The 1153433-nt window shown below is 44.6% G+C and overlaps 6 protein-coding genes and 1 long non-coding RNA gene across 18 annotated transcripts in view; 3 read left to right on the top strand and 4 right to left on the bottom strand.

Annotated features, from left to right (window-relative positions):
- TEAD4 (TEA domain transcription factor 4) overlaps positions 1–153884 on the bottom strand; it is a 346867-nt gene extending 192983 nt beyond the window's left edge. The window contains exons 1-4 of one of the 4 annotated variants that reach the window (XM_030214440.1): positions 153727–153884; positions 153166–153271; positions 111417–111528; positions 31552–31803 (exon numbers count right to left, since the gene is read on the bottom strand). In XM_030214440.1, the coding sequence (XP_030070300.1) occupies positions 31552–31558 (7 nt within the window). In that variant the 5' untranslated portion in view covers positions 31559–31803; positions 111417–111528; positions 153166–153271; positions 153727–153884. Of the gene's footprint in view, positions 1–31551; positions 31804–34202; positions 34224–111416; positions 111529–153165; positions 153272–153726 lie in introns of those variants that run through there. The other 3 variants (XM_030214441.1, XM_030214439.1, XM_030214442.1) reach the window with 3 other exon arrangements.
- A 104248-nt stretch (positions 153885–258132) lies between these two features.
- On the top strand, positions 258133–272699 carry LOC115477673. Its single transcript, XR_003943361.1, has 3 exons — positions 258133–258175; positions 269229–269231; positions 272584–272699. It is a non-coding gene; the product is annotated as an uncharacterized LOC115477673 (long non-coding RNA).
- A 53416-nt stretch (positions 272700–326115) lies between these two features.
- On the bottom strand, positions 326116–688574 carry TULP3 (TUB like protein 3). Its single transcript, XM_030214120.1, has 11 exons — positions 688458–688574; positions 650794–650845; positions 608072–608234; positions 548468–548641; positions 506622–506749; positions 486850–487053; positions 455283–455395; positions 407914–408028; positions 366410–366508; positions 343910–344081; positions 326116–328059 (listed from the first exon to the last, which is right to left on the bottom strand). Exons 1-11 carry the CDS (start codon positions 688502–688504, stop codon positions 327926–327928), a joined length of 1401 nt encoding a protein of 466 aa, XP_030069980.1. The 5' UTR covers positions 688505–688574; the 3' UTR covers positions 326116–327925.
- Positions 688575–689015: 441 nt separating this feature from the next.
- FOXM1 (forkhead box M1) lies at positions 689016–822399 on the top strand. Of its 4 annotated transcripts, none has more exons than XM_030213878.1 (10): positions 689016–689108; positions 746699–746744; positions 782293–782886; positions 790196–790347; positions 793370–793576; positions 794259–794387; positions 795611–795655; positions 796476–796536; positions 819766–819947; positions 820384–822399. In XM_030213878.1, exons 3-10 carry the CDS (start codon positions 782340–782342, stop codon positions 821362–821364), a joined length of 2304 nt encoding a protein of 767 aa, XP_030069738.1. In that variant the 5' UTR covers positions 689016–689108; positions 746699–746744; positions 782293–782339; the 3' UTR covers positions 821365–822399. The 4 variants fall into 4 exon arrangements, with proteins under 4 accessions (XP_030069738.1, XP_030069739.1, XP_030069736.1 ...); XM_030213876.1 differs by lacking the exon at positions 689016–689108 and adding an exon at positions 745663–745827; XM_030213877.1 differs by lacking the exon at positions 689016–689108 and adding an exon at positions 745664–745759.
- RHNO1 (RAD9-HUS1-RAD1 interacting nuclear orphan 1) lies at positions 724994–745544 on the bottom strand. 5 transcript variants are annotated; one of them, XM_030213883.1, is made up of 3 exons: positions 745510–745544; positions 726364–726570; positions 724994–725839 (listed from the first exon to the last, which is right to left on the bottom strand). In XM_030213883.1, the coding sequence occupies exons 2-3, from the start codon at positions 726529–726531 to the stop codon at positions 725135–725137; spliced, it is 873 nt and encodes a 290-aa protein (XP_030069743.1). In that variant the 5' UTR covers positions 726532–726570; positions 745510–745544; the 3' UTR covers positions 724994–725134. The 5 variants fall into 5 exon arrangements, with proteins under 5 accessions (XP_030069743.1, XP_030069740.1, XP_030069742.1 ...); XM_030213880.1 differs by lacking the exon at positions 745510–745544 and adding an exon at positions 745446–745503; XM_030213882.1 differs by lacking the exon at positions 745510–745544 and adding an exon at positions 745387–745463.
- A 147685-nt stretch (positions 822400–970084) lies between the features above and the next one.
- LOC115477597 (reticulocyte-binding protein 2 homolog a-like) lies at positions 970085–987145 on the bottom strand. The gene is made up of 2 exons (XM_030214586.1): positions 987127–987145; positions 970085–973055 (listed from the first exon to the last, which is right to left on the bottom strand). Exon 2 carries the CDS (start codon positions 972724–972726, stop codon positions 971815–971817), a length of 912 nt encoding a protein of 303 aa, XP_030070446.1. The 5' UTR covers positions 972727–973055; positions 987127–987145; the 3' UTR covers positions 970085–971814.
- Positions 987146–1015292: 28147 nt separating this feature from the next.
- On the top strand, positions 1015293–1153223 carry NRIP2 (nuclear receptor interacting protein 2). 2 transcript variants are annotated; one of them, XM_030214283.1, is made up of 6 exons: positions 1015293–1015767; positions 1060973–1061140; positions 1105766–1105848; positions 1125677–1125813; positions 1148725–1148777; positions 1151751–1153223. In XM_030214283.1, exons 1-6 carry the CDS (start codon positions 1015528–1015530, stop codon positions 1151841–1151843), a joined length of 774 nt encoding a protein of 257 aa, XP_030070143.1. In that variant the 5' UTR covers positions 1015293–1015527; the 3' UTR covers positions 1151844–1153223. The 2 variants fall into 2 exon arrangements, with proteins under 2 accessions (XP_030070143.1, XP_030070144.1); XM_030214284.1 differs by having other exon boundaries at positions 1148725–1148856; positions 1151751–1151781.
- Positions 1153224–1153433: the final 210 nt, after the last annotated feature.

Below are 1153433 nucleotides of genomic sequence, written 5' to 3'. Positions count from 1 at the left end.
GTTAAAAGCAGAAAACAAGTAAATTGGCCAAACGTAGAAGCATGTCCTGCAGGAGATTTGAGTTGCTGTGGTAACCTTGCTGAATAGGCCTTTCAGGAACAGCACCATAGCAGGGACATCTAAATGCCAAGATGGCCGCCTGCAGTCTAAGGATATCAGAAAATGAACAAAGGAAGACATGTTTTAAATAGCTATCAAAGCATTTCTGAAATCAGATCTTCTGAATGGCTATAGGAATAAATAAATGACCCCAACTAAAGTGTTATGATTTGGAAGGGACACTTTCTATAAAAGTCATTAGTTTTCTAAGCCACGCAATTACTAAAAGCAGTTATTCAAACCTGTAATGACACACTAACATATTTTTTTTTTAATCTGTGCTTTAATGAAAGACATCTCACTTTCAGTTTAATAAATATATCAATTATCAAGTATCCTAGCAACTATCTCCATGCAGCCCTGAGGTGAGTGGAAACAGGGTGCAGCCTGTGGAGCAAATCAAAGGATTATTACCCAGTCAGCGCAGCTGTGGCCACCTGACATACAGCCAGAACTGCTGCAGGACTGGATCTGATCCATCATATCGCAGGCCCACGTTGAAGGGTCACTAGAAACAAAAAGTAGTTTTAAAAAGCAGCAATAGACTTGATTTTTCAGTTTGGAACCAAAATAGCCAGAACCGTCTTCTGAGCCCAAACAAACAGCTGAGTCCATCTGGCTATCAGAGGAACACAGGGTACATGGCCTTCTATTATCAGCTCTTCCCAGAGACTATTCTTTTGTGTGTCAATACCAGGCAGATCATTTCCTTGTCAGTTTTACCTTTCTATTGGAGAAGCAGGCAATGATCTAGTTTGGTTTAGTTCTTGATAAACTGCCCCTCAAGTCGTCAAGTCCAACAAAAAGGTTTACAATCAATAATTACTACATAAAAACAAAAAGTCCAACAAAAAGGTTTACAATCAATAATTAACTGTATAAAAACAAAAAGAAATGAAACAATCTAATAGAAAATAGGAAAAGAGAGAAAGAAGAACACCTCTCTGGCAGACCAACTTCAGCTAAATCATCAAGGCAACAGTGTTCAAAATCCTATATTAAATCATCGGACCAGACTGGAAGAGAGGCGGAGGCATAGCACTACATCGAAACCATCACTGACTCCATAACACCCCAACTAGAAATTGCCTCATTTAGAATCCATAACAATTCCCTGATCGATCACCTGAACTGCGTCCTGTTCTACAGACCACCCGGCACCTGGAACAAAACCCAGCCCATTTTCACAGACTTCATATCAAACAATTGTGTAAACAACTCCAACACACTAATACTAGGTGACATTAACCTTCACCTAGAGGACCCCAACTCCACCAACGTACGGGAATGTAAAGAATTCCTACAGTCCTGGGATCTCAAATGGCCTCACATGCAACCGACCCATATCAAGGGTCACACATTGGACCTCCTATCACATAAACTGTGCACAGATCACAACCTATTAATAACAGACATCAAATGGACAGCAACACCTTGGACCGACCATTACAAATTGAACCTAACTTTAAACTGGCGGAAGAAGGGTTCAAACTGCAAACCAGAACTGGACAACACACAACCTTCATCCCTTCCGACCCTCCACATATACCTCATTTGATCACTATACAACCTTGTATTTGTTATCAACCGACTGGGCAAACACCTAACGGTACTATGTAAGCCACATTGAGCCTGCAAATAGGTGGGAAAATGTGGGATACAAATGCAACAAATAAATAAATAAGGAAAGTCTTGAACCTCCTTGATTCAAAATATTACTGATGATAGACAATACCATCTCCCCTCCACTAGCAATCTGGAAGGGACTACTGTTAGTACTGAGAAAGCCTCATGGTATCAACTCGGCCTCTATAAGACTTAGTTTGCCATTGGATACCACACTTGTAACTTGCCATATAGCACCCCAAACACAGATAATTCTACATAAACTCATACATGCCAACACTGCGTAAGCTGTCTCAGTAAACACTCTCAAAACGTAAGGATTAAAAGGTGGCTGTTCCATTTAGGATTTCCATTTCAACCCAGGTCAGCTCAAAGAGGCTGATCCTGGCCTGGTTTGCATGGAAAATGTAGTCCTATTTTTCTTAGGGAAATTATAACTACAAGTGCATTCATGGAATAGGTCTAACCATGACTGGGTCTGCCTGTTTGCTTGGGTAAGGTGGCCACCATATTTCTCTAAGCAGGTAATAACTCAGCTTCACAGCTCTACTTGCTTCTAACAAAAGTCAAATTGAAAACCTCATGCCCCAAATGAAGTTTCTCGACTAAAGATAAGTATCATCATTATATGCAAGAAAGAGAAAGCAAACTCTTCATTAGTTAATCGTTACTTGTATATAAACTGTGCTGTATGTATAATTCTTCTGGGAGACCCCAGAATAGTCTGCTTCCTAGCACCTTCTGCCTTGTCACTGTGGGCAAGTCACTTAACCCTCCATTGCCCCAGGTACTAAGTACCTGTATATATGTAAACCGCTTTGAATGTAGTTGCAAAATACCACAGAAAGGCGGTATATCAAGTCTCCTTTCCCTTTATCCTAGGGTCTCCTGGCTTTCTCAGGACTCAAACACCAGGGCTGAAGGCAACAAACACCAAGCATGTGGTTGTGGAGGACAAGAAGACTCATGCTTCCCATGCTACCTCTCCACATCCTTACAGCATGTGTTTGTCCTCCAACCTAGAACTACATGGCAGAGAAAAAATGAAGGACAGCACATGACTGTGAGTGTACAAATCCTTGCACTGCCACCAACAAGGAAGGAATGCATTGTCTCCACAACATCCCCACCTTCTATTTTAATCAGGAACACACATAAGAGAAGGTAAGGCTCCTGCAGGAACTAAGAATATGTGGTGCTCACAATCCTTATTCTGCTCTTGCCACCACCAGGGTAATGCTAAGATAACAGCAGGAACTAGGCATAAGCACCAAATCTGTGGGTGCTGTGGGTACTCGAGCACTCCCCCAATATTTTAGAACCTGAGCAGTGGTGTACTGAAGCCAGCTCACTCACTCTTTTTCCTCTCCCCGCACCAGTCCTTGCCTCTTCTTTTTCCCGCGATTATTATCTTTTTAAAGCAGTGCTGGCACATATCAGTAGGAATAGGCTGCTTTAGCCAATCCCAAGGGCCTTCCTCTTGGGGGCAGGAAAGTCTTAAGGAAGGCCCCTGGGAATGGCTGAAGCAGCTTGCTCTTGTCAAAGTGTGCCAGCACTGCTCTAAAAAAATTAAACACAGCAGATTATTTATTTATTTTTATTTGCTGCATTTGTATCCCACATTTTCCCACCTATTTGCAGGCTCAATGTGGCTTACATTGTTCTGTCATGGCGATCGCCATTCAGAGTGAGATACACAAGTGATATTACATAAAGTTCATAAGTGAAATAGTAGATTAAACAGATGTAAAGAGTACATATTCGGAGTGAAAAATAAAGTGGTAAAGCGTTAAAGTTCATATGGAGGGTCAATACAGTAAGCCTTGTTGAAGAGGTAAAAATAAAGTAGTAAAGCGTTAAAGTTCATATGAAGGTTAATTTCAGAATAACTTGTTGGAGAGGTAAAAATAAGGTAGAAAGCGTTAAAGTTCATATGGAGGGTCATTGCAGTATGCCTTGTTGAAGGGGTAAGTCTTCAGTGATTTCTGAAAGCTGGTTAGGTCGTGCATTTTTTTCATCTTAAATGGTAGTGCATTCCATAACTGCGTGCTTATGTCGGAGAAGCTGGATGTATGTATTAGTTTGTACTTTAGTCTTTTGCAGTTGGGGAAATGGAGATGTAGGAATGTACGTGCTGATCTATAAGTGTTCTTGGGTGGTAGGTCTATGAGGTCTGCCATGTAGGTCGGGGCCTCTCCGTAAATGATTTTATGAACTAGAGTGCAGACTTTGAACGCAATATGTTCTTTAAGTGGAAGCCAGTGTAGTTTTTCTCTTAGGGGTGTGGCACTTTCGTATTTTGTTTTACCAAATATGAGTCTGGCTGCAGTGTTTTTGGCTGTTTGGAGCTTTTTGATGATTTGTTCTTTACATCCAGCATATAGTGCTTATCACCAGAAAGCCGCCTCCATAATCTGCCATAGCTTCCCCTCTGACAGCATGACAGGCTGGCACCCAGCCCAACTTTTCCTGTTGGTGGTTTTATTTTGTATCGTGGATAAGACTGGTAAATGATTTAAAAACATAACAACCCTTTTGCTATTTTAGGAGGTGTGTGTATTTTACCCAGAATCGTGGTTTGGGAGCACAGCATTCCCTCCCTCCAGGCTCCAGGACTCTCCCAAACCCTGCTCAGTGCAGCCACATTGTTCAGTAACCAACAATAATCAGGACCAGATAAGATTTCCCTCTTTCAAATCTCCTCCCCGCTGAGAAACCCGGAAAGAAAAGGTAAACAAGAGGCAGTATTGGATTTTAGAGCCCTGGCTAAAGGCAGCTAGCTTCTGCAGAACAAGAGTTCTTTATTGTTGGTAGCATTTTTTATTTGATCTCACACTTAAACATGCCAGCTTCTGCAGCATAGGAATGTATTTATTTTGTTACATTTGTACCCTGCACTTTCCCACTCATGGCAGGCTCAATGCGGCTTACATGGGGCAATGGAGGGTTAAGTGACTTGCCCAGAGTCACAAGGAGCTGCCTGTGCCTGAAGTGGGAATCGAACTCAGTTCCTCAGGACCAAGGTCCACCACCCTAACCACTAGGCCACTCCTAGTATTGGTTTCATTGGTTAGCGTACTAATTTGTCCTACATTTTTAAATCTGTGTGTCATTGGGAGAAGCTGGTTATAGGGACTCCCTGTATTCATGCAGAGATGTTAAAATGATGTTATAAGAATAATTTTTTAAAAAACATTAGGTTGAAACCCGAGAGCCTTAACATATTTTTCCTGAGCCTACATCAAAAGAAAAAGATAGCCTGTGGGAACTTGCTGCTTTTGTTTTGTGGATTGCAGTGGTATACTATAAAAATGCACTTGCCTTTTTTATTACTACTGTTTCAAAGATAGGTATGAATAATGAGTGAAGGGCTCCTCTCATGCAGAAATTCTGTCCAGAGTCAGTCCAAATGTGTCAACATTGTCCAGTTCAGCACACTATTAGCCGCCAAGTTCATACAAAGTTAATTATGATCAGTGGAAAATAAATCTGTTGGCTCAGGCAACTTGCTATGTGAATATTCTATCACTATTTCATTATTGCTACCAATAATTACATATTAAGGTAATTTGCCTTAAACTTTTGTTTTAATTTGCTTTTTAAACCCAAAGGTGAATCCTAAGGGTGGTTGAATAATTAGGTGTAAACTGTGTTTTTGACTTTACTTGTTTTGGATTGCTTTGGGTCCTGCTGATCTATACAGCTACTGTCTGGAATTTTGGAAGATGGAAATGAGAAGATAATAATTAAATTTTGGATGTATTATGTCTATATCATTTTGAATGTGTGTCTGCCAGAACTGGTTTTAGATATGGCTGGAACCCACAAGAAAAACCTCACTCAATGGCCTTCAATCTCCAGAATAATGGTGGTAAATCTCCAGCTTTGAGATGGGCCACCCTTGGCATCTCTGAAATCCTTTACCTTTGCTGGCAAGGATATTGAGCCACGCCAGCCAAATAAATGGCCTGCTGCTGCTCCCTGCTGCTTGTTTCCGGCTCTGAGCAGCATGCCAGAACTTCTTGCACAAGTATGCTTTCATTCAGCACCCCCAATCATTTTGAAAAGTTGGCTCCTGTGGAACCAGGGACAACCTGTTGCATTTGGAAGAAAGAGGAGACGTAAGGTGATAGCAGATACTTGGAGAGAGCAAGGTAAGGAGGAGGGTGGGTGCAGGGGCAGCAGCTACTGTTGGTGGGGAAAAGGGGTAAGGGCGGAAGCTTGTGGAGGACTGTAGGACATCTGCTTCTCAATGCAACTTGTTTACCTTAGCCTTCTGAGGGGCCGCTACAACAATGTGTGCCCAGGCTTTGTGCAGGGTTAATGTGGCTTTAGGACACAATTGTGTGGGTGAACAATGCAGAAAGGGGTTTTTCCACACAAGGCAATCCTGCACAAAGCCTTGAGTGCACAGCACATTTTTAAAAATGGTAATACAGTTAATTTAATATTCAGTGCAGATGTAGAAAAGTGCACTGAAAATTGAAAACCTGAGCACAATGCCCAGGGTTCAAATGCCAAATCAGAGGCGGCGCAGAGAACCAGCAACTTTGTCCTGGCATTGGAGCAGAAAGTGATCTGATGTGAGGCACTTCATCTCAGATAACTCTCTGCTCCGAAAGCCCCTGACCTCCCCACCCCTGAACCCCCTCCCCAACACCCAAAACATAAACTCTGTGGTGTAGCCCCTTTCCCTCCCCTTTCCCTGACGCCCAAACTAAAAAGTCCCTGCTGGTCTAGTGGACCCCCACACCCTTCATTCCTGCCCCCTACAATCCCACAGATCCTCCCATGCACCTGGAAATTGGGAGGGTACAGCAATACTCACTCACTTCTGCCTCTAGATCACCATCTTGCAAAATGGTATCGCCTAACCCTGAGCAGTGCCGTGTGGGGTCAGTCTGCCAAATAAAGGAATTTTTGACTATCCCAGGATGCATTGAATGGGGTCAAGCACCACCATTTTGCAAGGAAACAGGAGTGGGCATCTCTACAGCCTCCCACATTCTAGGTGCATGAGGAAATCTGGGAGCGAGGGAGGTGTTGGAGTCAATTAGAAGAATATCAGGGACATTTAGTTTAGTGTCGGGGTAGGAGAAGGGGGAGGGGGGCTTACTATACCACCACAGATTTTATGTTTTGGGTACTGGGGAGTAGGGGATAATGGAGGGAGGTCATCTTAGGGTTCATGAAGGGGGAGGATCTGGGGGAAAGGATGGTTCCACTAAACCATAAGGGATTTTTAGGGGAGGGAATTAGGGGGGGGGGGGGGGAGGAGACTTGGAAATCCAGCTAGATTATTTTTCTAATGTCTCCCTTTCTCAATCCCTGCTCAAGTACTGACAGGAAGGAAGACATTTGTAGCAAGCAGCTGAATATTATCATGGCAGTGTGTGCTGTTTTTTCTCTAACAACACACACTTTTTAACACAGCAGTAATTTGTATGCTTATTTCAATAGAAATCCATGTGCAATGCTAATTCATGGCTCTAATGTAAGCTTACTGCATCAACCCCTGGGTGTCTAATAGGATGTGCCAGAATTAGCTGACAACAGCCTTTGTGTGCAGGTCCTAGTTAACCCAGGAGAGGGTGGGGTGAGGGGGTAGAGAGGGAAAAGGAGACAACGATCAGAAATTTGGTTAAGAAGGAGAGATAGGGAGTAGGAGATGGGGAATGGGGAAAAATCAAAGAAGAGAGAAGTTGAAAGAAAAGGGATTAGGATTTAGCTTGTGCCTTTTCAGTAGTAGCTAAAGGCAGTGGCATACCAAGGTGGGGCAGTGGGGGCACTCCGCACTGGGTACAGACAGCATAGGGTGTGCTAAGCAGTCATGCAGCTGTTGGCTCTGCCGGTCCCCTGCCCCAGAAGAGGAAGTTGATGTCATAGCAGGCAGGGGACCGGCAGAGCTGACAGGCCATGTAACTGCTCAGCATACTCCCTTGCTCGCAGAAGGGAGGGTGGGGGGATGTGCTTGGAGGAGAGCAGGGGTGTGATGCACCTGGAGGAAGGGGTGCTCTGCCCCGGATGGCAACCAGCATAGGTACACCACTGGCTCAAAGCAAGTTATAATTAGGAACTGTAGATATTTTCCTATCCCTGGAGGGCCTACAGTCTTTATTATTATTATTATTATTATTTATGTATAACTGTTTAAATTATAAGCAAGTAAATATATGTATAATAAAGTTGAAACAATGTGGAACTAACAAAAGTAATATAATAACAACACTAATTAGACAAATCTCATTACTTCATCAACTAAAGCCCATGACTGTTGAATAGTTGGGAGGTCCAAGGAAATGATATAAAATATCCAAAAAGTTCAAAGAAAGTGTGACAGGAATTATATTCAGGGCTCAGTTTAATTTTTGATGAGAGCTCTTCTGCTACCATAATAGGAGAGGAAAGTTGGTCCCTCAACTGAGAGCCTCTTAGATCCTATCAAAAACTACATACTTCACTGAGTGAAATTTAACTATACATTTAAAGAAATATTTGCGAAGAAAATGGTATTGCAGTTGTACCATCCCTGGCCACAGTTAAAAAAAAAAGGTTTACACTTCTTTTGAGTCTCTTAAGAAATATCTGGGAATATCATGCTTTGTGAAATATACCCTGAGAAGCAAAAACTACCTCTGAGTACCAATGCTATCAGGATGCTGATCCATAAAACATCCGTTTCCAAGGATGACTCGGCATAAGCAACAGGATCAGATTTATAAGAAGACAGCAAGTAGTAAGCTTGAATAATAGGTGAGACAGACTGATGGCATACAAAATATTACAATCATGTAACTTTTAAGCATATCTCTCGGTGTTACAGTGGGCAACAGAAAAAAATTCAAGAAACGCAAATTAGAGCTTCTAGAGGAATTCTTCAATGCTTCTGCTTTAGTCCTTAATGGAGCAATTCTATAAACTAGGCATGTGCATTACACGTATGGACATTTAGCAGCGGAGGCTGTCCTTAGCTGGTTTACATTATTTCTACAGAATTGTATATTCACGGTCTCAAACGTAGCTTCAATGTCAGCTACATAATCCCTTTCCTGTGAAGTTCCCCAGGGATCCATTCTATCACCTCTTCTGTTTAATCTCTGTTTCAGTCCCTTGGTTCTACTAATACAGACCCATGACCTCAATACCTACTATTACATAGACGACATCCTTATTATTAGGGCTGCATTTTGATTAAAATTGCGATTAATCGCTCGATTAAAGGTGGGACAGTCAGCAGTTCATTGGAGGGGCACACATTTCCTCTCCCTCCTCACACCCCCACATAAGATATCATACCTTTGCTGGTGGTGATGCTGAAGCCCTGCCAGTCGAAGAAATCCACTGCCAAAGCAACCCCTTTCCTCCTTGTGCTGCCTCAGGAGCAAGGAAGTCAGCAGGGTGCCTCCAGCCGCTGATGCTAGCACTCCCCAAGCATGCTTGGGAAGTGCAAGCGATGATGGCTGGAGGCACCCTGCTGACTTCCTCACTCCAAAGGCAGTATGAGGAGGAAGGGGGTGACTCAGGCAGTGGATTTCTTCGGCTGGCTGGGCGTCAGCTACCCCACCAGCCATTGAACAGGTACTGCAGCACTGGAGGGGGCCTAAGCCCATTCTCTCCTTCTCTCACATGTGCCCCCCTGTGCCGTCAGCCATTTCTCTCTCTCTCTCTTTCATGTGCCCCCCTGTGCCTTCACCCATTCTCTCTCTCTCACCCTCATGTAGCCCCTGTGCCTTCACCCATTCTCTCTTATGTGCCCCTCTGTGCCTTCATAGAGTGACCTTGGACTCCCAGCTTACATTTTCCTAGCAAATTTCCAATGTTCTCAAATAAGGATTCTTTGCCCACCAATGATTAAGATCAATAGAAAGTTGTCTAGATAGGGATGCACTGCATACCCTAATTCCATACGTTTATTAGCTCTCACTATGAGTACTGCAATGTTGTTTATGCCAGCATCTCTAAAACTAATCTGAAGCACCACTTTTAAGTTGAGCAAAATGTCTTACAGCTACTTTGGCTGCCTGTTGAATATGTAGGATTAAATTCAAGATCCTGACCTTAACTCACAAGGCCCTTCATGACAACATCCCTAGTTACCTAGCTTCTCTTACCATCCTCTATATTCCCATGCATTACTTCAGTTTTTTTAATTACCATAGGCTGGTTCTTCAGGGACCCTCATGAGCCAGCTGGGAGTCCACCAGAAATAGTGCTTCTCTTTTTCCTCACACCATCCCTTTGGAAGGCTTTGCCCCTCCCTTTACATGAGTTAGTCTTTAAGACACACTTCTTTAGTGTTGCATTCAGGGAGCAGTGGGGAACTAGATATCTGTTTTCATCCACTGGAAGGAGGGGAATGAGAAGAAGGACTCCATATTTTATGGTTGTGTCTGAGTATCTTGATTGATTGTCCACTTTTCTATTGTTATTATGAAGTTCCTTTCACTATTCTAGCAAACATGAAATACACGATAAATGATAAATAATATATGCCAGCATGCTGCGTATTTGCAAGCAGGCATGTACAGAGGCAGTACATAGGTGAGACAGAGGCAGGGATCTCACTCACGTAACTCACAAAATACTTTAAGGATATGGTTTAAAGTCTTAGTCATGACAAATAAAGAACTTTATCAGAGAGTTCCATCATAAATTTGGCTTCCAGAACCCCCACATTTTCCTGTGTCATTGGTACCCACATGTACCAAGACAGCTAGCTCCTCCCCAGCACTATCTAAAATTCTTTCTAGGTGACACGTGAGGTCCGCCACCTTCGCAAGTGACCAGGAGATTCTCATGTCCACCAGCCACCCAGCTATCTACATGCCTAATAATCAAATCACCAACTACAACAGCCATCCTAGCCCTTCCCTCCTGCACAGAAGCTCTTGGAGACACATCCTCAGTGCAAAAGGATATTGCATCCCTTGGTGACTTAATGGTGGCAGTTCCTATCAAATTCAGGTCCCCCCACCCATCTCACTTTTATTCTGGGCCCATGACTTCCTAAACTGCTCTGTCCTGTGTGCAAGGGTGCCAACTGTGACAGGGGCATTCCCCCAATGTAGTCCTCTTCACATCCATGGCACCTGCCACTTGCTGAGAAACAGCTCTGACCTCTGTCAACCTGTCTCCTCCCCTGATCAGAGCTCTCCTCACTTCCTCCAGCTACCTTTTAAATTATCAGGGCCAAATAAGCACTGATCCTCTCTCTCACCTTTTTGGTTTTTTTTGTCTGTTGCCAAATTTTTCTTCTCACAAGCACTCAAGGTTCTCATTCCAAGAGTAGAGAGGGAAGCCGAGGGACAGCTGCTCCACACCCCACCATCAGAGACTGGGGGGGGGGAGGGGGGGTTAGACCAAGGGGGAGGGCAGGGGAGGGACCCAGATATAGCACTACATGTCAATCCCCAAACAGGCCTGCTGTTCCTGCCTTTCCTTAGGGCTTTCTTTTCACCTTTTTTCTTTTCTCTTTTTTTTTTTTACCTGACTAATTTGCACAAGGGCCAAAAACAGCGCCCTCTCCTCCCCCAGCAAGACCACATAGGGTAGCTCACCTTTCATCTGCTGTAGACAGAGTACAACTAGATGGTTGGGGACTGCTCAGGATACTTACAGGATGATGTTCGAAGCCAATAGTTGTCAGTCTCCATTTGCCCATGCATCCGGATTAGTCTAAAGGGATGCTAAGGAATTTTATCATTATTATTGTTTCCATTTCTTAAGGTGGGAGAAGCTGAAGGGGAAAAGCAGTGGTATACTTGTTGGTCCCCTCTTCTTTCCCTCTCCTCCAGTCTCCCTGAAGCCACCCTTGCAAACTTGGGTTGTCGGTTGTATGTTAAGACACAGAGCCCCAGGGTTGCCAGGTAGAAATTTTTTTTCCAGCCCAATCCGGGCCAGAAACCAGCCCAAAACCCGCCCAAACACAAACCCCGCCCCTGACACCCCCACCCCCGCGTCACCGGCCCCGCCCCCGCCGTCACCGGCCCCGCCTCCCACGTCATCGGGCCCGCCTCCCCGTCATCAGCCCCGCCTCCCACGTCATCGGGCCCGCCTCCCCGTCATCAGCCCCGCCTCCCCGTCATCGGCCCCGCCTCCCACGTCATCGGCCCCGCCTCCCACGTCATCGCCCCGCCCAAAACGTCACTAACTCCGCCCAAAAACGTCACTAACCCCGCCCCCCGCGGCCGAAAAAAATCAAAAAGCCGCCCAAAAAGCCGCCCGGAAGCCTAAAAAACCGCCCAAAAAACCGCAACCCGCCGCGGGCAAAAATTTCCCGCGGCGGGTCGCGGAAAACCGCCCAATTGGGCGGTAAAACCGCCCACCTGGCAACACTGCAGAGCCCTGTCATCCAGGCTACATGAGCAAAACTCACAAGGCCACAGTCATCCCCTTCCATACTATGACAGCCAAAATAGAACTGTTATCTAGCACTTCATCTCAGGGCACACAAACAGGAACTGGTGCCAAAGAACTTAGAGGCAGATGCAGCAACCAAACGTAAAAAAATCTAAATCGTTAAAGACCCTAACGATTTTAAAATAACGAAAAATGCACCAAAAAAAAAGTCACACATGCTGAGATCGGTATTGAAACGTACAATGTATCAAAGAATCACAATACACATCGTTAATCGGCCCCCAAATCATGCGCAGAGCAGCCAAGCGTTATGTTAGCTGCTCTGCGCATGCCACAAACAGTCAAAACACAGTCAAATCACAAGCACATGGCTCCCAAATCAAAACAAAAATAAAAAAAAAAGGGTCGGGAGGGGGCAAGGGCGCCCCTCAGGAGCGTCCTGTACGGACGGCCTTGCCCCCCCCCCCCCCCCCCGCTGCTCCCCACTTTCCGCCGCTCCCCCCACCCCGAAAAAGCAAAATTCGAGCAGCCCCTGCCCCCCTCCCTTCCTCACTACTCTCACCTCAGCTCCGCCTCCCGACATCCTCCGTCCTGTGCCCCGCCCCCTTTTGGGGTCGTCGCCGCCATTCCCCTCCTCCATCGGGCCCCCCTCCCTCTTACCGGGCCCGTGCAGCGCCTCTCTCCTCTGTCCGAAGGCGCTGCACGGGCAAGAAGAAAGCCTGATGCCTGCCTTCGCCCAGCTTCGATGGCGCGTCTTTCTCCTGCTGGGCCCGCCCCTGTCTGACGTCAGTAACCAACGTAGGTTACCGACATCAGACAGGGGCGGGCCCAGCAGGAGAAAGACGCGCCATCGAAGCTGGGCGAAGGCAGGCATCAGGCTTTCTTCTTGCCCGTGCAGCGCCTTCGGACAGAGGAGAGAGGCGCTGCACGGGCCCGGTAAGAGGGAGGGGGGCCCGATGGAGGAGGGGAATGGCGGCGACGACCCCAAAAGGGGGCGGGGCACAGGACGGAGGATGTCGGGAGGCGGAGCTGAGGTGAGAGTAGTGAGGAAGGGAGGGGGCAGGGGCTGCTCGAATTTTGCTTTTTCGGGGTGGGGGGAGCGGCGGAAAGTGGGGAGCAGCGGGGGGGGGGGGGGGGCAAGGCCGTCCGTACAGGACGCTCCTGATGAGCGCCCTTGCCCCCTCCCGATCCTTTTTTTATTTTTATTTATTTATGTTTTTCTGACGTCCTTTGGACCAATCACAGCGCTTTTAGCTCTGCTAATGCGCTGGGATTGGCTCAAAGTTTGTTTATTTTTTCTCTTAATGATTTTTCCTGGCACAGAGCTGTCCTAACGAGTGGTCCAGACCTCTCGTTAGTTTTCCTGCCTTTTTCCTGCGTAAAGGCAATCGGAAAAGGTTAGTGCATGTCGTTTCAATGGGGTTTTCACACTAATTGCTCATCTCCATTCCGTTTTCGTTAGCTGCTGGCTTCCTCGGTAAAAGCCCTTTGATGCATGCAACGGATCAAATTTTCCTCGTTGGAGAGTCATTAAAGGCTCATTTAGCTTTAGTGCATCTGCCTCTTAAGGACTAAGGTGGCAACTCCTGTAGTCAGGCATGAAGGGAAAGGTCAAGGCAGCAGTTTATCATTTTATAACTGAAACACTAAGGGGCCGATATTCAGACTGTGGAGGTTAGCCTGGCTAACTCCCGCAGTCATCACTAAACCCAGATATTCAATGCTGAGCCATTTCCGGTGACCAGCATTGAATATTTGGTTTATTTTTGGCCGGCTAGAAGATAACCATCTATGCTGATATTCAGACTTAGCTGGTTATCTTCTAACCAGCTACAGATATCCCACATATTTACGTGGCCAAATATAGCTACTAAAGTGGGCCAATATGTTGGCTGATATAACTGATTATCTGCTAGCTGGTGATAGTCAGCGGAAGACAGTTGGATGTCTCCCGATGAATATAACCAGATAGCCAGTTATGAGGCATTTAACCAGCCAGGTGCCAAAACAAAATAACAAAACCTAAATCAAAGGAAAGCTGCCACAGCTGGCAATGTCTCTAAATGCACATCCCATTACCTTCCAGTATTGGAATTTGTTACTTGTTCACTTAAAATCTGTACTATGGCACCGAGGAGAGGAAAGGAGGCAGTGGGAACAATGAAAAATGCCCAGCTGACCTGACATAAACCTACAGACACCTGCTGAGAAATGGAGAAATACAATGATGTTGTCAAAGATCTCCCTCTATGCTACTGTTGATTTGAAGAATGAATGCTTCTGTGATGCCACAGAACAATACCCTTCTAGTCTGACTGCATCAAAGAAATTAAGCTACTATCAATCAGGAAGTTCTCTCAATAAAACAATGCTAAGCTACAAATCTAAATCAAAGGCTAACTTCAAAGGGAATATAAAATCAACAGAAAGCAAAGGATATTTTAAATTACTTCACCCCATTATACAATGACATAAAGGCAATTATTGTAATAAAAAGCTTTATTCTGAAACTTCAACTTGGATACTATACCAATAATGTAATAAATTTAGAATAATTTATGCACTCCTTTTGCTGTTCTGTTCTGTGGGGAACAACAATGTGCATGATATTCTAAAGGAAATATTCAGATAACACCTGAATTAATTTCAGCTGAAGTAGCCAGTATTTAAAAAAGAAACTCCAACCACCAAGGTTGAATATCCACCAGATCAGACATTTACCACATGATGACACCCTCCCCTCCCTACCACCATCACCACCTTCCAAAAGTCTTTTGAGACCTCTACTTTGTAACACCTAAGATGCTGTGCATAGGGAGTCTGACAGAGAGGGAAACAAGGAAGGGCTAAAAGATGCTACAGATACCAAGGGACAGAACCTGGGGGATATATATTGCAGAGCTAAAGGGATAGATCAAGAAATTATGGAGCCCTAAGTCAATTTGCTTTGGTGCCCCCTCCCCCCCCACACATTGCTTCTGTCCCCAGTGACCCCCATGGGTCCAGCATCTCTCCCTTGCTTTCTCAGTCTAGCATCTCTCCCCTTCTCTTTCCATCCCCAGATCTGGTCTCTCTCCCCCTCCCTCTTCCACTGTGGTCCTGTACACTTTATCCTGGTTGCTGGCAGCAGGGCCGCCGAGAGGGGGGGACAGGGGGGACAAAAGTCCCGGGGCCTGGGCCTCCAGGGGGGCCTGGCGCCGTCTGGCCCGTCCTCTGTCACCGCCTGGCCCGCCCTCCGTCACTCCCAAAACTAACCTTAAGCCTCCTTTCACTTCACAGCAAGCAGCAGCAGGTCAGGCCACTCCTTCCTTCCATGTCCCGCCCTCACGGACGTTACGTCATGTGAAGGCGGGGCACGGAAGGAAAGAGGAGAGGTCTGCCCTGCCACTGCTTGCAGCGAAGTGAAAGGAGGCTTAAAGTTAGTGCCGAGGGCCCGGCCCGATAGCGGGTGGAGGGGGGCCCGGCGACCTCAGGTGGGTGGGCGGCGGGGGGGGCCTTGTCCCGGGTCCGGCTCCAGCTTTCGGCAGCCCTGGCTGACAGCAGCAGCATGAACAGGCAACTTTCAGCTTTCCCCTGCGTCTTCCCTCTGCCGCATCCCGCCACCTCTGATACAATTTCCTGTGGGTAAGATGCAACAAAGAGAAGATGTAGGGGTAGGCCGAAAGCTGCCTGTTGTTCATGCTGCTGCTGCCAGCAACCAAGGTAAAGTGTAAAGGACCTTGGTGGAAAGGGGAGGCGGGGGAAGAGAAGGCTTGACATATAGATCAGGTGAGGCACAGGAGGTGATGTCAGATGCTGGGGATTTTGGGGCCTTTATCACCCAACATCCTGGTCCAATGGTTAAGGTGGACCTGCAGAGATATCGAATAAGAAACATGAGGATGAGGAAATAGGTATTAGAAAGGCGAAAGAGAATACCAAGGGCTCAATATTCAGTGGTGGAGCCACTGCTTAAAGATATACAGATAAGTTAGTCAATATCTTTAAGCAGATTCTCAGCCAACCTATTTGGTTAAGACAAACCACTGAATATGTGGTCCTAAACTTAAATGGAGAAGTTATCCATTCAAAGTTAGACTGCTATTTATGCAGCCTGCCTAAATGGACAAAATTAATGAGACAGTGGCTGAATATCACCATCCCCCCCCACCCCCCCCCCCCCCCCCCCAAAAAAAATAATAATGACCTACTAAAGTAAATTTTGGCCATATATCCACTGTATAGATTAAATACAGCTCTCAGAATTAAGGAGGGGCAACACTTCTGAACATCTGACTCCAAAGCCAGAAATCTGAGCCCTGAAGATCCTCTGGGCAAAGAGGGTGGGAAGCAATTAGTTGCTAAGAGACTGATTGAGGGAGGACCCTGACTCAGAGCTACTCTTCTCCCTCCCATCTCCTCTGCTCATTATCATATCACTGAAACCTGATCCAGTACTGATCTCAACAGCTTGAAAGGCAGACCCTCTTCTTAAGTCAGTGAAGAGAGGGAAGCAACTGCAAGCAAGTCCCAGCACAGCTTTCATACCAAGTAATCTCTACACCTCTAGCCTCCCCTCATACAAGAGCAGACTCCTCACCTAATCAAGAAAACAAACAAACAAACAAAACCGACTGGTCATAACAGCTGGCAAGAAAATCAACAGCAGGATCTAAGGGAATTTCGAACCGCAGATCAAATTCATCAACTGACGAGGCAACAACAAAAGTGGCCCAAAACAGCCCAACCAAAAGGTAACACACAGCCACACATCACCTAACCCAAGGAAAACATACTGAGAAATAGTGCAGGCAGACAAGATCTCAAACAGTCATACACAAACAAAAAACAAGTCATGCTCTAACCTCATGCACACACACATATATAACCCCACGATATTAACCAAAGACTAAGCCTTAAATAAAACACAAGACCAGAACATCAGACCCCACAAGAAAGAAAAAAAGTCTTATCACGCATCCAGTCATCAGAACTCGGTCTTATTAGTAGCCCACAGCGAAAAGAAACCAAAATGAATACCTTCAAACTACTTCTAATAATCTACTCCTTAACACTAACCACTCCTCTTGTAGAAAGTAACATTATACGCATACTATACAATCATCAAAGATTGATCAGATGCACCACACCTCATCAAACTGACAACAACTTAAACAAAGGAAGAACACCAACATGCGGACAACCACTACAGAATGCAAAGAAGGGTCCAAACAAACTCACGTCAACAAAGAAACGACAACTAATAAAAGTCCACACAACACCAGACGCAGAAGACCCATTCCAAACAATCCAAGTGGGCTACATCAACGCCAGATCCGCAGTAAACAAAACAGCAATACTAACAGACTGGATCATGGCAGAAGACCTTGACTTACTCTTCATCAATGAATCCTGGATCCACGACCAAAAGGACCACATAATCCTAGACCTGTGCCCTCCAGGATACAAGATCACACACTGGACCATAAAGGAAAAGAGAGGCGGAGGCATAGCACTAATGTATCGATCCCACTTTACCACCGAAACCACTGTCGAGTCCATGACACCTCAACTTGAAATTGCCTCAATCAGAATCCACAACAAAACCCTACGCGATCATTTGAATTGTGTCTTGTTTTACAGACCTCCAGGTAATTGGAACGAAGGCCAGACTAACTTCATGGACTTCATTTCAAACACATGTGTAACCAACTCCAATGTACTAGTATTAGGAGACATCAACCTTCACTTAGAAAACCCAAACTCAATCAACGCACGAGAATGTAAGGAATTCCTCCACCTATGGGATCTCAAATGGCCACAAATGCAAGCAACCCATGTCAAAGGGCACACACTTGATCTTATCTCACACAAACTTTCAACAGACCAGAATCTAATAATAACAGATATTAAATGGACAGAAACACCCTGGACTGATCACTACAAATTAAATTTATCCCTAGACTGGCGGAAGAAGGGATTACACCAAATACAAGAAAACACATCCTACAGCACAAGAGGTCAAGTACACACGAAAACATTCTGGTAACAGATATACAACAATGAATGGACAACACAAACAGACTCCATATATTACCTCGTGGAATGGGATAAAATATAAGAAACAAGACATAAGCATCGCCACACTTGGACAAACCAGAGGTCCATCTAGCCCAGCACCCTGTCTCCGACAGTGGCCCATTCAGGTCACAATCACCCGACAAGATCCACGGAGCAAAGCATTTTGTACTGCTTGTCCCAGGAATAGTGGATTTTTCCCTACGTCCATTTAATAACATTCTATGGCCTTTTCCTTCAGGAAGCTGTCCTAACCTTTCTTAAACTCTGCTAAGCTAACCACCTTAACCACATTATCCGGCAATGAATTCCAGAGTCGAATTACACGCTAAGTAAAGAAAAATTTTCTCTTATTTGTTTTAAACTTACTGCACTCGCATGCCCCCTTGTCCTAGTATTTTAGGAAAGCGTAAAACAGACGCTCCACATCTATCTGTTCTCCACTCATTAATTTATATACCTGTATCATATCACCCCTCAGCCGCCTTTTCTCCAAGCTGAAAAGCCCCAGTGCTTTAGCCTTTCTTCATAGGAAAGTCGTCCCATCCCCTTAAACATCTTTGTTGCCCTTCTCTGTACCTTTTCTAATTCCACTATATCTTTTTTGAGGTGCGGCGACCAGAATCAAGCACAATACTCTAGGTGCGGTCGCACCATGGACCGATACAGTGGCATTATAATATCCTCATTTTTGTTTTCCATCCCTTTCCTAATAATACCTAACATTCTATTTGCTTTCTTAGCCGCAGCAGCACACTGAGCAGAAGATTTCAACGTATCATCAATGATGACTCCCAGGTCCCTTTCTCGTTCCGTGACTCCTAACGCTGAACCTTGCATGACATAGCTATAGTTTGGGTTCCTCTTTCCCACATGTATCACTTTGCACTTGCTCACATTAAACGTCATCTGCCATTTAGACGCCCAGTCTCCTAGTCTCGCAAGATCTTTCTGCAACTTTTCACAATCTTCCCGCGATTTTGACAACCTTGAACAACTTTGTGTCATCAGCAAATCTGATAACCTTGCTAGTTACCCCCACCTCCAGGTCATTTATGAAAATGTTAAAAAGCAATGGTCCCAGCACAGATCCCTGAGGGACCCCATTAACTACCCTTCTCCACTGCGAATAGTAACCATTTAACCCTTCTCCTCTATCTAATGTAATTGTATTTGATTCACCTGTGCATTGTAAGCCACCTTGAGTCTGCTTCAAGTGGAAAAAGTGGGGTATAAATGTTCAAAAAATAAAAAACACTCTCTGTTTCCTATCTTTCAACCAGTTTTTAATCCATAACAATACACTACCTCCAATCCCATGACTCTCTAATTTCCTCTGGAGCCTTTCATGAGGGACTTTGTCAAATGCTTTCTGAAAATCCAGATACACAATATCCACCGGCTCACCTTTGTCGACATGTTTCTTTACCCCTTCAAAGAAATGCAGTAGGTTGGTGAGGCAAGACTTTCCTTCACTAAATCCATGCTGACAATGTCTTATCAGTCCATGCTTTAGAATGTGCTCTGTTATTTTGTTCTTACTGATAGTCTCTACCATTTTGCCCGGCACTGATGTCAGATTCACCGGTCTATAATTCCCCGTATCTGGAACCTTTCTTAAAAATCGGTGTTACATTAGCAACCTTCCAATCTTCCGGTACCACGCTCGATTTTAAGGATAAATTACATATAAACAACAGTAGCTCCGCAAGCTCATTTATTAGTTCCATCAGTACCCTGGGATGAATGCCATCCAGCCCAGATTTGCTACTCTTTACTTTGCAGAACTGCCCCATTACATCCTCCAGGTTTACAGAGATTTCATTAAGTTTCTCTGACTCATCAGCCTCGAATACCCTGTCCGGCACCGGTATCCCAACCAAATCTTCCTTGGTGCAGATCAAGGCAAAGAACTCATTTAATCTTTCCGCTATTTCTTTATCTTCCCTGAGTGCCCTTTTTACTCCCCGGTCATCCAGTGGCCCAACCGATTCTTTTGCCAGTTTCCTGCTTTTAATATACCTGAAAAACCTTTTACTATATGTTTTTGCCTCTACCGCTATCTTCCTTTCAAAGTCCTTCTTAGCCTTTCTTATCAGCGCTTTGCATCTGATTTGACATTCATTATGCCACTTTTTATTATCTTCAGTTGATTCTTTCTTCCATTTTCTGAAGGATTCTCTTTTTGTTCCAATAGCCTCCTTCACCTCTCTTTTTAACCACGCTGGTTGTCGTTTGGTCTTCTGCCCTCCTTTACTGATACATGGAATATATTTGGCCTGGGCCTCCAGGACGGTGTTTTTGAACAGCATCCACGCCTGTTGTAGGTTTTTTACCCTATCCTTCGCTCCTCTAAGTTCTTTTTTTACCATTCTTCTCATTTTATCATAGTTCCCTTTTTTTAAGTTAAACACCAACATATTTGACTTCCGTTGTCTACTTTTTTGAAAGCAGATTTCAAAGCTGATCATATTATGATCATTGTTATCAAGCGGCCCCCGCACCGTTACCTCCCGTACCAGATCATGTGCTCCACAAATGACTAGATCTAGAATTTTTCCTTCTCTCGTCGGCTCTAGATGAAATAGCATACTAGCATACTAGATAAAATAGCACCCTTACGAACAAGAACTTCACGTAAGAATAACTCAATACTATGGTTCAATGATGAACTGAAAAAGCTAAAAACACAATCCAGGAAACTCGAACGAGCATGGAGAAAAACAAAAGATGAACACACACTCAACATATGGAAACACTCACAAAGAAAATACAAATACACAATAAGACAGACCAAAAGATCATACTATAAAGCTAAAATAGGGACAGATTACAAAGACACGAAGAAATTATACCAACTCGTGAACAAACTCCTAGACACCAACTTGGTCATACAACGAATACAGACATCCCATCAGCAGACAAACTTGCTAAGTATTTCAATGAAAAAATTGCAAACCTACGCAACACGCTACCTCAGGACATCGAAATCTTCCTTAATGAGTTGGACCCAACCACTGGAGAATACCCGGCTGACCGAACCTGGTTAAAATTCGCTCTCCTTACCATCAATGCAGTTGCACATGCGATCAGCAGGTTCTCCAACACTCATTGTAAACTAGATACCTGTCCCAACTACCTAATGAAATCTGCCCCTGACAGCTTCATAGCAGACCTCACACCCCACCTAAACTACATGCTTCAGCAAGGTCTCTTCCCTAAGGAAAATGGCAATATCCTACTCACTCCAATACCAAAAGACACCAAGAAAAAAACAAATGAAATCACTAACTACTGTCCAGTAGCATCCACTCCGTTGTCAGTCAAACTGATGGAAAGCATGGTAGCCAAACAACTTACAGATTATATAAACAAATTCTCAATATTACACGAATCACAGTCAGGTTTTCACCCCCTCCACAGCACAGAATCAGTACTACTCACTCTCCTAGCCAAATTCAAGCAGGAAATAGCAATAGGCAAATACATCCTCCTCCTCCAATTTGACATGTCTAGTGCACTCGACATGGTAAACCATAATATATTAATAAGATTACTAGATAAGTTTGGGATTGGTGGATCAAGGGTTTCCTAGCCACAAGAACATATCAAGTAAAATCAAACTCAAACATAGCATCACTGTGGAAAGCAGACTGTGGAGTACCACAAGGATCACCACTATCACCGATCCTCTTCAACCTAATGATGACCCCACTAGCCAAGTCCTTATCTAACCAAGGCCTTAACCCTTTCATCTATGCAGAAGATGTCATAACATACATTCCTTACAAATCTAAACTGTCAGAAATCACCAATGAAATCAAGATCAGCTTGAACATCATGGACTCATGGGCAAATGCATTTCAACTAAAACTAAACAAAGAAAAAACACACTGTCTCTCATCCCTACACAGCACGGATAACCCCACAATTATCAACACCCCAGATTACACCCTCCCTATCTCAGACAGCCTGAAAACCCTCGGCATTACAATGGACTGCAACTTAACACTAGAGAGCCAAGTGACATCCACAACAAAGAAAATGTTCCACTCAATGTGAAAACTCAAACGCATGAAACAATTCTTCCCGAGGGGAACATTTCGCAACCTGATACAATCAATGGTACTAAGCCATGTAGACTACTGCAATAGAATTTATGCGGGATGCAAAGAACAAACCTTAAAGAAACTTCAGATCGCTCAAAACATGGCAGCTAGGCTTATCTTCGGAAAAATGCTATTCGAAAGTGCAAAACCCCTTCGCGAAAAACTACACTGGCTCCCAATCAAAGAACGCATTGCTTTCAAAATCTGCACTCTGGTTCACAAAATTATCTACGGTGAAGCTCCGGGATACATGACAGACTTGATCAACCTACCAACTAGAAACACATCCGAATCAACACGAACGTACCTAAATCTGCACTACCCAAGCGCAAAGGACTCAAATACAAATCAACTTACACATCCAGTTTTTCCTACACAAGCACACAACTGTGGAACGCATTACCAAAAGCCTTGAAAACTACGAACGACCACCTAAACTTCCGGAAAACACTAAAAACTAACCTGTTTAAAAAGGCATACCCTACCGATCCAACATAAATGCCTGACCTCTGCAACACAACAAAACTAAAGAACGTAATGGACATAACACAACTCTTCCGTTGTATGATTCCCTAGTATGGCTATGCCACATGAACTTTATCTTACCACAACATCACTTTGTATTTGTTTACACCGGAGTCTGTCACGCTTCTCCGGTACTATGAAAGCCACATTGAGCCTACAAATACATGGGAAAATGTGGGATATAAATGTAACAAATAAATAAATAAAATAAAATAAACAAATAACAAATAAAATGTATCTATTCACACTGGGACATAATTTTAAAGAAACACTATGCTGTTACCTCCAATGCTGATTGTGTAAGCAATTTTGAATATCAAATCAGTGATTATCTGAGAAAAAAAGGTATCAATATGCGAATGTCTCAAGTGTGAGAGAGGAGGGATGCTATACAGAAGCAGTGTTACAGGAAAATTTCCAAAAATATGGTAAGAAATCAACTTTTTGTAACAGAGTAATATGTCAGAAGGAAAGGTCTGTACTCTCCCCTCTCTTTTGACTCCACAGTTCTTTGACACTTAAATTAAAAACAAATAAACGATGGTATATTTGTATTATTCTGTGGAAGACATTTTCACTCCATTAAACAAATGGAGACATTTCATCTAAGTTATTTATTTGGATTTTGCTTACACCTTTTCAGTAGTAGCTCAAGGTGAGTTACATGCAGGTACACTAGGTATTTTCCTGTTGGGCTCACAATCTAAGTTGGTACCCTGAGGAAATGGAGATTTAGGTGACTATCCAAGATCACAGGGAGCAGCAGTAGGATTTGAACCAGCCACCTCTGAATGTCAATCCCAGAGCTCTAACCACTAGGCCAATTATATACTCCTATTGCAATATTTGCAACTGAAGGGCCTATTCAATAAGAATGCAGGAGGTTCAAATAACATGTAACATTTAACACATTTGAAAAGCTATTTAATACCCTGGTCCTTCATAAACAAGTGTCTTATATCAAAGTTATATCAAACAACATAAAACGAAAGGGATCCTATCATCAAAAGCCAGCAGGTGTGGTTAAATGATACTGGTCTAGAAATACTGAGGATGATTGGGATTAAATAATACAACAGATTTGCCTTGACGATTCTATATATGTAAAGATGAAAGAACGTGGATGTGTTTAGTTCTAGATTGACTACAAAGGATAGGATTAAGATTGGAGACAACAGGTTGATAAAACCAGTGATGCTTAGAAAAACCGAAGGAGTGAGGAAAAGAGGAAGACTACAAAGAAGATGGCTGGATGATTCCCCAGAGTGGACTGGACATCCAAAATTCAGTGCATATGGCTCAGGACTGGAAAGTACCTTGGGCAAGAAGGATGGTTCCACCACTGGCTCTGATGCTCCATAAGAACTATTTATTTTTATTTATTGCATTTGTACCCCACATTTTCCCACCTAGTTACAGGCTCAATGTGGCTTACATAGTACTGTCAGAGGTGTTTGCCTAGTCAGTTGATAACAGATACAAGGTTATATAGTGATCGTATGAGGTATAAGTGGAGGGTCGGAAGGGATGAAGATTGCGTGTTGTCCAGTACAATTATAGTCTTGTTATGTTGCTGGTTGAAGAGGTTTACGTGGGGTCGTTAGGGTAAGCCATTTTGAAGAGGTTGGTTTTTAGTGATTTCCTGAAGTTCATGTGGTCGTGGATTGTTTTCACAGCTTTTGGGAGGCCATTCCATAGTTTTGCGCTTATGTAGAAGAAGCCGGATGCGTAAGTTGTTTTGTATTTCAGTCCTTTGCAATTTGGATAGTGTAGGTTTAGGTAGGATCTTGACGATCTGACTTTGTTTCTTATTGGCAGATCTATAAGGTCTGTCATGTATCCTGGGACTACACCATCTATGATTTTGTGGACTAAGGTGCAGATTTTGAAGGTGATCCGTTCTTTGATTGGGAGCCAATGCAACTTTTCTCGAAGGGGTTTGGCACTTCGTAGCATGTTTTGCTGAATATCAGCCTGGCTGCTGTATTTTGGGCGGTCTGGAGTTTTTTATGAGTTGTTCTTTGCAACCTGCGTAGATTCCCCGTTGCAATAATCTGCATGGCTTAGAACCATTGATTGTATTAGATATCGAAAGCTTGCTCTTGGGAAGAAAGGTTTTAATCGTTTGAGCTTCCACATTGAATAGAACATTTTCTTTGTTACAGAGTTTACTTGGCTCTCAAGAGTAAGGTTGCAGTCAAGTGTGACACCGAGTATTTTCAAACTGTCTGAAGTAGGGAGGATATGTCTATGAGATGCAATGATGCTGAGGAGGTGTAAGGGGGCATCCTTTCTAACATGTGAGGTGCAATTACCCACTGTAAGATATTAATATGTTAGATACGTAATTGTATGGGGTCTCTTCATATGGCTTATTCATGGAATTTTTACTAAAGGAAAGGATGCACTCCATGATAGTACACCTGCTGGTGACCGCTAGATGAAACACAGCTTTGTACTGGAAATTGCCTCTGAATAGATGACTACAGTTATTATTACTATTATTATTTATTGGGATTTATTAACCACCTTTATGAAGAGATTCACCCAAAGTGGTGTACAGCAGATATAGTTTAACATAAAACTTACAATTTTATTAACATCATAACAACAGTAAAATGACTGAATACAATCAATGAGTAATAGGACTAACATGAAACAGTATCAGAAACATACACATTTAACAGCATTATACAACAATCATAACAGGAATATGATAAATTATCCTGGAAAATGTCCTCAATGGAACTTATCACTTGTTGTGTTAAAAAGACATAACAAGACGCAATGACAATAAGGTGATTAAATCTTAACTATGTTGGGAAAGATGTTTTAGTTCAATCTTTAATGATTTATTATCTGGATTTACTTCATGCTTTTTCAAAAAAATGGTACAATCCAACATGCATTACAAAGAAAAGGAAGCAAAGTGAGCTGAAACTGTAACTGTTTTTATTTAGGAGATGTACAATGCAACAAAGAAATAGCTACCAGCCTGATGGGGACAAAATGGGTGACCCAAGAAGTATCATAGTGAGAAGGTGTTGTACAATGCAGGGCAATGGGTGGGGGGTGGGAGCAGTATGGTAGTTACAGCTAGTGTACACCAGTCCTAGGTATGTAAGCCGCATTGAGCCTGCTTTTAGTGGGAAAGTGCGGGATACAAATATAATAAATAAATAAAACCTAACTCTGTTACTCAGCTATTGATTTTCTGCGTGACCTCAAAAAATTCAGGTGTGGCTTTGTCGCATTTGCCAAGTGGGAATCGCTATCGCAGCTTTGTAATAGGATCCCTCACTTTGCTAAATTTCATTATTGTCAGTTTTGTTGTGGCTTTTATCATAAAGCTTTCACGTGAGACATTAAAATCCAAACTGTCTGAAGTAGGGAGGGTATGTCTATGAGATGCACTGATGCTGAGGAGGTGTAAGGGGGCATCCCTTCTAACATGTGAGGTGCAATTACCCACTGTAAGATATTAATATGTTAGATACGTAATTGTATGGGGTCTCTTCATATGGCTTATTCATGGAATTTTTACTAAAGGAAAGGATGCACTCCATGATAGTACACCTGCTGGTGACCGCTAGATGAAACACGGCTTTGTACTGGAAATTGCCTCTGAATAGATGACTACAGTTATTATTACTATTATTATTATTTATTGGGATTTATTAACCATTTATCTTCTTTGCACCAGGGTCAACAGTGCTAGTGGAAGCCATGACAGATCCCTAGCCTAAGTATGGTGATAAATCCAAAGTACAATCATGGGGACTGGTATGCTATTCCTCTTCTACAACTACTACTACTACTATTTAGCATTTCTATAGCGCTACAAGGTGTACACAGCGCTGCACAAACATAGAAGAAAGACAGTCCCTGCTCAAAGAGCTTACAATCTAATAGACAAAAAATAAATAATGTAAGCAAATCAAATCAATTAATGTGAACGGGAAGGAAGAGAGGAGGGTAGGTGGAGGCGAGTGGTTACAAATGGTTACGAGTCAAAAGCAATGTTAAAGAGGTGGGCTTTCAGTCTAGATTTAAAGGTGGCCAATGATGGGGCAAGACGTAGGGGCTCAGGAAGTTTATTCCAGGCGTAGGGTGCAGTGAGACAGAAGGCGCGAAGTCTGGAGTTGGCAGTAGTGGAGAACATGAAGAACATGCCGGACCACAAAATAAACCTGCTTATGAGGAACAGACAATCAACAGAGGATTTGAACCTTAGCTTCCCTTATTCTGAACCTACTGCTCTAACCACTAGGCTACTTCACTTTGAGGCATATTTTCAAAGCACTTAGGCTTACAACGTTTCATAGTTACCTATGGAACTTTGTAAATCTAAGTGCTTTGGAAATGAACCTCTTCGTAATGCAGAGTCCATGCTACAAGAGGTCTTGACTTTGCCCACTCCCCACTGCATGCAAGAGGCCTGGAAGTCATATTTGCAAACAGTAAACCTTTGCTTGGTTCTGTCATTCTTGCAATATGTCCTTCCCCATCCACCACACTCAGAAATTTCAGATGAACATCTACAACAAAGGTATCAAAATTCAAGACAAATGAAAACAAAACTTATCAACTTTGCATAAAATTTAGTAAAATATCCACCTTATAATTGAAAGAGAAAAACGCCTAGATTTCGACCCAAATCGGGAGATAGACGTTTATCTCACAAAAACGAATAAATCGGTATAATGGAAAGCCGATTTTGGACGTTTTCAACTGCACTCCATCGCGAAAGCGTACAAAGTTGACGGGGGCGTGTCGGAGGCGTGGTGGGTTATCGGCCGAGGAGAGATGGGCGCCTTTTGCCGATAATGGAAAAAAGTATGCGTTTGTAGCTAGAATTTAGGGCACTTTTCCTGGACCCTGTTTTTTCACGAATAAGGCCCCAAAAAGTGCCCTAAATAACCAGATTACCACCAGAGGGAATTGGGGATGACCTCACCTGACTCCCCCAGTGGTCACTAACCCCCTCCCACCACAAAAAATGATGTTTCACAACTTTTTATTTTCACCCTCAAATGTCATACCCACCTGCCTGGCAGCAGTATGCAGGTCCCTGGAGCAGTTGTTAGGGGGTGCAGTGGACTTCAGGCAGGTGGACCCAGACCCATCCCCCCCCCACCTGTTACAATTGTGCTGCTTAATGCTTAGTCGTTCAACCCCCCCAAACCCACTGTACCCACATGTAGGTGCCCCCCTTCACCCCTTAGGGCTATAGTAATGGTGTAGACTTGTGGGCAGTGGGTTTTGAGGGGGATTTGGGGGGCTCAACACACAAGGGAAGGGTGCTATGCACCTGGGAGCTCTTTTACCTTTTTTTTTGTTTTTGTAAAAGTGCCCCCTAGGGTGCCCGGTTGGTGTCCTGGCATGTGAGGGGGACCAGTGCACTACGACTCCTGGCCCCTCCCATGAACAAATGCCTTGGATTTATTCGTTTTTGAGCTGGGCGCTTTCATTTTCCATTATCACTGAAAAACAAAAACGCCCAGCTCACAAATTGTCGAATAAAACATGGACGTCTATTTTTTTCAAAAATACGGTTCGGTCCGCCCCTTCACGGACCCGTTCTCGGAGATAAACGCCCATGGAGATAGACGTTTTCGTTCAATTATGCCCCTCCACGTCTTCATTCACAAGTATATATATATTTTTGTTTGTTTCCTTTTTTTAACATATATTTAATGGAAATACTTTTCACAAAGCAGGCAAAAATCACAGGCTTAAGGGAAGAGAAGGCTTAAGTATTTACAGTGCACTCCATTTAAGTGCATGTCGGATAAGTGCATGCTCTGTTTAACTGCATGCTGTACTTAGGTCCCATTTTTGGCACCATCAATTTCTATGGGGACAAACTTCGGTTTAGCGCACCACTGATAAGTGCAAGATTCACTTATATGCATGGCTTAAGACAGCTCCTCTGCAGGAAAGAATCCGCATAAGCGCGCGCACGGAATGTGGAAGCCGATTGGTGCGTGACAACCAATGAGATTTCAAATTTACTGCCCCTTTAACTGCCACAGGCAGAATAAGCGAAATAATGTTGTTAGAGGGTACACCGGAGTCGTTGTCGCAGTGGAACTGTAAGGCTTTAACACTGGGTCAACGAGTAGAAGTTCTTAAAAAATTAGAAAACAAACAAAGTCAAGCATCTATTGCTAAAGAATATGGTGTCAATCCCAGTCAAATTTCACGTGTCTTGAAGCAGAAAGATCAGCTTCTGGAAGACTGGCAAAACAATATAAATCCACACAGGAAACGTAAAAGGGCAAGAAAAGCTGAGGAGGTAGAAGATGCTCTTCTTCGGTGGTTTTCACGAGTCAGGAGCAGACAGTTTCCTGTCAGTGGTCCACTGCTTATGGAGAAAGCTAACCAGCTAGCTGAAAGTCTTGGACTTACTGAATTCAAAGCCACTGTTGGATGGTTGGAAAGATGAAAGGAGAGGAACAGATGCAGCTGTTGCAAACGCGTCAGATGAACAGGTTATTGACATCCCAGGTTACTGAAGAGGAGTTTCATCGCTACGTAGCTGTTGATTACGATCTACAAACAGCTGACGACAGCACTGATGTCGAGATAAGTGCCTACATGCAGGCAACAATGGCTGATAATGAAACAGATGATGAAATGAGCAGCGAGGCACATGCTGACGAAATTAAACAACCTCCTCCTGTCACTTTTGCAAGAGCGCTGGAGAGTCTCAACACCATGCGGGCCTATCTGGAGGCCACTGGATGTTAGTACTATGACAGTTTTTACTGTCTGGCAGATGTAGTCTATGAAACTCACAGACCCAATAGTGTACAGAGGACTATAACTGATTACTTCAAGTAAGCCTAAAGTCAGTTAACAGAGACTGTATACTGTACGTATAATAATAAACAGTACTGTACATATGTTTATCAGATGTCAAGCTTCTTTTGGTCACAACGGTTAAGTGCACGCTCCGGTTAACTGCATGCATTTCTTTGGTCTCAGGCCCTTGCAGTTAAGCGGATTGCACTGTATTTATTACTTAGGTTTATCTCCATCTATTTAATAGCAGGAGAAATAGAAACTGAAGACAGCAAACTTTGATGGACTCAAAGTCTTCCTTAGCCTATTGCACAATGTAACTATTTAGTCTGTGCCGCATGGCTGATCCAAATGCTGCCACTGATGCTCAACCATGAGCTTGTGTTGCATTTGCTTTTCTTTCTCCTGTCAGATCTACCAGAACAACAAGCTCTCTGTGCCTCTTTCTTGGCAGAAACCCGAGCTAAATCAGTACAGAAGGGGATAAATCAGCCAGCAAAGCCTGCTAGGGGACCCTCTGCAAATGGCACGGACTAACTCTTAGCACCATGAACAGGTGCAGGGCAGCCGGATAGAGGCATTCTGCAGACACAACATTGAATATCAACTCACTAAGACAGCTTGTTTTACTGACTCATTCTCTGTTTCATCCTGGAAAAGTGAGAGTGTGTGAGGGCATTCCAAAAATATCCGCCAATCCTGCCCTTTTTGAGGTCAGGCACCCATGATTCTCCTGACTTGCTCTTCTGCTATTTCTTCCTTTCTCTCACAACTCTGCCAGTATACCATGTAAAGAACATGAGGTGCTTCTTTGCTGTTTTTCAATTCCTTCTTTACTATGACTTTCCACTCCATTATCTTTCAGTCTCTCCAAACTGCTCCCCTTTTTTTCCATCCCCTCTGTTTTAAGGATAGAAATGGAAGAGTCCTCTACACCTCAGCTTGCTGTGTGGAGCCCCCTCTCTAAAGCGCACCAAAGAGCTTAAATATAAGATGGGTACTGATTACACCAGGTTTTTGTAATCACATTCAAAAGTTTTATTTTAGTTTGTCCTTTCTCACAGGCCTGTTCATGACAGTGCTGGGTTTTATTCTTAGTATATAGATTGGTGTGGTTTTTTGGCTTATTATTTTTGCTGTATTTTGTTGATTTGCTATTTATGAATTTCTGTATTTGTTAATTGAATAATATTGTATTTGCTATGACAATTACATTCTACTATGATGTTTTTTATTTGATACATACCTCATCTTGAATGTTTGGTTAGGCAGCTGACAAATATAAATAAATATTTTTTTTTCCTTTATGCACAGTTTCTAAATTATACCACTGCTATTAGAAAACATTTTATGATATTTAAGCACACAGATCAGTCATTTGGCTAGATGCTCTAAGGCCTTTCTTTCTGGCTCTTTCTGTAACTACCATCCCAGTGCAGTCATTGGTAGAAAGTGAGGGGCATAATCGAACGGGGCGCCCAAGTTTTCATAAGGGCGTCCTCGCAGGATGGCCCCGCGAAGGGGCGGAGAAACCTGTATTATGGAAACAAGATGGGCGTTCATCTTTCCTTTCAATAATTCAGTCGGGGACACCCAAATCTCAACATTTAGATCGACCTTAGAGATGGTCAACCTAAATGTTGAGATGGTCGACCTTAGAGATGGTCGTCCCCAGTTTTCGGCCATAATGGAAACTGAGGACGCCCATCTCAAAAACAACCAAATCCAAGCCCTTTGGTCGTGGAAGGAGTCAGAATTCGTAGTGCACTGGTCCCCCTGACATGCCAGGACACCAAACGGGCACCCTAGAGGGCACTGCACTGGATTTCACAAATTGCTCCCAGGTGCATAGCTCCCTTACCTTTCGAAAATAAGCCTGCTAATTTTATTACTGTTATAAAATATAACTGATTACAACACTTCATAAAAAGATATAAAATTTCCAAGCTATAAATCTCTCCATCCTTACCATACATCTTCCCTTCATCGGAGAGGATGATTTTTCGTCGCCCGCATGGGGGGTAGATGGCCAGTGCTTCCTGAAAGCTCTGCTCGATGTCAGGGCTCCACACCCCCTCTGCATCACTGTCAATTGGTTTGTCCAAGGCCTCACTGCCTGTGTCGTTGCTCCCCTCTGGGGAGGTGGGAGAGCTCCACTCGTTTGAGGTAATGATGCCGGCTCAAAACTCCAAGACTTCGCTTGGAGAAGCTGTCACAAAACCTGGGGAGGAGAAAGATTAATCAGGCACAGTTAGAATACGAAAATAAATAAAGCCACACTGACTCAGCCCAAGAGCCACACAGCCCAGCATCCTGACTCCAAAATCTATACTTGGCTAATAATTTTTTTAAGGACTTGAGTCCTACTATGTTAGGGTGCACAGCAAAAATGGAAAGGGGGAGATAATATGTGAAGTCAATGGTGGTGGTGGGGCTGCTGATTCTTCAGACAAGGCAGTAACGGAGAAAGTACGTATGTTTTTCAACATGGAGAGAACGATTCAGAACTGAAAAGCCCAAATTGTGCAGAGCATTAACAAAATTCCATCTGCACAAGCTTAAATTTATGTTAAAGTCATGCAATCCTAGTTCAATGAAAACTATTGTAACCTTCTATACAAAATCACCTTTAAACATTTAGGGGGTCTTTTACGAAGGTGTGCTAGCATTTATAGCGCGAACTAAAAATTGACTGACACTAAACACTAAGCCGCCCCTTTATTTTCCCATGGGCATCATTTTTAGTGTCTGCTGATTTTTAGTGTGAGCTAAAAACACTAGCACACCTTAGTAAAAGACCCCCTTAGGGGGCAATTCTATAACTGGCCATCTCCATTTAGACACCAAGAAAATAATCCTTATCATGCTTTCTGGAGCTGTGCTGTCCTACATCAGTTTTGGACTGAGCAGAAGAATTGGGCAGAGAATACATCCAGTGCCAGAGGCATTTCTACTGATATCTCTGCTAGATTGGGTGTGGTGGGAAAACAGGAAAAGATGCTAATCGGTAAATTAGTACTGGTGGGAAAGAAATGTATTCTCTGCTCCTAGACCACCTTTGATCCTCCCTCATATTGGAACTGGAGAGCTTGGGCTCATGCTCTACCCAGTGGGAGGCAACTGGGGCTGGTACCTGTACAATGCACAAAAACGTCTGTCTCTCTACCTGGGGTTCATATTTGCAATCCTTATCTCCAACGGCCTTATATTGAATAAGTTATTTAAAAAAAAGAATTGGTATATGGAAAGGAAGCAAAGAATGCCAGATTCCCTGGAGGGGAAGGAGAGGGGGTGTTACATAGAGGGTATGTAGAAGTTCATAAATGAGCGTACAGAGTTTGAATGCACGATTACTGCATTTGAGTCTTTATATATCACTGTTAAGTTTACTTAGCATGGTACAGGAAGGTTTAGAGATCTATGTTTAAGCTGTGATGTTTTTGGATCACTTACACTTATGACTAGATTCAGTAAATCACGCGGAAAAATATGCGTTGAGCGCTATTCTATAAAAGGGTATCTGCACTTTATAGAATAGCGCCTAATCTGAAATCAGGTGTAAATAACAGCTTCTAAATTAGGCATGGATCGCGCATACTCTATAAAAATGTGCATAACTCATAGGAATGACCTTACACATGCCCTCTTGAAATTACGCGCTATAGGAGTTATGAACACATCGTTATAGAATGTGCATGTAACTCCCAATTAAGGCCAAATAACACCAATAATTGGTTGTTAGGGAACTATTGGCACTGATTGGAACATTAATCATTTAAGCTGCTTGTGCAAATTGGCTAACCACGCTGATTAACACGTGCAACTTAAGTCGCCATATACAGAATGCAAGGGTTAGCATGCAACATTTTGCATACAAGTTATAGAATAATGTGAGTTACACGCGTAACTTAACTGACTAATTAGTACTAACAGCCAATAATCTTTGATAACTAAAGTTGTTTGGGGGGGATTGGAGGGCCACCGGACCTCCAGTCCCCATGTCACTGGCTTGGGGTGGGGGTTCCATATTTTCATGCATGCAACAGGATGCACAGAGTAGAAACAGAGAAAGAAGTTGACTACAGGAAATAAATAAAGGGAAGGGGGATGTAAACAGAAGAGCTAGCAGAAAATACAAAGAGAGAGAAAAAGAGATGGAAAATCAATGCTGAAAGCCAACGTGAATCAGTTTAAGACATATGAGCAGACAGAGAATGATCAGGCAAAGGGGGAAAAGCTACAGATAGCTGATTCCCAAAATACCCAAATTTCCTCATATTGTCAGAGAAAGTAGGCAGCCTGAATATCAAGAAAGACATTAATAGCATACAAAACAGGCAAACAAATTTATCAAGGCAATTGTAAGTGTATTTTTCACCATCTCAAAGGATAATGTTTATAATACAAGAGTTTCTCTCTTCAGAGAAGCTGACATTTTTGTTTTGCTTTAATATACAAAAATGGTTCTTTGAATAAAAGGGAAAGATTACTGCTAGCGAAAGAGCAAAAAGATGCATTATGCAACATTGGGTGGGAGAAGACCCGCCTTCCCTCTAGCACTGGAGAAACAAGTTATATATACACTTATTACCTTGGAAGGTAGGGATGCTCACGGTTCACCTCTATTTTAAAAGGAGGAAACTGTTTTTGTCTGTCTGGGAAACATACATTTAATCACTGCCTACAAGAGTAAGAAGTAAAATTCTGAATAAGTTGGCTGTGTAGACCCGATACACATAGATTTTGCTCTGTTGGTACCATGTTTGACACTGTCCTAGGGGGGGGGAGTACGAATAAGGGAGGGGTATTAGGGGGTGGGAGGAGTATATATGCTGCATATAATGCCATAATTTCAGAGCGAATAGTGCTGATGAAATATTTATTGGCATACTTACTTTATTGTACCGCTATTTACTTGTTCAATAAACAGAAATTAAATAACACAAGAAACTGCACTTGCCAGGTCTCAACAAGCCCCTAGAACTATAATGTAACTCTTGCAAATTGCAAACACAGATACGCACACATGTATACATTCATGTGTGACTCAACAGAGCCAATTACGACAAATAGGCAGAGAAAAATAAATCTTCCCCAGATAATTAATGTTCTTGGTTACTTTAAATCAATACTTTGCTTTCCTCAACCTAATATTAAGTAATAATTTACCTGGCTTGGAAGAAACCCATATTTCAGGACAAAGCTGTTTCCCTATCTTTTTTTCCAAACATGTAAAGGGCAATTCTACTGTATAACTAAGTGCCTATTATGGGCCCCTGGTGCTCATAAATACAGAGAAAATGAGTATTTACATGCGTAAGTGCCCTAAGCGCTATTCTATAAGGGCATGTGTAGGTGGCATACTGCATAACCGCAAGGGGGCATATATGTGGGAAAAGCATGGGCACCGCTCCCAATTACATGAGTAACTTTTAGAATACTGTATGTGATGTGCATTCTAACTGCATTTAGGTAACTGAACTCATGCCACCTCTATTGCTGCATAAGAGTGCATAAGAATTGGGTACACCGATACTGAGTTACGCTTGTATTCTATAACGACCAATGGACACCCAGGGGTTGTTACAGAATATGCTCCTACTCCATGGTATCGGGGTGCCTAATTGGAGGCACTATGTTACAGAACTGCCCCCATACCAGGTACTTGCTTTTAAACAGGGCCGCTGAGAGGGGGGGGGGCAAAATTTCCCAGGCCCGCCTCCATGGGGGGGCTGGCGCCGGGGTCTCTCTCTCTCTCTCTCTCCTGCTCCTGATGGGCCTTGAGTGATCAGGTCTCAACAGGTGCAAGAGAGAGAAAACTCCGGTGCCGCCCCCCCCCCCCCCCCCAGCGCTGCTCTTCACTCGCTTCTACCACTGTGCTGAGCGGCTGCTTTTCCCCCTCAGGCAAATGCTCGGTGTTGAAGCTGAGCATGCGTAACAAGAGAAAAAAGCAGCTGCAGGGGCAAGGCAGGCATGGAGTGAAGAGCAGCACTGGATTCTTCCGCTGGCGGGGCCTCGGGATCCCCACCAGCCCCAAGGTACCTCAGTTGCAGCAGCAGCAATCCTAGGGGGAGGGGGCAGGAGTGGCAATGATCCGGGCAAGCGGTGGCGATCAGTGGCGGTGGCGATTGGAGGGCGGCAGCGGCCCCGCCCCAGGCCTGGCTCAATCTCTCGGCGGCCCTACTTTAGTGGACATACCAAACATCCTCTCTCATTTGTAGTTTTACTTTCTTCCTTTGTGTGATTTGAAACATGAAGAATGATTGTTAGTTATTATTTTTAGATAAGTTTACTCTTTCTATGTAGATCGTGCCGCATCAGCCAATCAGCTCAAGAATTGGGGGGGGGGGACATAATATTCTATATACCTAAATGACTTTATAGCCAGCCCCTATACCTGCAGCAGAACTAAAACTTCCTGATAAGCCCATCAGCATGGAGCTGGACAATGAAAACAAGGATTTCATTGGTATACACTGAAACCTAGCTACATGAAACAGTTGTTATATTACCAGTTAGCTTCTAGAGCTGGTGTGGTAGTTCAGTGGCATGTGCAGTGTACTGCCATGCAAAAACCCTGGGTTTGATTCTCAGGCTAGCCTCATCCTTTACTCAATAGTGACACCTAGTGGTCAAAATTCAAACTTAGGGTCCACAGCAACTAGATTCTGGATGGAGTCATAAAACTTGTACCATCTGGACAAGGACCATGACTGTGATAGCCCAAATGAATTGGAAGGAACTTTAAGAATAGGGGGATGTGCCATATATTTGCAAATAAGGGCTCATGGTGTTGTACCCAATAAAAGTTGATTCTGACTGAAATGTAAGTCCAAGAGGAAAAGTAGCTTTTTTGAGGTCTATAACATTACATTTGACTGCTGTACATCTGATAAACAGGAGGCATATTCATTTAGCCAAGACAAAAGGTGGCAAACTTGAAGTACCTCTTTAGAGTATATTTCTGTTTGTTCTGATCAAGGTTTTATTGCTGGAACCTTATATATACTTTGATGCATTTTTCTCCACTTCAGTTTTAGATGCAGTTGATTAGGGTCAGAACAGATAAACATCATAAAAATCCTGATTCAAAAGCTTTTTACTACAACATAGGTTTCACCTAACTGCTGACAGAAAGATACTGAAATAGGCCTAATACAAGCCTCCCCCATATGTCTAAAGTATACTGTTTACCACCTAGAACTGTGGATAGAGGGGTGGAACAAGGACCTAGAGAAATCTCAACTCCAGATAGTCTGGCTACGTTAACAGTTTCATATATGCCTACACATGCCTGCCATTCATTTAATGACCACAGGATGGTTCTGCCAAATAGAGAATGACACGGGGACAAAGTTTGTCCCCATCCCTGCCCCTGTGGGGTCTGTCTCCATTCCCACCCCATCCCCGCAGGTCCTGTCTCCGTGCCCGCATCATCCCCGCAGGCCTTGTTTCCGTCCCCCTGCCACATCCCTGCAGGTTCTGTCCCCGTCCCATCTCCGCTCCATTCCTATGGGTTCTGTCCTCATCTGCAGAAGCCTCGAACAATTATGATTTTATATTTAAATCTTTTTATTAAAGTATAAAAAGGAATATGCTGTGCAACTATTGTGTATAAATTACAAATAGAAAACAATAATAACAGCGAGCAGCTATAATAACCCTCCTCATCACCACCCTCTACCCTTCCAAGCCCAACAATAGCTGATTTCTACTACCCCAAGGAATTCTAATCCACCCTGTTAAAATGTCCAGGGGTACAAAATACAACCTGTTTTATATACCCTAGAAACACTGTTACGATTTGTTTTTAATCTGTGGATGAGTAAGTCGTCATCAACAATCTCAGAATTCAGTCTAGCTCTCCTGTCTTCCACAGTCCTTCCTACAATAGAAGATGTCTTCTTAGAAGATGTGCTGGTAGCAGGATGTACAGAATCCAGTGGTGTACTGGAGCTGGCTCGCTCCGGCTCGCAAGATCCGGTTGTTAAATTTTGGCCGGACTTGCGAGCTGGTTGTTGGAAAGGGCGAGCCGGCTCTCCCTCCCTCCGCCCTCCGGATCCGGTCCCTCACAGATCTTACGTTGACTATCGAATTCTTCGGGGCAGGCAGTGTTGCCTGCCCGCTGCTATCGCTGACTTTCCTCCGCCACCTGTTTGCGCTTTAAAAATGGCCGCCGAGACTTCCAGAGGCAGCCTCACGAGACTTCTGTAAGTCTCTGCGGCCATTTTAAAGCGCGATCGGGCAGCGGAGGAAAGTCAGCGATGGCAGCGGGCAGGCAACACTGCCTGCCCCAAAGAATTTGATGGCCAAGGTAGGGTCGGTGAGGGACCGGATCGGGAGGGAGGGAGGAAGCAGGAGAATTTGTGAAACAAGTCGGGAGGGGGTGGCAGGGGAGAGAAGGGAGCTGCTGGACATGGGTGGATGGAGGGCAGGGGAGAGAAGGGTCGCTGGCCATGGGTGGATGGAGGGCATGGGAGAGAAGGGTCGCTGGGTATGGGTGCATGCTGGGCAGGGGAGAGGAGGGTCACTGCTGGCGGGTGGATGGAGGGCAGGGGGAGAGGAGGGAGAGAGAATAAATGCTGGACATGGATGGAGGGGAGGGAAGAGTGAGGAAGGAGATAAGATAAGGGAAAAGGAAGAGAGGAGAAAAACTGCACGTGGATGAAGAAAATAGGCAGAAGCTGAGGACCAGAAATGAAGAAGAAAGGAGGAAAGGAAAGAAATAAATGGAAAGGAAGCCCTGGAAACGGAGTTAAGAGGACAGATAGCAGCAGAATCGGATACTGGGCCAGCATGATAAGAAAAACAGTCACCAGACAACAAAGGTAGAAAAAAATCATTTTATTTTCATTATAGTGTTTGGAATATGTTCCCTTTGAGAATCAGGTGCTCAACATTAAAAGTTTATATTTATTTACTTATTGATGGCATTTTATCCCACATTAAACATGAATTAGATTGGAACCTGGGATCATTTAATTTTTTTTTCCTGGAGAGAGTAATGCATTGCCCCCCCCCCCCCCCCTGGCTATAGCCAGCTCTGCAATTTTGGGGGGCGCAGAGGTGGACGGGGGGGCACCGAGGTGGACTGGGGAGAGAGCCTGTTGTTAAAAATTTACCAGCACACCACTGACAGAATCCCCCATGCAAATTTTGCTAGTTGTGGCCAGCATGTTTGCTTGTTCTTCCAAAAAATCAAAATATTGTTGTCTGCATCGAGACTGGGAGACTGGGCGTCTAAATGGCAGATGACATTTAATGTGAGCAACTGCAAAGTGATGCATGTGGGAAAGAGGAACCCGAAATTATAGCTACGTCATGCAAGGTTCCACGTTAGGAGTCACAGACCAAGAAAGGGATCTACAGTGGTGGAAATAAGTATTTGATCCCTTGCTGATTTTGTAAGTTTGCCCACTGACAAAGACATGAGCAGCCCATAATTGAAGGGTAGGTTATTGGTAACAGTGAGAGATAGCACATCACAAATTAAATCCGGAAAATCACATTGTGGAAAGTATATGAATTTATTTGCATTCTGCAGAGGGAAATAAGTATTTAATCCCTCTGGCAAACAAGACCTAATACTTGGTGGCAAAACCCTTGTTGGCAAGCACAGCGGTCAGACGTCTTCTGTAGTTGATGATGAGGTTTGCACACATGTCAGGAGGAATTTTGGTCCACTCCTCTTTGCAGATCATCTCTAAATCATTAAGAGTTCTGGGCTGTCGCTTGGCAACTCGCAGCTTCAGCTCCCTCCATAAGTTTTCAATGGGATTAAGGTCTGGTGACTGGCTAGGCCACTCCATGACCCTAATGTGCTTCTTCCTGAGCCACTCCTTTGTTGCCTTGGCTGTATGTTTTGGGTCATTGTCGTGCTGGAAGACCCAGCCACGACCCATTTTTAAGGCCCTGGCGGAGGGAAGGAGGTTGTCACTCAGAATTGTACGGTACATGGCCCCATCCATTCTCCCATTGATGCGGTGAAGTAGTCCTGTGCCCTTAGCAGAGAAACACCCCCAAAACATAACATTTCCACCTCCATGCTTGACAGTGGGGACGGTGTTCTTTGGGTCATAGGCAGCATTTCTCTTCCTCCAAACACGGCGAGTTGAGTTCATGCCAAAGAGCTCAATTTTTGTCTCATCTGACCACAGCACCTTCTCCCAATCACTCTCGGCATCATCCAGGTGTTCACTGGCAAACTTCAGACGGGCCGTCACATGTGCCTTCCGGAGCAGGGGGACCTTGCGGGCACTGCAGGATTGCAATCCGTTATGTCGTAATGTGTTACCAATGGTTTTCGTGGTGACAGTGGTCCCAGCTGCCTTGAGATCATTGACAAGTTCCCCCCTTGTAGTTGTAGGCTGATTTCTAACCTTCCTCATGATCAAGGATACCCCACGAGGTGAGATTTTGCGTGGAGCCCCAGATCTTTGTCGATTGACAGTCATTTTGTACTTCTTCCATTTTCTTACTATGGCACCAACAGTTGTCTCCTTCTCGCCCAGCGTCTTACTGATGGTTTTGTAGCCCATTCCAGCCTTGTGCAGGTGTATGATCTTGTCCCTGACATCCTTAGACAGCTCCTTGCTCTTGGCCATTTTGTAGAGGTTAGAGTCTGACTGATTCACTGAGTCTGTGGACAGGTGTCTTTCATACAGGTGACCATTGCCGACAGCTGTCTGTCATGCAGGTAACGAGTTGATTTGGAGCATCTACCTGGTCTATAGGGGCCAGATCTCTTACTGGTTGGTGGGGGATCAAATACTTATTTCCCTCTGCAGAATGCAAATAAATTCATATACTTTCCACAATGTGATTTTCCGGATTTAATTTGTGATGTGCTATCTCTCACTGTTACCAATAACCTACCCTTCAATTATGGGCTGCTCATGTCTTTGTCAGTGGGCAAACTTACAAAATCAGCAAGGGATCAAATACTTATTTCCACCACTGTAGGTGTTGTCCTTGATGATACGTTGAAACCTTTTGCTCAGTGTGCTGCTGCCGCTAAGAAAGCAAATAGAATGTTAGGTATTATTAGGAAAGGGCAAGGGAATGGGGCTTGATATACCACCTTTCTGTGCATTTTTTTTGTAGCTACATTCAAAGTGGTTTACATAGTATATACAGTTACTTATTCGTACCTGGGGCAATGGAGGGTTAAGTGACTTGCCCAGAGTCACAAGGAGCTGCAGTGGGAATTGAACCCAGTTCCCCAGGATCAGAGTATGCTGCACTAATCACTAGGCTACTCCTCCAGGAATGGAAAACAAAAATGAGGATGTTATAATGCCTTTGTATCGCTCCATGGTACGACCGCAACTCGAATATTGTGTTCAATTCTGGTCGCTGCATCTCAAAAAAGATATAGTGGAATTAGAAAAGGTACAGAGAAGGGCAACAAAAATGATAAAGGGGATGGGACAACTTCCCTATGAGGAAAGGCTAAAGCGGCTAGGGCTCTTCAGCTTGGAGAAAAGGCGGCTGAGGGGAGACATGATAGAGGTCTATAAAATAATGAGTGGAGTTGAACGGGTAGATGTGAAGCGTCTGTTTACGCTTTCCAAAAATACTAGGACTAGGGGGCATGTGATGAAGCTACAATGTAGTAAATTTAAAACGAATCGGAGAAAAGTTTTCTTCACTCAACGTGTAATTAAACTCTGGAATTCGTTGCCAGAGAATGTGGTAAAGGCGGTTAGCTTAGCTGAGTTTTAAAAAGGTTTGGACGGCTTCCTAAAGGAAAAGTCCATAGACCGTTATTAAATGGACTTGGGGAAAATCCACTATTTCTGGGATAAGTAGTATAGAATGTTTTGTACTTTTTTGGGATCTCGCCAGGTATTTGTGACCTGGATTGGCCACTGTTGGAAACAGGATGCTGGGCTTGATGGACCTTTGCTCTTTCCCAGTATGGCAATACTTATGTACTTATCACTCAAAAGTACAGTTCATTAACAGGCTTCAAAGTAGAAATGATACAGGGACAAAGTTTGTCCCCATCCTCGTAGGCTCTGTCCCCGTCCCCAGCTCCGTGGGATCTGTCCCCGCCCTATCCTCATCCCCGCAGTTACTGCGGGCCCCCATGTCATTCTCTACTGCCAAATCAGTCCGATGCTTATTGGGAGTCTACTCAAAGGTGTGCCTTCAATTTCACTGCCCCCTTTTTATGGGATTTGATGCCAATTTCTCTTAGATCAGAAACCTCTTTTTGACAGTTTAAGATCAGACTTAAAACCTACTTTTTCAATCTGGCTTTTGAAGGTTTCCTAATCAATAGCTTTGTTTTTCTTCTTCATATCCGCTTCCACGGAGCTTCCTGAATAGATGTGCCTACAGCTGGCAGTCACAGAGTGTTTAATGTATGAAACTCTTAGGTGTATGCTAATCTATCCTATATGATTATACTTTGCTTTCCTATTTTTATTTTATTGTACCCTGCACTGATTTGCTTTATGATAAAGGCAGAGTTAGTAAATTTTAATAAACCTTAAACGAATCTCATGGAACAACATTTTTAGGGCCCTGTTTACTAAGGTGCAATAGCTTTTTTAACGCACACTAAAAATTAGCACTTGCTAATGCTAGAGACACCCATAGGAATTTTTAGCACGCACTAAAAACGCTAGCACACCTACAGTGTGGCTTAGTATGCAGGGCTCTTAGCCCAACACAGGCTAACCACTCGCTAAAAAGTATCGCTGGGATAACGCAGCAGCCAGGCAGTACTTCCCACCTCAATCCAGCGCCACAAAAACAGGTTAGCATGGGAGCCCTTACAGCACCTCAACAGGTGGCAGTAAGGGTTCCCCCCTCCCCAATGGCCCCCTCCCCAATGGCCGTGCGGCAAGTGCTTTACTGAGGTTTTAGGTAGCTCAAAATTTTTATTGAGAGTATTAAGTATATTACAAATCATAAATGAATAACAGAAATATAAACAAACTGTCATTTAACTTAAGGGAAGAAGATAAAAAAGAAAATAACATAATTAGGGCCCCTTTTACAAAATGGCGGTACCCGTACTGACGCTTTGCACTGCGCCAATCTGGCAGAAGCCCAGCAGTAGTACTTGCCCCCAACGTGTACCATTTCTGGCATGTCAGATTTTAGGGGGGGGGGGGGTTCTGTGGTGAGGGCTTACCTGGTGGTTACTGCTGGGGTAGAGTGGGAGCCCTTACCACCTCCTAAATAGGTGGCAGTAAGGGTTCCCTCTGGAAATGGATGCACAACAAGTGTTTCATTTACTGCATGGTCATTTCCGTCCCCTGTCCACAATTTCCTTTTTCTGGGTGGCAGTAAAAGGGGGGCCTCAGCACGCAGCAAATACACATGCTGATACCACCAAAGGGCCCCTTTTACAGCTGCTTAGTACAAGGGGCCCTTAGAGACTTTATGCATTTCTCAGAGGAAATAATACATATACTGTATTGGACAAATAAAGTTCCAAAGAGGACTATGTTTGCTTAATTTTCTGGTGAACCTCAGAGGCCAGGGTGTGACACAGCCACAGAGAAGGAAGAGGGCATAGTCAGGGGAACACAGAGGTGTGGAAAGCAGAAATTGAGAAGGGATGGTGATGGGCCTAGGCAGGGGGGGGGGGGGGAGAAGGTGCCTAAACATGATAGATACAGGGGCCCTCCACCCATCGAGCTGAGTGGCCCCAGACTTGTCCACTAACTGTTCTGTGACATAGCCCTTGATAACCAGCCTTTCAGCATGTAGTCTGGTATGCCTTCTTACCCCCTCCTCCGATCTGAGAACCTGTTCTACACATGGGAGTGCATTAAAGAGCCCCCCCCCCCCATTGTCACAATTAAGAGGAAGAGAGGGTGACACAGAGAGAACAGCCACCACAACTCGATTTACCCAAATCTACCTGACTTCCCAGCCTATGTTGAGCTGTCCTGGGTAAATGTAACATTGGGACACGCTAGGGAAGTAAAATTCCTTGATGAAATCAAGAACAGCTTTATGGAGCAGCTGGTACAGGAACCGACAAGAGAAGGAAAAATTCTAGACCTAGTCCTTAGTGGAGCGCATGATCTGGTGCGGGAGGTAATGGTGCTGGGGCTGCTTGATAACAGTGATCATAATATCATCGGATTTGATATTAGCTTTGAAGTAAGTATACATAGGAAATCAAATACGTTAGTGTTTAACTTTAAAAAAGGAGACTATGATAAAATGAGAAGAACGGTGAAAAGAGAACTTAGAGGAGCGACTGCGAGGGTCAAAAATTTACATCAGGCATGGATGCTGTTCAAAAACACCATCCTGGAAGCCCAGGCCAAATATATTCCGCATATTAAAAAAGGAGGACAGAAGACCAAACAACAGCCGGCGTGGTTAAATAGTGAGGTGAAGGAAGCTATTAGAGCTAAAAGAAAATCCTTCAGAAAATGGAAGAAGCAACCGACTGAAAATAATAAGAAACGGCATAAGGAATGTCAAGTCAAATGCAAAGCGCTGATAAGGAAAGCTAAGAAGGACTTCGAAAAAAAGATTGCGTTGGAGGCAAAAACACATAGTACAAATTTTTTTAGGTATATTAAAAGCAGGAAGCCGGCACAAGAATCGGTTGGACCGCTAGATGACCGAGGAGTAAAAGGGGCGATCAGGGAAGACAAAGCCGTAGCGGAGAGATTAAATGAATTCTTTGCTTCGGTCCTCACCGAGGAAGATTTAGGTGGGATACCGGTGCCAGAAATGGAATTCGAAGCTGACGAGTCGGAGAAACTAAATGAATTCTCTGTAAACCTGGAGGATGTAATGGGGCAGTTCTACAAACTGAAGAGTAGCAAATCTCCTGGACCGGATGGTATTCATCCCAGAGTACTGATAGAACTGAAAAATGAACTTGCGGAGCTATTGTTATAAATATGTAATTTATCCTTAAAATCAAGCGTGGTACCGGAAGATTGGAGGGTGGCCAATGTAATGCCGATTTTTCAAAAAGGTTCCAGAGGAGATCCGGGAAATTATAGACCAGCGAGTCTGACGTCGGTGCCGGGCAAAATGGTAGAGACTATTATTAAGTACAAAATTACAGAGCATATTCAAAAGCATGGATTAATGAGACAAAGAGGGGCATAATCGAACGAAAACGTCTATCTCCATGGGTGTTTATCTCCGAGAACGGGTCCGTGAAGGGGCGGAACGAACCGTATTTTTGAAAAAAATAGACGTCCATGTTTTATTCGACAATTTGTGAGCTGGGCGTTTTTGTTTGTCAGCGATAATGGAAAATGAAAGCGCCCAGCTCAAAAACGAATAAATCCAAGGCATTTGTTCATGGGAGGGGCCAGGAGTCGTAGTGCACTGGTCCCCCTCACATGCCAGGACACCAACCGGGCACCCTAGGGGGCACTTTTACAAAAACAAAAAAAAAGGTAAAAGAGCTCCCAGGTGCATAGCACCCTTCCCTTGTGTGTTGAGCCCCCCAAATCCCCCTCAAAACCCACTGCCCACAAGTCTACACCATTACTATAGCCCTAAGGGGTGAAGGGGGGCACCTACATGTGGGTACAGTGGGTTTGGGGGGGTTGGATGACTAAGCATTAAGCAGCACAATTGTAACAGGTAGGGGGGGATGGGCCTGGGTCCACCTGCCTGAAGTCCACTGCATCCCCTAACAACTGCTCCAGGGACCTGCATACTGCTGCCAGGAAGGTGGGTATGACATTTGAGGGTGAAAACTAAAAGTTGTGAAACATCATTTTTTTGTGGTGGGAGGGGGTTAGTGACCACTGGGGGAGTCAGGGGAGGTCATCCCCGATTCCCTCGGGTGGTAATCTGGTCATTTAGGGCACTTTTTGGGGCCTTATTCGTGAAAAAACAGGGTCCAGGAAAAGTGCTCTACATTCTAGCTACAAACGCATACTTTTTTTCCATTATCGGTGAAAGGCGCCCATCTCTCCTCGGCCGATAACCACGCCCCAGTTCCACCTTTGTCATGCCTCCGACACGCCCCCCGTCAACTTTGTACGCTTCCGCGATGGAGTGCAGTTGAAAACGTCCAAAATCGCCTTTCCATTATACCGATTTATTCGTTTTTGTGAGATAAACGTCTATCTCCCGATTTGGGTCGCAATATAGGCGTTTTTCTTTTTCAATTATAAGCTGGAAAGTCAACATGGATTTAGTGAAGGGAAATCTTGCCTCACCAATCTACTACATTTCTTTGAAGGGGTGAACAAACATGTGGATAAAGGGGAGCCAGTTGATATTGTGTATCTGGATTTTCAGAAGGCGTTTGACAAAGTACCTCATGAAAGACTCCAGAGGAAATTGGAGAGTCATGGGATAGGAGGAAGTGTTCTATTGTGGATTAAAAACTAGTTAAAAGATAGAAAACAGAGAGTAGGGTTAAATGGTCAGTATTCTCAATGGAGAAGGGTAGTTAGTGGGGTTCCCCAGGGGTCTGAGCTGGGACCGCTGCTTTTTAACATATTTATAAATGACCTAGAGATAGGAGTAACTAGTGAGGTAATTAAATTTGCTGATGACACAAAGTTATTCAAAGTCGTTTAATAGCAGGAGGATTGTGAAAAATTACAAGAGGACCCTACAAGACTGGGAGACTGGGCGTCTAAATGGCAGATGACGTTTAATGTGAGCAAGTGCAAAGTGATGCATGTGGGAAAGAGGAACCTGAATTATAGCTACGTCATGCAAGGTTCCACGTTAGGAGTCACAGACCAAGAAAGGGATCTAGGTGTCGTCGTTGATGATACGTTGAAACCTTCTGCTCAGTGTGCTGCTGCGGCTAAGAAAGCAAATAGAATTTTAGGTATTATTAGGAAAGGAATGAAAAACAAAAATGAGGATGTTATAATGCCTTTGTATCGCTCCATGGTGCGACCGCAACTCGAATATTGTGTTCAATTCTGGTTGCCGCATCTCAAAAAAGATATAGTGGAATTAGAAAAGGTGCAGAGAAGGGCGACGAAAATGATAAAGGGGATGGGACGACTTCCCTATGAGGAAAGGCTAAAGTGGCTAGGGCTCTTCAGCTTGGAGAAACGGCAGCTGAGGGGAGATGTGATAGAGGTCTATAAAATAATGAGTGGAGTTGAACGGCTAGATGTGAAGCATCTGTTCACGCTTTCCAAAAATACTAGGACTAGGGGACATGCGATGAAGCTACAATGTAGTAAATTTAAAACGAATCGGAGAAAAGTTTTCTTCACTCAACGTGTAATTAAACTCTGGAAATCGTTGCCAGAGAATGTGCTAAAGGCGGTTAGCTTAGCGGAGTTTTAAAAAGGTTTGGACGGCTTCCTAAAGGAAAAGTCCATAGACCGTTATTAAATGGACTTGGGGGAAATCCACTATTTCTGGGATAAGCAGTATAAAATGTTTTGTACATTTTGGGGATCTTGGCAGGTATTTGTGACCTGGATTGACCACTGTTGGAAACAGGATGCTGGGCTCGATGGATCAGTTTTGATATCGACCTTGAAGTAACTGTACACAGAAAGTCAAATACGTTAGCGTTTAACTTTAAAAAAGGAGACTATGATAAAATGAGAAGAACGGTAAAAAAAAAACTTAGGGGGGCAACTGAGAGAGTAAAAACTGTACAACAGGTGTGGACGCTGTTCAAAAATACCATCCTGGAGGCCCAGGCCATACATATTCCGCAAATTAGAAAAGAAAGACGGAAGTCCAAAAGACAGCCGGCCTGGTTGAAAAGTGAGGTGAAGGAAGCTATTAGGGCTAAAAGAAACGCCTTCAGAAAATGGATGGAACCATCTGAAAATAACAAGAAGCAGCATAAGGAGTGTCAATGCAAATGCAAGGCGCAGATAAAGAAGGCCAAGAGGGATTACGAATAAAAGATAGCATTAGAGGCAAAAAAACATAGTAAAATTTTTTTTCGGTATATTAAAAGCAGGAAGCCAACAAAAGAATCAGTTGGGCCGCTGGATGACCAAGGGGTAAAAGGGGTGATCAAGGAAGACAAAGACGTAGCGGAGAGACTGAATGAATTCTTTGCTTCGGTCTTCACCGAGGAAGATTTGGGTGGGATACCGTTGTCGGAAATGGTATTTCAAGCGGACGAGTCGGAGGAACTTACTGACTTCACGGTAAACCTGGAGGACATAATGGGGCAGTTCAGCAAACTGAAGAGTAGCAAATCTCCTGGACCGGATGGTATTCATCCTAGAGTACTGATAGAACTGAAAAATGAGCTTGCGGAGCTACTGCTAGTGATATGCAACTTATCCTTAAAATCGAGCGTGGTACCGGAAGATTGGAGGGTGGCCAATGTAACACCGATTTTTAAAAAAAGGCTCCAGGGGAGATCCGGAAAATTATAGACCGGTGATTCTGACATCAGTGCCAGGGAAAATGGTAGAGGTTATTATTAAAAACAAAATTACAGAGCACATCCGAGGACATGGATTACTGAGACAGAGTCAGCACGGCTTTTGTGTGGGGAAATCTTGCCTGACCAATTTACTTCAATTCTTTGAAGGAGTAAACAAACATGTGGACAAAGGGGAACCGGTTGATATTGTGTATCTGGATTTCCAAAAGGCGTTTGACAAGGTACCTCATGAATGGCTACAGAGGAAATTGGAGGGTCATGGGATAGGAGGAAATGTCCTATTGTGGATTAAAAACTGGTTGAAGGAAAGGAAACAGAGAGTGGGGTTAAATGGGCAGTATTCACAATGGAGAAGGGTAGTTAGTGGGGTTCCTCAGGGGTCTGTGCTAGGACCGCTGCTTTTTAATATATTTATAAATGATTTAGAGATGGGGGTAACTACTACTACTACTACTATTTAGCATTTTTATAGCGCTACAAGGCGTACGCAGCGCTGCACAAACATAGAAGAAAGACAGTCCCTGCTCAAAGAGCTTACAATCTAATAGTGAGGTAATTAAATTTGCTGATGACACAAAGTTATTCAAAGTTGTTAAATCGCGACAGGATTGTGACAGGATTGTGAAAAATTATAAGAGGACCTTACGAGACTGGGAGGCTAAATGGCAGATGACGTTTAATGTGAGCAAGTGCAAGGTGATGCATGTGGGAAAAAAGAACCCGAATTATAGCTACGTCTTCCACATTAGGAGTTACGGACCAAGAAAGGGATCTGGGTGTCGTCGTCGATAATACACTGAAACCTTCTGCTCAGTGTGCTGCTGCGGCTAGGAAAGCGAATAGAATGTTGGGTATTATTAGGAAAGGTATGGAAAACAGGTATGAGGATGTTATAATGCCATTGTATCGCTCCATGGTGCGACCGCACCTTGAGTATTGTGTTCAATTCTGGTCGCCGCATCGCAAGAAAGATATAGTAGAATTGGAAAAGGTGCAGAGAAGGGCGACTAAAATGATAGCGGGGATGGGACGACTTCCCTATGAAGAAAGATTAAGGAGGCTAGTGCTATTCAGCTTGGAGAAGAGACGGCTGAGGGGAGACATGATAGAGGTATATAAAATAATGAGTGGAGTGGAACAGGTGGATGTGAAGTGTCTGCTCACGCTTTCCAAAAATACTAGGACTAGGGGGCATGCGATGAAACTACAGTGTAGTAAATTTAAAACAAATCGGAGAAAAGTTTTCTTCACCCAACGTGTAATTAAACTCTGGAATTCGTTACCGGAGAAAGTGGTGAAGGTGGTTAGCTTACCAGAGTTTAAAAAGTGATTGGACGGTTTCCTAAAGGACAAGTCCATAAACCGCTACTAAATGGACTTGGGAAAAATCCACAATTCCAGGAATAACATGTATAGAATGTTTGTACGTTTGGGAAGCTTGCCAGGTGCCCTTGGCCTGGATTGGCTGCTGTCGTGGACAGGATGCTGGGCTCGATGGACCCTTGGTCTTTTCCCAGTATGGCATTACTTATGTACTTATGTACTTATGACCTTTGGTCTTTCCCAGTACGGCAATACTTATGTACTTCCCAGGCCATGGATGCCTTCCTGGGGAAGGAGCCTGTGCACAGTGCGTTCCATTGGGGTGAGGTTCACCCGGTGAACTGCCCTAGCCTTGCGCCTCACAAACCTCTTCAGTGCCTCCATTTTCTTTTGATGTCCTCTATAGATCTATGTACATGGTAGACCACTTTAAGCTTCTCGCATATGGTGACCCATTGTTTTTCTTAGTATATGCACACATAGTTTGCCCCTTGGGAGCAAAGAGATTGGCATGGCGTGCCCTGATTTCCTTGACAAGTAGTTTAAGTTTGCCATCACTGAAACTGGACTTCCTGCTTGGGGCCTTCTTTTTGGGTGCCATCACAATAATGGGATGTGGAAGACTGAAAATCCCGAGATGCAGGTTTTTGTAGGGCACTGGAGACGTTTCAGCTGCAGCCACTCAGATATTTGGGAGATGGACTTTTATTATTATTATTATTATTATTATTATGACCCACACATGGGAACGTTTTGGAAAATTGTCATCTAAATCCTGAGATTGAGCTGCCATTTTCAAACCTCAATATTACCTTAACATTCCTAAGGGGGAGGTGGCTTCTCATCTGCCTGGAATCTTCCAAACCTGGGAAACTAACTCATTTGCTCTCTATTCCGTCTCTGCAGCTTCAGGCAGCTGAACCCTGGTAGCCATGAGCCAGATGAAGTCCCCTTTTGCCACTGTCTCCAGGTAAGCAGAGACCTCTGATCCTGCCCTTTGCCTTTTGCTAGGGAGATGACCTGAGACCTGGTCTGCCTTATAACTCTGCTAACAAAGGACTCCTTGCTTTCTGCAGGACCTGACTGCTGGACAAGATACGGCACAGGCACTGGTCAATAGGAGAACAAAGGACAGCAATGGAGTGTGATACAAACTGCTTTCATGCTATTTACCTATTTACTGTTGAAAACTGAAGCAATGGGACTGTGGGGATATATGCAGTTGTGAATGCCAGAGACACCCATTTGATTAGGGGTCATTAATTTGATATACTACCTTTCTGTGGTTATAGCCACAGCGGTTTACACATACCATATGCAGGTACTTTGGAGCAAACAATGGTATATCCAATGAGTGTGGGTTATGGGGCATGAGAAAACATCCATTTTGGAGGCACTGATGGTGTGACGGCCCTCTGTGGTCAGTGTATTGTCTTCCTTGAACAATCCTTTGCCAGATGCATGTTTGGCATATGGGCTAGGCCTGTGTTCCCTGAATACAGGGGATATGGATTTGATTCCCACTGTGGGTGTTTGGGGTGACTATTATTTCCCTTGCCATAGCGGCTATAGTGTACTAGGTAGATGTGTGTGACACACTGGGCACTTTTGTATTAGTCACTAGAGGATGTTGACCAAATGGATTCCCCCTCTACCCTTCCTTTCCATGTCATCTCATAGGTTGGGAGTTGTCTGCAATACATTCTAGTAGATATGGGGGTTGTGGGAACACTGTAATGAGGGTAGCTACATACTCAGGCATTGATCGGGAACAGAGCTGTTATAGGGGTACTATGTCAGGCCCTGAGGTGATCCCGCATGCGCTGGATTAGGGCGGAGTCCTCAGGCTGGACACTCCTGTACTGGCACCGGAGTGACTCAAGGTCCCGGTGAATTCCAAAGTGTCTGCAAAAAACAAGTTGGTAGAGACAAGGTTCAGGTGATGGGCCTTCTTGGCATCACATACATTATTATTTTTGAAAACATGTTATGCAATGCTCCTCATATAGCCTGTAACAGATGGCAACAGGCAGATGGGGGGGGGGGGGCTGAAGAGGTGGGTATGCATTACACAGGCATAGGTGCTGTGTAAGCTGAAGTAGCCATGGGGACAGAAGGTAGCATGGTGGCCTTTCTGTGGAGCATGTGCATTATTGCTAGGAGGTGGGAATGGGCAGTGGGGTAAAGCAGGTGTGCCTTTGGGCGGCTCAATGTACTTTCGTGAGCTGCTGCCAATATTCACATCAGTATGTAGGCGTGGGCCAGGATGCAGGAAGGGGTGGGGGTCCAGATATGTGCAGCCCCTCATTTTAGCATTGCATGGTAAGTGGAGGGAGCCACTATAATTAGTTGGCATTGGATATTCTGTACATTCTGATTTCAGCAATGGCTTTTTTTTTCTTACAATGAAGCAATAACATGTATTGCAACAACAAAGGGACCTCGGTGTATGTGACCCTGCCTATGTATGGTGCTTGCACGAGTGGTGCAGTGATCCTGGGGGGTGGGGGGGGGGCAATGCTTCACACACACCTTTCTAGGCTGCTCCTTATAGATCTTCATGCCCTCATGAAGACATTGTGCGGGAGCATGCGGTGATGGTGTTTTATTATTTGTCTAGCACAGGAGGACCAGTAGCTCTGTCTCCTCCACAAAGAAATTTGGTTTCCTTCTCAGAGACATAGCTGGGCGCTCTGAGGAACGTTCCTCCACGTGCAGAAATATATATGCATATTTTGCATGTGGAAGGAACGTCCTGCCATTGCCGTGGATGTTTTTTCAACATGGGGACCAATACAGCGGTTGCACGTTTTGCTTAGTGTATTTCCGAATGGCGGAACGTCTAGGAAGTTTTCGGTACATTCTCCATCAAAACTTTTTTTGTGTGTATTTTTAAATAGAGGAAAGTGTTTAGATTTTTCTTCCATTATGGACTGAATTTTGGATAATTCCAAACAGCAATATCTAAAGAGTTCCATCTTGAGGACTGCAAATTATTGTCCAAAGTTATGAGGATATCTTGAATGTCTTTCAATCATTTATAGTTTCTCAGTTCAATAGGCATAATCAAAGTCATAAGCATAAGCAAAGGAATTGGAGTAAATAGATCTCTTTTAATCTCTAAGCATGGCAGAAAGTATTGATTCTGAGTTTTGTGAGCTATCCAATATGCTCTCTATCATAAGAGAGATGCACAGTGATAAGAATGGAAATGGAAGTTTACCCCTCCCTGATCTCTGGTGCCTTTAAGATTTTAAGAGCAATTCATGGGGATTTACCCTTCCATAAAAATTTGGAAGGTTTGGAGTCAATTTTCCTATAAAAGTCTAAGGGACATTTACCAGGGAACAATATTAGAATGTAACTGATTTGGGGGGGGGGGGGGGGTAATTATCATTTTGATTATGTCCAATCTGCCCCACCAGGCTAAGTTCAGTGGGGAGCATTTGGAAGTAGTTTCTTCAATAATAGTGAAGATTTTTTTGTGTGTTGAGAAACATGGTTTGCTCAAGCTCTTTAATTAACCATATTCCCAAGTATTTTGGCCGCAATACAGACTATTTAAAATTATTGCTATCAATGGAAGATTGAGAGGTGTAATTATTTAAAGACATGCCACCCGATATTCAGCACTATTTTAATGGCCAGGAACAGCTCCTGGCTGGTTAAATAGCTTTAAGCCAGCTAAACGCTAATATTCAATGCAGGATAGCTGGCTATCTCAGCTGAATATTAGCGTTTAGCAGCTAGCCCGATGATTGGCTATGTCACACGTTATAGCCTGTTAGCGCAATATTCATCAGCTGACCAGCTAAGTTTAGCGGCCAGATAGACCCGCATAAATAGCAGATTTATCTTTGGCCACTATAACTTAGCCAGTTACCCAATGAATATCAGCTTAACTGGCTATGTTCATAGCGGCCAAAATAAACCCGGAAATTCAATGCCAGTTGCTGGATATGGTTGCCACCAACCAAGGGAGTTAGCCGGGCTGCCTCCTGCGGTCTGAAAATCGGCTTCATGATTTTTGATTTATCCTAATTGATATTGTAGCCTGAGAAGGTGGAGAATTCATTTACAGTTATGATTAGATTTTCAACAGAGTGGGATGGATATGTCAAAAATACCAGTAAATCATCTGCATAAGCTGCCATTTTCATTACTGGGTTAGGGACGCAGATTCCTTTTATTTGCTGATTCTGTCTGATTGCTAAAAGGAGAGGTTCTAGCGCTAAATTGAACCAAAGAGGAAATAGCTGACATCCTTGTCTAGTTCCTCAGCTTAGTAAAAGAGGTTGGAATTGATTATAGCCAAGGGGTCCTTTTACTAAAGGGTTGCCATGCGGCAATCCAGAACTACTGCTGGCCAACCGCGGCCACAGGTGGTAGTTACTGGCCCAGTACATGGCACTTCCGGTGCTGTTGGAATTTTTCAAAAATTATCACCGCAGGGGGTTTTACATAGAGGTAATCATTACTACTGGGTTAGCTCAGGAGACCTTACCGCCACCTCAATGGGCGGTGGTAAATGCTCCCCCCGAAATGGCCATGTGGCAAGTGCAAACTTACCACACGGCTATTTCTTTTTTCCACCTTTTTACCCGCTGCAATAAAAGGGGACTAGTGCAGGGCCCCTTTTACAGCTGCTTTGTAAGGGGGGCCCCAAAAATCTAGAATGAATATTTTGGTAGAGAATATGAATCCAGTCAGAGAATCCCTGACCCTTCTCAAACCACTCTAGAACCTGAAATAAACAGAACCATTAGAATCTATCAAAGGCTTTTTTTGCATCTATGGATAAAGCCACATGAAGATGTTGTTTTCTGTAAGGCTTATACCCCGCAAAATCCCTCAGTTCTATGCGGTTTACAATATTTAATAGAACTGAACAGTCTCCAGGAATAAACAAACATCAATTTAGCCATTATTTAAAACAATTTAAAGAGATAAGTCTTCAAGCCCCCCAAAAGCTTTGTAATTATTTAATTTCCTTAAACTTAGTGGGAAGGCATTCAGGGGCAAAGCCCAATGCGGGTTTACCGCTCGTTAAAAGGTAAGTACCGCCAGGAAGTTCCCTCCCCAGCCCATGACATTTCCAGCGCTGCAAAAATATTTCAATTTTTGTATTGCCAGTGTGTACCTGGTGATAATTGGGCGGTGCCACGCACTGCCTGGTTACTGCCAAGTTAGCGCGGGAGCCCTTACTGCCACCTCATTGGGTGGTGGTAAGTGCTCCCCCATGAAATGGCAGCGTGGCAAGTGCTTCACTTACTGCATGGCCATTTCTTGAAAAAAACAAAGACCTGTAGTACAGAGGACCTCGGTGCATGTCAAAAAAACACGCTGATGCCAGTGCAGGCCCCCTTTGGCCGCAGCTTCATAAAAGGACCCCTCTATTATTTAGTAGCTTGGTACGAGAAAAGCCTATTAAATATTGATTTGTTTTGTGTGAAGGCTCTTTTAAGCAGCTGGGTAAGTATGTGACTTTCAAGATGGCTGTTTTCAGAGGTTGTTACTGGTCTACATATATACCATTCTGAGGTTGGCTGCCCAGAGATCATGAGGATGCAGACTTGAGAAAACTCTGGACAAACGTACAATCAGTGTATTCAGGATTCAGCACAGAACAAATAAAGTCTGCTGTAAGCCAGAAGGGTAACAATGAGGTTTCAAAATTATTCTGTTGCCAGATGAAAGTAATTATGAGCACAAATCTTTGCCAAAAGTTAGAGGGAAAAACAAAGACAAATATACTTTTTCTAGATTGTCATGTTCTCTTCTTTTTTCACCATTAGCTCAAAATGTCTAGTTTTCAATTTGTATATTATTTCTGCCTCCTTTTTCATAGATTTTGTATGTTTTGATTTCCTTGTTGCCAGTGCTGTGCACTGGTTTTGGGGGTGCCTCAGGCAGATTTCACACACAGGCAGCAGACTCCTTGATTCCAAACACAGCACTATATTATTCTTGCTCGCTAGTTGTGGAAAAATCTCTCACAGCCGGCTACCTCTGGCCTGTCCCCTAGCTTTCTGGCCTCTCCTGAAACATGTGATGAATAACTGGTTGTCCCAGTAACAAAGGTCTCACTGAAAACATGGCGAGGATTTCATCTGAACCACCATAAGAGAAAGAAAGGAGAAGGGCAGAGGGAACATAAGGAAGAAAGAAGAGGGAAAACAGAAAAGGAAGATTAAGATGAAAAAGAAATACATGAGAAATGGTCAATAAAGTTTCTTGAATCTGAAATGTGAAACAGAAGCATACACACAAAACTGGTAAAAATTAACATAAATGAAAGACACAAGCAACATAAAGAGCTGAGACAAAATATCCGATCAGAGGTACAAAAAATGAAATAAAAATTAAAGAATGGAGCCAGCCAGGTGGCTCAGAAACTCCCTGGTACAATCCTTAAGTATGATCTTTGGTTCCCCAAGTCAGCTGGGAATGATGCATAGCTCCTGATGAGGAAGGAACTGTAGTCGTTGCTCAAAGGTGACACCTTCTGGCTTGAGGCTGGGTCTAACATTTCAGGAATCTGGAGGTACATGGCCCTGGCTAAGGACCATCACTGCAATGGCTAGACTTTGTATGTTGTGAGAAATCCTGGTTACTAATGAATAACAGCACATGACACCGGGATTCCATTCCAACTAAGCTATAGGCTGAAAGGAGAAGGAAGAACCTGTTACAATCATTTATTTTCAAAAATACTATAAAAATAAACAAACATAAAGGTGTCACAAATGTGTCCCTTTACTTATTACATCAGTGTCCTTACTGACAATGAGTTGATGAGGACAATCAGAACGAGTATGTTGCATCTCAGACACTTCCCAAGAGGAAGTAACTTTCAAAAGTGTGTGCGCCTCTTTAGAAATCATGAGCCTATGTTGGTTCTTTTTCTTTCATTCTCCTCCTTACTCTTTACTCTCATCCTAAAAATGTACTGAGAAGGGAGGAGCTCTGAAACACCAAACGGACCAAATGGGAAGAATTAAAGATTACGAGAGCCAGAGGGGGCATGCCATGAAACTAACGGGCAGTATGCTTAAAAGAAACCAGAGAACGCATTTTCAATTAACATACATTTAAGCTGTGGATCAAAAACATTTAATTTCATTTGAAGCAAATACTAATTCTGAATAAAGGAATGGGGTCAAAACCTTCTACATGTCACTGGGATAATAATTTGTGCGGTTCAGATTTCATCACTACCCCAATTCCTACCCATTATTCATATTTTTGTTGAATTATTCAACTGCATTTAAAAATTGTGCATTTTTGTAACCAAACTTCTTCACAGGACAGACTAGGATATGTGGAGGGGCATTTTCAATATGACGTCTAAATCCAACTTTGGACGTTACATAGGAACATAAGAGTAGCCATACTGGGTCAGACCAATGGTCCATCTAGCCCAGTGTCCTGTTTCCAGCAAATGTCAAGCCAGAACACAAGTACCTAGCAGAAACCCAAATTATGGCAACATTCCATGCTACAGATCCTAGGACAAGCAGTTGCTTCCCCATGTCTGTCTCAATAGCAGACTGTGGGCTTTTCCTCCAGGAAATTGTCCAAAACGTTTTTAAACCCAGATATGCTAACCGCTGTTACCACATCCTCCAGCAAAGAGTTCCAGAGCTCAACTATCCGTTGAGTAAAAAAATAGTTCCTCCTATTTGTTTTAAAATTATTTCTATCTAACTTCCTTGAGTGTCCCCTAGTCTTTATACTTTTGGAGCGAGTAAAAAATCAATTTACTTCTACTCATTTACACCACTCAGGATTTTGAAGACCTCAATCATATCTCCCCTTATCTGTCATTTTTCCAAGCTGGAGAGCCCTAACCTCTTTAGCCTTTCCTCATACGAGAGGAGTTCCATTCCCATTATCATTTCGGTTGCTCTTCCTTTAACCTTTTCTAATTCTGTTATATCTTTTTTGAGATACAGCAATCAGAATTGAATGCAATACTCAAGGTGAGGTCGCACCATGGCGCGATACAGAGGCATTATAGTATTTTCAGCCTTATTACCATCCCTTTCCTAATAATTCCTAGCATCCTGTTTGCTTATTTGGCCACTACCACACACTGAGCAGAAGATTTCAGCGTATTATCCACAACGACACCTAGATCTTTTTTTTTTTTAGTGCTGACCCTAGCATCAGGTAACTATGATTCGGATTATTCTTTCCAATGTGCATCACCTTGCATTTATCCACAATAAATTTCATCTGCCATTTGGAAGCCTAGTCTTCCAATTTCCTACGGTCTTCCTGCAATATTTCACAGTCCGCAAGTGTTTGAACAACCTTGAATAGTTTTGTGTCATCTGCAAATGTAATCACCTCATTCATCGTTCCAATTTCATATAATTTATAAATATGTTAAATAGCACCAGTCCCAGTACTGATCTCTGTGGCACTCCACTATTCACCCTACTCCATTTGAGAGAAATGGCCATTTAACCCTAACCTCTGTTTTCTGTCCAATAACCAATTCCTAATCCACAACGGAACATTGCTTCCTATCCCATGACTCTTTAATTTTCTCAGAAGGAACTCTGTCAAAAGCTTTCTAAAAATCTAGATACACTACATCAACCAGCTCACTTTTATCCACAAGTTTATTCACGCCTTCAAAGAAATGAAGCAAATTGGTGAGCAAGACTTCCCTTGGCTGAATCCATGCTGACTGTCCAATTAAGCCAGAACGGTCTGACCGAGAAAGTAGCCAAGAAAGGTAAGCTACTGGAAGCCAAGGATGGAGAGCTGATACAGCAGCAACAAGCAGTCCAGAAGGACCAAGTTAACCTGTTTACAGCCCAGACTAAGGACTATCAGGCCAAAGCAGAGCCTGCAGAAGCTGAAGCAAAGCAGCTGCAGCAAGAGCTGGCAGCAACAGTGCCATGATGGCAGTATACTGGGCTGCAGGGGCAGCTAACAGAAGTCTTGCAAAGTTGTGAGGAGCTGAAAGCAAGGACACAGTCACTGGAGGACCTGAATGCCAAGCTCCAGAGTGAAATGCAATGGGTTGTTTACCCAGCACCTGATAGAAATGCAATAGAGTATATCAGTGTGCAGGAGCACCGAGAAAAGATGACAGTGCCGGAGAGTAGTATACAGTCACTGCAAGGCCAGCTGACCCAAATGAAACTCTCCAGGGGGGAGACCTTGTTGGAGTATGTGGTTACCCAGCTCAAGAACGCTGCTCAAACAATGGTTCAGCTGGATAGCCAACTGAAAAAAGCCAGGACAACAGCGGAAGAAAAGCAGCAGATACAAAGGACTTGTGTCCTGACTCACATCATGCAGGTGTCTCTCCAAATGAAAGATTTAAAGAGACAACTGGAGGAAGAACCAGGAATCATGAAGGGCATGGACAGATGCCTTATAGATGACAAAGAGCTTGAGAGGGCTTGTGTGCAAAGTGCGTCAGAGACAGTAGATGCCAGGGGCACTAGTCTGAGCAGTTTCAGGAGGGCTTTGGTGGCAAACTAGGTATGTGGTGTGGCCAAGCAATATCAGAAGAGCCACACTGGATAGAAAGTGAGCAAGCCAATATTGAGAAGGAGGGCCAGTTCAATGTCCCCGAGTTCTGGCGAACAGTTACCAAGAATGTGGGTATATTAAGTGAGTTGCTGCAGGCCTATGAGGAAGCCACTATGAAGTAGCTAAGGGACATTACAATGAAGATCTCAGAGAGTGGAAAACCTATGAATTTCATGTTAGAGGTTCACCCAGAACCGTTACAAAAGGTGGAGATTCTGAGGGGCCAAATCAAAAAGGAGTTTCAAGCAAAGGCTATGTTGCTGGAGTATAAGCAAACACTTAAGGAACTGCTGAGAAAGACCAGGAGAAAGAGAAAGGAAAGGCAACTGGAAGAAGTACAGAATGCTAGCCCAGAGTGCATGCTGCCTCAAGAGTGCTGTGAGTTAGAACCCCGAGAGCAGATGATGATGATGCTGAGACTGGAAGTAGCAGGTCAGGAAGAGTATAACCTGACTGATACTGAGGAGGACAGTCAATGCGACACCCCAGAGGTGGGGGCAACAGATAAGACTGCTGACTTGTGTAGTGAGGTACTTTATGGAGATGATGGTAGCACCATGAAGGGAGGGACAGATATCACTGTAGAAAATGACTGTCCCCTGAGCCTGGTGCTAGAAGTTTACCCTGAATCTGGGAACCATGGTAAATTTACAGTGAGCGAGGATGGAGAAGAGCCTACAGTCAGTGATGGTGAAAGTAATTCCCAGCCTGAGGAGCAGGAAGACTCTCAAAGGGGTCCAGTAACCCAGAAGAGGATGATAGTATGTTGATCCTACAAATGTGTCACAGGAATAGTGACTTGGGAATGAAGAGGACAGTATGCTGGAAGATGGTGTATTCCAGAGGTGATGACCCTTCCCAGATGGGACAGTGGCAAACCACTGGAGAAGATGATTGTGGTGCAGCCCATGGATGTTCCAGAGATGAGGACTTGGACGATCTGTGGCCAATGCTCTGACGGGGTCTTGGGTGCCCTATGGGATTGTTATCCTCAGCCCTTTGGGGGCGTGCCCCTGGTTGTGGCAGGCACTCAACCTATGAGGGTTGAGCTGAGGGGGAGGGTACATGAGGGAGTGGTTGGTATAGTGAAGAGCACTCCCTCACTGGTGCAGTTCTGCCACCTTACAAAAGGTGGCACTAGTCTGCTGAGACTTTCAGATCAGGTAGGAGTTAAATGCCCTGAGGATGAACAGATCAGGAAGGCCCCGAGTGCAGAGGACTCCCAGGGTGATCCTGTTGGCTGCAGTACCTGGGGAAAACCTGGGGAAGAGGGCCCTTAGCAGATATTGTTAGCCTGTAATTGCCAGAGGCAGTGACTTCAGTGAGGTAAGAGAAGATTCCTTGAAATCTCAGAATTAAGAGAGTGAGTGATTAACCATGTGATGCCGTGTCAGAGAGACCACATGAGCCTGAGTTAAGAAGTGACCATGTATTTATCCTGTAGGACTGTACCCAAGACTGGCTTCAGGAAAGGTAGAGGGATATTGTTAATTTATCATGAATGTTTAGATTTTGAGCTGCATGTGTTGAGAGCGTCCTGGAGTGATCGATTTATTGGTTAATAAGCGTAAAATGTTGACTGTGTGATATACTGTCATTGCCCCCTCCTCCTTGTGTTATAACAAGACTGTTCTTTATTGTGGAGTGTTTTGGTGACATTTATTTTTATTTATTTAGATTTTGCTCACACCTTTTTCAGTAGTAGCTCAAGGTGAGTTATGTTCAGGTACTCTGGATATTTCTCTGTCCCAGGAGGGCTCACAATCTGTTTGCCCAAGATCACAAGAAGCAGCAGTGGGATTTGAACTGGCCACCTCTGGATTGCAAGACTGGTACTCTAACCACTAGGCCACTCCTCCACTGCCAGTGGCTTTATCTAGATTAGTGATTATAGGGGATTTCAATCTACCTTTGGTTCTTGAGATTGTTTCATCACTTGTGTTATTTGATATTTTATCTGCTCTTGGGCTTAAGCAAATAGTGACGGCTGTGACACATTATCACCGGGCATATGTTGGATCTTGTGTTTGTGCCCCAGGTTTGTTCTTTAGTGACTGATGTGAATGTGGTACCCGTTACCATGGACCAACCATTGCTTAATACTGGTTTCATTGCCATTGGTTAGTAATGTAAAGCAGATTAAATTGGTGACTGTGAAGAAACCGAGAGGGATGATTAATATACAGGCATTGAAAGAAGCATGGCTGCCTGAGTTGCGTAATGTTTCTGAATTAGATCTATCTGAATTGGTTGATGACTGGAATATTACGTTAACTGCAGCTTTGGATCAAGTGGCACCTGAGCAAATAGTGAAGTTAAAAACTGTTTTCCTCTGACTTACAGCAGCTACAGCATGAGTTGCGTCAGACTGAGCGACAGTGGAGGAGAAATAGGGATGTGGATAATAAACATAGTTATATGATAAACTTACAGGAATTTCGAGTGATGGTGGTTAGAGAAAAGGGTGTACATTATCAGAAGCAGATTAGGGAATCATTAAATTGTCCTGAAGAGCTGTTTTCTGTTGTTTTTTCACTAACTAAAGATATAGAACCATCTCCAAGTGACTCTGGGATGTCTTCAGATTAATTTGCAGATTATTTTGAGTTGATGATGTTAAATATGATACAGGCTTTTCTGCCTGATGTGGCTCTACGTGACACTGTGAAGGAGAATGTTAATTGTTGGGATACCTTTGTCACAGTGTCAAACGGAGAGGCGTCAACATATTTGAAGACCTGACATCCAACAAGGTCAGCAATGGATTTATGTAGTCCTTATGTTCTGAGGAGTATGTCCACATAGTTACACCAGTGTTGTCAGTAATGATTAATAAATCATTGGATAGTGGGCTTGTGCCAGATCTCCTCTATTACACCTAAAATTAAGTATACTACATTAGGAGTTGCTATGCTTCACAATTTTCGCCCTGTTGGTTCATTACATATGTTGGCCAACATTGCTGAGCGGGGGTATATTGGCAATTGGAGGACCATCTGTTTAAGGGGCAATGTCTAGATCCATTTCACACTGTACTGAGGGGTTGATAGCAGCCACACTGGATGAGGTTCGTCAAGGGCTGGATAAACATGTTAGTTATCTTATGGTTTTTTTGGCTGTGTCGACTGCATTTGACATCATCAAATCTTACAGCAGAGATTGGCAGACTGTGGCATTGTGGGATCTGTGTTGACTTGGTTCGAGTCATGTCTTATAGACAGGAGAATGAAGGTTCAGGTGGATGGTGATTTATCTGCATTGAAAATAGTGATTTATGGAGTACCCCAGGGCTCAGTTCTGTCTGGGATATTGTTTGTGTATTTGGCCCCTGCTTGTAGGGTGTTAAAGTTCTATGAGTTGGCATACCACATTTAAGCAGATGACATTCAATTTTTTCTCCCGTTGACAGAGCAAGTACCGGTTATGGTTACTCAGTTGCAAACAATTTAGGAGAGGTTAAATCATTGGATGTTTCCAAATCATCTGTCTCTTAATGTGTCTAAAACAGAAATTTTGTTGGGGACAATTGACTCTAGTGTTCCTTTTCCAACTGAGATTGTAATATGTGATATTGCAATTCCAGTATCTTCTGTGGTGAAAAATCTGGGTGTATTGTTTGATGCTACACTGTCCTTCTCATCTCAGATTCTTTAAGCTGCGTTTACTTAGTAAATTACACCCACTTATTTCTCAGAATGAATTTTTGATAGGTGCTACAGAGCTTGATTTCTCTGGTTTGGACTACTGAAGTATTTGTTATGTTGGGTTGCCTGCTGTGTTTATACAGGCATTGTAGATAGTGGAGAGGTACTGAGGAGCTCCTCAGTACCTCTCCACTCTCATCTCTCCCTACATTCCTCCCTGGAAACTCCGTTCACTGGGTAAATCTTTGTGAAGTACCTTATGAAAGACTCCAGAGGAAATTGGAGAGTCATGGGATAGGAGGTAGTGTTATATTGTGGATTAAAAACTGGTTAAAAGATAGAAAACAGAGAGTAGGGTTAAATGGTCAGTATTCTCAATGGAGAAGGGTAGTTAGTGGGGTTCCACAGGGGTCTGTGCTGGGACTGCTGCTTTTTTAATATATTTATAAATGACCTAGAGATGGGAGTATCTAGTGAAGTAATTAAATTTGCTGATGACACAAAGTTATTCAAAGTGGTTAAATCGCAGGAGGATTGTGAAAAATTACAAGAGGACCTTACGAGACTGGGCATCTAAATGGCAGATGACGTTTAATGTAAGCAAGTGCAAAGTGATACATGTGGGAAAGAGGAACCCGAATTATAGCTACGTCATGCAAGGTTCCACGTTAGGAGTCACAGACCAAGAAAGGGATCTAGGTGTCGTTGTTCATGATATGTTGAAACCTTCTGCTCAGTGTGCTGCTGCGGCTAAGAAAGCAAATAGAATGTTAGGTATTATTAGGAAAGGGATGGAAAACAAAAATGAGGATGTTATAATACCTTTGTATTGCTCCATGGTGCAACTGCACATCGAATATTGTGTTCAGTTCTGGTCACTGCATCTCAAAAAAGATATAGTGGAATTAGAAAAGGTACAGAGAAGGGCAACGAAAATGATAAAGGGGATGGGACGACTTCCCTATGAGGAAAGGCTAGAGTGGCTAGGGCTCTTCAGCTTGGAGAAAAGGCGGCTGAGGGGAGATATGATAGAGGTCTATAAAATAATGAGTGGAGTGGAATGGGTAGATGTGAAGCGTTTGTTTACGCTTTCCAAAAATACTAGGACTAGGGGGCATGCGATGAAGTAACATAGTAGATGACGGTAGAAAAAGACCTGCACGGTCCATCCAGTCTGCCCAAGAAATGTGCCACTTTTTTGTGTATACCTTACCTTGATTTGTACCTGTCTTTTTCAGGGCACAGACCGTACAAGTCTGCCCAGCACTATCCCCGCCTCCCACCATCGGCTCTGGCACAGACCATATAAGTCTGCCCAGCACTATCCCCACCTCCCAACCACCAGCCCCGCCTCCCACTACCGGCTCTGTTATCCAATCTCGGCTAAGCTCCTGATGATCCATTTCTTCTGAACAGTGGTCGGTCATGGGATTTAAAGGGTAAAGTTAATGGGATTTGATATATGCAGGTACTTTTTCTGTCCCTAATGGGGTCACAATCCAATAGGTCAATTCTCAGAACTCCACGGTACAGCCCGTCTTGTGGCCACTGTCAAGGGTGCTTTCTTCTGTTTGCACCCTGCACTGTGCAATGATCTGCCTTTATCACTGTGTGCAGGGTCATCTTATACTCAGGTCAAGATGCTGTTGAAGACGTACTTTTTCTCATTTCCATTTAGTGATCAGAATGGGGGCTGTTCCTGCAATACTGCAATATTACTTAGCTTGTTTATGGAGTTCTTTTTTCACTAGATACCTATTTCATTGTATTTGGACACTGCCTAGACCTGGTTTGCATTGAGCAGTATATCAAATTCTATTAAACTTAAAGGCACTTAGCACCCTGATGGATCAGATGCTGTCAAGTCACTTTATTACTGCTCTTTCCAAGCCGGCTACAATGTAGTAAATTTAAAACGAATCGGAGAAAATATTTCTTCACTCAACCTGTAATTAAACCCTGGAATTCATTGCCAGAGAATGTGGTAAAGGCGGTTAGCTTAGCGGAGTTTTAAAAAGGTTTGAACAGCTTCCTAAAGGAAAAGTCCATAGACCATTATTAAATGGACTTGGGGAAAATTCACTATTTCTGGGATAAGAAGTATAAAATGTTTTGTACTTTTTTGGGATCTTGCCAGGTATTTGTGACCTGGATTGGCCACTGTTGGAAACAGGATGCTGGGCTTGATGGACCTTTGGTCTTTCCCAGTATGGCAATACTTATGTACTCTGATTGTCTGTATTTATTGAGGGTTCCCTGTCTCTTTGCCAGGTCACATTATCACACAGTCATAATTAAAACTAGTGCTGATGGTCTCTTTCTTTTAAGTCCTATTTTATTACTTTTTGAGGAGTTGTTGATTTAATAGAGACAAGATTATATTTCTAACAGTACATACATGCACACAGTTACTCTTGCTTCAGAGCAGGTGTAACTTTGTACAGCAACTTTGAAGAGCTAGATGCATAGATATCTTCCCTTTATAAAACAGATGCAACAAATGCGCCTTCCCAGCAGAGGCATCTTGGTACAACATTGCACTCCTTAACTGGTGAAAGAACAGTTAGTCCCATACTTCATAGTTTCACTGAAGGAGTTCCCTAGGGATTTTTAGAGTTACTTTCTGGACAGGTTCAGCAGGAGCTCATCTGTGGTTTCAGGAGGAGTATTTCAATTCTTTTGCAGCAGAGAAAGTCTACATGAAGCTGTTCAGAAACAGAGAAAAATGGAGGCAGATAAAGACTATATGGCCTAACCAATCTGCCCATCCATGCCATCTACTCTTCCTTGCGCTCCCTTAGAGATCATACGTACTTGTCTCAATAAGTGAAAGTCCAGGGATGGAATCCTCTCTAGAGTACCATTTGTGAAGGAGCAAGGGTATGCAGATTTCCAGGCAGCACTTTGTGGAAAGTCGATACTTTCGTTTTTCTATGTAGAAAGCACCATGCATAACATTTAAATATACTTAGTTTAGAGCAATGGTTAGCTATTTTTCTGATCTGTTGTCGTGCTCTGGACTTTGGCATGAAGATTTTAGCATTGGCCCCTAGGTGAAGTGCCCAGTCTTTTTTGAAAATTGATCCCTATGTGTGTAGGGTTTTTTGTTTATGTTTTAGAATTCAGGAAATTGCATACGTGGTGTTTAATATACATAAATTTCTGTAGGTTTCAGCTCCTAAACGCCATGAACTAAAATTAACTTTCTGTACTTGATGACACTGCTAAAATATCAAACAGCTTCTAACCCCTGGCTGAAAATGAACTTGTGTTATCTTCAAAATACGGTGTCACACAAACAGCATCAAGCAGATGAACTAAGCTTTATTATTTTCCAGAGACGGGAAGATGGTAGAACTAGAGCACATGAATTGAGGTTGCAGGGGGCCTGACTCAGGAATAATGTAGAGATCTGCATGGGAATGGAAGCAGTTCTGCGGGGTTCCCACGGGGATGGAAGCAGTTTGGGGACGGAAACAGTTCCTGCGGGATTCCCATGGGGATGGAAATAATTCCTGCGAGGTTCCCGTTGAACTGTAAGCTGCACTTGCGCCAGCCTCTCACTACTGAATACCAAGTTGTTTAGTGCTGTCTCCTCCTCCTCCTCCTCGCTTTAACAGCACAAATGCGGAAAGTCTTCCATTAAGGAGGTGGTAAAGACACAAATGATGACGGAATTCAAAAAGGTGTGGGATGAACACAGAAGATCTCTAATTAGAAAATGGAAGTTAAAAAAAACCTAACCTTAAATGGCTGCATGTGTGTGGATGTGTCGAGTGACGCTTAGATGGCGACTCTGGCTGTGATGAACTAGGGCCGATACCGGGCACACTTGTATGGTCTGTGTCTCATATCTGGCAATCTGGTTTAGGATGGGCTGGAAAGGGCTTAGACAGCAACTTCAGTGGCTGGAATATGAGGACTGTGCTGGACAGACTTTTACGGTCTGTGTCTCACAAATTAGAAGATGAATAGACTTCGACAGCAACTCCAGCAGCTGAAACAGATAGGGCCGGATAGACTTCTGTGTTCTATGTCCCAGAAACACCAAAGAAAGACCATAATCAAGTATATAATATCACACTCATTGATTTAATCATGAATTGATAATGAGTGTGACTATTGGGCAGACTGGATATACCGTTCAGGTCTTTATTTGCCATCACTTACTATGTTACTATTAATCCTCTTTGCTCCCGGGCTGATGCGCAGACCTTAGCTCTGACACAGGTATGAGCATCAGATGTCACCTGACCTACTGGCACATGCATGTGGCAACCTCTCAGCACATAGCGCCAGTGAATCAGAGACAAGACTTACATGTGCGCACCAGAGTGTTCCAACTTCCATTCCTTCCTTGCCTACAGTGCTGTGGCTCAAATCCAGAGAGAGACTGAGAGAGCTGAACAGATTTTTATTTTATGTATGGATGGGGATGGGTTAAATTCTTGCGGGGACGGGTTGGGACTGGTTAAATTCTTGTGGGGATGGGTAAGATTTTTGTCCCCATGGAACTCTCTAGAATAATGTCAGGAAGTACTTTTTCACGGAGAGGGTGGTAGACACCTGGAATGCCCTCCCAGGTGATGGAGATGAAAATGGTGACAGAATTCAAAAATGTATGGGATAAACACAAAGGAATCCTGTATAAAAGGCATGGATCCAAAGACGTTTAGCAGTGATTAGATGACAACACCAGAAATTGGGAAGCGAAGCTAGTGCCTTCTATGGTCTGTGCGCTGATCGTGGCTGGACAGATTCAGATGGGCTGGAGTGGGGCTTCGGTGCCAACTTCAGAAGTTGGAGAACAAGGCCAGTGCCGGGCAGACTTCTACAGTCTGTGCCCTGAAAATGGCAAGGACAAATCAAGATCAAGTATACATGTACAGTATCACATCACACTTCATGCTATGAGTTTATCTTGTTGGGCAGACTGGATGGACCTTACAGGTCTTTATCTGCTGTCATCTGCAGGGAGCCTCATTAGTAAATCTGAGCCTTTTATAATATCTAAATCCCATTAGTTTTTGAAGCAACTATTTCCACCCCATCCCTCCAAAACAGTTTAAACCATAGAACAAGGCAGCACATAATGGCCTACACATTAGAGACCATCTAAACTGAACATTTTTCAGTAGATACACCTACTGCATATTGCCACTAGTACTGCCAGCTGTCCAAGGGCATAGTGACACTGTGTCCTCCCCCAGAAATTCAAGAAGTCCAGCACTGTGTCAAGATACTCAGTAGTGTTGACATTTCAAGGATGGTTGTATAATAATCATGAGACTGAAACTTGTTCCACTGTACCTACCCTATATGCATCCCTCTCTTCCCCCCTCCCTAAGCCGACAACTGCTAAAGATGAAAGAACACCAGGGCAAGGAATAAAACCATTGCTCTGTGTTCATAGTTTTTGACTCTGTGACTAATAGGTGCCCCCATGCCAGAGATCTGTCAGCATGGTAAGCCATCAGCAGGTGTTTAATAGCAGTTATTGCAGTTTGCAATAAAGGGCACTTCAGTGCTCACTTTGTGAGCTGGGGGTATGCTGAGGAATTGGAGCCTGACAATTGGGTTTTAGTGGCATCGCAGGTACCAGCAGTCCCTGTTTTTATCTCTTGGAACTAAGCTGCATTATTTGTTAAATATTAATCAGATACAAAACTAATCATTATTTATCGTTACGTTTTATGCACCTCAAGGATACACCGTCTAGTACAAGATGAAATCACACAACTGTACAAAAAAATTAAATTAGATGGGGAAATGTGTCTTGTTCAAGGTCACACAGTCTGGACAGACAGAGGAATTAACTCAGGTCTCTGCTCCACCCAGTACTAACCTTGTTTTCAGCTCAACTTCCTGCTGTCTGCAAATCCCTGCCTACTTCCACTAAAAATAGAAAGCCAGGCTTTAAAGAGAAAGAAAGAAAGAAAGAAAGAAAGAAAGAAAGAAAGAAAGAAAGAAAGAAAACCAAGTCTGCTGACCATTGATCCCCACTTAGGTCAGACCAATCTAGCAGAAAGGATACAAATTAGTGCAGGAATCTACTATCAGTCTGCAACAGAGAAATGGGTGAGAGAACCCGGGAACCCCAAAGCACCAGACTCTTTTTATCTGGGATAAACCTGCATTAAAATATACCCAACCCTGCCTAAAGTTTGGAAATTAAATTCATTTATTGCAATCCACTCTGTATTTTTTTTTTTTTTACAGCTTAAAGATTTGAAGTGTTAAGTTTGGAAATTTCAAAAACCTGGAACAATGAAAAAACTAAGGGGCCCTTTTACTAAGTTGAGGGAAAAAGGGCCCTGCAGTTGCGGCGGAGGCCATTTTTCCTGCACACCAGGGCCATTTTTACCGCAGCAGGTAAAAAGCACCTTTAAAAAATAGCTGTGCGGTAAGATTACTCTTACTGTGTGACCATGTGGTAAGATTACTCTTACCGAGTGGCAATGCAGGGGGGAGCACTTACCGTCACCCACTGAGGTGGCAGTATGGGCCTCCGTAGTAACCTGATGGTAACTAGGCAGCACGTGCCGATGCCCAGTTACCGCTGGGTTACTGCCATGCTCTAAAATAAAAAAAATGGAGCGTGCAAGGCAGAACTACCGCCAGCGGCCACATTTGGCTGGTGGCAGTTCCGGATTAGCGTGTGGTAAGCCCGCTTTGGGATTACCAATGCTTTGTAAAAGGATCCCTAAGGAAGGGAGGAATCAGGATGAAAGAGAAAAGAATGGTCACCTAATAACAGCCACAGTTATCTACACAACCCTTTCTGCTATGCGCAGTTCTTTACATGAAACGAGATGCACTGTTACCTTTAATTACCAGTACTTTGCTGGTTTACATACAATCTGCTTTTTTTGTTTCACATTTCTGATTTCCTAATATTTGTCTAGCAAAAGTATTTTTAGGATCACTTCTTGTTTTCCACCTCCCATCATCCCTCCATCCTGTAAGCTTCCACTTTTCCCCTTTCCACTCTGGTCTCTTATTTATTTATTTATTTATTTGTTCATTTGTACCCCACATTTTCCCACCTTTTTGCCGGCTCAATGTGGCTTACATAGTACCCATGCATCAACCTCTCTAAGGATGTCACCTCAGAACAACAGTTGCCCTACTGAGTCAGACCAAGGGTCCATCTAGCCCAGTATCCTGTTTCCCGCAGTAGCCAGCCAGTCCAGGTTACAAGTACTGGTAGAGTCCGTAGCAAGATTCCATGAAACTTAACCCCAAGGATATGTAATGACTTTCACTATATTCTCTAGATCCAGTTCAACTATGATGTATATTGAACACTGTAAAGTCTTCTAGATATTTCTTCTGGAATAACTCTAACATGATTCATTAAATTGCTGTACTTTTTTGTACTGACAGAACAACCTGACTCAAGGAGCATTTACCTTATCAGCAAAAAACCTTCCTTAAAAAACAGTGTTCTAGCAGATCACAACTTAGTTGTGCAAAACCTTTTTGTATGTCAACAGTATTCTCAATAAATCAAAACTTAAGTTCTGCACAATTATATGTGTATCAGTGTTCAAACAGCAACATTCTTCTGTGCAGACTACAGAGCAGAGAGATCCAAACAATGATGGCCAGCATTTTGCTACTAAGCTGAATCAGGGTTTACAGGACCAAGAATTTGGCACTACACAAATTCAGTGCTCACCGGTTCCCATAATCACAGTGACTTTTCCCAGATCTAACTTAATAATGGTTTATGGCAGTGCCCTGCCACATTTAGTGCATCCTGGGATACACTGGGTGGGGCCTAACTACCATATGTGGGAGTTTCTTCCTTATATGGTAGTTAGGCCCTACCCAGTGCATCCCAGGATGCACCATGTGGGGTTGGATGCTGCTATTTTCAAGATAGCACCAGGAAAAGCAAGTCTGGGAAGAACAGGATGGGCTGGGCTTCCTCTACATTACCAGGACGTGACTGGGGAACGAGGTCAGGCCTGGCCTGGCCTAGCTTAGCTGGGGAGGGAGGCTATGGGACCACCAGGACATTTTTAGATTAAGGGAGGGAAGGAGCCAGGGGGGCCACTGGACCACCAGGACATTTTTTGACAGCAAAGAGGAAGGGAGAGAGGGATCACTGGACCAAATTTTATTTTTTAAGGTTTTGGAGAAAGGGGATCAGGTTGGGGTGAGTGCCGCTAGACACCAGGGATTTGCTTTCGGGAGAGAGGAACAAGAAGATATCAGGATGGGTTGGACGTAAGGGGCTTGCCACTGCAGGCTTTTTGTTTTAATCTTAAATTTCTTGTCAGTGACTGAACCAGTCACTGCTCAGGCACTGAGAGAAAAGTTGACATATTTTGCGCTGAGCAGCAGATTTACCATGATTTTAACACTGCATAAATTTTTATTCTCATTATTTTGAGCATGCCGTGGCAATTTTTCTGTGCTAGTTTCGCAGGTAGAGAACTCTACCATGAACCTTTCAGCATCAACCCCTGAGTTTCTAATATAAATCTTATATTCTCTATAATGTAGTTACTATTTGTCATTATATTTATTAGTATTTGATTTTATATTTATATATTTTTTTTTACATAGGGGCCTACTTACTAAACTTCATTCAACTTTTGCATCTAATGTGTGTCAGCTACAAACGTTAACCCACTGTAGCAGTAAAACTTCTGTGGGTAACTATTGAGGACAGTCCCAGCACTCTGGATAAGGCAGTTATGCCACTAATTTGGATTGGATTGGGATTTATTAACCTCCTTTATGAAGAGGTTCACTCAAGAAGGTGTAAAGCAGGTACAGTTAACATAAACCTTACAATTTTGTTAACAGCCTAACAATAAAATGACCAAATATAAGCATAAATATAATCAATCAGGTAAACTTGAAAATGGTGAATTGAAACCTGGTAATAGGACTAACATGAAACAGTATCAGAAATATACACATTTAATAGCACTATAGAACAATCATAACAGGAATATATGTAGGACAATGGTCGCTACTACTGATTAACAGCACCGCCACTAATGCAAAAGATATTTTAGCTACATCTCTTAAGATGTAGTTAACTGCACTGCATTGTCTGCCACATTAAGAGTTGACATACAATATGTGGAATCACCTTCCTGGACATCTAAGACTTAGTGCAAGTAGGCCACAATTCAAGAAGTATCTGAAAACTCATTGCTTTATGAAGGCATTCCTTGAGGGATAACTTTGGACTTTTTTCTAAACAGCTATCCTAAAGATTGGAAATGTTTATGCACATATCCCCAGAACATAGGTGCACACATTTTTACCAGCTCTATGACTGGCGTACATGCTCATGCCTAAGTGCTTATGCATATATCTATCCTGTTAAGCTAGTATTCTACCACAGAAAGGAAAGTAGGTGCTATTCTTACTTCTAGAATAGTCTCCTATCAGGCATCCTCTGGGCGCCTAATTATAGATGCAAAGTTATAGAATTAGTCCCCATATCAGGAAATTAGCACATACTAAGCAGCAAGCATATGCTAATTCCCAACTTAATTATCAAACACACTTCGGTAAAAAGACCCCACAGTATTTACCAACAGGGCTACCTTGATAAATTAACTCACTGATCAAAGCCTTGATGTCATCACAGCACAGTTAAATAGCATGGCAGCTTTTTGGTGTATTTTTATACTATCTTAGAACCTTATTTTGGCACAAAGGAGCCCTTGAAGACTGTACTGCTGCAAGAAGGTGGTGTAATACAGTGCCTTATCCTATACCACACAGTTGCAATTAAATAGCGCACCATAGTAAACAGGGTCCCTAATCTTGATATGGTAATAGTATCATAAATTTTTTAAATTTTAGTTTTATTATTTTTAAAAATTCCTTTCATATTTTTTCTTTTACTTTCATATAGGTGCCCTTTTGCAATATTATCAGCAAGCATTCTCATGTAGTCTTACATTACTGCTTTGACAGACATGGTCTTGCCATCCTTGAAATTACAACCTATTAAACATATATTAATGATATATACACTATCAGGTGAATTTTCGAAAGAAAAGGACGCCCATCTTCCGACACAAATCAGGAGATGGGCGTCCTTCTCCCAGGGTCGCCCAAATTGCCATAATCGAAAGTCAATTTTGGGCGTCCTCAACAGCTTTCCGTCACAGAGAAGACCAAAATTCATGGGGGCATGTCGGCACCGTACTGAAGGCAGGACTGGGGCGTGATTTAGAGATGGGCGTCCTCGGCCAATAATGGAAAAAAGAAGGGCGTCCCTGATGAGCATTTGGCCGACTTTACTTGGTCCATTTTTTTTCACGACCAAGCCTTGAAAAGGTGCCTGAACTGACCAGATGACCACCAGAGGGAATTGGGGATGACCTCCCCTTACTCCCCTAGTGGTCACCAACTCCCTCTCACCCCCCCCCCCCCAAAAAAAAAATTTTAACATTTTTTTCCAGCCTCTATGCCAGCCTCAAATGTCATACCCAGCTCCATCACAGCAGTATGCAGGTCCCTGGAGCAGTTTTTAGTGGGTGCAGTGCACTTCAGACAGGCGGACCCAGATCCCCCCCCTACCTGTTACACTTGTGGTGGTAAATGTTGAGCTCTCCAACCCCCCCCCCCCAAACCCACTGTACCCACATGTAGGTGCCCCCCTTCACCCCTCAGGGCTATGGTAGTGGTGTACAGTTGTGGGGAGTGGGTTTTGGGGGGGGGGGGTTAGAGGGCTTAGCACCGAAGGTAAAGGAGCAATGCAGCTGGGAGCAATTTGTGAAGTCCACTGCAGCGCCCCCTAGGGTGCCCGGTTGGTGTCCTGGCATATGAGGGGGACCAGTGCACTACGAACGGTGGCTCCTCCCATGACCAAATAGCTTGGATTTGGTCGTTTTTGAGATGGGCGTCCTCGGTTTCCATTATCGCCGAAAACCGGGGACGACCATCTCTAAGGTCGACCTAAATTTCATGATTTGGGTGTCCCCGACAGTATTATCGAAACGAAAGATGGATGCCCATCTTGTTTCGATAATACGGGTTGCCCAGCCCCTTTACGGGGCCGTCCTGCGAGGACGCCCTCATGACAACTTGGGCGCCCCATTCAATTATGCCCCTCCACAGGGCCCTTTTACCTAATTGCGATAAAAGGTAGCCTCTGCGTGCCCTTTCTCATGCACTGAGGCCATTTTTACTGCAGCAGTAAAATGGCTGAAAATCCTATATTAATGGTCATGCGCTAATTTTCCCATTAGCGCATGGTGCCATACTGCCACCTATTTTGTAGGAGGTAAGGGCTCATGTGATAACTAATTGGTTAGCATGCTGCAATGTAGCTGCGCTAACCAGTTAGCATAAAACACACCTACTCTCTGCCCTCATCCCACACACACACAGAGTACAAAATTACCACTTGGTGCCTGAGTGCGTTCCGCAGAAAGCACTTTTTTACTGCAGTAATCATGTGTTAGTGCTTACACAGCTTAGTAAAAAGACCAGTATAATGCCCAAAAGTTAAACTCTTTTGGGAGCAAATTAAAAGATTTTTGAATCGACTTTTGGCTCAAGATATAGGTGGGTCAGTGGAACAGCTGCTTTTAGACATTCCAAAGTCCTTTACTAATATGAATAGATTTGCTATTCTCCTGTGCCGTAAACTGGCCCTTGTAGCAAAAAAAAGTCATTTTACAATATTGGACAGTATCAGACACGTCAGCTTATTGGCATTGGAGGAACCAGATTCATTTATTGGCTTCCTGGGAGGCGAGGGATGCAAGAGGGTCCCTCAAGAGGGGTAAGTCCTTTTTGGCGATTTTGAACCCTTACCTCTGGATTTTGAGTCCCCAAGGGCGCAGTCTTCTGCTTAATAATATGAGATAGGCTTGTAGTATGGCATTCTTGCTCATGGAATGTCGTGAACTGAGTCTTGATAGCTTCTGAAGGGGCAGAGGGGGTTGGGTTGTAGTTGGGTACGGGTGGGTTTCTGAAAATGGGGGTGGGTTAGGGGAGAAGGGGGGTAGTGGGTTTATGGCTGAGCCAATGCTGAATGTATTTGTGTGGGTAAGATACTTGTTTAGTGCAAGCTGTGAGTAGGGGGACGGGGGGTAGACTGGGGGAGGGGAGGGAAACAAAATTAGGAAAAACGTTGATGAAGTTTTGGATGCTTTCTATTTATTTTTCCGTTGTGTGCAATCAGCAACTTTATATTGTTATTTATTTAACTTGATGGTTATGTTTGATATGTTGAATCTTCAATAAAAGTGTTGAAACATAAAAAGGGTCCTGGCGCATGGGAAAAACAGCCCCCGCCACTAGCACAGGGCCCTTTTTCCCACAGCTTAGTGAAAGGACCCCTTAACAATGATATGTATTGCTTTCATTTCTAAATAGCTTATGTAATGAAACTGAGAAAGAAAATCAACGTAGCATCAAGTACACTGACAACCGCGAGCAATGCAAAATATACTCTTGCAAATATGTACAAAATGTGTTAATATTAACCACAATAAATGTTCAGAGCTAGAAAAAAAAAAGACCAGTATAGCATTCTGGTAGATTTTTTTCTTTATGGTTGTGATCACTGGCTTCCATACTAGAGGTATATGCTCCTGTTTAATGATTTGAAATTTATTCCTTTATATAATTTCACCTCAAATGTAAGTTTTGTATTTGTTTGTTTCTCTAATAACCTATGTGAATTTTGATACAAGCATAATTCTGAAATTGGTTCTCTCTCTCCTTGGTGTATGTTTTTGTAGCTGTGTTATAAACTTTTGATATATCCTTGTGTTCTATTTTAATACTTTCCAGAGAAAAAGGTCTTTCATATAATACATTACAGCACGCAAGAAATGATACCTTTTTTTAGACACTGGAACTAGATGAAATGCAATAAAACTCGGTTTCTCTCATTAGGTCCTTCATGATACAGGGCTACCTGATCACCTCAGATATACAACAGATCAGAGGATGCTTTCAGGAATGAGAATTTATTCACTAGAGTAGTAACGTGGTAACATTAAGGGGTTCCTTTTACCAATCGGTGGTAAAAGAACCCCTGCGGTGTTGTTGGCGCACAGGTTTGCCATGTGCCGAGGCCCCCTTTTACCATCACCGGTAAAAGGCTTTTTTTGTTTTAAAGAAGGAAATGGCCATGCGGTAAGTTTAACACTTGCCACCTCCTATTTAGGAGGTGGTAGGGACTCCAGCGGTAGCCCAGTGGTAACCAGGAAGCACATGGCACTGCCCGATTACTGCTGGGCACGCCAGTGCTGCTAGAAAATGCAAAAGTGTTTTCTAGCACCCTAGCTGCCACGTGCCAGAAGCCAGAACTACCGCCGTGCTCCTGAGCGGTAGGCCTGATTTGGGCCGCATTGTAAAAGAGTTAAGAAAAAACCTATGTAAGTTAAGAAAGAAGGACATGACTGTGAGAAGACAGTATAGTTAAAAAAACTCATTCAGGAACCAAAACGAACTTGTGCTTTTTAATATTATCAGGACTTTCCTTTAACCTACCAAAGAAAATGCACGTTTTACTTGTGAATGCTGTAGGCAGCTATGATTCCTATTCAATGCAAAACTGAATTAAGCACGGGCAACAGGAGACCAAGGGAGGAAACAGGAAACAAAAACATTTCCTCCACTCTGGATTTAATTTTTTTTTAATGGTGCAGTAAAGATGAAAAGAGCCCTCTCTTATGCACCACTTTATACAAACAACCTGAGTTCAGCTTGTTTAAGAAAAGTGCCACGGCTAAGGACCCTACAGAAGCAGATTTCACAGACTCTGTGTCCCAGTCACATGCAATGGGATTGAAGGCACATGATTGCAGGGTAATCTGTACTCCCTGTTTCCCTTGTCTCTTTCTCCATGCTGTCCTAATGAGTCAGCAGGAAGAGGTGATGGTTCAGATCCTGTCCTCCCTTCAGCCCAGGGCCCAACTCATTCAGCTGACATGTCTGCTGTAGTTCTAAGCCAGTGTTCTTCATTGCAAGGCCCAGGAGTCAGTGGCAGCCCCTACTGATCCTAAGCCTAGCCCCCTGACTTTTTCCCCCAGAACATAATCTTCCCAACCTTTTCCTCAGATTTGCTGCTGGTATACCTTCATGACAGTTTAACATTCAGTTTAATATCTGTAAAATGCAGCACTACAAGAAATTCAGCTATCTACTGCCCAAAATCTAACTCTATTCTCACAGGACTGAGAGAGCACCATGCAGTTCAAATTTACTGTGAGTAATGTAGTGCTGGGAGAAATCAGAGTAACTATTCAAAAGATGGCACCACAAATGTGCCTCCAGAGAAAGTACAAAGTAAAAACTGAAGGGGGAAGGAGGGGAAGAGTTAGCTTGATGGTAGAGGTTGACAGGGTGTCTGCTGCTTTGTCTAGTGGTGATCTTGGCTCTCAGAAGCAGCTTTTTTTTTTTTTTTTACAAACTGGCCCCACTTGAAAAATTGTGAAGATCTAGTTCAAGTTTCAAATGGATTATTTCTTGATATACCACTCAATGGAAAACCATCTACAAGAAAAATGGGGGCCCTTTTACTAAGCTGTGAAAGGCACTAATGCGTGCCTTACACTGCTTAAAATGGCATACCATGGGACGTGCTCAGGCATCCTGTGGTAGCTGCCAAATGTGTGTGCTAACCACATACTAAAAAATATTTTTTTGAGGGGATGTGTCAACAGGTGAAGAGTAGGCATTCCTGCGCTAATCAGTTAACACAGCTACATTACTTCATGCTAACTGGTTAGTGCATAGATAAGAAGAGCATAAACCTTGCCATACTGGGGACAGACCAAAGGTCCATCAAGCCCAGTATATTGTTTCCAACAGTGGCCAATCCATGTCACAAGAACCTAACAATATATCAAAAGAGTAAAACAGATTTTATGCTGCTTATATAGTAGAAAAAGTAGTGGATTTTCCCAAGCCTATCTTAATAATGGCTTATGGACTTTTCTTTTACAAAATTATCCAAACGTTTTTTTAAACCCTGCTAGACAACTGCTTTTACCACATTATCTGGCAATTAATTCCAGAGTTTAATTACAAATTGAGTGAAGAAATATTTTCTCTGATTTGTTCCAAATTTACTACTTGGTAGCTTCATTGCATGCCCCCTAGTCCTAGTATTTTTGGAAAGCGTAAACAAGCAATTTACGTCTACCATTCCAATCAACTCAGTATTTTATAGACCTCTATCATATCTCCCTTCAGCTGTCTCTTCTCAAAGTTGAAGAGCCCTAGCCTCTTTAACCTTTCCTCATAAGAAAATCGGCCTCTCTCTATACTTTTTCTAATTCTGGGTATCTTTTTTGAGATGCAGTGACCAAAACTGCATCCAATATTCCAGGTGTAATCGCACCATGGAGCAATACAAAGGCATTATAATATTCTCAGTTTTGATCTCCATTCCTTTCTCAGTTTTGATCTCCGTTCCTTTCTCAGTTTTGATCTCTGTTCCTTTCCTAATAATTCCGAACATTCTACTTGTTTTCTTGGCCACCGCTAGACACTGAGGAGAGGGTTTCAATGTATCATCAACGATGACACCTAGATCCTTTTCCTCGGCAGTGACTTCTAATATGAAACTGCATCATGTAACCATAGTTTGGGTTCATCTTTCCTACATGCATCACTTTGCACTTGTTGACATTAAGTGGGCCTTTTACAAAGGTGTGCTAGGGTTTTCAGCACTCGCTAAAAATAAGTGTGCGCTAAACACTAGCGACGCCCATATATTCCTAAGGGCTTCTCAAACAGTAGTGTGCCTTTGTAAAAGATCCCTAAATATCACCTGCCATTTGGATGCCCAGTTTAACAGTCTTGTAAAATCTTCTTGCAATTTTTCACTATCATCTTGTGATTTAACAACTTTCAATAACTTTGTGTCATCAGCAAATTTAATTACCTCACTAGTTATCTCTAGATCATTTATAAATGTGTTAAAAAGCAGTGGTCCCAACACAGACCCCTGGGGACCCCCACTATCTACCCTTCTCCATTGAGAATACTAACCATTTAACTCTACTCTGTTTTCCATTTTTTAACTAGTTGTTAATCCTGCCTCCTATCCCATGACATTCCAATTCCCTCAGGAGTCGTTCATGTGGGACTATTGGGCTCATTTTCGAAAGAGAAGGACGTCCATCTTTCGACATAAATCGGAAGATGGACGTCCTTCTCCCAGGGACGTCCAAATCGGTATAATCGAAACCCGATTTAGGACGTCTCCAACTGCACTTTGGTTCAAGGGGGAATGTCGGAGGCATAGCGAAGGCGGGACTTGGGCGTGCCTAACACTTGGACGTCTTTGACCCATAATCAAAAAAAACCAAGGACGGCCCTGACAAACACTTGGACGTTTTCACCCGGACCTGTTTTTCTTACAACTAAGGCAAAAAAGGTGCCCAAAATGACCACATGACCACCGGAGAGAATCGGGGATGACCTCCCGTTACTCCCCCAATTGTCACTAACCCCCTCCCAGTCTCAAAAAACATCTTTCAAAGTATGTCGTGCCAGCCTCAGATGTCATACTCAGGTCCATGACAGCACATGCAGGTCCCTGGAGCAGTTTTAGTGGGTACTGCAGTGCACTTCAGACAGGCAGACCGAGGCCCATACCCCCCCCCCCCCCCCCCACCTGTTACATTTGTGGAGGGAACAGCGAGCTCTCCAAAACCCACCACAAACCCACTGTACCCATATATAGGTGCCCCCCTTCACCCATAAGGGCTATGGTAGTGGTGTACAGTTGTGGGGAGTTGGTTTTGGGAGGCTCAGCACACAAGGTAAGGGTGCTATGTTCCTGGGAGCAATTTATGAAGTCCACTGCAGTGCCTCCTAGGGTGCCCGGTTGGTGTCCTGGCATGTCAGGGGGACCAGTGCACTACAAATGCTGGCTCCTCCCACGACCAAATGGCTTGTATTTGGCCGTTTTTGACATGGACGTCTTTGGTTTCGAAAATCGCAAAAGTCAGAAACGACCATGTCTAGGGATGACCAAATTTAAGAATTTGGACGTCTCTGATGATATTTTCGAAATGAAAGATGGATGTTCATCTTGTTTCGAAAATACAGGTTTCCCCGTTCCTGGATTTTGCCGTTTTGCAAGGACATCCAAATCGCACCTTGGATGTCCCTTTCGAAAATGCCCCTTCATGTCAAACACCTTTTGAAAATCAAGTATCAACTGGCTCACCTTTATCCACCCCTTCAAAGAAATGTAACAGACCGATGAGGCAAGATTACCCTTGATGGAATCCATGTTTGCTTTGTTTCATTAATCTATGCCTATGTATAGAGAATAAGCCCTTACCACCTACAAAATGAGTGGCAGTAAGTGTTCAAGCAGTGAACTGTTTTATTGACCGTGTGCTAATAGTGAAATTAGTGCATGAATTAATGCAAAAAAATACCAAAAGTCCATTTTTATGGCTGCAGTAAAAATGGCCTTAGCATACAGGAAAAACTCATGTAAGGGTGCTCTAAGGCCACATTTTACTGCAGTTTTGTGAAGGGCCCCACAGAGTCTAAAATAGGATGAAATGAAAGGAGCTACAATAACCTATAGAAAGAAATAGATAAGGTTATCCCACAGCCAACTGTTGTGTTCATTCCACATCCAGACACTGCCCTAATACCCTTGTAACAGATAGTACTGATAGCCATAAAAGTAGCTAGCTTATATACAAAGAGGTGTATTTTCAAAGCACTTAGGAACCAATGGAACTTTGTAAGTCTAAGTGCTTTGAAAATGAACCCCACAATGATTTAAGTGGGCAGGGGAGGCTCCTGCCCACTTAAATTGCTTACCACCGCCTAAGTAGTGATATTCAGTGGCACTTAACCAGATAGGCTGCTGAATATCCCCACAGTCCAACAAAAAAGTGGGCAAGTCAGAGACAGCACCGGGGAGGAGACGAGGGTTATGCAGGTGCCAGTAGTATTCAGTGCTGGCACCCGCAGAGCTAATTGGGTGAATTTATGACATCTCAAAAGTCTAGCTATGCGGGCCCCAATCCTCTGAGGTCTAGGTAGGTGAAACAAGCCAATCTCTATCCCTGGCTGGAGGCAGACTCGTGTTGGTGTACCATGGATTTAAGGTCTGTCAGCTACAGGCCTATGTAAAGTTTGCCTTTGAAACTAAAGAGACTTTATTCTTTGCTTTGCTGTACCTGTGAGGTAACATAAGTACATAAGTATTGCCATACTGGGAAAGACCAAAGGTCCATCGAGCCCAGCATCCTGTTTCCAATAGTGGCCAAAACATTTTATACTGCTTATCCAAGAAATAGTGGATTTTCCCCAAGTCCATCTAATAACGGTCTATGGACTTTTCCTTTAGGAAGCCGTCCAAACCTTTTTTAAAACTCCGCTAAGCTAACCGCCTTTACCACATTCTCTGGCAACGAATTCCAGAGTTTAATTACATGTTGAGTGAAGAAACATTTTCTCCAATTCGTTTTAAATTTACTACATTGTAGCTTCATCGCATGCCCCTTAGTCCTAGTAATTTTGGAAAGCGTGAAGAGACGCTTCACATCTACCCGTTCAACTCCACTCATTATTTTATAGACCTCTATCATATCTCCCCTCAGGATTCAATGCTTGTTTAATAAAGGATTTTTTGTTCATTTCTGCCTTCTCCAGCTTTATTTATAGAAGGCCTCCCGCACCAACTCAACTCATACAATCACAGCAGGGTTAACGCGGGACCACTTAACATGGCTTAAATAGGAGGCAGTAAGTGCGCTTGTGTTAATCTTTTGCAAGTCTCATATGCTAATCGAAAAATAAGTATGGGACTTGCAAAGAAATAAAAGAAAGAAAATCCTTGAGATACTAGCACGCTTAGCACGATTCTAAAATGAGTATGCTTCTTTTATAGATTTGCATTTAGTACTAAGGTGTGCCTAACTGTAGGTGGCAGCAATAGCAGGCCTAACTACTGGTGTCTAAGTTAGGTGCACTTAGGTGTGATTCTGTATCAACGCACATAAAATCTGGGAATGCCCCCTAACCACACCCCCAAATTGTTATGTACGATAGGATTTAGGCACAATCCATTATAGAATCGGATATGCACCTAAACCCTAATTATTGCCAATTAGTGCTGATAATTGACTGTTATTTCCCAATATCAGCACTAATTGCTTGTTGTTCAATTAAGTTGTGAGCACACTTTATAGAATAATGCTAAGCTGGTGAGCCGGTCGATATTGTGTATCTGGATTTTCAAAAGGCGTTTCACAAAGTACCTTATGAAAGACTCCAGAGGAAATTGGAGAGTCATGGGATAGGAGGTAGTGTTATATTGTGGATTAAAAACTGGTTAAAAGATAGAAAACAGAGAGTAGGATTAAATGGTCAGTATTCTCAATGGAGAAGGGTAGATAGTGGGGTTCCCCAGGGGTCTGTGCTGGGACCGCTGCGTTTTAACATATTTATAAATGATCTTGAGATGGGAGTATCTAGTGAGGTAATTAAATTGGCTGACAAAACAAAGTTATTCAAAGTTGTTAAATCGCAAGAGGATTGCGAAAAATTACAAGAGGACCTTACAAGACTGGGGACTAGCAGGTGAATTTTCGAAAGAGAAGGGCGCCTATCTTCCCACACAAATCGGGAGATGGGCATACTTCTCGCAAGGTCGCCCAAATCGGCATAATCGAAAGCCGATGTTGGGCGTCCTCAACTGCTTCCGTCACGGGGATGACCAAAGTTCACGGGGGGGTGTCAGCAGTGTAGCGAAGGTGGGACTGGGGCGTGCTTAGGAGATGGGTGTCCTCGGCCGATAATGGAAAAAAGAAGGGCGTCCCTGACAAACACTTGGGCGACTTTACTTGGTCCATTTTCTTTCACGACCAAGCATCAAAAAGGTGCTCAGACTGACCAGATGACCACCAGAGAGAATCGGGGATCACCTCCCCTTACTCCCCCAGTGGTCACTAACCCCCTCCCACCATAAAAAAAAGTTTAAAAGTACTTTTTTTGCCAGCCTCTATGCCAGCCTCAAATGCCATACTTGTTGGAATGTAATTGTATTTTACATGCATTGCCTGTCACCTATTATTTCTCTGTGATTACTCTGTGACCTCTGATGTGAATTACTTAGAGAGGTCACACAGCTATGCAACTTCCTGTGGGGGTTAGATGCAGCAGACACAGCACATGGAGCACATGGAGCTCATGATCTCTCCTAACCTGAGAGGATCTATGGTGGTGTGAGCATCCATTACCATCTAAGCACATGGAAGGAGCTGATAATACAAATGTATAGTAATATGTATATATAAGCCTGTCTGATTATAATCTAACTACAAACTGTGAGTAAACAGATGTTTTGTTACTTCAACTTTAAAGTGACTCAGCAGTGAATTATTCAGGGGTGTATGAGAGAGAGATGAAGAAAGAAATTAACATTTCTAAAGCTGAAGCTGTGTGTACTAAAATCTGCTAATTATTTACTACAAATAATCCAACAAAAGGGTTATGGGCCCAGGTCCAGGAATTGAAAAAGAAGAGAAATATTACCAGGCAGAAAAAAAGGCCACATTTTTCTCTTAAGTTTTAAAGGAAAGATTCAGTCTGTCTCTCTCTCCCCCCACACAGCAGACAGAAGGCTAGGAAAATGGCTGAGGGAAGAAATTCACCATTGTTCTATTCTCTCAAGGTGCCTAAATTAACTGAGTTTAATTATCGGCAGTGGGAACTAAGATTCATGTGTCTCCTTCGAGCAAAAAGATTAAATATATGCTTAGACCAAGACAGAATAGCTGAAAATATGGCTGAATGGGACAATGCAAACTATTATGTGAAGTGCATGCTTTTGGAAGCTCTCTCAGAAAAACAAGCCATATTAGTGGAGGGAAAAGATACACCAAAGGACATTTTATATAAACTGAGAACTATGTATGCAACTACATATGCAAAGCAGCAACCAATTTGGTTGGCAGAGTTGAATGAAACCAAATTAAGGGATAAAAGTAAATGTAATGATCACATTATGCATCTTATGTCTTCATTTCAAAAGCTAGAACTTTCTGGAATTCCCATGTGTGATGCATTGAAAAGAGCATTTCTTTTTACCTCACTATCAAAGAAGTTTGATGTTTTTAGGTCTGTAAATGAGGCCATTGAAGGGCAATCTTTTGAACAGACAACATCAAAACTAAGGCAGGAATGCATAATAAATGATTCTGAGGAGACGTGTTCTCAAAGCAAGTCAGAGAGAAATGAAACAAATTTCTTGGCAAAGAACAGAGGAAGGCGGAGCTATGGGAAAACTCCACCCAAGGGCAAGCTGATTTGCTACTCATGTGGAAAGGAGGGACATGTATCTAAATGGTGTAAGGAAACACAAAACACTCCCTCTAGCTCACCTAAGCCAATGGAACTAAAGAATTTTCAAACCAGGAAATGTATGAAGGACAAAGATAAACACCAGGGCTTTCTAATGGCAGAAAAATCTTTGACTATGGTAAATAATAATTCAAATGAAAGTACTTGGATTTTGGATTCGGGGAGCACATGCCATTTAACCAATTGTAAAGATTTCTTTCAGGAAATGTATCCAGAGGAAGGTATTCTTAAAACTGCAAACGCAGGGACTGCTAAGATCCAAGCAAAAGGTATTGGATTCTTAAAATGCAAAGTGTCTAATGAAGTTAAAGAAATTCCTGTAAGTGATGTCTTGTATATTCCCCAAGCAGTTTGCAATATGCTTAGTGTATCTACATTAGATAAGAAGGGATTTGTGATTCATTTTGAAAACAGTAAGTGCACAATCTCTAAAAATGATGAAGTGTATGCTGAAGCTTTTATGCATAATGATGTTTATAAGCTGAACATTTCAGGTGAAGCCTCACATATGGCGCAAGTAAGGAAGAATGATGGTAAATGTAGTCTGGAAATCTGGCACCGCCACCTGGGACATCGTGATTCTAAGGTGATCCAGGATCTTCGCAGTGGGCAACTAGCCACTGGCATTCAGATAAGTGCAGATGCTGGTAAAATGGAGAAATGCATAGACTGTGTTACTCAAAAAGGTGTGAGACCCTCATTTCCTGCATACACAGGAAATAGGAGTAATAAAGTGCTGGACTTAATACACAGTGACTTATGTGGACCGTTTAATATCCCATCATTGGGAAATAACAGATTTGTGCTAATATTCTTGGATGATTTCTCTAGATATTGTGTGGCCTATTTGCTGAAAGAGAAAAGTCAAGTCACAGACATGCTGAAGAAATACGTAGCCATGGTGAGCAATAAATTTGAAAGAAAACCAAAGGTTCTTCAGACCGACAATGGTGGTGAGTTCACTTCACAAAGCATGCGCACATTTCTAGAACAAGAAGGCATTCAGCATATCACAACAGTAGCTTATACACCAGAGCAAAATTCTGTTGCAGAGAGAAAATTTAGGTCACTTGTGGAAATGACCAGATGTATGCTGTCAGATAGCAATCTCCCTAAAAGACTATGGGGGGAAGCCATTCTCACAGCAGTGTACCTACAAAACAGAATGCCAACTAAAGGCGCTGAGCGCACACCACATGAGACATGGCATGGTAGGAAGCCAAACCTGTCACACATAAGAACATTTGGAAGTACAGCATATGCTCATGTACCAAAGCAAAGAAGGCATAAGCTGGATTCCACAACAGAAAGGGGCATTTTAGTTGGCTATACTCCAGGACACAAAGGATATAGAATTTTGAATCTGAAAACTGGCATTGTTGGCATAAGACATGTTACATATTTTGATGAAAACAAAAGGGTTGATAAAGGCTGGATTATCCCAGATGAGCCTTATCATCCAGAATATGAAACTAGAACCATAATAGACATGCCAGTGTATATAAATGCCATACCAAGGCAGATGTCTGAAAGCAACTCACCTGTATCTAACGAGGAACAGGCAGAGGAAGCAGACACAGAAAGGATCATTGAAGAAGACAGTACAGTTGGAGAAGGGGAATCAATTGGAGAAGAACTCTCAGATTTAGAGGATGCGGAAAGGTCAGACCAACCTGTTGTCAGACGCTCATCCAGGGAAAACAAAGGTCTTCCACCCCCAAGACTGTCTTACCTAACAAAGTCAGCAGAAGCTCAAGAGCCCTTAACATGGGATGAGATTGAGAAAATGCCAGCAGAAGAAGCTGCTGAATGGCATAAAGCTGCACAAGAAGAAATTGATGCATTGGATAAAAATAATACTTGGATTCTTACAAAATTACCTCCTGGCAAGAAAGCTATAGGATGCAAATGGGTATTCAAGTTAAAAAGGAATGCACAAGGAAAAGTGGAAAGGTATAAAGCCAGATTAGTGGCAAAGGGATATCTTCAAAAATATGGAGAAGATTTTGATGAAGTGTTTGCACCTGTAGTGAAACACACGACAATTAGAACACTTCTGAGCATTGCAGTCTCAAAAGGCATGCAAGTCAACCACATTGATGTGAAAACAGCATTTCTTCACGGAGATATAACTGAAGACTTGTACATGGAACAACCAACAGGTTTCATAAATACAAAACAAAGACAGCTAGTGTGTAAATTAAACAAAGGTCTTTATGGATTAAAGCAAAGTGCAAAATGTTGGAATGATAAATTGCATGAAATATTGACAAATTTAGGATTTAAGCAAGGTGAAGCAGATAAATGCTTGTACACTAGGTGCACAAATGGACAATATGCATACATTTTAGCTTTTGTTGATGATCTGCTCATTGCAAGCAAAAGTGAGCAAGAGTACAAGGACATTGTAAAGTGTTTAAACCTCAATGTTGAGATAAAAGAACTTGGTAATGTGTCATACTATCTTGGTATAGAAATTGAGAAACAAAATGATGGTTCTTATCTTCTAAGCCAGAAGCAGAAAATAAATGAGCTTATTGAAAGTTTAGGTATGCAAGATGCCCAAGTTGTAAGCACTCCCATGATCACTGATTTTCTGAAGGATGAAACAGTAAGAGAACCTTTACCAGATAACATCCAATATAGATCAGCCATAGGTAAGCTTTTATATCTAGCTACCACATACAGGGCTGATATAGCAAATGCAGTAGGAATTTTGAGCAGAAGGGTCAGCTCACCTACCAAATCAGATTGGACTGCAGTTAAAAGGATGGTAAGGTATTTAAAGGGTACCATTGATTGTAAATTAAAGATTTCAGCCAATAGTAATCCAAAACTAATATGTTACTGTGATTCAGATTGGGCAGGGGATCATTCTGATTATAAATCCACAAGTGGATATGTGTTTATGTATGGAAATGTACAAATTTCATGGGCCAGTCATAAACAAAGTATTGTGAGTTTGTCTTCTACAGAAGCTGAATACGTGGCCGTATCGGAAGCGTGCAGAGAACTGATGTGGATTGAAAAACTTTTGCTGGATTTTGGTATAGCTGAAAAGAGACCAATCCAGTTAATGGAAGATAATCAGAGCTGCATCCGACTGTCGCAGAATGACAAGGTTCAGTCACGCACCAAGCACATCGCAACGAAATACCACAACGTGCGAGAGTTGGCGAAAGAAGGGGTCATCAGTCTACACTATTGTCACACCAGTGAGATGACAGCTGACATCATGACCAAACCGTTACCCAGAGAACGTTTTGTGAATCTGCGTATAAAGCTTGGACTTTGTATGAATAAATAATTGCATGACAGTTATGCATGAGAAGGGGTTTGTTGGAATGTAATTGTATTTTACATGCATTGCCTGTCACCTATTATTTCTCTGTGATTACTCTGTGACCTCTGATGTGAATTACTTAGAGAGGTCACACAGCTATGCAACTTCCTGTGGGGGTTAGATGCAGCAGACACAGCACATGGAGCACATGGAGCTCATGATCTCTCCTAACCTGAGAGGATCTATGGTGGTGTGAGCATCCATTACCATCTAAGCACATGGAAGGAGCTGATAATACAAATGTATAGTAATATGTATATATAAGCCTGTCTGATTATAATCTAACTACAAACTGTGAGTAAACAGATGTTTTGTTACTTCAACTTTAAAGTGACTCAGCAGTGAATTATTCAGGGGTGTATGAGAGAGAGATGAAGAAAGAAATTAACATTTCTAAAGCTGAAGCTGTGTGTACTAAAATCTGCTAATTATTTACTACAAATAATCCAACAATACTCAGGTCCATCGCAGCAGTATGCAGGTACCTGGAGCAGTTGTAGTGGGTGCAGTGTACTTCAAACAGGTGGACCCAGGCCCATCCCCCCCCCCCCCCGTTACACTTGTGGTGGTAAATGTGAGCCCTCCAAAACCCACCACAAACCCACTGTACCCACATGTAGGTGCCCCCCTTCATGCCTAAGGGCTATGGTAGTAGTGTACAGTTGTGGGGAGTGGGTTTGGGGGGGGCTCAGTACCCAAGTTAAGGGAGCTATGCACCTGGGACCTTTTTCTGAAGTCCACTGCAGTGCCCCCTAGGGTGCCCGGTTGGTGTCCTGGCATGTGAGGGGGACCAGTGCACTACGAATGCTGGCTCCTCCCATGACCAAATGGCCTGGATTTGGTTACTTCTGAGATGGGCATCCTCGGTTTCCATTATCGCCGAAAACCAGGGACGACCATCTCTAAGGTCAACCTAAATTTCATGATTTGAGCATCCCCAACCATATTATCGAAACGAAAGATGGACGTCCATCTTGTTTTGATAATACGGGTTGCCCCGCCCCTTTACAGGGCCGTCCTGCGAGGACGCCCTCATGAAACCTTGGGCGTCCTGTTCGATTATGCCCCTCCACGCATCCAAATGGCAGATGATGTTTTAGTAAAAGTGCCCCTTAATAAGCAAATCTATAATTTGTGCAAATATGATGCAGAATTTCAGAAACTTGTATAACTGACTCTTCTAACTCTTCCCACAGAATTTATTCTGAGCTGCTATAGGCAAAAATGGGGGTACATCTGTGTTTTTCTCTGTTAGCTTACAAGGGATGTACCAGCTACTGTGCTACTTCTTGCTCTTTTAACATCCTCTTCCCTAACAATATTCCTTAGTTGTTCACGCTACATTCCTCTCTCGTATGTACCAGTGTAAAGCTTTGTGTTAGATTCTGTTCAGTTCCCTAGCAAATCTCCGAAACAGACTGCTGAAAGATTTGTACTGTAAACGAGAGGAGTGTGGTAGCCGTGTTAGTCCACTCTTAAGGTTATCAATAGAAATCAAACAAAATAAAACATGGAAAAGAAAATAAGATGATACCTTTTTTATTGGACATAACTTAATACATTTCTTGATTAGCTTTCGAAGGTTGCCCTTCTTCGTCAGATCGGAAATAAGCAAATGTGCTAGCTGACAGTGTATATAAGTGAAAACATTCAAGCATTATTATGATAGTCTGACATCACCTACCCACACCCATCCTGTTAGAATATCAATGATATGCTTTGATGTCCCCATGTATACCTCCGACCCACCCCCATCCTCCCACCCTGTCAGACTATCATAATAATGCTTGAATGTTTTCACTTATATACACTGTCAGCTAGCACATTTGCTTATTTCCGATCTGACGAAGAAGGGCAACCTTCGAAAGCTAATCAAGAAATGTAATAAGTTATGTCCAATAAAAAAGGTATCATCTTATTTTCTTTTCCATGTTTTATTTTGTTTGATTTCTATTGATAATACTGTAAACGAGACACTGCTGTACCTCTGATTTTGCTGTTGTTTAGTGCTGGATGTTGCACCTCAATCCAATACAAATACTGTGAACATTTCAAATATTGCATCAGTCATAGTCTGGCTTTCAGAAGGGTTTTTAGCATGGAAACCAGCCTTACTTCATTACTTAATATAGCTCAGAAGATGTTAAGTTTAGGACAGACTTCCCTTATAGTGCTGTTTGATTTAAGTAGTCCTTTTGATTTGGTACATCATGCTAAGTCTATTGGACTTTTTTAGTATCTCAGGTCCTGTTTTGTATTGGATCAGAGATTTTCTAGATAGATCATATATAGTGAAAATGCATGGGAAAGAGATGGAGCCCTGGAGAGCTACCTATGGTGTCCCTCAGGGCTCCCCATTGTCCCTTATGCTGTTTTGCTGTTTATGCAAAACGTCTATAGAACTCAAAGATCCAATCCTTTATATATGCAGATGACATTACTATGATATTGCCTTTCACTATTGGCAATATAGGACATGAATCTACTCTTTGTGGTTGTTTAGATTTAGTCGATTCGTGGGTTTCCATATATAAATTGAAGCTTAATAAAGAAAAAACAAAGTTTTTATGGGTAGGTTCACTGTTACCTTTGAGTGATAAAATGTTACACGTTAATAATTTTCAGATAAAACTGGATGTCTCTTCCAGAATTCTGGGAATTGAGGTGGATAGTCAATTATCTTTAGGAACTCAGGTTCATAAGGTGATAAGAGATTCTTTCCTATTATTAAAGAAGTTAAGAATTATTTGGAAATGTTTTTGATTTGCCTGTTTTTAGATTGTTGGTTCAGGTTTTGATACTTTCAAAAATGGTCTATTGTAACTTTATTTATATTGGTTACACAAAGATGCTGAAGTCTAAATTACAATGCATACAGAAAGCAGCAGCAAGAGTTATTTTTGCACCAGACAAATAAGAACATATTACTCCTTCGTCATTCCATCAACATTGGTTACCATTGGAGGCAAGATTTGAATTGAAGGTATCAGCTTTGACCTATCAAGCACTGCATGGATCGATGCCTGCTTACTTAGGTGTTTATTTATTTATTTGTTGCATTTGTATCCCACATTTTCCCACCTATTTGCAGACTCAATGTGGCTTACAATATTACATCATGTCTAGCGTCATTCAAGAGTAGATACACAATTAATTACATACAGAACTAGTGTAGACATAGAGGATATAATCAATTCAGGAAAGAAGAAAACAGTCAGAATATCAAGTGACTAGTGGTGTGTTAGAAATCCTATTATTGATTATTATGGTAAGTCTTGTTGAAAAGGTAAGTCTTTAATGATTTTCGAAAGTTGATTAGGTCGTGAATAGCCTTCAGATCAAGTGGCAATGAATTCCACATCTGCGTGCCAATGTAGGAAAAGCTAGACGTATGTACTAGCTTGTATTTTAGACCCTTACAGCCAGAGAAGTGAAGTCCCAGGAATGTGTGTGCTGATCCTTTAGCGTTTCTGGGTGGGAGATCAATAAGGTCTGACATGTAGGCCAGAGCATTTCCATGACTAACCTTATGAACCAGAGTGCACACTTTGAATACAATACGTTCTTTAACTGGAAGCCTATGCAGCCTCTCTCTTAGGGGCTTAGCACTTTCGTATTTTGTCTTTCCAAATATTAGTCTAGCTGCGGTGTTCTGAGCTCTCTGAAGTTTCTTGATGATATTCTCTTTACAACCAGCATAAAGTGTATTGCAATAGTCTAGATGACTTAGAACCATCAATTGTACCAGGTTGCGAAAGATACCTCATGTGAAGAAAGGTTTTAATCTCTTGAGTTTCCACATTGACTGAAACATCTTCTTAGTTGTATTCTTCACATGGCTTTCAAGTGTGAGATTTCGATCAATGGTAACTCCAAGAATCTTCAGGGTGTCTGAGATAGGAAGGGAAAAGTTTGGTGTGGTAATGGAGGAGAATTTACTTGTGTTATATTGTGATGTAAGTATAAGACATTGTATTTTTTCAGCGTTGCGTTTTAATTGAAAAGCATCCGCCCATGAATGCATAATTTGGAAGCTGCAATTGATGTCGTCCGTAATTTCCCTTAGATTATATTTCAATGGGATGTAGATCGTGACATCATCTGCATATATGTACCGATTAAGGCCTTGACTGGATAGCATCTTGGCCAGGGGTGTCATCATTAGGTTGAAGAGGGTCGGGGAGAGAGGAGATCCTTGGGGAACTCCGCAATCCGGTATCCATAGAGCTGACGTGTTCGAGTTAGATTTCACTTGGTATAATCTTGTAGTTAGAAAGCCTTTAAACCAATTGAGAACGTTGCCTCCAACTCCGAAGTATTCCAGAATGTTTAATAGTATATTATGGCTTACCATGTCGAATGCACTGGGCATGTCAAATTGTGTTCATCCTGTTTTTCTAAATGATTGTCTAGATCTACAAGAAATCAATTTTTACTTAAATCTGCCTCATTTCGCCATATAAAGGCAAAGAGGATTTTTCAATCTACTTTTTCCTATCAGGCTGCACAGTTTTGGAATTCTCTTCCTTCTTTTCTTTTAAGAATTTGTGGTTATCTTCTGTTTAGGAAAGCTCTTATTGCATTTCTTTTTAAGAAATTTTACTAATTTGTGGTAATTGTGTATTTGTTTTGAAAATTATTGTATAATTTGGTTTAAAATATTGTAATTCCTGATGTCTGTTCAGATTTTGTCTGTTGCTACCCACAGTGAACCTTTGGTATTTTGCGGGTTATAAGACTGTAGTAATAATAATAATAACATTTGTGCATCGCTGGATGTGACCGGTATTGTGACTCCTGAAGCAGGCACCTGTGCCGAAACATGGCCGTGTCAAGTCTGATACACATTAGGCGATTGATGATTTTTGACTGCATTGAAGGTTTTAGAACTACGTCCTTGGAATCCTCCTTTTGTGTTGCTTCAGTCTTCCTTGGTATTCTGTTCCGTGCACCACTACAGTGAGCTTCTGAAGACGTACAATGGTGAAAAGGGTAAAATTTCAACAAGTAATTTTACCTTAGGAATGACTAAGTCAGAATGAAAAAGAAAGATCTTGATTTGTTTTAGGTTAGTTTTGTTTACTGAAAATCTCAACATATCGCCTCTCAACCATAAAGAGGGAAAGCAAAGTTAGCAAACTTATAAAGATAGAAAAGAACTATAATTAAGGCAGTTTTAAAACAGGTTCTGAGGGGCCAAAATAGGAAAATACAATATCAGGCTTATTTTCGAAAGAGAAGGGCGCCCATCTTTCGACACAAATCGGGAGATGGGCGTACTTCTCACAGGGTCGCCCAAATCGGCATAATCGAAAGCCGATTTTGGGCATCCTCAACTGCTTTCCATCGCGGGAATGACCAAAGTTCACGGGGGCATGTCGGAAGCATAGTGAAGGCAGGACTGGGGCGTGCCTAACACATGGGCGTCCTCGGCCGATAATGGAAAAAAGGGCGTCCCTGACGAGCACTTGGCCGACTTTACTTGGTCCGTTTTTTCTTGCGACCAAGCCTCAAAAAGGTGCCCAAACTGACCAGATGACCACCAGAGGTAATCGGGGATGACCTCCCCTTACTCCCCCTGTGGTCACTAACCCCCTCCCACCCTAAAAAAAAAAACTTAAAAAATATTTTTTGCCAGCCTCTATGCCAGACTCAAATGTCATACCCAGCTTCCTGACAGCAGTATGCAGGTCCCTGGAGCAGTTTTAGTGGGTGCAGTGCACCAGGCAGGTGGACCCAGGTCCATACCCTCCCTACCTGTTACAATTGTGGTGGTAAATGTGAGCTCTTCAAAATGTAGGTGCCCCCTTCACCCCTTAGGGCTATGGTAGTGTTCTACAGTTGTGGGTAGTGGGTTTTGGGGGGGCTTGGGGGGCTCAGCACCCAAGGTAAGGCAGATATGCACCTGGGAGCAATTTCTGAAGTCCACCCCCTAGGGTGCCTGGGGTGCCTGGTTGGTGTCCTGGCATGTCATGGGGACCAGTGCACTATGAATGCTGGCTCCTCCCATGACCAAATGGCTTGGATTTGGTCGTTTTTGAGATGGGCGTCCTCGCTTTCCATTATTGCTGAAAACCGGGGACGACCATCTCTAAGGATGACCATCTCTAAAGTTGACCTAAATGATAAGATTTGGGCATCCCCGACCATATTATCGAAACGAAAGATGGACGCCCATCTTGTTTCAATAATACGGGTTTCCCCGCCCCTTCCCGAGGACGTCCTACGAGGACCCCCTCAGGAAAACATGGGCACCCCATTCGATTATGCCCCTCCACGTCTAGTAGTGTCAAAATGATGCAAATAAAGAACGATGTGAAAACAGTTTTCTGGACCTGCAGGTTTAAAGGTACATAACTTTGATAAGGCTCAGCAATCCCATGATTTCAGTCAGAAATGAGCCTAAAAATTTGAAGCTTTAGCTCTATTATTACTCATACTATTAAAGATTTTAATACTAGAGTATTATCACTAACCCTACTGGACAGATTGCATCCAGTTCACATTCAAATAGCCCCACAGAGTCAGCACATGATAAAACAGCTGCCTTGGGCAGCACGGCAGCGAGCTAATGGAATGGGAGCACTTTTTACCTCGGACTCTATAATCTGACACATCTGTTTCCTAATATCAGCTCTCCAAGTTATTATTGCTTGTAACAGCTCCAACACGAGGCAAAGCAGCTGCCACCAACACTTAGCACAAAAGCATTCTTTCCTGGGGACTGAGAGAACTTGCTGCCAGCTGCCTCTGGTCACTTGGCTTTCCCAGATCTCTCTTGGGCTGATACCTTCCCTTTTAACCGAGCTGGCAGCTGTTACAATCGTGTCAGTTACACTGGCCTAAGCAGAGCAGGGGGCACACTTTTTCCCTCATTTCTTTCCATTCGTTTGCTCATTCCAGTCATATCTAGAATGTGATCTACCATTAAGGAGTAGAATGGCATTGATAAGTTATTGGATGCAATTTTACTTACAGCTAGACCAAAATCCTACCCTGGATCAAAACTTCAAAGATATAGGCAGAGCCAAGATTTTGCAGTCTGAACACTGACATTTCCTGTTCTATTTGTGTAATCAATAGAAATCAAACAAAATAAAACATGGAAAAGAAAATATGATGATACCTTTTTTATTGGACATAACTTAATACATTTCTTGATTAGCTTTCGAAGGTTGCCCTTCTTCGTCAGATCGGAAATAAGCAAACATGGTAGATGACAGTATATATAAGTAATATCTAAATACTGCCCACTAACTTATCTTTAATTATACAGCGTTCACACGATTCATCAATCACCAAACACTATCACTGTATATATAAATCTAATGACTATTATATTAGACCTCAGAGGTGTTGTTAAAGTGAATTTCCACTTTGATGTTATTCACATCAGAAATCAATCTCATATGCCTCTCGTCATTGGTCAAATATCTATTTTTCTATCTTTTTCATTTTTTTCACTTAAAACAGATATTTGACCAATGACGAGAGGCATATGAGATTGATTTCTGATGTGAATAACATCAAAGTGGAAATTCACTTTAACAACACCTCTGAGGTCTAATATAATAGTCATTAGATTTATATATACAGTGATAGTATATATAAGTAAAACATCCAAGCATTTCATTGACAGTGTAACAGGGTGGGGATGGGTAGGAGATATGCATGGGAACATCAAAGCATTGCAGAGGTAGTCTAACAGGATGGGGGTGGATAGGTGAGAGGAGGGTGATAAACAGAACAATACAACTTTATGGTTTATAATGGGCTGTTCTTTTTGCAAACTTTCCCGTCTTGAAACCACATAAAACACATCCAGGTAATCCTGTAACTCGGAGCTAAGTTAACTTGGGGAAATATTATGAACGGAGAATTATAGGTTTCAAACTTAACATATTAATACACTGCAGTAACATTTCTTTTTTCCCCATTTGAAACAGGCGCGTAGCCATATCTGCCCAGGTGGACCCCGAGTTAACCTGGGTGGGCCCTTCCCTCCCCCACCCCAGTACAGACAATAGTTTGTTTTTTAAAAAAAAACCTTTCCTTCCACCCTTGCCCCACATATCATCATCTTTCTCCCCCTCCGCTCAGCATCTGCTCGCCTCTCTCTGAAACCCCTTCCCCCTCCCCAGTCTACTTCCAAACCATCGCTGGCAGCGATTCCTAAAGGCAACCTGCGCCGGCCCTGCAGGCTTCCCTCTACCACGTCCCCGCAGTGCCAGTGAAGAAACATGAAGTGACGTCATCAACGGCGAGATGCGGTAGAGGGAAGCCTGCAGGGCTAGTGCAGGTTGCCTACAGGAATTGTTGCAGGCAACTGCTCGAAGGTAGACTGGGGAGCGGGGGGGTTCAGAGAGAGAGACAGGCAGCTGTTGTGCCGCCAGCAGTGAAGAGACCAAGAGAGAGAGAGAGAGAGGAGAGGAGAGAGGCACTGCTAATGAGGTGTTTTGGGGGTCACTAGACTGGGTGGGCCTGAGGCAAGAATGTGTGGGCCTGTGCCCGCCCAGGCCCACCCACAGCTATGCCACTGGTTTGAAATCATTGCTACAGGTGGTATCTACCTGTCCATAACCAGTTCAAAGTGGATTACAAGAAGACAATACACAATTAAAAATAGAAAACAATAAATATATATACAAAAAGCTAATTAAGGAGCTGAATTTTAAACCTTGAAATTAGCTTTTTGTTGTGGTTTTTAATGCCAGCAAATTAAACACAATTGCCCCTTCACTCACTTCTCAAAATCCCAGGTTCAAATCAGCACTTAAGCATGATTTGAAGGAGGTTTAAATGACAACTGAGAAATTATTTGAAATATATATGTAATCCCCTTGTAACATGGAAAGTACATATAAATTTTTTAAACACTCGGAACACACCCCTTGAAATCTGTGCATGTCGTGCTTATTATGTGCAATTAGCATTTTTTTACTTTGTTTTTATTATCTTTTATACATAACCAAAAATACATTGCATAAACTCCATAATAATGTAAACTACGTACTAAAGTTAACTCCCCTACAGTGTTAGTATAACATGAAGAAAGAAATCCCTAAAACATTCAAAGTAATGAATTCAAACAAGTCAACATACTATAACACACTGTACAGCAATAATCAGTCAATAGAACATCCAGTTCAACAGGGACGTATAGATCATGAAAATGTGTGCTGGAACCAAGGCAGAAACAGTGGCCACAACTTGTCAAATTTCATCAGCTTACCGCGTTTTTGAGCAGTCAGCTAACACAAATAAAAAGCTTCCCAAAGGGCATTTCTTACTTGAGAAGAGGTAGGAAGCACATTTGTACACTAACATTTAGCCACCTCACAGCAGAGGACCACAATACAAGGCAATAGCAATTTAACAATCTCTGGTAGCCATTATGGAAAACATAAACACATTAGAACACATTCTCACCCACTCCTTCCAAAACATAGTAGCATAGTAAATGACGACAGATAAAGACCTGAACAGTCCATCCAATCTGCCCAACAAGATATAAAGTATTACATACCATGTAAAATGAGTTTATGTGTATCAGAGTTTGATTTGTCCCTGCCTTTCTCGGGGCACAGACTGTAGAAGTCCACCCTGCACCGGTTTTATTCTCCAAATACCAGCGTCGCCACCCAATGTCTGCTAAGATTCCATGGATCCATTCCTTCTAAACAGGATTCCTTTGTGTTTATCCCACGCATGTTTGAATTCTATTACCATTTTCATCACCACCACCTCCCGCGGGAGGGCATTCCACATATCCACCACCTTTTCCGTGAAAAAATACTTCCTGACATTACTCCTGAGTCTGCCCCCCTGCAACCTCAATTCATGTCCTCTAGTCCTACCACCTTCCCGTCTCTGGAAAAGGTTTGTATGCGGATTAATACCTTTCAAATATTTGAACGTCTGTATCATTTCACCCCTGTTTCTCCTTTCCTCCAAGGTATACATGTTCAGGTCGGCAAGTCTCTCTTCGTACGGTTTGCAACATACCATTTTTGTAGCTTTTCTTTGCACCGCTTCCAGTCTTTTTACATCTTTAGTCAGATACAGCCTCCAAAACTGAACACAATACTCCAAGTGGGGCCTCACCAACGACTTGTGGAGGGGCATCAACACCTCCTTCAGGAGATCAGATCCCCATCTGATCTCCTGAAGTGTCGGCCACTTCGCTGTGAATATAATTCTCCTAAATATATTGCTATAAACTTGTGAAGTCACCAAACCCCTCTAAGGATCTTTTATTCCACATCACCTCATGCATAGGCGGTCAGTGGCCCAACTGTTTGGGGAGGCTAAAGGGGGTGGGGTCAGGGGTGGGGCTTACATCCATAATTGTCTGACAACACACAGAAAAAAAAGTAAAAATAAAATAATCACAATTAATACCTTTTATTAAATATAGTTATTAGATATGTATCATATGTCAAAGAATAGAGTGGTTGCTCAAAGCATATACTAACCACAATTGCTCAACTGCAAAACACTATGCACAACTTTGTGCAAAAACACACTCAGAACCTTACTGTACCATAAATATTACACTAGGCAGACCCTAATACACCAGCGCTGCGTACGTCTGGTAGCGCTTTAGAAATGATAAGTAGTAGTAGTAGTAGCAATTTATACCATACGGAAAATGCAGACCATCAACAATATGGAATTTGACTTTTTGGCCCACCATTAATAGAAATCAAAATCCAAAGCATATCATAACAAACCAGGGATGATGAGGAAAAGGAGAAAGAACAACAGTGGCACAGTTGCTAAGAATGTGATATGAGGAAAGTACTATGTGGCAGTGCATGGAGACAGTGGTGGATACGTTGAGCTGTCACCTATTGGAGGTAGTAGAGATATATGTATTCAGCAAACAAAGAACATCATTAGTGGTGGGGAAACAAGGATTAAGCTAGAGACCATGAGTCTCAGATGTGTACCCTGTGTCTAGAGAGAGAGGAAAATTCTGGAGTCCCTACTTCTAAGTTAGATCCAGCTTTAAAGGTGATATAATGGAGACTGTACTTGTCTGTCACTCACAAGGCAGGTAGAATCCTCTTTTGACGGTTGCAACGACGCCGATGTCAATGAAGAAAAAGGCACTACAGGCTCATCTCCGGCTCCAGCTTCTCCCTTCTCGCTTCACACAATGACCCGCCCTCAAGATGATGCATTTCCTGTTTCCGCGAGGGTGGGACACTGTGTGAAGAGAGAAAGGAGAAGCTGGAGCCGGAGACGAGCCTGTAGTGCCTTTTTCTTCAATGACGTCGCTGCAACGGAACGTTAAAGGTTAAAACGCGGGGGGAAGGCTGTGCCGGTCGGGGAGCCGAGAGCGGGAAGGAAGGAGGGAGAGCTGTCTGGCAAAAGTGCTGCGTTTGTGAGGGCAGCAGCAGCAGCAGCCAACGGAAGTCCACGATTGGGCTGGGGAGGCTTAGCCTCCCCAAGCCTCCTATATGGGGCGCCTATGACCTCATGCATTCTCACTCCAAAATTACCAAATTCAACACCCTCAGCTAATACTCTATTCTTTATTAATAAAATACTCTCACAATTGTTCACTAAAATGACTGGCTCATCAGCAACCAGTGGTAAACAAAAGCATATCCCCACCACATATGCACGTAGGTGCCCTCCTGCCCACAGTCTTTCCATCACTGACTCCTCCGAGATGGGAAAACTCGAGCCAATCGTGATGGGGACATATATCACCCATAAAGAGATTTTATCCCATTCTCCACCAAGCTCACAGAGATGGAGAGTCGAAAAGTATTCTGGGAGATATGTGACCAGTCCTGATAAGAGAGTAAAAGGCCCAAATCTCTACCCCATATCTCTACAAACTTGGGTATACAAGGCCCCGAGTTCTCCATTATACAGGGTATACAGATAGGATATCATTTTACCATGTCTTAGGTCAGTACTAAGCAATTCCTCAAAGGGAGTTAGGGCCCCCGCTAGCCAGGATTTAAAAGTTTCCCTTGAAGCAAATGCCACAACCGTAGATTTAAAAAGAAAAAAAGAAAAGAACTCAGTATTAGGGATATGATAGTCACCTGCAGATCCTGAAATGAGAAGAATTGCTGGGCATGGATGGGCAGAGGGAGGTAGGGAAGAGAATTGCTGAGCATGGATGGGCAGAGGGGGGCAGGGGAGAGAATTGCTGGGCATGGATGGGCAGAGGGAGGCAGGGGAAATAATTGCTGGACATGGATGGGCAGAGGGGGGCAGGGGAGAGAACTGCTGGGCATGGATGGGCAGAGGGAGGCAGGGGAGAGAACTGCTGGGCATGGATGGGCAGAGGGAGGCAGGGGAGAGAATTGCTGGACATGGATGGGCAGGGGGCAGGGGAGAGAATTGCTGGGCATGGATGGGCAGAGGGAGGCAGGGGAGAGAATTGCTGGGCATGGATGGGCAGAGGGGGGCAGGGGAGAGAATTGCTGGGCATGGATGGGCAGAGGGAGGCAGGGGAGAGAATTGCTGGGCATGGATGGGTAGAGGAGGGCAGGAGAGAGAAGAGAGTTTCAGGGCATGGATGGAGGGGAGGGCAAGAGAAATTCTGGACATGGATGGAGGGGAGGGAAGGGAGAGAGAAGAAATGCTAAAAATGGAGGGAAGATAGAGGAAGGAGATTAGATGAGGGAAAAGGAAGTGAGGAAAGAAACTGCACATGGATGGAGAAAATAGGCAGAAGCTGGATCCACTGTACAGTCAAGTCTGCGGAGGACCAGAAATGAAGAAGAAAGGAGGAAAGAAAAGAAATAAATGGAAAGGAAGCCATGGAAACGGAGTCAAGGGAACAGATAGAGAGCAGCATAATCAGATACTGGGCCAGCATGATCAGAGAAACAAAGTCACCAGACAACAAAGGTAGAAAAAAATATTTTTATTTTCATTATAGTGTTTGGAATATGTCCACTTTGAGAATCAGGTGCTGAACGTTAAAAGTTTATATTTATTTACTTATTTATGGCATTTTATCCCATATTAAACATGAATTAGATTGGAACCTGGGATCATTTAATTTTTTTTTCCTGGAGAGAGTAATGCATTGCCCCCCCCCCCCCCGGCTATAGCCAGCTCTGCAATTTTGGGGGGGCGCAGAGGTGGATGGGGGGGGGGGGCGCAGAGGTGGATGGGGGGGGGGGCGCAGTGGTGGATGGGGGGGGCCGAGGTGGACCGGGGAGAGAGCCTGTTGCTAAAAATTTACCAGCACACCACTGCCCTCATGATATGTTTGTTGGATTTAAAGCCTTTGCTTTAGACCTCAAATTTAATTATAAACTGGACCCTTTATTGAATTTGCAAATGGGGATCTTTTGAATTTATTTGAATGATTTTGTGTTCCCCATTCACTGAGTTATGTTATTGTGTGTTCGTGGAAGGAAAAAAAAAACATGCATCCAGAAGAGCCTTCTCACAGCCAACCAATCCAAACACCATTTGGATCTTTGAACTGTATATTTAAACAGCAGAATGTGAAGAAAATACCAGGGTGTGAACACTCTGAGCAAGGCACTGTACCGATCTATGCAAAAATTAGTGGCATTACTGGTCTGGAAACCAGCCCACTTCAAATTAGATTGATTCTACTAGCCCTCTATCACTGAGCCAGCCTCCCAATAATGTCCTTAATATACAGAGTAAGACTAACATCTCTCCTATAATTTTACTGTACTACAAGATTTGTCTTACTAAGGCATGTACCTCATGCTGATTCTATCAAAAGGTTCTTGGCAAGAGTGAGAGAAAACTATACAATATATGGCAAGAATTTCTTCCAAAATTCTTACTGTTTAGTATCCTGACACAATAAATTCTTTGTGGAGCACTTACATTCTTCATCCAAGTCTGATCATTTTGAATAGAAAAAAGGTACTATTATATCAATGGAATGCTCTAAAACTGTGTTTCCCAAGTCAGTCCTGGAGTACCCCCTTGCCAGTCAGGTCTTCAGGATATACACAATAAATATACATGACATCAATCTGCATACACTGCCTCCATTATATGTAAATCTCTTTCGTGCATATTCATTGTGAATATCCTGAAAACCTGACTGGCAAGGGGATACTCCAAGATCAATTTGGGACACACTGCTCTAAAATACTCACCTTGAGTATTGTGTGCATTTCTGGTCGCTTCATCTCAAAAAAGATATAGCTGAATTAGAAAACATTCAAAAAAAGAGCAGCAAAAATGATTATAGGGATGGAACTCCTCTCATATGAGGAAAGGCTTAAGAGGTTAGGGATCTTCAGCTTGGAAAAAGATGGCTGAGAGAGGTCTACAAAATTGTGATTGGAATAGAACAGACTGACATGAATTGGTTCTTGGGCCAGCCAGTGGCTCAGCAGTTCTGCTGTCCACATGTAGTCCCTGGTTGATCTTCAAGATGGGCTTTCTGGTGTTGGGAATGTTGTAAAGTCAATGTTCGCAGACTCTTTTGAGAGGGAGAGCAAACTGTGATCCTCAATTGCAATGCCTGGTGTCCAGATTTACACTCCATGAAACAGGGTTCCAGAAGAAACACTGGAGTATGTTCTCCAAAGCTGAGCCTGTTGCTTCGATGACCAGATTAGAAAAAGTGAGGGTGTCTTTTACTAAAGCTTAGCTCGAGTTATCTGCAGCAGGGCAGGCAGCTGTGAATGAAACATAGAAAATAAAGAGCTCTAGAACTCCCAGGTATTGCTGCTGGGTAAGGCAACTCCCCTCCGCTTGACTGGATTACATTCCGGGTTTCTCTCCACTCAAAACTCCAAAACCCTCCTGAAGCTATTTACCAAAACTAAATAGAAGGAAGACCACTTCTGGGGTGGCATGGTCACTTATACACCACATTACTTACCACAGAAGTCAGACTTACCGACATAAAAGGTTCATGGTGCCAGAGTCCCAGCACTGATTCCAACTAAATTGAAAGAGGTAGGAGATACTACTGAACCCAAAAAATAATCCATATATCTAGAGAGTGAGGGAGAGACATGGAGAGATGATAGAAAAAATATTTGTTCTTTGCCTTTACCCAGTTTTGAGAACACCAAGAGTTTTCATCATAGGAAAGAACATAACATGTACATCTGCTTAAACATTAGCAGCTTCAGGGAGGCTTTTCTCAGCTGTAAGATGTCCCATGTTCGACCAGTGCTGGGTATTTTGTTGTCTGTACTGATCAAATATAAAGTTGTAAAAGTACTACTACTACTACTATTTAACATTTCTAGAGCGCTACAAAGTGTTCGCAGAGCTGTACAAATACAGAAGAAAAACAGTTCCTGCTCAAAGAGCTTACAATCTAATAGACAAAAAGTAAAGCATTTAAATTTAAAATATTTAAGCAGTCAAGCACAAGAGAACAGTCACAGAAGGACTGAAGATGTTGAAGGGTGGTCAGTGTGATTAGGTGTAACTCTGGTTGGAGTAGTGGGCTTGGATCTCTTTCAGGGAGAGAAAACTAACAACTTATAACAGCAGCTTCAGAGAGCATTTTCCATCTCACAGATAGGCTGCAGAGAATACCTTCTCCTGCTTTAGACTTAATCCCACCCACCCTACCCCTCTACCCACCCACCCCTAGAGTGACATGTCTTATATAACCTCCCTATCAACCCACTCATTACTTTACCTCACCCATTTCTATTCTTCTATCACCTTCTCCCACTACTCCAACCAGAGTTACACCTAATCACACTGACCACCCTTCAACATCTTCAGTCCTTCTGTGACTGTTCTCTTGTGCTTGACTGCTTAAATATTTTAAATTTAAATGCTTTACTTTTTGTCTATTAGATTGTAAGCTCTTTGAGCAGGAACTGTTTTTCTTCTGTATTTGTACAGCTCTGCGAACACTTTGTAGCGCTCTAGAAATGTTAAATAGTAGTAGTAAAAGCTCCTCAAACAGCCTGGGTGGGGGCAGGGCAAGCCAACTTTTATTATTCAGATTATCTTTCCAAAGCTCACCACAATATAAAAGTGTATTCACAGTATAACTATTTGCTTCATTAAGCCAGGAACCCAGCCTACCATGGATCTACAGTGAACTGCTTTATCATAGTTCAGATTAATCAACAATGGAAAAGATGCCATCCTGTCCATGGTCCTTGATGTGGCCTCTTTAACAGACTTTCTGTTATTTGGGAAGGGGGAATTAATGTAAAAGCTTAATAAACAGGTGAAACAATTCCAAAGAAAAACAAATCTCCTACAGCAGTCTTTGATTCTTCCCTGTACGAGCTAGTTGCTTAAGTCCCTTAGTACGCAACTGCATAGGGGTGTTCACATGGGCATGGCATGGGCATTTCGCGTAATGACACGTGTAATTTACAGAATAATATACCCGCATTTAGGTGCATCCACTAACGCCTGCCTATATTTTGGTGCACCAATGCCACCTTATGCCTGTGCTGTTATATAGTTAGTGCTAAGCGCAGCTCTTTTGTGAAGCCTAATTTATGGCACCAATTTACAGAATTGCCATCTAAGGAGGCAATTCTATAACTGGATGCCCCAGGCTAGGCACATCAATTGTGCGCACTAAACATCAATACTGTAACGGCAGCTGTGCACACAGATGCCATTACGGAATGCACTAAACAATAAAATAACCCTCAAGGGAGAGATAAGTGAAAACAAACAAAAAAAAGAAATCAATCCTGTGAAAAAATATCACTTAATAAAGAACCTGGGACCTGCATCACTGGATATTAATGAATGCTATATTAATGTATGTAAAGAGAAGAGAACAGGAGAATTCAGTATAGGCTGTAAAAATACAGCCAAGCTTTATTTCAGTGAGAAATGCTGCAATACAGCTCACTTAAGAATCTCTAAACATCATTAGAACTCCTGCCATAATTCCCCTCCCTTTTCTCCATTAATTTTATCAAAAATGATGATTTTTAATTTTATTATATAAAAGACTAACAGGTCCACAATGGTTCCGGTGCTGGTCTCTCTCTCTCTCTCTTTATATATATATATAGTGAAGAGCAAAGAAACTACAAGCCCCAGAAGGCAGTGCAGCACCAGAGAGATTCAGAACCAAGGAACTACAAAGCCCAGAAGGCAGGGCAACATCAGAGAAGCCAGGAGCTAAGAAACTACAAGCCCCAGAAGGCAGTGCAGCACCAGCAGACAGATCAGGTGAAGGGAGAAGAATCTATGCAAGGGAGGGAGGAGCCGGGGTGTGATTGGGAGATGGAATCAGATGGGGGAAGGGAGGAGCCCCTAGACCGGGAGGAAGGGGAGGGGAGAATGGAACTGGAGGAGGAGAAAGGAGGGGAGAATGAGGAGGAAATGGAAGTGCTGGTGGAGGGCTCTTAAAGTGAGTTATGAACTGAACTGGAGTGAATGAAGCCTTGGTGAATTGACCCTGTGAGTGGATGTCAGGTGGTTTTGTGCTGACAAATGAGGGAGGTGGGTCATTAGGTCTAAGAGTGAGAAAGTGACTTAGACCATATTGCCACTGAATTGAACTGTTTAATTTCATTTCTAAGATGAACTGTGTTTGAAGGCAATGCTAAACTAAACTGTGTTTGAAAGCAGTGCTAAAACTGAATTGAGGAGGAAAACATTGCTAACTGAACTGAATTGTGAGCAGTGCTCATTAGCTGTGGGAAAGAGCAGGGCTACTAAGTACTGGATTAGAAGCAGTGCTGGAGAAAACCATATTGAAAGCAGGGCCAAAGTGAACTGTGTGGAAAGCAGGCCCAAGCTGAACTGTATTGCAAGCAGGGCTCCAATGAACTGTGTTTAAAAGTGGAGCTACACTGAGGAGAGGGAAAGGCCTGTGAAGCCTTAAAGCAGAGTAAATGTACTCAGGAGATAATAAAGCACTTCTGGTGATTTGCCTGTTGTCCGGAGACCCTGATTGCAGACTGTCGACTCGGGAGTGAAGGGCGTGCTTGGTAAAGAAAGGAAGAGACTGAAAAAGAGTGGTGCGGATCTGGCGGCTGAGCATGACAATATATATATATATATATATATATATATATATAAAATAATTTTTTGCATTTGTTTTGTCTTTCTAGTTTACAGACATTGTAACGTAATACTTATTAGACCATTATGGACCTGTTAGTCTTTTTATATAATAAAATTAAAAATCATTATTTTTGATAAATTAAAATTAATGGAGAGGAGGGAAGGGAATTATGGCAGGCATTCTAATGATGTATAGAGCTTCCTATGGGGTCCTTTTACTAAGTGCATCACGTCTGCAAAAAAGGGCTTTCTTTTAATGGGACAGGAAAAGGGCATGCGGTAAAACTGAAACCAGCGCACGTCTAAAACTGGCCTGAGTCCTTAAAGCCACCCATTGATCTAGCGATAAGGGCTCATGCGTTACACGTGCGGTGACTGGTCAGAATGCGCCAACTGCAGATTACCGCCGGAAATTCTGTATTCTAGGAGTGGCCTAGTGGTTAGGGTGGTGGACTTTGGTCCTGAGGAACTGAGTTCAATTCCCGGCACAGGCAGCTCCTTGTGACGCTGGGCAAGTCACTTAACCCTCCATTGCCTGCCGCATTGAACCTGCCATGAGTGGGAAAGCGCGGGGTACAAATGTAACAAACAAAAAAAAATGCGGCGCATGGGAGGAAATAAATAAACAAATCATCCAGGCTTTATGGGCGTGAAGCAAATCTCAAATTAACACCAGGAGTGCATGGTAGCCTTGCAGTAGTCTCACTCTGGTACAGATTGCATGCACGTACAGCCTAACGCATCTTTGTAAAAGGGCCCCTAAGTGAAATAAAGCTCGGCTGTATTTTACAGCCTATATTGAATTATCCTGTTCTCTTCCCAATTCTTACATACATTAATATAGCACTCATTAATATCCGGTGATGCAGGTCTCAGGTTGTTTATTAAGTGATATTTGTATATTTTCACAGGATTGATTTCTTTTTTGTTATTACAGAATACAGGCATAAACTCGCATCTATGCCCAGAAAGTTAGGCTGGCACACTAATGCCAAGGCAATGGCAGGCATAACTGGGTGCACCATGCATGTAACTTACAGTAAGTTACAGGTGTAAATGGATTTACACACTTATGTCCCTCTCTTGCTTCACCCAAATGTATGCTCCCCGTGCAGTCAAGTGCTAATGCACTTATGCACAACTTTATAGGTATGTCATGAAATGCCTAGCCACCTGCCTGGGGCTATCCCACGGCTACTTATAGGGTCTATCCCCAGGTCTGCCTGCACCTACCACTTGTGCTTAACACTAGCATCCTCCTCCCAGACTGGGTCACAACCGCCCCTAGGTTTCTGGAGGCCACACTCCCAGTGGCCCCACATTTCCTAGAAAGCACTCACAGACCCAACACACAAACCACCAGGATTCTTAGTCAGTCCAGACAAGCAGAGGCAATAAACTGAAAAACGTTTATTGTCAGGAAAAAATAAGAACAATGAACTGAAAAAGTGCAATCAACAAAAAGTAACAAGTAGCTGAAATATGGATCAATTATAACACTATCTAAAAATTTGTTTACTATCTAAATAGCACCTGGGGAGATCAGGACATATAGCTGATCACAAGTTAACAAATATAACTTTTCAGAGGGCCTCAGCAAAGAGATCCTTCTCTCTTTTCTCCCTGGATAAGACTGGAGGAAAAGCCAGTACATTCTAGATGAAATTGAGCTTCTGGGCCAATCAGAGCCCAGAACAACAAGTTTTAAAAATAGCTGATCACATTACTGCAGGTTACCTTTTATCTGTGTTAACTAAACAAGGAACGGTCAGTTCTTTGTAACAGCTTAAAATTAGAGACCTGCATGGGAATGGGGTTTGCAGGGTTCCCGCGGGGACAGAAGCAGTTCTACAGGGATCCCATGGAGATGGAAGTAGTTCCTGCAGGGTTCCTGTGGGGATGGAAACAATTCCTGCAGGGTTCCTGCCGCCTCTCACCTACCGATTACCAAGTTCTTTTAGTGCTATCTCCTCCTCCTCGCTTTATCAGCACAGATGTGGAAAGTCCCCATTAAGGAGGTGGTAGAGACACAAATGATGATGGAATTCAAAAAGGCATGGGATGAACACAGAGGATATCTAATTAGAAAATGTAAATTATAAAAAACCTAAACTTAAATGGCTGCATGTGTATGGATGTGTTGAGTGATGCTTAGATGGTGACTCTGGCTGTGATGAACTAGGGCTGATACCAGGAACATTATTGAGTTCTATTAACATGAATAGTTCAAATTTATTCAAAAGTACCCTCTAGATGTGCCATCCTAGTCCTTTGTTTTTAAGATTAATTATTGTTGCTTTATACAGCTGGTGGCTTGAAACTTATTACCAAACCTAAAATTAAGATACTGTTGCAACAAACCATAAAGGATGGATCACGCACCACTTTCACAGTTGAATTGGGCCACGCGACATGAAATTGTGATCATATTCATAACAGAAGGGGGGACTGAAGATATTAAGGATGTATTATGAAAATGATAAGACCCCCAGCTCAGAAGAGAATATCAAGAGTTAAGCATTAAAAATGTGAAACTGAGATGATTTTAAGACAGAGCAGGACACATGTAATTAACCTAGTTACATTTTGCTGACGCTTGCTGAATTAACAGTTTCAGCGAGCTTGAGTAATGAATGTTTTGTTCAGATGCTGGGAAGTGTCACTAAGAACATGCATGTTTGGAAGGGAATAGGGAAGTGACAGCGAAATATGCAGACGTAATATGGAATAATATCTGTTAGTTCCGTATTCCTATACATGTTAATGATTTTTACTGGAATGATAATGATCTTTACCAAAATAGAGAGCAGCTGTCTGACTTTTGCTTCATGTTTGACTGTACAGCGCTGTATAAGTCTGGTAGCGCTTTAGAAATGTTGAGTAGTAGTAGTAGAATGCTGATAGAAGTTGAATATAATCTTCAACCAATGAGCATCTATATCTTGTACCATCTGTGCCATGTATCCAATCATGTATATTGTATACCTGCTGACTCTGACCTCATGACTTAATGCATTCCCTTAGTCAATAAAATGGAGCAGAGCTGGAAGGAGTTCAGACAGTTCTGGGTGAGTTACTGTTATTATGTGTGACTCTCAGCACTCTCTCCCAAAGGCCTTTGGTCTATATTTTTTATTTATTAGTGGTGCGAGTGTGTATTTCTTCCCCTTGGCCTCCTAGAGTTGAAAATAAAGAGCCAGGTATGTTCCTGTTCTGGGCGGGGTCCCAGGCAATCAGTATGGTCTGTGTCTCATATATGGTAATCTGGTTTAGGATGGGCTGGAAAGGGCTTAGACAGCAAATTTAGTGGCTGGAACATGAGGACAGTGCTGGACAGACTTTTACGGTCTGTGTCCCACAAATGAGAATGGGCTTCGACAGCAACTCTAGCAGTTGAAACATAAGGATAGGGTCGGGCGGACTTCTATGGTCTATGTCCCAGAAACAGCAAAGAAAAACCATAATCAAGTATATAATATCACATTCATTGTTGATTTAATTATGAATTGATAATGTGTGTGACTATTGGGCAGACTTGATGGATCGTTCAGGTTTTTATCTGCTGTCACTTACTATGTTACTATTAATCCTCTCTGCTCCCGGGTTGATGTGCAGCACAAGCATCAGATGTCAGATGTCACCTCACTTACTGGCGCGTATATGTTGCAACCTCTCAGCACACAGTGCCATGAGTGGAAATGGGTAATATTCCAGTGGGAACGGGTGGGGATAGGTAAGATTCCAGCGCGAACAGGCAGGGGTTTAGGTGGCAAAGCCGGTGGTGGGAGGCGGGGATAGTGGTTGGGAGGCGGGGATAGTGCTGGGCAGACTTATACGGTCTGTGCCAGAGCCGGTGGTGGGAGGCGGGGCTGGTTGGGAGGCGGGCATAGTGCTGGGCAGACTTATATGGTCTGTGCCAGAGCCAGTGGTGGGAGGCGGGGCTGGTGGTTGGGAGGTGGAGATAGTGCTGGGCAGACTTATACGGTCTGTGCCAGAGCTGGTGGTGGGAGGTGGGACTGGTAGTTGGGAGGCGGGGATAGTGCTGGCCAGACTTATACGGTCTGTGCCCTGAAGAGGACAGGTACAAATAAAAAGTAGCACATATGAATTTATCTTGTTGGGCAGACTGGATGGACCATGCAGATCTTTTTCTGCCGTCATCTACTATGTTACTATCCTGCTTATAATCGAACGAGAATAACGCCCAAGTTCCGACCTAAATCGGGAGATGGGCGTTCTTCTCACAAAAACAAATAAAGCGGCATAATCGAAAGCCGAACTTTGGACGCTTTCAACTGCACTCCGTCGCGGATGCGGACAAAGTTGACGGGGGAGTGTCGGAGGCATGGTGAAGGCGGAACTGGGGCGTGGTTATCACCCGAACAGAGATGGGCGCCCTTCGCCGATAATGGATGCGTTTGTAGCTAGAATTTAGGGCACTTTTCCTGGACCCTGTTTTTTGACGAATAAGGCCCCAAAAAGTGCCCTAAATGACCAGATGACCCCCAGAGGGAGTCGGGGATGACCTCCCCTGACTCCCCCAGTGGTCACTAACCCCCTCCCACCACAACAAATGATGTTTCACAACTTTTTACTTTCACCCTCAAATGTCATACCCTCCTCCCAAGCAGCAGTATGCAGGTCCCTGGAACAGTTGTTAGGGGGTGCAGTGGACGTCAGGCAGGTGGACCCAGGCCCATCCCCCCCTACCTGTTACAATTGTGCTGCTTAATGCTACTAGTCGTCCAACCCCCCCCAAACCCCCTGTACCCACATGTAGGTGCCCCCCTTCACCGCTTAGGGCTATAGTACTGGTGTAGACTTGTGGGCAGTGGGTTTTGAGGGGGATTTGGGGGGCTCAACACCCAAGGGAAGGGTGCTATGCACCTGGGAGCTCTTTTACCTTTTTTTTTGTTTTTGTAAAAGTGCCCCCTAGGGTGCCCGGTTGGTGTCCTGGCATGTGAGGGGGACCAGTGCACTATGAATCCTGGCCCCTCCCACGAACAAATGCCTTGCATTTATTCGTTTTTGAGCTGGGCGATTTCATTTTCCATTATCGGTGAAAAGCAAAAACGCCCAGCTCACACCTTGGCGAATAAAGCATGGGCGTCTATTTTTTTTAAAAAATACGGTTCACTCCGCCCCTTCACGGACCCGTTCTCGGAGATTAACGCCCATGGAGATAGGCGTTTCTGGTCGATTATGCCCCTCCTTGTGTTACTATGACATGTAAGATGTCTGTCCCCATGCAACTCTCTACTTAAAACATAAACATGTACCACTTGCTGGCCAAACTAGAGAAATACACTTCAAGAAATAATTAATACAAGTCACAGGCTTAAAACCTACTGTTTTGTCACAAGTGCTAATTATCCTGGCACTTACATGTGCCATATAGAATTGCCCTATACACCTGCAGCAAAGCATGATACTTCAGATAGCCTCAGTTCCTCCTGTATGCAGCACTATAAACAGATATACAAACTGATATATTTATCAAGGCATAATCAAAGTTTTCAATGCTTTACCAAATTTGAAAATATACTCAAGACATATTGATCATTCTAAAAAATAACCTATCACTACAAACATTTTAGGTCATCCTAATTAAAGGCCGCTATACCCAATAACTAGATAATAACTTTGTTAAGCATGGCCCAGCAATTCTCAAGATATTATGCACTGAAAGTTCTTTCCTATGCATTTCTTACAGGCACATTTCCAAATTTGTCTTCTCATGTACCTCCCTCTGCCTTTAAGACCACATGTCGTGTCAGGATTTTCAAGATATGATAAGTTGCATTTGACTCCCATACTTTTCTCATGGGGAATCAATTAACTTTGTCCCTCCTTGTCTCATATCCTTTCCCAACCCCCAACCCCCAAAATCACTCCCATACTTTGAAAAGTACAAAAATCAGATGCTGACTCCTCCTCAAGTAAATCTTAAAATAAAGCTTGGGACAGCTAGCTCTAGCTTTTTAAAAACCGAAGAGTGAGAAAGGTACACACACACGTACAAACTCTGGGATCTGAAAAGTCTCTGGGGGATTTTTACTAAAGCTTAGCTCAAGTTATGTGCAGCAAGGCCCACAGGAATAAAATGGGCCCTGCAGCAGATAACTCGCGCTAAGTTTTAGTAAAAGACCCCCTCTGTTCCTTACAGAACTGAAACTAAACATACAACTGTTTTTATAATCTCACACCCACTCATGTGTTACTGCTTAGTTGAAACGTACACACCCATACGTGCATTATTGCTTACATATCAAACATAACTTGAATTTTACCTCTGAAACCTTTCAAAAGGAAAATGCTGGGAGGAACTGACTTCCAGGAATTGTTCTGTTTTCTTTTCCAAAGTGCACTTGCAATATTATGATTCGGAGAATATGTCTGGATCTGCAGAAATTAAAATGTAACTAAATTGTTGATTGAGTGCATACATTTTAATTACTAACAAACTTGTCTAAACCAATTAGGCTATCCGTGCTTTGCAGGACTTTAGCAGACTAATGGATAAATTGCTGCTTGCTCAGTCATATACTGGTGTGAGGAACAGGAACAAAGGCCAAGAGGGCAAAAGAATAAAGGCTGTGCTGAAGGAGGAAAAGAGACCAAGGGAGCTGGATGTACCACAGATTATCTCACAAATCAGGGTGGACAACCTGCAGCCTGTGGGCTGAATGCAACCTGTTAGACCACGGGAAATATACACAGAAAACATCATTAACCAGAGTTTTGGCAAAATTTTAAAACTTTCAGAATAGATACTGTAGCAGTTTGCGTCCATCATTTTTGGTTACATTTTTACTTTTTTTATTTATCACTGAAATGGAAAGGGGAATAGTTTTAATATACCACCTTTCTGTGGTACAATCAAAGCAGTTTACATATTATATACAGGTACTATGGAGCTCTGTGCATTTCCAATTCTGGCATTACATATTGTTGCAGCCCACCAGGACAGTACTGATATTCATGCAGCCCTTTGTGTATAAAGGTTGCCCACCCTGTTAGAGCTCAACTGAACCCAGGATTTTTGGTTTCTGCCAAAACCAAATCTGCGGCTGAAATTGGCCACTCGGTTTTGGCAAAACCAAAACTGTAAATGAAACTCCCCCCCCCCCACACACACACACCCTCCCCACACCCAACCAAAAAAGTCCCCCCCCCCCACCCCGAGCTGAGCCGACCCCTCCCTCCCTGGCGGCAGCTCCCTACCTTAGGAAGGCCTGGTGGTCTAGTGGAGTCTTTGGGGGTAGAAACAAATCCCACTTCTTCCTGCCCTGTGCCACTGCTCCATTTACAATAGCTGCTGAGACTTCCTATGGCAAACTTGCAAGACTGCTGCAGTAGGTCCCAGCAGCCATTTTGCAATTGGCACATTCACATATATAGGTTTCCAAAATGACATACACATGTAAGTGCACACATTTGCATGTGTAAGTTCTAAAAGGCCATTTTACATATGTGTCAGCAATTACCCTGTAAAATGTGTGCTCCCGTCAAAAACTGTTTGGATGCATAAATTAGTTAATATAGATAGCCTGTTTCTGATGTAGTTTCTTATAGGTATGATAGTGATGTAGAGTGTTTAGACCAAATTGCTGCATTGAAATCCTAGAATTGTAAACATAAAAAATCTGCTCCTTGGTTCTCTCATAAATTGAGAATACTGAAACAAACTCTTAGGTGAAAAAAAATCGTAAATGGTGTAAATATCCAGACTTGTTCTGAATGTCTGAATCCAAAACACATTTAAATACGAACAGAAGATATTGAATGCAAAGAAGCATTTTTATGATGAAATAATCTCTAAAGCTTCTTCATCTTCACATGAATTGTTTCCTCACTCACTGTGATATCACAGTGTGGCATATCATGTAAGAAGGTAGATGATATTGTGAGTTCTTTTGATAGTTCTATTTTTCCTTCTGAATAACCTAGTGATTTGGATGTTAAATGGCTATGTTTTTCTGAGAATTCCAGAGAACAGGTGAAGTCTATCATGGGCAAAGTGAAGTCTTCCCACTGCCCACTGGATAACTGTCCACCTGAGATCATTAAGTTGTTAAAAAACAATTTATTGGCTCCTTTGACCACTATTATTAATAAATCTTTGCATGAAGAAAAACATCCTGAAGCCCTGAAAAAAAGTGTCCATTCACCCTCTTTTAAAGAGTGATACTCTTGACTCAAAGCAGGTCATGAATTATTGATCTGTGTCTTTGAAATTCTTAGCAAAATATTTTTGAAAAATTGTGTTATATCAATTGCAGGATTTTCTTGAAGAGAATAAGTTGATTGATATTTTTCAGTATGGATTTAGGACTAAACATTCAACGGAGACATTGTTGATTTCTGTTTTGGATTCTATTCATGCTGGTTTTGACCATGGTGAAGAATACTTTATGGTGTTCCTAGATGTCTCTGCTGCCTTTGACACTATTCATCATGAGATTTTGGTAAACAGGCTTTATTCACTGGGTATTCAGGGAACAGTTTGGGAATGGTTTTGATCATTCCTTACTGAACGTTGTTTCCGGGTTTGCTCAGATGCAGAGAGTTCTGCTTGGACACCCATTTCAACAGGTGTGCCACAGGGCTCTGCTCTTTCGGCTGTTTTGTTCAACATATATATGATTCTGATTTGTAGAGTACTATACTGTTTAGGAGTTTAATATTCTTTATATGCCGATGACATTCAATTTTATTTTCCAGTAAAGAGTACTGTTACTGCTACATTGTCTTTTTTAGTGATGTGTCTGCAAATGTTAAGGTCATGATTAAATGCTAATACACAAACTGAATATGGGAAAAATGCAGATATTATTTTTATCAAACCAGTTGAAACCCATGCAATTGCCTTGTTCAGTAAATTGTGATGATTCTGAGGAGGTCTTTCACTAAAGCTTAGCTCGAGTTATCTGCAGCATGGCCCATTTTATTCCTATGGGCCCTGCTGCAGATAACTCGAGCTAAGCTTTAGTAAAAGATCCCCTGAGATTGCAATTTCTTCAGAATGTAAGTATTTTTGAGTCATATTGGACTAAGATGTCTTTTAAAACACAAATAATGTCATTTAGAAGGCCTTTTTAGGCTAAGACTGTTAAACACCTGAAGAAATTATCAGAGGTTAATTTTCGTACAGAGTTGCAGATGACGATCTTATCAGTTTTAGATTACTGTAACTCATTTTATTTAGGTATTTTGAAAACTATGGCACAATCTTTACAAATTGTTCAAAATTCAACTACTAAATTATTGATTGGTTTGTCAAAATTCAACCACATCTCTTTACTATTAAAGGGATTACATTGGTTGCCTGCCTACTAGCATAACTTGCAGCAGGTAAGTATGGGCCTCATAGAAGGCACAACAAAAATTGTGAACACCTCTCTTTCTAATGGGAGCTACCAACAGCAGGTGAAAACTTGGTTCAGATCCTACCTATCAGACAGGCAACAATCCATAATGCTTGGCAGCAACTCATCACCACCATGGACACTGACCTGCGGGGTACCACAAGGATCGATACTGTCACCTATTCTGTTCAATATCTACTTCAAAACACTAGCTGAGCTGATTCGGTCAATGGACACACAATTCTACATCTATGCGAATGATGTGCAGCTACTCATACCCATTGAACCTGACTTACCTACAGCCTTGAATAAACTGATTACCTGACATCAATTCGAGAATGGGCTAAACACAACAAACTTTGCCTGAACCCAAGTAAAACTGAGCTTCTCTGGGTCCCTAACACAAGTGGATACATACCGGACATCAAAATCCCTTTTGGGAAGTATGAACTCCCCCTCAAATCACAACTCAGGTACCTTGGAATACAATTAGATTCAACACTTACTCTGATTCCCCAAATCCAAGCAACCTTCAAGAGCTGCTTCTACTATCTGCGACAGCTCTCCTTACATTGAGAAGGTAAATCTTATCCCAATTGTACATGCCATGATAACATCAAGACTGGAATACTGCAATGCACTATACAATGGTCTGACTACAAAGGGCATGCACCAGCTCCAGTTGATTCAGAATGCAGCAGCAAGACTCATAGAAGATTGCAAGCGACGTGGCCATATCACACCACTTTTGCAAAAACTTCATTGGCTACCAGTACAATACAGAGCTAAATTTAAAACTCTATGTCTGATCTTCAAGGCCCTGAAAGGAAATGGCCCAACCTGAAAAATAGGATGATCCTCCACACACCGCCAAGGGCACTAAGGACCTCCCAAGGCCTTTCACTAACCACACCCTCTCCAAAAGACATTACACGATGTGATACCCACAAGTGAGCCTTCTCCGGAGTAGCCCCCACACTCTGGAATGCACTGCCTGAAAGGCTCTGCTTAACACAAGAGTATCTCTACTTCAGGAAGCAGGTGAAAGCTTGGCTTTTCAACCAGGCCTTTAATGGAAGAAGTAACTAACTTGTTAGTCTCACTCACTCACACAAGGAGTGACTCAGGCTCCATATACTGCATGTTTATCCACTCCTACCCTAGCTGAGATAATATTTAACCATTTCTCTGACCTCATGTGCAACTTTCATTAAATCAATCACCTTACTTTCTAACTCTTCCTACTTTCTTACCTATCTACTGTATATGTTACATCTTTGCTTTACCCTTCACTATCAATTATAACGTTCTATTACGTATTGTGTTGACATTGTAAACAGTATACTATGCCATACTTTGTATTGTTTTTGAATATTTTTACTGCTGCAATTGTCTATTGCTCATGTTTGATCTGTTCTTACTGTACACCGCCTTGAGTGAATTTCTTCAAAAAGGCGGTAAATAAATCCTAATAAATAAATAACTGGTTTAAGGTGCTGACACAGATTCTTAAAGCCCTGAGTGATGACGCTCCACTTCCTTTGCCTTAATCACTAAGGGGTATGTTTACTAAGGCGCGATAGCATTTTTAACACGCCTAAAAAGTTAAGGCGCATTAAACACTAACGCATCAATACATCCCCTTAGGCACGTTAGCATTTAACATGCCTATAGCATGCCTTGGTAAACACAGGTGTAAGGTTTATAGGCCTATCTGTAGTTTACGGTCAGTTGATAAAAATTATTGTTAGATAGTCCATCATTTAAATATGTTAAACTGGAAATGAATCATGCAGCAATGCTTCAGATTGAGGGTTCACTGTTATGTTTTTATGAGTTGTGTATGTTTAACTTGGACACTGCCTAATGCTATTAGATACAGTGTCTTATAACTATTTTAAATAAATATATAATTAAAATGTGCCACCACATATATGTGCACTCCCGCAGGTATTTTAGAAAAGGTTTTACATCGGCAGATCCTTTTCCATAATACTATCAGAACACCCTATCTTGGACAGACCCATTCTGATTTCCTCATTCTATCTAAAATGGGCCTTATAACATCACTGTAGCAGAAACACATTGGGATCACAACCCTAACAAATTATTGTAAACAAAGAAGTTGTGATTGCCTGGGACACTGCCATTCCTAGCAATAAAATGCTAAAAGCATGAAAACTAGACACATGGTGAAGAGGAAAAACACAAAAATGGAACTGCTAACAAAAGTCTCAGTGTCCATCTGTACAACATATGGAAAAATAGAAAATCCTCAGGTACCAGTCAATGCAATCAGGGACCAAGAAAATGTGGCAGAAAGATAAAACCTAGTCCCATTTATAATGTGTACCTCCAGCCTACTTCAATATAGTTTTCAAGCATTTCTTAAAAGGCTGCCAGTACATTTTATTTATTTATTTTGTTACATTTGTACCCCGCGCTTTCCCACTCATGGCAGGCTCAATGTGGCTTACATATACAGGTACTTATTTGTACCTGGGCCAATGGAGGGTTAAGTGACTTGCCCAGAGTCACAAGGAGCTGCCCATGCCTGAAGTGGGAATCAAACTCAATTCCCCAGGACCAGAGTCCACCACCCTAACCACTAGGCCACTCAACTCCAGCTAATGTACTAAGCCAAGCAGCAAAAGTGAGAGACTACAATTATACCTAACATACCCTAGCTTATGAGTGAGGCTTATTCCTGTGAAGGTATGTACAAAATTAACCCATTTGAATACATTGCCCCCAAGAGATGTTTACGTTTATTAAAAGTGTTTGATATCCTGCTATTTCTGCACACAGAACATAGCGGCTTACATAGCTAAAAACAAAATAAAAAGTAATAAAAAGAACACCATTAATAAAAGGAAAGAGGGAAGCCATACAGACATTAAGATAAGGGATGCAGTCATGCAGAGAAGAAAGAAAGAACCAATCACAAAGTAGGGGGGAAACAATCAAGGGTAAGCCATGGCCACACAATAATGAACAGACGTTTAAAAAAATATATTTACCAAATTATATATTTTTTAAAAAACACTGCTTTGGAATCACCATGAAGAACAACTTGAGTGATCCTGGATTTTTGAGAATATAGGGGTTCATTTTTGAAACAAAAAAATGGCCAAAAACATCACAAGGTGGTAGATGGACATTTTTCTCTCAAAAAACACCCAAGCTGCGATTTTTAACACTGACTTTAGACATTTTACTCCACAGTTTGTCCAATTTCAAGGGGGAATGGGGGCGTTTTGGGTGGGATATGGGCAGCCCCAAAAGACAGACGTTTTTCTGCAATAATGAAAGAAAATGAAAACGTCTAGGGCCAAAATTAAGATGTTTTTGGCTAGAACAATTTCAATCACAAATAAGTGACCAAAAGGTGCCATAAATGACCAAATGACCCCTGAAGGGATTAAGGCATAACCCCCCCCTGACTCCCCCCAAGGAGCACAGACCCCCCTCCCACCTCCCTAAAATGTGACAGTGACAGTATATAATCAAGCTCTATGACAGCTTAAGATATGATGGCATTCTTATTAGAGCAACAGGCAGGTCCGAGTAGTCCAGTGATCGGTGCAGCGGACTGTAGAGAAGGGGACCCAGGTCCATATCTCACTCTAACTGGTACACTTGTTGTGGAATGTGTGAGCCCTCCAAAAAATACTAAATACCTACCACACCTACATATAGGTTTCACCTGCAAGCTTCAGTGCTATTGTAGTGGTGTACAGTAGGTTTTCTCTGTTCCTGGAGGGCTCATCATACAATATAAGGGGGTTATAGTGAAATGTGTACCTAGGACCTTTTAGGTGAAGTCCACCGTAGTGACCCCTAGACTGCCCCACTGCTCTGCTGGGATGTCTGTGTGGCCAATCTACTAAGAATGATGTCCCCCAGATATCCTAATGGCTAGTTAGGGGGCATTTTTTTTTCTAAAATGGTCCCAAAACGAAAATGCACAGAGCACAAAACATCAAGAAAAAGGCAATTTTTGAACTAAAAAGATAGACCTTTTTCAGGTTTGAATATGGCTATGTTCGCCACTCAATTTTATTGGACTTAGATATTTTATTGAAAATGCCCCTCCACATGTCTGAAGGTGGGATAAATTTTAAAAAGGAGGTGGATGTGGAAAGTTTCAACTTTAAAATCACCACAGCGTTATGGTATATAATGTAATTGTTGTACACATGTTTAGAGATAGTAACAATTTAGGATGCTGTATTGACAGTATTTGTGGTAGAATAAAAATACTTTAAGAAAAACAATAAAATAAAGAAACAATTTCTTTGTCTAAGAAGACTTCACTTTGTTCTCTGGTGATGATACAGCTCACATTTTAACTGTGTATGTTCTGGGATGTTTTTTCTAATGAGAATGTGTGTAAGTTATTGTGAAATCACAATGATAGAACCTCAAGAACTGTCTAACCTTCAAAGAAAATGAGGGTGTGGAATATTAAGACAAGAAAGAAGCTCACTAGACAGCAATCTTATTACCTTGCTATAATAAGATATACTAAAAACCAATGAATGAATTCAACATGGGAGATAAACTTTTCTTGCTATAGTGACTCAAGACTGCTAAGCTTCAGTAAAAGACTCTAATCATACTCCTTGTGAAATAAATTAATCCAAAATGTTAAAGCATTTACACCTCAAATCTTGCTGCACAGGATGACCAGCTGGCTTCATTTTTTTTTTTTCAGGAGCATACCTTAATGAAGTAAGAACAAGTACATACAATGCAATGGGGTAAAACCAGGCCTGGCCGGTCTGCTCTAGAAAAATGAAGCCAGCTGGCTACCGTATGCAATCTCTGACATCAGAAAAATAGGAACTATCCACTTCTTTGACAAAAGGCTAATTTGATGAGCAATGATGATGAGGCGGTCTTGGTCCTGGTTTTACTTCACTATGTGGTTTTACCCCACTGTTAGTTCTAGTTTTGCAAAAGGAAATCTGAGCTCAGATTTGGAAAAGGTAGTAATAAATCTAAAATCCAAATCCAGGTATGCCAGGGGATCAAATTAGCACCAAATTAGCCTTTTGAAACAATGGAGAGCAGATAGCATACCCAGGTCTTTATCAGGTGCAATCTACTTATTTCAGTTATTTCTAACTGCTTATTTAGTTGTAGGTGTTTCATGGAAAATCTAATTGGCCTTCTATTTTACTCCTCTAATGACATACAGTGGGCAAGAGTAAGACTAATGCTCATAGAGCAACAGAACAGGCAACTGTCAAGCAATATTTTGATAACATTAACTAGATAAAAGATATGGGTATATAAGCTGGTAATACATGGAAAAAGGTGTATCAGAGCCATATAAACACAGCCAAACCTCAGCAATTATAACCACACAATAATAACTGATATAAATGCAGTGGGGGATGGTGAACAAAATACGAATAAATATGTTATTCTACTCAATTTTAGACCTTTACTAGGCCACATATACCTCAGGATTCTATATATCATGCCTTAATATCCACGTCGAATTCAAAGGGTATTCTATAACAATGCGCATAACTTAATTGCTTATCTAGCTAATCAGCGCTACTACTACTACTATTTAGCATTTCTATAGCGCTACAAGGCATACGCAGCGCTGCACAAACATAGAAGAAAGACAGTCCCTGCTCAAAGAGCTTACAATCTAATAGACAAAAAATAAATAAAGTAAGCAAATCAAATCAATTAATGTGAACGGGAAGGAAGAGAAGAGGGTAGGTGGAGGCGAGTGGTTACAAGTGGTTACGAGTCAAAAGCAATGTTAAAGAGGTGGGCTTTCAGTCTAGATTTAAAGGTGGCCAAGGATGGGGCAAGATGTAGGGGCTCAGGAAGTTTATTCCAGGCGTAGGGTGCAGCGAGACAGAAGGCACAAAGTCTGGAGTTGGCAGTAGTGGAGAAGGGAACAGATAAGAAGGATTTATCCATGGAGCGGAGTGCACAGGAAGGGGAGTAGGGAAGGACGAGTGTGGAGAGATACTGGGGAGCAGCAGAGTGAATACATTTATAGGTTAGTAGAAGAAGTTTGAACAGGATGCGAAAACGGATAGGGAGCCAGTGAAGGGTCTTGAGGAGAGGGGTAGTATGAGTGAAGCGACCCTGGCGGAAGATGAGACGGGCAGCAGAGTTTTGAACCGACTGGAGAGGGGAGAGGTGACTAAGTGGGAGGCCAGCAAGAAGCAGATTGCAGTAGTCTAAACGAGAGGTGACAAGGGTGTGGATGAGGGTTTTGGTAGAGTGCTCGGAAAGAAAGGGGCGGATTTTACGGATGTTGTAAAGAAAGAAACGACAGGTCTTGGCGGTCTGCTGGATATGAGCAGAGAAGGAGAGAGAAGAGTCAAAGATGACTCCAAGGTTTCGAGCTGAGGAGACAGGGAGAATGAGAGAGCCATCAACAGAAATAGAAAACGGGGGGAGCGGGGAGGTGGGTTTGGGGGGGGAAAATGAGAAGCTCGGTTTTGGTCATATTTAATTTCAGGTGGCGCTATGAATTGGATGTTAACAAGCAATTATCAGAACTAATTAGCATTAAGATTTACGCGCAGAACTAGCTAAGCATATTCTGTAACGTGGTGCACTTAAATTCTAATTCACATAGCTGAAAAGGGGGCATGGCCATGGGTGGGGTGTGGGGGTTTCTAAAACCTATATGCATTGTGATAGAATACACCCGATCTGCAGCAGATTCTATATATGGCACCTAGATTTCTGCGTGGAATACGCACATAACTTAATAGGATAACAAGTCAATCAGCGCGTTTAACAGCACTTAACAAGCAATAATGAGCACTAATTGGCAATTATCACAATTTATGTGTGGAAATCACTAAGCGTATTCTATAAAGAACTGTGACTAAATTGTAAAGCTCACAGTTCAAACTAAACGCACACAGTTTAAAAGGGGTGTGTTTATGGGTATTTCGTGGGCGTCCCAAAAATTCCATGTGTAATTGTAGAATACGGGTCAGTGGGGCTAAATCTACGAATGCAGATTTACACCAGGTTATTGGCGTAAATGAGCGTGTGTAGATTTAGGTGCTACGGTATCAACTAAGCGTATTCTATAAACCTCACCTAAATCTTATAGAATACACTTAGTTCTATGTGGATTTTTTAGGCACCATATATAGAATCTGACCACTGCACCTAATTTAGGCATTGGGATTTACGCCAAGTAAAACATGGTGTAAATGGCCACGACTAAATTTGGTTGTGTGGAGAGGCACGGAAATTTAAACCTATTCTATAAAATATAGGTGTACTTTAGAGAATACACCTAGGCGTATTTTTTTTCACACGGAATTTTCAGGCACCATATACAGAATCTAGCCCACAGGGTCTGACCCTTCCTGAGAAAGGATATTCAACTGTTAGAAAACTACAACATGGGATCTCTAAGCTAATAAAGGTTTTTAAATATACTGAATGAATGTCAACGTGGAACAGTTCCCTTAAAAATAAGATGACTACGGGCCCCTTTTACCAAGCTGCGGTAAAAGAGGCCCTGTAGTGGCATTGGAGTGTAGATGTGCCATGCACTGAGGCACCAATTTACTACAGCAGGTAAAAGGCTGTTTTGTTTTTAAAAAAGGAAATGGCAGTGTGGTAAGTTAAACAATTGCTGCACAGCCATTTCCTGGGGAAGTCCTTACTGCCACCTGTTTAGGAGGCGGTAAGGGCTCCAGCGCTAACCCATCGGTAAAAAATTAAATTAAATTATTTTTTCAGCGCCCCAGCATACACCAGCACTACCTCCGGGCTCATGTGGTAGCCCAGTAGTAGGGCCAATTTGCCAAGTGCCTTTGCCACAGTAGCCCTACCGTGGCTTTGTAAGAGGGCCCCTAAAAGATTTAACTACCTTAAAAAATATTGCAAATGACTCTCATGGGTGATTTGCATCATCCCAGGAACCTCAGAATAGATCTAAAGGGTGTGACAACCAGTGGGTTTTAAGCCTGTAAACTGAATTGATGATTTCTTGAAGTGTATTGCTCTAGTTTGGCCAGCAGGTGGTGCACATTTATATTTAACACAGTTACAGAGAAATGACTGTTCCCTCTTTAGCTAACACAGATCACAGGTGCAGTGATGTGGCCAGCTATTTTTCAAATTTGTTGTTCTGGGCTCTGATTGGCCCAGGAGCTCAAATTCATCTAGAAAATACTGGATTTTTCTCCAGTCTCAGTTTGGCAGGGAAGAGAGAAGAATCTCTTTGCTGAGTCCCTGTGAACAGTTATATTTGATAACCTGTGAGCAGCTATACTACCTGTACTCTCCAGGAACTATTCAGGTAGTGAGCAAATGGTTAGATAGTTTTACAATTGATCCATATTCAGTTACCTGTTATTATGTGCTGTTTTTGATTCATCTGTTTTTATGGTTCACTGTTCAATATTTTTCATGACAATAAACATTTTTAGATTATTGCCTCTGCTTGTGTGGACTAAGAATCCTGGTGGTTTGTGTGTTGGGTCTATGAGTGCTTTCCAGGAACTGTGGAACCACTGGGAGTGTGGCCCCAGTAACCTAGAAATCACTGCGGAATACTTTGAAAGTGGGAGACTCACCAGAGGCAGTTGGGACCCAGACAGTGGGAGGAGGGTGCAACTGTACAGCACAAGTGGCCGCGGGGGTAGCCCAGGTGAGTAGCTAGGCATTTTGTGACAAAGGGCTTCATCTCTTTACTTCACTCTGTTCTGGAATTTTCTGGCCTTTTCTTTTGGGTCTGCTTATTTCTATTTGTGTTTCTGTGAGTTTCCACTGATAGTGGCAAGACAGGAATATCTGGCTGACAACAAACTGGCAAAGTCCATTGCCATGACATCCCAACCAATTGTCTTGTTACAAACAAACTGACCAGACCCCCCCCCCCCCCCCACCTTTGTCATGACATCCCAACTGTCTGTTACTGAGAAGAGGTATGGCAAGGACACCAATTGCAAGCCTCCAGCACATATGAAAGACCCAATTACAAGTCTCCAGCATATATGCAGCACCTATGATTTGTCCAGGGTAGAGGAGAGGTGGATGCTCACTACAGCCTATAAAACCAAGCTGCAGAAAAAGAAACTCTGAAAAACAAGGCATGCTTGGAAAGAGAGTTTCAGATCCGTCCAAATGGCCTGCTCTCCCCCCTTTGTAGAAACTAATTCTCTATATCTAAGAATCTTTCTTTCTTTCTCTCTGTTCTGTGACCTTTGTATGAGAAACAAAATGTTCTTCCTTCTTTTTCTCTTCTTTATATAATTAGTCTAATTGCTTATAATTACCAGAGATACTGATGTTAGATTTTGTAAGTTTGTTACAACTTGAAACTGATGTCTGATGCTGTGCTAGTGGGTGAGTAATTAAAGACTTTTAATTCTCTCTAATTCCTGTTGAATTTTTTGCCTGTAATATTTTGTAAGATGTTTAGAGAATAGCAAACCAAATGCGCGGCCTAGTACAACTCTTTACTTATCAGATACTATCATACTTATCAGGCAACCCTCAGGGGGAGGAATGCTGGCTTTGGCCTAACCCCTGGTATGCCTTTGCTCGGCTGAGAGGTGCCCAGCTCTACCACCGGCTGCCTTTCAGATGCTGTGGAGGACTTGCAGCTCATCTGCATATCCTTTACAGCCTTCTCTGGGGTGACTCCCAGGTCCACTCCGATCCACTCAGGGCCTCTGCTCTAGGTGCCCAGCGCTCCCACCAGGTGCTGTGGAGGACTTGCAGCCTTTCTGCATTTCCTCACAGCTGTATCCAGGGTGACTCCCAGGTCCACCCCAATCTTCCCAGGGCTCTCGCTCCAGGTGCCCAGGGTTTCCAGGTGCTTTTTGGCTAGGATCAGGCAACCCTCAGGGGGAGCAATGCTGGTTTCAGCCTAACCCCTGGTAAGCCTTTCCTCAGCTGAGAGGTGCCCAGCTCTACCACCGGCTGCCTTTCAGGTGCTGTGGAGGGCTTGCAGCTCATCTGCATATCCTTTTCAGCCCTCTCTGGGGTGACTCCCAGGTCCACTCCAATCCACTCAGGGCCTCTGCTCTAGGTGCCGTGCACCTGACGGCGCACAGGGCATTTTTCTCTTTACATTTATTTTTCTCCCAGTTACTACTTATGGCTCCAGTAGACTTTTTCTTCTTGGTACTGTCCCTTCCTAATTTGATTCTCAATCTTAAACCACTGTACACTGCAGGAACACATTGTCCACCCTCTGTATTCATCATCTCACCGTCTCTTTTTTCCTCTTCCTTTTTCTCAGCTCTCAACCTTCAACATTTCCTTCCTTCCATTCATCCATCTCCTTTCTATGAGTACATCTCGCCTTTGTCGCTGTCGTCGTACCTCTTCTACTGTTCTCCGTACTTTCTTGCTCCGACTCCTGCTCTCTGCTGGGGACATTAATCCCAATCCTGGTCCTCCACATCAGCTCTCATCCTATTTGTGCAGGTCACACCGTGATATCTCCAATCTAATTTCTGTTCCTCTCCTCCCCCCTCCTTCTCTGCCTTTCTCTTGCGCTCTGTGGAATGCCCGTTCTGTCTGTAAAAAACTTTCCTACATCCATGACCTCTTTATCTCTCGTACTCTCCATCTGCTTGCCCTAACTGAAACTTGGCTTTACCCTGAAGACTCTGCTTCAGTCAAGGCCCTATGCCATGGAGATTATCTTTTCTCCCATACTCCTCGCTCGGTTGGCTGCGGAGGTGGTGTCGGGCTACTACTCTCACCCTCTTGTAGATTTCAAACTCTTCTTCCATCTCAGTCTCACTGTTTTTCTTCCTTTGAAGTCCACTCCATCCGTCTATTTGCTCCTCTGCCTCTCCGAGTAGCAGTCATTTATCGACCCCCTGATAAGTCCCTTTCTTCCTTTCTCACTGACTTTGATGCCTGGCTTTCCTTCTTTTTTGAACCTTCATCTCCTTCCCTCATTCTTGGGGATTTTAACATTCATGCTAATGATCCCTCTGACTCTTATGCTTCGCAGTTTCTTGCTTTAACATCCTCTTTCAATCTTCAACTGTGCTCCACTGTCCCCACTCACCAGAATGGCCACTGTCTTGATCTTATCCTCTTCTCAAACTGCTCACTCTCCAGTTTCTGTGCCTCAACTCTTCCCCTCTCTGACCATCATCTGATAACTTTCACACTTAAAACACCCTCCTCCCCAGTCCCGTCTAATCTTAACCAATACATTTAGGAATCTTCAGGCTATTGACCCTTCTACTCTGTCCTCCAGTGTTTCAAATCTCTTCTCTACCATTATGTTATCCAAGTCTGTCAATGAGGCTGTCTCTTCCTATAATACTATTCTTTCCTCTGCTCTGGATACTCTCGCTCCTCCCATTCCCCGTTCTGTAAAATGTACCAAACCCCAGCCTTGGCTTACCTCTACAATCCGCTATCTGCATTCCTGTGCCACTCTGCCAAATGCCTTTGGCTGAAATCCCGTGCCCATGCTGACTTCATACATTTTAAATTCTTGCTGACCTCCTTCTAGTCTGCTCTTTTACTTGCCAAACAGGACTATTACATCCAGTTGACAAATTCTCTTGGCCACACTGAACTCTCTCCTCAAAGTGCCTTCACTTTCCCCCCCGACTCTGGCTGAGTTCTTTCATGATAAGGTTCACAAAATTAAACTTGAATTCTCAACCAGGTCACCTCCACCTCTCTTCCCTTAGTCCATTCTCTCAACCCTCCAACCCCTGCATCCTTTTCTTCCTTTTCTGAAATCACTGAAGAGGAAACTACACATCTTATTTCCTCCTCAAAACTAACTACCTGTTGCTCTGATCCTATTCCCACCCATCTACTTAACCAGGGCCGTGCCTAGGGTCTCTGGCGCCCCCCTGCAGATTATCAGTTGGCGCCCCCCCCCCCGGTGAAAATGATCACGCCCCCCCCCCCCCGGTGAAAATGATCGCTCACCACTTGCTACACTGACAGGAATTGTCAGCAATATTCTTAGAAACAAATTGCTATACATTGCAAAATAAGATAGCAGATGTAAATTCTCAAAGTAGACATATTCCAAACGCTAAAATGAAAATAAAATGATTTTTTTTCTACCTTTGTTGTCTGGTGACTTTCTTTTTCCGATCATGCTGGCCAGTATCTGAGTCTGCTGCTATCTGTCCTCTTAACTCCATTTCCAGGGCTTCCTTTCCATTTATTTCTTTACTTTCCTCCTTCATTTCTTGCTCTATATCCATTTCCAGCAATTTCTTCTCTCTCCCTGGGTCCTGTCCTCCCATCCACGTCCATCCTTGTCCCTCTCTGCCCTTCCCTCCTCCATCCATAGCCAGCAATCCTCCTCTCTCTCCCCTCCCCTCCATTTCCAGCAAATTGTCCTCTCCCTGGGCCCCCATGTCCATCCTTGTCCCTCTCTGCCCTTCCCTCCTCCTCCATCCATAGCCAGCAATCCTCCTCCCCTCCCCTCCATTTCCAGCAATTTGTCCTCTCCCTGGGCCCCCATGTCCATCCTTGTCCCTCTCTGCCCTTCCCTCCTCCATCCATAGCCAGCAATCCTCCTCTCTCCCCTCCATTTCCAGCAAATTGTCCTCTCCCTGGGCCCCCATATCCATCCTTGTCCATCTCTGCCCTTCCCTCCTCCATCCATAGCCAGCAATCCTCCTCTCTCCCCTCCATTTCCAGCAAATTGTCCTCTCCCTGGGCCCCCATGTCCATCCTTGTCCCTCTCTGCCCTCCCCTCCTCCATCCATAGCCAGCAATCCTCCTCTCTCTCCCCTCCCCTCCATTTCCAGCAAATTGTCCTCTCCCTGGGCCCCCATGTCCATCCTTGTCCCTCTCTGCCCTTCCCTCCTCCATCCATAGCCAGCAATCCTCCTCTCTCTCCCCTCCCCTCCATTTCCAGCAAATTGTCTTCTCCCTTCACGCGATTCGCGAACCGCTTACCACTGCTTAAAAAAAAAAAAGTACACGTCAGCAGGAACAGGCTGCTTCAGCCAATCCCAGGGGCCTTCCTTCAGCGTGTTCCGCCCCTGAGGGCTGAAGGAAGGCTCCTGGGATTGGCTGAAGCAGCCTGTTCCTGCTGACGTATAAATCTTTTTTTTAAGCAGTGCTAAGCGGCAGCGCGGTTCGCGAATCGCGTGAAGTGGGGAGTGGGACGACGCGACGGCAACGAAGAGGTCGCAGCAGCGTCAGTGAAAGCGGAGCGCTGCCGACGTCTACCTTCCCTTCGCGCTCTTGGTTCCCTCAGTGTCCGCCTTCTTCTGACGTCAGAAGAAGGCAGGACACTGAGGGAACCAATGAGTGCAAGGGAAGGGAGAAGTCGGCAGCACTTTCACTGACGCTGCTGCGACCAGGTAAAAGATTTAAAGGCCTCGGCGGCGTGGGGCGAGAGTAAGCACCGCGGCGGCGCCCTCCAGAGGTGGGCGCCCCCCTGCGGCGTTTACCCCGCTTACCGCATCGGCACGGCCCTGTACTTAACACTATCTCTCCTACTGTCATCCCTTTTATCTGTCATATCCTTAATCTTTCACTGTCCACTGTGACTGTTCCTGATGCCTTCAAACATGCCGTAGTCACACCACTCCTTAAAAAACCTTCATTGGACCATACCTGTCCTTCCAACTATCGCCCCATCTCCCTCCTCCCTTTCCTATCTACTACTACTACTACTACTATTTAGCATTTCTATAGCGCTACAAGGCATACGCAGCGCTGTACAAACATAGAAGAAAGACAGTCCCTGCTCAAAGAGCTTACAATCTAAGATACTTGAGCGTGCTGTTCACCGCCATTGCCTTGACTTTCTTTCATCTCAAGCTATTCTTGATCCACTTCAATCTGGCTTTCACCCCCTTCATTCAACTGAAACAGTGCTTGCTAAAGTCTCCAATCATCTGTTCCTGGCCAGATCCAGAGGTCTCTATTCTATCCTCATCCTTCTCGATCTATCTGCTGCTTTTGACACTTTGATCACAGCCTACTCCTTGATACGCTGTCCTCACTTGGATTTCAGGGCTCTGTTCTTTCCTGGTTTTCTTCTTATCTCTTCCAGCGTACATTTAGTTTTTACTCTAGTGGATCCTCCTCTACTTCTATCCCACTGTCAGTTGGTGTACCTCAGGGATCTGTCCTGGGACCTCTTCTTTTCTCCATCTATACTTCTTCCCTTGGTACTCTGATCTCATCCCATGGTTTTCAGTATCATCGTTATGCTGATGACTCCCAGATCTACCTCTCCACACCAGAAATCTCAGCCGAAATCCAGGCCAAAGTATCAGCCTGCCTGTCTGACATTGCTGCCTGGATGTCTCAGTGCCATCTGAAACTAACCATGACAAAGACTGAACTTCTCACCTTTCCCCCTAAACCAACCTCTCCTCCTCCCCCATTCTCTATTTCTGTGGATAACACTCTCATCAGCTCGTAACCTTGGGGTCATCTTTGACTCCTCCCTCTCCTTCTCTGCACATATTCAGCAGACTGCTAAAACCTGTCGTTTCTTTCTCTATAAAATCACCAAAATTCGCCCTTTCCTTTCTGAGCACACTACCAGAACCCTCATCCACACTCTTATTACCTCCCGCTTAGACTATTGCATCTTGCTTCTCTCAGGTCTCCCACTTAGCCATCTCTCTCCTCTTCAATCTGTTCAAAATTCTGCTGCATGACTAATATTCTGCCAGTGTCGTTATGCTCATATTAGCCCTCTCGTCAAGTCCTGGGGAACTGAGGAACTGAGTTCGATTCCCACTTCAGGCACAGGCAGCTCCTTGTGACTCTGGGCAAGTCACTTAACCCTCCATTGCCCCACGTAAGCCGCATTGAGCCTGCCATGAGTGGGAAAGCGCGGGGTACAAATGTAACAAAAAAAAAGTCACTTCACTGGCTTCCTATCCATTTCCGCATACAGTTCAAACTCTTCTTATTGACCTATAAGTGCACTCTGCAGCTCCTCAGTACCTCTCCACTCTCATCTCTCCCTATATTCCACCTTGGGAACTCTGGGTAAATCTCTCTTATCTGCACCTTTCTCCTCCACCGCTAACTCCAGACTCCGTTCCTTTTATCTTGCTGCACCATATGCCTGGAATAGACTTCCTGAGCCAGTACGTCAAGCTCCATCTCTGGCCGTCTTCAAATCTAAGCTAAAAGCCCACCTTTTTGATGCTGCTTTTAACTCCTAACCCTTATTCACTTGTTCAGAACCCTTATTTTATCATCCTCACTTTAATATTCCCTTATCTCTTGCTTGTCCTGTTTGTCTGTCCTAATTAGATTGTAAGCTCTGTTGAGCATGGACTGTCTCTTCATGTTCAAGTGTACAGCGCTGCATACGTCTAGTAGCGCTTTAGAAATGATAAGTAGTAGTAGTAGATACTGAAATTATGCAATGGTTTACCAGTTAAGGGCTGGAGTTACTAATGTGTATTACAGATTAATGTGCATTAACTGTTAACACATGTCATTTTACCATAAGTCCTATTTTAAGCAATGGGACCTAGTTACTAACAACATGGGTCAACCATGTTAACAAATGAAGTACCAGTACAGCATACTTGTAAGTACAGCCTTATGACTGTCAAGGTTCAATCTGTACATAATGTCAAATGCAAACTGGACAAGTTATTTGAGAGATTAGCAAGTCTAAAAAAGTTGATAGACTTCAGAGAAAAGTGTTGATTCAAGGACATGAACCAGTTACATACAAGGAAGGAAAACAAACCTCTTCAGGGCACAGGAAGGTGATAGAACTAGAGGACATGAATTGAGGTTGAAGGGGGGAAAATCAGGAGTAATGGCAGGAAGTATTTTTTCACAGAAAGGGTGGTGGATACATGGAATGCCCTCCCGCGGGAGGTAGTGGAGATGAAAACGGTAATTGAATTCAAACATGCGTAGGATAAACTCAAAGGAATCCTGTTTAGAAGGAATGGATCTACGGAATCTTAGCGGAGATTGGGTGGCAACACCAGTAATTGGGAAGCAAAATCAATGCTAGGCAGACATCTACAGTGTACCCTGATCATGACCGAATAGATATGGATGGGCTGGAGTGTAAATTTGAAGGAGCTTCGACGTTAACTTCAGAAATTTTAGTGCAAGAACAGTGCTGGGCAGACTTCTAAAGTCTGTGCCCTGAAAATGGCAAGGACAAATCAAACTTGGGTATACATATAAAATATCGTAAACCATGTAAAATGAGTTTATCTTGTTGGGCAAACTTGGTAGACCACACAGGTCTTTATCTGCCGTCATTTACTATGTTACTATGTTCTGCAGAACTGGACTCTAGATACAGTATATATATATTTAGATGACCACACAGAAAAAGCTTTTAGATAATCAGAAGAAGGTTAGGGCCCCAAGGCCCCCTTATACCACAGCGAGTAGGTTTTTTTTTTTTTTTACGAAGATGGCCCTGCAGTAACCAAACCACTTGCCGTGCGGCCATTTTCCGGAGAAGCTGTTACCGCCACCCATCAAGGTGGTAAGAGCTCCTACACTCACCCTGTGGTAACTGAGCAGTGGCTGGGCTGCCCAATTACTGCCGGGTAAGCTCTCTGCACTAGAAAATAAAAATGCATTTTCTACCGCCCTTTAGTAAAAGGGCCCCTAGACTTAATCAGCCTCTGTCCTAACCAATTATTTAAATCTTCTAGGCTACCAACTGGGTAACATTTCATAGGGAGCCACTAAGTGTGAAAGCAGGGACAGTCACCTATCATTTTATCAGGTTCTCAATAACTGTGCCAAACAGCTTTTACAGGATTTTAGATCCATAAGAGTAAATACGCTCAAAAATTCAACTTAATTTGCTATGTTTGGCTTTCATATGCTGCTAAATGTCACTTTTGTAGTAGGTATCAGACTTCAATAGGGAGCATTCTCAGAAAGGCAATGGAACCAGCTCCATGAGATGGGACACTGACAAACAGATCATGTAGAAATGCCTAGGAGCTAAAGACAGACATGGGGAAGCAACTGCTTGCCCTGGGATTTGTAGCATGGAATGTTGCCACGATTTGGGTTTCTGCCAGGTACTTGTGACCTTGCTTGGACACTGTTGGAAACAGGATACTGGGCTAGATGGACCATTGGTCTGACCCAGTATGGTTGCTCTTATGTTCTTAAACAATGCGATTTTGAGTTTTTCTGCTTCTATCTCTTCTACATTCAAATTTAGTGTTAGCAAAGAACATATTTATTTATTTATTTTGCTGCTTAGCCTGTCTTCCCAATTAAGCCCAGAACAGGTACAAGAAAACATGCGAAATCAGTTAACACAAAAAAGGTCAGAAACACAAATAACAACATAAAACTCTAAGGGCCCTGTTTATTAAGCCGCGCAGTATGGGTGCTAACTTTTTAGCGCTCGCTAATGCTAGAGACAACCATTATATTCCTATGGGTGTCTCTAGCATTAGCGTGCGCTAAAACATTTGTGCGCCTATAGCGCAGCTTAGTAAATAGGGCCCTAAAACTGTAAGGAACCCACAGCACATAAAAATAATAGTTTAACAGCTTCATAAATAAACTAATCCACACTACAAAATAAAACTTAATTAAAAAGTACAGTTTGGTGATCTTCCTAAATATCAATAAATCATCAACACATCTATAAAAAGAAGAAAGCTTATTCCAGAGACACAAATGAATAGGAATAAGCACAAGAATGCACTGTTCAAAGTGAAAGGATTTAACTAATGGAAAGACAAAAAGCCATTTTCCTTGGGAATGCAATGGGTGATTAGGAACATATTTTGAGACTTTGAAGCCATTTCATGAAAACCTTTGAAAGAAAGAACCAACAATTTAAATTTACATCGTTTTTTGAACTGGTAACCAGTACAAAGCAGTAAGGATAGGTGTAACACAATTTTAATGTCCTGTGTTTGTCAAAACCTGTGTAGCTGCATTTTGCATACATAGCGGTCATTTTAATCTCTTCGATGGTAATCCCTGAAACAGAGCATTACGGTAATCAATCTGTGAAAAAGTGTAGGCATACTGTAACTTTGCCAAATCAGACTAAGAAAAATAACAATGAATTTTTCTAAATAGGCCCAAATAGAAAAAAATCAAGTACTAACAATACGAGAAAAGTGCCTGTCAAAAGTCAAACCTTAGTCCAAATCTACACTTAGGGGTCCTTTTACTAAGGTGTGCTGAAAAATGGCCTGCGGTAGTGTAGACGCATGTTTTGGGCGTGCACAGAATTATTTTTCAGCACACCTACAAAAAATGCCTTTTTTTTGTTGAAAACGCGCCAGTTGCCAAATGTCACATGGCGCATGTCCATTACACGCGCCCAAAAATAAAAAAATATTTTTCAGACGCACACCAAAAATAAAATTACCAGAAGAGTCATGCGATAGTTGGGCGGTAACTCCATTTTGGCACGTGTTGGGTGCGCGTAGACGCTTACATGACTTAGTAAGAGGGCCCCTTAGACTATAGATTTAATCTTTCGCTGTGAGAACCACCTCATCACATGATAGACTCAGATGCAGGTTAGTACTATTATCTCTGTGGATCATAAATCAGTTTTGAAGGGTTTAACTGAAGTCTATGCAAAATCATCCACTCCTTTATTTTGATCAAACTGTTTTGTAATTTCTCAAGATGTCCAAAGGGACACATAATTGAATATTGTCAGCAAAGGAATGTTTACAGATTCCAAATTTATTGCAATTTCAATAACAGGTCTCACACAGAGATTAAAAAGTAGGGGTGACAAAAGAGCACCCTGGGGGACTGCAGAAAGCAGAGGCCTTGGCTTAGACAATTCAGACCTCACCAAGACTGTACGATATCTATCTTCTAAAAATGATCTAAACCAACCCAGATCAGTACCCTGAACCCCTAACTTGAGATAACCTATGCAACAGTACTGAATGATCAATGGTGTCAAAAGCTGCACTCGAGTAAAACCAGATGAACATCACAACCTTTATCTAAATATTTCCAACATTCATCAACAATGTCCAACAACACAGTTTCAGATTGATAGGGAATAATTAATCAAAGGCAGGAAGGATTGAACTATAGTATCTCCTGCTGCTGTCAATATCATAGAAGGACAACGATCAAAAACAAATGAAGTGGGACAAATAAATTTAAACAAATCATAAAGCCCTGCCAATGAAACTTTTTGAAAAGCAGTTAAAGTAATAACTGTAGGAGTGGCCTAGTGGTTAGGGTGGTGGACTTTGGTCCTGGGGAACTGAGTTCAATTCCCACTTCAGACACAGGCAGCTCCTTGTGACTCTGGGCAAGTCACTTAACCCTCCATTGCCCCATGTAAGCCACATTGAGCCTGCCATGAGTGGGAAAGCACGGGGTACAAATGTAACAAAACAAAAAAAACCACAGAAGTGGTAACAGTTTCTAAACTCATTAGGTGATTAGGCATTAGGTGATGTATAGCCAAGTCCAGATTTCATATTTTCAACATCCAAGGTTGAGCATATTTTCTCAATCTTTTCACTGAAAAAAAAAAGAGAAAATAGCTCCCTATATAAATGAGGAGTAAAATCATGTAAATCACCCCTAGATGCCTTCACAAATTTTCTGGTCAGCACAAAAATGTTTCTGGATCTACTAAACATCTTAGGGGTATGTTTACTAAGATGCTAGCGTTTTTAATGTGCCTGTAAATTTAAGTCGTGTTAAACGCTAATGCACCTATACATTTTTATGGGTGCGTTAGCGTTTAACGCGAATACACTATTTATGCGTGTTAAAAACACTAATGCGCCCATAACGCCACTTAGTAAACCTAGCCCAAAGTCTGTAAGGGCCTCTTTTATCAGCTTGGAAAAGAGACGGCTGAGGGGAAATATGATTGAGGTCTACAAAATCCTAAGTGTAGAACGAGTAGCAGTGAATTGATTTTTTTTACTCATTCCAAAAGTACAAAGGGGGGACACTCAAGGAAGTTACATGGAAATACTTTTAAAACAAATAGGAGGAAATATTTTTTTCACTCAAGCTCTGGAACTCTTTGCTGGAGGATGTGGTAACAGCGATTAGTATATCTGGGTTTAAAAAAAGGTTTGGACAAGTTCCCGGAGGTAAAGTCCATAATCTGCTATTGAGACAGAAATGGGGAAGCAAATACATGCCCTGAGATTGGTAGCATGGAATATTGACACAATTTGGGTTTCTGCCAGGTACTTGTGACCTGGCTTGGCCACTGCTGGAAACAGGATACTGGGCTAGATGGACCATTGGTCTGACCCAGTATGGCTACTCTTACATTCTTAAGCCACGCTAGCAGCTCCTAGTGTGGAATGCTGACAAAGTCCATTCACTTTGAATGGGCTCTGTCGGTACTGCCACGCGGGAACCGTTAGCACATCTTGATAAAAGAGACTCTAAATGAAAAAAATAGGTAGGTCTTTTTAGCTTCAAAAATCACAAGCCTATAAATATAAGCTTCTTTTCACTATATGTCTTTATTAGCAGAAGACTGATCTTTCCACCACACTCTTTCAGCTTTCTTAACTGTCCTATTTAATTCCCAAAGTTGATCATTAAACCACGGGGAAAAAATATTCCAAACAGGAATTTCATCCACTTTCTTTAAAGCCAAACATTTATATAAAGTAGACACCTCAGAGTTCTAGTTTTCAACTCTCTCACCAATGTCGGGGTTATCAAATCCAATTTTAAATGGGAAAATTCAGAAACAAAGTTAGCTAGATCAACAGAAATTGGATAAAAAAAATCTCTTTAATGGATAGCCCAGCTACAGAATAAACTGATTCATCAATCATCAATTGTTCAAAATTAATCCAAAAATAATCTGACTAAGGCACTGGTGAGAGAGATGGGCCCATGGAAGTAATTGCTGTTTATAAGCCATCAAAAAACAAAACACCAAATCAAGAATAGTCCCATGGATACGAGTAGGATTCTCAGTTAATTGGATAAAACCTAAATCATAGAGAGCAGTGACAAAATCCAAACAAGAACAGGATAAGAAGGAAAATTGGTATCCATTTCCTTTTTATCTTTCATGCACTTTTCATTGGATATATACAGCCAATTTATTATTTTATTCAGTTTTATATTTATTTATTGCATTTGTATCCCACATTTTCCCACCTCTTTGCAGGCTCAATGTGGCTTACAATACATCATGAATGGTGGAAATTCATTAGAAAATAGATATTTAGTATTACAGAAGAATCTTGGGCAACATGATAATGAAAAACAGGATAGTGGTATGACAGTAGATATTGTCGGACAGTTCTGAATATATGTGGAGGAGTTGTGTATATTTACGTTGGTTGATCTTTGGGGTATGCTTTGTTAAAGAGATGGGTCTTCAGTAGTTTGCAAAAGTTTGTTAGTTCGTAGATCGATTTTAAATTGCGCGGCAATGCATTCCATAACTGTGCGCTTAAGTAGGTAAAGTTTGACGCGTGCATTAGTTTGTATTTTAGTCCTTTGCAGTTAGGGAAGTGCAGATTAAGGAATGTGCGGGATGACCTTTTAGCATTCCTGGGGGTAGGTCTATCAGGTCTGACATGTAGGCTGGTGCATCTCCATGAATGATTTTGTGGACTAGGGAGCATATTTTGAACGTGATGCATTCTTTGAGTGGGAGCCAGTGTAGTTTTTCTCGTAGGGGTTTAGCACTTTCATATTTAGTTTTACCGAATATAAGTCTAGCTGCAGTGTTCTGGGCTGTCTGAAGTTTCTTGATTATTTATTCTTTACAGCCGGCGTAGAGTGCATTGCAGTAGTCTAGATGACTGAGTACTGTTGATTGTACCAGGTTGCGGAAAACTGTCCTTGGGAAGAAAGGTCTTATTCTTTTTAATTTTCATATTGAGTGGAACATCTTCTTGCTTGTGTTTTTCGCATGATTCTCGAGAGTTAGGTGTCGATCGATGGTCACCAAGAATTTTTAGGGTGTCCGAAATTTGAAGGTTCAGATTTGGAGTATTAACTATGGGCACTGCCGCGGTGTAGACGCGCTAATTTCTTAGTGTGTGCTAATGCTAGAGTCACCTATATATTCCTCTGGGTGTCTCCAGCGTTAGCATGTGCTAATTTTTAGTGCACACTAAGAAAAGTGCCTACAGCACAGCTTAGTAAACAGGGCCCTATAACTTTTCCCTACTTGATTTTTTAAAAATGTATTTATAAGAGGTCTTCATTGTGTATTACTGCAAGAAAGTACAAGCAAAAAATTGACTGTTATTTTTGCTGTGTTGCAAGCCTCTCTGTTGCAAGCCTCTCTGGGTCCTTTTTGAAGAAGGGTGAGAAATAAATTGAAAACAAAATGTAAAAAGGCTACTACAGCTGGTTTGTTAATTAAGGTTATCAGTAATTTTTTGAAAGTGTTGAATACTTACCAACCAACTCGATCACTGTGCTTGGAAGTGATTAAGGAATTGGTTGTACCATCAGCCACAGAGTCTCATTATGCAAAGACTCATACTTCTGCCTTTTCAGTACCTGGGTCTCTGCTGTGGAGTTAAATTTCCAGGTACTCTGAAATTATGTGCAAATGTTTCCCAGTTTAACAGGAACTTGAATGCTCACTATTTTGTGACGTAATTTTTGGAATGATGACAGTGGGTGTTAGTCATTGCCATTTGGACTTTCTGAAGTTTGCTATGTTTATTGTAAGTTTTTATGGTTTTATTATGTTTTAATAAGGCTTAATAGACCTCAGCTTCCAATGTGTAGATCAACGCGGTTTACAGTAAGAACATATACAAGAAAGTTAATTTTGTAATCCGCTTTGGTTAAAGCAGGATATGAATGTAAAAAATACATAAATAAATAATGGAAAAAGAGACTAACCTATGATGAACAAGAACTGGAAGGCATCAAAGTTATAAATTACTATAGTGGATATTGGCAATATAGTCCACCAGTCTCCCCAGTTGCCCTCATCTATGCCACATTGACTCTAGTCATCCCTCCCATGCACTTGTATCTGATTTCTCCCAGCATAATTAAATTCTATCAGTATTTTGGTTTTGAGTGGAGAAGTAGCCTAATGGTTAGTGCAGTGGCCTCAGAAGCAGCCACAGTGAGTTCAATTCCCACTACAGTTCTTTGTGACTCTAGGCAAGTCACCATTGCCCCAGGTACAAAATAAATACCTATATAGAACAACATATAAACTGTTTTGATTGTAAACACAGAAAGATGGTATGTCAGATCCCATTCCCTTCCTTTCACCTCTACTGGCAGACCCATTCAGGCATTGACCACCCTCCCAATAAAGAAGTAGCTCCTTGCATTTTGAGCATATCATGAGCCCCCTGTAGCTGAATTTCTTTCCATATTAAAATGACTAGCTTCTTGATCGTTACAAAATATCTGAATGTTTCTATCATGCTCCCCTTTCCTTGAAAGTATCAGTAGTAAATACGTATAAGAGAACAAAAGACCTTAACATTGTCTCTACAGTGTAAAAAAAAAAAGAAATATAAAAAACTAAGAGGGTAATATTCAGGTCGCGGAAGTCAGCATTTTCATGGATGACTAAATTAGATCCTGGATATTCAGCGCCGGGTCATGTGTGGGCTCAAGCACTGAATATAGGAATAAAGAAATAAAGGAATCCTGTGCCGAAGGAATGGATCCTCAGGAGCTAAGTCAAGATCGGGAGGCGGGGCTGGTGGTTGGGAGGCGGGGATAGTGCTGGGCAGACTTATACGGTCTGTGCCAGAGCCGGTGGTGGGCAGCGGGACTGGTGGTTGGGAGGCAGGGATAGTGCTGGACAGACTTGTATGTTCTGTGCCAGAGCCGGTGGTTGGGAGGCAGGGCTGGTGGTTGGGAGGTGAGGATAGTGCTGGGCAGACTTATACGGTCTGTGCCAGAGCCGGTGGTTGGGAGGAGGGGCTGGTGGTTGGGAGGCGGGGATAGTGCTGGGCAGACTTTTACGGTCTGTGCCCTGAAGAGCACAGGTACAAATCAAAGTAGGGTATACAAAAAAAGCAGCAAATATGAGTTATCTTGTTGGGCAGACTGGATGGACCGTGCAGGTCTTTTTCTGCCGTCATCTACTATGTTACTATATGAGGGACCAATTGTCCCACTGCTAGCTACCAGGCTTGGTGGGCTCCAGCTGAATATTGGCAGGAACAAAATAACTATTTAAAAGACTTCTGAGTCCTCTCCCATCCCTGAAACAGCCCCCTACCTTTCCTTCCTCCTCCCCCAGCCTGTGACAATCAGAAGCCCTCTCCCCCCAGAACGTTCCCCCAACCCAGGCCACATTAGATCCCTGGTGGTCCAGTGGGAGCTATGGAGGCTGCAGTGAATCCCACTCGCTCCTGCCCCTAGTGGCAGCATCTTCACTGCATATTGCCAACTCCTCCCTGAGCAATTTAATTGGGCAGGAGCCTTTCCTGACAGCTTACATTGTTTTGAGTATTGGGCTGTAAAATATGTAGGACCAATGGCAGGTTCTGCGTCATTCAGAAGAACCACAGTTCAGTTACCAAGTTGAGTCTTCTACACCCCAAGTCATCTGGGGATGGCCATGCTGCAAAGACAGAATTCACAGTCCCCTCAGGGAGGGGTAGTGTGAGTCATTGCTTGGAGATGATACTGGTGGCTGGATTCAGAGCCCACAATCATCAAACTCTGGAAAAATGCTGGGGAGGGGGGATTTTGTACATTGGAAAGAATTCATGGATAGTTGTGAATGAGGGCCTGTAGGGCCAAATCCCATCCCTAGTTCAAACTGAAAATTATTCAGAAGCAGCAGCCCAGCGGTACTTCCCACCCCCAGCACACCGTTATATCTGCTTCACTTGCCACACAGCCATTTCTTTAAAAAAAGAAAGACCAGTTAAAGATTAAACAAAAGGTATTCCTTTTCTCTTTTACTTATTGATCTAGACCAAGAGGCTAATGCATGGAAAGTTTGTATTGTTTTATACTTTATTCCATCAATTAAAATTGCGACAAATAAAATATTCACACATATAAAGTCGTGGGGAAGGGGCGGGGGTGGGAGAAATCGAAAAAACTGATTGACGATGTTGGGTATGTTGTTGGAATGTCGATTTTGTATACTGAGCCATGTTGTATGAATAAGTCAAGCTGATTTGTATTATACATATCGTCAATAAAGCAGTTTAAACATAAAAAAAGAAAGTCCTACCTTTTACTCGCTGTGGTAAAAAGAGGCCTCAGCGTGCGCGAAAAACATGCGCCGATGCCAGCACAGGCCCCCTTTTGCTGCAGCTTGGTAAAAGCGGCCCTATCTGAACGTAACACATAACTTCAGCATATTGTAACCTGGCTTCATGAGAATAAACTAGCTCTGAATCCGCTAAAATCAAAATGATCCCTTTCCTTAGCAAAGGTCAAAATATTCTTCCTCTTTCAATATATCTAGATGGGATTTCCATTCCCATAGTGCATTCCGTTCGTCTTCTCGGAGTACTTCTGGATAACAATCTCTCATTTCACTTACAGATTTCAACAGACGTACAACACTCCTTTTATAGGCTTAGATTACTACAATCTGTTTATTCGTTAATTTATCCCTCTGCATTAAACACTCTTATACATTCCCTTGTCATAAGCCAATCAGATTACTGTAACTCACTTTACATTGTTCAAAACACGGCCATCAAGATTATAAATGGGCTTAAAAATATGATCATGTTACACCTCACTTGATAAAAGCTCACTGGTTACCAATTACCAGGGCTTTTTTTGAGGGGGTACTTGGGGATACTGAGTACCGGCACCTTTTCCATTGTCTGCTAAAATTGACCTATGGACCTCAAGTTTTAATGAAAGAGCTTAGGCTCTACGCATCAATTCTGCCTTCTCATAGGTTCTGTGACTGGTTGCAGAGGGCCTGGCTATTGTGGGGAGGGTCCCTCAGTGATTACCCCCACCCCTGAAGGGTGGCCTAGCATTTGAGTACCGGCACCTTTTTCACTAGAAAAAGTGCATTGCCAATTACACACTGCATAACATACAAAATTCTACTATTAGTTTTCAAAATCTGCTCCTCCAACAAACCATACTTAGCTCGCTATCCAGTCCCATATGTTCCCACTCATCCCCTTAAAAGTGCATAACACCATTGCCTCAATGTACCTACCTATACAGATAAACATCACGAGCACACTAGACACAGTATTTTTTTTTTTGTTCAAGCCCCAGAATTATGGAACTCATTACCAATTCATTTGAGACAATGCCATTCCTTGGATAATTTCAAAGCAGACTTAAAAACCTCTCTTTTTAAGGACGCTTTTCCTATTGATGCTTTTCCTATAATACCAGTTCTACGGCCCTTGCAGTTCCGCTGTGACTCTGAGAGTAAACTCATTTACCCTGATGTTCCAACCCTTCCCCATCTATATTGTAATTCTACCCCCCCCCCCCTTCTGTATCATGTCTTGTCCTGTCTTGAATTCTATTCTTCAATTTTAGATGGATTTTTCAGTAGGCGGGATAGAAAGTGCTAAATAAACTTGAAAGGCTAGAATCATAATCTTAAACTGTATCCTAAACTCAACTTGTAATCAATGGTATCATATTAAAACGGGGGGGGGGAGAACATGATCCTTGGAGATGGGAGAGGTTCCGAGGGATTGGAAAACGGCGGAGGTGGTCCCTCTTCACAAAAGTGGGGATAGAGAAGAAGCTGGAAACTACAGGCCGGTAAGCCTCACTTCGGTTATTGGAAAAGTAATGAAAGCCATGCTGAAGGAAAGGATAGTGAATTTCCTGGAAGCCAATAAGTTGCAAGATCCGAGACAACATGGTTTCACCAAAGGGAAATCGTGCCAAACGAATCTCATTGAATTCTTTGACTGGGTGACGGGAGAATTAAATCAAGGACGTGCTATGGACGTCATCTACTTAGATTTCAGCAAGGCTTTTGACACGGTTCCCCACAGGAGGCTCTTAAATAAACTAGACAGCCTGAAGATAGGACCCGAAGTGGTGAACTGGATTAGGAACTGGTTGACGGACAGACGCCAGAGGGTGGTGGTGAATGGAGTTCGCTCGGAGGAGGGAAAGGTGAGTAGTGGAGTGCCTCAGGGATCGGTGTTGGGGCCGATTCTGTTCAATATATTTGTGAGTGACATAGCCGAAGGGTTACAAGGTAAAGTTTGCCTTTTTGCGGATGACACCAAGATTTCCAACAGAGTGGACACCCCGGAGGGAGTGGAAAACATGAAAAAAGATCTGAAGAAGCTAGAAGAATGGTCTAACGTTTGGCAATTAAAATTCAATGCGAAGAAATGCAAAGTGATGCACTTAGGGAGTAGAAATCCAAGGGAGATGTATGTGTTAGGCGGGGAGAGTCTGATAGGCACGGACGGGGAGAGGGATCTTGGGGTGATAGTATCTGAGGACCTGAAGGCGACGAAACAGTGCGACAAGGCGGTGGCCGTAGCTAGAAGATTGCTAGGCTGTATAGAGAGAGGAGTGACCAGCAGAAGAAAGGAGGTTTTAATGCCCCTGTATAAGACGTTGGTGAGGCCCCACCTGGAGTATTGTGTTCAGTTTTGGAGGCCGTATCTTGCGAAGGATGTTAAAAAAATGGAAGCGGTGCAAAGAAAAGCTACGAGGATGGTATGGGATTTACGTTCCAAGACGTATGAAGAGAGGCTTGCTGACCTGAACATGTACACCCTGGAGGAAAGGAGGAACAGGGGTGATATGATACAGACGTTCAAATATTTGAATGGTATTAATCCGCAAACGAATCTTTTCCGGAGATGGGAAGGCGGTAGAACGAGAGGACATGAAATGAGATTGAAGGGGGGCAGACTCAGGAAAGATGTCAGGAAGTATTTTTTCACAGAGAGGGTGGTGAACGCTTGGAATGCCCTCCCGCGGGAGGTGGTGGAGATGAAAACAGTAACGGAGTTCAAACATGCGTGGGATAGGCATAGAGGAATCCTGTGCAGAAGGAATGGATCCTCAGAAGCTTAGCTGAAATTGGGTGGCGGAGCAGGTGGGGGAAAGAGGGGGTGGTGGTTGGGAAGCGAGGATAGGGGAGGGCAGACTTATACGGTCTGTACCAGAGCCGGTGCTGGGAGGCGGGACTGGTGATTGGGAGGCGGGAAATACTGCTGGGCAGACTTATATGGTCTGTGCCCTGAAAAGGACAGGTACAAATTCAATTCAAGGTAAGGTATACACATATGAGTTTGTCTTGGGCAGACTGGATGGACCATGCAGGTCTTTTTCTGCCGTCATCTACTATGTTACTATGTTACTATGATCAAATTTTCATATGTAACACAGCTGAGTTTTGCAGAATTTCGAGTCCCTGTATAGTGCATATTGCAATAATCTATCCTTGAAAATAATAGAGAATGTAGAAGAGTATGGAGAGTACTAGTAGCTAAGTAGCTATAAATCGAACAAAGCAGACTCAGAACATGAAAACAGGATTTCATTAATGCTGAAACCTGAGAGCTAAGCTGAGAGTCAATGAGTAAGTAATTGGAGTAACCAGAATGTCAAATAGCAATAAATCAGAAGTAGGTCAAAAAAGAACAGCCAGTGAGCTAACAAGTAATTGTTTTATCAGGATCTAGAGCTAAACGGAGGAGCTGAAGCCATGACGCAATAGAGCTTAAACAAGTTTATAAAGGAGATAGATCAATATCGTCCAAGGCAATAACATAGAGCAGCAAAATGTCATCTGCATAAATTTGAAAGAAAATCCCATACTCCTGAATTTTCATTGCCAAAGGGCTCAAAATTATTTTAAAAGTGCCTTATAAAATTACCCCACAACAGGTACAACATATGCCTTATTAGCCTAGCTGTCGCCTGAGGTCAATTTTCAGAGCAGCTCCTGCAGGTAAGAAGTATTTTTCCTATGTAAACTGGCCTTATGAAAATTGCTCATCCTGTATATAGGTAAAAATGTGCATGTACTTCCATAAAATGAAGTTTATTCTCTGTAATATGGTGGAGCTGCTCCTGGAATGGGGAGAGGTTGCAGAAGAAAACAATGCATGTAGTTTTGAAATTCAAAACTATCCTTTAAGGGCCCCTTTAACCAAGCTGCAGTAAAAGGAGCCCTGTAGTGGCACTGGCACAGGTGCAGGAGGTGTGCGATGAACCACAGTGGGTAAGGGCTCTCACGTGTAACTGGGCAGCCCTGGCGGTAATCAGGTAGCGCCAACTGCCGGGTAAGCCCCCAGCACTAAAAATATTTTTCAAGAACAAGAAATGGCACATAGTGGGGGAAGGAACTACTGCTAGGCTCCTGCGGTAACCGGCAGCAGTGCTGAATTGATGCGCAGCAAGCCCACAGTAGGGGGTTCTTCTACTAAGCTGCGGCAAAATGGAGCTTGCACTGGCGTCAGCGTGTGTTTTAGACATGGGTTGAGGCCCCCTTATACCCCAGCGGGTAAAAGGCTGTTTTTGTTTTGTTTTTTTAATTTTAAGGAAATGGCTGCGTGGCAAGTGAAACACTTGCCGCACAGCCATTTCAGGGGGGGAGCACTTACCGACACCCATCGAGGTAGCGGTAAAAACTCCCATGCTAAAACAGCGGTAACCGGACAGTGCATGGCACTGCCCAATTAATGCCGGGTAATATTTTTGTAGCGCTGGAAATGGCAAATGCTGGCGGTGGGAACTACCACCGGGCTGCTGCAGTAGCCTGGCAGTACTTCCTGTTTAGCGAGCGGTAAGCCCGCATTGGGCTTACTGCCACTTAGTAAAAGACCTCCTAGGTTTGCTGTGCCATTGTAAAAGGGACCCTAAATATGCTAAGAAATGGGCTTAGTGCATCCTAGCATGAGCCTTTCCCACCTGCTAAGCCCATTTCTAAAGTGTATACAAAATATCCTAATTATAATTTTTTTAAATTTAATTTTACAAGCCGTGTGCTAACGTTAGTATTAGTACATGGCAAATGAAAAAATATTAACACAGGTGCACTCACCACCTCCTATTTAGGTGGCACTGAGGGCTTCAGCATTATGGACGCCTTAACCAGTTAGCATGAGCTGTCAGTACGCTAACTGCTTAATGTATCCATGCCCTCTTCAAAAAATAAATAACATGTGCTTACCCCCAGTTCTATATAGTGTGTCTAGAGTTCCGCGCACTTCTGTGCCTGAACCTAGTATTCTATAACTACATGCGTAGATTGTTTTAACAAGCTGTTAACCGTTGTTAACAGCTCTTAACAAGCAATAACAAGCACTAAGTAAAATTTAGAATTTATGCATGTGCATTGCTAAGTGCATTCTGTAATGTACTGCGCCTAAATGGGCGTTCCAAAATCTACACGCATTGTTATAAAATATGGGCAAGTGAATGTAAATCTATGCGCAGGGATTTACACCAGCTTTTCGCTGGCATAAATGGACGTACGTAGATTTAGTCGCATGAACATCTAAGCGTATTCTGAATACCGCACGTAGATTTATGCGCGGCATTTAGAATACGCTTAGGCGTGATTGCCTAACGCATGTTAATTTTAGGCACCATATATATATAATCGGGCCCTTAGTGAATGCAAACAAAAAAAATACCACAAGATGCTTTAGTCATTTAGGGCTCCTTTTATTAAGTGGTGGTAAGCCCAACGTGGGCTTCCCGCTCACTGTATAGGAAGTACCGCCAGGCTACCGCAGAGCCTGGTGGTATTCCCACCCCTAGCGCACTGTCATTTCCGGAGCTACAAAAATGTATTTTTGTAGCGCTGGAGTGTACCCAGTGGTAACGCGGGAGCCCTTACTGCCACCTCAATGGGTGATGGTATGGGCCCCTTCCCCCCCCCCCCCCCCCCACCGAAATGGCCACACAGCAAGTGCTTTACTTGCCGCCCGGCCATTTCCTGTAGGAAAGTGAGACTTCCCTTTTACCAGCTGCGTTAAAAGTTTGTCTTGGGACGCGTGTAAATCACGCTCTGACGCCAGCACATGCCCCCTTTTGCTGAAGCTTGGTAAAAGGGGTCCTTACGCAAGCTAACCCTTAGCGCACCTTAGTAAGAGAACCCCTATGCTTGATCATTTGTTTGAAAAAAATTACCTACAGAAAAAGTATGTGCAAATCTCTGTGGGTATGTTTTCTTTATAAAGTTCTAAAAATAAAAGCATGTTCTTTCACTTTGAAAACTGATTCAAAATACAGAGGTAAGAAGTACCAACAGACTTTGAGGCAATACAGGCAGAATGAAAATTACCTACCATATTTCTGAATTTAATAGGCAAATATATATAGAGACCCTTATTTTAGAAGCATCTCCATGTGTAAATAGTGGCATAACGCATAAATGCAAGGAGGCATTCACACTGTCAGAGCACGGGAGGTGCATGGGCGATGCAGACAATTAGGTGCAGCGCTTACATAATACAGTACGTTATGCATACCCTCGCAGCACCTGCTGATGGTGGGTTGCATTAGTCTTCTACAACAGAATCTGAGTGCTCAAATGTCACTGAGCTGCATCAGGGCACCTAAAAGGAAGCGCCCATTTATACAGTGCTTTGTAAAAGTCTTCAAACACTTATACATTTTTCATATTCCACTGTCTTAAAATATAATTAAAAGGGTACTAAGGTACTATGTAAGCCACATTGAGCCTGCAAATAGGTGGGAAAATGTGGGATACAAATGTAACAAATAAATACAGTAGGAGTTTTTTATTCAATTTTTATTGAAATTTGCAACAACTGATTGCTCTACATCGGTTATTCTTATTTGTTGTGTTTGTGTAAAAGTAGGAGTTTGTTTCACTGATCTGCACAATACATTGTACAACGTGAAAGAACAAATTAGAGAAATATTCAAAAGGTAACTAAGAAGCTTAAGAAACCAAAAAATCTTAATTGCATACATCTTTCCACTCTCTGCACTGCAAACTCAAATTAGCCGTTTCCAAAACCTGTATTAACAAGGTCCATAATAGTAACATAGTAAATGACAGCAGATAAAGTCCTGTATGGTCCATCCAGTCTGTCTATGCTTATGTTTATTTAAAAACTTGCTTTATCACTAAGCTATAACAGGTCACAGCGGATTACAAAATAAAATACAAAAAATAAAAAAAGGAACTCAACCAGTATCAAATCACAATAGTTGAGCTGATTTGAATACCTCCCTGGATGAAAAATCAAACTGCTTTTGTTGTACGATGTGAATTTGAAGCAAAGGTCTAAACAAGCTGAACACAGAGCTGCTCAGAGAATTCCAGGAAAAAGTTAATTCAAAGGTACAGACCGGGGGAATGCTAAAAGAATACGTCTGTGTCAACTGCAAACTGCCTCACTCCAAAATTAGTAGGCAAGGGTTAAGGAAACTTCTGAGGAAAGTGACTCTACAAATGTCTCTGGCTGAGACGGGGAAATGTTGACCATTTGAAAAAATGAAAACATTACTCCACAAACATGATTTGTTTGGAAGTGTAGCAAGAAGAAAGCCACTGCTAAGGAAAAGCCATAGAAGGTGATGTATATAGCATTTGCAAATACTAAGGAGGAACTGCACACGGATGGGATGTTTTATGGTTCAATGAGACCAAAGTGGAACTGTGTGACCTCAATGTGATATGTGTGACAAAAAAACAAGCAGCACATCACACTGCTAACAGCATCACTACAGTAAAGCATGTAATGGTAGCATTATGTTGTGGGAGTGCTTTTCAGCACTGGAGACTGGGAGCCTTGTAAAGATCAAAGATGGATGATGGAATGTACAGGGAGATCCTGGAGTAAAATCTGTTCCAGTCTGCCACAGACCTGGACCTGGGGAGAACATTCACTTTTCAGGACAATGATCTCTAGCACAAAGCACAAATAAAAATGGAGTGACTTACCAAGAAGAAAATGAATGACCTCAATCAACCTAGTTACATCCCAGACCTGAATCCAACAGAAAATCTGTTGCAAGACTTGAAGATTGCAGTCCACAAACAGTCCCTGGCCAGCTTGAAAGAACTTGAGCTATTCCGCAAAAATGGGCAAAAATTGCAGCATCCCCTACTTATCTTGAATGACTTCTGGCTTTTATTGCTGCAAGACGAATCCATCGAGTGTTGAGTTAAGGGATGTGAATACTTGTGTAATTCAGTGAAACATATCTCTACATTAATGTATTTTGAATTCTAGCTTTTAGACAGCGGAATGTGAAAAATGCACAAGACTTTTACCAAGTACTAAAGTACACCTTCAAGGTAAAAAAAATTAAGTTTCACATAGAACTAACTGAACCTACTTTACAGTAACTACAGTACTACATGGGTCTAAAAAAGGGAAAAGGAAAAAAACATCAAAATTCTTTGGGACCTCTTGATATGTCCTATATATTTGGTGCAAACAGGACACCAAACACAAAGTTAGTATTTATTTCAAAAATTTCTATACCACCTATAAATATTATTATAATTATTATTATATTATTATTACTATAACTATTAGCAACACATACATCCACTAACAGGGTCATCTCAGAAGCATTCTCCCCTATGGAAAGTTTACTAAAAACCCAGACTTTGGAGGGTAACCTATATAGACTCTTTCACATCTATATGACAGAATACGCATTTAAAGGGGCAAATTTTATATTTGGTGCCAAAAAAAACATGCTTAGCGCTATTCTATAAACTTCACCTAAAATTAGGCGCAGTTTATAGAATACGCGTAGTGCCCATTCCTGTGACTAAAATTTAGGCGTCACCATTTATGTCAACTAAAACCTGGTGTAAATGCCCGCACCTAACTTACTCCCCCCCCCCCCCTTTTACAAAGCCGGTGCGGTGAATAGGCTGTGTCAGCGTTGCTGTGCAGCTTTGTAAAAGAGGGGGTTAGGTGCGGATTTGGCATCCTATATAATAATTTACACCTCCGTCTGGATGCCTGGGTTCGTAACACACTTCCCATTGGTCCGCCCTCGGGATGACGTCACAGGGCGGACCAATGGGAAGTGAGAGGGAAGGAAAGCCAGCACCTGCCACCGGAAGTCTCTCTCTCTGTCCCCTCGGACTGCAACGACAACCTGGGAAGGGAAGCCAGCACCAGCCGGCGGAGGTCAGTACACAATCCCCCCCCCCCCCCGAGTTCCAGCCCCATCCCCTCCGAGTTCCATGCCCCCCTACCTCCCTCCCTCCCTCTTTCCACTCCCGTCCGAGTTCCATGCCCCCCCTCCTCCGAGTTCCACCGCCCAGCGCCTCCCTCCCTCTCTCTATCTGTGCCCTCCGAGTGGAAGCAGGACGTGTGCGGCTGCCCCTCCCCTTCGTAAGTGCTGGCTGTTATTTAAAACTTCTTACCTCCTGGTCCGCCGGCAACAGTGAAGTCAAGCAGGCACAGCACGGCGCTTCAGACTGCCTTTGCTTCTGTTTCAGCTGTGCCTCTGGTCCTGCCCTTCCGCAAACAGGAAATGAGGGCGGGACCAGAGGCAGAGATGAAACAGAAGTGAAGACAGTCTGAAGCGCCGTGCCTGCTCGACTTCACTGTTGCCAGTGGACCAGGAGGTAAGAAGTTTTAAATAACAGCCGGCACTTACGAAGGGGAGGGGCAGCCGCACACGTCCTGCTTCCACTCGGAGGGCACAGAGAGAGAAGGAGGGAGGTGCGGGGGTGTGGAACTCGGACAACAGTGGGTGCATGGAACTCGGAGGGCAGGGGAAGAGAGGGAGGGAGGGGGTCCTGGAACTCGAAGGGGAGGGGGGCTTGGAACACGGAGGACAGAGAGGGAGGGAGGTAGGGGGCATGGAACTCAGAGGGGAAGAGGCCTGGAACTCCGAGGAGAGAGAGGGATGGGCACATGGGGGTGTGGAACTCCAAAGACAGGGGTGCAGGGAACTCCCGGGGGGGGGTAAGGGCGGAGGGGGGAGGAGGGAGCGGCCAACGCAGGTCGGCCTGCGACTGACACAGAGAGGGAGGAGCCGGCGTGTAAAGGAGAAGAGCGAGGGAGGCAGTGACCAGGGGGTGGGCCTTGAACTCGGAAGAGAGGGAAGCAGGGGGGCCTGGAACTCGGAGGACACAGACGGGGGCCTGCAACTCAGACGACAGAGACCGAGGGAGGGAGAGCTGGAACTCCGAGGAGAGGGGAGCATAGAACTCCGAGGACAGGGGGGTTGGCCTGGAATTCACATAACAGGGAGGGAGGCAGGAGGCCAAGCTGCAACTGCAAGGAAAACCTTGCTAGCGCCCATTTCATTTCTATCAGAAATGGGCCTTTTTTACTAGTATTCTAATAGTGCACAGAATTTTTAGGAATGTCCACGACCCACCCATGCCACACCCTCTTTTGAGACCTGAACATTAGAATTTACGCATACCGCTTTCCAGAATACACTTAGAAAGTTGCACTCGTAAATTCTAATCAGTGCCAATGTGCCAAAAATTGCTTGTTGGTGGCCAATTATCAGTGCCAATTGGCTTGTTAACCAATTAAGCTGCGTGCACAATTTGGCACCAAACATATAATCTGAGGGAAAACGCTTCATAAAAATTCCCACCTGTGTAAAAAGTACATGCAATGACAAGAACATTCACAATTTTATGCAACATAAATGTAGATGTATTCAGGGATACAGTTCGGGTAAAGTATGAGCACAGTCACCATTTACATGTGTTATGAAACACACATGACACTTACACCTCCAAAGCAGGTATAAATGTACAAGAGTTCATTTTACCCCGTTTGTACTATTTTATAAAGAAACGTTAAGTGTTTATGTATCTTCATAGAACAGGATCAAAATACATGCCTAATTGGCCTTCCTCTCTAGGCAACCTGTTATAAAATTGCCTTCCACATACGCATCTCCCTAAACACAATGCTGTAGTTACATCTCAAGAATACCTGTGGAATCTACTTTCCTATCCAAGTAAATCAAAGTTTAACTGGCTAATTTTTTCATAAAGTAAAATTTTTGTTTACTTTGAGCCACATATATTGAGGACTTTTCCCATTGATACAAAATGAGACACCCTTTAGTACATTTGGCTCTTTGGGTTTCTTTCTGTGAAAACACCAGTTTCCATGATCCTCTTTTATGAGGCAAAAAACACAAGATAGAAGCGTGCCCGTGAAATCATTCTCCAGAGATTTAATTAGCCTGGATGCAACAACAGATTTTGTAGAGAGCCTGAGAAGGGGGCAGCCCACCACCAGCCAGAACAGTATGGTAACATAATCCAGATCTAAGAACAGCCACCCCCCTACCCAATTTTATATAATTTCACAGAAGGCGATACTATAAAATGAATATCTCACACCTTTTATATAACTGCATACTCTTTTTAAAGTTTATTTCTTCCTCTCATTATAAAAGAAAACCTTTGAAAATACAAATCCTCTATTGTTTAAATTTGACTCTTCTATTTACAGGGTGGAAGGACACATACAGTCTCTTCAGTGCAGTTCTCTCAGCAAGACAAAGGTCATTCTGTAAAAGGCAAATGGCCTATCCCTCTTACTCCAACTGCGTGCTTACAATTCCTATTTGAAAATAAAAGTCAATGCAGACCTCCAGTAGCATGCCTCGTCATTTAAACTTTTCAAAAATAGCAAGCCTCCACCACCTTCCACTAAATGAACATATCAAAGGAAATAATGGAAATCTCTTACAAAAGTAAAACTGCAGAACCCTTCAATGGTACACTGGACAGAGAATATGGATCTTATCTATAACTGCCTATGTAGTAAACTGATTACAGTAATTTGCTCCATTCCAATTACAGAAAATTCAAATTTAAGGGCGAGGTGAGAGAGTTTACTGTATTTTGTGCGTTTTTTCCTCTTGTACTTGGGCCTAGAATAATCTTTCAAGTAAATATTCTGAAGTGCAACTGAATATCTGGTTAGCAAAATCAGAAATCAGGGCCAGCAATTGGTTGAAAAAATAAATTCCAAACCTTAAATAAAACACAATGTCAGAGTACAGATTATTTAACATAAAGAGAAAAGAATCATTTCACTGTTTCCAAAGACAGTCCTAGTAACTTGCTCTTGGTTGCATCTTTGCTTAAATAGTTTAAACACAGTGAAGAGTTTTGCATCCCACAGGTAAACAGCCTTACCCTTTCCAAGTTAACCATTGATCAGGATTGGGATTATGCACCATATAAAGAATTAAACTACAATACTACTAGATGGGTGATTTCTAACCAGAAATCTTCCACTAGCCCCTCACTGTTAAAGCTGCACTTTCACTTTGTCTCTGCCTCTCTTCATAAAAATTAAATCACAACAACCAAAAGTGCAACTGTTGTAATTCTGTGGTGTGAAGAGCAAAGACAACAACGAATGCACAGAAAGAGTAATGGATAATAATATTAATATCGGATTCAAGGGGCCTGCAGGGTGCAATCAGAGCAGCTAGAAGTGGTGATGGTGGCTATGATATTCTTAAAAGAAGAGGACGGCTTGTCAGAAACACTCATCTCCTGTGGCATCCTGGAAACTACAAGTGATTGTTTAAAATCTTTGCAGTGCAATGCACTCCGAAACAGATTTCTTTTTCTGACAGTGAAAGAAAGATTTTTAGCAGCCAAGAACATAATCAGATTATTATTTCTCACACAATGTTCTGGAGAATTTGTATGGTTGTGCAATCCTGTTCTGTTTTTCTTAAGGAAAGAGTTAAGTTTGTTTATTTTTTTTTTTCAATGACCAATACGGTTTTATTTCACTTTTGTATTAAGGAACCCAGGACGAAAATTTGCCTTTCACTAACTGTGGAGAGTCTGATAGTTTGTTTACTACAAATAAATGCCCAGTAAGTTGCTTTTGTAATCTACATCTTTTCCTCCATAGGCTGTTTTCTGGTTCAACTCATCTGACTCCTCTTGATCCTTGTTGGCAGTCAGGCAGGCTTCTTACCCCCCTCTTCCAGTTCCAATGTCTCCTCTTTATCCTGTTCCCCATCTTCATCCTTTACGGCTATTTATCTCTCAGTATATAGCGTCAATAAAACTGTCAGCTGATCATTTCATTACCGATCCCAGCCTTCCTTTATCTCAATTTAGACTCCCATTCAACTCCCCACCCCCATCCGACTCTTTGTCCTAATTTCTAATGCTCTCCCAGAAAGAAACACAATTATTTTCTCACAGGTCAAATATGGACCTAATTAATTCCAGGCAAATTAAAAAAGTAGGTCTAAAAGTATCCAAACCTCGGATAACTGAATAAACAAAGGATCAAAAGTAATTAAAAAGAAAACTAAAGCAACAGCAAAACAACAAAACAAGAAACCCCAGCTGCCCTTTTCCATGATCTAACGCCTTCACACTTTTAAAGTCACTGAAATTTCAGCTTGTCACTTTCACTCATCAACCTCATACGGTGCTCTGGAAGTCTTCTTGCCCCCCGAAATCACTCCTTAAGCTGCCATCCTCTAACCCATTTTCTGTGAATTTTCTCAGATGCAACAAGTTGCCGAGACCGAAACTTCGGCTCCGGGGAAAAAGAGCGAGCGGAAATCTCTCGTCTCTCCTCCTTTGTCCTCCACTGGAGCTGCTGCCCTTCCCCTCCCCACCCCACCCCACCTCTGCCGCGTTTCCCCTTCGGAGATATCTTTTGTCATGTTCCCCCTCTCCCTTTTTTTTCTTCTCTTGTTGTTTCTCTAGTCTTTTGCCCTCTCCATGCCCGTGCTCACTGCTCCTTATCCCTCTTATTTGATCTATCCTCGTCCCTTTCCTCTCTCTCTATTTCCCCCTCCTCTCTTCCCCTTCCCAGAGCCGATGGCAGGATTTGCTGACCTGCAGGGCCGCTGCTGGGGGAGTGGATCGCAGGGTGGGGGAGTCACCAGGCTGCCGGTCTCACGTCTCTCTTCAGGTCCAAGGAAACATTGCACCTCGGCGGGCTCTGCCGAAGGAACAGACAGGGATTACTACGATGTTTACAAAGCTCTCTCAATCCCGGATTCACCTCCTCCTCCGGCTGCTCTTTAGTTTCTCTTTGCAGAGATAGGGCTAAACAGATCCTCCCAAGCCACAACATTTTTAATGGACACCGAGAAAGAGAGAACATACACAGAAACATAAAAAAATAACCCCAAAGTTTAGGGAAGAAAGTTTGCAAGCAATATTTTTAAGGATGGAGCGGCGGGAAGGAATAAGCAGTATTTTCTTTGCTTGATCAGCTGAGGTTTATATGTCTTGTTTTGCAGGATCTGTCGCAAAAGCAGGAAGTTGGGAGTCTGGAAAAATGTAAAAAATGTGAAAGATTGCAATTCCTGAAAGCTGACTCAACAGGGAGAGCGAGAAAGCGAGGGAGAGGGGGAGAGAGAAGGAAATTCCTCCCAGGCTAGAGAAACTCACCTGAAACGCACAAAGAGGGAGGTGGAGAGGCAAGAGGCTGTGTGGATCGGGGGGATGGGGACCTGATTTTAAAATAAAAGTGAGGTTTTTTTTCCTGGAGTTTGCGAGGAGAAAGTCAGGAATTTGAAGAATGGGGATTGGTATGAAATGAACGCAGCTGGGAGGAGGGGTTTCTGAGTTCACGTAACAGAAATTGGGAGGAGACTCGAAGCTCAGGGGCACAGTTGTCGGGCATCGCTCGCTGGTGACTGATGAGCAAGACATGGAAAAGAGGAAAAAAAAAACCCTTACCAGCACACAGGGATCGGGCAGTAGTAGTGAATAGAGGGCAGGGGGAGGAGACAGGCCGAGGCTGGGAAACTTACAGTAAACACGGAGCGGAGCCAGGCAGGAGGAAAGAAGGGAGGAGAACGGGAGTGTTATACAAACTGCCATTGTACTACTACATCCAAACAGCGAGCATGCTAGCCGAAAATCTAACAGGAGGTTTACAGGACAGGAAGTCTGAGTAAGAACTGTCCTGACAAACAGAAACTGAATGTCTTACTCCACAGGCAAGCACAATTCCTCTGTGTACTTCAGAGAAACAGAGTTAAAAGTGGGCTTGCCGAAGGTCAGACAAAAGCCAGGACAGGAAGCCAGGGGTTAATGGCTGCCAAGCATCGCAGACTAACAGAGCGAGTAGACTTGCAGGGAGCACCCCAAGATAAAGCTATACGCTAGTAAAACAAAACAAAAAAATAAGAGTTCTTCAGCTAACTGGTAAAGAATTTCACATTTACAACATGTCATAGAACCTCAATGCTTGGATCTGAATTTCAAATGGGCCCGTTTACATAATAACATAGTAGATGACGGCAGAAAAAGACCTGCACGGTCCATCCAGTCTGCCCAACAAGATAAACTCATATGTGCTACTTTTTGTGTATACCTTACCTTGATTTGTATCTGTCATTTTCAGGGCACAGACCATAGAAGTCTGCCCAGCACTAGCCCTGCCTCCCAACCACCGCCTCCCACCACCGGATCCGCCACCCAATCTCGGCTAAGCTTCTGAGAATCCCTTCCTTCCGAACAGGATTCCTTTATGTTTATCCCACGCATGTTTGAATTCCGTTACCGTTTTCATCTCCACCACCTCCCGCGGGAGGGCATTCCAAGAATCCACCACTCTCCGTGAAAAAATACTTCCTAACATTTTTCTTGAGTCTACCCCCCTTCAATCTCATTTCATGTTCTCTAGTTCTACCGCCATCCCATCTCTGGAAAAGGTTCGTTTGCGGACTAATACCTTTCAAATATTTGAACGTCTGTATCATATCACCCCTGTTTCTCCTTTCCTCCAGGGTATACATGTTCAGGTCAGCAAGTCTCTCCTCATACGTCTTGTAACGCAAATCCCATACCATTCTTGTAGCTTTTCTTTGCACTGCTTCAATTCTTTTTACATCCTTAGCAAGATACGGCCTCCAAAACTGAACACAATACTCCAGGTGGGGCCTCACCAACGACTTATACAGGGGCATCAACATCTCCTAGCTATGGCCACCGCCTTGTCACACTGTTTTGTCGCCTTCAGATCCTCAGATACTATCACCCCAAGATCCCTCTCCCCGTCCGTACATATCAGACTCTCACCGCCTAACACATACGTCTCCCGTGGATTTCTATTCCCTAAGTGCATCACTTTGCATTTCTTCGCATTGAATTTTAATTGCCAAACCTTAGACCATTCTTCTAGCTTCCGCAGATCCTTTTTCATGTTTTCCACTCCCTCTCGGGTGTCCACTCTGTTACAAATCTTAGTATCATCCGCAAATAGGCAAACTTTACTTTCTAACCCTTCGGCAATGTCACTCACAAATATATTGAACAGAATCGGCCCCAGCACCGATCCCTGAGAGACTCCACTACTCACCTTTCCCTCATCCAAGTGAATTCCATTAACTACCACCCTCTGGTAGTTAATGGAATTAACTACCAGCTAATTAACTTTTAGCGCAAGGGCCATGCACTATGATTAGCGTGTGGGTTGTTTATCTTTCTGCCCTCTCCTTGTGCATGGAGGCCACTTTTAGCATGGCTGTAAAATGGCCACGTGCTAATTTCCAAATTAGCCCTTACCACTCTCCACCCCTCCAAGTGTGCACAGATGCCTGAACTACTGCAGCACACCCTGCGGCAGTGCTTACCACCACAGTAAAAGGACCCCTTATTTAAAGTTTACTGCTTCCTTTCAGTTTTCTGTAGTTGCGCTTAGTCTCTCAGTTTTTCATTGTTTTCGCTTCCTTCTGATTTCCCGTATTATGCTGAAATCCATGGACTTTTACGGCAATGCAGTGTCCACCATTTTCAGCTCCTGTGCTGTACATATTTAGGGACTCAGCCTGTGCAGAAAGTCTGTATAAACATAAGTGGTTTATTAAAACAGTTACCCGACATGGCCACATTTCGCCCTCAGGCTGAGCCAGGGGTAAAAACTAAAAACATACATTTATTTTATTTATTTATTTATTTATTTAATACCTTTATACCCCACATTTTTCCACTAGTTGCAGGCTCAATGTGGCTTACACAATCACAAGGGTAAACTGCAATAAAGTATAATATCATTAAACAATGTCATTGTAAACTATAGTCATATACATATCTAAAACAACAGAGATAATATAAGATAATAAAAAACATGAGGGTTCATATATATTGATGTAACAGTTTGAAAGTAAACTAAGTAACAGTAGGAAGGTATGCCTTCTTAAACAGTGTGGTCTTTAAAGATTTCATGAAGTCTAGATGATTCTGGGTCGATCTCAGGACTTTAGGCAGAGCATTCCATAACTGTTTTCCTATGAATGAGAAACTGGATGCATAGGTAGATTTATATTTGAGGCCATGGCAATCTGGATAATGTAAGATTAGATATGAGCGGGAAAAACTAGAACTATTTCTGGGTGGTAGATCAATTAGATTTAACATGTAACCAGGAACCTCACCATAAATAATCCTATGAATCAAGGTGCATGTCTTAAAGGCAATACGTTCCTTAATAGGAAGCCAGTGTAATTTTTCTTGAAAGGGCTTGGCAGATTCAGATTTTGATTTGCCAAAGATCAGTCTTGCAGCTGTGTTCTGTGCGGTCTGAAGTTTCTTGATGAGTTCTTTGCAACCTACGAAGATACTGTTACAATAGTCAAAGTGGCTTAGTACCATTGACTGTATCAAGTTGCGAAAAACATCTGGTGGAAAAAAAGGTTTTATCCGTTTAAGCCTCCACATTGAATAAAACATTTTCTTTGTGATGCAATTTACTTGGGTTTCCAGGGTCAGGTTCCGATCAATTGTGACACCAAGTAGTTTTAGGCTATCTGAAATAGGGAAATATATATTCTTAACAACCAACACCATTAAAACACAATGAATAAAAAATTAAAATTAACTTAAAATATCAAAATTAATACTTACATACAGAGGACATGTATATTCAGTGTGACAACGTGTGTGTTGAGAAACATAGAATAATATAACTTTAAAAACAGTATGTGCATCAGTGTTTCATGAATTACATCACTAATATAAGATAACCACTGACGTATATGGTCAATACAAAATTGTGTATCTAGCGCATAGTGCTTCAAGAGAGACATACTGTTCAATGATTTGCCATAGATACCTACCTAAAAGGGTAATCTTTTGTTTGTTATGGCTGCATTGGTGATTCGAAGAAACTATTTCTGGTTTGAAGAATCTTTTTATGAACAAATCCACAGTGTGGCTATGGGTGCAACGGTCTCCCCTACTGTGGCAACTTTATAAATGGCCGAATTTGAAGAGAACAAGTTATATGGATCAAATCATTTTGAGAATGTATGCCTTTGGAAGCGATATTTGGACAACATCTTCTTTATATGGAAAAGTACGGAACATCAATTATTATACTTTGTTCAATGGTTGAAACAATTAGATTCTAATCTACAATTTGAATTACACCATTCTACCAATTCTATTAATTTTTTGGATCTGCAGATCCAAAAGAGATCTGAAAGTTTTTTTGTAACTCTGTATAGGAAAGATGTAGATCGTAACAATTATCTGAGATTCCACAGCTTTCATCCATACAAACTTAAAGCAAGTCTTCCAATAAGCCAATTCTTGTGTCTCCGTAGGATATGTTCTACGATAGATGAGTTTAAAAACCAGGCAGGAAAGTTAACTCAGATATTTTTACAGTGGGGCTATCCGATGAAAATACTTAGGAAAGCATATTTACGTGCTCGTTATGCACAAAGATTGCTTCTACTACAATATAAACGACCAGCTAAGATGGATAAACTAGTTTGTGTCATTTCTTATTCCCAAGCTTCAGGTTTTGTAACAAAGGCTATTCACGAACATTGTTATGTGCTTCAATTAGACTCCTGTTTTTTGGATCACCCGATTATAGCTTTCCAATGCAAGAAAACCATAGGAGAAATGGTTAGATATAAAACTCATAATATGACAAAGATATTAGATGCTAAACATAGTTGTTGTGGAATATGCCAGTGGTGCGCTTTGACCATGGATGGGAACAGCTGGATTGATCCACAAACACAGTATAAAATTCAAGCTCATAGGAACACTGATTATGTTACTAAAAATGTTGTGTATATAATTCAATGCACTTGCGACAAAGTTTATGTAGGCAGAAATAGTAGACTGGTTAAAATCCAGCTAGCAGAGCATAAATCTAAGATCTCCACACAAGCGGAGGAAGCTGCACTGGTACAACATTGGATACACGCTGGAGAATTATAGATTCAATAGTAAACAGGAGGGAGAGAGGTAATTGAGCAGATTCTTAATTATAAGGAACAAAACTGGATTTTCAAACTCAATTCAGGCAAACCTAATGGGCTGAGATTGAATGGATGTCTCTGATTTGACGAGTTCCTGTGATTGGTCAGTGGTGCCATGTGACCTCAGCTATAAAATTGTAAGTTAGATGCTGTGGCCATCTTTGCTGAAGGGGTTGAAAGGGAAATGGGACTTAATATACTGCCTTTCTGAGGTTTTTGCAACTACATTCAAACTGGTTTACATATATTCAGGTATTTATTTTGTAGCAGGGGCAATGGAGGGTTGTGTGACTTGCCCAGAGTCACAGGGAGCTGCAGTGGGAATTGAATTCAGTTCCCCAGGATCAAAGTCCACTGCACTAACCACTAGGCTACTCTTCCACTCCACTGAAGGACTGGATACTAATTTTTGAGACATAAAGGTATCAGATCATTGAATGAATTTGTAATGAATGATGTGACAGTCTTATTTTTTATTTATTTTACCATTGATCTGTTTTTTTTCTTTTTAGGGGCATACCTTGATAAAGCTGAGATAGCGAAACATGTCAGTATGCAGCCCTGATAACTAACCTGACAAGATATAAAGGTCAGTTAGAAGATAAGTAAAGGTTTTTCCTATATGTGAATGGTATTTAAATAAATGTATTCAAAAAAATTAAAAAAAATATATTAACAAAAATTTTTAAATAAGAAATATGTAAAGATGATGAGAAATGTGGGAAATATTCACCATAAGAAAAAAAGATAATGGTGTACCACCAATAAATGGAGTACTGCCTTTGATGGTCTGAAGATACTTTTTGTGTCTGAATAATTATAGTAATCATACTAGTAATCAAAAATATATATAGTTGTGTACAAATATAAATAGATGGCAGTCATCCCATATGTCACTATGATACAACTCTAAATTTCTCATTGACCATAATACTATTTACTGGTCTCTTTGGAACTTGTTTGGAATTAACTCACTGGATCATCTTATGTTTAAACAACAATTTTATAATTTTGATGAACAGTCTCTATAATACAAGTTGCCTTCTTCACAATATTTCAACTGGTTGTGACTTACCCAGATGATCTAAAGAAGGTCAACAGAAATAATTACATGACACATCTTCTATAGATATCCTTAGTACAAAGCTGATTACTGAAAGAAAAAAAATCTCATCTATCCACAACCTGATAAATCATTCTATATTCAATTTAAACAATAGATTGATTTCCCGTTGGACTACAGAACTGAATTTAACAACATATTCAATAATATGGGAACACATTTAGACTACAATTTCCAGACCAACATAATCAGCCAGCTTACTCCAATCTATGTACTTTTTAGCTCAGAGCTTTATGGACTCCAGAACGGAAATATAAAAAGCAAAATTACATGTTAATAATCTTTGCCAGTTGATGTAGTGTATCTAGATTTTCAGAAAGCTTTTGATAAAGTTCTTCATGAGAGACTCCTGAGAAAATTAGAGTCATGGGATAGGAGGCAAGGTTCTGGTGTGGATTAGGAATTGGTTATTGGACAAAAACAGAGGGTTAAATGGTCATTTCTCTCAGTGGAGGAGGGTGAACAGTGGAGTGCCGCAGGGATCTGTATTGGGAATGGTGCATAAGTAATGCCACACTGGGAAACGACCAAAGGTCCATCGATCCCAGCATCCTATCCCCGACAGCGGCCAATCCAGGCCAAGGGCACCTGGCAAGCTTCCCAAACGTACAAACATTCTATACATGTTATTCCTGGAATTATGGATTTTTCCCAAGTCCATTTAGTAGTGGTTTATGGACTTGTCCTTTAGGAATATGATGTTACGCTTTAAGATTAATACATATTTCCCTTGGTCTACACATATAATGCTTCTCTACATGATATTGTCATTTTTGTAATTACGAAACAATTCAACAAGGAACTCATTACCGTTGTTTTCTCTGTAATTGTCAGACCTGTGAGTTCTTGTACCAAGTAGAGCGCTGCCGAGCCCGGTACTCAGACCAGGTTCTGCTTGGCAGCCGGACAACCCCGGGTTTCACCTGCACTGACCGCCGTTCCACAGAGGTTGAGCCCCTAGGTGCGGGCGGCCTGCAGGGCTTACGAGATGGAGTGGGAAGCAGGGTGATGAACGTGATGGCTAGACAGGCAGCAGGCAAGGGAGTGATCCAGGTACAGGCAGTAGGCAGGCAGCAGGTCAAGAGAGTAATCCAGGTACAGGCAGAGTCAGTAGGCAGGCAGCAGACACGAGAGTAATCCAAGTACAGGCAAGGTCAGTAGGCAGGCAGCAGACACAAGAGTAATCCAGGTACTGGCAGAGTCAGCATCAAAGAACAAAGTAGAGGAGAAGCACACTACTGAGCAAGTAACACCTACCAAAGTAGAAGCCGAAGCAAGAAGTCTAGGGAGAGCTCAGCTAATAAAGTGCTGGCGTCTGACATCAGCAGGGAGAAGTGGCACAGCCATAGGACAAGAGCAGGGGAAGGAGGAACCGGAAGACCAATAGGAGAGAAGCAAGGGAAGCTAGGCAGAGAGAGAGAGAGCAGAGTCAGGTACATGGAAGCAAAGCAATCAAGGAGCCTACAGCCAGAGAAGAACTACACACACATGGCTCAGGGTTGTGTCAGTCAAGTGTGTGTGTCAACGGGACCCTGCGCAGCCCGAGGACGCCGCTTGCATTGAGGTAGGGGACATGAGAGTAATGCCTTCATGTCTCCTTTCTTCCAGACCACCTTTATACAGTGACTCTACACCTGCACCTACACTACAAAGGTTTGGTTTAACCTCCAACAGATAGTTGTTTCTGAACGGTTTGAGGTAAGGACGCCCATTTTAGTTATAGGAGTTCTTTTTAGCAACATCCAACTTTCTCATTTACCTGTGACATGATACCCTACGTCGTAGTCTATTTGTGATAGCCTTGCGTTTAAGCCTTTGTACGTCTCTCTTGCTGCGTCTGTGGTTATTCTTGCACAATATGTTTTTATTGACCCTTAGTTTATATATATCAGTACATTATCTAATAATGAGTTTTCTGTCTCCTCTATTACAATAAAAGCTTATGGTACATTTACTACTACTACTACTATTTAGCATTTTTATAGCGCTACAAGGCGTACGCAGCGCTGCACAAACATAGAAGAAAGACAGTCCCTGCTCAAAAAAACCTATGCATCTCTAGTTATAATAACAATTGCTATATTTAGGAATGCCATAGTTCTCTTCCGGCTACTTTATATGAATTGATGTTTCACTGTATATGATTTATTTCTTCACCATTAGATATGTTTTATATATTTTAAACTTTGTCGTTTTAGTTTCCTCTTCATGATTTACAATTTTTATTATGCTGCCTTCTTACCACTATATATTATTTCATATTTCTACATTAGTCATGTTATGATATGTGTTTTATAAGTTGTCTTTATGGTTTATTCTTTGGTATATATATTTTTTGATGGTTTCTTGGTTCTGCTGTATTGTGACACCTTTACATTTGTAAAAAAAAAATTCTTTTACAATTTTTTATAAAATTGTATTTTACATATGTAACTTTTTATTGTTATTTTGTATACTTATATACTGTTTTATATGTTTCTAGACTCCTGAGGCAGGCCTGTGGCCGAAACACAGATCTGTGTCGAGTCCTTAATAAACTGTTACTTGTTCGACTCAGTAGTCCCATTCTAAGGAGTTATTGGTCCACTGCATTGTATGTGGCAGAAAACATTGGTGGTCACCTGCCATGTGAGTTCACAAGTCCAGATACATGCTGGAGGCTGTAATCTGGGTTGCATGACAGGTCTACCATGACACAGAAACAGAGATATGTAAGTGTCGATAGTGTGGCCATATAGAAGGCCACATGTTTCTTGCAACCTGCATCATTAGAACTGCCCCATTACCCCCCTGATCATATAGCCCCACACCCTTTGGACACAAAGCGAAGAGCTGCCTAAACAATAGATATATTGTCTTGCACTAGCAATCCACCAGGTACAAACCTGCAAAAATGCATAGGCAATGCCTATTGTTTTCTCTCTGTTCAGCAGGCTGACCAGCTGCAGTGCTCTATCCTGTCCTGCAATAATCAATAAGTGTTTGGTTAGCACATACATAGTGCAGAGTACTTGTCAGATCAGCTGCCTAGTTGAAGAGGAAGGGGTGGCTGAGAGGTTTGTGCTTACCTGCAAAAGATGTGAAAAAGCCAGAGGCCATCTGACTGAAAGGTTCCTAGGTGCAGGTGACTGATCCTGGAGGGGAGAGAATGGAGAGTCAGAGTCAGGTTTGGAAAATGCAAAATATATGATAAACCAACACCCAATCTAAAACATTTTCAAAGAATGGGTAGACTGCCCCCAAACGTGTACACACATGGAGCATAATCAAAAGAAAGAGTGTCCAGATTGGGCACATAATCTTGGCAGTGTCCAGATCGCTAGCGCAGTTTAAGATGTTTAGAAATGTCACCCGTAATCCAAAGAAAAACGTCCAAATTGTCAGCCCAGCTGGAGACGTTTAGAAACCACACTCATAATAGAAATGAAAATGTCCAGATTGTCAGCACAGCTGTAGACGTTTACAATTTTTGCCCATAATCGAAACTAAGACGTTCATTTGAGAAATGTCTAGTGGAACCTCCCTTGGACATCCTTGGAGCAGTATTTAAACTTCTTTCTCTGTATTTTCAAATGTTCTGACACAACTTTGAGAATGGCACCTAAAAAGACACTTACTCGCAAGGGCAATTTCACAGAGGCTGTGATTGAACTTCTGGTGCAGAAAATAGCCAGATGCCACACTAATCTGTTTGTCCCCAGGGGCCAGAGGCTGGCTGCTTCCACTAAGGGGAGAAAATGGGAACCAGTGAGGGACCACCTCAATGCAGTCTTCCACTGCAACCATGATGTTGAAGTCTGCAAGCGCAAGTGGTTGCAGCTCAAATGTAATGTGAGGCACAAGGCTCACCCCCCTAGAGTGGATTGTTCATGGGCTCCTGCCCCAGGAGGGGATCCATAGCATTGGGTCCCAGGACACCTCAGTACAACCTGAGAGGTCAGGTAGGTTTTGGTCTAGGAAGCTGTGGTGTCTGTTGTGCTGCACTCTCTTTTCCACAAGTGGGGACAGTGTGTTGTTCCTAAGTGGTAGGGAATGAATGAGAAGGCACACCACACATAACAGAAATAGACTATTCATCAGAGACCACAACCCATACTCTCAACAGGGAGTGGCCAGGTGGGGAGAGGGTTTCCAGCTATGTGGTTGTAGGTTACCGCTGTTTGACAGCTTTGGGTGCCTCCCCCCCCCAACCCTCATCTTTTACCATCACCAAACAGTGCATATCTGCTTTCCACACCTCAGTGCTGTAGCCACTATGTCCTCTGCACCCCTTCCATGTCCTATGTCTACCCATCTGCCTGTGTGGCTCTTTTGCACATTGATCTCTCAAGTACACAGTGCTAATTGTCTCCAGCAATGTTGCATGTAGAACAACATCGGTGGGTTGCCTGCCGATGTCATTCCTCACCATCTGTTTGCTGGATGTTCACATGCAGGGGTATGTATATGAATGCTGCAAAACAGTGGCAGGTTGGCTATTAAGCACACTTCCTCCTCTTTTGCTTTGCAGGTGATGACACAGCCTCAGAGGTCAAAGCTGGCTCTAGTGGTCACCAGCCCCAGCACACTGAACGGCAGGTTGAGGAGCCTGCATCAGTACATGAAACCAGTAAGCCTGGAGATCAGGCTGCACAGGATGCCAACCAGGGCTGGTCAAATGTGGAGAAAACACAGGGTGCAGCAGGAGAGAACCTCCCTCAACCCCCCCCCCCCCCCCCAGCCTTTGTTGATATTGGCACTGAGGAGGAAGAGGCAGAAGGGGAGGCACACCATCAACACAGGCCATCCAGCCAGAGGAGGGAGCTGCTGCACCTTACTACATAACTTCTTGGCCATAATGTGCAGCTGGAAGAATATTGGTGGCAGAAATTGGAGTTGTTACGGGAAGGAGTACAGGCCCAAAGAAAAGTTGTCCAGCAGCTCACACAGCTGGAGCAGAGCATCGAGGGGCTACTTGAAGACATCCAAGCTCACAATAGAGCTCTAATGCACAAAGGGGTGCCACAGCAGCCCCAACTACTACCACTGTGGCCAGCAGGAACCCTTCTCTTTCCACTAGTGGTGGTAATGCACAGCAACCAGCTGTGAAGCACAGAAGGATGGGATCCTCAGCCCCTCAGCCACTGGTCCACCAGCTCGTAGGCCTCCATCAGCCACCACACCAGCTCCCATTCTGGGTTGTGTGCCCAGGTTGCACAGCAACACCCAGCCAAGGTGGCCAGACTTCCAGAGGGAAGCCAAGGCAGCAGGCTGCCTTGTCGAGACTGATGAGGGTGGGAGCTCAGCAGGGGAGGACTCTGAACAGAGTTCACCAGCAACAACAACTGGACTGCCACCAGCTGCTCAGGAACAGGAGGGGTAAGAGCCAGCGGGGCCGGGGGAGGGGGAGGAGGAGGGGAGGCAATAGTTTCTCTGATGGGACATGCTGGGGGGGTGACGGACTGTGGGTGTGGTAGGGGTGGGGGTGTACTAGGATGTGGGGGGAGGAGAATGAGGGTTGAAGGGAGGGGAATATGCACACAGCAGGTGATGGTGGTGAGAGGGTTTGCTGGTGGTGTGCTACTGGTGTGTCATTGAAATAAATTTGTCTTAATGAGTCTGCCTGGCTCAGACCCCCAGCTGGTAGGCACTCTGCTCTGTGGCCGGGTGGTGGAGGGGGTTCTTCATCATCTTGGTCTGGGTCCTGCTGTTCTGGTTGCTGTGGCTCTTCTGGGAGGGCCTGTCCTCTGTGCAGGGCCAGATTATGTAGCGTGCAGCAGGCCATAAAGATCTTGGCAACCTTTTGGGGTTTGTACAGGAGCTTCCCTCCAGAACGATCTAGACATCGGAACCTGTTTTTGAGCTGTCCAAAGGTGCGCTCTATGATGCCATGTGTGGTCCGACGTCTGCTGTTGCAGTCCTCCTCCACCCCTATAGGGGTCATGAGCCAGGTCCACTGTGGGTAGCCTCTGTCACCTTTGGAGGGGGGGGAAGCAGAATGAGAGACATTGGTGTGTATTGTCTGGTCTGGATAGCTTGTGGAGGTGGGGTGGGAATTGGTTGTGATGTCACCTGAATGAAGACAGTTCTGAGGGTTGGCGGATGGAAGGGGTATGGGTTTGGCTGATCTATGCTGCACTTACCTAGGAGCCATCTGCCAGTGATCTCCCCTCAGACAAACCTGAGGAAGATTCCAGAGTGCTGTACTATGTAGGTATCATGGCAGTGGCGTAGCCAAGGGTGGGCCTGGATGGGCCCAGGCCCACCCAGTAGCAGCACACCTATGATGTGGCTGGCAGGGATCCCCAAGCCCCACCAGTCGAAAACTCCCAGTAACTGTCCCTCCTGCATACCAGCCTTCCTTCTGATGTATTCCCGCCTATGTGGAAACAGGAAGTTGCATCAGAGGGAAGACTGTGGGGCCAACATAAGCAGTGTGTATTAGTTGCTGCTCGCTGCCGGTGAAAATCTGCTATTTAAAAAGGTATGCGGGGTAGGGGGGATGTTTGAGAGACTATATGGCATGCAGGCAAGATAGTGAGAGACCAAATCACTTGTGGGACAGGACAGAGTTCTGCCCACCCATCTTGGGCCCAGGCCCACCCAAATGTGGGTGTCTGGCTACGCCCTGTGTCATGGGTTGAACCTGGGTATCGGACATACACATCTACAATCTCCCCCTGGGCATCACACACAACTTGATATTCATGGAGTGGAATGCTTTCCTATTCCTATAGGTGGCCTCTCATACCCGGGGGGAGGGGGGTCTGAGCGCGATATGTGTGCAGTCAATGACACCTATGACCAAGGGGAAGTGAGCTATGGCGTAGAAGTGAGCCATGTTGTTCTGCAGGGCCTGGGGAGGGGGGGGAGGTGATGTACTCCAAGGTGAACTGGGTGAGGCAGTTTGAAATGGTAGGCTGGGTGAGCCCTGCATTGACAGCACAAACTGGAAGTTACCAGTGGCCAAAAAAGAGAGGGAGGTATTGACCTTCAGGTGGACAGAGATGGGATTGTTCCTATGGGTTCTGGTTTGCAGGAGGGGTTGGAACTAGTCACAAAGGTGCTGAATGGCAGCCCTGTCAAAGCGGTATCTATTGAGACACTGCTGGTCAGTAAGGTCTAGGAAATGGGTACTGGACCTAAAAACTCTGGGATGCGAGTATCTCCTGTGGCGCCTCCCCTGCAAACTCTCCTCCTCCTCCAACTTGTGAGCCACCAGAGCATTCAGTGTATCCATTTCCCAACACCACAGGTGCAACCCAATGACCCCAGTGCTCATCTCTCCCTACCAACCTAGTGAAACCCACCAACAACAAACACAACCTGACGCTCACTCTCCCACCACTGACAAACAGTGCAGTCACACATAGAACAGCCACACAGCAATCACTCATGGGCTGATGATCAGAAGCAAATGCAGGCGCTAGAGGCTGTTAGCGCCATACTAGCACCTGCGTTTGCTACTGCCCCATGATCAGAGTCCCCGAGTATGTGAAGCAACGCACTTGCAAGCTCTGAATGCAACTAGTATGCAAATGCATACAAAGCAGGGCTCTTAGCGCAAGTAGCATGCAAATGCATGCTAAACCTATTCCTCCCTAATGATCAGCGACCAGCGTGCCAAACATTGGCTCGCTGGCCGCAGCAAACCCTACACCAGCTCGGAGCTGGAATTAGGGTATGCAGATCATTAGGGAGGAATGGTGAACCCTGTCCAGCATGCATTTGCATGCTAGTAGGTCCCCCATTCCCCCCAAAGCAGCAGCCCATGCCCCCTCCCCCAAAGGAGCTGGAACCCTAACCCAACACCCCTCCCCAGTGACATAGGGGATGGAGGTCCAGTGGACCTCCAGTCCCCCTGCCCCCCCCCCCGACAGGTTCAGGGAAGGGAAGGATAGAGATCCAGTGGGTCTCCAGCCCCCCTAACCCCCTCCCCCCCGCATCCCCTCAACATGAATGGAGCCCTGGTGGCCCAGTGGGCTGTGAGTCAATCCCCACCTCACCCCCCACTTGGTGGTCTTAGCGGCCCTTCCCCACCCCCTACCTTCTCCCTCCTCTTTCATCGGCGCTGCCTAAAAAGTGGCGGCACCCAACCCTGCCCAGTGCATCTCCAGCCCCCCCCCCCCTGAACTTGTGTCAGGGGGCTCAGGGGGACTGGAGGTCCACCGGACCTCCAGACCCTGTGTCACTTGGCTCAGGGTAGGGGTATGGGGTCTGGTGGTCTCATGGACCTCCAACCCCTGTGTTTGACAGGTCTGGGCTTTTGACAGCCTAGACCTGTCAAACAAGTGCGGGAGGATATAGACCTGTCAAATAAGTGCATGGTAAGGCACAATCCTCCCGTACTTTTACCCTATGAGAGAATAGCGTGCTTAAATTTGCATGCTATTATCTCTGATCATAGGGGCGGTAAAGCCCTGCGCTGTTCCAGCGCTATTTTTAGAGCGCTGTTTGGAACTGTGTGGGGCTTTCAATCATCTGCCCATCAGCCACTGCAAACACTCATGCCACACCCTCTACCCACTCACTCTCCAAGCAGCAACCAACAGTCCTCACAAACACACACACACAGCAGTAGCAGCACAAAGGACAGAGACAGCAGCACAGACTAACACCAAACAGGTGTAATGAAAGGAGTGTGAGCTTGGGGACAGTGAGTGGAGGGGGAGGGAGAGGGGATGGGGGAGATAGAGAAGAAGTAGCTGTGGCTGGGGGGGGGGGGGCTAGCAGGGGTGGACAAGCTGAGAAGGTGAGAAACAGGAAGCAAGTCAGGGAATATAAGGGTGAAAAGGTTCAGACTAGGGCAGACAGACAAACGTGCTCATTTTCAAAGCACATAGACTTACAAAGTTACATAGGAACCTATAGAATTTTGTAAGTCTAAGTGCTTTGAAAATGAGCCCTTATAGGGTAACACAGCACTCAGCAACTCTCAAGCTTCTCTCAAAGCAACTATTTCTCCACTCTCCTACTCCACAAAATTGGTATTGGGTCTGTAGGCAACTTTGCTCTTACCCCAGACGCTTTATATCAGGTCTAAGTCTGTACGTTTGTATTCCCGCCAATGTAAAATCATTTTGCTATTTGTTATGGACTGGAGACAGTCATTCAGTAAGACCGCCCAAGACACGCCTCAGAAATGCCCCCTCTGGACACGTTCTAAACTGTATGCACTAGCAATTTAGACCGTTTTTTTTGTTTGATTATACAGGTTGGATGTTTCATGCTAAGATAAACATCCATCTTGCTTTTATTTATTTTATTTTAGAACATTTATACCCCGCTTTTTGCCACTAAAAGCAGTCCCAAAGCGGTTTACAATGAACTGAGAAAACAATTACAATGACATTAGTGAAAGTCGAGGAACAAAGGTAGAAGGGAAGGGAAAAGAGTCTAAAATGGACGGTGGTAATCCAGACGCTGAGAGGCCATTTTTTGGACGTTTTTCTCTTTCGAAAATGAGCCCAATAGTGGAATTACAAAAAGTACAGAGAAAGGCGACAAAAATGATAAAGGGGATGGGACGACTTCCCTATGAGGAAAGGCTAAAGCGGCTAGGGCTCTTCAGCTTGGAGAAGAGACAGCTGAAGGGAGATATAACAGAGGTCTGTAAAATAATGAGTGGAATGGAACGGGAGGACATGAATCACTTGTTTACTATTTCCAAAAATACTAGGATTGGGGGGTACACAAAGAAGCTACTGAGCAGTAAATTTAAATGAATTGGAAAAAATATTTCTTCACTCAATGAGTAATTAAACTCTGGAATTCGTTGCCAGAGAATGTGGTGAAAGCAGTTAACTTAGCATGGTTTAAAAAAGGTTTGGATAATTTCCTAAAAGAAAAGTCCATAAACCATTTTTAAGGTGGACTTGGGAAAATCCACTGCATATTCTAGGACAAGCAGCATAAAATGTGTTCTGCTGTTCTGTGATCTTGCCAGGTACTTGTGATCTGGATTGGCCACTGTTGGAAACAGGATACTGGGCTTGATGGACCTTCAGTCTGTCCTAATATGGCTATGCTTATGTTCAAGCTTTCAGCTGTCTTCTGAAATGTATGACAGATTCAATTTTTGGATTTCCAGTGGCAATGTCTTCTATTCTACTGGTTCTGGTATCATAAAGGCACAGGCATATAGTTTGACCAGATGATATTGCCTGAGCAATGGAATATGCAATTTTTGAGAGGCATCAAACCTTAATAAATGTGCTATCCTCTATATTTTCAATACAGTACATAAGAGTAGCCATACTGGGTCAGATCAATGGTCCATCTAGCCCAGTATCCTGTTTCCAAAAGTGGCCAAGTCAGGTCACAAGTATTTAAAGTAGGGCCCTTTTACAAAGGCTTGTAAGGGCCTACGTGCATCCAGCGAACGCCAAATCAGTATTACTGTCCAGCTACTGCGTGCCCCAAGCAGTAATTCCGAATTTGGTGCGTGCTAAAAACACAAGGTAGAAAATATTTTCTATTTTCTAACACATGGCGCTTACCCGGCGGTAAACAGCAGTGGATGTGTGCTGCATGCCTACCGCCCAGCGCATGAGACCTTACTGCTAAATCAGTGGGTGGTGGTAGGGTCTCAGGCCAAAAGATCATCGTGCAAATTCCTGAATCTACACTTCCCCAGCTGCAAAGGACTAAAATACAAGCAGATGCATGCAACTACCTTCTCTTACATGAGTACGGAACTGTGGAATGCATTACCTACTACCTTGAAAACCATTGCAGAAATAACCAACTTTCGAAAATCTCTGAAGACACACCTCTTCAACAAAGCTTACAAAGAGAACCCATAACCTTACTAAATCACCTCGCCAACTAGCCCAGCTACGACAGTCTAATTTATTTACCTATTCACCTAATCCTTTTCTTCTTTCCCTATCTAACACTTTTACATCACTAATCATATCTAATATCCTGGAATGACAAAACCACAACAGAACTCTGTAAACCACATTGAGCCTGCAAATAGGTGGGAAAATGTGGGATACAAATGCAATAAATAAATAAAAATGAACGCGTGCTGGTTTTTATTTTGCTGCACGTCCATTTTACGGTCCCTTAAAAAGTCCCTTTTTCCAGGACGTGGCAAAAACTGGCCCAGCAAGTGCCCAAAAGACGTGCTTGCACTGCCGCAGGTAACTTTTTGCTGCAGCTTAGTAAAAGGGCCCTATAGTTCCAGTGGATCAAGGTTAAAATTTTAAATGTAATTCTCCAGGCAACTGGCAACCAATGTAATATAGCTAAATGAGGAGTAATATGTTCAAAATGAGGAATTCCCAATAACAATCAAGCTGTGCAAGAGCTTCCAGAGATATCTCTTTTAGTCCTGGATACTAGCAAGCTCATTTTCAAAGCACTTAGCCTCCCAAAGTTCCATAGAAACCTATGGAACTTAGCCTCCCAAAGTGCTTTGAAATATCGTATTGCAATAATCTAACTTAATAAGAACTAATACTTGCCAAATAATTCTGAAATCATCAGCAATCTAATAATCCCAAAGTCTACGCAACAATGTCATCTTGTAGACAGCAGATGGTATGACATTGTTTATATGCAGTTTCATTGATAACAAAGGATCAAGGGTGACTCCTGAGAAGTCATCACAATTTGAATTACAATTGGACAATCCAGAACCCTTGTTCTACCAAGCACCATCATTTCAGTCTTGTCTAAATTTATGGGTAAAAACAATTTTTATTCATCCAGTACCTAATACTGGACAAGCAGCTTGCTGTATCCAACAGAGCATCAGCCAATCTCAAAGTAATTGGTAAAAAGAATTATATCCTATAATGCACACCACATGCAGCTAACGGATTACAAATTGAAGTTAAACATAGGTTAAACAACACTGCAGAAAGAGCAGAACCCTGAGGGACTCCAGTAGATAATGGATATTTATAAGACCATTTTCCCTGAAAAAAAACTTGTTGAGATCTGTCAGAGAAAGAAGATGAAAGCCACTATCCCCACTGCTTTAAAACAAGCAAGCAAAATTTAATGATCATAAGCAGCAGATATATCAATCCACGGTCGAAACCCTGAAGCATAACCTCAATACTAGTGATTTTTTGAACTATGATTATGTTTAAAGCCAAATTGGTACGGATCCAGCAGATCATTTAGATCTATAAAATCAGATATGCGAGCTAGTACTGCTTTCTCCAATACTTTTGCCAAAAAGGGTAATGAAAAAATGAACTGATAATTTGATAGCTCTCTCGAGACTGAGTCCTTCTTCAGCAATGGTCTAACACTAGCATGTTTCAAAGACTGTGGAACACTACCTGTAGAAGGAGAAACTTACTAGTAAAAAAAGGACAGCTCTCATGCCTCATAGCCTTCATAATCACAGAGCTGCATGGATCCAGAAGGCAAGATATTGCGCCCGATATTTTTAACCAGTCGGAACGGATGCTGACCAGTTAAATAGTGCTTAACCAGCTCTCTGCCGATATTCAATTGGGAATAACTGGCTATCGTCCGCTGAATATCCTTGGTTAGCGGCTGACAGATAACCAGTTATATCATGTGATATAACCGGCTATCCACTGATTTTTAAACTGGGTTTGGCGGTCATATTTGGCCGTGTCTAACCCTGGTATATCTTTCGCCAGTTTAAAGATAACTGGCTATATCCGAATATATACATAACTGGTTATCTTCAAACCAGCCAAATCAAACCCGGATATTCAATGCTGGTCACCAAAAATGGCCCAGCATTGAATATTTGGGTTCAGTGCAGACCATGGGAGACAGCCCGGCTATCTCCCGCGGTCTGAATATCAGGGTCATTGACTTTAAGGGTCTAATAATAGACATTACTTTTCTTGCTGACACCACTACAAATTAATCCCACAATGCCTCAGGTTCTTTCATAGAGTCAGCTGGGCGCAACACCAGACTTTTGAAGCATTCAGAAATTTTTTACAATTTTATCATGAAAAAGTCACAAAGTCCTCACTCTATATTTTCCTGATTGCTAAAATTCTTCTTTCTCTTAGTAAAATATTTAACTGTCACATATAGGGCCCCTTTTATTAAGCTTCAATAGATGCTAACGCATGTATAATGCAGAAAAAATGGCCTAAAACAGGACGCATTGTGTTAGTTTTGCCATCTGCACATGCTGGGTGTGCATTATTTATTTATGTTTTTAGGGGGGTGTCGGGGTGGGAAAATGGGTGTGGATGCACTAATCAGCTAGTGCACTGACAGTATCACCATGCTAACTGGATAGCACATCCACAATGTGGGAGCCCTTAGCATCTCTTAAATAGGAGACAGTAAGTGCTCCTGTTTTAATGTTTTAATAGAACATAAGAGTAGCCATACTGGGTCAGAACAATGGTCCATCTAGCCTAGTACCCTGCTTCCAACAATGGCCAAGCCAGTTCACAAGTACCTGGCAGGAACCCAAATCGTAGCAACGTTCCATGCTGCAAATCCCAGGGCAAGCAGTTGCTTCCCCATGTCTGTCTCAGTAGCAGACTATGGACTTTTCCTCCAGGAACTTGTCCAAACCTTTTTTAAACCCAGAAACGCTAACTGCTGTTACCACATTCTCTGGCAAAGAGTTCCAGAGTTTAACTATTCGGGAGGAGAGAGCCCAGGAGGAGCAAGGTCCCAATACAAAGACATTGGAGAGAGAGAGAGAACCTGAGAGAAAGAAGTGGCTGAATTGAGATGACTGAAGTGATGAGGGAGTGTCTTTTTGTTTGTGACTCGGACTGAGAAGGAGAGGTAATTACTGTACAGCTGTGAAAAGCCCATGTACGTGTGGGAGTTAAGGAACTGAACTGTGTAAGAGTACTGCACTGGTACAATGTTCCGGTTTTGTAAAGTGCTGCCCCACAGGCGTGACATCTTTATTAGTACTGGCATTTTTCATATGGTGTCTATGTAAATCTCTCCGGTATGGCCTTTTCTTCCCCGAGTGCCCCTTTTACCCCTCGGTCATCTAGCAGTGCAACTGATTCTTTTGCCAGCTTCTTGCTTCTAATATTCCTAAAACAAATTTTACCATATGAAAAATACCAGTACTAATAAAGATGTCACGCCTGTGGGGCAGCACTTTACAAAACCAGAACACTGTACCGGTGACTTCATGGTAAGAATCTTAAAAGGAACTTTAAAACAATACAGGAACGTAAGACCTTTGAAGTCAGAATGATTAAATATTTTTACACCCACCAGACAGGACTTAACAAAGATCTGGGTTTTCTAGCCCATTATAAACCATAAAATTGTACTGCTTTGAAAATCATACTGCTTTGTCACCCTCCTGTCTCCATACATATCTCACCTGTCCCTGTCTCTCACCTATCTGTCACATCCCTCGCTAACTCCGTCTGTGCTCACCTAGAGGCCGGCCTTGACCCCGTCGCCGGGCGATGCGCCTGCTCCTCGCCCTGATGGCCGGCCATTCCGGTCTCGAGGCGATACCAGCCAAGAGCGAGGGCCGGCCGCCGCCGAGACTGCGGCCGAAGACCGGCCTACTGTGACTTCCAGTTCTCCATCGCCGGCTATGGAATCCATGCTTGCTCCGGCAGGGAAGATGGCGCTGGGAACCTGGAGCCAGCGTCTCTTCCGCCTAGTGAACACGGGAACCAAGACCCCGCCCTGGAGGACCCTGATTGGGTGGTTGGAACCAAGGCTCCGCCTGAAGACCGGCCTTGAACCACTCCAAAGGGTTCCTCGAGGGAGATCATCCGAAGTCTCCACCCCTGTCAGCTGAGGCTCGCTTGCTGATCACGGGTAGTATTTAAGGCATAGCCTCCTGCAGGCATATTGCTTCGGCTTCTGTTTCGTGAGGCTCCAGCCTAGTGGTGATTCCTGGACTACTCTACTCGCCGCCTGCCTGTCCCTGGACTACTCTACTCGCCGCCTGCCTTGACCTCCTGCCTGTCCCTGGACTACTCTACTAGCCGCCCGCCTTGACCTCCTGCCTGTCCCTGGACTACGCTGCTCACCTTGCCTGCTCCTCTCCCCTGCTGGGGTTGGGAGGCTTGTCCCCTTGTGTCCGGTCAGTCTGTCCACCCCCGCGGTTCTGGAAGTCCCGTTGGCCACCTGCAGCTGGGGGCTCAACCCCTGGTGAACGGTGGTCGCCGCGGGTGAAGTCTCGGGGTGCTCGGCTGTCCTTTGGGGGAACATTGAGGCATTCCTTACGCTCTCCTGGGGGACCCAAGGGCTCACAACTCATCAGTCAGGACACTATCTACCCCCATCCTGTTAGACTGTAACTGGAATGCTTTGATGTTTCACTTATATATACTGTCATCTACTAACATTTGCTTATTTCCAAACTGACGAAGAAGGGTAACCTTCGAAAGATAATCAAGAAATGTATTAAGTTATGTCCAATAAAAAAGGTATCATCTTATTTTCTTTTCCATGTTTTATTTTGTTTTATTTCTATTGATTACCTTTAAAAGTGAACTAACACGGCTACCACACCTCTCTATACCAAGTAACTAAGGGCCCTGTCTACTAAGGAGCATTAGCGTTTTTAATGTGCCTACAATTAGCGTGCGTGCTAACCATGTAGGCACCTATAGGGATATTGTAGGTGCATACACAGTTAACGTGCGTTAAAAATGTTAATGTGCCTATAATGCGGCTTAATAAATAGAGCCCTAAATGGTGGAATATGCTCCCTAATTATTTACAGCATCCTGGCTTTTCCAGAAGTTTATTTTAAGATGATCATCCCGTCCTTACTGATTGTGAATCTTGTTGAACTAATTATTGTTTAGAAAATTTGCTTCAAAAGTGGTCATTTTAGAATTTTGTTCTCATGATCAGTGTTAATTTCATTTTATGGTATTTTATATTCTGGGGTTATGCCTTAATTTTCATTGATTGTGAGATGCGCTGATCCAATTTTAGTATTTGCAACATACGAATATTGATTGTAATGTAAAGTAATATATATGGTCCATCTGAGATCATTTTTTCAATAAAAAAATTATCACCTCAACATCCTACAGGAGATGATGACCTAGGTGGTGCCACAGCAGGGCACCATAGGAAAATCAAGGAAGGAGGGCACACCAAACTGTGTATCCCAGCTGCAGGAAAATGCACCTGGAAGAGGGAGGGATAGAGACTCAGGGCAAGATGCACTAAAGACTCGTTAAAGCCCTTTCCTTACCGATTTCCTTAACGAATCGGTAAGGAATGGGCATGCATCAAGGAATAGGAATGCAAATGAGCTGCTCGTTGTAGCTCACTTGCATTCTCTATTCCGTTGTTAAACAGTCGGCCAGTCGACCGGTCGAGCATGCGCAGAGCGTTCTGCGCATGCCAAGGATGTCCTTTATGGACGTCCTTCGCTATACTTAAAAAAAAAGAAGAGCTGTGCCTATGGACGTCCTTCACTATATATTAAAAAAAAAAGACGAGCTGTGCTTATGGACATCCTTTATGGACGTCCTTCGCCCCCCCTCCCCCCTGCATTGAAATGGCAGCTTCCCGCAGCCCCGGCCTCCCCGCCATCCTCCGCACCCCTGGGGCCCCGCCCCTGCCGCCCCCCCTGAGGTCGCCGCCGCTCCCCTCCTCCAACTGCCTCCCTCCGTCTGCCACTGGGCTGGGCCCTCACAGCACCTCTCACCTCCGTGTGAAGGCGCTGCAGCAGGCAACAGCTGATCGCTTCCCTTCGGACTTCCCTCCTTTCCTCCCTGGCCCGCCCTCGCCTGACGTAAGTTACTTAAGTAAGTTACTTACGTCAGACGAGGGCGGGCCAGGGAGGACAGGAGGGAAGTCCGAAGAGAGGCGATCAGATGTTGCCTGCTGCAGTGCCTTCACACGGAGGTGAGAGGCACTGTGAGGGCCTGGCCCGGTGGCAGGAGGAGGGGGGCAGGTGGACGAGGGGAGCAGCGGTGGCGATGACCTCAGGGGGGGCAGGGGCATGGCCATGGGGGTGCGGAGGATGGCGGAGAGGCTGGGGCTGTGGGAAGCTGTCATTTCAATGCCAAGGGGAGCGGTGGCGATCTCGGGGGGGGGGCGAAGGACGTCCATAAAGGACACCCATAGGCACAGCTCGTCTTTTTTTATATATATATAGTGAAGCCCCAATGACAGGTACAGACCTCTCGTTAGATTTTCTAGCGTTAAGGCAATCGGAAAAAGTTAGTGCATCTCATTACAATAGGGCTTCTACACAATTTGCTCATCTGCATTCCGTTTTCGTTAGCTGCTACTGTCGTCGGAAAAAGGCTCAGAGAAGCCTTTAGTGCATGCCAGAGTTTACTACTTGCTCGTTAATAGCTCGTTAATGGCTCGTTAAGTTTAGTGCATCTGGCCCTCAGAAAAGAGAGAGAAGGCGTGAAGACATAAACCTAAAAGAGTGAAGATGAGGAAAGGATAGGAACCTGTACATGTGGCAAGAGAAGAAAGGATGCCATCAAAGAAAATTCCCCAAACTGGTATTAAATCAATCAAATATAAGTGGTTTTAAAATGTTCATAATTAGTGAAAGGAAAAACAGCATCAGCAGTGCCAGAAAAAAAAGAACTCTGTTTATTTTTCCCTCTAATTATAGTTTATTTATTACCCCCTGTGGTTTAAGGGGAAAAACAGACATTTGGGGAAGAGAGAAGAAAATTAAACAAGTGATCAAGGCAAGGGAAGAAAAATGAATTCAGATATTGGAGGAAAGTGAAATTAGGAGAGATCAGACAGATTGAAGGGCTAGAACTGAGGAAGTACACTCCCACTCATTTTACATTTTAACCCCTGGCAACATTTATCCTACTGCATAGCACTCACTGGAATGGTTTATTTTCAAGCCTGGCTGTAGAATGCTTTATGCACAAACTGCTTTTTAGTTTGACACATAAAGAGTAAAAAAGAAATAAAACCTGGTACGGATCAAACCCTGTCCATAACCCCACCATAGATTTATTCATTCTTTTCCAACATAAACTCCTAATTCTCAGTCATGCCCCATTTTTTTAAAGCAAGCTGTAGTATACTGAGAAAAGGAAATTTCTATATAAATTACAAATGTGGTGATCTAGTTTAACCACTGGATGTCTCTGTTTAACCACAGTACTGTGGGTAAAAGTTAAAGCACTGTAAAGAAGAATAGAAAGAAATGTCTGTTCCTAGTGCCCCTACCCCTCAGCAATTAAACTTTGTGATATTCCAAGCCACATGTCATTGCAGCGCCATCTTTAGGGAAGTAGGAAAGGTACAATTGCACCAGTTTCAAAGGATAGAAGGGTATCACAGTGGATGTACCACACAGTCCTATAGGTTGCTCTGTAGCATGGGACAAGAATGGGAAGAGGGAGCTGGGGGCTGGATATGTAGACCCCCACCCCTTTTCTACACCAGCTCTCTTCCAAAGCAGGGAAGCTGCTGAGGTCATTTGTAGGCTTGGTTATTTGGTTGACAGTGAATATGGAGCCTACAAAGGGGCCTTCAGTTTTTTTTTTCAGTTCAAACCATTTTTATCAAATTTTCAAATAAAGAGAACAGTGTCTGAATTAACCAATACAATCAGAATAATAACAATAATTACCATTGTGGAGATAACAATTAACCATGTCGATATAATAAAGATATATGTGGTGAACAATGAGCATGAATAATGACATGATTAGAAAAATAAAAAGTAAACCAAATGGAAAGAAAGAAAATAGTGAAGGATAAAAGGATGACAATGACAAATGCCCAATAATGGAATATTCATACTTTGATTTCTAAATATTGTTCCAGAGGTTACCAGATAGATGTTATCTTACGGACCCTGTTTTTTTTTTTCTGATGCTCAGTATGCCACCAAATAATTTGAAAAGCAATTGAGGGGCCCTTTTACAAAGGTACACTGAAAAATGGCCTGTGGTAGTGTAGACGCGTGTTTTGGGCGTGCGCAGAATAATTTTTCAGCACACCTGTAAAAAATGCCTTTTTAAATTTTTGCCGAAAATGGACGTATGGCAAAATGAAAATTGCCGTGCATCCATTTTGGGTCTGAGACCTTACCGCCAGCCATTGACCTAGTGATAAAGTCTCATGCGGTAACCGGGCGGTAATGACCTATGCGAATCAAATGCCACGTGGCACGTGCCCCAATACGCGCATCCAAAAATAAAAATTATTTTTCAGATGCGTGCAAAAAATGAAATTACTGCAAGAGCCACGCGTTAGCCGGACAGTAAATCCATTTTGGTGCATGTTGTGCGCGCATAGATGCTTACGCAGCTTAGTAAAAGGGCTTCTGAAAGAAGTAAGTTCAGTAAAGTATTGTGATCATCTTCTAAGTTAAGATCAGATGCAGTGATCAAAGAATTATTACAGAAAAAGAGATTGGTACTTCAATATTAAATCTTTTGTATAGTTTTCCAAATAGAGTACCAAAAGCCCAATGGTAAATCAATCTATTGTCTAAATTGAATATGGAATAATTTATCAGTTTGTAGATAGATGAGAGAACGTTTCCTTCACTCATCAGGTTTCTACTAAGGACATGTATAGAAGATGAGTCATGTCATGTATTTATTTCTATTGATAAAATGATTTCTATAGGTAAGTCACAACCAGTTGAAATAATATGAAGAAGGCAACTTGTATCTTAGAGACAGTTCATCAAAGAGTGGAGGAGTGGCCTAGTGGTTAGGGTGGTGGACTTTAGTCCTGAGGAACTGACTTCAATTCCCACTTCAGGCACAGGCAGTTCCTTGTGACTCTGGGCAAGCCACTTAACCCTCCATTGCCGCATTGAGCCTGCCATGAGTGGGAAAGCGTGGGGTACAAATGTAACAAAAAAAAGTTATAAAATTGTTGTTTATGAATATGATGATATAGGGGGGCTTACCGCTGCATCGTAAAAGACTTATTGCAGGCTTACCACTCGCTAATCCAGAAATACTGCCGGGTTAGCACGGGAGCCCTTACTGCCTCCTCAATGCGTGGCAGTAAGTGCTCACCCCATGAAATATCGGCGCGGCAAGTGGTTCACTTGCTGCCTGACCATTTCTTTAAAAAAAAAAAGACAGCCTTTTACCTGCTGCAGCAAAAGGGGGCCTCAGTGTGCACCAAAAACACATGCTGATGCCAGCGCAGGCCCCCTTTTACCGCAGCTTGGTAAAAGGACCCCTAGTGAGTTGATTCTGAAAGAGTTCCAAAGAGACCAGTAAATTGTATTATAGTCAATGACAAATTTAGGGTTGTACCATAGTGACTTATGGGATGACTGCCATCCAGGGCCGCCGAGAGACTAGGCTGGGCCCGGGGCCCTGCCCCTGTAACTGCCTTTCAGAATACAAAATTAATTGAGAAAAATCAGAAATAATGCTCCCCATTTCATATACAACCCAATCTAATATTGGACAACATAATTTTAAATGGTCCCCATGCTTAGGGACATGGCTTAATAAAGATCCAGAACAGAAGGCTATTATTAGATCTACAATGAGATTTCACGGCTAAGTCTATACCTAGACATAATGTCAAAGATATAGCAGCATGATCAGAAAAAAGGATTGTGAAAATTGTACAGGCAGCCACAACCAATACCAAAGTTTGGGATATTAAAAAGAAATCTATTTTGGTATATGTATAATGAAGAGCAAAGAAGCAGAGTAAAATGTATAGTCTCTACCAGTGGGATTAAGTATCCTCCATGTGTCAGCGAGATTTAGATTGGAAATGAGGTTATGTAGCTCTCTCCATGAATGAGATTTTCCATATTTTGAAGAAGACTGTCTATATTGCCTATTACAGCTATCCATCTACCATCTGTTGACATTAGAGTAAAAAGGAAACGTTTTGCTAAAAAGTATAGAAACACCTGCTTTCTTAAGAAGTGCAGAAGAGTAAGCATGAGTAGAGATCCAAGGAAATTGTATTTTAAGACATTCTGATGCAGGTAAATGAGTTTCATGTAACATTATAGCATCAGGGTTTTGTTTTTTTGATATAAGTAGATTTTCTTCCTTTTCACTGGGTGGTTTAAAACATTGACATTCAAAGATATAAGTTAGCATTAGCCATCATCAAAGGAATCTAAAAATAAAAATGGAAAATAAATTCCATCATTACGTAAAAAATAATCTTGAGTGAGTCTCCAGGAATGTAAGAGAAAGGTATATTGTAGGAACAATAAAAGAAATTGTAAACCTACACCATCGAATGTGGAATGAACAACAGATGAGAGAGACATGATATGAAGAGGCATAGAGGGAGACCTCAACCATTAAACAGATTCAAGTGCCAAAAATATCAAAAGAAAAATATGTATCAAACATGGATCATATAATAAATGTCAGATCTAGATATATCTGGCAAAGTTAAAGAAGACTTGTAATAACATACTTGAAGAAAATTAGGTAGATCCATATAACAATTAAACATAAATCATCAAAATGGGTTACAAAGTTAGAAAATGATTATGTATTTTAAATTATGAAACTAAAAAAGACACATGCCCCCTAATTGTATAAAAGTTGCTAAATATTGCACGTGTAAATTTGGGTGCATGCCCAATTTGTGCATGCAATGTAATGGAATAGTGAGTTAATTAGTACCGATAATTGGCTTTTTAACAAGCAATTATTGGCACAAATTATATTTAATTGAAATATGTACGGCTAAATTTTATGCATGAGTCAAAAAAGGGGGTGTGGAAATGGGTCAAAGGTGGATTGAGGCATTCCTTTAAGTTACACACATACCCCCAGATTCTATAAACAGTGACTAAAGTTCTATGCACAAATCAGCACACGTAGCTGATTTGTATACAGAAATTAACTGGGTAATATGCCAATCTGTGCTGATAATTAGATGTTAAGAAGCAATTATCGGTACTAATTGGCACCAATTAGGATTTATGGGCATAGCTCACTAAGTATATTCTATAAAGTGATGCACATAAACCGGACTACGCAGATCTCAAAAGGGGATGTGGCCATGACAAGGGCATGGGTGGGTCATGAGTGTTCCTAAAATTTATGCACAGTGTTACAGAATATGCTCAATCCTTGCCTAAATTAGTTCTGTGCTTTTACACCAGGTTTTTATTGGCATAAATGGCCACAACTAAATGTAGTTGCAATAACAGGTGCTACATGTATTCTATAAGCCACGCCTAACTTTAGGTGAGGTTTACAGAATAGCACTAAGCGTGATTTTTTCTGGTACCATATATAGAACCTAGTCCATAGTTACAGAATAAATTTACCTTGATGTACTCCAAAAGGAAGGGGTCGGGGGGGGGGGGGGGTAGAAGTGATACCACAATGATGGACTACAAAGGAATGGTTAGCAAGATAAGAGTGAAACCAGAAGAAATGCCAGTGATGCCAAGATCCGCTTAAAACCCTTCCAAACTTCTTTATCATCCACAAACATCTTAGGTGCTTTCTGAATCCTTAACCCACACCTGTATTCTTTTAACTCTGCAGTACTCAAGGGTATCATGACTTCTAATATGTTTATTAATATATATGTTTTTATTACAATAGACTCCTGATACGTTTGTGTGATAAGCTTTGATATCTTATTACTGGATTTTAGTTCTGGTGCTCTTTTCTGTCTTTATAACCCTGTTGCAGATACAAATCAATTTACTGCTGGCACTTCAATTTATATGGTCATTGTGCTTGCAGACAAATCCAGCCATTATTTTCACAACTGTAGGGGGTAAGAGTCTATAGGTAGCTTGTACCTGTGCCTGGCTAAGATCCACAGCAAAGTGTAGGTCTACTTTCAATTAGAAAAACTGGTGTGAAGTTTGTTACCACAGACTTTGCACTTTAGTTTTAAAACTGCTTTCTATTATGTACACCTTGCACGCTTTGTATATGGTCCTGTGAAAGGAAGGGCCAATCACTATCTAAAAAAATACTAATAAAATAAAAATCCACCCAAACTGTCCCTTTCTCTGACTTTCAAATACAGAACTTGAAATTCACAACATATTGGTGTTTGACAGTTAACCACAGGGACTGTTATGGAATTTGGGAGTCTGAAATTTTTCTTTGAGTAAAATCAGAAGTGCTTCTTCCATGAATTACACTCCTTTTTTGCACAGTTCATTGTGCCCTTGACCTTTCTTGACCTCTTGCCTGGTAGCTTGGCAATTTCTGGAGCAGGGCCAAACATCTGGCTGGGTTCTTTTTCTTTTAATTATTTTATTTATGCATTTTCAAATATTACATTCATCTCTATATATATAAAAGGCACCTCCAACGTTCTAAATTTGTAGTTGCAAGATCCCATGAGTGTCTGCCCCGCACCCGCATCACAACGTGATGATGTTGAGGGCGGAGCAATGACACTCAACAAATCGGATTGACATTGGGTAATCTCTGTTTCCACTTCCCAATGCAGCCGTCATTCCCATACACTCAAAATCAACCAACATCAGCGCTGGACCCCGTACCCCCGCCCACTTTCCCCCTCACCCACCCTTCCGCAGCCGCTCGCTCACCGTTCCACCGCCCTCCCCCTCCTCTCCGACTCCGGCCATGGTGCACGACGATTACTACACACGAGCAAGGAAGCCCATTGGTTAATCTCTGTTTCCACTCCCCAAAACAGCCGACATTCCCATACACTCAAAACCAAGCACACAGACGTTTTTTTTTCCTTCCGAGGAGCACACACACACACACATTCACTCTCTCTCTCTCACATACACTCTCTCAAACATACACACTCCAAGGAAAACCTTGCTAGTGCCCGTTTCACTTCTGTCTGAAACGGGCCTTTTTTACTAGTATTATACAAATGTCAGGATTTAGAAATTATTTTAAGTAATCAAACAAAACTCTTCCTTTCCATATCTTATATATGTAAGGAGTGCTTAGCAAAAAATATAATAATATATATTGATCACAAATATTGAGGGGTACAAAATAGGAATTTAAACAAAAACAAATAAGAATTTTTTTGTAATCAATCAGAGAGGGGAACACACGAAACCCACTAGCACGTTTAATAGCATATTATCCTGTGAGATTATTCAGGCTGAAACATTCCCTTTTTCCTTAGCAATTATATATTCTTGCATTTTCTTTGGATCAAGAAATACGTAATTTACATTACTTATAGATACCAAACATCTACATGGATATTTCAAAACATAAGTACCACCTAATGCTAGGATTTTTGGTTTTAAAGTCATAAACTCTCGCCTTCTGTTTTGTGTACAGTATCTCTATTCAGATCAGGAAATATCTGAACTTTTTCACCAAAGAATTTTGCATTCATATTTTTGAAGTATAAACGAAATATATTATTCCTATCCAACTCAAAAGCAAATGAAACTAAGAGAGTTGTTTGTTGAGTTATTACTTCCAATGAGCTTTCCAGGATATCAGTAATATTAAGTTCAGGTTGGGGTTCTAAAGCACGAAACTTGATTCCTTGAATATATTGCGCTCTAACGACCCTCCGTTGGAACAGATAGTATTTTCCCAAAATACCTTTTGAGCATATCAATTGCTGGGATCAAGGGTGCTTTTGGAAAATTAAGGAACCTTAAATTGTTCCTTCTCCCTTGATTATCAACAAGGGATCTGACTGGGTTATGGTTACCAAAGTGTCCAGAAACCCGCTCAGGGGATAACATAATAGGGGATACTCTGTTCCAACAGGAATTTATTGAATTAAAAGCTCTCTGCATGACAACCTCTCATTGGTTATTAACTACCTCTGGGCTGTAGAGATCCCTCAAGCCAGAAAGTCTTAACATTTGTTTTGTTCCTGCATACCTTTAACTGATCAATGAAAACCTTGCATCCCATTTCTAAACCACACTAGTAACTACTGACAGCTACTATGCCAGTAAGGGGGTCCTTTTACTAAAGCTTAGCATGCGCTAACAGAATTAGAGCATGTTGCTAAAATTATAGTAGTACACAGTTATACTACCAATAACTGTCCTAATAACTGTCTTCACTCTATTTAGAAAGTTTTAATAAATTGCTTCAGATCGCCTCTTCTCTACACCCCATTTGACCTCTTCCCACATCTCTTGGGGATTCAGGCACTATTGGTTAAGAACTCCTGCCTTAAGCTCTACCTTCGCTCTGAGGCTCTGATAAAGCAAATGTATTTACAGAAACCAGGTACAGCCAGGCTCTTATTTCAAAAGCTCTTATGTTATGTTTATGTTTATTAAGGCTTTTTATATACCGCCATTTCTAGAGAAGATCGCAGCGGTTTATAATAAAATTCAAAAATACAATAAAAACAGAAACAACTCCAGAAATGATAGGATAGGACACTCGCACAGAATCAAACATACCAGGAGGTAACACAAAATTAAATACACCAGGGGATATTCAATCAACTAGGTTGCCAATACCCCACAGTCTGGCATCAATGTGTTTTGAGCGAGACTTTGAAACTACTCAAAGAGAGTTCAGAACGAAGTGCTGGTGGGAGGTCATTCTACAGTTTAAGGGCCAGAAAAAAGAACGCAGAGTGACGAATAGACTCGTGGAGGGGCATAATAGAAGGAAAACGTCTATCTCCATGGGCGTTTATCTCCGAGAACAGGTCCGTGAAGGGGCGGACCGAACCGTATTTTCGAAAAACATGGACGTTTATCTTTTTTTGAGCTGGGCGTTTTTGTTTTTCAGCGATAATGGAAACCGAAAGCGCCCAGCTCAAAAACGAATAAATCCAAGGCATTTGTTCGTGGGAGGGGCCAGGATTCATAGTGCACTAGTCCCCCTCACATGCCAGGACACCAACCGGGCACCCTAGGGGGCACTTTTACAAAAAAAAAAAAACAAGGTAAAACAGCTCCCAGGTGCATAGCACCCTTCCCTTGGGTGTTGAGCCCCCCAAATCCCCCTCAAAACCCACTGCCCACAAGTCTACACCATTACTATAGCCCTAAGGGGTGAAGGGGGGCACCTACATGTGGGTACAGTGGGTTTGGGGGGGCGGTTTGGAGGGCTCCCATTTACCAGCACAAGTGTAACAGGTGGGGGGGATGGGCCTGGGTCCACCTGCCTGAAGTCCACTGCACCCCCTAATAACTGCTCCAGGGACCTGCATACTGCTGCCAGGGAGGTGGGTATGACATTTGAGGGTGAAAATAAAAAGTTGTGAAACGGCATATTTTGTGGTGGGAGGGGGTTTGTGACCACTGGGGGAGTCAGGGGAGGTCATCCCCGATTCCCTCCAGTGGTCATCTGGTCATTTAGGGCACTTTTTGGGGCCGTATTCGTGGAAAAACAGGGTCCAGGAAAAGTGCCCTAAATTCTCGCTAAAAGCGCATATTTTTTTTCCATTATCAGCGAAAGGCGCCCATCTCTGATCGCCCGATAACCACGTCCCAGTTCCGCCTTCACCACGCCTTCACCACGCCCCCATCAACTTTGTCCGCATCCGCGATGGAGTGCAGTTGAAAACGTCCAAATTCGGCTTTCGATTATACCGCTTTATTCGTTTTTGTGAGATAAACGTCTATCTCCCGATTTGGGTCACAATATAGGTGTTTTTCTATTTCGATTATAAGCTGGATAGTGGGCCTGTTAAGTCAGTAGAAAGGTACTTGTACATTTTTGTGTTATGCTATATGTGGGTAATAATAGAGTATGCTTGGTTGATAGGATTTCTAGTAATGGTAGTCAAATTGGGGCATAGGAGCAAGGGGCAAAGTCTCCAAATGTTTTTTTTTTTTGCGCTTACCATGACAGTAATGAACCTCAGTCCTAAGCCAGGATATGTGGAGTATGATCTCAGTCTCTCAAATTTACTTCTAATGCTCACCAAAGTACTTGCATTGTGCAAAAGAGAGCTTCCTTATGGAGTTCATATGATGTCATATCTATAGGCAACTTATCCAGGTGTGCTTGGAAATTCTTTTTAATGAGGCCTTTGGCACTCAAAACAATGGGAAATATTTCTGTATCTGTCACATTTTCAGACCCGCCAAGTCTCCTGCTTTTGCGGATCATCTCCTGCATTCCCAGAATCTCCTGCTGAACAGCCTCCCTTTCCAGTGACAGCAGGAAACGCCTTCATAAAATGTCACTTCCTGCTGCTGGTGGTCCTGCAGTAGCAGGAGATGGCGTTTTATGAAGGCATCTCCTGTTGCAGCTGGAAGGGGAGGCTACTTCTGGTGCCCCTGGCTGCGAATCAGCATCTGTCAGGGATGGAGCTGTGGGTGGGGCTGGGCAGAGCTAAGGGCAGAGTGGGTGAAGCTATGGGCAGGCCCTAAATCTCCCACTCGGAAGGTTGGCACCCTTGACAGCTCTGCATTTTCTTGGTCTCAAACTGCATTTCTTGATACTTATAGACCTTTTCTCTCTCTACACGATTCACCAAGTAATCACTTAGGACTGATACCTCTATAATCAAGACCATCCTGATGTTTTTCTCTTTCACCACTATGTCTGGTTTCCTGACACTAAGAGGGGCATTTTCGAAAGAAACGTCCAAGTTTCAATTTGGACGTCTTTGCAAAACGTCAAAATCCAGGGGCGGGGAAATCCGTATTTTCGAAAAAAGATGGATATCCATCTTTCGTTTCCAAAATACCGTCAGAGACGTCCAAATTCTTAAATTTGGATGTCCTTGGATCTGGACATTGCTGACTTTCGGCGATTTTCAAAACCAAAGACGTCCATGTCAAAAATGTCCAAATGCAAGCCATTTGGACGTGGAAGGAGTCAGCATTTGTAGTGCACTGGTCCCCCTGACATGCCAGGACACCAACCGGGCACCCTAGGGGGCACTGCAGTGGACTTCATAAATTGCTCCCAAGAACATAGCTCCCTTACCTTGTGTGCTGAACCCCACAAAACCCACTACCCACAACTGTACACCACTACCATAGCCCTTATGGGTGAAGGGAAGCACCTATAAATGAGTACAGTGGGTTTGTGGTGGGTTTTGGAGAGCTCACTGTTTCCTTCACAAATGTAACAGGTGGGGGGGGGGGGGTATGGGCCTGGGTCTGCTTGTCTGAAGTGCACTGCAGTACTGTCAAGCCCCTTACCTGTGCCGCCCTGCCCGCGGTGATACCTCGCTCCACGAGCAGGGGAGAGCGGGGTATCGCGGGCTACAGACGGCATGTTCAGAGAGGCTGGTCCGCCTGCTGGACGGGGCCGGTTCGCCGCTTTAGCGCGGTGGCGGCTGGAGAGCGCCGGTGCTACCAAGATGGCCGGCGCTCGCAAGCTGGAGAGTCTCTTCCGGGCGCGGGGCCCGGAAGCATGGAGAACGCCACCTCTGGGTCCGGATTGGCTGGTCGCGGCTGGACTCCGCCCTCTCTCGGTGACCAGCCTATCCGGAGCCTTGGGGTTCGGGTGGAGGCTCCACCTCCCGGACAGCTGATGGTAGTTTCCTGATGGAGGGGGCTATTTAAGGAGAACGCTGGCTGAACTCGTTGCTTCGGCTTCTGCTTATGTGGTTTCCTGAGTTCTGTATGTTTGGATTTCCTGCTTTGAACCTTGGATTGTACCTGGACTCTGCTTTTGTCTTCTGCCTGCCCTGAACCTTGGATTGTACCTGGACTTTGCATTTGCCTTTCGCCTGCCCTGAACCTTGGATTGTACCTGGACTCTGCTTTTGTCTTCTGCCTGCCCTGAACCTTGGATTGTACCTGGACTTTGCATTTGCCTTTCGCCTGCCCTGAACCTTGGATTGTACCTGGACTTTGCATTTGCCTTTCGCCTGCCCTGAACCTTGGATTGTACCTGGACTTTGCTTTTGTCTTCCGCCTGCCCTGAACCTTGGATTGTACCTGGACTTTGCTTTTGTCTTCTGCCTGCCCTGCACCTTGGATTGTACCTGGACTTTGCATTTGCCTTCCGCCTGCCCTGAACCTTGGATTGTACCTGGACTTTGCTTTTGTCTTCTGCCTGCCCTGCACCTTGGATTGTACCTGGACTTTGCATTTGCCTCCCGCCTGCCCTGAACCTTGGATTGGACCTGGACTTTGAGTTTTCCGGCTGCGTTCCTTTGGTGGGACCAGGACCTGGTCTTTGGTCATCTGTCTGCTTGCTATTTGGGGTTCGCTCTGCTCATCTTTGATATCTCCTACCCTGACTCTTCAGGTAAGATCAGAACTGTCTGGCTGCCAGACGTTGTTTGGCACAGGGGCTCACGTATCGGGGTCCAGGCCTGACAGAAAGCCGAAGCCATGAGCTCGCCAGATAAGCCTGATCTGACCGACCTGGCTCAAGCCCTTCAACAACAACAGGCCCAGCTCAACAGATTGTCTGGAGTATTGCAAGATGTATGTTCTCAGATGTCGGCGCAGCGATCACCGGCTCCCGGAGCAGGTAGGACATCCCCACCTCAGCCTGCTTTTCGTCTGCCTGAACCTCCTCGATTTGATGGCACACCCTCCGCATGCTGCGGATTCCTGAACCAATGTCAAATGCTCTTTGACATGCAACCTGCCTCTTTTCCTACGGACAAACAAAAGATTACCTACATCATTTCTTTACTCTCCGGGTCGGCCCTGGCATGGGCTTCTCCTCTCTGGGAGCAACAGGACCCGCTCCTCTCGGAACTAGGAGAGTTCCTGCGCCAGTTCCGTATGGTCTTCGATGTTCCAGGGCGGCCTTCCTCCGCTGCAGGAGAGCTCTTACGGATTCAGCAAGGGAGCAGTACGGTTGGGGCCTATGCCATCCGATTCCGTACCCTGGCGGCAGAACTTAAATGGAATCAAGAGGCTCTTACGGCCATTTTTTGGCAAGGCTTGAGTGGGCGCATCAAGGACGAGTTAGCCGGCCGTGAAATCCCTAGCACCTTGGACGCGCTGATCTCCCTAAGTACTCGGATTGATGTCCGCTTCCAGGAACGGGCACGAGAACAAGTGGCTGCTCGCCCGTCTCGCAGGTTTTCCCCACAAAGACAACGAACTGTCTCTCCTCAGGAAGCTGCGGTCTCGACTGTAGAGGGATCGGAAGTGCCTATGGTAATTGGCCGGTATCGACTGACCACTGTTGAACGAAATCACCGAAGGGAGAAGAAACTATGTATGTACTGTGGGAAACCCGGGCATTTTGTGAAAGGATGCCCCAATAAGCCGGGAAATGCTTAGACCCTAGCCTTGTGGAGGGGGTGGTTTTGGGTCAATCAGGAACCCTTCCGGATAACTTAATGACTGTGCCTATTATCTTGCTCTGGCAAGAATACAGGATAAACACCCTAGCCTTGCTGGATTCAGGAGCAGGAGGCAACTTTATTGATGCTCGTCTTCTTCAGGGCCTGGGAAGGCCGGTGATTCCCTGCAAACCAGCTCTTCAAGTAACATCCATTCACGGTTCGACTCTGCCACAACCGATTACTCACCTCACTCTTCCCCTTCGGATGCAGGTGGGGCTTCTTCATCATGAAGAGATACAGTTCCTTATTTTGCCCCAAGCTATTCATCCGGTAATTCTGGGTATACCCTGGCTGCGGTTGCACGCGCCTTGCATAGACTGGCCCTCGGGAGAGATCAGCCAATGGAGTATTCGCTGTTTTGAGACCTGTTTGACACCAGTACACCCTCTTCCTACTAAAGTGCCAGCGCTACCTGGAGTTCTCCACCCGTGTGAAGCTCACCTTCCGAGGGAATACGAGGAGTTTTCTGACGTCTTTGATGCACAAGAGGCTGAGTCCCTTCCACCCCATCGGCCGTTCGATTGTCCCATTGATTTGGTGCCCGGCACTATGCCGCCTAGAGGGAGATTATATGCTTTGTCCCGGGATGAATCTGCTGCCATGCGGGACTACATTCAGGACAATCTTCGTAAAGGGTTCATCCGACCATCTTCTTCCCCTGCCGGGGCAGGATTTTTTTTTGTCTCCAAAAAAGATGGGTCCTTGCGGCCCTGCATTGACTATCGAGGGCTTAACAAGATCACTATCAAGAACCGTTACCCCCTTCCGCTTATCCCGGAGCTTTTTGATCGACTCCAGGGGGCTGTTATTTTTACTAAGTTGGATCTTCGAGGGGCCTACAACTTGATTCGTATCCGCCAGGGGGACGAGTGGAAGACTGCGTTTAATACTCACGAAGGCCATTTCGAGTATCGGGTTATGCCCTTTGGACTGTGTAATGCTCCGGCTGTGTTTCAAGATTTCATCAACTTCATTTTCCGGGATCTCCTTTATTCTTCAGTCATTGTTTACTTGGACGATATTTTGATTTTCTCTGCTTCTCCCCAGGATCATCCCCGACATGTCCGCACTGTGCTTCTTCGACTCCGAGAACATCGACTATTTGCCAAATTGGACAAATGCGCGTTCCATCAATCCACTATTCCTTTTTTGGGACATATTATCTCTGCTGTTGGATTACAAATGGACCCGGCCAAACTGCAGGCTATCCGGGACTGGCCTCTTCCCCAAGGTCTTCGGGCTTTGCAGCGTTTTCTGGGCTTTGCTAATTACTACAGACAATTCATTCCCCATTTTTCGCTCCTCACGGCTCCTTTGACAGCCCTCACTCGGAAGGGGGCGGATGTTCGGCATTGGTCTCCGGCTGCCCTGGAGGCTTTTTCCGCATTGAAGACAGCGTTCTTGTCTGCATCTGTGCTCCGTGGTCCTGATGTCACGAAGCCTTTCATCGTAGAGGTCGATGCCTCTGCTTTGGGAGTGGGGGCGGTGCTTTCCCAAACTACCTCTTCTGGTAAGAAACATCCTTGTTTTTTCTTTTCTAAGAAGTTTTCAGCTGCTGAACGTAATTATACTATCGGGGACAGAGAACTGCTGGCTCTGAAGCTCGCCTTTCAAGAATGGCGATATCTACTGGAGGGCGCGGCTCATCCTATTACTGTCATTACAGATCACAAAAATCTGCTTTATTTGCAACAGGCCAAACGCTTGAATCCCCGGCAGGCCCGGTGGTCCCTATTTTTTGCACGTTTTACCTTTCACTTGGTATTTCGTCCTGCGGAGAAGAACATACAGGCGGATGCCCTCTCCCGAGCGTTTGATGTGCCTGAGGAACCGGAGGAGCTCTACCCTATGCTCAATCCTGCTTGTCTTTCCCCGACGGTGGGGGCCTCCGCCTCCCTCAAGACTTCTGTTCCAGCTCGGTCTCGTCGCAAGGTGCTTCAGTGGGGTCATTCTGCTGCCTTTTCGGGACATTTTGGGTTTCGTAAGACCTACCATCTTATTTCCCGTTATTTTTGGTGGCCCCACATGGCCCAGGAGATTCGGCAGTTTGTTTCTACTTGTCCTACCTGTGCTCGTACCAAGTCCTTGCCCGGCAAGCCGTGGGGTCTTCTTCAACCTTTGCCAGTACCCCAGCTACCTTGGCAGGAGATCTCGATGGACTTTATCACTGACCTTCCTTGTTCCAAGGGCAACACTATCATCTGGGTGGTGGTGGATCGGTTCTCCCGCATGGCGCACTTCGTACCCATGCGGTCCTTGCCATCTGCGGCGGCTCTTGCCTCCCATTTTATTCAGCACATTTTTCGGTTACATGGACTGCCACAACGTATCATCAGTGATAGAGGTTCGCAATTCACCTCTAGATTTTGGAGATCCCTATGCTCAGCCTTTGGTGTTACCACACATTTCTCTTCAGCTTATCATCCTCAGACCAATGGCATGGCAGAACGTACTAACCAGACCCTTAAAGCTTTTCTCCGGGCCTTCACTAATGCTCGCCAAGACAATTGGACGGATCTCCTGCCTTGGGCTGAATTTGCTTACAACAATAGCTTCCATTCTGCTTCTCGGACTTCTCCCTTCTTTACAGTGTTTGGACGTCATCCTCGGCTTCCACCTCCGATTCCTTTGATTGGAACCTCTCCTCTGATCCAGCCTACTCTTACCACCATTCATGCCACTTGGAGGACGGTTCGTCAGCAGTTGGGGAGGGCGGCCGCAAGGTATAAGCGGTTTGCTGACCGACTTCGAAGGGCCGCTCCAGTATTCCAGCCGGGACAGAGAGTATGGCTCAGCACCAAGTACCTTAAGCTTCGCCTCCCCTCTCTGCGGTTTGCTCCTCGCTTCATCGGCCCATTTGCTGTGCAGTCTAGAGTGGGGACGGTGGTCTACCGTCTTCACTTACCTGGTAACCTTCGCATTCACAATGCGTTCCATGTATCTCTGCTCAAGCCTTTTCGGACTTCTCACTGGCACCCTGCACCCAAAAAGATCCGGGTTCCAGACTCGGATCCGGATCCTGAGTTTGAAGTGAAGGAGATTCTTGATTCTAAATTCCAAAGAGGCCGATTGTTTTACTTGATCTCATGGAAGAACTTTGGTCCTGAGGATAACTCCTGGGAGCCCGTTGGTAATATCCTGGCTCCTGATTTATTGCACGAGTTCCACTCTCGTTTCCCTCATAAACCAGGACCAAGACGGAGGAGAGGGGCTTACGGGGGGGGTACTGTCAAGCCCCTTACCTGTGCCGCCCTGCCCGCGGTGATACCTCGCTCCACGAGCAGGGGAGAGCGGGGTATCGCAGGCTACAGACGGCATGTTCAGAGAGGCTGGTCCGCCTGCTGGACGGGGCCGGTTCGCCGCTTTAGTGCGGTGGCGGCTGGAGAGCGCCGGTGCTACCAAGATGGCCGGCGCTCGCAAGCTGGAGAGTCTCTTCCGGGCGCGGGGCCCGGAAGCATGGAGAACGCCACCTCTGGGTCCGGATTGGCTGGTCGCGGCTGGACTCCGCCCTCTCTCGGTGACCAGCCTATCCGGAGCCTTGGGGTTCGGGTGGAGGCTCCACCTCCCGGACAGCTGATGGTAGTTTCCTGATGGAGGGGGCTATTTAAGGAGAACGCTGGCTGAACTCGTTGCTTCGGCTTCTGCTTATGTGGTTTCCTGAGTTCTGTATGTTTGGATTTCCTGCTTTGAACCTTGGATTGTACCTGGACTCTGCTTTTGTCTTCTGCCTGCCCTGAACCTTGGATTGTACCTGGACTTTGCATTTGCCTTTCGCCTGCCCTGAACCTTGGATTGTACCTGGACTTTGCTTTTGTCTTCCGCCTGCCCTGAACCTTGGATTGTACCTGGACTTTGCTTTTGTCTTCTGCCTGCCCTGCACCTTGGATTGTACCTGGACTTTGCATTTGCCTTCCGCCTGCCCTGAACCTTGGATTGTACCTGGACTTTGCTTTTGTCTTCTGCCTGCCCTGCACCTTGGATTGTACCTGGACTTTGCATTTGCCTCCCGCCTGCCCTGAACCTTGGATTGGACCTGGACTTTGAGTTTTCCGGCTGCGTTCCTTTGGTGGGACCAGGACCTGGTCTTTGGTCATCTGTCTGCTTGCTATTTGGGGTTCGCTCTGCTCATCTTTGATATCTCCTACCCTGACTCTTCAGGTAAGATCAGAACTGTCTGGCTGCCAGACGTTGTTTGGCACAGGGGCTCACGTATCGGGGTCCAGGCCTGACAAGTACCCACTAAAACTGCTCCAGGGACCTGCATGTGCTGTCATGGACCTGAGTATGACATCTGAGGCTGGCACGAAATATTTTTAAAGATGGTTTTTGAGGGTGGGAGGCGGTTAGTGACCACTGGGGGAGTAACAGGAGGTCATCCCCGATTCTCTCCAGTGGTCATCTGGTCATTTCGGGAACCTTTTTGTACCTTATTCGTAAAAAAAAAAACATGACCGGGTGAAAACGTTCAAGTGTTTGTCAGGGACGTCCTTGCTTTTTTCGATTATGGGTCAAAGACGTCCAAGTTTTAGGCACACCTAAGTCCCGCCTTTCCTATGCCCCCGACATGCCCCCTTGAAATTTGGACGTCCTTTCGACGGACTGCAGTTGGAGAAGTCCAAAATCGGGTTTCGATTATACCGATTTGGACGTCTCTGTGAGAAGGACGCCCATCTTCTGTTTTATGTCGAAAGATGGACGTCCTTCTCTTTCGAAAATGAGCCTGATAGTAACCTATGTGACTTTGGCCCCCTTTTACAAAAACACGTGGCAATGCTGACACAGCCCAATAAAAGTGAACGGGCTGTATTGGCATTATCACACCTGCAGCCACTAGCATGGCTTTGTAAAAGGGGGCCTTTGTAAGTTTATGTGGTTTGAAAATGAGCCTCTTAATCAGCTAGTTCACCTTTGTCCACATGATTATTCACATCTTCAAAAAAATGTAGTAGATTGGCAAGGCAAGACTTCCCTTAGCTAAATCCATGTTGACTTTGTCCCATTAAACCATGCCTATGGGGCCATTTTACATTAAAAAAAATAGGCTTAGCATGCTTTTAACATGGGACTTTCCCACACACTAAACTGATTTTGAAGGTGGCTGTAAAAGAGGGCTTTCTCTCTCTCTCTTTTTTTTTTAAGGTCCAGTGCTAATTTTTCCATTAGTGTGCAAAATCTGCAAAAAAATGTACAAGGAGCACTTACTGCCTCCTGTTTAGGAGGCACTATTTGCTCCCGCTTTAAATCTGCCTTAACCAGTTACTGCACGCTAATCAAAATGTGCTGTCTGGTTAATGCAGACACGCTTGTTCCCCAACCATGGCATGCCGCCTTCCAAATAAATAATTGAAAACATTCATTAATGCATGCTTAGAGTGCAGAAAATGCAAAATTACCAGAAAATGCTTTAAAAGGGCCCTTATATGTCAGTAGTTTTATTTATTTATTATTACATTTATACCCCGCGCTTTCACACTCATAGCAGGTTCAATGCGGCTCACATAGTAATAGGGATTACAGAGTATTGATAGAGAAAATATAAGTATAGCAGAATAATAAAAGAGGAGATAGGTAGGTGGAGAGAGGCAAGGGAGAAGGGAGTAGGAGACAGAAGGTGTGAGCAAGGGCTGGTGAGCATAGAAGAAGGGTAGTGGAGGTGGGAGGGGGGATGGTACATGGGATACGTATAAGGGAATTTAGTGGGAGATGTAGTTTGGGTTATTGTCGTTGTCTCCTGGATATTTGTTGAGTATATGGGTTAATGAGATTAGTGTGGGTCATTTGGGTATGCTTGCTTGAACAGATGGGTTTTTAGTGATTTACGGAAGGATAGATAATTACTGATTGCTCAGATGGGTCTGGGTAGGGCATTCCAGAGTTGGCTGCCTAAGAAGGAGAAGTTGGATCCATAATAGGTTTTGTACTTAAGTCCTTTGCAATTGGGATAGTGCAGATTGAGGTAAGTTCGCAAAGTTTCAGACATGTTTCTGGTAGGAAGGTCAATCAGATTGATCATGTAGCCCAGAGATCCACCATGGATAATCTTGTGGATCAGTGTGTGGACCTTGAAATTGATTCGTTCTCTGATAGGGAGCCAATGAAGTCTTTCACAAAGGGGTGTTGCACTCTCAAATCGTGATTTGCCAAAAATGAGTCTTGCTGCTGTATTTTGGGCAGTCTGAAGTTTTTTCAGGATATGCGTCTTACAGCCTAAGAAAATACTATTACAGTAGTCAACATGGGTAAGTACCGTGGATTGCACTAAGTTCCGGAATGGTTTCAGGGAGTGATATGGTTTTACGCGTTTCAGTTTGGAACCTATGACACTTCTTTATCCATGTAATAAACAAGATACTGGGGATTAACGTAAAAAGGTTTCTTTGATAATTAGAAATATACAAAGTACTAGAAACCTACCATATAAACTCAAGATCACTATTTAAATGGAGTATAATAGTGTATATTGTGCTCAGAATGCCAACGCATGGAACACAGCCATAAAAACAGCTTAAAACATGCCGCTGGGAGCCACCATCATTGCACAACCCTCCCTACCTACCAATCAGAGGAGGCACAATATATGGTTTAAACAGTACTATATAGAAAATTATGGTACTTAGCTTTATACTGTCCGAGGTGTCGTGGCATTAGGCAACGCAAACTGCATGACTTCGCAATTGCATGGAGACTCCAGGAAGTAAACAGTATTCTGTCCCCCACCCAGATCTGGGTGGGGACAGAATACTGTTACTTCCTGGAGTCTTCATGCAATTGCGAAGTCATGCAGTTTGCGAACTGCGTTCTCCTGAAGACGCCTTATTGGCTACACATGCAGCATGTTGGGAACGTGTAAAGCACTGAACAGTTGATGTTGGAAAGCACGTTTAAGCACTATTTCATGAATTTTAGCACCAGCACGAGCAAAGACAAAAAGAAAAAAGAAAGAAAGATAATGAGGATGCCTATGGATTAACAGCCAACTTTTTTCGCTGGGTTGCCTAATGCCACGACACCTCGGACAGTATAAAGCTAAATACCATCATTTTCTATATAGTACTGTTTAAGCCATATATTGTGCCTCCTCTAACTGGTAGGTAGGGAGGGTTGTGCAATGATGGTGGCTCCCAGCGGCATGTTTTAAGCTGTTTTTATGGCTGTGTTCCATGCGTTGGCATTCTGAGCACAATATACACTATTATACTTCTTTATCCATACCTGCATGTGAAAAAGTTAAGTTTAATTTGTTAATATTAGTTCTTCCGAGATGGATCCTCCCCCGTTTTTTTGATTCTGTGGATTCTTTTAGTATCCTTTACTTTTTGAAACACAAGGGTTTTTCTGTCTGTGATGACAACCCCCTCCGATATTCGAAGAGCATTACTGCTCTCACAGTGAAGCCTTGTATATATACAGTATAGGCTGGAGGTTGGGCAATCCTGAGATTTTTCCCTTGTTGTACTTTCAAAATTAGAACTGATACATTCCACAGAATCTTTATTGGGTCAGATTCAAGTACTTTTTTCTGTGCCTCAGTTATCGTGAGAGTTTTTCTTTTTTTTGTTTACGCGTTTCAGTATCCACATCATGTTGAACATTTTCTTTGTAGTGGATTTTGCGTGACTTTCGAGCGAGAGATGGTTGTCTAATGTTACACCAAGGATTTTCAGGTTGTCGGATATGGGGATTGTGACGTCAGAGGTGATAAGTTTAGTTGGAAGGAGCAAGGAGTATTGAGATGAGAGGATTAGACATTGTGTTTTCTAGTTCAACCTTTTTGCTCAGCACTGACACCCAGTGGCGTAGCAAGGGCGGGGCGGTGGGGGCGGTCCGCCCCGGGTGTCATCGTTTGGGGGGGGGGGTGCTCCGCTCCCGCTGCTCCGCCTTTAACATTTTTTTTTCAAAGCGCCGGAGAGTGGCAGGCAGCGCGCCTCGCGTCTGCCCTGCTAGTAAAGAAGATCTCGCTGACGTCATCGTCCTTCCCTGAGTCCCGCCTGCCCTCGCGGTAATAGGAAGTTGCCTCAGAGGGGGGCGGGACTCAATGTGGGACGGGCGACGACGTCAGCGAGATCTTCTTTACTAGCAGGGCAGACGCGCTGCCTGCCACTCTCCGGCGCTTTGAAAAAAAAATGTTAAAGGCAGGACAGGGTAGGAGCAGCAGGAGAACGGATCTCGGAGGGGGGGACTCAGAGGGGAGAAGGGGATTGGGGAGGGGTGGGGGACCTCAGAGGGGTGCTTAAAGGGGATTAGGGAGGGTGGGGGAGCTCAGAGAGGGGAGAAGGGGATTGGGGAAGGGTGGGGAGCTCAGAGGGGCGCTTAAAGGGGGTTAGGGAGGGTGGGGGAGCTCAGAGAGGGGAGAAGGGGATTGGGGAAGGGTGGGGGACCTCAGAGGGGTGCTTAAAGGGGTTAGGGAGGGTGGGGAGCTCAGAGAGGGGAGAAGGGGATTGGGGAGGGGTGGGGGAGCTCAGAGGGGTGCTTAAAGGGGGTTAGGGAGGGTGGGGAGCTCAGAGAGGGGAGAAGGGGATTGGGGAGGGGTGGGGGAGCTCAGAGGGGTGCTTAAAGGGGATTAGGGAGGGTGGGAGAGCATCAAGGAGGGGAGAAGGGGATTGGGGAGGGGTGGGGGAGCTCAGAGGGGTGCTTAAAGGGGATTAGGGAGGGTGGGGGAGCTCAGATGGGTGCTCAGAGAGGGGAGAAGGGGATTGGGGGGCGGGGAGGGGAGTGCTCAGATGGGAGAAGGGGTCTGAAGCTGGAACTGGGGTCTGACATGGGGGCAGGAGGGAAAATGGATCCATGCCTGGGGCAGGTGGGAGAATGGGTCTGGGGCTGAAAGGGGGGGGGGATGCAAGGCATGTGGTGGATGAAGGGGACTGGAACTGGGGGCAGAGAGAGAGGGGACAGATCCTGGATGGAAGGGGGGCACCTGAGGGAGGGCAGACCCTGGACGGATGGGAGAGGGAGGGGCAGACGGATTGAAGGGGCAGAGAGAAAGGGCAGATGGTGGGTGGAAGGGGAGAGAGAAAGAGGGCAGACTGGGGCAAATGGTGGATGGAGGGGCAGAGATAGAGGGCAGATGTTGATGGAAGGGGGAGAGAGAGATGGCAGACTGGGGCAGATGGTGCATGGAAGGGGCAGAAGTGGATGGAAGGGAGAGAGAGGGCAGACAGTGGATGGAAGGGGCAGAGAGAGAGCGAAGACAGATGCTGGATAGAAGGAAGACAGTGAAAAGATGAGGAAAGCAGAAACCAGAGACAGCGAACTGTAAATATATATTTTTATTTTTTTGCTTTAGGACAAAGTAGTATTGTAGCTGTGTTAATAAATGTTTATAATAGAACATGTAAATAAGGTAATCTTTTTATTGGATTAATTTTAATACATTTTACTTTCGGAGAACAAAACCCCCTTCCTCAGGTCAGGATAGGACACTGTAACAGTACTATACTGAATTGACCTGAGGAAGGAGGTTTTGGCCTCTGAAAGCTAAATGTATTAGTCCAATAAAATGATATTATTTGTTTTATTTCTATTTGTTAATTTGTAAAGTGGTGATTGGTATTTGTTAGTTTTTTCAAATTTACATCTGCTGTCTTTATATTTGCACAGTACTAGAGGACATTTTCTGTTTCTGTGGTGTTGCATTGTATGCAGAGTCTGGCATCTTGGGGGTTCAGTTTAATTTTTGTCTAAATAGAAAGTTTATGATTACTTATTCTATAGTGGATTAGGGTGTATCTATTTGTGAAAAAGACATGGCTTTCGGTTGGCATTGACTGTGCAGGATCGACGATCTGTACTAATCTGTCTGTTTTCGTTTTACAATAGGTGAATTGATGTTCTAGTGCTCACTGTAGTGTTTAAGATGCTTTCCTTTTCCTTGTGTGACTCATACAAATTACTGCTTATGGTATGGTAGAATTGCTCTATAGGTCCTGAGTGTTTTGTATTCTTGGTATGCCTAGTACTGGATTTCGGGGGGGGGGGGTGTTAAAAAATGACCGGCCCCGGGTGTCAACTACCCTAGCTACGCCACTGCTGACACCAGGCTCACCAATCTGTATTTCCCAGGCTCACTGGTGTTACATTGGCCACCGCTGGATGGAAGAGGGAAGAGAGGGGGCAGATGCTGGATGGAAGAGGGGAGGAGAGAGAGGGCATATACTGGACGGAAGAGGAGAGAGAGGAGAGCAGATGCTGGATGGGAGAAAGAGGAGCAGATGGATGGAATTGAGGAGGAGAGAGAGGGCAAATGCTGGATGGAAGAGGAGGGCAGACGTTGGATGGAAGAGGGGAGAGGAAAGGGCAGATGCTGAATGAAAGAGGGAGAGAGAGAGAGCATATGCTGGAATGGAGACAGAGGTAGCAGAAGCTGGATGGAAGAGGGGAGGGGCAGATGCTGGATGGGAGAGGGGAGGAGGGGCAGATGCTGGATGGAAGAGGGGAGAGAGGGGCAGTCGCTGGATGGGAGAGGGGGCAGACGCTGGATGGAAGAGGGGAGAAGAGAGAGGGCATATGCTGGATGGAAGAGGGTAGAGAGAGGAGCAGATGCTGGATGGAAGAGGGGAGAGAGGGGGCAGACGCTGGATGGAAGACAGGAGGAGAGAGAGGAGGCAGACACTGGAGGGAAGAGGGGAGAGAAGGACATAGCTGGGCATTGAAAATCTGGGCTTAATTCAGAGTGTGGCTGTTCGTCGACCTCTGCAGGCTAAATTTCAGGCCCAGAATTTATTAGTTTAAGCCTGAATCTACTTTTTCCCCAAGTTTTAGACACATAGAAAAACGTAGGCAGATAAAAACCATATGGCCTAACCAGTCTGCCCATCCATTCCATCTACTCTCCCTTTCACTCCCTTAGAGATCCTATGTACTTGTCCCAAGCGCTCTTAAATTAAGATACTGTTTTCATCTCCACCATTTCCACCGGGAGGCCATTCCACAAATTCACCACCCTTTCAGTGAAGAAGTATTTCCTCAGGTTACTTCTGAGTCCATCACCTTTCACCTTTATCTTATGCCCCCTCATTCCAGCGTTTCCTTTCAATTGAAAGAGATGCGCCTCCTCTGCATTTATGCCACATGGAGGGGCATTTTTGATATGACATCTAAGTCGGACTTTGGACGTTTTGTGCTAAATGTCCCAAATCCGAATAGCAAAATATCTATCTTTTTATTTTTTTGAAAATGGCCACATGCTACATGTTTTTGTGTTCTGTGCATTTATCTTTTTGGTCCATTAAAAAAAAAAAAAGTTCAAGTGCAAAATGCACAAAATCAAGCCATTTGGATGTAGGAGAAGCCAGCATTTTTAGTAGACTGACCACACAGACATCCTAGGAGAGCAATGTGGCACCCTAAGGGATGCTGCTGTGGACTTCATATAAAAGCTCCCAGGTACATATCTCACCATTGCTCCCTTATCTTATCTGTTGAGCCCTCCAAAACTCATCCAAAACCCACCGCCCCCAACTGTACACAACTGCAATAGCCCTTATATGAGAAGAGGTCACCTATATGTGGGTGCAGTAGGTTTTTAGTCCGTTTTGGAGAGCTCAGAGTTTCCACCACAAGTGTTAACAGCTAGAGTGAGATATGGGCCTGAATCCTCCTCTCTACAGTGCACTGCACTGACCACTACACTACACCAGGGACCTGCTTGCTGCTCTAATAGACTTGGGTATAACATTTGAAGCTGTCATAGAGGCTAGTAAGTACCATTTTTAGTCACATCTTTGGGGGGTGGGAGGGTGTCAGTGACCACTGGGGGAGTAAGTGGGGGTCATCTCTGATTCCCTCCAGTGGTCATTTAGGGCACCTTTTTGTGTCTTATTCGTTCTACAAATGGGTCTAGCTCAAAACGTTGGAAGTTTTAACCTTTTATAGCCACTGAGGTATTTAAGCGTCTCTTATCATATCCCCTCTCTCCTGCTTCTCTTCCAGCGAATACATGTTGAGGTCCATAAGCCTGTCCCTATACCAATTTGCCAATTTGATAGCCGCCCTCTGGACCGACTCCATCCTGTTTATATCTTTCCATAGGTGCAGTCTCCAGAATTGCACTCAGTACTCCAAATGGGACCTCACCAGAAACTTATACAAGGGCACTGCTGGTGATCCCGCTCCTTATGTACCCAAGCATCCTTCTGGCTTTGATTATCACCTTTTCAACCTGCTTGGCCACCTTAAGCTCTTCAGACACAGTCACCCCCAAGTCCTGCTCTTCTTTTGTACACAGAAGCACTTCACCCCCTATACTATACTGTACCGTTCCATTTGATTATTGTAACCCAAGTGGATGGCCCTACATTTCTTAGCATTAAATCTTAGTTGCCAATTTTCAGACCATTCTTCAAGCTTTGCTAGATCTTTCCTCATACCATCCAAATCCTCCAGGGTGTCCACCCTATTACAGAGTTTGGTATCATCCGCAAAGAGACAAACCTTACCAGATTGTCCTTCCACAATATCACTCACAAAGATGTTAAACAGGGCCGGCCCAAGGACCGAACCCTGCAGTACCCCACTGGTAACATCCCTTTCCTCAGAGCAACCTCCATTTAGCACTACCCTCTGTCGCCTTCCATTTAACCAGTTTTTAACCCAGTTAGTCACTTTAGGTCCCATACCAAGGGTACTCAGTTTATTTATCAGTCACCTGTGTGGAACTGTGTCAAAGGCTTTGCTAAAATCCAAGTACACCACATCTAGCACCCCTCCCACGTCCAACTGTTTGGTCACCCAGTCAAAGAAACCAATCAGATTTCTCCGACACAACATGCCTCTAATGAAGCCATGTTGCCTCAGGTCCTGCATTCCATTTCATTCGAGAAAATCACTGCTCACACACTGAGAGAAAGGGTGACCTTTAACCATGAGCTGTGGATTACTGACCCAATTTTAACACATCAGTAATTTGCATGTTCATTGATTACAGCATGCTGTGGTATTTTAGGATTGCTAATTTCATGATAGAGCTGTAGCTCTACCGTGAGGCTTTCTGCATTGACCCCTGGGTAAGTGGGCATGTTGTGTGGGGTGAAGAAGAAATGAGTGAAGGGGGAGGCGGATGATGAGCTGAGAGAGAGAATATTAAAGGTAGTTGTGTTAGGGAGGATTATCTAAGGGAGGAGGGCAGTATGTGTGTGTATATATAGATAGGGAGAAAGCCTTATGGCTAGGACTTTTATATTTCAAGTATTTTCATGTAGCAGTCTGTGGAGGGTTAAGTGACTAAAGTGTGCTTACCACAGCAAAAAAGGGCTTACCGCAGGGTGAACTTAGGCATCCCACAGTAAATTTTGCATGTGTGTGTGCTACCCACATGCTAAAAAATAAAACTTATTTTTTTGTGGTGGGGCAGAAAGTGGGCATGTTCTGCACTGATCGGTTAGCACAGCTACATTGCCACACACTAACTGATTAGCGTGTGGTTAGTGCTTGAGACCTTAAAAGGGGCTCATGTGCTAATAGGAAAATTAGTCTGTCGACATTAATAGTGAAAATGGAAAAATTGGTAACCCTAGAGATAAACAGTCACAATAATTAAAACTTGTTTCATTTTATAACAGTGATCTATATTGGTGGTAATTTTGTAACTGTGTACATGAGTAAAAAATTCAAGCATAGTTTTCTCTTTATGGAGTTGGCTGGAATTTCAAAGTGCAGTAGAGTCCTGATTATCTGACATAAACAGGACTGACAAGTGGTCAGATAATCAAGCATGTTAGATAATCTAGACATGTGGGGGCACCACTGCCTAACTCAACATCCCTCCCCCTTCTCCTACTCAACAGTAGCAGCTGTATCTCTTGAACCACTTCCCCTCAAATGCCAGAGATAGCAGCAGCCATTTTAAAAGCAGAACCTATAGAGGCAAGAGTGACTCGGATTTGTTCCTGCTCCAACTTCACCACTAGACCACCAGGGACTATAAGGTAGGCCTTGAAGTGAGAGGGGCCTTCAGGTGGGAGGTGGCATGTGGGGAGTCCAAGAGGTGTGTCTGCTACCATTCGGGGGAGGGGGGTTTGGATGCGTTAGTATAGCACTAGAGGGTCCCACAGTTAGGTGGAGGAGGCACCTGGGGGGGTCCAAGAGGGGGGTCTAATGGTGTACAGTACGGAGGAGACAGAGGGCAGATTACCCAACCATTGAATAATTTAGAATGTCAGATAACCAAAGGTCCAATAATTGGGACTCTACTTTAAAAGTCTGTATGTATTTCTGCTTTCAAAATTATCCTGGGGAAACTACAGTATGTGCACAGATCTATAACTGCTCTTCGCACACACAAATTTTAATGATTGACTGAACAAACATGCATGGGAAGGAGAGAGGGGGGCAAGCTACACATGGACAGGAGGAAGAGAAGGGAACAAGCTGCCCCCAAAGAGGCCACTACACCTCCAGGGCATGCTATGGTAGGTTTGGGGGTAGGGGGAAGAAGGCCAGCCTGCCAGCCCAGAAACCTGGACACGTGTGCTGGTTGGAAAAAAAAAAAAAAACACCTGAAGGAGGACATGTCTGGGAAATCCAGATGTATGGTAACCCTATATAAGAGCAGCAAGCAGGTCCCTGGAATAGACTAGTGGTCGGTGAAGTGCACTGTGGAGAAGGGGACCCAGGCCCATAATCTACTCTGTTACACTTGTGGAAAGTGTCAGCCCCCCCTCCCAAAAAAACCCCCACCAAAAATCTACTGTACCCACATATAAGTGACACCTGCAGACATAAGGGCTATTGTAGTGGTGTGCAGTTGGGTACAGTAGGTTTCTGGTGGGTTTTGGAAGGTTCACCATACAATATAAAGGGGTAATGGTGAGAAGTGTACCTGGGAAATTTTATGTGAAGTCCACTGCAGTGCCCCCTAGGGTGCCCCACTGCTCTGCTGGGATGTCTGTGGCCAGTGTACTAAGAATGCTGCCCCCCCCCCCCCATACATTCTAATAGCTTGATTTTGTGCATTTGTCACTTTAACTTTTTTTTTCTTCAAAAATGGTCCTAAAAGATAAACGCACAGAGCACAAAAATATCTAGCAAGCAGGGCCGCCAAGAGGGGGGGCCAAAATTCCCAGGGCCCGGGCCATCAAGGAGGGCCTGGCGTCGGAGTCTCTCGCCCTCTCCTGCTCCCAGGCCACTGGTGCCGCAGTCCCGTTTCCACCTGCCTAACCTCATCTCCCTTCTGTCTGTCGTCCGACCCCCTGCATTTAAAAAAATCCCTAAAGCAGCAGCGCAGCGCCTTCTCTTTGAAAGCAGCAGATCGCCTTGGGCAGGCCTTCCCTCACTGTGTCCCGCCCTCCTCTGATGTAACTCCCTATTTCCGCGAGGGCAGGACACAGTGAGGGAAGGCCCGCCTGAGGCGATCTGTCGCTTTCACACAGAAGGTACTGTGCCTGCTGTTTTAGAGATTTTTTTTTAAATTTAAATGAAGGGGGTCAGGTGAGCAGAGGGTAAGTAGGTGGAGACTGGGAACTGCGGCGCCGGCGGCCTAGGAGCAGGAGAGGGAGGCAAAAGAAGTAGCGATTGAGGGGTGGGGGGGCAATCCTTGGGGGGGGCGGACGACAGCGATCATGTGGAGGGTGCGGTGACCCTGGGGTGGTGGGGTGGCGATCCTAGGGGGGGCACAGCCTTGCCCCGGGCCCGGCTCAGTCTCTCGGCGGCCCTGCTAGCAAGTGGCTATTAAAAAAAAAAAAAGAGAGACAGACATTTTGCTGTTTGAAAATGGCTATGTTTGGCAGTTGGATTCTGGACATTCTGAGCAAAATGTTTGGTTTTTTTTTAATTTAAGTGATAGAACAGTGTGTTTTAAGTCTGTAAACTGCCCAAATTAATTCTGAAGTGCATTTCTCTAGTTCGGTCAACAGATGGTGCATGTTTATGCTTAAAGCTGTTAGAGAGGACTGACCTCTCTTTTATGGGCCAATGATCAGAAGCAAACGCAGGCGCTAGAGGCTGTTAGCGCCATACTAGCACCTGCATTTGCTACTGCCCCATGATCAGAGCCCCCGAGCGTGTGAAACAACATGCTCGTGGGCTCTGAATGCAACTAGCATGCAAATGCATGCAAAACAGGGCTCAGCGCAAGTAACAGCGACCAGCACATTGGCTTGCTGTCTGCGGCAAACCCTACGCCAGCTTGGAGCTGGTGTTAGGGTTTGCAAACCATTGGGGAGGAATGGTGAGCTCTGTGTGGCATTACTTATGTACTTATGTACCTTCGTTGGAGGAGAGAGGTGGCCTCTACTTGCTCTAACTTCCAAAATGAAACACACCCTGGCTGTATTGTGCTGCTGTTTCATGGTGCTCCCCAAGGCCTCATAAATTTGTGAAACACAGCAATCAAATCTGCATGTCTCCCCCCCGCCCCCTCCCCCCCCCCCCCCCCCCCCCCCCCCCGCATGCCGACATGGCTTGCTACTAACAGGCAGTCTCATTGGAATCCCTCTGAAATGCACACATGTAGTTCCAAACAGCCATATATATCATCTACAAGATCCTTGGAGGGTGACAATATCCATGTCATCTGTCTGTTCAGGTACTCAACATGTAACATCTGTATGCCATCACAGATCTGTAGAAATAGAAAAGTTAAAGGGTCAGAGCAAAATGAAGGATATATGGACATGTGGTACACCTGTCCTACCTTGTACAATTATTTATGTATTTATTTATTTGTTACATTTGTATCCCACATTTTCCCACTTATTTGCAGGCTCAATGTGGCTTACATAGTACCGTAAAGGCGAAAGTGATGTAGTGGTAGAATAGGTTCATGTATACAAGACACAATAGGGAATCGTAAAGAGGGGGAGTTGTGTTATGTCCATTACGCTCTTTGGTTTCGCTTGTGTTGCAGGGTTCGGGTATTTAGGTTGGGTCGGTAGGGTATGCTTTTTTGAACAAGTTAGTTTTTAGTGATTTCCAGAAGTTTAGGTGGTCATACGTTGTTTTCACAGCTTTTGGTAATGCGTTCCATAGTTGTGCGCTTATATAGGAAAAGCTGGATGCATAAGTCATGTATCCCGGGGCTTCGCCAAGGTGCAGATTTTGAAAGCAATACGTTCTTTGATTGGGAGCCAGTGCAGTTTTTCTTGAAGGGGTTTGGCGCTTTCGAAACGTGTTTTTCCAAATATAAGCCTGGCTGCCGTGTTTTGAGCAGTCTGAAGTTTCTTTATGATTTGTTCTCTACATCCCGCATAGATTCCGTTGCAGTAGTCTACATGGCTTAGTACCATTGATTATATCAGGTTGTGAAATGTATCCCTCGGGAAGAATGGTTTCACTCGTTAAGAGTCTACCCATCATTTGGACACCCATAACCAGGACATAGTAGTGTAGATTTCAAATGTTGGCCATCTGTGATGTGTACATATGACTGCTAATGTGAAAAGTGAACATCTGTGATGTGGATGTACGACACTGGCTAATTTGAAGATATTGAACATCCATGATGTGGATGTACCTCAGAACAAGCCAATTTTGAAAAACTGAATAGCATAGGTGTGCTGGAGAGGTTAGCTTGGACATCCCTGGATGGGGTATATAGACGTCCCTGTAGACATTTTACAATGTTGGTGACCTGATTAGCAGATAGTTCACAATGGATGCACAGGGATGTCCACACCAGAAAGGGCAATTTCAGCTATGGAGAAAAGTAGCAACTGGTGCGCCAGGTTCTTCAGCATCGGCATGTACTGTTTGGTAGCCTAGATAGCATCACAGTGCCTACACAAAGCAAAGACAGTGGGTGGCCATATGCTACCAGCTAAATGCCATCTACCACAACAACCGAAATGTGAAGGATGTGAAGAGAAAGTGGAGGCAACTCAGGCGTGATTGCAAAAACAAGGCCAGTACCACACCACCACAGGAACTTTCTGAGATTGAACACATGGTGATAGAAACTGTTGGAGAGGACGCAGTCCACGGAGTGGGTGACCAGGACACCTCAGGCCATGGAGTTGCAAATGGTAAGTGTGTATCTCCATTACACTGGCAGGAGGTTTGCACCTTAGACATGATACAAGTGCTTGGCCCATTGCTCCATTAAGCCTTGACTGATCACAAAAGGCTGCAGGATATGAGGGGCTAGGCAATAACATCAGGGCAAATTATGTGTGTTCTGGACTGCTGGACCTCAGCACACTAGGAACATGTGTTACATAGGATAGTCCTGGTGCATTCCCCAAACATCAAGCAGTGTTTTGAGCATTAACAGGGGAGGGAAGGGCAGGGCTTTCTTTGTGCTGGTACGGTGTACCAGCACCTTTTTTCACCTGCTCCCCATGAGCAAGCCTCCAGCAGCAGCTGTCCTGAGCTTCTCTCCCACCCCCATACCTTTCAACCTGATTTCCCCGTTCGGAGCACTAATAGCGGCAGCAGTTCACATTCAATTGCCTGCCCTGTTTCAGCCCAGGAATTTTTCTCTCTGCCACACCCATGCAGAAACAGGAAGTTAGAGCAAAGGGGGTGGGACCCCACATGTAGTGTACATCCAAGAGGTCATAGTGAATGTTTTTATTTTCAGTTAGTGACTGAATTATGTCAGTTTTGAGATTTTGCATCTGCCAGCTTTATTTTGCACTGTACAGGAGGAAATACACTTCTTTATATTTGGTGTTGCACTGCATGCAGGGTCTGGCATCTCGGGTTTCAGTTTCATTTTTGTCTACATTAATACATTTAGTTAGTGGTTGCTTATCATGTATTTGAACAGAAACTCTCTGTGTTCTGCATGTTGACCAAGGCCAGGATGGGGTGCTGTGGAAGAGTATGAGAGAGGAAGGAGATAGGTCCAAGGGGTTGAGTGAGGGTAGAAATGGAGTTAATGTTGTCAAATAGAGGCAATAGGAGATGGGGTAGAAGGTAAGAGACAGAATAGCTTGGAGACAAGTGAAGGAAAGAGATGCAGGGATGGAGCTGGGACTGAGGAGAAGCAGTGGAGGGTAGAAGAGGGCTGAGAGGGTGAGTACAGGGGATGGAAATGGCGGATTAGAGAGTGGGTGAATGATGGAGGGCAGATTAGCAGACTGGGGAAGGAGAAAGACGGAGGGGGCAATGGAATTGCTGGAGGGAGATGTGAGGTGAAAAGAAGGCGACTAAGTACTAGAGGGTGAGAGAAAGGGAAAATGCGGGGTAAAAATCATACATGGGTGGACATAGAGGCAGAGAAGAGAAAGATGAGAAAAGAAACTTAAAAAAGAAGAAAGATCAATGCCAGAGAAGAAATGGAAAAGCAAACTTGGAAAAAATTTAGAAGACCACAAGTAGTGGAAGAGACTGGGACCAACCCAATTAGAAAAGTACCCAGTCAACAAAGAAAGTGAATGATACATACCTGTAGCAGGTGTTCTCCGAGGACAGCAGGCTGATTGTTCTCACGACTGGGTGACGTCCGCGGCAGCCCCCACCAACCGGAAGAAGCTTTGCGGGCGGTCCACATGCAGGGCACGTCCACCGCGCATGCGCGGCCGTCTTCCCGCCCGTGCGTGACCGTTCCCGCCAGTTGAATGACAAGCAAGAAACAACATGAAAACGCAACTCCAAAGGGGAGGAGGGAGGGTAGGTGAGAACAGCCTGCTGTCCTCGGAGAACACCTGCTACAGGTATGTATCATTCACTTTCTCCGAGGACAAGCAGGCTGCTTGTTCTCACGACTGGGGTATCCCTAGCTCTCAGGCTCACTCAAAACAAGAACCCAGGTCAATTGAACCTCGCAACGGCGAGGGTATAACAGAAATTGACCTACGAAGAACAACTAACTGAGAGTGCAGCCTGACCAGAATAAATTCGGGACCTGGAGGGTGGAGTTGGATTTACACCCCAAACAGATTCTGCAGCACCAACTGCCCGAACCGACTGTCGCGTCGGGTATCCTGCTGGAGGCAGTAATGTGATGTGAATGTGTGGACAGATGACCACGTCGCAGCCTTGCAAATCTCTTCAATAGTGGCTGACTTCAAGTGGGCCACTGACGCTGCCATGGCTCTGACACTATGAGCCGTGACATGACCCTCAAGAGGCAGCCCAGCCTGGGCATAAGTGAAGGAAATGCAATCTGCTAGCCAATTGGAGATGGTGCGTTTCCCGACAGCGACCCCTAGCCTGTTAGGGTCGAAAGAAACAAATAATTGGGCGGACTGTCTGTGGGGCTGTGTCCGCTCCAAGTAGAAGGCCAATGCTCTCTTGCAGTCCAATGTGTGCAACTGACGTTCAGCAGGGCGGGTATGCGGCCTGGGGAAGAATGTTGGCAAGACGATTGACTGGTTAAGATGGAACTCCGACACCACCTTCGGCAGGAACTTTGGGTGGGTGCGGAGCACTACTCTGTTGTGATGAAATTTGGTATATGGAGCATAAGCTACTAGGGCTTGAAGCTCACTGACCCTACGAGCTGAAGTAACTGCCACCAAGAAAATGACCTTCCAGGTCAAGTACTTCAGATGGCAGGTATTCAGTGGCTCAAAAGGAGGTCTCATCAGCTGGGTGAGGACGACGTTGAGATCCCATGACACTGCAGGAGGCTTGATAGAGGGCTTTGACAAAAGCAAGCCTCTCATGAATCGAACGACTAAAGGCTCTCCAGAGATGGCTTTACCTTCCACACGATAATGGTAAGCACTAATCGCACTAAGGTGATTCCTTACTGAGTTGGTCTTGAGGCCAGACTCCGATAAGTGCAGAAGGTATTCAAGCAGGTTCTGTGCAGGGCAAGAACGAGGTTCTAGGGCCCTGCTCTCACACCAAACGACAAACCTCCTCCACTTGAAAAAGTAACTCTTTTTAGTGGAATCCTTCCTAGAGGTAAGCAAGACACGGGAGACACCCTCCGACAGACCCAACGCAGCGAAGTCTACGCCCTCAACATCCAGGCCGTGAGAGCCAGAGACTGCAGGTTGGGGTGCAGCAACGCTCCGTCGTTCTGCGAAATGAGAGTCGGAAAACACTCCAATCTCCACGGTTCTTCGGAGGACAACTCCAGAAAAAGAGGGAACCAGATCTGACGGGGCCAAAAGGGCGCTATCAGAATCATGGTGCCGCGGTCTTGCTTGAGCTTCAGTAAGGTCTTCCCCACCAAAGGTATGGGAGGATAAGCATACAGGAGGCCGGTCCCCCAATGGAGGAGAAAGGCATCCGACGCTAGCCTGCCGTGTGTCTGAAGTCTGGAACAGAACAGAGGCAGCTTGTGGTTGGTCTGAGAGGCAAAAAGGTCCACCGAGGGGGTGCCCCACTCTCGGAAGATCTTGCGTACCACTCTGGAATGGAGCGACCACTCGTGCGGTTGCATGACTCTGCTCAGTCTGTCGGCCAGACTGTTGTTTACGCCTGCCAGGTATGTGGCTTGGAGGAACATGCCGAACTGGCAGGCCCAACGCCACATTCCGACGGCTTCCTGACACCGGGGGCGAGATCCGGTGCCCCCCTGCTTGTTGACGTAATACATTGCAACCTGATTGTCTGTCCGAATTTGAATAATTTGGTAGGACAGCCGATCTCTGAAAGCCTTCAGTGCGTTCCAGATCGCTCGGAGCTCCAGGAGGTTGATCTGCAGATCCTTTTCCTGGAGGGACCACAGACCCTGGGTGTGAAGCCCATCGACATGAGCTCCCCACCCCAGGCGAGATGCATCCGTCGTCAGCACTTTCGTGGGCTGCGGAATTTGGAATGGACGTCCCAGGATCAAATTGGTCCGGATGGTCCACCAGAGCAGTGAAGTGCGGCAACTGGTGGAGAGGCGGATGACATCTTCTAGATTCCCGGTGGCTTGAACCCACTGGGAAGCTAGGGTCCATTGAGCAGATCTCATGTGAAGACGAGCCATGGGAGTCACATGGACTGTGGAGGCCATATGACCCAGAAGTCTCAACATCTGCCGAGCTGTGACCTGCTGAGACGCTCTGGTCTGCGAAGCCAGGGACAAGAGGTTGTTGGCCCTCGCTTCGGGAAGGAAGGCCTGAGCCGTCTGGGTATTCAGCAGAGCTCCTATGAATTCCAGAGACTGGGTTGGCTGGAGATGGGACTTTGGGTAATTTATCACAAACCCCAGCAGCTCCAGGAGTTGAGTAGTGCACTGCATGGACCGGAGGGCTCCTGCCTCCGAGGTGTTCTTGACCAGCCAATCGTCGAGATATGGGAACACGTGCACTCCCAGCTTGCGTAGATACGCCGCCACCACCACGAGGCACTTTGTAAACACTCGTGGGGCAGAGGCGAGCCCAAAGGGCAGCACACAATACTGAAAGTGCCGTGCGCCTAGGCGGAATCTGAGATACTGTCTGTGAGCTGGCAGTATCGGGATGTGAGTGTATGCATCCTTTAAATCCAGGGAACATAGCCAATCGTTTTTCTGAATCATTGGCAGAAGGGTGCCCAAGGAAAGCATCCTGAACTTTTCTTTGACCAGGAATTTGTTCAGGCCTCTCAGGTCTAGGATGGGACACATCCCCCCTGTTTTCTTTTCCACAAGGAAGTACCTGGAATAGAATCCCTGCCCTTCCTGCCCGGGTGGTACGGGCTCGACCGCATTGGCGCTGAGAAGGGCGGAGAGTTCCTCTGCAAGTACCTGCTTGTGATGGGAGCTGAAGGATTGAGCTCCCGGAGGACAATTTGGTGGCAGGGAGGCCAAATTCAGGGCGTATCCGCGCCGCACTATTTGGAGAACCCACTGGTCGGAGGTTATGAGAGGCCACCTTTGGTGAAAGAATTTTAACCTCCCTCCGACCGGCAGATCGTCCGGTACGGACACTTTGAGGGCGGCTATGTTCCCGTGGATCCAGTCAAAAGCCTGTCCCCGGCTTTTGCTGTGGAGGCGCAGGGGGCTGCTTAGGCGCACGCTGTTGACGAGAACGAGCGCGCTGGGGCTGTCCCTGTGCCTGGCGAGGCCTTCAGGCCGGCTGGGTGTACCTACGCCTTGCAAAGGAATAGGGCGCAGCCTGCCGGGCCCGGGAAAAACGTCCACCTGCTGAGGTGGATGCTGAAGGCGCCCGGTGGGAGAGCTTGTCGAGGGCGGTTTCCCACTGATGCAGTTGGTCCACCAGCTGCTCGACCTTCTCACCAAAAATGTTATCCCCCCGGCAAGGGACGTCGGCCAGTCTCTGCTGGGTGCGGTTGTCCAGGTCAGAGGCACGCAGCCATGACAGCCTGCGCATCACTATACCTTGGGCCGCGGCACGAGATGCCACGTCACAGGTGTCATAGATACCCCTGGACAGGAACTTTCTGCACGCCTTCAGCTGCCTGACCACCTCCTGATAAGGCCTGGACTGCTCCGGCGGGAGCTTATCGACCAGGTCCGCCAGTTGCTTCACATTGTTCCGCATGTGGATGCTCGTATAGAGCTGGTATGACTGGATGCGGGTCACGAGCATGGAAGATTGGTAGGCCTTCCTCCCAAACGAGTCCAGAGTGCGAGACTCCCGCCCCGGGGGCGCCAAGGCGGTATCCCTCGAACTCCGTGCCCTCTTGAGAGCAGAATCCACGACCGCCGAGTCATGGGGCAATTGTGGCCGCATTAACTCTGGGTCCGAGTGGATCCTGTACTGGGACTCTGCTTTCTTGGGGATGGTGGGATTAGTTAATGGTCGCATCCAGTTCCGAAGCAGTGTCTCCTTGAGGACATTGTGCAGCGGTACCGTGGTGGACTCTCTAGGTGGTGATGGATAGTCGAGGACCTCGAGCATCTCAGCCCTCGGCTCATCCACAGAGACCACGGGAAAGGGAATGCAAATAGACATATCCCGCACAAAGGAGGCAAAAGAGAGACTCTCAGGGGGCGAGAGCTTTCTCTCTGGTGAAGGCGTGGGGTCTGAGGGGAGACCCGCAGACTCCTCTGAGGAGAAATATCTGGGGTCCTCCTCTTCCCCCCACGAGGCCTCTTCCTCGGTATCGGACATGAGCTCATGTAGCTGAGTCCGGAACCGGGCCCGGCTCGACGTCGAGGCACCAAGGCCTCGGTGTCGTCGAGCGGTGGGTGGACTCCCGCGCCGGCGGGGACGAAGCTCCCTCCATCGACGTCAACGGGGACTCCACCTGCGTGGCAGTCGAGACCGGCGCCGCAAGCGGCGGCGGCGTCGATGACCTCGGCACCGGGCTAGAGCTCGCCGGCGCCACAGTCATCGGCGCCGAGGGCGCAAGCACCCCCGGCGCCGGCACAGCCTGGCGCATCAGCCCTTCCAGGATCCCCGGAAGGATGGCTCGGAGGCACTCGTCCAGGCCCGCTGTCGGGAAAGACGTGGGGGCCGGTAGAGGCATCGGTGCCGGAAGCTGCTCGGGTCCAGGAGACTGCACCGAAGTGCTGGGACCCTGACGTGGCGGTACCTCCACCACCGAGGGGGACCTCTCCTCTCGAAGCGGACGCTTCGGCGTCGACTCCTCTCTGGTACCGAGAGCCGGATGCGTCGAGGGCGACCGGTGACGGTGCTTCTTTGCCTTCTTACGGTGCCCATCACCGGTGCCGGGTGGTATGGAGGAGGAGGAGGTCGATCCCCCTCGGTCCCGAGGAACCGGGTCAGACAGGGTTCGGTCCCAAGGGCCACGGGCTGAAGGAGTGACCGGGGCCGACTGCCCACGCGGTCTCTCACCTCTACCCTCACCGGAGGACCGGCGGGCCGACGGGACCTGTTCTCCTGGGGTCGATGCCATCGATGCCGATTTTTCGGGCATCGATACCGGTACCGAAGGACCGGGCGTCGATACCGATGCCGTCGAAGTCGACGTCGAGGGGCCGGCGCAAGTTCCAAAAAGACGGTCCCGCAGAACTTGCCTCGCAACCTGAGTCCATTTCCGGAGACCGAGACACAGGGAACACGACTTGATATTGTGCTCCGGCCCGAGGCACTGGAGGCACCAAGCGTGGGTGTCGGTCTGCGAGATCGGCCGGCCGCACCGACCACACTTCTTAAATCCACTCGGGACCTTCGAGGACATCGACGGAAAAATCGCGTCGGCGAAGTTAAAGTCGTCGATGGTGGCGGAAATCACACCTCGAAAAAATAAATCGATCGCGCAGCCACAAGGCCGCAACGCGACGCCCTCGCTAGAAACGAGGGAAAAAGGCGCGCGTGCTCTTTTTTTTTTTTTTTAAAAAGAAAAGAAACTGGGGCACGCGGTAACCAAAAAACTAAACAAAACTAAACAAAATCGCGTAAACGCGACGGTCTTTCCGGGGCTGCGAAGGGAGAGCGGCGACGGCACGACTCTCCTCAGGCGCGGAAAAGAAAAGACTGGCGGGAACGGTCACGCACGGGCGGGAAGACGGCCGCGCATGCGCGGTGGGCGTGCCCTGCGTGTGGACCGCCCGCGAAGCTTCTTCCGGTTGGTGGGGGCTGCCGCGGACGTCACCCAGTCGTGAGAACAAGCAGCCTGCTTGTCCTCAGAGAAAAATATATTTTTTTATTTAGTACTTTTTAAGGGTTGGTATGTGTCTGTTTTGGGAAAATGCATCTTTTTTATGTTTGTATTTAGCAGCGTACAGGAAAAAATGCACTTCTGTTTCCCAGTATTTTCACTGCTTATAGAGTCTGACTTACTTGAGGGGTGGGGGGGGTCCCCATTTCAGTTTTTCTCTGTATGTTTTTTGTGGTCCCATATTTTGTATCAGGTGAGGGTCTGTCCCTGTTCTGCATGTCTGACTGAGGTGAAGGATTCTGCTAAAATGTAGTGCCTGTGTAGTACTGTGTAACAGTCCTGCTTGTTCCAGTTTCCCAGTAGCAGGTTTACTCTTGTTCTAGGCCCCAATCTAATATTTATAACACTGTCTTTTCGTAGGTGGCTCAGGGCTGTTATGGTTTGGTAAGTTTTTCCTCTATATGTTTTGAGTATCTTTTTTTTTGCAGGGTTTCGTGTTATTTTGCAAAGTTTCTGGCCTGTCTAAAAGCAGATCTGGGGCAAGAGCTGCCAAAGGTGTCCCTTTTCATCCAACATAAAAATGTAAGGGACTAGTGGTCTCTGCATCCTATAGAGCCACCACACAAACTAAAACCCATCTGCTTTATACAGGGGCATAGCCAGATAGCCAATTTTGGGTGGGCCTGAGCCCAAGGTGGGTGGGCATGGAATCCCCCCCCCCCCCCCCCCGGCCCCTCCAGTTTGCTCTTCTCTCCTCCCTGCCCACAAACCCCAAATATTAAATACTTGAGCTGGTGGGGTCCTTAAACTCTGCCAGCTGAAGATTTCCTCTTATTACTTGAGCAGCCAGCACTCTTCCAAATGGCAGCCGACAGCACTTGTCTCAAACTGATGCTGCTTCCAGCAGGCCATGCATGCTTAGTGCTTTTGCATGTGTGAAAACTGAGCATGTGCAGAAGGGCCGGTCGTAGAGTCAGCTCAAGGCAAGTGCTGCTGGCTGACATTTGGAAGAGCACTGGCTGCCCAAGGACAGAAAATCTTCAGCTGGCAAGGTTTGGGAATACCCACCAGCCAGAGCAAGAGTGTCACAATTTTGGGTGGGCCTGAGTCCAAAGTGGGTGGGCCCTGGCCCACCTGTGGCTATGCCACTGGTCTAGCAGTGGAAGGAGCTTGTGCTGTTCATGAGGTGATAATCACAATTTGAATATTTTTTGTATGGCATGTTCTAAGAAGGATAGCTCCATTGTTGGGGAATATGAAGTTTGTGATATAGAACCAGTGGCATATTTATGTGGGGCCTTGGGGGCCTGGGCTCCCCCAAATTTGCTCTGGGCCCCTGGTTTGGCTGGCGGGGGACCCAAACCCCCGCCAGCTGAAGCCTCCTTCCTGCACTGGTCTGCGGCGCCGCCACATTGCCTGCCCTGCTCTCTTTTCCCCTCACGTCCAGCATGCTCCTTTTAGTGAAATTGCCGGATATGAGGGGAAGAGAGAGCAGGGCAGGCAATGCGGTGGCGCCGGAGACCAGCGCTGGATGAAGGCTTCAGCTGGCAGGAGTTGGGGACCCTCACCAGCCAAGATGTACAGCGGCGACAGTAGGTGGGGAGTGGCAGGGTGGAGAGGCGGCTGAGGGGGGTGGCAAGGTGGCTGAGAGGGGGCGGCAGACCAAAATGTGCCCCCCCCACCTTTGGCTCTGGCCCCCTCCCACTCAAGGTCTGGCTATGCCCCTGTATAGAACTGGACCTTCAGGATTTATATAAAGATTCTGACCAATCCTGTAGAGAATACAGAAAGCTTTATGAATGATACTATCAATTATCATGCTAATTTAATAGGAGGTGTGGGAGAAGGGTATGATGTGTGAAAATGTCACTTTGACTTGCCTCCCCCGGTGCCACCCCAATTATTTCTGTCTAGAGATGCCACTGGCCAAAGGTATGTATATTCAAAAGTACTCCGGATTTATATGTAGTCATTTTAGTTCAATGCCTCCTTTTTATACCTGCTCTATTCTTTCTGATATGTGAAGGGATGCATTGAACTATTTATCCTTAATGGCAATTGCAGCACAACGTAATTTGTTGTCACTTATTTTGTATTTGGTGAGGCTCTATCTGTGTTCTGCGTATACAGTGGTGGAAATAAGTATTTGATCCCTTGCTGATTTTGTAAGTTTGCCCACTGACAAAGACATGAGCAGCCCATAATTGAAGGGTAGGTTATTGGTAACAGTGAGAGATAGCACATCACAAATTAAATCCGGAAAATCACATTGTGGAAAGTATATGAATTTATTTGCATTCTGCAGAGGGAAATAAGTATTTAATCCCTCTGGCAAACAAGACCTAATACTTGGTGGCAAAACCCTTGTTGGCAAGCACAGCGGTCAGACGTCTTCTGTAGTTGATGATGAGGTTTGCACACATGTCAGGAGGAATTTTGGTCCACTCCTCTTTGCAGATCATCTCTAAATCATTAAGAGTTCTGGGCTGTCGCTTGGCAACTCGCAGCTTCAGCTCCCTCCATAAGTTTTCAATGGGATTAAGGTCTGGTGACTGGCTAGGCCACTCCATGACCCTAATGTGCTTCTTCCTGAGCCACTCCTTTGTTGCCTTGGCTGTATGTTTTGGGTCATTGTCGTGCTGGAAGACCCAGCCACGACCCATTTTTAAGGCCCTGGCGGAGGGAAGGAGGTTGTCACTCAGAATTGTACGGTACATGGCCCCATCCATTCTCCCATTGATGCGGTGAAGTAGTCCTGTGCCCTTAGCAGAGAAACACCCCCAAAACATAACATTTCCACCTCCATGCTTGACAGTGGGGACGGTGTTCTTTGGGTCATAGGCAGCATTTCTCTTCCTCCAAACACGGCGAGTTGAGTTCATGCCAAAGAGCTCAATTTTTGTCTCATCTGACCACAGCACCTTCTCCCAATCACTCTCGGCATCATCCAGGTGTTCACTGGCAAACTTCAGACGGGCCGTCACATGTGCCTTCCGGAGCAGGGGGACCTTGCGGGCACTGCAGGATTGCAATCCGTTATGTCGTAATGTGTTACCAATGGTTTTCGTGGTGACAGTGGTCCCAGCTGCCTTGAGATCATTGACAAGTTCCCCCCTTGTAGTTGTAGGCTGATTTCTAACCTTCCTCATGATCAAGGATACCCCACGAGGTGAGATTTTGCGTGGAGCCCCAGATCTTTGTCGATTGACAGTCATTTTGTACTTCTTCCATTTTCTTACTATGGCACCAACAGTTGTCTCCTTCTCGCCCAGCGTCTTACTGATGGTTTTGTAGCCCATTCCAGCCTTGTGCAGGTGTATGATCTTGTCCCTGACATCCTTAGACAGCTCCTTGCTCTTGGCCATTTTGTAGAGGTTAGAGTCTGACTGATTCACTGAGTCTGTGGACAGGTGTCTTTCATACAGGTGACCATTGCCGACAGCTGTCTGTCATGCAGGTAACGAGTTGATTTGGAGCATCTACCTGGTCTGTAGGGGCCAGATCTCTTACTGGTTGGTGGGGGATCAAATACTTATTTCCCTCTGCAGAATGCAAATAAATTCATATACTTTCCACAATGTGATTTTCCGGATTTAATTTGTGATGTGCTATCTCTCACTGTTACCAATAACCTACCCTTCAATTATGGGCTGCTCATGTCTTTGTCAGTGGGCAAACTTACAAAATCAGCAAGGGATCAAATACTTATTTCCACCACTGTATATGACTGATGTGCAGTATTCTGCTGATATATAGTTTCTGTGTAGAAAATCATGTTTGTTATGTTTTCCTAGTAAGAGATATGTTGGTATTCTAGGAATTGGTGTAATATTTTCAGTGATGTCTTTTTATATGTTCTATGCCTGGTAAAGGGGGCATAGCTACTGTAGGGGTGGAGCCATAGATAGTGACCCATCCCAAAGATTGCCCTGTATGAGTGCCACACCTTTTTTTCCACCAAAAAAGCACTGGGGGAGGGTAATAGTGTACAGGTTTACTAGCACGATTTGTGGGGTGGGAGTGTTTTTGTGTTGAGGGAAGGTGGGGGTGGGGGAGGGGGAGGAGGAGGGAGGGGTGTGTGTGCATGAAGGGAGGGGGAATGTGTGTGTGACAGGTGAAGGAGATCACACTGTGCACCCTTTTCCTTGTTTTTATTAAATACACTTACCTTTACTGAAAATGTATATTTATGAAGTGATTTCTTTCTGCCACGCCATTGTGAAGCCATGGGTCCTGCATCATCTTCGGTGTCCTGCCTGTAGGGAGGTGATCGTCTTTATAAAATTAATCTAAAAAGGCACCTGAAAACATTCTTATGATAGGTGCCTCTTTGTAAAATTACCTTCTTAAAGTGCAATACTCTTTTGTTCTAAGTTGTACCCACAGGGCTGTACTGAAATAAGGACCACCCTGACTGATAATGCTACCCATCTACAAAGACATGGTTGTACGAAATTATACATATTTATGTTTGTTTATTAAAACCTTATCACTGCTTGGATTGACATGTGGATCACAGCAGTTTACATTACCAGATAGATAGATAGATATAAGGTTGCATTGTAATGGGACTCTAGGCTCTATAACTGTTGTGATTGGTCTCTCTGCCTCTTTTTCACAGTTTTAGTTTCTGGGGAGAGGGTGGTGGTGAATATGTTTTTATCTGTTGTGCAACAATTCTCCTATGGCTGGTGTGTAGCAACACGTCAAGACCGCAATGCGCATACTTCAAGTAAAGACAAGTCCTTTAGCTGAAGCCTCAGACAGCAAAAGCAGATCTCTTGTTCAGTCTTAGGTTAATATCTTGCATTTTCTGCTGTCTTCATTCCCTTAACTTAACTATGTTCCTTGCTGTCAGACTGGGTGTTAATGGACTAATGGAACACTTTTTTATGTTTGTATTTAGCAGCTTACAGGAAAAAATGCACTTCTGTTTCCCAGTATTTTCACTGCTTATAGAGTCTGACTTACTTGAGGGGTGGGGGGTCCCCATTTCAGTTTTTCTCTGTATGTTTTTTGTGGTCCCATATTTTGTATCAGGTGAGGGTCTGTCCCTGTTCTGCATGTCTGACTGAGGTGAAGGATTCTGCTAAAATGTAGTGCCTGTGTAGTACTGTGTAACAGTCCTGCTTGTTCCAGTTTCCCAGTAGCAGGTTTACTCTTGTTCTAGGCCCCAATCTAATATTTATAACACTGTCTTTTCGTAGGTGGCTCAGGGCTGTTATGGTTTGGTAAGTTTTTCCTCTATATGTTTTGAGTATCTTTTTTTTTGCAGGGTTTCGTGTTATTTTGCAAAGTTTCTGGCCTGTCTAAAAGCAGATCTGGGGCAAGAGCTGCCAAAGGTGTCCCTTTTCACCCAACATAAAAATGTAAGGGACTAGTGGTCTCTGCATCCTATAGAGCTACCACACAAACTAAAACCCATCTGCTTTATACAGGGGCATAGCCAGATAGCCAATTTTGGGTGGGCCTGAGCAGTATTTACCAATTCTCAAATGGGTCCAAATATAGCTTTGCTCTTACCCCAGATGCTTTTATATCAGGTTTAATTCCTTCCTTTTTTTTCCCGCCACGGGAAAACCATTTTGCTATCTGTTATGTGCTGGAGACGTTCAATCCGTAAGACTGCCCAAATCACACCTCCAAAATGCCCCCTCTGGAGACATCTTACTATAAATGTACTAGCAATTTAGACTGTTTTTTTTTCTTTTGTTTGATTATACACTTTGGACACTTTTCTCAGAGATATTCGTCCATGTGATTTTTTTTTGGCTATTTTTGGACGTTTTTCTCTTTCGAAAATGAGCCCAATAGAGATTCAGAAAGTAAAGTTTGGGTCCCATCTGAGATACTGGCTTAGTAATGAAGCTACAAATACGGACTGTGGTGAGGGACTGCGTCTTAAAATTATGCCTGTTGAAGAAGCTAAAGCCTGTGATTCCAGCTGCTGATTTTAGAAAAGCGAGTCTAATCATATCCAAGTTAGATTATTACAGTTCTCTATATTTGAGATTGCCGAAATCAACTCTGTACTCATTGCAGATAATGCTGAATGCAGTAGCACATATGGTTAATGGGGCCTCAGGTTTTGAGCACTTTATACCTTGTTTAGTCAAGCTACACTGGTTACCAGTGGAATTCAAGCTACAGTTTAAGACCCTAGTGCTAATTCATAGAGGGTGGAATTCTGCATAGGTTGTCCAAAATTAGGCACTGGGATGATCTGCCCTGTGAATTCTATAAAGACTATTTTATGCTGAACAGACTTTATAGAGTATCAGCTTAGCACACATTTGAGGGGGAGGAGTGGCTTAGTGGTTAGAGCACCGGTCTTGACATACAGAGTTGGCTAGTTCAAATTCCACTGCTGTTCTTTGTGATGATGGACATGGAGGCATATTTTCAAAGCACTTTGGGAGGCTAAGTTCCATATGTTTCTATGGAACTTTGGGAGGCTACGTGCTTTGAAAATAAGCCTCCAAGTCACTTAACACTCCATTGCCTCAGGTACAAACTTAGATTGTGAGCCCTCCTGGGACAGTGAAATATCCAGGGTACCTGAATGTAACTCAGCTTGAGCTACTACTGAAAAAGGTGTGAGCAAAATCCAAATAAATAAAAATTTCCCCAGATTCTACAGCATACCTAGATATCCTCTATAACAACATGCATAATTTAATTGGCTTAACAAATTAATCAGCATTGATAATAGCAATAATTAGAATTTATGCATATAACTCACTAAGCACATTCTGTAATGCAGTGCACCTAACTTCTATCATGCACAGGCAAAAGGTGGCATGGTTATGGGTGGAGAAATGGGTGTTTAGTGGGCATTCTGAAATTTACACACACAGTTATAGAATATGGTCCAGTGCACCTAAGTCTATACACAGGGATTTACACCACATTTTTGTTGGTGTAAATGGAGGTGCATAGTTTTAGGTGCTGAGATATCAACTAAGCACATTCTATATACCATCACTCATAGAATACACTCAGTTGGCATTGAGTTCTGCGCTGAATTTTGTAAGGCACTATATATAGAATCTGCCCCTTTGAATCTAACTTTGGGCACAAACATTTACACCTGCCCCTGACCCACCCATGCACCCCCATGGCCACACCTCCTTTGGAGTTACAAACTGTGAAAATTAGGCATGCTTGTTATAAAATAAGGCATAGGGCAAATCCATGCATAACTCCAATGGACTGATTAAGTGCTTGTTTTCACCAATTATTTATTGTTCTCACCAATTTAGCCAATTGCTTTGCAAAATTGAACACCTAACTTTGAACAACCTATACAAAATTCCCCCTAGAGTGCTAAGACAGAGGTTCTCTTCCTATTTGACCTTTATTCTTCACATTCTAGTAAGTAATGATTACGATCAATTGGAACTAGATTATTGGTCCTTCCCTCCATGAAACAAGTTCATTTGGAGGAGACATGGAAATGTGCTTCCTCGGTAACAGGACTAAGGGAATGGAATGAATGTCACCTGCCAATTTGACAAACAGATGAGACTGCCTCATTTAAAAAGTTGTAAAAACTCTTTTATTGATAATGGCCTTTGGAATTTCTGAGTGAGAGCAGGGCTCTGTTCTGTCCTGGTTTTCTTCTTATCTCTCCCAGCGTACCTTTAGTGTATACTCTAGTGGATCCTCCTCTACTTCTATCCCACTGTCAGTTGGTGTACCTCAGGGATCTGTCCTGGGACCTCTTCTTTTCTCCATCTATACTTCTTCCCTTGGTACTCTAATCCAGGGCCGTGCCAACACGGTAAGCGAGGTAAGCATGGCAGGAGGGCGCCATCCTCTGGGGGGCGCCCCGCTGCACCATGCTTACCTTGCCCTCTTCTCCCCAGATCCTTTTCCTTTTTTTTTTGTTTACATTTATCTCTGTCCGGCGGCAGCGTAGCGTTAGTGAGGAGGCGGCGCTCCCCCGCCCCGACGTGTCAGTCTTTCCTTCGCTCAGTTCCGCCTTCTTCTGACATCAGAAATGACTTCAGAAGAAGGCGGGCCACTGAGCGAAGGGAAGACTGACACGTTGGGGCGGGGGAGCGCCGCCTCCTTCTCACTAACGCTACGCTGCCACCGGACAGAGGTAAATTTAAAAAAAAAAAAGGAAAAGGATCTGGGGAGAAGAGGGCGGGTAGTGTAGCAATCGTTTTCGGGGGGCGGGGCGGGGCCAACTGCAGGGGGCGCCGGAGACCCTAGGCACGGCCCTGCTCTAATCTCATCCCATGGTTTTCAGTATCATCTTTACGATGATGACTCCCAGATCTACCTCTCCACACCAGAAATCTCAGCCGAAATCCAGGCCAAAATATCAGCCTGCCTGTCTGACGTTGCTGTCTGGATGTCTCAGCGCCATCTGAAACTAAACATGACCAAGACTGAGCTTCTTATCTTTCCCCCTAAACCAACCTCTCCTCCTCCCCCATTCTCTATTTCTGTGGATAACACTCTCATCCTTCCTGTCTCATCAGCTCGTAACCTTGGGGTCATCTTCGACTCCTCCCTCTCCTTCTCTGCACATATTCAGCAGACTGCTAAATCCTGCCATTTCTTTCACTATAATAGCACCAAAATTCGCCCTTTCTTTTCTGAGCACACTACCAGAACCCTCATCCACACTCTTATCACCTCTCGCTTAGACTATTGCAACTTGCTTCTCACAGGTCTCCCACTTAGCCATCTCTCTCCTCTTCAATCTGTTCAAAATTCTGCTGCACGATGTGGTGAAGGCGGTTAGCTTGGCAGAGTTTAAAAAGGGGTTAGATGGTTTCCTAAAGGACAAGTCCATCTTTCAATCCACTTCCAATCCAATATGATTTACTTATGCACTCTTATTTGTAATAATTGTAAAATTATTATTCCGTTAATATGATTGCTGTGATATTCTATGTACCCATCTGTATCTAAATTCTGAAATTCTTATCCTATAATGTGTACATGTTGCTATAATATTTTGTAAGCCACATTGATCCTGCAAATAGGTGGGAAAATGTGGGATACAAGCGCAGCAAATAAAAAAATAAAATAAAATAAAATAAAATAATAAATGGACTTGGGAAAAATCCACAATTCCAGGAATAACATATATAGAATGTTTGTACGTTTAGGAAGCTTGCCAGGTGCCCTTGGCCTGGATTGGCCGCTGTCGTGGACAGGATGCTGGGCTAGATGGACCCTTGGTCTTTTCCCAGTTTGGCATTACTTATGTACTTATGTAATATTCCGCCAGTGTCGTTATGCTCATATTAGCCCTCTCCTCAAGTCACTACACTGGCTTCCTATCCGTTTCCACATACAGTTCAAACTCCTCTTATTGACCTATAAGTGCATTCACTCTGCAGCTCCTCAGTACCTCTCCACTGTCATCCCTAAATTCCTCCCCGGGAACTCCGTTCACTGGGTAAGTCTCTCTTATCTGCAACTTTCTCCTCCACTGCTAACTGCAGACTCCGTTCCTTTTATCTTGCTGCACCATATGACTGGACCAGTACGTCAAGCTCCATCTCTGGCCATCTTCAAATCTAAGCTAAAAGCCCACCTTTTTGATGCTGCTTTTAACTCCTAACACTTATTCACTTGTTCAGAACCCTTATTTTATCATCCTCACTTTAATATTCCCTTATCTCTTGTTTGTCCTGTTTGTCTGTCCTAATTAGATTGTAAGCTCTGTTGAGCAGGGACTGTCTCTTCACGTTCAAGTGTACAGAGCTGCGTACGTCTAGTAGTGCTTTAGAAATGATAAGTAGAAGTAGTAGTAGAATTAGGCTCTGTGCTGTACAGTAGAAGGGAAGGAGGTGGGGAGTATTTTACTTGACAGGTTGGTGGTTGTAATTTCTTGATGTAGTTATAAATACTGGGATTCAGCTTAGTAGTAGAGGTCTGCATGGGAACGGGGTTTGCGGGGATCCTGCAGAGTCCACGGGAATCCCCTCTGGGTCAGCGGGAGTGCCACGGGGATGGAAATAAACATGTGGGATTCCCGTGGAGACACGCGCACACACCTTTGTTTAAGTGGGCGGAAACCAAGCTCTCCTCCAGTATGAAAAGAAGGACACCCTCAACTGCCCCGTTGCAGGGACAGCCAAATTTCAAGAGGGGTGTCGGGCAGAGCAAAGGCATGGATGTGCTCTGAGAAACATCCATTTTGGGCGTCCTTAACTGCTCCATTGCAGGGACGGCCAAATACCAAGGGGGGTGTCGGGCAGAGCAAAGGTGTCGATGTGCTCTGAGAAACGTCCATTTTGGGTGTTCTTAACTGCTCCATCGCAGGGACGGCCAAATTTCAAGGGGATGTTGGAGGCATAGCAAAGGTGGGACTTGAGTGCCTAACACTTAGACGTCCTTCATCCATAATCTAAAAAAAAAAAAAGGACGTCCCTGACGAGCACTTGCACGTTTTCACCCGGGTCTCTCTCTGTCTCAACTCAAGTTCAACACGTGCAGGAGATTTGCTCAAGTTGTATGTAGTGAGTCTTCCAGGCACTGCCAGACCTCGTTATCCACAGAAGAGAACTGCACAGAGGTGAGCTCAGCTGATTACTTTTATTTTTTATATGTAGGCAGTTTATTTCTCTCATGGTGGGAACTGGCTGTTTGTGAGCTGTTTTACTGCAGCTAAAGCATTAGCATACCCACTTGTTTCTTTTGTTGAGGGCATTGTGCTGTTTGGGTGACCAATAATTCTATTTTAGTATGGAAAAAACTTCAGTTTGTTTTATGTATTTATTGCCCTTTTTCTAGGATTCAGTGTATTAATGAGTGAAGAAATATTTTCTCTGATTCGTTTTAAATGTATTACTCTGCATTGTGTGCCCCCTGTCCACTCCACTCAGTACTTATACTTACTTTTTTTATGGGGACGGGCAGGGATGGAGAGGGAGGGAGGGAGGGAGATTACTCACGGGGACGGGTTTGATTCCGGCGGGGACGGGCAGGGATGGGTCGCATTTCTGTCCACATGCAACTCTCTACTTGGTAGGCAGGTGAGGCAATTTTATCTCCTTATTTTTATTTTTTATCTTGTTTTAGTGTTATTGTTTTAAATGTGATTATGTAATAAACTTATTATGTTTATATCATTGTAATCCACTATGCTAATCATGGAATATAAATACACGAATAAATTAATAAAAGAAACATTTGTGGATACTTTTGCCCAGGGGCTTTGCATCAAGTTTCAAAGCCGTAACAGACAAATGGTTTTGTTTTGAATCTTTTGTACTTTCTCTTTTTTGCAGGTAGATTCTAAGATGCATAGACTTGAAAATACAATCCTTGTGTGTTATTTTCTGATACCACCAAAATTTGCCCCCAGGATTTCCTACACTTTTTGCACATACTTATAGCCATACTAAGGGAGGGCAAATTTCAGACTTGCAAATTTATTTGGAGGCTTTGAAAAATGACTTCTAAAAATGTATTTATCTTTATTTATTTGCAAAATTTTCTATACCGCTCTAGCTGACAGGCAGAACAGAGAAAACAGGAAAGGAACTCCATTGATGTAAAGGACAGCAAGGTAGTTAAGTTTAAAGCCAGGTAAAGCTAAAAGAAAGCTAGATAAACACACATACACACAACAGGGTAGGGATAACACTGGTAGTTTCAGACACACACCAAAAATGAAATTACCGCAAGAGCCACGCGGTAGCCGGGCGGAAACTCCATTTTGGCGCACGCTGGGCACGTGTAGACTCTTACACAGCTTAGTAAAATGGCCCCTCAGTTTGACCCTCTCCTGCTGAAGAAGAAGGGAGATTTTTAAGGAGGAATCTGGAGGTTAAATCTGTGACCTCCATCAAAAAATATATATGAATTATTCTGTCTTTATTCTTAGTTTTACTGCAATAGTGTGTTTACAAATTATTTTAGAATACTGAGAGTCAATTAATCATTTGGACAAGTCTGATTGCTTCACAGGAGGCTATGCTATCTTTTGCAAATTTCTCTCCATTTAATTTCACCTATTTACTTCTTTCCGTTCTCCCTTCTCCCAAGGCAGAAACAGAGTATGGAAACAGAAAGCAGTCATCAGATATTTAGACCAGCATGAGAACCTCAAGGGCAGTGCTTGAGAATATATCAGAATACATAAAATGCCACAGCAGCAAAAGAACAAAAAAGAAGAATTTTATCAGTTTGCATTTGTTTTGTGACTCATTTTTATAACGAGCTGCAGATATAGGAGGCTCTTGAGAAAGAGTTATTTTTGCTGTTCTCACCTTGTGATCTAGGGGATGTCCCTCAGGGCCGTGCTGACACGGTAAGCAAGGTAAGCAATGCAGGGGGGCACAGACCTCTAGAGGGCGCCACTCACTTGCAAAATCTTTTACCTGAAGTTGTGATTCTCCTCTCTCCCCTGCCCTTCCCACAGACACGCATCAGGAAGTGAAGGTAGCCCTGCAGTGCTGAGACAGACACGCTGCTCTGCTAAAGCTGCTTCAAAGAGTACAACCAGCAGCTATTTATGGCTTTGGTGTGTGAACAACTTTCATTCAGGGTGAGCTGGAACAACATTCAAATTAAAGAGAACAGGTTTGGAGGCAGGTGTGCAAGTGAGACTGGGGAGAAATAAAAAATAAATAGTGTAATTGTTATCTGTAAGTGGTTCAAAGTTTTTGTTTTTTGAGCATGTACACTGAGAGGAGGGCATGACTGCAATGATGTGTACATAATTATCATAGCTACAGCTAAAATCCATTTAATTGGCTGAGGAAGTTTAGCTGACGTATAGTGTAGAATAGCTGGTAAGTAAAAATCTGATTGCTTTTTTTGTGTGTTTGTTTTTATATAAAACATTCTGCTTGGATAGGGAGAGTTTGTGATATTTGAAAATACATTTTGCTTTAATGAAATTGCTAAACTTTAGAGTCAGAGACTTATCAATGAGGGATACATACAGTGGAAAGGAAGCCCTGGAAACAGAGTTAAGAGGACAGATACCAGCAACAGAATCAGATACTGGGCCAACATGAACAGAAAAAGAAAGTCACCAGCCAACAAAGGTAGAAAAAAATCGTTTTATTTTCAGTTTAGTGTTTGGAATATGTCCACTTTGAGAATTTACATCTGCTATCTTATTTTGCAATGTATAGCAGTCTCCAAGGGACTGGGTTCTCAGTGAGCCAGGGAGGTCAGACTGTGTAAATGAGATGAAGAGACACCCCCCCCCCCCCCCCCCCCACTGTAACAAAGACAGGAACATGCATAATCAAAGCTTAGGTCTCTGCAGTTACAAGGGCTGGCCATTCCTAATTATGCTAATAGTTTTTAATAGGCTAAGTCCCACTGAAAAGCCTCTTTATAAAGGCAGTGCTTTCTCTGGAGAGCAGTGTTACGAAACAGCAGGAATTGTGTTTATTTTTTTAAACTGCTTTCCTGTGTAAGCTAATTTACAGTTTTCTAGTATATGCTTGACATTGAAGGGTGTGGTAGACCCTTTTGTCAGGTCTGGCTGGGCCTGTAGTTTTCAGTCTAAAGGAAAGACAGGTAGCAATGGAGAAACATCTAATGAAGAAGCGAGACGGGGGGGGGGGGGGCACCAACTGATAGTCTGCAGGGGGGCACCAGAGACCCTTGGCACGGCCCTGATGTCCCTGTAGCCCACATAAGCCCTGGGAGGTGGGGTTGGCACTTACCCAGCATCTACATACACAAACCTACACCTGCCTCAGAGCAGATGTAGCTTTGGGGACAGCTGTCTAGTATGCTGACCAAGAGCATGGTTGAAAAACACAATGTGAAAAATCAAACATTTCATTTAGAAAATCTCTACGTTCTGTCCTATAACCTGTAGACAGTGCTGAACATTTCTCATGATCCCATGAGGAACATTTCCAAGAAGATGAGAACAGCCCTGTCTCCAGGCAGGGGTACATGCCATACCTGAACACATAGGTCCTGGATAAGGTGAGGCAGTTTATCATATAAGCAAACATAGGTAAACTTTTCTGGAGGTAAAATATTGTTACACTAGTAAAAGAGGCCCATTTCAGAGCAAATGAAACGGGCGCTAGCAAGGTGTTCGTCGCCAACACCCCTCCCTCCCTCCGTCCCTGGCCAACCCCTTCGTTATTCTTCCACTGCTCCGCCCCCAACGTCATGATGTTTGACGCGAGGGCAGGGCCCGGAGCGATTTCCCAACCCCCCCTGCCTCCCTCCCTGCCAACCCCTTCGTTGTTCTGCCATTGCTCCGCCCTCGAGGGCGGGGCCCAGAGCGATTTCCCACCCCCCCACGCCTCCTTGCCTCTCTCCCTGCCAACCCCTTCATTGTTCTGCCATTGCTCTGCCCTCGAGGGCAGGGCCCGGAGCGATTTTGGTGGCTTCACCACCACGAACCTTCGAACCTTTTTGAAGGAAGTCAGGGCTTGGCTTCACTGACGTCAGTGTCCTCAGAACGTTGAGGGTGAGTTTTATTATAGTAGATGATTGTATCATTTCTGGTGAGAAAGCTCCTTTTAGATAAAATGTTGGCCCTTGGGTGTTTGCCAGTTCTAAATAAATCGCAATTCATCATCTTACTATGGAAAAGGGTATCCTTGTAGTTTGATTTGTTGAGCGCCGTCAGATAGCCCAAGACAGAATAAACAATAAGATAGATTTAGCTACATAAGCTAGAAGAGACCAGCTTATAACTAAATCATGGATAAGGTCTACTGGGGCAATTCTATAACTACTACTACTACTGGGTACTCCCTTGTAGGTGACCCAGTGCTCTGTGGGGAGAACCTATTCTGGAATGATTTCTGGGCACCCAGATTCCATTACAGACTATTAATATAAATCTGCAATGGTGCACGTAAATGTGTGTCCATTTACAGCAGGTCAATGGCGAGTGTAAATGGGTGTGCCTAAATACAGCATATAACATATGTTACTTACAGAAGTCTGTAAGTTGCATGTGTAAATAGCACCCCCCATGTCTCTCTCATGCTCCACCTATACTTATGCCCCCTATAGCAGTAATAACACTTATGTCTACCCTTATAGAACAGTATATAGAGCACTTAGCCTGTGTGACATTTCCTAAGTGTCCAGGCTGCATCATTCCAACTAGAGGGGTTGCATTCTCGCTCTGCCAACAGATAGAGAAACTAATTTTTCCCTGTGACATCACTGGCATAAGGGACGGCACTCTGTGGAAAACACCAGTATTTTCTCTACTTCCAGTAGGTTGTTCAGGCTGGTGCTACTGGTCCCTGGCCTGGATCCCAGCAGTGCAGGCAAAAGCCACACTGCTTGGTCAGTTCTAAAGGCCTTGCTCCCAGGTTCCCGATTTGTGGACCAGACCTGGTTGAGCAGTGACTTGGGGCTGAGGAGCCATGGTCCGTGTTCATTGGCAATAACTTAGCAAGACTCATGGCTCAGACCCACAGGACCCTTTCTGCAGGGTCCTCATCACCTTCTGCCCTCCTGAACCCCATTAAGGGGGCTCCCTGCAGCTCCAGGCAGCCTCAAAAAAATAAGAGGGGCTGCCTGGTGTAGCCTTATTCCTCTTGTGCAGGGGAGTAAAGCTAAGTTAAAAAAAAAAATGAAAAGCTGCTGCTTTAAGCACACATAAATAAATAAATAAATAAATTCAACCCACACCTGAAAGAACCAGGCAGTGGGGAGGCAGGATCACCAGTCATGAGCTGCAGTTGGTCCAAGTGGGTCATAAGGCTTGTGAGTGCCAGTCATGTGGTCATGCATGCTGTCAGGCTGTCACTGTGTGCTACTGGGTCTCTCTGCCCCTCCTGTGATGGAAAACTTTGGAAACAATCCCAGGGGGTTTGGGAGGAGAGGGGCTTCCATGGCCCAGCTGATGTTCCCCTTGCTGCAGAATTGGGACCCACGGTCCCGATGCCTAAAGTGTCAGCTGCTGTTCTCTGCAGCAGGATTTTCTTCAGTCCCCATTGGGGCATGGGGGGATGGTTTGACCTTCAGTGTTCCTAGGCCCGGGCCCAGGCGAGGGGGGAGTCCTGAACCCAGAATAGCTCCAGCAAGCGGTCCTGCTGGTCAAGCAGGTTCTGGCAGCAAAGGTTAGCTCACAACCATGAGGGGAGGGCCCCGCTAGGAGCCCCTTTCTGGGGCCAAACAACACAGAGATGACTGAGGGGGAAGATGGGGACCACTCTGACCACCAGCTGTCCTCTGACTTGGATTCAGAACCAAACCCCCTTCCCATCAGGAGGAGGAGCACTCTGTGGTTATTTGGGGTGTGTGTGGGGGGGTGCTGGCGGGAAGAAATTTCCCACCTAATTGATTTGGTTTCAAAGGCCATAGGTCTCTCCTCAGCTTCGTTGGCTGAGCCCTCAGAGGGGAACCCTCCAAGCACTTTCCCTTTCATAAAGTGCTTTCTTGCATGATGCTGGCACAGTGGGAGGCCCCAGATAGCGTCCTCCGAGGGTCCAAAGTGTTGGATAGACTGTAACCATTTTGCTCCAGAGGAGATGGATAAGTATTGTATATAGCCCAAGGTGGATGCCCTGGTCACAGTGGACACCAAGAAGATGCCATCCTGGTGGAGGAAAGCTCAGCTGTCAAGGAGATGCACGAGAAGGTGGAGCAATAGCTGAAGCAATAGCTGAAGCTGAAGTGGCATATATGTGTATAGAGGCTGACCAAATTTCAGTTTTGGTTTTGGCACCGAAATCAATCTGAAATTCCAGTTCAGGTTTCTGCTGAAAATGTCAATGCATTTTTGGCTGAAACCCAAACTTTCCCTTCCCCCTTCATGATCACTCTTAGCACCTCCCCCCCACCACTAGCAAAAGATGGGCCCGCTGGGTGCAGTTCCCCCCTCCTGAGCCTTCTCCAGCTATCCCCTACCAAGTCCCCCCTGTAGCCCCCATTCCAAGGCTGCCCCCTCCTGTGCCTTCCTTGTCGTTGGTGGGTATTGGGCACAGGAGTGTCCCCACTTGCTCCTGCACCTGCTTATGCCCGGTACAGAAAATGGCTTCCGGGACTGTTGCAGGAGGTCCCAACTGCAATCTTGAGAATGGAACCTGACTGCTCTTGCCTGTGCCAATTCCATTCTCGAGATGGTTGCTGGGACCTCCCATGGCAGTCTCGCGAGACTGCTGCTGGAAATCCTATTTTCTGGGCTGGGCATGTGTAGGAAGTGGGTGCGCTCCTGCGCCCACTATCCACCAATGAAAAATTAGGCACAGGGGGGTGCAGGCTTGGGGGAGTGGGGCTCAGGAGGGGAGAGCTGCCACCAATGAGCCCATCATCTGCTAAGAGGGTCTGAGAGTGATCGTGCGGAGGGGGAGAGAAAGTTTTGGTTTGCGCCAAAAATGCACTGGCATTTTCAGCTGAAACCCGAATTTTGGGCTGGTTTCAGTGCCAATGCCAAAACTGAAGGCAAAATTCGGGTCAGCCTCTAACAACAAGCCTAAGGGAACTCCTGAAGAAGCCCTGAAAAGGAAGGCTTATTTTAATCCAGAGGAACACATCTGTAACCTCTGAATAAAACAGGAAGTACTGTCCATTTTGCTGAACTAGAAAGATTGTAGTGGTGCAGGCTGTGTAATAAAACTACTCTCCAAATTAACAGTGCCCTTCTGGGCTGTCGAGAGGCAAAGCCAGGCCTGGGGCAAACAATTTTCAGGGCCCTGTCCTGCTGCTGGCACCCCATGGCAGCAATCAAGAAAGACTGCTCTGCCAGTCATGGGTCCTTCTTCCTGCTGTGTCCCGCCTCTGTGAAGTAACTTCCTCTTTCCACATAGGCGGGACTTGGCAGGAAGAAGGACCCATGGCTGGCAGAGCAGTCTCTCTCAATCGCCACGGCTGGGTATGGGGAATCTTGCCCCACCCCCCTTTGGCAGCCTTGGTGCCCTTTACCAATGCACCATATGTATCTACTTTCATATATTGATTTTTGTTTTATGATGTTTGTATTTTTTTTATTTCATTGTTTGCCATGAACTGGGATAGTTTTGGGAATAGAGGAATACAAATGTCAGATTAAATTAAATGTCAGGTTTTTTTTACCCAACTCTTAACTTATTTCAACATCCTCTTAATGTCACATTATTAGGTATTAATAGTATAGGATCTCTCAGATATCTCTGTCACCACCATACTGGCTATAATGTGAGCCAGGCACTTTCAATGGTGGGCAGATATTCCTCATTTGATCCACATTTTTTGTATATATACTTTTTAATTCGTTATCTTGAGTTTTATATCACATTTTCACTTAGCTTAACTTGTAGTTTCAGTATAACTTCTGTCCTCGTTTTTTAATATCGTAAAGCGATCATTCATCTCGGAGACCACTCATTCCGACATGAATTCATGTTTCGCACTTAGTGCTGTGTCAAGGCATGTCTCCTCAATCAAGCCAGGAAACATTCCTCTGCTTTTCTCCATGATTCAAAAAAAAACACTGGCTCACATTATAGCCTGTATGGTGGTGACAGAGATATCTGAGAGATCCTATACTATTAATACCTATTAATGTGACATTAAGAGGATATTGAAATAAGTTAAGAGTTGGGTAAAAAACTGACATCTGTACATGAGAAACCCCCTCTATTAAATATAATAGCGATACCATATAAATTGGAGATTAAATTAAATGGCATTTAAATTACTGGTTGTTCTGTTGCTCTAAACATAAAAGAGAGAGGACTGTAATTAAATATACCTCAAAATTAGCCTCTCTTTTATTAAGTGGTTTTTGCTGTGTAATGTCAAGATGCCCATTCTTTTCTAAAATCAGTCACCATATATTATGTGCATTAAACTTAAAGGAACTCCATTTCTTGGCATTGCCGTGTTAGTGTAGCTTTTTAATTCAGTCAAAAATTTAAGATAGAGAACAACCAAAAGATTTTTGTTCCTCGCATCGTAATCCAATGTGGGGTACAATATTGCACTTCTATGAAATGTAAGTACTTTCTTGGCAGTGTTCCTTCATTTCTCAGGTACAAGAGGGTGCTTTTGTGAAAGAAGCCACCACCCAATCTCCGCTAAGATTCCGTAGATCCATTCCTTCTAAACAGGATTCCTTTGAGTTTATTCCACACATGCTTGAATTCTATTACTGTTTTAATCTCCACCACCTCCCGTGGGGTGATGGGAGAGCATTCCACGTATCTACTACCCTTTCTGTGAAAAAATACTTCCTGACATTACTCCTGAGTCTGCCCCCCTTCATGAAGGAGCAAAAGGGGCGCTCAGGGAGGCAAGGCCATAGCAGAGAAATTGAATGAATTCTTTGCTTTGTTCCTTACGGAAGAAGTTGTAAGAGATCTGCCTGTACCAGAAATGGTTTTCAAGGGTGATGATGTGGATGAACTGAAGGAAATCTCGGTGAAGCTGGAAGATATAGTGAGCCAAACTGACAAATTAAATAGTAGGGAGGATTGTGAAAAATTACAAGAGAACCATATGAGACAGGGAGTCTAAATGGCAGATAACATTTAATGTGAGAAAGTGCAAAGTGATGCATGTGGGAAAGAGGAACCCAAATTATAGCTACTGTAACCAGGCGCCTCTCTTGTGCAGCCAAGGATAGAACAATCTCCTCCAGCCACAGGCTCCCGGCACAATGAAGAAATAGATGTCCACCAGTAACTTCAATCTTAAGGACTTTTATTCCATGCAGGTTTCTAGTACACAGTTCCAACAGCAGCATAGCACATACCAGGACAGGCTTACAGGCTCCAGTCTGGGGTCTTTATCCAATGCACAATAAACAGTAATTCAATTCCCAAGACAAACAGTTCTTTCAGTTCATCATCACAGTTCAGTCACCAAGCAGCATTTTCTACCTTCTATCCTCTTTACCTTCAGGAGCGTTCAATATTTTAGGGACTCCTTCTACCCAAGGGTTTTCCCCTGCATCAGCTTCACAGTGAATTCAATACTTTTGGGACTTCCTCTCACCCAAGGAATCTCAGCCTGCTTCAGTACTTTATGGACCTCCCTGCCCAAGGATTTTCAGCCTGCAAATACTTTAGGGACCTCCCTGCCCAAGGGTTTTCAGCCTGCAACTGCTTCTCTCCTGCTTCTCTCTCCTGGACTGAACTCAACTGAACTCCACTGCTGGGACTCCTTCCCACCTGCCTAATCAATCCCTGGCTTCAGCTACCACCACCAATCATTCTCCTTCCATTAGCTTCCTCACATCCAAACCAGCTGAGTTGAGCATTAAACTAATGAGACCAATGATGAGCTCCTGCACACAGGGTTTCCTAACTCTCTTTCCACCTAGTGGCAGCCACTCTACACAACCTGCCAGCCTACACTCATGTCTTCCCTGATTGCAGCTAGGAGTCCAGTCCGGGTTCTTCATCTCCCCCTCTGGCTCCTTGCCTGCAATGCCTTCTGGGACTTGTATTTCAGACTGAAACTGCCTTAACCCAACTATCCTGGAGGTGACTTTATCACACTATGTCATGCAAGATTCCACATTAGGAGTCACAGACCAAGAAAGGGATCTAGGTGTCGTTGTTGATGATATGTTGAAACCTTCTGCTCAGTGTGCTGCTGCGGCTAAGAAAGCAAATAGAATATTAGGTATTATTAGGAAAGGAATGGAAAACAAAAAATGAGGATGTTATAATGCCTTTGTATCGCTCCATGGTGTGACCGCACCTCGAATACTGTGTTCAATTCTGGTCGCCGCATCTCAAAAAAGATATAGTGGAATTAGAAAAGGTGCAGAGAAGGGCGACGAAAATGATAAAGGGGATGGGACGACTTCCCTATGAGGAAAGGCTAAAGCGGCTAGGGCTCTTCAGTTTGGAGAAAAGGCGGCTGAGGGGAGATATGATAGAGGTCTGTAAAATAATGAGTGGAGTTGAACGGGTAGATGTGAAGCGTCTGTTTATGCTTTCCAAAAATACTAGGACTAGGGAGCGTGCGATGAAGCTACAAAGTAGTAAATTTAAAACAAATCAGAGAAACTTTTTCTTCACTCAACGTGTAATTAAACTCTGGAATTTGTTGCCGGAGAATGTGTTAAAGGCGGTTAGCTTAGCAGAGTTTAAAAAAGGTTTGGACGACTTCCTAAAGGAAAAGTCCATAGACCATTATTAAATTGGACTTGGGGAAAATCCATTATTTCTGGGATAAGCAGTATAAAATGTTTTGTACTTTTTTGGGATCTTGCCAGGTATTTGTGACCTGGATTGGCCACTGTTGGAGACAGGATGCTGAGCTTCATGGACCCTTGGTCTATCCCAGTGTAGCAATACTTATGTAAATCACCTGGCATACATCCAAGGGTACTCAAAGAACTCAAGCATGAAATTGCTGATCTGCTGTTAGTAATATTGGAGGGTGGCCAATGTGACGCCGATTTTTAAAAAGGGTTCTAGGGGTGATCTGGGAAATTATAGACTGGTAAGCCCAGTGGTGTGCTGGTAAATGTTTAACAACAGGCTCTCTCCCTGGTCCCCCTCTGCGCCCCCCCCCCCCAAATTGCAGAGCTGGCTATAGCCGGGGAGAGAGCCTGGGGGGGTGGCAATGCATTACTCCAGGAAACAAAATTAAATGATCCCAGGTTCCAATCTAATTCATGTTTAATGTGCGATAAAATGCCATAAATAAGTAAATAAATATAAACTTTTAATGTTGAGCACCTGATTCTCAAAGTGAACATATTCCAAACACTATAATGAAAATAAAATGATTTTTTTCTACCTTTGTTGTCTGGTGCCTGTTTTTCTGATCATGCTGGCCCAGTATCCGATTCTGCTGCTATCTGTCCTCTTAACTCCGTTTCCAGAGCTTCCTTTCCATTTATTTCTTTCCTTTCCTCCTTTCTTCTTCGTTTCTGGTCCTCAGCTTCTGCCTATTTCCTTCATCCATGTGCAGTTTTTCTCCTCTCATCTCCTTCCTCACTCTTCCCTCCTCTCCATCCATGTCCAGCATTTCTTCTCTCTCCCCTCCTCTCCCCTGCCCTCCATCACCCATGTCCAGTGACCCTTCTCTCCCCCTGCCCTCCATCCACCCATGTCCAGCGACCCTTCTCTCCCCCTGCCCTGCATGCACCCTTGTCCAGCGACCCTCCTCTGCCCTACCCTGCATGTACCCATACCCAGTGACCCTCCTTTCCCCTGCCCTCTATCCACCCATGTCCAGCAGTGACCCTCCTCTCCCCTGCCCTGCATGCACCCATACCCAGCGATCCTTCTCTCCCCTCCATCCACAAATGCCCAGCGACTCCCTTCTCTCCCAATGCCACCCCCTCCCGAGTTGTTCGGCAAATTCTCCTCCCTCCCTCGGGATCCGGTCCCTCACGTCACCGATCTGACTCTTCGAATTCTTCGGGGCAGGCAGTCCTGCCTGCCCGCTGCCAGCGCTGACTCTCCCCCGCTGGTGCTGCTGGTTCGCGCTTCAAAATGGCCACCAAGACTTACAAGGGCGGCCAAGACTTCAGCAGAAGTCTCGCGAGGCCGCCTCTGGAAGTCTCGGCGGCCATTTTTAAAGCATGAACCGGCAGCACCAGCGGGGGACAGTCAGCGCTGGCAGCAGGCACAAAGAATTCAAAGAGTCAGGTCGGTGATGTGAGGGACTGGATCTGGAGGGAGGAGAGACGGCTCGCACGTTTTAACAACCAGCTCGCAAGTCGGAAGAAAACTTGACAACTGGCTCTTGCGAGCCGGTGTGAGCCGGCTCCAGCACACCACTGGGTAAGCCTGACATCCGTGCCAGGCAAAATAGTGGAAATTATTATAAAGAATAAAATTACAGAACATGTAGACAAACATGATTTAATGGGACAGAGTCAGCATGGGTTCAGCCGAGGGAAGTCTTGCCTTACCAATTTGTTTCATTTCTTTGAAGCCATGAATAAACATGTGGATAAAGGTGAGCCGGTTGATGTATCTAGATTTTCAGAAAGCTTTTGCTAAAGTTCCTCATGAGAGACTCCTGAGATCATTAAAGAGTCATGGGATAGGAGGCAAGGTTCTAGTGTGGATTAGGAATTGGTTATTGGACAGAAAACAGAGGGTAGGGTTAAAAGGTCATTTCTCTCAATGGAGGAGGGTGAAAAGTGGAGTGCCGCAGGGATCTGTATTGGGACCGGTACTATTTCACAAAACGAGCTTGCGGAGCTACTGCTAGTGATATGCAACTTATCCTTAAAATCGAGCGTGGTACCGGAAGATTGGAGGGTGGCCAATGTAACGCCCATTTTTAAAAAAGGCTCCAGGGGAGATCCGGGAAATTATAGACCGGTGAGTCTGACGTCGGTGCCTGGGAAAATGGTAGAGGCTATTATTAAAAACAAAATTACAGAGCACATCCGAGGACATGGATTACTGAGACCAAGTCAGCATGGCTTTTGTGTGGGGAAATCTTGCCTGACCAATTTACTTCAATTCTTTGAAGGAGTGAACAAACATGTGGACAAAGGGGAGTCGGTTGATATTGTGTATCTGGATTTTCAAAAGGCGTTTGACAAGGTACCTCATGAAAGGCTACAGAGGAAATTGGAGGGTCATGGGATAGGAGGAAATGTCCTATTGTGGATTAAAAACTGGTTGAAGGATAGGAAACAGAGAGTGGGGTTAAAAGGGCAGTATTCACAATGGAGAAGGGTAGTTAGTGGGGTTCCTCAGGGGTCCTTGCTAGGACCGCTGCTTTTTAATATATTTATAAATGATTTAGAGATGGGAGTAACTAGCGAGGTAATTAAATTTGCTGATGACACAAAGTTATTCAAAGTCGTTAAATCGCGACAGGATTGTGAAAAATTACAAGAGGACCTTACGAGACTGGGAGACTGGGCGGCTAAATGGCAGATGATGTTTAATGTGAGCAAGTGCAAGGTGATGCATGTGGGAAAAAAGAACCCGAATTATAGCTACGTCATGCAAGGTTCCACGTTAGGAGTTACGGACCAAGAAAGGGATCTGGGTGTCGTCGTCGATAACACACTGAAACCTTCTGCTCAGTGTGCTGCTGCGGCTAAGAAAGCGAATAGAATGTTGGGTATTAGGAAAGGTATGGAAAACAGGTGTGAGGATGTTATAATGCCGTTGTATCGCTCCATGGTGCGACCGCACCTTGAGTATTGTGTTCAATTCTGGTCGCCGCATCTCAAGAAAGATATAGTAGAATTGGAAAAGGTGCAGCGAAGGGCGACTAAAATGATAGCGGGGATGGGACGACTTCCCTATGAAGAAAGACTAAGGAGGCTAGGGCTATACAGCTTGGAGAAGAGACGGCTGAGGGGAGACATGATAGAGGTATATAAAATAATGAGTGGAGTGGAACAGGTGGATGTGAAGCGTCTGTTCACGCTTTCCAAAAATACTAGGACTAGGGGGCATGCGATGAAACTACAGTGTAGTAAATTTAAAACAAATCGGAGAAAATTTTTCTTCACCCAACGTGTTATTAAACTCTGGAATTCGTTGCCGGAGAAAGTGGTGAAGGCGGTTAGCTTAGCAGAGTTTAAAAAGGGGTTGGACGGTTTCCTAAAGGACAAGTCCATAAACCGCTACTAAACGGACTTGGAAAAATCCAAAATTCCAGGAATAACATGTATAGAATGTTTGTACGTTTGGGAAGCTTGCCAGGTGCCCTTGGCCTGGATTGGCCGCTGTCGTGGACAGGATGCTGGGCTCGATGGACCCTTGGTCTTTTCCCAGTATGGCATTACTTATGTACTTATGTACTTATGAGTGAGGTGACCAAATTGCAGATGATACAAAAATATTCAAGGTTCTTAAAATACGTGCAGACTGAAATATTGTAGGAAGACCTTAGGAAATTGGAAGACTGGGCATCCAAATGGAAGATGAAATTTAATGTGGACAAATGCAAAGTGATGCACATTGGAAAGAATAATCCGAATCATAGTTACCTGATGCTAGGGTCCACCTTGGGGGTCAGCAACCAAGAAAAAGATCTGGGTGTCATTGTAGATAATACATTGAAATCTTCTGCTTAGTGTGCAGAGGTGGCCAAAAAAGCAAACAGGATGCTAAGAATTATTAGGAAAGGAATGGTGAATAAAACCGAAAATACTATAATGCCTTTGTATTGCTCCATGGTGTGTCTGCACTTTGAGTATTGAGTTCAGTTCATGTCGCAGTATCTCAAAAAACATATAGCAGAATTAGAAAAGGTTCAAAGATGAGCAACCAAAATGATAAAGGGGATGGAACTCCTCTCGTATGAGGAAAGGCTAAAGAGGTTAAGCTCTTCAGCTTGGAAAAGAAACGGCTGAGGGGAGATATGATTGAGGTCTACAAAATCCTGAGTGGTGTAGAACGAGTAGAAGTAAATTGATTTTTTACTCATTCCAAAAGTACAAAGACTAGGGGACACTCGAGGAAGATACATGGAAATAATTTTAAAACAAATACGAGGAAATATTTTTTCACTCAATGAATAGTTAAGCTCTGGAATTCTTTGCCAGAGGATGTGGTAACAGCGGTTAGCGTATCTGGGTTTAAAAAAGGTTTGGACAAATTCCTGGAGGAAAAGTCCATAGTTTGCTATTGAGACAGACATGGGAAGCAACTGCTTGCCCTTGGATTTGTAGTATGGAGTATTGCCACAATTTGGGTTTCTGTCAGTCAAAAAAAAAAAAAAGAGAGGGAGACAGTCCTCAGTAAGGAATGCCAAGTGATTGATGTTATGCAGTAGGCTCAGGGATGTGGCAGGGAGAGGGGGGTAATAACAGTCAACATGCAACAATGATATCTAGTGGTCAAATTTGAGGCCCATTACTGCTGCATTCTGGCAGAAGCTCTGGTGCCTGGCTCCTGGCAAAAGACTGTCAAGATTCAAGTATCTTTATTGTCATGACAATTATGGGGGTAATTTTATGATCACATATTTTATTAGTTAAAAAAATTATAAATGATTTCACAACAGTAACAGTTCAATACACCTTATTCCCCTTCATTCAAAGGTAATTTTATAAGAGTGCTGCTAGCCAGGAAATGCCTATTGGAGATATTTTATTACTACTACTACTTATCATTTCTATGCCTGTTTTTATAAAGGCAATCAATAAACCAGGACAAACAAAAACTTTTTATTTAATATACATCAAAGTGGTGCCAACTGCTTTTTGAGAAAATCACAGCCTTGATCACTGCTCTTACCCTCACCTCTCTCTTAGAAATTTTTTTAGTCCCATACATTTAAAGTGCTCAGATAGTATATTCATATGAATATTTTCCAACGTACAGTGGTGGAAATAAGTATTTGATCCCTTGCTGATTTTGTAAGTTTGCCCACTGACAAAGACATGAGCAGCCCATAATTGAAGGGTAGGTTATTGGTAACAGTGAGAGATAGCACATCACAAATTAAATCCAGAAAATCACATTGTGGAAAGTATATGAATTTATTTGCATTCTGCAGAGGGAAATAAGTATTTGATCCCCCACCAACCAGTAAGAGATCTGGCCCCTACAGACCAGGTAGATGCTCCAAATCAACTCGTTACCTGCATGACAGACAGCTGTCGGCAATGGTCACCTGTATGAAAGACACCTGTCCACAGACTCAGTGAATCAGTCAGACTCTAACCTCTACAAAATGGCCAAGAGCAAGGAGCTGTCTAAGGATGTCAGGGACAAGATCATACACCTGCACAAGGCTGGAATGGGCTACAAAACCATCAGTAAGACGCTGGGCGAGAAGGAGACAACTGTTGGTGCCATAGTAAGAAAATGGAAGAAGTACAAAATGACTGTCAATCGACAAAGATCTGGGGCTCCACGCAAAATCTCACCTCGTGGGGTATCCTTGATCATGAGGAAGGTTAGAAATCAGCCTACAACTACAAGGGGGGAACTTGTCAATGATCTCAAGGCAGCTGGGACCACTGTCACCACGAAAACCATTGGTAACACATTACGACATAACGGATTGCAATCCTGCAGTGCCCGCAAGGTCCCCCTGCTCCGGAAGGCACATGTGACGGCCCGTCTGAAGTTTGCCAGTGAACACCTGGATGATGCCGAGAGTGATTGGGAGAAGGTGCTGTGGTCAGATGAGACAAAAATTGAGCTCTTTGGCATGAACTCAACTCGCCGTGTTTGGAGGAAGAGAAATGCTGCCTATGACCCAAAGAATACCGTCCCCACTGTCAAGCATGGAGGTGGAAATGTTATGTTTTGGGGGTGTTTCTCTGCTAAGGGCACAGGACTACTTCACCGCATCAATGGGAGAATGGATGGGGCCATGTACCGTACAATTCTGAGTGACAACCTCCTTCCCTCCGCCAGGGCCTTAAAAATGGGTCGTGGCTGGGTCTTCCAGCACGACAATGACCCAAAACATACAGCCAAGGCAACAAAGGAGTGGCTCAGGAAGAAGCACATTAGGGTCATGGAGTGGCCTAGCCAGTCACCAGACCTTAATCCCATTGAAAACTTATGGAGGGAGCTGAAGCTGCGAGTTGCCAAGCGACAGCCCAGAACTCTTAATGATTTAGAGATGATCTGCAAAGAGGAGTGGACCAAAATTCCTCCTGACATGTGTGCAAACCTCATCATCAACTACAGAAGACGTCTGACCGCTGTGCTTGCCAACAAGGGTTTTGCCACCAAGTATTAGGTCTTGTTTGCCAGAGGGATTAAATACTTATTTCCCTCTGCAGAATGCAAATAAATTCATATACTTTCCACAATGTGATTTTCCGGATTTAATTTGTGATGTGCTATCTCTCACTGTTACCAATAACCTACCCTTCAATTATGGGCTGCTCATGTCTTTGTCAGTGGGCAAACTTACAAAATCAGCAAGGGATCAAATACTTATTTCCCCCACTGTATATCCAGTGCTTTTTTGTAGGAAATTCTCAAATTGGACATATTCTAAACACTAAAATGAAAATAAAATGATTTTTTTCTACCTTTGTTGTCTGGTGACTTTGTTTTTTTGATCATGTTGGTCCCAGTCTCTGATTCTGCTGTTCTCTATCTGTTCTCTTAACTCCTTTTCCAGTCTTCCTTTCCATTTATTTCTTTACTTTCCTCCTTTCTTCTTCATTTCTTGCCCTATATCCAAAAGTAAAAGCTGGGTCCTCCGTGGAATTGACTGGAGGAGGTATAGCGTGGATCCAGCTTTTGCCTATTTTTTCCATCCATGTGCAGTTTTTCTCCTCATCTCCATCCATGTGCATCTTCTTTTATTTATTTATTTATTCATTTTAAACTTTGGTTTACAAAGATAAATATCTTTGAGGAAATATTACAGAGCACATGGTACACATTAATTCAATAGGTAATATTTTAAACACATAGTTCAATTAAACTAATTGCTCTAATTAGTCCACACATTGAGATCCAAGGTGTCCTAAGAATTAAACAAGAGGAGTTGGTAGTAGATCAAAAAGTAGTAGAACAAAAATTTAGGCTTCACTTATTACTTAGACCTGTAACTATGAGGGTTGTCCAGATTGCCTCCTGGCCTTTATAAAATCAGAAAGTTGATCAACCTCATAGAAAATATATTTCTTATCCTTGTATAATACCAAACATTTGCATGGAAAACGCAATTGAAATCTAGCTTGTAATAAAGTCACATCTTGTCTTAATTCCAGAAACTTCTTTCTACGCATTTGTGTCCACTTAGATACATCAGGAAAGATAAGAATTCTCCCTCCTAAGAAATCTATTTTAGTTCTCTGAAAGTAAAGTTTCAATAAAGCTTCCTTATCTTGGAGGACGACAAACTTTTTTTTTTTTTTTTGAGGACGACAAACTTCACAATTAATGTGGATCTCTTTTTTTCCTCTTCAGTGGATTGTCCTAAAAAAGTTGTTAAATCCAAACCCTCTACTTGGTCTTTTGATTGATCTTGAATTCCTTGTTCATGTTCTTGTGACATTTCCTGTTTAACTGGCAAATAGTAAATTTTATGGACGGGAGGATACATTTGTTCAGAATACTTAAACTCTTCTCTCAAAAATTTAAGAAACATCTCTTTCGGTGATATTAAGTCATTCAGGGGAAAATTCAGAATTCTTAAATTTTGAGTTCGCAAAGAGTTTTCTAAATTTTCAATTTTTCTCATGGTCATCAATTTCTCTCCAACTATTTGGGTTTGTACTTCACTTAATTTTCTCAACTCTCCATCCATTTTCAGTTGTTTAGCAGAAATAGTCTCTAGTTCAGTTTTAATAGTTTTTATTTGTGTTGCATTATTCAGGGACACAGAAATAAAGGATAAACAGACCTTATGGAGGCTTTCCAGCGCAGTCCAAATAGTCTCCAGCGAGATCTCGGCCGGTCTTATCAGAGGCTGTGTCCCCGCCAACAGTAAAGTTGTTTCACCTTGTAGCGTGGTAAGATCTTGCATTGGGACCACCTCTGCTGCCTGAGATCGCTTCCTCCATTTTCTCCCGCGCCTCTTTGAACTTCTCCGGTGTCTGCCTCTCCTTCGGAGACTTAGGATCCACCTTCTACGGCAACAATACTCCGGTCGGCTGCGGGAATGGAGGAGTTGAAGGGCCAGCTGGGCTGAGTGAAAAATCACTCTCCAAGCCGTTGCTCTCCCCAGCACTGGCAGCGGAAAAGCCTGTCGGCGTGGAAGCCAAGAATGCCGAGATCGATGTTAGGCGAAGAGAAGGGGTTTCCACCTTGGGAGGAAGAGGTCCCCTCGATTTTTCCTTTCTCTTCGGCATCCCACAAACATAGAAGTTAAACTTTATCAAAAACTAGTTTAAACAAAAAAAGTTTTAGACTGTTTGGGAAGCTGTGATCTCAGCGTCCTGTCGGCCATCTTGGATCTCCATCCATGTGCATCTTCTTTTCTTTCCTCCCCTACATCCATGTCCAACAACTCTCCTCTCTCCCCTGCCCTCTCTTCCATACCCAGCAATTTTCTCTTCCCTGCCTACCCTCCCATCCATGTACAGTGATTCTCCTCTCTCCCTTGCCCTCCCCTCCCCTCCCATGTCCAGCAATTCTCCCTTCCCTGCCCTCCCCTGCCATCCATGTCCAGCATGTCTCCTCTCTCCCCGATTCTCCTCTGCCCCCTGTCCTCCCCTGCCATCCATGTCCAGTGATTCTCCTCTCTCCCCTGCCCTCCCCTCTCATTCATGTCCAGCGATTCTCCTTCCCTCCGCCCTCTCCTGCCACCCATGTCCAGTGATTCTTCTCCCCCGTCCTTCCCTGCTATCCATGTCCAGCAATTCTCCCTCGATCTCCCACCCATCCTCCTTCTCCCGCTGCCTGCCTTCCTGTTTGAGAGTCCAGGTCCCCAGCATCAGCCAGTACAAGGCCCGCCTGGCACAAGTGCTAATGAGCCTTCGCGCCAATGCCACACACTCGGGAAGGCCCAGTTAGTTCCGGCCTCTCTGACACATCATGTATGCGTCAGAGGGGCAGTATCAACAGGGCATCCATGAGCTGATAGGCTAGAAGGCTGAGTGCTCTGGTGCCGGCCGGATCTTTTACTGATTGATCGGGACCCAGACTCTCAAGCAGCATCAAGGAAACAGGAGCAGTGAAAGGAGACTCGGAGGTTAAAAAAGGAGCCGGTAAGCTGTACTGGCACGTTCCGACACAAAGCACTGGTTATATCCACAGTTATTATAAACATCTCTGAGACAACATTTCAAACCTGCTTCATGGCCTGCGGCAGGAGCACAGTGATTACATGGCTGTGGGAGCAGAGGAAAATGCTCCTACTGCTGTCTCAATAGCGGGGAGGTAGGAGAGTGGGCTGGGGGCTAGAGGCTGATGCAGGGGGGGCTGTGGGTTGGGAAAAGGGGGTTAATACTGATGTAGGGGTTGTGAGTTGAAAGAAGGGAGATAATATTGATGCAGGAGCAGTGGGTTTGGAGATTGGGGCTGACGCTGGGAGAAGAGAGAAGGAGCTGAGACTGAGGGCTGGGAGAAGGGAACTGATACTGATGCTAGGGGGCTATGGACTGAAAGAAGAGGCTGATACTGGAAGGTTGTGAGTTGGGAGGGGGCGAAGGCCAATAGTGGGAAGCTGGGGCTTGAGAAAGAAACTGATGATGCTAGGGAGCTGTGGGTTGGGGGAGAAGGAGGCAAATGCTGGGGGCTGTGAGTCAGGAGAATGGGTTGATGCTGACACTGGAGGCTATAGGCTGTGAAAAGGGGGCTGATACTGAGGGACTGTGGGTTGGGAGGAGGCTGATGCTGGGGGACTGTGGGTTGAGAGAAGGAGGCTGATACTGGGGATTTTGGATTAGAAAGAGACTGGGGTTGAAGCTGGGGCCTGGAAGAAGTGGGCTGATCCCTGTAAAAGGGGAAATAAGATAGATGCTGTGAGGTGGAGAAGCAAAGGCATATGCAGAGGAAAATGCTAAGGAGGAGAGAAATAGGTATAGGAGAAAACAAGAAGTAAAACCCAGACTGGCTCAATCTGTCCTCCTTTTTCTGGAGCCTTATGGTAACCCTAGACATGGGATACAGGAGAGCAGGAGCTCAGACTTAGGCATAAACTCTAGAACTGTATAGGAAACCAGAAGAAGACAGACTGTTAGATTGGCGAAGCATTGGGAGTTTAAGTGTGGACTCAGTGCTTGGGTGGGATTGTGAGTGAGAACTCAGGAATAAAAGGATTGAGATAAAAGAATGGGGACTTGGGGATTAGGTAGAGGGATGGTGAGAACTAAGAAATGAGCTGGGATAGGGAGATCAAGGAGATTAGGTAATGGGTGAGGGCTGTGAAATAGGGAGAGATGGTGTAAAGAATTTGGATGGTTTGGAGAGGGGCTGGGAAGCAGTTGGAAGGGACAGAAAGTTCTGGAGTAGAAAGCTGCATGGGAACGAGGTTAGCAGAGATCCCATGAGGAAGGACCCAGGTCCTGTGGGGTTTCTGTGGAAATGCAGGCAAACCTTCCCTTCCCCCTCCCGAGCCTTAAGGCGCCCTCCCCAAACATACCTCAATGCATCCTGGTGGTTTAATGGCCTCTTTGGGGCAGGAAAGATCCACATGCTTTCCTGTCCACTGCCACTGATCTGCTTATGCTTGCTGCCACTGCTTCATCAAAATGGCTGCTGAGACTTCAAGCGGCGGCCTCACGAAACATCCACAGAAGTCTTGCGAGGACACCACTTGAAGTCTTGGCAGTCATTTTAAAGAAGCAGCAAATAGGTCAGTGGCAGTGGGTAGGAAAGAGTGGAAATCTTTCCTGCCCCCAAGAGACCACTAGACCACCAGGGTGCACTGAGGTACGTTTGGGGAGGGCACCCTGACTCAGTACTGGAGGGGAAGGGAGGTAGGTGGATGGATGGAGTTGTGGTGGGAGGGAGGGGGCTGTAAGAGTGGATGGAAAAAAGATTGGTAAGGTGGATGTACATGGAAGGGAGGAAGGGAAGTGAGGGAAACAGAGCATATGGGATAGAAGGGGATGGAGAGGAGATGGGGACATGCTGCTCATGGATGTTCACTTTTTTGAAAATGTACATCTTTTATAATTTTGCATTTAGCACAGTATAGAAGAAAATGCATTTATGTTACTTTTACCAGTATTTTTACTTCTTATAGAATCTGGCTTTCTTGGGGGGGGGGGGGGGTGTCAAGGTAACTGTGCTGCGGAGTGCGATGCAGTGCGGTGGGGCTGAGTGGGCCAGGGGTATGGATAAAAGAGATTACTTGCAGTGGGGACGGTCAGGGATGGGTTAGATTCCGCTGGGGACAGGTTAGATTTCTGTCCCCATGCAACTCTCTACTATGGAGAAGGTGAGAGATAAGGGAGACCAGGGGCAGACTGACCATTTAGACAGTAGAGCAGTGCCCAAGGCCCAAAAGAAGTTGAGGACTCACTCTCCTCTAGCCTCCATTCAGTTTAATCACTTTTAGGTGGTTAGGGGTGCCTTTCTCTGGGGAGATCACTTCTTGAATCTGGTCCTGGTATCCAGGGCCGCCGAAAGACGGAGCTGGGCCCAGGGCAGGGCTGCCGCAGCCATCACCACTACCTCCCATTTGGGCCACCGCCACCCTCTGCTCCCTTACCTTCCTGCATCTGCTCCTCCCTCAGTTTGTCACTCTCCTGCTCCTGTGTATGGGGACCTGGGTTATTGTGTTAAAGCAATCACCTGGGTCCCAACACACAGGAGCAGGAGAAAGACAGACCCCAGTGCCGAGCCTCCCTTGGAGACTATGCCCCGAGAATCTTGCCCCTCATTCTTGGCGGCCTGCTGGTATCCAAACTCCGCTTAGTTCTAGGGCAAGTTGGTTTAAATGTAAACACAGCTTTGTTATGGAGCAGGACAATCTGTGAACCACCTGCTGGACACATTTGTGAATTACATACACTTCATTTTTATCCAAAAGCCCAACCTATGTAAGATGCATTGCATCTTTTAGGGCATGCACTCCAGTTCTCCTGTTTAACTGGTATAATACTTATCTTATCTGTATTTTCTTAAATAAATTACAACTACCTCTGCTTCTTTGCGTATTGTGAAGATGATCAAAAGTGAATATATCAGCTATTGGAAGTGCCGTTTTATCATGCAAGTGTAGGAGTGACAAGTCCTTTTCCAGGTTCCCTATATTTTCATGCTACCTTTTTCACTGCTCTTCTTTCCCAGCTTCTCTGCTTAACAGTCAGTTTCTAAAATACAGCAAGTTGTAATAAAACCCACATTTCTTCTGCTAGGCTCACTTGACTTACCTAAACTTGTATCTGTGGAAGCTGGTGTAATAGTACATATTTAAGTGCATATGTAGGTGTGAATTTTACAACTAACATGAATACTAGACTGTGTCTGTGCTGCACCTACGCTATGTTCTTAACTACCTACACCATGGGGAAGTTGGTGTAAATGTACACACACAGATGTGTATTTTATAACCTACAGCCATGCTCTTTCCAAACACACCTAACCTGGAGTACTGTCTTCTTGCCACTGCATGTATTTTAAGCATGGGGTAATTTTATAAGAAGTCTCTTACAAATGTAAAAAAGTTTGTGAAAAAAACAACAACAAAACACCTACTACAAATATAAAGGAATTTATTTGCCGAATATAAATTGTCCACTTGAAGAGTTAAATAACCCTACACAGCCATGCTTTAGCTCATGCCTTTATCAGAGATCACAAAAACTCTTCCACACTAGCGGTGCAGCAGTCCAGGAAACAGCCATATTAATATCAGGTTGCCTCTTCTCTCCACTGTTTGAAAATGTGCTGATGACCAAGTATTCCAACAACACTGTTGCATAATTCAAACACTATTTCTGATTTTGCGTCTCAAGAGATAGTGTTTGAATTGTGGAACCGTAACTTATCAGCATATTTATCATCCGCAGGAAAGGTGAATGATCTTAATATGTCTGTGTACTGTTTCTTTTCTTGACCATATTTGTGTACGACTTGGCCTCTGTCCTTTTCTGCAAACAGGGTTTATGTGCAAAAAATCCTTTTATTTGTTTTGTTTTTGAAAATGTCTTTATTAATTCAGAGCAGGGGTAACAGTAAAATAAAATCACATGGTGCAGAGAGGATAATTCCCAGATTTTACTACTGGTCTGTATTGTATCTTTGTTTGCTGCATAATGCTACTTCAGTTTCCTTCTCCCTAGCAGATAGTGATGGTGACCAAGGGAACAGGAGTAGTAACCCTGCGTGGCTGTAAGAAAGTTATTTCCATGGCAAATCAACAAAATATCACAAAATAGGATGCACAAATGTGGAAAACATTGGTACCGGGGGGGGGGGGGGGGGGGAGTTAATGAGGCATGGTAAAAGTCAGGCTTTTACCACACGTTCACATACCACAGGAATCACTAACGTGTGTTATTCATACTACCTGCTAAGTTGATGGCCCAGTGTTCCCAGGTTGCCTCTTAAGGAGGCTGGCCAATGTAAGGTACAGTGATGTGAAGAAGTCCCCCATCCCTAATCTCCCCTATTATTGCATATACGTTACACTGAATGGTTTCTGATCTTTAAGCAAAGTTAGGGTGGTCAGCGATTAAAAATTTTATTCAAACAATTAAAAAAGGCATGCATTAAGGGCCATAGGTGTAACTCCAACAAAATGTAATACTGAAACTGAAGTGCCAACTCTTATGAACAATCGATAACCACTGGCTGTGTCAACAAACACTTCACAAGCTCCACTGGTGTAATAACTTCCTAATAGACAGAGAAAGCTTGCATCTAAGATACTTATCAAAACTTTTTTTGTGTGTTTATGGACCTCAGTAGGGATTTCAGATGGGCCCACTATTTCCTGGCCACTCTGAAGAAAAAGTCCAACCTTGTCACTGGTACAAATGTAATTTTTTGTTATTTTTTAGACTGTGTACAAACGTGTTGCAGTTCCTATACAGTGGGGGAAATAAGTATTTGATCCCTTGCTGATTTTGTAAGTTTGCCCACTGACAAAGACATGAGCAGCCCATAATTGAAGGGTAGGTTATTGGTAACAGTGAGAGATAGCACATCACAAATTAAATCCGGAAAATCACATTGTGGAAAGTATATGAATTTATTTGCATTCTGCAGAGGGAAATAAGTATTTGATCCCCCACCAACCAGTAAGAGATCTGGCCCCTACAGACCAGGTAGATGCTCCAAATCAACTCGTTACCTGCATGACAGACAGCTGTCGGCAATGGTCACCTGTATGAAAGACACCTGTCCACAGACTCAGTGAATCAGTCAGACTCTAACCTCTACAAAATGGCCAAGAGCAAGGAGCTGTCTAAGGATGTCAGGGACAAGATCATACACCTGCACAAGGCTGGAATGGGCTACAAAACCATCAGTAAGACGCTGGGCGAGAAGGAGACAACTGTTGGTGCCATAGTAAGAAAATGGAAGAAGTACAAAATGACTGTCAATCGACAAAGATCTGGGGCTCCACGCAAAATCTCACCTCGTGGGGTATCCTTGATCATGAGGAAGGTTAGAAATCAGCCTACAACTACAAGGGGGGAACTTGTCAATGATCTCAAGGCAGCTGGGACCACTGTCACCACGAAAACCATTGGTAACACATTACGACATAACGGATTGCAATCCTGCAGTGCCCGCAAGGTCCCCCTGCTCCGGAAGGCACATGTGACGGCCCGTCTGAAGTTTGCCAGTGAACACCTGGATGATGCCGAGAGTGATTGGGAGAAGGTGCTGTGGTCAGATGAGACAAAAATTGAGCTCTTTGGCATGAACTCAACTCGCCGTGTTTGGAGGAAGAGAAATGCTGCCTATGACCCAAAGAATACCGTCCCCACTGTCAAGCATGGAGGTGGAAATGTTATGTTTTGGGGGTGTTTCTCTGCTAAGGGCACAGGACTACTTCACCGCATCAATGGGAGAATGGATGGGGCCATGTATCGTACAATTCTGAGTGACAACCTCCTTCCCTCCGCCAGGGCCTTAAAAATGGGTCATGGCTGGGTCTTCCAGCACGACAATGACCCAAAACATACAGCCAAGGCAACAAAGGAGTGGCTCAGGAAGAAGCACATTAGGGTCATGGAGTGGCCTAGCCAGTCACCAGACCTTAATCCCATTGAAAACTTATGGAGGGAGCTGAAGCTGCGAGTTGCCAAGCGACAGCCCAGAACTCTTAATGATTTAGAGATGATCTGCAAAGAGGAGTGGACCAAAATTCCTCCTGACATGTGTGCAAACCTCATCATCAACTACAGAAGACGTCTGACCGCTGTGCTTGCCAACAAGGGTTTTGCCACCAAGTATTAGGTCTTGTTTGCCAGAGGGATTAAATACTTATTTCCCTCTGCAGAATGCAAATAAATTCATATACTTTCCACAATGTGATTTTCCGGATTTAATTTGTGATGTGCTATCTCTCACTGTTACCAATAACCTACCCTTCAATTATGGGCTGCTCATGTCTTTGTCAGTGGGCAAACTTACAAAATCAGCAAGGGATCAAATACTTATTTCCCCCACTGTATATATCACTCTAAATTTCTTCCTTCATCTTTAAATGCTTCTATAGTGCATATGTATATCAACTTAGCATAAAACATGTTGGCAAACAGAGCGCTATTGAGTCCGTCATGAGTCATGTTTCGCTATCAGGCAGCTGTATCAAGGATCAACCCCTCCAGCAGCTCGATTCTCATTTTCCACAATTAAGTGACTGATGATATATATTTTACTAGTAAAAAAGGCTCGTTTCTTAACGTAATGAAACAGGCACTAGCAATGTAATGAGTTCCTGCCATTAATGTTTCCACGGTTGTATTCTGAATATAATTGTTGTTTACATGTGTAAGATTTCTTTATATACAATATTTTTTGTGTAAACTGTGTTACAATGTGGTAAAAGTTTTCCTTGTTCAGGCACTTCAATCAGTTTAACAATCACATCAGAAGAACTCCTTACTCGTGAGAATGCAACATACAGTTGCCCATGTGAGAGACTGAGAGTGACAGTGTGTTTTGCAGACAGTTAAGAGAGAGATACACAGAATGATTGAGCGTGTGTGTGTGTGTGTGTGTGTGTGATGTCTGTGAGTGACAAAGTGATTAAATGTTTGTCTTCCCTTCCGTTCTGTGCACTTGCCTCCACTGATGTTCGTACCTCCCTGTATATGATTGTTTGTTAGAGATTCAATCCACTCCACTTCCCTCCTCCAAGTTCCATTCTGTCTGATTGGTTCTTCGTTCCTGTGACGTTGCGTTTGTTTGCTTGGCAACTATGCAGCATTCCGTTTCCTCGACGTGAGGGCGGGGACAGTGAGAGCCAATGAAACGCTGAACTACAGACTTATGAACCCTACACTGCCACAGTGCCACGGAGTCAGCTTCAGAATGTTGGAGATGCTTTTTATTATATAGGATGTGGCAATATGTGATTTTTGGATGCTTATTTTGGGGCATGTTTTGGAATACAGCATTTGCTTTATGGATACATTTGAGGTTTTGACACTGCATTATTTTGAGATATGTTCACAAGTGGCATTAGAAGGATGTGTGAACACTGTACTTGCAGGACAACACACTGAGTGATTTCACATTATTATCCTATATAATAAAATGCACCTCCAACATTCTGAAGCTGACTGCATGGCTGAGGCATTCCTGCTCTCTGTATCCATCTCCTGAATTCACATAACGTACTTCCGGGTTCATCACAAGCAAAAGTGACCAACCACACGAGGTTACTCGGCTTCAGAATGTTGGAGGTGCATTCTGTTAAATAGGATTGGTCAGTTCCTTGAAGCACAGCCAGAGCTCAGGGTCCTGTACAGTAACGCTCAGAAACCAGAGAGAGAGGGGGGGGGGGGGGGGGAAGCCTGACACCAGAGGGGGGGGGGGGGTATCTCATAAGTACATAAGTACATAAGTAATGCCATACTGGGAAAAGACCAAGGGTCCATCGAGCCCAGCATCTTGTCCACGACAGCGGCCAATCCAGGCCAAGGGCACCTGGCAAGCTTCCCAAACGTACAAACATTCTATACATGTTATTCCTGGGATTTGGGATTTTTCCAAGTCTGTTTAGTAGCGGTTTATGGACTTGTCCTTTAGGAAACCGTCCAACCCCTTTTTAAACTCTGCTAAGCTAACCGCCTTCACCACATTTTCCGGCAATGAATTCCAGAGTTTAATTACACGTTGGGTGAAGAAAAATTTTTTCCGATTTGTTTTAAATTTACTACACTGTAGTTTAATCGCATGCCCCCTAGTCCTAGTATTTTTGGAAAGCGTGAACAGACGCTTCACATCCATCTGTTCCACTCCACTCATTATTTTATATACCTCTATCATGTCTCCCCTCAGCCGTCTCTTCTCCAAGCTGAATAGCCCTAGCCTCCTTAGTCTTTCTTCATAGGGAAGTCGTCCCATCCCCGCTATCATTTTAGTCGCCCTTCGCTGCACCTTTTCCAATTCTACTATATCTTTCTTGAGATGTGGCGACCAGAATTGAACACAATACTCAAGGTGCGGTCGCACCATGGAGCGATACAACGGCATTATAACATCCTCATACCTGTTTTACATACCTTTCCTAATAATACCCAACATTCTATTCGCTTTCCTAGCCGCAGCAGCACACTGAGCAGAAGGTTTCAGTGTGTTATCGACGACGACACCCAGATCCCTTTCTTGGTCCGTAACTCCTAACGTGGAACCTTGCATGACGTAGCTATAATTCGGGTTCTTTTTTCCCAAATGCATCACCTTGCACTTGCTCACATTAAACGTCATCTGCCATTTAGCCACCCAGTCTCCCAGTCTCGTAAGGTCCTCTTGTAATTTTTCACAATCCTGTCGCGAGTTAACGACTTTGAATAACTTTGTGTCATCAGCAAATTTAATTACCTCGCTAGTTACTCCCATCTCTAAATCATTTATAGTACATAAGTACATAAGTAGTGCCATACTGGGAAAGACCAAAGGTCCATCTAGCCCAGCATCCTGTCACCGACAGTGGCCAATCCAGGTCAAGGGCACCTGGCACGCTCCCCAAACGTAAAAACATTCCAGACAAGTTATACCTAAAAATGCGGAATTTTTCCAAGTCCATTTAGTAGCGGTCTATGGACTTGTCCTTTAGGAATCTATCTAACCCCTTTTTAAACTCCGTCAAGCTAACCGCCCGTACCACGTTCTCCGGCAACGAATTCCAGAGTCTAATTACACGTTGGGTGAAGAAAAATTTTCTCCGATTCGTTTTAAATTTACCACACTGTAGCTTCAACTCATGCCCTCTAGTCCTAGTATTTTTGGATAGCGTGAACAGTCGCTTCACATCCACCCGATCCATTCCACTCATTATTTTATACACTTCTATCATATCTCCCCTCAGCCGTCTCTTCTCCAAGCTGAAAAGCCGTAGCCTTCTCAGCCTCTCTTCGTAGGAAAGTCGTCCCATCCCCACTATCATTTTCGTCGCCCTTCGCTGTACCTTTTCTAATTCTACTATATCTTTTTTGAGATACGGAGACCAGTACTGAACACAATACTCCAGGTGCGGTCGCACCATGGAGCGATACAACGGCATTATAACATCCGCACACCTGGACTCCATACCCTTCCTAATAACACCCAACATTCTATTCGCTTTCCTAGCCGCAGCAGCACACTGAGCAGAAGGTTTCAGCGTATCATCGACGACGACACCCAGATCCCTTTCTTGATCCGTAACTCCTAACGCGGAACCTTGCAAGACGTAGCTATAATTCGGGTTCCTCTTACCCACATGCATCACTTTGCACTTGTCAACATTGAACTTCATCTGCCACTTGCACGCCCATTCTCCCAGTCTCGCAAGGTCCTCCTGTAATCGTTCACATTCCTCCTGCGACTTGACGACCCTGAATAATTTTGTGTCATCGGCGAATTTAATTACCTCACTAGTTATTCCCATCTCTAGGTCATTTATAAATACATTAAAAAGCAACGGACCCAGCACAGACCCCTGCGGGACCCCACTAACTACCCTCCTCCACTGAGAATACTGGCCACGCAATCCTACTCTCTGCTTCCTATCTTTCAACCAGTTCTTAATCCATAATAATACCCTACCTCCGATTCCATGACTCTGCAATTTCTTCAGGAGTCTTTCGTGTGGCACTTTGTCAAACGCCTTCTGAAAATCCAGATATACAATATCAACCGGCTCCCCATTGTCCACATGTTTGCTTACCCCCTCAAAAAAATGCATTAGATTGGTGAGGCAAGACTTCCCTTCACTAAATCCGTGCTGACTTTGTCTCATCAGTCCATGTTTTTGTATATGCTCTGCAATTTTATTCTTAATAATAGCCTCCACCATCTTGCCCGGCACCGACGTCAGACTCACCGGTCTATAATTTCCCGGATCTCCTCTGGAACCCTTCTTAAAAATCGGAGTAACATTGGCTACCCTCCAGTCTTCCGGTACTACACTCGATTTTAGGGACAGATTGCATATTTCTAACAGTAGCTCCGCAAGTTCATTTTTTAGTTCTATTAATACTCTGGGATGAATACCATCAGGTCCCGGTGATTTACTACTCTTCAGCTTGCTGAACTGACCCATTACATCCTCCAAGGTTACAGAGAATTTGTTTAGTTTCTCCGACTCCCCCGCTTCAAATATTCTTTCCGGCACCGGTGTCCCCCCCAAATCCTCCTCGGTGAAGACCGAAGCAAAGAATTCATTTAATTTCTCCGCTACGGCTTTGTCCTCCTTGATCGCCCCTTTAACACCATTTTCGTCCAGCGGCCCAACCGACTCTTTGGCCGGTTTCCTGCTTTTAATGTATCTAAAAAAATTTTTACTATGTATTTTTGCTTCCAACGCTAATTTCTTCTCAAAGTCCTTTTTTTGCCCTCCTTATCTCCGCTTTGCATTTGGCTTGGCATTCCTTATGATCTATCCTGTTACTTTCAGTTGGTTCTCTTCTCCACTTTCTGAAGGATTGTTTTTTGGCTCTAATGATTTCCTTTATCTTACTGTTTAGCCACGCCAGCTGACGTTTAGTCTTTTTTCCCTTTTTTCTAATACGTGGAATATATTTGTCCTGAACCTCCAGGATGGTGTTTTTAAACAGCATCCACGCCTGATGCAAGTTTTTTACTCTGCGAGCTGCTCCTTTCAGTCTTTTTTTCACCATTTTTCTCATTTTGTCTTAATCACCTTTTCTATAGTTAAACGCTAGCGTACTTGATTTCCTAGTTTCACTTCCTTCAATGCCAATATCAAAATCGATCATATTATGATCACTGTTATCAAGCGGCCCTCGTATCGTTACCCCCTGCACTAGATCATGAGCACCACTAAGGACTAAGTCTAGTATTTTTCCTTCTCTTGTCGGCTCCTGAACTAGCTGTTCCATGAAGCTGTCCTTGATTTCATCAAGAAATCTTATGTCCCTTGCGTGTACAGATGTTACATTAACCCAGTCTATATGCGGGTAATTGAAATCCCCCATTATTATTGTGTTGCCCAGTTTGTTTGCGTCCCTGATTTCCTTTAACATTTCCGCATCCGTCTGTTCGTCCTGGCCAGGCGGACGGTAGTACACTCCTATCACTATCCTTTTCCCCTTTGCACATGGAATTTCAATCCACAGTGATTCCAAGGAGTGTTTTGTTTCCTGCAGAATTTTCAATCTATTTGATTCAAGGCTCTCGTTAATATACAATGCTACCCCTCCACCAATCCAATTCACCCTATCACTACGATATAATTTGTACCCCGGTATGACAGTGTCCCACTGGTTATCCTCCTTCCACCAGGTCTCAGAGATGCCTATTATATCTAATTTTTCATTTAGTGCAATATATTCCAACTCCCCCATCTTATTTCTTAGGCTCCTGGCATTCGCATATAGACATTTCAAACTATGTTTGTTGTTCCTAAGTACATCATGCTTAGTACTTGACAGTATTAATTGGCAATCTTTTGTCTGATTTTTATTGTTATTTAAAGATACCCGATCTACTACAATCTCTTTTGCAACCTCACTATCAGGATACTCTATCTTCCCTGTTATGGTGATATCTTTGAAAGATACCTTATCCCGAACCATGCTCTTTTGAGCGACTGTCGGCCTTCCCCCCATTTCTAGTTTAAAAGCTGCTCTATCTCCTTCTTAAACGCCGATGCCAGCAGACTGGTCCCACTCTGGTTAAGATGGAGCCCATCCTTTCGGAATAGGCTCCCCCTTCCCCAGAATGTTGCCCAGTTCCTAACAAATCTAAAGCCCTCCTCCCTGCACCATCGTCTCATCCACGCATTGAGACTCTGGAGCTCTGCCTGTCTCTTGGGCCCTGCGCGTGGCACAGGTAGCATTTCAGAAAATGCTACCCTGGAGGATCTGGATTTCAGCTTTCTACCTAAGAGCCTAAATTTTGCTTCCAGAACCTCTCTCCCACATTTTCCTATGTCATTAGTACCCACATGTACCAAGAAAGCCGTCTCCTCCCCAGCACTATATAAAATCCTATCTAGGTGACGCGTGAGGTCCGCCACCTTCGCACCAGGCAGGCAAGTCACCAGGCGATCCTCACGTCCACCAGCCACCCAGCTATCTATATGCCTAATGATGGAATCACCAAGTACAACAGCTGTCCTAACCTTTCCCTCCCGGGCAACATTTGGAGATATATCCTCGGTGCGAAAGGATAATACATCCCCTGGTGGGCAGGTCCTAGCACAGACCCCTGAGGAACCCCACTAACTACCCTTCTCCATTGTGAATACTGCCCATTTAACCCCACTCTCTGTTTCCTATCCTTCAACCAGTTTTTAATCCACAATAGGACATTTCCTCCTATCCCATGACCCTCCAATTTCCTCTGTAGCCTTTCATGAGGTACCTTGTCAAACGCCTTTTGAAAATCCAGATACACAATATCAACCGGCTCCCCTTTGTCCACATGTTTGTTTACTCCTTCAAAGAATTGAAGTAAATTGGTTAGGCAAGATTTCCCCACACAAAAGCCGTGCTGACTCGGTCTCAGTAATCCATGTCCTCGGATGTGCTCTGTAATTTTGTTTTTAATAATAGCCTCTACCATTTTCCCTGGCACCGACGTCAGATTCACCGGTCTATAATTTCCCGGATCTCCCCTGGAGCCTTTTTAAAAAATGGGCGTTACATTGGCCACCCTCCAATCTTCCGGTACCACGCTCGATTTTAAGGATAAGTTGCATATCACTAGCAGTAGCTCCGCAAGCTCATTTTTCAGTTCTATCAGTACTCTAGGATGAATACCATCCGGTCCAGGAGATTTGCTACTCTTCAGTTTGCCGAACTGCCCCATTACATCCTCCAGGTTTACCATGAAGTCAGTAAGTTTCTCCGACTTGTCCGCTTGAAATACCATTTCCGACACCGGTATCCCACCCAAATCTTCCTCGGTGAAGACCGAAGCAAAGAATTAATTCAGTCTCTCCGCTGCGTCTTTGTCTTCCTTGATCGCCCCTGTTACCCCTCGGTCATCCAGCGGCCCAACCGATTCTTTTGCCGACTTCCTGCTTTTAATATACCGAAAAATTTTTTTACTATGTTTTTTTGCCTCTAATGCTATCTTTTTTTCGTAATCCCTCTTGGCCTTCTTTATCTGCGCCTTGCATTTGCTTTGACACTCCTTATGCTGCTTCTTGTTATTTTCAGACGGTTCCTTCTTCCATTTTCTGAAGGCGTTTCTTTTAGCCCTAATAGCTTCCGTCACCTCACTTTTCAATCAGGCCGGCTGTCTTTTGGAGTTCCTTCTTTCTTTTCTAATTCGCGGAATATGTATGGCCTGGGCCTCCAGGATGGTATTTTTGAACAGCGTCCACGCCTGTTGTACAGTTTTTACTCTCTCAGTTGCCCCCCTAAGTTTTTTTTTAACCGTTCTTCTCATTTTATCATAGTCTCCTTTTTTAAAGTTAAACGCTAACGTAATTGACTTTCTGTGTACAGTTACTTCAAGGTCGATATCAAAACTGATCATATTATGGTCACTGTTATCAAGCGGCCCCAGTACCATAACATCCCTCACCAGATCATGCGCTCCACTAAGGACCAAGTCTAGAATTTTTCCTTCTCTCGTCGGCTCCTGCACCAGTTGCTCCATAAAGCTGTCCTTGATTTCATCAAGGAATTGTATCTCTGTAGCGTGTCCCGATGTTACATTTACCCAGTCTATATTTGGATAATTGAAGTCACCCATTATTATCACATTGCCCATTTTGTTCGCGTCTCTGATTTCTTTTATCATTTCTGTGTCTACCTGCTCATTCTCTCTCTCACACACTCTCTCTCACAGTCAATGTCTTTCTCTCACTCTCACACACTGTCTCTCACACACTCTGTGTCTCACACTGTATCACATTCACTCTCTATGTGTCACACAGTCACTCACACACTCTCTTGGTCTCATACACTCAGTCTCACAGAGTCTGTGTCTCACACACACTCTCTCTCTCACACTGTATCTGTGTGAAACTTGCACACACTCTCTCTCTCACACTTGCACACACTCATTCTCACACACACACACTCTCTCTCTCTCACAGACACACTTGCACCCAGACTCACTCTCTCTCTCTCACATACACACTCGCACATTCACTCTCTCAAACTTACACACTCCGAGGAAAATCTTGCTAGCACCCGTTTCATTTGTGTCAGAAACGGGCCTTTTTTACTAGTACATAAATATTTTGTGTTGGATTAATGGTGCAGTGTTGCACCCTATAATGTCCTATAAAGTGTTATAGAAGATTAATAGAGAGTATGTTTGTTTGGTGTAGCAAAATTATTCCAAGGGCATAGTGACAACTCATCTGAGAGGTCACAAAACAGAGACCTACAGATCTTTCTAGTCTCAGCTAAGGTGAGTGTTTATGACTCCACAATAAGAAAGTGGGTAAAAATGGGATTCATGGGAGATTAGCCAGAAGCCACTGCTGTCCAAAAGAGACATCAGTGCTTATATCACATTTGCAAATACACACCTGGAAGATCCCCAAGACTTTATGGATACTTTTCTATGGAAAGACAAGTCAGAAGTGGAACTCTTTGGAAAGCATAGGTCCTATTCCATCTGGTACAAAAGCAAATACAGCATTCCACAATATGAATGTCATACCAACAGTCAAACATTGTGGTGGTAGTGTGATGGTGTGGGGATGCTTTGCTGCTTCAGGACCTGAAAAACTTACCATTACTGAAGGAATCATGAATTCTGTGCTATACCTGAAAATTCTTAAGGAGAATGTTGGTCATCTGTCTGAGAGCTGAAGCATAATGCAGTAAAACAATGATCCAGGTTTGGAATTCTCTTCCTACCTAGGTTAGGAGTCTCACTGGTTATACTTTATTTAGGAAGCACTCGAATGCTTACTTTTTTAGACAACATTTTGTATGTTAGTTTTAATTATGATTAGCAAATGTAAATTCTTCAGGGACTGCCTGAACTTCTTGAAGATCTTATCTGCATAGAACTTAAAAGTTGTTGTGGAATATAAGAGAGTGTTGGTATATTACCATATTGCATTAGTAACCACAAGATAAATAATGAGATGCAAAGCATTCAATTGTATGTAAAACACCTTATTACCATGTAAATTGAATAACATAGCTTGCGGTATTCACCACGAGCTAAACTATTTTTCCTGGCCAGGTGCATCAGACCACTAAGTCACAGCCCAATGCTTTCAGGCTACCTCTTAAAGGGGCCGGCAAAGTAAGGTAACGTAATTCATCCCCCCTCCTACTGTCACCTCCAAATAAAGTCCCCCACCTCCTGTGGGCCCTCCAGGCCTACCTTTAGAAATCACTGGGGTCTAGGGCAGTGTTTCCCAAGTCAGTCCTGGAGTACTCCCTTGCCAGTCAGGGTTTTAGGAAATCCACAATGAATATACATGAAAAAGATTTGCACACAATAGAGGCAGTGTTTGTAAATCAATCTCATGCATATTCATTGTGGATATCCTGAAAATCTGACTGGCAAGGGGGTACTCCAGGACTGACTTGGGAAAAACTGGTCTAGGGGATATGAAGCAGGAGCAACCCCCAGTCACAATACTGCCACTAGGGATCACTAGTACCATTTTGAACCTAGTGTTGGCCAGTCAGGAGTGATTGGGGTTCACTCCTGTCCTCTATGCACTAAAGTACTGTAGGGATTTCTAAATATAGACCTGAGGAGGTATACAGGAGGGTTGGGGGGGAGGCATTTTTGAAAAGGAGGTTCATTGGAGAGGCTATGAAGAGAGGGGCATTGGAAGGACATTTCTGATGAGGGGGAATCAAGGAGGTGATTTACCTTACATTACCCAGCCCATTTATTTATGTATTTATTTGGTTTACATTTTTACAGTTTGAATGAGACTTATGGGATGCTTACAATTACAGTTTACCTTTTGGTCAGGGCTTATATGATAGTTTATGATTAGTAATTGGAATGGACATCAATAGCTAAGTTATTTGTTGAAATGTAACCTCCAAGCATCACACCATGGCTTCTGGGCAGGAGAAATAACACCAGTTTTTAGCTGGCTTTACATATCTAGGAGCAATGCACCTTGCGGTGTTACCACAAAAGCTATCTTATTCAATTTACATAGTACTGAAGTGTTTGCATCTTATTACTATGTATTTCATGGTAGTTAATATTAAAAGTTAATTGCAATATTACAACACAAAATGGTAAGGACATAGATCAAGATGAAGTATGCATACGTTATAATGCATCATACCATATGCTATGAGTTTATCTTGTTGGACAGACTGGATGGACCATGCAGGTCTTTATCTGTTGTCATCTGCTATGTTACATTTCTATGTTATCATCATTTAGGACTAAATTCAATAAATGGTACTGAAAAGACAGCACTTAGTACTATATAAATGGCACTCAAAGTTAGCCACCGTTTATAAAACAGCGCTTAGTGCTGTAACCAAGACTACTTTAGGCAAAACCATTTATACCAACAAAACCCTGGTATAAATCACCACGCCTAAATTAGGCACGGATCCCTTTTATTCTGTAACAGCGTGCATAAATTGTGGGAATGCACCAAATCCGCCCATGACCCTCCAATGACCATGCCCCCTTTTTGGATCTGCATGTAAATTTTAATTAATGCCAGTTAGCACTGATAATTGTTAGGGTCCAATTAGTGCTAATTGTCTCATTCAATTAAATTACACATGCAATTTCTAGCGCCATTTAGAGAAGTCAGGCGTTAATGTGCATTCCCCCCAAATTCTATATATGGTGCCTCAAAATTGTACATGGAAATTTGGGCATGTGCCCAATTTGCATGTGCAATTTAATTGAATAAACAAGCAACTGGCACCAATAATTGGGCACTCCATCAATTATTGGTGCTAACTGGCGACAATGTGCATTTACTCACACATCTTCCTAACTGGTATTCTATAAAGAGATGTGTGTAAATTCTTACATGTGGATCTGGACAGGGGATGTGGGCATGGGAGGGTTGGGCATTCCTAGAATTTGCGTGTAGCGTTATAGAATATGTCAGATCCACCTAATTTAGACCCAAGCATTTCTACCAGGTTTCCGTTGTGCCCACAATAAGGTGCGGATCCTGGCACTAAGTGCTATTCTATTAATGGTGACCAACTTGGAGCGCTGTTTATAGAAAAGCGCTGGGTGCAATTTTTTTTGGCATCTAAATTTGGATGCTGTGTACTGAATATAGTAATGCACCTTGATAACTATGCCCCTTAGTTCTGTGTAAAATCTGCAGAGTGCTGGCTCCTCCACAGAAGACCCCAGTGTAGACATACATTGTTTTGGAGATTAGCCTTTGTCTCATTTTGGTAGCCCTCGTTCCTTAACATTCACTCTATGCAGTCTGCTGCTGCCTACACAGCACAGAAATGGCCAGATATAATAAGGCATGGAGCTGGTAAGGAAAGTGCCAGGGGGCAGAGTTAAAAATAAAGGTGGGTCACATGATGAAGTGAGCCAAGAGACTGTGTTTTCCTTGAGCTCCTCGGTTCCCTCTCTTTTCAGGCACCTTTTGGGCTATATTTTTTAAAACATTTTAACCCTTGTGCTGCTAGCTGGACACCCTATTATCTATGGACAAATATCTTTTGAAATCTGGGGTGGAAATGGCATCAAAAGATAATAGAAAAGACAACAATAAAACACGTTCTACACCATTGGGTGAGCACAAGATGATGGATGAGCAAGCAGACAGCCCCATGGTTACTGACGCGCTGATAGAGAAGCTCACAGAAACAGTGGTAGTGGTTTTGGGTACTAAGATAGATGTACTTACTTCCAGTGTTCAGACTCTGTCGCAGTCAGTAGCCGAATTCAACATCAGGGCTGTGGATTTGGAATCTAGGGTCAGTTCTGCGGAGGATACTCTAAGTGGAGTTATAGAGGAACACGCGAGTCTTAAAAAGGAAGTGGCAGGCTGAGTTGTCAAGATGTGGATGATCTAGAAGACAGAGCACGAAGAAATAATATCCGATTGGTGGGTATTCCAGAATCCTTGAAGGATGCAGATTTACTAAGTTTGCTGGAAAAGTGGCTTATTGAGGAGTTAATACCAGATTCCCCGCTGGGGCCTTTACACATTGAATGGGAACACCGCGTGGGCAGAATCCTAGAAGGCACATCTAGGCTTCGCATTGTGGTGGCTCAGATCCTCAATTTTGCTCATAAAGAGCAGATATCGAGCAAGTACAGAGCACTACAGGACCTGAAATTTCAAAATTCCAGAGTGCTTCTATTTCAAGACTATTCTGCTTCACTGGCGCAGTTACATAGAAAGTATTCAGAGGTGTGTTGGCACCTTGTGGAGAAGCAGGTGCGGTTGCAGTTTCCACCCAAGCTCCATGTAGTACAAGATGCTTCTTGGGTGCTGACTCTCCTCGATGCCCCGGAGCTCCCCAGGTACCATGCGTCAAAGGAGAACGATGACGATGCTTCTTAGCTTCGCTTGACGCCCGTCATCGAGAATCCTCCGTAGCGAACAGGAAGATGTGGAATCCTCACGTCTCCTCGGGGCTGGGTCCAACAAAGGTGGGTCCCAGGGGGCCTGCAAAACAAGAGGCCTTGAGGCAGGTGGAGACCCACTCGACGCCACACTGCTCCCAGTGCGAGTTGGTCTCTCAGCAGCCATTACCTTGCTCCCCAACGTCGATGCTCCTGTCGATGTCGACGCCAACCTTGGTACCGATGTTGAAGGTCCGGACTGAGCCCCAAAAAGCTTTTCCCCGTTGGGCTTCTCGAGACGCTTGGGTCCGTTTTCTTCATATGAAGACACAGATTACAAGCGGCTGGGCTATGGTCGGGCCCAAGGCACTTAATACACCAAGCATGGGTGTCGGTACCTGAGATGGTCTGATTACACTGAGTACAACATTTGAAGCCGCTGGGTGTCTTCGATGACATGGAAGAAAAAAAAAATGGCTTCGGTGAAATCAAACGACATGATTGTGCCAAAAAGGAAGGGCACAAAAAAGGGGAAAAAAACCCGACCCGCGCGGCTCAAATGCCGGCCCGCGTCGAAAGAAAAGGAAACTTACAAGAGGAGAAAAAAGATAAGGAAACTACGGCGAAAAAGTACTTTTTAAAAATATCTTTAACAAGAAAGAAAATAAAAGGAGAAAAAATCCTGAAGAAGTCTTCGTCCTGGGCCTGACTGAGCAGTGCGAAAACACTGCCGTACATAACCGTGGATAAAAAATAACAAGAGAGGCACGCTCACGCGACAAGCAGAAAGACGTTTGTGCATGCGCAGTTCGCATTGCTCGCACGATGGAACATTCCAGAAAGACTGTTTATTTTGCTTGCAAAATATTTGCCGGTTCCTGGGCCGCCGCGGATGTCGACCCAATTGTAAGAACAAGCAGCCTGCTTGTCCTCGGAGAATAGTTTTATACACTGGTTCAGGTATATTAGCTCTCTTTTGTTCCATCATTTTCTGTTTTTGTGAAAGGGGAGGGGGGTTTGTGGGGTTAAATTGAAAATTATAATGGATTATCACAATTTACTTTGTTCTACTGGTTGTGCTGTTCTGTCATGCTTGACTGGGGAGCATGGGGATCAGATCCATTCCAGTTCTGTATTATGCTATTTTCTTGTATCCTATGGTGACATCCCATAAAGATGAGCATTAAAAAAATAAAATAGAGGTGAGACGACACTAGTTTGCTATTGTATTTTTTCAGTTCTTGAATACCTGCTTTCAGTAACAAATGCAAACTAGAATAAGGCCACACTTAGGGGCCCTTTTACTAAACAGTTGCAGCGCGGCAACCCAGAACTACCGCTGGCCCAACGCGGGTGCTGGCAGTAGTTCCACCCCCAGTGCATGCCATTTCAGATGCTAGTGGAAATATTGAAAAATTATTTCTGCAGAGGATTAGCTGGTGGTAATCGGGCAACATTGCACACTGCCCAGTTTACCCGCTGGGTTTAGCACGGGAGGCCCTTATTGGCCCACCGTCAGTGGGTGGCGGTGAGGTGCTCGCCACCCCCCCCGAAATGGCCACCTGGCATTGGTGCAACACTTTACCCAACCAGCCATTTCATTTTTAGGTTTGATTTTTACCCACTGTCCCGGTAAAAGCGGCCCTGGCGTGCAGCAAAACGGCCACCACCACCACTAGCGCAAGGCCCCCTTTTACCACAGCCCTAGTAAAAGGGCCCTTTAGTTTTGAAATAAATCCAATAAATTTGATCTTGGCTGTATGCCGAGGTCATTTTCTTTTACTGTGCATTTGTTTTTAGTCCCTCCATTCCCAGAACAGGAGTCTTGGCAGCCTGCCGCAGAGGGTCTTGCTCATCCAAATCTCAAGTTTCCCTCACAGCCATCAACACTTCAGGGCCTTCTAGTGTGATATGAAACATCAGGGAAACATATGCTCACATCCCAAATGTATAATATTAATTTCAGGAGGGAAACATGTGAACAAATCACAGCAAGAGAGTTCTCCAAGATCTATTTTATAACAAAGAAAAATGTCTCAGCATTGCAAAGCATACAGTAACAGCAGTCTCATAACTTGCAATGGAGCTGGCCATCCTGCTTCCATTGCTAATTAGCTGAGAATAATAACAGCTGAAATAGCTTCTGGTTTGCGTTGGGGCAATTTGGTTAGCTATAAGGGAAAGCCTTTGGTGGTAAAAACCCAATGTTGCAGCTGTAGAAAATAATCCAGTAGATAAGGTGAAACTGCTGGGAGTTCATTTAGAGTTAAAATTACTTTGCATGCATAAGAACATAAACCTTGCCATACTGGGACAGAATGAAGGTCCATCAAGCCCTGTATCCTGTTTCCAACAGTGGCCAATCCAGGTCACAAGTACCTGGCAATATATCAGAAGATTAAAACAGATTTTATGCTGCTTACCTTAAAAATAAGCAGCGGATTTTCCCAAGGGCATCTTAATAATGACTTATGGACTTTTCTTTTAGAAAATTAGTCAAAGCTTTTTAAAACTCTGCTAAGCTAACTGCTTTTACCACATTTTCTGGCAAAGAAGTCCAGAGTTTAATTACACTTTGAGTAAAGAAATAATTTCTCCAATTTGTTTTAAATTTACTACTTGTAGTTTCATTGCATGCCCCCTAGTCCTTGAATTTTTGGAAAGAATAAACAAGCGATTCACATCTACCATTTCCACTCTACAGTATTTTATAGACCTCTATCATATCTCCCCTCAGCTGTCTCTTCCTCATGCTGAAGAGCCCTAGCCTCGTTAACCTTTCCTCATAGGGAAGTCATCCCAATTTCTTTATCAGTTTTGTCACACTTTTCTAATTCTGCTATTTTTGGGGGGGATGCAGTGACTAAATTGCACACAATATTTGAAGTGAGGTTGCAACATGGAGTGAAGTAAAGGCATTGTAACATTCTCAATTTTGTTCTCCATTCCTTTCCTAATAATTCCTAACATTCTATTTGCTTTCTTAGCTGCCACTGCACACTGAGCAGAGGGTTTCAACATATCACCAACAGATCCTTTTCCTGGTCAGCGACTCCTAATGTAAAACCTTGCATCATGTAGCTATAGTTTGGGTTCCTCTTTCCTACATGCATCACTTTGCACTTGGAGTGGAATGTCCTAGTGGTTACAGCATGGTCTTAACATCCAGAGCTGCTTAGTTCAAATCCCACTGCTACTCCTTGTGATCTTGGGCAAGTCACTTAACCCTTCATTGCCTCAGGTACAAAATTTAGATGGTGAGCTCTCCAGGGACAGGGAAATATCTAGTGAACAAAATCCAAATAAATAAACTTGTTCACATTAGCCCCCTAATTCTATAAGGGGCACTAAAAATTGTATGTGCAAATTTGGGCGCGCTTCTAAAATTAACACACATCTATAGAATAAGGGGAAAAAGTGCCTAATTTAGACACAAAGATCTGCACCGTTTCAGTTAATGCAAACAACTGCGCCTAAAGTTAGGGATAATTTCCGGGCGTAAGCGCTATTCTATAAACTGCACCTAATTTTAAGTGCGGCTTACAGAATAGCACTTTATTCAATGCCATATATAGAATTCACCCCTAAATGGCATAAGTACATAAGTATTGCCATACTGGGAAAGACCAAAGGTTTTCAACAGTGGCCAATCCAGGTCACAGATACCTGGCAAGATCCCAAAAATGTACAAAACATTTTATACTGCTTATCCCAAAAATAGTGGATTTTCCCCAAGTCCACTTAATAACGGTCTATGGTCTTTTCCTTTAGGAAGCCGTCCAAACCTTTTTAAAACTCCGCTAAGCTAACTGCTTATATTCCGCCAGAACCGATATACTCATATCACCCCTCTCCTCAGGTCACTTCACTGGCTTCCAATCAGATACCGCATTCAATTCAAGCTCCTCCTTCTTACCTACAAATGCACTCAGTCTACCGCCCCTCATTACCTTTCTACCCTCATTTCCCCTTACGTTCCCGCCCGAAACCTCCGGTCACAGGACAAATCCCTCCTCTCTGTACCCTTCTCCACCACCGCCAACTCCAGGCTCCGCTCATTCTGCCTCGCCTCACCCTATGCTTGGAACAACCTTCCTGAGCCCATACGCCAAGCCCCCTCCCTGCCCATCTTCAAATCTCTGCTTAAAACCCACCTCTTCATTGCTGCGTTCGGCACTTAACTCTTACCGTTCAGTAAATCCAGACTGCCCCAATTTGACCATTCACTTGTCTACTAGATTGTAAGCTCTTTGAGCAGGTACTGTCCTTCTATGTAAATTGTACAGCGCTGCGTAACCCTAGTAGCGCTTTAGAAATGTTAAGTAGTAGTAGTAACTGCATTTACCACATTCTCTGGCAACGAATTCCAGAGTTTAATTACACGTTGAGTGAAGAAACATTTTCTCAGATTTGTTTTAAATTTACTACATTGTAGCTTCATCGCAGCCCCCTAGTCTTAGTATTTGGAAAGCGTGAACAGACGCTTACCATCTACCCGTTCCACTCCACTCATTATTTTATAGACCTCTATCATATCTCCCCTCAGCCGCCTTTCTCCAAGCTGAAGAGCAGGCCTAGCCGCTTTAGCCTTTCCTCATAGGGAAGTCATCCCATTCCCTTTATCATTTTCGTCACCCTTCTCTGCACATTTTCTAATCCCACTATATCTTTTTTGAGATGCGGCGACCAGAATTGAACACAATATTCGAGGTGAGGTCGCACCATGGGGTGATACAAAGGCATTATAACATCCTCATTTTTGTTTTCCATTCCTTTCCTAATAATACCTAACATCTATTTGCTTTCTTAGCCGCAGCAGCACACTGGCAGAAGGTTTTCAACGTATCATCAACGACGACACCTAGATCCCTTCTTGGTCTGTGACTCTAACGTGGAACCTTGCAGACAAGCTATAATTCAGGTTCCTTTCCCACATGCATCACTTTGCACTTGCTCACATTAAACGTCATCTGCCATTTAGACGCCCAGTCTCCCAGTCTCGTAAGGTCCGCTTGTAATTTTTCACAATCCTCCCGTGATTTAACAACTTTGAATAACTTTGTGAGATCAGCAAATTTAATTACCTCACTAGTTACTCCCATCTCTAGGTCATTTATAAATATGTTAAAAAGCAGCGGTACCAGCACAGAGGCCTGGGGAACCCCACTAACTACCCTTCTCCATTGAGAATACTGACCATTTAACCCTACTCTCTGTTTTCTATCTTTTAACCAGTTTTTAATCCACAATAGAACACTACCTCCTATCCCATGACTCTCCAATTTCCTCTGCAGTCTTTCATGAGGTACTTTGTCAAACGCCTTCTGAAAATCCAGATACACAATATCAACTGGCTCCCCTTTATCCACATGTTTGTTCACCCATTCAAAGAAATGTAGTAGATTGGTGAGGCAAGATTTCCCTTCACTAAATCCATGTTGACTGTCTCATTAATCCATGCTTTTGAATATGCTCTGTAATTTTGTTCTTAATAATAGTCTCTACCATTTTGCCCGGCACCGACGGCAGACTCACCGGTCTATAATTTCCCGGATCTCCTCTGGAACCTTTTTAAAAAATCGGCATTACATTGGCCACCCTCCAATCTTCTGGTACCACGCTCAATTTTTTATTTATTTATTTATTTATAAATTTTTCAATTTGTAGATAATATTGAGCAATGTGTAAGATCTAAGCAGAACAGCTTAGATCTATAGAAAATTACAGGTTGGCAATAACACAGAGTTATGAGGCAAATGACCTATGGGTCAGTAACATGTGCAAACAATATGTAACCTACGGGGTTATAAGGGTGGTGAGAAAAGGAGACAGAATGTCTGAGAAAAGGTGGAAAGAATGTAGCTGACACCTGCAGATAAGAAAAAGCCTTAAGGGATAAGCCGTGTTGATGCACAGGAACTGGGTGCAGCAGATGTAAAAAAGTATATAAGAAGCTTGACTGAGAACAAACCTAAGCAAAGACTTAGCATTGTATCTGTTGCTGTTTTGATATGTTCTTATACAGCCTCTGTCCAAGGGAGGACAGTTGAAAGAATAAAAATTTTGAAAATTCTTCATAGTTTGTCTTGCCAATTTCTTTGTTGACATTGACCAGGTGTAAATAAACAAATTACATTCCAAAGCAGAGCTTTGTCAAGAAACATTACACAATATTACTTAATAAGGAAACATGATATGAGATAATCCTCATAAAAAAACTGTCATTATTTATAGTCCTCAACTTACCACGCTCAATTTTAAGGATAAATTACATATTTCTAATAGCTCCGCAAGCTCATTATTCAGTTCTATCAGTACTCTGGGATGAATACCATCTGGTTCAGGAGATTTGCTACTCTTCAGTTTGTAGAACTGCCCCATTACATCCTCCAGGTTTACAGAGAATTCATTAAGTTTCTCCGACTTGTCAGCTTCGAATACCATTTCCGGCACCGGTATCCCACCCAAATCTTCCTCGGTGAAGAAAGAAGCAAAGAATTCATTTAATCTCTCCGCTACAGCTTTGTCTTCCCTGATCACCCCTTTTACTCCTTGGTCATCTAGCGGTCCAACTGATTCTTTTGCCGGCTTCCTGCTTTTAATATACCTAAAAACATTTTTACTAAGTGTTTTTGCCTCCAACGCAATCTTTTTTTTTCGAAGTCCCTGTTAGCTTTCCTTATCAGCGCTTTGCATTTGACTTGACATTCCTTATGCCGTTTCTTATTATTTTCAGTCGGTTCCATCTTTCATTTTCTGAAGGATTTTCTTTTAGCTCTAATAGCTTCCTTCACCTCACTATTTAACGACGCCAGCTGTCGTTTGGTCTTCCGTCCTCCTTTTTAAATACGCGGAATATATTTGGCCTGGGCTTCCAGGATGGTGTTTTTGAACAGCATACACGCCTGATGTAAATTTTTGACCCTCGCAGTCGCTCCTCTAAGTTTTCTTTTACACCGTTCTCCTCATTTTATCATAGTCTGCTTTTTTAAAGTTAAACGCTAACGTATTTGAGCTCCTATGTATACTTACTTCAAAGCTAATATCAAATCCGATCATATTATGATCACTGTTATGAAGCGGCCCCAGCACCTTTACCTCCCGCACCAGATCATGCGCTCCACTAAGGACTAGGTCTAGAATTTTTCCTTCTCTCGTCGGTTCCTGTACCAACTGCTCCATAAAGCTGTCCTTGATTTCACCGAGGAATTTTACCTCCCTAGCGTGTCCCGATGTTACATTTACCCAGTCAATATCAGGGTAATTGAAATCACCCATTATTATTGTGTTGCCCAGTTTGTTTGCGTCCCTAATTTCCTTTAACATTTCTGCATCCGTCTGTTCATCCTGGCCAGGCGGACGTTAGTACACTCCTATCATTATCCTTTTCCCCCTTACACATGGAATTTCAATCCACAGTGATTCCAAGAAGTGTTTTGTTTCCTGCAGAATTTTCAATCTATTTGATTCAAGGCTCTCGTTAATATACAACGCTACCCCTCCACCAATTCGATCCATCCTATCACTACGATATAATTTGTACCCCGGTACAACAGTGTCCCACTGCTTAGCCTCCTTCCACCAGGTCTCAGAGATGCCTATTATATCTAATTTTTTATTTAGTGCAATATATTCTAACTCTCCCATCTTATTTCTTTTGCTCCTGGCATTCGCATATAGACATTTCAAACTGTGTTTGTTGCTCCTATTTACATCATGCTTAGTACTTGACAGTATTCATTTGCAATCTTTTGTCTGATTTTTATTTTTATTTAGGGACACTTAGAGGCATATTTTCAAAGCACTTTGGGAGGCTAAGTTCCATAGGTTTCTATGGAACTTTGGGAGGCTAAGTGCTTTGAAAATATGCCTCCTGATCTACTACGGTCTCTTTTGCAACCTATCAGGATACCCTATCTTCCCTGTTTTGGTGATATCTTTGAAAGATACCTTATCCTGAACCATGCGCTTTTGAGCGACTGTCGGCCTTCCCCCCATTTGAATGCCCAGTCTCGTAAAGTCCTCTTGCAATTTTTCAGTCCTCTTGTGCTTTAACAACTTTGAATAACTTTGTGTCACCAGAACATTTAATTACATTATTCATAAATGATCTAGAGATGGTAGTAACTATGTTAAAAAGCAGCAGTCTCAGTACAGACACCACTATCTACCCATCTCCAATGAGAATACTGACCATTTAACCCTATTCTTTGTATTCTATCTTTTAACCCGTTTTTTATCCACAATAGGACATTACTTCCTATTCCGTGACTTTCAAATTTCCTCCAGAGTCCTTCATGAGATACTCTGGCAACTGTCTTTTGAAAATCTAGATACACAGTATCGACCAGCTCATCTTTATCTACATGCTTATGCTCTCTTTCAAAGAAATGTAGCAGTTTAGTGAGGCAAGATTTCTCTTGACTAAATCCATGTTGCCTTTGTCTCATTAATCCATGCCTACGTATATGTTCAATAATTTTGTTCTTTATAATAGTATCTACCATTTGTTATGGCACTGATGTCAGGCTCACTGGAACCCTTTTAAAAACTTGCCATTACATTTGCCACCCTTCAATGTTCTAGTACCATGCTTGATTTTTAAGATAAATTGCATATTACTAATAGCTCTGCAAGATCATTTTTTAGTTCTTTCAGTACTATGGGAGGTATACCATCCAGTTCAGGCAATTTGCTACTCTTTAATTTATCAAATTGCACCATTACATCTTCCAGGTTTACAGATATTTGCTTCACTGAATACCATTTCTAGCACTGGTACCTCCCCACCTTCTTCAGTGAAGACCAAAGCATTCATTTAATCTCTCCGCTATGGCCTTGTCTTCCCTGAATGCCCCTTTTACCCCTCATCATCAGGTGGTCCAACTGATTCTTTTACTGGCTTCTTGCTTCAGATATACCTAAAAAGTGTTTTATTGTGTGTTTTTGCCTCCAGCACAATCTTCTTTTCATAGTCTCTCTTTGCCTTATCAGTGTTTTGCATTTGACTTGCCATTTCTTATGCTGTTTCCTATTATCTTCAGTCAGATCCTTCTTCCATTTTCTGAAGGATGTTCTTCTAGCTCTAATAGTTTCCTTCACCTGACTTTTTAACTATACCAGCTGTCATTTGGCCTTCCTTTAGCCTTTTTTAATACATAGAATATATCTGGTTTGGGCTTCCAGGATGGTATATTTGAATAACATCCACACCTGATGTAAAATTTTTGACCTTTGCAGCTGCCCCTCTAAGGTTTTTTTTTTTTTAACCATTCTCCTCATTTTATCATAGTCTCCTTTTTGAAAGTTAAATGCTAACGTTTAGTTATCTGCCTGGTTGAATTCTGTGTTCCTTTCACTTTAATTGGAACAAAATACAGAAAATGATAGTGAAAAAAGACCATATGGCTATCCAGTCTGCCTATCCATACCATCTAATCTTTACTATCCCTTCCTCTCTCTTAGAGATCCTAATGTGTGTCCCACACTTTGTTAAATTCAGATACAGTCTTCATTTACACACCCTTTCCATAAAGAAGTATTTCCTTAGCTTACGCCTGAGTCTATCCCCTTCCACCTTCATCCTATGCTCCCTTGTTCCATAGCTTCCTTTTAATTGAAAAAGGCTTAGCTCCTTTGCATTTATGCCATAAAGGTATTCAAATGTCTCTATCATATCTTCCCTCTCTTGCATTTCTTCCAAAGTATACATATTGAGATCTTTAAGTGTGACCCTATATTCTTTATGCTGGACCACTTCCATCCTGTTTATATCTTTTTGATGGTGCAGTCTCCAGAGTTATACTGGATCATGTTATGCTTGTGTATGTTCTCCTAAGAAGATAAAATAACAAGTCTATTATGGGTTCACAGGATCTAGTATAAAGTAGGGCTGTATATTAATTACAATTTTTAATTGCATGAGTAATGCATAATCCAAATATAAAGTTACCCCTTAAAGTGTCTGCTGGGTATTCGTCCTGCCAAGATGGATACATGGTCAAAATCAGCCCTTAGCTGCAACTGATTTTAGCAGCAAAAATGGTGAGTCTGTTCTTGGAACCACACTAGAGCTTCTACAAAGACAGACTGGTTCATCATAGCTGTGCATGTTTGAAAAAATTACTTTTGCTCTTTGGTGTGAAAAGGAAATGTTTCAAGTTAAATGGGTGCTTGTCTAGGGTAGCAGCTTTTGACAGTGTCTTACTTTGGGACTACGGCCTTTACTGGTATTTGATCTTTTGACATGTTTACTCATCCTTGATTTGGATATTACTATTGACTTCTGATGGTTGGGGTTGGTAGGCTTGGGGTGGGATGGGTTGAGGTGAATGTTTTTTTTTTCTTTTTTAATTTTATATTCATTATCAATAGAAATCAAACAAAATAAAACATGAATTGTTTGATTTCTATTGATAACCTTTAAGAGTGGACTAACACGGCTACCACACCTCTCTACTAAATATTTAACAAATTACTTTGATTCCATGTTCCTTAAAAAAAAAAATTCCTTCAGGCATGTGAAAGGTAATTCTGTAAACTTGCGCATAAAGATGTATACCGATTAGGTGCTAAAAAGTGTCATTTAAAATATATTTTTTGGATTTAGCTCACATCTAAGTGGTAGCTGTAGGTAAGCTACATTCAAGTATATTCCCCTGTCCACTAGCACACTCTCAGCTTGCTGCTCTTACTCTCATAGCATACAGCTTTCTCTGCCAACTCTATTATCCCAATGGCACACAGTCACCTTGCTTCCCTCCATCCCTCCCAATCCCTCTGGCACACAGTCACCTTGCTCAGCACCTTAACTCCCTATGGCACAGTTACCTTGCTCTGCCTCTCTCCCCAATCTCCATGACACACAATCACCTTGCTCAGCTCTCCACCCCAGCAATCCTCATGGCGTAGTCTCCTTGCTTAGCTCCCCCATCCCCACGGCACACACGCATCTTGCTCAGCCCCCCCCCCCCCCATTGTGCAGTCACCCTGCTTAGCTCCCCATCCCCACCCCCCTCTGTCACCTTGCCCTGCCCCTTGTTATCCACAGCCATAGGCAGCAACTGCAATGTTCATTCTCTCCCCCTCTGAAATCACACTGCAAAGAGGAAGAGAAAGTGAACAGCTGTATATCAGGCTACTTTCTCCCCCTGTGCCTGCCTAGAGCCTGTACAGAGTCCCCCATGGTTCACATGAGCAGTTAGTTCTAGGCAGACCCAGAGGGAGTAAGCAGTCTGATACACAGCTATTCACTTTCTCCTCTTACAATGCAATTTCAGCAGGGGAGAGGGAGAGAGTGAACAGCACAGCAGCTTGTGTCTGTGACAAATTTTCCCAGGAGCAACCATAAACTTATCAATGGATCTTAAGGGGTTATCAGCAGCACTAGCACTAGTCGATAAAATGTTGAGCTAAATTGGCTACATTCATATGTGGTATTATAACTTTATTTTGGCTGATGTGATATTTATATGTTATGTATAGAACCATGATGGGTATATGATCAACAGTTCTTAAATAAATGTGACTAATATTTTTTGCCTATGGGATATCTGTATTTCATCTGGAGATTCCACACAGCTGTTAATTTTATTTACCTAATTTTATTGTTAATCTGCGCTACTCATGTGATACTTATGTTCTTGTTCTCTAATGTTCAGGTTTATTTTCTCTTACCACATTTCTTATGTATTTTGAATATCAAAATTCAATAAACATACTTTGAAAAAAATATTAATAAAGTAGAGATTTTTTTGAAACTTTTGTTTAGATTTTTGTTCATTTTTAAAGATTTTTATTTCATTACTGTATATAAGAATTCCATCACATGAATGCAGGTTATTTCATGTAGCAAAAAGGTGGTGCCTAGATCTAGCTACCCGGGCTGTTGTAGTTCAACTTTAACTTAGTTGATCTAGGTAAAACTGGAATATGAATGCCTACTTAAATTACCCTAGGCTCTACCTTGACCTGATACGTGTGTCTGAAAGTTTTTAGCATAAATATACTAAAAGAAAAGGATGCTATGCAATACTAATGCCCTTTAGCACCGGTAAAAACATCTGTTAAAAATATTGGATAGAAGCATTCAACCAGTTCTTCAGTATGGTGGTAGTGAAGGCTGAGCTTTTCCATTGACCCCCCCCCCCCCCCCCAACCCAACTTTACAGAACCCCAATGAGATTTCTTCATGCATATCTCTGTTTCTAACCTATGATCTCTTCTTTTGCATTGGGTGAAAGTCAGTCCATATACCGCGTGTATGGCTGAAATAGGGGATTCGGTCAACAAGTAGTGTCTGTAGAGATCTGTAACAGTTCCGCTTGCTTGGTTTTCCTAATAAGAGGTGTGGGACTGGTGTAATATCTGCAATGTTGCCTTTTCACAGGTTCTATGACTGACTGCAGGGGACACAGCTACTACAGATGTTGAGTCCTGGGTGGCCATCCTCCTAAGAATGGCCCCTTTTTTTTCTAGACAAAAAAAAACCTGTTCTCATTTATCCAGCCATACATTAAAATACGCTGAGCACTACAATTCCCTGGGGAAAGTCATGCTTTATTAGTATACTAGTAAAAAAGGCCCGTTTCTGGAACGAATGAAACGGGCGCTAGCAAGGGTTTCCTGGGAGTGTGTATGTTTGAGAGAGAGAGAGGCAGAGTGAATGTGCGGGTGTGTGACAGAGTGAGACTGTCTGTGTGACAGTGTGTGTGTGAGAATGAGAGTGTGTGACAGGGCCCCCTCCCCTGTTCCTAATACCCCTCACCCCGTTCCCTCCCCTCCTTTTCCTCCTCCTTCCCACACTTTGGGTTCCTTAAGGCTTTCAAAAGTCTATGTATCCCCGTGGCCCTAACGCCCAGTATCCGGATACCCCACCGCTTTCCTCCTCACCCCTCCCCCAAGATGTAATACTTTCACGTCCTTCATTTTTTTTTAAAAAGTGTCCTATCTACCCTGTGTACAAATGCCCGGCATTCAGATTGTGTTCCTCTCCTAAATTTTCATTTCTTTCATTAATTCAGAACTTGCCCCCCACCCCCCTGAACACTTTTGGTTCCTTCAGTCTTTTAAAACTCTCTTATGTACCCTGTGTGCTAATGGCCAGCATTGAGATTGTTTTCCTGTCCCAAATTTGCATGTCTTCAGTCATTCACAACTCCCCCCCCCCCCCCCCCCCCCCCCCCCCCTTCTCCAGTTTAACACTTTCGTTTCCTTCAGTCTTTTAAAACTCTCCTATCTACCCTGTGTCCTAATGGCCAGCATTCAGATTGTTTTCCTTTCCCAAGAGTTCATGTCTTTCAGTCGTTCAGAAGTCCCCCCCTCCCCCCATTTAACACTTTCGGTTCCTTCAGTCTTTTAAAACTCTCCTATCAACCCTGTGTCCTAATGGCCAGCACTCAGATTGTTTTGCTTTGCCAAATTGTCTGTCACTGACGTCAGTGCGTGCCTGCCTAGCAGACCACTTCCAGCAGGCACGGTCCCAAGCACATCCTGTTGGAGGTGAGAATTATTATATAGGATGGCAGTGGTTAGCAAATCAGGTCTTGGAGGCACCTCAGCCAGTCAGGTTTTCAGGATATCCACAATGAATAGTCATGAGAGGGATCTGCATGCAGTGGAAGCAGTACATGCAAATCTCTCATGGATACTCATTGTGAATATCCTGAAAACCTGACTGGCATGGGTGCTTCCAGGACCAGGTTTGGGAACCACTGGTTTATGGGATTGTACATAGGTTTGCTCAACAACTCCAAAGGTAAAGCATCCCACAGCACTAGTCAATAAATGTTATCTTCCTTTATATGGAATAACTATTTTTGACAGTGAAGGCATCATCAGAAAAAATAAGTGATACATGAGATTCCAGTAATGTTGCCAAAAATCCTAACAATTCTGTTTGCAAACATTTAAAAACAATGTAGGGTTGAGATCATGCTATTGGGCCAGCTGAATCACCTTAGCAGGCATTTTCTGATGTAGCTGCAATTGCTGTATACTAGGGCTGCACAATTAATCTGCTAATAACACGATTAATGTGTTAATCGTTTAGCATTTTAAAAAAATGAATGTGATTAATGGCAGGAGATGAGACTGCACAATTGTTCTCATCTGCTCCCTTTCCTGAATCAGCAGTGGCACTTAATTGCTTTCGCTTCTGTGTGCTCCACTGAAAGTGAACATTGGACTAAAGCACATGTGGCTGTGCTTTTGGAAGGTGCATAAGAGACTGCGATGCCACTGACCCCCTCAAAGCCAACAACTGAGTGTCACCAGTGCTACCGACCCCTCTCAAAGCTGCCAGTGCTGCTGATCCCCATCAGAGCTGCCAGTGCTCCTGACCTTACTCAGAGCATAAAAGACCTATTATAAAAGTTACATTTTTATTGGGATTTAGCTCACATCTTTTCAGTAGTAGCGCAAGGTGAGTTACATTCAAGCACACTAGGTATTTGCCTGTCACTGGAGGGCTTACAAACTAAGGGGTCCTTTTACTAAAGATGCACTAATGGATTTAGTGTGCGCTAAATGCCGCATAGCTGTTTACCTATGGGCTGCATGACACTTAACACACATTAATTCATTATCACATGCTAAATCCATTAGTGCACCTTAATAAAAAGGCCCCTAAGTTTATACCAGAGCACTGGAAGGTTAAGTGACTTGCCCAAGATCACAAGCAGTGGGATTTTAACTGGGCTTCCCTGGTTGTCATCCTGGTGCTCTAGCCACTAGGCTACTCCTTTACTCCTTTTTAGATCCTATCTAAAAATGTACATTAGGTGCAAACTTGTACAATAAGAGGCTAAATGGAGGAGTTTGGGTTTAACATGGGTGCAGTCAGTTATACATGCATGCATTTTATAAAATACATACAGTATAAAATACACACAGTCTTGCTCCAAAACAGGCATAAATGTCAACACTCACAGCTTGAGAGCTGAGGAAGGCATCCCCTGAAGGAGTTTTACCCCGATTGTTTCACTTACCTCTTGCGCCACAGTTTGCAAGTTGACCGATAGGAGTTTATTGACCCCTGATGCAGGCGGTTGTACGCTGAAACATGGCCCGTGTCGGGTATTTGTGATATTAAAGGACTACATTTTTCTCAATCCTGAAGGCCCAGTGTTTGTTTTTTTTGAACACTCACAGTCTAGACATTATCTCTGTAGAATTTGTGCTAGTGTTTTCTAAAGACACAGAGAAAAACATAGGTGTTTCTGCCCTATTAACTTAGGTACCCCGTTATAGAAATTTACCCTCAAAATATTCAGCCCTGCCCTAACCCACATAAAATGGAAATACAATTTTGATACAAATTCTGGTTGTATACAGATTTATAAGGCCAGAATCTGTCCAAGTTACCTCTGGTACATTTTAAAAAGAAACCTTTATGCAGGCAGTGCCACTGGTGCCCAAAAGTGCCAAACCCCTCCAAGAAAAACTGCATTGGCTTCCAATCAAAGAACGTATTACCTTCAAAATCTGCACCCTGGTCCACAAAATTATCTACGGCCAAGTCCCAGGATACATGACAAACCTCATAGACCTACCAATCAGAAACATAACCAGATCATCTCGAACATACCTAAACCTCCACTACCCAAACTGCAAAGGCCTTAAATACAAAACAACCTATGCATCCAGCTTCTCCTATATAAGCACCCAACTATGGAACGCATTGCCAATAGATGTGAAAACAACCTACGACCACCTAAACGTCAGGAAATCACTAAAAACCAGCCTGTTCAAAAAGGCATACTCCACCGACCCAACATAAATACCTACACTCTGCAACACAGCAAAACCACAGCTCGCAATGGACACTATATAACCCTACCCCTCCTCAGTGGCGTAGCTAGGGTAGTTGACACCTGGGGCTGGTCATTTTTTAACACCCCCCCCCCCCCCCCAAATCCAGTACTAGGCATACCGAGAATACAAAACACTCAGGACCTATACAGCAATTCTAGCATACCACAAGCAGTAATTTGTACGAGTCACACACGGAAAAGGAAAGCATCTTAAACACTACAGTGAGCACTAGAACATCAATTCACCTATTGTAAAACGAAAACAGACAGATTAGTACAGATTGTCAATCCTGCACAGTCAATGCCAACCGAAAGCCATGTCTTTTTCACAAACACAGATACACCCTAATCCACCATAGAATAAGTAATCATAAACTTTCTATTTAGACAAAAATTAAACTGAACCCCCAAGATGCCAGACTCTACATACAATGCAACACCACAGAAACAGAAAATGTCCCCTAGTACTGTGCAAAATATAAAGACAGCAGATGTAAATTTGAAAAAACTAACAAATACCAATCACCACTTTACAAATTAACAAATAGAAATAAAACAAATACAGAAAATAAAATAATACCATTTTATTGGACTAATACATTTGGCTTCCAGAGGCCAAAATCTCCTTCCTCAGGTCAATACAGTATAGTACTGTTACAGTATCCTATCCTGACCTGAGGAAGGGGGTTTTGTTCTCTGAAAGTTAAGTCAAAATGTATTAAAATTAGTCCAATAAAAAGATTACCTTATTTACATGTTCTATTTATAAACATTTATTAACACAGCTACAATACTATATCCTAAAGCAAAAAAATAAAAATATATATTTTATTTACAGTTTGTTGTCTCTGGTTTCTGCTTTCCTCATCTTCTTTTTACTGTCTTCCTTCCATCCAGCATCTGTCTTCGCTCTCTCTCTGCCATCTAGTGTCTGCCCTCTCTCTCTGCCCCTTCCATCCAGTCTGCCCTCACTGTCCTTTCCATCCACTGTCTGCCCTCTATTTCTGCCCCTTCCATCCACCATCTGCCCCAGTCTGCCATCTCTCCCTCCCCTTCCATCAACATCTGCCCTGTCTCTCTCACTTCCATCCACATCTGCACTCTATCTCTGCCCCTTCCATCTACCATTTGCCCCAGTCTGCCCTCTTTCTCTCTCTACCTTCCACCCACCATCTGCCCTTTCTCTCTGCCCCTTCAATCCATCTGCCCTCACTCTCCCATCCATCCAGGGTCTGCCCTCCCTCACGATCCCCCCTTCCATCCAGGGTCTGTCCCCTCTCTCTCTGACCCCTCTTTTCAGCCCCCAGTTCCAGCCCCCTTCATCCACCATATGCCTTGCATCCCCCCTTCTCAGCCCCAGACCCATTCTCCCACCTGCCCCAGGCATGGACCCATTTTCCCTCCTGCTCCCTTGTTCCAGTTCCAGCTTCAGACCCCTTCTCCCATCTGAGCACTCCCCTCCTCAGTCCCCTTCTCCCCTCTGAGCTCCCCCACCCCTCCCCAATCCTCTCTGAGTTCCCCCACCCCTCCCCAATCCCCTTCTCCCCTCTGAGCACCCCTCTGAGCTCCCCCACCCTCCACAATCCCCTTCTCCCCTCTGAGCACCCCTCTGAGCTCCCCTACCCCTCCCCAATCCCCTTCTCCCCTCTGAGCTCCCCCCCCTCCGTCAGGAGCCAACAGAGCCCTCTTCTCCTGCCACCACCCTGCCTATTTTTTTCTAATCCATGCAGGGACGCAGGCAGCGCCTCGCGTCTGCCCTGCATGTGCTGTGAAGGAGAAAATCGCGTCGCTGGCATCGGGCCTTCCCTCGCTGTGTCCCGCCCTCGAGGAAATAGGAAGTTACCTCAGAAGAGGGCGGGACACAGCGAGGGAAGGCCCGACGCCAGCGTTGTGATTTTCTCCTTCACAGCACACGCAGGGCAGATGCGAGGCACTGCCTGCGTCGCTGCATGGATTTTAAAAAAAGGCAGGGTGGTGGCAGGAGACGACGGAGCACCCCCCACCCGCTAACACCCGGGGTGGACTGCCCCCACCGCCCCGCCTTTGCTACGCCACTGCCCCTCCTCAACCCCCATTGTACCTGAAACACATGTACCTTTTATCTGACCACAATATCACCTTGTATTTGTTTCTCTACCGGACTTGGCGAATGCCTTTTCGGTACTATGTAAGCCACATTGAGCCTGCAAATAGGTGGGAAAATGTGGGATACAAATGTAATAAATAAATACCCCCAGATTCTATATAGCACGACTTAAGTTGCGTGTGCAGAGACATTCTGTATTTCCGTGCACAGCTTAATTAGTTAACAAGCTAATCAGTGCTGATAATTGCCAATTAACAAGCAATTGAACTGTCTTAAGCGTATTCTATAACGTGATGCATGTAAATTCTAAGTCACATAGTTGAAAACGGGGTGTAGTCATGACTGTTTCTAAAATCTATGCACACTGTTATAGAATACTCCCGGTTTATGACTAATTTAGGCATCGGGATTTACACCACATTTTACTTGGCATAACTGCCTGCGACTAAATTCAGTTGTGTGGACTGGTGCGCGGCGTATTCTATAAACTGTGCAGACATTTTGGCTTATTCTATAAAGTACACCTAAATTAAGGCATACTTTATAGAATACGCTTAGAAGTGTTATATTTCAGCGCTGATTTTTTAGGCGTGATATATAGAATCTAGTCTGTAATGCTTTTCATTCCCCCAACAAATATAACAATCAAGAAACACTTGGATAAAAAGTATGAGTATACAAAAGATTATTTTTTTTTAAATAAAGAATGTAAAACGCAGAGGAAAATACTATGTTAACAATCTCAAATGCATCTAGACCTCATAAGGGTGTGTGTGTGTGTGTGTGGGAGGGGGGAGTGAGGAGGGGAGGAGCAAGAATTCTAAAGCCAAAGGAAGATGCATAAACGTTATTTATTTTATTTGTTACATTTGTACCCTACATTTTCCCACCTATTTGCAGGCTCAATGTGGCTTACATGGTGCCAGAGAGGTGTTGGTGGACTCCGGAGTAAACAATTACAGTTACAAGGTTAAGTTGTGGTAGGAAAAGGTTCATGTGGAGGAACCTCATGAGGTTCATGTGGTGGGACCACATGAAGGAAATCAAGAGTAGGTGGAGTTGTTTGGTGATCATTAAGAACTATAGTGTTATGGAGTTGTTTGGTGATCATTACGAACTGGAGTGTTATGGTGTCGCTAGGTTCATGCATTTATGTTGGGTCAGGAGGGTATGCCTTTTGAAACAGGTGAGTTTTTAGTTTTTTCCTGAATTGTAGGTGATCGTATGTGGTTTTCACGGCTTTTGGTAGAGCGTTCCACAATTGTGTGCTGATGTAGGAAAAACTAGATGCGTAAGTTGATTTGTACTTTAGACCTTTGCAGCTTGGAAAGTTGAGATTTAGGTATTTACGAGCTGATGCGGTTGTGTTTCTGGTTGGTAGGTCGATCAAGTCTGTCATATATCCCGATGCTTCGCTGTAGATGATTTTGTGAACCATAGTGCAAATTTTGAAGGCGATGCATTCCTTGATTGGGAGCCAGTGTAGTTATTTGCGTAGGGGTGTTGCACTTTCAAATCGTGTTTTTACGAAGATGAGTCTTGCCGCTGTGTTTTGTTCGGTCTGGAGTTTGAGATTTGGTCTTTGCATCCCGCATAGATTCTGTTACAGTAGTCAGCATGACTTAGCACCATCGATTGTATCAGGTTGCGAAATATTTCCCTTGGGAAGAATTGTTTCACATGTTTGAGTTTCCACATTGTGAAGAACATTCTTTTTGTTGTGGATTTAACTTGGCTCTCTAGCGTTAGATAGCGGTCCAATGTTACACCAAGGATTTTCAGGCTGTCTGAGACTGGGAGGGTGTGATCCAGGGTGCTGATAGTTGTGGGGTTGTCCGTGCTATACTGGGATGAGAGGATAAGACAGTGTGTTTTTTCGTTGTTAAGTTTAAGTTGAAATGCCTTTGCCCATGCGTCCATGATGTTGAAGCCGATCTTGATTTCATTGGTGATTTCTGTCAAGGTGGATCTATAAAGAATGTATATAGTGACATCGTCTACATAGATGAAAGGGTTAAGGCCATGGTTGGATAAGGTCTTGGCTAGTGGGGTCATCATTAGGTTGAAGAATATTGGCGATAGTGGTGACCCTTGTGGTACTCCACAGTCTGCTTTCCAAGATGATGATATGCTTGATTTTCAATTTACTTGGTATGTTCTTGTGGTTAGGAAACCTTCAAGCCATTTGAGTATGTGTCCTCCAATCCCGAGCTTGTCAAGTACTCTCATTAATATGTTATGGTTTACCATGTCGAATGCACTAGACATGTCGAACTGAAGGAGGAGGATATTGTTACCTGTTGCTATTTGCTGCTTAAATTTGGCTAGGAGAGTGAGTAGTACTGTTTCGGTGCTGTGTAGAGGGCGAAAGCCTGACTGTGATTCATGTAGTATTGAGAATTTGTCTATGTAGTCTGTAAGTTGTTTGGACACCATGCTTTCCATTATTTTGATTGACAGCGGGATGGATGCTACCGGTCGGTAGTGGATAATTTCATTTGCTTTTTTCGACGTGTATTTTTATATATGAGGAATCAGTATATGCAGCTTAGTCAATATTCTAATGTCCAGGTTTCAACAGAACTATTGTTGCACTACTTCTGTTACAACACTTCACCCTCCAAAAAATATTGCTTTTGAGGAGGGTCATTAAAAAAAAATCATATTTAGCACTGTTCAAAGAAATAAGACATTTGCAAGGATATCAGTTAAAATTTTGCTCCTCCTGGGGGGAAGAGTCAAGATGGCGGACGTGGCTTGATAGAGCTCCTCGAGACTCTCTGGATTTCCTTCTGTTTGATATATTTAAACATTTCTTCTTTACCATTTACCTTTAAAAATGCCACATACCAAACGAAAAGGGGTGGTCAAACGCTTGCCGTCCACAGCGGAGCCTGCCTGGTTGGTCCAGATGACTCTCGAGGGCTTCACTACAGGTGCGCCGGCGGGAGAAGGAGCAGAGGAGCCCTGCTAGGGGACGATCGGAGGAGCGACGATTCTCTTGGGGCATGATATCACCCTTTCCTCGCCCGATCTCAATCCTCCTCCGTGCCCTGCAGAGACCAGGGCTGAGGCGGAGTTTTCAACGACGTCCGAAGGTGGCGCCGAGACTTACTCACTGGATGGCGCCTCTCCCGGAATGGCTGCAGAGGAATTACACCGGGAGCTTTCGACTCCAGCGGAGGTGACCCTGGGAAGTATCTGGGCAATGTTACAGCACTTGAATAGAACTATTCTCAAAACTGCTTCAGAAACTACTTCTCTGGTGGCTAAAGTCGACTCTCTCAACGAATCAATAGAGAAAGTACGCCAAGAGGTAAACTCTCAAAGAAATGATTTTCAACGAGACATTGATTAAGGACAAAATTATTTTGCATAACAAATTAGATCAGTTAGAAAATTTCAACAGGCGACTTAACTTGAGAGTAATAAATTTTCCAAAGATCCAAGAATTGAGTGCTCTTGAACTCTTTAAAAAATACTTGATCGATTAAAAAGGTTACAGAAGCATTGATAATTGATAAAATAAAGATGGCTTCAAAGTTGGAACAAATAGAGAACTATAATAGACGTTTAAAGTTGAGGATATTAAACTTTCCTATTACTATTGGAATTTCACCGATGGATTTCTTTAAAAAATACCTGCTTGAAGTTTTGGCATATCCGCAATCAGCTATTCCACCGATTAATAAAATATATTACCTACCTGAAATTAAACAATCCAAGGTGAATCCAATAGAGAATGCTCAACCTCTAGAATTGAATCTTCAGGACATATCAGCTTTGTTGGAGGAATCCATGTCGGAAGTTTTAAATCGAAGGACCCTTTTGATATCTTTTGTTTTTGAGCAAGATTTAAATGCGTTGTTGAAACTTTATTTTAAAAAATCTCAAAAACTATTTTGTGGTCAAAAGATATGGATATTTCCGGATGTGGCAAGAAGTACACAGGACCGTAGAAAAATTTTCCTTGCTTATAGAGAAGAAGTTAAATCAATGGGAGCTAATTTTCTGTTGGCATATCCCTGTAAATGTTGTATAAAATATTTGGGAAATAAATATGTTTTTTATGAGCCAGAACAACTTAAAATGTTTATAGAAAGTAAAAAGCTGTCTAGATAGTTGGTGTAAAGTAATTAAGATATGGTTGTGTAATTCTGGGTTTTAGGGCCAGGCCATATGCCTTTTCTCTTTTTGAAATACCTGATTTGATCTTCTCATCTACTTTATCCACCCCCTTACAAATAATGGTGGTCTAAGGAAGCATTTAAAGAATTTCTTATAAAAAGTTTTATTTGTTTAGAATGCATAGACTATATACCAATAATTTTGACAAATTTCAATTATATAACTCAAAATTCGATCTATGTAATTCATGCTATGTTGCAATTTATAAGTTTGTCTTGTAAATGTTAAGAAATTAATAAAGAATAAATTAAAAAAATACTTGATTGAAATTCTCAATTTCTCCTCTGATATGATTCCTCTGATTAATAATTATCTTATCCTTGTAAGTGTCTGATAAAATATAAAGGTATTAAGTATACCTTTTATGACCCGGAACAGCTTAAGAGTTTTGTAGATTTAAAGAAAATCGCCCAGTGATCCCCAGGCGAAAGTTTTGAGAGAAATGTATAAGATACCGTGGTTTACGTCCAGGCCTTTTTCTTTTTTTTTGATACTATGATAATGTGTTCTTCTCAATCTTCTGGATTCTCCCCCATTATTTAGTGGTCTAAGAAGAGAATTTAATTGCCTTTATTTCTTATAGTTATGCCTTAATTGATATTGTTCTCATGTTACTTATGCAAGTTTGTACTTGTGTGTTTAATGGAAAGTTATAAATAAATAAATTAAAAAAAAAATTTTGCTCCTATAGACAATACTTGCTGACAAGGTCAAAAACTTTCTCCTCTTAGTCTGTGTCCATTTACACACATTGGGAAAAACAAATTCTCCCTCCCAGAAAATTACAATCTCCAAGTCGAAAAAACAGATGTAGTAGAGCTTTTTTCCCATAATGCTTTTAAATACTGACCACAATAAATTACTTCATCTCTTGGATGAGGAGATTTTTATGGAGAATATATTTTTGTCTTTTCCCGACTCAACTATAGATCTCATGATTTGCAAGAGGTTTCTAGCAGATTTAGGTTGTTTAGCAAAATTCTAGGTTAGGGTATAAGGGTACAATTTTTAAATGATATTACCTGAGTTAATTAAGGATTTATCTAGGTAAAGTCAATAGTTTAAATTTGCACACCCACCACCACAAACTTCTATGAGTTATAGCATGGGTATAATTTTAAAATGTTCTCTCAGAAATGACCATATGAGTTATATACAACAGACATTTGATCTCTGCAACATTTAACTCCACTCCTGGGACTGAGGATTATTCTAGAGTACTGTGGAAACAGAAGACCATGAAGATGTGAAATAAGAGACTACATCACTGTACTCAATACCTTCCTCAGCAGGTACAGAGAAAATTAATGAGGAAAACATAACATTTTGACATGCCTTCAATTCAGCAATGTACCTTGTTTTAACAAATTGTTCATCCAGTAGTTAATCATGTTACATTGACTACCTACTTCGAAGAGTCATCTTGGTCTTCAAATACAAACTGGGAAGCCCTCTCTGAATTTTTAATTGGGGGTCTGAAAGAAGCCACTGGCTTGGGCAGAAAGGAAAAATAGACTTGTTCTACAACAGAAGGTGTGGAAATGCACAAGTTCTGTATTGAAGACAGAGTCTGAATTCTATGTCTTGGTGGATTACAAAGCTGTATTTCAAGACATGGCAGTACTCTATCCAGAGAAAGTTATATATTTGCATTCCTCTTCATCAGCAATGAAAGGAAGACCAGAAATAATCAAAATAAATACAAAAAGTAGAGGTGGTGAAAGTCAGTTAAAGATTGGGGTCCCAGAAGCCATAGGTCACTTCCAAAGTCGTGCGATTGTGAAAAGGAACACCTCCTCTTTTGAGGAATCGGCAGCAGCAATGTTCTCTCAGCCTCATCCCCTTAAAGGCACAGGGACTCATGCATAGCGACACTCCAAACAAAAAGAAATGATTAGAAGCAAAGTGTAAACTGATTTCTATATCAAAGACTTTTACGAAGGAATCAAGGTTGATGAATGCTTTAGCCGCCCATCACATTGGGCATCTAGGTCATGTAAGAAGGAATTGCCACAAGTTCCAGCCTGTTGAACATGGAGACTAATAAAATATACATATATGGCCACAGGAAATACATGTATTTCATTAAATGTGCAGCAGAAGCAAACATTTTATAAAAGTACATATTAAAAAAAAAAGCAGCATCACTCACCGCGTTGTATATGCAAGTACCAACACATGTATGTGTCCAGTTTTTGCTACTTACATGTGCAAGTACTGACAGTTTTGTGTGTATATGAGCGCCATCCTAGAAAATGACATATCAGAGTGGTGTCAATTAAGGAACCTGGCTTTTTACATTTTAAAAAGGTCATTTAAAATAGCAGAGGGCTAAGCACAATTGCCCCCTTAATTGCTCTTCTAAAGCCCTGGCTAAAACAAGCATTGTGCTATCACTTCATGTGCCTCAGAGGCGGTACAAAAGCAAGATCAGGAATACATATATAATGTTTGAATTGCCCAAACCATGCCCCCTTTGAATTTCTGCAATACATGTAAACAGCAGCCCTGTACAATTGGCATTACATATGCATGCCATTTTCATGTCAAAAGTCTTATTAGATCATATGATACAACTACAAGCAGAATAAAAGATCTAAGATGAGCAAGTGATTTTTAAGTAAACAAATATTGATAATCTGGAAGTCACTGAATAGGGCCACATACCATAAGTGTCAGACAATATGACAACCAATACAGCAGAAAGTGAAGACACTCACCTGTAGCAGATGTTCTCTGAGGTCAGCATATGACGGGGCCTGGTGCCACCCAGCGCTCTACAACTTTAAGCAGCCTTTGGCAGCATCGCACTGAACATGTGCGAGTCCCTTCCTAAGCACTGAGAGTGTGCGGGATCAGCAGTAGAGTAACAAAGCTTAAAGAATACAACTTGTAGGGGAGGTAGGAGGGGATGTGAGAATACACGTCCTGCTATCTGCAGAGAACATCTGCTACAGGTAATTAGCTTTGTTTTTTTTTCCCCAAGGAGAAGCAGGACATTGTTTCTCACATATGGGAATAATAATAATAAAACTTTATAACCCGCTATAGCTTTAAAAGTCTAAGCGGGGAACAAATCACATACAAAATATATTAAAAAAACAAAGCAATACAAATTATTTCTTTACACAGCTATACAAAAAAACTCTACAATTCAAACATCCAGCAGATTAAAATTTACATGGTATTAAAATAATTTATACATCAGAGGAACCAAAAGCCTGAAGAAATAAATGAGTTTTCAATGCTTTTTTAAACTGGTCCATATTTTGTACTGAAAGAAGTTCAATGAGCAAAGCATTCCATAATTTCGGACCTTTGATGTAGAAAATAGATGATCTGCATTCTAAATAAACCTGATGAAATGAATCCCTAGCTACCATGCTCATTGCAAACAACCACCCAGTGGCGTTCCTAGGGGCACTGACACCCGGGGCGGATTGCCGATGCGCCCCGCCCCCCGGGTGCAGCGCCCCCCCCCCCCAGAACAGCGCGACCCCCCGGCATAATAACCCCCGGGTGCAATGCGACCCCCCCCCGGCGAAAGAACCCCCCCCCCGGGTGCACGCCGCTGGGGTGGGGGGGTGCCGTGCGCCTGTTGGCTCTTTGTTTCCATGCTCCCTCTGCCCCGGAACAGGAAGTAACCTGTTCCGGGGCAGAGGGAGCATGAAAACGAAGAGCTGACAGGCGCGCGGCACCCCCCCAGCGGCGTGCACCCGGGGCGGACCGCCCCCCCCTTGGTACGCCACTGCAACCACCCAAAGACAACAGGGACTTGCAATGACAAGGCCAACTAGGAACCGATCAACTTGAACTTATATACAGTCTTGTGAGGGTGCAGCCTAGAACAGAATAAAAATGGGCCTAGGAGGGTGGAGTTGGATACTAGACACCAAACAAATTCTGTAGAACTGTCTGACTGAACCTACTGTGACGTCAGGTATTCTGTTCAAGGCAGCAATATGATGTGAATATGTGGACTGAATATCACACTGCAGCTTTGCAAATCTCTTCAATGGAGGCTGATCTCAACTGGGCCAACAACATAGCCATGGTTCCAACATTGCGACATGTGAAATGTGCCTCAAGAGTCAGCCCAGCCTGGGCATAAGTGAAGGAAATACAATCTGTCAGTCAAATAGACAGAGTGTGTATACCGATAGCTACTCCATTGTTTGGATCAAAAGAAACAAAAATCTGGGTGGACTGTTTATAGGCTTTAGTCCACTCCAGATAGGCCAAGGCTTGCTTGCAGTCCAAGGTGTGCAGTGTGCTTTTGCCAGGATGGGCATGTGGTTTTGGGAAAAATGTTGGAAGAACTATTGACTGATTAAGTTGGAAATCAGACACCACCTTCAGAAGGAACCTATTATGCATACATAGAATCACTTTCTATGATGGAATCTTGTATAAGGTGAATCAGCTACCAGGGCCTGAAGCTCGCTGATTCTGCATGCTGAAGTGACCGCCACCAGGAATACAACATTCCAAATCAAAACCTTCAGATAGCAAGTGTCTAGCAGCTCAAAAGGAGATTTCATCAGCTGAGCGAGGACGACATTGAAGTATAATACTCTAGGAAGTTTGATTGGGGACTTACTCAAAAGTAAACCTCTCATGAACTGAAAAACTAGAGGCTGTAAAGAGATGGGCTTGCCTTCCACATGGTGATGGTATGCACTAATTGCACTGAAGTGAACCCTTAGAATTGGTTTTGAGACCAGGCTCAGTGAGGTGTAGAAGCTCCTCAAGCAGTTTTAAGTCCCTGCCCTCACACCAAACGGAAAATCTCTTCCATTTAAAATTACATGGCATTTTAGTGGAATCTTTCCTGGAAACAAGCAGGATCCACGAGACACCTTCATGCAGAAGGAAGGATTTCGAGGTTGGAAAGCAGAATAAAACCCCTTGTTCTGAATGATAAAGGTCAGAAAGCACTCCACTGTTTTTTGGAGGCTAGCTCCAGAAACAGAGGGAACCACTTAGGTAAAATATAATATGAATCCATCAGAAAAATATGTGCCATAGTCAATGCAATGTATGGAGCAACGAGGTCATTTTTAACACTGTCTTTTATGTTACAGTATTGTATGATGCTTTTTAAAGATGTTTTTCTGCATTGGAACCTTGTATATTTCCAAAAGAAATTCTTTTACACTGTCACATTGCATGGGAAGTTGTCTAGTTATTTATTCATTTATTTATTTATTTATTTATTATTAATCATTTGTTTTTGTATGCAACACTACAGTCACCTCTTATAAACTTCCTTCATAAGTAAATGGGCAATTTGGAATTTCTTGTAGTAGTCTCTGCACTGAATAAAGGAAAAAATGTTTGCATCGACTATGACACATATTTTACTGATGGATTCATATTATATTTTACCTAACGGAAGTTTTTTGTGCACACTATATTTACTGATATCCAGGAATAGGATACTCTCATGTTTTCATCTTCATAAAATTATTAAATAATCCTCCTTTGTTTTATACTAGGCCTAACTTCGTGGTTCATTTCCATTATTCCATATTATACACATAAGAACCATTCATAAGTACATAAGTAATGCCATACTGGGAAAAGACCAAGGGTCCATCGAGCCCAGCATCCTGTCCACGACAGCGGCCAATCCAGGCCAAGGGCACCTGGCAAGCTTCCCAAACGTACAAACATTCTAAACATGTTATTCCTGGAATTGTGGATTTTTCCCAAGTCCATTTAGTAGCGGTTTATGGACTTATCCTTTAGGAAACCGTCCAATCCCTTTTTAAACTCTGCTAAGCTAACCACCTTCACCACTTTCTCCGGCAACAAATTCCAGAGTTTAATTATACGTTGGGTGAAGAAAAATTTTCTCCGATTTGTTTTAAATTTACTACACTGTAGTTTCATCGCATGCCCCCTAGTCCTAGTATTTTTGGAAAGCGTGAACAGATGCTTCATATCCACCTGTTCACACTCCACTCATTATTTTATATACCTCTATCATGTCTCCCCTCAGCTGTCTCTTCTCCAAGCTGAATAGCCCTAGCCTCCTTAATCTTTCTTCATAGGGAAGTCGTCCCATCCCCGCTATCATTTTAGTCGCCCTTTGCTGCACCTTTTCCAATTCTACTATATCTTTCTTGAGATGCGGCGACCAGAATTGAACACAATACTCAAGGTGCGGTCGCACCATGGAGCGATACAACGGCATTATAACATCCTCACACCTGTTTTCCATACCTTTCCTAATAATACCCAACATTCTATTCGCTTTCCTAGCCGCAGCAGCACACTGAGCAGAAGGTTTCAGTGTATTATCGACGACGACACCCAGATCCCTTTCTTGGTCCGTAACTCCTAAAGTGGAACCTTGCATGACGTAGCTATAATTCAGGTTCTTTTTTCCCCACATGCATCATTTCATTATCGCTTCCTTAAATTAGGCTGTAGATTCTCCTTTCTACAATATTTCAGTTCACAATCTAATCAACTTGTTTTACATAGTAACATAGTAGATGACGGCAGAAAAAGACTTGCATGGTCCATCCAGTCTGCCCAACAAGATAAACTCATATGTGCTACTTTTTGTGTATACCTTACCTTGATTTGTACCTGTCCTTTTCAGGGCACAGACCGTGTATGTCTGCCCAGCACTATCCCCGCCTCCCAACCACCAGCACCGCCTCCCACCACCGGCTCTGGCACTGACCGTATAAGTCTGCTTAGCACTGTCCCCACCACCTGCCACCGGCACTGCCACCCAATCTCGGCTAAGCTCCTTAGGATCTATTCCTTCTGAACAGGATTCCTTTATGTTTATCCCAAGCGTGCTTGAATTCTGTTACCGTTTTCATTTCCACCACCTCCCGCAGGAGGGCATTCCAAGCATCCACTACTCTCTCCGTGAAAAAATACTTCCTGACATTTTTCTTGAGTCTGCCCCCCTTCAATCTCATTTCATGTCCTCTCATTCTACCTCCTTCGGATCTCCGGAAAAGGTTCGTTTGCAGATTAATACTTTTCAAATATTTGAACGTCTGTATCATATCACCACTGTTTCTCCTTTCTTCCAGAGTATACATGTTCAGGTCAGCAAGTCTCTCCTCATACGTCTTTTAACGCAAATCCCTTACCATTCTCGTAGCTTTTCTTTGCACCGCTTCAATTCTTTTTACATCCTTCGCAAGGTACGGCCTCCAAAACTGAACACAATATTCCAGGTGGGGCCTCACCAACGACTTATACAGGGGCATCAACACCCACTTTCTTCTGCTTGTCACACCTCTCTCTATACAGCCTAACAACCTTCTAGCTACGGCCACTGCCTTGTCACACTGTTTTGTCGCCTTCAGATCCTCAGATACTATCACCCCAAGATCCCTCTCCCCGTCCGTTCCTATCAGACTCTCTCCGCCTAACACATACGTCGCCCGAGGATTTCTATTCCCTAAGTGCATCACTTTGCATTTCTTCGCGTTGAATTTTAATTGCCAAACCTTAGACCATTCTTCTAGCTTCCTCAGATCCTTTTTCATGTTTTCCACTCCCTCCCGGGTGTCCACTCTATTACAGGTCTTAGTATCAACTTGTTTTAGTTTTCCATTGTCTAACAGTACTGTTTTTTTGCTATTGATTATGAATTTGATGAGATTATTGCTTTTGACATGCAGATGCTATGTTATCTGTTTTATTTTGTGAAATTGGCAACTTACATGATCTTGCTAAGTATGTTATCGTTTTTTTACATGATTTTAATTATCAAACCATTTAACGTGTTCTAGTCCTCTATTGTCAAATTTTAATGTTGTTTTGATTCTTTTGTTTTTTTATGAATTTGATGACATGCCTATTGGTTTTATGTAAATGTTTGTCAGCAATATATATACATTTTTACATTTTAATATATGTAATGCCTGTTTTGATTAATATTTATTCATGTTCAGTTTTTATATGTTTTTTTTATGTTAGACCCCCGAGGCAGGCATTTGTATGCCGAAACACGGCCCGTGTCGGGTCATTTTCAGATTAAAGACGACCGTTATCTCTATCCTGAAGGCCCAGTGTTGTTTTTTTTATGTTCCAATAGTGAGTGGCAACATTCCATGCTACAAATCTCAGGGCACGCAGTAGCTTCCCCATGTTTGTCTCAACAGCAGACTATGGACCTTTCCTCCAAGAACTTGTCCAAACCTTTTTTTTAACCCAGATACGCTAACCACCGTTACCACATCCTGTGGCAACAAGTTCCAGAGCTTAACTATTCGTTGAGTGAAAAATATTGCATCCTATTTGTTTTAAGAGTATTTCCATGTAACTTCCTTGAGTGTCCCCTAGTCTTCGTACTTTTGGAATGAGTAAAAAATCTATTAACTTCTACTCGTTCTACATCACACAGGATGTTGTAGACCTCAATCATATCTCCCCTCATCCGTCTCTTTTCCAAGCTGAAGAGCCCTAACTTCTTTAGCCTTTCCTTAGATGAGAGGAGTTCCATCTCCTTTATCATTTTAGTCAATACAAGGCTAAATTTAAAACTATGTTTGATCTTCAAGGCCCTCAAAAGAAATGGCCCTGAGTACTTGAAGAATAGGATGATCCTCCACACACCGCCAAGGATACTAAGGTCCTCTCAAGGACTATCACTAACCACACACTCTCCAAAAGACACTCTCCAGAGTAGCCCCCACACTCTGGAATGCACTGCCTGAAAGGCTCCACTTTACACAAGACTATCTCTACTTCATGAAGCAGCAGAAACCTTGGCTCTTCAACCAGACCTTTAATGGAAGAAGTAACTAACTTGTTAGTCTCACTCAAGCACACGAGTGACTTGGGCTGCACATACTGCAGAAGACATAGCTGATATAATATTTAACCAGCTCTCTGATCTCATGTGCAACTTTCTTTAAATCAGTCACCCTACTTTCTAACTCTTCTTACTCTCTTACCTATCTATATGTTACATCTTTCCTTTACCCTTCATTATCAATTAAAATGTTCTATTATGTATTGTGTTGACATTGTAAGTAGTATACTATTCCAGCTTATTTCTGAAAGAAAAAGACGCCCATATTTCGACCCAAATCAGGAGATGAGCGCCCATGGGCGCCCAAATCGGTACAATCGAAAGCCGATTTTGGGCGTCTCCAACTGCAATCTGTCACGGGAACGGACAAAGTTGATGGGGGCGTGAATTTATCGGCTGAGGAGAGATGGGCGCCCTCGGCCGATAATCGAAAAAAAGAAGGGCGCCAGTCACTTTTTCTGGACCCTTTTTTCTCACGAACAAGTCCCCAAAAAGTGCCCCAACTGCCCAGATGACTGACTACCAGAGGGAATCGGGGATGACCTCCCCTGACTCCCCCAGTGGTCACTAACCCTCTCCCACCAAAAAAAAGAGAACTTAAAAAAAAAATTTCCAGCCTGTATGCCAGCCTCAAATGTTACACCCAGCTCCATCAGAGCAGTATGCAGGTCCCTGGAGCAGTTGTTAGTGGGTGCAGTGGACTTCAGCCAGGTGGACCCAGGCCCATCCCCCCTACCTGTTACACTTGTGCTGGTAAATGGGAGCCCTCCAAACCGCCCCCAAAACCCACTGTACTCACATCTAGGTGCCCCCCTTCAGCCATAAGTGCTATGGTAATAATGGTGTAGAGTTGTGGGCAGTGGGTTTTGGGGGGGATTTGGGGGAGCTCAGCACCCAACGGAAGGGAGCTATGGACATGGGAGGTATTTAAAAAAATGTTTTAATTGTTACAAGTGCCCCCTAGGGTGCCCTGGCATGTGAGAGGGACTAGTGCACTACGAATCCTGGCGCCTCCCACGACCAAATGCCTTGGATTTGTTCGTTTTTGAGCTGGGCGCCTTCGGTTTTCATTATCGCTGAAAAACGATAACGCCCAGCTCAAATCTGCCCAAATCCGATGCATTTGCCCGGCACAAACCGTATTATCAAAAATAAAGATGGATGCCCATCTTTTTCGAAAATACAGTCTGGCCCGCCCCTTCATGTACCCGTCCTCGGAAATAGACACCCATGGAGATGGGCGTTCGCGTTCGATTATGCCCCTCTGAGTCATACTTTGTAATGTTATTTGAATATTTTTACTGTTGTAATTGTCTATTGCTCATGTTTGATCTATTCTTACTGTACATCGCCTTGAGTGAATTCCTTCAAAAAGGTGGTAAATAAATCTTAATAATAATAAACAGTCGCTCTTCTTTTAATCTTTTTTTTTTTTAAATTCTGCTATATCTTTTATGAGATACGGTGACCAGAACTGAACACAATTCTCAAGGTGAGGTCGCACCATGGAGTGATACAGAGGTATTACAGTATTTTTGGTCTTATTTACCATTCCTTTCCTAATAATTCCTAGCATCCTGTTTGCTTTTTTGGCCACTGTTGCACACTGAGCAGAAGATTTCAGCGTATTATCTACAACTACACCTAGATCTTTTTCTTGGGTGCTGACCCCCACGGTGGACCCTAGCATCAGGTAACTATGATTCAGATTATATATTTATGACATTTATATCCCACAGTATTCCCGCCCAAGGGCAGGCTCAATGTGGCGTACAATAGTTAATAAGCAAACAATAGTACAAAATACAAGGGCACAAGAGGGAGAAAGAAATAACTGAGGAGGAAAAGGAAGAGAAGAGAGGTGATAAATGATCACAGAGAAAGCCGCGGGTTAAAAGACCGTGGCACCAGAAGGGCTCGCAGCATATGCTCTGCCAAAAAGGAAGGTCTTGAGTTGCTTCTTAAAGGTCGAGTGATCTGGAGTGAATTTAACCTCTCGAGGCAGCCCGTTCCACAATTGAGTGCTGAGATAAGGGAAAGAGGAACCATAGATGGTCTTATATTTGAGGCCACAAGGAGCCAGGTAGTGGAGATTGAGGTATGAATCACTTTGTATTTGTCCACATTAAATTTAATCTGCCATTTGGATGCCTGGTAAACCTTCCTTCCAAAAGACTCCAGGGTTCTAGCATAGCTCTGAGTTCAAATTTATTTAATACTAGTAAAAAAGGCCTTTTTCTGTTAGAAATGAAACGGGCGCTAGCAAGGTTTTCCTTGGAGTGTATGTTTCAGAAAGAGCGTGTGTGAGAGGTGGAGCGTGTGTGTCAGAGAGAGAATGTGAGAGAGAGAGAGAGAGAGAGAGAGAGAGAGAGAGAGAGAGTATGTGTTTGTGCGAGAGAGAGAGAGAGTTTGTGAGAGACAGTGTTTGTGTTTCTGTGTGACACTGTGTGAGAGAGAGGGACAAAGACAGTGAGTGTGTGAGTGAGAGTGTATGTGGCAGACAGAGAATGAGTGACTGCATGTGTGGTGTGAGGAACCCCCTCACCCCCTCCCTCTCCCCTGCCCCCTTGCAGCCAGGCATGTGCAGCGACCTTCCTCTCCCCTGCAGCCACCCATGTCCAGCATCCCCCTGCAGCCACCCATGCCCAACAACCCTCCTCTCCCCCTGCTGCATCCTTCCTGTCTCCCCTGCTCCCCCTGCAGCCACCCATGTGGTCTCAGCCCCCCCCCCCTCAGCATCCCTCCTGTCCCCCTGCAGGCACTACTACTACTACTACTACTACTACTATTTAGCATTTCTATAGCGCTACAAAGCATACGCAGCGCTGCACAAACATAGAAGAAAGACAGTCCCTGCTCAAAGAGCTTACAATCTAATAGACAAAAAATAAATAAAGTAAGCAAATCAAATCGATTAATGTGAACGGGAAGGAAGAGAGGAGGGTAGGTGGAAGCGAGTGGTTACAAGTGGTTACGAGTCAAAAGCAATGTTAAAGAGGTGGGCTTTCAGTCTAGATTTAAAGGTGGCCAAGGATGGGGCAAGACGTAGGGGCTCAGGAAGTTTGTTCCAGGCGTAGGGTGCAGCGAGACAGAAGGCGCGAAGTCTGGAGTTGGCAGTAGTGCAGAAGGGAACAGATAAGAAGGATTTATCCATGGAGCGGAGTGCATGGGAAGGGGTGTAGGGAAGGACGAGTGTGGAGAGAAACTGGGGAGCAGCAGAGTGAGTACATTTATAGGTTAGTAGAAGAAGTTTGAACAGGATGCGAAAACGGATAGGGAGCCAGTGAAGGGTCTTGAGGAGAGGGGTAGTATGAGTAAAGCGACTCTGGCGGAAGATGAGACGGGCAGCAGAGTTTTGAACTGACTGGAGAGGGGAGAGGTGACTAAGTGGGAGGCCAGCAAAAAGCAGATTGCAGTAGTCTAAACGAGAGGTGACAAGGGTGTGGATGAGGGTTTTGGTAGAGTGCTCGGAAAGAATGGGTGGATTTTACGGATGTTGTAAAGAAAGAAACGACAGGTCTTGGCAATCTGCTGGATATGAGCAGAGAAGGAGAGAGAAGAGTCAAAGATGTGCAGCGTCCCTCCTCTCTCCCCTGTCCCCCCTGCAGCCAGCCATGTCCAGCGACCCTTCTGTCCCCCTGCCCCCCCTGCAGCTACCCATGTCCAGCGACCCTCCTCTCCTGTGCAGCCACCCATGTCTGAGGACGTCCTCTCCTTTTTCCCTGTTCCTCCCCTGTGGCCAGCCATGTCCATCGACCCACCTGTCCCCCCGATGACCACCAACCCTTCTGTCCCCCTGCCCGCCCTGCAGTGTCCGTCCTGTATCCCCTGTCCCCCTTGCAGGCACCCATGTGGTGTGTGGAGCCCCATCCCTATCTCCCTGTTCCCTGCCCCCCCTGCAGCCACCCATGTGCAGCGACCCTCCCCTCCCCCTGCTTCCTTCCAGCCACCCATGTCCAGCGAGACCCCCCTTCCCCCCCCCCAGCCGGCGCAGTACCCAAAGAAAGCCCCTTGTCCCCCCCCTTCGCGCATCACCCGACCCCCCCCCACCGTGACACATCACCAAGCCCCTCCCCCCCTCGCCACCCGCAACCGCTAATACAAACTGTGTCTGGCGGCTGCTGCTTCTGCTATTCAGCAGCAGCAGCCCATACATAAAGAAAAAAAATCCTCCTAAAATGCACCTCCGTTGAGAAGCATCTCATAGTAACATAGTAGATGACAGCAGAAAAAAAAAAAAAACGGTAACGGAATTCAAACATGCGTGGGATAAGCATAAAGGAATCCTGTGCCGAAGGAATGGATCCTCAGGAGCTTAGTTAAGATCGGGAGGCGGGGCTGCTGGTTGGGAGGCGGGGATAGTGCTGGGCAGACTTATACGGTCTGTGCCAGAGCCGGTGGTGGGAAGCGGGACTGGTGGTTGGGAGGCAGGGATAGTGCTGGACAGACTTGTACGGTCTGTGCCAGAGCCGGTGGTTGGGAGGCAGGGCTGGTGGTTGGGAGGTGAGGATAGTGCTGGGCAGACTTATACGGTCTGTGCCAGAGCCGGTGGTTGGGAGGAGGGGCTGGTGGTTGGGAGGCGGGGATAGTGCTGGGCAGACTTATACGGTCTGTGCCCTGAAGAGCACAGGTACAAATCAAAGTAGGGTATACACAAAAAGCAGCAAATATGAGTTATTTTGTTGGGCAGACTGGATGAACCGTGCAGGTCTTTTTCTGCTGTCATCTACTATGTTACTATCTCATATTGGCTAAAGTCTCAGCATGCGCTCCTCCTCTCCCCTCTGACGTCTCGGCGTTTCTCCGGGATCTTCCGGCAGGGGCACTGACGTTGAGGGGAGAGGAGGAGCGGCTGCAGAGATGTCAGCCAATGTGAGATGGTTCTCCATGGAGGTGCGTTTTAGGAGGTTGTTTTTTTGTTTGTTTGTTTTCTTTATGTACGGGCTGCTGCTGCTGAATAGAAGCAGCAGCAGCCTCCGGACAGAGTTTGTATTAGCGGTCGCGGGTGGCGAGGCGGTCGATGTGGGGGGGGGGGGGGGGGCTTGGTGAAGCGGCGGGGGAGGGGTTGGGTGATGCGGCGAGGAGGGAAGGGGGGTAGGGGCTTTCTGATGCTCCGTTGCACGGGTTGTTGTGGCGATGCGGCGGGGGGGGGGGGCACTTAGAGGTGCACCGTCGAGGCTGTTCGTGTGTTTGTGTGTGTGTTTGTATGTGTGTTTCTGTGTGTGTTTGTGTGTGTGTGTGTTTTGTGTGTGTGTGCGTTTGCGTGTTTGTGTGTGTATTTATGTGTGTGTGTTTGTGTGTGTATTTATGTGTGTGTGTTTGTGTGTGTATTTGTGTTTATGTGTGCGTTTCTGTGTGTGTGTGTTTGTGTTTATGTGTATGTGTGTGTTTGTGCGTTTGTGTGTGTGTTTGCATTTGTTTGTGTGTGTGTTTATGTGTATTAGATTGTAAGCTCTTTGAGCAGGGACTGTCTTTCTTCTATGTTTGTGCAGCGCTGCGTATGCTTTGTAGCACTATAGAAATGCTAAATAGTAGTAGTAGTAGTAGTAGTAGTGTGTGTGTTTGTGTGTGCGTTTATGTGTGTGTGCGTTTGTGTGTGTGCTTGCGTTTGTTTGTGTGTTTATGTGTGTGTGTTTGCGTTTGTGTTTATGTGTGTGTTTGTGTGTGTGTGTGTGTGGGGTTTGCGGGTGGCTTTTGTGGTCGTGTGGTTGGGGAGTTTGCCAGCAGTCTGTAGCGATCCTAGGCAGGGGGAGGAGTACGGAAACACTCCCCCTGCCTGGGTCGTTGTTTGTTGGAGGGGGTTGCCAGTTGATAGGGGTGCCTTTATGGATCCCTTTACTCTCTGTGTTCCGCCCTCGAGAGCGGGGCAGAGAGACATGGTGAGTTGGATGTCTTCACCACCATGAACTAACGAACTGTTTAGGGATTTTGCAGATGGCTTCAGCAGGTTGTCTTCAGAATGTTGAGGTAGCGTTTTATGTACAGATGGGGCGTGGCTGAGGGCGGGTCTATGAGTGAGGGTGACTGGTCCTAGCCTATGAAGACTACAGGATTTTTGTGCTTCTCTGCCTTGGAGTGAGCTTCAGAACATTCAAGGTGGGATTTATTAATATATATACCACAAATTCATAACAGGCAAGCAGTTTACAATTAAAATAAAATAGAAAAAGGAAAAAATAAGGGAATTGAGGGGAGAGGAGGACCTATGTTACAACATCAATATAACTTTAAAATCTAATACAAATATAGTTAATAAGAAAGCAACTATAAATATTTATATGTCAACTAACCATAGTAACATAGTAGATGACAGCAGATAAAGACCTGCACCACTGTCCACCCAGTCTGCCCAAAAAGAAAACACTCACATAATAAGGTAAGATGTGATACTACATATTGTGATAGTCACATCCAGGATAGTTGGGTTAAGGCAGTTTCAGTTTGAAATACAAGTACCAGAAGGCATTGCAGGCAAACAGCCAGGGGGTGAGATGAAGAACCCGGACTGGACTCCTAGCTGCAATCGGGGAAAACATGGGTGTAAGCTGGCAGGATGTGTAGGGTGGCTGCCACTAGGGGGAAAGAGAGATGGGAAACCCTGTGTGCAGGAGCTCCTCATTAGTCTAATGCTTAACTCAGCTGGTATGGGTGTGGGGGAAGCTAGTGGAAAGAGAATGATTAGTTGTGAGAGCAGAAGCCAGGGATTGATTAGGCAGATGGGAAAGTCTCTCAGGAGTTCAGTTTAGGAGGAGAGAAGCAGTTGCAGGCTGAAAATCCTTGGGCAACAGAGGTCCCTAAAGTACTGAAGTTGGCTGAAATCCCTTGGGTGTGAGGAAGTCCCTAAAGTATTGAAACCTCCTGAAGGTAAAAGCTGCTTTGGGATTTAACTGGGATGATGAACTGATTGAACTGTTTGTCTTGGGAATTGAACCACTGTTTACTGTGCACTGGATTAGCTTTCGAAGGTTGCCCTTGACGAAGAAGGGCAACCTTCGAAAGCTAATCAAGAAATGTATTAAGTTATGTCCAATAAAAAAGGTATCATCTTATTTTCTTTTCCATGTTTTATTTTGTTTGATTTCTATTGATAAACTGTGCACTGGATAAAGAGCCCAGACTGAAGCTGACTGTGAGCCTGTATTGAATCCTGGTAGGTGCTGGCAGCCTATGGCTTAAAGGGGACTATTTGCCACACACTTTCAGGTGGCTTACATGTGTTTAAGATTGAAGGTGAATGCTGCTGTTGGAACCATGTATCAGGTCTACTAGAAACCTGCATGGAATAAAAGCCTTAAGATTGAAGTTACTAGTGGACATTTGTTTCTTGATTGTACCGGGAGCGCTCTCCCTGGTGACAATATGATACTTCAACTTCCATCCCGCTTTCAGTTGGTGTCCCCCAGGGTTCTGTCCTTGGACCCCTCCTTTTCTCCATCTATACCTCTTCTCTTGGTACCCTGATTTCATCCCATGGCTTTCAATACCATCTTTATGCAGATGACTCTCAGATCTACATCTCCACCCCTGAAATCTCAACCGTAATCCAGGACAAAATTTCATCCTGCTTGTCTGACATTGCTGCTTGGATGTCTCAATGCCATCTGAAGTGGAGGAGTGGCCTAGTGGTTAGAGTGGTGGACTTTGGTCCTGGGGAACTGGGTTCAATTCCCACTGCAGGCACAGGCAGTTCCTTGTGACTCTGGGCAAGTCACTTAACCCTCCATTGCCCCAGGTACAAATAAGTACCTAAGCCGCATTGAGCCTGCCATGAGTGGGAAAGCGCGGGGTACAAATAATAATAATAAAAAAAACTAAACATGACTAAAACTGAACTTCTCATTTTTCCCCCTAAACCCACTTCCCCCATTCTCTATCTCCATTAATGGCTCTCACATCCTCCCTGTCTCCTCGGCTCGTAACCTTGGAGTCATCTTTGATTCCTCTCTCTTCTCTGCGAATATTCAACAGATCGCCAAAACCTGTCGTTTCTTTATCTATAACATTAGCAAAATTCACCCCTTCCTTTCTGAATACGCTACCAGAACCCTTATCCAAACCCTTGTCACATCTCGCTTGGATTATTGCAATTTGCTTCTCACTGGTCTTCCACTCAGCCATCTCTCTCCTCTCCAGTCTGTCCAAAATTCTGCAGCACAACACTTCACTGGCTCCCTGTCCGCTTCCACTCCACCACCCCTACTCACCAATCTGGCCATTGTCTTGACCTCGTCCTCTCCTCTACCTGCTCACCCTCCAATTTCTGCGCCTCAGCTCTTCCTCTCTCTGACCATCACCTGATCACCTTCACACTTCATCACCCTCCCCCGCAGTCCCACCCAACACTAACCACTACTTCCAGGAATCTCCAGGCTGTCGACCCTCCCACCTTATCCTCCATTATCTCTAATCTCCTCCCTTCCATCATGTCCTCCGAGTCTGTCGACAAGTCTGTCTCCGCTTACAATGCCACTCTCTCCTCTGGACACCCTTGCACCATCCATCTCCCATCCCACAAGGCGTACTAATCCCCAGCCTTGGCTGACCCCTTGCATCCGTTACCTTCGCTCCTGCGCCCGATCTGCTGAACGCCTGTGGAGGAAATCTCATACCCATTCAGATTTCCTTCATTACAAATTCATGCTATCCTCCTTCCAGTCCTCCCTATTCCTTGCCATATAGGACTATTACACCCAATTGACCAATTCTCTCAGCGCCAACCCTCGTCGTCTCTTTGCCACCCTTAACTCCCTCCTCAAAGTGCCCTCCGCTCCCACCCCCCTCACTCTAACCTCAATCACTGGCTGACTACTTCCGCAACAAGGTGCAAAAGATCAACCTTGAGTTCACTACCAAGCCACCTCTTCCTCTTCACCCTTCAAAACTCTCCCTCAACCAACCAACCAACCCAGGCCTCATTCTCCTCCTTTCCTGATATCACCGAGGAGGAAACCGCCCGCCTTCTTTCCTCCTCGAAATGCACCACTTGTTCCTCTGATCCCATCCCCACCAACTTACTTAACACCATCTCTCATACTGTCACCCCCTCCATCTGTCATATCCTCAACCTCTCTCTCTCCACTGCAACTGTCCCTGACACCTTCAAGCACACCGTAGTTACACCTCTCCTCAAAAAACCATCACTTGACCCTACCTGTCCCTCCAACTACTGCCCCATCTCCCTCCTACCCTTCCTCTCCAAAATACTTGAGCGTGCTGTTCACAGCCGCTGCCTTGATTTTCTCTCCTCTCATGCCATCCTCGATCCGCTTCAATCCGGTTTTCGCCCTCTACACTCGACAGAAACAGCACTCTCTAAAGTCTGTAATGACCTGTTCCTTGCCAAATCCAGAGGCCACTACTCCATCCTCATCCTCCTTATCTATCCGCCGCTTTTGACACTGTCAATCATGATTTACTTCTTGCCACACTGTCCTCATTTGGGTTCCAGGGTTCTGTCCTCTCCTGGTTCTCCTCCTATCTCTCCCAACGCACCTTCAGAGTACACTCACATGGATCTTCCTCCACCCCCATCCCGCTCTCTGTTGGAGTTCCCCAGGGATCTGTCCTTGGACCCCTTCTTTTTTCAAACTACACCTCTTCCCTGGGCTCCCTGATCTCATCTCATGGTTTCCAGTATCATCTTTATGCTGATGACACCCAGCTGTATCTCTCCACACCAGACATCACCGCGGAGACCCAGGCCAAGGTATCGGCCTGCTTATCCGACATTGCTGCATGGATGTCCAACCGCCACCTGAAACTGAACATGTCCAATACCGAGCTTATCGTCTTTCCACCAAAACCCACTTCTCCTCTTCCTCCACTCTCTATCTCAGTTGATGGCACCCTCATCCTCCCCGTCTCATCTGCTCGCAACCTCGGAATCATTTTCAACTCCTCCCTCTCCTTCTCTGGCATATCCAGCAGATAGCCAAGACCTGTTGCTTCTTTCTCTTTAACATCAGCAAAATTTGCCCTTTCCTCTCAGAGCACACCACCCGTACTCTCGTCCACGCTCTCATTACCTCTCGCCTTGACTACTGCAACCTACTCCTCACTGGCCTCCCCTTCAATCCGTTCAGAACTCTGCTGCACGTCTTATATTCTGCCTGAACCGATATACTCCTATCAACCCTCTCCTCAGGTCACTTCACTGGCTTCCAATCAGATACCACATACAGTTCAAGCTTCTCCTTCTTACCTACAAATGCACTCAGTCTGCAGCCCCTCATTACCTCTCTACCCTCATTTCCCCTTACGTTCCTGCCCGTAACCTCCGCTCACAGGACAAATCCCTCCTCTCAGTACCCTTCTCCACCACCGCCAACTCCAGACTCCGCTCATTCTGCCTCGCCTCACCCTATGCTTGGAATAACTTCCTGAGCCCTTACGCCAAGCCCCCTCCCTACCCATCTTCAAATCTTTGCTCAAAGCCCACCTCTTCAATGTTGCTCTCGGCACCTAACCTTTATACCTTTCAGGAAATCTAGACTGCCCCAATTTGACTGACTGTACATTTGTCCTTTAGATTGTAAGCTCCTTTGAGCAGGGACTGTCCTTCTATGTTAAATTGTACAGCGCTGCGTAACCCTAGTAGCGCTTTAGAAATGTCAAGTAGTAGTAGTAGTAGTTCAAACTTCTCTTACTGACCTTTAAATGTATCCATTCTGTAGCCCCCCCCCCCCCCCCCCCCCCATTACCTCTCCACTCTCATCTCTCCTTACATTCCTCCCCGTGAACTCTGCTCACTGGACAAATCTCTCTTGTCATCCCCCTTCTCCTCCACTGCTAACTCCAGACTTCGTTCCTTTTCCTTCACAGCACCTTATGGCTGGAATAGACTTCCTGAGCCTGTACGTCTAGCTCCATCTCTACTTCTTTTCAAATCTATGCTGAAAACCCACCTTTTCATCACTGCTTTTGGCTCCCAGCCACTACTCAATTGCCCTCCCCTTGTTCCTTTTCACCCAATACTTCCCTCGCCCTTAATTATCTTGTCTGTCTGTATTTTTAGATTGTAAGCTCTATTGAGCAGGGACTGTCTCTCTGTGTCAGGTGTTCAGCGCTGCGTGCGTCTGGTAGCGCTATACAAATGCTAATAATAATAATATGCATACTTGATCTTATTTTGCCCTTGTCATTTTCAGGGCACAGGCTGTAGAAGTCTGCTGTACACTGGCCTTGTTCCCCATTTACTGAAGCCGTTATCAAAGTCCCACTCCAGCCCATCCAGATCTGTCCAGCCACAATCAGGGCGCAGACCATAGAAGTCTACCCAGCATTGGCATTGTTTTCCAACTGCTTGAGTTGCCACCTAAGCAGCGCTAGGTTTGTTTGGTTCCATTCTCTTTCCATACGGGATTCCTTTGTTTATCTCAACCAGTTTTGAATTCTGTTGACATTTTCATCTCCACCACCTCCTTCAGAAGGGCATTCCAGAAATATCTACAACCTTCTCTGTGAAAAAGTACTTCCTGTCATTATTCCTTAGTCAGCCCCGCTGCAACCTCAATTTATGTCCTCTAGTTCTACTTCCTTCCCACCTCTAGAAAAGGTTTGTTTGTATATTAATACCTTTCAAATATTTGAATGACTGTATTACATCATCCCTATCTCTCCTTTCCTCCAGGATATACATCCAGAGGAAAGGAACACTACCTCTTATCCCATGGAAAGTCATGGGATAAGAAGTAGTGTTCTATTGTGGATTAAAAACTGGTTAAAAGAAAACAGAAAGTAGGGTTAAATGTTCAGTATTCTCAATGGAGAAGGGTAGATAGTGGGGCTCCGCAGGGGTCTGTGCTGGGACCACTGCTTTTTAACATATTTATAAATGATCTAGATATGGGATTAACTAGTGAGGTAATTAAATTTGCCGACGACACAAAGTTATTCAAAGTTGTTAAATCACAAGATGACTGTGAAAAATTGCAAGATGACCTTATGAGACTGGGAGAATGGGCATCCAAATGGCAGATGATGTTTAATGTGAGCAAGTAAAAAGTGATGCAAGTGGGAAAGAGGAACCCGAACTATAGCTACATGATGCAAGGTTCCATGTCAGGAGTCACCGACCAGGAAAAGGATCTAGGAGTCATTGTTGACAATATTTTGAAACCCTATGCTCAGTGTCCTGTGGTGGCAAAGAAAGCAAATAGAATGTTAGGTATTATTATGATGCAGGAATTACCCATTTCAACCAATCAGGATGACTTATTTTCTGTAATAATTGTGGTGCTTTAGTTTCAAGGCCAATCATCTGGAGACTTAAGGCTTGTCCTATATGTCTTCAGCTCGCTAGTTTAAAACAGAAACTCAGTAAAGTAATGCAGGAATTGGATGCACTTAAAGCAGCTTCTAGGACTGCACAAAATCATACTGCACAGAATCATACCAAATTCTCACCACTGCCTCAAAGGATAAAACCACCTAAGAATAGATGGTTCATGGTAGGCTCAGGCAGACTTCGTTATGTGACACAGAAGCATCCACCCTCACAAGTGTTGCACCTACAGAATTATTTTGCTCCATTACAGCACTGTGATGTTCCTGAAAATAGAACTGAGGCGGAAGAAAAAACAATGAAGGTGGAACAAAAAGATATGAAGGTACACAAAGAGAAAAGACACCCCCAAATCACTAATGTTGAAACACATACCAGGAAATGTAGATGGAAAGCGATGACCACAAATGCTTGCAGTCTAAGCTATAAAGTTCATGACCTTCAAGCCATGATGTTGGAGGCAGATTTAGACGTTGTTGCAATCATGGAGACGTGGCTCAATGGTTCCCATGAATAGGATGCAAACATACCAGGCTATAATCTATTTAGGAAGGATAGAGATGGTCGTAAAGGTGGAGGAGTAGCTCTATCTGTGAGAAATGATATCGCAGCGACTGAAATGACAGGGACCTGGGGAAAGGAAGAAGCGATATGTATCACCTTAAAAAGAGATGATGGAATCTCTGTCCACGTGGGTGTTGTTTACAGACCCCCGACACAATTGGAGGAACTAGATAAAGATCTGATCGCAGATATTCAAAAGTTGCGAAAGAAGAGACAGGTGCTGTTGCTGGGAGATTTCAATCTGCCGGATGCAGATTGGAAGTTTCCATCTGCAGAATCGGAAAGAAGTAGAGAGATCTTGGATGCTTTTCAAAGTGCTCTGCTCAGACAAATGGTGACGGAACCCACGAGGAAGGGAGCGACGCTGGATCTGGTGCTCACAAATGGGGATAGTGTGTCAAATGTCCGAGTGGGTGCCCACCTGGGCAGCAATGACCATCAAACAGTTTGGTTTGATATGACAGCTGAAGTAGAGGGCGGCCACTCAAAACTCAAAGTCCTGGATTTCAAGCATGCTGACTTTAGTAAAATGGGGGAATACCTGAGGAAGGAGCTGATGGGCTGGGAGGACGAACGAGAAGTGGAAGGACAGTGGTCCAGGCTGAAAGGAGCTATAAATATGGCCACAAACCTTTATGTAATGAGAGTAAATAAAAGCAAGAGAAAAAGGAAACCGATATGGTTCTCCAAGCAAGTGGCCGAGAAAATAAAGGCTAAAGAGTTGGTGTTCTTGAAATACAGAAAAACTCAAGAAAAGGAACACGGAGAGGAATACCGGATGAAACTGAAAGAAGCCAAGAGAGAGATACGTCTGGCGCAAGCGGAAGAACAAATGGCTAGAAATGTAAGGAGGGGTGACAAAAATTTCTTCAGGTATATTAGTGAAAGGAGGAAGACTAAAAAGGGAATTGTGAGACTGAAAGATGCTGCGAACCGCTATGTAGATAATGATGAAGAAAAAGCAAATTTGCTAAATACTGCCAATAATATATATTTGTTCTGTTTTCACAGAAGAAAATCCTGGAGAAGGGCCGCGATTGACTGGCAAAAGTACAAATGAGAATGGAGTGAATATAGCACCGTTCACGGAAGAGAGTGTGTATGAACAACTTGAAAATCTAAAGGTGGACAAAGCCATGGGACCGGACGGGATCAACCCCAGGATACTGAGGGAGCTCAGAGAGGTTCTGGCGGGTCCTCTTAAAGATTTGTTTAATAAATCCTTGGAGACGAGAGAGGTTCCGTGGGATTGGAGAATGGCGGAGGTGGTCCCTCTTCACAACAAAAGTGGTGATAGGGAAGAAGCTGGAAACTACAGGCCGGTAAGCCTCACTTCGGTTATTGGAAAAGTAATGGAAGCGATGCTGAAGGAAAGGATAGTGAATTTCCTGGAAGCAAATAAGTTGCAAGATCAGAGACAACATGGTTTTACCAAAGGTAAATAATGCCAAACAAATCTCATTGAATTCTTTGACTGGGTGACCGGAGAACTGAATCATGGACGTGCTATAGACGTAATCTACTTAGGTTTCAGCAAAGCTTTTGACACGGTTCCCCACAGGAGGTTCTTGAATAAACCTGACGGGCTGAAGATGGGACCCGACGTGGTGAACTGGATTAGGAACTGGTTGACGGACAGACGCAAGAGGATGGTGGTTAATGGAATTCGCTCGGATAAGGGAAAGGTGAGTAGTGGAGTGCCTCAGGGATCGGTGCTGGGGCCGATTCTGTTCAATATATTTGTGAGTGACATTGCTGAAGGGTTAGAAGGTAAAGTTTGCATTTTTGTGGATGATACTAAGATTTGTAACAGAGTGGACACCCGGGAGGGAGTGGAAAACATGAAAAAGGATCTGCAGAAGTAAGAAGAATGGTCTAAGATTTGGCAATTAAAATTCAATGTGATGAAATGCAAAGTGATGCACTTAGGGAGTTGAAATCCACGGGAGACGTATGTGTTAGGCGGTGAGAATCTGATATGTACAGACGGGGAGAGAGATCTTGGGGTGATAGTATCTGAGGATCTGAAGGTGACAAAACAGTGTGACAAGGCGGTGGCCGTAGCTAGAAGGTTGCTAGGCTGTTTAGAGAGAGGTGTGACCAGCAGAAGAAAAGAGGTTTTAATGCCCCTGTATAAGTCATTGGTGAGGCCCCACCTGGAGTATTGTGTTCAGTTTTGGAGGCTGTATCTTGCTAAGGATGTAAAAAGAATTGAAGCAGTGCAAAGAAAAGCTATGAAAATGGTATGGGATTTGCATTACAAGACATTTGAGGAGAGACTTGCTGACCTGAACATGTACACCCTGGAGGAAAGGAGAAACAGGGGTGATATGATACAGACGTTCAAATATTTGAAAGGTATTAATCCACAAATGAACCTTTTCCATAGATGGGAAGGCGGTAGAACTAGAGGACATGAAATGAGATTGAAGGGGAGCAGACTCAAGAAAAATGTCAGGAAGTATTTTTTCACGGAGAGAGTGGTGGATACTTGGAATGCCTTCCCGTGGGAGGTGGTGGAGATGAAAACGATAACGGAATTAAAAAATGCGTGGTATAAACATAAAGGAATCCTGTTCAGAAGGAATGGATCCTCAGAAGCTTAGCGGAGATTGGGTGGCAGAGCCGATGGTGGGAGGCGGGGCTACTGCTGGGCAGACTTCTACGGTCTGTGCCCTGAAAATGGCAGATACACAAGGTCAGGTATACACAAAAAGTAGCACATATGAGTTTATCTTGTTGGGCAGACTGGATGGACCGTGCAGGTCTTTCTCTGCCGTCATCTACTATGTTACTATGTATTAGGAAAAGAATGGAAAATAAAAACGTTATAATGCCTTTGTATCTCGCCATGGTGCGACCGTACCTCGAACACTGTGAGCAATTCTGGTCATCGCATTTCAAAACAGATATAGTGGAATTAGAAAAGGTACAGAGAAGGGCAACGAAAATGATAAAGGGGAAGGAACAAGTTCCCTATGAGGAAAGGCTGATACGGCTAGGGCTCTTCATCTTGGAGGAAAGACAGCTGAGGGGAGATATGATAGCGGTATATAAAATAATGAGTGAAGTGGAATGGGTAGACGTGAATCTCTTTTTTATTCTTTCCAAAAATACTAGGACTAGGGGGCACGCAATGAAGCTACAAAGTAGTAAATTTACAACGAACTGGAGAAAATATTTCTTCACTCAACATGTAATTAAACTCTGGAATTCGCTGCCAGAGAATGTGGTAAAAACAGTTAACTTAGCAGGGTTTAAAAAGGTTTGGATAGCTTCCTAAAAGAAAAGTCCATAAGCCATTATAAAATGGACTTGGGAAAATCCACTGCTTATTTCTAGGATAAGCAGCTTAAAAAGTATTGTAGTGTTTTGGGATCTTGCCAGGTACTTGTGACCTGGATTGGCCACTGTTGGAAATAGGATACTGGGTTTGATAGACCTTTGGACTGTCCCAGTATGGCAACACTTACGTATTTAGATCATCAAGTCTCTTCTCATATGTCTTGTGGCCAAACCCCATATCATTGTTGTCACTTTTCTCTGAACTGCTTCAAGTCTTTGGGGCTCATTTTCAAAGCATTTAGACATACAAAGTTTCATAGGTTACTATGAGGGGCATAATCGAAAGGGACGCCCAAGATTTGCTGAGGACGTCCTCGCAAAACGTCCCGGTGGAGGGGCAGGGAAACCCGTATTATCGAGACAAGATGGACGTCCATCTTTCGTTTCAATAATATGGTCGAGGATGACCAAATCTTTACATTTAGGTCATCCTTAGAGATGGTTGTCCCTAGACTTGGTCGTTTCTGATTTTCGGCGATAATGGAAACCAAGGACGCCCATCTCAGAAACGACCGACTGCAAGCCCTTTGGTCATGGGAGGAGCCAGCATTCGTAGTGCACTGGTCCCACCTGACATGCCAGGGCACCAGCCGGGCACCCTAAGGGGCACTACAGTGGACTTCAGAAATTGCTCCCAGGTACATAGCTCCCTTACCTTGTGTGCTGAGCCCCTGAACCCCACAAATGTACACCACTATCATAGTCCTTATGGATGAAGGGGGGCACCTAGATGTGGGTACAGTGGGTTTGTGGTGGGTTTTGGCGGGCTCACATTTACCACCACAAGTGTAACGGGGGGGGGGGGGGGGGCTGGGTCAGCCTGCCTGAAGCGCACTGCACCCACTAAAACTGCTCCAGGGACCTGCATACTGCTGTGATGGACCTGAGTATGACATTTGAGGCTGGCATAGAGGATGGCACAAAATATTTTTAAAGATGTTTTTTGAGGGTGGGAGGGGGTTAGTGACCACCGGGGGAGTAAGGGGAAGTGATCCCTGATTCTCTCCGGTGGTCATCTGGTCAGTTTGGGCACCTTTTTGTGACTTGGTCGTAAGAAAATAAGGACCAGGTAAAGTCGTCCAAGTGCTCATCAGGGACGCCCTTTTTTTTCCATTATGGGTTGAGGACGCCCATGTGTTAGGCACGCCCAAGTTCCGCCTTCGCTACGCCTCTGACAAACCCCCATGAACTTTGGTCATCTCCGCGACGGAAAGCAGTTGGGGACGCCCAAAATCGGCTTTCAATTATGCCGATTTGGGCGACCCTGTGACAACGCCCATATTCCGATTTGTGTTGAAAGATGGGCGTCCTTCTCTTTCGAAAATGAGCCTGTATGGAACTTTGCGAGTCTAAATGCTTTCACAATATGTCTCTATGTCCTTAGCGAAATACAGGCTCCAAAACTGAACACAACATTCCAAGTGGGACCTAACCAACGACTTGTACAGGGACATCAACCCTTCCTTTCTTCTGCTGGTTATACCTCTCTATGCAGCCTTGCATCCTTCTGGCTGTGGCCATCATCTTGTCACATTGTTTCATCATCTTGAGATCCTCAGACACCATCATTCCAAGATCTCTCTCCTGAGCTGTGTTTATCAATCTCTTGCCTACTCTCTCGTACATATCCTTTGGATTTCTGCACTGCAAGTGATCATTTGCACTTCTTTGCATTAAACTTTAACTGCCAGACCTTTGACCATTGTTGTAATTGTTGAAGATGTCTTCTCGTGGTCTCTACTCCGTCTGGGGTGTCCACTCTATTGGCGATCTTCTTGTCATCTGCAAAAAGGCAAACCTTTCCTTCTAACCTTTCAGCAATGTCTCTCACAAATACATTAAACAGAATCGGCCCCAGTACAGATTCCTGAAGCACTCCAATACTCACCTTCCTTTCCTCCAAATGAATTCCATTTACCACCATCCTCTGCTGTCTCTCAGACAACCAGTTTCCAATCCAATTCACCATTTTGGGTCCTAAATTCAGCCCTCTAATATATTCATGAGTCTTCTGTGAGGAACCATATCAAAGGCCTTGCTGAAATCCAAGTAGATTACATCTAGTGCATGTCCTTTATCCAGTTCTTTGGATTTGTTTGGTGGGATTTTCCATTGGTAAAACCATGTTGCCTCAGATCCTGAAACCTGTTGGAGTCTAGAAAGTTAACGGTCTTTTCCTTCAGCAGCAACTCCATTATTTTTCCTACCACTGACATGAGGCTTACTAGCCTGTAGTTTCCCACTTCTTTGAAGAGGGACTATATCCGCTCATCTCTAACTCTGCAGAACCTCTCCCATCTCCAAAGGTCTATTCAGTAAATCCTTAAGAGTTCCCGCCAAGATTTCTCTCAGTATTCTGGAAGGAAGTACTTTTTCAAGGAGAGGGTGGTAGATACCCAGAATGCCCTCCTGTAGGGGGCAATGGAGATGAAAACAGTAATGAAATTCAAACATGTGTGAGATAAACACAAAGGAACCCTGTATGGAAAGAGAATGGAACCAAACAAACTTAGCGGTGCTAAAATGGCAATTCTAGTAACTGGGAAGCAAAGCCAGTGCTGGTAGACTTCTACAGTCTGTGCCCTGATCGTGGCTGGACAGATTTGGATGGGCTGGAGTGGGGCTTCAATGACAGCTTCAGTAGGAGAACAAGGCTGGTGCCGGGCAGACTTCTATGGTCTGTGCCCTGAAAATGGCGAGAATAAATCAAGATCAAGTATGCATATGTAGTTATCGCACCATACCTTATGCTATGAGTTTATGTTGTTGGGCAGACTGGATGGACCACACAGGTCTGTATGCTGTCATCTACTATATGTTTACTATTTATAGCTATATACCATAAGGGAGGGAGGTTGTGAAAAAGAAGATATAAGTAGTGCAAAATTACTTCATAACAGGGTAGGGATATGGGCAGGGACAAAATTAAAATATTTAGGGCTATGGATTCCTTGCAATCTAGACCAATTATATACAATAAATGTTGCCCCCTTACTCTCTGCAACCAATTCCCTATGTACCAAATGGAGAGATCTTCCATTGTCTCTGTGGGGCAGAGTCCAAATCCTACCACTTATTTTAAAAGCATCAGATTTGGCCCTTTGGAATAAAATCATTAGTAAATTTTTGTGAGGTACCAAACGACCGACAGCATCACTAAAACAATTACAGTTATCTAGGAGGGATCGGGGATTGGGCCTCCCTGATTTAAGAGCATATGCTATGCCGGGACATTTACTATGTGCTCGGGATTGAATTTTGTGATGTGGACTATGAGACTGCAGTGACGGCCCCATATCATCTGGCCTATGTGTTGCAGACTAAATCTGCTGAGACGTCATGTTATTGAACGAGCGGTGAGATGGGCCTGGGCCATGTTTTGTAAACAATTTGTATTACATGCATATTGTTCCCGGTTTTTACCTATTCTGGGTAATGCAGATTTTCAACAGGGATTGCAATCGGAAGCTTTCATTAGGTGGCAACAGGAGGGACTATATTTACTCTAACATGTAACAGATGAATATGAACTGCAAATGGTATCCCATGAACAATTATGTGACACATACCAGTTGTTAGAAGCAGATTGGTACCCATATATGCAATTACAACATTATATCCATGGTTTGTTCCGTATCAATGCAGTGGATTTTACACAGTCCCACCGATAGTTGGCCGTTATCTGCAGTTCATAAGGAACTTACTAGCTGGTATTATGCTATAGTGAAAAAAGTGCGGGGTGGTTTCCCTTTGGGTACGGGATTTTGGGACACATTGGAGCGTTTGTTCTTGAGTTTAGAACAGTATAAATTTACAGGAATTGCATCATACGTTTTTGTTGCGTATGTATATACACCCAACCAGAGCAAAGAAAATGGGTTTGCCCTCTACAGAATCATGTTTGAAATGCAGACATCCTGATGCTACATATCACCATATGATATGGGATTGCCTACCTGTTTGGAAATTCTGTTCTGGGCTCTGGGCCTATTGGGTGGCCTCTATCAGCAGCGGTGGAAGGTTACACCAAAAATATGTATTTTAGATGTTGTTACTGGTGTGGTAGAGGGAACCTGTAAAACTACTTTTTCTTCGTAAATCTGCCCTGCTGGCTAAACTCTGTATTTTATTACAATGGATACATCCAACTCCCCCTACTGTCACACAATGGAAGAATCTTATGCATGAACTCCTCACTATGGAGCGCTTAACAGTAGAATAGGGTGGATAAGAGCAAAAAACAATTTGTTACCCTCTGGACTCCTTATTTACAAACGTGTACACCTAGGATTTGCTCTGCATTCCTTAATACATTAGACATTTCATTGTGGACATGTTATGTATAGTTAGACTGTATCTAATTATCATCCAGAAAGAACAGGATGGGGGGGGGGGGGGGGACACACTGGAAATGCCAATTGTTATTAGGAATTTGCTTCACTCTGGCTGATGTTATTGCTTATGTGCTTATGTTTCCTTTGATATTTTTGTTTACCAGATTATACTGCCAATAATATATATTTACCCACAACAGGGTAGGGATGCTACAAGTGGGTACACAAACAGGCACTCAAGTCAGTAGCAAGGAATTCACTCAGTGACAGGATGGTAACAAAAAAAGCTTGCTCAAATAGATGTGTTTTCAAAGGCGACTTATATTTTTGTAATGAGACTTTGAGGCATATTTTCAAAGCACTAAGCCTTCCAAAGTTCCATAGAAACCTATGGAACTTGGGAAGGCTAAGTGCTTTGAAAATGAGCCCCAATATGTTTCAAAGCAGGGATGAAACAGAATGATCATCCAGGGCGCCAAGGTGTGGGCCCTAGAACTCTTGGATCTTTTGAGAGCGGATTTGACCATCATAGAGTGGTGCTTATCGAATCCGGGAGCCTTTTGGACTCTATACAGAGTCTGCCTTCTTAGGAACTTGCTGTACACAGAGAGGGGTCTCTCAATTCTTCATCTATGCCTGCTGCAGGATGTTATGTATGGGCATTTTCACAGCTTTCTTAAGGCAATCCTCATAATCAAGGATATCCAAAATAGCAGCCCAGAACTGGACACTGGGGGGGGGGGGGGGGGGGGGGGGGTTCCTCCCCTGATGGGCAGGAGAGGAGCACTGCCTCTTCCGAGGATGACACACGAGCGAAGGCATGAGCCTTAAGAATCGGCTGGGGTGGAGCCATGATCGACAAACATGCCCTCAAAGCATTGCGCCAAGTCAAGATCCACTCCAACTCCTCCTGCAACATGGCCCAGAGCCGTTCCTTGGATGCAGGCATTGATAAACATAGGGCCGGTGTTTGTTCGATTGACAGCCTACAAAAATGCTGATGCCGAATTGGAAGGCTGGCCCCAGCACTCAGGAGACTGGTGCATCGGTACTGACTCCATAGAGAGGGAGCAGCCCTTGCAGCACCAGTGGAGCTCCTGGCAGGCAGATGGCACTGTGCTTTGAAGGGGACCGATATAGATGCCTCTTTGCCTTTGCTCGACACACAACATTGGTGTCTCTCGGTGCCAACAAAGATGATATCGAATCCTCATGTGTCATCGATGTCAGGTCCGATGCAGACTGGTTTAATGGGGCCCTACAGTTGTCCAATGTGGAGGCAGGGGGAGACCTCCTTGATGCTGGTGAACTCCAAGTGTCTGATGCAGCTTTTTCCAGTCATAGGGACCAATGCCAATACCGACGGATCACTCCTTAGAAGCACCAAAAAGCTTCTCGCATTTGGCCTCTCTGCTTTGAGAGTTTCTGCATATTCAAACAGAGAACACAATTAGAGGCCTTGTGACAGGGCCTAGGTATGACAGATACCAATTATTGGGGTCAGTCCCAGAAACGGCTCTGTTGCACCTAGAGCACCTCTTAAAACCACTGAGAGTTTTTTTTTGACGAGGGAAAATAGCAGATGCAAAATCAAACAGCTCAGTGATGAGACATGAAACTATCTCTGCTCTAAAAAGACAAAAATAACAAACATACCAGTCGGTGCTCAGGCCTAAGCAGGCCTCAGGAGCTGCAAGAAAAATAAAAAGAACACTTACAATATAAATAATCAAATAAAACAGGTACAGAGAAGGACAAACAGTAGAAAATATTGAGATAAAAAAAACCCAGCATATCATGAGGGAAGGCACTGGAAATAAAATTGAAGAACGTTTGATACACTGAGGGAGAGCTCACAGAATGCAACATCTCTAGTCCATGGAAAAATGAAGACTGCTGGTCCTGCGAACGCTTAATGGGCAGGAATGCACTCGCATTTGCACAGTGTGATAATGGCAAAGGCTTCTTAAAGTTACATAACATTGGGTAATGTCCACACTGGACTCTGTTGGATGACGTCACCCATATGTGAGAAACAATGTCCTGCTTGTCCTCGGAGAATCTGATTATCACCTATGTGACCATCTTATTCCATAACCATTGTCAGAGATTGTATTTACCTTTTTTACTCAGTCTGACAGAACCATATTCATGTAAGAAAAATTCTGAGCTCAAGCCCAGCATTTTATTTATGGTGCAAATCTATGCGATTCAGGGATGCAGAAGACGGTAGGAAGCAGTAAAGAACCAAACATCTTTTTTAAATATATAAATTATATTATATTGTTTCATCAGTATACAAAAGTTACAAACATTTGTAAGAAGGCAGAGGTAATTAAAAGCAAAACATAAATAAGAATCATGATAAATGACGTAGATAAAAGGCATTTCAATTTTCTAGAGGGGAAAGGGATCAAACAGCAGGAGTAATTTTAACAACTGGCTTCATTATTACAAGACTGGGCAATCCAAGTCTTGTTTTACTTCATTGCATGTATGGACTTGTAGGCTACCCTTTCATAGAAACAATAAGGTACAACCAGGCATGATCAGCCTGTTCTAAAAAAAAAAAAAAATAAAGGCAGCTACCAATTGTTACAGGAGCCAGAACAATCTCTAGCCTTAGTCTGATTTACTTCTCTAAAAACAATTCTCAGGATTATATGTCAATTAGAATTTTTTTTCACATATGTAAGGTTATGCTGAATTAAGAAATAAGGCTCTTAGCACCAGAGTAGCATTACAATGTACCGCATTCCAAACACATTGTTATGTGATTCATAATTTTCCATGGAATATTTATTAAAACAGCACTAGTATTTTTGGGGGATAATTTATTCAGAAGCTAAAATTAAGCTTTTTGTTTCCTTATAGTTCATTCCTTATGGGGAGATTAGATGCTTTAATTTTTGAATGCCCTCCAATTATTAATCTGATCTGCTCATCTGTTTCAGATCCTTACACAGGCACACTGATACATGAGAAAAGCAGCTCACAAGGGATGGAGACAACCCTTTAAAAAGGAAATGTTTGCATTAAATGGAGATGATCTCCAATGGTGGATCTGTGAACCTGAAAATAATGCCATGGCCACAAGGTAGCATGCAAGCCATGGTTCATATTTCACTATAGTATGAAACAGTAGAGAAAGCTGGCTAGGAGGACACATATTCATATTCACAAACAAGTCTAACAGCAACATTAAGACAGAAAATTTCACTTTTTTAAAGCACAGTGTGGCCCAGCATAATGTCCTTTCATTAAGTTTAAAAGTTAAAAGAATGCATTATTTTTAAAGAACATAGCAGGTAGTAATACCCACATTCTATCACTTCAACATGTAGCTTAAGTTATCAGTATTGTATGAAGTCTTTAAGCATTGTCATGTATTTCACTGAACCTTTTGGGAGAAGGGAATGTGCTTAATGGAATATCATTATTTGTGTTTCCAGTGGGAGATATACTGTTATGACAATCATAGTCAACACCTAATACAGTAAGCAAGCACATATAAGCTCCCATCTGAGGGTTCAAGAGAATTACAAGGAAACAACTTAGCTTTATTAAAATAATATTTTAAGAATATAGGGAAAGTATTACCACAGGCTGTACACTTTTTTGAAATACTTTACAACACACAGAGTATGGCTTTATTTTAATCCTATGGCCCTTCCATGGGAGGCTCTCCTGTACCCTGTTCTGCATTGCTACTACCTGACAAAAAAGATGGCTTACAATGGGAAAGTGCAAATATTGAAATAGAGTTCAAGGTATAATGCTTTTTACAAAAGCTGAGACAAGACTAGAAAAGAGACGGATAATACACTATGATTAAAAAATATACAAAGCAGAAATATACAAATGCACATGTTAAAAATGAGGGCTTCAAACGGGCAACAATGGTTGTGGAGCTCACAGTGTTACTGTGCATGGCAGCTCATTCCACTAGCAGAGATATCAGATTCATTTCAGCCACAGAAGCAAGGCAAAGGACAGCAAAGGTCAATCACTCAATTACTAAACCAAGGCACATCAATAAAACTACCAGACTGAAAGAGGATAAAGCAAAGGAGTGCAGTTAACCTTCCAAATCAACTCCCATCCTCAACATTTCTTGAGCTACAACCACCATTCAGAAGCCACTCAAGATACCAAAACTACTCTCTAGGTTCTTGGCTCTTAACTAGGACTTGAATCAAGCCAGAGCTCAGGATAGAGTTGATTTAGAAAGTGTGAATATATGACATAAAAGCACTTGTCACAGCTACTCTCTCAGGCTCAACAGTCATACATTAGTGCTGGTGTTCCAGAAGACATGCGTGAAAAAAGCGAAGATACATACCTGTAGCAGGTATTCTCAGAGGACAGCAGGCTGATTGTTCTCACATTTGGGGGTCGACGTCCGTGTTGGCTCGGGAAACCGACAATTTTTGCCAGCAAAATATTTTTTAAAATTTCCAGAGTCTTCTGGCGCGCGTGCACCGCGGCTGTCTTCTCACCCGTTGCGTGAGCGTTCCCGCTCAGTTAAATCAAAAAGTAAATAAACAACAACTCCAAAGGGGAAGTGGGCGGATTTGTGAGAACAATCAGCCTGCTGTCCTCGGAGAATATCTGCTACAGGTATGTATCTTTGCTTTCTCCGAGGACAAGCAGGCTGCTTGTTCTCACATGTGGGGTATCCCTAGCACCCAGGCTCACTCAAAACAATGAACATTGGTCAATTGGCCTCGCAATGGTGAGAACATAGCATAGATTGACCTGAAACCATAAACAACTAACTGAGAGTGTAGCCTGGAACAGAACAAAAATGGGTCTAGGGGGGTGCAGTTGGATTCTAAACCCTGAAAAGATTCTGCAGCACCGACTGCCCAAATCGACTGTCGCGTTGGGTATCCTGCTGGAGGCAGTAGTGAGATGTGAATGTTTGGACTGATGACCACGTTGCAGCCTTGCAAATCTCCTCAATGGAGGCTGACTTTAAGTGAGCCACTGACACAGCCATGGCTCTAACATTGTGTGCCGTGACATGGCCCTCCAGAGTCAGCTCAGCTTGGGCGTAAGTGAAGGATATACAATCTGCTATCCAATTGGAGATTCTGCGTTTTCCGATGGCGACTCCCCTCCTGTTGGGATCAAAAGAGACAAACAACTGGGCGGACTGTCTAAAGGGCTTTGTCCGCTCTACGTAAAAGGCCAATGCTCTCTTGCAGTCCAAGGTGTGCAAACCGCTTTGCCAGGGCGGGTATGAGGACGGGGAAAGAATGTTGGCAAGACAACTGACTGGTTCAGATGGAACTCCGACACCACCTTTGGTAGGAACTTAGGGTGTGTGCGGAGGACTACTCTGTTGTGATGAAACTTGATATAAGGTGCATGCACTACCAAGGCCTGAAGCTCACTGACCCTACGAGCTGAAGTAACTGCCACCAAGAAAATGACCTTCCAGGTCAAGTACTTCAGATGGCAGGAATTCAGTGGCTCAAAAGGAGCTTTCATCAGCTGGGTGAGAACGACGTTGAGATCCCATGACACTGGTGGAGGTTTGACAGGGGGCTTTGACAAAAGCAAACCTCTCATGAAGCGAACAACTAAAGGCTGTCCAGAGATAGGCTTACCCTCTACATGTTGATGATATGCACTAATTGCACTAAGGTGAACTCTTACGGAGTTGGTCTTGAGACCAGACTCTGACAAGTGTAAAAAGTATTCAAGCAGGGTCTGTGTAGGACAAGAGGATCTAGGGCCTTGCTGTCACACCAGATGGCAAACCTCCTCCATTTGAAAGAGTAACACCTCTTTGTGGAATCTTTCCTGGAAGCAAGCAAGACTCGGGAGACACCCTCTGAAAGACCCAAGGAGGTGAACTCTAAGCTCTCAACATCCAGGCCTTGAGAGCCAGAGACTGGAGGTTGGGATGTAGAAGCCACCCCTCGTTCTGAGGGTTGGAAAACATTCCAATCTCCACGGTTCTTTGGAGGACAACTCCAGAAGAAGAGGAAACCAAATCTGACGCAGCCAGGAAGGTGCTATCAGGATCATGGTTCCGCAGTCTTGCTTGAGTTTCAGCAAAGTCTTCCCTACTAGAGGTATGGGAGGATACACATACAGAAGGCCTGTTCCCCAATGCAGGAGAAAGGCATCTGACGCTAGTCTGTTGTGGGCCTGAAGCCTGGAACAGAACTGAGGGACCTTGTGATTGATCTGAGTGGCGAAAAGATCCATCGAGGGGGTGCCCCACGCTCTGAAGATTTTGTGGACTACGCCCATGTTTAGATACCACTCGTGAGGTTGCATTATCCTGCTCAGAGTCTGTCGGCCAGACTGTTGTTTACACCCGCCAGATAAGTGGCTTGGAGAAACATGCCTTGACGGCTTGCCCACAGCCACATTTGGATGGCTTCCTGACACAGATGTTGAGATCCGGTGCTCCCCTGCTTGTTGGTGTAGTACATGGCAACCTGACTGTCTGTCTGAATTCAGATGACTTGGTTGGACAGCCGATCTCTGAAAGCATTTAGAGCATTCCAGATCGCTCTTAATTCCAGGAGGTTGATCTGTAGACCTTTTTCCCAAAAGGACCAGGCTCCCTGAGTGTGGAGCCCATCTACATGAGCTCCCCACCCTAGAAGAGATGCATCTGTCATCAGCACTTTCTGTGGCTGAGGAACTTGGAATGGTCGTCCCATGGTCAAACTGGACCAAATCGTCCACCACTGAAGAGAATGCTGAAAGCTGGTGGACAGTTGGACTACACCTTCTAGATCCCCCGCAGCTTGAAACCAAGGGGAAGCTAGGGTCCATTAAGCTGATCTCTTATGTAGACATGCCATGGGAGTTACCTGAACTGTAGAGGCCATGTGCCCCAGAAGTCTCAACATCTGCCGAGCCGTGACCTGCTGGGACGCTCGAACCATGGACACCAGGGACAGAAGGTTGTCCGCCCTTGACTGGGGAAGATAAGCTTGAGCTGTCTGAGTGTTCAACAGGGCTCCAATGAATTCCAATTTTTGGACTGGGGTGAGATGGGATTTGGGATAATTTATGACGAACCCCAGTAGCTCTAGCATCTGAATAGTCATTTGTATGGACTCCAGAGCACCCTCCTCCGAGGTGCTCTTCACCAGCGAATCGTCAAGATAAGGAAACACATGCACTCCCAGTCTGCATAGTGACGCTGCGACTACAGCTTGGCATTTGGTAAAAACTCTGGGCGCAGACGCCAGGCCAAAAGGCAGTACACAGTACTGAAAGTGCTGTGTTCCTAGCCGAAATCAAAGATACTTTCTGTGAGCTGGGAGTATCAAGATGTGGGTGTAAGCATCCTTTAAGTCCAGAAAGCATAGCCAATCGTTTTCCTGAATCAAGGGAAGAAGGGTGTCCAGGGACACCATCCTGAACTTTTCTCGGACTAGAAATTTGTTCAGGGCCCTTAGGTCTAGGATGGGACGCATCCCCCGTTTTCTTTTGCACAAGGAAGTAGCTGGAATAGAATCCCAGCCCTTCTTCCCCTGGTGGAACGGGTTAAACCGCTTGGGCCTATAGAAGGGCGGAGAGTTCTGCTGCAAGTACCTGTTTGTGCTGGGAACTGTAAGAATGAGCTCCCGGTGGAGAATTTGGAGGTTTGGATTCCAGATTGAGGGTGTATCCTGACCGGACTATTTGAAGAACCCACCGATCGGAGGTTATGAGAGGCCACCTTTGGTGAAAAAATATCAACCTCCCCCCGACCAGCAAGTCATCCGGCACGGACACTTTTTCTGAGGCTATGCTGAACTGGAGCCAGTCAAAAGCCCGTCCCTTGCTTTTCTGGGGAGCCGCAGAGGCCTTAGGCACACGCTGTTGACGAGAATGAGCGCGGTGGGACTGAGCCTAGACAAGCAGCCGAGAAGCAGGAGTGTACCTACGCCTAGCATAGGAATAGGGTGCACTCCTCTTCCCTCCAAAAAACCTCCTAGATGAGGAGGTAGTAGCAGAAGACGCCCGGCGGGAGAGAGAATCCATAGCATCATTGTGCTTTTTGAGCTGATCAACCAGATCCTCTACTTTCTCACCAAAAAGGTTATCCCCCTGGCAAGGAACATCCGCCATCCGCTGCTGGACCGAATGATCCAGGTCAGAGACACGAAGCCATGAGAGTCTCCGCATCACTATACCTTGGGCAGCGATTCTGGATGTTACATCAAAAGTGTTGAATATACCCCTGGCCAGGAATTTACGACACGTCTTCTGCTGCCTTACCACCTGGCAAAAAGGCTCGGCCTGCTACGGAGGGAGCGCATCAATCAAGCTAGACAGTTGCCTCACCGAGTTCCACAAGTGGATGCTCGTGAAGAGCTGGTTTGTCTGGATTTTGGCAGCAAGCATAGCAGCCTGATACGCCTTCCTCCCAAAAGAGTCCAAGGTTCTAGATTCTCTGCCTGGTGGCGCTGAGGCATAGTCCCTAGTATTCTTGGTTCTTTTGAGAGCGGAGTCCACAATCATGGAATTGTGAGGTAGCTGAGACTTCATCAATCCAGGTTCCCCGTGGATCCGATATTGGGATTCAGTTCTTTTTGGGATCACGGGGTTAGACAGAGGGAACGACCAGTTTCGCATAAGGACTTCCTTCAGTACATTATGGAAAGGAGCCGTTGTAGCCTCTCTAGGTGGAGAACAATAATCCAGGACCTCGAGCATCTCAGCCCTGGGCTCATCCTCAACCTCTATAGGGAAGGGAATAGCAGCAGCCATTTCCCGGACAAAGGAGGTGAAGGATAGACTCTCAGGTGGAGACAGTCTCCTTTCTGGAGAAGGGGAAGGTTCAGAAGGAATCCCAAAGGACTCGTCAGAAGAAAAGTACCTGGGATCCTCCTCTTCCTCCCACGAGCGTTCATCTTCAGTATCGGACAAGACATCCCTCAGAAGCAGTCCGAAACTGAGCCTGCCTCGACGCTGAGGAACAACGTCCTCGATGGAGGTGCCAAGAAGTCGACGCCCGCCTGGACTCCAGTGAAGCTTCCTCCACCGACGTCGAAAGAGAGTCGACTTGGGTGGCAGCTGGCACCGAGGTTGGGGACCTCACCACAGGTGAAGGGCCAGGCACCGCTGTAGCTGACAGTACGGAAGGTGCAAGCACCCCCGACACCGAAGCAGCCTGGCGCAGCAACCCTTCCAGAAGTTCTGGAAGCAGGGCCCTGATGCGCTCAAGAGCCGCCTTCGGACAAGGCTGCGGGGTCGGTATAGGAGCTGGTGGCAGAATCTGTCAAGGCTCGGAAGCAGGTACCGGGCTGCTAGAACGACGCATCAGCAACTCCTGAACAGAGGGGGAGCGATCCTCTTGGCGCCGACGCTTCTCGGGTGCCGAATCCCTCGATGCCCCGGAGCTCCCGGCATTGTGTGTCAAAGGAGAATGATGATGGTGCTTCTTCGCCTTCGCTCGACGCACATCATCGAGACTCCTTGGTACCGATGAGGAAGACGTGAAATCCTCACGTCTCCTCGGGGCCGGGTCTGACAAAGGTCGGTCCCGGGGGAGCCTGCCTAACAGGAGGCCTCGAGACACGTGGAGACCCACTCGATGCCTCACTGCTCCCAGCACGAGTTGGACGTTCCGCAGCCATTACCTTCACTCCCGACGTCGATACGTACCTCAATGTCGACGCTGCCGACCTCGGTACCGATGTCGATGTTGAAGAACCGGACTGTGCCCCAAAAAGCTTCTCTCGTTGGGCCTCTCAAGACGCTTGGGTCCGTTTCTTCATGCGAAGACACAGACTACAAGCGGCTGGGCTGTGGTCGGGCCCAAGGCACTGGATACACCAAGCGTGGGTATCGGTACCCGAGATAGTCCAGTTGCACCGAGTACAACATTTGATGCCGCTGGGTGTCTTCGATGACATGGAAGAAAAAACGGCTTCGGCGAAATCAAAAGACGCCATCGTGCCTGTTAAAAGAAAAAGGGCGGCCACATCGAAAAACAAAGGAAACTTAAAAAGGGCAAAAAAGTAAAGAAAAACTACTAGAGGTTTTTTTTTTTTTTTTTAAACTATAAATTCCACACAAATAAGAAAAGAAAAAAGAAAAGACAAAAAAGTAGATAGAAAACTCTTTCTCGGGCCTGAGAGGAGTGGGGAAAACTCTACTAAACCTCACCGCGGAGAAAAAATAACTGAGTGGGAATGCTCATGCAATGGGTGGGAAGATGGCCATGCATGCGCGGTGCACGCTGCATGTGCGCCAGAAGGCTCTGGTAAATTGCCGGTTTCCCGGGACGACACGGACGTCGACCCCCACATGTGATATCAAGTAGCCTGCTTGTCCTCGGAGAATAAAAGTGTACACACCCTCAGAGTAGAGCCTAAAAATGCACAGTGATAGATCAGGAAAATGTTGAATGTCACATACTATTAATAATTTTTCTATTCTGATAGCAACTTGTCTACAGTTCTGGAATAGTTTTGATATTTGATATAGCCTTCTGCATGATGAGAATGGCTGAATTTTATAAAAAAGGATTTTCTGTATTTTAGAAATATCCTGTTCCTCCCCCCATGCAAAACATCCTGTTGGATGGGGCAGGACCTTGTAGGCCTTGTGCTCAAAGGCTCCATGCTGCATTGACAGCTTTTAAGTATCCTGCCATCCCAATGCCACACCACTGCCCTCCCCCCTCCCTCAAATATGTGTCACTCAAGGTGAATACCTAGTCTGCCTAGTGGTAGGGCTAGCCCTGTTTACATCTAAAATTTCTACATCATTTTTCTAAATCAGCTAATGCATACTATGGTCTACTGTGGAAACTGTTTTTAAAAATACAACTCTTCCTATGGATTAACAGAATCCATTCTTCTCAGACATGTCATGCAGTTTTTGCTTAAAAATTTCTAGATTTCATGATTATGTTATAAATTTTGCATAAACCTAGATCTTCTCAGACAAGGCAGTTTTGTTTGTTAACGTGTTAACAACAGAATAGATACTGCTCTCATCTAATTTTGCAGCCATAAAGAAAAGTTACAGCAACAAAATCCTTCTGGAGGAGTCATCTTCCTGGCAAGAGTAAGGCTGGGCCAAGAAGCAGTCACTTATTTAGTTATCTATTTTGTGCTCATAAGAACCCATTATTGGAATGAAACTGGACTACATACCCAGTATGAAACAATCCTATAGGACTCAGTATTTAATGAGAATAAGCACAACTATGTGCTCTCTCTTCTTTGGATTCAGACTCTTCCACAACACCAAGTGACTCCTTGTGTCAAAATGTTCTCCTGGTTTACTCTTCCTGTACTAGCACTCAGGATGACACCTTAGCAATTCTAATGGCTGATCTGGGTAATCACATAGTTTTGGTATAAAGTTGACTTCAGCCTACTGACTGTTTCAGTCATAAGACCACTACACTTATTCACAAGACTTACACCCTGCTCTCAGAAGAAGACTATGTAGAAATTAGCAATATAGTGCACTGCGGCTGGTCTTCAACGTATAGGCTATTCAGTTGTATAAATACCATGAATACAATCGGCAGGCAGCTCAAAGGCATACCCTGAACACCACAAATTAGCAACATATAAAGAAAGGTACAAAAAGTGCTGGTGGATCACAGCATCATATATAACACCTGTCACAGGTAGAACACAGGTTCCCTAAGCAACAACATCCACACATGCACCCTGTCAGTGGAGTACCATAGAAAGATGGAACGCAGACATGCCCCTATAGCTGGAATTGAAAGGAGCCCATTGGTGATTTTCAGCTGCTGCTCATCTGCTTTTTAAAAAGTTGCTTATTTTTAATTATTTTAAGAGCAGCATGACTTACAATTAAATTCACTCATAAATGGAGAGAAAAGAAATTTCAATAGGAACTGCCTCAAAGATTCTCAAAGCACTTACATTAGTATCATAAAAACATCCCAAGAGACACACAAATAGACATACTTCTCAAAGGCCATCCTGATCCTCCAGGACTTTTACAGTGACTCAGTCTGTGTGGGTAAATCCTTGAAATCAAAGGAGGTTCTGATTTGTTGGCAAAAACAATTTCCCATGATTTCATTGCAGTTCACCAAGACAGAAGTAGTATGATATTGGTATAGATGTACTCAAATCCTTGAAGGTGCTTTTCCAGACGTTTTAACTCATTCACATGCTAATTTGCTGTCAAAGCTGGAAAGTCCGATTGCAAAGGCTTGCAGTGCGCAGAGGGGATAATTAAAGTCTAGCGTGAACACATCTTCTGCCACACGCCCAAACTGCATCACAATGTAGTCAGCTAGAAAGAGGGGAAGAAACCATGTCAGAACTATTTAATCAAAAGTATTATCAGGGAATGAGGAGAGGAAAAGGAAATTGCTTGTAACAGGTATTCTCTAAAGACAGTAGGGTTTAAGTCCTCAAAATATCCACCTGCCTCCCCAAAGAGTTTGCTTTCCCTACTGTAAAAATATGGAACTTAAGTAGACTGGGCATGATGCAACCAGTGCAAGAAATTCTGCACATGTGTGAATCTACCTCCTAACAACCTTTACAAACTTGTGGAACTTTGTTAACACTTTTAATGTATTGGGCTGTCAAATGATGTCAGTACTACAGAATGCTCTCATACAGTTTAATCAGGCAGTCAAGGAAGGTGATAAGAGGTGAGGTTAAGAAGCTGAAGTCATCTGTGGGTGCATGTGGTGCCTTGTAAATGGTCTTTACATACCTGTATATTTTTCTCATTCTAAAAGTTAAAATAAATACAACTCAAAATACATATAAATAGGTGCTTGTTTCATTGACCTGTCCAACATACTCTACACTTTCTAAGTGAAAGATTATAGAAATAATCAAAGAGCAATTCTTAAGAAGAAAACAAAGTTTTAACACCCTTTGTCACAGCAAGCTCAAATTAGTTCTATTTCCAAAAATTGCTTTAACAAGGCCCATACTACATTAAATAGTCTACCTGTATCCAATCACAGTGGATCAGCTGATTCGATTAATCTTGGATGAAGGCTCAAACTATTTCGGTTGTATGAAGTGAATTTGAAGGTCTAAACATATCGAACATGGAGCTGCTGAAAAAGTTATTTAGTCCAAAGTTCAGACTGGAGAAAACTAAGAAAATTGCAATGCATCTGAATATCCCTTAGGGAACTGTTAGATCCATCATTATATGTACACTGGAAACATTTTGGCATCATCAATACACTGTCTTGAGCAAATCAGTACCTATGGATTAAGGAAAATGCTGAGGAAGGCCACTTTGAGACCTAAGTTTATTTCAAAAGAACTACACAGGTCTCTGGTTGAGAAAGGAGAAAATGTAGATTGTTCAATTTTGAGATTAATCCACGCAAACATGGCCTATATGAGAAGGTAGCAAGAAGCAAAGAAACACATTAAGGGATATTGTTTGAATGTTGGTTGAAGGTTTTGTGATCTGGTGAGACCAAAGTGGAACTTTGTTGTCTCGTGGCTATACAACAGATGCAGTGTAAACAAACACAGCATATCACCCTAGCATCATCTCTAGAGAAAAGCATGGTGGTGGCAGCATTAAGTTGTAGAGCGAAGATACTTACCTGTAGCAGGTATTCTCCGAGGACAAGCAGGCTGCTTGTTCTCACGACTGGGTTGACGTCCACGGCAGCCCCCACCAACCGGAACAAAACTTTGCGGGCGGTCCAGCACGCAGGGCACGCCCACCGCGCATGCGCGGCCGTCTTCCCGCCCGTGTGCGACCGTTCCCGCTCAGTTTTTTTTCGATTCCGCGCTGGAGAGAGACATGTTATCGTCTCTCTCTCTCTGTCAGCCCCGGAAACCGGATCACGACCTAGCCGCGAGTTCTTCTCTTTTCGTACGCGTTCGCGCTTCTTTCCTTTCTTCTGTAAAAAAAAAAAAAGAAGTTTGTCCCCTCGTCGTCTTTAGCCGCGGGGGCGCCTCGTTGCGGCCTTGTGGCCGCGCGGTTGTTTCTTTTTTCGGGTGTGCTTTTCACCGCCACCATCGACGACTTTGACTTTGCCAACGCGATTTTTCCGTCGATGTCCTCGAAGGTCCCAAGCGGATTCAAGAAGTGTGGTCGGTGCGGCCGGCAGATCTCGCAAACTGATACTCATGCTTGGTGCCTCCAGTGCCTTGGGCCAGAGCATAATTCCAAGACGTGCACCTTGTGTCTCGGCTTGCGGAAGTGGACACAGGTGGCGAGGCAAGTTCTTCGGGACTGTCTTTTTGGAACTTGCGCCGGCCCCTCGACGTCGATGGCATCGGTGTCGACGGACGGATCTTCGGTACCGGTACTGATGTCGACGAAATCGGCACCGATGGCAACGACCCCAGGAGTACAGGTACCGTTGGCCCCGCCGGCCTACCGGCGATGGCGGGGGTGAGCGGCTGCGCGGGCAATCGGCCCCGGCCACTCCCTCTACCCAGGGCCATCGGGACCGAACCCTGTCAGACCCGATCCCTCGAGGCCGGGGGGGGGGGGGGGGGGTTCTACCTCCTCTTCATCTCTGCCGCCGAGCGCCGATGATGGGCACCGAAAGAAAACCAAAAAGCACCGTCATCGGTCGCCAACGGCGCAAGGGACTACCAGCTCCGGCGCCTCCAGAGAAGATTCGACGCACAGGAAGCGGCAGTGCCGAGAGGAGCATTCCCCCTCGGTTGAAGAGGTGTCACTGCGTCAGTCCATGGGTGTTTCGGTACTGTCTCCTGGACCCGAGCAGCTTCCGGCACTGACACCCACACCGGACCCCCTGCCTTTCCCGACAGCGGGCCTCGATGAGTGCCTCCGAGCCATCCTTCCAGGGATTCTGGAAGGGCTGATGCGCCAGGCTTTGCCGGCACCGGGGGTGCTTCCGCCCCCGGCGCCGTTGATGGAGATGCCGGTGTGCTCTAGCCCGATAACGAGGCCTCCGACACCGACGCCGCTTGCGGCACCGGTGTCGATCGCCAAACAGGTGGAATCCCCGTCGACGTGGATGGAGGGAGCTTCATCCTCGCTGGCTCAGGAGTCCACCGCTCGACGCCATCATCGAGGACATGGTTCCTCGCAGTCGACACGAGCCCAGTTCAGGTCTGAGCTGCAAGAGCTCATGTCCGACACCGAGGAAGAGGCCTCGTGGGGGGACGAGGAGGACCCCAGATATTTCTCCTCAGAGGAGTCTGAGGGCCTTCCCTCCGACCCCACTCCTTCACCGGAGAGGAAGCTCTCGCCCCCTGAGAGCCTCTCCTTTGCCTCCTTCGTCAGGGACATGTCTATTTGAATTCCCTTCCCCGTGGTCTCTGTGGATGAGCCGAGGGCTGAGATGCTCGAGGTCCTCGACTATCCATCACCACCTAGAGAGTCTTCCATGGTGCTGTTGCACAATGTCCTCAAAGAGACACTGCTTCGGAACTGGCTGAAGCCCTTATCTAACCCCATCATCTCCAAGAAAGCGGAGTCCCAATACAGGATCCACTCTGACCCAGAGTTGATGCGGACCCAATTGCCTCATGACTCGGCGGTCGTGGACTCTGCTCTCAAGAGGGCACGGAGTTCGAGGGATACCGCCTCAGCGCCCCCGGGGCGGGAGTCTCACACTCTGGACTCGTTTGGGAGGAAGGCCTACCAATCTTCCATGCTCGTGACCCGCATCCAGTCATACCAGCTCTACACGAGCATTCACATGCGGAATAATGTGAAGCAACTGGCAGACCTGGTCGACAAGCTCCCTCCGGAGCAGTCCAGGCCCTTTCAGGAGGTGGTCAGGCAGCTGAAGGCGTGCAGAAAGTTCCTGTCCAGGGGTATCTATGACACCTGTGATGTGGCATCTCGAGCTGCGGCCCAAGGTATAGTGATGCGCAGACTTTCCTGGCTGCGTGCCTCTGACCTGGACAACCGCACCAAGCAACGACTGGCGGATGTCCCTTGCCAGGGGGATAACATCTTTGGCGAGAAGGTCAAGCAGTTGGTGGACCAACTACACCAGCGGGAAACCGCTCTCGACAAGCTCTCCCACCGGGCGCCTTCAGCATCCACCTCAGCAGGTGGATGTTTCTCCTGGGCCAGGCAGGCTGCGCCCTAAGCCTACAACAAGCGTAGGTACACCCAGCTGGCCCGAAGGCCTCCTCAGGCACAGGGACAGTCCCAGCGCGCTCGTTCCCGTCAGCAGCGTGCGCATAAGCAGCCCCCTGCGCCTCCACAGCAAAAGCCGGGGACGGGCTTTTGACTGGATCCATGGGAACATAGCCGCCATCAAAGTGTCCGTACCGGACGACCTGCCGGTCGGGGGGAGGTTGAAAGTTTTTCACCAAAGGTGGCCTCTGATAACCTCTGACCAGTGGGTTCTCCAAATAGTGCGGTGTGGATACACCTTGAATTTGGCCTCCACTCCACCAAATTGCCCACCGGGAGCCCAATCCTTCAGCTCCCATCACAGGCAGGTACTTGCAGAGGAACTCTCCACCCTTCTCAGCGCCAATGCGGTCGAGCCCGTGCCACCCGGGCAGGAAGGGCAGGGATTCTATTTCAGGTACTTCCTTGTGGAAAAGAAAACAGGGGGGATGCGCCCCATCCTAGACCTGAGAGGCCTGAACAAATACCTGGTCAAAGAGAAGTTCAGGATGCTTTCCTTAGGCACCCTTCTACCAATGATTCAGAAAGACGATTGGCTATGTTCCCTGGATTTAAAGGACGCTTACACTCACATCCCGATACTGCCAGCTCACAGACAGTATCTCCGATTCCGTCTGGGGACACGGCACTTTCAGTATTGTGTGCTGCCCTTTGGGCTCGCCTTGGCACCACGGGTGTTCACGAAGTGTCTCATGGTGGTTGCGGCGTATCTACGCAAGCTGGGAGTGCATGTGTTCCCGTATCTCGACGATTGGCTGGTCAAGAGCACCTCAGAGGCAGGAGTTCTTCGGTCCATGCAGAGTACTATCCACCTTCTGGAGCTGCTGGGGTTTGTGATAAATTACCCGAAGTCCTATCTCCAGCCAGTCCAATCCATGGAATTCATAGGAGCGCTGCTGAATTCTCAGACGGCTCAGGCCTTTATTCCCGAAGCAAGGGTGCAGAACCTTCTATCCCTTGCCTCTCAGACCAGAGCATCTCAGCAGGTCACAGCTCGGCAGATGTTGAGACTCCTGGGTCATATGGCCTCCACGGTTCATGTGACTCCCATGGCTCACCTTCACATGAGACCTGCTCAATGGACCCTAGCTTCCCAGTGGTGTCAAGCTACCGGTAATCTAGAGGATGTCATCCGTCTGTCCATCAGTTGCCGCAATTCGCTGCACTGGTGGACCATTCGGACCAATTTGACCCTGGGACGTCCATTCCAAATTCTGCAGCCCATGAAAGTGCTGACGACGGATGCATCTCGCCTGGGGTGGGGAGCTCATGTCGATGGGCTCCACACCCAGGGTCTGTGGTCCCTCCAGGAACAAGATCTTCAGATCAACCTCCTAGAGCTCCGAGCGGTCTGGAACGCGCTGAAGGCCTTCAGAGATCGGCTGTCCTACCAAATCATCCAAATTCGGACAGACAATCAGGTTGCAATGTATTACATCAACAAGAAGGGGGGCACCGGATCTCGCCCCCTGTGTCAGGAAGCAGTCGGGATGTGGCGTTGGGTTTGCCATTTCGGCATGCTTCTCCAAGCCACATACCTGGCAGGCGTAAACAACAGTCTGGCCGACAGACTGAGCAGAGTCATGCAACCACACGAGTGGTCGCTCCATTCCAGAGTGGTATGCAAGATCTTCCGAGAGTGGGGCACTCCCTCGGTGGACCTTTTCGCCTCTCAGACCAACCACAAGCTGCCTCTGTTCTGTTCCAGACTACAGGCACACGGCAGACTGGCGTCGGATGCCTTTCTCCTCCATTGGGGGACCGGCCTCCTGTATGCTTATCCTCCCATACCTTTGGTGGGGAAGACCTTACTGAAGCTCAAGCAAGACCACAGCACCATGATTCTGATAGCGCCTTTTTGGCCCCATCAGATCTGATTCCCTCTACTTCTGGAGTTGTCCTCTGAAGAACCGTGGAGATTGGAGTGTTTTCCGACTCTCACTTCGCAGAACAACGGAGCGCTTCTGCACCCCAACCTTCAGTCTCTGGCTCTCACGGCCTGGATGTTGAGGGCGTAGACTTTGCTTCGTTGGGTCTGTCTGAGGGTGTCTCCCGCGTCTTGCTTGCCTCTAGAAAGGATTCCACTAAAAAGAGTTACTTTTTTAAGTGGAGGAGGTTTGTCGTTTGGTGTGAGAGCAAGGCCCTAGAACATCGCTCTTGTCCTGCACAGAACCTGCTTGAATACCTTCTCCACTTATCAGAGTCTGGCCTCAAGACCAACTCAGTAAGGAATCACCTTAGTGCAATTAGCGCTTACCATCACCGTGTAGAGGGTAAAGCCATCTCTGGAGAGCCTTTAGACGTTCGATTCATGAGAGGCTTGCTTTTGTCAAGGCCCCCTTGTCAAGCCTCCTGCAGTGTCATGGGATCTCAACGTCGTCCTCACCCAGCTGATGAAACCTCCTTTTGAGCCACTGAATTCCTGCCATCTGAAGTACTTGACCTGGAAGGTCATTTTCTTGGTGGCTGTTACTTCAGCTCGCAGAGTCAGTGAGCTGCAAGCCCTGGTAGCTCATGCTCCTTATACAAAATTTCATCATAACAGAGTAGTACTCCGCACTCACCCTAAGTTCCTGCCAAAGGTGGTGTCGGAGTTCCATCTTAACCAGTCAATTGTCTTGCCAACATTCTTTCCCAGACCGCATACACGCCCTGCTGAACGTCAGTTGCACACATTGGACTGCAAGCGAGCGTTGGCCTTCTATCTGGAGCGGACACAGCCCCACAGACAGTCCGCCCAATTGTTTATTTCTTTTGACCCCAATAGGAAAGGGGTCGCTGTCGGGAAATGCACCATCTCCAATTGGCTAGCAGATTGCATTTCCTTCACTTACGCCCAGGCTGGGCTGGCTCTTGAGGGTCATGTCACGGCTCATAGTGTTAGAGCCATGGCAGCATCAGTGGCCCACTTGAAGTCAGCCACTATTGAAGAGATTTGCAAGGCTGCGACATGGTCATCTGTCCACACATTCACATCACATTACTGCCTCCAGCAGGATACCCGACACGACAGTCGGTTCGGGCAGTCGGTGCTGCAGAATCTGTTTGGGGTTTGAATTCAACTCCACCCTCCAGGACCCGATTTTATTCTGTTCAGGCTGCACTCTCAGTTAGTTGTTCTTCGTAGGTCAATTTCTGTTATGCCCTCGCCGTTGCGAGGTTAAATTGACCTGGGTTCTTGTTTTGAGTGAGCCTGAGAGCTAGGGATACCCCAGTCGTGAGAACAAGCAGCCTGCTTGTCCTCGGAGAAAGCGAATGATACATACTTGTAGCAGGTGTTCTCCGAGGACAGCAGGCTGATTGTTCTCACCTACCCTCCCTCCTCCCCTTAGAGTTGCGTTTTTACTCATTCCTTTGCTTGTCATTCAACTGAGTGGGAACGGTCGCGCACGGGTGGGAAGACGGCCGCGAAGTTTTGTTCCAGTTGGTGGGGGCTGCCGTGGACGTCAACCCAGTCGTGAGAACAATCAGCCTGCTGTCCTCGGAGAACACCTGCTACAGGTATGTATCATTCGCTTTCTCCGAGGACACCAGGCTGATTGTTCTCACATCCACGGCGGCCCCAGGAATGGAGATTTTCCAGCAAAATCTAAAAAAGCTTTGCGACAGCCACCAGGGCGTGGGACAGACGTACTGCGCATGCACGGCCATCTTCCCGCCCGCGCGGGTCCATTCCTGCCTCAGTTAAATGAAAAGCAAATAAAGAATAAAACAACAACTCCAAAGGGGAGGTGGGCGGGTTGGTGAGAACAATCAGCCTGCTGTCCTCGGAGAAAGTGAAGTTACTTACCTGTAGCAGGTATTCTCTGAGGACTGCAGGCTGATTGTTCTCACATATGGGTGACGACAGCCCCAGGATCGGAAATCTTCCTAGCAACAAAGCTTGCTAGAGCACTCACGCGCACGTGCGCGCACCGCGCATGCACGACCATCTTCCCGCCTGTAGCGCAAACGTGCCTCAGTCAAATTACAAGCAAAGACAAGGGAAGACACAAATCCAAAGGGGAGGTGGGCGGGTAGGTGAGAACAATCAGCCTGCTGTCCTCGGAGAATACCTGCTACAGGTAAATAACTTCACTTTCTCCGAGGACAAGCAGGCTGCTTGTTCTCACATATGGGTATCCCTAGCCCTCAGGCTCAGTCAAAACAACAAACAGGGTCAATTGGGCCTCGCAACGGCGAGGACATAACATAGACTGACCTGAAAAATAACAACTAACTGGGAGTTCAGCCTGGAACAGAACAAAAATGGGCCTAGGGGGTGGAGTTGGATTCTAGACCCCAAAAAGATTCTGCAGCACCAACTGCCCAAACTGACTGTCGCGTCGGGTATCCTGCTGAAGGCAGTAATGAGATGTGAATGTGTGGACAGATGACCACGTCGCAGCCTTGCAAATCTCTTCTATAGTAGCTGACTTCAAGTGGGCCACTGACGCTGCCATGGCTCTAACATTATGAGCCGTGACATGACCCTCAAGAGTCAGCCCAGCTTGGACGTAAGTGGAGGAAATGCAATCTGCTAGCCAATTTGAAATGGTGCGTTTCCCGACAGCCACTCCACTTCTGTTGGGATCAAAAGAAACAAACATTTGGGCGGACTGTCTGAATGGGCTTGTCCGCTCCAGATAGAAGGCCAATGCTCGCTTGCAGTTCAATGTGTGCAACTGACGTTCAGCAGGGCGGGTATGAGGATGGGGAAAGAATGTTGGCAAGACAATTGACTGGTTAAGATGGAACTCCGACACCACCTTCGGCAAGAACTTAGGGTGCGTACGGAGGACTACTCTGTTATGATGAAATTTAGTATAAGGAGCATGGGCTATCAAGGCTTGAAGCTCACTGACTCTACGAGCTGAAGTAACAGCCACCAAGAAAATGACCTTCCAGGTCAAGTACTTCAGATGGCAGGAATTCAGTGGCTCAAAAGGAGCTTTCATCAGCTGGGTGAGAACGACATTGAGATCCCATGACACTGGTGGAGGTTTGACAGGGGGCTTTGACAAAAGCAAACCTCTCATGAAGCAAACAACTAAAGGCTGTCCAGAGATAGGCTTACCTACTACACGGTAATGATAAGCACTAACAGCACTAAGATGAACTCTTACGGAGTTGGTCTTAAGACCAGACTCAGCCAAGTGCAGAAGGTATTCAAGCAGGGTCTGTGTAGGACAAGAGCGAGGGTCTAGGGCCTTGCTGTCACACCAGACGACAAACCTCCTCCATTTAAAAGAGTAACTCTTTTTAGTGGAATCTTTCCTGGAAGCACCCCTAGGTTGGGATCCTGGCATAGATGATGATCCTAACTGGGACCCTGTAACTACATTTGATATCTTGTGCTAACCTTTACTTGATACATGGACTACTGGACCTAATAGGTTAGTGTTTGATGACATTGAAATTTTCCAGGGATGTGGACGAATTAAAATTGAACAAGGTACACATCCAATAATCAGACCCTCTACCAAAGAACCTGTATATTTTTGGTATGTTGCTTATAACATTGTTCAAAGTGGGTGGCATCCCTGGTTTTTCATCCGGAGAATTGGAAATAGATATATTGAAATTTATAAACTTTTCTCCATATACAGATTGACCGGTGCCGTACCTCTATTGTCACTATAGATGCTATAGGGGTGTCAAAAGGGGTACTTGATCAATTTAAAGCCAGAAATCATTGTTGTACTTATATTCGCAATAATACTGACCCTGATGGTTCTGTTACGAAGGCCTTACAAGGCCTTTCGGCATTAGCCAGCGAATTAGCTACTAATTCAGGTGGTGATACTGTGGTCTGGTGCGTTATTCCCTGTGTTCGGAGGTTTGTCTTAAGCCTTCTTGTTACTACTCTCAGTACAAGACAAACTACATTTCCACCATGAATTTTGTGTAGGTCTACTGCTATTGATTTTATTAATTTATTTTTTTAGTACTTTTATTGCCTGTAATGCAAGTACACCTCTTTTATTAAAGAAGACATTTATTCTGCTTATGCTGTTTTTAATTGAAATATTATACTTTTTTTAAAGTTTTTTTTTTAATATTTTGCTAATTTGAATAGATAGGTTTAGCTTGGGTTTTTTTTTTTCATTTTCAAACTGTTGTACCTTTCATCGTTGGACCTCGAGTGATAACTAAGCGGACTGTTCTGTACAGGTGATGATTTCTCAATCATCAAGAGGGGAATGAATTGATTTGCTCCATTTTCTGTACAAAGGAAGAAGAAGATTATGTTCTTTTGTATTTTCCAAGATGCTATAAGTCAGCAGGGCCTTCATATACGATTTAGATCTATTACACTCAGAGTTTTGCCATTGTCTTGCTCATAATTATAAGACTGCTGTTTGACCTGCAGCAGTTATTCATTATATTTACTCTAGTAAGTTTGAATTTGGCCAATGTTAACCCTTTTTAAATGCTACAATGAAATATTTCTTCCCTAATAATACTAGTTTTTAGCTATATTTACACAATCACAGTGTGACTAATGATTAGCTCTGTAATAATGATATATTAGTTGATTGCAATCATATGTACTCAAATTTGTTGATTCTATTGTATTACAAATAGACTTAATTGAATTCTCGTGTTTCCAAGTTTCACTCTGCCCCAGAGGGGTAATTGTAGGATAGTTAGGCCCCTTGGGGTGGTTACAGTAAAGGGGAATCCCGACGCTGCATTTCATTCAGCATATATCTATGTATCCGCATGCTGACTCTTGCTGTGGTCTTGTCCCTCATTATGCCAGACCACCCATGTCACCTCAGATATATACATCTCCTTACCAGGCTCTAGGAGCCCTCTGGAATGGATGGCCACATACTAGAAGTCACATGTGCTGGCCCTCCCTACGGGCCTAGCAAGAGGGGAATGTAGAAAAATGCTGTCACTTGCTTTCAGTGAAATACAGGCCAAGGGCTCAGGCTTAGAGCTAAAGAGCTAGGCCTCTAAAAATCATAAGACATTTCACTGTAGTGAAAGCTGAATGAGGTAATTGAAAGCAGACAGAGGGAGGGGGATCTGCTCTATAAACAATAGCTGGACTGGCACTAGCAAGAAGTCACGGGCAAGGATATTTTGGCTAAAAGCAGATAGTGGGTCAAATGCAAGTAGGGCAAGAACATCCTGGGGGGGGGGGGGGGGGCGCTGGAGGGAACTTGGAAGCATGTAAGAATCAATGCTATCAACTGATAATATGTAGAATCATTGCAATCTAAGACGTTGACTTTTAGAAGGTTCTGGCTGATAAGATACAAAGATGGCCAGTGAGAAAGTGAGTGTCCATGGGAATGAATGGTACAAGAAATATATAAAAAGGCAGTCTGATAGGGTATGGGGGTAGAAGGCAGAAGAAAGATGACTGACCGCACTTGCTGTGTGTCGCGGAGTGCTGTTCCACCATGTTCCAGATATGAATGCCTAATTACCTGTACTGCCTTTGGTAAGTTGCTAATAAACTATGTCCTTATATCCACTGAATCCCGGGTGTCCTTCTGATTATGGAGCTTGTTAGTACTCAGACTGTGTAAAACAGTTTGAGAAGATACGAGGTCAGAGTAATTAATCATTTAGAGGGAACATGCAATTCTTTTCATTTTAGTAGAAACTCTATTGCCTCACCTGCCCTAACTATTAATATTACGGCCTTATAGCCTTCTTATAGACTCTACAATATTCATTACCTGCCTGTGCTGGAAGCTGAAGGACTGAGCTCCCGGTGGACAATTTGGAGGTCTGGAGATCAAACTGAGGAAATACCCTAACCAGACTATTTGAAGAACCCACCGGTCGGAGGTTATGAGAGGCCACCTTTGGTGAAAAAATTTTAACCTCGCCCCCGACCGGCAGATCGACTGGCACGGGTACTTTTATAGCGGCTATGCTCAACTGGAGCCAGTCAAAAGCCCGTCCCTTGCTTTTTTGGGGGAGCTGCAGGGGCCTGTCTGGGCGCACGCTGTTGACGTGAACGATCGCGCTGGGGCTGAGCCTGAGAAGGCTGTCGGGAAGGTGGATTGTACCTACGCCTATTGTAAGGACAGGGAGCACTCCTCCTTCCCCTGAAAAAACGTCTACCTGTTGAGGTAGATGCTGAAGGCGCCCGGTTGGAGAGTTTGTCGAGGGCGGTTTCCTGCTGGTGGAGCTGCTCTACCACCTGCTCGACCTTCTCGCCAAAAGTATTAACCCCCTGGCAAGCAACATCCGCAAGCCGCTGCTGGGTCCGATTATCCAGGTCAGAGGCACGCAGCCAGGAGAGTCTGCGCATCTCTACACCTTGAGCAGTGGATCTGGATGCAACATCAAAAGTGTCATAAGCACCCCTGGACAGAAATTTACGACACGCCGTCAGCTGCCTGACCACCTCCGGAAAAGGCCTGGCGTGCTACGGAGGGAGCTTGTCCACTAAGTCCGCCAGTTGCTTAACATTGTTCCGCATGTGAATGCTCGTGTAGAGCTGGTAGGAATGAATTTTGGACACGAGCATAGAGGACTGGTAGGCCTTCCTCCCAAAAGAGTCTAAAGTCCTAGCTTCTCACCCCGGGGGCGCCAAAGCGAAATCTCTAGTACTCCTGGCTCTCTTGACAGCGGAATCCACAACCGTAGAGTCGTGAGGTAACTGCGATCTCATCAACTTGGGTTCTCCATGGATTTGATACTGGGAATCCGCTTTCTTGGGGATGGTGGGATTAGATAACAGTTTCATCCAATTCCTCAGCAGTGTCTCCTTAAGGACATTGTGCAGAGGGGCAGTGAATGACTCCTTAGGTGGTGAAGGATAGTCAAGGGACCTTGAGCATCTCAGTCCTGGGCTCATCCTCAGTTACCACAGGGAAGGGAATGCCCACAGACATTTCCTGGACAAAGGGGGAGAAGGAGAGACTCTCCTGGGAGAAAGCTTCCTCTCAGGTGAAGGAGTACGATCAGAAGACCACAAGACTCCTCGGAAGAGAAATATCTGGGATCTTCCCCTTCATCCCAGGAGGCATCCTCCTCGGTATTGGACAAGAGTTCTCGAACTGCAGTCCGAAACCGGGCCCATCTCGACGCAGAGGAACCATGTCCCCTATGGCGATGTCGAGAAGTCGACTCCCATGCCGGTGGCGATGAAGCTCCCTCCAATGATGTCGACGTGGAGTCGACCTGGGTGGCAGCCGAGGCCGATGCCGCAAGCGGTACCGGCGTCAGGGACCTCACCACAGGAACGGAGCCAGCTGCCTCTTCCATTGACAGTGCCGAGGGTGCAAGCACCCCCGGTACTGAGGTAGACTGACGGAGCAGCCCTTCCAGAAGGCCTGGAAGAATGGCTCGGATGCTCTCCTCCAGAGTCGCTGTCGAGGAAGGCTGTGGGGCCGGTACAGGAGTCGAAGTCAGAATCTGTGTAGGCCTGGGAGGCGGTATCAGGCTGACCGAAGATCAACGCACCGACACCTCTTGTATGGAGGGTGAGCGCGCCTCCCGGCGTCGACGCTTTCCGGGTGCCAAATCCTTCGACGCCCCAGAGCTCCCGGTACCGTGTCTCGAAGGAGACCTGTGTCGATGCTTCTTTGCCTTCGCTCAAAGCACGTCACCTGTACTCCTCGGTACCAACGAGGAAGATGTGGAATCCACATGCCTCCTCAGGGTCGGGTCCGACATTGTTCGGTCCCGGTGGGCCTGCATAGCAGGAGCCTTCGAGACAGGTGGAGACCCACTCGACGGCTCACTACTCCCAGCTAAAGGTGCTGTTCGGACAGCCATTACCTGCGCTCCCGATGTCGATGCCATCCCTGGTTTTGATGTCGACGCCGAGGAATCAGTCGGAGCTACAAAAAGACGGCCCCGAAGAGCTCTTTTCGACGCCTGTGTCCGTTTTTTCAAACTCAGACACAACTAGCAAGCGTCTGGGCGATGGTCGGGCCCAAGGCATTGGCTGCACCAGGAGTGCGGGTCAGTGCCCGAGATCGACCGCTGGCACCGAGCACGCTTCTTGAAGCCGCTGGGAGGCTTTGATGACATCAGCGGAAAAATCGTGGCGGCGAAATCAAACAGCTCGATTGTGCCAACCAAGGCCACAAAAAGGAGTACCATGGACGCGCAGCCAAAGAAGGCCGCAACGGAAATGAAAGGAAACTTAACAGGGGACAAAAACTAAGAAAAGAGGGTTCCTTTCTTTTTTTTTTTTTTAAACTGGAAAAGAAAAAGACAAAAAAAAAGTGAAGTAGAACAAAAAGAAAGCGGTAAATACAACGTGAAGGACGCCTAAGTTTTTCCTGGGACCTGAGGGAGAGAGACCGACATGCAGCCACTCTCCACCGCGGAAAAAGAAAAACTGAGGTGGGAACGGATGAACGCGGGTGGGAAGATGGCCGCGCATGCACAGTGCGTCCCGCGCCCTGGTGGCTGTCGCAAAGCTTTTCTTAGATTTTGCTGGAAAATCTCCGTTTCTGGGGCCGCCGTGGACGCCGACCCACATGTGAGAACAAGCAGCCTGCTTGTCCTCGGAGAATTATGCTTTACAGCAGTGAGGATGGGAAACTTTGTGAAGATTGAGGGAAAGATGGATGGTGCAAAGTACAGGCAGATCTGGGAGAAAATCCCATGACATCCACCTACACACATAGGACAGGGAAGATGATTTGCTTTTCAGCAGTACAATGAGCCTAAGCACAAAACAATACAATAGAATAGTACAGAAAGGAAAAAAGTGAATACCCTTGAGTGGACCAGTCGTATCATAGACCTGAATCCCATAGAAAATCGATGGTACTAGTAGGGTGGTACTTTTATTACAGGATACCCATGTGAAATGCCCAAAAAGGCAGTCCACAGACAAACAAATAAAATTCCCAGCCAACCTGAAAGAGCTTGAGTTATTCTGCCAAGAAGAATGGGCAAAAGCTGAACCATCTAACTGTGCAAAGTTGGGAGACACTTATGCTAAATGACTCCTAGCTATTTTTGCTGCAAAAGAGGCTTCCACCAAATACTATGTCATGGAATATGAAGACTTGTGCAATTTAAAAAAAATCTTGTTTCTTATTCTTAATTATCTTTTGAATATTTATATAATTGTTCTTTCAACATTGAAAGTGTAGAGTATGTTCCTCAAGGCAAGGAAGGTGAAAACATGATGACATATAGCATAAACATACCCAAATATTCAGACTCATTTCCACTCCTCGTTGCTGTTTTATTTCTTTATTTCACAAAGTACTGTATAAATACAATGCTGTTTAAAAAGGAAAGCATGGATAGATGTATAGTAAGATACTATAACAGAGACACAAGCTTGTGGTAGAGAGAAGAGAAAAATCTCAGGGCAAATTTTCCTATTTTCCTCAAGTACCTACTATCATCACCTAAAACTTAGCAAGCTTAAGAACATTTTCAACTGCAAAAATATAAGGACCTAAACTGACAACTAAGATTTAGTCCCCCCTTCCTCAGTTTCAGACTTGTCTTTTAGAAATCAGTACAGTGTTAGGTGGCTAAATGTTTGCCCGACTCTGGGGCCACCCATATTTTCAGTGGTTAAATTTAGACTCTCAGTATGGCATAGAGAACGCATGGATTTTCAATTATTGGAGTAAGCTTAGCTAACCTGCTTTGAAAATCCACCCCAAGTGCTAATGTACTCCATCATGAGGAAATTAAAAAAAAAAACAAGAGCAGAAATGAATCACAACATTTACCCCTCCCCCTTTATAAAGCCACGCTAGCGACTGCCGCGCAGCAATGCTGATTCAGCCCATTCAAAGTGAATGGGCTGTGTCAGTGTTAATGCACTGGCAGCTACAAGCACAGCTATGTAAAAGGGTGTGTGTGGGGGGGGGGGGGGGGGCTTCCATGGACATTTCACAGACTGGAAATACTGCTCTATTTCATACTTGGGAGAGGTGATAGGAAAGTTGAAGGTGTTCTCAATCTTCAGCTTCTCTTGGGCTGACTCCTAGATCCAAAGAGAATTTGTCAGCATCCCTAGCTAGAGGCAGTGAGATGGAACATAGTAAGAAAACGGCTTAATCCATTTTGCATTTGTTTATAAACTTACGATCATTGTCATGGACAATCTGGAAATTCTTCACCGATGCCTGAGTGACTCTCCCATGGAAGTTTAAGACATAAGACTGGGTGTCATCATTCCATACGGGGGCCTTGTTGCGCAGTTCAATGATATTCTCTATATTTTTATTCTGCCATTTGGACAGCAAGGTTTCATGTTCCTGTACATGAAAAAAAACAGATATTTTACACCAAATCAGATCTATATTTGCTTTTCTTATCTATTACTTACCATAAAGGCTCAACATACACAACAGCTCCCTATTTTTGGGAACATGTTAGAAAAAATAGCTTTTCTTTCTCTCCCTCCCCTTTCCTCCTTTTCCTCCTCTCCCTCTCCCCTTTCTTTCTTTGTTCTCACCTCTCAACATTTCAATGCTACTATTTTCACTGCTGGTTCTAAGACAGATGTTCTCTGTCTCAGGGTTCTGCAGCAGAGTTCCTCTGGCTTGGGAGCCCCAGGCTAGATCAAACTGTCTCCAATTTTTTTTTTCCAATTCAGCAGTTACTGGTAAAGATTAAACAACTTCCAATTCTAATCACTAAAGTAAAAATTTTTTGCTATGCTGTATATTAATTTCCTAGCAAGCTATCTTATCCAGAAGGTTAGATTTTCTCTCTGTTCTCCAACTGTCAATTTTTATAGTATGAGGCGTATTTTCAAAGCACTTAAACTTACATGGAGGGACATTTTCGATATGACGTCTAAGTCCGACTTCGGATGTTTTACAAAAAACGTCCAAAATCTGAATAGGGAAGAAGGTCATTTTCGAAAAAAGAAAAACATCTATCTTTTTTTTTTCCGAAAATACTATGGATGTTTTGTGTTTTGGGTGTTTTGTGATTTGGACGTTATTTTTTTTTTTGTTCCATTTTCGAAAAACCGCCAAAAACGTCCAAGTGCAAAACGCATAAAATCAAGCCATTGGGATGTAGGAGTAGTCAGCATTTTTAGTACACTGGTCCCACTGACATCCCAGGACAGCAAAAGGGCACCCTAGGGGGCACTGGACTTCATAAAATACTCCCAGGTACACATCTCAACACTGCTCCCTTACCTTGTCTGCTGAGCCCCACAAAACCCACTACCCCCAACTGTACACCATTACCATAGCCATTATGGATGAAGGGGGCACCTATATGTGGGTACAGTGGGTTTCTGGTGAGTTTTGGAGGGCTCACAGTTTCCTCCACAAGTGTAACAGGTAGGGGGAGGTAGGAGCCTGGGTCCACCTGTCCACAGTGAACTGCACCCAACACTAGACTACTCCAGGGACCTGCATGCTGTTCTAATGGACCTGAGTATAACATCTGAGGCTGGCATAGAGGTTGGGAAGTAATGTTTGTCATCGCTTTTTCGGAGGTGGGAGGGGGTTAGTGACCACTGGGGGAATAAGGGGAGGTCATTTCTGATTCCCTCCAGTGGTCATCTGGTTATTTAGAGCAACGTTTTGTGCCTTATTCATAATAAAAACAGGTCTAGCTCAAAACGTCTTAAGTTTTAGTCCTGGACGTTTCTGTTTTGTTCCATTATGGCTGAAAAACCTGTAAGTCTTAGGAATGCCCAAGTTCCGTCCTGAACACGCCCCTGGCACTACCCCTTGAGATTTGGATGCACTTCTGGTGGACTTCACAGAAAAATGTCTAAAAATAGGTTTCAAAAATATTGATTTTGATGTTTTTGTGAGAAAAACGTCCAAATGCAGACTTATCCCACTTTTTGGACGTTTTTCTCTTTTGAAAATGAGCCTGAAAGTTACATGGAGGGGCATAATTGAAAGGGATGCCCAAGTTTTGCTGAGGATGTCCTCACAAAACGTCCCGGTGGAGGGGCGGGGAAACCCGTATTATTGAAACAAGATGGATGTCCATCTTTTGTTTCGATAATACGGTCGGGGATGCCCAAATCTTGACATTTAGGTTGTCCTTAGAGATGGTCGTCCCTAGACTTGGTAGTTTCTGATTTTCGGCGATAATGGAAACCAAGGACGCCCATCTCAGAAACGACCAAATGCAAGCCCTTTGGTTGTGGGAGGAGCCAGCATTGTTAGTGTAATGGTCCCCCTGACATGCCAGGACACCAACCGGGCACCCTAGGGGGCACTGCAGTGGACTTCAGAAATTGCTCCCATGTACATAGCTCCCTTACCTTGTGTGCTGAGCCCCCCAAACCCCCTCTAAAACCCACTACCCACAACTGTACACCACTACCATAGCCCTTACGGGTGAAGGGGGGCACCTAGATGTGGGTACAGTGGGTTTATGGTGGGTTTTGGAGGGCTCACATTTACCACCACAAGTGTAACAGGTAGGGGGGGGGGATGGGCCTGGGTCCGCCTGCCTGAAGTGCACTGCACCCACTAAAACTGCTCCAGGGACCTGCATACTGCTGTGATGGACCTGAGTATGACATTTGAGGCTGGCATAGTGGCTGGCACAAAATATTTTTAAAGATGTTTTTTGAGGGAGGGAGGGGGTTAGTGACCACTGGGGGAGTAAGGGGAGGTCATCCCCGATTCTCTCCGGTGGTCATATGGTCAGTTCGGGGACCGTTTGGTGGCTTGGTCATAAGAAAAACAAGACTAGGTAAAGTCATCCAAGTGCTCGTCAGGGACACCCTTTTTTTCCATTATGGGTCAAGGACGCCCTTGTGTTAGGCACGCCCAAGTCCCGCCTTTGCTAAGCTTCTGACACACACCCGTGAACTTTGGTCATCCCCGAGACAGAAAGCAGTTGAGGACGCCCAAAATCGGCTTTCGATTATACCAATTTGCGACCCTGTGAGAAGGACACCCATCTTCCGATTTGTGTCAAAAAATGGGCGTCCTTCTCTTTTGAAAATGAGCCTGACTATGGAACTTTGTAAGTGTAAGTGCTTAGAAAATGAGCCCCTATGCAATTAATTAGAAAAAAATGAATTCCAATTTGTTTCACATTTAGGGCTCCTTTTACAAAGCCACACTAGTGATTAGCAAATGCAATGAAGCCCTTTCAGTTTCTACGGACTTCATTGCATTCCGCACGCGGTAATTACTACCACAGCTTTGTAAAATGAGCCCTTAGTTGCTTAATAGGGACAATCTGATCAATAACCCTTTAAATCTTTTTTTTTTTTCTTCAGTAATTCACTAGATATTCTGTTGACAATCCATTAAACAAAGGGATTTTCGTTCAGCTAAAAAAAAAAAAAAAAGCTCAAGTTATTCTTTGGGTGGACCAAATAATTGGTACGCTCAGCTTTTTTTTTGTGTGTGGGGGGGGGGGGGGGGGGGGAAGTGACAGAAAGTATTGACATTTAAACAAGAAACAATTCATCCAAGATTAAGTGAAATAAATTAAACATTATCATTCCAAGTTGAGTTTAAGGACACATAGGACCATAAAGCAAAAAAGGTTTATGATCTACACTGTTAGTGGGTCCTACATTAACTGGGATCAATCCACAACGGAAAGACCCTCAATAATTCCAATGATTTGGATAATTCCAAGTTATCAACATGAAGGTTAAAGTCCCTTATATTCTTATATTCACCAATTTCCAGTGAGAATGAAGATTTAGCCAGTAAATCAAAAAACATGTATCGTCTGGCATTAGGGGACTGAAAAATGAGACAAATGCTAAAATAGTCTATTGATGAAGCTTCTAATACAAGGCATTGATCACTCACTGGATGAGAAACAGGACATTTAAATAAAATTTCCATTCCTCCCACCTTTCAGTCCTTCCCTTGGCTAGTAGATAAAAGTAAAACCTGGAAGACAGCATTGTATACAAGTCAAACTCACATAATGTCACATCCCGCATAATGTTTTATCCCTGGTCAGCACCCATTGTAACTAATAAGGACTTACTTCGCCTACTATTACTCTATGTAATGTGTCACATCAGTTAATGTCAACAATTTTAGATGCTTGGTGGCTAAAAATGTACTGCTTAATGTTACAAAGTCACTATCTGTGTCGCTGGAACAGCCAATCATAATGCTCTTCCTTATCACAACAGATACTAGTTCAGCGGGACCAGTAATCTTTCGTTTTCTGCGGAGCAGAGAGGTTATGTTTTTAATTCTCCATGGTGCAAAAAACTTTAGCCTGTTTGGTGCCTTCCCTTTTCAGGATACAAATGTAATAAATAAAATAAATAAATAAAAAATATTGTTGATTGTGTTTACCATATGGGTGGTATATTGGTGTATTAGGGTCTGCCCAGTGTAACATTTACAGTGCTGCCTTTTCGTGCATAATGTTACTTCACCTAATGTGACCATTTCATTTTGGGGTTTTCAATGGATGGAAATAGCAGTGTTTAATAATTGATAACATTTTTGAACAGTATGCATTGGTTAATATGTGCTTTGAGCAACCACTTTATTCTTTGACAGATGATACATATCTAATATCTAAATTTAATAAAAGGTATTGTGACTATTTTACTTTTACTTATTTTTTTCTGTGTGTTGTCAGACAATTATGGATATAAGCCCCACCCCTGGCACCACCCCTAACTCTGCCCCTTTAGCCTCCCCGAACACTTGGGCCACCGACCGCCTATGCATGAATGCATCAGGACTCTACGTCCTAGTCATCGGTGCAATGTGCACTGAGACCTGTAGAGCAAGAAGCATCGCCATCCTTGTCCCTCCTGTATCTCCTACATGTATACTCAGGCTGGGCTGACCTTCCATGGCTGGGTCATTGCTCAATGTGCAAGCCATGGCGGCCTCAGTAGCCTATTTCTGCTCTGCCTCTAATCAAGACATTTACAAGGGGGCTACGTAGTCTTCTATCCATACCTCCACTGCTCACTACTGTACAAAGCAGCATTCCAGGTGGGATAGCAGGTTTGGACAAGTGTTCCTGCAAAATCTTTTTACTGCTTAAAATCCAACTCCGCCCTCCGGCCGATTATTTCCACCAGGTTCACTATTTCTTTAGTTATAGAATTGAAGTTTATTGTGAGCCTGGTAGCTGTTGAATACCATATGTGAGAACATTCTGCCTGCTTGTCCTCAGAGAATGCTGTTACTTACCTGTAGCAGGTGTTCTCCGAGGACAGCAGGCATATATTCTCACATCCCTCCCACCACCCCTTGGAGCTGTCTTCTTAGCTTTAATACTGCAGTGCTGGTCTGATTTGTAGTCCCAGCTTGTATAACAACGATCACACATCTCATAAATGAAGTCAAATTCTCTGCATAACAGACTATCCACCCTCTCCACCACTCCCTCCCACTTCCCATTCCCCCTCCCTATTGTTCTCCACCCCCGCCTGACCCAAACTCTCTCTCCCTCTCTGCAGAACTTCCCAAGTTCATAGCAAGGTATGAAGGCCCCTTACTCCACCCTAAATGTTCAACCCCTAGATTTATTTATTTAATTTATTTATTCCAAACTTGCTATATCGCTTGAACTGTCGAGTAGGGCTAAGTGGTTTACAGACTAATAATACACAAAAGGAAAAGAACTACAATAATGATAGAAAAGAAACACTAACTGATTGTCTCATCTCATCCCCAAAGTAACTTAATAGTTATTCAGTGCAACCAATCCTTCACACCTCTCTTTAGCCATCTTTCAGTAGAAGTCACTGTGCAACAAACTTTGCCTGAACCCAAGTAAAACCGAGCTTCTCTGGGTCCCTAACACAAGTGGATACATACCTGACATCAAAATCCCTTTTGGGAAGTATGAACTCCCCCTCAAATCACAAGTCAGGAACCTTCAGAATATGTCAAGTTCTCAGGTTCAGAGCCTGCGGGGACGGGCTCTGGAGCAAACATGAGCCCTTGGGCTGCTGACGAGGAGCGACAGCAGCAGGCAAAACAAACCAACCAACCAACACTGGGCTACCACACCAGCATAGGCAAGGACTGCAGGCGCCGCCCAGCGAGCCGGAACACACGGACTGGAACCTCCTGGACTGGAGGCCACCAGACTGATCTGCACTGGACCGGAACACACTGGACTGGAGTACACTGGACTGGTCTGCACTGGACTGGAACACACCGGACTGGAGTACACCGGACTGAGCCACACTGGACTGGAACACACCGGGCTAGAACACACTGGACTGGAGTACACCGGACTGGTCCGCACTGGACCTCAACACACCGGACTGGAACACACTGGACTGGAGTACACCGAACTGCTTCACCTGCACTTAGCCACTGTCCCCCAGGAGTTGAGCCCCCGGGTTCAAGCGGCCGGCAGGACTTACCGGATACAGGATAACACAGGGGCTGGGATACTAGAACAAGCTTGACAGTACCAGGACCAGGAATGGGACTAGGGCTGAGGGATCACCTCAGACCCTGGAATACCACGCAAGCTTGCACAAACCAGGAACACAGGGCCAAGACAAGACGGAAGTGCTCTCAAGCACCAAAGGGAAGGCATGGAAGCCCACAGGGGAAAGCAGGGAAACCCAGCAACTCAGAAGTGTTCCTATAGCGTAACCAGACTGAAGTGCTCCTAAGCACCTAACCACAGAAGTGCTCCTAAGCACTAAACTAACGTGAGTGCTCCTAAGCACTACAGTAACAGAAATGCTCCTAAGCACTACACTAACAGAAATGCTCCTAAGCACTAAACTAACAAAAGTGCTCCTAAGCACTAAACTAACAGAACTGCTCCTAAGCACTAAACCAACTGGAGTAGCAGGTGAGCCACAAGGAGAAAGTAGGAAAGCTAAACACATAAACTAACAAAGGTGCTCCTAAGCACCAAGCTACAGCAGTGCTCCACAGTACTAAACTAACAAAGGAGAAGCAGGTGAGCCACAAGGAGAAAGAAGGAAACCTAAACACATAAACTAACAAAGGTGATCCTAAGCACCAAGCTACAGTAGTGCTCCACAGCACTAAACTAACAAAGGTGCTCCTAAGCACTCCACCAACAACAGTGCTCCTAAGCACTAAACTAATCAGGAGTGCTCCTAAGCACTCCACTAACAGAAGTGCTCCTAACAGGAGGAGTGGTTAGTGGTTAGAGTGGTGGACTTTGGTCCTGGGGAACTGAGGAACTGAGTTCGATTCCCACTTCAGGCACAGGCAGCTCCTTGTGACTCTGGGCAAGTCACTTAACCCTCCATTGCCCCATGTAAGCCGCATTGAGTCTGCCATGAGTGGGAAAGCGCGGGGTACAAATGTAACAAAAATAAAATTAAAAAAAAAAAACAGCACCAAAACCAGAAGTACTTCTAACAGCAAAACAGAAGTGCTTCTAACCGCACCAAAAGGGAAAGCAGGGGAGCCACAAGGAAAAAGCAGGGAAGCTAAACACATAAGTCAAGAGTGCACACGGCACCAACACTAACCTGGACCTAAAGCAAAACGTTGCAAAGGCAAAGGCAGCAAGCTCCCAGGTGGCTAATAAGCTCATCACAGCTGAGCTCAGCTGCAACAATCACAAGGCAGCTACAGGTGAGGCTAGCTGCCAAACTTCCACACAAGACTGGAAGGTTAAAATATCTGGACCGGAATGAAAATAGTCTGGAAAGTCTATGGCAGCCACCGGTTCTGGCCACCAGAGGGCGAGAGGAGCACAATCCAAGGGAAAAAATGCAGCAGCAAGACTCATAGAAGGTTGCAAGTGACGTGACCACATCACACCATTTTTGCAAAAACTTCATTGGCTACCAGTACAATACAGGGCTAAATTTAAAACTATGTCTGATCTTCAAGGCCCTGAAAGGAAATGGCCCCGAGTATCTGAAGAATAGGATGATCCTCCACACACCGCCAAGGACACTAAGGTCCTCCCAAGGACTTTCACTAACTACACCCTCTCCAAAAGACATTACACGATGTGATACCCACAAGCAAGCCTTCTCCAGAGTAGCCCCCACACTCTGGAATGCATTGCCTGAAAGGCTCCGCTTAACACACGACTACCTCTACTTCAGGAAGCAGGTGAAAGCTTGGCTCTTCAACCAAGCCTTTAATGGAAGAAGTAACTAACTTGTTAGTCTCACTCACACACACAAGGATTGACTCAAGCTGCACATAATGCAGCGGGACATGTTTATCCACTCCTACCCTAGCTGAGATAATATTTAACCATCTCTGTGACCTCAGGTGCAACTTTCTTCAAATCAATCACCTTACTTTCTAATTCTTTCTACTTTCTTATTCATCTATATGTTAAAACTTTGCCTTACCTTTCACTACCAATTATAATGTTCTAGTACATATTGTGTTGTCATTGCAAGTAGTATACCATGCCATACTTTGTTTGTATTGTTGTTCGAATATTTTTACTGCTCTAATTGCCTCCTGCTCATGTTTGATCTATTCTTACTGTACACCGGCTTGAGTGAATTTCTTCAAAAAGGCGGTAAATAAATCCTAATAAATTAATAAATAAACATTCTCAATCTCATAATTTATCAGCGTTTTGTCCCACGGGCCTAAGTAGTAGCAGAATGCATCAGCACGTGATTTCTCAGTTCAGTCATCACCTATATCTACCGCAATATTCTGGTCATCCCTCTGCTGCTGAGTGTGGGCTCAGTGTGCTGAACTCCTTCCTCAGTGTCTGCTCAACATGTGGTGTACACAGACCTTTTTTCAGCACACTCTATGCTCCTTGTATTGTGATTACTTTTTTATACCTTCCATCAATTGTCATCAGCAAGCTAAACAGGAACAGCCACTTCTATTGGATATTCTCCTGGTGCAGTGTGGTCAGACCTTCCTTAAATTCTCAAACAGAGCTGCCTTATCCATGGGAAACCCGCGGAACAGGCCCCTGTGGGAATTTTTCAAAAGTCGCGGGTAGCAACATTTTGCAGTTTTTACCGCCGGGTCCTGCGGGTTGGTGGGTTTTTCCTTTTGCCCTCCTATTGGCCAAATTTGACAAATAGGAGGGTGATGGAGGTGAGATACAGTCCACTTTTTAAAAGCTTGGTCGCCCTCCCTCGGACTCATAGACCGACTGACTTTTGAGCTGAGTTGAGTGAGTAAGCTGTACTATGCACCAGCACCACTCACTGTCGCTAGTGGAGAGGAGAGAGAAAGGAGTCCATTGGTGGTGGCAGAGGGCAGGGGAGCTGCTGTGTGCTGCGCTGCTTTGGGGGATATTCTGTGTGTGATCGCCGCCTCTGCCTCATGTGTGACTGCTGCGTACGGAGAATCTTCCTGTCTGAAAAGCTGCAACTGCTGCAGCCCAGCCGGGGGAGGCTCCAGCTGCATTCAGCTCACCCCCCATGCTGCCGCCGGAGTAAGAGGAAGAAAGCCATCGTGCCCGCAATGGTTGGGCTTGCAGTGATCACACAGAGAGAGAGCAAAGGAGGATGGTGTTGAAATGTATTCACAAGGTAATAAGCTGTTCTTTTTCTTCATCTGTATATAAAGGTATGTGGCTTGCTTTTTCATGGCTACGTTTGGCGCTGTGATTGAGTGCGGCAAGGCCTAAATATGTATGTCTGCGCGCACTCTGGGACTCACACCCACTCCAGCGCTACCTCATGTAAAACCCTAGGGGGGGAGGAGAAGAGGTATATGTGGTCTCTTTACCCCATCTCCCCATTTTATAACTTGTTGCATGCTGTATGTTCATGCCGTCTTTCTCTCTCTTTTTAAAAAATTAATATGCTAGTAGATATTTAGTCGCCAGGCTGCAGCTCTTGCTGCAATCAGCTTCAGAGAGCTGCAGGCTTTCCAGGCCCTCGGGTTTGGCCAAGGTGGTTTTATAATGGTTTGGCATAAGTAGGGATGGGTACTTAAAGTACCCTCCGCTCCCCCCCCCCCCCCTCACTCTCTCCTCAAACACTAGCTGACCACTTCCGCGATAAAGTGCAGAAGATTAACCTTGAATTCACTTCCAAGCCTTCTCCTCCCTGTGACTTCTTAACCCACTCCCTCAACCAACCTATCCCGGCCTCCTTTTCCTCCTTCCCTGAGATCACCGAAGAGGAAACTGCTCGCCTTCTTTCTTCCTCTAAGTGCATCACCTGTTCCTCGGATCCCATTCCCACCAATCTGCTTACCAACATCTCTCCTACAGTTAACCCCTCAATCTGTCACATCCTCAACCTCTCTCTCTCCACTGCTACTGTCCCTGACACCTTCAAGCACGCTGTAGTCACACCACTTCTCAAAAAAACATCACTTGACCCCACCTGTCCCTCCAACTACCGCCCCATCTCTCTTCTACCCTTCCTCTCCAAATTACTTGAACGTGCTGTCCACAGCCGTTGCCTTGACTTCCTCTCCTCTCAGGCTGTCCTCGACCCGCTTCAATCTGGCTTTCGCCCACTACACTCGACAGAAATAGCACTCTCTAAAGTCTGGAATGACCTGTTCCTCACCAAATCCAAAGGCCATTATTCCATCCTCATCCTCCTCGACCTATCCGCCGCCTTTGATACCGTCAATCATAATTTACTTCTTGACACACTGTCCTCATTTGGGTTCCAGGGCTCCGTCCTCTCCTGGTTCTCCTCGTATCTTTCCCAACCCACCTTCAGAGTATCTTCTAATGGCTCCTCTTCCACCCCCGTCCCGCTCTCTGTTGGGGTTCCTCAAGGATCTGTCCTTGGACCACTTCTCTTCTCGATATACACCTCTTCCCTAGGCTCGTTGATCTCATCACATGGTTTCCAGTACCATCTCTATGCCGATGACACCCAGCTTTACCTCTCCACTCCAGACATCACAGTCGAAACCCAGGCCAAAGTTTCAGCCTGCCTTTCCGACATCGCTGCCTGGATGTCCAACCGGCATCTGAAATTGAACATGGCAAAGACTGAGCTCCTTATCTTTCCACCCAAACCCTCTTCTCCTCTTCCCCCACTTTCCGTCTCTGTTGACAACACCCTCATCCTCCCCGTCTCTTCAGCACGCAATCTCGGAGTCATCTTCGATTCCTCCCTCTCCTTCTCTGCCCATATCCAGCAGACAGCTAAGACCTGTCGCTTCTTCCTCTATAATATTAGCAAAATTCGCCCATTCCTCTCTGAACAGACCACCCGAACCCTCGTCCACTCGCTCGTTACCTCTCATCTTGACTATTGCAACCTTCTCCTCGCTGGCCTCTCGCTTAGCCACCTATCCCCCCTTCAATCTGTCCAAAATTCCGCCGCACGTCTTATCTACCGCGTGAACCGATACTCTCATATCACCCCTCTCCTCAAGTCGCTTCACTGGCTCCCAATCCACTACTGTACACAGTTCAAGCTTCTCCTATTGACCTTCAATTGCACTCAATCTGCTGCCCCCCATTACCTCTCTACCCTCCTCTCCCCGTATGTTCCCACCCGTAACCTCCGCTCTCAGGATAAATCACTCCTATCTGTACCCTTCTCCACCACCGCTAACTCCAGACTCCGCCCCTTCTGCCTCGCAGCACCTTATGCCTGGAACAGACTTCCTGAGCCCATACGCCATGCGCCCTCCCTGCCCATCTTCAAGTCCTTACTCAAGGCCCATCTCTTCTCCCTTGCTTTTGGCGCCTAACCACCTTCCCCATTCCTGTTACCTACACTGACTACGTAGTCTGTTACCGTTAGATTGTAAGCTCTCTTGAGCAGGGACTGTCCCTCCCCGTGTTTAAACTTGTACAGCGCTGCGTAACCCTGGCAGCGCTATAGAAATGCTAAGTAGTAGTAGTAGTAGTAGGTTTATCAACTAATCCTAAAGGCACCCTGGTTCTGCTCCAACATTTTCTTCACAGTCCTGCATTTTAGCTGCAGATGTAGTGGTGGCATTATCTTAAAGTTTTAACTTTAACTTCCTGGTGCTGCTCAGGCCTCTAACATCATGGATCTTTTAAGGTTGAAGTTGTGTAGTGTAAACAGGTTTTTAACTTCATTATACTCGGCTGGAGTTCAAGCAAATATTTATTGACCAGTGTTGGGCCTAAAATGAATTCTGATTTTTTTTTTAAATAAATTAAGTGCAATACATTTTCATAAATTGTATAATTTTAATCATTTTTCACTATATTTCACAGAATTGGGGGGTGCATGGTTAGAATATAAATTATACAGGGGAAAATTTCAGATATGTAAAAATGTGACTTTTGCCATATCTTAGAATTTAATATTGTGCTTCATGTGCTAATCTGCAACTTGCAAATCCTGTATGAAATTAGTTTCTGTAGTCAATTTTGTGAGAGTAACACTAGTCATCAAGGCCTTTGAAGCAGCTGCTTTCCATTTGTCTTGTCAAATAGATTAAATTCTTGAACCCCCCCCCCCCCCCCCCCACAAATTTAGGTGCATTCTTCACTAGCATTCATGTTTCGATTGGGACAGGCTGGATAATTTGGGTGGAAGCTTTAGGCCTCTTAAAAGTAAATATCAGTAGGGAAATATATATGGAAATGGGGACCGGTTGAAGCTGGATCATCAGAATCTGCCAGATCCAATATTAACTCACATCTAGCTTTTTATGTCCTTCTCTCAAGCTTGTTCTGCATTGATTTGCATTGCAGCAGCTCATACATGCCAAATGTAAATAAACTTTCAAGCAAAAGTTTGTTACTACAAAGTGATGTCATGCTTTAGTACGTGGGGAGAGGAGGGTCGTTGTGAGCCCACCTACCCCCGGTCCTCAAATAGCTATTTTTGCTGTTGGGATAATTTTGGGTTACATTTGCAAATGAGTCATGCTCGAAATTTTTTCACCCTTTTTAAATATGTAATATATTATAATTATTGTTAATAGTAATATTATTATATAGCTATTTTTGGTGTCAAAACTGTTGGGCTATTTTTGGGCACAAATTGGGCTGGAAAAGTTCTGGCCACCTGGCAACTCTGTTCCCAAAGCCTTTGCACAGCAATCACAGAAAGGTCTTGAAATACCTCCGCTTTCTGGTTATTGCAGACTAAGGCCTCTTTTTCTTTAGCTTTCCTCAGCATTAATTTATTTTTTTATTTATTTTTGTTACATTTGTACCCCGCGCTTTCCAACTCATGGCAGGCTCAATGCGGCTTACATGGGGCAATGGAGGATTAAGTGACTTGCCCAGAGTCACAAGGAGCTGCCTGTGCCTGAAGCAGGAATCAAACTCAGTTCCTCAGTTCCCCAGGACCAAAGTCCACCACCCTAACCACTAGGCCACTCCATTATCCTTATAATTATGCAGGCAAATCATGATACCTTTAGGGAGGTCTCTATTATTTGGGCCAGTTCTTTCTCCACCAGCTCCAGTCTATCAGCTCCTTATACACCTGTTGGACTACACGTTCTGCATCACAGAATTCTTCAGTGTCTGACACCTCTCAAATAAATATTTTGTTGCTTTGATCTGTTTTCTAAATCCTCAACATGGCTCAGAAGCTCATCTTGATTCTTGTGGAGCCACTACGCTGCCGAGTGTATGTCTGCAGTCCACAATTCTTGCGCATCTACCCTCCGTTCCACATTTTCCATCTGACCAGCCAGCTCCAATATCTTTTAATTTCCTTAACTGCATCTTTAATATGGCCCATCACCAACTGAAATTCTTTTTTTTATATCAGTCATCCACTCACGTAGGTCATAAGTATCTAAGTATTGCCACACTGGGACACACCAAAGGTCCATCAAGCCCAGCATCCTGTTTCCAACAGTGGCCAATCCAGGTCACAAATACCCGCCAAGATCCCCAAAAAGTACAAAACATTTTATATTGCTTATCCCAGAAAAAGTGGATTTTCCCCAAGTCCATTTAATAATGGTCTATGGACATTTCCTTTAGGAAGCCGTCCAGACCTTTTTTAAACCCCGCTAACCACCTTTACCACATTCTCTGGCAACGAATTCCAGAGTTTAATTACACGTTGAGCGAAGAAAAAGTTTCTCTGATTCATATTAAATTTACTACTTTGTAGCTTCATTGCATGCCCCCTAGTCCTAGTATTTTTGGAAAGAGTAAACAAACGAATCACGTCTACCCATTCCACTCCACTCATTATTTTAGAGACCTCTATCATATCTCCCCTCAGCCGTCTTTTCTCCAAGCTGAAGAGCCCTAGATGCTTCAGCCTTTCCTCATATGGAAGTCGTCCCATCACCTTTATCATTTTTGTCGCCCTTCTCTGTACCTTTTCTAATTCCACTATATATTTTTTGAGATGCAGCAACCAGAATTGAACACAATATTTGAGGTGCGGTCGCACCATGAACTGATACAAAGGCATTATGACATCCTTGCTTTTGATTGCCATTCCTTTCCTAAAAATACCTAACATTCTATTTGCTTTCTTAACTGCCGCAGCACACTGGGCAGAAGGTTTCAACGTATCATCAAGTAGAGGAGTGTGGTAGCCGTGTTAGTCCACTCTTAAGGTTATCAATAGAAATCAAACAAAATAAAACATGGAAAAGAAAATAAGATGATACCTTTTTTATTGGACATAACTTAATACATTTCTTGATTAGCTTTCGAAGGTTGCCCTTCTTCGTCAGATCGGAAATAAGCAAATGTGCTAGCTGACAGTGTATATAAGTGAAAACATTCAAGCATTACTATGACAGTCTGACAGGGTGGGAGGATGGGGGTGGGTCGGAGGTATGCATGGGGACATCAAAGCACATCATTGATATTCTAACAGGGTGGGTGTGGATAGGTGAGGGGAGGGTGATCAACAGAGACATACAGCTTTATGGTTTATAATGGGCTAGGAACCCCAGATCCTTGTTAAGTCCTTTCTGTTGGGTGTTAAAATATTCAATCATTCTGACTTCAAAGGTCTTACGTTCTTGTATGGTTTTAAAGTTACTTTTGAGGATTCTCACTGTGAAGTCACTGGTGCAGTGTCCTGGTCCTGTAAAATGTTGCCCAACAGGCGTGGGAACCCTGCTGGCACCAGTATTGTTTATATGATGTCTATGTAAATTGAATCTTGTCTTAAGCATCTGGCCTGTTTCTCCAATATAGCATCCTTCATTCATTACATTACATTACATTAGTCACAGACACTGCCCACTGCAAACTGTGCAGCTCATCCTCTGACTTGCTCTCACCCGTCACTGGCAGCTCCACCATCTTAGACATATGCAAGGCTTTTGAGCACCCTTGATCCACTGCTCTTTGCAGTTCCTCTGGTTTCTTTACTGCTGGCATCTAAGGCTGCAGGGAGGTTATTACTTGTAATCTGTAAGTAGCAACAGGGATATTTTGCTTTTCTTCATGGATTTAGGCTCTCTGAGGCTCAGAGATCGTGCCTCCATGTTGCCATCTTCCCTGCTGACATCACCGGAAGTCCCAAGACCAAAATTATTTACATGCACACCATGTACAAACATTTCCAGAGGAACAGTCTGAGTAAAGCTGGGGCAGAGCTCTGAAGTACAGTATTTTACAACATGTGCATATACACCCATGGGGCAAATCTTGTAACACAGCATCAAAAAGAGTACACATGTATTTTATAAATACAGCTTCTGATTTTTTGCAATAACTGCAAACCACTGATATTTTTGAACGGGGGGGGGGGGGGGGGGGGGGCGGGCGGGCTCTGCATTTTAGAAAGAAAGTAGTTTTTGCCACCACTGCTGCTGTAGCTGAGCCCTGTGAACTCACACTAGAGTCTGCTGTTGCCTCTTAAGCTTCATTCTTGTAGCACCTTTCTCGAAGCGTACAATTCACTTTTGCCTCCCCTGCTGCAATGAAAATGTATGCAATGTTTTGCTACAACCAGTTTAACAAGACTGAGTGAATGTGAAGGCACATATTTTTGTGGATAAAAGCTGTGTAAATGTGAAGTTCCAATAAAGATGAAGAAACTGGAAAAAAAAAGTTGTGTTGTGTCACTGAATGTAATTCACTTAAATTAACCTCCACAATTTCAAATAATACTTAAAATCAGAAGCTTTATTTATAAAACACACAGGTAAATCACAACATTCCCAGAATGCCTACATACAGACTGCATAAAGTAGTACTATCTTGTGGTGTGAATACAATTTGTGTGTGTATACCTAAGCAAAATTTTAAAAGAGCCTGTTTCTATGAGAAAAACAACAAGTTTTTACACGCAGAAAAAGCTTTATAAAATTATTCCAATAAAGTACTTGCATACATTTTCACTTTCTTTAGAAAAGGTGTAAATTTATCCAAGAGAATTTCTCTGCTGTTACGGATAGTTCTGAGGGACTCATTTTATAAAGGCATATAGGTACTTATGTTGTGTTTATAAAAAGCGAATGCTACATACCTGTAGAAGGTATTCTCCGAGGACAGCAGGCTGATTGTTCTCACTGATGGGTGACGTCCACGGCAGCCCCTCCAATCGGAACACTTTCTAGCAAAGTCCTTTGCTAGTCCTGGAAGCAAGCAAGATGCGGGAGACACCCTCTGACAGACCCAAAGAGGCAAAGTCTACGCTCTCAACATCCAGGCCGTGAGAGCCAGGGACCGGAGGTTGGGATGCAGAAGTGCCCCTTCGTCCTGTGTGATGAGGGTCGGAAAACACTCCAATCTCCACGGTTCTTCGGAGGACAACTCCAGAAGAAGAGGGAACCAGATCTGACGCGGCCAAAAAGGAGCAATCAGAATCATGGTGCCTCGGTCATGCTTGAGTTTCAACAAAGTCTTCCCCACCAGAGGTATGGGAGGATAAGCATACAGCAGACCCTCCCCCCAGTCCAGGAGGAAGGCATCCGATGCCAGTCTGCCATGGGCCTGAAGCCTGGAACAGAACTGAGGGACTTTGTGGTTGGCTCGAGATGCGAAGAGATCTACCAAGGGGGTGCCCCACACCTGGAAGATCTGTCGCACTACACGGGAATTGAGCGACCACTCGTGAGGTTGCATAATCCTGCTCAACCTGTCGGCCAGACTGTTGTTTACGCCTGCCAGATATGTGGCTTGGAGCACCACGCCGTGACGGCGAGCCCAGAGCCACATGCTGACGGCTTCCTGACACAGGGGGCAAGATCCGGTGCCCCCTTGCATGTTGACGTAATACATGGCAACCTGGTTGTCTGTCTGAATTTTGATAATTTGGCGGGACAGCCGATCTCTGAAAGCCTTCAGAGCGTTCCAGATTGCTCGTAACTCCAGAAGATTGATCTGCAGATCGCGTTCCTGGAGGGACCAGCTTCCTTGGGTGTGAAGCCCATCGACATGAGCTCCCCACCCCAGGAGAGACGCATCCGTGGTCAGCACTTTTTGTGGCTGAGGAATTCGGAAAGGACGTCCCAGAGTCAAATTGGACCAAATCGTCCACCAATACAGGGATTTGAGAAAACTCGTGGACAGGTGGATCACGTCTTCTAGATCCCCAGCAGCCTGAAACCACTGGGAAGCTAGGGTCCATTGAGCAGATCTCATGTGAAGGCGGGCCATGGGAGTCACATGAACTGTAGAGGCCATGTGGCCCAGCAATCTCAACATCTGCCGAGCTGTGATCTGCTGGGACGCTTGCACCCGCGAGACAAGGGACAACAAGTTGTTGGCTCTCGCCTCTGGGAGATAGGCGCGAGCCGTCCGAGAATCCAGCAGAGCTCCTATGAATTCGAGTTTCTGCACTGGGAGAAGATGGGACTTTGGATAATTTATCACAAACCCCAGTAGCTCCAGGAGGCGAATAGTCATCTGCATGGACTGCAGGGCTCCTGCCTCGGATGTGTTCTTCACCAGCCAATCGTCGAGATATGGGAACACGTGCACCCCCAGTCTGCGAAGTGCCGCTGCTACTACAGCCAAGCACTTCGTGAACACTCTGGGCGCAGAGGCGAGCCCAAAGGGTAGCACACAGTACTGGAAGTGACGTGTGCCCAGCTGAAATCGCAGATACTGTCTGTGAGCTGGCAGTATCGGGATGTGTGTGTAGGCGTCCTTCAAATCCAGAGAGCATAGCCAATCGTTTTCCTGAATCATGGGGAGAAGGGTGCCCAGGGAAAGCATCCTGAACTTTTCTTTGACCAGATATTTGTTCAGGGCCCTTAGGTCTAGGATGGGACGCATCCCCCCTGTTTTCTTTTCCACAAGGAAGTACCTGGAATAGAATCCCAGCCCTTCTTGCCCGGATGGCACGGGCTCGACCGCATTGGCGCTGAGAAGGGTGGAGAGTTCCTCTGCAAGTACCTGCTTGTGCTGGAAGCTGTAAAACTGAGCTCCTGGTGGACAATTTGGAGGTTTTGAGGCCAAATTGAGGGTGTATCCTTGCCGGACTATTTGGAGAACCCACTGATCGGAGGTTATGAGAGGCCACCTTTGGTGAAAAGCTTTCAACCTCCCTCCGACTGGCAGGTCGCCCGGCACTGACACTTGGATGTCGGCTATGCTCTGCTGGAGCCAGTCAAAAGCTCGTCCCTTGCTTTTGCTGGGGAGCCGAGGGGCCTTGCTGAGTCGCACGCTGCTGACGAGAGCGAGCGCGCTGGGGCTTAGCCTGGGCCGCAGGCTGTCGAGAAGGAGGATTGTACCTACGCTTGCCAGAAGAGTAGGGAACAGTCTTCCTTCCCCCCAAAAATCGTCTACCTGTAGAGGTAGAGGCTGAAGGCTGCCGGCGGAAGAACTTGTCGAATGCGGTGTCCCGCTGGTGGAGCTGCTCTACCACCTGCTCGACTTTTTCTCCAAAAATATTATCCGCACGGCAAGGCGAGTCCGCAATCCGCTGCTGGATTCTATTCTCCAGGTCGGAGGCACGCAGCCATGAGAGTCTGCGCATCACCACACCTTGAGCAGCGGCCCTGGACGCAACATCAAAGGTGTCATACACCCCTCTGGCCAGGAATTTTCTGCACGCCTTCAGCTGCCTGACCACCTCCTGAAATGGCTTGGCTTGCTCAGGGGGGAGCTTGTCCACCAAGCCCGCCAACTGCCGCACATTGTTCCGCATGTGTATGCTCGTGTAGAGCTGGTAGGACTGAATCTTGGCCATGAGCATAGAAGAATGGTAGGCCTTCCTCCCAAAGGAGTCCAAGGTTCTAGAGTCCTTGCCCGGGGGCGCCGAAGCATGCTCTCTAGAACTCTTGGCCTTCTTTAGGGCCAAATCCACAACTCCAGAGTCATGAGGCAACTGAGTGCGCATCAGCTCTGGGTCCCCATGGATCCGGTACTGGGACTCGATCTTCTTGGGAATGTGGGGATTACTTAGAGGCTTGGTCCAGTTCGCCAGCAATGTCTTTTTGAGGACATGATGCATGGGTACTGTGGACGCTTCCTTAGGTGGAGAAGGATAGTCCAGGAGCTCAAACATTTCAGCCCTGGGCTCGTCCTCCACAACCACTGGGAAGGGGATGGCTGTAGACATCTCCCGGACAAAGGAAGCGAAAGACAGGCTCTCAGGAGGAGAAAGCTGTTTTTCAGGAGAGGGAATGGGATCGGAAGGAAGACCCTCAGACTCCTCGTCAGAGAAATATCTGATGTCTTCTTCCTCTTCCCACGAGGCCTCACCATCGGTGTCAGACACAAGTTCACGGACCTGTGTCTGCAACCGTGCTCGGCTCGACTCCGTGGAACCACGGCCACGGTGGGAGCGTCGAGAGGTAGACTCCCTCGCCTGCACCGGCGAAGCTCCCTCCGCCGACGTAGTCGGGGAGCCTTCCTGGGAGGCTACCGCACTCGGTACCACAAGCGGCACCGATGTCGGAGACCTCACCCCGAACAATGGGCCAGCCGGCGCCTCGCTCGACGATACCGGTGGCGCAAGCACCCCCGGTACCGGAGGGGTAGGGCGCAACAGCTCTCCCAGGATCTCTGGGAGAACGGCCCGGAGGCTCTCGTGCAGAGCAGCTGTGGAAAAAGACATGGAAGCCGATGCAGGAGTCGATGTCAGAACCTGTTCCGGGCGTGGAGGCTGTTCCGAGCTGTCCAAAGGGGAGCGCATCGACACCTCTTGAACAGAGGGCGAGCGGTCCTCTCGGTGCCGATGCTTACTGGGTGCCGACTCCCTCGGCGACCCAGAGCTCTCGGTGCCGACACGGGAAGGGGACCGGTGACGATGCTTCTTCGATTTTTTGGAACGAAGCACGTCACCGGAGCTTCCCGGCACCGACGAGGAGGACGTAGAATCCAGCCGTCTCTTCCTCGGGGCCGAGGCTGAAGAGGGTCGGTCTCGGGGGGGCTGTACCGCAGGAGCCCTCAGGGTAGGGGGAGACCCACCCGAAGGCTCACCGCCACCAGCAGGGGAATGGACAGCCCTCACCTGCACTCCAGACGAAGCACCACCGTCCGACAACATCAGCAGACGAGGAGGTCTCGATACCACCGACGCCGATGCAGCCCTCCGATGCAGAGGGCCGATGCCTCGATGCACTCGGGGGCGAGGATGAAGGTCCGGGCGCCGACGACGTCGAAGCAGTCGATATTCCCGGTGCCGATGCCGACGAAGAGCCCGAGAACAAAATGTTCCACTGGGCTAATCTCGCTACCTGAGTCCGCTTTTGCAAAAGGGAACACAGACTACAGGCCTGAGGGCGGTGCCCAGCCCCCAGACACTGAAGACACGACGCGTGCCTGTCAGTGAGCGGGATTACCCGGGCGCACTGGGTGCACTTCTTGAAGCCGCTGGAAGACTTCGATGTCATGGGCGGAAAAATCGCGCCGGCAAGATCAAAACTCGAAATGGCGAAAATGGCACCACAAAAATAGGGGAAGAAAAACTTCGACCGAGGCCTAAATAGGGCCTACCCCGACGACGAAAGAAAACTTACCGGGGCAAAAACTAGAAGTACGGGAAGGGAGAAAACCATAAAGGTCTCCTTCCGACACCTTTTTTTTTTTTTGAAGAACGAAGTCGATAAACGACGCGCGAGGTCAACTTTGGGGCGTGAACGGCGAAACACGACCGTACCGAGCGCGGACAAAAGAAGACTGGCCGGCACGAGCCGGTTCGGGCAGGAAGACAGCCGCGCATGCGCATCGGCACGCGAGGACTAGCAAAGGACTTTGCTAGAAAGTGTTCCGATTGGAGGGGCTGCCGTGGACGTCACCCATCAGTGAGAACAAGCAGCCTGCTTGTCCTCGGAGAATATATGTAAGACTCAATATTTTCACCTCTTTGTGTTGGATATGAGATTGTATTTACCTTTATAAAATGGGAAGTGTTTTGGATATTTCTCTTAAATTCCCTTTTATGAAATTACTCCCTATAAGAATATATTTTAATCCTAATAACAGCACAAGCAGCACAAGATTAAGTACACAAGTATTGCCATACTGGGAAAGACCAAAGGTCCATCAAAAGCCCTGCATCCTGTTTTCAACAGTGGTCAATCCAGATCGCTAACTGCCTTTACCACATTCTTTGGCAACGAATTCCAGAGTTTAATTACACGTTGAGTGAAGAAAAATTTTCTCCGATTCGTTTTAAATTTACTACATTGTAGCTTCGTCACATGCCCCCTAGTCCTAGTATTTTTGGAAAGCGTGAACAGACCCTTCACATCTACCTGTTCAACTCCACTCATTATTTTATAGACCGCTATCATATCTCCCCTCAGCCGCCTTTTCTCCAAGCTGAAGAGCTCTAGCCGCTTCAGCATTTCCTCATAGGGAAATTGTCCCATCCCCTTTATCATTTTCGTTGCGCTTCTCTGCACCTTTTCTAATTCCACTATATCTTTTTTCAGATACAGCGACCAGAACTGAACACAATATTCGAGGTGCGGTCGCACCATGGAGCAATAAAAGGGCATTATAACATCCTCATTTTTGTTTTCCATCCCTTTCCTAATAAGTTATCTATAAAAAAAATTTAGATTTTATTGCTGTGAGAACAGAGAAAAAAAACATTCCATACATATGCACACACATATGTACTTAAGGTATGCTTAGGTTGAAGACGCAGCAAGTTCAGCAACTTTTACAAATCTTCCAAAATTCTGTTTTAATTCAATGTTTAGTATGATTTCCTTACTCTTCACCATAATGTTACACCAGAGGGATCATTTGCACACTGCTATCAAAGTAACTAAAATTTTCCACTAGACCCACTAGTACATGCTCTGTATGCCATTCCAGAATTTGACTGTCCTTACCCCATCAGTACACTCTGCTCTTGTTGCTTCTCTCTTGAGCATTATCCCTACCGTGCTAGTACCAACAGATATTTCTATCTAACCAAATGCTAGCTCACTATCTTACATTAATAGTGGTGACTGTCAGGTCAGCCCCACCACGTTTTAAATATTCTATTTTAGTAAGGCTATGTCATGCACTTGGACCAGAAAGATATTGTAGTATCCACAGTTTTCATGCCAGTTGTGCCCATCTAATATAAAAGCCTACAATATCACCGCCATGTCCAAAGCATGAAATCTGCCATTTTTCAGTTGTGAACATGTCCAGAGCAGAGCTTCCCAGATGAATTTGGGGTTACAACCTGGATGGGCCCTCCAGAGGACATCACTGATGCACACCACCGGTAAGGGGGGGGGGGGGGGGGGGGTAGGGGGGTCGTATGTTTTCTGAGGCTGCATGAATGGGATTATGACCACAGAAAGATTTATTTATTTGGTACATTTCTAAACCGCACTATCCATTAGATTGACAACTACTGGTCTAGAGTTAGTCATCAGGCTAAGATTTGACCAACATGTTTTGAACTTACATTTTGAGGGCTGAATGTAGTTCTCTCATGATTCATATTCATCCCTGGAATGATCACGGTCATTTTTCTGGGACCCTTGAAACCAAGTACATTGGTCTCCTGGAAGACAAGGAGAGGAAAGTTCATTATGAAAGTTTGCTTTTATTCTTTCCAACACAATGGAAATTGGAAAGCATCATAAAAAAGTGGATGAGAATGTCTTATGTCTGGGAGAAAATAACTCTCTGAAAATTTAACGGAATGGGATGAAACATGGTATGGAGGAAAATCTGGTGAAAGATATATTGAGTTTGAATATTGGACCAGGAGTTTGACAGAAATAAGCCTCTGCCTCAAAAAGGAAAAATTAATCCTTACCTGGTAATTTTCTTTCCTTTAGTCCCAACAGATCAATCCACAGACTTGCGGGTTATGCCATCTACCAGCAGGCGGAGATAGCAGCAGCCCCTACTTCAGTATGTTCGATAAAGCAGTAAGAAGGGAACAGAAATATTCCACCTCCAAAATAGCCAACCAGAAAATAATGAAACATGAAGTGCGAAAAGCAACAAACACTGCCACCATTTGCTGTTTCATTCTCGTTTCCTTTTTCTTCCAAAGTTTTTGTTTCTTTTATAAACTGCGCCTGCAAACATATCCAATAGATATCAGGAATCCAGAACCTATAAACACAGACACACAGAAAGGTATATAATCCACAAGAGTGGGCCTCTGGATTAATCTGTTGGGTCTAAAGGAAGGAAAATTACCAGAAAATTACTAATTTTTCTTTCCATTATGTCTCACAGATCAATCCAGAGACTTTCGGGATATACAAAACGGGATAGAGCAATCACTGCAGACAGGACTGAAACCCGAAAGCCGCATCCCCCCTGGTGCACACATCCAACTGATAATGCCTCAGTAAGGTGTGAACAGAAGACCACGTCACCAACCTACAGATCTTGTCCAGGGAGAATGATTGCACCTCGGCAAAGGGCGCAACCTGTGCTATTGTGGAAAGCATTGAAACCTAATGGGGGACACTTCCCAAACAGCACTTAGATGAAATAGTCTCCTTGAGCCAACATGCGATGGTCGCGTTCTATGCCTGGTCACTCTTCTTGTGACCAGTAAACAACACCATAGGCTCCCCGTATAAGAGGCTTGGGGAGGCTTATCGTGGACTTAGAAGCATAGCTAGGTGGGGCGCAGCTCCCCCAAACAGATCTTTAGAAGAGATGCTGCAGTGACTGGTCTCTATCTCCTCCCCCCTCCCGCGCGAGTCTTGTACCTCCCCCCTGCTCTCACCCATCCGTGTGGTCACGCCGGCCTGAGGCGTTCTCCCTCCGATGCCGACGATTCACACAGCCAGCCTTAATCTGCCTGCGTTGGAGCCTCTCCCTCAGATGCGTCCCACCTCTGCGTAAGACAGGAAGTTGCATTAGAGGAGGCGGGATGCGTCTGAGGGAGAGGCTCCGACGAAGGCAGATTAAGGCTGGCTATGTGAATCGCCGGCATCGGAGGGAGAACGCCTGAAGCACTCGTGCAACCCAAAGAAGAGTGAGAAACCACCGCGGAAGAGGGGCTCCCAGAAGAAGAGCTCAAACTCAGCCGGCTCCCGCTGCCGCCCGCCTTTCCAATAGCTGTGTAGGCCATGGTGAACTGGAAGAGATCGGTAAGTACTAAGCAGCGTTGGGACAACCCGCTCCATGCTGCCAGTTCCAACTTCCAGCGCCTCCTTTCTTGGTGTGGAAAAACCTGCTCATAAGGTTTAGTTAAATCTTTTTTGTTAAAATAAAAAATAGGAAAAAAAATTTTGTACAACTGTCATTTGTATATTACAAATGTAGATAAACACTACACTAGCTGCAAATAATACAGAACAATATCAACGATCTCCCCCTCATCTCCCCTCCATTCTTCCCCCCCTCCCCCTATACTCTCTTACCCACCAGGCTCTTAAAGTTTACTTAAAAATAAGTTACAGTCCATTTACTCGAGATCCTGTACAGAGGCAGGAAGAAGAAAAATTAAAACTTGTTGGTTCCTGGATTGGAGGGTACAGGGAAAAGAGGGAGGATCTGGGAGCCCAAGGGAGTAGAGCCTGAGACAATTCAGTTCTGTGGTTCATTTTCTGCCCAATCATAAGTACATAAGTAGTGCCATACAGGGATAGACCAAAGATCTATCAAGCCCAGCATCCTGTTTCCAATGGTGGCCAATCCAGGTCACAAATACCTGCAAGATCCCAAAAAAGTACAAACATCTTATGCTGCTTATCTCAGAACTCCGTTCACTGGGTAAATCTCTCTTATCTGCACCCTTATCCTCCACTGCTAACTCCAGACTCCATTTCTTTTATCTTGCTGCACCATATGCCTGGAATAGACTTCCTGAGCCGGTAGGTCAAGCTCCATCTCTGGCTGTCTTCAAATCTAAGCTAAAAGACCACCTTTTTGATGCTGCTTTTAACTCCTAACCCTTATTCACTTGTTCAGAACCCTTATTTTACTATCCTCACTTTAATATTCCTTTATCTCTTGTTTGTCTGTCCTAATTGGATTGTAAGCTCTGTCGAGCAGGGACTAACTCTTCATGTTCAAGTGTTGCATATGTCTATTAGCGCTATAGAAATGATAAGTAGTAGTAGTAGAGAAGGAGCCAATGCCAGGTGTCAATCCGGTCTTTGAAGCTCCGCCCATCAACGCAGGGAGGAGGACTTGGTGTTTGTGGAAAGTGGAGCTCGGCTCGCTGGTTGCTGCAGGAAAGGTTTTAGAAGAGCGGCTAGTTTTAACCCTGTGACTGGGAGCTGTTCCTACCGATCTTAACCGGGATTTTTAATAAAGCACAATCATCTTATTTTCTTTTCCATGTTTTATTTTGTTTGATTTCTATTGATAACCTTAAGAGTGGACTAACACGGCTACCACACTCCTCTAATAAAGCACAAAAATGTATGTGCGATTAACGGGTGAGAGTAGGGGGGGGGGGGGGGGAAATGGGACTTGATATACCGCCTTTCTGTGGTATTTTGCAACTACATTCAAAGCGGTTTACATATATACAGGTACTTATTTTGTACCTGGGGCAATGGAGGGTTAAGTGACTTGCCCACAGTCACAAGGAGCTGCAATGGGAATCGAGCTTTCTGTCTGATGTAAGCTTAGGAGCTGGGCAGGATTAAGCGTCTAGTAGAGCCTAGGCAAGTTAGCTTTCGGGTCCCCTACCTAATGTAAACATAGTAGATGACGGCAGAAAGACCTGCACGGTCCATCCAGTCTGCCCAACAAGATAACTCATATTTGCTACTTTTTGTGTATACCCTACTTTGATTTGTACCTGTGCTCTTCAGGGCACAGACCGTATAAGTCTGCCCAGCACTATCCCCGCCTCCCAACCACCAGCCCCACCTCCCAACCACCGGCTCTGGCAGAGACCGTATAAGTCTGTCCAGCACTATCCCCACCTCCCAACCACCAGCCCCGCCTATCATTGTGTTGCAGTATAAGACCCAGAGCAAGGTAGGAGCCCTAGGAAACTCTCAGGCAGGCACACATGGAGGGGAATAATCGAAAGGGGTGCCCAAGTTTTCCTGAGGACGTCCCGGCGAAGGGGTGGGGAAACCCGTATTATCAAAATAAGATGGGTGTCCATCTTTCATTTCGATAATACAGTCGGGGATGCCCAAATTGCGAAATTTAGGTCGACCTTAGAGATAGTCATCCTTAGAGATGGTCGTCCCCGATTTTCGGCGATAATGGAAACCAAGGACGCCCATCTCAGAAATGAGCCCTTTGGTCATGGGAGGAGCCAGCATTCGTAGTGCACTGGTCCCCCTGAGATGCTAAGACACCAACTGGGCACCCTAGGGGGCACTGCAGTGGACTTCAGAATTTGCTCCCTGGTGCATAGCTCCCTTACCTTGTGTACTGAGCCCACCAAAACCCACTCCCCACAACTGTACACCACTACCATAGCCCTTATGGGTGAAGGGGGGCACCTACATGTGGGTATGGTGGGTTTTGAAGGGCTCACATTTACCACCACAAGTGTAACAGGTAGGGAAGGATGGGCCTGGGTCTGCCTGCCTGAAGTGCACTGCACCCACTAAAACTGCTCCAGGGACCTGTATACTGCTGTCCTGGAGCTGGGTATGATATTTGAGGCTGGCTTAGAGGCTGGAAAAAATATATTTTTTTTTATTTTTTTGGAGGGTGGGAGGGGTTTAGTGACAACTGGGGGAGTAAGGGGAGGTCATCCCCGATTCCCTCCGGTGGTCATCTGGTCATTTAGGGCACATTTTTGTGGCTTGTTTGTAAGAAAAAAAGGACCAGGTAAAGTCGTCCAAGTGTTCATCAGGGACGCCCTTCTTTTTTCCATTATCAGTTGAGGACACCCATGTGTTAGGCACGCCCCAGTCCCGCCTTCGCTACACCTCCGACACGCCCCCGGGAACTTTGGTCGTCCCTGCGACGGAAAGCAGTTGAGGACGCCCAAAATCGGCTTTCGATTATGCCAATTTGGGCGACCCTATGAGAAGGACGCCCATCTTGCAATTTGTGTCGAAAGATGGGCACCCTTCTCTTTCGAAAATAAGTCTGATAGGCTAGTCCACCCTAAAGATCACAAATGTAAAACTAATCCAGGAATTTCTCCAGTGTATAACAATAGATATCCATCCTCCCACCATTTCTTCCCTCTTCTCAAGGACATTAGCAGGTAGAAAGCTTGCACATGTCAATCTTCCTTATCCTGTCACTTATAAAAGCTCACCCCTACTACTACTACTACTATTTAACATTTCTAAAGCGCTACTAGGGTTACGCAGCGCTGTACAATTTAACATAGAAGGACAGTCCCTGCTCAAAGAGCTTACAATCTAAAGGACAAATGTACAGTCAGTCAAGTAGGGGCAGTCAAATTGGGGCAGTCTAGATTTCATGAAAGGTATAAAGGTTAGGTGCCGAAAGCAACATTGAAGAGGTGGGCTTTGAGCAAGGATCTGAAGATGGGTAGGGAGGGGGCTTGGCGTATGGGCTCAGGAAGTTTATTCCAAGCATAGGGTGAGGCGAGGCAGAATGGGCGGAGCCTGGAGTTGGCGGTGGTGGAGAAGGGTACTGAGAGGAGGGATTTGTCCTGTGAGCGGAGGTTTCGGGCGGGAACGTAAGGGGAGATGAGGGTAGAGAGGTAATGAGGGGCTGCAGACTGAGTGCATTTGTAGGTAAGAAGGAGAAGCTTGAACTGTATGCGGTATCTGATTGGAAGCCAGTGAAGTGACCTGAGGAGAGGGGTGATATGAGTATATCGGTTCAGGCGGAATATAAGACGTGCAGCAGAGTTCTGAATGGATTGAAGGGGGAATAGACGGTTAAGTGGGAGGCCAGTGAGGAGTAGGTTGCAGTAGTCAAGGCGAGAGGTAATGAGAGCGTGGATGAGAGTTCGGGTGGTGTGCTCAGAGAGGAAAGGGTGAATTTTGCTGATGTTAAAGAGGAAGAAGCGACAGATCTTGGCTGTCTGCTGGATATGCGCAGAGAAGGAGAGGGAGGAGTCGAAGATGACTCCAAGGTTGCAGGCGGATGAGAAGGGGAGGATGAGGGTGTTATCAACTGAGATCGAGAGCGGAGAAAGAGGAGAAGTGGGTTTTGGTGGAAAGACGATAAGCTCGGTCTTGGCCATGTTCAGTTTCAGGTGGCGGTTGGACATCCATGCAGCAATGTTGGATAAGCTCCCAGCCCCAGCCCCAGGGCCTTGCTTGATTCTGATTGCAGAAGAGCTTTGCCCAGGCTGTAGTAGACTTTTTACAAGGCAGTGTATGGATGGGGGGAGGGCAGGGGAGAGGAGAGTTGCTGGATATGGGTGGAAGGAGGGGAGAGGAGGGTTGCTGGATATGGGTGGATGGAGGGGAGGGCAGGGGGGAGAGGAGGGTTGCTGGACATGGGTGAAGGAGAGGGCTGGGGGAGAGGAGGGTTGCTGGACATGGGTGGAAGGAGGGGAGAGGAGGGTTGCTGGATATGGGTGGATGGAGGGGAGAGGAGAGTTGCTGGACATGGGTGGATGGAGGGGCGGGCAGGGGGGAGAGGAGGGTTGCTGGACATTGTTTTTATTCTTCCTTTCTATCCCGGGAAGAATTGCCCCTCTCCCACAATGGACATGTGTCCAAATGGACGAGGGGAGTCTCCCAGAAGGCTTAAAATATATTCCTCTAACATGACCTCTTTTATCTGACTCCTGATATCCGTGAATATCAGTAGATGAGTAAGGGTCCTACCCATAACTAATTTAGGCTCAGGAGGTTAAGCATCCTGCTAGTCATTATTTAAGAAGGAGAGAAGACAGATAGAGAGGATAATTACCTTTCTTGTAGCTTACCACAATAACACAGCAGGATCAGGAATACAAGCAGATGGATGGACGGCCGGACAGCACTTCGTGTAGCAAGTCAGAAGGTCTTCTAAAACGCTCAGTTTTTGCCCTCTCTTATATACAATTTCGAGTACATAGAAAACCAATGCATTCCATTGACTCTAATGTAAATTCCAAACTGGCTGACCACAATCTTGCTCACAGGAAAGTCTCCCTCCCCTCTTGGACAGCTAGTTCCCTATTTTCTTTGCACCTGGCATGACTCACTCATTTCTCAACTTGTTTTTCTAACTTAGATTAGAGAAAAATCCACTCTGTAACTGATAGTTTCCATTTTAATTCTCTAATCGTCCATTTTGTTTCATTTTTTTTCTTGACCTAACTTTCCCTAATTTAGCTTATTTAGGCCTCAATCCAGGCTACAAACTAGGCCATACTTCTCCAGTAAGCTCCCAGTTATGTCAGCCATCAAATTTCTGACTCGGCCAAGGTCTGTAATAGTCTGAGCTCTGTGACTGGGCCCTCCACCATTCCAGTGGGGGGGTCTCTGGCTGTACCATAATTATACAACATGGGTGGGTGGATGGAGAGGAGGGTTGCTGGACATGGATGGAGGAAAGGGAAGGGAAAGAGAAGAAATGCTGGACATGGACGGAGGGGGAGGGGGGAGGGAGGAGTGAGAAAGGAGATGAGATGAGGGAAAAGGAAGAGAGTAGAAAAACTGCACATGGATGAAGAAAATAGGCAGAAGCTGGATCCACTGGACAGTCAAGTCTGCGGAGGACCCAGCTTTTACTTATGGATGTAGGACAAGAAATGAAGAAGAAAGGCGGAAAGTAAAGAAATAAATGGAAAGGAAGCCCTGGAAATGGAGTTAAGAGGACAGATAGCAGCAGAATCGCATACTGGGCCAGCATGATCAGAAAAACAAAGGTAGAAAAGATCATTTTCATTATAGTGTTTGGAATATGTCCACTTTGAGAATCAGGTGCTCAACATTAAAAGTTTATATTTATTTACTTATTTATGGCATTTTAGCCCACATTAACCATGAATTAGGGTGTTTTGTGGCTCTACATGAGAATTGTGATATTATGATCCCTTGTTTCATATTGTTGACGGTCTGCATTTTCCGTATGGGTGGTATATTGGTGTATTAGGTTCTGACCAGTGTAATATTTATGGTACAGTAAGGTTCTGAGTGTGTTTTTGCACAAAGTTGTGCATAGTGTTTTGCAGCTGAGCGATTGTGGTTAGTATATGCTTTGAGCAACCACTTTATTCTTTGACATATGATACATAGTAGATGACGGCAGAAAAAGACCAGCATGGTCCATCCAGTCTGCCCAACAAGATAAACTCATATGTGCTACTTTTTGTATATACCTTACCTTGATTTGTACCTGTCCTTTTCAGATACATATCTAATATCTAAATTTAATAAAAAGTTTTGTGACTTTTATTTTTTTCTGTGTGCTACCAGACAATTATGGATTTAAGCTCCACCCCTGGCCCCACCCATAACCATGCCTCCTTAGCCTCCCCAAACAGTTGGGTCACCGACCGCCTATGAACAACACAAAGAGGTGATCTGAATGCCAAAACACATTGGTGACTTCCTTTGGACATCCAATCACTACAGTGAATGGAACTCATCTGGATAATCCACCCTCTGAAAGGACAGGAGAGTAAGCAGTGAGAGATGTCCTATCCAGAAGCTGAAAAGAAGGGTGCTGGAAGGCCCAGAGAAAAAAATTCAGGTTCCAGGACAGAAATTGCCTGCCTGGGAGGCTGCAAATGGTTGACACCTTTAATAAAATGGACTACATTAGGATGAGCTGCCAGAGATCAGTTCTGTAGGCAGCCACAGAAGCATGTATACTATCTGTACAGAAAAAGGCCCAGCACAAGGGAGGACTTAAAAAACACCTGAAAAACCAGTCAGAGAGATTAGCAGACAGGGTTTTGAAATTGCCAATAATGCAGTATTGTGACCATATAGGGACACGGCGATGGATGTGAAAAACAATATGTGTCGGCTGATATGCCTGAGTTGTTATGGACAAAAAAGGAAATATGATCAGTACAGATGGGGAAGTGGAACAGGAAGAACATGGCCTTCACCAGAACAATTGTAAGCTATCAATTATGGACATGTCCACCAGTCAAGGATATTGTGCAGATGCTATATGATGTGATTTTGTGACACATGAGAATCACATGAGAAGTTTGTACACCTCTATAAAAAAAAAAAAGGGGAAAATCAGATGTTGGGGGGAGTCACCAGGAGAGGTTCTCCAATAATCAGTGCTAATTATATTATAGGCTGCTTGTATATATGACTCATATCCTTGCAAGAGACAATAAGGGACAGAGTTGCTCCTAACAGCGCTGTGTGGTGTAAGTTTTGTTATTTATTTATTTATTTGTTGCATTTGTATCCCACATTATCCCACCTTTTTGCAGGCTCAATGTGGCTTACATGGTGCCGGAGAGGTGTTGGTGGGCTCCGGAGTAAACAATTACAGTTACAAGGTTAACTCTCGCCTGGACTACTGCAACTTACTCTTCACCGGCCTCCCACTTAGCCATCTATCCCCCCTTCAATCTGTTCAGCACTCTGCTGCATGTCTCATATTCCGCCAGAACCGATATACCCATATCACCCCTCTCCTCAGGTCACTTCACTGGCTTCCGATCAGATACCACATTCAATTCAAGCTTCTCCTTCTTACCTACAAATGCACTCAGTCTGCTGCCCCTCACTATCTTTCTACCCTCATCTCCCCTTACGTTCCCGCCCGTAACCTCCGTTCACAGGATAAATCCCTCCTCTCAGTACCCTTCTCCACCACCGCCAACTCCAGGCTCCGCTCATTCTGCCTCGCCTCACCCTATGCTTGGAACAACCTTCCTGAGCCCTTACGCCAAGCCCCCTCCCTGCCCGTCTTCAAGTCTTTGCTTAAAGCCCACCTCTTCAATGCTGCGTTCGGCACCTAACCCTTACCGTTCAGTGAATCCAGACTGCCCCAATTTGACTGCCTCTATCGGACCGACCGTTCACTTGTCTATTAGATTGTAAGCTCTTTGAGCAGGGACTGTCTCTCTTTGTTAAATTGTACAGCGCTGCGTAACCCTAGTAGCGCTCTAGAAATGTTAAGTAGTAGTAGTAGTAGGAAAAGGTTCATGTGGAGGAACCTCATGAGGTTCATGTGGTGGGACCACATGAAGGAAATCAAGAGCAGTGGAGTTGTTTGGTGATCATTAACAACTGTAGTGTTATGGTGTCGCTAGGTTCATGCATTTATGTTGGGTCAGGAGGGTATGCCTTTTGAAACAGGTGAGTTTTTAGTTTTTTCCTGAATTGTAGGTGATCGTATGTGGTTTTCACGGCTTTTGGTAGAGTGTTCCATAATTGTGTGCTGATGTAGGAAAAACTAGATGCGTAAGTTGATTTGTACTTTAGACCTTTGCAGCTTGGAAAGTTGAGATTTAGGTATTTACGAGCTGATGCGGTTGTGTTTCTGGTTGGTAGGTCGATCAAGTCTGTCATATATCCCGGTGCTTCGCTGTAGATGATTTTGTGAACCATAGTGCAAATTTTGAAGGCAATGCGTTCCTTGATTGGGAGCCAGTGTAGTTTTTCGCATTTCATTACCATCTAAGAAGGAAATACTAAATAAATCATACAATACACTATATAAAGTAAAAGACACTTTTATATTAGGCTAATATCCTTAATACTGTAGCAAGTTTTAAAATATTGGAAAACTCAAAAACATTAAGATGGAGTCAGCAGTCCAGCAGCGAGAGGGGTGCTATCCAGTCTTTTGCATTGAGTGTCACATGTATGATTATCTCCCAGTTGGTGAGATGTCATATGTTTGCGCCCGATGCAAAGAGCTCCTAGCTCTTAGAGAACATGTCCGTTCTCTTGAGGCTAGAGTAGCAGACTTGGTGGAGCTGAGGGAGACAGAGAGGTACATAGAGGAGACCTACAGGGATGTTGAAGAGAGGTCCCACCTCCAGTCTAGTAGCCCTTGTGCTACCTTGGAGGAGGGAGGTCTCCTAGAAGGAGAGCATCACCCTGGTGAAGTAGGAAGTACTCCTGTAGCCAGGACCTGCCCACCAGGGGATGTACTATCCTCTCGCACTGAGGATATGTCTCCAAGTGCTGCCCGGGAGGGAAAGGTTAGGACAGCTGTTGTAGTTGGTGATTCGATCATTAGGCATATAGATAGCTGGGTGGCTGGTGGACGTGAGGATCGCCTGGTGACTTGCCTGCCTGGTGCGAAGGTGGCGGACCTCACGCGTCACCTAGATAGGATTTTAGATAGTGCTGGGGAGGAGTCTGCTGTCTTGGTACATGTGGGTACCAATGACATAGGAAAATGTGGGAGAGAGGTTCTGGAAGCCAAATTTAGGCTCTTAGGTAGAAAGCTCAAATCCAGATCCTCTAGGGTAGCATTTTCTGAAATGCTACCTGTTCCACGTGCAGGGCCCAAGAGACAGGCAGAGCTCCAGAGTCTCAATGCGTGGATGAGACGATGGTGCAGGGAGGAGGGTTTTAGATTTGTTAGGAACTGGGCAACATTCTGGGGAAGGGGGAGCCTATTCCGAAAGGATGGGCTCCACCTTAACCAGGGTGGGACCAGGCTGCTGGCGTCGGCATTTAAAAAGGAGATAGAGCAGCTTTTAAACTAGAAATGGGGGGAAGGCCGACAGTCGCTCAAAAGCGCATGGTTCGGGAAAAGGTATCTTGCAAAGATACCTCACAAACAGGGAAGATAGGGTTTCTGGATAGTGAAGTTGCACAACAGACCGTGGTAGGCCAGGTGCCCTTAAATACAACTAAAGATCAGACAAAAGATGTCAAATCAATAGTGTCAGGTACTAAGCATCATGCAAATAAGAACAACAAACATACTCTGAAATGTCTATATGCAAATGCTAGGAGTCTAAGAAATAAGATGGGAGAGTTGGAATATATTGCACTAAATGAAAAATTGGATATAATAGGCATTACTGAGACCTGGTGGAAGGAGGATAACCAGTGGGACACTGTCATACCGGGGTACAAAGTATATCGTAATGATAGGGTGGACCGGACTGGTGGAGGGGTAGCATTGTATATTAACGAGAGCCTTGACTCAGATAGATTACAAATTCAGCAGGACACAAATCACACCTTTGAATCACTGTGGGTTGAAATTCCATGTATAAAAGGGAAAAAAATGGTGATAGGAGTGTACTACCGTCCGCCTCGCCAGGATGAGCAGGTAGACACAGAAATGATAAAAGAAATCAGAGATGCGAACAAAATGGGCAATGTGATAATAATGGGTGACTTCAATTATCCAAATATAGACTGGGTAAATGTAACATCGGGACACGCTACAGAGATACAATTCCTTGATGAAATCAAGGACAGCTTTATGGAGCAACTGGTGCAGGAGCCGACGAGAGAAGGAAAAATTCTAGACTTGGTCCTTAGTGGAGCGCATGATCTGGTGAGGGACGTTATGGTACTGGGGCCGCTTGATAACAGTGACCATAATATGATCAGTTTTGACATCGACCTTGAAGTAACTGTACACAGAAAGTCAAATACGTTAGCGTTTAACTTTAAAAAAGGAGACTATGATAAAATGAGAAGAACGGTAAAAAAAAAACTTAGGGGGGGCAACTGAGAGAGTAAAAACTGTACAACAGGCGTGGACGCTGTTCAAAAATACCATCCTGGAGGCCCAGGCCATACATATTCCGCAAATTAGAAAAGAAAGACGGAAGTCCAAAAGACACCCGGCCTGGTTGAAAAGTGAGGTGAAGGAAGCTATTAGGGCTAAAAGAAACGCCTTCAGAAAATGGAAGAAGGAACCATCTGAAAATAACAAGAAACAGCATAAGGAGTGTCAAAACAAATGCAAGGCGCAGATTAAGAAGGCCAAGAGGGAGTATGAAAAAAAGATAGCATTAGAGGCAAAAAACATAGTAAAAAATTTTTTCGGTATATTAAAAGCAGGAAGCCGGCAAAAGAATCGGTTGGGCCGCTGGATGACCGAGGGGTAAAAGGGGCGATCAAGGAAGACAAAGACGTAGCGGAGAGCCTGAATGAATTCTTTGCTTCGGTCTGCACCGAGGAAGATTTGGGTGGGATACCGGTGTCAGAAATGGTATTTCAAGCGGACGAGTCGGAGAAACTTACTGACTTCACGGTAAACCTGGAGGACGTAATGGGGCAGTTCGGCAAACTGAAGAGTAGCAAATCTCCTGGACCGGATGGTATTCATCCTAGAGTACTGATAGAACTGAAAAACGAGCTTGCGGAGCTACTGCTAGTGATATGCAACTTATCCTTAAAATCGAGCGTGGTACCGGAAGATTGGAGGGTGGCCAATGTAACGCCCATTTTTAAAAAAGGCTCCAGGGGAGATCCGGGAAATTATAGACCGGTGAGTCTGACGTCGGTGCCTGGGAAAATGGTAGAGGCTATTATTAAAAACAAAATTACAGAGCACATCCGAGGACATGGATTACTGAGACCAAGTCAGCATGGCTTTTGTGTGGGGAAATCTTGCCTGACCAATTTACTTCAATTCTTTGAAGGAGTGAACAAACATGTGGACAAAGGGGAGTCGGTTGATATTGTGTATCTGGATTTTCAAAAGGCGTTTGACAAGGTACCTCATGAAAGGCTACAGAGGAAATTGGAGGGTCATGGGATAGGAGGAAATGTCCTATTGTGGATTAAAAACTGGTTGAAGGATAGGAAACAGAGAGTGGGGTTAAATGGGCAGTATTCACAATGGAGAAGGGTAGTTAGTGGGGTTCCTCAGGGGTCCGTGCTAGGACCGCTGCTTTTTAATATATTTATAAATGATTTAGAGATGGGAGTAACTAGCGAGGTAATTAAATTTGCTGATGACACAAAGTTATTCAAAGTCGTTAAATCGCGACAGGATTGTGAAAAATTACAAGAGGACCTTACGAGACTGGGAGACTGGGCGGCTAAATGGCAGATGATGTTTAATGTGAGCAAGTGCAAGGTGATGCATGTGGGAAAAAAGAACCCGAATTATAGCTACGTCATGCAAGGTTCCACGTTAGGAGTTACGGACCAAGAAAGGGATCTGGGTGTCGTCGTCGATAACACACTGAAACCTTCTGCTCAGTGTGCTGCTGCGGCTAAGAAAGCGAATAGAATGTTGGGTATTATTAGGAAAGGTATGGAAAACAGGTGTGAGGATGTTATAATGCCGTTGTATCGCTCCATGGTGCGACCGCACCTTGAGTATTGTGTTCAATTCTGGTCGCCGCATCTCAAGAAAGATATAGTAGAATTGGAAAAGGTGCAACGAAGGGCGACTAAAATGATAGCGGGGATGGGACGACTTCCCTATGAAGAAAGACTAAGGAGGCTAGGGCTATACAGCTTGGAGAAGAGACGGCTGAGGGGAGACATGATAGAGGTATATAAAATAATGAGTGGAGTGGAACAGGTGGATGTGAAGCGTCTGTTCACGCTTTCCAAAAATACTAGGACTAGGGGGCATGCAATGAAACTACAGTGTAGTAAATTTAAAACAAATCGGAGAAAGTTTTTCTTCACCCAACGTGTAATTAAACTCTGGAATTCGTTGCCGGAGAAAGTGGTGAAGGCGGTTAGCTTAGCAGAGTTTAAAAAGGGGTTGGACGGTTTCCTAAAGGACAAGTCCATAAACCGCTACTAAACGGACTTGGAAAAATCCAAAATTCCAGGAATAACATGTATAGAATGTTTGTACGTTTGGGAAGCTTGCCAGGTGCCCTTGGCCTGGATTGGCCGCTGTCGTGGACAGGATGCTGGGCTCGATGGACCCTTGGTCTTTTCCCAGTATGGCATTACTTATGTACTTATATGTACTTATGGGTGTTGCACTTTCAAATCGTGTTTTTACGAAGATGAGTCTTGCCGCCGTGTTTTGTTTGGTCTGGAGTTTGAGATTTGGTCTTTCCATCCCGCATAGATTCCGTTACAATAGTCAGCATGACTTAGCACCATTGATTGTATCAGGTTGCGAAATATCTCCCTTGGGAAGAATTGTTTCACACGTTTGAGTTTCCACGTTGTGAAGAACATTCTTTTTGTTGTGGATTTAACTTGGCTCTCTAGCGTTAGATAGCGGTCCAATGTTACACCGAGGATTTTCAGGCTGTCTGAGACTGGGAGGGTGTGATCCAGGGTGCTGATAGTTGTGGGGTTGTCCGTGCTGTACTGGGATGAGAGGATGAGACAGTGTGTTTTTTCGTTGTTAAGTTTAAGTTGAAATGCCTTTGCCCATGCGTCCATGATGTTGAAGCCGATCTTGATTTCATTGGTGATTTCTGTCAAGGTGGATCTATAAGGAATGTATATAGTAACATCGTCTGCATAGATGAAAGGGTTAAGGCCATGGTTGGATAATGTCTTGGCTAGTGGGGTCATCATTAGGTTGAAGAATATTGGCGATAGTGGTGATCCTTGTAGTACTCCACAGTCTGCTTTCCAAGATGATGATATGCTTGATTTTCAATTTACTTGGTATGTTCTTGTGGTTAGGAAACCTTCAAGCCATTTGAGTACGTGTCCTCCAATCCCGAGCTTGTCGAGTACTCTCATTAATATGTTATGGTTTACCATGTCGAATGCACTAGACATGTCGAATTGAAGGAGGAGGATATTGTTACCTGTTGCTATTTGCTGCTTAAATTTGGCTAGGAGAGTGAGTAGTACTGTTTCGGTGCTGTGCAGAGGGCGAAAGCCTGACTGTGATTCGTGTAGTATTGAGAATTTGTCTATGTAGTCTGTAAGTTGTTTGGACACCATGCTTTCCATTATTTTGATTGACAGCGGGATGGATGCTACTGGTCGGTAGTTGGTAATTTCATTTGCTTTTTTCGATGTGTCTTTTGGTATCGGGGTGAGTAGAATGTTGCCATGTTCCTTCGGGAAGAGACTTTGCTGGAGCATATAGTTTAGGTGGGATGTGAGATCTTCTGTGAAGCAATCAGAGGTGGATTTCAGTAGGTAGCTGGGGCAGGTATCTAGTTTGCAGTGGGTGTTGGCGAACCTACTGAGCGCTCAGGCTGTTATGTCAGTGGTTAGGGGGGCAAAGTTCAGCCAGATACGGTCAGCTGGGTATTCTCCTATGAATGGGCCAAGTTCATCACGGAAGTTTTCAATGTCGGAGTTGTCTTTGGGTAGTGTGTTGCGTAGGTTTACTATTTTTTCGTAGAAGTACTTAGCAAGTTTGTGTCTGCGGATGGAATGTCTGTGTTAGTTGCTGTGATCGGGTTGGTATCTAATAGTTTGTTCATGAATTGGTATAATTTCTTCGTGTCTTTGTAGTCTAACCCTATTTTGGTTTTATAGTAAGATTTTTGGTCCGTCTTATTGCGTATTTGTATTTTTTTTGTACTTGTTTCCATGTGTTGAGTGCATGTTCATCTTTTGATTTTTGCCATGCTCGTTCGGATTTCCTGACTTGTGTTTTTAGTTTTTTCAGTTCATCGTTGACCCATGGCATTGAAATATGCTTGTGTGTGGATCTTGTTTGTAGTGGTGCTATTTCATCTAATATGTGTCTGCATCTTTTATCCCATTCCGAGAGATAGTTTAGGGATTCTGTAGGGGTGGGGTACTGGTCTCTTTCCACCCCCTATCTTACTACAACTTGGTGAGCCAGCCAGGAGTCAAACCTAGAATCTTCTGATTTAGTGACAGCGAGCTCATTAAATTGTGGAGACAGTGGGATCCCACGCCTTAAGGAAGAGTTATCCTGGTCATTTGGATCACAAGAGCGATCCTGGTTGTCCTGACCAGAAATGCAATCCCAGGAACTAAATCCAAAAGAGTGGTAAGTGCATTATGGCATCCCCCTTAGAAAAAGTAGTTAATTCTGCACCTGTTGTGGAAAAATCGTTAAGAAAAACATGTGACGTGGCATAGAGGCACAAAGGGACTCACTAATTCTTGGACTAATAATTGTTTAGACACTAGAATGTACGAAAAAGAAAAAGTAAAGACAAACATCATGTTTAAATTATGGTACGCTGTAGCAAAGCATGAGTAGCTTTCTCAGGGACTGAGAGTTGGGGAATCAAATATAACTCAGTCTAATCCCCCTCCCTATTCAAAGACAAATGTTATGGCCCCCTTTGAAGTGTGAGTGAGAAATCTGATCAGATTTATTAACAGAGAGACCTAGTCCCACTGCCTCAGACTTATTCCAAATGCCACAGTCCTATAGCTCCTGAATCCTTGGAGCCTTACTCATTGCAGCCCGAAGAGGAAAAGTGGATGTCTGCTGAAGGAGTCTTTAATTTAAAATCTTTTGTAGGGGAAAGCGAGGGGGCATAGGAATGGGCTACCTTACTTTGCAGTTCCACCCCTGTGGTCCTGGTGAGGGAAAAGGTTGAGGATCCCGAAGCCCCATCTTAAATAGATATATTACAGGTGAAAGGGAACTCCTCACAATCCCAACAGACAGCATGTGAATATATGACTGAACAAGAGCAGTCTGAATTTTATACCCGGCAGAATGGACAGAACGGTTACAAGCCCCACGTAAAACCATGGCCAAAGGATGGTGGGTTAAGTTCTGGGGATCTTAATACTGCCAAGGCTATGTGTTAGAGAAGAATTATACGACTTGAGCAGGAATATGAATTAAATGTGTGAAGGACTAAACCCTAGGGAGAAATCGGAGGAAAATTTAAAGTATGTCCCACTGTATATAGCAAACAGGCAGGGAGAGGCACCAGCGCTATGTTAATTAACATAGCGGCTGACTGGTTCCTGTCCCTGTTTATATCTGTGCTTTGCTGAGGTAGGAACACGCTGGGATGAAATGGGAGGATCCCTAGTGATATTTTATCATGTAGTGAAGAGAGGCTTGCCAAAGTACAGAGTAAGTTAGAGGATGTAGTTGGGCTGGAAGCAAAACCCTGGCCAGAAATAGTGGCACATATTAATCATTTTCTTAAGCACAGACAGGAAGAGAAAGATAAAAAGGTACAGCAAACAAACATAGGGATTTAGAAAACAAACTGGACCTAACCATTCCCAATAACTAGACCAGTTGGCAATGAAGGTAAATGTGGGAGAGAACAAACCCATTTTAGTTGCACACATTGATGGAAAACCTGTTGAATTTTTGAAAGATACTGGTGCGGGAGAAAAAGGAAAGAGTCACAACCCATTAACTAGTAAAACTGCAAAAACTATGAGGCTTTCAGGCAAGTCACATTCTTTGAGATTTACAGTACCTATGGATTTGAATTGGGAGGAGAGTGCATTAATACTTCATTGTTATATGCACCCGAATCCCCCATAAATTTATTGGGGACAGACTTACTAACCAAACTGAATTTGATCATTCACTGTATTCCCACCTCTAAGAATTCTGGGAATCAGGCTATTCGGTATGTAGTATGGAACAGATTTACTGGTGAGCATGCGGATACCAAGATAAGCCCAGAATAGTGGAAGTACAGTATCTTACTTCATACTTAGATGTTGATGAATTGGAATTGCTTCCTTGCCGCAAGTGTGTAATCTGGTGGATGAGGATAGTGGTATTCCATGGGAGGAGGACTCCTATGAAATTGAATTTTTGGGTTATTCATATAGACAATCAGAGAAAGCAGTATGGGAATGTGGGAAAAATAATGCAGAATTATGGATGGGAAATTTCCTCAAAGATTCAAGAACAAAAGCTGGGGATTTGTGGTATGTTCTTGTCAGGGACATGCAGGAAGACAGACTTCCTTTGTATGCATTCCTGCTAGGGGGACAGTTTTAGAGGATAAATACCAAGCTTCCTGGGATATGTACGGCCAGTTTATCCAGGTACAAAAACAGGATGACATCAAGTGGTTACAGGAGGCTGTACCAACAGTTTGGGCAACTCCAGAGAGTCCTTTTGGAAAAGCTGTCTCGGTAGAGGCAGTGGATATACAGTTGAGGGAGGGCTGTGATGGCTCCCGTAGTAAACAGTATTACTTTTCTAGAGCAGCACAGGAAGGAGTCAAGAGAGAAATAGAAGACTTGGTCAAACATGGGATACTGTACATAACATGTAGCCCCTATAACAGCCCCATCTGTTCGGTGTGAAAACCTAATGACAGATGGTGACTGGTTCAAGATTTGAGAGATTTAAATAAAATAGTTAAAGCTGAATTTCCTGTAGTGCCCGATCTTACTCAACTTGATTTCAGGGGAAGGAAAGAAAAACATGTATTTTAAGGTAATGGACTTGTCAAATTTTATTGTATTTCCCTGAGACATACCTTGCAACCATTGTTTGCATTTTCTTATGAACGTCAGCAGTACACATGGTCTCATTTACCCCAGGGATATTGTGAAAGCCTCTCTATTTTTAACAAAGTTTTAAAGTCAGATCTTGAAAAGGTACTTGCCTCTATCCATCCTGATGTTCAAGTGTCAGTATATGTAGATGATATTTTGATTGCTGCCTCTACTAGAGATCATTGTATGATGGCAACTGTTGAAATTCACATGTGTTTGGCTAAAAAGGGCTATAAAGTTAACTTGGAAAAAATGCAACACTGCCAGACCCAGGTTACATTCATAGGGCACCTGTATTCATGGGATTCTGAGCATACCACCAGAACTCTCGTCCATGCTCTCATTACCTCTCGCCTTGATTACTGCAACTTACTCCTCACCGGCCTCCCACTCGGCCATCTATCCCCCCTTCAATCCGTTCAGAACGCTGCTGCACGTCTTATATTCCGCCAAAACCGATATACTCATATCACCCCTCTCCTTAAATCACTTCATTGGCTTCCGATCAGATATCGCATACAATTCAAGCTCCTCCTCCTTACCTACAAATGCACTCAGTCTGCGGCTCCTCACTACCTCTCCACCCTCATCTCCCCCTATGTTCCTGCCTGCAACCTCCGCTCACAGGACAAAGCCCTTCTTCTCAGTACCCTTCTCCACCACTGCCAACTCCAGGCTCCGCTCATTCTGCCTTGCCTCACCCTATGCCTGGAATAATCTTCCTTTACCCATACGCCATGCCCCCTCCCTACCCATCTACAAATCTCTGCTTAAAACTCACCTCTTCAATGCTGCCTTCGGCGCCTAACCGCTCGAGAAATATAAAATGCCCCAATCTATCCACCCTATCAGATTAACTGTTCACTCGTCCTCTAGATTGTTCACTTGTCTTTAGATTGTTCTCTTGTCTTTTAGATTGTAAGCTCTTTGAGCAGGGACTGTCCTTCTATGTTTGAATTGTACAGCGCTGCGTAACCCTAGTAGCGCTTTAGAAATGTTTGTTAGTAGTAGATTCCTGGGGTCTGTACAGGAAAAATATTACTGAAGGTGTTAAATATCACTACTCCCCAGACTGTCCGACAGCTTAGAGCAGTACTGGGGCTGCTAAATATCTGCAAAGATTGGGTCCCCAATTATGCCCATTATACCTGAGCCTTGCGAAAACATTTAAAGGGAAAGGGCCCCACTGATGGGAGATACACAGAAGATACACACTGCAGGAATTAACTAACCTTGTAGCGAATTTTGGGACACTGATTATGAGGCTACATTTTACCTGTTTACGGCTTCAGACTCAGATACTGCGGCTGCAGTTCTGAGACAAACGGAATGGTAAATATAGGCCTATTCTTTAATGGTCAGCATCTTTTTCAAATAGTGAGATAGGGTTTACTGAGTGTGAGAAGGCTGTTGATGCATGTGCCATGGCCATTCGAATAAACAGCTTAAATTGCTCAAGACAAAGAACTGGTAATGTAGGCTGCTCACGCTGTGAAGACATTATTATCTCTACCTAATCCATCCTGGTCTCCTACCAGGCTTGCACATTACATGACTATAATACCTATGCCCAATGTATCTGTGCAGCCGTTTCCTAAACTGAATCCAGCAGAAGCATTCTTGCTAGCACCAAAAGGACCACAGGTCAGGCTGTAACACATGCTTGTGAACAAGTACAACATCCTTTATTGGTAGTGTCTGCTCCTTTGCCTATTGTTCATTGATGGTTCAGCACGTGGAAACCAAGCAGCTCCTAAAGCTGTAGGGTTTGCTGTGTTGCAAGCTGACCCAGAAAATTTAATCTTGCCACCTTATCCACTACATCAGCAGGCTCCAAATCCCAAAAGATACACTGATCATCTGGTGAATTGGCTGCCTGTGCTTGGCAGTTGCCCATAGCATAGGACACCCTGTGACCATTTAATTTGACTCCGCATATGTAGTCGGAGCCCTGACTACTTATATGACCCAGTGGGTAAGGAGAGGATTTCTTGCTGGTACTGGTACCCTCATGACTCATCAAGATCTTTTACTGTCCATTTTTAAGTTATTCATTAGAAAACAGCAGGCACACATCCCTATTGCTTTGGTAAAGTGAAGTGCTTATTCTATAGATAATAGTGATTGGGTATCAATTCACAACAATGCTTGTGATGTTTCTGCTAAACAAGCATGTGACCTAGAGCCTACAACATTTGAATGGTCTATAATTGCTTTGAAGGTCTGGGAAAACTACAGAGGGAGAAGAACTTATTTGTTGCACCATACCCAGCCAGGTGCCTTTAAAGCAGAACTAGAGAACTGGAAAAGAGCAGGGTGTTATATCTCCAAAGGTGTTTGGTTTCTCCCTAATGGTGCTCCATGCATTCCACTTACTGCATTTTACTTGGTTATTCCAACTGTACACCTGGCATTACATACTTCTGTTCTGGGTATGATGCACCAACTGCAAGGTAAATGGTGGCTTCCTAATATGAAACTTTTGCAGCTGCAGTATGTTAACGTATGTCATGTCTGCCTTTCAGTAACAGCACAACAAAACACAAACGGGCCTCCAGAACACTGGCTTCTTCACTTGTCCCCTGAGGCAGGCGTGGTTTTGCGCCAAAACATGGCCCATGTCGGGTCTTTTCCAATAAGGATTGTACCAGTTCTGGAGCCAGTTTGTGCTTTGTTGTGCTGTGTACTTTTGGACACTCTCTTTTTTGCTATCATGCCTTTCAGTAACCCCATCTTGCAGGCATTCACCACCCCCTTTAGAGGCAGGGCCGCCGAGAGAATGAGCAGCCCCCCCCCCCCCCCGAATCATTGCTACCATGGCTGCTGCCCCCCAAAGGATCACTGCCGTCCCCACCTGCCGCAACTGTAAATACCTTGGCTGGCGGGGATCGCAAGGCCCCGCCAGTAGAAACTCCCTCTAGCCTGCTCTTCTTCACGCTGTCAAATGGCCTGCCCCTGTGGTTGCTTTTTCTCTCACGTCACACATGCTTGGTTTCAAAACTGAGCATGCACAGTCTGAGGGGAAAAGCAGCCTCTTGGCAGGCCATGCGGCAGAGTGAAAAAGAGCAGCACTGGAGGAAGATTTCTTCTCCTGTTGGGGCATTGGGGGGGGGACCCCCACCAGCCTGCTGTGTCTGCTCCTACAGGGCCTCCCCAGCCTCTAAGGGGGGGCCCGGTGCCGGAGTTTTTTCTCTCCTGCTCCTCTCAGGTCACGATCATCCAGGTCCCATCAGGAGTTGGAGACAGAGAGAGAGAGAGAGAAAGAGAGAGAGAGATAGAGAGACCCCAGCACCAGGTCCCCCTTGGAGGCCCAGGCTCGGGGAATTCTGCCCCCCCTCTCGGCGGCCCTGTTTAGAGGAACACATTTCACGGCCACAAGGTCCATTTTTGGAGCTACAAGTTGATTTCACTGATATGCAGACGCTTTGTAAGAGAAAAAGATGCTTACTGGTGTGTGTGTGTATGTGCCCTTACTCACAATGGCTGAAGCACCAGAAAGGAGGATTGTATATACATCCATATAATGCCTGATAGCATGTTGTTTCCTGTATGTGACATAATGCCTTGGCCACTGCCTGTCACTCAGTTTAGGACCCTATTTTGAAAGGCTTGGTCTGAAAGTGTCAGTCTCGCCTTAAGCAGGAAGGATGGATTGTACTGTTTGTACAGAGAAAGGTCCAGCATAACAAGTGAAGCTTTGAAAAACACCTGAAAAAACAGACAGAGAGATTGAGAGCTAACAGGGTTTGTAACTGCCCCCCTCTTGCTACACATGCCAGACCCGCAACCTAGACCTTCAAACAACTCAGGACTAAACCCTATTTGAAGACGTCCTGCAAGAAGGCTAAAATGTGCGAAAGAGACACTTGCAGCGGCTGAACACTTCTGGAAGTACACCAGGATTCAAAGGTGTGCTAGACTCTTGCATAAGCCATTGAAGTAGAACACTTCCTGGCCTGAAGAGTGATAATGACATCCTACAGATAACCTTTCTTCCTTAATCTTGCCCTCTCAAGAGCCAGGCCATAATACCAAAGGGGGAGATATCCTCCATTAGCACTGGACCCTGGCACAAAAGACTTCTCTGAGGGTGAAACTCAATAGTGCTGTCGATTTGAAGATAAATTAAATTGGCGCACCAAGGCCTCCTGTGCTAATCTGGGTCTACCAGAACCATTGGTCCTCGATGAAGGGCTATTCTCTTGAGTAACCTGTTCATCTGTCACAGAGGAAACATGTAAAGGATAACTTCGGCTGGCTAAGGCTGCAAAAGGGCATCACTGGACTCCATGCGGACCTCCTTCCACCAACTGAAGAACCTAGAAGTCTTCACACTGGACCTTGTGGCCATCATATCCAGGACTGGAGGGCCCCACTTTGCTGTAATCAGAGAATATGCTGTCTCGGAGAGCTCCCATTCTCCTGGATCCAAGAAATTCCTGCTGAGGTAGTATCTTCAATGCTTTAGGCACATTACACCTACTACTGCCTATTCTCTAAATCATAATTTGCGAAATTGGTTAGTTCCATCTGCATTCCCTGATATTCATAATTGCATTCTCACATATACTGGGCTTGCACCTTGCGGTTCCTGCTCTGTTTGTAAACACTTGTTGACTTTAACCAGTTTTACTCATGCCTCCACAGGTAGAAAACATACATTGAATTTCTCTGGCAAATACAATTCTAGTCTAGTCATTTAGGTCAACAAATGCCCTTGTGGCCTATTATATTTAGGTAAGACTAAATGTATGCTTAGGACTAGAATTGTGGAACATCGTAGCAGTTTCAATAGAGAAATTAAACCAGTTCGTTTAGTAAGCCACTGGTTAGAAGAACATCATCCGATAGATGACATCCAATTTTTTGTTACTCGTATGTTTAGGAAACCTGGAAAGGAGGCAATATAGATATTTTACTCAGGATGGAGCAGAGATTAATTTTTGAACTTGACACCATTCATCCTTTGGGTTTAAATAAAGAGATTGAGTTTGTACATTTTTTTATAAGTTCTCTGAGTTCTTCTGTTTTTTTTCTGGGGTATTTATTCCTATATGAGTTGGGTTTTTTTTTAATATATGTAGAATAATGTTTTATATTTTCAATACAAAAAAAATTCTTTAAGTTTTATCCAAATGTTTTTATTGTATTTATTGTTTAAATGCTTAATAGTCTTAAGAATTTTAAGTTTTTAGATGATATTTTACCATATTTCTCACATATTTAGTTTGAGATCTAGACATTATGATTTTAAGATGATTCTTATTCATTTTTGCTGATGTATTTGAATTATTTATTATATTGAGATCCATTATTTCAATTTTAAACATTGTATTTATGTTCCTCATGATTACAATTTTACCCCATTTAATAAGTTGGCGTAGCCGCACGGCTTAGTAAACAGGGGGGTTAGTGTGTTCTGGTTGTTGGCATGTTTATGTATTTGAGTAATTTATTTATTATATTAAGAATCATTGTTTCAATTTTAACATTGTATTTATGCTGCTCATGATAATTTTTGTGTGCTCTCCTTTTTGTTTTGGCACGGTCGTCATAAAACAACAATTTTTTATGGATTGCTATTTCCTTTTATGATGTTCCTTTCATTTAAATATACTGCCCTTATAAGTAAAAAGTACTGAACATTATTTTCACTTATTAGTATTTATCAGTATTGTTCACCTTACTTTGTCTTTCACATATATTTCTCGCGTCATGTTTGTTTTTCAATATGTCTGTTTTTATTATGTTCAATTTGGCACATATTGCTGGCTCCAACTGTTGGCAGTCGCACATTGTTATACATGTGGAGAAGTGGCCTAATGGTTAGAGCACCGGTCTTGCAATCCAGAGGTGGCTGGTTCAAATCCCACTGCTGCTCCTTGTGATCTTGGGCAAGTCACTTAATCCTCCATTGCCTCAAGTACAAACTAAATCCTCCATTGCCTCAAGTACAAACTAAGATTGTGAGCCCTCCTGGGACAGAGAAATATCCAGAGTACCTGAATGAAACTCACCTTGAGCTACTACTGAAAAAGGTGTGAGCAAAATCTAAATAAATAAATAAATGTTTTACATCCTATCACTATTCATTGTTTAAGCATTGTGTGTATCCTTTTTAAAATGGAAGTAAGTTTTGGTGCCAGTTTCTAGTCCTCTATGGACCCACAGTGCTGCTTTAGCTATTACATGATTTACTGAGACTGCGGTACGGTTAATTTTATTTTTAGCTCATGAAACTTGAACACATTGTGCAGTCTATTTTTAACAAAGTCTCTCTTTCTAGAATATAGTCGAACAGTATTTAAAGTGTTCTTTACTGTCAGGACTGCGTTTTTAACTGGAATAGCATTTACAATTTAGTTTGTATATTACTGAACAATATTATGCTTATTCATAATCAGTTTTATATAATTTTAATTTTAGGCATTATAGTCCTACGAGCATATTCTGCATTTCTACAAACTTACTTCATTTGTATATTTAGCGATTCATGCTTTTATTATTTTTTTCTTTTTAGCTGTATTTAGTATCGCTTCTAGAGTGTTTTCCAAGCTTTATGGTTAATGCCATCTCTTTGTGCTACTTCTTCTTTTGCATATTTTGCATCTGGCATTTATTATGTTTTTGTTAATTATTACCTTTTCACTTATTAGAATGTTTTGCAGCACTGCTTCCCCTCATCTGCCTTAGCATGGTGTACTCAGTATATATCCTGATCCGTGCAATGCTTCTCAATATTTTGAATCATAGGGTTTGATATACAGCTTTGACTTAATATTTTTGTATTTGGCATTTTTATTAAGTACATTTTTTTATTAATTAGATTCATCCATATCTGTTTTCTAAGTGCCTTCTGAGAGCTATCGTTAATATTTTTTGAGCACACATTGATACCTCTTATTTATTTATTACATTTGTATCCCGCTCTTTCCCACATACAGCAGGTCCAGTGCAGCTTACATAGTAAAAGAAAGCATCTTACATGGTAAAGAATACAGTTAATGCGCATGTGTGGGCATCTTTTTGACGTTTCCACTGGCTGCTTGCTGGTATCGAGTTTCTGACTACTTGCTGTAGCTGGTAAGGAGTTTTATACTTTCTTTCTTTTTGTAATGGTGTTTTAAAATTTAAGGTAGATTAGAATATGTAGTTATCTATACACTGTGTTTTGATATAGATTGAAAGACCCTTGAAGACGCTTTATTTAGCGAAAAATGATCGTGTCGGGTTCTTCTGTGGCATGTTGAACATTTGATCAAAGTTGAACATACATGTCAGGCAAAGTCCTGAGTACGTGGATCCTGGGTTTGAGTTCGACTATCATAGAAGTTTACAGCCACCTCATTGATTGAACCGTGATAGCACAGTGTGTGAGTGCTCATCATTAAAGACTGGCGTTTCGGGGGGTCACGTGACGCTATGAGTGGGAGTGGGCGCTAGTTGGATCGCTCCTGCCTTCTCCTCAAACATCTAGGCAAAAAATCGCTGCAAACAAAGATTAACATCCTGCTAACTGAGAGCGAACAATAGCCGAACTCACAGTGAACGGATTGAGTGCAGAAGGTTACGGCAATGGCGACAAAAAACACAAGAAAAGAAAAAGAAAAAACTCGCCTAGTTGGAGACAAAATGGCGGCGCCGGTGAGCCCGGGAACGTCGGAGGTGGGGTCCGCCTGGGCCGCGGAAATTGTGGGAGAAGTTACACAAGCGCTAGAGGTAATATTAGATAAAAAACTGAGTTCCCTGGACAACAAGTTGGAATCCCTTAATAACAGTATAGCCCAAATACAAACGGATATGGCGCAATATCAACAGCGGGCCAGTGAAACGGAAGACCGAGTCACTGTACTAGAAGCAGAGATAAATCAACTGAAGAAAACAATTACCTCATACGACGACAAACTCGAAGACCTAGAAAATAGGTCGAGGAGGAACAACCTCCGAATTGTGGGACTAACTGAAGGGCAAGGAGATCGTGAACTCAGCAAATTTCTTGAAACGTGGTTCACAGCAGAACTGGAGTTACCTGAGATGTTGGGGCCGCTAAGAATCGAGCGTGCACATCGACTAGGGCCGAAGAACGTGGCGGAGGGAAGACCACGTGTAGTCATCTGCAAAATTCTCAATTTCAGTCACAAAAACGCCATACTGCAAGCCCTGCGCAACGGCAAAGAACTATACAGCGGGAACCGCAAAGTTCTTTGCTTTCAAGATTATTCATCGGCGGTGGCGGCGCAAAGAAAAAAGTTTTCATCGATATGCTCAGCGTTAGTGAATAAAAAGATTAAGTTTGCGCTATTATACCCTGCAAAGTTGAGAATCATTCATTCTTCGGGCACAAAGTTGTTTACCACTATGGAAGAAGCAAAACTATTTGTGCAACAGATGGAAGAGAGGCCGGAAACTTGAGAGCTAAGGATTGCACTGCTGAAAAAAAGACATTTTCTAACTGACTTCGCTAAATGCTTGAGAAAAAAGTATAAAGAAGAGACCTATAATTGAAATGAGAATTATAAACAGAGGATGTTGGGGCAGATGATACATAAAAGAGACTATCAATGGACACACTGAACAGCGACACAAATTGGATTTAAGGTGGACATAATGCACACTGAAACCATTAGAGGGCCAATTGAAACACAAACAGGATAACAGGAAAGGACGATCTAAGCATGAAAAGTGGCCAAGAATCTTGGATATTAGGAAAGTATGTTATAATAGATATAGTATAAGGATATTAAGATATTACTTTTGTTGTTAGATATTTGATACTGCAGATAATGTAAGCTGCAAGGCCTGAAATCAGTTAAATTAGATTTGAAAGTATTACAATCTAGGTTTGAAAGAATCTGACAACACTAAGATCTCATAAGACTAATACTACTCTTGATTAACAATTGTAGAGACTGGCAAATTTAAAAGTCAAATGAGATGGGGGACTGAATGATAAAGAGGTAATACATACTCACACAATCATAAAAATATGTTATAATAGATATAGTATAATAAGGTTAAGATACTACTGTTGTTGATAACAAGTTGACACTGCAGGTCATATAAGTCGTAGAGCCTGAAATCAGTTACATTAGATTTAAAAGTATAACAAGCTTAGTTTGAAAGAATCTGATAATCATAAGATTATTTATGACTAATAATACTGCTTTTGCTTAATAATTGTAGAGAATGGCAAATCTAAATGTCAAATGTGTTGGGGGACTGAATGTTAAAGAGGTAATACTTACTCACACATACATGTATCATTAATGGAAGAACGAGCAGAAAAGGGACGGATACAAATAATGGGAGGAGGAGCGTTGAAAGTGACCTGCTTCCTACGGGAAGGAGAGGGCTAATGGGGGGGAATGGGGAGAGGGGGGAGGTTAGGGAACAGATAACTACAAGACAATGTAAGGGGGGGAAGGGGAAGAGAGTAACTCAATGTAACCTACAGACGCAAATAAATATGAAAATGAGAACATGGGGTATGAACAGGAGTGGTTGGAGGCTGGGCTGGCTACTCTTGATAGTAAAAGGTAATCAGATGATGGAAAATCGCTATATGAATGATAACTACTTAAGGTAGCATCCTGGAATGTGGGGGGAATACATTCCCCCATCAAGAGATCAAAAATATTGCGCCATCTTAAACATATAAGAGCAGATATTGCAATGCTCCAAGAAACACATTTGTCAGCAGAGGAGCATGCCAAATTAGCCAAATGGTGGGTGGCAGATTGTGTGGCAGCTGCGGCAATGGGTCGAAAAGGGGGAGTAGCCATACTTTTTCGGAAAGGGCTAGCAATCAAGATACATAAAACTATTTCAGACCCAGAGGGTAGATTTGTGCTAAGCATAGTAACCATTAATAAAAAAACTATAATTTTGGGAAATGTCTATGCTCCTAATGTGTTAGATTTAAAATTCTATAAGAAATTGCTTTCCCAAATCACTCAATTGGAAAACTTGCCCCTAGTGATGGGAGGAGATTTCAATATGACTTGGGACCCGAATATGGATAGATCGCATCCGCCTAAGGAGATAAGAAAAATAGATACTAGGGGTCTACCGGATTTATGTGAAATATTAGATTTAATAGATGTCTGGCGCACCTTGCATCCTATGGAGAAAGAATACACACACCAATCTAGAGCACATGGGTCAGCATCAAGAATTGATTACTTGCTGGTATCACGAACTATAATAACAGACATTACTGAGGTACACATAGATCCCTGTGTCATATCGGATCATTCAGTGGTCGGAATGACATGGAAGGGAGGAGAGGATGAAGACTTGCTAAAAAGCTGGACGTTTCCAACATACTTAATTAAAGATGCAAGATTTGGGGAGCTTTTACATGCTAAATGGGCAGAATTTAAGCATTTTAATGAAGGCTCAGTGGATGAGATCAGCACTTACTGGGAAGCAGCGAAAGCGGTGTTGCGGGGGGAAATAATTAGCTATGTCACGCACTATAAACGAATGAGAGACAGAGAAATAATGAGACTAGAACAACTTTTAGGTAAATTACACCGCCAATACGGTATGAACCCTAGTAATGATATCAGACAAGAGATTCTGACCATACAAGCAACTTTAAATGCCAAACTACATGAGAGAGAAGTGAAATCTCAGGCCTACTATCGCTTTCAACTTTACAAGCACGGGAATAAAGGGGGCAAATATTTAGCTCGACTTATAGCATCTAAGGTTAATTCCCGAAATATAACAACTATTAAACAAAAAAATGGGAAACTCATACACTCTAATAAAGAAATTCGACAAGCTTTTCAAAATTTTTATCAAGAACTTTATAAGAGGGCAGATCAAGACGAGCTACAGGGGGAGTCTTACTTAGAGGGTGTTCACATTCCGAGGCTGCAAAGTAGAGACAGAAAGCGGCTAAATGCTAGGATTAGTGAAGACGAGGTAGGATGGGCAATCAAACAAAGTAAATCAGGCAAGGCATCAGGTCCAGACGGTTTTAAAGCAGAATTTTATAAGATGATGGGGGACTCGATTCTCCCTACCTTGACTGAAATGTTCAATGACTGGATAGAGAAGGGGGCCTTGTCTGATAATATGAATTTAGCTAGGATAGTAGTATTTCCTAAACCAAAACGAGATGAACAGTTGGTTACATCATATAGACCCATTTCCCTAATTAATCAAGAGGCAAAATTATTTGCAAAAATATTGGCCAAAAGATTAGGAGGGATATTGCCTCATCTAATTCATCCATCACAGGTGGGTTTTGTCCAAGGGCGAACAAGTACAAAAAACTTGCGGAATATTTTGGCGTCATTGGAAGGACTAGGTCACTCCAAAGAACAAGCTGTGATGATCAGCTTCGACGCAGAAAAAGCATTCGACAGAGTGGAATGGCCCTTTCTATACTCGGTGCTACAGAAATATGGATTTAATGGCACCTTTGTGCAGGCAATTAGAGCACTATATCATAACCCAAGGGCACAAGTGCTGGTAAATGGAAATATATCGGGGGAAATTCAGATCACTAGGGGAACTAGACAAGGTTGTCCTTTGTCGCCTCTGTTATTTGCACTTCAATTAGACCCATTAATTAGAGACATACATGATTGTGCAGCGATAACAGGGGTACATATTAAAAATCAGGAATTTAAGATAGCTGCATTTGCGGATGACTTGTTAATGATTATTACGAAGCCAAAAGATACTCTAGAGAATCTTTTACAAATTTTCAGAGAATATGGAGATTATTCGGGTTTCAAACTGAATATAGACAAGTCAGAAGCGCTTCAAATTAATGTGGACATACACGAGTTATGGGGGGGAGATTTCCCTTTGAAGCAGGCACATAAATCTTTTGTATATTTGGGTATACAGTTGCCGGCCAGACCAAAAGAGCTATATCATTTAAATGTTGAAAAATTACTGGAACAGACAGCACAGCAGTTGGCATCATGGGGCACGCTAACACTCTCGCTCATAGGGAGGATCAACCTTCTTAAAATGGTGATCTTACCGAGATGGTTATATATGTTGCAGATCTTACCAATAGCCCTGTTGCAGAAAGATATAAAGCGCTTATACCGAATGCTGCTCAGATTCTGTTGGGCTAAGAAAAAAGCTAAAATACAACAAAAATACATGTTGGGAGGATGGAGACAGGGGGGTTTGGGAATTCCCAATCTTAAATATTATAATATGGCATGTTTATTGCGACTGGTGAGAGATAGATTATTTCATGCTTCCGACTATACACCTATAGAGATGGAAGATGCATTATTTAACCCATATCACTTTACTACCCTAATGCATTTGCGGAGCGGGGAAACTCCTCCTAGAATTAGGCACAATATTTTACTTAAACCCATGAGAGAGGTATGGAAATTTATAGGCAAACTATTAGGCGGAGACTCGAGAATAACGGAGTTAATAAGTATTAGAGGGAATCCGGCCTTCCAACCAGGAATGGAGAACAAAATCTTTGATGACTGGGGAAAGATAAGTGTGGAAACCCTGGCAGACGTACTAGGAGAGAATGGGGATATTAAGCCACTGCCGCAGCTGCTTCATCAAGAGGAACCTGGATGGCAAGATACTTATGCGCACTATCAGCTTAAACATTACATACAAAATTTAAATAAAGAAGCACTTATAATTAGGTTAGGTAATAAAATTATTACCTTCTTTGAGGAAATTACAGAAAATGCCCCTTCTATATCGCAATTATATCAGAGACTATGGAGCCTAACTCCTGCGAAGGAGATGACTTTGTTGAAACAGAAATGGGAAAAAGATATGGGAAGGAACTTGCAATCCTGGGATATAATGGCACAAATCAAAAGTATTCCATGCCTGATAGGGGGAAATGATTATAGGGAATGTGCATTTAGAATGATACACAGGGCATACTTTACACAGGTTCAATTGTATAAAGCAGGGGGTATAGAAACAGCTCTTTGTGTAAAATGTCATAATGCCGAGAACTCCATTTATCATGCGATGTGGAAATGTGTATTAATACAACGATATTGGAGACAAATAACTAACTATCTTACAGGTATGTTATGTAGTAGAGTAGATATGAATCCATTACATCTCATATTGGATATGAAGGAGGTACAATCGAGTTTAAATGCAGATAAAGTATTGCTAAAGCGCAAATTATGTTTGATAGCAAGGAAATGTATTATGCAGCACTGGACTACACACAACCCGCCAAATTTCTGGCATTGGCGTAATCAGGTACATCAATTGTTGGTTTGGGAAGCAAAAGAGGCTAAAGGAAATGATAAAAGAAAAACGAGATTTCTTAAAATCTGGGGATGCTACTTGGAAAAAATGACGCAGAAAGGGCGAAGTCTGATTATTAATACCTTATGAGTGGACTTTATGCGATACTGGAAAGTATGGGGAATTTTATAGGTTACAGGGGGAACCATGAAGAATAAGAGGGCAGGGAGGGTGGGAAGGGGGAAAGGGAAATAGTAGGTATAAGGATGGAAGAATGCAACATTATACTATGGTGGGAACTAATAATGGATTTGTTGTACTAATATCGGATAATGAAGGTGGCACAATATTTGGTTATGTTAGATGTTGACAATAATGCAATGTTCTGTTGAATTCATGGATAATACAAATTAATGAAACACACAGAGAAAGAAAAAGAAACACACTATCCTTGTGTAAGATAATTATTGTTTTATTATGCTGTTACAAGATAATGGAGGAACAAAAAAATACTTGTATTAGTTCTATAATGTCTATAAGATGTGGATATGTTGATTTCTTTCATAATAAAAAACAGTTGAAACATAAAGACTGGCGTTTCATCGTGAGTCTGCATGGACTTAAAGATTATGGGAAGGTTTATTACCTGAACACATTGATGAATACATGCCATCTTATTGGACATTGAGTTGAGAGTTAGTAGCGTGTACTACACGGTATAGGAGAGGTTGATTTATTCAGTGAGGATAGTGCTGGATTGTTTTATTGTCACGTCTGTGGTCGTGACCACCCTCAGACTTACCTTGTTCCTGGGGGTCAGCTTCCTAGCTGGCTCCTGTTTCTTCTGTCTGTCCTTTCTGAGCTAGCTCTGGCTCTCTGTGCTGGCTGCATCCAGCAGCATGACACTAATTACCTCACTATACTGCACCTGTGGGTGTTGCCTGGGTTAGCTCTCTGCGTGTGTGTGTGTGTGCTCGCTGCTTCCAGCATGACTCTAATTGCTTCACTACACTACACCTGGGTGTGGGAAGCCTCTCTGTGTTTCACTGTGCTTTCTGCCTGCTCAGTGGTTTGTGCCTGAACAGCCTCCGTAGTTACTTAGAGATTGCTGCAGCTGTGTCTCTGGTGTTGAAGGGCTTTATTAATCACTTAGAGACTGCAGCCTTTGCATCGTATAAGGTCCCTGGTATGCTAGTGTGCTCGGTGCACAGCTACATTGTCCAGTTCTGTGTGATTGCCTAGTGTTTGACTAGTTAGCTTGGGCACAGCCTTGCTTGGTAGCCTGTGTACAGATGTACTAGTTCTTCTGTGTTTGCTCTGTGTGAGTTCCTAGTGTTTGCCTAGTTAGCTTGGGCACTGCTCTGCTTGTTAGCTTGTGTACAGCTTCTAGGTCTCCTGAGTTTAGCCTCTGGTTTTCCCCGGTGGGGTTTTCTTGGTTTCTGGAGCTTCAGCCCTAGTCTTGTCCTTTGCCAGTTCTCCTTGTTACTGGAGCTCCAGCCCTAGTCTTGCTATTGGTTCTGACCTTTGCCTGTACCTATCTACTGCTCTGCTAGCCACCTGCCCAGAGACTCCTGCTTTGAACCTGACCACGCCTGTCTCTGCCTATTGCCTATACTCAGTTATTCTCTGCCAGCCACCTGTCTCTGCCTATTGCCTGTACTCAGATCTTCTCTGCCAGCCACCTGTCTCGGACTTTTGCCAGAACCCGGACATTCCCTGCCTGCCTGTCTCACGTTAGCCTAGGTACCTGGGAGCACTGCTGGATCCTGACTCTGGTTGTTCCTGTTGCTGGTTCCAGTTCTGGTTTTCCTGTAAGCCTTACCGGCTGCTCGAACCTGAGGGCTCAACCCTCGGGGAAAGGCAGCTAAGCGTAGGTGAAGCCTACTCCAGTGTGTTCCGGTCTGGTGCGTTCCAGTCCCAAGTGCTCCAGTGCAGGACTCCAGTCCGGGGTTCCAGTCCAGCCTTGTCTCTTCTCTGCTCCGAAGGTGATCTTGCCTGCCACTGCCGCTCCTCGGCCGTGGTCCAAGGACTCACGTACCCAGGGTTCCCGGGGAAGAAGCCTGACAGAATGCCAAGGTCCTCGAGAACGTGACATTTATGTAGTATGTTTTATGTATATTTTCTGTATATTATATGCTGGGTGAATGTGAGTGTATGAATGTGGTAGATTTATGACATTGTGTATTGTATAATTTGATAACATTTAAGATATTTAATAAAGATTTTAATTGTTCGATAAAGATTTTAATGGTTGTTTGATACTTTACATTGTATGATAAATGCAACTATTAATGGTGTCTGAACCTTGCTTGTAATTTTGTAATATGTACTTTTTATGAGTAATTTGCATTTAATATAGCTTCTTGAGGACTTTTTCAAGAATCACAGTTAATGCCATAGCTCCACATCACTTCCTCTTTTGCACATCGTGCATTTGGCGGTCTTTTCTTTTTCTTTCTACTTACTCAAACTTGTTTCCAATACTGTTTCTTTATTTGTCTTTTGCATAGTGTATTTAGTATATAAACTCTGACCCGTGCAATATTTGGTAACAAAGATTTCATATACTGCCTTGCCGTATTACAGACTTCATTTGCATATTTTTGCATTTGATGCTTTCATTAAGGATATTTTTCCTTATTCATGAGATTTAGATTTTCTCTTTAATTGCTTTCCTAGAGTTGCAGTAAATGTTTTTAGGCTCCTTTTACTAAGTGGGAGTAAGCCCAACGCAGGCTTACTGCTTGATATACAGGAAGTACTGCCAGGCTACCACAGCAGCCCAGCAGTACTTCCCACCCCTAACGAACCGTCATTTCTAGCATTACAAAAATTTATTGCCGGGTTAAAGCGGGAGTCCTTACCACCACTTCAATGGGTGGCAGTAATGGCTCCCCTCCCCCCCCCACCCGAAATTGGAGGTCGCCTTTGAGCTGAGAGGTTCAGGAGACTCAATGTTAACGACTTCCAGAGACTTAGAGGGGCATAATCGAATAGGGATGACCATCTCTAAGGGCGCCCATCTCTAAGGACGTCCTGGCAAAGGGGCGGGGAAACCCGTATTATCGAAACAAGATGGGCGTCCATTTTTCATTTCAATAAAGCCGACCTTTTTGATGCTGCTTTTAACTCCTAACCCTTATTCACTTGTTCAGAACCCTTATTTTATCATCCTCACTTTAATATTCCCTTATCTCTTGTTTGTCCTATTTGTCTGTCCTAATTAGATTGTAAGCTCTGTCGAGCAGGGACTGTCTCTTCATGTTCAAGTGTACAGCGTTGCGTACGTCTAGTAGCGCTATAGAAATGATAAGTAGTAGCAGGGGACACCCAAATCTCAACATTTAGGTCGACCTAACTACTACTACTACTACTACTACTACTATTTAGCATTTCTATAGCGCTACAAGGCGTACGCAGCGCTGCACAAACATAGAAGAAAGACAGTCCCTGCTCAAAGAGCTTACAATCTAATAGAAAAAAAAAATAAAGTAAGCAAATCAAATCAATTAATGTGAACGGGAAGGAAGAGAGGAGGGTAGGTGGAAGCGAGTGGTTACGAGTCAAAAGCAATGTTAAAGAGGTGGGCTTTCAGTCTAGATTTAAAGGTGGCCAAGGATGGGGCAAGACGTAGGGGCTCAGGAAGTTTATTCCAGGCGTAGGGTGCAGCGAGACAGAAGGCGCGAAGTCTGGAGTTGGCAGTAGTGGAGAAGGGAACAGATAAGAAGGATTTATCCATGGAGCGGAGTGCACGGGAAGGGGTGTAGGGAAGGACGAGTGTGGAGAGATACTGGGGAGCAGCAGAGTGAGTACATTTATAGGTTAGTAGAAGAAGTTTGAACAGGATGCGAAAACGGATAGGGAGCCAGTGAAGGGTCTTGAGGAGAGGGGTAGTATGAGTAAAGCGACCCTGGCGGAAGATGAGACGGGCAGCAGAGTTTTGAACCGACTGGAGGGGGGAGAGGTGACTAAGTGGGAGGCCAGCAAGAAGCAGATTGCAGTAGTCTAAACGAGAGGTGACAAGGGTGTGGATGAGGGTTTTGGTAGAGTGCTCGGAAAGAAAGGGGCGGATTTTATGGATGTTGTAAAGAAAGAAATGACAGGTCTTGGCAATCTGCTGGATATGAGCAGAGAAGGAGAGAGAAGAGTCAAAGATGACCCCAAGGTTTCGAGCTGAGGAGACAGGGAGAATGAGAGAGCCATCAACAGAAATAGAAAACGGGGGGAGCGGGGAGGTGGGTTTGGGGGGGGGGGGGGGGGAAAATGAGAAGCTCGGTTTTGGTCATATTTAATTTCAGGTGGCGTTGAGACATCCAGACAGCAATGTCAGACAAGCACGCTGAAACTTTGGTTTGGATGCAAGGTGAGATATCAGGGGTAGAAAGGTAGATTTGGGAGTCATCAGATGTTGAGATGGTCGACCTTAGAGATGGTCGTTCCCGGTTTTCGACGATAATGGAAACCGAGGACGCCCATCTCAGAAACGACCAAATCCAAGGCATTTGGTCATGGGAGGAGCCAGCATTCATAGTGCACTGGTCCCCCTGACATGCCAGGACACCAAACGGGCACCCTAGGGGGCACTGCAGTGAATTTCAGAAATTGCTCCCAGGTGCATAGCTCCCTTACCTTCGGTGCTGAGCCCCCCAACCCCCCCCCCCAAAACCCACTCCACACAACTGTACACCACTACCATAGCCCTAAGGGGTGAAGGGGGGCACCTACATATGGATACAGTGGGTTTCGGGTGGGTTTTGAAGGGCTCACATTTACCAGCACAAGTGTAACAAGTAGGGGGGATGGGCCTGGGTCCACCTGCCTGAAGTGCACTGCACCCACTAAAACTGCTCCAGGGACCTGCATACTGTCCTAACAGACTGTCCATAGGCTGCACTGGTTCCACTGAGCTGGGATCCTCTGTCTCCACCTCGCCGGCACCGAGAGCCGGATGCATCGAAGGCGACCGATGACGGTGCTTCTTTGATTTTTTGCGGTGCCCGTCATCGGCGCCAGGTGGAATGGAGGAGGAGGAGGTCGATCCCCCTCGGTCTCGAGGGACCGGGTCAGACAGGGTTCTGTCCCGAGGGCCATGGGCAGAGGGAGTGACCGGGGCCGATTGCCCACGCGGCCTCTCACCCCTACCCTCACCGGAGGACCGGCGGGCCGACGGGACCTGTGCTCCTGGGGTCGATGCCATCGGTGCCGATTTCGCGGACATCGATACCGGTACCGAAGAACCGGCCGTCGATACCGATGCTGTCGAGGTCGACGTCGAGGGGCCAGTGCATGTTCCAAAAAGACGGTCCCGAAGAACTTGCCTCGCAACCTGAGTCCGTTTCCGGAGACCAAGACACAAAGAGCACGACTTGATATTGTGCTCCGGCCCGAGGCACTGGAGGCACCAAGTGTGAGTGTCGGTCTGCAAGATAGGCCGGCCGCACCGACCACACTTCTTAAATCCACTCGGGACCTTCGAGGACATCGACAGAAAAATCGCGTCGGCGAAATTAAAGTCGTCGATGGTGGCGGTAAATCACACCTCAAAAAATAAATCGACCGCGCGGCCACAAGGCCGCAACGCGACGCCCCCGCTAGAAAACGAGGGAAAAACAAGCGCGTTCACTTTTTTTTTTTTTTTTAAACAAGAAAAAGAAAAGGGCCCGGAACGCGCGGGAACCAGAAACAAAAAATAAGAAATTCGCGAAAACGCGACGGTTTTCCGGGGCTGACAAGAGAGAGCGACGACGCACGACTCTCTCCAGCGCGGAAAAAACAAGACTGAGCGGGAACGGTCGCGCACGGGCGGGAAGACGGCCGCGCATGCGCGGTGGGCGTGCCCTGCGTGCGGACCGCCCGCGAAGCTTCTTCCGGTTGGTGGGGGCTGCCGCGGACGTCACCCAGTCGTGAGAACAAGCAGTCTGCTTGTCCTCGGAGAAACACTTGTGGTCGTAAATGTGAGCCCTTCAAAACCCACCACAAACCCACTGTACCTACATATAGGTGCCCCCTTCACCCCTTAGGGCTATGGTAGTGTTGTACAGTTGTGGGTAGTGTGTTTTGGGGGGCTCAGCACTGAAGGTAAGGGAGCTATGCACCTGGGAGCAATTTCTGAAGTTCACTGCAGTGCCCCCTAGGGTGCCCGGTTGGTGTCCTGGCATGTCAGGGGGACCAGTGCACTACGAATGCTGGCTCCTCCCTTGGCTTGGATTTGGTCGTTTCTGAGATGGGCGTCCTCGGTTTCCATTATCACTGAAAACCGGGGACGACCATCTCTAAGGACGAAATATCGTGGTGAAGCTTGTAGAATCTCAATTGTTTAAACAACCAAACACTAGACATCTACGTGTGCAAGGGTAGGTGCTTTAAACGGAGGAAAAAGCCTCAAACGAACTGCTAAGGTGCTCCTTATGTTAACGAATCAACTTTAGGGAGATCTGCAGACTCATCACAGGCAAAAAAAACCTCCTGACTATTATACAGCTCTCCAATTTTCTAGTTGAAATGCTTAAAGTAGTTATAAAGAAACTTAGCTTTCCAGCTGTCCAGTCATTCATTGAAGCTCTTTTCAGCTACCACGGCCCCGATCTCTGCTTCAGGGTTACTGTGGACTCGAGCTGGTCATCCCTAAGGTCGACATAAATGTTAAGATTTGGGCGTCCCCGACTGTATTATCGAAACGAAAGATGGATGCCCATCTTGTTTTGATAATACGGGTTTCCCTGCCCCTTCCCAAGGACGTCCTGCAAGGACGCCCTCAGGAAAACTTGGGCGCCCCATTCGATTATGCCCCTCCATATCTTTTTTGAGATATGGTGACCAGAATTGAACACAATATTTGAGGTGTGGTCGCACCATGGACCGATACATCCTCATTTTTGTTTTCCATTTCTTTCCTAATAATACCTAACATTCTATTTGCTTTCTTAGCCACCGTAGCACAGTGAGCAGAGGCACCATCAATAAAGGGTGCCAAAATCCCCGCTTCTGATGTCACCTGGTCTAATGGTTAAGAATTCTTTCCTCCTCCTCCCTGTGAGTCCAGCAGCTCTACCTCGCTCCTTTAGTTCAACATCTACTCCCATCTTTCCCCCCTCCCTGTGAGTTCAGCATTGCTTTCTACTCTCCCCCCTCACTTTCCTATAAACTGTATGCAAATTGCTGGCAGCAGCAGCCTGGGTCTTCAGTTTGCTGCGTTCCACCCACAAGAAATTGCATCAGAGGAGGCGGAACGTGGCAAACGAAAGACCCAGGGCCTGGACGAAGGCTACCTATCTTCAGGGTGCCGCTGGCAATTCACACACTGTTTACAGGACTGCGGGTGGGAGGGGGGATTTGATATAGTGCCTTTCTGTGGTTACATTCAAAGTGGTTTACATATTGTATACAGGTACTTATTTCTGTAATTGGGGCAATGGAGGGTTAAGTGACTTGCCCAGAGACACAAAGAGCAGCAGTGGGAATCGAATACGGTTCCCCTGGTTCTCAGGCCACAGAGGAGAAAGAGCGATGCTGGACCTGCAGGGAGGGGACAGACACTGGACCCATTTGGTGGGGGGGGGGGGGGGGGGGGGTAATGCAGACTCTGGAAGTGTGTATGTATGTGTTATGCTTGTGCATACATGTTTGTGTGACTCTATATATCTGTGTTGACTATCTGTGCCTCTGTGATTGAGAGAGAAGATGAGAGAGGAGGGTATTTTGGAAAGCTCCTATTCCTTTTTATGTTAACAAATCAGTGTTTGGATGATGCAGCAGTTGGAACTTCTTCTCCCAACATTGGGACATTTGTTTTTTGAAGGAGGGTGCTTCACTCACATGCAGAAAGTTCACTTGTGCAGTTCACCTTCCTTCCTGTAACTAGAACAGTCTTCTAGTGCTCTGTACCTCCTCCTATGATTTGTCACTAGCTGGATTCTACCCTTAGTCTCTGTTGCTAGTTAAAATGGAAGCAAGTAGGTAAGGTTCACCCACAAAGGAAGCAGGGCTGGAAAACAGCAGATCTCCAGACACATTACCCATCCTTGTAGCTTCTGGGTAGTAATGCAAAAATCTACTGAATTCTGAAAACAGCCAGACAGTTGTCAATTCTAGCCTCCTGAGTCCAGCACACATCTCACAAGATCCCGCTAAGCATTTTAACCCAAAATATACGCATAGTTTGCCAATGCCTTCTAGCCCTACCCACCACAGCAGATATTACTTGGCAGTTCACACAGTAACCATAAGAAAACTGTATGATTCAGTCAGTAGCTTTCATAGTAGAATTAATAAAGAAAATGAAATACAGATCAGAGTGACTAAAAAGGCAGCCTGTAAGGAACAGAGAATTATTTTCAATCCTTGTGTGCATGTGCATGAGCACCTGTGGGTGTAGCTCAATTGTATGTTGTCTATTTTGGAGGGCACTGAGTTAGTTGAGGGTGGGGGTACAGGTTTAGAGGGTGGTGGGGTAACTGCATGAGTGTAATTTTGGGGGATGATGAAAGGGTGGTTTTGGAGGAGTGGGGGTTAGTATAGTAACATAGTAGATGACGGCAGAAAAAGACCTGCACGGTCCATCCTGTCTGCCCAACAAGATAACTCATATTTGCTGCTTTTTGTGTATACCCTACTTTGATTTGTACCTGTGCTCTTCAGGGCACAGACCGTATAAGTCTGACCAGCACTATCCCCGCCTCCCAACCACCAGCCCCTCCTCCCAATCACCGGCTCTGGCAGAGACCGTATAAGTCTGCCCAGCACTATCCTCACCTCACAACCACCAGCCCTGCCTCCCAACCACCGGCTCTGGCACAGACCGTACAAGTCTGTCCAGCACTATCCCTGCCTCCCAACCACCAGTCCCGCTTCCCACCACCGGCTCTGGCACAGACCACATAAGTCTGCCCAGCACTATCCCCGCCTCCCGATCTTGACTAAGCTTCTGAGGATCCATTCCTTCGGCACAGGATTCCTTTATGCTTATCCCACGCATGTTTGAATTCCGTTATCGTTTTCATTTCCACCACCTCCCGCGGGAGGGCATTCCAAGCATCCACTACTCTCTCCGTGAAAAAATACTTCCTGACATTTTTCTTGCATCTGCCCCCCTTCAATCTCATTTCATGTCCTCTCGTTCTACCATCTTCCCATCTCCGGAAAAGGTTCGTTTGCGGATTAATACCTTTCAAATATTTTAACGTCTGTATCATATCACCCCTGTTTCTCCTTTCCTCCAGAGTATACATGTTTAGTTCAGCAAGTCTCTCCTCATACGTCTTGTAACGCAAATCCCATACCATTCTCGTACCTTTCTTTGCACCGCTTCAATTCTTTATACATCCTTAACAAGATACGGCCTCCAAAACTGGGGGAGGATTATTTTAAGAGGTTTAGAAAGGGAAGAAATCCACCAAAGTGTGGTGGATATGTATATGTAACTATTGAATTGCTATGTGCTATAAAAAGGAAGTAGGGGTAATTTTCCGCAGAAGCAGAGTTTTAATTTTATGTCAACACCAGTGTTTAATATGTATGGTCGGCGGTGCTGACAGCGACTGCTACATCTGCTATCTGTTTAGTTTAGGGCAGCAGCTCAAAGAAAGGAAAAGAAGCTGAAAATGCCACTTACATAACAAATGGCGGCAAGTTCCTGTCGGGGGCTTGAATTTTCCAGCAGTCCCTGGCTCTTAGTTGGGCTCACCCCATTGTCATACACCGTGAACTTGGTTCCCATAAGGTTGGACCTAAAATTGGAGAAAAGAAATGCGGATACAGCTAATACTTCTGTTTCTTTGGTGCCTAGAAACACTAGTATATTATGGATGCAAATTCTTCTCTAAAAAATTGCATTGTGTATACCAAACTTTCAGAGTTATAAACATATATCTAATGTTTGAGAAATAAATATGCAACATTAAACGGCTTTCTGGCCTTTGCTCAGGCTGAACCAACTTGCTTATCACAGACCTACATCACTGCTAAGGAACAAAACAAGAAATTAACTGATACCATTTTCCATTCTAAAATCAAGTACAATCATCTTTATTTGTAAGCAACAAAATTTCATATAAATGGCACACAAATGGGTAATTTCATAAAAGCTTTTCCTGTGTGTAAATTATGGCACTTATAAAAATGCTGAGTTTAGGTGTATTGCAAGATTTCTAGTTCTTTTTTTTTTTTAAGTATGTTTATTAGTTTAACATATCAAATTACAATAAACGTTCAACCTCATATCACATTATACAGTCAGTTTCAAGTGTCACCATACTATATAACCCCACCCTAACCTCCCTCCCACCCCCAGGGTAACTCAGCACAGTCTTCTCAGGCTCCTTTATCTGGACCCGTTTGTATATTACACAGTCAGACCTCTCCATTCCATATAATTATTCCATGTTTTAAAGAATTTTACCACCTTCCTTCTTCTCAAAGCTGTTAATTTATCCATCACACAGCAAAAGTCTACTTTCACGAATACCTACTCCACCGTAGGGGCCGCTGCTTGTTTCCACAACCTTGCAATTAGGGTCCAGGCCGCTGTAACTATATAGGTAATCAAACAGTGTTGTGATTGTCGTATGCCTGCCTCGGGTATGTTAAGCAGACATAAACCTGGGGTCAACTTAACCTGGATCCCCAATTTACCTTGTATTTGGGCTATAAGATTTACCCAAAATGTCTGAATAATCGGGCAGTCCCACCATATATGCCAGAATGTACCCTGAGCCCCACATCCCCGCCAACATGTCAATGCCCCTTTTTTGAATATACTCGACAACCTATATGGCATAAGGTACCATTGATATAACATCTTGTACCCGTTTTCCACCAGGGGCATCGACACCGAGAAAGTCAGTAGGGTCTTGAATATCTTTATCCATTTCTACCGTTCATATCTAAAGAGCTTAGACGAGATTGGGTGGCAAAGCCAGTGGCGGGAGACGGAGATGGTGCTGGGCAGACATACGGTCTGTGCCAGAGCCGGTGGTGGGAGGCAGGACTGGTGGTTTGGAGGCGGGGATAGTGCTGGGCAGGATTATACGGTCTGTGCCAGAGCCGGTGGTGGGAGGCGGGACTGGTGGTTTGGAGGCGGGGATAGTGCTGGGCAGGATTATACGGTCTGTGCCAGAACTGGTGGTGGGAGGCGGGGCTGGTGGTTGGGAGGCGGGGATAGTGCTGGGCAGACTTATACGGTCTGTGCCCTGAAAAGGACAGGTACAAATCAAGGTAAGGTATACACAAAAAGTAGCACATGTGAGTTTATCTTGTTGGGCAGACTGGATGGACCGTGCAGGTCTTTTTCTGCCGTCATCTATGATGTTACTATGTAACAAAGCCTCCCATTTTTCAATATAGGGGGTCAGGGGGAAAGAATGATGTAGCAGCGCTTTGTATATTCTAGATATGCCTCCCTTCCCCGCCCCAGATCCCATTGCTAGTTCTAGTTCTGTGATGGCTAGCAACAGCTCGTCCTTAGCTTTCCGCTGTATAAAGTCTCGAACCTGCATATAGTGAAATTTATCCCTGTCCATCAGTCCATACTCCTCTCTCAAAGCATCAAATATGTGACATTGCCAGTCCTCCCAAAATTGTCCCAATACTCACAACGATGCTGCAGACCAGTGCCCATACACCCGTGCTTCCCTTCCCGCTGGGAAATCCAACGCATATATTATGGGGGTATTCATATGATACTTCTGTCCCGGGAAGGAGGCTGCCCTACATCTAACCCACTCTCTTAGGGCTACCCCCATCTGTCCTTGTAGTCCCAAAATGAGGCCCCTCAGTAACGATGAAGGGAGCCAGGGTGCTGCCCACAAGGGAACCCCCTTCAGGCCCCATTGTGCTGCGTGTGATCAAGGTTTGGTTAACCCCTTCTGCCCTATGGCCAACATCTGAAATAGTGCTGCTCTGTAATACGGCCAAACATTTGGCACCCCCATACCCCCTTCCTTTCTAGATTGGTACAGTACTTTCCTAGTTACTCGCGGAGGTCTTTTCCGCCAAATGAAGGCGAAGAGCTTCCGATTTAGCATCTGAAAAAAAGCTTTCGGAATGTGGATTGGGATTGCCATGAACAAATAAAGGAGCTTGGGGAGTAAAGACATCTTCACCGCCGCTATTCTACCCATCCATGACATGCCCAACCCTCCCCATCTCTCTAACTCTTTGAATAATTCTTGTACTTTAGGATCAAACTTTTCCCGAAAAAGGTCCTCCGTGTTCGGGGTCAGGTTAACCCCTAGGTATCTGATACCCTTTGATGCCAAACTAAATGGGAATAGAGGTTGCAATTCATCCTGCAGACCTATTGGGAACTGTAAAGGCATGAGTTCTGATTTTTGTATATTAATTTTTAATCCCGCCACCTCCCCATATGTTTTGAGAATATCCATCACAGCACGCAGGGATTCCCCAGGATTTGCTAAAGTTAGAAGGACATCATCCACGTACAGCATAATTTTAGTTTCTTGTCGTCCTATTCTTATACCCTGTACCCGCGGCTCCTGTCGTATCATTCTCGCCAGCGGTTCCATGGACAGGACAAACAACAAGGGGGACAGCGCGCACCCCTGCCGAGTGCCTCGAAACAGCTCAAAAGGTGTAGTGTTAATGCCATTAATTTTTATTTGAGCCAGCGGCTGACAATAGAGCACCGTGACCCAATACATAAACTGCCCGCCAAATCCTGCGCGTTCCAACAACTTAAAAAGAAAGGGCCACAGCACTCTAGTGAATGCTTTCTCTGCATCTAACGAGAGAAACACCGCCGGTTGTCCTAGCTGCTGCACTCTGTCCAATATATATTGTGCTCTTCTAGTATTATCAAAAGTCTGCCTGTTTGCGATAAAACCTGCCTGGTCCTCATGGACCATGCGTGGTAGCACTTTTTGCAGCCATGTAGCTAAAATAGTGGTAAAAATTTTATAATCAGTCCCTAACAGGGAAATTGGACGATAGGACCCGCAACTCTGAGGGTCCTTGTACGGTTTAAGCAGCAGTACCACATTCGCTAACCACCAGGAGTGTGGGAGCAGGGTGTCTCTTGTGATATCATTAAACACTCGGAGCAACACTGGTATCAAAATAGCTCGAAAGCATTTATAAAACCGGTTGCCATAACCATCGAGCCCCGGTGCCTTCCCACCCGGTAGTCCCCTAATAGCCGTATCTATTTCCTCTTTCTCGATGGGGGCCGACAGCATACTCCGTTCCACCTCCGTCAGAGTGGGGAAATCTACTGCCTCCAACAGGGAACGAATCGCTCCTTCCGATGGAGGGGCTTCCGGCTGATATAGCCGTTCATAGTATTTCACAAATTCTCTCTGCACATCCTCCACCTGATCCCATACCTTCCCCCCCATCATCTTTTATGCTATTGATATTATTACGGCTGGTTAATTGTTTTAATTTATATGCCAATAATTTGCTCGTCTTGTTGTTGAACTCATAGTATTCTTGCTGTACTCTTTGCATCTGTTCTTGAATACCTTTGCTTTCTAAGGCAGCTAACTGTACCCTTGCTTTATGTAGTTCTCCTTGCTGACTCGGGGTAGCTTGCTGCTGTTTCACCATATTATCTAATCGCTGTATCGTGTTTCTCAATTCTGCTTCCTTTTTCTTAGTGTCTTTGTTTAAACACACTTGTAGGGATATCATTTTCCCCCTTATCACAGCCTTCAGGGTTTTCCATAATATCCCGGGTGTAATGTCAGGCGTGTCATTAATGTGAAGAAACTCTCTTAATTCCCCTTCAATTAGTTTCACCTGCTGAGGATCATTTAACAAGCTATCCGGAAATTGCCAGGTCCTCATCCCACATACCACCCACCTCCCCCTCAAAGAGATGACTACTGGGGTATGATCGGACCATGTATGTGTCTCTATTTCTGTGGATATGACCTGTAACATCATTCCTGCACTACCCATCCACATATCAATTCTTGAGTGTGTGTTATGCGGGGCCGAGTAGCAGGTTTAATCTCTTTCTGCAACATGTAAGACCCGCCAAATATCAACCAGGAAGTAAAGTAATTGATCATGCTCTGCCTGCGCATATCCCGCAGCCTCCCCTGTGTTATCCACCCTGGGATCCATGGTAATATTAAAATCTCCCCCCAGTAAGACCTCCCCTTGTACTAACTTCGAGATTTGTGAGCTGACCCGTTCGAAAAATTCGCCGAGACTGGTTAGGGGCATAGATATTCACTATAGTATATAACTGACCCTCCAACTTGCCCACCAGAATCACAAAGCGCCCCCCTGTATCCCTTTTCACAGCTATAGTTTCCCAAGCCAACCCTTGTTTTAACAGTATCCCCACTCCTGCTGTCTTCCGCTGCTGTCTATTGGATGCCATATACTGATCAGGATACCGTGGAGTACCCAACAGATATTCATGTCTATCCAGTAGATGCGTCTCTTGTACCAAAATAATGTCCGGTCCCACCCTATTAGCCTCTTTAAAAAAATGCTTCCTTTTTTTTGGAGAGTTTAGGCCACGAACATTCAGTGTCATACATTTTATCGTTGCCAACATAGGCCCATCCTGGTATTCTCTGCATATATTCCTTACATACATTGGGTCCTCCACCCTACTACATTATAAGAAACACCCCCCTGAGTTACCCTGCCCCCCCCCCAACCCCCTCCCCTCTTCATCCAGTGGTTCAAACTTATCCCACCCTTTAGTTAAGAGAACGGCAACCGCATGCATGCCCAACTTCTATTACTTATTACCTTTTACCAGTACAATTATAGCTTCCCCAAACCAACTACTGCAGTGTTTTAACTTCACACATTTCTCACCCATGACCATATCTTGTCTACAATATAACATCCCAAGTCCAGGGTCCATCCTTAGTTGTAGATTTCTGCCGCTGTCCGGATTGTTGTCGGGTAAGGCGCCCCTTACCCCTTGACACCCGTGTCCACCCCTGACGGGCCGGTCGTGCTGCAGGCTCTGCATTATTTTCCGATCTCTCCAGCGGCGCCTCCACCTTCGGCCATGTAGCACATGCTTCTTCCACATTCTGAATTCGGTTCCAATTGCCGTCCGCATTATAGGACAATGCAAATGGATATTGCCAGCGATATGGTATTCCTTGATCGCGTAGGTATCTCGTAAAATTCCTTAATTCCGCTCGACGTTTCAGAGTCATTGGTGCCAAGTCCTGATATATCTCGATCGGGAGCAAATCCCATTTGATAGCGTCTTTCTTATGGCTCTTTCTCATAATGGCCTCCTTGATCTTGTATTCCGAGAAACAGGCTATTATATCTCTGGGCACATTTGCCCGAGTGCGTATCAACACTCTATGAGCCTGATCTATTTTAATATCATCCGGGTTCATCTCATGATTTTCCTCAGAGAGTAGCATGCTGGCAACTTGTTGCACCACCTTTTCGCAGTCCATGTACTCTGCCTGTTCTGGAATACCTCGAATCCTAATGTTCGATCGCCTGCCGCGATTTTCTAGATCCTCCACGTTGTCCATTAGCGATTTGCAAATGTCCTGTTGTTCTTTGAAAGCTGACTCCATCGTGCACAAAGCCTCTTGTTGTTCGTCTACGCGTTCATCAACCTCTGCTACACGCCGCCCCATTTCCGCTAATTCACCTCGAAGTTCCATGGCCAACTTCGTGATATCTTCTCGACCTCCTTTCACTTCTGCCCGAATCTCCACGGGAAGCGCATGAAATTCTTTCGCCGTGAGGTCTTCTTCTACCGCCATCTCACTCATGTTAGCCTCCCGCATGCCGCTTTCGGCCTGTGCAGATCTCGTCCCGGCCGCTATCTTGCTTCCATCTGACTGCGGCTGGTAAGTGAATGCTTTCAGTGATTTGCGTGGCCCGGAGGACTCTTTCCCCGCCATTATTGTCCTCACCAACGCTTCAGATATCTTTATCGAGCTGACTTGGGGAGAATGTAGCTCAAAGACCGCTGTATATTACGCTTTTTCTTGTTGGGCATGCAGAGCTGTTCACTCACGCCGCCATCTTACAGTGTGACGTCACCGTCCTCCCAGATTTCTACTTCTAAGGGGATAATTTTCATATTACCTACATAGCTACAACATTCACAGATACTATTTGCTGGATGTTGTCTCAGTTTTCAGAGTACAAGTGTACGTGTACTTTCACTTTGAAATTATCTTAAGAGAACCACCCACCCACATTTATAATTGATAAATTGTGTACGCAGTTTTCCATGAAAACGTATGTGCAAACTTCTGAAATTTCAATACAAGCACCCTCCCCCAAAAGGGTCCGGTGCAAATTACAATATATCACAAAGTGCAATACAAAATACAAATTCAATAAAACAAACTCAGTTAAAACTATTCATCTATGAGGTATAATTAAACATATAAGTAAGACTTAATCTTCTCACGAAAAGAAAGATAGTTAACGTCTGTTCTAATAACAATTTGTAGCGCATTCCAGTAAGGAATCATAAAATCAGAATGGGATCCTATTCTAAAAAAAATCGAATCACCTTCAATACTGCTGGACTCATTATAAAGAAGTTATGAAGTCTCACCAAAAACCTACCTAAAGGTGCACAAACCAAATCAGTATTTAAAGAGGAAGTAAGGCCATAGAGAGCCTGAAAAAGCAAACAATGATTTATATAAAAGATTCTCTATTGCACCGGAAGCCAATGAAGATGAGTTCTAAAAGATGAAACACTATCATATTTCTAAAAATTAACCTAACTGCTATGTTCTGAAACGGTTGCAATTTTCTTACTAATCTGACAGGCATGCAACATCTGAACTAACAAAGTATAAGCAGACTGATTGAAATAAGACCTTATGAGCCTTAATTGCATTAGTTTATAGATTGCTCTTTTCTGTAATTGACTGATTTGTAACTCAAATTATTCCTAGTACTTTTGCTTTTGTTCAACAGGAAAATTAATATCCTTCATCAGAACTATCTCTTTAGGAGTTATCGAACCAGGACTATAGAACCACAAAAGTCAAACACGCAGCCATGAGATCCTGGATGCCAAGAACTTTCGACATGCCTTCTGCTGCTTGACCAACTGGCGAAAAGGCTCGGCCTTCTCTGAAGGGAGCACATCGACAAAGTCTGACAGTTGTTTCACCGAGTTACGCAAGTAAACGCTCGTGAAGAGAAGTGTGACTGTATAAGGGAGATCAGCATTGAAGCCTGGTACATCTTCCTCCCAAAAGAATCCAGGGTTCTAGTTTCTCTGCCTGGGGGAGCCAGGAACAGTCCCTAGTACTCTTGGCTCTTTTGAGGCGGATTCCACCACCAAGGAATAGTGAGGCAGCTGAGGCTCACTGTGGATCCGATACTGGGTGTCAATCTTCTTGGGCATAACAGGGACCAACAGAGGGAACGCCCAGTTCCTCACGAGGAGTACCTCATGGAGAGGAGCTGTCACAGCCTCCTTAGTGAGGAGGTGTGTAGTCCAGGACCTTGAGCATCTTGGCCCTGGGCTCATCCTCCACCTCCAAAGGAAATGGAATGGTGTCAGCCATTTCCTTGAGAAAAGATGGGAAAGAAAGGCTCTCCGGTGGAGACCATCTCCTTTCAGGTGGTGAGGAGGGCTCAGAGGAGATCCCATAAGACTCATCTGAGGAAAAGTATCTGGGATCCTCCTCAAAGTTCCATGAGCACTCTTCCTCACTGTTGGACAGAATTTCCCTATGGGATGTCTGAGACCGAACCTGCCTCGATGCCGAGAAGCCATGTTCTTGAGAGTGGCATCGAGAAGCCGGCTCCCATCTCGACTCCAGCAAAGGTTCCTCTACTGACTTTGAGGGGGTACCGACACTAGGAAACTAAAGGGTGGGTTTTAAAAGTTTCAAATGTAAAACCTACAATGAAAACAAAAGAAAACAGCTGAAAGGGACTAAAAAAAAGCTCTTAGACCAGGTATGCGAGGAAAGACCGAAAAATGCAGCTGCTCCTCAAGTGGAAAGAAAAGAACTAACGGGACCGCGTTCACACAGTGGGTGGGAAGGCTCTTGCGTATAACGCAGTGGAGCATAGCTTGCGCTTCACAAAGCACTTATTTGCCATAAATGCCGGACCGGGTGACGCGGATCAGCGTCTACCCACTTGTGAGATTATGTAAGCCTACTTGTCCTTGGAGAAAGCAAAGATACATACCTGTAGCAGGTATTCTCTGAGGACAGCAGGCTGATTGTCCTCGCATGTGGGTCGACGTCTGCGTCGGCCCAGTAATTGGATGGCTATTTTGCAAGCAAAACAGTCTGCTGGCGCGTGTGAAGCGCGCACCGCGCAGCTGTCTTCCCGCCCGTCATGCGAGCGTTTCCTGCTCAGTTAAATCAAAAAGCAAATAAACAACAAACAACAACTCCAAAGGGGAGGTGGGCGGGTTTGTGAGAACAATCAGCCTGCTGTCCTTGGAGAATACATGCTACAGGTATGTATCCTACCATTTCTCTGAGGACAAGCAGGCTGCTTGTTCTCACATGTGGGGTATCCCTAGCACCCAGGCTCACTCAAAACAATGAACATTGGTCAATTGGGCCTCGCAACTGCGAGGACATAACATAGATTGACCTGAAAATATAAACAACTAACTGAGAGTGTAGCCTGGAACAGAACAAAAATGGGTCTAGGGGGGTGGAGTTGGATTCTAAACCCTGAACAGATTCTGCAGCACCGACTGCCCAAACCAACTGTCGCGTCGGGTATTCTGCTGGAGGCAGTAGTGAGATGTGAATGTGTGGACCGATGACCACACTGCAGCCTTGCAAATCTCCTCAATGGAGGCTGACTTTAAGTGAGCCAATGATGCAACCATGGCTCTAACATTATGAGCCGTGACTTGGCCCTCCAGAGTCAGCCCAGCTTGGGCATAAGTGAAGGATATGCAATCTGCTAGCCAATTGGAGATTGTGCATTTTCCGATGGCGACTCCCCTCCTGTTGGGATCAAAAGAGACAAATAACTGGGCGGACTGTCTAAAGGCCTTTGTCCGCTCCACGTAAAAGGTCAATGCTCTCTTGCAGTCCAAGGTGTGCAAACTGCTTTTGCCTGGGCGGGTATGAGGACGGGGAAAGAAAGTTGGCAAGACAATTGACTGGTTCAGATGGAACTCCGACACCACCTTTGGCAGGAACTTAGGGTGCGTGCGGAGGACTGCTCTGTTGTGATGAAACTCGATATAAGGCCTGAAACTCACTGACTCTACAAGCTGAAGTAAAAGCCACCAAGAAAACGACCTTCCAGGTCAAGTACTTCAGATGGCAGGAATTCAGTGGCTCAAAAGGAGCTTTCATCAGCTGGGTGAGAACAACGTTGAGATCCCATGACATTGGTGGAAGTTTGACAGGGGGCTTTGACAAAAGCAAACCTCTCATGAAGCGAACAACTAAAGGCTGTCCAGAGATAGGCTTATCCTCTACACGGCGGTGATAAGCACTAATCGCACTAAGGTGAACCCTTACGGAGTTGGTCTTGAGACCAGACTCTGAGAAGTGTAGAATGTATTCAAGCAGGGCCCGTGTAGGACAAGAAAGAGGATCTAGGGCCTTGCTGTCACACCAGACGTCAAACCTCCTCCATTTAAAACAGTAACACATCTTTGTGGAATCTTTCCTGAAAGCAAGCAAGACTAGGGAGACACCCTCTGAAAGACCCAAGGAGGCAAATTCTAAGCTCTCAACATCCAGGCTGTGAGAGCCAGAGACTGGAGGTTGGGATGAAGAAGCGACTCCTCGTTCTGAGTGATGAGGGTTGGAAAGCACTCTAATCTCCACGTTTCTTCGGAGGACATCCCCAGAAGAAGAGGAAACCAAATCTGACGCAGCCAGAAAGGTGCTATCAGGATCATGGTTCCGCAGCCTTGTTTGAGTTTCAGCAAAGTCTTCCCTACTAGAGGTATGGGAGGATACGCATACAGAAGGCCTGTTCCCCAATGCAGGAGAAAGGCATCTGATGCTAGTCTGTCATGGGCCTGAAGCCTGGAACAGAACTGAGGGACCTTGTGATTGATCTGAGTGGCAAAAAGATCCACTGAGGGGGTGCCCCACACTCGGAAGATCTTGCGGACTACTCCCATGTTTAGAGACCACTCGTGAGGTTGCATTATCCTGCTCAGTCTGTCGGCCAGACTATTGGCATGAGCCATTATCGCAGTTTTTGGACTTCCATTTACAACCATTGTTGCAGGATACTCCATCATACATCAAGGATACAGCGCATTTGTTGTCCATGCTGGGGGAGTTACAGTTAGATCAATCTGAATATATGTTGATCACGATGGATTCCTATATACTGTTATCCCGCAGCAGGCTGCCTTACAGATCGTGGATGAGAATTTACAAAAACTGGATATTTCCCATCAAAAATTGGCGTTATTGAACTCAATGGCTCAATGTGTAGTATCTCACAATTATTTTAAGTTTGAAGATACATACTATTTGCAAATCCGAGGAGTGGCGATGAGGGCTACAGTAGCCCCAACCATAGCATGTTTGTACATGGTGGACTATGAACATCGATATGTTTACCTTTCATGTTTTATATCTCACATAATGCTATGGGTTAGATATAGTGACGATGTCCTCCTCGTATGGAAAGGGGATCGGCAGTCACTGGATTTATTTTTTCAGCATCTCAATTCGTCTGATCCGAATATTGAATTTGACATCAACGTGGGTGGAACCCACGTGAAGTTTTTGGACATTTCTATTACACTTCAACAGGGTCGGTTCCATACACAGTTATTTCGTAAGGAAACTTACACAAACTCTGTTCTCCATTACTCTAGCTTCCATCCGATATTTCAGAAAGAAGCCATACCTTATGGCCAATTTTTACGAGTAAGGAAAATATGTACCTCTAAAGAAGATTTTCAAAAACATGCTAGTGATATGTCTCACGGATTTTTACAGCAAAGGTTATCCTCGCAAGATCATACGAAAGGCACAAAAAAGAGCAGCTAATGTCCGCAGATGCTGGTTGTTTGAACCTAAAAATACCAAAGAACAATCTCGATGTGATGATATTGTCACTTGTGTGCTACCATATTCTTCGAGAACTATGCAAATTAAGAACATAATTAGATCCCATTGGCCCATGATGCGGTTATTGGGTATATCCAATATGCCTCGATTTGCTTATACAAGATCCTGTAATTTAGGTGAATTACTGAAAATAAACAAATGAATAAGACCCCATCAAATGAAAGAGGTCCCTTTAGATGCCAGGGTTGTATTTATTGCAGGCATGCTTGGGTCACATCAAGTGTCATCCATCCAGTCACTAAACGGACAATTCAATTGCAAGAAAGAACAGATTGTGATACCACACTGTGTATGGTATACAGTGTCCGTGCTCACTCTGGTATATAGGTCAAACTAAGAGGAAAATTAAATTGCGAATAGGTGAACACTTGAGCAACTTGCGGACACATAAGCAGGATGCACCGCTAGTTAACCATTGGGATCAGCTGGGGCATAGCGAGGATGATTTAAAATTTGTAGTACTAGCATGCGTGAGGCAACAACGGGGAGGTAATTTGACATCTAACTTACTAAAAAGGGAAGCTAGATATATTTACAGCTGGCAAACTACAATTCCCAGAGGGCTCAATAAGGCTATTGATTGGTGGGCGGTGACACATTTGTAATTGGTTCAGGATAGATATAATTGTATTGCGCATGTGTCGGCGTTTTGCCAACCTGCATGAGGACTGAGAGTCTGTATCCTACCAGTGGTCGCTAAAAGATGTAAGTTTATAGTTAAAGTATGATTTCTGTTAGTAACACAATATTTTGAGAGGCCATGTTGGTAGAGTGAAAAATTAGTTTAAATAATTTTAGGTTTCGTTCTCCTGATGACATTGAAGGGCGAAACGTGTGATTACGCGTTGAGAGCGAGCAAGACAACAGCTAAGGCATATGTTTTATGTGGAATGAGCACTTGATCACAAAGCAAATGAAAAATTAAAAAAGAAGCACTTTAAGGAACTGGGACTACACATCGCTGTACAGAGAGCTTCACCAAAAATGCACCCAGCCGTGTTGAGCTAAGTATACCATCCATATTATATCAAATCTTATTATAGGCAAGGTAGGAAGGGAGGGCTGATGGTGCAATGATGTTTAGAGTGGTGGTGATTTAGCTGCCTGTCAGCTTTATTCACGAGCCCAGTTCTGAGCACTATTCACATTATTTTAAATATACATTTTTTACTCGGGTCCAGGGCCCTACACTATGCATTATTGATTATATAGTGGAGTGGTTTCAATGATACAGGTTTCTGTATACTTTTGGAGTAATAAGCAATAAATTTGAAGAAACCATAATACAATATATCCCCAGGCTAATTCGATTTATTGTTTACACCTGCCAGATAAGTGGTTTGGAGAAACATGCCGTGACGGCGTGCCCAGAGCCACATCTGAATGGCTTCCTGACACAGAGGGCGAGATCTGGTGCCCCCCTGCTTGTTGGTGTAGTACATGGCAACCTGATTGTTTGTCTGAATTAAGATGACTTGGTTGGACAGCCGATCTCTGAAAGCATTTAGAGCGTTCCAGATCGCTCTTAATTCCAGGAGGTTGATCTGTAGACCTTTTTCCCCGAAACGACCAGGCTCCCTGAGTGTGGAGCCCATCTACATGAGCTCCCCACCCCAGGAAAGATACATCCATCATCAGCACTTTCTGTGGCTGAGGAACTTGGAATGGTTGCCCCATGGTCAAATTGGATCGAATCGTCCACCACTGAAGAGAATTCTGAAAGCTGGTGGACAGTTGGACTACATCTTCTAGATCCCCCGCAGCTTTAAAACCACTGAGAAGCTAGGGTCCATTGAGCTGACCTCATGTGTAGATGTGCCATGGGAATTACATGAACTGTAGAGGCCATGTGCCCCAGAAATCTCAACATCTGCAGAGCCGTGACCTGCTGGGACGCTCGAACCATGGACACTAGGGACAGAAGGTTGTCCGCTCTTTCCTCGGGAAGGTAAGCTCGAGCTGTCTGAGTGTTCAACAGAGCTCCAATGAATTCCAATTTTTAGACTGGGGTGAGATGGGACTTGGGATAATTTATGACGAACCCCAGTAGCTCTAGCACCCGAATAGTCATTCGCATGGACTCCAGAGCACCCTCCTTCGAGGTGCTCTTCACCAGCCAATCGTCGAGATAAGGAAACACATGCACTACCAGTCTGTGTAGAAATGCTGCGACTACAGCTAGGCATTTGGTAAACATTCTGGGCGCAGACGCCAGGCCAAAAGGCAGTACATGGTACTGAAAGTGCTGTGTTCCTAGCCGAAATCGAAGATACTTCCTGGGAGCTGGGAGTATCAAGATATGGGTGTAAGCATCCTCCCTTTAAGTCCAGAGAGCATACCCAATCGTTTTCCTGAATCATGGGAAGAAGGGTGTGCAGGGAAACCATCCTGAACTTTTTTCAGACTAGAAATTTGTTCAGGGCCCTTAGGTCTAGGATGGGACGCATCCCCCGTTTTCTCTTGCACCAGGAAGTACCTGGAATAGAATCCCAGCCCTTCTTCCCCTGGTGGAACGGGTTCGACCGCTTGGACCTGTAGAAGGGCGGAGAGTTCCTCTGCAAGTATCTGTTTGTGCTGGGAACTGTAAGAATGAGCTCCCGGTGGAGAATTTGGAGGTTTGGATTCCAGATTGAGGGTGTATCCTGACCGGACTATTTGAAGAACCCACTGATCGGAGATTATGAGAGGCCACCTTTGGTAAAAAAAATATCAACTTCCAACCGACCGGCAAGTCGTCTGGCACAGACACTTTGTCTGAGGCTATGCTGAACTGGAGCCTGCGCATCACTATACCTTGGGCAGCGATTCTGGATGCTACATCAAAAGTGTCGAACGTACCCCTGGCCAGGAATTTTCGACATGCCTTCTGCTGCCTGACCACCTGGTGAAAAGGCTCGGCCTGCTCCGGAGGGAGCGCATCAACCAAGCTAGACAGTTGCCTCACCAAGTTCCGCAAGTGGATGCTCGTGAAGAGCTGGTATGTCTGGATTTTGGCAGCGAGCATAGCAGCCTGATACGCCTTCCTCCCAAAAGAGTCCAAAGTTCTACATTCTCTGCCTGGGGGAGCCGAGGCATAGTCCCTAGTACTCTTAGCTCTTTGAGAGCGGAGCCCATCACCACGGAATTGTGAGGTAGCTGAGACTTCATGAATCCAGGTTCCCCGTGGATCCGATATTGGGATTCAGTTCTCTTTGGGATCACGGGGTTAGACAGAGGGAACGACCAGTTTCGCATAAGGACTTCCTTCAGTACATTATGCAAAGGAGTCGTTGCAGCCTCTCTAGGTGGAGAAGGATAATCCAGGACCTCGAGCATCTCAGCCCTGGGCTCATCCTCAACCTCCATAGGGAAGGGAATAGCCGTAGCCATTTCCCGGACAAAGGAGGTAAAGGATAGACTCTCTGCTGGAGACAATCTCCTTTCTGGTGGAGGGGAAGGTTCAGAAGGAATCCCATAGGACTCGTCAGAAGAAACGTACCTGGGATCCTCCTCCTTCCTCCCACAAACGCTCATCTTCAGTATCGAACAAGACATCCCTCAGAGCAGTCCGAAACTGAGCCTGCCTCGACGCCGAGGAATGATGTCCTCGATGGCGATGCTGAGAAGTCGACCCCTGCCTGGGACTGGTGAAGCTTCCTTCACCGACATCGAAGGAGAGTCGACACCAATACCACAGGCAACACAGAGGTCGGGATCCTCACCACAGGCGAAGGGCCAGATACCGGTGCCGCAGACGGTACAGAAGGTGCAAGCACCCCGACACTGAAGCAGACTGGTGCAGTAACCCTTCCAGAAGCTCTGGAAGCAGGGCCCTGATGCGCTCATTGAGAGCCGCCATCGGACAAGGCTGCGGGGTCAGTATAGAAGCCGGTGGTAGAATCTGTGGAGGCTCGGAAGCAGATACCGGGTTGCTAGACTGACACATCGGCACCTCCTGTATAGAGGCGGAGCGATCCTCTCGGTGCAGACGCTTCTCGGGTGCCGAATCCCTCGAAGCTCCGGAGCTCCTGGCACCGTGTGTCGAAGGAGAATGATGACGGTGCTTCTTCGCCTTTGCTTGACGCCCATCATTGAGACTCCTCTGTACCGATGAGGAAGACGTGGAATCCTCACGTCTCCTTGGGGCAGGGTCCGACGAAGGTCGATTTATTTATTTATTTTATTGCATTTTTATCCCACATTTTCCCACCTTTTTGCGGGCTCAGTGTGGCTTACAATAAGTTGTGAGTGATAGAAATACAGTTTGTTACTACTCGGTTATGGATTACATTGCGAGGAGTTAAGCGAGGCAAACTCAGAGTATCATTTAGGAATATAGCAATGGAAAAGAGCAGTTAAACATTAGGGGAACAACAGAAAACTAAAAGGGGCAGTACATACAACAAGAAAGCATAAAGGCATACATTTTCTGTGAGTAGAGGTATGAGTGTGGTGAGAGTACAGGGGATGAGAATTCAGAGTGGCTGTATTGAAGCATTGTTGAGCCGTGGGTGTGGGCTTTATGTCTTTTGGTTCTTTCCGTAAGTTTTCTCAAAAAGATGGGTCTTCAATAGTTTGCGGAAGGTGGCTTGTTCGTAGGTCGTTTTCAGATTGCGCGGCAGTGAGTTCCAGAATTGCGTGCTCATGTAAGAAAAGGTTGACGCGTGCAGCGCCTTGTATTTCAAGCCTTTGCAATTAGGGAAGTGGAGGTTGAGGAAAGTTCGGGATGATCTTTTAGCATTTCTGGGTGGTAGATCTATTAGATTAGACATGTAAGCTGGGGCTTCACCGTGAATGATTTTGTGGACTAATGTGCATGCCTTAAAAGCAATGCGTTCCTTAAGTGGGAGCCAGTGTAGCTTCTCTCGTAAGGGTTTTGCACTTTCATATTTTGGTTTTCGATCCCAGGGGGCCTGCATAACAGGAGGCCTCGAGACAGGTGGAGACCCACTCGATGCCTCACTGCTCCCAACATGAGTTGGTCGTTCCGCAGCCATTACCTTAGCTCCCGACGTCGATGCGTCCCTCGATGTTAACGCCACTGACTTCGGTATCGATGTCGATGTTGAAGAACCGGACTTAGCCCCAAAAAGCTTCTCTCGTTGGGCTTCTCGAGACGCTTGGGCCCAAGGCACTGGATACAGCAAGCGTGGGTATCGGTACCTGAGATAGTCCGGTTGCACTGAGTACAACCGTTTGAAGCCGCTGGGCGTCTTCGATGACATGGAAGATAAAACAGCTTCGGCAAAAACAAAAGATGCGATCCTGCCTGTTTAGTCTTCTAATGGGGAAGACTTTGTTGAAACTCAAGCAAGACCACAAAACCATGATTCTGATCGTGCAGTACTTGCCATGGCAAATATGGTTCCCTCAACTTCTGGAGTTATCCTCCAAAGAACCGTGGAGATTGGAGTGTTTTCTGACCTTTCTCATGTAGAACGAGGGATCCCTTCTTCATCCCAATCTCCAGTCTCTGGCTTTCTCTTGGATGTTGAGAGCCTAGAATTTGCTTCCTTGGGTCTTTCGGAGGGTGTCTCCCGGGTCTTGCTGGCTTCTAGGAAAGATTCCACTAAGAGGTGTTATTCTTTCAAATGAAGGAGGTTTGCCATCTGGTATGACAGCAAGGCCCTAGATCCCATTGCTTGCCCTACACAGACCCCAAATACCTTCTACACCTATCAGAGTCTGGTCTAAAGACCAACTCCATAAGGGTTCATATTAGTGCAGTTAGTTCTTATCATCATGTAGAAGTTAAGCCCATCTCTGGAAAGCCTCTATTGTTCGCTTCAAACCTCCACCAATGTCATGAGATCCCAACTTCATTCTCTCCCAGCTGATGAAAGCTCCTTTTGAGCTACTGAATTCCTGCCGTCTGAAGTACTTGACCTGAAAGGTAATTTTCTTGGTGGCTGTTATTTCAGCTCGTAGGGTCAGTGAGCTTCAGGCCTTAGTGGTGGATGCACATTATACTAAGTTTCATCGCAACAGAGTATTCCTCCACATCCACCTTAAGTTCCTTTCGAAAGTGGTGTCAAGAGTTCCATCTGTACCAGTCAATTGTCTTGTCAACATTCTTTCCCAGACCTCATGCCCATCCTAGCGAAAGCAGCTTGCACACTTTGGATTGCAAGAGAGCACTGGCCTACTACATGAAGCGGACAAGGCCCCATAGATAGTCCACCCAGCTTTTTGTTTGTTTTAATCCCAGCAGGATGGGGGTCGCCATCGGGAAATGCACTATTTTTGATTGGCTGCCAGATTGCATTTCCTTCAATTATGTCCAGGCAGGGCTGGCCCTGGAGGGTCATGTCACGGTTCATAATGTCAGAGCCATGGCTGCATCGGTAGCCCACTTGAGGTCAGCCTGGTCAGCCTCCATGAAAGAAATTTGCAAGGCTGCGATGTGGTCTTCATTCCACACATTCACATCACACTACTGCCTTGACGCAACAGTCGGTTCAGGCAGACAGTGTTGCAGAATCTGTTCGGGGTCTAGAATCCAACTCTACCCTCCCTAGGCCCGTTTTACTCTGTTCCAGGCTGCACTCTCATTCAGATTGTATATAGTTTCAGGTTAATCTGTGTTGTTTCCTTGCGAGGTCCAGTTGACCAATGTTTGTTGTTTTTGGTGAGCCTTTATGCTATAGATTCCTTGCTTGTGAGAATTTATAAGCCTGCTTCTCCTCGGAGAAAGTGCAGGTACATACCTGTAGCAGGTGATCTCCGAGGACAGCAGGCTTTATAATCTCACAATCCCTCCCACCTTCTCTTGGAGTTGTCTCTTTCGTAGTTTTTTACTTTATTTTTTTGCTGTAGTATTAAACTGAGGAGACCGCGTTCTCGCGGTGGGTGTGAAGGGACTCACGCATGCTCACTGGAGCGTGTCTCACACTCCATAGAGCTCTCGTTAGACTTTGGTAAATTATGGACCAAGCGATACAGATCAGCATCACACACTTCTGAGAGTTTAAAGCCTTCTGTCCTTGGAGAACACCTGTTACAGGTAAGTTCCTTCGCTTTTCAGTCTTATTCAACATCCCTTTCCTAATAATTCTTTGCATCCTGTTTACTTTTTTGGCCGCCACCATGCACTGAGCAGAAGATTTCAGTGTATTATCTATGACACATAGATCTGTTTCTTAGGTGGTGACCCACAGGTGGACCCTAGAACCTGGTAACTGATTCAAATTATTCGTTCCAATGTGCATCAGTTTGCATTTGTCCACATTAAATTTCATCAACCATTTGGATGCCCAGTCTTCCTGCATTATTTCACAGTCATAGTAACATAGTAGATGACGGCAGAAAAAGACCCGTATGGTCCATCCAGTCTGCCCAACAAGATAAATTCATATGTGCCACTTTTTGTGTATACCTTACCTTGATTTGTACCTGTCCTTTTCAGGGCACAGACCGTGTAAGTCTGCCTAGCACTATCCCCACCTCCCAACCACCAGCCCCGCCTCCCACCACCGGCTCTGGCACTGATCGTGTAAGTCTGGTCAGCCCTATCCCCGCCTCCCGCTGTGCCACCCAATCTCGGCTAAGCTCCTTAGGATCTATTCCTTCTGAACAGGATTCCCTTATGTTTATCCCACGTGTGCTTGAATTCTGTTACCGTTTTCATTTCCACCACCTCCCGCGGGAGGGCATTCCAAGCATCCACTACTCTCTCCATGAAAAAATACTTCCTGACATTTTTCTTGAGTCTGCCCCCCTTCAATCTCATTTCATGTCCTCTCGTTCTACCTCTTTCGCATCTCTGGAAAAGGTTCGTTTGCGGATTAATACTTTTCAAATATTTGAACGTCTGTATCATATCACCCCTGTTTCTCCTTTCTTCCAGAGTATACATGTTCAGGTCATCAAGTCTCTCCTCATATGGCTTGTAACGCAAATCCCTTACCATTCTCGTAGCTTTTCTTTGCACCGCTTCAATTCTTTTTACATCCTTCGCAAGGTACGGCCTCCAAAACTGAACACAATACTCCAGGTGGGGCCTCACCAACGACTTATACAGGGGCATCAACACCCCCTTTCTTCTGCTTGTCACACCTCTCTCTATACAGCCTAACAACCTAGCTATGGCCACCGCCTTGTCACACTGTTTCGTCACCTTCAGATCCTCAGATACTATCACCCCAAGATCCCTCTCCCCATCCGTTCCTTTCAGACTCTCCCCGCCTAACACATACGTCTCCCGAGGATTTCTATTCCCTAAGTGCATCACTTTCCATTTCTTCGTGTTGAATTTTAATTGCCAAATCTTAGACCATTCTTCTAGCATCCTCAGATCCTTTTTCATGTTTTCCACTCCCTCCCGGGTGTCCACTCTATTACAGATCTTAGTATCATCCGCAAATAGGCAAACTTTACCTTCTAACCCTTTGGCAATGTCACTCACAAATATATTGAACAGAATCGGTCCCAGCACCGATCCTTGAGGCACACCACTGCTCACCTTTCCCTCCTCCGAGCGAATTCCATTCACCACCACCCTCTGGCGTCTGTCCGTCAACCAGTTCCTAATCCAGTTCACCACTTCGGGTCCTATCTTCAGCCCATCCAGTTTATTTAAGAGCTTCCTGTGGGGAACAGTGTCAAAAGCTTTGCTGAAATCTAAGTAGATTACGTCCATAGCTCATCCCTGATTCAATTCTCCTGTCACCCAATCAAAGAATTCAATGAGATTCGTTTGGCACGATTTCCCTTTGGTAAAACCATGTTGTCTCGGATCTTGCAACTTATTGGCTTCCAGGAAATTCACTATCCTTTCCTTCAGCATCGCTTCCATTACTTTTCCAATAACTGAAGTGAAGCTTACCGGCCTGTAGTTTCCAGCTTCTTCCCTATCACCACTTTTGTGAAGAGGGACCACCTCCACCGTTCTCCAATCCCTCGGAACCTCTCCCGTCTGCAAGGATATATTAAACAAATCTTTAAGAGGACTCGCCAGAACCTCTCTGAGCTCCCTCAATATCCTAGGGTGGATCCCGTCCGTTCCCATGGCTTTGTCCACCTTTAGCTTTTCAAGTTGTTCATACACACTCTCTTCCGTGAACGGTGCTCTATCTACTTCAATCTCATTTGTACTTTTTGCACTCCATCGCGGTCCTTCTCCAGGATTTTCTTCTGTGAAAACAGAACAAAAGTATCTATTTAGCAAATTTGCTTTTTCTTCTTCGTTATCCACATAGCGGTTCGCAGTATCTTTTAGTCTCACAATTCCCTTTTCAGTCATTCTTCTTTCACTAATATACCTGAAGAAATTTTTGTCACCCCTTCTTACATTTCTAGCCATTTGTTCTTCCGCTTTCGCCAGACGTATCTCTCTCTTGGCTTCTTTCAGTTTCATCCGGTATTCCTCCTCGTGTTCCTTTTCTTGAGTTTTTTTGTATTTCTGGAACACCAACTCTTTAGCCTTTATTTTCTCGGCCACTTGCTTGGAGAACCATATCGGTTTCCTTTTTCTCTTGCTTTTATTTACTTTCCTTACATAAAGGTTCGTGGCCCTATTTATAGCTTCCTTCAGCCTGGACCACTGTCCTTCCACTTCTCGTATTTCCTCCCAGCCCATCATCTCCTTCCTCAGGTATTCCCCCATTTTACTAAAGTCAGCACGCTTGAAATCCAGGACTTTGAGTTTTGAGTGGCCGTTCTCCACTTTAGCTGTAATATCAAACCAAACCGTTTGATGGTCACTGCCGCTCAGGTGGGCACCCACTCGAATATTTGACACGCTATCCCCATTCATGAGCACCAGATCCAGCGTCGCTCCCTCCCTCGTGGGTTCCGTCACCATTTGTCTGAGCAAACCGCTTTGGAAAGCATCCACAATCTCTCTACTTCTTTCTGATTCTGCAGACGGAACCTTCCAATCTACATCCAGCAGATTGAAATCTCCCAGCAACAGCACCTCTCTCTTGTTTCCCAACTTTTGAATATCTGCGATCAGGTCTTTATCTAATTCCTCCAATTGTTTTGGAGGTCTGTAGACAACACCCACGTGTACAGAGGTTCTATCCTCTCTTTTTAAGGTGATCCATATCGCTTCTTCCTTTCCCCGGGTCCCTGTCATTTCGGTCGCCGTGATATCATTTCTCACATATAGAGCTACTCCTCCACCTTTACGATTCTCTCTATCCTTCCTAAATAGATTATAGCCTGGCATGTTTGCATCCTATTCATGGGAACCATTTAGCCACGTCTCTGTGATTGCAACAAGGTCTAAGTCTGCCTCCAACATCAGGGCTTGAAGGTCATGAACTTTATTGCTTAGACTGCGAGCATTTGTGGCCATCGCTTTCCATGTACATTTCCTGGTATGTGCATCAACATTTGTCATTTGGGGTTGTCTTTTCTCTCTGGGTAACTTCATATCCTTTTGTTACAACTTCATTTCTTTCTCTTCTGCCTCAGTTCTATTTTCAGGATCACCACCATACTGTAATGGAGCAAAAGAATTCTTTACGGGCAACACTTGTGAGGGCGGATGCCTCTGTGTCACATATCGAAGTCTGCCTGAGCCTACCATGAACCATCTATTCCTAGGTGGTTTTATCCTTGGAGGCAGTGGTGTGAATTTGGCTTGATTCTGTGCTGTATGGTTTTGTGTAGTCTTAGAAGCTGCTTTAAGTGCATCTAATTCCTGTTTTACCTTACTGAGCTCCTGTTTTAACCCTGCAAGCTGATGACAGACAGGACAAGCCTTAAGTCTCCAGATAATTGGCCTTGAAACTGAAACACCACAATTATTACAGAGAATAAAAGTCATCCTGATTTGTAGGAATGAGAATGAACAGTCCGCATGTGTTTTAACAACCTTGAATAGTTTTGTGTCAACACCTCACCCATCGTTCCAATTTCCATAGTGGCCTAGTGGTTAGGGTGGTGGACTTTGGTCTTGGGGAACTGAGGAACTGAGTTTGATTTCCACTTCAGGCACAGGCAGCTCCTTGTGACTCTGGCCAAGTCACTTAACCCTCCATTGCCCCAGGTACAAATAAGTACCTGTATACAATATGTAAGCCGCATTGAGCCTGCCATGAGTGGGAAAGCGCGGGGTACAAATGTAACAAAAAAAGAAAAAGAAAAAGGGCACGAAAAGAAGGGAGCAACCCAGCCGTGTCGAAAAACAAAGGAAACTTAAAAAGGGCAAAAAAGTAAAGAAAAACTACGGGAGGTTTTTTTTTAAAAAACTATAAATTCCACACAAATAAGAAAGTAAAAAAGAAAAAGATAAAAAAGTAGAGAGAGAAAACTCTTTCTCGGGGCTGCAAGGAGCAGAGAAAACTTGACCACACCTCACCGCGGAGAAAAAATAACTGAGCGGGAACGCTCAGACATCGGGCAGGAAGACAGCCGCACATGCGCGGTGCGCACTGCACACGCACCAGAAGACTCTGGAAAGGTTTTTTTATATTTTGCTTGCAAAATAGCCGTTCGATTCCTGGGCCGACGCGGACGTCAACCCACATGGGAGAACAAGCAGCCTGCTTATCCTTGGAGAAATATATTACTCTTACTATTTCTAAATTTGTCTTTGACAAGCAATCTATCTCTGAAATGGCCTCTAGCTGACTGGCTTCTACCACCAGACCTTGTCTGGTCCTCTGGCAGTCTCAGAGCCTTAGATTCAGACAAAGCTGTGATCAGCTTTTCCAAATCTTCATCAAACAAACTGCCCTTAAAGGTCAGCTTATTAAGGTAGTCTGCGGATGTTACCTGAAAACGCAACTCCTGAGCCACAAGCAGCTTTTTAATAAGTGACGGTCTAGTAAATGAATAAACCATAAACGAGAAACTACCAGTGCCACATTTTTGGCCAATGCTTGAATTAAGTCATACAAAAAATCACCTAAGTAGGGTGCTCCTATTTCCCTCAAGGCCACTAACGAAAATCTCTCTGTCAGACTGTACCATCTCATCAAAAAGAGAGATGGGCCAATGAAGACAAGCATGAATTGCATATCCTCTACGTACAGCTACTTGCATAGCCAAAGCTGAAACATTTAAGGCCTTTTTTTTAAAAAGAGTTTCCATCTGACAATCCAACGGATTCTTCAAGGCTGCCCAGTCTTTCTCCATGGTATCCCAGAAACCCCCATATATACAAACTGTGAATTAATAGCACAACAAGTGGCCAGCGCCCTTCTGAAGGAATCACAAATCACATTAGAACCATCAGACATTGAGATAGAATGGGCTCACAGGTCCCTGGGAACAACTAGGAATAATCTACCAAGAGATATAATAGCATGCTTTGTGGATTTCAAAATCAAGGAAAAAATAATGCAAGCAGCGCGAGAGCACCCAGAATTTACATGGGATGCACATCGCATTCAACTCTATCAAGATCTGGCGATCTCCACGCTGTGCCGGCGGGCGGAACTCCGACCAATTACACAATATCTTCGCTCACAAAACATCAAATATAGATGGAGCTACCCATTTGCGTTGCGGTTCTATAAAGAGGGTAAACTACATCAGATAAGAGGAGCGGCGGAGGCGGCGTTGATCTTTCCAGACCAAGACCTGAATACCATGGACGCGCCAAGGCAGAAGGCAGGAACAGGACGAATGGAAAGGCCCAGATGGCAGCGAGTAACAACATGGAAAGGCAGACTACAACTCCAACAGTCCGATACAGCATTGAGGAGAGGAGAACTGGCAAAAACCTAAGAATGGGCAAAACGGCCCAGATTAACGAGATACATTATACTTGGCGGAACTAACGCATCAAGCAGGTATTGGATATTCCAGAAGACTTACACAGTCGAGGTCAAATGTTGGCAAAAGGACTGAGTTAACAGAAGTAGGGTATTGAATGATGTTCTAAGTTTAATGGTTAAAGTTGTATATGGTTTGAAGTTACACTATGTTTTGATGAAGCATAAAAATACACTAGGTGATAAAACTAGCAGTTTAGAGGTGGGATGCGGAGATGTCACGTGGACCCCTGAAACACCTGACCTTGAAATGGAGGGTGATATCTGGATTGGGGGAGGGATCGAGGGGGGGGAGGGGAAAGGGACATTACTGATGAGAATAAATCAAGAAGGGATGAGGTCTCCTAGTAGCCAGCATTATACAGAAGGTAAATTGAGGAAAAATATAGGCGTCCTCAGAGGGAAAGATAGGTACCATTGAATTACTTACTATTAATGTGAAGGGGCTTAACTCACCGGCAAAACGGCAACTTCTCTTTAAGGAGGCAGTGCGATTAGGAGCAGATATTATATTTGCTCAAGAAACACACCTGCTACCTACACATGAGTTTGTATCCATGGACAGTATAGGGAGATCTACTTTGCATCAAACTACATTGACAAAAAAAAAAAAGGGAGTCATGATAGCCCTGACGAGAAGGCTACCCTGGCAGGTACAGTGAATAGTGAGAGATAAGGGAGGACGATATATTTTGCTAATCATACGACTGGGAATGGAGACTTTCACTATGTTGAACATTTATGCTCCTAATGAGAAACAAGGATCTTTTTATGAGGAGCTGTCGGAATTATTGGCAAAACTTATTGTAGGGGAATTAGTCATAGGTGGAGATTTTAATCTCACTCCACACCCCTCTATGGATAATTCAAACAAAGAGATACGCTATGCTCGAACGGATAGGGCAAAACTACATAAGTTTATAAATTACTGGCAGATGATAGATATATGGCGACATTATAACCCGATGTCTTGCAGCTACACTTATTACTCGGCGGTACATGCATCATATTCACAAATAGACCTTTGGCTAAGAGGGCAAAGCTTGATACAGAGAGTACAAAGTGTACAAATACAGAGTAGAACATGGTCGGATCATGCACCTCTCACGTTAAAATTAAGATGTGCAGCAGCAAGGGCAACAATACCAGCATGGCGCATAGATGACAGTCTACTAGCAGACCCAAATGTAATAAAACAATTGGAAACCGACATAAAGAACTATATCTTGAATAATGATACAGGGGAAGTGAGACGAAATACTATGGGAAGGCCTTAAAGCAGTCATGAGAGGACAGATTATATCTGTACAAGCACACAGGGCTAGACAAAAAGGAACTAAAGCACAACAGCTACATATAGAGCTTGACCAATTACAAAACATAGTAGCTAAAGGGCCACACACGCCAAAATTAGCTCAGCGCTGCCAACAGGTACAACTAGAACTTCGTGAGCTTCAATTAGCAGAAGTGGCGGAAGCTCTTCAGAGAACACAACAGCAATATTTCGAATTCGGCAATAAAGCTTCACAATTATTAGCATATAAATGAAAAAAAGCATAAGATGAAAAATCATATACATGTAATTGAAGACAACACAGGGCAACGACTGACTACAACAGAAGACATTAAATGAGCCTTTTACAATTTCTATGAACAATTATACACTGATGATATAAAACCAGGGACCCAGATGATTCAGGACTATTTAGAAGGGATAGAGCTCCCCCAAATCAAAATGATGAACTCTCTGCACCTATCTCGTTAGAAGAGGTCCAGTGGGCATAGTCTGCCCAATGAAAAAGCTCCAGCACCCGATGGGTTCACAAATAGATTCTACAAATGTTTTGGGAAAATCCTGGCACCCCTATTAGTTCGGGTTATGAATGCGATAGAACACCAAGTAGAATTGCCGCACTCATTGCGCCTAGCTCACATCAGCATACTCTTGAAACCAGAGAAAAATCCGATGCAATGTGGATCCTATCGACCCATATCATTGTTGGATACGGATTATAAAATATTTACGAAAATCCTGGCCAAACGATTACAGAGACTCATGCCGGGCTTAGTACAGGACGATCAAATGGGATTTATAGAGGGAAGACAAACGTTTGACAATATCAGGAGGGCACTTCATATCATACATGAAGCCAATAGCACAGAACATCCAACGATCATGCTCTCTCTTGACGCTGAGAAAGCATTCGATAGAGTGCATTGGCCCTATATGTTTGGAGTACTACATAAGATGGGCATGACGGGGCGCTACATAGCATGGTTACAGCGCTTATATGATAAGCCATTAGCGGCGCTAAATGTAAATGGCGAGTGCTTGGCTACTTTCACATTGGAAAGGGGGACACGTCAAGGCTGTGCACTGTCTCCCCTACTGTTTGCCCTCACAATGGAACCATTAGCCCAGGTAATTAAAACAAATGAAGCTATTCAAGGGATTAGCATAGGACAAAAGGTTCACAAAATTATGCTGTTTGCTGATGACATCCTGTTGACATTAACAGACCCTCATAGATCATTCTACGCCACTGAGCACAGTTTGCGGCAATTTGGACAGGTAGCAGGATTCAAAATAAATATGACAAAATCAGAGATACTGGGGTTAAACGTAAGTACAGACGATATTAGTAATCTAAAAGAACAATACCCTTTTAGATGGACAGATCGCTTCCTCCGGTATTTAGGAGTGAATTTGACACCTCACCTGAAGGATATCTTTAGGGCAAACTTTCTCACTAAACTGCGAGAAATACTCCAAGACCTAGACAGATGGGAAGGGATGGAGCTATCATGGATAGGACGGATACAAGCAATAAAAATGATGGTATTACCTACAATCCTGTATCTCTTCTTGGCATTACCAATCCCGATCCCCAAAAAATTCTTTCGATAGCTAAAGCATAAAATGTTTGCATTCATATGGAAACATAAACCCCCGAGGGTACGAGCGGAATAGCAAAAATGTTTCCAAGAACCTCGAATCAATGTTGGAGAGGATGCCAAGCTATAGGAGATATGATACATATATGGTGGACATGTCCAAAAATACAAATTTACTGGCAGGAATTACTTAAGTTACTTCAGCAGATACTGGGAAGAGAGTATCCGAGATCAGTGGACCATTGTTTGTTGCATTTTCGACCTCCAGGAGTACCAATACCATTACACTGTCTGGCCTCTATGTTGTTAGGGGCCGGTAAGATCGCAGTAGCCTCCGCCTGGAAGAAACAATTGGCTCCTCCAATCGTCAAAGTTATACATAAAATGGACTATATGTATCAAATGGCAAAGCTAAATGTATCAAATGGACAAGTGATCCAGTTTAAAAAGATATGGGACAAATACAAGGTATGGAGATCCCAGGCGGGAATCGACTTAAAGACGCTCCACAATTGGTGGTACCAGCAATGTGAAAGATATTAGCAATCAAGGACTTTCCCCGAAAGAAGCACTAGACACAGAGACAATATAATCAGGAGACATGCATGGTAATAAAAGGAATGGGGGGGAGGGGCGGGTAAGGGGAGCAGGAGGGGGGAGGGGCATAAATATAAGGTGAAAAATGTTTCCGATGTTTTATACATGTATGTCATTTATACAGTAAAAATAAAGTTGGGAAAAAAAAAGAAAAGAAAACTAAAATGTAAGCATGAAGGCCAAAACAGAGGCATGAGTAATAGGTTCTTGGTTGCCTGACAGGTGTGGCCTCAGAGAGGGGAGAGGAAAAAAAAAAGTTACAATCTGCTGCTTAATTAGAGAAAATACTGAGGAGGCAAGGGGCTACACAAGTCTTAAGCTATGCCAACACAGTTAGTTCTCAGTATCTACTTGCTGGTAGAAAGCATAACCCAAGCATCTGGACTGGTTTGGTGGGATAAGAAAATGATCATTTCTAGGCCCACTTCCAAAAATCCAATATAAGGACACAGCAATGCCCACAAAGTAGAAGTCCGCACATTAAACTGCTAAATTTTAAGTGGATATTTTTAATATTTGAGAACCGTATAGCATGCATTAACCTAGTGAACAATTATTAGACTCATGGAGTTTCAGAGAGCACCAAACTAATTTAAATATGGGGAGACTGGATGGAACATTTGGCCCTTATCTGCCGTTATGGTTCTATGTTTACAAATTACATTCTATGACTTAGTAGAGGAGTGTGGTAGCCGTGTTAGTCCACTCTTAAGGTTATCAATAGAAATCAAACAAAATAAAACCTGGAAAAGAAAATAAGATGATACCTTTTTTGTTGAACATAACTTAATACATTTCTTGATTAGCTTTCGAAGGTTGCCCTTCTTCGTCAGATCGGAAATAAGCAAATATGCTAGCTGACAGTGTATATAAGTGAAAACATTCAAGCATTACTATGACAGTCTGACAGGGTGGGAGGATGGGGGTGGGTAGGAGGTATGCATGGGGACATAAAAGCATATCACTGATATTCTAACAGGATGGGTGTGGATAGGTGAGAGGTGGAGAGAAATACAGCTTCATGGTTTATAATGGGCTAGGAATCCCAGATCCTTGTTAAGTCCTTTCTGTTGGGTGTTAAAATATTCAATCATTCTGACTTCAAAGGTCTTACGTTCTTGTATGGTTTTAAAGTTACCTTTCAGGATTCTCACTGTGAAGTCACTGGTAAAGTGTCCTGGTCCTGTAAAATGCTGACCAACAGGGGTGGGAACCCTACTGGCACCAGTATTGTTCATGTGATGTCTATGTAAATTGAATCTTGTCTTAAGCATCTGGCCTGTTTCTCCAATATAGCATCCTTCGTTACATTTTTTACACTGAATGATATATACCACATATTACATATATATATGTAATCTAATATGTGTATATATATATATATATATATATATATATATATATATATATATATATATATATATATGTGTGTGTGTGTATATATATATATATATATATATATATGTATATATATATATATATATATATATATATACACATATTAGATGACGGCAGAAAAAGACCTGCATGGTCCATCCAGTCTGCCCAACAAGATAACTCATATGTGCTACTTTTTGTGTATACCTTACCTTGATTTGTATCTGTCTTTTTCAGGGCACAGACCGTAGAAGCCTGCCCAGCACTAGCCCCGCCTCCCAACCCCCAGCCCCGCCACCCAATCTCGGCTAAGCTTCTGAGGATCCATTCCTTCTGAACAGGATTCCTTTATGTTTATCCCACGCCTGTTTGAATTCCGTTACCGTTTTCATCTCCACCACCTCCCGCGGGAGGGCATTCCAAGCATCCACCACTGGCTCTGACTCTGCATTTCAAGCCTCATTCTGGAACACCAATAGCATCTCTTATTAATTCCAGTCTCCTGCTGGGTGGCTCCAGTGAAGCAGCATTCCCCCAGCAGGTCCAATAACATGCATGCGCCACCAACGAACAGATGTGTGCCTGTTGACGTCAGTGTGCTGCCTTGTGCACTGCACAGTTTAGCGGTGGGCAGACTGGCAGAGAAAGAGAGGGTCGTCTGTGCAAGCCAAGTGCTCTCACCGTGACAGACCTGCACTCCCAGTCCAGCTTTGAAGCGGGAGCTGCCTCTGCCCTCCCTCCCCTGTGAGGCCTGGGAGGCTTCAGCGCAGCACGCCGGAGGCTCCAACACAGCTGAGCTCTCTTACTCTGAGCCACTGCACACTCTGCTCTGCTGTGCAGGCGTTCTCTCCCCCCCCCCCTCCCCAACACAGCAGCACAAAGCAAGGGTGAGCACCAGCATTGCTCAAGGAAGCATGCAAACAAAACCCAGAGGCGAGTCCAGCCCAGAAAGGACAGGAATGATGAGGACGTAGAGGATCCTGCTGAGAGAGCGAGAGAGACAGTATGGGCCCACCCCCTCCCCCTGACATGAGCACAGCACAAGGGCTGGAAAAGAACTAAGGCCAAAGCGCCAGTAGACAGCCAGAGCCCAAACCCTTTTCTGAGAAAGACTTCTGCTGCACACCTCCCGCGACACACCCCACAGCTAGCTTGAGGTTCCTGCTGAGAGACAGAGAACCCCTGTGACACCTGCACAAGCCACTGCCAGCCCTCGTCAGAGAGTGCACTGTGACTGCAAGATAAGAGAATATCAACTGGGAGAGAATGGGCCTGGGGGGCAGGGAATGGATGAGAGGCTGAACAAGAGTGAGGGGGATGGGGGTGGGGAGGAATTATGCTGGATAAGTAGAGGGGATATAGAGGAGGAACAGGGAGATGGAGGGGGGGGGGAAGAGAGGAAAAGAAGGTTGGGTAGGAGGGGAAAAGGCTGAGGAAGGAGAGACTATAGGGAATAGGAGGGCTAAGTGGAGGAAAAAAGAGTGAGAAGTGGTTGATAGAAGTGATAACTGGATAATCTGAAGAATACATTTTTTATTCAGCCACCTGCATCCCCAGATCCTCTGTTGGATGTAATCTGAACCAGTTCCTGCTGCCTCCTCCCCTCCCCCCCCCCCCCCCCCCCCCCCACATTGGAAGATGAGCAAGTGAAAGATTCCTTTATGTTGAATATCTTTCCTTTGTGGATGACTGTGGGGTCCTGTGAAATATTTTGGCATAGTTTGCAACTGGATAAATTACAGGAAGTGTGCCCTTCTGTTCCTTTTCAGTCTGTGATGGAAGTTTACTTCTGATTAGCTTGTGTTTTAAGTTGGGTGGCTGTCGGAAGGCCAGTACTGGTGGGGATGGGAATATCTCTTTCAGTAATTCATCCTCCTGGAGTATAGGTTGTAGATCTCTTATGATTTTCCTCAGTTTTTCCAGCTCTGGATTGTAAGGGGGATTCTGTCTGTGGATTTTTTCTCCTTGTACTGTAGCAGATTCTTCCTGGGTGTTTTGAGGGAGGAGGCAATATTCTTGGAGATTATTTTGGGGTTGTAGCCTTTCTGTTTGAAGGATGCAGTCAGGCTTTTAAGGTGTCTGTCTCTGTCCCCTGGGTCAGAGCAGATATGGTAGTATCTTGTGGCTTGGCTGTAAATGATGGATCTTTTTGTATGTGAAGGATGGAAGCTGGAGTTGTGGAGGTAGCTGCATCTGTCTGTGGGTTTCTTGTATATAGATGTTTGTATACAGCCATCACTGATTGAGACCGTGGTGTCCAAAAAATTGACTTTTTCTGGGGAGTAGTCAATTTTGAATCTGATTGTAGGATGGTATGTATTGAAGGCAGAATAAAATTGTTTCAGAGTTTCTTCACCCTCCGTCCAAATCATAAAAATGTCATCGATGTACCGGTAGTATTTTAGAGGTTTGGTCTGGTGTGTATTCAGAAATGTCTCTTCCAGCTCAGCCATAAAAAGGTTGGCATGTTGGGGTGTTGTCCTGGTGCCCATCGCAGTGCCCATTATTTGTAGATAGATATCACTGTTAAAGCGGAAGTAGTTGTGAGTTAAAATGAATTTGATTAATTTTGTAATAGTTTCTGGTGAGTATTGATGGTCCAGTGTGGATTTTTTTAGGAGTCTTCCACATGCAGCTATGCCATCCGCTTGTGGAATGTTGCTGTATAGTGATTCTACATCCATCGTGACCAGAAGGGTGTTAGGTGGTAGTTGCTTGATATTTTTCAATTTATTCAGAAAGTCTGCACTAACAGGTTGGGCAAATCCTCTGAGCGAAAGATCCGCGCTGCAGAGGGGTCATCCGCTCCATCCGAGCGGGAATCCGTCTCCTCCAAGGAATCCCCAAAGGACCGTTGGGAGAACTCAGATACGCTGCCCTCATCTACATCAGAGGAGACAGAGTCCTCTAGGGCCTGGAAATCCACCCGAGGGCGTTTGCTTCCGGAGGCCTCAACCCCTTTATCAGACAGGGGAGCAGGGGCAGCGTTTTGCATAAGAAAGGCCTGATGCAGCAGCAAAATGAACTCAGGGGAGAAACCTCCCAAACTGTGCACTTCTGCAGCCCTAGACGCACCCTCAACCAGCGCTCGCAAGAGCGGGGGAGAAGCATGCTGCGCATCTAAAATGGCGTCGGGCGCGAAACTCCGAGAAGGAGCCGCGCGGGAAGAACGGCGCTTAACTTTTGCTGCTTTCTTGCCGTCGCCCGAATCTAGGGCGACCACAGCATTAACGTCTTCCACCTAGAGGGCGGCCCAAGAAGAAGCCATCAGAGCAGAGTGGCCGGCCAAAATGGAGGGGGCGAGCACCGGAGGAAGAACCGGGACACTGACCGGACTCCAAACTGACGCCCAAAAAAGGCGATTCAGGCTTTGAAACCCCGCATCCACGCTAGCCGCGACCACGCGGTCCGGGGAGCGATTCTTCACGCCCTCGCCCTCCGACGCCATTAGCCACGTGGAGACCAATTGGGGAATCCCCTGCCCGCTTCAAAAGGTAAATATTACCTGCTTCTCGCTCTGAGCTGTAACGAACTGGTGTCCCAGTGAGCAGCTGCAATAAACGTTGAAATAAACGCCCTTAAAGGACGTTCAAAAATTTTTTAATTTTTTTTTTTAACGGAGCCAGCGGGAGGGGGGAGAAAAGGAGGGACCTGGCACCACCAGGTTTGCACTTGCTCAAGAAGAGCCCTCAACCCCAGGTACTCAACAAAACCTAAGAATTAGGCTTGGAGACCTAGCCAGAGCTGCTGCTGTGTGTGACCACCACCTGCTGAGATAGAGAACATACTGGGGAGTTTCCGGCAGCACATGACCACATATAGGGAGGCAAAAGGATTGCTCTCTATCTCCACCTGCTGGTAGATGGACACAACCCACCAGTCTATGGATTGATCAGCATGATGATAGGGAAGCATTGTTCTAAGCCTTAAGAATGCACACTGTGAGTGTAGTGTAGACACCTACTACTACTACTACTACTACTATTTAGCATTTCTATAGCGCTACAAGGCATACACAGCGCTGCACAAACATAGAAGAAAGACAGTCCCTGCTCAATGAGCTTACAATCTAATAGAAAAAAAATAAATAAAGTAAGCAAATCAAATCAATTAATGTGAACGGGAAGGAAGAGAGGAGGGTAGGTGGAGGCGAGTGGTTACAAGTGGTTACGAGTCAAAAGCAATGTTAAAGAGGTGGGCTTTCAGTCTAGATTTAAAGGTGGCCAAGGATGGGGCAAGACGTAGGGGCTCAGGAAGTTTATTCCAGGTGTAGGGTGCAGCGAGACAGAAGGGCGCGAAGTCTGGAGTTGGCAGTAGTGGAGAAGGGAACAGATAAGAAGGATTTATCCATGGAGCGGAGTGCACGGGAAGGGGTGTAGGGAAGGACGAGTGTGGAGAGATACTGGGGAGCAGCAGAGTGAGTACATTTATAGGTTAGTAGAAGAAGTTTGAACAGGATGCGAAAACGGATAGGGAGCCAGTGAAGGGTCTTGAGGAGAGGGGTAGTATGAGTAAAGTGACCCTGGCAGAAGATGAGACGGGCAGCAGAGTTTTGAACTGACTGGAGAGGGGAGAGGTGACTGTGGGAGGCCAGCAAAAAGCAGATTGCAGTAGTCTAAATGAGAGGTGACAAGGGTGTGGATGAGGGTTTTGGTAGAGTGCTCGGAAAGAAGGGGCGGATTTTACGGATGTTGTAAAGAAAGAAACGACAGGTCTTGGCAATCTGCTGGATATGAGCAGAGAAGGAGAGAGAAGAGTCAAAGATGACCCCAAGGTTTCGAGCTGAGGAGACAGGGAGAATGAGAGAGCCATCACAGAAATAGAAAACGGGGGGAGCGGGGAGGTGGGTTTGGGGGGAAAATGAGAAGCTCGGTTTTGGTCATATTTAATTTCAGGTGGCGTTGAGACATCCAGACAGCAATGTCAGACAAGCACGCTGAAACTTTGGTTTTGGATGCAAGGTGAGATATCAGGGGTAGAAAGGTAGATTTGGGAGTCATCAGCATAGAGATGGTAGGAAAAGCCATGGGATGAGATTATGAACCAAGGGAAGAAGTGTAGATAGAAAAGAGGAGTGGACCAAGAACAGAACCCTGAGGTACGCCGACAGACAGAGGGATAGAGTAGAAGAGGATCCACCAGAGTGAACACTAAAGGTGCGGAGGGAGAGGTAGGAAGAGAACCAGGAAAGGACAGAGCCTGGAATCCAAGTGAGGACAGGATATCGAGAAGTATGCTGTGATCGACAGTGTCAAAAGCAGCGGAAAGATCAAGAAGAATGAGGATGGAATATTGACCTCTGGATTTAGCCAGTAATAGGTCATTGGAGACTTTAGTAAGCGCAGTTTCGGTTGAGTGGAGAGGGCGAAAAACCAGATTGTAGTGGGTCAAGAATAGCATGTGAGGAGAGAAAATCAAGGCAGCAGCGGTGAACAGCACGCTCAAGTAATTTGGAGAGAAAAGGAAGGAGGGAGATGGGTCGGTAATTAGAGGGACAAGTAGGGTCGAGTGAAGGCTTCTTAAGGAGAGGTGTGACCACAGCATGTTTAAAGGCAGCAGGGACAGTCGCAGTGGAAAGTGAGAGGTTGAGAATGTGACAGTTAAAGGAATAAGAGCAGGAGAGATGGCATTAAGAAGGTGGGTGGGAATGGGATCAGAGGAACAGGTGGTACATTTTGAGGAAGAAAGGAGAAGTGTAGTTTCCTCAATAGTAACTTCAGGAAAGGAGGAAAGGGAATGAGGGGAAGGAGAGAGAGGGGAACGGACTAGTGGAGGGAGAGGTGGTGAGGTAGAGAAAGCAAGGTTTATCTTTTCAACCTTGTTGTGAAAGAATTCAGCAAGGGTCTGAGGAGATAATGAAGGGGGAGTTGGGGGAGGGGGCACCTTGAGGAGGGAGTTCAATGTGGTGAAGAGAAGTCGAGGATTAGAGCCAAGAGAGTTGGTCAGTTGGATATAATAATCCTGTTTGGCAAGTAAAAGAGCAGATTGGAAGGAGGTCAGCATGAACTTAAAGTGTAGGAAATCAGCAAGGGCCTGAGATTTCTGCCAGAGGCGTTCGGCGGAGCGTGTACAGGAACGTAGGTAGCGGATATTAGAAGTCAGCCAAGGTTGGGGTTTTGTACGCCTTACAGGGCGGGTCATCAAAGGTGCAAGAGTGTCTAAGGCAGAGGATAGAGTATTGTTGTAAGAAGAAACAGCCTCGTTAACAGATGTGGATGGTGCCACAGTAGAGAGGAGGTTTGAAACATGGGAGGATAGAGATGAAGGGTCAATATCGTGAAGATTCCTAGATAAATGAGATAAGATAGGACGGGACTGGGAGGGAGGAGATTTAAGTGTGAAAGTTATAAGATGGTGATCAGAGAAGGGAAGATCAGAGGCAAGGAAACTAGAGGGTGAACAGTTGGAGGAGAAGATGAGATCAAGACAGTGACCATTTTGATGAGTGGGGAGGTGGAGCATAGTTGGAGATTAAAGGAGGACGTTAAAGCAAGTAACTTGGAAATAGAGTTGGAAGGATCATTAGCAGGAATATTAAAGTCACCAAGGATGAGAGAGGGGGAGGAAGGATCATGGAAGAAGGCAAGCCAGGCATCAAAGTCACTGAGAAAGGATGAAAGGGACTTATCAGGGGGACGATAAATGACCGCTATTCGAAGAGGCAGAGGAGAGAAAAGGCGGATAGAGTGGACTTTAAAGGAGGAAAAAACAGTGAGATTGAGGTGGAAAGAAGGGGTTGAAATCTGGAGGAGGGAGAGAGAAGTAGTCCAACACCGCCCCCACGGCCAGCAGGGCGAGGAGTATGTGAAAATAGATAACCGCCATGGCACAGGGCTGCGACTGAAGCAGAGTCATCAGGGCAGAGCCAGGTTTCTGTTATGGCGAGCAGATGGAGGTGACGCGAGATAAAGAGGTCATGGATATAGGCGAGTTTGTTACAGATAGAGCGGGCATTCCATAGGGCGCAAGAGAAGGGCAGAGAAGAGGAGGGGAGTAGAGAAATAGAGATGAGGTTAGAGAGGTCGCGGTGAGATCTGTAGAGTTGGGATAATAGTTGGTGAGGGGGGCCAGGATTGGGATTGATGTCACCGGCTGAGAGTAAGAGAAGGAGTAAAAGAGAGCGGAGGAGAGTAGGAGAGGTGTGGCCACGAAGGCGTCGAAGGCGAGAGGTATTTAGGTGGAATGGGGAAGGCAAAATGGACGGAAGAAAGAGGCGGAGATTAAAAGCCAAGAGGGAGGAAGAGGGTAGGAGAGAAGGTGAGGTGATGAAGTCGATGGATGGGCAGTGAGTTCCTGTAGCGGAGAGAGGTAGGGGTTGAGGGAAAAGATTAGGAAGGGACAGGGCTAGGAAGAGAATATGAATAGGGGCCATAAATGACTGAGGTACTTTAGCAAGATTAGATGTAAAGAGAAAAATGCCCCACGCGCCGTTAGGCGCGCGGCACCTAGAGCGGAGGCCCTGAGTGGATCAGAGTGGACCTGGGTGTCACCCCGGAGAAGGCTGTAAGGATATGCAGATGAGCTGCAAGTCCTCCACAGCACCTGAAAGGCAGCCGGTGGTAGAGCTGGGCACCTCTCAGCTGAGGAAAGGCTTACCAGGGGTTAGGCCGAAGCCAGCATTCCTCCCCCTGAGGGTCGCCTGATCACCATTTGAAGCTGATGACTTCTTTCTCAGACAAAGGAGAAAAGAAGTTGCGACAAAATATAATGCACAATTTTGGGAGAAAAGAACCCTCTAGAAGGTCAATCAAAGTTGTAATTCAAGCCAGCACAGAAAAACTGGGAACTGACAGCCTGTGAAAAGAAGTGGGTTGAGCAGTATCAACTATATATATTTTTTTCTGCATGTTTAAATTTTGTACACAAGTTGCTAAATTTAAACACGTAGGCAGAAGAGGGGCTGGTGTTTCAGGCCAGAACAAAAGTTATATGGAGAGCAGCAAAATTCAGCCACCATCCATATATAAAACCTATACATCCAAATGCTGCTACACAAGAAAATCTGCTTTTAGAAAACTTCAATAAGCTTAACATGACTAAGGAAACAATAGGAAAGGAAAATGGATCTGTTGAAGATAGATATTTCCTAACAAGATGATGAACTGTGTTTTCACTTGAGGACAATATGGACTAAAATATGGCCATTGAGCAGGGTTTGTGAGATAGGCATTAGAATGCCATGCTTCTGCTGTCAGTACAGTCGCAGAGGTAAGTTCCAGCTGTAGCTATTCTCATTACCTGGGACCCAAGAGAGAAGGGTCATTAAACCATCATCAAAAGTAGAGCCCAACTCCAGACCCCTGGCCATGGAACCCTTGAAGCGCCATCATGCTCCATGATGGCTCTGACTGAGGGGGCCCAAGTATGGCACTGGTCAAACAAGAAAATCAGAATAAGCCTGGAAAAGCTTCTAGGCTTTTCTATAAATTTCTAGAAGTATTCTCCATGTCAGAATCATCTTATGACATCAACTATGTTTGTGGATACATTATCATACTTATCGTCTTTGAAAAATCACAAAGACAGAAAAAATACTCTCAGCTTATATCAGACTGTGATTTTTGTTTTTAGTTGAAATTTACAATTATTATACATTAAATGTCAGTGTGTTTATAGCTTTTTAAATATGAAAGTGTCACTATTCTGTCCTTATATGGTGCTTCAGCTCCACCATTTTGTTACTTTCAGAGAGGGAGAACTAGAGAGTGGGCATACCATTACCTTTTCTCTCTCCAATACTTGTTCCTCTTTTTCATCTCCTGAACCCAACTGCTAGAATGCAGGCTGTCTATATTTCTCTAGTGTTGTTTGGAATCTTGAAGTTTCCATTTCAGTTTTTGTCTGCAAGTAATTCGTGGTCACTTACTCTGTATTTGGAGAGTATCAATCTATTTTGAATGAGGTATTCTGCTAGAGAGCACTTTCTCTGTAGGGATATATAGTAGTCTGGTGTGTTTGTTTTCTCAACACCATGGTGCTCTAATACCTGCTGTAATTGTAGTGATGCCTTTTCATAGGCATAGCCACTGTGAGTCCTAGTAGTTGGTGCTGTTAAAGTACTGTGATCTAAAATCCCCAGCTACATCCCCAGCAATCTGCATGTCAATGGTGCACAGAAATGAACACTGATGCTGTATGCAGAAAGGATGATGAGCCATGCTCTGACAGGCATGACATTTGGAAATATTGCTTTGGATGATCCCTCCCAGTCTCATGTGGTGACATTTACAACAGGGGATTCAGTAAAAGTGCCAAACAACAAGAGGGACTTGGCAGCCCCTACACAGTACTTCCCATCCTCACAAAAACAAGAAGAGGGGCTCAGCAGCCCCTGCATAATATTTCCTACTACCATACTTCCCACTTGGCTTGGTGGCACCAACATAACAGTTCCCATCCCTAGCGGAGATAGTGGGACTCAGTGACCCCAACAAAACACCACCTGTATCACTTCCCAATCCTCTTTTCTGATGTAAACTGTACTAAACAGCTTCTTCCTCTCCCTATCTCTTTTATCCCTTGCACTTCCCCCTCACTCTGGTTTCCCATCCCTTCACCCACACTTTTCTGCCCCCTATCCTGCTGTCCACTTTCCTCCTCTCTTCTACACCCTCTCACTCCCTCTACCTTCTCTTTCCCTCCTGTTGCCATACCACCCTCTTCATATCCTAACCCTACCCCACACTCTCCTCTTTGCCCTTCTCCCTTTACTCTTCCCTCCTTTTACCCACCTTTCTTTCTTTCCATCCTGCTTCAGCCCTAACCCATCTCTCTTCCTCTCTTGCCATACTAAACTCTCCCATCTATACTCCCAACCCCTCCCTCTCTACACCCTCTTTGCCCCATTCTTTCTCTCTTACCTTTCCAAGATCTAACTCCACCCCATAATCACCACTTTGTGCCCCACTGTCTCACCTTCTCTTTTTCTCCCTAAACTCCTCCTTATACCTGACCAGGTCAAAAAAGGCAATGGACCTAGAAGGTCTATTCTCCTCCTACCTCCACGACAATGATGACTCATCCTTTAATGACCTGTGGAGATGATGTAGTTGTGTGTGTGGGGGGGGGGGGGGGGGGGTAGAGGAGGAGGGAAGGGGAGACAGAAGGCTATAAGAGAAATGCTGCTTCCTATTGCCTCGGTTGCCAATTTTTTGAAAGACAAAAACTCACTACCTGCCACATAAAATTCTACCCTGCCCCCTCCCTTACTGTACCCCCTCCTCCAAAAAAAACAAAAAAACAAAACTGCAGCTAGGGCACCAGTATAGCATTCAATGCCTGAGGGCCATATTGAGGGCCGGGGGGATCTTTTCAGTGTCCACTGAGCTACAGTCTCCCAACACGTATATGCTTCCCCGATATGGTATTAAAGCCAAACAAATTCTACACTCACAGAGCCCCCTGGCCCTTCCCCAACAATGGGTACAGAGCATGGCTAGGACATTTCCCCATAAAACTCATCATATAAAAGGATTTCCAGTTCTAGTGTAATCTCACTAACTGCAGCATAAGTCCTCTCAGCAATAAGCATCGGTAATGAGAAGTAAGGTAAAATTATAACTTACCTGATAATTTTCTTTCCTTTAGTCACAACAGATGAATCCAGAAACCAGTGGGTTTTGTTCGCCTACCAGCAGGTGGAGATAGAGAACCAAACTCAAGGGAGCTATACCAGCCAGCCAGTCCCTAAGCTCTTTAGTATATGTCCCATCACAAAGCTGTAGAAAATATAACTTTATAACAATCAAAATTGCCAACTTCCTCACAAGAATGAACCACAAACGAGCAGCTCGTGGCGCAAACCGCCACTTAACAGAATAACTGCAAACAACATATGCCAGCTCAGAGAGACACAAAGTGTCCGGAACACTCATAAAATTCTTCGTAATCCTCTGCTCCTTTCAACTTAAAACGAGAGTTCTGATCTGCACAGCAGAACAAAAAATTCAGGGTGGGATCCTGGATTCATCTGCTGAGACTAAAGGAAAGAAAATCGTCAGGTAAGGCATAATTTTACCTTCCATAGCGTCATCAGCAGATGAATCCAGAAACCAGTGGGATGTACCAAAGCACTCCCTAAGTAGGGTGGGTATCCGCTGCACCCCTGCCAACACCGTCACTCCAAATTGTGAATCCTTACGAGCGGAAACGTCTATTCTATAATGATACGAAAATGAATGCAATGACATCCAACTAGCTGTGCGACAAATCTCTGCCAAAGAGAGGGTTCCAGTTTCCGCCTGAGCTCGTAGCCCCGCTGGAGGCGATCGACCCAGTAGGATGTAAGCCGAAGAAATAGCTTCCCTGAGCCACCGCGCAATAGATGGCTTAGATGCCATATCCCCGCTGCGAGGACCCGCTAGCAAAATGAAAAGATGGTCCGAGCGCCTAAAATCGTTGGTCACCTGTAAATATCGCATGAGAACCCTTCGAACATCGAGAAGCTTGAAGGAATCAAAATGGACCGGATAATCCCCCTGCTTAAAAGCAGGAAGGAAAATCTCCTGATTGACATGAAAAGCTGACACCACTTTTGGCAGAAAAGAGGGAACAGCCCTCAACATAACCCCAGCTTCTGAAAATTGAAGAAAAGGGTCCCGGCACGAAAATGCCTGACTCTCCGAAACCCTGCGCGCTGACACCGGGGCCACAAAAAACACTGTCTTAAGCATCAGATCCTTCTCTAACGCCTTACGCAGATGTTCAAAGGGAGCCTGCTGTAGTGCTTTGAGCAACAAATTTAAATTCCAGTTCGGACTCGGAAGCCGACAGGGGGGCTTAAGATGGAGAACCCCTCGGAGAAAATGTACAACATCCAGATGGGCTGCAAAGGAATTCCCGGCAAGTCGACCTCGGTAGCAAGAAAGAGCTGCACTCTTAGAGAATTTTAAGCCAAACCCTTCTGGAGGCCTTCCTGCAAAAAAATCTAGCATCTGACAAACTGAAGTCCGAGAGGGATCCCATCCCCGAAGTGTGCACCAAGCCACAAACGTGTGAAATACTCGAGTGTAAGCCGTTGTAGTGGAACATTTACGAGCCTGCAACGTAGCTATAACATTCTCAGAATAGCCCTTTTTCCTCGATCTTGACCTTTCAAAGGCCAAGCTGTAAGACCAAAGTGGGAGGGATCTTCCATCAGAACTGGCCTCTGATGAAGAAGATCTGGTGCTAAAGGCAGACGAAGAGGCGATCCTACTAACAACCGGATCAGATCTGCATATCAGGGTCGCTGAGGCCAATCCGGAGCCACCAGGATCACAAACCCCAGGTGTCTGCTGATCCTGTGCAGAACTTGGCCAATAAGTGGCCAATGAGGAAAAAGGTACAACAGTCTCGCAAGCGGCCACGGTTGAAGCATCAAGCCCTGACGAGCCGATTTCACTGCGCCTGCTGAAGAATCGGGCCACTTTGACATTCTGGCGAGACGCCATGAGATCCATCTCTGGCCAAACCCAATGATTGTGAATCCATTGAAATGCGCTGACAAATCCCACTCTGCCGCATCGAGAAGGTGCCGACTGAGAAAGTCTGCCTGAACATTGTCCTGTCCTGCTACGTAAGCTGCCGAAAGAAGATGAAGATGAGTCTCTGCCCAAGAGAAAATTTTGCTTGCTTCGGCCTGCAAAGAAGGACTCTGAGTCCCGCCCTTTCAATTGACATAAGCCACCGCTGTCGTGTTGTCCGAGAACACTCGGACTGCGGTCCCCAGAAGACCATCTCGAAATGCTAACAGCGCATGCCAAATCGTCCTCAAATCCAGTAGATTGATGGGCCAGGTTGCTTCTTCCGTCAACCAACTGCCCTGCGCATACCGCGAGAGACAGTGAGCCCCCCAACCGAGGAGGCTGGCATCTGTCACCACTACCACCCACTAAGGGGACGCCAAGTGCATCCCCCGTTTCAATGGGGCGGGTAGGAGCCACCAAATCATACTGGCTCGTGCCTTCGACAACCAAGGAAGACGTTGAGAGTAATTCTGTGAAACTGGAGACCAACGGCTCAGAAGGGCCAGCTGAAGGGGACGCATGTGCACCCTGGCCCATGGTACCACTTCAATCGCAGCAGCCATCGGAACCTAGTACCTGCACATAGTTCCACACCTGAGGGCACGGCATCCGCAAGAAACTTCTCACCTGTGACATCAACTTGATCCTCCTGCTCTCGGGCAGAAAAAAACAGTCCTTGGGAAGTATCGAACTGCACCCCCAGGTAGTCCAGTGACTGGGAAGGTAGCAGATAACTCTTGGAGAAGTTGATCACCTAACCGAGGGACTGAAGAACTTCCACCACTCGCTGAGTAGCCAGATGGCTCTCCAACTCCGAAGACGCTCGAATGAGTCAGTTGTCCAGATAGGGATGAACTCGAATTCCCTCCTTCCAAAGAGAGGCTGCCACCACTACCATGACTTTGGAAAATGTGCAAGGAGCTGTGGCCAATCCAAAAGGCAATGCTTGGAATTGAAAGTGGAGCCCTGAGACTGCAAACCGCAGGAACCTCTGATGGGGCGGCCAAATCGGAATACACAGATAGGCGTTTCTCAGGTCCAAGGCTGTCAGTGATTTACCTTCCGGAGGTCGAGAACAGGTCGGAATGACCCCCCTGTTTTCTTCAAACCACGAAAAATATGGAATACTGACCTGCGCGTTCTTCGAGCTTCGGCACAGGCACCATGGCTCCAAAGGACACTAGGTCCCGCACAGAGGTTAGAATTGCATCCCGCTTGACAGAAGTAGCACACCGGGACTCCAAGAAAGAATCTCCGACCTGAGTGGCAAATTCTATTTTGTAGCCTTCCTTGATGACTTCGAGAACCCACTGGTCTGAGGTAATCTTGGTCCACTCTTGGAAAAATAGAGTCAACCGACCCACTATTTTTAAGTTCAACAAGTGGGCCGGCGCCCCGTCATTGTGAAGGTCGAGAGGCTGCTCCCTGCCAAGCTCCGGACCCAGCCCCTCTTTTGTCTGCATGGAAGGAATTTCGTTGCTGAAACCTAGGCCACTGGAAAGCTGGAGAAGGTCTACCTGGTCGATATCGTCTGCAATTTCTAAACCGAGGCCTAGAGGAATGGATCCTCAGAAAATGGCAGATACAAATCAAGGTCAGGTATACACAAAAAGTAGCACATATGAGTTTATCTTGTTGAGCAGACTGGATGGACCGTGCAGGTTTTTCTCTGCCGTCATCTACTATGTTATATGTTAGAGGTTCCCGAGCGAGCCGAGGGCTTGGGTCTGTCTTCTGGAAGTCGTTGAGATTTGGAATTCCCCCAAATCCATAACAATCTTTTCCTGCTCCTCTCCAAAAGAAGTTTACCTCGAAAGGGTAACTTAGTCAGATGTTGCTTAGATGCCATGTCCACAGCCCAATGCCGAAGCCATAGCAACCTACGAGCGCTGACTGCCAAAGCCACACTCTTTGCTATCACCAAATCATATAATGCGTCCGCTAGGTATGCTAGAGCCACCTCCATCTTGGGAAGGACTGACATCTGTCAGGAAGTCCCGGGCTCCTGCTCTGCCAACAGCTGTAACCAATCAAGGGAAGTCCAAGCAGCGTAGGAACTGCACACAGAAGCTTTAACAGCCAAAGTCGAAACTTCAAATGTTCGCTTCAACGTCACTTCTAGCCTTCTATCCTGCATGTCTTTAAGTGCCACCCTGCCTTCCACCGGAAGGGTAGTTTTCTTTGTGACCGCCGTCACCAGGGAATCGACATGAGGCAGTTCAAATCTCTTTGCCTGACTGGGCTGCACTTGATAAAGGCAAGCCATAGCTCTAGACACCCGCAAAGGGGCATCCGGCTCCGTCCACTGCGCCATGATAATCTCTTGGATGGCCTCATGCACGGGGAAGGCCTTGGATGGTCTCCTCGTGCTAGTCATGTGCACATTCACAGCGGCAGCAACTGGCGCCTCAGGGTCCTCAATGTGCAACACTTCGCTGCCAGAGAATGTGGTAAAGGCGGTTAGCTTAGCGGAGTTTAAAAAAGGTTTGGATGGCTTTCTAAAGGAAAAGTCCATAGACCGTTATTGAATGGACTTGGGGAAAATCCACTATTTCTGGGATAAGCAGTATAAAATGTTTTGTACTTTTTTGGGATCTTGCCAGGTATATTGTGACCTGGATTGGCCATTGTTGGAAACAGGATGCTGGGCATGATGGACCTTTGGTCTTTCCCAGTATGGCAGTACTTATGTACTTCTAGGGCAGAAGAAATGAGGGAGGAAAGCTCCTACCTGTGAAAAATCCGTACAGCGGACAGATCATCTGGTTCCTCCGCAGTGATCTCCCCCTCCTCTAAACCCTCTGTGCCCGAGGCCCTCAGGGCCTGAACATCCAGGAAGACAGGGGGTGACAGAAAGCGGTCCAATAGAACCCGCGTCTGAGCCAGAATCTCTGCATTTGCGATTGCGAGCCTGATCTAGCCCAAGAGGCATCAGACCTCCATCTGCGCCCTCTAGAGACACTGCATGTCCCCCTAAACCAGCCGAGGGAGGAGAGGAGGAGGAGGGAGAGAGAGCGCTTCAGCAAAAAAGCCTGATGCAATAAGAGGATGAATTCAGGAGAAAAGCCTGCCCCTGAATCAGCCATGCTGCCCTCCACCGCAGCAATCATTCTAGAAGGACTAGATCCTCTAGAGAGATCCTCAGCCACCACACCAGCGAAATCCCTGTGTTTTGGGGTCGTAGGAGTCTGAGCAAGCACCAGAGAACCAGGGGAAGAAACAGGCAACGATTCCAAAATGGCGTCCGCATCAGCGGTCCCCGCGCGGGAAACTGGTGCTCCAGAAGAAAACGCCCCTGCATCTGCTCCGTTCGCATCTGATCAGCCTGCGGAGCAAATACCCACTGTTGACCTGCGCTTCCCACAACAGGCACAGTGCTTAACATTTTCAGCCGCCATAGCCACAGGTAGCGCGATAGTAAAGACAGAGGTAACAGATAGAGATAATCAAAAAGAGCTGCACTCACCCCAAGCTGAGCAGCCAGACAAAATCCCTCATTCTCAGAATGCTGCCTCTGCAGAACTGCCTGTCTGAGCAGAGGAAAACTCCCATACAGCAAAAGGAGCAGGAACAGAGCACTGTTTGAACCGCTCTCTGTTTCCTTTTTCTTTAACATGAGGAAGTTAGCAGAGAGAAGTCAAAGGCATAGAGAGAGAGAGGGACTTTCACAGGGTGAAGCAGGGACAGGCAGGCAAGCAAGTATGCTTCTACAGGGAGTCAGAGACCACACAGTCACCCCTGGTCTCAACTGGCTACCAGCCCAGGAGACTACACAGGCCCTGAAAATATCCAGGAGCTGGGACAGGTCCATCTACCACCTGCTGGAGAGAGATATATACTAAAGAGCTTAGGGGCTGGTTGGCTGGTACAGCTCCCTTGAGTTTGGTTCTCTATCTCCACCTGCTGGTAGGCGGACATAACCCACTGGTTTCTGGATTCATCTGCTGATGAAGCTAGACTATAACTCTACAAGAAGTCACTTAGGACCTAGATCAAATCCACCATGCCAGCGCTAACTTCTAAGAAAAAGTCCCTACCTACAAAAGCAGTATTCTAAATATTTCAGTGAGCCATAGAACTTCAAAACATCTACTGGGGAAAACTGAACAAGCCAAATTATTACAGATCGTTAACCAGAAAATTTAGTCTCAGTCATACACAGAACACAGATATCAAATACAGAAAAACTGACCACCAACTATAAATACAGCAGAAATATGTAGACAGAAACCCCAAGAAACCAGACCCTGAAGTTGCACGACAATGAAATTATTTTCTACCTTTGTTGTCTGGTCATTTTATTTTTTAAATTGTATTTGTCCCAGTCTCAGGTTTCTGCTTTCCTCTGTCTTCTCTTAACTCTTGTCAGTGTCTCCTGTCTATTTGAAATTTCTTTTTTTCTCCATGTACATCGTCCAATTTCCCTCTGTGTCCCTATCCTCCCTGCAAATTTCAGCATCTCCTTTCTCTGTGTCCGTAACTTCCTTCAAAGTTTCAGCATCTCCCTTCTCTGTGTTCCTATCTTCCCTTCATGTTCAGCATCTCTTCTCATTGTCCATATCCCTTCCTCTATTTTCGGCATTGCCCCTCTGTGTAACTCCCCCCTCCTTATTCAGGATTATCCCTGTTTCCCTACTCTCTCATATTCAGCATCACCACTTTATGTCATATTCCCCCCCGCCCCCAACGTCCAGAACTGCTGTTCCATGTCCCCACCCCCTCTCCGTTCAGCATCACCCCTGTGTCCATGGTCAAATACTCCCCCCATGCCCAGCATCTCCCTTCTTTGTCCCTATCCCTTTCAGAGTCCAACTTCTCCCCGCTTAACACCATCTCTCTCTGCGCTGTTTCCCCCACTTCCATGTGATCCAGCATCTCTCCTGTCTTTTTCCTCTCTGCCCTGCCTAGTGTTTCTCCCCTGTCATATGTCCATTCCCCACAGGTTGGCATCTCTCCCCTCTCCCCCTCTCTACCCTCCAATCCAACATCTTTCTTTTATCCTTCTTCTACAGTCTGGCATCTCCCCCCTCCCTTCCTAGTTCCCTCATGGTAGTTCAGTATCTTTCTTGTCCCCCTCCCTGCAGAAGTCCAGAAGCTCTTCCTCTCCCTATCCTCCACACCCTGCAAGTCTAACGCCTCTCCCTCAGACCCTCCCTTCCTCCCACAGCCTCCCACCCCCCGCCTCCAAGAGTCCAGTCCTTTTCTTTCTTCCTCAGATCCACAACTGGTTCTTTGAACTTTTCTTCTTTGCCATAAGCAGCTGCAGGAAGTTGCGGTAGAAGGGTGGGACACAGCAGAAGGAAGGATCCTGCGTTGGCCCTGGCTGCCTGTAGGAGCTGCAAGTTGCTGCTCACAGTTCAAAGGGCAAGCAGGGGGAGCTGAGGATGAAAGAAAGAGAGGGACTGGACTCACGGGAGCAGGGGGGGCTGCGGGACGAAGAGTGACAAGTGTTGCACCTGCAGTGGAAGAAAAGAAGAGGGCAGGGAAGAGAGGAAAATGATACAGACTTTTAGAGAAACAAAAACAAACAAAAAAACAAAACAAATCAAAACAAAAAAGCAACAGTCAGCCGCAGGGCTGGAGATTCACCGAATACTTTGAAGGCCCTGACAGCACACCACTGATTTCTCCATACCCAATTTGCTCTCCTTTAAATACTTGTATCAAGAAGCCATACCCAAGACCACCAATCCACCTTCTTGTATTTTTACAACTTTATATTTTTACACTGATGGAGACAACCAAAAAGACTTTTTCTTTTTTTTGCACTGTGATGCTGCTTGAGGAAGCAGTTTCCTCAAGAACACTCTAAGGATAATGTCTTGTATGCTCAACATTCACCAGACAACTATGGCTCTGACTAGGAATGCATCTCACCTAAGCTTGCCAATGAAACTCTCACCCTCACGTGACAAATCGGTTGGGTCAACTGAAATGAGGTAGTTTGATGTCTTGCTCTTCTTCCTTTTCCTACCTGCAAGGATGAAAGTCTGGAAAAAAAATCAGATCATTATCAAGAATTCTACTAGAATTTGGATGTTTTCTCTCCTCTATCCCCCCAGTCAACCATCCCACACACATACTCCCACTTGCCAGTCAAAGAAAGGCCTCTTCAATCCAGCTTCCTCTTCCCCTCAAACCACACAATTAGTTTATGTGAACAAATATGTCTGTGTGTATATCCCTCTAAATAAAATTGACTATAGACAGTTTACATGCTCTTGAACATCTTCCATATTCTGGTTTATCAGAATATCAGATACAAATGAATCTAAATCCGTTCCAAAATGTATTTGCTATGTAAACCACTTTGAATTATATTCCAGATAAGGCAATATAATAAAACCAAACAAAGCCTATCAGGGAACAAAGCCTATACCCCAAACAGAAACTGAATAAGTTTCCACTCTCCCCCCCCCCCCCCCAATTCTATACTTAATGGAAGCACCTCTGGCAGCAAAACAGAGTTGTTTACCTGTAACAGGGTTCTCCGTAGATAATAGGGGAATGCAGCCAATCTCCATGGTGACATTACTAAAGGAGTCTTGTGGGCTGAAGCTCTCCTCCAGCTCAGAGACGTCTCTGAACCCGCACTGGGATTCCCACACTAATCTTGTCCCCCCACTCCCCATCTCAGAGCTGAGACGGAGACAGCGTGAGTACTTATTCCTGATGAATTTTCCACTTAGTCCATTCTTTTTATTTGAGGGGCAGGGCTAGTGTGGCAGCATTTCCCCGCTGTCTGTGGAGAACTTCTGTTATGAGGTCCAAGTGTCTACTTTACAAATGTCTGGAATGGAGGCAAGGATCTGAGGTTGGCAATGGAGGCAGCCTTTGCTCAGAGTTGATGAGCTCCAGCATGCCCAAGTGGGTTGAACCTTGCAAGTGTGTAACAAAAGGCAGTGCAATTCAGTTGGACACCATTTATTTGGAAGTGGGCATTAGGATTATAAGTAAATAAAAAATTGAGGTCCTCTGCAAATCTCGTAGTGTAGGGAACTTGGGGGGGGGGGGCTCAGACCCTTAATATTTGTATGTTCAGAGTACCCCTCTGGATAATGAAACAAGGGCTACCTGTAAGATTTATTTCATCCTCCCCTAACTATTCTGTGTGCTGTTTTCAATCCTTGCTAACTAGATTAGGCCTGCAGGGTGGCCTTGTGAAATTGTGCAAGGACAGCCATATGACCCCACACACCAACTGACTAGACTGGATCAAAAGAATATGTTTACGCATTTAGTGTGATTTGTTGATGGGCGAAAGGGAAGTGGACCCTTCACTGAAACACAGATGTGTGTGGGTGGGAGATGGTTATACAAGATCTTTGAGAGGGAGGTGCGTCATGAGAATGGAAAAAAAATGTTTTTCTGTATTTTTGCTGACCAATGTTAAGGTCATGTCTAGGGTAAGATACTGTACAAAAAAGCTTAAGCGTTTACTGACAGTGAACTTTGATACAAGCTTTTAGAAGATAAGTACATGCATATAGAATGGTCCAATGTAATTAAGATAACTTTAATGGATATTTAGATTTATATTAATCTTTGGGTCTATACAGTTTGAAACCACATTATATCTAGACAGTGAAAAGGGAAAGCTGGGAACAATCTGCTAGCTTAACCACAGGTCAGCTGGTAACATAGTAACATAGTAGATGGCAGAAAAAGACCTGCACGGTCCATCCAGTCTGCCCAACAATTCAAACTCATATGTGCTACTTTATGTGTATACCTGACCTTGATTTGTTTGCCATTTTCAGGGCACAGACCGTAGAAGTCTGCCTAGAACAAGGCCCACCTCCCAACCACCAGCCCCACCTCCCCCCACCGGCTCTGCCACCCAATCTCGGCTAAGCATCTGAGGATCCATTCCTTACTTTATTACAGCAAAGATGGCTTAGTTATAGTTTGGGTATGTGATAAAAAAAGTACCTGCTGAAATTGCATGAGGAGGGGGACATGGAATTTGTAACAGAAGGTATAGTGGGAGAGAAGTTTCTAGTAGGTGGGTGAAGATAGCATGACTTTGTGACTCAGGATCAGGTGGGATGATGTAACTGCTATTCTAAGAATTGCGGCATGAACTGATAATTGATAGGATAAAAGTCAGATGTGGGTGAAATAGGAAGGAAGATGATTGGTTAGTGGGACGTGCTAAGATGGTAATTAGTTTCCAGATTATTGTATAATATGTATTGTATAAACATGAATGACAGACTAGTATTCAGGGGGGGGGGCTCTTTGTTCCCAAGGCAGTGAACTGGCTTGGAGACAAAGGGGTCTCTTTTCTGTATTTCAGACTTGCTAAAAGCCTCTGCTTGAGCCACTAGTTTCCAGAATAAACGTTTCTTTTTATTTCACTTCTGGGTGTTCCAGCAATAATCAGTTGAGGTTTATCTAACAGAGTGATTATCAAATGTGTGATAATCGTAAGAAGACACCAACAGTAGCTTCCAGATAATAAAGTAAGGTTCATCTACAATCCAAAGCATATAGGGAAACTTCTACTTGTGTAGGGTGAGCTGGAGAGAAGAAAACTAGTAAGATACAAATTGGCTGAGATAAAAATCAAACTATTTTGAGAAAGAACTTGAGATTGAATTGGGTGTAGTGTGGGTAATGACATAAGAATAGCCATAATGGGTCAAACTAATGGTTCATCTAGACCAGTATCCTGCTTCCAACAGTGGCCAATCCAGGTCACAAGTACCTGGCAGCAGTGGTATAGCTACGGGGAGCCTTGGCCCCTCCAATTTGGGTTCAGGCCTCCAAAGTCTGCTGATTTGGTTGGTGGAGGTATACAAGCCCAGCCAGCAAAAGCTTTACTGTGGCGATATTCACCGCTGTACTGCTTGCCCCGCTTCCCTCTCCCTTGCGCACATGCTCGGATTTAATGAAATTGAGCATATTAGAGCTTCGCACAAGCTCAATTTCACTAAAACCGAGGATACGCGCCAGGGAGGGATAGTAGTGCAGGCAACAAGGTGCCAAGTATCACCATAGGAAGGCTTCTACTGGCAGGGCTTGGGGACTCCCACTAGCCCAGGTATGTGGGATTGTGGTGGGGGCAGGGCAAAATGTGTCGTTGTCCCCCTACTTCGGGCTTAGGCCCCTCCCCCTGTCAAGGTCTGGCTACGCCTCTGCCTGGAATAAACACAATTAGTACATAAGTACATACAGTGGGGGAAATAAGTATTTGATCCCTTGCTGATTTTGTAAGTTTGCCCACTGACAAAGACATGAGCAGCCCATAATTGAAGGGTAGGTTATTGGTAACAGTGAGAGATAGCACATCACAAATTAAATCCGGAAAATCACATTGTGGAAAGTATATGAATTTATTTGCATTCTGCAGAGGGAAATAAGTATTTGATCCCCCACCAACCAGTAACAGATCTGGCCCCTACAGACCAGGTAGATGCTCCAAATCAACTCGTTACCTGCATGACAGACAGCTGTCGGCAATGGTCACCTGTATGAAAGACACCTGTCCACAGACTCAGTGAATCAGTCAGACTCTAACCTCTACAAAATGGCCAAGAGCAAGGAGCTGTCTAAGGATGTCAGGGACAAGATCATACACCTGCACAAGGCTGGAATGGGCTACAAAACCATCAGTAAGACGCTGGGCGAGAAGGAGACAACTGTTGGTGCCATAGTAAGAAAATGGAAGAAGTACAAAATGACTGTCAATCGACAAAGATCTGGGGCTCCACGCAAAATCTCACCTCGTGGGGTATCCTTGATCATGAGGAAGGTTAGAAATCAGCCTACAACTACAAGGGGGGAACTTGTCAATGATCTCAAGGCAGCTGGGACCACTGTCACCACGAAAACCATTGGTAACACATTACGACATAATGGATTGCAATCCTGCAGTGCCCGCAAGGTCCCCCTGCTCCGGAAGGCACATGTGACGGCCCGTCTGAAGTTTGCCAGTGAACACCTGGATGATGCCGAGAGTGATTGGGAGAAGGTGCTGTGGTCAGATGAGACAAAAATTGAGCTCTTTGGCATGAACTCAACTCGCCGTGTTTGGAGGAAGAGAAATGCTGCCTATGACCCAAAGAACACCGTCCCCACTGTCAAGCATGGAGGTGGAAATGTTATGTTTTGGGGGTGTTTCTCTGCTAAGGGCACAGGACTACTTTACCGCATCAATGGGAGAATGGATGGGGCCATGTACCGTAAATTCTGAGTGACAACCTCCTTCCCTCCGCCAGGGCCTTAAAAATGGGTCGTGGCTGGGTCTTCCAGCACGACAATGACCCAAAACATACAGCCAAGGCAACAAAGGAGTGGCTCAGGAAGAAGCACATTAGGGTCATGGAGTGGCCTAGCCAATCACCAGACCTTAATCCCATTGAAAACTTATGGAGGGAGCTGAAGTTGCGAGTTGCCAAGCGACAGCCCAGAACTCTTAATGATTTAGAGATGATCTGCAAAGAGGAGTGGACCAAAATTCCTCCTGACATGTGTGCAAACCTCATCATCAACTACAGAAGACGTCTGACCGCTGTGCTTGCCAACAAGGGTTTTGCCACCAAGTATTAGGTCTTGTTTGCCAGAGGGATTAAATACTTATTTCCCTCTGCAGAATGCAAATAAATTCATATACTTTCCACAATGTGATTTTCCGGATTTAATTTGTGATGTGCTATCTCTCACTGTTACCAATAACCTACCCTTCAATTATGGGCTGCTCATGTCTTTGTCAGTGGGCAAACTTACAAAATCAGCAAGGGATCAAATACTTATTTCCCCCACTGTAAGTATTGCCATACTGGGAAAGACCAAAGGTCCATCAAGCCCAGCACCGTTTCCAACAGTGGCCAAATCCCTAAAAAGTACAAAACATTACGCTGCTTATCCTAGAAATAAGCAGTGGATTTTCCCCAAGTCCATTTTAATAATGGTCTATGGACATTTCATTTAGGAAGCCGTTCAAACCTTTTTAAACCCTGCTACGCTAACCACCTTTACCACATTCTCTGACAACGAATTCCAGAGTTTAATTACACGTTGAGTGAAGAAAAACTTTCTCCAATTCGTTTTAAATTTACTACTCAGTAGCTTCATTGAATGCCCCCTGGTCCTGGAATTTTTGGAAAGCGTAAACAGACACTTCATGTCTACCCTTTCCACTCCACTCATTATTTTACAGACCTCTATCATATCTCCCCTCAGCCACCTTTTCTTCAAGCTGGCGTCGGATGCCTTTCTCCTCCAGTCTGCCGTGTGCCTGTAGTCTGGAACAGAACTGAGGCAGCTTGTGATTGGTCTGAGAGGCAAAAAGGTCCACAGAGGGGGTGCCCCACTCTCGGAAGATCTTGCGTACCATTCTGGAATGGAGCGACCACTCGTGCGGTTGCATGACTCTGCTCAGCCTGTCGACCAGACTGTTGTTTACGCCTGCCAGGTATGTGGCCTGGAGAAGCATGCCAAACTGGCAGGTCCAACGCCATATCCTGACAGCTTCCTGACACAGGGGGCGAGATCCAGTGCCCCCTGCTTGTTGATGTAATACATTCCAACCTGATTGTCCGAATTTGGATGATTTGGTAGGACAGCCAATCCCTGAAGGCCTTCAGTGCGTTCCAGACCGCTCGGAGCTCCAGGAGGTTGATCTGAAGATCTTGTTCCTGGAGGGACCACACCCCCTGGGTGTGGAGCCCATCGACATGAGCTCCCCACCCCAGGCGAGATGCATCCATCGTCAGCACCTTCGTGGGTTGCGGAATTTGGAATGGACGTCCCAGGGTCAAATTGGTCCGAATTCTCCACCAGTGCAGCGAATTGCGGCAACTGACGGACAGGCGGATGACATCTTCTAGATTCCTGGTGGCTTGGCACCACTGGGAAGCTAGGGTCCATTGAGCAGATCTCATGTGAAGACGAGCCATGGGAGTCACATGGACCGTAGAGGCCATATGACCCAGGAGTCTCAACATCTGCCGAGCTGTGATCTGCTGAGACGCTCTGGTCTGGGAAGCGAGGGACAGGAGATTCTGCGCCCTCGCCTCGGGAAGAAAGGCCTGAGCCGTCTGAGAATTCAGCAAAGCTCCTATGAATTCCAGAGATTGGACTGGCTGGAGATGGGACTTCGGGTAATTTATCACAAACCCCAGCAGCTCCAGAAGGTGAATAGTGCACTGCATGGACCGAAGAGCTCCTGCCTCTGAGGTGCTCTTGACCAGCCAATCGTCGAGATACGAGAACACGTGCACCCCCAGCTTGCGTAGATACGCCGCAACCACCACGAGACACTTCGTGAACACCCGTGGTGCAGAGGCGAGCCCAAAGGGCAGCACACAATACTGAAAGTGCCGTGTCCCCAGACGGAATCGGAGATACTGTCTGTGAGCTGGCAGTATCGGGATGTGAGTGTAAGCGTCCTTTAAATCCAGGGAACATAGCCAATCGTCTTTCTGAATCATGGGTAGAAGGGTGCCCAAGGAAAGCATCCTGAACTTTTCTCGGACCAGATATTTGTTCAGGCCTCTCAGGTCTAGGATGGGGCGCATCCCCCCTGTTTTCTTTTCCACAAGGAAGTACCTGGAATAGAATCCCTGCCCTTCCTGCCCGGGTGGTACGGGCTCGACCGCATTGGCGCTGAGAAGGGCGGAGAGTTCCTCTGCAAGTACCTGCTTGTGAAGGGAGCTGAAGGATTGGGCTCCCGGTGGGCAATTTGGTGGAGTGGAAACCAAATTCAGGGTGTATCCACACCGCACTATTTGGAGAACCCACTGGTCGGAGGTTATCAGAGGCCACCTTTGGTGAAAAACTTTCAACCTCCCCCCGACCGGCAGGTTGTCCGGCACGGCTACTTTGATGGCGGCTATGTTCCCATGGATCCAGTCAAAAGCCCGTCCCCGGCTTTTGCTGTGGAGGTGCAGGGGGCTGCTTAGGCACATGCTGTTGACAGGAACGAGCGCGCTGGTACTGTCCCTGTGCCTGAGGAGGCCTTCGGGCCGGCTGGGAGTACCTACGCTTGCTGTAGGCGTAGGGTGCAGCCTGCCGGGCCCGGGAAAAACGTCCACCTGCAGAGGTGGATGCTGAAGGCGCCCGGTGGGAGAGCTTGTCGAGAGCAGTTTCCCGCTGGTATAGTTGGTCCACCAACTGCTCGACCCTCTCGCCGAAAATGTTATCCCCCCGGCAAGGGACATCCGCCAGCCGCTGCTGGGTGCGGTTGTCCAGGTCAGAGGCACGCAGCCAGGAGAGTCTGCGCATCACTATACCTTGGGCCGCAGCTCGAGATGCCACATCACAGGTGTCATAGATACCCCTTGACAGGAACTTTCTGCACGCCTTCAGCTGCCTGACCACCTCCTGAAAAGGCCTGGACTGCTCCGGAGGGAGCTTGTCGAACAGGTCCGCCAGTTGCCGCACATTATTCCGCATGTGAATGCTCGTGTAGAGCTGGTATGATTGGATGCGGGTCACGAGCATGGAAGATTGGTAGGCCTTCCTCCCAAACGAGTCCAGAGTGCGAGACTCCTGCCCGGGGGGGGGGGGGGGGGGGCGCCGAGGTGGTATCCCTCGAACTCCGTGCTCTCTTGAGAGCAGAGTCCACGACCGCCGAGTCATGAGGCAATTGAGGCCGCATCAACTCTGGGTCTGAGTGGATCCCGTATTGGGACTCCGCTTTCTTGGGGATGGTGGGATTAGATAGCAGCTTCAACCAGTTCCGAAGCAGTGTCTCCTTAAGGACATTGTGCAACGGCACCGTGGAAGACTCTCTAGGTGGTGATGGATAGTCGAGGACTTCGAGCATCTCCGCCCTCGGCTCATCCACAGTAACCACGGGGAAGGGAATGCTGATAGACATATCCCTGACAAAAGAGGCAAAGGAGAGGCTCTCAGGAGGCGAGAGCTTCCTCTCCGGTGAAGGAGTGGGGTCGGAGGGAAGGCCCACAGACCCCTCTGAGGAGAAATATCTGGGGTCCTCCTCCTCCCCCCACGAGGCCTCCTCCTCGGTGTCGGACATAAGCTCTCTCAGCTCAGACCTCAACCAGGCCCATCTCGACTGCGAGGAACCACGTCCTCGATGATGGCGTCGAGCGGTGGACTCCTGCGCCGGCGGGGACGAAGCTCCCTCCATCGACATCGACGGGGACTCCACCTGAATGGTGGTCGACACCGGTGCTGCAAGCGACGTTGGAGGCCTCAACATCGGGCCAGAGCCCGCCGGCGCCTCTATCAACGGCGCCGGGGGCGCAAGCAACCCCGGTGCCAGGAGAGCCTGGCGCATTAGCATTTCCAGGATCCCGGGAAGGATGGCTCGGAGGCACTCGTCAAGGCCCGCTGTCGGGAAAGGCAGGGGGGCCGGTGTGGGTGCCGGTACCGGAAGCTGCTCGGGTCCAGGAGACAGTACCGAGATACCCACGCAGCGACACCTCTTCGACTGAGGGGGAACGCTCCTCCCGGCACTGCCGCTTCCTGGGCGTCGAGTCGTCCCTCGATGTCCCGGAGCTGGCAGTCCCGTGCTCTGTGGGCGACCGATGACGGTGCTTCTTGGCTTTCTTGTGATGCCCGTCATCGGCACTCAGCGGAAGAAACGAGGAGGAGGTGGAGCCCCCCCGGCCTCGAGGTATCGGATCCAACAGGGTTCGGTCCCGATGGCCCTGAGCAGCGGGAGTGGCCGGAGCAGACTGCCCGCGCGGCCGCTCACAACCACCGTCACCGGTAGGCCGGCGGGCCAAAGGTATCTGTGCTCCTGGGGTCGATGCCATCGTGGTCGTTGACATCGGTACCGGCACCGAAGACCCGGCTGTCGACACCGATGCCGTCGAGGTCGAAGGGCTGGCGTAAGTTCCAAAAAGACGGTCCCGCAGAACTTGCCTCGCCACCTGTGTCCGCTTTCTTAAGCCGAGACACAAGGTGCACGTCTTGGAATTATGCTCCGGGCCGAGGCACTGGAGGCACCAAGGGTGAGTATCGGTCAGTGAAATCTGCCGGCCGCACCGACCACACTTCTTGAATCCGCTCGGGACCTTCGAGGACATCGACGGAAAAATCGCGTCAGCGAAGTCAAAATCGTCGATGGTGGCGGTGAAAAGCACACCCGAAAAAGAAGAAACAACTGCGCGGCCACAAGGCCGCAACGACGTGCCCTTGCGGCTAAAAACGACGAGGAAAACTCTTTTTCGCTTTTTTATTTTTTTTGGAAAGAAAATTAAACGCGAACGCGTACCGAATAAAGAAAAAACCGCGGCTAGGCCGCAGGCCGGTTTCCGGGGCTGACTAAGAGAGAGACGGGAACACGTCTCTCTCCAGTGCAGAACAGAAAAAAACTGAGCGGGAACGGTCATGCACGGGCGGGAAGACAGCCGCGCATGCGTGGTGGGCGTGCCCTGCGTGCGGGACCGCCCGCGAAGTTTTTCTTCTGGTTGGTGGGGGCTGCCGTGGACGTCAACCCAGTCGTGAGAACAAGCAGCCTGCTTGTCCTCGGAGAATGTGGTAAAGGCGGTTAGCTTGGCGGAGTTTAAAAAAGGTTTGGACAGCTTCCTAAAGGAAAAGTCCATAGACCATTATTAAATGGACTTGGGGAAAATCCACAATTTCTGGGATAAGCAGTATAAAAATGTTTTGTACTTTCTTGGGATCTTGCCTGGTATTTGTGACCTGGATTGGCCACTGCTGGAAACAGGATGCTAGGCTTGATAGACCTTTGGTCTTTCCCAGTATGGCAATACTTATGTACTTATATTTAATCCTAATTCATTGAAAAGGGGTGTGTTCCTGTTGGTCATTTCCTTAGGCTGAGGTGTTTATGTTCCTCAGTAGCGGAATTCAAAACTCAGGCAGTGGATATGGCTGAAAGGTTTATTCAGAGGGATTACCTGACTGGTGTGGTTAAGAAAGCCAACAAACGGGCTTTATATGCTGATCACACATGGCTTTTTCTACCAAAACAGAATGAGACAACAAGTTCCCCAGTGTGTGTTCTTCCATATTCTTCTCGAGCTACGCTGTTGATGGTATAATTCATAAGCAATGGAATGTGCTTGCGGTGTATCCTACTTTCTGTGAATATCCAAAAATAGCATATAAACAATGAGCAAATACGGGTGAAATTTTGAAGGTTTCTCAAACTGATCACTCACCTGGTGGCCACTCCCCATGTAGCAAATGTGTTTATTGCAAGTTTTCTTTGACTAACAATTATTTACTTATTCCTGGAACCACTAAAAGATTTTATTTTACATATGGGATCTCCTGTGACAGCTCGCAAGTAGTTTATTGAATTATATGTCTATGCCGCTTATATTATATCGAGCAGACTAAAAGGAAGCTGAAACAGCGAATAGCGGAACATATTAGTAATATTAAAAATTTGAAAATGGAGACCACTAGTAGCTCACTGGGTATCCAGTGGCCACGTGGTTGATGATTTGCATTTTGTGGCTCTGTCACAGGTGGTCTTAAAGAGAGGTTGTGATTTCAGCGAGCCTTTGTTGACTTTAGAACAAAGATTTATCTTTTACTGGAACACAGTTATGCCAGGGGGATTAAAATTGGAGGTGGAATGATGATTGCAATTTTGTAATCAATTATTGCTGTATTATCATGTCGGGTTTCTATTTAAACCCGGAAGTAGATTGTAACGCTATTTCCGCCCAGATTCTAGGGCGCCGACTGCATGATCTGGAACTTGGCCCTCCGGTAAGCAGCCGCACATTTTCTTTATATATTTTTCTTTATTACTTGAGTTTGGTTCATAGAATGATTGAAGGTAGTTTTTGTTGGTAGGTTTATTACTTATTGTTTTGTTTACAGTGATTTTGTTTGCTTCTCCTGAGGAAGATACATGAAATGAGGTCGCACACTGGGGAGCAGAGGAGCTACTGATCTTTCTTGCTTCTTGCTTCTGGGATTTCGTTGTTGCTTACTGGTACCCTCACGACATGGCAGCCAGATCGGTTTAGAAAATAACATTCTCTTCTTTCTACAGGAGTTTTATTTTGGACAACAGCAGTGGTGTGCTGGAGCCAGCTCGCACCGGCTCGCAAGAGCCGGTTATTAAATTTTTTAACATCTTGCGAGCCGGTTGTTCTGCAGGGCGAGCCGGCTCCAGTAAATGAGGTAAGCATGGCAGGAGGACGCCACAAGCTATGCTTACCCCGTTTACCTCACCTCCCACCACTACCCTTGTTTGCCTGCGCCACCCAGCGATTCTCCTCGCTCCCCTGCCCCCCCTTCAGCCACCCATACCCAGCGATTCTCCTCGCTCCCCTGATTACCTCTGTCGAAGCGGCCGTATTATTGAAAACCCTGCCCGTCTAGCCTTCCCTTCAAGTTCGTTCCCTCAGAGTCCTGCCTTCTGACATCATTTCCTCTTTCTGTAAGGGCGGGACTCTGAGGGAACGAACTCAAAGAGAAGGCTAGAGATGGGCAGGGCTTTCAATAATGCGGCCGCTTCAAAGGAGGTAATCAGGGGAGCGAGGAGAATCGCAGGATATGGGTGGCTGGAGGGGGGGCAAGGGAGAGAAGAGAATCGCTGGGTATGGGTGGTTGGAGGGGGGCAGGGGAGAGAAGAGAATCACTGGGTATGGGTGGCTGGGGGGGCAGGGGAGTGAGGAGAATCACTGGGTATGGGTGGCTGGAGAGAGAAGAGAATCGCTGGGTATGGATGGCTGGAGGGGTGGCAGGGGAGAGAAGAGAATTGTTGGGTATGGGTGGCTGGAGGGGGGGCAAGGGAGAGAAGAGAATCGCTGGGTATGGGTGGCTGGAGGGGGGCTAGGGAGAGAAGAGAATCACTGGGTATGGGTGGCAGGAGGGGGGCAGGGAAGAGAAGAGAATCGCTGGGTATGGGTGGCTGGAGTGGGGGCAGAGGAGAGAAGAGAATCGATGGGTATGGATGGATAGAGGGGAGTAGGGGAGAGAAGAAAATTGCTGATATGGATGGATGGATGTGAGGGCAGGGGGGAGAGGAGGGTTGCTGGACATGGATGGAGGAGATGGAAGGGAGAGAGAAGAAATGCTGGGCTTGGATGGAGGGGAGGGAAGAGTGAGGAAGGAGAGATGAGATGAGGTAAAAGGAAGAGAGGAGAAAAACTGCACATGGATGAAGAAAATAGGCAGAAGCTGGATCCACTGGGCAGTCAAGTCTGTGGAGGACCCAGCTTTTACTTATGGATGTAGGGCAAGAAATGAAGAAGAAAGGTGGAAAATAAAGAAATAAATGGAAAGGAAGCCCTGGAAACGGAGTTAAGAGGACAGATAGCAGCAGAATCGGATACTGGGCCAGCATGATCAGAAAAACACAAAGTCACCAAACAACAAAGGTAAAAAAAAATCATTTTATTTTCATTATAGTGTTAGGAATATGTCCACTTTGAGAATCAGGTGCTCAACATTAAAAGTTTATATTTACTTATTTATGGCATTTTATCCCACCCACATTAAACATGAATTAGATTGGAGCCTGGGATCATTTAATTTTTTTTTGTCCTGGAGTAATGCATTACCCCCCAAGGCTCTCTACCCCGCTATAGCCAGCTCTACAATTTGGGGGAGGGGGCTCAGAGGTGGACTGGGGAGAGAGCCTGTTGTTAAACATTTACCAGCACACCACTGGACAACAGTCTATTTATTTGCAGCATTATGTTCAGTGATTAGGCTAGACAGCAGAGTGTATGTGTGTGTAGCATGAATGTTGTAGGAGTGTATTTGTATATTAATAAATACTTTTGATATTGTTTCAATGAGTGCCTGGAGTATCTATGTCTCAATACATTTGTGGTATACTTTACTCCAGTTTTTTTCATTATTCCTAGTTTTGTGGTTTAATTAAATTTTAACTGCCAGACCCTCAACCATTTTTCTAATGTTTGGAGATCCCTTCTCATTGTTTGTACTCCCTCCAGGGTATCCACTCTATTGGCTATCTTCATGTTGTCCGCAAAAAGGCAAATCTTTCCTTCCAACCCTTCAGCAATATCTCTCACAAATATATTAAACAGAACAGTGACATATTCAGCACAGATGAAGGAGTTAAATCCGTGAGCCTCCAGTAAGTAACCCAGTGGTCCATCGTGATATTGAATAATATGGGTGACAAGAGAGCTTTATGGAACCTCACATATAGAGGAGGAGACCCAGGGCGAGGAGATATGACCTGATTGTTTTACTTGTTAGGATCTTAGGAAACCGTGGAACCAATTTAAGACAGTTTCACTACTACCAAAGTGGTCTAATAAGTATAACAATATGATATGGTCAAAGGCACTGGACAAATCAAATTGTAAAATTATGATTTTTCTGCCCACGCTGAACTCGTTTGCAATAAGGGTGGTGAGTACTGTCTCATTTCATTGTATTTATTACCATTTATATACCCCTCTTATCCAGAGTGGTGAACAACTGAGTGGTGTCTCAGTGCTAAAGGATGGCCGCAATCCCGATTGTATACTATCAAGATTGGAAAAGGCCTGTAGGAACGCCATGAGCTGTCTAGCTACTAAACCTTCCATCACTTTTACCAATAAAGGAATAGAGACTACAGGTCTATAATTAGATGCTTCGCTTCTATTGGCCTTGGGATTCTTTGGGATAGGTGTTAGAATTATTTTGCCATACTTTTCAGGGAATAGCCCATTCGATAACATGAAGGATAGGTATGATTGTAAGCAACTGATGAATAGGTTGGGCGCTAACCTTAGAAGATAGCTGGGGTATGTGTCTAAATACATTGTTACATTGCGTACTTGGATAGAAAACTTTTACCTGATCCAATGTGGGAGGGGAGTAGTCAGACCATGTTCTGTATGCTGGGTGGAATATAGCAGAATTGACAGAAGAATATATTTGTTGAAGGTTGAAGGAGCCTTTCATTTCTTGTCTAATTTTATTTTTTTTTTCCTTAAAGTAATTCGTTAGTTGGTCTGCAGAGGGAGTAGATTCATTGGTTATGGTCAGGGATTGCATGTTAAGTAGATTATTAACCAAAGAATAGATTGTGGTATTTAACGTGAACCCATCTACATATTTAGTATAATAGTTCTTTTTTTTTTTATTTGTATTCTTTTAGTAATTTTTGCCAGTTGTTCCAGTTGTCTTCTGTTTTTGCTTTGAACCATATTCTTTCTAGATGCCTGCATGATCTTTTTATCTCTAATAGTTCATCATTGAACCATGGAGACAGTTTTTTTTTTGGTAGGTCTAATCTTTGTTTCTGCAGGAGCTATATCATTTAAAAGATCTAAGCATGTGGAGGGGCATAATTGAACGGGGCGCCCTAGTTTTCCTGAGGGCGTCCTCGCAGGACGTCCCCACGAAGGGGTGGGAAAACCCTTATTATAGAAACAAGATGGGCGGCCATCTTTCGTTTCAATAATACGGTCGGGGATGCCCAAATCTCCACATTTGGGTCGACCTTAGAGATGGTCATCCCTAGAGATGGTCGTCCCCAATTTTCGGCAATAATGGAAACCGAGGACACCCATCCCAGAAATGACCAAATCCAAGCCCTTTGGTCGTGGGAGGAACCAGCATTCGTAGTGCACTGGTCCCCTTGACATGGCAGGACACCAACTGGGCACCCTAGGGGGCACTGCAGTGGGCTTCAGAAAAAGCTCCTAGGTGCATAGCTCCCTTACCTTATGTGCTGAGCCCCCCAAAACCCACTCCCCACAACTGTACACCACTACCATAGCCCTTAGGGATGAAGGGGGGCACCTACATGTGGGTACAGTGGGTTTGTGATGGGTTTTGGAGGGCTCACATTTACCGCCACAAGTTTAACAGATGGGGGGGATGGGCCTGGGTCCGCCTGCCTGAAGTGCACTGCAGTACCCACTAAAACTGCTCCAGGGACCTGCATACTGCTGCCATGGAGCTGGGTATGATATTTGAGGCTGGCATAGAGGCTGGAAAAAATATTTTAACATTTTTTTTAGGGTGGGAGGGGGTTAGTGACCACTGGGGGAGTAGGGGGAGGTCATCCCAGATTCCCTCCGGTGGTCATCTGGTCATTTACGGCACATTTTTGTGGCTTGGTCGTTAAAAAAAAAGACCAAGTAAAGTCGGCCAAGTGTTCGTCAGGGACGCCCTTCTTTTTTCCATTATCGGCCGAGGACGCCCATGTGTTAAGCACGCCCTAGTCCCGCCTTCGCTACGCTTCCGACATGCCCCCGGGAACTTTAGTCGTTACCACGATGGAAAGCAGTTGAGGGCGCCCAAAATCGGCTTTCGATTATGCCGATTTGGGCGACCCTGGGAGAAGGAAGTCCATCTCCCGATTTGTGGCGAAAGATGGGTGCCCTTCTCTTTCGAAAATGAGCCCTATAGTGTTTCAGTAATGTACGAAATTTCATGACTGAGAAATGGATCCTAATAGGTCAAAAAGTATTTTGGACCAGAAGGTAGAGGGATCAATTGTACCTCTTGATGTGAAGGAGGAGACCTGAGCTTTTATTCATTTATTTGTCCTCTTTCCAGTGCAGGGTAAAGATAACTTATTATGATCAGACCATGGGACAGCAGTACATACAGGATTATAAATAAAGACATTTTTTGGATCAGTAAACCAGTATGTTAATAGATCCAACTGATGGCTTTTGTTGTGAGAAGAATTTTGAACGGGAATAGAGAATTGCCAAGTTTTAAGGAAATCTAGGAAACCTTTAGTTTGTGGGTCTTCAGGTTTGTCTAAATGGAGATTAATCTCACCTATCAGTAATAGGATACCTGATCTGACATGTGTTAGAGATGAACTCAGTGATTTCCTCTTGAACTGCATTCCAATTACATGGAGGACGGTAAAGCAATAAGATATTAAAATGATTTGCTACTGAGTCATCAGATATATTATATGCAATAATTTCTAGAGAGGGTGATAGGAGTTCAGAAGTCTTGTGAGATGGGCAATATTGTAACCTGGAGAACATACGTCATTGAGTATAGGGGGTCATCCTTGGATCATAACCAAGTCTCTGTTATTAGTGTAAAACCATGATGATACCTTTAGCCAACACGCTGGCAAAGAAAGGATTCAGCCCATTCATATACAGTGGGGGAAATAAGTATTTGATCCCTTGCTGATTTTGTAAGTTTGCCCACTGACAAAGACATGAGCAGCCCATAATTGAAGGGTAGGTTATTGGTAACAGTGAGAGATAGCACATCACAAATTAAATCCGGAAAATCACATTGTGGAAAGTATATGAATTTATTTGCATTCTGCAGAGGGAAATAAGTATTTAATCCCTCTGGCAAACAAGACCTAATACTTGGTGGCAAAACCCTTGTTGGCAAGCACAGCGGTCAGACGTCTTCTGTAGTTGATGATGAGGTTTGCACACATGTCAGGAGGAATTTTGGTCCACTCCTCTTTGCAGATCATCTCTAAATCATTAAGAGTTCTGGGCTATCGCTTGGCAACTCGCAGCTTCAGCTCCCTCCATAAGTTTTCAATGGGATTAAGGTCTGGTGACTGGCTAGGCCACTCCATGACCCTAATGTGCTTCTTCCTGAGCCACTCCTTTGTTGCCTTGGCTGTATGTTTTGGGTCATTGTCGTGCTGGAAGACCCAGCCACGACCCATTTTTAAGGCCCTGGCGGAGGGAAGGAGGTTGTCACTCAGAATTGTACGGTACATGGCCCCATCCATTCTCCCATTGATGCGGTGAAGTAGTCCTGTGCCCTTAGCAGAGAAACACCCCCAAAACATAACATTTCCACCTCCATGCTTGACAGTGGGGACGGTGTTCTTTGGGTCATAGGCAGCATTTCACTTCCTCCAAACACGGCGAGTTGAGTTCATGCCAAAGAGCTCAATTTTTGTCTCATCTGACCACAGCACCTTCTCCCAATCACTCTCGGCATCATCCAGGTGTTCACTGGCAAACTTCAGACGGGCCGTCACATGTGCCTTCCAGAGCAGGGGGACCTTGCGGGCACTGCAGGATTGCAATCCGTTATGTCGTAATGTGTTACCAATGGTTTTCGTGGTGACAGTGGTCCCAGCTGCCTTGAGATCATTGACAAGTTCCCCCCTTGTAGTTGTAGGCTGATTTCTAACCTTCCTCATGATCAAGGATACCCCACGAGGTGAGATTTTGCATGGAGCCCCAGATCTTTGTCGATTGACAGTCATTTTGTACTTCTTCCATTTTCTTACTATGGCACCAACAGTTGTCTCCTTCTCGCCCAGCGTCTTACTGATGGTTTTGTAGCCCATTCCAGCCTTGTGCAGGTGTATGATCTTGTCCCTGACATCCTTAGACAGCTCCTTGCTCTTGGCTATTTTGTAGAGGTTAGAGTCTGACTGATTCACTGAGTCTGTGGACAGGTGTCTTTCATACAGGTGACCATTGCCGACAGCTGTCTGTCATGCAGGTAACGAGTTGATTTGGAGCATCTACCTGGTCTGTAGGGGCCAGATCTCTTACTGGTTGGTGGGGGATCAAATACTTATTTCCCTCTGCAGAATGCAAATAAATTCATATACTTTCCACAATGTGATTTTCCGGATTTAATTTGTGATGTGCTATCTCTCACTGTTACCAATAACCTACCCTTCAATTATGGGCTGCTCATGTCTTTGTCAGTGGGCAAACTTACAAAATCAGCAAGGGATCAAATACTTATTTCCCCCACTGTATGCCAATGATGTTTCCATCTATATTCCATTTGAAAAAGACAAGTCAGAAATAGCATGAAAGATCAAATCAGGAATGAACACCACGGAGGCCTGGAAAACAGCATTCAAACTGAAACTCAACAAAGAAAAAAAACAAGCCTGGTACTAACATTGTCTCATTGCAAAGACATCCTTTTTACCATTAATCTAGACCAGTGATTCCCAAGTCCAATCCTAGAGTACCCCTTCTTAGTCAGGATATCCACAATGCATATGCATGAAAGAGATTTGCATATAATGGAGGCAGTGTATGTAAATCAGGTCCATGAATATTCAATGTGGATATCCTGAAAACCTGACTGGCAAGCGGTACTCCAGGACTGGAATTGGGAAACACTGATCTAGACAGAACAATGCAACCAACAGCAGACCATCTGAAAATCTTAGAAGTCCTACTAGATCGTGAACTGAGTCTTGAAAAACAGGTCACGACGGATATGAAAAAAATGTTCCATACTTTGTGGAAATTGAAACGTATACGAAATTACTTTCCCACAACTGTTTTACACATGTTAGTTCAATTTATGATACTGGCTCATATGGATTACTGCAATGGTGTATATGTGGGTTGTAAAGACTCAGGCCTCAAAAAATTACGAACAGCTCAAAACAAGGCCATGAGATTCATACGGCAAATCAAAATTCAACACTGCTTATCCATTATTGAAAAGTCTTCACTGGTTCCCAATCAAAGCATGGATAGCCTTTAAACTATGCTCTACGATTTATAGAATTATCTATGGCGCTGCTCCAGAATACATGACAAATTTAATCAACCTTCCAACATGAAACTCTACCAAAGGATCACGTAATTTTCTGATTCTGCATTTCCAACATTGCCAAGGCTTGAAATACAAATCCCAAATCCATGCATGCAGTCAGTTTTAACTATCTAGATACTAAAATCTGGACCTCACTGCCAAAAGATATTAGATGCATGACTAACTATCTAAAGTTCCGGGACAATCTAAAGGCCTTCTTTTTCAAAAAATACATTTATGAAGAAACCACATAAATCACACACTACAAGTTTCAAGTTTATTCAAAACTTTCTACCCTACCTATGGGAAAAACCACCGAGGCGGCTTTCAATTTAAATTAAAAAAGGGAACAACATACAAAGACAAACAGGATACAATAGGGAAAAATGGAGAACTACAATTTAGATAGAAAAGAGAAGAGTAAAAATGTATAAGGGTATTGCGTTTATTAGTGGAGGAGTAGCCTAGTGATTAGTGCAGTGGACTTTGTTCCTGGGGAACTGAGTTCGATTCTCACTGCAGCTCCTTGTGACTCTGGGCAAGTCACTTAACCCTCCATTGCCCCTGGTACAAAATAAGTACCTGAATATACATAAACTGCTTTGAATGTAGTTGCAAAAACCTCAGAAAGGCGGTATATCAAGTTCCATTTCCCTTTCCTATTAGTCAGAGCCTCAGCAGAAACCATTAGGCTTCAAAACTAACATGAGAATAAGTAGCATCGTTACACAGTAGGAAAAGCATCCTTAAAAATAAAAGTTTTAAAATCTGATTTGAAAGTATCTAAACTGGAGCACTGTCTTAGGTAAACTGGTAGTGAATTCCAGTTACAGAATATCCTGCCTAGATGTAAAATTTGACAATTGTCCATTAAGCCTGTATGGTATTGCAGTACAAAAATGTGCACTACAAAAATGTTATAAACATTTAAAGGCTACATACAGGCTTATTTTCGAAAGTGATCACCGGCCATTTCCCGACATAAATCAGGAGATTATTATTATTACATTTGTACCCCGCGCTTTCCCACATAATGCAGGCTCAATAAGGCTTACATAGTAATTTGAAATACAAAGTTAATAGAATTTTAATAAAACAGTAGTAAAACTATGTAAAGTTGGGCTTAGTAGTGTATGATAAGTTCAGCTAGATAATATATGACTAGGATAAAAGAGGGTAGACAGGATAGGATAGTGTAATTTGGGAGAAAGGGTAAGGAGGGATAAAATTAAGGAGAGATGGAAAGAGAAGGATGGGAGGTTGGTATTTAAGTCAGAACAGAATTGGGGGTGGAAGTTGGCGAGATTAGGTTGGGGCATTTGGGTAGGCTTGCTTAAAGAGATGAGCTTTCAGCATTTTTCTAAAGGGCAAGAAGTCGTTTATTAATCGGATTGGTCTGGGTATAGCGTTCCAAAGCTGGCTGCCCAAAAAGGAGAAACTGGATGCGTAGTTGGTCTTGTACTTAATTCCTCTACAATTAGGAAGGTGAAGGTTAAGATAAGTTCGTGAAGAAATAAATCTGTTTCTAGCAGGAAGGTCGATTCATTCATGTAGCCAGGGAATTCGCCGTGGATGATCTTGTGGGTCATTCTGTTGATCTTAAAATTTATTCTCTCTTTGATGGGGAGCCAGTGAAGCTTTGCTCGAAGAGGTGATGCACTTTCAAATTTTGATTTGCCAAAAAAGTCTGGCAGCCGTGTTTTGGGCAGTTTGGAGTTTGGGTTTTGCATCCTAAAAAGACACTGTTGCAGTAGTCGACGTGGGTAATAACAGCTGTATCAGGTTCCGGAAAGTGTTGAGTGGGAGATAAGGCTTCACTCGTTTCAATATCCACATCATATTAAACATTTTCTTTGTGGTGAGCTTAGCGTGGTTATCAAAAGATAAATGACTGTCTATCGTTACTCCCAGTATCTTTAAGTTGTCAGAGATGGGGATGGCCGGCGATCTCTCAAAAGCGGCAAAATCGGTATAATGGAAAGCAGCTTTTTTGACAGCATCGCCGCTTTACTGTCGCCTCGCCGGCGAAAGTTCAAGGGGGCGTGTCGGCGGCGTAGCAAAGGCGGGACATGGGCGTGGCTACCAGATGGCCAGCTTTCGCGGATAATGGAAAAAAAAAAAGCGGCGTTAAGCAGTATTTTGCCAGGTTTACTTGGTCCTTTAATTTTCACGACCAAGCCTCAAAAAAGTGCCCCAATTGACCAGATGACCACCGGAGGGAATGGGGGATGACCTCCCCGTAGTCCCTCAGTGGTCACCAACCCCCTCCCACACTAAAAAAATAAAACACTTTTTTGCCAGCCTCTATGCCAGCCTGAAATGTCATACCCAGCTCCCTGACAGCAGTATGCAGGTCCCTGGAGCAGTTTTTAATGGGTGCAGTGCACTCCAGGCAGGCAGACCCAGGTCCATCCCCCCCTACCTGTTACACTTGTGGTGCTAAGTGTTGAGCCCTCCAACCCCCCCCAAAACCCACTGTACCCACACGTAGGTGCCCCCCTTCAGACATAAGGGCTATGGTAATGGTGTAGAGTTGTGGGGGATTTGGGGGGCTCAGCACCAGTGGCGTAGCCAGACAGCCAATTTTGGGTGGGCCTGAGCACAATGTGGGTGGGCACAAAATTTTCTCTCCCCCCCCCCCTCCCAGCTAAGCATCTGTTCCCTCTTTCTACCCTCCTCGCCCTCATAGCCTATTTCCCTATACCTTTTACCTCCCACCACCAGCATCTTCCTGTTCCCTCTCCCCTCCCCCATTGTCCAGCATTTTCCCTTTCTCTTCCCTACCATCCATTGTCTATCTTCTCTTCCTGGATCCATCTTCCCTCTTTCTCCCCTCCCCCGCTTGTGCATCTGTCCTTTCCTCTCCTGTTCTCCACCTTCTTCATGTACAACTTTTCTCCCGCTCCCTGCCTTGAGCCCCTGGTTTAACATCTCTCTCCCCCTCCCACCATCTCTCCATCCTTCCTTTCCCTCACTTCAATGCCATGTTCAACATTTCCCCTCTCATCTCTCCCTCCCTTCCACTTTCATGTCCAACATGTTTTTTTCTCTCATGCCCTTTCTCTCCCTCTCCCCATCCCACCCATACCCAACCATTCTCCCTCTCTTTTCCCTTGCAGCATCTCTCCGTCCCTCCCCCTATCTGTCTCACTCCCTCATCCCAACAGTGCTCCTGTCTCTCCCTGACCCCCCCCCCCCCCACCAGCACACACACACAACAAACCTACCACCCGCCAGCATGCTGCAGGTTTTTTTTCCCTCCCTTTCCCCAGACACCACTCACTGACATGCATGCTGCAGGCCTTCTTTCCCTCGGGCCCTCCCTCCCCTTCGGGCAGCGCCGCAGTCTACCTGAACAGGAAAGCTGCACGGCACCGAGTCGTCCTGCCGCTACGCTGCTGCCCTCCGCTCCAGTCATCATCTTTCTGGCACAGAGTTCTTCTGCTGCTTATCTGCAGTGGATCCGCGCGCTGCCAGGGCTGTATGCTGCTGCGACTGCTTCCTCTGCGCTGGCCCCGCCTTCCGCCTCTTCAAGAAGGCGGGGCCAGCGCAGAGGAAGCAGTCGCAGCAGCATACAGCCCTGGCAGCGTGCGGATCCGCCGTAGATAAGCAGCAGAAGAACTCTGTGCCAGAAAGATGATGACTGGATGGAGGGCAGCAGCGTATCGGCAGGACGACCCGGTGCCGTGCAGCTTTCCTGTTCAGGTAGACTGCGGCGCTGCCCGAAGGGGAGGGAGGGCCCGAGGGAAAGAAGGCCTGCAGCATGCACCGTTGCTGGGTGGGCCTGAGGCCAAAGTGGGTGGGCCCCGGCCCACCCGTGGCTACGCCCCTGCTCAGCACCCAAGGGAAGGGAGCTATTTGTATTTTGTTTTTAAATTTTTAGGTGCCTGGTTGGTGTCTTGGCATGTCAGGGGGACCAATGCACTACAAATGCTGGTTCCTCCCATGACCAAATGCCTTGGATTTTGCCGGGTTTGAGATGGCCGTCATTTTTTTCCATTATCGCTGAAAAACAAAACCGGCGATCTCAAACCCGGCGAACTCTGGCATTTGGCCGGGCTAAACCGTATTATCGAAAAAAAAAGATGGCCGGCCATTTTTCAATAATATGGTTCCGGCCAGCTGTTGCGCTGCCGCCAAAATAGATCGCCGGCTATCTATTTCACCGGCGACATTCGATTATGCCTCTCATAGTTACTAACAAATTGTTAGATCATCAATTGTTTCTTTTAAATTTGTATTGTAAGCAACAATAATAATCTATTATATACTGTAGGATATAAATTACTAAATAAATAAATAAATAAATAAATAAATAAATAAAATGTCCAGCTCAATAACAGACTATGGACAATCACTCCAGGAACTTGACTAAACCTTTTTTAAACCCAGATATGCAAACCGCTGTTACCACATCCTGTAGCAACAAGTCCCAGAGTTTAACTATTCTTTGAATGAAAAAATATTTCCTACTATTTGTTTTAAAAGTATTTCCATGTAATTTCATTGAGTGTCCCCAGGTCTTCATACTTTTTGAAAGAGCTTGCAGCTCACTGATTCTTCCTTCTATGGTTATGACCACTAAGAAAAATGTTTTCCAGGTGAGAAATGAAGTTGCACCTAGAGGTTCAAACGGACTTTCTATACATTTAGCTAGTACCACGTTGAGATCTCAATCTGGAGCTGGTATGACTGGATATGGGCGATGAGCATAGAGGCCTGATACATCTCTCTCCCAAAAGAGTCCAAGATACTAGATTCTCTGCCTGGGGAAGCCAAGGCATAGTCCCTAGTACTCCTGGCCCTCTAGAGAGCGGAGTCCACCACCATGGAGTCATGAGGTAACTGAGACCTCACAAAGCCAGGTTCCCCGTGGATCCCACACTGGGTGTCAATTTTCTTGGGGACCACATGGACAGACAGAGCGGATGCCCAGTTCCATATGAGGAGTTCCTTGACTACCTCGTGGAGAGGAGCCATCACTGCCTCCTTAGGAGGGAGGTGTAGTCCAGGATCTCCAGCATCTTGGCCCTGGGCTCATCCTCCACTCCTACAGGGAATGGAATGGCCTCAGCCATTTCCCGTACAAAAGATGAGAAAGAGAGGCTCTCAGGTGGAGACAGTCTCCTCTCAGGTGGAGAGGAGGGCTTAGAAGGACTCATAGGAACAGAAGTACCTGGGATCCTCTTCTGATTCCCATGAGTGCTCCTCCTCGGTGTTGGATAGCACCTCCCTAAAGGATGTCCAAGACTGGGTCCGCCTTCATGGGGAGGAGCCATGTCCTCGAGAGTGGCGTCGAGAAACCAGCTCCCGTCTCGATTCCGGTGAAGCTTCCTTCACTGAAGTCGAAGAGGTGCCGGCCTGGGAGGGAGGCAGTCAGTCAACACTGGGGCTGCAAGCGGCGCCAGCATCGGAGGCAGCACCGTGGGCTATGGGCCATGCATAACCACAGCAGGAGGTATGGCAGGTGCAAACACCCCCAATACTGATGCACATTGCTGCTTAAGGCCATCCAAAAGCATAGAGAGCAAGGCCTGGATGCGCTCATCGAGGGCCGTCATTGGGAAAGACTGTGGGGTCGGCTGAGGTGCAGGATCTCAGATGCTTGGAGATGCACTCATCAGCACCTCCTGGATGGAGGGGGAGCGGTCCTCTATGCGTCGATGCTTCTTGGGTGCCGAATCTCACGGCATCCTGGAGCTCCCGGCACCAAATGTCAATGGAGATCGGTGACGGTGCTTCTTAGACTTTGCCCAATGCAAGTCACCCATGCTCCTCGGTGCCGACGAGGATGACGTCAAATCCTCCCGTCGCCTCGGGGTCGGGTCCGACGATGGACGGTCCTGGGGGTCCTGCATAGCAGGATGCCTCGAGACAGGTGGAGACCTACTCGATAACTCACTGCTCCCACTGTCTCGGGGTCTCGAAGCAGCCATTCCTACTGTGACTCCCAATGCCGGTGCAACAGTCCATGTCAAAGAAATGGACCAGGCTCCAAACATTTTCTCGCGTTGAGCCTCCCGGGAAACCTGGGTCCTTTTCTTCATGCGAACACAAAGGACACAGTTGGCATGGCTATGGTCGGGCCCAAGGTACTGAAGACACCAAGAATGGGTGCCCTTTCCCAAGATGGTTCGGTTGCATCGGGTACAACGCTTGAAGCCACTAGGAGTCTTCGTGGACATGGAAGGATAAATTGCTTCGGCCAAATTAAAAGTTGCGATGGTGCCTGAAAAAAGGGGAATGCACAAAAGAAGAGAGACCTGACCAGGCAGACCTGAAAATGGCCCACAATGAAAAAGAAAGGAAACTTGGACACAGGGCAAAACTAAGAAAATAAAGGCTTCTTTTTTTTTTTTTGAGGCAAACAAAACAAAAAAGAAAAACAAGCAGGTAGGAAACGCCAAAAGACACTCAAAAATCAATCTAACTGGGCATGTGAGGAGCAAGCAGAAAAGCAGCTGCTTCTCACACAGAAAAAAAAAACACAAAACTAAGCTGGCAGGTGGGAAGGCATTTGCGGCTTGCGCTCCAAAAAAGCTCTGAATTTTTCTTTGACATTTTTGCCAAGCCGGGCGACGCGAGATGGTGTCTACCCACTTATGAGTATAAGCAAGACTGCTTGTCCTTGAAGAATTACATGAGACAAAAGAATGGTTACAGATGGGTTTACCTTCAACCTAATAGTGATGAGCTGACATGGTTGCCAGGTGCAAGTGCACTGAAGAGGTTTTGGGGCATGAATACGAAAGGCTGAGAAGATAAGAACCAGACCAGCAGGCATGTCAACTGGTCCTGTTTATGGGTCTTCACTCAGTGAATGAAATGGTGTCATTTGAACTAATATGATTTCTGTGTTGCGGGTTTCCAAGATGCCAATAATGTGTTTTTCAACGGTTCTGTTAAAGTGAGAGAGTTACCTCTAGCTGTCCTAATCTTCCCTAGAAGCTCTCAGCTACCTGCATCCAAGCAAAAATTAGCCAGCCAGCCTTTTTGCTGATCCAGGGCCCTAAAGGAAGGATCTGTAATTTAAAGCTGGTAATAGCAAGGGGGGGGGGGGGGGGGGGGGAGAGAAAAATGCCAGTAACAGTGGGGAGGAGGTGTGTGGAGGAAGAAGTGGTCTTAAGATCCTGCATCCTTCACTATTTCACCAAAAAAAGGTTGTCCCCCAAACAAGGGGCATCTGTCTATCTGTCATGGAGATCCTCTGAGACCTGAAGCCCATAGCCAAGCTGTACGTCATACTGTGATAGCACTGGCTGCTGCTCAGGTTGCGGTGTCATAAGCACTGTAAGCAGCCTGTACGAGATGGTATGAAGACTCTTGAAGGCTTAAGGAGAGATGTGGCCTTCTGTTACTATCACAGAGAGGTAAAATTCTTCCAATAGTTGTAAAACAGCATGCTGATAATATAAGATTTGATGAGAACTACTATTTTGAAGGTCAGCATGATACTCTGATAACATTTTTTCCCTATAGTGTTCAAGGTTTTATGGTCTTTCCCTTGAGGACCATAGACTTGAGCTTTGTAAATTTGCTACACTTCAGTGTTGCCTCAGTAACCATAGACTGATAGGGTAGTCGGTTTTGGTCAGGTGCCAGTGCTGGAAGTACTTTATACTTAAGCTAAAGATATCTTGATGCAGTTTCAATAGAAAGAGGTGTCTTCCAGATAGACATATGTAGATCTTGAAGCATTTCATGAATTGGGAGGGCATTACACAACTGAAGAACAAAGTAAAAGTTCTTCCTATTACCTGGAGGCTGTGAGGACTCCCTTCAAAATCTGTTCTACAAATTTGGGATATCAAAATTCCTCCATTGGCTCTTCCCCACATTGATCCTCCGGTGGAGATAGTATCAGCTTTGGGCTAGACAATACAACCTACAGCTTCCACAGGAGTAAGGTCCCAGTGACAGGAATAGAAAAAGACTGGGGGGGGGGGGGGGGGGGGGGGGGGAGGGGGGAACAAGATCATCTTGCACAAAGGAAGAATGCTGTGGGGATCACATTGGTTGAGGAAACTATGGAGAGCACTGCCATGCAAAAGAACCAGTTCTCCCTGCATGGTTTTGGACAACTGTTGTGGTACTTTTAACAGTTGAAGAACGGCAGAACAATCCTGAATGAAACACTTTAAAAGTTGTATGAGGGTCCCATGAGCAGTATTCTCTGAGGTGCCGAAGGACTGGGGAATAGTTTGGATTTTGGAGTGTAGATTTATGTTGCTTGGCAGAAAAGCTCCTTGCTGAGATAGAGTGCCTCCTCAAAACTGTGCTGGAGGAAGAAGGCAGAATTTTGTGACAGTTTCAAAGTTGCTTGGTTGCCTCTCTAATCAGTCTCCTCCTTGCTCATTCATCTGGTTTTAAGAAAGGGGAAATTAGATCATACCTGCTAATTTTCTTTCCTGGAGTTCCTCTAGACCACTCCAGATGCTTGGGTATATGCTCTCCCACCAGCAGGTGGAGAATGAGAACTAATGACGAGAATTCATCACTTAAGAGCATAAATCCAAGCATTTGAACTGGTCTGGAGGTATAATGAATGACCTGATCTAGGCAGCCTCCTGGTGGTGTGCCATATATCTTCCTCTTCTTAACCACCATCCATCCATGTTCTGAGGGATATTCAATAATTTTATACCTATTTCCTTTTTCACAGCGTTGTCCTGGAGTTCACAAGTACATAAGACCAAAGGTCCATCGAGCCCAACATCCTGTCCATGAAAGCGGCCAATCCAGGTCAAGGGCACCTGGCAAGCTACCCAAATGTATAAACATTTTATACATGTTATTCCTGAAATTGTGGATTTTTCCCAAGTCCATTTAGTAGCGGTCTATGGACTTGTCCTTTAGGAAAACATCCAACCCCTTTTTAAACTCTGCCAAACTAACCGCCTTCACTACGTTCTCCAGCAACGAATTCCAGAGTTTAATTATGCGTTGGGTGAAGAAAAATTTCTCCTATTTGTTTTAAATTTACTACACTGTAGTTTCATCGCATGCCCCCTAGTCCTAGTATTTTTGGAAAGTGTGAACAGACGCTTCACATCCACCTGTTCCACTCCACTCATTATTTTATACTAGAGAAAAAGGCCCGTTTCTGTTAGAAATGAAACGGGCGCTAGCAAGGTAATCTCATTTTGCCACGAATGTTTTTAATAGAAATTTCTTTTACATATTTCCTGTGATGCTAATGAATAATTTCCCAGATCGTTTTATGAGTAATGTGATGCATGACAATGCGATGTGTTTTTGGTGTTATGTATTTCTGTTGTTTTTGAGTTCCAGGGTCCCCCTCCCTCAGGGTCCCCCCTCCCTCCCTCCAAGTTCCAGGGTCCCCCCTCCCTCCCTCCTAAAAGAGGACCGTTTCCAACAGAAATGAAATGGGCACTAGCAAGGTTGCAGGGCCTCCTCCCTCCCTCCCTCCCTCTCTCTGTCCTCCGAGTTCCAGCCCCCCTCCCCTCCAAGTTCCATGCCCCCCTACCTGCCTCCCTCCCTCCGAGTTCCATGCCCCTCCTACCTGCCTCCTTCCCTGTCCTCCGAGGTCAAGGCACCCCTCCCGTTCGAGTTTCAGGGCACCCCTCCCTCACTCCGAGTTCCATGCCCCCCTACCTGCCTCCCTCCCTGTTCGCCGAGTTCCAGGGCACCCCTCCCCTTCGAGTTCCAGGACCCTCTGTCTCCCGTCTTCAAGTTCCAGCCTACTCCTTCTTCCTCTGTCTCTCAGCATCACCAGAAATCTTACCATAGAGCAGAGCAGACGCTACAGTTATACTTCTTCACTCATAGGTTATTGGTTGCTCGCTTGCTGTGAGTGGCTGTGTGGCGTGAAGCAGGGCTGTGTAGTGAGTGACGTAATATGCGGGGGGCGGGGCTGAGGGCGGCTGTATGAGTGGTGCTGAGAGGTAGGTGCATTTTCGCCGCTTTTGTCTTTCTTCCTGGACGGGAGTCGGTTTTCAAGTGTAGGGAGGAGCCAGCAGGGGAGCTGGTAAAAGGCTGCACTGGTCTCCGGAGGGCAAGGGAGCTGCGGGGAATCAACGAAAAGCAGCCCTGGTGGAGAGGCCCAGAGAGACCGGGGTCAGATGTGTCTGTGTTTTTCCTGTGGTTGGTCCCTTCTTCTGATGTTGCGTTACCATGGGCAGAGCGATTATGAAGCCTAGGAACACTACAGGCTTCACGGCTTCACTGCCACGGAGTCAGCTTCAGAACGTTGGAGGTGCGAATTATTATATTAGATACCTCTATCATGTCTCCCCTCAGCCGTCTCTTCTCCAAGCTGAAAAGCCCTAGCCTCCTTAGTCTTTCTTCATAGGGAAGTTGTCCCCGCTATCATTTTTGTCGCCCTTCACTGCACCTTTTCCAGTTCTACTATATCTTTCTTGAGATGCGGCAACCAGAATTGAACACAATACTCAAGGTGCGGTCGCAACATGGAGCGATAAAACAGCATTATAACATCCTCACACCTGTTCTCCATACCTTTCCTAATAATACCCAACATTCTATTTGCTTTCCTAGCTGCAGCAGCACACTGAGCAGAAGGTTTCAGTGTATTATCAACAACGACACCCAGATCCCTTTCTTGGTCCGTAACTCCTAACGTGGAACCTTGCATGACGTAGCTATAATTCAGGTGCTTTTTCCCACATGCATCACCTTGCACTTGTTCACATTAAATGTCATCTGCCATTTAGCCGCCCAGTCTCCCAGTCTCGTAAGGTCCTTCTGTAATTTTTCACAGTTCTTTTGTTAGCTCCTTGGATCTTTGCTTTAAAATGAACAAGATAACAAAGGGAACTATCCAGAAGAGCTGAATTTGTCCCGTCGTCACAAGAATCAGTACAAGTTAACACAAGCTGAGCCAATACACTTGAAATATGCTTTTGAAAGGGATTTAGTCACACCAGAGCTTTAAGTATTTAGGATTGCTGCAGAAGTACAATGCAGGTGGATACTTATCTAACCATGCTGTTCCACATTTTTTCTACTTCATTTTCTAAGAATTTCTAGGAAACATTTTTCACTTGCTTGCTGTGGGGTAGGGACGTGTAGATACATATAATAAATACCATTTTAATGTAGACTGCTTCCAGGCTATAAGGCAAAAAAAGGTGAACATTTTTGAAGAGGGGCAGACTTTCTATATATACTGTAAAAATAGTGAAAGCACCATTATCTGCCACTTACCTAGAATGCTCAAGTGACCAGTATCTCTCCCAGGCAGCACCTTCAGTGGAGGGAAGTGTGTGGTGGTATCTTTTTTGCTGCTCTATGTGAATGATTACTAAGCATGTATGTTCATTTAATATGTTTCCCATGTCAGTTCATAACATTTTTTTCTCCCACAATGACAGAACACCCCCCCCCCCCATTTTTTTTTTCATATGTTGGTAGTAGTGCACATGCTTTCAGAGTGTACATCTCCTATTGGAAAAACAGACAGACAGGACTGCTACAGAACCTTATGTAGAATGAAACACTAGCATAATATCACAACTCAATCACATACAAAACAGAAAGCCCTTCACCAAATAAAGAACAATGGATCACAAGTCACAAACAAAAATCTGCAGACAAAAATGTAACTGAAAATTTCAAATTAGACTCGGGATGCAATGCAACACTGGAGAAATAAAAACAGAAATGTGTTTCCTTTTGTACTGAGCAAAAACACAAAAGACAGAGATACATCATCCCCAAAGTTGACATATTCCAATTAATAAATTCAAAATAAAATCTTTCTTTTTTTTCTCCAATTGTGTTATATCATTAATTTTTTTCTGCTTTCCTTTTTTCTCCCAACTCTTTCTATAGTCTGCTATTTGCCATTTCTCCTCTCTCCATCCACTCATCCCTTACATGTCTCTGACATTGATCTTTCCATTTCAAACTGCACCCTCCTCCTCTTCCATCCAGTGCTATCAACTTTCTATCGCTTTCACAGCCAATCTTAGCTACTCCCATGTCTCAATCTTTCCCAAATCAGGTACCCCCCTCCCCTCATCCTCTTACTTCCCACCTTCTGAATCATCTGTTTTTCTCTCCCCCCCCCCCCAGTCCATCATCTCTCCCCTTTCCTTTCTGTCTCAGTCCAGCATCTATCCCCTCCTCAGTATCTCTCCCTCTCCCTTCTCTCCCAGTCTAGCATCTCCCTTTGTCAAGAAGTATGCAAACCCCACCTTGTTTTCTATTTTATGCTTGTTCTTTTGTGTCCTGGGTGGCAGCAATAGCTGTGTTTACTAAACGTTTCACTTCTGGTTCACAGAGGCAGTCTTGACAAAAACCATGCACTGTAAGTGAAGCATTCAGTACAGACTGCTTGCTGCTATGACCTGACAGATGGGGGAAGCAACTTTAATTGTGTGTGGGTGGGGGGGAGGAGTCTGGCATTTCAGGTTTGCACAATGTCTCCTCCTGCCACTAGACTGGAACAAGTTGCTCAGCTGGGTACAGCTTCATGCTGCCTTCATTGTTCCTCCACTCACCTCCACTGGAGATACCACCTGGGGTGGAGTGACAGGAGGTGAGGGTTTGGAGTAGCTTCTCTCAACAGGAGAGGAAGAGAGAGGCTAAGATAAGATAGGGAGCAGAGTAGCCCTTTTCTGCTTTATTCATACCAGATTCACCCTCTCCACTTCTCTTCCATGCAAACTGGACCAGGAAGCAAAGGAAACTCAAATACTTGGCATATTTGATTAATTGGCACTACATATTCCCCATGCATGCCAGATAATGGGGCTCTTTCTGGGTATGAATTCACACATACATATACGAAGATCCCTCTAATTACTTTCCTCTTGAAGACATATTCTTTGATTCATATGTCCTTTATGCCACAAAAAAGTACAAAACTACTCCGCTCCCATGACCATGCCATATTTGGCAAAATTCTCCTTATTAAGTCAATAGTACTTCATAGATCTTCTCACTTCTCTCATTCCACAGATTATCTGCTATTCTCAATCTACAAAGAGCTGCAAACCTCACCCAGGTTATCAGAATACCTAGTGAATTGGTAACAATGCATGGTTTCACATACTTTTTTGCTATCATCTCTCTCCAGATGCATGAAATATGTGGGATAGAGGCCTCGATCCATCCCCTTCTTATCTCTGGTTATCCGGCACTTCACAGTGATGCCACGCTGAGCAGGGCGTAGAGCAAACTCTTCCAAATTCACCACTTCTACCAACTGAGCATCTGATTGCAGGTCTGGAGATGCCGTGGAAGAGATGCCAGTCTCCTGAGGATAAATAACAGACTATCAGAGCATGATTGATATACTTAAAGACAAATATGTACATTATTAAAGAAATAAACAAGAGAGGAGACATGACTTTTATGAGAAACACACAGAGGAAACACTCCAGTATCACAGTCTATAAGCCTCTGTCCTCACTGAACAACCTTCTGATATACACAAACCCTAGGAATCTTGACCAGGTACCTTCACAGGAGGAATATCTGGCTACAGGGATTCCATACTACATCACTAGCACTCCCAGCTACTTACATATCACCACTGACTTCTTCAGGAAACTTCTCTCTATTGGTTACTGCCCAGAAAACACTATCCAATGCTAGCCTGTTGTGTGACCTCAGCCTTGAACAGAACTGAGGGACTTTGTTGTTGAGATGAGTGGCGAATAGATTAACCGAGGGAATGCCCCACAGATGATCTGCCAGGCAATGTCCATGTTCAGAAACCACTTGTACGGTTGATTTACCCCACTCACTCTGTCTGCCAGGCTGTTTTTCCCTGCCAGTGTGTGGCTCTGAGTACCATGCCATAGATGCAATCCCAAAGCCACACCCTAACTGCCTCTTGACACAAGAAGTAGGATCCCGTGCCTCCTTGCTTGCTGATATAGTAGATAACAACCTGATTGTCTGTTTGGATGAGAATAATTTGGTGCAACAGCCGGTCTCTGAAAACCTTTAGAGCAATCTTTATGGCCCTCTGCTCCAGGAGATTGATGTGAAACAGACACTCCTGAGCAGGTCAATGACCTTGGGTATAAAGCCTGCCTACATAAGCTTCCCAGCCCATAATGGACACATCCACTGTCAGCAACTTGTGTGGAGGAGAAATTTGGAATGGAGGTGTCTTGACCAGATTTGGCCAAATTGTCTACCAGAAGAACCACTTCTGAATTTGAGAGTGACCAAAACAGCATCTGCTAGGTTTCTTGAAGCTCAACACCACTTGGAATCTAGGGTCCACTGAGCTTCTCTCAAATGGAAACCTGCCATGGGTGTGACATGTACTGTGGAGGCCATGTGGCCCAAAACCTCAACATCTGACGAGCTGTAACCTGCTAGCTTTGGTCGACCTGCAGGAAAATGGCAATCAAGGCCTCGGCACTGGCGTCCAGAAGGAAGGCCCAGCCTTGAACATGACAGCAGGGCTCAAATGTATTCCAATTGCTAAACAGGAAGGAATGAGGACTTTGAGTAGTTTATAATGAACTCTAGTAGCTCCAACACCCAAATAGTTCTCTGCACTGATTCCTGAGCCGAGTCCTTGGATGTGCCCTTGATCAGCCAATTGTCCAAGTAAGGAAACACATACACTCCCAGCCTGTGAACTTTTCTCTGACAAGATATTTGCTCAGGGCCCTTGAGTCTAGGATGGGACAAAATCCCCCCATCTTTTTGGGCATAAGGAAGTACTTGGAATAGAATCCCTTTCCTTCTTTCCCTGGTGGTATGGGCATGACCACGTGGGCCTGTAGAAGGGAAGAGAGTTCCTCTGCAAGCAGAGACTGGTGCTGAAAGTTAAACGATGCTTGTGGTAAGCAATTTGGAGGATGCCGATGTCAATTAGTGGCGTAAGCACCCCCCCATGACTATTTGAAGAACCCACCAGTCGGAGATTACATGGGGCCATCTTGCTTGAAAGTGCTGTCCTGCTTGTTCTCATAGATAAGGAAATAACCAACACCTCTGGTTGCGACCTACATCTGTCAGTTAAAAATCAAAGTTTTCTAGCTTATCCCTGCAATGATAGCATCCTCGCACAAGCCTTCAGCAGTAACCCAATTCTGGCTTATTAACAAAAGAGCTCCTGACCTCAAAAGAATACTCAACCAGTAACCGCAGGCCACAAAACAATGACAAATTCAAGGACCAGGTCCTGAGTATATGTGATCTGCTATTAAAAAAAAAACAACAAAAAAACAAACCAAAACTAGATTTGACTACCATCAACTGGTGAGATAATTACCACCTCTCTAATTTGAACACCTTCTGCACAGATAGGTGTCTCCCACATTTCTATTTGTGTATCCTTAAGGATGCCTTAATGGGTATTGGCATGGCTCCCTTGGGAGGAAGGGGGTGTGAAGAAATTGGAGCCCATGGTAGAGCTGCTGGACATCTTCCATTTCCTTTTCCAACCTAAATGTAATTGTATCAGCCATTTCCCTGAAAGAATTGATGAACAAGTTGTCCTCCGTTGTAGACTTTCTCCTTTTCTCAAGCACAAAGGGTTCTGAAGGAAGACCAGTAGACTCAAATTAAAGAGTAGTGTTCTGATCTATAGGCAGCATGCTAGGACTACTCGGGGTATCAGAAAACTACTCTGCAGAAGAGGTTTGAGTAAATGTCTGGTTAGCAGATAAGTCCTCTTTGAGGGTTCCTCTTGTCTGTTGGGGCCTAGATTCAAATGAAGACTGTAAAGATTGGTGCCTTGGTGACACTTTCCTCCTCTGATGCACTGGAGATGGATATTAAGCAGTTGGTTCCAATGCCTCAGCATCAATATCCCTCTTCCAGGCATCACCACAAATTCAAGGATTAGCTGCATCTCCCTTGGCATTGGTACTGAGGCTAAACCCCTAAATCTCTATCATCTGGATCTCTTGGACTTTCCACTCTAACTCATCATCAAGGGCTATCAAAGTCAATGATGCTTGGGGAGCAAAAGAAGAGACATCCTCCTGAGTCACTTGATGTATATATCAATGGCTGGACCCCAAGCCCGCAGACACATGCACCTAGATGTCGAGAAGATGAGCAGTTCTCTCTGCAGGAATATTTTAGAGCAGGGGTTCTCAACCAAGAAGGCTGAAGAAAACAGGAGACGGGGTGTTCCTAACTAGTCCATTATACAAGCCAGTAGGTGGAGCTTGTCAGTAGTAGGCAGAGCTTTAGTACACCCCAAACAATAGCAAACGCTATTGAAAACAATAGCAAAAGATTATTAAAAATAAATGTGTAGGATAAGCAGTGCCTTAAAAGATGGAGGAGAAAAGATTTTGTTTTTGTTTGTTTTATTTTTTACTTATCTGCAGTGCTTTTTTTGTGCCGGTACGCAACGGTACGGCGTACTGGCACCTTTTTTTTTTGCTCCCCCCGCCCCATGAGTCCATGTCCTGCACGCAGTGTCAGCCCCCATTTCTGGCCGCTGCTGCTTCTCCTGTTGAGCAGCAGCAGCCGCTACACAAAGAAAAAGATTTTTTAAAAAATTCAAACCTGGCTGAAATGCGGCACCCCGGCACTGTAGACAGCCATTAGACATTGGCTGTTGCCCCGCAGCCACTCCTCCCCTTGCCTCTACGTCACTGCGCTCCTTCGGGGTTTTCCTCCAGGGGCAGTGACGTAGAGACAAGAGGAGGAGCGGCTGCGGGGCAACAGCCAATGCCTAATGGCTGTCTACAGTGCCGGGGTGCCGCGTTTCAGCCAGGTTTGAATTTTTTTTTAAATCTTCTTTTTCTTTGTGTAGCGGCCGCTGCTGCTCAACAGGAGAAGCAGCAGCGGCCGGAAATAGGGGCTGGTGCCGCGTGCGTCGCAACTTCGCGCCGTTCGCGGGAAACTTGGCAGGGAGAGGGAAACCAACAGAGGGAAGGATTGGGGGGAGAGAGAGAAAGAGGGAAACCAACAGAGGGAAGGATTGGGGAGAGAGAGAAAAAGGGAAACCAACAGAGGGAAGGATTGGGGAGAGAGAGAAAGAGGGAAAACAACAGAGGGAAGGATTGGAGAGAGAGAGAAAGAGGGAAAACAACAGAGGGAAGGATTGGGGGGAGAGAGAGAGAGAGAGGGAAAACAACAGAGGGAAGGATTGGGGAGAGAGAGAAAGAGGGAAAACAACAGAGGGAAGGATTGGGGAGAGAGAGGGGAAAACAGATGGAAGGATGGGGAGAGAGAGGGAAAAACACAGATGGAAGGATTGGGGAGAGAAAGGGAAAAACACAGATGGAAGGATGGGGAAAGAGAGAGGGAAAACAGATGGAAGGATGGGGAGAGAGAGGGGGAAAACAGATGGAAGGATGGGGAGAGAGAGAGAGGGAAAAACAGATGGAAGGATGGGGAGAGAGAGAGGGAAAAACAGATGGAAGGATGGGGCGAGAGAGAGGGAAAACGGAAGGATAGGGAGAGAAAGAGGGAAGACGCTGGATGGAAGAATGCAGAAAGAAATAGGGGAGACACTCGAAGGATGGGGAGAGAAAGCAGAGCTGCTGGATGGAAAAGGGGAATAGAGAAAGACTGGAGAATAAGAGGAAGGGGCATGGGGAGAACAAGGCTGAGGAAAAGATGAAAAGCCACAGGTAGATGAAGGAAATTAAAGAATGGATAGTAAGAATGAATTAAATCTGGACAGAGAGAGAGCCTGAAAAATATTGAAGAAAGCAAAGAAAAAGGAGACAAAAATGACAAATGGCACAGAAGAGTTAAGCGAAAACAAAGGAAAGCAGAATCACAGACTGGGACCAATATGGAAAGAAAAACAGTCACCAGACAACAAAGGTAGAAAAAAATCATTTTATTTTCATCTTAGTGTTTGTAATATGTCTAATTTGAGAATTTACATTGGCTGTCTTATTTTGCACTGGGTATACTGGAGCTGTAAGAGCTTACAGAGATTATTTATAATGAAAAAAATTCAGCTTATTTTTTTCTCCTATAGTACTATAATATTTTCAATGATGTCTGTTTATATGCGCCATGGCTGGTATAGGGGGTGTGGTTAATGTGGGTGTGGCTATCATAGGGGTGGGGCCATATGTGGTGACCCCGCCCATAATGAGTACCGGCACCTTTTTTTCTACAAAAAAAGCACTGCTTATATGACAGTTTTTTAATTACAAAGTAACTCTCTGTTTAATCGTGTGCGAAGGGATAACACGGCGGTGCAGCACATCGTTTCCAGTAAACGTACTGAATTCTACAACACAGTTGCACATTATCTGCTTTGTGACCCCTGACGCAGGTGCTGCACGCCGAAACACGGACCGTGTCGGGTCCATTCAAGGATTGTTTTCAACAAAATATACGATTAAAGGTGTTAACCCTTTTTTTTGAAGGCCCCTGGTACTTTTTGTTTTGTTCTTTGGACTTACAATGTGCCAAAATTGAATTCTCCTATCTCTTCTATCTGGTCAATAATAAAAGGAGCTCATTGTAAACACTATCCATCCTAAAAGGTTGTTTTCTGGATTTACATGAGGAATTGTGATATTCAATAAATAAGTGTGTGTCCTTAGTCATGCATCCAAAGGTTATATAATCCTTTTAAGACAGCCAGTTAATCATTTAACATATTAGTGGAACATAACCACAGAGGCATGGTATGGTCACATTTTCAATGTGATAATACTAGGGCCCAGCTAAGGAACAGGTTATTTTGAGTTAGTCTTCACTGGAACAAACTTGCATTCATTGTACCATCACCGTCCAGCTGGACAGACAGTGTCCTAAAAGGTGGAGGATAAAGGATTTTTTTTTAAACATTTATATCCCACATTATCCAAAGCAAATTTGGGTTCAATGTGGCTTACATTTGAAAATACAGTGAGGCAGAATAATAGAATTCAGTTATATCATGGGAGCAAGTACATGAATATGTCTCAAACATTTAACAACAATGAGATTTCCATATATACCCAGCTGGGCATTTAAAAGTCTGACATTTAATTATGTCACATGTTCAGAAATCATAGCCATAAGTAAGTACATAAGCATCGCCATGCTGGGACAGACCAAGGGTCCATCGAGCCCAGCACCCTGTCACCGACAGCAGCCAAAAGAACAAGCAATTTGTCCCGCCCATCCTAGAAATACTGTATTCCCTCGTCCATTCAATAACATTCTATGGCTTTTTCCTCCAGGAAGCCGTCCAATCCTTTTTTGAAGTCTGCTAAGTTAACCGCCTTAACCACCTTTTCCGGCAGCAAATTCCAGCGTTTAACTACGCGTTGCGTGAAGAAAGATTTCCTCTGATTCATTTTAAATTTACCACACTGCAGCTTCATCACATGCCCCCTTGTCCTAATATTTTTGGAAAGCGTAAACAGATGCTCCACATCGACCCATTCCATTCCACTCATTATCTTATAGACCTCTATCATATCTCCCCTCCCCAGCCTCTTCAGCCTATCCTGATAGGGAAGCTGTCCCATCCCCTGTATCATCTTTGTTGCCCTTCTCTGCACCTCTTCCAATTCCACTATGTATTTTTTGAGGAGCGGTGAACAGAATTGAACACAATACTCGAGGTGTGGTCGCACCATGGAGCGATACCATGGCAGAATAATATCCTTATTTTTGTTTTCCATCCCTTTCCTAATGATACCCAACGTTCTATTTGCTTTCCTAGCCACAGTAGCACATTGAGCAGAAGTTTTCAACGTATCATCAACGATGACACCTAGATCCCTTTCTCGGTCCGTGACTCCCAAAGTTGAACCTTGCATGACATAGTTATACTTTGGGTTCCTCTTTCCCACATGCATCACTTTGCACTTGTTCACATTAAACATCATCTGCCATTTAGACGCCCAGTTTCTCAGTCTCGTAAGGTCCTCTTGTAGTTTTTCACAATCTTCCCGCAATTTGACTACTTTGAATAATTTTGTGTCTTCTGCCAATTTGATTACCTCACTAGTTACCCCCATCTCTAGGTCATTTATGAATATGTAAAAAAGCAGAGGTCCCAGCACCAATCCCTGAGGGACCCCGCTAACTAACCTTCTCCATTGCGAATATTGACCTTTTAGTCCTACTCTCTGTTTCCTATCTTTCAACCAGTTTTTAATCCACAGTAAGACACTACCTCCGATCCAATGTCCCTCTAATTTCCTCTGTAGTCTTTTATGAGGGACCTTATCAAACACCCTCTGAAAATCTAGATACACAATATCAACCGGCTCACCTTTGTCCACGTTTGTTTACCCCTTCAAAGAAATGCAGCAGATTGGTGAGGCAAGACTTCCCTTCACTAAATCCATGTTGACTTTGTCCCATTAGTCCATGCTTTTGAACGTGCTCTGTAATTTTGTTCTTTATAATAGTCTCTACTATTTTGCCCGGCACCGACGTCACACTCACTGGTCTATAATTTCCCTGGTCTCCTCTGGAACCTTTTTTAAATATTGGCATTACATTGGCCACCCTCCAATCTTCTGGTATCATGCTCGATTTTAAGGATAAATTACAAAGCAATAACAGTAGCTCCGACAGCTCATTTTTTAGTTCTATCAGTACCCTAGGGTGAATACCATCCAGTACAGGAGATTTGCTACTCTTCAGTTTGCAGAACTGCTCCATTACGTCTTCCAGATTTACAGATATTTCAATAGGTTTTTCCGACTACCCTGTCCGGCACCCCACCCAAATCTTCCTTGCTGAAGACCGAAGCAAAGAACTCATTTAGTTTTTCTGCTATTTCTTTGTCTTCCTTGATTGCCCCTTTTACACCCCAGTCATCCAGCGGGCCAACCAATTCTTTTGCCGGTTTCCTGCTTTTAATTTATCTAAAAAATTTTTACTATCAGCTTTCACCTCTAACTCTATCTTTCCTTCAAAATCACTCTTTGCCTTTCTTATCAGCACTTTGCATCTGACTTGACATTCCTTATGCCGCTTCTTATTATCCTCATTCGGTTCCTTCTTCCATTTTCTGAAGGATTCCTTTTTAGCTCCAACAGCCTCCTTTACCTCACTTTTAACCACGACGGCTGTCGTTTGGTTTTCCGTCCTCCTTTTCTGATACGTGGAATATGTTTGGCCTGGGCCTCCAGGACGGTGTTTTTGAACAGCATTCACGCCTGTTGTAGGTTTCTTACCCTTTCAGTCGCTCCTCTAAGTTTTTTTTTTTTACTGTTTTTCTCATTTTATCATAGCTTCCTTTTATAAAGTTAGAGCTAACGTATTTGACTTCCTATGTTTACCTTTTTGAAAGCAAATTTCAAAGGCGACCATGTTATGATCACTGTTGTCAAGTGGCCCCCCGACCGCTACCTCCCATACCAGATCATGCGCTCCACAAATGACTAAGTCTAGAATTTTTCCTTCTCTCATCGGCTCCTGTACCAGCTGCTCCATAAAGCTGTCAAATATTATCACGTGCATACACCAGAACAGGCATCCAAACACACATTGCAAAAGTAAACAACTTCTACAGAGTTCATCCAAATTTTAATTTTCTCATTTCCATCATCCAAAATTACAGACAGCAGATGTACAGATCAGCAGGACTCAAACTAATCCAAAACAAGTAAAAAAACAAAAATAAAAACAAACAACAACACAGTTTATATCTAATTGTTCAACCACCCTTAGGATTCACCTTTGGGTTTAAAAAACAAAACTATGTGCATGTAAAGACTGGATAAATGAATTAAAACGAAGTTTAAAGCAAATGCCCTTAAAGTGAAGATACATACCTGTAGCAGGTATTCTCCGAGGACAACAGGATGATTGTTCTCACGATTGGGTCGTCGTCCACAACGGCCCAGGAGATCGGCAAAATATCCAAAGCAAAGCAAAAAAACTCCCTAGAATGCTCCGGTGCGCGGGCAGAGCGCACCGCGTATGCACGAAAGGCATCCCGCCTGCAGCACGAGCGTGAGATCGTCAGTTTAATAAAAAAGCAACCAGAGAATTAGAACAACTCCAAAGGGGAGGTGGGTGGATTTGTGAGAACAATCAGCCTGCTGTCCTCGAATAATACCTGCTACAGATATGTATCTTCACTTTCTCAGGGGACAAGCAGGCTGCTTGTTCTCACGATTGGGGTATCCCTAGTAGCCAGGCTCACTCAAAACAATTGGGCCTCGCAACGGCGAGGACATAACAGAGATTGACCTGAAAAGAAACACAACTAAGAGAAAGTGCAGCCTGGAACAGAACAAAAATGGGACTAGGAGGGTGGAGTTGGATTCTAAACCCCGAACAGATTGTGCAGCACCAACTGCCCAAACCGACTGTTGCGTCGGGTATTCTGCTGAAGGCAGTAGTGAGATGTGAATGTGTGGACCGATGACCACGTTGCAGCCTTGCAAATCTCTTCAATGGAGGCTGACTTTAAGTGAGCCACTGACACAGCCATGGCTCTGACATTGTGAGCCGTGACATGGCCCTCTAGAGTCAACCCAGATTGGGCATATAAGTGAAGGAAATGCAATCTGCTACCCAACTGGAGACCGTGCTTTTTCCAATGGCAACTCCCTCCTGTTGGGATCAAAAGAAACAAACAATTGGGCGGACTGTCTGTAGGGCTTTCTCCGCTCCACGTAAAAGGCCAATGCTCTCCAAAGTGTGCAACTCCAGGGCAGGTATGAGGACGGGGGAAAAAATGTTGGCAAGACAATTGACTGGTTCAGATGGAACTCCGACCCCACCTTCGGCAAGAACTTAGGGTGAGTGCGGAGGACTACTCTGTTATGATGAAACTTGATATAAGGTGCATGCACTACTAGGGCTTGGAGCTCAGTGACTCTACAAGCTGAAGTAACAGCCACCAAGAAAATGACCTTCCAGGTCAAGTACTTCAGATGGCAGGAATTCAGTGGCTCAAAAGAAGCAAATACAGACTGGGTAAATGTAACATCGGGACACGCTAGAGAGGTACAATTCCTTGATGAAATCAAGGACAACTTTATGGAGCAGCTGGTGCAGGAGCCAACGAGAGAAGGAAAAATTCTAGACTTGGTCCTTAGTGGAGCACATGATCTGGTGAGGGACGTTATGGTAGTGGGGCCGCTTCATAACAGTGATCCTACTATGATCAGTTTTGATATCAACCTTGAAGTAACTATACACAGGAAGTCAAATACGTTAGCGTTTAACTTTAAAAAAGGAGACTATGATAAAATTAGAAGAATGGTTAAAAAAAAAAATTTAGGGAGGCAACTGAGAGGGTAAAAACTGTACAACAAGCATGGACGCTGTTCAAAAATACCATCCTGGGGGCCCAGGCCAAACATATTCCGCGAATTGGAAAAGAAAGATGGACGTCTAAAAGACATTCGGCATAGTTGAAAAGTGAGGTGAAGGAAGCTATTAGGGCTAAAAGAAACGCCTACAGAAAATGGAAGAAGGAACCGTTTGAAAATAACAAGCAGCAGCATAAGGAGTGTCAAAGTAAATGCAAAGCGGAGATAAAGAAGGCCAAGAGGGACTATGAAAAAAAGATAGCATTAGAGGCAAAAAAACATAGCAAAATTTTGGGGGGTATATTAAAAGCAGGAAGCCGACAAAAGAATCGGTTGGGCCGCTGGATGACCGAGAGGTAAAAGGGGCGATCAAGGAAGATAAAGATGTAGCGGAGCATTGAATTAATTCTTTGTTTTGGTCTTCACTGAGGAAGATTTGGGTGGGATACCGGTGTTGGAAATGGTTTTTCAAGCGGACGAGTCGGAGAAACTTACTGACTTCACGGTAAACCTGGAGGACGTAATGGGGCAATTCAGCAAACTGAAGAGTAGCAAATCTCCTGGACCGGATGGTATTCATCCTAGAGTACTGACAGAACTGAAAAATGAGCTTACGGAGCTACTGTTAGTGATAAGCAATTTATCCTTAAAATCGAGCGTGGTACCGGAAGATTGGAGGGTGGCCAATGTAACGCTGATTTTTAAAAAAGGTTTCAGGGGAGATCAGGGAAATTATAGACCGATGAGTCTGACGTCGGTGCCGGGGAAAATGGTAGAAGCTATTATTAAAAGCAAAATTACACGGCACATCCAAGGACATGGATTACCGAGACCAAGTTAGCACGGCTTTTGTGTGGGGAAATCTTGTCTGACCAATTTACTTCAGTTCTTTGAAGGAGTAAACAAACATGTGGACAAAGGGGAGCCGGCTGACATTGTGTATCTGGATTTTCGAAAGGCGTTTGACAAGGTACCTCATGAAAGGCTACAGAGGAAATTGGAGGGTCATGGGATAGGAGGAAATGTTCTATTGTGGATTAAAAACTGGTTGAAGGATAGGAAACAGAGAGTGGGGTTAAATGGGCAGTATTCACAATGGAGAAGGGTAGTTAGTGGGGTTCCTCAGGGGTCTGTGCTAGGACCGCTGCTTTTTAATATATTTTTAAATGATTTAGAGATGGGAGTAACTAGCGAGGTAATTAAATTTGCTGATCACACAAAGTTAGTCAAAGTCGTTAACTTGCGACAGGATTGTGAAAAATTACAGAAGGAGCTTATGAGACTGGGAGACTGGGTGGCTAAATGGCAGATGACGTTTAATGTGAGCAAGTGCAAGGTGATGCATGTGGGAAAAAAGAACCCGAACTATAGCTACGTCATGCAAGGTTCCACGTTAGGAGTTAAAGAACCAAGAAAAGGATCTGGGTGTCATCGTCGATAATACACTGAAACCTTCTGCTCAGTGTGCTACTGTGGCTAGGACAGCAAATAGAATGTTGGGTATTATTAGGAAAGGTATAGAAAACAGGTGTGAGGATGTTATAATACCGTTGTATCGCTCCATGGTGCGACCGCACCTTGAATATTGTGTTCAATTCTGGTCGCCGCATCTCAAGAAAGATATAGTAGAATTGGAAAAGGTGCAGCTAAGGGAGACTAAAATGATAGCGGGGATGGGACGACTTCCCTATCAAGAAAGGCTAAGGAGGCTAGGGCTTTTCAGCTTGGAGAAGAGACGGCTGAGGAGAGACATGATAGAGGTATATAAAATAATGAGAGGAGTGGAACAGGTGGATGTGAAGCGTCTGTTCACGCTTTCCAAAAATACTACTACTAGGGGGCATGCGATGAAACTACAGTGTAGTAAATTTAAAACAAATTGGAGAAAATATTTTCTCACCCAACGCATAATTAAACTCTGGAATTCGTTGCCAGAGAACGTGGTGAAGGCGGTTAGCTTGGCAGAGTTAAAAAAGGGGTTAGTCGGTTTCCTAATAAATCACTACTAAATGGATGGGAAAAACCCACAATTCCAGGAATAACATGTATAGAATGTTTGTACATTTGGGAAGCTTGCCAGATTCCCTTGGTCTGGATTGGCCTCTGTCGTGGACAGGATGATGGCTCGATGGACCCTTGGTCTTTTCCCAGTGTGGAATTACTTATGTACTTATGTTTCATCAGTTGGGTGAGAATGACGTTGAGATCCCATGACACTGGTGGAGGTTTGACAGGGGGCTTTGATAAAAGCAAACCTCTCATGAAGCGAACAACTAAAGGCTGTGCAGAGATAGGCTTACCCTCTACACGTTGATGACAAGCACTACTTGCACTAAGGTGAACTCGTACGGAATTGGTCTTGAGACCAGACTCTGATAAGTGTAGAAGGTATTCAAGCAGGGTCCGTGTAGGACAAGAAAAAGGATCTAGGGCCTTGCTGTCACACCAGATGGCAAACCTCCTCCATTTGAAAGAATAACACTTTTTCGGGGAATCTTTTCTGGAAGCAAGCAAGACTCTGGAGACACCTTCAGAAAGGCCCAAGGAAGAAACTGCTAAGCTCTCAACATCCAGGCCGTGAGAGCCAGAGACTGGAGGTTGGGATGGAGAAGCGACCCCTCATTCTGAGTGATGAGGGTCCGGAAAACAGTCCAATCTCCACGGTTATTCGAAGGACAACTCCAGAAGAAGAGGAAACCAGATCTGGCAAGGCCAGAAGGGAGCAACCAGGATCATTGTTCCGTGGTCTTGCTTGAGTTTCAGCAAAGTCTTCCCTACTAGAGGTATGGGAGGATATGCATACAGAAGGCCTATCCCCCAATGCAGGAGAAAAGCTAGTCTGTCGTGGAACAGAATTGAGGGACTTTGTGATTGATCTGAGTGGCAAAAAGATCCACCGAGTGGGTGCCCCACGCTCGGAAGATCTTGTGGACAACGCCCATGTTGAGCGACCACTCATGAGGTTGCATGATCCTGCTCAATCTGTCGGCCAGACTGTTGTTTACGCCTGCCAGATAAGTGGCTTGGAGAAACATGCCGTGACGGCAAGCCCAAAGCCATATCCGAACAGCTTCCTGACACAGAGGGCGAGATCCAGTGCCCCCCTGCTTGTTGGTGCAGTACATAACAACCCAATTGTCTGTCTGAATCAATTTGAAGTGGTTGGACAGCCAGTCTCTGAAAGCCTTTAGAGCGTTCCAGATCGCTAGTAATTCCAGGAGGTTGATCTGAAGATCCTTTTCCTAAAAGGACCAAGCTCCTTGAGAGTGAAGTCCAACTACATGAGCTCCCCACCCCAGGAGGGATGCATCCGTCATCAGCACTTTTTTGTGGCTGACGAACTTGGAATGGACGTCCCAAGGTCAAATTGGATCGAACGGTCCATTACTGAAGGGAACTGCAAAAGCCGGTGGAGAGCTGGATCACATCCTCTAGATCCCCTGTGGCCTGGCACCACTGGGAAGCCTGAGTTCATTGTAGGCATGCCATGGGAGTTACATGAACTGGGGAAGCCATGTGTCCTAAGAGTCTCAACATCTGCCGAGCTGTGATCTGTTGAGATGCTCAAGCCATGGACACTAGGGCCAGGAGATGGTCTGCCCTTGCCTGTGGAAGATAAGCTCGAGACGTCCGTGCGTCCAACAGAGCTTCAATGAACTCCAATTTTTGAACCGGGACAAGATGGGACTTGGGATAATTGATCACGAACCCCAGTAGTTCTAGCACCCGAATAGTCATCCGCATGGACTTTAGAGCGCCTACCTCTGAGGTGCTCTTCACCAGCCAATCGTCGAGATAAGGGAGCACATGCACTCCTAGTCTGCGCAGCGATGCTGCGACAACTGCCAGACACTTTGTGAAAACCCTGGGCGCAGATGTGAGACAGTACTGAAAGTGCCGAGTTCCCAACCGAAATCGAAGATACTTCTTGTGAGCTGGGAGTATCGAGATGTGGGTATAGGCATCCTTTAAATCCAGAGAGCATAGTCAATCGTTTTCCTGAATCATGGGAAGAAGAGTGCCGAGGGAAACCATCCTGAACTTTTCTCGGAATAGGAATTTGTTCAGGGCCCTTAGGTCTAGGATGGGACGCATCCCCCCTGTTTTCTCTTGCACAAGGAAGTACCTGGAATAGAATCCCAGCCCTTCTTCCCCTGGTGAAACGGGATCGACTGCACTGGCCTTTAGAAGGGTGGAGACTTCCTCTGCAAGTACTTGCTTGTGCTGGGAGCTCCTGGTGGACAAATCTGAGGTTTGGATTTCAGATTAAGGGTGTATCCTGACTAAACTATTTGAAGAACACACCGATTGGAGGTTAAGAGACGCCACCTTTGGCGAAAAACTATCAACCTCCCTCTGACTGGCAAGTTGTCCAGCACGGACACTTTTATTGAGGCTATGCTGCACTGGAGCCAGTCAAAAGCCTGTCCCTTGCTTTTGCTAGGGAAACGCAGGGGCCTTAGGCGCACGCCGTTGATGGGAACAAGCGCGCTGGAACTGAGCCTGGACAGGCTGCAAAGAAACAGGAGTGTACCTACACCTATTGTAGGAATAGGGAGCACTCCTCTTCCCTCCAAAAAACCTCCTAGATGAGGAGGTGGTAGCAGAAGACGACTGGCGGGAGAGAGAATCCATAGCATCATGGTGCTTCTTGATCTGATCGACCATATCTTCTACTTTTTCACCAAAAATGTTATCCCTCCGGCAAGGAACATCCGCCATTCACTGCTGGGTCTTATGATCCAGGTCAGAGACACGCAGCCACGAGAGTCTGCGCATCACTATACCTTGAGCAGCTACTCGGGATGCCACATCAAAAGTATCGTAAGTACCCCTGGCCAGGAATTTACGGTACGCCTTCTGCTGCCTGACCATCTGGTGAAAAGGTTAGGCAAGCTCTGGAGGAAGTGCTTCGACCAAATTGGACAGTTGCCTCACCAAGTTCCGCAAGTGGATGCTAGTGTAGAGCTGGTATGTTTGAATCTTGGTTGCGAGCATAGCGGCCTGATACGTCTTCCTCCCAAAAGAATCCAAGGTCCTAGACTCTCTGCCTGGGGGCACCGAGGCATAGTCCCTAGTACTCTTGGCTCTCCTGAGAGCAGAATCCACCACCATGGAATTGTGAGGTAGTTGAGACTTCACCATTACCGGCTCTCCATGGACTCTGTACTGGGACTCAACTTTTCTGAGGACCACTGGATTAGAGAGAGGGAACGACCAGTTTTGCATAAGAACTTCCCTGAGTGTGTTATGCAAGGGAGCCGTTGCAACCTCTGTAAGTGGAGAAGGATAATCCAAGACCTCGAGCATCTCGGCCCTGGGTTCATCCACAACCTCCATAGGGAAGGGAATATCCTTAGACATTTTCCGAACAAAGGAGGTAAAAGAAAGACTCTCAGGTGGAGACATCCTTCTTTCAATTGGAGGAATAGGATAAGAGGGGGCCCCATATGACGCTTCTTCAGAAAAGTATCTGGGATCTTCCTCTTCCCTCCACGAGCACTCATCATCAGTATTTATTTTATTTATTATTTTTTATTTATTGCACTTGTATCCCACATTTTCCCACCTATTTGCAGGCTCAATGTGGCTTACAAAGATCTGTTATGGCATCGCCATAACAGGGAAGAAATACAATTGGTGTTGCAAAGAGATAGAAGAAAACAAGAGGATCTGGTTATGCAGCTGTACAGTGAGACATTCTGAATAAAGGAGTGTAAGGGTTGTGTTCAAGTCGTTATGGGTTCTCGTGGTAGGCTTTGTTAAAGAGATAGGTTTTCAAAGCTTTGCGGAAGCTATTTAATTCGTTGATCGTTTTCAAGTGAGTTGGTAGTGCATTCCACATCTTCGTACTCATGTAGGAAAAGCTGGACGCATGTGTGAGTTTGTATTTGACCCCTTTACAGCTGGGGAAGTGTAGGTTGAGAAAGGTGCGGGAAGATCGTTTAGCATTTCTGGGTGGAAGGTCCACTAGGTCTAACATGTAGGTCAGGGCATCTCCATGAATGATTTTATGAACAATCGTGCATATCTTGAACGTGGTACGCTCTTTCAGTGGGAGCCAGTGTAGGTTCTTTCTTAGGGGTTTTGCACTTTCATATATCGGACAAAAGCTCTCTAAGAGCAGCCCGAACCCGAGTCTGTCTCGACGTCGACTCCTGCCTGGACTGCGGCAAAGCTTCCTCCGCCGAGGGAGAGTCGACCCGGGTGGCAGCCGACGCCGATGCCGCAAGCGGCACCAAGGACGAGGACCTCACCACAGGCGAAGGACCAGATGCCGCTTCCATGGTCGGTGTGTAGAAGGCGCAAGCACCCCTGGCACCGAAGTAGACTGGCGCAGCAATCCCTCCAGAAGCTCTGAAAGAAGGGCCCTGATGCGCTCGACGAGAGCTTCCATTGGAAAAGGCTGGGGGGCCGGTGTAGGAGTCGGTGGCAGAATCTGAGGGGGCTCAAGAGCCAGTACCAGGCTGCCAGAAAACCGACGCATTGGCACCTCTTGTATAGAGGGTGAGCGGTCCACTGGGCGCCGACACTTCTTGGGTGCCAAATTCCTCGGCTCCCCGGAGCTCTCGGTACTGCACATGCTACTACAATACTACTACTATTTAGCATTTCTATAACGCTACAACGCGTACGCAGCGCTGCACAAACATAGAAGAAAGACAGTCCCTGCTCAAAGAGCTTACAATCTAATAGACAAAAAATAAAGTAAGCAAATCAAATCAATTAATGTGTACAGGAAGGAGGAGAGGAGGGTAGGTGGAGGCGAGTGGTTACAAGTGGTTACGAGTCAAAAGCAATGTTAAAGAGCTGGGCTTTCAGTCTAGATTTAAAGGTGGCCAAGGATGGGGCAAGACGTAGGGGCTCAGGAAGTTTATTCCATGCGTAGGGTGCAGCGAGACAGAAGGCCCGAAGTCTGGAGTTGGCAGTAGTGGAGAAGGGAACAGATAAGAAGGATTTATCCATGGAGCAGAGTGCACGGGAAAGGGTGTAGGGAAGGACGAGTGTGGAGAGATACTGGGGAGCAGCAGAGTGAGTACATTCATAGGTTAGTAGAAGAAGTTTGAACAGGATGCGAAAACGGATAGGGAGCCAGTGAAGCGACTTGAGGAGAGGGGTAGTATGAGTAAAGCGACCCTGGTGGAAGACGAGACGGGCAGCAGAGTTTTGAACCGATTGGAGAGGGGAGGGGGGAGGGGAGAGGGAGGGCAGGGAAGAAGATTGATGACAGTGCTTCTTAGCCTTCGCTCGACGCCCATCATCGAGACTCCTTGGTACCGAAGAGGAGGACGTGGAATCCTCACACCTCCTTGGGGCCGGGTCCGACCAAGGTCGGTCCCGGGGGGCCTGCATAGCAGTAGGCCTCGAGACAGGTGGAGACCCACTTGAAGCCTCGCTGCTCCCAGCGCGATAGGGTTGTTCAGCAGCCATTACCTGCGCTCTCAAGGTCGATGCTTCCCTCGACGTCGACGTCTATGCCGCCGACCTCGAAGGACCAGACCGATCTGCAAAAGGTTTTTCATGATGAGCCTCCCGAGACACTTGGGTCTGTTTTTTCATTAAATAACACAGCTTACAAGCAGCTGGCAGATGATCGGGCCCAAGGCACTGGAGACACCACACGTGGAGGTCGGTACCCGAGATGGTCCGGTTGCACCGAGTACAACGCTTGAAGCCGCTGGGTGTCCTCGATGGCATGGATGGAAAAAAGGCAGCTGCGAAATTAAAGGACGCGATTGTGCCAATTAAAAAGGCACAAAAAAGGAAAACAAAACCCGGCCGAGCAGCCTAAAAGCTGGCCGCGACGAAAAAGGAGGAAACTTAAATTTTAGAGGAAAAACTAAAGAAAATAAAGGGAAAAAACAAACTACTACTTTAAAAAAAAAAATTTGTCAAACAAAAAAAGGAGGAGAAAAATAAGAAGGAAGCGGTAATGTCGTCAAAAAGTCTCCTGGGCCAAAGGAACACAGCAGAACAGTGTGTCACTTCAGACGCGGATAAAAAGAAACTGACGATCTCACGCTCGTGCAGCAGGCGGGAAGCCGTTTGCATATGCGCTCTACCCACGCTCCTGAGCGTTCTAAGGAGTTTTTTTGCTTTGCTTTGGATATTTTGCCGATCTCCTGGGCTGTCGCGGACAACGACCCAATCATCAGAACATGCAGCCTGCTTGTCCTCGGAGAATATGTAATACTTGGTATCAATAATGAAAGTGATGGAATATTCACATAGCAAGCAGCCTGAGCCAACAGATTTATTTTCCATTGAACATAACTAACTTTGTATGAACTTGGTGGATAATAGTGTGCTGAACTGGACAATGTTGGCGCATTTAGACTGTCTCTGGACAGAACTTCTGCATGAAGGAAGCCCCTACCTTATTATTCAATACATATCTGTGAAAGTAATTATAAAGGCAAGTGCATTTTTATAATATACCACTGATTTCCACAAAACAAAAAGGAGCATGCCATCTTTTTCTTTTGATGTAGGCACAGGAAAAAAAATGTTAAATGCTCCCAGTTTCAACCTAATTAATGTTTTTTTTTTTAAATTGTACTTATAAATATTAGTAAGTCTGAATGTTAAGTACCTGATTCTCATACCATGTCTGTTTTGTTGGCCCTTTACTAGGTGAAACCATCTCTGCATGAATACAGGGAGTGCCTATAGCCAGCTCCTCCAAATGACACAATGTTTTAAAATGTAGAACAAATGAGTACGCTAACCTATGAAACCAATACTTCTTCTGTGTACATCCATATGCTGCACAAGCCAGCTTGTTTGAAAACTAGAAGAACTTACCTCATCATGGACATGAGAATAGACATGACTTCCAGGTTCCATGAGGAAAAGGAAGAACTAAGGTGGTCCTGCATGAGGACACAGCATGTGCAGGTCTGCTGTGTTTAAGTTCACCAATTTAGAAAGCTCTGGCAGCTTTCAGAACTTTATTTAGCTTTTTTTTCACCCCCCTAGGCTCTGTTGGATGGCATCTCAATCTCAACTGTGAACCTGGCAAAAACATGACATATGGAGCTACAAGGAAAAACTGGGATTGAGGTAGCTCTACACAACACCACTGATGCAAGAACTTCCACACATGCTTATTAAAGCATTCTGTAAAATTCTTAAGCATTATAAACAATTCTCTGGCCTTGGGCTCCGACATCCTATCCCACTTGAGAGGGCTAGTAACCTGTTTATCTTTGAAGAAAAGATAACTGATATATTACCTGAGTTAGAAGAAGATATTTATATGATTTCTAGCAACATATTCAAGATTGTATATGTTTTATGCTAATGGTAAAAAATTATATATATATAGCACTGGTACAGACAAGGGCTCTAACAAGAAAAGCAGTTGATTTAACCTTCCAACTACCCCTAGAAAATAGAATGGCAGGTCATCCCCCTTAAGTTGAAGAGCTGAGGTGCTGTTCTCTGAAACAGCTAGTACCTTTGGGGTATCCTTCAAAATCATGGGTTCCAATGACACAGAAGGGTCAGCCTCTTCCAAAGTCCTGTTGGCTAGCTGGTCTATTTTGCCTATTGAGAAACCTGCCCTTGAGCAAAGGGATGAATTCTAGCTGGATTTGGTATGCAGGAGTTAGAGTAGTAAGAATATGGGTGGAAAATTCAGTGCAACACTTACAATAACTGATTTCTTACTGGATGCAGATGCAGGTCGAACACTTTCAGAATTTGGTGAACGAGATCTTGATCTAGTTTCTTCCTCTTCATCTGTGTCCTCTTCATCAAAGTTTAAACTGCCAGAGATGCCTAACAGAACACAGAAGCAACTGGATAAGGTGATAATAAATGGTTCACACTGTCAAATGTTTCAAACAAGTGCATGGGTCAACTTTGCTTGAACTCACAGTATACGTTTATCCTTTCACAGACTTGCCTTCTGAGGCAAGGCTATGAAAGGATATGTCATGAAGAAAGCAATTTTTAAACATTCCATCAGTTGTAAAGTCTACAGTTATTTTGTACCTATCTTTCTTTTTGAAAGCATTCATTTGCATCCCCTTTAAAAATCACCATGGGTACAAAGTATCAGTGGACTTTTGAACCTGCTTTTTGTGCAGGTAAAATTTCTCTACAAAGATATATAGATTTGAAAATATAAATTTATGGGCTTTATTTCCTATAGCTGCCCAAAATATGCCCCCAGCAAAGCATTCTGTAAACATTGCTAAAATTATGCCGTTTCACAGCACATGTGCCTTTAGCTGCAACTGACAGGGGGAGATGGAATTCAACATTACCATTCTACTCTAATAAAGTAAATAGGCTTTTATTCAAGAAAAATGCTTTTTCAAATTGTCCTCTCAAAATATCAGCCTTCATGATTCTGAACAAATCTTATGTAAAGACTAGTAAAAATGGCCCGTTTCTGAGACCAATGAAACGGGCGCTAGCAAGGTTTTCATCGTACTGTGTATGTTTGAGAGAGTGTGTGTGAGAGTGAGTGTGTGAGAGAGACAGAGTGAATGTGCGAGTGTGTGTGTCTGTGTGAGAAAGAATGAGTGTCTGCCGCAGGGGCCCCCCTCCTTCCCCCTCCCCGTCTTCCTTTCTCCCCTTTCCTTTCCCTCCCTGTCCCATGTTTGTTCCCAGCGCCCCTCCCAGCTTCAGTAGTGTGTATGTTTGAGAGAGTGTGTGAGTAAGACAGAGTGAATGTGCGAGTGTGTGTGTGTGTGTGTCAGAGTGAGAATGTCTGTGTGAGAGTGTGTGAGAGAATGAGAGTGTGGCGCAAGGGCCCCCCCCTCTGTCTGCCGCCCTTGTTCCCCCTCCCCCCTGTGTTCCCTTTCCCCCTGTCCTTCCCCTCCCAGCTTCAGGGCCATGGCCCCCCCCTCCCTACGCCTTTCAGGATCGTGGTTCCTCCGTCTGCCCCTTTTTCCCCTCCCCCTGTCTTCCCTCCCCTCCCCTTTTTCATGTTCTTCCCCCTTCCCCCCTCCCAGCTTCAGGTTCGAGTGCCCCCTCCCTCTGCCTTTCAGGGTCGTGGTGCTCCCTCCCACTGTGACGTTCAAGCTGGCTCCCTTCCTCCGACGTTGAGGCAGGCAGGCAAGCTGGCTCCCTCTGACGTTCAGGCTGCCTTCCTGCGTCCCTCCCTCCCTCCGACGTTGTGCGGGGCGATGTTATTCGTCCGTTTGTGCGTCCCTCCCTCCAATGTTGTGCGGGGCGATGTTATTCGTCCGTGTGTTGCAGGTCGTCGATGGCGCTCCGTCAAAATGGGTGCGGAGAGGGGGAGATGAGATCGCATTTCGTCGAGTCGCTCCGTGGAAATGGCCGCCGAGAGGGGGAGATGATATTCGGTTTGCCCAACAGTGTCTGCTCCGCCCTCGAGGTCATCACATTGTGACGCGAGGGCGGGGTAAACACTGCTGGGCAAACCGGATATCTAGACTGCCTCAAAGTTCCGGCTTGAGGCTTCATTAGAACGTTGGTGGTGCCTTTTATATATAGAGATGACTATTTTCCTATTCCTGCAAATTCAGATTAAATTATTTAATGAGAATAAAGAATGCTTCATAATGTTTCTAATTTTCTTTAAATCGTAAACTAACATGTAAGTACAATATATGGCATACCTGCTGTTAGCTCTCAAATACAGATAACTAGAAGATTAGTAACATTACTACTACTACTACTACTATTTAGCATTTCTATAGCGCTACCAGGCATACGCAGCGCTGCACAAACATAGAAGAAAGACAGTCCCTGCTCAAAGAGCTTACAATCTAATAGACAAAAAATAAAGTAAGCAAATCAAATCAATTAATGTGAACGGGAAGGAAGAGAGGAGGGTAGGTGGAGGCGAGTGGTTACAAGTGGTTACGAGTCAAAAGCAATGTTAAAGAGGTGGGCTTTCAGTCTAGATTTAAAGGTGGCCAAGGATGGGGCAAGACGTAGGGGCTCAGGAAGTTTATTCCAGGCGTAGGGTGCAGCGAGACAGAAGGCGCGAAGTCTGGAGTTGGCAGTAGTGGAGAAGGGAACAGATAAGAAGGATTTATCCATGGAGCGGAGTGCACGGGAAGGGGTGTAGGGAAGGACGAGTGTGGAGAGATACGGGGGAGCAGCAGAGTGAATACATTTATAGGTTAGTAGAAGAAGTTTGAACAGGATGCGAAAACGGATAGGGAGCCAGTGAAGGGTCTTGAGGAGAGGGGTAGTATGAGTAAAGCGACCCTGGCGGAAGATGAGACGGGCAGCAGAGTTTTGAACCGACTGGAGAGGGGAGAGGTGACTAAGTGGGAGGCCAGCAAGAAGCAGATTGCAGTAGTCTAAACGAGAGGTGACAAGGGTGTGGATGAGGGTTTTGGTAGAGTGCTCGGAAAGAAAGGGGCGGATTTTACGGATGTTGTAAAGAAAGAAACGACAGGTCTTGGCGGTCTGCTGGATATGAGCAGAGAAGGAGAGAGAAGAGTCAAAGATAACCCCAAGGTTTCGAGCTGAGGAGACAGGGAGAATGAGAGAGCCATCAACAGAAATAGAAAACGGGGTGAGCGGGGAGGTGGGTTTGGGGGGGAAAATGAGAAGCTCGGTCTTGGTCATATTTAATTTCAGGTGGCGTTGAGACATCCAGGCAGCAATGTCAGACAAGCACGCTGAAACTTTGGTTTGGATGCAAGGTGAGATATCAGGGGTAGAAAGGTAGATTTGGGAGTCATCAGCATAGAGATGGTAGGAAAAGCCATGGGATGAGATTAATGAACCAAGGGAAGAAGTGTAGATAGAAAAGAGGAGGGGACCAAGAACAGAACCCTGAGGTACGCCGACAGACAGAGGGATAGAAGTAGAAGAGGATCCACCAGAGTGAACACTAAAGGTGCGGAGGGAGAGGTAGGAAGAGAACCAGGAAAGGACAGAGCCCTGGAATCCAAGTGAGGACAGGGTATCGAGAAGTATGCTGTGATCGACAGTGTCAAAAGCAGCGGAAAGATCAAGAAGAATGAGGATGGAATATTGACCTCTGGATTTAGCCAGTAATAGGTCATTGGAGACTTTAGTAAGCGCAATTTCGGTTGAGTGGAGAGGGCGAAAACCAGATTGTAACGGGTCAAGAATAGCATGTGAGGAGAGAAAATCAAGGCAGCGGCGGTGAACAGCACGCTCAAGTAATTTGGAGAGAAAAGGAAGGAGGGAGATGGGTCGGTAATTAGAGGGACAAGTAGGGTCAAGTGAAGGCTTCTTAAGGAGAGGTGTGACCACAGCATGTTTAAAGGCAGCAGGGACAGTCGCAGTGGAAAGTGAGAGGTTGAGAATGTGACAGATAAAAGGAATAAGAGCAGGAGAGATGGCATTAAGAAGGTGGGTGGGAATGGGATCAGAGGAACAGGTGGTACATTTTGAGGAAGAAAGGAGAAGTGTAGTTTCCTCAATAGTAACTTCAGGAAAGGAGGAAAGGGAATGAGGGGAAGGAGAGAGAGGGGAACGGACTAGTGGAGGGAGAGGTGGTGAGGTAGAGAAAGCAAGGTTTATCTTTTGAACCTTGTTGTGAAAGAATTCAGCAAGGGTCTGAGGAGATAATGAAGGGGGAGTTGGGGGAGGGGGCACCTTGAGGAGAGAGTTCAATGTGGTGAAGAGAAGTCGAGGATTAGAGCCAAGAGAGTTGGTCAGTTGGATATAATAATCCTGTTTGGCACGTAAAAGAGCAGATTGGAAGGAGGTCAGCATGAACTTAAAGTGTAGGAAATCAGCAAGGGCCCGAGAATTCCGCCAGAGGCGTTCGGCGGAGCGGGTACAGGAACGTAGGTAGCGGATATTAGAAGTCAGCCAAGGTTGGGGTTTTGTACGCCTTACAGGGCGGGTCATCAAAGGTGCAAGAGTGTCTAAGGCAGAGGATAGAGTATTGTTGTAAGAAGAAACAGCCTCGTTGACAGACGTGGATGGTGCCACAGTAGAGAGGAGGTTGGAAACATGGGAGGATAGAGATGAAGGGTCAATATCGTGAAGATTCCTAGATAAATTAGATAGGATAGGACGGGACTGGGAGGGAGGAGATTTAAGTGTGAAAGTTATAAGATGGTGATCAGAGGAGGGATGATCAGAGGCAAGGAAACTAGAAGGTGAACAGTTGGAGGAGAAGATGAGATCAAGACAGTGACCATTTTGATGAGTGGGGGAGGTGGAGCATAGTTGGAGATTAAAGGAGGACGTTAAAGCGAGTAACTTGGAAATATAAGAGTTGGAAGGATCATTAGCAGGAATATTAAAGTCACCAAGGATGAGAGAGGGGGAGGAAGGATCATGGAAGAAGGCAAGCCAGGCGTCAAAGTCACTGAGAAAGAATGAAAGGGACTTATGAGGGGGACGATAAATGACCGCTATTCGAAGAGGCAGAGGAGAGAAAAGGCGGATAGAGTGGACTTCAAAGGAGGAAAAACAGTGAGATTGAGGTGGAAGAAGGGGTTGAAATCTGGAGGAGGGAGAGAGAAGTAGTAACATAGTAAATGACAGCAGGTAAAGACCCACATGGACCATCTTGTCTGCCCAATATGGCGGCCAGAGCTGTACCTGCTACTCAGTGTTGATTACATTCAGTCATGATCGAATACTGGCATAACAAAAATGGCAGTTACACAATCATGAAACAGTTGTTTACAATTTTGGATAGTGCCATTTGTTGTCAATATTTGAATAAACCAGCAATCTTAACAATATTGCAAACTGACATTTTACTTGCTATAAACCCTTAGGTGAATGTGACACAAAAAACACACACATTATTGATCTGTCCCTGTTATCCTCAGAAATCTGCCTGGCACTGGTCCTACTTCCCAATTGTTGGACTTGCCATCAAAGCCTTCTCCTGCCCATCCATAATTGGGACACAGACAGTAAAACTCTGCCCTATTGTCATCATACTGACATTTTATTATTCATAAATTCACATCTAAAGGATCTTTGTGTCTTTGAAAGATTATATACTACACCTTTTTGTAGATTCTTTAAAAGATATAACAAGCTACAAAGTTCTATATATTTTATGTGTGTACTAGCCGTTCAGCCCGTAAAAACGGGCTAGTATAGGAGGGGGGGGGGGGGTTGAAAGGCCCCCCACCCCGCCGCCGAGTTCGCCGCTGCTGCTCCCCCTCCGAGTTCGTTCCCCCCCCCCCCGGAGCTGTCGCCACCCACCTTCCACCCAGTCGGGCCCTCGCTCTGCTATTGAAACAGCGAGGGCACGCAGCACACAGCTCTACTGCTGAGCTGCCATGGCCTTCCTTCTTCTCTGCCTGTGTCCTGCCCTCATGTGACGCAACGTCGTCGAGGGCGGGACACAGGCAGAGAAGAAGGAAGGCCGACGGCAGCTCAGCAGAGCTGTGTGCTGTGTGCCCTCGCTGTTTCAATAGCAGAGCGAGGGCCCAACCGGGTGGAAGGTGGGCGGTGGCGGCGACTCCGGGTGGGGGGAGCGTTAGCGATGGCAGTGTCCCTCGCAAATGCGCAGTAGAGACCCTCTCTGTTCCGCCCTCGTCATAACGTATTGATGCGAGGGCGGGGCAGAGAGGGTCTCTACTGTGCATTTGCGAGTGAGTACGACACTCGCCATTTATATATATTGATTACTGTACCCCTACCTAGAGCTGAAAATAGATGTGGATTATAATTATAATAAATGTTACACATAAATACTATTAGTATACAATAAACACATAGCTAAAAGCTGAGAAGATCCTTATTCCAGCGTTAATGCAAGTTTTCTAGCAAATAATGCACCTAGTTGGTACTACTGCACTAAGGGAACAATCCCTTCTTTGGCAGACTGATCACCTTGCAGTGCATTCTAACGTAGTGCTAGGAGTCAAGGCACCATCATTTTGCAAAATGGGAGAACCAGTGCAGGAGCAAGTTGGAAATGATCCTGCCTCAACAGGATTTCCCAACTTTAGAGAAGTCAGAGTTCTAGAGGAAGCCCCAGGGCACTATGTCTGATTTATTGTCACAGGGTAAGACTTCATCGAGAGGAAGGAAGGCTTATGCTACCTTCTGCTGAGAGAGGTGGTGCTTGTTGGGCCACTAGCATGTGACCATGGAGAGGTCCTTTGACATTGGGGTGGAGGGCATGGATATATTATATATATATATATATATATATATATATATATAATTTTTTATTTATTTAAATGTGTTGACTCGTTTAAAAAGATGGTTTGCAATACTTTCCATTCACATCTGTACTGGTATCAAATAACACGGATTAGCAAATCTTACTATACACTAAAATAAAAAGTGTTTTACTTCCCTTTTATAACTAGCCGCCTAGTGAGGAGAAGCCAAAGGAAAACAGAGAGAGAATGACTGAATCAATAAATGCCAGTACGTAATCAGAGTGGTAAAAATGAGATCAGAACTCACAAAACAGGAGGAGTCTGGTTTCACAGTTCTGCTTTCCAAATGGTAGGATTCTGCTTGACAATAGACCCTGGGCCAGATGCACAAAGCTTACATGTCTATTAACGTTTGCTTTAGACTGGTTCTAGCTAATCTAAAGCAAACGTTAGGTAGCTAGGAATGCACAAAGGGGTTTTCTGTGCCTCTAACGTGTGCTGTTAGGAGCCATCGAGAACCCCATGCAAATGTATTCTAATGAGCTAATTCGTAATCAAATGTGTATCCCACGGGATGCACAGCTCCAGAGCAGCCCTAATTTAACAATGAAATTTTATGGCTGCTTTGGAGCTGTCGGAGAGGACAGAAGCACAAGCAGGAAGCTATAAAGGCTGCTTGCTTGTGCTTCCTACTTCTCACCTCCCGGCAACCCCCACCCCCTGAACGTTTTGTTTAATTTTCCCTGGTGGTCCAATGGACCACAGCACCCCCCCACCAGTGACCAGTGTACCATGACCCCCCTTTTCCCCCCATGACCCTGGAATCTTTTAAACAATTTTCCCTGGTGGTCTGGTGGGCCAAACCCCTTCCCTCACTCCCTCCCGCACCTGCCTCACCCAGTACCTTACAAGGTGGAGAAAGGAGAGCAGGAGCAACAGCTACCCCTTCCTGCCTGGAACAAAATGGTGGCTCCCAGGCCCTGCCCAATGCATTCTGGGATGCACTGGACAGGGCTACATACCATATAAGGGAAAAAAAACTCCTTATATGGTGTTTAGCCCTGCCCAGTGCATTCCAGAATGCACTGGGCAGGGCTTGGGCGCTGCCAATTTGTTCTAGACAGGCCCGAGGCAGGAGCCATTGCTCCTGCCCCCACCTTGTTGTAAGGTACAGGGAGGGGTGGGGTGTGGGATGGGTGCGAGAGGGAGGGGGTGTGTGCTTGCGCAGGGAAAGGGAAAATCTTTTTTTTTAAAGTTCCGGGGTCACGGGGGTGTCGTGGTCCACCAAGGAAAGTTTAAAAAATGATTGGGGGGGGGGGGGCAGGGTCCACTGGACCATCGGGGTAACAGTGGCAGTCCAGTGTATCAGAGCTGTCAAATGGATTTGACTAGCAAACAGCGAGGATGCACAAAGGGGGATCCATGCAGGTCATTTGCATGTGATCCCCTTTGTGCATCGCTGGTTGTTAGCGATTTGCTAAATTTTAGCAAGGCAGCCATATTTTAAGGCTGCCTTTGTGCATCGGGGCCCCAGTGCAAACAAACTTATATACCACAGGCCCAACCTCAACACACTATACTTCAACAGTAGTCTTTCATATTTAGGGTTACCATATGTCCAGATTTCCCTGGACATATCCTGTTTTTCAAGGGACTGTACAGGATCCAGGCTGTTTTTACCAACATGCCCGTTGGTCCGGGTTTCTGGATATACAGGCTAGATGGCGGGCAGGTGGGCCTTCTCTCTCCCCCACTTGAACCTACCATAATGCGCCCTGGTGGTCTAGTGGCTTCTTCGGGGCAAGGAAGAACCCCACTCTTTCCTGCCCACTGCTGCTTTAAAATAGCTGCCGAGACTTCGTGCGGCAACCTCACAAGACTTCTGTGATATGCTGCACATGGATGAGATGGGAGGGGGATTGATATGATGCACATGGATGCGAGGGAGAGAAGGGGACAAGCTGCACATGAATGGGGAGGGGGGTCAATATGCTGCATATGGATGGGAGGGACAGAAAGGGACAACTGCTCATGGATGGGAGGGAGAGAATGGGGCAAGCTACACGTGGATGGAAGGAAAGCGAGAGGAGAGGGAGACATGCTGTACCTGGAGGGGAGGGTGGAGAGAAGGGAGGGGGGGGGAAGGAAAAGGGGAGAAATGCAGCACATGGATCTGTCCCTAAAATCGAGTGTAATACCGGAAGACTGGAGGGTAGCCAATGTTACTCCGATTTTTAAGAAAGGTTCCAGAGGAGATCCGGGAAATTATAGACCGGTGAGTCTGACGTCGGTGCCGGGCAAGATGGTGGAGGCTATTATTAAGAATAAAATTGCAGAGCATATACAAAAACATGGACTGATGAGACAAAGTCAGCACGGATTTAGTGAAGGGAAGTCTTGCCTCACCAATCTAATGCATTTTTTTGAGGGGGTAAGCAAACATGTGGACAATGGGGAGCCGGTTGATATTGTATATCTGGATTTTCAGAAGGCGTTTGACAAAGTGCCGCACGAAAGACTCCTGAAGAAGTTGCAGAGTCATGGAATCGGAGGTAGGGTATTATTATGGATTGGGAACTGGTTGAAGGATAGGAAGCAGAGAGTAGGATTGCGTGGCCAGTATTCTCAGTGGAGGAGGGTGGTTAGTGGGGTCCCGCAGGGGTCTGTGCTGGGTCCGTTGCTTTTTAATGTATTTATAAATGACCTAGAGATGGGAATAACTAGTGAGGTAATTAAATTCGCCGATGACACAAAATTATTCAGGGTCGTCAAGTCGCAGGAGGAATGTGAACGATTACAGGAGGACCTTGCGAGACTGGGAGAATGGGCGTGCAAGTGGCAGATGAAGTTCAATGTTGACAAGTGCAAAGTGATGCATGTGGGTAAGAGGAACCCGAATTATAGCTACGTCTTGCAAGGTTCCGCGTTAGGAGTTACGGATCAAGAAAGGGATCTGGGTGTCGTCGTCGATGATACGCTGAAACCTTCTGCTCAGTGTGCTGCTGCGGCTAGGAAAGCGAATAGAATGTTGGGTGTTATTAAGAAGGGTATGGAGTCCAGGTGTGCGGATGTTATAATGCCGTTGTATCGCTCCATGGTGCGACCGCACCTGGAGTATTGTGTTCAGTACTGGTCTCCGTATCTCAAAAAAGATATAGTAGAATTGGAAAAGGTACAGCGAAGGGCGACGAAAATGATAGTGGGGATGGGACGACTTTCCTATGAAGAGAGGCTGAGAAGGCTAGGGCTTTTCAGCTTGGAGAAGAGACGGCTGAGGGGAGATATGATAGAAGTGTATAAAATAATGAGTGGAATGGATCGGGTGGATGTGAAGCGACTGTTCACGCTATCCAAAAATACTAGGACTAGAGGGCATGAGTTGAAGCTACAGTGTGGTAAATTTAAAACGAATCGGAGAAAATTTTTCTTCACCCAACGTGTAATTAGACTCTGGAATTCATTGCCGGAGAATGTGGTACGGGCGGTTAGCTTGACGGAGTTTAAAAAGGGGTTAGATAGATTCCTAAAGGACAAGTCCATAGACCGCTATTAAATGGACTGGAAAAATTCCTCATTTTTAGGTATAACTTGTCTGGAATGTTTTTACGTTTGGGGAGCGTGCCAGGTGCCCTTGACCTGGATTGGCCACTGTCGGTGACAGGATGCTGGGCTAGATGGACCTTTGGTCTTTCCCAGTATGGCACTACTTATGTACTTATGTACTTATTAGGATGGAGAAGATGGGGGTCATGTTGCTTATGGATAGGAGGGAAAAGAAATGGGGACATGCAGCTGGATGCTTGCTTTTTTGGAAATATACATATTTTCTAATTTTGCATTTAGCAGAGTGCGGAAGAAAATGCATTTCTATGCACATGCGACTAACAAAGGTATACAGATGGATAGATAAATCTGACCGGTGTGAAAGTACGCACATTGAAATGAAGGTCTGTATTTTGTTGGTAGACCTAGTTTGGAATGCAGTCTGGGTGGAGCATGGGCAGAGTTCACTTGCAGATTACTAAATATCTATATATATGCCTATTTTTGAACTTTATGCTTAAGCTGGTGTAAAATGTCCATGCCTACATTCAAGGCACTATTTTTGCCACTTATTTTAGGAGATGTCTATGTGTTTATGAAACACTGCATAAAGAGCAAACGAACAATCAAATGGTTATAGCAGTGGGCTAAGAACCAAAGAAAGAAGGATCGAATCCCCTTGCTGCACCCCGTGAACTTGGGCAAGTCACTTAGAGGCAGATGCACTAAAGCTTAATGAGCCTTTAATGACACTCCAACGAGGAAATTTTGATCCGTTGCATGCATCAAAGGGCTTTTACCGTGGAAGCTAGCAGCTAACGAAAATGGAATGGAGATGAGCAATTAGTGTAAAAACCCCATAGAAACGAGATGCACTAACCTTTTCCGATTGCCTTTACGCAGGAAAAAGGCAGGAAATCTAACGAGAGGGTCTGTACCTCTCGTTAGGGCTGTCAGCTACAAGTTTAAAAGTGAAATGTATTTAAAAAAATAACTAGGGGGGCGAAAACGCACGTCAGGGGCGTCCTTTATTGACGCCCCAGGTCGCTGCTGCTCCCCCTCTCCCTCAGCACCAAAAGAAAAAAACAATCGGGAGGGGGCAAAGGCGCTCGTGAGGGGCGTCCTGTATGGCCGTTCTTGCCCCCCCCCCGCCCCCGCCCGAGGTCACCGTTCCCCCCCCCCCCCCCGCAAGAAAAAACTCAAACTTTAGCAGCCCCAGCCCCAGGCCGGCCCTAGTTTACCTACGTCAGAAGAGGGCGGGCCCAGGAAGAAAGAAGGGATGTCTGAGAAGGCCTTCTGACTCGCCGATCAGCTGTTCTTGTCCGTGCAGCAGAGGTGAGAGGCGCTGCACGGGCCGGTAAGGCAAAGGCAGGGGGTCGTTGGAGGGAGGAACGGCAGCCACGACCAAAGGGGGGGCGGCGGGGGCGGGGCACGGGACCGGAGCATGGCGGGAGGCGGAGCTAGTGTAGGAGAAGACACAGGAAGGGAGGAGGGCCAGCCCGGGGCTGGGGCGGCTAAAATTTGAGTTTTTTTCGTGCGGGGGGGGGGGGGGGGGGGAGAAACGGCGACCTCGGGCGGAGGGGGGCAAGGGCGGCCATACAGGACGCTCCACACGAGCGCCTTTGCCTCCCCACCCTTTATTTATTTTTGTTTTGATTTGGGAGCCATGTGCTTGTGTTTTGGCTATTTGTGGCATGCGCAGAGCAGCTAACATAACGATTGGCTGCTCTGCGCATGCTTTAGGGGCCGATTACCGATGTGTATTGTGATTCTTTGATACATTGTACTTTTCAATACCGATCCGAGCATGTGTGACTTGTTGTTTTGGTGCATTCTTCGTTTTTTAAAAATCGTTAGGGACTTTAACGATTTAGATTTTTTAACGTTTGCTTGATGCATCTGCCTCTTAACCCTCCATTGCTTCAGGTACAAACAGATTTTAAGCCTTCTGGGTACAGGAAATATCTACCTATACTTGAATGCAACTTGGCTTGCACTGCAACTGAAAAAAGTACGAGCCAAATTCAAAATCCCTTTCCTTCATTTTCCCTATTTGTCCTCTTAAACCAAGCCTTTGGAAGACCATGCCGCACATTTATTTATGACATTTATATCCCACATTATCTCAAACAAGTTTGAGTTCAAAGTGGCTTACAATAAACAGTATTGGATACATAACAAGGAATAATGCATAAGAAAGTAATTTGTTGTAAGAATCCAATTTTACAATACAGTATCATAAACATACTGGGATAGCTATAGATGTTTTTAACATTTAGAAAATCTATTATGAATGAGAAATTGTACATGAAGCAAAGAAAAAGTTAATGTTAAATAGAGTAATAACCAATGTAGGTAATAATTGTTTCAGATATGGTTGTTCTTTGTGAGGGTTTGTTTGAATAAGAACGATTTGAGGATTTTGCAGAATCTAGTATATTCCTGTATATTTCCTATTTTGGGTGGCAAGGAGTTCCACCATTTGGCTCTTAGGTAAGTGAAGTCTGCAGTGAAGTAAGTGGACAGTTGTGTAGATCACTTTTTTGCAATTTGGGAGGTGTACTCTGAGATTGTTTCTTGCCTCATATTTAGTGTTTCTTTGAGGTAAGTTTATTATAGTCTGAAGCTGTGCTATTTAGTATTTGAAAGATAAAGGTACATATTTTGAAGGTGATTCTTGCTTTGATGGGAAGCCAGTGTAATTTGATTAATAAAGGGAAGGCACTTTCAAAACTAGAGATTTTGTATATGAACCTGGCTGCAGTGTTTTGAGCTGTTTGGAGTTTTTTCAACAGGTACTCCCTTACAGCCAGCATATATGGCATTACAATAATCGAACTGGGATAATGTTAATGATTGTACCACTAGTCTGAATGTTTCTGATGAGAAATAGGGTCCGATCCTTTATAGTTTCCAAAGAGACCTGAAAGATTTTGTGATTACTGAGGAAAAGCGAAGATACTTATTGTCACACATGGGTCAACGTCCGTGTCGGCCCGAGAACTGGCATTTTGCTAAAGCAAAGACAGAAAACTTTGAAAGAGTCTCCTGGCACGCGAGCAGCGCACACCGCTCATGTGTGGACTGACTTCCCGCCCGCTGCGCGAGCGCGTACCTCAGTTAAATAAAAAAGGATAACAAATAACAATAACAACTCCAAAGGGCAGGTGGGAGGGATTGTGAGAATAATCAGCCTGCTGTCCTCGGAGAATACCTGTTACAGGTAAGTATCTTCGCTTTCTCTGAGGACAAGCAGGCTGCTTATTCTCACATGTGGGGTATCCCTAGCATCCAGGCTCACTCAAAACAATAAAAATTGGTCAATTGGGCCTCGCAACAGTGAGGACATAACATAGGTTAAACTGTGACTATATATAGCTAGCTGAGAGGGCAGCCTGGAACAAAATAAAACGGGCCTAGGGGGGTGGAGTTGGATTCTAAACCCCAAACAGATTCTGCAGCACGGACTGCCCAAACCGACTGTCGCATCAGGTACCCTGCTGAAGGCAGTAGGGAGATGTGAATGTGTGGACTTAAGACCACACATCTCTTCAATGGCTGCCGCAGCCATGGCTCTAACATTATGAGCCGTGACATGACCATGGGAGTCAGTCCATCTTGGGCATAAGTGAAGGAAATGCAATCTGCTAGCCAATTAGAGATTTTGCGTTTTCCGATGGCAACTCCTCTCCTGTTGGGATCGAAAGAAACAAACAAACAACTGAGCGGACTGTTTGAAGGGCTTCGTCCGCTCCACGTAAAAGGCCAATGCTCTCTTGCAGTCCAAGGTGTGCAAGCCGCCTTCGCAAGGATGGGCATGAGGTCGGGGAAATAATGTTGGCAAGACAATTGACTGGTTAAGATGGAACTCCGACACCACCTTTGGTAGGAACTTAGGGCACGAAGAAACAGGCTGAAGAAACAGCCACCAAGAAAATGACTTTCCAGGTCAAGTACTTCAGATGGCAGGAATCAGAAGCTCAAAAAGAGCTTTCATCAGCTGGGTGAGAACGACGTTGAGATCCCATGACACTGGTGGAGGTTTGACAGGGGGCTTTGACAAAAGCAAACCTCTCATGAAGCGAACAACTAAAGGCTGTCCAGAGATAGGCTTACCCTTTACACGCTGATAAGCACTAATTGCGCTGAGGCGCTTACGGAGTTGGTTTTGAGACCCGACTCTGACAAGTGTAGAAGGTATTCAAGCAGGGTCTATGTAGGACAAGAAAGAAGATCCAGGGCCTTGCTGTCACACCAGATGGCAAACCTCCTCCATTTGAAAGATACCTCTTTGTGGAATCTTTCCTGGAAGCAAGCAAGACTCGGGAGACACCCTCTGAAAGACCCTAGGAGGCGAATTCTAAGGTCTCAACATCCAGGCCGTGAGAGCCAGAGACTGGAGGTTGGAATGTAGAAGCGACCCCTGGTTCTGAGTGATGAGAGTTGGAAAACACTCCAATCTCCATGGTTCTTTGGAGGACAACTCCAGAAGAAGAGGGAACCAAATCTGACGCAGCCAGAAGGGTGCGATCAGCATCACAGTTCCGCAGTCTTGCTTGAGTTTCAGCAAAGTCTTCCCTACTAGAGGTATGGGAGGATACGCATAAAGAAGGCCTGTTCCCCAATGAAGGAGAAAGGCATCTGACGCTATTCTGTCGTGGGCCTGAAGCCTGGAACAAAACTAAGGGACCTTGTGAATGATTTGAGTGGCAAAAAGATCCACTGAGGGGGTGCCCCATGCTCGGAAGATCTTGCGGGCTATGCCCATATTCAGTGACTACTCATGAGGTTGCATTACTCTGCTCAGTCTGTCGGCCAGACTGTTGTTTACACCCGCCAGATAAGTGGCTTGACGGCGTGCCCAAAGCCACATCTGGACAGCTCCCTGACACAGAGGGTGAGATCCGGTGCCCTCCTTCTTGTCGGTGTAGTACATTGCAAACTGATTGTCTGTTTGAATCAACATGATTTGGTTGGACAGCCCATCTCTGAAAGCATTCAGAGCGTTCCAGATCGCTCGTAATTCCAGGAGGATGATCTGAAGACCTGTTTCCTGGAAGGACCAGATCCTTGAGTGTGAAGCCCATCCACCTGAGCTCCCCACCCTAGGAGAGATGCATCCGTCGTGAGCACTTTTTCTGGCTGAGGAAGTTGGAATGGTTGTTCCACAGTCAAACTGACCGGATCATCCACCACTGAAGAGAATTCTGAAAACCGGTGGACAGATGGATTGGATCACATCCTCCAGATTCCCTGCAGCTTGATAGCACTGGGAAGCTAGAGTCCATTGAGCTGATCTCTCATGTAGACGTGCCATGGGTGTTACATGAACTGTGGAGGCCATGTGCCCCAAGAGTATCAACATCTGCCGAGCTGTGACCTGCTGAGACGCTAAAACTGTTGACATCAGGGACAGTAGGTTGTCCACCCTTGTCTCGGGAACATAAGCCTGAGCTACCTTCGTGTCCAGCAGTGCTCCAATGAATTTCAATTTCTGAACAGGAGTGAGATGGGACTTGGAATAATTTATTACAAACCCCAGTAGCTCTAGCACCCAAATAGTCATTCGCACGGACTCCAGAGCACCTTCCTCCGAGGTGCTCTTTACCAGCCAATCGTTGAGATAAGGAAACATATGCACTCCCAGTCTGCGTAGCGACACTGCGATTACTGCTAGACACTTTATAAACACTCTGAGTGCAGATGTCAGGTCAAAAGGCAGTACATGGTACTGAAAGTGTTGTGTTCCCAGCCAAAATCAAAGATACTTCCTGTGAGCTGGGAGAATTGAGATGTGGGTGTAAGCATCCTTTAAGTCCAAAGAGCATAGCCAATCGTTCTCCTGAATCATGGGTAGAAGGGTGCCCAGGGAAACCATCCTGAACTTTTCTCGGAGTAGGAATTTGTTCAGGGCCCTGAGGTCTAGGATGGGACGCACCCCCCTCCCCCGTTTTCTTTTGCACAAGGAAGTACCTGGAATAGAATCCCAGCCTTTCTTCCCCTGGGGGAACGGGTTCAACTGCATGCGCCTTTAGAAGGGCGGAGAGTTCCTCTGCAAGTACCTACCTGTGCTGGGAGCTGTAAGAATGAGCTCCCGGTGGGCAATTTGGAGGTTTGGATTTCAGATGTAGGGTGTATCCTAACCGGACTATTTGAAGAACCCACCGGTCGGAGGTTACAAGAGGCCACCTTTGGTGAATAAACAGTAACCTCCCTCCAACTGGTAAGTCGTCCGGTACGGACACTTTTAATGTGGTTATGCTTAACTGGAGACAGTCAAAAGCTCGTCCCTTGCTTTTGCTGGGGAGCAGCAGGGGCCTTTGGCGCATGCTGTTAACGAGAACAAGCGCCCTGGGGCTGAGCCTGGGTAGGCTGTCGAGAAGCCGGAGTGTACCTACCCCTAGCATAGGAATAGGGAGCACTCTGCTTCCCACCATAAAACCTCTTACTTGAGGAGGTTGTAGCAGAAGGCAACCGGCAGGAGAGAGAATCCAATGCTTCTTGATCTGGTCAACAAGATCTACTACTTTTTCTCCAAAAAGATTATCCCCACTAGCAAGGTACATCTGCCATCCGCTGCTGGACCGAATGATCCAGGTAGAGACACGCAGCCATGAGGGTCTGTGCATCACTATACCCCGAGCAGCGATTCTGGATGCCATATCAAAAGATCGTAGCACCCCTGGCCAAAAATTTACGACATGCCTTCTGCTGCCTGACCACCTGGTGAAAAGGCTCAGCCTGCTTCAGAAGGAGGGCATCGACCAAGCTGGACAGCTGCCTCACCAAGTTCCGCAAGTGTACACTCGTGAAGAGCTGGTAGGATTGGATACGGGCAGCAAGCATAGAGGCCTGATACGTCTTCCTCCCAAAAGAATCCAAGGTCCTAGCTTCTCTGTCTGGGGGCACCGAGGCATAGTCTCTAGTACTCTTGGCTCTCTTGAGGGCGGCGTCCACCACCATGGAATTGTGGGGTAACTGAGACCTCATCAACCCAGGTTCACCGTGGATCCAATACTGGGAATCAGCTTTCTTCAGGATCACGGGGCCAGACAGAGGTAATGACCAGCTCCACATAAGGACTTCCTTCAGTACTTTATGCAAAGGAGCCGTCGTAGCCTCCTAAGGTGGAGAGGGATAATCCAGGACCTCGAGCATCTCAGTCCTGGGCTCATCCTCCACTTCCATAGGGAATGGAATAGCCATAGCCATTTCCCGGATAAAAGATATAAAAGAAAGACTCTCAGAAGGGGACAATCTCCTTTCAGGTGGAGGGGAAGGTTCAGAGGAAATCCCATACAACTCATAGGAAGAAAAGTATCTGGGATCTCATTGTAGATGATGGCAGAAAAAGACCTGCATGGTCCATCCAGTCTGCCCAACAAGATAAACTCATATGTGCTACTTTTTGTGTATACCCTACCTTGATTTGTACCTGTACTCTTCAGGGCACAGACTGTATAAGTCTGCCCAGCACTATCCCCGTCTCCCAACCACCAGCCCCGCCTCCCACCACCGGCTCTGGCACAGACCGTATAAGTCTGCCCAGCACTATCCCCGCCTCCCAACCACCAGTTCCGCCTCCCACCACCGGCTCTGGCACAGACCGTATAAGTCTGCCCAGCACTATCCCCGCCTCCCAACCACCAGCCCCGCCTCCCACCACCGGCTCTGCCACGTAATCTTGGCTAAGCTCCTAAGGATCCATTCCTTCTCAACAGGATTCCTTTATCTTTATTACTACTACTACTACTACTACTACTATTTAGCATTTCTATAGCGCTACAAGGCATACGCAGCGCTGCACAAACATAGAAGAAAGACAGTCCCTGCTCAAAGAGCTTACAATCTAATAGACAAAAAATAAATAAAGTAAGCAAATCAAATCAATTAATGTGAACGGGAAGGAAGAGAGGAGGGTAGGTGGAGGCGAGTGGTTACAAGTGGTTACGAGTCAAAAGCAATGTTAAAGAGATGGGCTTTCAGTCTAGATTTAAAGGTGGCCAAGGATGGGGCAAGACGTAGGGGCTCAGGAAGTTTATTCCAGGCGTAGGGTGCAGCGAGACAGAAGGCGCGAAGTCTGGAGTTGGCAGTAGTGGAGAAGGGAACAGATAAGAAGGATTTATCCACGCATATTTGAATTCCGTTACCGTTTTCTTTTCCACCACCTCCCGTGGGAGGGCATTCCAAGCATCCACTACCCTCTCCGTGAAAAAATACTTCCTGACATTTTTCTTGAGTCTGCCCCCCTTCAATCTCATTTCATGTCCTCTAGTTCTACCGCCTTCGCATCTCTGGAAAAGGTTTGTTTGCAGATTAATACCTTTCAAATATTTGAACATCTGTATCATATCACCCGTTTCTCCTTTCCTCCAGAGTATATATGTTTAGGTCAGCAAGTCTCTCCTCATACGTCTTGTAACGCAAATCCCATACCATTCTCGTAGCTTTTCTTTGCACTGCTTCACTTCTTTTTACATCCTTAGCAAGATACGGCCTCCAAAACTGAACACAATACTCCAGGTGGGGCCTCACCAACGACTTATACAGGGGCATCAACACCCCCTTTCTTCTTCTGCTGGTCATGCCTCTCTCTATACAGCCTAACAACCTTCTAGCTACGGCCACCTCCTTGTCACACTGTTTTGTCGCCTTCAAATCCTCAGATACTATCACCCCAAGATCCCTCTCCCCGTCTGTACCTTTCAGACTCTCACCGCCAAACACATACGTCTCCCGTGGATTTCTATTCCCTAAGTGCATCACTTTGCATTTCTTCGCATTGAATTTTAATTACCAAACCTTAGACCATTCTTCTAGCTTCCTCAGATCCTTTTTCATGTTTTCCACTCCCTCCCGGGTGTCCACTCTGTTACAGATCTTAGTATCATCCGCAAATAGGCAAACTTTACCTTCTAACCCTTCGGCAATGTCACTCACAAATATACTGAACAGAATCGGCCCCTGCACCGATCCTTGAGGCACTCCACTACTCACCTTTCCCTCCTCTGAGCGAATTCCATTAACCACCACCCTCTCAATATGACTCCTACGAATGCTCATCTTCAGTATTGGAAAGTACCTCCCTAAGGTTACTCTGAGACTGAACCTGACTCAATGCCGAGGATTGACGTCCTCGATGGCGATATTGAGAGGCCGACGCCCGCATAGACTGGGGCGAAGCTTCCTCCACTGATGTCGAAGGGGAGTCGACCTGGGTGGCAGCCGAATCGGTGCCACAAGCAGCACTGAGGACGGGGACCTCACCACAGGTGAAGGGCCAGGCGCCGCTGCAGCAGACGGCATGGAAGGTGCAAGTATACTCGACACCGAAGTAGACTGGTATAGCAGTCCTTCCAGAAGTTCTGGAAGCAGGGCCCGGATGCTCTCGTTGAGCTGCCATCGGAGAAGGCTGTGGGGTCGGTGGATCAGCCGATGACAGAATCTGCGGAGGCTCAGGTGCAGGTACCGGGCTGCTAAGAGGCCGACGCATCGGCACCTCCTGTATGGAGGGGGAGTGATCTTCTTGACGCTGACGTTTCTCAGGTGCCAAATCCTTCGACACCCCGGAGCACCCGGCACTGTGTGTCGAAGGTGAAGGTGCTTCTTCGCCTTCGCTCGATGACCGTCACTGAGGCTCCTCGGTGCCGACGAGGACCACATGGAATCCTCACGTCTCCTCGGGGTCGGGTCTGATGATGCTCGGTCCCGGGGGGCCTGCATAGCAGGAGGCCTCGAGACAGGTGGAGACACACTCGACACCTCACTGCTCCCAGCGTGACTTGGTCTCTCAGCAGCCATTACCTCTGCTCCTGACGTCGATGCTTCCCTCGATGTTGACGCCGCCAACCTCGGTACCGATGTCAATGCCGACGTCAAAGGACTGTACTGAGCCCCAAAAAGTTTTTCGCAATGGGCTTCTCAAGCTACTTGGGTCCACTTTTTCATACGAAGACACAGAGCACAAGCAGCTGGGCTGTGGTTGGGCCCAAGGCACTGGATACACCAGGAATGGGTATCGGTACCTGAGATGGTCCAGTTGCACCGAGTACAACATTTGAAGCCGCTGGGTGTCCTCAATGACATGGAAGGAAAACGGCTCCAGTGAAATCAAAAGACTTGATTGTGCCAATAAAAAGGGGCACAAAAATAAGTAGAAAGCTGGCTGCGTTGAAAAAGAAAGGAAACTTAAAATTGGACATAAAAAGACTGAGGATTTTAGAAAAAAAAGTGATCCTAAGCTCTTTTTTTTTTTTTTAAAGAAAATAAGTAAAAAATACACAAAAAATTGCTGTGAGAAGAATTCTTTCCCGGGCCAGAACGACGAGCACAGGAAGAACCCGCCGCACCTCATCACGGAAAAAAAGTAACGGAGGTATGCGTTTGCGCGGCGGGAAAAAAGTCAGTCCGTGCACGCGCACCAGAAGACTCTAGCAAAGTTTTTTGTTTTTGAAATGGCAAAATGCCGGTTCCCGTGCCAACGCGGACGTCAACCCACATGTGATAATAAGCAGCCTGCTTGTCCTCGGAGAACTTGAGTATCAAATGTTAAATGTTTATCTATAATTATACCTAGAATTTTCAGATTATTGTCAATGGGGAATGAAGTGAAACTGTTATAGTTGTTTTGGTCAAATAGGTTGGTAATGACCATGAATTTAGTTTTTTTCTTTATTTAGCTTTAGTTTGGATTCTGAGGCCCAGGTTTCCATCAAATTTAAGCCAAGTTTTGCATTTCGTAAAATGTCTTGAAAGTTCTTTTTGAAGGTTATGTATATGGTAACGTTGTCAGCATATATGAATGTTTTGAATCCTGCTGTTTCTAGTCTGTTATCTAGTGGTTACATCATTACATGAAACAGAATGGGTGATAATGGAGAGCCCTGAAGGGCGCCACAGTCTGGTGACCAAGGAGAGGATAAGGTTCCTTTCAATTTCACTTTGTAAGATTTTGATTTCAGGAATCCTTGAAACCATTTGTGGACTGTGTCACATATACCAAAGTTGTCTAGTATGTTTAGTAGGATATTATGATCTACTACATCGAATGTGCTAGCCATATCGAACTGCATTATTAAGATCTTAGACACTATGCTAATTTCTTTTCTGAGATTTGATATTAGGGTAGTAAGGACAATCTCTGTGCTATAGCATGGTCTGAAACCTGATTGCGATTTGTGTAGTAGGGAGAAATGTGAAAGGTAGCCCATAGTTTCTGCTGCTACTATTCCTTCCATCAGCTTTATCATCAAAGGAATGGAGGCTACTGGTCTGTAGTTTGTTACATCAGTTATGGTGATTGAATTGTTTTTTGGTATTGGTGTTAGGATAATAGAACCTTTATTATCAGGGAAAGTGCCGTGGAATAGTAGGAAGGAGATATACTGCTGATGCAGATTAATGAATACATAGGAGCTTCCTTCATTAGGTAACTAGGACAAGGATCTAGTATGCATTGTGAGGTCGAATATTTTAGGAGGTAATGTTTCAATGTGTCATGGGTTGGTAGTTAGAAGGAAGACCAGATTCTATTGGCAGTAATTCCTGTATGTGTGTCTGAGTGTTTCTCGTAAATATCTTGATGGCTGATTTATAATTTGAGGACTCCTTCTCTGATTTTAACTATTTTTTGTTCGAAAAAAGTAGCCAGTTGCTCTGCTGTTGGTGGAGACCCTGTGGTTGTGGTTATTTCTTTTCTGGATAACAGACTTTTATCAGATTGAAAAGTTTACTGGTATTAAGGAAATTACCACCAATTATTTTGTAATAGTATTGAGTTTTTGCAATTTTGATCTCATTTTTGTATGTTTTTATGGCAATTTTCCAAGTTAATTTGTTTTCCTTTGATTTATCTTTAGCCCATTTTCTTTCCAGTTCTCTACATTTCTTTTTCAAAAGAAGGCTAGATTAATTAAACCAAGGTGAAATTTACTGGGTTGGTTTCGATGTAGATCTGAAGGACGCTATGTTATTTAAGACATTTTCATATAGGTCATCCCATTTAATCATGAAGTTGTTATTGTCTGCTGGAAGAAGAGCAGGATTATTCAAGATGTTAGACCAGAAGGTTGTGGTATTTATTTTTCCTCCAGTTTTGTGAGGAGTCGTAGTACTTTTATTTTTCATTGCGTTTTTATTTTCCCTCCAATAGAAGGAGAACTCAAGTTTACTGTAATCTGGCCAGGGAGTTTGAGTCCGTATGGTTACTTAGATGAAAGTTGTTGTTTGCAAATTTATAGGCTAATAGGTCAAGTAACATAGTAGATGACGGCAGAAAAAGACCTGCACGGTCCATCCAGTCTGCCCAACAAGATAAACTCATATGTGCTACTTTTTGTGTATACCTTACCTTGATTTGTATCTGCCATTTTCAGGGCACAGACCGTAGAAGTCAGCCCAGCACTAGCCCCGCCTCCCAACCACCAGCCCTGCCTCCCACCACCGGCTCTGTCACCCAATCTCAGTTAAGCTTCTGAGGATCCATTCCTTCTCAACAGGATTCCTTTATGTTTATCCCACGCATGTTTGAATTCTGTTACCGTTTTCATCTCCACCACCTCCCGCGGGAGGGCATTCCAAGTATCCACCATTCTCTCCATGAAAAAATACTTCCTGACATTTTTGAGTCTGCCCCCCTTCAATCTCATTTCATATCCTCTGGTTCTACCACCTTCCCATCTCCGGAAAAGGTTCGTTTGCGGATTAAAACCTTTCAAATATTTGAACATCTGTATCATATCACCCCTGTTTCTCCTTTCCTCCAGGGTATACATGTTCAGGTCAGCAAGTCTCTCCTCATACGTTTTGTAACGCAAATCCCATACCATTCTCGTAGCTTTTCTTTGCATTGCTTCAATTCTTTTTACATGCTTAGCAATATATGGCTTCCAAAACTAAACACAATATTCCAGGTGGGGCCTCACCAACAACTTATACAGGGACATTAAAACCACTTTTCTTCTGCAGGTCACACCTCTCTCTATACAGCCTAGCGACCTTCTAGCAACCGCCTTGTCACACTGTTTCGTCACCTTCAGATCCTCAGATACTGTCACCCTAAGTTCCATCTTCCCGTCCATACATATCAGACACTCACTGCCTAACACATACGTCTCTCGTGGATTTCTACTCCCTAAGTGCATCACTTTGCATTTCTTTGCATTGAATTTTAATTATTTAACCTTCGGGGTAAATATTACCTAATAGAGTACAAATATTCTTACCCAACTCACAAAGTACTCACTATTCGCTTTTATAATAATACCTTTGCTTATAACCTTTACTCAGTTATAATGAACATTTTAACAGACGCTTTGGTGGTTTCCTCAGCGGCCTGTCTCTAGCTCCACGCTACAATCTCACCAGGAAGTAGTCAATACAGCAGAGAAAGAAAAGGCTTTCAGCGTTGATTTGATGACATTTAACATTCCTATCATCATTTTATGATGTGACTGCAAGCAAACTCTGAAGGAGTTGGACATGGACAGTAAAGTGTTTGAACACCGTGGGGTGGGGTGCTGAGATTCATCTTTAATGTATAGTAAAGGTTATATGGCATGTCATGAAATGATGTTTTAGGGTACGTAGCAGTCAAGAACATACTGCTTTAGGTGAATGTATTGTATAAGATATGGAGGCTATGTGCGAATGTGAGCGACTGAGGGGCTAGTAGTTAAGGAATACTGGGGTTGCTTTGTGTTATATGTGAAGTTTGTATGTATCCACTGATTATAACTGAATAAAGGTTATAAGCAAAGGTATTATTATAACAGCGAATAGTGAGTACTTTGAGAGTTGGGATTGAATTTTAATTGCCAAACCTTAGACCATTCTTCTAGCTTCCGCAGATCCTTTTTCATGTTTTCCACTCCCTCTCGGGTGTCCACTCTGTTACAAATCTTAGTATCATCCACAAAAAGGCAAACTTTACCTTCTAATCCTTTGGCAATGTCACTCACAAATATATTGAACAGAATTGACCCGAGCACCGATCCCTGAGGCACTCCACTACTCACCTTTTCCTCCTCTGAACGAATTCCATTAACCACCACCCTCTAACGTCTGTCCATTAACCAGTTCCTAATCCAGTTCACCACGTCGGGTCCTGTCTTCAGCCTGTCAAGTTTATTCAAGAGCCTCCTGTGGGGAACCTGTCAAAAGCTTTGCTGAAATCTAAGTAGATTACGTCTATAGCACGTCCATGATTCAATTCTCCGGTCACCCAGTCAAAGAATTCAATGAGATTCGTTTGGCATGATTTACCTTTGGTAAAACCATGTTGTTTCGGATCTTGCAACTTATTGTCTTACAGGAAATTCACTATCCTTTCCTTCAGCATCGCTTCCATTACTTTTCCAATAACCGAAGTGAGGCTTACCGGCCTGTAGTTTCCAGCTTCTTCCCTATCACCACTTTTGTTATGAAGAGGGACCACCTCTGCCATTCTCCAATCCCACGGAACCTCTCCTGTCTCCAAGGATTTATTAAACAAATCTTTAAGAGGACCCGCCAGAACCTCCCTGAGCTCCCTCAATATCTTGGGGTGGATCCCGTCCGGTACCACGGCTTTGTCCACCTTTAGATTTTCAAGTTGTTCATACACACTCTCTTCAGTGAATGGTGCTCTATCCACTCCATTCTCATTCGTGCTTTTGCCAGTCAATCGCGGTCCTTCTCCAGGATTTTCTTCTGTGAAAACAGAACAAAAGTATCTATTTAGCAAATTTGCTTTTTCTTCATCATTATCTACATAGCGGTTTGCAGCATCTTTTAGTCTCACAATTCCCTTTTTAGTCTTCCTCCTTTCACTAATATACCTGAAGAAATTTTTGTCACCCCTCCTTACCATTCTAGTCATTTGTTCTTCCGCTTGCGCTTTCGCCAGACGTATCTCTCTCTTGGCTTCTTTCAGTTTCATCCGGTATTCCTCTCCGTGTTCCTCTTCTTGAGTTTTTTTTTTATTTCAGGAACGCCAACTCTTTAGCCTTTATTTCCTCAGCCACTTACTAAGTGACCTTTATTGTGAGAGATATGGCTGAATGGTTGTGAATTGCCAGTAGTTTAAAAAGTCAAGTAAATGTTTTGTATTACTGTCAATCTGATTATCTAGGTGTAAACTGATATCCCCTATTAGTAGGACATTATCAAATTTAGTGAATATGTAAGATAGAAATTCAGTGAAGATATTTTCTGTTGACTGCCACCTCCCTGGTGGGCAGTAAAAAAGGATGAAGTAGATAGGATCAGATAGACTGTCACTGCTGATTCTGCAAGCAATTGTTTCAAGACTAGGGGAGTTAATATGAGATATCAGTTCTACTTTGAAAAAGGATTTACATATTATGGCAATGACTTATAACTTGGGGGACATAGGTCATTTAACAATTGGACATTGGATCGCCTTGCACATATAACCAGGTTTCAGTAATCAACAGGAGGTCTAATTGTTCTTCTTCTAGCCACTCTCTGATTATATCTGTTTTGCTTATTGTAGATCTGGCATTAACAAATCCAATTGGGACTGGTGTAAATTAAAGTGAATCTGAAAGCCTAGCCATTCGTATTTTGGGTAGTGTCCAACTTATAACCCCAATAAATAATGGGCATCCAGACAGTCAAGGGGTGTTTTGCTATATATCTTAGTATTTGATTTTCTAAGATTTTGCTGTACTTTCTTGGTAATATTCAAGTTCTCTAAATTGTTACCTGCATAGAATCTGGAAAAGGTAGTTGCGGGATAAAAGAAGCATAATAATACAAGATGAATTCATTAGTTAACTAACCTATGCACCTGTAATAATGAATTTTTTTAATGTATTCTTTTGATCCTTTATATTTGATATGCCAAATCCCCTATATAAGGGGCTGGCCATTGTCTATAATTTAGAACACACTTTGACTGCACCCAGACTCTGTCTCCCCTCATATATTGATATATTAATAAACAATTGAGCTGACTCTAACAGGCTGTTTATTTAATTTATTTATTTGTTGCATTGGTACCCCACATTTTCCCACCTATTTGCAGGCTCAGTGTGGCTTACATAGTACCGTCAAAGGCGTTTGCCCAGTCGGTGGATAACAAATACAAAGTTGTATAGTGATCGTATGAGGTATAAGTGGAGGGTCGGAATGGATGAAGATTGCGTGTTCTCCTGTTCGATCTTAGTCATGCTGTGCTGGTAGGTGAAGAGGGTTATGCGGGGTCGTTGGGGTAGGCCCAATTTACAAAACAATACCACCCCTTTCCATTCTCAATGGGCTCTCAGTATTCCCCCGCCCCCAGGCCAACAAATGCTTTACACAGAATTCTATCCAGCACCCTGTCTAAGCCTATGCTCTCCTGACATCTTCCAGGCTGGACAGACTAATTAAATGAGCAGATTCACTGCTCTTTCCTGTTACTTAGTTCTACATACAATTCAGAGGTAGGTTAAACATGCAAGGCTCCTAGTCCCTAAACCTGTCCTCCCAGGGTCCATTTAATAACCTAGGAACCATACACACCGAGACTAGCTTCTCTTTTCATAAGTACATAAGTAATGCCACACTGGGAAAAGACCAAGGGTCCATCGAGAACAGCATCCTGTCCACGACAGCAGCCAATCCAGGCCTAGAGCACCTGGCAAACTTCCCAAACGTACAAACATTCTATACATGTTTTTCCTGGAATTGTGGATTTTTCCCAAGTCCATTTAGTAGTGGTTTATGGACTTGTCCTTTAGGAAACCGTCTAACCCCTTTTAAAACTCTGCTGCTAAGCTAACCGCCATCACCACGTTCTCCGGCAATGAATTCCAGACTTTAATTATGCGTTGGGTGAAGAAACATTTTCTCAGATTTGTTTTAAATTTACTACACTGTAGTTTCATCGCATGCTCCCTAGTCCTAGTATTTTTGGAAAGCGTGAACAGACGCTTCACATCCATCTGTTCCACTCCACTCATTATTTTATATATCTCTATCATGTCTCCCCTTAGCCATGTCTTCTCCAAGCTGAAAAGCTCTAGCCTCCTAGTCTTTCTTCATAGGGAAGTCGTCCCATCCCCGCTATCATTTTAGTCACCCTTCGCTGCACCTTTTCCAATTCTACTATATCTTTCTTGAGATGCGGCGACCAGAATTGAACACAATACTCAAGGTGTGGTCGCACCATGGAGCGATACAACGGCATTATAACATCCTCACACCTGTTTTCCATACCCTTCCTAATAATACCCAACATTCTATTCGTTTTCCTAGCCGCAGCAGCACACTGAGCAGAAGGTTTCAGTGTATTATCGATGATGACACCCAGATCCCTTTCTTGGTCCGTAACTCCTAACGTGAAACCTTGCATGACGTAGCTATAATTCGGGTTCTTTTTTCCCACATGCATCACCTTGCACTTGCTCACATTAAACATCATCTGCCATTTAGCCGCCCAGTCTCCCAGTCTCGCAAGGTCCTTCTGTAATTTTTCACAATCCCGTCACGAGTTAACGACTTTGAATAACTTTGTGTCATCAGCAAATTTAATTACCTTGCTAGTTACTCCCATCTCTAAATCATTTATAAATATATTAAAAAGCAGCGGTCCTAGCACAGACCCCTGAGGAATCCCACTAACTACCCTTCTCCATTGTGAATACTGCCCATTTAACCCCACTCTCTGTTTCCTATCCTTCAACCAGTTTTTAATCCGCAATAGGACATTTCCTCCTATCCCATGACCCTCCAATTTCCTCTGTAAAATTTCATGAAGTACCTTGTCAAACGCCTTTTGAAAATCCAGATACACAATATCAACCGGCTCCCCTTTGTCCACATGTTTGTTTACTCCTTCAAAGAATTGAAGTAAATTGGTCAGGCAAGATTTCTCCACACAAAAGCCGTGCTGACTTGGTCTCAGTAATCCATGTCCTTGGATGTGCTCTGTAATTTTGTTTTTGATAATAGCCTCTACCATTTTCCCAGGCACCGACGTCCCAGGTGTAGCCTTCTCCAATTAATCGGGCTTCTGACTCCTAGCATCACCTGTCTATCCAACATAGACAGCTAACTGCATTTGCTCCTCTGAGTAGGGCTGACACTTTCCAAGCCCTAAGCCAGTAACTAATTAGCCAGCTGCACAGCTCCCTTTTCCTACACTTTCTTACCAGAACATTCTTCCCCTTCCTTATCACTACTAGCCTTTCTATCCTACCTTGGGATCTAACCACTGCCAGGCCTCTCATAGCTCCTTGGGGAAATCCCTTTTTCTTTGTCAGCGGCTTGTTCCCTTTCACGGGCCTTTTGTTCTTCGTTCATAGCTGCACGCCTTTTCTTTGCGCTTCGGCTCTTTTCCGTTTAGCTTCACCACGATAGTAAAGGTGTGTTGCAGTAGATGGTGTGTGATGTACAGCAGGCTGGTGTGTGCCTCTGCTTCCCTGGAGCAGTGTGTGGTGGTGGTGGTAGCTTATTTGCATACAGTTACAAACCAAGCCATCCAGGGACGCAGATTGACAAATTATTATATAGATATTCTGGTTTGGATAATATTTGGGCGATTCTAAAGAATTTCCGGGCTCTGTTGGATATGATAAAGATGTAGTGTTTTAATCAGACTTGTGGCATGCAGAAACTAGATTCTATGAGAAAGGAACTTACAAAGATTGCAAATACTGCTCAGGCGTTAGTAAGGAAATATAACAATGAAATGAAGTTTATACATTAGAAAATAATCTGTGCTGGGACCTCTGCTTTTTAACATATTCATAAATGTCCTAGAGATGGGGGTAACTAGTGAGGTAATCAAATTTTCTGATGACACAAAGTTATTCAAAGTCGTCAAATTGCGGGAAGATTGTGAAAAATTACAAGAGGACCTTACAAGACTGGGAGACTGGGCGTCTAAATGGCAGATGACGTTTAATGTGAACAAGTGCAAAGTGATGCATGTGGGAAAGAGGAACCCAAACTATAACTACGTCATGCAGGGTTCAGTGTTAGGAGTCACAGACCGAGAAAGGGATCTAGGTGTCATCGTTGATGATACGTTGAAACCCTCTGCTCAATGTGCTGCTGCGGCTAGGAAAGCAAATAGAATGTTGGGTATTATTAGGAAAGGGATGGAAAACAAAAATGAGGATATTATTCTGCCGTTGTATCGCTCCATGGTGCGACCGCACCTCGAGTATTGTGTTCAATTCTGGTCGCTGCACCTCAAAAAAGATATAGTGGAATTAGAAAAGGTGCAGAGAAGGGCGACAAAGATAATACAGGGGATGGGACGACTTCCCTATCAGGATAGGCTGAAGAGGCTGGGGCTCTTCAGCTTGGAGAAAAGGCAGCTGAGGGCAGATATGATAGAGATCTATAAGATAATGAGTGGAATGGAACGGGTCGATGTGGAGCATTTGTTTACGCTTTCCAAAAATACTAGGACAAGGGGGCATGCGATGAAGCTGCAGTGTGGTAAATTTAAAACAAATCGTAGGAAATTTTTCTTCAACGCGTAGTTAGACTCTGGAATTCGTTGCCGGAAAAAGTGGTTAAGGCGGTTGACTTAGCGGACTTTAAAAAAGGGTTGGACGGCTTCCTGGAGGAAAAGGCCATAGAATGTTATTGAATGGACGTGGGAATAATCCACTATTTCTGGGATGGGCAGGACAAATTGTTTGTTCTTTTGGCCGCTGTCGGAGATAGGGTAATGGGCTCGAAGGACCCTTGGTCTGTCCCGGCATGACAATGCTTATGTGCTTATGTATTGCTCTTGATTGTAATTTTTCAGAGCACACAGTCCTCGCAGTGAGTAACATCAATGTGCTTTTTTTTTATTCTGCATTGTGCATCAGGTTGGTATAATATCCATACTGTAGACCAGTGCCTTGACTCCTTTATCCTGTTTTAGTAAGAATCTATATCATGCTTGTCCTATTTTTTTTTAACTAAATATAAAATGGGAAACATCTCAATGCTACTTTCTCTGGTTACTTGTGCACAGTTTGGATAAGCATAAAAAGCTGGTAATCATGATTTGTTTTCACGCATTCTCATTGACTTGGGAACCTAAATGTATCAGACTTGTTGAGAAGTTCTTGTTAAAATGGCTCTCTCAGTTGTCAGGAAAAGTTAAAGGAGTAGGGTAAACGGAATAGCACTTCTAAAAACACGAGGGAATCAGGAAATCTTCAAACACAGTGTTTATTTTCATAAATACACCTTACAGACTCATCCGAAATGAAATCTAATCTAGACTGAAAATGCTGTGTGTTGGGATAACCTGAAGAATGTGCAGTAAAAATCACAAGTCAGTCTGGCAGTGCTCTGTGTCAAAAAAGCTTTTTGTTTGACACAAAGAGCACTGTCGGACTGACCCGCAAATTTCACTGCACATTCGACAGGTTATCCCAACACACAGCATTTTCAGTCTTTTCATACATGCACCTGAAAGATGGGAGACAGAAGCAATGCTTATTCGCTCATGCCCCTGTGCTGCCATCTTGAAAATGGTGGCCCCTGACCCCACATGGTGCATCCTAAGAGGCATGGACTGACTCCACACAGTGCGCCCCAAAACATATGGTGTCAGGCACCGCCATCTTGCAATAAGTCATCGATCCAGCCTCCCATGTTCCAGATGCACCGGAGAGGAGAGGGTCTGGGGTCCAGTAGACTACCACCACTGACAGGACGGGAGATGTTTGCAGCAAATAGTTGCATATTACTGCTCTGGTGTGAATTGTTTTTTCTAACATAGCACAGTTTTTAATACAGCAGTAATTTGCATGCTAATTCCATATTTTACCAAACAGCTAAAATTTGCTTTTAAAAAAACCACGCATTAAGCTAAGCTAGGGTTACCATATGTCTGCTTTTACCTGAACATGTCCTCTTTTTGAGGACATTGCAGGGCATCTGGGTGGATTTTGCCAGCCTGCCTGTTTGTCCGGGTTTGCGGACAGAAAGGCAGGCTGGCCTCAGGGTGTCCTGTCCTCCCAGTGGTGTGCTGGTAAATGTTTAACAACAGGCTCTCTCCCCAGTCCCCCTCTGCGCCCCCCCCCCCCCAAATTGTAGAGCTGGCTATAGCTGGGGAGAGAGCCTGGGGGGGGGGGGGTGGCAATGCATTACTCCAGGAAAAAAAAATTAAATGATCCCAGGTTCCAATCTAATTCATGTTTAATGTGCGATAAAATGCCATAAATAAGTAAATAAATATAAACTTTTAATGTTGAGTACCTGATTCTCAAAGTGAACATATTCCAAACACTATAATGAAAATAAAATGATTTTTTTCTACCTTTGTTGTCTGGTGACTGTTTTTCTGATCATGCTGGCCCAGTATCTGATTCTGCTGCTATCTGTCCTCTTAACTTCGTTTCCAGGGCTTCCTTTCCATTTATTTCTTTCCTTTCCTCCTTTCTTCTTCATTTCTGGTCCTCAGCTTCTGCCTGTTTTCTTCATCCATGTGCAGTTTTTCTTTTCCTTTTCCCTCATCTCATCTCCTTCCTCACTCTTCCCTCCCCTCCAACCATGTCCAGCATTTCTTCTCTCTCCCCTCCTGTCCCCTGCCCTCCATCCACCCATGTCCAGCGACACTTCCCTCCCCCTGCCCTCCCATTCAGCCATGTCCAGTGACCCTTCTCTTCTCCCCCTGCTCTGCATGCACCCAGCGACTCTCCTCTCCCCTGCCCTGCATGCACCCATACCCAGCGACCCTCCTCTCCCCTGCCCTGCAAGTACCCATACCCAGTGACCCTCCTTTCCCCTGCCCTCTATCCACCCATGTCCAGCAGTGACCCTCCTCTCCCCTGCGCTGCATGCACCCATACCCAGTGACCCTCCTTTCCCCTGCCCTCCATCCACCCATGGCCAGCAGTGACCCTCCTCTCCACTGCCCTGCATGCACCCATACACAGCGACCCTTCTCTCACCTGCCCTGCATGCACCCATACCCAGTGACCTTCCTTTCCCCTGCCCTCCATCCACCCATGTCCAGGAGTGACCCTCCTCTCCCCTGCCCTGCATGCACCCATACCCAGCGACCCTTCTCTCCCCTCCATCCACAAATGCCCAGCGACTCCCTTCTCTTCCCTGCCACCCCCTCCCGAGTTGTTCGGCAAATTCTCCTCCCTCCCTCCGGATCCTGTCCCTCACGTCACCGATCTGACTCTTTGAATTCTTCGGGGCAGCGCTGACTGTCCCCCGCTGGCGCTACCGGTTCGTGCTTCAAAATGGCCACCGAGACTTACAAGGGCGGCTTCTAAGACTTCAGCAGAAGTCTCGCAAGGCCACCTCTGGAAGTCTCGGCGGCCATTTTTAAAGCACAAACCGGCAGCGCCAGCGGGGGAGAGTCAGCGCTGGCAGCGGGCAGGAAAGACTGCCTGCCCCGAAGAATTTGAAGAGTCAGGTCGGTGACGTCAGGGACCGGATCCAGAGGGAGGGAGGGAGGGAGAAGAGCTGGCTTGAACGTTTCAACAACCGGCTCGCAAGAGCCGAGCAAAGTTAACAACCGGCTCCAGCACACCACTGTGTCCTCCCCTCCCCTCCTGTAACTTATTATCATGCCCTGATGGTCTAGTGGCCTCTTTGAGGCAGAAAAGAAACCCCATTTCCTGCCTGGCACAGCCGCAGACCTCTTGCTCCCGGCGCTGCTTCCAAATGGCTGCCGAAATTTGAAGCGGCAGCCTCGTAAGCCCTAACTCATGCTGACTACACTGGCCCTTTAGGTTGCTAAAGTTTATCCAACTAAGTTACTAAAAAGAATATTTTCTGAAAAATGCTTCCTTAGTACTTCTCTGTCACACTGAGAATCTTGCCTAAGATATGTTTTCATTCTTTGTTGTTTAAAAATATTTTTCTTGCTTTAAATTGCAATTGCCATTTATCCACCCACTCTCTCAAATTCATTCACACATCCTCCTGCAGTTTTTTTTTTCTGCAGTTAACAGTACCTCTCACTCACACAACTCAACATTCATCAATTTCAGTTTACTAATTATTTCAGCTGGTGAACTCCTTTGGTGATCCACAGGAAGATAAATAAAAAGTGTTTCCATGCTGTCAACCTCCCATCCAGATAAAAACTTCCTTCCGGATTCCCAAAGGCACAAAATTCAGTCATTGCTGTCATCCTGGACGATTATTTCCCTGCTAAAATTTTATTAAAATCACATTAATCACTGGAGAAGAGCTAAAACGTTTTAAATCTAACAAAGATAGTCACTTAAAAGAATATTCTACAAATGTAAATAGTATAAAATCCTTATACTTTGCAAGAGAACAGATTAAAAAAATATATACTGAGCACTGGAAAGAGCGTATAACTTTCTTTTACTGCAATGTTCCTTTTGGAAAATTAGTGTAACATTATTTCGACTATCATGAATAAACTATAGGATCCTTTTATTAAGCTGTGGTAAGTGCTAGCGCACGCTTACCACAACTTAAAATAGCTTGCCATGGGACGTGCTCAGGTATCCTGCAGTAATTTTCAAACCTGCAAATGTAAACCATACACTAAAAAATATTTTTTATTTTATCACGGGGGAGAGGGGCTGAGGGCGGAGAGTGGGTGCTTCTCTGCTAATCAGTTACCAAATATAGGTTCAAGGTTCATTTTATTTGATATACTGCTTCTTAAGTACGCTTTCAGAGCAATTTACAATATAAAAATACAATAACTCGGAAAGGACCTACAATAGCTGACAGGACAGAGGAAAATAAGACAAAGACTGTGAGCAGGATTGGGGCATAGACAGGAAGGGGAGAGAAGCAGTTGAGTCGCAGACCCAGCAACAGACCTACATAGCAGAGCTGGCCAGAATCTCGAGATACTAAGCAGATTTGGATGCAAAGGCGTAAGAAAGTCTTCAATCCTTTTTTAAAGCTATGAAGCTGCTGGAGAAGAGGGGTGACAATCATATTTATGGGAATTTGTGAGTAAACCTACAGCAGAATTCTGAATTAATTGCAGGTGACGGATATCCTGAACGCTAACGTCTTCAAACAGAGCACTGCAATAATCTAACCAATATAAGACCAATGAATGAATAATGATACAATGTATTACTGTTGAGAAAAGATGGCGAACAGGGTAAATCAAACGAAGTTTGCAATAGCTTGACTACATTTGTAATATGTTCTCTAAATGACATAGTAGTGTCCAATGTAACATCCAAGACTTTCAGTGAGTCAACAAATTGAGATTTGAGTCCCAGACATAAAAACTGGAGATACAAGGGATGTAGGATATATGAGACCAAAAACCATGAATTTTGTCTTATCTGGACTGAATTTTAACTTATGATGGTGTAACCAGTCTGCTACCCTATTTAGTTAATAGGTACATAAGTATTGTCACACTGGGACAGACCAAAGGTCCATCAAGCCCAGAGTCCTGTTTCCAACAGTGGCCAATCCAGGTCACAAATACCTGACAAGGTTCCAAAAATGTTCAATACATTTTACGCTGCTTATCAAAGAAATAAGCAGTGGATTTTCCCCAAGTCATTTTAATAATGGTCTATAAAGTTTTCCTTTAGGAAGCTATCCAAACTTTTTTTAAACCCCGCTAACTGCCTTTACCACATTTTCTGGCAACGAATTCCAGAGTTTAATTACATGTTGAGTGAAGAAACATTTTCTCTAATTCGTTTTAAATTTACTACTTTGTAGCTTTATCGCATGCTCCCTAGTATTTTTGGAAAGAGTAAATAAACAATTCACGTCTACCCATTCCACTCCACTCATTATTTAATAGACCTCTATCAAATCTCCCCTCAGCCATCTTTTCTCCAAGCTGAAGAGCCCTAGCCACTTTAGCCTTTCCTTATAGGGAAGTCATCCCATCCCCTTTATCATTTTCGTCTTCCTTCTCTGTACCTGTTTGATATTGAGATCAACTATCTCATGGTTACTGTTGCTGTACAGGGTTACAAGAACCTGGATGTAATTACATTACTGCACGCTTACTGATTAGGGCAGGATTAGTTGCTGATAAGTGCTTACACACAATTTTTAATTGCAACACTATCACATGGCCATTAATTAAAAAAAAAGGGAAAATCAGCCATTTTCTGGCTGTGATAAAAATAACCTTAGTGCAAAGGAAAGACCTGCATAAGGGCGCGCTGAGGCCACTTTTTAACCCAGTTTTGCAGAAAGACCCCTAAGTTTAGAACAGTGAGATATAATTAAGAGAACTTTATTATGTACATTATCGAAGAAATTGACAAAGGAGGAGCAAGATTGGAACAGAATGGAATATACCTAAGGGAGCAAAAGCCTCTACATAAAGCACTATATGCAGCACTACATGTTACTATATAACAAAGCTATATAAAATGATAATACATGGCACTATCCAGCATTACCAACCTGACATTAAAATACAGATTCTGACTAACTTCATCTTTCACTGGCTTGTGGCTTGTTAGGCCTCAGACTCACATGCAGCTAGCAAGTACGCTGCAAAACATTACCAAGACTGCCAGTGGACATGGAGAATAACAACCACAATACATCACCACAAGAGGAATTCACAAACCCGTTGTTGCAGACTTTGAGGTTCGTTTTCAACTAAGAAATGCGCACTGTTCACTGGGGGGGTTACTTCAGGGTTAAAGTGCCCCTTCAATGTGTTGCCAGTGGGACAATATTGTGGACCCTCAAGTCACAACATCTGAGACAAAGTTGTTGTGCATCGACAACAAGGTCCACAGCAAACACAGGAGGACAACCTCTATGGAGATCCAAAGAAACCAAAACAGGAGTCAAGGATGACACGACAATCCACCAGGGAGTTGAAACTTTAAAATACTTTGCTGAAGCACCAGAAGGGAAGACCCAACATGGGCTATGTTTTGGAGGACGCAGCCACCTGCCTCAGGGGTTACAATAAGCACTGTACATAAAAAGAATGCATTCCAATAAATAATGTGCAGGAGCAATAAACATAATGGATAATAAGGAGTACTAAAAAGGAAAGGCCAGAGACTGATGGTTGGGATGTAGAAGAGACCCCTTGTTCTGCGTGATGAGGGTCTGAAAAAACTCCAATCTGTTATGATCCTACTGGGACAAGCAGGGTAGCGACAGGGGATTGGACCTGATTGGCTATGTCAGAGATTGGGCTGACGTCTGAGGCAGATGACGTCAGATGCCAGACCCTATTTAGGTCTACCTCTGCTTGACCAGGACACTCTAGCATTATTTCCCTTAGCTGTGAGCTTACCTTGTTTCTCCATTTTCTGTGCGTGTGGCACAGCGTGAGTTCTCTTTATGTGTGATTAGCCATTACCCTCTTTTGTCTGTATTTGTTCTTTGAGTCTGTAGGAGTCTGCTCCCTCAGTTTAAGCTCTGCTGTTGCTCAGCTGTAAGCTGTTCTCTGTGTGGTTTGGCTTTAACCCTTTCTTTCCATGTTTGTTGTTTGTGTCCCTGGGAGCTTGCTTCCTCCATTTTGATCTGTTGTTTGAATTTTGTGAGGGCTGCTCTCTGTTAAACTGTGTGGCATAGCTTGAGCCATCTTTATGTGTTGCTTCCTTTTAACCCTTTACTTGCTGAATCTGCTGTTTGAATCTTGTGAGGACTGCTCTCCATTAAGCTGTGTGGTACAGCTTGGGGCATCTTTCCATGTGTCTTCCCTTTAACTCTTTACTTGCTGTATCTGTTTGGATCTTGTGAGGACTGCTCTTTGTCTAAGCTATGTGGCTTGAGCTGTCTCTCTATCTGGTTTCCCTTTAACCTTTTACTTGCTGTATATGTTGTTTGGATCCTGTGAGGACTGCTCATCGTCTAAGCTGTGTGGCACAGCTCGATCTGCCTCTCTGTGTGGGTTCCCTTACCCTGGGTGTTGTTATTACTGTTAGTATTGGTGTGTTTGGTCTTGTGACCTTTCGTTGGAGACTGTGTGTTGTGCAGTGCAAGGCTTGGATGGTGTTCCCTTCTGGGACTTTGCTCTGTTCCTTTTTTCCTTTCCTTTTGTGTGTTTGGGTTCCAGTTGGGCCTTGCAGCCCATATGAGTGATCTATTTCCCTTTCTGGTGGTGTTCACTGATCTCTCTGTGTGCTGGGCATCGCAGCCCTTTGTCTCTGTATAGCGTGAGCTCAATCTGTCCTAGGCCACAGCCTAGGTCCAAGAGCTCACAATCAAACACAACACAATATCCACAGTTCTTCAGAGGATAACTCCAGAAGAAGAGGGAACCAGTTCTGCTGTGGCCAGTAAGGCGTAATTAAGATCATAGTCCCGCGGTCTTGCTTGGGTTTCAGCACAGTCTTCCCCACAAGAGGAATGGGAGGATACACATACAGAAGACCTGTTCCCCAATGCAGGAGAAAGGCATCTTATTATTTTTATTATTTGTATAGCGCTACCAGATGCACACCTGACACAAAGAGACAGTCTCTGTTCTATAGAGCTTACGATCTAAGTAATACAGACAGACAGGTAATACAGACAAACAGGTGAGTAGTGGAGTGCCTCAGGGATCAGTGCTGGGGCCGATTCTATTCAATATATTTGTGAGTGACGTTGCTGAAGGCTTACAAGGTAAAGTTTGCCTTTTTGCGGATGACACCAAGATTTGCAACAGAGTGGACACCCCGGAGGGAGTGGAAAGCATGAAAAAAGATATGCGGAAGCTAGAAGAATGGTCTAACGTTTGGCAATTAAAATTCAATGCGAAGAAATGCAAAAGTGATGCAGGTAGGGAGTAGAAATCCACGGGAGATGTATGTGTTAGGCGGGGAGAGTCTGATAGGTACGGATGGGGAGAGGGATCTTGGGGCGATAGTATCTGAGGACCTGAAGGCGACGAAACAGTGTGACAAGGCGGTGGCCGTAGCTAGAAGATTGCTAGGCTGTATAGAGAGAGGTGTGACCAGCAGAAGAAAAGAGGTTTTAATACCCCTGTATAAGAGGTGGGTGAGGCCCCACCTGGAGTATTGTGTTCAATTTTGGAGGCCGTATCATGCGAAGGATGTTAAAAAAATGGAAGCGGTGCAAAGAAAAGCTACGAGAATGGTATGGGATTTGTGTTGCAAGACGTATGAGGAGAGATTGTTGACCTGAACATGTATACCCTGGAGAAAAGGAGAAACAGGGGTGATATGATACAGACGTTCAAATATTTGAAAGGTATTAATCCGCAAACGAACCTTTTCCGGAGATGGGAAGGCGGTAGAACTAGAGGACATGAAATGAGATTGAAGGGGGGCAGACTCAAGAAAAATATCAGGAAGTATTTTTTCACGGAGAGAGTCGTGGATGCTTGGAATGCCCTCCTGCGGGAGGTGGTGGAGAGGAAAACGGTGACGGAATTCAAACATGCGTGGGATAAACATAAAGGAATCCTGCTCAGAAGGAAGGGATCCCCAGAAGCTTAGCCGGTGGTGGGAGGCAGGGTTGGTGGTTTGGAGGTGGGGATAGTGCTAGGCAGACTTATACGGTCTGTGCCAGAGCCGGTGGTGGGAGGCGGGGCAGACTTATATGGTCTGTGCCCTGAAAAAGACAGGTACAAATCAAGGTAAGCTATACACAAAAAATGGCACATGTGAATTTATCTTGTTGGGCAGACTGGATGGACCGTGCAGGTCTTTTTCTGCCGTCATCTACTATGTTACTATGTTACAAGACAGTTACGGGTGAGGGAAGTACTGGGTGAGAAGGAGGGAAGGAACAAGGGGAGGGCAAATGAGTAGTGGCTAGGAGCCAAAAGCAGCAGTGAAATGATGGGTTTTCAGCATAGATTTGAAAATAGGTAGAGATGGGGCTAGACGTATAGGTCCAGAAAGTCTATTCCAGGCATAAGGTGCCGCGAGAGAAAAGGAACGAAGACTGGAGTTAGCAGTGGAGGAGAAGGGGGACGACAAGAGAGATTTGTCTAGTGAGCGGAGTTCACAGGAAGGAATGTAGGGAGAGATGAAAGTGGAGAGGTAATGGGGGGCTGTAGAGTGGATGCATTTACAGGTCAGTACGAGAAGTTTAAACTGTATGTGGAATCGGACAGGGAGCCAGTGAAGTGACTTGAGGAGTGGGCTAGTGTGGGTATAACGATTCTGGTGGAAAATAAGTCGTGCCGCAGAATTTTGGACAGATTAGAGAGGAGAGAGATGGCTGAGCGGAAGACCAGTGAGAAGTAAATTGCAATAGTCCAAACGAGAGGTGACAAGGATGTGGATAAGGGTTCTGGTAGCGTATTCAGAAAGGAAGGGGCGAATTTTGCTAATGTTGTAGATAAAGAAATGACAGGTTTTGGCAATCTGTTAAAATGTGCAGAGAAGGAGAGAGAGGAATCAAAGATGACTCCAAGGTTACGAGCCGAGGAGACAGGGAGGATGTGAGAGCCATTAATAGAGACAGAGAAAGGGGGAAGTGGGGAGGTGGGTTTAGGGGGAAAAATGAGAAGTTCAGTTTTGGTCATGTTTAGCTTCTGACGCTAGTCTGCTGTGGGCCTGAAGCCTGGAAAAGAACTGAGGGACCTTATGATTCAGTTGAGTGGCAAAGAGATCCACCGAGGGGGTGCCCCACTCCGATTCATATTAAATTTACTACTTTGTAGCTTCATCGCCTGCCCCCTAGTCCTAGTATTTTTGGAGAGAGTAAACAAATGATTCACGTCTACCTGTTCCACTCCACTCATTATTTTATAGACCTCTATCATATCTCCCCTCAGCCGTCTTTTCTCCAAGCTGAAGAGCCTTAGACGCTTCAGCTTTTCCTCATAGGGAAGTCGTCCTATCCCCTTTATCATTGTTTTTCGCCCTTCTCTGTACCTTTTCTAATTCCACTATATACTTTTTGAGATGCGGCGACCAGGCCTAAACGCGGCCTAGTGGACGGAAAATAAAGGAAACTTAAAAATTGGACAAATTAAACAAAAAAACAACAACAAAAAAAAACAGGAGGAAAAGGAAAACAAATGCCCTGAAAAGGCACAGCAAAAAAAAACAAAACAAAAAAAAACAACGCTAAAAACATGCCAAAAGGTACCAAAAAAAGAAAATCTTCAGGCCGGGTGTGAAGAGAAGTCACAAACACAGTGTTCTCTCCACCGCGGTAAAAAAAGAACTGTGGTAACTGCACCCGAGCAGCGGGTGGGAGGGCACCCACACATGAGTGGTGGAGTGTCTCTCGCGCTCCACAAAAGCTCTTTTGGCTCGTCATAAAGCCCAGACCACGCAACATGGCACCGTGTTACCCACTTGTGAGAATCAATACCCTGCTTGTCCTCAGAGAATAATAATAATAATTAGCACAGGCCAGTGCTAATGCCTATCATGCATTAAAACCAGGCACATGGAAATAAATCCTGCACTGGCTATTTAATGTGGGTAGGGGTAGTGAGCATGACAGGGGCACAGCAGAGGGGCAGCCTGATGTGAAGATGCATGGAGCAGTACTGCATGGTAGCTGTCACGACTGCAATCAGTGTAGCTCAACTTACTATCACCTCAAGAGGAGGCAGTAGATGCAGTCACGTTATCATCAGTCCAGTAGCACAGCTGCATCAGTAAAGCCGCTGTAGTGGCTAAAGCCGCTGTAGTGGCTGATCCAACCTTCTCTGCTCTCTCCAGATGCATTTCCCATAGATATGGCTCCCCCACCCCAATTTGGACCCCTGCTCTAACCCATGCATCAATATGAACACCCACCTCTTGTGAAAGACCTTCACCCCTAACATGCACCCGACCCCTCCTCACCCACCCTGACCCCCTGAGAACACCCAGTATTTACCAGAGGGCTATCCTTGGTGGTCTAGTGGGATAAGGTAGGAGTGAAACTACCACTATGTGCCAATGGGTGCCATTTTGCACCCAGAGCCAGACAGGATGGGAGTAGCAGGGCACCACTCCCACAGTAGTGTATGGAGGAATTTCTTTAAATAGTAACATGGAGGCATATTTTCAAAGCACTTAGCCTTCCAAAGTTCCATAGAAAGCTATGGAACTTTGGAAGGCTAGGTGCTTTGAAAATGAGCCCCATAGTAAAATAGTAGATGACAGCAGAAAAAGACCTGCACGGTCCATCCAGTCTGCCCAACAAGATAAATTCATATGTGCTACTTTTTGTGTATACCTTACCTTGATTTGTATCTGCCATTGTCATGGCACAGACCGTATAAGTCTGCCCAGTACTAGCCATGCCTCCCAACCACCAGCCCCGCCTCCCCCCACCGGCTCTGCAACCCAATCTCGGCTAAGCTTTAAAGGGGGAAAAGTAATTTTTTGCATTACCCAAAAGAGCTTTCTTTGGAGCAGGCAGTAACAGAAAGGATGAAACAATGGCAGGGAGCAGCCAGTGGCTAAGAAATCTGGGCTCAAAATGCCCCCTCTTAAACCCCCCCCCCCCCCCCCCAATAACATACACATCCATGCCCTCCTGCCCCATCCCACTAGATCACCAGGGATAGCCTTTGGTAAGTCCCAGCAGTTCTCAGAGAGCATGTTAGGGGAGCATCTTGCAGAAGGGATGGGGCTTCTTATCAATGCATGGGCTGGACAGGAGGAGCTGCCACAAGAGATTGTATTGAGGGAATATACCATTGTAGGACTGTTTTATGGGCTGGCACTACATTACATGCTGTGTCAGACAGCACGGGAGCACCCATGCTATATGCCAGTGCATATAGTGTGGTACCTGTGCAGTAAAGGCAGGGTATATGCTGGGCACATTCCCTGCATTTACCACAGAGGTTTTGCATTTACCATGCACCTAATACATAGTAAGTGCAAAATCTTACCACAGTTTATTAAAAGGGCCCTTACATTATTTTTTTTGTTTTCATCTTGACTTCTGTTCATTCAACACCACACACAAACACAGAAGACACACACACCCATACGACACACAAAAACATCACAAACACATGTGAATGGATACGCTTGCTCATTACAGCTAGACCATTTTTGAGCTTTAAAATATATCCTGGACCATTTCTTACCTCGTTTCTCCAGAATCTCCTGAAGGTCTGGTTTGGATGCAGTGTTCAAAAGGCTCTCTGCATCATTGTCTACTTCCTCATCTTCTGTTGTGGACTGCCCCACTGACAGGATTTGGATTTTTGTCCCCATGTCCTGCACATCAGTGCTCAGAAAAGCAGCTGGACCATCAATACCTGAAGATTAAATCAGATCATCAAACACACCACAAATGAGAAAATGAAAAGGAACTCTGTCAAATCATGGCATCCCAAATATTTGATATGTTATGTAATTATTACCCGCCTTCTCAAGCTAAGGTCCAAAGTGAAGTCCCAAATCAAGAATCTAATGAATAGAACCAGGGATATTACAAAAAAAAATGGTATTATAGAATTACAATTTTTAGATTAAGTATTTATGAAAAATATGTTTTTAATTATCTTTGAAAAAAATAAAAAGGTATTAACCAGATAATAAGAGGAATCAAGCTCCAAATTTTAACAGACTGAAAACAGAAGGAACTTTCTAAAAAGTTTGTAACTGATGTGAAACAGAGTAGACCTCGATTCATTGAGCAGCTTGCATATCCTCCTGGAGGAATTTCTAAAGCAATAACAGAACTATTAGAAGACTGTCCAGATAGTTTATTAGTACTTTCTACATGGCCTGGGCTAACAAGCAGATCTAAGCGGTGAATAAACTAAATTACAAAGTATCAAAAGTCAGAAAAGAACTACAAAACTATTTTAATAGGAAAGAATAAGGGCAAACAATCCAAAACAAGCAAACATAACTAAGAAATGTCATATAAAGTATCACAGGGGAGAGGGAAAGGTAGAGGTGGAGAGGAGGGTATAAGAGCATCCGGGTGCTAACTGTTTTCTTTTGGCAGCCAGGACCTCTCATATGTCAAGTAGCCTGGAAGGCTTCTTGGAAAAGCCAGGTTTTAACAACTGTTTTAAAACTTTTAAATGAAGTTTCGGCACGGATGTGTAAGGGCAAGGAATTACAAATAAAAGGAGACATAAAATAAAAAGTCTGATATCTGGTGAATTCAAATTGTGCTGCATTAGGGTTGAGAAGAACCAAGTGGTGGTCATTCAGCGATCGAAGAAAGTACGTGGGCGTGTAAGGTATGGTGTGAGTTGCTAAATACGGAGGGAGCCCTGTCCTAGGGCTCCCTCTGTATTTTATAAACTAAACAAGATATTTTAAAAATGATTCGAGCCTCCACAGGCAACCAGTGAAGCTGGATTAATAAAGAGGATGCATGATCAATTGTTTTCATTTTAATAATAAACTGAGCTACAGTATTCTGCAGCAACTGACGTCTTTTCCAGGTTTTTGTGAGATTTTACATACAGAGATTTGTAGTAGTCCATCTGGGTCAAAATTAGCAATCGCACCATTAAAGGAAAATAATACCTGTAAAAATAGGAGCAAATTGTCTGTTTATTGTTTATTCAAGTATTTAATATACCGCTATATCAGAGTTTGATCAAAGCAGTTAACAATAAAAAAACATAAATACATAAAACAAAGGAAAAGAACATCAATTCTTTAACACATTCATAGCTTGGGAGTCACATGATGCTGAGCTGAACAGCGTGCGTGTGAGGAGTGCTCCTGCCTGGATGGGTTAATTCCACCCCCCCCCCCCCCCCCAGAGACCTTCCATCAATTACCTCCTAGCATATTTAGAAAGCGGAAAGTTCTTGGATCACTAATTTATTTGTTGCATTTGTACCCCACATTTTCCCACCTATTTGCAGGCTCAATTCCGAGCTGCCAGCTATAATCTGCCTCAGGATGTCTAGTAAAATGCCGAGGAAATTGTCCGACCACAGTCGAGCTGGAGACAAAATGGCGGATGCTGAACAAACAAGTGGGCCCTCGGTGAGCTCAGTGTGGGCTGCGGAAGTAGCAATGGAGCTGAGAGTTATTTTGGAAGAATCCATGGACAAAAAATTGCAAAAGATAGCAGATAAAAAAGACTTAGTAGGCACTCATGTGGAAACTTTACATACTGATTTGCAAAATTACCAACATCGGCTGTCCACAGTAGAGGATACACTACAACAGCAGGAAATGGGACAGCGTGAACTTCGGGCGCTGGTAGCAAAGCTTGAAGATAAACTTGAAGACCTTGAAAATCGCTCGAGAAGAAACAATCTTCAATTTGTGGGACTCCCAGAATCCATCAGGGATGTGGACTTGCGACAGTTTGTAGAAGACTGGCTTCCAAAGGCACTAAAATTGTTGTAGTGGGCGGGCCCTTTAAGAGTGGAGCGGGCCCACTGCTTGGGAATACTGAAGTCATCTGAGGCAAGACCGCGAGTGGTGATATGTAAATTGTTGAACTCTGCTCATAAGCAAGATATATTGTGAGCTACTAGAGCTGCAGGGGATTTACAATATGACAACCATAAAGTCCTATGTTTCCAGGATTTCTCAGATTCAGTATTGATAAAACGCAAGGCATTTCAAACAATGTGTGCACTGCTATATAAGAAAAAGGTGCCCTTTGCATTGCTGTATCCAGCACGGCTGAGGATTACCCATGGAGAGAAACCTCATTTCTTTCAGGATGCTGAAGAAGCTATGCTTTATACAAGGAAAACAATGAATCTGGCAGAAGGGTCTGAAATATAATCTGGTGGCAGTCATCCTTCAAGGCACTTAAGCTGAAATGGCTGCTATGTGTTGGATAACGGGAGGATGATCCAAAGAAGCAGTTGGGATGTGCAAGTGATCCAGTTGAATTGCTATGGAGGACAATCTACTTTACACCTTGGTCAACTGGTGACTGACTATTTGTGAGACCTTTCATTGGGGGTTAAGTTCCCTCTATAATTTTGCTAAGATATTTAGCCCTGCTGTTCAAGGTTATTTATTTATTTATTTATCTCGTTTGTACCCCATAGTTTCCCAACAGTATCAGGCTCAATGTGGCTTACAACGGACCACAGAGGCAGACGCCAATGCAGTAAAATGAAGCTAATACAGCAGAAAAACCTACAAGAGATATTGGGGAAGAGTAGGAATGGACGGAAGGATTAGGGAAACCTGGAGGGAACAGGGAGTCTCTGGTAATAACCATGTAGGGGGATATTGCATGATATGGTGAACAAGGGGTTACATGTTTTCATTGCTCTGGAAAGTATCTTTCTCTGTGGGGAGAATGGGGGGAGGAGCGCTCTTCACTGTGACTGGGGCCTGGATAGGCCGTTGTAAGTTAGGAATGAAAGTTCTGTTGGGGAGTTTTTGGGAGGGATTGGGAAGTTAAGGAGGAGTTTTTGGGAGGGATTGGGAAGTTAAGGAGGAATGTTTGGGTTGGGGGGGGTTGGTTGGTTAGATGGATGGTTGGGGTGTGACGTGTGTGTTTTAAAATTATTTTAATTTATTTTTTTATTTTATAATTCGTTTTTAAAAAATAAATTATATAGTATGTATTGGTTTGGCTCTTCAGACTTCACGTCGGGTAGCAGAGTGCATTAAGATGATGGGGGGAGGGGCTGGTGGCTAGGACAGCCTCCCTTTTATTTTTTGCATGTCTGGCTTTTCTTAGTTTGGCAGCTAGGGGAGCTTTGGATGACATCCTTGAAAGCCATTTCTTGGAATGTGGGAGGGGAGACTTCGCTGATTAAGAGACAAAAAATTTTGCAGGCATTGCACAGCCAACGAGCCAATGTGACGATGCTCCAGGAGACTCATTTATCCTCTGTAGAACACAAAACATTTCAGAGATGGTGGGTTGGTGAGCATAGGAAGGCAGATGTACCCATTTTGTTTCATAGGGGCCGGCCCTAGGGTTTCTAGCGCCCTCCTGCAGTCTATTAGTCGGCGCCCCTACCCATCCAGGGGCGGGATCACTCTGGCTCCGCGCCCACAGTAGACACACCCCTTTTACCAGCCATGGCATCATTGAAAATATTACACCAGTATAGAAGAAAAATAACTCAGCACACAGACCAGAAATTTGGAGAACAGTCTTGCCAACTCTGAAAAACAATGTGTTATCAAAATTTCAGAATCTAACAAACAGATCCCTATTCAGACACTTGGCCTTGCAGTCACACATGTAGAACAGAGATAGCTCCTATTCAAATTCTTCAAAAATTAACCTGAAATCCTAAAAAGTTAGACTCTGCATGCAGCACAATAGCCTTCCCATCCAGCACAGCTTAGGATCTAGCTAGGGCAGACTTAATCAGCATAAACTAACATATTCTACAATCTGAGTTGGACAGACTAACAGGAGTTACTGAAGTGGGAATGAGAGATAGGAGATTGGCAGTGGTGTGCTGGAGCCGGCTCGCACGAGCCGGTTGTTAACATTTCTTCCGGCTTGCGAGCCGGTTGTTAAAACCCGCGAGCCGGCTCTCCTCCCTCCCTCCGGATCCATTCTTCACCGACCTGTCCTTTGAATTCTTCGGGGCAGGCAGTCTTGCCTGCCCGCTGCCAGCGCTAACTCTCCCTTGATGCCGGTTCGCGCTTTAAAAATGGCCGTCGAGACTTCCAGAGGCGGCCTCGCGAGACTTCTGCTGAAGTCTTGGAGGCTGCCCTTGTAAGTCTCGGTGGCCATTTTGAAGCACGAACCGATGGGAGAGTCAGCGCTGGCAGCGGGCAGGCAAGACTGCTTGCTGCCCCGAAGAATTAGAAGGACAAGGCATTGTTTGTCTGGAACTTCCTTCTTTTTTTCCTTAGTGAGACTGCAGAGGGATTTGAGGTAAAAATATTGTAATTTTCAGATGAGACAAAAATCTGTATTAGGTTTATGTATCAGGAGAGAGGGAAAATAATGAAAGGACAAGAAAGACTAATCAAGGATTTGGAAGATATGCTTCAGTGAAAAATAGCATAAAATCATACATCTGAAGTGCAAAAATCCATTAGCTGCTTTACAATTATGAGAACACGACCTGGCAACTGTTAAACAGGAAAGAGGCTAAGAAGTAATTGCCTCAGACAGTCTGAAAGTTTCTAGTTAGAGTAATGTAGCAGCATGGAAAACTAACAATTTGTTTGAGCACATAAGGAGAGAAATTGCCAGCAGAATGTGGTAATCACTTGTTATAGGTTGCTGTGAGATTCCACCACAAATGTTCCTGGATTCTATATATCGCACCATGGTTGCTAACAACTCGGGAGGGGGTGGCAGGGGAGAGGAGGGAGTCGCTGGGCATGGGTGGATCATGGAGGGCAGGGGACAGGAGGGGAGAGAGAAGAAATGCTGGACATGGATGGAGGGAAGGGAAGAGTGAGGAAGGAGATGAAATGAGGGAAAAGGAAGAGAGGAGAAAAACTGCACAAGGATGAAGAAAATAGGCAGAAGCTGAGGACCAGAAATGAAGAAGAAAGGAGGGAAGGAAATAAATAAATGGAAAGGAAGCCCTGGAAACTGAGTTAAGAGGACAGATAGCAGCAGAATCAGATACTGGGCCAGCATGATCAGGAAAACAGTCACCAGACAACAAAGGTAGAAAAAAATCATTTTATTTTCATTATAGTGTTTGGAATATGTTCACTTTCAGAGTCAGGTGCTCAACATTTAAAGTTTATATTTATTTATTTACTTATTTATGGCATTTATCGCACATTAATCATGAATTAGATTGGAACCTGGGATCATTTAATTTTGTTTTCCTGGAGTAATGCATTGCCACCCCCCCCCCCCCCCCCGGCTATAGCCAACTCTGCAATTTGGGGGGGGGCACAGAGGGGGACGGGGGGGGCACAGAGGAGGACCGGGAAGAGAGCCTGTTGTTAAACATTTACCAGCACACCATTGGAGATTGGTGATGGTTAGGAATTGAAAGCAGGCATCTAGCCCTCCTGTCCTGTAAGTTGCTGTGTTGGGGGGGGGGGGGGGTGGAAAAGGGTGGGTCAGGTGCAGCACTAAACAGCAGTTTCTGACAAAACAAGGGTCCAGGCTCTGCTGTGCTGTCTCTGAGCCCTCTGGGCTGGATTCCAGCTCCTGGTTTCACTCTCAATCCCAATGTGTTGAAGGGGTGGCTGCAGAGAATACTATGCTGCTGCTTACAGTGCTTACCTCCTGAGCTCAGCCAGGCATAGTGAATGCCTGTGCTGGAGCCTCCTCAGGCTTTCCTTCTTGCCCTGAAGCCCCTTGTCACCGGGGAGGGGGGGGGGTTTGGGGGGGGCAGGGGTCAGAGATTAGCTGAGCTCCCACAAGTTATTTCGGAGCCAGATTCAGTTGGAGCAGTGACATCCTCCTCTGACAAACACAAGGAGGATATTTCTCTGCTTGGGAGGGGGGAGGGGATGGGACGCTTTGAAGCCAGACTGAGATGAGCTGCAGAGATTAGATACTGAAAAACAAATGCTGGCGCCCTTGAAGGCATGCACCCCCCTGCAGTGCTTACTATGCTTACTGGGTTTGACCAGCCCTGCATAGGGGCCTAGATATACAAATAAATCGTGTCATACAGGGCAAGGGAGGCCGGTATGTGTAGCAGTGCTAACTTTAGCCAGGCAACAATTACTTTTTTGCAATTTTTATGCCCCAAACATGTATGCACATGGAGTTTTTAGGCATTTGATTTGATTCCTGTCTCCTTTACATCAACATAATTTGATACTGGGGGAGGGGGGTGCTTTAATACAGTGTATGATCCACAGGTAGATAGATCTAATCCGCCTCCTTCAGTGCATATGGATGTATCTATTGGTTTACCCACGTTGTGTGATGTGCTGGATGTCCTGGATGTTTGGCGGGTTCTGCATCCAGGGGAAAGAGATTACACTCACCTCTCCCATGCGCATTCCACACAGTCTAGAATTGATTATCTGCTGACATCCAAGGCAGTGTTTTCCAGAATAACTAAGGCTGAGATAGGCCCCTATGGGATGTCCGACCATGCAATGGTGTGGCTCCGTGCAGATTTGAGGGAGGGGTGGGGGGAGTTGTAGTTGGAGGTTTCCATCAGATCTGTATACAGATCAGTATTATCACTCATTTATATGTAATAAATGGAAAGAGTATCAAACCTTTAATCAGGCCTATGTGAGTAAACCAATCCTATATTGGGAAGCGGCCAAGGCTGTCTAAGAGGAGAGACCATATCGTACGTTAAACGTAAACGAAAGATGAGAGGCCTCCAAATTCTGCGACTAGAGCAAACCATAAAAAGGGATAGAAGGATATTTGGGAAGTCACACAGTGTTCAGAATAAGGAAGCGTTGTTGGCAGCACAGATGGCGTTAAATGAACTTCTTTATCAGCGTGCGGTTAAGTCTATAAATTATTATAATACATTCATAGCTTAAAGGAACGGGAAGAGAAGACTCAGGTAGTAGACAGAAGGGGGAACAAGGATGGGCTGACTGTCCCCAGTCTTCCAGGCTCAGTAGTATAAATTAGAATCATACCTTGAGTGGTGCAAAGGCTAATTCAAAATAATATGTTTTAAGGTGAGACTTAAATTTTATAAAGGAGAATTCAGATGGATATACTTTGGCAAATCATTCCGCAATGTAATACAATCAATGGTATTAAGCCACCTAGATTACTGCAACGGAATCTATGCAGGCTGCAAAGAATATTTAGTCAAGAAACTTCAGACCGCCCAGAACACAGCGGCGAGACTGATCTTTGGAAAATCTAAATCTGATTCTGCCAAGCCCCTTCGTGAAAAATTACATTGGCTTTCCATTAAAAAACGTATCGCCTTTAAGATCTGTACCTTGATTCATAGGATCATTTACGGAGAAGTTCCCGATTATATGATAGATCTGGTGGATCTTCCATCCAGAAACAGTTTCAATTCCTCCCAATCCTTCCTAAATTTACATTACCCAGATTGCAGTGGCCTGAAGTACAAATCTACCTATGCATCCAACTTCTCCTTCATAGACACACAACTGTGGAATGCACTGCCTAGAACCCTAAAATCAACCCAGATCTAAATTTCAGAAAACTATTGAAGACCACCATGTTCAAGAAGGCATACCTTACAGACTCAACCTAATGTACTTCCACCTGTTTTTCAGCATAATCCATGGACTTTTTTTTACTATCTTTTGTTATCAGTTGTTGTTTTAAATGATATCAATATGCTAATAACCTACTACTACAATGTTTAATTATACTTTCTGAACCGTAGCCTACCCTACGGTTTTGTGTAAGCCACATTGAGCCTGCAACTGGTGGGAAAATGTGGGGTATAAATGTATTAAATAAATAAATAGTCTAGGTGCTAGGAAAAAGAACACTAATGACCTGGTATAGTATCTACCCTTCCGGAAATCATTAAAAACCCATCTGTTTAGGGGGCGGAGCAAGATGGCGGCGGTACCATCTGTCTGCATCGGTGCCTAGCTCAACGCTGCTGGAGATTGAAATTACTCTTGGGCTTTTTCTTTAAAGATTTTTTTTCTTTTTTTACCTGTATGATGCCGCACAACAAGAGAAAGGGGACCGTTAGACCGGCGGCCCAGTCGGCGCTAACATCAACGCCCGTCCAGCAGAAGCTTGATCAGTTCCTGACGCGACATTCCACTGTTCAGATTGGAGGTCCTGCTGATATTGCGGCGGTAGGAGACGCCGAAATCTTGGGTATAGACACGTCGTTGTCTCCTCCAACTCTTTGCCCACCTTTGCAACCGGCGACGCTCGACTTCGAGGGTGGAACGCCGACACCGGAAGTCAGAGTAAGCGCTCCACCGTTGGGCCAGAAAGTCGGTTTGTTTGCCGGGGCTTCCCTGCCATCGGAGCCAGAGGGCATAATTGCTCCACAAGAGAGTCCAATAACATCTAAGGCCTCGAATGCAAAGGTAACGCTGGAGACGATATGGGAGGTGCTCCAGCGTCTGGATAATACGATGAGGACTTCAACTAGCAAGATTGATTTACTGACTGAAAATGTACAGACTTTAAACACTGCATTTACTACAATGAAAAGTGAGGTCAATGAGCAAATAAATCTTTTGAATATTGATTCCACCAAAATGAAAGAAACAACTGTTAAGCTGATACAGGACAATACACTAATTCACAACAGGCTTGAATACTTTGAAAACTTCAACCGAAGATTGAATCTTCGATTGTTAAATTTTCCTAAGATATCAGTGTATTCACCTATGGATATTTTTAAAAGATTTTTGGTGGAAAACTTAAAGTTTACCTCTGATAATATTCCACCTTTGAGTAAAATTTATTATTTACCATCAAAAAGATCAAACGATGAATCACAGATTCCGCAAGGTGATTTAAATGTTTCAGAACTCTTGGAAACCTCTTTGACCTCTATAACTAATAGGCAAACCCTTTTGGTATCATTTGTGTTTCAACAGGACTTGGAGCTGGTGAGAAAACTGGCTCTAAGAAATTTACAAAACCCCTTTTATGGGGGAAAAATCTGGGTTTTCCCAGACGTCACTAAAGTTACACAAACAAAAAGAAAGGAATTTTTGCTGTTACGACCTGCAGTTTTGACATTGGGGGCCTCTTTTAATTTAAACTATCCGTGTAAATGCATTATAAAATATATGGATGTAAAATATGTTTTCTTTGTACCGGATCACTTAAAACAATTTATTGCACAAAAGAATATTATGAAAGCTGTTTGAAGCCAATGTGTATTAATTCTAGGGAAAGTAATAAAGATTTACAGTGGTAATATCCGTTAAGCCTTACTTATTATTTACTATTTTTGGTAATCTCTTCACCTGAGTTATCGGCACACTCCCCCCGTTATGGTGGTCTAAGACAAGATGCTTTTTTTTTTTTCTTTTAATTTCTTGTTAGAAATTTTCTCTGTAAACCAAATTAATCTGTTTTTCTTGCTCAAGTATTAAAGCTTGTAAAATGTTTAAAAGGATAAATAAAGGATTTAAAAAAAACAAACCCATCTGTTCAACCAAGCCTACCCAAATGAACCAAACTAATCCTATGAACCCATTTACCCAACACTTGCACATCTCTACCCACCTATATCTTCTATTATTCTGCTTTACTTAACTTATATTTTCCCTATCAAATTTCACTATCAATAACCTGTAATCCCTATTACTATGTAAGCTGCATTGAACCTGCTTTGAGTGGGAAAGCGTGGGGTACAAATGTAATAATAAATAAATAGTGAGACTGCTTGGGTGAGGGTAGAACAAAATGGTGCCCATCCAAAGAATGCAGTCTATGCGTTGGGATATATGGGATGACCATTTTTGATAAGTAAGAGGGGGTTCCAAGATGGCAAACCATGAATGCCAGCCACAGAATTTTGAATGATACGCAAGATTTGATAGGCAACCAGTGTAAAGAACAAAGCAGAAGAAGAACTCGAGGTTCCACAGTGTGATAATAACCCTTGGTCCTGATCCCTTGAGCCCTTCTTCTATCATTTGGTCAGCACTCCCAGCTTTATAATTTCCTTGAGTTCAGATCAAGGACACAAAGTGATCAACTCCGGGATTTCTTCCTTTATTCCAATCAAGAAGTTTTAACACCAGCTTAACAAACAAAAGGTAAACAGCAATCTTATGAGTGGAGGAGTGGCCTAGTGGTTAGGGTGGTGGACTTTGGTCCTGGGGAACTGAGGAACTGAGTTCGATTCCCGGCACAGGCAGCTCCGTGTGACTCTGAGAAAGTCACTTAACCCTCCATTGCCTGCCGCATTGAGCCTGCCATGAGTGGGAAAGCGCGGGGTACATATGTAACTAAAATTAAAAAAAAAAAAATCTGCTAGTGTCCACAATGCAAAATCAATTCTAAGAGTTTGCTGTACCCGGTTCTGTTCCACCAGGGGTATCTGGTCCAACTTCAAAGGTGCTCAACAAACTTCTTTCAGCAGTCTGCCCCTCCACTATTGAAGGCTGGCAGCTCCCCGCTCCAACAGGCTTCTTTTAGTGGTCTGCCCTCCACCATTGAGGCTGGCAGCATCTCGCTCCCACAGGCTTCTTTCAGCAGTCTGCCTCTCCATTACTGAGGCTGGCAGCTCTCCACTCCCATAATCCACTTATTCAACAAGGCATAGCAATAAGAGCAGCAACTAGAAATGTAACACATCGCAACCTTACTTATTATCAACAATATTCTTGCTTATATCTACTTGTCTGAATTTCGATCACGTTATTTCCTATGACATCTCCACCCAACTATTATCAGTAATGTTTTCTACCTATATTTACTGTTTAACTTTCGATGAGACTACTTGCTATGTAACACTAACTGTAATCTCCTAATCTACTATCTACCAATAACGACACATTGTAAGCCACATTGAGCCTGCAAAGAGGTGGGAAAATGTGGAATACAAATGCAATAAATAAATAAAATATATAACCTTCTTCCAGCAGTCTGCTCCCTTCACTGTCGAGGGCTGGCAGTTTCCCACTCCAATAAGCTTCTTTCTGTAGCTTCCCACAACTGCCTTTTGCAGTACCTGGAATTCCTTTAGCAGGCTTCCAATTCCAGTTCACCGCCCTTTGTTTCACAGCCAGCTAGGGTTGCCTTTCTCCCTACACTCCATAGCCTCCAGGTGGGAGACAGCGACACCTTCCTCTTTCTAGGTGCTTTCTTTCTTCTCTTTCCTCTCTGCCCTTCTGGCTCAAGCTTGCCTATTTTCAGCAGGGACTCGGCCTGGCTCCTCCTCCCAGCTTCCCCTCCCGATGAGGCACGTCTTGCTTTTTCCACCCAGGGGAACTGGACTTTCTCACTGAAGCTCTCCCTGGCTGCCAAACAAGGTAACTCCACCTTTAGCTTAGGAGGAACAACCCTAATCCTTTCTTCCTGAGGGCATTACAGTTTTTCTTTCCCTCCCTTAGGTCTAAGGCCAGAAGCTTTATCCCTAAGGGTTGTTTTGCTGGGAATCCACCCCCTAGAGGGGACAACTGGGATTCCCTCATCACAATAAAATATGGCAGAGTCTAATATCACTCCCAGTATTCTAGAGGTTTTCTCAAGCAAAAGGGAGGAGGAATCATTACTTAATGGAATGGTACTTGGAAATTATTTAAATCAGAACTAAACAAAAGGATTTTAGTCTTATCTGTATTTAGCTTTAGAAGAGAAGATAAAGATCAAGCTCTGATCTTATCATACACATTTGTTTCAAATGTTTTTTATTCATTAGTAAGCAACAGCATTCGAAACATAAATCAATGTAACTTCACAGCATCCAAACTAGCTTACTATATTTTAACAATTGTATCCCCCCTCTCCCCATTCCATATTTTCCATAAGAATTCTAGGGTAAGGCTCAAAAAGGATGAGCAGTGGCCCTCTGTGAAGAAACACTGTGTTTTAAGCCTGTAAAATGTATTGGATATTTCCATGCATTAATTATGTCTTGAAGTGTATTTCTCCTATTTGGCCAGCAAGTGGTGTTTCTTTGTAGTAAGCTGTTACAGAAAAAAAAAGAATGTTCTCTCTTTAGTTTAACACAAACAGAAAGCAAGAAGCAGTATACTTTTAAAACTTGTTCTGGACTCTTGATTGGCCCAGGAGCTCATTTTCATTTGGAGAATATTGGATTTTGCACCAATCTTAGCCAGGAAGAAAAGAGAGCAAGATCTCTTTGCTGAGGATCAGTAAACAAACAGTTATACGTCATGATCTTCCCAGATACTTTTTAGAAAGTAAACAAATGTTTAGTTAGTGCTATAATTGATTCATATTTCAGTTACCTACAGTGGTGTACCAAGGGCGGGGTGGTGGGGGCGGTCCGCCCCGGGTGTCAACAGATGGGGGGGCTGCTCCGGTGGCGCCGCAGTCCCCACCTGCCTACCAGCTCCATCGACAGACGACCCTCTTCTCCTGCCACCTAGCCTTTAAAAAAATGTGTGAACCGCCTCGCGTCTGTTCTGCTGTAAAGGAAGCAAACCGCCTCGTCGTGTCGGCCCTTCCCTCACTGTGACCCGCACTCGCGGAAATAGGAAGTTACATCAGAGGGTGGGACACAGTGAGGGAAGGGCCGACGCGATAAGGCAGTTTGCTTCCTTTACAGCAGACGCAAGGCACTTCACAGATTTTTTTTTAAAGGCTGGGTGGCAGGACAAGAGGGTCGTCTGTCCATCGACGGAGCTGGTAGGCAGGTGGGGACTGGGTGGGGGGTCTCAGATGGGAGAAGGGAACAAGGACTGGGACTGGGTGGGGGGGACTTAGATGGGGGAAGGGAACTGGGACTGGGTGGGAGGGGGCTCAGATGGGAGAAGGGAACTAGGTCTGGGGGGGGCTCAGATGGGAGAATGGGACTGGGGGCGCTCAGATAGGAGAAGGGGACTGGGTCTGGGATGGGGGGCTCAGATGGAAGGGGTGTGGAGCTGGAACTGGGGTCTGAGGGGGCAGGAGGGAGAATGGGTCTGGGGCTGAAAAGGGGGGCCCTAAAGCAAGACATGTGGATGAAGGGGACTGGAACTGGGGGCTGAAAAGAAGGGTAGGTGGGATAAGGGGGCTAGTACGAGAAAAGTGCTGGGGTTGAAACTGGGGACTGAAAAGGGGACAAGGAGAAGTGGCTGGAGGCTGAAACTCGGGACTGGTGGGAGAAAATGGCTGGGGCTGAAACTGGGGACTGAAAAGTAGGGGCAGGTGGGAGATGTGGGCTGGGGCCGGAACTAGGGGTAGGTGGGATAATGGGGCTGGAACTGGGGGCCGAAAAGAATGGGCAGCGAGAGAGAGGGCAGACTCTGGATGGATGGGAGAGGGAGGGCAAATGGTGGATTGCAGGGGCAGAGAGAAAGGGCAGACAGTGGATGGAAGGGATGGCAGAGAGGGTAGACACTGGATGGCAGAGAGAGAGAGCGAAGACAGATGCTGGATGGAAGGAAGACGGTGAAAAGAAGATGAGGAAAGCAGAAACCAGAGACAACAAACTGTAAATAAAATATATATCTCGTCTTGACTATTGCAACCTTCTCCTCGCTGGTCTCCCGCTTAGCCACCTATCCCCCCTTCAATCTGTCCAAAATTCCGCCGCACGTCTTATCTACCGCGTGAACCGATACTCTCATATCACCCCTCTCCTCAAGTCGCTTCACTGGCTCCCGATCCGCTACCATATACAGTTCAAGCTTCTCCTATTGACCTTCAAGTGCACTCAATCTGCAGCCCCCCATTACCTCTCTACCCTCCTCTCCCCCTATGTTCCCATCCGTAACCTCCGCTCTCAGGACAAATCACTCCTATCTGTACCCTTCTCCACCACCGCTAACTCCAGACTCCGCCCCCTCTGCCTCGTATCACCTTATGCCTGGAACAGACTTCCCGAGCCCATACGCCATGCGCCCTCCCTGCCCATTTTCAAGTCCTTACTCAAAGCCCATCTCTTCTCCCTTGCTTTTAGCGCCTAACCACCTTCCCCATTCATGATACCTACACTGACTACATAGTTTGTTACCTTTAGATTGTAAGCTTTCTTGAGCAGGGACTGTCCTTCCCCATGTCTAAACTTGTACAGCGCTGCGTAACCCTGGTAGCGCTATAGAAATGCTAAGTAGTAGTAGTAGTATTTTTATTTTTTTGCTTTAGGATAAAGTAGTATTGTAGATGTGTTAATAAATGTTTATAAATAGAACATGTAAATAAGGTAATCTTTTTATTGGACTAATTTTAATACATTTTGACTAACTTTCAGAGAAAAAAAACCCTTCCTCAGGTCAGGATAGGATACTGTAACAGCACTACATTGTATTGACCTGAGGAAGGAGGTTTTGGCCTCTGAAAGTTAAATGTATTAGTCCAATAAAATGGTATTAATTTATTTTCTATATTTGTTTTATTTCTATTTGTTAATTTGTAAAGTGGTGATTGGTATTTGTTAGTTTTTTTTCAAATTTACAGCTGCTGTCTTTATATTTTGCACAGTACTAGAGGACATTTTCTGTGGTGTTGCATTGTATGCAGAGTCTGGCATCGGGGGTTCAGTTTAATTTTTGTCTAAATAGAAAGTTTATGATTACTGATTCTATAGTGGATTAGGGTGTATCTGTGTTTGTGAAAAAGACATGGCTTTCAGTTGGCATTGACTGTGCAGGATCGACGATCTGTACCATTCTGTCTGGTTTCATTTTACAATAGGTGAATTGATGTTCTAGTGCTCACTGTAGTGTTTAAGATGCTTTCCTTCTCCTTGTGTGACTTGTAGAAATTACTGCATATGGTATGCTAGAATTGCTCTATAGGTCCTGAGTGTTTTGTATTCTCGGTATGCCTAGTACTGGATTTTGGAGGGGGGTGTTAAAAAAATTACCAGCCCCGGGAGTCAACTACCCTAGGTACGCCACTGGTTACCTATTATTGTTTGCTGATTGAATATTTTTTGTACAATGTTCAATTTTTAAAGACAATAAAAAATTTAGTTTATTGCCTCTTTGTCTGGACTGATAAAGAATCCTGGTGGTTTGTGTGTTGGGTCTGTGCTTTCTGGGAACTGTGGGACCACTGGGAGTGTGGCCTCCAGTATACTAGAAATGACTGGGGGATAATTTGAGAGCAGGAGACTTGCCCAGAGGCGGTTGTGACCCAGTTGGTGGGATGAGAGTGCTAGTATAGAGCATTAGAAGCAGGTGCAGGTGGACGTGAGCTGTGCTTGGGATAGACCCTCTAAGTAGCCACAGGGTAACCCCAAGCAGGTGGCTAGGTGTTTTGTGACAGACCTTTAGTCCTTCTTTTTTTTTTTTATGGCAGCATGGTGGAATAGTCAGACTCAGTGTGTGGAGTGAGGGTCACCATCCAATGAGTGGTTCAGAGTCTTTTTTATCTGTAACCTCCAGACAAAGAGCACAGTGAACAAATGCAGCAGTAATAGGGTCCCTTTCCTGTGCAGTTTTTTTTTTTTTTGGTAGTGTAAGGAGATTAGCAGTGTGCTGATGGCGACTAGCAGGAGCCAGCAGACACTGGAGATGCCTGACCTAACACAGGAGCAACTGACTAACCTCAGTGGGGAGAAGCTGCATGACAGGCCTGCTTAGAGTTCTCCTGGAGATCTATATGTTTGAGCGACAGCAGCTAGACTAGCAGTGGTGAGAGGAACAGGAAGTGTGACAGCAGCGAGAGGAATGGGAAGAGCGATGTGACAAGCGTGAGCAGAAACTCCAGCTGCAGAAAATGAAGTTGGAGATGGAACTGGCTCACATCCAAAGCTCCAGCCCAATCCCTGTGCCAATGTCAGAGGCAGGATCTACAGCCCAGATTGGGATCAACTTGTTTTCGCAGTTTGATGATACCAGAGGTGACATAGATGGATATCTAACTGCCTTTGAAAAAATTTGCTGTCTCAATAAGTCTGCCTGGCAGTAATTGTTTTTGGGCACTATTTGGTTCTTGGGTATTTCTGGTGCTTTATTTGGTTTTTTGGGTACAGCTTTGGATAGATTCTACAGATAGATTTTACAGGAAACAGTAAAAGGAATACAGAATATTATTAGAGTGTACTGAGAGACTGATCCTATTGATCCTAATAGGCTCTGGACTGCAGGCAAACAGCTTATAGTGCCCAGGGCATACAGGGAACAACTCCTACAGATTGCACATGACATTCCACTAGCAGGACATCAGGAGGCGACACACACTAGATTGACACAAAACATCTACTGACCAGGAGTATCACAAGCAGTAGCCAACTATTGTCAAACCTGTGATGCATGACAAAGAGTGAGTAAGACCCAAGATCATCCCCAAGCCCCCCTGAAACCTTTACCCATTATCAGTGAATCCTTTGAGAGAATAGCTGGGAATATAGTGGAGCCTCTAGCTGTCCCTAGTCAGACTGGGAAAAGATATATATTGACAATGGTAGACTTTGCTTACCAGATATCCTGAACTGGTAGCCTTATCCTCCATAGAATCAGAGAAAATTGCCACTGCCCTGCTAGAAGTAGCCTTATCCTCCATAGAATCAGAGAAAATTGCCACTGCCCTGCTAGAAATATTTTCCCAGGTAGGATATCCATGTACTCTCAGACCAAGGGACACATTTTATATCAGAGTTGATATAGCATGTGAGCGTGGTCACCTCCAGTGGAATGGTCTGGAAGTGGAACTATTTTAAGATTTCTTTTTTTGAGAATTTGTTTATTAACAGCATGAGATGGAAACAAAACGAAGAGGCAATGCCTACATACAATTTAACTAATGCATACAAACCACACCCTGTATAGTTCTCGTATTATAGTCAATGTCAAAAACAAAAGAAACTTTAGATCCATAGTACACGAATCAACAAATATTAAAGGAGAAGTCTCCAATAGCCCATACTTTTTAAACATTTTTCAGGTATATAATCCCCCAACACACTCATCCACTCTTTCATCCAACTGCCTCACCAAACCAAGACACATCAGCCATACTCCTCCACGTAACCATCCAAGATAGCCCCACCCTGGTTGCACAATACCACTCTCCCCCCTCCCTACTCCCAATCTTTACCACAGTATTAATGTGGAAGTGAAGGTTCGGACGTACCATATTTAGTCAAAAAGGATCTCCAAAGACCAATATAAGCTTTTCTCTCAACATGGTGGGACTGATGATATGTAACAGAGAGAGGGAACAAAGTACAAAAAAAAGTCCAATCAAAAACAGCACAAAGGGCCTTTAAAAACAAAGGGAACACAATTCTTTCATCAAAAGAGTCCTTTAATAATAAAATTTGATTGGAGGAAGTCCCGACACGAGCCGTGTTTCGGTGCTGCCGCACCTGCGGTAGGGGTCACACCAATGACAAAAGAGGCTTCAACAGACTAATTTCAACCGTCTGATGATTTCCAAAATGTTCCTCCGACTATCATGTAATGCAAGGTTCACGCACACCAATAGTGTGAGTCTCGATTACATGTAACAAATAAAATAAATAAATTACAGACCGCAATCACAGCAGAAGCGCATTCCAGTGCCCTCACTGTGTGCTATTCATTTGTCCAAAAAAGCTTTGGCCTCCTCCACTGACTTGTGTCTGATTAGCATGCCAAATCCACAGGGATGCAAGAAACATCAAAGTGAATCTAAAGCAGTAGGATCCCGTTGTCATTGCTATGAACTCTGAGCTAAACAATGGAGATAGGCACAGATTACTTGCAGATTTTAAGAGGGGACAGGAGGAGATTTGCCAGTGGCTGGAAGTCTTTTGGTGGTGTGGAGTTGGGCCCTGACAGAATCATTTATTTATTTAACACATTTATACCCCACATTTTCCCACTTAGTTGCAGGCTCAATGTGGCTTACACAATGTCGAAAAACTAAAATGCAAATAGACAATATAATAGTAATCCTGTAAGTAACTTGAATATAAAGCAACAGATGTAGTAAAAAAGTACAGTAATGGTCCATGAATTTTGCTATATCATAAGAAGTAGTAAATTAAGTTGGGTCTGACTGAGGAGAGAAGTGAATCCAACCCAGCAAGATGCTCCTCAGGGCCAACCTTGAACACTGCACATGGGTTTAACTGTTTGTATATTACTGCTGCTTACTTGAGTGAATGTGTTGAATAGGAGTTATATAGCGAAAGCTACATACCTGTAGAAGGTATTCTCCGAGGACAGCAGGCTGATTGTTCTCACGAATGGGTGACGTCCACGGCAGCCCCTTCAATCGGAGATCTTCACTAGCAACAGCGTTTGCTAGCCCTCGCGTGCGCGTGCGCGACCGTCTTCCCGCCCGAACGCGAGCGTGTTCACCAGTCCAGTAAATAGCAAAGACAAAGAAAGACACAACTCCAAAGGGGAGGCGGGCGGGTAGGTGAGAACAATCAGCCTGCTGTCCTCGGAGAATACCTTCTACAGGTATATAGCTTTCACTTTCTCCGAGGACATGCAGGCTGCTTGTTCTCACGAATGGGGTATCCCTAGCCCCCAGGCTCACTCAAAACAACAAACATTGGTCAATTGGGCCTCGCAACGGCGAGGACATAACTGAGATTGACCTAACTTATTCAATTAACTGAGAGTGCAGCCTGGAACAGAATAAAAATGGGCCTAGGTGGGGTGGCGTTGGATTCTAAACCCCAAACAGATTCTGCAGCACCAACTGCCCAAACCGACTGTCGAGTCGGGTATACTACTGTAGGCAGTAATGAGATGTGAATGTGTGGACAGATGACCACGTTGCAGCCTTGCAAATCTCTTCAATAGTGACTGACTTCAAGTGGGCCACTGATGCTGCCATGGCTCTAACACTATGAGCCGTGACATGACCCTCAACAGTCAGCCCAGCCTGGGCCTAAGTGAAGGAAATGCAATCTGCTAACCAATTTGATAATGTGCGTTTCCCGACAGCCACTCCCCTTCTGTTGGGATCAAAAGAAACAAACATTTGGGCGGACTGTCTGTGGGGCTGTGTCCGCTCCAGAGAGAAGGCCAATGCTCGCTTGCAGTCCAATGTGTGCAGCTGACGTTCAGCAGGGCGGGTATGAGGACGGGGAAAGAATGTTGGCAAGACAATTGACTGGTTCAGCTGGAACTCCGACACCACCTTTGGCAAGAACTTAGGGTGAGTGCGGAGGACTACTCTGTTATGATGAAATTTAGTATAAGGAGCATGACCTACCAAGGCTTGAAGCTCACTGACTCTGCGAGCTGAAGTGACTGCCACCAAGAAAATGACCTTCCAGGTCAAGTACTTCAGATGGCAGGAATTCAGTGGCTCAAAAGGAGGTTTCATCAGCTGGGTGAGAACGACATTGAGATCCCATGACACTGTAGGAGGTTTGACAGGGGGCTTTGACAAAAGCAAACCTCTCATGAAGCGAACAACTAAAGGCTCTCCCGAGATCGCCTTACCTTCCACACGGTAATGGTATGCACTAATCGCACTAAGATGAACTCTTACAGAGTTGGTTTTAAGACCAGACTCGGACAAGTGCAGAAGGTATTCAAGCAGGGTCTGTGTAGGACAGGAGCGAGGGTCTAGGGCCTTACTATCACACCAGACGGCAAACCTCCGCCATAGAAAAGAGTAACACTTTTTAGTGGAATCTTTTCTGGAAGCAAGCAAGACACGGGAGACACCCTCGGAGAGACCCAAGGAGGCAAAATCTACGCCCTCAACATCCAAGCCGTGAGAGCCAGGGACTGGAGGTTAGGATGCAGAAGCGCCCCCTCGTTCTGAGTAATGAGTGTTGGAAAACACTCCAATCTCCACGGTTCTTCGGAGGACAATTCTAGAAGAAGAGGGAACCAGATCTGGCGCGGCAAAAAGGAAGCGATCAGGATCATGGTGCCTCGATCTTGCTGGAGTTTCAGCAAAGTCTTCCCCACCAAAGGTATGGGAGGATAAGCATACAGGAGGCCTTCCCCCCAATCCAGGAGAAAGGCATCCGACGCTAGCCTGCTGTGGCCTGAAGTCTGGAACAAAACTGAGGGACCTTGTGATTGAGTTGAGTGGCAAAGAGATCCACCAAGGGGGTGCCCCACACTTGGAAGATCTCGCGCACCACTCTGGAATTGAGCAACCACTCGTGAGGTTGCATTATCCTGCTCAATCTGTCGGCCAGACTGTTGTTTACGCCTGCCAGATACGTGGCTTGAAGAAACATGCCATTCCGGCGAGCCCAAAGCCACATTCTGACGGCCTCCTGACTCAGGGGGCAAGATACGGTGCCCCCCCTGCTTGTTGATGTAATACATGGCAACCTGATTGTCTGTCTGAATTTGGATAATTTGATGTGACAGCTGATCCCTGAAGGCCTTTACAGCGTTCCAGACCGCTCGTAACTCCAGGAGGTTGATCTGCAAACCTTTTTCCTCAAGGGACCGACTTCCTTGGGTGTGAAGCCCATCAACATGAGCTCCCCACCGCAGGAGGGACGCATCTGTCGTCAGCACCTTTTGTGGCTGAGGAATTTGGAAAGGACGTCCCAGAATCAAATTGGACCGAATTGTCCACCAATGCAGGGACTAGAGAAAACTCGTGGACAGCAGGACTATGTCCTCTAGGTCCCCAGCAGCTTGGTACCACTGAGAAGCTAGAGTCCATTGAGCTGATCTCATGTGAAGGTGGGCCATGGGAGTCACATGCACTGTGGAGGACATGTGGCCGAGCAATCTCAACATCTGCCAAGCTGTGATCTGCTGAGACGCCCGTACCCAGGAAACGAGAGACAGAAGAGTGTCGGCCCTCGCTTCCAGAAGGTAGGCACGTCCGAGAGTCCAGCAGAGCTCCTATGAATTCTAGCTTCTGGGCTGGAAGAAGATGGGACTTTGGATAATTTATCACAAACCCCAGTAGCTCCAGGAGTCGAATAGTCATCTGCATGGACTGTAGAGCTCCTGCCTCGGAGGTGTTCTTCACCAGCCAATCGTCGAGATAAGGGAACACGTGCACTCAAAGTCTGCGTAGAGACGCCGCTACGACAGCCAGGCATTTTGTAAACACTCTGGGCGCAGAGGCGAGACCAAAGGGTAGCACATAGTACTGAAAATGCCGTGTCCCCAGACGGAATCGAAGATACTGTCTGTGAGCTGGCAGTATCGGGATGCGAGTGTAAGCATCCTTTAAGTCCAGAGTGCATAGCCAGTCGTTTTCCTGAATCATGGGAAGAGGGGTGCCCAGGGAAAACATCCTGAACTTTTCTCGGACCAGATATTTGTTCAGGGCCCTTAGGTCTAGGATGGGACGCATCCCCCCTGTTTTCTTTTCCACAAGGAAGTACCTGGAATAGAATCCCAGCCCTTCTTGCCCCGGTGGCACTGGCTCGACTGCATTGGCGCTGAGAAGGGTGGAGAGTTCCTCGGCAAGTACCGGCTTGTGCTGGAAGCTGAAGGACTGAGCTCCCGGTGGACAATTTGGAGGTTTTGAAATCAAATTGAGGGTGTATCCCAGCCAGACTATTTGAAGAACCCACTGGTCGGAGGTTATAAGAGGCCACCTTTGGTGACAAAATTTTAACCTCCCCCCAACCTGCAGATCGTCCGGCACGGATACTTGGACTTCGGCTATGCTCTGCTGGAGCCAGTCAAAAGCTCGTCCCTTGCTTTTGCTGGGGAGCTGCTGGGGCCTGTTGAGGCGCACGCTGTTGATGGGAACGAGCGCGCTGGGGTTTAGCCTGAACAGCAGGCTGGTGGGAGGATTGTACCTACGCTTATTAGAAGAATAGGGAACAGTCCTCCTTCCCCCATAAAAACGTCTACCAGTTGAGGTAGATGCTGAAGGTGCCCGATGGGAGAATTTGTCGAAGGCAATGTCCCACTGGTGGAGTTGTTTTACCACCTGTTCGACCTTTTCTCCAAAAATGTTATCCCCCCCGGCAAGGAGCATCCGCAATCCACTGCTGAAGCCTATTCTCCAGGTCGGAGGCACGCAGCCATGAGAGTCTGCGCATCAGCACACCTTGAGCAGCAGCCCTGGACGCGACATCAAAAGAATCGTAAACACCCCTGGCCAGGAATTTACGACACGCCTTCAGCTGCCTGACCACCTGCTGAAAAGGCTTGTCCACCAAGTCCGCCAACTGCCGCACATTGTTCCACATATGAATGCTCGTATAGAGCTGGTATGACTGGATTCTGGAAATGAGCATTGCAGAATGGTAGGCCTTCTGCCCAAAAGAATCCAAGGTTCTAGAGTCACGGCCCGGGGGCGCCGAAGCATACTCCCTAGAACTCTTGACCTTCTTAAGGGCCAGATCCACCAAACCAGAGTCATGGGGCAACTGGGTCCTCATTAACTCTGAATCCCCATGGATCCGATACTGGGATTCAATTTTCTTGGGAATGTGGGGATTAGATAAGGGCTTCGCCCAGTTCGCCAGCAATGTCTTTTTGAGGACATGATGCATGGGTACAGTGGACGATTCCTTAGGTGGCGAAGGATAGTCCAAAAGTTCAAACATTTCGGCTCTTGGCTCATCCTCCCTAACCACAGGGAAGGGAATGGCCGTAGACATTTCCCGGACAAAGGCCGCAAAAGACAGACTCTCAGGAGGAGAAAGCTGCCTTTCAGGAGAGGGAGTAGGATCAGAGGGAAGACTACTAGACTCCTCGTCAGAGAAATATATCGGGTCTTCCTCTGGTTCCCACGAGGCCTCACCCTCAGTGTCGGACACTAGTTCGTGGACTGCAGTCCAAAGCCGGGCCCGTCTCGACTCCGTGGAAACATGGCCACGGTGGGCACGTCGAGAGGAAGACTCCCGCATCGGCGGCGATGAAGTTCCCTCCATTGATGTCGTTGGGGAGTCAGCCTGGGAGGCTGCCGATGCAGGTTCCACAAGTGGTACCGGGACCGGAGACCTCACAACAGGCGGCCAGCCAGCGCCTCCTCAACAGCACCGGCAGCGCAAGCACCCCCGGTACCGGAGGAGAAGGGCGCAACAGCTCCTCCAGAATCCCTGGAAGGATGGCTCTGAGGCTCTCGTTCAGAGCGGCTGTCGAAGAAGGCAAGGAGTCCAGTACCAGCGACGAGCTCAGAATCTGTCCGGGATGCGGAGGCGGTACCGGGCTGTCCACAGTGGAGCGCATCAACACCTCCTATATGGAGGGTGAGCGGTCCTCCTGGCATCGACGCTTAGTGGGTGCCGGTGCCACCGGCGACCCAGAGCTCTCGGTACTGCGTCTGGAAGGCGACCGATGATGATGCTTCTTTGCCTTCGCACGAAGTACGTCACCGGTACCTCCCCGTACCGAAGAGGAGGACGTTGAATCCAAACGTCTCCTATGGGCCGGGTCCGAAAGAGGTCGATCCCGGGGGGCCTGTACCGCAGGAACCCTCGAGGCAGGCGGAGACCTACTTGAGGGCTCACCGCTACCAGTAGGGGAATGGACAGCCCTCACCTGCACTCCGGAAGAGGAAGCACCCTCCGACGACATCGATATCACCGATGACCACGGTATCGCAGACGTTGGAGCACCGGCTGATGACCTGGGTACCGCAGACGTCAACGCACCGGACGATGACCTAGGTACCGAAGATGTTGAAGCACCGGATGAGGCCCCAAACAAAAGGTTCCACTGGGCCAATCTCGTCGCCTGAGTTCTCTTCTTCAACAGAAGACAGAGCGTACAGGCCTGGGGACGATGCCTGGCCCCCAGACACTGAAGACACAAAACGTGCCTATCAGTAAGCGAGATAGTCCGGCTGCACTGGGTGCACTTTTTGAAGCCGCTGGCAGGCTTCGAGGACATGGGCGGAAAAATCACGCCGGCGAAGTCAAAATTCGCGATGATGGCAATAGCACCAAACAAGTTACAAAAAAACCCATACGGGCGGCCCAAAAGGCCGCGCCCGACAACGAAAGAAAACTTAACAGAAAAATCGAAATAAAGGAATTTTTTTTTCTTTTTTGAAAAGACGAGAACAATACGGAAAAAAAGATTCTGGACACTTCTGAACGGAAGAACACGGCGAAAAGATGCGAGGGGTCTCCTTGGGGCGCAGACCGACCGAAAAACAGCTGTCCTGAGCCACGGAAAAAAGAAGACTGGCGAACACGCTCGCGTTTGGGCGGGAAGACGGTCGCGCATGCGCACGCGAGGGCTAGCAAACGCTGTTGCTAGTGAAGATCTCCGATCGAAGGGGCTGCCGTGGACGTCACCCATTCATGAGAACAAGCAGCCTGCTTGTCCTCGGAGAAATGCTTATTATACACCATAGCATTACACTGCATCTAGAACTGTAATCTACTAAAGTTGATACTAACCACCTCATATGCTCCATTGTATCATGCACTAAGCCACACGACTGAATTCTGCATACATTAACGTTAACATGAACACTAAATTACTCCTAATCATCTACTATCTCTACCTACTAACAACCCCTCTAACAGACAACACCCTCCCCACAATACACAAACCATGCACACAACCCAAATACAACACAGCCAACCAAAAGATTAAGAAATGGAATGGACAACCTTCCACCCACAGAAACAACCAACAGAGAGGAAAGAAGGGACACAACAAACTCAAAAACCAGGAAGACAGGCAACTAATAAAAATCATTACATCCCCAACCCTAATAGAACCCAACCGACTAATACAAATGGGTTATATAAATGCCAGATCTGCAGTTAACAAAACTACAACAATAACTGATTGGATCATAACTGACAATCTCGACTTTCTCCTTATAAACGAAACCTGGATCCATGACCTCAAAGACCCCATAATCCTAGAACTTTGCCCTGCAGGGTACAAAATCACACATTGGACTAGGAATGGAAAAAGAGGAGGTGGCTTAGCTATTATCTGTAGATCCCAATTCACCGTCACAACAACAGCTGAATCCATACTTCCCCAACTTGAAATCGCCTCAGTTAGTATCAACCACCCAAACCTAAACCTAAACCTTATCCTCTTCTACAGACCACCAGGCAACTGGCAAGACTGCCAAACACTCTTCATGGATTTCATATCAAACACATGTGCTAATACCCAAAACCTTATTATAGCAGGCGACATCAACCTCCACCTTGAGGATACTAACCTAACAAGTGTAAATGAATGCAAAGACTTCCTCCAACTATGGGAGATCCATTGGCCAAACATGCAACCCACCCATATTAAAGGACATACACTTGACATAATTACATACAAATTCTCAAATGAACTAAATCTCACACTAAAAGACACAAAATGGACAGTCATACCATGGTCTGATCATTACAAAGCGAACCCATCCCTTCACTGGTGAACAAAACACTCACAACACAAACAAGAACAATCAACTTACACCAAGAGAGGCAAAATAGACCCACTAAAATATTGGCAACAATTCTATGACAACAAATGGACAACAACAACGGACTCACCCCAATTTCTCCATGTCTGGGACAACAGATGCACAATCATTTTAGACAACATAGCACCACTCCAAACCAGAATCTCACACAGGAAAAACTCTATACCATGGTTTAATGAAGAACTAAAAGAGCTAAAAACAAAAGTCAGGAGATTAGAAAGAGCATGGAATAAGAAAAAAAGATGACTATGCGTTCAACGAATGGAAACAACTACAAAGAAAATACAAATACACCATTAGACAGACCAAAAGATCTTACTTTAAAACTAAAATCGGACCAGGCTACAAGGACATACATAAACTCTTCCAACTCGTAAATAATCTACTAAATACCGCGCCGGTCACTTCTAACAACAATGATACACCATCAGCAAACAACCTTGCTAACTACTTCAAAGAGAAAATCACAAAGCTACGAAATATGATACCCAACAACACAATTGATTATGTAAACCTCCTTGAATGCCTAGACCCAACACATGAGGAACATCCAGCAGACCGATTATGGACCAACTTTGACTCACTATCGTTCGAAAACATCTGTCAATCACTCAAAAGATACGCCATATCGCTATGCAAACTAGACATCTGTCCTAGTAATCTGATAAGATCTGCCTCTCAACAATTCATAACAGACCTCACGAGACACCTAAACTACATGCTACAAAATGGCTTCTTCCCAAAAGACAAGGGAAATATACTACTTACTCCTTTACCTAAGGACGCAAAGAAAAGTACAAATGACTTAACCAACTACCGCCCAGTAGCATCTATCCCACTGATAACCAAACTTATGGAAGGCGTTGTGACGAAACAACTCACTAACCACCTAAATAAACACTCAATTCTGCACGAATCGCAATCAGGATTTCGATCAAACTACAGCACAGAAACAGTACTAGTAACTTTAATGAATAAATTTAAACAAACAATTGCAACCGGCAATAACATACTTCTCTTACAATTTGACATGTCCAGTGCCTTCGACATGGTCAACCATGGCATATTATTACATATCCTGGAATACTTTGGAGTGGCAGGCAATGTTCTTAACTGGTTTAGAGGATTCCTAACAACAAGATCCTACCAAGTAACAACTAAAGCGGAGAGATCAGCCCCATGGATACCCGAATGCAGAGTTCCACAAGGATCCCCCCTCTCACCAATACTCTTTAACCTAATGATGATTCCACTCGCCAAGCTATTAGATAATCAAAATCTCAACCCATACATATATGCAGACGATGTCGTGATTTACATCCCATTCAAACATGACCTAAAGGAAATCACCAATGAAATCAACCAAAGATTCCAAATCTTGCATTCATGGGCAGATGCATTTCAACTAAAACTCAATGCAGAACAAACTCAATGTCTTATAATCACTTCACAACACAACACAAATAAATTCTCCACCATAACCACCCCAAACTTTTCCCTCCCCGTCTCAAACAACACCTTTCCAACTTTAAGCAGAATGTATCTCTCCACAACTACTTGATCAAATCCTTTGTCTTCCTTGACTTCTTTATAACACCAAATGTATACTACTTTGTAACACCAAATGTATACATCTTTGTAACATCAAATGTATACTTCATCCTGTATGGCGATGCCACAACAGGTCTTTGTAAGCCACACTAAGCCTGCAAATAGGTGGGAAAATGTGGGATACAAGTGATGCTCCAGGATCTAACCAGGATATCTGTGACTTCCAAGGTCCCTTTTGGTGCTTTGCCTCCACAAGGGGGCCCTGGCCGGGAGAATCCGAATCTCCAGGGGCCTAACCGCTGGTCAAGAGGCCTACCTTCTCCTACAGGGCTTGTTTAACCATTTCAGTCTGGCTCTGGAGCCATAAAAAACCCCTGGGGCCCCACTGGGAACCCCCTTAAGGTGGGCTCAAGGTGGGTTGGAAGCCAAGGACCCTCCCCCTCCCCCAATGGGGGCTGTAAAAAACACAAGCTGGGACAAAATACCCACTGGTGACTGGTGGGTCATTGGAACTGTCATTGGAACTGCGGGTGCTGATGCTTTGTGTATCGTGTTTAGTCACAAAACATCAGACATATAAACAGGGGCAAAGTATGCTGGTATTTTTATACTAGTGTACCTTTAACCACACACTTTCTCTTTGCAGGCAGTTTTGTATCAGCATGCCTTTTATCAGTTATGATAATTTACTGCAACACAGCTTAGCGTAAATTGCATCCTACAAGATATTCTTTAGGGTGCTAGGAACTATGGGGTAATAGTTAGGACCACAGCCACCATATAAAAATAAACGGATGATTTATTTGCTTATCTTTAAGCCCAATATTCAGCAATACTTTCTGTTTAAGAAAGACCACAGAATATACAGTCCTAGTAAATGGTTCTCTTATCTATTTAACTTAGGAATTATATTTATAGGGTACACCTAAATGGCTACCACCACCACTATCTTGATATATTTTGGCCCTACTCCCAGAATGCCTGTGGCCCTTCCTGAATTTAAATAGATTTTACAGCCAGCAATTGAGTTGTCTAACCAAAATTCATCCAATTAGTACTGAATTCTTTTCTTAAAGCACTAATACAGTTAGGTAGCTCTGGGTGCTGAGTGCATATATTCTTTTGACTATCAATCTCAAGTTCTTCCACTTTAGAGCTAATGTTCAGTGTCAAAGGCATGCAGCATGACTGAACAAAATTCAGTCAAGCCCTACCATTTATGTTCGGGTGGATGTCCCAGGGGGGAATATAAAATATTTCATGCTAGTTTAAAACAATGGTCCATTGAGCCAGCATCCTGCTTCTGATAGCACCTATAAAATCACTTCCCCCAATTCTCTTTCCCCAGAAATTCATGCCTGCCTGTTAATTGCAAATACACTGGTAGATATGTACATGCCTGAAGATAAATATCAATATTTTACGGTTAGTTAAGACAACACTAAAAAACAAAAATTAACTACACTGCATATAAGGCGAAAGAAAGGCACTATACAAAAATAAAGACAAACTTAAGATAATGCCTTATATGTTTCTTAATTTTTGAACCTTTCTGAGAAGTTCTGAGAAAAGAGGACATTTCTCTGGGTGAGTGAACATTAATTGCTCTATGTTTTGGTAACTTCAAGATTGGGGTTTAAAAGAGGAATTGTAGGTACATAAGTACATAAGTGCTGCCATACTGAGACAAACTGAAGGTCCATCAAGACCTGTATCCTGTTTACAACAGTAGCCAATCCAGGTCACAAGTACCTGGCAAGATTCCAAAACACTACAATACATATTATGCTGCTTATCCTAGAAATAAGCAGTGGATTTTTCCAAGTCCATTTTAATAATAGTAGCTTATAGCCTTTCTTTTAGGAAGCAATCCAAACCTTTTTTTTTTTGAAACCCTGCTAAGCTAACTGCTTTTACTACATTCTCTGGCAACGAATTCCAGAGTTTAACTACACATTGAGTAAAGAAATACTTTCTCCGATTTGATTTAAATTTACTACTTTGTAGCTTCATTGAGTGCCCCCTAGTCATAGAACTTTTGGAAAGAGTAAACAAGCGATTTACGACTCCTCGTTCCACTCCAATCATTATTTTTTAGACCTCTATCATATCTCCCCTTACCCGTCTTTTCCCCAAGCTCAAGAGCCCTAGCCGCGTTAGCCTTTCCTCATAGGGAAGTCGTCCCATTCCTTTTATCATTTTCGGCACCCGTCTCTATACCTTTTCTAATCCCACTATATCTTTTTTGAGATACGGTGACCAGAATTGCACCCAGCATTCGAGGTGCAGTCACACCATGGAGCCATACAAAGGCATTATAACATCCCCATTTTTGTTTTCCATTCCTTTCCTAATAATACCTAACATTTTATTTGCTCTCTTAGCCACCACCACGCACTGAGCAGAGGGTTTCAATGTATCATCAACGATGACACCTAGATACTTTTCCTGGTCAGTGACTCCTAATGTGGAACCTTAGTTCGGGTTCCGCTTTCCCACATAGATCACTTTGTACTTGCTCACATTAAACGTCATCTGCCATTTGGATGCCCAGTTTCCCAGTCTCGTAAGGTCCTCTTGTAATTTTTCACAATCCCCTAGCGATTTAACAAACTTTGAATAACTTTGTGTCTTCAGCAAATGTAATTACCTCATTAGTAACTCTCATCTCCAGATCATTTATAAATATTTAAAAAGCAGCAGGCCCAGCAGAGATCCCTGGGAAACCTCACAATCTACCCTTCTCCATTGAGAATACTGACCATTTAACCCTACTCTGTGTGTTCTATCTTTTAACCAGTTTTTAATCCACAATAGAACACTACCTTCTATCCCATGACTCTCCAATTTCCTCTGGAGTCTTTCATGAGGTACTTTGTTAAATGCCTTTTGAAAATCCAGATACACAATATCAACCAGCTCACTTTTATCCACATGTTTGTTCACCCCTTCAAACAAATGTAGTAGATTGGTGAGGCCAGATTTCCCTTCACAAAATTCATGATGGCATTGTCTCATTAATCCATACTTTGGCGTATGCTCTGTAATTTTGTTCTTTATAATTATCTCTACAATTTTGCCCGGCACCGACGTCAGATTCACCGGTCTATAATTTCCCAGATCAACTTTGGAACCTTTTTAAAAAAAAAAAAAATCGGCAACACATTGGCCACCTGCCAGTCTTCCGGTACCATGCTTGATTTTAAAGATAAATTACATATTACTAACAATAGTTCTACAACTTCATTTTTCAATTCTATCAGTACTCTGAGATGAATACTATCCGGTCCAGGTGATTTGCTACTCAATTTGTCAAATTATGCCATCACATCTTCCAGGTTTATAGAGATTTCATTCAGTTTCTCTAACTCGTCAGCTTTGAATACCATTTTTAGAACCAGTATCTCTCCCAAATCTTCCAGGGTGAAGTCTGAAGCAAAGAATTCATTTAATCTCTCCGCTATGGCTTTGTCTTCCTTGAGTGCCCCTTTACCCCTTGGTCATCAAGCGGTCCAACTGATTCTTTTGCCGGCTTCTTGCTTTTAATATACCTAAAAATGTTTTTACTATGTGTTTTTGCCCCCAACGCAATCTTCTTTTCAAAGTTCCTCTTTGCCTTCCTTATCAGTACTTTGCATTTGATTTGCCATTCTTTATGTAGTTTCCTATTATTTTCAGTTGGATCCTTCTTCCATGTTCTGAAGGATTCTCTTTTAGATCTAATAGCTTCCTTCACCTCACTTTTTAACCATGTCGGCTGTCACTTGGCCTTCCTTCCTCCTTTAATACATGGAATGTAACTGGCCTGGGCTTCCAGGATGGTATTTCTGAACAGCATCCACACATGATGTAAATTTTGACCTTCGCAGCTGCTCCTCTACATTTTTTTCCACCATTCTTCTCATTTTATTATAGTCCCTTTTTGAAAGTTAAATGCTAACGTATTGGATTTCCTGTGTGTACGTACTCCAGAACCGATATCAAACCTGACCATATTATGATCACTGTTATCAAGTGGCCCCAGCACCATTACCTCCTGCACCAGATCATGAACTCCACTAAGGACCAGGTCTAGAATTTTTGCTCCACCTGTTGACTCCTATACCAGCTGCTCCATAAAGTAGTCCTTGATTTTGTCAAGAAAGTTTACCTCCCTAGCATGCCTTGATGTTACAATTACCCAGTCAATATCGGAGCAATTGAAATCACCCATTATTATTCTGTTGCCTTGTTTGTTAGCCTCCCTAATTTCTGATAACATTTCTACATCTGTCTGTTCATCCTGGTTAGGTAGATGGAAGTACACTCCTATCACATCCTTTTCCCCTTTACATATGGAATTTCAATCCATAGTGATTCCAAGATGTGTTCTGTGTCCTGCATAATTTTCAATCTATTTGATTCAAGGCCCTCCTTAACATAAAATGCTACCCCCTCCACCAATTCGATCCACCCTACCACTACAATATAATTGTACCCTGGTATGACAGTGTCCCACTGGTTATCCTCTTTCCACCAGGTTTCAGAGATGCCCATTATTAATTTTTCATTTAGTGCAATATATTCTAACTCTCCCATCTTATTTCTTAGGCTTCTGGAATTTGTATACAGACATTTCAAACTATGTTTGTTGTTCCTATTTACATCTTGCTCAGCAGTTAACAGTGATAATTTGCAATCTTTTGTCTGCTTTTTATTTAAAGACACTTGGAGGCAACAGGGCGGGCAGAATGTTAGGACGCTTAATTAAAAGTGCAGGAACCCCAAGGATTGTAACTACAATAAAACACTCCAAGGGGAACCTCCTTACTGATAATAGGGAAATAGGACGGGCATTTACAGAATACTTCACAACTCTGTACCAGGCGGGGTCACCCCCTACTGAACAGGCAATACGAAAATATTTACAACAGATAGGCCTCCCCAAACTATCAGGAGAACAACTGGAGAGCTTAAATAAACCATTAACAATGCAAGAACTGCAGTGGGTGATTAAAACGTTAAAATTGTGGTCAGCGCCAGGCCCGGATGGGCTATCCGGGGAGTATTACAAAGTCCTACCAGGGGAAGCTTTAGCAGCGTTGCTGGAATACCATCGGGAAGTAGTTGAAAAAAAAGGCTTCCCGAGATATGCTAACTCAGCATTGATCACATTAATTTCAAAGCCAGGGAAACCTCTTGATAAAGTGGAATCCTATAGGCCGATATCTCTGCTTAATGTCGATACGAAAATACTGGCAAAGATGATGGCGGAACGACTAGCGCAATGACTGCCGTCTCTGATTGGGGCGGAACAGGTGGGATTTGTATGGGGTCAGCAATCGGTCCATAACGTTAGAAAAACCCTGATGGCCCTAGCAGCTAGTCAACAAGTCGGAGAGCCCACCCTGATCCTGAGCTTAGACGCCGAAAAGGCCTTTGATTGGGTTGGGTGGGACTTCATGTTTCAAACCTTGACAATGATGGGCATAGAGGGCTGGTTTATGCAAGCAGTGCAGGCATTGTATAGAGGGCCCCGAGCAGGGGTGTTAATAAATGGTGTTAAAGAACCAGAGTTTCAGATATATCGAGGTACAAGGCAGGGTTGCCCCCTGTCGCCATTGTTATTTCTGCTATCTCTGGAACCCTTAATAAGGAAAGTCTCCTCAGCTCCGGATATCCAGGGGGTCACTTTGGCAGGTCAAGAAATCAAAATTTTAGCCTACGCAGATGACCTACTAATAATTCTAAGAGAGCCTACTGAAACCCTGGGAAAGCTAACAAAGATAATAGAGCAATACGGGAGTTATTCTGGCTTCTGCTTAAACTTGCATAAATCAGTAGCACTCCCGGTATTTCTGAAGGTGCGCACGGGGTGGCCTGGGACATTTCCCCTACAATGGGCACAGACTACTTTGAAATATCTGGGAGTGACTATCCCCATGAACTTGTCCACACTTTATGAACAGAATGTGCAGCGATTGATGCAGGACACGAGCAAACAGTTACAAGCTTGGGGACCCTTACCACTCTCCCTGATGGGGAGGATCGCTTTGTTCAACATGGTCATCGCCCCTAAATGGCTATACACATTCCAAACGCTACCGCTTTTTCTAAAAAAGACTGACGAGCGTAAACTGACGAAGATAGTGCAAACTTTTTTATGGAAAGGGAAAAAACCACGCCTCCCATTTTCCACTGTATGTGTCCCGACAGAATATGGAGGACTGGGTTTGTTAAACGTAAAATATATGACTGTTGCCAGTGGCATGCGGCACCTAAATGATTAGTTCAGAGGAACTCAAGACTACACAAACACCTCAATGGAGATGCAACTATATCCTGAACTGCACTTCAGTAACTACCTCCATACAAAGGGGCCCCCGCCGCCATATATCCTGCAGAAAACAGGGATAATGGGGTCAGCGAAAGCAGTGTGGAAATGGATTTGTAAACTCCACAGGTTCTCGGCTAGAGTCACCCCATACCTGTCGATATGTGGAAACCCTGCTTTCAAACCAGGGCTCCTCTACCCAGCATTTTTCCGCTGGAAGCGGAACGGGATGGTGTATCTAATGCAAGTAATCACACAAGAGGGGAGGATAAAACCTTTTCATGAGTTACAGACTGAGTTTGCAATGCTTCCCTCGGACAAGTTTCATTACCTCCAGTTGCGACATTATATACAATCTTTGCCGTGGGAAGACCTGGCTGCAGATGTCCAAGAGGAATTGGCCTCAGCTTTCTCATTGGCAGCACAACAGAGGGTGCCACTCAAATTTCACCATAGGCACATTCGAGACACCGCAGAGGAATTGGACTATACGAAACTACTAAATATGTGGCAACAAGACATACCAATGAATCTTACCCTATCTCAGTTTAAAACGCATATTATTACAATGCGTAAGCAGACAGCCATGATCTCACACTGGGAGACACAATATAAAGTGGCGCTCCGGCTGTATATCTCTCCCAGAAGGGCCTTCCATATGGGGCTCTCTCCCTGGGGGGAGTGCCCTAAATGTCGGGAGCCTGGGGCCACCTTGGGACATATGTTTTGGACTTGTAGAGGTATAATGCAATATTGGAAGGAAATAACACAGTATGTTTCAAAAATTTGGACATCAGGGTGGAAATATGATTCAGGTCTGCTATTGGGACATCCGATATTAGTCTACCCCATCCCGACAGGACTAACAGCTTTTGTAAATAAGTCTATTATAGTGCCTAAATAGGTGATCCTCTCTGAGTGGCTTTCCCAACATTACCCTACATGCTCCCGATGAAGAGCCCGCATGATTACACTTGTGCGAGTTGAAAGGATGGAAGTTGCAGATTTCAAATCTAAAATAGGATTACAATTTCAGAACGTCTGGAGCCCATTTCTTAATACGCTGACCCCGAATGCTAGGAGCAGACTGTTGAACTTCTAATGGGACCTATATGGCTGGACTCAGAAAGACTGGAAGGGGGGAGGAGATTGGAGGGAGGGGGGGGGGAGATTTCTCAGGGGGGGAAGGGAAGGGGGGATGGGAGGGAGGAGGAAGGTTGGGGGGATATTAATCGAAATAAGTTTTGGTCATTATGTTTCTGTATTTACAATGTTCTCTTTATTCAATAAAAAAGATTAAACATAAAGACACTTGGAGGCATATTTTCAAAGCACTTAGTCTTCCAAAGTTCCATAGGTTTCTATGGAACTTTGGAAGGCTAAGTGCTTTGAAAATATGCCTCTTGGTCTACTATGGTCTCTACTGCAACCTCGCTATCACAATACCCTATTTTCCCTGTTTTGGTGATATCTTTGAAAAATACCATGCACTTCTGAACGACTGTTGGCCATCCCCCAGTTTCTAGCTTAAAAGCTGCTCTATCTCCTTTTTAAATGCCGATGCCAGCAGGTTGGTCCCACCCTAGTTAAGGTAGAGCACATCATTCCGGAAAAGGCTCCCCTTCCCCAGTATGCTGCCCAGCTCCTTACAAGTCTAAAACCCTCCTCCCTGCACTGCCTCATTCAAGATTCCGGAGCTCTGCCTGTCTCTTGGAACCTGCGCATGGAACGGGAAGCACTTCTGAAAACGCTAACCTAGGGGTTCCAAATTTGAGCTTTCTATCTAAAAGCCTAAATTTGGCTTCCAGATCCTCCGTCCCACATTTTCCTATGTTATTGGTATCCATATATACCAAGACAGCCGGCTCCTCCCCAGCATGAGGTCTGCCACCTTCGCACCAAGCATGCAAGTGGCCAGGTGATCCTCACCGTCCACCAGCCACCCAGCTATCTACATGCCTAATAATCGAATCACCAACTACAACAGCCATCCTAACCCTTCCCTCTTGGGCCGAAGCTCCTGGAGACACATCCTCGGTACGAGAGAATATTGCATCCTGTAGTGGGCTGGGGTCCTGACTACAGGATTACTTCCAGCTTCACCAGGGTGATACTCTCCTTTAGGAGACTTAAAGACTTTAATATGTATACCCTGTAGGAAAGGAGAGACAGGGGTATCCCTACTAGGTGATCTGCAGAGAAACCAAGACAGGGAATTTGCCTCGGTGTTAGAACTGCTAGATTTCTCGGCAGCTTTTGACACTTTGGATCATGATATCATGCTAGCATGACTGGCAGAAACAGGTATCAATGGAACAGTACGTGCCTGGTTCAGATCCTATCTATCAGACAGGCAACACTCCATAATGCTTGGAAGCACCTCATCACCACAGAATCAATACTATCTATTCTATTCAATATCTACCTCAAGCCACTAGCCAAGCCGATTCAGTCAATGAACACTCAGTTTTACATCTAAGTGGTTGATGTGCAGCTACTCATACCCATTGAACTGACTTACCCACAGCCCTGAACAAACTGACTACCTAACATCAATTCAAGAATGGGCCTAAACACAACAAATTTTGTCTGAACCCACGTAAAACCGAGCTTCTCCAAGTCCCTACACAAGTGGACACGTTTCTGACACCAAAATCTCTTTTGGGAAGTACAGACTCCACCTCAAATCACGAAGTCAGGAACCTTGGAATACAGACAGATTCAACACTTACTCTGATTCCCCAAATCCAAGCAATCTTCAAGAGCTGCTTTTACTATTTGTGACAACTACGCTGCCTCTCTCCTTACATTGCGAAGGCAAATCTTATCCCAGTTGTGCATGCCATGTTAACATCAAGACAGGTTTACTGTAAACCGAAGATACTTACCTGTAGCAGGTATTCTCCGAGGGCAGAAGGCTGATTGTTCTCACATGTGGATCGACGTCTGCGTTGGCCAGGGAATCGGCGTTTTGCAAGAGCAAAATATTTAAAAAAGTTTTGCCAGAGTCTTCTGGCGCGCATGCATGCGCGGACTGACTTCCCGCCCGCCATGCAAGCACGTCTCCTCAGTTAAATCAATAAGCAAATGAAATAACAGATAACAACTCCAAAGGGGAGATGGGAGGGTTTGTGAGAACAATCAGCCTGCTGCCCTTGGAGAACACCTGCTACAGGTATGTATCTTCGCTTTCTCTGAGGACAAGCAGGCTGCTTGTTCTCACATGTGGGATATCCCTAGCATCCAGGCTCACTCAAAACAATGAACATTGTTCAATTGGGCCTCGCAACGGCGAGGACATAACATAGATCAACCGGACTATATACAACTAGCTGAGACTGCAGCTTGGAACAGAATAAAAATGGCCCTAGGAGGGTGGAGTTGGATTCTAAACCCTGAACAGATTCTGCAGCACTGACTGCCCGAGTGTCACGTCAAGTATTCTGCTGAAGGCAGTAGTGAGATGTGAATGTGTGAACTGATGACCACGTTGCAGCCTTGCAAATCTCTTCAATGAAGGCTGACTTTAAGTGAGCCACCGACGCAGCCACGGCTCTAACATTATGAGCCGTGACATCGCCCACCAGAGTCAATCCAACTTGGGCATAAGTGAAGGAAATGCAATCTGCTAGCCAATTGGACATTGTGCGTTTTCCGATGGTGACGCCCCTCCTGTTCGGATCGAAAGAAACGAACAACTGGGCGGACTGTCTAAAGGGCTTTGTCCGCTCCACGTAAAAGGCCAATGCTCTCTTGCAGTCCAAGGTGTGTAAACTGCTTTCACCAGGGTAGGCATGAGACTGGGGAAAAAATGTTGGCAAGACAATTGACAGGTTCAGATGGAACTCCAACACCACCTTTGGTAGCAACTTAGGGTGTGTGCGGAGGACTATTGTGTTGTGATGAAACTTAGTATAAGGTGCATCAACCACTAAGGCCTGAAGCTCACTGACCCTACGAGCAGAATTAACAGCCACCAAGAAAATGACCTTCCAGATCAAGTACTTCAGATGGCAGGAATTCAGAAGCTCAAAAGGAGCTTTCATCAACTGGGTGAGAAAGATGTTGAGATCCCATAACACCGGTGGAGGTTTGACAGGGGGCTCTGACAAAAGCAAACTTCTCATAAAGCGAACAACTAAAGGCTGTCCAGAGATATCTTCTACACGCCGATGATGAGCACTAATTGCATTGAGGTGAACACTTACGGAGTTGGTCTTGAGACCACTGACAAGTGTAGGAAGATATTCAAGCAGGGTCTGTGTAGGACAAGAAAGAGAATCTAAGGCCTTGCTGTCACACCAGACAGCAAACCTCCTCCATTTGAAATAGTAACAACTCTTCGTGGAATCTTTTCTGGAAGCAAGCAAGACCCGGGAGACACCCTCTGAAAGACCCAAGGAGACAAATTCTAAGCTCCCAGCTTCCAGGCCATGAGAGCCAGACACTGGAGGTTGGGATGTAGAAGCGACCCCTCATTCTGGGTGATGAGGGTTGGAAAACACTCCAATCTCCACGGTTCTTCGGAGGACAACTCCAGAAGAAGAGGGAACCAAATCTGGCGCAACCAGAAGGAAGCAATCAGGATCATAGTTCCGCGGTCTTGCTTGAATTTCAGCAAAGTCTTTTCTACTAGAGGTATGGGAGGATACACATACAGAAGGCCTGTTCCCAAATGAAGAAGAAAGGCATCTGACGCTAGTCTGTTGTGGGCCTGAAGTCTGGAACAGAACTGAGGAACCTTGTGATTGATCTGAGTGGCAAAAGGGTCCATTGAGCTGATCTCATATGTAGAGGTGCCATGGGAGTTACATGAACTGTGTAGGCCATGTGGTACAGAAGTCTCAACATCTGCCGAGCTGTGATCTGCTGTGACGCTCGAACCATGGACACCAGAGACAGGAGGTTGTCTGCTCTTGGGTCGGGAAGATAAGCCCAAGCTGTCTTCATGTCCAGTAGTGCTCCAATAAGAGATGAGACTTGGAATAATTTATTACGAACCTCAGTAGCTCTAGCACTTCAATAGTCATTCGCTGGGACTCCAGAGCACCTGCCTCCGAGGTGCTCTTCACCAGCCAATTGTCGAGATAAGGGAACACATGCACTCCCAGTCTGCATAGCGATGCTGCGACAATTGCCAGGCACATTATGAAGACCCTGGGCGCAGACGCGAGGCCAAAGGGCAGTACACAGTACTGAAAGTGCTGATTCCCCAGCCAAAACCGAAGATACTTCCTGTGAGCTGGGAGTATCGAGATGTGGGTATAGGCACCCTTTAAGTCCAGAAAGCATAGCCAATCGTTCTCTCAAATCATGGGAAGAAGGGTGCCCAGAGAAACCATCCTGAACTTTTCTCGGACTAGGAATTTGTTAAGGGCCCTTAGGTCTAGGATGGGACGCATCCCCCCTGTTTTCTTTTGCACTAGAAAGTACCTGGAATAGAATCCCAGCCCTTACATAAGTACATAAGTAATGACATACTGGGAAAAGACCAAAGGCCCATCAAGCCCAGCATCCTGCCCCCGACAGTGGCCAATCCAGGTCAAGGGCACCTGGCAGCTGCCCAAACGTACAAACATTCTATACGTTATTCCCAAAATTGTGAATTTTTCCCAAGTCCATTTAGTAGCAGTCTATGGATTTGTCCTTTAGGAAACCTTCCAAACACTTTTTAAACTCTGCCAAGCTAACCGCCTTCACCACGTTCTCCGGCAACGAATTCCAGAGTTTAATTACGCGTTGGGTGAAGAAAAATTTTCTCCAATTTGTTTTAAATTTACTACACTGTAGTTTCATCGCATGCCCCCTAGGCCTAGTATTTTTGGAAAGCGTGAACAGACCCTTCACATCCACCTGTTCCACTCCACTCATTATTTTATACACCTCTATCATGTCTCCCCTCAGCCGTCTCTTCTCCAAGCTGAAAAGCCCTAGCCTCCATAGTCTTTCTTCATAGGGAAGTCGTCCCATGCCCGCTATAATTTTTGTCGCCCTTCGCTGCACCTTTTCCAATTCCACTATATCTTTCTTGAGATGCGGCGACCAGAATTGGACACAATACTCAAGGTGCGGTCGCACCATGGAACGATACAACGGCATTATAACATCCTCACACCTGTTTTCTATACCTCTCCTAATAATACCCAACATTCTATTCGCTTTCCTAGCCGCAGCAGCACACTGAGCAGAAGATTTCAGTGTATTAGCAACGACGACACTCAGATCCATTTCTTGGTCCATAACTCCTAACGTGGAACCTTGCATGATGTAGCTATAATTCGAGTTCTTTTTTCCCACATGCATCACATTAAACGTCATCTGCCGTTTAGCCACCCAGTTTCCCGGTCTCGTAAGGTCCTTCTGTAATTTTTCACAATCCTCTCGAGAATTAACGACTTTGAATAACTTTGTGTCATCAGCAAATTTTATTACCTCGCTAGTTACTCCCATCTCTAAATCATTTATAAATATATTAAAGAGCAGCGGTCCTAGCACTGACCCCTGAGGAACCCCACTAACTACCCTTCTCCATTGTGAATACTGCCCATTTAACCCCACTCTGTTTCCTATCCTTCAACCAGATTTTAATCCACAATAGGACATTACCTCCTATCCCATGACCCTCCAATTTCCTCTGTAGTCTTTCATGAGGCACCTCGTCAAACACCTTTTGAAAATCCAGATACACAATATCAACTGGCTCCCCTCTGTCCACATGTTTGTTTACTCCTTCAAAGAATTGCAGTAAATTGGTCAGGCAAGATTTCCCCACACTAAAGCCGTGCTGACTTGGTCTCAGTAATCCATGTCCTCGAATGTGCTCTGTAATTTTGTTTTTAATAATAGCCTCTACCATTTTCCACGGCACCGACGTCACACTCACCGGATCTCCCCTGGAACCCTTCTTCCCCTGGTGGAACGGGTTCGACCGCTCTGGCCTTCAGAAGAGCGGACTGTTCCTCAGCAAGTACCTGCTTGTGCTGGGAGTTGTAAGAACGAGCTCTCGGTGAACAATTTGGTAGTCTGGATTCCAGACTGAGGGTGTATCCTAACCGGACTATTTGAAGAACAAACCAGTCAGAGGTTACGAGAGGCCACCTTTGGTAAAAAAAACATTAACCTCCCTCCAACTGGCAAGTCATCCGGTACAGACACTTTTAGTGAGACTATGCTGAACTGTTGCCTGTCAAAAGCACGTCCCTTGCTTTTGCTGGGGAGCAGCAGAGGCCTTAGGCGCATGCTGTTGACGAGAATGAGCGTGCTGGGTCTGAGCCTGGGCAGGCTGCCAAGAAGCCGAAGTGTACCTACGCCTAGCATAGGAATAGGGAGCACTCCTCTTCCCTCCGAAATACCTCCTAGTTGAAGAGGTTGTAGCAGAAGACACCTGGTGGGAGAGAGAATTCATAGCAACATTGTGCTTCTTGATCCGGTCAGCAAGATTCTCTACTATTTCACCAAAAAGGTTATCTCCATGGCAAGGGACCTCCGCCATTCACTGCTGGACCGAATGATCCAGGTCAGAGACACGCAGCCATGAGAGTATGCGCATCGCTATACCCTGAGCAGCGATTCTGGATGCTACATCAAAAGTGTTGGAAGTATCCCTGGCCAGGAATTTACGACATGCCTTCTGCTGCCTGACCACCTGGTGAAAAGGCTTGGCCTGCTCTGGAGGGAGGGCATCAACCAAGCTGGACAGTTGTCGCACCGAGTTCCGCAAGTGAACGCTCGTGAAGAGCTGATATGACTGAATTCGGGTGGCGAGCATAGCGGCCTGAAACATCTTCATCCCAAAAGAGTCCAAGGTTCTAGCTTCTCTGCCTGGGCACTGAGGCATAGTCTCTAGTACTCTTGGCTCCTTGAGGGCGGAGTCCACCACCATGGAATTGTGGGGTAACTGAGACCTCATCAACCCAGGTTCACCGTGGATCCGATACTGGGATTCAGCTTTCTTTGGGATCACAGGGCCAGAAAGAGGGAACGACCAGTTCCGCATAAAGACTTCCTTCAGTAACATGTAGAGGAGCTGTCACAGCCTCTCTAGGTGGAGAATGATAGTCCAGGAGCTCAAGCATTCCAGCCCTAGGCTCATCCTCAACCTCCATAGGGAAAGGAATAGCCGTAGCCATTTCCCGGGCAAAAGATGTAAAGGGCAGACTCTCCGGAGGAGATAGTCTCCTATCTGGTGGAGGGGAAGTTTCAGAGGGAATCCCGTAGGACTCGTTAGAAGAAAAGTACCTGGGATCTTCCTCTGATTCCCACGAACACTCTACTACTACTACTACTACTATTTAGCATTTCTATAGCGCTACAAGGCGTACGCAGCGCTGCACAAACATAGAAGAAAGACAGTCCCTGCTCAAAGAGCTTACAATCTAATAGACAAAAAATAAATAAAGTAAGCAAATCAAATCAATAAATGTGAACGGGAAGGATGAGAGGAGGGTAGGTGGAGGCGAGTGGTTACAAGTGGTTACGAGTCAAAAGCAATATTAAAGAGGTGGGCTTTCAGTCTACATTTAAAGGTGGCCAAGGATGGGGCAAGACGTAGGGGCTCAGGAAGTTTATTCCAGGCGTAGGGTGCAGCGAGACAGAAGGCGCGAAGTCTGGAGTTGGCAGTAGTGCAGAAGGGAACAGATAAGAAGGATTTATCCATGGAGCGGAGTGCACGGGAAGGGGTGTAGGGAAGGACGAGTGTGGAGAGATACTGGGGAGCAGCAGAGTGAGTACATTTATAGGTTAGTAGAAGAAGTTTGAACAGGATGCGAAAACGGATAGGGAGCCATTGAAGGGTCTTGAGGAGAGAGGTAGTATGAGTAAAGCGACCCTGGCGGAAGACAAGACGGGCAGCAGAGTTTTGAACCGACTGGAGAGGGGAGAGGTGACTAAGTGGGAGGCCAGCAAGAAGCAGATTGCAGTAGTCTAAACGAGAGGTGACAAGGGTGTGGATGAGGGTTTTGGTAGAGTGCTCGGAAAGAAAGGGGCGGATTTTACGGATGTTGTAAAGAAAGAAACGACAGGTCTTGGCAATCTGCTGGATATGAGCAGAGAAGGAGAGAGAAGAGTCAAAGATGACCCCAAGCTTTCGAGCTGAGGAGACAGGGAGAATGAGAGAGCCATCAACAGAAATAGAAAACTGGGGGAGCGGGGAGGTGGGTTTGGGGGGGGGGGGGAATGAGAAGCTCGGTTTTGGTCATATTTAATTTCAGGTGGCGTTGAGACATCCAGACAGCAATGTCAGACAAGTACGCTGAAACTTTGGTTTGGATGCAAGGTGAGATATCAGGGGTCCATTAGCACCGAGTACAACGCCTGAAGCTGCTGGGTGTCTTCGATGACACGGGAGGAAAAATGGCTTCGGCAAAATCAAATGACGCGATTGTGGCAAAAAACGAGTAGGGCACAAAAAGGGGAGAAACCCGCCTAAAGGCCGGCTGCGTCAAAAAAGAAATAAAACTTAAAATTTGAATGAATAATAAACTAATCAAAAAATAAAGGAATTCTCTCTCTCTCTCTCTTTTTTTTTTTAACCATGTAAACAAAAATGTGAAAAACTCGGGAAAATTAAGACTCTTTTTCCCGGGCCTAAACGAGGAGCACAGGAGGAACTTGCCACACCTCGTCGCTGAAAAAAAAAAAATGAGACGAGTTCGCACGAGAGGTGGGAAGTCAGTCCACACATGCACGCCAGAAGACCGGCAAAACTTTTTAAATATTTTGCTCTTGCAAAACGCCGATTACTGGGCCGACGTGGACATCGACCCACGTGTGAGAACAAACAGCCTGCTTGTCCTCGGAGAATGCACTCTGCACCAGTTCCAATTGATTCAGAAAGCTGCAGCACGACTAATAAAATGTTGCAAGTGACATGACATCACACCATTTTTGCAAAAACTTCACTGACTACCAGTACAATACAGGGCTAAATCTAAGTCTCTCTGTCGGATCTTCAAGGACCTTAAAGAAAATGGCCCCGAGTACTTGAAGAAAAGGATCACACTCTATACACCTCCAAGGACAATAAGGAACCTCCCAAGGAGTATGCCTAACTATACCCTCTCTAAAAAAAGACATTACACAATGTGAAACCCACAAGCGAGCCTTCTCCAAAGTAGCCCCCACATTTTGGATGCACTCCCTGAAAGGCTCCACTTAACACAAGACTATTTCTACTTCAGGAAGGAGGTGAAAGCTTGGCTCTTCAATCAGGCCTTTAATAGAAGAAATAACATAGCAACATAGTAGATGACAGCAGAGAAAGACCTGTACGGTCCATCCAGTCTGCCCAAAAAAAGTCGTCTCACAAATGGTGTTTCCCAAACAAGGTCTTTATTTAAATAAATAAATAAAATGACCCGACACGAATCGTGTTTCGGCCACAAAGACCTACCTCAGGGGTCTATGAATAAAAACACAAATAAATCAAAACCACACATATCTTAAAAATAAATGATACATAAAAAATAGTCAGAAATGAAACATAAAATGATTAAAATATTGTAATACAAGCAAAAATATATAATAATTAGCACATACTGAAAGAAACGTACCTATAGACCATTGGTGTAAAACAATGGTAAAACAAATAAGTACATAAGTAATGCCATAATGGGAAAAGACCAAGGGTCCATCGAGCCCAGCATCCTGTCCACAACAGCGGCCAATCCAGGCCAAGGGCACCTGGCAAGCTTCCCAAACGTACAAACATTCTATACATGTTATTTCTGGAATTGTGGATTTTTCCCAAGTCCATTTAGTAGCGGTCTATGGACTTGTCCTTTAGGAAACCGTCCAACCCCTTTTTAAACTCTGCTAAGCTAACCGCCTTCACCACTTTCTCCGGCAACGAATTCCAGAGTTTAATTATACGTTGGGTGAAGAAAGATTTTCTCCGATTTGTTTTAAATTTACTACACTGTAGTTTCATCGCAAGCCCCCTAGTCCTAATATTTTTGGAAAGCGTGAACAGATGCTTCACATCCACCTGTTCCACTCCACTCATTATTTTATATACCTCTATCATGTCTCCCCTCAGCCGTCTCTTCTCCAAGCTGAATAGCCCTAGCCTCCTTAATCTTTCTTCATAGGGAAGTCGTCCCATCCCCGCTATCATTTTAGTCGCCCTTCGCTTCACCTTTTCCAATTCTACTATATCTTTCTTGAGATGCGGCGACCAGAATTGAACACAATACTCAAGGTGCGGTCGCACCATGGAGCGATACAACGGCATTATAACATCCTCACACCTGTTTTCCATACCTTTCCTAATAATACCCAACATTCTATTCGCTTTCCTAGCCGCAGCAGCACACTGAGCAGAAGGTATTATCAGTGTATTATCGACGACGACACCCAGATCCCTTTCTTGGTCCGTAACTCCTAACGTGGAACCTTGCATGACGTAGCTATAATTTGGGTTCTTTTTTCCCCACACGCATCACCTTGCACTTGCTCACATTAAACGTCATCTGCCATTTAGCTGCCCAGTCTCCCAGTCTCGTAAGGTCCTCTTGTAATTTTTCACAATCCTGTCAAGATTTAACAACTTTGAATAACTTTGTGTCATCATCAAATTTAATTACCTCGCTAGTTACTCCCATTTCTAAATCATTTATAAATATATTAAAAAGCAGCGGTCCTAGCACAGACCCCTGAGGAACCCCACTAACTACCCTTCTCCATTGTGAATACTGCCCATTTAAACCCACTCTTTGTTTCCTATCCTTCAACCAGTTTTTAATCCACACTAGGACATTTCCTCCTATCCCATGACCCTCCAATTTCCTCTGTAGCCTTTCATGAGGTATCTTGTCAAACGCCTTTTGAAAATCCAGATACACAATATCAACCGGCAGTGGTGTAGCAAGGGGGGGCGGTCCGCCCCGGGTGTCAGCACAAGGGGGGGTGATCCGCCGCTCCCAGGCACCCCCCGCACCCAAAATCCCCCCCATAGGCGCCTCGTATAACAGTCCTTCCTTCCCGCCCAGGGCAGCCCTCCTCCTCCTCTCCGCACCCCCCCTCCCCGTGTCATAACCCTTTTACTTCCCGTGATGGCAGCGACATCAGTTACGTTACGAAGAAGACACCAAAAGCTCGCCTCCGGCTCCAGCTTCTCCCTTCGCTCTTCACACAGTGAGTGCCCCGCCTTCGCGGAAACAGGAAATGCATCATTGCAAAGGCGGGACACTCACTGTGTGAAGAGCGAACTAGTGAAGGGAGAAGCTGGAGCCGGAGGGGAGCTTTTGGTGTCTTCTTCGTAACATAACTGACGTCGCTGCCACCTTGGGAAGTAAAAGGGATATGACACGGGGAGGAGGGGTGCGGAAAGAAGGAGGAGGGCTGCCCTGGGCGGGAAGGAAGGACTCAGAGGGACAGGGACCGTTAAAGAGAGCAAAGGCAGGACACTCACTGTGTGAAGAGCGAACTAGCGAAGGGAGAAGCTGGAGCCGGAGGGGAGCTTTTGGTGTCTTCTTCGTAACGTAACTGACGTCGCTGCCACCATGGGAAGTAAAAGGGTTATGACACGGGGAGAGGGGTGCGGAGAGAAGGAGGAGGGCTGCCCTGGGCGGGAAGGAAGGACTCAGAGGGACAGGGACCGTTAAAGAGAGCAGAGCTGCTTTGCTGCAGCGCTAGCCCTGCATTTTGTGGGGGCAGCTGTCAGGTGATAGGAAGGAAGGAACGGAGAGGGCAGGGGAGAGAGGAGAATGTTGGACATGGATGGAGGGGGTAGGGGCAGGAAGGAACGGAGAGGAGGGCCGTCGGGGAGCTGAGGGAGGGCAGGGAGAATCGCTGGACATGGATGGGAGGGGAGGGCAGGGGGAGAGAACAGATTGCTGGACATGGAGAGAAGGAGAGGGCATGGGGAGAGAAGAGATCGCTGGAGAGGAGGGCAGGGGAGAAAGGAGAATTGCTGGACGTGGATGGATGGAGGGGCAGGGGAGGAAGGAAATTTGCTGGATATGGATGGAGGAGAGGGCAGAGGAGAGGAGAATTGCTGGACATGGATGAATGAATGGGGGCAGGGGAGAGAGGAAATTTTCAGGATATGGGTGGATGGAGGAGACGGCAGGGGAGAATGGAGAGTTCCTGGACATAGATGGAGAATTGCTGGATATGGATGGATGAATGGGGGCAGGGGAGAGAGGAAATTTGCTTGATATGGGTGGATGGAGGAGAGTGCAGGGGAGAATGGAGAGTTGTTGGACATGGATGGATGGAGGGGAGGAAAGTCAGGAAGGAAATGCACATGGGTGGAAGAGAGGAGAAATGTTGGGCAAGGATGGAGGGAAGGAAAGACAAAGGAAGGAGATGCACATGGAGAGAGGGCAGATCCTAGATGGAAGGGGCAGGGAGAGAGGGCAGACATTGGATGGAGGGGACAGGAGACAGAGGGCAGACACTGGATGGCAGGGAGAGAGAGAGAAGGCAGATGCTGGATGGAAGGAAGACAGTGAAAAGAAGATGAGGAAAGCAGAAACCAGAGACAATAAACTGTAAATACATATTTTTATTATTTTGCTTTAGGATATAGTATTGTAGCTGTGTTAATAAATGTTTATAAATAGAACATGTAAATAAAGTAATCTTTATTGGACTAATTTTAATATATTTTGACTAACTTTTGGAGCACAAAACCCTCTTCCTCAGGTCAGGATAGGATACAGTGGTGGAAATAAGTATTTGATCCCTTGCTGATTTTGTAAGTTTGCCCACTGACAAAGACATGAGCAGCCCATAATTGAAGGGTAGGTTATTGGTAACAGTGAGAGATAGCACATCACAAATTAAATCCGGAAAATCACATTGTGGAAAGTATATGAATTTATTTGCATTCTGCAGAGGGAAATAAGTATTTGATCCCCCACCAACCAGTAAGAGATCTGGCCCCTACAGACCAGGTAGATGCTCCAAATCAACTCGTTACCTGCATGACAGACAGCTGTCGGCAATGGTCACCTGTATGAAAGACACCTGTCCACAGACTCAGTGAATCAGTCAGACTCTAACCTCTACAAAATGGCCAAGAGCAAGGAGCTGTCTAAGGATGTCAGGGACAAGATCATACACCTGCACAAGGCTGGAATGGGCTACAAAACCATCAGTAAGACGCTGGGCGAGAAGGAGACAACTGTTGGTGCCATAGTAAGAAAATGGAAGAAGTACAAAATGACTGTCAATCGACAAAGATCTGGGGCTCCACGCAAAATCTCACCTCGTGGGGTATCCTTGATCATGAGGAAGGTTAGAAATCAGCCTACAACTACAAGGGGGGAACTTGTCAATGATCTCAAGGCAGCTGGGACCACTGTCACCACGAAAACCATTGGTAACACATTACGACATAACGGATTGCAATCCTGCAGTGCCCGCAAGGTCCCCCTGCTCCGGAAGGCACATGTGACGGCCCGTCTGAAGTTTGCCAGTGAACACCTGGATGATGCCGAGAGTGATTGGGAGAAGGTGCTGTGGTCAGATGAGACAAAAATTGAGCTCTTTGGCATGAACTCAACTCGCCGTGTTTGGAGGAAGAGAAATGCTGCCTATGACCCAAAGAACACCGTCCCCACTGTCAAGCATGGAGGTGGAAATGTTATGTTTTGGGGGTGTTTCTCTGCTAAGGGCACAGGACTACTTCACCGCATCAATGGGAGAATGGATGGGGCCATGTACCGTACAATTCTGAGTGACAACTCCTTCCCTCCGCCAGGGCCTTAAAAATGGGTCGTGGCTGGGTCTTCCAGCACGACAATGACCCAAAACATACAGCCAAGGCAACAAAGGAGTGGCTCAGGAAGAAGCACATTAGGGTCATGGAGTGGCCTAGCCAGTCACCAGACCTTAATCCCATTGAAAACTTATGGAGGGAGCTGAAGCTGCGAGTTGCCAAGCGACAGCCCAGAACTCTTAATGATTTAGAGATGATCTGCAAAGAGGAGTGGACCAAAATTCCTCCTGACATGTGTGCAAACCTCATCATCAACTACAGAAGACGTCTGACCGCTGTGCTTGCCAACAAGGGTTTTGCCACCAAGTATTAGGTCTTGTTTGCCAGAGGGATTAAATACTTGTTTCCCTCTGCAGAATGCAAATAAATTCATATACTTTCCACAATGTGATTTTCCGGATTTAATTTGTGATGTGCTATCTCTCACAGTTACCAATAACCTACCCTTCAATTATGGGCTGCTCATGTCTTTGTCAGTGGGCAAACTTACAAAATCAGCAAGGGATCAAATACTTATTTCCACCACTATATACTGATCTGAGGAAGGAGGTTTTGGCCTCTGAAAGCTAAATGTATTAGCCCAATAAAATGGTATTTTATTTTCTGTTTCTGTGGTGTTGCATTGTATGCTCAGTCTGGCCTCTTGGGGGTTCAGTTTAATTTTTGTCTAAATAGAAAGTTTGATTACTTATTCTATAGTGGTTTAGGGTTTATCCGTGTTTGTGAAAAAGACACGGCTTTCAGTTGGCATTGACTGTGCAGGATCGACGATCTGTACTATTCTGTCTGGTTACGTTTTACAATAGGTGAATTGATGTTCTAGTGCTCACTGTAGTGTTTAAGATGCTTTCCTTTTCCTTATGTGACTCGTAGAAATTACTGCTTATGGTATGGTAAAATTGTTCTAGAGATCCTGAGTGTTTTGTATTCTCGGTATGCCTAGTACTGGATTTTGGAGGGGGGTGTTAAAAAATGACCGGCCCCGGGTGTCAACTACCCTAGCTACGCCACTGTCAACCGGTTCCCCTTTGTCCACATGTTTGTTTACTCCTTCAAAGAATTGAAGTAAATTGGTCAGGCAAGATTTCCCCACACAAAAGCCATGCTGACTTGGTCTTAGTAATCCATGTCCTCGGATGTGCTCTGTAATTTTGTTTTTAATAATAGCCTCTACCATTTTCCCTGGCACTGACGTCAGACTCACCGGTCTATAATTTCCCGGATCTCCCCTGGAGCCTTTTTTGAAAATTGGCGTTACATTGGCCACCCTCCAATCTTCCGGTACCACGCTCGATTTTAAGGATAAGTTGCATATCACTAGCAGTAGCTCCGCAAGCTCATTTTTCAGTTCTATCAGTACTCTAGGATGAATACCATCCGGTCCAGGAGATTTGCTACTCTTCAGTTTGCTAAACTGCCCCATTACGTCCTCCAAGTTTACCATGAAGTCAGTAAGTTTCTCCGACTCGTCCGCTTGAAATACCATTTCCGACACCGGTATCCCACCCAAATCTTCCTCGGTGAAGACCGAAGCAAAGAATTCATTCATTCTCTCCGCTACGTCTTTGTCTTCCTTGATCGCCCCTTTTACCCCTCGGTCATCCAGCGGCCCAACCGATTCTTTTGCCGGCTTCCTGCTTTTAATATATCGAAAAATTTTTTTACTATGTTTTTTTGCCTCTAATGCTATCTTTTTTTCATAATCCCTCTTGGCCTTCTTTATCTGCGCTTTGCATTTGCTTTGACACTCCTTATGCTGCTTCTTGTTATTTTCAGACGGTTCCTTCTTCCATTTTCTGAAGGCGTTTCTTTTAGCCCTAATAGCTTCCTTCACCTCACTTTTCAACCATGCCAGCTGTCTTTTGGACTTCCATCTTTCTTTTCTAATTTGCGGAATATGTTTGGCCTGGGCCTCCAGGATGGTATTTTTGAACAGCGTCCATGCCTATTGTATAGTTTTTACCCTCTCAGCTGCCCCCCTAAGTTTTTTTTTAACCGTTCTTCTCATTTTATCATAGTCTCCTTTTTTTAAAGTTAAACGCTAACGTATTTGACTTTCTGTGTACAGTTACTTCAAGGTCGATATCAAAACTGATCATATTATGATCACTGTTATCAAGCGGCCCCAGTACCATAACGTCCCTCACCAGATCATGCGCTCCACTAAGGACCAAGTCTAGAATTATTCCTTCTCTCGTCGGCTCCTGCACCAGCTGCTCCATAAAGCTGTCCTTGATGTCATCAAGGAATTGTACCTCTGTAGCGTGTCCCGATGTTACATTTACCCAGTCTATATTTGGATAATTGAAGTCACCCATTATGGTAAAATTATGTATAATCATACCTGATAATTTTCTTTCCATTAATCATAGCTGATCAATCCATAGACTGGTGGGTTGTGTCCATCTACCAGCAGGTGGAGATAGAGAGCAAACTTTTGCCTCCCTATATGTGGTCATGTGCTGCCGGAAACTCCTCAGTATGTCGATATCAAAGCTCCATCCGCAGGACTCAGCACTTAGAGAATTACACCCACGAAGGGACACTCTGCCCAGCTCACCACCGCCGAAACGGGGGAGGGGAATTAACCCAGCTCATCCCCACACAAGTGGGGGAGGGGAATCCGTCCAGCTCATCCCCGCGGAGCGGGGGAGGGACACCACACCCGCCGATGCGGGGGGATCTGGCTTATCCTGCAACCGCAACCGCGGGAGGAGCTGACTGACCCTAACACCGCCGAAGCGGGAGGGGTACAAAGCTGCCCTACAGCCGCACGAAGCGGGAGGGAGTGCCGGCAGAATTTATGTCTCAATCCAGCCCCGTAAAACGGAGGGGAGAGGAATGCAGCAGCTCACTGTAACACAAACTCGTCTCAACTCTTGAAGAATCCAAGTGAAAGAACTTGAACACGAAGTCTTTCTGAAATAACCGAAGACTAAACTTGAAGCTGAAATGCAACCAGAATAAAAACAGAACAGATATCTGGGAGGGGCTATGGATTGATCAGCTATGATTAATGGAAAGAAAATTATCAGGTATGATTATACATAATTTTACCTTCCATATCATCAAGCTGATCAATCCATAGACTGGTGGGATGTACCGAAGCAGTACTCACCCAGGGCGGGACATTGAAATCCCTGACCTCAACACTGAAGCTCCAAACCGGGCCTCCGCCCGTGCAGCCACAGTCAAACGGTAATGCTTGGAGAATGTATGAGCCGAAGCCCAAGTTGCCGCCTTGCATATCTCTTCCAAGGAGACGGATCCGGCCTCTGCCATCGAGGCCGCCTGAGCTCTCGTGGAGTGAGCCTTCAGCTGGATAGGCGGCACCTTCCCCGCGGCCACATAAGCCGCTGCAATGGCTTCCTTGACCCATCTTGCCACTGTAGGCTTAGCAGCCTGCAGACCCTTACGAGGACCTGCAAACAGGACAAACAGATGATCCGATTTCCGGAAATCATTGGTCACTTCCAAGTATCTGAAGATGACCCGTCTCACATCCAGATATTTAAGAGCAGAGTACTCCTCTGGGTAGTCCTCCCTACGAAAGGAAGGGAGACAGAGCTGCTGATTCACATGGAAGCGAGAAACAATCTTGGGCAGGAAGGAAGGCACTGTGCGAATAGTCACTCCTGCCTCAGTGAACTGCAGAAAAGGCTCTCGACATGAGAGCGCCTGGAACTCGGAAACTCTTCTGGCTGTAGTGATAGCCACCAAAAAGACTGCTTTCAACGTCAGGTCTTTCAGAGATGCCCTCGACAAGGGTTCAAAAGGCGGCTTCTGCAATGCTCTTAGCACCAGGTTGAGATTCCACGCAGGCACCACTGAGTGCAGAGGAGGGCGCAGGTGATTAACTCCCTTGAGAAAGCGCACCACATCTGGCTGCGAAGCCAGGGAAGCACCCTTCAGGCGGCCCCTGAAGCAAGCCAGAGCCGCTACCTGGACTTTAAGGGAACTGAGCGACAGGCCTTTCTCCAGACCTTCTTGCAGGAACGCCAACACTGAAGAAATTGGAGCAGTGAAGGGAGAAAGTGAGCCTGCTTCACACCATGCTGCAAAGATACGCCAAACCCTGGCGTAAGCAGTAGAAGTAGAGCGTTTCCTCGCTCTCAGCATAGTGGCGATGACCTTGTCTGAGAAGCCCTTCTTCCTCAGACGCTGCCGCTCAATAGCCAGGCCGTAAGACCAAAGGGAGAGGGATCCTCCATCACCACGGGACCCTGATGTAACCGGCCCTGCTCCACTGACAGCCGCAGAGGATCGTCGACTGAGAGCCTGATCAAGTCCGCATACCAGGGACGTCTGGGCCAATCCGGACCCACCAGGATTACCCTGCCGGGATGCTTTGCCACCCGGTCTAGCACCCTGCCCAACATGGGCCAGGGCGGGAACACATAGAGGAGCTCTTGTGTCGGCCACTGTTGGAGAAGAGCATCTACTCCCAGGGATCGAGGGTCCCGTCCTCTGCTGAAAAAAGCGCGGCACTTGGCAATTGGCCGATGACGCCATCAGATCTAGGCTCGGCTGGCCCCAGCGCTTCGTGATGTCCAAGAACGCCTGAGCAGATAGTTGCCACTCTCCGGGCTCCAAGGTATGGCGACTGAGAAAGTCCGCCTTGACATTCATGACTCCGGCAATGTGGGCCGCTGAAAGCTGCTCCAGGTTCGCTTCCGCCCACTGGCAAAGACTCATAGCCTCCTTGGCTAGAGGGGCGCTCTTGGTACCTCCCTGGCGGTTGATATAGGCCACAGCCGTGGCATTGTCCGACAGGACCCGTACAGGCTACAACACCAGTACCGGGATGAACTCCAATAACACCAACCGAATGGCTCTGAGTTCCAGGAGGTTGATAGACCACTTGCCTCTGCAGGAGACTAGAGCCCCTGCGCTGTCCTTCCCAAGCAGTGGGCTCCCCAGCCCATCAAAGAGGCGTCTGTCGTGACGACAATCCACTCCGGGGTCACCAGAGGCAATCCTGCAGACAACTTGTCTGTCTGCGTCCACCAGCTCAGCGCCTTGCGCACTGCTGGGTCCACGGGAAGGCGCACAGCATAATCCTCCGACATCGGAGTCCAGCGCAGCAGCAGAGATAGCTGTAGTGGTCTCATATGAGCCCTGGCCCAGGGCACTACTTCCATCGTGGCCGTCATAGAGCCCAACAGCTGCACGTAGTCCCAAGCCCGAATAGGAGAGGCTACTAGGAACTAGTCCACCTGAGCCTGAAGCTTGACAATCCGATTGTCTGGCAGGAACACTCTGCCCACTTGGGTGTCGAATCGAACTCCCAGATACTCCAGGGACTGAGTCGGGCGCAGCTGGCTCTTCTTCCAGTTGATGATCCATCCCAGGGAGCTCACAAGAGCAACTACCCGGTCCATAGCTTTGCCGCACTCTGCATAAGAGGGGGCTCGGATCAACCAGTCGTCCAGATAAGGATGGACTTGTACTCCTTCCTTTAGCAGGAAGGCCGCTATGACCCCCATTACTTTGGAAAAGGTCCGCGGAGCAGTAGCCAACCCGAAAGGGAGGGCTCTGAACTGGAAGTGTCGTCTCAGGACTGTAAAACGCAGAAAGCGTTGGAGAGGAGGCCAGATGGGAATATGCAGGTACGCTTCCTTGATGTCCAAGGAAGCCAAGAACTCTCCTGCCTTCACTGCCGCTATAACAGAGCGGAGAGTCTCCATGCGAAAGTGCCTCACTTTCCAGGCCCGATTGACCCCTTTGAGGTCGAGGATAGGCCGGACAGAACCTCCTTTCTTTGGAACCACAAAGTAAATGGAGTAACGTCCCTTGCCAATCTGATTTTTTGGCACCGGAACGACCGCACCCAGGCGGATCAGGTTGTCCAAGGTCTGCTGCACTGCCACAGCTTGACCGGAGACTTGCAGGGAGAGAGTACAAACCCGTCTCTTAAGGGTTGGCAGAACTCTAGCTTGTAGCCGTCTCTGATGACTTCCAGCACCCACGCGTCTGAAGTTATAGTGGTCCACTCGCCCAGAAACGAGGACAGCTGTCCTCCAATCTGCACTGGGGCGTGGACCAAGGCCCCGTCATTGGGTATGAGACCCTGGGGGAGGACCGGAGGGAGCACCTCCGGGACGGCGGTCTCTGCGAAAGGAATGCTGCTTGGGGGAGAAAATCCTCTTGAAGGAAGAGGGGGCAGAGGAACCCGACTTGCCCGGGCGGTACCGACGGGCTTCCAGCCACCGTCCTCTGGAGGTACCGGGACGAGTACTAGCCCGAGCCCTGACCTCTGGTAATTTCTTGCCCTTAGACGTGCCGAGATCGGTCACGATTTTGTCCAGCTCGACCCCAAAGAGCAGCTTGCCTTTAAAAGGCAACCTAGCCAGGCGGGATTTAGAGGCGTGGTCAGCAGACCAATGTTTCAGCCAAAGCCACCGCCGCGCAGAGACTGTCTGAGCCATGCCTTTAGCTGAGGCTCTCAAGACATCATACAGCAAGTCTGCCAAATAGGCTAAGCCCGATTCCAGGGCCGGCCAATCAGCCCTCAAGGAAAGATCCGAGGGGGAAGCCCGCTGCACCATAGTCAGGCACGCCCTGGCCACATATGAGCCGCAAACTGAGGCCTGCAAACTTAAAGCAGCTGCCTCAAAGGACGACCTTAAGGCCGCCTCCAATCTTCTGTCTTGGGCGTCCTTTAGGGCCGTGCCACCTTCCACCGGCAACGCTGTTTTCTTAGTCACCGCAGTGATTAAAGAATCCACGGTAGGCCACAGATAGGCCTCACGTTCACTCACAGCCAAAGGATAGAGGTGGGACATAGCCCTAGCCACTTTAAGGCTCGTTTCCGGGACATCCCATTGAGCCGCAATTAAGGTGTGCATGGCATCATGCACGTGGAAGGATCTAGGCGGGCGCTTCGTCCCCAGCATAATGGCAGAGCCAACAGGGGCTGAGGGAGAGACGTCCTCCGGAGAGGAAATCTTCAAAGTGTCCATGGCCTGTAAAAACAGGTTGGGCAAATCCTCTGGGCTAAAAAGCCGCGCTGCAGAGGGGTAATCCGCTCCATCCGAGCGGGGATCTATCTCCTCCAAGGAATCCGCAAAGGACCGTTGGGAGACCTCAGACACGCTGCCCTCATCTACATCGGAGGAGACAAAGTCCTCCAAGGCCTGGAAATCAACCCGAGGGCGTTTACCTCTGGGAACCTCAACCTCTTTATCAGAAGAGGGAGCAGGGGCAGCGTTTTGCATGAGGAAAGCCTGATGCAGCAGCAAAACAAACTCGGGGGAGAAACCCCCCAGACTGTGCACTTCCGCAGCCTGGGCAACAGCCCTAGACGCACTCTCAACCGGCGCTCGCAATAGCAGGGGAGAGACATGCTGCGCATCCAAAATGGCGTCCGGCGCTAAACTCCGCGAAGGAGCCGCGCGGGAAGAACGGCGCTTAACTTTAGCCGCTTGTGCCGTCGCCCTAATTAAGGGCGTTCATGGCATTAATGTCTCCAACCTCAAGGGCGGCCCACGAAGAAGCCGTCCGAGCCGCGTGGCCGGCCAAGATGGCGGAGGCGAGGAGCGGGGGATGGGCGTTTATGGCGGGAAAAAACCGCCACGCCGGAGGAACGACCGGGACATTCATCGGTCACTAAACTGTCACCCATCAAGGGCGAATCAGGTTGTAAAACCCCCGCATCCCCTCTAGAAGCGCTCCAGCGATCCGGGGAGCGACCCTTTGCGCCCTCGCCCTCCGACGCCATATGCCACGAGGAGAAGAATCGGGGAACCCCCTGCCCGCTATAAAAAGGTAAAATTACCTGCTTGCCGCTCCGAGCTGCAACGAACTGGTGTCCCAGTGAGTAGCTGCAATGAACGTTTAAAGAAACGTCGAATTAAACGCCTTTAAAGACGTTTAAAATTTTTTTTTTTTTTTTTTTTTTTTATTAAACGGAGCCAGCGGGAGGGGGGAGAAAAGGAGGGACCTGGCACCACCAGGTTTGCACTTGCTCAAAAGAGCCCTCAACCCCAGGCCTCAACAAAACCTAAGGATTAGGCTTGGAGGCCTAGCCAGAGCTGCTGCTGTGTGTGACCACCACCTGCTGAGATAGAGAACATACTGAGGAGTTTCCGGCAGCACATGACCACATATAGGGAGGCAAAAGTTTGCTCTCTATCTCCACCTGCTGGTAGATGGACACAACCCACCAGTCTATGGATTGATCAGCTTGATGATATGGAATATCTCATTGCCCATTTTGTTCGCGTCTCTGATTTCTTTTATCATTTCTGCGTCTACCTGCTCATCCTGTCTAGAAAGGTATATAGAAAAAAAACACATATATATATCAAAGTAAATATGATACAATAAGATAAAAAAGATAAATCTGTACCCATGAATACCAAAACCTATCATCATTCAGAAAAATATATATCAGAAAAAACACTTTGCATAGATAAGATGTCAGAAAAAACTATACATTTAAAAGTCAATCAGGAAACATTTGTTTTACCATTGTTTTACACCAAAGGTCTATAGGTACGTTTCTTTCAGTATGTGCTAATTATTATATATTTTTGCTTGTATTACAATATTTTAATCATTTTATATGTTTCATTTCTGACTATTTTTTATGTATTAATTATTTTTAAGATATGTGTGGTTTTGATTTATTTGTGTTTTTATTCATAGACCCCTGAGGTAGGCCTTTGTGGCCGAAACACGATTCGTGTCGGGTCATTTTATTTATTTATTTAAATAAAGACCTTGTTTGGGAAACACCATTTGTGAGAGGACTTTGTTTGGATCCACTGTTTGTACATTTGACTTCCGTTTCTCCTGTGGAGAGATCACCTTCTGTGGGTGTTGGCTTCCTTTGATTTGTATCTGCCATTTTCAGGGCCCAGACCATAGAAGTCTGCCCAGCACTAGCCCCACCTCCCACCACCGGCTCTGCCACCCAATCTCCGCTAAGCTTCTGAGGATCCATTCCTTCTGAATAGGATTCCTTTATGTTTATCCCACGCATTTTTGAATTCTGTTACCATTTTCATCTCCACCACCTCCCACGGGAGGGCATTCCAAGTATTCACCACTCTCTCCGTGAAAAAATACTTCCTGACATTTTTCTTGAGTCTGCCCCCCTTCAATCTCATTTCATTTCCTCTAGTTCTACCGCCTTCCCATCTATGGAAAATGTTTGTTTGTGGATTAATACCTTTCAAATATTTGAACGTCTGCATCTTATCACCCTAACTATCTAGTCTCACACACACACAAGGAATGACACAGGCTGCACGTTTATCCATTCCAGCTGAGATAATATTTAATTAACTCTCTGACTTTATGTGTAACTTTCTTTAAATTATTCCCCTTATTTTCTAATTTCTCTTACCTATCTAAATGTTCCATCTTTGCTTATACCCTACGCTGATTTCTAAAATATTTTATTATGCATTGTGTTGACGTTGTAAGTTGCATGCTATGCCATACTTTGTCTTACTTGAATATTTTACTGCTGTAATTGTCTTATGTTTGACCTATTCCTACGGTACACCGCCTTGAGTGAATTCCTTCAAAAAGGTGGTAAATAAATCCTAATAAAGAAATATTAATCTACAAACAAACCTTTTCCAGAGACGGGAAGGTGATAGAACTAGAGGACATGAATTGAAGTTGCAGGGGGGCCGACTTGGGAATAATGTCAGAACATATTTTTTCACTGAGGGGGTTGTAGATACCTGGAATACCCTCCCATGGGAGGTGGTGGAGATGAAAATGGTAACGTAATTCAAAAATACATGGGATAAACACAAAGGAATCCTATATAGAAGGCATATAACCAAACAAGCTTAGCGGTGATTAGATGACATCCGTAATTGGAAAGCAAAGCCAGTGCCAGGCAGACTTCTGCGGTCTGTGCCCTGATAGTGGCTCGACAGATTTGAATGGATTGGAAAGGGGCTTCGATGACAACTTAAGTAGTTGGAGAACAAGGCTAATGCCAGGCAGACTGCTACAGTTTGTGCCCTGAAAATGGCAAAGACAATTGAAGATATATAGTATCACATCATACCCTATGCCAGTGATGGCGAACCTTTCAGAGACCGAGTGCCCAAACAGCAACCCAAAATCTAATTATTTATCGCAAAGTGCCAACAGGGTAATGTAACCTGAATAACAGGTGTCGGTACTCATTATGGGCGGGGTCACCACATATGACTCCACCCCTATGATAGCCACACCCCTTACACCAGCCATGGCGCATATTTTTATTTTATTTATTTTTGTTACATTTGTACCCCGCGCTTTCCCCACTCATGGCAGGCTCAATGCGGCTTACATATTGTATACAGGTACTTATTTGTACCTGGGGCATATAAACAGATATCATTGAAAATATTATACTAGTATAGGAGAAAAAAAATAACTTGATTATTTTCATTATAAATCATTTCTGTAAGCTGTTACAGCTCCAGTATACCCAGTGCAAAATAAGACAGCAGATGTAAATTCTCAAATTGGACATATTCCAAACACTAAAATGAAAATAAAATGATTTTTTCTACCTTTGGTGATTTTGTTTTTCTATCCATATTGGTCCTAGTCTCTGATTCTGCTGCTCTCTATCTGTTCTCTTAACTCCATTTCCAAGGCTTCCCTCCCTCCCAGCACCAGGCATCCCTCCCTCCCACCAGGCATCAGGCATCCCTCCCTCCCACCCGGCACCAAGCATCCCTCCCTCCCATCAGGCACCCCTCCCACCAAGCACCAGCAGCACCCCTCCCTCCATCCCACCAGGCACCAAGCATCCTTCTCTCCCACCCAGCACCAGGCACCCCTCCCTCCCTCCCATCCACCCAGCACCAGGCCTCAGGCCTCCCACCCAGCACCAGGTCGTCCGCCCACCCTCCGAGTATCAGGGCCCCCCCTCTGAAATTTAAAAGTCACACCTGGTCGGGGTTAATGCGGCGTCAGCTGCCGCAGTGAAAAGCGCTGGCTCGGCATGCTTGAGAGACAGAAGTGAAGGCTGAAGGCGCGCCGAGCCAGCGCTTTTCACTGCCGCTGCCGCCTTAACCCCAACCAGGTATGACTTTTACATTTCGGAGGGGGGGGCCCTGGTGCTCGGAGGGCAGGCGAGCTGGTGCTCAGGCGGCCTGGTGCTGGGTAGGAGGGAGGCCTGATGCATGTATGACTTTTATTCGGAGGGGGACTGGAACTGGCTGAGGAAACGGCGCGCGTGCCAACAGAGAGGGCTCTGCGTGCCCTCTCTGGCATGTGTGCCATAGGTTCGCCATCACTGCCCTATACTATGAGTTATCTTGTTGGGCAGACTGGATGGACCGAAAAGATCTTTACCTGCCGTCATCTACTATGTTATGTTATTTGTAAATCCAACTTAAGATCCACAACAACTGGATGAAGAGGAAGTTGTTCCCTTTACATACCGTCTAGTATTACATCATTTCTGACAGTGCTGAGAGATCCCACGAGTGGAGCCTGCTCCTCGTTACTCTTCAGCTTTGACCTGCGTGCTTTTACTTCTGGATTGGGCTGCACCATCAAGGGTTCCTGACGTTTCTTCTTCTGCTTCTGTTCTAGGAGGGCTCGCTATGAAAAAGAATTGATCCAAACAAGAGCATCATCACTATACAGAGACCCTTTACTACTGAAAAACTATTCAAATGAATCAGTGAACACAACACAATACTAAGAGAAAAGTTAAATCTGCTGTGTTGCTATAAACTACTGGAATATCAGTTAAGAAAACTGAGACTTTTATCATGATAGTGCCTACTTCTTTAAGTACTTTCCTTTGTATCATTATAGTGTTACAAAAAGAAAAAAAAAACACCCATTTTGAAAGCATGCATATACCTTACATATGTGCCTTTAATATTGCCTTCCCAAAGGGCTGGATTTACTGAAAGGTGGTAACCACCTTAATGTGCATTGGTTACCACAGTTCCCATTTTATATGAGTCCTATTTACTAATATCACAAGTTAAAAAGGTACTAACATTTCTATGAGAAGGGGGGAGGCATAGGAGGGGAAATAAGTTTAAACCTTGGCAGAGTTGTTGTTTGGTTTAGGAATACCAAGGTTAGTAAACGCTGTACCTAAAATCTTGTAACTCTGTGTTAATTCTGTTTCAATAAAAATGAATGGAAAAAAAAAAAGGTACTAACATGCACTACCAAAATAGCACACTTTAGTAAATCTAGCACATAGTTACACCTGCTCTAAAACAGGTGTAAGTTTTTCTCCTAAGTTTGTATGTCTTTATACATGTATTTCATAACTTCACCTAATTCCAACCAACCTTATCCCTTGGAACGCCTATGCATACCGAAGGTAAGTCTGGAACTGAACACCTTGTAGGAGCCTATTCTATAAAGGAATATAGGCACATTTAGAAGGAGACCAAGTGAAAGAAAAATCTAGAAGACAGATATAAACCAAAGCATTTCAAATGTTAAGGAAAGTGTAAGGTGTGTACTCAAACAAAAACACGCTAAATAACCAAGTTACTAAAATGTGGCAGTCATTCACTAGCAGTTCATTTTCCTTCTAGAAAACACTGTAGCTAAGAGGGTCAAAGAATACGGTGACCAAGTCTAGGATACCCTTAAAACAACAACCAGTGGAAACTGAAAAGTTTGACAGGACAAAACCACTTAACATACGATCTAGTTCTTCTAGTTTCTCTCGAAACATTTACTATCCTTCCTGTTAGAGACAGGATACAAAGCTTAATATACTTAATATACTTTTGGCTTTTCTGAGAAGTTCTGACAGAAGAGGACATTTCTCTGGTAAGTGAACGCTACTTTGCTTTGTGCTTTGGGAACTTAAAGATTGGGGTTTAAAGGAGGAATTGTAGGTTAGTGTTAGGCAAAATATAAAAAGAACATTTTAACAACTAATCTCCATAGTCTTTTCCACTTAGTTTTAAAAGCCTTGTACCACAGCATTAACAGATAGAATCTAACAGGCACTGCAGGATCTAGTTTAGTCTTCCCACCCACCCCTAGGACAACTCTTCAATTATAGTCAGTTGTTGTAATTAGGGTAACAAGCAAGGAATGCTCTTACAGAGTTTAAAATACATTTCATTACCATCTAAGAAGGAAACACTAAATAAATTGTACAATATACAATATAAACTAAAAGACACTTTTAGGCTAATATCCTTAATACTGTAGCAAGTTTTAAATTATTGAAAAACTCAAAAACACTAAGATGGAGTCAGCAGTCCAGCAGCGAGAGGGGTGCTATCCAGTCTTTTGCATTGAGTGTCACATGTATGATCACCTCCCAGTTGATGAGATGTCATATGTGTGCGCCCGATGCAAAGAGCTCCTAGCTCTTAGAGAACGTGTCCGTTCTCTTGAGGCTAGAGTAGCAGACTTGGTGGAGCTGTGGGAGACAGAGAGGTACATAGAGGAGACCTACAGGGATGTTGTAGAGAAGTCCCACCTCCAGTCTGGTAGCCCTTGTGCTACCTTGGAGGAGGGAGGTCTCCTAGAAGGAGAGCATCACCCTGGTGAAGTAGGAAGTACTCTTGTAGCCAGGACCTGCCCACCAGGGGATGTACTATCCTCTCGCACCGAGGATATGTCTCCAAGTGCTGCCCGGGAGGGAAAGGTTAGGACAGCCATTGTAGTTGGTGATTCGATCATTAAGCATATAGATAGCTGGGTGGCTGGTGGACGTGAAGATCGCCTGGTGACTTGCCTGCCTGGTGCGAAGGTGGTGGACCTCAAGCGTCACTTAGATAGGATTTTAGATAGTGCTAGGGAGGAGTCGGCTGTCTTGGTACATGTGAGTACCAATGACATAGGAAAATGTGGGAGAGAGGTTCTGGAAGACAAATTTAGGCTCTTAGATAGAAAGCTCAAATCCAGATCCTCTAGGGTAGCATTTTCTGAAATTCTACCTGTTCCGTGCGCCGGGCCAAAAAGACAGGCAGAGCTCCGGAGTCTCAATGCGTGGATAAGACAATGGTGCAGGGAGGAGGGTTTTAGATTTGTTAGGAACTGGGCAACATTCTGGGGAAGGGGGAGCCTATTCCGAAAGGATGGGCTCCACCTTAACCAGGGTGGGACCAGGCTGCTGGCATCGGCATTTAAAAAGGAGATAGAGCAGCTTTTAAACTAGAAACGGGGGGAAGGCCGACAGTCGCCCAAAAGCGCATGGTTCGGGATAAGGTATCTTGCAAGGATACCTCACAAACAGGGAAGATAGGGTTTCTGGATAGTGAGGTTGCACAACAGACCATGATAGGCCAGGTGCCCTTAAATACAACTAAAGATCAGAAAAAAAGATGGCAAACCAATAGTGTCAAGTACTAAGCATCATGCAAATAGGAACAACATACATACTCTGAAGGGAAGGGACGGAAGGGAGAAGGGAACCGACAGAAGACAATAAGATAAAACATAAGGAATGTCAAGCCAAATGCAAAAAGGAGATAAGGAGGGCTAAGGAGGACTTTGAAAAAAAGTTAGCGATAGAAGCGAAAACACATAGCAAAAATTTTTTTAGGTATATTAAAAGCAGAAAGCTGGCTAAAGAATCAGTAGGGCTGCTGGACGACGGTGGTGTTAAAGGGAAAATTAGGTTCTTACCTTGGTAATTTTCTTTCCTTTAGTCATAGCAGATGAAGCCATTACGTATGGGTTATGTCCATCAACCAGCAGGGGAGATAGAGAGCACTCAAACTTTCACAGTGCCCTCTTGGCCAGCTAGCTCCACTGCCTCTTCAGTATTTGAAGCTTCCAAAGCAGTATGGCAAACCGCAATGGGAATCACAAGAGCTTTCCTCACAGCGAACGATGGCCCATCACAAGGGCATGAACTCATAAAGGAGGGAAGGCACATCCTCCTGGAGGGAATAAAACTCATCCTCCTTATTGTATAAGTGGAGGGGAACACACGCGCCTCCTGGAGGGAATCACACATCCTCCCAACACACTGGAGGGAATGAACTCATCCTTCTATTTATAGAACTGGAGGGGAACACACGCGCCTCCTGGAGAGAATCAACACATCCTCCAAAAAAAACATGCTGGAGGGAATGAACACATCCTCCTAAATTTAAACTGAACATGAATCCTGAAGATTGTTTTCCAACTTTCTCCCAAGGAAGGAACTTCAGGAAATTAGAACAGAACCTGAAAAACAGATTCACAGCATACAGACAATCATACAGGGAGGGCTCATGGCTTCATCTCTATGACTAAAGGAAAGAAAATTACCAAGGTAAGAACCTAATTTTCCCTTCCTTGTCATCAAGCAGATGAAGCCATTACGTATGGGATGTAACAAAGCAATCCCTAAATAGGGTGGGAACAAGCCACACCACGCGCTAGCACTTGTGCACCAAAACGCGCATCCCTCCTGGCAGCCACATCCAGCCTGTAATGTCGGGCAAAGGAGAGCTTAGAAGCCCATGTTGCTGCACTGCATATCTCTTGAAGAGAGAGTGCTCCAGTTTCAGCCCAAGAGGAAGAAATCGCTCTAGTAGAATGTGCCTTAAAGGCTACAGGCGGAACCCTGCCGGCCAGCAGATAAGCTGAAAAGATAGTTTCTTTGAGCCAGCGGGCAATAGTGGCTTTAGACGCTGGAGACCCTCTGCGAGAACCGGATAGCAAAACAAACAGATGATCAGAAGTCCTGAAAGAGTTAGTAACCCGCAGATACTGCAGCAGAGTCCTGCGCACATCCAAAAAGTGCAGCTGCCCAAAAGATTCTGGAAACTCTTCCTCTGAAAAAGAGGGCAAGAAAATAAGCTGGTTTAAGTGAAAGGCTGAAACCACCTTAGGCATAAAGGAAAGCACGGTCCGAACCGTGACTCCGGACTCTGAAAATTGCAGAAATGGGTCTCTACAGGACAGCGCCTGGAGCTCTGACACCCGTCTCGCTGAGGTAATGGCCACCAGAAAAACGGCCTTCAGTGTCAAGTCTTTCTCCGATGCTCGCCGAAGCGGCTCAAAAGGAGATGCCTGCAGGGTTTTCAAAACTAGCCCCAGGTTCCAAGCTGGACAGGGTGCTCGCACTGGAGGTCGGAGCCGAAGCACCCCTCTAAGAAACCGTGCCACATCTGGGTGAGCAGCCAAAGACACGCCTTCCACCTTACCACGAAGGGAGGCCAACGCTGCCACCTGCACCCGCAGGGAATTATAGGCCAAGCCTTTTTGTACACCTTCCTGCAAAAAGTCCAGAATCGGCGAGACAGGAGCCCGCATTGGAACAATGGCTCTGGAAGCACACCAAGACTCAAACAGGCACCAAATCCTGGCATAAGCCACGGAAGTGGACTGCTTGCGGGCTTGAAGGAGAGTGGAAATAACTTTATTGGAATAACCTTTATCCCTCAATTGCGCCCTCTCAATAGCCATGCCGTAAGACCAAAGCGGCCAGCGTCCTCCATGGCTACCGGTCCCTGAGTCAACAGGTTCGGTACCACAGGTAACGGCAGAGGAGCCTCCAGGAGCATCTGTCGGAGGTCTGCATACCAAGGTCTCCTTGGCCAATCCGGGGCGATGAGGACCACTTCTCCTGGGTGCAGCTGAATCCGCAAGAGCAGGCGCCCTATCAAGGGCCATGGGGGAAACACATAAAGTAGACCCGGAGGCCAGGGTTGAGCCAAGGCATCCAACCCCGCCGAGCAAGGATCTCTCCGTCTGCTGAAGAAGCACGGGACTTTGGTATTGGCACTTGTCGCCATTAGATCCATGACGGGCTTGCCCCATTTGGCACAGATCTGCAGGAATACTTCGTCTGCCAGATCGATCTGATGCCTGCTCAGATAATCGGCCTGCACATTGCTCTGACCTGCAATATGAGCTGCCGACAGACACTGAAGATGCAGCTCGGCCCAGTGGCAAATCAGTTCGGCCTGCGCGGCTAGTGCTCTGCACCTTGTTCCGCCTTGTCGATTTATATAGGCCACCGTTGTCGTGTTGTCCGACATCACTCTGACAGCCAATCCTTCCAGGGTCACTACAGGGAGGGTAGTTCTCTTTGTCACCGCAGTGACTAGGGCATCCACTGTAGGCATTTGAAAATGAGCCATATGTCCCTCACGCAGAGGGTATAACTGCCCCATAGCCCTGGAAACTCTCAAAGGTCCCTCGGGGTCAGCCCACTGAGCCGAAACAAGCTCTAGGATGGAGTCATGCAAAGGGAAGGCCCGAGCAGCTTTCTTGGTACTAGCCATCCTGGGATTACCCGAGGAGGCCATGCCACTGTCAGGATCTTCAATCGAGAGGGCCTGCAGGGTATCTGAAATAAGTGCTGGCAGCTCATCACGGTGGAAAATCCTCACCGCGGAGGGATCATCCAGATCCTGTGGTAAATCCGCACCTGACTCTGGTTCCTCAGACCAAGAACGTCTGTCAGAGTTCTCCGAATCCTCACACCCCGACCACGGGGGGGGGGGGGGGGGGGGGGGGGGGGGGGAAGGTGCACCACAATCAGAAGGGGAATTAACCCTTCTGCGCTTATCTTTAGGCCAAGCATCCGGGGAAAAAAGCCTCACTGGGCAGTCCCAGGCCAGAATCCATCGGGGGGACAATCAGAGGAGCCTCAGGCGACCCTTGAGGAAGGGCTCTTTTCATCATGTATGCTTTATGCAGCAAAAGCACAAAATCCGGGGAGAAAATCTCACCCTGGGCACCCAAATCCTGTCCGGTGCTAGCCACTCCTGAAATAACCTCATCTCGAGGTGCCCCACCCGGCTCAGGTCTCTCCGTGTCCACAGAGGCCGTGCCATGCGGTGTAAGCAAAATGGCGCCCACTGCCAGCTCAGAGCGGGAAGAAACATCGCTCGCCATGCTCGGGCCGGCTCCTACGCCAATACAGCACGATTTACAGAGCCCTGCTGCTGATTTGCGCTTGCCACAAGTGGAACAGCGCTTTACATTGTCCACAGCCATCGCCGAAAAACGGCGGTAAAATCCAAAATGGCGGTTTCGCGCCAAAATCGCCCCGATCGCGGGCCCACCCCGGAGGAGTTGGAAAACACTCTTACCTCAAAGGATCTAGTGTACAACTACGATCCTGCTGAAAATCAGGTCAAAAACCTCTGTTCCAGCGTCTCTGCGTTTAAAAACGCGACGCGACTTTTTTTTTTTTTTAAGCTGTGAGGAAAGCAGAGGTATTGAAGACTCCGGAGGCTCAGATGAGTGTGAAAGGCAGGGAAAGGGCGAACCTATATGCCTGCATCCACTGTTGGTGGGTAAGGACAGGGAAAGCAAGGCAATATGTCCACATCCACAGAGGTATGGGTAAGGCAGGGAAAGGGCTAACCTATGTGCCTTTAAAGTGAAGCTGCTATAGCCTCCAACACCCCGGTTAACACCTGGCAAGCCAGGAACCACCTCCCGGCAGATTTTTCTGGAGCTCGAACAAGCTGCAGCCACCCTGCTAAGGGAGATAGAGAATACTGAAGAGGCAGTGGAGCTAGCTGGCCAAGAGGGCACTGTGAAAGTTTGAGTGCTCTCTATCTCCCCTGCTGGTTGATGGACATAACCCATACGTAATGGCTTCATCTGCTTGATGACAAGGAAGAGGCAATCAGGGAAGACAAAGCTGTAGCGGAGAAATTAAATGAATTCTTTGCTTCGGTCTTCACCGAGGAGGATTTGGGAGCGATACCGGTGCCGGAAAAGGTATTTGAAGCGGACAAGTCGGAAAGATTAAATGATTTTTCTGTAAACTTGGAGGATGCAATGGGGCAGTTCTGCAAAGTAAAAAGTAGTAAATCGCGGGGTCCGGATGGTATTCTTCCCAGAGAATAGAGCTGAAAAATGAACTTGTGGAGCTGTGTTAGTAATATGCAATTTATCCCTAAAATCAGGTGTGGTACCGGAAGATTGGAGGGTGGCCAATGTAATGCCGATTTTTAAAAAGGGTTCCAGAGGAGATCCGGGAAATTATAGACCGGTGAGTCTGACGTCGGTGCCGGGAAAAATGGTGGAGGCTATTATTAAGAATAAAATGACGGAGCACGTACAAAAGCATGGACTGCTGAGACAAAGTCAGCACGGATTTAGTGAAGGGAAGTCTTGCCTCACAAATCTACTGCATTTTTTCGAGGGGATGAACAAGCATGTGGACAAAGGGGAGCTGGTGGATTTTGTATATCTAGATTTTCAGAAGCATTTGACAAAGTGCCTCATGAAAGACTCCAAAGGAAACTGGAGAGTCATGGGATCGGAGGCAGTGTATTATTATGGATTAAGAGCTGGTTAAAAGACAGGAAGCAGAGAGTAGGGTTGAATGGTCAGTATTCTGGAGTACTGTGTTCAGTTCTGGTCGCCTCATCTCAAAAAAAGATATAAAGGAATTAGAGAAGATGCAGAGAAGGGCGACGAAAATGATAAGAGGGATGGGACGACTACCTTATGAGGAGAGGTTAAGACGGCTAGGACTCTTTAGCCTGGAGAAAAGGCGGCTGAGGGGTGATATGATAGAGGTCTACAAAATAATGAGTGGGGTAGAGCGGACAGATGTGAAGCGTTTGTTTACGCTTTCTAACAATAATAGAACTAGAGGACACAAGATGAAATAAGAATGTGGTAGGTTTAAAACAAATTGGAGAAAGTTTTTCTTTACTCAGCGTGTGGTTAGACTCTGGAACTCATTGCCGGAGAAGGTAGTGACGGCAGCTGGCCTTGCTGAGTTTAAAGGGGGTCTGGACAGATTCCTCAAGGAAAAGTCCATTGATCGTTATTAAATTCTGGGTTTTTGCCAGGTTCTTGGGGTCCGGATTGGCCACTGTCGGAGACAGAGTGCTGGGCTTGATGGACCTTTGGTCTTTTCACCGCGTGGCAGTGCTTATGTACTTATGTCTATATGCAAATGCTAGGAGTCTAAGAAATAAGATAGGAGAGTTGGAATATATTGCACTAAATGAAAAATTGAATATAATAGGCATTACTGAGACATGGTGGAAGGAGGATAACCAGTGGGACACTGTCATACCGGGGTAAAAAGTATATCATAGTGATAGGGTGGACTGGACTGGTGGAGGGGTAGCATTGTATATTAACGAGAGCCTTGACTCAGATAGACTACAAATTCAGCAGGACACAAATCACACCGTTGAATCATTGTGGGTTGAAATTCCATGTATAAAAAAGAAAAGGACGGTGATAGGAGTGTACTACCGTCCACCTCGCAAGGATGAGCAGGTAGACGCAGAAATGATAAAAGAAATCAGAGACGCAAACAAAATGGGCAATGTGATAATGGGTGACTTCAATTATCCAAATATAGACTGGGTAAATGTAACATCGGAACACGCTAGAGAGGTACAATTCCTTGATGAAATCAAGGACAGCTTTATGGAGCAGCAGGTGCAGGAGCCGACGAGAGAAGGAAAAATTCTAGACTTGGTCCTTAATGGAGCGCATGATCTGGTGAGGGACGTTATGGTACTGGGGCCGCTTGATAACAGTGACCATAATATGATCAGTTTTGGTATCAACCTTGAAGTAACTATACACAGGAAGTCAAATACGTTAGCATTTAACTTTAAAAAAGGAGACTATGATAAAATGAGAAAAACGGCTGAGAGGGTAAAAACTATACAATAGGCATGGACGCTGTTCAAAAATACCATCCTGGAGGCCCAGGCCAAACATATTCCGCAAATTAGAAAAGAAAGATGGAAGTCCAAAAGACAGCCGGCATGGTTGAAAAGTGAGGTGAAGGAAGCTATTAGGGCTAAAAGAAATGCCTTCAGAAAATGGAAGAAGGAACCGTCTGAAAATAACAAGAAGCAGCATAAGGAGTGTCAAAGCAAATGCAAGGCACAGATAAAGAAGGCCAAGAGGGATTATGAAAAAAAGATAGCATGAGAGGCAAAAAAACATAGCAGGAAGCCGGCAAAAGAATCGGTGGGGCCGCTGGATGACCGAGGAGTAAAAGTGGCGATCAGGGAAGATAAAGATGTAGTGGAGAGATTGAATGAATTCTTTGCTTTGGTCTTCACTGAGGAAGATTTGGGTGGGATACCAGTGTCAGAAATGGTATTTCAAGCGGACGAGTCGGAGAAACTTACTGACTTCACGGTAAACCTGGAGAACGTAATGGGGCAGTTCAGCAAACTGAAGAGTACAAATCTCCTGGCCCGGATGGTATTCATCCTAGAGTACTGATAGAACTGAAAAATGAGCTTGCGGAGCTACTGTTAGTGATATGTAATTCATTCTTAAAATCGAGCGTGGTACAGGAAGATTGGAGAGTGGCCAATGTAACGCTGATTTTTAAAAAAGGTTCCAGGGGAGCTCTGGGAAATTATAGACCGGTGAGTCTGATGTCGGTGCCGGAGAAAATGGTAGAGGCTATTATTAAAAACAAAATTACAGAGCACATCGAAGGACACGGATTACTGAGACCAAGTCAGCACAGCTTTAGTGTGAGGAAATCTTGCCTGACCAATTTACTTCAATTCTTTGAAGGAGTAAACAAACATGTGGACAAAGGGGAGCCGGTTGATATTGTGTATCTGGATTTTCAAAAGGTGTTTGACAAGGTACCTCATGAAATGCTACAGAGGAAATTGGAGGGTCATGGGATAGGAGGAAATGTCCTATTGTGGATTAAAAACTGGTTGAAGAATAGGAAACCGAGAGTGGGGTTAAATGGGCAGTATTCACAATGCAGAAGAGTAGTTAGTGGGGTTCCTCAGGGGTCAGTGCTAGGACCGCTGCTCTTTAATATATTTATAAATGATTTAGAGATGGGAGTAACTAGCGAGGTAATTAAATTTGCTCATGACACAAAGTTATTCAAAGTCGTTAACTCATGACAGGATTATGAAAAATTACATTAGGACCTTACGAGACTGGGAGACTGGGCGGCTAAATGGCAGATGACGTTTAATGTGAGCAAGAGCAAAGTGATGCATGTGGGAAAGAGTAATCCAAATTATAGCTACGTCATGCTAGGTTCCACGTTAGGAGTTACGGACCAAGAAAGGGATCTGGGTGTCGTCGTCGATAATACACTGAAACCTTCTGTTCAGTGTGCTGCTGCAGCTAGGAAAGCGAATAGAATGTTGGGTATTATTAAGAAAGGTATGGAAAACAGGTGTGAGGATGTTATAATGCCGTTGTATCGCTCCATGGTGCGACCGCACCTTGAGTATTGTGTTCAATTCTGGTCGCCACATCTCAAGAAAGATATAGTAGAATTGGAAAAGGTGCAGAGAAGGGCGACTAAAATGATAGCGGGGATGGGACGACTTCCTATGAAGACAGACTAAGGAGGCTAGGGCTTTTCAGCTTGGAGAAGAGACGGCTGAGGGGAGACATGATAGAGGTATATAAAATAATGAGTGGAGTGGAACAGGTGGATGTGAAGCGTCTGTTCACGCTTTCCAAAAATACTAGGACTAGGGGGCATGCGATGAAACTACAGTGTAGTAAATTTAAAACAAATCCAGGCATAGGCCGACAAAGTAGAGCGCTCAAAGCAGGATGGCAATGACGGAATCAGAGTAGCCCTTCTTCCTCAACCGAGCCCTTTCAAGGACCAGACCATAAGACCAAAGGGGGAGGGATTCTCCATGACCACCGGCCCCTGACGGAGAAGACCCCACTCCTAAGGGAGACGCAGTAGCTGCTTGTCTAGGAGCCTGACAAGATCCGCATACCACAGGCACCGCGGCCAGTCTGGGGCCATCAGGATCACCCAGCCCCGATGGGTCGCCACTCGACGCAGCAGACAGCCCAACATTGGCCACGGGGGAAAGGCATACAGCAAGCCCCCCCCCCCCCCCCCCCCACAAAAGCAGCAGGGTATCCAGCCCCAAGGAATCCTGCTCTCCACAATGGCTGAAGAACCAGAGAACCTTGGCACTGGCCTTGGTGGCCATGAGGTCCAGACACGGAAGACCCCAATGACTCACCACAAGCTGGAAGGCCTCTACCGACAGCTCCCATTTGCCGGAGTCCAGCGAGTGGCTACTGAGAAAGTCCGCCTCCATGTTGAGAGACCCTGCGATGTGGGCGGTCGAGAGACAAGGCAGATGCCGCTCCGCCCAGGCCATTAACACTGGCCTCCTGGGCCAGTTGACTGCTGCAGGTCCCCCCTTGTTTGTTGATATATGCCACTGCAGTTGTATTGTCCAACAGCACCCGAACCGGCGCCCCCTGCAAAAGAGAAGCAATGGACTGCAGAGTCTTTCAAACTGCTCGAAGCTCCAACCAACTGATGGGCCAGCGAGCTTACCTCGGAGACCAAGAGCCCTGAGCCAGATGGCCCTTAAAATGGGCCCCCCAGCCTGTCAAGCTGGCATCTGTGGTCACTACCTTCCCATGCAGAATCAGGAAGGGCATACCCCGAGTCAACAACCGAGGACAGAGCCACCACCTCATGCTCCATCTGGCAGCCAACATCCAGGCAAGCCAGGAGCCGTAGGCCTCTGACACCAGGGACCAACGGCTCAGCAAGGACCACTGGAGCGAGCACAGTTGTGTCATGGCCCAAGGAACTACTTCCATGGCCGCTGTCATGGAACCCAGGACTTGTACATAATCCCAGGCCCACGGCCGGGGAACCAATAGAAGAGACCGCACTTGGCCCGCCAACTTTGCATGCCGCCCCTCCGAAAGAAAGACCCGAGCCTGCCGGGTATCGAAGAGGATGTCCAAGTACTCCAGGTGTTGCAACAGGGCCAGGTAGCTTTTGCTGAAATTAATCACCCACCACAATGACTGCAGAAGACTGACTACCATGACAGTTGCCTCCAAGGTGTCCTGATCAGATGATGCCCGAATCAGTCAGTCGTCCAGGTACGGGTGAACCCGGATTCCCTGCTTCCGCAGGAAGGCCGCTAACACCACCATGACCTTGGAAAAGGTCCTCGAAGCCGTGGCCAGGCAGAAAGGAAGGGCCCAAAATTGAAAATGACGGCTCAACACCGCAAACCGAAGGAACTGCTAATGGGGGCCCCAAATTGGAATATGGAGATACGCTTCCTTGAGATCGAGAGAGGTGAGAAACTCCCCCTCCTACACCGAGGCGATAATTGACCAAAGGGGCTCCATATGAAAATGTGCCACCCGAAGGCACCTTTGAGGTCCAGGATCGGACAGACCATGCCCTCCTTCTTGGGAACCACAAAGAACATGGAGTACCAACCCAGCCCGCACTCAGCGACAGGGAAGCAACAGGGAAGGGCACAATCGCCGAAGACTACCATGGACTCAATCTCTCTCCACGGGTGGCTCCTCAACAAGGAGACTGTAAGAAGAGAGGAGCGACTAGGCGGGAGAACTCCAACTTGTAGCCCTCGCACAAAATGTCCAGCACCCACTTGTCCATGGTGATGGAGGCCCAGACGTCCTGGAATGCCTGAAAGTGTCCTTCGATCGCCCCAAACAAGTAGGTCGGTGCACCGTTATTGGGACTGATGGGGAGCAGCAACTGCCCGCCCCGACTTCCCAGAACACTTCCTGTCCTCCTGAAATTTAAGAAAGAAAGACAACAAAGCAGATCAGTAGAAGAAAACCATATATTTTTTGACTATTTGGCTTTTTGTTCAATAAATTTTACTGATCTGCTTTGTTGTCTTTCCATCTTGGAGTTTGCAGATCATCTGCCTTGTTGTTTTCTTGGACCCTCCCGAAATGATGGCTGGCGGTAATGAAACCAAGGTCACTGGCCAAAGGCCGAGCATCCCAGTCTATACTTCTTATGTCCCAAAAACGAGCTTGAGAGGAACCCGACTGATGACTGGACACCTGAGGTCTGTCCTTCGGCAGCCTCTGAGGTCTAGACTCCCCAAGATCCTTAACCAGGTTGCTAAGGTCTTCACCAAACAGCAATTTCCCCCAAAAGGGCAACCTGACAAGCCGGGCCTTAGAGATGGCATCCGCCAACGACATGCCCTTGGCCAAAGCCCGCAGCATGTTGTACACCACATCTGCCAGGTAAGCGAAGCCTGCCTGCCTCCATCCTGGCTGCCCTGGAGCTACTCAGAGCCCCTGACCCTTGATGCCATTGCAAACAAGCACAGCCAACGAAGGAATTGCAAATTGTCGCCTGCAGGCACAAGGCGGCCACCTCGAAGGCCTGCTTCAGGTCCTGCTCCAGCTTCCTGTCCTGCAGGGTCCTTCAAGGCCATTCCACTTTCAACTGGCAAAGTGGTCTTCTTGGTGATGGTCGTCACCAACGAATCCACCTCAGGGAAGGCCAACTTCCTAATTCCTTTATATCCACTCTACGGAAATCAGATCCTGGATATCCGGGTGCATCAGAAACGCCTTGGAGAAACCTCGAAGGCCTCTCATAAGGTTAGTCTGCTGAGCCCCCACAGAACTCCCTATGGGTTCGACAATGGAGAGAGCCACCAGCGACTCAGAAATCAGGGAGCCCAATTCGTCCCTCTGAAAAAGCCGAAGCACACGAGGATCATCCCCCCTCACCAGAGGGGAGCTCCCCCTCCTCCAAGGGCTCCGCAATGGAGAGGCCCTCAGAACAGACCGACCTCGCATCAGACAGTGGACAGCCCATAGACCATGTCTCCGCGGGTTCATCTACTGGGGCAGAGCAAGAATGGCCAAATCCTCCCCCACACTCCCCGGGGCCACTGGGACCAGAAGAGAAGAGCCCCCCTGCTTCAACAAATAAGTTTCATGGAGTAACAAAACGAATTCCCAGCAGGGAAGCCACACCATCAGCTGCAGGCAAAATGGCCGATGCGACAGCCTCCCGCGGAGCCAAGAGAACCAACCAGAGAGCCAGAGCAGGCGGCTGCCTGGGAAACAAGATCTGCCCCTGAAGCGCCACCGTAATCTCCACCTCCACTTGGGGCAACCAGCTTGCACACCATGCAGCGTCTCGAGGAGTGCCTGCCTCCACACGAAGAGCAGAACATCACCCCCTCTGCGAGGGCCTCCATGTCGAAGCGCCCGAAGAGAACCGGCGGCATTCCGCTCCCAAAAAACGTGGCAGAGCGCTCTTATGTAGTTGCTGCTTTTTTTTTTTTTTTTATGATCTGCAAAGGAAAGCTGCGCTGATGCAAGCGCCAAGCCCCTGACCCGAATGAACAGAAAACGCACCGTCGGGATCCTGCACCGGGACCTACCAGCACTCTCCCCCCCCCCCCCCAGCCCCAACCACCGGTCTGGCCCTCTGCCCTTGCCGCCGATCGCACGGCCAAAGAGCCAGCTGTACACTCACACATTTTTTTTTTCAGTTGCTGAACAGACAGGAGAGATAAGGGAGGAACAGAAAGCCAGAAACCCCAAGCAGGAGACAAGACAGGGACCCAGCACCACCAGGTATGTCTGCCCAACACTAATCCACATTCAACTGGTAGCCAGTTGACCAACTGGGCTAGGAGCTAAGGCCTCAGGTCCAGAGACAAAGGAAGTCTGTCCATCCACCTGCTGGAGATAGAAGATACTGAGGAACTGAGCTGCTAGCACGTGGCTAAGGTGTGGTGCTCAGTTATGTATTCTTTATCTCCACCTGCTGGTCAATGGACATGACTACCCTCTCATCCTGGAATAGTGGGAAGTAACGTAACAGAAAAAAAACATTATCCTATTGTTTTTAAACTTATCCTGAACCATATGAGTTTGGACACATGTAAGAAAAGCTGTCTCTGTGCTATGTGATTTATGAAAATCTGATTGACTAAAAAAACAACATTTTACACCCCAAAGTCAATTAATTGTTCTGTTTATTTTAGATACCAGAGGAGGTTACTGGACAACAGTTACAAATAATGGAGCTACTTATAGTAGTATCTAAGTCAGGGGACAAATAAGCAAAGATACTTCTTGTCCCTTTTATTTATTATTATTTGTTGCATTTGTATCCCACATTTTCCCACCTATTTGCAGGCTCAATGTGGCTTACATAGTACCGGAGAGTCATTTGCAGGCTCCGGTGTGCACAAATACAAAATGATATTGTGGTGGGATAGGTTCTCGTGGAACAGTCTTAATGGGGTATCATAAAGCGGAAGGGTTGTGTAATGACCATTGCATACTTATTTTTTATTTTATTTTTGTTACATTTGTACCCCACGCTTTCCCACTCATGGCAGGCTCAATGCGGCTTACATGGAGCAATGGAGGGTTAAGTGATGTGCCCAGAGTTACAAGGAGCTGCCTGTGCCTGAAGTGGAAATCGAACTCAGTTCCTCAGGACCAAAGTCCACCACCCTAACCACTTGGGCTCACCCACTGATTTTATCACACAAACGATTATTACTTTACTTAATAACAAATTCCTCAGATACATCTAAACTTAAAAAAAAAATTTTTTACTACATAGTTGTTGTGGAGGGCATTTTTGATATGACATCTAAATCCGATTTTGGACATTTTGCTGAATATGTCCAAAAATAAAGTGGTGAACATGGCCATTTTTGAACCTAAAAAAGTTTTTTGTTTTGAAAATGGCCATTTCCTAGACATTTTGTGCTTATTGCATCTATCTTTTTATCCAAAATACTATAACAGGAGGACTCAAATTTTAATTTGCTATTGTTCTATCGCCCTATCTTTTCCCCATTGTAACATTCCATTGTTTCTACGCTCCAAATGATGTTTTGACTTGACTTTGTCTTCCCATAACTCCTCATAATGTAACCCATAATCGTACTGTAACACATTGTATTTCCATCATTCACAATGTATTGTAAGCCACACTGAGCCCGCAAATAGGTGGGAAAATGTGGGATACAAATGCAATAAAATAAAATAAATAAATAAATAATTAGTCTTTAGGGGGTCCTTTTACTAAGGTGTGCTGAAAAATGGCCAGCGATGGTGTAGACGTGTGTATTGAAAGCGCACAGATCCATTTTTCAGCGCCTTTAAAAAAGGCCTTTTTAAAATTTTTGCAGAAAATGAACATGCAGCAAAATAAAAATTGGCGCATGTCCATTTTGGGTCTAAGACCTTACCGTCACCCACTGACTTAGCGGTAAGGTCTCACGCGGTAACTGTGCAGCAATCGTCTAGGTAGAATGATTACCATCCGGTTTCCGCAACGTGCAGGAAAATAAAAGTTATTTGCCAACGCACAAAAAAAATTAAATTACCGCCCGGGCCACGTGGTAGTTGGGCAGTAACTCCAAATTGACGCAGGTAGAACACGCATACATGGCTTAGTAAAAGGGCCCCTAAATGTCTATAATTATAAATCAGAAGACTTTTCTATGTATAAACCAAATATTTAAAAGCACAAAACTTTATTTTGAAAAAATAGATATAAAAATCTCTTGTCATAATTGTTTTCAATCACCAAACCCACAGATTATATGAGAGGCATTGTTATTCAACATTCAAGTTATTATAACATTTTACAAATTCTGATTTATTTAGTACAAATTATTCTCTAATTCAAAAATACATATACTTAGCTTGTTAGTGATACTTATAGCAGTCCCAAATACCTTTCACATGCCATTTACATGCTTTTGAGTCTTTGAAAATTATACTTTAAAAAGGGTAGAGTTCATCATTTAAAGCTACTAGTCCATCAGCTGATCCAATTTGTAATGTTCCATATAGAGGTTTCGATCAAATTCCATCATGCAATTATCTTCATTATATAATTATTAAGGTTTTCTCCTCCAAAATCTCTCTTAGCATTCATATAGATTTCTTTTGTCCTGAATCTCAAAGTCTCGTCTCAAAATCTCATTTTACAATCTCTACATGGGCACCATGTTTCGCTAAAAGCGTCATCAGGAGATTCTACAAAACAATATGAAATGCTTACATTTTAATCATTCTATCATTACCACCTAAACTGAACATTACAGCAAATTGCCACCACCCCCCCCCCCCCCCCCCCCCCCGCCATAGTCCATACCTTAAATAAATGGCATCATAATAAAGGAAATAGAAAGCACTGTGAGTTGGAGCTCCGAGAAACATGGCTCTGCTCACCAAAAAACACAAGAGCATGCATATTTATACCTTAAAGCTCCGACTACTATAACTAAATTCACCAATAAAACTGGCCCAAAACTCCAGTGCATGCGTGTTTAAATACCTGCAACTTCTTGGACCCGTTATTACAATTCATTCCATTCTATTTTATTTAAACCTACCGGATAGATTGTTCCCCATTGATATAAATGATGGGCTTCTACCCAGTGGTCTACTTGGGGGGCTACTTAACAATTATGGCGTAAATTGCAGAGATGTTCCCCTATTCTCAATTTTTTCTTTTAGTTTGACCAATGTATATAAAGCCACAAAGGCATTAAATGCATAAACTATTTGTGCCGATTCACAGTTTGTTTTACTTTTTAATCTAAAGTGATTTTTGTCCGTGGAATTTCTATTTCGTTAATATTCATTGCATACTGACAATATAGTGAAGATACATACCTGTAGCAGGTATTCACCGAGGACAGCAGGCTGATTGTTCTCACGATTGGGTCGTTGTCCACGACGGCCCAGGAGACCGGCAAAACTTGCATAGCAAAACGAAAGAGCCTTCCAGAACGCTGCGTCACATGGGCTGAACACACCGCGCATACGCGAATAGCTTCCTGCCCACAACGCGAGCGTGCCCTCCTCAGTTGAATAAAAAGCAAAAAGAGAAATGAAACAACTCCAAAGGGGAGGAGGTTGGGTTTCTGAGAACAATCAGCCTGCTGTCCTTGGCGAATACCTGCTACAGGTATGTATCTTCACTTTCTCCGAGGACAAGTAGGCTGCTTGTTCTCATGATTGGGGTATCCCTATCCCCCAGGCTCACTCAAAACAATGAATATTGGTCAATTGGGCCTCGCAACGGCGAGGACATAACAGAGACTGACCTGAAAAGAAACACAACTAAGTAAGAGTGCAGCCTGGAACAAAACAGAAATGGGCCTAAGGAGGGTGGAGTTGGATTCTAAACCCCAAACAGATTCTGCAGCACCAACTGCTCAAACCGACTGTCGCGTCGGGTATCCTGCTGAAGGCGTGTAGTGAAATGTGAATGTGTGGACTGATGCAGCCTTGCAAATCTCTTCAATAGAAGCTGACTTCAAGTGAGCCACTGACGCAGCCATGGCTCTGACATTATGAGCCGTGACATGGCCCTCTAGAGTCAGCCCAGCCTGGGCATAAGTGAAGGATATGCAATCCACCAGCCAATTAGATATTGTGCGTTTTCCGATGGCAACTCCCCTCCTGTTGGGATCAAAAGAAACAAACAATTGGGCGGACTGTCTGAAGGGGCTAGTCCGCTCCACATAGAAGGCCAATGCTCTCTTGCAGTCCAATGTATGCAACTGACGTTCAGCAGGGCGGGTATGAGGACGGGGAAAGAATGTTGGCAAGACAACTGACTGGTTAAGATGGAACTCAGACACCACCTTCGGCAAGAACTTAGGGTGAGTGCGGAGGACTACTCTGTTATGATGAAACTTGATATAAGGTGCATGCACTACCAGGGCTTGGAGCTCACTGACTCTACGAGCTGAAGTAACAGATCCCAAGAAAATGACCTTCCAGGTCAAGTACTTCAGATGGCAGGAATTCAGTGGCTCAAAAGGAGCTTTCATCAGCTGGGTGAGAACGACGTTGAGATCCCATGACACTGGTGGAGGTTTGACAGGGGGCTTTGACAAAAGCAAACCTCTCATGAAGCGAACAACTAAAGGCTGTGCAGAGATAGGCTTACCCTCTACACATTGATGATAAACACTAATTGCACTAAGGTGAGCTCTTATGTAGTTGGTCTTGAGGCCAGATTCTGATAAGTGTAGAAGGTATTCCAGGGCCTTGCTGTCACACCAGACGGCAAACCGTCTCCATTTGAAAGAATAACACTTTTTCATGGAATCTTTCCTGGAAGCAAGCAAAGACTCGGGAGACACCCTCCAACAGACCTAAAGAGGCAATTTCAAAGCTCTCAACATCCAGGCCGTGAGAGCCAGAGACTGGAGGTTGGGATGTAGAAGCAACCCTTCATTCTGTGTGATGAGGGTCGGAAAACACTCCAATCTCCACGGTTCTTCGGAGGACAACTCCAGAAGAAGAGGGAAACAGATTTGACGAGGCCAGAAGGGAGCAACGAGGACCACTGTTCTGCGGTCTTGCTTGAGTTTCAGCAAAGTCTTCCCTACTAGAGGTATGGGAGGATACGCATACAGAAGGCCTGTCCCCCAATGCAGGAGAAAGGCATCTGACGCTAGTCTGTCGTGGGCCTGAAGTCTGTAACAGAATTGAGGGACTTTGTGATTGATCTGAGTGGCAAAAAGATCCACCAAGGGGCTGCCCCTCGCTCGGAAGACCTTGTGGACAACGCCCATATTTAGCAAACACTCGTGAGGTTGCATGACCCTGCTCAACCTGTCGGCCAGACTGTTGTTCACGCCTGCCAGATAGGTGGCTTGGAGAAACATGGCTTCCTGACACAGAGGGCGAGATCCGGTGCCCACATGCTTGTTGGTGTAAATCATAGCAACCTGATTGTCTGATTGTCTGAATCAGAATGATTTGATTAGACAGCTGATCTCCGAAAGCCTTGAGAGCGTACCAGATCGCTCGTAATTCCAGGAGGTTGATCTGAAGATCCTTTTCCTGAAAGGACCGAGCTCCTTGAGTGTGAAGTCCATCTACATGAGCTCCCCACCCCAGAAGGGATGCATCCGTCATCAGCACTTTTTGTGGCTGAGGAACTTGGAATAGACGTCCCAAGGTCAATTTGGATCGAATGATCCACCACTGAAGGGAACTGCAAAAGTCGGTGGAGAGCTGGATCACATCCTCTAGATCCCCTGTGGCCTGGCACCACTGGGAAGCTAGGGTCCATTGAGCTGATCTCATATGTAGGCGTGTCATGGGAGTAACATGAACTGTGGAGGCCATGTGTCCTAAAAGTCTCAACATGTGCTGAGCTGTGATCTGTTGTGACGCTTGAGCCAAGGACACTAGGGCCAGGAGATTGTCTGCCCTTGCCTGGGGAAGATAAGCTTGAGACGTCTGTGCGTCCAACAGAGCTCCAATGAACTCCAATTTTTGAACCGGGATAAGATGGGATAATTGATCACGAACCCCAGTAGCTCTAGCACTCGAATAGTCATCTGGATGCACCGTAGAGCGCCTGCCTCCGAGGTGCTCTTCACCAGGCAATCATCGAGATAAGGAAGCACATGCACTCCCAGTCTGCGTAGCGATGCTGCGACAACTGCCAGGCACTTTGTGAAGATCCTGGGCGCAGACTCAAGGCCAAACGGCAGTACACAGTACTGAAAGTGCTGGTTCCCCAGCCAAAACTGAAAATACTTCCTGTGAGCTGGGAGTATCGAGATGTGGGTATAGGCATCCTTTAAGTCCAGAGAGCATAGTCAATCGTTCTCTCGAATCATGGGAAGAAGGGTGCCCAGGGAAACCATCCTGAACTTTTCTCGGACTAGGAATTTGTTCAGAGCCCTTAGGTCTAGAATGGGACACATCCCCCCTGTTTTCTTTTGCACTAGAAAGTACCTGGAATAGAATCCCAGCCCTTCTTCCCCTGGTGGAACGGGTTCGAACACTCTGGCCTTTAGAAGGGCGGTGAGTTCCTCTGCAAGTACCTGCTTGTGCTGGGAGCTGTAAGAATGAACTCCCAGTGGACAATTTGGAGGCGTGGATTCCAGATTGAGAGTGTATCCTAACCGGACTATTTGAAGAACCCACCTGTCGGAGGTTATAAGAGGCTACCTCTGGTGAAAAAATGTCAACCTCCCTCTGACCGGCAAGCCATCTGGCACATACACTTTTTCTAAGGCTATGCTGCACTGGAGCCAGTCAAAAGTCCGTCCCTTGCTTTCGCTGGGGAGATGCAGGCGCCTTTAGTCACGCCGTTGATGGGAACGAGCATGCTGGGACTGAGCCTGGACAGGCTGCCGAGAAGCAGGAGTGTACCTACGCCTGTTGTAGGAATAGGGAGCACTCCTCTTCCCTCCAAAAAACCTCCTAGATGAGGAGGTGGTAGCAGAAGACGCCCGGCAGGAGACAGAATCCATAGCATCGTGGTGCTTTTTGATCTGATCGACCATATCCTCTACTTTTTCGCCAAAAAGGTTATTCCACCGGCAAGGAACATCCGCCAATCTATGCTGGGTCTTTTGATCCAGGTCAGAGACACGCAGCCATGAGAGTCTGCGCATCACTATACCTTGAGCAGCTATTCGGGATGCCACATCAAAAGTATCGTAAGTACCCCTGGTCAGAAATTTATGACACACCTTCTGCTGTCTCACCACCTGGTGAAAAGGCTCGGCGAGCTCTGGAGGAAGCGCTTTGACCAAACTGGACAGTTGCCTCACCGAGTTCCGCAAGTGGATGCTCGTGTAGAGCTGGTAAGTTTGGATCTTGGCGTCGAGCATAGCGGCCTGATACGTTTTCCTCCCAAAAGAGTCCAAGGTCCTAGACTCTCTGCCTGGGGGCGCCGAGGCATAGTCTCTAGTACTCTTGGTTCTTCTGAGAGCAGAGTCCACCACCATGGAATCGTGAGGCAGTTGAGACTTCACCATTACAGGTTCTTCATGGACACTATACTGGGACTCAGCTTTCTTGGGGACCACTGGATTAGAAAGAGGGAACGACCAGTTTCGCATAAGAACTTCCCTGAGTGTGTTATGCAAGGGAGCCATTGCAACCTCTGCAGGTGGAGAAGGATAATCCAAGACCTCGAGCATCTCGGCCCTGGGCTCATCCACAACCTCCATAGGGAAGGGGATATCCTTAGACATTTCCCGAACAAAGGAAGAAAAAAGAAAGACTCTCAGGTGGAGACAACCTTCTTTCAATTGGCGGAGTAGGATGAGAGGGAACCCCTTATGACTCATCCTCCGAAAAGTATCTGGGATCTTCCTCCTCTTCCCACGAGCGCTCATCATCAGTATCAGACAAAAGCTCTCTAAGAGCAGCCCGAACCCGAGCCTGTCTCGACGTCTACTCCTGCCAGGACTGCGGCGAAGCTTCCTCTGCCGACGCCGAGGGAAAATCGACTCGGGTGGCAGCCGACGCCGATGCCGCAAGCGGCACCGAGGACGGGGACCTTACCACAGGCGAAGGACCAGATACCACTTCCACAGTCGATGCAGAAGGCGCAAGCATCCCTGGCACGAAGTAGATTGATGCAGCAGTTCCTCCAGAAGCTCTGGAAGAAGGGCCCTGATATGCTCGTCAAGAGCTTCCATCGGAAAAGGCTGGGGGGTCGGTGCAGGAGTTGGTGGCAGAATCTGAGGGAGCTTGAGAGCCGGTACCAGGCTGCCAGAAGATGAACGCATCGGCATCTCCTGTATAGAGGGTAAGCGTTCCTCCCAGCGCCGACGCTTCTCGGGTGCCGAATCCCTCAGCTCCCCGGAGCTCTCGGTACCGTACATGGAAGGAGATCGATGACAGTGCTTCTTAGCTTTCACTCGACGCCCGTCATCGAGACTCCTCAGTACCGAAGAGGAGGACGTAGAATCCTCACGCCTCCTCGGGGCCGGGTGCAACGAAGGTCGGTCCCGGGGTGCCTGCATAGCAGTAGGCCTCGAGACAGGTGGAGACCCACTCGATGCCTCGCTGCTCCCAGCGCAATGTGGTCGCTCGGCCACCATTACCTGCGCTCTCGAAGTCGATGCTTCCTTCGACGTCGATGCTGCCGACCTTGGTACTGATGCCGACGTCGAAGGACCAGACCGATCAGCAAAACGTTTTTCGCGCTGAGCCTCTCGAGCAACTTGGGTCCGCTTTTTCATTAAAAGACACAGCTTACAAGCAGCTGGGAGATGATCAGGCCCAAGGCACTGGAGCTACCACGCATGGTGGGTCGGTACCCAAGATGGTCCGGTTGCACTGAGTACAACGTTTGAAGCCACTGGGTGTCCTTGATGACATGGACGGGAAAACGGCAGCTGCAAAATTAAAAGACACAATTGTGCCAACAAAAAAGGCACAAAAAAGAGAAAAAAGGGAAAATCAACCCCGACCATGCGGCCAAAAGTGGGCCGCAATGAAAAGAAAGAAAACTTATAAATAGTTGAGAAAACTAAGAAAATAAGGATACTAAACTACAATTTTTTTTTTACTTTTCAGAAAAACTAAAGAAAAGAAAGTATAATAAAAAGAAAGACTCACTATGCGATCTCCTGGGCCTAAGGCAACACAGAATAAGAAAAATTCCGTGTTACCACCATCACAGAAAAAACGCAACTGAGCAGAGTATGCTCGCGTCGCGGGCGGGAAGCCGTTCGCACATGTGCGGTGTGTTCGGCCCGCGCGAAGCAGTGTTCTGGAAGGCTCTTTCTTTTTGCTATGCAAATTTTGCTGGTCTCCTGGGCCGTCGCGGACGACGACCCAATCATGAGAACAAGCAGCCTGCTTGTCCTCGGAGAATTACAATGACCGCATGATGAACGTTCCACCTCCCCTACTTCTAAATCAGTAGGGGAGATATTACTAACTAATTCTCCCAAATTTTTGCTTCTCATTTAAGCAAAATGTGAAAAATCCTCAAAATTTAGTAACAATTGCAATATGTTCCAATATTTATAGATTATTTTACTGATCTTCTGCATTTGTTGTGAATATTCTGCTGTTGCTTTGAATGGCTAAACAACCATTGTCTCTCAGCATTAAAGGCTCTTTTAAAGGCTTTTTCTAACTACTTTCTTAGGGTATTCCCTATGTTTAAATAGAACAGACATATCCATACAGTGTTTATAAAAATCTTCTTTACGATTGCATAACCTTTTTAATCTGAGGAACTGGTCCTGAGGAATACTATCCAGTAGTTTTTTAGTGATAGCTTTTATAATGTAGAATTGTGCTTCTGTCTGTGTCCTTTCTGTATAAAGATGCTATTAATTCATTATGCAAAAAAGCAATATGAATATCCAATACGTTTACCTCAGACCCATCTACAAGGGATACAAAATGATGTTATGGATCACAACTATTTAAATAATGTAAAAAAGCCATCAACCTCTGCTGAGTACCCATCCATATAAAAAATATATCATCTATAAATTTCCTTCACAATTTGACAAGAAAAATAATCAGATTTAAAAATCTTCAAATAAAGCCATGTAGAGGCGTGCAATTGTAGGGGCTACAGTTGTCCCCATAGCTACCTCTTTAGTTTGTATTTAATATTGGTTCTCAAACAAAGTAATTCTTAGTTACTACCATTTCTGTCAATTAGGCCAACAATTCCACTTGGGGTACAGATATATCTAATAATGATGAAAAATGCCGAACCACCTTCAAAGCTTCATCCTGAGGAATGTTAGTATACAAAGCTGTAGCATCCATGGTTACCAATGTGATAGACCCATTATCAAGGAATGGATCCTCAGGAGCTTAGTCAAGATCGGGAGGCAGGGCTGGTGGTTGGGAGGTGAGGATAGTGCTGGGCAGACTTATACGGTCTGTGCCAGAGCCGGTGGTTGGGAGGAGGGGCTGGTGGTTGGGAGGCGGGGATAGTGCTGGGCAGACTTATACGGTCTGTGCCCTGAAGAGCACAGGTACAAATCAAAGTAGGGTATACACAAAAAGCAGCAAATATGAGTTATCTTGTTGGGCAGACTGGATGGACCATGCAGGTCTTTTTCTGCCGTCATCTACTATCAATTAAATCTACCCGTTGTAACTGCTCTATAAGATGAGAAGAATCCTTCACATATGAAAGAATTTTACAGACTAATGGTTGTAAACAAAAGTCTTAGTACTGAAACAAAGGCTCCGATTCTGATTTTCTACTCGGCACTATGGGTCTACCCGGTAAATTATGCAGAGCTTTTTTTGTGCCGGTACGCAACGGTACGGCGTACTGGCACCTTTTTTCCCCTGGCGAGTCCTGCACCCTCTCTCTCACTCGGATCACTCCCCTATCTACTGTTTTTCTAGGACTCAGCAGCGCGAACAGTGCAGGCAGTGATTAAGAGAGGCTGGCAGCGTCGGAGCTTCCCTCTGCGAGTACCGCCTATGCGGAAACAGGAAGTTGGAACAAAGTAGGCGGGACTCGCAAAGGGAAGCTCCGACGCTGCCAGCCTCTCTCAATCGCTGCCTACACCGTTCGAGCTGCCAAGTCCGACGCTGGCAGCCTCTCTTTATTGCTTCGTAGCAGGCAAGCAGTGCAAAGCAGAATCGCTGGACATGGATGGGAGGGGAGAGAGGAGAATCGCTGGACATGGATGGGAGGGCAGGGGAGAGATGAGAATCGCTGGACATGGATGGGAGGGCAGGGCAGGGGAGAGATGAGAATCGCTGGACATGGATGGGAGGGGAGAGATGAGAATCGCTGGACATCGATGGGAGGGCAGGGAAGAGATAATCGCTGGACATGGATGGCAGGGGAGGACAGGGGACAGAGAAGAATCGCTGGACATGGATGGGAGGAGAGGGCAGGGGAGAGAGGAAACATACTGGACATGAATGGGAGAGGAGGTCAGGGAATTCGCTGGACATGGATGGAAGGGGAGGGCAGGGGAGAGGAGAATCATTGGACATGGATGAGAGAGGATGGAAGGGGTGAGAGGAGAATCGCTGGACATGGATGGCAGGGGAGGACAGGGGAGAGAGGAGACATGCTGGACATGGAAGGAGGGAAGACAGGAATGAGATGCACATGGATGGGAGGGGAGGGCAGGGAAGAGAGGAGAAATGCTGGAAATGGATGGAGAAGAAAGCAGGAGATAGAGGAGAATTGCTGGACATGGATGGATGGGAGGGGTTTGGGGGGAGAAATTATGGACTTCGATGGAGGAGAGGGGAGAGAGAATTATTGCTTTATATGAATACAGGGGAGGGAAGAGAGGAGAAATGCTGGACATGGATGGAGGAAAGGAGAGAGGAGAAATGTTGGACATGGATGGAGGGAAGGAAAGAAAAAAAAGAAGATGCACATGGATGGAGATGAGGGAAAGGGAAGAGAGGAGAAAAACTGCACATGGATGGAGATGAGGGAAAGGGAAAAGAGGAGACAAACTGCACATGGATGGAAAAAATAGGCAAAAGCTGGATCCACGTTATACCTCCTCCAGTCAATTCCACGGAGGAGGACACAGCTTTTACTTATGGATGTAGGGCAAGAAATGAAGAAGAAAGGAGGAAAGTAAAGAAATAAATGGAAATAGCCGCATTGAGCCTGCCATGAGTGGGAAAGCGCGGGGTACAAATGTAACAAAAAAAAAAAGGAAGCCCTGGAAACGGAGTTAAGAGAACAGATAAAGAGCAGCAGAATCAGAGACTGGGACCAATATGGATAGAAAAACAAAGTCACCAGACAACAAAGGTAGAAAAAATCATTTTATTTTCATTTTAGTGTTTGGAATATGTCCAATTTGAGAATTTACATCTGCTGTCTTATTTTGCACTGGGTATACTGGAGCGGTAACAACTTACAGAAATGATTTATAATGAAAAAAAATTACATTATTTTTTTCTCCTATACTAGTATAATATTTTCAATGATGTCTGTTTATATGTGCCATGGCTGGTGTAAGGGGTGTGGCCAATGTGGGTGTGGCTATCATAGGTGTGGAGCCATATGTGGTGACCCCACCCATAATGAGTACCGGCACCTTTTTTTCTACAAAAAAAGCACTGAGATTATGTAAATCTTTAGAATAAATTTTATCAGTGGGACTACTGGGTGAGATCTATATAGATATATTGGTGATCCTATAATTGATGTAAGCCCTCATTAATGTACTTGAATCTATCCTGAAATTACCACTCCTCCACTTTTGTCTGCCCTAAGAATCTTGATAGCTTTATCAGTCATCAACTGTTTTAAAGCTGTTTATTGAACTTTGGAAAGATTATGATATAGAAATTTTGGGTGCCTCTCCATCTCCTCCACATCTCGAAGGATGAGCCTTTGAAAGGTCTTTATAGCTGGATGAACCGGGCCAGGAGGCTGCCATGTAGACGGAAGACGATATTTATTAGGAAAAGAATTTTGATCTTGATGGGTCTCCTCAGAGAAAAAGTTGTGCAATCAAACTTTTCTAAAAAATGTTTGCAATTGTACTCTAGTTGAGAATGAATCAAGCCAATGGGTCGGAATAAAAGATAATCCCAAAACCAACACTGCTTCCTGATCTGCTGACAGGATTCGAGCAGATAAATGAAATACCGTTATTGTTTTGGTTTGCCCTGGCATCAAGATTTGGCAGTCCTGACAGGGGCGGTTTCCACTAGGTCCCCCGATAGAGCAACTCCCGCAGTTGGTAAACCCGAAACCCCCTACCCTGGGGTCTCCCTGAGTTGAAATACTTTTTTTTTTTTTGGATTGAGGAAGCGCTAACTCATCTCCTGATGAGTCACTTGATGAGTTAATAAATGCAACTCATTTATTGGGTTGTCGATTCCTCCATGATCTGTTGGATTTATCCATCCAGGGGTATACAAACACCCGGGTGTAGTCCATTTCATCACGTTTGTATTTATTAATCTTTTGTTGTCTAATTTCAATTTGATATTTTTCCATTTGTTGTAAATGTTCAGCATATTGTGTTTCATAACTAGTATCAGACAATGTTTCTTTCAAATGATTCAATTTTCAATTTAATTCCATCTGCTGTTCCTCTATAATTTTATTTAAATGATCAATAATCAACATTAGGTCTAATGTACATTGTGATATTACATCATTCCACTGGGTAACAAACGCTTGATCTTCTAAGAATCTAGGATCCTATTATATAAATGAAGAGTGACCGACGTGCCGCGCATGTCCAGAACAGCGCAGCTGTTCTGTGATTGCGCGGCACGTCACAAATCTCTTCCGAGTTCCAACGTTGACCGGCAAGCACCGGGCGGGCGGGGATCGTCCAACAGCAGCTCTGAGGCACACTCTGTCTCCGACAGGTACGATGAGCTGCTGCTGCTGCCACCACTGCTGGTGTGACCCGGGCGCTTTCCTCTGCTACCATCCCCCGGGGCGGCTTTCCTGGGCGGGGGGCTTGGCTGTACCCGGCGTTGCTCCGACCGCTTTCTTGCCCATTTTAATGGGTTCAACGGCTTGTCTTTATATAATGCAAGCCATGTGGAATTCTTTTAACCTGATAGTACTCCACTAACGCTGCTGAGTGCATTTCGGTTCTAATTAAACATTTATGAGATTTTTGTATATCCAACCAATCAACTAAAGGGCCTTCTACTGGTGTGGAAAACAATCTGTTACCTCCCAATAAAGAGGAAATGTGTTCTATCGGAAGGCCCGACTTAATAGTCCAAGACAACCGCTTCTATTCTAGTCCCATCTTCTATTACCAAAATACTATAATAAAAGGACTCAAACTGTAATTAGTCTCTAAATGTCTATAATCATAAATCACTATAAAGACTTCTCTATGTATATACCAAATATTTAAAAGCATAAAAAGTTTCAAAAATTAGATATAAAAATCTCTTGTGATCCCACCCTTTGATAAACACAGAATTGTTTTCAATCACCAAACCCACAGATTACATGAGAGGCATTGTTATTCAACATTCAAGTTATAACATTTTACAAATTATTATCTAATTCAAAAGTATATATACTTAGCATGTTAATGCCTTTCACATGCTAATACATGCTCTTGAGTCTTTGAGATTCTAGGATGAGATTTTGAGACGAGACTGAGATTCTGGACAAAAAAAAAATGTATATGAATGCTGAGAGATTTTGGAGGAGAAAGTCTTAGTAATTATATGGCATGTGAAAGACTTTTGGGTCTGCTACAAGTATCGCTAACAAGCTAAGTATATGTGTTTTTGAATTAGAGAATAATTTGTACTAAATAAATCAGAATTTGTAAAATGTTATAGTAACTTGAATGTTGAATAACAATGCCTCTCATGTAATCTGTGGGTTTGGGGATTGAAAGAAAATTCTGTGTCTATCTTTTTGGACCATTTTTTGGAAAAAAAAAAAAAAAGTCCCAAGTGAAAAACGCACAAAATCAAGCCACTGAGATGTAGGAGCCGCCAGCGTTCTTAGTAGAGTGGTCACAGACATCAAGCAGAGTAGTGGGGCATCCTAGGAAGCACTACAGTGGACTTCACACAAAAGGTATACACATTTCACTGTTCAACCCCCCCCCCCTTATATTGTATGTTGAGCCCTCCAAAACCCTACAAAAAGTTACTATACCCAACTTTACACCATTACAATAGCTCTTAAGGCTGCAGGTGTCACCTATATGTGGGTACAATACGTTTTTGGTGGGTTTTGAGGGGCTGTCATTTTCCACAAGTGTAACAGAATAGATTATGGGCACTGTACCGACCACTAGGCTACTCCAAGGTCCTGCTTACTGTTCTAATAGGACTGGCCATAACATCTGAAGCTATCACAGAGGCTGGTATGTACTGTTACATTCACATCTTTGGGAGGAGATGGGGGGGGGGGGGGGGTCAGTGACTACTGAGGGAGTAAAGGGATGTCATTCCTTTATTACTTCAGTAGTCATCTAGTCATTTAGGGCACTTTCTTCTGGCTTAGTCGTTATTAAAACGGGTCTAGACCGAGGGCAAGATGGCGACTGGGTAAGAAGTGAAAGAAGCTGCTCTGGTCTTACCTGCTCACTCTGCTTGAGTAGTGCTATTTCCTGATTACAAAACGCCAAAAAGGAGGCAGACAACGTGCCAATCCTGCGACACCAGTCCTGCCTGTCAGGGACGCTAGACCGCTTCCTTACACTAGGTTTTCTAGTGGGTACACCTTCCTTGCCAGAAAGTTTGGGGAGAGGTCTGCCATTCTCCTGGCTGGAAGAAGAAACATCATTTAGTACCGAAACGAGAAGCCCACCTCCTATGCTGGCGATGGCCTCGAGGATGGCCCAGGAGACCCCAGGTACACAAGAATTCACGGGGTCTACCGGCACGCGGGTGCCAACTCGAGGCAAGAAACGTCGACTTTCCCCGCGGTGGAAACGGTGGGTGAAGGAGGAGGAGGAAGAGCCCTTGGGGAAAATCTTGAAACATTTGAGATACAACCAGCAGCGACTTCCAATACAGAATCAGACTTACCAAGTAAGTCATTTTTGCCTAATAAACCTGAAATAATAACTTTGGACAACATATGGGAAGCTTTGGTGGGCTTGGAAGCCTCCTTTTCTCAAACGTTCAAATCTCTAAATCAACAATTTCACTCTGAGTCTGAAAAAATACCAGTATTGGAAAAATAAATTACTAACCATGGGTAAAAAAAATTGATACAAACAGCAAGACAATACAAAACTGCCAACAAATTCAAGTGAATCTTATTCAAGAGAATCTTTTCCTGCAAAACAAAATAGAAGTTCTAAGGGTATTGGAACGTTGATAGTTTTCCAGGTTAATAAACTTTCCAAAGCAAATTTCAATCTCACCGCTTTTAACTTTTAAAAAATATTTAATGGATGTCTTGAAAAAACCTGAACAGTCACATCCTCCCATATCCAAAATATACTATATATCGCCCTTTGTAAAGAAGGAATTAGAATACAGAAAGAGAGGAGATGAACCTGTACCAACTTTAGATATGAACGTAACACAAATACTTGAAGAAGATAGTGTGGGATTGACAACTGCAACACTTAAAGTAACATTTATATTACAACCTGACAGACAATACTTAAACAATATTTCCTCCATAGAGAACAAGATTTCCTGGATTGTAAAAGAAGAATGTATCCAGATGTCTCCAAGACTACACAAAAGAAAAAAAAAAAAAAGAGTTTCTTAAATTGTGCCCGAAAGCTTTGCAATTAGGCGCACTATATTGGTTGAACTTTCCCTGTAAATGTGTCTTAAAGTTAACTTCTATTAAATATGTATTCTTTGAACCTAAACTGTTAAAATCTTTTTTGGAAGTTAAGTTGGCTGAGTCACCCATGTTCCAACCAAGGACAATAATAACTTCAATTGTGTAATAAGTATTAATATTCCTGGGTGCTCCTCTCAATCGCTTTTTTCAGTCATAGAAGCTATTATGTTATTCTATGTTTTCAGTTTTCCTTAAGTATTGTGTAATGCCTCTAAATTGTGGACTAAAGAAGAGTAAATAGATCAATATTTTGAAATTTCTTACGTAATACCCAAGTTCCTGTACTTACTATTGACTTAAAATCATCTTTTTCTATTTCAAGAATTGTGCTTGAAGTAAAATGTAAATTTAATAAATAAAATTTTAAAAAACAGGTCTAGACCAAAACATCCAACTTTTAGCCCTGGATGTCTTTGTTTTATTCTATTATGGCCAAAAAATATCCAAGTTTTAGGAATGCCAAAATAGCACCCTTACCACGCCCCTGACATGCCCCCTTGTGATTTGGACGCACTGCAGACAAAACAACATAGAAAAATGTCCTTAAAAATGGGTTTTGAAAATAGTGATTTGGACGTTTTTGTGAAAAAAAAACATCCATCTGCTGGGTTATGCCACTTTTTGGATGTTTTGCTCTTTCGAAAATGAGTCCCATAGCATTTGCTAGGATATTAATTTCCACCTTTTATTTAAGCCACCAACTATAAATGTTGTCTTGTTTTATATTTAACTAGACCCTTGGCTCCTAGGCTGACCAAGTTAGGTCTTCTATAGCCAAGAATATTTACTCTCTGGAATTCTGAGTATCCTGATGAAAACTGCTTGTCAATCATTTAAATTTAGCTATTAAAATTTCTTAACATGAGCTTGTTTGTTAGTCTGCTTTATATTACAGGACTTTTTACCCAACAAAAGACTAAATTGATACAGCAGTAACGTTCTGTACATACCCATGAAGTCAAAATATTTCACAGTTGGGGATGAAATCTACAAGACAGTACCTACTGAAACAGTAAAACAATTGGGGGAAGGTGGTAGCGGAAACAGCACCGAACAGTCCATAGCAGAATTTTATTTGAAACTGCACTCTATCCAGCAACTTTAAACATTTATCAGAATGCCTATAAAACACAGGTATGATAATATTATCAAACAAATAGATGCTGAAAATATGACTGATACCATCAACAAACACTTATAAAACAACCTAAAATATATCATCTGGAATGAGGGTAATCGCGTAAGATTGAAAAGTCAAAATATAAAATGTTCATTTTTTTTAAACCCCAATACACTACTACTCTTTTATGAAGTTTTCCTGTCTTCAAAAATGTGAGAAAATAGACAGTGTGCTATGGACCTACAGTATTAGCCTCCTCTTCTGTTTTTGTGTGAAATAGTAAAAATGGTAATAAGGTGCCTGCCATAAGATTGCTGCAGACCTTCTTAGAAACTCTCCCACTAGTTACTGCTGTGGAAGTGAGTATAAGCTAGGAAAGATTTCACCAGCCTCTGCATACAACCATATTTTTTACAAGAGCAAAGCATTCCAAGAGAAAAAGCTCTTTTCCTTTCAAATAGCCAAACACTACGCCCTTCCCTACAGTGGTCAGCATCTCAGGAAGTTTGTTTCTATAGTAACAAGGAAGTATGATTAAATGTAGAAAATTAGGTATATCAAAGTCCTCAGAGAGCATCTCATGAATCACACAGTGGATAAAAATAGGAAACCCCAACCAGAGACATTTGTAAAATTCAGTTCTCTTCAACTCACATGAAAACACAAATTATAACTCAAGTAGGATTTTTTTGTGACTTACATACAATAAGTTTTGCTTACTCTCACCACATAAGTGGATAAGTTACAGTAGGAGCTTTTATTTTTAGTGGAAGGGGTTTTTGTGCTTCTTATTTTTATCCTACTTTCTGAAGAGAAGGCAGCTTATGAGATCAGTGTTTGTGTGTGATCTGCAATACACACGTGTGTTTCAGAAAGTGGGCTCTATTAGTTCTGCCTGGAATTCCTTGTTATTTTTAATTTTGCCTTAAAGCCATATCAGTAAAAGATGCAACATGCTTATGATTTGAATATCCAAGACTACACACCTGCTACCAAATTATGGGTATTGGGTAAATTTGCATGGGTAATAGGATTTAAGGGTCCTATATTTAGTAGAATTATTAGACAATCACCTTTATGAAGTAACACTTTTGAAAAAGGTGTTATTTATGTGCAGAACTTTCAAGGGCCAGTATTCAGGGCAGTCTTTCAAAGTATACATGGATTCCATATATTAGAATAGTAATACATGTATACAGCAGCATTTTAATCCAGAGGCATGTGTATCTGCTTCAAATCAAACATAATCCCCAGCCAATATCTCATCTGGATCTGGAGTGGCGGGGGAGAGTATAGGCTTATCTCACTGGTTTTCAATTATCACCTTCCTGAGCAGAAAAATTAGAGTTCTGTAGGATAAATCCCTAATTACCAACTCAAATTGCAGGCTGACAAAATCTAGCAATAAAATCATGCCCTGGGGTGGTGGGGTGGGGAGGAATTCTATACATGACACCTTTAAAAAAAAAAAAGAATCTGTGCCCCAAAAAAACCCAAGCAAACAAAAAGCATGTAGCTGTATTCTATAAACCGCACCTGAAGTTAGGCATGGTTTATATAACAACGCTTAAGCCCAGGGATCATGCCTACATTTAGGTGTGGCCATTTGCACAAATGAAAATGTGGTGCAAATGCCCACGCGTATATTTAGGTGCAGAGCCCCCTAATTCTAAAATTACATACATAACTAAAATTCACATCCCTGATCCGCCCACAGCCCTCCAATTTCTGTGACCCCCTTTTCCAGCTTGTGCATAAATTTATATGCATACATGTTAAGTGAATCTAATTAGTGCCAATTGCTTGTTAAAAAGCCAATTATTGGCAATAATTAGCTTGTTAGTCAGTTAAAATGCATGCAAAATTAGGCATGTGCCTAAATTTGCACGCACATTTCTTAGCCCTTTTTATAGAATTAGGAGGTATATGTAAAACATATATATACCCCCAAACTAATCTACACTGAACGTATATTAGACCCAAGATTGTGTAGCTTAAAATTAAAATTTATTATGTAGGATAGGAGACCATCAGATATATCACATTAACCAACTTGAACATAAACGACCGCTGTTGCAGAACTGCAATGTTACTAGCCACGAATAAAGAAACATCACAGGTCTCAATATCCAAGTGTTCACCACAGTCCAATAATAAATTGTGTATCAAGTGCAATCTCTAAAAAGTGCTGGCCATAATAAATGTACAATTTTTGTCAACAGAAATGAAAACATGCCACTAAAAGTCACTTATCTGAGTGTCAAGAATTTTTTGCATTGGTTCTCGGCACGGGGCCGACAAGGTGCCCTGTTTCGAATACTGCTTCAGGGACCAATGGTAGCTCAAACAACTGCAGGCTTGACTTTCTCTGCTCTGAGATAACCTGTTCTCAGGCTGGTCTTAAATTTCTTACTAGAGAATCTGAACCTCAAATCCAGCAGTAGGTCATTCTAGAATTTAGTAGCTACTATTTCAAAGCAGCATGTCTAGCTATCTCCAAACACATTACATATCAAGTAAATTTTGATGCAGATCTACAAGCTATGTGGGTAAAAGAGGATCCAGGTCTTCTTGTAAATCACAAACAGCACTGAATAAGAACTAGTGAAAACATTTTTGCTATTAGCATGTATGAAAAAGTAGCGTAATGTAGCAATGAGTAATATAAAAGCTACTTCAAATGAGCATCCTAACAAGTACAAAAAGCACAGAAATCTTTAGAAAAAGAAATGAGACGTAACCAAGAGAGAGTGAGACTGCCATGGATTGGCAAAGCTGTTGAACAGCTGTTCAAAACAAAAAAGCCAAAAGAAACCTCTCTTAGTTTTCACAAATTTGTAGTAGCCACACTGAGTATCTCTGCTGAATCCACTGTTCCATAAAACAAATGTACAAAACTGTACACATTAAAACAATCCTAAATAAGATAAATGCAGAGCAAACCACACGTGCAACAGACAAGTGCAACAGGCAGTATGTCACTTTATAGAAGTTTCACCTTCAACCGATTATTGAATGTATTTAAGAAAATGTAATGACTGCATCATAACACTCTGTAAGCCACATTGAGCCTGCAAAAAGGTGGGATAATGTGGAGTACAAATGCAATAATAATAATACTAGAAATGGTAATGCTTTTCAAAACTGGCTACACAGCTTGTTTTTCACACCAGTCAACAGCTTACTTGTACTTAGAATTGACAGGTGAAAAGAACACTCACCTTCTCGATAGACATGGTTCCTAGGAAAGTGGTAACAAGGAGAAGCAAAGATCTGAAATGAGGTGGAGAGAATCTTAGAGAGATGTTCTCCCCACTTTCAGGAGCACTAACATGACAAATAAAGGCTGTCAGTACCTGCAAAGGAAAGAGACTTTATGGCAGGAACAAGCACAGCACTCAGAAGAGGAGGACTCAGTGATCAGCAGTTCCATGAGTTTAGAGCTCTTAGAAAATGCAAGATGTGGACTGTACCATTTCAGAAATGGGGGAAAGGGGGGTGAGCACACAAGATTCTGAGAACTAATTTAAACACAAACAAATACAAAGCTGGTCCATGCATTTTGACTGACATGAACGCAAATCCTATACTGGGTGACAAATTTGCAATTCCCTCACTATGTCAGCTATAATAATGTATATCTGTTATGTTCCGTATTATTTCAATAGATTAGTTTAAAGATGCAAGGAAACCTTTTATTTCACAGGTTTTCCACTGTTTTAATTGAGTTCTTAGCTGTTTTTTGTTTTTCATTAAAATTATTGTTGTGTGCCCCCACATTTATCCTGAGCTCCCCTGTTCATGTTGCCTGAGCGCTTTATGTCACCGAACACTCCTACCTCCATTATTTAACTTTTCTAAACATCTGAATGGCACTCTGCAAACAATGTCACAAAGCATCAAAAGGGTCATTAAAAACCAACTGTTAAAAAAAAAAACAACAACAACAACAGTCAAGGTGACTGTTAAAGAAATATGTACCCAATTAATTTAAACTAATTAAGGCATTTTAAGCCAAGGTGAAGCTATCACTCAGATAAAGACAGAAGAAAGGCCTAATGTGTATAAGGTCATTTTATACAAAGTAATGTTTTACACTTTTGTTGTCTGACAAGTTCCTCAGTATGTTCAATTTCTACCTCCCCCTAGGGGTATTGGTAAATAAGTAAAGGTTGATGAGTAGATGAGAGTTAAGTAGGTGGGTGGAGAGAATTTTACAGTAACGGGAATGTTAGTGGCCGGTTCAAATCCCGCCGCTGCTGCTCCTTGTGATCTTGGCCAAGACACTTAACCCACCATTGCCTCAGGTACAAACTTAGATTGTGAGCCCTCCTGGGACAGAGAAATATCCATTGTACCTGAATGTAACTCACCTTGAGCTACTACTGAAAAAGGTGTGAGCAAAATATAAATAAATAATTAAATACTACTACTTATTTCTATAGCGCTACTAGACATACGCAGTGCTGTACACTTGAACACAAAGAGACAGTCCCTGCTCGACAGAGCGTACAATCTAATTAGGACAGACAAAAAGGACAAACAAGAGATAAGGGAATAAATAGTGTGAAGGTATATATGAGGATCTCTCTCTGGTCCCATGTCAGAGCCTCCTTACTTTGAGAGTTCCAGGTCTTTCACAAGTGAGCGAAAGAGCCTCCAACTCAATGTCTAGAGTGTAAGGTGAAGCAGTGTTTCTCAACCCAGTCCTCAGGGCACACCCATCCAAGTCAGCTTTTCAGGATACCCACAATGAATATACACGAGAGAGATTTTCATACCAAAGAAGCACTGCGTCCATCTGTCCATGCAGGTATTCTCCGAGGACAGCAGGCCAAGGAATCGGCATTTGCTATAGCAAATAGAAAAAACCTTGCCAGAGCCTTCTGGTGCGTGTGCAGCGCACACCATGCAGGCATGGACTGACTTCCCAACCGCTGCGCAAGAGTGTACCTCAGTTAGGTCTAAAGCATAAACAAATAACTCCAAGGGGAGGTGGGTGGGTGGGACTATGAAAATAATCAGCCTGATGTCTTCGGAGAATACCTGCTACAGGTAAGTATCTTTGCTTCTCCAAGGACAAGCAGGCTGTATTATCCTCACAAGTGGAGTATCCCTAGCATCCAGGCTCACCCAAATCAATAAACATTGATGAATTGGGCCTTGCAACGGCGAGGACATAACGTAGGTTAACCTGAAACTATATACAGCAAGCTAAGGGTGCAGCCTGGAACAAAATAAAACGGGCCTAGGTGGGTAGAGTTGGATTCTAAACCTCAAACAGATTTTGCAGCACTGACTGCCCAAACTGACTGTTACGTCGGGAATCCTGTTCAAGACAGTAATGTGAAGTGGATGTGTGGACTGAAGACCATGTTGCAGCTTTGCAAATTTCTTCAATGGAGGCTGACTTTAAGTGAGCCACCGACGCAGCCATGGCTCTGACATTATGAGCCGTGACATGGCCCTCCACAGCCAGCCCAGCTGGAACCGCTGCTGTTAAAAAGCAGCGGTCTCAGCACAGACCCCTGGGAACCCCACTATCTACCCTTCTCCATTGAGAATACTGACCATTTAACCCTACTCTCTGTTTTCTATCTTTTAACCAGTTTTTAATCCACAATAGAACATTACCTCCTATCCCATGACTCTCCAATATCCTCTGGAGTCTTTCATGAGGTACTTTGTCAAAAGCCTTCTGAAAACCCAGATACACAATATCAATTGGCTCACCTTTATTCACATGTTTGTTCACCCCTTCAAAGAAATGTAATATTTATTTATTTATTGCATTTGTAGCCCACATTTTCCCACCTTTTTGCAGGCCCAATGTGGCTTACAATGTATCATTCTTGGTGGTATACAGATTAGAAAATAAATACTTAGTGTTACAGAAAGGCCTTGAGTATCATAGTAGAAGTTTAAAACAAGCAGATATTATGAAAACATTTCTGAATACAAGTAGGAAGAGATGTGTACAATTACATTTGTTGATCCTTGTGGTATGCCTTATTGAAGAGATGGGTCTTCAAAAACTTACGGAAGTTAGTCAGTTCGTTGATCGTTTTTAGGTTACGCAGCAATGCGTTCCATAACTGGGCACTCAAGTAGGAAAAGTTTGATGCATGCGTTAGTTTGTATTTTAGACCTTTACAGCTGGGGAAATGAAGATTAAGGAATGTTCGGGATGATCTTTTGGCATTCCTGGTCGGTAAGTCTATAAGGTCTGACATGTAGGCTGGGGCATCTCCGTGGATGATTTTATGAACTACGGAACATATCTTGAATGTGATGCGTTCCTTAAGTGGGAACCAGTGTAACTTTTCTCGTAGGGGTTTAGCACTTTCATATTTTGATTTTCCGAATATGAGTCTGGCTGCGGTGTTCTGGGCTGTCTGAAGTTTCTTGATTATTTGCTCTTTACAGCCGGCGTAGAGTGCATTGCAGTAATCTAGGTGACTAAGAGGCATATTATCAAAGCACTTAGACTTACAAAGTTGCATAGTAACCTATGGAACTTTGTAAGTCTAAGTGCTTTGAAAATGAGCCTCCAAGCACCATTGATTGAACCAGGTTGCGGAAAATGGTCCTTGGGAAGTAAGGTCTTACTCTTTTTAATTTCCACATTGAATGGAACATCTTCTTGGTTGTGTTTTTCACGTGGGTCTCAAGTGTTAGATGTCGATCGATAGCAACTCCAAGGATTTTTAGGGTGTCCGAAATTGGGAGGGACAGGTTTGGTGTGTTTATGGTGGTGAATTTGCTCGTGTTGTGTTGTGAGGTAAGTATTAGGCACTGGGTTTTTTCTGCGTTAAGTTTCAGCTGGAATGCATGAATGCATGATACGGAGACTTTGGTTGATGTCATTGGAAATTTCTGTTAAATCTTGTTTGAATGGGATGTAAATCGTTACATCATCTGCGTATATGTATGGGTTGAGGTTTTGGTTGGATAGTAGTTTGGCCAAGGGTATCTTCATTAAGTTGAATAGAGTCGGTGAGAGGGGGGATCCTTGTGGAACTCCACATTCAGGTATCCATGTGGCTGACATAGTCAAGTTAGATGTCACTTGGTATGATCGTGTGGTTAGGAACCCCTTGAACCAGTTTAGAATGTTGCCTCCGATTCCGAAGTACTCGAGGAGGTGTAGTAATATTCTGTGATCAACCATATCGAAAGCACTGGACATGTCAAATTGTAAAAGTAATATGTTTTTGCCATTTGTGATCATTTGTTTGAATTTGGTCACGAGAGTAACTAATACTGTTTCAGTACTGTGGTTAGACCGAAATCCTGATTGGGAGTCGTGAAGTATTGAGAATTTATTTAAATAGTTGGTAAGCTGTTTGGTCACCAGACCTTCCGTTAGTTTGGTTATTAGGGGAATAGATGCCACTGGTCTGTAGTTAGTTAATTCACTAGCACTTTTCTTTGCATCTTTGGGTATGGGGGTGAGTAGAATATTTCCTTTCTCCTTTGGGAAGAGTCCATTTTGTAACATATAGTTCAGATGTTCCATGAGGTCTGTTATAAATTGTTGAGGTGCAGATGTTATAAGGTTGTTGGGGCATATGTCTAGTTTGCAATGAGATTTAGCGAATCTTTTGAGTGTTTGGGAGAGATGGTGTCATCTGATAATGTCTCGAAGTTGGTCCAGGGTCTGGGTCTAGACAGTCAATGAGTGTAGTGTAGTCGATGGTACTGACAGGTATCTGAAGTCGTAACTTTACGATTTTCTCATTGAAGTATTTCGCGAGGCTATCTGCTGCTGGTGCATCTGTGCTGTTAGAAGTGACTGGTGTAGTGTCTAGTAATTTGTTCACTAGTTGGAAGAGTTTATGTGTGTCCTTGTAGTTTGTTCCAATTTCAGTTTTGTAATATGTTCTTTTAGTTTGTCTTATGGAAGGATGGAGAGGCAAGACACGAGGCAGGAGAGAGCAAGAAGACAGACAGATAAAACGATAACATAAGCAGGAAGGGACGTCAACAGCTAATCTGTAGGTTTTTGATATACATTTGTGTGGAAGCTATTATTTTGCAAAGTTACTGAAACGTCCAAAAAGTGGACGTTTGTCCCAAAAGATTCAATAGCAAACTGAATCGCTTCTTCACATGTATTGATCCGTGTTAGAAAATCTAGTTGATGTACAGTGGTGGAAATAAGTATTTGATCCCTTGCTGATTTTGTAAGTTTGCCCACTGACAAAGACATGAGCAGCCCATAATTGAAGGGTAGGTTATTGGTAACAGTGAGAGATAGCACATCACAAATTAAATCCGGAAAATCACATTGTGGAAAGTATATGAATTTATTTGCATTCTGCAGAGGGAAATAAGTATTTGATCCCCCACCAACCAGTAAGAGATCTGGCCCCTACAGACCAGGTAGATGCTCCAAATCAACTCGTTACCTGCATGACAGACAGCTGTCGGCAATGGTCACCTGTATGAAAGACACCTGTCCACAGACTCAGTGAATCAGTCAGACTCTAACCTCTACAAAATGGCCAAGAGCAAGGAGCTGTCTAAGGATGTCAGGGACAAGATCATACACCTGCACAAGGCTGGAATGGGCTACAAAACCATCAGTAAGACGCTGGGCGAGAAGGAGACAACTGTTGGTGCCATAGTAAGAAAATGGAAGAAGTACAAAATGACTGTCAATCGACAAAGATCTGGGGCTCCACGCAAAATCTCACCTCGTGGGGTATCCTTGATCATGAGGAAGGTTAGAAATCAGCCTACAACTACAAGGGGGGAACTTGTCAATGATCTCAAGGCAGCTGGGACCACTGTCACCACGAAAACCATTGGTAACACATTACGACATAACGGATTGCAATCCTGCAGTGCCCGCAAGGTCCCCCTGCTCCGGAAGGCACATGTGACGGCCCGTCTGAAGTTTGCCAGTGAACACCTGGATGATGCCGAGAGTGATTGGGAGAAGGTGCTGTGGTCAGATGAGACAAAAATTGAGCTCTTTGGCATGAACTCAACTCGCCGTGTTTGGAGGAAGAGAAATGCTGCCTATGACCCAAAGAACACCGTCCCCACTGTCAAGCATGGAGGTGGAAATGTTATGTTTTGGGGGTGTTTCTCTGCTAAGGGCACAGGACTACTTCACCGCATCAATGGGAGAATGGATGGGGCCATGTACCGTACAATTCTGAGTGACAACCTCCTTCCCTCCGCCAGGGCCTTAAAAATGGGTCGTGGCTGGGTCTTCCAGCACGACAATGACCCAAAACATACAGCCAAGGCAACAAAGGAGTGGCTCAGGAAGAAGCACATTAGGGTCATGGAGTGGCCTAGCCAGTCACCAGACCTTAATCCCATTGAAAACTTATGGAGGGAGCTGAAGCTGCGAGTTGCCAAGCGACAGCCCAGAACTCTTAATGATTTAGAGATGATCTGCAAAGAGGAGTGGACCAAAATTCCTCCTGACATGTGTGCAAACCTCATCATCAACTACAGAAGACGTCTGACCGCTGTGCTTGCCAACAAGGGTTTTGCCACCAAGTATTAGGTCTTGTTTGCCAGAGGGATTAAATACTTATTTCCCTCTGCAGAATGCAAATAAATTCATATACTTTCCACAATGTGATTTTCCGGATTTAATTTGTGATGTGCTATCTCTCACTGTTACCAATAACCTACCCTTCAATTATGGGCTGCTCATGTCTTTGTCAGTGGGCAAACTTACAAAATCAGCAAGGGATCAAATACTTATTTCCACCACTGTACCTCTACCTAAGACTTAAAAGAATTTTGCAGAACAAAGATAATTAGACAATCATCTGAAGTCCTGTATGAGCCGTGCAATTTAATCTAAGTAACAATTTTACTTCATTTAGTTGTTGGTAGAATTTTATTATGAATTAAAAGTTTTTGAAATGTTTGTCTACTCAGCAACTGTGAATAGGTTTTTCAGACCAATGATATTTGACCAATCACACATATAGGAAGCTATAAGCTCCAAGTTTGTGGATTGAGGTCTGAATGAGGTTTTTTCCTTCTAATTTTTGAGAAATAAGCAATTTAGAGACAAAAAATGTTGCTCTGTATTTCCTACAAATATACCATACTGTATGTCTATAGAAAGAGCTTGAATGCCAGCTCATTTCACTGCATTAATGAATCACAATTACAGAAACTTGATGTAATTTACAAAAAATAAATACAAAATAAAATCACCACACATGGAATTGCAAAATACATTAAGTCATAAAACAATAACTAACCTCAGAATAACAAACCTCAGTGCTAACATGAGAGTATATTAAACTCACCTGATTATCCAGCTTTATTTGACGCAGTTTAGCAGTTTCATCTTCAAAGACACTGCAAAAGGGAAAAAAAGATTCTAAATAACAAATACAATTTTCTTTTTATATAGGCAAGGTATCTATTCCATTAACCATGATCCCTAGAGCTCTCACCAACAGGAAAACACCCACACTGAATTTTGAAGGTCACATTTTAGAAAGTAATGTTCACATGATCAGTCTGCAAATCTTACATAATCTGAAAGATTTCTTTTTATAAACCACCTCATCTTTGCTTAGTTTAGCAACAAACCATTCACATTCCCATCTCATCCATCTGTATAGTAGTCCCTCAGAAAAAAAGCAGGACTGGGATGAGAGTAAAGTAAACTGAAAACTGAAGTAGAAAAGGAAGCTTCAAAAAAGGTAGCCATCTTCAGTTTTCAGATACTTCCTATCCTTCCTTCTGCAGCTGTTCTTGAAGGCGTCACAACAGCTACTTATGATTCAGAGATCTGACAGCTTCCTCCAAGAGTTTATAGATTTTGGGAGGCTATTATTTGGGTAGTCTGCTGCTCCTTCCAGTATTTCCATCGTGTACCCAGCCTACCCAATGCACAATAGATCAAAGGTTACTTCCAAATCAATATTGTGATAACTTCAAAGTGTCAACAGTACAAGGACAGCCCTGTGTAAGTCTATACTAAAGTGAAGCAAGGCAGAAGTCACACTATGATAGAAAATTATTAAATAATATAATGTCACTATCCTGCTTATTTTCGAACGAGGCCGGCCATCTTCCGACACAAATCGGGAGATGGCCAGCCATCTCCTGAAGCCAGCGAAATTGGTATAATCGAAAGCCGATTTTCGCCGGCTTCAACTGCTTTCCGTCGTACGGCCAGCCAAAGTTCAAGAGGGCGTTTCGGCAGGTTATAGAAGGTGGGACAGGGGCGTGGTTACGAGATGGCCGGCTTAGGCCGATAATGGGAAAAAGAAGGCCGGCTCTGACGAGCACTTCGCCAGCTTCACTTGGTCCATTTATTTTTAGGACCAAGCCTCAAAAAAGTGCCCCAACTGAGCAGATGACCACCGGAGGGAATCGGGGATCACCTCCCCTTATTCCCCCAGTGGTCACCAACCCCCTCCCACCCCCCCCAAAAAATTAAAAATAATTTTTTTGCCAGCCTCTAATGTCATACCCAGCTCCCTGACAAGCAGTATGCAGGTCCCTGGAGCAGTTTTAGTGGGTGCAGTGCACTTCAGGCAGGTGGACCCAGGCCCATCCCCCCGTACCTGTTACACTTGTGGTGGTAAATGTGAGCCCTCCAACCCCCCCCCCCCCCAAACCCACTGTACCCACGTCTAGGTGCCCCCCTTCATCCCTTAGGGCTATGGTAGTGTTGTACAGTTGTGGGAAATGGGTTTTGGGGGGGATTTGGGGGGCTCAGCACACAAGGTAAGGGAGGTATGCACCTGGGAGCAATTTTTGAAGTCCACTGCAGTGCCTCCTAGGGTGCCCGGTTGGTGTCCTGGCATGTGAGGGGGACCAGTGCACTATAAATGCTGGCTCCTCCCACGACCAAATGCCTTGGATTTGGCTGGGTTTGAGATGGCTGCCATTAGTTTCCATTATCGGCAAAAACCAATGGCAGCGATCTCTAACGCCGGCCCAAATGTTGAGATTTGGCCGGCCCCAACCGTATTATCGAAACGAAAGATGGCCGGCCATCTTGTTTCGATTATATGGTTGGGTATGCCGCTTTCCGGGGCCTGCCTTATAGATGGCCGGCCCCGTTTGATTATGCCCCTCCACGTGCACTAAACACTATGAAACATCAAAATGGTTTACTCTTTCCAATAGTACTAGAATTAGGTAACACTCCAGGAAAACTGTCTAGTAGCAGATCAAAATCCTAGAAAGTATTTTTTCAATCAAGGCATAATTAAAAACTGGAATTTGCTGCTAGATAATATGGTCTAGTAATATGCCCAAGTTTAGAAAAGGTTTGGATAAGTTTCTAGATAACAGGTCCATTAACCATTATTTAGCTAGATATCCTCTTACCACAATCCTGCCAACAATCTTTCCTCCTCATTACATAAGCATGATCCTTTTCTTTTTCATTCTTTTTAAACATCTCCGTAACACAGCAGGCAGCAAGCGGTGGAGAGGGGGAAGAAAACAGAGACTGACCCCAGAAAGGATGGGAGGGAAACGGAAGCTGAGCCCCAGTAAAGGGAAGTCCTCAAAGAACCACACTTGCCACCCCTAGCTCTAGTGCAGGGCTGTACCCTAGCACAGATGCTTCCAACTCCAACACTAGGGTTCTCTGAATGAAGTCCTGGAAACAGGCTCTGATGAAGGAGGTGGAATAAAGGTCACACAGTTCGCTGACAGAGACCCGAGAGGACCGCTGCCATACCAACCGCACCAAGCCATGGGTTGTGGCTTGGATTTGAGGAGGGAAGCAGTTTTTCACACTCAATTAGGGCAAAGGTCCACAGAAAATCCTTGAAAGCTGACTCCAACCAAAGGCAGGCCACAGACTGTGCCCCAGATCTCCTGAAGAATCCTATTGCACCATTCCTATTGCTGTAGACGGATAAAAATACTGGAAAAGATCAGGGCTGCACCACTCCTTATACCGGTAATGACATCAATAAAATGTCAGTGTTCTCTGACTATCTTCTGTTTGGGGAGCATAACCCACTCTTCTATGTGTTAACTCATAAAGAATAATACATTGATCTGAAAAGCAACCTTCCATAACTTAACACAATAGTGCACAGTTTACCTGGCATAGACCGAGGCCATTCCACATAATATATCAATCATTTCACATAACATATCAAATGAACACAGCCAATTTACAGAAAAAAAAGAGTTTTTTTTGGCTAATGTATCAGGGTGCAGGGGCCACGGGTTTTTTCCCCCCAAATAATGAGATCCATTAGTGAATCTTCGGATCACTGCTATACTGTACTTATTTAGTGCCAGTGCACACAGTGTCATATAAAGGAATTCATTTTCTTGTGCTCCAAGTCTGGCCATTACACTGGGTTGCTGCTTCACCTCAAATCAGCTGAACTGACTGATCCAGATCTGCTTTTACCCCACTTTATACAGAGCCATATTGTTCCAATATTCCCACTGATTTTCCTAAGAAAACCAGAACTATAAATCCATACATGCAATTGTGAAAATCCAGGTCTGGATCAGCCTGCTCAGTTGAAATGGAAAGAGAAGGCAACTCTAGCTACTATCTTTTGCTATTTGTACCACAGCTGGAAGTTGTGAGACAGATATCATTTGAATATCAGCCCATACAAAAATAATAGAACATGAAGAGGACCAATTCCCAGCCTCACATAAGGGTCAGACTTATTTGAGGGAAAACTAGAACAAAAAGCTTACAATTGGTACTTCTGCCAAGGACTTAATTCCCTGCAACGTTTGAAAAAGGAAAATCCAATAAAATAGTACAAACAACATCTTTAGCAAATATACTGTATATTTTTTGCAATTCTTAAATTTAGCATTTTTTTGCGATTTTTCCTAAAGATATTAAGGACAATTCTATAACCTAGGCACTGCATTTACATGCTTCTTGTGCATGTAAATGTCTAGAATACTAGCATTTATGAGCACAAGTGTACACTTATCCATTAAAGAACCGGCAGGATGCTTAAGCACTATTCTGAAACAGCATGTCTAACTTATATAGAACGTACATACAAGGGGGGAGGGAAGGCCATATACATGGGTTGAGCTCCCATTTATGCAAGTAACATACAGACTACTAACTTATACCCATTCCTGACACGTTTAGGCATCCGCACTTATTCCAGATCTATGACTGATATAACTTTGGGCACATAAATGTTAGATGCACTGCTACTGTGTTAACAACACTAGTATTCTGCAACAGAATCTGGGCGCCCAGGTGCTGTTACATAATAGGTTCTTCCTGAGCATCCTCAAGGCACCCAGTTGTACAATTGTCCACATTGTGTGTACCATTTCATTAGCAGGCCTTTTTCCTTTTTCAAAGCCTCAGTAAATTAAAATCTTTGGGCACAGAAGTATCACTGGAAAAGCTTCAAGCAAACTGCTCTCCAGGTTTTCTGAACTTGATTTTGCCCTACTTTTACCTGCAACTTAGATCTGGACCTAAGTATTTTGTTTTGAAGTCTACAGAACATGAATACTGGCCAGCAAGGGGCCATTCCATTTATAGTATTACACTTACAGGGAGCCCAAAACTTCACTATTTGGTTGTTCCGCATGAGCACTTCCTTTTCATTTCTTTCTCACCATGCAGTCTAAAACAGAGGGCTTATAGAAGTTTATCACTGCATGATACAGGATAAAATAAAGCATCAATGAGCATTAAAAAAAAGTTTTACAGAGCATAATGTAACTAATGTACACCTGCTTGAAGTCTCCATCCTATGCTTCTTTGAACATGTATGCCAGTATTAGTAGCACAAGATGACATGGACTATAAACCTAACAAAAGCCTCCAATTGTCAACATAAGGGAACACATGGACTCCCAGTCTGCATAGCGACACTGCAACTACCACTAGACATTTGGTGAAAACCCTGGGAGTTGACACGAGGCCAAAAGGCAACACAAGGTACTAGCAGAGATTTGTTCCTAGCTGAAATCGTAGATAGAAATCATAGATACTTTCAGTGGGCTGAAGTATCAGGATGTGAGTATATGAATCCTTAAGTCCAGAGAGCACAGCCAATCATTTTCCTGAATCATGGGGAGATGAGTGCCCAACCATCCTGAACTTTTCTTTGACTTGGAGTTTGTTCAGGGCCTTTAGGTCGAGGATGGGATGTATCTCCTCCACCCCCCCCCCCCCCCCCCCGTTTTCTTGGGAACAAGGTAGTAGCTGGAATGGAATCCCTGCCCTTCTTCCCCTGGTGGAACGGGCTCAACCACATGGGCCTTTAGAATGCTGGACAGTTCCTCTGCAAGTTCCTCCTTATGCTGATAGCAGATGTGAGGTGCTCTCGGTGGGCAACTTGGTGTCTCTGCTGCCAATGCCAGGCACAACCAAGATGGACTATTTGAAGCACCTTTCCTGGAAAAGGTTCAACCTCCCCACAACCGGCAGGTCATACGGGAAGGTCACTTTTACTGCAGCTATGCTCTGCTGGAGCCAGTCAAAAGCTCACCCCCTGCTTTGACTGGGGTGCTGGTTGGACTTTGGGCGTGTGTTAACAAAAATGAGCGCACTAGGGCTGAGCCTATTGAGGCTGGCGAGAGGAAGGAGCGTACTTATTTCTCCGAGAGTAGTAGGGACCTCTCTGACATGCCCAAAAACCTCCTGGATGAGGAGCAAGGTGTAGAAGACATCTGGCGGGAGACAGTATCTATGGTGTCACTGCATTTCTTGATGAGATCTGTGACCTCCTCCTCATTGTCTGCAAAGGTTTATCCCCCCCCCCCCCCCCCCCGGCATGTGGCATTCACCAACCTCTTCTGGACCGCCGGGTCCAAGTTGGAGACACGCAACCATGAGAGTCTGTGCTTCACTATATTCTGGGCAGAGACCCTGGATGCCACATCAAAGGTATCATAGGCACCCCTGGCCAAGAACTTTCTACACGCCTTTTGCTGCTTGTCAACTACAGAAGAGATTCAGCCTGCTCCTGTGGAAGAGAATCTATCAAATCAAACATACTGCGCACCAAGTTCTGCAAGTAGAGGCTTGTGCAGAGCTGGTAAAGACTGAATACGGAAAATGAGCATAGAGCCCAACACATCTTCCGCACAAAACAATCCAGGGTTCTAGCTTCTCTACTAGGCAGCGCCGAAGCATAGTCCCTAGAACTCCTGGCTCTTTTGAGAGCGGTTTCCAGAACCGAGGAGTGATGAGGCAACTGGGGCCTATTAAACCCAGGGGAATTATGGATCCAATACATTGTATATCTTCTTAGGGAGGACAGAGACCGACAAAGGGGACTTCCAGTTCCTCACCTGAACATCCTGCAAAATCTTGTGAAACAGGACCGTCACACACCTGTCTAGGAGGGGAATCATAGTCCAGGACCTCAAGATCTCAGCCCTGGGCTCGTTCTCTGTCTGTACACGAAATGAAATGCAAGCCACCATTTCCCTGACAAAAGGTGGGCAGGACAGGCACTCAGGTGGAATTTTCTTCTTTTCTCAGGAAGGGAGGGGTCAGATGGGATAGCAAAGGACTCCTCCTCCAAGAAGTACAGTGGATCCTCATCAGACTCTCATGAGATCTCCTCATCAGTATCAGCAAAGAACTCCTCATAGGAGGGCCAAGACCGAGCCTGCCTCAATAGATAGGAAACATATCCTTAAGATGGGTGTCGAGGTATCAGCTCCACGTCAATTCCAGTGAAGTTTCCTCCACTTACATCGAGGGGGTGCAAGGACGGGTGGCTGTCGACATCGGAACCACGTGCGGCACTGGGGTTGGAGACCTCACCACAGGCTGAAGGCCTGGCGGGGCAGCAACAAGAGGCAAGGCAGGCAAAGGCACCCCCGACACCAATGCACTCTGTTGTACAAGCCTTGCCAAGTGCTCAAGGAGCATGATCCAGATGAGAGAGAGAGAGAGAGGCCATCGGGAAAGGCTGGGGCATCAAGTCAGAGAAGACTGCTGAACTGCCGAGGCCGAAACTGGAGTCCTGGCTGCATGAGACCTGTGCATCGGCACCTCTTGTATGGAGGGGGAGTGGTCCTCCTAGCGCAACTTCTCAGGGATCAGGTGTTCCCTCGGTGCCCCAGAGCTGCCAGCAGCATGCGTCAAGGGGGAATTGATGCCGATGCTTTTTTTTTTTAAATTAATTTATTTATTAGTATATTTCATTATTTCACTACAAATTGTGAATATGCAATCGGCATTACAATCAGGAAATCAATATAAGAATAAATCTTAAGGCCTATTCGTCCACAAATTAAGAAACATTTGGTTCCAAGAATCCAGAAATATAAGTAACATAAGGTATTTAAGAAAAATAATCTACCAGTTGCTACCTCGGGTTAACGACCCTAGCCTGCTATTTATGGAGGGCATACAACATTCATATCTACTCTAGCATCAAGAAATTCTTTTGTTTAGGGTCCACAAATTGAAACTGTTTGCCCTCCAGCAGTAAATTACATGTACAAGGAAATCGTAATACAAAATTTATTCCCAATGCCAACGCTCTAGGACGCTGTTCCAAAAAGGCCCTGCGTCTAGTTTGTGTAGGCTTTGAGAGATCTGGAAAAATACGGACCTTTGATCCCATAAACAGATTTTCTAAATGTCTTAAGGAAAGTCTTAATATAGCATTGTGGTCAGGCTCCAGAACAAAAGTGACCAGCATAGTAGACCTCTGAGTAATAATTTCCAGTGAACTCTCGAGGAATGAAGTCAGATTCATTCCATCCCCCACCACTGGGGGGTTTCCATCACCCCCCTTTGGGTTCCAGATGTAATAGGCCCGTGTTATGGGGGGTAACGAATCCTTATCCATTCCAAGAATGTCCACCATATATTTTTTGACCATTTCAACAGGTGGAATTAAAGGAGACTTAGGGAAATTAAGAAACCTAAGGTTAAGTCTCCTAGCCTGATTCTCCAAGTACTCCATTCGTTTGTGGAGAAAATTGTTATCCTTAACCAATGCAGTCTCTATAAAGTTCCCATTTCTTGCAATTTAGTGTTCATATTTTCCAATTTCGAGGACTGCTGTGTGGACACCTGTGCTTGGAGTAGCGCAGCTTCAGAAAAAGTTTTTATATTGTCAGTATTTTCTTTTAATGTGGTTTGCATAGAGATTTGAATGTTGTAGACCATGTCCCATAGTGACTCTAGTGTCACAGTTGCTGGTCTAACCACGCCACTAGCTCCAGGAGGGGATTGAGTTTGAGCACCAACTTGAGACAGTCTAGTAACAATGTCCTGAGGAAATACCTGTAGTGCTGATTGAATTAGTGCTTTTCTTGGTTGGTGTTCATTCTCTGTCGCTGCAGTCCTTCCCTCGGGCAGTTTAGGTTGAACTCCTTCGTTCTCCGTCTCTGCTTGGGCTGTCAGCAACTCCCTTCCGGGCTGGGGCGGAGCAATGCGCTCCACAGGGCTCAGGGAAGCCCCGTTAGCGCTCTCAATCGACGCCGACGCGTCGAGAGCTGCAGAAGGGGTCGAAGTTCCCCGAGGTCCCGGTTGTTGCCTCGGGAACTGCAGGGTCGTCTGCCGCCACGCCAAAGGTGCCTCAGGAACCGAGGAATGCTCCTTGACTTTCCCCCTCCGTTTCCCCATCGTAGGGGACGAGGTTACAGAGGCAGCGAGAACGCCAAACAACGGAGTCACCTCAGCAGCAAACTCAGGTGCGTCCGGTCAGAGCGCCATCTTGGAATCGGTTGTCTCAATGCTTTCAGATGATGCCGATGCTTTTTGACCTTTGTCCATCGACGTTCCTTGGTGCTGATAAGGACGTCGTTGAACCCTCACGTCACTTTTGAGATCAGCCCTGATGCTGACCGGTCCAGGGAGCTCTGCACAGCAGTCGGCATCGAGGCAGGTGGAGAACTGCTCGATGCACACCCAAATCTTAGTGTCTGTTAGGCCTAGCAACCATGTGGACCAATGCACCCGATGCCAGTGCAACTCTCAACGTCGATGCCAATGCTGACGTCAAGGATTCAGACTGGGCTCCAAAAGGTTTTATCTCGCTAAGCCTCTCTGGCCAGTTGGGTTCTTTTCTTCATACGAAGACACAGAACACAACTCGAAGGAGTATGTTCAGGCTCCAAACACTGAAGACACCAAGAATGAGTGAGTGTCTTTGCCAAAGATGGTCTTATTGCACCGAGTACAGTGCATAAAGCCACTGGGAACCTTCAATGACGTGGAAGGAAAAACAGCCGTAGCCAAATCAAACAGCTCGATACTGTCAGAAAAAAGGAGAAAAGCACCCCAAAGAATACAAGGAACAAGTCCCATCCAAAGCTCTATTCTTGCCCCGACCTTATCTATCTTTTTCATGTCACCTCTCATTCTGCTTATCCAAGCATCTGGATCTAGTCCCTACTGTTACGCTGATGATATTCAAATTCTTCATTCCTATACCCCAGACTCCACAGACTCTTCCTCTCTGAATCAATGTCTTACACAAGTGGCCACAGGACAAGGAACATGAACTTTCTCTGATTGTTTCCAAAACTGAAGTGCTCCACTTTCCTAACCCTTCTCTGTATCCTCTTCCCCAGTTGTTCAGGGCCATACCTTGGCATTCGCTGATAAAGTCCGCATCCTAGGAGTTATCCAGAGACATCCTTCTTTGCATTACAGCGTATTTGGTCCGTTAAATCCTATCTTTCTGTTTCATGCATTTGTACTCTTCTTTTGTCGCTAGTCATATCCCATTTAGATTACTGTAATTCTTTTTTTTTTTTGCTGGCCTCTCTCTTCCTTCATTAAAATGCTTACAACTTATCCAGTCTATAGCAATCAAATTGTTATATAATGATTGTACATTTGATCAGTTCTCTCCGCTTTTATGGCAGGAACACTGGTTACCAGTACCTTGCATGATTACTTACAAGATTCTTCTCCTGGTACCTAAAGGTCTATTACCATCTGCTCCTGACTATATCTCAAGACTACTTATAAAACGCCACTCCACTCGGTTACTTAGGTCCTCTCAGCAGCACCTTCTGTATCTCCCTCCCCCTTCCGTTATACGACTAGATTCAACACGTGCCACTGTCTTTATCTACACTGGCCCTCAACTTTGGAATACCCTACCATTAACCCTGAAACTTGAATCTTCCTATTCTACTTAAAAAAAAAAAAAAAAAAAAACTCAACCCCCACTTCATTTCTGCCCCTTTTATTTATTTACATATTTCTTCTTTTCTCTCCCTGGCTCTGCTGAGCTTCTATTGTAAATAGCATAGCTGCCATATGTCTGTATATCAAATAAAGTAAAAGAAATAAAGAAAACAGAGAGCCTAAACAACACAAAAAAAGAAAAGAAAACTTAAAAGTGGGGAAAAATACCTAAAACAATAAAGGAAGGTGAAAAAGGAACAAAATGAAAAAAATAAGAGAAACAAAATCTCCCAGGGAAGGCACAACACTTTAAAGCAGGTGGGAAGGCACTTGTAAATGTGCAGTGGGGACACTGCATGTGCTCATACAGCAATATTAGCTTTTTTTTAATACTCTGCACCAGGCGACGTGAATGATATCATCCACAAATCAGAATATAAGCACATAAGCACCGCCACGCTGGGAAAAGACCCAAGGTCCATCAAGCCCAGCACTCCGTCTCCGACAGCGGCCAATCCAGGCCCCAAGAACCTGGCAAAAACTCAAAATTTAATAACGATCAATGGACTTTTCCTTCAGGAATCTATCCAGACCCCCTTTAAACTCAGCAAGGCCAGCTGCCGTCATTACCTTCTCCCACAATGAGTTCCAGAGTCTAACTACCCGCTGAATAAAGAAAAACTTTCTCGGATTCGTTTTAAACCTACCACATTCTAATTTCATTTTGTGTCCCCTGGTTCTATTATTGTTGGAAAGTGAAACAAGCGCTTCACATCTGTCAGCTCTACCCCACTCATTATCTTGTAAACCTCTATCATATCACCCCTCAGCCGCCTTTTCTCCAAGCTAAAGAGTCCTAGTCATCTTAACCTCTCCTCATAGGGTAGTCGTCCCATCCCTTTTATCATTTTTGTCGCCCTTCTCTGCACCTTTTCCAATTCATTTATATCTTTTTTGAGATGAGGCGACCAGAACTGAACACAATACTCCAGGTGCGGGTGCGGTCGCACCATGGAGCGATACAACGGCATTATAACATCCTCATGTTTGTTTTCCATCCCTTTCCTAATAATACTCAACATTCTGTTCGCCTTCTTTGCCGCCGCAGCACATGGAGCTGAAGATTTCAACGTCCTATCCACAATGACTCCCAGATCCCTTTCTTGGTCCGTAACTCCTAAAGCGGAACCTTGCATAACATAGCTGTAATTCGAGTTCCTCCTTCCCACATGAATCACTTTGCACTTGTCAACGCTGAACGTCATCTGCCATTTGGACGCCCAATCCCCAGTCTCATGAGGTCTTCTTGTAATCTTTCACACTCCACCTGCGACGAGACGACCCTGGATAACTTTGTGTCATCTGCGAATTTAATTACCTCACTAGTTACTCCCATCTCAAGGTCATTTATAAATATGTTAAAAAGCAGTGGTCCCAGCACAGACCCCTGAGAGACCCCACTAACCACCCTTCTCCATTGAGAATAATTACCATTCAACCCTACTCTCTGCTTCCTATCTTTTAACCAGCTCTTAATCCATAATAATACACTGCCTCCGATCCCATGACTCTCCAGTTTCCTTTGGAGTCTTTCATGAGGCACTTTGTCAAACGCCTTCTGAAAATCTAGATACATAACATCCACCAGCTCCCCTTTGTCCACATGTTTGTCCACCCCCTCGAAAAAATGCAGTAGATTTGTGAGGCAAGACTTCCCTTCACTAAATCTGTGCTGACTTTGTCTCAGTAGCCCATGCTTTTGTATGTGCTCTGTAATTTTATTCTTAATAATAGCCTCCCCCATTTTTCCCGGCACCGACGTCAGACTCACCGGTCTATAATTTCCCAGATCTCCTCTGGAACCCTTTTTAAAAATCGGCGTTGCATTGGCCACCCTCCAATCTTCCGGTACCATACCTGTTTTTAGGGATAAATTGCATATTACTACCATTAGCTCCACAAGTTCATTTTTCAGCTCTATTAATACTCTGGGATGAATACCATCCGGTCCCGGTGATTTACTACTTTTCAGTTTGCAGAACTGCCCCATTACATCCTCCAAGTTTACAGAGAAATCATTTAATCTTTCTGACTCGTCTGCTTCAAATACCTTTTCCGGCACCGGTATCCCTCCCAAATCCTCCTCGGTGAAGACTGAAGCAAAGAATTCATTCAATTTCTCCGCTACAGCTTTATCTTCCCTGATCGCCCCTTTAACACCACAGTCATCCAGCGGCCCTACCGATTCTTTAGCCGGCTTCCTGCTCTTAATATACCTAAAAAAAATTTTTGCTATGTGTTTTTGCTTCTAACGCTAACTTTTTTTCAAAGTCCTTCTTAGCCCTCCTTATCTCCTTTTTGCATTTGGCTTGACTTGGCCCACCTCTTTAACATTGCTTTTGACTCGTAACCACTTGTAACCACTCGCCTCCACCTACCCTCCTCTCCTCCTTCCTGTACACATTAATTGATCTGATTTGCTTGCTTTATTTTTAGTCTATTAGATTGTAAGCTCTTTGAGCAGGGACTGTCTTTCTTCTATGTTTGTGCAGCGCTGCGTATGCCTTGTAGCGCTATAGAAATGCTAAATAGTAGTAGTAGTTTTATCTTATTGACTTCAGTGGGTTCCCTTCTCCATTTTATGAAGGATTGTTTTTTGACTCTAATAGCTTCCTTTACCTTACCGTTTAGCCATGTCAGCTGATGTTTGGTCTTTTTTCCTCTTTTTCTAATACACGGAATATATTTGTCCTGTACTTCTAGGATGGTGTTTTTGAACAGCATCCACACCTGATTCAAGTTTTTTACCCTTTCAGCTGCTCCCTTGTCCTCGGAGAATAAAATCTAAGCTGTTAGTCAAATAAATAGAGATCGAAACAAACAGGAAGATCACATGAGAAGGTTAGATTGCAGTCATTACTTTGTATACTAATAACAAGAGTATCATTAATTAAGACACAAAGGAAGGAGACTGATGAGCAACCAGGTCAAAACAGTGAATATAATATAGGCATGATTCACAGACTGTCACAGAGCCTAACCCACAGCCCTTAGATTATGTGGAAGTGGTGGGTAGCCAGTCAGAAATGGTTCACAGGAGAGGTCTTACGGTATTATATTTTGTGTTTGTATAAATTAATCAATCAAAAAAAAAAGTCCTAGGTGGGCAGCTCTGGGTTCTAATTATTGTACATTCTAGCAGCCAAGTACAGAAACACTGTCCCATATACAAGAGGCCAACACACAGTAAAAAATGAGTTTGATGCTGGTTATCATTACAGAAAATATTGTATAACTGTCATAGAAACATTAGTTGCTAGGCTATGGATAGCTATTACAGTCCTAGCTCTTGTACAAAAACCAGAATCATTAACAGCTATCACTGTCCAACTAATAAAGATATGATCCCACAGAGAGGACCAGATGAGTATGAAGTCAGTTTTAATGGCATAAAGTCCCTGAAGAGTTTATTTTTAGCTGGTATACAGGTATAAACAAACAGCTTCAGTATAAAGAGCCAGTCCTACTTTAAAAGCCAAAATTATCCCTACTTCACAGGCTCCGATCCTGTTGATTTCTTATTACACTAACTGCAGCAGGAGTTCTTCTATTCATCTACAAGAAAACACACCATCACATTTAAACATAGGAAAACAAATCTCATCAAAATATGTAATTCTATGTATTCTTATATCCTACCAAACTCAAACCAAAAGGCTATTTGAGGTGGATTACAATAATCTTTATTTAAAAGATTTATATCCCGCTTATCAAAAAATCTAAGTAGGTTACAGTTTCACATACATATTTTAAAAAATTTAAAAAACAAACAATAAACAAAACCCAAAACCAACAAAAAAAACAACTTAATCTTATAACATAATGAAATAAAATTCACATTACATAAGCATCATACATAATCCTCTTTTTCATACTAACCACCATAGTCTGTAGTCCAATCTAACATTTCTTTATTATGGTACTATATATTTGTTTTATACAACTTGAAAAAAATCGTATGCAAAGCTGCAAAGTGGCTAAATAGATGTATTTCTCAAAATTAAGAGTCACAAGCTTAACCAGGAAGGGTTTGTGAATGCTTTGTTATTTTTAATATAGTAACATAGTAAATGATAGCAGATAAAGACCTGAACGGTCCATCCAGTCTGCCCAACAAGATAAACTCATTTTAAATGGTATGTAATACTTTATATGTATGCACCCTAGTTTGATTTCTCCCTGTCTTTTTCAGGGCACAGACCGTAAAAGTCTGCCCAGCACTGTTCCTGTATTAAAAGTTCTGAAGTTAACATCGAAGCCCCTTAAAATTTACACTCCAGCCCATCCATATCTATTCAGTCACGATCAGGGCACAGACCATAGAAGTCCACCCTGCACCGGTTTTACTCTCCAAATACCAGCGTTGCCACCCAATCTCCGCTAAAATTCCATAGGTCCATTCCTTTTAAATAGGATTCCTGTGTGTTTATCCCACGCATGTTTGAATTCCATTACTGTTTTCATCTTCACCACCTCCTGCGGGAGGGCATTCCACGTATCTACCACGCTCTCCGTGAAAAAATACTTCCTGACATTACTCCTGAGTCTGCCCCCTCTTCAACCTCAATTCATGTCCTCTAGTTGGTAGAACTAGAGGACATCTACCACCTTCCCGTCTCTGGAAAAGGTTCGTTTGACGATTAATACTTTTCAAATATTTGACGCCTGTATCATGTCACCCCTGTTTCTCCTTTCCTCCAAGGTATACATGTTCAGGTCAGCAAGTCTCTCCTCGTAAGGTTTGCAATGCAAATCCCATACCATTTTTGTAGCTTTTCTTTGCACCGCTTCCAGTCTTTTTACATCTTTAGCAAGATACGGCCTCCAAAACTGAACACAATACTCCAAGTGTGGCCTCACCAACGACCTATAGAGGAGCATCAACACCTCCTTTCTTCTGTTGGTTATACCCCTCTCTATGCAGCCTAGCATCTGTCACGTTCCCTGTCTACGCAGAGTATGGGCACCGGAGGATCGGACGGCCGTCTTGGTTTTGGGCGGCCATCTTAGTAGGGGGCAGCTTAAGTTATGGCAGCCATCTTGGAGTAGGGCAGCTTCAGGAAGGAAGCCCATATTTGGGCGTAGGGTGTCACTGATGGGGGCAGCCATCTTGATTTCAGCTGTGCTAGTTTGGGCCTAATTTCTACACTATTTAAGACTCTGCCCTCAGTCCTTCCCTACTTCGGCTTCTACTCAGTTCGCTGATTAGTTGCAGTGCCTTTGGATCTACTACTGACCGCTGCCTGGTATCGACCTCTGTCTCTGGATCTGCTATTGACCGCTGCCTGGTATCAACCTCTGCCTATTCCTGGACCTGCTACTGACTGCTGCCTGTTCCTGGATTCGCTATTGTCTGCTGCCTGGTACTGACCACTGCCTGTCCCTGGATCTTCTGTTCTCTGCTGCCTGGTCTAACCCTGTGGACTTTGTTCTCTCTGCTGTTCGCTACCCACACTCAGGGGCTCAACCCATGGGGAACGGTGGGAGACACCTGGGGAACTCGGGGTTTTGACCGACAGCCCGGTGAGGGGTTTCCCTCATAGAGTACAAGGGCTCACCTCTCCTTGCGGAAAGCATTACAGCATCCTTCTGGCCACGGCCGTCGCCTCTTCACATTGTTTCTTCACCTTCATATCCTCTGACACCAACACTCCCAAGGTCTCTCCCCTGAGTCGAGCTTACTAATCTCTCCCCTCCTATTCGGTATCTCTCTTTTGGGTTTCCACACCCCAAATGCATCACTCTGCACTTCTAGGCATTAAATGTTAACTGCCAAACCCTCGACCATTCTTCTAACTTTTGGAGATCCCTTCTCATTGTTTCTACTCCATCCAGGGTATCCACTCTATTGGCTATCTTCGTGTCATCAGCAAAAAGGCAAACCTTTCCTTCCAACCCTTCAGCAATATCTCTCACAAATATATTAAACAAAATGGGCCCCAGCACCGACCCCTGAAGAACCCCACTGTTCATCATCCTTTTCTCCAAGCGGATTCCATTTACCACCACCCTCTGCCACCTGTCGGTCAACCAGTTTTCTATCCAGTTCACCATTTTCAATCCTAAGTTCAGCCCTTTCAGCTTATTCACGAGTCTTCTGTGGGAGACCGTATCAAAGGCTTTGCTGAAGTCCAAGTAGATTACATCTAGCGCATGGCCTTCATCCATTTCTTTTGTCGCCCAGTCAAAGAAGTCAATGAGATTCGTTTGGCAGGATTTTCCTATGGTAAAGCCATGTTGCCTCGGGTCCTGTAACCCGTTGTCTTCTTGAAAGTTAACTATCCTTTCTTTCAGCAGTGCCTCCATTATTTTTCCTACCACCAATCACCAACGTGAGACTTACCAGTCTGCAGTTTCCCACTTCTTCCCTGTCTCCACTTTTGTGAAGAGGGACCACATCCGCTCATCTCCAATCTTGCGGAAACTCTCCCGTCTCTAAAGATCTATTAAATAAATCTTTAAGTGGTCCCACCTCCATGAGCTCCCTCAGTATCCTGAGATGTATCCCATCCGGCCTCATAGCTTTGTCCACTCCATTCCCAGATATTCGTTCGGCAGCCAACCACAGTCCTTCACCAGGATTTTCCTCCGTGAACACCAAAGAAAAGTAATTGTTTAGCATATTCGCTTTATCCTCCTCACTTTCCATATAACCACTCTCATTATCTTTCAGTCTCGCAATTCCATTCCTATCTTTTCTCCTTTCTCCAATATATCTGAAAAAAGTCTTGTCACCTCTCTTTACACCTTTAGCCATTTTTTCTTCCACTCACGCTTTCGCTGGCCGTATTTCCCTCTTCACTTCTTTGAATTTAATCCGATAATCTTTTCTGTGATTCTCTCATTGCGTTCTTTTGTATTAGAACAAAGCCTCTTTTGCTCTTATTTTTTTCAGCTTCTTGGTTGAAGAACCATATAGGCTTCCTGTTTCTCTTGGTTTTGTTTACTTTCCTTGCATAAAGATCAGTCACTATATTTATAGCAGCCTTCAGCTTTGACCACTGATGTTCTACTTCTCCAACGCCTTCCCTGTCAACAGCTAAATACATTGCACAACAAAAACCTCAAAACCAAGCCTACAGTCTTCAAGAATCTTAGCAATATAGTTGCACCAACTAGCTGTAATTCCACATGGGTTCAGAGAAGGGGGCTAAACAAAGTTAGTCACCTGTAGCAAATGTTCTCCAAGGAGAGCAGGACATATGTTCACAAATGTGGGCGGCATCATCCATGTAACCCTGCATGGATGCTGCCCAGCATTCTATTTATTTTAGCAGCTTCTTGCACGTCTCACCACACATGCACCTTCCAACCTGTCCAAATCACATGGGACCTGAAGTTGGATAAAAAGCACAGAGAATTCAACTCCTAGGGAAGGTGGAGGGGTACAGCTTTTTTCTCCATCTATACTTCTTCCCTTGGTACTCTGATCTCATCCCATGGTTTTCAGTATCATCTTTATGCTGATGACTCCCAGATCTACCTCTCTATACCAGAAATCTCAGCCGAAATCCAGGCCAAAGTATCAGCCTGCCTGTCTGACATTGCTGCCTGGATGTCTCAGCGCCATCTGAAACTAAACATGACCAAGACTTAGCTTCTCATCTTTCCCCCTAAACCAACCTCTCCTCCTCCCCCATTCTCTATTTCTGTGGATAACACTCTCATCCTTCCTATCTCATCAGCTCGTAACCTTGGGGTCACTCCTCCCTCTCCTTCTCTGCACATATTCAGCAGATTGCTAAAACCTGTCGTTTCTTTCTCTATAATATCAGCAAAATTCGCCCTTTCCTTTCTGAGCACACTACCAGAACCCTCATCCACGATCTTATCACCTCTCGCTTAGACTATTGCAACTTGCTTCTCACAGGTCTCCCACTTAGCCATCTCTCTCCTCTTCAATCTGTTCAAAATTCTGCTGCACGACTAATATTCCGCCAGTGTCATTATGCTCATATTAGCCCTCTCAAGTCACTTCACTGGCTTCCTATCCGTTTCCGCATACAGTTCAAACTCCTCTTATTGACCTATAAGTGAATTCACTCTGCAGCTCCTCAGTACCTCTCCACTCTCATCTCTCCCCGGGAACTACATTCACTGGGCAAATCTCTCTTATCTGCACCCTTCTCCTCCACTGCTAACTCCAGACTCCGTTCTTTTTATCTTGCTGCACCATATGCCTGGAATAGACTTCCTGAGCCGGTACGTCAAACTCCATCTCTGGCCGTCTTCAAATCTAAGCTAAAAGCCCACCTATTTGATGCATCTTTTAACTCCTAACCCTTATTCACTTGTTCAGAACCCTTATTTTATCATCCTCACCTTAATATTCCCTTATCTCTTGTTTGTCCTGTTTGTCTGTCCTAATTAGATTGTAAGCTCTGTCGAGCAGGGACTGTCTCTTCATGTTCAAGTGTACAGCGCTGCGTACGTCTAGTAACGCTTTAGAAATGATAAGTAGTAGCAGTAGTAGTACATGAGAACATATGTTCTGTTGTACTTGGAGAACTCCTGCTACGGTTGAGTAACTTCACTTTCTCTAAAGACAAGCAGGACAGTATGTTCTCACATGTGGGAATCCCTAGCTATCAGGCTCACCAAAAACAACAAAAAACAGTCAATAAGGACTTGCAATGGAAAAGCAAATCAGAACCAATAACAAAAGTCCTGTTGTGAAGGTGCAGCCTGGAACAGAAATAAAATGGGCCTAGGAGGGTGGAGTTGAAATCTAGACTCCAAACACATTCTGCAGAACTGTCTGAACAAACCGGATGTCATGTCAGAAATTCTTCTCAAGGCAGTAGTGAGATGGGAAGGGAAAATTAGGTTCTTACCTTGGTAATTTTCTTCCCTTTAGTCATAGCAGATGAAGCCATTACGTATGGGTTGTGTCCATCAACCAGCAGGGGGAGATAGAGAGCACTCAACTTTTCACAGTGCCTCATGGCCAGCCAGCTCCACTGCCTCTTCAGTATGGCAAACCGCAATGGGAATAACATGAACTTTCCTCACAGCGAACGATGGCCCCTTAACAAGGGCATGAACTCAAAAGGAGGGAATGAACACATCCTCCTGGAGGGAATAATCTCGTCCTCCTTATTGTATAACTGGAGGAGATACACGCAACCTCCTGGAGGGAATAAACTCATCCTCCAAAACTTAAACTGGAGGGAATGGAGTCATCCTCCTATAAGTGAACATGAATCCTGAAGACTGTTTTCCAACTTTCTTCCAAGGAAGGAACTTCAGGAAACAAGAACAGAACCTGAAACAGATTCACAGCATACAGACAATCATACAGGGAGGGCTCATGGCTTCATCTGCTATGACTAAAGGAAAGAAAATTACCAAGATAAGAACCTAATTTTCCCTTCCTTGTCATCAAGCAGATGAAGTCATTACGTATGGGATGTAACAAAGCAATCCCTATATAGGGTGGGAACAGATCACACCATGCGCTAGCACTTGTGCTCCAAAACGCACATCCCTCCTAGCAGCCACATCCAGCCTGTAATGTCGGGCAAAAGAGAGCTTAGAAGCCCATGTTGCTGCACTGCATATCTCTCGACGAGAGAGTGCTCCAGTTTCAGCCCAAGAGGAAGAAATCGCTCTGGTAGAATGCGCCTTAAAGGCTACAGGCGGAGACTGGCCGGCAAGCAGATAAGCTGAAAAGATAGATTCTTTGAGCCAGCGGGCAATAGTGGCTTTAGACGCTGGAGACCCTCTGCGAGGACCTGATAGCAAAACAAACAGATGATCATAGATCCTGAAAGAGATAGTAACTCGCAGATACTGCAGCAGAGTCCTGCGCACATCCAAAAGGTGCAACTGCCCAAAAGATTCTGGAAACTCCTCCTTATCAAAGGAGGGCAAGAAAATAGGCTGGTTTAGGTGAAACTCTGAAACCACCTTAGGCATGAAGGAAAGCACGGTGCGAACCGTGACCCCGGACTCTGAGAATTGCAGAAATGGGTCTCTACAGGACAGCGCCTGGAGCTCTGACACCCGTCTCGCCAAAGTAATGGCCACAAGAAAAACGGCCTTTAGTGTAAAATCTTTCTCCGATGCTCGCCGAAGCGGCTCAAAAAGGAGAAGCCTGCAGGGCCTTCAAAACTAGCCCCAGGTTCCAAGCTGGACAGGGTGCTCGCACGGAAGGCCGGAGCCGAAGCACCCCACTAAGAAACCGTGCCACATATGGATGAGCAGCTAAAGACACGCCTTCAACCTTACCACGAAGGGAGGCCAACGCTGCCACTTGCACCCGCAGGGAATTATAGGCCAAGCCTATTTGTACATCATCCTGCAAAAAGTCCAGAATCAGCGAGACAGGAGCCCGCATGGGTGTGATCGTTTTGAAGCACACCAAGACTCAAACTGGCGCCAAATCCTGGCATAAGCCACGGAAGTGGAACACTTGCGGGCCTGCAGGAGAGTGGAAATTACTGTGTTTAAATAGCCTTTGTCCCTCAATTGCGCCCTCTCAATCACCAAGCCATAAGACCAAAGCGGCAGGCATCCTCCATGGCTACCGGGCCCTGTGACAACAGGTTCGGTACCAGAGGTAAAGGAAGGGGAGCCTCCACTAGCATCTGTCGGAGGTCCGCATACCAAGGCCTCCTGGGCCAATCCGGGGCGATGAGGCCCACTTCTCCTGGGTGCAGCCGAATCCGCAGGAGCACGCATCCTATCAAGGGCCACGGAGGGAACACATATAGTAGGCCCGGAGGCCAGGGCTGAGTCAAGGCATCCAACCCTGCCGAGCGAGGATCTCTCCATCTGCTGAAGAAGCACGGGACTTTGGCATTTGAACTTGTCACCATAAGATCCATCATGGGCTTGCCCCATTTGGCACATATCTGCCGGAATACTTCGTCTGTTAGTTCCCATTCTGCTGGATCGATCTGATGCCTGCTTAGATAATTGGATTGCACATTGCTCTGACCTGCAATGTGAGCTGCCGACAGAAACTGAAGATGCAGCTCGGCCCAGTGGCAAATCTGTTCGGCCTGCGCGGCCAGTGCTCTGCACTGAGTGCCGCCTTGTCGATTTATGTAGGCCACTGCTGTCGTGTTGTCCGACATCACTCTGACAGCCAATCCTTCCAGGGTCACTTGAAAGGCCAGAAGCGCCTAAAACACCGCTTTCAACTCCAGGCGGTTGATGGACCACTCCGACTCTTCGGGTGTCCATAGACCCTGGGCATGCTTCCCCTTGCAATGTGCGCCCCAGCCCTTCAGGCTGGCATCTGTCACTACTAGACACCAATCGGAGAGCGCCAGCGGCATTCCTCGCCGCAGCATGCTGTCTGAGAGCCACCACTCCATACTGAGTCGGGCCGCAGGGAGCCAAGAAAGTCTGCATTGATAATCCTAAGAAACTGGAGACCATCTTTGAAGTAGGGAATACTGTAGAGGTCTCAGGTGCGCTCTCGCCCAGGGCACCACCTCCAATGTGGCTGTCATCGATCCCAGCAGCTGGACAATGTCCCAAGCTCGCGGGCAGGGCATCCTCAGGAGCAGACGGACCTGATTCTGAAGCTTGCACCGCCTTAGCTCGGGTAGGTGTACATAGCCCGAGTCTGTGTCGAACCCGGCCCCCAAATATTCTAGAGATTGCGAGGGGTCAGGTGACTTTTGGCCATATTGACGACCCAGCCTAGAGATTGAAGTACTGAGACCACTCTGGCTATAGCTTGATGACTCTCTGTTACAGAGTCTGCTCTGATGAGCTAGTTGTCTAGGTACGGGTGAACCCTGATACCTTCTCGCCTGAGCAAAGCAGCTACTACCACCATTACCTTCGAAAAGGTTCGGGGAGCTGTGGCGAGGCCAAAAGGCAAGGCCCGGAACTGGAAATGTTTTCCCAACACCACAAACCTCAGAAACTTCTGGTGCGGGGGCCAAATTGGTATGTGAAAGTAAGCTTCTTTCAGGTCTAGAGACGTGAGAAACTCTCCTGGCTGTACCGCAGCAATGACGGAGCGCAGGGTTTCCATGTGGAAATGCCGCACTCTCAGGGACTTGTTTAATTCTTTTAAGTCCAGAATAGGGCGAAAAGACCCACCTTTTCGCGGCACCACAAATGGATGGCGTATCGGCCGTAGCCGTGTTCGGCGGGAGGTACCGGGGACACAGCCCCTAACTGAATCAGACCTTGCAAAGTCTCCTCTACCGCCGTCCGTTTGGCGGCAGAACCGCATTGGGACTCCACAAACACGTCTCTTACTGGGGCGTTGAATTCTATTCTGTAGCCATCTCTGATCAGGTCCAGAACCCACTGATCTGAGGAAATATTGGCCCACTCCTCGGCTAAGAGGGAAAGACGTCGTCCGATGACAGGAAGCGAGGAGGGGGCCGGCGCACCATCATTGAGAGGGTCGCCCCTGAACTCCAGGCCTAGAGCCGGTGGCTGCGGAACGCTTGTCCGAGCGAAAGGAGTTCCTCTGCTGAAAAACGGGCACGAGAAGTGAACCCAGCAGAACGCCCTGGGCGGTACCTTCTAGCTTCACGGAAGCGAGGTCTATAAGAGGAGTGGACCGCCTGGCCCTTGGAGGAAGGCCTCAACCTATCTTCGGGCAAGTGCTGGGGTTTAGGATCTCCCAAGCCTTTAACAATTTTTTTTTCCAACTCCTCACCAAATAGGAGAAGGCCTTGAAAGGGCAACTTCACCAACCATGTCTGCTGCCCAATGTCGTAGCCAAATAAGACAGCAAGCTGCCACTGCTACTGCCATTTGTTTAGCCGAAGCTCTGACAATATCATAAAGGGCATCAGCCAAAAAGACAAGGCCAACTCCAGCCGTGGAGCCACATCCGAGAAGGGCTCCGCTCCATCTCCGGGCTGTTCCACTGCCTGTTGCAACCACGCCAGGCAGGCTCTAGCAGCATAACAACTGCATGCAGACGCCCGAACAGTAAGACCTGCAATTTCAAAGGCCCAGTTAAGTGCTGCTTCCAGCCTACGGTCTTGTATATCCTTCAGAGCAACTCCTCCTTCCACAGGGAGGGTAGTTCTCTTTGTCACCGCAGTGACTAGGGCATCTACTTTAGGCATTGCAAAGCGAGCCAAATGCTCCTCACGCAGAGGGTATAATTGCCCCATAGCCCTGGAAACTTTCAAAGGTCCCTTGGGGTCAGCCCACTGAGCGGAAATAAGCTCTTGGATGGAGTCATGCAAAGGAAAGGCTCGAGCAGGCTTTTTGGTACTAGCCATCCTAGGATTCACAGAGGAGGCCGTGCCACTGTCAGGCTCTTCAATAGAAAGGACCTGTAGGGCATCTAAAATAAGCGCTGGCAGCTCATCACGGTGGAAAATCCTCACCGTGGAGGGATCATCCAGATCCTGTGGTAATTCTGCACCTGACTCTAGCTCTTCAGGCCACGATGGCCTGCCAGAACTCTCCGAATCCTCACAGCCCGACCACGGGGGGTGGGGGGGGGGGTGGGAAGGAGGTGCACCACAATCTGAAGGGGAATTAGCCCTTCTACGCTTTTCTTTATGCCAATTATCAGGGAAAATAGCCTCAGCAGGCAGTCCCAGGCCAGAATCCACCGGGGGGGACAATAGAAGGGGCCTCAGACGACCCTTGAGGGAGAGCTCTTTTCAGCATGTATGCTTTATGCAATAATAACACAATCAGGGGAGAAAAACTCGCCCTGGGCACCCAGATCCTGTCTGGGGCTAGCCGCTCCCTGAATAGCCTCAATTTGAGGTCCCCCCCCCCCCCCCCGGGCTCAGGGCTCTCCGTCTCTACGGAGGCCGCGACATGAGGAGAATTCAAAATGGCGTCCGCTGCCAGCTCTGAGCGGGAAGAATCATCGCTCGCCAAGCTCGGGCCGGCTCTTACACCTGTACAGCACAATTTACAGAGCCCCGCTGCTGATTTGCGCTTGCCACACCGGGAACAACGCTTTACATTCTCTGCAGCCATCACCAAAAACGGCAGGAAAATTCAAAGTGGCGGTTTCACGCCAAAAACGCCCCGATCGCGGGCCCACCCCGGAGGACTTAGAAAACACTCTTACCTCACCGGACCGAGTATCACAGCTCCGGTCCCATAGAAGAATCAAAGGAAAACCTCTGTTCCATTTTTTTTTTTTTTAACGCTGTGAGGAAAGCAGAGGTAATAAGAACTCCGGAGGCTCAGATGAGTGGGAAAGGCAGGGAAAGGCAAACCAATGTGCCTGCATCCACTGAGTGGGAAAGGACAGGGAAAAGCAAGCTAATATGTCCACATCCACGAGGGCATGGGTAAGGCAGGGAAAGGGCTAACCTATGTGCCTTCAAAGCGAAGCTGCTATAGCCTCTAACACCCCGGCTAACAACTGGCAAGCCAGGAGCCACCCCCAGGCAGATTTCTGATGGAGCTCGAAGAAGCTGCAACCACCCTGCTTGGGGAGATAGAGAATACTGAAGAGGCAGTGGAGCTGGCTGGCGATGAGGCACTGTGAAAAGTTGAGTGCTCTCTATCTCCCCCTGCTGGTTGATGGACACAACCCATACGTAATGGCTTCATCTGCTTGATGACAGGGAATGTGTGAATTTCACATCTCTGCAGATCTTTTCAGTGGAGGTGGATCTCAAGTGAGCTACCAAAGTCACTATGGCTCTGACATTGTGGGCCATGACATGACCCTCCAGAGTCTGCCAAGCCTGTGAAGGAGATGCAGTCTGCTAGCCAATTGGGTGTGTTTACAGATGGCTGCCCCTATCCTGTTTGGGTCAAAAGAAACAAAAAGCTGGGTGGACTGTCTATGGGCTTTAGTCTGCTCCTATATAGAAATGCCCCCCCCGATTCTATATATTGTGCCCAAATTTCTGCATCTCAAATAAATTCACTAATGAGCTCAGAAACATCAATAATTGGGTGCTAACAACCAATTGTTGATTTTAGAAACATAGAAACATGACAGCACATGGCCCATCTAGTCTGCCCATCCTCCATAACCACTAACTTCCTTTTCCTAAGGGATCCCACATGCCTGTCCCACGCTTTCTTAAATTCTGACACAGTCCTTGTCTCCACGACCTCAACCGGGAGGGCATTCCACACTTCCACCACCCTTTCCATGAACAAATACTTTCTTAGATTCCTCCTAAGCCTATTTCCTCTTAGCTTCATCGTATGCCCCCTCATCCCAGAGTTTTCCTTCATTTGAAAAAGGTTCAATTCTTGTACATTAATGTCCCCGAGATATTTAAACGTCTCCATCATATCTCCTCTGTCCCTCCTCTCTGCCAGCTTATACATGTTGAGGCTCATAAGCCTGTCCCTATATGTTTTATGTCCAAGACCACTTACCAATTTCATAGCTGCCCTCTGGACTGACTCCATCCTGTTTTCTTACCAGAGAATTATACAAGGGCATTATCACCTCTTTGTTCCTGCTGGTCATCCCTCTCCTTATGCACCCAAGCATTCTTCTGGCTATGACCGTCGCTTTTTCTACCTGTTTGGAAACTTTAAGGTCATCAAACACAATAACCCGCTCTCCCTTTGTACACAGAAGCACTTCACCCCCTATATTGTGTTAACTGAAGTTAGGCGCTGTGCTTTATAGAATAGCATGCAGTGAGACACGCACGCAATTTTTTTAAGACTGCCAATTATGCATATCAGAAAAGGGGGCATGGCCAGGAAACATGCCAGGGCATTCCAAAACATTGCGAAGATTCAACAAAATTCCAGAGCTTAATTACACACTGAGTGAAGAAATATTTTCTCCAATTTGTTTTAAATTTCCTATTGTGTAGCTTCAATGTGTGCCCCCTAGTCCTAATATTTTTAAGAGTAAGCATGCGACTCATATCTACCAGGTCCACTTCACTCATTATTTTCGAGAACTCTATCATATCTCCCCTCAGATGTCTTTTCTCCAAGCTAGAGCACTAGCTGCTTTAGCCTGTCTTCACAGGGAAGTCACCCCATCCTCTTTATCATTTTCATCGTCCTTCTCTGTACTTTTTCTAATTCCACTATATTTATTACTAGTAAAAAAGGCCTGTTTCTGACACTAATGAAACGGGCGCTAGCAGGTTTTTCTCAGCTCCCCTGCAGCCACCCATGTCCAGTGACCCTCCTCTGGACATGGATCAGCTGTGAGGCATGTTTTTTCCCCCCCCGGGTTCTGAAGTTGACATCATAATGGCTACGGTGATGTCAGCCTGATCTACGGAGCCTAGCAGACCAACTCGGAAAGAGCCACGGTCCCAGGCAGCAAGTCAGAACGTTGGAGGTGAGAATTATTATATAGGACTAGTAAAAAAGGCCCGCTGACACAAATGAAACGGGCGCTAGCAAGGTTTTCCTCGGCTACCCCTGCAGCCACCCATGTCCAGCGACCCTCCTCTCCCCCTGCACCCACTGCAGCCACCCATGTCCAGCGAACCTCCTCTAGCCACCCATGTCCAGCGACCCTCCTCTCTCACCTGCCCCCCCCCCTCCAGCCACCCATGTCCAGCAACCCTCCTCTGGACATGGATCAGCTGTGAGGCATGTTTTTTTTCCCCCGGGTTCTGAAGTTGACATCATAATGGCTACGGTAACATTCTATTTGCTTTCTTAGCCACCGCCACACACTTAGCTGAGGGTTTCAACGTATCATCAACGATGACACCTAGATCCCTTTCCTGGTAGGTGACTCCTAATGTGGAACCTTGCATCACATAACTATAGTTCGGGTTCCTCTTTCCTACATGCATCACTTTGCACTTACATTAAATGTCAACTGCTATTTGGATGCCCAGTCTCCCGATCTCATAAGGTCCTCTTGTAATTTACACAATCCTTTTGCGATTTAACAACTTTGAATAACTTTGTGTCATCAGCAAATTTAATTACCTCACTAGATACTCCCATCTAAAAAGCAGCAGTCCCAGCACTATCTACCCTTCTCCATTGAGAATACTGTCCATTTAACCCTACTCTCTGTTTCCTACCTTTTAACCAGTCTTTAATCCACAATAGAACACTACCTCCTATCCCATGACTCTCCAATTTCCTCTGGAGTCTTTCATGAGGTACTCTGTCAACTGCCTTTTGAAAATCCACATACACAATATCAACTGGCTCACCTTTATCCATGTTTGTTCACCCCTTCAAAGAAATGTAATAGATTGGTGATGCATTAATCCATGCTTATGAATATGCTCTGTAATTTTGTTCTTTATAATAGTCTCTACCATTTTGCCTGGCACTGACGTCAGGCTCACCGGTCTACAATTTATCAGATTACCTCTTGAACCTAAAAAAAATTGGCATTACATTGGCCACCCTAAAATCTTCCGGTACCATGCTTGATTTTAAAGATAAATTACATATTACTAACAATAGTCCCACAAGTTCATTTTTCAATTGTATCAGTACTCTGGATGAATATCATCCGGTCCAGGCAATTTGCTACTCTTCAATTTGTCAAATTGCACTATTCTATCTTCCAGGATTATAGAGATTTCATTCAGCTTTTGACTTGTCAGCTTTGAATACCATTTCTGGCGCTGGTATCTATCCCAAATCTTCCTCTGAGAAGACCAAAGCAAAGAATTTATTTAATCTCTCCGCTATGGCTTTGCCTTCCCTGAGTGCCTCTTTTACCCCTCGGTCATCTATCGGTTCAACTGATTCTTTTGCCGGATTCTTGCTTTTAATATACCTAATTACCCCTCGGTCATTTAGCGGTTCAACTGATTCTTTTGCCGGATTCTTGCTTTTAATATACCTAAAAAAGTTTTTTTAACTATCAGGCTTATTTTCGAAAGAGAAGGGCGCCCATCTTTCAACACAAATCGGAAGATGGGCGTCCTTCTACCAGGGTCCCAAATCGGCAAAATCGAAAGCAGATTTTGGGCGTCCTCAACTGCTTTCCGTCGCAGGGATGACCAAAGTTCACGGGGGCGTGTTGGAAGCATAGCGAAGGCGGGACTGGGGCATGCCTAACACATGGGCGTCCTTGACCGATAATGGGAAAAAGAAGGGCGTCCCTAATGAGCACTTGGGCAACTTTACTTGGTCCATTTTTTTCTTACGACTAAGCCTCAACCCTAAACCCCCTCCCACCCTAAAAAAAAAAAACTTAAAAAAATATATTTTTTGCCAGTCTCTATGTCAGCCTCAAATGTCATATCCAGCTCCCTGACAGCAGTATGCAGGTTCCTGGAGCAGTTTTAGTGGGTGCAGTGCACTTCAGCCAGGCAGGCCCAGGCCCATCCCCCCCCACCTGTTACATTTGCGGTGGTAAATGTGAGCCCTTCAAAACCCACCAGAAACCCACTGTACCCACATGTAGGTGCCCCCCTTAACCCATTTGGGCTATGGTAGTGTTGTACAGTTCTGCATAGTGGCAGTGGCGTACCAAGGGGGGGGGCGGTGGGGGCGGTCCGCCCCGGGTGCACGCCGCTGGGGGGTGCCGCGGCGCGCGCCTGTCGGCTGCGAGTTCGAATTGCTACGCTAAATTCTCTCGTTCGCTGCAGCTCCCTCCCTTACTGTTCCGGAACAGAGGGAGGGAGCTGCAGCGAACGAGAGAATTTAGCGTAGCGATTCGAACTCGCAGCCGACAGGCGCGCACCGCGGCACCCCCCCCTAGCGGCGTGCACCCCGGGGGTGTCATTTCGCCGGGGGGGGGTGGCGCATCGGCGATCCGCCCAGGGTGTCGTCGAGGCTAGGAACGCCACTGCATAGTGGGTTTTTTTGGGGGGGGGTTGGGGGGGCTCAGCACCCAAGGTAAGGGAGTTATGCACCTGGGAGCAATTTCTGAAGTCCACTGCAGTGCCCCCTAGGGTGCCCGGTTGGTGTCTTGGCATGTCAGGGGGACTAGTGCACTACGAATGCTGGCTCCTCCCACGATCAAATGTCTTGGATTTGGTCGTTTCTGAGATGAGCGTCCTCGGTTTCCATTATCACCGAAAATTGGGGATGACCATCTCTAAGGTCGACCTAAATTTCGTGATTTGGACGTCCCCAACCGTATTATCGAAACGAAAGATGGACACCCATCTTGTTTCAATAATACGGGTTTCCCCGCCCCTTCGCCAGGACGTCCTGTGAGGAGGTCCTTAGGAAAACTTGGGGGGCCCCTTGCGATTATGCCCCTCTACGTGTTTTTGTCTCCAACGTAATCTTTTTTTCAAAGTCCCTCTTTGTCTTCCTTATGCTCTCTTTTTATTTTCAGTCAGATCCTTCTTCTGTTTTCTGAAGGCTTTTCTTTTAGCTCTAATAGCTTCCTTCACCTCACTTTTTAACTATGCCGGCTGTCGTTTGGCCTTTCTTCCTCCTTTTTTAATACATGGAATATATTTGGCCTGGGCTTCCAGGATTGGGTATTTGAACAGTATCAACACTTGATGTAAATTTTTGACCATTGCAGCTGCTCCTCAAGCTTTTTTTCACTATTCTTCTCATTTTATCATAGTCTCCATTTTGAAAGTTAAATGGTAATGTATTGGACTTCCTGTACGTATTTACTTCAGAGCCAATATCAAATCTGATCATATGATCACTTATCAAGAGGCCCCAGAACCATTACCCTCCTGCACCAGATCATACGCTCCACAAAGGACTAAGGACACGCTCCCTTTACAGAATAGCCCTTAGCGCTCAAGTTTTTCAGTACCATTTCTTGAATTCTCTCCATTGTATTTAAATCCTAAACAACTTAAACAACTCAAGACCACTTGCAGAAGACTCGAAAGGGCCTGGAGAAAGCACCAGGAAACTCAACATCTAAATGCATGGAAGACATCTCAGAGAAAGTATGCTATCTGACAATCCAAGAAACTCTATTATAAATCTAAAATAGGCCCCGATTACAAAGATTTGAAACAACTCTACGCTTTAGTTAACAAACTAACGGATAATACAGTGCTCACATCTGTCAATAAAGGTAGTCCACCTGCAGCAATTTTGGCCAAGTCATAAAATTAAAGAATTCCCTAACGCAGAGCAGTTTGTAAGTGATTTTCTTAGTGACCTGGATCCGAGTTTAGGCGAGCACCCAGCTGACCGATCATTCTCTCTCTTCGCACCTCTTACTGTTGATTCTGTCCAACAGGAGATCCGTAGACTTTCCAATAAATTTTGCAAATCAGATGCTTGTCCAAACTATTTACTCAAATGTGTTCCTCGTTGCTTCATAGCTGATCTGACACTGCATTTTAACTTCATGCTTGGTATTGGCATGTTCCCGGAAACTTCTGGAAACATCCTAGTTACCCTGATTCCCAAAGATGTCAAGAAAAACAGCCATGATCTTGCCAACTATCGGCCGATTGCATCTATTCCGCTTTTCGTGAAATTAATGGAGAGCATGGTATACAAACAGCTCAAGGTGTTCTTGGACAAGTTCAATATATTGCATGCGTCACAGTCAGGATTCCGTCCACTCCATAGTACCGAAACCATGCTTGTCACCCTCCTGACCAACTTTAAAAAGGAAATAGCTGTTGGAAAGAGAAGTCTGCTTTTACAATTCGACATGTCTAGTGCTTTTGACATGGTGAGTCATGATACCCTGCTTCATCTCCTTGACTACTTCGGTGCCAGTGGAAATGTATTAGCATGGCTGAAAGGTTTTTTAACCACAAGAACATACCAAGTTAGCTCTAACTCAAGCCTATCGCCTCGCTGGAAAGCAGACTGTGGTGTGCCTCAGGGCTCTCCGCTTTCCCTAACACTCTTCAACATAATGTTGGTTCCCCTGGCCACAGCCCTTTCCAAACTAGGTCTCAACCCATTTATTTATGCGGATGATATCACTATCTCTATTGCTTTTAAAACAGACTTGAACGAAATAGCCAGTGAAATACAGCTTGGGTTACACACAATGCTAGATTGGGCCAACACTTTTAAATTCAAATTCAATGCTGAGAAAACACATTGCCTTATCCTCTCCACTCTCTATAACAAGTTTACGACCTCCACATTAATCACACCTGAGCTTGTCTTACCGATCTCTGAGTCTCTAAAAATATTAGGTGTAATTGTTGACAGACACTTAACTCTGAAGCAGCAAACAAACTTTACCACCAGACAAATGTTCTTCTCTCTTTGGAAGCTAAAACGCATAAAACCTGTTAATATATGGCCTAGCTTTAAGGCTACCACTGGAATAGTGATGGCCAAAGCTATGCAGCCTAGAACAACTGAAAAAAATACTGACTAGGCCAAACAGCAAGCAAGTGAATTAATATTTGAGAATCTGAAAAAAAGCAGGTCTGAACAATGAGTCCTGATACAAACTGGTACAACTTTTAATTTAAATCAGCACCTGTAATGAAAGAATGATGGATCAGATGAATAAAATGGAGCTTAGTAGTTTTGTATAAAATGATACAGAGGTCATACAGAGTTCATAAGATGGTGTGAAAAGTATTGCAGCCGGAAGATGTGAAACTGTTATCTCAACGCTTCCCAAAACATGTTGATAATTAGCAGTAGCTGAGAACGGAAGGAGGTGGGCACATCCGACAGCAGACCGCATGGGAAAGTATGATCTCAGAAAGTGAGAAAGATTAGGAGCAAGGTTTCTCACCATTCACTTCTATGGAGAGGTTTGTGTATAAAAGAGGGGAGATTTTGGCTTAGTTTGAGAGTCTTCTCCAAAGCCTCTGTCAGACGGCGAAGCCCTGTGCGGCTGAAACCAGAATCTGATGTCTGTATTTGTATCAACTTGAAGACCTGTGTTTGGGTAAGAAATAAAATGTACCTATCTATCTAAACCTATCTCTGTCTCTATTTTTATTGATTCTATCTTCTCTTTACCTAACATTTAGCCTAAGGTAGATCACATACAAGTGAAACTCAGTTTTGGACAGAAAGCAGTAGTTATGGGAATTAGTTTTCAATTACGGCTCCTAATGCCACCCCAGAACAGACCCCCTTATGATTGGGTGACAATGGAGGTTAGAGAAACTATACAGAACCTATTATATGAAAAAAGTACCTTTAGTCCCCCGTGTGACGGAGTCAGAAAGAGGTCTATAAGAAGAGGTAATTAAAAACAAACCTTATTTCCCTAGGAAAGGATTTCGAAGTTTAACTCAGTCTTTAGTCCTTAGCCGCCTTGATTACTGTAATGGGATATATGCAGGGTGCAAAGACATGCTTCTGAAAAAAATTACAAACTGCCCAGAACACAGCTGCTAGGCTTATTTATGGTAAATCGAGGTTTGAAAGCTCAAGACCACTGCGTGAGAAACTGCATTGGCTCCCTGTCAAGGACTGAATAACATTTAAAATTTGCGCTCTGGTGCATAAAATTCTCTATGGTGAAGCCCCTGCATATATGGACACCCTTGTCAGCTTAGCACCTCAAAACTCTCATAGATCAGCTCGCTTGTATTTAAATCTGCATTACCCAATCTACAAAGGCCTCAAGTATAAAACCACCTACGCCTCCACCTTTTCCTATATTAGCGCACAACTGTGGAATGGTTTACCTAAATTTGTGAAAATTACCCCTGATCATCCGACCTTCAAAAAATACCTTAAGACTTTTTTATTCGGAAAAGCTTACGCTCCTGACCCGCCCCGCACCGCTGCCTATTGAATTCAATTTCTCTTTCCATATTTCCCCACCTCTGCTATTACTCACTAGCCTCTTTCACTACAACGTCGTTGACTGTTTGTTGTAGAATTGATGTATGATTTTTTTAAATTTCTGTAAGCCACATTGGGCCTGCCCTTGGGTGGGAAAATGTGGGATATAAATGCTATAAATAAATAAATGCTCCATCCTGTATCAGTTATGTAAAGGTTACCTTAACGTGTGCAATATACTTGAATTTTATCTAAAGCCCTGACTTGAAAAAATTAATAGTTTTTTTTAATATATAAATAAAAGCACCATCCATTACTCTTGAATTTTCCTCTTATCAAGCTATCTCTACTCTCTTTACCCTTATTATCATCACACCTCAATTTCTGTCTCACACTCTGACCTTCCTCTCAGCTAGGAATATCAATCTCAATATTGGCCTTTCCATGGCAGCTCTCAAACCATTCACACATATCAGATCACTATACCTCCAATCTTATCCCTAATATCTTCCTCCTAGCAATCACTATACCATCCTCTACTCTGAATTCTTGACATCTCCTATCCAGTAACGCACACCAAATCCAACCCTTGACACACCTCCAGAGTTCACATCCAAAATTCCGGCAGGCCCTCATTATCCACTCTGCTCATCAGGCAAGTTACTCATCTATGCCCCTCTATTCTATCATGAGCTCCCAACTTTACATATCCCACCTTATTGCATTATTCAGTTGTAATTGGCTTTCTGAGTTGGTATCATGCTTCTTCTCCATTTTATTCACATCCAGCCTAAACACTCACCTTTTAGAGGCTATTCTTATATCTTAATTCCTAGTTCTTCTGATTATAACCTCATTGGTTTTAATCATTTTCTTAATTAATAACATTCCAAAATCTCTATTTGTCCCACATGTTTTGCTACATAGAGCATACAGTCTAATCAAGACAAAACTGTCTGTTATAGAACATGATGGGAGAAAAAGACCATACAACCTATCTAGTCTGCCTATCAAGTGTTATTTGCATACATGTCAAATATGAACAACTAAAATGGTCCCAGAGTATTGTTAAGAATGTAAGGTTTGCTCACTACAAAAAAAACTATTTCATACAGAGTTGCTTATCTGTACTACTAAAACACAACAAAATATGGTTTGATAAAAATGTAAAAGTTCTTTAGAAATAAACCTAAAAGAGAACAGGGAAACTGATTTTTTTCTTAAAGGCCCTGTTTACAAAGGCGCGCTAGTGTTTATATCACACACTAACCGTGTAGATTACCCATAATATTCCTATGAGCACCTACACGGTTAGAGTGCATTAAAATGCTAGCGCGCCTTGGCAAACAGGGCCCTAAGCTACTACAGTTGTTCTAAAGTTCAACTAATAACCAATAAAAGGCCACAGTGGTCAGTCATTTTCCAGAAATAGACTAATTCCCTGACTGGACTAGCATTTAACAAAATGGAAGCAAAAATAAACAAGTTCTACAAAATTCATGAAGTCTACACTTTAAAAAAACCTCTTGGACTACTGGACAAAATTTGATGAGGATGAGATATGAAATACAGAAAAATTTGGGGGGGGGGGAGGGAAGGGAAGGAGCCTATACACAGTGCTCACATAATCTTACTTTTCTTTCTTGGGAAAGCAGGCAAGGGAAAAAATTGTACCTGTATAACAGCTTGAAAAATCATGCTCTAAGCCAGTGTTTCCCAAGTCCGGTCTTGAGTACCCTTTGCAGTCAGGTTCTCAGGATATCCACAACAAATATGAATAAAAGACATTTCTATATAATGTATACAAATTAAGATCATGCATATTCATTGTGGAAATCCTGAAAACCTGGCTGGCAAGAGGTACCTCCTGGACTGGACTTGGGAAACACTGCCCTAAGCAACTGGGTACATAACCTTTTAAGTTCAGCAACAGAACAGCGTGTGACAAACAGCTGTCTATCAGTATATTGAATAACCCAACATCATTCACTTGCTACCGGCCAGATGACATTTATGCTTTACAGCCAAGTAGAATTATCCAGCAATAAAGACAAGTACCACCCTATCACATGTATGAAAGTTGTTTTTTTTTTTTTTATTTATATACCCTCCACTCGGCAAAAGCCATTCAAGATGGTTTGCAAATGTAAAACTAATAAAACTAAATACAAGCTCTGTAGAAGGGGGGGGGAGTTAAGATGGTGGTTCGTGCTTGAGGCTCTGCAGACGCTGAAGCTGTGCCTTCTTTTAATATTACCTTTTTCTTTTTCTAAAAATGCCGCATACAAAGAGGAAAGGTGCAGTGAAGGGTACTTTGTCGTCGGCCCAATCACTGCCCCCGGGTCAGCGAACGCTCCTGCAGTTTGCTACGAGCACCCCCGTGGATACTGGCGTGAGGGATCCCGCTGTTGGTTTCGCCGAAAGAGCGGCGTTTCCACTTGGGACGGAAACATCATTGTCCCCGCCAGAGCTTAATCCGCCGCTTTGCCCTGCAGCCCTTTGGATGAGTGATGAGGACTCGATGGGACCGGAAGTCGGTAACCAGAGGGCCTCAGACGGCAGAACCCTTCCCCAGGACGCAGATGGTGCGAGCATAGAACCTAAGGTTCCCCAAGCGGTGACTCTACACTCTATTTGGTCAGCAATTCAACAATTAACATCAGCGGTCACGAAAACTTCCCAGGATACTGCATTGCTGGTAAACAAATTTGATTCCTTAACTTTGGCCTTGGAAACTGTTAAGACGGAACAATCCAATCAAAAAGCTGAAATATCGTTAAAAGCTCTTACAGATACTTTGGTGAAGGATAAAATAAAAACTTCCTTAAAATTAGAAAGCTTAGAGAACTATAATAGAAGATTAAATTTGAGATTATTGAATTTTCCCTTTTTAGTTGGAATTTCTTCAATGGACTTTTTAAAAAAAATACTTAACGGAAGTTCTGTTTTATCCTCAATCTGCAATACCACCTATCAATAAAGCTTATTATCTGCCTGATAAATCCTCTAAGACGAATCCAAATGATAATAATCAAGGTCCAGAAATAAATTTGCAGGACTTGCCTGTGTTCTTGGAAGAATCCATTTCGGAAATAACTATTCGGAGGACATTACTGATATCTTTCATTTTCGAGCAAGATGTAAAGGCATTATTAAGAGTTTACTTTAAGAACGCTTTCAAACTGTTTCATGGACAAAAAATCTGGATTTTTCCAGATGTGATTAAAACTCAGGATCGTAGGAGAGCGTTTCTTGTTTACAGAGAAGAGGTTAAAACTATGGGTGCTACTTTTTTACTTGCTTACCCTTGTAAATGCTGTATCAAATATCAAGGGAACAAATACATATTTCTTTGAACCTGACCAGTTGAAAATGTTTATAGATGCCATAAAACTGACCAAATAAGATGTAGAAAGTATTAAGGTTGTGGAAATAACATGGGCAAGAGAACCAGGCCATTTACTTGTTAAATTGAATTCTACTAGTTTATCTTCTTTTATTGATTTATTCTTCCCCCCCTTTTCTAATATTTGTGGTCTAAGAAAGTAGATAATGTTTCAAATTTAAGTTTGTCAGAGGTTTTGCTAAATAACATATTTCTTCTTTAGAGATAATGTTGACCGTCTTGTGATATAGAGGCTTATTTTCGAAAGAGAAAAACGCCCAAATTCCGACCTAAATCGGGAGATGGACGTCTTTCTCTTGTGGGTGCCCAAATCGGTATAATCAAAAGCCGATTTTGGGCGTTTCCAACTGCACTCCGTCGCGGGAACGCATAAAGTTGACAGGGGCGTGTCGGAGGCGTGGTGAAGGCGGGACTGAGGCGTGGTTATCGGCTGAGCAGAGATGTGCGTGCTCGGCCGATAATGGAAAAAAGAAAGGCGTTTTCAGAGAGAATTTAGGTTACTTTTGTTGGACCCGTTTTTTTCACGAACAGGTCCCAAAAAAGTGCCCTAAATGACCAGATGACCACCGGAGGGAACCGGGGATGACCTCCCCTGACTCCCCCAGTGGTCACTAACCCCCTCCCACCAAAAAAAAACCGAATGTTAAACACTTTTTTCCCAACTTGTAAGCCAGCCTCAAATGTCATCACCAGCTCCATGACAGCAGTATGCAGGTCCCCGAAGTAATTTTAGTTTAGTTAGTGCTGTGCGGGACCCATGCAGAGAGGAAAAATCGGAAGAAAAAAAAAAAAAACAAGCAAGTGCAGTCAGGAACGTCTAAATTACCAGGATAGTGAAAGGGGGAATCGAACCAGCAACCTTCTGATTACAAGCTCAGTGCTCTAGCCAGTGCACCACTGATTAGACGTCCTTCCCTTTCCATTAAGTCCCTCCACGTTTCTGTCAGCCAATCACCGCTGTTTAGCTGACACAGCTTGAGGGGTGGTGTTGAAGGTTTTGTGTTCTTATAGAAACAGAAGGAAGCCCATGTGGCCGATAAACGTCGACAGTGTGTGCAAGTCCGAGGCCACATTGGCGCCGTTCTTCTGCGCTTAAATATGATCTTTTCAAGTGAAAATTTTTGAAACACTTGTATTTAGAGGTGCAGAAGAATGGCACTAATGTGTGTTTGCACTTCTGGTCTTGCCTGGCACATGGGCACAAGAGTTTCATGGTAAGCGCTGGTCTTGTGCAAGGCATGTTCCTCCCCTTTGCGTTCACTTTCATTGTGGCATATAATTTGAATACCATCTCCTTGGAGCATTGGAGAGCTAGGTGTCTATACTGTTGGCTTTAGGACCAGACCTTCGACTATTGGGACCCATATGGTTGTCATATTTCTCATCTGGCAAATTATTCTACTCTCACAACCAGTTGTCTAAAAGTCCTCAACTGGAACAAAATGTAATCCCTGTTAACATTATCAGATCTTTCTTTTCATATTTTACATAGTACAATTTTTAGCCCCTTAAAACCCTGCTGCACAAAACCCGAGAAGAAAGGGTGAACTCGTTGGATTTGGGTTTAATAAATTAACAATTAGTTATTATTTACAGCCTCTTTGACTTTCTTTAAAACTCCTCCTCCTTCCTCAGAGTCCTTTCCCTGCTTCAAAGCGCTCTGATTTCTGCAAACTGAACAGCTCAAGGCCACAGTGGGGCAAGAGCTGAGGCGGTGGAGACGTACGTCCTCTCGAGGTTTTATTCTAGTGAATTTGTGAAATATGCTGTTTCACAGTGCCGAGGCCTTATATTCTGCTCCGAATGAGGTGGCACTGGTCCGTACCATCCCTCTCTCCCTCAGCAACTGGGCCCTGTCGCCTCTCTCGCGATCCTACCTGACTCCACGCTGCCCTGCAGACGCTCGGCTCCTGGCACTCTCCATCTCCCGTTGCTAAGCACTTGGCTGCTGGCTCTTCTTCTCTCTAACCCGCCGCATTCAAACTGAAGGCAACCACAGATACATACAGTCCCGTTCGGATCCTAGCAACCGCACCCTGCAGCAACAGCACGCGCCATTGGCCAGGAGCCATGAAGCGTCAAAGACGATTGGCTGCTGCACGAATGCGGCGTCTGTGTATTCTAGGCTATATTACTGAAGAAGAACCCCTCCTCGTTACAATGAGCATGCTTGAAAGGAGAGCGGGGTGTTTTTTTCTACGTGTATCTATATGCACCAGAATGCAAACTTTATGGAGCGTAGCCACGGGCGGGCCTGTGCCCACCCTCGCCCAGCAGTGTTCAATCCTGACAGTGATTCCGGTCGCAGTCGCAAGGAGATTGTTGAACTTGAGCGGCAGCCGGCAGGCAGCGTGTGGGAATCGCTGCGACTGCGAGCCGAGCCGGCGACCGGAATCGCTGTCAGGAACACTGCTGCTGAGTGGGCCTGCAAGGAGGGTGAGGGAAGACGGGGGACAGCAGCTGCACAGGGGGAACGGAAGATGGAAAGATGTGTGTGAGGAAGAGAGAGGTGATTGGCAACAAGGATTGTAAGTGAGGCAGTGGACAAAAGAAATTGTTAATTCTGTTTAAAGCTTGGTGTTTAAATTCTATTTCAACTTTTCACCCTGCAAGTAAAGTGAAGGAATGTCATCTGGTTTAGATTCTCAAATGTCTAACTTTTGCTGGGCTAAAGGTTAGAAAGGTCAGTGAGAAATGAAACTCTGTCCCTTTTTGAGTGATGGATTGCTAATGCTACCACATATGGATACCATTATGAACAAGGCATGTTGCAGACATATTGTAGAAAATGCTTAGAAGGAAACAGGTTAGATATAGATATTATAGATACCATTATAAATATTTAGAATATGTCTTATAAGAATTCTGATTTCTGTTTATTGTAGAATATGTTTTATTCTGTGTAATTAATAATTCTATGTAGAATGTCTGTTCAATTCAGTGTGACTCTCAAGTAAGACTGCAGTTGAAAAGGTCATCATCTGGTTTGAATTATCTACAGTCCTAGCGAGTTCTGTGAAGGAAGCTAATAGGTGAAAAAGGTCAGAAAAAGTCAACTTCCTTGATGGATTATAGTAAAATGTAGGACTGGTTTTTCTGAAAGTAATAACTGATATGTATGCCATTAAGTAAGATTGGCCCTTGACCCCTTAATGAATGCCAGAGTTCAGTTAGCAGTTAGTATGAAGTTGACTAGGAATATGAGAATAATAAATGTCAGACTGGCCTCTTAGCCCCTAAATGAACCCAGTTTAATTTATGACTGGGATTATGTGAATAATAATAAAATGCAAGAGTTCTGGTGCCCAATTGTCTAGCGTGAGAGGCCCCAAGTCATAGGTCAGTTTAGGACATCTGAAACCTATGTAACTGATATTTTGGAAATATATGTATAGAGATGATTGGTTCAGACAGGGTAATTAATCTATTCTTTACCATCTGGAAAGTAAGGGGGGCTAGGAGGGGGTTAGAACTGTATATAACTGGGAGCAGAGGCAGCTTACGTTGAAACAGTCAGAAGAAGGAGCTGAGAAGGAGAGAAGAGAACTGAAGAGGACAGACAGAAGCCACAAGATCCAGAGAGCTGAGAAAGAGAAGAAGAGACTTAATGCTGATGTCCTACTTTGTTTGCTGGCAAATAAAGAAGATTTCTCCCTCATTCTGGTGTGTGCTGTTTGACTTCTGAAGTACCACAGATTCTGCTAACACTAGTGGTAATTCCTGCAACAGTAAGTAGATCTGAAACAGATCAGAACTCATGTTGTGTGTGTGAGAAGGCATACAGGATTGGAAGGTGAAGATGAGGAATGGGGAGAGAATATGGGGAAAAGGATAGAGGGATATGGATACCAAGGGAGCCGGAAGAAGCAAGGGATGAATTACTTCCTTTAACATGCCTGCTCTTTTAGTTTCCTTGTGATTACAGTTATCTCCTACTGTAATCCCAGTATTTCTCCTGTTTATCACCCCCTTCCCCGTTCCGTTCCTTTCCTCCCCCTACTTGTCTGCTCTTTACCTCTCCCTTTATTGCCCTACTTCTTTCTCTCTCCTCCTAACTCTTGCTCATATCTTTTCTCCCTGTGTTTACACATCTTCACTCCTCTCTCCCCGCTACTGAAATCCTAATTGATCATCTGCTTCCATCCCTGAAATCCCTTCTCCTCCCTTATGTATACCTAAGATCCTTCAACCGGAAATCCAGCAATGAACATGCACAGAGGGGAGGGAAGATGGAAAGATGAGGCATGGTGGGTGGGGGCGATGCTGCACGGGGAAGAAGGGAGAGATGCAGCGGAGGGGTGAGGAAGGGGGAAGTCTTGGCTGCATATGAGGTGGAGGGGAGGGAGACATGCTGCATAGAGAGGGGATAGGTGGTGAGAGGGAGAAAATGGTGGGCATAGGGGTGGAGAGGAGGGAGAAATGGTGGGCATAGGGGTGGAGGGAAGGGAGAGACATGATGGTAGAGGGGAGGAAGGTAGAGATGCTGTATGGGAAGGGGAGATAGATGTTAGACCCAGAACACAAAGCAGAGGGAGAGAGAGATGGTGGACAGTGGGAATGAGAGGGGAAGATAGACATGGGGGTGGATGAGAGGGAGGGGGAGGTACATAGTAGGTGGTGAGGGGGGAAAATGGGCCATGGGGGAGAGGACAGGAATGAAGAGAGAAGAGGCAGGAAAATATAAGGCTACCAGGGTGGGGTGGGGAGGCGATCAGATGCGGGTTGGGTGGAGGGAGGAAGACGATGGGAATGGTGGAACCCTGTGGGAGAGGCCAAGGGGGGAGGAGGGGGTGGCAAGGAAATGAATGAGAGAGAGTGAGTGATTACAGAGGGTAGAAATATGGTAATGGGGAGTAGATAAAAGAGAAAGTAGGGATGGGGAGGAGTAAGATGGGGAATGGGAGAGCTAGTGGGTGAAAGAAGAAGATGGAAATTTGATAGGTAGTTGAAAAGTAAAAAGGAGACGAAGAAGGGTAAGAGAGAGGCAGAAAAGAGCTAAAAAGGAATGATCAATATGTCAGAGGCAGGAATAATGAGGGAACAGATAGGAGAGAGGAGAAAAGACAAATGGACTGCAGCCACTTGAAGAAGAATTAGACGACAGAGAGGAAAGCAAAAAAGAGAAATTGGAACCAGCAAGATGGAAAAATAAAATGTCCAGACAAGAAAGGTAGAAACAAAGCATTTTATTTTGAATGTTTTAAATGGAATATGTTAGCTTTTGGAAATGTGCATAGCAAATGTCTTTCTTGGAACAACAAACATACTCTGAAATGTCTATATGCAAATGCTAGGAGTCTAAGAAATAAGATGGGAGAGTTGGAATATATTGCACTAAATGAAAAATTGGATATAATAGGCATTACTGAGACCTGGTGGAAGGAGGATAACCAGTGGGACACTGTCATACCGGGGTACAAAGTATATCGTAATGATAGGGTGGACCGGACTGGTGGAGGGGTAGCATTGTATATTAACAAGAGCCTTGACTCAGATAGAGTACAAATTCAGCAGGACACAAATCACACCTTTGAATCATTGTGGGTTGAAATTCCATGTATAAAAGGGGAAAAAAACGGTGATAGGAGTGTACTACCATCCGCCTCGCCAGGATGAGCAGGTAGACGCAGAAATGATAAAAGAAATCAGAGACGCGAACAAAATGGGCAATGTGATAATAATGGGTGACTTCAATTATCCAAATATAGACTGGGTAAATGTAACATCGGGACACGCTACAGAGGTACAATTCCTTGATGAAATCAAGGACAGCTTTATGGAGCAGCTGGTGCAGGAGCCGACGAGAGAAGGAAAAATTCTAGACTTGGTCCTTAGTGGAGCGCATGATCTGGTGAGTAACGTTATGGTACTGGGGCCGCTTGATAACAGTGATCATAATATGATCAGTTTTGATATCGACCTTGAAGTAACTGTACACAGAAAGTCAAATACGTTAGCGTTTAACTTTAAAAAAGGAGACTATGATAAAATGAGAAGAACGGTAAAAAGAAAAACTTAGGGGGGGCAACTGAGAGAGTAAAAACTGTACAACAGGCATGGACGCTGTTCAAAAATACCATCCTGGAGGCCCAGGCCATACATATTCCGCAAATTAGAAAAGAAAGACGGAAGTCCAGAAGACAGCCGGCCTGGTTGAAAACTGAGGTGAAGGAAGCTATTAGGGCTAAAAGAAACGCCTTCAGAAAATGGAAGAAGGAACCGTCTGAAAATAACAAGAAGCAGCATAAGGAGTGTCAAAGCAAATGCAAGACGCAGATAAAGAAGGCCAAGAGGGATTACGAAAAAAAAGATAGCATTAGAGGCAAAAAAACATAGTAAAAAATTTTTTCGGTATATTAAAAGCAGGAAGCTGGCAAAAGAATCAGTTGGGCCGGTGGATGACCGAGGGGTAAAAGGGGCGATCAAAGAAGACAAAGACGTAGCAGCGAGACTGAATGAATTCTTTGCTTCGGTCTTCACCGAGGAAGATTTGGGTGGGATACCGGTATCGGAAATGGTATTTCAAGCGGACGAGTCGGAGAAACTTACTGACTTCATGGTAAACCTGGAGGACGTAATGGGGCAGTTCAGCAAACTGAAGAGTAGCAAATCTCCTGGACCGGATGGTATTCATCCTAGAGTACTGATAGAACTGAAAAATGAGCTTGTGGAGCTACTGCTAGTGATATGCAACTTATCCTTAAAATCGAGCGTGGTACCGGAAGATTGGAGGGTGGCCAACGTAACGCCGATTTTTTAAAAAGGCTCCAGGGGAGATCCGGGAAATTATAGACCGGTGAGTCTGACGTCAGTGCCAGGGAAAATGGTAGAGGCTATTATTAAAAACAAAATTACAGAGCACATCCGAGGACATGGATTACTGAGACCAAGTCAGCACAGCTTTTGTGTGGGGAAATCTTGCCTGACCAATTTACTTCAATTCTTTGAAGGAGTAAACAAACATGTGGACAAAGGGGAACCGGTTGATATTGTGTATCTGGATTTTCAAAAGGCGTTTGACAAGGTACCTCATGAAAGGCTACAGAGGAAATTGGAGAGTCATGGGATAGGAGGAAATGTCCTATTGTGGATTAAAAACTGGTTGAAGGATAGGAAACAGAGAGTGGGGTTAAATGGTCAGTATTCACAATGGAGAAGGGTAGTTAGTGGGGTTCCTCATGGGTCTGTGCTAGGACCGCTGCTTTTTAATATATTTATAAATGATTTAGAGATAGGAGTAGCTAGCGAGGTAATTAAATTTGCTGATGACACAAAGTTATTCAATGTTGTTAAATCACGACAGGATTGTGAAAAATTACAAGAGGACCTTATGAGACTGGGAGACTGGGCGGCTAGATGGCAGATGACGTTTAATGTGAGCAAGTGCAAGATGATGCGTGTGGGAAAAAAGAACCCAAATTATAGCTACGTCATGCAAGGTTCCACGTTAGGAGTTACGGACCAAGAAAGGGATCTGGGTGTCGTCGTCGTCGATAATACGCTGAAACCTTCTGCTCAGTGTGCTGCTGCAACTAGGAAAGCGAATAGAATGTTGGGTATTATTAGGAAAGGTATGGAAAACAGGTGTGAGGATGTTATAATGCCGTTGTATCGCTCCATGGTGCGACCGCACCTTGAGTATTGTGTTCAATTCTGGTCGCCGCATCTCAAGAAAGATATAGTAGAATTGGAAAAGGTGCAGCGAAGGGCGACTAAAATGATAGCGGGGATGGGACGACTTCCCTATGAAGAAAGATTAAGGATGCTAGGGCTATTCGGCTTGGAGAAGAGACGGCTGAGGGGAGACATGATAGAGGTATATAAAATAATGAGTGGAGTGGAACAGATGGATGTGAAGCGTCTGTTCTCGCTTTCCAAAAATACTAGGACTAGGGGGCATGCGATGAAACTACAATGTAGTAAATTTAAAACAAATCGGAGAAAATTTTTCTTCACCCAACGTATAATTAAACTCTGGAATTTGTTGCCGGAGAAAGTGGTGAAGGCGGTTAGCTTAGCAGAGTTTAAAAAGGGGTTGGACGGTTTCCTAAAGGACAAGTCCATAAACCGCTACTAAATGGACTTGGGAAACATCCAAAATTCCAGGAATAACATGTATAGAATGCTTGTACGTTTGGGAAGCTTGCCAGGTGCCCTTGGCCTGGATTGGCCGCTGTCGTGGACAGGATGCTGGGCTTGATGGACCCTTGGTCTTTTCCCAGTGTGCCATTACTTATGTACTTATGTACTTATTGTGTTCTGTAGAAAAGGAAATGCATCTCTGTTTTATGTCTCCAGTGTTGCAGTAATGCTATGTTTAACTTCTTAGGGTTCCCTTTCAATTTTTGTCTAAATATTTTTATTTCTAATTTGTGATCCCTTGTTCTATATTTGGTGAGGGTCTGTTGGTATGATAATAATAGCAGGTGGGAGATTGGAGAGGAGGCAAAGAGGAGTGGGAATCGGGGAGGGGAGCCCTCCTTTATTTTCTGACCTGGGCCAAGTAGGTCTAACACCAGTCCTAACCCTTGCTGTATAGCTGGTGAGGATTCCCAGGCATCTCCAACTAAGGACCTCCTCCAAAGGCAGCCAGAACTCCCTTCTACCAAGCTCTGGCAACAGCATCCTTGAGCCATCGACAGCTAAGCATGTGTGGGGTGCTGCCATCAGTGGCTTAGGGTCATTGCTGCTGCCTGCCAAGCTTGGTAAAAGAGAGTTCTGGCCACCTTCAGAGAAAGTCTTCAGCCGACTGAGCTTGAGGATCCTCATTAGCTAAAGTATTTATATTTTGAAGTGGAGGTAGGGCGGAGCAGAGAAACTTTTGTGCCCACCCACTTTGGGCTCAGGCCCACCCAAAACTGGCTGTCTGGCTACACCACTGAAAAACACAATTGTTTGTTACAGCATTACAAAATAAAAATGAGTAGAGAGGTGTGGTAGCCGTGTTATTCCACTTTTAAAGGTAATCAATAAAAATAAAACATGGAAAAGAAAATAAGATGATACCTTTTTTATTGAACATAACTTAATACATTTCTTGATTAGCTTTGAAGGTAGCCCTTCTTCGTCAGATCGGAAATATGCAAATGTTGGTAGATGACAGTATATATAAGTGAAACATCAAAGCATTTCAGTGACAGTCTAACAGGATGTGGGTGGATAGGTGAGAGTCAGGAAGAGTTGGGTGGATGAGGGGCGGGGAGATATGTATGGAGATAGGTGGGTGACAAAGTAGTACAATTTTATGGTTTATAATGGGCTACAAAACCCAGATCTTTGTTAAGTCCTGTCTGGTGGGTGTCAAAATATTTAATCATTCTGACTTCAAAGGTCTTACATTCTTGTATTGTTTTAAAGTTCCCTTTCAGGATTATTACCATTAAATCACTGGTACAGTGTTCTGGTTTTGTAAAGTGCTGCCCCATAGAGGTGACATCCTGATTGGTACTAGCTTTTTTCATATGGTGTCTATGTAAATTAAATCTCTTCTTTAGCATCTGACTTGTTTCTCCAATGTAGCAGCCTTCATTGCATTTTTTACACTGAATGATATATACCACATTGGAAGATGAGCACGTGAAAGATTCCTTAATGTTGAATATTTTTCCATTGTGAATGACCGTGGAGTCCTGTGAAATGTTTTGGCATAGTTTGCAGCTGGATATATTGCAAGGATGTGTGCCATTCTCTTCTTTTTGAGTCTGTGTTGGGAGCTTACTTCTAATTAGCTTGTGTTTTTTGTTGGGTGGCTGTCGGAAGGCCAGCACTGGTAGGGATGGGAATATCTCTTTCAGTAATTCATCCTCCTGGAGTATAGGCTGTAGATCTTTTATGATTTTTCTTAATTTTTCCAGTTCTGGGTTGTATGTCACTATAAGGGGAATTCTGTCTGTGGCTTTTTTTTTTCTTTGTACTGTAGCAGATTTTCCCTGGGTGTTTTGAGGGAGGGGGCAATATTCTTGGAGGTTATTTGGGGGTTGTAGCCTTTCTTTTCAAAGGATGCAGTCTGGATTTCAAGGTGTCTGTCTCTGTCCCCTAGGTCAGAGCAGATACGGTGGTACCTTGTGGCTTGGCTGTAAATAATGGATCTTTTTGTATGTGAAGGATGGAAGCTGGAGTTGTGGAGGTAGCTGCATTTGTCTGTGGGTTTCTTGTATATGGATGTTTGTATATACCCATCGCTGAATGAGAATGTGGTGTCCAAAAAAGATGACTTTTTCTGGGGAGTAGTCAATTTTGAATCTGATTGTAGGATGGTATGTATTGAAGGAATTGTAAAATTGCTTCACAAATAATGGGCACTGCGATGGGCACCAGGACAGCACCCCAATATGCCAACCTCTTTATGGCTGAGCTAGAAGACATTTCTGAATACATACCAGACCAAACCCCTAAAATACTACCGGTACATCGATGACATGATAGAGATATACTGAAGGCAGAAGGGGCTAGCTGTCCAAGGTCACTATGTCTTTTCAGTGTTCTCTATCTCCACCTGCTGGTAGGCGGATACAACCCATCAGTTAATGGATTCATCTGCTGCTGATGACAAGGAATATCCCTTTGTACAGCTCTGGAAAAGGAGAAAAGCGAATTACTGGAAGCCCTGGGGCAACAGGCCAAGAAAATAGAGGAGTTGCAGGCTAACCTCCTAGCCAGTGAGGCTGAAAGAGATACCCAGCATCTAGAAGTCAAGGAATTCCAGTCCTTGGGGGACTGTCTAAACAACCAGGAAGAGACTATTCAGTTGTGAGTTCAAGTAGCCCTGATGGAATCTTCCCTTGTATCCCTGCAAAAACAATATAAGGAATTGGAGGAAGCAAAAGAATTTATCTAGACAGTTGTGGGGCAATGTGATAAAGTTTGGTGGAAAGAAGCCAGCTACAGAAGGTCCTTAAGCAGCAGACCCTTTTCATGGAAGAAGGGTGTGATGATGAAAACCAGATCAAAAAGGGTTATCAAGACTTGGTTGACCAAAAAAGCAATTGGGAACAGGAAAAGTAGGAGATGATCTCTAAACTACAAATTTTGCAGCATTAATTAGAGTGGGCAGTGCTAGCTAAGTACCCTGTGCAGCTGACCACGGAGACCCCAGATCAGGAATTAAAGGGGCTAATGGACCAGATTGGCATACTGACGGCCCAGACTCAATTCTATCAGGCTCAAATGGAGGCTGCAAGCCTGGAAGTCAGGCAGTTGCAGCAAGCACTGGCAACCTCAGTACCCCTATGGCAGTATACAGAACTGCAAGGACAATTGACTGGGATTAGCTGGGGTCATAATAGGACACTAGCACAAGTCCATATGTTGGCAAGCCTACATAAGTACCTAAGTGTTACCACACTAGGAAAGATCAAAGGTCCATCAAGCCCAGCATCCTGTTTTCAACAGTGGCCAATCCAGGTTACAAGTACCTAGTAAGATCCCTGTACAATGCATTTTATGCTGCATATCCTAGAAATAAGCAGTGGATTTTCCCCAAGTCCATCTTAATAATGGCTTATGGACTTTTCTTATAGGAAGCTATCCAAACCTTTTTTAAACCCCTGCTTTACAATTTGTTTTAAATGTACTACTTTGTAGTTTCATTGTGTGCCCTCTAGTTCTAGTATTTTTGGAAAGAGCAAACAAGTGATTCATGTCTACGCATTCCACTCTACTCATTATTTTATAGTCCTCTATCATATCTTCCCTCGGCCATCTTTTCTGCAAGGCAAAGAGCTCTAGCCACTTTAGCCTTTCTTCATAGGGAAGTCGTCCCATCCCCTTCATCAGTTTTGTTGCCCTTCTCTGTACCTTTTCTAATTCCACTATATTGGAAGATTTTGGGCGTCCTCAACTGCTTACTGTCGCAGGGACGACCAAAATTCATGGGGGCATGTTGGCATCATACCGAAGGTGGGACTGGGGCGTGATTTAGAGATGGGGGTCCTCGGCCAATAATGGAAAAAAGAAGGGCGTCCCGAACTGACCAGATGACCACTGGAGGGAATAGGGGATCACCTCCCCTTACTCCCCCAGTGGTCACCAACTCCCTTCCACCCCAAAAAAAATTTAAAAAAATTTTATTTTCCAGCCTCTGTGCAAGCCTCAAATGTCATACATACCCAGCTCCCTCACAGCAGTATGCAGGTCCTTGGAGCAGTTTTGAGTGGGTGCAGTGCACTTCCAGGCGGACCCAGGCCTATCCCCCCCCCCTACCTGTTACACTTGTGATGGTAAATGTTAAGCCCTCCAACCCCCCCCCCCCCAAAACCCACTGTACCCACATGTAGGTGCCCCCCGTCACCCCTTAAGGCTATGGTAGTGGTGTACAGTTGTGTGGAGTGGGATTTAGGGGGGGGGGGGTTGGAGGGCTCAGCACTGAAGGTAAGGGAGCTATGCAGCTGGGAGCAATTTGTGAAGTCCACTGCAGTGCCCCCTAGGGTGCCCAGTTGGTGTTCTGGCATGTGAGGGGGACCAGTGCACTATGAATAGTGGCTCCTCCCACGACCAAATAGCTTGGAGTTGGTCGTTTTTGAAATGAGTGTGTTCGGTTTCCATTATCGCCAAAAACCGTGGACGACCATCTCAAAAACAACCTAAGGACGACCATCTCTAAGGCCAACCTAAATTTCATGATTTGGGCGTCCCCGACCGCATTATCGAAACGAAAGATAGATGCCCATCTTGTTTCGATAATACGGGTTGCCCTGCCCCTTTACGGGACCGTCCTGGGAGCACGCCCTCATAACTTGGGCGCCCCGTTCGATTATGCCCCTCCATGGGTAGCTTCTCTATTTTTGTGACAAACGTTTGATATTTTTTTTAAGTTGGTTTGGTTGTTTTTGTTTTGTTTTTTAATAGCAAAACAGTGAACCAAGGCACCTTTCTATGCACATACTAAATGAAAATAAATAACACTTACTAATTACAGAAAAGTGCAAACTGTCTTCAGAATCTACAAGGAATGCAACCTCAGCCACTTAAACTCAAAGTGTGGCCTGTTACCTCTTTTAGCATTCTGTGCTTAGAAATGAACATAGCATGCTTTGTTATATTTCATGTCCATGTCTAACAAACACCAGCAGATATACATTACAAAAAAGCTGACATATTCTAATCATGACATAGAAGGTAAAATTATGTATCATACCTGATAATTTTCTTTCCATTAATCATAGCTGATCAATCCATAGACTGGTGGGTTGTGTCCATCTACCAGCAGGTGGAGATAGAGAGCAAAGCTTTTGCCTCCCTATATGTGGTCATGTGCTGCCGGAAACTCCTCAGTATGTCGATATCAAAGCTCCATCTGCAGGACTCAGCACTTAGAGAATTACACCCACAAAGGGACACTCTGCCCAGCTCACCACCGCCGAAACGGGGGAGGGGAATTAACCCAGCTCATCCCCACACAAGTGGGGGAGGGGAATCCGTCCAGCTCATCCCCGCGGAGCGGGGGAGGGACACCACCCCGCCGATGCGGGGGGATCTGGCTTATCCTGCAACCGCGGGAGGAGCTGACTGACCCTAACACCGCCGAAGCGGGAGGGGTACAAAGCTGCCCTACAGCCGCACGAAGCGGGAGGGAGCGCCGGCAGAATTTATGTCTCAATCCAGCCCCGTAAAACGGAGGGGAGAGGAATGCAGCAGCTCACTGTAACACAAACTCGTCTCAACTCTTGAAGAATCCAATTGAAAAAACTTGAACACGAAGTCCTCCTGAACAGGAACTGAAGACTAAACTTGAACCTGAAATGCAACCAGAATATAAATAGTACAGATATCTGGGAGGGGCTATGGATTGATCAGCTATGATTAATGGAAAGAAAATTATCAGGTATGATACATAATTTTACCTTCCATATCATCATGCTGATCAATCCATAGACTGGTGGGATGTACCGAAGCAGTACTCACCCAGGGCGGGACATAGAAATCCCTGACCGCAACACTGAAGCTCCAAACCGGGCCTCCGCCCGAGCAGCCACAGACAAGCGGTAATGCCTGGAGAAGGTATGGGCCGATGCCCAAGTTGCCGCCTTACAAATCTCTTCCAAGGAGACGGACCCGGCCTCTGCCATCGAGGCCGCCTGAGCTCTAGTGGAGTGAGCCTTCAGCTGGATAGGCGGCACCTTCCCCGCGGCCACATAAGCCGCTGCAATGGCTTCCTTGACCCATCTTGCCACTGTAGGCTTAGCAGCCTGCAGACCCTTACGAGGACCTGCAAACAGGACAAACAGATGATCCGACTTCCGGAAATCATTGGTCACTTCCAAGTATCTGATGATGACTCGTCTCACATCCAGATATTTGAGAGCAGAGTATTCCTCTGGGTAGTCCTCCCTACGAAAGGAAGGGAGACAGAGCTGCTGATTCACATGGAAGCGAGAAACAATCTTGGGCAGGAAGGAAGGCACTGTGCGAATAGTCACTCCTGCCTCAGTGAACTGCAGAAAAGGCTCTCGACATGAGAGTGCCTGGAGCTCGGAAACTCTTCTGGCTGAAGTGATAGCCACCAAAAAGACTGCTTTCAACGTCAGGTCTTTCAGAGATGCCCTCGACAAGGGTTCAAAAGGCGGCTTCTGCAAGGCTCTTAGCACCAGGTTGAGATTCCACGCAGGCACCACTGAGCGCAGAGGAGGGCGCAGGTGATTAACTCCCTTGAGAAAACGTACCACATCTGGCTGCGAAGCCAGGGAAGCACCCTTCAGGCGGCCCCTGAAGCAAGCCAGAGCCGCTACCTGGACTTTAAGGGAACTGAGCGACAGGCCTTTCTCCAGACCTTCTTGCAGGAACGCCAGCACTGAAGAAATTGGAGCAGTGAAGGGAGAAAGTGAGCCTGCTTCACACCACGCTGCAAAGGTACGCCAAACCCTGGCGTAAGCAGTAGAAGTAGAGCGCTTCCTCGCTCTCAGCATAGTGGCGATGACCTTGTCTGAGAAGCCCTTCTTCCTCAGACGCTGCCGCTCAATAGCCAAGGCGTAAGACCAAAGGGGGAGGGATCCTCCATCACCACGGGACCCTGATGCAACAGGCCCTGCTCCACTGGCAGCCGCAGAGGGTCGTCCACTGAGAGCCTGATCAAGTCCGCATACCAGGGACGTCTGGGCCAGTCCGGACCCACCAGGATTATCCAGCCCGGATGCTTTGCCACCCGGTCTAGTACCCTGCCCAACATGGGCCAGGGCGGGAACACATAGAGAAGCTCTTGTGTCGGCCACTGTTGGAGAAGAGCATCTACTCCCAGAGATCGAGGGTCCCGTCCTCTGCTGAAAAAGCGCGGCACTTGGCAATTGGCCGATGACGCCATCAGATCTAGGCTCGGCTGGCCCCAGCGCTTCGTGATGTCCAAGAACGCCTGAGCCGATAACTGCCACTCTCCGGGATCCAAGGTATGGCGACTGAGAAAGTCCGCCTTGACATTCATGACTCCGGCAATGTGGGCCACTGACAGCTGTTCCAGGTTCGCTTCCGCCCACTGGCATAGATTCATGGCTTCCTTGGCTAGAGGGGCGCTCTTGGTACCTCCCTGGCGGTTGACATAGGCCACAGCCGTGGCATTGTCCGACAGGACCCGTACTGGCTTCAACGCCAGTACCGGGAGGCACTCCAAAAGCGCCAACCGAATGGCTCTGAGTTCCAGGAGGTTGATAGACCACTTTGCCTCTGCAGGAGACCAGAGCCCCTGCGCTGTCCTTCCCATGCAGTGGGCTCCCCAGCCCGTCAAAGAGGCATCCGTCGTGACGACAATCCACTCCGGGGTCACAAGAGGCATCCCTGCAGACAACTTGTCTGTCTTCAGCCACCAGCTCAGCGCCTTGCGCACTGCTGGGTCCAAGGGAAGGCGCACAGCATAATCCTCCGACACCGGAGTCCAGCGCTGCAGCAGAGAGTGTTGTAGTGGTCTCATATGAGCCCTGGCCCAGGGCAATACTTCCATCGTGGCCGTCATAGAGCCCAACAGCTGCACATAGTCCCAAGCCCGAAGCGGAGAGGCTACTAGGAACTGGTCCACCTGAGCCTGAAGTTTGACAATCCGATTGTCCGGCAGGAACACTCTGGCCACTTGGGTGTCAAATCGAACTCCCAGATACTCCAGGGACTGAGTCGGGCGCAGCTGGCTTTTCTCCCAGTTGATGATCTACCCCAGGGAGCTCAAAAGAGCAATCACCCGGTCCACAGCTTTGCCGCACTCTGCATAAGAGGGGGCTCGGATCAACCAGTCGTCCAGATAAGGATGGACTTGTACTCCTTCCTTTCGCAGGAAGGCCGCGATGACCACCATTACTTTGGAGAAGGTCCGCGGAGCAGTAGCCAACCCGAACGGGAGGGCTCTGAACTGGAAGTGTCGGCCCAGGACTGCAAAACGCAGAAAGCGTTGATGAGGAGGCCAGATGGGAATATGCAAGTAAGCTTCCTTGATGTCCAAGGATGCCAGGAACTCCCCTGCCTTCACTGCCGCTATAACAGAGCGGAGAGTCTCCATGCGAAAGTGCCGAACTTTCAAGGCCCGATTGACCCCTTTGAGGTCGAGGATAGGCCGTACAGAACCTCCTTTCTTTGGTACCACAAAGTAAATGGAGTAACGTCCCTTGCCAAGCTGATTTTCTGGCACCGGAACGACTGCACCCAGGCGGATCAGATTGTCCAAGGTCTGCTGCACTGCCACAGCTTTGACCGGAGACTTGCAGGGAGAGAGTACAAACCCGTCTCTTAAGGGTCGGCAGAACTCTAGCTTATAGCCGTCTCTGATGACTTCCAGCACCCAAGCGTCTGAAGTTACCCTGGTCCACTCGCCCAGAAACGAGGACAGGCGTCCTCCAATCTGCACTGGGCCATGGACCAGGACCCCGTCATTGGGTACGAGACCCTGGGGGAGGACCGGAGGGCGCACCTCCGGGACGGCGGTCTCTGCGAAAGGAATGCTGCTTGGGGAAGAAGTTCCTCTTGAAGGAAGAGGGGGCAGAGGAGCCCGACTTGCCCGGGCGGTACCGACGGGCTTCCTGAAACCGTCCTCTGGAGTTACCGGGGCGAGCACTGGCCCGAGCCCTGACCTCTGGTAACCTCTTGCTCTTAGACGTGCCGAGATCGGTCACAATTTTGTCCAGCTCGACCCCAAAGAGCAGCTTGCCTCTAAAAGGCAACTTAGCCAGGCGGAACTTAGAGGCGTGGTCAGCAGACCAATGTTTCAGCCAAAGCCAGCGCCGCGCAGAGATTGTCTGAGCCATACCTTTAGCCGAGGCTCTCAAGACATCATACAGTAAGTCTGCCAAATAAGCCAAGCCCGATTCCAGGGCCGGCCAATCAGCCCTCAAGGAAGGATCCGAGGGGGAAGCCCGCTGCACAATCGTCAGGCACGCCCTGGTCACATAGGAGCCGCAAACTGAGGCCTGCAAACTTAAGGCAGCCGCCTCGAAGGACGACCTTAAAGCCGCCTCCAATCTTCTGTCTTGGGCGTCTTTTAGGGCCGTGCCACCTTCCACCGGCAACGCCGTTTTCTTAGTCACCGCAGTGATTAAAGAATCCACGGTAGGCCAAAGAAAGGCCTCACGTTCACTTTCAGGCAAAGGATAGAGGCGGGACATAGCCCTAGCCACTTTGAGGCTCGCTTCCGGGACATCCCATTGAGCCGAAATTAAGGTGTGCATGGCATCATGCACGTGGAAGGTTCTAGGCGGGCGCTTCGTCCCCAGCATAATGGCGGAGCCAACAGGGGCTGAGGGAGAGACGTCCTCTGGAGAGGAAATCTTCAAAATGCTCATGGCCTGCACTAACAGGTTGGGCAAATCCTCTGAGCGAAAGATCCGCGCTGCAGAGGGGTCATCCGCTCCATCCAAGCGGGAATCCGTCTCCTCCAAGGAATCCCCAAAGGACCGTTGGGAGAACTCAGATACGCTGCCCTCATCTACATCAGAGGAGACAGAGTCCTCTAAGCCCTGGGAATCCACCCGAGGGCGTATACTTCCGGGGGCCTCAACCCCTTTGTCGGACAAGGGAGAAGGGGCAGCGTTTTGCATAAGGAAGGCCTGATGCAGCAGCAAAATAAACTCGGGGGAGAAACCCCCCAGACTGTGTATTTCAGCAGCCTGGGCCACAGCCCTAGACGCACCCTCAACCGGCGCTCGCAAGAGCGGGAGAGAAACATGCTGTGCATCCAAGATGGCGTCCGGCGCGACACTCCGCGAAGGAGCCGCGCGGGAAGAATGGCGCTTGACTTTAGCCGCTTTTTTGCCGTCGCCCAAATCAAGGGCGGCCATGGCATGAACGTCTCCCAGCTCAAGGGCGGCCCAAGAAGAAGCCGTCCGAGCAGAGTGGCCGGCCAAGATGGCGGAGGCGAGCAGCGGGGGATGGGCGTTTATGGCGGAAAAAACCGCCGCACCGGAGGAAGACCCGGGACACTGACCGGCCTCCAAACTGACACCCAACAAGGGCGAATCAGACTTTAAAACCCCCGCATCCCCGCTAGAAGCGCACACGCGGTCCGGGGAGCGATTCTTCGCGCCCTCGCCCTCCGACGCCATAGGCCACGTGGAGATCGATCGGGGAACCCTCTGCCCGCTATAAAAAGGTAAAAATTACCTGCTTCTCGCTCCGAGCTGTAACGACCTGGTGTCTCAGTGAGTAGCTGCAATAAACGTTTAAATAAACGTCGAAATAAACGCCCTTAAGGACGTCCAAAATTTTTTTTTTTTTTTTTTAACGGAGCCAGCGGGAGGGGGGAGAAAAGGAGGGACCTGGCGCCACCAGGTTTGCACTTGCTCAAGAAGAGCCCTCAACCCCAGGTACTCAACAAAACCTAAAGATTAGGCTTAGAGACCTAGCCAGAGCTGCTGCTGTGTGTGACCACCACCTGCTCAGATAGAGAACATACTGGGGAGTTTCCGGCAGCACATGACCACATATAGGGAGGCAAAAGCTTTGCTCTCTATCTCCACCTGCTGGTAGATGGACACAACCCACCAGTCTATGGATTGATCAGCATGATGATATGGAAAATGTAAATTACTTTTTCTACCTTTCTTGACTGCTTATTTTTCTAATCATGTTGGACTCAGTCTCTGGTTTATGTTTTCCTCTGTCAAGCCCCTCTTGCTATTTCTCTGAGGCTGGGAGAATCCCACAAAGCATGAAGGGCTCAGCGATCTTGACATATCATCCTACAGCAACAGCAAGAGAAGCTCAGTGGCCCCAACATATCGCCTCTCACCTCCAGAGAAACTGCAAGACACTCAGCGGCTTCATCATATCTCCTCTCAATGGGAGCTTATAGGTTTGGGCCGCCAAGCCCCTCTTGCTGTTTCTGAGGATGGGAGGCTTCCACCCCTTGAGAAACTGAAAAATAAGAGTTCATCAGGCCCACCATATTACTTTCCAACCTCAGAGAAACAGCAGGAGGGGTTTTACAGCCTCAACATATCACCTCTGAACCCCAGAGCAATAACAAATGGTGCTCGACAGTAGCTCCATCATATTATCTCTCAGTGGGAACTTATAGGTTGGGGCCAAGTCCTTTTTATAGTTTCTCTGAGGGTGGGTGGGAGGTTACCCCCCCCCCCTCACCCAGAGACACATGAAGGACTCAGAAACCCCAGGATAGCAACTCAATCCTTCAAAGAAATAAGAGGAGCCTGGCAGCTTCATTCAACTCTGACACTTGCCTACCCCACACACTCTCTTCTCTCTGCCCTATCATGCCTTTTCTATTGTGTTCTCGTTTCCCAAACTTCCTTCATACCCTTGTTATTTCTCCCTCCTGCCCCTTTTTACAAATGCATATCCATTCTTTTCTCTTTTCCCATCCCGCTCCTTCCTCTCGCTACCTCAAAATCTCCCTTCTGTACTTCACCTCTTCCTGTACCCATCACCATCCCAACCCTACAATAAAGTTTTGTTTATTTCCTTCCTTACCCAGGGCTGAAGTTCTGGGCTGAGAAAACTGGAGCTAGGCTGCTGCAATCCTGATCTGACTGCATGGCTAGGGGCTCAGAGGGGCCAGGGGAAGATGCTGCTTTCTGTTGGTGGTGGGTCAGCATAGAGCAGAGCTCAGTACTGGCAGGCCAAGAAGCAAGGCTGCAGCGATGATAAAATGGGGTCTCCTGACCTAACTTACATGGCCCTTGGTTTCAGAATAAGCATGAGAAAGCTTTCCAGCAGTGAATGGTGTAATTACTCATCTAGACTACTGTAATTCTCTACTTCATGGCATCAGAAAACATGTCACTCATTGCCTCCAGCTTATTCAAAATGCGGCCGATCACTGGCTCTAATAAATTCAGTCAAGTTACTCCCCTCCTTAAGTCAGAACATTGGTTGCCAGTTACCCACAGAATCACTCACAAACTCCTCACTCTAGTTCACAAGGTTTACACCTCTGGCACACCCCTCTACCTACCCTGACTTCTTATATGCCACCAAGGCTCTTTCGTTCCCTATCAGCAAATATGCTCCTCATTCTTTCTTTCTATCTGCACTGTATGCCACAACTTCATCTGCTCTCGTAGTTTCAACGTAATCGGTCCCTCCCTTTGGAATACCCTACCCCTGTCTCTTTGCCTAGAAAGCTCCTTTTGAAAATTTAAAAAGGACCCCAAAACATATCTATTTACTGATGCATTTGGCTCATGTCTAGCTGTGGATTGGCCTGTCAACAGTTGGCCATGGAGGCGAGCCTCCTAGCCTTCACCCCTCCTTTCCCCTTCTTCCTTCCATCTTTTCAGTTTTTGTAATTCTTTTCTGTTTTCTGATTTTAATTTTTGTATTGTATACTGTTCTGACTGCTGCATAAGAGCGATATATCAAGTCCTAATAAACTTGAAGGTTCAAAATCAGATTGCTGCACTTAAGCAACAGAGGCACACTGCACCAATAGAGCTCCTGTGCACATACCCCATGCAGCTTCTGCGCCTGCTCCAAATTCAAGTGTTGCCACTGCAAAAGGGGGAGGGATCAAGACGGATCAATATTCTTCCTGCTGCATAGCCCTTGCAGATGTCTTGCTACAGAGCCAGGGCTGCCAAGAGACCAAGCCAGGCCCGGGGCAAACAATCTTGAGTGTGCCCCCCCCCTAACCTGTCAGTAACTTACTGCTTGCTCAATCTGTTTCCTGCTCCTGTGTGCTGGGTTATCTTCTTAACTCTGCTCTGCTGGCCATGGGTCCTTCTCCCTGCCCTGCCCCCTCCTGCCTATGTGGAAGGACTTCACATAGGAGGCAGGACGGGGCCAGCAGAGCAGTGTTAACGTGATAATGCAATAACCCAGTACACAGGAGCCCAATCCAACCTTCTGCCTGTGCTTGCAACAGGAAGCCTGAAGAAAGTGGCTTTTCTATTGTCGGGGCCGGGCCCGGGCCCAGAGGAATCTTGCCCCCCCCCTCCTCAACGGCCCTGTAGAGAGCTCCCCTGCTCATGGCCCATGTAGCTCCTGCGCCTGCTCTAAATTGAATTGCCATCACTAAAGGATGCACAAAAGAAGGAAAGAGTAAGAAGTATCAGGTTTTTTTTTGTCAGTTGCTTTGTACCCCCTCACACATACCGTGTGTTGGGAAACAGTGGTGTAGCTAATAGCCTCTGTACAGTCATATTAAACGTGCTATGCACTGGTATCTAAAGCCATACGGACCTTGTGCAAAGCCCTACACACATTACTGTACTGACCCTGATCAGTACCCTCCCCTCAAACCAGCTCTGCCCACCATCATGTAAAATATGACTTTATTAAAGATGACAGGGAAAGGAAGTGTTCACATCAAGCTTCTACAATCCAGCTTAAATAATACACTATTCGCTTATTTACTGCCCAAGGTTTACATACTTTTGCCCTGTGTACATTGGGGAACCAGGCCTGTGTGCTATTTTATTTTATTTTTTTTAGAGTTTCCTTCCATCACTTAGTTAATTTCATTTATTGGACAAATGCAACTTCTTACCTCCCTGCATTTTTCAAGCGAGCACCCTTTGTGATATGAACTAGAGAATGATGTGGGGACAAAGTTTGTCCCCGACCCCGCGAACTGTCTCTATCCACAGAAGCCTTGCTCTTTATCCACCCTTAAGATTTACCTTTGGATTTAAAAAGCAAAATCATGTGCATGAAAGGACTGCATAAACAAATTAAAACAAATGCCCTTAAACTGTAATAATACTGGACTGGTCTGGCAAGCAATAATGAAACAGTGATCGAATATTCATTCACATAACAAGCAATAATGAGCACTAATTTTTCTAATCATTCTACAACTCCAAGCACATTTAATTCTTTTCTCACTATACAAAACTGGGAACCACAGAAAAACTGAAATAGAGATCGCCCTCAAGAAAGCCAGGTAAACACTGATAAAAGAGAAACGGAAATGTATTTCTCCGAGGACAAGCAGGCTGCTTGTTCTCACTGATGGGTGACGTCCACGGCAGCCCCTCCAATCGGAATCTTCACTAGCAAAAGCCTTTGCTAGCCCTCGCGCATGCGCGGCCGTCTTCCCGCCCGAAACCGGCTCGTGCCGGCCAGTCTTCTTTTGTCCGCGCTCGGTACAGTCGTGTTACGCTGTTCGCGCCCCTTAAGTTGACCTCGCGCGTCTCTTTTGACTTTTCGCTACAGAAAAAAAAAAAAAAAAGGATTTCGGAAGAAGACCTTTTCGGTCTTTTCCCTTTCCTCTATTTTCAGTTTTTGCCCCGGTAAGTTTCTTTTCGTCTTCGGGGTAGGCCCTTTTGAGGCCTCGGGTCGAATTTTTTCTCCCCCTCTTTTTGGTGCCTTACGCAATCACGAGTTTTGATCTCGCCGGCGTGATTTTTCCTCCCATGTCATCGAAGTCTTCCAGCGGCTTCAAGAAGTGCACCCAGTGCTCCCGGGTAATCTCGCTCACTGACAGGCACGCGTCGTGTCTTCAGTGTCTGGGGGCTGGGCACCGCCTGTAGTCTGTGCGCCCTTTTACAAAAGCGGACTCAGGTAGCGAGATTGGCCCAGTGGAATGTTTTGTTCTCGGGCTCTTCGTCGGCATCGGCACCGGGAGTATCGAGTGCATCGACGTCGACAGCGTCCAGACCTCCGTCCTCGGCCGCATCGAGTGCATCGAGGCATCGACCCTCTGCATCGGGGCTGAGACATCAGAAGGCTGCGTCGGCGGTACCGGGACCTCCACTTCTGCTGATGTCGTCGGACGGTGGTGCTTCGACTGGAGTGCAGGTGAGGGCTGTCCATTCCCCTGCTGGTGGCAGTGAGCCTTTGGGTGGGTCTCCCCCTACCCTGAGGGCTCCTGCGGTACAGCCCCCCCGAGACTGACCTTCTTCGGCCTCGGCCCCGAGGAAGCGACGGCTGGATTCTACGTCCTCCTCGTCGGTGCCGGGAAGCTCCGGTGACATGCTTCGTTCCAAAAGTCGAAGAAGCATCGACACCGGTCCCCTTCCCGTATCGGCACTGAGAGCTCTGGGTCGCCGAGGGAGTCGGCACCCAGTAGGCTTCGGCACCGAGAGGACCGCTCACCCTCTGTTCAAGAGGTGTCGATGCGCTCCACTATGGACAGTCCGGAACAGCCTCCACGCCCGGAACAGACTCTGACATCGACACCTGCATCGGCTTCCACGTCTTTCTCCACAGCCGCTCTGCACGAGTCTCCCGGCCGTTCTCCCAGAGATCCTGGGAGAGCTGTTGCGCCCTTCCCCTCCGGTACTGGGGGTGCTTGCGTCACCGGTACCGTCGAGTGAGGCGCCAGCTGGCCCCTTGCCCGGGGTGAGGTCTCCGACATCGATGCCGCGTGCGGTACCGACTGCGGTCGCCTCCCAGGAAGGCTCCCCGACGACGTCGGTGGAGGGAGCTTCGCCGGTGCGAACGCGGGAGTCTACCTCTCGACGCTCCCACCGTGGCCGTGGTTCCACGGAGTCGAGCCGGGCACAGCTTCAGACACAGGTTCATGAACTTGTGTCTGATACCGATGGTGAGGCCTCGTGGGAGGAGGAGGAGGACATCAGATATTTCTCTGACGAGGAGTCTGATGGCCTTCCTTCGGATCCCACTCCCTCCCCTGAAAGGCAGCTTTCTCCTCCCGAGAGTCTGTCTTTTGCGGCCTTTGTCCGGGAGATGTCTACGGCCATCCCCTTCCCGGTGGTTGTGGAGGACGAGCCCAGGGCTGAAATGTTGAGCTCCTGGACTATCCTTCTCCACCTAAGGAAGCGTCCACAGTACCCATGCATCATGTCCTAAAAAAGACATTGCTGGCGAACTGGACCAAGCCTTTAAGTAATCCCCACATTCCCAAGAAGATCGAGTCCCAGTACCGGATCCATGGGGACCCAGAGCTGATGCGCACTCAGTTGCCTCATGACTCTGGAGTTGTGGATTTGGCCCTAAAGAAGGCTAAGAGTTCTAGGGAGCATGCTTCAGCGCCCCCGGGCAAGGACTCTAGAACCTTAGACTCCTTTGGGAGGAAGGCCTACCATTCTTCTATGCTCGTGGCCAAAATCCAGTCCTACCAGCTCTACACGAGCATACATATGCGGAATAATGTGCGGCAGCTGGCGGGCTTGGTGGATAAGCTCCCTCCTGAGCAAGCCAAGCCATTTCAGGAGGTGGTCAGGCAGGTGAAGGCGTGCAGAAAATTCCTGGCCAGAGGGGTGTACGACACCTTTGATGTTGCGTCCAGGGCCGCTGCTCAAGGTGTGGTGATGCGCAGGCTCTCATGGCTGCGTGCCTCTGTCCTGGAGAATAGGATCCAGCAGCGGATTGCGGACTCGCCTTGCCGTGCGGATAATATTTTTGGAGAGAGAGTCGAACAGGTGGTAGAGCAGCTCCACCAGCGGGATACCGCTTTCGACAAGTTCTCCCGCCGGCAGCCTTCAGCCTCTACCTCTACAGGTATACGTTTTTATGGGGGAAGGAAGACTGTTCCCTACTCTTCTGGTAAGCGTAGGTACAATCCTCCTTCTCGACAGCCTGCGGTCCAGGCTAAGCCCCAGCGCGCTCGCTCTCGTCAGCAGCGTGCGCCTCAGCAAGCCCCTCGGCTCCCCAGCAAAAGCAAGGGACGAGCTTTTGACTGGCTCCAGCAGAGCATAGCCGACATCCAAGTGTCAGTGCCGGGCGACCTGCCGGTCGGAGGGAGGTTGAAAGTTTTTCACCAAAGGTGGCCTCTCATAACCTCCGATCAGTGGGTTCTTCAAATAGTCCGGCAAGGATACACCCTCAATTTGGCCTCCAAACCTCCAAATTGTCCACCGGGAGCTCAGTCTTACAGCTTCCAGCACAAGCAGGTACTTGCAGAGGAACTCTCCGCCCTTCTCAGCGCCAATGCGGTCTAGCCTGTGCCATCCGGGCAGGAAGGGCTGGGATTCTATTCCAGGTACTTCCTTGTGGAAAAGAAAACGGGGGATGCGTCCCATTCTAGACCTAAGGGCCCTGAACAAATATCTGGTCAAGGAAAAGTTCAGGATGCTTTCCCTGGGCACCCTTCTCCCCATGATTCAGGAAAACGATTGGCTATGCTCTCTGGACTTGAAGGACGCCTACACGCACATCCCGATACTGCCAGCTCACAGACAGTATCTGCGATTTCAGCTGGGCACACGTCACTTCCAGTACTGTGTGCTTCCCTTTGGGCTCGCCTCTGCGCCCAGAGTGTTCACGAAGTGCTTGGCTGTAGTAGCAGCGGCACTTCGCAGGCTGGGGTACACGTGTTCCCATATGTCGACGATTGGCTGGTGAAGAACACATCCGAGGCAGGAGCTCTACAGTCCATGCAGATGACTATTCGCCTCCTGGAGCTACTGGGGTTTGTGATAAATTATCCAAAGTCCCATCTTCTGCCAGTACAGAGACTCGAATTCAAAGGAGCTCTGCTGGATTCTCGGACGGCTCGTGCCTATCTCCCAGAGGCGAGAGCCAACAACCTGTTGTCCCTCATCTCGCGGGTGCGAGCGTCCCAGCGGATCACAGCTCGGCAGATGTTGAGATTGCTGAGCCACATGGCCTCCACAGTTCATGTGACTCCCATGGCCCGCCTTCACATGAGATCTGCTCAATGGACCCTAGCTTCCCAGTGGTTTCAGGCTGCTGGGGATCTAGAAGACGTGATCCACCTGTCCACGAGTTTTCTCAACTCCCTGTATTGGTGGACGATTTGGTCCAATTTGACTCTGGGACGTCCTTTCCAAATTCCTCAGCCACAAAAAGTGCTGACTACGGATGCGTCTCTTCTGGGCTGGGGAGCTCATGTCGATGGGCTTCACACCCAAGGAAGCTGGTCCCTCCAGGAACGCGATCTGCAGATCAATCTCCTGGAGTTACGAGCGGTCTGGAACGCTCTGAATGCTTTCAGAGATCGGCTGTCCCACCAAATTATCCAAATTCAGACAGACAACCAGGTTGCCATGTATTACATCAACAAGCAGTGGGGCACCGGATCTCGCCCCCTGTGTCAGGAAGCCGTCAGCATGTGGCTCTGGGCTCGCTGTCACAGCATGGTGCTCCAAGCCACATACCTGGCAGGTGTAAACAACAGTCTGGCCGACAGGTTGAGCAGGATCATGCAACCTCACGAGTGGTCGCTCAGCTCCCGAGTGGTGCGCCAGATCTTCCAAGTGTGGGGCACCCCCTTGGTAGATCTCTTCGCATCTCAATCCAACCACAAAGTCCCTCAGTTCTGTTCCAGGCTTCAGGCCCACGGCAGACTGGCATCGGATGCCTTCCTCCTGGACTGGGGGGGGAAGGTCTACTGTATGCTTATCCTCCCATACCTCTGGTGGGGAAGACTTTGTTGAAACTCAAGCAAGACCGAGGCACCATGATTCTGATTGCTCCCTTTTGGCCGCGTCAGATCTGGTTCCCTTTTCTTCTGGAGTTATCCTCCGAAGAAGCGTGGAGATTGGAGTGTTTTCCGACCCTCATCACACAGAACGAAGGGGTGCTTCTGCATCCCAGCCTCCGGTCCCTGGCTCTCACGGCCTGGATGTTGAGAGCGTAGACTTTGCCTCTTTGGGTCTGTCAGAGGGTGTCTCCCGCATCTTGCTTGCGTCCAGGAAAGATTCCACTAAGAGGAGTTACTTCTTTCTATGGAGGAGGTTTGCCGTCTGGTGTGACAGCAAGGCCCTAGATCCTCGCTCTTGTCCTACACAGACCCTGCTTGAATACCTTCTGCACTTGTCCGAGTCTGGTCTCAAGACCAACTCTGTAAGGGTTCACCTTAGCGCAATCAGTGCATACCATTACCGTGTGGAAGGTAAGCCGATCTCAGGACAGCCTTTAGTTGTTCGCTTCATGAGAGGTTTGCTTTTGTCCAAGCCCCCTGTCAAACCTCCTACAGTGTCATGGGATCTCAATGTCGTTCTCACCCAGCTGATGAAACCTCCTTTTGAGCCACTGAACTCCTGCCATCTGAAGTACCTGACCTGGAAGGTCATTTTCTTGGTGGCGGTTACTTCAGCTCGTAGAGTCAGTGAGCTTCAGGCCCTGGTAGCCCAGGCCCCTTACACCAAATTTCATAATAACAGAGTAGTCCTCTGCACTCACCCTAAGTTCTTGCCAAAGGTTGTGTCGGAGTTCCATCTGAACCAGTCAATTGTCTTGCGAACATTCTTTCCCCGTCCTCATTCCTGCCCTGCTGAACATCAGCTGCACACATTGGACTGCAAGAGAGCATTGGCCTTCTATCTGGAGCGGACACAGCCCAACAGACAGTGCGCCCAATTGTTTGTTTCTTTTGATCCCAACAGGAGGGGAGTGGCTGTGGGGAAACGCACCATATCCAACTGGCTAGCAGATTGCATTTCCTTCACTTACGCCCAGGCTGGGCTGGCTCTTGAGGGTCATGTCACGGCTCATAATGTTAGAGCCATGGCAGCGTCGGTAGCCCACTTGAAATCAGCCACTATTGAAGAGATTTGCAAAGCTGCGACGTGGTCATCTGTCCACACATTCACATCTCATTACTGCCTGCAGCAGGATACCCGACGCGACAGTCGGTTCGGGCAGTCAGTGCTTCAGAATCTGTTCGGGGTTTAGAATCCAACTCCACCCCCCTAGGCCCATTTTTATTCTGTTCCAGGCTACACTCTCAGTTAGTTGGATAAATTGTTAGGTCAATCTCAGTTATGTCCTCGCCGTTGCGAGGCCCAATTGACCATGTTTGTTGTTTTGAGTGAGCCTGGGGGCTAGGGATACCCCATCAGTGAGAACAAGCAGCCTGCTTGTCCTCGGAGAAAGCGAATGCTACATACCTGTAGAAGGTATTCTCCGAGGACAGCAGGCTGATTGTTCTCACAAACCCGCCCGCCTCCCCTTTTGGAGTTGTGTCTTCCCTTCTCTTTGTCTTGCTACATATGAGACTGGTTGGCACGAGCCGGTTTCGGGCGGGAAGAGCCGCGCGTGCGCATCTGCGCGCGAGGGCTAGCAAAGGCTTTTGCTAGTGAAGATTCCGATTGGAGGGGCTGCCGTGGACGTCACCCATCAGTGAGAACAATCAGCCTGCTGTCCTCGGAGAATACCTTCTACAGGTATATAGCATTCGCTTTTCTTCTCCACTCTGCAAAATACAAAAATAGAAAAGACGTACATTTCACAAAGCAGGCACATCTCAGTCCTTAAAAAGTATTAAATAAAAATATTTCTTTTCTACCTTTGTTGTCCGAGCACTTTATTTTTCTAATTGGGCTGGTCTCAGTCTCTTTTCCCTTTCCACATGTCTTCTCTAAATTCTTTTCCACGTTGGCGTTTCCATTTCTTCTCTGGGCTTCTTCTTTTCCTTCTCTACATCTGTCTGGCAGTGACCTTTAATTTCATGTCCCCCCTCCCTTTGTTTGTATTTATCCCCCCTTTCTCTCACCTTAGTCTCTGTTTCACTTCTCATCTACCTACTAGCTTTTACCATTGCTCCCTGTCTCATTTAATATCCAGTGCCCTAAACCCCTATCTTCCATATCATCGTGGTGATCAATCCATAGACTGGTGGGTTGTGTCCATCTACCAGCAGGTGGAGATATAGAACATACCAGTCTATGGATTGATCAGCTATGATTAATGGAAAGAAAATTATCAGGTATGATACATAATTTTACCTTTTTTCACCCACTTCCTTATCCCCCATTCCCATCCTATTAGCCCTCATTTACCCTCCATTGGATCATCATCCTATTAGTATCCAGCTCCATCCTTTTCTTTCTTTCATTCCCTTGCTTCCAAGGCCCTATACGCCATACCCTTCCTTCCTCTTCCCCCTTGCAAGGTCGTGTCACTCTACCTCCCTTCTTCCTTCCCTCCAAGGTCCAGTGTCGCTTTCCCTCCCTCTCCCCCTCCACAAAGTCTGGTGTTGCTTTCCCTCCATACCACCCCCCTCACAAAGTCTGGTGTCGCCCCCCCCGCCCCCCCACAAGGTCTTGTGTCACTTTCCCTCCCTCCCCCTCCCGTTTGGTGTTGCTCTCCCAATCTTCCTGCCTCCCCCCCCTCCCCCACAGGATCAGTGTCACTCTCCCTCCATTCCCACATGGTCTGGTGTTGCTCACTCTCCCACCCACCCCCGCCGACGGGTCCTGTGTCGCACTCTACCTCCCCCCTCTGCAAGCTCCGGTGTCACTCCACCTCTCCGCTATGCTTCCCTGCAGCCTTTCCATCTTCCGGGCTGCCGGCAGCTTTAGCAATGTAAGCACGCTGCCTTCGTGCGCCGGGGAGCCTTCTCTGCAGCGAATGGAAACAGGACATCGCAATAGAGAGAAGGCTTCCGGGCTGCGCAAAGGCAGCATGCTTACATTGCTGATGCTGCCAGCAGCCCGGAAGATGGAAAGGCTGCAGCTGGAGCACATTGTAGAGGTGCAGGAGTGACACCGGAGCTTACAGGGGGGAAAGAAGAGTGCAATACAGGATCCAGCGGCAGGGGGAAGGAGGGAGAGCAAGCGAGCGACACTGGACTTGGAAGAAAGGGAGGGAGGACAGGAAAAAGGTAGTCGTCTGTTGTACCGCGGGTGAGGGTTTATTACCGCTCCTGCAGGGTGAGGAAATAACCTTTTTGCACCTACAGTAAAACTTTGAAAAATTTTCCCATTCCTGCGGTTTTACTGCAGTTTACTGCAATTACCTGCTCCCGTGTAATTCTCTAATATGAACTGGGTCTACAACTAAACAAGCCTCCAGAGATCTGCATCAATTGGAACAAAGGACATCAAGATCAGAAACTGCAAATTGAAACCATCACTACAACTTGTGAGTTAAAGTTCATATCTCTAACTTATATTATCTCTAAACTAGCCGTTGAGCCCGTAAAAACGGGCTAATATAGGACGGGGGGGGGGGCATTCAACCCCGCCGCCGAGGTCGCCGCCACACCTTCACCCGGGCCGGGCCCTCGCTTCGCTATTGAAAGCGCGGGAACGCAGCACACAGCTCAGCTGAGCTGTGTGCTCCATTCCCGCGCTGTTTCTATAGCGGAGCAAAGGCCCGGCCCCAGGTGAAAAGTGGGTGGCGGCGGCGACCTTGGGGGGGGGGGGGGGGAAGCAGTAGCGACGGCGGTTTCGTCCCTCCCCTTGCGCAGTAGAGGCCCTCTCTGCCCCTCCCCCGTCATCACGTATTGAAGCGGAGGCAGGACAGATAGGGTCTTTACTGCGCATTTGCGAGTGAGTTCGGTCACTCGCCGTTTATATGTTTGATGTCTGATATTCTGCTGAAGCTTCCTCAGCAGTAAAACTTCAAATTTCATAGGAGTAAAACACAGCCATTTGTATGTTTCTAGTAAGCAGAAGTGTCTGTTAAATATTAGATACTGGACTTTAAAAACCAAATTACCTTAACATAAGAGTAGACATTCTGGGTCAGACGAATGGTCCATCTAGCCCAGTATTCTATTTTCCAAACAGTGGCCAAGCCAGGTCACAAGTACCTGGCAGAAATGCAAATTGTGGCAACACTCCATACTTCCCATGTCTGTCTCAATAGCAGACTATGGACTTTTCCTCCAGTAATTTGTCCAAATCTTTTTTAAACCCAGAAATGCTACTGCTGTTACCACCTCCTCTGGCAAAGAATTCCAGAGCTTAACTATCCGTTGAGTGAAAAAAATATTTCCTCCTATTTGTTTTAAAAGTATTTCCATGTAACTTCCTTGAGTATCCTCTAGTCTTTGTACTTCTGGAATGAGTGAAAAAAATCAATTTACTTCTACTCGTTCTACAGCACTCAGGATTTTGTAGACTTCAATCATATCTCCCCTCATCCATCTCTTTTCCAAGCTGAAGAGCCCTAAACGCTTTAGCCTTTCCTCATATGAGAGGAGTTCCATCCCCTTTATCATTTTAGTCGCTCTTCTTTGAACCTTTGCTAATTCTGCTATATCTTTTTTGAGATCTGGCGACCAGAACTCAACGCAATATTCAAGCTGCGGACGCACCATGGAGTGATGCAAAAGCATTCTAGTATTTTCGGTCTTACTCACCATCCCTTTCCTATTAATTCCTAGCATCCTGTTTGCTTTTTTTGGCCACCACTGCACACTGAGCTGAAGATTTCAGCGTATTATCTACAATGACACCCAGATCTTTTTATTGAGCGCTGACCCCCAAGGTGGAACTAGCATCAGGTAACTGTGATTGATTCTTTCCAATGTGCATCACCTTGCATTTATCCACATTAAATTTCATCTGCCATTTGGCCGCCCACTCTCCCAATTTCCTAAGGTCTTCCTGCAATATTTCACAGTCTGCATGTGTTTGAACAACCTTGAATAGTTTTGTATCACCTGCAAATTTGATCACCTCACTCGTCGTTCCACTTTCCATATCTCTACTATAATAAAAGGCACCTTCAACGTTCTGAAGCTGACTCCATGGCTTCAAGTGAAGGGTTCGTTAGGTTCGTCGCTTTGTCACCATCTCTCTCAGCCCCACCTTCGCGCCTCTGATAGGTCTGCCGCCCTCAACGTCATCACATTTTGACGATATTTCTTTCAATTCTTCTATATCATCACCCTTGAAAACCATTTCCGGTACAGGCAGATCTCTTACATCTTCTTCTTTAAAAAGAAATCATTCAGTTTCTCCGCTCTGGCCTTTTCCCTAAGCGCCCCTTTTGCTTCTTCGTGATCTAACGGTCCCATGGATTCCCTCGCAGGCTTTCTGCTTCTGACATACCTGAAAAAGTTGTTACTGTGAGTTTTAGCCTCTGCGGCAAGTTTCTCTTCATATTTTCTTTTAGCCTTCTTTATTAATGCTTTGCATCTGATTTGCCAGTGCTTATGTTGCTTCTTATTTTCTTCATTTGGGTCCTTTTTCCATTGTTTCAAGGACAGTCTTTTGGCTGTAATGGCCTCTTTTACTTCCCCTTTTAAGTCAAAATATAGGTAGAATTAGCTGACTTCATATTTCATTCTAAATAAAAAGTCTTTATTGAAGCAACAACAGAGCTCCTCTTCCTAGGAAGCTGATATTTCAAAGGGATTCAGACCCTTGGCAAGCACTGTCTGCATAATTGACACACCTTTGCTAACTACTGCCAAAGACAAACTCTCTTTTGCTATACTCTGAAACTCTACAAGTCTGCATGCAGTGAACTCTTAACCAAGAAAAGCAATATTTCTGACTTAAATAAAACTGTTTAAGTGAATTTAGAAAAAGAGCTAAACAGTATAGACAATGCCAATATTATACAATCAGAACACTACTATGGCTTCAGACCAAAACCAAATGGTTAACATTAGAAGGCATAAAAATACTTGTTACCTTTTGAAATTACCCAAACAAGTCTCCCTTTAGAACACAAGTCTCAGCTCACTCTTGTCCCCACCATTTATATCAATGCCAGGTCTGTGGGGAACAAGGCTCTCTCAGGTATCTGCTAGAATCTTCAGATCTGGACTTTCTGTTTATCTCAGAAACATGGCTTACAGAAGCTGATAGTCCAATGTTGCCTCACATCTATCCATCCAGTTATAGTATTCTTCACTCTCCAAGACAGGGTAAAAAAGGCGGTGGACTTGCTCTTATATTTAAGAGTTTTTTCCCCATATGTCTTTGGTTAGTTCTGGAGTTATCCAATTTTGCCTCACATCTATCCATCTAGTTATAGTATTCCTCACTCTCCAAGACAGGGTAAAAAAGGCGGTGGACTTGCTCTTATATTTAAGAGTTTTTTCCCACATCTTTGGTTAGTTCTGGAGTTTTCCCTGAACTGGAATATATGCTGTGCAAATTCTGTGATGATTCAAAAGAGGCAAATCAAATTGCCCTACTCCTCATTTTCCATCTTCCAGGAGCTTGGTCCAAGGCAGAACCTCGACTTGTACAGATTACTTCCTCTGCCATGTCCCAATTTTCTAGGATTATCTTACTGGGAGACTTAAGCCTACACTTGGAAAATGATGCGGACACCAATGTCCACTTCAAATTATTCCTAAAGGCCTGCGAACTAACTACATTCTCCGAGGGTGTAACTCATGAAAAAGGCCATATCCTAATAGCTTGATCAGTTCATTCAAATGGAAGCCAGTACCATGGTCTGACCACTTCCAACTGGATTTCACCATTGACATCTGTATGTCAAACTTAACCAGGCACAAGTCCTCCAAACTCATCTCCACCAGGGGTAAAAATCAATTAGGTCACTTTCTGATCTGAGCTAACAGATCCCCTCACTAACTCATCTCCTACACATGGTTTGATCAAATCCCACTGGGATACCAAGGTGAAAGCCTTGAAAAGCAATGGGGAAAGAACAAAGATATTACTGATAAATCCAAATGGAAGTCAGCCTTCCAACGCTACAAAAAGAAGGTAGCCGATTCAGATGTAACATCGTCTGCAAACTATCGTCCAGTGGCAAGCATACCCATTTTTAGTAAATTATTATAAATCTACATCAGTACACAACTCTTTATATCTGGATAAAGGTTCTATATTACACTGGTCACAATTTTGTCTTCAGATTGTCACATAGTATGGAAACATTGCTGCTAGTTTTAACTACATATGTCAAACACCTATGAAAAGGCAACCAAGTAATTCTTCTCCAATTCAATATATCGTAGACATTTGATGCGGTTGACCACACACTGCTACTCGAACACCTGGACCAGATAGGAATAACAGGAACTGTGATAACTACATAAGTATTGCCATACTGGGACACTAGCACAAGTCCATATGTTGGCAAGCCTACATAAGTACGTAAGTGTTACCACACTAGGAAAGATCGAAGGCCCATCAAGCCCAGCATCCTGTTTTCAACAGTGGCCAATCCAGGTTACAAGTACCTGACAAGATCCCAAAAGAGTACAATACATTTTATACTGCTTATCTTAGAAATAAGCAGTAGATTTTCCCCAAGTCATTTTAATAATGGCTTATGGACTTTTCTTTCAGGAAGCCATCCAAACCTTTTTTAAAACCCGCTAACTGCTTTTACTACATTCTCTGGCATTGAATTCCAGAGTTTAATTGCATGTTGAGTGAAGAAATATTTTCTCCGATTCATTTTAAATTGACTACTTTGTAACGAATCGGAGAAAGTGATCAAATGGTCCAGTGAATTCCTTTCAAATCAAAGCTATTCTGTCAAGCAAAACAACCAACTTTCCAACTACTGGTCTCCTAACTGCGGGGTACCACAGCAATCTCCCCTCTATTTCTTTATATCATACCTTGCCTCAATACACCTGGGTCTTAATGAACTACTATTATCCTACGCGGATGACATCCTGCTTCTCTTACCAGTGACAGCATCAAACAAAAATACAACTCAGTCTGTAGCGAATAGCATGAGTGCTATTAGCACCTGGGCTCTGACCAATAAACTGAAATTGAATGCTCAAAAAAACCAAGGTCCTGTGGTTCCAAAAATCAAGGAATTGAGGTCCCATCATCAATATCTTTGTCCAGTGATCAAAGCTTTAAAGTCAAATCTGAAACCAGACTACTAGGTGTCTTACTTGATTCTTCACTCACCGTCTCGTCCCAGCTATGGAAAAAAACACTATTCAAAATGAGACAGCTACATCTAGTCAGACCATTCTTCGACCAAAAAGCCTTTGCACTACTAGTCCAAATGTTAGTCCTATGTCACTGGATTACTGTAACGTTCAATTTCTTGGTATTAAGTGTCAATATCAGAAAAAAATGCAAATCATACAGAATACAGCTGGTAGACTAATATACAGATTCAACTCATCTCAACAAACTGCACTGGCTTCCCATAGCAGAAAGACTCAGGTTCAAAGCTGCTTGTTTAGTTTTTCAAATCTTACAGGGTTTCACCTCTGAACTGCTGACTAAGACTGCTTCACTACGTTTGGTCCAGTCTACCAGACTGGAAGAACATCTGATGCTAGCACCACCATTTCAAAAGACAATTTGAAATCAGAAGATTTTCAGCTTTCTATTTCCTGTACTTGGAGTTAAAATATGGAACTTTCTTCCTATTGCCATCAGAACAGAAATCAGCTACCTTAGCTTCAGGAAGAGGGAGGCTAAAAATCTTTCTCTTCTCAAAGACTGCTTCATAACAATCCATTGACTTCTAACTCCTAGTATCATCCATTATTCTTTCCTATAATGTTTTGGTCTCATGCATTATAACAGTGGTCTCTATCTGTTCTCATACCTCACTAACATTATCGGCTTTTGTCTCACCTAGATTGTAAATCACACTGAACCTTGGAAAGGGGATATTAGTGGTATACAAGAATTGATTGATTGATTTGTGTTTGCTTCCAGCATTTGTTTCTCAGCCTGTAGCAGCAGACCCCTCACACTTTCCCCATTCCTCTTAGGCACTATATAGAACGCAGTGTCCCCCCTCCCCACACTTCCTGTGATTGGAGCAGTCTTCCTATTGGCTGGATCTAGTCTCACTCTGCACTGGTAGTGGTGTGGGGAGGACTGAAAAGCTATAGAATGCTTAAACTCTGAAAAATATCCAGATGCTTTAGCCATCCTTCTGACACTGAGATAATTACAAATCTATAGAATCCTGAAAAAAAAAATCCAGACAGTTGGCAATCTTAGCCTCTTAAGTCCTTAACGTATCTGATAGGGCCCCCTAAACTGTTGGGCCTTAGACACCTTCCTAGTTTACCTAAGTCTTAACACAGCCCTTGTGAAATTCATACTTGTCATTAAGTCAGGAGGATCAGCAAGATTCGCCCGTTCCTCTCTGAGCACACCACCCGAACTCTCATCCACGCTCTCATCACCTCTCGCCTTGACTACTGCAACCTACTCCTCACTGGCCTCCCTCTTAACCATCTATCCCCCCGTCAATCAGTTCAGAACTCCGCTGCACGCCTTATATTCCGCTTGAACCGATATACTCATATCACCCCTCTCCTCAAGTCACTTCACTGGCTTCCGATCAGATACCGCATACAGTTCAAGCTTCTCCTTCTTACCTACAAATACACTCAGTCTGCAGCACCTCATTACCTCTCTATCCTCATCTCCCCTTATGTTCCCGCCCGAAACCTCCGCTCACAGGACAAATCCCTCCTCTCAACACCCTTCTCCGCCACCGCCAATTCCAGGCTCCGCCCATTCTGCCTCGCATCACCTTACGCATGGAATAAACTTCCTGAACCCCTACGCCAAGCCCCCTCCTTACCCATCTTCAAATCATTGCTCAAAGCCCACCTCTTCAATATTGCTTTCGGCACCTAACCTTTATACCTTTCATGTAATCGAGAATGCCCCAAATTGACTACCCCTACTTGACTGACTCTACATTTGTCCATTATATTGTAAGCTCTTTGAGCAGGGATTGTCCTTCTGTGTTAAAATTGTACAGTGCTGCGTAACCCTGGTAGCGCTTTAGAAATGTTAAGTAGTAGTAGTAGTGTAATATCTGCAAACAGCTGCTGAATTACTGCCTTGCTTATACACCGAAAAAAAAAGGGGAAAGAAGAAGGGGATGGGATTTGATATGCTGCCTTTTTGTGGTTACAAAGTGGTATACAGTCATACTGCAAGTCTTTATGTTGACCATTTAATTAATTAGACAACAAATATTTAAAACAGCAACTTTGCAGAAAAACTGGCACAGTGCTTGCCTATAAAATAAGTCATGAGTGAGTGCTCATTTTCAAAGTACTTAGACTTACAAAGTTCCATTGGTTACTGTGTAACTTTGTAAGTTTAAGTTATTTGAAAATATGCCTTAACACGGTTCTCAAAGATTTCATGCATAGGACAGGCTTGTTGCTATACTTGTCACAGGTTTTGAAAGCTGCTCATCTACAGCCAGATAGCAGAGACCAAAAGTAAAATCATATGTGCCCTCCAGATAATGAGATATGTTAATTTCAAGTGATAGCTTGTTAAAAGCACACACATCATTTGTGTTTTGCTAAAAGCTGCTAGATCATTTTTAATTTTATTTTTTAAAGATGCCTCACAAGTCAAGACATGCTAACTAAAGACATTGAATCCAACTAGTCTATACTGGTTACAGTGTCACAAATAACACTGCACATTATTTAAATCAATTGGATTCCAGGAATAGGGCACATCACTTGTGATTCTCATGAAACATGGCCGATTATAGGGAAGCTCAGGAATTGTAAACAACTTGATTGATTTAAGAGTGGCTTTCATATACAATTATTAATCGACAAAGAATGAGCATTACCACTTGCCACCTGTACCTCTCTTATATCATACAGTATAAAGAAAACTGTTTTCTTATACATAAAGGCTCTGTTTTCAAATATGTTTTCTTAAGGCAACAGAATAAGAGAAAATATTTTGACAAGTGGTAGAGTAAATACTTAACAGAACAATTTAACTAACAGAAAAACGCTCAGGCTTTCACCACAGGCTTGTTGAAGTTTTTTTTTTTTTTTTTTTAAAGTAGAGTTAGAAAGCACTGTTAAATGTCTAGAAAAAAGTGCTCATAGAACAGATCCAAGCTGCTCAAAGGAATTCAAACAGAAAACAGATGCACCAAGAGCTTTACTGTAAACCCATCAGATAAGAAATTTACTAGAGAGAATAGGAATGAGATGGCCTGAGTTTCTCATTATACACAGGAAGCCTGTCTCATCAGGTAATTTCATCATTTTTACTAAAGGTTCAGATTGGATTTCAGTCTCATTTTAAATGTGTTCTACCAGCCTCTCCTTGTCTCATCTGAGATCAATATGGCAAAAACAGTTTGTGAAAGCAGGAGGAACAGGCAGTGCTGACAGGTCCAGTTATATGCAATCAAAAATACAAGGAACACTTCCAGCTCCCCTTCTCAACAGGGGGGAAAATGCTAGTAACACTAACTAAAACACATGAACGCTTGTAAGTGCAAACACACTAGAACCGGAATTTGGACCTTTGGTATAAAGGCCTATGCCCTGCAGCAGAGCACGGAAAGGCCCACTGAGCAGTAGATTAAATACTCTGGTTTTCCCCCAAGTACAAACAAAAGGAAGGCCCACTGCATTGTGAAAGCTTCCACTTTTAAAAATGTATTAGTGCAATAAAGGTATGATTGCTACCAAACAGTTTTTATTCTCAGGTAAAAGATCAGAGAGCATAATTCATTATTGCTATACAGAGATGTTAAAATATTTATGGGATTTCACTGTTACACAGCACAGGGAATCAGGCTGCTGTTTCATGAGGCTGGGTGTCTGTCACCTCTTTACTAGGATCTCAGAGCTCTTCAGCTTTCCTCTTTCTTTCAGGTATTTCATCAGTTTTTGGCGTCTCCTCCATGTTATCCTCATCCCATATTGATGTTCTGGGGTATCCTCTACCAGTACATGGTTGGAAGTCATTCTTTTAGGGGTACTACTAGAAACATTAAGCTCCTTAAAATCCTGACACAATATAGTGTGTTGTTTTGAACATGGCATTTTCTCTTCCAAAATGTCTCTCGGGGAGGACCTATTTTGCATCTTTTTCCAGGTCCAGAAAGGGTTATATTCTGGAGTCTGTATATTTGGTGGGCTGAAAATACTATTGGGTTCAGTATTGTGAAGTACAGGAGATGGAGGGGCCTGTGTTTTGCAGCCCCTTTGTTTTTTCTCAGAAAAATGTCCAGGAAAAGTTCCCAACCCAGTACTGGAAGCCACTTGTTTTCTAATCAGACTCATAGGTCTGAAGTCCCAAAGGGAGGCCAATGAATTTCTAGTACTAAGCGTTGCCATGGAATCATGAAAAGCTAATGGAGGAAACTTTTGCACAGTGCTCTTTCGAAATGCACCCACTACACTCGGCAACCTGTGACCGACTTCTCGACTTCGAGGCTGGAGGGGCACAGTTTTGTTGGCTGGGCAATGCCGACTCCGGCAACTGGTGAAGCGAAGTTCTACTTTTTCATTGAACTGTGGAAAAACCTGAAAGTGACAGAAATAATCATTTTGGGGAAGATCATCCTTCAAAGTCAATATTACAGCAATCTGAGAACACAAAGGCCTGAAAGGTTATGAAGACTGAATTCTCTTCTAGTTCCATAGGAAGCACATCCAAAACAGGGCTAAATACATCACTGTTACAATATGTGGGAAGCAGATGGAGACTTGATATTAAAACCTTTATTAAATTACTCTGTTTCCCTATTAAAATGTTATTATTCCTGTAATATAGCCTGCAAACACCCCTTAACTGCTCTATTTTTACTAAACAATTTTCAAGGACAGCTAAAGGTTTTCAACACTGAAATTCACTAATCAATTTTCCAGCCCCTTCCCTACAGGAGCATCTGTTTCTTTACCTATCTGCTGAACATTTATGATGTTTATCCTAAGTACCTAATGTAAAAGGGAAAGAATACAGTTAGGAGTTTGTGTTTCAGACTTTCCAGATGAATGACATGACATCTACTACTCTCAGCACATTAAAGGAGTCATAACCTACATACCCAGGAACAAGCAGCACTTTGGTCAACTGATTTTGCAGCGACATGTCTAGGGTTCCCTGCTGCTAGCAGTGGGGTTCCATAGTGATGTGTGGGACCATCCAGTGGGCTCTCACAGAACAGAAGCTGGGTCTTCTGTGGGTTGTAGGTAGCGTTCTTTCTTCGAGGCATCAGACCTGTGAAAGCAAGTAGCTAGAAGCCACATGATGCCTAGAAACAGTGATAGTGAAGAAACATGAAAGAAAAATCTCAATTCTCAAACTATAAAACTTGAAAACTTTCATACAAGAAAAATGAATAATCTGTAACAACTGACTACTAGCAGACACCTGAAAAACATTTGCAGGGGTAAGGAGCTTTTCCCTGCCTCCCCCCATATGATTTCAGTACTCACTTTGCCCCTCATACCAGTACACACGTCATAACTATAACACATAGGGTAATCTGCTGACCCACACGGACAACCATGGATGAGTTGCCATAATGGAGGGAGGCCATTGTAGGAGCCTCCTTTGATCCCAGGTGCGAGAGGAATCAGATAGCCATGCACCATAGCATGGGTATAGGGTACCCTGCTTGTCTCCAACAGACAGACACCACTACTTCCATATAAACTAGTTCTACTTAAGGCAGAATTTATAATATAAAAATTACAAAGATATACAAGTAACAAAAACTCATTGGCTACACATACACCTATTTCCCACTGGTCTGAATAAAAACTATATATAATATTTGTCTTCTTTGGACTGGCTCTATCAATGCTGAGCAGATATGGATATGCTATAAAGGTGGCACATTCAAACATAGGCAGGAGAGAAATACTACTGTAGTAGTCTCTACTGCACACCAGATGTCCCCCCAGTCTCCTGGCCACTGAAGAGTTCTAGACCGGCTTAGACATGCTATCCAGGCTGGAAATATTTCAATGCTTGGACCCAGATTCCAAAGTGGAGCAACAATACTCTGGCAGGATTTCTCCTCTTCCTTACCAGTCTCAAGTGGGGCAAAGTGTTTGTGGCCAACAGTGTGTTCTCTTGCCAGACGCCACACAGAACCAACTATTACCTCAGGATCTTTTCCTCCATGCCAGACTACCACAAAAATAAAGTTGACAGCACAAAGAGCACAGTTTTAGTCTCTTCAGCTGCCTCTTATCCTGCTCTGCAGTGGGTTTCATTTTTAATGGGGAAAGGGAAGGAGCCACAGAATCCAGGGAACGTGGTCTCGCATTGTCGCCATGCTTCTATCCCCCCACCCCACTCCTATCCCTTCAAGGTATTATGGAGTTAGATGAGGTAAGATGGAAGAAAATAGTCTTGTGGGCCAGGTGAGAGAACTTATGCCATTGTTTTAGAAATCTGTGTCTAGCATTTATAAAATGGGCCAGCTACACATGAAGTGGTGCCACTTACATATGGTAGTAAGGGATAATTGAATAAATGGGAGGAAATCTAAGAAGATATAGTTAAGCAATTCATTGAGCTCTGTTCATCTCATTATCAATCTGGCTTTGGAATTACTTCTTCTGGTAAAAAAAAAAAGTTTATTAAAGTACTAGGAGCTCTCCTGGATACCACATTGATTTTTGATTTACATGTAAAACCAGTTGTAAAGAAAATTTTCCTAACGTATGGCAATTCCGCTCAATTTATTCAGTCTTTATTAAAAAAACATTTTCAATTACTCGTTCAAGCATTGATACTATTGCATCTTGATTACTGCAATGTATGCTGGTCTGCCTCTACATCTAAGCAATAGGTTAAACGTACTATAAAATGTAGCTGCTAAATTATCTCAAATGTATGATCATGTAACTCCCCCCCCCCCCCCCCCCCTCCATGGTTAATCTCTCTTCACTGGCTGCCATTTCAGGCACAAATAAGGTTTTAAATACCAAGCTAGCAATTTTAAACATAGAGAGTAATAGTCTAGAAAGTTTTACTCATCTATTAACATTTTCCCAGGGCCTGTGCGATTACAAGATCAAATAACCACAGATTATTTTTATCTTTTTTCAGTTCATGGTTTATGCTGGAGAAAACAGTTGTACAGTTTATTTCCATATCAGGCATCAAGAGTTTGGAACAGTTTGCCTAATATCATTACATTCTCAGTCTTCTTATTTAAGATTGCCAACTTTTGAGTGACCTTCTTGAGTGTCCTTGGTTTTTAAAATTCCTATCGTGATTTTAACTGTGAAGTTTTTTTTTCTCCTACAGAAACAATGTACTAATTGATTTTATATTTTCCCAGTTTATTATATCAGTAACCTATTGTAATCTGCTTTGAACCCTACTGAGCAGTTGGCAGAATATAAATTTGTGGATTAGATTAGAACAAATGTGGATAAAGGTGAGCCAGTTGATATTGTGCATCTGGATTTTCAGAAAGCATTTGACAAGTACCTCATGAATGACTCCTGAGGAAATTAAGAAGCCATGGGATAGGAGGCAGTGTCCTATTGTGGATTAAGAACTGGTTAAAAGATAGGAACAGAAAGTAGGGTTAAATGGCTCATTCTCTCGATGGAGGAAGATAAATAGTGGAATACCACAAGGGTCTGTAGTGGGACCAATGTTTTTTTAACATAATTTATAACTGATTTGGAAACAGGAACAATGAGTGAGGTGATTACATTTGCTGATTACCCAAATTTGTTAAATCATAAGAGGATTGTGTGAAATTGCAAGAGGACCCTACAATAGTAGGAGACTGGGCATCTAAATGGCAGATGAAATTTATTGTGAGCAAATGGAAAGTAAATGTATACTCTCTCATGTATTTCCACTACTCATGATGTATTGTAAGCCACATTGAGCCTGCAAAGAGGTGGGGAAATGTGGGATACAAATGCATTTAGAATAATGCCCTATGAAGAGAAATTCTGTGTGTGTATTGAGTTTGTTCATATTGTTGTATAATTCGTATAAGTTTTTACTGTTGTGCATGTATTAGGTAATCCACCTAGAACTTTTGGCAATAGAGCAGAATTTAAATTTTAAATAAAACAATCTCCCACTCACCCCAACGCTGATCTTTCATTTATAGCCTCTCTAGCCAATTAGGATAAGGCAGATTTTTTTTTTTTTTGCAACAAGTGCTGTGCCTGGTCTATTTATGTTAGGCAACTGTTTATTTAAATTCTAATATTATATTGTTGGGATAACTGTTGCTTTATTATTTGTTTTCTTATCTTAGTAGAGAGAACTTAAGTTTAATTTTTCTCTTTAATGGGCTGCTTTGCTTGCTCCAGGATTTCTTTTTTACCTCCATTTCAAAAGGACAGGTGACCTAATTAATCTCTTTTGAAGTCCCCGCACTTCTAAGGGTTGGATATCACACAAAAGACAGCTTCTTCTTTTAGCTTACAGAATAGCTGAGGAAAAGTTAAAGATTTCATGTCCCCTACCTCACCGCAAGTGGCGTCCTCAGGCTGCGCAGGGTCTCGTCGACACGCACACTTGACTGGCACAGCCCTGAGCCATGTGTATGTAGTTCTTCTCTGGCTGCAGGCTCCTTGATTGCTTTGCTTCCACCCACCTGGGTCTGCTCTTCCTCGGCCTGGCTTCCCTTACTTCTCTCCTATTGGTCTTCCGGTTCCTCCTTGCCCTATGGCTGTGCCCCTTCTCCCTCTCGTGTCTGCTGCCTGCCTACCGACCTTGCCTGTACCTGGATTACTCTCGTGTCTGCTGCCTCCCTACTGACTCTGCCTGTACCTGGATCACTCTCTTGCCTGCTACCTGTCTGGCCGTCACGTTCATCATCCTGCTTCCTGCTCCATCTCGCAAGCCCTGCAGGCCGCCCGCACCTAGGGGCTCAACCTCTGGGGAACAGCGGTCAGCGCAGGTGAAACCCGGGGTTGTCCAGCCACCAAGCAGAACCTGGTCCGAGTACCGGGCTCACCAGCACTGTACTTGGTACAAGAACTCACAGGTCTGACAAAGGACTTTGGTAGGGCTTTTTCTGTTTTATCTTTGAAAGGAGCTATTGTAAAGGCAACAAACCTTTTTTTAAGGAAAGTAAATAAAAGTAACAGGAAAAAAAGACCGCTTTTGGTTTTCAAAAGTAATAGCTGAAAAGATAAGGAAAAAGAGGTTAGCCTAACTACAAGAGATCACAGAAAAAGTTAGACAGTCAGTATCTGGAAAAGCTAAGAGAAGTTGATAGAGTAATCAGGAAAGCAAAGATGCAAATGGAAGAAAAAATAGCCAATATATATGTTAGTGATAGGGGGAAGTGCAAAAGTGGTATTGTGAGACTCAAAGGTGAAGGGGAGGTATATGTAGAAGCAAATAAAGATAAGGCAGAATTGCTTAAATATTTCTGTTTTATGTTCACTGCTGAAGGGCCAGAAGCAGGACCACAGAAGAAAACACAAATAGGAATAGAGGTGTGGTAGTCCCTGAACAATTTTCAGTGGACTGTGTTCATCAGGAGCTAGCTAAACTAAAGGTGGACAAAGCGATGGGGCCAGATGGAATGCATCCGAGGGTATTGAAGAACTTAGGGAAATTCTGGCAGCTCCGTTGGCTGACCTTTTCAGTGCTTTTGTAGAGTCGGAAATGGCCCCGGAGGACTGGAGAAAGATAAATATGGTCCCTCTCTACAAAAGTGAAAGTAAGGAAGAGGTTGGGAACTACAGGCCAGTAAGTTTGACTTCTGTGGTAAATAAATTAATAGAGAAACGCTTTTAAAACAGGGAATAGTAAAGTTTTTGGAATCCAATGAATTAAAGGACCCAAGGCAACATAGTTTTACTTATGGTAAGTCTTGTCAGACAAATCTGATTAACTTCTTTATGTTTTAACAGTTTTTATTCAGGATCCAAATAACCATAAAACAAACATCTGAACAACAGTTTTAGACAAAGTCATTAGTCTGTTACATGATAATGAGAAGACAATGAAAAAACAGTGGATAACACATCTTTCAACATATAACTGAATAAACTTGGGATCCCAATTTTATAAAGAACCCACTATCACCCTCCCCAGAACCCTTATCCATAAAACTACAGCTACGATGGCCCGTCGTGTGGACTTTTATTTCAGGCCGTTAAAATGAGCATTCCAAAATTACCTAATACCCCCTTGTCCCCCAACCCAGGCTGAGGGCCCCAAGACAGCCTATGGCGAGATAAATGCATTCTGGAGTTTATTCAATACTGTGCTTCTGGCTTTGTGTGTGATATTTTGTAAATAACAATTCCAAACAGTCAAAAAAGCCTTTTTTCTTCTTTGGGTAACTTGGGCAGCCCGTGCCTCCCATAACATTAAGGGCCATGTTTACTAAGGCACGTTAGCATTTTTAACGTGCCTACAATTAGCGCGTGCACTAACTGTGTAGGCGCATACATGGTTAACATGTGTTAAAAATGCTAACGCGCCTATAACACGGCTTAGTAAACAGGGCTCTAAGGAATGTAATCTGTTTCTCCAATACCGAAAGGAGGGAGGCTCATCCTACAACCAATGGTTGAGTATACACTTCTTCCCCAGTGCATAGGCTTTAATAAGAAATAAACAAGAATTGTTATCAGGATGTGCCTCCGTATGACTCCGTTCCAAGAAAAAAAAATATATGCTGGCCAAAAATACACCTCAAGTATCTATGAAGTGTCTTCCAAAAAACTTGGATACCACTACATCTCCAGAAGGCGTGAAGGAAATATTGTCCCCCTACTGACATTTAGGACATTGGACCAGACGCACCTAGCCCGCTCTAGAGGCCTGATACTGTGATATGTAAGCCCTATGAAGTACACAGTATTGGCTCTCTTGAGTTCGGCACTATGAACCTGCTTCGGGATGGCCTTAATCAGTTTAAGAAAGTCCACCCTCTCCAACTCATACTCAAGGACCATTCTCTCGTGGAGGGAGAAGAGAAACCAAAGCTCTATGCAGCCCGGATACAGAGACCTGTCCAAAAACATCCCCTTGTAAAAAGTCCCTGAGCTTCTGCCTGAATCTTGTTTTCAAGGCTGCCTGATCTAAGCTGGTGTAATAATGATATAGCTGCATGTAAGCAAGGAATCTTTGTGGGTTAAAGAAAGCTTTTGCTGTAATTCTAAGAAAGAATAGAAACAACCTTCCTCATTAAGGAGATGTTCAATCAAGGTGATACCCGATTCCAACCATCTCCTAAAAAGTCCAGACGTCATTCCCGGTAAGGAATCTGCATTGCCCCTACATGGCAGCAAATCACTAACTGTAGGATTCTGATTCCAAAATTTCAAGAGCTCCTGCCAGGTACTTCTCAAGTGTTGCTGTGGCAAGTCTGTAGCAAGCTCGTAGCCCTGGCCTGCAAAAAAAATTCAAATGCCATGGAGCAAACAGTACCTACTCCCAATGCACTGGGAGTAAATTGCTCAAAGGCAAAAATCCAATCACAAAGATGCCTCAATAGACAAGCCTGGTTGTATCGCCAAAGGGCCGGGTAAGCCTAAACCTCTCTCCGACCAAGTATCATAAAGATACTCCATACACACTTTAGATTTCTTCCCACCCAAAAAATACTTCCTACACATTCTGTTTAACAATTGCAAATCTTTTTGCAAAAGCCATACTGGTAAAACAAAACCAGCAAGGGAAAAGCACCATTTTTTTTTTTTTAATAAATCTTATTTATTGCAAACCAAACAATATCTGTGTACATTATGCTTATAATAAACCAAAACAAGTACAGTGCTTGGATTGCATAACTTTTTTGAAACATTGTTGCTATTAAACCCCCCTTCCCCCCCCCCCCCCCCCCCCCCAAACAACAAACTACCCTCCCAACCCTACTTTTAACAGTTCAATATTTTGCTTCTTGCCACTGGAGTGAGAGTGTCCCAAAATGGAGACCAAGTGTCACAAAACTGCTCGCCTCGCTTGGAGGCCAGGTCCTTTATTCCTTTCTTCTCTATCGCACAGGCTTGAATCATTGCTGACCTCCAGTGGGATATGGTTGGGCGATCCGTTACCAACCACAACTGCAAAATGACACGCTTTGCCATCAAAACTGCTCTTTTCAAAAAAGCTTTAAATCCCACCGGAGCTGGGTGTTGTATTCCGAAAAGGTCAAATAACTGTCGTGGCGATGGTTTCCACAGGTTATTCCATATCTGAGATACATGTGAGTTCAACTCAATCCAAAAAGATTTTATCAATGTGCAGTTCCAATACATATGCCCCAAATGCGCACCAGTACCATTGCACTTTGGGCATGTGTCCGTATCTCTAATAGTAGCTCTATATGCCCTATGGGGAGATATGTGCAGACGGAGTAAAAACTTATACTGCATCTCCCACCACGCTGCGTTCTCCGTTATTTTGTATAAAGACTTGAGGCACGCCCCAATTTGCTCTGACTTGAGGTTGAGCCGCAGTTCTGTATTCCAGGCGAGTGCCACCGCCTGATAGTCAATTGACTTCAATGAATCCCTCAAGTTGCGATGAAAGTATTTCAATGGGACTCGTAATTGCGCATCCAGTCCTAACAGTTCGTTGAGCTTGTCCCAAGAAGCAGCACTTAGTGAGGCTGAAGGTAAAGAATTTATATAGTGTTGCAGTTGTTTATATGCTAGCCATTCATTTGCTCCCAACTTATACTCTTCTTTTAACACTTCAAATGGCTTTACAACCCCTTGTTCTGAGACCACATGATATAAGTACTTAACCCCTGCTGCGGCCCACTTCTGAAAAGAAATTGAGGTGCTTCCCACTGGAAAAGCCAAATTCCCCTCCAGTGGCAATAATACTGAAACTCTGGTATCTATGTGTTGAAGCCTACCTAGCCCTTTCCATGTGGCACGCATCGGTGAAAAAATATATTTGTAATGTCCCAACTGGGGTAGTTCCCTTGAAGGCGCATGAAGCCAATATGCGAAATGGATTTTGCCCAACGCTGACACCTCTGCCTCTGTACAAGAAAAATAGTTGGTAGTACGAAACCAATCTGACAGATGTCTCATATTACTAGCCATAGAGAACAGCTTTAGGTCCAACAAGCCCAGTCCTCCCTTCGAACACGGCAACATTACTCTAGATAGTGGCATCCTAGCTCTCTTCCCCTGCCACAGAAAATGATTTAGCTTCTTCCTTAACCAACCTCCCTCACTAGCCCGTAACAGTAGGGGAAGCATCTGAAACACATAGGTCCACTTTGGAAATAGAACCATATTGTACAGTGCAATGCGACCCAGTAAATTAATCGGGAGTGCTTGCCATCTTTGCAAAACTTCACTTGTCTGTTGTTTTAGGGGGGTAATATTCAACCCATAGAGCTCTGAGAGATTTGCTGGGATATAAACCCCCAAATATTTAATTTTAGATTGTGCCCATTGAAAAGGAAATTCCTCTGCCCATTGCTCTCGAATTTCAGGCTGGATTGGGAGGGCCATTGATTTATGGTAATTTAGAGAGAATCCCGTAAGGAAACTGAATTCATCCAAGACTGCCATCAAGTGCCTTGCTGATGACCTGGGGCTTGTCAGGGTCAGGAGTATGTCGTCGGCAAATGCCAACACCTTAACCGCCAATGAAGGCATGGTAATCCCCATAATATCCGGATCCTTGATAATTGTACGGAGAAGCGGTTCTATATATAATAAAAATAACAACGGGGATAACGGACAACCTTGCCGAGTGCCTCTTTGTAACTGGAAGGCTGCGGATTGGGTGCCATTTGTAATTACACGTGCAGAAGGATTCGAGTACAATACTGCAACCGCCTCCATATACCAGCCCCCCAATCCAATATAACTTAGTACTTTAAACAGATATTCCCATTGTACTTTATCGAATGCTTTTTCAGCATCAAGGCTCAACAGAATTAACTGTTCTTGTATGGAGTGGCTACGTGCTATAGACATAAGAACCTTGCGTACATTTACTGTGGCCTGTCGGCCTCTTACAAACCCTACTTGATGATCTCCTATTAGTGTCGGTAAGTGTTGCGCTAATCTATCTGCTAATACTTTGGACAGGATTTTTATGTCCACATTCAGCAATGATATTGGTCTGTAGGACTCCACTTGATCTTGGGGTTTACCTGGTTTGGGGATCAAAGTAATTAGGGCTTCATTTTCCCCCGGGGAAAAATGGCCACGCTCTATCACTGCTTCGTAATACGAAACAAGTGGTCCCACTAAATCTAGGCCCAGAATTTTGTAGTATTCGCCTGAAAACCCCTCGGGGCCTGGGGCTGATCTTAAAGGTAAAGATTTCAGAACTGTTTGAAGCTCCTGTGCTCTTATAGGAAGAGATTGTTGTTCCCGCACCCTCTGTTCCAAGCGTGGCATACCTGCATCTTCCAGGTAATCTGTCATCATGGAGCTCTGCTGTCCCTGTCCTTGGGCATACAACTCCTCAAAATATTCTTTAAATGCGTTTACAATCTCTTCCGGTCGAGAAAGCTGCGACCCTTTTTGCGAATTTATATATGGGATAAATTTTTTTGTTGTTTGTGCTCTAGCTACATGTGCTAACAGTCTGCCTGATTTATTCCCAAATCGTTGAAAATTTAATCGTTTAGCATACATCAGTCTCTGATATTTTTCGTGAATCATAGTATTCAAGGCCACTAGGGCAGCTGCCATGTTTTCTTGATTTTCCTTATTGGGCTTAGCCAAATGCAATCTCTTTGTAGCTCTATAGGCCAATTCCAATTTTACTATACCTGCCGCTAATCGTTTGGCATGTGCACTCATAAATGCAATTATTTCCCCTCGAAGGACTGCCTTAGAAGCTTCCCATAACAATATTGGTGAGGTACAGGGTTGCGCATTTGTGTCTATATAAAATTGCCAACGTGATTTCACATGGTCTATGAGTTGTCTGTCCTGATAAAGGTAGGAGGGGAAGCGCCAATGGGTATTAGTTATTCCTCTAGGATTTAAATCCAAATCTATTCCAATTATGGCATGATCAGAGATCTCTGTGGGTCCTATAAATGCCCTCCCAACTCTGAAAAACCATGAGTGTGTTATTAATATGTAATCAATACGGGACCATGTTTGATGCGCCTTAGACTGATGAGTATAATCTCGGGTCTCGGGGTTGAGCAAGCGCCAAGGGTCTACCAACTGAAGTGATTTACATAACCCAGAGAGACCCCTCCCTCCTCTCAGTGCAGCTATTGCTCTTGTGGAGGACCTATCCAAAACAGGGTCCATGATTTGATTAAAATCCCCGGTCCATACCCAAGGGGCATCTGTATATTTCATTCCCAATGCAATTAAAGATTGAAAAAAATTAGGGCAGTAATTGTTGGGCCCATATACTGTGCATAGATAAAACTGGTGTCCCTGGAAATTTAAGTGAATCAGCACTACCCTTCCTTCTGGATCTTTATATATTAATTTAGACTGGCAGGGGAGTCCTTTCTTCAATAGTACAATCACACCACTTCTGCTATTCCCGGAGGAAGAGTAGTGACATTCCCCCACCCACTGTTGAGATAATTTCGCATGCTCAATATCTGAGAGTTTTGTCTCTTGTAGACACGCGATATCAGCTCCATGCGCCTTCAGTTGGGATAAGATTTTATAACGCTTAATTGGTGAGTTGATTCCTGCTACATTCCATGACAATATTCTCAAGTGACGCTTATCCTTCATCTACATCGGGATGAATCTGTTCTCTCCTAATGCTCTTATCATGTACAACCCCCAGGGGCCCAGCCTCCCCCAAGGGTATTTGTCCCCAGCCTGTGATCCCCTGTATTTCTATCTCCTTTTTTCCCTCCATCTTCTTAATTACTCCTGCTCCAATTATAATACCTCTCACTCCCAGCATTCCTATTACTCTCCCCCTCCTCCCCGCCCTCTCCCCTTCCCCTTCCCTTCGAGCCCCCCCCCCTTCTCTAATTCTGGCTTCCACCCCCATCGAGAGCGGGCCACAGGTCACTCCTAATGCTTTACGGGGACTACCCCCCCTCGCTCAATAGTTACAATACTTATATGCATACCTCCTTTAACATTGAATAATTAACAGCATTAAAACTTGCCAGTTACATATGATCTTTAGGTCCATACTCTCAGGTCATATCACTCAGTCCATCCTGCTCGTTCACCCAGGTTCTAAATGCTTCCGGGGAGCTAAAAGACTGCCACTTATTGTTATATTGCAGCTTCAGGGTGGCTGGGTATTGTACTAAGAATCGAATGTTCTTTGTTACCAGCTGCGAGCAGATTCCTGAGTATGCTCTGCGTTTTAGAGTCAGTGCCGTCGAGTAGTCTTGAAATATCCGGATCGTCCGGCCTTCAAAGTGTAGTTCCTCTGCTTGAGCTTTAGACAATCGCAAAATGTGGGCTTTTGAGTAAAACTATGAAACTTTGCTATCACAGTCCTTGGTCTGTCGTCTGAGGGCCGCATCGGTCCGAGTCGGTGCGCTCTATCCAAACAGATCGGGGCCTGTTCACCCACCGCTGGGAATTTTTCCAGCAACCAGCCCTCCAGCCACGTTAACAAATTTTTGTCCTTTATAGATTCGGGGAAGCCCACAAATCTCAGGTTTTCCCTTCGGGCTCTATTTTCAAGATCTTCAATTTTGGCTTGCTGTGCTTCTGTAAGAGCTTTTAGTGCAACAATACTCTCCGCGTGCTCCTGTACCGTGTCTTCCACTTCGGCGACTCTGCATTCAATCTCGCCTGTCCGTCGAGAAAGCTCTGCTGTTGTTTGAACCATCCCTGCTATTTGCTCCGATAGCTGTACAAATCTGGAATCAAGAGCCTTCACTACAGATTCCGTTAGCTAGGGAATGAAATCCGGAAGTGCCGGCGAAACCGGAGGAGACGCCGCCATTTTGTCCTCGCTATGGCGCGAGCGATCTGGTCCTTTTCTCGGAGTTTTTGCGGGCATTTGTCGTTCAGACTTGGCCACAAACTTGTCCATTCGCTTCCTCTCCCCTTTAGCAATGGCAAGATTCTTTTATAAGAGATTTTTAGGAGGTATTTTTACGGCGGGAGGGAGTCCCCTGAGCAGCTCTCTCTCAGCACGTCTTCCGCTGCTCACAGCATCACGTGACCCCGGAAAAGCACCATTTTAATGAGATTAATCCTTACCATTAATGGTAAAGATAAAAGACTCCATTTTTCAAATTGAAGCTTAGTGTGCTGCAGCAACCTGTCAACATTCATACGATATATGCCTGATATCTCCATATCCCCAAGATAGAGAAAAGAGTTACCTGCCAATTTCAATGGGAAGGGTCTCTGCCAGCCTAGACCATGATCTCCCTTCCTCTGCAAAGTTTCCAACTTCTCCAAATGTAACTTAAAACCAGAGAAATCCCCTTATTCAGTCCTACATTCTAACGAGGCTGCTATTGAGGTAGATGGGTTTATTACGTGAGCCAGCAGGACAACAGCAAAAGCTGCCATTTTGAAAGTATCTGTGCCTAGCTTAAAACCCTCTATATCTGGATTCCTCTGAATGTCTCAAAGTAGGGAGTCCAGAGCAAGAACAAACAGCAGAGGTAATAATGGGTAACCCTGTCTGACACCACGATGTACAGCAAAGGGGGAGGAATGCACTCCATTCACCCACTTCTGAGCCTGAGGAAGAGTATACAGAGCACGAATCACCTCCTGGAAAAATCCATGTATTCCATAAGCATCTAAAACCCCAAATAAAAATTCCCACACCACTTGATCAAAGGCCTTTTCAGCATCAAAACTTAATTCACCTACAGGGAATAGCCTGACCCGTTACCAACTCCAATGTAGCAAGAATCTTCCACACATTCTTTGTAATATTATGGTCCCTCACAACCCACTTGAGAATCCTCTATCATATCTGGGAGGACACGAGACAGACGGCTTGCTAAGACTTTAGCAAATAGTATGGCTTCATAATTGAGCAACGAAATTGGCCTATAGGATTCTGGTTTTGTTGAGTTGCGGCCTGGTTTTGGTAAAACAATTATCTGAGCTAGCCAGATTGGCTCTTGTCCCTTTCCCACTATGGAACACAGAAGTCAATGGATGGACAACTCCATCCCTCAACATCTTATAAAATTCCCCTCTGTAACTATTGGGCCCAGGCGCCTTTCCAAGGGGGCTCATCTGTATAGCCCAAGATACCTCCTCTCCTAAAGGTGCATTTAACATGATCAAACTTTCCAAATCCAATCACGAGAGGTCCAAACCAGATAGATACATGGAATTCTCCAATGGTGTAGGATCAGGAGGCAAGTACAGTTGTGTGTAATAATCTTGCATATGATTAATTTGAATATCCCTATTCTCCAGATCCGCTGGAAGGGTACAAAACTTCTATCTTAAAAGGACCCTGATGAGGATGAGCAAAGTGGGCCAATAATCTACCACTCTTGTTGGCATGTTTATATAACTGATATTTAATTTGTGATTTTTGGGTATTCTGATAAATCAAGGTACGTTGTAATTCTAAAAGCTGAGTTTTGACTTGAGCATTATGATTTATCCCATACAGGCACCGCAATCATGTAACCTTTTTTTCCAAACGGAGTAGCTCCTTGTCCCTAGCTTTCTTTTGTTGACTAGCATAGGCTATGATTTCCCTTCACAGCACTGCTTTAGCAGTCTCCCAGTATAAGATAGGGGTATCAACATGAGCAACATTCACCTCTTTGAATGTCTGCCATTTCTGTGAGAGAAAGCCTAAAAATCTCCCATCCTCATAAAAACAGACTGAGAACTTCCACGGATAAGATTTTAGAAGTGTCCCGGGGAACTCTAATTGAGTGGACACCATAGCATGGTCTGATATTTTAATGGGCCCAATTTCCACCCCTTGTACTGAGGTAAATAAACAGTGAGCAAGGAAAATATAGTCAATCCTGGACATGGTGGAGTGCGCTCGAGACAAGTGGGTATAGTCTCGATCTACCTGATGTAAAGTGCGCCATACAGCCACCATATCCCAAACTTTGCACATCATTGGAATACCCCTAGACACATGATAGATCACATGGGAAATTGGGTGGATCCTATCTAACTTTGGATCCCCCACCTCATTGAAATACCATCTAAAGGGGAACCCCATCAAAGCTCTAGAGGTGTTGAAGAATCTGCACGTAAAATACTTTAGTGTAGTTATTCAGGGCATAAACATTACAAAGGAGCAAAGGGTGGCATTCAATAGTTAAATGAACCATCATCATGAATAATTCTCTGAGTAGTGATCTGGACCCCTTTCCTGATTAATATAATAACTCCAGCTTTTTTTGTCACAAGCAGGAGACTCAAAGTAAGAACCAACCCACCAGCGACAGTTTCTGATGTTCCCTAGCATCCAAATGTGTTTCCTGGAGGACAGCAATGGATACCTTCTGTTGGTTCAGTGCTTGCAATATTTTTTTGTCGTTTAACTGGTGATGAAATACCACCCACATTCCAGGTTACTGTGTTGATGGCATTATGTGATAGCACTGAACAAGTAAGACATAAAGCTTAAAACCTCTCTAAACGAGCGATAAGGATATCCTAGCAAGTATCCCCGCCGCTCCAACCAAACAAGCACTGATTGCAAAAACTCCCACCTGGCATACCAGGGTACCCTTGCCTTCCCACCCACCCTTAACTATAACATCCCCACACTCCCCTTCTCTCCCCCCTCCCCAAACCCCTTTCCTCTCCTAATGGGCACCATTAGGTGATCGTCTTCTGTGCCCCCGCCCACAGATCCCCTTACCTTTTTAAGAAAAGACAGATTTATAGATACCCATCCTGCCCAATCAACCAAAAAGGAAATCATCAGGAGCAACCAATGCCTCTCTCAAACTTGGAACTGCAGAACCCCACCAATGTGTTCCAAACAAACAGGCAGATGTGCAAACCTGCACTGACAAAGATCTGCAAATCAGAAAAATACAAACACCAAAGTGGAGCGGAATATACCCCTCTCATCACCTAAACCAGAGAGGCCCCAATTTCAGGACTAAAAGTACATGAGCATCATTTAGATGTACTTGGTCTATCTCGTTCCATTTGTTCCACAAAGGCTTGGGATGCCGCTATCAGGCCTGCATCAGGAGTTCAATCACAAATAATTATATTGAGAAATTTGAGACGCTGACTGGAACTTAATTTATTGTTACAGCTTTAGCTGCACCTTTAACGTTATACGTTCCTACGAGGAACCCGCAGAATAGACCGAGCAGAAGCTTCGGCTCAAGTTTCTCAATATAATTATTCGTGAATGAACTCCTGATGCAGGCCTGATAGGCCGAAACACAGCTGTGTCAAGTCACAATCACCTTCCCTTTTTAATTTTTGTAGATCAATTAACTTTTTTAATTGATTTCTGCAAGGTTGTCTTTTTTCATTTTTAGTCGTCTTTGCTGTAAAAAACACTTACCCCTGTTGTTAAACATTTACTGATAAAAAACACAAAGTCATAAGATTTTGTGCTTTTAGGACTACTCTGCCAAAATCCCTTTTTAATTTTTTATTTTTGTAGATCAATAAACTTTTTTAAATTGATTTCTGCAAGGTTGTCTTTTTTCATTTTTAGTCGTCTTTGCTGTTTTTGATTTTTTTCTGTTTTATGCAAAGACTGGTTTCTTCTGTTTTCTTTGTGTTAAAAATTTACCAGCATACCACTGAGCATATCCACTCCAAAAGGAGGCTCTATTTGGAACAATACAAATGTTAAGGGGAGAATGATAAAAGCAATGAATGCTCTGGCATTGAGGTTCATTCTTGTCATAACATGCACAAAATTAACACACAGGATACATTACTCCTAGTAGTAACAGTGTGACAAGGTGGTGGCCACAGCCAGAAGGATGCTAGGCTATATAGGCAGAGGCGTAGCCAGCAGAAGAAAGGAGGTGTTGCTGCCCCTGTACAAGTCGTTGGGGAGGCCCCACTTGGAGTATTGTGTTCAGTTTTGGAGAACGTATCTTGCTAAAGATGTAAGAAGACTTGAAGCAGTACAGAAGGCAACAAAAATGGTATGAGGCTTGGGCCAAAAAACATATCAGAAGAGACTGGAAGACCTGAATATGTATACCTTAGAAGACAGGAGGGACTGGGAAAACAAAACAAATATTTTCCTGATTAGAGAAAATGGTAAAACTAGAGGACATGAATTAAGGTTGCGGGGTGGTAGACTTAGGAGCAATGTCAGAAAATTCTTTTCACAGAAAGAGTAGTTGGTGCCTGGAAAGGCCCCCCCTCCCCCAAAAGCAGGTGGTGGAGAAAAGAATGGTGGTGGAGTTCAAAAAAGCATGGGATGAACACATAGAGGGGCATAATCGAACGCGAACGCCCATCTCCATGGGCATTTGTCTCTGAGGACAGGTCCACGAAGGGGCGGGCCAGACCGTATTTTCGAAAAAGATGGGCGTCCATCTTTTGTTTTGATAATACAGTTTGTGCCGGGCAAATGCATCGCATTTGGGCGGATTTGAGCTGGGCGGTATCAGTTTTCAGCGATAATGGAAACCGAAGGCGCCCAGCTCAAAAACGAACAAATCCAAGGTATTTGGTCGTGGGAGGGGCCAGGATTCGTAGTGCACTGGTCCCCCTCACATGCCAGGACACCAACCGGGCACCCTAGGAGGCACTTATAACAAAAAAAAATTTTAAATACCTCCTAAGTCCATAGCTCCCTTACCTTGGGTGCTGAGCCCCCCAAATGCCCCCAAAACCCACTGCCCACAACTCTACACCATTACCATAGCACTTATGGCTGAAGGGGGGCACCTAGATGTGGGTACAGTGGGTTTTGGGGGTGGTTTGGAGCGCTCCCATTTACCAGCACAAGTGTAACAGGTAGGGGGGGATGGGCCTGGGTCCACTGCACCCACTAACAACTGCTCCAGGGACCTGTATACTGCTGTGATGGAGCTGGGTATGATATTTGGAGCTGGCATACAGGCTGGAAAAAAAAAAGGTTTTAAAGTTTGGGTTTTTTTTGGTGGGAGGGTTAGTAACCACTGGGGGAGTCAAGGGAGGTCATACCCGATTCTCTCCGGTGGTCATCTGGGCAGTTGGGGCACTTTTTGGGGACTTGTTCGTGAAAAAAAAGGGTAAAAAAAAAAAGTGACCCAAATTCTCTCTTCTCCTCGGCCGATAAACACACCCCAGTCCCGCCTTCACTACGCCTCCATCAACTTTGTCCATTCCCACGACAGACTACAGTTGGAGGCACCCAAAATCGGCTTTCGATTCTACCGATTTGGGCGCCCATGAAAGAAAGGCACTCATATCCCGATTTGGGTCGAAATATGGGCATCTTTCTCTTTCGAAAATAAGCCTGATAGGATCTCTAATTAGAAAATGAATGGTATAAAAAAAATAATAAATTTAAAGACTGCATATGTTTGCATGTCAAGTAGTGCTTAGATGGCAACTGGCTGTAAAAACTAAGGCCAGTGCTGGGCTGGCTTGTACTGTCTATGCCCCACATATAGCAATCCAGTTCACAAAATCATCTATGGAGAAGCCCCGAGTTACATGACAGACTTGATCGACTTACCAATTAGAAATATACTGGACTGCTTAATCTACTATGTCACTTATGAACTTTAATGCAATACCAATTTGTATTTCTTCATGCCGGAAATGGCGATCGCCATTATGGAATAATGTAAGCCACATTGAGCCTGCAAATAGGTGGGATACAAATGCAACAAATAAATAAAAATACGTCTGAATCAACACGATCTTATCTAAATCTGCACTACCCAAGCTGCAAAGGACTTAAATATAAAACAACTTACACATTTAGTTTTTCATACATAAGCACACAACTGTGGAACGCATTACCAAAAGCCTTGAAAACGACATATGACCACCTAAACTTCCGGAAATCACTAAAAACCAACCTGTTTAAAAAGGCATACCCTACTGATCCAACTTAAATGCCTAATTTCTGCAACACAACCAAACTAAAGCACGTAATGGACATAACACAACTCTTCTGTTCTCCGATTCCCTAATGTGGCTGTGCCACATGAACTTGACCTTACCATAACATCACCCTGTATTTGTTCACACTAGAGCCTGTAAAGGCCTCTCCGGTATTATGTAAGCCACATTGAGCCTACAAATAGGTGGGAAAATGTGGGATACAAATGTAAAAGCCAAACAAAGAGGGTAATCAGCATACATAAAAAGTACACAAACAAAGCAAGCAACACTGTATTTTATTGGTAAATAACCCGACAGCCGTGTTTTGGCGTTAAATAACGCCTGCCTCAGGGGTCGAAGTTCAATTGTAAATATTGTTAGAATTATGTCTGTCCAATGCCAAGATTCAGTTGTAAAAGAGTATTGGACTTATGTGTCTACAAAGGAGGGGATAGCAAAATCTTTAGAACCAAGTGAGGCTGTCTGAACCAACAGCCACTATGTAGGAAAAACTCCTATATTAGACTCGTCTTGATATGAAATCAAAATTGTCTCACTCTTGAAGGCCCAGTGTTGCTTTGTTTGTTTGGATACAAATGTAACAAATAAATAAAATGATGGGCTGGAATGGGCTTTGACAGCAACTCCAGTAGTTGGAACATAAGGACAGAGCCAAGGGGACTTCTACAATCTATGTCCCAGGAACACCCAAAAAAAAAAGATGAACGATCAAGTACATAATTTCACGTTCACTGCTGATTTAATCTTGAATTGATAATAATGTGACTGTTCGGGTCTTTATCTGCCGTCACTTACTATGTAGCAACTGACCAATCCCACATTATGTCTCTACCATAACCACTCACTAATCTTTATGGACCAATTTGATGTGATTTACACTCAGAGAGTGTCTTCTTACATTCACACAACACTCCTTACAAGTCGCGCATATAAAGCACATCATTTCCCATTCCCCTTGCGAACGGCAACCCCATATCATTACACGCAAAAGCCAATGCTACCTCCAGTCCACATGCGCTCACACAGATTGTTTTCTAGGGCCCATTTACTAAAGACTTTCTCCCGTTTGTGTCCATGAGAATACGTTTCGCAAACAAGGCTCATATTCGATCCCACCTCCGTTCCCAAAGATCAAGCCCTAGCAAACATCTGCGTTCTGGCTCGAGTGTCGCCCTAACCTGACTAGTTCTATTCTCCCCCAACTCGGAGGCAAAGGGACCCCCGGATTCCAAGATACCTCCTCTCCAGCTCTCCCTGACGTTTCCCGGTTCCGGAACTACTACACCCGCTGCTCGTCTTACCTCGAGCTCCGCTCACGAGCGCTCTCATTGGTTGGTTTGTTTCTTCCGGTAGTGAACGGTTCTTGTTTTCGCATCTCTAATTGGCCTGAACGGGTCACCTGACAGAAGCGTGCCGTCGAGCGCCAAAATTCAAATTGCGGAAAGAACTGAAAGAGAAAAATCCGTGAGCTGTACTGTAAGAGGACTGTGTTACTACAAGAGCGATTTGGATTTGGGAGTGCGAACTGGATGGTGCTGAAAATCACAGCGGGTTAGTACCGCATAGCTGGTGACTGTCACTACTCGAGGGCAGCAGAAACGGGGTATATGGAGCGAAAGGTGAGAGAGAAGTGGTGCTCGAGAGTGGGGACTCTGCAGGAGGAAAGAAGTGTTACTGTTCGGGCTCTGACCATATGCAACTAAAGTCCCAAAAGCGAACTGTCTTGTGACAAGTAGGGTGTTCTGGAACATTTGGGATGGGGACCAGGCGATGTCCGAGAGGGTGAAGGTGGAAGCGAAACGCGCTTCAAGGTAGGGAGGTAGTGAGAGTACCTACCAGGGATGCCTATTCGTCTTGCTGAAATGTTTACGAGGGAAATGCGGTTGTGGACCGGGTCAGAGTTGAGGTTGATGGGTTCTAACTGGTGTCGTTACAAACGGCCTTTAGTTCTAGAAAGAGGGTGGCGTGCTTTGAATGTGCGTAACCACCTTCGCTATGTTCTGCTTTAATAAAACTATCTATGATGTGTCTCCGCCGATATTCTTGAGAGAGAAAAATTTCCTGCACAGAGTTCACCTTATGGTGATATAGAATTGCTGCTTCATCTCTCTACGCTTTCTATAGAATGTAAAAAGTTCTGTAAACTAACCTATTTAAGTCGAACGCTATAATCTTGATAGACTTATGTGACATTAAATTGCTTATGAAAACCTTTGGGTCCTAACTATTCCATAAACTTCTAGGAAGTGTTGTATATAAATATGTCTTAGAATTGGCTACTTTTGCAATAGTTGATGACGTCACAAAGGCACCCTGTCAGTTATTGTCAAACGAACAGTCTCGTTAGAAGAAGTTTGTGTGTCTTTCATTAAAAAAAAAAAATGCTACTAATTTTGGGCGTAGCTAATCTCTATTAGCTCAGTGATTTTATTTTTCTTGCTGGATGGCAAAGAAATGTTTCCATAACTAACTTGTGCCTTTATCTCTTAGGAGCTAATAGAAAATGATGGGCGAGAATAAAACCTTGACTTAATGGGTGAGTATTGTGTATTCTTTATTTTGTAATAGGGTACAAGTCATAGTTGAGCAATTGCACAAATCATTGTGAAACAGTACATATTTTTTTTTGTCTTTGGAGTTAATACTGCTAAAGTTTCCTTATAAAATCTAGAGCAGTGGTTCCCCAAATAGTCACATTAGATGGTAGCACAGAAACAAGGCAGACCACTTCCCCTCCACTGTGACCTATGCCTAGTAATGACAGTAGGCATGGGGGTTGAGTCACAGAAGATTCTCGGCCCCGGGCCCTCCTATGTGGCCTTCCTGTTAAACTGGAAACCCATGCAGAATATGGGAGTCTGTGACTGCACACTCACACAATACTATGCTCACTTTTGCTACTGCTGTCACCACTTCTGGTGCTGCCCTCTTTGTGCTGTAGATATATGGGATTACTGAATTATTACAAGTTAAAGTAAAGGTCATATTGGATAAGTTTGGGAAGCACTAATCTAGAGGGATATAAGTTCTCAGACTTTGTGATCAGCATGTAGCTACATAGGCACCATTACGTTTTTCTTTTTTTTTTTTTTTTTTTTTTTTTTGGGGGGGGGGGGGGGTTGTTTTGTTTCTTTGCAAGCTGTATTTCTACTATAGTGGCAACAGACCTTTTGTGTTGGTTTACACCACAAAGGACCCCTGATTAGTCATACTAAAATAACATTTAATTGTGAAAGGATAGGTTTCCTATTTGTGTATTAATAGATCCAGATTGAAAAACTGATTAGAGAACTAAAGCTTCTAGGTAATGGATAGCCATTATGCATGCAATATTTTTTTAGTACTCCTATGAATACTTTAGCTTTTACATCTGTTCTCGTTCTATTCAGCTTAGTCTGGGGCAATTAATAAGGCCAGCAACTGAAAAGTTTCAGGGTGACTGTTGAGCAGTGACATAATCAAAGCAGCTGTCAGAGAGCTAAGTCAAGACAACAGGATGGCTGTAAATGCTCCAGAGGAAGGCAGTCATGATGCCAAACTGAGTTGTCTAATAACACACACACTTTCTCAAATAAGATTGCTGCAAATATAAAAACAGTAATAATGTCCCAACAAAAAGGTGTTCTCAGGTTTATATCAAAGTATAGTGTGTTAGGAAAATTGTATAAAACCAATAGTAAGATCTGACTCCCCTCCCCCCCCCCCCCCCCCAAAAAAAAAAAAAAAAAAAAACCTTCTCATTTAGTAAACAGTGTATATTGTTTGAAAAAACCAGTGCAGATATTAATCGAGTGCCTTTGTGATGTCAACCACTGCAAAAGTAACTGAATGTGAGGAAATTGACTGACCAGAGCTCCACTCAGGATTGCATTCCAGTTATAGAGCATGGTTGAAAATTCTACATGAAAATAAAGTATCCCTGTTCTCAAATGTGGTGGTCATATTGTTGTTAGTCATATGTTGGAGGCCAAAGCTCATTCCATTGCCCAGTGCCCTCAAAGGTGCTCAAGAACCATCTGATATCCTTTCTGGAACCCATTATTACTAGATAAAATCATTGCTACTTATTTTAACATAGTAGACAACTGCAGCTAAAGACCTAAACGGTCCATTTAAACCATCTGAACAAATTTATATGAAATTCTCAGTTAACCTCTCTCAAAAAAAAACAAACCTTGTTTTGATAGTTCAGTATCTTGGAGCCAATGATGATAGCTCTAATTTTTTACACCAACATATTTCATATGCCTGTAGCTAACTGGTGGTGGTTTTTTTAACTTCATATATTGAGAACACGACCGCCCCCCCCCCCCCCCCTTCAAAAAAAAAAATATGGCAGCTTTGTGCAAAACTCCTGATAGACATCTGTAGCATTCATAAATTGCATATGAAAACCTCTGGGTACTAACTTCACTATATTCTAGGTACTAAAGTTTCTTTTTTTGTGTGTGTTTAGGATTTCCTTTGACAGTTCCTACTGAATTGGTAGGAAACTATATTTGGGTCATGTGATATGTGCAAGCATTGTTTTTTGTTTTGTGGTCGTTCTCTTCCCCCCCCCCCCCCCCCCCCCCCCCCCCAGAAGGCTAAATATCTGTCTCACGTAGGTGTGCAAGAATGCAGTATTGGGCATTAATGGGTGGTTAGAGGCAAGTAGAACTGGTTTTGTATGCCAGCTGCTGTATCCTTCTTTATTCTGTGTGTACAGCATGTTACTGTATTTGCTCTCATGTCCAAGTGAATGTTAAACATGCAAATACCTGTTCTGTCCCTTTTTTTTTTTTCTTTGTTTACGACTGCTGTGTCAGTATTAGCACATGGTGGCCACTACAGTGGCTTAGTAAATGGGCGTGGGGTACTAAGACTCAACTGACAAATCTGGAAAAGGTATGTTCTGTCTCTCTGAAAACAGCAATCCGGAAATGTACTACCTCTAGCTTTATAAAGTGAGGGAGAGACTACAGACGTTAAACATGTGTGACAAGTTACCAACCCTACCATATAACCGTCATCAAGTCTCAGGGAACCTATTATTGCTAACTAGTGGAACCATGCCCTAGGAAGGCTGTCATGTAAGCCTTTTTTTTTTTTTTCTCTCCTCTCCCCTCGTCAGCAATTCTCCTCTGCCCTCCCTCCCTCCCCTCGATTTGTACCTGAATGTTCTCCATGGACAGGGTATCTTGTAGCCACACAAATGAAGTAACTCTCCCATGACGTCACTGACCCGGTAAAAGCTATCACAATATGTGCGCGTGCAGATTCCCGCTCTAGTTCACAGTATATATCCTCAGATAAGAACCGCCCCTTTCAGTTTATTTCCGCGTTAACGGTCAGACCCACTGATTATATACTCTCCTCAGTGCAGTTTTTTCTCGCGGTTATTTTAAATTTTATTGTTTTTTAGTTTATTTACTTCATCTTGACAATTTCTTCCTTATTCAAGGGATTTGACTTAGCAGCTGTTATCTTCCCTGTCATGTCGGCAAAAAGCAGGGTTTCAAACACTGCATAGACTGTAATTCTAAAATGTCTAACGCAGATCTTCACGATCAATGTGTTTTTTGTTTGGGAAAAGTTAAAACGATCTATGAATTAGCTAACTTCCGAGTTCTACTGAAGACTCATCTCTTTAACAAGGCATACAACAATGATCAACAAATATAAACTCCTATACGCACATCCAAAACTGCCTCTACTATATCTACTTGCCAAAACACTACCATGTTCGTTCACTGTCATGATACCCAAGATCCTGTAACTACTACTAAATGTATACTTTCTTATACAACTCTTATATATTTCTTAAATACTCCTTAATATGTTTTTGTTAATGTTCTATCATTATCATGCTACCCAAAATCCTTCAGTTATCACTAAATGTATACTTTTTCATGTATTTCTGTTACTCATGATGTATTGTAAGCCACATTGAGCCTGCAAAGAGATGGGGAAACGTGGGATACAAATGCAACAAATAAAAAATAAATAAATAAAAAGCACACTTAGATTCTAACTGTGAGAAGTGTGCTAGCATGCTCCCTCGAACACGGAAAATTAGGGATCTGAAAATGAGCCGTCGACGACTTTTCCTCGGACATCTTCAAATCAGCTGTGTAAGAAAGCTACAGGCAAAATGAAGCACTCCGACGAACCTCTGGGGGGTAAAGGTTTGGGTGGTACAGTTCCTCTGAGGAATCAGCAGCCTGTTCAACAGATGGTGAATCATCGGGGCTGACAATCTCCTGAAAAAAGAGCTAGAATGCTCAATGATTTACAGCACTGCACTAATCCTCATTCTCATCGGTACCGGTCTGATTCCTCAGTGCCTCATAGAGCTCACTAGTCGGCACCATCATTCTCTGCACCGAAGGAGCTCTTCTGCTCGTCGGCACCGAAGGAGCTCCTCCCATTCTCGTCGTCCAGCTGACTCCTCCCACTCCATCTTAGGGTTAGCTCCTCTCATTGGAACTGATCTAGCTCCTCCCCTTTTCACCAGCACAATGCTTCTTCTCAGCAGTTTTATGGCTTCTCGTCTCCTTCTCATACTCAAACCACTCTAAACCAGATACCATCTCTCTCTCCAGAATTCAGACAGGTTTTAAACAATCAAGTGGTGTCTCCTAAGCATAATGCAGCATTTTTAGGCAAAATGCCTACCAACAATACCTCCTCTTCCTTTCGAGTGTCACAATCTAATGAAGATATTCTCCATCGCCTTCGTAGTTTTTTTTATTAAAAAATCAGAACCAACAGTCTAGCCAGCAGTGCTTGACTTCTCAGGTTCATTCAGATTCAGCAGTTACTTTCTCACGTTCTGCTCCTTCTTCATCTCATAGAAAACGCTCATGGTCAGTGTCTACATCAGAGTCCAGGGCAGCAGAAGCTTTTTCAGACTATGAATCTTCTCTACATTCTCAGAACCACTCTAAGTGGTGTTCTCCTGATAACTGTTATGGTCACAATGCGGATACTCCAGGTTTACCTTCTGACCCCTCTCCTCCATCTTAAGTTATCTCAACCCGAGGATACTTCTTATTCCAAATTTCTCCTCGTTGACATCCACTTTGGACATTCATTCAACTGCTCAACCTGATCCATGATCAAAGAAGCTACAAGGAAGCACTGAAGGACATAATAGCATTACCTTTGCACAAAGTCCATGCAGATCAACATAAACTTGTGTGGTCTACTCCCTTCACATCTACACCTACAAAAAAGAGTTTGGATACAAAATACAAGATCGAAGACACTTTGGGATTTGGAAAATCACAGCTATCTCATCAATCCATAGTCATTCATTCTGCCACGCGTAAGCATAAGAGCTCATGGGACCATTCTAATTTTCCACCAACTAAGGAAATGAAGCTTATGGACTCAATGCCCAGATAGGCCTTCATATTTTTCATTATACTGACTATCAATTTACCATACTGGACAATTTGTCTCAAGCGGTTGATTCTCTCCCAGCTACAATGCAACCTCAACTGCGACTGTTACTCCAAAATCTGGAAGAATGTGCAATTAATTTAATCAGGGCTGCCCAAGATTCTTATGACACTTCAGTTAGAGGTGCTGCAGTGGGTATTTCCCCAAGACAATTGGCTTGGATAAAGGCTTCAGGTCTCAGCGAAGATGTTCACAATTGGGTGGCTGATGCCCCTTCTAGGGAGACAATCTGTTTGGTGATAAAAGTTAGACATTATTGATAATATTAAACAAGATTGCACCACTCTAGATACTTTAGAAGATGACCATCTAAACCAACCTAAGTCGTCTTTTCAGCGCTCATCATATGTCACGTCCAAAAGGAGATACAATTCTCGTACACCTCTAACTATAAATACTACAACAAGCCAAATAGGTCTCTACAATCAAAGAAGTCCTATAGAGAACAGAGAACATCTAAACCAGTGCCCACTATGGCGCCTAAACCCTTGTCTTCTTTTTGACCCGGCAGTTACCATAGACCTACCAGTTGGAGGCCATCTTCAATTTTTTGCTTTTCAGTGGTCCCTGATCACTTCAGACAAATGGGTCCTTTCGATTGTACACCAGGGATACCATCTTCATTTTGCGAATCCTCTGCCTCACACGCACATTGTCACTTCTCGGGTTCCTTCCTGTCACCTTCATCTCCTTCAGGAAGAAATCTCTCGTCTCCTCCAAATCAATGCAATCGAACCGGTACAGCAATCTCACTGGAACACAGGTTTTTATTCTCAATTTTTTTTTTTTTCTTATTCCGAAAAAGAATGGAGGTCTGCGCTCTTTTCTGGATTTAAGATCCATAAACAAATTTATCAAAAAAGAAAATTTCAGGATGACAACTCCTCCAAATGATTCTCCCACTTTTAGATCAAAATGCCTGGTTGGTGTGTCTCGACCTTCAAGACGCATATTTACACATTCCTATTCACCGTTTGTCCAGGAAGTATCTCCGTTTTCAAGTGGATTCTCATCATTACCAATTTTGAGTTCTCCCATTTGGCCTCTGTTCAGCGCCAAGGGTGTTCACAAAATGTGTGATCACAATCATAGCCCATCTTCGTCAGCAGAGGATAACGATTTTCCCTTATCTAGACGATTGGCTCATCTCGTCACCAACTCCTCAAGATGCACTCCAAACACTGCAGAAGGTCACCTCTCTCCTCAAGATTCTTGGGTTCCTTATCAATTCAGAGAAATCTCAATTTCTTCCAGTTCAACAGCTCACATTCATAGGAGCAGTTCTTCATACACCTCAGATGCTAGCGTACTTGCCTCTCAGCAGAGCCATGCAAATTCACATCCTTATCTTTCATCTGAGTCATGTCTCGTTCACCACGGCACGGAACATTTAGTCCTTCTGGGTCATATGGCGGCTACAATACCAGTAATACCTTTGGCAAGGCTATATATGAGACCTTTGCAGTGGCATCTGAGGGACTGATGGATCCAAGCTCTCCATCCTATGTCAACAAAGAGAGGACTTTCTCACAGTCTGAAAAATTCCCTCCCCACATCTCCTTCAAGGTATGCCGTTTCGGCCTCCTCTACCGTCAACTTACTTAACCACCAACGCATCCAAACAAAGGTGGGGAGGTGGGGAGCACACATGAACTTTTTCAAGACATAAAGAGGCATATTTTCAAAGCACTTAGCCTTCCAAAGTTCCATAGGTATGGAACTTTGGAAGGCTAAGTGCTTTGAAAATATGCCTCAAAGTCTTTGGACTCACAAAAGACATCATACTGTATCAATCTTTTAGAACTGTGAGCCATCAAATTGGCTCTTCACGCGTTTAACATTCACCTCTCTCATCAACAAATTCCCGTTCAAACAGGCAATCAGGTGGCAATGTACTGTATCAACAAGCAAGGGGGTACTGGGTCCTGACAGCTGTGCAGAGAAGCTATGCAGATCTGGCATTTAGTCTTAGGTCTCCAGTCCACGATCTCAGCATCCTATCTACCCAGGGTGCAAAATGCCTTAGCGGATTCACTCAACAGGAGATTACAGCCACACGAGTGGTCACTCAAGACCACTGTTACGCACACTGTCTTCAACAAGTGGGGTCAGCCTCTCATCAACCTGTTTGCGTCCCCTCTCAACGCCAAATGTCACAGATTTTGCTCAAAGTTTCCCAGTCCGAACAGAATAGCAGAAGACGCTTTCCAGATTTCATGGACAGGAGGCCTTCTCTATGCTTTTCCTGCAATTCCACTCATTTCCAAAACGCTCCAGAAGGTAAAATTGGAAAGAGCGTCTCTTTTGTTGATAGCTCCTTACTGGCCGAGACAGGCATGGTTCACATTTCTCCTAAACCTAACTTTGCAGCCCCCGCTTCCACTTCGCTGGATCCGGATCTGATAACACAACAGCAAGGCAGTCTTCTTCGCCCAGACATCGAATCTCTCCGCCTCACGGCTTGGATGATCGATTCCAATTGGACATGATATTTTCACAGGGTGTTCTCAGAGTTCTGCTTGCCTCTAGAAAAGACTCCACTTTGAAATCTTACACAGCAAAATGGAAGTGTTTCTCCGACTGGTGTTCACATTATCGCCTCCACCCTGATACTGCTTCTCTATCTCATATGTTAGATTATCTTCTCCATATTTTGAAATCAGGATTATCATACAAAACTGCCCAGTTCCTTGTAGATAATGATCCAAAGACTCTTCTGTGCTTGCAGACCCTGAAATATGACATTAACACTACTCTCTCTCAGGAGGCGATGAACCTGATTCACGCTCATAAATCCATACTCTATGTGGAGAGCAATAAAGCAAGCCATCTTCTTGCACAATATCTCCGGTCTAAAAGAAGCAGGAACAGGATCTCCCAAATTGTTGACTCTGCGGGCGTTATTCACACGTCTGATGCAGCCATTGCCCGTCAATTCCAATTATACTACCACAAGTCATATGACTCTCTGAAGTTCCATTTTCTGCGGAGTCCTTTGGGGGCTTTGGGAACCATCTTGATAGACCTCTTGTAGACATCTCTCAATATCACGCTTTAGAACGACCCTTCTCTCACTCGGAGTTAGGAAGCTATTCATTCCCTTTCTAAAGGGAAATCCCCGGGGAATGATGGTTTCACTGTAGAATTCTATCAGGCGTTCTCAGAGGACAAGCAGGCTGCTTGTTCTCACGACTGGGTTGACGTCCACGGCAGCCCCCACCAACCGGAACAAAACTTTGCGGGCGGTCCTGCACGCAGGGTACGCCCACCGCGCATGCGCGGCCGTCTTCCCGCCCGTGCGCGACCGTTCCCGCTCAGTCTTTTCTTTTCCGCGCTGGAGAGAGCCGCGTTCGTCTCTCTCTCTGTCAGCCCTGGAAACCGGATCGCGCTTTCGCCGCGAAGTTTTTTTCTCTTTCGTTGTTCTCCGTTTTCTATTTTATTTTGTCTAAAAAAAAAACGGTGAACTTTGTTTTCCCTTGTCTTTTAGCGGGGACGTCTCGTTGTGGCCTTGTGGCCGCGCGGTTGATTTATTTTCGAGGTGTGATTTTTACCGCCACCATCGACGACTTTAACTTCGCCGACACGATTTTTCCGTTGATGTCCTCGAAGGTCCCGAGTGGATTTAAAAAGTGTGGTCGGTGCGGCCGGCATATCTCACAGACCGACACCCACGCTTGGTGCCTCCAGTGCCTCGGGCTGGAGCACGATACCAAGACGTGCACCTTGTGTCTCGGTCTCCGGAAACGGACACAGGTAGCGAGGCAAGTTCTTCGGGACCGTCTTTTTGGAACTTGGGCCGGCCCCTCGACGTCGACTTCGACGGCATCGGTATCGACGGCCGGATCTTCGGTACCGGTATCGATGTCCACGAAATCGGCACCGACCCCAGGAGCACAGGGCCCGCCGGTCCTCCGGAGACGGCAGGGGTGAGAGGCCGCGTGGGCAATCGGCCCCGGTCACTCCCTCTACCCAGGGCCCTCGGGACCGAACCCTGTCAGACCCGATCCCTCGAGGCCGAGGGGGATCTACTTCCTCCTATTCTGTTCCACCGAGCGCCGATGACGGGCACCGTAAAAAGGCGAAGAAGCACAGTCATCGGTCGCCCACGGCGCATCCGGCTCCCGGCGCCAGGAATGAGTCGACGCCGAGGAAGCGGCAGCACCGAGAGGAGAGGTCCCCCTCTGTAGTAGAGGTATCGTCACGTCAGGGTGCCAGCACTTCGGTGCAGTCTCCTGGACCCGAGCAGCTTCTGGCACCGACACCTCTACCGGCCCCCTCGCCTTTCCCGACAGCGGGCCTGGACGAGTGCCTCCGAGCCATCCTTCCGGGGATCCTGGAAGGGCTGATGCGCCAGACTGTGCCGGCGCCAGGGGTGCTTGCGCCCTCGGCGCCGATGATGGAGGCTCCAGCGTGCTCTAGCCCAGTGCCGAGGCCTTCGACGCCGCTTGTGGCGCCGGTCTCGACCGCCACGCAGGTAGAGTCCCCGTCGATGGAGGGAGCTTCATCCCTGCCGGCGCGGGAGTCCACCGCTCGACGACGCCACCGAGACCTCGGTGCCTCGACGTCGAGCCGGGCCCAGTTGAGGACTGAGTTGCAGGAGCTCATGTCCGACACCGAGGAAGAGGCCTCGTGGGGGGAGGAGGAGGACCCCAGATATTTCTCCTCAGAGGAGTCTGTGGGCCTTCCCTCCGACCCCAATCCTTCACCAGAGAGAAAGCTCTCACCATCTGAGAGCCTCTCCTTTGCCTCCTTCGTCAGGGATATGTCTATTTGCTTTCCCTTTCCCGTGGTCTCTGTGGATGAGCCGAGGGCTGAGATGCTCGAGGTCCTCGACTACCCATCACCACCTAGAGAGTCCTCCACGGTGCCGTTGCACAATGTCCTCAAAGAGACACTGCTTCGGAACTGGTTGAGACCATTATCTAATCCCACCATCCCCAAGAAAGCGGAGTCCCAATACAGGATCCACTCGGACCCAGAGTTAATGCGGCCCCAATTGCCTCATGACTCGGCGGTCATGGACTCTGCTCTCAAGAGGGCACGGAGTTCGAGGTATACCGCTTCGGCGCCCCCGGGGCGGGAATCTCGCACTCTGGACTCGTTTGGGAGGAAGGCCTACCAATCTTCCATGCTCATGACCTGCATCCAGTCTTACCAGCTCTACACGAGCATACACATGCAGAATAATGTGAAGCAACTGGCGGACCTGGTCGACAAGCTCCCGCCGGAGCAGTCCAGGCCTTTTCAGGAGGTGGTCAGGCAGCTGAAGGCGTGCAGAAAGTTCCTGTCCAGGGGTATATATGACACCTGTGACGTGGCATCTCGTGCTGCAGCCCAAGGTATAGTGATGCGCAGGCTCTCATGGCTGCGTGCCTCTGACCTTGACAACCGCACCCAGCAGAGACTGGCCGACGTCCCTTGCCGGGGGGATAATATTTTTGGTGAGAATCTCGAGCAGTTGGTGGACCAACTGCATCAGCAGGAAACCGCTCTCGACAAACTCTCCCACCGGGCGCCTTCAGCATCCACCTCAGGAGGTGGATGTTTTTCCTGGGCCAGGCAGGCTGCGCCCTACGCCTATAACAAGCGTAGGTACACCCAGTCGGCCCGAAGGCCTCATCAGGCACAGGGACAGTCCCAGCGCACTCGTTCCCGTCAACAGCGTGTGCCTAAGCAGCCCTCTGCGCCTCCACAGCAAAAGCCGGGGACAGGCTTTTGACTGGATCCACGGGAACATAGCCGCCATCAAAGTGTCCGTACCGGACGATCTGCCAGTCGGGGGGAGGTTAAAATTTTTTCACCAAAGGTGGCCTCTTATAATCTCCGACCAGTGGGTTCTCCAAATAGTGCGGTGCGGATACGCCCTCAATTTGGCCTCCCCTCCACCAAATTGTCCTCCGGGAGCCCAATCCTTCAGCTCCCATCACAAGCAGGTACTTGCAGAGGAACTCTCCGCCCTTCTCAGCGCCAATGCGGTCGAGCCCGTACCACCCGGGCAGGAAGGGCAGGGATTCTATTCCAGGTACTTCCTTGTGGAAAAGAAAACAGGGGGGATGCGCCCCATCCTAGACCTGAGAGGCCTGAACAAATACCTGGTCAAAGAGAAGTTCAGGATGCTTTCCTTGGGCACCCTTCTACCAATGATTCAGAAAAACGATTGGCTATGTTCCCTGGATTTAAAGGACGCATACACTCGTATCCCGATACTGCCAGCTCACAGACAGTATCTCAGATTCCGCCTGGGCACACGGCACTTTCAGTATTGTGTGCTTCCCTTTGGGCTCGCCTCTGCCCCACGGGTGTTCACAAAGTGCCTCGTGGTGGTCGCGGCGTATCTACGCAAGCTGGGAGTGCATGTGTTCCCATATCTCGACGATTGGCTGGTCAAGAACACCTCGGAGGCAGGAGCTCTCCGGTCCATGCAGTGCACTATTCACCTCCCTGGAGCTGCTGGGGTTTGTTATAAATTACCCAAAGTCCCATCTCCAGCCAGTCCAATCTCTGGAATTCATAGGAGCTCTGCTGAATTCTCAGACGGCTCAGGCCTTTCTTCCCGAAGCGAGGGCCCACAACCTCCTGTCCCTTGCTTCCCAGACCAGAGCGTCTCAGCAGGTCACAGCTCGGCAGATGTTGAGACTCCTAGGTCATATGGCCTCCACAGTTCATGTGACTCCCATGGCTCGTCTTCACATGAGATCTGCTCAATGGACCCTAGCTTCCCAGTGGTGCCAGGCCACCGGGAATCTAGAAGATGTCATCCGCCTCTCCATCAGTTGCCGCACTTCACTGCACTGGTGGACCATTCGGACCAATTTGACCCTGGGACGCCCATTCCAAATTCCACAGCCCACGAAAGTGCTAACGACGGATGCATCTCGCCTGGGGTGGGGAGCTCATGTCGATGGGCTTCACACCCAGGGACTGTGGTCCCTCCAGGAAAAAGATCTTCAGATCAACCTCCTGGAGCTCCGAGCGGTCTGGAACGCACTGAAGGCTTTCAGAGATCGGCTGTCCTGTCAAATTATCCAAATTCGGACAGACAATCAGGTTGCAATGTATTACAACAAAGAGGGGGGCACCGGATCTCACCCCTGTGTCAGGAAGCCGTCGGGATGTGGCGTTGGGCTTGCCAGTTCGGCATGCTTCTCCATGCCACATACCTGGCAGGTGTAAACAGTCTGGCCGACAGACTGAGCAGAGTCATGCAACCGCACGAGTGGTCGCTCCATTCCAGAGTGGTACGCAAGATCTTCCGAGAGTGGGGCACTCCCTCGGTGGACCTTTTCGCCTCTCAGACCAACCACAAGCTGCCTCTGTTCTGTTCCAGACTACAGGCACACGGCAGACTAGCGTTGGATGCCTTTCTCCTCCATTGGGGGACCGGCCTCCTGTATGCTTATCCTACCATACCTTTGGTGGGGAAGACTTTACTGAAGCTCAAGCAAGACCACGGCACCATGATTCTGATAGCGCCCTTTTGGCCCCATCAGATCTGGTTCCCTCTACTTCTGGAGTTGTCCTCCGAAGAACCGTGGAGATTGGAGTGTTTTCCGACCCTCATTTCGCAGAACGACGGAGCGCTTCTGCACCCCAACCTTCAGTCTCTGGCTCTCACGGCCTGGATGTTGAGGGCGTAGACTTTGCTTCGTTGGGTCTGTCTGAGGGGGTCTCCTGTGTCTTGCTTGCCTCTAGGAAGGATTCCACTAAAAAGTTACTTTTTCAAGTGGAGGAGGTTTGTCGTTTGGTGTGAGAGCCAAGCCCTAGAACCTTGTTCTTGTCCTGCACAGAACCTGCTTGAATACCTTCTGCACTTATCAGAGTCTGGTCTCAAGACCAACTCAGTAAGGAATCACCTTAGTGCGATTAGTGCTTACCATCTTCGTGTAGAGGGTAAAGCCATCTCTGGAGAGCCTTTAATCGTTCGATTCATGAGAGACTTTTTTTTTGTCAAGGCCCCCTGTCAAGCCTCCTGCAGTGTCATGGGATCTCAATGTCGTCCTCACCCAGCTGATGAAACCTCCTTTTGAGCCACTGAATTCTTGCCATCTGAAGTACTTGACCTGGAAGGTCATTTTCTTGGTGGCAGTTACTTCAGCTCGTAGGGTCAGTGAGCTTCAAGCCCTGGTAGCTCATGCTCCGTATACTAAATTTCATCATAACAGAGTAGTGCTCCGCACTCACCCTAAGTTTCTGCCAAAGGTGGTGTCGGAGTTCCATCTTAACCAGTCAATTGTCTTGCCAACATTCTTTCCCAGACCACATACCCGCCCTGCTGAACGTCAGTTGCACACATTGGACTGCAAGCGAGCGTTGGCCTTCTATTTGGAGCGGACACAGCCCCATAGACAGTCCGCCCAATTGTTTGTTTCTTTTGACCCCAACAGGAAAGGGGTCGCTGTCGGGAAACGCACCATCTCCAATTGGCTAGCAGATTGCATTTCCTTCACTTACGCCCAGGCTGGGCTGACTCTTGAGGGTCATGTCACGGCTCATAGTGTCAGAGCCATGGCAGCGTCGGTGGCTCACTTAAAGTCAGCCACTATTGAAGAGATTTGCAAGGCTGCGACGTGGTCATCTGTCCACACATTCACATCACATTACTGCCTCCAACAGGATACCCGACGCGACAGTCGGTTCGGGCAGTCGGTGCTGCAGAATCTGTTTGGGGTTTAAATCCAACTCCACCCTCCAGGACCCGAATTTATTCTGCTCAGGCTGCACTCTCAGTTAGTTGTTCTTCGTAGGTCAATTTCTGTTACACCCTCGCCGTTGCGAGGTTCAATTGACCTGGGTTCTTGTTTTGAGTGAGCCTGAGAGCTAGGGATACCCCAGTCGTGAGAACAAGCAGCCTGCTTGTCCTCTGAGAAAGCGAATGATACATACCTGTAGCAGGTGTTCTCCGAGGACAGCAGGCTGATTGTTCTCACCTACCCTCCCTCCTCCCCTTTGGAGTTGCGTTTTTACTCATTTTTGCTTTTCATTCAACTGAGCGGGAACGGTCGCGCACGGGCGGGAAGACGGCCGCGCATGCACGGTGGGCGTACCCTGCGTGCGGGACCGGCCGCAAAGTTTTGTTCCGGTTGGTGGGGGCTGCCGTGGACGTCAACCCAGTCGTGAGAACAATCAGCCTGCTGTGCTCGGAGAACACCTGCTACAGGTATGTATCATTCGCTTTTGCAGATCTTCTGGTGCCCAAATTTTTTTTGTCGTATATAACTCTCTCGTCACATGAGGGTCAAACTGGCTCTTTCTACCAATCAACAATTGTCATACCCAAGCCGGACAGGGATCCCTCCAGATTTGAAAATTACAGACCTATTTCGTTGATCAACATAGATAATAAAATTTATGCCAAATTTCTGGCTCTACGACTTCAGCAGATTGTTCCCGACGTCATTCATAGGGATCGAAATGGGTTTACGATGGCTCGATTAGCTAGTGACAACTCAAGACTCCTCTGGGTCATCCTAGCTCATGTTGAAGGCTCTCGTGAACATTTTATAGCGGTGTCACTTGACGCCGAGAAAGCTTTTGACTGAATTGAATGGTCGTATTTGTTTCACACTCTGGCCTGGTTTCATTTTAGTCCTTCTTTTATCAATATGGTCAAAGTGTTGTATGCTACTCCGTTGGCTTCAATCTCGGTGAATGGTAACACTTCTCAATTTTTCCCACTTCGACAGGGCACAATACTCCAGGTGGGGCCTCACCAACGACTTATACAGGGGCATTAAAACCTCTTTTCTGTTGGTCACTCCCCTCTCTATACAGCCTAGCAACCTTCTACTTACGGCCACCGCCTTGTTACACTGTTTCGTCACCTTCATATCCTCAGGTACTATCACCCCAAGATCCCTTTCCCCGTTGGTACCTATCAGACTCTCACCACCTAACACATACGTCTCCTGTGGATTTCTACTCCCTAAGTGCATCACTTTGCATTTCTTCGCATTGAATTTTAATTGCCAAGGCTTAAACCATTCTTCTAGCTTTCGCAGATCCTTTTTCATGTTTTCTACTCCCTCCCGGGTGTCCACTCTGTTACAAATCTTAGTATCATCCACAAAAAGGCAAACTTTATCTTCTAACCCTTCTGCAATGTCACTCACAAATATATTGAACAGATTTTGTTGGTGATTTCTGTCAGTTTAAATTTGTATGGAATGAATATTGTGACATCGTCTGCATAGATGAAAGGGTTAAGGCCTTGGTTGGATAAGAACTTGGCTAGTGGGGTCAACATTAGGTTGAAGAGGATCAGTGATAGCGGTGATCCTTGTGGTACTCCGCAGTCTGTGTTTGAGTTTGATTTTACTTGATATGTTCTTGTGGTTAGGAAACCCTTGATCCAACTAAGTATGTTTCCAACAATCCCGAACTTACCTAGTAATCTTATTAATATATTATGTTTTACCATGTCGAATGCACTAGACATGTCGAATTGGAGGAGGAGGATGTTTTTGCCTATTGCTATTTCCTGCTTGAATTTGGCTAGGAGAGTGAGTTTCTGTGCAGTGGAGGGGGCGAAAACTTGACTGATTCGTGTAATATTGAGAATTTGTTTATATAATCTGTAAGTTGTTTGGCTACCATGCTTTCCATCAGTTTGACTGACAACAGAATGGAATGCACTTGTCAGTTAGTTCATTTGTTTTTTTTTTTTTCTTGGAGTCTTTTGGTATCGAAGTGAGTAGGATATTGCCATTTTAGGTGGGATGTGAGGTCTGCTATGAAGCGGTCAGGGGCGGATTTCATTAGGTAGTTGGGGCAGGTATCTAGTTTACAGTGAGTGTTTGAGAACCTGCTGATTGCCTTGCAACTGTATCGACGGTAAGGAGGGCAAAATTTAACCAGGTTTGGTCAGCCGGGTATTCTCCAGTGGTTGGGTCCAACTCATTAAGGAAGATTTCAATGTCAGTGTTGTCCTGAGGTAGCATGTTGCGTAGGTTTGCAATTTTTTCATTGAAATACTTAGCAAGTTTGTCTGCAGATGGGATATCTGTATTCGATGTAGTGACCAAGTTGGTGTCTAGGAGTTTGTTCATGAGTTGGTATAAGTTCTTCGTGTCTTTGTAATCTGTCCCTATTTTAGTTTTGTAGTATGATCTTTTGGTCTGTCTTATTGCGTATTTGTATTTTCTTTGTGATTGTTTCCATGAGTTGTGTGTTCGTCTTTTGTTTCTCCATGCTCGTTTGAGTTTCCTGGATTGTGTTTTTAGCTTTTTAAGTTCATCATTGAACCATGGAATCGAGTTATGCTTACGTGAAGTTCTTGTTCGTAAGGGTGCTATTTCATCTAGTATGCATTTGCATCTTTTATCCCATTCCATGAGGTAATATATGGAGTCTGTTTGTGCTGTCCATTCATTGTCTGTGCTGTCCATTCATTGTTGTATATCTGTTGCCAAAATGTTTTCGTGTCTACTTAACCTCTTGTGCTGTACGATGTGTGTTTTTATTTGGTGTAATCACTTCTGCCAGTGTAGGGATAAATTTAATTTGTAGTGATCAGTCCAGGGTGTTTCTGTCCATTGAATATCTGTTATTATTAGGTTCTGGTCTGTTGAAAGTTTGTGAGAGAGAAGATCAAGTGTGTGCCCTTTGACATGGGTTGCTTGCATTTGTGGCCATTTGAGATCCCATAGGTGGAGGAATTCCTTACATTCTCATGCGTTGATTGAGTTTGGGTCTTCTAAGTGAAGGCTGATGTCTCCTAATACTAGTACATTGGAGTTGGTTATACATGTTTGAAATGGAAGTCCATGAAGTTAGTCTGGCCTTTGTTCCAATTACCTGGAGGTCTGTAAAACAAGACACCGTTCAAATGATCGCATAGGGTTTTGTTGTGGATTCTGATTGAGGCACTTTCAAGTTGAGGTATCATGGACTCAGCAGTGGTTTCGGTGCTAAAGTGGGAGCGATAGATTAGTGCTATGCCTCCGCCTCTCTTTTCCTTTCTGGTCCAGTGTGTGATTTTGTATCCTGGAGGGCACAGGTCTAGGATTATGTGGTCCTTTTGGTCGTGGATCCAGGTTTCATTGATGAAGAATAGGTCAAGGTCTTCTGCCATGATCCAGTCGTTAGTATTGCTGTTTTGTTTATTGCAGATCTGGCGTTGATGTAGCCCACTTGGATTGTTTGGAATGGGTCTTCTGCGTCTGGTGTTGTGTGGACTTTTATTAGTTGTCGTTTCTTTGTTGAGGTGAGTTTGTTTGGACCCTTCTTTGCATTCTGTGGTGGCTGTCTGCATGTTGGTGTTCTTCCTTTGTTAAAACCCTTTAGTGTCCAATGTTCCCGGAATAAGCCATATGGGAACAGATTGATGGGAACATTGGACACTAAAGGGTTAAGTTGTTGTCAGTTTGATGAGGTGTGGTGTATCTGATCAATCTTTGATGATTGTATAGTATGCGTATAATGTTACTTTCTGCAAGAGGGGTGGTTAGTGTTAAATGGATCAGTGTTAAGGAGTAGATTATTAGGAGTAGTTTGAAGGTATTCATTTTGGTTTCTTTTCGCTGTGGGGTTATATATGTGTGTGTGCATGAGGTTAGTGCATTACTTGGTTTTTGTTTGTGTATGACTGTTTCAGATCTTGTCTGCCTTCACTATTTCTCCGTATGTTTTCCTTGGGTTAGGCGATGTGTGACTGTGTGTTACCTTTTGGTTGGGCTGTAGTACATTTAAAACAGGAGAAAAGTTTTCTTCACCCAATGCGTAATTAAACTCTGAAATTCGTTGCTGGAGAATGTGGTGAAGGCGGTTAGCTTGGCAGAGTTTAAAAAGGGTTTGGATGGTTTCCTAAAGGACAAGTCCATAGACCGCTACTAAATGGACTTGGGAAACATCCACAATTTCGGGAATAACATGCATAGAATGTTTGTACGTTTGGGAAGCTGGTGGTTGGGAGGTGTGGATAGTGCTGGGCAGACTTACACGGTCTGTGCCCTGAAAAAGACAGGTACAAATCAAGGTAAGGTATACACACAAAAATGGCACATGTGAGTTTATCTTGTTGGGCAGACTGGATGGACTGTGCAGGTCTTTCTGCCGTCATCTACTATGTTACTATAGTCAATTCACTTTGGGTGGTTACTGTATGTGAAAAGCGTACTTTATTTTGACGTTAAACTGTTGTTCAGAAATTGGAGTGGTATGGAGGGAGAGAGGGCCTGTCATCAGTTAAGATTGCCGCCCTCCTACTGTATGAAGTGGGAGAGTTCTTTGGGGATACTTTTGGAAAGGGAGGGAATTTAAGGGTGGGGGTGGGGAGGGCCATACAACTGGAGGAGAAATAACATTGTGCTAGAACTACTTCAGATTTATTGTGGGTTAATGCTCTTAACAGTTTAAGGATTTCATGTTAGTGAGGATTGCATCAGTCGCACCTTCGGGCAGGGTTTTCCGAATTGCAGTGGGAGTGGGGCTGGGCACTCGAGATCACTAATATTAGCTTTATCTTTAGGGATCCCAAACACATTATAGCAAGCAGTGGGAGTTAAATCTGCACGTTTTATCATATGGAATGTGGGGGGAATCACTACTCCAGTGAAACGGGCGAAGGTTCTATCTGCGTTAGAGACATAAGGCAGATATTGCATGCATACAGGAAACGCGTCTATCAGAGGGGGAACACCAGAAATTGAAACGTACATGGGTAGGAGAGGTTTTTTCCGCCTTTTCATCAGGACGTAAAGGGGGATGTAGCCATTTTAATTAAAAAGGGGTTGGCATCCAGGGCAGAGCTGATAGCGAAAGACCCTCAAGGCAGCTATGTATTGCTCTATCTTTGGCTCCATAGCAGAGCGTTTCTCATACTATGTAGGTCTATATGGCCCCAATAAATATGAGCTTACATTTTACCAAACATTAACACACATTTGCTATCCATACAAATCTCATAAGTTACTGGTTTTGGGAGACTAATTTAGTTTCCGACCCAGTGCTAGACTGCTCAGTGGAGGGCCTCATTCTCGTGCTCTCTCCTTTTTTTCATGCAATCACTTAAAACTTATTGACATGTGGCGTACCCTCCACCCTTGAGAATGAGACTTTACTCATCTTTCCCAAGCTCATGGAACCTTCTCACATATAGATTATATATTGGCGGACCAAAGGGTTTTTCCCTGGGTGCGCTCAGCTGAAATTGGTCCTGAGGAAGTTTCTGATCATGCTTTAGTGTGGATTGATATAGAAGCCCCAGATTTCTTTCAGACTAAAGCTGGGTGGCGGTTCCCAGCCTACTTATATCACAAAACAGACTTTAATAAATACCTTTGCCAAAAGTGGGATTTTGTACATTTCAATAAGAGGCATTTAGAACTGCCAACCCTTTTTTGGCCAGCTGCAAAAGCAGTGCTACGAGGGGATGTGATAGCTTATGTCCATGCACGTAATAAGAAAAACTCCGCAGCTATAGTCCACTTAGAATCAAAATTAAAAAAGGGCAAGGTACATGCGGAACCCAAATGCTGTGACTCGAGAACAACTGCACATTATGCAGGTGACACTTAACTCACTCCTCCATGAGCGGGCAACTCGATCCCTATTCTATTGTAAATACAGACTTCAGAGATTTGGTGACAGATCTGGACCTCTATTAATGCGGTTAGCAAAGTCATGGGGGCCACGTAAAGTGATAACTGCCATTAGAGATCATAGAGGCTGCGCGCACAATAAAAGTGAGGAGATAGCAAAGATTTTTACACAATTCTTTGCTAAGTTGTATGACCCCCCACAACGCTTAAGACCTTGCTTCTTTAAGTAACTATTTGAACCGAGTAGGACTTCCACAGTTAACCCCTCAGGAAATACAGGATATAGAGGATCCCATAATGAGGAAAGAATTGCAGGATGTGATCCGGTCTCTACCTTTATTTTCAGCGCCTGGCCCAGACGGGTATACTGGAGAGTTTTACAAGATGTTGCCCACCTCCTTTTTGGGACCTCTCCATGCTTATTATAAGCAAGTTATTACAGATGGCGAGTTTCCCCCCCCCCCCCCCCCTTGTTCAAATGTCGTCTTAATATCATTGTTCCTTGTCATCAGCAGCAGATGAATCCATTACGAATGGGTTGTGTCCACCTACCAGCAGGGGGAGATAGAAAGAACACTGAAAACTATAGTGCCTCTAGGACGGCTAGCTCCTTCTGCCTCTCAGTATTTCTCTATCTCCCAGCAGGGTAGGACGCAGCTTGTTCAGCTCCTTCAAAATTTCTGCCTGGGGAGGCTCCTGTTCTTGGCCAGTTGAGCTGGGATGTGGCTGGTGGTGCCCACTTTAAAGGCACATAGGTTCGCCCTTTCCCTGCCTTACCCATTGTGGATGCAGGCACATAGGTTCGCCCTTTCCCTGCCTTTCCCACCCTCTACTGCCTCCGGAGTACCTCTGTAGCTGTTTGCCTCCAGCTGTTTCCTCACAGCGTTAAAAAAAAAAAACCGCTTTTTATGCGCTGCTATTCTGAGGCTTTTATTGACGTGCAGCGTGACCGGAGCTCGGTGGATTCGGTCCTTTGAGGTGAGAGCAGTACTCAGCTCCTCCAGGGAGGCCTGCGGACGGCGTTCCGATCGGGGTGATTTTGGCGCCATTTTGTATTTTATTCTGCCGTTTTTTGGCGATGGCTACTGGGGGAGTTAGGCGCGGTTCCTGTTGTGGCAAGCGCAGATCAGCAGCGGGGCTCTGTAAAACGTGCTGTATAGACGGTAGAGCCAGTACGAGCATGGCGAGCGATGATTCTTCCCGCTCAATGGAGCTGGCAGCGGGCGCCGCATGGCTCGACCCCATGCGGTTGCGGCGGTGTCTGTGAGCAGAGGGGGGGCTGAGGCTACCAGAGGAGCTCCGTTCCCCGTAGCTCCTAATTCAGAGACAGAAGGTCAGGCTGAGTTTTTCTCCCCTGAGTTAAAGCCTTCATGCTGAAAAAAGCTCTGCCGCAGGTGTCTGACACTGCGTTGCTACCTGGTCTCCCTCCGACGGATGATGGCCCGGGACCGATGTCAGAAGTGGACGCCCCTGAGCGTTGGATGCACGCTAAACATAGACGGGTAAATTCCCCGTCTGAGAGTGGCGCACCCCCCCCCCCCCCCCCCCTTTGTGGTTGGGCTGTGGGGACTCTGAGGGATCTGGCAGGCCTTCGTGGTCTGAGGAGCCAGAGGAAGGTGCCGGTTTGCCACTGGATCTGGATGATCCCACTGCGGTTCGGATTTTCCACCGCTATGAGCTGCCAGCGCTTATCTCTGATGCCTTACAGGCCCTCTCTATTGATGATCCTGTTCAAGGCGAGGCCTCCTCTGGTAATCTGAGGATGGCGAGTACTAAGAAGCCTGCTCGAGCCTTTCCTTTGCATGACTCCATCCAAGAGTTTATTTCTACTCAGTGGGCTGACTCAAAGGGGCTCTTGAAAGTGGCCAGGGCGATGGGGCATCTTTACCCTCTGAATGAGGAGCACTTGGCCCGTTTTGGGATGCCTAAAGTGGATGCCTTAGTCACGGCTGTGACAAAAAAGACCACCCTCCCAGTAGAGGGAGGGGTTGCCCTGAAGGACATTCAGGACCGGCGCCTGGAATCAGTGCTAAAACGGTCCTTTGCGATTTCGGGCCTAGCCTTAAGGGCGCCTGTTTGCAGTTCTTATGCTGCTCGAGCCTGCCTTTCTTGGTTACAACAGGCAGTGGAACAGCCCATGGATGGTGCGTAGTCCCTCGCTGAGGTTGCACCGCGCATGGAGTCGGCCTTGTCATTTTTAGCTGACACCCTCTATGATCTGGTCAGAGCTTCAGCTAAGGTCCCAAAAAACAACAAGGCAAACGATCTGCAAAATCCAATATGGGAAAGAAAGCCAGCAGATCAATGTCACAACAAAAAGATTTTATTGAAGATACCGTGTATGAACAAATCGCCCGACACAGGCCGTGTTTTGCCCACCTAGGGCTGCGTCAGGGGCTACAATGAATAAATATATAATTATCATAGATCCTAATAAATAAAATATAACACACATACGAACATAATATATCAAATATATGAATTGACAAAAAACAATAAGATATGGAATATTACTAGGTATACATAGAGAGTATACTAGAATAATTACATGAATAAACGTATCGAAACACACTGTCCAATATAAATAATATATATACATATATATATATATATATATATATGTACATAAAAGAGCATATATAAGAAAATATATATATAAAAGAAACATATATAATGCAACAATTGTATGACAGTGCATATAAACATATATATAAAAGCATAATGAAATCTGACATCACGTAACAGCAAAGCAAGGGCACTGGTATAGGTTACGAACTTCAATACAAATATGTATTAAAAAATTTATAAATGAGATAATAAAAGGCACATACCTAATTTGAAACCTTCGTAAAGGGGCAAATATGGTGCATAAAAGTCAAGAAAAAACCAGCTAAAACGGGAATCCCTATAATCATGAATCAAAAAGAATTAATAAAAAGCAAAAAATAAAATTAGAGCGGATCAAGACTAATAATATGACATTAGTTTAGGTATCAAAGGGGGTATTGACACTACATTGTGTATTGACATGACTAGTGCAATGTGTTTATAAAAAATACCATATACAAAACGTCTTGCAATCAAAACAACATCACGGCACAGCAATGTCACATATATAAACACTAAGTGCAATGTAATAATAAAATATCTAAAATGTTACAAGTGCCGTGTTATAAAATGATGCACTTATTGTTATGTATGACAAACAATTATCAGTGCCCTTAAAGGCTGACAGAAGCGCAATGAAATATTAATACAGCATCTTTATCTACCTGACCAAAGGCGGTGCAGTCTTCAGAATCAGGTCCGTCTGCTCCTGAGGATGCCTCGCCCGCGAGCTTGGAACATAGTCCAGCTGTTGGGGTCGATGATGGCCACCTTAGACGTGGTGCCATGGGCGAGAGCGCATATGAGACCTCTGCAGATTTCCCTGCTTCAACAATGGTCTCCGATGTCCCAGGATTATCAATGCAGACTCACGTGGCTCCCTACAGCCCGACTCAGTATGGAGTGGTGGCTCTCAGACAGCATGCTGCGGCGAGGAATCCCGCTAGCACTTCCTGATTGGTGCCTGGTGGTAATGGATGCCAGCCTGAAGGGCTGGGGAGCACATTGCCAGGGAAGCTATGCCCAGGGTCTATGGACACCCGAGGAAACGGGGTGGTCCATCAATCGCTTAGAACTCAGAGCGCTGTTTCAGGCGCTTCTGGCCTTTCACAAAACCCTGGAGGGACTGGCTGTCAGAGTTCTATCGGACAACACAACAGCAGTGGCCTACATAAATCGACAAGGCGGCACTCAGTACAGAGCACTGGCCGCAGAGGTCGCTCTAATTTGCCACTGGGCCAAGCTACATCTGCAGCTTGTGTCAGCAGCTCACATACTAGGTCAGAATAACGTGCAAGCTGATTTTCTAAGCAGGCATCAAATCGACCCAGCGGAGTGGGAGCTAGCTGCCTAAGTGTTCCTTCATATCTGTGCCAAATGGGGAAAGCCCGTAATGGATCTTATGGCATCAAGCAAAAATGCCAAAGTCCCGTCCTTTTTCAGCAGACGGATAGATCCTCGCTTGGCGGGTTTGGATGCCTTGGCTCAACCCTGGCCTTCGGGCCTCCTGTATGTGTTCCCTCCTTGGCCCTTAATAGGGTGGCTCCTCCTGCGAATTCGGCTACATCAAGAAGTGATGATCCTCATTGCCCCGGATTGGCCCAGGCGGCTGTGGTATGCGGACCTCCGGCGGATGCTGGTGGAGGTTCTCCTTCCTTTGCCTCTGGTTCCGAACCTGTTGACACAGGGCCCAGTGACCATGGAGGATCCCTGCCGCTTTGGTCTTGCGGCATGGCTATTGAGAGGGTGCAATTGAGAGACAAGGGCTGTTCTAACAAGGTCATCTCCACTCTCTTGCAGGCCCGCAAGCATTCCACTTCCGTTGCCTGTGCTCGGATCCGGCGCCAGTTTGAGGCTTGGTGTGCTTCTAAAGCGATCACATCCATTCGGGCTTCTGTCTCGCCGATACTTGACTTTCTACAGGATGGTTTACAAAAAGGCTTGGCCTATAATTCCCTGCGTGTTCAAGTGGCAGCATTGTCATGCTTTCGGGGGAAGGTCGCTGGCCTCTCCCTGGCTTCACATCCGGACATTGCACGGTTTCTGAGAGGGGTGCTCCGGCCTCCCGTGCGGGCCCCTTGCCCGGCCTGGAACCTGGGGCTAGTATTAAAGGCTCTTTAGTGTTCGCCCTTCGAGCCGCTGAAGCGAGCTTCGGAGAAGGATGTGACTCTAAAGACGGTCTTTTTGGTGGCCTTTGCATCAGCGAGACTGGTATCTGAGCTCCAGGCGCTGTCCTGACAAGACCCTTTTCTGCAATTCCTTCATGCCTAAGGTGGTTTCAGCATTTCACCTAAACCAGCCTATCTATTTGCCCTCCTTTTACTAGGGAGGAGTTTCCAGAATCCTTTGGGCAGTTGCACCTCCTGGATGTGCGCCAGGCTCTGTTGCAGTATCTGCAGATGTCAAATGCTTTCAGGACCTCTGATCACCTTTTTGTATTGTCAGGTCTTCGCAGAGGGTCTCCAGCGTCTAAAGCCACTATAGCCCGTTGGCTTAAGGAAGCCATTTTTTTCTGCTGTCTGGCCAGCCTCCGCCTGACGCCTTTAAGGCTAATTCCACAAGAGTGATTTCCTCCTCTTGGGCTGAAACTGGAGCACTCTCTCTTCAAGAAATATGTAGTGCAGCAACCTGGGCTTCTAAGCTTTCATTACAGGCTGAATGTGGCTGCCAGGAGGGACGCGCTTTTTGGAGCACAAGTGCTGGCGCATGGTGTGGCTTGTTCCCACCCTATCTAGGGATTGCTTTGATACATCCCATTCGTAATGGATTCATCTGCTGCTGATGACAAGGGAAAATTAGGTTCTTACCTTGGTAATTTTCTTTCCTTTAGTCACAGCAGATGAATCCATGATCCCTCCCTGATTGACTCTGTTTTGTGTTCAGTTTTTCCTGCAGACATGCTCCCTCATTGGGAGAAGTTGGAAAACAGTCTTCATGACTTCTGTTCTTCTACAGGAGGTTGAGTTCGTCCCTCCTTTGTGTTATTGTTCCTGTTCTGGGGCGTTCGTTCACTGTGAGGAAAGTTCATGTTTTGCTACTTTGCGGTTTAACACTGCTTTGGAAGCTTCAAAATACTGAAAGGCAGATGGAGCTAGCTGTCCTAGAGGTACTATGGTTTTCAGTGTTCTCTGTCTCCCCCTGCTGGTAGGTGGACACAACCCATTCATAATGGATTCATCTGCTGTGACTAAAGGAAAGAAAATTACCAAGGTAAGAACCTAACTTTCCCATACTGAAACCGGGGCGTCCTGAGGATTAGGCAAACTCCTATCTCGCTTTTAATTATTTATTTATTCGATTTTCATTTTACAAGTATACAAACCTGTTTTAAGAAAAATTGGAAAATTGAGGTTACAATATTTTAGGAAAATCTATTATCCTCATAAACGTTCCTCAAACCAATATAAGTCCACATTAAAGGAGTTCAAAAATAAAATACTGTTGAAGCAATTAAACAAGTAATTATCATATAAAGAGAGCGAGCGGACGCATATTTGTCGTTTATATTATCAAATGTTATTACTAGTTGGAAGAGCTATTCCAACTGTCCTAGATGTTATAAAAGTTTCGAGTTGGGAGGGATCAAAGAACACAAATTTTTCGGATTGGTAGGAGACTAAGCACTTGCAGGGGAATTTCAGGAAAAAAGTTGCTCCCAATTTAATCACTCCTTGCTTCTTCTGTAAGAATTTTTTTCGGCGCAGCTGTTTCCCTTGATACATCCGGAAAAATATTAATTTTCAAACCCTTAAAAAGCTTTGCAGAATTTTTATAGAATAGTCTTAATATCCAAAGTTTATCGGTGACAAAGCCACCGTAACCACCAGGGTAGCAGGTACTACTTGTTCTGTATCTGACATCTCTAATAGAGCAGATACATCCAGGGGTTGATTTTCTAATTGTTGATTCCTGGGTGGAAGATAAAACACTTGTGTAAAAGGAGGTATATTCTCCTCCTTTATTTAGAGAGTCTCTTTAAGGTATAATTTTAACATCTCTTTAGGAGCCATAGTAGTCAAATAGGGAAAATTGACAAACCGAAGTTTGTTACTTCTAGAGAAGTTTTCCATTCTCTGCTTTTCGTCTTAAATAAATCTTTTAACACTGTATTTTGAACTTCTTGTAGTTGTTGTATTTCTTTAGCCAGTTGACCTGTGAATTCAATTGCTTAACTTTATCTTCCACACTGTCAACATCTTGCTTAATTTTCTGTATCTGGGGTATTAAGGCTTTGCCCAAATCCATTATAAGTGTCCAAAGGCAATCAAGTGTTACTTCAGGAGGTTTAAATTGCGAAACTGCAAATGAAAAGGCTCCTACCTCCGTTGCGGTTGTTGTAAAGCAATACCTGCCCCACGCCTTCATGTTCTTCACTTACCCCCAACGTCCCTTCCACTACTTCCCCTTCTGGGGTTAGGCTCGGTGACGCCGTTTCTGAGGGGGCAAGCCCGCGAGGTACTGGAGGAGGAGGAGGCGTTCGAGCGTCGGGGCTCAATGAGACTTCCAGCTCTAGTGTATCCTGCATGCCTTCAACTGCCGCAGGAGACAACAGCGAGCTGCCCACCAGCGTACTAGTGACCTGAGCCCGCTGCAAGAAAGAATCAAGAGGGCCACTTTGAGTTGGGGTTCCAAGTCGCTGGGGGACTACGGCTGCGGCTTTCCCCCTTCTCTTTGGCATTCTGAGGTAAGACTATGGCGAAAAATCACCAAAGCCACTAAAGAGAAGAATTCCACAGGAGCTCCAAAGAATGCGTCTGTCCTACTCGGCGGCCATTTTGAACTCCCCCATCTCGCTTGTAAATGTAGATCTTAAGATCCTAGCGAAAATATTAGCAAATCGCCTATCTAGGCTACTTCCTATATTGATAGGAGTAGAACAGGTGGGGGTTTGTCAAGTCGCGTCAGGCAGTGGGGAATGTTCGCTGTTTATTAGCCATGGCATACTGCCAACAGGCCCCAAAACACCAGCCCTGTTAATTAGCCTGGATGCGGAAAAAGCTTTTGACAAAGTGGGCTGTGATTATTTATTTGGCATACTTTGCTTTATGGGATTTCAGGGATGGTTTTATAATGCAATACAGGCCTTGTACAAGGACCCTGAGGCTTCAATATTAATAAATGGAGTGCATGCAGCCCCGTTCCCACCACAGCGAGGCACACTTCAGGGCTGCCCGCTATATCCCTTTTGTTATCTCGATGGAGCCTCTATTGCGGGCCCTGAAACTGGCAGGGGATATTGCTGGAGTGGAGGTGGGCAGGGAGATAGTGAAGGCTTTGGCATTTGCAGATGATTTGATGGTGATAACAAGGAATCCTGAACACTCACTAGTTAAGTTGCTGGAGATAATAGTCAATTTTGGGGATTTACATTAAATCTTCAAGAATCCCAAGGTGGGAATGGTTGTTGGAGGGGAGGTTTCCCGTTGTCTCGGGCAGGAGACACCTTAAGTATTTTGGGGGTGTATCTCCCACAAGATCTGGCTCAACTATGTGTAAATAATGTTTCCAAATTGCTTATAGATACCTGCAATAGGTTACAAGTGTGGCAGGAGTATCCATTGTCATTGTTAGGTAGAATAGCTTTATAGAACATGTTGATTATTCCCAAGTGGCTATATGTTTTTCAAACTTTACCATTATATCTCAAACAAAAAGATGAAATAAAATTAAACAAATACAATGCTTTTTACGGCGGGGAAGAAAGCGAGACTGCCTCTAAGCATTTTACAAGTACTAACTGAATATGGTGGATTGGGCCTTTTAAGCCTACATCATCTTACTATAGCCAGTGGTGTATGAGGCACATCACAGATTGGTTTTGCTCCCCATCAGATTTTTCAGCCACAACAATTGAAATTACACTAACTCAAAATATTTATTTTAGTTGTTTATTACATACTGGGGGCGGGAGCATACCCCCAGTGCTGCGATCTACCTCAGTTTTTCCAACAGCTAAGACAGTATGGCGATGGATTTGCAGACACCATCATTTCTCAGCAAGGACTACTCCATATATAACTATTTGTGATAACCTATCTTTTCCCCCTGGAGTACTTGTCAAAACATTTTGCAGATAGCAGCAGAAGGGACTGGTTTACTTGACACATGTCTTGACGGAGGAGGGACAGCTTAAGCCCTTTGCAGAATTGCAAAAGGAATTTTTCCTGCCACCGGCAGATAATTTTCACTATCATCAGTTAAAACATTACGTTGTCAGCCTGCCCTGGGGGAGTCCTTGATGGAGGATGTGCAAGAGGAATTGGCTTCAGCATTTTCCCTGGGTTCACAACAGAAATATACATCAAATGCATATAAGGGATACTGCACTTGAATTAGACTTTCTTAGGTTTGCCCAATTATGGAGTGCGTATCTGGGGATATCTCTCTCAACGGGAATGTTCAAGGCCCATGTGCTATCTCTGCGCAGGACTTCCATGATAACAGCCCATTGGAAACTCCAATATAAAGTTTGCTTTGCGCATGTTCATTTCCCCACAGCGGGCCTTTCATTTGGGAATGTCGCCGGATGGAGCATGCATGAAGTGTGGCGCGCAGGGTGTACTATTGGGTCATATGTTCTGGTCTTGCCTGAAAATATCCATCTTTTGGGAAAACCTCCTAAAACAGATTTCGAGAATATGGACAACCAGTTGCATTACGATCCTTTGCTGCTGTTCTGGCATCCCCACCTGGTGCTGCCAGGATTTTGAGATTTTGCTTTACGAACTATCATTATAGCCAAGAAAGTGATACTCTCCAATCGCACTCCATCAATCCAGCAATGGTGGAGCCAAATGATGCATTTGATGAGATTGGAAAGATTGGCAGTGGATAATAAATCAACCATTAAATATCTACTCTTTCAGCGCAGATGGTCTCCTTTCCAGATGACTCTTACTCCTGCTGGAAAAGGACTTTTGTTAAATATGTAATCATTGGTAATGTTATCTCTAGCGACAATGTTCTGTTACTGTGAAAGGTGGTTTTGAGGGTGGAGAGGGAGGGTAGGACGGAATAGGGAGTGGGGTCGGGGTTAGTATATAATTTTGTCGATCTTTATCTTTTGCATTGTGTATACTGTGACATTTAATAAAAAGATGTGAAACACATAAAGGTATTCCACTCAATCATTTCATTTAATCCCCATTGTGTAGCTCTTCCCAGTATTGCTCGCGAACAGCAAGACGGTGGCTACGATCGCCTCCAACCACCGAATCTCTGACTTGTTTATTTTATTAGGATTTATTTACCGCCTTTTTTAAAGAATTCACTCAAGGCAATGTACTGTAAGAATAAATCAAATATAAATGATAGACAATTACAGCAGTAAAAATATTCTAATAGCAATACAAAGTATGGCCCTGCGTGAAAGCAATACAGAGTCCTTATTGAAAAAATAATGGAACTGTAAGATGTACCAATGTTTCCATATGTGTGCTTCTTCAACAAGTCAGAGAATCAGTAGTTGGAGGCGATCGGGGCCACCATCTTACTATTCACAAGCAATATTGGATACATTGAGAGCAACTACACAATGGGGATTAAATGAAATGATCGAGTGCAATACCATTTATTTAAATACTTGATTTATTTTAAGAATGCATAGGTTTGATCTAAGTATGGCATAGTATACTACTTGCAATGTCAGCACAATGCGTATTAGAACATTTTAATAAACAGCTTGGGTATAAACAAAGATGGAACATATAGATAGGGAAGAGAGTAAGAGGAGTTAGAAAATAAGGTGACTGGTTTTAAAGAAAGTTGCACACGAGGTCAGAGAGATGATGATTAAATGTTATCTCAGCTAGGGTAGGAGTAGATAAACATTTTCTGCTGCAGTATATGTAGCCTGTTTCTCTCCTTGTGTGTGAGAGAGGAAGAAGTTAAAGTTACTTCTTCCATTAAAGGCCTGGTTAAAGAGCCAAGCTTTCACCTACTTCCTGAAGTAGATAGTCTTAAGTGGAGCCTTTCAGGGAGTGCATTCCAGAGTGTGGGGGTTACTCTGGAGAAGGCTCTTTTGCGGGTATCACATTGTGTAATGTCTTTTGGAGAGAGTGTGGTTAGGGAGGACCTTAGTTTCCTTGGAGATATGTAGAGGGTCATCCTGTTCTTCAAGAACTCGGGGCCATTTCCTTTAAGGGCCTTGAAGATCAGACATGGAATTTTAAATTTAGCCCTTTATTGTATTGGTAGCCAATGAAGTTTTTGCAAAAATGGTGTGATGTGGTCACATCGCTTGCAACCTTCTATCAGTCTTGCTGCAGCATTCTGAATCAATTGGAGCTGGTGCAAATCCTTTGTAGTCAGATCATTGTAGAGTGCATTACAGTAATCGAGTCCTGATGTTAGCCCAGTTGTGCATGATATAACATTTTCCTTCTCGATGTAAAGAAAGAGGCAGCATAGTTGTTGCAAATAGTAGAAGCAGCTCTTGAAGGTTGCTTGGATTTGGGGAATCAGAGTTTGTGTTGAATCTAACTGTATTCCAAGGTTCCTGACTTGTGATTTGAAGGGAAATTCGTACTTTTCCAAAAGAAATTTTGATGTCACAGATGTATCCACTTACGTTAGGGACTCAGAAAAGCTCTGTTTTACTTAGGTTAATGCAAAGTTTGTTGTGTTTAGCCTATTCTTGATGTTTGACAGATAATCAGTTTATTCAGGACTGTAGGTAAGTCAGGTTCAATGGTTATGAGTAGCTTCACATCTGTGTAGATGTAGAATTGTGTGTCCATTGACCGAATCAGCTCGGCTAGTAGTTTGAGGTAGATATTGAACAGAATGGGTGACAGTATCGATCCTTGTGGTACCCCACAAGTCACTGCCAATGGTGGCAATGAGGTGCTGCCAGACATATGGATTGTTGCCTGTCTGATAGATAAGATCTGAGCCATGCGAGTACTGTCACTTTGATACCTGTTTCTGCCAGTCATGCTAGCATGATATCATTATCCACAATGTCATAGACTTCTGAGAAATCTAACAGTACTAACACCGAGACAAATCCCCTCTCAGTTTCTGTGAAGATCATCTAGTAGGGATACAAGGACAGTTTTGGTTCCATAACAGGTCTGAATCCAGATTGACATGGATCTAGTCAGTTTCTCTCTTCTAGCAAATCATTGACTTGAACACACAAATCATTGGATCTGACCAAACTATTCCCCACTTCCAAAAAAAAATGTTGTAAAAGAGGAGTGGTCATGGTGGCAGTATGTGGATATGTTCAGATAATCTGGTTTTGATTTTCCTTATGGTACGAACTACATAGATCAATTGACGAGGACATATGATGTAAACTTCATACGTTGAATCACATGTGGTCACAGTTTTTAAAATATATTGTTGATGTGTTGTAAGGTCTCCACCACTGGGAGACTCTTGGAAAAGTCTCCTGCACCAGGAGACTCTTGAGTCCCTCGGCCCTATAGCTGAGCTGTGTGCTGTAATCCACTGCTAAAGAGCACAAGGCAATCCACAAGGTCAGATCATTATACTTTATTGTAATCCCTCTGTGTCAACTGCTCCTTCAAAGGTAGTTCCCACCACAGTATTTCTCAAGAAGCATAGCAGTTCAACAGCATAGTATTCAAAACAAATAAAACCCCAAAAGGTTCCAAAATCTCATCAGTTCATATAAAGCAGTTATGCAAAGCAATTCTTCAAACAAAGTAGCTCAAAAAGGGCTGAAACTCCAAGCAGTTCATGTATAGCAGGTATGCAAAGTAATTCTCCAAACACGGTAGCTCCAGAAAGGGTTCAAACCCTCCCCAACAGTTCATGTCAGCAGTTAGGCAAAACAATTCCCCAAACACAGCAGTTAAGAAAGGGTTCAAACTCCCAGCAGTTCATGTCAGTTATGCAAAGTAATTCTTCAAACACGGTAGATCAAAAAGGGTTCAAATTCCCCAGCAGTTCATGTAAGCAGTTATGCCCAAAACCACCACTCCTCTCTCCCTTTCAAAAGATATCAACCTAGGGAGAGTGGCAAGGGTCCCTCCCCAACCAGGCCAGCATTATACCCTGACCACCACCCGCTTGACCCTTCTGTGGTAAACCTGTTCTCTCAGCTCCCCTCATGGGATAGCCACCTTTTCCCTTCTATTAGGCTCTCCTCCCGAGCAGCCCTCTCCTGTTTCTCCTCGTTTGCTGCTCTGACTAAACTGGAAGGAATCTCCATCGGCTCTTCTTACTCTAGTTCCTCCCCCTTTTCTTTCCCTTGCCAGTCCATAGGTTCCTCTCCACACCCATTGCTCAGCTGCTCTCCATTTGCTTGATTGGGCAGGTTCAGAACTCCTTCCCTCATCCTGGCTCTCTGGGACAGGTTTTTCCAACTCCCTTCTCTTGCCCTTCTCCTGACCTTCTCTGGGGGCTGTTGGGGATTGAAGACCCTGTTTCTACCATGGGACCTACTCAGGGGCTGCTGGGAATTGTAGTCTTTTCCCTTTTCTCCAATCCCCCAGAGGAAAAGACTCCTTCCTTTCTCTGTCCGGAGTTGCTTAACAAAAAGATATATTACAGTAGTTCATAATCTGATTGTATAGGAGTGTTTGCTGGGCTGCAGTATCCAGATAAGGACAAAAGGACCAGAACAAGTAGCAAACCACATTTGACACTTATCAATCAAACATTAAATACAATTTATACCCAAGTTACTAAAAGGACTCAGCTTGAGGAATCTGAATACCAACTAATAATGTTAGAGCTAGTAGGGGAAGTTGTCTGTTAACAGTGATCCAACATGCAGTGGACTTAGAAAAGTTATGGATCGACCGATTTCTATGTAACCAAGAATAGACAGGGTCAAGACATAACTAAAATGACAAAAGATCTGGGCGGAAAGAATCAGTACATGTGAATACTTACATGCATGAATGTAACTGCGCTAAGCGGTATTCTACAAGCTTAGTGCACAGTTTGCAAGGGGGGCATACACCTGGGCATGGGCAAGTCCCACACATAACACATGTAATTTATAGATGTTATAAATTACATGCTGAAGTGCAACATTTACACTAGCAAGTGTTATGTCTGCCTTTACATGGTGTAAGTGAAAGGCTAAAGCGGCTAGGGCTCTTCAGCTTGGACAAAAGGCGGCTGAGAGGAGATATGATAGAGGTCTATAAAACAAATGAGTGGAGTTGAATGGGTAGATGTGAAGCGTCTGTTCACGCTTTCCAAAAATACTAGGACTAGGGGTCATGCGATGAAGCTACAATGTAGTAAATTTAAAATAAATTTGAGAAACTTTTTCTTCACTCAACATGTAATTAAACTCTGGAATTCGTTGCCAGAGAATGTGGTAAAGGCAGGTAGCTTAGCGGAGTTTAAAAAAGGTTTGGGCGGCTTCCTAAAGGAAAAGTCCATAGACCGTTATTAAATGGACTTAGGGAAAATCCACTACTTCTGGAATAAGCAGTATAAAATGTTTTGTACTTTTTTGGGATCTTGCCAGGTATTTGTGACCTGGATTGGCCACTGTTGGAAACAGGACGCTGGGCTCGATGGGCCTTTGATCTTTCCCAGTATGGCAATACTTGTATACTTATGTACCCAGTCTCTCTCCCTCTCGAACCTCCTCGTTCCTCCATGTGCCTTCATTCTCCCTCTCACCCTCATATTCCTCGCAGTGTCCACTGAGTGATATCAAAAGAGGTAACACAATAAATCTTCCACATGGATGATGATGCCTACAATTAGATTCATTCACTTGACCAACTACAGATGTTACTATCTGATCCCTTATGTTTCTGCCCTGCATGAAAGCAATACAGAGTCCTTATTGAAACACAAAATACAACTGTAAGATGTGCCAGTATTTCCATATACTGTGTGCTCCTGGAACAAGTCAGAGAATCGGTGGTTGGAGGCAATCGGGGCCACCGTCTTTGTTAGAGTGTACAGCGCTGCGTAACCCTGGATACATTATTTGAGAGCAGCTACACAATGGGGATTAAATGAAATGATTGAGTGCAATGCCATTTATTTAAATGATTTATTTAAAGAATGCATAGGTTTGATCTATAAAGTTATATTTGACATCACCACGTTACTATCATTCTTGGTCACATGATTTATGGTGGCATTTAAGAAGGCATTCCATGAGCAAGTTCGGTAAGCCCTTGTTTTATAGATTATCATTGTTCAGCAGTACGTCAATATGGCTGGTTGTGTGGCAATTTGGACCGCTAATGTAGGTCTCTGAGGAAGGAGCCAAAACGGGGTGCTGGACCACGGTGTCTGCCATTTACCAGGAATACAGATAAGTGATTGATTGTAGTTTGCATGAACTAAGAACCATAAGTATTGCCATACTAGGACAGACCAAACCCAGCATCCCGTTTCCAACTGTGGCCATTCCAGGTACAAGTACCTGGCAAGATCCCAAAACAGTACAATACATTTTATGCTGCTTATCTTAGAAATAAGCAGTGGATTTTCCCCCGTCCATTTTAATAATGGTTTGTGGACACTACTTTTAGGAAGCTACCCAAACCTCTTTTTTTTTTTTTTTTTAACCCTGTTAAGCTAGCTGCTTTTGCTACATTTTTTGGCAATGAATTCCAGAGTTTAATTACACACTGTGTGAAGAAATATTTTCTCCTATTCATTTTAAATTTACTACTTTGTAAATTCATTGGGTGCTCCCTAGCCCTAGTATTTTTGGAAAGAGTAAACAAGTGATTCACGTCTACCCGTTCCACTCCACTCATTATTTTATAGACCTCTATCATATCTCCCCTCAGCCTTCTTTTCTCCAAGCTGCAGAGCCCTAGCTGCTTTAGCCTTTCCTCATAGGGAAGTTGTCCCATCCCCTTTATCATTTTCGTCACCCTTCTCTGTTCACAGTATTGAATCTTTTCATCTATTGAGCATTGTGGAACTATAATTTTTTTTTTTAAGTATACGGCACTCAAGTGAGGCACACATTATTAAAAGTTAAAAAGTTTCAAAAAAATCATTAACACTTTATTGGAGGAGCTTGTTGATGTGTGCAGCATTTAAATAAATGATTGGAGCTTTTGCTCAATTGTTTACAGACTTTATGAATGGTTGGGTGTCTGTGAACACTAGTACCATCATTTATGAATTTCATTGATAAGCTCCTCTAATATTTTTACATGCTGCTGCCTTCAATGTTTTAGTATACTTTTAAGTTTGAGGAGGTTTTTTGAATGGTGTATCTATATTTTCCTCGCTATGGATGTATTTTGGTTGATAAATCTGGAGCAATTTCTGCATTAAACCTAAATTATGATAAACATGTCCCTGTTCTCAAACTTGGTTATATATTATTCTACTATTACCCTTGGTGTTCAGGCATTGCAGATGTGTATAGATGTATGTAGGCTCATATTGGTAGGCTGGAGTCCAGCCTATAAAGATGATACAGGAGACAAAAACATGTTTCATATATTAAGGGTGATGAGAAACTGTTTTCCTTCCTGTTTGTTGATGCTTCTATCCATACTGCTCTTCTGTGTTTCCCAGGGTCTATTATTACACTTTTCAATGGAGAGTGATTGTACAGACCAATAATGAGGACCAGCCCTTGCAGGCCCTTGATTCTCAGAAGACGGAAGATACCTCTTCCCCTGCGAGATGCTCCTATCACAGACCAGGCTGCAGCTAATAACCAGCTGGATAGGGTGCAGAAAGAGGCATCCAGTCATGAGCCTAGCAGTGAAAGAACAGATGTCGGCCCTCAGAAGTTTCCAGCTGGGATAAAGATAGTCAACCACCCTACCATGCCCAACACACAGGTGGTGATAATACCAAAACGTGCAGATATCCAAAGCATCATCGAAGCCCTGACTGCGAAGGGCAAAGAGAGTGGCACCAGTGGGCCCAACAAATTCATATTAATCAGCTGCAGTGGCACCCCCAAATCCATATGCCCATCAGTATCTCAGTATTCTTCCCAAACAGACCACGCCAACACTGATGAAGATGATGCAGAAGGAGTAAGTAGTCAAGGAGAGAAGAGTACGGGGCAGGATCCTGAAGATATGAAAGAGACCGGACAGTGGCCATCAGAAACTCATTTTGTGCCAGAATCTACCGTAGGATATAAAGATCAGAGCAGTACGTAAGATTCATGATAAAATATCACATACTGAGAGGGGAGGTAGTGTGGGATCTTTTAAATACTTGTTGTGGTATACCTAGCACTAAACATTTTGGTTAGCCAAATACTGATCATTACAGGAGAAACATTTCACCAAAAACATGTGTTGTATGTACCTATTGGCATGCAGACTTCAACTTTAGTCTCTTTGTGATAACATATTCAACCATAACTTCTTACGTTGGATGCAGAATTTGAGCTAGTGATAAATTGACAGTGCCATTATTACTCTTATTGGCATTGACCTTTGGTGCCTGTTGAGCACTATTGGTTAGTTTAGTTCTGAGGAAATTTGGTGGGGGATGGTTTGAGTGAGAAGGGAAAATAGATCCTGCCTTCGTGTCCTGTCCAGACCATTGGGGCTGGTTATGTCCATCGACAAGCAGATGGTGACAGAAAAAGAAAGTAGTCCTTGTGATTCGCCCCTTAAGGTTATTGTGCAGTCATAGAATGTTTTCTATCTCCAAGTGAATAGTGGACAAACCATGTAACTCCTCCTTGGTGCTCTTATCCAGCAAGTGTCTGGGTGCCAGTAGAGCAGGGGCTTTCAGGCTAATCCAATTTAGTTCTCCTTGGAATTTAAGCCTCAAGGCGTACTGGGTGATGCCGAGTCCCCCTCTCCCCCTTCTTGGTGCTGTGAGTCAAACTTTTTTATGGCATAAATTGTTCATTATTTTTTTTTGTATTGAGTAAGATTCGGTCTTCAGTCATGGGGTAAGTAATGCCTTTTTCTGCTTTACTCTATTAGGTAGTTTCTTCTGTCTTTTCCCTTAACGGTTGAGAAAATGGTAGGAATCACTTCACCCAGGTGAACTTTTATCAGGCTCTCTTTGTGATAGAGCATATTTTTGTCTCCTAGACGATGGAGCACTTCACAGAAATTTGTTGCTGGCTTGGTATTTCTTTAGGCCAGTGCCTTTTATTCCCCCACCCCCACCACCACTACTATTTTTGAGATTTGAAAATATGTGGCTATATTGATGCTGGTACCGGTCCTGCTGGGCAATATGATTTCTGAGGGAGCCTTGGTATTGGTTGCTGCTTGTTATTCCTCCTTCGGGTAAATGTTTGCAAGCCTTTGCTGTCCTCGGTTACATGAAATAGCTTGTTGGGGCTGTTTCATTTCTCGGCATCGGCTCATTCTGTTGTAAACAGTAGCCTAGTGGTTAGTGCAGTGGACTTTGATTCTGGGGAACTGAGTTCGATTCCCACTGCAGCTCCTTGTGACTCTGGGAAAGTCACTTAACCCTCCATTGCCCCTGGTACAAAATAAGTACCTGAATATATGTAAACCGCTTTGAATGTAGTTGCAAAAACCTCAGAAAGACGGTATAGCAAGTCCCATTTCCCTTCCCTTCCCTGTTTACCCTGCTAGACACAGTCATTTTGGTGGCCGTTAGTCGACTTTCTCCAGCTTGGTTTGGATCTCTCCTCTATCGGTTCTCCCTTGTATTTCTATCTAAGTCAGGGTAGGCTGAGGAGTAGTATTATATGGCTATCTGCAGCTTGTCTCTCCGCCTTAGGCAGTAGACATAAAATTAAAAATTGTTCGGATTCTGTAAGTTCTCAGCTGATTCCAGCCTGTGGGTATGTGGAAGTACAACACAACTCTGCAGCTTTCTGGTAGTCTCCCATTCAGTGATTAGCTGAAATCATATTGCTGTACAGTGATACCTCAGTTTTCGTCGATAATCCGTCCGAAAAAATCGGCGAAATCCGAAACTGACAAACTGAGGCAATTATTTCCATATGAATAAAAACACTGGAAAGCAATGGAATTGTTTGGCTAGACGCGCGGGGTGATGCTCACACAATGAGAAACAACGCCACACTGAGCAGGAAAACGCGTTTTCGCAAAATTAGCAACGTGGGCACGCCGACAAAATCCGAGACACATTTTTCGCGAAAAAAATCGACGATAACCGAAGTCAACGAAAACTGAGGTGTTACTGTATATCTTTACCATTGGCTCTGCATTCCTTAGCAGGGTTCAGGCAGCCCATTGAACAGAACACAGATTCTGGTATCTGTAGTTGACTCTGTTGTGTTTGTGAGCCCTTGGACCTAGGCCTAAGGCAGACTGAGCCCAGGCGAGTACAGAGACAAAAGGCTACGAAGCCCAGCACGCTCAAGGAGACCAGAGAGCACCCCCTGAAACAAAAGATAGAATACTCGTACAGGCCGCAAGGCCAAACTGGAGCCCAAACAAACAAGGAAGGGAAAAGAAACAGAATAAAGTCCCAGAAGGGAATACTAATTTGGCCAGTCACAAGACCAAACACACAGGTATAAATATTACCAACAAGAGGAAAATAGAAGGTAAAAGGGAAACCACACAGAGAGGCAGCTCAGGGCTGTGACAGACAGCCTAAATGGAAGAGCTAGCAGTCGACGCTTGGGCTCGGGTGGACCAGCAGGCACGCAGGTGGGCCAGCAGGTATGCAAATCTGCAGATTGTAGCTCTGCAGTCTGCTGCATCTCCCTATGCCGACATCGTTAACTGAGTGTGTGTGTGGTTGCTCGCTTCAGGTCTCAGGGAGACATAGAGGGGCATAATCGAACGTCGCCGGCGATCTATTTTGGCAGCGGTGCTACAGCTGGCCGGAACTATGTTATCGAAAAAGATGGCCAGCCATCTTTTTTTTCAATAATACAGTGTAGCCCAGCCAAATGCCAGAGTTCGCCGGGTTTGAGATGGCTGGTGGTGTTTTTCAGCGATAATGGAAAAAAATGCAGGCGATCTCAAACCCGGCAAAATCCAAGGCATTTGGTCATGGGAGGAGCCAGCATTTGTAGTGCACTGGTCCCCCTGACATGCCAGGACACCAACCGGGCACCCTAGGGGGCACTTCTAAAAATGTTAGAAAAATATACAAATAGCTCCCTTTGGGTGCTGAGCCCCCCCCAAATCCCCCCCAAACCCACTCCCCACAACTCTACACCACTACCATAGCCCTTTATGGGTGAAGAGAGGCACCTACATGTGGGTACAGTGGGTTTTGGGGGGGGTGGTTTGGAGGGCTCAACACTTAGCACCACAAGTGTAACAGGTAGGGGGGGGTGGACCTGGGTCTGCCTGCCTGAAGTGCACTGCACCCATTAAAAACTGCTCCAGGGACTTGCATATTGCTGTCAGGGAGCTGGGTATGACATTTGAGCTGGCATAGAGGCTGGTAAAAAAAAAAGGTTTTTATTTTTATTTGTTTAGTGTGGGAGGGGGTTGGTGACCACTGGGGGAGTATGGGGAGGTCATCCCCCATTCCCTCCGGTGGTCATCTGGTCAATTGGGGCACCTTTTTGAGGCTTGGTGGTGAAAAAGGACCAAGTAAACCCGGCGAAATACTGATTAATGCCGCTTTTTTTTTTCCATGCCAGCCCATGTCCTGCCTTCGCTTTGCCACCGACACACCCCCTTGAACTTTCACTGGCGCGGCAACCGGGAAAGCAGCGATGTCAAAAAAGCAGCTTTCGGTTATACCGATTTTCGCTGCTTTTGCGAGATCGCTGGCCATCTCCCGATTTATGTCAGAAGATCGCCGGCGATCACTTTCGAAAATAAGCCTAATAATAGACTGCAGAGCAAAATAATGTTTTTTCAGTGTTGGCAGCAGGCACACAGCCCCAGCTTGAGTAGGAAGGAGAAGACACTGTGGACAGTTTCATTTAATGTAAGAAATTTCCATTAAGGGGAATTAATAATTTTGGTTCTTCTATGCAGGTCTAAATTTTGTATTCTTATCCAATTTCGTTCTTTGCAAAAAAAATGATGATTTTTGTTCTAGATCTCCAGAATTAATAACCTAAAATGTTATATTTACCAGTACTTTAGATCAACGACAAAAAAAATTAAAGCCTAATATTAGTAGGAGTCTGAGTCGAAAGTCTGATGTGCAGACTCCACAGCCCTGCTACTAAGGTTATGGTAGGAAGTCTAAGGGCTTCAAAGTTCCAATCAGTCTTTTATCTGCTCCTTTGCTAACCAGTGTATTTGGCCTAGTGATTGCTCTCAGTTCAGTAAGCTATGGCATCCATTCGGTAGCATGGATTTTTACCCTCTCCGATGCTGTTTGCCTCAATCCTCTCAATTTCATCTCCGGTCACTTAGACCCTTCAGACTGGTCAAGAGCCTACCCTGTTTTTTCATTATGGTGTTTGTTTTCTTGTGTTTGAGCCTGAGTTTGCCTTGGGTGTTTACTAGTACGTATTTATTTATTTTTGTTACATTTGTACCCCGCACTTTCCCACTCATGGCAGGCTCAGTGCGGCTTACATGGAGCAATGGAGGGTTAAGTGACTTCCCCAGAGTCACAAGGAGCTGCCTGTGCCGGGAATCGAACTCACTTCCTCAGTTCCCCAGGACCAAAGTCCACCACCCTAACCACTAGGCCACTCCGTATGTGTACAATACCAGTCAAAAGATACCAGGCCTAGTTTCTGGTGGATGACTGGTGCAGGTCAGATCTCTGGTTGCACTCTGTCTGCAGAAGCACAGGTAATTTGGTGGAGGAGTCCAGGCATAGGGTTCTAGGGTGTTTCTTTCTTTATGCATTTCTTTTTCTGCTTGGTTATCGGTATACTGGCTGTTTGGGGTTCTGCACAGGACAGATATACAGTGTTCAAAGTCAGGTGTTCTCAGTCTCCCTCTACTGTTAGGCATGCATAACCCAAGCATCTTGACTGGTTTGGAGGGACTTGAGGAAAAGAAATTAGCAGGTAAGGCCTATTGTCACCTTAGGTTTGCCTGATACAATGCTTAGGCTTTTGCAACTTGCTTAGAACACTGCAGCCCATCTGATTTCTGGATGTGGACAATTTGGAGACAATTCTACAACTGGGAGCCTCCATGTAGGTGCCCCAAGGACGTGTAGTAGGATCCTTTTCCATAACAGATTTTAAGTGACTGGATCCATTATAGACTTAACCTAGCTTAACCTGAGATTGGCACGACTCACATTTAGATGCCCAGTGTTACCAGCCATGGAGCTGTCGTAAGTGCAGACACCTAGATGAGGTTTTCTGGTGCTGTGTCGCTCCCTTGCAAGTACACGCAAAGTAAGTGGGTATTTGCAGAATATACACGCCCTGCTAGTAGTAATGCAGGTACAAGCACACATACACGCTGAAATGCTAGCATTCTAAGCATTTACGTATGCGGCACCTAGATTATAGAGTTGCCCGTTTAATGCCGAGCTCTTCCATTCTGAGGGAGTTCCATTGGACAGCTGTAAAATATCACACACTACTTTTAATGTCTTCCTACTAGAAACCTTAGTTCTTCTTAGCAGTACTGTGGTTTATAAAACTTCGATGAGACAGTGTGCGTTTTCAGTATGACGTACTGGCTGTATAGAGAGAGGTGTGACCAGCAGAAGAAAGGGGGTGTTGATGCCCCTGTATAAATCATTGGTGAGGCCCCACCTAGAGTATTGTGTTCAGTTTTGGAGGCCGTATCTTGCTAAGAATGTAAAAAGAATTTAACCGGTGCAAAGAAAAGCTACGAGAATGGTATGGGATTTGCGTTACAAGACGTATGAGGAGAGACTTGCTGACCTGAACATGTATACTCTGGAGGAAAGGTGAAACGGGTGATTATGATACAGACGTCCAAATATTTGAAAGGTATTAATCCGCAAATGAACCTTTTCCGGAGATGCGAAGGCGGTAGAACAAGAGGGCATGAAATGAGATTGAAGGGGGGCAGACTCAAGAAAAATGTCAGGAAGTATTTTTTCACGGAGAGAGTAGTGGATGCTTGGAATGCCTTCCGCGGGAGGTGGTGGAAATGAAAACGTTAACGGAATTCAAACATGCGTGGGATAAACATAAAGGAATGCTGTTGAGAAGGAATGGATCCTAAGGAGCTTAGCCGAGATTGGGTGGCAGAGCCGGTGGCGGGAGGCAGGGATGGTGCAGGGCAGACTTATACGGTCTGTGCCAGAGGCGGGGATAGTGCTGGGCAGACTTATACGGTCTGTGCCCTGAAAAGGACAGGTACAAATCAAGGTAAGGTATACACAAAAAGAAGCACACATGAGTTTATCTTGTTGGGCAGACTGGATGGACCGTGCAGGTCTTTTTCTGTCGTCATCTACTATGTTGCTATGTATATGTTAAGGTCCCAGTATACCACATCCTGCTCAGTTCAGCTGAGTAGCATAGCGTCTTGGTTGCTGCATTTACCTATTATCTTCAGTAGCGCTGCTACTAAGGTGATTTTATTATCGATTGGCAGTCTTATTTGGTTGATTTCTTTTTCTGGGTGAGTCACTGATATTCACAGTCACTTCTGCGTGTTTTTTATTCGGCGAATTGTGTTTCTCAGCCACAATTCATGTAGTTTTCTAGTCCCATCCTATATGCTACATCCCCAGTGGTCTGGACTGGCCTGGTTAGGACATGAAGGAAGGAAACATTGTCTTATAATTTTCATTCCTTTAGTCCTACCAGACCCATCCAGAAGCCCACCCTGGCTATTTGTCTTTATAGCCTTGTTGTCGGAGTTCATTCTCCTAATTTGCCTGACTCTTCAACCTGTTGTCTCTCTTGACTCTGTGAAGAAACTGTATGTGAATACAGTATATGCCTGCCAGGATGCTGCCAGTATTCCTAAGGACAGCACTGTGAAACTGTACACAACTGGTGGGCGTGGAAATCATGAGCATCATTGCTTGGCTATTCAGCATACTAAACATTCTATGGCTGCATGATACCCTTAAGGGACGAATCACAATAACTACTTTCTTTTTCTGTCTCCATCTGCCAGTCGATAGGCCATTGGTCTGGTAGCACTAAAGGAAAGAAAATTAGTAGGTAAGGCATAATTTTTCCATCTTTAAGTATTAAATTTGAGAATCTGTTCTGGATACCTGCATTATACTAGCCCAAGGGCTTCTGACAGTTTTCTTTTGGAGCAAGGTCTCATGTTACTGCATGCTGCATCCTAGTAAATACACAGTGCGTATTTTTTTGTCTTGTCTGCTCTTTCTCAATTTTTTGACCCTGGAAGGAATTACAGATATAAAATGCAATTAAGGGTAAGGGATTTGCTATACCGCCTTTTTGTGATTCAAAGAAGTTTACAATTATTATATGCAGATACTTTCTCTGTCCCTAGGGAGATAGTGGAGGGTTAAGTGACTTGCCCAGAGTCACAAGGAGCTGCAGTGGGAATCAAACCCAATTCCCTGGGTTCTTAGCCCACTGTACTAACCACTAGGCTGCTACTGCATTCCATATGGTTCAGGTGTGGATTATTTTTCCATACAGATGATGATGAGGTATCTAATTGCATACTGGACGACAGTTTAACCAACATCCAGTGGCTGGGAAAAATGAGCTCAGACGGACTTGGGTCCTGCAGCATGAAGCAAGAGCTAGATGACAAAGAAAATGTATCTCCAGAGGAGGAGGGGACCAGAGTAAGTGTTCTATGTAAGCGAGAAGAGTCAAACATGTTTAGAGGTTAGAAATCAAATAAAAATAAATTAAGAAGAAAATCTATATGTGGTTCCGCAGATGATAAAACATTTAAGCACATAGGAAGATTTTAAAGTAAAAGTATTTCTCAAACTTACTATGTTATCATCAGATACTCCCTAGGACTTTGGTTTTATTTCTCACTGGTTTCCCTTGATTTCGCCTCCTGTAATGAGCTGGTATTCACTAATGAAGTAATAGTAAAGCTACATTTGCTGTGACAGGTAATGTTCTACTAATCTCAAACAGTACTAGCCCTCAATATTTTAATACCTGTAATTTTTCAGACAAGGAATCTGTGATCATTGTGGAGGAGGACAAGTAGAACAATGATGTAAGATGACTCCCATTAACACACTGCAAAGAGGATAGACCTAAGTGCTAATGACACTGTCATCATTGAAGAGTTTTACTTGAATGACAGGCATCCTAAGAAGCAGCATACAGCATACCTTATTCTTATTTCCTCTTTTGCCCACTGTGCTAATAAATTCACAGGACTTTTGCATTTTATTATGCAGAAAAGCAAATGCTTGCCTGATATCCAGTAACTTATTTTACTAATCGATGCCAAACTGCATTTGTCAACCCATTAAATCCTTCAGCAGTGTGATAGGCCAAGCAGGTCACACAACCTCATGTGCTGACAGAGGAGTGTTCATTCCAGCTGTGGAATTTTTTCAAGGTTGGCACCAAAAGCAGACACAATTCAAGGAGGCCATGTGATGCAAGCTGACTCATGAAAGAAGTAAGGCAAAGGTGGAAAAATTGTTCACAGAACTAAGGAACCAGCCAAAATTTGTAGGAGCAAGGAGAAATTCCTATTTCTTTTTGGTTTGGTATTTTTTTGCTCTCCTCTTTCTCTTCCAATTTTTTTTTTCTTTTCTCCAATCTTTCACCTCCACTTTGTCTCTTCTTAAGCCCAGCAGATTAATTTGCTATTTATCTTGTCTGTATGTGTTGGCCAGCACCATCTGTTAAATTCTAGGCACCCAACTGAGCGACTCCGGTGCGGACTATGATTGCTCCAGAGGTGATATAACGAGGAAGAGGGGACCCTCTTGGATGGAGGATTTCTAGAAACCTCAAATACACTACCTGAAATTTGGAACACTATAAATCCAGTGACAGGAAAGTTCAAGCTCTTCCAGATAGGCCATGTGTCAAGTGCTTCAGGCAGAAAGCCAAAACTGGGAAGACTTCTTAACCTGGGTTTTATTCTTGTGGTCTGAGCACAACCACCAATAGATCTTTATATACCATAGGCATCTTACTGCCTGGCTTCTAACAAAGACCTGATGTCTAGAAGTGAGATTCTTAAGCAAATATCTCTTCTAAATGGTTCAGATTTGCTAAACCATTTCTATAGAGCTGCTAGTGTGTGTGCCTTTGTACTTCCAAACTTTCCTGTTAATGGAGCTTTCAATCTAATCAAGACAAGACAAATGAGCAAATTTAATCTGTTTCTAGGCCAACTGCATGCAAAAATATCTTATGTGTATTTTGGGGGCTACTAGGACTGAAGTTGAGCTATTCATGACCTTCTCCCTGGCCCTGGTAGAAGTTATTGTGGTAGCTTGTAAAGAGCAACCTGCATGTGCATAAAAGACACATTTAAACATTGCTGATGTGCTTCATGAACATCTTGAGTGAAAAGAACTGAGAAAAGACTGCTGTACTCAAACTTCAAGTCAGCAAGGGCCTCAGGAGCCTGTAGAGTAGCAGCTATTACTGAATAACACAAAGAAACCACACTGAAACATTCCTGATTAGAACAAAATAAGCTAACACTAGTTGATAGAAGGAATGAAAGAAAAGATCCAGAAGCTGCCATGCCTTTGTAGCAAGGTCCCTCACTCTTACCCTTCAGATGACAAGGGTAAAGGAACTGAGGCAGTTGGTTTTATACGTAACGATAAACTAACAGTATGAAAATTTCAGGAGAGTTGTAGGTCTTGGGAGATGCTTTTCTCCATTAGGTCAGATAATCTGGCAAGTGCTTATCAGTATGACTGTTCTAACACCCAGAAGCATCCCAAGCCAGAACTGCACCCTGTGTGACATGCTTCCTAGCACCCTTGTCCTGCCTATGCACCACGACCATTGCAGGAGAGCCAATGGACAGGGAATGATTTTTGTGTCCCTATTTCCCTTGCACCCTGTGAGACCATGGTGCTCACACAGCCATCAGGATGGCCCCCATCTGTGGAGGGGAAACTGGTTTCCTGTTTACAGTAGTGTGTCATTCGTAAAAGTGGTTTTAAATAGAGGCACTTGTCCTTTAGGAACAGAATTTAAACCACTAGTTAACTTTTAAAATATCCCACCTTCCAACCAACAGGTGGTGAAGATGGTCAGCTACAACTAACTTCAGCCAGATTAGAGGCAGGTGCTCAAGTGCAAGGATCCTCCTCCCTATGTATGTAGAAATCCACTCCCTATAATTACCAGTTTTTAATTCTAATATTGCTGTAGATGTCATTATTTGTTACCCTTATAAAAGTTACATAATTTTTGAAAGGCTGTTGCAGCTGTCCATCAGTAGACATTTAATATCCCACATGCTTTAGAGGTAGAGCAGTTTTAAAAATGTTTTTTGCTAAAATTTGGAAAACAGTCCTATGACCAGAATTGTTAGCAATATTGTATGGTGTACAGTGTGTACAGAAGTTAGACTAGATCTCCTTTAATACAAAAATTAAATGCAAAATCTGGAAGAGAGAGAAGTGATCTGTGATGAAAGTTTAGGCTTACAGAAAAAAAAAAAAGCAATAAAACAGGAAGAAATAGTGATTCTTGTGAATTGATGTCAGGGAGAGAGGCATTTGAACTCACTGCTGGAGCACGATTACAAAGTTGATGGCATATCATAATAATATAGAATTATATTTATTCCCAAGGCCTTTTTTAATACTCAAATGGCGGTGGAAGTGGTTCCTTTCTTACTTCTTTTTTTAAACTCAGAGCAAGGAGGATGCAAGTGCCACACCCTGCAGCTCCTCCACTTCGTGGCAGGAGTCCTTTTCGGAGCGTCCTCCATATTCCTACATGGCCATGATCCAGTTTGCTATCAACAGCACAGAGGGAAAACGGATGACCCTGAAGGAAATTTACACCTGGATTGAGGATCATTTTCCTTATTTCAAACATGTGGCTAAGCCTGGGTGGAAGGTAATGCAGCGGATATAAATTTTAAAAAAATGTATTTAAGCCCTGTGGTTTTATAGCACCAGCCTGTACAATATCCACAGCTCTTAGAACTGGGAGCTCAAGGGTTGTACAAAAAGCTTGTAAGGCAGCTCTATGACAGTAGGGCTGTACACTCTAGAAATATATGCAACTGGGAATGCTGACAACCGATCAAATGAGATCTGTTTATCCCTGCTTTTCCAAATTGTCCAAGGTGAGTTACAGTAGAACTTAAGCAAAAATACTGATGCAGGTCCTGAGGGAGAATGGGCAAAGGATTATGGCATATGTATATTTGTCTGTAAAACCTAAGAGAACTGAGCAGAGAGGTAAAGATGCAGGAGAAAATTATTCAGATATACCATGTCTAGCAGAGATGAACATGACGGCCTGTGCAGAAAGACATAATGGCTCCCCCTCCTCCAATGGAAACGGCTGTTCATGCATAGAAAAACCTTTGAACATTGCCCTGTTAATCACCCAGGTTGAAGAATGTAAAGTTTAAAGCTCAGAATACTTGTCTAACACAACTGCTTTTGGTGTTAGATGATAGGTGAGCTTGTGTAGGTTTAGTGGAGCAGATAATCTATGGGGGGAGCATGCTGTGATATAGTCATGGTGAAACCCGGATATCTATTGCTAAATTTTAAGAACTTCTTTGCAGAATTCTATTCGACACAATCTTTCCCTTCATGACATGTTTGTTCGAGAGACTGCAGCAAATGGTAAAATTTCCTTCTGGACAATCCACCCTGATGCCAATCGTTGTCTGACGCTGGACCAAGTGTTTAAGGTGGGTCTTTCTAGGTAATGACATTTCCTTTTCATTGTGCTGGCAAATGCCAGGCTATAAAGCATCAGGCTTTGGATTAAGCTTTAGGTACAAAGAACAAGGTACCTTTCATTTTATTGTCTGATGCTATACCAGAGGACTGAGTTGACAGAATATAACTACAGGTCAAGGCTGCAGGACCACATGCCCACTCTTCCTATTATCCTTTTCAGTTATAATACAGTGCATCTTATATGATTACAGATGTGCCATCATATGCCCATAGCGAAGTATTCCACGCTTTCTTGAATTCCATTACTGTGTTTTTTGCCTTCGTTTCACTTTTCGCCTACCCTTTCTGTGAAGAAATATTTTCTTTATTACCCCGTCTTTTTTTTTTTTTTTTTACTGTTATCCTGCCTCCTGCTTAAGGACTCCTTTCCCATTGAAAAATGTTTGCTTTCTAGTTCATTTATACTTCTCATATACCTGAATGTTTTTCCATCTCCCCTGTCCACAAGAGTACTTCTATTTGGATTCCTAAGTCTAACTTTACAAGGTTTATGTTGCCAGAATTTTGTGCCCTTTTGGTAGCCCTCCTCTGGACCGACTCCACTCTGTATCTTTCTGGGGGTCTCAAGATTATTTTAGGAACTTACTCATATGAGGTGATTACACCACCACTTCTGCACTTTGAATGCCATCACCTATCCTTGTTCTTACCTGAAAGTAACGGGAGTTGCTCTTGGTGGCAACTGATCAAGGCATGCAAATGTTGGCCTTCTGAGAACCCTGAATTAGAAAGCGCTCTGACAACTGCTACAAACTCATATGTTTTTCTCAGAAAGATCAGCACCTCTTCTCTCCCCCCCCCCCCCAATGTCTGTGTTAAGAGAGAGGGAGTTGTCTTTTATAAATGTATTTTCAGTAAGTTTTACTGTATGAAACTTGATTAGAAAATCTGTAAATTTAGGTAACTCTTCCTCAGGTGAATATAGTTACTAGAACTGGAAGCATATTTCAGATGAAAAAGGGAGAAAAGAACCATGGAATGGCAGTATTTTGTACTATAGGAAACTTTCTAGAAGAGCTGGCCTAGAGGCATCACACTGATCTGTTGCAACCTGTGTGTTTTTTGCGTTTTTTGTTTTTTTTATTTAATTGATTTTGATTGGATTGGTTTGGGTTTTTGTTTTTTGGTAACGTATTTTTGTTTCTTTCCCACAATGCCATGCTGCCACCAGCCTCTGGACCCAGGCTCTCCGACATCAACTCAGCACTGTGAACCAGTAAGAGACTGCCCTCTCACCTCCCTTGCAGTCATGGAGAGGATTACTCTTTTCTGCCTTTCCATGTCTCCTTTGGGATCCTTCCTACTTCCTTTTCACGTAATTTCTTCCTCTCCCCTAATGTGGAGCTTGTTTTAAAAAAAAAAATGCTTTCACGCAGGAAGTTCTACAGGATGTGTGTCTTCAGCAGTCAGGTGTGTTCTCTAGTCTAAAGGTCATGACACCCTGTCCCCCTGTATTTCTATATTCCTCCCTACCACTTTTCTCCTTGGTGTAGCTAAGTGCAGGTGTCCCCCTATAACAGTTTTATTCCAGGGTAAAATTCCATAGCCCCTTTTACTTACGCAGTTCATGCTCCATTCATCCCCTCTGCTTGAGCCCATATCAGTGTCCCCCTCTTCTCAAGGGGGGAGACAGTTTGTAGCCTTGCTCTAGAATAACTTGAGGAGACCTGCTCTAATCAAAGATGTAAGTACAGTCTGAGGTTAAATCCAGTCTGCTGAGTATGGCCTACGGTGGAGATGAAAATAAGGTAGGTCAGAAGGCCACTGTGTAAGAGAGGTTCTTGGACGCGCAGAGATGAAGACATTACCTTTAGCTCACAGGAGATCTTCATAAACAATTTGTGGTTTGTAAATATTTTAGCTGGAAATTAAGATGCTAGATCAATAAGAGAGAGAAAAGGTGCCTTCTACAACCAGTAAATCCAAAGTAGTAAAGACTGAGCAAGGTTTACCATCCCTTCCAGGCAGAACTTCTGTAGAGCTTTCTTCACTTAATGATACCCCTTTTTGTTTCCTTTGTCCTCTTCCAATTGTAGCACCAGAAACGATTTGTCCCTGAGCTTCAGAAGGGCACAATAGCAAGTAGCTATGTGAAAGGTGAGTTAATACACTGCAGTTCAGTCAAAATAAAAGCCTCAAAAGTGCCATAATGACTAGATGAACTTTAGTCTGACCCTGGCATCCAGGGCCTGCCCACACAGTCCAGCATTCCTCCTTCTGGGTCTACACAACTTTTTGTTGTCACTGCTGCTGTGCCATCACTGCAAAGTCTGCCCAAGCTTAGTCTGTTGACGAAGAATAAGCTAGGTTGATGCGGAGCCTTGAGTACATGCACATACTCAAGGCTGAAGTGCAAGTTTTTTTGTTTTTGTTTTGTTTTTTTTTAGAGGGGGCGGGATGTGGTAGGCCTCAGTGTGTGCATGTGCTTGAGGCCCTGCACTATCCCAGCTGAGTCTTCCCTAGTGACAAGGTTTCAGCGCCCAGTGTCTGTGCCTCCCTAGGCTGACACCTGCTAGCATCATCTCTGTGTTAAGAAACACATATGAAATAAGATATTAAAATAAATTATTGCATTACACCATTCACTTGCTGGACTTGTCACCTTTGCTTTTTGTATTTTCTACTACTATCTGTTTCTGTGTGCAAAGGTTTGTTCCTCCCTTTTTTTTTTTTTTTTTTAATTTACCCGGTAAGACATAAGATATGCATGGAGTTGACCTCCACTCTCAGTTTCTAGCAAATGTGATTTAGGGATGGCCCTAACACACAGCTATTATGAATTAGGAGGGGGAGGTGGTTGTGGACCTGTCCTTCATGAGCATGAATCTGGTTATATTACTGACCTCCGGCAATGAGAAATTAGCTATACGTTATGGGCTAGATTCTATATATATGGGGCCGAAAAAAGCACTGTTCTATAAACTAAAAGTTAGGTGCAGTTTATAGAATAGCACGTATGCCCTGGAATCTCATCTAACTTTAAGCGCGTATCCCTGTTGTTCTATAACAAAACAATTAAGTTTAGGAACACCCCCAATATGCCCATGACCCTCCTATTTCTGCACCCCCTTTTTCAGATTGTGTGTAAATGTTAGTTAAATCTAATTAGTGCCAGTAATTGCTTGTAAAGCCTATTGGAACTAATTAGCTTGTTACTCAAATTTGCGTATGCAGTTCTTGGCGACTTATTTTATAAAATTACGGGGTAGGTGACAGATACTTCCCTCTGTTTTCAATCACTTCATTAGGTACCTCTTAAACTATTTTATTTTTAGTCTGCCTCTTTACAGTTCTCAGTGGAATACAGTAAAACAAATATCAAGCATGTAAGTGAAAAACCAGTTCTTGTATGATGAAATACAGAGGGCAATTTTCAAAAACTTTTTATTTGGATAAACCATGGTTTACCTGCAGAAAAAATGCTCCATTGTCACTTGCAGCAGATGAATCCAGGAACTAGTGGGTTAAGTCCACCTACCAGCAGGTGGAGATAGAGATAAAATAAAGGCACTGGTGCCAGACGGCCAGCTCCTTCCTCAGTTAGTATGTCTCTATCTCAGCAGGTGGTGGACATTTTTTTCTCCAGCTCCTGGGCCTAAGGCCTCTCAGGGTGCTCCTGGGCCGGTGGCCAGTTTGAGCCCGGAGTGGCGGACTGGTGGTGTCCCCTTTGGCAGCATACGCAGTTGCTGGGTCCCTGCTGCACCTCAAATTCCCTCTGAACAGGCTTTTGCTGTTCCTTTCCTTCCCTGTTTGTTTCTGCCTCCTCGCTAAAATAAAAGAAAACCATAGAATTTATTTAAAAGAGAAACAAAGAAGCACAGGGAAGTGTGTTTTTGCTGAGAGCAGGTTTGTGTTACTGCTGTCAGAGTCCTGTTTTCTGTTGCCTGCTTGTCTGAACCTGCCTCGAAATGGAGTCGGAGAGTTTTTTTTTCTTCGGCTCAGCTGTCAGTTCCCATGCTTTCCCAGTCTGGGGTAAGTCCTACTGGGTTCCTGTTTGGGGGTGGGTAATGACAATGGAGGTGGTAAAATGCTGTTCCCAATGCGGGGAAACGACGTTCAGCAGCAGGCCTTTGCAGCGTGGGGTGCAGTAATTTGGCGGGACTCGGCGGGGCAGTTCCCCCCCCCCTCCCCCCAAGAGCGTGCTTTCCCGCCTGGAGCCTGGTGATTCTCATGCCATTTTGCAATCTGTTTTGGAGCCGGCTCCGGTAGCGGTTTTGGGCAAAGCTTCTTCTCCGCTAGTAGGGGAGTTGGGGGGGGGGGCGTCAAGGCACTGTGGGCGGTGGTGCAGGTGCCCTGGCTGCGACCAACTCTGTTAAGGTGGAGGGGTTTTTGCCAGAGTTTATTTTGCTACTCCATCAGTCGTTTTTGTTGAAAAGGACCTTGCCCCCCCCCCCCCCCCCTCACGAGGCTGCGATAGCTTTGACCTTTGATCCTCTCAGGAGGTCTGGGGGTAACCAAGAGATTTTGGGGTTTTCCCCAGAGGATTTGTCCTCCCTTAAAAAGCCTAGGCTTTCTTTGGGGTCTGAGGAGGGGTCCTGCATACAGTCGCCTGCAGCTCCCTCCGTAGTGGCTCTCTTGGAGCAGACGGGGGTGGAGGACAGTGTCCTCACTGACCAACCGGAGGACTCTTCCGCCATGAGGATTTTCCATAAGAAGGAGTTGTCCTCTATCTCTCAGGCGCTGGAAGCCCTGAATATAGAGGACCCTGAGGTTGCAGCTTCTCAGGCGGTCAACCCCAAGATGGCTAGTACCAGGCGACTTTCTAAGGCCTTTCCGGTACATGAAGCTATTGTTGATTTCGGCCCAGTGGGTGGATCTGGATGGGGGGCTGAAAGTGGCCAGGGCTATGGCCCAGCTGTATCCGGTTTCAGCGGATCGTTTAGAGAAGTTTGCTCTACCTAAGATGGATGCTCTGGTGACGCTCACTAAGAAGACTACTCTTCCAGTGGAAGGTGGTGTGGCACTCAAGGATATGCAAGACAGACGGCTGGAGGCCTCTTTAAAACTTTCCTTTGAGGTAGCCGCTTTGACACTTCAAGCTTCTGTTTGTAGTTCTTATGCAGCTAGAGCTTGTCTCAGTTGGCTACATTCTGTCATGGATTCGTTTTTGGAGTCGGATATGTCGGACACTCCTCAATTACCCCTGATGGATATTGGGCTGGCGTACTTGGCGGATGCTTTGTATGATTTGGTCCATGCTTCGATCAAATGCACGGCCTTGACCGTCTTCTCTCGACATCTTCTGTGGCTCTGTCATTGGACCGCGGATATGGCCTCAAAGCAGCGGCTTATTAAATTGCCTTTCCAAGGGAAATTGCTTTTTGGGGAAGACCTAGAAAAGATTGTTAAAGATTTGGGGGATTCCAAATCTCAACGTCTCCCAGAGGATAGAGCCAAGTCTACGCCCAGGCAGGGAGATTCAAGGTCACGGTTCAGGGAGTCGCGACGGTATCGCCTGGGTCACTCCAACGCAGCCTTCCAGCGTTCTCGTTTTGGGCAGCGTTCTTCCTTTCACAACGAGAAGCATCCGGCTGGACCCACCTCTCGTCAGGGGGCTCCAGCTTGATCCTCCCAATGATGGGGCGCAGGTCCACTCGGGAAGAGAGCAGATCGGTGGTCGGCTTTCTCTCTTTCTTCCAGAGTGGGCCAGAATTACTTCGGACCAGTGGGTCCTCAATGTAGTGCGAGAGGGCTACAAGTTAGAATTCTTCTTTCCCGTCACAGATTTATTTCTGGAGTCCCGCTGTTTATCGCAGGCCAAGAGAACAGCGGTTCTGCAGTGTTTGCGAGAGGCCCTATCCTTAGCAGGTTTCATGCCTGTTCGTCCTCTCGAAAGGCGCACAGGTCGGTACTCCATCTTCTTTGTGGTGCCAAAGAAAGGAGGGGCTTTTCGGCCTATTCTCGATCTCGTAAAAGTAAACCAGTTTTGCGGGGTTGTCACAGTTATTGCTGCTGTTCAACCAGGCGATCTTTTGACGGGTCTCGATTTGAGGGAAGCGTACCTACACATTCCCATTTGGCAGCCCCATCAGCCATTTCTCCGATTTTTGCAGTGCTCAGTCAGCACTTCCAGTTTCAGGCCCTTCCTTTCGGGATGGCCACTGCCCCACACACTTTTTTTCAAAGTAATGGTAGTGGTGGCAGCGTTCCTACAGAAGGAGGGGATTCGGGTGCATCCATATCTCGACGACTGCCTGATTCGGGCGACTACAGCAGAGGAGAGTCTAGTGGTCACTGACCGAGTGATTGCGGTGTTGCAATTCTTAGGTTGGGTGGTCAATCTGGACAAGTCATCTGGTTCCTAGAGTCTGGAATATCTTGCAGTTTGATACAACGTGGGGGAAGGTGTTTCTCCCCGAGGGGCGAAGGATCAAATTGCTTTCTCAGATATGGACCTTATTGAGTCGTCGCACTCCCCGAGTGTGGGGCTATGTTCAGCTCCTCGGTTCCATGACTGTAACCTTGGAGATAATTCCATGGGCAAGGGCTCACATGCGGCCTCTTAAGAATTTCCTTTTGAGCAGATGGTTGCCAATGTTGTTGGATTATCAATGGCGCCTTCCTTGGTCGAGCCAGGCCAGGGACAGTCTCGCATGGTGGCTCCAGTCAGCCAATTTGCAGAAGGGTGTTTCTCTGGTGTCTCCCAATTGGGTGGTAGTCGTGACAGATGCCACCCTTGCGGGCTGGGGAGCCCATTGTCTTCATTGAGTAGCCCAGGGATTATGGACCCCTCTCGAAGCGACATGGCCGATAAATCGTCTGGAGTTGCGAGCAGTCGTAAGTGCACTGCGGAGTTTTCAGGACCTTCTGCGGGGGCAGGTGGTTCGTGTATTCTCTGACAACACCAAGACGGTGGCCTACATCAATCATCGGGGGGGCACTTGCAGTCTTCCCTTGGCAGTGGAAGCGTCTCATCTTCTAGGATGGGCAGAAGTGCATGTTCAGAGTCTGTCGGCAGCGCACATTGCGGGTCAAGACAATGTTCAAGCGGATTTTCTCAGCCGGACTCTTTTGGACGCAGTGGAATGGACGTTCTCCGAGGACAAAGCAGGCTGCTTGTTCTCACTGATGGGTGACGTCCACGGCAGCCCCTCCAATCGGAAACTTTACTAGCAAAGGCCTTTGCTAGTCCTCGCGCGCCCATGCGCGGCCGTCTTCCCGCCCGAACCGGCTCGTGTTCGTCAGTCTTCTTTTGTCCGCGCTCGGGACGGTCGTGTTTTGCGCTGTTTCGCGCCCCTAAAAGTTGACCCTCGCGCGTCTTCGCGGTTTTCGTTAAAAAAAAAAAAAAGACGGACCTTTACGGTCTTTATCCCTTTCCTGTGCTTCCAGATTTTGCCCCGCGTAAGTTTCCTTTCGCTTTCGGGGTAGGCCTTTTTTGAGACCTCGGTACGGGTTTTTTCTCTCCCTGTTTTTGGTGCCTATATCGCCATTACGAGTTTTGATTTCGCCGGCGTGATTTTTCCGCCCATGTCATCGAAGTCTCCCAGCGGCTTCAAGAAGTGCACCCAGTGCGCCCGGGTAATCTCACTCACTGATAGGCACGCGTCGTGTCTTCAGTGTCTGGGGGCTGGGCACCGCCCACAGGCCTGTAGTCTTTGCTCCCTTTTACAGAAAAGGACTCAGGTAGCGAGATTGGCCCAGTGGAACGTGTTGTTCTCGGGCTCTTCGTCGACAACAGCACCAGGGGCATCGAGTGCATCGGCGTCGACAGCATCAAGACCTTCGACCTCGGCATCGACTGCATCGAGGCATCGACCCTCTGCATCATCGGTACCGAGACATCGAAAGGCTGCGTCGGCATCGGTGGTACCGGGACCTCCACTAGTGCTGATGTCATCGGACGGTGGTGCTTCGACTGGAGTGCAGGTGAGGGCTGTCCATTCCCCTGCTGGTGGCGGTGAGCCTTCGGGTGGGTCTCCTACCCTGAGGGCTCCTGCGGTACAGCCCCCCCGAGACCGACCTTCTTCGGCCTCGGCCCCGAGGAAGCGACGGCTGGATTCTACGTCTTCGTCAGTACCGGGAAGTTCCGGTGACATGCTTCGTTTGAAAAAGTCAAAGAAGCATCGACACACCGGTCTCCTTCCCGCATCGGTACCGAGAGCTCTGGGTCGCCGAGGGAGTCGGCACCCAGTAGGCATCGGCACCGGGAGGACCGCTCACCCTCTGTTCAGGAGGTGTCGATGCGCTCCACCTTGGACAGCCCGGAACAGCCTCCACGCCCGGAACAGACTCTGACCTCGACGCCTGCATCGGCTTCCATGTCTCTCCACAGCCACTCTGCACGAGAGTCTCCGGACCGTTCTCCCAGAGATCCTGGGAGAGCTGTTGCGCCCTTCCCCTCCGGTACCGGGGGTGCTTGCGCCTCCGGTACCGTCGAGTGAGGCGCCGGCTGGCCCCTTGCCCGGGGTGAGGTCTCCGACATCGGTGCCGCTTGCGATACCGACTGCAGTCGCCTCCCAGGAAGACTCCCCGACGACGTCGGCAGAGGGAGCTTCGCCGGTGCTGGCGAGGGAGTCTACCTCTCGACGCTCCCACCTTGGCCGTGTTTCCACGGAGTCGAGCCGGGCATGGCTTCAGACACAGGTTCATGAACGTGTCTGATAACGATGGTGAGGCCTCGTGGGAGGAGGAGGAGGACATCAGATATTTCTCTGACGAGGAGTCTGATGGCCTTCCTTCTGATCCCACTCCCTCCCCTGAAAGGCAGCTTTCTCCTCCCGAGTGTCTGTCTTTTGCGGCCTTTGTCCGGGAGATGTCTACGGCCATCCCCTTTCCGGTGGTCGTGGAGGATGAGCCCAGGGCTGAAATGTTTGAGCTCTTGGACTATCCTTCTCCATCTAAGGAAGCGTCCACAGTACCCATGCATCATGTCCTAAAAAAGACATTGCTGGCGAACTGGACCAAGCCTCTAAGTAATCCCACATTCCCAAGTAGATCGAGTGTCCCAGTACCGGATCCATGGGGACCCAGAGCTGATGCGCACTCAGTTGCCTCACGACTCTGGTGTGGTGGATCTGGCCCTTAAGAAGGCTAAGAGTTATAGGCAGCATGCTTCAGCGCCCCCGGGCAAGGACTCTAGAACCTTAGACTCCTTTGGGAGGAAGGCCTACCATTCTTCTATGCTCATGGCCAAAATCCAGTCTTACCAGCTCTACACGAGCATACATATGCGGAACAATGTGCGGCAGTTGGCGGGCTTGGTGGACAAGCTCCCTCCGGAGCAAGCCAAGCCATTTCAGGAGGTGGTCAGGCAGCTGAAGGCGTGCAGAAAATTCCTGGCCAGAGGTGTATATGATACCTTTGATGTTGCGTCCAGGGCCGCTGCTCAAGGTGTGGTGATGCGCAGACTCTCATGGCTGCGTGCCTTCCACCTGGAGAATAGGATCCAGCAGCGGATTGCGGACTCGCCTTGCCGAGCGGACAATATTTTTGGAGAAAAAGTCGAACAAGTGGTAGAGCAGCTCCACCAGCGGGATACCGCTTTCGACAAGTTCTCCCGCCGGCAGCCTTCAGCATCTACCTCCTCAGGTAGATGTTTTTATGGGGGAAGGAAGACTGTTCCCTACTCTTCTGGTAAGCGTAGGTACAATCCTCCTTCTCGACAGCCTGCGGCCCAGGCTAAGCCCCAGTGCGCTCACTCTCGTCAGCAGCGTGCGCCTCAGCCCCACGGCTCCCCAGCAAAAGCAGGGGGCGAGCTTTTGACTGGCTCTAGCAGAGCATAGCCGACATCAACGTGTCAGTGCCGGGCGATCTGCCGGTTGGGGGGAGGTTGAAAGTTTTTCACCAAAGGTGGCCTCTTATAACCTCCGACCGTTGGGTTCTTCAAATAGTCTGGCAAGGGTACACCCTCAATTTGGCCTCCGAACCTCCAAATTGCCCACTGGGAGCTCAATCTTACAGCTTCCAGCACAAGCAGGTACTTGCAGAGGAACTCTTCGCCCTTCTCAGCACCAATGCGGTCGAGCCCGTGCCATCTGGGCAAGAAGGGTTGGGATTCTATTCCAGGTACTTCCTTGTGGAAAAGAAAACAGGGGGGATGCGTCCCATCCTAGACCTAAGGGCCCTGAACAAATATCTGGTCAAGGAAAAGTTCAGGATGCTTTCCCTGGGCACCCTTCTTCCCATGATTCAGGAGAACGATTAGCTATGCTCTCTGGACTTGAAGGATGCCTACACGTACATCCCGTTACTGCTAGCTCACAGACAGTATCTGCGATTTCAGCTGGGCACACGTCGCTTCCAGTACTGTGTGCTACCCTTTGGGCTCGCTTCTGTGCCCAGAGTGTTCACGAAGTGCTTGGCTGTAGTAGCAGCGGCGCTTCGCAGGCTGGGAGTACACGTGTTCCCCTATCTTGACGATTGGCTGGTGAAGAACACATCTGAGGCAGGAGCTCTACAGTCCATGCAGATGACTATTCGCCTCCTGGAACTACTGGGGTTTGTGATAAATTATCCAAAGTCCCATCTTCTCCCAGTACAGAGACTCGAATTCATAGGGGCTCTGCTGGATTCTCGGACGACTCGTGCCTATCTCCCAGAGACGAGAGCCAACAACTTGTCCCTCGTCTCGCTGGTGCAAGCGTCCCAGCGGATCACAGCTCGGCAGATGTTGAGATTGCTAGGCCACATGGGCTCCACAGTTCATGTGACTCCCATGGCCCGCCTTCACATGCGATCTGCTCAATGGACCCTAGCCTCCCAGTGGTTTCAGGCTGCTGGGGATCTAGAAGACGTAATCCACCTGTCCATGAGTTTTCTCAACTCCCTGTATTGGTGGACAATTTGGTCCAATTTGACTCTGGGACGTCCTTTCCAAATTCCTCAGCCACAAAAAGTGCTGACTATGGATGCGTTTCTCCTGGGGTGGGGAGCTCATGTCGATGGGCTTCACACCCAGGGAAGCTGGTCTCTCCAGGAACGCGATCTACAGATCAATCTCCTGGAGTTACGATTGATCTGGAACGCTCTGAAGGCTTTCAGAGATCGGCTGTCCCATCAAATTATCCAAATTCAGACAGACAATCAGGTTGCCATGTATTACATCAACAAGCAGGGGGGCACCGGATCTCGCCCCCTGTGTCAGGAAGCCGTCAGCATGTGGCTGTGGGCTCGCCGTCACGGCATGGTGCTCCAAGCCACATATCTGGCAGGCGTAAACAACAGTCTGGCCGACAGGTTGAGCAGGATTATGCAACCTCACGAGTGGTCGCTCAACTCCCGAGTAGTGCGCCAGATCTTCCAGGTGTGGGGCACCCCCTTGGTAGATCTCTTTGCATCTCGAGCCAACCACAAGGTCCCTCAGTTCTGTTCCAGACTTCAGGCCCACGGCAGACTGGCATCGGATGCCTTCCTCCTGGACTGGGGGGAAGGTCTACTGTATGCTTATCCTCCCATACCTCTGGTGGGGAAGACTTTGTTGAAACTCAAGCAAGACCGAGGCACCATGATTCTGATTGCTCCGTTTTGGCTGCGTCAGATCTGGTTCCCTCTTCTTCTGGAGTTGTCCTCCGAAGAACCGTGGACGTTGGAGTGTTTTCCGATCCTCATCACTCAGGACGAAGGGGCGCTTCTGCATCCCAGCCTCCGGTCTCTGGCTCTCACGGCCTGGATGTTGAGAGCGTAGACTTTGCCTCTTTGGGTCTGTCAGAGGGTGTCTCCCGTGTCTTGCTTGCTTCCAGGAAAGATTCCACTAAGAGGAGTTACTTCTTCCTATGGAGGAGGTTTGCCGTCTGTTGTGACAGCAAGGCCTTAGATCCTCGCTCTTGTCCTACACAGACCCTGCTTGAATACCTTCTGCACTTGTCTGAGTCTGGTCTCAAGGGTTCACCTTAGCGCAATCAGTGCATACCATTACCGTGTGGAAGGTAAGCCGATCTCGGGACAGCCTTTAGTTGTTCGCTTTATGAGAGGTTTGCTTTTGTCGAAGCCCCCCGTCAAACCTCCTACAGTGTCATGGGATCTCAATGTTGTTCTCACCCAGCTGATGAAACCTCCTTTTGAGCCACTGAACTCCTGCCATCTGAAGTACTTGACCTGGAAGGTCATTATCTTGGTGGCAGTTACTTTAGCTCGTAGAGTCAGTGAGCTTCAGGCCCTGGTAGCCCAGGCCCCTTACACCAAATTTCATCATAACAGAGTAGTCCTCCGCACTCACCCTAAGTTCTTGCCGAAGGTAGTGTCTGAGTTCCATCTGAACCAGTCAATTGTCTTGCCAACATTCTTTCCCCGTCCTCATTCCTGCCCTGCTGAACGTCAGCTGCACACATTGGACTGCAAAAGAGCATTGGCCTTCTATCTGGAGCGGACACAGCCCAACAGACAGTCCGCCCAATTGTTTGTTTCTTTTGAGCCCAACAGGAGGGGAGTGGCTGTGGGGAAACACACCATATCCAATTGGCTAGCAGATTGCATTTCCTTCACTTACGCCCAGGCTGGGCTGGTTCTTGAGGGTCATGTCACGGCTCACAATGTCAGAGCCATGGCTGCGTCAGTGGCCCACTTGAAGTCAGCCACTATTGAAGAGATCTGCAAAGCTGCGACGTGGTCATCTGTCCACACATTCACATCTCATTACTGCCTGCAGCAGGATACCTGACGCGACAGTTGGTTCGGGCAGTCAGTGCTTCAGAATCTGTTCGGGGTTTAGAATCCAACTCCACCACCCTAGGCCCATGTTTATTCTGTTCCAGGCTACACTCTGTTAGTTGGATAAATTGTTAGGTCAATCTCAGTTATGTCCTCGCCGTTGCGAGGTCCAATTGACCATGTTTGTTTTGAGTGAGCCTGGAGGCTAGGGATACCCCATCAGTGAGAACAAGCAGTCTGCTTGTCCTCGGAGAAAACGAATGCTACATACCTGTAGAAGGTATTCTCCGAGGACAGCAGGCTGATTGTTCTCACAAACCCGCCCGCCTCCCCTTTGGAGTTGTGTCTTCCCTTGTTTTGTCTTGCTACATATGGGACTGACGAACACGAGCCGGTTCGGGCGGGAAGACGGCCGCGCATGCTAGTAAAGTTTCCGATTGGAGGGGCTGCCGTAGACGTAACCCATCAGTGAGAACAATCAGCCTGCTGTCCTCGGAGAATACCTTCTTACAGGTATGTAGCATTCGCTCTGTCGGACTCGGCTTTTTGGCTGATCTGTCAACGTTGGGGAAGACCAGTAATGGATCTCATGGCCATGGCTTGCAATGCCAAAGTTCCCCAGTTCTTCAGCCGCAAACAGCAGCCAGGATCCACAGGATTGGACGCTCTTCTCCAGCCATGGCTGGAACAGCTACTGTATGTTTTTCCTCCGTGGCCTCTGATAGGGAGAGTTTTTTGCCGCATAGGGCAGCATCGGGGGCCGGTAGTTCTAGTAGCCCCAGACGGGCTCCGACAGCCGTGGTATGCGGATCTCGTTCGAGCACTCTCAGAACCACCATTGCGACTTCCGGTGACTCCCGATCTGCTGCATCAAGGGCCAGTTCAGATGGAAAGTCCCTCCCGCTTTGATCTTACGGCCTGGCTATTGAGAGGCGGCAGCTGAGGAAGAAGGGATTTTCAGGACCAGTCATTGCCATTCTTTTGGGGACACAGAAGCAGTCTACTTCAGCAGCGTACGCACTAGTGTGGAAAGCTTTCTCAGCATGGTGTGTTGAAGCTTCTTTTCGGGCAGACGTTCCAGTTATTCTGGAGTTCCTTCAGGATGGTCTTCAAAAGGGATTGGCATATAATTCCCTTCGAGTGCAGGTGGCCGCACTAGCTTGTTTTAGGGGCAAACTGGACGGTTCCTCTTTAGCAGCTCACTCTGATGTGGTCCGTTTTCTACGTGGGGATCTTCTGCTTCAGCCTCCTCTGCGGCAGCTGTGCTCGGCGTGGCATTTGAATGTGGTGTTGCAAGCCCTCCAGGCCCCACCGTTTGAACCGTTGAATAAGGTTTCTGAGAAGGATCTAACACTTAAGACAGTGTTTTTGGTGGCCATTGCTTCAGCTAGGAGGATTTCTGAAATTCAGGCTTTCTGTTGCAGAGATCCTTTTTTGACAGTTTTCTGAAGCCGGGGTGTCGATCCGGACGGTGCCGTCATTTCTACCTAAAGTGGTTTCGGCTTTCAATGTCAATCGGGGTTTATCTTCCGTCTTTTCGAAGAGAGGATTATCCGGGGGAGTTTGCCTCGCTATGTTTCCTGGACGTGCGGAGAGCCTTGTTTCGGTACTTGCAGATCTCTAACGAGTTTTGACGCTCGGATCATCTCTTTGTGCTCTTGTCGGGATCAAAAAGAGGTGAAGCAGCTTCTAAGGCTTCCATTGCTCGCTGGATTAGGGAAGCCATTGGAGCGGCGTATCTGCTACAAGGGTGGGCGTCTCCAGTGGCCCTGAAGGCGCATTCTACTCGGGCACAGGCAGCTTCTTGGGCGGAGGCCTTTCTCTGGAAGATATTTGTCGGGCAGCTACTTGGGCATCCCGTCATACTTTTTGCAGAGCATTACAGGCTAGACATGTCTGCTCGGGAAGATGCGAGTTTTAGGGCAGGAGTGTTGGGGCGGGGAGCATCGGCTTCCCACCCTACTTAATGAGTGCTTTGGTACATCCCACTAGTGCCTGGATTTATCTGCTGCAAGTGACAAGGAAGTTAAAATTATGTCTTACCTGATAATTTTCTTTTCTTTAACGCAGCAGATGAATCCAGGATCCCTTCCTAGTTTAGCTGACTGTTTTTTCATTTTCCATGCAGTGTGGCTATTTTTTTCCTTCTGGGTTCTCTTTTGCAGAGTTCTGACAGATATGGGAACACGGAAAGGATTCCGATTTCTGGATCAAGTTGCAGTTATTTCGAAGTTCTTATTTGGTTCTCTGTTTTTCATAGTGAGGATAGTTTCTGGTTGTTGTTGTTTTTATATATTTGGCCTTGGCAAATGCTTACGAATGACATACTAACTGAGGAAGGAGCTGGCCGTCTGGCATCACTGCCTTTAGTTTGTTTATCTCTATCTCCACCTGCTGGTAGGCGGACTTAACCCACTAGTTCGTGGATTCATCTGCTGTGTTAAAGGAAAGAAAATTATCAGGTAAGGCATAATTTTACCTTTCCTCATGTGAGTTAACCTACCAACATTGGTCCCAGAACCACTAATTGTACCTGGGGCTGAAGAAGCAAGGAATTAGGACAGGAGCAAGAGCACGCATAGAGATTTTGTTTTGAAAGCCCTTTGGGGAGAAGTGAGTCTCACTTCTGTAGTTCAATTTTTAAAGGGAAGCTCCATAGGGCGTTTCCTCTTGAAAATTGGTTTTCAGGATATCTGAAAATTACAGGGCAATTGTTCAAAAGTCAGTTTACTTGGATAACTAGGCTGTCTGCAGACTGTCCACTCTTTTTCCTCAGGAAGAAGAATTTGCATACATCTTGAAGCACTACAGAAATGATCATTAAATGAATTCAGGAAGTACAAGGTTAATTAAAAAAAAAAAAAGAACAATGCAAATAGTTCTGCATTTTCAAACTTATATGTAATATTCTGAAGGGAAAAAGCAACCACAGAAAAGGAAACTCCTTTCCCTAGGCAGCTTTCAAAAGGGAAGATACTAGTATACTTTCACTTTATTTTACCGTATCTTGATATACTGCATATTGCACAAATCACAGCAAAGTTTTTTTTAAAAACTCAAGCAAGGGCATAGTAAAGAGAGAGAGAGTGCAAAGTCTACCAGTGAAAATACCCATGGGCTTTACAATAACCTACATAGTTTTGAAAATTGCCTTCATAAGAAATAATTATACCCTGTTTATTTTCATTACACCTTTTGATTGATCTGTGTTCTTCTATCATCTTCCCTCAGTTGTGTCTACAATAAATTATTTTTAAGTTTGAGGATGGAGCACCCCTTCAGTGCTGCTTCCTGTTGTTCTCTTATATATTCATGTTTTTCAGATTATCTCAGAGCACTCAGGGTGTTATAGTATTGATTTTAGAATAGGAAAAACAACTTTAATCTCCAGAATGCTTTAAGACTGGCATTAGAAAACCAGAATGGAATCAACTTCTCCTAATATCCTGGAGCTATGTAGTCCCTTAACTCCTCTTGTTGGTTTCCTGTATATCCATAATATTGACATCCACCACATCCTCTGGACTGCTGCGTGTTCCTTCTTTCATTCTGCACTGTCTTCCTTTCCTGCCTTTTTGTTGCTCACCTGCTGCACTCTTATTATACGTATATGGCAGGGGTTCTTAACCTTTTTTTTTTTTTTTTTTATTCCCACACCCCTTTAACTAATCAATGAAACCCTCGCACTCTTTCTAAACCACGTGTCCATTAGTGACTACTGACATCTACATATGTCACTAACTTTTAGCTGCTGTTTCCAAGTAGTACACAGTTATACTACCAAAGAAGACACACTTAAAAGATACAATGCTACATAAATTGTACATGATGTTATTGAATAATATGACCATTTAGAAATGATAGGTAGTAGGAAACATTTCATTCATAAGCATTGCAACAGTTCAGTAATTTGTCATTAGGTCACAGCCTTTATCATGAAGACCTGATTGTGCAAACTGGAGAAGAAATGTTCAAATGACGTTAAAAATTAAGGAAAAAAAAACCCCTTGCGTTTCATCACCATTAGTGAAAGCATTGATGCTCAAAGCTCAAAACTGGTTTTGGCAGCACAACACACACATCATCACATGCATTCAGTCTGCTGCTGTTCTGGGCAAATTCCTTTGAAAGTTGTCCTAATAACTATCTTCATTCTGTCTAGAACGTTTCAGTAAAGTACCTCAGATTTCAAGACCCTTTTCCACATTCCTTGGGGTGCAGGCACCACTGATTAAGAACCCTTGATCCATGGGAATGTGTTCCCTCTTTGTCACTTGCCTAATGTGCGCACCTCCTTTACCTATGACCATTTGCTTGCCATGTGCTCTTCCTTTCACCCCTTGGGCATCTGCCTCTCTGCTTCTTTTATTATCTTGACTATCCAACATTTCATACTAACATTGATCTTCCACTTCAGTTCTGTATAAGGGAGCCTCGCTTGGACCTTCAGGTAAGAAGAATTTCCTTCCAGTTTTTTAAATGTTTCCTCGAACAATTCTACCATTATTGCACTATGAAACTTGTAAATTTGTATTTGATTTCCTATAGAATGTATGTGGGATGAACATGTTAAATCTACTTACCACTTATTTGCCATTAGAGAAAAGCCACCTCTTGTGATCTAAGAGATATCCTAACGTAGTCCAGGGACAGAACTGCTTGGCTGCAGCCCTTATATTTGCTTGTGTTCATGTACTCTGCACCAACCACACAAATAGAGAGAGTCAAAAGAACAGGACAGGGGATCAGAGACTGCAGTTGCTACTGCACTGTATGCTTATCAGAAGGCTCATGTTCTCAATATAGATCAATTAGCTACAAAACTTTTCATTCTCCAAGGACAAGCAGGCCATTAATTCTCACAATTGGGTAACGTGATCCTGCATTGCACGATCTGGAGCTTGCAACAAGCTTAAAAAAAAAAAGATTCGCGCCACAGCGTATGCGCAAGTGCCTTCCTGTGCACTGCAAGAGCGTGGTTACCGTAATTATTTTTCTACTGCTTTTGTGGCATCTCTTCACATCTGATCTGAAAGAGAGATTTTTGGTGCTTTTTGGCTTAGTTTTTTGGTGTCCCTGTTCTCTGGTTTCCTTTTTTCCTTCCCTTAGATTCTTAGTTTCTATTTTTCCCCACATTTAATTTTCCTTACTTTTCCATGCATTTAGGCCTTGACTTTGGCTGAGTTTTCCCATGTATTTTTCTGGTGCCTTGCCCATTTTTGTTTGATTTGGCTGAGGAGGTTTTTCCATCCATGTCCACTCAAGTTCCCAGTGGCTTCAAGCGCTGTACCTGCTGCAATCGGACCATCTCTGGCAGAGACACCCATTCTTGGTGTCTTCAGTGTTTAGGACCGACCATAACCTTGCTGTGTCCTCTGTCTTCGGTTGAAGAAGTGGACCCAGGTTGCCAGAGCGTCTCAGTGCGAGAGGAATTTTGGAGATTGGTCCGATTCCTCAAGGTCAGTGATGTCGATATCAAGGGCTGCATCGGTCTGCATAGCTACTTCTGGGCTTCATGACACTGGAGCAGTAATGCATCGAGTGGGTCTCCACTTGTCTCAACACCAGCTACTGTGCAGGGCCCCCAGGACTGTTCAGCATGGAACCCAACCTCAAAGCAACATGAGGTTCAATGCTGAGCTTTGGGCAAAGGCCAAGATGCATCGATCATCCTTGTCACGTGATGCTGGGAGTTCCGGGACGTCAATGGATTCAGCACCTGAGAAGCGTTGGGCGCTCTAAGGACTGCCCCCTCCATCCAGGAGGTGCTGATGCGTCAGTCTCCTAGCAGCCAGGACCCAGCTCCCATCAGTTCTGCAGCCTGTGTTGGCCCTTGATGAGCGTATCTGGGGCTTCTTGAGCTTCTGGATGGCCTTTTACATTGGTGTGCATCGAGGGTGCTTGCGCCTTCCCTGCCTCCTGTTGCGGCACCGCTTAGCCTTCAGCCTGCGGTGCAACCTCTGATGCTGGTGTCGCATGTGGCTCCGGTGTTGACTGCCACCGAAGCCAGTACCTCCTCGGCGTCCCTCTTGAGGACATGGCTCCTCTAAGTCAAGGCAGGCTTGGTCTCAGCCCTCTCATGAGGAGTTGTTGTCTGACACTAGTGAGGAACATTCCTGGGAGTCGGAGGATCCAAGGTACTTTTTGGAGGATGAGTCCTATGGCATCCCCTCTGAATCCTGCTCTCATTTTAAAAGGAGAAAATCTCCGGAGAGTCTTTCATTTACATCTTTTGTGAAGAAATGGCTGAGGCCATTCCATTTTGTTTGGAGGTGGAGAACAAATCCAGGGCCAAGATGCTCGAGGTCCTGAACTACGAATCTCCTCCTAGGAGAGGCTGTGACTATCCCTCTTCATGAGGTACTCCAGGAAGTCCTTGTTCAGAATTAGGAGTCCTCTCTATTGGTCCCTGTCCTGCCAGATCCACAGCACACCTGGATTTGGTAAGCCCCAGTTGCCTCATCATTCCATGGTGGTGGAATCCACCCTCAAAAGAGCCAGGAGTTCTAGAAACTATACCTCAGTGCCCACCCCCAGGCAGAGAAGGTAAGACCTGGACTCTTTTGGGAGGCCTCAATACTCGTGTCCCGTAGACAATCTTACCTGCTGTTCACGAGCGTGTACTTGGGGGGACTGGATGCACAAGTTGCTAGATTTGGCTTGCTCTCTCCCACTGAGCAGGTTGAGTCGGTATGCCGGTTGTCCAAGCAGCAGAATGTGTGTCATAAGTTCTTGGCCAGGGGCACCTACGACACTTTTGACGTGGTATCCAGGATCTCTGCCCAGAGATTTGTCTCTTAATATCTGCTTGTACACTATTATTCTGTCTTATTATCATCATGCTGACCAAAACCCTGCAATACTAAATGTTTATTAACTAACATTCTTCCACTATTCATGATGTATTGTAAGCCACTTAGAGCCTGCAAAGAGGTGGGATAAGGTGGGATACAAATGCAACAAATAAATAAATAAGTATAGCAATGCACAGACTCTCATGACTGCATGTTTCTGTCTTGGAGCCTTTGGTTTTGCAGAGGTTGGTGGATGCCCCATGCCAGGGGATAACCTTTTTAGAGAGAAGGTTGAGGACCTTGCTGACCAAATCAAGAAATACACTGATACCATCTCTTCTCTGTCCCACCTGGTGCCTTCTGCATCTGCCTCCTCATCTAGGAGGTTTTTTGGCAAATCGAGGAGGGGTGCCTACTACTCCCTGCTCAGGCTCAACCCCAGCACTCTCGTTCTCATCAACAGTGTGCATCAAAGGCCCCTGGTGCTCCGCTGAAGATTTCAACGGAAGGTGGCCCCTTTTAACCTTGAACTGGTGGGTTCTCCAAATAGTCTGACTTGGATATGCCCCAAATTGACGTTGAGCCTCCAAATTGCCTACTGAGAGCTCATTACTACAGCTGTCAGCACAAGTAGGTACTTGCAGAGGAACTCTCATCTCTTCTAAAGGCCCATGCAGTCGAACCAGCCAGCGGAGGAAGGGAAGGGCAGGGCTTCTGTTTTAGGTGCTTTCTCATGCAAAAGAAGACAACAGGGATACGTTCCATCCTAGATCTAAGGACCATGAACAAATTCCTGGTCAAAGAAAAGTTCAGGATGGTTTCCGTGAGCACCCTTCTCCCCATGATTCAGGAAAATGATTGGCTATGCTCTCTGGTTAAAGAATGCATATACTCGCATCCCGATTCTTCAGCCCACCAGAAGTATCTATGATTTTGGCTGGGAACGCACCACTACTAGGACCACTTGTTGCCTTTTGGCCTCGCGTCAACTTCCAGGGTATTTACCAAGTGTCTAATGGTAGTCACAGTGTCGCTATGCAGACTGGGAGTCCATGTGTTCCCTTATCTTGACGATTGTCTGGTGAAGAGCACATTGGAGGACGGTACTCGGGAATCCATGCAGAGGACTATTCAGGTGCTAGAGCTACAAGGGTTCATTTTAAATTACCCCAAGACCCATCTTCGCCCTACTCAGTGACTGGAATTCATTGGAGCCCTGCTCAATGCACAGAAGGTTCGAGACTTTCTCCCAGAGCCGAGAGCAGAAACTAGGTGCACTGGCTTCTCAGGTTCGAGCCTCACAGCAGGTCACAGCTCAGCAGATGTTGAGGTTGTTGGCTACATGGTGTCCACAATATACATAACACCCATGACACGCCTTCACATGAGGTCAGCCCAATGGACCCTGAATTCTCAGTGGTGCCGAGCTACAGGAAGTCTGAAAGATGTCATCCGAGTGTCCCCAGAGTTTGTTCGCTTTCTTATGTGGTGGACCTTTTGAACCAATTTGACTCTGGGACTTCCATTCCAAATTCCTCAGCCGAAAAAGGTGCTGACGACGGATGCCACTACCCCAATTGCAGAGGACTCAAATACAAATCATTACACGCATCTACCTTCACATACCTCTGCACAAAATCATGGAATAAACTACCGAATGCTATTAAAACAGCGTGTGACTTGACAGCCTTCCGGAAGTTATTGAAGATGCACCTGTTTGAAGAGACTTACAATAAGAATCCTCCTTAATGACTTGATTCCATTCTATATCTAAACCAACTAATACTGATCCCTTCTAATTTGATTATGTTAATCATATTATCACTATTGGTCATTATATCTTGCCTGTTTTGTGCTATATAAATCATTCTGCTGACCTATTTATCTAATTTCTTACACAGTAATATGTTAAATTAGACCAAACCCTTACTCTATTTATGATTATACCTTTTGCAATATAATGTAAGCCACATTGAGCCTGCAATTAGGTGGGAAAATGTGGCGTACAAATGCAGCAAATAAATAAAATGCATCTCTTTTAGGTTGGGGAGCTCATATGGATGGGCTTCATACTCAAGGAGCTTGGTCCGCCCAGGAAACAGGTCTTCAGATCAATCTTCTGGGCGATCTGAAATGCTCTAAAGGTTTCAATAGATTGACTGTCTCACCAAATTGTGCCCATTGAAACAGACAATAAGGTTGCCATGTATTAAACCAACAAGTGGGGGGGGGGGGGCACCATATCACGCCACCTTTATTTATTTTATTTTTGTTACATTTGTATCCCAAGCTTTCCCATTCATGGCAGGCTCAATGCGGCTTACATATTATATACAGGTACTTATTTGTACCTGGGGCAATGGAGGGTTAAGTGACTTGCTCAGAGTCACAAGGAGTTGCCTGTGCCTGAAGTGGGAATCGAACTCAGTTTCCCAGGACCAGAGTCCACCACCCTAACCACTAGGCCACTCCTCCACTCCTATCAGGAGGCTGTCCAGATGTGGCGCTGGGCTCATAAGCATGACATGTTCCTTCGAGCCACTTATCTGGCGGGCAGAAACAACAATCTGGCTGACAGGCTGAGCAGGGTTTTGCAACCACACAAGTCTCAATATGGGTGTTGCCTCCTCGGTGCCCCATGCTCTTTGCCACTCAAATGAATCACAAAGTCCCTCAGTTCTGTTCTAGGCTTCAGGCCCATGACAGACTAGCATCGGATGCCTTTCTCCTTCATTAGGGGACAGGGCTTCTGTATGCATATCCTCCCATTGCTCTTGTGGGGAAGACTTTTTGCTGAAACTCAAGCAAGACCATGATCTCGATCGCACCTTACTGGCCTCAGCAGATCTGGTTCCCTCTTCTGGAGTTATCCTCCGAAGAACCGTGGAGATTTGGAGTGTTTTCGACTCTCATCACACAGAACGAGAGATCTCTTCTGCATCCGCCTTTGTCGGGACCTTAATGTCATTCTCACCAGCTGATAAAAGCTCCTTTTGAGCTGCTGAATTCCTAATTGTCTGGCAGATTGCATTTCCTTCATTTATGCCCAGGCTGGGCTTTCCCTGGAGGGTCATGTCACGGCTCACAGTGTCGGAAGCAAGGCTTGGACGTGGTATTCAGTCCACACATTCACATCTTATTAACTGCCTTGAGCAGGATACCCAATATGACGGACGGTTGGGGCAGACAGAGTTGCAGAATTTGTTTGGGGTCTAGAATCCCAACCCCGACCCGTTTTTATTCTGTTCTGGGTTGCAGTCTCATTCAGTTTGTATATAGTTTCAGGTTAATCTGAGTTATGTCCTCGATGTTGCAAGGCCCAATTGACCAATGTTTGTTGTTTTTGGTAAGCCTGGATGCTAGGGTTACCCTAATTGTGAGAATTAATGCTTGTCCTCTGAGAAAGCCAAGATACTTACCTTTAGCAGGTATTCTCTGAGGGCACAGGCCTTGTATTCTCGCAAACCCTCCTGCCTCCCCTTGGAGTTGTCTCTGTATTTACTTTTTTCTTATGCTGTAGTAGCTAACTGCAGTAACTGCGCTCTCGCAGCAGGTGGGAAGGCACTTGTGCATGTGCGGTGGAGTGACACTTGCTCCCCACAAAGCTTTTGTTTTTTAGCTTGCTACAAGCTTCAGACAGGGCAATGCAGGATCGCGTTACCCAATTGTGAGACTATAAAGACTGATGTCCTCAAAGAATACCTGCTACAGGTAAGTATCTTTGCTCTATTTCAGTTATGCACATAGTGTCTCTCTCCTTTATAAAAGTGACTTTCCAAAAAGTCACTGTGTTTATTTTAAAATAAATTCTTTGGTAAGCGATTTTTGTTTAATGTCCAGTTGTACCGTCTCATTTGACTGGTTAACTGCATATTCTGAGGCGCTCAGTGACTATGGTGGGAACAAATTGCAAGGCTGGGGTAGTTGTTTGGACATCGTATGAATAGGTTCTAGTATTGGCTTTTTTTTTTTTTTTTTTTTTTTTTTCAGGGACTCTTACGTGAGGGCTTTACATGTTAAGTTGTCATGACAAAGCAGTTGGCTACGTAATGGGGAAGTTCTATAACTTGGTGCCACAATTTAGACACATTGATGCTGAGCACCAATTCTATAATGGCATCTGTGTGCCCAGATGTCATAGAATACTAGCACAAGTGAACATTACCAAACCTATATTTACTCACACCCACTTAAGTCTGAGTGGGCATGCCTAAATGAGGCACTTATGCATGTAAATGTTAGACCCACCCATGCCTCTCCCCTCTGAATGCATCCCTGCATTTACAAGCTAAGTAATGTGCACACTTAAATTATAGAAAGCACTGAGCATTCTGCTAATATTTACACACATAAATATACATTCGCATGCATAAGTGCTAGTATTCTATAAATTTTAGCATGTACGTGTTGCTTAAAATGTAAGCGCTCTGTTATAGAATGAGGGGATATAGTATGAATTACAAGATTGGGGGAATGGACAGCAAGTCACAAGATGTTAATAGTTACCTGGTTGGAGGCAGCACTCCCCTAAGTATTAAACTGAACTGAAAGCATGAGCCAGACTGAGGGCCAGATGCTCAAAACTCTGGCGCTGTACTGAACAGCGCCAGAGAAATACTGCCAGATCAACACAGAAGAACAACTCGCTAATGAGATGCAAATATAGGCATGCTCATAGTGTTGAGCATTAGGGAGCTCATTGGGAGGACAGAGTATGGCACATGTGCTTGAAGAGTTATACATTAAGCACAGCTCTTCAGTGCATGCCCAAAACACCAGAGGGAGAAAGAGCTGCCGACAGCATTTAATAGTACTCATGAGCGACATCAACCCTAGGTTGTACTGAGCTGTCTAAGCCTTTCTACTAACATTGCACAATAAGAGCTTACCTAAGCAGGAGCTAACCTGATGGCCAGCAGCGTGGAGGGAGTCGCAAAGCCTTTTCTTTCAAAAGCAGGGAGATCAGGAGCAGTACCCAGCTGGATGGAAGTGAGCTGCACCGGGCTTTACAGTGGTGAACATGTGCCAGTCCACTGCTAACTTCTGCTTTTACTTCCATCCCTCTGTTATAGCCCTGGATTCTGTTGTTGCCTAGCTATTTTGGTGGTTTTGGGTGGCTGTTTTACAGAACATGAGCTGAACACGACTGGGCTGCTTTGCAAGCCCTACGCCAGCTCTAAGCTGGCGTAGGGTTTGCAGCAGGAGTGCCCTTGTTTGGCGCACTGTCCTCTGTGCATTGGGGATGAATGGCAAATCATCTAATTTACATGCATTTGCACGCTTTATTGCGCTCAGAGCCAGCAAGCTCATTGGTTCAAGTACTTGCTAGCTCTGAGCATTTGGCGCTAGCCCGACGCTAATGGCCTCTAGTGCCTGCATTTGCTTCTGAGCATTGGAGCCTGAATATCATAAAGACAAAACAGGTGGCTTCAGTGGTAGGGAGTCAACATGGGAAAGCTCAACTAGTGTGAAATTTAACCAGAGAAATATGAGACGCAGACCATGAAAGGAGAAAGTAGGTTGGCTTGTCAGTTAGTGTTGAGGGAAAACGCCATATGAGTGAAGGTCTGAATTTAATTGTTGTGGGTGGTCGAAGGGTTCGGGTCAGCTGCCATTGCTTTGGCAGAAGAGGAAGTATGCTGGGGATGTACACAAACAAAACAATTTTTGGTTTTCGGTGCATTTGTTTCTCAATTTTGAGTGTTTAAATTTGTTTATACGTTGATTTAAAAAGAGCTTTTTGTACATGCTGGAACTCTTTACATGCATAAATCATTTATATACATGTTAGTTGGTAGGTTAATGCACATACAATTGATTTTGCATTCACTAAAATTTTTAAAATGCCCAAATGAACCAAATGTGTACTTAACATGCATATCCCTAAAGTGCCTGTTTTGTATGCCTTACTGTTTTTCTATGTTCTGATCGATTCTTTCGCTTCTAGAACGAAGGATGAAGCCCTTGCTTCCACGTGTCAGCTCCTACCTGGTTCCCATCCAGTTTCCTTTAAACCCGTCACTTCTCCTGCAGCCATCCGCAAAGGTCACCCAGTCCCCATCCCAAGAACCCTCCAACTCCAATGTTGAGTTGGGGAAAAGCAGCAAGCGTGTGCGGATTGCTCCAAAGGTCATTATTTCTGTTAACTTGCTTGTTCCTTAAAGCTCACAAGTTCCATTTTAAATATATTTTAAGGACTGATCTGGAGCTGGATGCTCTGGTGGCAGTGTTATCACTGGTATCAGTGGTTTCCCTGACTACACACAGTGCATACTGAAGTAATTATCTAGCTGCCTCAACTCGGGGGGGGGGTGGTAAGAGAAGTCCACCTAGTCCTTTTCCTCCTATTATAGAAAAAGACAGAAAATGCTATCAGCTGGAATAATTGGGCAGACCGCCAAGTAATCTTAAACTGCCATCATCTATTACTGTGGTTATGTTCTTCCTCAATGCTGGGATTTAATTCAAAGACTGCACATTATCGCTTAGGCATTTTCTGCTCTTTGCCAAAATTACCTCTTTTTTTTTTTTTTTTTTTTAACAATTCTTTTTGTTCTAATTGTAGGCGCCTGTGGCTGGTGATGAGCCATCACCTTTTCAACCAGTTGCATTTGTCAGAGATGAGGATCCCTTCATCTCTGTGAAGCAGGAAGAAGAGTTTACTGTCATGAATGAGAATGATCCTTTCATTGCAGTAAAACAGGAAGAGGAAGTATTTACCACTATGAGAGAGGAGACTTTCTTTGCCACTGTGAAACAGGAAGAAACGTTTCCCAATATAGAGGAAGAAGATCTGTTCACTACTATAGAATCCCCAACAACATTGCTAGAGAAGCATCCAAGCAGCTCCCGGAGGAAGCAACGCTTAATTTTACCTTGCCTGGAAGAGCCAGTGCTGGTGTTCCCAGAGTGCAATGACTCAGATTCAGGCTTAGCTTCGGATTTTTCCTTTCTACAACAAACTCAGCCCTTTGAGCCTACATTAGCAGTGCACTGCCCCCAGGAAGAAGGGGGTGCCTTTAAAACACCCATTAAGGAGAAAATTGGCAAATTGCCAACCTCTTCCACCCCCAGCAAACCAGTTAGTACTGTTTCTCAGGTTGGAAGCTCTGAACTCTACAGAACTGGGCCTTCCACTAGGGAAGAAAGCCTGCTGGATTTCAGCCCAGTGCAGGGACCACATGAATCATTGCTTACCCCTTTTAAGGACAGCTTAGGGTTACTTGGTTTTGCTGGCACCCCATTTAAAGATACTCCATTGTTTGATTCTCCACGGGAGCTTCTCAACACCAAGTCACCAGAAATGATCTCTGGACCTCTGACCAGTTCACCTACCTCTGCACCTCATTCTGCCAAACATTGCTCAAAGGAGTTGCATGTTGGGTGCTCTGGAAATCGGTCCCTGACAGAAGGGCTAGTCCTGGACACCATGAATGACAGCCTGAGCAAAATTCTACTGGATATTAGTTTTACTGGCCTGGAAGATGATGATGAGTTTGGGGTGGACAATGTTAGTTGGTCTCAGCTCATTCCTGAACTGAGATAGAAACTGGGCAGTGCTGAAGCAACTTTGTCTAAGATAAATCAGTGTTAGGGACTTAGTCTAGAGCTTAGCCCATCACAAATAGGAGGGGAGAGTATGTTATTTAACACTATTTTCACCCACATAGACTCTGTGAGAGGTAACCAAAGCTGTCTTTTCTTTATAAAGTTATCTGCATTGCTCTAAGTATAAAGTTATCTGCATTGCTCTAAGGTTAACACTTCAATCAAGAAGACTCGGCTCCATCTAATGATTGCACAGTGTACTAATGCACTCATGTGATACATTCTTGCACCAGTAGTAATAGGAAGGTTAGACTCTTCCTGCTCACTTTCCATATGCCAGCACAGCACGTGTGCAAACACCATTTTCTTGCAGTATTTAATAAAAATAACTTTACGCAAGTTTTTAAACCCTCACCACTGAGCACTGGTATTGTTTGCTTTCATATTTAATATTAAGATTTGACCTCAGTACTGTCTATCTTCTCCTGGTTCAGATCAAGAAAATAAAAGTTTTTCACGTATAGTTACCCTGGAGAAATGAGGAAACAATTGTGGGCTCCCAGCATTGGCCAGTGCAATACCCGTTGTTTCATGGTTTATGTAGTTTTAACATCTGCCCATGTGCAGATTTAATCCTTTACTCGGACAGTAATGCAATGTTTCTCCAAGGACAAGCAGGGTACTAGCCTTCACACTTCACATCATTGGACCAATCTGGTTTTAAGGGTAGCCATGATGAGTATGTATAAAATATAATCAATGAGTCCTCAATTTCTGCAAATATATCTCAAGCATATTTGTTGTGCGTATCTCTGAGTGACGTGGCTCTGGGACATAGCTGCAAAACACTGTGATAGTGAACCAAAGTGCCATTCTCTGTTATGAAGGGGATAAGGGGTGACAGTATCCCAGGGAACTTTCTCAAAAAATACATCATCTTTCCTATTTCATCTAGCTTGTTAATTTTGGTTCTGGGTGGGGTTTCATTTTTATGTAAATACTGTAAATTCTTATAAATGAACTTTTAATTAAAAATGTCACTTTATTACATTGTAAACTAATACGATTGAACTAGGTGTGTTTTTATTTGTCATTCTCTGTTTTTCTAGGGATCACGTGGAAGTGTAGAACTCCTAGTCTGTTGCTCTATCTCTGAAATTGACCCCTTCCATTTTCTTGTATGTTCTCCCTTATTTCAAACAGGTATTACCCAGCTCACAAAGATTTCATTTATAATCAAAGGTATTTAAAGATATTCATTACATTGTATAAGATCCTTCAGATTCTCCTATCACCACCACACAGGCTAATATTGTGAGCCAGGCACTTTTTATGGTGGGTACATAAGTAATGCCATACTGGGAAAAGACCAAGAGTCCATCGAGCCCAGCATCCTGTCCACGACAGCGGCCAATCCAGGCCAAGGGCACCTGGCAAGCTTCCCAAACGTACAAACATTCTATACATGTTATTCCTGGAATTTTGGATTTTTCCAAGTCCGTTTAGTAGCGGTTTATGGACTTGTCCTTTAGGAAACCGTCCAACCCCTTTTTAAACTCTGCTAAGCTAACCGCCTTCACTTTCTCCGGCAACGAATTCCAGAGTTTAATTATGCATTGGGTGAAGAAAAATTTTCTCAGATTTGTTTTAAATTTACTACACTGTAGTTTCATCGCATGCCCCCTAGTCCTAGTATTTTTGGAAAGTGTGAACAGAAGCTTCACATCCACCTGTTCCACTCCACTCATTATTTTATATACCTCTATCATGTCTCCCCTCAGCCGTCTCTTCTCCAAGCTGAATAGCCCTAGCCTCCTTAGTCTTTCTTCATAGGGAAGTCGTCCCATCCCCGCTATCATTTTAGTCACCCTTCGCTGCACCTTTTCCAATTCTACTATATCTTTCTTGAGATGCGGCGACCAGAATTGAACACAATACTCAAGGTGCGGTCGCACCATGGAGCGATACAACGGCATTATAACATCCTCACACCTGTTTTTCATACCTTTCCTAATAATACCCAACATTCTATTCACTTTCTTTGCCGCAGCAGCACACTGAGCAGAAGGTTTCAGTGTGTTATCGACGACGACACCCAGATCCCTTTCTTGGTCCGTAACTCCTAACGTGGAACCTTGCATGACGTAGCTATAATTCTGGTTCTTTTTTCCCACATGCATCACCTTGCACTTGCTCACATTAAACATCATCTGCCATTTAGCCGCCCAGTCTCCCAGTCTCGTAAGGTCCTCTTGTAATTTTTCACAATCCTGTTGTGATTTAACGACTTTGAATAACTTTGTGTCATCAGCAAATTTAATTACCTCGCTAGTTACTCCCATCTCTAAATCATTTATAAATATATTAAAAAGCAGCGGTCCTAGCATGGACCCCTGAGGAACCCCACTAACTACCCTTCTCCATTGTGAATACTGCCCATTTAACCCCACTCTCTGTTTCCTAGCCTTCAACAGTTTTTAATCCACAATAGGACATTTCCTCCTATCCCATGACCCTCCAATTTCCTCTGTAGCCTTTCATGAGGTACCTTGTCAAATGCCTTTTGAAAATCCAGATACACAATATCAACCGACTCCCCTTTGTCCACATGTTTGTTCACTCCTTCAAAGAATTGAAGTAAATTGGTCAGGCAAGATTTCCCCACACAAAAGCCATGCTGACTTGGTCTCAGTAATCCATGTCCTCGGATGTGCTCTGTAATTTTGTTTTTAATAATAGCCTCTACCATTTTCCCAGGCACCGACGTCAGACTCACCGGTCTATAATTTCCCGGATCTCCCCTGGAGCCTTTTTTAAAAATGGGCGTTACATTGGCCACCCTCCAATCTTCCGGTACCACGCTCGATTTTAAGGATAAGTTGCATATCACTAGCAGTAGCTCCGCAAGCTCGTTTTTCAGTTCTATCAGTACTCTAGGATGAATACCATCCGGTCCAGGAGATTTGCTACTCTTCAGTTTGCCGAACTGTCCTCCAGGTTTACCGTGAAGTCAGTAAGTTTCTCCGACTCGTCCGCTTGAAATACCATTTCCGACACCGGTATCCCACCCAAATCTTCCTCGGTGAAGACCGAAGCAAAGAATTCATTCAGTCTCTCCGCTACGTCTTTGTCTTCCTTGATTGCCCCTTTTACCCCTCGGTCATCCAGCGGCCCAACCGATTCTTTTGCCGGCTTCCTGCTTTTAATATACTGAAAAAAAATTTTACTATGTTTTTTTGCCTCTAATGCTATCTTTTTTTCATACTCCCTCTTGGCCTTCTTAATCTGCGCCTTGCATTTGCTTTGACACTTCTTATGCTGTTTCTTGTTATTTTCAGACGGTTCCTTCTTCCATTTTCTGAAGGTGTTTCTTTTAGCCCTAATAGCTTCCTTCTCCTCACTTTTCAACCAGGCCGGCTGTCTTTTGGACTTCCGTCTTTCTTTTCTAATTTGCGGAATATGTATGGCCTGGGCCTCCAGGATGGTATTTTTGAACAGCGTCCACGCCTGTTGTACAGTTTTTACTATCTCAGTTGCCCCCCTAAGTTTTTTTTTTTTTTTTTTTTTTTTTTTTTTACTGTTCTTCTCATTTTATCATAGTCTCCTTTTTTAAAGTTAAACGCTAACGTATTTGACTTTCTGTGAACAGTTACTTCAAGGTCGATGTCAAAACTGATCATATTATGGTCACTGTTATCAAGCGGCCCCAGTACCATAACGTCCCTCACCAGATCATGCGCTCCACTAAGGACCAAGTCTAGAATTTTTCCTTCTCTCGTCGGCTCCTGCACCAGTTGCTCCATAAAGCTGTCCTTGATTTCATCAAGGAATTGTATCTCTGTAGCGTGTCCCGATGTTACATTTACCCAGTCTATATTTGGATAATTGAAGTCACCCATTATTATCACATTGCCCATTTTGTTCGCGTCTCTGATTTCTTTTATCATTTCTGTGTCTACCTGCTCATCCTGGCGAGGCGGACGGTAGTACACTCCTATCACCATTTTTTTCCCTTTTATACATGGAATTTCATTCCACAGTGATTCAAAGGTGTGATTTGTGTCCTGCTGAATTTGTAATCTATCTGAGTCAAGGCTCTCGTTAATATACAATGCTACCCCTCCACCAGTCTGGTCCACCCTATCATTACAATATACTTTGTACCCCGGTATGACAGTGTCCCACTGGTTATCCTCCTTCCACCAGGTCTCAGTAATGCCTATTATATCCAATTTTTCATTTAGTGCAATATATTCCAACTCTCCCATCTTATTTCTTAGACTCCTAGCATTTGCATATAGACATTTCAGAGTATGTTTGTTGTTCTTATTTGCATGATGCTTAGTACCTGACACTATTGATTTCACATCTTTTGTCTGATCTTTAGTTGTATTTAAGGGCACCTGGCCTACCACGGTCTGTTGTGCAACCTCACTATCCAGAAACCCTATCTTCCCTATTTGTGAGGTATCTTTGCAAGATACCTTTTCCCGAACCATGCGCTTTTGAGCGACTGTCGGCCTTCCCCCCCATTTCTAGTTTAAAAGCTGCTCTATCTCCTTTTTAAATGCCGACGCCAGCAGCCTGGTCCCACCCTGGTTAAGGTGGAGCCCATCCTTTCGGAATAGGCTCCCCCTTCCCCAGAATGTTGCCCAGTTCCTAACAAATCTAAAACCCTCCTCCCTGCACCATCGTCTCATCCACGCATTGAGACTCTGGAGCTCTGCCTGTCTCTTGGGCCCTGCACGTGGAACAGGTAGCATTTCAGAAAATGCTACCCTAGAGGATCTGGATTTGAGCTTTCTACCTAAGAGCCTAAATTTGGCTTCCAGAACCTCTCTCCCACATTTTCCTATGTCATTGGTACCCACATGTACCAAGACAGCAGACTCCTCCCCAGCACTATCTAAAATCCTATCTAGGTGACGCGTGAGGTCCGCCACCTTCGCACCAGGCAGGCAAGTCACCAGGCGATCCTCACGTCCACCAGCCACCCAGCTATCTATATGCCTAATGATCGAATCACCAACTACAACAGCTGTCCTAACCTTTCCCTCCCGGGCAGCACTTGGAGACATATCCTCAGTGCGAGAGGTTAGTACATCCCCTGGTGGGCAGGTCCTGGCTACAGGAGTACTTCCTACTTCACCAGGGTGATGCTCTCCTTCTAGGAGACCTCCCTCCTCCAAGGTAGCACAAGGGCTACTAGACTGGAGGTGGGACCTCTCTACAACATCCCTGTAGGTCTCCTCTATGTACCTCTCTGTCTCCCTCAACTCCACCAAGTCTGCTACTCTAGCCTCAAGAGAACGGACATGTTCTCTAAGAGCTAGGAGCTCTTTGCATCGGGCGCAAACATGTGACACTCAATGCAAAAGACTGGATAGCACCCCTCTCGCTGCTGGACTGCTGACTCCATCTTAGTGTTTTTGAGTTTTCCAATATTGCTACAGTATTAAGGATATTAGCCTAATATAAAAGTGTCTTTTACTTTATATAGTGTATTGTATGATTTATTTAGTATTTCCTTCTTAGATGGTAATGAAATGTATTTAAAACTCTATAAGAGCACTCCTTGCTTGTTACCCTAATTACAATAACTGACTATAAATAAGGAGTTGTCCTAGGGGTGGGAATACTAAATTAGATCCTGCAGTGGCTGTTAGATTCTATCTGTTAATGCTGTGGTACAAGGCTTTTAAAACTAAGTGGAAAAGACTATGGAGATTAGCTGTTAGCTGTTGATATTTGCTTTTTAAGTTTGCCTAACACTAACCTACAATTCCTCCTTTAAACCCCAATCTTTAAGTTCCCAAAGCACAAGCAAAGTAGCGTTCACTTACCAGAGAAATGTCCTCTTCTCTCAGAACTTCTCAGGTATTCCTCATTTGATCCACAAATTTTAATACCAGTTAAATCAATATTTTTTTCTTCTATTTTTTCTTTTTGTTACTTTTACTTAAACATAAGCACTTAGCTTAGCTTCTATCTGTAGCGTCACCAAGGACTCCTTCATCAAGGTACTTTAAAAAATGCTGTTCATTCATCTCGGAGATCTCATACCGACATGAATTCACGTTTCGCAACTAGTGCTGTATCAAGGTTTCTCCGAGGACAAGCAGGCTGCTTGTACTCACGACTGGGTGACGTCCGCGGCAGCCCCCACCAACCGGAAAAAAGCTTCGCGGGACGGTCGGCACGCAGGGCACGCCCACCGCGCATGCGCGGCCGTCTTCCCACCCGTGCGCGACCGCTCCCGCCAGTTCCTTTTTTTCCGCGCCTGGAGAGAGTCGTGCCTTGCCGCTCTCTCTACTTCAGCCGCCGGATTCTTGCGATCGCGTATACGCGGATCGCGCTTCGTTAATTTAATTTCCTTTTATTATCTTTTCTTTTTACAAAAAAAAAAAAAAAAAGACTGCGCGTGTGGAGCACGCGCTCCCCTTTTCCCTCGCTTCCAGCGGGGACGCTACATTGCGGCCTAGTGGTCGCTCGGTCGTTTATTTTTTCGTGGTGTGATTTAGCCACCATTGACGACTTTGACTTCGCCGACGCGATTTTTCCGTCGATGTCCTCGAAGGTCCCGAGTGGATTTAAAAAGTGTGGTCGCTGCGGCCGGCCGATCTCGCAGACCGACACCCACGCTTGGTGCCTCCAGTGCCTCGGGCCGGAGCACAATCTCAAGTCGTGTGCTTTGTGTCTCGGTCTCCGGAAACGGACTCAGGTTGCGAGGCAAGTTCTGCAGGACCGTCTTTTTGGAACTTGCGCCGGCCCCTCGACGTCGACCTCGACGGCATCGGTATCGAAGGCCGGTTCTTCGGTACCGGTATCGATGCCCGAGACATCGGCACCGATGGCAGCGACCCCAGGAGAACAGGTCCCGTCGGCCCGCCGGTCCGCCGGTGAGAGTGGGGTTGAGAGGCCGCGTGGGCAGTCGGCCCCGGTCACTCCCTCAGCTCGTGAGCCACGGGACCGAACCCTGTCTGACCCGGTGCCTCGAGACCGAGGGGCATCGACCTCCTCCTCCTCCATGCCCTCCGGCGCCGGTGACGTGCATCGAAAGAAGGACAAAAAGCGTCGTCACCGGACGCCCTCGGTGCATCCTGAAGAGGAGTCGACGCCGAAGCGTCATCGTCGAGAGGAGAGGTCCCCGTCGGTTGTGGAGGTACCGACGCGTCGGGGTTCCGGCACCTCGGTGCCGTCTCCTGGCTCCCAGCAGCTTCCGGCACCGACACCCTTACCGGCCCCACCGCCTTTCCCGGCAGCGGGCCTGGACGAGTGCCTCAGAGCCATCCTTCCGGGGATCCTGGAAGGGCTGATGCGCCAGGCTGTGCCGGCGCCGGGGGTGCTTGCGCCCTCGGCGCTGATGACTGTGGCGCCGGCGAGCTCTAGCCCGGCGCCGGAGCTGTCGACACCGCCGCCGCTTGCGGTGCCGGTCTCGACTGCTACGCAGGTGGAGTCCCCGTCGACGTCGATGGAGGGAGCTCCGTCCCCGCCGGCGCGGGAGTCCACCGCTCGACGACACAGAGACCTCGGTGCCTCGACGTCGAGCCGGGCCCGGTACAGGACTCAGCTACATGAGCTAATGTCCGATACCGAGGATGAGGACTCGTGGGGGGAAGAGGAGGACCCTAGATATTTCTCCTCAGAGGAGTCTACGGGCCTTCCCTCGGACCCCACGCCTTCACCGGAGAGGAAGCTCTCACCTCCTGAGAGCCTCTCCTTTGCCTCCTTTGTGCGGGATATGTCGATCACCATTCCCTTCCCCGTGGTCTCTGTGGAAGAGCCGAGATGCTCGAGGTCCTCGACTATCCATCACCACCTAGAGAGTCCTCCACGGTGCCGCTGCACAATGTCCTGAAGGAGACGCTGCTCCGGAACTGGGTGAGACCGTTAACTAACCCCACCATTCCCAAGAAAGCAGAGTCCCAGTACAGGATCCACTCCGACCCAGAGCTCATGCGGCCCCAATTGCCCCATGACTCAGCGGTCGTGGATTCTGCTCTCAAGAGGGCACGGAATTCGAGGGATACCGCCTCGGCGCCCCCGGGGCGGGAGTCTCGCACTCTGGACTCGTTTGGGAGGAAGGCCTACCAATCCTCCATGCTCGTGACCCGCATCCAGTCATACCTGCTCTATATGAGCATCCACATGCGGACCAATGTGCAACAGCTGGCGGACCTGGTCGAGAAGCTCCCGCCGGAGCAGTCCAGGCCTTATCAGGAGGTGGTCAGCCAGCTGAAGGCATGCAGAAAGTTCCTGTCCAGGGGTATTTTTGACACCTGTGACGTGGCATCTCGTGCTGCGGCCCAAGGTATAGTGATGCGCAGGCTCTCATGGCTGCGCGCCTCTGACCTGGACAACCGCACCCAGCAGAGACTGGCCGACGTCCCTTGCCGGGGGGATAACATTTTCGGTGAGAAGGTCGAGCAGATGGTGGACCAACTGCATCAGCGGGAAACCGCTCTCGACAAGCTCTCCCACCGGGCGCCTTCAGCATCCGCCCCCACTGGTGGGCGTTTTTCCCGGGCACGGCAGGCTGCACCCTATTCTTTTGCAAAGCGTAGGTACAACCAGCCGGCCCGAAGGCCTCGTCAGGCACAGGGACAGCCCCAGCGCGCTCGTTCCCGTCAACAGCGTGCGCCTAAGCAGCCCCCTGCGCCTCCACAGCAAAAGCCGGGGACGGGCTTTTGACTGGATCCACGGAAACATAGCCGCCCTACAAGTGTCCGTACCGGACGATCTGCCGGTCGGAGGGAGGTTAAAATTTTTTCACCAAAGGTGGCCTCTCATAACCTCCGACCAGTGGGTTCTCCAAATAGTGCGGTGCGGATACGCCCTGAATTTGGCCTCCCTGCCTCCAAATTGTCCTCCGGGAGCTCAGTCTTTCAGCTCCCATCACAAGCAGGTACTTGCAGAGGAACTCTCCGCCCTTCTCAGCGCCAATGCGGTCGAGCCCGTACCACCCGGGCAGGAAGGGCAGGGATTCTATTCCAGGTACTTCCTTGTGGAAAAGAAAACAGGGGGGATGCGTCCCATCCTAGACCTGAGAGGCCTGAACAAATTCCTGGTCAAAGAAAAGTTCAGGATGCTTTCCTTGGGCACCCTTCTGCCAATGATTCAGAAAAACGATTGGCTATGTTCCCTGGATTTAAAGGACGCATATACTCACCTACCGATACTGCCAGCTCACAGACAGTATCTCAGATTCCGCCTGGGCGCACGCCACTTTCAGTATTGTGTGCTGCCATTTGGGCTCGCCTCTGCCCCACGAGTGTTTACCAAGTGCCTCGTGGTGGTAGCGGCCTACCTACGCAAGCTGGGAGTGCACGTGTTCCCATATCTCGACGATTGGCTGGTCAAGAACACCTCGGAGGCAGGAACCCTCCGGTCCATGCAGTGCACTATTCAACTTCTGGAGCTGCTGGGGTTTGTGATAAATTACCCAAAGTCCCATCTCCAACCGTCCCAGTCTCTGGAATTCATAGGAGCGCTGCTGAATACCCAGACGGCTCGGGCCTTTCTTCCCGAAGCGAGGGCCGCCAATCTCCTGGCCCTGGCTTTGCAGACCAGAGCGTCCCAGCAGATCACAGCTCGGCAGACGTTGAGACTTCTGGGTCATATGGCCTCCACAGTTCATGTGACTCCCATGGCTCGTCTTCACATGAGATCTGCTCAATGGACCCTAGCTTCCCAGTGGTTCCAAGCCACCGGGAATCTAGAAGATGTCATCCGCCTCTCCACCAGCTGCCGCACTTCACTGCTCTGGTGGACCATTCGGACCAATTTGACACTGGGACGTCCATTTCAAATTCCACAGCCCACGAAAGTGCTGACGACGGATGCCTCTCGCCTGGGGTGGGGAGCTCATGTCGATGGGCTGCACACCCAGGGTATGTGGTCCCTCCAGGAAAAGGATCTGCAGATCAACCTCCTGGAGCTCCGAGCGATCTGGAACGCACTGAAGGCTTTCAGAGATCGGCTGTCCTACCAAATTATCCAAATTCGGACAGACAATCAGGTTGCAATGTTTTACGTCAACAAGCAGGGGGGCACCGGATCTCGCCCCCTGTGTCAGGAAGCCGTCGGGATGTGGCGCTGGGCATGCCAGCACAGCATGCTTCTCCAAGCCACATACCTGGCAGGCGGTAAACAACAGTCTGGCCGACAGACTGAGCAGAGTCATGCAACCGCACGAGTGGTCGCTCCATTCCAGAGTGGTACGCAAGATCTTCCGAGAGTGGGGCACCCCCTCGGTGGATCTTTTCGCCTCTCAGACCAACCACAAGCTGCCTCTGTTCTGTTCCAGACTTCAGACACACGGCAGGCTAGCGTCAGATGCCTTTCTCCTTCATTGGGGGACCGGCCTCCTGTATGCTTATCCTCCCATACCTTTGGTGGGGAAGACCTTACTGAAGCTCAAGCAAGACCGCGGCACCATGATTCTGATAGCGCCCTTTTGGCCCCGTCAGATCTGGTTCCCTCTTCTTCTGGAGTTGTCCTCCGAAGAACCGTGGAGATTGGAGTGTTTTCCGACTCTCATTTCACAGAACGACGGAGCGTTGCTGCACCCCAACCTTCAATCCCTGGCTCTCACGGCCTGGATGTTGAGGGCGTAGACTTCGCTGCGTTGGGTCTGTCTGATGGTGTCTCCCGGGTCTTGCTTGCCTCTAGTAAGGATTCCACTATGAAGAGTTACTTTTTCAAGTGGAGGAGGTTTGTCGTTTGGTGTGAGAGCAAGGCCCTAGAACCTCGTTCTTGTCCTGCACAAAACCTGCTTGAATACCTTCTGCACTTATCGGAGTCTGGCCTCAAGACCAACTCAGTAAGGAATCACCTTAGTGCGATTAGTGCTTACCATTATCGTGTGGAAGGTAAAGCCATCTCTGGAGAGCCTTTAGTCGTTCGATTCATGAGAGGTTTGCTTTTGTCAAAGCCCCCTATCAAGCCTCCTACTGTGTCGTGGGATCTCAACGTCGTCCTCACCCAGCTGATGAAACCTCCTTTTGAGCCACTGAATACCTGCCATCTGAAGTACTTGACCTGGAAGGTCATTTTCTTGGTGGCAGTTACTTCAGCTCGTAGGGTCAGTGAGCTTCAAGCCCTAGTAGCTCATGCTCCATATACCAAATTTCATCACAACAGAGTAGTGCTCCGCACTCACCCAAAGTTCCTGCCGAAGGTGGTGTCGGAGTTCCATCTTAACCAGTCAATTGTCTTGCCAACATTCTTCCCCAGGCCGCATACCCGCCCTGCTGAACGTCAGTTGCACACATTGGACTGCAAGAGAGCATTGGCCTTCTACTTGGAGCGGACACAGCCCCACAGACAGTCCGCCCAATTGTTTATTTCTTTCGACCCTAACAGGCTAGGGGTCGCTGTCGGGAAACGCACCATCTCCAATTGGCTAGCAGATTGCATTTCCTTCACTTACGCCCAGGCTGGGCTGGCTCTTGAGGGTCATGTCACGGCTCATAGTGTTAGAGCCATGGCAGCGTCAGTGGCCCACTTGAAGTCAGCCACTATTGAAGAGATTTGCAAGGCTGCGACGTGGTCATCTGTCCACACATTCACATCACATTACTGCCTCCAGCAGGATACCCGACGCGACAGTCGGTTCGGGCAGTCGGTGCTGCAGAATCTGTTTGGGGTGTAAATCCAACTCCACCCTCCAGGACCCGAATTTATTCTGGTCAGGCTGCACTCTCAGTTAGTTGTTCTTCGTAGGTCAATTTCTGTTGTACCCTCGCCGTTGCGAGCTTCAATTGACCTGGGTTCTTGTTTTGAGTGAGCCTGAGAGCTAGGGATACCCCAGTCGTGAGAACAAGCAGCCTGCTTGTCCTCGGAGAAAGGGTATGATACATACCTGTAGCAGTTGTTCTCCGAGGACAGCAGGCTGATTGTTCTCACCTACCCTCCCTCCTCCCCTTTGGAGTTGTGTGTTTCATCTTTTGCTAGTTATTCAACTGGCGGGAGCGGTCGCGCACGGGCGGGAAGACGGCCGCGCATGCGCGGTGGGCGTGCCCTGCGTGCCGACCGTCCCGCGAAGCTTTTTTCCGGTTGGTGGGGGCTGCCGCGGACGTCACCCAGTCGTGAGAACAATCAGCCTGCTGTCCTCGGAGAACAACTGCTACAGGTATGTATCATACCCTATATCTCCTGCAATTAGAAATATCCATTATTAACAAACATATCTTATCCCTTTATAAGCTTTCTATACAATACAAATCTCCAAATACCTCCAAATAACGCGGAGAAAGTTCCCCACTTCCTTATCCATATCTTTTAAAATGGCCGCGGCGTTCTTACTACTTAAATAGGGGATTTCCCAATTTCATATGTCGATGCTTTTTTAGCAACCAAACCCAGAGTACATCCTCTAAACTCCTCCTCCTCCATTTAGATTACTGACATCCACTCGATCTCACGGTTTAAGCCTTTTGGCTGCACAGAGTTTAAAGAGAAAATCCAAGATTGCTCTTTATAATTTAAGACTTTCAGTATTACCACCCTCCCACCCTACTTTGACATGATCAATTATTCTCCATTTTATATCTGTAATTTTATGATCTAACTCCATCCAGTGTTGCACAAGGGGGGCTTCCTCCTTTTTAGTTAGGATACGAGACTTATGTTCATTTAATCGTATTCTAACAGGACGTTTACTTCTCCCCAGATATATCTTATCACATGGGCGCACACTATTACGTAAACTACCATAGCTGTAGAACAAGTAGTTACTGAGCGAGATCTTAGCATTTGTTTAGTCTGAGGGTCCATCCATTCAGGTCCAGATATCGTTTGATCACACCATTGGCATTTTCCACAGCCACTATGTTGCAAACATTCTATCCCCTCCTCAGATGTGCTTTTTTTTCTTTTTTGAAAGTAATTCTCCTATATTTTTTGATCTAGAAAAAGTAATCAATGGTTCTTCCAAAAATGTCCCATCCAATTGTAGGGTACGCCAATTAGTTTTTATAGATTGTACCAAAAATTTTGCCAAAGAAGAGAAGGGAAGAACACATACCAATCTTTCATCCTCATTATCTTCAATTAATCGTTCCTGAAGTAATAGATCCCTCTGTGCAAAACGCGCACGGAGATATGCTCTTTTTATAATCTTCTCCGGGTACCCCCGCAATCTGAAACGATTTTTTAATATCTCCGCCTGCACTTTAAAATCAGCTAGCGAGGAGCACAATCTTCTCAGTTTCAGAAATTGCCCTATAGGAAGATTGCTTTTCAAATGGTACGGATGGAAACTTGTAAAATGAAGATAATTATTACGGTCCGTTTGTTTTCGAAAAATAGATGTAACAATTTTTCCTGCCTTCTTTTCAATATGGATATCCAAAAAATTTATACTTTTTTGATCAAATACAGCAGTAAATCGCAAATCAGGATTTATAGTATTTATCCATTGCAAAAATTCAACTAGCAACAATTCTGAGCCAGTCCAAATTAAAAAGATATCATCTAAGAATCTTTTCCACATATTCACTAATGAAAACCTACTAGATGTATATATTGAGTTTTCCTCAAAAGCTGCCATATATAACACAGCTGCCGAGGGGGCCAATGTAGCACCCATCGCAACTCCATATTGACCATAATAAATATTATTGTTCCAAAAGTAGTTCTTCTTAATCACCAATGTAGCAAGCTCCATTAGAAATTCAGTTGAAATTCGTGGTGAGGGAGAGCGTTTTTCCAGGTTCTCTTTAATAACATCTAGAGCAGCATTTTGGGGGATATTAGTATATAGAGCAGAAACATCCATGGTAACAAAAAATGCTTCATCGGAAATATCAACATCTTCCAGACATCGCAACATGTCTGATGAATCTTTAATATATGATTTAATATTTTTAACCATCGGTTGAAGAAAAATATCAACCAATTTTGACACTGGCTCAAGAACCGAATTTACTGTAGACACAATCGGTCTCCCTGGTGGATTTGTGCAGCTTTTATGCACTTTTGGCAAAAAATAAATATAAGGATCCGAGGGGGTCTTATTAACCAAGAATTCTGCTTCTTTCTTAGTAATCATTCCCCTTAAAAGGGCATCCTCCACAATCTGTGCAATTTTTTCCGCAATCTCCATTGTAGGATCATTCACTAGGTGGGTATATGATTTAACATCATCCAATTGTTTCTTAGCTTCAGCTTCATACATATGTCTAGTTTGAAGAGTAACCCCTCCTCCTTTATCCGCACGTTGTATATACAAATCTAAATTCCCTCGCAATTCCTTCAGAGCTATAGATTCTTTTTTCGACAAATTATATATTATCCATCTCTTTGAAGGATCATTTTCGATCTTCGATAAATCAGAGAGCATTAATTTCAGAAAGGTATGAATAACCGGGTCCATAATTTGAGGATACCATTTCGATTTGGGTTTAACCACTGAAATATCTACATTCGAAGTATGATCATAAAAAAATCTTTTCACTTGCAGCAATCTAATAAATCGATAAATCGCCACCCTTGTTTTAAAAGGGTCATACACCACTGCAGGCACAAACCCCAAACCCAAATTTAGGACAGCTTTTTGATCTTCTGTAAGGGTAGCATCCGCAATATTAATTATAGAGGTTTCTGATCTTAATATGTCCCTCTGCTTGCTGTACCTCTGTCCATCTGATTCTTCAATCGACCTCTGCGTGATCCACGTCCCCGTCCTCGTTCTAAAGGGCGTTCCTGATGTTCATTCACTCAAACCATTCTTCTATCCCGTCCATCGTCACTGCTTCTATCTGAATCACCAGATGAATTTTCAAAAGTTTGTTCAACTCTCCGTTCATCATATATCGGATATTTATTTTTCCATGAATAAACTTTATCCTGATGATAATCCCTCTCGTCTCTCTTATATTTCTTAATCTTAACTTGTCTAATCAAATCTTTAAACATCTTAATATTTTTCTGTAATTCAGCATGTTGTTTTTCGTATTCCTCAATCGGAGATGATTCCTTTAATTGTTGTTCCAGCAGATTTATTTGTTCTTTAATCTCACATTCAGTAGAACTAGTCTTTTCCACTATCAGCAGCATTAGATCACGGCTGCACTTATTTAAAATCGCTACCCATTTGTCAACAAATTCTTTATCCGATACAAACATTTTCGGTTCTTTAATGACTCTCAAGCCTCTTGGAATCATGGATTTTTTTAAATATTGCAATTAAAATAATGGATATTTCTAATTGCAGGAGATATACCTTGATACAGCACTAGTTGCGAAACGTGAATTCATGTCGGTATGAGATCTCCGAGATGAATGAACAGCATTTTTTAAAGTACCTTGATGAAGGAGTCCTGGGTGACGCTACAGATAGAAGCTAAGCTAAGTGCTTATGTTTAAGTAAAAGTAACAAAAAGAAAAAATAGAAGAAAAAAATATTGCTTTAATGGGTATTAACTGGTATTGGTATTAAAATTTGTGGATCAAATGAGGAATACCTACCCACCATAAAAAGTGCCTGGCTCACAATATTAGCCTGTGTGGTGGTGATAGGAGAATCTGAAGGATCCTATACAATGTAATAAATATCTTTAAATACCTTTGATTATAAATGAAATCAAGGAAATCTTTGTGAGCTGGGTAATACCTGTGTGATATACAATGATACCCCCTCTATTAAAACAGTGATACCATATTTTTGGATTGTTCAATAATCAGGTAGTTGAATATCTCCCTTATTTCATGGCATACATGTACAGAACTGAGACAAAGATACTCAAAACTCTGGCAATATACTGAACAGTGCCAGAGAAATAGTGCAGGAACAGTGCTTCAGCACAACTCCCTAATGCTCAAAGCTAATGAGATGCATATATGTAGGCATGCTCATACTACTACTACTTATCATTTCTATAGCGCTACAAGGCATACGCAGCACTGTACACCATACACAAAAGACAGTCCCTGCTCAAAGAGCTTACAATCTAGATAAGCATTAGGGAGTTCAGCGGGAGGATAGTACCTGGCGCATGCCCTGAACACCAGAGGGGAGAAGAGGAAGAGGTGCCGGTTGCCCAGCTCTTGACTTATGGAAGCAGCTCCCACATGAACAGAGGGAGGTATTGTAATGCCCCCCCCCCCCCCCCAAAAAAAAAAGAAAATCATTATTGACAAGGAATCCACTCTGCTTACGTGACTGCTGCAGAATGTGGGGACTGGTTGCTCACCAGTTGGCTTGACTGGTGGGAAAAGCCCACATTGGGTGCAGGGACTGTCTTCTGTGAGAAACCGCTAGCAAGCCTGTGTTTTGTAGCAGCGGGACCAGTCTGGTTTCCTCCTGGATTCCAGAACCTGTACTCCAGACACCCTAATGCCAGCTCCAAGCTACCATAGGGTTTACAGTGGAAAGAGTGCACTTGTTTGGCATTCTGCCCTCTGAATATTGGTGTGTGCTCATTGCGCTGTGAGCCAGCAAGCTTGTTGGTTCACGTGCTCGTTGGCTCTGAGCATTCTACGCTAGCAAATGCGGGTGCTAATAGCCTCTAGCACCCACATTTACTTCTGAGCATTGGGGCCTCAGTTCTTGATCTATGGGTAGAAATGTTGGAGAGCAATCTGATTTGAAATAAGCTCAAGTCCTAGTGAGGTGTGAATACTTGGTCCTGACTGTCCATCTAGAGGGTAACTCATGTAAAAAGGACCTGTCACAATTGCTTCCCACCATACCTTAAGTACAAATACACATTCTGTGTGCTTTTATTCACAAGGGAAAAGGGACAATTTAGGTCAGAACATATGCAGGTATTTCATTTCAAAATTCCCACACTCGCCTTTTACATGAGTACTTTGTGCCTGATGTTCCTGAATTTACAAAGGAAAACTCCATGAGAAATCTTTCTTCAAAAAAATGGGCTTGCAAGCTTATAGGCAGGTTGTTTACAAATGATCCTCTGTATGAACACATCTTTAAAGTTTTAGGATAGGGCTTCTGGATTACACTTATTTTACTAGATTTCTTTGTTTTTAATAAGGAGCACATAAATTTGAATTTTCATTCTGCTTGTTGTTTTCTTTTTATGTTATATGTTCCATTTGGTCAGCTAGACCAGTCCAGAACAAATGGGTTATGCCCCTCAACCAGGAGACAGAATAAATTGTGATTATTTTATTTATTTGTTACATTTGTATCCCAAATTTTCCCACCTATTTGCAGGCTCAATGTGGCTTACATGGGACCGTGAAGGTGTATTCCAACACCGGTAGAGAAACAAATACAAAGTGGTGTTATAATCTAATTAGGTTCATAGTTACAGAGACATTAGGAGCTTAGGTTACATTGTGTTTCCAGGATTTAGGTGCTTAAGTTGGGTCGGTAGGGTATACCTTTTCGAACAGGTGGGTCTTTAGTGATTTCCGGAAGCTGAGATGGTCGTACGTTGTTTTCACAGCTTTTGGTAATGCATTCTTCAATTGAGTACTTATGTAGGAGAAGCTGGATGCATAGATTGCTTGATTTATATTTGAGTCCTTTACAGCTTGGGTAGTGGAGGTTTAAGTATGTTCGTGTTGATCTGGCTGCGTTTCTGGTTGGGAGGTTTATGAGGTCGGCCATGTAACCTGGGGCTTTGCCATAGATAATTTTGTGGACTAGGGTGCAGATTTTGAAAGCTATGCGTTCTTTGATTGGAAGCCAGTGTAGTTTTTCTCGTAGTGGTTTGGCGCTTTCGAATCGTGCTTTTCCAAATATAAGTCTGGCTGCTGTGTTTTGGGCAGTCTGAAGTTTCAGTTGCTCTTTGCATACCGCATAGATTCCATTGCAGTAGTCAATGTGGCTTAGTACCATTGATTGTATCAGGTTGCGAAAAGTTTCCCTCGGGAAGAATTGTTTCACACATTTAAGTTTCCACCTAGAGTGGAACATTTTCTTGGTTGTAGAGTTCACTTGGTCGATTGTGACCCCGAGAACTTTCAGGCTGTCTGAGATAGGGAGGGTGTAATCTGGGGTTTTTAAGTTCGTGGGTTTATAGGTATTGTGTTGGGATGAGAGGATGAGGCAGTGTGGTTTTTTTTCTGTGTTTTTAGTTGGAATGAATTTGCCCATAATTTCATAGAATTTAAGCTGAGCGTGATTTCGGTGGTGATTTCTGTCAAGTCTTGTTTGTAGGGAATAAATATTGTAATGTCATCTGCATAGATGAACGGGTTGAGGCCTTGGGTGGCTAGGGATTTTGGTAGCGGGGTCATCATTAGGTTGAAGAGGATCGGTGATAATGGTGATCCTTGTCGTACGCTGCAGTCTGCTTTCCACGGGGATGATATGGTTGAGTTTGATTTCACTTGGTATGTTCTGGTAGTTAGGAAGCCTATATAGGTTACGGTGCTGAGGCCACATGTATTCTGTCTCTAGCAGATAATAGATGGTCATCCTGTGCAGTGTTCTGCTCTGACTAGAAAAGCTCCAAGGCCTAGGTGAAGACTTCTGTTTGAGAAAATAATTGGGGGAGCATCCATAGTCCAGCTGAGGATAGCCATTAGTTTGGAGGATACCTGTAAGCATCTAGGTCCTTACCCTTAACCTCCACTAGGTTTTATTTGGCTGTGGCTGGAGTTTTCCTGCCTCAGTCCTTCCCCACCCCATTTACTCAACAGGCCTGTACTTTCTTGAAGAGAGCATCTAGTCTGTAGTTTGGATTAGTTTAGTTTATTCCAAATTTGATATACCATTTTGCCAAATGGATCACAACAGTCTACAATAAAGCTAACATTTATAGGGCAGTTCTAGCAGCTCTGCTGCCTCAGTACTACTTCAGTCCTCCGGGACCACTCATGACTCTAGAGAAGAGCAGATGTGGTCCCTCTCCACAAAAGCGGTAGGGAACTACAGACTAGTAAGTCTGACTTTCTGTGGTAAGTAAAATAATGACAATGCTTTTCAAGCAGAGATTAGAGTAGATGGCGGATGGACAGATTGCCTAAGCCATATGGTCTTTTATCTGCCTATATTTTCTCTGTTTCTACACAGTATAAAAAGAGAACTCCAATAATCAGTAGGAAAGAAAAACAATCGTTCATACACAAAGAAATTTTCCAGGCAACCAAAAAGACCTCTAGTTAACTCTAGGTTTGGCCTTCAAAAGCAGGTTAAAAATGTGAGCCTTTAAACAGGCCTTAAATCTTCTCACTTTTTTTTTTTCAACACAAAGGAAAAATGGGAGTTGATTCCAGAGCTGAGGAGCTAGATTTAAAAAAAATGGCAGAATCTTGAGTAGTTACCCAACAAGCCTTGGAAGGGTATAAAACAGCAAGAGAATGAAGAGGCCTATTGTGAGCATAAGAAGAAGCCAGAGCTGCAAGATAGCTAGGAACCTATTTATAGTAGGCACTATGAGAAAGAAGCAACATTTTGAACTCTGTATGAAATTTTACTGGAATCAGTGAAAGCAAATGAAAAGGGGTGAAATATCATGGTGATAAGCGTTGCCTAAAAGAAGGATTGAAGTATTCTGTTGCGTTTAAAGACACTTTAAGGATGTATTGGGAAGGCCAACATGGACAATATTACCATAGTCTAGCCTAGACATGAATAGTGCATGTATAAATGAGGGAAGAGTTCTATCCTCTAAAAGTCCTTTTAAAATATTATTCTGATAGAAGGTGAAAACTTTTTAAAATAAGAGTAGCAGATTCTACTGTAGCAACAGGGATACCCAAAAAAGTGGTACAAAAGTTGGGCAATCAGATCTACTTGTGATCCAACAAGCAGATGTTTTAGGCACATTTCATCACTAGATGGTTGTCCCTTAGCCTGCAACTCGATCCAAGCAAGACTGTAAAGACCTCGTGTGGATTGATCACATTGAGTCTGGTTATTAAAATGTGAAAGCTAAAATCTTACTCCTGTATCAGCAATGCCAGGGGACTAAGGTTAAATATTAAAGAGAGACAGTCAGGACCCCTGGGCTACTCTACAGCCCAGGGTAACAGTCCTAGATGAGGAAGTATCCTTGGAGACTGCATAGGAACAATAAGAGGTGTCAGGACCTTGCTTTGATGCTCTGGGAGAAAAATGGTGTTCAAGGCTCTTCATAGCAACATGAGGAGGCATCAAAGCAGCAGCTATTTTACAGGCTGTAAGTTTGGCTCAAACCTGGTTAGATCCCTCCCCCTAACACTAGCAGGCATAACGGATAGGAGGGCAGCTATCATCTCAAACTGGATTCTGCAGGTGGAGGTCACATTTTTACAGGACAAGGGGATGGGATTTCCCCTGTTGCTCCTGTTATAGGGTGATTTTTCTTGAAGCAGTTGCAGGTGCTTCCCCAACCCATGAATCAGAGGCAAGGGACCAGCCTACAGCTACAGAGGAGCCTGAGGAAGCCTAAAGAGCACACCTGGAGGTGATAGCTCCTGGAAGACTTGGTCCATAGCATTTCTTCCTGGTTCAGAGTGAGGTGCCTCTAAGTGGTCCTTTTCTGCAGAGCCCATGGAGAGCTTCCAGTTGGAGGTGTCAATGATCTGTCCATGGCTACCTATTGTGGGTGAGAGGAGCTGCTGGCAATGATTTCCAAGCTTTGGAGGTGCTTAATATCTCCAAACCTCTAATTAGAGAAGAAAGAATGTCTGAAAATCCCATTCTGGAAGCCTCTGAAGACCTATGAAATCGTTTCCAGGTGATCAGGGTCCTCATTTCAGTGGAATAGGATATGCCTGAGGCTGGTCTCTGGGTTGGGAGTGCCATGGGCAAGGTACATAAGAGTTGCCATATTGGGCCAGATCGAAGGTCCATCAAGCCCAATATCCTGTTTCCAACAGTGGCTAATCCAGGTCACAAGTATTTGGCAAGATCCCAGAACAGTAAAACAGATTTTATGCTGCTTATCTTTGGATTAAGCAGTGGATTTTCCCAAGTCCATCCTAATAAAGGCTTACGGACTTTTCTTTTAGGAAATTATCCAAACTTTTTAAAAACCCTGCTAAACCATCTACTTTTACCACATTCTCTGGCAACGAATTGCAAAGTTTAATTACTCATTGAGTGAAGAAGTATTTTCTCTGATTTGTTTTAAATTTACTACTTACTAGCTTCAGTATGTGCCCCCCTAGTTCTAGTATTATTGAAAAGAGTAAACAAGTGATTCACCTCTACCCATTCCACTCATTATTTTATAGACCTCTATCATATCTCCCTTCAGCTGTCTCTTCTCCAAGTTGAAGAGCCCTAGCTGCTATAGCCTGTCTTCATATGGAAGTCACCCCATCTCCTTTATCATTTTTGTTACCCTTCTCTGTACCTTTTCAAATTCTGCTACATCTTTTTAGATGCGGTGACCAGAATTGCACACAGTATTCAAGGCACAGTCGCACCATGGAGTGATGCAAGGGCATTATAACATTGTCATTTTTGTTTTCCATTCCTTTCCTAATAATTCCTAACATGCTATTTGCTTTCTTAGCCACTGCTGCACACTGAGCAGAGAGTTTCAACGTATCATCAACGATGATACCTAGATCCTTTTCCTGGGTGGCGACTCCTAATGTGAAACCTTGCATTACTATGGTTTGGGTTCCTCTTTCCCACATATATCACTTTGCACTTGCTCACACTTTAAATGTCATCTGCTATTTGGATGCCCAGTCTCATAAGGTCCTTTTGCAATTTTTCACAATCCTCTTTCGATTTAACAACTTTGAATAACTTTGTGTCATCAGCAAATTTGATTGCCTCACTAGTTTGTTCCCATCTCTAGATCATTTATAAATATGGTAAAAAAGCAGCACAGACCCCTGGGAAACCCCACTGTCTACCCTTATCCATTGAGAATACTGACCATTAAACCCTACTCTTTTCTATATTTTAACCAGTTTTTATTTCACAATAGGACATTACCTCCTATCCCATGACTTTCTAATTTCCTCAGGAGTCTTTCATGAGGTAATTTGTCTAATGCCTTTGGAAACTGAAGATACACAATATTGACCGGCTCACGTTTATTCACATGTCTATTCACCCCTTCAAAGAAATGTAGTAGATTGGTGAGGCAAGATTTCCCTTGACTAAATCCATGGTGGCTTTGTCTCATTAATCCATGGTTATTTATATGCTCTGTAATTTTGTTCTTTATAATAGTCTCTACCCTGGTGTCAGAGAAGGATAAACTTAAGCTCCCTAAGGTGAGTGCCTTAAGTTATAGCTGCGCCGAAAGATGGCTATCACAGTAGAGAGTGTTACAGCTTTGAAGAACGTTCAAGATCATAACATTGAAGCCACACTGAAACAGGCTTTTGAAGTGTCAGCCTTGAGTTCCCAGGTAGCTGTGTGTAGTGCTTACATTTATTTATTTATTGTTTGGGTACTTATTATACTGCCTTAACTGACAAAGAGAGGCATAATCAAACGTCGCCGGCAATCTATTTTGGCGGCAGCGCTACAGCCATCTGGCCGGCCATCTTTTTTTTCGATAATATGGTTTAGCCCAGCCAAATGCCAGAGTTCGCCGGGTTTGAGATGGCCGGTTTTATTTTTCAGCGATAATGGAAAAAAATGCCAGCAATCTCCAACCCAGCGATATCCAAGGCATTTGGTTGTGGGAGGAGCCAGCATTTGTAGTGCACTGGTCCCCCTGAAATGCCAGGACACCAACTGGGCACCCTAGGGGTCAGTGCGTTGGACTTCAGCAAAAGCTCCCACATGTATAGCTCCCTTACTTTGGGAGCTGAGCCCCCCCAACCCCCACCCCAAAACCCACTACCCCCAAATGTACAACACTTCCGTAGCTCTTAGGGGTGAAGGGGGCAACTACATGTGGGTACAGTGGGTTGTGGAGGGCTCCCATGTACCAGCACAAGTGTTACAGGTAAGGGGGGATGGGCCTGGGTCCACCTGCCTTAAGTGCACTGCGGTACCCACTAAAAGTGCTCCAGGGACCTGCATACACGCAGGCCTCTAGGACTTGTTGCTGCTGTATAATCTTGGCACACCAGTTGACACCTGAAGACTAATCTCTTTGAAAAAGTCCTTTATTTGAATAAGCACGTTTACTCACAGTTAACTGCAGATCAGAGGTTGTGCCCCACTGGCAAAGAGTCTCCCTGGTACTGAGATGAGCAGTAGGTCAGAGCTGGCATAATGGTGTGCAATGCTCTCTTTCAGCATCATTCAAGGTAATAACTAAGTTCTCTAACGTGGGTAACACATGAAAGGGATCTAAAACTGGCTTACAAAAATGGCCACTACCTCATGGACTACCGGAAACAACTGGACACACTCTGACCTAGTTAGCAGGGGGAAAAGCACCATGGGAGTATAGCCCACTACCCTACACCCACCACAATGCATTGCTGATGTGACTCTGCAGTGCACCTAGCAGAAAAGGTGTCACACTCACCCGAGAGCCACATCGCAACCAGGGAAAGGCTATCAGAGGATAGAACACATTCTGCTGTCATGGAGGTGGGTACGGCATTTGAGGCTGGCATACAGGCTGGCAAAAAAGGTTTTTAGTTTTAGTGTGGGAGGGGGTTGGTGACCACTGGGGGAGTATGGGGAGGTCATCCCCGATTCCTTCTGGTGGTCATCTGGTCAGTTGGGGCACCTTTTTGAGGCTTGGTCGTGAAAATAAAAGGACCAAGTAAACCTGGCGAAATACTGATGAACGCCGCTTTTTTTTTTCCATTATCCACGAAAGCCGGCCATCTGGAAGCCACGCCCATGCCCGCCTTTGCTTCGCCGATGACACTCCCCCTTGAACTTTCGCTGGCGAGGCGACAGGAAAGCGGCGATGCTGTCAAAAAAGCCACTTCGATTATACCGATTTGGCCGCTTTTGCGAGATCGCCGGCCATCTCCCGATTTATGTCGGAAGATGGCCGGCGATCACTTTTGAAAATAAGCCTGAAAGTAGTTTACAGGATTAAAAAAATGATCTTCAAAACATCAATCTTACACCTAAACCAAACCAGTGGAGATATCTAATAAAAACACACAAGGAGGAAAACTCCTCAGCAAGCTCAGGCCTTTTACATTAGGTCAATCAATGGGGGAAAAAACTGCATTATATAAATTCAAACTTTTTAATATAATCTTTTAACTGTTATCTTTTTCTTTGAGCTGCCATATTAAAAACATAATTACTGATTTATACCAAATAACTTGTGTACTTAGCTTCTCAAGCTTCCAAACCGTCCATCACATCTTCAGTGTTGCTCAGCTGCATTATCTGTATCTGACGATGGCCAGTGTTTACCAAGTCAGTTTTGAAAGTGCTCCACGTAAATGTTCCGCATGTCCTTGATACGGTGCGATGAAATGCTGGCCATTGTCTGATTTGGATAATGCTGCTGAGAACCACTGAAGATGTAATGTGTACTTAGCTTCTCAAGCTTCCAAACTGCCCAAGTTATTTGATATGAATCACAATTGTTTCTGATATTACAGTTCAAAGAAAAAGTTAAAAGATTATATTAAAAAGTTTGGATTTATATGATACACAGGAGTTTTTTTTTATACCAATGATTGCATCTAAGCTACTTTTTTTTTTACCTAATGTAAAAGGTCTGAGCTTGCTGAGGCTTTTTCCTCCTTGTGTGTTTTTATTAGATATTGTCACTGGTTTCATTTAGGTGTGAGATTGATGTTTTGGAGATTGCATGTTTGGTACTCCACCTCCTTCTTTTAGTAGTTATAGTGTTAAAAAAAAACCCATAAAACTTTCAATAGTAAAGAATGTATTCAAACCAAACAAAATGTAGACAAACATAGGATGGCCACCCAAATCAACCTATTTCTAGTCCGGTGCCATAGGCCTGATGAAAAAGTCATGTTTTAACGGTTATTTCAAATTTTTTTCAAAGACAATTTGCCATGAGCTGATAAAGGTAATGAGTTCCAAATGGCTGGTGCCACAACATACAAAGCACTGTGTCTAGTAATCTCTAATTAAGTCAAATCAGGTCCTGGTAGGGACCATGCAATAATCATTTAAAGACCTTAGAAGACTGGTTGGTGTATAAGGAATAGTAGAAGAGGCTAGATATGATGGGTTCCCAGATCTAAATGCCTTAGACGCTAATAGTAAAACTTTAAATTGCACACATTCCACAGACAGCCAGTGGTGCTGTTTTAAAACTGGAGTGGCATGATCAGATTTACATAAATTACATAAAAGGTAAACTGCAGTATTTTGTAATGGCTGGAGCTTTTTAAGAATCAGTTTTGTTGTTCCTTAGTAAATGATATTGCAATAATCAAAATAAGTCATTAAAAGTGATAGAATAAATAAGTGAAAATATCATGGTCAAAAAAAGGACGAATGGAGCGCAGTTGGTGTAATACAAATTTGCAAAGTGTAGATATCTGAGGAACAAATGAAAGCTGAGAGTCTAAGATTATATCTAAATAACAGAAACTTGTGATGGGAGTAATTTTGGTACCTAAAAGTTGCAGATCGGGTAACTACAAAAGCCAGATAGCCAGCATGCAATTGTTCTTTCACAGTTTAAAATGAGACAGTGATCGGCAAGCCATTGTGCAAGAGGATCTAGACAACAGTGTACTGTAATATCTAAATTATCAGGGTCTGTATGATAGAGAAGTAAGATATTTTCTGCATAAAAGTGAAACAAGATCCCTAAATCCTGAATGAGTAGTGCTAAAGGGCTTAGAGAAAGGTTAAATAAAAGAGGAGATAAAATGGAAGTTTGAGTGACACGCTTGATTGCGGATTCCCCAACAGAAGAATTAATTTTGAAAGAATGATCTTCTAAGAATGAATTAAACCAGTCCAAGACACAACCAGTGATACCCAAAGCATGAAGACTGAGTACACGTGTATGATCAATGAGATCAAAAGAAATTATCCGGCCCTTGTCCAGATGCAAGTGCAGTTCACCAAGAACTGATACAATCATGGTTTTGGTACTGTGATATGGACTGAAGCCTGATTGATGTGGATGTAAAGCTAATATCTTTTCTGTAAACTGCTAGAGTTGGATAAAAAGTTTCTCGACTACTTTAGATAAGTAACAGAGATTAGAGACTGGATGGTAATGTACAGGCATAGTAGGATCTAATTTAGGTTTCTTCAGACTAGGTCTCATAACAGCGGTCTTCCATTGGGAAGGAACCTAGACTCAAGGGAAGACTGTCATTGACTAGAGATAATAAAAAAGGAAGTTGCCAGTAACACAAATAATTTGTTTAAGGCATTGATGCTTGTGAATCAAATTCTTTATTCCAATGCACCATTTAAAGTTTTGAACCATCCAGGAGGATCCTTGAGATCTGAAAATGTTATGCGGCTTTCTGTAGATGTAGTGGTAAAAATACGTTATGCTGAGACAAGAGCATCCGCCTTTTCTATGGCAGGGGTGTCTTTATGGAATGCACTTTCTGGACAGCTGCATTTGTGTGGTAGAACCTTACAATTTAAAAAATTTCTAAAAACACAGGCTAGATGTAGTGGGCCTCATAGATGATAGTCTTGCTAAGATAGTGGACAGTTTGCAACTAAAACGAAGATCAGACTTAATTCCCATGATGACATGAGCTGAGGTTAGTGAAAGAGACATGGGAGAACATTTCTCCATGTATAGAAGCAGTTGGTAAAGTAGATCTTAGGTGGATAATTTTGGAATAGAAAAGTCTGCAAGACTGTCCATGGATGGCATAGTCTGGCTGGTGGATTCTACTTAACTGTTAAAGAGAGAAAGATGGAATAAAGCTCTACAGAAGGATTAACACATTTCAAGATCAGAGTGGAAAAGTTTAGCTTGCCTATGATAGTTAAAATTTCGGCAGTGATTCTTTAAAAGATTCTGAACAGCAAGAGATCTCGTTTTCTTCCATAAACATTCTGCTTGTCTAAGCTGTCTTTTAAGAAGACGTAAATTGCCATGATATGATGGTTGTCTTCTTGAATGACAGGAGGAAGCATTCTTTATGATAGATGCTATAGCATCTAGGGCAGATGATAAAGTGGTATTTCAGCAGTCCACATGCTCTGGTAAGAGGATTGTAAGGAAATCATTAGGAAAATTGGAAAGCATAGAGGGAAGGGTCGGTGGATCAATATGACATGTGTTGAACTTTTTGAGATGTTGGCACATCATGAGATTGTAAAGACAAAGAAGTGTACAAGATAATGATCAGTCCAGGAAAAAAAGGTGTACTAAAGAAAGCATGGAGACTAAAAGAAGGGGAAGTTGATGACAAAACCAGGTCTAATGTATGTTTGCCTGGTGGGTGAGAAAAGAGATCCACTGTTGAAGGCTCAATTCAGAGGGGAAGTATAGAAAATAAACAGTCCTAGGATGAGAGATAATGTCTACATGATGGTTAAAATCGCCTAAAATTACTACATCTGGATATCGAACAGAAAGGTCAGCAAGAGCTTGGTAACAGGAATGTCATTTTTCAGTCATCAATGAGGGTGGACAAAGAGTAGTGCAAGAAATACATGTCCTGAGCTTGCTTGCCTTGGATATAGCAGTTTAAGGAACAGCATTCAGAATATAGGCAAGAAACCATCAGGATGTATTTTAGAGGCTGGATTGGCTTATATCACAGATGACCTGTATGATTTTATTAGAACTTCTGCAAGAGCCATGGTACTGGTGGTGATTGCAAGGTGTGTGTTATGGCTGAGGAATTGGGCAGCAGATGCAGATGCCAAGATTCATGTGAATATGCTTCCCTTTGGAGAAAAATCATTTTGTTAATGCTTAAAGAGTTGGCAAAGGATTTGGGGAAAGTCAAGTCCTAGAGATTACCAAAACACAGACCCAAGCAAACCTTGGAGTGGAGTTCTGGGCAAGCTAGATGCAGAGAAGCATGCTGATACCACCTGGGCAAGAGGGGATCCTCCCAATATTCATTTTTCTGAAACAAGGTCTCTTCCTTACATGCCAACAGGACAGCGGTCTGGGGCAAATTGCCTCCTGAGGGCAGAAAATGCCACTTAATCGCAACAACAAAATTATCAGACAAAAGTGAAAAACTTCCACATAGGTGTAATAATTTTGTCTTTTTTGCTATCTTCACCTCTATATCAAAACCAATATGAAAAATATTGATTATCAATAAAGCTCTTAACTTCAATTGCTATAAAGTTGCTTAGCATGTGCAGCCAGGTGCTCACTTGGAACTATCCTGACCAGTGGCATAGCCGGGGAGCGAGCCTGGGCCCCCCTCCCCTACTTTGGGCTCAGGCTTTCTCCAAAACTGCAGTACCTGTTCAATGGCTGGTAGGACTCTGGCATCCCTCCCAACAAAGGTACTATTTTAAGTGAGGGGGGAAGAAATTCATGCCCTCCAGTCCATCTTTGACCTCCCAAAAACAGATGCTGATCCAGTCAGGGGCTCCCTATTTCGCTAAGCCTGCTTCAAGGGATTTGCATGAATGTTTTCATCTCAAGGCTGCTTCCAAAATGGCTGTGTGAATAAAAGACGCTAACATTTAAAGTGAGACATTGTGAGTCTTTAGAGGTTTATTTTTTAAATTTCTTCCTACAACCTGGATTAATGAGACAAAACCAACATGAGGCAAAGCCAACATAGTTTTAGTGAAGGGAAATCTTGTCTCACCAATCTATTACATTTCTTTGAAGGGGTGAACAAACATGTGGATAAAGGTGAGACGGTCGATATTGTGTATCTGGATTTTCAAAAGATGTTTGACAAAGTACCTCATGAAAGACTCCAGAGGAAATTGGAGAGTCATGGGATAGAAGGTAGTGTTCTATTGTGGGTTTAAAACTGGTTACATAAGTACATAAGTATTGGGAAAGACCAAAGGTCCATCAAGCCCAGCATCCTGTCTCCAACAGTGTCCAATCCAGGTCACAAATACCTGGCAAGATCCCCCAAAAAGTACAAAACATTCTATACTACTTATCCCAGAAATAGTGGATTTTCCCCAAGTCCATTTAGGAAGTCATCCAAACCTTTTTTAAACTCCACTAAGCTAACCGCTTTTACCACATTCTCTGGCAACAAATTCCAGAGTTTAATTACACGTTGAGTGAAGAAAAATTTTCACCAATTTGTTTTAAATTTACTACATTGTAGCTTCATTGCATGCCACCTAGTCCTAGTATTTTTGGAAAGCATAAACAGATACTTCACATCTATCCATTCAACTCCACTCATTATTTTATAGACCTCTATCATGTCTCCCCTCAACCACCTTTTCTCCAAGCTGAAGAGGCCTAGCCGCTTTAGCCTTTCCTCATAGGGAAGTCCTCCCATCCCCTTTATCATTTTCATCGCCCTTCTCTGCACCTTTTCTAATTCCACTATATCTTTATTGAGATGCGGCGACCAGAATTGAATACAATATTCGAAGTGCGGTCACACCATGGAACGACAAAAGGGCATTATAACATCCTCATTTTTGTTTTTCATTCCTTTCCTAATAATACCTAACATTCTATTTGCTTTCTTAGCCACAGCAGCATACTGAGCAGAAGGTTTCAACGTATCATCAACGACGACACCTAGATCCTTTTCTTGGTCTGTGACTCCTAAGGTGGAACCTTACATGACGTAGCTATAATTCAGGTTCCTCTTTCCCACATGCATCACTTTGCATAGAAAACAGAGAGTAGGTTTAAATGGTCAGTATTCTCAATGGAGAAGAGTAGTGGGGTACCCCAGGGGTCTGTGATGGGACTGCTGCTTTTTAACATATTTATAAATGATCTAGAGATGGGAGTAACAAGTGAGGTAATTAAATTTGCTGACAACACAAAGCTATTAAAAATTGCAAGAGGATTGTGAAAAATTACAAGAGGACCTTACGAGACTGGGAGACTGGGCATCTAAATGACAGATGACATTTAATGTGAGCAAGTGCAAAGTGATTCATGTGGGAAAGAGGAACCTGAATTATAGTTACTTAATGCAAGGTTCCACATTAGGAGTCACTGACTGGGAAAGGGATCTATGCATCATCGTTGATGATACGTTGAAACCCTCTGCTCAGTGTGCAGCAGTGGCTAAGAAAGCAAATAGAAAGTTAGGTATTACTGGGAAAGGAATGGAAAACAAAAATGAGCACATTATAATGCCTTTGTATCGCTCCAAGGTGCGACCACACCTTGAATATTGTGTTCAATTCTGATCATTGCATCTGGAATTTGAAAAGGTACAGAGAAGGGTGACGAAAATGATAAAGGGAATGGGACAACTTCCGTATGAGGAAAGGCTAAAGCGGCTAGGGCTCTTCAGCTTGGAGAAAAGATGGCTGAAGGGAGATATGATAGAGGTCTATAAAATAATGAGTGGAGTGGAACGGGTAGACATGAATCGCTTGTTTACTCTTTCTAAAAATACTAGGACTAGGGGGCACGCAATGAAGCTACAAAGTAGCACATTTAAAATTAATTGGAGAAAATATATCTTCACTCAATGTATAATTAAATTCTGGAATTCGTTGCCAGGATTTAAAAAAGGTTTGGATGGCTTCCTAAAGGAAAAGTCCGTAGACCAATATTATAATGGACTTGGGGAAAATCCACTGCTTATTTCTAGAATAAGCAGCATAAAATGTATTGTACTGTTTTGGGATCTTGCCAGGTACTTGTGACCTGGATTGGCCACTGTTGGGAACAGGATGCTGGGCTTGATGGACCTTCAGTCTGTCTCAGTATGGCAATACTTATGTGCTTATTCCTTCCTTGTGCTGTGGTTTGTTTAGTAGCTGAGACCATGAATTCTCTCAGGTTTGTTTGGGGGAAAAGTTCTACATTTGCTTTATTAAACACTGAGCATGTGGTGGCTCCACAATGTCCTGGATGAGGCAAGAATCACACCTTGTTTTGTTCCTCATCTGCTGTTTCAGGAGCATAACCCATTTGTTCTGGACTGATCTGTTAGGACTCAAGGAAAGGAAATTAGCAAATAAAAACCAAGGTATGACTATATCTTTTTTTAACTGATAATGTATTCACATTTCTAAACATAATATAAATACCATTTTGTGTATTTTCTTTAACAAAATATCAACAATAATAAAAAGAACATTATTATCAAACCACCATCAAGCCCCATTAAGAGAGAAGTAGTAACAAATTAAAAAAAAAAGGTAAATGTCATAATATAATCAGGTCCAATTAACCACATATTAGGTGCAATTAGTATTTAAACTCCACAAATCAAAAAGTATATAATTTCTCATGCCCTTTAAGAAAAGTCTGAAGCTGTAAAGAGTCCCAAAAAACATATTCCTTCCCTTGTCAAGTAATGACTCTTAACATGGATATTTAAGGAAAAATGTTGCTCCCAAGAGATTTCAAAGTCAACAAGGCCTTCCTTCTGAGTTGTGTAGCCCTGGAAATATCTGGAAAAACAGTAATCATTTCTCCACAAAAATTCACACTTTTTTTCAAAATTTCCAAATCATAAACTTATCCATTCGCAAATGTATCTAACAAGGTAGCCCTTGTACTGATAATATATTGCTTATCTTCTAGGAAAGCAGTTAGGTCAACCTCAGGTGTTACTAATTGATCAACCCCTTGTTGATCTAATTGGAGCTTCTTTTTATCAGGTAAATAATATCAGTTATTATTATTATTATTTGTTACATTTGTATCCCACATTTTCCCACCTATTTGCAGGCTCAATGTGACTTACATAGTACTGTAGTGGCATTTGCCGGTTCCAGTCTGCACAAGTACAAGGTGTGGTTGTGGTAGAATAATCAAGGAAATTGTCTCATGTTGATAAAATTCAGAAATACCTTGAGGTACTTCCTCAAGAGAATTTCTGGAGATAATAAATTGTAGGAAAATTTAAAAAATTGGACGTTACAAACTCTTCTGGCATTTTCTATCATTTCAATTTTTAAATGAATTGCATGAGAATCATTCAAATTTGAGACTGAAACAGCCTTTAAAGCTGAAACCTGAGACAGATATATCCAATGACTTTAAATTAGTGTCCACATTAACAAATTTGTTCGCTACCTCCTTAGAGAAGGTAACAGACTGAGAGACAATAGACTTTAACATCCCCTTCATACAAGAATTAAGATTCCAAAGATCTTTTAAGGTAATTTCTTGGACAGGACATCATCCATTGGGCAATGCTTGAGAATCGGCAAACTTAATTAAACTGGCAAAGATTCGAAGGAGAGTTTACCAGTTGCTATATCTCTGGCCTGCCCATCAGGTAAAATAGAAACCACTTGGGTTTCCACTGTCCTTGGAAGAATCAATGGAGGTGGCAGAGTTTGTTCAGGAGAACTCAGAGAAATTCCTATAGGAGATAGTACTTGAGCAACACAAAGAGATCCCAACACTAAATGTTTATCCATAGGCCCCACAGTAGCAGGAGTGGAAACCTTCACCTTCACTTTCCGTTTCCTCATCTTAATTCAGAAGAAAGATATAAAAAACAAAATGTACCTTAAAGCCCCTTGCTGTTCCAAGGGGCTCCCAAGGGGCAGAGCAGAATTAGGAAAGCTATAAAGCAGGGTAACCAAAATGATTAAGGAGATAGAATGAGTCTCATGAGGAAAAGCTAGGGAGGTTGTGGCTCTTCAGTTTGGAGAATAGGTGGCTGAGGGGAGATATAATAAAGGTCTATAAAATCCTGAGTGGAGTGGATAAATGCAAATTGGTTGTTTATACTTTCAAAAGGTAGAAAGACTAGGGGACATTCCATGAAGTTACATAGTACATTTAGTACAAATCAGAGAAAATATTTTTCCACTCAATACATAGCTAAGTTCTGGAATTTGTTGCCTGAGATCCAAGGCCATGTTCTTCCAGCATTCTGGGCCTTTCATGGAGAAGGCTGTAGCCTGACACTTGATTTTCATCATCATACCTAAAGTTGGCACCTGTAGCAAGGCACTCAGATGAATGCAGTGCCCTATCTGGCTGATAGGTCACATAATTTGCTAGAAAGGCTATCACTAAACATTTACCAGCCAATATTCAATGCAACAAGTGGGCAGGAGAGGCTGCTGCCACTTAAATTGCTTACCAATGGCTAACTGTGAATATTCAGCGGCACTTAACCAGTGAGTGCTGCTGAATAGATGCAGTTAGTGCCTGAGCTGAAACCAGTTAACTTGTGGGCATCTTGGGAGTGGAGTTGGCAAGTTCTGATATTCAGCCCTTAACTGCTTATGCGGTTAATAGCTGGATATTGCACTTGACCGATAAGCTTTAGCGGCCAACCTATAACCAGATATTCAATTCCAGTGCCTGGACATGGCCCAGTGCTAACTGATTAGCACAGGAATGCTCACTAAAAAATAAATAAATAAATAAATAAATAAATATTTAGCACGTAACCACATGCACACACCCAAAACTAACACTGAACAAAATTAGCGAATCTCACATTAGGCTTTTTTTTTGTTGTCGTTTGCTGTGTTAGATGTGCATTAGCACCTAATGCAGCTTAGTGAAAGGATCCCTTAATTAATCAGGTCCTTGGTCCAAAATTCAAATTTCAAGAAGAATCTCATGTACAGATCCAGGAAATCTGAAATATATTGGGATTAAAAATCTTCTTTTTTCATCTTTGCCAAACAACAGACAGTGCTAATAGTACTTTGGGAGACCTCAGTGAAATGCTGTTACAATTAACCCTCTCTTTTGTTTCTCCTTTCACTCTCTTTGCCATTATAGTTGTTACCTGTAAACTGCTTTGAAATATGTATGGATTGCAGTATATCAAATTTGTGAATAAACAATACACAGCATGTGAGATCTAAAGATCTCCCTCTGTGGCTAATGTAAACCCCCTAGTCGTGGAGCAGGTAAATTTGAATAATTGAAGAAATAAATATATGAGTGTCACAGTTTTAAATAGGGTTCCCAAATAAACTCCACACAACCAAGGGATTTAGCAAGAAAAAAAATATTAAAGGTTTTATTAAAGGGTAAAATGAATAGAGGGTAAAGTAAATAGAAACACTTGTTGGTTATGTTTCTTAAATGTTGGTACCAATTTTTACAGGTTGATGGTATTAAATAAAATCAGTGCAAGATGTTAAATGCTTTGAGATAAGTTACAAAGGAAATAAAGGCAATAACAATTTTAAAACTACAATCACAGTCACCAAGAATCTCAGTTATCAAGGATCACAGCTATCAAGACCCCAACTCCACATCTGCAGTAACCCAAAACATCCCACACATGTACACAGCACTAATTAGTGTACTCAGATCTGATATATATATATAGTTTTCAATTTGTGTGCACACAATAATATTACCGGTATATCAAATCTTCGCTAGCATCGCTGCTTTCTTGCATTGGGTACCTTAGTCTTCTTCACTTCCACGTCTCCTCGGTTGGGGAGGTCAGCCCACTGGTTCAGGGACTCCCGATACCTACTATTCTGACTCAAAAAACTCAAAAAAGGAAAACCTTAACTTTCTGTGGAACTTGTGGACTAACTAAATTCAAAATAAAAGATAAGCAAGGAAAATTCCTATCTCAACCGCCCAAAACATGACCCCTTTTGTTTTGTTCTGTTATACAACCACCCCAAATCTCACTGATGGACGGCTACACTAACTCCCCTAGAGGCAGGCACTCACAGGACTCAAGGCTTAGGCATGGCAGCTGTTCCCCCAGGCAGGCTTTTGTCTGGATCCCTGGAGGCAGGCATAAACAAAAACACAGTGTTCACTTTTAGTCTGGCCACTCAGTGCAGGGGGATGCCCCTTCTCTCTCTCTTTGTGGATGCTCAAACCAGCAAGCTTCTGGGCTAGATCCCTCCTGAGGCAGGCACTCAAAAAGCACAGTTCCTTTTCTTATCTGGGCACTCAGTGCAAGGGGGGGGGGGGGTCTCTCTCTGGATAAGCCTCTTGTTTACAGGACAGTCACATGGCTGGCTTTCTCCTCTGCTCTCTGGACGGACAGACATACACACGCGGATTGCCCTGGGTGGATTCCTCTGGGGTTCTATCCAGCTATGCACTGCTCCCAGCATGTCCCTGTGACCACTGTAACAGCAAATCTTCTGCTCAGCTCACCTCAGCCCCCCTTTCTTCTGTTCCTGTCTGCTTCAATGCCCGGCCACACTCACCATCTCTCTTTTTCTCTTGATTTGATCTGGGGCTCATAGTGGGTCCTCTATCAGCCTGCAGCTACCTCTCCTTGTCTTGATTGGATCTTCTCCTCATCCAGCCTGCCCGAGCATGTCCCTCTGCATGAGTCTGATTTCTCCTCTTAAGCCATGCTTGCAGTCTCCATTGTCTCCTGATTGCCTTCTTCCCAGCAAGGTTGCCAGATGGGAAAAATGTTCCCAGCCCAAAATCAGCCTAAAACCCGCCCAAAAAAATGCCCAAAATCAAACCCCGCCTCCCACGTCACAAACCCCGCCACTCACGTCAGAAACCCCGCCTCCTGCGTCACAAACCCCGCCTTCTGCGTCACAAACCCCGCCTCTTGCGTCACAAACCCCGCCTCCCGCGTCACCCCTGACGTCGTTAACCCCGTCCCTGACGTCAACACGCCCCTGAAAAGCTTCTATTGGACCAAATTGGACCAATAGAAGCCCAGGGAAAGCTTCTATTGGACCAAATTGGACCAATAGAAGCCCCGGAAAAAAAAGCACACAGCGGCCACAGAGAAGAGCCCAAACCCGCACCCCGCAGCCGCCAAAATTTTGCCGCAACTGCTGCAAGAGAAGCCGCCCAGTGTTGCGGGATGACCGCAACCCTGGCAACTCCGCTTCCCAGGCAGCCTCTGCACTGTAAAAACTTTTTTTTCTTTGTTCCACTCCTCCTGCCCCCTGGATCGGCTCAAAATTCGCGCCAATCTAAGGATCAGACTGCCTCCTGCCACCTCATTGGTCCAAATTCATGCCTCTTAGCAGATCCTGGCTCCTATTGGCTGACTCTCACTCTGTCCCCTCCTCTACTTCCAGTTTTCAAATAGCAAATCAGGAGCCTTGTACTGTGCTCTCAGACAGCCAATCGGAAAGTTGGTAACAAGTCTGCCCTTCTCTCACAGTTACAAACTGTTGAAACTTTATTGACACACATCTAGCAGCCATGAACATCTGAGTTCTTTGTACAACAGTGTTGGAGCATTTTAAACACTCTAAACATCCTAACAAAAGGTGCTAGCATTGTTGCTGGCTCTCAGCTTTCCCTCTGTGTCTCCCTACTCTCTGCAAGATGCCCCTTCCCAGGAAAGAGGGGGGGGGGGGGGGGGGGGGGACAAGGTAAAAGCTTATTTTCTTCTCTATATTTACACTAATGCAAAACTCTACAGTGGGAAAGGGATCTCCAAGAATTCATTCCCATAGTAACAAGGAGAATGCTAGATGTTCTAGAATTGAGTAATTCTTGAGGCTCATTTGAATCGCAATGGTCAGACAGTGGGGGATCTGTTACATTTAACCAAGTTTGAGCTGATTAGATATGCTTTTATTTTCTATTGAAAATGGAAAATCAACATTAAAGTTTATACTTATTTTTGTAGCCTTCACACAAAAGAGAGGTTTCTTGTTCTTTGTAGTGAGAACATGGAGGATTCTGCCTGCAAAGATAAGATGAAAGTTCGTGCTCTGAAGAGGATGAGTGACTCTGACTTGACACAATGTACCTGCCTGTCATCATTGCTTTGTTTTCAGATAGAGGGGGGGCCTAAGCACATAGGCTCTGTCCCCATGGAGACTACTTACTGGTAGGATTTATTTAACTTCTAATGGTAGCAGAGGCTTAGGCAGGAAAATGTTTAGGACTCTACAGTGAACTCTTATGAAAATAGCTTTTCCTGTGTTTGATCGAAGGATGTCAGGAGCCTTGAGGATCTGGCACATCACATTGTAAGTAGGTGAGAGCAGCCAAAGGAAAGAGGCTTGGTTTCTACAAACGTTTGGCTGCCCTGTGTCTGAAGGTCTACCAACTTGAGCTTGTATTCATAAATTAAAGAAGTAGAGTAAGGTGTTAAGACCGTGCAACATGTACACAGGTCCCTACATTGTGAACCATGAAACAACAAACCAAGAATGTTTGCACAGTGCTGTTTTTAACCTGTAATCTATAAGTAACAAAAATTGGCAAAGTAGAGCTTTATGTTGGGGCTGGGATGGAAAGAGAATTGGTTTTGCTTTTATTTGATCTAATTTTATTTCTGTTATTCCCCAGAGCACATATTCAAAGCTGCATCTTCAATATGTTCGGGTAGGTAGAGTTTCTTACGTTGTTCTATAAAGCACTCCTTTAATATTTTACTTAATTTGGGAGAATAACATTTCTGGGAGAGCAATATGAGAGTGGAGACAGCTCATGGTGGCTGACAGTGCTCACACCACCAGCTGTTAAAATAAATACAGCGGCCTGGATCATTATCTATTCCAGAAGTTTGATTCTTGCCTTTCCTTCCCAACCCCTACAAAGTCAGTAGAGGGAACTAGAGAAATGGATAGCACAGATCCCCCCCCTTCCAAAAAGCAAATAAACAAACCTACCTGGTTTATAAAATCATCCCTGGCTCCAGCATACAATTAGGACCTGTAGTTGTTTCATGTGGGGAATGAGGGTTGATTTGTCTATATATATTTGAAAGACAGTGTTCTTTTCCCCTTTGTCTGGCAGGCGACCCATGGGCTATGGCTGCAGCCAGCAAAATTAGTCTGGCTGAGAGAGAGTTCCTGTATAAAGACAAAGAATTACCAGCAACAGGTTTTTGTCCTAAAGCAACTAAAAAATTTATGTTTCAGGATACCCCCTGGTTAGACACTAAACTAGAAGTTCAACGCATGCTGAGGTCCCCTTGGGATAGCTACAATTACAACCCCTCTTTGAGATACAGAAACTGGCCTATAATTTGCAATCTGCCTCCATTATTCTCTCCAAGACCAAACAAACGTGAAGGAAACAAAATGTGGCAAAGACTTTCTACAATTCGTAATGACAATAGTAAGCTTTTACCCAAAATCACAACGAAGGGAACCCACTGTGAGTCCCAGTACTTGACACCAGTCCCCTCAAGAATAGCAGACAGCACCTACTCTGTATCTTCCAAGCCTCTGGTCCTAGATGAGAAACTGAAAGTACAAGTGATTTCTAGGGCATTGAAAGGTCTGGAAGAGTCCAACAAACGGAAGATAAGATCCGAGGGTCAAATTCCACCATTAGACAATCCTAAAGACATTAAACGGTAAGAGCCATTCATGCTATTTTGGTTCCAATTCCTTCTATGTCTTTAACGGGAAGTACAATTGATAGACAAGGAAAAAACCAAGGAAATGTGTGAACATTTTATGATGCCTAGTTTCCTTCTTTAAATACAACCACTAACCAATTGAAGAGGGATTTCAAAATGCTCAGTATCAATCAATGACAGGGCAGTTTTATAAATGCTCAGTGATATCACAATGTTCTTAGGGAGGTCAAAGCACATTGTGATTTCCACTGAACTAGCCTGACCTGGCCTATTACCATATGGGAAATAAACTTTTTTCCTCTGTCTCTGTATTGTGGTGGTCAAGGGTTAGTACAAGGTTTCTGGCTGCCTTGGTTGGCTTCAAAATTTGGCAGCCCCATAACCTTTGGCCAACACTAGTGCAGATGATGCATCCTTCCCCTTCAGTTTTGCTTTAGCAGTCTGATATATTCCCTTGCTGATGTTATCCATAGCATGCTTCCAACATTGCTAACACATCTGCTTAGCTCCTCAGAAATGCACTGCAGGAGCTCAGGTGGATGTCTCAATGCATGGATTCTGAGCTGTTACATGCTCACAGCCCCTGCAGTGATATGGTCTGGCACTTCCTCTTACTTTAGAAGCATACCCAGGTAGGGGAGGAGGAAGTGGTATGACATCTCAGAGATTGTGAGTACACTGCAGCCCACGGTCTGATTGATGGCTATCCAGGACAGCACTAGGGAATAAACACCAGTGAAGGGTTAGAGACTATCATATGTTTCAACTGTTTTATTGACATCACAAACTTTAGTACAACTTGTTAGATGCAATATTACATATCATAAAACACCAACAGTATCTGAACATCAAAGCACTGGAGCGATGCCAAACTTTTATTGATAGTCACCTCACTCAACCCCTCCAGCCCCCCTCCCAGCGCCTCCCTCCCCCATACTTCTATGCATTTACGGAGGCGTGTTGGTGGTTCACGAATCAGGCGGATTCATGTGTCCAGTCTCTTGCCTCCACATGTCTGGAGTACTCCCCTTCTCCACATCGTCCATTCTCCAGCAAATAGAATGGTCCCTTGAACTAAGGGTACCAAGATCTATGTGAAGCTGCATTGCGACAATGATTTTGTACAGAATCCTATTCTCACTATTACTCAATAACCTCCATTCCCTCCACCTGCCTCCCTAGACCTACCCCCAAACTACCCCCCTCCCCCCTCTTCCCACCTTCTCCCCTCTTCCCCTGCAAGCAGTATACGGCTCTAGTCTTAATCTACAACTCCAGGCTGCCTTCACTCCCCCACTATTCCCTTCAATTTATCAGGCATTAATAAGCAAACTACGTCCCCTAGGGCTAAGGATTTGCAGGTATGGCGTCCAAATCTGGAGAAACCGTACTCTATGTTTGGGTGATTGTTTTGAGTCCCTAGCCTCCCAGGAGGCCAGAAGATGCTCCTGGTTGCACCAGTGCCAGTATGCTGGCCCCTCCGAAGAGATCCAATATTGCATAATGCATTTCCGAGCTACCAAACTCAGCTTTCTGCATAGCATTATAGCGGGGGCATGCAATGGAGCAAACGCTCTTGGTTGATCTAACAGAAACTGCCTCTCCGTTCCATTCCCCAATCAAATCAAAATCCCTCTTACCCGTTGCCAGAACATACGCACCTTGGGGCATTGCCATAGTGCATGATATAATGAGCTGGGACCCCCTCCGCATTTAGAGCACTCAGGGTTAGAGACTATCATAAAGCAGACAGATTTTTGGGAATTATTAGGAAAGGAATAGATAATAAAACAAGGAATATCGTAATGCCTCTGTATCGCTCCATGGTGAGATTGTATCATTGTACCTTGAGTACTGTGAGCAATTCTGATCACTGCATCTCAAAAAAGATGTAGTAGAACTGGAAAAGGTAAAAGGGTGACCAACATGATTAAGGGGATAGAATAACTCTCATATGAGGAAAAGCTAAATAGGTTAGGGCTCTTCATCTTGGAGAAGAGAAAGCTGAGTGTAGATAAGACTGAGATCTGTAAAATCGGGAATGGAGTGGAACAGATAAATAAATGTAAATCGATTGTTTGCTCTTTCAAAAAGTACAAAGACTAGGGGACACTCCATGAAGTTACATAGTATCACATTTAAAACAAACAGGAGAAAATATTTTCTTTTATTCAACATATAGTTAAACTCTTGAGCTCATTGCTGGAGCAAGTGGTAAAAACAGTTAATACAGCTGGGTTTAAAAGAAGTTTGGACACATATTTGGATTTCTATACACAATTTCTTATCTGTTGGTGTTTTCAGACAAAAGTAATCAATTGATTTCATTTGCTTTTTAAGAGCAAGCTCATTTTGTTCAGGCTTTATTCTTATTACATCATGGATCTGTACATAGGTGCCAACATTTCAAAATGATTAAGGGATACGAAAAACATTACAAACTACCCTGTTCCTGTCCTGGACACAATGAAGGAGCATGCTCAATATTGGGGTGCTCAGCATCCACTACACCCACAAAGCTGGCTATTATGGCCCTGTAGGCCTGCTTTTCTTAGGTAAATTAGAACCACAATCCAAGAAAGCCATATACATCAATGTTGTGGTTTCATGCCCTGAGCTAGCAGAGGGATATAAATATATAATCAACTGAAATTAACCTGTTTAGAAAAGATGAAGGTTGTACTACCAGACAGAGAAACATGGTCAAATTCAAGAGCTAGTTAACATTTTATGCCTCTAACTAAATTAAATGTCTCAGTAATATATTTTGGCAATCCTATATAATAATTCTCACCTCCAATGTTCTGAAGCTGCCTGGGACCCTGGCTTCCGCCGTGGTCTGCTAGGTGCTGTAGATAAAACTGACGTCATGAATCCCACTGATTGGCTGCACAGGAGGTGGTCTGTTAGGCAGGCTAGAACGTACTGATGTCAGTGACAGCTGATTCCAAGGCAAGGGGAGGAGTAGGGAAACACGCTCCGCGTGTTTCCCTACTCCTCCCCCTGCCTGGCAATTAGCTGTCAGTACGCCGCTCCCTGCCACTTTGGAGCAAGTGGCAGGGAGCAGGGCAAAACAGACCCCCCCCACCCAACGAACATCAACACCCCGTGTCCCCTCATGCACCTCCCACTGAGTTCCACACTCCGCCCCCCCTCTGATTTCAACCCCCCCCCCCCCGCGTTACGGCCCCCTGGACCCCCCTTCAGCAACGCTGTCGACCCCCCCAAAAAATCATCCCCCGTCACCGTCAAGTACCTGTGCTGATGGGGGACCCCAACCCCCAACAGCTAAAGTCCTGTTCTGGCCTTCGCGGCGTTCCTTCCTCAATGATCTTCTGTTCAAGTTCCTGTACATGCGTCTGACATCAGATGCACGCACAGAAGCTTGAACAGAAAATCATTGAGGAAGCAACGCTGCGAAGGCCAGAACACGACTTTAGCTGATGGGGGTTAGGGTCCCCCGTCAGCACAGGTACTCGACGACGGCGGGGGACAGTTTTCGGCGAGAAGGGGGGTCGACAGGGTCGCGGAAGGGGGGTACAGGGGTCCGTAACGTGGAGGGGGGGTGTTGAAAACGGAGGGAGGGCAGAGTCTGGAACTCGGTGGGAGGGGCATGAGGGGGGCCTTGAACTGGGTGGGTGGCAGGCCAGGGAGGCTGGGAGGGGACAGAGCAACACAGCGAGGGAGGGTGGGGGATTGCCTTGCTAGTGCCCGTTTCCTTGCCTTAAGAAATGGGCCTTTTTTACTAGTTAATAAATAAAATAAACTATTTTGAAAATCTGTTTTTGTGGTACATTTTAAACATGACTACTATTCTGGACTTGTTGGACCTTGTGGACTGCTATTATAGCTGTTCTAGTTGGGGTAACATGGTAGATAAAACCTGAACGGTCCATCCAGTCTGCCCAACTGCCACACTCATGATCAATTCATGATTAAATAAACAATGAATCTGATGTAACATACTTGATCATGGTCTTTCTTTGGCATTTCTGGGACATAGATCATAGAAGTCCGCCCGGCCCTCCATTGCCCCAGCTACAAAAACAAGTAAACAAGTACCTGTATATTATATATAAACTGCTTTGATTGCAACCATGGAAAGGCGGTATATCAAATCCCATTCCCTTTCCATTACTGGAGTTGCTATCAATGCTCACTCCAGCCTACCTGTCTTGTCATTTGCGGGACCAGACCATAAAAGTCTGCCCAGCACTGTCCTCAGGTTCCAGTCACTGAAGTTGCTGTCAAAGCCCTTTCCAGCCCATCCTAAACTGGATTGCCATATACGAGACACAGACCATACATGTCAGCCCGGCACCAGCCCTAGTTCATCACAGCCGGAGTTGCCATCTAAATGTCACTCGACACATCCACACACATGCAGCCACTGAAGTTTAGGTTTTTTTATACCATTTATTTTCTAATTAGAGATACTCTGTATTTATCCCACACCTCAATGTTTTTGCCTCTACCACCTCTCTCGGGAGGGCATTCCAGGGGAGGTGGGGGGAGGGGAGAAGTATTGTTAGGCATAGGAGGTTATAAAAACTAAGACCTCTTACCTCAAAGGGACTTATCTTTTGTGATCATAAGGGGAGAGGTAGAAGGAGGGGGCAGATGAATGGAACATGTTTTTGGCAGCTCGAAATTGAGTTTGGGTTGTCAGTATTTGTTTCCTTTGTTGTGGTTGTCATTATTTAAAAAGTTAATAAAATTGTTTAAACATCTACTACTATTTTCTTCTGTGTTAGGGATCCTAAGTTCACACTGAATAAACCAGATGGAGGATTGAGTCCTAGGGATGCAGCTGCAATGGACCAAAACAGGAGGACACAAAGCAATCATGAAATCAAGTGAGGTTGAGTGGGAAGAAAATGTATAGTTTAGTTTAGTAAAGGGCTGAGAACATTATTTTTTAACAAATGTTATGAAGCAATGGGAATTCTGTGGGGATGAACTAAGTAAAAAAAAAATCTAAGTGCCTACAAAAGCTCCCAGCTACTCTAGGGGAGCAAAGGGGAGGAGAGCCCCAACTTGAAAGAAAAATATTTATTGACTCAAAGAGGTTATTTCTGGCTGTAGGTACAGATGCAATGAACCTAGTAATCGAGTACAGTGCAATCTGCTTAAGTGCAAGGGTCTGGGACCAAAGAAATACATGCAGTTAACCAGAGCATACACTTAACAGTTGTGACCCAAAAAAGAAGCTTGACATCTGATAAACATATGTACAGTACTGTTTATTATACGTACAGTATACAGTCTCCGTTAACTGACGTTAGGCTTACTTGAAGTAATCAGTCATAGTCCTCTGTACACTCTTGTGTCTGTGAGTTCCATAGACTACGTCTGCCAGACGGTAAACACTGTCATAGCACTGACATCCAGTGGCCTCCAGATAGGCCCGCACAGTGTTGAGACTCTCTAGCACTCTTGCAAAAGTGACAGGAGGTTGTTGAATTTTGTCAGCATGTGCCTCACTGCTCATTTCATCATCTGTTTCATCATCAGCCCTTGCCTGCGTGTAGGCGCATATCTGGACATCAGTGTTGTCATCAGCTGTTTGTAGATCATAATCAACAGCTATGCAGTGATGAAACTCCTCTTCAGTAACACCGGCTGGGATATCAATAGCCTGTTCATCTGATGTGTTTGCAACAGCTGCATCTGTTTCATCCCTCTCCACATCCTTAACAAAGCTGTAGTTTCAGCTTGTTTGAATGCAAGTGTTCCATCAGGAATCGCTCGCCAGTAGAGTCCTTTTTCGTCAGCATTGAAAATATCACAAGGTGCAAACTCGTTCAAGATGGTAGGAAGAACTGAAACAACCCAATTTTCAGCACCAAAGTCATTAGCGTCTTGTTTTTCACCATGCTGTTTCTTGAATTTTGTGTTGTTCCTCTCCTTCCATCTTTCCAATCATCCAACAGTGGCTTTGAATTCAGTTAGTCCAAGACTTTCAGCTAGCTGATTAGCTTTCTCCATAAGCAGTGGACCACTGACAGGAAGTTGTCTGCTCCTGACTTGAGAAAAGCACCGAAGAAGAGCAACTTCTATACCTCCTCAGCTTTTCCCGCCCATTTTCGTTTCCGTTGTGGATTTGTATTGCTTTGCCAGTCTTCCAGAAGCTGGTCTTTCTGCTTCAAGATACATGAAATTTGACTGGGATTGACACCATATCAGGCCTGGACGGGCCCAGGCCCAGCCACTTTCCCTCCAGGCCCGCCCACCCAACATCCCTCAGGGTTTAAATCTTTTTTACCTCAGTCGAAGCAGCCGCGTCATTGAAAGCCCTGCCCGTCAAGCCTTCCCTTCGTGAGTTCGTTCCCTCAGAGTCCCGCCTTCTGACATAATTTCTTCTTTCCACGAGGGTGGGACTCTGAGGGAACAAACTCACGAAGGGAAGGCTTGATGGGCGGAGCTTTCAATGACGCGGCTGCTTCGACGGAGGTAAAAAAGATTTAAACCACGCAGGGTGGCACTGTGGCAGGAAGAGAAAGGGGGATGTTGGGGGGAGAAGAGGGCAGGCAGGTGGATATGAATGGGAGGGGAGGATGGGGGTGAAGAGAATTGCTGGACAGGATGGGAGCAGCAGGGGAGGGCAGGGGAGAGAGGAGAATCGCTGAGTATGGATTGACGGAGGGGGCAGGGGAGAGAAGAGAATTGCTGGGTATGGATGGATAGAGGGGGGAAGGGGAGAGAAGAGAATTGCTGGGTATGGATGGATGGAGGGGCAGGGGAGAGAAGAGAATTGCTGGGCATGGATGGATGGAGGGGGGCAGGGGGGAGAAGAGAATTGCTGGGTATGGATGGATAGAGGTGGGCAGGGGAGAGAAGAGAATTGCTGGGTATGGATGGATGGAGGAGGCAGGGGGGAGAAGAGAATTGCTGGGTATGGATGGATGGAGGGGGGGCAGGGGAGAGAAGAGAATTGCTGGGTATGGATGGTTGCTGGACATGGGTGGATGGAGGGCAGGGGAGAGGAGAGTTGCTGGTCATAGGTGGATGGAGGGGAGAGGAGAGTTGCTGGACATGGGTGGATGGAGGGCAGGGGAGAGGAGAGTTGCTGGTCATAGGTGGATGGAGGGGAGAGGAGAGTTGCTGGACATGGGTGGATGGAGGGAGGGCAGGGAGAGAGGAGAATTGTTGGACATGGATGGAGGGGAGGGAAGGGAAGGGTAAGACAGGAAGGAGATGCACATGGATGGAGGGAAGAGAGAAGAAATTCTGGACATGGATGGAGGGGAGGGAAGACAGAGGAAGGAGATGCACATGGGCGGAGGGGAAGGGAGATAGAAGAAATGCTGGACATGGATGGAGGGGAGGAAAGTGAGAGGAAGTGAGATGAACATGAATGGAGGGAAGAGAGGAGAAATGCTGGACATGGATGGAGGAGAGGGAAGGGAGAGAAGAAATGCTTGACATGGATGGAGGGGAGGGAAGAGAGAGGAAGGAGATGAGATGAGGGAAAAGGAAGAGAGAAGAAAAACTGCTCATGGATGGAGAAAAGAGGCAGAAGCTGGATCCACTGGACAGTCAAGTCTGTGGAGGACCCAGCTTTTACTTATGGGTGTAGGTCAAGAAATGAAGAAGAAAGGAGGAAAGTAAAGAAATAAATGGAAAGGAAGCCCTGGAAACGGAGTTAAGAGGACAGATAACAGCAGAATCAGATACTGGGCCAGCATGATCAGAAAAACAAAGTCACCAGACAACAAAGGTAGAAAAAAATCATTTTATTTTCATTATAGTGTTTGGAATATGTCCACTTTCAGAATCAGGTGCTCAACGTTAAAAGTTTATATTTATTTACTTATTTAAGGCATTTTATCCCACATTAAACATGAATTAGAGTGGAACCTGGGATCATTTAATTTTTTTTTCCTGGAGAGAGTAATGCATTGCCCCCCCCCCCCCCCAGGCTCTCTCCACGGCTATAGCCAGCTCTGCAATTTTGAAGGGAGGCGCAGAGGTGGACGAGGGGCACAGAGGTGGATGGGGGGGGGGGGGCGCAGAGGTGGACCTGGGAGAGAGCCTGTGGTTAAACATTTACCAGCACACCACTGTCTAGTGCCCACCCATCCAACCTGTTGGCCCAACCAAAATTTGCCTTCTGGCTACGCCACTGCACCATATTCTTTAGCAATAGATGCTTGACTTTGTTTGTTTTCTAATTTTTTAAGAACTTCTATTTGTTCAGCCAGTGTTAAAGTCTTACAGTTGCGCGACGACGATGACTGCAGTGTACACTCTAACAACATTCTTTCGCTTATTCTGCCTGTGGCAGTTAACCAATGAGATTTCAAATTTACCGCCCCTTTGTGACACGCCAATCAGCTTCCATATTCCGTGTGCGTGCTTATGCGGAGTCTTTCTTGCAGAGGAGCGGTCTTAAACCATGCATATAAGTGAATACTGCACTAATCAGTGCTGCGCTAAACCGAAGTTTGTCCCCATAGAAATTGATGGCGCCAAAAACGGGACCGAAGTATGGCATGCAGTTAAACAGAACATGCGCTAATCTGTCGTGCACTTGAATGGAGTGCACTGTATATGTGTTGCAACAGTTTGGAGAGAGATTTATCTGTTGCATGTGGTCTCTATAATCATGCCTTGGCTGAAAGTAGCTTCTCCTTTCCATTTCACCAGTATGTTTCTGTCCGGAAAAATAGAGGAGAAGAAATAGAAATGTGGGATATGGGAGTCTCAGACAATGTATATAGGAGAAAAGACATGGGCAAGCCCAAGTATGGTTGGGTAGAGTAATAGAGAAAGTACTGTACCATGAAGAAAATTTGTAACAGTGGGGCAACAGGAAGGGAAGGGACAGTAAAGAGCTGGCAAGGTTGAATAGGGTAATGGAAAAATGGAAGCTGAATGAAATGAGAGAGGAGAATGACTGAAGGGATGGAGACAGAAGAGACAGAGATGAGGAGGAGAAAGTGAAAAGGCACACAGTGGGATTGAAAGAGTAAAGGAAAATAGTGGGAGCATAGAGTAACAGGGGTACAAGGAGGGTGCAGACAGTGAAGTGGAGACACAGAGTGGGTTAGATGTGCGATAGAAAATGATGATTGGGATGAGAGAGTGACAGAAGGATATGGAGTAGGAGGAGAAAGTACCAAGAGATGGGGGTGTGAAGGGATGGTGACAAAGAGAAAAAGGTGGAGAAAATCCAAAGAGGATGGCTGGGAAATGATGTGGAAAATAAAGGGAGAAACAAAATAAGTGGTACAAAGGAGACAGCAAAGCATGAAACAGCATATAAAATAAATTGACAGGCAAAAAAAACAAATAAAACCAATTATAATGCAGGAAAAAGGAAGACTGTGTAGAAGAACAGAGATGAGGTGACAGGAAGAAAGAAAGAAAGAAAGAAAGAAAGAAAGAAAGAAAGAAAGAAAGAAAGAAAGAAAGAAAGAAAGAAAGAAAGAAAGAAAGAAAGATATTAGAGAATAATAACTGGAGAAGATATGATTATGATAGCATTATGATATTCCCCACAGGACAGTATTATGAAATCCTGTCACTGAAATCAAATCAATTAATGTAGTGTTTCTGGTTCTTGGTATATTGATTTAGTATGGTTGGAAGCCTGATGGGAGCTCCACACTGTCGTCAGTACCACTTTGGTTCTGCCACAGCTCTTTCCTGAGTGAGTGTGTGGACAAGTTTTTCCTGTGCCATCCGCACCCATGGTTGGGGTTCCTGAGGAAGGAATGACTTTCCGAAACGTGGCTCTGTTGGACCCCTCCAAAGATTCAAGATGGCTGCACCATGCAGATGTGGTCTTTGCTGCACTTATTTGCCACATTTATTTTGAAGAACAATTTGTGGAACATTAAACTTGATGTGCCAGGATCCTTCACATAGTTTCTACAATGCTGTTTACCTTTAGCTACTTTTCCCCTATATGTACAGAGACTGATAAGAGGATTTTGGTAGTGATATTGTTTTATTGGAAGCATTAAATGGACATTGAATGCTATAGACATGAAGCACACACTTCAGAAGTCCAATGATGGTGTGACTGCTGGGTTTGAGAGCTTCTTGAGTTAGACTTATTAATTGTACAGCTTTGGTAGCCTATGGAAATGATGTCCATACAGGTTGAAGGCACTGTTCCCTCTGAGCGGGAGTCCTCCACCTAAAGTCCTGTCAGTGGGGGAAGCTGTTTCACTATCACATTTTTAATAATGAGGGACAGACAAACTCTGCAGGATTCCAGGGAACCTGCCTGTCATTAGCGATTGAAAACATAGTATTGAAGCACCACCCCTTATAGGCAATAATAGAGTTGGAGGACTCCTTCTTAGAGTGGTTGAAGGAATTTAGCACACTGAGGACTCTCACTTATACACAAATAATTATATATAAACAAAAATAGTAATTTGAATTAGGCGCTGATACACAAAAGTAAAAAAACTCGTTGCTTTTAGATCCCCGGTAAAGGTTAACGAGTTTGAAATAGTGAGTGATGCTCAAAGGAAATCTCATGCAAATGAACTGCTTGCAATTACAGCAAGCAGCTTGGTAGGGAAAGCACCAGTGCATGCGTAGAACAGTCACTCGCTAAGCATTGATGCTATGTGTATGTCCAGAAAAGCATGTGCTATGGACGCACCTCTACAGCGTTCCACTGCTACACACAGCTTTCATACACACATATAAGCAATAAACCACCCAGACTGTGAAACTTCCTTTTTGTGGGGTTCCACACCAACTTTCATGCCCCGGAGGATTGTATTGTTTATGTGTGAGTGTATGAAAGCTGCATGTAGCTTAATTTCAAAAGTATGGGTGCCGTAGTTGCACCTCCACAGCATGCTTTTTTGTTCCAAGACAACTTCTTCACAGCGCTGTTACATGTGGGACATACACACATGTGCAAATACTATTTAAATATGACAGGAGACTGCTCCACTTAGAAGCCACCATTAAACCTATTTGACCTACCATTAAAATGTTTTCATTGAAATTAGGCGCTCCTCTGCTGTGCATTGCTCGGAATGCACATTTATATACTAATCAGCTCATTGTAATACATTTGCATATGATTCTCATTAGTTGCTACCGCAAACAGTAAAAACCACACAGAACCCCTTTGTGCATTACTTGCTGAATAATGTCCACGCTAAACTGGATTGAGCTGGTCAAAATTGGATGTCCTGAGCACGGTAAGCTTTGTGCACCGGGGACTTAGTCTTCATATTTTTATTCATCAGAAATTGATTTACTTATATAACAGCTCTTTTCTGAAACAGGAGGCAGCTGTGTTGTGACAGTTACTGTACTAGAAGCAGAAGTGCCCTGTTGTCAGCTCAGAGTCTCCACTGGGCTTCAAATTTTACTGCTGCATAAAAATGCCTGAAAATCCCTCAATATATGTTCATTTGTAAAGTTGTAATTTTGTATTGAGATAGATGTAGGGGGAGTCACTGTTTGCCTTGGGATTGGTAGCATGGATTGTTGTTAGTATTTGAGATTCTACATGGAATGTTGGCATATTTGAGGTTCTACATGGAATGTTGCTACTATTTGGGATTCTGTCAGGTACTTGTGACCTGGATTGGCCATTGTTGGAAGTAGGATACTGGGCTAGATGGACCATTGGTCTGACCCAGTATGGCTATTTTTATGTTCTTAAATCCTACTTTTTACTATCTCAAAATTTTAAAATGTTTCTTGAGATTAGAGCCATAACTAGGCATCTTGATGATGGATGCAGGCAAACATATTTCTACCACTCTCCTGCTATCCCTTCAGTTCTAATCCCCAGTACATTTTCCTCTTTCCCCCCAGCCTGGATATGTGTGCTTCCTGCCTTTTCATCCACAACCATCTCACACTTGCATTTTAGCTATTTTTCTCCCTCACGGAAGGGGGCAGGGGAAAGAAGAGGGAAAGATGCTCGCCTTGGGGTGGAATTGCAAGGGCAGAAGCGGGATGGAGGGAAGGGATGGGGACATAGAGGGCAGATACTGAACATGGGAATAGGGACAGAGACACAGAGGGCAGTGCTAGACAGGACATATGGGTACACAGAAGGAATAACGGTGCATATGGAGAAAGAAAAAAGTCAAATAGGAGATAGTGGAAAGCAGAATATGGATGGGACTGGGGGTGGCGGGAAGGAGCAGAAGATGGATTGGACTGGGGGTAGAGGGAAGTAGCAGGAGATGGATGAGACTGGGGGTGTGGGTGTGGGAAGGAGCAGGAAATGGATGGGACTGGTGGGGGAGGGGGAGGGGGAAGGATCAGGAGATGGATGGAGCTAGGGGGTATGGGTAAAGGGGAGGGGAACAGAGTAGAAGATGGGGTTAGGGGTTTGGGGGAAAGGAGCAGGAGATGGATGGGACTTGGGTAGGGGAGGGGAAGGAGCGGGAGATGGATTGGGGTATGGGTAGATGGACAGGTAGAGGGATGGGGGTATGAGTAGAGAGGAGGGGAACAGAGTAGGGAATTATGGATAAGAGAGATAAAGTAGGAATTTGACGGGATAGTGAGTATTTGGCAGTTTTAGATATGAGTAGGGTATATTGATGGGTTGGAAGAATGAGTGAGGGTGTGAAATGGGGGATATGAGAAGAAAGGCAAGAAAAGAGGACGATGTACGGAAAGGTTGAGACGTGTGAATTACCTGGAAGACTGGAGAGAGGATGAGAGGCATTGAAAAAGGATGGGGTACTGGGGAGGGGTATGGGAGGAAGGGGATGGGTCTCTGAAGGGGGTTGAGTGATGGTAGAAATGGGGTTAAAAAGATAGTGAAAAAGAGTCATTAATGCTACACCACTCCACTGGGGGCATGGGGTATAGGGTAAGAGACAGAAGAATGGCCTTGGAGGCAAGGGAAAGAATGGGAGAGAGGGATGGAGCAGGGACTCATAGAGTGATGAGATGCAGTGGGAGGTAGATGAGGGCTAACAGGATGAGTAAAGAGGATGGGCATGGAAGACTATGGAAGTGGGTGAAAAATGGGGAGGGTTTAGGAGACTGGATAAGGTAGAGAGGGAGGGGGCAATGGGAGTGCTGGAGAGGGAATAAGTACATAAGTATTGCCACACTGGAACAGACCAAAGGTCCATCAAGCCCAGCAGCCTGTTTCCAACAGTGGCCAATCCAGGTCACAAATACCTGGCAAGATCCCAAATGAGAGGGAGATGGTAAAAGCCAGTAGGTAGATGAGAAGTGAAATGGAGACTAAGTATTAAAGGGTGAGAGAAAAATGGGGAAAAAACATAAAATGAAAGATCAATGCCAGATATATGTAGAGAAGGAAAGGAATAAGACAAGAGGAGAGAGAAGAAATGGAAAAGCCAAGCTGGAAAAGAATTTAGGAGAAGACTTATATATGGAAAGTGGAAAAGAGACTGGGACAAGCCCAATGAGAAAAATTAAATGCTCAGACAACAAAGGTAGAAAAGACAAATTATTTTTATTTAATGTTTTTTTAAGGAATAAGATGTGCCTGCTTTGTGAAATGTACATTTTTTCTGTTTTTGTATTTTGCAGAGTACAGGAGAAAATACATTTCTGTTTCTCTTTTATCAGTATTTGCACTGGTTACAGAGTCTGGCTTTCTTGAGGGGATCTCTGTTTTAGTTTTTGTGCGCATATTTTTTGTGGTTCTCTCAGGGTCAGTGCAAGGGTTTCTGGTGCCCCCTCTGCCTACTAATAAATTGGTGCCCTCAGAAGATCATAGAGAATGATACAGGGACAAAGTTTGTCCCTGTCCCCATGAGCTCTGTCCCCATCTGCACAAGTCTCAAACAGTTATGTAGTACAATACCAGAAATAAAGACTATTATCAAGAACAAAATTACAGAGCACATTCAAAAGCATGGACTTAGTGAAGGGAAGTCTTGCCTCTCTAATCTGCTGCATTTCTTTGAAGGGGTAAACAAACATGTGGACAAAGGTGAGCCGGTTGATATTGTGTAACTAGATTTCCAGAAGGCGTTTGATAAGGTCCCTCATGAAAGACTACAGAGTAAATTAGAGGGACATGGGATCGGAGGTAGTGTCTTACTGTGGATTAAAAACTGGTTGAAAGATAGGAAACAGAGAGTAGGAGTAAAAGGTCAATATTTGCAATGGAGAAGGGTAGCAGGGTCCCCAGGGATCGGTGCTGGGACCTCTGCTTTTTAACATATTCATAAATGACCTAGAGATGGGGGTAACTACTGAGGAAATCAAATTTGCCGATGACACAAAGTTATTCAAAGTAGTCAAATCGTGGCTTCCGGTGACGTCATCATCCTCGATGGCAGCCTAGGCTCGGAGCTCCCGGGCTTCTCTCGTTAAAACAGCGAACATAGAGGCACAGATTGATGAAAAAACTAGCGATAACAAACTTAAATCTAGTGGAAGCAGTGACAAGTCAAGATGTCGCAGAAATCAAAAGTATCCGACTCTAAGAGCGGTGCGCGGAGCAGCCAAAGGGCGAGCAAGATTCATGGGCGCCATATGTCTCCACAGCACGAGGCTGTGTCGGATTCTGAATCGGTACGCTCTGACGATGAAACGGCTCGAGTTCGAGACTCGCAATTTACTAAAATACTTAAAGAACTCCGGAAAGATCTGGCTCATATGAAATCGGAGATTGTGGAAAGTATAGACAATTTAAGAGGTGAGATTAAAGAGGTCGGGACCCGATTAGAAGAGCTCGAAGGCCGAGTTGAGGAACAGGAGGAAGTGTTGGCGCAGGCAAAACAGCGTGAAGAGGGCTTCCTTACCCAACTTGAAGAATTACAATATAAAATGGACGATATTGAAAATCGGGGAAGGAGAAATAACTTACGCTTCCGGGGAATTCCAGAGGCAGGTGAACAAGAGGACGTGCTTAAAATAATAAATGAACTGTGCGCACAATTGCTGGAAGCAGGCCCAGACACAACACTCCCAGAAATTGAACGGGCTCACAGAGCATTGGGAAAGCCGTTGGCTAATAAACCACGGGATATTGTCGTACGTTTTTGGAAGTACGCTGAGAAGGAAAATGTGCTTGCTTTATCAAGACAAAAGAAAGACTTACAATTTCAAGAGAACGTAGTGACTATTTATCAAGACATCTCAGCCTATACATTACAACAAAGACGAACCATGAAACCCATCTTGGAGTTCCTGGGGAAACATAATATTAAGTATCGCTGGGCGTTCCCGTTCTCACTGTGCTTTACTATAGCAGGCCATCTTCATAAAGTCCGAACCGTAGATATGGCTCGACAACGACTGCAAAAGGCAGGACTGATGGAAGTGGAGACAGAGCAGGCACCCGCGACAACATCCGTGACAACACGAGATAAAGTGCGGCAATGGCAGCAGGTCTTCAATAAAGCCAAGAAACCTCGAATGTCGACATCTAAATCGGTCACATGATCTCTGCTGATATGGAGTCGACCTAAAGAACTGCTAGTGTTCTGTAATTGAACTAATGTGTCTATATGAGAAACCACTGGAGAAAGATATAGTCAATATCTGTGTATTACAAAAGAGTCGAGAGAGGTGGGGGGTTGGAGCTGGGGGCTGCGGATGGGTTTGTTGATCTTGCTGGGAGTTAAAGGCAGGGACGGAGCCGGGTTTTGGCTCTCTCCTTGTCTTTCCTCGTTTGGTGGGTCTTCTTGGAAGGGGGTTGGGCAGGGGAGGGTGGGGGGGGGGGGAGGGTATGGAGAGTACTTTACTCAAATACAGCATTCATGCTTACGACAGAGATTAAGTCGACACAACCCTAATGGTACATAAGGTACACATAGTAACCCTTAATGTGAGGGGCCTCAATGCTCCGAGAAAGCGTCAGCTAGTATGGCAAGAAATTTTGAGACTAAAGCCGCATGTTATAATGTTACAGGAAACACATTTGAAGAAAGCTCATGAAAATCTGTTTAAACATCCTCAATATTCCAAAATATACTTTGCATCTGATGTTTCTAATAAGAAACAGAGAGGGGTAGCTCTACTTTTTCATAATAGTCTTCCACTGCAGGTCCACCAAGTGAAACGGGACCAAAAGGGACGATATGTTCTGCTTAGAGATACTATACACCTATAGTACCTCTAAGCAGAACATATCGTCCCTTTTGGTTACATTTGGATCTATCTATGGCCCTAACTCAGAACAACACTCCTTCTTTCAGTTGCTAAAGCGAACATTGTTAACAGTGATAGGAGGGTCTGTGATATTAGGTGGCGACTTTAATGCTACGTTGCACCCAGAGTTAGATCGATCTGGCTCTCTCACCAAGAATGATAAGATACTTGCTAAACATTTTACCACTTTTGTAGAGGATATGGGGCTTAGTGATCCCTGGAGGGATAGCCATCCTCGAGAACGTGATTATTCCTATTATTCTCAAGTTCATCAGACATACTCCCGAATAGATTACATTCTTACAGATAAACTAATAGGAACTCAACTTGGGAAGGCCCAAATTGGGAATATTACCCTCTCTGATCATGCTCCATGTATGTTACAGTGGGATAGGCATGTACTGACTACATTAAAGTACTTGAGGAGTATTTGTCATTTAATTTAAACTCAGGTCCCTCTGTAGCTATAATTTGGGATGCGCTTAAGGCAGTTTCCCGAGGTCATTTCATGACAGTAGCAGGACGACTTAAACGGAAAAGAGAGAGCGAATTAAACCAGTTGAGAAGCCAGATTGGGGAATTGGAATTAAAACATAAAAATACTGGCTCTCTTAGATGTTACCGAGTCCTACAAGCTAAGAGGATACAATTAGATGCACTACTAGGTCAGGAGCTAGACTTCCTTAATGCAAAATTAAAGCTTCATAATTATACAAAGAAAAATAAGATTAGTAGGCAACTAGCGCTTAAACTACGAAAGCTTCGGATAGAGCGTACCATTTTTTGTATTAAGGGACAACAAGGAGAACGACTCCGACAGTCGCAGGAGATTAGAAATCGATTTAGACAGTATTACGAGGCATTGTACTCTAAGGATGACTCGATCCAGGAGGGGGAAGTTCGATCATACCTGGAGAAACTAGATTTGCCCAATATTACTCCAGAACATAAGGTAGTGCTAGACGCTCCTATTGAGGCAAAAGAGGTGCTTACAGCTATTAAATCCCTAAAAACTGGTAAAGCGCCCGGGTTAGATGGGTATACAAGTGAATTTTATAAAAGATTTGCTCCATATTTAGCACCTTTATTAGCAGAAGTGCTTAACTCCATACGAACAGGGGAAGTATGCCAGAAACTATGCGGGAGGCATGGATTGCTGTCATCCCTAAACCCAACAAAGATGTGACTGAATGCTCCTCCTATAGGCCAATCTCAATTTTAAATGTTGACGTGCGTATTCTGGCAAAGGTGCTGGCTACTAGGCTATCTGTAGTTTTACCATCTATCATTCACCCAGATCAAGTGGGATTCATTGCCAATAGACAAGCTTCTGATAACATACGGCGAACAATAGATGTTATGTATGCTGCAAAACAGAGGAACACACCCTATTGTCTGTTAAGTATCGATGCTGAAAAGGCATTTGATAGGGTTCATTGGCCTTTTCTCTATCAGATAATGCAGCGTTTTGGTATTGGCACTCATTTTATGGGTTGGATCAGGGAATTTTACACCAGACCTAAAGCTTGTTTAAAGATCAATGGACATGTTTCCCCCCTTTTCGATTTACAAAGAGGTACACGCCAGGGGTGTCCACTGTCACCCCTTTTGTTTGCTATGGTGATGGAACCCCTGGCATGGGTCATTAGAAATGACCCGGGAATTACGGGTGTGAAAGTAGGAGAGTGGGAATCCAAAGTTGCACTTTTTGCTGATGATGTTTTGTTGACAATCACATCCCCTTTGGACTCCCTTCCAAAGCTGTTTCAGACTATGGAGGATTATAGCAGGGTCTCTGGTTTTAAAATTAATTATACTAAGACAGAAGCACTAGCACAGGGAATGGAAACGCAAATATATCAGACCTGTCAAAGGCTGTTCCCCTTGCGGTGGGTGACTGATGGTATTAGATATCTGGGAGTCTTTCTCATTAGTAATTTACAACGCCTAAGTGAGGTGAATTATAATCCCTTAGTGACTGAATTCAAGTCAGACTTGGATAGATGGGAACTGCTTGGACTGTCCTGGTTTGGCAGGATAGCCACAGTAAAAATGAACATTTTGCCGCGACTATTATATCTTTTTCAATCGATACCACTGCCAATAGATGAACACTTACTTCAACGAGTGCAGAGCCGTTTGACAAAGTTTATTTGGCAAGGGAAAACGCCGAGGATTCACTCAAATGTGGCATATATGGCCCGTAAATCTAAAGGGGGCCTGGGAATTCCTCACTTGGAATTTTATCATAGGGCATCCCAGGTCAAAGCGGCGATAGAATGGTTCCAGGAGACTACTCATAAACTTTGGATAAAAGCGGAACAGCACTTACTTCGCAGCCCATTAAAATTAGGCCATCTGCTTTGGCTAGCACCTAAACATAGAAAGCTGGGAGCATGGGTGAGCCCTGTTATCCGTTATACACTTTCATGTTGGGATAAAATGGAACGTAAAAGGAAAATTTACAACTCTAAACTGTCTCCTATAGCATATAATTTGACTTTCCCTCTGGGATGTGAATCCTCGACGTTCACTAAATGGGCACGGAGTGGTATTGAGCTTTGGGGACAACTGATAAGTGGAGAGAGATTTGTCACGTTCTCGGAGTTGGCTGAAACTTATCATCTCCCTCAGAAGGATCAATATGCATACACACAATTAATCCACTTTTTACATTCCCCGGGGCTCAAAGCAAGTCTATTTGGAGAGGTCACGTTCTTAGAGGAACTTTGTGTAAGAGAACAGGGAACAAGGGGACTAATCTCCCTGCTGTATGGATATTTGAGGGATGCACTTCCACAGAACTCTAGACATCGAGAGCAGTGGGAAAAGGAATTAGGAGTAACTTACACAGAGGCGGATTGGCAGAGATTTGAAAGAGGAACTACTAAAATTTCCCCAGCCGTCAATATTCAAGAGAATGCCACAAAAATATTATATCGATGGTATCTAACCCCAGTAAGATTACATCACATGTTTAAAACAGTATCCCAGAAATGCTGGAGAGAATGTGGTCAACTGGGCACCATGGGTCATACAGGTGGACTTGCAGAAAGGTAGGGGCATTTTGGAGAGCTATTCAAATGCGGATACAACACTGGGTAGGAGCTGCTATACCGTGGGACCCTGCCGTGTATCTATTTCATAAACATATATTGGGCCTCAAAGAGGAGGGTAAGATTCTAGCTAAACATTGTTTATGTGCAGGTAGATTGGTAATTGCACAAACTTGGAAACAGCGAAACTGTCCTTCCATAATTAGATGGAAAACATTGCTTGGAAATATTGCAGAAAAAGAGAGACTATTAGCGAAAGAACGCAAACAAATGACAAAATGGGAACGAATATGGGCCCCCTTGGGCTTGGGACCATAGATGGGATTGATGTTAATACTTTGAATGTCAAATGTGAGAGGCATTGTTTTCTTTTTACTTTATATGCTGGGTAATGTACCGGGTAATTAGGGAGGGCTCTTTGGGGGGGATTTTTCTTTTTTTTTTTTTCTCTTTTTCCTTTTTATTTTTCTTTGAGGTTCTTTGGGGTAAAATGGGAATAAAAAGTGAAGTCTAATTATAAGCTGTTTTTAGCTATCAACCCTGTTAGTTGAATAGTATTTGATGTGAACAGTAGAGAATGATATTTTTCTTTTGGTATCGTTGTAATTGTCAACTGCTGTATAGGGTTCTTTTTCTACATTCTTTTCAATAAAGACTTCCTGTTAAATAAAAAAAAAAAGTAGTCAAATCGTGGGATGATTGTGAAAAACTACAAGAGGACCTTACGAGACTGGGAGACTGGGCATCTAAATGGCAGATGATGTTTAATGTGAACAAGTGCAAAGTGATGCATGTGGGAAAGAGGAACCCAAACTATAACTACGTCATGCAAGGTTCAGCGTTGGGAGTCATGGACCGAGAAAGGGATCTAGATGTCATCGTTGATGATACGTTGAAAACTTCTGCTCAATGTGCTGCTGCGGCTAGGAAAGCAAATAGAATGTTGGGTATCATTAGAAAAGGGATTGAAAACAAAAATAAGGATATTATTCTGCCATTGTATCGCTCCATGGTGCGACCGCACCTCGAGTATTGTGTTCAATTCTAGTCGTCGCACCTCAAAAAAGACATATCGGAATTGGAAAAGGTGCAGAGAAGGGCGACAAAGATGATATAGGGGATGGGGCGACTTCCCTATCAGGATAGGCTGAAGAGGCTGGGGCTCTTCAGCTTGGAGAAAAGGCGATTGAGGGGAGATATGATAGAGGTCTATAAGATAATGAGTGGAATGGAACGGGTCGATGTGGAGCGTCTGTTTACGATTTCCAAAAATACTAGGACAAAGGGGCATGTGATGAAGCTGCAGTGTGGTAAATTTAAAACGAATCGGAGGAAATTTTTCTTTACTCAAAACGTAGTTAAACTCTGGAATTCGCTGCCAGAAAAGGTGGTTAAGGCGGTTAACTTAGCGGACTTCAAAAAAGGGTTGGACGGCTTCCTGGAGGAAAAAGCCATAGAATGTTATTGAATGGATGAGGGAATAATGCAGTATTTCTAGGATGGGCGGGACAAATTGCTTGTTCTTTTGGCCGCTGTCGGTGACAGGGTGCTGGGCTCGATGGACCTTTGGTCTGTCCCAGCATGGCGATGCTTATGTACTTAGATATATAAAGAGATGCATTTATTCCTGTATTGTGAAAAATATAAAAATAGCACATGCCAGGGATGGTATTAGTGGAGTGCAACTAGGGCAACTGCCCTTGGCCCCTGACCAGGGAGAGCCCCAAGTCTGCGGGAAGCTGAAGAAAGTGCAGCCTGGTAGTGGGATTTGGGTTCCCCTCCAAAATTTCTGCCCTGGGTCCCAGCCATGTCTAACACTAACTCTGGCAAGATGTAAGTGTCAAATCTGACACACTCTAATCACAAAATAGGAAAAAAGCATTTTCTTCTACCTTTTGTTGTCTGGTCATTTTATTTTTTAACTCATGTTAGTCTCAGGCTCTGGTTTCTGCTTCCCTCTGTCTTCTCTTAACTCATTCACCAGGTTCTTCTGTCCATTTGAAATTTCTTCTCTCTCCATGTCCACCATCCATCTTCTGGTTCTGTGTCCCTATTGTTCCCCACGTTCAGCATCACTTTGTGTATTCCTATACTTTCCTGTCCAGTATCTCCTGTATTCATATCCCCACAGCCATCATCACCTCTGTATCTCCCTATCCTCTCCCCCACGTTGAACTAAATCTCCCTTCTGTGTCTGCATTGCCCCTCTATGTCCATATACTGTCCCCACGCAGCTTCTCCCCTTTGTGTTCCTATCCCTGTCCCTTTTGCACACCCCCATGCACACCATTTCTCCTCTGTTTCTGTTACCTCCCTGTATCCAGCTTCTCTCCCTCTCTTCCTTCACCCCTTCCAGCATCTGGCTCACCTGTCTGTCCTCTTTCCCTTTCTCTATCCTGCTGTGGATTCAGTATTTGACTCCCTCTCCCTTCATCCCCTTGGTCCTTCACCTCTTTTCTTTCCCTCTCGCTCTCCCTCTCATTGGTCCAGCCAGCACCTCTCTCCTTTCCCTCTAGCAGACCCTCCTCCTCCCTCTCGCTCTCCCTCTCATTGGTCCAGCCAGCACCTCTCTCCTTTCCCTCCAGCCCCTCCCTCTCCTCCTTCTCTTCCCCTTTCCAGCCAGCACCTCTCTTCTTTCCCTCTCCTTCCCATGGGTCCAGCCAGCACTTCTCTCTTCCCTCCAGCTTCCCCTCCTCCTCCTTCCATGGGTCCAGCCGCCACCTATCTCCCCTCCAGCATCCCCCATCCTCCTCCTCCTCCCCCCCATGGGTCCAGTCAACACCACTCTCCTTTCCCTCCAGACCCTCCTCCCCTGGGTCCAGTACCTCTCTCCTTTCCCTTCAGCCCTCCTCCCCCCTCCTGCTCCTCCTCTTCCTCCTTCCCTGGGTCCAGCCAGCCTTTCTCCTTTTCCTTCAGCATCCTCCCTCCTGCTCCTACTCCTCTCCCCCATGTATCCAGTCAACACCTCTCTCCTTTCCCTCCAGCCGCTCTCCCCCTCCTCTTCCCCTGGGCCCAGCCAGTACCTCTATCCTTTCCCTCCAGCCCCCTCCTCCTCCTGCTCCTCCCCTGGGTCCAGCCAGCATCTCTCTCCTTTCCCTTTAGCCCCCTCCTCCTCCCCTGGGTCCAGCCAGCAACTCTCTCATTTCCCTCTCCCTCTCCCTCCCATGGGTCCAGCCAGTACCTCCTCCTCCTTCCCCCCATGTGTCTAGCCAATACCTCTCTCCTTTCCCTCTCCATCTCTATGTCCCTCCCCTTCTCATGGATCCAGCCAGCACCTCCCTCCTTTCTCCTTTCCCTCCTCACCTCCTCTCCCCTCCCATCTGTCCAATCAGCACCCCTCCCCCTCCCCCTTCCATGGGTCCAGCCAGCACCTCTCTCATTTCCCTCAAGCTTGCCCTCCTCTTCCTACTCTCCCCATGGGTCAAGGCAGCACCTCTCTCCTTTCCCTCTTCCTCTCCCTCCCATAGGTCCAGCCAGCACCTCTCCCTCCATCCGCTCCTCCTCCTTCCGCTCCCCCTCCTATGGGTCCAGCCAGCAGCTCTCTCCTTTCCCTCCAGCCCCAGCCCTAACCCTACCCCCTTCTGTCGTGGGTCCAGTTCAGCCCCCACACCTCTCCTTTCCCTCCCATGGGTCCAGCCAGCACTTTTCTCCCCTCCCTTCCTCCTCCCCATGAGACTTTCGTACAGTTTTCTGCAGCCAGCAGCAATTTACAGTTAGAGGCCATCTCCATTGTCTTCCTTCTGCTGCATCCTGCCGATGTGGCAGGAGGAAGGCCATGGAGGCAGCCTCTTACTGTGAATTGCTGCCGGCTGAAGGATCCTGTATGTGAGACCTGTGGGGAGGAAGCTGGGAAGGGAGGAAAGGATTTTTTCTGCAGAAACAAAACTTTGTATTGTTCCCACAGGGGCCAGGGCAATATAAATTTTAGTTCCTGCATCTGTGGTGGTTGTCAGCTCAATGGCACCCTCCAAAGGCCGGCGCCCCCTGTCGCACTTACCATGCTTACCGGGTTGCACCTGCTCTGGATTTCCTATTTTGTATCACGTGAGGGTCTGTCCATGTTCTGCATGTGTGACTGAGGTGATGGATTCTGCTAGCATGTAGTGTCTGTGTAGGAATGTGTAACAGTCTAGCTTATTCAGTTTTCTAGTAGCAGTTATATTGGTGCTCTAGTATAGGGTCCAGTGTGTAATATTTATAGCACTGTCTTTTCATAGGTGGTTAATGCTGTTGTGTGTTAAGTTTTCTGTATAGGTTTTAAGTGTCTTTTTGCAGGGTTTTGTGTTATTTCATATTTGAAAGCATGCACTGGGGCAAACAAAAACCCATCTACTTTAAGTGTGTGCTGTTCCTGAGGTGATGATCACAATTTATATATTTTTGTATGGTGAGTTGTAAGGGGGATAAAGCACTTAATCGGCTAGATAACCACATAAAACACAGTACTATTGTAATGCAGTTCATCCTAGCTGATTAAATGCTGAATATCACACTAGCTATCCAGCTGCGTACGCATGGATATTGAGTGCCGGTACATGGATACGGCTTGGCATTGAATATCTGGGAATAAAGCCGGCATCGGTCAACAAAACACTGATTGCCGCCAGCTGAATATTGGGTCCAATATGTCTGCTGGAGAGGGGTTATGTTGCTGATACTGAGATGAAACCAGAATCAGATTTTATTTTGTATGGTGAATTCTATGGGGAAATGTTCTAGTTCAGCTTTGCACACATTGTTGCGCAACAAGGCTCCTGTGGATGCAGAACATATGCTTGCATTTACCACTGTGAATGCAGAGTCAGGGGTCAGCATTTTTTTTATATATTAGAGTTCCAGGCGACATAATTTAACTCAATTTTTGTTGAGTATAATCAATGTTGGCAGATTTTTGTTTTGTTTTGCATAGCTTGGGAATATAAATTGCAACTGCCTGACTAGTGTTTAAGTAAGGGGACCTCCTCATCCTTCTTCCTGATCTGAGTTTTCAGGGGGCCCCTTCTTTTGCTGTGATCTGTGCCGTGATCTGTTCCTGGGATTGGGAGTAAGTGCTGCCTGTAAGGGGGGAGGGGTGGAGGAAAAAGTGCTGCCTGTGGATGGCCCCAGGAAAAAGGTTCTGGCTGTTGGGGAAGCGGAGGGGGGCATTTTTTCTATCCATGTGGTATGGTTTGGAGAGTTGCTGGTAAGGAGGGAGAAAAAGCTGCGATTTAGAGAAAGAGAAAACGGGAGGGTGCTGGTGTCAGGCCTAGGGAAGAAGAGGGAATTTGCACTCGCCCCTTGCTAATTCATGTGAATGTGAAAAGGGGCATAATGAGAGAAATTTTTAATGGTGCTGGCTCATTTCAGTTAAACAAAAAAATATATATATCTTAATTGTTTTGATATGTTGGCTTCATATTCACCATGTTAGTCTGGTGTGTGTGTGTTGTTTTTTAAATAATCATAATGAATATTTATGAGATGTATGTATGCAAATGAATATGCTAATTTACAAGCCACACCCTTTCACCCCCAATGAAACAGTCAAACTATGGCAGTACAAACAGGAAAAACCGTCTTCCATGAAAGAATCAGACAAAACACAAGAGTAGAAGAAGCCAAACCACAATCCTCAAGTGGATCACAAAGTCATTTATTCATCCAAAGTCTGGAGACTGAATATTTCCCAATCCTGACAGACTGAACCCAATACGACCATGTTTCAGCACCCAAAGACTTCATCAAGGGTTCTTCTAAGCCAGTGGGATTACTGTAAAGTGTGCATGACTGGTGTACAGCTTAAATAAAAGCTTTTGTCAGCCAAAGTTAGTTGTCAGTACCACAGCTTCTTTGAAAACCTCTTTGAGGCTCACTGAGGCCTCTGCTGCTGCTCCTGCAGTATCCGCACCTCAGTAATGAGGTTTACCAATAGTCCCTCTATTCTGGTGAGCTCCTACGTGTCACGGTACATTTCTGTGACATGCAGCAGGATCTTGCCTAGAGTGGCTGCCATGGGGGTTCCTATGTAACTGGCTGTTCTGCGGCTGGCCTTGTCCTGGAAGGGTCTGGATAGGAACCCAAACTAAACCTATTGAGCTGAAATAAGGTCATAAAGACAAGATAAAATATCCATAGAAGAAAAAACAGCATGAATAGAAATAAAAGGAATAGTGGTCACATAAGAAAATACTTGACCTAAGTGTTGACCTGTAGAGGAAAAGGAAATATATAATAAAGAATTCAGTACAGTTAACCGCAATAGAAGAAGAGTTAACCAGTATAGCACTAGATAGGGACTGTCTCTCTATGTCAGGTGTTCAGCGCTGTGTGTGTCTGGTAGCACTATACAAATGTTAATAATAATAATAATAATAATAATAATAATAATAATAGCATCTGATATGAAGTAGTAGAAAACTAGGCAACAGAAGTAGGAGAAAAACAATTTCATTAGTATATTCCATTATGGCCAGAGTCCAAACTTTTACCGGAAGAATGTCCTTGAAGGAAAGATGATGTAGAGGTAAGAGTCCAAATGCAAAAGTGTCCAGATTAGACAGGAGCAGGCCAAACTGGTGAGTCCACACTGTTGTGTCAGTCAATTGTTCACGTGGCTCATCTGGTATCAGATGTCAAGGCCTCCATTTCGACCCTAAATTCTCGCTTAGGTTGTTTTTTCTTCACCAGGTTTGAGGCAAGGGTTCCTATTGAAGCACCTCCCCTTTGTAGCCAGGCTTACCCTTGCGAGAAGTTGGTCTACTTTGGTGACCTAATTTCAGCTGGAAAGAGCAAGACAGACATTTAGTATAGATTGTAACTGGTCTGAATTACGAGGCAAGGGAAAAGGGGCAGTTAGTGCAGAGTCTCTGATTATTGTGTCTGCAAAGGCATTTATTAAAGAAATGTGATCTGTAAGGGGGCATATAATGTGTACACGTAATAAACAGACAAAAAGCATTATAACTCAAAAAGCTGTACGGCCTCACATCATGCTTCAGAAGGAGGCAAACATCAGAGTAAACAGAGCAGATTAATGAGGGCTTAAAAAAAAGAGTATACTAGAAAGAGGATACCATATACATTTCCTTATTCAAACATTTCAACATACCTCCACACCTTCATCCACATTCTCTCACCATCTCAACATACAGTATACTCTCTAAATATTCTGCCATGTGACTTTCCAACAATATGCACTTGTAAAAAGTACATTCAAATTACACATGAATAGCTAAAAACTTTTAAACATCTCTGTAACCTTCCACATCGAATTACGATTCCTCTAACCGTTCACATAGTATTACCCAAGAATGAATGGGAATTTTCAACCACTTGCTTCACAATTTAATGCTCTTCAATTCAAAACATAACTGTAAATCAGTATCATGGTAGCTCCCTCTGGTGGCTAAACAATTTCCTAGGAGGTAGGGTTACCTAGGGTATAGATGCATGGCTCTTTCATGAGACCTAAGAAACATATTTAGACAAACACTGCTTGTAACTAAATTTTAAGGAAAAAAGTATGAGCCTGTCAGGAAAATACTATTGCAGAGAATGCAGAACAAGATTTGCAGAACAAGTAATGGCAAGCTTTGAACCCAATCTAATAAAAGTTAGCTGTAAAAAAAAGTTCAAATTGTAATAGAATAAACCAAATTGTACTGCATTTTAAATATTCCTCTGTCCTGTGAATCAGCGAGCTGTGAAACAAAAAGCAGTTGGGAGGTATACAAATGCCATTTAACCATCCATAATAGGAAGAGCCATAAGACTAGAGTAAGATAAACAAGCCATAATTTATGGGCACATGAATCTGCACAGGCTAAAATAAAGTACAGTCTATGTTGTGAAGATGAGGCTTCTGCTCCCACTCTCCAGCAGGCCCCACTGGCCTGTGGCCTCTGAACAGGACTCCAAGCAGTCTCTTCCCAGCATCCTGAGCAATCCAACCTCAAGCTCCTGGGCCCCTTTCTCACTCAGGGTGAGCTGGTTCTCAGTATGCAAATTGTATGCAGATTAGCATGTTATCCTTTCACGCTCAGAGTGACCTGGTTCCCAGCCTGTTTTTCTTCCTTGAGCACACAGTCCACCACAAGTCCATAGGGTTTAGCCAGTTCTTTCCAGGGGGATTCTCTTTCTCCAGCTACCAGCTCTCCTCCTTTCCTTTCACCTCTCAGGTGGGGTATAAAGTGGTTAATTAGCTACACAGGACCCAGCCCATAATCTCCTACACCTGTTGACCTCCCAGGGCTCTCCCCGGTCCTAGCGACCTCCATCTATTCTCCTAGCGCCCTCTAGTGGCCTACCCCGGACATCATGGAAATTTTAGGGGAACAGCTCCATCTAGTGGCCTGCCTGGGCTAGGACAGCCTCTTATTTATCACAATGTCAAGGGAAAGATCGCTGCACAATAAAGTTCAGAAATCTCTACACACACACACACACACACACACACACACACACACACACACACACACACACACACACAGTGATGCAGGAGAGCAAACGGAAGGGAAAAAAAACTTTAATTTCTCCTGTACTAGAAAAAGAAAATATAGCTGTTTTTAATCAAAAGAGGCTTGGACAGAAACCAGTGAACGGTAAGCATTTTATTATTCAGACTGTTTGTAATAAAAAAAAAGAGAAATAAAGTGACGTCAGAAAAAACTGGACAGTCTGTACAATAAATCATACAGTTTGTCTCACTGCATTTCAAAGCAAACAGTAATAAATGTTGTGACAAACTGTTAACCAACTCACAGATACGCTCTCTGTTATGAAGAAGGAGACGTAGAATGTTAAGTTAAAAGTTAGATCATGGTATCATAATTCAGTATTGTGCATAATTGTTAAAGCAAACATGAGAGAAAAGAAAAGTAAAAAATATTGAGTAACCTTACATCTAGGCAACCAGCCAGATCTCTAGGAAAAGAGATATAGCTCGCTGTTATCAAAAATAGAACAAGGACACAAGACCATTCTGTTTCACTTTAAAAGAATGACTGCACAATTTCATTAAAAATGTAGCTAAAAACAAATCTATTAAATTGTTTTGATTTAGAGGATTGAGGAGTTGAGCAAAGAGCACATAATCTTTAAACAGGAAGCCTGATGAACTGGAACCATTTCATTCCTACCTAAATATCAGATAAAGTAACGGCGTTAGACAAGAGCATGTTAGTACAAGATTTGGTAAAAACAGACATGGATAATACATTAATCCACGATATTGCAGCAGGCAACCACTATTTAGAGTTAAGTCAGGAGAGACTACTAAAAATAAAATACTAGCACAAAAAGTAGGTACTAATTCACATGGATAGCATTTAAGGTGTTGGCACGGAAAGACAATAAAAACTCCCTAAGCTGGCTACATAACATTTTAACGGTACTGACAATGGCGTTGGTCGGGGAACAATTGCTGGATGGGGGGATTATTATGCAGGGCATGCCTATGAAAGGACTGTGGATTTTGGCGGCACTCAGCAGCAAAATGACCTAGCCGATGGCAGCACCAACACTCAATATGTGCGTGACGATTTGGCCTAGCAACTTCTGGTTGCCGCAAAACACTGAAAGCCTGGTCTATTTTGTCAAGGGTAGTCATAGCGTCAACTTGTGACTGACCTGGATAAGCATTGCCCGAAGGGATGGGGAATAACAGGGAGTTCACTGGTTTAGAGGGCTGAGTATGGGTTACAAATTTGGGGACTGAAGGGTGGGTCTGGAGCAGGGATCCTGGTCCAGGGATGGAAGGGATAGCTGTAGTAGGGATACCGGGCAGGGGTATAGGCTGAGAGATTACAGGGGTAGCAGCACCTGGAACAATGGGTTCCAGACCGGAGGGAACAGGTGACAGATCTACCGTACCGGAGATCTGTACAGAAGTAGGTTTGTCAAGAGTGATGGGATGTGAAGGAGGAGTGGGGAGTGGATTTATGGGGTTCAGGAGATGCGGGGTCAAAGGTGTATACCCAATGGCAACGCCACAGGTTAAAAGTTCATTGGAGAACCCCTGACTCATATGGAGGCGGAGCTCCCTCACATGGAGGTGGAGCTGTAGGTGCAGCCACGTTCAAAGGTGGATGGGCCTGGGTTTGGGAATTGCGCAGAGATTTGGGATTACCTTCCTGTGCCCCAATAAGGATAAATTTATCTATTGCATTAAGGTGTTTATCAAAAGGGAAAAACTTTAAAACAGTCTCTAGGGGCGTGGCCATGGTCAGAAAAGTGTATGGCACAAAGAGTGGCACAAATGGTGTTATGTAATTATGTGCTTAACTATATTACAGTGTGAAAGGAGTCTAACTAGTACTAAATGAAATACAACAAGGCTGGCACTAAATCTGCATTAAAAAAATTGATCCAAAAAATAAAGTGAATTATATACTTACCACTCTTCAGAACTCTCCACTTTTCAGGTGTACTCCTCCAAGGCTCAATCGAGGGAGGGCTCACAAAAGGGAGCTACTCAGATACCCCGTGTTTACCCAGGCAACCTGCGAATGCATCTGAGTAAGAAGAGTGGGTTGTCCATGGTAATTCGCAGAGCCACTATTTAAGCTCACCAGGACAAGATACAGTAACAGGGACTTAAAGGTCAAGGGAGACAGCAGACCTTGCAATCTAAACCTGGGTCATTAATTAATGCATCCACTAATTAACCCTCTCTCAGGAGCCATTACTAGAAACGTAAGACAGGGCCGCCCAAAAATACCTTTACCACACACAGTTTGGTCAACTTCAAACCTAGGACAAGTAATAATAAAAAAATAGGGGTAATTTAGGTCTAAGTTTGGAAATAAAAAATACAGATAATCTGGGGGACAATTTGGATAGTACCCCATATAGAGGTACCCTGGCAATCACTCCTTTGTGTTCACAAAGGGAAGTAGGGCTGTAACACTCCTCTGGAAAGAGGGACAACCAGACCTGAAAAACCACTGCTTTGTACAAGGACAGTAGGTTCCCAATACTCGTATGCAAAGGGAAGTAGACCCGCAACACTCCTCTTTTTTTTTTTTATAGAGGGAAACCGGATCTACCTAGGACTGCAACTCTCCACTTTAAGTGGGTAACCAGCCCCAAAACCAGGATCTACCTAAGACTGCCGCACTCCACCTATCTGCGGTGGGAAACCAGTCTCAAACTCTTTTATACAAAGTGTATAACCCTAAAAAACACATTGGTAGAGGTTAAGTAGGCACTCAACACTCCCTCTTTGAGGGGAAACAGCCCCCACAAAAGACTTCAACACTCCACCTGTGGTGGGAACAAGTCCTGAACCTCTACAAAGGAGGGGGGGGGGGTCAGTCTCCACTGAAGGGAAACTGTCTAACAAAAATGCAGATTTAAGACAGAAAAAGTAGTCTTGCTAGCAATTCAAAAAGCAAAGGTTAGGTAGAAGTGAGAACAAACCGGGGCTTGGCCCAGCATTTAGATACTTAGTACTAATCTAAGACCCGTGGACAGAAAGAAGTATTTTATTCTGAATTTACTAATTGAAATATATCAGCTTTTGCAAATATTTGTACATATAATTGAAGAAAAAGCCAAAAAAGCAAAATAATTTTAAAAATAACATAAAAGTATCAAGATATTAAATGGAGGTTTTGGACCCATGAAAAATATTCACAGCTGAAATTTGACACTTAATCATATGGGGCCTCTTATACAAAGCTGCACTAACAATTCCTGCGTGGTAGATGAGAGGAAGCCCATTCAATTCCTATAGCTTCCTCTCATTTACTGCATAGGAATCGCTTGCGTGGCTTTGTAAAATACCCCCGTGGTGTCCTCTTGCATCTGAGGTCTTTTTTTCCTCCATTTTAAATATTGAGGTTAACTAGGCTATTATCAGTAGAGTTCAAGTGTCTTTCCTTGTACAGTTTTGGGAGCTTTTAGAAATGCACATCTCTGATATCTTGCATTTTAGTGTTATTTCTTTACTATTGCTGTTCATGCAAATCCTGGCATCTTGAGGTTTCCAGTTCACTGTTTTGCCTTCATGTCTCTATTACTGGTCTGTGGTCCCTTGTTTCATATTTGCTGAGGGTCTGTCTCTGTTTTGTGCTAGGTTGGAGATCTTGCAGCAGTCCCGTTTGTTCTGTTTTCTCACTAGGTTTGGCATTGGTGTTTTAGGGCCTGGTGTAATATTTACTGTGCTGCCTTTTCATGAATAAGGTCTTCAGGAGTTAGTGGTGGTATGGTACGGTGCTGTTTTGAGTATGTTTTTGCACATTTGTGTGTAGTGTTTTGCAGTGGAGGGGTTGTGATTTCAAAATGTTTACTTTGTTGAGGTGTAAGCATCATCTATGAACACTTTTCTAAATCAATCCACTTTAATTCAGTTGCCTAAGAAACCTATATATATCTACTGAAGTTTGCACATTTTAATTTCATGTCACTTTTTTGCTGATCCTTCTTTCTGCAGGTTGGCAGTGGGTTGGTGGGGAGGAGAGAGAGAGAGAAATTGAGATGTTAGCTGAAAAGAAGGAAGAAAATGGAGGAAATTCTGGATGGAAAGTGTGGAAAGGGGGAACATAATGGATGTAAATGCTGGCTGGAAGGTGGCAGGGAACACTGGATAGGGGAAGGGAGGGGATATGTTGGATATAAGAGGGAAGAAAGAATACATGCTGGCTGGAAAAGAAGAGATACTGGTTGGAAGGGGGAGAGAGGGGGAAGACTAACTGGAAAATGTGGAGAGAGAGAGAGAGAGAGAGAGAGAGAGAGGAAGCTACTGGATGGAATGGAGAGTAGAAAGGGGACATGCTGCATGGAAAGGGGGTGTAGAAGGTAGATGCTGGATAGAGAGGTGCAATGCAAAATAGAAGGGGGTGAAAGAGAAGGCAGATGTCGGATAGAAGAGGTGAAGATAGAGAAGGGAGATGCAGAATGGAAGGGAGAGAGAATCTGAATTGGAAAGGAGAGAGGGATGCTGGATGAAAGAGGGAAGAGAGAGGAGAAATTCTGGATGGAATGGGCAGAAAGAGAGAGAGAGAGAGAGATAGAGAGAGCAGATGCAGGATGGAAGGAGATGTGATGCTGTAGGTGGATGAGAGCGGAGAGAAAGAGATGCTGGATGGAAATGAGGTAGAGAGAAGAGGGGAAATGCTGAACAGAAGGGGGAGAGGATAGTGAAAGACTGTGAAATAAGAGGAAGAGGAAAAGAAATGGGAGTGCCAGAGTGAGGGAAAGAGATGTATTTAAAAAGGGGAAATTGAAGACTGGATAGTAGGAGTAAATGAAATCTGTACTGAAAGGCAGAAAAATAAATAGAAGAAGAGTGAAAGAATAAGATCAATGTTGCAAATGGATGAAGTGAAAGTGAAGATCGGAGGGCACTGAAAAATGACAGAAAGGACAGGAATCCCTGTTAAGAGAGTTAGAGAAGACAGGAAAGCAGAAATCAAGGACTGGGACCAACACAATTAGAAAAATTAAATGGCCAAACAAGGAAGGTAGAAAAAGAATTGTATTTTGAATTTAGGATAAAGTAGTGCAGTAGCTGTTTTAGGGGGTCTTTTACTAAAGTTTAGCTTGAGTTATCTGCATCAGGACCCATTTTATTCCTATGGGCCCTGTTGCAGATAACTCAAACTAAGCTTTAGTAAAAGCAGGGGCGTAGCCAGACACCCAATTTTGGGTGGGCCTGGGCCCAAGTTGGGTGGGCAGAAGTACTCCGCAAGTGATTTGGTCTCTCTCTCTCTCACCTGCATGCCATATGGTCTCTCAAACATCACCCCCTCCACTGCATACCTTATAAATAGCGGATTTTCACTGTCAGCGAGCAGCAACTAATACACACTGCTCATGTTGGCACCACAGCCTTCCCTCTGATGTATCTTCCTGTTTCCGCATAGGCGGGAATACATCAGAGGGAAGGCTGTGGGGCTTGTGCGAGCAGTATGTATCAGTCGCTGCTCACTGCAGGCAAAGATCTGGTATTTACAAGGTATGCAGGAGGGACAGTTGTTGGGAGTTTTCAGCTGGTGGGGCTTGGGGAATCCCTGCCAGCCACATCATAGATGTGCTGCTACTAGGCGGGCCTGAGCCCAAAATGGATGGGCCTGGGCCCACCCAAGCCCACCCTTGGCTACGCCACTGAGTAAAAGTCTTCCTTAATCTACACTAGAGATTAATAAATTAAGGGCCCTGTTTACTAAGCTGCACTAGAGGCATGTTAGCGTTTTTAGTGCACGCTAAGCATTAGCATGCGCTAACTGTATAGAAGCCCGGTTACACGGTTAGCATGTGCTAAAAATGCTAGCGCACCTTAGTAAACAGGGCCCCCAAAAAATAAAATAAAAAATGGAAAATAGTGAAACCTTTTTATTGGACTAACTGAAAAACATTTTTGACTAGCTTTTAGAAGCCAAAACTTCCTTCTTTAAGTTAATCCAATAAAAAGGTAGTACCTTATTTTCCTCTTTTTTTTTTGTTTCTGTTTCTTAATTTGAAATGTAATATGTCAATTTTTGAAATGTACACCTGCTCTCTTTATATTTTGCACAGTACAGGAGGACATGCATCACTGCTTCTCTTTATCTAGCTGTTGCATTGCATGCAGTGTCTGGCTTCTTGGGAGTTTAATTTAATTTTTGTCAACATATTTCTTTCTTTAGTTTGTGATTACTTAGACTTGATGAGGTTCTGCGTTTGTGAAAGAGATCAGGCATTCTTTTTGCACTGAATATCTGTGTAGGATCAATCTATAGTTATTAGGTTTGTTTAGTTTTCCAGTAGGTGCACTGATATTTTAGTACCCACTGCAGTGTTTACAGTGCTGGCTTCATTATCTCTGCCAGCAAAGGTATTATTTTTAATGCATGGGGGAGGGGAAGATATGTTGCCCCCTCAGTCCACCTCTAGACCCCCCCCCCAAAAAAAAATTGGAGGGCTGGCTACGCCCCTGTGTGGTGATGCACAGTTGATCATGATATGTGGGACTTATGATTGCAGTCTCAGCATTTGTGGGCTGCTGCCACCATGCATATATCTATGTAGGTGTGGACCAACAAGCCTGACCTTAAATGGGGGTGTCTTAGAGATATGCAGGCCATCAATTCAACCTTGCATGCTGGGGGTTCCATATGGGGATGGGGGATATATTCTGGCCTTTCCTGTACATGGGGGCCATGGTGACAGGGGAGGGGCTTCAAGGTAATCCCAATAACTCTACATAAGCATGTGACCCTGGGAATATATGGTGATTACACCTGGCTGATGCTGGACTCACAGCTGCACTGCATGACAGTTACCTTGCAAGGGTTCCCCTGATGTGCCTCCAGACCTGCATGACTGATTTATGGGGTGGCAGCCTTCTGTGGCTAAACTAAGCTAAACTAAGAGATTACAATTTCCATCTGAAGAAAGCTAAACTACATTACATACAGGAATGTATTAAGAAAGCTCCCAATCCCTCTAGGGAATTTTTTTTCTATTTTTCACCAGTTGAACTCATCTATACAATACAGTTCCCCTAACTCAGCCGCTTCCCCTAGTCCATCAGCTGAAACTCTCTCGCATTATTTTTTCTCTAAAGTCAAAGTCCTTGTTATGACACTTCCAGCCTTTGATCTCTCCTCCATCTCATCTTCAACCACCTTTCCATCAGAGTCCTCACTCCCTTCTGCCCAGGACCTAGTTCCCTCTTTCGGACCTTGTGGTCTTCTTTCCAGCTACAAACCTAATGCTCATTGTCTAAGACAATCTCAAAAACACGTTTGACTTTCTGTTCTCTTGACCCTTTTCCATCCTCGTGGCTAACAGTTCCAGAGTTAGAGCTATTTCCAATAGTTCTCACTATTATCAATACAAGTCTCTCTAATGGCCAATTTACCTTCCTCTGGAAATCAGTGATTGTGCGTCCAATTCTTAAGAAGCCATCCCTTGATCCCCAAGCCCCTGCTAACTACCGCCCAGTTTCAAATCTTTCTGCTCAAAGGTTTTGTAAAAAAAATAGTTTATTCTCAGTTAGTACATAAGTACATAAGTATTGCCATACCGGGAAAGACCAAAGGGCCATCGAGCCCAGCATCCTGTTTCCAACAGTGGCCAATCCAGGTCACTTTTGTCAACAAACGTTTTGCTCTTCGCCCTCACTTCAGTACAGCGATGGTTCTAACAATTGTTCTAAATGAAGTCTACTCACACTAGGACAAACACATAGAGGGGCATAATCGAACGCGCCCATCTTTTTTTTCGATAATACGGTTTGTGCCGGGCAAATGCATCGGATTTGTGCGGATTTGAGCTGGGCGGTTTTGTTTTTCAGCAATAATGGAAACCGAAGGCGCCCAGCTCAAAAACAAACAAATCCAAGGCATTTGGTCATGGGAGGGGCCAGGATTCGTAGTGCACTGGTCTCCCTCACATGCCAGGACACCAACTGGGCACCCTAGGTGAATTTGTGGGATTTCTATCATTGGACATTAATTTTTTGACATGGACATCCTTTTGAAAAGGCCTCTCTGTGTACTAGTGTCAAAGTTTTAAATTTTATGGTAAAAGCGATTGGTAGTCAGTTAAACTGACTCAATAAATATTCAGCTGTCATAAAGCAATTTGCTTCCATAAGGACACCGGCCACTGCATATTTTGCAACCTGTAATGGATTTAGCAATGTATCTGGAAGTCCCAGAAACAGACTATTATAATAGCTCATCTATGAATGAATCAGTAATTAAAACACCATATGAAGATTCACATCATTATTGATGTTGGATAGATGAAAGGAAAGTGCAACTTGAAGAACACCATTTTTACCACTCGCACTGCCTGAACTTTCATCGATAGATTTGAATTTATCACAAATTCCTCAATGAATTTACCATTGGTATCAATTCCCTATCCCTGTCCCCCAACCACCAACTAAGTTCTTTCTGATTCAGGCAAGGTAATCCCATGGGGTATTTGGGCACATTGAGACCTAATCACAACCTGAGGTCACAAGACTCCCAGAAAGGGATTTTGCATCAAAAAAGTAATTAATACTTCACAGCAACCTGTCTCCAGAGTTAGGTCCAACAGTGAAGTCAAATGATGATCTTGCTACGCATGGAATGTTTGGAAAGATATCACCTTGGTTAAAGGAAAACAGCTTCAAAGGATCTGGTCTCCATTCTGGAACACATTATCTCCCACAGCACGAAGTCGTCTGTTGAATTTGTGACTTTATTATTTTTTTCTTTTCCACATTACTGCTTATATATGCGATTAGGGTTTTGGGTGGGTGGGAGGGAGGGGTGTGTTGGGACATGGGCACTGTTGTTTGATTATAGCTTTGTGATTTTCTATGTTTATTAAGCTTTCAATAAAAAGATTGAAACAAAAAAGTGGTTACTGGAAGGAGTCTGGAAATTACAAATCAGTTTTGTCTGATTTTGTGATGGGGAACATAATGAACACACTTTTGAAGGAAAGGATACTGGAGCATCTTGAGGTTTGTGGGTTACAGGATCCAAGGCAGCAGAATTTTACCAGAGAGGGATGATAATCACACAAATCTAATTTGATTGGCTGATCAAAGAACTAGATTGATTGTGAGTGCTACATTAGGTATACTTCAATTTCAGCAGAATATTTAATACTTTCCCAAATCACACAGAGACACTCAAATATGAAACTGAGAAATCTATGGTAGTGAATTGGATTAGAAACTGGTTAACATATAGATAGTCACTAAAGCAAAAGAAAAGGGAGAACTCCAATCCTCACGAACACGTGCAAAACCAGCAACAAAGAGTGAGGAAACAAAAGATAAGGAAGCCAAAGCTAGATGGTATAAATAAGTCTTAATTGCTTCCAAAGTACTGCAAGTGAAATGCTGCTCATTAGATGACTGATGGTGCCGCACAGCACAGCTTAGATCAAAGTGTATTACATTGTACCTTCCCTGATTGCTACATTTGTTGCACTGTGTTTGTCAGGGCTCCTGATGAAGGCACCCCAGCTGAAACACGGCCATGTCGATTCATTTGACAATACACTTGCAGTACTTTGGAAGCAATAAAGACTTATTTATACTAACTTTGACTTCCTCATCTTCTGTTTTCTCCCTCTTTGTTGCTGGTTTAACATATAGACAGAACATGTTAATACATTGAAATCACTCTGAAAAAAGAAAGGTGATTAATGAATGACATAGCAGTTTGTGGATGGTTTTGTTCAATATCTCTGGGAGCCAATTTTGTGGAGGGTGGGCAAAACAAGTTTCTTGTGTGTAAAATTGTTTGTGGTTTTCCTAAATTTTGTTTGTTCTTGCAAAAGCCTGTTTTCTTATCAGGACTAAGCTAGCCAGCAAGGAGCTAGATCTTCCCAGGGCAGACTGGCAACATAGTGATAAAGCTGCAGGTAATGAAAGCGATCAGTTTTGGGCAGGGAGAATTCCTGCTGCAAGGCAGCAAAGGGCTTGAGGCGTCCCTTTTCCGTCAGTACGTGAAGCAAAAACATAACTCCTTGGCTTTTCCACCTCCAAAATGTGGGGTATTGGTCTCCTGGCAGGAATGCTGGGTTCCCGCAAATGGGAAGAAGAGGCGTTACTTTAGAGGACAATTTATGATATCTGTACACCCAGCACCAGCCCGCCTTCACTGTGGGAAGAATGAAAGAGTTCCGCAAGAACAGAGGAATCACTCCCCCTCCCCCCGGTTGTGTGAAGTAAACATGCGAAGTGAGTGAGCCCAGTCAACTGTTTCAAGGGATATGACTGAAAAGCCTTGTGTAGAGTGAAATCAGTCATTTATATGTCTCATGCCTCCAGCTACTGTGAGCTGACGCAAACTCACACACCAAGCCCCACATACTCCACCAGAATCTGTAATGTGGACATTGGGAGGCATGCCTTATGGCCTCACCATAGAAACCTCTGCAAACATTTATTCAAATGTTTTTCATCAGAAACTTTAAGGTATAATGGCAAAATCTGAAACATATAACCATTTAGGAATGATGAACATGTTATAAAGTAAAGTGCAATACGACCCAACAATGAGAGACGGAATGTGCTCCACGCCTGTAATTTGATGTTAGTTTTTTTGAGCAGGCGTGTAACGTTCACAGAGTAAAGCTTATACAAATCTTGAGGAATATAAACACCTAGATATTTTAAAGGTCCCTCTGCCCACATTAGAGGAAATCTTCCCTCCCACATTTCCCATACGTCCGGAGTCACTGGCAGCACATTTCTGGACGTTAAGCGTAAAGCCAGAAAAATGATCAACTGCCGAAGCATAGAAAGGAGCATTCTTAAGGCTTTGAGGGGCTTGGTCAACACCACCAACAAATCATCTGGGAAGGCCATAGCTTTAAAGGAGTGATCTACTAGCTGTATCTCTGGGAGTGTCTCTGCTAACTTCAAGACATGCAGCAAAGGTTCTAATGAGAGGAGGAACAACAAGGGAGAGAGGGGGGCATCCCTGCTGTGTACTCCAAGAAATGAAGAAGTGAGATGTATGAATCCTGTTAACCAAGATAGAAGCACTGGAACTGTATACAGGCAACGCTTGGTAAAACCATTCTTCAAATTCCATATAACGTAAAATTTGAAACAGATATGTACATTCTACTTTGTCAAAGCCTTCTCAGCATCTAAGCTAACAACCAGAGAAGGCGTTCGTGTGAGTTTGCGATGAGCAATGGCCATCAGTAGATGGCATACATTATGGACAGATTGGAAATGATGCACAAAGCCCACCTGCTCCTCTCCTATCACTTGAGGGAGTACTCTCGCCAGGCGCTCTGCCAAAACCTTCGAAAATATTTTTTTGTCTACACTTATAAGCAAGATGGGACGATACGAATTCACCAAGTCTGTAGGATGGCCTGGCTCAGGAATCAGTGAAATTAACACCGAATTAGCATATAGAGGGAAGGATCCAGTTTCCACAACTTCTTGGTAAAAATCTGCCAAAGGATCAAGAAATTGGAGTGGTAAGAGCTTGTAAAACTCTCCTGAAAACCCATCATGACCTGGAGCAGAGTTTAATTTCAAAGACTGGATGACTCCCTGCAGCTCCCGTGCCAATAGGGGTTCTTTCAACAGAGAAAGTTCTTGGTCCGTCAAATAGGGAAGCTCTGCTTTGTCTAAGTATTCTCGGATGACTTCAGGATCTGGGGGCTCACATGCCATGTAAAGGTGGGAAAAACAGTCAGTAAATATATGCACAATGTCCGCATTGGTGTAATATACAGTCCCCCAAGCATCCTGCAGGGATATCACTGCCCGAGTTCCACTCCAAGTTTTCACTACTCAGGTGAGTAAATGCCCTGGCTTGTTTCCGAAGCGGTAAAACTGGTATTTGCGATAGAGCATGGATCGAGTGGCTCTCTCCTGCAATAATGAATTTGGTGACACCTGAGTGGCGTGCAAACGGTCGTGCATAGAAGCACAGGGGCAGCAGAGATAGGCTTTCTTTGTTACTTTCAACTGAGCTTCTAATAAAAGAATGCCAGCAACCTGGCTTTTATGCTGGGCACAAACGTAAGCGATAATATTGCCACAGAGAACTACTTTCGCGGTGGACCAAAATAGTGAGGGTTGATCAAGATGCTGTTCATTATATTGCATATAATTGGCCCATTCTGAGTGCAGGTAATTACGAAAATCTAGGTCGTGATACAAATGAGAAGGAAATCTGCAACTCAAGCATGATTGATAATGTGATGGAGCCTCCCAATCAACCGAGACCAACACATGATCAGAAACCTCTTCTGGACCAATAACTACTGATGTCACAAAAGAGAAAATGGAACGTTCTACCAATATATAGTCCAGGTGGTGTAACACTAGGGGGCGCTGTGCTTATGACAACACAAAAGCCACCAGACACAATATGCGGTATATCGCTTTTATTGGTGATACATATGTGAACACATACACCAAGATACTTACAGCACCCGCAATTCAGTCAGCATCTGGGAAGACCACCAGGGAAGCACTGGCTCTCCTCAGAGATTGCAGGGAAATACCCTTCACTGAACAAGGCGTCCCTATGTCCAGGCAAGCTTCTAAAGAAAGTCCCGTGCTCCCCCCTCTTTTATAGTGTGAAACAAACAACTGTGCGTGTGAAGATGAGCTAGCTCATAACTCCCCCAGACCTGCATAGGCTGAAGGTGCCTTTCCAAGACTTGCACAAGCTGGCATCCCTTAAACAACCAGCCTGTTTCCCATAACAGAGAATAACTCCCCCAGACCTGCACAGGCTGAAGGTGCCTTTCCCATACGTGCTGGCATCCCTTAAACAACTAGCCTGTTTCCCATAATAGAGAATATCAACACATAATTACAGCCAAAACATTCCACTCATTCCATCCCCAGCTGACCCTCAATCCATGTATTACAGGTGGGAAAAAGTACCATATGCCCGAGAGAGGTAGGTAAAAATCTTTATCTTCACATGTCCACCAGGTCTAGGGAACACATGAAAGAGGGAAGCGCATGAACCCGCGCGCCCCCATGATGAGAAGAGTGAGGAGAGAAGAAATCAAGCACTAGGTCATATACTAAATTAAACTCTACCAGGACCATTAGTTTCAACGAATGATGAGGAAGATAAAGCTGAACTAGTGTGCAATAGAAAGCCCGGTCGTACTTATTAGGACCATATACTGCCAGAACTGGAAATTCACGCCTATGGAGCCATAAACAAATTAACACATAACTTCCTCCAGGGTCTCTCGCACTGTATGGTAAACCTTTCCTAATTAAGATCGCGCCCCCCCCCCCCCCCCCCCGTAACAAGCAACAAGGTGATCTGGAACCGTTCCTCTTCTCCACCCGTGGCTCTGGAGGTATTCGCACACCTGGTGAAAGGCACGCCTGTAGGTGCGCAGAGTAGAAGCGGCTAAGGAGCTGGTGATGAGTAGGTGCATGGTGTTGCTATCAGCTGCCACAGTTGTTCGGGAACTGGAGTTGGTTCCTTGCTTGCTGCAGGGGCCAGCTGCTGAAAGAGTGAAAAGTGAAAACTTGAGAGAGCAGTGGCTATGCAGTTATCAACCCCGGGTACATGCTTCGCTCGCGCAGTCAGATTCATTTGCAGGCAACGGAGCACAAAATGCCTGAGTAGTGCTGCAGCATATGGGCAACGTGCTGTTTGTTTGTTTATGATCTCTACCACAGCTGTGTTGTCCGACCAAAGGGTAACACTTCTATTGGCCAGTGCCAGGCCCCAGACATGGACTGCTGTGACAATGGGGAACAGTTCCAGGAAAGTGATGTTCTTTGTGAGGCCGCAGAGGGTCCATTGCTGCGGCCAACGGATGGCGAACCAGGCCCCGTTGTAATAGGCTCCGCACCCCGTGGACCTGGCGGCATCTGTATAAAGGTTGAGGTCCATGCTGGAAGTTGGTTCCGATTGTATCAGAGCTCTTCCGTTGAAGTCCTGTAGGAAGCGCAGCCAGATGCGGAGGTCCTGCTTCATGGGGAGAGTTATGCACAAATGGTGGTGCTTGCACGACATGCCCGCCGTGGCTAAAGCAAGCCTGCGGACAAACACTCTACCCATGGGGAGAACCCTACAGGCAAAGTTGAGTGAGCCAATAAGAGACTGTATTTGGTGGAGGGTGATCTTGGATGAATGAAGGGTGTTGAGGATTTTTGCGTACTAGCCCATGCAGCTTGTCTTCCGGGAGTTTGGTGGTCTGGGTTGCCGAATCTATCTCAATGCCTAAGAAGGTAATGACAGTGCTGGGTCCTGTGGTTTTGCTGCGCACAATGAGCACTCCGAGCTCATGGGCTACCGTGTTGGAAGACATCCATGAGGTCGCTGCAGGTGCTGGAGAGTCGGGGCCCGACGAAGAAGTCATTCAGGTAATGTATGATTGTGTCCGCTGTCAACCGCTGTGATTCCACCCAATGTAAGAAGGAACTGAATGCCTCAAAATTGTTTGCAAGATACTGCACCCCCCATGGGCATGCATTTGTCAAAATAGTACAGGTTGGCTTGACAGAAACCTAATAACGGGAAACAGTCAGGGTGAACAGGCAGCAGATGGAAAGCGGATTCAATATCTACCTTGGCCATGAGCGCATCATGTCCAGCCGCCCGGACCAAGGCCAAGGCCGAATCGAAGGACATGTACTGGACAGATGCGGCGCCATCTGGTATGCAGTCGTTCACTGAATGACCGGGGGGGGGGGGGGGGTATGAAAGGTTGTGGACGAGGCGGTACTTGCCATGTTCCTTCATGGGGACAGCTGTAAAGGGGAGACAAACATTCTGGGAAAAGGGGGATGAAGAAACGGGCCAGCAATGTGACCCGCTGCTCGTTCAACTGCTAGCTTGCCTGAGATAATGTGGGCTAGGCGGGGCCTGGAGCGAGATGTCAGGGCAGGGGTGTCCAATGGTATGGGGCCTTGAAATGGTATGAGGAACCCGTCGTGGAAGCCGCGCAGGAGTAAGTTCGCAGCCTGTCGTTTAGGGTACCGCACCAGCCAAGGCCTCATAGCATCCAAGCAGATGGGAGTGGGTACCCTAGCAAATGGATCAAGGTTTTGGCGGTCCTCCCTGTCTTGGCATTGCTTTTCTAGGACAGAAGGCAAGGGTATGCAGGACACCGCATGTGGCGCACAGGTGTTTGAATTTGCAGTCTTGGATGGTGCAGTTGCCTTTATTGTACTTCCAGCATACTTCCCGGGAAAGCGTGACAGGCCTCCCTTGCCTTTTTCCCAGAGGGGGAGCTCTGTGCTGGTAGAAACGTCTTGATGCAATGTTGTGTTGTGTGAGGACATTCCGCAACCATAAGCTTTCGTCATCCATATCCCATGCCATATTAGGGTTCGCTTCCATTTTGTCCCTAAAATGTTCATCGTAAGCCAGCCAGGTGTGTCCCTCATGCTCCAGATAAATGCTTATGACTGTTTCAAGGTAACTTAGCATGGGATCGAGTTGGTCGCGTTGCTTCCTGCATACAATGCTCATCATGAGCGCATAGGATATCACCCAACACACAAGGTTCCATGGGAGCACTCTGTTGTAATCCGGTAACAGGTCGCCCTTTTTAGCACATTTCTTAGCATGTCGTCTGCATCTGCCTTCGGCCAGCTTGAATATATCAAAGTACTGTTGTCGCTGTACCTTTTTCACAGGGTCCTGGGAACCCTCTGCCATAGGCGCTCTGGGGGAACACCATAGGTAAATGCAGGCGCGAGTGGCAAGGGTGGCGCATTGGGAGCCCTGGTAGGGGAGGGGAGGAAGAAGAGGAGGAAGAGTTTGAGGAGGATGTGGAACTGGAGCGGCCAGAATGCTTATGCTTCTTACCTTTCTTCCCCCGTTTAACCATCTGATGTTTCTTCATTTGGGGTTGGGGTGCCGTGGGAATTTGAGTGTGAAGACTTCTGTCTCGCGTGGCGATGCTGTGTTGCTGGGATGTCCCTGCTGGAGTGTTTCAACGCCTATGAACTGTCTCTGCAGCATCTTGAGGTGTCATGCATCTCGATGCACGTGGGGGGGTCATGGCCCCCCGGTCGAGTAGCTGTGATTGAGGATCTGTGCCGAGATGAAGCTGTGGATCCCCGTCGCTCACTGCATACACTCCGAGACCTGGGCCGGACCTGCCCAGGAAAAGAGGGGGATCTGTGATGGTCATGCGATCGACGATGTCTGCGATGTAGTTGGTGCCTGCAGCAGGATGGGGATCTGTAACGCCTGTAACGGGACCTGGATCTATGTCTGCTGGAGCGTGCACCTGATCTGCAACATCCCGAGCTGCTCCTGGATTCGTGGGATCTTGTACTGTCTCTGTAATGCATTATGTCATTCCGGGTGTGGTGGTTTCCGGGATTGGACCCGTCTCTGCTGTCTCTGGAGAATAACCTGCATCTACGTCGTTTAGCGCTGGATCCGTAGTGCGTCTGCCCGCTTCAAGATCCAGATCTGCGAGTCGATGCCGTGGCCCGTGCAGCAAGGAGTGATTGCAGATGAGAACCCGGACTGGCTCTGCATGCATACCCAGGATGGACATTGGATCCTGAAGTGCTCAGATTATCTGCCAGTGGCATCAAACCTGCGGCAGCCGGTGGTTGCAGCAGCAGGCACTCCAGGGCATCTCCTGGCAAGGTGGGCTCCAATATGCATTCCTCCAACGGGGCGAGAAGTGGCGAGGGTGGAGGCAGGTGACGGTGAGTATCTGCGGTCAAGGGTAGAAGGGCACGTGGACGCGGAAGGTCAGCTGAATCAATGTACCTCTCCGGGCGCCTGCGCTGCCTCGTGGATGAGCGGTGTGGTCTGGCTGCCATGTCAGGTTGCACATCTTCAGCCTGGCATGGAGGATGTTGTGAAACTCTTGCACGTCGAGGCATGATGATTCCTGGCGCGTCGGGAGGTCTTTTCTGCAGCGCAGTGTTATGCGGCAACACTGCCAAAGCAGACCCAAGCCTTCTATACTTTGGCTGGTTCCTGCGGAAGGGGCAATGTCCGCAATGCTGCTCTGTGCGTGTGTTGTTTGCCTTTTTTTTTTTTGAGCAGTTCACTTGGAGACTTGCATGCAGAGGCTGAAGGAGCAGCTGTCCGCCCTACAGTGCGAGCACCTCAGGGCTGTATCTCTATTGCCTCGTTTGAAACACGCGCTCTGCCCTCTCTAAAACGTGCGGGGGAAGATGCCCAAGAGGGGACGCGAAACAGACGACCGCGAGGAGGGAAGCCAAAATGGATGACCGCGAGGAAGGATGCCCAAATGACCAGATGCCCAAAATGGCTGGCCTAGTGAAAGGACAACCAAAAAGTCGATGCCCACCACTGTGCCCTGCAGTGCGAGTGCCTCGTTTGAAATGCGCAGCTCTGCCATCTCTAAAACTTACAGGGTAGACGCCCAAAAGGGGGGCACGCAACAGACGACCGCGAGGAGGGAGGCCAAAATGGACGACCGCGAGGCAAGGGAGGCCAAAACGTGTGCGAGGCGAAGACAACCGCAGGGATGGATGGCCTAGGAAAAGGAGGCCCAAAATGTACGCCCCCAAAAAAAACAAAAACGACCGCGACGCCTACCACTGTTGAAGGTTTGTAGTTGTCTGCCGTGGGCTGTAAGCGTCTGTCTGTCCCGAGGGAGCCTCGCGATGTACTAGATCAAGTCAGGGAGCGGCGCTGTGCTGATTGCTAGTCGCTGATGTCGTTCAGGAACTCCGACAATCCTGCACAAAAACTCCTGCACACTGCGAGGAGGGAGGCCAAAATGGACAGCCTAGGGAAAGGATGCCCAAAATGGACGGCCAAAAAACGGAAACTCCTGCACCGCTCGCTGCCAATGGAGAGACTCCCCTCGTCTCGTCGGCAGCTTTTGTACGGTGCAGAGGGATACCAACTGAGGCTCCTCCCTCCTCCGGCCTCCCCACCAATGACGGGCTGAGTCCCCTGCGACGTCATCCAGGCAAGTGGGGAAGCCGGAAGAGAAGGGGAACTTGGCCAGGGTGCTGCCGTGTGGCAGCTGCCATGTTACTTGTGGCTGCTTGGCAGGCACCTCGCCGGCCTTCTCGAAGTAGTGTTCTATTGTGGATTAAAAACTGGTTAAAAGATAGAAAACAGAGAATATGGTTAAATGGTCAGTATTCTCAATGGAGAAGGGTAGATAAAGGGGTTCTGCAGGGGTCTGTGCTAGGACAGCTGCCTTTTAACATATTTATAAATGATCTAGAGATGGGAGTAACTAGTGAGGTAATTAAATTTGCTGACAACACAAAGTTATTTCCAAGTTGTTAAATCACAAGAGGATTGTGAAAAATACAAGAGGACCTTACGAGACTGGAAGACTGGGCATCCATATGGCAGATGATGATTAATGTGAGCAAGTGTAAAAGTGATGCATGTGGGAAGAGGAACCGAAACCATAGCTACGTGATGCAAGGTTCCACATTAGGAGTCACTGACCAGGAAAGGGATCTAGGTGTCATCGCTGATTATACGTTGAAATAATGAGTGGAGTGGAATGGGGTAGACATGAATCGCTTGTTTACTCTCCAAAAATACTAGGACTAGGGGGCACGCAATGAAGCTACAAAGTAGTAAATTTAAAACAAACTGGAGAAATATTTCTTCACATCAACGTGTAATTAAAACTCTGGAATTTGTTGCCAGAGAATGTGGTAAAATCAGTTATAAAAAAGGTTTGGATAACTTCCTAAAAGAAAGTCCATAAGCCATTATTAAAATGGACTTGGTGAAAATCCATTGCTTATTTCTAGAATAAGCAGATTGAATGCATTGTACTGTTTTGGTATCTTGTCAGGTACTTGTAACCTGGATTGGCCACTGTTGGAAACAGGATGCTGGGCTGATGGACCTTCAGTCTGTCCCAGTATATGGCAACACTTATGTTCTTGTGTTCAGCATCTGTATAACTGTGAGCTAACCTCTCTCTTGCTTTCTGACCATCTTACCTGCTGCTCTTGCTGGAACATTGCTGTCCCCCCCCCCCCCCCCGTGACATCACTGGGAGCACAGGGTGAAGAATGGGGAGTGGATGCTGGAGAGGTCATGCCAACAAAGAAGCGCACATCCTTGGGCGGACTTTGGGCATCTTTGTACAGTGGGTTTTTATTTTTGCTGGGTGATTATTTGTGTTTTTTATTGTAGGATGTGTAGCATTTCAGTCCTAATGGGTAATGACTGTTATGGCGATTTGGCCTCTTGGGGCAGCAGATTTGTGGGAGGAAGGGAGCGGGTTTTGTGATCTATATCTCAATAGCAAGATGTGGGTGTTAGGATTCTGGGTCCTTTAAATGTAGCATTGTTAATGCTTGGTCTATCCAAAGGAAAAACTGCAGTGTTGCATGACCTGGTCTCCCAGTATAATTTGGATATATTAGGGATAACAGAGTCGTGGTTGGAGACCTCTGATGTTGTGGTAACTAATTCTTGTTTTCCAGAGGTTTTTCTATGGGAATGGGTGTGTAGGGAGGGTTGACGGGGGGGGGGGGGTGGGGGGGGGGGGGGAGGGGAGTGTTTTTAATTTATCAGGCAAAATTTGAAATTAGTGAACATCTTTGAAGGCGTGTGTAATGAATAGAGGTTTTTAGTATTGAAGGGCAAGATGTGCTCAATTTGTTTGTTATACTGTCCTCCTCAGGTGTTTTGAGTAGATTTGCTGTTGGTGAATGGCCTCTAATTTGAGGGATCTTCTATTGTTGCCTAAGGAGAAGGTGGTGTCCACATTGGAATGTTACATTGGAGCAGGCCTTGGATGTTGTTGCTCCTAGGCAAACTCTTGCTTCAACAGGATGCTGTAGGTCAGTACCCTGGTTATCAATGGATAAGGCAGGTTAGGAGGGAGTTATGTCATATTGAGAGGGAATGGCAGGAAAACCAGAGGTGAACATAAGAACATAAGCATTGCCATACTGGGACAGACTGAAGGTCCATCAAGACCAACATCCTGTTTCCAACAGTGGCCAATCCAGGTCACAAGTACCTGGCAACACCCCAAAACAATACAATACATTTTATGCTTATGTCTCCTAGAAATAAGCAGTGGATTTTCCCCAAGTCCATCTTAATAAATGGCTTATGGACTTTTCTTTTAGGAAATTATCCAAACCTTTTTAAACCCTACTAAGCTATCTGCTTTTACCCATTGTCTGGCAACGAATTCTAGAGTTAATTACACATTGAGTGAAGAAATATTTTCTCCGATTTATTTAAATTTTACTACTTTGTAGCTTCATTGCGTGTCTCCTAGTTGTAGTATTTCTGGAAAGAGTAAACAAGTGATTCACGTCTACCTGTTCCACTCCACTTATTATTTATAGACCTCTATCATATCTCCTTCAAAAGTAAAAGATGATTATTTTGTAAAATTGTTAGAATATACCATTCATCTAAAGAATGAACGAGAGTGTTATTCTCAAACATATTATGGATGCAGTGAATCGTCCTTTTTGTGAGTTGTATCGTGTGGTGTGTTCTCTCACACAGGTGTCATCCAGTGTTAAAATAGCATTGCCATTTGCACCTGAGAACATATGGAGTTTTTGAGCAAAAAATTGCCCAAATAGTGGCTATTTCCAAATATTACTCAGTTAAATAATGTGCCATGTGAGTTACAGGATCACACACTACAGAATTTGCTGTAGTGTGTGATCAGGAAATAAGTATTTGCAGCACAGTCAACTGGATCTGTAATGGATGCTTGTCCTCCGGGGTATTAACAGCTTTGTTGTTTCCGAGTTACTGAAAATGGTGAATTTGTTTTTGGCAGAAGGATATTGCCCTGTGAATTAAAACTGGCAACTGGTCATCCTGTACTTTAGAATGTAAAATTGGGGGTGGATGGTTTGTCAAAACTATTGCCCCACTTTGCCAATGTTGGCTAAAGTTATAGAGCTTGCTGTTTATAACCAATTTGACAGCTTTTTGAAGGATGAGGTGCAGATGCAGTTGGGCCTGGCGTTAATTTTTTTTTGCTTTCCTAGACATATTCATACATTAGATCATACAATTTTGTTGCAGTGGCTCCATGTTTGTGGCCTTGCAGGGGCCATTCTGAAATGGTTTGGATCCTTCTTACATGATATAGGAAAGCTGTAGTGTGGATGGATGATAAACTGTCTGATGTGCATTGGTTAGTAACTGGGGTGTAGAAAAAACAGTGAGGAAAAAAACCAAGGAGGATACCAAAAAAACTTTATTAGGATTAAAAGCGACCCGACACGCCGTGTTTCGGCTCTAAGGCCTGCCTCAGGGGTCTTGAGCAATCTGGGTGTAGCAGTGTAATTTAATACACTGATGAGAATTGATGTCCAATTATTGGATAATAAATCTTTCTTCAATATTTTCTCATTTTTAGGCCACAGGTACGAGCCTTGATTCAGACTAAATACTTTAAACTAAGAATGTTAAGTAACTTGGAAAACACCTCCTGCCCTGGGTTGATTTTTAGGAAGGTGGTACAGATAATGATACTCAGTGGTATGGGACTACTGTAAACATTGTTTATCTTGGATTACCAGGGTTTTATCTTCAGGCACTTTAGGTAGTTATGAATTCAGCTGTGAGGCTCTTATTTGGCCTTTCGCAGTCTGTACACATATCTGCGTACATGAGACATTTGAAATGGTTGCCAGTACATTGTAGGATTCTATATAAATTGCTGGTGATGGTCACCAGTACTTTATCATGATTCAACTTTATATTTAAGAAAGCTGTGAAGCTGTGAAATGGCACCTGCTAGCTCGATCTTTGAGATCTCAACATAAATGTGAACTTGTTGTACTTCTTCACTTCAGCATGTACTTTTTAGAGGCTACACGGACTGGTGCTTTCTCCATCTCTGGACCCATTGAATGAAATAAACTGCCATTGTGGCTCAAAAGTGAAACTTGCTTGTCTACATTTAAGACGCATCTGAAACAAATTTTACTGTATCAGGTTTACAACAACTGTGCCTGAAGGAATAGTGCAGATTAATGATTGGAATTTCTGCTGGAACTGCATTTTGTTGGATTTTGTTTTTCTAATTTGTTATGTTTTTTTTGTGGCTTGTTTAATTTGATTTTATGTGTGTTTTGGTTGTACTTGGCCCTGGACAAGAGTGGATTAGAAACAATAAATTCAATTCACTGAGTAGGAGAAATTAATACTCTCTTTGTGGGGACTTCTATCAATGGTGCTCAAAGTTCAGCATCAGAAAAAAAATCAGCACTATGTGCGATTCTATAAAGAATCACACTTAGTACTGATTCCCCCACCTAACTTTTGGCGCCAGACTTATTTATGTCTGCTGAATCCTGGTGTAAATGCTGGTGCCGAAGTTACACACGCTGAGGCATTATTCTGTAAGAATGCATGTAACTTTTTGGAATGCCTTTGACATGCCCATGCCCCTCCCGTGACCACGCCCCCTTTGAGTTACTCACTATTAGAGTTGGGCACCATGCAAGCGCACAGCCAGATGTACATGCAGATGTTAATGGGTGCCAATTAATGACAATAATTGGTTGTTAGCACCTGATTATTGACTTTAATTGGCTCTTTAGCCACTTAATTTGCTGTGCACATCTCAGAAGTATGCCTAAATTTCAGAATGCAATATAGGCACCATATATAGAATTCAGGGGTTTGTGTTTTTCCTCCCATATACTTCCCTCCTGTATAGATTGTATCCTTGCCTATCCCTTCTTTCCCTTGGGTATGAAGTATTTTGCTGTTTTTTTTTGTACGTCTCCTCCCTATCCCATTTCAACACTTGTAAATTGCTTAGCTTCTCTTGTGAAAGAGACAGTAAATCAAATAAAACTGAGCCTGAACTTGAACTCTTGACTCCCAAATCAGAGGGTGGAAAGGCATTAGCCTTTCTCATCTAGATAGGTTTTGTTTTTGAATACCAGAAGGAACCACCAGCTCCCAGACCTCCTAACTTCAGTCAGCTGTCGGCTGAAATGACAATTCCACTTACTCAGACATGGCAAGACCAGGACGTTCCGGTGAAGGGGCGGGGAAACCCGTATTATCGAAACAAGATGGGTGTCCATCTTTCGTTTCGATAATACAGTCGGGGACGCCCAAATCTCAACATTTAGGTCGACCTTAGAGATGGTCATTCCCCGGTTTTTCGGCGATAATGGAAACCGAGGACGCCATCTCAAAACAACCAAATCCAAGTCATTTGATCGTGGGAGGAGCCAGCATCGTAATGCACTGTCCCCCTGACATGCCAGGACACTAACTGGGCACACTAGGGGGCACTGCAGTGGACTAACTGATGCACTAACTAAATGGAAAAAAGGCATGCAGTGGTCACTAACCACCTCCCACCCCGAAAAAAAAACAACTTTAAAAGGCTTTTGTCTTTTTTTTAGAGTATGGGTGAAGGATGTCCTTGCTATGCCCTCCGAGACGGCAAGTTGAGGACGTTCTTCGCTATTTATTTTGATTTTGCTCACCACCTTTTTCAGTAGTAGCTCTGTCTGTGTGACAGCAGTTGAAGACATCCAAAATGTGGATGTTTGTGAGAATGAAGTCCATGCCTGCTATACTTCTGACACCCCCTTTATTTATTTGGATTTTGGATCACAAGTAGCAGCAATGGAATTTGAACCGGCCACCTCTGGATTGCAAGACCAGTGCTCTAACCACTAGGCCACTCTTCCACTCCACTCCCTTGAAATTTGGCCATCCCTGTGGGGGGGGGGGCAGTTGAGGATGTCCAAAATGTTTGAAAGAAGGACGTCTACACCCTCATTATGCCTCCGCTGACACACACATACCTCCCCCCTCAGGGACCTGCATACTGCCCCCCCCCCCCCCACAGGAATGGCCACATTTCAAGGGAGTGGAATGGAGGAGTGGCCTAGTTGTTAGAGCACTGGGTCTTGCAATCCAGAGGTGGCTGTGCAAATCCCATTGCTGCTACTTGGACATCCTTCTCACAGAAACACCCAGGCATGGACATCCTTCTCACAAACATCCACATTTTGGACGTCTTCAACTGCCGTTGCATGGGCAGAGGCATATTGAAGGACGTCCTCATGCACGGGCGGAGGCATATCGAAGGACGTTCTCAACTGCCATCGCAGGAACGGAGGCATAGCGAAGGAGGTCCTTCACCCATACTCTAAAAAAAAGAGACAAACGTTTTTAAAGTTGTTTTTTTTGCAGGGTGGGAGGTGGTTAGTGACTACTGGGGGAGTCAGGGAGGTCATTCCCAATTCCCTCCGGTGGTCATCTGGTCATTTAGGGTACCGTTTTGTGGCTTGGTGGTAAAAAAAAGGACCAAGTAAAGTCAGCCAAGTGTTCATCAGGGACACCCTTCTTTTTTCCATTATCACTTGAGGATGCCCCTCTGTTAGGCACGCCCCAGTCTCGCCTTCGCTACGCCTCCAACACTCCCCCAGGAACTTTGGTCGTCCCCGTGACGGGAAGCACTTGGGGACGCCCAAAATCAGCTTTCGATTATGCTGATTTGGCCAACCCTGAAAGAAGGACGCCCATCTCCCGATTTGTGTCAGAAGATGGGCGTCCTTCTCTTTCGAAAATAAGCTAGATATTATGCTACTGACAATGTCAATACAATACACATTAAAACATGTTAATAGACAGTGCAGGGTGTAAGCAGAGGTGGAAACACATACACAGAGAAGATAATAGGAAATAGATAGAAAATAAGGGTGGCTAGCTTAAGGAAAATTGCATATGAAGTTTAAAAAAGTGCATGAAAATGATTTTCAGCTAGAATAGGACTGAATAAGCAAGTCCTGCTACGGTATGTGCAGCTGGTGCTAGCTCTTGTGTGTGTGTGACTAGCTAGTTAGTTGCTTCTTCCATTAAAGACTTGGGAGAAGCACAGAAACAATTATAAAAAGCAAGAACATTTCAGTTTATGCAGCTGGCAATTCAGTCACTGCCAAGTAAATATTCAGTAATAATGCATTCCAGACACTTTTTTAGCAGTGGCTGAATAAACACATTTCATAACTGGCATGAAATGTGGCACTGATGCCTTCAGCACAGAAATGTGTGCATGAAAGGCATATGAAATCCTGCAGGGAAAACATGAACTCTCCCTGGTAAAAAGCTACGCTCTATTTCTTTGAGGCTCTGAGTCCAAATCCTGCTTTGATCTTAAGTTTGATATAAGATATTACTATGCCATAAGACTATCTATTGGAGATTGGGGGAAAGACAATAAAGAGACTTCAATATGAAGAAGGAGGGAAAAAACCCACTCAGGAAATAGATATAGAAGGAGAACAACAGAGAAAATTTCCAGGAGACACAAAGGGAGGCAAACAAAAAGCTTCATTTTATATAGAATGCAGAGATCGAAGTTGTGACATCCAGGTCAGGACATGTTGAATTCTAGTGGCATTTTAGAAAAGGATATGCTGACATAGAGCCTTCTCTAAAATATCTGCAAGAGTGCGTGTGAATTTGCTGGCATGTGACGTGGGATGCAACCATTAAAAAAATATACATATGGGACTAGATTCAATAAATGGTGCTGTAAAAATGGCTTTAAAAAATCTGCATGGAGCACTATTCTATAAATGGTGCTCTGAGTTGTGCACCATGTATAGAATAGCAGAGCCTATTTCTGTGCCAAACTTTGAGTGCGAGGATTTATACCAAATGAAACCTGGTGTAAACCCTAGTGCATAAGTTAGGCGCGGATCCCCAATATTCAGTAATACTGTGTGCATCTTTAGTGAACGCCCATGATCCACCCATGCCACTTCCATAGTCATTCCCCCTTTTAAGTTGCACACTATTTATTTATTTATTTGTTACATTTGTATCCCACATTTTCCCACCTATTTGCAGGCTCAATGTGGCTTACATAGTACCGTAAAGGCGATTGCCAATTCTGGTATGAACAAATACATTAATGTTTTGGTAGAATAAGATTCAAGTGTAACAGACATATAGGGAATTGTAGAGAGGAAGAGGATCGTAGAGAGGGACAGTTCATATGTGTCCATACGAGCTTTGGTTTCGTTGTGTTGCAAGGTGTCGGCATTTAATTTGGGTCGGTAAGATTTGCATGCTGATCTTTATAAAATAGCACTTAGCAAGATGTGCATGCAAATCCTAATTGTTGCCAATTAATGCCAATAATTGATAGCACCCAGTTATTGGCACTAATTGACTCATTAGCCAATTTAGTTGCACATGTATCTCAAGATAGCATGTAATTTTGTACGCAAAAATTTGTGCACCATTTATAGAATCCAGGGGTTGATGAATAAGTGAATGTCATGGACTTGGCAGCTTCCATATGGAGATGTCGGCACATGTAACTGCTGCCAATTAAGCAGTGAAGTCACAATTTTAACTTGATTTCATTTGGGAGGTGGAAATATATAATACATGGGATTATGCAGCATGCCTATCTTAATCCCTTTTGTAAAGGCCTGTTCAAAAAAGCACTTTTCTAAAACCTATGCTTGTCTTTGAGCTAGTATAAAACCCAGTGTTGTTCAAAGTACTAGGTCAAAGTGCTTAAGTAAAAGTAAAAATAAATGAATATATTAATACTTAATAAAAGGACAGTGAACACATTAAAAAATTTAGTTAAGTGAAAGTAAAAAAGTTATTGCCTAATCTAATACTTTTTGAGAAAAAGATTATCAATAGAAATGAAACAAAATAAAACATGGAAAAGAAAATAAGATGATACCTTTTTTATTGGACATAACTTAATACATTTCTTGATTAGCTTTCGAAGGTTGCCCTTCTTCGTCAGATCGGAAATAAGCAAATGTGGTAGTAGATAGTATATATGAGTGAGACATCCAAGCATTTCTTGACAGTCTGACAGGGTGGGAGGGTGGGGGTGGGTAGGAGGTATGCATGGGGACATCAAAGCATTTCATTGATATTCTACAGGATGGGTATGGGTAGGTGAGAGGAGGGTGGAGAAGGGTGACGAAAATGATAAAGAGGATGGGATGCATAGGCGCCCGGTATCAGAGGCTTGGGGAGGCTTACCGAACAATCGGATCCTGATGACGTCACGCGACGCCCACGCGACGATGGCAGCGCCCACACGACCGGACCCAGTTCCGCCTGCCTCGGCCCAGGCAGCCGCAGCCAGGATCTGTTTTGGACCGACGACGCGACTACATGCCCGGCCCATCCCATCATCAGCCCACGCCCAGCAGTTGTCGAGTTCCGCCCGCCCTGGGCTTACTGCGCTCGGGCTCTCACACCAGCGTGCTGCGGACGGTCCTGTGCCTCTAGCTCTGCTGCAGTGCTTCTTCGCCTCGCCCTCGCCCTCAGGCAGCCAGTCAGGACTCAGGAGTCAGCTGAGCCTTCCCTACCAGTGCTCGCTCCCGTCCCTCCGCATAGGCGGGAACGCGCGGGAGGGGCCTCACATAGGGAAGAACAAGAAGAGAGACAAAGTGTCTCTGGTGATGTTCCCTCCCATTTCCTGCCAGAAAAAATTGGCAGTGGCATGTAGGTGCAGCGCATTGGATTTTTCTGGAGAGAGGAGACAGACTGAGGTAGGTGCTGAGTTGACTGAACCAGGGTTTGCAGAGGGTGGAGGGTAGAAATATGAAGAATTGTAGGAGATGGGGAAAGAGAAGGGGGAAGAGTAGTCAGTTTACCATTGGGGAGAAATACATGCACATAACTTCATTGGAAATGCCTCTGTATGAGTTTGTTTGCTGTCTGGCAAGCTGGTAGAGATGGGCTAGCTCTTTCTGTATAGGTGGTTTGACATTCTCCTTTGTCTGCTCTTGAACTTCCTCTGCCTCAGGAAGGGGTAATCTGCGCATTTTGCCACATTATAGAGCATGCTCATACTACCATGACTATTTGATATATGTTGGCGGGGCTATACCCCTCCCCCCATCCCCTGGAAGCAGCTTTTCATCAAGCTAAAGCTCCTCTCTATGACTGTCCAGGTTTGACAGTGGTCCTCTATTGTAATACTCCTCTACATCTGTGTAGTGTGTTACTATATCAATCACAATCAATGATTTTTTTGAGCACATCATTTTGGGTGAGGCCATAGGCGCCCAGTATAAGAGGCTTGGACAGGCTAAGCCTCCCCTGCTGTGCTCAGAGAGGTTTAAATTGTTGATTTACCTCTATCCTCACAGCAGGATATGCAGTGAAAGCCCTCTAGCCTTGTGTAACCAATTGTAGAAATTGGTTTATGGTTTGTTTACCTTACTGCTGGGAGAGCGGGGGGGGGGGGGGGGGGGTCCTGGGTTGCCAGGGAGATATTTAAAGAGGATGACTTCCTGACCTGCACTGAGGACAGATAGCAGCAGAATTGGATACTGGACCAGTATGATCAGAAAAAGTCACCAGACAACAAAGGTAGAAAAGATCATTTTATTTTCATTATAGTGTTTGGAATATGTCCACTTTAAGAATCAGGTGCTCAACATTAAAAGTTTATATTTATTTACTTATTTATGGCATTTTATCCCACATTAAACATGAATTAGGGAGTTTTGTGGCTCTACATGAGAATTGTGATGATATGATCCCTTGTTTCATATTGTTGACGGTCTGCATTTTCCGTATGGGTGGTATATTGGTGTATTAGGTTCTGCCCGGTGTAATATTTATGGTATAGTAAGGTTCTGAGTGTGTTTTTGCACAAAGTTGTGTATAGTGTTTTGGAGTTGAGCAATTGTGCTTAGAATATGCTTTGAGCAACCACTTTATTCTTTGACATATGATACATATCTAATATCTAAATTTAATAAAAGGTATTAATTGTGACTTTTATTTTTATTTATTTATTTTTTCTGTGTGTTATCAGACAATTATGGATTTAAGCTCCACCCCTGGCCCCACCCCTAACCTCACCCCCTTTAGCCTCCCCAAACAGTTGGGCCATCGACCGCCTTTGATGGGATGACTTCCCTATCAGGAAAGGCTGAAGCATCTAGGTCTCTTCAGCTTGGAGAAAAGACAGCTGAGGAGAGATATGATAGAGGTCTATAAAATAATGAGTGGAGTGGAATGGGTAGACGTGAATTGTTTGTTTACTCTTTCCAAAAATGCTAGGACTGGGGGCACGCGATGAAGCTACAAAGTAGTAAATTTAAAACGAATCGGAGGAAATGTTTCTTCACTCAACATGTAATTAAACTCTGGAATTCGTTGCCAGAGAATGTAGTAAAAGCAGATAGCTTAGCGGGGTTTAAAAATGGTTTGGATGGCTTCCTAAAGGAAAAGTCCATAGACCATTATTAAATGGACTTGGGGAAAATCCACTGCTATTTCTGGATAAGCAGCATAAAATGTATTGAACTTTTCAGGATCTTGCCAGGTATTTGTGACCTGGATTGGCCACTGTTGGAAACAGGATGCTGGCTTTGATGAACCTTTGGTCTGTCCCAGTGTGGCAATACTTATGTACAAACAATTAAATGAAAGCTACATTGTATGAATACATAAACAGATTGTAAAAAGTACAACATATAATACTATAACATTGGCTTAATAAATCAGAGTTACCATATGTGGTTAATTAACCTAGATGCAAATTTTCATAAGACTAGATGACTAAAGAAGAAGATTAAACCATAATGACGTTAATAAACAAATAAGTGAAGGTTAAAGGATACGGGTACAATTGATTAGGGCTAGATAGAATTAGGAAAAAGAAGTGGAATTAATTGCATGAATGAATTCTGTTCAAAAAGAATTCTGTTATCTGAAAGGCTGAATTAAAAAAATGAGTTTTCAGTAGGTTTCTAAAAGACAAGTAATCAACTGTGTATTTAATTGATCATGGAAGAGAATTCTAAATTTTGGTACCTTGGCATTATAAATTGTTTTATAAATTACATTCTTGCAAATAGGGAAATGAAGAATGAGATATTCTCTGGATGAAGATACAGCATTACGTGGGGGTAATTTAATGAGATTGTTCATATATGATGGAACAGAACCATATAGAATTTGGTGAACCAAAACACAGAACTTGAAAGCAGGGGCGTAGCCAGACCTTGCGGTGGGAGGGGACCAAAGCCTGAGGTGGGGGGGGGGGCACATATTGGTCTGCTGTCCCCCCCGCTGCCTTCCGCTCCCCACCCACTGCCGCAGCAAATACCTTGGCTTGCGGGGGTCCCCAAACCCTGCCAGCTGAAGCTTTGTCTAGCGTTGATCTCCAGCGTTGCCTGCCCTGCTCTGCCTTCCCCTCATGTCCGGCACGCTGCTTTTAGTGAAATTGAGAATGCTCAATTTCACTAAAAGGAGCATGTAGGACATGAGGGGAAGACAGAGCAGGGTAGTCAACGCAGTGGTGCCGGAGACTGGTGCTGGGCAATGCTTCAGCTGGCAGGGATTGGGGACCCCTGCCAGCATAACCAAGGGCCCAGAGGAAATTTGGGGGGGGCCCAAGCCCCTGTGGCCCCACGCAGCTACGCCACTGCTTGAAAGTCAGTAAAAGCCACTTCTGCTACTTTTGTTTTGTCTGCCTTACCCTCTAGGTAGCAGGCAAGGGTCACATGTAGATACCCCAGTAGGCAGTAGGTAAAAAAGCTGACAGTGCTATTTTCTGTGCATTCCCATTGTTCACAGTTATCTGGGGCAGAACAGATGAGTATGGTGATGGCAGGGCTACAGCCATTACCCTATGGACCTCATCAACAGTATGTGAGAATGGCATATATATCTCTACTGTTCCAGAAGTTGCTGGTAGGATGTATTACACACAGTTCACAGCACAGACCTACCTTCATGACCTAACTCCATATGTATAGGTGTGTCCCTGATAGGATGCAAAACTATCCTATTGTGCCAGCTTAAGAAAGGCATGTATCCAATGTAGCATTTCATCAGCATCTATATCAAATTAATAAATCAAATCTCTTTGCCTTTACATACTGTGGTTAAGCACATAGAACCATAAGACAAGTAACATGTAAGGACTGCTTTTTCATGGTTGAAAGGGCCTGAATATTTTATCAAATCAAATCTTGTATAGTGCTAATATCCCCTTTCCAGGGTTCAGTGTGGTTTACATTCTAGGTGAGACAAAAGCCGATAATGTTAGTGTGAGGTATGAGAACAATTGGAGACCATTGGTGTAATGCATGAGACCAAAAACATTATAGGAAAGGATAATGGATGATATTAGGAGGTAGAGAAGGCCTAGATCGAAGGTCTGTATGTGCAAGTATCTACAAGAGAAGAGGGCTGCACTGCACAAATCTGTTCCAAACCTAAGCATGGGACATGAGCCTGGGGTCACTTTCTATCTATTGTCGCCATCTGTTGTCACAGAGCTGGGTGATAGAATCATAGGACTGCTCTTTGTAAAAAGGCACATACCATCCTACTCATGTATTGCATTGTATGCAGATGAGTTTAAGGCCCTCATTAGCCTTTTGCAAAAGATTAAAACCTTTGTAATACCAGACCACTTATAATAATCGCTTTCAACCGTTGCCATCAGAATCTCAAGATTAATTGAATCAAAAGTGGCAGAAATATCACGGATAATCAAAAAGAAACATGCTCCTTTATCAAAACCTGCCCAAATATTATCCAGCATAGAAATAAGATCTCCATTTCATGTTGAAACCAAAACCAAATTGGTAATTGTCCAAAACTTGATATAAATCTAAAAAAAATCAATTAATCGAACTAGTATGACCTTTTCAATGATTTTTGCCCCCCAAAAAGCAAAGACGATATAGATTTGTAATTCCCTACCACTAATGGTTCCAAAGTAACATTTTAAAGTAAAGGTTTGAAAGCAGCTCTTTTTTTTTTTTTAAGGAAACAGGCATTTTTCCCTCAAAAAGGGATTTGTTTATGATATGCACAGCTAGATTTATAGAAACCTCTTCATAGCTTTCACTATAGATGGGTGACATGGATCAAGGACATAAAAATAATTTTTTATCTTATCTTGTTGGGCAAACTGGATGGACCGTACAGGTCTTTATCTGCCATCATTTACTATGTATGTACGTAAAAAACAGGAGTCCCGGGGGTAATTTTTGCATGAGACTTTCTTGCACAAATATTTAGAAATACCATACTAATGATGGGTGAGATTACTACATTTAAGATTAATGTTGTATTATACTGCATGATGTGGCAGTGATCAGGTATGAGATATCATAGCAACGTAGTAGATGATGGCAGATAAAGACCTGTATGGTCTATCCAGTCTGCCCAACAAGATAAACTCATTACATATGGTATGATATGATACTTCATATGTATACCTGGTCTTGATTTATCCATGCATTTTCAGGGCACAGACCGTAGAAATCTGCCTGGCACTGTCTTTGTTCTAAATTTCTGAAGTTGTCAAAGCCCCTGAAAAGCTCCACTGTGGCCCATCCAAATCTACTCAGCCATGACCAGGGCACAGACCATAGAATTCTTGCCCAGCAACTGGCTTTGCTTCCCAGTTAGCGGTGTTGCTACCTAATCTCTGCTTAGCTTCTTTGGATTCATGCCTTCTAAACAGGATTCCTTTGTGTTTATCCCACACATTTTACCACCTTTATCATTGGCAAGCATCACCCCTGTCAACCTGCTCTGTAGGGTGCCCACCCTCAACCTCCATGCCTCAACTCCCAGAATGTGGATGAATGGGGTGAAATTACATCATCACTGTACATAGTGCTTTACACTGAGAATTGTAAAATAATGTAGTGATGTATCACTTAGGTACTGTGGAAGTCAGAACCTAGGTTTACTACATGGACAACTGGTGGTAGGTCTCCTGAAAGCCAAGGCCTGAGTTAATAGTCCTGCTGATGAAAATATATGAAGTAGAGCTTATGCCAACATGCTCTGTTCTGCATGTATGCACAATGAATGATGTCTAAAGGTTTCAGACTAAGATACTAGAAATATTTGTAGCAGTTCAGCTTTCCAATTTCCTTGACCACACACTCTTCATCCCCGCCAAACTGACTTTTGCCCTCATCATTCTACTGATCATACTCTTCTGGGACTTACAAATTACATTAAGCTGACACTAGACAGTGGTAGAGATGTTGTCTTATTTTCATTAGACATATCTGCTGCTTTTCACCACTTCATACTCTTAAACCATTTCAGGGACCTTAATATTACTGGCTTGGCTCTTTTATGATTCCACTCTTTATCTAACAAGATGCTCTTATATAGTCTGATACTGATTCTTCCTCCTCTCCAAAGCCACTTCTCTCTGGTGTTCCTCAAGGATCAATTCTGGGACCAATCCTGTTTAACATTTTCTTGGCACCCCTTCTTCATCTACATGGATGATATTCAACTTCTTCTTCCCTTCGACTCCTACCTCATCTTCCAGCTACTTATCTATTCTGAAAAATTGGATGCAGTCTCTGACTGGCTAACTGAAAACAGGCCAAAGCTTAATTCCAATAAAACAGTCACAATGATTTTCACCTCCTAGCCACCAAGCACTAATCCTCCAAACTTCACCATCAAAGGCCACCCCCTTCCCTACTCTACATCGAACAAAATTCTAGGAATTATTCTGGATAATTGTCCTTTCAATCCCATATTTCAAAGACAGTATCCTCCTCTTTTCTAACTCTTAGGCGCATCTGCTCCATTTGCCCTCTCCTTGTCCCTTACTCCTTTCTTACTGTATTTTTAACACAGATACCCTATGCCTGTTCTTTATGCATAAAGTATGTTTTTCTGAGCATTTTTAAGGGGTTACCATTGTTTTCCATATTATCCAACTTTTCACTTACCCAACAATGGTTCAGTCCCGTTTACATCAGATAATCAAGACTTTACTGTAGTTTATTGTATCTGAGGCTGTAACTTCTTTGTAATGTTACTCGCTTTGAATCTGGTTTGTAGGGATTTAGTGGGATACAAATCCTTAACATAACATAACATATTGTTTTTTATTATTCTATTGTGAACCATTTTGGATGAATTGTTCAGGAAAAGGGTACGTTAAAACTTTTAAAAAACCCCAAATAGTAGAGAATAATGTCTTGCTTCTTAATCCTTACCAAACCTTGTGAGGAGTCCAAATGGTGTAAAATCTCCAAATTGATAGAGCAAAATAATTAAAATTAGAAAAGGAAGAAAAAGACCTCAACTGGATATGGTTGTCAAAAGACGATGCCCTTGCTAGCTTTATTGGAAACTCCAACTATGCCATCCATAGCTCACAGTCTCATTCATTGGTCAAAAAACCTCCTAAATGGCATGAAATGTCCATTCATAACTTTATTACCCTTGTCATGTTCCCTTCACAAAACAATCTCATAGGTTTATTGATAAACGTTCTCACTTGTTTGTTCTTTTTTAAATTTCACTTATGTATAATATTTTAATTTTCATTTATGTAAATTCTTTTGAACTAAATATTCTTAATAGACTTTCACTTAGAAGCAGCAGAAAAAAGCTTAATCAGCAGAGGCGATCTTTATGGGAACCTGTTTCGCCTCTTATGCTTCTTCAAGGGATGTCAATGTCCTGCTGCAAATGAAATGAAAAATCTTAAAATCAATTTCATTAAAGAAAAAGAAAAAACAACAGCAAATTCTGACAATTGGCTAGCACTCCATCTTTGTTAGCTAGCCAAGCATTCCATCTTTGTTGAAGTCGCTGCTGGGAATAAACTTTCATTCAAAAATGGTGCTGTATTTGAAAACAGCACCCACACATGTGCGGATAGAATCATATCATTGTAGCACTTTTTTTTTTAAATTTTTTGCTCACACCTTTTTCAGTAGTAGCTCAAGGTGAGTTACAGTCAGGTATGTTGGATATTTCTCTGTCCCAGGAGCAGTGGCGTAGCCAGACTTGAGATTTTGGGTGGGCCCAGAGCTAATATGGGTGGGCATGCACTGTCTATATAAGTATGAGTAGTGTCTCTTGGGATCCTACAAAATAATGCCTTAGAATTCACTTGATGATGGATTAAGTAGTCTGCCCAACAGCTGCCCTGCATCAGTATAACCACATACATACTTAATGGAAACATTGATATTTTTAAATATAATTACATTATCCCACAATCTCTCCACTGCAAAATGCTATACACAAACTTGTGCAAAAACACACTCATATCCTTACTAAACCATAACAGCACTAATTCCAAGGACAGGATGAGCTACAACCTTATGCTTGAAAAGGCAGAACTGTAATTACACTAGGCTCTAAAACACCAATACACTACCTCGTGAAAAAAAAGCAAAACAAAAAGGGCTGCAAATACTACATGCTAGAGAATACTGCACCTTGATTACACATGAAAAACACATGACACAACAGACATGACACAATGAACTAGAAATCAAAAAATATGAAGGCATAATACTGAACTGTAAAGTTAACTCAAGAAGTCAGACTCAGCATGCAGCAATACCAGAAAAATTGAAACTTACATGCAAAATATCACAGATGCACATTTCCAAAAGCTGACATATTCCAATTAATAAATTCTGAATAAAATACTTTTTTCTACCTTTGTTGTCTGATCTATTCGCTTTGGTCCCAGTGTCTTCTGTTTTATGCAGTGTCTTCTTTCCATTTGATAGTTTTTCTCTCACCATGTCCACCATCCTCCTGTGTCCTTATGCGTCCTGTCTACCATCTGTAGCCCTGTCCCTATCCTTCCTCTAGTTTCAGTATCTGCTCTCAACGTGTTCCAAACCAGCCCTTAAACTCAGCAGTTTTCCCTCCATCCATATCCAGCATTTCTCCTCACTCCCCTCCATCCATGTGCATCTACTTCCTCTGTCTTCCCTTCCCTCCATCCATGTCCAGCATTTCTCCTCTCTCCCTTCCCCTCCATTCATGTGCATCTCCTTCCTTTGTCTTTCCTTCCCTCCATCCTTGTCCAACATTTCTCCTCTTTTCCCTGCCCTCCACTCCATCCATGTCCAGCATTTCTCCTTTCTTCCCTCCCCTCCATCCATGTGCACCTCCTTCCTGACTTCTCTCCCCTCCCTCCATCCATTCGTCCAGCAACTCTCCATTCTCCCCTGCCCTCTCCTCCATCCACCCATATCCAGCAAATGTCCTCTGTCCTCTGTCCCCTGCCCCCTCCATTCATCCATCCATGTTCAACAATTCTCCTCCTTCCCCTGACCTCCGCACCGTCCAGCAACTCTCCATTCTCCCCTGCCCTCTCCTCCATCCATCTCCAGCAAATTTCCTCTCTCCCCTTTCCCTTCCATCCATCCCTGTTGTCCAGCAATTCTCCTCTCTCCCCTGCCCATCCTGTTTCTGTCCATCCCCTTCCCTCTTCTATCCAGCATCTCCCCCCCTCTCTCCCCCTTCACAGCATCTCCCAGCCATCTGTAAAGAACGACAATGTGGATGCAGCAGCTCACAGGTTTGCTGTTTTTTTTTTTTAACTAACGTCAGATTTATTGATTTAAGCTACTGTTATCATGCAAGAAAAAGCCAAACCAATTATAATGGTACAAATAAGTCATCTTGAGTTGTGTAAGTCAAATAATTGAAACAACCAAAATGTTTTTTTACTTGTCCAGTGTTTTAAAAGCAATAGTGTTATATTATAATCTATATTCAAAATTATGTGTATATAATAGGCACTATTATCTGTATTTTTAAAGCAAAGAGGGGGAAAGGTTTGTCCATGGATCTTCATGACACATGCACGCAAACAATTCTGTTCTACAAAATTAAATATATAGCAACATGCTCACCCATCCACCTCAACCTGTTGCTATTCATTTTAAAATCGGCTTTGTTTATTGTTTGAACTGCAAAAGTGAATCCTTCAAGCATTAGTAGCTTCCATTTTAAAAGCTTGATTGCTTTTTTGTGATTTTTCACGGAAGAGCAATGTTTTCCACCGATTTGCTCTCTCAAGGAGGAAAAGAAATACTTGCAGAAAAACAGAACCGTTAAAGCAGAGGGATATTTCAATACAAGGCCGTTTTCATTGCTCTTTTTGTAAATTACGGGGGTTGAATGTACATTAATAATCAGGCGAGACTGGCAATGTGTTATTGTTTGCATTTGTATCCCACATTTTCCCACCTCTTTGCGGGCTCAGTGTGGCTTACAATAAGATATGAATAATGAGAATACAGTTGTTACAAATTGGTTATGGGTTACATTGTACAAGTTATGTTCAGAATCAGAGCTTCTTTCGGAATGTAAAGCTCTCGATAGATCGACCTATACTGGGGGGGGGGGGGGGGGGAGTCTGTGCTATCTACTACAGAGGTGTCCTTCCTAAAATATATTTCTACGATAATAACTGATTGCATCCACGGTTCAGCTGAACCCCATTTAGAATCATTCTACTTGCAAAATTTTGGACAATAATAGTCCTTTTTTTTCTACTTGAAAGATTTAGAACTAGCTCTTATTTTAGTTCTAAAACAACACTGCCTCTGTTTCACTAGTTGTATGGTTTTGTTTTACTTCTAAATCTAACAGTCTGCTTCTCTCCACTTTCTCCATTTAAGTGAACGGCGACGGCTGCGCGAGGGAGTGGAAACGATGATTTCAAATGTCTTCCTTACTTACAGTGGACGAGATAGGCTGGCTCACTTCCATTCCACTCCCGAAGTTGGAGCGACGAATGGGCGGGCAGGCGGCAGTAGTAAAAGCAACAAGGAGGCAGGTTCGACAATGTGCTTCACTTCCCTGCTCTCTCAGCATCCCGCCTGCCCGAAAGGAAATGGCGTCACAGGAAGGCGGGACGCAGAGGGCAGGGAAGCGAAGGACGGAGTTGAACCTACCTCCTTGTTGCTTTTACTACCGCAGCGCTGCCCGCCCGTTCGTCTCTGCGACTTCGGGGTAAGGGTTGCTGTTCCAGTCGTCGTCGTTTGGGTGGGCCTGAGCCGAGATTGGGTGGGCCTGGGCCCATCCAGGCCCACCCGTAGCTACGCCCCTGCCCAGGAGGGCTCAAAATTTAAGTTTGTACCTGAGGCAATGTAGTGTTAGGTGACTTGCCCAAGATCACAAGGAGCAGCAGTGGGATTTGAACCAGCCACCTCTGGAAAGCAAGACCAGTACTCTAACCACTAGGGCACTCCTCCACTCCATATCACCACCATGTATATTGGCTGACACACTGTCAATTATCAAAAATCATTAAACAAATGGTTTGTATCAATACAATGGGATATCATCGGTGCCCCTGGCTTGCCTTGGCTGATGTTGAAATGATGTTCATTCATTCTAACACATAGATTTCGGATCATCTTGCCTACATAGATCTTATTGCAGGGACACTTCAAATTTAGACCACAGGATGAGATTTGCAATCAGTTCTCTTCTTGGAAAACTACAATCTATTGTCCACAGGATTAACAACTCTGTCACCTTCAAAAGTGATTTTACATGTTTTACAATGGTCAAACTTGAAGTGTCCTACAGATTGATCACCCACTGTATCCACTTCCTGACTGGGTAACATTGCCGAGCTCAGAATTTTCCTTCAGATTTTGCCCTCTTGAAGACGCCACCAACAGCTGACAATCAGAAAATAAAGGATGTGTGCGCATAATGTCCCAGTTCTTTCGCACAACATTCACCACCACTTGCCCACCCTTCGAATATTTTGCTACAAACACTTCCTTCATATCATTGAGAGTGGAATCTCGAGATGTCAAAAGCCATTCTCTATGATTGTTTCAACATCAGGCAAGGCAAGTCAGGTGCACTGTTGGTGCCCCATTGTATCGCTGCAAGCCATTTGTTTAATAATTTTACTTGCTTGGTAATAGACAGTGTGGCAGCCAGTATAAGTGGTGGTGATATGGACAAAAGATTGCTGCAATTAGAGCAATGCTAGATTCATCATTTCAGGTCCATAGAACCCCTTGGCTTAAATAATGCAATAGAGTGGGCTGCTTTCTTCTAATTACCTCTAGGAGGTGCTACAGTGATGTGATTCCATCCACGCATGTGTGGGTAATTTTTTCAAATACAGCACCATTTTTGGATGAAAGTTTATTCCCAGCAGTGACTTCAAGAAAGATGGAATGCTGCCATTGAGAGGGTAATCCCTATTATCAGAATTTGCTGTTATTTCTTTTTCTTTAATGAAAGTGAGTTTAAGATTTTTCATTTCATTTGCAGCCTATAAGTGTCAGCAGGGCATTGAGATCCCCTGAAGAAGTATAAGAGGTGAAACGGGTTCTTGTAGGGATTGCCTCTGCTGATCAAGCTAAGTATTACTGTGCTGCTTCTGAGTGGAAGTCTATTAAGAATTCAGAAGTTTTTTACATAAATGAAAATTAAAATATTATACATAAGTGAAATTAAAAAAAGAACAAAGAAGTGAGGACGTTTATCAATAAACCTATGAGATTGTTTTGTGAAGGGAGCATGACAAGGATAATAAAGTTATGAATGGACATTTCATGCCATTAAGGAGGTTTTTTTGACCAATAAATGATACTGTGAGCTGTGCATGGCATAGTTGAGTTTCTGGTAAAGCCATCAGGGCATCGTCTTTTGACTATCACAACCAGCTGAGGTCTTTTTCCTCCTTTTCTATTTTTAATTATTTTGCTCTATCAATTTGGAAATTTACGCAGTTTGGGATCCTCATATATACAATCCAAGGTTTGGTAAGGAGTAAGTAGCAAGACATAATTCTTCATTATTATTTTTTTTTTTTTGGGGGGGGGGGGTTGGTTATTGGTCCATTGGGTGTTGAGTATTTTTCTCTAAATTTCTATTTACCAACATGAAAATTAAATAAACAAACATGTTGGGGGAGGAGGGGTAAAAAATTATCCTAACAGGGGTTTGAATACCTATCAATATGTGGTACACACATATGCACAAAAAGTAGACTCCGTTAGTTCTTCATGGATCTTCATGTTCAATATTGTAAAAAAGTAAGGTAAAAGACCCTCATGCCACAAAGAATGTAGACATACAGTTATATAATTTCCTACAGGTGAGTGTAATATTTCAGAACTAGAACTAGAACCAGAACCCAGAAAATGGGAGCAAAGATGACCTAAGTTAAAATGTTGGTCAGTGTGTCTGCTCTAATTGCTTTTCTTGGTGCCACCTTTGGAAGAAGAAAATTCCTTTTTCAGTATGAGACTAAACTGATTTCCTTACAGCATGTTGTTATTACAGAACTGTGTTCTATGTTGATGAGCGTTATCATCTGTGCCTGGGTTTTGGTGCATTCCTTTTGAGTTTAATTCTATTGCATTTTCTCTCTGTCAATATTCACAATGTAAATATGATTGTGGAAATGCAATTTTCTCCTGAAAAAGTACCATCGCTATGACCTGATAAAGGAGTGGGGTACACTGAATAGCAAAAAAACAGTGCCTGTATAGGACTATAGTGTACGTTCTGGGGGCAATTTTCAAAGCCTATACAATAGGTGCATAGCAAATTATTCAGCTAAATTGGCTAATTGAAAATTGCCTTCTCTCAATCCTGCTAAATCAGGGGTTCTCAACTCACTCTTTGAGACACATCAAGCTAGTCTAGTTTTCAAGATATCCACAATGATTTTGTATGAGATAAATTTGCATACACTCCCTCTATTGTATGCAGTTCTATCTCATGTACATTCATTGTGGATATCTTGAAAACCAGACTGGCTTGATGTGTCCTTTGCTAAAGCATTGCAAAGTTCAAGAATGCACAGGTTTTAGCTTCATTTGAGTGAGGTGTTCTTGGGGAGAGTTGTTGTGGGTAGGATCAGAAAATAACACCTGCTAAGTGTATTTTCATATCTATCTGCTTTATTTTCCTTACAATTCTGCCCATAGGATAAGCAGGTTCAAAAATCATAGATTTTTTTAACCCCTTGTATTTTTTAAAGGTAAAGTACAACTGTAAAAAGTACCTGTGGACTTTGCACTAAAGCAGACAGTTTGAAAAATTTCCCCTCTACTTAACACACTGAAATCTCTTCTATCAGATATCCAAGGACACGAAAACCCTTCTTTAAGCGTGAAAAAGTAAATGAATCCTATTTTCCAAACAGAATAATTGTGAGTCAATACATGAGGGCGCCATGGAAGCTCACTCTACGAGACAACAGCCCTGTCTATTTGCATGTGCTGGAAAAGTATCACAGGATGCTGGAGAAGTACCGGAAGGAACAGCAACGCAACCCAGTTCGGAACAATTCAGAACCTGTCAAAATCTAACAACCTTCTGCAGGCTCCGCTGCATATTGGACATTCTTCACATCCAACAACCCCCAAAACTCACAGCTGCAGGACTTAAAATTCAAGGTTTCAAAGAACACCGGTGAAAGACTCTACTATTACCTTGGGAGTAACAACAGTGATCTAATTCAAACCACAGCCCTGCTGATATTGCTGATAATATACTCAGTTCATGTATGCAGCCCTCAAACAAGCAGAATCTTGACTGACCCATTCTGTGTGTATGTGTGTGTGTGTTTTTCTTGTTTTCTTCCTCAATAGGAAAATACCGCAAGTTAAAAGGCTTTTACAGCTTTGATAGTAAGCCTCAAATACAGACAGGGATTTTTAAAAATTTGATTTCTTCTTGGATTTTCCAGTTCCAATATTTTTATTGAAAAACTTAGAAAAACAATTACAAAATCATCAAACAGAATGCTAATAAATTCTCACTTTTAGAAAGCATAATAAAAATGAATGCTAACAGGGCATGAAGAAAGATATACTGTAATGACAGAAGCTAAACATAACAGCACAGCATCTGAGAGTTTCTAGTGCTGAGTCAAAGTTGCTACAGCACTCTCAGACGCAACTAGCATATCTGATTTTCATAGTACACCATCCAACATTCTTCCAGTGATCAGTGTTGATTACCCCATTGTAATCCAAGGATAAAAGAAAAAAAACAAATAGCTCAACAATATTCAGTCATGGTGGTGAGTATTTTTTAAAAAAATGCTAGTGAAACAGAGAGCGGGAGCAAAGCACAGACAAAAAAACCAAGCCAAAAAACAAAAAGCACCAAGGGCCTCCCAAAAATGGGGATTGAAGTCTTTAATCATATGTTGAAGAAACAGTACTTGAATGGACCCGACACGGTCCGTGTTTCGGCGCACAGCGCCTGCCTCAGGGGTCTATAATAACCATAAGTGCAAAATGTATATATATATTGGCCAGCGTATATATACACACACAATTACATACATATGTGATAGGAACCGTAAAAACATCGGAGTACAATCACATTATAAATGAACGTAATGATATACCCATGTATACATTCATATATAAAAAAACATTAAATATACGTTTAAATGACATATATTACCCATAAGTATTCAAAATGTATATAATATGAATCCATAGTGTTGATTTAATAAGCCTGCTAAATAATATATAAAAAAATATTTTAAAAAACAATAACATATGTTTATAATAAAATATTATCCTGCAGACATTGTGCCTGTATGGAGTTCTCCAATATCTTGTACAGTATAGACAAGTACACAGAATTCAAAAGATACATGTGTTAAAATAGGTGTAAAAAACCAACATATTGAAAAACTGTATGAAAAAATAATAATGGAATAAATAATAATGGAAAATGCTAGCCATTGTGTTTAAAAATACGCTGGCCAATATTCAGAGTGAGTTAACCTGCCAGGGACGGCCAACTTGTGTCTCGGTAGATAACTGGTAATTTTCAGCAGCATTTAACCAGCTATTGCTGCTGAAAATGCCCAATTAGCGCTGAAAATAAAGCCGATGATGTTGGGGATATTCCGACAGCATGATCAGTTAAGTACCAGTATTCAGAACTTAACTGGAGAGGCTTAGCAGGCCTATCTTTGCCAGCTAAGCTATTGCCCATTAAGTCTGAATATCAACTTAACTGGTCATGTGTTAGCCGGCATTGAAAAAACCCGGATATTCATTTCCGGTCACCGAAAATGGCCTAGCATTGAATATCTAGGTTGAACACTGGCGGCAGACAGTCAAAGCACTGTCCACCACCAGCCGAATATCAGCAGGACTATGTATATTCAATGCCTCTGTCTGGATAGGTGATGGTACAGAATATATGTAGACTAGACTTTGAGCCCGTAAAAACGGGCTATTATAGGAAGGGGGGGTTGAAAGGCCCGCCCCCACCGCCGAGTTTGCCGCTGCCCCTCCCCCTCCGAGTTCGCGCCCCCCCACCGAGCCGTCACCACCCACCTTCCACCCGGCCGGGCCCTCGCTCCGCTATTGAAACAGCGAGGGTCCGGGAACACAGCACTGAGCTCTGCTGAGCTGCCGACGTCGGCCTTCGTTCTTCTTCTCTGCCTGTCCCGCCCTCGTGTGACGTAACGTCGTCGAGGGCGGGACAGAGGCAGAGAAGAAGAAGGAAGGGCGATGTCGGCAGCTCAGCAGAGCTCAGTGCTGCGTTCCCGGACCCTCGCTGTTTCAATAGTGGAGCGAGGGCCCGACCGGGTAGAAGGTGGGTGGCGGCGGCGACTTGGGTGGGGGGAGCGTTAGACGGCGGTGTCCGTCCCTCAGCAATGCGCAGTACAGACCCTCTGTGTTCTGCCCCCCGTCATCACGTATTGACGTGGGGGCGGGGCAGAGAAGGTCTCTACTGCGCATTTGCGAGTGAGTACGGTCACTCGCCGTTTATATGTTTGATATTGCTCACCAGCATTAGCTATACACTGTACATATTACAGCGCTATTTACAGTAGATGCTATGAGCCCTATTTTAGAGAGGACATGGAGAGGGGAATTCAATTGTCCCGGGTGGGGGAGAGGGAGACATGAATAATTCTCACAGTATTTTACAAGAGGCTCAGCCAAATATAGGGGCCCTTTTACTAAGACACGTATGTGCCTATGCGCATACAGAGTGTGTCAAATTAGAACTACCACCCAGCTACCGTGTGCCCCTAGCAGTAATTCTAATTTCTACGTGCGTCCAATATGCGCGGAAGAAAATAATTTCTAGTTTCTACTGCGTGGCACTAACTGGGCGGTAATCAGCAGTGTACATGTGCTAGCAATTACCACCCATTTAACGTATGAGACCTTATTGCTAAGTCAATGGGTGGCGGTAAAGTCTCAAGCCCAAAATGGACAAGCGCTGGTTTTTATTTTGCAGCACGTCCATTTTCGGCAAAAAAAGGCATTTTTGCAGGTGCAATGGAAAATGGACCTGCGCGCGTCCAATACACACGTCTACACCAGCGCAGGCCATTTTTCAGTGCACCTTAGTAAAAGGACCCCATAGAGCTTCTTGTAAGATAGGTGCAGGACTGCATTTTTATGGCATCCCATATCCAGTGGAAGTAGTGATTTTAAAAAGAGGAAGGGAAAGGGGATGAAACTTGATAGCCTTTCTGTGGTTACAATCAAAGTGGTTTAGATATTATATATAGGTACTTATTTTGTACCTGGAGCAATGAAGGAATAAGTGACTTGCCCAAGGTCACAAGGAGCTGCAGTGGGAATTGAACCCAGTTTTGCATGTTCTCAGGCTACAGCACTAACTATTAAGCTACCCATCTCTCCACACACACATGGAAGTAGCTTTTTAAAATTGCTGCTTCCACTCTGCAGGTTGGTGCAAATCATGCAGAACCATGTCCCCCCTCCCCCCAAGATCCTTTCCCTTCCCCAACCTTATCAGGTCCCTAGTGTCTAGTGGGAGAGGGAGTGATTCTCATTTACTCCTGCTCATAAGATGCCAGGTTGTAGAATGTCTATAGCAAACCCTAGCAGTAATCTCACAGTAATATCACTAGGGATCAGGCTGCTATATAATGCCTTTACTTGGCAGCCTAACCCCAGCAGTAGTATTACAAGGTAGCCTTTTGCTCCTGCTAGACACAAGAACACAGTAAGTCTGGGGATAGGGATCAGGCCTGGAGGATGTGGAGTCTGCTGCAGGCGAGCCTTGGGGGGGGGGTTGTGATTTGTTGCTTGGGGGGGAGAGGGGGTCAGAGAGATCTTTCTGGGGGGATCGGATATGTTCAGAGGGGTGAATGAGTGGTGATTGGAAGTATTCTTGGGGGAATTGGAAGGCTGGAAAGGATAATGTGGGAAAACTGATTCCAGAGGGGGGGGGGGATCTTTCTGGGGCTGGACTGCAAAATTGATGCCTGTCCCTTACAGCAAACAATTATGTGTTCTTGGGGGCAGGTGTAAATGCCGACATCTAGTTTTTTCAGGATCCATATGAATTCCCCTTGTAAGATGGGGGATCCATATAGATGGGTTAGGCTCACCTCCACCACACTTCCTGGTAAAATAAATATAGTAAGCATCACCAGTTGTAAATAGCACCCTTTGACCTAATGTAACTATATGGATAACTTAACTATATGGATAAAACTGGTATGGGAAAAAACACCTGTGCACTGTCTGCACTATACAGATAGAGCCAGATTGATCAGAGGAGATTACAGCAGCACAAGTGGGGCTCATTTTCAAAGATTACTATAGAACTTTGTAAGTTAAGTGCTTTGAAAATACACCTCCATATGAATAGTGCCACTGAAAATCTATGAATAGGGGCCATATCTGTATAGCAAGTGGACTGGAAGTTCTGTGTGAAATCAGTGTTGTGTATGTGATGACACAATTCTCTGTTCTTATAACTTGTTCATTTGAGTGAGAGAGTGACATTGTTGCACTGCACAATCTACTGTGATAAAGAAATTAGACCCAGGGACACACATAATTTTATATATTTTTTTGTATTTCAGAAACATTCTCAGTTGCATATTAGGTATCTAGATCAATGGACTGCACATACCCCAAACTGTGGACAATTAAGTGATGTAAAAGTGAAAGTTTCTCTTTGCGCTTTTAAACCAAAGGAGCACAGCTGTGACTTGGAGAAGCCCAAATGTCATAGTTAAGAGGGGTTGAGACCAAGAGCCCCAACAAACAGTAATCATGAGGTCATGCATTGCACACACAGTTTCAAAGCACACAGGATTACACAGCTATTCTTATCAGAATATTAGTAGAAAAGCACAGAGCTGTGCTAAAGTTTCAATTACAAGATTCCAGATAAGCTTGAGGAACATATTGAACCATGCTGGTCTTGTCTGTTGGGGGAAATTAACAGATCTGGATAACAAAGGACATTAAGTTCCAGAAATGTAATGACAAATGTTTTAATGGGGTTATGTGATTTACTTATGACAGCGTTTGAACCTGTAAGAAAATGTAATACATGGGTGAGCCTGTAAAGTTACCAGAGAAAAGATTAAAGATAAAATATTACCTGTAAAGGGACATTTGTTTCTTGAATGAAGAGAACCCATATAATGAGAGAGGAAAGGAAAAAGTGTTAGTATATGTTTTTATACTTGTTGAATTATGTGTAATAAATTTGTGTGAACTTATCTTTTTTAAACAAAAATCTGTGGTATGATAAACATCCTTTATCATACAATGGAAGAGTTAAATAAAATTTGTTGTTTTATTAAGAGTGTGTGGTCTTTAAACAGATATCTTTTTCCTTTATATATCCTCCAATCTATTTTGAGCAAGAAAACCTGCTCTTATTTTCTTCCTCCCAGCCTCCCCTTTAAACCTTTAGGAATATGAAGTTATCTATTGACAAACAGGATTGATTCAAGCATAAGACTGCAGTAAATCAAAATGATTGGTTTGCTGCCGTAAACCTCAAGAATGCCCATATCCACATTACAATTGATCCCAGCCACTGACAGTTCTTAAGATTCACTTTCTTTCAGCAACACTTCCAGTACAAGGTTCTTCCATTTGGCCTGTCCTCGGCCCTTTGAGTTTTTACAAAGTGCTTGGCTGTTGTAGCTGTAGCTCTCAGAAAGCAAGGCCACTATGTCTTTCCCAATCTAAACCTCTGGCTCATTTCTTCACTTTCCTATTTTGTTGTACAGTGTTCTGTAAGCACCACCATAGACATGCTTCAACATCTGAGGTTCCTTATCAATCTATTTCAAGCAGGAAATAGCAAGGGGTAAAAACATCCTCCTACTCCATTTTGACCTATCAAGCACATTCAATATGGTCGACCACCACATACTACTGAGAATCCTCAACAAGTACTTTCCTGGATCAAGGAATTTTTGACATCCAGAACATACCAAGTCAAATCAAAATCAGATATATCTCCACCTTGGAAAGTGTAATGTGGAGTACCACAAGGATCACTGCTCTCACCTATATTATTCAACCTAATGATGACACCACGTATAGATTGAAGGAAGTTAGAAAAGAATATTATTCTAAATTCGTAGGGAATTTTCTGTGGATACTAAGAAATTATTTTATATAGTTTTACAGTTAACAATGACTCAAAATATTGCATCATTGAATACCACGGCAGTTCCAAGTGCCAATCGGTTAGCAAATTTTTATGAGAACAAAATTAAACTAGTAAGAGTCCAGTTTTTTAATAATAAGATTATATTAAGATTAGCAATTTGCTGGCCTTGACTCAGTGGCGTACCAAGGGGGGGGCGGTGGGGGCGGTCTGCCCCGGATGCACACCGCTGGGGGGGTGCCGCGCGCCTGTCGGCTCTTCGTTTTCATGCTCCCTTTGTCCTGGAACAGGTTACTTCCTGTTCCGGGGCAGAGGGAGCATGAAAACGAAGAGCTGGCAGGTGCGTGGCACCCCCCCAGTGGCGTGCACCCGGGGGGGGGTTCTTTCACCGGGGGATCGGGGGTTCTTTCGCCAGGGGGGGGTGTCGCGCTGTTCCGGGGGGGCGCTGCACCCGGGGGGGCGGGGCGCATTGGCGATCCGCCCCGGGTGTCAGCCCCCCTAGGAACGCCACTGCCTTGACTATTTCTTTTCCAGTGGATAGAATCTGGTCAATGCAATAGATGGAGTTGAATCATTTCTTTTCACGATATGCATAATCTTATTGTATACTTGATATTTGTCCAGTTATTGTATACTTGATATTTGTCTAGCCTATTTGGTCAAATTTAAATTATTATTGCTATATTGGGTTAATTCACTTCTTTCTGATGGTAACTTCCCACGTACTTTGAAGGAGATAGTCTTGACACCTATTGTCAAGAATCCTAAAGAATCCAATTCACTTTTATCAAATTATAGACCTGTTGAGTGAATTCCCCTATTTGTTAAGATCTTTCAGCGAGTGGTAGCTACTCAACTAGCAATGTTTTTGGAACATTTCAACATCTTTCACAGTTCTCAATCTGGGTTCCATGCTAATTATAGCATGGAAATGGTAGTTGGTTCTATTCTAGATACTGCCAAATCAATAGTGAGAAGAGAGTAAGGAGGTGGTGATAATGCAATTTGACCTATCAGCATTTGACCTGTTAGACCATGATACTCTGTTGACAATACTGGATGAAATTGGAATCTTGGGTAATGTGTTAAATTGGTTTCATGGTTTTCTGTTAAGTTATAAGGTGAAAATGAACAATATAATATCAAACGGTTGGGTTATTCCATGTGGATGGCCTCAGGGTTCTTCACTTCCAATTCTTTTTAATGTGTTCATTCATTCTCTTAGGTTTGATTTGGAAAGATCTGGGTGTGTGACATATGTTTATGCTGATGATACCACTGTATTAATTCCCATCCAATCTTCTTCTGAGGCTACCAAAGGAATTATCAGAAATGGTATACAGTTGATAAGTGACTGGATGCTACAACATTGCCTGAAGTTGAATAATGAAAAACAAGTAGATGCCCTAATCCTTAATGTGACAATTCATTTAAACTGAATAATTTAGAGTATGCATTTTCTTTCATAATTAGAATATTGGACATAATGGTGGCTCAAACATGTCTTTAGATGTTCAAATTCATTCTTTAGTTAAGAAATCTTTCTTCCTAATGAGGAAATTACACAGGATTCATACATTTTTTGACTTAACTTACTTTAGATTATTGGTTCAGTCACTCTTGCTATCACAAATTGATTATTGTTATGTCATCTATCTAAATTGTTTGAAAAATGCTCTTAAAAAGCTTCAGACAATTCAGATCACAGCTGTATGGCTGATTTTCTGATTATCCAAATTTGATCATGTCTCTCCATTTTTCCTATGCCTCTATTGGCTTCCATTGGAGACTAAGATAGCATTCTTTTTAAGATCTTGCAAGGTACTGTCCCATTATATGTATACTCTTTCTGAGTTTGCTTGGTCATTGACGAGGGCTTGGTCATTGAGGCAGATGAGTTCTTTTGCTTTTCCTAGTCCCAGAGGGATGAAATTATCTCATTTATTTGAACTCTCCTCATTTCAGACAATGAAATTTTGGAAAATTCTTCCAGTTGATTTATGGTCTGTTACAGACTATAAAATTTTTAGAAAGTTTAGAAAACGCTTTTATTTCAGAAATGTGTAAATGCTGATTGTCTATGCTTGATATATCAAGCAAGGTTATTATGCTATGTAAGTGTGGTCTGCCCCCATTTGCTATCACTATATGGCTTGCTGCGATTGTGCTGCATGTTGTTGTTTTTCGGGTCCACTTCAGTGACATCACCGATCCACTTCTGGACTGTTCTAGCTGTACTGATTTGCCAAGTAGTGGCAATTCCATTGTTGACCTCGCATACCCACTCCGGAAGCTATTTGTCTAGCTTTCTAGCAACGCAGTTTACTGTTACTGTTACTATCACTATACAGCTTACTGTGATTGCACTGCATGTTGCTTTCTTTCAGATCCACTTCTGGATTGCCCTAGCAGTACCAAATCGCCACATAGCGGCAATTCCATTGCTGATGTCGCATACCCACTCCAGAAGTGATGTCACCAGTAGTATACTAATTATCAAGCCGCGAAGAGGCACGCTGCGTGCACATGCTGAAGGAACACATGTAAGGAGCAGGTAATGCTCCTTTGTATGCTCCTTCGTACACACCTTCATGCATCATGATTATCAACTCATTTAAGTTGTATTCCTTTGTTTTTATATTCCTTTTAGAAATGTGTTTGGCCCATCCAATTCCGGTCTTATGGGGTCGCAAACATTATCACCTACCCCCCCCCCCCCCATACATCTCAGCCTCTGGTAAGAACTCTTCAACAAATTCCTTTACCATTTATACAGCCATTGGAATCACCACCTTCCCAGTTTTCTTCAGTATCCTTCGATCTTCTAAAAGTACGATCAGTTCACAATAAATATGATCTGATAAATGACTTCATTACAGAATTCGCTTAGCGAGTTGTGTGCGTAAATTCAAATCAGTGCCAATTAGTGCTCATTGTTGCTTGTTAAGTGCTGTTATCCATGCTCATAAGCTTGTTAAGGTATGCGCATTGTTATAGAATCTGCGCCAATTTTGGTGCAGATCTCTAGGCGTGTTATATAGAATCTGGGGGTATTTGTTTGATTTGGGCAACATGATTTCTTAATATGGGACACCTTCTGAGTTACATTTGACACTATATAATCTCAAACAGTAGACCAATGATGTGTACCAGCCTAGCTCAATACCGATAGAGTGATTTTTATTTTTAGTCACTTATTTAATGGTACAGAGGCTTTATAAAACTGCTCTTGAATTGATTTTACTGATGGTCTCAACGTTATTTTTTATTTGAATTGAGCTCATACCTTTTTCAGTAATAGCTCAAAGTGAGTTACATTCAGGTAACTTAGGTATTTCCCTGTCCCCAGAGGGCTTACATTCTAGGGGTCCTTTTATTAAGCTGTGGTAAAAAAGAGGCCTTAGCATGCCCTTAGATGGGTCTTTTCTGTGCACTAAGGCCACTTTTTACTGATTTTCCATTTTCCGATTTAATGGCCATGTACTAATGTTTCTATTAGCATGTGAACCCTTACCGCCACCTACTTTGCAGGTGGTAAGGGCTCACATGTTAATCCTGCACTAATCAGCAGATGGTAAAGTAGCTGCGCTAATTAATTAGCACAGACAAGCCCACTCTCTATCCCAGACATGCCCCGCGGTGAAAAAATAATTTTCATTTTTTTATCAAACCAGTAGTGTGCACACATGTCCAAAGTACCACAGGATGCCTCAGCGTGCCCTGTGGTGTGGCATTTTAAGTTGTGGTAAGCACATGTTAGTGCTTACAGCAGTTTGAGCCCCTAAGTTTGCACCAGAGGCAATGAAGGGTTAAGGGGTCCTTATACTAAGTTGTGGGGAAAAGGGCACTGCAGTAGTATTGAGGGCTGTTTTTCCTGAGCACCAGTGCTCATGTGGTGGGGAGCACTAATCGTCACCCATTGAAGTGGCAGTAAGAGCTCCCGCAGTAACTGGGCAGTGCGTGGCGATGCCTGATTACTGTCAGGTTGGTGCCATGCTAGGGAAAATCATTTCCTGGAGTGCTGGTAATGTCGCGCGCTCCAGCCGGAACTATTGCCGGTGGCCATGTTGGGCCGGCAGTAGTTCCATTTTAGCATGTGGTAAGCCCGCATTGGGCTTATTGCTGCTTTGTAAAAGACCCTCTAAGTGACTTGCCCAAGATTACAAGGAGCAGCAGTGACCTCTGGATATCAAGCCCAGTGCTGTAACCACTGGGCTACCCCATTTAATTTTATAACAATAACAGCTTTTAATAGTGTTCATTTTGGAGCGGTGTCTTATTATTTGTTTTTTTATATTTTATAAAGATAACAAAAGCATCTACTGCCTTTATAAAATTACCATACAGGATGTAGGGACACACATTTACAGCTGTTCCAAGAAAGGTGCAATTGTGTGCATGTAGGCGCTGGTGGGACCAGGCACATATGCTTGTATTTTATAAAAGCTGAAACAAATTAAAAAAAAACCCTACCAAGAAAAGCAAGACAAATAGGTATCAAAGCAATCAGCCTCTTCAAATGAAAACAAAAACATTCACATTTAATAAAGATAAATATGTGAAAGGGGGGTTATCAGTTACATGAACTCTTTCCAATGCTTCAGAGAGCCATTTTGTATAAATATGGCCAGTTTTTAGGCTCAAACCTCCATCATGTATCCTTTCCAAAGTGCTCAAAAAGTGAAAGACTAATCCCTTCAGTGTTCAATTCTCTATTGTCTTATTTAATGTTTTAAATGTCAATGTTCTATACTATTCTTTTTGTCTGCTAAACCAGGAACTTCAAGGTTTGCCGTCCAGCTGATATAAAAACTTATAAAGAAAATTTATGATCTAGTGAAAATGACACTTATCTGAGGCTTATTGCTTTGATATGTATTTTATAAAACACATAAGTGCCAAGCTGGTCCCTATACCACTCATTCCCTGCCCCTGAGAATGCATACACTATGGCCCTTATCTTGCAAGCACTATTTGTGTCTGAGATATGCATAAACTGATACTTAAATGTTTATCTTTTATAAAATCTACATTCCCTATTCTATAGAGCCTGGATATGCACTTATCAAACCCAAGTACATGCAAAGGGCAAGGAAGCATGGTCTGGGTGTGTTTTGGGTAGGGCAAGGGCATGGCAAATTCATTGATGTTTATTCCCTTTTCAGAAGGGGACTAAGGGGTCCTTTAACTAAAGCTTAGTGGAGGAGTGGCCTAGTGGTTAGGGTGGTGGACTTTGGTCCTGAGGAACTGAGTTCGATTCCCGGCACAGGCAGCTCCTTGTGACTCTGAGCAAGTCACTTACCCCTCCATTGCCCACCGCATTGAGCCTACCATGAGTGGGAAAGTGCGGGATACAAATGTAACAAAAAAAAAAAGTATACAATAGGGTGCACAGCATTTAACGCACACTAATGTCCATTAGATTGTGTTAAGCTTCAGTAAAAGGGTCCCTAAATATCTATGAACTAAAAGATCCATGTTGGGAGTTACATCTACTAACATACATGCTTAGGATTTGGTGAACAGCTGGTACTGAACAGCACTCCCTGGAGGGATTAGGGGAGCTTGTCCCCTTAATCTCCCAGTGGTTTTTGTCAACCTAACCCACTCCAAATGCCTAACTGGCAAGAAAATAGCATCAGGTAATAATTGGTTTTGTTTCTGAGGTCACAAAGATAATGGGTTATGCGCTGGCTTTGAACCTGCTGACTTTTTATATGCAGTGGTGGCCCTAACACATTAGGCCAACTGAGGCGGGGGCCTCAAGTGACACTAATTATGGAGCAGCATCTTTCCCCCTTCCTTCCTCAACTCCCCTCTACAGCCTACCTCCTTTTCTTTGTTTTTCAAAAGTTGGTGGTGGCAGCGATCCCCATACACTGCCCTGCCGCCAGCACTGGTGTCTCCTGTACTACAGTCCGCCTATTATTATTATTATTATTATTAGCATTTGTATAGTGCTACCAGACTCACGCAGCACTGAACACCTGATACAAAGAGACAGTCCCTGCTCAAAAGAGCTAACAATCTAAATAATACAGACAGACAAGACAGTTACGGGTGAGGGAAGTAATGGGTGAGAAGGGAGGAAGGGACAAGGGGAGGGCAATTGTGGCTAGGAGCTAAAAGCAGCAGTGAAAAGGTGGGTTTTCAGCATAGATTTGAAAACAGGTAGAGATGGAGCTAGACGTATAGGTCCAGGAAGTCTATTCCAGGCATAAGGTGCCGCGAGAGAAAAGGAGCGAAGCCTGGAGTTAGCAGTGGAGGAGAAGGAGGACGACAAGAGAGACATCCAGTGAGCGGAGTTCATGGGGAGGAATGTAGGGAGAGATGAGAGCGGAGAGGTAATGGGGGGCTGCAGAGTGGATGCATTTAAAGGTCAGTACGAGAAGTTTAAACTGAATGCGGAAGCGGACAGGGAGCCAGTGAAGTGACTTGAGGAGCGGGCTAGTGTGGGTATAACGATTCTGGCGGAAAACAAGTCGTGCCGCAGAAATTTGGACAGATTGGAGAGGAGAGAGATGGCTGAGCGGAAGACCAGTGAGAAGTAAATTGCAATAGTCCAAGCGAGAGGCGACAAGGGTGTGGATAAGGGTTCTGGCAGCGTATTCAGAAAGGAAGGGACGAATTTTGCTAATATTGTAGATAAAGAAGCGACAGGTTGTGGCAATCTGTTGAATATGGGCAGAGAAGGAGAGAGAGGAATCAAAGATGACTCCAAGGTTACGAGCCGAGGAAACAGGGAGGATGTGAGAGCCATTAACAGAGATAGAGAAAGGGGGGAGAGGGGAGGTGGGTTTACGGGGAAAAATGAGAAGTTCCGTTTTGGTCATGTTGAGCTTTAGATGGCATTGAGACATCCAAGCAGCAATGTCAGACAAGCAGGCTGAGATTTTGTCCTGGATCGAGGTTGAGATTTCAGGGGTGGAGATGTAGATCTGAGAGTCATCAGCGTAAAGATGGTACTGGAAGCCATGGGATGAAATCAGGGTGCCAAGGGAAGAGGTATAGATGGAGAAGAGGAGGGGTCCAAGGACAGAACCCTGAGGCACACCCACAGAAAGTGGGATGGAAGTTGAAGAGGATCCACCAGAGTGAACACTGAAAGAACGAAGCGAGAGGTAAGAGGAGAACCAGGAAAGAAGAGGGCCCTGGAATCCAAGCGAGGACAGTGTATCCAGAAGTATAGTGTGGTCAACAGTGTCAAAAGCAGCAGATAGGTCAAGAAGGATAAGGATAGAATAGAGACCTCTGGATTTAGCCTATCTGATGTAACTTCCTGTTTCCTTGGCGGAGACAATGTGCCGGCAGCAGGGCAGCATATGAGGATCACTGCCGCCTCTGACTTTTGAAAATAACAAAAACAAAAAAGAAGGTAGGTTCGGGGTGGGGTGGGGGGAGAGATGCTAAACTGCGGCTGGGCGGGGGGCAGAAAGGAGTTGTCGGGGGGGCGTGATGCTGGGGTATCGGGGCACCATTCATCCCTGCCTCAGGCGGCAGATTGCCTTGGTCACCCCTGTTTATTTGTTTATGTTTCTAAAATGAATGTTTATGCTTCATGCACCTGACACATAAATGTCTATTTCTTCTGTAGTTCAGAACAGGTTCTACATCTTCCCTTCCCTTCCCTTCCCTTCATGTGCAGCATATTTCCCATCTTCCTTTCATATGCAGCCTTTCATCCTCTCCCTGCCCTCAGGGCCGTGCAAACACGGTAAGCGAGGTAGGCGTGGCAGGGGGAGCCGTCCTCTGGGGGGCACCCCGCCGCGCCATGCTTGCCTCGCCCTCCCGCTCCCATGTCCCAACTGCCCGCCCTCTTCTCCCCGCCAACAAAATCTCTTTTAAATTTACCTCCGTCCGGCTGGCAGGGCAGTGAATGGCGCAGCGTCAGTGAAGGAGGCGGTGCTCCCGACATCTCTACTGGTCTTCCCTTCGCTCAATGTCCCGCCTTCTTCTGACATCAAGGAAATGACGTCAGAAGAAGGCGGGACATTGAACGAAGGGAAGACCAGTAGAGACGTCGGGAGCGCCGCCTCCTTCACTGACGCTGCGCCATTCACTGCCCTGCCAGCCGGACGGAGGTAAATTTAAAAGAGATTTTGTTGGGGGGAGAAGAGGGCGGGCAGTTGGGACATGGTATTTTCAAGTTTACTATGTAAAGCTTTTAAGCTTAGATACTGGTCTGGATCAGTGACATCACCAGAAAATCACTTAATTTATGTGGCTGTGAGATCATCTGTCCAAGGAGAACTACCAGTATCTAAGCTTAAAAGCTTTACATAGTAAACTTGAAAATACGCATGCATGTATATTCCCACTTTAGTACAGTATTATAACATCAAGCAGTTGGTTGCTCATTCGCCAACTCCACACACCCTACTAAGCCACTCCTGCTCAGGAGCCGACAAGAGAAGGAAAAATACTAGACTTAGTCCTTAGTGGTGCTCATGATCTAGTGCAGGGGGTAACGATACGAGGGCCGCTTGATAACAGTGATCATAATATGATCGGTTTTGATATTGGCATTGAAGGAAGTGAAACTAGGAAATCAAGTACGCTAGCGTTTAACTATAGAAAAGGTGATTACGACAAAATGAGAAAATGGTGAAAAAAAGACTGAAAGGAGCAGCTCGCAGAGTAAAAAACTTGCATCAGGCGTGGATGCTGTTTAAAAACACCATCCTGGAGGTTCAGGACAAATATATTCCACGTATTAGAAAAAAGGGAAAAAAGACTAAACGTCAGCCGGCGTGGCTAAACAGTAAGATAAAGGAAATCATTAGAGCCAAAAAACAATCCTTCAGAAAGTGGAGAAGAGAACCAACTGAAAGTAACAGGATAGATCATAAGGAATGCCAAGCCAAATGCAAAGCGGAGATAAGGAGGGCAAAAAAGGACTTTGAGAAGAAATTAGCGTTGGAAGCAAAAATACATAGTAAAAATTTTTTTAGATACATTAAAAGCAGGAAACCGGCCAAAGAGTCGGTTGGGCCGCTGGACGAAAATGGTGTTAAAGGGGCGATCAAGGAGGACAAAGCCGTAGCGGAGAAATTAAATGAATTCTTTGCTTCGGTCTTCACCGAGGAGGATTTGGGGGGGACACCGGTGCCGGAAAGAATATTTGAAGCGGGGGAGTCGGAGAAACTAAACAAATTCTCTGTAACCTTGGAGGATGTAATGGGTCAGTTCAGCAAGCTGAAGAGTAGTAAATCACCGGGACCTGATGGTATTCATCCCAGAGTATTAATAGAACTAAAAATGAACTTGCGGAGCTACTGTTAGAAATATGCAATCTGTCCCTAAAATCGAGTGTAGTACCGGAAGACTGGAGGGTAGCCAATGTTACTCCGATTTTTAAGAAGGGTTCCAGAGGAGATCCGGGAAATTATAGACCGGTGAGTCTGACGTCGGTGCCGGGCAAGATGGTGGAGGCTATTATTAAGAATAAAATTGCAGAGCATATACAAAAACATGGACTGATGAGACAAAGTCAGCACGGATTTAGTGAAGGGAAGTCTTGCCTCACCAATCTAATGCATTTTTTTTGAGGGGGTAAGCAAACATGTGGACAATGGGGAGCCGGTTGATATTGTATATCTGGATTTTCAGAAGGCGTTTGACAAAGTGCCGCACGAAAGACTCCTGAAGAAATTGCAGAGTCATGGAATCGGAGGTAGGGTATTATTATGGATTAAGAACTGGTTGAAAGATAGGAAGCAGAGAGTAGGATTGCGTGGCCAGTATTCTCAGTGGAGGAGGGTAGTTAGTGGGGTCCCGCAGGGGTCTGTGCTGGGTCCGTTGCTTTTTAATGTATTTATAAATGACCTAGAGATGGGAATAACTAGTGAGGTAATTAAATTCGCCGATGACACAAAATTATTCAGGGTCGTCAAGTCGCAGGAGGAATGTGAACGATTACAGGAGGACCTTGCGAGACTGGGAGAATGGGCGTGCAAGTGGCAGATGAAGTTCAATGTTGACAAGTGCAAAGTGATGCATGTGGGTAAGAGGAACCCGAATTATAGCTACGTCTTGCAAGGTTCCGCGTTAGGAGTTACGGATCAAGAAAGGGATCTGGATGTCGTCGTCGATGATACGCTGAAACCTTCTGCTCAGTGTGCTGCTGCGGCTAGGAAAGCGAATAGAATGTTGGGTGTTATTAGGAAGGGTATGGAGTCCAGGTGTGCGGATGTTATAATGCCGTTGTATCGCTCCATGGTGCGACCGCACCTGGAGTATTGTGTTCAGTACTGGTCTCCGTATCTCAAAAAAGATATAGTAGAATTGGAAAAGGTACAGCGAAGGGCGACGAAAATGATAGTGGGGATGGGACGACTTTCCTATGAAGAGAGGCTGAGAAGGCTAGGGCTTTTCAGCTTGGAGAAGAGACGGCTGAGGGGAGATATGATAGAAGTGTATAAAATAATGAGTGGAATGGATCGGGTGGATGTGAAGCGACTGTTCACGCTATCCAAAAATACTAGGACTAGAGGGCATGAGTTGAAGCTACAGTGTGGTAAATTTAAAACGAATCGGAGAAAATTTTTCTTCACCCAACGTGTAATTAGACTCTGGAATTTGTTGCCGGAGAACGTGGTACGGGCGGTTAGCTTGACGGAGTTTAAAAAGGGGTTAGATAGATTCCTAAAGGACAAGTCCATAGACCGCTATTAAATGGACTTGGAAAAATTCCGCATTTTTAGGTATAACTTGTCTGGAATGTTTTTACGTTTGGGGAGCGTGCCAGGTGCCCTTGACCTGGATTGGCCACTGTCGGTGACAGGATGCTGGGCTAGATGGACCTTTGGTCTTTCCCAGTATGGCACTACTTATGTACTTATGTACTTATGTACTCTTTTATAGAGCAAGTATCCACGTTTACTGCACGCACCAGTTTCTTGTAATAGCTGGTGGCAACAAAGGGAGGGTTGGGAGGGATTGTGGGCTGCAATATCATCTGTTCAAGGAGAACTACCATTACAAGTAAGCAACTTTTATTTCTCCCTGGACAGAGTTATCTTGCAGCCACACAAGTGAAAACTCCCAAGTTGCACAGGTAACAGACCAAGTAAAAACTCTGTACAAGCATGTAACTGAGAGTACTAACATGTTGAAAAAACATGAAACATATATAGAGGTATATTATCAAATAAGGAAAAAACACATTGTTTGGTACCTGTGTAAGGAGGAGGTGGTACATTGATGCCTCATGTTATGGTTGATAGGATTGCTTGTCTGAAGGTAGAGCCTGCAATAGATGCAATATCGATGCAACAATGCTTTGTAAAAGTATGAGGGTGTCCAAGTGGCTGCTCTGCAAATTTCTTGCAATGGAGTTCTTTGCAAATGAGCCCTTGTAGTTGCCATGGCCCTAAGACAATGGGCCGTAATATGTGGAATCACTGAGAAAGTTGAAGCACCTGAGGTCTGGTAATAAAAAGAGATGTAGGCCGTAATCCAATGAGAGAGGGTCCCCTTTGTGACTAGATGTGGTTGAACATCTGGTCGAATTGACAAGAATAACTGAGATGGCCTATTTGCTGATGCTGTCCTGGTAAGGTAGACAGATAATGCATGTAGACAATCTAAAGTGTGAAGTCTCCGGTGATTATCATCCACATGTGGGGGAGGATAAAATGCTGGAAGAGTGATCACTTGATTGAGATGTGCAGGAGAAATTTCCTTTGGCAAAAACTTCAGATGAGTTTGAAGTAACGCTTTATCATGAAGTAACTGAGTTTAGGGTAGATAGTGATCTAAAGCGTGTATCTCTCCTATATGCCAAGCTGAAGTTAAAGTTATGAGAAATAGAATTTTCCATGAAAGATATTTAATCTCTGCTGTATCAAGAGGCTAAAACAAATTCTGTAAAATAAAGTAAACGGGTAATGATGAAAGAAAAATGAAAAAATAATTTAAAAACTACTAAATAATATCAGGAAATATAATACTGTACTAAGGTGGGAATATACATGCATATGTATTTTCAAGTTTAATATGTAAAGCTTTTAAGCTTAGATACTGGTCCGGGTCAGTGACGTCACTGGAAAGTCACTTTGCTTGTGTGGCTGCAAGATAACTCTGTCCAGGGAGAACTTTTTCTTATATGCTGCTGGTGACTTTGAAAACACATAGAGGGAGCCTAAGTTGCTCCCCAATCCCAATGCCGGCATTGCAAGGGGAGAGGGAGGTACAGCCTCCGAGTTTTGGGTGGCAAAGGGGGTGCAACCCCCCCTCCCCCCCCCCCCCCCCCCCCCCCCCCCCCCCCCCGCAGCAGCGCCTAAGGAGGAAGTGCATGTTTGTAGAGCAGATTTATGTTGGATTCTCTGAACTTCGGTTCAACGATGTGCTCTCTCTACCAGCAGAGGGCACTATAGTACCAATAATTTACAGTAGGATTTTCTCCAAACATTCTGCAAGACAGGATTGCTAACTCACTACTCTACTCCTTCATGCACCAAGACATAGTCCTTAACTCCTAAGTAGTGCAATCTCACAAAGTTTATGGTACCAGAGAGGTTTCTTCCAATATGAAATTATTTTATGGATTTTTTTGTTTCTTTCTGCAAGGAAAGTGGTAGTAAATAAATAAACGATAAACTGTCAGTAAATTAGTTGACAGCAATCCTGCTGTCCTAACTGACAGTCTTGTGTATGCCTGAATGCCGGGCAGGAGTATTGTAATCAAGATTTAAAAACTGTTAATATTAAAAGTCAGAAAATAAAATTTGCGCTGACATGGAAGAAGCGTCTGTGTACTGTTGCTTTAAGGGAAGACTGGAAACAAAAGAATGTCCTGTATTCCAGATGCACAAGGTTTTTTTTTAGAACAGTAAGGGATGTTAGGAGCAACCATCAGGCTTCATATGAAATGATTCCCCTAGAGGAACTGGAGTGGACACAGAAACTACGGTTTGTTCTGAAGCAGTCATTGGGTTTTAAGTAAACAAGCATGCATTTTTCTAGAGACTGACTCAGAAAAAGCTCACCAGAAGCAGTTCAAGGGTAGGCAAACTTTGCCAAGTCCTCCTCAGAAGATGCATTCCCAATAGTGGACCTACTCAGACACACACTGGCAGTCAGTGGTTCAGACAAGTGATATTATCAGCAGAAAAAGTACTGGAGCATTGGAAAGCAGAGTCAGGGAGGACTAAGCTGTGCAAAGAGGAGCACAAATGACTGAAGTCCAGGAAAAGAAAGTCTGTGTGAGTTAGTTGAAAGACTAGTTTATAAGACTTGATGAGACATTTTATTTATTTATTTGTAACATTTGTACCCTGTACTTTTCCACTCAATGGCAGGTTCAATGCGGCTTACATAGTAAAACAGTATGGCTTACAAATGGTTAAAACAGGATAACAAGTTGACATATAGTTGTTATAATAACGTTGTTATTATAGGAAAAATGTAGGGGAGGGGAAAGAAGAAGGAAATGCTTGGAATGGCTGAGAGCTAAAAGATAAAAGTGAATATATGAGATAAAGTGATCACTGACTGGGAAGTATATGCTCTGAACCAGATCTACAAAAGATAAGAGGTCTAAAAAGCAGTGGCGTAGTTGACACCCGGGGCCGGTCATTTTTTTAACACCCCCCCCCCCCCCCCCCCCAAATCCAGTACTAGGCATACCGAGAATACAAAACACTCAGGACCTATAGAGCAATTCTACCATACCATAAACAGTAATTTGTACGAGTCACACAAGGCAAAGGAAAGCATCTTAAACACTACAGTGAGCACTAGAACATCAATTCACCTATTGTAAAATGAAAACAGACAGATTAGTACAGATCATCAATCCTACACAGTCAATGCCAACCGAAAGCCATGTCTTTTTCACAAACACAGATACATCCTAATCCACTATAGAATAAGTAATCATAAACTTTCTATTTAGACAAAAATTAAACTGAACCCCCAAGATGCCAGACTCTGCATACAATGCAACACCACAGAAACAGAAAATGTCCCCTAGTACTGTGCAAAATATAAAGACAGCAGATGTAAATTTGAAAAAACTAACAAATACCAATCACCACTTTACAAATTAAAAAATAGAAATAAAACAAATACAGAAAATAAAATAATACCATTTTATTGGACTAATACATTTAGCTTCCAGAGGCCAAAATCTCCTTCCTCAGGTCAATACAGTATAGTACTGTTACAGTATCCTATCCTGACCTGAGGAAGGGGGTTTTCTTCTCTGAAAGTTAAGTCGAAATGTATTAAAATTAGTCCAATAAAAAGATTACCTTATTTACATGTTCTATTTATAAACATTTATTAACACAGCTACAATACTATATCCTAAAGCAAAAAAATAAAAATATATTTTATTTACAGTTTGTTGTCTCTGGTTTCTGCTTTCCTCATCTTCTTTTCACTGTCTTCCTTCCATCAAGCATCTGTCTTCGCTCTCTGCCATCCAGTGTTTGCCCTCTCTAATGTCCTTTCCATCCACTGTCTGCCCTCTCTCTCTCTGCCTCTTCCATTCACTGTCTGCCCTCTCTCTCTGCCCCTTCCATCCACCATCTGCCCCAGTCTGCCATCTCCCTCCCATCCACATCTGCCCTCTATCTCTGCCCCTTCCATCCACCATTTGCCCCAGGCTGCCCTCTTTCTCTCTCCCCCTTCCACCCACCATCTGCCCTTTCTCTCTGCCCCTTCAATCCGTCTTCCCTCCCTCTCCCATCCATCCAGGGTCTGCCCTCCCTCACACTCCCCACTTCCATCCACGGTCTGTCCTTTCTCTCTCCGCCCGCTCTTTTCAGCCCCCTTCATCCACCACATGCCTTGCATCCCCCTTTTTCAGCCCCAGACCCATTCTCCCACCTGCCCCAGGCATGGATCCATTTTCCCTCCTGCCCCCTTGTCAGACCCCAGTTATAGCTTCAGACCCCTTCTCCCCTCTGAGCACTCCCCTCCCCAGTCCCCTTCTCCCCTCTAAGCTCCGCCACCCTCCCCAATCCCCTTCTCCCCTGAGCACCCCTCTAGGCTCTCCCACCCTCCCCAATCCCCTTCTTCCCTGAGCACCCCTCTAAGCTCCGCCACCCTCCCCAATCCCCTTCTCCCCTGAGCACCCCTCTAGGCTCTCCCACCCTCCCCAATCCCCTTCTTCCCTGAGCACCCCTCTAAGCTCACCCACCCTCCCCAATCCACTTCTCCCCTGAGCACCCCTCTAGGCTCACTCACCCTCCCCAATCCCCAATCCCCTTCTCCCCTGAGCACCCCTCTAGGCTCACTCAACCTCCCCAATCCTCTTCTCCCTTGAGCACCCCTCTAGGCTCACTCACCCTCCCCAATCCCCTTCTCCCCTGAGCACCCCTCTAGGCTCACCCACCCTCCCCAATCCCCTTCTCCCCTGAGCACCCCTCTAGGCTCACTCACCCTCCCCAATCCCCTTCTCCCCTGAGCACCCCTCTAGACTCACCCACCCTCCCAAATCCCTTCTCCCCTGAGCACTCCTCTAAGCTCACCCACCCTCCCCAATCCCCTTCTCCCCTGAGCACCCCTCTAGGCTCACTCACCCTCCCCAATCCCCTTCTCCCCTGAGCACCCCTCTAGGCTCACCCACCCTCCCAAATCCCCTTCTCCCCTGAGCACCCTTCTAAGCTCACCCACCCTCCCCAATCCCCTTCTCCCCTGAGCACCCCTCTAGGCTCATCCACCCTCCCCAATCCCCTTCTCCCCTGAGCACCCCTTTAGGCTCTCCCACCCTCCCCAATCCCCTTCTCCCCTCTGAGCTTCCCCCTCCCCCGAGCCAGTCCCGTCCTGTGCCCCCTCCGTTGAGAGCTGACAGCTATCGTCTCCTGCCGCTACCCTGCTTTTTTTTAAAATCCATTGTAGCGACGCAGGCAGCGCTTCCCATCTGCCCTGTGAAGGAGAAAATCGCGTCGCTGGCGTCGGGCCTTCCCTCGTTGTGTCACACCCTCGAGGAAATAGGAAGTTACCTCAGAAGAGGGCGGGACACAACGAGGGAAGGCCCGACGCCAGCTACGCGATTTTCTCCTTCACAGGGCAGACGGGAAGCGCTGCCTGTGTTGCTGCAATGGATTAAAAAAAAAAAGCAGGGTAGCGGCAGGAGACGAGAGCTGTCAGCTCTCGACAGAGCACCCCCCACCCGCTGACACCCGGGGCGGACCGCCCCCACTGCCCCGCCCTTGCTAAGCCACTGCTAAAAAGAAAAAACAGGCTTTGGGAAGATAAATTAAAGTGAAATTGCCAAGCCTCAGGAAATTATGTGAAATTTGTGTGGGGAGAAGCAAATTTAAAGCTGAACTGGAAGGAATAAAACACCAGACTCAAAAGTGCTACTACATGATGTATTCAACACGGTGTTTGGAAAAAAAGGGACCCCCAACATTTTCCCAAAAACATCCTACTGCAGCAGAAACTTCTGCCTGAAATTTGAGACATTTCTGAGTACTTTATTTTTCAATGGGATGGAGCTCCAGCGCATCAATTCACAAAACAGTTGAGCTCTTAATTAATGAAACCCCATAATTCATTGAGCTAAAAGTCAGTTGTGTCGAAGACTTCGTGAATGTGTCAAGGTTGTAGGAGGACACTTTGAACACAAATTATGAATTAACTAAGCAGGGCCAGCTCAAGGAAGAGTGGTGCCCTGACCCTCTCCCTCTCTTGGGCCGGCATCAGGGCCGCCGAGAGAGACTGAGCCAAGCCCAGGGCAGGGCTGCTGCTGCTGCTGGAGCCACCACTGTTGGCCCTCCCCCCCCCCCGAGGACCACTGCCGCTGCCCCCTGGACTTTTGCTGCTGCTCCCCCCCAGACCACCGCTTAGCCAGACTACAAAAATGGGGGGAGCCAGAGCCCAAGTGGGGGTGGGGCACATTTTGCCACACTTCCTGGACCCACCCCGCCGCAACTCCACATACCTTGGCTGGCAGGGTCCCCAAGCCCTGCAAGCTGAAGCCTTCTTCCAGTGCTGTTCTCTGTCACATTGCCTGCCCTGCGGTTGCTTTTCCCATCATGTTGCACATGCCGAGCATTCGTGACGTGAGGGGAAAAGCAGGCCAGGCAATGCGGCAGAGAACAGCGCTGGAGGAAAGCTTCTGCTGGAAGGGTTGAGAACCCCGCCAGCCAAACCAGCGGCCCCGAAGTCCTGTCTCTACTACTCTCCAGCCTGTAAAGGGGGCCCAGTGCTGGAATTTTCTCTCTCCTGCTCCTGTCAGGATGCGATCACCCGGGTCCCATCAGGAACAAGAGAGAGACAGACCCCAGTGCTGAGCCCCCCCTTGGAGGCTGGGCCCGGGGGAATCTTGCCCCCCCCTCAGCAGTCCTGGCTGGCATTTCTCTCTCCCCTCCCCCTGGTCCAGTCTCTCTCCCTCCTCTGTCCCCCTCTCCATGGGTCCTGCACTGCTCTCTCACCTCTTCCACTTCTTTGCAGTCCTGTAACGTTTACGTCAGTCACCACTGGCCATGGCAGTAGCATGACAGGCTACCTTTGGTCAGCTCCTGGGTCTTTCCTCTGCTGCATCCTGCCGATAGGAAATTGCATCAGAGGAGGCAGGACGCAGCAGAGGGAAGACCTAAGGGTTGGTCAAAGACAGCCTATCATGCTACTGTTGCTGCCACCAGCAACTGACAAACATTTTACAGGACTGCAGGGCAGTGAGAGAAGTGAGAAGTGAAAGAGCAAAGCCAGACCCATAGGGAGGGGGAAAAAAGAAAGGGAGAGACCAAACCAAGAAGTGGGGGGGGGGGGGGGGGGGGGGAGAAAGAAAAGGCTTAACCTGTAAACCAGATGAGATCAGAGGCCAGGTATTTGCTGTCACCCTGAGCCAAAGCCTCACTTGGTACAATGGTTAAGCCAACCCTGTAACTAAGAAAAAACCCCATTATACTAATGTATTTTCAAAAGTCGTACTAAGGCCCCCGATGCTCAAAACTCCAATGCTGTTCTGAATAGTTCTGTAAAAATACCACTAGAACAGCGCAGAAGAACAACACCCTAATGCTCAATGCTAATGAGATGCAAATTTAGGCATGCTCATAGCACTGAGCATTATGGAGTTCGGCAGGAGGATTGTTCTTTGGTGTGGGAGGATTGTTCTTGGTGCATGCACAGAAGAGTTTCGCTGTGAGCTTGGCTTATGGGTACATGCACCTGGTAATACCCAAATGTGAACCACACAAAGGCGTCTGTTTTCTACGGCCAAAATATAAGCGTTTTAATTTTTTTTAGCATGGACACTCTGAAATTTAGACACAGGAAACAGATGTTAATGTGTTCTTTCGCTTGGCTCTGCTGTTTCTCACGACCATCACTTATGGGCTTGCGCAGGCTTCCAGCTGCTGCCAAAAGCAATCATAACCAGCAGATTTTGCACAAAGATTCATGAGGGAATCATGAGAATTCCTCTCTTCCAACAGCCTAACACATGCTCTGACCTGGCGTTATTTCTTGCAGTGGTAAGGCAGTTTTTTTTTTTTCGGGTACTCTTTTCTGAGCATTGGGAGGGAATACAAAATGATCTCATTAACATGAGCTTGAGTACATTAGCATGCTACTTGTCTTGTTGTCTGCGTGCTCGTTTGTTCCCAATCTCCGAGCCTCTGAACATTCTACACGAGTAGATGCGGGTGCTAGAACGGCGTTAATGGCCTCTAGTGCCCACGTTTACTTGTGAGCATCAGGGCCTGAATGCTTAAACAATTGCAAAGTATTGTGAAACTAAGTAAGGGGTCCCATTTTTTTCCAGACACCATGTACAGTAAAGCAGAAATATTTTTTTCACTCTGTGCAAAATAAATCCTTTGTTTATCATTCCCAACCAGATTTACCTAAAGGACTGGATGCTCCATGTGAATCAGTATTATGTGTAACAAATTCTAAGTGCAGGGAAGTGTTGGCTACATTTTTGTAGGAGAGAGACAGTGCAGTGAGACAATAAAACTCGCTTCAGTAAGACATTAGAAATAGGGTCACACTGTGGGCTGTGTCAGCAGGCTTAATAAAAGGGGGTAAGTTTTTACTTTGGTAGGAAGATACTCAGTCTCATATTAGGTATACTGACTGGTACACAACACATATACCAGACTGCAGATGAATAATGAAAGTTTCTCTTTTTGAGTTCTTTAAGCACTGGGAGTACAGATCTGACCAGGAAGAAGCCCGAGTGATGTGATGAAGAGGGGCCGAGAAAGCCTACAACATGGGGCCATTTCACTTTATTAGAACCAGCCTATGTGAGACCAGGAAATCACAAGCTCAAGGGCCTCAATATAAAGTAATTGTGGGCTAATGTTTTATACACACATTTTGGGGCCCATGCAGAAAGCCTCGTGGTAGAGCCCACGCTCTACTGCAAAATTAGCACACAAAAAATTTTTGGCGGAATGCTATAATCTATTATTATACAAATTACTGTCACGTTAAAATAGCAGCAGTAATCCACAGCTCATTACCTTTCCTGTCAGTGCACAAGCATGCCGCAGCACTCATTACAAAAGCCCCCCCGATCTGACACCTCTTCCTGCGCCTTGGTGTCCGGTGGCACTCACCCTGCCCCCACATGACCAACACCCCCTCATCCTGACTCCCAGAAAATATCTCTGGTAGTGAGGTGGCTCCCCATCCGCCCACTCCCCACCTCTACTATTGAAACAAATTCCCTGGTAGTCTAGTAGTCCCTTCCTTACCCCTCCCCCATTCAAAAGAAATTCCACGGTAGTCTAGTAGCCCCCTCCTTCTCCCCAGTTCCAAAAAAAGGTGGAATGGGGTGTGGCATGTCAAGTGTAAATCCTTAGGGTGGTAGAAAACAGCACAGAGCAGACCAGTGGATGTAGAAAAAGTGCATTTTTTAAAAATAAAATTGCAGTTGTTCTACATCCATTGGTCTGTTTTATGCTGTTTTCTACTGCGACTGTTAGCAGACCTTTGCCTCTCTGCTTGTTTGTGAAATCCTTAGGGTTGTGACATCTATGTCAACAGTAAACAACAGTAAAGGATCAGCAGTGGCGTTCCTAGAGGGGCTGACACCCAGGGCGGATCGCCGATGTGCCCCGCCCCCCGGGTGCAGCGCGACCCCTCCCCCCGGTGAAAGGACGTTTTTTGGTGCATGCAAAGAAGAGACCACATAGGTGGTGGAGGTGCACTTAATCCCCACGACAAGGTCCAGTGGAAAAGTAGAAAAGGAGTGGGGAAGATAGGCTCTTTCCAACCAGAGAGACAGACGTATGATTAAAAATAGTTTATTGATAGCATCTAACAAATATATGACTCAACACAGCTGTGTTTCTGCGCCGTAGCGCCTTCTACAGGAGTCTTATGATGTGCTATGATGTTAAATTCCAGCCAGTGGCGTTCCTAGGGGGGCTGACACCCAGGGCAGATCGCCGATGCACCCCGCACCCCGGGTGCAGCGCCCCCCCCCCCCGGAACAGCACAATGCCCCCCCGGTGAAAGAACCCCCGATCCCCCGACGAAGGAACCCCCCCCCCGGGTGCACGCCGCTGGGGGGGAGGGGGTGCCGCGCGCCTGCCGGCTCTTCGTTTTCATGCTCCCTCTGCCCCGGAACAGGAAGTAACCTGTTCCGGGGCAAAGGGAGCATGAAAACGAAGAGACGACAGGCGCATGGCACCCCCCCCCCAGCGGCGTGCACCCGGGGCGGACCGCCCCCACCGCCCCCCCTTGGTACGCCACTGATTTCAGCTAAATATATGGTACAAATGGGACCACAGTCCACAATCAAGATCAAGTGACTTCTGTGAACAGAATATGCAGCCTCAAAGACTATTTTGGAGAAGAGACGGCTGAGGGGAGACATGATAGAGGTATATAAAATAATGAGTGGAGTGGAACAGGTGGATGTGAAGCGTCTGTTCACGCTTTCCAAAAATACTAGGACTAGGGGGCATGCGATGAAACTACAGTGTAATAAATTTAAAACAAATAGGAGAAAATTTTTCTTCACCCAATGCAAAAATAAACTCTGGAATTCGTTGCCAGAGAATGTAGTGAAGGCAGTTAGCTTGGCAGAGTTTAAAAAGGGGTTGGACGGTTTCCTAAAGGACAAGTCCATAGACCGCTACTAAATGGACTTGGGAAAAATCCACAATTCCAGGAAGAACATGTATAGAATGTTCGTTTGGGTAGCTTGCCAGGGGCCCTTGACCTGGATTGGCCGCTGTCGGAGACAGGAAGCTGGGCTCGATGGACCTTTGGTCTTTTCCCAGTGTGGCATTACTTATGTGCAAATCCATTTTTCAGCGCGCCTGGAAAAAATGGCTTTTAAAAATTTTTTGTCGAAAATGTACGTGCAGCAAAATTAAAATTGGTGCGCGTCTATTTTGGGTCTGAGACCTTACCGCCAGCCATTGACTTAGTGGTAAGGTCTCTCGTGTTAACCATGCGTTAATCGCCTATAAGCATCAAGTCGGAGTTACCGGCCGATTTTCGCCGCGCTAGAAAATGAAATACATTTTCTGGAGCGCATAGCGGATGCATGTAAAAAATGAAATTACCGCACAGGCCACGTGGTAGCCGGGTGGTAACTCGAAATTGATGCACATTGGGCACACGTGGAGGGGCATAATCGAAAGGGACGTCCAAGTTTTGATGAGGACATCCTTGCAAAACATCCCGATCCAGGGGCGGGGAAACCCGTATTATCGAAACAAGATGGACGTCCATCTTTCGTTTCGATAATATGGTCAGGGAAGTCCAAATCTTTAAATTTTGGTCGTCTCTAGAGTTGGTCATTTCTGATTTTCAGCGATAATGGAAACCAAGGCCGCCCATCTCAGAAACGACCAAATGCAAGCCCTTTGGTCGTGGAAGGAGCCAGCATTTGTAGTGCACTAGTCCCCCTGACATGCCAGGACACCACCTGGGCACCCTAGGGGGCACTGCAGTGGACTTCATAAATTGCTCCCAGGTACATAGCTCCCTTACCTTGTGTGCTGAGCACCCCAAAACCCACTACCCACAACTGTACACCACTACCATAGCCCTTACAGGTGAAGGGGGGCACCCAGATGTGGGTACAGTGGGTTTCTGGTGGGGTTTGGAGGGCTCGCTGTTTCCTCCACAAATGTAACAGGTAGGGGGGGTATGGGCCTGGGTTCGCCTGCCTGAAGTGCACTGCACCCACTAAAATTGCTCCAGGGACCTGCATACTGCTGTCACAGACCTGAGTATGACATCTGAGGCTGGCAAAAAATATTTTGAAAGATATTTTTTGAGTGTGGGAGGGGGTTAGTGACCACTGAGGGAGTAACGGGAGGTCATCCCTGATTCCCTCCGGTGTTCATCTGGTCATTTTGGGCACCTTTTTGTGCCTTGGTCATGAGAAAAACACGACCAGGTAAAATCATCCAAGTGCTCGTCAGGGATGTCCTTTTTTTCCCATTATGGGTCGAGGACATCCTAGTGTTAGGCATGCCAAAGTCCCGCCTTCGTTCCCCTGACATCCAATCACTTGCTTGCCCACTGCCTCCCCGAATCGAAGGATGCAAACAAATAGAAATTCTGCACAGGGCCATATCCCCATACACAATTGCCAGCTCTGTTGGTCCCACCTATGAAGTAACTTCCTGTGTAGAAGGGAAGGGCAACCAGCAGGTAAAGATTTGTGCGTGTTGTTTCCTTTGAAAAATTGATGTAAAGTATGCAGGTAAATAAAATACTCATACACTTTATACATACATGCCTTGTTTAGAGGTTGCTTCTTAGCTGGCTTAATAATTAGAACTAAACCAAAAATAAGGGAAGGAACCCTAAAAAGTAGTTCAAATATACAAAAATATATAGCAAGAGTTCTCTTATATATGGTCCAACTTCCAAATCAAGTAATGTTACAAGGAGGAAAAAGCCTCAAGAAGCTCATAATTGCAGTAAGCAACAAGAGTAGGACTGCTTCATCATTGGCACAAAAAACTTCCTTGTGTATATAAACAGCATACATGCAATAAACGTCTTCATTTCAAAAAGAAGAGATGGATGAAGCTCTCTCGATAATTTTTGACCGTCAGACCCTGAAGCAGGCAATGAAACGCTGGCCACCGTAGGTCGCAGTCTCATATTTCTGTGAAGAGGAGTCAAAGGAAGAACCACAAGCTAAGTATTTTTTTTGCATACATTTTGGAAAACAACAAAACAGCATGAAAGCATTAGTATATTTATAATGTTGGAATGAAGATGTTCATTGCGTGAATGCTATTTATATAAACACACTGCCTTATCCTCTCATCTCAACATAACAACCACAAACCCGCAACCAGAAACACCCCAGGACACACACTTCCTAGTTCAGACAGCCTAAAGATACTCAGAGTCATAATCGACCGCAACCTCACTCTCGAGAGCCAAGTAAAAACCGTAATAAAGAAAATGTTCTACTCAATGTGGAAACTCAAACGAATAAAACCTTTCTTCCCGAGGGATACCTTTCTTAAACTAATACAATCAATGGTCCTAAGCCATGCAGATTACTGCAACGGAATCTATGCGGGATATAAAGAACAACTCACAAAAAACTCCAGACTGCCCAAAACACAGCAGCCAGACTGATATATGGTAAAACACAATTCAAAAGCTCTAAACCCCTTCGAGAAAAGCTGCACTAGCTCCCAATCAAAGAACGGACCATCTTCAAAATCTGCACTTTGGTTCACAAAATCATCCACGGTGTAGTCCCAGGATACATGACAGACCTCACAGATCTACCAACCAGAAACAGACTACATTACCCAAACTGTAAAGGGCTAAAATACAAAACAACCTATGCATCTAGCTTCTCCTACATAAGCACATAACTTTGGAATGGACTCCCATATGCAATGAAAACAATACATGACCACCTAAACTTCAGGAAATCATTAAAAACCCACCTCTTCAAAAAAGCTTATCCCACCGACCCAACATAAATCTTCACAACCAGCAACACAATGTAATCAACGATCATACTGGACAATTTACTTTCCTCTTTCCCCCTGACCCCATGACGCCTGATTCACCTCTACCTCATTAGACCACAACACAATCTTATATTTGTTATCAACCGAAATGGCAAATGCCGTTACGATACTTTGTAAGCCACATTGAGCCTGCAAATAGGTGGGAAAATGTGGGGTATAAATGTAAATTCTATAAATCAAAATAGTTTGGAGAACTCACTAAAAAGAAGATGTTCTAACTATTGAACTGAACTGAACATTTAAGCAGCGGCTCCACTGGACTTCCATCAGCTAGAACTGCATGTCGCCTATGAGTCCTGAATTTACAAATAATCAGATAAGTGATTGTTGGACTGTTTAAATTAACAGGAGACCAAGTGGAAGGCATGTTTCCTTATGGAAGAGCATTATAATATAATAACAATTACAAGATAGGTGTTTATGCTTAGGTTTCTATGGGGGAGTACTAGTGGGGTGCTGATTTATAGGGGGAGGTGCACCGCTTTTGACTCTTTTGTTAGTGGAGGGGGTGAGGAGTTTTTGGACCAGCTGGTTTTCTCAATTTAGTTTGAGTTTTTTCAGCTGGTGTTTTTCTCCGCATCTCCCTACCAGAACCAGTGATAGTAATTTACTCCTCATTTGAATGGTGAATCAAGCTCTATGAGCAGTTGGTTTCCAGGAGGTGGTTTGAGGTTCTTTTGGTAATTATAGATGATCTATCTTGATTGATGATTTTAGAGTCAAAGGGGTGTCACATCTTCTTTTTAGTGAGTTCTCCAAACTATTTTGATTTATAGAATTTATAATATTTAGGTTTGGGTGTTTCCCAATTGTGATTTAGGGTATAAATGTAATAAATAAATAAATGTATATACACAAGGAGGTTCTTTGTGCCAATGATGCAGTTCTGCTCTTCTTGTTTCTTACTGCAATTGTGAGCTTCTTGAGGTTTATTCCTCCTTGTAACATTACTTGATTTGGAAGTCGGACCATATATAAGAGAACTCTTGCTATATATTTTTGTATATTAATAACTCCCATTCTGAACTGTGGAGCTCATTCCAGTTCTCTTCCAGGTCTTGTGCTGCCACACTGTAGGAGAAACAGCTAAGCACAGCACACTTCATGAAACTGTTTGGGCATATTTTAGAATTTATTAGTCAAAAATAATGAACTGGCCAATGCAATTGTTACAAGAGAGCAATAAAATACTCGTGAGTCTGATATTACAGAAATATAACCTATGTTAGGAGATAGCACTGCACAAAACATTATATTGTATTAGCATATGTCACCATAGTGCAATGTTAAAATATAAATAAGTCCTACATAATGAATGTAAATATTGAAATTAACACACAGAGGGCCTTATATTTAAAAAGACTTATGCAGTCGACACTGATGCCAAACACATTTTTAAAAATTACCATAATTATACACATAATTTTATACATAGACAGTGCCACTGCAGATTCTAAGCTTAGAATATATGTGTAGACTGGGAAGTGAAATTTAGGGTGGACATAGAGCTGCAAAAATTATGGGGTCTATATTCAGAAACGTGGTGAGTCCTGGACAATCCACATAAAAATAACCTGATACATCTTTACCCAGATTTTCCAAGCCATAAAATAATCAGAAAGTTTTCTCAATATCTCTAGTTTGGTACACACATATGCAGATACATAACTGCCTATAAACACATTACTCAATATCTGCATTGGTGTCTTATAAGCTGGATAGTGTTGAAAATGACTCCCAAAATGGCTATGTGTTGGCTGGTCAGTGTTAAATATCATTAACGATATAAACTATACCATGGCAGTCATATCACCAAGCAAATAGTAATAACCCATGACTGACTACTTGTCTAACTGATATAAGAATGGAAGTGGTCAAGGATCCCAATAGCCACGTACCTGGGTGCAGACAACATTGTAAGCAGGTATTGTGCTGGTAACAGGGTCGCCGAGAGGGGGGGACAGGGGGGACAAAATTCCCGGGGCCTGGGCCTCCAAGGGGGGCCTGGCGCCGCAGTCCCACCCGCCATCGCCACCGGGCCCCTTCCACCCGAACTCCCACCAGAAGAAGTGCTGTCTTCTGACTCCGGCGTGTGCGGCCCACACAGATGTGCTCCTCTCAGCTGATCTTCGCTGTACTGTGCAGGGCTTCGGTGCGTCTGACGTCCTGCACGTGCAGGCCAGGGCCAGGATAACCACATAAGTGGGACCACATAAAACTCAGTCCTATATTTATGCGGCAATCCATGGCTGCTCAAGTTCTGAATATCGACTTAACCGTCAATGTTAGCTGACACCGCAAGAGATAGATTTGCATGCAGTGGAGGCAGTGCATGCAAAATCTCTCTCATGAATATTCATTGTGGGTATCCTGAAAACCTGGCTGGCTGGGGTGCCTCTAGGACCAGGTTTGGGAACCACTGACTTAACCTCTACCATATACAGCACCAAACATTCCTCTATTCTATTACTGTGTCCCAGACCCCTGATATCCCTTGGCGAATGAACAGTCCAATACTATCTTCAGATAAGGCATTTTCAATACCTGTTTCCACATGAGCCACTCTGTTCCTGATAATAGAGTCTCTGCTTCAAATAGATACAGCCCTAGACCTTCATTACATGTGCCCTTGGGATTTGTGTTGAAGTAATTATTTGCACAGCTTCTGCCTATTCCTGAAATTAACTATCAATTACAGTGTGTGGTATAGGCAACATGTTGCTATGCTACCCATACTGGTCCTTTTTGACAATGCATAAGTGTGACTACACACTAACAGCCCTTCTCATGACATTTTATTTATGTATTTATTTGCATCATTCAATATACAAGAAGTAGAAGGACAGTGGTCCAGGCTGAAAGAAGCTATAAATAGGGCCACAAACCTTCATGTAAGGAAAGTAAATAAAAGCAAGAGAAAAAGAAAACTGATATGGTTCTCCAAGCAAGTGGCTGAGAAAATAAAGGCTAAAGAGTTGGAATTCCAGAAATACAAAAAAACTCAAGAAAAGGAACACGAGGAGGAATACCGGATGAAACTGAAAGAAGGCAAGAGAGAAATACGTCTGGCGAAAGCGCAAACGGAAGAACAAATGGCTAGAAATGTAAGGAGGGGTGGCAAAATTTTCTTCAGGCATATTAGTGAAAGGAGAATGACTGAAAAGGGAATTATGAGACTAAAACATACTGCGAACCGCTATGTGGATAATGATGTAGAAAAAGCAAATTTGCTAAATAGATACTTCTGTTCTGTTTTCACAGAAGAAAATCCTGGAGAAGGACCGCGATGGACTGGAAAAAGTACAAATGAGATTGAAGTGGATAGAGCACCGTTCACGGAAGAGAGTGTGTATGAACAACTTGAAAAGCTAAAGGTGGACAAAGCCATGGGACCGGATGGGATCCACCCTAGGATATTGAGGGAGCTCAGAGAGGTTCTGGCGGGTCCTCTTAAAGATTTGTTTAATATATCCTTGCAGACGGGAGAGGTTCCGAGGGATTGGAGAACGGCGGATGTGGTCCCTCTTCACAAAAGTGGTGATAGGGAAGAAGCTGTAAACTACAGGCCGGTAAGCCTCACTTCGGTTATTGGAAAAGTAATGGAAGCGATGCTGAAGGAAAGGATAGTGAATTTCCTGGAAGTCAATAAGTTGCAAGATCCGAGACAACATGGTTTTACCAAAGGGAAATCGTGCCAAACGAATCTCATTGAATTCTTTGATTGGGTGACAGGAGAATTGAATCAGGGACGAGCTATGGACGTAATCTACTTAGATTTCAGCAAAGCTTTTGACATGGTTCCCCACAGGAGGCTCTTAAATAAACTGGATGGGCTGAAGATAGGACCCGAAGTGGTGAACTGGATTAGGAACTGGCTGACGGACAGACGCCAGAGGGTGGTGGTGAATGGAATTCGCTCGGAGGAGGGAAAAGTGAGTAGTGGAGTGCCTCAAGGATCGGTGCTGGGGCCGATTCTGTTCAATATATTTGTGAGTGACATTGCCGAAGGGTTAGAAGGTAAAGTTTGCCTATTTGCGGATGATACTAAGATCTGTAACAGAGTGGACACCCCGGAGGGAGTGGAAAACATGAAAAAGGACCTACGGAAGCTAGAAGAATGGTCTAAGGTTTGGCAATTAAAATTCAATGCGAAGAAATGCAAAGTGATGCACTTAGGGAGTAGAAATCCATGGGAGACATATGTGTTAGGCGGGGAGAGTCTGATAGGTACGGATGGGGAGAGGGATCTTGGGGTGATAGTATCTGAGAATTTGAAGGCGACGAAACAATGTGACAAGGCGGTGGCTGTAGTTAGAAGGTTGTTAGGCTGTATAGAGAGAGGTGTGACCAGCAGAAGAAAGGGGGTGTTGATGCCCCTGTATAAGTCGTTGGTGAGGCCCCACCTGGAGTATTGTGTTGAGTTCTGGAGGCCGTATCTTGTTAAGGATGTAAAAAGAATTGAAGCGGTGCAAAGAATGGTATGGGATTTGCGTTACAAGACGTATGAGGAGAGACTTGCGGACCTGAACATGTATATTCTGGAGGAAAGGAGAAACAGGGGTGATATGATACAGACGTTCAAATATTTGAAAGGTATTAATCTGCAAATGAACCTTTTCCGGAGATGCGAAGGCGGTAGAACGAGAGGACATGAAATGAGATTGAAGGGGGGCAGACTCAAGAAAAATGTCAGGAAGTATTTTTTCACGGAGAGTAGTGGATGCTTGGAATGCCCTCCCACGGGAGGTGGTGGAAACGAAAACGGTAACAGAATTCAAATATGCGTGGGATAAACATAAAGGAATCCTGTTCAGAAGGAATGGATCCTAAGGAGCTTAGCCGAGATTGGGAGGCAGAGCAGGTGGCGGGAGGCGGAGATGGTGCTGGGCAGACTTATATGGTCTGTGCCAGAGCTGATGGAGGAGGGACTGGTGGTTGGGAGGCGGGAATAGTGCTGGGCAGACTTATACGGTCTGTGCCCGGAAAAAGACAGGTACAAATCAAGGTAAGGTAGCACATGTGAGTTTATCTTGTTGGGCAGACTGGATGGACCGTGCAGGTCTTTTTCTGCCGTCATCTACTATGTTACTATCCAGCTTATTTTCGAAAGTTATCGCTGGCCATTTCCCGACATAAATCGGGAGATGGCCGGCGATTTTGGAAAAGTGGCGAAATCGGTATAATGGAAAGCGGCATTTTTGACAGCATCGCCGCTTTCCTGTTGCTTCGTCGGCGAAAGTTCAAGGGGGCGTGTCGGTAGATTAGCGAAGACAGGACATGGGCAGGCATGGGCGTGGCTACCAGATTGCCGGCTTTCGCCGATAATGGAAAAAAAAAAAGCGGCGTTAAGCAGTATATCGCCCGCTTTACTTGGTCCTTATATTTTCACGACCAAGCCTCAAAAAGGTGCCCCAACTGACCAAATGACCACTGGAGGGAATCGGGGATGACCTCCCCATACTCCCCCAGTGGTCACCAACCCCCTTCCAAACTAAAAAAAATAAAACTAAAAACCTTTTTTGCCAGCCTGTATGCCAGCCTCAATTGCCGTACCCACCTCCATGACAGCAGAATGTGTTGTATCCTCCGACAGCCTTTCCCTGGTTGCGATGTGGCTCTCGGGTGAGTGTGACACCTTTTCTGTTAGGTGCACTGCAGAGTCACATTACCAATGCATTGTGTTGGGTGTAGGGTACTGGGCTCTACTCCCATGGTGCTTTTCCCCCCTGCCAACCAGGAAAAAGTGCCCTGTTTTGTTTCCTGTTGTAGCCCATGCGGTAGTGGCCATTTTTGTAAGCCAGTTTTAGTTCCCTTTCCTGTGTTACCCACGTTAGAGAACGTAGTTCTTACCTTGCATGGTGCTGAAAGAGGGCATTGTACACCATTGTGCCAGCTCTGACCTACTGCTAATCTTAGTACCAGGGGACTCTTTGCCAGTGGGGCACAACCTCTGATCTGCACCTAACTGTGAGTAAACGTGTTTATTTCAAGAAAGGACTTTTTCTGAGAGATTAGTCTTCAGGTGTGAACTGGTGTGCCAAAGTTATACAGCAGCAATAAGTCCTAGAGGCTGTATGCAGGTCCCTGGAGCAATTTTAGTGGGTGCAGTACATTTGTGGGTAGTGGGTTTGGGGGGCTCAGCTCCCAAAGTAAGGGAGCTATGCACGAGGGAGCTTTCTGAAGTCCACCGCAGTGACCCCTAGGGTGGCTGGTTGGTGTCCTGGCATGTCAGGGGGGCCAGTGCACTAAAAATGCTGGCTCCTCCCACGGCCAAATGCCTTGAATTTGGCCGGGGTTTGAGATGGCCGACATAACTTTCCATTATCGCTAAAAAACGAAGCCGGCCATCTCAAACCCTGGCCAAATTCAAGGCATTTGGCTGGCCGGAACCGTATTGTTGAAACAAAAGATGGCCAGCCATCTTGTTTGAAAATACGGGTCTGGCCAGCTGTTTGCGGCACCGCCAAAATACATTGCCGGCCATGTATTTTGCCGGCGCCGTTCGATTATGCCCCTCTATGTTAGTATACCACTCTTTAAAATAAACATTAGAGTGGTATACAATCATAATTAAAATCCGGTAAAATAAAACAAGACATACACAGACACGAGGAAGGAATGTTTAGCACTACAAGCATTACCCAAAGACAGCTGTAAACACCTGAGAGACAAAAGGATAAAATAGGTCCTAAGATATTACAGTCCGCTGCCTAAAATTTGCATTAGAAAGCTTGACTGAATAACCTGTATTACTGGCTATTTAAATTTCTGTTATCCCGTGCCTTCTCACCATAGCATTCCTTGATTATTTCTTGAACATTGGACTCTTCCTGTATGCTCTTAGCAGCATCACCAACTCACAGGAAAACCAACAGGAGCCAACTTTTCAAAATGCTTGGGGGTGCTAAACCCCAATGGAAATTACCCCTCCCTGGACACAGTCAAAGAGTTTGTGCATTATTAGGCACCCACAGAGCTGGCTCATAATAAAATCTGATATCTTGTGAGGAAAACAAAGAATGCAGAGTATTTCTTCATCTTACTGGGAAGGAGTTCAGGAAAAAGTTTCTGGTTACAGAACCAAGTGCTGTCATTATGGTGTCCTGGACCTTTGCAGGCTGTTTAATGCATGATCTGTGATCATATCTAAGGTCATGGAAGCATGGTCTGTTGCTGGCTGTTTAATACATAATCTGCTGTCTCTTGAATTATGACCTTGCTGATTTTTGGTCTTCATCCAATGCTGATCTTAAAAAAAGATACATTGGGGTCAATATTCGGACTGTGGGAGGTAGCCAGGCTGCGTCCCACGATCAGTGCTGAGCTCAGATATTCAATGCTGGGCCATTTTCAGTGACTAGCCTTGAATATCTGGCTTATTTTTGGCTGGTTCAAACTTAAACAGCCAAGTCAATATTCAATGCTAGCCAGTTAAGTTTCAACCGGCCAGAGATTAGGCCGCCAAACTTAGCTGATGATGTGCTAAGTTTTCTCTCTCCTGCTCCTCTCAGGACGCGATAACCTGGGTCCCGTCAGGAGCAGGATAGAGAGAGACCCCTGCGCTGGCCCCCCCTGGAGGCCTGGGCCTAAGGAATTTTGCTCCCCCTTTCGGGGGTTATGCCCTCCCCCCGGCGCAAGTTGATGGGACAGAGCCACCAGGCCATGCTGGAGATGAGCCTGATAGTCCTTTGATACCGGAGACCAGCAACTCAACAGAGCCTGTTGCAACGGATGCATGTGGGCCTTTGCCCAGGGAGCTACATCCATTGTTGCCACCATGGACCCCAGAACCTGGACATAATCCCAGGCCCATGGACTCGACACACTCAGTTGTCAAACCTGCCCCTGCAGCTTAGCCACCTGGTGGTCCAACAAGAATGCCTTCCCACGAGCTGTGTCGAAACGGACCCCCAGATACTCCAAGGTCTGACACAGATTCAGACCACCCCAAAACCTGATGTCTGGCTACACCCCTGATATTCTCTACCATGCACGCATATAGATATACATACTCAGAGATATATAAACATTTTTTAGCCACCTTGTTTTTCAAAATTTGTTTGCATTTACTTAAACATTGGATGCAGCAGGAGCCTCCCTCCTTTTGTTATTGGAGAAACAGATTACATTGTTTCATGTTATGGGAGGCTCGGGCTGCCCAAGCTACCCAAAGATGGAAAAAGGCCTTTTGGTCTGTTTGGAATAGTTATTTACAAATATCTCACATAAGGCCAGAAGCGCAGTACTGAATAGGTTCCAGAGCATATCATGATTTGGTTGCTATCTTACAGGGGGCTGCTTTGGAGTCCTCTGCCTGGGTTGGGAAATATTGGACATACTCTTTTCAATAGATGGCCTGGAGTAATAAGAGTCCAGACAACGGGCCATCTTAGTTGAGGTTTCAAGGATAGGGGTCAAGGGGTAAGGTGGTAACGGGTTCCCCATAAAATTGGGATCATACCAGTGGCGTAGCTACATGGGGCCATGGGGGGCCTGGACCCCCTCAAATTTCCTCTGGGTCCCTGGTTTTGCTGGCGGGGGAGCACCGGTCTCCTGCGCCGCCTCGTTGCCTGATGTGCTCTTTTTCCCCCCTCACGTCCTGCATGCTCCTTTTAGTGAAATTGAGTTTCACTAAAAGGAGCATACATGGCATGAGGGGGAAGAGAGAAAAGGGCAGGCATTATGGCAGCGCCGGAGACCGGCGCTGGAGAAAGCTTCAGCTGGCAGGGGTTGGGGACCCCCGCCAGCAAAGGTATTTGCAGCAGCAGTGGGTGGGGAGGGAGCAGCGGCAGGGCGGGTGGTGAGGCGGCGGGGCGGCAGACCAAAATTGCCCCCCACCTCGGGCTCTGGCCCCCTCCCACCGCGAGATCTGGCTACGCCCCTGGATCATACGTTTCTTCAGATCTATACTGTAAGGTGTTTTGCTCATAGTTCTCTTATTGTTTCTTCCTTATCATATAATAGACTGATGACTTCGGCTACAATTGTTGTTCAGCTGTTTGCTGTAAGGTTATTTTGATCCTGAATAAAAACTGTTGAACATTAATGCATACATATTACATATATTTACAATTTTTTATATATGTTCCAATTATATTTAAATTCTTTTTATCATTACATATGGTTCTTCATTTTTTAACTTTCATATTAATTCATGTTTTTATTATTATATACTTTAATTTATTTTTGACTTGGTATATTTATTTTCTGTTTATAGACCCCTGAGGCAGGTTTTCTTAAGCTGAAACACGATCCCGTGTTGGGTCCTTCTACTCTTCAATAAACTACATCCTTCAGAACTCACTAATTGTACGTGTGATTGAGTGTTGGAAGACTCATCCGTTTGCCTTACTGTTCGACTGTTGGTACGGGCTCTGTGAGGCTTCCTCTATTCTTCTACTTCAGTGGTTTTTCCCTTTGCTTTTTGATTCTCCACCACTAGGCATCAACACTTATACCAGCTTTATGGCTAAATTCTAGGCACATACTTCATGGTTAGGCTAGTATTCTATAAAGGAAAGTTAGATGCCCATGCTCCTTTACAGAATAGGCCCCTCCCATGCACTCTGTTAGAGAATTGCCTATAACTTCCATATCAGCAACTAACGTGGGAGAACAAACTCCATAGCAAACTCAACACAGCATTTAGTGTGCATTAACAGTTAACACACTGTGTTGTCAGTGTAGTATCAATATGTGCATATTAAAGTGTGTTAAACATCTAATACTTAGTACAGGGATGCTGGAGTTCACGCCTCGAGTGTCACAAACAGGACAGGTTTTCAGGATATCTCTGATGCATATGCATGAGCTAGATTTGCATACAATGGAAGCAGTATCCATGTAGATCTATCTCATGGTTATTCATTGATTTCTTATAATGTTTGTTGATTTTAATCATAATCATATACTTGAAATTCTAACATTATTCATAAAATTAAAAAAAATTATTTTAACCATCATATAGGATAAGAGTGCTCAGTACATCCCCATAATTACTCTCAGGGATATTACGATGAAAATCATTGCACCCTCATGGGGAAATTCTGTATATGACACCTGGAAAATCTGCGTAGAAATAATTTTTGCCTAAGTGTATTCTATAACATTTATGCGCAGTATATTGAATACGCTTAGTTGATATCCCAGCGCCTACAACTATACGCATCAATTTACACCAACGAAAATGAGTAAGTCCCTGCGTATAGATTTACACAGACTGGGCCATATTCTATAACAATGAACCTAAATTTGGAAATGCCCAAGAAATGCCCATTTCCCCACCCATAGCCAATGCCCATTTTGAACTGCACACTTTTGATTTTAAGAGCAGTTCATTACAGCATACGCTTAGTGAGTTATGCGTGTAAATTCTAATTATTGCCAATTAGTGCTCATTATTGCTTGTTAAATGCTGTTAACAATGCTGATTAGCTTGTTAAGCCAATTAAGTTATGCGCATTTTTATGGAATATGCTTAGATTTAGGTGCGGAACGTTAGGCGAGATATATAGAATCTAGCAGTTAGCGTTAAAATCAAGCTTACTTTTTATATTGAGAACAAGGTAAATTTATACTTATCTTCCCAGTGCACTTCAGGGTTCTTCTCTTCTTAAATTAATATCCCAGATTTGAAAATTCCTTTTTCACTTAGGACTTGAGTTATTTATTGCCAAAGGGTATTTCAGAGAATTGTTGATTACAGAAATGCTGCTGTTTTACTGCACTTTTGCACTTTGAGTTGCTATACAAAAATTCAATTGCCTTTTGAATTGACATATAGAAATAAATTAAGAAAAACGGGAGGGGACTAATGATTTAAGCAAAACTGGCAAAAGAAAGTTGCTTCTATACTGGTTCATTTGTAAGTTTTTGTTTATTTTATTTATTTATTTGTTACATTTGTATCCCACCTTTTCCCACTTATTAGTAGGCTCAAAGTGGCTTACATAGTTCCGGAGAGGTGGTTACAGACTCCGGTGTGAACAAATACAGTATAGGGGTACTATTACAGTGACAAGTAAAGTAAAGAAGTATCGGTAAATAGGTTGGGGTGATTCAGACAAAATGTTAGGGTGTGATCATGCGTCAGGGTTGAAAACTGTCCGTTTCCTGATTAAAATGCCATATCTCATTATTCGGTGTTCATGTCAGATACTTTGGGGTATGCCTTCTTGAACAGGTGAGTTTGTAGGTTTTTTCGGAATTCTAGATGATTATTCGTAGATTTCAGGTGCTGTGGTAGAGAATTCCAAGCTGTATGCATATGTAAGAGAAACTTGACGCGTATATTGGTAAGTCGATTAGTTCAGACATATAGCTCAGGGCTAGACCATGTATTATTCTGTGAACAAAGGTACAAATCTCGAAAGCAATACGTTCCTTGATTGGTAGCCAGTGTAGTTTTTCCCGGATGGGTTTTACGCTTTCAAATTTAGATTTTCCATAGATAAGCCTGGCTGCCGTATTCTGAGCAGTCTGTAGTTTCCTTAGGATTTGTTCCCTGCAACCTGCATATATTCCATTGCAGTAATCGACGTGTTAATACCATTGATTGAATCATGATGCGAAAAGTTTCCCTCGGGAAGAATTGTTTTACCCGTTTGAGTTTCCACATTGTGTGGAACATTTTCTTTGTAATGGCGGTGGCTTGGTTCATTAACATTAGGTTGCTGTCAATAATAATGCTGAGGATTTTCAGCTTATCTGAGACTGGAAGAGAGTGTTCCGGGGTATGCATGGCTGTGGGGTAGTTTGTAAAATGTTGAGATGAAAGAATAAGGCAGTGTGTTTTTTCTTTATTGAGTTTTAGTTTGAATGTCATAGCCCAGGTATCCATTAGGCTTAGGATGTTTTTTATTATATTGGTGATTTCTGAAAGGTTCGATTTGAAAGGTATGTATATTGTGACATCATCCGCATACAGAAAAGGGTTAAGGCCTTTATTGAAAAGAGACTTGGCTAAGGGGGTCATCATTAGGTTGAAAAGGATGGGTGAGAGAGGTGATCGGTTTCTCAGGGTGGAGAGATGTTGGAGTTTGACTTTACTTGATATGATCTTGTGGTTAGGAACCCCTTGATCCATTTGAGTATATTCCCTCCGATTCCTATCATCTCGAGTATACTTAGTAGTATATTGTGGTCTACCATATCAAATGCGCTAGACATGTCGAATTGAAGTAGGAGAATGTTTTTACCTAGTGCAATTTCTTGCTTGAATTTGGCAAGAAGAGATACCAGTACAGTTTCTGTACTATGGAGGGGTCTGAAACCCTTATGAATTATTGGGTCAATATTTAAAATTTATGGTCAGCATTATTTTTAAATGCCAGCTGCGGCTTTTACATATTTCATATATATTCAGTGCTACTATCAGCAGAATTGGTGGCACTGAATATACATATACAGTGGGGACCTCTGCCACTATATAGATAGCTAATGATATTTAGTCACTGTCTGTATAGCAAGTGGTTTAATTTAGGGCAGGATTAACCCTTTTATAAGTCCTAGACAAACTAGCATATTGGGCCCCGTCAAAATATAAATATATTTTATAACTCTCAAAAACTAGGCCCTGCATGATCCTGACTGAAAAGTAAAAATGGCAGAGGAGGAAATAGCAAATAAACAGCACTCTTTGCCAACTCCTCCTATAGACTGGAGGAAATAAACAAGGGGTGAGGAGAATAGACAAAATCAGTGATTGGTGGTGGCTCTAGCTCCCTTTCTCCACCACTCTCTTTTTTGCCAGCAGCTGATTTAACAGGGCAAAAATCTGCCTTAGGAGCCATTGAATTAACAAATCTATGAGAACCCTTCCTAAACATTTGGAACCTAGGCATGTGCCTAGTTTAGAACCCGAACAAAACCAGGATTTTCATTTTTGGCAGAAACTGAATCTGTGGCCAAAATTGGTTAATCGGTTGTCAAAACCAAATCCAAAAATTAAACTAACCCTGCTCCAACCCATGAATAGTACCTACTCCCTCTCTCCTGAGCAGAAAGAGCCCCTCTCCTGGACTCACCTGTAGGTGGTAGCACCCCTCCTAGACTCACCCATCTTTGTAGCCTCCCTCCCGGACCTACCATGTCATGTGTGGCTAGTAGGGATAGGAGAAGCAATCCTCACTCACTCCTACCCACGCCGTCTCCAATCTCAAAATGACTGCTGTGACCTCCAGTGGGTCCAGAAAGGGGGATCTTTCTAGTCAGGGGGAGGGCGAGAGTAGGTGCTGTGCAGCACAGTTTTGGTTTCAGCTGAAAATACATTGGCATTTTTGGCTGAAACAGAAACAAGGCTGAATATAAATTTCAGGCCGGTTTTGGTGCTGAAACCAAAACCAAAATTTGGTCAGCCTCTAGCCTAGTTTTGCTATACCTCAATCCTGCCTTAAATTTAGGACAGCCTTTTTGCTGTCCTAGATTAAGCTACTTACCTATATAAATAGCAGCTGAGTATTGCTGGTTATCCATATAGTTAGACAGAATACTGACACGGTCTGTGAAATGTTTCAGTGGCACTATCTGGATAGGACCGCTGAAAATTCACAGACACAGCACTTTTAGTTTGGTGATCTCCACTAAACATATAAGTGCTTATGAATATCCAGCCCTATAAATGCAAGGATCTTTTGGGAATTCAATTCTTCTGTTTTCGCCAATTGTACTTCAGGGTAAACTCTTCTTAGACTTATGCACCACAGAGGTCACTGTTTTCTCCTGGAGCTGGTCCTGGCAGAGCAAACCAAGTTTTTGTGGGTTTCATGGTGGTTTCACAAATTCCCTCTGCCCCTTGAGCTATGTCAGACTCTAGCTTTTGGAGCTCTGTGTTCTCTGCAGGGTCTGATATCCTTCTTCCTGGGACAGACTTGTTCACATCTGCTCTGTCAGTTTCACTAACAACTAGTTCTAGGCTCATTCTGGTGGCCATCACCCTGCCAGTTGGTGGAACACGTTGTCTTGCTGGCTTATTAGGGCTGATGGCGCTTGACTGCATCCTGTTCATTTTCTGCTCTTGTCGTTTCCTCTCCATCCACTGTCTCACCATTCTTTCTGATTCTGCATTTCTTAGTTGCTTCTCTCTTTCCATTTCTTTCTCTTTTCTTTGTTCCAGCTTTTTCTGTTCCTTCTGGATTGTTCTCTCTCTCCGCAAAAGAGCTGTCTTGTTCCTCAGCCATTCCTTCAGAGCTTCATTGTTGGAACTTTCTAGCCAGCTGTCTGTTGGCTTCTTTATTCTCACCCATGGGGTTCTTTCATGTGTTTTTTCTTTTTTATGTCTCTTTTTGATAGCAATGTTTCTCAGGTGCTGAACGGACACATTAACTGTTGGCACTGGGCTATATCTTAAAATCCTTAGACCAAATGGTCTCAGAACAACCATCACTAACTTTGGTTCTGCCGGAGCTGGACCCTCCCTGCTTCCATCTTCAGATTTGCTTTTAATTGGAGGTTCTTTCATTTTCCTTGGCTTGGTCTTAAGGGCTCTGTGTTCTGACTTCTGAACCTCTGGAGGTTCTTCCTGAAGGATTTGTCCTAAATCCTCTGGTTTTGTAGATGAGGCTATGGTAGAGGAAATGCCGATTCTGTTTTTTCTGCTTGGCATGTCAGTGTTTAACTTGGACCAACTTGTTTGTCTTGTGTTAGACTTTCTCTGTTATATGCCCTCTCATCTTTTTTCCTTGTGGTTCTTCTGTTCCCCTACATTCCTGACAACTGAAACACTCTGCAGGCTCTTATGAAGTTTTCATTGTCTGTAATGCTTTTTCTTCTGACAGTATAAATTGTCGGATCCTGAATTTCTCTTCTCTGTTTGAAGTCATTTCACTGGCAATATTATGAAACAAGTCTCCATTTCTTTCATCTAAATTAGTCTCCTATGTTGCTTGTATTCACTTTTCACTGCATAGCCACAACAGTCCAGAGCAATTTATCCTAAAACAACATAATGAAAGAAAATGTTACAAAGTCCACAACAGAACTAAAAGTGCCTTCACTGCAGAAACTCTCTCCTATTTACACCCCATCTAATTGATCTATAGACCACTCTAAGAGGCTCTTTTACTAAACAACACTAAAAAGTGTAACCATGCTCTGAATCCACAAAAGTCTAACCTCCCCCCAACAAGTGAAGATCATAACTAGGCTATTTCTGCATGGAAGTCATAATACAATTATTCGGATTCCCATGTCATTGGAGCAATGGCAGCATAAATCTCTGTATCAGGCACACTGTGCAATACATAACCTAAAGAAAATCCTCTCACCTAAAATATATCCACTCAACATACATTTAGCAAACATGTTATACAACTGTAGCACTAATGCTATGATTCAAACATCAAGTACCCTATTAATCCTGGGGAAATTTGGCACAAAATGAAAAAGTTTGCACAAAAATGTTGGAAATTCTGTGCAAAGTATTTTAAAATTCTGCATCTTTATTTGTAATTTTTTTTACACAGAATTTCCCCAGTCATAAGGCCTAACCACTCCCCAGCTTCTTCCTTCACCAGTAATATCGCTCTCCAGGTTCCACCTTCACCACCCTGATTTAGCCTGAACCCCTTCTCTTCCCACAACTTTCTCTGCCCCCTAGTTCTTTCTCTCCCCTTAGTCCCCAACCCCTACCTCTCTGTATTCTCTCTCTTCTTGCCTCCACATTACCGTGTTTTCCTCCTGGATAACATGTTATAAGGAACTTAGCTTCAAGTTCCACCCTCCCCACCCTGATTTATTTTGTTAAACATTTTAAATATTTATTAAGTTGTATAACTATACATCAAAAAGAAAAATGTATATTTAAGATTGTCCAGTAGTATAAGAAAAATTTTTAAAAAGGAAAAATAAGAATTATGGCAAGCAAAACAGCGCCCTATATGGAAATTACAGACCACATTAAGAAAGATCCAAAGAATGGAAACTAACAAAGAATATTCAACTAAATAAATAATCATTCAGCTGTAATAAACACTGACCCCAACCAGAAAAAGAGAAATAGCTTCTCCATGTGCTCACACGTTAATAGTGATTGCTCCTACACCAGATTTCTTACTCTGAATGAAGTTTTGTAATTGAGAAGGATCATAAAAAAACATAAGAGGCTGATTCTTGGAATTACAGGGGAACCTAAGAAAAGATTTTGTTCCCAGAGCAAGTGTCCCCTGCTTCAGAGCAAGAAACTGCTTCCTATGGTCCTGGGTTTTCTTACACACATCAGGAAAGATTCTAATCTTATAAAGAAGAAAATCCACATTTTGAAAATGAAAATGCAAGAGTGGGACTGAGTCCTTGTTTTGTGCAAAAACAAATGATACCAACAAAGTTGCAGTCCCAGTCACAAAATCTCCAGAAGTTTCCAATAGGTCTGAAACATCAAGTGTGGAAACCTCAGTTTGCTTAGGCATTACTTGATCTTTCCCTACTACTACTATTTAGCATTTCTATAGCGCTACAAGGTGTACGCAGCGCTGCACAAACATAGAAGAAAGACAGTCCCTGCTCAAAATATAATATATATTGTTCAACGGGGGCATAGTATTTTCCGGAAAGCCATTGAAAAAGCGCAAGGAAAATTCAATATTCACATGTTTAATGCTTTGTTTTTCATAAGTTCTAATCTCCGATGTATAGCCATTTTGTCCACCACCTGAAAAGATTTTTTTTTAATTTATAGAAGTAGTTTATTGACAACCCAGACACAATACACAATACAAACTTCCCTAATGTGGCTGTGCCACATGAACTTGATCTTACCACAACATCACCCTGTATTTGCTCACACCGGAGCCTGCAAAGGCTTCTCCAGTACTATGTAAGCCACATTGAGCCTACAAACAGGTGGGAAAATGTGGGATACAAATAAATAAATAAAATTAATGAACAATAAAATACAAGGAACCAGGCAACAGTATCCAGAGACTCCAACAGCAAGAAATAGAATGGCAAAACTTCCATCACTTTTAGACATAAATAGAACAATAGAAACAACAGCTGTGAAACATACCAGAACCCCCACCCCACCCCCCTCCTGCCACAGCCCCGTTGATGAGGACAGAGAGCTGGAGCTACCCAACAAAACAAGTATCCCAACTGGTGCTATTTTCTCCCCCCACCCACCTAAACAGCACAAGCTCACACAAACGATGCCCAAATGTCTTCCCACTTCGATGGAATCTTCCACTTGACTGCAGTCAAGCACTCCATATCACAAATATACCACAGTTTGGTAATCTACTGCACCCATGGAGGGACCACGCTACATCTCCAGTGATTTGCCAGGTTTAGGCATGCAACATGACAAGTATGACACCACAGCAAAAACTGGCATTGAGAAAGGCTCTGTGTTTTTTTTTACCAAAAAGAAACACCGCAGGGTACCATTGCACAGGGCAGCCAAGTCACCCCTGCAAATGAGCACAAACTGCTCTCCAATAAGCCTGTGCTTTAGGACATAGCCACCAAATGTGGCCCATAGTGCCATGTTCAAGGCAAACCGGCCAACATTAGGGAGATGTGGCTGGAAACATATGGTGCAATCTAGCTGGGGTAAGGCACCAGTTGTAAAAAACCTTAATGGTACTTTCCTTAATGTACACCGCAGTGGACGACTTCAGAAGGGCTTTCTCCATAACAAGCAAATCATCATCAGATATGACAATACCCATCTCCCGTTCTCAATTAAACCTGTGGAGAACATATGGGCGAATTTGCTTACACAAATAAGAACACAAACAGGTAATAAGGCCTTTAGTACCCCTAGAGTCTTCACCCAACTCCTCCAGGTAAGAGTTCTCTCGCACAATACATTTTTTAACAGAGAAGAGTTTCAGCTGCAGACAGGCGAAGGGTGAGAGCTGATAGGTTGCAGAAAGAGTTCCAAAGGGAATTTGATCATCATCATCAAAGAGCTGGTCCCAGGTATCCAGACCCAATTAAGCCCACCGAGAACAAATTCCCCACCCCCCACACAGAGGATTTCCCTTGATAGGTGTGTGATGAGACAGCAGAGCACAAGGGTGGCAAAAAGTGAATCCCAATAGTAAAAAGTAGCAATAATAATAGGACACAGGTCCACCGGCTAATGGTGGTACTTACGAGGTGGCCAAATAAGGTGTTTCAGTAATTGAGACCCCACCATTTGCTGTTCAAGGTGGACGCAAAGTTTAGAAGGGGAAGGGGAAACCATTCAATCACCACATGACCCTGAGCTGCCGATCCAAAGAAAAGCCCGGGGAAGCCAAGGGCACTAATTATGCCACACAAAACAAATCAAGCAATCCTTCAATTCAAACAAAAAAAAGCTCTCAGCAGATGCAACAGCAACACCTGAAAGACGTGGAAGAATATCCATCTTAATGGTCACAATCCTACCAAACCAAGAGAGATCCCTGCGTGACCAGTGCTCCAAATCTCAAATCTTGTCCCGAAGAACAGTGGGGTGGTTCGCTCAAAAAAGCCTCCCCCCCCACTTCCCAAGGGAGCTGAACTCCCAGGTATCTTGCTTCCCTAGGTGCCCATTTAAAGAAAAAGGAAGCCTGCAAGGTCACCAAAGTACTCGAGGGGAGGCCAATAGCCAGTCCCACTGATTTGGTCGCATTTACCTTATAGCCAGAAACCGCTGAATATGCCACAATCTCTTGAAGCAGGTTAGAAAAAGATGAAAGGACAATGGAGGGACAGTACAACGCCATCTGCAAAAAGCGCAATTTTAAATTTCCGGTCCACCCAGCACCACACCAACTGTATCAGGATTCACCCAAATAGCTGCTGCAAGCAGCTCCATAACCAAGACAAACAAAAGCAGGGAGAGTAGGCACCCCTAAGGAGTACCATGGATAAGAGGAAACAAAGTAGATACCCCCATTAATATGAACACAAGCTTTCAGTGATGCATAAAAAACTTGTATCCAGAGACGATACAATGGACTGACCACAAACTGTCACAGTTGTCCCCGCGTTCCTTTACCTTTATATCAGGGCCCCGTGTGACACACTCAGTGGTGTGCTGGAGCAGGCTCTCACGGGCTCGCGAGAGCCGTTTGTTAAGTTTTTAAGAATTTTGGGAGCCGGTTGTTAAAGTAGGCCTCCCCATGGCTACTTTAACAACTGACTCCCAAAATGTGGGCTTGGGCCCCCTCCTGAATTCATTTTTACTTTGCTGGCAGTAATGCTGGCCCCACCAGCCAAGTAAATAGACTGCTGCTGCTGCTCTCTACTCCTTGTTTCTGGCTCTGAGCATCAGGCTGAGACTTTTCATGCAAGCGCAAGAAGGTTCCATCATGCTGCTCAGAGCCAGAAACAAGCAGCAGAGAATGGTGGCAGTCCATTTATTGGCTGGTGAGGCTCGACAAAGGTATGCCTAGCGTGCCCACACAAGGGAGGGGAGAGAGAGGCATGTATTCCCCCCCCCCCCCAAAAAGAATTTCAGGGCCGGCTATGCCCGGAGAGAGAGCCCGTTGTTAAAAATTTACCAGCACACCCCTGGACACATTCCACTGCCCTCCGCGCTGTTCTCTCCTCTGGCCTGCTGACAGCTGTATGTGCTCATTTGGGGGGTGGGGGGAGAGGTTGGATTCAGGTTGATGCTGCTCGGGCCCGCCCCTCGCTGATATCTTCACCCTGGGCCTTCTTCTGCAGTCGCTGCTCTCTGCCTCTTTGTCTTGCAACAGGTCGCCCTGGTTCTAGCTTCCAGCTCAGCTTCAGTTTCCAGCCCTGGTTCCAGCTTCCAGCACAGCTCCTGCTTCCAGTCCTGGCTCCAACTCTGCCACAGCTCCTGCTTCCAGTCCTGGTTCCAGTTCCAGTACAGCTTCTGCTTCCAGTCCTGATTACAGTTCCAGCAGAGCTTCTGCTTCTAGCACAACCTCAGCTTCCAACACAGCTCCTGCTTCTAATCCTGGTTCCAGCTCTGGCACAGCTCCTGCTTTCAGTCATGGTTCCAGTTCCAGCACAGCTCCTGCTTCTAGTCCTGGTTCCAGTTCCAGTACAGCTTCTGCTTCCAGTCCTGATTACAGTTCCAGCAGAGCTTCTGCTTCCAGCACAACCTCAGCTTCCAACACAGCTCCTGCTTCTAATCCTGGTTCCAGCTCTGGCACAGCTCCTGCTTTCAGTCATGGTTCCAGCTCTGGCACAGCTCCTGCTTCAAGTCCTGGTTCCAGCTCCAGCATAGCTTCTGCTTCCAGAACAACCAGCACAGCTCCTGCTTCCAGTCCTGGTTCCAGCTCCAGCACAGCTTCTGCTTCCAGTTCTGTGTACAGCATCCTGCTTCCTTTGACGCCTCTAGTGGAGCAATCCGCTTGCTACAGCCTCTCTGTCCCCAGAGCAAGCAGACAGTACTGTTTCACCGCAGTCCAAGGGATCACTCATCCTGAAACATGACACAAACAATCAAGACTCAGTTGAGAAAAACCCAATGTACCCTATTAAAGGACTTCTTGGCATCCAAATCAAGGCACAAGGGTATACCCTTCCACTGAGAGACATACAGCAGATCCACCGTACGCTGCACATTGTCTATAGCCTGATACTTAGCCACAAACTCAACCTGGTCCGGGTGAACCAGGTCAGGAAGGACCATGGCTAACCAATTGGTCAAAATCTTAGCCAAAATCTTTACATCAGAGTTTAAAATGGAAATGAGGTGGTAAGAAGCACAATCTGTCCTATCCTTCTCAGGCTTCATGATAACCTCCACCCAGGCCTCCATCATAGAGGAAGGCAAAGAAGCCTCCTCCAAACTAAGTTCAAAATCAGTGCCAAGAGTGGAGTAAGCTTGTTAGTGAAACCATCAAGTGCAGGAGCCTTGCCAGTTGGTAGATTCTTAATCGCCTGTAAAACCTCATGGACTGTGATGAGAGCTTCCAAAGCCACAACCTGTTCTGGGGACAAAAAAGGGAGTTGCCTTGTTTGCAAGTAGGTGTCTATAGAAGCGGGACTAACATTAGGATTGCAGTATATAAGGTTTCATAAAATTGCTGAAAACGCTCTTCAATCTGGGAAGACTTAGTCAAAAGAGTCCCAGTGGAGGAGTAGCCTAGTGGTTAGTGCAATGGACTTTGATCCTGGGGAACTGAGTTTGATTCCCACTGTAGTTCCTTGTATCTCTGGGCAAGTCACTTCACCCTCCATTGCCCCTGGTACAAAGTAAGTACCTGAATATATGTAAACCACTTTGAATGTAGTTGCAAAAACCTCAGAAAGGCGGTATATCAAGTCCCATTTCCCTTTCCCTTAACCACAATATATGCCTTTCAGCTCTCACCTGCCTCAGCTTCATAGCTAAAAGTCATCCAGGTTTACTACTATATTCATAATAAGTGTGCTTCAAATGGGCAGTAAGAAGTTGCAATTGTTCATCATAAATAGCAGTCAATTCTAGCTTAATTGATTGGAGCTCTTGAAGGTCGGACACAGCCCCAGATGACTTATGCCAAGCATCCAGAAGCCCCAGCCATGACAGACATTGAACCAAGCGAGGCCTCTTTAGTGTGAATACTAGCTGTTTGAAGGAAAAAGCCCCGAGCCACAGCCTTAAAGATATCTCATATCGTACCTAAAGAGGGCCCCGAGTCCAGGATAATCTATATATATAAAAGGCAACCCCAACGTTCTGAAGCCTCCATGGAAGTTGAGGCGCCCGAGATATCCGGTGTGCCCTGGAGTGTCTGCACCGCCCTCGCGTCAAAACGTCATGACGCGTCAAAACGTCATGACGTCGAGGGCGGAGCTATTGACACTCGAGGGCCGAAACGGCCCACAAGCGAACAAGGCAAGTAGCTTCGACGGAAGGAGGGAGGGGGCCCCTTGCTAGCGCCCGTTTCATTTCCGCTCACAAACGGGCATTTTTTCCTAGTTTCAAAATATTCAAGGAGAACCTTACAAAAGGCCTCACAAGAGTCCCTATCCCACAACAACAAATTATTAAATGTCCAGCGTCTCTCCCGTATCTCTTCAGACAAACAGAGTATAGTCACCCAGACTAGGGCATGATCCGAAATGACAATATGCCCTATAGCTGAACAGCAGCCCGAGTATGGCAGTGTCTTATCTACAAAAATGTATTCTAGGTGTGAGTAAGTGGCATGTGGATGGTCTTGGGTGGCAGGATGAGCCAAACGCTATACATCTTATAACCCAATAGACTCCACCAAATGTACCAACACTCTAGACGTCTTCACATCACCTGCTGAGGAAGGAGCTGTACAGTCCAGTGCAGGTTGCATGGTAGCATTAAAGTCACTTGTTAAAATAAGCCCCAAAGGGCAGAAAAAAGCTGGACAAAAAAAAGAGATCCTGGTGCTGGTTTGGAGTATAAATAGAAGCAACAGTAACCTCCTCTTGGTCAAGCAACACATGCAAAAAAAGAAAATGACCACCAGGATCCCTCGACATGAAGGAGCTGGACTAGGAGGATGCATGGAATAATATTGCAACACCCTTTATCTTAGCCCCTTGAGAATCTGAAGTACAGTATATGGTAGGATAATGAGGGTGAGACAACCATCCCTCATGTTGCTTAAGGAAATGTGTCTCCTGTAAACATACCACGTGGGGTTTGACTTGCAACAGCTCTCTAAAAAGAGAATGATGCTTGTAGGGTGAATTCAAGCCTTTAATATTATTTAAGTGCTATCATTTAAAACAATTGGAGCTAAAGAATACCAAACAAAGGAAAAAAAAACAACAAACAGACAAGTACCTATCCCCATCCATGGAGCCCCTTACCTGACCCCACCTCCAACCACCCACCACTCTGACCTCCCCGCAAACACAAATAACCACCACCATTCTGGAGACTTCCAAAAATCAAAAGAACCCCGGGGTGGGAAACTGAGGGAATAAGACCCCCGACCAGACACAACATTCATCCCCCCTCCGGTCCCCATGCAGTCCAAGCATGAACAGGCATACTGACAACCATCCAGCCAAAATGAACAAGTCAGGCAAAAAAAAAAAAAGGATAAAATCATACAGTCTCAACCTGATCAAACAAATGGCCATCTCAAGACCTGGAGCAGCACATTATAAAGCATAAAAGTAAATAAAATCATGCGGGAGATACAGAGGTAAGGGTCTTCTGTGACTTCTTCCTTCCCCCTTCCACTCACTGCCAAGCGCTGCAACTTCTCCCTTGTCGCAGGAGCCACCACTGTTGGGGGAAGTGCAGTTGGAGTCAATCCCACCTCATGTAAAGTTTTCCAGGCCTCTCCCAATTTGTGCACACGATGTAATTTTCCTGTTATTAAAAAGAATGGCCACCCCACCTCGCTTCTCCCCTGAAGAGGAGTAACAGAACTCCCTCACCTATTGCTGTTTTAACTTTTCATGCTCCAAATCTGAGAGCTTTGTCTTCTGGAGGTAAGCTATTGTAGCTTTATGATGTCTAAGCAAGGACAATATTTAAGAGTGCTTAATGGGAGATGTAATCCCCAACACATTCCAAGAGACTATGCAAGGCAGAGAAGGATTAGCCAGAGCACAGTGGCATGGGTTGGATGTCAAAAGGAGAAAGCCTGAAAAACAAGAATCCAGGGATTCCCAGCCTTACCCTGAGGTAGAGGATTAGAGAGCCACAGGGAAAAAAAGAGTAATTAGTGAGGCCTAAGAAACAAGGCCACATAGAACCCAGTAAGAAAGGTGACCACAAGCAACCAAACCCTGAAGCACATTGTCTACACATCCCACCCCTCCCTCTTCTCTCCCTACATCCCCAACACACAAAGCAAACATGTTCATCCCCCCACTACAAGGAAAGTACTAGAGGACCACTTAGACATTAATGGAAACCCTTTCCCCCCATAACCCAGATAGCAAATAGCAAACAGCACCTCTGACATAAACAAATCAATAGACTGGAGTAACAGAATGCTTCAGAAGAACATTTTAAGTATTCAAGTAGCCTGGTGGTTAGTGCAGCAGACTTTGATCCTGGGGAACTGGGTTCGATTCCCACTGCAGCTCCTTGTGACTCTGGGCAAGTCACTTAACCCTCCATCACCCCAGGTACAAATAAGTACCTGTGTATACTATGTAAACTGCTTTGAATGTAGTTGCAAAAACCACAGAAAGGCAGTATATCAAGTCCCATTTCCCTTCCCTTCACCAAGGTGTTCAGCCAGTCCTATGCCGCAATTGGTGTGGAATAAGATGACCAAGTGCCTTCATAGCAGATTCACAAAGTGGCTGGGTACTGAAGCTGGAAACGCAGTTTGCACTCTACCAGTTTGAAATAAGCAGATAAGAAAGCCCAGCGCCTGGCTGAGAGCACCACCCAATAGTCCTAAAAGATCTTGACAGGCGATCCATCAAAACGGACCTCATCAGGGCTAGATCTGAAGAGCCAGATCACAGCTGCTTTTTGCAGGAAACGGTAAAACTCTGCTAGGACCATGCGGGGTCATTTATCTCTCGTGTGCAGTTGTCCCATACAATGAGCCCGCTCCAGCCTGATGGGATCCCCGCCTCCTGCCTGTGGGAATGTAGCAAGGAGCCAAGTCTTCAAAGTAGAGCTCAGGGAGGACTCTGGAACGGACTGTGGGAAGCCAGTGAATCGCAGGTTGCCCCTGCGAACCGTGTTCTCGATGTCATCAATTTTAGATTGCTGTGCATGTGTCAGCTCTTCCAAATATGCCAGATTGGTAGTATGGGCCTGCGTCAGGTTCTCAATATTTGACATATGGCACTCACTGGATCTGCTCAGCAAACTGGGAGAAGCAGGGGTCCTGCACCTCCACCACCGCTGTGGTAATCTCCGGTACTAGGGCAGTAGTTCCTAGTATTTGCAGAGAAGGAGGTGAGGCCGCCATGTTGGTGTCCGTTACACAACCTCATTGTGTCTCTCAGCACGGGGGCTTAGCAGCCATTGAGTAGGAAGAGCGGGTAATATATAGCTGCCTGTTGCAAAATCAGCCCAGAAAAACATTCTCGAGGTACCGATTGTGGGGTATAGGGAGAAGGCCCCCGAGATGCTCAACAGAAGCACGTCTGGGGCCACTCACAGCATCACATGACCTCTCAATGTCTGTTATTTTATTTTATTTTAAAAATTTATTACCTGCCAAGCCAAGTAATCTTTTCCTCAGCAGGGTACATAATACATATATAATAATATTAAAACAGTTAAAACAAGGCAAACAACCAACTTCCCAATGACCTGCAAAAACAAATCACATTACATAATATTAAGCATACAATCAATTCTCATCCCTGCTCAGTTCTAACCCCTTACTCCATAAGCTTCCAGAAATAATAAGGCCCATAACCTTCTTCTGAATACCAACGGGACTGCTTCCAAATGCAATGCCAATGGTAAATGGTTCCAAAGAACTGGACCTGGACTGGAGAAAGAACGTGCCCTAGTAGAAACCAATTTCACAGCTCTATGAAAAGGAATCAGCACCAGATTCTTATTCTCTGATCGCAAAGGTTGACCTGGAACCACAGGGATTGATTAACCTTTGGGGCTAACCCATGCGGAACCCAAAACATCAAAAGAAGAATTTTAAATTGTATTCATCCAGCAATAGGTAACCAATGAAGATCACACAAACATGGAGTGATAATAACAACCACAAACCGTTCGTGCTGCCACATTCTGAACTAACTGTAACACTCTGTTAGAATTTATCAGCAAACCTAAATAAACTGAATTACAGTATTCCAGACTCAATAAAACCAGGGAGTGCACTACTGTATGAAAATCAGATTCTTCAGTAACGCAGTTCCTTCATACCATGTGCAATTTAAAAAATGCAGCCTCTGATGCTAAACAAATTTGAGCATGCATCAACAAAGTTCTGCTAATAGCAGTCTCAGGCTTTTCATATCCTTGACAACCCTTAAGCCCTGTGCTAGAAGCTTACTTAATCTTAATCTATCACCTGTCTCTACCTACCTACCCATCCATCCTTCTATTATGTTATACTTAATTTCCTACTTTACATAACAAAATTCTGTGTTACCTATTACTATGTAAGCCGCATTGAGCCTGCTTTTAGTGGGAAAGTGTGGGATACAAATATAATAAATAAATAAATAAGATCCAAAACCTCTGTCTTGGACACATTTAAAACCAAATTTGACTACTGCCCATACTGGGAGCCAATGAAGTTCTCAGTAAAGGGGAAGCACTCTCTCTATAGGACTTTCAGTAGCAGCCTATCCTCTGCATTTTGTGCCACTTAACCAAACCATTAGGCAGTCCTAATAATAAGACATTGCCGTAATCCAAAGTCAAAAGAATTAAAAAGACTTCTACTATTTGCAAAGATGAAACATCAAGAATGATCTAAATCCGTTAGCCCAGCGCAACTTGCCGTGTGTATACTATTGATTGTACTTGTGATTCAAACTGAAAATCACAAGATATCCTCACCCCCCCCCCCCAAAGTTTTTCGCTTCCCCTGGAAACTTTTCTTATAACCCATCTGAAGGAAATACTCAATTAGTAGAGAAATCCTTATTTATACTGACTGTCAACACTTCAGAATCTTTAATGTTCATCACCAATCCATTTCTCCAAAACCATCCTAACACCACATTCATACAATCTTGAGCTTGTTTTTCTGCAATCCTCAAATCCTGAAGGGACTACCAATGGAACATCACCCATGTATATACAGTCATCCAGCTTGAAACTCCTAATTAAAGACTAACGAGGAGAGGGCAGAATCCTGAGGCACACCCACTTTCAAAAATCATTTGGATGGAAACTCTTCCTGAATTTCAACCACATAACTTTGCCCTTTCAAGAAAGAAGAAATCTAAGTCAAAACTCTACTACCTAATCTGAGTTCAGCACATCTCAGTACCAAAAGATCATGACTAATGATGTCAAAAGCTGAAGACAAATCAAATTAACAGTGTCCTCACCTCTATCCAAATATCTAAGGATGGAATCTGATACTGGTACCAGTACCGTTTCTATTCCATGTCTCCTGATTATCATTTTATAGTCCTCCAAAAATTTTGAAATTTATGAAAAGGCCACCTTATCCAACAATTTAGCCATGGTGAGTTGGTTGGCCACCAGTGCATAGCAACCACAATCTGTATCCTGCAGAGGCCTTCAATATTAGTTTTACCTAGGGATGTACCAAATATTCGTATTCGATTTGGCCCTGAATAGTGCCCCCAATACTTTATTTATTTATTTCTGACTTGCTATACTACCTTTAACTGACAAAGCAGCGCAAAGCGATTTACAATCTAAAAAGCTACACAGAGAAATGAAATAGAAAAGAACTGCAGTTCTTGAAAGGCCAGAAGTCATTCATACAAAGTCAGCCAATAGTTTACAAAGGCAATACATATTCGCATTTGGCAGAATTGTGATTTAAATTTGAACATGAATAATCTTCGGTTCTACTGAGCTAAGTTCTATTAAAATAAACACTTGACCTCAAATTTCACATTGTTTTTTTGATTATTTATTATGTTAAAGCTCAATGCCCATTATTCATATTCAGCCGAATAATAGTTTTCATTGTTCGTGTTCGGCTGAATAGTAAAATATGCTATTCAGTACAGCTCTAGTTTTACCACTGCCCTGCATCCACCATCTAGGAACCTCCCCTTTGAAATGACAAATCTAACAATAATTTTAAGTAATCAAGACGTTTTCCATCTTAGCTTTTGAAGAACCAAAAGAGGGCCATCTTCTAAACTATGAAGTCTTGACTTAATAGAGGAGCAGAGGAGTAGCCTAATGGTCAGTGCAGCAGCCTAAGAACCTGGGGAGCTGGGTTCAGTTCCCAACTGCAGCTCCTTGTGACTCTGGGCAGGTAACTTAATCCTCCATTGCCACAAGTACAAAATAAGTACCTGTATATAATATGTAAACCACTTTGATTGTAACCACAGAAAGGCAGTATATCAAGTCCCATTCCCTTAACTTTCCTCTTAGTACTTCATCTCTATTAAGGAAACTGGGGTAAATTCCTTCATCACAACGCAATTCTCATCAATCTCCTCCTACCACTAAAATTGTACAGCTTTGGCAATGTGTGCACTCAAAGAATGCCAGATCCTGCTCTCTCTGATGCATACTTCCTGTTGGAGACCTCTCTTCCACACCCTTGCTCCTAACACCCCCATTCCACTCCTTATACTATCAACTTCCCAACCAACCTCCACATTCTACTTTGCCCACCCCATGCAGCAACTATAAGACATGCATACTCAGTACGTTTTTACTAGCAAATGCTAAGCCACCCTTCAGGAGTGAGGTGATCACTGAGGGATCCACCCTACAGTAGCCAGGCCCCCTGCAACCAGTCACAGAATCTATGACAAGGCAGAATTGGTGTGTAGAACCTGAGCTCTTTCATTAAAACTTGGGGATCATAGGTCAATTTTAGCAGACAATGGAAAAGGTGCCGGTACTCAGTACCCCCTCAAAAAAAGCCCTGTGCATACTCATAAAGAGCTTCTGTAAGAAAAGCAGACTAACATCCACACCCCCCAAAGTAACTGCTCTTTTAAATTGCCATGCATTTCTATATTTGCTTTAGTAGATGATGTTTAATCGAGGCTACCAAAATTGCAACAGTCACCAGCCTTTGTCAGGCTCTGTTGGAGAGATTTTTAGGGGATCATCAAGCCCCCTTGTTTTAGCTGCCTTTCCTCCTAGCTACAGAAAGGCTATCCTAATGCTGCTAGTAGTTCGAATCCCTCATTCCCTCATCCATCATTTTTCTTCCCTGCCCATGACAGGGCCTCAACACCATCAGTGACTGCGTTCCTTCCTCATCAATAGCCTACTCCCCACCCCCACCCCTTCCATGAGAAACCCTGTCACTTAGTTAGCCCCATTCATAACAGAGCCTGCCCACACTCAAAATCCTTCAAATATACATAGTATGGAGAGTATGCAGCTGGCTTTAATGCCAGTAGAACAGCATTTTTCTCTGAAAAACACAAGCAGAAATTAGGAAACTAGATTAATTCTTATCCCCCCCCCCCCCCCCCCCCCCCCCCGAAGCATCGTTCAGTGCCTCTCTATACTCACAAACATACCAGTCTCTAAATCAGAAAGAAGAAACAGGAAAAAAAAAAAAACCTTGCTGCTACTGTGTCACTTCATGTTTGTGTCTGTCTCTTCTCCAAGCAACCAGAAAAAGATTGAGCAGCCTTTTAAAGAGACAAGCACACTTAATTTGCACCTCACCTGGAGTGCTGTGGGGGAACATGACAGCACCTACTGACAGACAGGAGGATGAGCCAAGAATTCAGTCAGATATGGACGAAGTTTAGGACTCAAAGACACAGAAAAACAGATCAAAGGGATGCAAGAAAACAGAAATTCTAATGATATAAAAATGGAGAAATATCTGAACACAAAATGCAATGTATCATCTCACTAGACTTGGATGTAGAACATATTAAAGTAGTAATTTGTCAGCACACAGATGACTTTCCCGTGCTGGAGTGATCATATAAAAGATTCTGTAGTTTAGGATGATAACACACCAGCTATTATCATAGAGCTAAATTTTGAAAATGACTGGAGGTGCTGAACTCATGAATTCAGCACTGATGTTTGCCTCCCCTACCAAAACAAACAAAACAAAAAATAAAAATAAAAAAAGAGGAGGAAGAAGAAAAAAGAAAACACTGTGGGTTATGAGTATGACTGATCAGCTCATATTTAAATGTTAGGAGCAAAGCGGATAATTAGTCATGTGAACACAGGAAAGGCTCACATGGCCCAATCAGAAGCTAGGTAAGTGCTCAATTTTCCACCATTCTTTACCCTAACCGCAGTTCATCTCATCCAGTCCTTAGCTTCCCTCACCCCCTGCAGCCTATCCACATACTTTCACAACAACACCATACTTCCCATTACTACGGCAAGTTATCAGTCTCCCTTTCTCTCTCCTCTTCTAGCCTGTCCCCACTATCTTCTCACAATCCCCCATTTTCTTACATTCTCCTGATTTCTCATTCCTCCTCATCCTCATCCCCTTTTCTCTTTTTTCTCCTTACTCCCTCTGAGCCAGTGGCGTAGCTACGGGTGGGCCTGGGTACACCCATTCTTGGCTCAGGCCCACCCAGCTGCAGCGCCACACTGCTGTCTTCCCTCTCTTCTCCATGGCGTCCTAGCATCTGCGCTCCTGTCTCTGAACCCCTTCCCTCCCGGTATCGGTATAGGTGTCCCCAGCGCCTACAGCAATTCATTCTTGCTGATTGCGCTGGCCCTGCAGGCTTCCATCTGCCACGTTCCGCCACACAGAAAACAGGCAGTGATGTCAGCAAGGGCAGGTCACTGGCAGATGGAAGCCTGTGGGGCCATCGCAAGCAACAAGAATGAATCGCTGCAGGTGCTAGGGATGCCTGTACCAACACCGGGGAGGGATGGGGTTCAGAGACAGGAGCGCAGATGTCAGGATGCCGCGGAGGAGAGGGAGAAGATGTGGAGTAGATGAAAAAAAAAATCTGTGTTCTTAAAAAGTATCTCTGGGAAGATGTGTGTGGTGGTGGTGGGAAGGAGGCAGCAGCAGCAGGTGTGTGTGGAAGGGTCCATCTAGTTTACCCCTGGGACCATCCAAAATACCGAGTCTGGTGGGGTAAGGGTTTAATAACTATCTGCCTGGACTACTTATTTCACTGTTAAGCCCACTCTGTTCCTCATTTCCCCTTGACCCCACTCCATTTTCTCTCTATTCTCTAGTAGGCCCAAATGCACAGCTAGCTCCCCTCCTCTGTAGGCTCACTCATCCCTTCACTGTTCATCCACTCCTCTCCTCAGTAGGTGAGCCTTTATTTCATTGATAGGCTTGTGGGAGAAGTGGGAGGCTATGTGGAGCACCTTAGCTGCAGCATTAAAAACACTGAGAAGAAACAGAAGAACTGCCTAGACAGGAAGGAGCGAATCACTCCAGAGAACCTTGTTGCTGCTTCTGCATGTGAACATGTTCAAAAAACTGTGGTGCCAGACTTCCATATGCTGATCTTACAGCATACCATGAGCTCAGAATACAGGAAGCCTAGTACCACAGGTTTTGAATGCGCTCATGGTGCCAACAGACTGAAGAAAGCAGAAACCTCTATGGATGGGCATTCTAACCTTCTCCAGCACTTTTTCTTTGCAGGTAGATCAAGGGACCACGCTGTAGGCACTTGTTCCCTTGAAACGTGATCCTCCTGCATCCATCTTTTAGAGAAGACCTCTGAATCCTTCTTCCAAGATCAGTGGTCACCCTTGATTCTCCTTATTTTAGAGGCCTCCCCTTCCCCCCTGGCACAGATGAGTGGGCCCTCCTGGGCCACCAGCCACAACCCCCCAGCAGAGAGAGCGAGTCCTGCTGGGCTGATCATGACCACCTCCCCTGTCCTCCCACCACCTGAAGACTCTCCCCAGGCCTACCTTTAAATGCAGTAGTAGTTTAGTGGCCTCTTCTGAGCAGGAGCAATGCCCATCCACTCCTGCCCCCACTGGTTCCTCAGTCAAAATGGCTGCCGAGACTGCCGCGAGAAGTCCTGGCAGACATTTTGAGATTGCAGTGGGCATAGGCATGGGCAAGACTGACTGGGGTTTGCTCCTGCCCATGCTGGTTCCAAACTCAAATTGGCTATTGGGACCTCCCACAGCAGTCTCCTGAGGCTGCCGCAAGAAGTCAGACATTTTCACTGAGGAACTATCAGGGGCAGGAGCAACTGGGAATCCTCCTGCCCGGAAAAGGCCACTAGACCACCAGGGCATTTAAAGATAGACCCGGGGAGGGCAGAGGGGTTGTGGTCGGGTGGTTGTTTGGGGCAGTTTCAGTGCTGAAGCCAAAACCGAAACCAAAATTCGGTTGACCTCTATGTAACATAACATAAAAGTTTTATATACTGTCACAACCAATGTCTCTAGACAGTTTTCAAAATAAGGCAAGTCATTATTAGCAATAAATTACATAAGAACATAAGCATTGCCATATTGGGACAGACCGAAGGTCCATCAAGCCAGGGGCGTATCTGAACTGCGGCGGTAGGGGGGGCCAGGGCCAGAGTGAGGGGGCACATTATAGCCCCCCCCCCCGCCGCCGCCGCCGCCGCCGCCATTGCCGATCCCCCTCCCCCCAGCCGCTACCATTGCCAACCCTCCCCCTCCGTTGCTCGCTTACCTTCGCTGGCGGGGGACCCCAACCCCCGCCAGCCGAGGTCCGCGTCCTCCTGCCACTGCCGCTGCCGGCTGCCTTTGGTGCTTTCATTTGTCCATTGAAGCTGGCGCCAACTAAAGTTTCTTTTGACTCTGACGTCGCTGCACGTTGTACGTGCAGGACGTCAGACTCAGAAAATGTTTCTGAGTCTGACGTCCTGCACGTACAACGTGCAGCGACGTCAGACTCAAAAGAAACTTTCATCGGCGCCAGCTTCAATGGACAAATGAAAGCACCAAAGGCAGCCGGCAGCGGCAGGAGGACGCGGACCTCGGCTGGCGGGGGTTGGGGTCCCCCGCCAGCGAAGGTAGGCGAGCAACGGAGGGGGAGGGTTGGCAGCGGTAGGGGGGTCCAGGGCGAAATCTGCGGGGGCCCAGGCCCCTGAGGCCCCACGCAGATACGCCCCTGCATCAAGCCCAGAATCCTGCTTTTAACAGTGGCCAATCCAGGTTACAAGTACCCAGCAAGATCCCAAAACAGTACAATACATTTTATGCTGCTTATCCTAGAAATAAGCAGTGACTTTTCCCCAAGTCCATCTTAATAATGACTTATGGACTTTTCTTTTAGGAAGTTATCCAAACCTTTTTTAAACCTCGCTAAGCTAACTGCTTTTACCACATTCTCTGGCAACGAATTCCAGAGTTTAATTACATGTTCAGTGAAGAAGTATTTTTTCCAATTTGTTTTAAATTTACTGCTTTGTAGCTTCATAGCTACAAAGTATTTTTGGAAAGAGTAAACAAGTGATTCTTGTCTACCCGTTCCACTCCACTCATTATTTTATAGACCTCTATCATATCTCCCTCATTATTTTATAGACCTCTATCATATCTCTCCTCAGCTGTCTTTTCTCCAAGTTGAAGAACCCAAATGCTTTAGCCTCTCCTCATAGGGAAGTCATCCCATCTCCTTTATCATTTTTGTCGCCCTTGTCTGTACCTTTTCTAATTTCACTATCTTTATTGAGATGCAGCGACCAGAACTGCACACAGTATTCAAGGTGCAGTCACACCATGGAGCGATACAGAGGCATTATAGTGTCCTCATTTTTGTTTTCCATTCCTTTCCTAATAATACCTAAATTCTATTTGCTTTCTTAGTCACTGCCTCAGCATTACATTGGCCACCCTCCAATCTTCCGGTATCATACTTGATTTTTAAGATAAATTACGTATTACTAACAATTGTTCTGCAAGTTCATTTTTCAATTCTATCAGTACTCTGGGATGAATACTATCCAGTCCAGGCGATTTGCTACTCTTCAATTTGTCAAATTGTGCCAGCTTTACAGAGATTTCATTTAATTTCTCTGACTCGTTAGCTTTGAATACCATTTCTGGCACTGATATCTCTCCCAAATCTTCCTTGGTGAAGACCCAAGCAAAGAATTCATTTAATCTCTCTGCTATGTCTTTGTGTTCCCTGAGTTCCCCCTTTACCCCTCGATAATTTAGCAGTCCAACTGATTTTTTGCTGGCTTCTTGCTTCTAGTATACCTAAAAAATGTTTTACTATTGGGCTCATTTTCAAAAGAGAAGGACGTCCATCTTTCGACATAAAACTCGATACCATGGTTCAATGATGATTTAAAAAAACTCAAAACACAATCCAGAAAACTTGAACGAGCATGGAAAAAAATAAAAAATGAACATATACTCAATGCATGGAAACAAATACACAGAAAATACAAATATGCAATTAGACAAACCAAAAGGTCCTACTACAAGACTAAACTAGGACCGGATAACAGAGATCTTAAGAAACTATTTCAACTCGTAAATAAATTACTAGACACCACCCCTGTCACTACATCCAACACAGACATCCCATCTGCAGACAAACTGGCTACCTACTTCAAGGACAAAATAACAAAATTACGCAGCACTCTTCCTCATCACAACACCAACATCGAAAACTTCTTCGACGATCTAGACCTAATCCCAGGCGGTTACCCAGCTGATCACATCTGGTCCACATTGAATCTACTCACCACTGAATCAGTTACACAAGCGACTCATAGATTCGCCAACACCCACTGCAAACTGGACATATGTTCCAGTCATCTACTTAAATCCGCCCCTAGCCGATTCATAGAAGACCTCACATCCCACCTAAATTTCACGCTAGAACAAGGTTTCTTTCCCGAGGACTATAATAACATCCTACTTACCCCAATACCAAAAGACACTAAGAAAAAAAACAAACGACCTTACCAACTACCGCCCAGTCGCGTCCATCCCTCTAGTAGTAAAATTGATGGAGAGCCTGGTGACCAAACAGCTTACGGAATACCTGGACAAGCACTCAATACTACACGACTCATAATCAGGATTCCACTCCCACTATAGTACTGAAACTGTCCTAATCATTCTCCTGGCCAAATTCAAACAGGAAATAGCCATAGGTAAAAGCATACTTCTTCTTCAATTTGACATGTCGAGTACATTCAACATGGTAAACCATAATATATTACTAGGACTCCTTGGCCACTTCAGGATTGTTGGAAACATACTCAACTGGATCAAGGGCTTTCTAACCACCAGAACATACCAAATAAGATCAAATTCAAACATATCATCACCGTGGAAAGCAGACTGCGGAGTACCTCAAGGATCACCATTATCACCAATACTCTTCAACATGATGATGATCCCACTGGCAAAGTCCTTATCCAATCGAGGCCTTAACCCATTCATCTATGCAGATGATGTTACAATCTTCATTCCCTTCAGACATGACTTGATTGAAATAACTAATGAAATCAATGATGGCCTGAACATCATGGACTCTTGGGCAAACTCATTCCAACTGAAACTGAACACTGAAAAAACACAGTGCCTTATCCTCTCATCTCAACCTAACAACCACAAACCCGCAAACATAAACACCCCAGGACATGCACTCCCTATCTCAGACAGCCTAAAAATACTAGGAATCACAATCGACCGCAACCTCACTCTCGAGAGCCAAGTAAAAACCATAATAAAGAAAATGTTCTACTCAATGTGGAAACTCAAACAAATAAAACCTTTCTTCCCAAGGGATATCTTTCGTAAACTAACACAATCAATGGTCCTCAGCCATGCAGATTATTGCAACGGAATCTATGCAGGATGTAAAGAACAACGAACAAGAAAACTCCAGACAGCCCAAAACACAGCAGCCAGACTGATATATGGTAAAACACGATTTGAAAGCGCTAAACCCCTTCGAGAAAAGCTGCACTGGCTCCCAATCAAAGAACGGATCATCTTCAAAATATGCATATTGGTCCACAAAATCATCTACGGCGTAGTCCCAGGATACATGACAGACCTAATAAATCTACCAACTAGAAACAGACTCAGATCAGCATGATCATACCTAAACCTACATTACCCAAAATGCAAAGGGCTAAAATACAAAACAACCTAGGCATCTAGCTTCTCCTACATAAGTGCACAACTATGGAATGGACTCCCGTATGCAATGAAAACAATACATGACCACCTAAATTTCAGGAAGTCATTAAAAACTCACCTCTTCAAAGAAGCTTATCCCAACGATCCAACATAAATCCCCAAACCCTGCAACACAACATAATCAAAGATTGAACTGGACAATTTACTGTCCTCTTTCCCCTCGACGCCTGATTCACCTCTATCTCATTTGACCACAACACAATCCTGTATTTGTTATCAACCGAAATGGCAAACGCCTTTATGGTACTTTGAAAGCCACATCCTCAGTCGGATCTTTCTTCATTTTCTGAAGGATTTTCTTTTAGCTCTAATAGCTTCCTTCACATCACTTTTTAACCATGCTGGCTGTCATTTGGCCTTCATTCCTCCTTTTTTAATACATGGAATATAACTGGCCTGGGCTTCTAGGATGGTATGTTTGAATAACATCCATGCCTGATGTAAATTTTTGACCTTCACAGCTGCTCCTTTAAGTTTTTTTTCATCATTCTCATTTTATCATAGTCTCCTTTTTGAAAGTTAAAAGCTAACTTATTGGATTTTCTGTGAGTACTTACTTCAGAACTCATATCAAATTTGATCATATTATGATCACTGTTATCAAGCAGACCTAGCAGCATTATTTCCTGCACCAGATCATGCGCTCCACTAAGAACTAGGCATAAAATTGTTCCTCCTCTTGTTGGCTCCTGTACCTGCTGCTCCATAAAGCAAGGAGTTTTACCTTCCCTGATGTTACATTTACCCAGTGAATATCGGAGTAATTGAAATCACCCATTGTTATTGTGTTCCCCAGTTTGTTAGCCTCCCTAATTTCTGATAACATTTCTACATCTGTGTGTTCATCTTGGCCAGATGGATAGTAGTACATGCCTAGCACTATCCTTTCCTCCTTTACACATGAAATTTCAATCCATAGGAATTCCAAGATGTGTTTGTGTCCTGCAGAATTTTGAGTCTATTCGATTCAAGGCCCTCCTTAACATACAATGCTACCCCTCCACCAATTCGATCCACCCTATTACTATGATATAATTTGTACCCTGGTATGACAGTGTCCTACTGGTTATCCTCCTTCCACCAGATCTGAGAGATGCCTTTTATATCTAATTTTTCATTTAGTGCAATATATTCTAACTCTTCTATCTTATTTCTTAGGCTTCTAGCATAGACATTTCAAACTATGTTTGTTGTTCCTATTTACATCTTGCTCAGCAGTTGACAGTGATAATTTGCAATCTTGGAAATCTGTCTGCTTTTTATTTAAAGACACCTGGTATACTATGGTCTCTATTGCAACCTCACTATCAGGATACCCTATCTTCCCTGTTTTGGTGATGTTGAAAGATACGATACCGTGTTCCAAGCCAAATGCTTTTGAATAATAGTCAACCTTCCCCTAGTTTCTAGTTTAAAATCTGCTCCATCTCCTTTGTAAATGCCAATGCAGGCAGCCTGGTCCCACCCTTGTTAAGGTAGAGCCCATCATTCCAGAATAGGTTCCCCCTTCCTCAGAATGTTGCCCAGTTCCTTACAAATCTAAAACCCTCCTCCCTGCACCATCGCCTCACCCACGCATTGAGGCTCCAGAGCTCTGCCTATCTCTTGGGCTCTGTGTGTGGAACGGGGAGCAATTATGTTAATGCTGCCCTAGAGGTTCTGGATTTGAGTTTTCTACCTAAGAGCCTAAATTTGGCTTCCAGAACCTCCTTCCCACATTTTCCTATGTCGTTGGTGCCCACATGTACCAAGACAGCCGGCTCCTCCCCAGCACTATCTAAAATCTAGTCTAGGTGACATGTGAGGTCCGCCACCTTCACACCAGGCAGGCAGATGACCAGGTGATCCTCATATCCAACAGCCATCCAGCCATCTACATGCTTAATAATTGAATCACCAACTACAACAGCCATCCTAACCCTTCTTCCTGGGCAGAAGCTCCTGGAGACACATCCTCGGTGTGACAGGATATTGCATCCCCTGGTGGGCTGGTCCTGGCTACAGGATTATTTCCAGCTTCACCAGTGATGCTCTCCTTTTAGGAAACCTCCCTCCTCTATGGCAGCACAGGGTCTGCCAGACTGGAGGTGGGAGTTCTCTACAACGTCCCCATAGGCCTCCTCTATATACCTCTCTGTCTCCCTCAGCTCCTCTAAGTCTGCTACTCTAGCCTCAAAAGAATGGACTCATTCTCTGACAGGAGCTCTTTGCATCATGCACACACATATAATCTCTCACCAACTGGGAGATAATCATACATGTGACACTTAATACAAAAAACTGGATAGCACCCCTCTTGCTGCTGGACTGCGGTCTGCATCTTAGTATTATAGAGTTGTTTAATTAAAACTTCTTAAGGTACTAGGGATATCAGATGAATATAAAGAGCCTTATGATTATTTGGTATAATGTGCAATTTGTTTAGTGTTTGCTTCAAAGAAACTAATTAATCTCTAATAAAAACTCTCCTCTTGTTTTCCTAATTGAGTAAGTGAGTGAATAAGTGGAGGAAGAGCATAGTGGTTAGTGCAATGGCCTGAGAACCTGTGGAACTAGGTTTGAGTCCCACTGCAGCTCCTTGTCACTCTGGGCAAGTCACTTAACTCTCCATTGCCCTTTGACTGTAATCACAGAAAAATGGTTCAGAGTTATTGACTTTGCTGATACAAATATATATAAAAAATGTTTGGCAAAGACTTTTTGAATGTAACTTACTCAGAAAGCAGATTGGCTCCATCTTCCCCCTTTCAGACCACTGATTGCCTGGAACAATAGAACTGGCTGGGTGGATACAGGGATGGCAATTACCATATTCTATAGCAATCAAAAAGGCTGGACATGACAAAAAGACCATCTGCTTGAAACTCACAGACAATGACTCAACTAACCTTGTAATCAGAATGGCCACTGTCTTGATCTTATCTTCTTCTCAAACTGCTCACTCTCCAGTTTCTGTGCCTCAACTCTTCCCCTCTCTGACCATCATCTGATAACTTTCACACTTAAACACCCTTCTCTCAAGTCCTGTCCAATCTTAACCAATACATTTAGGAATCTTCAGGCTATTGACCCTTCTACTCTGTCCTCCAGTGTTTCAAATCTCTTCTGTACCACTATGTTATCCAAGTCTGTCAGTGAAGCTATCTCTTCCTATAATACTATTCTCTCCTCTGCTCTGGATACTCTCGCTCCTCCCATTCCCCGTTCTGTAAAACGTACCAAACCCCAGCCTTGGCTGGCCTCTAGAATCCGCTACCTACGTTCCTGTGCCCGCTCTGCCGAATGCCTTTGGCTGAAATCCCGTGCCCATGCTGACTTCATACATTTCAAATTCTTGCTGACATCCTTCCAGTCTGCTCTTTTACTTGCCAAACAGGACTATTACATCCAGTTGACAAGTTCTCTTGGCTCAAATCCTCGACGTCTCTTTGCCACACTGAGCTCTTTCCTCAAAGTGCCTTCACCTCCAACCCCCCCTTCACTTTCCCCCCAGACTCTGGCTGAGTACTTTCATGATAAGGTTCACAAGATTAAACTTGAATTCTCAACCAGGTCACCTCCACCTCTCCTTCCCTTAGTCCATTCTCTCAACCCTCCAATCCCTGCCTCCTTTTCTTCCTTTTCTGAAATCACTGAAGAGAAAACTACACATCTTATTTCCTCCTCAAAACTAACTACCTGTTCCTCTGATCCTATTCCCACCCATCTACTTAACACTATCTCTCCTACTGTCATCCCTTTTATCTGTCATATCCTCAATCTTTCACTGTCCACTGCGACTGTTCCTGATGCCTTCAAACATGCTGTAGTCACACCACTCCTTAAAAAACCTTCATTGGACCCTACCTGTCCTTCCAACTATCGCCCCATCTCCCTCCTCCCTTTCCTATCCAAGATACTTGAACGTGCTGTTCACCACTGTTGCCTTGACTTTCTTTCATCTCAAGCTATTCTTGATCCACTTCAATCTGGCTTTCACCCCCTTCATTCAACTGAAACAGTGCTTGCTAAAGTCTCCAATGATCTGTTCCTTGCCAGATCCAAAGGTCTCTATTCTATCCTCATCCTTCTCGATCTATCTGCTGCTTTTGACACTGTTGATCACAGCCTACTCATTGATACGCTGTCCTCACTTGGATTTCAGGGCTCTGTTCTTTCCTAGTTTTCTTCTTATCTCTCCCAGCGTACCTTTAGTGTATACTCTAGTGGATCCTCCTCTGCTTCTATCCCACTGTCAGTTGGTGTACCTCAGGGATCTGTCCTGGGACCTCTTCTTCTCCATCTATACTTCTTCCTTTGGTACTCTGATCTCATCCCATAGTTTTCAGTATTATCTTTACGCTGATGACTCCCAGATCTACCTCTCCACACCAGAAATCACAGCTGAAATCCAGGCCAAAGTCTGACATTGCTGCCTGGATGTCTCAGCACCATCTGAAACTAAACATGACCAAGACTGAGCTTCTTATCTTTCCCCCTAAACCAACCTCTCCTCCTCCCCCATTCTCTATTTCTGTGGAAAACACTCTCATCCTTTCTGTCTCATCAGCTGGTAACCTTGGGGTCATCTTCGACTCCTCCCTCTCCTTCTCTGCACATATTTAGCAGACTGCTAAAACCTGTCATTTCTTTCTCTATAATATCACCTCTCGCTTAGACTAATTTGCTTCTCACAGGTCTCCCACTTAGCCATCTCTCTCCTCTTCAATCTGTTCAAAATTCTGCTGCATGACTTATATTCCGCCAGTGCCGTTATGCTCATATTAGCCCTCTCCTCAAGTCACTTCACTGGCTTCCTATCCGTTTCTGCATACAGTTCAAACTCCTCTTATTGACCTATAAGTGCATTCACTCTGCAGCTCCTCAGTATCTCTCCACTCTCATCTCTCCCTACATTCCTCCCCGGGAACTCCGTTCACTGGGTAAATCTCTCTTACCTGCACCCTTCTCCTCCACCGCTAACTCTAGACTCCGTTCCTTTTATCTTGCTGCACCATATGCCTGGAATAGACTTCCTGAGCTGGTACGTCAAGCTCCATCTCTGGCTGTCTTCAAATCTAAGCTAAAAGCCCACCTTTTTGATGCTGCTTTTAACTCCTAACCCTTATTCACTTGTTCAAAACCCTTATTTTATCATCCTCACTTTAATATTCCCTTATCTCTTGTTTGTCCTGTTTGTCTGTCCTAATTAGATTGTAAGCTCTGTCGAGCAGGGACTGTCTCTTCATGTTCAAGTATACAGCGCTGTGTACGTCTAGTAGCGCTTTAGAAATGATAAGTAGTAGTAGTAGTAATCACAGAGACTGGACATGACAAAAGAAAGCCCATCTACCTGAAACTCCAAGACAATGACCCACCTAAACTTGTCAAGTATCTCTGGATATATAGTACAGCAGATGGTCAGCCAGGAACCCTTATGATATAGTTTAAACATGTGACCAGCTAAATCAACATTTCTAAGTCTCCATCTCAAAAACCAGAGAGAACCTGTTTCAGCTATTCTTGAGTGTTGATCGGTCTGATACATCCCACATGATCAACCCTTATAGCTCAACAGGAATTATTATAAAAACTGGAACATTGCCTTTTTTTCTTCTTCCTTCCTTGATCTGGACCCTGCAACAACTCTGCAATCAAAAAACTTCTTTCCCCAACATAGGACCATCTAGCTACAGAGAAAAGACCTTCTTCACTACTCTAGCCAGCAACAGAAAGAATACACCTGAGCCTCAATCAAAGTGAGTTGCTATTAATCCAACATACTTAATAATTCTGCCTTGCTAACAATATTTATCTTGTTATCAGAGGGTAGAACCAGGTTCCTCTAAGCCACCGCTCACCCACTTAGCATATTTCCCTGTGTAAAATCCCTAAACTGCCTTCTAAAATCATTGCATTACCTGTATTATAAATAAACTTTATTAGTACCTGTGAATAAGAATCTAGCCCTTATGTTCTGAGCATATTTCCTTAAACATTATACAGTGCAGGTTAATGCAATTCCTCAAACAAACATATATACCTTGATCCTGTTACAGTGGTATATTAAGTCCCATCCCCTAATTAGAATAATTGACTATAAATGAAGAATTGAGCTAGAGGGGGGCGAGAACTGGTGAGGGGGGTGGGAATGAAGACTGGACTAGGTCCTGCTGTGCCTTCTACAGTCTATCTGTTAATGCTGTGGCAGAAAATGTAAGTTTTAAACTATGGGGAAAAGGGTACAGAGACTAGTTAACAAAGTTTTCTTCTTCTTTTTTTAAGTTCTGTGTTTATCATTAACCTACAATTCCTCTTTTAAACCCAATCTTTATATTACCAAGCACAGAGCAAAATAATGTCACTTACCCAGAGAAATGTTCTCTTTTCTCAAACAATTTAAAATATAAAAGTAACTAACTAAACATCAAACTGTGTATTAAGAATTGAAGTACTTCTTTCAACTGTCTTCAAAACTTCAGACAGTAATCTGAGTTCTACAGGCAAAGAATTCCAGGACAGCTGTAAAGGAGAATTACTTCTTACAAGTTGATTGTAACCTCAAAGAGGACAATTAAGGTAACAGAAAGTTTATCTCTGTGAATCAACCTAGAACCGCGGCCTGTCCTAAAGGAAACTAATGATGTTCTAATGCATGCTTATTAGGTATATCATTAGTATTATGCTAACATTGTATTATATCTCTGGTATTTGAATTCCAGTGCTGTTAAGTGTATATATTTTTAATACTGTTTCACAGTAATTCTATTATTAGGTTTCAATTGACTGCTTTCAAGTTTACCTCATTTATTGCATTTATGTTTATTCTAGGTTATTTTACTACTGTTACGCTGTTAACAAAATTATACATTTTATGTTAAACTGTACCTACTGTACACTGCCTTGAGTAAATCTCTTCATACAGACGGTTAATAAATCCCAATAAATAAATTAATAAATACAATATTTAAAAAACTAAACATAGGGCTCCTTTTACAAAGTGGTGCTACAGATTAGCATGTGCCAAATGCAAGGAAGTCCATTCAGTTCTCTTGGGCTTCTTCACATTCAGCGCATGCTAATCGGTAGTGCCATTTTGTATAGGAGCCCACAAAGTTTTAAATTTAATCCTGGCTGCAACAGGAAGCCAAGCAAACTTCTTAGTAAAGGAGTTACACTATCAAATTTGGATTTATAAAACAGAATCTTTGCTGCTGTATTTTGTAATAATTATTTCCTGAGTAACAAGTTCTTAGAGAGAACTAAATATAACGCTGTAATAACCAATTCTTGAAAAAATTATGACCAATTTTTTGCATATCATCTAAAGAAAAATAAGAGCAGACCTGAAGAGAATAACCATTATATTTCAATTCTTCAACCTTTCAATTCTGTGTCTAACCATACTTCTAAACTGTGAACAACAGATTGTAGGGTGATACTTTCACCATTTAAATTGAATTTATTGTTGAAAAAAAGGAATATTTTCCATATACCCATAATGTAGTCTTATGTTCAGTTTAAGACAGTGATCATCAAATTGAAGATTTTTTAAAAAGTAGTAGATTCATATCATCAAAAAGTGTTTGAATAGTACTCATTAGAGGGAAAATAATCTGTACATCATCAGCGTAGATGAAATAGGACAGGCCTAAAGGTTTAAGTTCTCTTCTCATTTAGTAAAATTGGAGGCAAAGGGGACCCCTGCGGTATTCCACAACCTGAACTCCAAGTGGATGAATATACCCCGTTTCTGTTAACTTTGTAACTTCTATTTTTCTGGACCAGGAATTCCATTCAAATCCAACTTATCTAATCATGATTGACTAGATCAAAAGCTGCTGAATGATTCAGCTGCATTAAGATAGCGGATTGACTTTGGTCAATCAACAACCTGAGCTTGGTGACAAGTGAGAGTAAACAAGTTTAGTTACTATAAAATTTCTGAAAATCAGATTGCATATGATCTAATAGATTAAATTTATCCAGATATTCTTGGAGGTGAAAAACTGCCAAAGTTTCTGCTGTTTTTGAAAGAAAAGGAATGTTGGCTATGGGATGGTAATTAGAAGTCATTAGTTGGTTTAGCAGGAACTTTCAAAACTGGTTGAAGAGTGGTACTGATACTATGTGAAAAAAATGGAGGAAAAATGGGCCTCAATAGATGCCGTGGCAGACGTCTTGCTATATAGCACTTATACTGGTCGGCACCAAAAGGCTATTTGATCATGGGCTCTCCAACAAAATTCAAAAATAGAGCAATATAAACTTTATATGTTTTCTTTTTTGTTTTACTTTTCTGTATATTTCTTTCTTGAAAATTACAATGTTTTCCTAAAGTAGTAATCACTGATTGTGTCTGCATACATCAAACTAGCTGGTAAGGTCGACATACTCATCAATGGTGATCAACATCACAAACAATCCCAACAATGGTACAGGAATTTATACTTTTCTAGTCCTGACCCCATTGTGACTGGTGAATATAAGTATGACTGGAGGAATCTTATCTTAATTGATTACTATCCCAATGAGGACCCATTTCGCGCCCGCATCTTCGGAGGAAGTCATTGAGATGTCTCCAGAAAAAAGGCAAGGTTAGAATGGTGGATAATAATATAGAAACAAAACTTCTTGTCAGATCAAAATACCCTTCAATATGCTCTAATTTCTTCACTGCAAAAAGAAAAGCCAGGAGCAAAATGGCGCATATTGAAAAATGCCGGCGCCTGTGCAAAAGTCAGATGTTCAATTAAAGGAACACCATCCACTCTAAAGTTGAATTAAGCCCAATGGGAGCCAAAGCATTAATCTTTCAAGAACGAAATGTACAGAAAAGTAAAACAAAAAAGGAAAAATATAAAGTTTATATCGTTCTATTTTTGAATTTTGTTTGGAGGTTTTTTAAGGAGAGCCCATGATTGAATAGCCTTGTGGTGCCAACCAGTATAAGTGCTATATAGGAGGACGTCAGCCACGGCATCTACTGAGACTCCTTTTTCCTCCATTTTTTTTCATTATAGAGTGATATGTCTACAAGCTTTGCTACTCTGGCTGGTTTGGATGGGATTACCTCTTTGACAATTTAGTGTAGACTACTTATAAGGGATTCCTTTCTTCAATATAGGATTTGATACTGATACTATGTGGAAAACACCTTTGCTTAAACATCAGATTTAGAAATACTTGTAGCCAGAAAAGCCCTGCTTCCTGAGGAGAAGGGGAGGGGGTTCAGGCACCCACAGAGCTGCAGCCTATGGATGTTATTCAATATCCATTTTTGACCATAAGCAGAGAACAGGAAAAGTCCTTTTTGAGCAATGATTTTCGACAGGTGCTACAAAATTTGATCTTGTCAGGTTTGGATTACTGTAGTATTTGTTATGTTGGGCTGCCTGCAGTGTGTGTACAGGCATTGCTGGTAGTGATGAATTCAACAGTTCATTTATTAAATGGGATGTCAAAATATGATTATGTTACTCCTTGTTTTCAGAAACTGAATTGGTTATCCATGCAGGATAGAATTAAATTTAAGCTGTTGATGATGGTCCATTACTGTGTGCATCACGATTCATCCCATTATTTATTGGATTGTCTTCATTTGTACTGTCTGAAGCGGGTACTTCGTTCAGATAATACCTGTTTGCTGGAGATTCCCCATTTCCTGCTGTTTCGTTTGGAGGACACTAGGAGGCGGATATTTTCTGTATTAGGTCTGATGGAGTGGAACAAACTCCATCAGGACTCAGAAGAGCTCGGGATTGTTTAGTTCTGGTTATGTTGTTGTGAAGTTATGAAGCTGAATTTTGTAATGATAATTTGTAGGAGTGACGTGTCATCAATAAAAATGTTATAAAGTAAGAGACTGTTGAGACATTATTTGTTCCTGTAGGCTAAATAGTGACTTTAGCAGCTGATGGACTCAGTACAGCGATGAGTGTGCTTGTCTTGTATTTGATGAGTTTTGTTAATGTAATGTTTTTATTATGTATGTTTAACTTGTTCACCACTCTAGATAAGGGAAGTATATAAATGTTAATAAATTAAAGGAAATGAAAGCCCATTGAGTTTATCATGACCCATAACTGAAGCTGTCAGCAGCATTTATTTCCTCATTTCCTAAAAAGTATTCACTCAGCGGTTTCAATTGCTGCTGTCTCTGGTAATCAAAAGCATGGTGAAAAAGAATGCTGCTGATAACAAGACCATTCAATGCCCTTCAAACTGTAATGATGAGAAGTTGGCATCCATAAATGTGCTTCATTTTAAAAAATGATTAATGCACCAACCTGTTTTGTTCTAAAATAAATATATTTTCAGAGTCAACAAGGAAAGCAAAGGAAACTCAAACCTAATGCAGTTTCCAATGCACAATCCTTCCAGTTATGCTGCTGAATTTTTATAGAATGTGTTACCCCATTTCAAGAGTCCAAGAGCAATCTCATTGTCAAAAGATTGGGTTACAGTCCTAGTACATCAGAAAAATGTTTAATCAAAGTACTGTACTAATGGAATAGTACAGGTTCAAAAGAATTCCTCGCACTCCGTGGAAAGGCAATTTTACACGTTACTCAGGGAAATAATCAGTGACCTAGTTTATATGGAAGGCTGAAAGGGGAGGTCATCCACGATTCCCTACGGTGGTCATCTGGTCAGTTTGGGCACCTTTTTGAGGCTTGGTCATAAGAAAAACTGGACCAGGTAAACTCATCCAAATGCTCGTCAGGGACGCCCTTTATTTTCCATTATGGGTCGAGGATGTCCATGTGTTAGGCACGCCCAAGTCCCACCTTCGCTATGCCTCCGACACCCCCTCGGAAACTTTGGTCATCCCCGCGATGGAAAGCAGTTGGGGATGCCCAAAATCGACTTTTGATTATGCCGATTTGGGTGACCCTGTGAAAAGAACTCCCATCTTCCGATTTGTATCAAAAGATGGGCGTCCTTCTCCTTCGAAAATAAGCCTGATAGTCACCTTCTATATGAGTACTTCTTCCATGGTCCACTACATCATCTTCTCAACCACTTTTGAAATGAACCTGTACCATCTTAGAAATAACACTCCCCCCCCCCCCCCCCCCCCCAATAAAAGGGTTACATACTTTTATCATTAATGGTCTTGTTACTCTGATTTTCTTACTGGGCAATTCTATAAATTGGCACCTCAATTTAGGTGCCCCAATGCCATGTACTTAGCGCCACTTCTATAACTGCATCTTGGCACCAAGATTCTATTATAGAATACTAGTGTATGTTGGCATTGCCTGCCCATGTTTAGGTGTGCCCTCTTATGCTATGTCAATGGCAGGTGTAAGCTGGTGCACCTAAGTGTGCTAAGTGACACTCATAGTTTATAGCATTCTATAAACTATGCTTGAAACTGGGAGACATGCCCATGGCCTGCCCATTCTTCACTCATATGTACACTCCCTTACAGGTAGGCACTATGGCACCTAGGCACTACCTAATCGAATAGCGTCTAGAGCAATGTTTCCCAAGTCCAGTCCTGGAGTACCCCTTGCCAGTCAGGTTTTCAGGATATCCACAATGAATATGCATGAACTTGATTTGCATGCACTGCCTCCACTATATGCAAATCTCCTTCATGCAAACCTGACTGGCAAGAGGTACTCCAGGACCAGACTTAGGAAACGCTCGTCTAGAGGACATAGGGGCCAACTGTCAATCAGTGGTGCCTTTGACATGCCCAAGTGGCACTTATAGAATTGTCCATAGCTTAGGTGCTTAGCTGAAACATGCCATGCTGGAATTTAAATTTTTACTGCTTTTCAGAACTTTAGAATGAATGTGTTCCATCTGGCAAGAGTGCAATGGGAAAGGGCAAGTAAGAAGGCATTCTTTTGGTTAACACCTGCATTATAGAATGGTGGAGGCCAATGTTAAAGCCTTCGAGACACTCGTAAAGACATTCTTTTTAACACAGGCCATTGATATACTGTGGGGCAAGTGAGGGGGCACTGGGGTGAACTAACGAATCAGAACATTTTTAATTATTTATTTGTTACATTTGTATCCCACATTTCCCCACCTATTTGTAGGCTCAATGTGGCTTACATAGTACCGGAGAGGCCTTTGCAGACTCCAGTGTGAACAAATACAATGTGAACAGCCACATTAGGGAATCGGAGAACGGAAGAGTTGTGTTATGCCCATTACATGCTTTAGTTTGGTTGTGTTGCAGAGATTAGGCATTTAAGTTGGATTGGTAGGGTATGCCTTTTTAAACAGGTTGGTTTTGAGTGATTTCCGGAATTTTAAGTGGTCATACATCATTTTCAAGGCTTTTGGTAATGCGTTCCACAGTTGTGTGCTTATGTAGGAAAACTAGATGCATAAGTTCTTTTGTATTTAAGTCCTTTGCAGCTTGGGTAGTGCAGATTTAGATAAGATCGTGTTGATTCAGATGTATTTCTAATTGGTAAGTCGATCAAGTCTGTCATGTAACTCGGGGCTTCTCCATAGATGATTTTGTGAACCGGGGTGCAGATTTTGAAGATACAGTAATTAGTAGCCGTTTAAGCTCTGTGCTGGACTTCCAGCAGTGGGAATAGGAAACCTGCTGCACCCACTCTTAGAGTTTAGGAGTGAGGGAGAAATTGGGCTTACTGTGTAATTCCAGCTTGGCTCCCAGGACATTCCAAACCTAAACTTAAGGTCCTGGAACAACATTCAGAGACTGAAGGAAATACAGGAACGACTTATAGCAACCAGCCTCCTGGGAATACCACCTCCATCCAGGACCAGCTTGGCATCCAGCTTGCTTTGGAATCTCAGGAACACTGAAAGTCTCAGCAAGAGTGCGAGTACCAGATCTTTTTGATATCTACCTGATACTAATTGATACACTGTCATAGCAATAGTGGCTAATTGTAATAAAAAAGAGGTGGGAACCATTTGAGGTTGAGGATGATCATACAGCTAATGGGTGAGAACTAGAAGAGCTTCCTGTTGTGGTATCACTGTATACAGTGATTACATATCCAGTGTTACTGACCAGATATCTTCAGATGTACCAATATCAACATCAAACAACTTATTCTTGAAATCAGTCAAATCTCAAAGATAGGAAAAAGTAGAGGTTACTGCTGGATGCAAAAAAAAAATTTGATAAGGGCTCCAAAAGAGACCTCTTGCTAAAGACAAAAGGACGTCCCAATGGCTTCTCTAAAGTTTTATGACTTTTTGGAAGCAAATGTAAAACTGGAACTGTCGGGTTCGCAACATAAAGAAACTATTTCTCATGTTTCACAATGAATGCCTGAACTTAAAGTGACAAGAGATTAATTTTAGGAGCTCATTTTCAAAGCACTTAGACTTACAAAGTTCCATAGGTTACTATCAGACTCATTTTCGAAAGAAAAGGACGTCCATCTTTCGACATAAATCGGAACATGGACGTCCATCTCCCAGAGACGTCCAAATCAGTATAATCGAAACCCGATTTTGGACATCTCCAACTGAAGTCCGTCACAAGGACGTCCAAATTTCAAGGGGGCATGTTGGAGGCGTAGTGAAGGCGGGCCTTGGGCATGTCTAACACTTGGACGTCTTTGACCCATAATCAAAAAAAGCAAGGACGTCCCTGATGAACACTTCGACGTTTTCACCCGGACGTGATTTTTTTATGAATAAGGCACAAAAAGGTGCCCAAAATGACCAGATGACCACTGGAGGGAATCAGGGATGACCTCCCATTACTCCCCAAGTGGTCACTAACCCCCTCCCACCCTCAAAAAACATCATTAAAAATATTTTGTGCCAGCCTCTATGCCGCCTCAGCTGTCATACTGATGTCCATGACAGCGCATGAAGGTTCCAGGAGCAGTTTTACTGGGTACTGCAGTGCACTTCAGACAGGCGGACCCAGGCCCATACCCCCCTACCTGTTACATTTGTGGAGGAAACAGCAAGCTCTCCAAAACTCACCACAAACCCACTGTACCCACATATAGGTGCCCCCTTCACCCATAAGGGCTATGGTAGTGGTGTACAGTTGTGGGTAGTGGGTTTTGGGGGGACTCAGCAGACAAGGTAAGGGAGCTATGTTCCTGGGAGCATTTTATGAAGTCCACTGCAGTGCCCCCTAGGGTGCCTGGTTGGTGTCCTGGCATGTGAGGGGGACCAGTGCACTAGAAATGCTGGCTCCTCCCATGTCCAAATGGCTTACATTTGGACGTTTTTGACTTGGACGTCTTTGGTTTTGAAAATCACCAAGTCAAAGACGTCCAAATCTAGGGACGTCCAAATTTAAGAATGTCCTTGGATTTGGACGTCTTTGACGGTATTTTCAAAACGAAAGATGGACGTCCATCTTTTTTCGAAAATACAGTTTTCCCTGCCCCAGGATTTGGATGTTTTACAAAGACATCCAAATCCAAACATAGATGTTTCTTTCGAAAATGCCCCTCCATGTAACTTTGTAAATCTAAGTGCTTTGAAAATAAGCCTCCATGTAGGGTAGATACATACATTTTTTGATACATTGTCTATCAACATGTGAGACATGTTAATGGACAACTGGACTTAATGTCATCAGGGCAGGGATGCCTCCCAACAGCCATCAGCGAACAGAACTGGGGGCCACAGAACCCTAACACGCTGCATGACACAGCTGGGCTAGCTGTGTCTATAGTTGGGCTCCCTTATGCTATAGTGGGGGGGGCCTTGGCAGGGTGTCTTGGACTGGATGCAAAGTGAGTATTAGCCTTGCTGGTCCCACAGTGTGCTGGAACATAAACAGATGTAATATGTTTGGAATTGTTGGCTCAGATACCATTATACAATTGTCTGGTTCTATGTTTAATGAAGCCGTGGTCCTGCCTACAGCGGAGAGGGTACCTGGAATCCCTGTGATCCAGGAACGGGAAGCTGTTGGCCAGAGATTTCTGCAGGGCACAGAGAGTAGGGGCCTAGCTGCGTGAGGTGCTGATGTCATCAGGGCACACTTAACCGCACTCCTGCCCATGGCAAAGAGGATACCTGGAGTCTCTGTGATCTAAGAATGGTAGGCTGACAGCCAGAGAATTCTGTGGGGTGCAGAGAGGAGGAGACCAGCTAAGCAAGCCACTGACATCATCAGGATGCCCGGAACACACTTAACTGTGTTCCTGCCTGTGGCGTGGATGCAGGGCATGGCCAAAGGGGCTTGCCCTAAGGGGCATGCCACTCCCTTTGGGAGTCCCATGGAGCACTGAGGGAGCAATGAGGGAACGATATTGCATGGGTCCTCTCCGTTTAGGCTTCTTCTACAGTGAGTACTAATTATTTTCTTTGCTTTACTGCTATGAGTAAGAGGAAAGCCACTTCAAAGACCCCTAAACCAGTTCAGAACTCCAGTACTCCTCAACAGGGCCCCATGGACAAGAATTTAATTATTCAGACTCAGCTGAGGTCTGTTGACCCAGCCTCATATTAGATCAAGCGTCACTTAGCTCTCCCAATAGGACCCCTCCCCCCATGCCGGCTCCTTCCAGACTAGCAATCACTCTTTTTTGTAAAGCTGGACTTGGGAAGGTTACAGTGGACTGTTCACCCTTAGAACATAACATAAGAACAGGGGGAGGAGCAAGATGGCGGCACAATAGATTCCTCTTGAATGCTCTCTCTAATCTAATGTAACTTTTCTTTCTTTCTTCAAAACAATATGTCTCATATGAAACGGAAGGGATCCGTGAAAGTTGGTACCCCGTCGACTAGAACATCATCACCCGTGCAACAGAGCATAGAGCGATTTAGAATGAGGCACCCCACCTTACTAGAAGATGGAGAAGATCCCACGGTGGTCTCGGTACGAGGAGAAGCCGAGGCCCTGGGACTAGACACAACATTGTCATCTCCGAATCTTAACCCGCCGCCGCCGCATCCAGCCGGTCCCGACTCACGAGGAAGTCCCTCCATGCGTGGAGATGTGGGAGGCCTTCAAGGTTGGGGTCTCGAGGTTGAGGAACCGGCGGAAGTTCGGAGAACTTTAGTTCTCTCGATAGGGCCTGTGACAACTAAGGCTGTTCCAGCGGCGGTTACGCTGGAATCCATCTGGAATGTGCTCTAGCACTTGGATCAGACCGTGATGAGTTCGGCAAATCGAATAGAGACGCTTGTGAGTACCGTTGAAAGCTTGTCCACAGCATTTGCTATATGAAAAATGAAGTTAATGATAAATTTGGTGTTATGAATGGTGAAATAAACAAAATGAAAGAAACTTCAGTTCAGTTGATAAAAGACACCGGTTTATTACATCGTAAAATGGAACAATTTGAAAACTACAACCGATGGTTAAACCTTCAATTTTTGAATTTTCCTCGAGCCCCAGTATATACTCCTTTGGAGATATTTAAAAGATATTTGATTGAGAATTTAAAGTTTTCCCCAGAAACAATTCCTCCAGTAAATAAGATTTATTATTTGCCTAATAAAAAGAATGGAGAGGAGATTCAGAATTTACCACAAGAACAAGGAGAACTGAATATTCAGAGAATTTGGAAACATCTTTAACTTCAGTAACTGAGAGACAAACTTTATTGGTTTCTTTCATCTTTGAACAAGACTTAGAAGCTGTGAGGAGATTGGCTTTAAAAAACCTACAAACATTATTTTACGGGGGTAAAATACAAGTTTTCCCTGATGTTACCAAGCAAACCCAGGAGAGAATGAAAGCTTTTTAGCTTTAAGATCTGATACTATTGCTTTAGGAGCATCATTTAATTTAAATTACCCCTGTAAATACAATATTAAATACTTGGGAACAAAATATGTTTTCTTTCTCCCAGAGCACTTAAGACATTTTATTGATCAAAAAAGAATTTGAGATTTACAAGACTTACACGATCATGATCTGAGATTAAGGGAAAAGGTATAATGTGATTAAGGTGGTTATGTGTTAGGCCTTTTTCTTGATATTGGTTACATTTTCTTTTTAAATCTCATCTCCTGAGTTTATAACGGACTCCCCCCCCCCCCCTTTATTGGTGGTCTAGTATAAGATGTAAAAGTATTTGATTTGATTCCTCATAGAACGTTTCTATCTGTCTTTCCTGTTCAAGATTAAATGCTTGTAAAGAATGTAAATTATGGAAAAAAAAAAGAACATAACATAAGAACATAAGAGTAGCCATACTGGGTCAGACCAATGGTACATCTAGCCCAGTATCCTGTTTTCCAAACACTGGCCAAGACAGGTCACAATTACCTTGCAGAAAACCAATTAGCAGCAACATAAACCCTTACCTGGCTTTCCTGGGGATTGTGGCATTGGATTGCGTAAACCTGTGATACGTTTACAAACTAACACAGATGAAATTAAATTACCATCTTAGCATACTACTCTGAAAGACATTTGGACTGTGGTAACATAAACAGAGTCCAGAATAGATGGTTGGACAGCTCCACCAGTTTTCTCAGAATATAGTTACTAAGCAAGAGGATATCGATAAACATTTGCTACAATTTGATCAGAAGCTCCAGAAAGTGGATCCTCAAATTGCTTGTCCGGGCAGCTGGCTCTACTTTAATTAAGGACAGTGTCTCAATCCATAATGGGTTGGAGAGACTGAAGAATCTGCACAAGGCCAAAACCTTAGAGTTTTGAATTTCCTGATACAAAATTGCTTTCACCAGAAATATTGCTTTCTATATATTTTGCTTGTAAAGGATGATATAAATATTTCACAATGTTATTATCTTCCTACAAAAACTGGTTAACCCAGTTGAAGGAGATTCCTTAGAGAGTAGTCAGTTTAATTTAACAAATTTTTTGAAAACATCTACTGATGATATATCAACAAGGGCTACTCTCTTGTTTACTTTTTCTGTTGAAATGGATAAAATTATGGTTTTAAAGGCTTACTTTAAAAAAAGACCTTGCTTTCTGTGGTTAAAAATTGTAACTGTTTCCTAATGTGGCGTGAGCCACACAGCTCAGAAGAAAGTAATTTCTATAACTGAAACAGAAAGTTAATCATTTAGGGGGATCTTTTTTCTAAGGTTCCCCTGTAAATGTTTAATCTCCTGGCAAGGGAAGCAGTATACTTTTTTGACCCCATTCATTTGAAAAATGTTCTTAGTGACAAAATTGTTAGTGAATAGGTTAAGATTTCTCAGTGGCATGGCGTTTACATTGGGTCAATTGAGGTGTTTGGATTGATAATTGTTCATTTATATGCATTTGTTTAGTTTTGTGTATTTTCCTTTGACTTTCTTCAGGTGCCTACATGATATGGGCTAATTGGTCCTAATTGCTTTTAAATTCTTTTTGTTGTGTTTTTTGGTAGATAATTCAGTGGCGTAGCCAGACCTGACATTTTGGGTGGGCCCAGAGCTAATGTGGGTGGGCACTAGGTGTGAGTAGTGTTTCTTGGGATACTCCTTAATAATGCCTTAGAGTGCACTTGATGATGGATTTCTAAGTAAACAGTCTGTGCAACAGCTCTCCTGCATTAACACAAACCACATACCTGGTTCACGGAACACCGACATTTTTAAATATAGTGATTTATCCCATATCTTAAACTTGACCAAATATGACTGCTATAAGGCAAACATGTCAATGGTACATATCCTTCAAACTTTGCTTTGTAAGAAATGCAATGCCTGATTAAGCTGTATTCATAAAACAGGTAAATGCCTGACATCTACAATACTACTTTGTCCTAAAGCAAAAAAATAAAAATATATATTTTATTTACAGTTTGTCATCTCTGGTTTCTACTTTCCTCATCTTCTTTTCACCGTCTTCCTTCCATCCAGCATCTGTCTTTGCTCTCTCTCTCTGCCATCCAGTGTCTGCCCTCTCTGCCGTCCCTTCCATCCACTGTCTGCCCTTTCTCTCTGCCCCTTCAATCCACCATTTCCCCTCCCTCTCTCATCCATCCAGGGTCTGCCCTCCCTCTCGCTGCCCCTTTTCAGCCCTCAGTTTCAGCCCCATTATCCCACCTGCCCCTCCTTTTCAGCCCCCAGTTTTAGCCCCACTATCCCACCAATCCCCAGTTTCAGCCCCAGCCCCTTTTCTCCCACGAGTCCGGAGCTTCAGCCCCCAGCCACTTCTCCCTGCCCCCTTTTCAGCCCCCAGTCCCCAGTTTCAACCCCAGCACTTTTCTCCCACCAGTCCCGAGCTTTAGCCCCAGGCACTTCTCCCTGTCCCCTTTTCAGCCCCCAGTCCCCACAGTTTCAGCCCATGCCCCATTTCAGCCCCCAGTTCCAGTACAAGCCCCCTTATCCCACCTACCCTCCTTTTCAGCCCCCAGTTCCCTTCATCCACATGCATTAGGGCCCCCCCTTTTCATCCCCAGACCCATTCTCCCTCCTGCCCCCTTCTCCCATCTGAGCCCACCCCACCCAGACCCCTTCTCCCATCTGAGCCCCCCTCCCCGACCCAGTCCCTACCAGCTCTACCGACGAACACGACCCTCTTCTTCCCCTGCCACCCGGCACCTGACCCAGCCTTAAAAAAAAAAGTCCATGAAGCGCCTGACGTCTGCTCTGTTTGGCACTGCTGCTCTAATGCAAGCATATCGCCTCCCTCATCGCGTTCGCGTCGGCCCTTCCGTCACTGTGTCCCGCCCTCGCGGAAATAGGAAGTTACATCAGAGGGCGGGACACAGTGATGGAAGGGCCGACGCGAACGTGATGAGGGAGGCGATTTGCATGCTTTAGAGCAGCAGTGCCAAGCAGAGCAGACGTCAGGCGCTTCATGGACTTTTTTTTAAAAAGGCTGGGTCAGGTGCTGGGTGGCAGAGGAAGAAGAGGGTCGTGTCCGTCGGCGGAGCTGGTAGGCAGGTGGAGACTGCGGCGCCAGCGTAGCACCCCCCCCCCCCCCCACCTGCTGACACCTGGGATGTTGGCTGGGTGGGCCTGGAGGGAAAGTGGCTGGGCCTTGGCCCAACCAGGCCCGCCTGTGGCTACGCCCCTGGTAGATATCATTTACTGTTAATAGGAAGAGTTTCTTTTTTGTGTTCTTTATGTAAAGCAATAAAAGTTTCAATTAAAACAAAAGAAACTGTTTCTCACGTTTTGTAATGAATGCCTGAATTAAAAGTGACAAGAGACTAAGAGGCATATTTTCAAAGCACTTAGCCTTCCAAAGTTCCATAGAAACCTATGGAAATATACGTTTTTTGATACATTGTCCATCAACATGTGAGACATGTTAATGGACAACTGGACAGAAATGCCTCCCTACAGCCATCAGCGAACAGAACAGGGGGCCACAGAACTCTAACATGCTGAATGACATAGCTGTGCCTATATTTGGGCTCCCTTGCGCTATAATGAGAGGCCTTGGTGGGGTGCCTTGGATTGGATGCAAAGTATCAGCCTTGCTGGTCCCACAGTGGGCTGCTTCTATATTTAATAAAGCTGCAATGAAGTTGTGCCACTAAATTAGGTGTCTTGGGTGTTCCTTGCCTGGGCCAGTACCCTGCCTCCTACTGGGAAAGGGATGGCCCGGCCTGGTGGGGGCCAGGATGTGGGGTTACCCCTGCCTGTGTTATGCTATATTCTATCTCTTTTGCCATCCATTTCACTCTGCCTCTTTATCAATCCCTATCTCTTTCCACCAGCTTCTGCCTTTCTTGTCCCCTGTTGTCTCCTTTTCCTCCTACTCATCTCCCTCTGTCTCCCATGTTCCATATCTTCATGGAATGCCTCCTTCTCCTAAAAGATCTTATTCCTTACTTTACTGCCTCAGTCCTTACTAACTGGATACCCTCCCTGTCAGATTCACTCCTCCCTCAGGTCTTTTTTTCTTTTCCACTTAGTGGTCTTTGCTGCAGGCTGTGGCACCATGTATGAGAGCATAGTATACAAAGCATATATCATCTTTGAAGTTATCTGTCATACCTGTGCTTTGTGGTCACCAGTGGGCTTTTCATTCTTAAGACTTAAATGTGTGAGTGAATGTAAATATTTTTGGTTCGAACAGCTGGCACATCTGTTTTTAATATTATCTAATCTGTAGGACAGAGGGGCCTTCTCCAGCTACTGGGAGTTATACAGGTTTCTTAAATCCTCCCTCCCCCCCCCCCCCTTATAGCTCTCCAATTTGCTCTCTTTACTACCTGTCTATCGTCACACTTTTATCGTCTGCTATGTAAAAATGTGATGTTCCTTATTTCGGCAGGGAGGGGGCCAGGAGCATTGACGCACAGCACAGAATAGCACAGCTGGTGTTGGGGGGGGTTTTCAGTGACACTGGCAGAGGTTGCTACAGCTCCTTTAACTACTGGGCAATGCTGGCCACAAAACCTAGAATACATAGACTTTGCTATTTCTATAAATCATCTTCCTTTGTCCTGTGTCTGCATCACGCTTTTTCTTTTATCTAGCAGTTGACATCATACCACCGGCTGAAGATTTCTGTAAAGACTACTAAACCATTGAAACAGGAAAGATGCAGAGCTTGCCCAGCACTAAAGCCCTTGAACTGCTGCTGTGCCAGCACAACCAGATCCCACTTCAGTTCTACCCACCGTCCCTCTGCTGCAATTTATGGAAATGTGTTCGTGACGTAGGATTTCACTACAGGATCTTCCTAGTGGAGAAGGTGGAGCCACAGTCGGGCAAAGAGAGTAAAAGACAAGAGACAACCAGGAGAACGAGAATAGAGGGAGGGAAAATGTATGGGACATATAGAGTACTTTAAAAAATAAAAATCCACACACGTTGGTCTGAGAGGAAAGAAGGACAAAAGGGAAGAACAGAAGAAATTAAGGCATCAGTAGGAGAAGGGCAGAGAGCAAAACAGGATTGTTTGGTGATTTCTTTTTCAGTACGATCCCTGATTGCTGCTGCTACCAGACGCATGTCACCATGACCAGCGAGAATAACAGCAGACCAGGTGGGGAGCACAACAAAGTCCATCTGGATCCAAGGCAAGGAGACACAGAGGAGGGAGATCCCGATCCAAAGCGAAAGGAAGCAGAAATAAGGGATAAAGCCATCCTGCACCAGCAGAGGCGCTTAAAACAAGCGACCCAGTTTGTACACAAGGACTCTGCAGATTTGCTGCCCCTGGACCAGCTAAAGAGACTCGGGACCTCAAAGGACCTGGTGAGTCCACTTGGAACTGATCTGCTTCTGATCAACCGGGTCTGCAGCAACTGGGGGGGGGGGGGGGGGGAATCCCACTTTCCCTCTCCATTTTGCCAAAGTTCAATGCTATATTAAGACTTCTTGAAATAGGTGCAGGTACTAGTTAGCTTTGACTGAGAAGTTACTGTGTCATTTGAATTGACAGCATCAGAGCAATGGTGAGGAATGCAAATTCACTCTTTGGTTTCTGTCTGAATTTTAATGCTGTCCAGTTCTTTGCCTTGGGCTACAGATGAGCAAAGGAGATTGTAGCTTTGACGGTGTGTGAGCCCTAACTTAACTACTTCCAACAGTTTAGACTGCGTGTATACACACACTAAATTAACCTCAGTAAGGAGTAATTTCTTTAACCTCCAAAGCTTTCCAAAGATTGTTTCTAATCTTTAAAAAAAACAAAACCAAAAGTAGATATTTGTGTCAGTCGAATAAAATCAGCGAAAGTGCTGTGCTCTGCCCTGCGGGACATAAAGGTGTGATTGCCGAGCCTGGCCTCTAGTCCCTGGGTGGGTTGGAGATATTGCAGAGACAGCTTTCACAGCCACTAGAAGACATGGGATTCCCAGCTATCACAGAACGGTAGTTGCAGCTGAGCCACAAAAACTAGTGCGACAGAATGGGACCTTCTTTTCTCTCTCTCCCCCCCTCCCTCATTACCTCTTCCTCTCTCGTCCTCATCTGCCTTGCAGTGGTAGCTTTTGGCCAATGGTACCTCTGTGGCAGTAGGCTCCATCATCCCTGATCCCTCTTTTTTTCTAGCTCCAACACGCAACAGCTATGGAATCGGGGCTTCCTAATTGTGAAAAGTCTTTTGACAGCTGCATTATTTTTTGCTCTGTTAAGTTGGGCTCTCTTCTTCCTAGCTGAAGATTTGGACTGTCTTCACAGTAATAGTTCGAGCACACCGGTGCTGGCTTAACTACTAGGCAGACTAGGTGTTGTCCTAGGGCAGCTTAAAGCAGCTGCAGGCAAGGCAAATCAATAGGTCCTGACATCCAGACAAACTCAAAAGAACCATCAGTGGCCACTGCTTACTTTTACCACAAGGAGCATTGGTTGGAAATTGGCCTTATTATATATGCACCACACTAAACTCCAACTTATATATGCAAATATCTCTTTATTATAAATACTGGTGCCTTATACCAGCTATTAACTTTAAACATTAAAACACATTCATCACCTTTCGACCACCACTCACCCTATGTACTAGTTATCTAAAATATCTTTAGAAATTTAAATATCAAACCATTATACATGAAAAAAAATTCTGCTTCATCACCTTAGGTCTTATTATATATGCACCAAACAGAGATTTTAATATTTAAAAGTGTGATATCCCATTAAACGTTTTAAAAAGATTGTTCTGGGAAGAATAGCCTTCAGGTGACCATGACTGTTAAAACTAATTATTAGAAAATCGGGGGGGGGGGGGGGGGGGGGGGCTGAAAGTTAATTGAAGAGGTGCAAGGAAGATGGTTTGCCTAATGTTTCTAATACGCTTGAACTGTAGCACAGAACAACTAAAATGGTCACACCTGAGGGTCTGATAACAGTGTAGCAGCTTTTGGATAAAAGACCTTTGTCTTCTGTGCATACTGCCTTCTTCTTACTCCTGCAGAATTCTGTGTAAGTGTCTATTGCCAAATTTGCATATAATTCCCCTTCTGTGCTAAATTCTGCAATTGCTGCTGCACAGAATTCTGCTCAGGGACAGGAGTCAGTGACAACTGGCACTGTTGCCCTCCATCTCCTTCCCTGCAACTCCTCCTTATCACTTCTTACCCCTCCCCCTCCACACTAATTAGCACAAGCTGAGGAGGAGTAAGAGCATAAGAGCAGGCAGTACACCATGCCTAGTCTTATTCCTTTGCAGTCTGGAGTTTATTGCCAGATTTGATCCATGGGGCACTATAGTGTCCTGTATGGTTGAAATTCAACAGCCAGAGTCAAGGAAGCACAGGAGAACATAGCCTTACATACAGAGCTCTCCTCCTCTGCTTGTGCTGATAAGTGTGTGTTGGGGGGGGGGGGGGTCATGGGATGGGGTTATAGTATATATGCTAGGCATAAGCCTGGTTAGCCTGCATTGTTTGGAGAGGGCAAGTGTATAAGGAGCTCAGATTAGTGGCAGTGTGTGGGAAATGTGTCCTGTCTATGTACCATGTAGCAGTGTCATGGAACAATAAATCAATCCTCATGAATGCATATGACATCTGTTTATGGTGCACGCAAAAAGGATTGCTTTATGGCAGGAGACTACTGCAAAGGCTGTTTTCTCTGGCTATAAAACTTTGCTGCATTAGAGGCACGTTCTTTACAAGTCTATGTCACAGTTGTTACCATTGTGCTTTTTTATCTTGGGCATACGCAGAACATCAACGCTTACCGCAAGACTGTTCTGTGCATGTCCTAGGTGCTGTATGTAGACTTTCTGTATATCTCATTTGCATGCAGTTTCCTTTGAGCATTGATCACTGTTCCATGTTAGGCAAGTTCAGCAGTGGCTATTTACTTATGTAGATGGTAACAGCAACTTTTGATTATCTCCCCCTCAGTGTGGTGTGGAACACTGAATAATGAGAAACAGACATGCATGTCTTACTATAGTGTACACAGTAAAAGGAGGCAGGAGGCAGTGCCTTGCAAGGAGTGGAGGAGTGGCCTAGTGGTTAGGGTGGTGGACTTTGGTCCTGAGGAACTGAGTTCGATTCCCACTTCAGGCACAGGTAGCTTCTTGTGACTCTGGGCAAGTCACTTAACCCTCCATTGCCCCATGTAAGCCGCATTGAGCCTGCCATGAGTGGGAAAGCGCGGGGTACAAATGTAACTAAAATAAAATGAGCGGAAGGCTCCATGGTATGTTGCTTTCTTTATGGGAATGACACTCGTAGCCACAGTTGCGACAGGAAGGTTTAGGAGGAGGAAATGGGGAAGAGGAGATGCTGCACTATGTGTCTGTGTATGTGTAAAGGTGGTGGCAGGGTAGCACTCTGCTGCAGTGTTTAGGGGCCAGTGCCTCCTCACCCCTAACTATCTGATGGGGCTGGGAGATGCTGTGGAGGAGTGTACTAAGGGGGGGAGGAGACAGATCTCAGCCAAAATCCAGGCCAAAGTATCAGCCTGCCTGTCTGACATTGCTGCCTGGATGTCTCAGCACCATCTGAAACTAAACATGACCAAGACTGAGATTCTTATCTTTCCCCCTAAACCAACCTCTCCTCCTCCCCCATTCTCTATTTCTGTGGATAACACTCTCATCCTTCCTGTCTCTTCAGCTCGTAACCTTGGGGTCATCTTCGACTCCTCCCTCTCCTTCTCTGCACATATTCAGCAGACTGCTAAAACCTGTCATTTCTTTCTCTATGATATCAGCAAAATTCGCCCTTTCCTTTCTGAGTACACTACCAGAACCCTCAGCCACTCTCTTATCACCTCTCGCTTAGACTATTGCAACTTGCTTCTCACAGGTCTCCCACTTAGCCATCTCTCTCCTCGTCAATCTGTTCAAAATTCTGCTGCACGACTAATATTCCGCCAGTGTCATTATGCTCATATTAACTCTCTCCTCAAGTCACTTCACTGGCTTCCTATCCATTTCCGCATACAGTTCAAACTCCTGTTATTGACATAAGTGCATTCACTCTGCAGCTCTTCAATACCTCTCCACTCTCATCTCTCCCTACACTCCTCCCCAGGAACTCTGTTCACTGGGTAAATCTCTCTTATCTGCACCCTTCTCCTCCACTGCTAACTCCAGACTCCGTTCCTTTTATCTTGCTGCACCATATGCCAGGAATAGACTTCCCGAGCCGGTACATCAAGCTCCATCTCTGGCCATCTTCAAATCTAAGCTAAAAGCCCACCTTTTTGATGCTGCTTTTAACTCCTAACCCTTATTCACTTGTTCAGAACCCTTATTTTATCATCCTCACTTTAATATTCCCTTATCTCTTGTTTGTCCTAATTAGATTGTAAGCTCTGTCAAGCAGGGACTGTCTCTTCATGTTCAAGTGTACAGCGCTGTGTACGTCTAGTAGCGCTATAGAAATAAGTAGTAGTAGTAGTAGATCTGGGTAAATTTGTGCAGGTGGGGAGAGAGAAGAAGCAGGGGAGGTGTATGAGGGAAATCAGAAAGAGAGCTCTGAGGGTGTGTATGCCCAGGGGTGGGTGGTTTTGAGATAGAGCTGCAGTGGGGTGTGCAACCAGGAGATGTAGAGATTGAAAGAGAGATTTGAGAGAGAGAGAGCACGAGAGAGAGATGGTGGTGTGAGTGCTGAGTGAAGAGTTGAGAGAGAGAGAGAGCTATGATGCAGTGAGGACCCAGGGCAGGGGGACTGAAAAAGAGCTATGGGAGAGCATGTGAGAGGGCTCAAGAGAGAGCCATGGGGATGTACGCGCCTGGGGGAGGGGTTTTAGAAAGAGAAATGGACAGTGAATTGACATGTCTTACTGGGGGATGGAGAGAAAGAGAAAGAGGAAAATATCTTGGGGGTGTCCTCTCCTAGAGAAGAGGCAGAGAAAACTGGAGGTTGAACCTGTTAGGGAACAGGGTAGGAAAGGAAGCTTAAGTCTAGGGAGGGGTTCAGGCTAAGTCAGAGAGTGAGACTGCTGGGGGGGGGGGGGGGGGGGGGGGGGGGGTTGAGCCTGTGAAGGAAGAGAACTGGGGATGGGAGTGGAAGGAGTCTAAGACCTGGGGCATGGAAGATCCAATCTGTTATGATGACAGCATTCCATACAAAAAAAATATAAATAAAGAATGTTACATTTTTAAAAAATAGTATGCAAACTTCCCCCAGGAGTATCATCTCTACCCCTTGCCAGCTTTACATAGTGTCTCATTAGGTTTGAATCAGTAAGAGAAAAAGACAAATATCGCAGGCTATTCTGCAAGGAGCTAGTCCTTCCTGTAAGGTCAGGCGTTTGGTGGTGTCTTCATACCTCTTAGCACAAGCTGCTACTGTACAACAATGATGATGGTTAGGGGTCTCAGGCCTCAGTGCAAAAAAAAGTACTGCCTGCTCAGCCGTGGGGTTATCGTGTGGTATGGACGCACACATAATGCTAGAAATTTTACTCCATGTCTGGGGACAGTGCAGCTTGAGTTGAAGGAGAGGATTCGAGGAAGTAATATATATATTTTTTGTCTTAGCTTTATTAAATGGAAGTTAATCAGTGCCTGTTCTTAAGTGTTTGTTCTTAGGTGCCTGTTATTAAGTAACTATTTAACACCTGTGATCATCAATTATTTTTAGAAGTTATTTTTTAACAAATGTAAATGCAAAGGGATTTCTGCACTTGTTCAGCGCTTATCATTTCCAAACTTTTTCATTTGAGTCAACCCTCCCCCCCCCCCCCAGGATTTCAATACATCACCACTAAGTGTATCTATTATAAATAATTTTTATAATTGTACCAATCCATGCCTCTGTGCAGAACAGCACAATTTTGCTTTTCCAGACATGACTGCTGTTACAGAGTGAAACAAATAAGCATGTGTACCGCCCTCTCTTCTTGAGAACAGTGTGATTTATCATGTCTAAAATTTACATCTTATTAGCTTCCTGTATGCTGTGAAATATATTCTTGCTGTTCAGTTGAAATGTTCCAAAATGTTTATTCTCCAATGATACATACAAGCAAAACTGAACACAGGCCATGTTTCGGCATGCTGACCTTCATCAGGGGTCCTCATGAAAAACATAAACACAAATACATATTAATGAATGAAATATATTCCTATAACAAAACACAAAATAGGTAAATAAAAATAAGTGCATATATAATGCTATCCTCAATTAGATGCCCGTTAAAATGTGAGACAAATTCACGTTAGTGAACAAGTAATAAGTGATATTATTTCAAATAAACATAATGTGAAAAAAATTGAAAACAGGGTACACATAAACAGAAAGATGAGTGTATGAAAAAAACAGTGTAAATAAGATTCATAAAACAAAGAGGATCACAAAAAATACCTGTTTAGAGCCAATAAATATACAGTGATGATTAAATCACTCACTGCTGTTATTTAACAGATGGGATATACTGAAATATAAAAAGAAAAAAAAAAACAAGACCAAGGAGACCAAAAACATGCCATCCTAAACTACATAACAAAAAAGTATGACAGTGTAAACAAGAAAATATGCTGTAGCACCAGTAACTCACATTAACTATTGTTAAGCAAATATAAAGGGAAAAAATCAACCTCTAGTCACTGAAAATGAACATAAAATATACATAACCATAAATACTGTGATTATAGAACACTGAGATGAAGTGAAAAAATACAAAGAAAAGTAATGACAAGTGAAATCAGTATCACAGTGATGGCAAATTGAAAAGATTATTGAACTAGGCCCTGCTGTGCCTTCTAGAGGATATCTGTTAATATTGTAGGCTATGGTAGAAAGTTCAAGTTTTAAAGTTTTAAAACTATAAGGGAAATGATTTTATACTATGGAAACTAAGCTGTGCTACAAAACTAAAACAAAAAGCAAACAGGATGATAGAAATTATTAGGAAAGGGATGGTGAATAAGACCGAAAGTACGATGATGCCTTTGTATCGCTCCACGGTGCATCCGCACTTTGAGTATTGCGTTCAGTTCTGGTCACTGTATCTCAAAAAAGATATAGCGGAATTAGGAAAGGTTCAAAGAAGAGCGACCAAAATGATAAAGGGGATGGAACTTTCCTCATATGAGGAAAGGCTAAAGAGGTTAGGGCTCTTCAGCTTGGAGAAGAGACGGATGAGGGGAGATATGATTGAGGCCTACCTTTAACGTTCAAACGTTCTGGAGCTCTCATTGCATGAGGGCAACTTCTCAATGGAGCAGTCTGCTTGCATTTTTTAATAGTATTTGCACATGTGTGTTAAATGTGCCATGTGTGTGTATTATGAGCCAGATTCTCTATATGGTGCCTGAAAATTCCGTGTGGAAAAAATACGCCTAACTGTGTTCTCTAAAGTATGCCTACATTTTATAGACTAGGCTTAAATTTCCATGCAGTATATAGAATTAGGCTGAGTGTCTCCCCACGCAACCAAATTTAATAGCTGCCATTTATGCCACGTTTTACTTGGCAAAAATCCTGACACCTAAATTAGGCGCAAAACGAGTGTATTATTATTTTTTTTGTATTTTTAGTTGCCAATACAGAGAAACATGTATGACAGCAACGTAATACAGAAGAAAAGCAAACACATTATACAAATCAGAGAATATTTGTTCAAAGCTACCAACAACGAACACATAACTGTTTCTCCATAGCAACTTTTGATTATATCCCCCCTTAAGTCCCCTGTGTAACCAAGGTCCTCCTATTATCACACTTCCATCCATACCAGAAATAAAAAAGAAAAATCCCATAACAATCTTCCCCTTTCACTCTCCATGCATACCTCCCCCACATCCGTTCCCCCCGTTCCCTCCCTCTAAGTGTCGACCATCTGCAGGCCACGCCTCCACAGCGAAGCATAATGTCTATTGTCTGGATTGAGGGATTTAGAGTAGAGCAGGCCTTTGTGTTTGCCAGTTTCTCGCATTTTCACTGCCCAGCAATCGTAGGGTACTGGGTCAGGAGAGATCCAAAACTGTAATATGGTTTTCCGAATTAGCAACAGGGGGCATATATATAAAACGCCTTTGAGGCTGAGATAGTTGTTGGTTTACAAGCAGTTCTTGGTCTCCCAAACGTAAAGTGGCATAATCCCATTCCACCTCTTTCTGAACCACCCTATTAATTAAAGGAAATGCCCTGTTCCAAACTGTAAGGGCCGGACACTCCAGAAAGGTGTGAATAAGTGTGCCTCTGCCACTGCAGCACCTAAGACAGCATTCACTATCCCAAAGACCCAATGCAGCCCCTTTTGTCCTGGTCATGTACGATCTGTGCAATATTTTATATTGCGTGTCTTGTAAATCTGCTGCCTTGACCATTTCGTATAAGGCGGAGAACAACATACTAAAGTGATTGCGTGTATACTCAGTGCCCAGGTCCCCATTCCATTGCTGCACCAGTTTCTCCATCCCACCCAGTGGTATAGTCAATTTCATAATTTTGTACCATGTGGACAACCTGTTCATTGGTATAGGTAACCTGAGGAGAATGACATCCAAATTGCCATATGTCCAGCCAGTACCATGCTCAGTCCTCAAAGAAGACCAATAATGCCTAACTTGGAGGTATGGCAGCATATGACGATTCAAAACCCCCCATTTTTCTTTTACCTGGGTGAAAGTTAAAAAGGAGTCTTTCCCTTGTTCAAGGAAATGACCAACACTATTACACCCCCCTCTGTTCCATCTCCGAAAATCTAAACACTCCATACTCGCCGGAAACACCAAATTACCCATGAGGCTAAGAAAGGGTGAAGCGTCCGGAGTGCGATTTTGATGCCCCCGCCACCAGCACCAAGCCCTGCGCAGGGGACAAAGAAAGCCCAATTTAGAGGCAATATGGGGACCCAGCCTTGAGGACATGTGCAACAGATTTATAAATGATAGAGGGCAACTCCAAGCATCCATCCAACCTGGGGGAGAGTAACGACAAGTCCCCGTCACTCCTTCAAAAATAAAATGCATCAGGGCTGTCACATTATACAGGCAAAGGTCTGGAAGGCCAAGGCCTCCCAAACGTCTGTCTAAGATTAACTTCTGATTTCCAATCCTTGCCTTCTTCTGACGCCAGATAAAGGAGCAAATTATAGATCGAAACAGACGCTCATCTCTACGTAGCACCCAAATAGGGATGGCCTGGAGCGGGTATAACAACTTGGGCAGTAATATTTTCACCAAGGCCACTCTCCCAAACAGGGAAATCGGCAAATCCCTCCAGGCCTCACAGAGCTTCCTGATTTTATCTAAAGGATCCAGGACATTACACTTATAAAACGTAATTGGGTTGGTGCTTAAGTAAATTCCCAGGTATTGCATTGGGCCTCTTACTGGAGTCATGGGCAGTGTGGCATACCACGATTATCCTGCTCTCCCAGATAAAGGTAGGAGCTCTCATTTAGCGCAATTGACCTGTAGTCCTGACAGGTCCCCAAAGGCTCTTACAAGTGACAATGCTTCTGGTAGGCCACGGGGTACATGTGCCAAATATAGGAAGATATCATCTGCAAAGAGATTTATACGTAACTCCCTGCTCCCTACTATAATGCCCTGTATGCTGTCATTGACCCTGATCTTCGAGGCCAGAGACTCTATAGCTAGTAAGAAAAGAAGGGGGGATAAGGGGCAGCCTTGTAGTGTACCCCTCTGCAAAAAAAAAACAACTATCCGTGAGTTTATTATTTATTAATAGCTGCACCTGGGGAGAAGAATAAAGAGCAGCTACCCATGCAACAAAGGCCCCTCCCAAACCAAAACGTCCCAGGACCCAAAAAAGATACTGCCATGATATACTGGCAAAAGCTTTTTCCATATCTAAGCCCACTATAGCCCCCATTCCTCCCCTCCCCCTATGCTCATGTATGGCCAACAGCGCCCAGCAGAGGTTCATTGATGCATAACGACCCAGGACAAAGCCCACCTGATCCTCATGCACAAGGAAGGGAATCACTGCATTCAGACATCGGGCCAGAATAGCTGCCAACAATTTAACATTCTGATTCAGAAGCGATATTGGTCGGTAAGACCCCACCTAAGCGGGGTCCTTCCCCGGTTTAGGAGTTAACACTATATGTGCCAAATTCTGATACAGGCCCATACTCTTCTCTCATAGCCCGTTGAACATAGCACTGAGGGGTGCAACTGCCAAATCAGCCAGGATACGGTAATACTCTGGTCCATAACCATCTGGCCTGGGGGCTTTGGTCAGTTTTAAGGCCTTAATACCCTTACTAACCTCCTGCTCCGATATAGGAGAATTCAGCGCACTCAATTGCTCTGATGAAAGGCAGGGCAGCTCCAACTTCTGAAAGAATACCTCACAAGCTTCTACATTGAAATCCCTTGCTTGATACAAAGAGCTATAGAACTTAACAAACTGATCCCTAATTTGGGCCTCCTTAGTATATTCCTGCCACTTCGCATTCTTGATGGAGGTTATTACCTGTCTTTTGTGGGTGGGCCGCACTAGATTAGCTAACAATTTACCCAACTTATTCCCCCACTTAAACAGCTTAAAGCATTGAAAATAGATATCCCTCTCTGCTCTTTGGTTCAACAAAGCGTCCAATTGCTGTCTAGTCTGCATCAATTGTTGCTTATTAACATTGGTCATATGGAGCACATGATGCCTACGAAATTGTTGATATTCCTGTGAGAGATGCAAGATCTCAGTCTCCCACCTCTTCTTCTGAGCAGAAGTGTAAGATATGATATGACCCTGCATAACTGCCTTCGATGCTTCCCAGTAGGTGCCAGGGCTCACTTCTGATGCACCATTGTGTGCTTGATAGTCCAACCACTTTTCTCTCAGATAAACCCGAAAGTCCCTGTCGTCATACAAAATAGGTGAAAACTTCCAGACCCATTCACCCGGGTCTGCCACAAAAGAGATACTCACAGTAACCGCAGAGTGATCAGAAAAAACAGTGTCAGCTATGCGGGATTCTGTAACCCGTGTAAAAAGAGAACGGTCCAAAAGAAGGTAATCTAGCCTGGAATAAACATTGTGAGGATGAGAAAAAAAGGTGAACTCCACATCGTGCGGGTGAAGGGCTCTCCATGCATCAATTAAGTCTAGCCTACTACATAAAAAAAATTACACCCCTAGCTTCTGATTGTCTACTTCCAGACTTAGGTGGTTTACAGTCAATTGACGGGTCTGCCGGTATATTGAAATCACCCCCCATTATAAAGTGATAGATGGAGTAGGGTGCCAATGTTGCTACCAGGTCAGAGAAAATTTTATAGGAGTATATGTTAGGGCCATAAACATTACACAATAGGATATGACTTCCCCATAATTCTCCAAGTAAAATCACAAATCTACCCTCCTTGTCTTGGATAATTTTATGAATGTGGAGGGGCAATTGCTTATGGAATAAGATAGCTACCCTCCTTTGCCTGGTATTATAAGAGGAACTCACCACCTCCCCCACCCAACCCCTCCTCAATTTTTGGTGTTCCAATGCAGATAAGTGAGTCTCTTGTATGTATGCTATATCAGCACCCTCCTTTTTTAACCAAGTTAAAATCTTAGTCCTTTTTACAGGGGAGTGAATACCATCAACATTTATAGTTATTACTTTCAGTTTAACCATAACATGCAAGAAAGAGACAAGGAGGCATATTTTCAAAGCACTTTGGGAGGCTAAGTTCCATAGAGGCTCATTTTCAAAGCACTTAGCCTCCCAAAGTTCCATAGAAACCTATGGAACTTAGCCTCCCAAAGTGCTTTGAAAATATGCCTCATAGGTTTCTATGGAACTTTGGGAGGCTAAGTGCTTTGAAAATATGCCTCAAGGTATACTAATGACAATAGGACTCCGTGGATCTCCCAGCTAAACCCACCGAGCCCCTCTCACCCTCCAATGAGTGGTTCAAAAAACCCTGAACTGCTGAAGAAGCGCATGCCCACTGCTGATTCAAATCCGACACTCAGAACTCCTCCCCCCCCCCTCCACTGCACACTAACATTCATCCTCATGCACAGATCAAAATGTTCACTTTTCTACCTAGACATCTTGTACAAAATTATCCTCTTAATTTCTTGCTCTGGAGTTTGACTGTGGCCTATCTAATAAATTAGCCATAATTTATGTTAATTATAGTAATAACCTCATATACATTTGACATCCTAAAGGCTGAGGTATTCCCATTAGCAGTTAATTTAATATCTTTGTAAACATAATAAAACATTTTATTTTATTTGGGGGGGGGGGGGGCATAGTGAGGATAACTATCAGGTTTTATTCCTAATGGTACAGGTCTTGTGATTGTTCAGTGCTGTTACTGTAGGGTCCAGTACCATGGAGTGATATAAACCAAAAATGCTTTTTGTACTTGGGCTGTATTTGAACAGTCTTACAAGAGAGGGATGGAAAGTACTATGTTCAGGTTCACTGATAGTTATAAAACCTGACGATAAGGGTGGGAAGAGTGGCGGTTTGGAACCATGGTGTTAATGAAGCAGATGTTTGGAATCAACTGGATGATACATTTTTTTAATTTACCTTTAAATGAGGACCCTACATGAAGCTGCAGAAGCTTCAACCATTTTTGGATCAAGCTCATAACTCAGGGTTAATAACAAATAAGGAAAAGAGTTTTTATATCAACAACATCCATGTGTGCTGGAAGTTTTGTCTTCTTCCTTTAAGCACCCGGCAGAAACCCAAATCGTGGCAACATTCCATGCTACAATTCCCAGGGCAAGCAGTTGCTTCCCCATGTCTGTCTCAATAGCAGACTATGGGCTTTTCCTCCAGGAACTTGTCCAAACCTTTTTTAAACCCAGATAGGCTAACTGCTGTTACTGCATCCTCCAGCAAAGAGTTCCAGAACTTAACTAAACGTTGAGTGAAAAAATATTTCCTCCTATTTGTTTTAAAAGTATTTACATGTAACTTCCTCCAGTGTCCTCTAGGCTTTGTACTTTTGGAACAAGTAAAAAATCAATTTACTTCTACTTTTTCTACACCACTCAGAATTTTGTAGACCTCATTCATATCTCCCCTCATCCATCGCTTTTCCAAGTTGAAGAGCCCTAACCTCTTTAGCCTTTCCTCATATGAGAGGCGTTCCATCCCCTTTATCATTTTCGTTGTTCTTCTTTGAACCTTTTATAATTCCGCTTTATCTTTTCTGAGATACAGTGGCCTGAACTGAATGCAGTACTGAAGGTGAGGTTGCACCATGAAGCGATGCAGAAAATATTGGAACCCCTGTCTGTTTGTGTGAATCAATATTTGTAGCCTTTTGTGTGCGAGGGCAGGTCTTATTTGAAAGATTCTACAGCTTTGCTTCATAAATTGTCAGATATCCAAAATATATAATCATCAGTAGACATTATTTCCTTGTACAGCAACATTCTCCAAGAGGAGGTGATTTGATTAATTGAAAGGAAATAGAATTTTCTGTATAGCGGGTTTCATTTTTGATTACTGTAGTATCTTTTGTTTTAACGTGGTAGGATCAATATTCCAAATGATTTAACTGGGAACAGGATCAGGCTCTTCAAAACAGACCAAGGACTCTAAAAAATGAGCTTAACTGATCTTTATAAAGACCAGTGGCGTAGCAAGGGTGGGGCGGTGGGGGCGGTCCGCCCCGGGTGTCAGCAGAAAGGGGTTTGCTCCACCACTCCTGCTGCTCGCTCCTCTGGCACCCCCCCCCCCCCCCGCACCAGCCCTTTAAAAAAATCTCCGACGCGGTAGCAAAGCACAGCACCTCGTGTCTGTGACTGCAAGCAAAAGAAGTGGATCATCTCATTGGGCCTTCCCTCACCTGTCCCGCCCTCCTCTGATGCAACTTCCTATTTCCACAAGGGCGGGACAGTGAGGGAAGGCCCGATGAGAGACGATCCACTTCTTTTTCATGCAGACACGAGGTGCTGCGCTTCTCTATCGCGTCAGAGATTTCTTTTTAAAGACCGGGTGGCAGGGAGAAGACGAGGCAGGGTGAGGGTGGGAGGGACTCAGATGCAGAAGGGACTGGGTGAGGGACAGATGGGGTGAGGGTGAGGGTGAAGGTGGGGGGGACTCGGATGGCAGAAGGGACTGGGTGGGGGACAGTTGGGAGAAGAGGCATGGAGCTGGAACTGGGGTCGGAAAAGTGGGCAGGAGGAAGAATGGGGTCATGCCTGGGGCAGGGGTAGGTGGGAGAATCAATGGATCTGGAACTAGGGGCAGCCGCAGGTGGGATAATGGGGCTGAAACTGGGAGCCGAAAAGAGGGGGCAGTGAGAGAGGGGGAATAGATCCTGGATGGAAGGGGGAGTGAGAGGGAGGGCAGACCCTGAATGGATGGGAGAGGGAGAGGGAGGGCAAATGGTGGATCGAAGGAGCAGAGAGAAAGGGCAGACAGTGGATAGAAGGGAGTGAAAGAGCAGACAGTGGATGGAAGGGGGCAGAGATAGAGGGCAGATGCTAGATGGAAAGGAGAGAGAGAGCGGGCAGACAGTGGATGGAAGGGGCAGGGAGAGAGGGCAGACATTGTATGGAGGGAACAGGAGAGAGAGAGCAGACACAGGATGGCAGGGAGAGAGAGAAGGCAGATGCTGGATGGAAGGAAGGAAGACAGTGAAAAGAAGATGAGGAAAGCAGAAACCAGAGACAACAAACTGTAAATAAAATATATATTTTTATTTTTTTTGCTTTAGGATAAAGTAGTATTGTAGCTGTTAATAAATGCTTATAAATAGAACATGGAAATAAGGTAAGCTTTATTGGACTAATTTTAATACATTTTGACTAACTTTCAGAGAACAAAACCCCCTTCCTCAGGTCAGGATAGGATACTGTAACAGCACTATACTGTATTGATCTGAGGAAGGAGGTTTTGGCCTCTGAAAGCTAAATGTATTAGTCCAATAAAATGATATTATTTTATTTTCTATTTTTGTTTTATTTCTATTTGTTAATTTGTAAAGTGATTGGTATTTGTTAGTTTTTTCAAATTTACATCTGCTGTCTTTATATTTCGCACAGTACTTGGGGACATTTTCTGTTTCTGTGGTGTTGCATTGTATGCTCAGTCTGGCCTCTTGGGGGTTCAGTTTAATGTTTGTCTAAATAGAAAGTTTATGATTACTTATTCTATAGTGGTTTAGGGTGTATCTGTGTTTGTGAAAAAGACATGGCTCTCAGTTGGCATTCACTGTGCAGGATCGACGATCTGTACTATTCTTCTGGTTTCGTTTTACAATAGGTGAATTGATGTTGTAGTGCTCACTGTAGTGTTTAAAATACTTTCCTTTTCCTTATGTGACTCGTAGAAATTACTGCTTATGGTATGGTAGAATTGCTCTAGAGATCCTGAGTGTTTTGTATTCTTGGTATGCCTAGTACTGGATTTTGGAGGGAGGTGTTAAAAAATGACCGGCCCCGGGTGTCAACTACCCTAGCTACGCCACTGATAAAGACCATTGGTGAATTAGAAGAAACGTGTTGCTTATGGCCAATTAAGCTCATTTTTGTAAAGATATATCAATGGAAATATCTGCAATTGTTGAATATTTTCATTAAGACTCCTGAGGCAGGCACGTATGTGTCAAAACATTGTATCATTGTATCATGTTGAGCCATCATGAAATAAAAGTTTTCAACAACATATCGAGAGTCCTTGGTCTGTTTTGAAGAGCCTGATCCCAGGGGTGTAGCCAGACAGCAGATTCTGGGTGGGCCTAGACAAGAAGTGGGTGAGCACAAGTGTTCTACCCCCTGAGTCAGGCCAAAAATAAGAATAAATGATGGGGTTAATATGGGGAAAAGTATGTGAGGTCGGTCTTTGGGTTAGACTGAATTGGTAAATTGGAGCAGTGCCTAGTTAAAATAAATAAATAAAGGCGGGGATGAGTAGTGAGTTATGATGTCAATTTTGACGGTTTTGTAGCATTCGGGAGATGGGAAGGTGAGTCAGTGCAAGTGGCTGGTGATTATTGTGAGAATTTTGCCCTTCCCCCTGCCCGTTTAGTTAATGTGTGTAGGTTTGTTCTTTTGTTTGTGGTTTGTCATTTTGTGGGTTTGGTGAATTTAGAGGGGGGGAAGGAATTTGTTAGGTGGTCACAGCTTTTATTTGAGGATGGCGGAAGAGAGCTATATAGACCCAAATGCAAACATGAGATTGAACCTGGGGCAGATGATTTGAATATTACAAACACTCGTGGGCGGTGCTGTAACAAGTTGTGGCTTGACTCTGTGACACCGTGGGCCATGCCAATGTGTGTTATATAAAAACTAGTAAAAAAGGCCCGTTTCTAAGAAATGAAACGGGCGCTAGCAAGGTTTTCCTCCATGTCCAGCGATTCTCTCCTCCCATCCTATCCAATCCATGTCCAACGATTCTCCTCTGCCCTGCCCTCCCATCCATGTTCTGCAATTCTCCCCTCCCCTCCCATCCATGGCCAGCGATTCTCCACTCCTTTCCCCTGCCCTCTTCTCCTTCCTGCCACCCTGCCTTTAAGCCGTTCATGTTATCTCAGGTCGCAGCAGCAGTAGGCTTGGCTTGCGTCGCCTCCAGCCTTCCCTTGCCTTCCCTCTCAGTGTCCCGCCCTCCTCTGATGTCATTTCGTTTTTCTGCGAGGGCGGGTCACTGAGATGGAAGGGAACGCTGGAGGCAAGCTGACATCAGCTCATTTGCATGCTGTTACAACCCCAGCCAGCCATCCAGGGAGGCAGAGTGACCAATTATTATATAGAGATGATGACCTTATTTACCACCAGTAATGCCTTCCTATATGGACATTAAGCTTAAAGGACATTACATATATGGGAATTGTATTTTGTGCAAATATGCTTTGGAATTAACAGTTTTTAATCATCTAACCTTGAAATTTACTTTTAAGCTACAGGCTCATATTGATTGTAATTCAGTGAGAGTGATGTATGCAATCATCTGCCCTGTTCATTATTATATATTGGAAAAGCAACTAAAAAAATGTTGAATTGTTGTTGTTCAGCACTACAAAGAGGCATTTTTGTTGTTGATAATTACTTGTTTCTATGGGAGATTTATTCCAGCTTTTACTCCAATGTGAACAAGAATATAAATGGCAAATGTTGATCTGTTTAGACCTGAATTCAGAAATTGATTGGTGGTATTGTTTTTTGTTTGTTTTTGTTTTTCTTTCAAGGACAATCATTATTAGTGTAGTGCAAGTATTGGTGGATAAAATGGTAGTGGATCCAGTACACAAGTGCTGGAGATTTTGAGCAAGTTCCTGGAGTGATAAGACATTGCTAGACTGGGGTTCTCAACCCAGTCCTCGGCACACACTTAACCAATCAGGTTTTCAGGATATTCCTAATTAATATGCATCAACATAAAATAACTACATATAATGCTTCCATATTCAACTTTATTTTATTACAAAACATCTCTCTATATAAAAGGCAACACCAACGTTCTATGAAGCCTCCAGCCGGAAGTGTGAAGGGGGCGAGATATCCGGTTTCCCTATGAGTGTCTGCCCCGCCCTCTCTGTAACACAAACAGTCAGTGAAGGAAAACAGCAGAGCACGAAATCAAATCGCTGGCTCTGTAACAGTGAAGGACTCAGAGGGGGGAGGGGAGAGAGGCCAGAGAGCAGGGACACACACACTCCCACATGCACACAGAAGAAAACCTTGCTAGCCCCCCCCCCCCCGTTTCATTTGCATCAGAAACAGGGCTTTTTTACTGAAGGACTCAGAGGGGGGAGGGGAGAGAGGGCAGAGGGCAGGGACACACACACTCCCACATGCACACAGAAGAAAACATTGCTAGCCCCCCCCCCCCCCGTTTCATTTGCATCAGAAACAAGGCTTTTTTACTGAAGGACTCAGAGGGGGGAGGGGAGAGAGGGCAGAGGGCAGGGACACACACACTCTCACATGCACACAGAAGAAAACATTGCTAGCCCCCGTTTCATTTGCATCAGAAACGGGGCTTTTTTACTAGTTTCTAAAATATTTACTGAGTGATAGATTGCACTATACCTCCTCTTGTTATATTCACTCACTCACATTGTCAACATAGAAACTTGTCCATACCCACTCAATCAACTCTCTCACCATACTTCACATATCCAATATTAAAACTGTTTCTCACTCTTACAAAAAGCACTCAGATTAACAATTTATAATTCTTCCTCTACATTCTTTCTTCATGCTTTCTGCTATTCTTGTGGTATCTTCATTTTTTGAACCAATCTTTACCCATATTGAAGTTTATCAACCAATTTTAAAAGCAGGTTGATTAAATTTCATAACGACTTGCGTGTCCATATGATAATTCTATAACCATCAATGCCTTCAGTTGTCGAGTGATAAGCTCATGTCCATTGCTGTAATAATTCTCAATCACAATTTCCTTTCCAGCCTCCATTCTAGATCTTAAATTTTTCAAATCTGGCATCTAACCAGATAGAGATAGATTTGCATATATTGAAAGCAGTGTATGCAAATCTTGCTCATGCACATTTATTGGTGATATCATGAAAACCAGATTGGCTGGATGTGTCCTGAGGACTGGGTTGAGAACCCCTTGTTCTAGACAGTGAGATTGTGTTTTGCAACTGTTAAAAGGATATTGAATCTGAATATAAAATTGTGTCCCCCAGTTTAGTAATGAAGATATGTTTTTATTTTTAGTTATATGTGGAAGACCTCCTGAAGAAGCACTTTATTATGGGTGAAACCATGCCATATTGAGGCATAAAAACAAGACAAGAGCAGAGATGTGAAAAATATTTTTTTATTATTCAATTCAGTGAAGCAAGGACTCTTTTTTGTCCCATTTGGAACAATTGGAATATGCCATGCCCTTGTGTTCAGCATGAAAGCAGTGGCATAGCTACAGGTGGGTCTGGGTGGGCACCACCAATTCTTGACTCAGGCCCACCTAAGACAATTCAGCAGTGGTTGCCTTGCTCCCCTCTCTTCCTCATCTGGAACCAGCGATTGCCCATGCTTCCTAACTCACCCAGGGCCTACAAGTCTCCCCCCACCTTTCTAAACCACCTCCTTCTCGGTATACCTCATCAACTTCACAGGCGGGGCAGCAACACGCATCCGCTGTCTGTGCATGCCCTGCAGGCTTCCCTGTGCCATGTCTCACCACAGAGAAACAGGAAGCAACGTTAGTAGGAAGTCTGCAGAGCTGGCACAGGTAATGGATGCGTGTTGCTGCCACCGCCCGTGAAGTAGCAGATGTACATGGGGACAGGCAATTGACTGTTGCGGCAAATGCCACATCTGGGGGCAGAGGAGAGAGAGCAAGATGTATGATAAAGGGGGTGGGGTACTTTGGGGAAATATGGGCTCATTCAAAATAACAGGTCTGGCTATTCTCCTGCATGAAAGATTTTTGAAACCAGGAGGAAAGCTTCAATACGCAATGCAATACAATATATACATTTATATTCCCCTAGGTACTAGAAGTTCACCGTGGATAACAATTAAAAGAGTCTAGTCAGATAAGAGTAACAATACATAAAATTCCCTTACTATGGTTAAATTAAAAATTATTCCAAATTTGTACTGTTAAAAAATCTTTGAACTAAAAAGATTTTCAATGTATTCTGGAAACACATATAGGGCTAGATTCTATATATCATGCCTAAAAAATTGGCGCAGAAAAAATATATACATAGGCATATTCTCTAAAGTACACCTAAATTTAAGTGTACTTTTTAGAATATGCCTAAATTTCCACACAGTTTATAGATCAACGTGACTAAATTTAGTCATGGGCAATTACGGCTAGTAAAACTTGGTGTAAATGCCAACGCCTAAATTAGGCGTGGATTGGGTGTATTCTATAACAAAGTGCATAGATTTCAGAAACTCCCATGACCTGCCCATTCCACACCCATGGCCACACCCCCTTTTCAACTATGCAACTTGAAATTTACTTGCACCAAGTTACAGAATATGCTTAGACAGTTGTGTGCATAAATTCTAATTAGTGTCAATAATTAGTCTTGCCAACTAATTATATAGAATCTGGGGGATAATCTATTATGGAACAAATATTATCTGGAAGATTTTCCAAATGTTCACTGTCTGGTAGGAGAGAGATTGTTCAAACATTTTTCCATATCTCACTCCTTTCGGATTTGGGAAATAAAATTTCACAGAGGTATAAAGAGCTCTCTTATTCTGACCTAATAAAGGTGGCAACAAAGAAATCATATAGCGGCCCTTTTACTAATCCACGTTAAAAAATGACTGGTTATGTTCCCATGCACTGCAGCCACTTTTAGCGTGGCAGTACAATGGCCACATTTCTATATCTTTATAAATGGCCATATGCTATTTCCAAATTACACGTGACCATTACCATGGGAGCCCTTACTCACACCTATCTTGTAGGTGCTAAGGACTCCTATGCTAACCCCGCAGTAAACGGGCAGCTCGCAACAATGTGTCTGCACTACCCAATTAGCACAGAGCATGCCTACTCTCCGCCCATAGTCACGCTTCCCATGCTGAAAAATGAGAAATATTTTTCAGCACAGAAGTATCATGCGTAGATGGACACACTACCATGAGATGCCTCAGCACATCCCACGGCAGTGCTTTTTGCCATGTGGTAGGCACGTGCTAGTGCCTACCATGGCTTAGTAGAAGGGCCCCATAATATGGTGCCTGTTCACACAATGAGTTAAAAATCATCATGCACAATTTAAACACTATTTGTTCTTTGATTGAGAGCCAATGCAATTTATATAATAACGGGGTAACTCTTTTGTAGTTTGCTACAGAATAAAGTAATCATGCAGCGGTATTTTGTACTGTCTGCAGTTTCTTAATCAGAGAGTCCAAACATCCATTATAGATAATATTACAATAGTCCAATTGTGCCATCAGTAACGTTTGTACTAATTTCCCAAATTGCTCAAACATAAGCCAGTGTTTAATCCTTCTGAGCTGCTTCAATACTGTAAATGATTTATTTACTACACTATGTATCTGAGGGACTAAAGATATCATTGGGTCAATAATTATGCCAGGAATCTTTAATTATGATTCCAGCTGGAAATCCATGCCATTTAACAATAGTTTTAGAAGGGACTCAATATTGAGCAAGCATTCGAGATTAGTGTCCCTACTGCCGTCTCCATGCTATACTTTTTCGTAAATCTTGACTAAGGGAAATGTAACAAATTATGCTTATCCAAATATTCTGAAAGATAATTTGTCACCAATGCTTCCATTCTCTTTGCAAATATAGGGCCTTTTTTACTAAACCACACTAGCGATTCCCTGCACAACAAATGAGAGGAAGCCCATAGGAATTATGAACATAAGAACATAAGAGTAGCCATACTGGGTCAGACCAGTGGTCCATCTAGCCCAGTATCCTGTTTTCCAAGCAGTGGCGAAACCAGGTCACAAGTACCTGGCAGAAACCCAAATCGTGGCAACACTCCATACTACACATCCCAGAGCAAGCAGTTGCTTTCCATGCGGTCTCAATACCAGACTATGGACTTTTTCTCCAGGAATTTGTCCAAACCTTTTTTACACCCAGATGTATTATTTTTATTTTTTTGAATTGGGGTCAGTATTATATTTCCTAATAATGCTGGAAAAACACCCATCTTTAGTATGTTTTTAGCCATGTGGAGGGGCATAATCGAACGGAAACGCCTATCTCCATGGGCGTTTATCTCCGAGAACAGGTCCGTGAAGGGGCGGGCCGAACCGAATTTTCGAAAAAATGGACGTTTTTGAGCTGGGCGTTTGTTTTTTTTTAGCGATAATGGAAACTAAAAACGCCCAGCTCAAAAACGTCCTAATCCGAGCCATTTGGTCGTGGGAGGGGCCAGGATTGGTAGTACACTGGCCCCCCTGATATGCCAGGACACCAACTGGTCACCCTAGGTCAGTGCGGTGGACTTCAGAAAAAGCTCCCACATGCATAGCTCCCTTACCACAGGTGCTGAGCTCCCAACCCCCTCCCCCAAAACCCACTACCCACAAATGTACAACACTACCATAGCTCTTAGGGGTGAAGGAGGCACCTACATGTGGGTACAGTGGGTTTTGGAGGCCTCCCATTTACCAGCACAAGTGTTACAGGTGGGGGGGGGGGATGGGCCTGGGGCCACCTGGCTGAAGTGCACTGCGGTACCCACTAAAAGTGCTCCAGGGACCTGCATACACGCAGGCCTCCAGGACTGGTTGCTGCTATATAACATTGGCACACCAGTTGGCACCTGAAGACTAATCTCTCTGAAAACGTCCTTTATTGGAATAACCGCCTTTACTCACAGTTAACTGCAGATCAGAGGTTGTGCCCCACTGGCAACGAGTCTCCCTGGTACTGAGATGAGCTGTAGGTCAGAGCTGGCAGAATTCAAGGGAAGCCACATTCAAGGGAAGAACTAAGTTGTCTAACGTGGCTAACACAGGAAAGGGATCTAAAACTGGCTTACAAAAATGGCCACTACCTCATGGACTACAACAGGAAACACAACAGGGCACACTCTGACCCAGTAGGCAGGGGGAAAAGCACCATGGGAGAAGAGCCTACCAACTACCAACACCGTGAGACTGTAACACAAGCTAATGAAATCATGGAGCCCAATACCCTACACCCACCACAATGCAGTGCTGATGTGACCCTGTACTGCACCCGAGAGCCACATCTGACCCAGGGAAAGGCTGTGAGAGGATCGAACACATTCTGCTGTCATGGAGGTGGGTACGGCATTTGAGGCTGGCGTACAGGCTGGAAAAGAAGTTTTTTAAGTGGGGTTTTTTTTGGTGGGAGGGGGTTAGTGACCACTGGGGGAATCCGGGGAGGTCATCCCCGATTCCCTCCAGTGGTCATCTGGGCAGTTGGAGCACTTTTTTGGGACTTGTTCGTGAAAAAAAGGGTCCAAAAAAAGTGACCCAAAATTGCGGTAAAAACGCCTTTTTTTTTTCGATTATCAGCTAAAGATGCCCATCTCTCCTCGGCTGATAACCACGCCCCAGTTCCACCTCCACCACGCCTCCGACACACCCCCGTCAACTTTATTCATTTCTGCGACGGAGTGCAGTTGGAAACGCCCAAAATCGCCTTTCGATTATACCGATTTGGGCGCCTTTGCGAGACAAACGTCTATCTCCCGATTTAGGTTGCGCTATAGGCGTTTTTCTCTTTCGAAAATAAGCTGGATAGTATACCAGTGAACAAACTCCACGAAGGTTGACTTCAGCAAAGAGTTGGACGTATATCTAGGCTACAATGTGATGTAGCATTCCTCTTTATTAAATGAGAAACTTCCTCATCCTATATTTGTATAAAGTCATTCTCTGTCCACTGGAATATCAATCTCCTGATCTTCCTGTCTTCAAATATAATTATATATCGCCTGATGATGAATATTATCAACCTTCTCTTTGAAAGGTTTTCCTAATTCAGCAGCAGTTGTTGGAGAACTGCTTACAGAGGTTATTTTCTCCATTGATCTGCCAATAATATTAACTACATGAAATAAATTTCTCTGATCAGTTTGAACCTCTCCTATCAATTTTGAATAGTAATGTCTTTTGGAATCTTTTATTAGCACTTTATATTTCAAAATTGCATCTCTCCAGGAAGACATCAAAATCCTGCCTCATTTTATGCCATATTCTTTCTAAGCATTTATGACAAGATCTAAATTTAGGAGTCTTTTTTACTAAAGCATGCTAACTTATTTAACATGGGCTAGATGCTGCACAACCTATTGTATACCTATGGGCTGCAAATCACCTAGAGGTCCTTTTACCAAGCTGCAGGAAAAAGGGCCCTGTGCTAGTGGCGAGGGCTGTTTTTCCCGCATGCCAGGGCCATTTTTACCACAGCAGGTAAAAAAGCCTCCAACACACACGGCCATGCGGTAGGGAGGCCTTACTGCCACCCATTGAGGTGGCAATAAGGGCTCCAGTGCTAACTCAGCAGTAACTGGGCAGTGCATGGTGATGCCTGATTAGCACCGAGTTATCACCGCATGAGCTATTTCCAGGGGTTTTCTTTTTCTCCCAGAAATGGCAGATGCTCAGGGCAGGGCTACCTTCGGCAGCCGCGCTGGGCCAGCGGTAGTCCTGGAAAAGCGAGCGGTAAGCCCACATTGGGCTTACTGCTGGTCTGTAAAAGGGCCCCCTAATGCACACTAATTCGTTAGCACGTTTGTTAGCGCACCTTAGTAAAAGAAAAAAATCCTCATTTTTTTTTATGGTGCTATTTCATCGAGAATTTTTCTATTAATTTAATTCCAGTTGGCCAATATTTGCAAGGGATCTGTAATGTCAAAGTCTGTTCATGAATTTAAATGAGACCAATAAGCAGTAGCCGCAATTTTACCCCGAGAGATATAACTTTCCTGTAATGGTCTGTTCTTTTTATCATCTTCCAATATATTGTAAATTCTAAAGAGGAATGATCAGGCCATATAATTTCCTTCCATTCTGGATTCTGGATTTTTATATTACCTATAGAATTTCTAATCAATGCCAATATGTCCAGCTTATGACCTTTAATCAGATTTGATTGTGATTGTGTTAGCAACAATTCAGTTAATTCCAGAAAGATGTTAAAATCTCTAACATTAGGATTAACTAAGTCTTCCAAGTGTAAATTTATGTCTCCTAAAAATATACAATTAGTGGAACCTAGCACATGGAGGAGAAAGGAAAGGGAGAGAAGAGAGGGGAAGAGAAGGGGAGAGAAGAGAGATAGGAGGAGATGGTGCTCATGGATGAGAAGGGGAGGGAAGAGAGACATGAGGAGACACGGTGCCCATGAAGGGGAAGAGAAGAGAGACATGAGGAGATGGTACTCATGGAGGGGAAGGGAAAGGGAGAGAAAAGAGAGAGGAGGAGACGGAGGGAGCCCATGGAGGAGAAGGGAAGGGGAGAGAAGAGAAGAGAGACAGGAGGAGATGGTGCCCAGGGAAGGGAAGAAAAGAGAGAATGGAGGAGATGGTGCTCATGAATGAAGGGGAAGAGATGGAAACTAGACAGATTTGAAAAAGAGGAAAAGATGGATGAATATGAAAGACTGCTATAGGGCAGGATAAAAAAGAGGAAAAGAAAAAGAAATAGTGACTAGACAGGAGGCCCTGAAAGTAGAGTTCAGATCACAGAACTGTGCTGGGAGCACAGGGAAGCAGAACCAGAGACAGGGACACTCAGAATTGTCTTTACTATCTGCTTGTTATATTAATATCATGCTTTAACATTATCATGTTACCCAAGATCCTTCTATAATACTAAATGTTTATTTCTTACTTATCTCTATTATCCATGATGTATTGTAAGCCACATTGAGCCTGCAAAAAGGTGGGAAAATGTGGGCTACAAATGCAATAAATAAATAAAATAATTAATGATTGGAAAAAATAAAATGACCAAAAAACAAGAGTAAGATAAATGATTTTATTTTTAGTGTAGTAATTGAAATGTCAGCTTTGAGAATTTATATCTGCTGTGTATATATTGCACTGTACAGGAGGAAATGTGAGGGGGGGACGCTTTATGCAATTAATCATGCGATTAAAACTTTTAATCGATGTGCAGCCCTAGTTCTTAGAATGTAATACAAAGAGAGATGATGAAAGAAAGGTAACCCATTGCTATTGTGGTGTTACAATAAGTTGGATTTGAGCTCTCTATTCCTTACACAGTGTCTGTGAGCACTATTATTAGTTTATATGAATATAATGAAAGAATATTAGAGAAGCCACTATCTTTTTGGGTTTTGGAGAGGAATAGAATATGATTTGCACAGTTTTTGTGGTTTGGGCATATATGCACACATACATGCACATTGCACTGCTTCTTAAAAGCTTATCTTGATTTCCTCCTCATCCTTCTCTAGGGAATTCAGGCTAGGATTTTGAGATGGATGTTTTGTTCATGAAATTTAAACAGTTACTAATAACAAGCATAAATTCTCCATGGGGAGCTAATTATGAACATCTTACTTGCAGCTCATTGCCTTAGTCAGACAGATAGTTAGTTTTGAATTCAACCCCTGGATTGTAGCTTCACTGCTACCAATATCATTTTGTCTTCTTGTCTTGGGCTTGGTTTCTTCTGCATTTGGGGTGGACTAGCAGGTCAGCACCCTATCTGAAATCCTTTTATTTCCATTGACCTCACACAGTTTCTGTCCTGCACTTTCCCATGAAAGAATTTCTCCTGGTGGGGATTAAGATTTAGTTCATGCCTTTTGTTTACCTAAATGGTTCAGACTGGTTGTGTACCCAGTGGGAGTGTGGATTTGTGAGCACACTTTGGGTTTGTTTGGGCACTTAAAAATGTAAAGTGTGTACAAATTGTTTGTATGCACGAATACAAAAGATATTGCAGATTCAAAACAGGGTTATAATCAAGTACTTTATACATACACAATCCAAACACAGTCTGGGGATCTTCCTTCTTCCAGTCTTGGCCTGAGCTTTTAAGATCCTTCCTGGGCTCCCCGGCTATGTCCTTGTTAAGGTGCACTGGACTTCAAGGAACATCAGAGATCTCTTCTGTATATCCCTTCACAATGTTACAGATGAATTTTATCCTTCACTCTCCATTGCCTATGGTACCAGCTTACATTATAGACCCTCTGGGGCAGGGAACCTATTGTATCTGAATCATAACTTGCCTTGATCATGGGCTTAAAAAGGCAAGTAAATCCAAAATATAAATAGAGTCCCTTTTAGCCAGGCAGACTCAGTAGGTTTGAAATGTTTCATGAGGGTATATAGAGATAAACCTTGACACACCACCTGAACTCAAAACACAGAAACCAAAAACATCTGGGGATAGTTCACTAAGGAAATATTCTTACTATGTAATGGCATCACAAAACTGCAGACATACCAAGTCACATGTAACACATGTATTTGGCCCTGTTCTCCAGCTGAGACGCTGAATAGCAATCCTCTCAGGCATTTAAGCTGTCATCACTTTGAAGTGCCTCTCTCCTGTCCCACCCCCTCTCGCCCTCCACTTTCTGATGGTCCATTTAGCCCAGTATCCTACAGTCCAACGGTGGCCAATCCAGGTCACAAGTACTTGGCAGAATCCCAAATAGTAGCAAACTTCCATGCAACCAATCCCAGAGCAAACGGTGGTTTCCCCCATCTCTATCTCAATAGCAGATTATGAACTTGTCTCCAGGAACTTGTCCAAACCTTTTTTTAGACCCAGATATGCTAACTGCTGTAACCACATCCTTTGGCAAGGAGTTCCAGAGTTTAACTATTCATTGAGTGAAAAAATATTTCCTCCCATTTGTTCTAAAAAGTATTACCAATTAACTTTATTGAGTGTCCCCTAGTCTTTGTACTTTTCAAAGAATAAAAAATTGATTCACTTTTACCCGTTCTACACCACTCAGGACTTGGTAGACCTCTATCATACTCCCCCCCCCCCCCCCCCCCATCAGTTGTCTCTTTTCCAAACTGAAGAGCCCTAACCTTTTTACCTTTCCTTATACGAGAGGAGTTCCATCACCTTTATCATTTCGGTTGCCCTTCTTTGAAGTTTTTCTACTTCTACCATATCTTTTTTTATTTATTTATTTATTTATTTATTTGTTGCATTTGTATCCCACATTTTCCCACCTTTTTGCAGGCTCAATGTGGTTTACAGTATGCCGTAGTGACGATCGCCATTTCCAGAATGAGAAATACAAGTGGTATTGCATTAAGTACATAGATGGTAGAGTAATTTCATTTCGGCATGAGAAATAAGGTGATGGTGTATTAACGTTCGTTAGTGATAGAGTTACTGAAGCAGTCAGGTATAGAGAGTTTGGTTTTGTCTAATTCTGGAAGAGTTTCGTTGTCTGGTATTTAGGATGGATCATTGTGGTATGCCTTTTTGAACAGGTTGGTTTTTAGTAATTTTCGGAAGATTGTTAGGTCATGCGTTGTTTTTATGGCATTTGGTAATGCATTCCATAGTTGCATGCTAATGTAGGAAAAGCCAGATGCATATGTTGAGTTATATTTAAGACCTTTGCAACTGGGGTAATGGAGATTCAGGAATGTGCGTGTTGACCTTTTTGCGTTCCTGGTTGGTAAGTCTATGAGGTCTGACATATATACCAGGGCCTCAACGTGAATGATTTTATGGACCAGGGTACAGATTTTGAGATACAGCAACCAGAAATGCATGCAATACTCAAGGCGAGGTCGCACCATGAAGCAAATCAGACGCATTTGTCTTGTTTTCCATCCCTTTCCTAATAATTCGAAGCATCCTGTTTGCTTTTTCAGCCACCACCGCCACACACTGGACACAAGATTTCAGCATATTGTCTACGATGACACCTACATCTTTTTCTTGGGTGCTGCTCCTGAGATGGACTCCAGAGCATCAAGTAACTATGATTTGGATTACTCTTCCCAATGTGCATCACTTTGCATTTGTCCACATTAAATTTCATCTGCCATTTGGATACCCAGTCTTCCAATTTCCTAATGTCTTCATGCAATTTTTTACAGTCTGCATGTGTTTTAACAACTTCAAATTTGCAGATGACATAAAACTATTCAGTCACCTTCAGGTCATTTATAATTATGTTGAATCGTTATATTGGATCGTCTAGCTTGGTTCTCCAGGTCATCCACTTTAAATTGGAGTTCTGAATAATGATCAGACACCTGGTCCACCTTTGCCATCAAATCAGAAACCTGCGCCACCTGGTCTTCTGCACGACCATCCAACTCTTCAACAAGGCCACCCAGCTCCTTTAAATCAGAGCTCAGTAAGTCCATCCTCTCAATGATTTCAGTTTTGGAAATTTTTATCTCTGCTCATATGGCTTGTAGCGCTTTAACTAAGCCTTTAGGCAACCCGCTAACATCCGATCCCGAACACTCCTCCGCCTGCGAGTCCTCGGACTCACAACCCAATTGCAGGAGCGGAGACACAGGGCGCCTCAGGCCCTTGCTGCCCGTCTTCGTCGCTGTACGCTCCGAGTCCCAATGGGACTGTGACTCTGACTTACTCATTCCGTCCAGATCAATTTACTTCTCAGCCCCCCGCAAAAACTTCAAAATATAAAAACAGGACAACTGCTTTTAATCGCTAATTTAAACGGAGGGAGCAGGAGCTCTCAGATCACTCCGTCTACCATTCGGCACCGTGATGTCACTTCCTCCCTCGTACTTATCTTGTTTCTTATTTTTTTCATTTGGATCCTTTTTCCATTTTTTTTGAAAGATATTCTTTTTGCTCTAATAACCTTTTTCACTTCATCTTTTAACCATGCTGGCAGTCGTTTGCTCTTCTTTTCACCTTTATTAATACGTCAAATACATTTGGTCTGGGCTTCAAAGATGGTATTTTTGAACAACAGCCATGCCTGATTTAAGGTCCTAACCTTTGCAACTAATCCTTTTAGCTGGTAACGGTTTGGGTTCTGTTGCAGACATTCTGCAGTATGGTGTGCAATGATAGTATGATGTTGAATGCTTGAAGAAAGAAGACAGGCATGATTTTTGAAATAAAATTTCCAAATCAATGGGAGGGGGAAGCAGCAGGAGCATCTATGGGTTAGTGTGCCAGATATTTCCACCAGCTACTTGCTCTAGCTCATGCAGACCTTCCAATTGTCGTGCATTCAATGGGAGATTCTCACTTTGTTGAGTTATCTCCTGCACTCCTCCTGCAGAAGCTGAATTTCCTGCTGAGGACGGGAGCACCATTCTGCCCATCTTTCTCTCCTCCCTCCCCTATGTGGTCTAGCATTTCCCCTTCTAAACACCCCTCTGTGGCCTGCCCACTGCCCTCAAGTATCCCTTTCTCCATTCTTTCTTAGCTTTTGCTGCATCAGTGTTGGCTTGGTATTGTTGAGAAGAGCAAGGCACTGACTGTGAAGCCTCATGCTCCAATCACACAGAAGGTCACTACCAGGTCCCACCCACATGACAACAGGAAGTATGCATTAGGAGGAGGTGGTCCCTGACAGTGACTTTCTGTGTGCTTGAGCATGAGGCTCCATAGTCAGTGCCTTTCTCTTCTTGATGGTACCGAGCAACACTGTTGAAGCAAAAACTAAGAAAGTGGAGAAAAGAACATTTGAGGGTAAAGCATAGGCCAAAGAGTTGTGCTAAGAAGGGGAGATGCAGGACAATGGGGGGGGGAGGAGAGGAAAGACGCTTGTTGGACCATTTGGGGGTACAAGGAAGAAAGAGGGGAGATGCTTGATTAAGAGGAAAAAGATGAGGAAAATATGTTGGAGGGGGAGAGAGAGAGAGAGGGCAGAGATGCTGAACTATATTGTGGGGGGAGGAAAGAGGAGAAAGATTCCATACCATATTTAGGGGGAAGAGGTCAGATGGATGTGGAGTGAATAGAGACACAGAGGGGAGATGCTGAATTGGGGAGAGTGACACAAGGAGGCTGATGGTGGCAGATGTTAAGGATGGGAGAAGGGTGCTGATGCTGGGGCTGGGGGAGGGATAAGCCTAAACTGAGGAGAAAGAGGAACATAGGGGGAAGGGATGGAAAGACAGGTAGAGAGATGGTTGGAAGGATCAGGAGGCAGGGAACCAGGAAGCAGCATAAAGAGATGGGACCATGGAAAGACAGAGAGAGTATAGAAATTGAGATAAGCTGAGGAGGAATAAGAAACTGGGTAGATGGTAACAGAATGAGGAAATGGCCTAGATATCACAAAGTGTTGATTACAGGGAAAGAGCTGGGGCTGGTGAGGGTATGAAAGTCAGAGAAAAGTAGATGAGGACTTGGGAGAGGATGAAAATAGGGGACTAGTAAGAGAGTGAATGACATAGGCTGGGAAAGAAGAGAGGGAGGGAAAGAGATGGGGAGAATTGGGAGGGCTGGGGAGGGTGTAAAAGTGAGACCTGTAAGTGGTTGAGAGGTGAAAAGAGGGAGACTAAGGACTGGAGAATGAAAGAAGAGAAACATGAACTACACTGTGAACTAGCAATAGAGAAGAAGAGAGAAATGGAGAAAAAAAGATGAAAGAGAAGATAAGTGTTAGATGTAGAGAAAGATGGGAAGATGACAGGAGGAGAAAGAAGAAATGGAAAGGAAAAGCTGAAAAAATTTAGGAGAAGAATCACACAAGGAACATGGAAAAGAGAGACTGGAACCAACCTGGTCAGAAAAATTAAATTGCCCAGACAACAAAGTTAAAAACAAAAAATTTAGGAATGGATGTATTTTTCCATTTTTGTATTTTGTAGCATAGAAGAAAAAAAACATTTCTGTTTTTCTTTTAGTGCTTCTGCACTGCTTACAGTCTGGCTTTCTTAAAGATTTATTTCAAATTTGTGGTTCCTTATTCTGTATTGGGTAAGAGACTATCTGTGTTCTGCATGTGTGACTTAGGTGAAGGATTCTGTTAACATGTAGTTCCTATGTAGCTATCTGTAAGTGTCCCACATGTTCTGGCTTCCAGTAGTAGCTATATTGGTGCTCTAGGGCCTGGTGTAATATTTACAGAGCTGTGCTATGTCCTACGACAAGGACGTGACTGATAGGGAAGCTAAGTTAAAAGAAGAGTTGTGAGGAGATAACAGCAAGAATAGGAGAAATAGTTATCTGCAGTTTTTCTCATCCTTCCCTGATGTCATTAGTGTGACTATGGTATTTTTCTGGAATGGCCAAGTGATTGAGGTGTACCAGGGGGGTGGAGACAGGGGGCAGAGTGAGTGAAGCTGGGGGTGTGGGGCTGGGTCCCTCTCAAATGGGAACTCAGAAATCATACAAATGTTTGGTAATGTCACAGGAGACAATATATTCTCTGTCTGTCACTTCATTTCCCTGCGGACTCTATCAGTAGACAGCATGCTTCCACTATAACTCCATGACAGATTCTGCAAGAGGTTAGAGGTCAGCTGGGAGTTCAGCAACCAGAAGTGAATCCTAAAATCATAGAGAAAATGATTTGTGCATTCCAATTATTTTGTTCTTTCAGGGCCCATAGAAGCATTATGCACCTGCAACTAGCATTTCAGCACGGTTCACTGTTTTGAATTGGTGAGAACAGAAAACCTCTTTAATTTTCCCATTACAAATCTTGGCTGGCAGCCTGCCTGCTTGGTAAAAGCACAGCAAATTTCCTTTTCAATACTGAAGCCTTTTTTTCCCCCCATTATTTTACTTGTGTTGTATTCACTGCCATTGACTATTTGAGCATGAAAGTATTAGCACTCCACATGGATGTAATAACTCCCTGCCACACATGTTTTAATTTGCTTCATCATTGTAGCATCCAGATGGGCAAAATAATTTTGAGGCCAAATTGAGTGCTTTCTATAGTACCTAAATATTTTTGAATAAACAAGGACAGGGCAGATCTTATCTCAGAGGGTGAGACCATTGGGTTGATCAGCTCTGCAGTGGGTTAGCCTCATAGCACTACTAGTCCAATTCACTGAAGCAAGGTGAGGAGGAGACTGACTCACTATTAGAGGAATGGAATTCATCAGTTTTTCTTTGACTTTGGAGCAGCTGGAGATATTAACTTGCTAGGCAGCTGCAGCTGGTGCAGCATTTTCTCCAAATATGTCAAATAAGCCACTCTTATAAGAAAGCTCCTTGGAGAGATGAAGTAGGGGGAAAGAGCCAGGGTATAAAATAGCACATATGTGGTGCATTTTAAAATTTCAGATTTTAAACTGAGATGCTGGGGAGGAAAGCAGTAGAAGATAAACAGAAGAGCAGCAGAAAATATGCCTATTGCCACAAAGAAACCCAACTCATTCAACAATGCACTGTCTAGTGTTCCTTCGAAAATGTTCACCATCTTATTTACATCATTTACAGACCACCTGAAAAATGGATACAAAGGAGCCCTTAATCAAAACTAAACAGGATTCAGGAAACAGTAACTGAGCATGTTAAATAAGCAGCGTGGAAAGACATGATAACATTAGGGAGATAGAGACTTATAGGAAAATAAAGCTGAAAGGGGTCGCAAAAGGGGCACTCAGTGGATTCACCCTCACAAGTCATCCCAGAAAATGTTGTCTAATCTGTTCTTAAATCTGAATTTCCACCATTTGTCTTGGTAGCTAGTCCCAGTGTTCACGTGCTCTTACATTTAGACATTTGTTATTAGTGTTTAATCTTTCCTTGATAAGGGGTCCTTTTACTAAGGTGCACTGAAAAATGGCCTGCGCTGTTGTATGCATGTGTACTGAACCATTTTTCAGTGCGCCTGCAAAAAGGGCATTTTTGGGGGCCAAAAATGGACGTGTAGCAAAATAAAAATTAGCGCGTGTTGTAAGCTTGCTCTTCCCTCTGAAATCAGGTGCTGCTCCAAAAATCAAGAACAGACTCAAAGACGTTTCCATAAACAAAAAAATACAAAGAAAGTTCGTCAGGGGCAAGGAGGAAAGTCTCTCCTCCAGCCAGACTTTTATTCAATTTTCAGCCTACCACACTTTTACTCTTACACAGTCTAGGCTTCAGCAGCTGCTTCCCTTCCCCTCTTGAAGGAGGGCAATTTGCAACAAAAATAAAGTACACAGTCTATACTTCAGCAGCTGCTTCCCCTCCCCTCTTGAAGGAGGGCAATTTGCAACAAAAGTTCATAATTCAGTCCAAGATTCTTCAGCCGCTTTCCCTTTTCCTCTCTCTCAGAGCAGACCCTCTGGCCTGTTCTCCCTCCTCACAGGTAAGTGGCTCTGGTAAAAAAAAACAATGCCCAGCAGCACAGTCCTTCTTTAACTTCTCCAATAAGTAACAATCTTCTACGCCCTCTTTTCTCTGGCTCTGCGCGGGGACAAAGCCTAGGGTCCCACCCTCTTGGTCAGTCACACTCTCACCTGACCTCCTCCCGCTTGACCCGCTTTGGCCTCCTCTAGTTCTCAGGCTTTCGCTGAGCCAGCGCTGAAACGTCCATCGGCTCTTCCAGGGCATTCTCAGGTTCAGTCAGCTCCATAGGGGCCTGCTCCATCTCTCCCTCCCCCTTTTCAGGAGCCCAGTCCATATTCTCTTCACCCCGCCCTTCGCCCAGCTGCCGACCCTTTTCTTCATTAAGGTTCTTTTGTATCCTTTCCTTCTCCGCTCACTTGTTCCACCACCTCCTCCACCAGGTTGGAGCCTCGGGCTTGCTCATTCCCCTGTGCCCCCCCTCTGGTGACTCTCGGGAGTGCACGTCCTCTCTCCTATCACCGGATTCACTAGGAACAGGCTGGGAGTTGTATTTTCTTACTACACCCTCTTTCTTGGGAAATGCCTGCCGGTACCGGGTGTATTCTTGCCTATCCCTGTGTTCCTTTGGGGCATGCTGGGAGTTGTAGTGTCTTTCTCTCCTTTTTCCTTCTTGTTCTCCAGACCTTTCTACCTCCTCTTTACAGTGTCCATTTTGGGCCTAAGACCTTACCGCCACCCATTGACTTAGCAGTAAGGTCTCATGCATTAACCAGGAGGTAATCATCAGCACATACACTGCCAATTACCGCCCGGTTAGCGCCACATGGTAGAAAAGAAAAAATATTTTCTGCCGCACATATAGAATGCGCAAAAAAAATGGAATTACCGCCCGGAGCTCACAGTAGCCGGACGGTAGTTCCAAATTGACGCATGTAGGTGCCTACGTGCCTTAGTAAAAGGGCCCCTCAATTTTTAAGCCCACTACTTCTTGTCTTATGTCCAGTGGAAATGGAGAACAACTGATCACCATCTTTTTTTTTTCACTTGACATTTTTATTGAAATTGGAAAAATAGAGTTAGAAACCATCCAAATACATAAACAGAGATAATCAAACAGAACATCAGATAACAAGAATCATCTGTTAGAAAGCACATTAAACAACCAGTAACCCTAAATTGTCCCCTATCCTCCCTCCCCCCGGCTATCAGAAATAAAGCATTTAATGTACTGTACAGCAAAACCAGTCTCCAGGCCCATAGCACAATATACTACAAAAAGCACAATTAGACCAAATCAAGATATGCCTGCAGAGCGCCCGAACTCAGAGCAAATTTCCTTTTGGTATTAGCCCTGATTGCTGTGAAATGTGAAGGGGCATAATCGAAAGGGACGCCCAAGTTTTGTTGAGGACGTCCTCGCAAAAAGTCCCGATGGAGGGGCGGGGAAACCAGTATTATCAAAACAAGATGGACGTCCATCTTTTGTTTCGATAATATGGTCGAGGACGCCCAAATCTTGACATTTTGGTCATCCTTAGAGATGGTCGTCCCTAGACTTGGTCGTTTTCTGATTTTCGGCGATAATGGAAACCAAGGCCGCCCATCTCAGAAACGACCAAATGCAAGCCCTTTGGTCATGGGAGGAGCCAGCATTTGTAGTGCACTGGTCCCCCTTTCATGCCAGGACACCAACTGGGCACCCTAGGGGGCACTGCAGTGGACTTCATAAAATGCTCCCAGGAACATAGCTCCCTTATTTTGTGTGCTGAGCCCCCCCCCCCAAACCCCCTAAAACCCATTACCCACAACTGTACACCACTACCATAGCCCTTATGGGTGAAGGGGGGCACCTAGATGTGGGTACAGTGGGTTTCTGGTGGGTTTTGGAGGGCTCGCTGTTTCCTCCACAAGTGAAACAGGTAGGGAGGGGGATGGGCCTGGGTCCACCTGCCTGAAGTGCACTGCACCCACTAAAACTGCTCCAGGTACCTACATACTGCTGTGATGGACCTGAGTATGACATCTGAAGCTGGCAAAAAATATTTTGAAAGATGTTTTTTGAGGTTGGGAGGGGGTTAGTGACCACTGGGGAAGTAAAGGGAGGTCATCCTCAATTCTCTCCGGTGGTCATCTGGTCATTTCGGCCACCTTTTTGTGCCTTGGTCGTAAGAAAAACACGACCAGGTAAAGTCGTCCAAGTGCTCGTCAGGGATGCCCTTTTTTTCCCATTATGGGTCGAGGACGTCCGTGTGTTAGGCACTCCCAAGTCCCGCCTTCGCTAAGCCTCCATTATGCCCCCTTGAACTTTGGCCGTCCCTGTGACGGAAATCAGTTGGGGACGTCCAAAATCGTCTTTCGATTATACCGATTTGGACTACCCTGGGAGAAGGACACCCATCTTCTGATTTGTGTCGAAAGATGAGCGTCTTTCTCTTTCGAAAATGAGCCCAGTAATGTAACTTTTTATGCCATTGATCCAAGGAGAGCTGAGAAAATTATTTCCACTTGGTAGCAAATGACACATCTAGCTGCCATGAAGCAGATCTTTTGTGAGATAATGTCCATTGCAAACAAATCTAGCGATTGCAACCAAAGACCTAGAGATGGATGCAGTAAGCAAAGCACGATTGACTGAGTTGCAATTATCACCCTATCCCAGAATGGTTTGATCTGAGAGAAAGGACCCCTGCTCACCATAGCCTCTCCAACACTGGATAGGTACACTATTGTTGAACTGTTGATACCTCAATGGTATCATATACTGGTCTAACCCAGTATGGCTACTCTTATGTTCTTATGCACCATCTAAACAGAACATTAAAATTGCCCTCCTGTAGCTGAGCTGAAACATTAGTTTTTGTGGCAGATAGAAGAAACGCAGTGGAAGGTTATCCTATCTTCCATTGGCGATCGGATTCCCACTTCTCCATGTATTTAAACTTTCTAAATTTAAAGTCTCTCACCACTTTGTATAAGGAATAAATAAGTCCTCTTGCCTCTATCTTTTGTACCAACAAAAGCTCCAACTCATTAAGGGATCTGACCATCGCTTCTTTACATCTTTTCACTTGTAAGCTATGTCTACACTGTGGATAAAAATAAAAATCGGCTGAGCTGAGGATGAATTCTTTACTGAGGCTATCAAAAGACTTGATATTCCCCTCCTGAAAAAACTGGGAGATATTAAATAAACCACAACTGCACCATCTCTCGATGGGTACCTTAAACTCATCGTCAGAACTTTCAAAGAGTGATGAAAGAGGGGAGCGTATAGAGACCCAATGTGATCCCCAGTGGGATTTAATAAGCAATTTCCACTGACGTAGGACATGTTTCACAAAAGGACTGTTAGGTAGAGGATTCCCCTTATAGATATTAAGGATCCATAAACGATCTGCTAAATTTATATTATTAAAGCTGACCTGCTCTATCTGGAAATCGGGTTTCATTCCCTCTCTCACTCTCCGATCCCAAACGTGTCTAATCTGGGCTGCCGTATAGTAGCTCCTTAAATCAGGGATTCTCAGGCTCCCTAATTCTCAATGGTACAGAAGGACAGGTCTGGGGATTCTCAATCGCTTATTATCTCCACTAATGAAATTATCTAGAATACCAGAAATCATACCAATCATAAAATGAATATGAAACAACAATACACTTTATTAATAAGTCACATAATAAAATCTGACTGTCTAGCTAGCTGTATCCAGATTCATAATAGTATTGTTAATACCAGGATATACACAGTCTTATATAAGTCCTTTAATACTTTTCTAAAGAAAAAAAAACCTCACGCTATATTGTATCTTCCACTTTGCCTCATATAGAAAACGCTAATGACTAATCTCCAGATGATGAGTCTTGTTGGCGCTATAATATGCGCTATTCCATTCAAAAGACTGTTGCTCTTCAGTTACTGTGCAAAAAAACTGTCAGCTACGCAAGCCAGTAGCTGGGACTGATGGCCAGTGCCGAGAGGATTTGTACAGCCTGTGTCCTGCAAATGGCAAAAGAGAGGTGAAGATCAAGTCTATGCATTGTATATCACTATTATCATATGCTATGAGTGAGGGTGCTGTGTATCTCAAGGGGGAGGGGAAGATACCTTAATGTTGAAATTAGCAAGTTAATTACTGTTAATATTTTTGGTCTTAAATATGATGCAGTCTTGGAACAATATACAGCTGGCTACATGAGGATGGCATGATGGTAAATTGCCAACCAGTATTTCATCATGAATGACTATGACCTGCACAGAGTGGCAGGTGTGGCTCTCACCGTCTTGTTGGGCAGACTGGAGAGACCATGCATATCTTTATCTGCCATTATTTACTGTGTTACTGTGTTTGCTTATTGATGTTTTAGATGTATGCCCAGAACCTTGAAGAAGGATTTTTGACATGGTATTGAAACATTGCCAGGCTTTGAATTAATGTTTGGTTTCTTTTGAAGCTAGATACTTTGAACTTGCTTGTTTTCCTTGCATTTATTTCAGTCTTATGCATTGTTGAGTAACTTGCCTTACATATCACGGTCCTCTTAATACAGGCTGGTTTGGTGCTAGCGGTTTGTTGCTGAAAACACTTACAGAAGCTGTGCCAAGATTAATGGTGTGGTTTCCTTTCTGCAAACAACAGGAGAAAAGTAAATAATTAATGGGAGAAGTGATGAAGAAAGAAAATAACAACAAAAAGAAATCCTTCCAAGTACCAATCTCATGATTTATTCATGTTGAAGCCAGGACTCAGAACAGTAATAAAATGATGATGTTAGAACACTGGATGACCTTTACTGTTGTTTTGACCGAAAGAACGGAGCCTCGTTGATGATGTATTTGGTCATCTCATCCATCATTGGTACCCTTGATCACAAATACTTTCTCATGGATAGGGTGGTGGATGCCTGGAATTCTCTTTCCTGCAAGTGGTGAGGTCAAAAACAGTGACAGAATTCAAAAAAGATGTGGGATGAACACAGAGGTTCCCTACATGGCATGAAGATGGACCAATAGTATATAGAGCATTTCTACTCAGCAAAACTTAAATAACTACAAAAAGGCATATAGAGGGCTATACTGCACTGGGCATCAGTTTAAAAAATGTGTGGGGGGGGGGGGGGGGAAGGAGAGGATAACACATATAGAGGCATATTTTCAAAGCACTTTGGGAGGCTAAGTTCCATAGGTTTCTATGGAACTTTGGGAGGCTAAGTGCTTTGAAAATGAGCTTGATAGAGTCACAGTTACAACCCTAACTACTTTCAAGCCAGACTGGATGGGCCTGCTGGTTTTTATCTGCCATCTACTATGTTATCATATCATTACATAAGTTGCATTGGTTTCAGCCCTTTTTAAATGATCAATTTCAACAAGTTATGGGTGATGAGAATGCTTCTGATCAATAACCCCTGGGAACTGAGCATAGTGTTTCTTATAGGATTTATGCAACTGATATGATTTTTGTCTCTCCCCACATTTGTCTAATTAACCAGATAAAATCCCTGCTGATTATATCAAAGATATTCCCAATTGGATGTCTACTAATCTAGTAGCACCTAAAGATGAGGCATTAGTTGTTAGTCGATCTAAGTCTGTGTTAATTCTGGATACTTTACTTGACTATGAGGTCTAAGATTAGAAAGGTGACTGGGAACAGTTTCTTCAAACTACATGTATTACACAGGATGAATCCAATTTTTTCTGCGTTTGACTTCTGTACAGTTTTGCAATCAATCCCCCAGATTCTAGGACTTGTGTGAATCTTCCTATTTACTTTTCTATAACACTGTGCACCTAAATTGTTTTGTGCATTACTCAAGAGGGGGCATGATCAGGGAAGTGGCATGGGTGGGTTGGGGCACTTCCAAAACTTAGGCACACTTTTATAGAATAGGGTCATTTATGCACCCAATTTCCATCATAATTGAAAATTCTGAGCCAAGGGAAGGTGATTTTTGTAGCTGGGGATGTCTGGATTTTCACAACCAGTGGGTGGCATAGTGAGAGATTCTCAAATTCAAGTGGACATGTGAGCACCTCCTTATGACTATATATATATATATACAGTGCAATCTGCTTATTTATTTATTTAGATTTTGCTCACACCTTTTTCAGTAGTAGCTCAAGGTGAGTTGCATTCAGGTACACTGGATATTTCTCTGTCCCAGGAGGGCTCACAATCTAAGTTTGTACCTGAGGCAATGGAGGGTTAAGATCACAAGGAGCAGCAGTGGGATTTGAACCGGCCACCTCTGGAGTGCAAGACCGGTGCTCTAACCACTAGGCCACTCCTCCACTTAAGTGCAAGGGTCTCGGACAAAAGAAATGCATGCAGTTAACTGCAGCGTGCACTTAACCGTTGTGACCCAAAGAAGCTTGACATCTGATAAACATATGTATAGTACTGTTTATTATTATACATACAGTATACCGTCTCCATTAACTGACGTTAGGCTTACTTGAAGTAATCAGTTATAGACCTCTGTACACTATTGGGTCTGTGAGTTCCATAGACTACATCTGCCAGATGGTAAAAACTGTCATAGCACTGACATCCAGTGGCCTCCAGATAGGCCCGCACGGTGTTGAGACTCTCTAGCGCTCTTGCAAAAGTGACAGGAGGAGGTTGTTGAATTTCGTCAGCATGTGCCTCACTTCTCATTTCATCATCTGTTTCATCATCAGCCGTTGCTGCCTGCGTGTAGGCGCATATCTCGACATCAGTGCTGTCGTCAGCTGTTTGTAGATCGTAATCAACAGCTACGTAGCGATGAAACTCCTCTTCAGTAACACTGGCTGGGATGTCAATAACCTGTTCATCTGATGCGTTTGCAACAGCTGCATCTGTTTCGTCCCTCTCCACATCCTTAACAAAGCTTGCCCGCTTGTAGCAGTTCACAATGGTTGCCTGTGTAACATGATTCCAGGCTTCTTTCTGCATATGTAGGGAATCCAACAGTGATAGATTATGAGCCAGTTCAACAGCATGTTTATCCTTACCAGTCTGGTCATTCATAACGCTCATCAGATGATGTAGCACAAGAGCCCAATAATGTTGTTTGAAATTGGCTACTGAAGACCTCACCTTATCTGCAGAAAACCTGTCTGTGGTCCTCACCTGCTCACCATTCCTGAGTCTTCCTTATTGACGAGAATCATCATATATTCCGTTTAAAATTGTGATGCTGCTTTTTAAGGTATGTCATGGTCCTTCTCAGCTTCTCTGCATCGACATTGCATTCTTATCCCCCTATTCATTCCCTATGATTCTCTGAACAGGATCATGTTCCTTCATTGAAAGTGATGCATAAGAATTTTGTGAGAGCTTATGTTTTCCAGGGTGCAGGCCCACAGTTAAACATGCTTCCAGCATCACTTCAGTAAGAGTCTGAACTGCTGACATATTTTTAGAAAGGAGAAAAATAGCTTTTATTGAGTTTGTCCTTAAGCTGTCTACTTAAAGGTATGCTAGCATTTTCATTGTTCAAGCCTGAATGCATAACATGCTTGAAAATCCACATAAAGAGCTATAATATCCATATTACCTTACACATTGGCCATAGAATATCGCATTAAGTTTAAAATCTTGCATCTCATATTTAAGATCTTAAAGGGTCAGGTATCTAAAATGTTAGCAGCAAAACTGCATGTATATCAACCTCTGAGACTTTTGAGTTCTGCAGAACAATTAAATTTGGCCATCCCGTCATATTGGACCATAAAGGTGGGAGAGTATAGAGCAGCTGTTTTTCACATAGCAGGCCCTACTATGTGGAATAGTTTACCACTAAGGCTCAAAAGAATTCAGGAGGTAAACAGTTTAAACAAGAGTTGAAAACCTCTCTCTTTATACAGCACTAGTAAAAAAAGGCCCATTTCTGGCACAAATGAAACGGGTGCTAGCAAGGTTTTCCTTGTAGTGTGTATGTTTGAGAGAGTATGTGTGAGATTGACTGTGTGTGAGATAGTGAGAGTGAATGTGCGAGTGTGTGTGTGTGAGAGAGAGCGAGAGTGCTGGGTGCGAGTGTGTCTCCTGTGGCCCCCCTGCAGCCACCGTGCGATTCTCCTCTCTCCCCTGCTCCCCCTCCAGCCACGCAGTGATGATAATTTTTCCCTTGCCCCCCTGCAGCCACCCACCGATGGCGTTCTCTCCCTTGCCCCCCTCCAGCCAACCTGCGAGTCTCCTCTGTCCCTTGCCCCATGCAGCCACGCAGCGAGTTTCTTGTGTCCCCTGCGCCCCCTCCAGGCACCCAGTGAGTCTTCCATATTCCCTGCCCCCCCTCCAGCCACCCTGCATTTGTTGTCTGTCTCCTGCCCCACCTCCAGCCACCCAGTGATTATCCTATCTCCCCTGCCCTCCCTGTAGCCACCCTGCTATTGTCCTGTGTCCCCTGGCCCCCCTGCAGCCACCCAGCGATTGTCCTCTGTCCCCTGCCCCCCCTCCAGGCACCCAGCGATTGTGCTGTCTCCCCTGCCCCCCCCCCCGTCCAGCCAGCCAGTGATTTTCCTGTGTCCCCTGCCCCCCCCTGCAGACACCCTGCGATTTTGGTGTGTCTTCTGGCCCCCCCCTGTGAAGCCAGCCAGCGATTATATTGTGTCCCTGCCCCCCTGCAGCCTCCCTGCGAATGTCCTCTCACCCTGGCCGTTTTGCCACGCCCCTCAGCGTCCGTCACCGTTCCCTTCCCCCTGATGTCTCTGTTGCCAGTGCACCCCCTTCCACCCCCACCGATGTCGTCGCTGCCGGTTCTCCCCCCTCTCCGAAGGCCCCCCCACCCCACTGACCTGCCAAAACAGAAAGAGAAGATTTTAGTGTGATGTCAATTCCCCTGCAGTACGAACCCATAGAGTAACGTCTGCCCCGCCCTCGACGTCATCGCGTTTTGACGCGAGGGCGGAGCAGATCTACAGTGCAGTAGAACGTTGGAGGTGAGAATGTGCTCCGCCCTCAACGTCATAACGTTTGACGCGAGGGCGGGGCCCAGAGACTGTGATTTTCGTGGCTTCAGAGCTTCGAACTTACGAACCTGGCTTCAGTGACGTCAGTCAAAATAGAACTTTGAGGGTGAGTTTTATATATATAGATATGGCGTAGCAGAAGATCAAGAGTAGACTAGCAGAAGTAATTTGACTGAAGCGATTGGATTGAAGTTCTGGGTCTGATAATAGTTCCTGACGTTTTGTGTTTGACAGTATATTGTGTTCAATATATGCTTTTCTGTTAACCACTGAGAGCTTTTTGGATTATGCGGTATAGAAATTTTAAAATAAATAAAATATTGATCTCCTGGAATGGGATGTGACTTCTTGAAACAAGGAGCCACAGGTTCTTTGGGTCAGAGGCTTTCTAAGATAGGCATCTTAACCTTTTTTGGTTCCTGCACTCCCTTAACAGATCATTGAAACCCTCATAGTCCCTTCCTAAACCAGATGTCCACTAGTGATTGCTAACAGCTATATATATTGCTGTTAGTTGCCAACAGTGCTAACTGCTAACCAGGGCCGGTCTTAGCAAGTGCGGGGCCCTATGCAGACCAATTTGGTGGGGCCCCACCCCACCCTAGCTCCGCCCCCCACTCTAGCTCCACCCCATTGAACAGATTATTCCATTTTTAGAAAATTTTTTATTTATGAAACTTCAAATAAAGACAAATGAAGCTAAACTTGTACAAAAAAACTGATGGACTCCTCATGCCACAGGGGACCCCAAATTTGCCTGAATTAGCAAGGTAGGTGCCCTGGGTCCCAGAATGTCTAACACCAGCCCTGTCCCAAAGAGGGATATAGGGAAAGAGAGGAGAGGAGAGGTAATGAGTCACAGACTTAAAGATGTTGTAGGTGAGTAAGAAAAGTTTGAAGTGTATCCAGAAATGTGAACAAGCCACTAAAGTGACTTGAGAAGGAGAATTATGTTAATATAGGGAGACTAGTGGAAGATGAGTTGCAAAACTGAATTTTGAATAGATGGAAGTAGAGAGAGATGGTTCAGTAGGAGAGCTGTGAACAGCAGGTTGCAATAGTCTAGTGCTATTATTCCTGGACTGGGAATATTAGTGTTTCCTCCACAAACCTCTTTTATGCACTTTTTCTCTCACTTCTAAGTTGGTTTGTCCATATTTTGGATTATTAAACTGAAAGCAGCGTGCTATATAACTGTATATTAATATCATTAGGTCCCTAGCCCCCTGACCTCAGAGCCCCCTACTTTTGACCCCTCTATGCTACCTGTTGTTACTCTTGCCACTTTTTAGCAGAACAAGGTGAATACACTTCAGTCCTCCTTAATTAGCTCTTCTCCCCTTTCTCATCCCCCCACTCAACTCCATTCATCCCCCCTCTCTCCCCCTCCAGAGAGCGCTGCCCAACTTCAGTCTTCCTGGTGCACTTTTAGTGCTATCGTCCTCTTCTCCCTCAAAACTCTACTCCAGGACATGAACCCCTTTGACTCTCCTCTTGATCCCTGGCACACTCACTTATTCAAGCATCTAGCACCTCATGTGTTCCCCTTATTTTTACCCATCCTTCAAATCTCTTTAACCAACAGCAGTGTTCCAAGTGCCTGGAAGCATGCTCTAGTCTTGAAACCCACCCTTGACTCCTCTGACCCTGCAAAGTTCTGACTCATCTCAAACCTTCCATTCATTGCCAAAATTGTTCACTACCAACTTTGTGACTTCTTGGACAAGACCTTTGTTTTATACCCCTACCAGACCGGTTTTAGGAAGAATGATAGCCTGGAGCATCTAAGACCGGCCCTGGGCACAAACTTGCTCCAGCTCCTCCACTTGACTTTATTTTAAGTCGCACAGCACTTGCACCAGCGATGGCTCACCTGCACAAATGAACCACCAGATCATCAAATGGTTGCGTTCCATTCGCAAGTCAACAAGAGCACTTTGGTTCCTTTATAAGAAAAGCTATCATCATTCATACCTTGCCTTTGAATGGCACTGGCAGTGGCACAAACTTGCTCCAGGCGCTCCACTTGACTTTCTTTATTTTTTAAGTTGCACTCGCACTGGCACCAGCGAATCGATGGCTCACCTCCGACCACGCTCCAGCTCCTTTTCCCTTCCCTCTCAATGACTCCCGCCCACCCTCGCGGAAACAGGAAATACCTCATCAGAAGGAGGTGGGACATTGAGCAGGAAGGCGGAAGGGAAAAGCTGGGGTGAGCCATCGTGCCTGCAACTGTCTGTTGGGGCCGGGCCGTCGCTGCAACTGTCATTGTCCTGGGACTGGGAGGCGCCGGGAGCTGACGGCGGGCTCAGCAGGGGAGGGGGGGCACCGGTGGCGGGAGCGGAGCGATCATGATGTGGTCTGGAGCGAGCAGGATCATGATGATGATGCAGTCCGAGTGAGCAGGGGTTGGAGGGAGAGGCAGAGTTGAGGTACGCCGCGCGGGGCCCCCTTAAGCGCGGGGCCCAATGTGGCCACCTCGGTCGCCTCTGCCTAAGACTGGCCCTGCTGCTAACATGTTGCTAAAATTACAGTAGTACACAGTTATACTACCAATAATTGTACAAATGACTGCCTTCACACTGTCTAGAAAGTTTCAATATATTGCCTCAGATTTCAAGACCCTTCTCCGCACCCTGTTTGACCTCTTTTGTGGGCACCACTGGTTAAGAACACCTGTTCTAAGATAATGAGGGTCCTGCATATTAGGTGAGGGGAGGAGGGAGGTTGGGTTTCATAGGGTAGTTAGGAAGCTATGGCAACATTGAGCCCTTTCTGAAATTCTCAATTACACATGAATGTCATTTCTACATGTAAATATCAGAAAATCTGTGTGGAAATTGTAAATAATGCTTCTAAAATACCCTCTACTCTATATCCGAGCTAGGGATTTTGTAGCCAAGACCATGGCAATTAGTTCAAACTTTGTCTATCCTGCTCCTAATGTTCAAATATAGTTTACTCTTTCTTTTTCTATTTGTGTGTTATGTGGAGGCAGCAGCCACACAGTGTGGTTCAACGGCGTCTGCTAGAGGGGAACTTGAGCAAGCTGCGTGATGAGCACTCAGACCAAACCATCAGGACCCAGTCTCCACTGGTGCAGAGCAAGGAAGATGAGGGAGAGGACAGTAGAAAGGAGCCTACAGCACTTCTCATACCCTGCAAGGTAAATAACCTCAGTGACTGTACAGGTATATAAGTTGCGATTAATAATGGTACAGGTCAATTTTATTAGGAAATCTCGTAGGAAGCTAGCCCTGTACGAGGGTACTTTTATGTTCTCAATAGGTTTTTAAAAAAATGACCTAGGGGTTACATGTGTAAACTCAAGGGTTTAAGTGTCCTACTAGGCAGTTGTCCAGTGCATACCTAGATATCATTCCCTGGTACATAAACGGGATTTCTAATTAGGTGGGACCAGAGCCAAGGCTGATAAGCAGCAGATATCAGATTTTTACCCTCTCCACTCATGCAAAAACTCAAACAACTTCAGATGTGTTGTTCTGAACCAGCTATTCACTAAAGTCAATTAATGACAACACAGAGTCAGCAGTGACAGAGGCAACAGGTATTATGGCAATAGAAACAACAGGTATAAACAAAATATTAGAACATAAGAGTAGCCATAGTGGGTCAGATCAATGGTCCATCTAGCCCAGTATCCTGCTTCCATCAGTAGCCAAGCCAGGTCACAAGTACCTGGCAGAATCCCAAATCATGGCAACATTCCATGCTACAAATCCCAGGGTAAGCAGTTGCTTCCCCATGTATGTCTCAGTAGCAGACTATGGACTTTTCCTCCAGGGACTTGTTCAACCCTTTTTTTAAAACCAGACAGGCTAATCACTATCCACTCTCACTTCTTCCCAGAGAATGTCCCAATTGCCTAATCCCCCTTAGTCCTACTACAGTATAGCAGGGTATGAAACACAGTTCCTTTCATTACTTGCCTGCTGTGGTGGGCAGCACAGTAACACAGTTCACTTTGAATTCATTTACAGTTCAGATGCTTGCTGCCATGAGACTCAGGTGCTGTTCTTTATGCTTGGGATTCGGTGCTTGCTTTCTTTGATCCTCAGGAACTCTGTAGATGTTGTAAGTGGTGCATATCCTTCAGCCCTATACTGTTCCCGGGTCACCAATATATGGGTTGAAATTTCAAGTTTCTTTCTGAAATCCAGATCGCCTTGCTGTAATAGATAGCACAAATAGACCAATTTCTCCTCCTTAGTAACACAAAAGGGTGGTGAGTATTCCCCATTCCCACAGCCATCCAATATGACAGCAACTTAAGCGGGGTTTTTTTTGTTTGTTACATTTGTACCCCACGCTTTCCCACTCATGGCAGGCTCAATGCGGCTTACATGGGGCAATGGAGGGTTACGTGACTTGCCCAGAGTCACAAGGAGCTGCCTGTGCCTGAAGTGGGAATTGAACTCAGTTCCTCAGTTCCCCAGGACCAAAGTCTACCACCCTAACCACTAGGCCACACTTCCACTCTTCCACATAGTTCTGTCATCTATGTACTCCTGGGTACACCTTGATTTTTCACTAGTGTTTAAATTGTCTGACTATTAGGCTAAGACGTAGGCATTTAGGCTTTCCTCTTGTGATTAGGATTAAGGCCAAGGAGAATCAGTAAAAACAAACATCAGGATTTCAATAGTGAATCAGGTTTTTATAGTCAACGGGAATTTCCTTCTACAACCCAGCTCCTTCCTCCCTCCCATTGCCCCGCTCCTGACCCGCCCCTACCCCGCCACCACCATGCCCCATTGCTACACAGTCACCTTCACGCCTTAAGAAAGCCAGAGTCTATCAGCAGTGAAAAAACTGGTAAAGTAACAGAAATGCATAAGTACATAAGTGCTGCCATACTGGGATAGACCGAAGGTTCATCAAGCCCAGCATCCTGTTTCCAACAGTGGCCAATCCAGGTTACAAGTACCTGGCAAGATCCCAAAACATTTTATGCTGCTTATCCTAGAAATAAGCAGTGGATTTTCCCCAAGTCCATCTTAATAATGGCTTATGGACTTTTCTTTTAGGAAGCTAGCCAAACCTTTTTTAAACCTCGCTAAGCTAGCTACTTTTACCACATTCTCTGGCAACGAATTCCAGTCTCGTAAGGTCCTCTTGTAATTTTTCACAATCCTCTTACGATTTAACAACTATGAATAACTATCAGGCTTATTTTCGAAAGAGAATGCCCATCTTTCAACACAAATCGGAAGATGGGCGTCCTTCTCCCAGGGTCGCCCAAATCGGCATAATCAAAAGCCGATTTTGGGCATCCCCAACTGCTTTCTGTCGTGGGGATGACCAAAGTCCCCGGGGGCGTGTCAGAGGCATAGAGAAGATGGGACTTTGGCTTGCCTAACACATGGGCGTCCTCGACCCATAATCGAAAAAAGAAGGGCATCCCTGACGAGCACTTGGACGACTTTTACGACCAAGCCACGAAAAGGTGCCCAAACTGACCAGATAACCACTGGAAGGAATCGGGGATGACCTCCCCTTACTCCCCCAGTGGTCATTAATCCCCTTCAACCCTCAAAAAAATTATTTAAAAATATTTTTTTCCAGCCTCAAATGTCATGCTCAGGTCCATCGCAGCAGTATGCAGGTCCCTGGAGCAGTTTCAGTGGGTGCAGTGCACTTCAGATAGGTGGACCCAGGCCCATCCCCCCCTACCTGTTCCACTTCTGGTGGTAAATGTGCGCCATCCAAAACCCACCAGAAACCCATTGTACCCACATCTAGCTGCCCCCTTCACCCATAAGGGCTGTGGTAGTGGTGTACAGTTGTGGGTAATAGATTTTTGGGGGGGCTCAGCACACACGGTAAGGGAGCTATGCACCTGGGAGCAATTTCTGAAGTCCACTACAGTGCCCCCTAGGGTGCCCAGTTGGTGTCCTGGCCTGAAAGGGGGACCAGTGCAGTACAAATGCTGGCTTCTCCCATGACCAAAGGGCTTGGATTTGGTTGTTTCTGAGATGGGTGTCCTCAGTTTCCATTATCGACGAAAATCAGAAACGACCAAGTCTAAGGACGACCATCTCTAAGGTTGACCTAAATTTCCAGATTTGGGCGTCCCCAACCGTATTATCAAAATGAAAGATGGACGCCCATCTTGTTTTGATAATACGGGTTTCCCCGCCCCTTCGTGGGGACGTTCTGCGAGGACGTCCTCAACAAAACTTGGGCGTCCCTTTCGATTATGCCCCTCTATGTGTCATCAGCAAATTTAATTACCTCACTAGATACTCCCTTCTCTAGATGATTTATAAATATGTTAAAAAGTAGTGGTCCCCCAACACAGACTCCTGGGGAACCCCATCTACCCTTCTCCATTGAGAATACTGACTGTTTAACCCTACTCTCTAGGAGTAGCCTAGTTGTTAGTGCCGCAGACTCTGATCCTGAGGAACTGGGTTCAATTCCCACTGCAGCTCCTTGTGACTCTAGGCAAGTCACTTAACCCTCAATTGTAATATGTAAACCGCTTGGAAAAACCACAGAAAGTCCCATTCCCTTTCTTTCAACCAATTTTTAATCCACAATACAATGCTACCTCCTATCCCATGACTCTCCAATTTTCTCTGCAGTCTTTCATGAGGTACTTTGTCAAATGCCTTTTGAAAATCCAGATGCGCGATATCAACTGGCTCCCTTTTATACACGTTTGTTCACCCCTTCAAAGAAATGTAGATTGATTAGGCAAGATTTCCCTTCACTAAATCCATGTTGGCTTTGTCTCATAAATCCATGCTTTTTAATATGCTCTGTAATTTTGTTCTTTATAATAGTGTCTACCATTTTGCCCAGCACTGACGTCAGGCTCACCATCTATAATTTCCTGGATTACCTCTGGAACCTTTTTAAAAAATTGGCGTTATATTGGCCACCCTCCAGTTTTCAAGTACCATGCTTGATTTTAAAGATAAATGACATATTACTAACAATAATTCTGAAAGTTCATTTTCAATTCTATCAGTACTCTGGGATGAATACCATCTGGTCCAGGCGATTTGCTACTCTTCGATTTGTCAAATTGCATCATTACATCTTCCAGGTTTATAGAGATTTCATTCAGTTTCTCTGACTCATCAGCTTTGAATGCATTTTCTTCCATACTCTGCTAAATGCAAAATGAAAAGATGCACATTTCCAAAAAAGCAAACATCTATGAACATATCCCCCTTTCCTTTCCCTCCCATCCATGAGCAGCATATCCCCCTCTCCTATCCTTTCCATTCCCTTCCCTTCTATCCATATGCTATATTTCCCCCTTTTCCCTCCCCCATTTTCATCCCCCCAATCTTTTTTCCAGCCTTCCTCCACCCACCTTTTTTACAGCCCCCTCCCTCCACCCACATGACTCTATCCAACTCCCCTCCCCTCACATTCCTTAATGCACCCTGGTGGTCTAGTGGCCTCTTTGGGTGAGGAAAGAACCACACTCTTTCCTGCCAAGCGCTGCCACTGACCCGCTTGCTACTGGCGCTGCTTCAAAATGGCTTCTGAGACTTCAAGCGGTAGCCTCGCAAGACTTCTGCATCTTCTTTCTTCTCCTCCCAAACATGCCTTAAGGTGAATTCTGCATTTTCTCCTGGCAAGAAAAATAATGCCAGCCTTGAACTGCATTATTACCCAAAATCCTTCTTGTTATTCTACTATTATGTTTTTTTTTTCATTCTCATGTTGCCCAAGATCTTTCTATAACACTAATTGTCTATTTTTTTAATATATTTCCACCACTCATGATGTATTGTAAGCCACATTGAGCCTGCAAAGAGGTGGGAAAATGTGGGATACAAATGCAATAAATAAATAAATAAATAAATTATTCTGTTTACATAATAATTAGCCCCCTGATATTCAAGACTATTTAATCATTCAGAAAGGGCTGCTGACTGGTTAAATAGTGTTTTTGTGGCTTACCACAAATATCCAGTGGGAGGACTCCTGCTAAATATTCGTGGTTAGATCCTACCACTAAATTGGCTATCCAGCTTATTTTCGAAAGTGATCGCCGGCCATTTCCCGACATAAATCGGGAGATGGCTGGCGATTTCTTAAAAGCGGCGAAATCAGTATAATCGAAAGCGGCATTTTTTACAGCATCGCCGCTTTCCTGTCGCTTCGTCGGTGAAAGTTGAAGGGGGCGTGTCGGTAGCTTAGCGAAGGTGGGACATGGGTGGGCATGGGCGTGGCTAGCAGATGGCTGACTTTTGCCGATAATGGGAAAAAAAAGCGGCGTTAAGCAGTATTTCGCCGGGTTTACTTGGTCCTTTTAGTTTCTCGACCAAGCCTCAAAAAGGTGCCCCAACTGACCAGATGACCACCGGAAGGAATTGGGGATGACCTCCCTGTACTCCCCCAGTGGTCACCAACCCCCTCCCACACTAAAAAAATAAAAATAAAAACCTTTTTTGCCAGCCTCTATGCCAGCCTCAAATGCCGTACCCACCTCCGTGACAGCAGAATGTGTTCTATCCTTTGATAGCCTTTCCCTGGTTGTGATGTGGCTCTTGGGTGAGTGTGACACCTTTTCTGTTAGGTGCACTGCACAGTCACATCAGCAATGCATTGTGGTGGGTGTAGGGTAGTGGGCTCTACTCCCATGGTGCTTTTCCCCCTGCTAACTGGGTCAGAGTGTGCCCTGTTTTGTTTCCGGTAGTCCATAAGGTAGTGGCCATTTTTGTAAGCCAGTTTTAGATCCCTTTCATGTGTTACCCACGTTAGAGAACTTAGTTATTACCTTGAATGTTGCTGAAAGAGGGCACTGTACACCATTCTGCCAGCTCTGACCTACTGCTAATCTCAGTACCAGGGAGACTCTTTGCTGGGGCACAACCTCTGATCTGCAGTTAACTATGAGTAAACGTGCTTATTGAAATAAAGGACTTTTTCAAAGAGATTAGTCTTCAGGTGTCAACTGGTGTGCCAAGGTTATACAGCAGCAAAAAGTCCTAGAGGCCTGCATGTGTGCAGGTCACTGGAGCACTTTTAGTGGGTACCGCAGTGCACTTAAGGCAGGCGCACCCATGCCCACCCACCCCCCACCTGTAACACTTGTGCTGGTAATGGGTGCCCTCCAAAACCCACTGTACCCACAGGTAGTTGCCCCCTTCACCCCTAAGAGCTAGGGTAGTGTTGTACATGTGTGGGTAGTGGGTTTTGGGGGGGGGGTTGGGGGGCTCAGCACCCTAAGCAAGGGAGCTATGCATGTGGGAGCCTTTTCTGAAGTCTACCGCACTGACCCCTAGGGTGCCCAGTTGGTGTCCTGGCATGTGAGGGGGACCAGTGCACTACAAATGCTAACTCCTCCCATGACCAAATGCCTTGGATGTCGCCGGGTTGGAGATGGCTGGCATTTTTTTCCATTATCGCTGAAAAACAAAACCGGCGATCTCAACCCCAGCAGACTCTGGCATTTGGCGGGCTAAACCGTATTATCGAAAAAAAAGATGGCCGGCCATCTTTTTCGATAATATGGTTCCGGCCAGCTGTAGCGCCGCCGCCAAAATAGATCGCCGGCGATCTATTTCGCCGGCGATGTTCGATTATGCCCCTCCACGTCACACAACTTGTCCAGTTAGGTGTGGAATTTCAGCGCCTAACCAGATAAGTTTAACGCTTAAATCTGAAGCATAAATAGCAGTCCTATCTTTAACCACTAACAACTTAACCAGGCAGAACTGAACATCAGCTTAACTGATTAACTTTTTTATTGGCCACCCCCCCCCCCCCCCCCAGATTTTCAATGCAGGCAGTCTGATATGGCCCAGCATTAAATATCTCGGTTTAATACCAGTGGTGGACAGCAAAAGCACTGCCCGCTATCAACTGAATATTGGACCCTAGGTATTTTACATCTAATTATTATGCTTCCTGCAGTAACCCAAAGTAATGTGCATTATAGTAATCTAATGCATGTTGTTGCCATTTAATGCATATTAAGGAGCAAATAATGGGGTTCTTTTATTAAGTGGCGGTAAGCACTAATGCATGCTTCCTGTGTGCCAAAATGCACTACTGTGGGACACGCTCAGGCATCCTGTGGTAGTTCTGGCATTTGTGCATGCTTACCTGGCACAGCTGGGGGCATCTTTGGTTGGGGGAGAGAGTAGGCATGCCCAGCGCTAATTGGTTAGCACAATTACATTGCCGCACACCAACCAATTAGCACATGGTTAGTATGTGAGCCCTTTCCACCTACTAAACAGGTGTCGGCAAGAACTTATGCGCTAATGGCCATGTGCTAATTCAGAAATTAGTGCTTGACCATTAATAGGAAAAATGGAAATGTGACCATTTTACAGGTCATGCTGAAAGTGACCTCAGCGCATGGGGAAACCCACATGCTAGTCATAGTGCAGGTCACCTTTTAGAGCAGCTTAGTAAAAGGGCCTCAAGGTGCCTTAAGGCATGCTAATCTGGAACTACCGCTGGCCGAACACAGGCACCAGCGGTAGTTCCATCCCCGGTGCATACCATTTGCTGCACTATGGAAAATAGCTGAGTATTTTCCACTGTGGCACTAACCCGGCGGATAATCGGATAGCACTGCACGCTATCCAGTTACTGCTGGGTTAGCATAGAAACCATTAACGCCACCTCAGTGGGTGGCATTAAGTGCTCCCCTCCTCATGGCCACACAGTAAGTGAAATCTTACCTATGGTTGTGCCATTTTTTGGGGGCCTTTATACCCACTGCAGTAAAAAAAGGGCCTCAGAACATGACAAAAAGGGCCCCTGCCACTAGCGCAGGGCCCTTTTTACCGCAGCTTGAGAAAAGGACCCCCTTAGTAGCTACCCTCCATAGTTTTTAGACTTGGTATCTATATCTCTGTGTGCAGATGATTCACAAACTCATATAGACTCAGATAAGTTTAAGACATTTGCTCAAGAAAAAGGTTTATCTTCAAAATTAACAGACTTTTTTGTAAAACCTTACAGCAAAAGGGAAGATGTAATATCTGCAACTGAAGGTGTTTTTGCTTTCCGTGCATCATAACAGTTATGGACTGCATTTCTGTCTTGCTGAAGAAGCTCTTTTCTGTGCCATAAACATTTCAAGCGCCTGGATAGACAGAAGCAATTGTAAACTCTGTGCTTGCACCTGGTTCTGTTGACTATATCCGAAGAGCACTGGAAAATGGTGGCATTCTTTATTGTGGTTTAGCCACGGATGGCAAGAATCATGATACTGCCAACCCTTTCCCACTGGTAATACAATATTTCAACTGGAAAACGGTTGGCAGACCAAACTGCTAGAGCTCCAGAGCACACCCAAACAGACTGCAGGCACATTTGCAGACTATGCTATTGTAACACTGACAAGGAGTCATTTGCTTGAGAAATGTGTGACATTTACTGGTGGCAATTGTGATACAACATTTGGTGGACTCTAGCAAGATGAAGAAGGAAGGAAGGACTGTGCTAAGTGAAGAAGTTGATGCAGAAAGAAGCTTTCACTGGTATGAGGTGTCTAGCACACATTTTAAACAGTTGTGTCCATCGTGGCATGGGGCAGACACACATGATATGGGCATTGGCAGCAAACTCTTAAACATTTACAGCTACTTCCATATCTACACTGTCTGGACTGAGCTCCTGAAAGAATAATGTAAGTTTGTGGATGCCGAATACAGAAAACAGCTATCTCACAACAAGTCACACTAGATATTATTATTTTATGGAATTATAAGGCTGTTTCAGATGTTTCTAGCTTTAAAGACTTTCTTGTTGTCCACGGCAAATCTTCTACACCGTTCAAGATTTTTTTCTGAAGTTGCTCCAGTGAGATATCTCCTCTGGCATATGCACTCTATCCCATAATACTGTACTTCTCCTAAAGTGAAGAATTGGAATAGGAAAATAATTCCATCGTGGAACAGATGGAAACATTGAATTCATTCTTTTTGATCCCAAGACCCGCACTCTGTGTCCCTGAAAGTCAAAGAGAGGCTGGAGGCAACAAGCAACATATTCTTTGACAGAGTATACAGCACATACATAAAGTATTTGTAAATGTGGATGGGACCTCTTCAGGCCTTCTCTTGATGCTTGTACACTGCTCTGAGTGAGACACCAGATTGGACTAATGTGGAAACCTGTGTCAAATCCTTGCTAGAGAGATATTGATGACATCAACAGGGTAATTGTATGAAGGGGCACCAAAGTTTAGGCAACAAGAGCATGCTTTCTTGGTATCTACTTATCTTTATAGAATACTTACATAATAGGTTAAAAAAGCACCTATATTTTAGACATGATCACTTACACCAGTCGTAAAACTGGTCTAAATAATCATTTAAAAAAGCACATAGAATACTGTATTTTAGAACCATGCTGTACCCATGTGAATGCTCATCTGCAATGTATGTGACATTGAATATTGGTACAAACTGACAAAATACTATGTAGTTGGAAAATGGTCAGTTACGCACATATGTGTCTGTATACATGCAAAAATGACTCAAATACCGGCATGTAGATGTTCTTGGTGCATAAAAATAGTTGCCCCTTTTTAGAATTACCCTCTAAATGCTATGATCAGTGTAGCAATCTACAGACGTTTGCGAATGTTACACACAGCTATTGAAGATCCCATAGTTCTTCTGTCCTGTTCCTTCTCACAATGCAATTTTACAGTACATTTTGTCACTAATGCAAAGAAAGGAACAGAACGAGCATGGACTCACTGAAAGGCATTTTGCTTGGGCAATATAACTTCAAAGATATTTCTTGCAAAGATTCTCCTGGGTACTTGAGTAACAATCAAGTACTGCTGAGACAGATGTGCTCTTGAGGCAGATATACACAGGCAAAACAAGAAACGACCCAGGATAAGACTGACTGACTGAATGTAGCTTGTCAACATATTTTGTATTCAATGCATACACAGAAGAAACAAATTTCTGCAGGATATACAATATGCAACAAAACAGTGAAGATGACTCTAGGATGAGTGGACAAAGTTCCAATCAATAAAACTGTTTATTAAAAGATGATCGACAAGATGAGTCTTATTGATTGGAATGTTGTCCACTCACCCTTGAGTCATCTTCACTGGTTAGTTGCATATAACATATTTTGTATTAACATATAATGGGACAGTTGACCAGGGATCTGAGCATAGGAGGATTCACACTAGGATGGGACATTATTCCAGGGAAGCCTTGAACTCAGCACTTATGGGCCAGGTCTTTTCCACTCAACCATCACTCTCTTCCACTTGTTCTTGATCTAAAACTAAGCTATGTACTAGTTAGCTATAAATACTGTTTAGATGTAAATATGTTATGTATTTGTATGCAAATTGATACAACTCCACTTTCTGGAAGCATCTTGTTTTTGAAAATTGGAACAATGGCAGCCCTAGCCCCACATCTCCAGTTCCCTGCAGATAAGAAGGGAAGGGGAACTAGAGAAGGAGAGAGGTAAGATTTGGGAGCAGACTACCCATTCTTCACTCTTTAGTGTCTCCTGGTCACTCCCTCCCTTTCAATCACTGAATGACTGAATGGAAATGAGGGATGGATTAAGCAGCAGACTGGCTTTTCTATGTAGTGCTGTTTGCTCCAAGGGGGCCGATGCTCAAAACCTAACGCCTGCATTAGACGGGATTAGTGAGAAACTAGTGCACACTTTAATGTGCACAGAATGTTCATGGGGCTCTAGCGTGGGAAACAACGTGTGCGCCAAAGATGACCACAAATAATATTTAAATGTACTCAAATGGATGTTAATGAGGTTATTTGGTATTCCCTCTCAATGCTCAGAGAACAACGTAGCAACAAATGCTGCCCTTAACACGGAAACTTACTGGCAGCTTGGGGTGGTGTTGAAGGATTTCTTCAGAATTTCTCACTTTCAACTGCCAATTTTGTTTTGTGCAGCCTATAAACACTGATAGTGAGAAACAAATGTGTGTGAGTCCGAGCAAAACAGGGACTGCAAACACACGTCGGTGCCATTCTTCTGTGCTTAAATATGAACCTTTCAAGTGAAAACAATTTTTGAAATGCTCATATTTAAAGACACAGAAGAACGGCACTAATGTGTACTTGCAGTTTCTGTCTTGCCTGGGCATGCACACAAGAGATGTGCTTACCATGAAAGTCTTATGTGCATTCGCCAGGCACATTCCTCCCTCATGCTTTTGGTTTTATAGTGCGCATATAATTTGAATACTAGTGGTGGGGGTAGGAGGGAAGTCTTAGGGTTCCTTTGTTCTTGTGGGGTGTTTTTTCTTGTGTATTTGTTTGATGTTTGCTTAAAATGCAATAAAAAGACGTTGAAATAAATAAATAATTTGAATACCATTTGCTTTGAGTATTGCAGAGCTAAGTTTCCATGGTATGGTGTCTGTGCTGTTGGCTATAGTGCTGGACCTTTGAGCATTGGCCCCTTGGATTGATACTCACCTCCTTCCTGTTCCCTGCAGGTTGCCTGGGAGGGGAGAAGCTAGAGCAGAAAGCAGAGCTGTTTTCTGCTGCCAGAGATTAGGATACTAGCCAGTAGAGCCGCAGGGGCAGAGCCCATTTGCTTGTGCAGTGGGCCCCCTGCTATGCATTGGTAAATGCAAAGGCACTGATGACACCTGCTCCCTCTCCCCCCCCCCCCCAAGCTTGTCATCCAAAGCAGCCTTGTGTAGTACTAGCACTGTCTTAAGCTTCTTTTCCATTCACCTCCCCTTCTCTTCTCTCTCCGACTAGGAGCACAGAAATGAAAGCTACCAAATGAGAGTCCTGTCAGAGACACAAAGTGAGACACATTAAAAAGCAAGCCTAACACATAAACTAAAGCAGTGGCAGAAAGCATTACATGGGATGGCTGCCTAATTGTATATGGATATAAAGACAAAAGGGGCAATGCTATAACTTGGCACCAAGATGTAGGTGCCTCAGTGGGGTGTGCTTAGCGCCAACTCTATAACGGCCCTTAGGCATGCTTAAGTCATAATAGAATACTAGTACAAAGCTGCACTGGCACACCAAAATTCAGGTGCACCCACTCACAAGAGGTCAGTGGCTGGAGTAAGTTGGCATGTCTAAGTACATGCAATATGTTCAACTGGTAGTATTCTATAAGGTGCACATTGCTTGGTGACACATCCATGACCTATCCATGCTCTGTCCACATTTATGCCCCCTTGCAGTTAAGTGCTAAGTGATTTTGATGTTTACTTTAAAGAATAGCACCAACCACTTACATAGTAGATGATGGCAGATAACGACCTGTACAGTCCATCCAGTCTGCCCAACAAACTCATAGTATAAGGTATGATCAGATACAACCTACATATGGTTTGCCCTTGCCATTTTTGTGGAGGAGTAGCCTAGTGGTTAGTGCAGCAGACTTTGATCCTGAGGAACTGGGTTCAATTCCCACTTCAGCTCCTTGTGACTGTGGGCAAGTCACTTAACCCTCCATTGCCCCAGGTACAAAATAAGTACCTGTATATATGTAAACCGCTTTGAATATAGTTGCAAAATACCACAGAAAGGCAGTATATCAAATCCCATTTCCCTTTCCCTTGTTCACCGGTTAATGCCAATTATTGGTGCCTCTGACATGCATGTTATTATTCTATACTAGATCACCACACTATTGATTTCCACTCAACCAAGTTTTCCACCAACCTCAGTGGTGCCCCTCACTGGCCAATAACTTTAAGCCAGTGAGAATCCCGTACCCACTTTACCATAGGTATTGCAGATTGTATTTCTTAGAAAATATTTTTTGTACATATTCTCAATAATGTAATGATTCACTTAAGTAAAATTTTTCTTATTAACTTTATAACCATCTTAAATGTAGAAAACATTTGTTGTCAGCTGACGGCTATCCACTTTAAGATGAGTATTTTCTACATTTATTTAAGATGGCTATATAAGTTAATAAAATAAATTTTACTTAAGTGAATCATTACATTGTTGAGAATACATACAAAACTGTTTTCTAAAAAATACAATCTGCTGTATTCTTTGCTCTGTATATGAGGGTGTAACAAAACAGTGGGTATTAAGCCTGTAAAGTGTATTGAATATTTCTTTAAGTGTATTTCTCTAGTTTGGCCAGCAGGTGGTGCACGTTTATGTTTAAAACTGTCACAGAGGAATGACCGTTCCTTCTTTTTAGTTAGCACACAGACAAAGGAAATGCCTCCAGGAATGTAACCAGCTATTTTTGAAATTTGTTGTTCTGGGCTCTGATTGGCTCAGGAGCTCATTTCATTTGGATTGTGCTAGCTTTGCCCCAGTTTCAGCCCAGGAGAAGAGAGAAAGAAAGCTTTTTGCTGAAGCCCTGTAAAACAGTTATATTTGATAACTGGTGAGCAGCTATATGTCCTGATCTCCCCAGGTATTTTCTAGAAAGTAAAGAAATGTTTAGTTAGTGTTATAATTGATCCATATTTCAGTTACCTATTATTATTTGCTGATTGCACATTTTTTGTTCATTGTTCAGTTTTTAAGATAATAATTTAGTTTGTTGCCTCTGCCTGTCTGGACTGATAAAGAATCCTGGTGGTTTGTGTGTTGAGTCTGTGAGTGCTTTCTGGGAACTGTGGGACCACTGGGAGTGTGGCTCTAGTAACCTAGAAATCACTGGGGATAATTTGAGAGTGGAAGACTCACCCAGAGGTGGTTGTGACTCAGTTGGTGGGAGCAGGGTGCTAGTGTAGAGCATGAGTGGCAGGTGAACCTGAGCTGTGCTGGGGATAGACCCTCTAAGTGACCACAAGGTAGTCCCAGGCGAGTGGCTAGGGATTTCATGAAGTGGGGCTCACCCAGGATGTTATGAAATGCCTCCAGTCAGTACAAAATACAGGAATCTATCTTCTTTGTCACACTCACAGATCAGACTGTATTACCCTCTTCTCTTTCAACACCAACGGCTTCCTATCATTTGCCAAATTCAACTTAGCCTTTTGTGTGAGGATATCTACACAGGCTTTGCTAACTACCTTGCATCTCTCCTCATGCCTTACTCATCTTCACGATTTTTTTGCTCATTGAATACTCTTTGTTTTTACATTCCTCTACCATCACTAGTTCGCCTTGACACCACACGAGACTCAGCATTTTTCTTTAGTGCCACCACCTTATGAAATCTCCTGCTGTTCTCACTCCAACTCAAACCATCTCCTGTTAAATTCAAAGCATCCTTGAAAACTCACCTTTTCAGACAGACCTTTGGGAGTAGCTAACCTGTGGGGTTAGCGTACACAAGAGAGCTTTTCCTTCCCTTCTCCTCTGTGCTCTTCTCTTTCTTTCTGTCCACTTCATTATTGATTGTAAACCACCTTGTTTTGCTCTCAAGGAAAGTAGTATATCAAATGTAATAAACATAAACTCAGTTTTTGTGCCTTTTCTGCACTGATGACTCCTAAGTGACACAAACATTTATATTTGATTCTACTGGAAAAAGTACCCAGCAAATAGTACATGTGGCAGGAAAACACTGAAACATCAATATTTATTTTTGAAGCATCAAAGAACTCCTTATTAGATGGGAAATAAACACCTACATTTTATAAACACCTAAGAATAGAAGCACTAATAATTCTGAAGAGCAGATAACACCTCTCTGATGTGGTAGGCTTTGTTTACCATTTCAGTGTTCTTTGCTAGGAGCCTCTGGATTCTATTTGCCTGGTATAAATAAATAAATACATAGTGAAAAGAATCAATTTGTCAGCTTGTCTAACTATTGTTTATCAGACAGAAAGGTGGGTGCCTTTTATTACTGCTTTACTGTTCAGTGTCTTTCGGTGTATGAATGTGTTGGGAAGATCTACAGACTCTCAACCTGCTTCATCATGGAAGATGTTCACTTGCCATTACCACATGTAGTTGTTGGGAGGTAATGAGCAGCTTTGTCATGCAGGTGGAAAGCAGAATTTATTTATTTTTATTTTTGTTATATTTGTACCCCGTGCTTTCCCACTCATGGCAGGCGCAATGCGGCTTACATGGGGCAATGGAGGGTTAAGTGACTTGCCCAGAGTCACAAGGAGCTGCCTGTGCCTGAAGTGGGAATCGAACTCAGTTCCTCAGTTCCCCAGTCCACCACCCTAACCACTAGGCCAAGATCAATTGGCTGACATAAACTGCTTATGGTGGGGTGGGGGGAATTCTACATATGGCACCTAAAAAACCTACATGGAAAACATTTTCACCTAAGCGTATTCTATAAGCGGCACCTAGATTTAGGTGCGGTATATAGAACACACTTAGTTTATATCCCAATGCCTAAAACTACAAGCATCCATTTACAACAACGAAAATGTAGCATAAATCCCAGCATGTAGATTTAGGCGCAGAAGGCTATATTCTATAATTTAGCATGTAAATTTTGGAACGCCCATGAAATGCCCATTTCTCCACCCATAACTAAACCCCTTTTTGTCTGCATGCATTACAGTTAGGTACAGTGTGTTACAGAATACGCTTAGCGAGTTGTGCATGTAAAGTCTAATTATTGACAATTAGTGCTCATTATTACTTGTTAAGTGCTGTTATCAACACTAATTCACTTGTTAAGCCAATTAAGTTACACACATTGTTATAGAATCTGCCTGGATTTGGGGGCAGATCTCTAGGCACACTATATAGAACCTAGGGTTATTGTAGTTGTGAACTGCTTCTTTACGCTTTCCAAAAATACAAGGACTAGGGGGCATACAATGAAGCTACTAAGTAGTAAATTTAAAACAAATCAGAGAAAATATTTCTTCACTTAATGTATAATTAATCTCTGGAATTCATTGCCAGAGAATGTGGAAAAAGCAGTTAACTCAGCAGGGTTTAAATGCGGTTTGGACAAGTTCCTAAAAGAAAAGTTCATAAACCATTATTAAGATAAACTTGGGAAAATCCACTGCTTTTTCCTGGGATAAGTAGCATAAAATCTTTTTTTACTGTTTTGGGATCTTGCCAGGTACTTGTTACCTGGATTGACCACTGTTGGAAACAGGATACTGGGCTTCATGGCCTTTGTCTGTCCCAGAATGGTGATGTTTATGTACTTATGGTTTCTTGAGTACATTTATGTGGAGTTAGTAGTGGATGTAAGAGTTAAGTTATGATGTGTTAATGTTATAGGAGTCGGGGCTAAGTTCCTCCTGATGAAGGTTCACCGAAATGCGGTCTCGCATTGAGGAACAAGAGTGCATAAAATCTACGCTTGGTTTCAAGTAGTGGAAGGGTTGCACAGATTGTCTCCCTTGATCAAGAAACAGAGCTCAGCACGATTAAAAGTTGAAACAACTAGAACTGGTGATACGCATACCCCATGGAGATCCCGAGTATGGTTTCACACCTGGTTAACCAGGAAGGGGGAAAGTGAGGACAATTAGCTTTGGCACATGCAACATTGTGTTTAATCACCGTGAGGATAATGGTCACAGTGATTTGAGAACAGAGTTGGACAATTTGTTTGCACCATGAAGTAGAACAAGTTGTTACTTGCTTTTGTCTGGGTATTCCTATGATAAAGGGGTATGTAGTTGGTGAATGTATTAATAGAGTGTATGTGAGCATGAGCTGGTGTGCTTGTGAAAAGTGGGGTGGATGTTGGGTAACCCAATGACTATTGTACGTGATCATGTATTAACAAAGCAATGTGTTATTCTTAATCAGAGTACGTAGTTGTGTGTAATGTAAGGTTTGGTACTCTGTTCACAAGAGTTATTCCACTTGTGTGAGAGATTGTTAGTCACAATATATATACCATACAAAAATGACCTGACAGAAATCACCACCGAAATCAAACTCAGTCTAAACATCATGGACTCATGGGCAAATGCATTTCAACTAAAACTCAATACAGATAAAACACACTGCCTCATCCTCTCATCCCAATACAACATGTGAAACCCACAACTATAAACAATCCAGACCACACCCTCCCTATTGCAGACAGCCTGAAAATCCTCGGCGTCACTATCAACGGAAACCTTACACTTGAGAGCCAAGTTAAATCTACAGCTAAGAAAATGTTCAACGCAATGTGGAAACTCAAATGCGTGAAACCTTTCTTCCCAAGGGAAACATTTCGCAGCATGATACAATCAATGGTACTAAGCCATGCAGATTACTGCAATGGAATCTATGCGGGATGCAAAGAAGAACTCATAAAGAAACTTCAGACCGCTCAAAATACAGCAGCCAGGCTTATATTTCGCAAAGCACGATTTGAAAGCGCCAAACCACTCAGAGAAAAACTACACTGGCTACCAATCAAAGAACGTATTGCTTTCAAAATCTGTACCTGTATGGAAAACAGGTGTGAAGATGTTATAATGCCGTTGTATAGATCCATGGTGCGACCGCACCTTGAGTATTGTGTTCAATTCTGGTCGCCGCATCTCAAGATAGATATAGTAGAATTGGAAAAGGTGCAGCGAAGGGCAACTAAAATGATAGCGGGGATGGGACGACTTCCCTATGAAGAAAGACTAAGGAGGCTAGGGCTTTTCAGCTTGGAGAAGAGACGGCTGAGGGGAGACGTGATAGAGGTATATAAAATAATTAGTGGAGTGGAACAGGTGGATGTGAAGCGTCTGTTCACGCTTTCCAAAAATACTAGGACTAGGAGGCATGCGATGAAACTACAGTGTAGTAAATTTAAAACAAATCAGAGAAAATGTTTCTTCACCCAACGCATAATTAAACTCTGGAATTCGTTGCCGGAGAACGTGGTGAAGGCGGTTAACTTAGCAGAGTTTAAAAAGGGGTTAGACGGTTTCCTAAAGGACAAGTCCATAAGCCACTACTACATACATAGTAGATGATGGCAGAAAAAGACCTGCACGGTCCATCTAGTCTGCCCAACAAGATAAACTCATGTGTGCTACTTCTTGTGTATACCTTACCTTGATTTGTATCTGCCATTTTCAGGACACAGACCATAGAAGTCTTGCCCAGAACTAGCCCCATTTTCAGGACACAGACCGTAGAAGTCTTGCCCAGAACTAGCCCCACCACCCAAACACCAGCCCTGCCTCCCAATCTCGGCTAAGCTTCTGAGGATCCATTCCTTCTGCACAGGATTCCTTTATGTTTATCCCACGCATGCTTGAATTCCGCCACCGTTTTCATCTCCACCACCTCCCGCGGGAGGGCATTCCAAGTATCTACCATTCTCTCCGTGAAAAAATACTTCCTGACATTTTTCTTGAGTCTGCCCCCCTTCACTCTCATATCATGTCCTCTCGTTCTACCGCCCTCCCATCTCCGGAAAAGGTTCGTTTGCGGATTAATACCTTTCAAATATTTGAACGTCTGTATCATATCACCCCTGTTTCTCCTTTCCTCCAGGGTATACATGTTCAAGTCCGCAAGTCTCTCATACGTCTTGTAACGCAAATCCCATACCATTCTCGTAGCTTTTCTTTGCACCACTTCCATTTTTTTTACATCCTTAATGGACTTGGGAAAAATCCACAATTCCAGGAATAACATGTATAGAATGTTTGTACGTTTGGGAAGCCTGCCAGGTGCCCTTGGCCTGGATTGGCCGCTGTCATGGACAGGATGCTGGGCTCGATGGACCCTTGGTCTTTTTCCAGTGTGGCATTACTTATGTATGCACCTTGGTCCACAAAATCATCTATGGCGCAGCCCTGGGATACATGACAGACCTCATAGACCTACCAATAAGAAACACAATCAGATCAACATGAACATACCTCAACCTCCACTACCCAAGCTGCAAAGGACTCAAAATACAAATCAACCTACGCATCTAGCTTCTCCTACATAAGCACACAGATGTGGAATGCATTACCAAAAGCCATGAAAATCATGTACGACCACTTGAACTTCCGGAAAGTACTAAAAACCAACCTTTTCAAAAAGGCATACCCATCCGATCCAACCTAAAGTGCCTAAACCTCGCAATACAATGAAACCAAAGCTCGTAATAGATGCTACGCAACTCTTCCCCCTACGATTCTCCAATGTGCCTATAACACATGAACCTTATTCGTCTACTACAACTCTCTGTATTTGTTTCACTACCGGAAATGGCGATTGCCTCTACGGTATTATGTAAGCCACATTGAGCCTGCTAATAAGTGGGAAAATGTGGGATACAAATGTAACAAATAAATAAACATGAATGTAGTCAAGGGAAATCGTGCCAAACCAATCTATTACATTTCATTGAAGGGGTGAACAAACATGTGGATAAAGGTGAGCCAGTTGATATTGTGTATCTGGATTTTCAAAAGGCATTTGACAAAGTACCATGAAAGACTTCAGAGGAAATTGGAGAGTCATGGGATAGGGGGTAGTGACCTATTGTGGAGTAAAAACTAGTTAAAAGATAGAAAACAGAGAGAAGGGTTAAATGGTCAGTATTCTCAATGGAGAAGGGTAGATAGTGGGGTTCCCCAGGGGTCCGTGCTGGGACCGCTGCTTTTTAACAAATTTATAAATGATCTAGAGATGGGAGTAACTAGAGAGTTGATTAAATTTGCTGACGACACAAAGTTATTCAAAGTTGTTAATTCACGAGAGGATTGTGAAAAATTACAAGAGGACCTTACAAGACTTGGAGACTGGGCGTCTAAATAGCAGATGACGTTTAATGTGTGCAAGTGCAAAGTGATGCACGTGGGAAAGAGGAACCCGAATTATAGCTATGTAATGCAAGGTTCCACGTTAGGAGTCGCCGACCAAGAAAGGGATCTAGGTGTTGTCATTGATGATACATTGATACCTTCTGCTCAGTGTGCTGCGGCGGCTAAGAAAGCAAATAGAATGCTATGTATTATTAGGAAAGGAATGGAAAACAAAAATGAGGATGTTATAATGCCTTTGTATCACTCCATGGTGCGACAGCATCTCAAATACTGTGTTCAATTCTGGTCGCCACATCTCAAAAAAGATATGGTGGAATTAGAAAAGGTGCAGAGAAGGGCGACAAAAATGATAAAGGGGATGGGACGACTTCCATATGAGGAAAGGCTAAAGTGGATAGGGCTCCTCAGCTTGTAGAAAGACAGCTGAGGGGAGATATGATAGAGGTATATAAAATAATGAGTGGAGTGGAAAGGGTAGACGTGAAGCAACTGTTTACTCTTTCCAAAAATACTAGGATTAGGGGGCATTCAATGAATCTACAAAGTAGTAAATTTAAAATGAATCTGAGAAAAAGTTTCTTAACTCAGCGTGTAATTAAACTCTGGAATTCATTTCCATTGAATGTGATAAAGGCAGTTAGCTTAGCGGGGATTAAAAAAGGTTTGGACGGCTTCCTAAAGGAAATGTCCATAGACCATTATTAAAATGGACGGGGAAAATCCACTGCTCATTTCTGGGATAAACAGCATAAAATGTTTTGTACTTTTTGGGATCTTGCCAGTTATTTGTGACCTGGATTGGCCACTGTTGGAAACAGGACGCTGGGCTTCATAGACCTTTGGTCTGTCCCAGTATGGCAATACTTATGTACTTATGAGGAAAGGTGCCATGAATATTTTTCTGCCTCTCTGTCCAGATTTAAATCATTCTTACTATTCATTCTTCAATTTCCCTTTTTACTGCATCTACCTAAAGTTTTCCATTTCTTTAACCTGGCTCTCCTATTCCCCTTCCTCTTATTCCCCAGTTTTTCACTTTCTCTCCCCATCCTTCCAGCCAGCATCTTTCCTCTTTCTCTCCCTCTTCCATTCAGCATCTTCACACTTTGTCTCCCCACCCTTTCATCCAATATTTCTTCTCTTTCTTTCCCCACGCTTCCACCTATTTCCCTTCTTTCTTTCCCCACCCTTCCATCCATCTCCCCTCTTTCTCTCCCCACCCTTCAATCCAGCATCTCCCTTCTTTCCATCTTCCAGTCAGTCTTCCATCTTTATCTCTCCCTTCCATCCAGCATTTCCTCTTTCTCTTCCCATCCTTCTATTGTCTTCCCTCTGTCTCCCTCATCTATCAGTTTTCCCTCTTCCTCTCCATATCCTTCTATCCAGTGTCTTCCTTCTGTCTCCCCCTCTATCCAGTATCTCCCATTTCTCTCTCCATCCTTCCATCCATCATATCCCCTCTTTCTCACCCCACTCTTCCATCCAGCATTTCCCCTCTTTGTCTTTCCATCCTTCCATCCAGTGTCTCCCCTCTTTCTTTCCCCCTTTCCATCCAGCATATCCCTTTTTCTCCCTACCATTCCATCCAATACCTCTACTCTTTCTGTCCCACTCTTCTATCCAGTATCTCCCCTCTTTCTTTCTCCCCACTCTTCCATCTAGCATCCCCCTTTCTCTCCCCACCCTTCTATCCAGCACCTCCCCTCCTTCTCTCCCTCTTCCATCCAGCATCTTCCTCTTTCTCACCCTATCCTTCAATCCAATGTCTTCCCTCTTTTTCTCTCCCCTTTTGTGTAGCATTTCCCCTCTCTCTTCCCATCCTCCTATCCAGTATCTTCCTTCTGCCTCCCCATCCAGCATTTCCCCTCTTTCTGTCCCCATTCTTGCATCCAGTGTCTTTTCTCTTTCCTTGCACCTTCTGTTCCCTGTCCCCCTACCCAGCCACTGCTGCTTCTCCAGACCAGCAGCGGCAACACAAATGACAGCAATCACGTGTCCCCAGTCTTGAAATGAACACTGTCAGCTCTGCCGGGACCCTGCTTGCTCTGACATCAACTTCTTGTTCTGGGGTGGAGAACCAGCAGAGCCAACAATGTGCATTTGAAGACTGGGACTGTATGACTGCAGTAAATTGAGGTATGCATACCACCAGTTGAAAACCTATGATGTAGACCACACCTGCTGTTGTACTCTGAACCAAATCAATCTTTACTGGGAAATTTAGAGTTAATCAGTTAACAGGATAGTATTTCAATGGAGGCAGCTTTCACAGTATTTATATTAACTCCAATATCCATCCACAATGTTCTTTATATTTCAAGATGAGCACAATGATGTTCTTTGTCATTCCACTTCATAAGATACAATTGTAAATTCCAACGGTGCTTTAAAATGGTAATAGAACACACAGTTTTGGTGATCTCGTTCACTCTCTGGCTCAGGAGATGGGCCTGGGTAAAAAACAGATTTTGGATTTCTATGGACATCCGTTATATCCAGTTAGTTTGGTTTTTACCTTGTTCCTCAGGGGACTTAAGGTGTCCAAGACTCCAGGTTATAATGATATCAATTTGGAACTCCTCTGGACCTGCTTATTCCAGGGAACTGCAAGTGTATTTTCTTTCTCCTCAGCGTTGAGATGGTGATAGGAGTGGTAAAGAATAGCAGGGTCCCTTGTGTCTTGCTCAGCTGGAAATACCAGGTGGAAACAGCTGATTCCCTCTTTCTCCTTCAGTCTTTCAGAGGAGTGAAGGCTTCTGGTTCCACACACACGCAGAGCAGTGCAGAAGTCTCTTTATTCCTGCCTGGCGACTGATAACATTTTTAGTTTTTATTGTGCTCGCTGGACTAGAGGCACAGCTAATATTAAATGCTGAAATTAACTGACTAGGGCATCACGCATAGGAGCCTTCTCTCACACACACACGAGGCTGGAACCAAAGACCAGGATTTAAATCCTGATGCAGGTTTTATAGCTTTGAAAAGTTTCCTCCAATATTAATTCCTTCCTTAATCTGAATACTGGTCACTGTAGACATTTCTACTTCACAAAAATAGAATGGGAATTTAGAGATCATCAAAACACTACTCTTGGTGACAAATAATGTCATAGAATATATAATTTGCACTGCTGTTGGTTGAAGCTGTAGGGTTTTTTTTCTGCACACTATTAGTTTGAAAATCCCCCAGTCTCTACAGTTTGGTCACATCAGCCAGAAGATTAATACCATCTCTTTTATACCCCAAAGTAGAAGGCAAACACCACCAGATTTGGAATAAATAAGGCCAAACAATGTATCCTTGTTCATATCTCAGTTAATCTCAGCTTTTCAGCGTTTGTGCTTTCTTCATTCTGTAGCCCCCTCTTCTGTACCCTATCTAATTCCTTTCTAAAGTATATTGCCCTTAAGAAGTAGAGCAGATGTTCAAATGAAGATACTCTCCCCCAAATTCTATAAATGGCGCCTTAAGTTGTGCATGCTAATTTAGCTGCACGGCCAAATTGTGCGCACAACTTAATTAACAAGCCCATCTGTACCAATAATTGACACTTAACCAATTAGCTGTACTAATTGGCTTTAATTAGAATTTACATGCATAACTTTCTAGGCGTATTCTACAACATGGTGCATGTAAATTCTAAAGTGTGCAGCCAAAAAGGGGGTGTGAAATAGGCAGGTCATGGGCATTTCAGAAAACTATGCACCCCAGATCTGCACCTAAGTTAGGTGCAGGTATTTAGGCCTGGATTTAGGTGGCCTAAATGAGTGTGCTTAAATTATAGTCACACAAACGGCATGAGAGCATATTCTTTAAACTACACCTAATTTTAGGCATAGCTTATAGAATCACATTAAGCGCATGGTTTTTCGGTACCAATTATTAAGGCGCCATCTGTAGAATTTGGCTGACCATATTAATGGAATAGAGCTGAATTGATATTATTTTTACAATCCTGGGCTATAGTTTCGCTACAGTGATTTGGTGAAGAGATCCATGGTGAGCTGAGCACTTCATTTCTAGTTTTCAACTGTGCTGGGAGGAGACTTTTCAAAATGAATATTTACAAAAACATTTTGAGCTGAATCAGTCTCACCAGAAACATTTACAGCAAAAATTAATGCTTAGTTTCTCTGCTGAAATCTCATGCTTATAAAATATAATCATTAAAAATATGAAAGAGGCACGCATTTTCAGATACACAATAGGAGTTTGTGCTTTGTACATACAGTACAAGGTCATGTGCACTAACACAAGTGAACAATTGACGCGTGCCCAAAAGTCCATTTCTACATACTCTTCCTCATGTGTGCCCACCTGCACATTCATATGTGCAGTATGACACAAATACAGGGAAACCACTTAGGTATCATTGAAAACAATAATCTCTTGCCCAATTTCATCTTCCTTTTGCATAGTATACTTTACCATGAAAAGCAGAAGATTGGAGAGACCAAACCACATGGAACCACAAAAGAGTCTCTCAAGATTGCAGAGATTGCACCCATTGCTACTCCTTTTAGCTGTAAATATAACTGATCATTATCCATGAAAAATGTTTCTTTCATAGCCAAATGAGATACATTCAAAAGTTGTTCTGGAATTTCTATTGTAGCTAACGTATTTAAAAAATGTGATATATCTCTAATGTATGATTTACTCTTTGTAACTTCAAACTTCAAAAATTCATCTATAAAACAAGAAAGTGGTTCAAGTCTACCCAGTGGTTTTATCAAACTCTTATAGATCTTTAGTAAAATGTAAAACACTGGGATAATAGGGTATTGATGGTTTAAATATCTAGAATCTTTATTGGTTAAGTAGAGGAGTGTGGTAGCCGTGTTAGTCCACTCTTAAGGTTATCAATAGAAATCAAACAAAATAAAACATGGAAAAGAAAATAAGATGATACCTTTTTTATTGGACATAACTTAATACATTTCTTGATTAGCTTTCGAAGGTTGCCCTTCTTCCTCAGATCGGAAATAAGCAAATGTGCTAGCTGACAGTGTATATAAGTGAAAACATTCAAGCATTACTATGACAGTCTGACAGGGTGGGTAGGAAGTATGCATGGGGACATCAAAGCATATCATTGATATTCTAACAGGGTGGGTGTGGATAGGTGAGGGGAGGGTGATCAACAGAGACATACAGCTTTATGGTTTATAATGGGCTAGGAACCCCAGATCCTTGTTAAGTCCTTTCTGTTGGGTGTTAAAATATTCAATCATTCTGACTTCAAAGGTCTTACATTCTTGTATGGTTTTAAAGTTACCTTTGAGGATTCTCACTGTGAAATCACTGGTACACTGGTACAGATTTATTGGTTAAAAAACCACATTGTACACCCTGTTTGATTAACTTAGCAATAGTTTTCAATGTGCTCTGCTTTAAACATAGACAACTGTTGGGGCGTTGGCTCCAATAAAGCAACTTTTAATGAGTGGCTTGGCTTTAAACACTGATAACTATCAGTACTTTGAACATACAGTGCAGTATACATTACAGTGAATTTTATTTGATGGATGCACTGTTAGTTTTAATTTTTCTATGAAAAGGAGCATTTCCAATAAAATATTTTGATATTTTCTCTGCAATCTTGATAGTATAGTCATACACTGAGTCTGATGTACACCCTATTGTGTGCACCCAAGTTATTTTGATGAAGAATCTTGCCTCCACATTTCATTACAAAGAGGCATGTGAAAGCTTAAGTACAAGCAGATAATGAACATGACAGGTCTTCAGCTCATGGTCTGATAAAGATGAATAGTACTAATGCATTAGAACCAGTCTAGCTTCTATGTAAACATGATGTGACCTTTGAGATTCATAATTTTGGTTGACTGGCAGATTTCTCACCTCCTCCAGGCTTCACTGAACTCTGTAGGGATGTGCTAAATGTTTGCTAAGAAGGTTGCAAAGCAGAGACTGATGAAGCATTGAAAACCTAACAAACCGTCTCTTGTACTTGTGTATTAATTCCAGCATTATCTGTTCCCTATCTCATTTCATACACTGCAGTCCCAGCAGGGTGTTGTACTGTTTCCCATTGTTCTGTTTCTCAGTAGACTACAATAATTAAACAGCTATGCTGATAGTTTCTAGTAATATTCCTCATGTTGATTTTCTTTTCTTGTTCCCCAATGACTTTCTTGCTATTATGCCCTACCTACTCTAACTTCACTTCCTTTTTAGGATCTCCTTTTCTAAGGCTAAGCGATCATTTATTTATTAGGATTTATTTAGCACCTTTTTGAAAGAATTCACTCATACAGTAAGAATAAATCAAACATAAGCAATAGACAATTACAGTAGTAAAATATTCAAACAACAATATAAAATATGACAATAGTATACTACTTTGTCAACACAATACGTAATAGAACATTTTGATAGGCAGTGTGTGGTATAAGCAAAGACGGAACATATAGATAAGTAAGAGAGTAAGAAGAGTTAGAAAATAAGGTGACTAATTTGAAGACTGTTGCACATGAGGTTAAAGAGATGATTAAATTTTATCTCAACTAGGACAGGAGTGGATAAACATGTCCTGACCCAAGCTTTCACCTGCTTCCTGAAGTAAAGATAGTCTTCTGTTAAGTGTAGCCTTTCAGGGAGTACATTCCAGAGTGTGGGGGCTACTCCGTAGAAGGCGGATATCACATCGTGTAATATCTTTTGGAGCGAGTGTGGTTAGGGATACCCTTGGGAGGACCTTCGTGTCCTTGAAGGTATGTAAAGAGTCATCCTATTCTTTGAGTACTTGAGGCCATTTCCTTTAAGGGTCTTGAAGATCAGACATAGACTTTTAAATTTAGCCCTGTACTGTATGGTTGCCAATGAAGTTTTTGAAAAAATGGTGTGCTGTGGTCACATCACTTGCAACCTTCTATGAGTCTTGCTGCTGCATTCTGAATCAATTAGAGTTGGTGCAGACCTTTTGTAGTCAGACCATTGTAGAGTGCATTACAGTAATCCAGTCTTGATGTTATCAAGGCATGCACAACTGGGATAACATTTTCCTTCTCGACGTGAGGAGAGAGGCAGGGTAGTTGACACAAATACTAGAAGCAGCTCTTGAAGGTTACTTGGATTTGGGGAACCATGCAAGTACTGTTCCATTGATACCTGTTTCTGCCAGTCGTGGTAGCATGATATCATGATCCATAGTGTCAAAAGCTGCTGAGAAATCTAATAGTATTAACATCCTTACCAGAACTGCAGTTCCTGTCTTCTTCCTCTACTCTGGAGTTTGAAAGAATAATGAAAGAATATAATAATGCATTATTGTTAGCAGCCCTGAATCTTGGCAGATATTCCATTATACCAATAAATAACCAAATTATCCAAGGAGAAACAGGCCGACCGAAAGTCATTACATATGAATATTTTAATATAGAAACAGATTGGTTCCTTAGTACACAGAGAAGACTTAAGTTTTTAGTTACTAATAATTCCTCTGATGCTGATGTCCAATCCATTAAATCAAAAGGAATATAAGTTTTCCTCAGTTGTAAAATTCCTGGGAATTTATGTAGACAACGAATTTACACTTCAACCACAGGTTACTTTATAACCCAAAGATTTTTTTTAAATAATACGGAAGCTATGGCAAATTCAGAAAAACTTTGAGGAAGAGCAATTCCGCGTACTTGTACAGACTTTATTGCTCGATCTACTGGATTACTGCAATGTTATTTATCTTAGGTATTCTACTTCATTATTGAAAAAAGTTTCAAACCATCCAAAACATGGTTCTGTATTTGCTTTTGGTTTTCCCCTAAAGAAGCCTGATAGACTTTCATCCTTTTATATCAATCTGCATTGGCTTCCCATTCATGCACAAATTTTGTTTAAATTGTTTTGCTTTTTTATACAAGGTACTGCATGGCATGACTCCTTTCTATTTAAATAACCATTTTCTTTTAACTGTCCCTTTCAGATCTCTAAGGTTTAACAATTTGTTTTCTTTCCCTTCTTTGAAGGGTACAAAGAGATTTAAATTCTCGAAGAATTCCTTTTTGTTCCAGGCTGCAAAACTTGGAAAAGAAATCTTCAGAATTCTATTAACTGTCATTGATTATAAGGATTTTAGACATAAGATTAAAACACATTTATTTCAGAAGTCCTGATTCATTTGTGTCATTGCACAAGATATAAAGAAATATTAGTTTTGCTAGAATTATGGTACTGTTAATTGGATCTTGATTCCTAATTATAAATTGTATTTTAATTGTAAATCCTGGATCTTCCCAGTTTCTTTAATTGTTATTCACATAGAACTGAAAGTCATAGCAGAATATAAGATAGATATGTAATGTTGTAATGGTATCAGTTTAATTGTCAGGATTATTGAAATATATGTAGCATGATGTTGTGTTGGATCAGATACAAATATATAACAATATAAAAATACAATTTTAAAAGACTTATTGAAACTGCAGCAGAAACTGGCTTTCAGTTCAAGCCCCTCTTCCCCCTCTCTTTGGGAACATTTAAAAGGACAAAAGGCACTACTTCAGAAGTCTTCAAACTTCCTCTCCCCCTCCCACTTGAAGGACTGTTAATAAAAGCTTGGCTAGGCATTCACCTAAAAGCCATTAACACCTCTACTACTTAACAAAAGGGCAAACAAGTAAGATGCTGCTTCAAAGGTTTGACTTTCTTCCTCTGATGAAAAGCCTGGCTGGTCAACAGAACAAAGGATCAAAGGTAACCAGTAGATACAAGGAGACAGAAAACCTGTGAAGGTGGAAATCCACACACCTAGTGACAAAAGGAAAGTATAATGTGTATCTGCTACAGAGATTCAAGCAGGAAACCTTTTCACTTCAATAGACTATTTGTCCGCAAAATCTAGACAGGAAGTCTTGTGATGTCATAAAACATGAGACCAGATACCACAATGCTTTGCAAATGCCCAGGGTCGAGTGCAAACCAGGAAGCAAATGCACACAGGACATGCACTCATATAGTTCCCTGCAAACAGAGCCGGTGGTGGGAGGCGGGGATAGTGCTGGGCAGACTTGTGCGGTCTGTGCCGGAGCTGGTGGTGGGAGGTGGGACTGGTGGTTGGGAGGCGGGGATAGTGCTGGGCAGACTTGTAGGGTCTGTGCCGGAGCTGGTGGTTGGGGGGCGGGGTTGGTGGTTGGGAGGCGGGGATGGGGCTGGCCAGACTTATACGGTCTGTGTACTGAAGAGGACAGTACAAATAAAAAAGTAGCACATATAAGTTTATCTTCTTGGGCAGACTGGATGGGCCGTGCAGGTCTTTTTCTGCCGTCATCTACTATGTTTACTATATTTTACTATGTATAAAAAAGCCTGGAAAAGCCCAGCTCTCTAGCTCTTGGGACCTGCCTGCTCTTGGGAATCTGCTCTTGGAAATCTGCTGCTCTGGGGACCTGTAGCCCACCTGCCTGCTGTGAGGACCTGCCTCTGCCTCATGGCTCTTCACTGGACCACAGCATGCTCTATAACAAAGACTGTTCTGTAAGTTATAACCTCTGATTTAAAAACCTGCTACTTTACTTAAGCACAGATTCTCTGTAAGATCTCTTAAGACTCTTATCTCTCGCTGCAACATTAATTGCTAAAATTGTAATTTAATAAACCCTTTTGAATCTAAATATATAGTGCTTCTGTTCTTTCTTAAACCTGGCAATGCAGGTTAATGTAATCCAATAAATGTACTTAATGCTTAATTCATTGCAATTGTGAATCTTGTTGCTTTAATCGGCAACTGGTGGAGAATTAAAAAAAATATATATATATTAAAAATTATAAACATTAGTGAGTGCTCTAGAGCTATCCCCAAGTATAAATTAATTCCTGTTACAATGTAACGTAATGCCTGTGCCAACCACTAAACTTGATCTATGTCAGGGGAGTCCAACCTTGGTCTTTGAGGGCCACAATCCAGTTGGGTTCTCAGGATTTCCTCAATGAATATGCATGAGAACTATTTGGAAAGGGCCAAGGTTGGACACCCCTGATCTATGTCTTTTATTTATTTATTTACTCATTTAGTATTTAGCTCAAACCTTTACAGTGATAGATCAAGGTGAGGTACATTCAGTGTTTCCCTGTCCCCAGAGGCCTTACAATCTAAGTTTATATCTGAGGCAATGGAGGATTAAATGACTTGCCCAAGGCATGTTAGTGAGATCTGAACAGTGGCCTCACTGGTTTAAAGCCTACTGCTCTAACCACTAGGCCACTCCTCTACTCCAAAGTGTTCTGAACTATGTGGGTCTCTAAAATGAAGGATATAAGCTAACTTTGGAACTGTCTAGAAACACCTGGATTTATCACCAAGTCATTCCTTTCAGCCTCTTTGTATCTATCTGCTCTGATTTTTTTTACATAAGTCTGCTTCTACCCTGAATGAATTGGCTTTCCTGATCCCTTAGCACTCTGCCTGATTAGTTACAGATTTTGTTGGGGGGAAATTATCAGTGTGGTCTACAGATAAGTCAGATTATTTTACCACAAGTCAGGTTATTTTAACACAGGGTCTGATTGCACAAAATGGGACCATATGTTAAAATATGAGTTGTGGTAAAATAATCCATTGTAACAGTAGCCCGCATTGATAACTTTCCCCCTTCAGTCTTTATTGATGAGGATGTAAGGGAACTACCAATGCCAAAAATGGTATTGAAAGGTGACCATATGGAAGAACTGATATAGATCTCAGTGAGCCTGGAAGATGTAATAGGCCAAAGCTAAAGAGCAGAAAATCACCTGGACTGGATGATATTCACCCAAGAGTACTGAAAGAACTATCTATTAGTAATCTGTCCCCCTCCCCACCATGCTTGGTATACCAGGGCTTTTTTGAGGGGGTATTTGGGGGTACTAAGTACCGGCACCTTTTCCATTGTCTGCTAAAATTGACCCATGGTCCCCAAGTTTTAATGAAAGAACTCAGGCTCTACACACCAATTGTGTCTTGTCATAGATTCTGTGACTGGTTGCAGGGGGCCTGGCTATTGTGGGGTGGGTTCCTCAGTGATCACCCCACTCCTGAAGACTGGCCTAGCATTTGAGTACTGGTATCTTTTTTGCTAGAAAAAACACACTGGGTATACCCCCAGTCTCCGTCTACTAAAACAACAATATCACAGGACTGAATGGCTTTGGAAAAAGTCAGATTCCTCATTAGATCTTCCTACATGTCAACAAAGCAGAAAAGAAGTCATTTACCGTAAAAACACTCTCGAAATCGCCTAATCCCACTAAGAACCTCTATTCAAATTTTAAGCAATTAAATAACTCACAACAAGTGCAGACCACCACATCTATCCCCTCTGCAGATGCTCTCTCACTGTGTTTTACTGATAAAATCAATGTTCTAGTGAAACCATTAGTGAAACAAATTTCTGTCGTTGCCCATTTCTATATCAATTTACCTATTAACTGACCTGCTTCCCCCCCCCCCCCCCCCACCCCATTTCTTCTTCACCTTTCCACATCTCTGGCACTTCTACCTGGTCAACATTCCAAACACAAACCCTCTTGTCTTTGTAGAAGATTATGGCTATAATGAAAATTACTCACAGTTACTGTGACCCTCTCCCTTCATCCTTGTTAATAATAGCTGATCTGGAACTTCTGCCCACACTTCTTTCCATTATTAATCTAAGTTTATCATCAGATAAGTTCCCTGAAACCTAGAAGCTTGCAATAGTTCTTTCTATTCTGAAAAAAACAACATTAGACCCTTCAGTTTGCAGTCATTACCATCCTGTGTCTAATCTTTGCTATATATCAAAAATACTGGAAAAAATAGTCTTTCATCAACTCACTTCCTTTTCTGAGAAAACATTGGCCCTTCATCCCAGACAACCAAGTTTCAGGAAACACTTTAGTACAGAAACAGTTGTGTCAGCCCTCCTTAGTAAACTTCACTCCCATTTTGGACATCACAAAATTGTTCTCGCCATTTCTCTAGATCTATCTACAGCTTTTGATCTCATCAACAATTCTCTGCTTCGCTCTCGGCTGGCCTCCCTGGGGCTTTCTTGTACAGTACTATCCTGGTTTACTTTGTTTCTTTCTCACCAGTCTTTTCAGCTACTCATCTCTAACACCATCTCTGAAAAACGGGAAGTACACTGTTATGTTCCGCAAGGATCAATCCTCTTGCCTCTTCTCTTCAATCTTATTTTAAGTCCCCTTGCTACTCTGATTCAGTCTTTTGGTATTTCAGACCATATTTATGCTGATGATATCTTTTTGCTCTTTCCTACTTCCCCACTATCCCCGTCACTTGGACCGTTGCAAACTTGTCTCAACTCAGTTGCAATATGGTTAAAAAAAACATCATTGCAGTGGAGGAGTGGCCTAGTGGTTAGGGTGGTGGACTTTGTTCCTGGGGAACTGAGGAACTGAGTTCAATTCCCACTTCAGGCACAGACAGCTCCTTGTGACTCAGGGCAAGTCACTTAACCCTCCATTGCCCCATGTAAGCCGCATTGAGCCTGCCATGAGTGGGAAAGCGCGGGGTACAAATGTAACAAAATTAAAATAAATTACATTTCACCTTGGCTTATATCCCGCTAACACCTTTTCAGCTCTAAGCGACTTATAAACTTTTATAGGGTAGAGATCAAAACATTCCTCTGAGAATTACAACTGTTGTTTTGGGAATAGGCAGAAATCTAATTACAGTACATATTTCTTAAATAAGAAGGTTTTTACTTTTTTTTTTAATATTAGATAGGATTGTGTATGGGGAATACATTCTGGCAATGCCCTTCCAAAGTCAGGCGGCTTGAATGGCAAGGGATTTGTTGAAGAGCGCTAGTCTCTTCTTGCCCTTAGATGGGGGGGAAGTGAAGAAATTGGCGGCCTCTTGTCTCCTTCATCTGGATGAGGTTGCAAAGCAGAAATGAGTTAGTGGATGGCTGGGGATCAGTCCTTTCAGTGTTCTAAAGAGGAGGCAGGCCAGCTTCAAAAATACTTTCACCTCAATGGAGAACCAGTGTAGTTTGGTGTAGGAGGGGAGATACTGTTGAATTTTGATAGTCTGAAGATTAGTCTGCTGTATTTTGAATGGTTAGAAGTCTCTTGAGTAATGTTTTGGTGCAGCCTAGGTATATTAGATTGCAATAGTCAAGTGGTGATAGTATCATCACGTGTACCGGTTGTTCATATTGGCTGATTTTGAAGTACTTCTGAATGATACGGAGCTTTCTCATTAGGTAGAAACATTTTTTGGTCAGGGCATTGACTTGCGCTTTGAGGGAAAGAGCACAGTCGATTTGAACGCCTAGGAGTTTAATGGTAGGAGAGAGATCGAAGTTTGCTTGGTTAACTGTAATTGACTGAGGGCCCCTTTTACTAAGCGGTGGTAAGCCCAATGCGAGCGTACTGCTCGCTAAACAGGAAGTGCCGCTGGGCTACCGCAGCAGTCCAATGGTTCTTCCCACCCCTAGTGCGCCATCATTTCTGGCACTGCAAAAATTTATTTATTTTTGTAGCACTGGAGTGTACCCAGTGGTAATCAGGCAGTGCCGTGCGCTGCCTGGTTACCGCCGGGTTAACGTGGGAGCCCTTACTGCCACCTCAATAGGTGACGGTAAGGGCTCCCCCCTAAATGGCCATGCAGCGAGTTACTTTCCACACGGCCGTTTCCTGTAGGAAGGCGAGACTTCCTTTTTACCAGCTGCAGTAAAAGGGGGCCTCAGCGAACATATAAAACATATGCTGATGCCAGCGCTGGCCCCCTTTTGCCGTAGCTTGGTAAAAGGGGCCCTTACGGATTTGGTCTGGTTTAGTGTTGAAGCATAAGAATTTGGGTTTTTTTGGTATTGAGTTTTAGCCTGTGATCATGCATCCATTTTTCTAGTAGGTTGATACATTGTTGGACCGTAGTTACATCTGTGAGAGTAGATTGTATGGGGATTAATACTGAGATATCATCAGCATACATGTAGTGGAGAAAGTCATTTTTATCTAGTAGTGAGTTTAGGGATCGGAGAAAGACATTGAATAGAGGGGATCCTTGGGGGATTCCGCATCTGTTGATCCAGTTTAGGGATAGATCTATATGTACTTTGACTCTGTATGATCTACTTTCCAAGAAGCCTCTGAACCATTTTTTTTTTTTTATTTATAAGAAGTCTTTATTGTGCAATTCAAAAATACAGATTTGCTGCGATACAATAAAAATGATGCACCTGTCCACAAATCTTACATAAACATAGGTAAAGCCAATACACTTTTCGTATATAACTGTAACATTCAAATCCAAACCTTAGTAGACTACAAATTATTTTTCTTAAACTTTTCAATATTCGCTAATTATCCCCCCTGTGTCCTACCCGCCCCCCCCCTTCCCATTTTCCCCCCCTTCCCTCCCTCCCATTTAATTTAGCGATGTAACCGTACAGGCTGCTGTCATGATAACATCACACTACAGAGTTTGCATAGCGATCAGAGAAATGTTTCCATATCGATTGCCATTTATTCATCTGGCGTTTTCTAACCGCTATCAACCTCTCCATCTCACACACATAGCTCAATTTGTTATGCCATTTTTTGATTGGCGGGACCCCTGTCTGTTTCCAATGGGAAGCTATGGTGACTCTGGCAGCCCCCAGTGCCTGTTGCACCAAGATTTGTTGGGGCTTCTTTAGTCCTGGTGGCTTTACTGAAAAGAGAAAGAGCTCAGGAGTCCACGGAATTGAACATCCCACCCACTGCTGTAACCGAGCATGTACTGACTTCCAAAATGCCCGAACTTTTACACATCTCCACCACACATGACCCATATTCCCTCTTTGTCCGCATCCCCTCCAGCACAGCCCGGAAGAATCCGGAAATATGCGCTGAAGGCGGTCCGGAGTGAGGTACCATCTGTATAATACTTTCATTGCATTTTCTTTAAATGGGACATGGCTATACACTCCGGCCACATGTCGCTCTATTCTCTCCCACTCAGTCTCCCCCAGGGCCATTCCAGTCTCTTTTTCCCAACTCTTCCTATGTAGAGTATAGCTAGATACTTGTGCAGCGATACTGTGATATAATCGACTGATCAATCCCCGTGAGAAGGCAAATTTCTCACATATGTCTTCTAGGCATAACCGTTCCCTTTTTATGACCTTACGTACAGCCTCAGTTTTAAGGAAATGTGCTAATTGACAATAGGCAAATTCATCCCCATCCTCTATGGGGTATTTGATCTTCAGGGTTTCAAACGGGATCAGAGAATCCTCCTCAAACATCCGACCCCAATTGCTCAGGCCCTCCATATGCCACCGCTGAAAAACCCCCGTTTCGTTCCCAGGTAAAAACATGGGATTAAATGCTATAGGGGCCATACGTGTTAGTATACAACGCCCTTTTGGAAACATGCTATCCCAATAGTGGAGAGTGACACATATGGACGGACACATACCCTCCCTCAGCACTCTGAAAGGCTTAGGAAGCCACACAAGCGATCCCAAAGGCCTCGTCCCCAAGGAATGTTGTTCAATATGCACCCATTGTCTATCAGGGTAATTCTGATGCCATTCAATCGCAGCTTTCCCCTGAGCGGCCCTGTAGTACCATAGAAGATTTGGGACACCCAATCCTCCCTTTCTCCTAACTTGGTAGAGCAACTGGCGCGCTAAACGCGGACGTTTACCCGCCCAGACGAATCGCATAATAGAATCTTGCATGGATGCAAGGACTCGCCTGGGCAGCATTACAGGTAGCGCTTGAAATAGATATAACAGACGGGGTAGCACGTTCATCTTAACAATGGCTATCCTTCCGAACCACGAAACCTCCTGATCTCCCCAACGCTCTAGGTCTAGCTTGATGGTGCGGGTCAGCCCCTTATAATTGGCCTCGGTTAGTTCAGATAAATTGGAAGTGATATTAACCCCCAGATATTTGATGTGTTTTGTAGCCCACCGGAACTGGTGTTGTGCCTTCAGTGTCTCTACTATATCCTCTGGAAGTGAAACATTCAAAGCCTCCGACTTTGTCATATTGACCTTGAAGCCAGAAACTGCTGAATATTCCTCTATAAGACACAGAAGGTTAGAAAAGGTGGGCTCAGGACGAGTAATATATAATAAAATATCATCCGCGAAAAGAGCTGCCTTATGTACTCTGTCCGCTACACGGGCCCCATACACTCCCGGATCTGACCTTAGTTTTGAAGCAAATGGCTCCATAACCATTGCAAATAAAAGGGGGGACAAAGGGCATCCCTGCCTAGTTCCCCTTTGAAGTCCAAACAGATCTGAATTACTCCCATTGACCCGAACACACGCTTGGGGAGAATCATATAGTGCCTGGATCCATTTCCTGAATTGGGCTCCAAATCCCATGGCCTCCAGAACTTTATACATGAAGGGCCAATGGACCCTATCGAAAGCTTTTTCTGCGTCCAAGCTAAGTAGACACAGAGGCCGTTTAGTATTTTTTGCTAGGTATATAAGGTCCAGGGTACGCCTGATGTTATCTGTAGCTTTACGATGCGACACAAACCCAACCTGGTCGGGATGTATGAGTGTCGGCATCAATGGTGCCAGTCTGTTTGTCAGTACTTTAGCCAGTATTTTAACATCTGAGTTCAAGATTGAGATAGGTCTGTAAGAACCACATTCAACCGGATCTTTATCTGGCTTAGGTAATACTGCAATCCATGCCTCCATCATTGAGGTAGGCAACTTCCCCCCCCTTCCCACCTGATTGAACAGGTCCGCGAGAAGTGGGGCCAGTTCTATTGCAAATTTCTTATAAAATTCATTCGGAAGGCCATCCAATCCAGGCGACTTACAGGAGGGCATGCCGCGCATTGCCTTCTGTACCTCAAGTGGAGTAACGGGTTTATCTAACAACTCTCGGTGTTGGAGTGTTAGGCTTGAAATCTCACTTTCAGCCAGGTAGGTATCGATGGATTCCGAGGTGGGTGTGATCTCTTGTGTATACAATGTTTGATAGAATTCCCTAAAGCGTTTACGAATAAGGTCTGATTTATATATTATGGATCCTGTGCCATCACGTACCTGCTTTACTGTACGATCAACTTTTTGTCTCTTTAATTTAATAGCCAGGAGCCGGCCGGCCTTATTGGCAAATTCGTATACTCCAGCCCTTAACCTCTCTCGGCCCATGTTAAGCTGCTCTGTGTAAATGGAGTCCAGCTTCATCCGTTCTCCACGCAGTTGGGTCAATATGTGAGGTGATTTATTAGCTTTGTGTTGGTCCTCCAGCACCTGTATCCGGTCCATACATCCCGCTATTTGGAGTTTACGTGCCCGCGAGCGCGTGCTTGCTAGTTTTAAAAAATAACCCCTTGAGACTGCCTTCATTGCATCCCACACAGTAGCTAAGGATGGGCCTGAATTAAGGTTGAACTCTAAGTATTCCTTCAACAGCTTTCTATAGCCGTCTTCCACCTCCTGTTCTAGCAACAAGCTCGTGTTCAGTGTCCATCTCCTATCCTTTATTTCCAATTTTATATTCGGCAAGGTGACCCATACAGGTGCATGGTCGGAGATCGTTATGTTACCTATTCCAGCCGTTGGACCTTGCTCTACCAGCGAAACATCAACAAAAATATGGTCAATACGAGAATAAGAATTGTGCACTGGGGAGTGATATGTATAGTCTTTGTCCGCCACATGCGTCAATCTCCATAGATCTAGTGTACCTAGGGAGTGTGCCAGTGACGCCAGTGCTAAAGCCTCTCTTCTCCCCTCCGTATTGGTAGGTCCCGTTCTATCCAATTCTGGGTTAAGGACTGCGTTAAAGTCACCCCCCATTATTAAAGGGCCCTGCACAAATAAGGCTAGCAAATTCTTCACTCTAGTAAAGAACTCTGCCTGCCCACTGTTGGGGGCATATACAGATGCTATTGTTAAGTCAACCTGGTCTATTTGGACATGTAAGAATATAAACCGCCCTCCCGGGTCTTTTTTTATTCGTAGCACCTTTACCGCTACTGCTGAGTGGAACATTACAGCCACCCCTCTTTTTTTGGAGGCCTCAGATGAAGCACAATAGACCCCAGGGTATCCCGAGCAGGAGAGAAGTTTTTCATGCTTGCTTCGGAGGTGCGTCTCCTGCAGGAGAACCACATGTGGTTTCAATTGTTGTAGCTCTTTATAGAGCTTCTGCCTCTTTTGGGGCATATTCAAACCTTTGACATTATAGGATACTATTTTTAATTCAGTACTCATTGTTCAAGGTGTAGATAGTATGCAACTTTGATATTAACAGCAGCTTTACAGTCCAGTTTGTACCACAATATGAGCGTAAGAACATTTCAGTCTCCCAGCATATAGTACAGTCTATACATAAGTTCCTTTCAGTCACCCCATCCCCCCCTTCTTTAACCTTGCCCCAAGATCCCTTTCGTAATCGCTTCCCTCCCTCCTCCCACTGTTCTCCCCCCTTCCCTACCCTCCCTTTTTGTTCCCAACCTTTAAATTCCCTCCTCGTTCCCCCATTCCCACCAGGTCTACCTGATTCCATCCCCCCACCAGACAGTGCCTTAGGCACCGAATGGGTTATCAGAGAAAGAAACCTCTCCGATCAGATTGGCTACCCTTCCCCCTCCCCTACAAAACACAGCTCCCCCTCTCTTTAGATTTATTACTCATGATGCTATTCATCCGTGGCACACCCACCCCTTATGGGAGCATATATCACTTGAAAACTTTCCCACTTCCAGATATTTTGATAAGTCCCATTATGCAGACATCAGTACTTATAACAGAGTTTACCAGTGTACAAACCAATTCAGTTCCTTTATTTCTGATTCTTCTGACCCACACGCTTCCATTTCTGCAAGCGAGCTTTCGTGGAAGGCGCTATCTCTGTTGGCAGCGCAGGTGTCGGGGTCAGGCCTGCTTCGTGTAAGATCTGCCATGCTTCAGAGACCCGGCGAAGCCGGAGCTGTTTGCCTTTTAATTCAAAACATACAGCAAAGGGAAAGCTCCAGCGATATGCAATTTTTTCTTTATTTAGGATCTCCAGGACTGGTTTCATTGCCCTCCTTTGAGCCAGCGTGTATAATGAAAGGTCTTGAAACACTGTAATCCGCGCTTCTTTATATTCTAGCGTGGTCAGTTGGCGAGCCCGCTGCCAGACCCGTTCCTTAAATGTGAATGATGTAAAGCGCACAATTATATCTCTAGGCCTGTTTGCCATTGTTTTACCCAGTGCCCTGTGTGCACGATCTATCTCCAACTCTCCAGGGGTGTAGCTCTCTCCCATGATGTGCTCGCAGAGAGTTCGCACGACAGTTGGGATATCTTCGCCGCCGCCATTTTCAGGTACTCCCCGAAATCTCAAATTGTGTCTGCGCCCTCTATTTTCTAAATCATCCAGCTTATATTGTAGCTCCTCAGCCTGGTCAGCCAGTTGACCGATGCGTGCGTCCATGGCCGCGTTAGCCTCTGCTTGCTCGTCGGCTCTCTCTTCTAGTGTCACCACGCGGCCTCCCAGCTCCCGTAGATCCATGCTAATGGAGTCCACGTGTTCCAGAATTTCCACCCTGGATGCCTTAATTTCTTCGCGTATTGCTTCAAGGCATTTCGCTAGATCTTTAGGGTAACTTTTCTTTTTAAGCGCCGAACTTCGCCGGTCCACGTGGGAAGACGCAGTGTCAGAGTCTGATGATTGCCGCTGCTCCGGAGAAGCATGGCGCGACAGGCCTTTCGCCGTCTGCCTTGTCGAGTGGCGCTCTCCCTCCCGCGTCTGCGAAGTCGTGATTTTGCTCATTATGTGGAGCGGGTTATTCCAACCTTGTCCACCCGATTTGGCACTTGATTTGTGATGGGGCACCACAGAAAACAGCTCTATTCAGCGGGGAAGTGCAGGAGCAAGAGTTTTAGGCAGCCATCTAATCTCGTGACGTCACTTCCTCCCAGCCTCTGAACCATTTTAAGATGCTACCTGTGATTCCCATTTATTCAAGGTTCCATAGTAGGGGAGTATGGTCTACTAGGTCAAATGCTGAAGAAAGATCAAATTGGAGTAGCAGTGCACTTTTTCCTTCACTTAACAGTAGTCGGACATGGTCTAGCATGGAGCTCAGAACTGTTTCTGTGCTAAAAGCACACAGAACCCTGATTGAGATGGTGGAAGAATATCATGCAAGTTCAATAAATGAGTGAGCTGTAGGGTTACCATTCCCTCCATTACTTTGATGAAGAATGGAATGGAGGCTACCGGTCTGTAGTTTGTAATCAATTGTTTAGGTTGGTTGGGTTCCTTTGGTATTGGTGTGATTATTATTTTGGCCAGACTTGGGGAAATAATCTTTGTGACAGTTGCTGATTGATCCATGAGAGGACATGGTGTGGAATGTTGGTGGAGCAGTTTTCATTAAGTGGGGAGAGCATATGTCTAGTATGCAGTGGGAGGGAGCATACTTTGAGAATAGTTTAGAAACTGCAGACCATTGTGTGTTATCAAATTCCTTCTAGGTTGTTAGCAGGGGTGCCTTCTTTGGGGGGGTGGGGAAACTAGTGAGTCAAAGTTTTTGTCGGTGGTAGGGGGAAGACTGGTTCTAAGCTTATTCACCTTCTCTTGGAAATATGTGGCTAGTTGGTTTGGTGAGGGGAGTTTCTCTGTCGCATGCTATTCAGGTTTGGAAGGCGTAGTAAGTGAGGTGACAATGGAGAATAGTTGTTTCATATTACTTCCATCTTTTTGGATCAGCTCCAAGTAATATTTTTGACTAAGTTGTAGATTGTTTTTGTAGATGTGGACTGCTGTTTATCAGTTGGCCCTGGATAGATTGGATTTCTCTTTAATCCATTTGCGTTCAAGTTTTCTGCATTTGAATTTTAGTTTCAAAAGGTCTAGAGTGAGCCATCTGTCACTTTTCTGTAACAGCTTAGTTTTGGAATGGAGGGGGGCTATCTCATCCAGAATTTTGAGGCCAATTTTTGGCCAGTCAATTTCTAAATCAAGTATTTTGTCTTCAGACAGATTTAGTAGTACTGTATCTCAGAAGGTCTTGGGTTCTGTTCTCCCTCTGGATATAGCGTGTTGTTGTTGTTGTAGGTTGGAGTTTTTCTTGAAGTGGTTCCAATTGATTGTAAAGGAGCATCTGTAGTGGTGAGACCATAATGATTCTTCTCAGCAAACATCTGATAGGCTAATAGTTGGGTTCTTGTTTCCATTATCACTGAAGGTGACCAGATCTAGTTGGTGACCCTTACTATGTGTTGGTGTGGGGGGAGGTATCGCATAGTTTAGAGAGGACAGGAAAGTGCAGAGATCAGTTCTGCTGGTGTCTGACAGGTTTTCTATAGGGACATCAGTGTCACCGAGTAGTAGATTATAGGGGCTTTCCAATTAGTTGTTTGAGACAAATTCACAGAATTGGGTGTAAGCTTTGGGCCATTTATTGGGTGGACCGTAGCATAGTATGCATGTTAGATAGTCTTTTGATGAGGGGTCTTTCAGGTGGCATGCAAGGATCTCTAGATCTGGAGTTAGGAATGAGTCGGTAAGCAAAATCGAATATGTTTTTATTTATGAGGGCAATGCCCCCTCCTTTTTTACTGTTCCAGCATACTGTGATGGCTTTATATCCTGTAGCAGTTAATTCTTTGATTTGAGGCTCTACTTCAGAGAATAACCATGTTTCTGTTAGGAAGAGGCATCCCGACTGGCATTCCTCTTGCTAGTCTTTTAGGAGTGGTATTTTGTTGTCCACTGACCTGAGGAAGTAGCAGGGAATGGGAATAGAGGATGAGTTGTAGGTTTTTTTATGTTATATCTGTAGGAGAGATTGGCCTTGGTCTTTTGATCTTAGGACAGGTTTGTTTTTGTACTTTTTTGAAAGTTTTTAGTTAGAGGTGGTTCACAAAATTTCAATAGGGTTCTGTAGGAGTTTGATTCCAGTTGGGTAGGTAGGGGTGTGCTGGAAGGTGGTTGTAATGATATGCTAGGTTGAGAGATTGGGTAAGGGGCTACTGTCTACAACCAGTGAGGATTAGGAGTAGAGAAGTGTCAGGGATTACTGCTTCAGTAGAGAGGTTATGTGGTGCTATTATAGATTAGTTTGAAATTTGGGATCTCTCAAGATATTTTTTTTTAATAGTGTGTGTGTGTATATGGGAGTCTGGAATGTTTGTGTTTGTGTATGTGTGGAGCTAGTCTATCAACATTTGTCTGTATGTGTGTGTATGTGTGGAAGTCTGGGGTGTTTGTGTTTGAGTATGTGTGGAGCTAGGCTACCTACATAAGTACATAAGTATTGCCATACTGGGACAGACCAAAGGTCCATTAAGCCCAGCATCCTGTCTCCAACAGTGGCCAATCCAGGTCACAAACACCTGGCAAGATCCCAAAAAAGTACAAAACATTTTATACTGCTTTTCCCCGAAATAGTGGATTTTCCCCAAGCCCATTTAATAATGGTCTATGGACTTTTCCTTTAGGAATCCATCGAAGCCCTTTTTAAAGTCCGCCAAGCCAAACGCCTTTACCACATTCTCTGGCAATGAATTCCAGAGTTTAATTACACGTTCAGTGAAGAAAGATTTTCTCTGATTTGTTTTAAATTTACTACATTGTAGCTTCATCGCATGCTCCCTAATCCTAGTATTTTTAGAAAGCGTAAACAGATGCTTCACATCTACCCGGTCAACTCCACCCATTATATTATAGACCTCTATCATATTTCCCTTTAGCCGCCATTTCTCCAAGCTGAAGAGCCCTAGCCGCTTTAGCCTTTCCTTATAGGGAAGTCATCCCATCCCCTTTACCATTTTCGTCGCCCTTCTCTGCACCTTTTCTAATTCCACTATATCTTTTTTGAGATGTGGCGACCAGAATTGAACATAATATTCGAAGTGCGGTCGCACCATGGAGCAATAAAAAGGCATTATGACATCCTCATTTTTGTTTTCCATTCTTTTCCTAATAATACCTAACATTCTATTTGCTTTCTTAGCCGCAGCAGCACACTGAGCAGAAGGTTTCAACGTATCATCAACGACGACACCTAGATCCCTTTCTTGGTCCGTGACTCCTAACGTGAAACTTTGCATGACGTAGCTATAATTTGGGTTCCTCTTTCCCACATGCATCACTTTGCACTTGCTCACATTAAACGTCATCTGCCATTTAGACACCCAGTCTTCCAGGCTCATAAGGTCCTCTTGTAATTTTTTCACAATTCTCCTGCGATTTAATGACTTTGAATAACTTTGTGTCATCAGCAAATTTAATTACCTCACTAGTTACTCCCATCTCTAGGTCATTTATAAATATGTTAAAAAGCAGCGGTCCCAGCACAGACCCCTGGGGAACCCCACTAACTACCCTTCTCCATTGAGAATACTATCCATTTAACCCTACTCTCTGTTTTCTATTTTTAACCAGTTTTTAATCCACAATAGGACAGAACCTCCTATCCCATGACTTTCCAATTTCCTCTGTAGTCTTTCATGAGGTACTTTTCAAACGCCTTCTGAAAATCCAGATACACAATATCAACCGGCTCACCTTTATCCACATGTTTGTTCACCCCTTTCAAAGAAATGTAGTAGGGTGAGGCGGTTGATATTGTGTATCTGGATTTTCAGAAGGCGTTTGAAAAGTACCTCATGAAAGACTACAGAGGAAATTGGAATGTCATTTGACTTGACATTCCTTATACTGTTTCTTATTATGTTCAGTTGGTTCCTTTTGATATTTTCTTTAGGATTTTCTTTTACCTCTAATAGCTTCCTTCACCTCACTTTTTAACCATGCTGGCTGTAGTTTGTTCTTCCGTTCTCCTTTTTTAATACGCGGAATATATTTGGCCTGGGCTTCTAGGGTGATGTTTTTGAACAGCATCCATGCCTGATGTAAATTTTTGACCCTCGCAGCCGCTCCTCTAAGTTTTTTTTCCACCGTTCTTCTCATTTTATCATAGTCTCCTTTTTTAAAGTTAAATGCTAACGTATTTGATTTCCTATGTATACTTACTTCAATGTCTGCCTAGGTTGCTGGTTATCTATGGCGGATGTTTTCCTTCATGTTGGTGTTACACTGCAGCTTAGAGGGTGCAGCAAGATGGTGTCGCTGCTGTGTTCCATGTGTTTGCCCAGTTTCTCTACCTCAGTTGCATTGGTGAGGGCTTTGGTTTCGGCTCTTTGGGGCTAGACTGGATTTCCTGTCTTTCCTTTTTCTTTTTAGTGGTTGCACTGGATGTCTTGGTGTCTGCGCGCCACTTCCTGGGAAGCTAAGAAACCTCTATTGTGAGATCTAGTTAGTTGGGGACTCCATCTCGGGTTGCTTGCAGTAACATCTGTCAGAACACTGTTAGAACTTTTTTTTTATTTCAAATATTTTATTAAAAATGTTGTGATAAAAATACATTATAGAATATAATAAGTAAGAAACAGGAAATAATTAACCAGTTAGCAATAACCAAAAAGTGAAGAGGATGCTATAATTCCATACCAAGAAAAGTATGACTAATGCTGAAATATCTTTTATGCTAACACTAGGGTTACTATAAAACCCAGGTTGGCTCAATCTGTCCTTCTTTTTCTGGAGCCTAGCTAACACCAAGGTCTGTGCAAGGCCTGCCAGTGCCTTGAAAAGCAGAGCTGGTGTCTTTGACCTGTCTTGCACCAGAAGTCCCCAGGAGCAGATTGAGGACTCCCCACTCTTCCCCCATGCCTGTCTTCTGCAATCCCAGCTAAATGCTATGATTACTTTCTAACTGTGCTGACTGTCACCTGCTATGATTACCTGTGAAACAGCTGTGTAACACCTTTATGTTGTGATTTCTGATTTATAATGTATAATTGACTACACAGATATGACATCATTGATTACCAATAAAAGATTGGGAACTCTCTCCTTTTATCTTATAAGTATGATTTACATTCTCAAGGTGTCTGAATTGAAATATATGCTCCCCGCATATGAGAAATGCAAAGAACCGTTAGCTGTGGCCCTATCTAGCTTATCTGTGGCCCTAGCAGAGTAATGCAAGTATATTAAGTATAACTTAGGAATCAATTCCCAAAAAAGGTACACTAGATCAGCAAGAAACTAAGAATAAAAAAAGGAGGCTGACATTACATTGAACTCAAACTTGTTTGTGATAATGTGTGATATAAATGTCACAAATAAATAAATAAGACACTGAAACCGATTTGTTTCTGTACTAGGACACCTTTTCATATCTCTCCTGCTTTTTTCCAGTGCCACAACCAGGACCTGAGAGCTGTGGTTAATACAGGCTACCAGAGGAACCTCATCTCCAGGAGCTGTGTAACTAGACTAGGGTAAGAAATGGAGCAAAATGTTCTTAATAGTTGAAGAGCTAGGTTACACATGTGAGATTAATACCTGCCCATAACACTATGTTACTTACACATTAACAGCAATCTGTTGTAATTACTCTGGCAGAGGAACTACACTAGAATAATGTGTCCACTTGTGTTGTCTAGAATTATGGAAGCCAAAAAACTGAAAGGATAGAGACAAGCTAGAGGTGATCTACAGAAAGGCTAAGGAAAGGCTAAGACTTCAGCAGGGTCAATACTGAAAGCCATATGAGACGAGACTTAAAGACCTAATTATATGGCTTGATGTAATAATGTTCTACCATGTTAGCATGCAATACATGGTATATATTATTTAAAATAGGACCTGTGATACATACCACATGTCATTGCATGCCGACATGATAGCAGACATCATTTCATGAGGCTGTATGTATACCCTTAGAGCAGTTTCTGGGGCCAGTCCTAGAATACTCCCTAGCCAGTCTGGTTTTCAGCATATCCATAATAAATAAACATGAGATAGATTTGCAAGCACCACTTCCATTGTACACAAATTTATCTCATGCATATTCATTATGGAAACTAGACTAGCTAAGGGCTATTCCAGAGCCAGCTTGAGAAACACTGCTCTAGAGGAGAAGAGAGACAGAAGGATGTGATAGAAATAGTCAAATACCTCAAAGGTATAAATCGGGTACTGGAAGCAAACCTTTTTTCAAAGGGAAAAATGCTCTAGAACAGTGGTTATCAGCCTTGTCCAAGAGACACAGATAACCACTCACACTGTCAGAACACCCACAGTGAACATGCATGAGATAGATCTACATACAGTAGAGGTAGTGCAAGCAACTTTATCTCATATGTATTCATTGTGGATATCCTGAAAACCTGACTGGCTAGGTGTAGCCCAAGGACTGTCTTGAGAACCCCCTGCTCTAGAACAAGAAGTCACAGTTTGGAGCTCCAAGGGGGCAGACTTAGGAGCAGCATCAGAAAATATTTCTTCATGGAAAGAATGGTGGATACATGGAATGGATTCCTGGGGAGATGGTGGCAGCAACAACAAAAAAACTCACAAAATTCAAGAAAGCATAAGATCCCTGAGTAGCCTTTCCACTGACTACTCCTTAATAGATTAACACAGTGCATCTCAACTCTATCTTGAAGTAAAACCTAGCTAGCCATGTTTTCAGGATTACTACAATGAATATGCACTTATATATATTGGAGATTGGAAAAAGAGGGACTGCTTTGAGAGGGTGGAAGGGGGATTGGAGGGGCTGAGGAGCAGTTTGACCTCTATGCATGTCCCAAGATATACTGCCCATTCAAAGGTTCAAACTGATAATCTAAATTAGAAAGGAAACGTAGGAGGAAGTTACATCACAAATAGCAACAAAAGAGAGAAAAGGTGCAGTCAAGCAGTGTTGATGACCCAGCTATCCTTCTAGAGTCAGACAAGGGTGAACCATATGTTGTTCTAGAGTGACCCCCCCAACACCCGTACAGACGAACCGAAAGGTACACTAATATTGTCAAGCAAAACTGGGGCAGGTAGAGTAGGAGCAATTTTCCGTGATAACAGAAGGCCTTTTGATTTATCAGGACTCCATTTTAACTTGTTAAGATGCAACCAATCTACAGTTTTGTTCATTTTTTATTAAAATCAGCAATGGCACTTTGGTCATGGCAGTCCAGGGTGCCCAGGATTTGAATGTCATCTGCATAGAGAAATGGTGTTAAGGTCCAGTGAATGAATAATGTATAATACTGGGGCCAGAAAGATATTAAAAATTGGCTGGGGCCAGCTAGGACCCCTGTGGCACCCCACAGCTATATTCAAAATCTTTAGAACAAGAATCTTGCCAAAGGACTGTATAAGAGTTCCCTGTTAGGAAGGACCGGACCCATATATAACTGTCTTATGCATGTCCCAGCTGACTATCAGCTTGAGCCCATGTAAGATCTGGTAGCCAGCACAGGGACATTTACCAAATATTCAGTGCTGACCATCTGGGCTAATTTAGCCGGTGATTGTCAGCTTTTTAAAAAAATGCTGACCACTGCCGGCTGAATTATCCAAACCTTTTATAAACCTTGCTAAGCTAACTGCTTTTACCACATTCTCTGGCATTTTCTTTTTTCAGATCCCACACTAATTTTTCAGTTAGTGCATGAGACCTGCAGAAATATTAACATGGGGGCATGTATCTCCTCATATTTAGGAGGCGGTAAGTTCTCCTGTGTTAAGTCTGAGTTATCCAGTTAGAGCTTGCTAATATGAATGTGCTTCCATGCCCATTCCCCACCCATGACAAGCCCCCTCTTGAAAAAGTAACAAAAAATAGTGTGTGATAAGTGCATACTGACAGGCAAATTACTGTAAAATGCTCTAACACATTTTGCACTAAGCTTTTTTTTTTCCTGCATTAAGCATGCATTAGCAGTTAATGCCTTTTATTAAAAAAAGCCTCTTAGTTACCCCTTGAAACAAAGAATACAGGTTAGCAAAGCAAGTGAGAGACTGAGGTCTAACGCAATGCATTTTTAACAGCTGTAATATGGCTTGTTTAAATCCACTGAGTGCAGTATCTCGGTCAGGCTGGGAACAGCACTATCACCATAAAGCTGTATTCAATCACAGCACAGACAAAGCAGATTTAAAACTGGGGAAAAATAAATTTAGATAATACTATAACAAATAAAGCTGCATCAAAATTGAGTCTTCTGCTCAATAAATAAATGCAAAAATGCAATTACAAATTGCATAACCACAAATTATTCAGAATAAGGTAGCAGGAGAGACATCGCTTAGGAACAGGAAGAATTAGGGGTTACAGAGGATGGGCAGACTGGATGGGTCATATGGCCTTTATCTGCCGTCATGTTTCTATGTTTCTAAAGCAAAATCCTGTTAAAGTAATCTCTGCAATTTGTGACTCTTTCTGGTTCTTGTCAGTCCTAGGAATAACATAGTCCCTCTTTCCCCAAAGTATGCCAAAAAAACATATTAAAGATAGTGAAAGGAACTACATTTTCCAGAAGTCTATGGAGCTGACATCATTTAAAGAATTAATGTAGGACATTACTTTTAAAAAACAGATTCAACTAAAAGTACATATTAAGGCAGGGGTTCTCAACCCAGTCCTCGGGATACACCTAGCTAGTCAAGTTTTTAGGATATCCTCAATGAATATGCATGAGATAAGTTTACATGCCCTACCTCTCCACTCTATGCAAATCAATGTCATGTATATTCATTGAAAACCTGACTGACTAGGTGTGTCCCAAGGACTGAGTTGAGAACCCCTGCATTAAGGGGGAGAGTCAATGAAAGCTGCCCAAAGTTAGGCACAGAGATGATCTGCACTAAGCTAGTATTCTGCATCCAGCGTAATTTATAAAATCTTAGCGCACATTTCATGCCTAACCTTGGGTGGAAGCATTTTTGCCTGCCAAAGGCTGGTGTAAATGTTCATGCCCAATGAATACGTAATCACAAAAGAGAGGGCCTTTTACAAAGCTGTGCTAGCATTTTTAGCTCACAGTAAAAATCAGCTGGCGGTGAACGCCGAGATGCCCATATGGACATCTCAGCACTTACCGCTAGCTGATATTAACTGTGAGCTAAAAACGCTAGCGTGGCTTTATAACAGATCCCCTAAGTGCTTGTTAAGGCCAATAATTGATTATCACCTAATTAGTTTACATGTAGATCTGTGATCCAAGCCCAAAATTGAGAACCCAACTTTAGGTGACCTATACAGAATCTAGGGGTAAATACACAATGACATGCTTTACAAACTCAAGTTACCATACGTATACACACACACACATTAACCGTTTATTAGGGCAGCTGAAATCTAACTCTGTTTACCAAAAACAACCAAACTTTTAAATCTGACACAACCAATTGTAAATGTAGACTAAAACCTGCATTCCATCCAAATGAACAAAGAATTTACAACTTCTCTCTGAGCTGTTAGAGTTATCAAGCAGAGGATGTACCACTGTGTTTCAATTAACTTGATATTCACATTTCTCCTAACAGTTCTGTCTAACTTTATTAAAGGCATCACAGAAATACAGCTTTTAAAATTAGCATAATTGCATTTATCAGCAAAGCAAAGCCAGCAAGCAAAGTATTAACAGCCAACATTTATTGTTCTGTCCTTTTTTAATTTTAATTTTTTTACAAAGATAAACCAAACAACTGCCTTACTCAGGAATTGGGATTATTTTCTTATTTATTCCTCCTCAGGACCCAACTTGTTTTTTCTACTTGAAAATAGCACTATATGAGCTGTTGTGTTCTTCCCAAATATGTCTTATATTTTCTTCAACCTCCAAGCTATTAATCTCTTGAAGGTGTTAAACCAGGGGTTCTCAACCCAATCCTTAGGACACACCTAGCCGGTCAGGTTTTCAGGATACCCACAGTGAATCTGCATGCACTGTTCTATGCAAATGTATCTCATACATATTCATTGTGGAGGTCCTGAAAGCCTGACTGGCTAGGTGTGTCCCAAGGACCGAGTTGAGAACCCCTTGCTAACAGATGACAACACACTTTGGGACCCCTCCCCAGCTTGGTGATTGCAGTGAGCTACACTCTGTATGCCCTTCAACCCCACCCCTTCAAGTAATTGTTTACACTGTTTCATATTTTTTTTCTCTCTGACACACCAGTTCACGGAGACAGACACGGAGTTTATGATGAAAGACTCTACACAAAACCAGACATGTAACTTACAGCTAGCGAATTAGTCCGTTGCCTTGTACAGTGCACGTCGGATAAGCACATGCTCTGTAATTGCATGCCGTACTTCGGTCCCGTTTTTGGTGCAATCAATTTCTATGGGGACAAACTTTGGTTTAGCGCACCAGTGATAAGTGTAAGATTCACTTATATGCATGGTTTAACACCACTCCTCTGCAGGAAAGACTCCGCATAAGCGCACTCAAGGAATATGGAAGCCGATTGGCACGTGACAAAGGGGCAATAAATTCGAAATCTCATTTAGGCTCTTAGGTAGAAAGCTGAAATCCAGATCCTCCAGGGTAGCATTTTCTGAAATGCTACCTGTGCCACGCGCAGGGCCCAAGAGACAGGCAGAGCTCCAGAGTCTCAATGCGTGGATGAGACGATGGTGCAGGGAGGAGGGCTTTAGATTTGTTAGGAACTGGGCAACATTCTGGGGAAGGGGGAGCCTATTCCGAAAGGATGGGCTCCATCTTAACCAGAGTGGGACCAGGCTGCTGGCATCGGCGTTTAAGAAGGAGATAGAGCAGCTTTTAAACTAGAAATGGGGGGAAGGCCGACAGTCGCTCAAAAGAGCATGGTTCGGGATAAGGTATCTTTCAAAGATATCACCATAACAGGGAAGATAGAGTATCCTGATAGTGAGGTTGCAAAAGAGATTGTAGTAGATCGGGTATCTTTAAATAACAATAAAAATCAGACAAAAGATTGCCAATTAATACTGTCAAGTACTAAGCATGATGTACTTAGGAACAACAAACATAGTTTGAAATGTCTATATGCGAATGTCAGGAGCCTAAGAAATAAGATGGGGGAGTTGGAATATATTGCACTAAATGAAAAATTAGATATAATAGGCATCTCTGAGACCTGGTGGAAGGAGGATAACCAGTGGGACACTGTCATACCGGGGTACAAATTATATCATAGTGATAGGGTGAATCGGATTGGTGGAGGGGTAGCATTGTATATTAACGAGAGCCTTGAATCAAATAGATTGAAAATTCTGCAGGAAACAAAACACTCCTTGGAATCACTGTGGATTGAAATTCCATGTGCAAAGGGGAAAAGGATAGTGATAGGAGTGTACTACCGTCCGCCTGGCCAGAACGAACAGACGGATGCGGAAATGTTAAAGGAAATCAGGGACGCAAACAAACTGGGCAACACAATAATAATGGGGGATTTCAATTACCCGCATATAGACTGGGTTAATGTAACATCTGTACACGCAAGGGACATAAGATTTCTTGATGAAATCAAGGACAGCTTCATGGAACAGCTAGTTCAGGAGCCGACAAGAGAAGGAAAAATACTAGACTTAGTCCTTAGTGGTGCTCATGATCTAGTGCAGGGGGTAACGATACGAGGGCCGCTTGATAACAGTGATCATAATATGATCGGTTTTGATATTGGCATTGAAGGAAGTGAAACTAGGAAATCAAGTACGCTAGCGTTTAACTATAGAAAAGGTGATTACGACAAAATGAGAAAATTGGTGAAAAAAAGACTGAAAGGAGCAGCTCGCAGAGTAAAAAACTTGCATCAGGCGTGGATGCTGTTTAAAAACACCATCCTGGAGGTTCAGGACAAATATATTCCACGTATTAGAAAAAAGGGAAAAAAGACTAAACGTCAGCCGGCGTGGCTAAACAGTAAGATAAAGGAAATCATTAGAGCCAAAAAACAATCCTTCAGAAAGTGGAGAAGAGAACCAACTGAAAGTAACAGGATAGATCATAAGGAATGCCAAGCCAAATGCAAAGCGGAGATAAGGAGGGCAAAAAAGGACTTTGAGAAGAAATTAGCGTTGGAAGCAAAAATACATAGTAAAAAATTTTTTAGATACATTAAAAGCAGGAAACCGGCCAAAGAGTCGGTTGGGCCGCTGGACGAAAATGGTGTTAAAGGAGCGATCAAGGAGGACAAAGCCGTAGCGGAGAAATTAAATGAATTCTTTGCTTCGGTCTTCACCGAGGAGGATTTGGGGGGGACACCGGTGCCGGAAAGAATATTTGAAGCGGGGGAGTCGGAGAAACTAAACAAATTCTCTGTAACCTTGGAGGATGTAATGGGTCAGTTCAGCAAGCTGAAGAGTAGTAAATCACCGGGACCTGATGGTATTCATCCCAGAGTATTAATAGAACTAAAAAATGAACTTGCGGAGCTACTGTTAGAAATATGCAATCTGTCCCTAAAATCGAGTGTAGTACCGGAAGACTGGAGGGTAGCCAATGTTACTCCGATTTTTAAGAAGGGTTCCAGAGGAGATCCGGGAAATTATAGACCGGTGAGTCTGACGTCGGTGCCGGGCAAGATGGTGGAGGCTATTATTAAGAATAAAATTGCAGAGCATATACAAAAACATGGACTGATGAGACAAAGTCAGCACGGATTTAGTGAAGGGAAGTCTTGCCTCACCAATCTAATGCATTTTTTTGAGGGGGTAAGCAAACATGTGGACAATGGGGAGCCGGTTGATATTGTATATCTGGATTTTCAGAAGGCATTTGACAAAGTGCCGCACGAAAGACTCCTGAAGAAATTGCAGAGTCATGGAATCGGAGGTAGGGTATTATTATGGATTAAGAACTGGTTGAAAGATAGGAAGCAGAGAGTAGGATTGTGTGGCCAGTATTCTCAGTGGAGGAGGGTAGTTAGTGGGGTCCCGCAGGGGTCTGTGCTGGGTCCGTTGCTTTTTAATGTATTTATAAATGACCTAGAGATGGGAATAACTAGTGAGGTAATTAAATTCGCCGATGACACAAAATTATTCAGGGTCGTCAAGTCGCAGGAGGAATGTGAACGATTACAGGAGGACCTTGCGAGACTGGGAGAATGGGCGTGCAAGTGGCAGATGAAGTTCAATGTTGACAAGTGCAAAGTGATGCATGTGGGTAAGAGGAACCCGAATTATAGCTACGTCTTGCAAGGTTCCGCGTTAGGAGTTACGGATCAAGAAAGGGATCTGGGTGTCGTCGTCGATGATACGCTGAAACCTTCTGCTCAGTGTGCTGCTGCGGCTAGGAAAGCGAATAGAATGTTGGGTGTTATTAGGAAGGGTATGGAGTCCAGGTGTGCGGATGTTATAATGCCGTTGTATCGCTCCATGGTGCGACCGCACCTGGAGTATTGTGTTCAGTACTGGTCTCCGTATCTCAAAAAAGATATAGTAGAATTGGAAAAGGTACAGCGAAGGGCGACCAAAATGATAGTGGGGATGGGACGACTTTCCTATGAAGAGAGGCTGAGAAGGCTAGGGCTTTTCAGCTTGGAGAAGAGACGGCTGAGGGGAGATATGATAGAAGTGTATAAAATAATGAGTGGAATGGATCGGGTGGATGTGAAGCGACTGTTCACGCTATCCAAAAATACTAGGACTAGAGGGCATGAGTTGAAGCTACAGTGTGGTAAATTTAAAACGAATCGGAGAAAATTTTTCTTCACCCAACGTGTAATTAGACTCTGGAATTCATTGCCGGAGAATGTGGTACGGGCGGTTAGCTTGACGGAGTTTAAAAAGGGGTTAGATAGATTCCTAAAGGACAAGTCCATAGACCGCTATTAAATGGACTTGGAAAAATTCCGCATTTTTAGGTATAACTTGTCTGGAATGTTTTTACGTTTGGGGAGCGTGCCAGGTGCCCTTGACCTGGATTGGCCACTGTCGGTGACAGGATGCTGGGCTAGATGGACCTTTGGTCTTTCCCAGTATGGCACTACTTATGTACTTATGTACTTATGGTTACCTGCCACAGGCGGTAACCAATGAGAGTTAATTTGTTAGAATAAGCGAAAGAAAGTTGTTAGAGTGTACAATGGAGTCGTCGTCGCGCAACTGTAAGACTTTAACACTGGCTGAATGAATAGAAGTTCTTTAAAAATTAGAAAACAAAGTCAAGCATCTACTGCTAAAAAATATGGGGTCAAGCCCAGTCAAATTTCACATACCTTGAAGCAGATAGATCAGCTTCTGGAAGACTGGCAAAACAATACAAATCCACATAGGAAACGTAAACAAGCGGGAAAAGCTGAGGATGTAGAAGATGCTCTTCTTCCGTGGTTTTCTCAAGTCAGGAACAGACAGTTCCCTGTCAGTGGTCCACTGCTTATGGAGAAAGCTAATCAGCTAGCTGAAAGTCTTGGACTAACTGAATTCAAAGCCACTGTTGGATGGTTGGAAAGATGGAAGGAGAGGAACAACATAAAATTCAAGAAACCGCATGGTGAAAAACAAGACGCTGATGACTTTGGTGCTGAAAATTGGGTTGTTTTGGTTCTTTCTACCTTCTTGAACGAGTTTGCACCTCATGACATTTTCAATGCTGACTAAACCGGTCTCTACTGAGCGATTCCTGATGGAACACTTGCATTCAAACAAGCCGAAACTACAGGAAGTAAAACGTCGAAGGACCGACTGACGATCCTCCTTTGCTGCAATATGGATGGGAGTGAGAAGTTGGAACCACTTGTCATTGGAAAGAGCAAACAGCCCCGTTGCTTCAAGAATGCTAAGCGACTTCCTCTGTCTTACGAGGCTAACGTAAATTCATGGATGACTGGGGAAATTTGGAAGCAGTGGCTAAAGAAGTTAGACACTAGAATGTGGGCACAAAAGCATCAGATTTTGTTGCTTTGTGATAATTGTGCTGCACATAGTGATGATGTCAGGCTGTCTAATGTCAAGGTGGTCTTCCTGCCACCAAACACTACCTCTCTGATTCAACCTATGGATCAGGGCATAATAGCCAATTTCAAAAAACATTATCGGGCTCTTGTGCTACATCGTCTGATGAGCGTTATGGATGACCAGACTGGTAAGGATAAACATGCTGTTGAACTGGCTCGTAATCTATCACTGTTGGATTCCCTACATATGCAGAAAGAAGCCTGGAATCATGTTACACAGGCAACCATTGTGAACTGCTACAAGCGGGCAAGCTTTGTTAAGGATGTGGAGAGGGACGAAACAGAACAGGCATTGACATCCCAGCTGGTGTTACTGAAGAGGAGTTTCATCACTACATAGCTGTTGATTATGATCTACAGACAGCTGCCGACAACACTGATTTCGAGATATGTGCCTACATGCAGGCAACAGCTGATGATGAAATGAGCAGTGAGGCAAATTATGATGAAATTCAACAACCTCCTGTCACTTTTGCAAGAGAGCTGGAGAGTCTCAACACCGTGCGGGCCTATCTGGAGGCCACTGGATGTCAGTGCTATGACAGTTTTTACCGTCTGACAGATGTAGTCTATGGAACTCACAGACACAATAGTGTACAGAGGACTATGACTGATTACTTCAAGTAAGCCTAATGTCAGTTAACGGAGACAGTATACTGTACACATAATAAACAGTACATGTGTTTATCAGATTTCAAGCTTCTTTGGGTCACAACGGTTAAGTGCACGCTCCAGTTACAGTAACTGTATGTATTTCTTTGGTCCCAGACCTTTCACTTAAGCGGATTGCACTGTATCCTCCTCAGGACAGGCAGTGAGCAAGATGTATGCCTCCCTTCCTGGGAATGTCAGTATTCCTCACCTTCTTGGAATCTGAGAGGGTTTCCGATCCCCTCTTCTTCCATCCAGCAAAAGAGGTTTGGTATCTTAGATGAGGCCCCAGTTTGTTGATTAGAAATACATTTAAAAAGTCTACAGTGTCAATTGCAAAATTCCATTTTATTGCATGTCAAAATACTAGAGAAACATACCACAGGCAAAGTCCCATGTAGTCTCTGAAGATGCAAAGAAAAGACTGTACATTTGTACATTTCCAAACCTCAGCCCAGATGCTCAAAACCTAATGCCGGCACTAGGAGTGATTAGTGATGGAACTGCACACATATTAATGTATGCAGCGTGCACAAATGTATTTAAATACATTGAAATGGATTCAAATCAGGTGATTATGTATTCACTCCAATACTCAGAAGACAGTGCAGAAACTAACACTGGCCTTAGCACTGAAAACACACCACCAGGTCGGAGATGGCATTCAGGTTTTGAAAGGATTTCTTCTGCATTTTTCACACTAAATTGATGGTCTTTGGCTTCTTTTGATAGGAAAAAGAAGCCCGTGCAGCCTGTAGTGCTGACAGTGAGAAAAAAACATGTCTGAGTCCGAGAAAAGCTGGGGTGAGAGCAGGCATTGGCACCTGTTTTCCTGCACTTTGTTGATCCTCTTGGTGGTGGTGGGGGGGGGTGCTTACATTTTTATGGTGCAGGTGAAGGGTGCCGATGTGCTCTTACACTTCCTGTTTTGCCTGACACATGCATACAGGAGTTTCGCAGTGAGTGCGGCTCTTGTGCGCATGTATCAGTCACATTCTTCCCCCTTACTTTCGCTTTACTAGAGCTCATAAAATTTGCATCCATTTGCTGTGAGCAGTGGGTGGGCTAGTTTTCAGCACTGTACTTGAGCTATGGGATATGTGTTCTTGTCTCTAGCACCGGAGTCTTGAGCATTAGGTCCAAAGATACAGCTGTAACTTTTAAAATGAGAAAATATGCAAAGCAATCTAATCTCGTTTGCCTTGAGCAAGAGAGGAAATGCACTCATCCTGTCACATTCATAATCTTTATCTCGACTGCACTAACCTTGATATCTCTGTATATAAAGCTACATTAACAGGCTAATTTCTAAGTGCTTCCTTTGTTTCAATGCTTTCTCATTTAATCATTCTATACTTATGGACATTAGGGCAAAGTGAGGAAACAGTTCTAGCTGCCCTCTTGAGTGAAAATCTAGTTCATCATACACTCCTGCTTCAAAGACTTTCCTCCACTGGTGTGGTAGTATTGCGTGTAGTTCTGCTAACTGTAACTTTAAAAACATATCTGTATGTAATTATTACCTATCTTTAAGTAAGCTGTTATTCATTGTTTAGTTCTAAGCCAAATAAATGCCCAAGATGTCTGGATGGACCAAGAAATCTCCTCAGCCAAAAGTTAGTAAAAACAGCTTTATTCAGCACCACACGTGTATGTGACCTATGGGTCACATACACATGTGGTGCTGAATAAAGTTTTTAGAGGGTCACATACATGTGTGGTGCTGAATAAACCTAACCTTCAGCTGAGGAGATTTCTTGGTCCACTCCAACTTCTTGGACTTTTATTTGAACTACATGTTTGGGGGGGGGCGGGGGGGTTATCTTTACCTTTTAATTGTAAGCCACCATGAACTGAAATTGATTTTTTGGATAATGTGGGATATAAGAACAAATAAATAAATATGATATAGCAGAATTAGAAAAAGTTCAAAGAAGGGCAACTAAAATGATAAAGGGGAAAGGCTAAAGAAGTTAGGGCTTTTCAGCTTGGAAAAGAGAAGGCTGAGGAGGGATATGACTGAGGTTTACACCTGAATAGTGTAGAACGGTTAAAAGTGAATCAATTTTTTACACTTTCAAAAAGTACAAAGAGTAGGGGACATTCAATGAAGTTACATGGTAATACTTTTAAAACAAATAGAAGGAAATATTTTTTCACTCAACAAATAGTTAAGCTCTGGAACTCATTGCCAGAGGATATGGTTACAACAGTTAGCATATCTGGGTTTAAAAGAGGTTTGGACAAGTTCCTGGAGGAAAAATCTATAGTCTGTTATTGAGATAGACATGGGGGAAGCCACTGCTTGCCCTGGGATCGGTAGCATTGAATATTGCTACTATTTGAGATTAGGCCAGGTACTTATGACCTGGATTGGCCACTGAAGAGGAAACTACACATCTTATTTCCTCCTCAAAACTAACTACCTGTTCCTCTGATCCTATTCCCACCCATCTGCTTAACACTATCTCTCCTACTGTCATCCCTTTTATCTGTTATATCCTCAATCTTTCACTATCCACTGCGACTGTTCCTGATGCCTTCAAACATGCCGTAGTCACACCACTCCTTAAAAAACCTTCTTTGGGCCCTACCTGTCTTTCCAACTATCGCCCCATCTCCCTCCTCCCTGTCCTATCCAAGATACTTGAACGTGCTGTTCACCACCATTGCCTTGACTTTCTTTCATCTCAAGCTATTCTTGATCCACTTCAATCTGGCTTTCGCCCCCTTCATTCAACTGAAACAGCGCTTGCTAAAGTCTCCAATGATCTGTTCCTGGCCAGATCCAAAGGTCTCTGTTCTATCTTCATCCTTCTCGATCTATCTGCTGCTTTTGACACTGTTGATCACAGCATACTCCTTGATACGCTGTCGTCACTTGGATTTCAGGGCTCTGTTCTTTCCTGGTTTTCTTCTTATCTCTCCCAACGTACCTTTAGTGTATACTCTAGTGGATCCTCCTCTACTTGTATCCCACTGTCAGTTGGTGTACCTCAGGGATCTGTCCTGGGACCTCTTCTTTTCTCCATCTATACTTATTCCCTTGGTACTCTGATCTCATCCCATGGTTTTCAGTATCATCTTTATGCTGATGACTCCCAGATCTACCTCTCTACACCAGAAATCTCAGCCGAAATCCAGGCCAAAGTATCATCCTGCCTGTCTGACATTGCTGCCTGGATGTCTCAGCGCCATCTGAAACTAAACATGGCCAAGACTGAACTTCTCATCTTTCCCCCTAAACCAACCTCTCCTCCTCCCCCATTCTCTATTTCTGTGGATAACACTCTCATCCTTCCTGTCTCATCAGCTCGTAACCTTGGGGTCATCTTTGACTCCCTCTCCTTCTCTGCACATATTCATCAGACTGCTAAAACCTGTCTTTTCTTTCTCTATAATATCAGCAAAATTCGCCCTTTCCTTTCTGAGCACACTACCAGAACCCTCATTCACACTCTTATCACCTCTCGCTTAGACTATTGCAACTTGCTTCTCACAGGTCTCCCACTTAGCCATCTCTCTCCTCTTAAATCTGTTCAAAATTCTGCTGCACGACTAATATTCCACCAGTGTCGTTATGCTCATATTAGCCCTCTCCTCAGGTCACTTCAATGGCTTCCTATCCGTTTCCGCATACAGTTCAAACTCCTCTTATTGACCTATAAGTGCATTCACTCTGCAGCTCCTCAGTACGTCTCCACTCTCATCTCTCCCTACATTCCTCCCCGGGAACTCCGTTCACTGGGTAAATCTCTCTTATCTGCATCCTTCTCCTCCATTGCTAACTCCAGACTCCGTTCCTTTTATCTTGCTGCACCATATACCTGGAAGACTTCCTGAGCTGGTACGTCAAGCTCGATCTCTGCCTGTCTTCAAATCTAAGCTAAAAGCCCATCTTTTTGATGCTGCTTTTAACTCCTAACCCTTATTCACTTGTTCATAACCCTTATTTTATCATCCTCACTTTATTATTCCCTTATCTCTTGTTTGACCTGTTTGTCTGTCCTAATTAGATTGTAAGCTCTGTCGAGCAGGGACTGTCTCTTCATGTTCAAGTGTACAGCGCTGCATACGTCTAGTAGCGCTTTAGAAATGATAAGTAGTAGTAGTACTATGGGAAGCAGGATACTGGGTTAGGTAGACCACTGGTCTGACCTAGTATGGCTATTCTTATGTTCTTAGAAACTGTCTTAAACTGGTTCACATCTTTTCTACAAAGATCCTACTTTTAGGGTACTTATTTATTTCTGCATTTGTGTCACGATTGTGGTCGTGACCCTTCTCAGACTCACCTTATTTCCAGCAGTCAGCTTCTGAGCTGGTTTCTGTCTGTTCTTCCTGAGTTAGTTCTGTCTCTGTGTGCTGGTTGCTTTCAGCAAGGCTCTGATTACTCCACTATACTGCACCTGTGTGTGTTAAGCCTCTCTGTGCTTCAGTATGCTTTCTGCCTGTGTCTTGGTTTGTGTTCCTCTTGCCCTCTGGTGGCCAGAACCAGTGGCTGCCATAGACCTTCCAGACTTTCTGGTCCGGTCCAGATATTCCAGCCCCCCAGACTTGGTTTGAGGTTTGGCAGCTAGCCTCACCCGTAGCTGCCTCATGATTCCTGCATCTGAGTTTCAGCTGCTGATGGGTTTATTACCACCTGGAACCCTATGAGTTTGCCTTTGCATCGTCTAAGGTCCCTGGTTTGTTGGTGCTTTGTTGCACTTCTGCCTAGTCTGGTTTCTTGTTTAGTTCCTTGTCTGTTTCTAGTTATCTGTGTGTAGTTTAGCTTAGATTTATTTGCTTACTTTCCTTGTCTAGTTTCTGTTTGTCTGTGTCTCTTGCTTAGTGGCTGCTCTGCAGCTTTCAGTCCTGTCTCTTGTCTGTCAGTATTTGTACCCTGTTTCAGTGGCAGCTTTCTGTTCCTGTCCTTTAGCTTGTCCATTTCCTGCTTTGTGTAGTATTGTCTGTCTGTGAGTCCTAGCCCAGTTTCCTGCCTTGCTGCCCATGTATATTCCTTTCCCCTCTGACCCTCAGTCCCTGTTCAGCCTAGTTGGTATCCAGTGCCTGCCCTGTCCAGTAAGTCCTGCCGGCTGCCTGCACCCAGGGGCTCAACTCCTGGGGAAGGGCGGTCAAGCGCAGGTGAAGTCTAGCTGTTTCTGTCAGAGTTCTGCCTTGTCTCTGGTGTGGGGTGGTTTTGCCTGCTACTGCTGCTCCACGGCAGTGGCCCAAGGGCTCATGAACCTAGTTTCTGCCTTGAAAGCCTGACAGAATGCAAAGGCCATGAGCTCGGCAAGATCACCCTACCCGCTGGGCTTCCAGCCTAGGATTTTTGCCCCTGTTGGCAATCCGGGTCACCACCCGGGTTTTGCTCCTGTTTCCCTTGTGAAGTTCGGTTCTGGCTTTATTATTGTTCCTGATCTTTTCATGACACTTGAGGAATATCGTAGAAAATGTTTGTCTGATCCAATCTTGAAGAAGCGGCCTGAAGCTTCAATGGAGAGGAAGCGTATCCAGCAGCTTGGGCTCATTGTAAACCCAGTTTCTGCCATTGATACTAGGGCCCCGCTCTGGGAATACCGCCGCCTACTTATCTCCAACCCAGCCCTGCAGGATACTCGGGAAGCTGCCATTGAAAGAAAGCGTCTTGCAAATCTCGAGGTCCAGGCTTACCAGCAGTCCATCCTGAGGGATACTGTCAGCCGAATTGCTGCTGAGTCCAAGTCAAGTTCCAGTTCCAGCCAAGATGCTGAGATCAAGTCGAGTTCCAGCTCCAGCCAAGCTGCTGAGTCCAAGCTGAGATCCGGATCAAGTTGCAGTCCCAGCCTAGATGCTACTCTGAGTTCCAGCTCCAGCCAAGCTGCTGAATCCAAGCCAAGATCCAGCTCCAGCCAAGATGCTGAGTCCGGATCGAGTTGCAGTCCCAGCCTAGAATGCTGAGTCTACTCTGAGTTCCAGTTTCAGCCAAGATGCTGAGACTACTCCGAGTTCCAGTTCCAGCCAAGCTGCTGAGTCCAAGCCGAGTTCCAGTTCCAGCCAAGATGCTGAGTCCAAGCTGAGTTCCAGTTCCAGCCAAGCTGCTAAGTCCCCACTGAATTGCAGTTCCAGCCAAGATGCTAAGTCCGCTCTGAGTTCCCATTCCAGCCAAGATGCTGAGTCCGCTCTGAGTTCCCATTCCAGCCAAGATGCTGAGTTTACTCTGAGTTCCAGCTCCAGCCAAGATGCTGAGTTTACTCTGAGTTCCAGCTCCGGCCAAGATGCGGAGTGCAGGCCGAGTTTCAGTTCTGGCCAAGATGCTGAGTCCAAGCCGAGTTCCAGTTCTGGCCAAGATGCTGATTCCAAGCCGAGTTCCAGCTCCAGCCAAGATGCTGAGTCCCAGACGAGTTCCAGCTCCAGCCAAGATGCTGAGTCCGGTTTGAGTGGCAGTTCCAGCCCAGATGCCGAGTCCGGTCCGAGTTCCAGTTCCAGCCAAGATGCTGAGTCTAAGCCGAGTTCCAGGTCCGGCCCAGATGCGGATGCCAGTCCAAGTTCTAGTCCAGCTAACCATTGTCCTGTTTTGAAGCTCCTCCGTAGGTTTCACCATTGTTACCCATGGAAACCTGAAAGCTCCCGTGGGGACACGGGAGACTTGAGGGGGAGGTACTGTCATGATTGTGGTCGTGACCCCTCTCAGATTCACCTTATTTCCGGCAGTCAGCTTCTGAGCTGGCTTCTGTCTGTTCTTCCTGAGTTAGTTCTGTCTCTCTCTCTGTGTGCTGGCTGCTTCCAGCATGGCTCTGATTACTCCACCATACTGCACCTGTGTGTGTTAAGCCTCTCTGTGCTTCAGTATGCTTTCTGCCTGTGTCTTGGTTTGTGTTCCTCTTGCCCTCTGGTGGCCAGAACCGGTGGCTGCCATAGACTTTCCAGACTTTCTGGTCCAGTCCAGATATTCCAGCCCCCCAGACTTCGTTTGAAGTTTGGCAGCTAGCCTCACCCGTAGCTGCCTCATGATTTCTGCATCTGAGTTTCAGCTGCTGATGGGTTTATTACCACCTGGAACCCTATGAGTTTGCCTTTGCATCATCTAAGGTCCCTGGTTTGTTGGTGCTTTGTTGCACTTCTGCCTAGTCTGGTTTCTTGTTTAGTTCCTTGTCTGTTTCTAGTTAACTGTGTGTAGTTTAGCTTAGGTTTATTTGCTTACTTCCCTAGTCTTGTTTCTGATCTGTATTCCTTGTCTAGTTTCTGTTTGTCTGTGTCTCTTGCTTAGTGGCTGCTCTGCAGCTTTCAGTCCTATCTCTTGTCTGTCAGTATTTGTACCCTGTTTTATTGGCTGCTCTGCAGCTTTCAATCTTGTCTCTTGTCTGTCAGTATTTGTACCCTGTTTTAGTGGCTGCTCTGTAGCTTTCAGTCCTGTCTCTTGTCTGTCAGTATTTGTACCCTGTTTCAGTGGCTGTGTGGCAGCTTTTAGTTCCTGTCCTTTAGCTTGTCCATTTCCTGCTTTGTGTAGTATTGTCTGTCTGTGAGTCCTAGCCCAGTTTCCTGCCTTGCTGCCCATGTATATTCCTTTCCCCTCTGACCCTCAGTCCCTGTTCAGCCTAGTTGGTATCCAGTGCCTGCCCTGTCCAGTAAGTCCTGCCAGCGGCCTGCACCCAGGGGCTCAACTCCTGGGGAAGGGCGGTCAAGCGCAGGTGAAGTCTAGCTGTTTCTGTCAGAGTTCTGCCTTGTCCCTGATGTGGGGTGGGTTTTGCCTGCCACTGCTGTTCCACGGCAGTGGCCCAAGGGCTCACGAACCTAGTTTCTGCCTTGAAAGCCTGACAATTTGTACCTCACATTTTCCAATCAAGTTATCCGTACAATGTGTGTTACAGTTTATTTCAGATAGACAAATTACATTGCTATTTGGAGTATACGCAAAAGTAGAGGGAAGTGGGAATGTGAACCAGGATTCCCAAAGACCGGACCACAGCAGTAATAAAAATGAAGCAAAGTTTATTAAACAATAAAGTGACTTGACACAACGTTGTGTTTCGGCCAGAAGGCCTACATCAGGAGTGTATGGATTGAAAACAATATATAGAGAAATGAAATTTAAAATATAAAAACAGAACACATGAACATATGGAAGCAAATATATAAAATAAATCAAATATATAAAATGAAAAGAGTGAATAAAAACTACCGAATTGTGCAGAACACAGTGGGGGGAACAAAATGGTAGGAAAAAGCAGACTAGAAAAAAGGAGTATATGCTGCACCAATGTATGAAAAAAAAAACTATGGACGAAAATATAATTTATAAAATGAATTGAATATAACAACACCCTTTTGACCAAAAATACAAAATACAAAAGAACATTTGTGCCAGTGGTAAGCAACAATGTAGGCACTAGTGATAGTGTGAACCAAAAAAAATGGTGCTGTAGCAGTGTAGCGGTGCACTGTAAAAAAAGAGGGGAAAAACAATAAATACTCCTTTTTTCTAGTCCGCTTTTTCTTACCGTTCACTTTTTTTTATTTTAAGCGTCCGTTTTGTTTCCCTCCCCCCCCCCCCCCCCCCCCCACTGTGTTCTGCACAATTCGGTAGTTTTTATTCACTCTTTCATATTTATACATTAGTTCTTCAGATCCGTGTGCTCATCCTTTCAGATCACAATAGCATTGCTATTTTTCTTCCGACTTGATCCACCCATGTCACAGATTCATCCTAGTTTCTTTCACTTTATTCTTTGTGGCATCTCAACTTTATTCATTTCTAATTCAATCAACTTTAAAGGAAAAGATAGGTCTGCATTCAGTATGGGAATCTGACTTACAATGCTCATTTACTAACCATCAATGGAATACTTTTTGGGCTAAAACAAGTAAACCCATTGCCTCATCAACCTTCCTTCAATCGCTTTTTTTTCTGCATCGTAGAGTCTTATGGACTCCTCAAAAAAATGAAGGTTGCAGGTTTGTTGAAAGATAACTTATGTTGGTCATGTAATGAACATCAAGGTACTCTTCTCCATTTAATTTTTGAATGCCCTGGTACTAATCTATTTTGGACCAAAGTATGGCCAATTGTCTCATCTATATTTAATTTCAATGAAATTCTAACCCCTACAAAGATAATATTTGGTTCAATAACATTGGATCACTCTTTGGAAGGTTATGATTCTAAACTTTTTGATACATTGATTGCAATAACTCTTATCCAACTGGAAGAATAATTCACAACTTAACATTCATTTTTGATGGAATAATATTTTACAAATTCATAAATATTGTACAGCCAATACTGGTCATTTCCAGATGTCTAATCACAAAGTTTGGTTAACACTGCAGCAATATTTGGAATCAAACCCCACTAGTTAGCCATCTGAGCACACTATTATGATCCCTTTTTCCCCTCTCTTCCCTGTCTTAATTTTACCCTCTGTCCTTCATTTTTCCCTCCAAGTTATTATTCCAAGTTATTATTTGTTTTTATACAACTTCCATTTTTGTATACCTGCTGTATACTTAATTCGAATTAGTTAATTTTAATTGGTTATATGTTTGTTATCAAATAGTTCTTCTTGTGGAATGGATGTTACATTATATTTTGTAATGACTTTGGAAAAAAAAATAAAACTGCTGAACAACTGGTTCCTGAAATTCTGTCTGTCTTGTCTACTACTCAACCTCAAATGTTTGGAATTCATTCCACATTTTAGGTAGGGCTCTAACTAAACTGAAGAGCCAAAAAGAATGTTCTTGTTAATGCCCTTATAGGCTGGAGGAGGTGCCAGAGGTCCGAAGCGAGGATCCTCCTCTGTGTTTCCCATACACTTACAGCATCGTTGGCCAAGTGGAACACCTGAAAATTCACCTTGGTGAGGAAAGGGTGGAATGTTCAGCGCTTGTTGTGGGTGAGTAGAGTAGTCTATTGGAATCAATCCATTATCTCCTTATGCTGCTGGTCCCCTATTCCTTCGTATCACTGAAATACATCAGTGGAAAGTCTTCATGAGAGAGAGAGATTCAGAGTCTCATTTTATGATGAGCCTTCCAATGTAATAAATTGTTTATGAATGTGAGGTAATAAAATTCTGGTTTATACCAGAGGCAGCAATAAAGGAGACAGATCATCATTAATTTGAAGGAATAGGATTAAGAATGAGTAGCTGATATGAAACACAAAGGGAAACTTGCCAGGTGCCCTTGGCCTGGATTGGCTGCTGTCGTGGACAGGATGCTGGGCTCGATGGACCCTTGGTCTTTTCCCAGTGTGGCATTACTTATGTACTTATGTACAATCTGGTGGTAGACCCGTGTGAGTACCTAGTGCTAGAACTGAGGATTGATATTGTTGAACAATATGACATCCTGTCAGAACCTTGGAGTGATTCAAGTCAAGTGTATGAAGGTTACTGGAGCATAAAACCAAAGAGAATTGTCACCTTGTTCTAAATGCTCACTGTTGAAATACAGAAGCAGCAACTTAGGAAATAAAGAGTGCATTGAACTCAAGGTTAGTTGAGCCAATGTGCATCCACAAAGCCAAGCAATTCAAGTTCATGACACTGAATGAGATAGAATGTCAAAATCAGAATTGAGATGTCCAGGTCCACATTTGTCAATTTCCATTAGTATTTTAGAACAGGATATGCTGATGTACAGCCTGTTCTAGTATACATCCAAGAATGGATGGGTATGCACTGATTAAATGTGGTGGGGACATTCATTTTACAAATGACATCTAAAATATCAACAGGGTTAACATGGCAACATGTTGACACACTGGCACATACATATGTAAATTGTTATTTCAGAACATACATGTGTATGTAAGGATTATTTTGCAGTTGCATGCAGTCTGAAAAGAAATGCTATAATTCTGAGGTGGGCCAGTTCCGGCTGACTTACTGGTCTTCTGCCTGACCAGTACAAAAATGGTTGGTTAGTGCCTTCAGTCTGACAGTCACATGAAAACTTGCAAGGGATGCAATTCCTTTTATGAGCTTCTCATGTAAGCATCAATATTTTTAGACAATCTGTTAGAGTTTGGAAATTCAGTGCTTGTAAAAGTGATGGATTGACTTCTAAATTAGACGCTAAGAGGAGCATTTTTCGATATGACTTCCAAATGTTGAAATAAATGTTTACAGGAAAATGTTTAAAAACGTGAGTCCATAATGGAAGAAATAAATAAATGTGTTTCAATATTTGAAAATGCACAAGAAAAATGTGTCGAGAATATGTCTGCAGCAATAGCAGCGTGTTCCCTCCATGTGGTAAACATGCATATATACCTCCCGCACATGGAGGAATGTTCCTCAGTGCACCTGGTCATGTCTGTGCAGGGAGCCTAATTTTTTTGGTTGTAGAAACAGAGCTTCTGGTCCTCCTGTGCCTGATTTTCAAATGCCAGCACCACCTGCCACCCTACAACATCTCCATGAGGGCATTGAGATTGATTAGAGGCAGCCTGGAAGGGTGAGTATGAAGCAGTGCCCCCATTTATATGCAAGCACTTTACATAGGCAGGTCATATGCAGTAAGGTCCCATTGTTGTTGCAATAGACGTTATTGATTTTTTCATAAGAAAGAATAACAAAACATTGGTGAAATCAGAATGTCCAGAATGTCCAATGACAAGTAATTAAGGGGCCCTCTCCACTAACCATTCAATGTCGAAATGAGGGACTGCACATATCTGGACCTCATTCTCCCCACCCCTTTCCCCAGCACAAGTATCCTACTCCATGCCTACAAACTGATGGGAACGTTGGCAGCAACTCACTAAAGCACATTGAGCCACCCAAAGGCCCACCTGCTTTACCCCACTGTCCACCTCCCAGCAAGAGTGTACATGCTCCACAGAAAGGCCCATGACCACCTCAGCTCACACTGCACCTGTGCCTGTGTACTGCATACTGTAAGGATTAAGAGGCTGTCCTACCCTGGTTAAGCCCCTAGAGGGCGCTGTTCCCCTAAAATGTCCAGGGAGAAGGGCTAGGTGAGTCAAAGGGGAGGTATAGCTGGAGCTCGCTAGGACCGGGGAGAGTCCTGGAAGTGGAAACAGGTGCAGCCGGTTATGGGCTGGGTCCTGTTTGGGTCATTATCCACTGAATACCCCACTGAAGTGTGAGGAGAGAGAAAGAGGGCTAGCAGCTGAAGAAGAGTGCTGAGTGCTGGGAGCTGGAGCTGGAGCTGGAGCTGGAGCTCCCCATGTGAAGTACTGGCTGAGCCCTTTTGACTTGTGAACTGGGTGCAAGGCAGGGAAGCTGGCTGGGGTAAGAAGGCCCTAGAGTGCCAGGATAAGAACTATGTGTTCAGAGAGCTACTGTGTGTCCCAGATGCCAAGGCTGTGTTTAGAACAGTGAAGAGGTACTGTGTGTCCCAGAGTTAATATTGAGAAGAGACTGGGTGTGTAAAGCGGTGTGCTACAAGGAGGGACTGGGTGTCCTGGACTGAGCTAGTACTGAGCCCAAATGCCAGTGGGAAAGGGCTCAGGGGGAAGAAATAAAGGGACATTGGACTGTGCAAGAAGAAATGTTTAAACTGGAAGATTGCACTGAGAGGAAGAAATGAAATAGTTAAGCTGGAAGAACTGTTGAGCTTGTGGAAGTGTTTTAAGCTAACAGAGGTGTGCCCCATGGGCTGGAATAAAGATTTGTATGGCAGAAATCCTGTTGATAAGACCTGACTCTGTTTGCTTTTTTTGAGAACCAGGTCACCCCAAGTAAGAAGGGGTAGGATCTGAATTTGCATAAATCTGCATACTAAGAACCAGCTCACCCTGAGTGAAAGAGGGACCTGGGAGCCTGAGGTGAGAGCTCTATCCTCACAATTCTTCACAATTAACCTCATCATGTTTACAAATGGTGGCAGTGGTGGGATCTATACTGAACATTCACGTGGGAGCAGTTGGATTCCGGTTCAAAAACAGATGAGGGGTTGGCGTGAGATGGAGATGTCCTTGGAGGTTCCAGAGGCGGTGGTTCCAGAAGCCCAGCGAGGGGGCCAACACTAGCAAAAGCGCTTTGCTCACCTACCCCAGGTAAAGGGTATCTAGGGGGGAGGTGAGAATGGATACGTAAGTGAGAACTGGAGGTTTGGGAGTGGCTGTAGGGGATGGAGGAGGCCACAAGCCCCTTCCCAGGAGGGGGAGGCAGACACACAGGGAGGTGCAGCACAAGTGAGGGGGCCAGGAGAGAAAACAGGCCACACTTGGATTTTGTTTTTGTGATTGCAGGCTGCATCCCATCGGAGGGCCAGGAAGGCTGGAAGCCAGAGAAGCTGGAGAAAAGTTCAAGCCGGAGAGGAGAAGGCCAGAGCACTCGCCAGAGTCAACTACCGTTGGACAGGAGCTATTAAAGCTGGACATTATGAACCAGGTTTTGGGACTTGCAGGGGGAGGGTCGAAAGGGACCTACTGCAGGGGACCCAGCCTGGGGGAGCATGGTAAAAAGGCGGGCACCCTTTTTGTGAGAGGGAAGGGCCCGGGCCATGTGAAGTGCTAAGAGAAGTCGTCAGGTGACCCCTTTCTCGGAGGGATCGTGGTAAAGTCTGATGCCCCGGGAGGTAGGAGGTGGCCGCAGAGGAAGGGTCAGACAGGACCGGCTGCGGGTAGGCACCTCAGGTCCTCCGGGAACGGGGGGAAGGGCCAGGCCATGTGAGGCTAAGGAGAAAGATAAGGGACCTAGGCGAGCTAGGTGACCCCTCCCTCAGAGGGATCATGGTATTGCCGGGCACCCAGGAGGTAGGAGGGGGCTGCAGGAGAAGAGGGTCAGGTAGCACCCGCTGCAGTGAGAGCCCCTCAAGGCCTAGTGAAGGGGAAGGGTCCGGGCCATGTGATGTGCTAGGAGGGGGATGAGGAGCCTAGATGGGGGGGGTTGGTGAGGCCCAGGGATAGAACAGGGATGAGCCTGGAAAAGTGTATGCCCTCATGGAGGAATTGCTGCTCCTCAGTGGAAAAGGCTTAAAGAGTTGCTGAGGTTGAGCAGCAATTATCTTAAGGGTGGGGGTATGTAAGGATTAAGAGGCTGTCCTACCCTGGTTAAGCCCCTAGAGGGCGCTGTTCCCCTAAAATGTCCAGGGAGAAGGGCTAGGTGAGTCAAAGGGGAGGTATAGCTGGAGCTCGCTAGGACCGGGGAGAGTCCTGGAAGTGGAAACAGGTGCAGCCGGTTATGGGCTGGGTCCTGTTTGGGTCATTATCCACTGAATACCCCACTGAAGTGTGAGGAGAGAGGAAGAGGGCTAGCAGCTGAAGAAGAGTGCTGGGAGCTGGAGCTCCCCATGTGAAGTACTGGCTGAGCCCTTTTGACTTGTGGTGAACTGGGTGCAAGGCAGGGAAGCTGGCTGGGGTAAGAAGGCCCTAGAGTGCCAGGATAAGAACTATGTGTTCAGAGAGCTACTGTGTGTCCCAGATGCCAAGGCTGTGTTTAGAACAGTGAAGAGGTACTGTGTGTCCCAGAGTTAATATTGAGAAGAGACTGGGTGTGTAAAGCGGTGTGCTACAAGGAGGGACTGGGTGTCCTGGACTGAGCTAGTACTGAGCCCAAATGCCAGTGGGAAAGGGCTCAGGGGGAAGAAATAAAGGGACATTGGACTGTGCAAGAAGAAATGTTTAAACTGGAAGATTGCACTGAGAGGAAGAAATGAAATAGTTAAGCTGGAAGAACTGTTGAGCTTGTGGAAGTGTTTTAAACTAACAGAGGTGTGCCCCATGGGCTGGAATAAAGATTTGTATGGCAGAAATCCTGTTGATAAGACCTGACTCTGTTTGCTTTTTTTGAGAACCAGGTCACCCCGAGTAAGAAGGGGTAGGATCTGAATTTGCATAAAATCTGCATACTAAGAACCAGCTCACCCTGAGTGAAAGAGGGACCTGGGAGCCTGAGGTGAGAGCTCCATCCTCACAATTCTTCACAATTAACCTCATCATGTTTACAATACCCACCCCCTCAGTCCCCCCCCCCCCCCCCCCCCCCAAACTAGCAAGTTTATTAGGATAAGATTTTCGGTCACTGGTTCCATGCATGGTAAAGCAGTGGCCGAAAGCCTCTCTCTATTAGCAGCAAAAAATAATTTATTTAGACTAGCTAAAACCAGTCTAAAGTGAAACATTGCAAGCCCAGTTTGCTTTGAGCATCAGGCCCAGAATCTTCAATTTACTTGCAAAGGCCAGGGGCAACCCATGAACAAAACAGTTGTAAAAATTCACTTGCATTTCTGCACAAAACATAACTGCTTTTTTGATGGGATAAATCTCATACCATATATAAGCAAGATCTTCCTGCACATTAATAATGTATTTATTGCTTGTGCTTTAGGTTGTAGTCAGTGACACACCTTAAACCCACTGCAGTGTGTATTTGTTTATTTATTTAATTAAAAAATACATTGTTTGCACCACCTTAGTTTGAAAATTCTGGGGGTAAGATTTCACAATGTGATGGCCTTTGGCAGACAAGTGCACAGTACCTTGCTACTGAGTGTAATAAGACAAGAGATCTGAAGTGTTTGTAACTTTAGCTTGCCATGTTGATCCATTAAACTTTCTGTTTCTTTAGGTATTCCAAGTAGGTGAAGATGTTGGTATTCCTAAGTACACAAGTATTGCCATACTGGGAAAGACCAAAGGTCCATCGAGCCCAGCATCCTGTTTCCAACAGTGGCCAATCCAGGTCACAAATACCCGGCAAGATCCCCAAAATGTACAAAACATTTTATACTGCTTATCCCAGAAGTAGTGGATTTTCCCCAAGTCCATTTAATAACGGTCTATGGACTTTTCCTTTAGGAAGCCGTCCAAACCTTTTTTAAACTCCTCTAAGCTAACCGCCTTTACCATATTGTCTGGCAATGAATTCCAGGGTTTAATTACACGTTGAGTGAAGACAAATTTTCTCCGATTCGTTTACTACATTGTAGCTTCATCGCATGCCCCCTAGTCCTGGTATTTTTAGAAAGCGTGAACAGACGCTTCACATCTACCTGTTCAACTCCACTCATTATTTTATAGATCTCTATCATATCTCCCCTCAGCTGCCTTTTCTCCAAGCTGAAGAGCCCTAGCCCTTTTAGCCTTTCCTCTTAGGGAAGTCGTCCCATCCCCTTTATCATTTTTGTCGCCCTTCTCTGCACCTTTTCTAATTCCACTAATCTTTTTTGAGATGCGGGGACCAGAATTGAAAACAATATTCGAGGTGCGGTCACACCATGGAGCGATACAAAGGCATTATAACATCCTCATTTTTTGTTTTCCATTCCTTTCCTAATAATACCTAACATTCTATTTGCTTTCTTAGCCGCAGCAGCACACTGAGCAGAAGGTTTCAACATATCATCAACGACGACACCTAGATCCCTTTCTTGGTCCATGACTCCTAACGTGGAACCTTGCATGACGTAGCTATAATTCGGGTTCCTTTCCCACATGCATCACTTTGCACTTGTTCACATTAAACGTCATCTGCCATTTAGACACCCAGTCTCCCAGTCTCGTAAGGTCCTCTTGTAATTTTTCACAATCATCCCGTGATTTAACGACTTTGAATAACTTTGTGTCGTCAGCAAATTTAATTACCTCACTAGTTACTTCCATCTCCAGGTCATTTATAAATATGTTAAAAAGCAGCGGTCCCAGCACAGACCCCTGGGGAACCCCACTAACTACCCTTCTCCATTGAGAATACTGACCATTCTTGGGGCAAGAATCACTAAAGGCCTGTGTCCTTGACAAGCAGCATTTTTGGTTGCACCTTGAAATGATGATCTGTATATATATGTGAGGCTAATCTTTCTCGGGTGTTTCGTGCCACATGTTCAGTGTCTGCAAGATGGGGCTCTGACCTACACTCATGTCCTGTAAGCTGTCTGTCACCTGATTCTGCAAGCAGCTGTGCCTCTTGTATGTGCTAGTTCTGTAGCGTCTATTTGCTTCAGTGCTGGCTTGACCCCATTACAAGCAGGGCTGGTAGTTCTGCCTGCCCTCTGCTACCAGTAAGTATGGAGTAGAAGTGAACTACAAACCAGGTCAGCACATGATTTGCCAGGTGGACAGGTAAGTCTGCAGGCAGTGTTTTCACAATGGCATCAAATATCAGGACAAAAAGTGGATATTCTTCAGACCATATATGTAGCTAGAGGCAAAAAGGAAAGCTGAGTCTTGGCTGTTCAGCTTATTCTTGTGCACTAGTTGTATAGCATCTGGCTGCTTTCTGTAGGATCTTGCGTCATCTGGTGAGAAGGAAATGGTTCAGCGATTTTTGAGGTATAGTTATCAGAACACACTGAAATAGGAGAAAACTGTGATTATGACTTGTGCTACTCTCTCCTTTTAATCCTTACCAAATCACCAGTTCTAAAATGTGAGCATATACATTTCTACACTTGTACTTTTTGCAATTATGATTATAAAATGGATGTCTCTTCCCCTCCCCCCCCCCCCCCCCCCCTCAAAAGTAAAAACTGTATAGCCCCTTCATACAGTGTATCAAATACTAGTGCAGATTTAGGTAGCCCTTTTTCCTAGCTTATCTGTTCCAGGTTGCCATCCAAGCAATAAGAATTACATAAACTAGAAATTGATTGTATACTGCTGTGATCTTGTTTCATAGTTTCATAGCCAAGAGGTATAACAAATTAAATAAACTATAACTGTACTTGCCAACAAAAGTGTGGGTGCCTGCCTGTTGCAGCACCTTGTTGTTTTTTTTCCCTGTTTCTTTTGAAGGTACCCTGTAGCTAGGGAGTCCAGTGCTCTGAGGACTCACTATCCCGCTTTTCCTCAGCAGACTAAGCTACTCTACTTGCAGCATGTGTGTGGACAGTAGTCCTCATATACCCATTCTCCTCCCCTGTGGACTGAGGAGGTCACAAACATGATAAGGCAGCTCAAAAGCTTTTAGTGTTGCTAAGCTGCAGTAGCATCCTGCACGGGCTCCATCAGTGACTTCTTGTACACTATAAGGTCCTCCCAAGGAGTATCGCTAACCACACCCTCTCCAAATAACATCACACCGTATGATACCCACAAGCGAACCTTCTCTGGAGTATTCCCCATTCTCTAGAATGCACTCCCTGAAAGGATTTGCTTAACACAAGACTATCTCTACTTCAGGAAGCAGGTGAAAGCTTGGCTCTTCACCCAGGCCTTTGATGGAAAAGTAACTGACTTGCTAGTCACACACTCACACTCACTATAGCAGGGAATGTTTATCCACTCTTTCCCTAGCAAAGATAATATTCTAACGCCTTTATGACCTCATTTGCAACTTTCTTTAAATTAGTCCCTTATTTTCTTACTCCTGTCACTTCATCATATCTATCTATATGTTCCATCTTTGCTTATATCCTATGTTATCTATTAAAATATTTTTATTGAGTATTGTGTTGACATTGTAATGTAGCATACTATCATGCTTATTTTCGAAAGAGAAGGACGCCCATCTTTCGACACAAATCGGAAGATGGGCGTCCTTCTCACAAGGTCGTCCAAATCGGCATAGTCGAAAGCCGATTTTTTACACCCTCGACTGCTTTCCGTCACGGGGACGACCAAAGTTCACGGGGGCGTGTCGGCAGGGTAGCGAAGGCGGGACTGGGGAGTGATTAGGAGATGGTCGTCCTCGGCTGATAATAGAAAAAAGAAGGGTGTCCCTAATGAGCACTTGGCCGACTTTACTTGGTCCATTTTTTTTCATGACCAAGCCTCAAAAAGGTGCCCGAACTGACCAGATGACCACCGGAGGGAATCGAGGATGACCTCCCCTTACTCCCCCAGTGGTCACTAACCCTCTCCCACCAGAAAAAACAAGTTTAAAAGTGCTTTGCCAGCCTCTATGCCAGCCTCAAATGCCATACTCAGGTCCATCGCAGCAGTATACAGGTCCCTGGAGCAGTTGTAGTGGGTGCAGTGTACTTCAGGCAGGTGGACCTGGGGGGGGGGGGGTTGGGGGGCTCAGCACCCGAGGTAAGGGAGCTATGCACCTGGGAACAATTTGTGAAGTCCACTGCAGTGCCCCCTAGGGTGCCCGGTTGGTGTCCTGGCATGTGAGGGGGACCAGTGCACTACAAATGCTGGCTCCTCCCACGAAAAAGGGCTTGGATTTGGACATTTTTAAGATAGACGTCTTTGGTTTCCATTATCGCTGAAAACTGAGGACGACCATCTCTAAGGTCGACCTAAATATCAAGATTTGGGCATCCCCCACCGTATTATCGAAACGAAAATGGACGTGCATCTTGGTTCGATAATACATGTTGCCCCACCCCTTCGCGGCACCGTCCTTAGAGTCGGGCACCCTTAGAGATGGTCGTCCCCGTTTGAAAATGCCCCTTCATGCCATACATTGTATTATTATTTGAATATTTTTACTGCTGTAATTGTCTATTGCTTATGTTTTACTTATTCTTGCTGTACACCGGCTAGAGTGAATTATTTCAAAAAGGTGGTAAATAATTCCTAATAAATAAATAAGTGCACATTGGGAAGAGAAAGGAACTATTATGTACATGTCTGTTGTCTCACAATAGTGACCAGTCAGGTAAAAACCAGCAGGCCTCCTTTGCCGTTGCACAGACCAGTGGCGTAGCCAGAAGGCAGTTTTTGGGTGGGCCAACAGGTCAGATGGGTGGGCACTAGGGTTGCCAACTTTCTGAAAGAGAAAAACCCACCACCTGATGCACCCATGCCCTGCCTCACCCCATGCTCCACCCCTACTCCGCTCCCAATAACTTCAATGAGGGTAGCAGTGCAGGCCACACTGAAGCTTGAGGGAAGTCCAAAAGACTGCATTCTTCAGTCCCCATTGAGCCATGGTCCCCCAACATATATATGCTTCTCCTGTATCAGGGTTTGTCAATTCTTTTGTGGCCACAACCCCATAATAGAGGCCAAATAAAATTATGTGACCCCCCCCTAGAGGTGCAGAACAATTATGTACCTATAGAGAGCCCCCTCAAGTTGTGACCCCAAATGTGGGTTTTGTGACCCCATTTGGTATCCCAACCCACAGTTTGGGAAGCTCTGTCTTATATAGTATTGAAGCCAAATACATTCTGCATCCACAGAACCCCCTGGCCCTTCCCCAACAGTGGATGCAGAGCAGGGCTAGGACACTTCCCCATAAAACTCACCAAATACATATTTGTCTCTTGTGTAATCTCAATAACAGACGTGTAAAGTAATTCAAGCTACTCAGAACCTAGATCAAATCTATCATTCCAGCACTAGCTCCCAAAACAAAGATTCTACCTACAATATTTTAGGGCCCTAAATATTACAGTGATGTCCTAAAATATCAATACATCTATTAGGAAAACTGAACAAGCCAAATTACTACAGAATGCTACATAGAATATTCATACTAAAAGAATACCTTGGTCACACACACAGCACACAAATGTAAAATACAGAATAGGCGACCACAAATATAAACATGAATTAAACCAAAATCCCAAGAAGCCAGCCTTTTCATGTAGTACAATACCAGAGAAATAGAAAGAGATGCATTTCCTCCTATACTGTGCAAAAAAGAAAGATGACATATGCCAGGGATGGTGTTAGAGGAGTGCAGCTAGGGCAACTGCCCTTGACCTCCTGGCCAGAGAGAGCTACAAGCCTGCCAGAACTTGAAGAAGGTGCAGCCTGATAATGTGCTTTGGGGTCCCTCCTAGATTTCTGCCCTGGGCCCCAGCCATATCTAACACCATATCTGGCAGGATGTACATTTCAAATCTGACGTATTGTAATCACAAAATAGAAAATAACATTATTTTTTCTACCTTTTGTTGTTTGGTCATTTTTTTTCCAAATAAATGTTCATCCTAGGCTCTGGTTTCTGCTTCCCATTGCCTTCTCTTAACTCTCTCGCTATGATCTTCTGTCCATTTGACATTTCTTCTCTCTTCATGCTCACCATCCATCTTTGTGCCCCTATCTTTCCCCATCCAGCTTCTCTCCCCTCCCTCTTTCCCCCCAACCGCCCGCATTTGGCTTGCCTGCCCTCCCTCCTTTTCTCACTTGTTCTGTGTGTTTAGTATTTGACTCCCTGTTCTTTCATTCCTTGGGTTCAGTACCCCTTTTTCCTTTCCTTTCCCTTCCCTTCTCCCTCTCCCCTCCCCCAGGTTCAGCACCTCTTTTCCTTCCAGCCAGTCAGCCGCCGCCTCCCATGAGTACAACACCTCTCTCCCTTCCCCCTGCCCCCCAAAGGGTCCAACACCTTTCTCCCTTCCCTTCAGCCCACCCACAAGTCCAGTACCCCTCTCCCTTCTCTCCAGCCTACCCCCATGGGTCCTCTCTCCCTTCCCTCCAGCCCCTCCCCCAACAGCTCCAGCATCTTTCCCTCCAGCCCCTCCCCCCACAGCACCAGCCCCTCTCTCCCTACAGCCCCCACATGTCCAGCACCCACCCAGCCACCCAGCCTGCCCCTCCCATAGGGCAGCACTTCTCTCCCTTCTCTCCAGACCACCCCCCTCCGGAAGGTCATCTCTGTCTTTTTCCTCCCTGCTTGTTGCTCCTTTCCCTGTGCTCCCACCCCGTCCCGCGAGTCCAGCACTTCAGCTCTCTTCCTCCCTGCCTCTGTCGTGCTGCTTCCAAGACTCAATAGAACCGGCGTGCGCAGTGACAAAAACAGGGTTCCCTCTGAAGCATGCGTCGGCGACGCATCCCGCCCTAACAGGAAGTTGCATCGGAGAGGGCGGGATGCGGAACAGCGAACTCCGAAGCCGGCCCGCGTGTGCGAATTGCTGACAGGTAGCGCACACCAATACCTTTAAGCCAGAAGCACCACCACAGACGGGCAAAAAAAAAAAAGAACTGAAGGACTCGACGGACGGGAGTGGAGGGAAGGGAGCGAGCCAGCTAGGGATTGGGGACATCAAGTGCACCATTCCTGGGTGGGCCTTGGGCAAAAGTGGGTGGGCCTGGGCCCACCCAGGTCCACCCGTGGCTACGCCCCTGGCACAGACTAAAGTTTGCTCTGTGTTCAGCAGGCCAGAAGACAGGGGAATAGTCTAGGTATGGTGTGGACACTGAGGGCTTGTCCAGCACACTACCTCCTAGCAGGTGCATGACCCTCCACTGAAACCAGTGAGGCCCCCAGAGGCGACTGCCACCAGGTGCGAACCAAGCAGGTCCTGTGTGCCCCCAGCAGCAGCTTCAGGGAATCCTACAACTAGGACAGGGGCCCCGGCCTCAGGGTCTACTGAACATGAGAGACAGGATTCGAATACAGACACAAAATACTGGACATTGTAAACCTCAATGCTGGAAATGATTGTCCATATCCACCAAGCTTAGTGGAGTTTATTACACAAATGGAAAAGGTGAGCACTGGCACAAAAACAGAAGGCAGCTGAAGAGGGAGGTGAAGGGCAAAATCGGAGAGAATCCGCTGGATGTAGACTCTGGGAACTTCAGGCCTGAGAAACACATGGTGCACAGGGACTCCAAAACCCAGTGGCATAGGAAGGGGGGGGAGGCGGTGGGGCGGTCCGCCCCGGGTGCACGCCGCTGGGGGGGTGTCGTCTCCATTGGTTCCTTGCTCCCTCTGCCCTGGAACAGGTTACTTCCTGTTCCAGGGCAGAGAGAGCAAGGAACCAATGGAGCCGACGCAGCTCCCAGCGACGTGGACTCGGGGGCGGATTGGCCCTCCCGCCCACCCCTCGCTTCTAAAGTAAGTAACAATGCGCTCCGGGGGGGAGGGTGCGCGCCGAGGGGGGGCACCGTGCTGCCCTCGCTATGGCACTGCCAAAACCAACCCAGCTTCTCATGAAGGCAGCCACAAAAGGGGTACAATCTGCACATATACCCACACTTACTTTATTTCAGCATTCAAACAATAAATACATAAATAGGATAAAACAGTGTTTTGCAAAGTCCACTACTGTCCCTTGTGTTGCTGCTGACCAGTGTCTGTGCTGTATCTTGTCTAGCAGCCAGGTGCTGCAAAAGGAAGGAGTCCTTGGTTAGTAGAAACATGGGGCAGACCAGATCTCAGGTCATCTCACTACCAGAAGGGAAAGGGTAGGATCATAGGTCTTTGCTTACCTGGAGTCAGTGGCAAATGGTGACTCCAGCTGGCTCATGACTCTCAGGGTTCAGCTGCCTGATGCTGTGGGAACAGAATGTTGAGCATAAGATTCAGTTTCCCAGGTGTTTAGGATTCTTGGCTGATGATAAGCCACCTCAGCAACATTAAGGCAATGTTGAGGGTCAAAAATGGTGTCTAAATCACTTTATTTAGATGTCATTCTCCCCAAAACATTTTCATGTGTGAGCCATTATCAAAATAAAATAAAAGGTTAATCCCCCAAACATCTAAGTGCCCATAGCTGATACGTTTAAAGTGTCCTATAAAAATGTGCATCTTGAGAGTTTCCACAGCCCACACTTGCAAAGGCATCCAAAAAGAAAGCCCCTAGCAGGAAGCTCAATTTCAGTGATGCTGACATAGAACTCCTAGTGAAGGAGATAGTGGCATGACATGCCAATCTGTTTGCTCCCAAGGGGCAAACTATCTGCGCTTACATCAAGCAGAAAGAATGGGTGACAATAGCCCACAAGCCTAATGTCCTACATGCAAATCGAGATATAGAGGACACTAAAAGAAAATGGAGGCAGCTGAGGAGGTATGTCAAGCGCAAGGCTAGAGCCAACCCGCCAGATGCATGGAGTGCATGGTGTACAGGCTCCTTCCCAAGGAGAGCATTCATGGCCTGGGAACCCAGGACACCTCCGCACAGGCTGGGGAATCAGATAAAGTTTGGGGAATAAAAATGTGCTGGCTGCTCCCTCTATTTCACCCTCTCTCCAGCAAGCTTGGACAGTGTGGGGGACTGATAGGAAAACCATCTGTACTACAGAGAGGTGGGGGGAGGGGGGAAAGGCACTCCAAATTAAAGTAAAAAAAAAAAGCAGATAATCAGGGATGTCACATCCTAATAAATCAGCTTGGAGTAGTATATTTAGTGGCTAGGTCTGGGAGCACTCAGGTCACTGGTTCAAGTCCTGCTGTATTTGTCATTTTGGGGGGCTTTCTTCCCCTCTCCCTTCCCCTTTGGTCCATCACCAACCAATGGCTATTCCTGCTTTCAAGGTATCTGTGGTCCTCTCAGTGTGCTCTTCAGACCACTCCCACTATCCTTACCCACCTACCTGTGTGGCTGTCTCACATAATGGTTTCTGAGGTCCACAGTGCACCATCCCCTTTAGCTCCTGTAGTGTGGGATGAGGAGGCATACATCGTGTGGTGGCATGACAAATGGCAGTCCTCATCAACTGTGGTATATGAATGCACATGGAGTGATTCGTTTTGGGAAGGCTGAAACAGACTGACATCTTAGCTAATGCAACAGACACATTTATTCTACTTTCACTGTTCAGGCAAGGAATCTGAGTCGGAGGCAGAGGCTGGAACCAGTAGCCAGAAAGCAGTGCAAGCAGCTCAGGCAGAGAAGGGGGAGTCATTGGCAGCAGAGGAGTCGCAGGAGGACACTGTGCCAGCAGAAAAGCCCACTGAAGACACCAACCAGGAGCCACCTGCAGGAGAGGAAGAGGAGGACCAATTACTGGTTGACCCCCCCACCAGATATTCCAGAGGCCCCTGTAGAGGCTGAGGAGCCAGAAGAGAAGCCACAGCTGGCTCATTGGGGACCCTTCCACCTCAGGCAGCAGGTTGTGCAGCTGGCCAACAAACTCCTGACCCAAAATGTATAGCTGGCTGACTACCAACACCAGAAGCTACAGCTGTTGTGTGAGGGGGTTCAGGTTCAGCAGCAGAGGCTCCAAGTCCAAGATGTCTGCCTGCAGGTGCAGCATACCATACAGCAGCAGAGCAGGGATGCTAGGCACTATGTGGCTGCAAATTCATGGGATCCGGTGAAATCTGCATGATTACACAGAGGCCTTGTTCAGCACATTGCTTGCCTAACAGGCACTTGACCCTCTCAGGGGAACTGGTGAGGCCAGCATTTCACCAGCACCACGGTCTACACCATTCACAAGTGGCAACAGTGCCCACACCACCCAGACCAGATTCACAGCAACCTCCTCAGCTCTGGCCAAGCAACCGGCATCCAAGAGGGCGCGGATGGGACTCTCAGGACCCCAGACCAATGGGTCTATCATGCAGTCAGGTCTCTTTGGGGCAGCACATAATGCCTTGCTGGGTGCTGTGCCCAGCAGCAACTCAGGCACAGGGCCAACCAGGTGACCCGATTTCCATGGGGAAGCAGAAGCAGCTGCATCTCCTGATGCCTCTGAAGGCAGTGGCAGTCCCAGAGGGGAGGACCTGAACTGTCTCCAGTTGCTAGAGGGATGGGTGGGAGAGCTGGCCCTCAGAGAGGATGGGGAGGGGGAGGATGAGGTAGGGCTGTGAGAAAAATACTTACCATGCTGTGGTGGTGTGTACTTGGAGGAGGGGGGGTGTGCTGGGGTTAGAGGGGATAGAATAAGATATGGTGACCACAAATAAATACTGCACTGACCTTTACTGGAAATTGGTCTGTGTGAGTCTTTGTCTGGTGCAGACCCCCAGCTGCAGCATGTCTTCTAATTCAATTTACACCATATTTCTACACTTCATTCATTTTTTAGGAGTTTTATCCTTATGTATGTATGTACATTTGTTTTATTTGTTTTTATAGACTCCTAAGGCAGGCACTTTAGCCAAAACATGGTGCTATGTCGAGTCACTAATTCATGGAATAACGTGTATATAACATCTTACATCTCCCTGGTTTTCTTGGAAGAGTTCTGTTGATCACTCTACGCCTCTGTTTGACCAGTATACAGTAGGCCATGAATATCTTGACGACCTTTTCTGAGCTATAGAGGAACTCCCCTCCAGAATGGTGCAGACATCTGAATCTGTTTTTGAACTGGACAAAGGGGCACTCATTGATAGTGCAGGTGTTCTTGTGGCTCTTGTTATATTCCTCCTCTGCCTCATTTTTTTTGTTACATTTGTACCCCGCGCTTTCCCACTCATGGCAGGCTCAATACGGCAGGCAGTGGAGGGTTAAGTGACTTGCCCAGAGTCACAAGGAGCTGCCTGTGCCGGGAATCGAACTCAGTTCCTCAGTTCCCCAGGACCAAAGTCCACCACCCTAACCACTAGGCCACTCCTCCATTTTTGGGGTGGACAATGGGAATCATTAGCCAGGTTCACTGGGGATAACCTCTGTCACCTATGGTGTGAGCAGGATTCACAGACATGGGTGTATATTTGTATGTGGACCTTGTGGAGTGTGGGTCATGGGTGTGGGTTCTGGGGGCAGCTTGAGGGAGGTAGGGTGATAATGTAAGGTGGAGGACAATGGATATGGGGGTTAGGAATCCCAGTACTGCTTACCTAGGAACCAGCCACTGATGATCTCCTCTCGGTCAGACTTGCAATAGATTCCAGAATGCTGCAGGATATATGCATCGTGGGTGGACCCCGGGTACTGAGCACACATTTCCACAATCTTCCCCTGGGCATCACACACAACCTGAATGTTCATGGAGTGATATAATTTTCTGTTCCTATAGGTCTCTTCATTTGCCTGGGAGGTCTAAGTGTTACATGTGTACAGTCAATGATGCGAATGATTGAGGGGAAGTGGTTTATGGTGTAGAACTGAGCCATGTTGTTCTGGAAAGCCTAGGTGGTAGTGGGGAAGGTAATATAGTATGAGGTGTGGGTGAGGAAGCCATCGAGGAACAGTAGGTCCCTCCCTCTGGAATAACATGTCATGTTTTATCTTACCAGATATTTAAGAAAAGTTTTAGGGGTCCTTTTACTAAGGCACACTAATAGATTTAGGGTGCACTAACATTGTATACCTATGGGCACAATTCATTAGCATGCACTAAATCCGTTAGCGTGCCTTAGTAAAAGACCCCTTAAAGCATTCCTCTTTAGGGATGCATTTGAACCCTGATTATGGCATGGCAGCAGCAAGAGTTGACGTAATGTTTCAGGCAAGTCTTATCACTGTTCTGCTACCTCACTTCTGGAATGATTAGCATGCAGTTTAAACCCAGTACTGTTACAACATCACCAGGATAAAGTCTCAGTTCTTAAGACGATGATGATGATAATGATAATGGATACTTATAGTCCGCCGCTCTCCCTAAAGATAGGTTCAGAGCAGGTGAAAAAAAAAAGAAGTATGTTACAAAATCACATATACTGAACAAAATCTATTATGACAAAAATTCTGAGAACAGATAAGTCTTCAAACTTTTCCGAAAAAGAGTAAAAGATTTGATTATTCTATCAATGGTCAGCGATGAACAATCTGAATAGAAAAATGACTAGGTAAATTTTCTTTAATGTAATAACTCCAACAAGGAGAAAATAACTTACAGTTTTGATGCTTGAAAAGTACTGTAGCCTCTGTGGTTCTGTCACATATTTAGAAACCAGCTGTTCTCCCAGTAATTTTGGTATCTTTCAGTGTCTTCAGATTAAGCAGTGTTTCTTTGCATTTTTTGGATATTGTGAACTATTGGAAGACCCCTGATGCAGGCCAATTTGCCAAAACATGGACTGTGTAGGGTCTGTCCACTAAAATTTTAGTTGACTTCTCCCAATCCTGAAGGCTCCTGGTGCTTTTGCTCTCTGCTTCCCAAGTTCCCCCAGCAGGCCCCCCCATCCTTGATTCCTAACTGGCCTTAGCAGGTTCCTTGGTGTCTAGTGGATGGAGGACCAATGGCCCCTCACTCATGCTCCTTCAGCTCTGGGTCTCAAAATAGACATAGTGAATCCTAGCAATAATCTCTCTGGGACATCTGGATTAGAGAAAGTTGCTAATTTATTGCAGATTCCTAATGGAGCACTCTACTGTTTATTACCACCCCCTCTACCAGTGGCATAGCCAGACCTGATATTTTGGCTGGGCCCAGAGCTAATATGGGTGGGCACTATATATATATATATATATATAGTGCCCACCCATATTACCCAAGGCAATGAGGAGCCCATCCCCACCCAGAAATTCCCCAGCAATAAATTTTAATAGTGACCACCAGCCCCAGGCAGATAGCAGGCCCCAGCTAGCTCAATTTTAAAAAAATTACACAGCACATGTCACACAATGTTAAAAATTATGATTAAAAAAAAGTACTTAAATTTTTATTACCGGCTCCTATTGCTGCTGGGCTCGCCTCGACATAATGTTGAATCATGAAGAAGAACCTTCCAAGGCCAGGCTCGTGCTCCTCACCTCCGCTCCGCAACCCTCCTGTAAAACATGCACTGCATGGCGTGCACATGATGGTGGTGGGCTGGACTGGAGTCCTAGACTGGCAGCTGAGCGGGTGCCCTTCCCTCTTTCTCTCCTACCCTTCCATCCAGTGTCATCCCTCTTTCTCTCTCCATCCTTCCACCTATTACCCTCTCCCAATCCTTCCATCCGTCTCCCTCTATCTCCCCTTCCTTCTAGACAGTTATCTCTCTACCCTTTTCCATTCAGCATGCCCTCTCTCTCCCCCCCATCCTACCAGTGGCTTTCCTCTTTCTCTTCCTACCCTTCCATCCAGCGTCTTCCCTCTTTCTGCTCCCTCCTTCCAGCATTTTTCCTCTTTCTCCCTCCTTTCATCCAGCATTTCTCCATTTGACCAGCTAAGGTCTCCCCCAGTTTCTCTCCAGCAGCTTCTCTCTCTTTCTCCTGCCATTTTCCATGTCCCCTCCTTCTCTCCCCCATCTTGCTACTTATCTGTCTCTCTCTCAGTACCCCTCTTCCATCTAGCATCTTCCCTCTTTCTGCCCCTTCTTCTAGCATTTTTCGTCTTTCACCCTCCTTTTATTCAGCATTTCTCCTCTTTGTCTCTCCATCTGACCAGTCAGGGTATCCCCTTTGTTCCCCTTCCTTCTCCCCAGCAGCCTGTCTCTCCCCTGCTCTTTTCCATGTCCCCTCTTTCTCTGGCTCTCCCCTGTTGTTTCCATGTCCCTTCTCTCCCCATCTCTCTCTGGCTCTCCCCTCTTTCTCTCCCCTGCTCTTTTCCATGTTCTCTCCCCATCTCTCTCTCTGGCTCTCCCCTGCTCTTTTCCATGTCCCCTCTCTCCCCATCTTTCTCTGTACTCTCCAGCGTCATTTTCTTTTTTTCTCTCCCCTCTGCTCTCTCGAACACCCTTCCCCTATCAACCACGTTTCCTCTCCCACTATCTGGCCCTCTGAAACAGGAGCAGCAGCAGCGTCATCAACACAAGAAGAAAAACAAGCGCGGGGCCGCCTGCAGCAGCCTTCAGTCATGCGCTGTCAGCTCTCCCATCCTCTGCTCCCGCTGACGTCAATTTCCCATTCCGGGGGCAGAGGACAGGCAGAGCCGACAGCGCATGCCTGCAGCGGCGCGGCCCCGCGCTTGTTTTTCTTCTTATGTCGGCTGAAGCTGAACTGAAGTGGCGGCTCGGCGAAGCACCTGTTTTTGTTCCTGCCGCAGCTCAGGAGCGGCGCAACTATGACCGGCGGCGTCGAGCGAGGCGAACTGAGCGCAGCACTGCTTCAAATTTCAGCACTCCGGAACGAAGGTGAAGATGTGGGATCATGGATGGGTGGGCCTGGAGGAAAAGTGGCTGGGCCCAGGCCCACCCGTGGCTAAGCCCCTGCCCTCTACCACCCCTGCCCCCAAAAGCAAAACAAACAAAGGATGTGGGGCACTGTGACAGCGTCTGATTACATATATGTGCTTGTTTCTAAAATGGCTGATATACACCTATATATTCTTAAATGCCAATATACACATGTATGCACTGGCATATATGCCACCTTAATTTCGATGTTGAAGCTTGTATAACGGATTTTCCTGCCACATGTAACAAGCGCATACATGTCCGTTCCCGGATGTATTTTACAACCAAGTTTATATTGGCAGATCCTCCTCTAAAATAGTAGTGAAACTTGGTATGTCCTGACCTGGATATCTCAATTTTGATTTGGATGTTCTATTTAAATTGTGACATATATAATTTTAATTTGAGTTTCAGATTTGGCACCAGTATATGTTTTAAGCTATGAGGCTCATTTTCAAAAGGGAAAACATCCAAAAATTGTCATAAAGCACCATTTTGATAGATTTCTTCTGTTTTGTAGGCGTTTATCTATGCATTTCATCTACATTGCATCTAAATCACAAGGGGGTGTGATGGGGTGTTTTGAAGGTGGGATTAGTGCGGGCTTAAGGCGTGCCTAGCACTTGCACATTTTATAGCCATAATGGAACAAAACAAAAATGTCTAGGGTGAAAATTTAAACATTTTGGTCTAGACCTGTTTTCAGAACAAATAAGGCACAAAAAGGTGCCCTAGAAATGACCAGATGACCACTGGAGGGAATCAGGTATGACCCCTCCCTTACTCCCCCAGTGGTCACTGATCCGCCTCCCACCCCCAAAAAATATGAATAAAAATAGTACACACCAGTCTGTACTTCAGTTTCAAATGTTATAGCTATGTCCATTAGAGCAGCATGCAGGTCCCCCGAGTAGCCTAGTGGTGGGTGCACTGGACTGTAGACAGGTGGACCCAGGCCCATATCTCCTCCTACCTATTACACTTGTGGTGGAAATTGTGAGCCCTTTAAAACTCACCAGAAACCCATTATACCCACATATAGGTGCCCCCTTCACCCATAAGGGCTATTGTAGTGGTGTACAGTTGGGGGTACTGAGTTTTGGGTAGGTTTTGGATGGAGCAATGGTGAGATGTGTGCCTGGGAGCATTTATATGAAGTTCACAGCAGTGCCCCCTAGGATGTCCCATTGCTGTCCTGGGATGTCTGGGGGACCAGTCTGCTAAAATTGCTGGGCCCTCCTACATCCCAACTACATTTTTCACTTGTACGTGGTTTTTTTTTTAATGGCCTGAAAAAATAAATGCACAGAGCACAAAACCTTGTTACAAACAGTATTTTTGAAAGAAAAAAAAGATAACACATTTTGCTGTTTCAAAAATAATTATGTTTTGTATTCGGATTTGGGATGTTTAGCACAAAACATCCAAAGTTCAACTTAGACATCATATCGAAAATGCCCCTCTTTGTTTATGTATGTTTTATTACTGAAGCATTTTAGTATTCACTTTGTGTTGGTTGTAACCTGCTTAGAATTTTAGATAATATTGGCTAGAAATATGTTAAAATAAATAAGTAAAATCAAATAAACAGAAACATTTTAACATAGATTTGTTATCATGCTTACATGGGGCCTCAATGACTTTGATAATCTTCCTGCCACTAAAAGGCGATGCTGTAAACCAGGTGTTAACACTTATCCACATGTTACAAGTGTAAATGTTTAGAATAATTATGAATATGCCTATATTCTGCTTAACGTACAGTGGGTATTTGCAAGGGGGCCCAAACACAGGGGAGAAACATGGGCAGGATACAGGTGGGGTACCCACTTACACAGGTAATTTGCAGAATACTGGGGTCCTTGTACAAAGGTGCACTAGTGTTTTTATCGCGAGCTAAAAACTTGACTCAACACAGCTGTGTTTCGGCGCTAAAAAGCGCCTTCCTCAGGAGTCTTATAGCTGATTTTGTATATTCTATTATCTGTGATATATTGGTGTTACTTAATACCGGATATAGGTATTTTATCCGATGTCTCTGTCGAAAAGAAACCTCCTTTGAAGAGAAGAACTGGAGCAATCAACACATAATGGAGGTTTCTTTTGGCAGAGACATCGGATAAAATACCTATATCCGGTATTACGTAATACCAATATATCACAGATAATAGAATATACAAAATCAGCTGTACACTATAAGACTCCTGAGGAAGGTGCTTTTTAGCGCCGAAACATAGCTGTGTCGAGCAGGGGCGTATCTGGAATCCGGCGGTAGGGGGGGCCAGAGCCAGAGAGGGGGGGCACATTTTTGCCTGCCTCCCTCCCCCCCCCCGCCGCCGCCGCCTCTCTCCACCCCCTCCCCGCCGTCAACCCTCCCCCGTTGCTTACTTTTGCTGGCGGGGGGCCCCAACCCCCGCCAGCCGAGGTCCCGACCCGCAATCTCCATATTTCGTCTTCCTCCGTGGCCATGTGCTTCAAGGAAGTAACGCTGCAGTGCTGATTCGTTGAATCCAGTTCGGCGTCTGACGTGCTGCGACGTCAGACGCCGAACTGGATTCAACGAATCAGCACTGCAGCGTTACTTCCTTGAAGCACATGGCCACGGAGGAAGACGAAATATGGAGATTGCGGGTCGGACCTCGGCTGGCGGGGGTTGGGGCCCCCCGCCAGCAAAAGTAAGCAGCGGGGGAGGGTTGACGGCGGGGAGGGGGGCCAGGGCGAAATCTGCGGGGGCCCAGGCCCCTGTGGCCCCACGCAGATACGCCCCTGGTGTTGAGTCGAGTTTTTCACTGTGTAACTTGGAATAAAGGTTTGATTTACAATATACGTCTTCCCCGGTTTCTTGGAGGAGCCTTCCCTTCCTACTCCCTGCTGTGTGTGTTTCCTTGCGTAGGATCCTAGCATACCTCCACCTTCTTGGTGGCATTTTCCTCTCCATTAGGTTCCTACCACCCAGTCTTGGGGTGCCTCAAGGGAGGTGTCCAATTATAGAATTGCCTCCTAAGTGCTTCTGTTATTATAGAAAGCAGTGGCTATCTGTACATTAGCCTCTTGCATCTGGGTTTTGCTTTAGCCTGCTGTCAGCTGAAATCCTGCTTGATGTGGGCCATGTATAAACATTTCAGTGGGAAAGATTTCCTGCCTTCTTGTACTGTACGATTAAAGCCATGGAAGGCACAGACACCTGAACTGCAGACTCTCACAGTGGAAACTTGTTAATAATAGAGGCAAAAATCACAAATTCCCTGACTGTCTTCTTTGTTTTGACAGAGGATGAAATGCCAGATTTTTGCTTTGGACTTCAGACTCTGCTGTCTCTCAGAGTAAGAAATTTTCAGATCTCTCCCTCCCAAGTATGAACACCTGCTGTGACACTGACATTATACTGTCAAATGTCAAAATGTAATTTATTACCTATTCTTTTTGTATTAAACAATATATTCATCGTTTAAAAACAACATTCCCCAGTGTACTGCTTGCCTCTTTCTTTGCTTTTATCCTTATTCCTTAGGCTTTCTTTATTGTTATGTTGTATTTGGATACCGCCTCTGTAAATATAGTGCAAACCAAAGCAGTTCACAAAACATAAGTATAATACAATATATAATACATCAGAAATACAATGTCAAAGCACAGTTCACATATGCAAATGAATCATGGGAGTCAATTTACAGACCTGTAAAGGAGGTTTTTTAGTGAGCTTGTTTAAAGCACAGGATGCAATTACTTTTATTCAATAAAATGAATACAGGACTTGCTGCTGGAAAAATAAGCACACAATCTGGATGAACTGTGTGATATGCAGAGTATTTGCCTTCTAATAAGATTCAATTTTTTACATATTTAAATATTTTTCTATTTTACATATTTAGAAGTTAAAGTGGATCCCTTTTATTTATTTACTAGTAAAAAAGGCCCGTTTCTGCCTGAAATGAAACGGGCACTAGCAAGGGTTCCCCCCTCCCTTCGTTGCTGTCTCCCTCTCTGTCCTCCAAGTCCCACGCCCTCCTTTCCTGTCCTCCGAGTTCCAGGCCATCCTCCCTCCCCTCTCCCATTGCCCTGTAACTCACCAGTTTGTCCATAAGTGTCCTGGTGTTCTGCATGGCCCTGCGGTCGTCCGCCGCCTACTTGTGGTGCTCCAGTGCGTTTGTGGAGTCTGTCATTTTGTTTTGTTGTAGTGGTAGAGAGTGTGTGTGTGTGAATGTTTGTTGGGGGGGTGTGGATGGTGAAATGTGAGGGAGTGGCAAGAGGGTTTGAAGGGGGGGGGGGTCTGAGTTCCTGTGGTGATGGGTTGAAAGTGAGGGATTGCTCAGGTCATGTTTTTGGTGTGTGTAAAATTGTTTGTTTTGTGCTACACATTGTGTCTGTGTGTGTGAATGTTTGGGGGTGGGGTGGGGGATTGGGAAGTGTGAGGGAGTGGCTGTGAACTTGGAGGGGGGTCAGGGGCTTGGAGGGGTCCAAATGAAAGAGCTGTAGATGGAGAAAGAATAAAGAACAGGTTTGGTTCCTTTATTTTGAGTGTGTAGAAATGACGGCTGGGAGGGAGAGTGGGAACGGAGATCATCCAAATTGCCTTCCTTCCTTACAGGGAGCTAAATAGGCTCACTGCGTGTTGGATGGGCAGTGAGGGCTTGGAGGGGGTTCATGGGTTTTGACGGGGGTCAGCGTTGGTTGGGGGGCAGGGGCGGGCCCTCACAGCGCCTTTCACATGCGTGTGAAGGTGCTGCAGCAGAGGCAACAGCTGATCGTTTCCGTTCGGCCCTCCCTCCTTCCCTCCGTGTCCCACAGGGAGGGAAGGAGGGAGGGTCGAAGGTAAACAATCAGCTGTTGTGTCCTGCAGGGCGTTGACACGGAGGTCAGTGGCGTTGTGAGGAGCCAGCTGGCGTTCCGGAGGCAGACGGAGAGGGGTGAGTGGAGGGGGGAGTGGCGTTGATGAGGATGACGACGGCGATTGTGGCTGTGCAATTCGTCGAGGGGTGGTGGGAGGGTAGCTGGGCTTTTGAAATCCCATTCCTGGAACGTTCGGCGAAAGCGGATGAGCAGAGACGGCACTGCAGGCAGCCAGCAGCCGTTTTCACAGTGGCACTCCCCCCTCCTCGGCTGGAAAGAGGATCAGCAGAGACGGCACAGCAGGCAGGCAGCAGCGTTGTGTGGCGGTTGGCAACAGTCATGTCGGGCGCCATTGTTGTTTTGTGGTGGGCGCAGTGAGGTGATTGTGAGGCAGGGGGAGGAGTCCCCTTTCCGTTCCAGGCGTAGAGGTCATCAAAATGGCTGTGGCGTCATGACGTTGCACGCGAGGGCGTGACAGACAAACAGAGGCATCACCACCATGAAGTTACGAACCCTTCACGGAAGTGGCTGGAGCTAGGGACTTCAATAGAACGTTGAGGTAGCGAATTATGTCCGGAAGGGGTGTGGCTGGGGGAGTGGCTGAGGGTGGGTGTCTGAGTGAGAGTGAGAGTGAGAGTGAGAGTGAGTGGTGCTGACAGGCTAGAACAGTACAGGACTTCACTGTTTCCCTGCCACACTGTGAGCTTCAGAATTGGAGGTGAGAATTATTAATATAGATTTGTTTGTGAAGAAAATGTAACATATTGCTCATCCAGACCAAGTCCTCTCTCAGCAGTTTACAGTAATATATTAATGAAATACCATAAACTACATAACACAGACACCCATTCCCCAAGATGTGTTAGTAGCCATTCATTAATTATGACCACTGATCAGCTTATATAACATGCATCCACTGTTTCCTCTAAGCTGAGCGGAAGTCCTCCCACTGAATTGCTGCTAGTGGAGGGTGATGCTTCCATATTGTGTTTTCAATCACTAGGGGCAGGTTCCCTGGAGTCCTGCAGAGTTTGCCTGCCCTTCACTATTGAAAATGTGATAGTGAAACAGCTCCCCCTACTGGCAGAACTGAAGATGGAGGACTCCTGCTCAGCTTAGAGGAAACAATGCGTGCATCAGACGGTGCCAATATGGATTTTGGATGATCACCAGCACAGCGGTACCTTGTTTTACTTATGCCTACCATATCATTAAGAAATAATAGGTATTGTTTTACCGTGACATTGCAACACACCTCAAGCACATTGTGAGGTCCAGCACTGATGATCAACTACATTCTTTTCCAGTGAACTCTGCTTCTTGTATTGGAGGTGTATTATCTTTAATATCTTCCATATTTGTGAGCTATAGGTACAATCCTCAACTGAGTGATACCCTGTCTCTTCTCTAATTTATGCCTATCCTAACCCTCTGATATGTGACCTCTATTCTCTCTCTTCCATTAGTGCTGTATCGATCTGGATGATGGAATTCTACGGCTGAAAGCCCTAGGTCAAGAGTTGCCTTTCTTGCATGTCATGCAAGAGCATCAGCCATGAAGTCATTTGTAGCATGTCTATGTCAAGAAAGAGAAGCAATGCCTTAGAAGAAAAGCTCAGGGGTTCATTAGACCCACTTGCATCTGCTGAGCCCGTGCCAAAAGATTTCATTGAGGAGATCATGAGATGAATGGGTGCCCAGATCTGTTCTTCTGCTGTAATCATTTGAGCAGCCATCCTGTGAGGAAAGCTATTGCACCATCAAATGAACTTCATCTCATTTATCCCTGAATGCCGGGCTGATGTTGTTTTTATCTTCTCTGTTTACATCATTATTTTTGCTTCTGCATTGGAATTTTCTGTGTCCTTTAGATCCTATTTCTTTATATTCAGACTGCCCATAATGATTTTCTGAAGTCTAGTCCTAGCAGAAGTGTCTTTCACATGCCTAAACCAGTGATTCTCAACCTAGTCTTTGGGAAACTCCCAGCCAGTAAGTTTTTCATAATATCCACAACGAATGTGCATGAGGTAGATTTGCCTAGACTATCTCTTTTGTATGCAAAACCATCTCATACATATTCATTGTGGATCTCCTTAAAAACAGATTGGCTGAGTATACCCCAAAGACTGGGTTGAGAACCTCTGCTCTAGAGATATAGGGATGTCTGTTTTCTAAAGCTCTGAAGCTGTTGAATGGCTTCATTTCCTTTTAGCCTCAAAATCCATTTGAGTAATAAGGTCTAACAATTTTTGCATACTTTTGCATTGAGCTCACTGAAGGCTATGAATATCCTTGTGCTTCATGGGGAGCAACAGCTTCTCACCCTTTCTTATAGAAAAGCTGATCTTATTGACTTTTTACATCTTGTGATGTGTGTTTGAAACTCACTGTGTGGGTGAGGGAGGGGGAAGAGAGTTCCTGCACAGAAAGAGTCCCAATGGGTTTCACTATTTTATTGTGTACTGTTTAAAGCAAAAGACACTGCATTTCATGAATTTTCAATTGATGCAAGAAAGTCTTCCTGGAATGTTTGAATGGTAAAATTCATATTGCATAAGGAAAGATCAGTCCTGTCCTAATCTTATGCTCCCAGCATGGAGAATCTAAATGTTTGGGGGGGTAATTTTATGAAGTCATTTTCATGCACCACATGGCCTCTTATAAGATTAGAATGGCATAAAAATATGCACAATGATATGATGGTGTATACTTTGCCGGTAAACATGTACAGGGGTAGAGTTTGGGTGGCCAGTTGGTGGAGTTTGCAAATACATGCATAGATTATAAAATATACTAATGCATGTGCATACTTGAATAATATAGTTGTGGGCATTTACAGCTGCTCAAAACAATTGTAAATGTCCATGCCTGCTAAGTAGGTGGAATTTCTGCCTCTTACACTGGTATTTTATAAAGACACATTAGGAGAAAGGGAATGGAACTTAATATACTGCCTTTCTGTGTTGTTTGCAACTACATTCAAAGTGGTTTTACATATTATGTACAGGTACTTATTTTGTACCTAGGGCAAAGGAGGGTTAAGTTTGATTCCCACTGCAGCTCCTTGTGACTCTGGGCAAGTCACTTAACCCTCCATTGCCCCTGGTACAAAATAAGTACCTGAATATATGTAAACCGCTTTGAAT

This window comes from Microcaecilia unicolor, chromosome 9 (genome assembly GCF_901765095.1).
Source record: "Microcaecilia unicolor chromosome 9, aMicUni1.1, whole genome shotgun sequence".
In the NCBI taxonomy this organism is placed as follows: domain Eukaryota; kingdom Metazoa; phylum Chordata; class Amphibia; order Gymnophiona; family Siphonopidae; genus Microcaecilia; species Microcaecilia unicolor.
Note: the sequence above shows the minus strand (reverse complement) of the source record. Positions and strands in the feature narration are given on the sequence as shown.

Excerpts from the sequence above, each read along its gene's own strand:
- TULP3 (XM_030214120.1), bottom strand. The coding sequence starts at position 688,504 with ATGGAGAGTGCCAGGAGCCGAGCGTCTGCAGGGCAGCGTGGAGTCAG. Across the intron at positions 650,846-688,457 it reads GCAGGGCAGCGTGGAGTCAG|TGTCTTTGAAGATGAAACTG; the intron begins GTAGGATCGCGA and ends TCCCTTTTGCAG. Across the intron at positions 328,060-343,909 it reads GATTGTCCATGACAATGATC|CTGACTACATTGTGATGCAG; the intron begins GTAAGTTTATAA and ends CCCTCTTTCTAG.
- RHNO1 (XM_030213883.1), bottom strand. The coding sequence starts at position 726,531 with ATGCCTCGAAGAAAGAACGCTACCTACAACCCACAGAAGACCCAGCTT. Across the intron at positions 725,840-726,363 it reads AAAGTGCTGCTTGTTCCTGG|GTTTTTCCACAGTTCAATGA; the intron begins GTATGTAGGTTA and ends TGTCACTTTCAG.
- FOXM1 (XM_030213878.1), top strand. The coding sequence starts at position 782,340 with ATGAGGACCAGCCCTTGCAGGCCCTTGATTCTCAGAAGACGGAAGATA. Across the intron at positions 796,537-819,765 it reads AGCAAGTAGCTATGTGAAAG|AACGAAGGATGAAGCCCTTG; the intron begins GTGAGTTAATAC and ends TTTCGCTTCTAG. Across the intron at positions 819,948-820,383 it reads GTGTGCGGATTGCTCCAAAG|GCGCCTGTGGCTGGTGATGA; the intron begins GTCATTATTTCT and ends TTCTAATTGTAG.
- LOC115477597 (XM_030214586.1), bottom strand. The coding sequence starts at position 972,726 with ATGCCAAGCAGAAAAAACAGAATCGGCATTTCCTCTACCATAGCCTCA.
- NRIP2 (XM_030214283.1), top strand. The coding sequence starts at position 1,015,528 with ATGACCAGCGAGAATAACAGCAGACCAGGTGGGGAGCACAACAAAGTC. Across the intron at positions 1,105,849-1,125,676 it reads AGCTGTGTAACTAGACTAGG|GCTGGAGGAGGTGCCAGAGG; the intron begins GTAAGAAATGGA and ends ATGCCCTTATAG. Across the intron at positions 1,125,814-1,148,724 it reads ATGTTCAGCGCTTGTTGTGG|AGGATGAAATGCCAGATTTT; the intron begins GTGAGTAGAGTA and ends TTGTTTTGACAG.